The sequence below is a fragment of the Podarcis filfolensis genome (genome assembly GCF_964270895.1).
Source record: "Podarcis filfolensis genome assembly, chromosome: 3".
Lineage (NCBI taxonomy): Eukaryota > Metazoa > Chordata > Lepidosauria > Squamata > Lacertidae > Podarcis > Podarcis filfolensis.
This window is the reverse complement of record NC_139606.1, coordinates 26,038,688-27,002,756: the sequence shown is the minus strand read 5'-3', so window position 1 is coordinate 27,002,756 and position 964,069 is coordinate 26,038,688. Positions and strand designations below refer to the sequence as shown.

General features: G+C 42.6%; 8 protein-coding genes and 5 long non-coding RNA genes across 26 annotated transcripts; 6 read left to right on the top strand and 7 right to left on the bottom strand.

The window, feature by feature from the left end:
* The first annotated feature begins 4,439 nt into the window (after positions 1–4,439).
* PXDN (peroxidasin) lies at positions 4,440–77,575 on the top strand. 3 transcript variants are annotated; one of them, XM_083607052.1, is made up of 23 exons: positions 4,440–5,491; positions 28,823–28,894; positions 29,893–29,964; positions 36,061–36,132; positions 40,288–40,359; positions 41,866–41,937; positions 43,313–43,482; positions 45,494–45,611; positions 46,100–46,269; positions 47,441–47,713; positions 47,824–47,940; positions 49,559–49,717; positions 51,099–51,211; positions 52,060–52,216; positions 54,135–54,243; positions 56,650–56,807; positions 59,475–60,978; positions 62,477–62,611; positions 63,520–63,728; positions 66,732–66,849; positions 70,909–71,041; positions 72,483–72,596; positions 73,536–77,575. In XM_083607052.1, the coding sequence occupies exons 1-23, from the start codon at positions 5,268–5,270 to the stop codon at positions 73,659–73,661; spliced, it is 4,467 nt and encodes a 1,488-aa protein (XP_083463178.1). In that variant the 5' UTR covers positions 4,440–5,267; the 3' UTR covers positions 73,662–77,575. The 3 variants fall into 3 exon arrangements, 2 of the variants coding, with proteins under 2 accessions (XP_083463178.1, XP_083463179.1); XR_014546464.1 differs by lacking the exon at positions 36,061–36,132 and having other exon boundaries at positions 4,441–5,491; positions 73,536–75,660; positions 75,919–77,575; XM_083607053.1 differs by lacking the exon at positions 36,061–36,132 and having other exon boundaries at positions 4,441–5,491.
* On the bottom strand, positions 56,817–62,566 carry LOC310759880. Of its 2 annotated transcripts, XR_014546603.1 has the most exons (4): positions 62,468–62,566; positions 62,089–62,205; positions 61,457–61,595; positions 56,817–57,815 (listed from the first exon to the last, which is right to left on the bottom strand). It is a non-coding gene; the product is annotated as an uncharacterized lncRNA (long non-coding RNA). The 2 variants fall into 2 exon arrangements; XR_014546604.1 differs by lacking the exon at positions 56,817–57,815 and having other exon boundaries at positions 61,358–61,595.
* On the bottom strand, positions 63,657–103,072 carry LOC310759829. 2 transcript variants are annotated; one of them, XR_014546541.1, is made up of 4 exons: positions 101,294–103,072; positions 66,770–68,543; positions 66,118–66,239; positions 63,657–63,755 (listed from the first exon to the last, which is right to left on the bottom strand). It is a non-coding gene; the product is annotated as an uncharacterized lncRNA (long non-coding RNA). The 2 variants fall into 2 exon arrangements; XR_014546542.1 differs by lacking the exon at positions 63,657–63,755 and having other exon boundaries at positions 65,210–66,239.
* Positions 103,073–134,984: 31,912 nt separating this feature from the next.
* On the bottom strand, positions 134,985–231,081 carry TPO (thyroid peroxidase). 5 transcript variants are annotated; one of them, XM_083607203.1, is made up of 18 exons: positions 210,092–210,704; positions 207,118–207,211; positions 205,577–205,661; positions 201,248–201,417; positions 200,353–200,485; positions 197,715–197,844; positions 196,730–196,936; positions 184,465–184,980; positions 168,633–168,891; positions 166,350–166,520; positions 164,191–164,428; positions 163,144–163,352; positions 162,404–162,574; positions 158,830–158,961; positions 153,518–153,617; positions 138,107–138,248; positions 136,716–136,793; positions 134,985–135,161 (listed from the first exon to the last, which is right to left on the bottom strand). In XM_083607203.1, the coding sequence occupies exons 1-17, from the start codon at positions 210,236–210,238 to the stop codon at positions 136,758–136,760; spliced, it is 2,940 nt and encodes a 979-aa protein (XP_083463329.1). In that variant the 5' UTR covers positions 210,239–210,704; the 3' UTR covers positions 134,985–135,161; positions 136,716–136,757. The 5 variants fall into 5 exon arrangements, with proteins under 5 accessions (XP_083463329.1, XP_083463331.1, XP_083463332.1 ...); XM_083607204.1 differs by lacking the exons at positions 134,985–135,161; positions 136,716–136,793; positions 210,092–210,704 and adding an exon at positions 231,064–231,081 and having other exon boundaries at positions 137,805–138,248; XM_083607202.1 differs by lacking the exons at positions 134,985–135,161; positions 136,716–136,793 and having other exon boundaries at positions 137,805–138,248.
* Positions 218,744–235,681, top strand: LOC310759866. Its single transcript, XR_014546589.1, has 4 exons — positions 218,744–218,960; positions 222,159–222,319; positions 231,624–231,739; positions 235,574–235,681. It is a non-coding gene; the product is annotated as an uncharacterized lncRNA (long non-coding RNA).
* A 624-nt stretch (positions 235,682–236,305) lies between these two features.
* On the bottom strand, positions 236,306–440,068 carry SNTG2 (syntrophin gamma 2). Of its 4 annotated transcripts, none has more exons than XM_083607296.1 (17): positions 439,386–440,067; positions 359,486–359,623; positions 346,691–346,747; positions 346,530–346,587; positions 333,663–333,706; positions 333,512–333,553; positions 309,029–309,116; positions 304,656–304,747; positions 296,251–296,378; positions 287,356–287,485; positions 274,761–274,799; positions 267,793–267,909; positions 255,754–255,825; positions 252,588–252,797; positions 245,388–245,480; positions 242,669–242,779; positions 236,306–236,439 (listed from the first exon to the last, which is right to left on the bottom strand). In XM_083607296.1, the coding sequence occupies exons 1-17, from the start codon at positions 439,455–439,457 to the stop codon at positions 236,308–236,310; spliced, it is 1,623 nt and encodes a 540-aa protein (XP_083463422.1). In that variant the 5' UTR covers positions 439,458–440,067; the 3' UTR covers positions 236,306–236,307. The 4 variants fall into 4 exon arrangements, with proteins under 4 accessions (XP_083463422.1, XP_083463423.1, XP_083463425.1 ...); XM_083607297.1 differs by having other exon boundaries at positions 359,546–359,623; XM_083607299.1 differs by having other exon boundaries at positions 346,691–346,742; positions 439,386–439,456.
* On the top strand, positions 384,737–861,377 carry SH3YL1 (SH3 and SYLF domain containing 1). Of its 2 annotated transcripts, none has more exons than XM_083607408.1 (10): positions 384,737–384,743; positions 838,526–838,636; positions 839,534–839,647; positions 842,126–842,190; positions 846,178–846,290; positions 848,321–848,449; positions 850,009–850,168; positions 850,844–850,904; positions 851,844–851,900; positions 860,603–861,377. In XM_083607408.1, coding segments are annotated over exons 1-10 (1,008 nt in total). In that variant the 5' UTR covers positions 384,737–384,742; the 3' UTR covers positions 860,800–861,377. The 2 variants fall into 2 exon arrangements, with proteins under 2 accessions (XP_083463534.1, XP_083463533.1); XM_083607407.1 differs by lacking the exon at positions 384,737–384,743 and adding an exon at positions 833,043–833,236.
* Positions 668,305–674,526, top strand: TMEM18 (transmembrane protein 18). The gene is made up of 5 exons (XM_083607494.1): positions 668,305–668,709; positions 669,789–669,909; positions 670,659–670,713; positions 673,000–673,093; positions 674,411–674,526. Exons 1-5 carry the CDS (start codon positions 668,668–668,670, stop codon positions 674,504–674,506), a joined length of 408 nt encoding a protein of 135 aa, XP_083463620.1. The 5' UTR covers positions 668,305–668,667; the 3' UTR covers positions 674,507–674,526.
* ALKAL2 (ALK and LTK ligand 2) lies at positions 804,631–819,146 on the top strand. Its single transcript, XM_083607491.1, has 6 exons — positions 804,631–805,158; positions 807,566–807,900; positions 814,220–814,273; positions 814,370–814,450; positions 817,241–817,306; positions 818,517–819,146. The coding sequence occupies exons 2-5, from the start codon at positions 807,630–807,632 to the stop codon at positions 817,303–817,305; spliced, it is 471 nt and encodes a 156-aa protein (XP_083463617.1). The 5' UTR covers positions 804,631–805,158; positions 807,566–807,629; the 3' UTR covers position 817,306; positions 818,517–819,146.
* Positions 822,819–832,852, bottom strand: ACP1 (acid phosphatase 1). 2 transcript variants are annotated; one of them, XM_083607489.1, is made up of 6 exons: positions 832,704–832,852; positions 826,527–826,600; positions 825,865–825,978; positions 823,983–824,044; positions 823,114–823,219; positions 822,819–822,986 (listed from the first exon to the last, which is right to left on the bottom strand). In XM_083607489.1, exons 1-6 carry the CDS (start codon positions 832,744–832,746, stop codon positions 822,909–822,911), a joined length of 477 nt encoding a protein of 158 aa, XP_083463615.1. In that variant the 5' UTR covers positions 832,747–832,852; the 3' UTR covers positions 822,819–822,908. The 2 variants fall into 2 exon arrangements, with proteins under 2 accessions (XP_083463615.1, XP_083463616.1); XM_083607490.1 differs by lacking the exon at positions 825,865–825,978 and adding an exon at positions 825,695–825,808.
* LOC310759891 lies at positions 855,830–859,463 on the bottom strand. Its single transcript, XR_014546616.1, has 3 exons — positions 857,831–859,463; positions 856,819–857,786; positions 855,830–856,484 (listed from the first exon to the last, which is right to left on the bottom strand). It is a non-coding gene; the product is annotated as an uncharacterized lncRNA (long non-coding RNA).
* Positions 861,378–917,074: 55,697 nt separating the features above from the next.
* Positions 917,075–922,529, bottom strand: LOC310759845. Its single transcript, XR_014546562.1, has 3 exons — positions 921,808–922,529; positions 921,055–921,155; positions 917,075–920,933 (listed from the first exon to the last, which is right to left on the bottom strand). It is a non-coding gene; the product is annotated as an uncharacterized lncRNA (long non-coding RNA).
* A 10,486-nt stretch (positions 922,530–933,015) lies between these two features.
* Positions 933,016–944,988, top strand: FAM110C (family with sequence similarity 110 member C). Its single transcript, XM_083607386.1, has 2 exons — positions 933,016–934,473; positions 943,757–944,988. Exon 1 carries the CDS (start codon positions 933,364–933,366, stop codon positions 934,447–934,449), a length of 1,086 nt encoding a protein of 361 aa, XP_083463512.1. The 5' UTR covers positions 933,016–933,363; the 3' UTR covers positions 934,450–934,473; positions 943,757–944,988.
* Positions 944,989–964,069: the final 19,081 nt, after the last annotated feature.

Sequence of the window (964,069 nt, the reverse complement as noted above, 5' to 3'; positions counted from 1 at the left end):
TTTGGGGGTGAGGATGTGGGTGAGGGAGGTCACTTCCGCCAATCGCTCACCCTCCTGCCCACCACTGCCAGTCACTTGCCACAGCCACCAATTGTCTGCCCACTCGCCATAGCCGCCAACCGCTTGCCCAGTTGCCACAGCCAATTGCCAGCAGGCCTTGCTGCAGCCACCAATCACCCGCCCAGTCACCGCTGCCCATCTCCTGCTTGCTGCTGCCATTAATCACACGTTCCCGCTCTGCATTCACTATCCGTGTATAAGATAACACCAATTTTGGCCTTTTTTTTTTTAAGCAAAAAGCACCGTCTTATACACACACAAAAAAATACAATATATATAGTTTTGCATTATCTAGCCAGATTCTTCATTTCTCAACAGACTCATTCTTAGAAACACCTACCAACCTGGAGTAGTAGAGCCGAAGTTATCAGAACCTACATTTTTAATAGCTCCTCTTTACTCAGAATTGTTGACAACTATATCCGTTAGGTGCAAGGTTTTATCATTTCAATACCTGGACCTTATCTACTTACACTTAACTTTCCATGCTGGGCTCAGGTTCTCATCACTGATGTTTATTCCACTCAATGTCCCATGTTCCCCCCTCCCATATTTTGATTTTACTACCCCCCTGCACATGTATGCACACATACATACAGTTACATATCTCTATCTATCCATCTATCCATCCATGTATCTTTTTTTCTGCATGCTTTCCAACTGAGGCTTCAAAAGCTGGGACTTGACCATCTATGATAGCAAATGATGAAAATGCAAAATACACTTCTATAAGAATACCACGGTTCTCAGTAGATTTTTGTTTTGAAGTGTCAAGAGATCCCTCAGGAATGAATAATTCAGTAATCACCTTTGACACATGATGTACGATAAAAACAGCCAAGAACAGTTAAACACAAAACAAAGCAAAAAACAAAACAAACAAAAACCAGCCAATGCATTTAAAGCAAACATTAAACAATACAAATTAAGACACCCATGGCAAAGACCTGTTTATCCAGCTGAGAAATCCTATGAGCACAAAAATGGTCTTCCATTGTTTCTGGGAAGTGCAGGGACTGAGTGCCTGGTATATCTTGCCAGGAACGCCATGCCACAGAACAGGGGCAGCCAAACTAAAAGCCCTGCCCTGAGTTCTGAGATCTTTGGACTTTGCAAGAGAAACCTTCCCACAGACCATAGTGATCTGCTGAGTGTATAAAGCATAAGGCAATCTCTTAACATAGACTGGACCTGAGCTGTATATCACTTCATATGTCTTGAACCCAGCCTGGCCGCAGATGAGGACCAACAAATTGTGCGCTCTCTCTCTCTCTGCTTCTTTTTTTTTTGAAGACTGGAGTTAAAAATATCCATTCATTCATTGATATATTTTTTTTTTTTTAAAAAAGAGGTCCCTTCTCTTTTAAAATATTCTCTGTCAAGGGGTGGGGGTGGAACCCAGAATTTTCTATAAATAACTATACAGAGAAAGCAAAAGAATATCCATAGATGACTGTTGTGTTAATTTATAAGAAAATCGGGAAATGAGAATTTTAAGATGCTGGTTACATTAATCCTGGGGCTTTATGCATTCTTTAAATATATGCAGCTTGCTGCCAGGACCAACCTGAAGCAAATTCGCCCCATGTGTTTTCTTCTGGAATGTTATGCTGTGTGATGATAACCATGTGAAATTAAAACTTCCATAAACGGCATTCTTACTCATGGGGCAACCAATTGAAGATGGTAGCAGTGTGGCGAGAAAACCAGCAAGTGGCAGTATTGGACAAAAAACAAGATAACGCAGGAATGTGTGCAAGGAAGCACATCAGAAATTGTAGCCAGAATCTGAATAGTTCTTTAGTTGCCAGAAATAAGCACAACTTCACTGGTTTCAAGTCATCTTGAGGTAACATTCCCCACCCCATCATTTTTATCCAGAATTCGCCTAAAATGGACCACCACATTGATTTGATTCCAGATTTTTGTGAGGCAAGGCATGAAAGATGTTTTACTTGTGATGCAAGCCTTTTTCACGTTGTGAACCTGCTTTTGATTGCAAAGTTCTGAAATTGACCATAATGTGAAATACCTAAATATTTTCCCCGGCTGCTCACATTGCAAAATATATTATTGTTGTTCAATTCAGGCTCGTATTTGTCGTGCATTTGTGTTTCACTTTTCCTCCTGGTAATCTTTGTTCTTCCTACTGAGCTACCGCTCAAATAGTTACATCAAAACATTGGTTTTTCTTTAGATAATGTTCTAGCATATTTATCACACCATTTCCTGTACAGAAGAATCAAACGTTGCCAGGACTTGCCTCTGATTGTACTGCTGGGAAGGAACAAAGTTGTGCTGTCTGGATTATCCAGAAAGTAGGGAATCATCTTTCATTCTTGGAAGTCTCCAGAAGGAGGTCTGCCAAGATAATAACTGGTAAGAATTCTGTTGGCCATGATTTGGCTACCTTCTCCACCTCTGGATTTAGCTTCAGCCAACTTAGACTTTATCTTCCAATTGCTCTACATACATCTTGAATAGTGCCTGGAAAATAGTTGGCTTTCAGAAGAAGCAATCAGTTGAAGGTTTTCTACTCCTCCAAAAGCCAAAACTCCCCCCCCTCCCCAAGCTAATTGGATATTAGAATCATTGGCTGTTATCAAAATCCTGCTCTAGAACATTTTGCCATAACCCCATAATCTTTATTGACACAGAACATCCTGTTTCAGGCAAAGAATAAATAAACAAAAATCTGCTCCAGATGTAAATTATGTCTTTCTTTCTTTTTCTATTTTACTTTTTAAGATTTCCTAGCACACAATATGCATCGTTCTGACTTTGGCAGAAGTTAGCTTCCCTTTGACCGTTGCCAGCAAATTATGTGTTTAAAACTAAAAGTATAAATATGTCACAAATTGGACATTCCTATTACATCCGTTTGGAGTATTATCAGTACATTTAAATAAACATTAACACTGGCCGCCTCAAGGTATTACACAACACTCGGGAGAAAAAGTTCATGTTGACCTAGAAATAGTATTGAACTTTTGTGTGTGTGTGTGTGTGTGTGTGTGTGTGTCATTGTGCACTTAATTTGGCTTTTGATACAAATACTTTTGGTTCTGATAAGAAGCTGCTTCAAATTATATTTTGTAAGTTTCAGTGAGAGAATAAAACATGCCACTGTTTTGTGGAAGTTTTTCTCTGTTTAAAAATACAATTCCAGCATCAGGTCCTAACCAAGACTATTCCTTGCCATAATTAACTTCATGATAACTGTTCAATATCAATCACAATCACACACATCATACTCTCAGGGAGTAACTTTGAAGGTGATAGATGGATGCAGCTCCCTCTTAAGTCAAGGAAAATACTCTGTATTCCTGTGAGATAATGTGCTGGTGACCCCTGGCAGTGGTCTACCGCTACTATCCATTAGGTGGTGGCTGCTTGATTTCAGCATACACACCCAATGCCTGCACCAAAACCAGCTTACATCTGTAATCAATAAAAGTTGTGGCCTTATTTGATCCCAAACACTGGTGCTTTGTGTCTTTACTGGGTCTTATGTGTGAGCATGCACTTCCCTCCCCGCCTGCAGGTAAAAAAAAAGGTAAATGACCCCTGACCGGTCAAGTCTAGTCAAAGGCGGCTATGGGGTTGCGGTGCTCATCTCGCTTTCAGGCCGAGGGTGCTGGCGTTTGTCCACAGACAGCTTTCTGTGGACAGCTTTCTTTCTCAACCTTGAGTCCTCTGATGTTGCTAGACTACAATTCCCATCATCGCTAGCTAGCAGGGATGATGGGAGTTGTAGCCCAACAACACCTGGGGACCCAAGGTTGAGAAAGGCAGCGATAGCCCATCCGCACACAGAGATGACCCCACACCTACTGGGACCACAGAGATATGCAAGGTTTTCCTTCCGTGACCATTTGAAATGTAACTAGGGAGATATGTTCAGACATGACCAATGAAGCAGGAGAAATGGCTTTCACACACACCCCTTCTTCCATCGCCATCTCCCTCTGCCTCCCAAATGCTGCCACTTCATAAAGAAACGATTAAATGTGAGGGAGGAGCACTTTTATATTCCATGCCACTTTTTCTGCCATTTATCAAAAGATCTCAGGGCAGTGTACAACATTGGAAACCACATTGCAAAACAACCATAAAAACATAGTAAAAGCATACCGACAGGCAGCCCAATAATAAGTTAATCATCATAATATGTAAAGAGTTCACTCCCCCACATCTTTTCAGGCCATGTACAGTGGTAGCTCAGGTTACATACGCTTCAGGTTACAGACTCCGCTAACCCAGAAATAGTACTTCAGGTTAAGAACTTTGCTTCAGGGTGAGAACAGAAATTGTGCTCCGGCGGCGCGGCGGCAGCAGGAGGCCCCCATTAGTGGTGCTTCAGGTTAAGAACAGTTGCAGGTTAAGAATGGACGTCCGGAACGAATTAAGTACTTAACCCGAGGAACCACTGTATTATTTAATAGCTATAGGTAAAGAGGAATGTTTTTGCCACCCTCTGAACCTCTCTGGGAGCGGGGGACATAGCGAAGGGCGACAGGTAACAATTGCAGGGCCTGGGCTGGTTTGTATGGAGAGAATATTGAGACCCTGAGCCCTGTAAAGCTTTACAGGTCAATACCAACACTGGGAACCATTTGCAGAGCGGTTAGTGCTGTAAAATAAGTGGCCACAAGAAGACTCTTTGTCGCCATCCCGACCACAGCTGAACTACGCCTGCCGGAAGTGGGGGTCTTTTGTGTTTCCCTCCGCCAGGTGTGGTGGCCATAAGGGGAGGTTTTCTTCTCCCTCCTCGCAGCTGGCGGGAAAAAACCAGCAGCCATTGCCACCGCTGGCGCCGGGGTGGGGTGGAAGAAGAGGCCCCCAGAAGCCCCCTCCTCCTCCCTCCATCGCGCTGCTCCAGGCGGACGAGCGCAGGGGAAAGCCCCGGCCTTGGCGCGGCGAAGCTGCAGCCTGCTTTCTAGCAAGCTGGCTGGCTGGCTGAGGCGGCCCCTCCTGCCGCCGTCCCCTCTTTCTCCTCCCCCTCCGGGCTGCGCGCTGGCGACTGGCTCGCCTCCTGAAGCCCCCGCCGCCGCCGGCTCGACCACCGGAGCGAGAGCAGCGGCAGCAGAGCCGAGAGCTGCCTCGGCTACCTCTCCTCGCCCTGCTTTCCTTCTTATTTTTCCCTTCTCTCTCTCTCTCTTTCCCCGCACCCCCCCTCTTCCTCCGCTCGGTTTTTGCTCGACGGCATGGCCCGGCGCAGAGCGGGCGCTGCCTTCCCCGGGCTCTGCCTCGGCGTCCTGCTCGGCAGCCTCCTGCCCTTCGCTTCCTCGCAGCCGCCGCCGCCGCCTCCTTCTCCGCCGAGGGGGAGCGTTTGGTGCCCCAGCCGCTGCCTCTGCTTCCGCACCACCGTGCGCTGCATGCACCTCATGCTCGAGAGCGTCCCCGCCGTGTCGCCGCAGACCACCATCCTGTAAGTTGGGGGGGGGGGTTGAGAGAAAGAGGGGGGGGCAACTTGAATAAAATATTGCGGGGACGCGCGAGGAAAGCTCCGCCCCGCATCATCGATCCCAAGACATGGCGCGCGCACCAATTATTTGAATGGCAACTTTTTTGGGGGGGGGGGCTCAACTATTTTACCGGGGGAGAGTTGGCTCCTGTGGACAGCCACGTCTATCGCGCGGGGCTTGAGCAAGACTCCCAGGGAGGGGAGGATACCTGAGGCTTTTTTGGGGGGGGGGAGGGGAACCACGACGGTTGCTGCGGCCCCCAGCGCACTCCTTTGTCTGCAGCCCGTGGCGGGTCTGGGTCTCTTGCTACCGGTGCCGTGCAGACTTCTCTTTTGTCCGCGCCGCCGCCGCCACCTTTCGTGTTTTGTCTACACAGGCATGTTGGCTGAGGTCCACAAGCTTAGTTTAAGTTTGGACGCCTTGGGTAGAGACCCCGCAGCCCAGTAATGCAGAAGGAGTGGTAGGAAGGAGCGGAGCAGATCTTGAAGCTCCAGGGAATACGGGAAGGATCCAAGCCACCCGATCCCAGCCTTTCTTGATTTCCTTAAAAAAAAGGTGACCTCGATGGAGGTTTTTGATTTCATTGACGGCTGCACTGTTGGAGAAGTTTCACTGGAGGAAAACACACGCACACACACAACAGCCCTCTGCTCTGTGGTTTCGTTTATTCCTTCCTTTTGCTCTGGTTTTTCTGGCTGAGAGTTTTGATCTCTGCAGCTCCGAGACCTTTTGTGTGGCTTTGTCCTCTTTAGGAATGTAGCCACTGGCATGAACTGTGTGGCTTTTCCAAGTCGCTTGGCCTCCCAAGCCTCTTTGTTGTAGACTTCCATTCATCCCTCAGTTCTGCCTTCGATTTCAGGAATGTCTGTTTAAAAGGTGTCCTGGGATATGTCTGTTAAGAATGCAATAATTGGAGACCCTTATCAATTTTTGTTGCTTTTTTTTTTTTTTTGGTACTTGCCATAGGTGGGAATGTTGACTGGAAACAGTGCTGTGTGTATTTTGGACAGAGGGTTTGTGGATTTATACGTTTTCTTTAAAAAGGAAACACGGCGAGGGTTTTGAAGAGTTCCTCTCCCTGCAGTTTCCCAACAGCAAACCACTTCTGAGCAGTTTTCAAACATGATTCTTGTTAGTGCTTTAGGTGTGGCGTACTTCGTCGGGCAAGAAAGGGGTCTTTCGGGGATACTTTCATCTTTGTTTTAATGTGGGTAGCTGTAAAATATACAGAACAGAGCCTGTGCTCAATTATACCCGAAGAACATAAGCCTCCTGATCTTGCAGAGATTTATGGACATGCCAAACTTAACATAACTGTGTGAACCACAGTGATGTCACTGTAAGTATTCTCTGAATACTATAGGGATCTTCCAGGGTACAAAATGAAGCATGTGCAAGACTCAGACCAAGATGCAGCCTTTGAAAAGGCAGTTCCATGAATGCCTGACTTCCCTGTTATGAGTATTCATATTCATATATACAGGGTTACTTGGGCTGTGAGCACATCGACAATTAACTTGTGCTGCACTTGACCCCCCCAGCCAGCAGTTGACTGCCCCAACACCACTTCTGCTGTTCCATGGACAGCCTTCCCTCTTGCAAAAACACAGCGAGAGATAGGGCATTCCATAAGGATTTAATGTTTGTCCAGCAGCAGTGCCATGCACTAGAATGCCCACCTCTTCCCAATACTCAGAAAAAGGAAGCATTCTGGTGGGGCAGGTGGAGCCGCCTTTTGGACTTTCGCCACCTGAGGTGGGCTGCCTCATACAAAACAATCCAGCATCAATGTATTTCCATCATGATGAAGAAAATTAACAAGACTGCATATCAGTCAGGAGGGAAAATACATGTCACGTTAAAAAACACCAACCATAGTTGGTTTATTGCCCAGTACAGTGGTACCTCGGGTTACAGATGCTTCAGATTACAGACTCCACTAACCCAGAAATAGTACCTCGGGTTAAGAACTTTGTTTCAGGATGAGAACAGAAATCGCTCGGCGGCAGCGGGAGGCCCCATTAGCTAAAGTGGTGCTTCAGGTTAAGAACAGTTTCAGGTTAAGAATGTACCTCCAGAACGAATTAAGTTCTTAACCCGAGGTACCACTGTAGTCATTTAGTCTCTTAGGGAGACAATGATCAAAAACCCAGAAGTATATTTTACCTGGGATTCTTCAGATTTTTACAATTTTTTTTGCATCGGGATACTAATACCCTAAGCAAAATTTACAATTAATAGTTTGCAATTTATCTAGGCAGGTGAAGTTGTAGCTGTGTTCTGTTTCTGTGAGTTATTTAAGTTTTTGTCATTCTTGTGTCTGAGTTACAGACCAAGTCATCATGGCGGTTTTGAAAACTACATAAACAGGGCCTAAAATTTAACATTTAATGATATATGGAAAATTGATTCAGATTCCTACAGGTCTACAAGCCTGCATCAAGTTTGTAGCAGCCAGGCCTGCAGGCGTTTACTTGGAACAGAGCCTTTTTGGTGGTGGCACTGCAGTTGTGGGATTCAGTTCCATGTGATATCATCAGGCACACTGCATCCCTTCAGATGCAGTCCACCTCTCTCTTCAGTGCCTAATGCAAAATGGTGTTCTGGACTGATATCTGCATATTGGGGATTTGTTAGTTTTATTTGTTGCTTTTGTGCTGGTCTAGGATTGTTGTCTGGTGGGACGTGGGTGGTGCTGTGGTCTAAACCACAGAGCCTAGGGCTTGCAGATCAGAAAGTTGGCAGTTCCAATCTTCGTGATGGGGTGAGCTCCCGTTGCCTGGTACCTGCTCCTGCCAACCTAGCAGTTCGAAAGCACATCAAAGTGCAAGTAGGTACCGCTCCAGCGGGAAGGTAAATGGCGTTTCTGTGCGCTGCTCTGGTTTGCCAGAAGCGGTTTAGTCATGCTGGCCACATGACCCAGTAGCTGTACACCGGCTCCCTCGGCCAATAAAGCGAGATGAGCGCCACAACCCCAGAGTCGTCCGTGACTGGACCTAACAGTCAGGGTTCCCTTTGCCTTTACCTTTAGGATTGTTGTGAAGTGGGTATTTTAAATAGTTTATATTATATTTTATAGGTCGTATTTTATAAGCGATTGCAAGCTTCTGTGTGAAGAGTATTGAAAAGTAGACTACATATCTGTTAAAGAATAAATATTTTAAATTTCTAGGCAACCAGATGCCTGGAATTTCCAAAGACCTGTGTTTTGGCACTGATATGTTTCAGTAAGTGCTCTTCAACTTCTGCCGTTTACTTCGCCTTAAAAAAAGACTTCACAAGCCCATGGTCTTGCAAGATATTATATCATCAGTTTTGCTTGCATTTTTATTGAATTACAGAAATCATTAACACACTGATCAATACAGCTTTACCCAGAAGTATTATTCGAGCTTATTTCTAGATAAATATGTTAGGGGCACAACTTTATAAATGCAGGTTTTAGCTGTGAATCCTATTGTAAAAAAAAAAAGATTTTAGACTATTTTAAGGCCTTTAAGAATGTCCCACCATGCTTCAGATTCCAAATATTTCTGAAAATAAAAAGTGGAATTTATTTTGCCACTAACTGAACCTTTGGCTTGATGCACAACCTTTTGGCAGCATCTGAGTAATCCAGCAGAAGCTGTAAAAAAGGAAAGAAAAATTAACTGACTAGTATAGGAAGTGGGTGGTTAATGTTTCCTGCATTTAAAACAAAGTACATTTACAGAGGGCTTTTATATTGATCGGTTTTCTTTATACTGTTTCCTGTAATGCCAAGTTGTGCATGGCCCTGAATGAGACTTCATATTGTTGTCCTCTGTCATGGAAACATATGTCTGAAGGCAGATGGAAATCAGAAATATGAGATCAAAATACTTGATTAAAACTGCAGGGGCTTGGTGGACATCACAGTACAGTGGTACCTCGGATTACATACGCTTCAGGTTACATACACTTCAGGTTACAGACTCCACTAACCCAGAAATAGTGCTTCAGGTTAAGAACTTTGCTTCAGGATGAGAACAGAAATCGTGCTCCGGCGGCGCGGCAGCAGCAGGAGGCCCCATTAGCTAAAGTGGTGCTTCAGGTTAAGAACAGTTTCAGGTTAAGTACGGACCTCCGGAATGTATTAAGTACTTAACCCGAGGTACCATGGGAGATAGTTGCAGTACTTGTACTTATCAGCAAGGGTCCCCCTTCTGCATTGCTTACTTGTGTGGGGTGCTCTGCTCTGCCCCTCCCAGTTGTTGGAGTGAAGATGTGTGCTGCTGTTAGCAATGTATTCAAAACCCTAGAGTGTTTTGAAGACAAAGTGCCCTTTCTCCATAGCTTTCCCATGGGAGCTCTAAGCATGATTAACATTGTGTACCATAAGCTATGGTCTCTGGATGTAGGATTTATATATTGGTAGTAGTGTGCTGTGATTGGGTGCCAAATTCCACCATATTCTATGCTCTGCTGCAGTTGTATGAATGGGTTGGTCATCCACATGGGCACAACTGTTTGAAATTCACCTTCTCCCATTTAAGTCCCAGATCTGGAGCCGGTGTGAAGCTGAGCTGTTTGTCAGGCACATGACAGTGGACTCAAGAGGTATAGGATTTGGTGCTGAGTGTGCTCTTCCCTTTTGCTGCTTCCATCCCAAACATGAGTTGTTTAATCTGTTCTGCTGATGCATTTGCGTTGTTCCGCTGGCTTAATTTTGTGGCAGTGATGTATCTGATGTATCCATCAAATCCTGTGTCCTCTCAGCTGGCAGATATCACGCAAAGGATTTCTCCCTAAGCTGTGCTGTTTCTTCACTGCTCTTCTTTTTTCCTTCTGTGAAAAAGAAGACCTATTATTTCCTTTGTCCAGGCTTCTCTTAGCATGCCTTTAATGATTAATCCTAATGATGTGTATACTTTCCTCCCCCAAATAATTCCTTTATTAACAAGTCACTAAATGCTGCTTGTTCTAATTCATCTGAACTGTCTGAATATTCTGCAACTCATCTCCTTTTTTATTTTGCTTTTCATCCTTCCATTTATGTGTTAGTTTTATTTTTTGTTAATCATCAGTTCATTGTTTGGTTTTTGTTTTACTGAGTGGAGCTAAGTAGTAATTGGAAAACTATGCTTCCTTTCTGCTCAGTAGCAATGGCTTTGCTTTTTCGTGCAACAACTGAGTCTGTATTTCCCCCCCTTTTTAGTGTTCCTTGTATTCCTTCCTTAAATGAGCATGCTTTAGTCATCATTGTCTGATTTTTGTGTGTGAGTATGCCATGCATGCTGTGCTTTTATGCTTACCTCATTACAGTTGTGAGGTCTTCTTCACACAATCCATTGTGCATATGCTTAGTTTTGTTCTTCACAATAATCTTTTATAGTCCTGTGCAGACCTCCTACATACTTTATATCTGAAGGAGCATCTTTCCCCCCATCATTCAGCCCAGACTGAGGTCTAGCTCCGAGGTCCTTCTGGGGATTCCCTCATTGTGAGAAGTGAGGTTACAGGGAACCAGGCAGAGGGTCATCTCAGTAGTGGCACCTGTCCTGTGGAACACCTGAAGGCAGCCCTGTATAGGGAAGTATTTAATGTGTGGTGTACTGTTGTGGTTTTGTATACTCTGTTGGAAGCTGCCCAGAGTGGCTGGGCAACTCAGTCATATGGGCAGGGTACAAATAATAATTATTATTCTTGCATGGATTGGAACTTACATATGTGCAACCCGACGCCTGTAGTTTTATAATGCGTAACTTGTACTCTACATCGCTGCAGATGTGCAGAATACAGATGTGTTCCTATCTACCTATGTAACATTGTATGTGCATAGTAGCTTAGCGCTTGTGACCAACATGTGGAGGTTGTGTTCATGATCCCATTCCCCCCCCCCAACTTCCCCAACAAAGATTCCAGTTTCTGATTAACAATTCTGATACAGGATGCTTCCTTTTCAGTTCTCAATTGGAGCACTCTGCTTGGATCAATAAGGTCTGCTATGTATTCTGACCCCTTTTATGCAGGGCTGGTCCTATTTGAGGCAGAATGTATTCCTTGCTGCCTTGCTTACTTTCCCTTCAAAAATGTGTTGTCTTCTGTGGTAAATAGAAACCTGTGTTGCCACTGCAAAAAAAAGCAGACACACAACTCTAGAATCTTCCCCTTGGACAGTCGTTCCTAGAGAAATGCGCAATATACAAAGTTAACTTGTGCTGTCAAATAGTACGTTAGCATTCACAGAGGGAAGTAAATCCCCCCCCCCCAGTTTTGATCCCACTTCTCTTTCTAAAAGAGAATGGCTAGAGTGGCTAGCAGTCCATAAAATATCAAGAGCATAATAAAAAGGTAGAACAAAATGGTATTTTAAAAGACATTTTTGTGTGTGTGCTTTATGCAGGTTTTTAAAATTATGTGAATTATGTGTGGTGTTATACCAGGTTTCTGGTGCTGGTGTTGCACACGTGCGTGTGTGTGTGCGCGCGCGCACGCACACACACACACACACACACAGCCATCCTGAGTCTCATTTTCCAAAAGAAAGGTGGGATCAAATTATGAAAACAACAAATTTCTGCGGTAGAAGGGCTAAATTAACTCTCTCAGTGTGTCTCACCATTTTCAAACCCAATATAAAAAGTTGCAATCAGACTTTATGATTGGGATGATGAACCCAAAAGGAGTGCTTTCAAGATTCCCAGTTATTTCTGTTTTGTGTCTGCCATGCATCACCCATGCAAAACAGCAATGCTTCTTATCTGAAATAAACTGTTCAGAAATGTTGAATTGCATTTTACTCCTCCCAGAAGCAAGAGGAATGTGAAACCCCACACAGAGTAGCCCTGTAGAGATACTTTTCATTTCATGTGGTGAGTGGACGGCATGAACACCCTGTCTTCCATCTGCAGCACATCTCAAGTCACCCTTCATGTGCTACATGAACAAAGGTCTGTAGCAAAGAGCCTGCTATGCTCAATGGGACCTCTTCCTATCCTGCGATTTAGAATCTTGCACAGCCAGGATTCTGCCTTGCACAGGTAGCCTTGAGGAGCACAGCAAGCTCCCTGCTGCAGACATTTTGTCCTCCCGATGCATGGAGACAGTGTTGGAAACTGTATAAGCTAGGGGCCAAGTTGCTCCTTAAACCAGGGTTACAGGTGCCAAGTTGCCGTTTTTGGACCAGGTAGCTTAAAAAAAAAGAATTATTTTTGCTTCCTGAAATGCATTCTGATTGTGCAGATAAAATATAACAGATAGAATTCTACAGGATGTGTTGCTAGTGTGTGAAAACAGTCAAGACCCAAGAATCCCCAGGCATGCAGCTCCACCCTGGCGTTCGGGCATCTTCACTTGGTCGCAAGTGGCCAATAGCTGGGCGCAAAATGTGCCTGGCAAATTTTGAGCGCTGCATGGTGGAGGGTTGTCTTGGTGCTCAGGATGCAGTGGAATGGGGTAGGACAAGCCAGCACATCCGTGTTCTACCTTATGTAGTTCTGATTGCATGGGGAAACCGGGCTAAAATGTGTTCTGAAGCTCCAGTTTTTCCAGTCTATTCCATTGGTATGCATATGGCTGGACTGTGAGCTGCTATTATTATTATTATTATTCAAAGTCTGCACCATTGCATTCCTCACTTGCATCTCATGAAAGTATTTATGCCTTCTTTCCCAGGCAGTTCAGTGTCAGAGGTAAAGTGAAAAGTATGTGAGCCTTTCCAGGTCAGTCTGCAACGTCTGTAGGCAGAAAGGGAAAAGATGCACCACTGTGCTTGGCAAAAATGCATTGCCTTGGTTAAATCTCTGGTTGTGCCTGGTGGCTTTAAAACAACAACAACAACAACAACACTGCAGTAGAATGTTATGTCAAGTAAACAAGGTCCCTTTGCCATTGTTTCAAGAGAAGGTGGGGATAATCAACTTGCTCTGCTACATTTAGCTATGGGAATAAATTTCAAAGCAGTACAGAGCAACTGTGGAGTGAATGCTGGCTCAGCTGAAATGGAATTTCTCAAATGTTGGGGGGGGGGAGGGAGGTCTTCTTCTCATTGGTTGCCAGGTTTGGATGCTTGTTGCTCTGGGGCTATTACTGTTGCTAAGAGCCAGCTGATTCCTTTGAAAAGAAAATTGAATGAACATTTAAGACCCAACAGCTAATGACTTGGAAACCGGAGAAATGTTAGGGTCTGCAAGCTTTCCTTTCATTGCGCCCTGGCAGCTGCGGTGACACATCTGCTGCCATCTTCCTCTCTTCTTTCTTATTTACAATCTCTGAAAACATTTCTAATATACACTACTGAATGGCTTTCTAATCCCTTGGCATGGTGTGAAGAGGATACAGATGGGTTTACTTCTGAACTGAGACTTAAAAATTGCCGTAGATTTCTGGTGTTTGTTGGGGATCCCTGTTTACAAATATTATGCTGAAATATACGTAATATTGCTGTGTTAAAAAGTTTAGGATTTCAATCCTATACCCCAGTACCCCTGATAGTAAGACTCATTGATCTCAGTTGGACCTGTTTTTGAGTTGACATTCTTTTGAGGATTGTCTTGTTAAAGATTCAGAAAAGCTAATCTAGGACACATTAAGCGATTAAGGGAAGGAACAGCCACAGTATGTCTTAATTCTAAACAAGGAGGTTGAGAGCTTTCCTCTTCAATTCGACTCGCCATGTTGATTTTGGAAACTGATCCTACCTTTCGCTCTTTTGAATACGGTAAATTTGCCATTACACTTTTGATTCTCCTTTACTGCAAACCTACTGTTTCCAGTACCATATGTAGAAATGCAAATGACAAAGCCTACTCACATGGTGAGAGCTTTTGTTGGATTTGTTAGTTATTGAATTCCTACTGGAGGCCTGCTAAAGTTCCAAGAACATCTGTGTAAAAGAGCTTTTCCTTTGGATGGCTTTTGGTGTTCACAAATCTTTCTGCTTATTCACTCGCTATGTTTTAGTGTTGCTTTAGAGTTTATTGTTACTCAGTCTCTGGGACAATGGTGCAAATAAATGCACATGTAAATGGAAATTCTGAAGAAACCAAAGGGCTTCTTTACCAATATTGTTTCATTTTTGTTAGGTGTATGAAAAGAAATTTATATAAAAAGTGTATATGTTCAGGTATCTGTTTTACATAGCTCTTTATGTTTCATCTTTTTCTGAGTGAGACTGCACTGTTTCCAATAGAATACAATCAAAAACTTTCATTCTACATATCCACAGGCTTTAAGGGAGTTTAATCATTCTACTTGTTACTTTACTGCTCAAAATTTGATTTCACTGAGAATTGTAAGAACTCTTATGCATGGAAGTGAAAATGTCTAGAATTCCAACTTTTATAAAAACATCAAGCAAAAACAGATATACTTAAAATATAATGACCTTTTTTTGGTTTTCATCACCAAATGGCTTTGCAGGAAGAGAATTTAAAGATCAGGCTACTCACAGGGGTTTCCTGTTCAGCAGCATCTGCCAAAGCAGTAATAAAAAAGAAGTCAGAACACTTTTTGACTACTGTTTTATGGTTATATATATCATTCCTAAATAACATTTCAGTGTCATAACAGCAGGTCAAACTACAATGGCACATCCTTGATCGAAAGGCCCTATCTCAGATCAACTTAAACATACCAAAGAGTCTTTTGAGTCCTCACCAGAACTTTCCCTTGTTATCTCTTTCCTCAGAAATATGTAGGCATGCTAGTTTCAAATGCTGCTCAGACAAGAGATAGATACTTTTGCTTTGAGCTGGGAATGGTCCATAGGGATGTCCTCATATTTTAGTTGCAGGTTTGACAGCTAGATTGTTCTGCGTGTCTAGATTCTTGATTCAAGACATCAAGTATTATAAAATTACCTTTTTGGTTGGAAAGTGAGTTGGTCAGCTGAGTTAAAAGCATGAGAAGAAGGTGGCTGTCCCAAGTGGTAGTGAATTGCACCTCCCAATTCATTTTGGGAACGGGATATGCTGTTGTCACACTTGCATTGCACTGTTGCTTTCCAATATATTTATCTACACACAGCAAGTCATTTCAGCTTTTTTTTTATTAAAGGGAAAATAAAATAGCACTTGTTCTGTGAATAATTTGGTTTCTAATAACAATCCTTTAGTTTGAGAGGATGTCAGGCTTTGTCACTTAGGACGTGTGACGTCCACCTGTTGTACAAATTCCAACAATGTAAGCGATCTTCATTGTGCTGAATGATACAAATTGCTCATAATCACAGGTGAGAAGCCATCTGAATCAGGATTATATCCAAGAATTACTGATTGGCTTCAATCCAGAGTAGCTATTTTGGTCGGTAGGCAGCAATCCCACATATTACAGTAACCTTCTGTGACATTTTTGCTTTGATAACTCATTCTGTCAGAAACAAGCCACTGCTTAGTTTTTAAAGTTTGCTTCTTCAGCTCTTAGATGAACTGCAGCACAAACATAGGAAAAATGCCCTTCCCCCCCCTTTTTTTCCAAACTGGATTTTGTAGCATAAAATAAACTCTGTCTAGATGGACAAAGTCGTACGGTGATTCACACTAAGTCCACATGAAGATAACGTGTCTTAACAGTGCTGAGTGCTCAAAAAACATATGGTAGACTTTTGAGACTTGCTGTACTTATTGCAACCCACAATCCCAATGCCTGCTGGGTCTTCTTTTTGTAATGACTGCTGAGTCATGTAACTTGGTGGTCGTAAAAACTGGCATGTGGATCCGCAGGCTTTTCACGGAGATAGTGGACGATCGTTAAAACACTTCATTGATGGCTAATTCCGAATTTCAGGCTTCTGGTGCACAGATGAAGAAAATCTTTTAATCCATTTAAAATGCAATTCCTTTGCCCTTTTGGGTGCTGAGGCGCTGCCACCACCTCTAACCCATCTTGTTCAGGCAGCAAGCCTCATTCACTCAGCCTCCCTGTGAACAATATCACTTTTATTGTATCCTTCACATTGTTGAAATCAATCAGTTGCAAAAAGCCGACCCTCCTGGTCTATGAGTCACACTGCTTCTATTCAGCTACTATACTTCACCCACTGGGCTGCACTCCAGAAGTTCTTGCAAGCTCCTTTCTTTCCACTGACATCCAGAAACTGTAGTTTATCTTTTTTAAAAAAACAAATATGAAAACAAGAGAAAAGATTGTGTCTGGTTACACAGCTGCATCATCCTGATATATCAAGTGTGTTCTTGTTATACAAGAATGGCAGGAGTTTTTTTTTTGTTTCCATTTTTAAGTGTAGGTTCCTTCCCCCCCCCCTCTTCCTTGGATTCAGAAGGCTGGATGTTTATGTGATTCTGTTTTTGTCATTCTTAATTGTTGCCAGGACACTGGTGATATTATCTGAGTTGCAAATGCTAATCATAAGAATGCACTCAGGCCCGATGAATTTAATAGCCTCAAGCTGTTAACAAACATATATGAGACTTAACAAAGTAGCCCTGGAAATGACAGACACAGCTGTGGAATTTGCAGCAGTCAAGTTTTCCATCTGGCTCTTTCTATAGCTAAACACTGTGGACAGATTGAGAAAGTAATGATCCACAAGAGGTGCACCCATTTTGTGTGGGTTTGGACTGCTTGCTACAGTACAAAACACACACATCCAATGTATGTTGTGTGATTGAAATTTAGATCGCTTTATGCCAGTAAATTGTCACAATCATAGTCTTAGATTTTTTATATATATATGGAGGAAAGTTACCGTTTAAAACACTGTCTAAATGCACATTTTAAAAAATCTAGTTAATACGTTTATTGCTCTAGCTAAAGGCTATGACAAACTTGTAGCAATAGTATTACTAAAATAATACAGAACACACATCCATTATATAAGCCAACATTGGCTTATAAGTAAGAGAGAGACGATACCAGAGACACCAACAAGCTTAAATCTAGCTTGGTTTTAGATTGAACCTTTGAATCTCCACAACAACTAAGAGTGATTTTTATTAAACTCCTTTTTCTTGATTATTTTATTTTATTTTGCAGCCAGTGTGTAGAGTGGCATTCCCTGTGTTACGAAGCTGCTGTTGTCTCTCAAAAGAAGCCAAACCATTTATGTTGGGTTGTACCTGCTTGGTTGTGTGAACCAAGGTTTCAGAAAGCGATCTCTTGGGTCTCTAAGGGGCAGACTAAGGGGTAATGAGTGATGTCTTTCACCTGAGGCTGGCCGCAAATAAAAAGTCTGTCTGCATATGGGACCTTGTTTTGGCAGCCATCCAAGGCTTCAGTGGGCATCACTTAGAAACACATCTGGATAAAGACATTTCTTAAGGAAGCTGGTGAGAGTTTGGTTGGATAACTAGTGCTAAAATGCTCTGTTCTCAGGAGAGGATACCAAGGGGAAAATTTGTTGTTTCTAATTAATTGCAGATCCTTTCTGTATTCTGCCCAGAAGAGCCAATCCCTTAGTTGGCACTTATTCAAGGTCAATGCAGAGCTCAGTTCTGGAAAAATAATAGTCTAAAAATCTTGACAAGCTGCTTTTCAGAGTTGGTTATCACCCACTTAAGTATAGCACAGCACAGGAAAATGCCCAATTGACATAGTAGCCATTATTTTAATATATTTTAACTGAGTGCAGTCTGCTCTTGCCTTAATTGTTGGCCACCCAGATTCTGTATGAAGATGAGTTGCTGATATTCCTGATGGTAAGAGTATAGCTTCCAAAAAAGTTATTCACAGTTTCCAAAGCTTTAATCAGACCCCAGATCTCAATGCCATATAAAGCATTAGAGTAAGCATTTTGCTACCAAATATATTTAGGGCAGATTCAAAAGGTTGACCTCCCTTATTTTAATAGAACTTCATCAATGTCCCTATGGTTTTCTGTGCTTTGATTTTCACTGGCTCCATATGATTACAGTGGTACCTCGGGTTAAGTACTTAATTCGTTCCGGAGGTCCGTTCCTAACCTGAAACTGTTCTTAACTTGAAGCACCGCTTTAGCTAATGGGGCCTTCTGCTGCCACCGCGCCGCTGGAGCACGATTTCTGTTCTCATCCTGAAGCAAAGTTCTTAACCCAAGGTACTATTTCTGGGTTAGCGGAGTATGTAACCTGAAGCGTATGTAACCTGAAGCATATGTAACCCAAGGTACCACTGTACTTCCAAGAGAGAGTTTCACCCAGAGTGTGCCCAGGTATCTAAATGAGCGAGTTTGGGGGGTTTTTTGTTTTTTGTGGGGGTTTTTTTGTAGCTTGCTGTACCATTTATATCTAGGACTGTGTTTGCCAAAAACCATTGTCTTGGTCTTAGAGTAATTTATAGATAGGCTTTCCTGTTTACAGTATGTACTGAACACCTCCAGGAGATTTTTGAGGCCCAATCAGGAAAGAGAGGAGCACTAAATCATCTGCATACATCTAGATTGAGATCTTTCTGTTCCTAATTATTGGAGAGGGGAAGTACGCGTTGGCTAAATATGACAGCAGATCATTAATATAAAAGTTTAAAAGAGGGGGAGTCAGAATGCAGCCTTGCTTCACTCCTCATGACGTTTTAAAGGCACCAGTCATATCACCATCTAAACTTCCTCTGACCCTCATTTCTGTACTGCCATATAGTTAGTTCTTGGATTAATCGCAGGTGTATAGTTGATGTTAGCAATATGAAAATTCCCAATTAAAATTCTATTCCAACCCATGTGCCAAATTCATGTCAAACAGATAAAAGAAATGTATTAATTAGCACATCCTGACCATATCATTTTAGTCATATGTACTTCCTAGAACAGAGTATATAGCTTTGCCTGAGATCAGACTGACAAGGAGAACAAAGAATAGGAGGATGGTGTCAGGGTGACATAAGAGACTAGGCAATGATAATTGCTTCACTAACATGGGGGGAAATGCTATTAAGATCCCCTGTAATATTCAGTCTGCATTTGTAAAGTAAATACATCCCCTCATTGTGTGTGTTCTGCTGCCGAGTGGAGGAATTGTTTTAATTTGTTTAGGGCTCATCAAGAGCATCTGTTCAAACAGGAACTAGATCAATGACTTTATTGTCTAATTAAATGAATTAAATAATTGTCCTACAAAAAGGCTAATTGGTTCCCGTCCATTCTTTCAAGTGATTTGCATTGGGACCCCTGCCTACCCCCTACCCCCAAATAATCAACTACACATATACAGTGGTACCTCGGGTTAAGAACTTAATTCGTTCTGGAGGTCTGTTCTTAATCTGAAACTGTTCTTAACCTGAAGCACCGCTTTAGCTAATGGGGCCTCCTGCTGCCGCCACGCCACCGGAGCACGATTTCTGTTCTCATCCTGAAGCAAAGTTCTTAACCTGAGGTAATATTTCTGGGTTAGTGGAGTCTGTAACCTGAAGCGTATGTAACCTGAAGCATATGTAACCCAAGGTACCACTGTACACTGATCCAGTGAAATGATTTTGGAGTCCTTGTGGAGTGTTCAGTTAAAAAAATAACACCTCATGTAGCAGCAGCAGCAAAGTCCATGCTTGGGAATAAACAACAACAACAATCATTTTTCAACCCTTACAAGAAGTCTGTAAGACAAGCCAGTATTATTTCCTAAATTCCAGATGGGAGGACTGAGGCTTAGGAGGGATTGCCTAAGACCAATTGGGTTTATGGCAGAGGTGGGATTCAAATCAGGGACTTACCGATTTATCGCTCAGTCTCTTAGCCCTGCATATGGGATATTGCATATGGGATATTGTGTATAGTGAGGGGTTGTCAATGTGACCCTCTTCAGATGCTCTTGGACCACAACTCATATCATCGTCCAACAACATCTGGAGGTTCCTGTTGGCTGTTCCTGATTACGTCTATCAGGATTTCCCAAACTTGGGTCTCCAGCTGTTTTTGGACTATAGCTCCCATCATCCCCAGTTAGCAGGACCTGTGGTCAGGGATGATGGGAATTGTAGTCCCAAAACAACTGGACCCTGAAGTTTGGGGAACCCTGATGTATAATATACACTATATAGGGTCACCCTGCATTAATAGGTGTTCAGCCATAAAAGGTGTAGGGAAAAGACAGCTAAAATAGTCAAAGAGGTGTTGCACCTTCCATATGAGCCAAGTATCAAACCTTTAGAGCTTAAAAAAAAACCCATTATTTTTTAAATGATATGGAGAAAGAAGACAATGCAGGTCTATAAAATATTGGAGAGAAAGTAGCTAGATTCCCCGACAACTTCTTGTTCTCATTACAGTAGGATTAGAGGACAGCCAGTGAAAATTAGTTGGCAAAAAGTACTTCTTCATGCAAGGCATACTTAGCATGGAATTCAAGGCCTCAAGATGCAGAGGTGGCTGCTGACTTAGATGAGGTGGTCATTTCTAAAAAACCTCTTTGAATGTCAATTTCTGGGGGATAAGCAATAGGTTTATTGCCATCATTCTCACTGCCTGAGGCATCCCAGAATCAGCTGGCTGGCCATTGTGGGAAACAATATGCTGCTCTAGAATAAGCCCTCGGTTTGTTGCTGCAGAGCTCTACTTCTGCTGCCTAACAGGAAAACACAGCTGTGGCTGGACGTCTGTGTCAGATGTTGGTGATTAGAGCTGACCACATACTACAGAATGTGGGTGGGTAGCATATGGTTATCCTGGTTGCTTAAAAATCCTCCTTCCTTCATTTTCTTACTTCGACTATAGGTTAGATGTTTGTTCGTTTTGTTGTCTTTTGTGGTTCATCACTTGTATTTGGAAGACGCTCGGTTTCATTTTGCATATTCGTTATGATAAACTAAAGGAAATCTTCCCGGGTGGTGGCTGCTCTGTGCTTCTTTTTACTGTTTGTGTACATGCACAAAGAGCAGTCATAACTGAGGCTTCCTGCAAAAAACTGTTACATGGATAAAATTATTTGCAAGCCCACTGGTGCACATGCACTAACAGATACTTTCCCAGGGACCCAGCAGCCAGGTGGAAAGGATGCTGATGGAGGCAGTTCTGGGAAAGCGAAGCTTGATCCTGGCTTTCAGCAGGAGGACTGGAGGAGCAACAATATGGCCACAGTCTCCTCTTTGAGAACCCACATGTTTGCACTAAGCCATAGTTTGGTTTAGCTTTACATGCAAGCCAGCTCAATGGTTCACCTCTTTTCATATAGCCAAATCATATGGATGAAGCTACAACCAGTGAAACAACACAGCGCTCTCAGCTTTTACGAGCCCTTCTACATTCTGAGTGAGATAGAATCATAGAGTTGGATGGGACCACAAGGGTCATCTAGTCCATACCCCTGCAATGCAGGAATCTTTTGTCCAATGTGAGGCTCTAACCCACAACCCTGTTCTAAAGTGACCAGAGACCCAGTGTAGGGCCTTTTCAGTTATAGCACCCCACTTTGACACATGCTGGAAAGCTTCTCTGGTGCTGTCTGTGTAATATTTTCAGTCTTTTGCTATCTCTTAGCTTTAGTCTGGCGTTGTTTTTCTGGTGTTCATAGGAGTTGCTTTTGTTTTGTTTTATTGTGTTTTATTGATATTTTATTTACTTCAATATACAAGCTGTGATGGTGGTTGTTTTTAATATAAAACAAAGCCTATGAACTTTTGAAAGCAAACATGGCTGCCCTCTTGTTTATACAGTCATACCTCGGGTTGCAAACGTGATCCATGCGGGAGGCACGTTCGCAACCTGCGGCGCCACATCTGCCGCAATTCAGCGCTTATGTGTGTGACATCATTTTGTGTTTTTTCGCATGCACGAGCGTCGAAACCCAAAAGTAACCTGTTCCGGTACTTCTGGGTTCGGCGCAGTCCTCGACCCGAAAATGCGCAACCCGCAGCGTTCGTAACCCGAGGTATGACAGTATAGCGTATGCTCCTCTTAATGCTAAACAGCATTTTCTGTCCTTGGCATAAGGTAGGGTCCCTGTTGTTTATAAGAAAAGTAGGGAAGCAGTTGAGAATGAAGATAAACTGAAAAAGTCTTCATTGGGGCCTGTTCAGACTGCTGCCAAAAATACAAGGCACAAAATCTCCCAATGTGAGTTTGAAGAGCTGGGGAAAGGGCCAAAGATGCATAGTTGTAGGCAGAGGAGGATCTAGAATAGGTCCAAAATCCATTCTCTTGGCACATATAAACATAGAGTTTTACGGGTGCTTAGAATATTGGCAGGAGTTATTCTCCTATACACCAAACTCATGTTGTTTCAATTTTATAAAGCTTATATTTATTTGTTCGCACCTGTGTCCTGTTTTCATAACAGGGAGGGGGTGAAAAACTGTACTGACACAGACTGCAAATTCTTCCCACTCTCCTGGGTTTCTTGTTGGAGTTGTATCTGAGCAGGGCTACTAAGTTAATACAGAATCACCTAGCTAACAAATCTGTTCACTAGTTTTTCTTTTGACAAGCGAAAGGAGGAAACAAAACAGATTTTTCTCCACAAGAAAGAAAACCCAGCAAGATAAAAGCCATAACAAATCAATACCATGAACAGTTCAGACTGAAACTCCCCATTGCAGAACTGTTGTGCCAGCAACATACAGTGGTACCTCCGCTTCAGGTTACAGACCCAGAAATAATACCTCGGGTTAAGAACTTTGTTTCAGGATGAGAACAGAGATCGCGCAGCAGCGGCGCAGCAGCAGCGGGAGGCCCCATTAGCTAAAGTGGTAAGGTAAAGGGACCCCTGACCATTAGGTCCAGTCGTGGCCGACTCTGGGGTTGCGGCGCTCATCTCACTTTACTGGCCGAGGGAGCCGGCGTACAGCTTCCGGGTCATGTGGCCAGCATGACTAAGCCGCTTCTGGTGAACCAGAGCAGCACACGGAAACGCCGTTTACCTTCCTGCCGGAGCGGTACCTATTTATCTACTTGCACTTTGATGTGCTTTCAAACTGCTAAGTTGACAGGAGCAGGGACTGAGGAACAGGAGCTCACCCCGTCACGGGGATTCGGACCGCCGACCTTCTGATCAGCAAGTCCTAGGCTCTGTGGTTTAACCCACAGCGCCACCCACGTCCCTCAGCTAAAGTGGTACTTCAGGTTAAGAACAGTTTCAGGTTAAGAACGGACCTCCGGAATGAATTAAGTTCTTAACCCAAGGTACCACTGTACTATACAATAGTGAACAGAGTGAAAATAACACACTTTCACAGAAACAAGACTTTGGGGGATTATGACAAATGATGTGGCTGTGTAACCACTGTACAGTAAATGCATTTCTTCGCTGTTCCAACCAAATGCAGTCATACCTTGGAGGTCGAACGGAATCGGTTCTGGAAGCCCGTTCGACTTCCAAAAAGTTTGGAAGCCGAAGGTCCTGTAGCCAATCGGAAGCCCTGTCGGACGTTCGGGTTCCAAAGAACGTCCGCAAACCAGAACACTCACTTCCAGGTTTGCGGTGATCGGGAGCCAAAACATCCGAGTACCAAGGCGTTTGGGATTCAAGGTACGACTGTATGAGGAACTACAAGCTGAAAAGCAGTCACTTGAAGGGGCCCCTTACTGCTGTTCCCGCCCTTAGCATCACGTATGCCACTAGCCCTGCCCACTGGGCACCTATAACATCAACAACAACAACAAAAATAAATAAATAAATATTTTTTTATTTGTATCCTGCCTGCCCTCTTCGGCCGAGGCCGGGCTCAGAGCGGCTAACATCATAAAAACAACATGAAACATAACTTTAAAATAAAATAAAATAATAATAATAATAATAATAATAATATTTATATCCTGCCCTCCCCAGCCGAAGCCGGGCTCAGAGCGGCTAACATCAAATGTATAACACATTAACATAAAATCAGACAATCAATTAAAATACATCCTCAAATCAGATCAGGATCAGAATAAAATCCAATCAGATGGCAACCCGCAGATTAGGGTTGGGGACCTTAAATGCTCACCAGGTCCAACTGTTTGCAACCTACATCACAAAAGTAACATTCAACAATCATTAAAGGTAAAGGGACCCCTGACCATTAGGTCCAGTCGTGGCCGATTCTGGGGTTGCGGCGCTCATCTTGCTTTATTGGCCAAGGGAGCTGGCGTACAGCTTCCGGGTCATGTGGCCAGCAGGACTAAGCCGCTTCTGGCGAACCAGAGCAGCGCATGGAATGCCATTTACCTTCCCGCTGGAGCGGTACCTATTTATCTACTTGCACTTTGACGTGCTTTCGAACTGCTAGGTTGGCAGGAGCAGGGACCGATCAACGGGAGCTCACCCCATCGCGGGGATTCGAACCCCCAACGTTCTAATCGGCAAGTCCTAGGCTCTGTGGTTTAACCCACAGTGCCACCCGCGTCCCTTCAACAATCATTAGGATAGTATAAAATATTAATAATATTAACATATAAAAGTTAAACAGAAATCCACTCAACAGTTACAATAAATAATTTCTAAACTATAATCAATAAAACAATGGCAAGCCACAGTACATAAAATAATACAATACACATTGAGAAGCAGAGACTAGAGGGTGGGACAAGGCAAGCGGAAGGAGGCCTTGCCTGATGGAGTCTCTCCCCTCACAGTTCTTCCTCCAGGAACAGCTCTCTTATGAGGACTCCTAGGACTCCTCTGCATTTCCTTTCTCCCTGCATCTGCTCAGATATAGGCTTCCTCTGCACAGGCAGAAATCCATGCCAACAGATGGACATATGGGGGCTAAGCCCTGCTCCTCAGTCACTGGGTAAAGCTCCTTCATGCAATTGATGTATGAATAAAGATAATTATTTGAGATAAAATAATTCAATAAGACATCGTTCTGCTAACAGGAAAGCTATTTAGTAAAAGGGGTGCCAAAAAAACCTGTTGCAAAAATACAGTACTGGAAATAACCCAGAGCAGAGAAGACCCGTTTTAAGCATTAATAGAATAGAGAAATAGGGCATGATATGTCTGTCCAAAAATGGAAACTAATATTCAAGCAGAAGATGAATTTCCATCGCGTTTAAATTTAAAAGTGCTTCCATATAACATTCTTTATACAATGCTATAGAAACAAAGTAGAATCCACAAAGTTAATGCATTTATTTATTGGGAATGGGCCGTGCATATAATTTGTGTTGCACTTATCTGGTGGAATTGTCTAAAGATGGGCAAAGTCCTTATAGAAGAATCAGCTGGACAAAGGCTTCAAAAAGAAACAAAAATAATCTTGGTAAGTATTAGGTAAGCTATAAATGCCAAAGAGTGTTTTTGATGAGCTTAATGGTAGCAAACCACAATCACCTGTGCCAGAAATTGGAAAAGTGAGTTCAGTTGCAGAATTAAAGGAGAAGGTGGCCCAGGGTTTGGTAGGTTACCGAAAACTAACTTTCATAGCATTGGTTGAAAAATTGTAATGTATTAGAAATACGGTGAAATGTAGTCAACACTTCTCAGCATTTGGAATGAAATATATTTTATGACAGTTTCATGAATATCTTAATTCAAAAACAACTAAAGCTATTGAACAAAGGAGGTTGCCTTGTACCCGGTCTCATTATTATTGTTAATATTGTTCACAATGATTGGCTGATGCACTTCTATGGGGAGGGAATTCCTGAGCAGCTGCCACAGAGCATGCTGTCTCCTGGGCTGCCAGCCTTCAACTTCGGAAAGCTGTGGAACTCCCAAGAGTAGCCCCTCTGCTGATTTCGCACCCTGCAGTGTGCAGGACCTGTCTCTAAGAGACAAGCCTAGCCAGTAATAGAAGCTCCCCTCACTCCTCTGGGTGTGTGGTTCCTTCCATAGCACAGAGGGGACCAGATGGAGTCTTAGTCTTGCCTGTGGAAGGAGTCCTAGCAGCTATGCTGGGTTTGCTGTTCACAGATAGATGCCGCTGTAGAAGTTCCCATGACTCCTCTTTGTACCTGGTTTTAGGGCAGACTCAGAGCTAGGCTTCTTCCTGCAATGAGTCGCCTTCCCAAACTCACAGGATACTACAACCCAAGAGGGCCTGTAGGGAGAGAGGTTGTCTTCATAACTACAGTCATACCTCAGGTTGAAGTAGCTTCAGGTTGAACGTTTTTGGGTTGCGCTCCGCGGCCACCCGGAAGTAACGGAGTGTGTTACTTTCGGGTTTCGCCGCTCGCACATGCGCAGACGCTCAAAATGATGTGACGCGCATGCGCGGAAGTGGTGAATTGTGACCCGTGCAGAGGCGGATTGCGTTTGCTTCAGGATGCGAATGGGGCTCCGGAACAGATCCCGTTCGCATCCAGAGGTACCACTGTACAGGCATAACATTATTTCTAACTGGTTGCAGTTGAACAAGCGACACTTAGCCGCCCTTGGTTTATATAACATATTTTATATGATTCCTCCCCCCCTCCCCGTTTGCTCATTTTTGCTGTGTGGATAACTTTTTTATTATTTCCTGTTTCAGTGACCTTGAATAAGAATTTAAAAAGAATAAAGTAAACACAAGCAATGTAGTCTTGCTGGTGCTTGCAGATCTTTTGTTATTTGCGTGGAAAATTAACCATTGTCTTGGGTTAGGTGCTTCTCATTAAATTGGTGGCGATAACAGCTATATCTCCTATCTACCCTATTTTTAGGTGTTTGAAATCTTATTTCCCTTTAAAGCAACGTTTCTTCCTGTTTATTGTGGTTCTTGAATGGAAACCCCTCTGTTCATTCCTTTCTCCCAAATATGACATAAAACTGTGGAACAATTGTTTTAGAATTTGCTCCGTCTGTGAGTAAAGAATTTGTAAAGGATAATTTTCATGTTGACCCCCCAGAAACAGGGCAAAAGCAGAAACAAAAGAGAAGAGATTGTATATCATGTCTGAAAACTTGGCATATGCTGAAAGATAAGTTTGCCCTCTGGGCAGTTTTTTTTTAATGGAAGAACAAAGAGTGTCCAAAGAAAACATAAGCTCCCTGATTTACTCAGTTCCAAGATTTTGAAGATATCATTATATGGAAAGTATGCTGGTTCATTCCAGCTGTTAGTGCCGAGAGATATACATATTCCCCTGCATTTTGTGGTGTTAAGCTCAGGGTTTTAACTGAAAGATGGACTAATTAGATCAAACAGGTATCACTTTGTGTCTTGTTTTTTACAATATGAACGTGTTCTTCTTTGTTTATTTGAAACTCACTTTCGTAGGACCTCTTTACCCCATCCAAGACATGAGTTACTTTCAGCCAACTATGTGCGAAATCCTTATTTTGTAAAGCAGCCGATGCTCATCCATGCCCAACACATGTTTTATCTCTCTAAATCAGGCATAGGAAAACTCAGCCCTCCAGGTGTTTTTGAGACTACAATTCCCATCATCTCTGGCCACTGGTCCTGTTAGCTAGGGATGATGGGAGTTGTAGTCCCAAAACACCTGGAGGGCTCAGTTTGCCTATGCCTGCTCTAAATGCTTCAGTATTCAAGTTTGTGAAATGATGGGTTGTTGCGGTTGCTGAACTCTTCACAACATGCATCACTGTGCACCAACATGTGTGGGGTGTTGTTGCAATTTTAGACGAGTGGTCATATAGATAGACGTGGACAGAATTTCCATAGGTTTCATTCAGCTCACTCAAGATTATTTAAACCAGAATTATGTAAACTTTTTCAGATACGAGAAGTATTAAGATTGTCTAATTTAGTCACAGAACTATGTGCAATGTTTTTATCTCCTTGCATTTATTATGCAAGTGTGAGTATATTTACATCCATTTTAAAGCAAGAGACCTTGAAGACTCTTTCTCAACACACTGAACTTTCCAAAGCTCAGTAGGTATTTGGAGAGGGAAATGCTGTTTTAGTAGCAGTAAACAAAGGCATTCTTCAGTTGACAGCTGCTGTGATTAACTAATTATCATCAAGTGTTTAACTAATTATCAGTAGTGTTGGCTAGGCTTTATTGTGATTCAACACTGGAGCAATTAATTATTTTATACCACCTGAGCAAAGTGACATTTGTTCATGTTACCATAAAAGGTAACAGGCTTTCAGTTTTATTCAGGCTGAGTGTTAAATTCTTACTGAAATTTGATTGCAGTCAAACCTCGGGTTACAGCCGCTTCAGGTTGCGTTTTTTTGGGTTGCGGACTGCCGAAACCCGGAAGTACCAGAATGGGCAGTCGCGCATGCGCAGAAGCGCTAAATTGCACTTTGCGCATGCACAGAAGCACCGAATCGCAACCAGTGCGTGCACAGAAGTGGCGCTGCGGGTTGCAAATGTGCATCCTGCACTGATCACATTCGCAACCCGAGTGTCCACTGTATTTGTTTACAAAACAGGCTTCATTTTCTTTGAAGAATACTCTTTTGATTAGAGCAAGGCGGATTGAGAAATATATACATATAGCAAAGTTGGTAGCAAAGTTTTTTGTTTTAAGATCATTGAAATGCTGACCTGAAATGGTAATCTCTATACTAACAAGTCTAATTTGTTTCATCAACAGGGACCTGCGGTTTAATAGGATTAAAGAAATCCAGCCTGGTGCATTTAGACGGCTTAAGAATCTGAACACCTTGTAAGTTTCATCCCTCATAAAACCTACTTTCCTTTTGTAAACAGTTTAACAATTTATTATAATATTTACAGCTGGGATGGGGAACCTGTGGCCCCCCCAGATAGTACTAGACTCCCATCAAAAAGTTTAGGTGATACACCCAGTTAGAAATTTCAATAGAAGCCAAATTGGTTGGTGTTACCTTGTGACTGGACACAAAAAGCCATTCCAGCCTTCAGGTGGTAGAAAGTCAGCCATCTTCTAGTTTTAAGATTGTGTTCTGGAACAGTAAATTCAGTATTCTCAAGCTGAACACACACACACACACACACACACACACACACAAACACACACTGGGGGGTGGGGAGAGAGAGAGAGCACACAAAGGACATCATGCTGGTCCTTAAGAAAAAAATCCACAATCTATAAGCGGGCAATACCTTGATTCGGTTCAACAACACCAACAAAAATAAACTAAACATTTGGACAAACTCCCTGACAGTATGAGCTGTTTGACATTCAACAAACTACCTCACGAGGTGCTTGGCTATCCTTTAATAGAGGCTGTTAAGTAAATGCTGGATTGCAACCCAAGAGAGATGCTGTTTTAGTTTAGTGAATTCTTGCATTGGCAGCAGATTGGAATAGAATATCTTCGAAGTTTCTTCCAATCGTGTGATTCCATGAAAATGTCACACAGTAGTGAGTAAGCTGTCAGTTGCCTGCTTTGGTCTGGTTTGTAGGAGAACTTCTTAAATTTATTCCAAATTGCTGAATGTTATTGCAGTGCATGATGATGAACGATCTTTTCCTTTCTCAGTAATTTAAACAGCTGTCTCAGTTGAACCCAGACAGTTTAGAAAGATTTTGAAAAGGATAATGAAATTCAACTAACAGTTGTAAGAAATCACTTTAAGCTCGTTTTGATTTTGTTTCTGTGTGGTGCAGTTGCAATTTCTCAGAAAAATGTTCTCTGAGGGAGTAAAAAATGTAAACAACTATTTTCATCTATTTTCTAGACTTCTGAACAACAATCACATTAAAAGAATACCTACTGGAGCATTTGAAGACCTTGAAAATCTAAAATATCTGTAAGTTGAAATGCTTTTATAAAGAAAGTAGGTACGATGTATGTGTTGCACAGTATGGAAAAAATGCTATTTTTTCATCTCTAATGTGTTTAGAAAGTTGATAGGATTATGAAAATGATAGCAGTGTCTGTGCTACTTATTTCACTTCATCCAGGACTAACTATTAAACACCTCAGTTTATTAGTATTAAGAAACAATTGCTATGAACTTCAAAAATATATTTTACACGTAGAATTTTCAGTGCACCATAACAGCGCAAGACACACCACACCAACCAACAGGTGTTAAGAAAGTACTTAATTTTAATGTTAGTGTGGCTATCGCAGCATCACATACCATGTCATTGTGCTGGCATCTGCATGTGCATTTTAAAGCTTTATGGTATTTCAGTCAATTGTGTGTAAGAGATGCAAAGTCTCCATTTGTGGCATGATTATAAGTAAGAAATCTAGATTATTGTAGTGTTCCTGGAATACCAAAGAAGCGTGGGGATCTTCAATTTTTTTCACTGTGAATGCTAAATTTTATGTCCTGTAAAGTGTTGCCTGATTCAAGCTGATAACTTTATGGTTCAGTATGTATTTTTCTTAGCCAACATGTTTCAGCCTTGGGTGAGATTTGTCTTCCCATTGTGAGTAGTTGTGAGAAAATACCAGGTTACACAGAATTCCATTTGAGGATTGTTGACAAGTTGTGGAGTCTTACTTTCCATATGTTGTGTGTGTGCTTTAGCCTCCATTTGGGTTGTTGTTGTTTTGTTTTGGGTTTTGGTTTTTGTGTGAGTTTGGGGTTAGAAATCTGCATCAACCATGGTGTATCTTCATGCAGACAATACTGTCAGAGCATATATTAAAATTGGAGTTTCACAACAATTTGCATGCTAAATAGAGACCCAGATATATGTTAATAGAATCTTTGTTAAAATATTACAAAATATAAGCAAAATGAAAATGTCACAAGCACATATGAAATCCTTAATAACAATTAATACTGTGGACCACCAACTACTTAGCGCCTGTAAAAATTCTCTTTCGGTGATGAATCTTTCAAATTCAGACAAGTGTTGAGGGGTCCTAATTCCTTAAGAAAAGAATTGGGTTGAATTGTGTATTTTTAGAATCGTGTATTATTTAGAAGACATCTGAAGGCAGCCCTGTTTAGGGAAGCTTTTAATGTTTGATAGACTATTGTACTTTAATATTTTGTTGGAAGCTGCCCAGAGTGGCTGGGGAAACCCAGCCAGATGGGCAGGGTATAAATTATTATTTTTGTTGTCGTCGTTGTTGTTTTATTGTTTTATTTTATTGTTTTATTTTATTTTTTTATTTTTTATTTTTCATTTTATTTTAATTATACATGTGTTAAAGCACTTTGGTTTATTTAATACAGTTGTACAGCAGAGAGATACCTTGAAGCATTTTCTTAAATATAATACACACGATAGTATTGTGAACATTCATAATTCACAAATACATTACTAACATCTGCACTGAAGAGAACAGTAGGTGTAAATGGGATGACCAAAAAAATCCAACAAATTATGATATCAGAAAGAATTTGACAGATTCTAATTCTTTCAATAGTGTGTGCAGTACTGATAAACCAGCATTGTGAATAGAAGTCAAAGCGGGAAAGGGCTCATAATGAGGCTATAAGGTAGGACTAGGGAACTTGCACCTGGGAAACTGTATGCGGCCCTTAGAGGCTTCACATCTGGGGCTTCTCCTCCTTGTCATAATTTCCTCCTAGTCTTCTGGAGGAATTGCAACTGCTGACACCCAGCCCAGATCCAGGACCCCGATGTGAGTGTAGAAGCGTAAACTTTTTCCCTGCACTGCAGTCCCAGTCCAGACTGGGCCTGCCGCATCTGCAATTTGCATTGCCCAAATACAAATAATAACAATAACAATAATAATAATAATAATTTATTTATACCCCGCCCATCTGGCTGAGTTTCCCCAGCCACTCTGGGCAGCTCCCAATCGAGTGTTAAAAACAATACAGCATTAAATATTAAAAACTTCCCTAAACAGGGCTGCCTTCAGATGTCTTTTAAAAAGAAGATAGCTGCTTATTTCCTTCACCTCTGAAGGGAGGGTGTTCCACAGGGCGGGCGCCACTACCGAGGCCCTCGGCACTGGATCTGTGTCCGGGCTGAACGATGGGGGTGGAGACGCTCCTTCAGGTATACAGGACCGAGGCCGTTTACGGCTTTAAAAGTCAGCACCAACACTTTGAATTGTGCTCAGAAATGTACTGGGAGCCAATGCAGATATCTCAGGACCGGTGTTATGTGGTCATGGCGGCCACTCCCAGTCACCAGTCTAGCTGCCGCATTCTGAATTAATTGCAGTTTCCGGGTCACCTTCAAAGGTAGCCCCACGTAGAGTGCATTGCAGTAGTCCAAGCGGGAGATAACTAGAGCATGCACCACTCTGGCAAGACAGTCCGCAGGCAGGTAGGGTCTCAGCCTACCCAGATGGAACTGGTAGACAGCCGCCCTGGACACACAGAATTAACCTGCACCTCCATGGACAGCTGTGAGTCCAAAATGACCCCCAGGCTGCACAGCTGGTCCTTCAGGGGCACAGTTACCCCATTCAGGACCAGGGAGTCCCCCACACCCACCCGCCCCCTGTCCCCCCCAAAACAGTACTTCAGTCTTGTCAGGATTCAACCTCAATCTATTATTTTGATGGGAAACTTTTTTTGGCAACACGGATTTCAGTTTCTGGGGGGCCACGGGATCACAAGGGGGGGAGCAAAGACAGAGTCCCTTAATGTCTCCTAGGGATGCCCTGGTCCAGTTTGGGCCCCTGGCACTTGCAGTTTGCAACACACACACACACACACACACACACACACACGTGCACACACAAGCTGCAGATATGGGAGGCCTGATCCAGATCCAGAACACAGTGAGGGGCAAAGGCTTAAAGTCCCTTCTACCTCTATGTCGGGGGCTTGATCCAGAGAGTGTTTTCCTGATGGTTGGCATTTGTATTGTGGTGGGGGAGGAACTCCCATTGAAATCAATGGGAGGTTTTGCTCTAATGCAGGTTGTAGTGAAGGCTGTGTTTGTGTATGGATGACTGAATGGATAGATGTACATATCTGTGTTTGTGAAGAAGAATAAATGGTGGCAGATGGGTGGAGAGATGAGCAGTGTGTGTTTATGTGAGTGTGACTGGATAGATGGGAGTCAGGTGTGTATGAGAGTTTGGGTGACCATACCCACCTCCCACCTCCCCCTTATACAACAATAAGTCACATTTAATGAAATAGCTGAAATCTGCAAGCTGAAATTATTGCATTCCTGGTTATTTATGGCAAGAATGGGGAACCTCCCATTGAGGACCACATTCCTTTACAAATAGTGGGTTGCAAGCTGCTTGTGGGAAATTGTTAAATAACGTAATTTGTCTACTGGAGGTATAAATCAAAAGAAACAGACCATGTACGTTCCTCGTAGTGTTGTAAGAACATTCCAATGTTTTAGTACAGGGGAGGCCAACTCCCAAGAGACTGCGATCTACTCACAGAATTAAGAACTGCTAGTGATCTACCGATCTACCACCTTTCTGGCGATGCAGGGCAAAGTTGTTGAGCTTTTCTTAGGGGTGGGACCAGAAAGGGACCTGGCAATCGACCGCAATCTACCAAAACCTCCCGGGGGTTTACCAGTATATTGCGATCTAACTGTTGGACATCCCTGTTTTAGTAGATGGGGAAAGAAATTATGTATTGTGTTCTTAGGCACAAGGTACCTTTGACACCCTGATTACTCTTCTTGAATCGTAGCAGTTCTGTGAAACAAGAAATATTTGTGTATTAATATACTCGTAGCACCCATAATGTTGCTAGTTAAATATTAGAAGAACGGTGAACTGGCAGAGGTTTGGCTTCCTCTGTGAAATAACAAAGAAACTAGTACAAATAGGATTATCGTACCGGTCAGTTGACTGCCTGTTATTTGACCCTGGTCAATTATCCAATGAAGCTAAGGTTGCAACTGTGAAGATGGCAGTTTATATTTCCCCCCTTAGCCCTGTGGCAGTCAGTGTCAGATCTAGAAACAGAGGATAGTTTCTCCTGCGGGTTACTGTCCATAAGATATCCATAAGCAGTTGTTAGTGACAAAGATCATTGCATAGGACTAGCCATCGCTTTGTTTTCCTTGCTATGACCTAACTGACCTGTAAAATTTGTTTGATTGATAGAACTTGAAAACACTAGGAAACATGTAGCTGTTGAAAGGCCTAAGGACACAGCTGAACGACTCAAGGTTCTGTTGCAAATGAGACTTTTTAAGTTCTGTGATCAGGAAATTTAAAATCTTTTTGATTGTTGAACTGATAGTAACCCAACTCATAGGGCTGTTCTTATCACAAGTAAGATAAAGTATGTTGCTAATTTAGTATGTTATAGAAATGATAAAGTGCAATTTTTCTAGAAAAAGAAGTGCCAGAAATCATCACGAATGCCTCCCTTTTTCTCTTATAATGGTAATGGCGCCCACCTGAGATGTGCTGGAACTGAGTTCCAGTGAGTTCCAGCTGGGGGAAAAAGCCCTGGCTAGGGCTTTATGCATGGTAACTGTTCTCTCTTGAGCAATATCCTAAAGAGTACAGAGACAAGACAAGGCTTTGGTGGTACCCTGGACAGCTCTGTGAAGGGCTCAGGCTGGAGACTCCATAAGAACAGAACTCAGGTGTTGGTTCAGCAGCTGTCATTCTTAGATGAAGGCTTAAATAGGAGCTGCTGCTGTGTCCCAGTTGCCTAAAGAGAAAAGCCCCTTCAGTTAAATGCTTAATTAACTATCTTAAGACAGAAGCATTTTAATAACCTGCCTAAGAGAAGAGGGAGATTGAAAAATACATGCTGTGCCCCACCCCAAAAGCACACTGTGAGTGTATTGAAAGTGTTCAAGAAGCAAGACACAAGCTTAACAAAAACTTTCATTTCTGGAAAGTACAGTTTAGTGTACTGGTATCTAAGATGGCATGCAGCTTTTATGTAGTTTTATGCATTCTCTGTGTGGGTGTGAGAATCATTCTCTGGTGTCTGAACAATGGCTCAAGTTAACATATGAAGGGAAAGTCTCAGTCGTGCTGTCCTCTTTTCTGTGTCTGGAGTGACATTTTTTAACCTGTCAGTTTCCATCTTATGTCTGTGGCTATTTAGCAAGAGGTTTGCACACATCCCTGTGATGTAGTCTATTACAAATTAGGGTGCTTGGATGCAAAAGAGGATCGGGTTGCTACACCTTTATTTGTTGTGTAGAACAATAAGTTTTAGCAGGTGTACCTGCTGAAATCTCTTCTTCACAACTCTCAAAGGTGCAGGAGCTTTGCTTTTTAAAATCTTTTCGAAATTAATCATTAAATAAGAGGTCTCTGTACCAGCAAATTTGTTAGTGATCTTATAAAACTCCTCCCCAGTAACATTTACCTTGTTTTGTGGCTTTTGAGAGTTTTAAGGGCTACATTAACTAAAGTCTGATGGACCAGCGTTTCATACATTTGGGTTGTATATTCATTTGGCTATAATTTTTGATCTGCTAATGTTTTTGTGAGAATGGAGCAATGATCCTTTGGCTGGGATGAAGCACTTTCTGATAATCGAATATCAGTAGAAACATTACTGAACTAGAATTGCGATAATAGTTGATCTCAGTCCAGTAAAAAAAATAAAATACTTCTCCAATAATTCCATGCATTCTAGCTTCACTCAAGACTTCTGTGGTCCTATAGAGAAGAACACAATTGCTGTATTTCATGCCTTTAAAGATGCTCCACAGATCTGCCAATTGAATTCTGTGGAGATACATTTCCAGAAGAGCAAAAAGAACCAAAATCTATTTGGTGTGTCATCGTAAATCCTGCGCAAAATCTTATTTGGCTTCCAGAGACCATGGCAGGCAGATGCTCAAGTTAAAAAGAAAAGAAAAGTGTTTTTGGTGTGTATACATGTCTTGTTTTGTTGCTTTCTAATATGTATTTGGAAAACTGTCCTCACGTGTTGCCTTAATTCCATCCCGCATTAATGTAGCTCTCGTTTGTGTATACTAATATTACTGATTGTTTCTTGTTTCAGCTATTTGTACAAGAATGAAATCCAGTCAATTGACAGGCAAGCATTTAAAGGACTTGCCTCTCTAGAACAACTGTAAGTGCCTTTTCTCTTCTGTGCTGTCATCTGCTTGGTTGCCTCAGAGAAAAAGTGCACGTTTTGGGTCGACATTTCTTGCCTGCATGCCTTGCATGTCTGCACGGAATGGGTTTCTATTCCAACATGGTTGCAATTAGTAATACGCAGAAAACGTGTCTGTCAAATTCATTCTGTCTGTGTTCATATTGTATTTGTGATTTACATCTCAAGGCTATCCGTTCACTTTATAATGACTTAACGTGAGCAGACTCAAGTATAGCAACAAGAATTAAAACATGTATTTGGATCCAGTTCTTCTGTTTCTTACAAATACTTTACAGTTTTGAATTTTGTGGAATTAACTTCTGATTGCCTCAATGTAACCAGGTAGAATTTATGTTCTGATTTTTTCCCCAGCCTATACTTTTTGCAATTAAAGTATTTTTAATTTTGGTATGCTTTTGCCTCATCAAACCAGGGTGGATTTGAGTTAAATCAAATCGATTTAAATCACTAATTTGTAAGACTTGATTTAAATCACTAGTCATTAAGGCTTGATTTAAATCTTCTTCTTTTTTTAACAGAAAGACTCATTCTTGCTGGTATAATCTTAATATTTACAACCAGATGTAGGTTTCATTTTTGGAGTAATAAATTATCAGAGTAGTTTTTACAGTTATATCAAAAATTACTGATTTGGTTATACTATTAGAAATACATAGACAGATAATTATGAGATTATTGTGAGGTTTAATAAGTTAACAGTTTATATTTGGACAACTTTTCTGCTGTACTTTATTGGAAGGAGAAAAATAATCATTTCCTTAATAACAATTTAAGCAATTTATTTAAAACAATAACATTATAGCATATGTATCCATGTTTGTTAACTGATGTGGTTAAACGTGTTGTTGTTTAAAAAAAAAACAGACTGAGTTTTAGCGCACATGAAAAACTTAAAACAAATTCTTATTTGCTGATATATAGCCTTTGGACTATAATGTAACTTAAATAGAAAACTATCTTTAGAAAGATTTTTCCTCCCGAAGCATTTTATTTTAAAAATCCAATTTAATTTTTTTTAAAAAAACTGATTTAAATTTTTAAAAAATCTTTTAAAAAATCATTGATTTTTATCCACCCTGCATCAAACAGAGGAAAACTCAAAATATAGAAAAATATGGCTGGGGAGCACACCCTGTAACCTACAGAAAACTAAACTCCTTTTGGATTTCAAGGGGACAAGAGTACATTTTGGCTGTGGGTGTATGAAACAGCAATAGTCCTTAGTGCTGTGATAGATTCAGTTATAGATTTAACTATGTACAGTATGTTTGATGAGCTTCCATCAGTCCCAGGCAGCATGGCCAATGGTCAAGGATGTTGGGAGCCGCAATCCGATGATTTGTGGAAAGCTACAAGTTGCCCATCCCTGCCACAGCATTTTAAACTTCAGTTGTGCAGTAGACAACAGCATGATTCTGCTATATTAGTATGCCATCAGATATAGCTGAATTTCTGCAGAATAACTCATGAAGAATTGTTGGGTGTAGTAGTTAAATATTTTGTCAGTGTGTATTTGTTTGTATGAATGCCTAATGCCATATTTTTGTTCTTATTTTTATGGATTTTGAAGGGGTGGTATAGAAATCTATTAAATAAATGAATAAAATATTTATGCTTTTAAATGACATTTTAGTGGTGGTTAAAGTAAAAAAGTCAAGCTGTACAGACACAATTTAGAGCATTTTGAGTAGGTTGCAGGAAAATATCTTCATTTTAAAATGGGCTTTATCACATTGATTGAATCTTCCAACTCAGACCCCATTGACATAAGTCAATATAAGTCAGTGCATAAGTCTATGCGAAGGAAGGAAGGAAGGAAGGAAGGAAGGAAGGAAGGAAGGAAATTGACTTGCTGGATCAGACCAAGGGTCAATGTAGCCTGCCAAAACCTCTGGGAATCTTGTCAGAAAGATGTGTTGGAAGTAGCCTCCCCATTTGCCTATTCATCTTTAAATCAGAAGGATACTTCTTTTGATTATAAGGGTTCCAGTTTAGCTATAATAGATGGTCATCATCCATAGATATATTCTCCATGAATTTCAAATGAAGCCAATTTGACAAAATTGTTGTCTGAGGTGGATTTTAATATGTTAGCTTTTCTTTAACACACACACACACACACATCAGTTTTCATATTAGCCATACTCCTGTGGTGTTGATACAGCACTAAGGTTTTCAGAAGCTGCTTAATAAGAAGCTTTGCTGTAGCTTGGTGATGAAATTTGATGCAGCAGTTTGATGTATGGTTGCAAGCATGACATAGAGTAACACACAGACATTCATTTAGGAAGTGACATCAGACCATCACCCTCATTTCCTAAGCACTTATGTTGTGACATCAGTGGGATCCCAGATGCTAAATACGTATATCAATAGTGTTGTACCTAATTGTGAAGTACAGAACAGCGTACGATTTTGTTACTCCAAGTAGAACCAAGCACCATTCTTTCTTTTTTATTTTGAACTTTTTCGGTTTTAAGGTGCATGATGATGCTTTCAAAAATTGCATGCTTTCACTGTCATACATATCAGGTGGAGGTACATTTTAATGGGTGTGGCAGAAGCATTGCTCTGTAGATTCTGCCTGTTCTTCTGCGAAATGATTCTTCACTGTACAAAGAATGATGTAACTTTTATTGTTCTCTGTTATTGCAACATATCCTTGGTTCATTACTGGTAGAATATTAATCACAGAATAACACATTTGCTCACAATAGCTGTGTCCAGTGGCGTAGTGTGGGCGGGGGTCAAGAGAGCAATTGCCATGGGTGCAAAATTCTTAGGGGTGCAATATTTCAAAAGAAAGTGGTAGTAATATATATATAAAATAGCTTAAAAGGCTTACAGATATTTTCAAACAGCTGTCATTACTTCTGGGTGTGTTTTTGTGTAACTTTGAAGGTTGAGAATATGACTAGTAGAATGTTCTGCCTTTTCCATACTTGTAAGGACAACATTCCTACTCTAGTCATTAGTATAAACAGAGAAAACAACAAAAAAAATTCTTCCAGTAGCACCTTAAAGACCAACTAAGTTAGTTCTTGGTATGAGCTTTCGTGTGCATGCACACTTCTTCCATAAACAGAGAAGTTACTCTTAATCCCAGTCTTGTGACCAAAGATCATTTAAGTGACGGTGCTGGAAATGGATGTCAGGTACTACCCTGTTCTAGTGCTCACCAAAACAGGAATGAAGAAGCATGTAATGTGAAATTGAACTGCATGCCGTAGCTCATATTGGACGTAAACATTTATTTCCTGTATCAGTGTTTTGTAGAAGGTTAAAATGGCCCTACTTCTGTATCCCAGGCGTTGCTGTGCCACATGATCATAAGTGGGTCTGCTGCATGTGTGCATAATGACCGCATTTATTTTTTTAGGTTTAAATTTGAGCTGAAAGTTTCTCATTGGAGAACAAATGTAGAATTGTATTTCTTAACTATTTCATGTAAGCAATGTATGCTGAGGTAAGTGGTAGTTTGTTTACAGGAGAAAGATGTCTGCTGTAGATAAAGCATGTGTTATATTTTGTGGATGGAAACATTAATCACAAAGCAATCATCTTTTTTTTCTTTTTCTTTCATTCTGATTTGAGGGCCAGTAAGTTCATGAATCAGTTAAGAGCTCATTCATATATATATATATATATATATATATATATATATATATATATATGGGAATGCCGTCAAAAGCAAACAGATTTGGAGAGGGTGCATGGAGGGGAAAGGGTGTTAAGTTCTGCTGTGTTAGCGGGACTTGTTGCCCAACAACTTGGTTGAATCCAGTCCCCTATGCTTAATAAACGAAAATATGACATCACATCCAAACATTATCCTTTAATATAATGTTATTCATAGGTTTGTTCTGAAATGTTCTGAATCTCCTGGTGATTGATATATAATGATCCTACCTGATAATTTGTACTGCATTAGTAGATCATGGGCACCACCTGTTGTATAAAGGCTTGGGCTTTCTGTTTAATGCAGGATGGCTGTAGGATCCAAGTTACTTGTACACATTTTTTTTTTTTTAAGCAGCTGCTTTGGGACCCTTTATTAAGCACACTGTGTTTCTGTGTCGTCTTATTTCCCTTCCCCTTCCCCAACAGGTACCTGCACTTTAATCAAATTGAAACATTGGAACCAGAATCATTTACCCATCTTCCCAAACTTGAAAGATTGTAAGTTTTGTTTTTGTTTACTCCCTCTTCCAGATGGCAGCTTCCCCTCACATGGAGGATGACAGTCCCCATGGCGATTCCTTATAATCCTAGACTGTGTACACAGCCCCATTTACTCAACCTCCAGGTGCTCTCACTTCTGCTTTGGGAAGCGGTGGACGCGTGATGTTAGCCGCAATCTATATTTGTCTTGTTGTCTCTTAAGAAAGGCTTCATTTCGATGCGTTTTTACCTAAAGCAGCACTGATCTGGCTTGAGAAAAAGAACCACCTGGCTGTGTTTCAAGCCATTAATGTGTACACAGCCCAAGTTCAAAGCACAAAGCCGCCATGCTGTTTGGAACCTCTCTTTTACTCCATGCTAAATTAGCTAGTAAGGAAGCTGCCAACTGGATAAGCCCTAAATAAAATGTAGCCTCAGTATATATAGTTTTCCCTGGGAAGAAATTCTGTGCAGTAGCACTGCTGTGCTTGGACATTGGAACTGAAGTCCAAGTCCCTGTAGCCACTGTTCTTGAGAGAGGATGTGAACAAATTGGTCTCTTTCTCTCTCACACACCCACCCACCAACCTGGATTGACCCTAGGCTGGCCACCCAGCCTGCTGCTAATCTTGCGGCAAAAGTGCAATTTGGATTTTTCAGTGCAAAGGAAATAAATTGCAGTTTAAAATCCACTCAAGTATCTCCAAGCACAGTTTCTGTTGAGATCTTGGCAACCGCTGCCTAGGCAATCGGCTACCATTTTGAAAATGGAGCTGAGAGGAAGTGAGAAAGGAACTACACTTTATGATTACGCAGCCTAGTTCCCTTTCCTCTCGGCTTGGTCTTCCAACTGGCAGGGCGCAGCATGCCTGGTTGGCAGGGTGGGAGAAACTGGCGGGGGTGAGGGGCACAGCTGGAAGTGGGAGCAGAGAGACAGGGAACAAACTGCAAGAACAAGGCTAAGAGAAACGGAGGCTGCAAGAGACTGAGAAGCAGTGCCGTTGTGCGCAGACAAGGTACTGTAAGGGCTTCTGGCTGCACAGAAGTAAGGATTTCTGTGTGCCCCCTAAACCTGTTCTGGGAGTTCTTCACCCCACCAAACCAGTTTTGAGGAGGGTGCCTGAGGAGAAGAGAGGAAGTTCCATTGCACAAGTGGAAGTCCTTTTGCTAGCAGAACTACTTTGCTAGATACCACACTTGGTGGATACTTTGCCCAAAGCCCCCTAAAATCTGGCAACAGCCCTGCACTTACTTGAGGGTAAATCTCAATTTACTAGTTAAAACTTCCATAAGATTGAGCTGCATCATCACTTACATTTTTTCCAGATGCCCTCAGCTTTCGAACGTATTTTATAGTCATTAACAGGAATATTGGGTCATTACTTATAAAAATACAATGATATGCAGCAACAAATACATCAACATGTTTTTTTAAAAAAGGAGTACATAGGAAGCATGCTAGACTGGGGAAAGACTGGTATAAGGCATTCAAACCGCTAATTAGTAAATGCAATATTTCAACAGATTTTTACATAACAACAGAATATCCCATTTAATTCCCGGGACATTTAGTCACTTGGAATCTATGAAACGACTGTAAGTAAATTTCCTTTCCCCCTTTAAAATTGTACTTAATCTTCTGTCAACTAACTCTATACTCTTTAATGCTCTTGTATTTATATGCCATTTTCAGGTGGTAACTATTGATAGAGGCAGTATCTACCTCATCGTTGACCTGCCAGTATCTTAAGCTAGATTTGTGCTAGGTACAGAATCTCAGTGTTCAGCAGATAATACACATTTGGCTCCTGAGCAAGCCCCTTCCTGTTTTTCTGACCTTTGGTGCTACAAATGGAGAAAGGTATCTATTATCTTAAACAGAGAGAGAGAGAGAATACCTGTTGTAATTGACAATTCGTTCACGACCACTAGCACAGATTCCTGGTAAATATAAAGATTGCAGATCTGTCACAGTGACTTGCGCACTCTCTCTCTCATCACATCTGTTTCTTTACCAAAACCAATTTCCTGTATTCCAGTGCAGTGAGTAATGGTGCTGTTGCCATTAGTTGAGTAAACTGTGGACCAGGGTCGTAAATTTTTTTACAGGAGTCACTGCTAAACATTAGCCTGAACTCTATCATATCTTCATTTCACCTTGCTTCATCTGGAGAAGGAAATAAATTAACCTCTAGTTTTACATGTTTTATCTTGACAATTATGAGCTTCTAGTGTGTAGACTGAATAATGACAGCTTTTAAAAATCTTGGCGGCTCCTCTTTTTTTATTATTATTATTTTAGTCACTCACCACATTGTGTTTTATTAATATAACAACAGAAGGAGGTGGTTTCTTCGTGTATCACAAAACTGCACCGTTTAAGTTTATTAATCTTAAGATAGACAGATACAACTTTATTCGCATCAGCTGATGGCCTTAGCAACCATAAAACGTTACAATATACACAGAAAAAAAGAGATTTAGTATAAAAGCACAGTTTATTAATCTTAAGAAAAATAACAAGTAATACTATCTGTGTGTCATTTGATGGGAAAATGGAGTTAGGTGGGGAGGAGATTTGGAATCAGTGGCAGCATTTTAACTTATTTTATCCCAGGTGGACCTCAGCAACACCAGAGTTTTAAATACTATTCTTTCAAATTGTCTCTTAGCCCCCGCTTCCAATCCTTCACTAAACACACCCCTTGATTAATTGCACTCGGGTTGTAGCAACTGACTGAAGTCTGATGCAGAGTAACCTTAGTCTGTCTCTCAAATTTTCTTCCAAGTAAAGACTGCTTCATTCAGTACAAGGTTCGTAGCTAAATTCACTTTTAACTGGCGCCAATGAAATTAGGATCTCCTGGCTTTCAGGTTTCCCACTAGCATTCTGCATAGTCTTACAGCATCTCACAGTACGTACGTGTCATGCTTGATTTCATTAATATGTACAGTTTGTTGTTTTGTCCAGGCGTCTGGATTCAAATGCACTTCACTGTGACTGTGAAATACTGTGGCTAGCAGATTTGCTGAAGACATATGCAGAGTCCGGTAATGCGCAAGCTGCAGCTACTTGTGAATATCCAAGGAGAATCCAGGGAAGATCAGTGGCCACAATAACACCAGAAGAACTTAACTGTGGTAAGATGGATTGATTGTGTGTGTGTGTGTAAATTTGCCTCCATCTGTCTGTTTCTGGGGTGGATGGGAATGATATCTAAATTTTGTTGAGAAGGACATCTTGCCCATGGGACGCGGGTGGCGCTGTGGGTTAAACCACAGAGCCTAGGACTTGCCGATCAGAAGGTTGGCGGTTCGAATCCCTGCGATGGGGTGAGCTCCCGTTGCTCGGTCCCTGCTCCTGCCCACCTAGCAGTTCGAAAACACGTCAAAGTGCAAGTAGATAAATAGGTATCGCTCCGGCGGGAAGGTAAATGCCGTTTCCGTGCACTGCTCTGTTTCACCAGAAGTGGCTTAGTCATGCTGGCCACATGACCCAGAAGCTGTACGCCGGCTCCCTCGGCCAATAAAGCAAGATGAGCGCCACAACCCCAGAGTCGATCACGACTGGACCTAATGGTCAGGGGTCCCTTTACCTTTACCTTACATCATGCCCATGTGCACTTCATATTAACAATAAACAATTTAATTGTTTCCTGGGATCTCTCTACTCCATTTATTCCTGACTCATCCTCATTTATTTGTTGCATTATGAAAGCACGCCATTCTGTATGGCAGCCCCTTCTTGGCATTTGTTAGCAATAATCCACAAAGGTATGGGCAGTCTCCAACAAAGTGGTTCTGCTATTTCTGTTTGGACAATGGAACTTCCCCTCCATCTCCTCTCCCTTTGTGCCCCCACACCCTCCCCAAATCACAGAATCATACTGTCGTAGAGTTAGAAGGGACCTTGAGGGTCATTTCGTCCAACCCTGCTCTTCCAATGTCTTCTTTGTTTTCATGAGGCATGGAATGCCCTCAAGTCACTGGCCCCTGAAAGCATGCTTTTCCTCCCCTCCTGGCTGTCGCCTAGCCAGAGACAGTGTCTGCCTGGGCTTGACTTACCTCCCTTCCAAAGGGTTGGGAGAGACCTCAGAGCAGAATGAGGGGGCATGCACAGAGGGTAGAGAGTCAGGTGGAAACACCAGTGCTCAGCCAGAGGTCCTTGTGTCAACAGAACTATGTACATCATTGGATACTGCCCAATGTAATAAACTTTTTTTGAAAAAAAACCCCCACACATCTTGAAACAGAAAGGATTGTTGGAAGCGTATTTAAATGTCCGTGAATTACTACTTCATCCTATAATAATGAAAATATGATTCGGGCATCTTGCTTGGAAATTTGCACGTGTCGTGTGATGGCTGAGTAAATGTGAGGATAGAAATTCTAGGCAAGCAGCCAAACATTCATGTGGCGTTGATACACATAAAATGACAGAGCTGAAATTAAAACCCTCAAAAGAGATACAGGATACTTTAAGCGAGGCCTGCATGACTTGTGAACCACCAAATCTAGCCAGCCATGTGGCCCATTGGACTTAATAAACAACCTGTTCTGGCTGCCTGCTTGGGACTGCAAAAACAAGAGTATTGTCAGGATACTGACATAACATAGTTGATGTCTGGGTTTGCGGCTACCCATAAGCATTTGTGAGAACAGAATGCTGGGCGAGTTAGGCCTTTGTTCTGCTCCAGCAGGGATCTTAAGTATTGTGTTCAGCAAGCTGTGAAGGTCTACTGTTATGTGTTTTAAATGATGCCTCATGTGGTTCTTTTTACCTCTACGGTTTTTCTGTCATTGCATTGAAAGTCTGAAAACTCTTGGTGGTACAGTTATTTAAGACAGCTGTAATACGTATGACACTGCATTTTAAAAACTGTTCTTAGAAGGAGACATTAAAGAAATTGTGCAATGCACGGCATATTGATCTTCGTACTGTAAACTTTTTTGTTAATATATATTAAAACTTTATTATTAGCCTAAAATAATAACTGATGATATGCTTAATAGTGTTTAGGTTTGCACAGCCTAGCTTCATCTGTGAGAGCTAATCGTTTATACCTTACGTTAAAATGGAAGAGCTAACCTATTCATAGTTTATTTTTCAGTCACATTAAAAAAAAATAAAAATGCTTTGTTGATTATACAGAGAGACCAAGAATTACGTCAGAGCCTCAGGATGTGGATGTTACCTCAGGGAATACCGTTTACTTCACTTGCAGAGCTGAAGGCAATCCCAAACCAGAAATTATTTGGCTTCGAAACAAGTAAGGCTGCTTGGTGAAGACTTGACATTTTCATCCCCCCCCCAAAGTTTTTTATTTGAGTTTCCATTGAAATGAGGCTGTATTTTAATGTTTTAATGTTGTATTTTAATCTTGTTTTTAAGTTGTATTTCAATCTATTTGTTTTTATATCGGGTGTTAGCTGCCCTGAGCCCGGTCTTGGCTGAGGAGGGCGGGGTATAAATAAAATTTATTATTATTATTATTAGAAAATAATTTTCTCTGTGTAGACTCATCTTAATAAGAGTTCATTGACCAACATCAGATCACTTGCAAAAACTGTTTGAATTTGAGATTAGCTGCGATTCCTGCGGAACTAGATGACCCTTGGAATCTTTTGCTTTTATACAGTTCTGTGAGGGCCTGCACACACAACACACTGAACAAATTCGTGCTCAGTTTTTTGGGGTAATTTTTTAGAATACTTATAAATTAAAGGTTCTTAGTCCCACAGTTTTCTCTCTCCATAGTAATGAGCTCAGTATGAAAACGGATTCCCGTTTGAACTTGCTGGATGATGGCACGCTCATGATTCAGAACACTCAAGAGACTGACCAAGGCATTTACCAGTGCATGGCCAAAAATGTGGCAGGAGAAGTGAAAACTCAAGAAGTTACTCTACGCTACTTTGGTTCACCAGGTGTGTATGTTTCTAATGCCATTTTTTTAAAAAAATAGTATGTTGCATACCTCTTATTCAAAGAGATAAGCTTAATAGTACAATATAATTTTGCATGACCCGTTGCAGATCTAGAACACACAAAACAGCCTGACTAGGGTCTTCCTTTTATTTTTATTTTGTAAATTTAGAAGTAGTGTGAAATCAGAAATATTTAGGTCCGCACCAGATTCCATATAACATAATAATATCCTTATGATACAGGGCCTATATAACAGGAGGTGGGTGAGATTTAAAGTGCATTAGTTGCGAGTGGGAGCAGAGCACTTTTCCTGGTGGAACTCAGTTGCCAGGAACAAATGCTGCACAAGAAAAAACAGTCAGGGATAAACAGCTTTAGTCAGCCGCAGAAGGTATGGCAGGGAAGCGGTTCTCATCTGACCTCCTGATGACTGTGTTGCTACTGCTTCCAGGGAAGGAGGAGGAGAGACCAAGGAGGCAGGGATGTTGGGGCAGTAGAAATGCACTGGTGGAATCAATCTGGTGCTTCTGCGGCTATATTTGCACTTTGTCAGTCTCTGTCACGTCTCAGTTCCCCCTCTCCTCAGCATCTCACTTGTCACTTATTACGGGGGCCGAACCCCCCCCCATGGCCCCTAGGAGTTGGCTCCTATGGCCCCACCACATTGCCTACTGCTAGTTTTACAGTGGTACCTCCAGTTACGAACTTAGTTGGTTCCAGAGGTCTGTTCGTAACCAGAAACCGCTCGTAACATGAGGTACGCTTTTGCTAATGGTGTTTCCCGCTGCGCACGTGCCGCCAAAGCGCAACTTCCGCTTGCATCCTGGGGCAAAGTTCGCAACAAGGAGCACCTACAACAAGGAGCGCGTAACCCGAAGTGTTCGCAAAGGGTACCGTATGTAACATGAGGTACCACTGTACTGTGATCAAGGGAAAATCCAGTTTGCTTTTTCCTGTCCGCTCATGCTGTGCTTCCTTTCTCAGCTTTTATATATGGAATGAACATGACCCAAGTTTACTAGCCGTGTCCTTATTTTAATAAGGCGCTGAAAAACAATACGATACAGCAACTTCTTTTAAAGAGTGTACATTTCTTTTGTTTCATTTCTCTAAATGCCAGAATACTGGTGTTAACAGAGGGTATCTTAAACATTCTTCCATTTGTTACAGCTAGGCCAAGCTTTGTGATTCACCCCCAAAATACAGAGGTACTGGTTGGAGAAAGTGTCACCCTGGAATGCAGCGCAACCGGTCACCCCCAGCCACGGATCACATGGACTAAAGGGGACAGAACTCCTCTCCCAAGTGACCCTCGCATCACCATAACTCCGTCAGGAGGGCTTTACATCCAAAACGTGGAGCAGGAAGATGGTGGAGAATATGCCTGTTTTGCAACCAACAGCATCGATAGCATCCATGCGACTGCATTCATCATTGTTCAAGGTACGTGGTGTTTAGATCTACAATCTAAAGTACTGATGTTCTGTGGTTCCATGAGCTATAGTCTGAAGTATATGTTCTGACTCTTTTTCCATTTTCTCTTTATCACATAGCCGTACCTCAGTTTACTGTGACTCCTCAAGACAGAATAGTAATTGAGGGACAAACTGTTGACTTCCCTTGTGAGGCCCAGGGATATCCACAGCCAGTCATTGCCTGGACTAAAGGAGGTAAGAATTTAGATTTGGGGAGAAATCTGTACACCTTGAAAAAAATTAATACGTTTTTGCAAAATTCAAGCCATTATGTGATCTAGAAGAAATTATGTCTATTTCAGTTTCCCTGATTTTGCTAGTAACAGTTGTTATTGGTGACTGAAAGTTTCAAAAACTCACCTCTCATTTGAGTTGGGCTTTAAAAGCCCCTGAAGTTTAGCTCAGGAGAATTTGGTCATTATTGGGTACGGCCAGATGGTCTCCATTCTTTGGCTGTTCCATCAGTTACCTCTGTCCCACATGTTGCTCTTGCCTTTTGATTAACTTGGAAGATTTCTAGGCTTAGGACTTTATCCAAGGAAGGTTTCTCTCACACAACAGAACTTCCCACCTCTCTCCTACCTCTGAATCTCTCTCCCTGCCCCCCCCCCAAGGTTCAGTTCCATAAATGGATGCTCTTGTGTGAATAGGACAACTTGACTTGATACAACCATCAACTTTAACCTTGTTTATCTCCTTCCTTTTTTTCCTTAAAGGTTAATAACACATTTTACATGACACATGTTATGTGACCATTACATATGCTTTGAATTGTAGGCACTAATCACATATAATTTATGTATCTGAAATAGAGACAAGATTTGAGCTTTTTTCTTAGTTGATAATGACTTGAAACTTCCTTCAGATACATGTTATTAGTTAATCTGAAGTCCTAGCAACTTATGTTTACGTGATTGTGAAGATATTCCTCTTCTAAATATATTATATGAAGGTGCAGAAGTTTCAGCCATTCACAGATTTTTCCTCTTGTTTTCCTCTGCAGCTGCTGCAGAGGAAACAGGTGGAAGAACTCAAATACACACGTTACTGTTTACACTTGCATTAAAGAACCTGCAGAATTGTGTTGATCACTTTGAACTGTTGATTTCACTAGGATATGCTTCCAAGTAATTTGTTCATGATCAAGGTGAAAAGCTAGAATTTATTGTTTTATTTCAAAATTTGTATATATTTATTAAAATAGAGCAGGCACAGAAGAAGATGTAAAAAGTATAGTAGACAGCATTTGCTGTATTAGTACATGATGATATTTGATATTAATCTTCACTTTTTAAAAATCTTCCATTATCTCAAAAGTGTTTTACTGTTTCTGCAATGGAATTAAGACAATACAATTGTAAGAGGGAAACAGTTTTGACTTATTCTTTCGCAATAATCATTTCTGGTATCATTCTTAGTGCTTTAAAATCTCTTTGGCTAAGCTTAGTGAAGAAGGCAAATCCACAATTGGGAGAATGCAAAATATGAGCTTCCACCAAATCAAAGAGGCCTGAACCCAGACCTGTACAAATATGAGATGGTCAAAACAGGGTTGTTTTAGGCTTGAGAATATATATAAATATTTTCTTAAAGTACATTCCCTCACCATGCTGCATTTTCTGGGAAAGCTGGGGAGGGGAATGATATTAACAGGAACCAGGTAAAATTTGTCCATTTTAATTGTCCTATTTCCATCTTCTTTTTGTAAGAAAGAGGTTGCCAGAACGAAGAATGCTTTGGAAATATTGTTGACCCAGCGTCAAATCAATGGTGCAATACTTTCATTTTTTTTTTGAAAAAATGTGTGTTTCAGGAAGCCAACTTTCTGTAGACAGAAGGCACTTAGTCCTATCATCTGGAACACTGAGGATTTCCAGAGTTGCTTTACATGATCAAGGCCAGTATGAATGTCAAGCTGTTAACATTGTAGGATCTCAAAGAGTTGCTGTTCATCTGACCGTACAGCCTAGAGGTAGGTTCACAAAAACTCATGTTCATCCAGATTGTTAATGTGTTTTAAACCATCTTTCGGTTTGAAATCCGACTAGATTTTCCATTTTTTGAACATACACATGTTAAGAACCATTAAGTATACAGTTGATATACGGTTCAATTTATCACACACACACACAGAGAGAGAGAGAGAGAGAGAGAGATGTAATCTATCTATTGGAGACAAGCTAGGAAGATAAAGCTTGGCACATTTATAGGGAGGAGAGCGATGAAATACAGAATTTTTTCATCACCAGAATTTTTAGTTGAATAGAGAGTTTCTCAAATTTGAGAAGCAGGGCAAGTGGAAAAATGAGGGCTGTAGGGGTATGCCAGTGGGAGCAGCAAATTGGCACTGCCAGTGCGCCCACAGCGTCCTGCCATGGCCAGCCTCCTGCCTGCTCCCCTTAAGCAGCAGTGATACCCCTCTCAGGAGGAGGGTGGGGCAACATTGCCTGTTTTTCTGTCTATTGCTGCTGAAGCCTCCATAAATAATTGTTGAATGATATTGAATTATTATTTTGTACATAAAACAGGCCCAATTTTTTAAGAGTATTAACGTGAAGTAACCTCTTACTGGCAGGAATGTTCTTAGGTGAGAGGGATGTTTTCAAGGTAAAAACCTTTACAGTGGTACCTCGGTTTATGAACTTAATCTGTTCCAGAAGTTCGTTCTTAAAAACCGAAACCATTCTTAAACCGAGGCACACTTTCTCTAATGAGGCTGCCGGTGCCCTTCCACCATTCGGATTCCGTTCTTAGACCGAGGTAAAGTTCTCAAACTGGGACACTACTTCCAGTTTTGCGGAGATGATAAACCAAATCATTCTTAAACCGAACTGTTCTTAAACTGAGGTATCACTGTACTTTATAATGCAATCCTGCACACCTGGAGCTAAGTCTCATTGAACTCTAAGGGACTTATTTATAGTCGACATTCATAGGATTGCCCTGTTATACAGTTGCACCTTGGAAGTCTTGCGGGTCAAACATTTTGGCTTCCGAACGCCACAAATCTGGAAGTGAGTGTTTGTGAACATTCTTTTGGAACCCAAAGTGCGGGTTCTGCGAGTTCCAATTGGCTGCAGGAGCTTCCTGCAACAAATTGGAAGCCACACTTTGGCTTCCGAACGTTTTGGAAGTTGAATGTACTTCCGGAGTGGATAACGTTTGACTTCCGAGGTACTATTGTAATATAATCTTATACATATCTATTCAGACTTAAGCAATTTTGAGTTAAGTGAGGCTTAGCCTCAGGTTTGTGGTTGTACAACTGTAGCCTCGATGAATGTGAATGTTTCTGTTTAAAGACTATTACCCACTTGTCATTGCTTCTGTGCAACTTTTATTTTATTTTTTAGTAACCCCTGTGTTTGGTAATGTTCCAAGTGATATGACAGTAGTAGTTGGCACAAATGTGCAGATTCCATGCAGTTCTCAAGGAGAGCCTGAGCCAGTAATAACATGGAATAAGGTAATAAACTCGTGTTTATAATTAGAATAGGTTTTCAGATTCCTGTGTAGTTCATTCTTTACAAAGCATATGGTAGCTGACAGCTGCGTCGCCTTGGTATAAATTATTAGTTTCACTTCTTTCTGAGACCATGTGTTTGGAAAAGTTATTCAAACTGCAGGTACTTAGCAATGCAATTAAACTGTAAAATATGCTTCCTAAAAGTAAAGAGCTTATATACATGATATTAGCAGCAAGGGCTTTGTATGCAAAATACTGGGGGGGAAAGAGAAATTCCTCATTTGAGAGCCTGGAATATTAAACTGTAGGAAGTGACAATGTGGAGCAAAGCCTTTGACAAAGGGAAGGAAGACAAATAAATTTGAACAAGAATGGTTGAAGAGAGCTTTGGAACAGTAAGCAGGAGGGGAATAATACTTCTTAACGCTTTCTCAATTCTGTGAAAAGATTTGGCTATGACCCATCCTCTAATCTCCATGCTTATAAATTTTAAAATTATACAAAGTACTGTAATTTATAAATGAAATGCTGAATATATGAGACTCAGAAGTTGCCCTCCTACTTGGTAATAGTATGGGAGGAATTCATCTTCAGCCGAAGTCAAACATTTCAACTTGCAAAAGGAACAATCCCTTCTCCCTGCATGCTGTTCTGGGGGGTTCTGGAGCCAAGTTTGAGGGGCACACAGGACTTCTGCTTACAGTTGAATCCCGTCCTATATTCTTCATGCATAGCTCTCGTTATTAATACAATGTATTTTTTAGTTTATTTAAGTTTGTTAGTGTTTGATTATCACCAGCAGGTGGACTTATAACAGTAAATTAAATTGGCTTTCCGATTTGCTGCAGGATGGTGTTCAAGTTACTGAAAGTGGAAAATTTCACGTTAGCCCTGAGGGATTTCTTACCATTCGTGATGTTGGACCAGCAGATGAAGGCCGTTACGAATGTGTTGCAAGGAATACAATTGGATATTCTTCAGTTAGTATGGTACTAAGTGTAAATGGTAAGATTTATAAACTGCAGTTGGTGTGGAAGTATCTCTCTAAAATATTACCAGGATCTTCAGAAGAGAAGAGGCTTCACTGGCAATGCAGTAACTGGTGGAAGAATGTAGAAATTATAAGAACTTCTGGTTCGCCAGAAGCGGCTTAGTCATGCTGGCCACATGACCCACAAGCTGTACGCTGGCTCCCTCGGCCAATAAAGCGAGATGAGCGCTGCAACCTCAGAGTCGTCCGCGACTGAACCTAATGGTCAGGGGTCCCTTTACCTTTACTTTAAAAGGGAAGGGTTGCAGGGAGAGAATTTCCCTCTTCGTCTTCGGATAGAGTAAGTTTGTGTGGTAATGGATAAAAAGCTCAGCTAAATTTTAGAACATCAAATTGAATGAGGGAAATGGAAAGGTATTTTGAAACACAGGTGTCAGGCACACCAAGGGAAGATAATTTCTATTGCATATTTAATTATTATTTGGATGGCTCGATGATAAGGTGTCTGACAGCAAATTTGCTAATAAGAAGAATACACCGTATTTTTCTCCCTATAAGACGCACTTTCCCCCCTCCAAAAATGGAGGGGAAATGTGTGTGCGTCCTATGGGGCGAATGCAGGCTTTTTTGCTGAAGCTTGGAGAGCGAGAGGGGTCAGTGCGCACTGACCCCTCTAGCTCTCCAGGCTTCAGGAAGCTATCCATAAGCCTGGGGAGCCCGCGGGAGTTCCCGCAGGGCTCCCTAGGCTGCGGATAGCAGCCTGCTTGCCCGGAGAGCAGGGCGCCCTGAAGCAGAGCACCCCGCCCTTCAGGAAGCTATCCGCAGCCTGGGGAGCCCTGCGGGAGTTCCCGTGGCTGGGGGGGAATAATTTTTTTTCTTTATTCCCCCCCCAAAAAAAAACTAGGTGCGTCCTATGGGCCGGTGCGTCCTATAGGGCGAAAAATACGGTACATCATTGTCTCCTGTTTCAGAGGATGCTGTTAGAAAGGTAATCTAGAGTTTGGACTGGGCTATTTTTGGCGAGGTTTCTTCTACCTGGCTTATTTTAAAGGGTTGGGCTGTGGGTTTTTTTGTGCTTCTGCAAACCTCAGAGTTTCCACAAGCTTGATGATACCTCCTCCTTATTTCTCAGTGGCTGTCATGGCTACAATTCTGTTGACACTCATCACTTGCATTCACTATTAGAAGGAAGGAGTGCAGGGAAGTTGTGGCAGAATTTCAAGAGACTGAGAATACTGAAGAGATAAAATATTTTCCAGGGCTTGCAGAAGAAACAGGAGTCTTTCATCTTTCCTAGAGACCACCCAGCCTTTCCCCACCTCTAGATCAGAAATGTTGCTAAGATACAGATAAGATTACATGCTGCAGCTGAGAACCCTGGATTTGCTTTAGGGAAACCTAAAGAGTCAGAGATTTCTTTCTTTCTTTCTTTCTTTCTTTCTTTCTTTCTTTCTTTCTTTCTTTCTTTCTTTGCACAGCAGACTCACATGTCCAATGCACTGCCTTTGAAACTCCTATCTGTTTTAGAAGGTAATGGGATCAAGTAATCAAGAAAAAGCCCAGAGCCTTTTAGACAGTGTGAATCTACCATGGCTCACATATTTTCAGTATGTCTTTGGATTATATGTCATTGTGGTTTGGGGTTCTTTAACACCTTTGTATTGCAAAACAGAGAACAAATACTAATGGTAATTTATACCTTTTCATTGAACTTGTAGAAGAATGGAGGCATCCCCAACGCAATCTTTTTTTTTTTTAATGATGTTCTCAAGATATTGAAAATTTTCAGCTGTAAAAGTAAATCTTTTTAGGGGAAAAAAAGAGATTTATTTGTAATAGAAAAATGATGTCGTGTCTAGACTTTGCTCATAGTGAGTCATTTTTGCATGCGGATAAATTTGCAGCTCTTTTTTTTCTCCCCCCTCTCTCTAGTTCCTGATGTCAGTCGAAATGGAGATCAGTTTGTAGCAAGCTCAATTGTTGAAGCAATTGCTACTGTTGACAGAGCAATAAACTCAACCCGTACACATTTGTTTGACAGGTATTGTCTGGAGGGTTTTTGTTTTATTTTATTTCATCATGACAGTGTGCTGGTTTATTACTTGTTCGTTTTGTAACAGTGGCTTGAGGGGACATGGCAGTTTTGCTCAAAGATCAACTGGATACTCTACATCTTGTAATTCTTTTACCTATGATAAATCCCCCTCTCTTCACAAGTAATCCTATATAGGCATATCCACGCATCAGTTGCCTGCAATCTCAGTGGGTGGTGTAGCACAAAATGCTTACCCACTGAGGCATAACTAAGCTTCTGGGATTTTTCTACTGGTTGTATGGACTGGCGGGTGGGGAACGCTTAGTCTAAGGCACGCTGACTCTTTGGAGACTGGAAGTGCAGAAGCTGTGTATCCGATTCCCTAAATCAGAGCCATGTGGCTTTTCCAGTTTCCAAGTAATTGTAGAAGCCCAACCAGTTCAAAATCTTCCCCATAGAAGCTGTACAACTATTTGAGGGAGGAAAAAGAGGAAGTACTACTATTCTCCACTGCAATGCGCTCTACGTGGGGCTGCCTTTGAAGGTGACTTGGAAACTACAACTAATCTGGTATGCAACAGCTAGACTGGTGGCTGGAAGTGGCTGCCGGGACCATATAACACCGGTCCGAAAGGATCTTCACTGGCTCCCAGTATGTTTCCAGGCACAATTCAAAGTGTTGGTGCTGTCCTTTAAAGCCCTAAACAGCCTCAGCCCAGCATACCTGAAGGAGCGTCTCTACCCCCATCGCTCAGCTCAGACACTGAGGTCCTCCTTGGAGGGTCTTCTGCTGGTTCCGTCACTGTGAGAAGTGAAGTTACAGGGAACCAGGAAGAGGGCCCCTCTCAGTAGTGGTGTCCTCCCTGTGGAATGCTCTCCCTTCAGATGTCAAGGAGATAAAGAATTACACAACTTTTAGAAGGCAGCTCTGTATGGGTAGGTTTTTAATGCTTGAGCCTAGGACTTGCCAGTCAGAAGGTTGGCGGTTCGAATCTCCATGATGGGGTGAGCTCCCGTTGTTCGGTCCCTGCTCCTGCCAACCTAGCAGTTCGAAAGCATGTCAAAGTGCAAGTAGATAAATAGGTACCACTCCGGCGGGAAGGTAAACGGCGTTTCCGTGCGCTGCTCTGGTTCGCCAGAAGTGGCTTAGTCATGCTGCCCACATGACTCGGAAGCTGTCTGCAGACACACGCCGGCTCCCTCGGCCAATAAAGCAAGATGAGCGCTGCAACCCCAGAGTCGGTCACGACTGGACCTAATGGTCAGGGGTCCCCTTTACACCTTTAAGCCACCCGGAGTGGTTGGGGATACCCAGCCAGATGGGTGGGTATAAATAATAAAACTATTACTATTATTATTAAATAACAAAAGTACTTCTTCATGCAGAACACATAGAGAACTCACTCCTACGGCTGCAGTTACATCCACCAACTTGGATGCCTTTAATGTAGGGTGAGATAAATTCATGAAGCACAAAGCCATCAGTGGCTGCTAGCCACAATGTCTGTACGCTACCTACATAGTCTGAGGCAGTATACCTCTGACTACCTGTTGCTGGAAATGCAAGATGGGAGAGTGCTACTGTCCTCAAGTCTTGCTTGTGGGCTTCCCATAGGCATCTGGTTGGCCACCGTGGCAACAGGATGCAGGAATAGATGGACCACTGTTCCATCCCATCAGGGCTCTCCTTGTGTTCCTATGTTCTCATGCCAAAGTACACTTGTCCCCTTTTGAAACAACACTAGCTTATTTTGGAAACAACTCTCCCAAGTTTTGAAGCATACTTTCAGGATCCCAGTTGTGCACATGTATAGCTTTCCACTCAAGTTTTTTGGAACTATTTCTCCCACCCCAGTGAGATGTTCTGGGGATTCTCCTGACCTCTCCCTCCCAAACACCCAATTTTGTGGGCCACATTGGGGGAGGGAAGAGAAGGGAAAGCCCCATTGCACAAATGAAAGTCTTTATCAAGGCTCTTGCTGATGAGGCTCATTAGCTGAGTCCTGCCCAATGCATGTGATGGAAACATTTTCTTAGATTTTGTATACTCCAGTCCACAGTGAATCTAGTGAAATGTGTCAACAAGGGGTTCTTTTCTCCTTGTTTCGTTTTGTGGTCGTGCAGCATGCTTGGCAGTCCTTACTCAACAAACGATGTGAAGTTGTCAGCTGCTGATACTTTATTTATTTATTTCTTGCTTGCCATTTGGGGGATAAGCAATCAAGGTATGTATTTATGAACGACTTGTTGCCGACGATTTAAAATAACAATTAGAGCTTTTATAGATCATAGTCTTAATATTAGTAACCAGTCAGCACATAGTGTTAAGGGCACAGCCGCTTTATCGCACACATCTGGATGGCTCTGTTTACCCTTTTACTTTTATGTCTTCTTCCTGTTTTCATCTATTAGCCGCCCTCGTTCTCCAAATGATCTGCTGGCCTTATTTCGATACCCAAGAGATCCTTACACTATTGAGCAAGCAAGAGCTGGAGAAATATTCGAAAGAACATTGCAGCTAATTCAAGAACATGTGCAAGATGGTCTGATGGTTGACCTAAATGGAACAAGTCAGTGCTTTTGCCTTGTGTGCTCTAATTATGCATGACATTAGCCTGGAGTGGCATAGTCCAGCGCTGTGTGCCTTATTGCCCAGGTTTTGGCCTCTTTGGCAGAAGCTTATATACAGATGTTGTGTGCTGTCACTGGGTGTAGAGTTATGTCATGTGTGTTATGCCATGTCCTGTGTTCTGTTGTGGGACTAGGAGTTGGTGGCCAGTTGTGGGTTGTGCGGTTTTTGTTTTCAAATCAGTTTAGTGGCAAACGTATCCCTCCTGTGAGTTCCATCGTTGGTATCAGGGCCAGATTCTAAAGGTGGATTTGGCAGGTGTGGACATGCCAGTCCCAGCTATGCCAGCTCCATTGCTAGATTTGAGCATCTCTGCCAGTGTACCACCTGTGACAGTGGCATGCCTTGTGTTCCTTGTTTGGCATAGTGGGCCTTCTCCACCTCCTCTGTCCTCTCGGCTGGTGTATCTTGAGCGTAGGGTTTTAGCTGTATATAATAAATAAAATGCACATCTGAAACCTTTTTTAAAAAAGTCTTGTGCCAGGAAGATGTCTCTGATCTAAACTGCTTCCGGCAAAGTGAAAAGCAATGGTGGTGAGCAACCTGGTTTCATTTTCCCTCCAGAAAAGGTGCTTTGGGGGTAAAATTAAATGTTCCATCACAAACATAAAGTGCTTGGGTGGGAAGAAAGTTGCGGTGGGTGAAGGAACAGGCTGGGAATTTGAAGCTAGGGTTCTTGAGCTGCAGGCTGGGGCTGAAATAGTTTGTGCCCCAAATGAAGGAATAGCCATTGACACATGGCATTGACACCGAACAGCTGAAAGGAGTGGTGTAGACTCCATGAGCTGGAATGAAGTATGTGAAACCTTTGTAAGTGCCTCAAATAGCACCTACACAACAGGTTAAATTCAAAAATAATATGTAGCAGGATTTTAAAAAATGTTTTCTCTCCCTCCCCCTGTTCTTCTCTTTCAATGTGTCTCTCTCCTCTCAAACTGCATACTTTATTCTGAAAGCAAAATGCAAATAGGATGTTTTAGCACCATAAAGGTTCATCCGAGGGTTTCACAAATGAAACACATATGACTTTTTACTTCTTTCCCTCCAATGTGGAATGCTGCTTGAGGATATGAGCAACTCTATCTCCACACTGCTTAAAGCGTGTTTTGTAATCACCTTTTCTGACAACGCCTAATAATTGCCCCGGTGGAATACCCATATCCTTAGTCTGAATGTATCAACATAAGCTAAAATCGCATTTGTAAAGCAATTATTTCATAATCCCTCCAAGGCCTTGTTTTTGGCAGTTATCTGTGCTTGAGGCATGTTGCAAAGTAGTTGGAAGCTACACTAAAATCTTAGTAAGGCAGAACAGCTAGGACTTGGCAGGTAATGAACTGCTGCAGCCAGGTTGATCATGTGAAAGGAAATACTTTTCCTTAGGATAGTTCTTCTGTTTTGAGTAATTGTGAGTTTTATTAAAGTATACTAAAAACTTAAACTCAAAACCCTGAACTCAGCACAAGGTTCTGTGCTTCATGGTTTTGAAACGTTACCAAATTTCTGCACATAATTCGGACTAAACAGATAATTTATACTGAGTCGTTTATTGTCTTGTTGCTTTCTCCAAATCCAGATCATGACTTTGACAATGTACATTTTGTGTGTGGAACTGTTGTGATATATTTGATTGCAGTCTTGTCGAAAAAACCATTTTCAAGTATAGTTGTGAATAAAATCCTAACATTTCTAGATTAAATATTATACAAAATAATTTTAATCATTCTTAAAATATAATTCACAAACAATTCTGGCAATAATACAATCATACTGGATACGGCTGAAATGAGCTTAGTTTTTTTCTTATTGTCGCTTTTTACGAATAAGCCTTGGCTTCTAACAGATGTTTGTTTGAGAGAAACAGGTTGCAAATTCTCATTCAAACATAACCCCTGAGCTGTTGCTCCCTGGTATGTTACCCTGCCCTACAAAGGAAGCAAAACAGGAATTGCTGAAGCTGCAGCTCATGCACAAATTAATTTCCATAACATTGTATTATGCCAGCATTATGTGCAACCAAGGGCACTGGTGGATCAGTTTTTTAAAATAAAAAAAAGTTTGTGATTAAGTTATTTGTAGCTTGTCTCCCATTACTTTAAGTAAGTTTTTTAAAAAAATACTACTAGGAAAAGAATAATTTTTGTGCTACCTCCTAAAGGTGATCTGCAACCCTACACCCACTTCCTCGTGTACTCAAGGGGGGGGCCTGTATTCTCAGTAATGACTGTGTGTGAAGTCAACTGGTTGATTAATAGATCAAGTAATGTCACACCTTTTGAGATATCGCAAGAGGGAGCATTCTAGCTTATGATATAATAAACAGAAGCTATCATTCATCATAGCTCCTGTGCCTTCTTTCCGAAAGAAAATGGCTATCTTTAATATTTTCTTTCCCGTTCCCTATTGCAGTAACACACCAGAACCAAAAGAGCCTCAAAAGGTAAAGAACTGTGCCCCTTAACTCACAGTACCCTGATTTAAAATGCCCCCCAACTAATTAGTTTATCAGTGTTGTAGATTTTACATGGTTAAAACTGATTAAAGCATTTTTATTTCCAGGACTTAAAAAGTATTTGATTCGTCCCTCTCTCTCTCTTATCTGTTTCAGGCTATCACTATAATGACCTTGTGTCCCCACAGTATTTGAATCTGATAGCTAATCTCTCAGGCTGCACGGCCCATAGGCGCGTGAATAACTGCTCAGATATGTGCTATCACCAGAAATACAGAACACATGACGGGACCTGCAATAACTTGCAGCATCCGATGTGGGGGGCCTCCCTGACAGCCTTTGAACGCTTGCTGAAGTCGGTCTACGAAAACGGATTTAATTTGCCAAGGGGCATTGGAGCTAACCGGCGTTATAATGGACACACACTCCCAATGCCACGCTTGGTTTCAACCACGCTGATCGGGACGGAAACAATAACCCCTGACGACCAGTTTAGCCATATGCTGATGCAATGGGGCCAATTCCTAGACCATGACCTGGACTCCACCGTTGCTGCTCTGAGTGAAGCCAGGTTTTCTGATGGCCAGCACTGCAGCTCCGTTTGTACAAACGACCCCCCGTGTTTCTCCATCATGGTGCCGCCCAACGACCCTCGAGTCAGGAACGGAGCGCGGTGCATGTTTTTTGTGCGTTCCAGCCCGGTGTGCGGAAGCGGCATGACTTCCCTTCTCATGAATTCGGTTTACCCACGAGAACAAATCAACCAGCTGACTTCCTATATCGATGCATCCAATGTGTATGGCAGTTCGGATCACGAGGCACAAGAAATCAGAGATTTGGCAAGCCACAGGGGGCTTCTGAGACAGGGCATTGTGCAGAGATCTGGGAAGCCTCTTCTCCCGTTTGCTACCGGCCCACCAACTGAATGTATGCGGGATGAGAATGAGAGCCCGATTCCTTGCTTCTTAGCTGGCGACCATCGCGCCAATGAACAGCTGGGACTCACCAGTATGCATACCTTGTGGTTCAGAGAACACAACAGGATTGCCACAGAGTTGCTGAAACTCAACCCACACTGGGACGGCGATACAATTTATCACGAAACACGCAAGATTGTGGGTGCAGAAATGCAACACATAACGTACAGCCACTGGCTGCCTAAGATTTTGGGAGAGGTAGGATTGAAGATGCTTGGCGAATATAAAGGTTACGACCCCAATATTAATTCTGGAATAACTAATGAATTTGCAACTGCCGCTTTTAGGTTTGGTCACACGCTGATCAATCCCATACTGTATCGGTTGGATGAAAACTTTGAGACTATTCCACAAGGCCACATACCTCTTCATAAAGCGTTCTTCTCCCCGTTTCGGATTGTAAACGAAGGAGGCATTGACCCGCTTCTAAGGGGTTTATTTGGTGTCGCTGGTAAGATGCGTGTAACGTCGCAGTTGCTCAATACGGAATTGACAGAGAGGCTTTTCTCCATGGCTCGGGCAGTAGCGTTAGATCTGGCCGCAATGAATATTCAAAGAGGTAGAGATCACGGAGTACCACCTTACCACGATTTTAGAGTTTACTGTAACCTTTCTTCGGCTCACACGTTTGAAGATTTGAAAAATGAAATCAAGAATCCTGACATCAGAGAAAAACTCAGGAGGTAAGTGTTAGATAGGTAAAGTAAAGGGACCCCTGACCATTAGGTCCAGTCGTGGCCGACTCTGGGGTTACAGTGCTCATCTCACTTTATTGGCCAAGGGAGCCGGCGTATAGCTTCCAGGTCATGTGGCCAGCATGACTAAGCCACTTCTGGCAAACCAGAGCAGCGCATGGAAACGCTGTTTACCTTCCCGCCGGAGCGATACCTATTTATCTACTTGCACTTTGACGTGCTTTCAAACTGCTAGGTTGGCAGGAGCAGGGACAGAGCAACGGGAGCTCACCCCGTCTCAGGGATTCAAACCACCGACCTTCTGATCGGCAAGCCCTAGGCTCTGTGGTTTAACCCACAGTGCCACCCGCGTCCCAAAGTGTTAGATAAATGTGACTTAAAATAAAAATGTACTTATTTGGTGGGAACTAAACATTCTTATTTCTTTAAACAAAAGCAATAAAGCTCTCAATTGTAAGTTATGCACTTTCAAAGGGTTGTATCCAACACTTCTGCTCACACAACAGGACTTTTCCTTCTCCTCCTCCTCTCCCTGCATGCTCCCCAGATCTGCTCCAGAGGATCTCCTGATTCTTTAGAAGAGCTTTTGAAGGTGTGTGATTGGGCTATAGGAGAGAGAAGAGGAGGAACCAGCAGCATTGGATACAACCCAGAATGTTTAATTTCATGGCAGTCTGTCAATATATTATATACACATATTTAAACTTGCATATGACACTACTGCCCTTAGACAAAACTAAGAATGCCTTTGTGCTATCTAGATAGATGGATTTATTTGATAGATTTGCTGAACCAACTAATGTTTAAAATGTTGGAGGTTACCTTCTGAGTTACAGCAAAGGTTTACATTACCTTGCTTTAGAAATCAGCTTTCAGAAGTCAAATGGAAATAAGGGCTCAAACCTGCCTGGAAGCTGTGCTGACTAATCCTACAGATGTGATCTCATCCTCGGTCTGGGGAAGGAACGACACTGTACACATCCAAGCAGTCAGCGAGTGCAGAAAAAAGGGGAATGGGAGCATTGGCTCAAATTAAGTCCTACATAAACACACAAGGGGAAGGCAACCAAAGTAAAAACCAGACTGCCATCTTTCTACCTCCAACTGTGTGACATTTCAGCTGTCATTCTTCAGAGTGGTATAAGGCTGAAATTGTGTGTACTGTATGATCTTCAATCATTTATCCTTTTTTTACTTTTTATTTCATATTCTTTACTGAAAAATATACAAAATTTTAGGTGCACAGAGTAAGACAAGACACAAAACAGAAGAAACAAGAAATAGTACACATGTAGAAAACAAAACACAACAACAACAAAAAAGATATTGTATACATTACAAAAAATGGGGGGGGGACTTCGTATTGTAGTTAACCAGTCCTTAATATAATATGGTATTTAGAAAATATGGTATATTTATGGAGAAATTTAACAATATTTGGAATTCATTTTTATAAATCCTCAATCATTCATCTTACTTTTAATAGGTTATATGGTTCACCACTGAACATAGATTTGTTTCCTGCTCTTATGGTGGAAGATTTAATTCCTGGTAGCAGATTGGGACCAACACTGATGTGTCTCCTGAGCACACAGTTTAAGCGTCTCCGAGATGGGGACAGGTAAGTTTTGGTAGAAAATAAAAAATAATTCAAAATGAATAATTTCACCATCTTAACAATAATCAGCTATAGTGACTGTGTATCCTCTTTGTCTCTTATAGTTAATTAGTCTTTCAGTTACCATACCAGGCTAGTATAGGAGGAAGAGTACCCTGTGGTAAAAATGTAGGAATTGGTTGGGGGTGGGTCAGATTTAGAAGTTGATTGTGCCAGATCCAGCCCCTGGGCCTTAGTTTGCCTACCTATGGTCTTAAAAGTGCTATTTTTCTAGAAAAAGAGGTCCTGGAGCTCACTATGAACACCTCCCTTATCATGGCAATGGCACTCACCTGAGAGATGCCGGAACTGAGTTCCGGCTGGGGAAAAAAGCCCTTGTCTTAAGCAATATAACACAGCTTCTCAGGTCTCTGATTAACTTGTTTAACAATACGAACACCAAAAAAGGGGCTAACCTCCCCTCTTCCACCATATAAGTGAAGTAAAACATGGAGCGGGTTTTTATTGAAATACTGTCAGCTCATTTCAGTGCATGTCTCACAAAGAACAGTAAGTAACTGACCACCATTTTGCAGTTATTTTAATGCTCAAGGCGATTTGCCTATCTTCTCGAAGGACAGACTAGTCCTGGTTTACTGGAATATTTTAATATATTGACATTGGGTTTTCATTTAAGGGTCGAAATGGCAGGTGAGCTAAGAAATACTCGTCATCAGGCGGTGGTGATTCGTGGAGGTGGAGTCCCATTGTGCAAGCATACCATGTTCCATGCATGCAACAACTTAGTTGACTCCCACCCACAGTCCTGATAATTGCAGAGTTTAATCCCATATTCCGATGGAATGTTCTATCCATATTTTTTTAACTGAAATTTGTCTAATGATTTATTCTTACTTTATGTGAGACTATAGGTTATGGCATGAGAATCCAGGTGTGTTTACTCCATCTCAGTTGACTCAGATCAAGCAGGCATCCCTTGCCAGAATTCTGTGTGACAATGGCGACAACATAACCAGAGTGCAACGTGATGTTTTCAGAGTGGCTGAGTTCCCACATGGATATGGAAGCTGTGATGAAATTCCTAAAGTAGATCTCAGGATGTGGCAAGATTGCTGTGAAGGTAGGTAGATACCCACACACAATTATTCTGAACAACAACAACAACAACAATTTTATTATTTATTGAATTTGTTTGCTTCAACATCCCTCCACTTCCAAAAGGCTACAGATAGTTAATGGTCAAAGGCTTGGTTATAGAGGTAAGTTTTTGCCTGGTGCTGAAAGATATATAATCATGGCACCAGGCGAGCATTCTACAGAAGAGGAGCCACCACAGTAAAGGACCATTCTTGTGTTGCCACCCTATGGTCCTCTGAAATAACTTCATTGATATTAGGCAGGGAAACAAGTTCAGGAATATAAGTTATCAAGTTCCTTTCTCAAAGCAACTGTGTAGATGTTCTAAGGCTTTTAATTGACCTAGGGACATAGGTTCAAATCCCTGCCCTGTCGGGAGATCTTTGAGAAGTGAGCATTCTCCCCTAGAATGACCATTCTAACCCAATCTTAAAAGGCTGGTGAGAAAGGATGAAAAATAAAACACCCATGCATGCCCTCCTTCCCCAATAAGGACATTTGAAGAAAGATGGAGTATCCATGTGATATACAAGTATTTAATAAGCACTGTGCTTTAGTGGCTCATATCTGGCAAAACCTAGACATCGTATTCATTATGCTTAATACATGTTCAGTTTGGACTGTAGCATGTGAGTATGCATTGGCTCACTTTGCCTGAACCTCATCTGCTCTCCTCAAGAGAAGTCTATGGCTAGCACTGTTTACAGTAAAGTTTATCCTTATCTCTTAGACAGTCATCCTGGTCAATTCCCCCTGGTCCCTTCCCAGACAAAACAATAACAGCAGTTGGGAAGGAGAGGAAGTGGCAGTTGTGAAAGCTCACTAGGAACAAGACAGGACTCATTGTCTCTTCTGCACTGGAATTTAGTTGGCGTGCGTGAAGTTTGTAGTCTCCTCCTGCCCCAACCTCTTCTCTTTTAGAGGCAGAAAGAAATGTAAATTCTATGAGCCCCAGTGGGAATAACAGCCCTCAGCATGATCAGGACCTCCATTTTCCATCAAGAAGAGGTCACCAGTGCCTACATTATCTCTAATGAACCTACACCACAGGTTGTTAAGTTGTGGGTGAACATATCAGACGACACAGCGATTCTTCAAACAGCTCTTGTTTATTCAGAGAACAGAACTGAGCTGAAGGGTTCCAGTCAGCCTGCTTATCTAGAGCTCCAGTACACATAATTGTAACAATTTTCTAAAACTATCCAATCACTGAACGTCACTTCCAATCCCTTATTTGCATAACTATCTCCAGTATCCCCCTGCTGGCCCAGGGTGAGAACTTCAGCACATAACACAGGTGGTTACCCCTCTCCCAAAGATTAAGGTTTTTGTTGGTTTAGGAAGAAGTAGGAAGAACTGGCAAGGGTGACACACTAGCAGAGGCCCACTTTGAGCTGCAGCTGAATTTGGAGGGGCCTAGCCCCTACTCTAAAGGGAGTGAGGATCTTCAAACCGTGGGTGAGGATCTTCAAACCGTGGGTATTTATATTTCAGGCTCTCCCAATTCCAAATTTGTTCCCATTGCACCCCTTTCTTCCTCAGCAGCTAATGGAAGTTTGAACTATTTTGAGACAAAGCAAGAAGAGGCTATTACACTTACAGACATTTTGTTCCTCTATATATTGAAATGAGAAACATTGCTCCTATTCTGCAAACAAGCACTTGTCAATCAAAATTTGACAGTTTGGCCAAGGTGTATACTATAAAAAGCTGCCCTTTTTATTGAGTCTTTATTATTGCAACACTACATAATAGAAAGTATCTCTTTTTATTATCCTTCCTGTTTTCCTTGCGCCTAAATACTTTTCCAGGATAGAGTTTAAATTATATTTGTTACTGAAATGTATCTCTTCCTGGAACGTTTAGCAAGTAGTAAAGCAGTGTAATAAAAAGAAAAACAAAGTGGCTCTTCCTCTGCATAATAACAAAACCCAAATACTTGTTTGACAAACCATTGCCGCCACAGAATTACTGTTTTAATCTGGTAAGCAAAGTAGTTTCTCTCCTTGTGTGTCTCTCTCAAAAGTGATTAATATTTCATCTTCCTTTTCTTCCAATACCCTTGACAGCTTTCTTGCCCTTTTGAGCTTTCCTGAAACGCACATCTTAAAGCATCAACATAAGCCAACCCTCTTAGACCACAGATTTGCATAGTGATGCCCCCTGAAAAAGGAATCTGTTCAAATCTTTCAGGCAGAGAACTTTGATGAACAAACCTCCTCTCTCAGCAGTAAATAGCACATCACTAACATTCTCTTCCACTCTCAGCCAGCAAATCTACTGTAGGAAAGCTTTCCACAACCCTAGTGTGAGTTCCCATACTATTCACCACCCCTGTCTTCCCATCTCTTAAGGGGTAAAGCATATACCACCTGCAAACAGCTGCCTACCTCGGCCTCCAATGTATAATCAAACTTCCTGTAGATGTTTAATTTCACTGTAAGTGAAGTTTCTCTCTCTCTGTATGTCTCTCAGAGAGGTACTTGATATTTCACTAAAAGATTTTAGGGAAGAGGTTATTTTGAGCTTTTCCATACAGTTTTCCAAGCCAGAAAATTAAAAAGCCAATTACAGTTTACTGGGCACAATAGGTAAAGGGTAAAGGGACCCCTGACCATTAGGTCCAGTCGTGGCCGACTCTGGGGTTGTGGCGCTCATCTCGCTTTATTGGCCGAGGGAGCCGGCGTACAGCTTCCGGGTCATGTGGCCAGCATGACTAAGCCGCTTCTGGCGAACCAGAGCAGCGCACGGAAACGCCGTTTACCTTCCCACCGGAGCGGTACCTATTTATCTACTTGCACTTAGACGTGCTTTTGAACTGCTAGGTTGGCAGGAGCAGGGACCGAGCAACGGGAGCTCACCCCATCGCGGGGATTCAAACCGCCGACCTTCTGATAGGCAAGTCCTAGGCTCTGTGGTTTAACTCACATGTCTTTAAAATCCGAAAACTTGTTCATAAACCCCATAACATTCTGTTCAATTTCAGACTGTAGAACTAGAGGACAATTCAATGCATTCTCTTACCACTTTCGAGGAAGACGTTCCCTTGATTTCAGTTTCCGTGAAGACAAGCCATCAAAGCACATGAAAATGTCAAAAACAAGGTAAAGGTTTTATTCATTCATTCATTCATTCATTCATTCATTCATTCATTTATTTTTAAAAATGACAATATGTAAACATGCATGTTATTACTGAGGCACAGAAGTCTTTGGACACCTCCCAAACATTCTGCTGCAAGTCTTTATTTTGTCCTTCAGCACATGAATTTTAGGAATGTGGCCGTATCTTATCAGCTAGGAGGTCGTATGTCTTACTCGTTTCCAAAAGTTGCATTCCTTTTATTTCAAGAGCTTCATAATTAAATAGCTTTAGAAAGAAATCTTTCTTGGCTACTGCATCACAAGCAATCATTCAGAATCCCAGACTTGTTTTATCTTACATAGGAAAAAGAATTCGGGGCAAATGCATGGTTATTCAGATTGCAAGGTTGGATACCTTGTGTGATCCAAAATGCGGTCATTTTTTGCGCTGTTGTATTTTTTATGGGTTGCTATCCTTCCAGAGATTCATGCACTGAGTGCCAGACTACTATTCAAAATCATTTTGATAAGACCAAGTGGATTGTGAATCATACAACAAAGGTGTGTTATCTCCAGTGCTGTTTAATATCTACAAGAAGCCATTAGGAGTGGTCATTAGGCGTTTTGGAGCGAGGTGTCATCAGTATGCTGATGACACTTGGCTCTTGGCTCTAGTTATCCATAGCATCTTACGAGGGAGATAACTGGGGAAGCCTCAGTAATGAGGAGCAACAAACATGTCAGAATATCATGTTAGGAACAGGATTATTGGATTCTTTAATTAATACAATTCCAGTTCTAAAGAAAATAACATTTATTTTTAAAGAATCTTGTATGTCCTACTAATGTACAGGGCTTTTAATCATAAAAATCCTGAACAGCTTTGCTAATCCAAGTGTACTTTTTCCACCTAGGATGATAGATGGGCCTTCCTAGGACTATGACGTCATGCCTTCAGTGCATAGGCAAAGTAATTTATGAGTTGCATCAACAACACACCTAAATTACATTTTGGCTTTTCCTTCTCTCCTCCTGGTTTTTTTCTCTGAGCAGGAGGATGCGAGCATGATGTAAATATCTTAGGAAGTTGAAGTGTATGGTTCTTGTCATTTTGGTAGGTGGGAGAGATGCTTAAAAATGTGTGTGGTACACACTGTAACGGTCTCAGATTTGTAAAATAGTCTGTAGTTTGCAAAACCTGTAATGGGATACCATGCTTGGAAATTAGCCAGTATGAATGTCTGCTGGAGTTTCATATTTTATCGTTTAAAAACCCTGATCTAAGACAATCATCACCAAGTCTTTAATCTTCCATTTGTTTACGAGTCAGTCTTTTAACATATGCTTATTTCTAGTGAGAGGCATTTAAAAACATGCAAAGGTAATAAAAATGGGGAGGGGGGACTGTGCATGTTTCAGCACTATGAAACAACAATAAACAAGGGTTAAAATTAATATGATGCACTTCTTAACGTATAATAAAAATACTATTAAATAATTGAAAATTTTATTTAAAAAAGCAGGGAAGACCAAAAAAACAACAGCAACCCTGGTTTTTGCCTTTTAAATGCTACCGTTTTATATACTTCCATCAGCTGCAAAGAGATGGAAAGAGGTCAGGTTCTTCGTTGTATTTATTATTACCTTTAGAAGCAGTATGCATCTGCAGAGTAGAAATTCCTGCTCTGCTGTTTCCAGGATACACTATTCTGTGACTGGGAATATAAAATTTTTGTTTGTTTAGTCGTGTCCGACTCTTCGTGACCCCATGGACCAGAGCACGCCAGGCACTTCTGTCTTCCACTGTCTCCCGCAGTTTGGTCAGACTCATGTTTGTAGCTTTGAGAACACTGTCCAACCATCTCGTCCTCTGTCGTCCCCTTCTCCTTGTGCCCTCCATCTTTCCCAACATCAGGGTCTTTTCCAGGGAGTCTTCTCTTCTGATGAGGTGGCCAAAGTATTGGAGCCTCAGCTTCACGATCTGTCCTTCCAGTGAGCACTCAGGGCTAATTTCCTTAAGAATGGATGTGTTTGATCTTCTTGCAGTCCATGGGACTCTCAAGAGTCTCCTCCAGCACCATAATTCAAAAGCATCAATTCTTCGGCGATCAGCCTTCTTTATGGTCCAGCTCTCACTTCCATACATCACTACTGGGAAAACCATGGCTTTAACTATACGGACCTTTGTCGGCAAGGTGATGTCTCTGCTTTTTAAGATGCTGTCTAGGTTTGTCACTGCTTTTCTCCCAAGAAGCAGGTGTCTTTTAATTTCGTGACTGCTGTCACCATCTGCAGTGATCATGGAGCCCAAGAAAGTAACATCTCTCACTGCCTCCATTTCCTCCCCTTCTATTTGCCAGGAGGTGATGGGCCCAGTGGCCATGATCTTGGTTTTTTTGATGTTGAGCTTCAGACCATATTTTGCGCTCTCCTCTTTCACCCTCATTAAAAGGTTCTTTAATTCCTCCTCACTTTCTGCCATCAAGGTTGTGTCATCTGCATATCTGAGGTTGTTGATATTTCTTCCGGCAATCTTAATTCCGGCTTGGGATTCATGCAGCCCAGCCTTTCGCATGATGAATTCTGCATATAAGTTAAATAAGCAGGGAGACAATATACAGCCTTGCCGTACTCCTTTCCCAATTTTGAACCAATCAGTTGTTCCATATCCAGTTCTAACTGTAGCTTCTTGTCCCACATAGAGATTTCTCAGGAGACAGATGAGGTGATCAGGCACTCCCATTTCTTTAAGAACTTGCCATAGTTTGCTGTGGTTGACACAGTCAAAGGCTTTTGCATAATCAATGAAGCAAAAGTAGATGTCTTTCTGGAACTCTCTAGCTTTCTCCATAATCCAGCACATGTTTGCAATTTGGTCTCTGGTTCCTCTGCCTCTTCTAAATCCAGCTTGCACTTCTGGGAGTTCTCGGTCCATATACTGCTTGAGCCTTCCTTGTAGAATTTTAAGCATAACCTTGCTAGCATGTGAAATGAGTGCAATTGTGCGGTAGTTGGAGCATTCTTTTAAATATATATTCTTTTCAAATATATGGATATTTAATATAAAATTAAATATCCATATATCTTCTAAAGAATAACAGGGTCATTCTACACCTTAATGATGTAACATCTTTCCATGGTGAAGTGTAAAGACTTAGTGAGTAATGGCTGAAACGATGTTGCTTTGGTCAACCTTTTCAGATTGTTTCAAGCCTATGCTCTTCTCCAACCCTCCTGCAATACAAAGGGGTCAGTTTTTAGCATTCAAGTACAATGGGGATGTTAGGACTGAATCCTACACTGTGCTGTTTTTCCCTTCAGCGCCAATCTCCTTCTTTCATTAAGTGTTGCTTTAGTTTTCTTTGTAAGTAAAACTGAGATTCTGTTGGAAGAGGAAATAGTAATTCTGCTACATAGGTCACATTTTATACACTGGAGAATAATAATGCATGTGTTCACTTGTTGCTGTAGACTTTTAAATCTGCATTCTCTTTCCTGATCTTGGCTGGCTTTCTCATCCTTATCTCAAGTAACATGGGGAGGAGAGAGGATTAAAGCACTTTATTAGACTGCTAGCCTTCTGATTTTTTTGGAATGTATTACTGGCATTTATTTTACCGGTAAGTCTGCAGAATGTAAAGCTCAATAAAGGGAACACCTGCCAATCAGCATATTCTTTTTTTCTGCATGCGGTAAAGTTTATGCCAAGTTTCACATCGTGAAAGAATTCTGTTACAGCAGCAACACCTATTTCAAAAACATATTGAGGAGAAAGCAGTTGCCATCTGGTCTTCACTATGTGGAGTCTAAGAACTTTTAATGACTATATCAACTCTGCATCTCATTCAGCACCAAAGGGTCACCATTGCAAATCATAACCGTTGTGGAAAGTTCCTAATTCTTTTCTGCCATTGCTAGATCCTCCATTGTGTGTCTGCAAGGGATTGAAACACCTAAGCCTAATTTGTACAGCATAAGCATACTAGTAAACTAACCTTCTTTATAGAAACGTCTACGTATCAAAAAAGAAATGGGTTGCCCCTCCTGCTTAATATACTGGTTAACTTTTTGTCGTTGCAGTTCTGCAAGGGAGAATAAATTCTCTAACCTCACCATCTCATCCTTTGACGAGCGCAAGAAAGCACCCGTCATGAATGACTTCAAAGAATTTGTTGGTGACATGCAAAAAACTATCACAGACCTCAGAAAACAGGTGAACATAAAAAAGGTTCTTCAGATAATATTAGAAAGTGTTTCAGCAGTATAATCCCATACATGTCTGATCAGAAGTAAGTCTCATGAGTCCAATGGGGCTTACACCCAGGTAAGTGGGGGGAGAGTTACTGTCTTAAGCACTCTGCTCATTGTATGAAAGAGTGCATGGTTAGGGTTGAAAATATGCTATCGGCACCCACTGCGGAGTGGGTTGGGAGTTGCACACAGGAAAAACAATTTACTGGTGGTCTGGTTGACCCTCTGGAATGGCATAGAAGGTGGCACGAGAGTGGTGAAAGGAATTGGTAAAAGAACAGTTTCCCCCCACTGAATTAAAGGCCCTTCCACTCATTGAAGGAATCCTTGTGGCAGTGGAAGCATTTTTAAGATCCAGGTAGGGGTGTGTGTGTGTGTGTGTGTGTGTGAGAGAGAGAGAGAGAGAGAGAGAGAGAGAAGGAACACTTGTGCATTAAGACTAGCACTTGTAGTTGAGATACAAGGAAGTGCAGAGAGAGAGAGAGAGAGAGAGAGAGAGAGAGAGAGAAAAGGATTCCCACAGGGCTTTGTGAGGGTGGCGGAGAACTATGAATGTTGCTTTGAGCTCCTCATAATGAAGGCTGGATATACATACAGTAAATATGTAACTTCATTGTGCTCAACACTGGACATCTCAAATCCATCTCTTGGCTTCCATCTCTTGAAGTGAGTAGGATATCTTCAATTACACACATATGCCCTTTCATGTGTGAATACATGCCATCAACAAGCAGCAAATCTTGGACCTAGAACAGTGGTTCCCTAACCTTTTCAGGCCATCACCTGCTTGGTTCCATAACCTCATCCCTCAGTGCCCCCTACCCTATAAAAAGCATTGTTCAGAATGGTCTTTTGCATATGATAACACATCAAAATTCAAAACAGTAGCAATTAATTGCACATTTATCCAAAATCCAATATAGTTCAAAAAATTCAACAAAATTGATTAACTTGATCTAGTATTACCAGGTTTTCAAAGTATCATAGTCATTTATACCTCTTACTGCCCCCTTGCCTCTTAGAGCGCCCCCCCTTAGGTAATCCCACTGCCCTCCAGGGGGCAGTACCACCCACTTTGAATGAATGAATTGATTTATTACTGTCACAGACCAGAAATATCCACTTTGGAAACTACCAGACTATAACTTCCACTTGACCCCATTCACTCCAGTAGCAGAGCTTTTTGACAGTCAAGTGAAATGTGACATCAAATGCAGACCTTCAGCCTCCACAACCAGCCAGGAACCCTATTGGACTGCATCTCTCAGTGAAACAAACTAGATACAATTTGAGTACTTAAGAGAAGGCTGTGTTTCTGTGGTTTTACTGGCTTGCATACAGAAGGTAATGGGAACGCTTTTAGTATACAGATAGCTAAACAAGGATTTCCTGCCTTTCTTCAGATAAAGAAACTTGAATCACGGCTCAGTAGATCTGAATGCACTGACGAAAAGGGTAAATCTTATTCCAGTAACGAAACCTGGAAAAAAGACCCGTGCACCACGTGCGAATGCAAAGTGAGTAATCAGAATATTCGTTTTCATGGTTTTAACATGGCGTCTCCACACTTACCTAGACATGGCTCACTGTGTTCAGTGGGGCGTATTTCCAAGCAAGCATGAATAGGGTTCCAACATCATACTGATTTTGCAGTGTGCTTAATTGTAAATAAAGGTAATTGCCATTGCAGTTTTTGCACTTGCAAACTGAAGAAGTGATTTGTGCATGCAGGAGTGAATAACGAATACAGCTGGAACTCTGATTGCTGTTTTGGCCTCAACAGTTTTCACTGCCAGCAAGACAAGCTTCTGTTCAGTCAGTCTACTGGCTTGTCTTCTCACCAAAGGAGCTACTGCCAGAACAGTATGGAAATGGGCACAGAAATTGGCTTCCTAAGAATCCCAGCTTTATTTTATTTTATTTTGAAGAGCCAGCCCTTAGTTCTTACAGCTGCAAAATGTTTTGAGCAATGCCTGCTAATGTTTCAGAAACCAAAGGCATGGTTGAAATTTGCTAGTGTGGTTTGGGTAGGGCCTGGCTAGAGGAGTTTCCTACCCCTTCCCCAAACTAGTGAAATCTGGTAATGCAGATTACTGAATAAACAGTGCAGAAGATTCCTGAAATTTCTTCCAATTTAACTCAAATTACACAATTCATACAATTCAAACTCTTGAAGATTTTTCAGGATAAGCTAGCTATTATCTCTATGTCCATTGGACTGAAGAGAGTCTAATACATTGAAGTGTGGGTTAGGGACAATAACTTTAAACAGTGCTGACATTAATAACCATTAGATTAAATGTGGGTTCTGTGGTAGAAAACTTATTAAATTAGCGAACTTAGTAGCTCATGGCATAATGCCAGTTGTGGGAGGATATTTGCTTAATAATGTCACTGGCTATTGAACACTTTATTAGGATGTGTGCTAAGCTGTTGCTATAATTTTCCTAACACAGGTTGGCCAGATAACCTGCTATGTGGAATCGTGTCCACCGAATGATTGTGCAACACCTGTGAAGCTTAAAGGAGTTTGCTGTCCTGTCTGCTTAAAACAAACTGTTAGCAAGGAAAATAAGCTCTAAGCCTGCTTTGCAATGGTCACAATACCACAAGTCATATGGATATCTGCTGATGGCAAAATACAGGTAACATTAGGCATAAAACCACAACAGGACGTTTTCAGGACAGCATTCAAATGATGGTGTAACAATGTAAGGAAATGTATTATTTTACATGCTTGCCCACTGAAAAACCACCGTGTAAAAGTATTGAAAGGGAATACACAGGACAGGACAGGACAGGACAGGACAGGACAGGACAATCTTCTCAGGTTCAACAAACTGAAAACTTGGTGCTACTTTTTAAAGACTCCTTTGCCAAGTGGTTTTGAGTCTTATTAGGCTGGCTTTTATTTCTCCATACACTGGCCAAAGGAAGTCAGGAGCCATTTATTAGGACGAAGAGGGCCACAGCTTTTGTTTTTAAAATACTGTGCGGCCCAGTGTTGATAGTCTAGCTTGCCTTCTGTCAAATACCTTGATGGAGCTAGTTTGTCTTTCTGAGACCCATAGTCTACTTATTTAGCTACTCACATCATGTCTTTACAGCATTCACTCAGTATTTGCTCAATATTCTGTGGCAGTGCCAATTCTAAAGGAGGATGAGGGTGGAGAACACAAATTTTGCTGTGGTTTTCTCCCGCATCTCTTTGCAGTATTAATATTCTGTCCTATCCACTGTCCACAGTTGCCCTTCTTTATTTCTCTGTTCAATACCTAGGAGATGATCAGAAATCATAGGCATAAAATATGTGTTCAGCCTTGCACTGTGTAACGTAATTCGAAAGTCTGTGTACTCATGAAAGAGAAGGCACTGCTGCAAGACAACAGCAATAACAAAAAAAGAGGCTGCTCTGACTACTGCACATTGAGCTAAACCTGAGATAGGACTTACCTGACTTTCTGGACACTTCTGGCCTCATTTGCAGTGTTTGCCCTTGAGAAAATATTGTTTGGATTGGACCATAGAGGGTTCCTACTGCTTATCTGATGTAATAAATGGGATAAAATGCCCAACCCCTCCAGCACTGCAAACCATAGGACACTGAAGCAGTACAGTAATAGCAAATCCTCTTATCAGAGCTTAATTTCTAGGGGTGGGGAAATACATTCTAGAACGCAGATTTCCAAAAGCACCATCGTCCCATCTGGAACATTTAATGCCTGGGATATTTTTTCTAGAAAAAGAGGTGCCGGAACTCACCATGAACGCCTCCCTTGTTCACTTAAAATGCCAATGGCACCCACCTGAGAGGTGCTGGAACTTGAGTTCCAGCTGGAAAAAAAACCCCTGCATATAGAGATTCTCTGTAGTTACTCAGTGGTAACATTTCCACCTGTTCCAAGATTGCTTTCCCCTGGAATACTTTGGAGACGTATACCAATATTAAGGGGAAATCCCTGAAATTGGGATGTGAGGCAAAGACTGCCCAATGGGGTCTGTGCATCCTGACTTGCCATAGAATACTAAATTCCTGTTGCAGTGGTAGAAAAATCATGTGCAAGAGGAAATAAAATGGGAGACATGGGGGGGCATATCTAACTGACTGGCAACAGTGAACAGAAGCCCTCCATGCTGCAACCTTTTGTTTTTAATACGATGCCCTCTAATTTTGGAGTCATTTTGCTCTTAAAAAGCATAGCTGAATGGGCATCCCCTCCCCCCACCCCCAAGAATCAGACCTATGTCAGATTCACTCTCGATTTAGGTCCTGCATTGTGCCTGAAGCTGCCACATGTCTTCCCAGGGAGACACCTTTCCCCTTTACTAGCTGCCTGTCAGTGAATTTGGATTATCTTGGAATCAAGGTACAAGGATTGTGAAAGCTTCATTAGTCCTATTTCTGCTGCCTTGTGTGGTTGTTAAAAAGTGTATCGTTCCCCAGCATCTTATTTCTCAAGGGTACGGTGTACGCATCCTCTTCTATCTTCTAGTATAGTATTCCATGGTATTGTCATGGAATGTGAAAGTAAAAACAAAGGTGTGCAGATAGAAAAGGGCAGGCCCATTTAAACTAAGGGGGTGGAGAAATTATAGTGAAGCACAGCTTAGTGAAGGGCACTAAATGACACCTACCTACTGAATTGTTCTAAAAAACTTGCTCCTGTAGATCTGTTCCTAAGCTGTACCATGGCGTGATTTGTGAAAAACCCATCCGACAGAAGGCCTACCAAATAGAGATTAGCTGTTCCTTTACAAACTTTATTTTAAAAATATGGTTTCATTTAAGGGTTTTTTTTCCATAATGCATAGTGCCTGTTTCCCGCCCCGCCCCCATAGTCCTTGTGTCAAAATCATGTTGTTGATTACTTTTTTGTGAATCTGTGTGCCCAGTTAAGAGGTAAAAAAAAGCACTGTCGAATGTACGTCTACAATAACTTGCCATTGTTTACCTTTGTATTTTCAACTTTGCCTCTTTATAACCAACATGTATTATTACATACAGTGAAGGAAAACTCTCATACCTCATTTGACAGACATGTTTGGTTTCTTAAATGGTGCTTTTCCAGAAAACAAGTCTTAATTCCCTGGAATATAGCAGTGTTCTTCAAGTCCTGACACACTCACTCTCTTTTCTAACCAATGCTAAAGACAAAGTCACTGATTGCTAAGTTAAATCATTAGGATTTAAGGATCAGGGACTTAAAAAAGCAATGCCATATCGAAAAAGAGGGGAGGGGGCAAATACAGGAACCTTTTCAACTTGCTTAATAATTTTGTTTGATAACACAGAAGTGCATTAAATAAAGCCAGTCTAATAATATTTTGGTACATCAGCTCCCTCGCATAAATCATTTCCTATCTATCATATTGTGCATTGCCAAATTAGCCAAGAAACCTGTTTGATGGAGACAGCAACTGTGTCTCTATATGGTGGTGGTAAGCAAAATGGAGTGCATACAGCATCATGATTGCAATCCTAACACACACTTACAGAGCAATCATAACCAGACCAGGGACAATAGGAGCCTGAGAGCCAAAGCCCTACCAGCCAGGATGGAAAGCTGAAGATGGGGTTGGGTTTTTTTTTTTACATTTTTTTGCTGTTCCACTGCCAAGGCTGGAATAGCTGAGGAGCTTAAAACTAGGCTGCCGAGGGTTCTGCGGGCTTTGGATCCCAAAGATTCAAAGTTTCTGGCACCTTGGTTTGAAATTCCCTGTTTCAGGACTTATTGGCAGCATACCAACCTCTGCTACAAATGGACATACACACAACGTAAGTGGACAGAGCCCTGCACTCTATCTTAAATCGCTAACTAACGGGGATGGGATTGGATTGCAGTCTATGAAGACTCCATGAAACACAGCGGGACTTACTTCTGAGTAAACATGCACAGGTTTGTACTGTGAGGCAATTTCATACACAAATATTTGGCTTTGTGCCATTACAGCAAAATACCTATTTTTATGTGTTATATTTAAATTTGGAGTTTAATTCTTAAGGTCTTTCAGTGCACGAAAATATTTTGCTTTATTGAAAATCCAGATCCCAGCTGTGCTTTCCAAGCTGCTATCTAAAATTCTTACAAACTTGGACAGATTTCGAAACAAGGGCTAGAACGATAACAAGCATATTGGTGGCTAGAGGAAGTTTTTTAATGTTACCAGTCACCCTTAATTTTCTATTCTGTATTGTTTTAAAAGAGGGGAGGGGAAAAACCTGCTCAGGTATTTTAGGTTGTAATGCTATAACCACATACCTGAGAGTAAGCCCCATTAAATTCAATGGGTCCTACTTCTGTATACAATTGTAGTGTCGGCCACTTTAGTATTTTCCATGTATTCATTAACCAAATATACCTCTGTTTTCCCTTGTTAAATAAAGCAGATATCTAATCAGTATTTGCCAAATTAGTATGTAAAATTATACAGATTCCAGCATTTATTACCACTAAACCTCTGGTGGTAAACTGGATTAGGAAATAGGTCTCTTTTTTTTTTTAATTCAAACATTGTACAAATGAATATGTTTTTCTTTTTCTTTTTACATTTTCTGCTGATTAAAGCCTATGTAACATTTTAAGACAGTGGCCAATGGCCAAATGATCATTTTTCTCAGTATTTCTTCAGTTGCAATTGTTCCATATTTATTTACTTTTTTTATAAAAAAAAAAACTCCTACCAAAAGTGAAGTCTTAGTTATTTTTATTGTACTAAATAAATCTACCAAAGAATTGTTTGCACTGTTATGAATGCTTCTCAGTTACAATAAACAGGTCACATTTTTTAAAAGAGTCATGGGTAATTATTTAAATGAATCTGCTTGCATGTCAGTTTCTCAGTGCATGGTGTGCCCTGTGGATGTAGGACAGTATCACTAATTACAGGTAACCAGGCACACATTTACCAATTGGGCTGTTGAGTTAATGGCATTCCTGCCTGGCTTCAACAGTTGCACACACATGAACATGTTGGCTATTTGCAGTTTAGTAGCGCTGCAGAGAGCTTGCTGGGGAGACCATGCATTAAAAAGGGACTCAAAAATAACTTAAACAAGGTTTTAATAACAAAAACAAAAACTCCTTATACACTAAATACATCAACAACAAACCAGACCCAACCACCAACTCATCCCCCAGGGTAATGGGAGAGCTAGGTGCTGCTCCTTATATATTATACCCAATTGCTGACACAGCTTCATTAACACAACCTAGCAGCACCTGCTATGTTTCACAGCTGTAAGACTGGGTCTCGTTATTTGCCCTGGCCCTGGCCCTTAAAGACATACACAACTTGTGAAACAATAATGAACCTTCACATTTTAAAGTGACCGTTCAACAGAACAAGGCCTCAGGGGCATCTAGATCATGTGGAAAGTGAACTCTTCACTTTGTTAGAGTTGCCATTTTTCAAAAAGTTAAGCCCAGGACACCCAAAAAGTTGAGCTAATGCAAAAACCAACATTTTTTCAACTGACTTGCCGAAGATCCAAGACACAGCACCACCTCTCGGAAATTCACCCCAGACATCAATTCCACCTTTGAAATCCTGGTAATATACGGACGTATGGCAGCCCTAACTTTGAAGGCTTCTTCACCAGCTCTCTACTTCTAAGCCCCTTTCAGTATTACTTAGATTGTATTATGAGAGGCTAACTTTATATTGAGGGATGAATCAGATGTTCTCTGGGCACCATCCCAGAGTTTTGATCCTGTGCTTCACACCAAGAACTATCAAGGTACAGCTTGTACTCCGGAAACATATCAGCATTGTTCTTTGTAATTCTGTACACTTTCAACTTTCACAGATGTGAAGATCTTTTGGTATGGTAATAGACCAGAACCCCCATTGTCTACATTTCAGCTATGTTTTCCAGACTTAGTTTCCTCTTGCTAATATCATGTTCATATAAATATTACATAGGATAATTCCTAATTATTCATAAACTATAGTTACCCATTCTTCTTACCTAGACAGGTGTAAGAGTCTTTTAAACAGCCGAAGACACCATAGATTTCACCCAAGAAACAAATTCAGAACATGTAAAAGGATGAGTAGCATACTGAAAAGACATTCTGTCATCTCATATTTTCCATTTCATGGTTTGGGCCTGCACACTAGATGCTGCTTATCTGCAATGTATTACTCCCATGGAAACATTCTCCAAACCTCTTAATCAGTTTAGATATGAGTATTGTTCCTGCCTACCAATGCAACCACATTGCCTAAACATACACTGCAGACAGAGCTGGGATGTCCTTCAAGGATTTTGCTCTTTAGAACATATTTCTGGGTGTCTCATTCTGAGATTACTACTATACGAGTGATGGGGAACCTGTGACCCTCCAGATGTGCTTCAGTTCTGGGTCCCTTCAGCCCCAACCAGTATGGCCATGGGTCAGGAATGATGGGAGTTGTGGCCCTCCCAATGTTGTTGGACTACAAGTTCCCCTTACCCGAAATATATGTAAATCAGAGGAGGGCAACCTTACGCGTGGAGGGCAAATGCAGGAATCTCCTGAGACTAACAACTCCTCTGGTCACACCACTCTCCACCGTCTATACCCCTCACTGACCCTGCTCCATGTCATCCTCAAGCACTTTTTCCTGGCTGGCGTGTGCCATTGGACTGTGATAGTTCATCTTGTTTGTTTGAATGGGCAATGGAGAGATTTGGCCTATTGGACAAAGGTAAGTGCCACATCCAGTGCTCCACCCACTTCTGCCATTGGATCCCATCTACCATTGGCATGTAGTCCTTAGAAGGTTGTCCAGGATAGAATGCTGCCCCTAGGCTGATTCCCCATCCCTAACATACAGCAATGTCATTAATCGCCACTTTTGGCACTTCCTATATGCCCTTTGTGCATGTAACAGTTGGCCAGGAAAATATTGGCCTATTTGGGGGGTGAGGTGCTTTTAGGTCAGCTGCTAGAAAAGCAATTGCTGGATGAAAAACAACACTGAGGAGCATAAACTGAAAGGTACATATCTTAGATTAGTAGACAGTTTCAATAACCTAAACAGAGAAAACAGATGCACTCTGTTAAGAGCCAAGAGAGGAGGAGGAACAGGAAATAGAAGAGACTTTAAAAGGCTGCTCTGGAATGGGTGAGAAAACCTGGAGGAAACAGCAGGAGAGAGAAACTCTTGAAAAAATCCTGGCTTTTGTGGAAAGAGAAAACAATCATCCTTGGGAAATTACCACTGCTCTTTAGCCATTGGACTTCTAGAAGTAAAGGTCATCAGTTATTATCACCATTGTGGCTGACCTTGAAGACAAAATGAAAAACTCTGGCTCAGAGCATGCTGGATTTACGCACTTCAGTCGAACACATAGATCTGACCTAAAGCATCCCCACTGCCCTCAGGCCATGGAGGAGAAAGCCTAACTAAGCATGTTCTCTGCGACTGTGGAGCTGCCTAAAAGGCATATAATACAAAATGGCCGACAGCGTGCAAGGAGCAACACTAGCAAAACAAACCCAAAGCACTATAGATGTAAATAGAAATAAAGAGGCAGGAACTATCTGGAGAAAACCTATGATGTACTGATCTATACTGACACAGTGAGATGTGTTGAGCATATGTGATGTGCCAGTCATTTTTGAAATAACTATTTGTAATCCTGTGGTCCCTGGGAGGGTGTCCCCAGGGCCATAGTAAGCATTGACTCTAACTCTCCAAGGGCTGGGGGGGAAAGAAGGAAAATCCAGTTAGCTGCCTTATTCAGAGTCAGATCACTGCTCCATCTAGCTCAGCATTATCTGCCCTGACTGGCAGGGACTCTCCAAGATTTCAGATTTCCATCTGGTTCTTTCTATCTGGCAATGCCAGGGATGTAACTAGAGGCCTTCTGCATGCAAAGGAGATGCTCTTTCAAGCAGTTCTCCAGCTGAACTGCTGCTATCAGAAGAACCTCAATCAAATCTTTGACCCGGAAGTGTCCTCGGACGGCGCCGGCTCACGGCCTCTAGAGCGAGATGAGCATGCAACCCTAGAGTCGGACACGACTGGCCCGTACGGGCAGGGGTACCTTTACCTTTACCTTTATACGCAGAAACACCCTAAAGAATCCTCATCTAGATTAGACTGTAATTACTTTGGAGTGTGTGGTTAGAAATGCGAGATACGGCTAGCTTGGCCATGAGATATGGCTAGCCTGCTCAGTTGTCCCCTTTTTACCTTTACTCTCCACAGAATTCGCAAGGACCAGAGCCAGCTAGTTTACCTTTCCACTCCTTTGTTATCGTTCCCTTTGTGCTACTTGGCTCTCTTTCCACATGTTTTGAACGGTAACTTCAGCATACTTTTCCTGGTAAATTGCAGAGATCCTTTTCCTCTGCCTCCCCTTTGGAATGTCTGGTTTTCTCATAACATATTTTCCACTTGTCCCAAGATCAGCTTTTTGCTTCAGCTGTAGCCATAGGGATAACGAAAGACTTTCAACAGACTCTTGCTGTAGCAGGTTTTCGTTTTGCATGAGGGCAGCTATGATATTCCTCACCATATGGACGCAGAGTTGTTTTTATTATTAAAGGTGTTGCCTCCGTGAACATTCGGACACGTTGCCAAAATTGGCAAGTGGCGGACATCACTTCACTGGCTTGTTCTTTCCAGCCTTTGTCAAGGCGCTTTGAGGAAATACAACTTTGGTATTGTTCTTCCTTATGCAGATCTGAAAGCTGAGATTTCCCATAGGGCAGCTACTCTTGTCAGCTTTTGTGTCTCCTGCTGTGCCTCTAAGATCTACCAGATGTTTACCAGGCTTATTCAACTTTAATTCAAGTCAACACAAAAGGCTCTTTATTTGTGTGTCAGGAGCCCTGAAGCAGGGAAAAACCCTTGCTGCAAGTAATCCATTAAAATAGATCAAAGGGACGGACACACACACACAGCTATAGCTTAAGCTACGAGTTTCCAATTTAAGCAGAATGCAATAGAAGGGAAGCACCCACAAAGAGACACTAAGGGCTCATCCTCACTGTTGTTTAATGTGGGTAGTAAGCTTCCCGTTAATTCTCTGTGGTCCATATGGCTACAGTGATTCTCCAAATCACTGCCTTCCCACACTTTTGACCTTCCTTGATCTGGACTTTCTCATACCAGGGATGCTCCAAAAGGGGAGAGGATATGAGAAAATCCAGATTGAGACAGAGGAAAGTGTAGGAAAGCAGTGATTTGGAGGACAAAGTCATATGGACAACAGAGAATTCTAAGAATTTAAGGTCTCAAATATATAAATTTAAATGTTCATAAATTTAAAAGGCAAACACCATGTATATAAACAGGAGAGCAATCCTGAAACCATTTTGACTCTCCCAAATTGACCTCAAATGTTTCTCTGCAAGGAGGAAGGAAATGGGAAAGCCTCTCCATTGTATTTCGCTTACCTGTCTTTAGGGCGTCTTTGTGTATGAATAGGGTGAGCCTGTGACCAGGATCCAGGAATTAAAGTATTTACCATCACAAAAGAATGGCCGGGCTGCCCAAGTAAAGCAATCAATGACCATTGCCAGGTATCCTAGCCTGGCAGACAGGATTTCTGTTGTCGGATTCCTGTGTGGAAGTGGCTGTTTGACCTGTGTCAATAAGTGCTGCTGCACTTATTGGGAGATACCGAGATACTGGAAAATAAAAATAATTGTTTGAAAATGGTATTTAAAAGCTCTATTGAAATAACACAAGAATGAGCTGAATTATTCTCCAGTTTTGACCTTTTGAACTGGCTCCTAGTTTTCAAAAAGCACTTTCACTCCCCCGTAATGAAAATACAGAATCGATAGTACCAGCATGGTACTCCAACTCCCATCCTTCCTCAGCGCTGGCCATGCTGCCTGGGGGGTTAATGGGAGCGGAAGATCTGAAGAGCACTGTGTTGACTATCCCTGCTATATGACGTGACTCGTCTACTGCCTACACACAGCTATTGGAGTCTAATCATGATCCCGAGTCTTTTCTCCCCTTTTTCTGTACTTCTTCATAGTATTTGCTCTTTTGTTTCCGAACTTCAGTTCCAGACAGTTTCCAGTCTCCTTAAATCAAAGTTCTCTAAAATTTGTACATCCCAGTCTCTTAGGATGGAATATGTATCTCCTAAATCAGGCAATCTTCCAGGTACTTGACACCTCTGGGGTTGTTTTTTAGTAGTCCCAGGTAAAGGTAAAGAGACCCCTGACCATTAGGTCCAGTTGTGGCCGATTCTGGGGTTGCGGCGCTCATCTCGCTTTATTGGCCGAGGGAGCCGGCGTACAGCTTCCGGGTCATGTGGCCAGCATGACTAAGCCACTTCCAGCGAACCAGAGCAGTGCACAGAGTGGTACCTATTTATCTACTTGCACTTTGAGGTGCTTTCGAACTGCTAGGTTGGCAGGAGCACGGACCGAGCAACGGGAGCTCAGTAGTCCCAGAGAGACAGCAAAAACAGAAGTTTTATGGATCTTCCACCGAGCCCTCATACTTAGTTGGCAGCTTGTGTTGAACTTGGTGCACTGCAAGTTGTACGGACTTGTCTTAACTATTCAAGCAGTTTTCCTGGGTGTAGCAAAACTATCTGCAGCCAGGACGCAGCAAATATTTTTATTATTTCCTGTGCTGTGGCCCTCCAGATGTTGTCAGACGACAAATCCCATCATCCCTGACCACTTGCCATGCAACTGGGGGCTTATGGGAGTTGGAGTCTGAGAACTTCTGGAAGGCCACAGGTTTCAGCTCACTGCCCTGAAGTGTGGGCATTGAACTATGCTTCTATACAGCCTAAAATACTTAGCTCCCACTATCCTATCCATTATAAGAGGAAGTCATATAAGCAATGACTGCCTTTGCCAAGCATCTATAAGTTTGGTCTCTTATTAGCCTCTGGAAATGTTGAACTGTTGATGGGATCCTGTGAATTACATATACCTGTAAGATGTGGGACTTTGTGCAGAATTAGGTGGACTAGAGAAAGAAATACGATGTGTAAAATAAGGTTCTAGTCCTCGAAGTCACAAAGAAAAAGCTTGAAAAAATACTAAAGGAAGTAAAAAAAATAAGTAGCCATGTGAATCTACTGTGTCACACTAGGCTTGCCTATTAAAACCAATAATATTTTCCCCCACTTCACTGGGACTAGGCTCCTAGAACTACCAGTTATTGTTTTTAAAAACAGTGACAGAGGGGAGGGAGGGATGTCAAAGCCATAGCTGTTAAAAACATAACTGGATCTTCTTCCCTGCCATCCATATGGACAAAAGGGCATTTGTTTTCTTCTTAGTATTCTTGGGGGCACAGCTTTTATCAGCATTACGGGCCAAGGTTACAGCTGTATGGGGCTGGCAGTCAGCATTAGCTGCCAAAAGGCCTGAAATCATCCATGAGCGCACAGCTGTCACCCAGTACAATGAAGTGAGGGATACATGATGAATGGCTTTGTGTGAGGTCTGCAGGGAGGAAGAGAGAATCAAGGGTATCATTGCGTGCCTGTACAGAGGGGCTGACTCGTTTAAATTACCCTGGCATTTAAAAATGATTTCTCAGATTGCAAAGATCAAATCTGTTGCCTCTGACACATTCTTGCCTGACCCTTGGCAAAAGGGAAGAGAAGAATCTCCTGTCTCATCTTGTTCCCATGCACTGTATAATTCCTAGATTTGATTCCCTCCCCCTCTTTCTTTTTCCTTTTTCCTTTTTCCTTTCTCCTCCTGTGATGAGGCTGCATTTTAATATTTTAATGTTTCAATATTTTAATGTTGTATTTTAATCTTGTTTTTAAGTTGTATTCATTCAACTTGTTTTTATTATTGCTTGTTAGCCGCCCTGAGCCCGGCCTTGGCTGGGGAGGGCGGGGTATAAATAAATATTATTATTAGTAGTATTATTATTAGATTAGAGGTGCTATAGTGCCTCTTGGCTGGCATGGGATGGCACATTTTCAGGCTTGCATGACAAGCCTCTTGGTTTCTGCCTCTCCACTCTTAATGCCTGGCTGGGGTTGGTGGGTTGGGGAGAAGAGATGGCTCAGAAATCAAGAAACAAATAATTCTTGACAACCCAGTATCCAGAAATTCGCTTCTGAATTGAACCAAGGCTGCTGGGTCTTTAGAACATAATTCATCACTAGGTTAATATGTGAGTTTTTCTCAAGTTCTGCTAAGATCTCAGATAGAGAAAGGAGGCTAGCACTGTTAGGCAGCAGATGTGTAAGTCACATTTTAACCAGAGCTTCTATCCTTATGAGATTTCTAGTGTGTGTGTTTTCCCTCCAAGCAGGCCCCAAGAGTGTGATATTATCACACCTGCAGTCATTCAAGGCCCAGTGATAACATAAAGAGGCATAGCTTCTAATATGTCTGTACATTGTGCTCAGGAGAGCAATTTACAATTATGATTGAGACGTGCCAAGCTGAAAAATATTAATAAATCTCATTGCAGGACTATTTCCACTTGTAATGGCATTGTAGCATTTGAGGTAGAACCATGGCTGGCTGGCTTGTCGGGATTAAATAACTGAATAATGTAATGTGTTAAAACAAACAATAGGAACCTCTTTAGTAAAGATTTTTAGCCAAACATTTGGTTGCTAAATTCAAAGCAGTAGGACAAATTCAGACAGGCACACACTACCTCTTTGCCTTGGTTATCTCACTAGCTTCTTCATCCAAAGTTCCAGTGACAATTCATTCCTCTTTAGCAAACAGCCCTCTGGGTCATTAGGCTATATGTGACTATATGTAGGCTATCTATTTTGAGCCTCACCCTGGCCTGCTGTCTTTTGTCTTTGCACTTTCTGCCCCTTGGTTCTGGGCCCTGGCTTGACTTCGTTTCTCTCCTAGCTTCTTGCTGCCCAGAAGGCAGCTTCATGGATAGAAGTTCTGGAGTGGCTTTGTTCAGGAACAGAGAATCATAGAACCATAGCGTTCGAAGGGACCCTGAGGAACATCTAGTCCAACTGGCTGCAAGGCAGGAATATGCAGCTGTTCCAAATGTGAATCGAACCTGCAGCCTTGGCGTGATCAACACCAAGCTCTAACCACCTGAGCTATCCAGGAAACCCAAAAGGTCATGAGCATTGGGTGTAGATATCCCTACCCTCGCTCTGATGTGAACAGCACTGTTGTGTAAACACGGCTTGAAACTCGGGGGGGGGGCAACCACTCCGCATTTTAAACTACTAATGTGAACACACCCCAAGTGGAAAAACTGTCTTTGTACAAAGAAGACACCAACAGATGAACCTCTCTGCCAGGTTTGGGGATCCTTTGGCCCTCCAGATGTTGCTGAAATGCAACTCCCTTCAGTTCCTGCAGACATGGCCAATGGCCAAGGAGGATGGAAGCTGTAGTTCAGCAGCATCTGGCAGACCAAAGGTTCCTCCCACCTGCAGTAAATGATCAATCTCCAAGCAGAAAGGACTCAAGCAACAAGCAAGCTTTCCTCTTCCTCTATATGCTTGCTCATTCAACCCCCTTCGGTTGTCACCGAGTGCTGGGCACTTCTGCAAAAAACGAGTGCAAGACAATTTGCAGGGTCATCAACTTCCCTTTCCTTGATTTCTCCTTTCCTTCTTCATAATTCTTATGGAACTCATTAGTTTCACTATCTCTTCTTAACCCCAGCAGCTGGACCAGATCAGCTGGTGGTTAATGAAACTTACCAGTTCTGAAAGAATTATAAATGAAAAGAGAACATAATATAAGAGAATGCAAGAGCCATCTGTGGCTCTGGCACTTGTGAAACTGGTGGACCCAGTCCTTAATTCCCTCCCCACCATACACCATTTGTCATGAAAAATGCAGAGCCCCTAACAGGCAAAACTCAGCTTCTAGCAGACCCTCCAAGTGTCCCTATTTTCCAGGGACAGTCCTGGATTTAAAGAAGCTGTCCCAGTTTCTTATTTGTCCTGCTTTTGCTTAGGACATCCCTATTTTCATCGGAGAAACATTGGACGGTATGGAGTTATGTGACCCCCGAGCCAAGGAAATAAGTAACTATACAAACTTTAGAAGACATCTGAAGGCAGCCCTGTATAGGGAAGGGTTTTTTAAAAAAAATGTTTAATGTTTTATTATGTTTTTATATATGTTGGAAGCTGCCCAGAGTGGCTAGGGCAACCCAGTCAGATGGGCGGGGTATAAATAATAAAATTGTTATTATCATTCTGAAATAGGACATCCCTATTTTCATTGGGCAAATGTTGGAAGCTATGCTAGCCTAGTATTTTTGTATTAACTTGCTAGATTTCTATTTTAGAAAGGAGCAGCAGCAGCAACAACAAAAGTCACTGCTTTTCCCCTGAAGCAGACGGTTTCATACTTCACGTGCGAAAGGAGTGTGCAAACCTAAGGTGGCGTTAGCCTTTAAAAATAAATAAATCTCAGCTCCTTTGTCTAGAGCTTGTGCTTTTTTAGAATGCCAGAACATTACATAAACACTCACTGGAAACAGCTGCCCAATATGGGGGGGGGGGAGAACGCAACTCTCTTGGAGCAGCCTGCGCATTTGGCAACTGTCTCGCGTTTCCAAAGAAACTTGCGCTGCCAAAAAGGATGTGATGTGTTAGGGACTAGCAATGGGAGAAACCCCTGCAGATCACACAACAGTACAACCCACAACTTTCTCTCCGGACCATATTGCATAAAATATGCTGTCTTATACCTGACTACGAGAAGGCTAATGGTAACAATTCACGAAAATAAAAAAAAGTAAGCAGTGTTCCGAATTTCCCCCAAAAACAATGTTGTTTTTAGATGCTAATAAAATGAACTCTAGCTTTGGATCATGCACAAGCTACACAAAAGCAATGTTTGGAAGAAATATATAGATATTTAAACTTACAAGTTTGTGACTTTTAGCATGGTGCTTGTTTTGGGGTAAGGGGATGTACTAGGGGATTTAAATGGCTGTGGAAATTTAAAACATACATCCCACCCAATAACCATGGGAACCTTCGTTTGCTAAGGATGCTAGGAATTGTAGTTCTGTAAGTAGAAAACTACAGTTCCCATGATTCATGAAGGGGTGCTTTAAATGTGTGGTGTGTAGCAGTCAAGGACAGCCTTTTTTCAGGAACACTTTCCTTGTGGCCTGAATATTGGAGACTCATAGTGCCACCGGTAATGAGCTGTTCATAAAAAGGTGCTTCACCTTTTTATGATTTGTCAGAGGTGCTGCAGAAGGTGGAGGCAGTGAATGTGTCCTCCCATTCTAAAAAGAACAATGCTGACCCAGTTAGAAGGCCCTTGCTCTGAACTGGCACTGTGGCATCATCCTGCACACTATGGGATCACTGATTGGCTGTGACCATTTCCTATTAAAAGAGAAAGCTTGGCTCGAGAGCGGGAAATTGTGCCTAAACAATTTCCAGTCATGCAGCAGAGAGCCAGCCCTGAAAATAAAATAAAAAACTGAATTACAATAAGCAGAGGCAATGTTGGGGGGTGGGACACTTTTCAGCCTCCTGCCTCGAAAGCACCATTTTTGTGCCAAAAATATGTGCAGGAAAATATTTCATTCAGCTCTAGTTCATCGTGGTTCAGCGCATGGCAAACAATGGTTTATAAAGGCAGTGTCAAAGGCCTCCCAATATCTTGGCTAGATGTTTGTGCCAGGTCAGAAAGTTTTTTTACCAGTCTTTTCCAGCCAACTTTTCTCTATCTTCTATCCACTTTCAAAGTGCAAACTGGGGCTCAGGCAAGGGGAGTGTTCCAATGTGTTGCAAATAGCTACAAACTAAACCTGACGCTTTCCAGACATAGATGGGGTCACAGCGCACAGCTAGAGCATATGCTTTAGATTCAGGTGTGTCGCAGGTTCAATCCCTGTCGTCTCGAAGTAGGACTGAGAAAGACTTCTCTATGAAGCCCTGGAGAGTTGGGAGGTTCCCATGTTCCTAGAACCAAATATATTGTTATTGGCCACCCCAACCCCTGCTGAGCAGTGAGAGGTTCCAGAAGCCTTGGCACTTAAGCAGGGTTTAGGTTTCCTTCGGAAAAACGAGGCACAGCTGAGACTGTAGCATCTTTAAGATAGATGGCTTTATGTAGACACACCTGAGCCTTGATGGCGGGGAAGCGCAGAACATTACATCCCAAGTGTCTCTCTTGTTGCTTCTCTCAAGGCTTCAACAATCTTGGGTTCAGAGCAGAAGGCAGCTCCCTTTCCCATTTCTGGGGACAGCCTCTCCACATGGATTTCTGCCCCTGCCTTACTTTCAAAAACCTCCTGCAAATGGACACTTTTTTCCTGTGGTGACATCACTCCCCCTGTAACCCTGGCAACCTTCCGCTCCCAATTGTTCTGTCTCTGTCCACTACTCAGAGCTAGGGGAAGGAAAGTATTTGCATTGTCAATCGCTCTTAATGGCCTGGTACTCTGCTCTCTTTGTTACTTAATGGAATAATAATAATAATAATAATAATAATAATAATAATAATAATAATAATAATTTATATCCTGCCCTCCCCAGCCGAAGCCGGGCTCAGAGCGGCTAACAACAGTAAAATAATACAACATTCTAAAATCATTTCATTATAAAATCAGTTCAAATCAAATTAATGGCAACCATTGGGCTAGAGTTCTGTGAGGATTGACAAAGGAAGGGGTCAGGCTGTGCCCTGGCCAAAGCCCTGGTGGAACAGCTCTGTCTTGGAGGCCCTGCAGAAAGATGTCAAGTCCCACAGGGCCCTAGTCTCTTGTGACAGCCTCTGTCTCCTAACAGGATAAATGGTATCACCTGTGCCTGGCATCGCTCCTTAATACTCCAAATATTAGCTAATTTTTCACTAGATTTAAGAATTTGTGGGGATCTGTCCCACCCCACAAACTCATAATAATGTAATAGTAATCCACCAGGAAAGGGAATGGGGTGATATAGGGAACAGCTGCAGGCAATATACTGGAGGGTATATTGAGAGCATGAGAGAATAGCATTTGCCTGATTTATGGGATAATTCAACAGTTGCAAAGCAAAGACGTGGACAATCGCTAAGCCTGCTATAGGTGTGTTTCCAGCTTGTCTATCAAGCCAGTAGATCAACCATGCACTTCAGCAAGGCCTCTTTCCCTTCTTAAAACAAACACTAAACACTAGCCATTGCACACAGCCCTGATAGCAACCCCCTTTGGAATATAACAATGTGACCCTGGTGTTCTCTTTTGGCCTTGCTTGGAAAATATAATAAAACACTTCCCAGTCTCAGAAGCCACAATGCACTCTTGTTTCATCACCCCTGGGATTTTCTATTTTTAGAATTTCTCATATAGCGACTTCTCCTGTTCTCTACCTAGCATTTACATCAGTGGGTACTTCTTAGTTCAAACCCACAGGCAACCAGATCCACAGCAGTTTCCCTCTCTATCTTATTCTTTCCCCACTGAGCAGCTGGACCAGAGCAATGAAGAGTTTTCACGGCTTCCATCTGGCATCTCGTCCATTTATCATACAGGGAAGGAAGTCGATCTGAGCACTCATGCTGTCAGGTTAAGAACACAGGCCACCGTCTTACACTGAAGGCCCATCTAGCTCAGTGTTGTCTCTACAGGGACTGGCAGTGCCCTTCAGACAAGTGTCTTCCCCAACTCTAACTCATCTCTAACTCAACATGGGACCTTCTTCATGCAAAGCATCTGCCCACCCGCTGGTTCCTAATTTTTAATTTGGAATTCCCACACATTCCTAAAATGTGGTGCATCTATCAAAACTAAGCAACTGGAAGAACTTTCTGACTGTAAGAGCTGTTTGACAGTGGAACTGACTCCCTTGGTAGGTGGTGGACTCTCCTTCATTGGATGTTTTTAAGCAGAGGTTGGATGGTCGTCTGTCACAGATGCTTTAGTTGAGATTCCTGCATTGCAGAGGGTTGGACAAGACGACCCTTGGCGTCCCTTCCAACTCTACAATTCTATGATTCTATCCTACCTCTCCCATAAAGAAGGCTGATCGCCGAAGAATTGATGCTTTTGAATTATGGTGCTGGAGGAGACTCTTGAGAGTCCCATGGACTGCAAGAAGATCAAACGTATCCATTCTTAAGGAAATCAGCCCTGAGTGCTCACTGGAAGGACAGATCGTGAAGCTGAGGCTCCAATACTTTGGCCACCTCATGAGAAGAGAAGACTCCCTGGAAAAGACCCTGGTGTTGGGAAAGATTGAGGGGCCAAGGAGAAGGGGACGACAGAGAACGAGATGGTTGGACAGTGTTCTCGAAGCTACAAACATGAGTCTGACCAAACTATGGGAGGCAGTAGAAGACAGGAGTGCCTGGCGTGCTCTAGTCCATGGGGTCACGAAGACTCGGACATGACTAAACGACTAAACAACAACATCCTACCTCTCACTCCACTCCCTGCCCCATGCCAAAGACCTGGCACTGCACAAAATTGACTTCATTGTGCTATTACCAGCTTGAGCCTATAACTATACACACGTGGTAGGAACAACAATGAGCAATGGGGACATAGTAAGTGAGGGTGGCGGCAGTGGCTGCTCATTAGGCAAGAAGGCCGGGAGCCCAACAGCAGGTGGCATTAGAGCCCCAAACTGTCAGAGCCAACTACTTTTGGTTTTGTCCCCATCTTCCTACCTGCTGAGTTTTACGAGGAGGAAGCTGACAGGCAGGGCCACCCTCTAGAGCGGTTCTCAACCTGTGGGTCCCCAGATGTTGTTGGACTACAACTCCCATCATCCCCAGTTAGCAAGGCCAGAGCTCAGGGATGATGGGAGTTGTAGTCCAACAACATCTGGGGACCCACAGGTTGAGAAAGGCTGCGTCTAGACTGATCATAAGTAAGGGCGGAGGCAGATGTGAGACTGGGCTTGGTGGGGCAATGCTCCAACCAGTGGACCAACCTCCACTGGGTGTCTGTGCATAGTAGAAGGATATAAGAGCCTTACTGGGTCAGGCCAAAGGTTCATCTAGTCAGCATCCTGCTCTCACAGTGGCCAACCAGATATCTCTTGAGCAGAGCCATAGCTATTGGGGTGGTGGTGGTAGCCAGGTATTTTGTCCTGGGTGAAGCCTCCAGAGTGTGTTTGTGTACACAAATGTGCATGGAGGGTGCCAAACTGAGTCTCCGACCCAGGTGAGAAGCCTGCAAATAAGATAGGAGTGCAGCAGCAACTCGCGCAGAGAGGCAAACTGCCTCTAGCAGTGAAGGTTCAGACATCTATTACCTTCTACTACCAACAACCCCCCAGCATCCTAACCACTTTAGAATTCAGGGTGTGCCCCCTGAGAATGTAAAGAGCACATTGCAACAAAAAAATCCAGCAGGATCAAGAAAGAGGCAATGCTTGAAGCGACAGTGATGACTGTTCCGCTTCCCAATGAGAAGCTCCCCGCCCCCAACATTTTATTTTCCCCAACTTGCAGAGCAGCTTATTGGCTCTCTCATTTGCATGGCATTTTCCCTCTTGCAGCCTGCTCATTAAACATTTCTTAAATCTCCACCGTTCTCATTTTTGGCTCAGGGCTCTGCTATTATTCATTTGTACTGAGAGCCGTCAGAGCATATAATATTTCTGGTGATGTTTTAGGGTTTTAAACAGGAAGTGTTGGCTGGTTTGGGTGGCAGTGGGTCCACTTTGCAAATCTGGATGCAACAATAAATTTTAAAAATGATGTCATTATTTTTTTTTACTGCATGTCAAGAGTAGAGGCTGAAAGCTGGCACTATTTTCATTTTGGTGAATCAGTGCTAATATAAAGAGCTTCCCTAAAAAGGAGAAGACAATGAGCAGAAAACAGGACAAGCTGACCAGATTGATTGCGGGAAAGCTTGTTCTTCTGTAATGAGGGCAATCTTTAGCAGCAACATATAAGTAAACTGCAAATGCATTAGAGGATATACAGTGGTACCTCGGGTTACAGACGCTTCAGGTTACAGACTCCGCTAACCCAGAAATAGTACCTCGGGTTAAGAACTTTGCTTCAGGATGAGAACAGAAATTGTGCTCCAGCGGCACGGCAGCAGCAGGAGGCCCCATTAGCTAAAGTGGTGCTTCAGGTTAAGAACAGTTTCAGGTTAAGTACAGACCTCTGAAAGGAATTAAGTACTTAACCCGAGGTACCACTGTATTTGACATGATTCAGCATAAATTCTCTTAATCACTACAATGGCTTGGAAGGGGAAATGCTGTTGCTCTGTTACTTAATAAAAGCAAAACAGAATCTTCGTGGACTGTTTTTCCCTGAAGCACAGCTGAACAGAGGTAACTTCTGCTCTCAGGTTTCCTGGCTGGTGGTTTATGGAAGGGAATTCCAGGAAGGGTCCCCTTGAGTATTTTCCATAAACATCAAGGCGAGAGCACAACTGCATTCATATTTATGGAAGTCAAAGACAGCCAAGACAAATATCTTTGAAGATATTAAAATGATTTTGAGGGAATTTTTTTGTTACATGTATGCAGCTTTCTGGAGGTTTGGTGGATTTGCTGAAACCTGAACAGTTCCAAAGCTGGGAAGGTGCTGTAACAAAATATTTTGCAAGAAGTCCCCTCCCCCCCAAAGAAATATAGTCGTACCTTGGAAGTCGAACGGAATCCATTCTGGAAGTCCGTTCGACTTCCAAAATGGTCGAAAACCAAATCGCTGCTTCTGATTGGCTGCAGGAAGCCCCGTCGGACATTCGGTTTCCAAAAGAATGTTCACAAACAGGAACAATCACCTCTGGGTTTGCGGTGTTCGGATGCCAAAACATCCGAGTTCCAGGGTATTTGGGATCCAAGGTACTACTGTATTAGGAACAGAACAGAGAAAGCTGCTGAGTCACTGATCACTGGTCATTGAGGCTGGATCTACACTGACCTGTTTAACATTATTAGAATATTACATATGCCATTCTAAAACGTCACAGGGCATATTTGTTAATTACAGCATTTTTTTACCTTGGTTTTTTTCTCTGTCAAAACGCTGTCTCCCTGCTGCTGGTTGCTCTGCAGCACCCTCCAGTGTCACATTTTAATAAAGCATTATGGACGTTAAAAGTAGGACGTCATGTGTCATGTCCATACACATTTATCAAAACCATTCCTTAACGTTAAAAACCATGAGTGTAGATCTGCTCTGAGTGGTAATTGCTCTCCAGGGTTTCAGGCAGGCAGCCTTTCCCAGTCCTACCCGGAGACGCTGGGATTGAACCTGGGAATCCAAAGCAGCTGCTCCACCATTTGAGCTACAGGCAATGACCTGATTTATGCATGTCCAATTTACACACAACCGCACGCACTTGCATCGTGGAGACCCAGAAGTGGTGGGGAAAGGGGTGGGGCAGGGGTGTAATGGGGCATAACGGGGGGTGCAATAAGCTTATGCATGCTCTGTCAACTTATGCAGAGGTCAGGAATGTAACCCTACAAATCAATTTTTGACTGTACATCCCTTTCCTGGAGTTTTACCAGCGGCGGGTACCACAAAATAAAGAAGGCGTCTACTAAATAAGGACAGCTGGTCCATATGCAATGAAATAAAATGTTTTGACCCATAGGGTGATACTGCAAGTTCTGTAACAGCTTTACCGTGCCTTTTGGATAACCTGTCCCTAACAATGCACAGTCTCCTCAAATTCTACCTTTTGCTATTCTGCTGAGGCCTTATAGCAAGCGTCAGACTTCCAGCAGCAATTCTGGAAGAGCAGTCTTAGGGTGAAGACAGGCATAATATCCTGCTGGTGGGGGGGGAGCAGTTTAGAAAGTGTGCTCAGACCCCTTTCACTGTGCACAGAACGTATGTAAGCTCTCCCATCATGGCTACTCACTAACCACCATAGTAGCTTCTGGGAGCAGGCTGTTACTGCGTTCCAGAATATTAGTGTATTCCAGACTATATGGGGATTCCTTGCAATGTTCTGTAACAGCCTCATTTTTTAAAAAACAAAACAGAAACAAAACAAAAATAACAGGTTAACGCCAGGGTAGGGGTAGTCACAGAATGCCAAGTAAATTTCCCCAGCTGCTTTCACAGGCTGCGGCCTCAGCAAGTTAGCTATACTGAAAATGAAACATAAGGGAGGGGTTATTCTGTGCACAAATTAAATCCAGCTTAACAAATAAAACAACAAGAACAACCAAGCTCTGGCGAAGGTACAATTCTTGCATTCGCAGGAGAAAAGGGGGGGAGGGGGGGAGAAACCCTGATTCACATTATGGATTACAAAGAAAGCATTGAGATGACCTATTCTGTTTAGACAGGAAAGACTGAGAAGGATCTGAAGGAATTGTAGGATTGAGTGCCACTATTAGACAAATATATCCCACAGGAAATGCGTTGTTTCTCACACACGTGAGGCTTGTGCAGACAGCAGCAAAGCAACAGCTACATGCTGGATCAGTTCACATGATGGAAAATAACCTCTGTGTGAAATGTCCACCCAGAAAAACTACTTGCAGACCACATCTCTCCAGACAAACTTGTTATTGTACTTCCATGATGATTTCTCCTGACAGTATCATGAACACAATAACATGGGATCCTGCTTTCAACACCATTTGTGAATGCAAAAGTTTTGGGGCGGTCACACCACCTCATTTCCAATCAGTGCATGCCCCCAAACTCCCTGCTGAAATCCCATTAACTCTTCATACCACAAAAGTTCTGGTCCCCCACCCCCACTTTTGTTGCGCTATAGCCCCTCTGGACAGCAATAATGGCAGCACCGGGGAAGCATCGCAGAACAGCTAACAAAGCAGAATGAATCCACCACCAAGGCACTCTTATTGCATCAAGAACATGTTGAATTCACCGGCAATCAAACAACCATCTGGAGGGCCCCACAGATAGCAACGACTAAGCCAGCCATTTCATAGCCTTGCCTCTATGGTTTTCAAACCTTTATTTGCTTTGTTTACGTTTTCACTTCTCGTAATTCTCTGCATTGGGAAAATTAAACAATAGTGTTATGTACTGAGTTGAATAGGATCCAAACTGCAGCAGTCTGATTGGTCCTAGAACAATAGGATCCAAAAGGCAGCAGTCTGATTGGTCCTAGAACAATAGGATTCAGAATGCAGCAGTCTGATTGGTCCTAGAACAATGCAGCAGTATGATTGGTTGGCAGGAACCACCCAATCATGCTCCGGATAGAAGTGAATCCACAACCTGATTGGCTTACAGTAGAATTCCGGAATTAGCCAATCATGTGCAGCCCATTGTGTAAATAATGTATATAAAGCAGATACTTTGAGGGGACATTCATTCATTCCTCCTCACCACTATGAGCTGAATAAAGAGCATGAAATCACTTTGCGACTCTGAGTATATTTCAGATAGCAAAAGGTTTCTACAAAGAATCTTAACAATATTTAATTTCTATTTCACAATATGTCCTCTTTGTTGGCAAAAGGAAAGAGACAAATTAGTGCTTGGTGGAATTTTTAATATTATTTTGGTGAAGTGAAGTGCTTTTTGGTTCTGAATATTCTCCAGGGCCACCTGGAGTTTTAAATACAGAATACAAGATTAGAGAATCTCAGCCCCAGCAGATCTCAAGACCTCTCTGTCTTGCCCATATAACTATCTCCAGGCCACACACTTCAATGCTTCTGTTTTGCAACCCAAGGGATTTTGCTTGGCTAGAATGTGTCCTTGAATTCTGATCATGCTTCTTGCTTGCTTGGATGAAAGATAGAGAGAGGTGTATGAATGTTTAGTAGCTAGCCAACTGTACAAAGGTAGAATTAACCTTGATGACGAAACCTGCCTGGCAAAAGAGGGCATCCTTTAGAAAAAAAGTATACCAATTCTGATTGATACAAAACTGGCTGAATTCACTTTTAAGTGCTCACTTCCCCTCTTTGAACTTTGTAGGACAGAGAGGAACTCTACTAATCAGAGAATTTCTTTTAAAAGCCTGTTTTATGTGCACATTTATTTTATTTATTTTAAACATTTCCATTCCGCCTCTCCAAAGCTCCAGGCAACAAAGATGAAAGCAATAAACCCGCAGAGCAAACTCCCAATAAAATATAAATATAGCAAAGCCTGTAACGTTCATAACAGCACCAGCAAGCTCTCATTAAAACTTTGGGGCTGAAAACTGCTTAGAACAGGTGCCTTTGATCAACTCTGAATGTCATGCATGAGTTCATTGGGCCCATTGCAGTAATGCCCTTGCTTCTTGCTGACATGCCCTAACTTCACACACTATAGCACCTGATGCAGGGCCTGACCAGCAGGGGTTACCTTGCTGACACCTTGAATGGTTTCCAGAAGCTAACAGAGCAGTACAGTTTCTGAAAGAGATCTCAAACATGCTCCCAACAACTGACTGAACAACAACACCTGCCTTTAAAAAGGACAAAAGGGTACTTTCAGACGACCTTTTACTGAGCATCTATCCTGATTTGTTTGCTGCTGCATAAAAGCAAGTGTTACCCCATACTTTACCCATCCCTTTATCCCACAAAAGTATGATCTTCTGGGAAAGTGGCTTTATTGCGCAAGACATCCATATCAGCTCTAATGGCACAACCTGATTTTACTGGCATGTGATTGGGGGGTGAGATTCAAATAGTGGCAGCCTGGAAGCACACAAAGACTAACAAATATAACCTAAGCTTTTGGTGACTAGAGGCAACTTCATGAGATTACAAGCAGTGCTATTCTGAACTTCATGAGATACAAGAAGCATCCTGAATTGCATGTTTATATATACACATAGTTTGGGCAGGGGCAGCTGAGGCAGGCGAGAGTTGCAAACACTGAGAAACAAAATGTGGGAAGTATAGAGGTAATGACAACTGTGTAATTCACAAAACATTGGTTGCACCTGGCATCTTTAATGTTAGAAAATCCCTGGAATCCAATATCAAAGTTTGGGGCAAGTACTCCTTGGTGCGAGAACCCCAGCACAGATTTAACATGGCAAAACATATAGCAAAGAAAGCATGGAAAATATAGATTGTAAAACCTTTAAAATATGCCCTTTCCACTGAATTCCAAAGCAATCTTTTTTTAAATCCCCTTCCAAAGTTTTCCACTTCCCTAGCAATCGGATAGGCCACACATTTGGTAAGTTATAAAAATGGTTTACTTACAAACTCTCCAAAGAGTCGTGTCCTTTTCCATACAGCAGTCACAAAAAGTTGCACAGGCAGGGAAACACTGCTTCGTCACAAAATGGTTAAAGTTCCTAAACTATTGGTTTAGGGAAATGCTAGTTTCAGGCTCCATTCCTGTCTGGAACAAAAGAGGTTGGTTGGGCTGGAGAGAGCAGCTCAGAGAAGTTCACATGTAGACAGAGGGAACCAAGGTTTAGTTACCTATTTCCTCCCAAGGTGAGGGGAAGTGACATAGGCTAAGCCTGACAGAACAGTTTACTCTATGGTATTAACCCCTTCATGCATTACTTAGACTCAAGCATGTTGGTTATATGAAGCTGGCTTAGCCTATGCTTAATACATGTTTATAAATCCCTTTGTCCCATGTAGGTGCCAAGACTCTTTTCTCTGTGTGTTTGCTGCAACAGTTCAACACAGCTCCCCCTCTTGACACTGAGCACTTAGTTTCCTGGTCCTCCCTATGAGCAGCTCAGTGCAAAGCAGTTACCAAGTGCACCATTTAGAGTTTCCCAATTAAGCAACCTATAAATACTTCTAATTCAGTAAAATAATTATCTTGATAATATGGATGAAAAGCAGTCATACATAAAACAACCAGCGCCCCCCCCCAAAAAAAAACACACACACTCAAAAATTATAGGGGCTTAGTGGAGGTCAAGTGGAATGCTTCTTGTCTTGTTATTATATATTTATTTCATCATGGCAAAAAGCAGGCTAGCTGAACAGTATTGCTTTATACAGAAGCTGGTGACTTCAGTGTTCTGATTTATGTGCACATGTGTGCTTCAAAACTGATGTTCCACATACTTCCAAATCAGTTCCCTGGGACATCTGGAACTGATTGTGCCCACTTCTGAGCACCATGTTTTAAGGACACTGACCAACCAGGCTGTGTCCAGAAGAGGGCAACCCATGAGGAGATATGAGCCTTCAGAGATATGAAGGGCTGTCATGCTGGTGATGATCAGATTTGTGCTCTTGCTCCAAAGGGTGGGAATTGCTTGGAAGCAGATTTCAGGTAAACCTCAGCTTCCTAAGAGTAAGAGTAAGAGTTGTTCAACAATGGCGGGCTCTCTTTCACTGGAGGTATTTAAGCAGGGCCTGCACAGCCAACTCTCAGGGAAGTTGTAGCTGCATCCTGCAGTGTAGCTCTTGCCTAGAGCACAGGGTTAAGTTAGGTGACCTCCAAGATCCCATCCAGCATTCTGCGATCCTGCAAAATATGCTCTTTGAAATGCCCTGAAGATGTATTTGAGGGTGTTGAGGACTGCAGCCCAAAAGCACAGCTTCTGCAGGACAGCTTATACAGAGCAAGGCAGTCTCTATCCTAAACAGAGAACTGCAAACAGCTGGCTAAAGAAAAAAACAAAGCAAAGGTTGAATCTGGACAAATGTGGGTGAGAAGAAACTTGATGACAGCCAGTGGACCTAGAAGAGCAATGTGAAAGTTAGAATGCAGGATGTGTGCTAACACAGTCCCAAGAGTGTGCCTATGTGGATTTATATTATTCCCCCTGACTGAGGACTTGGCTCTCCTGAACTGGCCTTGCATTAATTAGTCAACTCCCACACAAGGCTGTGCTTCAAAACCGAAAGCTGTTTCTGACCAATCTTGCATCTTTCTGTCTTTCTTTTATTTCCTAAAAAAAGATATGACTAGTTTGCAAAGGAATAATGAAGCTCAAATCCAGGGCCTGCTAGACAAAGATCACATCTGAAGCAAAACTCATTAACTGTTAAGCATAAAAAGGCACACCAAATAATTAGAGCCTCATATAACCAACATGCTTAAGTCTATTTAATGCATAAAGCTGCCAGGCCAGGCTTCCAGGAGGAAGTAGATAATCAAACCTTTCTTCCCCTATCTGAAGAGCTCAACTTATGAGGGGGGTCTGAGCTGGTTGCTTCAAGCTCAGTCTGCATGGCTCTCACACATCACTCTTCAGTCCCTATACCAATAATTTAGGAACTTTCACCACTTGGGAACTAAGCCAAGTTCGACTGCCTGTGCAGCCTTTTACACTGAGGTATGGAAAAGCACATGAACCTGACCTTTGAAGAGTTTGTAAGTTAACCAATTTTTAACCTAAGTGTGTGGTATTTTTCCTATGCAGGGGGAAGAGGGGAGTTTTGGAAATCGGAAAGGTATTTTTTAAAGGTCTAACAGCCTATACTTCCTTTACTTTGCTGCATGTTTTATGATTTAAAATATCTGCTGGGGGGTTCTCTCACCAAAGAGTAGTTGCCCCAGACTTGGATCTTGGCATTCAGGAATTCTTCTTTTATACCAACATAAAAGAACATGGTATCCTGGGAATGGTAGTTTTTAAGGGTCCTGGGAACTATAGCTCTGTGAGGGGTAAACACCAGCTCCCATGATTCTTTGAGCAAAGCAATGAACTTTGAATATATGGTGTCTGTAACTTGGAAGTGTTTCTTCAATCAAGGCAAGGTGAAGTGGGCTGTGTAAATTACTCTTAAAGAGACAACTCCCTCTGTCTTAAAATGTTCAAGCAGCTGTGGAACTCCCTATTTAACATGTCCCCACAGCTGGTATTGATTGAAGAAGCTGTCTTCTTCCCAGTGTTGTTCAGTTAGTAGTTGTCTTAAGTTTCTGAAGATCACAATGTGGAACAAGCTTCCTAGAAACCTGATATTGTATTATTATTATTATTATTATTATTATTATTATTATTATTATTACTTTGAGGTCCACCAGGTACCAAATAGGGGTGAGAAGGAAGAGGAAGAGGATATGTTATTAGAATATGGAACAAGCATATGTTCAGTCCAGGCATTCGTGAGCTTGCAGTCCTTTCCACTCACAAATCAACTCTTGGTTTCCTCATAATAATTTCTCCATTCTAGGCGTCTAATTTAAGGGGTGGGCATGTGTGTAGCTTTCAGCTGTTGCTAATGCTGAACTCCTGGGAGATAGGAACTCTTACCGCTACACTGTGAGATCCTAATTTATCTTTAAAAAATAAATAAGAACATTATCGATACTTACAGCCTGCCCTTCACAGAATGGACCCATGGCAGGTTGCACAAAATATCACCATTGAGAACAAAATATACCGGACAATAAAACCATTAAATTTAAACCACAAGACTAAGCAAAATCACAAGAGCAGCAAAGCAGGAGTGAGGTAGCACAGTAAGAGGAAAGCATTCACTTACCCCAACGCCTGGGTAATGAGGTGAGTCTTGATCTGATGGCAAAACCTGGACAATTTTGGTGCAAGATACACCTCGGAGGGGAGGGCATTCCATAGCCTGGGGACAAGAGAAGACCCTCTCACATGGTGTTGTGTCTTAAAAGGGCCTTCCCACTCCTCTTTTCCACAACCATCCCCTGATTTAAAGGCACAACCCCACAGAATTAACTGAGCTAACACTAGTTTGTGTTGTTTGCTTGTTGTTGTTGTATATTTATTTCTCTCCCGCCTTTGTCCCTAGCAGGGATTCAAGGCGGCTTACAAATAAAATAAGAACAACTAAAATGATGGGCGGGGGGAGGGACAATAATTAAAAAGCAATTCAGCATTAATAGAATTAAAATGTTCTTAGAATTAAAAATGGATTTAACAGTACTGCATTTCCAACACTCAAAGCACTTCATATTTTTATGAACAATGGTCCTTTAGTTAGGGGAATTACTGGCTAATGGCTCAATGGACAGAGAAATTCTTCTTAATAAGATACAATAGCCAGGAAGTAGCTAGAACATCCTTGAGGGCTCTGAACAGAGGAATAGCTTTCCTTCCCCCAGCTAAAGATGATGTCATCTAGATTGTTCATTCTCTCCCTCTTTCCCTCTGTAAAGGAAAAGCAGCAACACCTTGTATGCAAGTGGAGGCAGTGTTGTCTTGGTGATGGAACTGCCTCTGTTGGGACTGGGATGGGACGGCAAGGAGGTTGGGGAAGCAGGTGAGATTTGGGCTGGAGGCTTCCTTGGTCACAGTTAATGCAGTGACTGTGGAACCTGATCAGCGTCAGTGCAGTTCTGTTTTAGAAAAGCAATCCTGGAATGGCTTGGTTAGTGCAGTTCATTCCCTAAAGCTTTTGAATGACTTATTCTCTGTTCATTGCTGAACCTCAAAGTATGCATCTCCAAAAGCAGGGCAGTCTGCATGTGAATTCATATTTTTCCTCCGTGCACTCGCTTTCCAATTGGCTGCACGTATTTTGGATTAAACAATGGGAAATAGCTTTCCTACTGTGCAATTTATTGCTCCTAAAATGTCTGAGAATGATCTTTGGCAGTCTTTCTCCCAGGATGAAGCCAATAATTAAGCAAGAAAATCCAGAAGGGTAGGCTTGTTAGATTGTTGTAGGGGGGAAAGAAAAGACCCCAATATTTATGGCACCTTTTAACAGACTAACATATTTAGCTTTCATAGATCCACACCCCAGCACACATTTAAAGCGCATGTCTTCTCCCAAAGAATCTCAGGAACTGTTGTTGGTTAAGAATGCTGTGAATTATATCGGTGTGAGGGAGAACTCTGGCAGAAAGGGCACTGCCCCATGTTGCCCTAATGAAGAGCAGTCTCTGGGACAAAGAACACTTTTGTTTACTACTGACTGCGGTAATTGGACCATACACACCTTTGCAACTACTGTAATTTAAAGATAAATGCAGCACTCCGAAGGCCATGATAAATAAAGTATGTAGCATTTCTTATGGGAAAAACACGGCCTCTGTGGGGTTCTTATATTTCCCCCCAAGACCATACTTAGAAAAACATCTATTTTAATATAAACTCAAGGACTGCAATGAATGGGACGCGGGTGGTGCTGTGGGTTAAACCACAGAGCCTAGGACTTGTCAATCAGAAGGTCGGCGGTTCGAATCCCCGCGACGGGGTGAGCTCCCATTGCTTGGTCCCTGCTCCTGCCAACCTAGCAGTTCGAAAGCACGTCAAAGTGCAAGTAGATAAATAGGTACCGCTCTAGCGGGAAGGTAAATGGCGTTTCCGTGCGCTGCTCTGTTTTGCCAGAAGCGGCTTAGTCATGCTGGCCACATGACCCGGAAGCTGTACGCCGGCTCCCTCAGCCAATAAAGCAAGATGAGCGCTGCAACCCCAGAGGCAGCCACAACTGGACCTAATGGTCAGGGATCCCTTACCTTTACCATACTGCACTGAATACATGCTTGTACACACAACTGCTTGCACACATATACTAGGGGCCACTTCTAAATTACAAACAGGAACGCCTGTTTTAAGAGGTACCAAAGAGACATACTATGCAACAGAGGGTGTGTTTTTTTAAAAGAATGCAATAAAAATTGAAATACTGGCATAAGGTATTTGCTGATAGTGCAACATTTTAATGTTATCTGGGGAACAATGAGATTTGCTCATTTCCAGATGTTAGGCCAGCTGGTGTGCATCAATGCACCTGCCTGAGCAAGAGTTTGCAACCTTTATACATGTCAAAATTATGTGGAGGATTGAGGCTGAAATCATAGACCCTATTACCTGATGGCAAGCCACAATGAAATGAATGGACTTTACTTCTGAGTAGATAAGTATAGAGCTGCACTGGAAGTCACTTGGCATCTAAAAGCAGATCCATCCCACTGCATTTTAATCCTTTATGGATTATTAGTTTGCCAAATTCTGGCTGTGTTGTATACGGTGGCAAAATGTTTACTAGGGATATTTTTAGACTGACACTATTTTGCAAGTGGGATTCAATCCCATACTGGCAAATTTCAGTTTGTACAATTAAAGTAGATTTTGCACTTTTGCACAACAACCCCTCTTCCTGCTTCAAAAATTTTCATACTAGTAAATTCAGGTGCTGCAAATTCAAACTCTGCAGGTAAAAACAGGTTACCTGAAGTCATTGTGATGTCAGGAGATTCACAAACTTGGCCCTTTGGTGCACGTGGAGATAAGGATTTAGCCTGCCGCTTATATCACTATGATGTGTCCACACTAATACAAACTAACATGAAGTGGAGCTGTAGTTGTTGGCACCTGTCTCAAGACATAATGGAATGTGCCTCTGGGGGTGAAGTCAAAGCGCCGCATTAGCAGCACCAAAATGGCCTCCCTGGCTCATAAGCCTAGGCAGTGTGTATGGAGGTCCTGGGTTGCCCAGATGTCAAGTCTCGATGTGGTCCAAAGGAAAGCAGAGCAATAAGTTTGGCATCAGCTTGGCTGCTCAAGTTGCCAGAAGGCAGTGTACAAGGCACCACCCAACCACCGTACAGACTCCACTCCAGATTTGTACAGGGTTCACTCCTTAGTTTAGCCAGTGTGGTGTAGTGGTGAAGAGCGGTAGACTCGTAATCTGGTGAACCGGGTTCACTTCCCTGCTCCTCCACATGTAGCTGCTGGGTGACCTTGGGCTAGTCACACTTCTCTGAAGTCTCTCAGCCTCACTCACCTCACAGAGTGTTTGTTGTGGGGGAGGAAGGGAAAGGAGATTGTTAGCCACTTTGAGACACCTTAGGGTAGCGATAAAGCAGGATATCAAATCCAAACTACTACTACTACTACTACTACTACTACTACTACTACTACTACTACTATTCTTCTTCTTCTTCTTCTTCTTCTTCTTCTTCTTCTTCTTCTTCTTCTGATATCCCACAAGACAGCAGAGGTTTAGGATTAGAATTTTCCTTGGTGGACTACCTTCCCAGGTTGACAAGCCCCATTTGCCCTTCACTTCCCAGAAACCCCCATCTTGACTGTTGGACCCACTGTTGGTCTTGTCTGCTCAATCCACCAGAGTCTGTCTTTGCATGCAGGGGAAGCCCCAAACTCACCAAGGGTTTGAGACCCAGTGGCTACCCTCACCTGGTTTAACTGGACCAGGCATGGCCAAACTTGGCCCTCCAGCTGTTTTGGGACTACAATTCCCATCATCCCTAACTAACAGGACCAGTGGTCAGGTATGATGGGAATTGTAGTCCCAAAACATGTGGAGGGCCGAGTTTGCCCATGCCTGAACTGAAAGCCATTTCCCGGGGTGTGGCTGCTGTCACATGCTGACAGCTTCTAGCAGCCACAGGTGCAAGCTGAGACCAGGGTGGGAACCAAAGGTGAACAAAAATACCCACGAAGGCGCACAGGATGACATGTCTCCCAACAGGGGTGCTACCCCTCCTCTAACACTCCTGGTTCTTCTTAGTGCTTGGCTTATTAATATACTCTTTTCCTTCTAGAAAGAGGGAAATATGACTTTCCAAAATTGGTGCATGTACCTTCCAGCACTGTGGAGTAGCATTCGTTTGACACACCATCACATAACCTCCTCACTAAAGAAAAATCAAAACGAATGCTTATTAAATAGCCAAAGTGGTCTAAAATTCCTGAAAATGTGTACGAGCAAATCAGAATGAACACTCAATAAACAAATTGTATGGAAGCAACCTTTGTTTAATAGCAGAAGCAGACATCTGACAGGGATTATAGCTGCCTCTGAAACATTGTTTTTACTTCAGTTTGACTTTCATAGTAAGGACTTCAATGTGTCACTTTTGAAAGTGCATGTTTGTCAAACTGTATCTTTTACGGAGAAGGCTGGGGAAAAAAGCCTGACCCGAAACATTCCTCATTAAGGGTTTGTAGCCTTCCTTTGCAGTAGCATCCATTTGCAAAAAATGGGCCTCTTCTGTTTGTCATTTCCTTCTTGCTTTGAACTAGGAATTTATTACCCTGAGACAGAGTGTGATCAAAGTAATTTCATGTTGGGATGATGTCTGCAAAGTTTACAGGGAATGGCTCCATCATTACTATGGCATAGTCGTCAGATAGCACTAGGTCCTGGATATCTGTGAAGCAAGACTCATTGTTGCTATTGCATCTTCTATAGGTCTTACTCTTTTTGTCCTAAGCTCCATTTTAGTGGGCTGAATCCAAAAGGCAGAAGCCCTCTTGTGCAAGCAGGGTCTTCTTATCCAGTGATTCCAGTTGCAGCTCTGTGGCCCAAACCATTCCAGTGGGTTGCCTGATCCATCAGGAGTCACTTTTTGGGGTGGCTACAGCAGGGCAGGGGACGCGGGTGACACTGTGGGTTAAACCACAGAGCCTAGGACTTGCCGTTCAGAAGGTTGGCAGTTCGAATCCCTGCGACGGAGTGAGCTCCTGTTGCTCGGTCCCTGCACCTGCCAACCTAGCAGTTCGAAAGCACGTCAAAGTGCAAGTAGATAAATAGGTACTGCTCTGGCGGGAAGGTAAATGGCATTTCCGTGCACTGCTATGTTTTGCCAGAAGTGGCTTAGTCATGCTGGCCACATGACCCGGAAGCTGTACGCCGGCTCCCTCGGCCAATAATGTGAGCTGAGCGCCGCAACCCCAGAGTCAGCCACGACTGGACCTAATGGTCAGGGGTCCCTTTACCTTTACCTTACAGCAGGGCAGAAGTGAAAAAGTCACATTTCACAAGGCAAGCTCCATTCATAGTTCATAGACTCTAATCCAGTAGCCTTCCTATAGGATTACTCTTTCCCATGCCACATTTCAAAAATGAACTTTCTAAAACTCTTCCAAAGTTGACACTATTGCTTGCACAGACAAAAGGCACAATACTATCCAAGTGGAACCTTGTGAACCCCAGTGAAATAAATGAAAGTGAGGCAGCAATCTTATTTAGCTGGGAGCAAGTCTCACTGAACACAAGGGATGGAGCAATCTATCAATTTCAGTTTCTCTCAGTATCTCATTTTCCCCCATCTTAAGTAGAATGTAGAATATAATGCTGTGTGTACACAACTGTAGTTCTGAAATCTCTGAGAGTTGTAGCCCTTTACTAGACTGTAGTTCATAGGATTCATACAAACCCAACCTTGATAATAAAAGGGGAAAGAGTTATACAAGGTGCCTGCAATTCTACAGTATCTTGTTTTTAATAGTTTTTAAGGGAGATGCTGATTTTTGGGTCCATCTGTATTTCCTGCCTCCTTTTATGCTTCCTCCAGCAGGTTTATTGTTTCAGAAATATTTTCCTGCAGCATGTTGATTTAGATGATTTGACAGCATTGTATCTGGTAGTTAAAGAAGATATGTGGATTTTATGACAAGAGTGCGTAGTGTCGCTGAGCTCCTTTTACAGATGTGGTCATGTCTTGCTACTAATGCTTGTTCCATTATCAGATGCCTTGGAAGTCTGGGAATTTTCAGCTCATTTGGTTTGGGAACTAGCGGAGCATTGTAAATCATTGCTGCTGAAATCCTCTTGTCTCTCCATTCTAATCACTACCAGCAGGAGAGCCTTCTAGATGTTCAGCCAGTTGGCTGCAGTGATATTTAACCATATCATCAGCCACCTGGCAATGTGTGTCACAACCGTAGACTGACAAAGTAGATACATCAATAAAGTATCTACCAAACACCCCAAATGAGCCAGGCTTTCAAACACCTGGTCTGAGTGGCAAACCCTATTTTCCTACTTAAATAGCCTATAATGTATCTATGTTTCTCACATGCAGCAATATAGGGAAGTTTGGGAGCATAGTACAGTGGTACCTCGAGTTACATACGCTTCAGGTTACATATGCTTCAGGTTACAGACTCTGCTAACCCAGAAATAGTAAGAACTTTGCTTCAGGATGAGAACAGAAATTGTGCTCCGGTGGCGTGGCAGCAGCAGGAGGCCCCATTAGCTAAAGTGGTGCTTCAGGTAAAGAACAGTTTCAGGTTAAGAACAGACCTCCGCAACGAATTAAGTACTTAACCCGAGGTACCACTGTAAAGGTAAAGGGACCCCTGACCATTAGGTCCAGTTGTGGTCGACTCTGGTGTTGCGGCGCTCATCTCACTTTACTGGCCGAGGGGGCCGGCGTACAGCTTCCAGGTCATTGGCCAGCATAACTAAGCCGCTTTTGGTGAACCAGAGCAGCGCATGGAAACACAGTTTACCTTCCCACCGGAGGGAAGGTATTTATCTACTTGCACTTTTTGGTGTGCTTTCAAACTGCTAGGTTGGCAGGAGCAGGGACCGAGCAATGGGAGTTCAGCCCATTGCAGGGATTCGAACCACCAACCTTCTGATCAGCAAGTCCTAGGCTCTGTGGTTTAACCCACAGCTCCACCCGCGTCCTGTTTGGGAGCATAACCAGCATCAATTGTGGGGATGGGGGATGGGTGTGGGTTGAAGACTTCCAGAAAGTATTAATGGTATCTTTATAACTGATAACCAGTGTATCCAGATTTGTCTCTATAAACTTCAAAATACAGTGAAGGATGCCCTGCTATTTAAATTGCTGTAAACTGGACCATATGTCTATGTCCTGGGGACTGTTCCATTTGTTACCGACTAAGAACGTGGTGATTCATTCAGAAGATCTTGCCAAAACATTGAGTCAGCATACATGGAGTTATTCCACTTTAAATTAGGTAATAGAGGGCAGATCCACACCATACATTTGGAGCATAGCCAACATTCCTTTTGAAACACATGCCTTCCCTGTACCCCACAAATCCTGGGGTTTCCCCCTAACAAAGATGCAGTACCCAGCATCCTTAACAAACCGCATTTCCTAAGATATGGCTCATTCAAGACTGGGCCTGGGGGTAATCATGGCTCTGAACCCAGGTCTGCTGTGTCTAGTCCAACACCCCATTGCCTCTACCACATTGCCTCTGTTACGAAAGCAACAATGTCACTAGAGCATTTTTGTTGTTGTTGTTCAAATAAATTGAACAAATTTATTTGCTCAAATATAGTCACAAACTGAACGGCCCTTGCCATGCAAGTTACAAAATCTTGTCTCTTTTGACGACATGAAAATAGTGCTTTTGATAAATTTAGCAGAGTGGGGGGGTTTTGACTTTTGAGCAAATAGAGAGGGCTGCTGTCCAGACTTTTTCTGCAAAACAATGTCACCAAGGGCTTTTCATGGGACGGAGGTCAAAGTAGAAAGAATCCTAAAATTTCAGTGTGCAATTCCCAATATTTTAATGAGTGGGCTTATAATCATGGCAAACCATTGGCTCTGACTTTCTTTGACCTTTCCTGTTTTGCTCTGGAATGTTGCTCCTGCACTGCTTGGATAATGGGATAAACTTGCCAGATGGTCTGCATAAGAAGAGACTTCCTGTTTGGGGAGTTCTTGCCTTTGCGTGCAAGCGAATGAGAGAATGTACCTTTGTTTTACAATTAAAGACTGTATTTTAACAAGACAGGATTTCTGTCAAGTGCAGCTGCAGCAGTATTAAGGTCTGCAGAAGCACAGTTAACTTTGAAGGACTGGCATCCTTCAAGTATGACGCTTTCTGTATCCTAGCCATCTCTCCCTTTAGGGCAGGATTGGGGAATCCAGTGGTCACTGGACTACAACTCTCATAATCCCTGACCTTTGACCATCTTGGGAGTTGTGGTCCCACAATGTCTGGAGGAACAGGTTCCCCAACTGTACTGTAGAGGGGAAGGAGTCAATTCTGCTTTTCTGAGATTTGTGGAGTAAGTACGACGTCAGGATCACATATAAACAACTAACCTTCACTGTAGTGTATAGAGCTAGTCAATATTTATTTAGGCACAGTCCCCCCCCCCCCCAGATTATCATCTTGAAGGTACCTACCAAATGTTCGCATGTTGCTTTTTAAATGAACATTCTGATTCACGCTAGTAATTGTTCCATTGCTCTTGGTTCATAGGATGAGGGTCATAAAATTATTGCCTTTCTTTAAAAGACTTGACAATGACAATGAACAGAATTGCAACTGTAATTCTTGTATGAGGCACAGCACCAAAAAAGGGGGTTGAAGGGTGTTTAAAGAAACAGGTGTTTTAACATCAGAATTTGGCCTCTTGCTGTTGTCAGTCTGCCAAATGGTTGGACTAGAATATCTTGTGTTTTTCAAACATGACGTCTTGTATCTCAGTGCTGCCTCTTCGCAGGCTGCCACCTTTGCAAAACAATTAATGGTGGACATAAAGTCTCCCCAACTTAACACGACGCACATCAAGATACCAAGATGACAGTACAAGCACTGAAAATTGGGGTGAGGGGAGCTCAGATGGTGCAGCCAATATGTTATGCTACTTGGAAAAAAATGTGTTTTTCCCCTCTCTGTGTGATTCATAGGGACTAAATATTAATAGCTCAGCAAATGTGCCTCAAAAGAAGATAAAACTTAATTTATTTTGTAAAGGTAATGACAATCCACTACAGTATAAAAAAGTGTAAATAGTATCAGTGTTCGCATCCTAACAAATTAAGCTCTGAGTTGGATTTTGCAATTTTTCCACATTTCTCTCGTGAAAGCCAGTAGTATGTCCAGAGATTTGTGGTTAAGAGGGAATTGAAATCACTTCCCAGATGTTGTAATATTTAAAAATGCCTAGACAGAGACCCATGCAGAAAGCTAATTTTGTCTGGAAAACATTCTCTACACATTAGGAGCATATTTCTAACTTCTTGTGAACGGCACGTCGGAGGCACATTAAACCAATACTTAATAATGTTCCTTGACTTAGAACGAAAAGTTCAGATCTTGTCTTGTATAATAATAGTTTGGATGGAATTGAGGGGCTTGCGTAAGGATTGTCTAAATGGATATAGGTTGAGGTTACTTGATAGATAAGAGATTTTAAGAGTTCCATGGGAATTTTAAAGAAAAAACTGAATGTTTTGTTTTTTAAAGCTGTTGTAGCTCAGCAGCTTTGAGCTTAAGGCAATGTGAAAGATATGGATGTATTCCCCCCCTATTTTATTTTTAGAAATATTTGTGTACCACTTAATCACAAAACTCTCTAACACTATTGAGAAAACACAACTAAATGTCATGAAACTGATTTTTAAAAAAACCAAGTTAATTATCAATAAAACACAGTTGATAGAGAGCTTTTAAAACAAACCTAGGGAACCTAAATAGGTCTGGGTAGGCTTGCTGAAATTAAGTTTCCAGCAAGTTTCTAAAACCATGTAGTTAGAACACATGGCTTCTACCATGCCAGTCCAAAAGAGTCCCAGCAGCACGGATGCAGTAGATTTACTGATGTCACGGTGAGCTGTTTCCCACATACACCTGGCCAGTTGTGTTAAACTTCAAGGGTTTGCATCATAATTTGTACAATCCGTTGGCATTTTACAGTTTTATTCTCAAAAATCTGTTTTATATGAAGCACATTATTATGTGAAACACTTTGAGAGGTTTTTCACAGAAGTGAAAAGTGCTGTGTGAACTTTGTAATAGATAAATAAATTTGAAGGCCTGTGATGAAAGAACGGGGGAGGGAGGGGGAGGGATTTGCTTTCGACCACCACAGAGTCTGTGCAACGCTGGAGAATTGAAGTGTTCCAGGTCATGAAGAATGAGCAAAATCAGTGAAGTTGAGAATTCCTGGACAGGGTTTGAGGACACACAACCTTGATAAAGCTAAGCAGGTCTGGGTCTAGACCTAATTTGAGAGCCTTTGTCTCATATGTGTAACCTTCTGGAGACCATATGTTGGTGGCAGTGCTGGATTTACGTATAAGCTAAACAAGCTATAGCTTAAGGCCCCACTCTCTTAGGGCCCCCCCAAAAAATTAAAGGAAAAAAACCTGGATGTACATTTCCAAAATATAGGATAAAAAACAAATAAAATAAAACCTCCATACAGCAACAGTGTTTTGTATTGTGTAGGCTCCTATGATGTAAGTAATAGGTCCCGCCTGCTAGCCTGCTCCCTAAAATATCACTGGTTTGCTCATTTCTATATATAGGGCGCCTACATTCTGCATGGATTGCTTGCATGGCAGCATGCAGCATGCAGCTGCAGACTGCAGTGCAGCACAGTTGAATGTAGGTCAAGCTGTTGTACCTGTTATCTAATATTAAAATACATATTTTGTTATGTGCAAATGGCTTTAGATAGCTATTAGGTCCATAAATTACCATATAGCATATATTCAACACAGAAACAGTGACAATTTGTCGTTGACAAAGGACAGCTGGACATATAAAGGACCCCATTACCTTCAGTAGCTTAGGGCCTCATCAAACCTAAATCCGGCCCTGGTTGGTGGTTGAAGAGGCCAGAGGCAAAAGTGGCAGTAGACACTAGCACAGTGCCATGAACTGGCAGGACAATGGGGAAAAGGAAGAGGATCCCAGCAAGGAATGTAGTGGGACTGGGACACACTGGGGCAAGCTGGGGATGGGGAGGGAGAGGTTGGTGAAGGAAGTACTCACAGGGTGATGGAGGATGATGAGGGGGGTCAGGGCATAGGAACCAAGGCAGCAGGACCCATCACAGAGAGGCCCCAGTCTCCCTGAACATGGCAAGCTCTGAGGCGTAGGGAGCAGTGGAAAGGATACTCTCTAGAAGGACCCACAGCCTGGCTTACTAGCTGGCCAGGTGGGGCTCGCTAGCTCTGGGAGGAGGTGTGGAGGAGGATTGGAACAGGTGAGGGTCACTTGGCTCATCAAGCCCAGATGCTGCAATCAGCAGGCAAAGTACAAAAGGGCAGCAGAGCTGAGGTGCTATGTCGGCTCAACTGCCCATGTTGGTGGGCCTCAGCTTGGATGCTCCAGGATATCTGCGGGACTTTGGACTTGTGGATTGACCCTGGACTGGGGACTTGACATACCCACTTGCTGCCAGGTAGGCACACAGTTCAAGAACACTTTCCAGCCAGGCAAGAGCACTCAAGGAGTGCATAAAGCAGGGCAGGTGAGAGTCGGTTGGCCTATGTCTTGGTAAAGAACTTTCAGCCAGTGTGTGGCTCCTTCAGCTGTATTTAGAAAGAATGTAAGAGTATGGTCTGTGACTACTTCAAATCTGTGGACAATTAAGGAAAATGGGCTCCTGGGAATTATTGAATTGATGGTCAGCCTTTTATTCTATTTGCTTATCGAGTCATAGACCAGAGATCCTAAGAGACGTCAGCTCTTGAGGCATAAACAGTTGTCATCTCTATATTCTCTGTGGTACCAGGTCCATTGTAAGCATTGCATCAGGGTTAATCCGTAGCAATGCTGTGAGCCCTTCAGCTAAAGAATATATGCTGTGGTGCACTGTATTACATGGAGACTTTTGAGGTTCTGTTTTTGCAGAAGTAAACACTTCTGTAATTCTTCTGCTGATGCTGGTTTCCAAACTCCCTTTATTGCTACTGTCAAATTTTGTTCCGTTTTCCCAGAAAGCTTCTGTGCAAACAGAATAACAGCATCTCTTTGTTTGCCTTATCGGACAAAACGGCTGTGCTGTTAGTCAGTCCCAAGAGAAACCATTCTGTTAGATATGGAAAACCTCACAGGATAAACAGACAAAATGAATATCAATTTTTTTTGCAGACGAGGCGGAGAAGTCCTAGGAAAATGATTTGGGAGAGCCAAGAATTTGCTGTTTTGGATCTCTGTGTTCCTTAGCCTCAATGCCATTCTCTTTGCATTTGCTGCAAATCTGCTTCCCTTTTGTGATGCGTTAGGCGGAATCTTTCCCATTCCTGGAGTTCCATTCCTGAAGTTGCCTTCTGCTACTGATTAGCCCGTTATCTCTAATTAGAAGGACAGATACCAAGAGTCCCAGCTGTAACTCACAGTTCCATACTGTCATATTTGGTCATGTTTTCCTTTCAAGATCATGTGTTAACATGTATTTGGGTAGCAGTGAAGTGGAATGGAGCAGGTGAAGAATGCAGCTGCATTCTCCCAGGTTTACTAAACTGATGACCTGAGGACTTGGAGACCATAGCTGTCAACCGTCCCTTATTTGGCGGGAAAGTGCCTTATCCCAGCGCTGTGTCCCGCTGCTGTCCCTTATTGATGATGTCCCTTAAATTTCCCAGGTTTCAAAGGAAGCAGCTTCTCTGCTGCATCCCCTTTGCTGGGTTGCTATGCTGTGGGAACCGCTGCTTGAGGCTTTGTTTGGCTGCTGGCTGGGCTTTCTGCCTTTGGCTTGGAGGGGCTCAGAAGCTGAGCATACCTGTGCTAGGAAAATCCCTTATTTTGGCTGCTGATCCCTTATTTTCGAGGCTGCTGGTCCCTTATTTTTGAATCTGTAAGTTGACAGCTATGCTTGGAGACTATTCCTCCTTGTGAAATTACCTGTGTTCTGTTAGTTTACACCATGAGCCTCTCTCCCTCTCACTATTAGAGATGCCATACAATTATTATCAACTTAGGGTTTTGGTGATAAAGATCACAGCTGTAGATTGGCATATGTGATTTCATGTTAAGAGCATGTCTATTGTTTGAGTATAAGGGATGGAATTCACTGAAATGCCTTCGCCCCTTGAATTGCTATCCTTTGTTCACTTCATAGGAACAGAGGAAACTGCTTATACTGACTGGAGTATAACTAGAATTATCATTGAAAGATGAGCAGACATGAACAAGACTTTTTGCCTCAAACTCTGGAGAGCTGCTGCTACTCTTAGCAGATTCTATTGGAACATAGGAACCTGCTTTATCAAACAATTGGTCTATCCATCTCAGTATTGTCTACACTGATTGGCAGCAGTTCTCCAAGGTTTCAAGCACAGAGTGTTTCCAAAGCCTACCAGGGATAAACTTGTGACTTACTGCATGCAAAGCAGATGGAAAATTCAGGTGATGTCATTGCCAAGTTGTTGAATTCCAGTGTTTTTTGCTGTCCATTCGTGTTTTTTCAGATCTGTTCTGACATGGTTGTGGCAGAGGGGATCCCAACGCAATCACAGCACCAGTCTGTTCAGAATAGACAGGCAAAGTGTTGCTGAGGCTTTTAAGAGCTCGTGTCCATTTAAATTAATATCTTCCTGTTTGCCCATTCAGCCTGCTTTGTGGCTTCCTGTTCAGCGTGACTGAGGGATTAGTGATAAATTGCTTCTGAGCTGCTCCTTCATCAATCAACTTCTGTTGCTTATGTGGCTAAAACCCAAGTGTGGGAGGACCAGTTACCTAAATCAGCACATGGCTGATTAAACCCTAATACTTTGGATTCTGAATTTATTTTACTTTATGGGAAGAAGCATGTTGTCTCAAAGGTGGACGGTTCTGACAATTATAGTGACTGAAGAATAGATGGAAGTAAATACCTGATTGTCTGAAGATAGATTTGGGGGTGTAATTTCTTAAACCTGTGGGAATCAACTTGGGATTTCTCATGCACTGACTGCAAAAGACTTCTGAACTGAGCAGTGTGGGCTGATATTTTTAGGCTGAAATACAAGAGCAGGAGTTCGGTAGTTCTGCTGAAAACAGACGTGTGACTGAAGCATAATTTGGAGTCTGAGACCTAAAAGAACTGACTATAGCCTGGTTTCTCGAATTAGTAGTAGTGCTTTCAGGTTATTGACTTTAACAGTAATTGGATTTAGACTGCATAATCTAGAAGCTGATATTATATGCACTGATTGCCAAGGGCATTATTTGCCTACCATTTGTTGCTGGGGTTCATCTTGCCTTTGCATTATGCCTCATACTTTCATCCATGATTTCTTGATTTGTTTGTGCCTTTTCTGTGCACTTTATTATTATTATTATAAAATTTCTATATTAGACCCTCCAGATGTCCCTATTTTTCAGGGACATCCCTGATTTTAGAGAAGCCATCCTGGTTTCTGATTTGATCCCAGAATGTCCCACTTTTCCTTAGGATGTCCCTATTTTCATTGGAGAAATGTTGGAGGGTATGGAGTTATCTGACCCCCCCCCCCCGAGCCATCTGAAGGTGATCCTGTATAGGAAAGTTTTCTTTAATGTTTTATTATGTTTTTATATACATTGGAAGCTGCCCAGAGTGGTTGGAGCAACCCAGTAATATGTGTGGGGTATAAATAGTAAAATTATCAATATGGAATGGGGCGCTCCTATTTTCATCAGAGAAGTGTTGGAGGGTATGCTATAAGCCTTTCATTTGAGGATCACAGGGCAGTTTACAATATAAAAACACAGAAATACATACCATAATAACAAACAAACATTAGCTAAAGGTCTGGGAGAAGAGGAATGTTTTTGCTTAGTGCCTAAATATATGTAATGTAGGTGCCAGGCAAGCCTCCCTTGGGAGAGCACTCCACAAGTAGGGAGCCACTGCAGTTAAAGGCCTGTTCTCGTGTTACCACCCTCTGGACCTCTTATGGAGGAGGCATACAAAGATGGTCCTCAGATGATGATCGCAGAGTCCGGGGCAGTTCATATGGGGAAAGGTGGTCCACGACGTATTGCGGTCCTGAGCTGTTTATGGTTCAAAACCAGCACTTTGAATTGTGCCCAGAATCTAGTTGGTAGCCAGGATCAGTGTAATATGCTCAAACCATCCTGCTCAGTGAGCAAAATGGACACTGAAGTTTCACCAGCTGAAGTTTCCATACGATCTTCAGAGGCAGCCCCATGTCCAATTCATTGCAGTAATCTAGTGATAGAGAGATGTAAGGGACCAGTTCCATGTTGCCTAAGTAATACATCAGTTGCTGCTGTTTCCTAGCATTTTGGAGCTTGACGGATTGTGGAAAACCCTTTATACAACATCTTAAACACAAAGGGTTTTTTGTTTTTTGTTAATTGAATGTGCATGTGTTTCCTGCTTACATATTGAGAAATCCTGTTTGCAGACATAAGTAGGTATTTTGGCAACATCGTAGGAGCTGATTAGAAAACATGACTAATGCTGCAAATGTGTTAATGCTCCCACTTTGGTGAGATTTTTCAAAGAGCAAATGTTTTGCATTTGTGTGAGAGACAGCATCTTTTGTGATGAGCAATGCTTTTCTTTGCTAATGTTTTAATCAGTCTCCCTCTCTGCCCCTCACTCAATCCAGCTTGGTGTTTTGACAGCCTCCTGAAACATGCCCTTATCATTGAGCAATGCTTCCATACGCCAACAAATGGTATGGGAAACATTCTAATATACACTGTGTCGAGTCGTGCATCTGCAAGAGTCAGCAAAATCTTCTCATTCATAGTTTCCCACACAACCCCTCCACCCCAAGCCCTCCTAGTTCCCCTCTTCAGCTCTCTCAAAAATTGGCACAGTGTTACTATGTATAATGAACTAGTTCATTGTCAGTGATTAAATACAATGTCTGGCAGGACTTGTGGGAATCCTTCAATCCCAGAGCAAGCCATCCACCACATGACTTTGAAAGCCTATTAGGATGGCCTTTCTATAGTGTCCTGGGATGGTGATTCACTCTGTCATTTGAAAGGTGGAAACTCCTGATGTGAAGAATCAAATGGTATGTTTATATACAGAATATTTGAAAAAAGCAGGGTATAGGGGAACTTCAGTGAACTGTCATAAAGCTGGTAAGGTTAAACCTGTTGCCCAAATTATCCTGGCTACTAGAGGGAAGGTTAAGCCAAGGAAAATACAGAGGTTCGGAAAAGGAGTCGTTCAAACAAAATTCCTTTTGTAAGAAGAGAGTCTGTGTCAGGGGAGGACCAGGGCATTTTGTTGCCTGAGGTGGAGGACAAGATGGGGCAACCTTCCAGTTACAGAAGCCAGCCAGACTGAGGCCACACAAACATTAAGCATACTACTTTAAAAGCCATGGCTTCCCCCAAAGCATGCTGGGAACCGTAGTTTGTTAAGGGTGCCGAGTGTTGTTTGGACACTCCTATTCCCCTCACAAAGCTACAACTGCCAGAGTTCCCTGGGAAAAGGGAATGATTGTTAAATCATTCTGGGAACTGTGTATATGCAAGTGGTGGTGGGGATAGATGTCTCCTAACAGCACTTTCTAGCTGATGCTAGTGTGGCGAAAACAATTTAGGGAGAGATTCAGCAAAGGACTTCTGCTTGCACAATAGGGCTCCCCCCTCCCACCCATGTGTCCCTGCACCCCCAAAATTAGCTGAGGAGGTAGAGAAAACCCCTGGAACAACACACAGAGGGCGAGGGGAAAGAGGAAATTGCTCCATCTGGCAGACTAAAATGCTTGCCCTGCCGAAATGATTGCCATAGCACAATACTAAATGTAGCCTTTCCCCTTAAAATCTGCACAGATTTGGCATGAAATGTTCTTTTCTGTCTCTTTCCCACTCCTTTAGACATCTTTAACTTTCTTGTTGTCCAGTCATCCATTTCCTGAAGGAGGCTTCTTTCTAGTATCTCGGTAGACATCCCACGTAAAATCCAAAAAACTGGCTTCACAATCTTGGCCTAAACACACTGGATTGTCAAAGCATAACACCCTGATCAAACATTGCACCCACGTATGGATGTCTGGTGACCTCCAAAGAGGGACTGGTGTGCAAGGAACACAATGTTGCTGCTGACCCCACCATGGGAGAACAGATTGGGAAACCACCCACCCAAACAGATGACAACAAACTACTGGAATGTACTTATGCCCCCAGACCTCCACATACATGTATGCTTTTTGACACCAGAGAACACAACAATTTTGAAAACCAGGGGAACTCCACCTCTAAAACTCAGCATTATTTTTGAGTACAATCCTTTGGAAATTATCGCTCTCAAGCACCATAGAAATGAATGAAACAACTCTTGTGCTTTTGTAAATTTCCTATCCATTGCAGTAGAATTAAGTAGGAGAACTTTCTAGTGGGATATTCCTTTGAGTAGACTGTGGGAGGGAGGGAACTGAACATGAATTGAGATGCCTGAAGTTCTTTTGACACATTCATAGTTTTAACAGTTTCCTCAATACAGTATATATATTTCTTCTTTTTCTTGGGTTACAATCCCACTACCACCCCCACTAATAATATTAATAAAAATGAAAGTACAGTTGTAACTTGGTTCTCCAATGGCTTAGTTGCCGAACAAATCGGCTCCCAAATGCCACAAACCTAGAAGTGTTCCGGTTTGCAACGTTTTTCAGAAGTGTGGCTTCCGCTCAAGTGCAGGAAGCTCCTGCAGCCAATCGGAAGCAGCTCCTTGCTTTTCGAACGGTTTCAGGAGTTGAATTGACTCCTGGAATGGATTAAGTCTGAGAACCAAGGTACCACTATATAGCAAAAAAAATAGAGTAACACTACCGCCTTGTGGTCAGGAAAAAAATGTACATCAAGGTGGTGCTGTTGCTCCTGCAAAAAAAATTCTCACCAAAGCAGTGTTTGGGATTTCTGAGTCTTGTAATAGCCATCGCATGGAGTGGGGCTACATCTATTGCACCCACCCATGGTATGACAACTACTGTTGGTGTACACACAAAAACTGTCCCTGCATTAGGGGAAGGCCTGTGAACCTGCTATGTGTGTCTAGGCTCACCCCTACCCCCATGCATTGGTACCCGGTATGATGAAAGGGACGCGGATGGCACTGTGGGTTAAACCACAGAGCCTAGGGCTTGCCGATAAGAAGGTCGGTGGTTTGAATCCCCGCGATGGGGTGAGCTCCCATTGCTCAGTCCCTGGTCCTGCCAACCTAGCAGTTCGAAAACACGTCAAAGTGCAAGCAGATAAATAGGTACCGCTCCGGCGAGAAGGTAAACGGCGTTTCCGTGCGCTGCTCTGGTTCACCAGAAGTGGCTTAGTCATGCTGGCCACATGACCCGGAAGCTGTACCCCGGCTCCCTCGGCCAATAAAGCGAGATGAGTGCCACAACCCCAGAGTCGTCCACGACTAGACCTAATGGTCAGGGATCCCTTTACCTTTACCTTTATGATGAAAGGAGTCTAGACCTATAAAGCAGACCTTCCTCCAATCACTGGATGGCAAGGCTGACAAAGACATGATGGTGGAGACCAGGTCTGCAGCAGCAAACTCTAGTTGTGTGATTCAGAACAGCCATATGAGGCTCATAACAAGCAAATTAAATAATGGGGTTAGATAGGGCAGTGGGTAAGAATAGATTGGGTGGGGATGGAAAAGCACACAAGACCTTACCAATATCATAACCTCCAACATGTCTCTGATGAAAATAGGGACATCCTACTTAATAATAATAATAATTATAATAATAATAATAATAATAATAATAATAATAATAATAATAATAATAGATAATCTGACTGGGTTGCTATAGCCACTCTGAGTGGCTTCCAACATACATACAAACATTAAACATTTTTTTAAAAAATAAAAAACTTTCCCTATACAGGGCTGCTTTCATATGTCTTCTAAAGGTTGTATAGTTACTTATCTCCCTGGCTCAGGAGTCACATAACTCCATACCTTCCAACATTTCTCCAAGGAAAATAAGGCTGTAGAACTCTGTGATGTCATACGCCTGAGGCAGTTATTTCAGTTGGTTCAATTATGGCAGTTATTAACAGTCTTAACAGTTAGAGCAGCAGGTATTTTCCATTACGCTGCTGTCTGCCTCAGAGTTAGTCAGTCTGTAACAGTCTGTAACAGTTTTTATCTTAAATACAAATCTATGCAAAGTGTATTAGCAACATAAACACCTACCTGCATTGTATATATTTTAATCTGCAGGTGCAAGTACACTAAGTGAAAGTGATTTGTTATTTAAACTTTAATAGAGTGTCTTGCATAGTTCTATAGAAACTAGTTCTACAGGGAACTAATTCAAATGACCAGGGCTCTCTTCTGCATAACTCTATGAATGGGAACTAGAATTTAATTCCCACACAGAGTACATACCCTCCAACATTTCTCTGGGGCAGTTCACAACATAAAATTACAATATAAAAAAACCAATATGCATAATGAAAATAAGAACAAAAACAAACCAACAAAACCCACAAATAAAAATGTTACTATAACATTTTGTTACAGTATACTCTTATTGTGTGTGAATGCATATGTGGAGACAGGTGAAAGAGGATTGTGGCCACACTCAACCAACATGCATTTCTCTGAGGTCTAAAGGTAAAGGGGACCCCTGACTGTTAGGTCCAGTTGTGACCAACTCTGGGGTGGTGGCGCTCATCTCACTTTATTGGCCGAGGGAGCCAGCATACAGCTTCCGGGTCATGTGGCCAGCATGACTAAGCCACTTCTGGCGAACCAGAGCAGCGCACAGAAACATTGTTTACCTTCCTGCTGGAGCGGTACCTATTTATCTACTTGTACTTTGACATGCTTTCAAACTGCTAGGTTGGCAGGAGCAGGGACCAAGCAACGGGAGCTCACCCCTTGCAGGGATTCAAACCGCCGACCTTCTTATCGGCAAGCCCTAGGCTCTCTGGTTTAACCCACAGGGCCACCCGGATCCCCCTCTCAGGTCTACATGCATGCAAATACTTACCGTTCCTTTGTGTGATTGGGGGCCCTCCTTTTCCAAGATTCCCAATTATGTGGAAAGAGCCTTACTTATGTACAATTATAACCTGTGTTTGGTTCTATAGGGCATGGATCCCCAAGCTTCTCAGGCCCATTTTAAAAAATGTGTTGGGTACCACAAAATACCCAATTTCACAGCAATGAGAACTGGTGATGCCCAATGAAACACACACACCAATCAACAAGACAAGGAAATAAAACAGTAGGCGAAACACATGCACTCAAACCAAGCAAAGCACCCCTCCAGCAACATAAAAACTGGGTAAAACTAAACATGCACAAACACCCAAGCCATGTAAATGACCCTCCAGGAAAGGAAAGGGCAAAACAAAACAGAAGTCTCAGCGATGCAGAGAAAATAAAAAAGGACAAAACAAAAGAACAGGGAAATTAGGAAGCCAAATCTCTTTCTAAACACAGGAATACAACGCTGTAAATGAGCCAGAAATTAGATCCTTTTTACCAAAAGAAAGAATTCCAATGAGAAAGCCTGTTTTAAACAATTCTCGCTCTCTGGCGCCATCTGGTGTTGCATGTTTAAAATGCATCCAAATCGTATTATTGTGACAACTGTAGCTGAGTCTCTCTCTCTCTCTCTCCCCCCCCCCCTCTCTCTGTTCTCCTATCCTGTAAATCAGGGGTCAGCAAACTTTTTCACCTTGTGGGAGGGCGGACTATATTTTGGAAAAAAATAATGACCAAATTCCTATGCCCTACAAATAACCCAGAGATGCATTTTAAATAAAAGGACACATTCTACTCGTGTAAAATCATGCTGATTCCCGGACTGTCCGTGGGTTGGATTTAGAAGGCAATTGGGCCGGATCTGGCCCCTGGGCCTTAGTTTGCCTACCCATGCTGTAAATGTAACGAGGCAGCATCTGAATTTTCAGCAGGAGGCTTCATGGAAAAGTGCAGACCTCCAGCAGACTTGCTCTCTTCCTTTCCAATTCTGAGCCAAGCAAAAGAAGAGAGTGAGGCAGCTGGAGGCCTTCCCTTTGCTTTCTAGCCAGTACTCAGGATAAAAAGAGAGAGACAAGAAAATGCCCTAATTAGCTATAGGGAGGAATATCCCTTGGGAAGTTTGGGAGAGTTTGAGCAGGAAAGCACATATATTTTTATTAAATCCAGCCCCAAGAGGATGTTGTTTTAAAATTATGACACACAGAAAATAAATAACATTAAAAGTAAACCCCGAAAAAAAATAATGAGAACTATCCAAATATTTGCTGGAGATGCTAAAAATACAGAAAGTGTTGCTATCGTGTGTGGTGGGAGCATTGTGCTGTTAAAAAGAAAGAAAGAACATAAGGAGAGAACTTCCTGCATGCTATGAAGAAAGAGCCAGTGTGGTCATGTGAGTTGGACTGGGATTTCAAAGATCGGGGTTCAAATCCTCACTTGGTCACGAAGCTCCTTGGGTGACCTTGGGCCAGCCTAACCTACGTTGTCATGATCAGGTGCTGACTTTGGTAATACGACATCCTGAGCGATAACAAAATTTGGTTCTCTTCCTCCCCCCCCTCATTGTTCTTTTCGCAATAATTCATTTTGGTACAGTTGCTTTTTAAATTGCTCTTCTCAGTAGGGACCTATAGAAATACAGGTATTATTTATTTATTTATTTATTTAATGTAATAAGCTTTATTAATAGTCTTACAATACATTACATATATATAGTACACCTCGTAGAGTAAATTGAGATTTCAATCATATACATGCACACACACACATATACAACATATACTTGTCTTTTCTTACATAGTTATAAACCTTAAGCTTCAGCTGTGTTTATGCTACTTTTTATGCGGTTATTAACAAAGATTATTAACAAAAAATATCATGAAAACTTTGGACTTATTTATTTAATTTCAGTTGTACCTTGGTTGTCGAACAGCTTAGTTGCCGAACATTTCGGCTCCTGAACGTCGAAAACCTGGAAGTGGGTGTTCCGGTTTGCAAACGTTTTTTGGAAGCTGAACGTCTGATGTGGCTTCCACGGCTTCAGATTGAGCACACCTCACCTTGGTTTTCGAATGGTTCTGGGAGTTGCACAGACTTCCGGAACTGATTAAGTTTGACAACCAAGGTACAACTGTGTTGTTATTAGGCGAACTGCCTGCAACTCCCTAAATCCAGCACTCTTGTGAGGATAACATGAGGAGGTGGATAAACATATATTCCACCTTGAGCTCCTTAGGAAAGATGGGATATCAAGGTAATAATAATAATAAATAGGCAAGGATACTCTACACCAGTGTTTCACAAAGCATGGCACATATATCCATGTGTGTGTGTGTGTATGTACGGGCATTGGCTTAGCTCACAGTGTGACTGTACAGAGTAGCTGGAAACAGTGTCTAAGGTGTCTGATTTCTCGCTTTAGTTGTCAAGCACCTTGGCAAACTGTGGTAGGTTCCAGGGAATTGAGAGTGGCAGTGTGGCAGGTCCCAGCTGCTCTTGGGGACACCCAACGATGTCATCGGAGGGGCATCAAAGTCTGAATTTCGGACTAGTCACAGGCATGCAGGAATGAGGCGTTATATTCGCAAGCAACTTGTGCTTCTCCTGCATTCCAGACTGAAACCGGGAGGATTCACTCATCACCATTGCCTGAAGATTTCAGTGATAGTGTCACAAGAGAGAGAGAGAGAGAGGTCATGCCTGGAAATGCTTTTGTATGTTCACGGTAAATCAGTGACAATAGTTCTTTGGGAGCGGGCAATAAATTATACAGAAATGGGATTGTTTTTCCATTAACCAGATTCATTGCCACACCTACCCTGTAGCCAGTGCTTTACCCAGGGGTGTAGTGTGGGGCTGGGCTGCAAGGGCGATTACCCCAGCCACATTTTCCTGGGGGGCACACAGCTCATGCCGCCCTCCCCAAGCCAACTCTGCGTCACTTTGCTGATCAGATGCCAGCTTCACAAAGCAGCTTGAAGCTGGTGTTGTCTTGGTGGCGAGTGCACATGGTGGGCTCTTTTCACCCTCTGTGCCACCCCCCAGTGCACATGGTGGGCTCTTTTCACCCTCTGTGCCACCCCCCAGTGTGTGTGCATGTACCACCCCCCCCCCCCGACACAATTAAAGCATGCTCTGTCCCTGGTTCCACCCACTTCCCCATCCAGGAATCTTGTTTTGGGAGAATTGTCTTTTAAATTTGTGACGTGACAGACCATGACAGCTTGTTTTAAGAACAGGAGCAATTTAAGAATAGGAGTCTGAGAAATTGGGCGAATAAGGCAGGAAAAATGCTTGACAAAAGCCTTATTTGGAATAGCCCCTGAAAGTCTGCTAACTCAAGACTTTCCCTGCCTGAGGGTGGATTTTTTGTGATCACAATCACCCTATAATTACTTAAGAGATTGGGTTGGGGGGGGGGGGAGAGCAGCCTGTATAATAACATTTGAAGAGTTAAATCTCAGAACTTTGTATTATGAGCTAAATTTTGGCTCCATCTCTTGACCTTTCCTTTGCCCTGCTTTTCAGTTTTGATCTCGGTAGCATTCTCTAAACAAAGAAGCTTGTTTGTTTGCCTGCAGTAAGTTTTTAATGGGAGTAGAGCAGGATTGGGTGTATTTTGCTGAAGATATGTATTTTGAAGCTCCCGTTCAGAAAGCTTTCGTGCATGTTTACCAAGCATTTTTAGTAGTTTACGAAAGGGATTCTGTTATGCAGTAAACTTTTGCAAAATTAAGAAGTCAGTCTGATTGACTTCGACAAGAAAGTTATGCATGTGAGTGTCAGTCCCTCTCTCCCTAAATGATTGACTGTGGTTGCCTTGTAATGTGCTCCTACTCTGTTTCTAAACCTGTTGTTTTTAGTATTTTAGTATTGGCGTTGTCATGATACACAATTAAAACCAAACTTTGAAGTGAACAAGTCCGCTCACCGTCTCATTGTGGTGGCATTTTGGGATTGTAGGTCAGTGGCTACTCTCTTCGGACCCAGCAAGGGAGTTCTGGGTGCTAGAATCCTATCTGAGCAGGCGAGGGGAGTGTAATGTCCCCTCTGTCTGTCAGGCGCTGGATCCAAGCCTGCTGGCCTGATTAGCCAGTGGCAGGCAGGCGTGGACACAGGGCTGACATTTGGGACAGGACTGATGTCCCCTCAAGTTTGCTACCAGTGCTCCATCCTGGTTTTTAACTTCTTAGTTACAGCATAAACTGTTTTCTTTGCTTGACAGGATGTGAGGGGAGGGGTAGTACCTTGGGTGGGGGACATGTTGTGCTCATTCTGGGGTTAGTTTGTCCACCTTGGTTCCCACCCTGCACTCAGCTCTCACCTGTGGCTCCTAGATGCTGTGAGCATGCGACAGTGGCCATATCCCAGAGAATGGCTTTGAATGGCTGGATAAAACAGAGGATAGTAGCTGATGGGTCTCAAACTCTCAGTGAGTTAGGGACTTCCCCTGTGTGTGAAGACTCTGGTTGATGGAACAGACAAGACAACAATGGGCCCAGCAGTCAAGAAGGCGTTGGCTCTGCCTGTCATTGCTTCCAGCTCCACCTAGTGTTGGTGCCTATGCCTTCCGTCCTGGAGGGCTCTTGCCACCAGTGATAAATACTAAAACAAAAATAGCATGTGTATGTGTGTGAAGTCATCCTAGTACATGAATCGGATGGAAAGATGAGTGGAATTGTGTTAAACGAATGCTGAAATAAAACAGACTTGCAAAACACCCCCCCCCCCCGTTTTTGCCTCACCTGAAAGAAATAGAAAATTGTATACGGCAGAGACGTTTCTCCTGCTGAACCCAGCTGCAGAAAGTTAAATACGTGCTAAGCTTGACACTGCAGTTTTAAAAAGTTATTAAGTTTGTTTGAGTTGCATCATTAGTGTGATCCTTCAAAAGAAATTTATTAAGAAAATAAAGCAGCTGAAATAATAATAATAATAATAATAATAATAATAATAATAATAATAACAATAATAATAATTTATTATTTGTACCCCGCCCATCTGGCTGGGTTTCCCAGCCACTCTGGGCGGCTTCCATAGAAACAAAAAATACACTAAAATATCACAGATTAAAAACTTCCCTGAACAGGGCTGCCTTAAGATGTCTTCTGAATGTCAGGTAGTTATTTATCGCTTTGACATCTGATGGGAGGGCGTTCCACAGGGCGGGAGCCACTATCGAGAAGGCCCTCTGCCTGGTTCCCTGTAGTTTTGCTTCTCGCAATGAGGGAACTGCTAGAAGGCCCTCGGCGCTGGACCTCAGCATCCGGGCAGAACGATGGGGGTGGAGACTTCATAGCCAAGCACTTTCACGCTTTGACTGAGTTTTAATGACATGCTTGCACTTCTCAGTTTTCACAGAAGGTGGTACTGTTGGACAAATAATGACTGTTCCCTAGTTTATGACGAATAACATCACAGTGAAAAGAAAATAGAGGCAAACTGATGCACATTCATATGCACACATACAAGTACACACACAAATGACGTCAGAATTCAGTTTTGACACATCACACCCTTGGTTTTGTATTGATACAACACTTCAGGACATGTAAATTCAGTAAATGAGGCCAAACATTGAGCAAGAGGCTGATTTTCACTCTGCAGAAACTGGAGTGAGTTTTGCCATCTGCTGAACTTGCTACAGGACAAGTTGTGAATTCATTTCTGGAAGTTGTTTTAAGGAAATATATACGGGCTGGATGTTGTTTTCACTACTACAACTACTATCTATGTATGCTATGTATACAGTGTTTCATACATTACTGGCTGCGTGGTTTGCTTTCTTGCAATGTCTCCAGCAGGTTACAGTGCAGTTACACCATTGCTTCATGAGCTTAAAGCTCTCATTTTAGTGTGGTCAGCTTTGCATCTCTCCCTTTTTTGATTCCCAGAGATCAGTTTTGTTTCTTATAGACTACAGTCCTTTATGATGGCTTTTCTGTTTTCTTCATCATTGCTATGGAAATAATCAACAGAACACTCAAAGCTGCCACCCAAGTGAAGTCCCATTGCAATCAAAGGTACTTAAGTGTGCTTAATCTTATCTGGATGACACTCGAAATTTGCATTTATTCATGCACCTGCCTTATTGCCATGACTAGTAATTACCACATTTTGCTCTGATTTCTATAGTCGTATGAATCTTAGTGTTTGGCTATCCCCATCTCTAAAACAGCTGAAATCAGGTCTGAGTTCACAGGTTTGCAAGCCCAGGATGGAGTTTATTTCCACAGGCAGTGTACCAGGCACAACATGGGTGACACAAAAGAATGAATTAAAACATTCCAACAGATCTCTTGCTAGTTTAACACCCAGATGTAATAGCATTCTGGTTTACACAAGCCTTACCAACCTTATCTGAAACTATGTTGCTCCAGTGAACTAATCCATGCCTTCCCATGTAGGATGATACATGAACATATTCCATAAAGAACAATGGGCTTTTTTAAACTACTTCATTAATTAAGACAAGAATCAATGGCATAACAGGGCTATTTCAGTAGAGTAGTTTCTAGCTCAGATTAGATCTCTTCTCTGCTTAAAAGTACAATATTAGTAAGATGTGTGTGTGTGTGTGTGTGTGTGTGTGTGTGTGCTGGCACATCGAGGGAGAGAATAATGTCTAAAGATCCCAATTCAGTTGTTTAGAAACTTAGTTTTTTAAATCATTTGTTATTGTTAGTTACAATAGCATCCATGTATATGGTGCTTTACGGACTTGCTTGTAGTTTCCTGGGAAGCTTTTAAGTGTTCTTCATACTAAGTTCATACGGCCCTCAAGAGAGTGTTCCCTAACTATATGTCCCACAGAACTCATATAACTTAATTCCATTCTGAGTAGGCATGATAATTGTAAGAGAATTGTTTCCTGGTTTCTTTCTCTTGATAAGTTTTAAAAGCAAGAAAAAGTGAGTTGTGATGTAGGTGGCATTTCATCTGTGGTTGCTTGAGTAGTTTCCAGCAAATCCAAGGCAGGATCCAGTGACAGTAGGAGCTGAGCTGGCTTCTGAAAGTCCTTTGCCTTCACTCCTTTGACTGAGTGATGGTGGAGGTATTGCCAGGGCTGGTCCAATGCATTTTGCTGCCTGAGGCAAAGGACAAGATGGCGCCTTCCCCATTCTATATGCAGAAGCCAGTAAGACTGTCATTGCCAGCATGGTGTGTACTGCCTGATTGGGTTCCTTTGTTTTCCCTTGTAAAGCTTCTGCGAGCCCCAGATAAATGATTGATATTTGTGCATGAACAGAATTTCAGGCGCCCAACAGAATCAATGTTTACAGTTCAGCTCCATATGGACCCAATGCTGTTCTAGGATTAAGAGGAAAATAAGAATCAGTGTGCATTATCTCTTTGGTGATAAGGCTTACTTGTGGCATGTTAGAACCCAAACAGCCATAAATTAATTTCCAACCAACCGTGACCTGCTACAACCCTTTCTAGGTGATGGTACCTTAAGATGGGTCAGGCAGTTGCTTCTGTTGCTACTTCCTAAAGCTTGCTCATCTCGAGAGTATCCTGGTCTGAGTTTTAATTCCAGTAATGGCAGCCCATTCCCCCCCCCCCCAAGTATTTGGATGACACAGGAAGCTTTCTGCAGGATATTAGCATAAGATTGCAGTTGTACTCTTAATAGGACTCATTTCTGAGTAAAAATGATTGGACTTGCACAGCAGAACAGAGGAATGAGGGTTTCCAGAGAGCTGGTGATATACCGTATTTTTCGCCCCATAGGACGCACCGGCCCATAAGACGCATCAAGTTTTTTGGGGGGGAAATAAAGGGAAAAAAATTTATTTCCCCCCCAGGCGCTTGTGGTGCCGGCAGCGGGGAGAAGCGCTCTTCTCCCCGCAGCCCGCCTTCAGACCAGGTCCGGGGACAGCGGGAAGACGCGCTGCGCCTCCCAGCTGTCCCCGGAGCTTGCGGGGCAGGCAGCGGGGAGAAGCGCTCTTCTCCCCGCCGCCCGCCTTGAGATCAGGTCCGGGGACAGCGGGGAGACGCGCTGCGCCTCCCAGCTGTCCCCAGAGCTTGCGGGGCAGGCAGCGGGGAGAAGCGCTCTTCTCCCCCGCCCGCCTTGAGATCAGGTCCGGGGACAGCGGGGAGACGCGCTGCGCCTCCCCGCTGTCCCCGGAGCTTGTGGGGCAGGCAGCGGGGAGAAGCGCTCTTCTCCCTGCCGCCCGCCCTCAGACCAGGTCCAGGGACAGCGGGGAGACGCGCTGCGTCTCCCTGCTGTCCCCGGAGCTTGCGGGGCAGGCAGCGGGGAGAAGCGCTCTTCTCCCCGCCACCCGCCTTGAGATCAGGTCCGGGGACAGCGGGGAGACGCGCTGCGCCTCCCCACTGTCCCTGGAGCTTGCGGGGCTGGCGGCAGGGTCTCCCCGCCGTCAGCCTCCAAACCACTTCGGGAGACAGAGGGATGGCGGCGTTCTGCCTCCCTCTGTCCCCCGACCTTGTGGGGCTGGGGCTGGGGCTCTCCCCTCTCACTCTGCAGGCTTCAGCGAAAGCCTGCATTCGCCCTATAGGACGCACACACATTTCCCCTTCATTTTTGGAGGGGGAAAAGTGCATCCTATAGAGCGAAAAATACAGTATTTGGGGTTAGGTTTTGCTGGGCTCTGAGCAGATGGCCCCAGGTAGTGGAAACCTTGGCTGGGTTGATGGCTTCCTGAGTAATTTAGAGTAATTCACCTCTCACCCAGCCTATCTGTGTTGGCTGCAGGAGAATTTCAGTACCTGAGGCACCCACACTAGTGACGTAGTTTTGAAAGGGGCTGGGAGAGGCATATTACCGGATTACATTAGGCTATAAATTTGAGTCCAGAATGGAGCCCCTCCTCATCCCATCACCTCTATTTGTGTGAGAGGAAAAGTGGGTAGGAAAAGTCAGCCAGCTTTAGATAAGCACTGGTACTAAACCACTAATAATATACCTTCATATATAAAGAAGAAAAGTGTTCTTTGGTGAAATAGATAATGCATCAAGATAAGTTGGAGTGCTCCAGCACCACGTATAAAAATGCATTTGGTTCTGGCACTCTTGCTTATTTATAGCAGAAACATTGCCTTCATAAAACGGGACAGTTTGGATTTATCTGAGATTAGCTCTAAGCTCTGCAAATTCATAAACCACCAAAATCTCTAAGGGAAAATGAAGTTAATTCTTGTCTTGTTGTGGACGGTGATGGCTTACTTTGTTGTACATCCTTGTGTATATATTTTTGGGAGGGTGGGTAGTGTTGGGCCTGTTACATTTTTCTTCCTCAGCCAGGAAGGGACATTTGTTATTTTAAAGGGTTTAACCGTTGTGAGCACCAGGGAGCATTCATAAATTAGTATTGCCACACAGTATGTTATGTGGCCTTTTTTTTATTGGAGTGGAGCTGGAGATAATCATTGCTCAAATCCCCCCCGCCAAAACACACACACACACACACACACACAAAAACAGGCTTGTGAAATAGTAAGAAAAAGTGGGAAGATTGAAAGTGGTGGTGGGGACTTGTTTCTCCTCCAGTTTTACACGTACCATGGCAAAGCTGGTAATACTGACTCCCACTCCTGTCCCCAGTCATTCCTCCGGTGAAACACAAAATCTGTTTTCCTTCTGGTAGCTTGTGATCCCCCCCCCCCCGTTTTCAACATTGCCATTATTAGAAAGACGTATGTGGAGCTAATTTTTCCCAACCCACATGTAGAGGCTGGGAGTACTTCTGCCTAGTATTACAATTTAATCTGGTTAAAGGAAGCCGCTTGAGAACAGAGTTTAGCACTCCTTTAAAAGCAAATGTTCCCTCTCAGACACTTCCATATGGAACAGTTAATTCTAGTGCTTACAGCTATTTGTGCATAGGTGTTGGAATAGTTTTTCAGTCTTCACTTCACGTGCTTTAAGGCTTTTGGGTATAGGGTGGCCAGTTGTCCCGCTTCAGTCCTCTGTTGTCAGATCCTGACACACGGCTGGTCACCCCACTCAGAAGTAAGCCCTCAGCTGCTACTCCTACAGCTTCTTAGCCTGAGGACATAGTTCTCCCATCTTCTTCTGATTCTGAGATGACTTTTTTTCTTGCAGGTTTGATCCCCATAAGGGACAGCTGCATTTCAGGGGGATGGACTAGATGATCCTCGGTGTCCCTTTCCAACTCTGATTCTATGACTCAGTCCAAACCTTTGCAGAGACATTTTTCTGCAACTGAAGTAGTTGGCCACAGTTGGAGCTATCCATGGTCCTGATCAATGCTCATCAGAATCTGCTGCGACTTGTCTTGCCTTGACCTGACTTAACAAACCTTGGCTTATCTCAACCAGGCTGACTTTGACTTGAGCTACTTAACCAGATGTTGCTTACCTTAACTTGACCCACCATGACGTGTCTATTTTTCCTGACTTTACCATTGCTTGCCCTACTTGAGTGAACCAGATATATTTCCACCTGATTCTGCCCTATTCAGCATAGACCTTCCTTTGGCAGCCCTAAGGCCCCACCAAAACATGATATAAAGGGAAATGCAACGCATTCTATCCAGAATGAACTACTATCAAGCTCATTCTTTCAATTGATAACCAGGTTATTTAATTATAAGACACAAAGAAACAACTCATGGCTTGCAACCCTCCACTAACCTCTGTGTAGCCAGCAAGTGCTGTCCCTAGTGAATTCCCTGCCCTCACTGCCCACCTGATCAGCACTGGGAATGGCTGAAAGCTTTGATAAGAACTCTCCAAAGCTGCTCCCAGTGCTAATGAGATGGGCAATAGGGAGGAGGAAGTCAGTTGGGGAGCAGGGAGATCAACGGAAAAGGATAGACCTCAGCTGGCAGTAGGCATTCCTTCTAGAGTAAGCAGGTGTCAATACCATTTTCTTCAGGAAGCAGTAAATGTTCAACTCCATTGTCCCCTTATGTTGAGCAAAGACTTCTTCCTTCCCAACTCCATCTTCAGTTAAAATTTGACATGGTGGGAAGGGTGTGAACCTTCTTAACAGCTCCATTTGTGGTGGCCAAAGTCTGTGTCTCTGAGCAGGCTGTGTGTGGATGCGAATGAAAGGGGGAGGGAGAACCAACCAACCGCTGGCTTGGACTCCACCCAATTGCCAGATGTGGTCTCTGGTCTACTATCTTTTACTGCTCTTGGCAGTAGGTGGTGTGGGGGAAAGAATGAGGAGCTCATTTTTTAAAACATTAAAATAAAGATCTGCTCCGGATAAAAAGGAGACATAAGGTAGAGAATTGCACCATCAGAGATCCCTCAAGTCATCTGACATTGATAGATCTTACCACTAAAACATGCAACGCTTCTGATCAAGTACTCACAACCAATTGCTTACACTTTTGTTGGTTTCTTGCTGTATGCATGAAGATGTCCAAGCTGGCTGAGTTTTTCTTAGACCCATTTTTTCCCTCCTGCCTTCATGATGGAATATTCTCAAAAGAACTACTCAGGATAGTTTAAAAAAAACCAAACAGAAGCTTCTGAAAATTAGTCCTGTCAAGCCAATTTTTGTTTTGAATTTTTAAACATGCATGCACACAATGCTAAATTTTGCTCCTGTAAAAGCAGATGTAACTGAGAAAATGCAGTTTTGTATTATCTCACCCTGTATGTGTTGGGTGTGTTCTTTTATTGCCACTAGCTCTTTGAGTTATCATTAATCACATTTTCCAGTTTTTTGGTTTGAAATAAATGAGACTTAAAATTCTTTTGTTTGGTGGATGCTGCTCCTGTTTATTGTGAACACTTTAAAATGTAATGTAATGTAAACATGTGCCTGGAAATGTGTACATGAAGTACATCAGAGATCCAAGGCTGGCTTTATCTTCATCCTCTTATGGACATACTAACTGGGTAGAATTAACAGGAGCCTGGCATCATGGAGGCAGGTTCTGCCCCTGAAAGCATGTGTTTATTTTAATATCTGAAGTGAACCTCTGAGTATATGTGGATAGACTCATTTCAGATGCTCCATGAATGCACAAAGAACAGAGAGCAACTCTACTGATGCAATGTCATCCCTTCAGATAAATAGTGTGCAAAGATGCTCCCTTCTTAAATATGCACACATTTGGAAACCAGTCTGCTGCTGCTGCAATGTTTAAAATAAGCCTTACTGGAGATGCCATCCTTTTGGAACGGCACTGAGCTGTCAACCATGTTAAAATATCCTACACAAAGTAACTGCTGATCTGATTACAAGAAAGATTCAAAGACCTTCTGGAAATGTAGGGTTAGGGCCCGAGTTTCAAAATGGAGACAAGTAATTAGAAATGCCTGTGTGTTGTGATATGTGTGGACTTTTTTTGTTCTGTTTTTTATTTTTGCTTTGCAATACTATATGCACTTCTAGGTTTCATTTGAATTGTTTCCAAGGTCCTAGATCATGGGTAGGTCAACTAAGGCCTGGGGGCTGGATCCGGCCCTATCGCCTTCTAAATCCAGCCCATGGACGGTCCAGGAATCAGCATGTTTTACATGGGTAGAATGTGTCCTTTTATTTAAAATGCATCTCTGGGTTATTTGTGGGGCATAGGAATTCGTTCACCCCCCCATACAGTCCGGCCCCCCACAAGGTCTGAGGGACAGTGGACCGGCCCCTGCTGAAAGTTTGCTGACCCCTGGTCCTAGAAAGACTCTTGTTCACTCAGTGCTCATTCTAGATAGCAGCACTTTTTGGACACAAAATTGTTTTATTAGGCCACATATAATATTCATTCTGATGAGTAGTTTGGGGACAGAATACTGTTTGAAGTGGGTGGGTCAATGGCTAGATATGAAGCATTTAAAAGAAGGAATAAGATGAATAAATAAAAGGCACTACTAATAGCCTTGCTTGCACACAAAGCATTCCACCTTTGCAGATGATAAACTTAGCCATGGATTTTAAACAGTGTGCTTCTACTGATTTTTGCTGGTTTTCAGTTGCCAGGTTTGAAATGCAAATCAGTTCAGTCTGCAGTGCTCCAGTGTATTATGAACTGAGACTCATTTCCTCAAGACCACCATTTTCGGTTCAGAATGTAACATGCTATTCTGCACACGAGTGCTTAGTATTCAGTCTGACCAAGCTGCTTTGTAGCTGCATCTGTAAAAGTTCTGTAAGGTTAACCACTTACTTGAACAATCATAACTATAGAAAGCTGGCGTAACATATGCCGGCTTAGTTGCTCCTATTCCAAAATCCATTCAGGAGGAATTTGACTTACATCACCCTTACTGCCAGCTAAATTCCACTGGATTCCTCACATGGCTGAGCTAAAAGAACTGTAAATCTCTCCTTGCCACCACCATATCCCCATTTGGAGACTTAAGTTCTCCTGGCTGAGCCTTGGCCAGTCAGGGTGAGGGACGCAGGTTTGCATAGGCCTCACTGAGCTCTGGCTCAACCAGCAAAGCCCAGGATTTACCAAATCCAATCTCAGTGAAACTATCCTTGAAACTCTGACTGATTGTCCCAAGACAATATGGAACGCACAGCAAGCTCTAGGTACAAGCACCAAGTACAAGTACATACTTTATGCTAGCTTAATTTAACCTGGCGTATTTTATGCTGTTTTCCCTTCCTTGGGATTGTTCGCTTAATGATGAGGACCTTCCTGGAATTATGAGGGTTTTGCAATCCCCCTCTCTTCTCTATATCCGTTGAAATGTCCTGCTGCAAGAAAGTAGAGATAAAAGGAAGTTCTATTGGCATTTTGAAAGGCAACTTTCTGAACAGAGAATGGACATGTAAATTTGTTTTGAGACACTGATAGATTGAAACAGAACATTATCGGAAACTGTGCGATAATGGCAACTTCAAAACGAATGAAGAAAGATTACGGTTGTTATGGGATCTTTACTAAGGGTAGAGACGCCTGGCAACAATATATCTTTAGATCATTTATTCAGTTCTGATTGAAGTTCCCTTTGCTTTCTGTTACAAAGCACAGCCTGATGGGATCTTCTACAAATGTTTCGTAATCATTCACATGCAAAGTAGAATGCTGGGACTACTGGGATGATCCTAAAGGGAAAAAGAAAACAAAGGCACTCATTAATTTCCCATTTAAATCTGGCCCAAATAAGCAAAAACACCAAAATGCATTTGGCTACTGGGCTGAAGCCCTAATGATAATGTTTGTAGCACCTTGGCTGAGCCATCACTCATCCAGCATAATCATACTCCTCTTACCTCCCCAAATCCAAAGACGCTTTTACACTTTAACTGCTGCTTTGTGATGCCAGGGTGTGTTGATCCAACCCAATTTCATTGTTTGGGCTCATTCATTTTGACAGCATGAGCACAAATAATCCAGATTGTGGATTTGTCTTTGTCCTCATCAGAAACAGTCTGCGATAGCGATCTTTTCTTAATTTATTTATTTAAAAGATTCCCACACCACCCTTCATCTGAGCGTGTTCTAGGATGGCGTGCGATGTGCGTGAATAAAACTATTAATACCAGATAGAAATACAACAGATGAAACATTCCTAATGCATTAGCAAAATGAGAAGGAGCAACAGCACTTCCAAACTATTGTGTAGGCTAAACAAATCCATTTAATGCTGCATGGGCAAATGAAAAATGTTCTAACTTGCCAAAAATATTGTAATGTCAGTGTTGGTCATACCTCTTGGGAGAAGGTGTTCCAGAGCTGGGGCATTGCCACAGAAAGGGCCCTCTCCTTTGGAGCTACATAGCACAGCCTCCTTTAGGGAAAGGAGTTGTAAAAGTGCCCCAGTGAACAATCTTGGTATGGGCAGGCAGGGTTGGGAAGGAGTGTGCCTTCAGATACTTGGGTCTCAAGCCATTTAGATCTTTAAAGGTGTATATCAGCGCTAGGAACTGGGCTCAGAAGTAAACAGGCAACCAGTGTAGCTCTTTCAGTATGAAGCATGGTGACCAGGTAAGCCTTGTCTGGGAAATGACCACAGCTGGTAAATCAGATGAAGCCAGCAGAAGGCAGTCAATGCCACCTGGGCCTCACATGACAATGTTGTTTCAAGAAGCATCCCGAAGCTGTGTCCTTGATCTTTTAGGGCAGCGGTTCTCAACCTGTGGGTCCCCAGATGTTGTTGAACAACAACTCCCATCATCCCTGAGCCTTGCTAGCTAGGGGTGATGGGAGTTGTTGTTCAACAACATCTGGGGACCCACAGGTTGAGAAAGGCTGTTTTAGGGGGAGTGTAGCCCCATCCAGAACAGGCTGAGCATAATCCCTCCCCAATCTTGTCAGAATTCAACTTTATTGATCCTTATCCAGCCTGTTACTGAACTCAACATTGGCTTAGCCTCATTTGACCCCGATGACAGAGAGAAAGAGCTGGATGCCTGGAGTAAGATATGGTATCCATACTCCTGTATCACCTCACCTTCTGGGGTCATGTGGATGGTGTTCATATAATGTTCAAGAAATTTGGGGATACAATGGAACTTTGTGGCCCTATAACGTAAGAGACATGGGGTCAAACAGAACCCACCCATGCTACTTTCTGAAACTGCCCTTGCAGGTAAAAATGGAGCTACTGCATGACTGTGCCCCCTACACCCAACCTGCAGAGGCATCCCATAAGATACCATGAGTGATGCTATCAAAAGCCACCGAAAGGTCAAGCAGAATCAACATGGTCTCACTTCGCCTGTCTCACCACATCCCTGTAAAAAAATTAAAAAGTACATCTATCAGGACAACAAAGGACTGCATTCATAAGTGTGGGTTTGTCTGATCATCAATTAACAGCGCCAACAAAAACAAAATGGGCATAACTCACATGGCCTATGCATATTCATATATTCATATATCCTATGAATATAATTTCCCTTTCTTCATAGCAGTTGTTCTGTAGTGTTAAAATGAGCACAAAACTGGTTGCAACTAACACAAGGAAGCTTTGTAGCAGAGCACTAGAGCTTCCAGAGAGCTTAGCCATAGAGAAAAATGGGCAATGCCATGGGTGTTGTGTTCAAAGGTTTTGGCAAGAAGGCCATCATCGTGTGTTGGAAATGGCAAGATATCCTTGTATTCTGCCAGGAATGGAAATCTTACTAATAAAACAAGTGGCTTCTGTTAAGAGAAAAAGCTGGACCATATTAAAAATTAAGCATCAACCCTGGTTTCTCTCCCCCCACCCCATGAATCTGAATTGGATACGTCCTGAAATATCTAGGTGCTTTTCAAAAAATTCAGTATATTGCTGCTTTATTTCTAGGATGCTGGGCACGACATGAAGCCATGTGCTGTAGCAACCTTCTTCATGCTAAGATGTCTGGCTTTTGGGGATGAGAGTCAGAATCTCCAAGTATGCCATCTTGGCTCTCATGGAAGAAAAGTGGGGGATAAATGTAATAAATAATGAAATCAGATAAATATTTTAAAACCTAATAACTATGACCATCCAGTAGTGTTATTCAGCAGCATTCTGGGTCTGTTATCCACGATATAGTGGTACCTCGAGTTAGACGCTTCAGGTTACAGACTCCGCTAACCCAGAAATAGTACCTCGGGTTAAGAACTTTGCTTCAGGATGAGAACAGAAATTGTGCTCCGGCGGTGCAGCAGCAGCAGGAGGCCCCATGCGCTAAAGTGGTGCTTCAGATTAAGAACAGTTTCAGGTTAAGAACGGACCTCTGGAACGAATTAAGTACTTAACCCGAGGTACCACTGCATTTTGATGAGACAGTTCGCATCACCTTCTTCTTTTAAAACCCTTTCTATTGTTTACTTTCCGATATCCCTGCTAATCTTGTGTTTTCATTATTTCATACTGAACAATTTCCCATTACAATAACCCTGCTGAAGTTGTGCCTAGTAAAGACTTTCTGTATTATTATATGCATGATCAGTCCCATTAGGAACAAATATTTTGGAGTTGTCTAGCTGAACTTGAAAGCTAAATATGCTGCCGAATGAAAAATACTTGTACTAATTTAAAGGACAATATTCCAGAAGCTTTTAAGGCACGCCATACCTTATCAACTGGTTTAACTAGTATATTTGACTGTGTTTGTGATATATTCATTTCATAGCTGTTTTGGCAGTTTTCTTCGGGAGACAGATTCTTTCCATCATTTAACACCTGTGAATTAACTGAGCCTCTAGCCGAGCAGGACCTATTAAATACAAACAGTCATCACCCACCTGTCAAATGAACATGCACATTTGCTGTATGTGGAGTCATGCTATTGATCTTACACTTTGACTGACATTGGCTCTCTGAGGACTCACGACTTTCCTGGCACTGCCCCCAATATCCTCTTAACTGGAGAGGCCAGGGGTTGAACCTGAGATGTGTCCGTGTTAAACATGTGCGATACCATTGAGTTGTGAGCCCATGAAGTGACCTAAAATTTTAAGCATGACTGGGATGGTCAGATGCAAAAGTGAGGTCCTTAAAGAGTTGTGCTGAATAGGGAATTTATCAGGTGTAGCCTAAAAGGTGTAGCTTTTAGCAGGTGACAAGCTTTCATCTTTTGCACTACTTTAGCAATGCCTTAAAACTGAGAATAGTGTTTGGGGTGATGTCCTGCTTTGTTGCTAGGGATGCAAGAAGGCAGCAATTTCGTTTCCAACCTGTATACACCACAGTCAAGGTAGTTTCCATTCTGCTGCAGTTTGGTTTCTGCCTAGTTCTATGCTATTTGCCTCCCTGCCTGCTATTTAACTTTTAAGATATGTAACTTACATAACTGACATTCATTTCAATGTAAAAGAAGCATTAAAATAATGTTTAAGAAGCTATTATGTTAACAATTGTGGCGTAAAACACAATAATGATGTGAAGAAATACCAATCATAGTCAGTTAACTGATTTCTGTTGCTGCCTAGAAACATGTAAACTGCAGCAATTTCTGCTTCATTTTCCAGTTTTTGTCAGAATTCTCTGACATCCCTAATTGTTCTTCATACTACATAGATAAATTTTATTGTATGTTTATTTAATGTTGCAGCTGAAACAGTAAGAAAGTGTAAATTATTCCTTAAGAAAGTCATGAAGGTGGTTGAGTTCACATGTAACACCATGCCATGGTTTATAAACCATAGTTTAGTAAACCATAGGTTGACTGTCTATATCTGACCTGCAGCTTAACTATACTGTATTAAAGGTAAAGGGACCCCTGACCGTTAGGTCCAGTCGTGGCCGATTCTGGGGTTGCGGAGCTCATCTCGCTTTATTGGCCGAGGGAGCCGGCGTACAGCTTCCGGGTCATGTGGCCAGCATGACTAAGCCGCTTCTGGCGAACCAGAGCAGCACACGGAAACGCCGTTTACCTTCCCGCCGGAGCAGTACCTATTTATCTACTAGCACTGTGTGCTTTCAAACTGCTAGGTAGGCAGGAGCAGGGACCAAGCAACGGGAGCTCACCCCGTCACGGGGATTCGAACCGCCGAACTTCTGATTGGCAAGTCCTAGGCTCTGTGGTTTAACCCACAGCACCACCTGCGTCCCTAATAATACTGTATTAGCCATAAGCAAACCACACTCATAAGCCATGGTTGGTTGTTTGGTTGGTTATCAACCTTAGATTTTGCTAACCATTGTTAGCATTATGTGCAAACCTGGACCTCGTCCTTAACTATGTTTTGGAACTCAGACTCGCCTAAAAGCCATAGAGCCATGAGTAAAGGAACAGATCTGAAATGAAACCATTAAGAAGGCTTAGTGGAATTTAATATATTGCCTGTGCACTGCAAGCCAATACATGTTTACTCAGAAGTAAGCCTCATTTATTTTAGCAAGGCTTACTTCTAAGTAAGTGGATATAGGACTGCAATCTAATTAGTGTGAGTACTGACAAAGCCTTGCTAATTCATTGCTTGCCCAGCTTTGAGACTGCAATGATGTTATTAATCATTGCGCTCAGGTACAGAGGCCAAACATATAAATTAGTTCAAGATAGGTGTTTCATTGTTTTTTCCCTCAGAACCCTCCCAATGGAGATAAGTTTTAGACTATCCACAGGGCAACAGATAGATTTTAGTCTCAGGAAAGTTTCACTGATTACATATTATTTGACAGGTGCAATAATATAATGAACCTCAATCAGGCAGCGCACACTTAGTAGAGGACGTTAAAGAGATTCATTTAGTAGTCGTGCCATGTGAAGTATTCACATTAGATGGGATAGGAGCAGATGCAAGGTTAAAATCACTCCCCCCTCCAACGGCACGTTCACACACACAAAGTACATCACTATGTCCCCGAGACGGACGCTGAGCATGACAGCTGTTTTCACCTTTATGTGTGAGCCATCTCAAGTGACTCAAGACATCAAAATCAATTTAGCGCAACTGTATTCTGCAAATGCCCTTTTTCTCCTCCAAAGAACGTGCTGCTTCACAGAAGCATAATAGGAGCCTATTTCTTGCTTATGGACTTTGTTCAGTTTCTGTGGGTAACAGATCAGATGGAGGACTGCACATGATCCTTATTCATGCAAGTTAGAAGAAGGAAGGTAGGTAACGGGGGGGGGGGGTAAACACCTCAAACATTTCTTCACTTACACAAACTAGAGCCCAACTCCATGGACATTTACTCTGAGTTCAATCGGGCTTACGTCCAAGTAAATGTCACAGAATTGCAGCCCTCAACCTCATACCAGGAAGGTCCTGGTTTCAGAATGATTCTCTATGCTATATTGCAGATCTTCAAAGGAAAAGGAATACACACAGTTGCCTGCATATGGCAAAAGGTGGGCATGATTTCTGAAGGACATCAAGACCAAGGTTACTGTGGTTTTTAAGAGTTGACATTCTGCCACTTTACACAACAAAGGTTTGTGCACCCAATGACTGGGTGAAGCCTTTCTAATCACTTGGTGACAGGATTTTCTAAAGGCAGAACCTCTTTTAAAGAGAACAAAAATGCCAGTTCCCCATGCACTCTAGGTTTATATTATCAAAACGGGTGTTAGAAACTGAGATATGAAAGCTAGGAGCTAAATGGCATGTCTAGGTGCGCTTTTTTTATTTAACAATAATACAAAGCGGAAAATGAATGAACTGCAGCTAAAATGTTATGTTCATTTGTCACATGGTCTAACCCTTCCCTTGCCCTACCCCCCTAATATTCTTCTCCAGTCTTCAGAAAGTAGCTGGAAGTGGGGAGGCAGAAAAAAAGCCCTCCTTTCCTTCCACTCTGCAGTTTTAATCTGAAATCATGGGTGCAGTACTGCGCCCAGAGCTCAGAAGCTGCTTGTGCTAATGAAATTCCTTGTCGCAAAATGTGCCTATAACAGTGGGAGTTTCGAACACTGATCAAAACACCCTGGCCTCTGTTTCACATCCAAATTACCCGTCAAAACTCATTTTCTGTTTTATTTCTAACTTTTGTTATCGTATTACCCCATGGAGAATGCAATCTTCTTGCATATCATTTAACCAAACCTGAGCATATGCATCTTTCTTTTTCGTTCCCTGGTAACTTACGTACTTAACCCCTTTCCTATGAAGTCTGCCAAAACAACATTAAAAATAGATTGCTCCCCCCCCCACCAAAAAACCCTGCATGTAGTGCTTCAGTTACAGTGATTTATTATACATGAAAAATACAACAACCACCCCTTCAAAGGTGAATATTTTTTTCCCTTCCTTTGGTAGTGTTCAGATGACTATATATTTGAAATGCAGCTGTAGGCACAAAGACTTGTATTGGTACGAAAGTTAACAGGGAAATCAAACTTCATTCAGCCCCAGCTGCCCAGCCTTGCTCAACATTCATTTTCAGAGCTACTTTCTGGCGTTCAAAAGGCTTTCATGGCTGCTATGTAAGAAAAAAGATGGTTTGTACAATAGCTGGAGGAGAATGAGGTCGGGAAGGTGATTACAGGCAGAAATGGCACAAGTTGATTCAGTGAAAAAAGAATAAGAAAAGTAATCTTGTAGCCTTGGCAGCTTTTGCTTATTGCACCGGTAGTCTGATGGCTGTAGGGTGTTAGCCATGTGATACTGGCCTTGGCCTCTCCTCATTGCAAAGGAAATCGCCATCACTGAGTCCTTTGACAATTCTCAATCCTTTCATTTAATGTATACTCAACAGGCATCTGTTTTGATTGCCAAATAGATGAATTGAGTGGTGTGTCATGAACACAGAACAGACAATATGTCTGCATGCCTACTCTATGTGACTTCTTGTTATGTAAGTGAGACGGTGCAAGAAAAATAGTATCAGGTGACTTTTCAATGTATTGCAATAAGTTCCTAGGTCTGTCTGTCCTTTGGATTATGGGCAGTATTCTACCAATGAGTCCTGTCACTTGCACAGTGAGATTTCTCCCTCTCTCTTTGCTCTGCATTTGCCCCACACCCTCTCCAAATCTGCTGCTGAGGGTTAGAGGAACGCTTAGATTGAGAGCGAAATGTGGGGCAGGGGAAGGGAGGGGGACAGCATTCCATTGTACAAGCAGAGATCCTTGCCCTGATGGAACATTTGCTACGTTGGGATTCCACTCTGCTCCTAAAATGGAGATCAAGTGTAGATAGCCTCATGGACTGCTTATCATGAAACTGGTCTACAGTGGTACCTTGGTTCTCAAACTTAATCGGTTCCAGAAGTCCGTTCCAAAACCAAGGCAGGCTTTCCCATAGAAAGTAATGCAAAATGGATTAATCCATTCCAGACTTTTGAAAACAACCCCTAAAACAGCAATTTAACATGAATTTTACTATCTAACAAGACCATTGATCCATAAAATGAAAGCAATGAACAGTATACTGCAGTCACACAATCAATCAATCAATCAATCAATCAATCAGTAGCTGAACTGGGTTCCACACAGTCACAAAAACAAAACAAAAAAAATGCCACAAAAATGCAAAATAAATAACAAAAACAGACCTCAGCGTAAAACTCAAACCAGGAAGCGTAACAATCAAAACCGAGCACGTTCAGCTTCCGAAAAAAGTTCACAAACTGGAACACTTACTTCGCGGTTTGCGGTGTTTGGGTTCCAAGTTGTTTGAGTACCTAACCAATGCACAGAGGGGAGATGGTCCCCTTCTCGATTTTTCGGAAAATAACAATTTACTTTTATGTCTAATTGAGGAAGAAAAGCTGCAACTTTCCTTCAGGCTGCACATGTGAGTATAGACAACTCCTCATTTACACACAGGGCCAGATACCTGAAAGTGGTACCCAGAAAGGGAGAATCCACCTGGCTCAGAAGGAGACCCTCTCTGGAGCCCAAAGAGGACATCCTCTTCAGGCTCCATGTGAAACATGAATAAAATTTGAGGGGAATGAGCAAAGAGAAGCCTTAGAATGCATATAACCTTGCATGAGAGAAATCTGCCCCTCTCAGTCAGATTTCATTTGTCGAATTCCCTCCTGACTATTGACTTTGGCTTTAAGAAAGAAATCAAGCTCCCTTCTCTTGTAAAAGCAGATGGAATTGCGAGATCTGGAACTCAAAAGACCTTTAGGCCATTAGAGTGGTAGTTAAGGGCATTGTGCAACCGTTTTCTGGGGAAGACATTTCCATACCTCAGCACTATAGAGGGAAAGCTCTTATGTGAATTTCAGGAGTCATGGTAAGTGAAGGGGTATAATGAAACCAGGCAAGCAGTCCTTCTGCCTGATTTTAAAATTTAATGGAATGTCTTCTCATTCTCTCATTAACATTATTATGTCAATTGTTCTGTTCTGCTGAAAAGCAAGATTTCAGTTTGACTTAGACCAGCCAACATAGCGGTGTGCTTCAGGGTATTAATCAAAGTAAATTTTTGTAGCCTTTGTGTGTTAATCTAACTGGGTGTTTTGATCTCTATTATCTGAATTTCAGTAGTCTTAAGAGGTCAGCAGCATGGAGCTCTGGTGGTCTACGCTATTTAAAGTCTATTTAGAGAGTTCAGAAAGGCAATTTTAATAACCCAAGGCAATGAGCTAGGCATCTGAGTGGAGGTGGGTGTGGGTGGGAACTTGAAGGACAAAACCAGAGCTATTCTATCGCTTAATCTTAACAATGCAATCCCATCCACAGCCATACATGTTCATAGGGATGTCTTTCTAGGTCAGCATGTATAGGATTGCAGCTTAACCCATTTGTACAGAAATAAATTAACATTGATTCCAATGAACTTTATACTAAGTAATATATCTTATTAAAGACACCCTCTTCAAAATATCCTAAAGCTATCTAAGCATTTTCATTTTTTTTCTATAGCAAAGGTGGGAGATTAATACATTTTGATATGTATATGTGGCAAGGAAATTATAGGAAATAACGTTTGCCAAGGGTTGGTTTAAAGTACATATTCCTTGTCAACGTATATTCTTGGTGTGCTGTTTACTGGATTATTTATAAAGGTTACAATTTAAGCATTACATGTTAATTCAATTTTAATAGGATCATTAACACATTTTCATTATAATTAATGGATCATACATTTTAAACATGCTTGACTTGGGCTGAATTCTGCCCTTAGATTCCACCCCTCCCTGCCCCACCAAACTTCTCCTGAAGATTCAGTATAAATAATACTGATTTTAAATCTTAAAAACCTACACAAACTCTTAAAGCTAAAACCATAAAACAACAATCTTTATGGTTAAATCTTAAATATCTGCTAACACCCATTAGCTTAATCACAGCCACAAAGTGGTGGTCTAGTATGAAGACCTTTACGGAACCACCAGAAAATGCTTCTCCATTAGGGTTTTTGGTTGCAAGATATTGCAAGGACCAAAGACTAATGATTGCATCATTATTCTTCGATCTATAATTCAAGAGCAGTTATGGATAAAACAGGCAGCACCAAGCAGAATAAAATATGAATCCAAAATAATAATAATAATAATAATAATAATAATAATAATAATAATAATTTATACCCTGCCCATTTGACTGGGTTTCCCCAGCCACTCTGGGCGGCTCCCAACAGAAAATTAAAAGCACAATAAAATGTCCAACATTAAAAACTTCCCTAAACAGGGCTGCCTTCAGATGTCTTCTAAAAGTTAGATATAGTGGTACCTCGGGTTAAGTACTTAATTCGTTCTGGAGGTCCGTTCTTAACCTGAAACTGAAGCACCACTTTAGCTAATGGGGCCTCCTGCTGCTGCCGCGCCGCCGGAGCACAATTTCTGTTCTCATCCTGAAGCAAAGTTCTTAACCCGAGGTAATTTTTCTGGGTTAGCGGAGTCTGTAACCTGAAGCGTATGTAACCCGAGGTACCACTGTAGTTGTTTATTTCCTTGACATCTGACAGGAGGGTGTTCCACAGGGTGGGCGCCACTACCGAGAAGGCCCTCTGCCTGGTTCCCTGTAACCTCACTTCTCACAGGGAAGGAACCGCCAGAAGGCCCTCAGAGCTGGACCTCAGTGTCTGGGTTGAATGATGGGGGTGGAGACGCTCCTTCAGGCATGCATTTCATCCCTCCACAAAGGCCTGAGGAAAGAGGTATGTCTTTGCCTGCCATAAGACTGAAAACAGGGTAGGGGCATGACACATCTTGCGGGGAGATATTGTGTGGCCATCACAATGGAAGTCCTACCTCACCTCCCTGCACTTGCAAGCCTTGCTCAGCAAGTGTATCACCAATATGATTTCCTCTGCAGATCTTAATGTGTTCTTTCAGATGCTTAGCCTCCAAGTCTTTTAGGGCTTTGTCACCATAACCATCATAACTTCCTGTAATGGCTCAGTTGTACCAGATGGCTTGAGTTGTACCAGACCCAGAAGACCACTGACAACCATACAACTCTTAGAATTTGTGTTATATCCGAATAAACAGGAGCACCCATTTGCACCCTGGCTATGGCATTTTGCAAAAGTTGTAACCTTCGGACAGTTCTCAAGGGCCACCCTACACACCCCACATTACAATAGCCTTATCTGCAGGTTAACAGCCTGGGAAATCTGTGTAACAGACACACAATTATATTCTCGCAACTTGGCAAAGTTTCCAGTCTTTTCCTACATATCAGAAGCAGCCCTAAAATCAAGCATTGATATAAGCAAATAGCAGAAACACCAAGAAAAATAGTATTAGAAAATAGTTCAGACAGATTTTCGGAGGGAGCGTTGTATCAATACCATTTAATATATCCTCTTTTTCAATCTCCAGCTCTTATTTTATGTACTTCATGACCACACTGGTATACGTAAGCTAGCAAAGCTAGCTAATACTTTTTCTTTCTCTCTGTGTGTAATAAATCAGGATAACCAAGTAAGTAAAATGTCAGTGTTTCCATTTCAGCTATTTTTGTTTCCCTTTCCTTTTTTCGCTTAAGCAGCTGGAGTGCTACATCTTTGGCCCAATGCAGATCCTTGTGTAGTGCAGGCTTTCCTGGTGATTTGATGAGTGTCTCAAGATCCAGCATACAACCTGTGGCACGTTCATCATTTAAACTCTGAATTATTTTTCAAAGCCTCTTAGCAGCAACAGCTGCTATGACAGTAGTGTACCCAGCACACCTGACATCTACATTTGTCTATGCTTTGCTTCACTGCATGCTAACAGATTTCCCTCAAGCCTCCAACACACTGCTCTTTTTGGCCAGTGCTTGGCACCCTCTCTGTTGCTGCTTTCATTGCTACTATTTATGGAGTTTGCTTAAATAACTTTCATAAAGGAAACTAGAAGAGACAAGTTGCTTTCCATATGGTGCTAGAAGGACCAGGGCAGTTTGCTGCTTGAGTTGGAGTCCAAATGGTGCCTCTCCTCCTTCTAAGGCCCAATGCCTAAAAAATCTTGCTGCTGCATGCAGACACAAATGCCTGCCTTCATCTATACTCCTGCACCAGAGCTGGTCCGGTTTCCATTGCTTCCTGTAATGGCTCAGTTGGTTAGAGCATGGTGCTGATAACACCAAGGTTGTAGGTTCGATCCCTATATGGGACAGCTGCATATTCCTGCATTGGATAGATGGGTCCCTTCCAACTCTAGAATTCTATGATTTTATGGAATCATAACATAAGCTTCAATGGTTCAGTTGTCCTCAATATCCTAGAACACTGATGGGGAACTGTGGCCCTTTAAGTGGCCTTGGACTACAACTTCCATAATCCCTGACCCTTGGCCATGATGGGGGTGGCAAAGGGGTGGCATTATGGGAAGTGTCTCTGGGATCTGATGGATCCTAAGTCTTTCCCAGTGCCCCATCACAACCCCAAACATGCCCCAGGTGAGCGGATATTACATGAGTGACTACTTTTGGATACAGTGGTACCTCAGGTTACAGACACTTCAGGTTACAGACTCTGCTAACCCAGAAATAGTACCTCAGGTTAAGAACTTTGCTTCAGGATGAGAACAGAAATCGTGCGGCAGTGGTGGCAGGAGGCCCCATTAGCTAAAGTGGTACCTCAGGTTAAGAACAGTTTCAGGTTAAGAATGGACCTCCAGAACAAATTAAGTTCTTAACTCGAGTTACCACTGTATAAGGTTTCTCTGTCAAGCATTGTATGCAAGTTTTGTTTGTTGAACTCAAACCATAAAGACCTGCCTCCTTATAGGGGAGAGTAGCAGATGTTACTGAGACTGCACTGATTTGATCTTTTGTGGCAGGGCAGTATTGGTGCCAAGACCCTCCCCTGTTATAAAGTTTCAAGAGGCCCCTGTCCCTCTCCCCTAGTGGAGCTTCACAGTGCAGGTAATTCCAACAATGATTTTCTGTCACCATCGCACAAACAGATAGGGGTCTGCGGAATCCTTAACATGTCCAAATCCTCATTTCTCCTAGAGAACTGGAAAGCTATGCCTGCTGCTCCCACGAAGCATTTAGCAGGACTGCTAACTTTAAAGCTGGATATTTGTAGTTTCCTTGATAGTTGTGTCAAAAGCCAGGCTGTGTGTCCTCTCCAGTTAACTGGCTTTCCAACACTGTCAGGGCACAGAGTCAAGACATCATAATAGTGGCTAAGCTAGCCACCTGCTGTGATAAGTCAGTACTGTAGGTAATGCACTCTGTGCCGTGTTCCACTCACTGTGCTCACAGAGAAAATCTCCCCCCCCCCCTTTTACAGCAGCTTTTAAAGAACTGTATGATCAGCCTTTAAGGTCCTTTGACACAACATTAAAAGCAACAGGGAGCCACCAGAATAGCATTTCCCCGACTGAGATATTGACGTGAACCAGAAAAGTCCTGCTGAGCTAAAGGAAAGCATTTTGGGGGCTTTGAATGGCATTCAACAAGGTGCATCTAAATGCTAGGGTCTCAAGTAAGCAAGCCACATGTTCTTTGGCCAGTCCTGAATTACTTTCATAGACTTCAGTGAGACTCCTTTGTGAGAATTACTCCAAAATAAATGGTTTGGGGTTGCAGTTTAATAGCCTGTTCTACAGCTCAGTTATGCTGAAGCACTTGGTTTTAGGACTTGGCCCTACTGAAGTCAGTAAGACTAAATTGGTTTTAATACAAGCATTTTACATGGCCCACATTGTCCACCAGATGAAAAAATGTGCCATTGATCCATTGTATGGCTCCATTTGTGCAATAGCCTGCTGTCCTATATCTTTAATTTTCAAGTGCAGACAGTCTTGCCAATGCTACTAGCTTTGTCTGAAGTGGCTCCAAAAATTAATAATTTCTCTTATACCCTGAATTAGAAACTACAGTGTCAGTATGTTTTCCTTAGGCACCTTTTGCAATCTGTCCAGATGTGCAGAAGGCCAGTTACTTGCTGAATTATGTCTAAAATTTGGGTTGTAATCATTTTGGGTTGGATTTTCAGTCTTGTGTTGCTATCATTCAAAAAGCTAGCCAGTGTGGTTGAAGACTCCTAAAACAGCTGTGAATTCTTTTTTGTAGTTGGACCTAACCACCTAGTAGGGAGCTTAATAGATTAGCTTATTCCATTTCCCCCATTTATTTATTTGGATTTTGATTCCTTTGGGAATGTAAATTCGTCTCCCCTTACAACAAGAGATACTAAGAGAGAGAGAAACTGAGATTGGCTGGCCCAAAGTCAATGAAGTTCATGGCTGAGTAGGGATTTGAACCAGGGTGTGTTCAGCACAATCCTAGTTCTGATTTACAGTTTTCTAATTTGCAGGGCCAAAGCTCGGTAGTAGAGCACATGCTTTGCAAACAAAGGGTTCAGTCCCCAGCATCTCCAGGCAAACCTAGGAGACAATCTTGTCCAACTCTGGGAAATTGCTGCCAAACAGTATAGACCTGTTTTCCCCAATCTGTTGTCCTCCATAGCTAGATGGGCTAATGATTTGACTTGGAATAAGTCAGCTTCCTATACTCATACTCACAAACTCTCCCTAGAACAGCACCAAAGGGAAGAGGCCTCTATGTTAATGAGTTGGGGTAGCCAATGTGGTCCCCTTCATGGATCACTGCCTTGCCATGGCGAAGGGGCTTGAATAACTCAGAGAAGCTATGAACTATGCCGTGCAGAGCCACCAAAGATGGACAGGTCATAGTGGAGAGTTTTGACCAAGCATGATCCACCTGGAGCAGGAACCGGCAAGCCACTCCAGTATCCCTGCCAAGAAAACTCCATGGACAAAGACAACAGGCATATAAAAGTTATGACGCTGGAAGATGAGCCCCTCAGGTCGGAAGGCGTCCAACATGCTACTGAGGAAGAGCGGAGGACAAGTACAAGTAGATTCAGAGCTGATGAAGCGGCTGGGCCAAAGCCGAAAGGACGCTCAGTTGCGGATATGCCTGAAAGTGAAAGGAAAGTCCAATGCTGTAAAGAAAAATATCGCATAGGAACCTGGAATGTATGAACCATGAACCTTGGTAAATTGGATGTGGTCAAAAATGAGATGGCAAGAATAAATATTGACATCCTGGGCATCAGTGAACTAAAGTGGACAGGAATGGGCGAATTCAGTTCAGATGACCATCATATCTACTACTGTGGGCAAGAATCCCGTAAAAGAAATGGAGTGGCCCTCATAGTCAACAAAAGAGTGGCAAAAGCTGTACTGGGATGCAATCTCAAAAATGATAGAATGATCTCGATACGAATCCAAGGCAGACCTTTTAATATCACAGTAATCCAAGTTTATGCACCAACCACTGGTGCTGAAGAAACTGAAACTGACCAATTCTATGAAGACTTACAACACCTTATAGAAATAACACCAAAGAAGGATGTTCTTCTCATTATAGGGGATTGGAATGCTAAAGTAGGGAATCAAGAGATAAAAGGAACAACTGGCAAGTTTGGCCTTGGAGTTCAAAATGAAGCAGGGCAAAGGCTAATAGAGTTCTGCCAAGAGAACAAGCTGGTCATCACAAACACACTTTTCCAACAACACAAGAGACGACTCTACACATGGACATCACCAGATGGGCAGCATCGAAATCAGATTGATTATATTCTCTGCAGCCAAAGATGGAGAAGCTCTATACAGTCAGCAAAAACAAGACCTGGAGCTGACTGTGGCTCAGATCATCAGCTTCTTATAGCAAAATTCAAGCTTAAACTGAAGAAAGTAGGAAAAACCACTGGGCCGGTAAGATACAATCTAAGTCAAATCCCTTATGAATACACAGTGGAAGTGAGGAACAGGTTTAAGGATTTAGATTTGGTGGACAGAGTGCCTGAAGAACTATGGATGGAGGCTCGTAACATTATACAGGAGGCAGCAACTAAAACCATCCCAATGAAAAGGAAATGCAAGAATGCAAAGTGGCTGTCCGACGAGGCCTTACAAATAGCGGGAGAGAGAAGGAAAGCAAAATGCGAGGGAGATAGTGAAAGATACAGGAAATTGAATGCAGATTTCCAAAAAGCAAGGAGAGACAAGAAGGCCTTCTTAAACGAGCAATGCAAAGAAATAGAGGAAAACAATAGAACGGGAAAAACCAGAGATCTGCTCAAGAAAATTGGAGATATGAAAGGAACATTTCGTACAAAGATTACCATAATAAAAGACAAAAGTGGAAAGGACCTAACAGAAGCAGAAGACATCAAGAAGAGGTGGCAAGAATACACAGAGGAACTATACCAGAAAGAAATGGATGCCTCGTATACCCCAGGTAGTGTGGTTGCTGACCTTGAGCCAGACATCCTGGAGAGTGAAGTCAAATGGGCCTTAGAAAGCACTGCTAATAACAAGGCCAGTGGAAGTGATGATATTCCAGCTGAACTATTTAAAATTTTAAAAGATGATGCTGTTAAGGTGCTACACTCAATATGCCAGCAAATTTGGAAAACTCAGCAGTGGCCAGAGGATTGGAGAAGATCAGTCTACATCCCAATCCCAAAGAAGGGCAGTGCCAAAGAATGCTCCAACTACTGCACAATTGCACTCATTTCACACGCTAGCAAGGTTATGCTTAAAATTCTACAAGGCAGGCTTAAGTAGTATGTGGACCGAGAACTCCCAGAAGTGCAAGCTGGATTTCGAAGGGGCAGAGGAACCAGAGACCAAATTGCAAACATGCGCTGGATTATGGAGAAAGCTAGAGAGTTCCAGAAAGATGTCTACTTCTGCTTCATTGACTATGCAAAAGCCTTTGACTGTGTCGACCACAGCAAACTATGGCAAGTTCTTAAAGAAATAGGAGTGCCTGATCACCTCATCTGTCTGCTGAGAAATCTCTATGTGGGACAAGAAGCTACAGTTAGAACTGGATATGGAACAACTGATTGGTTCAAAATTGGGAAAGGAGTACGGCAAGGCTGTATATTGTCTCCCTGCTTATTTAACTTATATGCAGAATTCATCATGCGAAAGGCTGGGCTGGATGAATTCCAAGCCGGAATTAAGATCGCCGGAAGAAATATCAACAACCTCAGATATGCAGATGATACAACCTTGATGGCAGAAAGTGAGGAGGAATTAAAGAACCTTTTAATGAGGGTGAAAGAGGAGAGTGCAAAATATGGTCTGAAGTTCAACATCAAAAAAACGAAGATCATGGCCACTGGGCCCATCACCTCTTGGCAAATAGAAGGGGAAGAAATAGAGGCAGTGAGAGATTTTACTTTCTTGGGCTCCATGATCACTGCAGATGGTGACAGCCGCCACGAAATTAAAAGACGCCTGCTCCTTGGGAGAAAGGCGATGGCAAACCTAGACAGCGTCTTAAAAAGCAGAGACATCACCTTGCCGACAAAGGTCTGTATAGTTAAAGCCATGGTTTTCCCAGTAGTGATGTATGGAAGTGAGAGCTGGACCATAAAGAAGGCTGATCGCCGAAGAATTGATGCTTTTGAATTATGGTGCTGGAGGAAACTCTTGAGAGTCCCATGGACTGCAAGAAGATCAAACGTATCCATTCTTAAGGAAATCAGTCCTGAGTGCTCACTGGAAGGACAGATCGTGAAGCTGAGGCTCCAATACTTTGGCCACCTCATGAGAAGAGAAGACTCCCTGGAAAAGACCCTGATGTTGGGAAAGATGGAGGGCACAAGGAGAAGTCCCCTTGTCCCCCAGAGGACGAGATGGTTGGACAGTGTTCTCGAAGCTACAAACATGAGTTTGACCAAACTGCGGGAGGCAGTGGAAGACAGGAGTGCCTGGTGTGCTCTGGTCCATGGGGTCACGAAGAGTCGGACACGACTAAACGACTAAACAACAACAACAATGTGGTACCTTCCATATGTTTTGGATCACAACTCTCATCATTTCTGATCCTTGTATTATTTGGAGCTATTGAGAATTGTAGTCCACAGCATATGGAGGGTACTGTATCGGCTACCCTTGTTGATGGGCAGGTTTAAGTGAAGGCAGGATACATGCTCTTACTTTTCAACATTTGTCTAACTTTGGATAAGGCAGGGGGGTTGAAAGTAGTCCAGAGCCTTAATTCCGTAAATGGGTGTACTTGCAGTACGAGTACAGAAAACAGCAGCAAGCATGCAAAATCTTCTCTCGAAAGCTATTGGTATTAGGGTACACATTTTATGTCTCCTCTTTTTCTTATCTTGGCCAAACATTTCTACTGTCCATGAAATAGCAAGTGCATTGATTTAAATTTAAAATAACAAAGCACAAGATATCAGCCAACCTTGTTCAAACTGCTTTAGTCTAAGTTTTAAAACATTTCTGGCTGGTACCTCTTTTTCTAGAAAAATAGCACTGTTATGTATAAAATCTTGAGCTATATACATACATCACCTAAACATCACCTAAAATAGAAGCCCTTTTCAGACTACATTTGTGGAGATTATGAACAGCAGGTGGAGAAGAGAACATTGTAGTGGCAAGCTCTGCCTTCAGCCTATACTTGTTCATTTGATGATACAACTAGGTCAAAGGTTCACACATCTGTTCAAACATTGGGACATCTTTACTTGAATGGGATCCTGGGTCCATCTCCTATGCATGTTCATTCTTCTGCCCTCCATGTTGTACAAAAAGGACTTTGGTCGTTAGGCAGAAAGAACGTTTTATGAAAAATTCTATGAAGGAAGGAGTTGGGGAAAGCCTAACTAGGTAGAAAGGCCATAAGCAGTTGATACTTACCACCGGCAAATCACAAACCAGCTTGATACTGCCAAACAACTGAACACAATTACACCTAAAATGATGGAGACTAGAGAACCCTTGGAAAGCCTTCCAGAATCTGAAACAATGAAATGTTAAATTATACTTCTTAACTAGGCGGATAGGTAGTTTTATGCTGCCAATGAGACTTCAGAGGTCTGCTGTCATCACACAACTCATCTTATAATTCTCCTCTGCCACTGTTACCAATGGAAACTCAATACTGTTTTGGCAGTGAGAGGGCTGTGAGCACTATTTTGGATTTAGGTAGTAATGGCTGGTGGCAAGCTACAGAACTGTCCTATCTGCAGTGTATATGATTTCCAACTTATGCATGCTGAAGGTCTCTCCTTCCTTCACTCTGCACCATGCAACAATGCTAGTCTTTCTTTCTTTCTATAAAATGTATATAATCTTTTCAAAGGCTATCTATATTTGACACCAGAATATTTTATGTCTTGAAAATTGAAAGACAAACCCCCACAAGCAATGGAATTCACTTGCAAAGTGTATCACTCCTCCTGCAAATGAGATTTTCTTTTCATATTTCAATAACTAATATAAAGATCAAATACAGAGTTATATAACTGAGAGTGTTTCTTGTAGCTATTGTCTGTAAAAAATGTTCTATCGCTCCTCTCTCTATCCAGGGTCTCAGCTAAGCTATTGGTCTGCCTTGCTAGGGTGTGGGAGGAGAGGAGGAGAGTAGTGAATGGGTGAAAATACTTACTTTATTACATTTATATTTTACCTTTCCTCCCAAAGAAGCCTAATATGTGGATTTAATTTGCAGGTCAAACCACAGGACAATAACAGATCAATCTCATATCTTGCTTGCTAACTTTTTGACAACTAAAGACCAGTTGATGTTGTCAATTTGACAATGATGTGGAAGCAACTTCCATCATCAAGTACATTGTACAAGTTCCATCATCAAGTACATTGGCTTGTACTTGTAATACTCCTATTCACATGGCAAGGATCATTGCCTGAGGACTACACACACTCACTCACTCACTCACACTCACACTCACACTCTTAATTGTAGGCTTCACCTCTGCCATGTCCATTAAATTGAGCACTTCAGCTACTTTTCTGCATAGACAGTTGCGGTTGGAAGTAAAGCATTGGCTCCGTGTGTCCATTTTGTCTGCACATGCACACTAGAGTCAAATTGCATTCAGGCCCATCCTTCTATTCCAATATCATTTCCAGAAACCCACAAGAGTGTCTGAAACCAGAATAATTACACTGCTTATATTCCCAAGATTTCTACAAAAGATAAAAAGGAGACAATGACATACCAGGGACAGGTACTAGAAACCAAGGACTCTTGGAACACACGTTTCCAGGGGTCAGATCTTCTACTACACCAGTATGGGGACCAGCCCTACCATTAGGCAAAGTGACAGGGTCACTCCAGGTGGGGAAGCTGGGCAGTGAAATGTTGGGAGCACACAGTTACATGTGGTCTGCCCTGCACCTCCTAAGTTCAACTGCTCTTTCAGGTGCAATGGATTGTGCTGTCCCATTGCCAATGTTGAAGTATAATCTAATTGCCAATCCAGTTGGCTTCTGTGCACGGAATGGGAAAGGGCACCATCCCTAGTCTTCATCTCATGTAGCAAAATATATTGGGCTGGCCCTGACCAGTGCATAGGAGCCACAGGAGGTGGGCAGGTCACATGACTAGTCCAATAATGGTACTGCATATTATAGGTACAGAGTGGGACCAAACATCACAGAAGCAGGGTGTTTTTTTATGTTGGTGCACCTTGAGGAAATCAGTCCTCCTAATAGTGACCCAAGTCTGACCATCCATGTGCTTATGTAGCCAGAACAGCAAAGGAATCAGCATACTTAGGGTGACCCAGAGGTATATGCATGCGTGCAGAAAAATTGCAAGGAAAAGAACTAAGGGTGGAGGGGGAACTCTAAAACATAAGAACTCAATGACAACGAATGTTGAAAGATTGCAGCTCCCTTCATAGGAACTTAAGATCAGCCTCCTGAATCAGGTCAATGGCCCATCTAGTCCAACATCCTGTTTTCACAGTGGCTGACAAGATGCCTGCAAGCAGGGCATGAGGAGGAGGAGGAGGAGGAGGAGGGGAAGGGGAAGGGGAAGGGGAGGAGGAGGAGGAGGAGGAGGAGGAGGAGGAGGAGGAGTTTGGATTTGATATCCTGCTTTATCACTACCTGAAGGAGTCTCAAAGGGGCTAACATTCTCCTTTCCCTTCCTCCCCCACAACAAACACTCTGTGAGGTGAGTGGGGCTGAGAGACTTCAAAGAAGTGTGACTAGCCCAAGGTCACCCAGCAGCTGCATGTGGAGGAGCGTGGACGCGAACCCGGTTCACCAGATTACAAGACTACCACTCTTAACCACTACACCACACTGGCAACAGCACCCTGCCCACTTGTGATCACAGCAACTGGTATTAAAAGGCAAGATGTCGTTGATAGCCTTGTCATCCATGAATGTGTCCAATCCTCTTTTAAAGCCACCCAAGCTGATGGCCATACATTATTCACATGTACAGGGCAAGTGTGGGCTGCCCTCAAAGTCACACTTCTGTTCCTGTCCTCACCATTGCCAAAGTTGAGAATAATTTCTGCCTTGTTTAGGTGTGGAGATCCTTGGATAAACAACCCCTCGGCCTTAGGTTTGCCAGGAATACACTGGAACATTCTGATGCAGGGCCCTGCTTGTTGGCCTATCAAGATTCTTTCAAAGATCAGTGAAATGAACAGTCTATATTGTAAATTAAAATACCCATGCAAAAGTGCTGGTATTATGTAAGCATATAACAATAATTAAAAGCAAAGCAAAATTCAATCAAGAGGTTTTTCCCTCCCTAGAAGAAGACGATTAAGAAGATTAATCCCCAAACAAGTGTTAGGAACAGAGTCATCTGAGGAACAAAACTGCAAGCTATCTGTTACAGGTTGAATGGTTATTAGGCACATTAGACAAATGAAGTAAGGAATAATTAAAACAGTGCCATCAAAAGGTTTTTAACAACTTAATGGAAAAAGCAACTATCATGCTTCAAACCAAGGACAAAAGAAACAAGACACCAAAAAGACCCAAGGATTTCTACTTCACATTTTATGTACAGCAATAGGCTTATTTTTGACAGATGAGTAGTGTTGTTGCCTTAAGACAACAAACTTCATAGGTTTGCAATAGCCTCCCTTCTACTCCAGCTTCCACACTTTCCATTTAATTTGGAACAGGACTCCAGGAAGAGGTCTGTGAGGTAAAGCATTCCTCCTAGGGCAAACTGGGTTGCAACAAAACTAAGATACACTATTGCCTTAGTCAGAACTGTCAGTTTCAGAATGATTAACAAAAAATCCTAGCATGAGGGACAGTCTGCAGTAGTGGTCTTAATGTTAGATGTGGACCAAATAGTACTGGCTTCTAAACTCATTTGGACATAAAGCTTTGTTAGATAGCTTTGGGCAATCTCAGACCTACTTCACAAGGGTAGTTGTGATGGGAAGATACCAATGTCAGCTGCCCTGAGTTGGAGAAAGCGGCATTCAAGTGTAATAAATAAGAATACTTTAAGACATCCTGGCATGTTCCAAGTATGAATGGAGGTTGAATGAGTGCGCAGCATAAAATATTATTAGACCTCTTACAGATGTTAAGAGCACTTTAGTTAGAAGTCTGAAGTTGCTGGAATAATGTAATTCACACTAATCATTTTTCAATTGCTCTACAACACTACCGTACCAATCATTTGCAACTTGGGATGCTCTTCTGGGCTAACAAGCAAATCACAGGCAGCTCAAGGTTTGCTTTAGTTTTCTCATCCAGACTGCCTTCACAGTTCTGTATTTTTATTATGGCAACTGCCAACGAATCCCCAAGCTTACTTGGAAAGAAAGGCTGGTGAACTTGACTTATCTGCTTATGATGCAGACCTGCATAGCTTGTGGCCCACCAGGATGAATGCAGCTCAGACAGACATGTTGAATACAGCTTGATCCCCGTGACCTTCCTGCTTAGAATTCCAACCTAAGGCCTGCCATAACCCTGGAGCCAGAGTCCTTCACTTCAAGAAATGAGAATAAGGACTCTGAAGCGGAAGAGGGAGAGCATGTAGGGTCAGCCCCCGGAGCAGTTCCAGAAGACATGCCTGGGGTGTGGTGTCAGTGCTCCTCTGGCCTGAGGATTCTGCATTGCCACCCTAAGTCTCCCTCCCTGACAATTATGTTTATTGATTTTCCAAATTATTACAAATCCTTCTCTCAAGGAAATAACTTTTGACACTCTTCCTTTGAAGAGAACCTCAGGAGTGCTGCTCCACACACCAGCTCTCTGTGGGCCAGATTGCAGTCATCTTGTAGGCAGACAGTTCTTTTCAGAGACCTCTAATGGGCATGGCAGTTATGTTTATCAGACACCCAAACTTCTTTAACTTCAGTTTAGAACCATAATAATTGCCTGGGCCTAAACCCTTTCCCTTTTAGTGTAAAAATAAATAAATAACTAGCTGTTTACTGATTGGAAAAGCTAAGACTGAGGCATTTAATCAAGCACAAAAGGATTTATGGCATGTAAAGGAACATAAATGCAGCCTAGCTGTGCGGGCCACCCGCTGGTTCAAAAATTGTTATTAACTATCCAAGGATTATACTGAATTTCATATGGTAGCACAAGTCCTGGAATTACCATACGTACAAGGGAATGAGGAAGTTTCTCTAATCCCACCAGTGAGAGTTATTGCTGCTGCTGTTGTTCAGAAGAAGAAAACGTCAGACATGTTTTCCCACACCTTTGTTCATAGGAGCCAACTCCTAGTGGCCGAGGTCCCTTCACCCCTCACAAAAAATATTTGAGGGCCCCCCAAGTTAATGGACATGGGTGTGGTGCCGTGTCATGTAATCAATTATGTGGGGTAGGGCTCACTTGGGCCCCTCCAATATTTTATTGGCACCCCTGCCTTTGTTACACTATCCAAAACTATAAAGACTGCCTCCTTGGACTCTCAACACCTGAGTTCTTACTTCTACTTAGCCAGGAAGCAGACTTAAGCCAGTCTCTCTCTCTCTCTCTAACCTACCACAGTGGTTGGTTTGTGTTCTTTACAGTGACCCTTACATTTAGAAGTCTGCTGTGATCATTCAGTGTTGATAAGTATGAAACAGCGGAAGATAATTAGAATGGTTCTCACATAAATGACTACAGCATGTGTGAATGACAGAGAATGACTTTGAGATTGCCTCATTGTTTTATGTTACTAAGTTTTAACCAGCAAAGCAGTGCAGTCACCTCACCTTTGCATGTTTTCCCATCTTCTGCCAGTTCATAGGGATCTGTGCAAAGACACTGGAATGAGCCTTGGGTATTGACACATTGAGCAGAGGAGTGGCATGGGGGATTGGTTTTATTTTCACATTCGTTGATGTCTAAAGAGAAACACAAAAGTTAAAACAAAGTTATAAACTCAAAGTGTATTTCTAGAAGGCGGATCCTAAAATATGCTGCATTTGCACAAAAAGATAAGCTATTAATTCTGGCTTAATAAACCCAGATATGCATGGGCAGTCTGCACTAGCATCAAGAGAGTTCTGATGGAAATAGAAACAGTATTAGAAACTGTTGTTGTTTGCTTATTTTTCCAGAACAGAAATCAAACCTCCTTTTTTGGGTGTTTTGCCTCTTTCTTAGGTAGGGGAAACTGAGTTCTTGAGTTTCTTACATTTCAAAGGGGCCCTCAAGCCTAAAAGGGTTTGGGAGCTGCTGTTGTAAAGCATTTGAAAAAAACCCAAGATTTGTTCAACCAGATACTTTTTTATTAATTTATTCATAATTTGCTTCACTGTGGCTGGATCTAGACACATGAAAGAAGTGTTTCAGTTTAAAGTGTTGTAAACTTAAACAGGGAAAACAGGTAGAGAAAAACAGGGCTCCATGTTACTACCTGATGGCACAATGTTATATTGCACATAGAACGCATATAAATCACATTTTCTTCACCATTCTGGCTGAGTCCTAGCTGAGCCCTGTGTGTGCAATACATTGTATAAACACACATGGAGCAAAGGAAGAGCTAACTGAACTAACAGCCATGCAAGCAGCCTAGGATTGTGTTTTTCTTTTGACTTAGTGCACTTCCCATTCTACTGCTTGTTTCCATAGCCTGCCGTACATAGTTTAACATATTAACCACCTATTGGAGAATAAACGACTGGTTCACGCAAGTTTTTCCATTCAGCTTGTTGCCAGAATATTAATCTGCTAGGGGGCAAAATATTATTATAATTCATCTCTTTCTTTGCTTCGCAACTAGGTGGAAAAAATTCAGGGGACTCACAGGATGTGACTAAAAGAGAGAGTTACAATTCCCTATCCCTATTTCATTTCAAGTATGCCATTATCTGAATCACTGTCTCTTCCAAGCAATGTTGATAAGCAGGCCTGAGTACCAACTGTAGCTCCTGCATGCAAATGAATTCACCTGTTGTAATGTCTTCCTCAGTATGAGCTTGTTAAATTTCTCTCTCTCTCCTGATGCTTTCCTTCCCCTTAATGAAGGTTGAATATGCATGTGCACAGACATGCTGGGAAATGCTACGTACGGTGACTTGTAGAAATGTAATGTAAGTGAGAGTAAAGTCCTAAATTGATGCAATGCATTGAAATGAACTCATGCAGTTCTTCACTTTCAAGGCATTGGAAGGGGGATTGAGTGCCTGTGGTGCTTGATTTACTGGATTCAGTAGGAAACCATCTGTACTAATAGTTTTTATAATGCGAAGGAGGGGATCATGATAGTAACTCAAAGAAGAAGGCAATCTTTCTTTCTGGGCCTTCCTAGTGTTAAAGGCGGGGGACAATTTGTCCAGCTCACATTTTAAGGCATTCTATCTCCTTCACAGTTCCCAAACCAGACTTGATCATGTCCTTTCCTTGTCCATGTACAGAAGTCAATTGGATTGGCCCTTGGATTGCACTGGCAATAGGAAATAATTTCCTATCACATCTGAAAGAGCAGGTGTGGTGCAAGCCACAGGGCACAGGCAGCGGTTGTTAGTATTTATATTTTATTTGCGTTATAAATGTATTTCACAAAGAATAAATGGTACTGGGGAAATTAGGGCGCTGGCAGTTGGTTGGTTATTTTCTTGGTTGATTCTTTGATTATGAACATTGAGTGGTGACTTCAAGCAGATGCTGTCTGGAGGAGTTTGTGAGAAAAGGCAAGCTATGGATTAATAACTTATGCGCTGCTATGAAGAAGTTTTGAAAACAAAAGGGACTAAACCCTCTCTTGGGCTCAAGGGAGAGAAATGAATTTCAAGTCTTGCGTAAGGCTTCTTTTTTAAAAATCACAAATAGCTAATAGCCGTGTCCTCCAACATTTCACTGCAACAGCTTCCCCACCCAAGGATCAGTCACCTGGGATGGCCTCCTCACTCTGCCTAATTGTGGGACAAGTGCCCCTGCCCCCAAAATACCGGTGTAGTAAAATATCTGACCACCTGGAAGCATATACTCTTCAATTTGAGCACTACTTTTTTTTTGTTGTTTCCCCAACTGTGGCAATGAAGAGACAAATAATATTATAGTTGGTGGGGGGTGTTTCTTTGCGGAAAGAACCCCCACATCCCTGGGCATGCCTCAATGCATTTTGTTCTATTTTTTTGGTGCAACCAAATAAAAATGCAGCAATATATGTTTGAAAAAGGTGCTAGCAGCAGAAAGCTTTTTCTTCCCGTAGGAGAGAACGAGCTGATCAGATGCAGTCTTATTTTGCGTGGACAGGCGGAGTCCCCAGATCCCGCGCGGTCCCCCCGTCATGTGGAATAACGACTCAAGACAACGTGCTATGGGATTAAATTGGCCACAACTTTATTAAATTTCAAATGTGGGTAGACCTTGGCTCAGGCATTGGGCGTTCTCCCTCCCCAGTCCCCCGCCGGGGACCTAGGGAGCATCAGGGTTATCCAGTGTGTGTGGGGGGGATGGGCCGGCTCTGGAGAACATATGTTCAAGCAGAGATAGCCGCCCCCGTAACGCCGCCGCCGCAGGGGAGAGCAATGACGACCTTTCAGCGTACGGTCAAAGCCTCCCTTCAGAAAACCCCTTTAACGGGGAACCCTGGTATCGCCGCCGCAAAGAAGAAGATGGACAAAAGGATTCCGCCCAAGGCCTGATACCGCCACCCGAGACTGCAAAGATTGCAGTCTCGCTGCCAAGATATGGATATCCTGGCTAAACCCTGTTAATGCCTGCTGCTAATTAAATCCTACAAGCTTTTTAGTTTTTCAAAATGCACACAGGCCCTCTATGGGCATTAAAGCATCCTATGATTCTGTGAATCCTATTGCTTCCTTTTGATCTGTATTCCTTTACACTGAGAGCAAGAAAGAGCATGGTCAGGCAAGCTGCCCAGTTTGGGTTATGTTTTAGTTGCATTCTGGGAGACTTGGCTCAGTCTGTTGCTTAACTCACAAATATATGGAGCAGAGTAATGGTTTGTGGGGACGATCACGTCTTCTTAAAATAAGGGACCAAAGATGATTTGTGAGATCAGAGTAAAGCGAAGAAAGAAGAGTACGCTTATATCTTTTCAAATCTCTTTGCAATTTGTTTCACGTTTTTGCCTCAGTAAGCCCTGGAACGTGTGAATTCTCAGGCTCTACAGCTAGAAACTGTAAGTAAGCTGAAAAAGAAATTTATTGATGGCAGCATCAAGAGTGACCTCAGAAGATAAATGAATTTTCACAATAGACTACAGGATCCAAGTTTATTCAGCCCTCTAAAATTATTCATGTTTAAACATTCCAATGTGGCAATGCCATTCTTGCTAGAAGATAGCAGACAAAACTTAAAAACCATAGGCACCTTGGCAGACCGGTGCTTTCAAAGTCCATTTCCCCTGTATACAGGACAATTGTTCTTCTCCTAATAGCTCATATCCTTGGTGGCATGAGTAGGTAACAGTGAGTTTCCCTGCCTCTGAACAATGGACAAAGTCACCATGTTCCACTCTTGTTGGGAAACCACAATTCAACTCTAGAAGCAAAAACACAACATTTTTTAAAAATATACATAATACATTAGTGTACATCAGTCGAAACTGCATATACTGTTTTTGTTAAGATAAATTTGTACTAAAATGCTGATAAATTTTCATGTGAATTAAAACACAAATTGCTGCAAAATGTAGAGTACTAAATTTAAGTGTGGAAAAATGAGCAACCCAGAGAACTGAAATTCCTAATCTTGAGTGAAGATATTCTATGACCACTCTTGGCCAGCAATTATGGGAGCTGGACCCCGCTGTAGGATGGGGTAGAAATAATAAGATTACTATCATTATAAGTCCAGCCACATTTGGAGAGCTGCAGCTTTTCTATCTGTGTTCAAAGGCCTCAGATGATGAATGCAGAGTCTGGGCTATTGTACCCTCTCATACCCTTTCATTCCTTTTGCCAAATGCAAAGGAATGAAACACAGCTTTGCCTGGTAGCAAGAAGATACTCAGACCATTTCATCCCAGCTGTCAAAACCTCCAGCATTCTCCTCATTTCTAAACATTCCAAATATTTGACAAAAGAGAGGATATTAATTTTTAGAATTACCTGGGTGAAACGTTTCCTGCCAAGCTCCTAAATGAACACTGGGTATATTTTCACAAGACTCAAAATCTTTAGGAAATTTCCCAAGTATGAAGGCATCAAGGGGCACTTCAGTGAGACCAGTGTTATCACAGATTAATCTGGATAAGGAATATTTTCTGAGTTCTTGCCTCTGATCTTCAGTGAAAACATTGTCGTTTTCCCACCAAAATCTATGTAGAAACAAGACCAAAAAATATTGCAGGACAGGAGTGTAGGCCACAGTGTATTATGTTCCACCACTTGGCCCCACCTAGATATCAAACTTCTGAAACAATTGGCAATCCTGTTTCAAAGTTTGTTTTTTACCAAATCCAGTTTAATAAATATCCTTTTCAGGTATTCTAATCCCCTGTGTGATTAGAATTGCATGAGGGACAGCAAAGACAAGCGTGTTAGCTGCCATCCTCAAATTTGCTCATCAAATTTACAGATGACACTGAACTGGGAGAGGCAGATAATGCTACAGAAGAAAGAATCAGGATTCAAGATGACCTTAACAGATTGGAGAACTGGGCCAAAGGAATTTCAATACGGACAAATGTAAGGTTCTACACTTAGGCAGAAAAAACCAGCGGCATAAATATAAGATGGGGGGACACCTGGCTTTCTAGTAGTACACGTGACAAGGATCTAGGGGTCTTAGTCGAACACAAGCTTATCATGAGTCAGCAGTGTGATGCAGCAGCATAAAAAGCTAATGCTATTCTAGGATGCATCAACAGAAATATAGTGTCCCAATCAAGGAAAGTAATAGTCCCATTCTATTCTACCTTGGTCAGACCACACCTGGAGTACTGTGTCCAGTTCTGGCACTACAATTTAAGGAGGATATTGACAAGCTGGAATGTGTGCAGAGGAGGGAGACCAAAATGATAAAGGGTCTGGAAACCAAGCCTTGTGAGGAACAGTTGAGGGAATTGGGTATGTTTGGCCTGGAAAAGCAGAGACAGAGAACAGCTAATAATGCCTAAGCAGGGCTAATGGAAGGAACAATACAAGTAAACTTACCGATCACCATCTCTCAATGCTTTCATTTGTTTTCCAATTATGCATGCAAACAGTGGACCTGTTCTGGCATCTGGAAGCATGCTTTCTACTATGCCCGCTAGCCACAAATCCATGTTGTCAGGGTTTTTGTACAGTCCCATGATTTTTTGCACCGTCTTCCTGTTCTGTATCGCTTTTGTCAGGTCGCTTTCCGTCCTTAGCCTCGGCAGGTCACAGAATTCTCGCCAGTCATTGTAGCCTACAAATATGGCATTCGTAGAACGAATCGAACAAGGTTTCCCAACGGGAGCCCTGACAGCTTCCTGTGAGAGCTCTGCCCAGTTCCTAAAGTGCTTGATGCAAGCCTACCTGCAGTGATACTCTTGGACCTGGAATCCCTTCACTCTGATCCGAGGCATGATCCTTAGAGGTGAATGGGGACAGTGTGGAGGAATGGTTAGAGTTCGTACCTGGGAAGGTGTACCTGGGAACCATGAACCCTGTGGGGTGACTTTGGGCCATAGGTCATGCCTCTCAGCCTGACCTACCTCAAAGGGTTGTTGTGAAGATAAACTGGAGGGGGGGGAGAAGTGTTTATGACACCTTGAGCTCTTTGGGGGAAACATGAAATGTAATAGCAAATAATAAAATAAATTATTACTAGTGGTCTGCTGGCCTCCTGAAAAATGTATTTGTCAAATTAATATCCCACCCATCTTTTCAGGGTGCTTATCAAATGCAATCTTCATAACAACTTTGTAAGTAGACCAGGTTGAGAGACAATGATTTGTTGCAGGCGGAGGTGAGGGAAATAATGAAATGTGCTTATTATTTATTATTATTAATACCCCACCCATCTGACTGGGTTTCTGCACTCTGGACAGCTTGCAGCACATATTAAAAATTGTAAAACATCAGACATTTAAAATTTCCCATTACAGGGGCTGCCTTCAGATGTATTCTAAAAGTCAGATAGTTGTTTATTTCCTTGACATCTGATGGGAGAGCGTTCTACTACCGAGATGGCCATTAATGGTTGAGTGGGGATTTGAGACAGGTCTCCCAAATCCAAGTCCAGTGCCCTATCCACACAGCCACACCAGACTGGTGTCTTGCTTCAAATTAAGCTCTGTGAGGCAGTAAGTGGATGCTTTATATAGGGTGTGTTTTATGCTTGAACCAGTACAGCATTATGATATACCAGCATTGCGTACAAGTGATTCTGGTACCATAGGAAAATATAATAAGACAAATGTAGATACAGGTTGTAATTCTTGAGTACTGGGATTTGTACTAAATCTGCTTTGGTGTTATTCAATCCAATGCACAAACTAGTCAATAGATCTGTTCTAGCTCTTTTCTGGAATGGGTGGCTGATGATGAGAAGCTCTCTGTGGACCATTTGTGCCTGTTTTAAGGACTAAATGTAGCCTGGCTTGAAGTGGGAGAACAGGCTGTGTTCTCCTAATTAAGATAACAACGTATACCATGTTAATAACATAACATACATAATTTGTAAGGAGGTGTGGAAACTGCTGATAAAGACAAACTGAAGTTGTAGATCAAAATGTTCTTAAAGGCTTTAACTAAGCAGGAAAGAGTGTGCGAAAGTAAAACTATTCTCAGCTGCTATTAAAATGAAATAAACAACCACAGTGCACTGATTGCTAATACAATAATATTACATTCCAGTAAATTCATTGGGTTGTACCCAATGGTGCCTTAGAGGACAGCACTTCCATTTCTAGAAGTCAGGCCACCTAATTTTGGCTGACAACCCCAACCATTTACTGTAGCCCTCTGCATCACATCCCATTCTGTTCCAGAGGGTCCCAGACCCCTCAAGAACAGCTGGTGGGGTGGTTAAGAAGGTAAGAGGGATCAACAAAATCAGGGCTTTGCTTTGCACACACAGAAGTCTCTTCTATTAATCTGGCTAGGCCTCCCACTTTGGCTAGTGAGGCTGTTTCAAACAATCCACACCCACCTGCTCTACACCTGATATCATATATGACGGGTGGGGCTTGGCCAAAAGGGGCTTTGCAGGGACTTCAAATCAGCATTGCCTGCAAAGCCCTATTGCCCAGTGCTGTAAGTCGCCTAGAGGCTTTGGCATAGGTAACACACTAATCATGCTGCTACTATTACCACAAGATGTATTGTTAAATAACGCAGTATACCTGGGAGTCCATGATCACGTCCCCGCTGTAAATCTAATGATGCTAAATCCAAAGAGCCATTATGAGACAACACCAATAGCTTCTTCGTTAGCTCCTCATTCAGCAGCTGATCCTGTACCTGAAGTTTTGCAGCAGTTGCCAAAGTTCCTCTTAGCAGGGGATCCAAGCCACCTAAGAGTACAAAGAGAAGGTTACAAAGAGAAGGTAGGAGAGGGGAAGAGGCGGGTCTCTCCATCACCTCTGCTGAAAGACCAACAGCTTTTGGGTTCCTGCTGCCCTTGAAATACTTCCATCTCAGCTGGTTGTTACAAAACCTCTGTCAAAAATCTACTTCCCTCCCAGTCCATTTTTGTGTGCGTGTCACGTATTTTAGATTGCAGGCCTCAGAGCGAGGACTGTCTTATCACTGACATTTGAAAGCGTCTGTCTTATTATGGGCATTTTGGAGTGAGAAACAGGATAAAAACGCTTTAAATAAATGTATGCAGCCGCAAATCCAGCACTGTCTTAAGATAAGTGCAAAAGTCCTTGATTTTCATCCAGCCGGCTAAGGACCCTTCACTAACTATGAATTGTGCTTTAACAGCTTTGCATGCATTTTTCTTCTTGTTTTCAAAAAAACAACCAAGTAACAAAGATGTAAAGATATTAACATCTTCCGCTGAGTAGTTAGGCAAATAATAACAATATTATTTTCATTATTTTTCTTTATCAAATGTATAAATAAGCTAACTATAATTCTCTAGAAAAAGACAAGTACTATTTATAACATGTTTTTTAAACTTGAATTTTTTAAAAATATTTTTATTAAAGTTTTCAGGTTTTCATTTCCACATTAACATCTTTAATTATATCCATACATTCAATGACTTCCCTTCTTCCCCTTCCAAGGTTCTTTTAATTTACCCATAATTCCTGCATATTCTTGTATATCCATCTAAATCAGTTTTCTCCATCCTCATTTTACACCCTTTTAGATATGTAATACTGCTGAAGTTACCTTAATACTGCCAGCTTTTTCAACTGTGTACAATTTTTAATGGGTTGCAGCCAATTAAGAGTAGACGCTCTGGACTGAATGGACAAGTTAGATGTGATTAATTTAAGTCCAGCAGCAGGTTTACTTTGATCTTGGTTTGATTGGATGCAATCATATGGAAACTCTTTATTAAGATAAGGCTGCAACCTTATCATATTTATCTGGGAATAAGACTCATTTAATAGGGCTTATTTCTGACCAGATATACATAGTATTGTGCTGTGAAGCTAATAACAACAACAGGGCTTTGAGGGGCCTTCTGGCAGTTCCCTCATTGCAAGAAGTGAAGTTACAGGGAACCAGGCAGAGGGCCTTCTTGGTAGTTGTGCCCGCCCTGTGGAACACCCTCCCATCAGATGTCAGAGTCAAACAATTTTATGACCTTTTGTAGACATCTGAAGGCAACCCTGTTTTGAGAAGCTTTTAATGTTTGATGTTTTGCTCCTTTATATTTTGTTGAAAGCTGCCCAAAGAGGCTGGGGAAACCGAGTCAGATGTGTGGGGTACAATAATTATAATTATTAAAACAGTAAGGCTACACAAACCTTTCACTCTTCTCCCTTGTCCCTCCAAGCTGTACCGTATTTTTCGCCCTATAGGACGCACTTTTTCCCCTCCAAAAATGAAGGGGAAATCTGTGTGCGTCCTATGGGGCGAATACAGGCTTTCGCTGAAGCTTGGAGAGCGAGAGGGGTCGGTGCGCACCGACCCCTCTCGCTCTCCAGGCTTCAGGAAGCTATCAGCAAGCCTGGGGAGCCCGCGGGAGTTCCCGCAGGGCTCCCTAGGCTGCGAATAGCAGCCTGCCACCCGGCACGCAGGACGCTCTGAAGCAGAGCACCCCGCACGCCGGGCAGACATCGGCCAGCCCCACAAGCTCGGGGGACAGCGGGGAGGCGCAGCGCCGCCATCCCGCTGTTCCTCGACCTGGTTTTGGGGGGGAAATAAAGAATTTTTTTCCCTTTATTTCCCCCCCCCCAAAAAAACTAGGTGTGTCCTATGGGACGGAGCGTCCTATGGGACGAAAAATATGGTAATTCATTCCACACAGATAAAATAACTGAGTATTTCAATTTATTTTGGTTTTTTTATATGACTTTGGAAATGCTAGTCAAGAAGAGAAAAACACCTCAGCACTTGCTCTTCATGGTCTGTTTAACAGTCTGAACAATGATGAAATCAAGACAAAATCTTTGCTAATAACTTTGCAGTAATGAAAGAAGATGTGATAGTATTAAACAAAGTACCTTCTTTAATAAGTCTCCACGGGGTAAAAAAAGCTTCGTGCAATTGAAGATTAGGAAGATTTGGATCATTCTGATACTGTACGTCGAGTCTCTTTATGACTGGATGAATTGCAGCATGGCCGAAGCGAAAAGCTGCCGTAGTAAATACATTGGATACTGAAGGATTAATTGTGGGAACATAGCCTTTATAAGCACCAACGTATTGGTTAAAAGCATCTGGTCCAATGATTTTTGGTATGTAGTCTCTTAGGGTAATAATCTGGGGTGGAAATAAGGGAAACCAGAATATTTCAGTTAATAACAATGTCGTAGGAAGCCTATCGTGTGTTTGAACAAGACAAAGCCTTGCCAGATGTTGGTCTGGACTCCTTAGATATAGGAACATTTACTAGCAACAAGAGCCAAAGTCATATTTATATAAGCTAGGTGCCAAATGGCTCCTTAAACCAGGGTTATAATCGCCAAAATGGAATGCCTAGAGGCCATTTTTGGACCAGACAGCTCAAAAGATGTATTTTTCAATACGACTTTTTGGTTCCTGAAATTCATTTTGATTGTGCAGATAAAACATAACGGGTAGAATTCTACAGGATGTGTGGCTGGTGTGTGAAAACAGTCAAGATCTAAGGATTTCCAGGCATGCACCTCCAGATGGTGGAGACGTCAGACGTCATCCTGGCACCTGGGCATCTTCATTTGGTCACAATCCGTGCAAAATCCGCCTGGCGAGTTTCGAACGTTGATTGGGGATTGAGGGGGGGCATTAATATCAGTGCCCCCTCCCTACCATGGAGAATTGTGGGAGTGGTTTCCCCAGATCAAGATTAGTTCAGCTGGAACTTTTCTAATAGGACGGGGAAATTAAGCCACAGCCAACCTGGACCGGAGGTGTTCAGTAGTCTCAAAATGTTAAGGGTGTTTCACAGCATTCTTTACTGGCAATGAAATAATATTGTCTCCATGCTGATGGATCATCCAACAAAGATATAACTGTCTTTCTATTTTGTTATAGCCTGCTAGCTGACATTAAACAGAAAGTGTTCTATTATTGACCTAATGGTCCATCAGACTAACCTTTTGCAATGACCTTTATTTAACGATATCCGAATCCACCTCTCTGTGTAGGCTAAGAGCTTAAGGCTGCAATCCCACATACACTGACCTGAGAGTAAGCTCCCTTGAACTTAATGGGACTTGCTTTTGGATGCTTTTAGGATTCTGCTGCAAGGGAACTGTTTGTGCCATTTGAAGATGACAAGGGAAAGATGCAAACTTTTGAAGCTGCCTAACAAAGCCCTTAGGGACGCGGGTGGCGCTGTGGGTTAAACCACAGAGCCTAGGACTTGCCGATCAGAAGGTCGGCGGTTCAGATCCCCGCGACGGGGTGAGCTCCCATTGCTCGGTCCCTGCTCCTGCCATCCTAGCAGTTCGAAAGCATGTCAAAGTGCAAGTAGATAAATAGGTACCGCTCCGGAGGGAAGGTAAACAGTGTTTCCGTGTGCTGCTCTGTTTTGCCAGAAGCGGCTTAGTCATGCTGGCCACATGACCTGGAAGCTGTATGCCGGCTCCCTCGGCCAATAAAGCAAGATGAGCGCTGCAACCCCAGAGTTGGCCATGACTGGACCTAATGGTCAGGGGTCCCTTTACCTTTAACAAAGCTCTTGGGGAAACATGTCTGTTCCTCTGGGTGGCGATGGTACTGTGGGAGGAGAAGTGACTACTTATGAGGCCTCCAGAATGAATTAAGTTCTTAACCCGAGGTACCAATGTATTATGAAAATATGAAAACTCTGTACAGTACAGTGGTACCTCGGGTTAAGAAATTAATTTGTTCTGGAGGTCCGTTCTTAACCTGAAACTGTTCTTAACCTGAGACACCACTTTAGCTAATGGGGCCTCCCGCTGTCGCCGTGCCGCTGGAGCACGATTTCTGTTCTCATCCTGAAGCAAAGCTCTTAACCTGAGGTACTATTTCTGGGTTAGTGGAGTCTGTAACCTGAAGCGTCTGTAACCCGAGGTACCACTGTACTCTAACCTCACAAAAAAATTGAAAAGGAACAGGGCCTTTTAAAATCAGAGAAAAGGGCAACCAAATCAATCAATAGGTTGGGCTCCAATAAGGGAAGCTTACATTTGGGACTGGGGGGGGGGAGTATGGAAAGTGGGAGCATGAGAGAGGTGTAGAAAAAGTGGATTGGATGCTGCTTCTCTTTCAACGTTTCCACCTCCTCGGATCCAAACTGCAGCAGTCTGATTGGTCCTAGAACAATAGGATCCAAAAGGCAGCAGTCTGATTGGTCCTAGAACAATAGGATTCAGAATGCAGCAGTCTGGTTGGTCCTAGAACAATGCAGCAGTATGATTGGTTGGCAGGAACCACCCAATCATGCTCTAGATAGAAGTGAATCCACAACCGGATTGGCTTACAGTAGAATTCCGGAATTAGCCAATCATGTGCAGCCCATTGTGTAAATAATGTATATAAAGCAGATACTTTGAGGGGACTTTCATTCATTCCTCCTCACCACTATGAGCTGAATAAAGAGCATGAAATCACTTTGCGACTCTGAGTATATTTCACTGGCGACGAAGGTGGGATCCCGCTGAGCTGACTGCCACACACAGCACCGCAGCACCGCCACCTGCCGCACCGCTGCCTCGCACCGTGTATCCAGGCTTCAGCTCCGGGACACAAGGAACTCAGAATGGCAACCGACGGCAGCTTCTCGCCATTCAACCCAGCATCTGGAGACTGGGAAGCGTACGCCTCCCGTTTCACCTTCCTCCTAGAAGCCAAAGGGGTCACCGATGAAGAAGACGCCAAGAAGAGGGCAATATTCTTCAGCGTCTGCGGAGAGGAGACGTTTGAAATCGCCCGGGCTCTCCTTGCGCCTGAAGACGTTGCTACGGTTCCATACAAAACAATAATGGAACAGCTGAAGGGGCACTTTTCGCCACAGCCCTCAGTGGTGGCTCGTCGAAATGCCTTCTACGCAAAGCGGCAAGCCCCTGGGGAAACCATAACTGGGTTTGTGACCTCTCTCCGCCAAGCTGCCCGGTTCTGCAACTTCTCAGAGCTGGAGAACATGCTTCGTGATCGCCTCGTCGGTGGCCTGAAGGATGAGAAGCTGCAACGACGCCTCTACGCTAAGAAGGACCTAACGTTCCAGGTCGCTCTGGAGGAGGCCCTGGCAACGGAAGCTGCCGAGAGGTCGACGCAAGAGGCACGGCCGACCCAGCCGTCCCAACCGAGGGTCCACCACAAAGACCTCACCGACGACTCAGGATCTGACAAGGAGGAGGTGCACCAAGTACAGCAGCGCACTCAAGCAGCCCACATACCACAGCTGCCTCGACGAGGAGGAGGGAACTGCGCAAGCTGCGGGGAAAGTCACGAGAGGAGGACCTGCCGTTTCCGCAACGCAGAGTGCAGGCAGTGCAGAAAATTGGGACACATCGCCCGGGTGTGTCGAGCTCGGCCCACCCGACGCCAGGCATCAGATGACCAATCCAAGAGCCCCAGGTCCCGGGGCCCAACACACCAAGGCAACTCGACGGAGCTCACGGACTTCCAGGTATACCAGTTGCCCCACCCCAACGTAGAGAAAATTTATGTAGAGGTACAGATAGAGGGGGCCCCATGCCGCATGGAGCTTGACACGGGTTCAACTCTATCCATAATCTCGGCAAGGACCTTAAGGAAACTGTGTCCTACTGGGGGTCCCAAACTCAGGCCGGCCCCATTCACCCTCCGGGACTTCCAGAAACGTAAGGTCCCCACAATGGGGGTGGGGACCTTCAGGGTGCAATACCGAGGGCGGACGCGGCAACTGGACTTGCTTGTGGTTAAGGGCCCCTACATTAGCTTACTGGGATTGGCATGGTTTGGACCACTGGGGCTAGCCGTCACCGGGGTGAACCACACAAGCTTACAAGTGGACGTGGATGCCATATGCAAGGAATTTCCGGGGGTTTTCGATGGGAAATTGGGACAGTATACGGGCCCCCCCATTGCTCTACAGCTTGACCCCACAGTACGACCAGTCAGGCTCAAGGCCCGCCGGGTCCCGTTCGCTCTGAAACCCCGTATAGACGAGGAATTGGACCGACTCGTGGAGCAAGGAGTGCTGGAGCCGGTGCCTAATGCCCCCTGGGAAACCCCAATCGTCACACCCGTCAAGCCTAATGGTTCAGTCCGCATCTGCGCAGACTACAAATGTACCATAAACAAGGCCCTCACGGCCCATGCATACCCAGTGCCAGTGGTCAGCCATGTCCTTGCCACCCTGGCTGGGTCGAAAATTTTTGGCAAGCTGGACTTGGCCCAAGCATATCAACAGCTGCCAGTAGATGAGGCCACAGCAGAGGCACAGACGATTGTGACGCACAGAGGAGCGTTCAGGGTAAAGCGGCTGCAATTCGGTGTCAGCGTGGCACCAGGCATATTCCAGAATCTAATGGACTCTCTCCTTAAAGGGATTCCTGGTGTCACCCCCTTCTTCGATGATGTGTTGATTGCCGGGCCCACACCAGAGGAGTTTGAGGACCGCCTCCGCACCGTTCTGCACCGTTTCCAGACGGCGGGTCTCAAGGTGAAGCGGGAAAAATGTCTACTAGGAGTGCCTCAGGTGGACTTTCTGGGATTTATGGTGGACGCAGAAGGGGTCCACCCGACTGGGGACAAGGTACGGGCCATTTGTGATGCCCCAGCGCCCAAGAACAAGACTGAACTTCAGGCCTTCTTGGGACTATTGAACTTTTACCATTCCTTCCTTCCCCACAAGGCGGCGGTAGCGGAGCCCCTACACAGACTCCTGGACAAGCGGGCCCCTTGGGTGTGGGGCCAGCACCAGGAGGCCGCATTCCAGGCAGTCAAGGACTTGCTGGTCTCAAACTCGGTCTTGGCACACTTCGACGAGAGGCTGCCAGTGGTGCTAGCATGCGACGCCTCGCCCTATGGCATTGGCGCTGTCCTGGGACACCAACTCCCGGATGGAAGAGAGGTACCGGTGGCATACTTTTCCCAGACACTCAACGCAACCGAGCGGAACTACTCGCAAATCGACAAGGAGGGTCTGGCAATAGTGAAGGGAGTAAAAAAATTCCATGATTTCTTGTACGGGCGGCCCTTCACCGTGGTGACTGACCACAAGCCGTTGCTTGGCTTGTTTGCCCCCGAAAAGCAGACCCCCCAAGTGCTGTCTCCTCGCGTCCTCAGGTGGTCAATTTTCCTTGCCAGCTACCAGTATGCACTGATTCACCGCCCTGGGAAGGCGATGGGCCATGCAGATGCCCTCAGCAGGCTACCACTACCGGAAACAGGCCCTGACCCAGCACCTGCACAAGAGGTTATGAGCCTGGAGCTGCTTCCTGACCGCCCCATTCAGGCACAAGAAGTTGCACACCATTCCAAGAAAGATAGGGTCATCTCCCGGGTCCTGGACTGGGTGTGGAGGGGATGGCCCAGCAGCAGCCCCGGGCCAGAATTCGCCGGCTACACAACCCGCAAACATGAACTGTCGGCCCACAAGGGGTGCCTGTTATGGGGAAGCAGGGTCATTGTTCCCCAGCCCCTCCGCAAAAGGGTCCTCACAGCCCTACACGAGACACACCCAGGGGTAGTAAGAATGAAGGCCCTTGCCAGGAGTTATGTGTGGTGGCCGGGGATCGACGGAGAGATAGAGGCCTGGGTCAAACACTGCCAGGCCTGCCAAGAATCCCGCCCAGATTCCCCAAGGGCCCCAGTCCAGTCCTGGGAGTCCGCCCGAGCACCATGGTCACGCCTGCATGTGGACTTCGCTGGCCCCTTTCAGGGGAAAACATTCTTCATAGTGGTGGACTCCTACACCAAATGGCTGGAAGTCGCACTGGTACCATCCACTTCTACGTCCGCAGCCATCCGGGTACTACGCAGGCTGTTTGCAACCCACGGGCTCCCTGACACTCTCGTCTCAGACAACGGGACTGCATTTACGTCAGGAGAATTCCAAACCTTCACAGCGCAGAACGCCATCCGCCACATCCGTTCGGCGCCATTCCACCCTGCCACCAATGGCCAAGCAGAACGCATGGTGCGGACCACCAAGGACACCCTTCGCCGCATGACGCAAGGGGATTGGGAGTACCGCCTTGCCACATTCCTTCTAGCACAGCACAGCACCCCCAGCTCAACGACTGGCCGGAGCCCCGCTGAACTACTAATGGGTCGGCGCCTTGCAATCAGATTGGACCGCCTTCACCCCGATAGAGCTCAGGATGAGGTAGTGGTGGGGGAAGGCAGGAACCCCCGGACCTTCGAGGCCCAGGACCCAGTGTACGCAAAGAATTTTGGGGCAGGTCCTGCATGGATACCCGCCACAGTCACCAGGGTCACTGGCCCCGTGTCGTACGAGGTGCTAACAGATGGGGGGCAATGCTGGCGCCGCCACTGCGACCAGATACGGCGACGATTCCCGGGAGAAAACCAGGAGGAGGAGGACAGGTCAGGGAACAGTGGGGCAGTGAGGCCCATAGAGCAGCAGGGGCAAGCAGGAGAGGCAGAATCAGTAAATACAGAGGGGACCCGTGAGGCCGAAAGGACACCGGAACCAGAACCACGACTGAGCGAGCTGGTTGCGCCAGACCATACAGCCCCATCACAGCCAGCATCCTTGGAACACGAGCCAGAACCTGAACCCCGGACCAGGGAACACCCCAGGCCGCAACGCACACGTAGGCCGCCGGCGTACCTCGAGGACTATGAATGCGACCTCCCGGGCAGGACTGGAACTTAGAGGGGAGGGGTGTTATGTACTGAGTTGAATAGGATCCAAACTGCAGCAGTCTGATTGGTCCTAGAACAATAGGATCCAAAAGGCAGCAGTCTGATTGGTCCTAGAACAATAGGATTCAGAATGCAGCAGTCTGGTTGGTCCTAGAACAATGCAGCAGTATGATTGGTTGGCAGGAACCACCCAATCATGCTCTAGATAGAAGTGAATCCACAACCGGATTGGCTTACAGTAGAATTCCGGAATTAGCCAATCATGTGCAGCCCATTGTGTAAATAATGTATATAAAGCAGATACTTTGAGGGGACTTCCATTCATTCCTCCTCACCACTATGAGCTGAATAAAGAGCATGAAATCACTTTGCGACTCTGAGTATATTTCATCCTCTCTCTCAATTTTGCTTTCTCTCCCCTGCGTGGCAATGAGGCTGAGAAAAAGATTCTATTTCCTAATTGTTCTGAGGGGATTTTGGGATGGAGGGGTGGCAGCGCATGTGACGTGAGGGCTTAACTCTTTCTGGCTGCCACTCCCTTGAAAATCACCCTTACTGGCACACAAATTAAGCCTAATTGTGAGGTGGGGGGGTGTTTCCTCACATGAGCTTTTCCCCCCCTTTTCCTAACCCTAATTGCCACTGAAGGGTGATTTTCAGAATGACAGCATGCAGGAAGGAAGGGGTCACTCCCCCAAAATATGTAGCTTCCCGGGAAATTGCCTTCTGTGCAGCAGCTTAGGAAAACAGGCCCCCAAAATGTGACTGGATGTTTCTCTCCCCCAACGCACCCCATCTCCCACTCTGTAGCTTAATTGCTGTACAGGGCCAAGGAATACTCATGCTTTAAACAGATCTATGGGGAAAGACCTATTTGTTCATAGGAATCTTCTTTCCTGTATGTAACACTGTCCATGTCTTAAAGACTATTTGGTCACAAAATCCATTTGATAGGTCTAAATGGGTCTATCAGCAGACAATTCATAGTTATCTTCAAAAAAACAACAACCCAAAAACCATACAGTTTGTTACAGAAATGCTGATAAGTGTTCCCCTGGCAAATTCTTTTGATAATGTAATAGGCTTATTGAAGCATATAGAAAAAAGCTTATAAGAAATACTGATCAAAAGAGAGGAAATGATACATTGCGATGGAAAATATGAAAACTGCATTGCAGATTTAAGATTACATTGGACTTAATAAAGCATAATGGGATGAATATGAAGTATAGAGAACTAATAAAATACATGATAGGTTTGATATAATATGCAATAAACTGAATGGACAAATGCACCCAGTGCTTTGATACAGTGCATATTGAAAAATTCAGGCTGGGATAACGTAGTTTCATCAGATAATGTGTTTCACTCTTTTTTTTGGGGGGGAAAGGGGGGTTATTTTATTTTTTAACACCGAAAAGGCAAGTTCAGACAAACTACAAAAAGATGTGGCTCTTTCCAAGCCCTCTGTGTTCGCTCCAGCGCAGTTAAGCTTGGCTTCCTTGCCTCATTACTTTAGCTTTCAGTTATGCTCTTGGCAAATTAACAGTGCTTAGACGGCAAAGCCTGAAATATGATAGATTATTAAGAGGCTGCCCACTGGATTTTAAGGTTTGGCTTTCCTACACAATGCCTGCCAGATCATTAGTCCTGCTGGAAGGTAGGAGCATAGATGTCACAAAGGCTCATTTGTGGAGGGCAATCTAACACATTGTTGCTGGTCCTGTTGCTATGATGCATCCTGTTTCCCAGCAATATTTCGAATGCATTGAAATTTCCCCAGCAGTCCTATGGTTTTTGACAGCCAATGTGCACCCTCAGTTGTGTACCTTCATTTCTTATCTATCAGATGCCACCTGAAGCATCTCACTTCACCCTGATCCACGGCAGGTTCAGCCCTGCATGATCTCATGTTGTCCTAGTGCTTATGGAAATGATAATAGCCTACTACATTCGGTATAAATCCATTCCGAATGTTATCGTATTTATCCATACAGAGCCTGCGCCTGTAAGCAGCCTGTTCATAAATTGCCAATGATGTCAGTCCATTGATTGAAGGGTATCATATCTTTATTTTTCCAATTCCTCTTGGCCACCATTAGGGCACGGAAAAACCCATTTCCGTTGTCCCGTTGATAATTTCCATACTGCAGGTATATAGTTCAATAAAATACGCTCCGCCTAAAGATTTAACTTTTTCTGCACCGTCATAGTTAACAGGTTTGGGGAGAAAGTGCTGGACTGTGTTTAAAGAACTAGGTACAAAAAAGATGTGTTTCAGAGAGGCATTGTCCTTGCCACATCCCCAACACAGAGCTGTCTTAGCTAACCCGCTTTTTATACAACCATAAAGGGGTCCAATAAACTCTAAACATTATTTACTGTTGTATTGGTCTTAAATAGAATGACACCTTAGGTATTGAAACCAATACAGTTTCCCACTGTCTGGGTAATAATGATCTTGTCAGAAAGTTAACAGGGGGCAAAATGTGCGCCATTATTTTAAGTTGCTGGTGCAGGCTACAATCCACCCCCACCCTTTTGCTGGGCTGTAGGTGGTTTGGGTTGAGTCAAGGAGCCCCTCCACTTGCTTTCAGCAGCTCAGCCAGCATACCCCTGCCCACCACCAATGGATTGATGCCTGCATCACTCTTCTGCCCGCAGCATCTACAAGTGGAAGGAAGGCTTACACTGGTATCCGCATTGGTAAAACCAAGCAGACAGTCCTGTAATGAGGCATTCCAAGGTGGGGCAGGGCTGAGCCAGCCTGGGATCCACTAGATCCTGAGCAGCTCTCACAGTTGGCATCGGGCCTGATCCGAGCCCGGCTGCAGTGTAATCTGAGGCTGGTACAGGGATCAGGACCCATCTTCCTGCCCCTTACACCACTGCCACGAGTGCCCTTGGCAGCAGCGGGTTTAGATTGCAGTCCTACTTGCAAATAGTACGTGGGCACATTCTCCTTCCAAGAGCTCATCAATGATATTTAACTAAATGGTAATATTTAACACTTATGAATTGTATCTAACTGGAGTAGCAATTGGTTCGATCCCCAGGCTGTTGTCCCATCAGAAACCCTGGTAATCTGCTGCTATTTTAAAAGCAGGATTCAAACTAATTAGAGCGGAATGACCTGCCTTCAATTCTGGGCACCTTCCATATCCCACATATAATAACTTTCTGCGGCTTGAAATAAGACTTCAAATACTGATGGGGTAATCACTATCATATATGGCACCAGTTGCTCCTGGCGTGGCAGGAAATTGAACAACTGGATGCATCACTAGCAAGATCTGGCTGTCCCTTTAAATTAGATGTCTGCTTTTCAACACGAGATCTCCCAGAGTCCCTACAGTGCAGAGCTTCCTGCACTGGGCACAATTTAAGACTGTGCCTTACTACCAAAGGGAAAGAAAAGGACACATCCGTATTCGGCCAGCCTTTGTTGCGAGAAATGGTCTGTATTGTGCAGTGGAGACATTCAGTCCAGCTAAGAAAAATAAAATAAAACACCCAACTTTCACCTTAACAATATAGCTTTGTGACCTGAATTGAGCAGATCCACTGAAAAGAAGGCAAAAGGTATAGAAATTGAAAGTCTGCAAGCAGCCAGCCCTCCTCTTCAGGGGCTTCATCTGTGGAAGCGCCTTGGGAGTTAAATATGTCTGAGCAGGAAGAGCAAACAGAGGACTGGTTTGGAGTTTTTTTTAAAAAAAGAATTAAATGAGATACGAGAATGAAGCTAAGATTGCATCTGCAGTAGATGTCTTTCCTGATGGAAATGTGTAAACTAAGTTTGAGCTCCATGCAGAGAAAACGGAGTGCCAGAACATCGGCATCAGTGAAGTTCTCAAGAGCTCAATGCAGATACAGTCCTCCAAGGAAACACCAAGCCCAAGAGGATGCCAGTGTGGTTAGTGAGCAGAGGCAAGGAAGCTTTTAGAGGCAAGGCATCTTCCTTCAGGAACTGGAGGCCTTGCACAAATGAGGATAAAAAGGAACACAAAAGAAATGCAAGCAAACAATAAGGTTACTGCCTAAAGTCTGGGACACAGAGTGGGGAGACCTGGATTCACATCCTTTCTGTGATTCTTTAGAGGTGCTTTAGCAGTGAATGCCCTGCACTGGTAGTGGGCTGGACTCGATGACCTTTGAGGTCCCTTCTAGCTCTGTGATTCACTTTTCTGATTTAGAACTAGGTTGCCTGTATTAAGAGCACGGGGAGTGTCTAACTGGGTGTGACACAGAGATCTGGGCCCTTGCTATCTTTCCATTTTTATGTCCCCATATAGAAAAATACAGTGTTGTCTTCATAAAGTATTTTTTTTAATGTGTGGGTGTATGGATGTAAAAAAAACCAATAGTGCTGTATAAATCCTTGCTAACGATATTTTCCCAGAGGAAAAAATTATTTTCAATTGCCTTTGTTCTCAGAGCATCTAAATCTTTCTTTAAAAAGTCTACAAAGTTCACTGTTAAAGCTTTGACTTTCCAGTTTTGCATATTTTTGTTGTTTAGTCATGTCCGACTCTTCGTGATCCCATGGACCAGAGCATGCCGGGCACTCCTGTCTTCCACTGCCTCCCACAGTTTGGTCAAACTCATGCTGGTAGCTTTGAGAACACTGTCCAACCATCTCGTCCTCTGTCGTCCCCTTCTCCTTGTGCCCTCCATCTTTCCCAACATCAGGGTCTTTTCCAGGGAGTCTTCTCTTCTCATGAGGTGGCCAAAGTATTGGAGTCTCAGCTTCACAATCTGTCCTTCCAGTGAGCACTCAGGGCTGATTTCCTTAAGAATGGATAGGTTGGATCTTCTTGCAGCCCATGGGACTCTCAAGAGTCTCCTCCAGCACCATAATTCAAAAGCATAAATTCTTCAGCGACCAGCCTTCTTTATGGTTTAGCTCTCACTTCCATACATCACTACTGGGAAAACCATAGCTTTAACTATACGGATCTTTGTCGGCAAGGTGATGTCTCTGCTTTTAAAGATGCTGTCTAGGTTTGTCATTGCTATTCTCCCAAGAAGCAGGCGTATTAGTGTACCAAACAAAACAAGGGCTTTCCTTTTCCTCGCCCTTTTGCTATATCTGCTCTCTCTTTCTCAGCCTCCTGCAATATTTTTCCCCCAAGGTTATAGCTGCTCGGAAAGAACTCTTGGAGTGTAAACGCATGGGCAACCTCAACTGTGGAGGCTGCTGACGCTCTAAGTAGCCGAGTTGCATATAGAGTTGGCATGTGTGTCCCTGAACTGACTAAATCCACTCCAAATCATTTCTAATGTGCCACAGGCTGATCTCATTAATCTCTGATACTCAGACAGATGATGAGTAGCCCAGAGTCATACACAGAAAATGCCTTTTGGAAATTATTTCGTCTGAGGGCAGAACGTGTCTGATTCCAAGACACTAACATTTGAGTGCCCAGAAACCTAGTGTGCATTGGGTTTTTTCTTTTTCTTTCCAGATTTGTTCACTGCTAACTAGTGCCAAAAAGCCATTCTGAGCCTTTCAAGGCAATTATTTTAAAGCAAACAGCACATTTAAGACAGAGGGACTTGCACAGTGCGTGCAAGGAAGCTATAAGGAAGACTAATGTTCAGGGTCGTTAAGAGATTTTTATTTAAGATTAAATGAAGTGTGCAATCTTTTTGTATCCTAATTAGAATTCTCACATAGAAATGTGAACAGCTTCATAAAGAGCATAACTTAGTCTGATGCCCAGCTCCAAATGAGAGATGCAGGAATAACTTTTGCTATATATTTTATTGCCATTAGGTGGCATATTTCTCTTCACAAAGGCAACTATAGTCCAGTTGCCCAAAGTCAAAATCTGCTTTTGGGAACATGAATCGGTCTGCCAGAAGCCCTAACCACGTATTCTGATCTTGGACTCAGCTATACAGCAGCAAATAAAACGTTTTAAGTGTGTTGTGAAGTGCATTATACAAATTTGACACTAGACGGCGATGGTGAGCTATGGCAAATTCAATATATTTTTCAAAATGTTTTTTTTTAAAAAAAGAATTTCACAATGTTTTTCATATGTGTCTAGATTCCACCCTTCTCTTCCTGTATATCATTGTAAGATGGAAGAACATTCCTCCTCCTGTTGCAACACTATTTCTTCTCCCACTGTCCTCTATTTGTTGAGGTGCAGAACCTCTGCACTGCAGACCCTTTTCTGCTTGTGGAGGATACCTGTGCCATTTACAGCCCTGATCGTCTAGTTTAGCCTGCATAGTGTGGAGGAGTCCATGAGTGGTGGTGACAGTGGAATGATGTAGGGGGCAGGTTTTGTGGGCACACCCTCCTCTTCTGAACACTTGAACAGGACTACTGTGTGATGAACTCACCTTTGGTGAGTATGAGCAGTTTCTCAGAATGGCAGGTATATGCACCTGACCAGCCCATCTAAATGTTGCATGCTGTTATTGGATCAGGAGGCAGACCACTGAACTTCTCGTCTTAGACATAGGAAGCTAATAGAACGTTTATCCTTTCTCTCTCTCTCTCTTTATATATATATGTATGCTAGACTTTGTTTTTTCTTCTTCTCAAGAAATAACTGATCACTTGAAAGCTCTACCAGGATGCTATGTGTGGGTTTGCTTTTATTGATCAATCTGTCCATGTGCCCAGGATGAACAAGTCCTTGTCTATCGATGCCCCAGAATAAGCTGATAGATTTCTGAGGTGGAAGCACGACTATTGCTTGGAATTACAGGTGCACAGTCACATGCTCAAATGATCCTCTGTGTAGAAAAACCATCTCTACAAATAGAAAACCTTGCTTTCTGATCTGCAAATGAACTTTTCCCACTTGAGGTCACCTGAAAAACCTCTTCCCTGAAGTGGCACAGTCCTCGCTATCACTTTAAGATTCAACTGCCTCATTTTAGTGCATGTGTAAGCCAGGCCTGAGCATTACCCACTACAGTTGTACATTGGAAGTCAAACAGAATTCCAGAAGTCCATTCGACTTCCAAAACGTTCGGAAACCAAAGTGTGGCTTCTGATCGGCTGCAGGAAGATCCTGCAGCCAATCAGAAGCCGCGGAAGCCCCATTGGATGTTCGGCTTCCAAAAGAACGTCCGAAAACTGGAACACTCACTTCTGGGTTTCCATCGAATGGGAGCCAAGGCATTTGAGATCCAAGGTATGACTGTATAGGTTTTGTATAAGAGGTAGGGCAGCTACTGGCACATTGCCCCCAAATAGAAAGTAGATTATCAGAAGAGGACAAAATATTAATCAGATTTGCATAAGATTTGCACAGGCTAATTTAGATGTATAGGTGCAAATTTAGAAACAATTATTACGATTTAAATAGAAACACATTCCATCCAAAAATAGTGAAAAAAATTGTGGCCAGGTGACCTGTATCTAGTCCACTGTCTAGATGCAAAATGTAGATCAACTTCAAGGCCCTGTAAATGCAAGAAACCAACTGGATTCTACCCATGTTCTGTAAGTTACTCATGCTCCAACTAGCGTTGCCATACTCCAAGAAGTAAAATTCCAGACACAAAAGTTGTTCAGCTTTATTGGGAGAAATGAAACTTCCCCCTTGTTGAGCAACCCTACTCTAGGCCCATGTAAGCAGCTGGAAAGACAAATAGGATTCCTTCACAAAGCGGCATATGTATATGCGTGTAATCTACCCTTATAATTTTTCATCTTCATGTGGTTAAAGGGTGTTAGAGGCAAAGCGTTTGTGCACCGTAAATCTCAAATCTCTTTTAAGGAGTGCAGTTACATGCCTAAAAAATGCAATTTTGCAAACTATGCCCCCAAAGAACTGTAAGGTAGAACTATAAAGTGGAACTATAAAGAGAAGTTATCCAGGATAAAACACACAGGACAGCAGAACTTGCCAGAAAAGAATGAGAGAAAAATGAAAGCATAAACTTAAGAGATGAAACAAGCTAAGTACTCCCCACCCCTCTTCAAATAGTTGGAAACTCTGTAGACAAAGAGGATAAAGCTCATGAACGATATGCCTGCTAGACATAATAAAGGTAAAGGGACCCCTGACCATTAGGTCCAGTCGTGGCCAACTCTGGGGCTGCGGCGCTCATTTCGCTTTATTGGCTAAGGGAGCTGGCGTACAGCTTCCGGGTCATGTGGCCAGCATGACTAAGCCGCTTCTGGCGAACCAGAGCAGCGCACGGAAACACCGTTTACCTTCCTGCCAGAGTGGTACCTATTTATCTACTTGCACTTTGATGTGCTTTCGAACTGCTAGATTGGCAGGAGCAGGGACCGAGCAATGGGAGCTCACCCCGTCGCCGGGATTCGAACTGCCGACCTTCTGATCGGCAAGTCCTAGGCTCTGTGGTTTAACCCACAGCGCCACCCACGTCCATAATAACTAGGTTCTATTTCCAGTGTTGAAGTTAGTGCAGGCCTCTGAATGCCAGTTGTTGTGCTCAGGTCCTGCTTTTGGGTTTCTAAGTGGCCACTGTGAGAACAGGATGCTATATTAGAATAGACTTTGACCTGAATCATCATGTGTCTTCTTACATAAAAGGGGAAAGGGTCACAAGCTGCAGTTGGAAGAGTCATTATGCATACAAGTTGTCTGTGTGGAGGGCAGAGGTGCCAACTTGAATAAAATATTGGAGGGGCCTTGTATCGATCACAAGATGCGGCACACACTGAATGATAATGCTCATTAACTTTGGGGGTCTGGCTCCCTCAAATATTTTATTGTGGGGCCCGAAGGGACCTTGGGCCCTAGGAGTTGGCTAATAGGGTTCAGGGTGTGTGAGCAGAGTGACTTGGGATAACAGGCAGCTTGCAGATAGAGAGGGCGCAGTGATGGGTTTGATGCCTACTGGTCCAAACCCATGTCAACACTTTTGTGCATAGGCTCAGTGTTCTGGGGCCCTGAAAAGAGCAGTTGATATGCATGGCCCACTTGCATCTTCAACTGAACAAGGGCAGGAATAGTGGGCACAGTCCTCACCCCCTCCCATGTTTATTTACCCAAACACACTTTGTTATTTGTATAGCATCAGAATCAAAAAGTATAACGCGCAATGACATGCAGGTAAGTGTCAGCTTACCTGATGCAGCGCGCCAACGATTTTGCGGGCCTCTTGATAGACAGTTTCAGGACTCCAGTGAGGGTTGACTTCCTTCAGCGCTTTTGCCAGGCGGTTGTGCTCTCGCAACCAAAGTGTATGCATAGCTGCCAGTGAAGGGACTTCGCTAGCTCGACTGTCTCCCGCCATGAAGCATTCAATCCTTTCTTCCTTGTCCGCCTTGGGGTCTTGAGCGCAAAGGGAAGGCACCTGGGCCACAAAAGGAAGGTATTCGCGGCCATTGTCAAAATATTGTGTGTTTATTCTCAGGAGGCCCTCTTCGCTTGTCAGGTTCCTCAGTTTGTTCTCTGTTGCGGGCGTGCTGCCATAAACAGTCGATGCGTCAAGGAAGGAGGTGAGGCTATTAATCTGTTGCCTTGGATTTAAGACAGAGAGGTTTCCTATGAGAAATCCTTGGTGGCCAGTGGCACATGCAGGGGATGAGCGGTAAAATGGCAGGCAGTTCAGGCTCGTAGAGAATGTATCGTTGGCAAAAACCTGTGGATTAAGTAAATACCTTTCGTTAGGGAACATACTGCACAACTATGACACAACTCTTGCTGATGCACATGTGGCTGAACTCTTAGGGCTGCTTCTTATGGTGTATTGTGCACACAGTGGATTAGATCTCTGAGTGGAAGGCCTCTTTCATTTTCATGACACATCAGTTGAAATATACTCAGAGTCGAGAGTGGATTTCATGCTCTTTATTCAGCTCATAGTGGTGAGGAGGAATGAATGTTCCCCCAAAATATCTGCTTTATATACATTATTTACACAATGGGCTGCACGTGATCGGCTAATTCTGGGATTCTCCTGTAGGCCAATCAGGTTGTGGATTCACTTCCACCTGGAGCTGGATTGGGTGGCTCCTGCGGACTAATCAGACTGCTGCATTCTGAATCCTATTGTTCTAGGACCAATCAGACAGCTGCATTTTGGATCCTATTGTTCTAGGACCAATCAGACTGCTGCCTTTTGGATCCTATTCAACTCAGTACATAACATCAGTTGTCAAGGGAACAGGGGCATGTGCACAAATCACACCCTTCCCCTTGCACTTGGCATAAAGCAGTTTAATGCTCTTGTTTAGAAAGGACAAATCCTTTTGTTGTTACTGTTAAACAGTTGGGCTCCACAGGCAAATTAAAGGAATATATTGATATATATTTTTGCTGTTTTGCTGGTCTGATTGTGTTCCATTTTACAGTTCCAGGTCTTTATTTGAAATCTATTCAATGGAAAATCTGCAGTTTCAGTTTAGGCATCAATTAATACCCCATCAATACATAATCACTCAAAGGGCCCCCAAGTTTTAATGGACACAGATATCATTTGCAGTTTCACAACATATGGGCTCTGATTTTAAAATGTGTTTTTTGGTGGGGTGAGGGGGAAGAGTTAAAATATGAGAATACATAGCGTGTTGGTCTTGTAAATACATGTATTACTCATGTGAATGACAAAGTGGTTAAACAGGCATAATTGGGGTAAGGCGGCCCTTTAAGTAAACTGTTCCTAAGCTGCTAAGGGCTTTATAGCAACACTTTGAATTTGGCCCAATAACAAATTGACAGCCAGTGTCGATCTCTGAGCAGAGGTGCACTATGCTGACACCCGTCTCAGCTACCACCAAGGCTACCTAGGTCCTCCAGGGGCGAAGCTGGAACCAGAAGCCAGATTGCATTCCTGCTCCTTCAAAGGAAGTGCAATCCTGTCCAGGGCAGGCAATTGGCCAATTTCTCAGATATTTGTAAGAATGATGGGAGGTTTTCAGTAGCCCACCAGAATAAAGGTATATGTGTGCGTGTGTACGTGCAGTATTTGAAAATGAAGGATGCACAAAATCCACATACACATTTTTTTTTACCTGACATACCTACAAGAAAATACGACTTAGAAATGTGTTTCTCCGCCAGGCCAGGGCCTATGATTAGACAAAATGAGGGTCAGCTGGCTTAGCAGATGCTGGAAAGGAGAGAATGAAAGCAAGGTCTTGGGAGGGTAGACCTGTGTGTACACATGGCCGGCCTACAACCCCTAAGCTAACCTGGTGCCCTCAGCTGCAGGGAAGGTTCTTGTTCTGTATTGAAGTAGGCTTCTGTGCACAGAATGGGAGATGATGGAACTCCATCTTGTCCTTGGCCCTGTTGCCCCTACCCATTTTGTCTGAAGTTTAACCATGACAAGGCAGGATAAGAAAAATGGGCCGTTCCCTCATGGGGAACTCTCTCAGTTGTGAATTTCAAAAGATAACCAAACTTTGGAAAGAGGACAAATTTTCTCTGCCATTATGTACGATTGTTAAGGAAGGGCTGGTACTTTTCAATACAGTTTGCTAAAATAACCCCTCAAGGGAAACCTCTGCAGTGCTTTGATAAAGAAAAAAAGCACCAGCTTTGTAGAGATTGCTGACCTAATCCACCTTTTCTTCTGTTTGCTGTTGAGAGTAGTTCTTTTCTTTTTTTTTTAAGCATATACTCTAGAAGTCAAGATAAGCTCTATAAACCCCTATATTAATCTTGCAGGTATCATATATTACATTATAAATGCATCAAATCTGTTCCATGTTCAAGGTGCTATTAACAAACAAAAAGGGGATTTTTAAATTTGTGTTAATGCAGGTGGAGAAAAACCAGACTGAATGGGGGAAATGCCAGGCACACAGAGAGGAAATCTGAGATTTAAATGAGATGATGAGGGCTGAAGGATACTTGTAATGGAGCTTTAAAATCTGTGGCTTAATGACATTTCCCCCCCCACATTATTCAATAGGCCGTGTTGGTTTTTTTTTTTCTAAAATAGCACTGAAAACTCATTACTGTGGGGAATGCTATCAAGGAGGCTATTATGTTAAATACTTGCTTATCTTCTAAGCTGATTAAAACTTGTTTGATTAATAAATGCTCCCACTTCTTTGCTCATTAGTTTAGTGGAAACAGTTCCAAGGAGTGATCCTTTATTTTGACAATGAATATTTCTCTGGTTAATCGTGGCCTTTATTGCCTCTGTTGTGTAATCAAGTGTTTTCTTTGCTTGATGTTCCCCTGATGCAGTGTTTGCCTCCTTTATTAATTTGGTCGTTTAGATGCATCTTATTTTCCCTTTCAATTGAAGAGAAGGAATTTTTAGGATCCAATGGACCTCCATTCCCCCAGCTGAAAATGAGCCTAAGCCCAGGTTAACTCCCATTGCTCATATCCACCCCTCTTTCATTCTTCTCTTCCTTTCCTCTCTTGCCTTTCCCATTTAAACTGTAAATTCCTCAGAGCCAGAGCACCAAGTGAATCTATAGCAACACTGTTCCTACTATTGCTTGGTATGACTATATTGGATCCTATATTCTTTTGAAACGCTGTTTGTGAAGTAGAATCTGAATAAATTCACTAGGCATTTAATTACTTAGTGAACTAAGGTGAAAAGGTTCTTGCAACACACCAAGCGGTGGCAGGGGGAGGTGTAGGAATCTGTCAGTTTTTGTTTCTCCCCATTTCTCATTTTCCCATTCTTAAGTTCTCTACATTTTAAAAAGTCCTCCTGAAAGCTCACCAGCATTTTAGTGCGGATTTATCCTAATGTACATACTTCTGTATGCAATTTTGCCTCAAATACACATTTCTGCAAAGCAATTTCCCCTCATGCAATGCATTTTGTATGTTATTAAGGTAAAGGGACCCCTGACCATTAGGTCCAGTCATGACCGACTCTGCGGTTGCGGCGCTCATCTCGCTTTATTGGCCGAGGGAGCCGGCGTACAGCTTTCAGGTCATGTGGCTAGCATGACTAAGCCACTTCTGGCGAACCAGAGCAGTGCACGGAAACACTGTTTACCTTCCCACTGGAGCGGTACCTATTTATCTATTTGCACTTTGACGTGCTTTCGAACTGCTAGGTTGGCAGGAGCAGGGACCGAGCAACGGGAGCTCACCCCATCGTGGGGATTCGAACCGCCGACCTTCTGATCAGCAAGTCCTAGGCTCTGTGGTTTAACTCACAGTGCCACCCGCGTCCCTATGTTATTGTATGTTATTACCCATTCATTTATTTTAATTTATTTGTTTATTTCCTTACTATGTTGCTTTTTAAGTGACATCAAACATGCCTCATGTCTTCTTGTTCTTGCAACCTAGAACATCTTACTGTACTGTATTTACATGAAGTTATTTCCTTTGCACAGTACCATGCCAGAAGGAAAGCTCAGCTTGTCTATTACAAGGGGGAAATATAGAGGCATAATTTTGTACCTGAAAGTTTTACCTTCTGTAGCTCATTGCAGTTCTTTGGGCAAATTGGGTTAGAGATGGTGCATTGGAGCCGAAACACAGATGCCTTCTGCTCCCCACCCTCAATGATCCTGACCCAAATAAGCCCCTCCCCTGGATACTTCTTTTTTTCTAGGAAAGAAAAATAGATGTAGCGTTCCAATCACAGAACCACTGTGAAACATCATCCTACATAGACCCCAAATCCTATGTGATCTGCAAGAGCAACACCAATGCTTGCAACAATCGTATGTGCTCTTTTATAATACAGTGATACCTCGGGTTACATACGCTTCAGGTTACATACGCTTCAGGTTACAGACTCCGCTAACCCAGAAATAGTGCTTCAGGTTAAGAACTTTGCTTCAGGATGAGAACAGAAATCGTGCTCCGGTGGCGCGGCAGCAGCAGTAGGAGGCCCCATTAGCTAAAGTGGTGCTTCAGGTTAAGAACAGTTTCAGGTTAAGTACGGACCTCTGGAACGAATTAAGTACTTAACCCGAGGTACCACTGTACCTAGGAGTCATCATCCATGCTCCAAAAAAATGTGCTCTGAGAAATTACAGGACCAAAATGAACTAGGCTCCTTCTTTGTAGTTCACCTCATTTCCAAGCGCTGACTCAGAAGCAAAGCTCTGCCGGATAAGATTAAATGAATTTAAAGACTTTGATGCACATGGAAAGGAGTATCAGGCTATATTTTCAACCTGCATACCTTGATCTGAATACTTGAACAGAGCCCCTATACACATGCGGAGCTCTGTCCACACAATTATCATCGTGAACACAAAGTTACCAATTGTGTAGACTGGAGGTGGGCAATCTGTGGCCCTCCAGATGTTGTTGGACTTCTAACTCATCCCTGTCAGGGGCTGATGGGAGTTGGAGCCTGACAATATGTGGAAAGCTATAGGTTCCTCATCCTGGGCAAGTACAGCTGTATGCAAGAGAACCTCTGCAGACACTCACATGATCTATGGATCCTAGGGCAGTACCTTGCCTAAACTAGTGACCTTCTAGGTGCCTCCTGCCTCCTCCTTTGGCAGGAAGATAACAACCCACCTCGGTTATTTGATGAAGTCTATCAATAAAGAAATACTTCTAGAACAGGATTCTAGCTTTGCTAAAAAGGACCCACCTGACCTTAGCTTTTCACATTGAAGAGTTAGAGAGCTGATCCTCTGCTTAAAATTAGAGGCAGTATATTCACAGGATGTTTCATCCTGAATCATTAGAAGAAAATATTTCCAGCTATTTAATTGTATTTATCACCAAGGCTATTTTAAATAAAATATAATTACGACGCTGAATTTTTTTTTATTAATTACTGCAGAGGCCATCAAATAGCTACCAGCTATTAAAATCTCTCTCTGAATTGTAATGATCATACTCAAGAGGGTCCTTCTATTTTGAAAAAAGAAATCCGTTGCTCAGAGGGATGTTTCTTATTCTCAATCCTTAAGAAAGGAACGTAAATAAATCGAGGTTGAAAAACAAACCCTAAAACACAAATTGTTCAAAGGGGCAGGTAATCCATTTAATTGCATTGGGCACATTTAATAGAACTGGCTGGTTTCTTGTGATTTGAATCATATGTTTTAATGCTTTTAAATAAATAAATAGCATATTTGTTAATAAGGTAAGTTGCCTTGGGACAGTTTTGAAAAGTGGCTTAGGTCACATCCAGACCAAACATTTAAAGCAGTCTTGTACCAATTTAACAGTCATAAATTTCTCCAAATCAGGCATCCCCAAACTCAGCCCTCCAGATGTTTTGGGACTACAACCCCCATCATCCCTAGCTAACAGGACCTGTGGTCAGGAATGATGGGAACTGTAGTCCCAAAACATGTGGAGAGCCGAGTTTGGGGATGCCTGCTCCAAGTAATCCCAAAAACTATAGTTTGTTAAGGGTGCTGGGAATTGTAGCTCTATGAGGGTTAAACAACAGTTCCGAGGATTCTCTGTTATGAACAAATAAATAAATTGTCACCACATCTGATGGATGAATGTTCATAGAACAATAGAATCATAGAACTGGAGAGTTGTAAAGGACCCTGAGGATCTATTATTATTATTATTATTATTATTATTATTATTATTATTTTATTTATATCCTGCCCTCCCCAGCCAAAGCCGGGCTTTGAGCGGCTAACAATAGTAAAATCATACAACATTCTAAAATCAGTTCAAATCAGATTAATGGCAACCATTGGGCTAGAGTTCTGTGAGGATTGCCAAAGGAGGGGGTCAGACTGTGCCTTGGCCAAAGGCCTGGCGGAACAGCTCTGTCTTGCAGGCCCTGCGGAAAGATGTCAAGTCCCGCAGGGCCCTAGTCTCTTGTGACAGAGTGTTCCAGGCACCCCCAAACTTGGCCCTCCAGATGTTTTGGGACTACAACTCCCATCATCCTAGACCACTGGTCCTGTTAGCTAGGGATGATGGGAGTTGTAGTCCCAAAACATCTGGAGGGCTGAGTTTGGGGATGCCTGATATAGTCCAATCACCTGTATTGCAGGAATCTCAACTAGATCACACATGACAGATGACCATTTGTATGTTTGCCGTCTGCTGTCCTTAATTCTGTGGCTCTTCATCCTCAGAGCTCATCTCCTCTGTCCTGAAAATGTAGTTCAAATCCACTAGCTCCTCCCTCAAGCAATGTCCCATCATGCTTTGCTCAGATGCGTGCCTGATGTAGCATTGGCTCAGCTTTCAGGTTCAGAGGAGAGAGAAAAAACTGCTTCTGCCTGCTTGTTCACTCTCATTATCATATCAAAAACCTTCCCCCTTGAGGATTTTTGCAAGACCCAAAGGGGCCAGCGTGGGGCTCATTTCCCTCCCAAGAACTGGAGAGTTGGAATGGAGGTCAAAGGTCACCCAACTCCCTGCACAGCACAGAAAAGTCACTACAACATCATCCCTGATAGGTGGCTATCTAACTTCTGCTTAAAAACTTCCCACAAAGAAGAGTCCACCGCCTTCTAGGACAGTCCCTTCCACTTTGAAACACCTTGTAACCGTCAATAAGTTATTTCCATCTTAACTGGGACTGCATTAAAAAATCCATCTTTTAATTAGTGTACCAAGTATCTTTCAGGACACTAGCCAAAACTAGCTTGACTTAAGATACAAAGGATTCTTGTGAACTTCCTGTGGCACAATTGCTCCATAAAGTTTCATAAATAAACATTCCTATACACTTTTCCCATTGCAATAGGTTCATCTGACTTTCTCTGCCTTTGTTTTAGAAGCTGTGTTTCGTATTAAAAGCAGCCAGAATTTGCAGTCAATATTATTATGCCGACGACAATCACAATACACAACTGAGAATGGTCACGTGCATTTCTACCCCCCCACCCACAGGATAGCACACTGCCTATGAAGGAGACAAAAACACCTCCCAAAATGTTTTAGAAAAATCTTTCTGGATGCTCTTATTGGACAGGTGGCGGCACAATGAGAAGCCTCTTTTGTTAGCTATGCTAGCCTTGGTGTCAAGTCTTCCTTGTGCAAAGTAGGGGGCATATAAGCTATAGATATATGACCACCAGCAACAGCTTTTGTAATTTTCTTGCACAGTACAGTTGCTACATTTTACACAGCGGACGCTCACACCCATCAGACTTCGTATGAGCCTATTTAAATGGACAGTAATTTTGTAATACTCAATCTCGCAACATACTGAAGGTAGGAGAATAATCCATGCAGCGATTCCTTAAATGAGTGATATTCATGTATGTCCTACCTGCTTTGAAAGGAATGGGACAACCTATATGCGCAGGAGAGCCTTATATGCATGGGGGAAATAATTTATAGTTTATGGTGCAATTAGACGTGATATTTCTTTTAAAAATCAACAGCACCTTAATGTACAGTGGTACCTCGAGTTAAGTACTTAATTTGTTCCGGAGGTCCGTTCTTAACCTGAAACTGTTCTTAACCTGAAGCACCACTTTAGCTAATGGGGCCTCCTGCTGCCGCTGCGCTGCCGGAGCACGATTTCTGTTCTCATCCTGAAGCAAAGTTCTTAACCTGAGGTACTATTTCTGGGTTAGCGGAGTCTGTAACCTGAAGCGTATGTAACCTGAGGTACCACTGTAGTATAATAATAATATTATTAATAATAATAATAATCTGGCATAGACTCCTCCCTAAACCATCTGGCATAGTAAAGTTTTTTACCAGCAATAAACATTCTCACTATACTTACAAAAAAGCATTAAAACAACTGTTTAAAAATTGGAAAGGGGAAACAACAGTAGATTCTCAAAACGCATAGGCAATCAAAGTTTCCAGGCAATTTTAAAGCCTAAGATGAAAGGAAGAAAGACAAATATCAGGAGGGCGAGGGTGCCACACCTGACACCAGCAGAGGCACCATCAATTGCTGACTGACATCCCTGTGGAAGGAACCTCAAACAGTGAGTTTTGCCTGACTGCAAAGAGCCCTCAGGGTGAGCTTCCAGGAGCGAGTCTTGTGTATTACTGTAGCCAACTATAACCTAGGAAATTTTTTCCCCATCTGTTTTAAATACATGTTTGTTTGCTACTTTTTGAAGGGTGAAAAGGGCAACACGTTGGTTTGGAAGAATGCCCATTTTCCAGCTCTATAATTTCACAGCGTCCACTGATGGGGGAAACAAGTACAAAATAAAACAATCTTTAGATATTCTGAAACTGTACCGTTAACAGGATGCAGTTCTGTAGCTCATTTCCCAAGTGGAGCGCTTCACGTGGTACTTTCATCTGCCAGATTGTGTGCTATGGAAGAGCATGATGATATTCCACAGGAAGAAGTAAGTCCAGGATAATAAAAAATATCTCTCTATGGAGCCCTCTTATTTGAAGAAGCAGCAAAACAAAACCTAGCCAGGATAACTCTTTCCTTGACAATTCTTATTCTGCAAAATACCCTCGGTAGCATTTCAAAAACATGGCCAGAGAAGCACATTGCAAATAAAGTACTTATTTACCAATTTGCAAGAAGCTTGCCAGATAATATCACCTTAATTCCACACACGCCTTTAGCTCAATCAAATTAATGAAACAAAGATCTAGATCAGAAATGTCAGAGTAACTCCAAGTGTGAGAGTTTGCATTTTTGTCTGGTCTATCCCTGCTGGCACAGTGAAACCTAGGTCTGATCAAAATGCTCTTAAAAAGAATTCAGTTTCAACTAAAAGTAAACTAAACAAAGTAAATGGCTCAGTCCATAAGGCTACAGCTCAAGTCATCCCTGACCACTTGCCATAGGAAGGAGGACCTCATATTGACCACCACTACATCATGTTCTTTGCTTCTTCAACAGTTAATTCCAGTTCATATGAACATAAGAAGACACCTGCTGGATCAGGCCAAAGGCCCATTAGTTCTCACCGTGGCCAACCAGATGCTTACGAGAGAGGAACCCCCAAGCAGGACCCCACTTGTGATTCCCAGGTGGTACATAGTTGCTATTGAAAGCCTCCTTGAAACTGTCTAATCCTCTTTCAAAGCCTCCTTGAATTTGTCTAGTGGCCATCACCTCCTCTTGTGGAAGCAAATTCCACACAGATTGCTGTTGGCTCGCTGCACAGCTTTTACGATTTCACGGAGTGATTTTGGATTGGGAGGGAAAACTAGCCCATGCTCCTAACTGTTAGGTGCAATGGCATAAGAGATGGGGAAGCAACTGTCACCTTCCTACCCCTGTTCCCAATAGAAATCCAGAACTGTAGAAGCAACTTTGCTTGTAGGTTGTAAAGGCTGGGTCCCTAACTGCTATGCCAGATCTGCTGGGTATGTTCACATTCTTCACAAGGGCCCGTAGTATGTCCAGGGTAGGTTTCTTGTCCTTGTCCATCCTAAGCAGTATCAGGTTTCTGTTGCATCTGAAATAGCTATATAAACGGGAGTCTCTGTGGCTCGGTAGGTGCACCTCCTCGTTCAAAGGGATTATAATTTGGCCTTTAAATTTAGGCATTATTCTGTGTTGTTCTTGACTTGCATTGTACAGAAAGGGAAATTTAAAATGGAGTAAGAATTTTAATTAACGGGAAAGACTTCATGTCAAAACAAACAGTGACTAGCAGGAATGAATAATCTGGCAATGGGGGGAGGCTTGCTATAGTGAAGGCACTGTAAGGGGACTGTTAAGCCAGCGAAGGAGTAACTGAACACTGAATTCTTTGCTTAAGAGCTTTTGTATTCTTCAGGGGAAGGTGCTAATCAGTAGAAAGTATCTTCCAAAGGTGCCTTCTGCTTTTCAAGCAGTGTTTGCCAGGAGAAGGAGGAGAAGGAGGAAAAAATCTCCTGCAGAACAGCAAATTATTGCATTCATTAATTCTAGGGATCATACTGCTTTTGACAAACACACATTTTCAAGGATAGAAAACCCATACTAAAAACATGCAGCAGAATTACAGACTCATATATATTCTCACATATATCCTCAGAGAAGCGCCATATAGCTCAGGGGTAGAGTACTGTACTTTTCCGTGCATAACACCCCCCCTGTGTATAAGACGCCCCCTATTTTGGGGGACAAAAAAATTAAGAAACTGGGGGGGAGATTCCCTAGAGTTGTTGAGCTTTTTTTGGGGGGGTGCCGAAAAACACTCACTTGCCAGACCTACGCTAACACTCGTGAGTGTTGCAACAGCCTGCTAACGTCTGTCCCCTCGCTGGTAGAAGCAGCCAATTGCCTGCCCAATTACCGCAGCAACAGCCAATCAACACCACCCCTTGATGCAGCCACCAATAACACACTGCTGACAATCTCCGGCTCATGGCATCAACCAATCCCACGTCTCCCCTATGCACTATCCATGTTTAAGGTAAAGGGACCCCTGACCATTAGGTCCAGTCGTGGCCGACTCTGGGATTGCGGTGCTCATCTCACTTTATTGGCCGAGGGAGCCGGCGTACAGCTTCCAGGTCATGTGGCCAGCATGACTAAGCCGATTCTAGTGAACCAGAGCAGCACACGGAAACGCTGTTTACCTTTTCGCCGGAGCGGTACCTATTTATCTACTTGCACTTTGATGTGCTTTTGAACTGCTAGGTTGGCAGAAGCTGGGACTAAACAATGGGAGCTCACGCCGTTGCGGGGATTCGAACCACCAAACTTCTGATCAGCAAGTCCTAGGCTCTGTGGTTTAATCCACAGCGTCACCCGTGTCCCTATCCATGTATAAGACGCCCCCTATTTTGAGCATAATTTTAGAGTATAAAAACCTAGTCTTATACAAGGAAAAGTATGGTATGTGCTTTCCATGCAGAATGTCTCATGTTCAATCCCTGGCATCTCCAGGCAGTGCTGCGAAAGACTCACGCGCAAAACACTGGAAAGTCACTGGCCCACAGTCACTCTAAAAAAAAATAATGAAAAAAAATTGCCCTTCATAGCAATACATACATAAGGATGTTTTTTCTAGAGCACAACAAGTATCAAGAACAGCTGTGGCTCAGTGGTAGAAGCATCTGCTTTGCATGCAGGAAGTCCCACATTCAATTCCCAGCATCTCCAGGGAGGGATGGTCAAGAACCACTGTCTGAAATCTTGGAGGCCTATTGCCAGTCGGTGTATACAATAGTGACTTCATTATTGGGTATGTTCCTATGGAATAGCGTACCTGTAATGCTAACTTATTGTGGCCAATAAAAACTAATTGAAAAAGGAACTCAAAATTAGTGAATTTTGATAACACTCTGAAAATCAGTTCATCCCCAGTGAAATAATAGCTTTCTAGATTTTGTGTTTCACTGTCTTTGCCCTCATAGGAAAATTTACACTGAATGACACCTTTAAAACAGAGAATAATTTGTTTCTACTTTCCTTACTGGAATGAAAAACTTGATGCAGAAGACCATAGTAATCCCCCCCCATCCTGATAAAACTCTTGGTTTAGCAACAAAATATAAACATGGCCTTATTTATTCTCTCACATTTTAACTACTTTTATCAACCATTATATTTTAAAGAAAACAAACCAAAAGGATACCTGTATTGGAAAACATGGACTCCTGTTTTCACAGGTTCGTTGGCAGTCTGCTTCTCCCAGAAAGGAAGGTCGATTTACACTCTGTGGCGTAAATGCAAGGTCATGACTGATGTATTGCCCCCACACAGTGATCATATCAGAATGTCGCTCATCTTCAGTAACAGCCTCATTAGATACCTCAATAATGTTTCTTGTCACTTCACGCACCTGGAGAAAAAGAGTTAATTGTGTTGGCACGTGAGACACTATTTACTTTTCATTCAATAGCCAAAGGGGATGAAAGCAGCCAAGAACGTACCACTTTAGCCAAAATAATGTAAGTTACAAAGTTGTTCTATTTTAAAAACATATTTCAGTTTTATTAAATTGTTAAACATGTACAACTTAAACAGCTTAACACACACACACACCCTCTCTCTTGGCAAAGTTGTTTTGAGGCAGGGATAGGGAAACTGTGGCTCTCTGGATTGTTGGAAACCAATCAGCCTCAGTCAGCCTAGTCAACGGAGTGGAATGATGGGAGTTATAGTTCAGTAACATCTGAAGAGCCATAGGTTTCTCAGTCCTGCTCTAAGCGGTAAACAAGAACCCATAGGTGCTAACTCCCTGGGGCTCTGCGTGCCCGAGCACCCACAAATTCCCCATGAAGGGGCCAGGCATCCACAAATTTCACTGCCAGGGCCACACACGCTGCATGGCACCCACAGCCCCAGGCAGCCACTCCTGCAAGAAGCTTGTCTCTAATCATCTTTAGGCAGAAACAAAGGACCTTATTGCGTGGTAGCTACATTAGCGCTGCGATCCTGTGCCAGTCTGCTTGGAAGCAAGTCTCATTTGTTACTGTTTAGTGGGTGGGTTTTATTTTTTTCCTTAATCACATTCTCTCTTGTGCTGTGGCTCTATGCCTGGAAACTTTGTTGATGCAGGGTATAGAAATCTCTTATAAAAAAAACAACACATTTTAATGATTTCACAGAGTACCAACCGACGGCAATGGAAATCCATTATGTAGGAAACCGTAATTCCATCCTTTGGGCTGACTTAGTCCATCTTCATAAACTGGAGGAAGCCATCTAGCCAGGGCTGTGTTGGAGGCTCCCCATCTAGGATGCTCCCTATGCAATTAAAATGTTTTAGAATACATTTTGATATAGCCAGCAACATTAACTGCAGCAGGCATGTGGGCAAATATTCAAAATCTACGAGTTCAATTCAGTGACAGATTTATGAAAAGCAATCATATGCAACTCCTCAAACTTGAGATAAGTATGGAACAAGTTTAAGGTCAGCTATCCCCTGCAAAACTTTTTATAGCTGGAGGCTGTGGCCAGGATCCAAAGTGCCATGGAACAAATTCCACTTTCTCAATGGAGCTTTGAACTTGTGGGTATCAAACAGGCAACACTCCATACCACGCGATATACCTCTCTTGAATCTGGAGCGGATTTCGAAGGAATTTGCAGTATGGCATAAGGAAAGGGGAAGGGGAGATGTCAAACATTTTGCTTGGCGTGCCCAAGTCCTTCCACACTCCTGAAGTAGTAACTCTTTGGATCCTGGCCTGTAAACACAACTCATGTTATTATGACCTCTTGGAATATGGCTCAAGAGCAAGAAAGAAAACTAAGATCTCAAGGAAATCACCCAAAGCCATGTGATTATTGGGAATAAGGAAGAAAAGAGGTTGAAAAAGATGAGAGGTTTTCACGTTGAATGGAGGGCAATTTCATGTCCGTGCACACTCAACTGCATGGGTTTAGTGGGCTATGGCAAGCCCTTTGCTATTTTCAGAGCTCCCCAAACCTGGGGGCAATTAATTCTTTCTTTGTGCAAAAGACATAGGTGAAAGCACAAAGTCCCAAGTAAGCTTCTCGGAGTGCCTGAAACAGCTTTCTCAATCTCCTTCCCTCCACAGTAGAGCTGCCACAATCCCTTGCCACGGCCCATGCTAGCTGGGGCTGATGGGAGTGGCAGTCCAACAACTTCTGGAGCTTGGGAAGGCTGCACTAAAGAATGAGTAAGGAATGATGATGATGATAGGAAGAAGAACAGATATTTACTGGAGCACCAAACAAAAAAGACTGTTCCTTCTACAGTGGTACCTCGGGTTAAGTACTTAATTCGTTCCAGAGGTCCGTTCTTAACCTGAAACTGTTCTTAACCTGAAGCACCACTTTAGCTAATGGGGCCTCCTGCTGCTGCTGGGCCGCCGGAGCACAATTTCTGTTCTTATCCTGAAGCAAAGTTCTTAACCGGAAGCACTATTTCTGGGTTAGCAGAGTCTGTAACCTGAAGCGTATGTTACCTGAAGCGTATGTAACCTGAGTTACCGCTGTATATAGGAGTCGCTGCAAGGTGCAACTGTACAGAAAGACACAGATGATCTACACGAAGTTAGTCATAGACTTATGTTTCTTTAGGGACACTTAACAGGGAACAATTATTTTAGTAATACTTCATTGATCTTCAGTATACAAAGGGGCTCAATTTGCACAGCAATGTGGGACAGTAATACATTTAATTAACTGCGATAATTCACATTTGAAGGTTGACGTACGCCTTAATAAAGCATTCAGATTAGTTACAGCTGATTTGTCTTTATTGAAATGGCATAAAATACTGCACATAGTGCTATTTCACTCAATTAAAAGTAATGATATGTTAATTTAACAGCTTAACCAGTGATTTTCTTCCTGATTGCTTTAATATTTTAGAAGATCACTGGAATGTTACTGGGGTAAGAAACCTTTCTTTTCAAAAGTGGTGGGGAGGCAAACAGAACTGCAAGCACATTCTGTGTGCTTGTGGATTTGTTCCCTCAGCTGAAACAAATGGGGAAACCCGAATCTTCAGCAACATGAGCAAGAGTGCTGTGTTCAAGGAAGAATGCACAGAAATATCCGTAGTGAAGTGTAGGGTACAATTTTTTGACACAGTCCATCATCTGCCAAGGGCAACCTGTGTTCATATAAAGCTCCACTTCACAGCCTGAATGCAAATCTACACTTTATATATTTCTTTATATGCAAGGTTGCTTAATCTAACTATAGTGGCACCTTGGTTTACGAACTTAATCCATTCTGGAAGTCCGTTCTTACACCAAGGCGTGCTTTCCCATTGCAGTGGGGGACTCAATTTACACTCAACAGGAAGTGGAACATGTTCTGCTTCCAAGGCAAAGTTCACAAACCAAAACACCTACTTCTGGGTTTGCAGCATTCTTAATCCAAGTTGTTCATAAACTAAGCTGTTCTTAAACCAATGTACCACTGTATATCTTAATACTGAACTGCCAGATTCAATATACATGTAACATTAAAGCACTTACTGGGGCTCCTCAAAGATGGTTCAGGGTTTAAATGATACTGCACATTCCCACAAACATCTACAGCCAACAGATGCGTCCATAATGGGCTAAACAGCAAACATTTATCCTTAATCACAACTATATTTTTCAAACAAGCTTGTAAAAATTCTAAGGATTCTCAAATGAAGCAAACCCAGAGAGTTTCAATGTGAAACTAAGTGAGTATGGAAGCCCAAGGAAAAACAAGGGAGGCCAGCCTGTTTTGCATTACAAGGGGGAGAGTCAACATAATTATACCTCTTGCTGTAAGATTTACCTGTTCTGGCAAGCTCCGGTGATATGTCTGTATTTCCTGGTCATACAATTGTCTGGGCATTTTGGTGGCAGCATGTAAGGCAGACATCCAGATACATTGGTAATCATCATGAGAACATCAGCAGGTAACATGTCTGGAAATTAAAAACATGGCTTCATTCTTTGTGCACAGCATTTGACTACCATTCATTATCTGTGGAATGCTCTCCCCAGCAATGCCTGCCTGGCACCTTCTTTGACATATTTTCGTTGCCACAGAAAATCTAATCTTTTCCCCAATGTTTTTGATAGGCTACATTGTTTTGTTGCTAGTATGCTGCCTAAACTTCCTGTGTCTGTTTTGGAAGTTGTTTTATTCTCTTTTTAATGGTAGAATATTAATGTTTTTAAATGTTGTCTCTCGAAAGGCTTCGGGTAACAACGCAAATTAATAATACAGCAATTACTGGTGCAACACCATTCAAAATACTGATGCAAGAATCACACTACACACATACACACAGAGTTTGAATGCCAGTTGCATATTTGCAATAAAATGCAAATATTTTTCTTAAATGCTTATTGTTGTTTTTTTACATGTCCAGAAACATTAGTAAACTGTATACTCAAGCCAAACAAAAATAAACATTTTAAAGCATTCCTGAGATGAACTTCGCATCAGGATCTCAGACACTGATACAAGTGTTTTTTGTTATTTGGAGTATCTGAATTTCTTCCCTGAAGCACAAAAAGCGGCCTCTTTTCAATTGTGTTCAATTGTGTGCACAGCCCAGATATGAATTTAAGTCCTACCTGCAGCAAAATGAGACTAGAATGAAGTCAATACTGCTTTAATCTAAGAAGCACAACCCTTAAGCAGCCACAAGGGATCCTTGTGAGCATCTGCTTGTGCTTACCACTTGGAAGCAAGGAACGTTTATGCTTCTGGTGAAGTTTTCCTTTCAAAACGTGCATCGAAGCTTCCATGCTTTCGGCCGCTTGAGAGATAGCTTGAGTCTCTTGATATGAATATTTGGAAAATGCCAAAAACTGTGAAGGAGCCATTGTATCATGTCTTTCGAGAAGCCTACAGAAGAAAGAAATAATGGTGATTAAAAAAACACCTTTAATTACGCTGTCATCTCTTAGTATTTTCATGGGTGCGCTAACTGCTCCATCATTGTTTATCAGCTTCTCTTTGTGGGTATTTTAAATACATTTTTTCCTCTCTGTTCAAGCACATTCCTGGCCTTTTAGATTCAAGAGTTCTATTTCTACTTCAGTCTGTGCTTCCTATCATAGACTGCAAAAGCTGTTCATGGTATATTTATTGTATGCATTTATTATACTCTGTTTAACATACATAAACCTAGAACTCACAAACGGTGGACAATGTTTTAATTTGCTGGAAGCCACCAAGAGTAGCAACCCAGTGAGATGGACGACAAAACAAATCTATTATTATTATTAAATCCATAATTTGGTTCGTTTTATTAGATCTGAGAGCAGTTAGATATGTGAGACACTGGACAGTACATAGAAACAGTCTTTCTAGAGGGATTTTTGTGCCAGTAATGACTGGCAGTGTTAATGTTAATTGTAAACAAATAAGTGTGTGTTCAACACCTGGTACATGGAGGGGGGGACCCAGTAAAAATAATGCAGTCTGAAAGGAAGAAAAACTACAAAAGAAATCTATTTCCCTATTAGGATTCAAGTTCAAGCTGAGGTCACAAATGAAACTTGTTCACTCAGCGCAAGTTCTTCCAAACCTTAGTTCATTAAATCAGCAAACATAACCCTGAAATCCTTTCTATGGAATGATTAAGAGCTTCCCAATCTGAAACTGGATGAGAAACTGCCTCTTCAACCCAGGAGTGCTTTTTCATCCTCAAGGGCAGTGCTGAAACTCATTTGTATTGTACTGCCTCTTGCTTCAGTTATTTGCGAGCTAAACATTTGGGTTTTCACAGTGCTGTGCACCCTGTTACTTTCTGAAGATCAAATCTGAAATATGCACTTTCTCCCTCCTTGTTTCCCACTCTGCCGCCCCCCGCCCTTTCATAGTTTGAAAGTTCTTGGTCTCAATGCACCACTGATGCTTCAAAATCAAGGATTATTAAACTTTGGTAAAGAACACCCCTTCAGGGCACGAATTAACATTGTTCAGCATGCTCTCCCCAAACATTGCTGAGAATTTGAACACACTCTCAAAATTAATGATTTGTAGATTACTTAAAACAGTGCAAATTACTATTTTCATTCATGCAATTTAATGAATGTTCAGTGCAATGCTTTTTGCTGCTCCCACACAGCTGCAATATTAAGTTTACACCTGTACATACATCTGTTAGAAAAATTTTAAGGTGCATACACATAGCAGACACACTCTCCACAGAAAACCAACCCTTCACCCTTCAAATTTTAGGAAATATTCCTTGAGAAAATTACACATTATTTTAGAGCACACAACAATCCCAAAAGCAATCTTGGCCCTTCTTATTACTCAAGTATTTCCTCTGCAGAAGGAAATATCTTGGAGAAACCTTTCCCAGTAGGTCTTTTCACTTACAAATCCTGTCTTAAGGGCATATTTTGTGTATGAATAAGGTATGCCTGCAAGAACTATAGTATTTACCATCTCAAAAGAATGGCCAGGCTGCCCAGGTAATGCAATCAGCAAAACATTATTAGGTACCTTGACAGACAGGAGAGAGCCACTCTCAAATTTTTGTTGTAGACCACCTACTTATGTGATCTATCTCACTCAATGGATCATCACCTTGTTGTGGTGAGTGGGTTTGCACGTTCCTATAACCCTTGTGAGGAACGCGGGTGGCACTGTGGTCTAAACCACTGAGCCTAGGGCTTGCTGATCGGAAGTTCGGTGGTTTGAATCCCCGCGATGGGGTGAGCTCCCGTTGCTTGGTCCCTGCTCCTGCCAGCCTAGCAGTTCGAAGGCATGTCAAAGTGCAAGTAGATAAATAGGTACCGCTCCAGCGGGAAGGTAAACGGCGTTTTCATGCGCTGCTCTGGTTTTGCCAGAAGCGGCTTAGTCATGCTGGCCACATGACCCGGAAAAACTGTCTGCAGACACATGTCGGCTCCCTCGGCTAGTAAAGCGAGATGAGCGCTGCAACCCCAGAGTCTTTTGCGGCTGGACTTAACTGTCAGGGGTCCTTTACCTTTACCTTTTATGACCCTTGTGAGTGAAGTCATTGGGAGTCTCGTACTCCCAGCAGGGTCACCCAAGGCAGTAAGGTCAAAGGGGAGGAAGCTAGAATGGTCCAAAAAGTCCTCAACAGCAGAACAGGTGGAAGATAACAAGCGGTATGTTACGACGGCTGTGAAGGCAGATGAAGTATGCAGCAGATAAGAATCCACCGGTCGTCATGATACTCATGCCATTGGAATAGAGCCTTTCTGCTTATGAAAAGCTTGGCCTATCGCTCAACCTTCAAAAAACCAAAGTGCTGCGCCAAAAAGCACAAAACAACCCTTTTGCAATGCCATAAATCCAGCTCAATGGTGTAACGTTGGAAAGTGTCAATCACTTCTCCTACCTGGGCAGTTATATTTCCACAAGAGCCGACGCTGATGCTGAAATCCAGCATCGCCTGAGATCTGCAAGTGCAGCTTTCTCCTGACTGAAGTGCAGAGTGTTTGAGGACTGGGACATTTGCAGGGAAGCCAAAATGCTTGTTTACAAGGCTATTGTCCTACCAACCTTACAGTATGTCTGTGAAACATGGACCACTTATAAATACCATCTCCAACTCCTTGAAAGATTCCATCAACGGTGTCCCCCCAAAATGTTACACATCACTTGGGAAGACAGGTGAACTAATGCCAGTGTACTGGAAGAAGCAAAGATCACCAGTGTCGAAGAAATGATTCTTCAACACTGACTTAGTTGGACTGGTCATGTTGTGCGGATGCCTGATTATTGTCTTCCAAAGCAACTACTCTATTCTGAACTTAAAAATGGAAAGCTGGTGGTCAGCAAAAGAGGTTTAAAGACTCTCTCAAGGCAAATCTTAAAAAATGTAGTATGAACACTGACAATTGGGAAACAATGGCCTGCGAGTGCTCCAATTGGAGAACAGCCTTTACCAAAGGTGTCATGGACTTTGAAGACACTCGAACTCAGGACAAAAGGGAGAAACGTGCCAAGAGGAAGACACATTTGGCAAACCCTCACCTAGAACAACTCCCACCCAGAAACCTATGTCCCCACTGTGGAAGGATGTGTGGATCCAGAATTGGCCTCTACAGTCACTTAAGGACTCACTGTTAAGACCATGTTCATGGAAGACAATCTCACTCAGCTACGAGTGATTGCCCTAGAAGTTGTGATGTATGTATGACGCTTTTAGGGTGGTCTTTGACCAAGGGGTGGGGCAACATATACAGTCTTTAAAGGGGCTTGTACAATTTTGTTCTGCGTCTGTCTTACCTCCTTGCAAGGAGGGGGGGGGGGCTGTGTTGCAACAGAAAAATAAAGATCTGCCTTGCTTTTCACTGGATCTTGCCTCTATCCATTCTTCTCTGACTGATCATGGACTGAGGAGACCCAGAGTCCCTTGGGGAGCTGGGCAGCAAAAGCCAACCCCCAATTTATCTATACCACCTCTGAGTGTACAAATAATACGTTGATCCCGTTTATTTATATATTGCCTTTAAACCCTGCTTTTCTTCCAGGCATATCAGTTGCCATGTGTGGTTCTCAACTCTTTTATCCTCACAACAATCCTATGGGGTAGGTTAGGCTAAGAAACAGGGACTGGCCCATGATCATCCAATGAGCTTTAAGGATTTGTACCTGGGTTTCCTCCAGCTCTCCTCTGGAACCACAACACAGTTTAGTAGTTTGTTGTAAGTTATGTGGGCCTTGTTTTGCTGCAAGTTGCAGTTACAAAGTTGGAAGAATTAGAATACTTAACAGAATTTCTTGCCACGAACATAGATTCTAATCATCCATAAGTTGCTCATTTTCTACCACCCTCGTGGTTTCTGTGCCTGCATGATCTGGAATCAGTGCTTTAATCAGTATAAATCTTTGTCTCCACTTTAAGCCTATTATTGTAATCCAGAGTCCCATATGTAAATTATGAAGTGCAGAAGGCTTTTTTTATTATTCTGTCCTGCCTTGATGCAATTGTAAGGTGAATGTAGACAGGAAATTCTGTAAGCAGGCACCTGCAAGAGATCACTGAGCAAGGCCAGGTATGAGGTTGCTATCTCACCTTTCTCTTCTTCTGGTTGTTTCTTCACCTTGGATGGAAGTGGTTTCCTGCAGAGTTCTCCTAATTCCATGCTCTTTTGCTTTTCCTATGCATGTTTAAAAGAGAGTCACCACAGGACCAAAGCATAATTTGACATAATTTGTAATAGCAATACACAAAAGCATGCAACATGCCATGAATGGGACATAGGTCAGCATAGGTCAGCCTAGGGTGAACACCTGGATAAGTGGAAAGCCGGGAACAGGCTATCTCCGCCACCCAAATACCCCCCTGGACTCAGGAACAGGCACAATCCCCTCTCAGGGGTTGACCACACCATCGTGTCTCTGAAGTCCTTTAACGGAATACACTTCACATAGGGATGGCGAGAGCGTTCTCCCATCCCTATCACCTGAACCAGAACCTTACAAGTTGTGACGATTTGCTACATGGCAGGCAAAACCCAAATGGCAGCGACCAATCAGCCAAGTGGGGAAAATTCCTGCCGTGCCCCTGTCCCAATGACAGACGACACACGACAGCATAGCAAGGTCAAGCGCACAAGCCCTAAAAGTAGGAAGAGGTGGGCGGGTGTTCCAAATGCACAAGCCAAAAGAGGAAGCTCTGGGTCACGTGCATGGGCATAAATAGGTCCCTCGATCCATTTAGCTTGTGTACCATTGGCCTGATCAAACCCAGCATCAAGGAACCTACCAATTGGGTGTTGTGGCTATCCAATCATACCCACCCACAACACAGGGTTAGGTTGCCAGGTCTCACCGCAACACGTGCCCTCTTTAAGGGAGGACCCAATTTGTGGAATGCTCTCTCCAGGGAAGTTCACCTGGCACCTTCATTATATATTTTTAGGCACCAGGCAAAAATGTTCTTCTTCAACTAGGCCTTTGACTGATTAGTACCTTACAGATTGGGGTGGTGTGTAAGTTTGTTTTTGTTTTTTGCTGGATACAGCAGGGACTTTTGCAGCAATGGAAACTCCCTAACAGCAGAGCCAGCAATGAGGATCTAGGGCAGGCATCCCCAACCTTCAGTCCTCCAGATGTTTAGGACTACAATTCCCATCATCCCTGACCACTGGTCCTGTTAGCTAGGGATCATGGGAGTTGTAGTCCTAAACATCTGGAGGGCTGCAGGTTGGGGGTGCCTGATCTAGGGTTTGGAACGTTTTGTAAGACTCCTAACTGCTGCAGCTAGTGGACCAACATCAATACACAATTAGGAATGGGACCCTGATGTTAAGGCTTTCTAAAGTAATAAATGAAGTGTGAATTCCCAAAAAATAGCATGCCATGAAATACAATATAATTTAAAACTACACATTTGGAACTTTATCGGGACAGAAAAGGTGAATGATTTTTCTTTACTCCAAACAAGGGAATAAAATCCTATTAAAAAAATCTCAATAAAGTAAACCAAGAGGTTTTTTTTTAAAAAAAACGATATTAGAGTCCCTCCCCTCCAAATACATCAAATGATACTTAGGGCATTATGTGTGCCCCTCTTCCCCCTGTATTGTAAAGAATGTTTTTGTTTTTACTTACTGAATAAGTCATTCCTGCTCCATTGGACAAAAACAAGGAAAAGAGCCACACTGACCATTGTTATTAAAATTATGAAGAAAATGAATACTCTCATCTGAAAAATAATGAAAGCAGTACAGTGAATGAAACTAGGACTACAGTTTATAAAAGCAGCATATGCATAAGTAGTTTTCTAGCTGTGCAAAATTTGATCCTATTTCAGTCTCTTTAAAGATTCAAATAATCAGAAGTTTAACCTTCACCATCTAATCTATGTAAAAATAAATAAAATGAGATACAAAAGTTGAAACAAACTGATTAAAGGTTTTCTTACAATCAAGTGACATTATTTGTTAAATTAATAAACAACTTATTTTGCATAGAGTTTAATTAACAAAGGAAAACGGGCACAGAGTGAAATGAGATAGCAGAGGTTTGCTTAAAATATTTCAGATAAAATGCCTCCCATATTCCAATTAAACTTCAAAACAGTACACAGAATTACATTATTATGTTTTATTTGCTTTTAAAAAAACCCTTGAAAACTTTCTAGATTGAAATCGCTGTAATTCAGAAGAATCACATTAAAGCCAATGCATGTTGTTTGTAGGAAGTTGGTTGTTGGTTGCAGCTGGAGGGGGGAAATGCATATTTTATAGATGAACATAATTTACACTACATAATTAAACCTAAAGGTACATGCTTTTGGAACAGAACCGTGGTTCATATACACCCTTTCATCAGTTGATAACTGCAACATCAACCTCCACATATTAACCTCAATATCAACCTCAACATCAACTTCTACATATGTCTCTGCTATCAGTGATCTAGTACCAAAGACAAAATTTCAAGATCACCTCAGTGCTTTTCAGTGGAGCACTCCTATGCCATTATAAATCAAGTCTATGGTAACCAGTTCAGGAGTAGAGAAACTACTCAACCCATCATAAAAGTTTGGTTTCACCTTTGCAATACGCTGATGAAAAATCCTGCATGCATATTTAATTGTCACACTGCTTGTGTGTGTATGATTCGAAAATCCCTGCATGAAATAGTGCCCACAAAAAACACACAACAAAGGCAAGTGTTTTTACGTATTTCAAGCTAAAAATATGGGCTCCAAGAAACAAAAGTTTTAGAATCTGACCTTTTTTCCTGCTGAAGTTCTGCAGCTGTGTTGTTTATCACTGGCACTCATTCTCCTGAAACACTACAGTGATATGCTTTCCAAGGCTCCAGCCTTCAGTATAAACTTGTTCTATGCACGAATAAGCCTGCCAGTCTTCAGTATGAACTAGCTGTATACTTCTGCTCGAGTCCTGCTTTGTAGGCTTCTCATGGGCATCTGGTTTGGCCACTGTGAGAACTGGATGCTGGACTACATCACTCTTGGCCTGATGCAGAAGGGCTATTCTTACGTTCTTACTGAAAGTGATTTGATGCACTGCCATTGGCCCATTTTATTTATATTTTTGCACATATAACGCAGCATTTCATCTTCATGGTTTGCGTTCCAATAATGGGTTTATTCTACTCCAGTAATATTGCATGGCCCACTTACTTTTAGTTTGGAATTCTGGAGTTTCAGATTTTTGGACTACATTTTAACCTGAGATGTATTTGCAGAGGAGCAGGCAAGGTGGTTGGCTCAGGGCCACAAGCACTGAGAGTGGCATTTGCATCACCGTTGGTTGGGTGCCCCATGTGCCACCTGTTATGTACTGAAGTTCTCACCCTGGGCCAGCAAGGGGATACTGTAGATAGTTTTCACTCAGGTCTACATATGCAAATAAGGAATTGAAAGTGACGTTCAGTGATTGGATAGTTACCGAAAGTTGTTACTGTTGCGCTGTAGTGGAGCTCTATATAAACAGGCTGGCTGAACCCTTCAGTTCAGTTCTGTTCTGGCCTGTGAATAAACAAGAGCTGTTTGAAGAATCGCTGTGTTGTCTAATATATTCACCCACAACTTAACACCCACAGCGTGAGCTGTGTGAAGGGGGCCTCTGCATGGCAGCAGTGAAGGAATGCCCTCCATCCCACAGGACAATTAAACCCTCCTGCTCCTGGTTGGGCATTAGAGAGGGAGGAGATGCAGCATTTGACATCCTGACCAGATGTTTAATTAGAGTTTAGCCCTGCCCTGCAAGTTGATGAAGGACTGGATCTGGGGCAGGGCAGTGGTTCCCAAGTCAGCCTGGATTCCGTTGGGGCATGGTGGGAGAGGATGTGCATATGAGTGTGTGAATAACAAATTGCTGCAGGAACGTGGAGAACTGAATTACAAATTGGAAACAATGAAAGAAATGGAATTGCCAGGTCCTTCTATCCCTATCTAGAAGCCCATGGCAAATAATACTATGCAGCATGAAGCGATTGGATGCACAAAACCTTACTCCTTTTGGAATAAAAAAAATTGTCCAGACCCATAATTCTGATTCAAAGCTTTAACAAGAAGAACTTCTTCAAAACAGGTACAAAAACAGTCACTGATACATCCTGAATAATTCCACAAAGCATATGCTTTATCCAAGCATAGATGATTCTTCTTAAATATATAACAAAATTAGAATCAGAGCAAAAAGCAAAGTGTGTTGTGAACCACAGGGTACCTGGTGGCAAGTCCAGCTGGTATACACAATCCCAAGGCAGATACTAGTGTGTAATCCAGCAGGTCAACAGGTCCAAAGTCCAGTCAGGTCAGATTCCTGCCTTTACAGCCAATCCAGGGGTTAGGGTACCTGGAGGTCAGTCCCACACAAGCACAGTCCCCAAGAGCTCCCCGGAGCAGCCAAGCCATGGTTCAGCCAATATAGGAAGTTTAGCAGACCCAGCACCTCACTTCTGCTCCCCTTTTACACCTTGCATGCTGATTGCAGCATCTGGGCTTGACAAGGCAGGTGACCCTCACCTGTCCTGAGCCTACTCCAGGTGACGAATCACACACCTCCTTCCCGAGCCAATGAGCTCCACCTGGGCTGAGGGCCCTTACCTGCCTCAGCCTCCTACAGCGTATCTCCTGCTGCTCCTTACGTCTAAGAGCCAGCCGTGTTTGTGGAGACAGGGGCTCCTCTGGTTCTGGTGAATGGGTCCTGCTGCTCTGGCTCCTGTGCACTGACCTCCATCCCCTCACCATCATCTGTCATCATCATCTTTCTCCTCCTCGGTGTCCTGCCAGTTGATGACACTGGGGAGGAGAAAGCAGGAACCTTCAGTGGCAGAGGTAGTGCTGGTTGGCTACCATAGCAGCAGTCACTTAACAGCAGGTCATGAGGCCTGGCAGGGATGTATTTTGGGAGGCAGAGTTCGGGAGCTGAGGTAGGGAAAAGGTTCCCAAATCAACCTAGGTTAGGTTGGGGCAGAGTGGGGGAGATTATGCATAGGCTTAAAAATAATGCAGTGCACTGTATTAGGGCAGATTGCTTGAATAAATGTGTACATTAATCAAAACTGCTGATGGGTATGTATGCCTGTATCACAAATTGCTGCAGAAATGTGAAGAACTGAATTTCAAATTGGGGGGAAATGAACAATTGAAATAACTGAAATTGACAGGCCCTTCCCAGAAGCCCATGGCAGATATTATTGTGCAGCATGAAGCAATTGGATGCATAAAAGCTGACTCCTTTTGGAACAATAATTGCCCAGACCCATAATTATGATTTAAAGCTGTACTAACCAGAACTTCTTCAAAATTGGTACAAAAACAATCAATGACACAGCCAGAAAAAATCCATAAAACATATGCTTATTCAAGCATAGGGTCGTCTTCTTAAATATATAACCTAACTACAATCAGAGCAAAAAACAAAGCTTGGCTCTCCCTTAGCCTGCATCCAGCCTAAGGCTACACAGCTCCTGAAGAGGCACCATTATCACATCCTTCTCCCAGTGTGCCTGGGAACAAAGAATGAATGAAGATTTGCAAGTGAACACCTTAATCTAGGGCTGCCATATGTCTGGAATTTCTTGGACATATCCAGGATATGTACATTGGAAATAGCGTCCGGGAGGTTAAAATGTCTGGGGAAACCCGGGTGTATGGCAACCCATTTTGGAAGTGTTGATTTATTTATTTATTTGCTGGATTTCCTTTAAAAAAATAGCTCAAAATCTCTATTTTTCTGAGATTTTGCAACAAACAAACCCTACCTTTATCGCATGATCTAACTCAAACGAGAGCTAGCAGAGAACACCAACAGTTAATCATTAAGCCAGCTAAAAGCTCAGAAAGCTCTTTCTAGTTTAGTATACGCCAGTGGAATTTTCCAGTGATAAACCCTTAGCAACATACAGGCATTCTCTATTTCAGTGTGCACTTAAACAATTATACATAGCAAAGCCACAGAGCAATGATTCTTTTTAGCTTATAGGTGCATAGCTGCTCCATTTTTTGCAGATACCCTTCCCACTGGGAAATGGACAATCACCCCCAAGACGCCTGTGATGTTGCCGACCAATATCTAATTTCCTGTTGAGAAGGGTGCCTAGAAGAGATAGCGGAGGGCGAGTCCTTTGTGCTGCTTTGCTGCTAGCTCCCTCTTGCATTGAAAAACGGGAGTCTAGCCCAGCATGCTGGCTCAGTGATGGATCTTCTGCCAGACTGGGCCTTAAAATGCTGACCCCTTACAATGGTTCTGGAAGGAAAAGTAGTTCAGGCATTGCAACCTAATACTTTGTCAGAGCTGAAGTGAGAGGCCTGGGGCAAGTAAACCTATTTCCCTCCCATGAAAAAGGAGATGGCATAAGGCAAGAATACATCAGGTAAATGTTTCAGAAAGCCATGCTTGTCAGCTGTTTCTGCTTCTTGGACCCATCCCTGGATATTATAGTTCAACAGGCTAGCTTTATCAGAAGTAAACATTAAAAAGATGAATGTGCTTCTCCTCTAGATGAACAAAATAGTGAAAGCAGTTTCATTTCGGCTAACTCATTAAATAAAAGGCTTTAACGATGCATTCTCAAATAGGTTGTAAGCACTGTTAAATACTTATAAGGCTTTAGCTCTTCTTGCCTGTCTGTGCATTTTCAGCGAGGGCTGAAACATGTCAGATATACTTTTGTTGGGCTCTTAAAAAGGCAACCTCCCATCTATAGTTGCCCCCAAAAGAAAGAAAACCTCTCCTCAAAGCTGCATCAAAGCATTCTCATTAAGCTAAAGGAGAATTTCCCCTGTGTCAACATTTTTGTTTACAAAGCACCTCAACCTCTTCAGTGTTTGAGGCTGAAGTGTTTATCAGTTCAAACAGCATCCAAGAGGGGAGTTTTGGCTTGACAGCCATCTGTACCTGTTTTTAATTAATTTTGAGAAACAGAAAGCCTTTCCCCCACCCCCACATTTAGTTTCTACTGAAAGCCAAACCTAGGCTGAGCACAGGTTTAGACCTGCTTCAAAATGGAAAGGCTGTCTGGGAGAACCTGACCCTAGCCGCTCATTTTCAAATATTAGGACCTTTCAGAGAGAAGACATGAAACAATTTATCATTTAACAAATTTCAGTAGACGCAGACCCTGCCATGTCTCTGAATGCCTTCAAACTGTCAGTATTATGTGGGAGGGATCATTCAGGTGCATACTGTTAAGTTGTGGGTGAACATATCGACGACACAGCGATTCTTCAAACAGCTCTTGTTTATTCACAGGCCAGAACAGAACTGAACTGAAGGGTTCAGCCAGCCTGCTTATATAGAGCTCCACTACAACACAACTGTAACTATTTTCTGTAACTATCCAATCACTGAACATCACTTTCAATCCCTTATTTGCATATGTGGACCTGAGTGAAAACTAACTACAGTATCCCCCTGCTGGCCCAGGGTGAGAACTTCAGTACATAACACATACCAATAAATTTAGGCTGTGCGATTAAAAGGAATTAAAGCATTCATGTCACCCTGGCACAACAAATCCACTTAGAAAGAAACTGACTTTTTGCAGTTAAGAAAGTGATGGGGAAATGCATCACAAAGTGTGAGATGAAGAGATGACCAAATTCAATCTGGGATGGATGCACCTGTCCATGTATGTTTCTCTTAGTTTCTCATTTTTCCAGTCTTAAATGTGAACACATGAGCACTCACAGCAGAAATTTCAGCCCCTTCACTCCTCCCCCAGTCCTCCTCCTGCTGCACTACCATGGTTTGGCTTGGCATCATGTCTAAATCCAGACACATCACAAGCTGTAGTCAAGGTTTGCTTTTGGCTTACCAGTTGTAGTTTGTCTGAGGGAGACAAACCATGAGCCCAGGGTTGGACACAATGCCAATCTAAACAATAGCTTGGCTCCAGGTAGAGTGGTAGCAGGATGACCAGGGGAGGAGTGAAATGGCAGTGATTTCTGCTGTGAGACCCCCCACGTTTGTGCTTAGCCATGGTTTGGCTTAGTGGTATGTAGAAACTGGGCTTCTATAAACTGTGGAAGGCTAGTTTTGTTCTCACTGCAGTGCTGCTCTCAAGCATAGAGCTCTGCTTTCCCCTGTAGCAATGAGTGTCAAGCCACTCATTTTTTGGGGAGAAAGTCAACATGTGGATTCACGAACACCACTGGGCAGCAGCTACAACTACTCCTCTATCCCTGGTGACTCCAGCCATAACCTGCAGAGTGTGACAGAATACTCTCAGCTGTCTTTCATATGTAGATACTATAATTATAAGTTAAATGCCAGGGTTAGCGTTAGGAAATTCAAGGTAAGAAGATGCTTGAATATATGGGAGGAAAGGGATGAGGGCTTGTAAAAAAAATAAAAGCCACCACCACCTGATCATTGCCATTTTAGCCAAATCATGCCCCCCCCCCAGTAGCTAAGGGGAGGTGGTCATATTGGAGCTCTACTAGCTTTTGTCTCTATCTCCGGCATTTAGAAGCTGTTAAGCATTGGTGAAAAGCTGTCTTTACTACTTAGATTTTACTTTTACTCCCCACTCTCTCTGTTATTTTGTGTGGCTGTGGTGTTATTTTTCTTGCAGACCTTCTATGGCTGGATGAGAAATCGTATTTTGCAAATTATCTGATTTATAGCTGCATTTCCCCCGCTTGGTTTGCATTAGAAGCGTGGCAGACTGAAAGAACCTGAAACTTCTCAACATATAATTGCTTTTAAAAAAACAAAAACCCAAAGCCATGGAGTTTCTTAAGAATTGAGATTTCCCTTATGTAGGTTAAGTAATTTCTTTTGCTCTGCTAATGACTCAATTTAGTTTGGAGCCCTTTGTTTTTCTTTTCAACAACACCACTTTTCTTCTGCCCTTTTTGCTTTAATTGAAAGGCATTGATTCACAAAGCACAAACTTTACTCTTGCAGCTTTTCTTCAGTGGAAAGTTTGTGAGGAGGAGAAGCCTTGTATGTAAATCAATAACACATTGCCTAAAGACTAAAAAAAAACCAAAAAAAGGGGCCCATCTGTCCCATTCATGTAGAGCATTCTTGTGCCACTTTCTATACATTTTAAAAATAGCCATAAATAAAGACTTATACAACCCAAATGGCTTCTGAGTGGATTTAGCAACCATGGCTTCCTCCCATGTAAGACTTGGTTTCCAGACCCTTGATCATCTTGGTTGCCTTCCTCTGCACATGCTCCTGCTTGCTAACATCTTTCTTAAATTGTGGTGCCCAGAATTGGACACAGTATTCCAGGTGTGGTCTGACCAAGGCAGAATAGAGTGGTACTGTTGCATGCACACGAAAGCTCATACCAATGACAAACTTAGTTGGTCTCTAAGGTGCTACTTAGGGACGCGGGTGGCGCTGTGGGTTAAACCACAGAGCCTAGGACTTGCCGATCAGAAGGTCGGTGGTTCGAATCCCAGCAATGGGGTGAGCTCCTGTTGCTCGGTCCCTGCTCATGCCAACCTAGCAGTTCGAAAGCGCGTGAAAGTGCAAGTAGATAAATAGGTACTGCTCCAGTGGGAAGGTAAATGGCTTTCCATGCGCTGCTCTGGATCGCCAGAAGCGGCTTAGTCATGCTGGCCACATGACCCGGAAGCTGTACGCTGGCTCCCTTGGCCAATAAAGCGAGATGAGCGCCACAACCCCAGAGCCGGTCACAACTGGACCTAATGGTCAGGGGTCCCTTTACCTTAAGGTGCTACTGGAAGGAATTTTTTTATTTTGTTTCGGCTATGGCAGACCAACACAGCTACCTACCTGTAACTGTTGCTTCCCTTGTTCAGCAGCTTCTTCCTACATCATGAACAGGGCCACGTGGACTTAGCTGCTGCAGTGGTCTCTGTGACAATGCTGGTATGTGCACATCCCATCTAGCCTTTGGTGGATGGCATTTGCTCTGTGGTGCAGGAAGCTTTGCTGCTGCTGCTGCAAAGAGGCCCTCCGTATGCAAAAGAGAAACAAACAAAACCATGAAACCTATTCATCCTTCAACACGAGTATATTTTAAAACAGGAGCTGTATTTTGGTATTTAATGAGAGACTGGCATCTTAAAGAGGTCAGTCAATATAAAGTGTAGAAGTTAAAGTCTGAATTCATATCCAGGTTTTCCTAAGTCTCTTGCTTTGAGGCAGACCCGCAGTTTGAGAATTAAGCTTTAAATCCAATCACACCCCATTACAATATTAGGCAGGGATTCAGCAGTTGCCGTAGATGTTAGACATAATATGTAGGCTGATCCCTGATAATCTCCTTTCCTCGGGGTTTTTTGTACTGTCTGTTCAAGGTTCCAGGGGATAGGGAGTCATACAAAAGCCAGGTGAAAGTGAACATTTGTGCATAATCCTCTTTCAGTCGAAAGGCTTTGTAGTACTATAACTGAATAAAGATGCTGGATTGCTTCTTCAGAGGAAAGCCAAGTAACCCTGTCGTTAACCTTTCTGCAATCTTGTTCTGTCAGATTTACTATATAAGGCTGCAAGGGATCTATAAAAGATGAGGCCACAGTCCGAAGTGCAATGACTTGGAGGAAAACTCTGTTTAAATCAATGGAATGCACACCTGCGTTATTGGTCTCGTCTAGCACACAGTAAAGTATGCTTTGGACAATACGACTTGAGCACACTTACTGAGGTGTTTGGAAGCAAAGTGGAAACGTAACAGTATTCTCATGCTTAGGACAGTACATCACTGGCAGTCTTTGGAACACTAACTGCTAGAGTGGCCTTTCGGATAGAGTAAACAAAATAGTTTGGATAATTGACGTCATGAACATCTCCAAAATCCAGGATTATTGCTTTAATGCTCTGCTGGGTTTGAAATCCTTGCTGCTTCTAGTCTCCCACTGTGAATAAGTGGTAGTAGTTTGTCTGACATGTTGTTTTTATTTTAAAAAAAATATGAAAATGATTTACCACATAGAACAAAACTAGTAACAAAAAAGTACAAAGAACATGATAAGAACCTATTCTAGAGGGCAGTAAACAAGTGGTAGATGTTTTGACTAGAATAATAAAATAATTAAACAAGGAAGGTGGTTTGTAAATGTTTCCTATCACAGCCCAAGCTAACTTCAGAAACCTGAGGACATTTTTTTCAAGCAGATGATTTATATTTGTGGTTCTTCATTGTTTTGAATCCCCTCACACTTACCATTTTGGGGTTTGTTGTGGTGTTATTTGGTAGACAATGTGAGGTGAGCTCTGGTCTAGCCAGGCCACAGGGAGGCAAGTGAGGTATTTTGTAAACAAGGCCCTTGTAAATTCTATGAGGGCAGTTTATATATTTAAAAACTGAGGAGTCGTATCAAACCTGAATGTTTCATGTTATTCTAACTTGAAAAGAAACAAAGCCATTACTTAGAAGTCTGAGTTAAACCTCGGTTGGTGTAAAAATCTCTCCCCCATCGCCCCCAAAACTTTTTTCAGGTTACTGATTTTGAATGAGTCAGCTGAAAGAAAAGAAAAGAAAGATTTAGATAGAAATAGGTAGATTTCGATAGAAAAGCACAGCAAGAGAGAGGTTGGGGATGCCTGGGGTAGTGGCTTTATTTTACCGTCAACACAATATTTTTTAACACCTCGTTGCACCTTTTAGTGTCAAAAGATGGTAATAATAGTGATGCGCATACTGCATTCTCTGTCCGTTTCCCTTCCCACAACAACTTTGTGTGCAGGTTGTAGACTTCTTTGGTCATCTATCCATCATCTTCCAAAAAACGGATAAAATAGGACACGGAAAAATGCTAATTTAGATATAGTAAATTATAATTATAGTAATTATAACCTAACGGCATGCCTGTCAACTAAGCTTTCATTTGGCAGGTACGTATTTAAATTAAATCCTGTGAAATGGATTTGAGTCCATGAAGACTGCTACTGTTAATTACCCATCCTTCACCTTAAGGTCCCAGAGCAGGTGACAACATTGAAACACAATATTATAAACAGCTTAAAAACAATAATAGAAATAAGGTGGGTCCGAAAACTGTACACCTCAAGTGCCAAAAGCCAGGGTAAAGAGGTGCATTGTCAACATTTGCTGTATAATGAAGGTGCCAGATGCATTTTGGGAGGGAGTTCTACAATTTAGGGTGCTACCATAGAGAATGCCCTCTTCCCCACCCAGCTTCTGAGGGCAGAGAACTACCAAGAGGACCCAGGAATTTAGGGACCCATGGCACCCACATACCCACAAAAAACAATATATTTGTAAGGATTGTATAGCCAGCTAACATTTACTCAGAGGAAACCCATTGAAATGAATAGCCACGACTAATTTAAGTCCCTTAATTTCTGTGAGATCTGTTTTGAGGCAAAATTCCTTTAAAAGCCACTTAGAGATCTTTGAAATATTAATTAAATATGACTGTGGCTTTGATTTGTTTTCAGATAACCCGGGTGCTGCCAACTGTTGATGGGCAGCTTCAAGGTGCCCTCTGCTCTCCTGCATGATGCTTCTTTATCTTGAAACTGGGCTTGGATCAGACGGCCTTTCAAATAATAGAGGACAGTCCTTCAAACAGAAATCTACCTCTGGGCAGGACACACGATCACCGTAGTTGTATTGCAACCCAATGATATGAATGACCTTATCACTTAAGACACGCAGACCAAGAACATATAAATGATATTTCATTTCCCCCCTCAAGCTACAAGTATATTTAACCTTTTTTTAAAGACTGAACTAGAATAATTTCCGCCATCCCTGATCCTCCTAAACAAGCAAAAAAGTTAAATAGTTTGACACGCTGCCCATTTGCGCAGCTTTAAGCCCCTGGCTTTTGTGCCGTATTCTAGGGTGCTTTAACAATTTTGAAAAAGTACCCCCTGGCATTTTTAAAAAGTGCTCTGATTATGGGTTAAATTTGATTTAATTCTAGGAATATGCTTTTCTGCCCCTCTCCATAATTTATGCCCAGTGTGACTTGGCATTCAGCTGCATATTAAAGAAAACAGTGTTTAGAAAGAAGAATCTACAGCAGAACAATTACTACATTGGTGGTTGCTTTGGAGCAACACTGGTTTAGGCCACAAGGCATGTATAATAGAAATCCACATCCTATTTAAAACAAAGGCTTCTACCACCTGCTTTTTTCCACCGCCTATTTCAGCTTGAATTAAAATGTGCCGGTAGCTATGGATATGCTTCCTAGCTTTCAAAGCCTTTCATCTGTTCGGTGTGCTTTTTATGCCATTCATCAGGCCTCAAACATTCTTCCCCTCCCCCCCTTTTTTACTTGAGACAAACACTCTATTCCCTCTTTCTCATTTCCCCCACAAAGTTGCTTTTCCAGCTTGCGTTTTGTTGAAAGCCGCCCACCCGTACTCTTTCTGAATCGTTTAGTCCTTTAATTAAGTTTATATTTACAGGCTGAAGGAGGCACCTGCTTGAATTAACTCCAGACAACCATGTTTACCGCCCAGCCGCTTCTTCTCATGAGGCACTTGAATAAAATAGCTTAGAAGCTTGTGGTGCGTTTTATTATGATGTTTTATTGAACGTTTCTTCTTTTCCTTATGTTAGGTCAATAATGTATAAATCAAACTTTGGATTTATTATTATTATTATTTTTTTAATGATAGGTTGTGAGAGCAAGAAAGGGTGGCCTTAACTAGGACTTTTTTCAGCCGGAACTTGCCCGAACTCAGTTCTGGCACCTTTCAGGTGGTGCCATTGCCATTCTAAGAGAACAAGGGAGGTGTTCACGGTGAATTCCGGCACTTCTTTTTCTAGAAAAATAGCACTGGCCTTAACAGTTTGGCCCTGTGCTGCTGTTATGTACTGAGTTGAATAGGATCCAAATTGCAGCAGTCTGATTGGTCCTAGAACAATAGGATTCAGAATGCAGCAGTCTGATTGGTCCTAGAACAATAGGATCCAGAATGCAGTAGTCTGATTGGTCTGCAGGGGCCACCCAATCCCACTCCAGGTGGAAGTGAATCCGCAACCTGATTGGCCTACAGGAGAATCCCGGAATTAGCCAATCATGTGGGGCCCATTGTGTAAATAATGTATATAAAGCAGGCATTTTGGGGGAACTTCCATTCCTCACTACTATGAGCTGAATAAAGAGCATGAAATCCATACTCGACTCTGAGTATATTTCAGCTACCAAGACACTCTGATTGTTTTATTTAAGCAGGTGCCAATTTCCCCCCGGGCAGCCTTCTTTCCAATATTGGGACTGGGGATAGCCACATGACTCCCAGGACCAATTCCCACCCACTTCTGTAGCTCCAAGGCTGGAAGGAAATCTGGTTGCTTGCCAGAAGGCAAATGAGTACTTGCCCCAGCTAGCATGATGAACAGAAATGTAGAAGCCTGGTTATTTTATTTGTTTATTGCATTGATATCCCACCTTTTGCTCCAAGGAGCTTGAGGTAGTGTGCATGGTTCTTCCCTTCCTCATTTAATCTCCACAACAACCCTGTGAGGTAGGTTAGACTGAGAGGCAGTGACTGGCCCAAGGTCATCCAGTGAGCTTCATGGCCAAGTGGGGACTTGAACCCTGGTCTCCCAGGTCTTAGTTCAATACTCTACACAACACTGACTCTCCTAATTATGACAATTACTGTAGAAAGGATAGGCGTTACTAAGGGGAAACGAGGGTTGTTCGCACACTACACTGAGCATAGGTATAAGCTGTCCCTACACATGCAGAATTGTTTGTGTGAAAGATTGTACATTTGTTCACTTGTACAACTGAACTATAGTGTACATGGGTAGAGACTGTACTTAACATATGGACTATAGTGTACATGGGTACTATTTGTATACACATTTTGTATGCTCATTGGATGTAATGTGTGAACATCCCAAAGGATAGATTCCTTTCTAATTTGCTAGTATTCAGCATGGTTAATTCCATGATCTTCCATAGCTGCCACCATCACTGTCAAAACAAGTGTCATATTTTCAAAATCACAAGCTGCTGAGAAGCGCCCCTTTAGCCGATACATCTTAATTGGGGCAAAATTAATATTGTGAAAGCCAGGGCATTGTTGGTCTGTTTGATCAACCAGGACCAACCTGGTCAAAAAAGCCTTGATAGCTGTTGTAAAAAAAAAAGGGGGGGAATGCATGGCCAAATACAGATCCTCTCTCTTCAGTAGACACTCCTGCCCTCTTTAGCCTTTGAGTAATCAAAGCATCAGTTTGAGAGAATAACTATTGGTTATGGCTCAGGAAGATTGAGCCGGGCCTTCAGTGAATCAGTAGTTTGGATGAGTGAGTCAGAGAGAACGAGAAAGAGAGGGAAGGAGAGACTGAAACGGTGGCTCACAGGAAGAGAATGAGGGGTCTAGACTAGCTTTCTCAGACTCCTTCCAGATGTTTTGGACTACAATTCCTATCAGATTGGGCGAGGCTGTTGTAGACTAGAGGTCTGCTCCCTGCCCTGATTCAAGCAGGATAAGTTGAGAGACCCACAACATTGTCAACTAGTGTCAAACCCAAGGAGTCCATATGTAGTCTCATGCTGCTTTTGCTTTTATTTTTTTGTGCTGTTCTTTTCTGCTTGTGCGGAACCATGAATTCTAATATGATAGTTAGAACATAGATATTAAAAGACAAATATAAGGGCTTGCCCACCTGTTGTGTTTTATAAGGCAGAAGATTGCTGGAATAACTTATAGTTAACACAGGTTGGGGAACCTGTGGGCTGTATTTTTTGAGGATTTTTTTTTTTTTGGGGGGGGTGATCTGTTGAGAGCCACATGCTGATGCTGGGCAGGATGCAGCCAAAGTAGGTGAAGGTACCCCCTTTCTCATTTTTTATCCCTCCTTGCCAACCACATGAAATTAGACTGATGGTCACATGAAATCAGTCTACGCTGCCCACACCTGCCCTGATACGTAATGCTGGTGTCCACATATCCAACTGCCTCTTCTTCACATGGATATCAATAGTTTTGGCACTGCTATGTCAGCAGTGTGTTAAAGAACTGTGAAGCCATGGGTGTTTGTGTGTTTTTGTAATAAGTATACAGATACCATTCTCCATGGCCTCCATGTATTAAACATAGTGGTCACACATGCTGAAGTCTGCCAACCTCAATCATTTTAATCTTGTATAATTCCTGGCCCCATCTCACGTTGTCTTGGTCGCCTGGAAACTGCTCAGTAGATCTCTTCTCATGCTTCTCAACTAATGCCAAATGGCCCAGGCAGTGTGAGGGACATGGGCTGCAGATCAGCCAAGGATAGCATGAAACCTCCAGAAGTGTTTGTAATGCTGACATTCCGAAGGTTGTGCAGTGTGTTATCCTCCCATGCGGCCAGGGTCTTCTAACAACATCACTTTTGGGTCAAGTGTAGAAGCTGCTGTTTCACAGCCTCCCACACCATTAAGGGACCCTGTGTTGGATTCTGAAAAGGTTGTAGATTGCTCTGAGCAAACAAGCTTGAGATCTACTGTTGCTTAGCTTTCACCTCAGAACTCGCCTTTCAATCTCTGTCCCCATTTCAGAGATTTGGAGCCCAATGGCCAGCTTATCTGTTCCTTTCTCCATTTATGATTCTCTCTGCAGGTGGTCTGTTATACCTTATTCATGAATTCAGAGTTTAACTGAAGAAGTTGAAAAATCAATTTCCTTAGAAAATGCATGAGCGATGCACTTTCTTTCAAAAAGTTATATTCTGTTCAGTTTGCGGCGTCTTCTTTTTCCCAGGGTTTCTGCACTTCAACGAGGCAGCACCTTGTTTTCTTTAATTATGGCAGTAGATGAGGCCATGCAGTGAATCACCTTACCTTTTCCACTCCAGGAGATTTGCTAATCACATCTACCTCCTGTTCAGCTCATCTTCCTAGTGTGCTCATCCATGCAGCCAAGTAAGTGAATTTGCCCTTTAAGAAATTTACCTGTTTTTTTACCTGCTCTGAATTTATGTGGGAGGATTATTTACTCAAGCATATGTGCCTTAAATAAAGAAACCAAGGACACGGCCAGGCATATATAATACATATCAAGTACCCTATATGGTCAGGGGTCCCTTTATCTTTACCTTACCCTATATGTATTTGTCTGAATTGTACATCTAATATCTACATGTAGTACAGCGACATATGGCTATCCCGTAGGCAGTATTACAGTACAGTTGCCGGCCATTTCATGTGGGGGGTTCCATTTCCAGCCCCGCTCCCATTTCACCCCAGTTCCGCCCTTTGAATGATGCATTGTGTGATGTTTTCAGGTTGGCACCGGGCGTGTGTGTGACTTTCAAACACTCAGTAATTGGTCTTAAACAAAAACCCAGAGAGCTCCTAGAAAGTGGAATCCTAGACTTACCTACCTGGAAGTAATGCCCATTGATTTCAATGAGACTTACTCCCAGGTAAATGAGCATAGGATTGCAGGCTTTAGTTCTGCCATGCTGCATAGCAAACTGCCTTTTTAATACACTGAGTTTCAAAAAGTGTTTGTTACACAGCATGATCAGGCTGCTGCCTGCCCCCCAGTCCAAAGTACTGTTGGCTAGGCAAAGTTAAATCACTTTTCTAAAGAATTTAGGTGTGTATGAAAATAAAGAAACCAAACACAAATATATAGAGGCTTGAATTCAGTTCAACAATTGTGCTAGCAGGAGCCAGCACAACAAATCCCGCTAGCAATGGAACTTTCCCCTTGTCCTCCCCCCCTATGCCTCCACCAAATGGGCTCTGGGAGCTGGGAGAACCCTCAGAACCGCACACAGAGGGAGGAGAGGGACAATCATTCCGTCTGAGAAGCCAAAATGCTTGCACTGATGGAACGATCATAATAGCACAATGGTGAATAGCACACTGACTTAGCATGGGGTAGGAAATTATGTTGCCAATTGCTGTAATGGGACATCATGGGTTTTCAAATCAAACATCAATATGAACACAGTGAAGAACTGGTGCCTGACTGGGGAACCTTGTGGCCCTCTAGAGGTTATTGGACTCCAACTCCAATCAGTCCCAACCAGCATGGCAAATGGCCAGGAGTGATGGGAATTGTTCAATAGCATCTGCAGCAATTCCCCTCTGATTTAGTGGCTGATTTGGTACCAAGATGAACTGGTTTCATTGACTTTTCTTTGATGATATCTGAAACCATTCTCAATGTCAAACACTTATCCTTCACAGCCATTACGAACTTCTCGCGAATGTGCTTCCCAAACTGTATCTGGGTCTTTTATATTCCATTCCTACCAGTTTATTAGCACCTTGTTACATAGTATACTGGGTGTCTTTCAATTGCACGAGATATTTGAATCACTCGTGTCCAACCAAGTCATTGACTAGCATGGCTCAATCATGTTAGAGGAGAAATGTGTCTTGAAAATCTGAAACCAGCTTGGGGGCTACATGTGATTTTGACTCCTGATCTAGCGATGAGAGTCATACATGAAGTGTTGGATGGGGTAACTGAACACAGGAACCATGTCTGTGGGTGCACTTTTGGACCCAAGCAGGGGATTCTTGTACAGGTGCCTGCTTTCATCTGCACCTGACTCTTGATGAACTGAGATGCTGATAAAATGGGACTGGGAGTGTAGTGTGCATGAATGCAGATCGTGGAAGTATATGAATTTTGTCTTTGGATTTGTTATAGTGTTAATTAAGGAGGTGTGAGAAAGTTTGGAATCTCCTTTGAACAAAGGGCACCGAAATGCTTTATTATGTCATTTATTTCGGGATATAAGTAGCAAAAGTTAAGTTATCCCCTGAGTTATAAAGGAAAAGGCAGTCCACGTGAATTCTTCTTAAAAAAACTCTAATAAATAATTTTCAGCACTTCATAGTAGATTATTTGAAAGTAGGCCAGGGGCACTCTTTCCCCCTCCCTCTCTGTCTTCTTCACTAGGCTAAATGACAAAATAAAAAGGGCACCCAATGACACACTAATCAATATTCTGTTGGTCCATTTTATTTTTAGAGTTCCTTTGGAATGGGCAATCTTTCTTTCTTATAGCAACATTACTGTCATACCCTTTTATGCTAACTAGGTATATGAGAATGTTCTGCTTTCTTTCATTCAATAGTATTGACTGAGTCATGGAAAATAAGTAGCCTTTTAAAAAAAGCAACAGAGAGATGATATAAACACCCAATCTAATGCAATTGCCCTTCCATTTAGACTGTAAATTTTAGAGAGTCATCACCCAACCTCCCCAATCAACTCATACTTCCCTGGAGTGTTGTACTCTCTCTTCCTCTCTTTACTTATCCACTTTCTTCACACTAAAGGAAATCTATGGGATAATAAAATATGTTTTACAGCAGACCAATCACTGACACACTGTGTGGCCATTGCCACCCTCCATCTGTCATAAATTGCAAGAGTCAACACACCATAGATTATAATTGTCACAGGTTCAGGCTGTCTCTCAGTTTTGTAATCCGATAGACAAAATCCAGGGAGCCACACAGAACTTTGTATATCTAACGGTGCTTCTCACTTTTAAAAAGCACTTTCTTATCTCTATTTCCCTGTGGGTCCGAGTAAGCAGCTGGTGCATTCATCTGCAATGTTTTGGGCTTTTAAAAGAACAAAAGGGTTAATGTTCTCACTGGCCTGGCCTAAAAGAACTGTCTTGTTCATGGCTTTACTTACCAGTGATGACTCAAGCGAGAGAGGGATTTAAATTTTGTAAATTTCACGCTGAAATTACCTTGCTTCACCTTTTCTGAACTTTCGGTCAGATACAGTTGTCTGCTGGCTTCTGCACTTCTCTGAAAAGCATACCTACCTAACTCAGTGGTTCTCAAACTGTTTCCTCCAAGGAACACTTGAAAATTGCTGAGGGCTTGGGGAACCACTTAATGATTTTTCTGCCTGTTGTCACAATGGCAATACACAGTGCTAGATGCTGTGTGGCTTATTTTTATTGTATTTTTATTGCTTCTTCTATCTCTTCTATTGTATGTACTGTATTGTATTACAATAAAATAAAGTACAATATAAGAAATAAAAGAAGCAATAAAAATACAATTTAAAATCAAAACAGCATATCTTCTGAATGAAGCTTGTCGCAGCAGGAGGGGGGAGACCCCCTGGCTTCTTCAGCAGCCTGCCTCATCTCTGCCTCTTGGTCCCCCTTCTCTCCAGCCTCCTCTTATGCCTCTGGTTCTGGACTGCTCTCTGCCACAACCTCTTCATGCTCACTAAGCCCTGTTACCTCTTCAGTTTCTGACACCTCCTCTTCCCAATCTTCTCCCTCTGACCACTCATCATCATCCCACCACCAATCCCCTGGCTCCCTCCATCCCTCTGCATCCAGCCATTCCAAGACAATATATCAGAAGTGACCTGAGCATCCTTGCCACAGTGGATGTTGCTGTCTCACGTTGGCAAGCCATTCTGGATGCCACTGCACTTTTGCATATCTAGCTGTAGGACAGTAGCATAATTTAGTATCCGGAACAAAATCCCTTCCTGCTTTTTCTTTCTGTTTAGAAGGATTTGGACTGGTATTTAATCATGAAAAGATTCATCTGTATACCACCCCCGCCCCTCAACAGTACAACAAGAGTACAATTGATCTTCCAGTCTAATCTTGCACAAAAGTCTCCATCCATTGCTGAAAGCAACTGCACTTTTGTGAGCTGAGCTGCAAACCTGTGTTATTTTACAAACAGTTCCAAATCAAATGAAAATGTAATCCCCAGGGCCATTTGTATATGTTACAAATCTTGTTCTGCACCCTAAACACCAAGTCCATTTACAGCACCATTACACAGCTGTAGCTCAGTGGCAGAGCCGATGCTTTGCTCACAGAAGCTCCCAGGTTTAATCCCTGCTGTTGCCAGGCAGGGCTAGGAAAGATTCCTGCCTTGAAACCCTGGAGAGTCATTGCCAACCAACTTAGACTAGACTAAGCTAGATAGATCAATGGTCTGAGTTGGCAGCTTCTTGTGTTCCCATATAGCCAGCTGACTGTTGTGACTGAAAAGCAGCTGTCCTGATAGGATGGAAATTGCCGCCAAACCACTTGAGCATCTAGCTGATAAATCAAGCACTCATCAGTTCCTTGGCACCAGATAACAGATGTCCAGCTCCAACATTAACCTTTCTATCTTGGTCCAGATCCTTCACCTCTTCCCCCTTTTTTCAGAAATATAATGAAGGCGATCACCAATGAAGCGGGTGGAGTTGGTGGGTCCAGGCACCAGCAGCTCAGGATTTAGGCCAGGGGTAGGCAAACCAAGGCCCAGGGGCCAGATGCGGCCCAATCGCCTTCTAAATCCAGCCCGCGGACAGTCCGGGAATCAGCGTGTTTTTACATGAGTAGAATGTGTCCTTTTATTTAAAATGCATCTCTGGGTTATTTGTGGGGCATAGGAATTTGTTCATTTCCCCCACCCAAAAAGAATATATATAGTCTGAGGGATGGTGGACTGGCCCATGGCTGAAAAAGGTTGCTGACCCCTGATTTAGACCCTAGATGCTGCTACAACCAGGCCTGTGGATCAGGGCAAATATCTTGTTTCAGGAAGGCTGTGTAAGAATTCATGCAAGCAATTGCTCATGTGGACTGGATTCCCACCCCTCCTTCTGGCAGTTCTAGTGCTGAATTCTAAGCTACATTTGACACATTGGCAAGTTTTAATATTAGTTTTGGGATGGAGGGAGTTGCCAGAAGGGAAACTAAGAAAAATAATAATGCAATGTGTAAAAATGATCCATGTGCCTCTGGATGGTCATACATAACTGCACAATTATTTTTGGCAGGATCCTGCACTAACTTAGGACTGTGTGTGCAGAATATGACATATGCCCTTCAATAATACCGATACCAGGGCAAAGTAAAACATAAAATAATGCTTCTTTTATGTATTGGGCTAGGATCAGGGCGACCAGGGCTCAAATTTCCACTTTTGTGAACTTGTGCCAGTCACTGCCTCTCGGTTTAACCTACATCACAGGGTTGGTGTGAGGATTAAATGAGGAGGGGAAGAACCATGTGAGCCACCTTGAGCTCCTTCGGAGAAGAAGGTGGAATATCAATGTAATTGATTGATTAATTGATTGATTACTGGCCTTAAAACATCAGCAACCAAAATTAAAAATGGCTAAAGAGGGGACACATAGAAGAAAACGTCTTCACCCCAGTATGGCTCCCCTTTATCACATACACAGTACAACAAGACAACAACAAGAATCCACCAACAGCTTACAAATCAATCTGTCTTACTTGACCCAACAAGCCTTTCCCCCACCCTCCACAAATGCAAACAAACCCCATTGCAGCCAACCACAGACAACCAGCCATACCCTGGGCCCTCAATTCTCTCACTCCCAAGGAAATGTGACAAGCGAACAGAAAGAGAACCTATCTAGTTGACGCTGACACAAAATCCCACACATACACTGTAACCCCCCCCCACAAATTTCACCACCACACCTCCTCTCCCTGCCCTCTTCTTCCTGACTTCATACTGTACTCCACACTAATGTCTCATAACAAATATAACTGATCTGTATAAAAGACTGTAAAACTTGAAAAAGCAGATAAGACACGTACTTTTGTAAACCAAGAAAATAATTTTTTTTTAAAAAAACCAGCTAAAGAGAAAAGGCTAAAACAGTCTCTCATTAGAATCCTATAAAGCCTGATTAAACAAACGTCTTTTCCTGCTGCCAAAAAACAACAAAGCAACTGTGGTACCTTATGCTCACCTGTTGTCTATGTCCATGGAGTTTTTGAGAATTGATGCTTTTGAATTATGGTGCTGGAGGAGACTCTTGAGAGTCCCAGGGACTGCAAGAAGATCAAACCGATCCATTCTTAAGGAAATAAGCCCTGAGTGCTCACTGGAAGGACAGATCATGAAGCTGAGGCTCCAATACTTTGGCCACCTCATGAGAAGAGAAGACTCCCTGGAAAAGACCCTGATGTTGGGAAAGATGGAGGGCACAAGGAGAAGGGGACGACAGAGGATGAGATGGTTTGACAGTGTTCTCGAAGCTATGAACATGAGTTTGACCAAACTGCAGGAGGCAGTGGAAGACAGGAGTGCCTGGCATGCTCTGGTCCATGGGGTCACGAAGAGTCAGACATGACTAAACGACTAAACAACAACAATGCTCACCTGTAAGAGGAGAGCATTCCACAAATGTGACATTGCCACAGAGAAGTCTCTTTCCTGTATCACCACTGAATAAGCCTCCCCTAGCAGTGGAACATGAAGAAGCCCCCTCCTTCTGATCTTAAAAACAGGGTAGACTGATATGAGAGACATGTTCCCAAACCATTTACGGATTCAAAGGTGAGCAACCAGCATGATGAATGGGGCTCAGAAGTGAATAGGCAACCAATGCACTGCTTGAAGACTGGTGGAATTTAGGGCTCCTTCAGACAACTTGCTTATTCACTTGCACAAAGTTGCAGAGGTTATATGAGGGGCATTCATTATGATTTGTCTGCTGTGAGGTTATAGGAGACTCAAGTATTTATCTTGATTTGCTTGCGTGGAGGTTATAAGACTTCCTGCCCATCTATTGTTATTTCCTCATCACCTTCCTAACACAAAGCCCTCCCTTTTTTTAAAAAAGTTGGTTTTTGTTGCACAAGAGTGCTTTAGCACACTTCCTTTGTGCAAAACTAAATTTCTGGCATGTTGTTGAATACTTCCCACAAAATAGTGGCCGTCTGGGGTGACCATGATCTCTCCTTGCTTTACCAGTCAGAATTCTGGCATCTGCATTCTGCACCAATTAAAGCTTCTGAATTGTCTTCAAGGGCAACTCCATGTACGATGCATTACAATAATCTGAACGAGAGGTTACCAGAGCATGGACCACTGCCCTTATAAATAAACAGTTGTAGCTAGGCAGACCAGCTGAAAGTAGAAAGAAGGTACTCATTACCACCACTTAGTTTCAAGTGAAAACTGTGAATCTCCCAATACCCCATACTATGTTACCTGCTCCTTCAAGGGGAATGTATTCTCATCCAGAACAGCCTCTTCACAGTATCTCCATCTTGCTAGAATTCAGTCGCAGTCTTTTGGCCAATATATAGCCCATTACTTATAGTAATTGTTGAAATCCTAAGTATTTCACATTAGATATTGTCCAATAAAATAATGTTGATAGAACTGAAACGAATACATTTACTGGAGGCAGGGGGCAGCATCGTTAACGCAATCCATTAACAATAGAAGACCAGACTTGCATAGATGGAACATATCCTGGTGTTTTGTGCAAAAACATATTGGCGTTTTTATTTGCTTTCAATATACAAAAGTTCTTTATTAGTAAACAATGTTACAGGATTTTCTGCAGATACCGAAGAAACAATAAAAGATAGCCAATTACAACAAATGGGGGGGGGGGAATCAATATTTTAAATGAGCCAGAAATAGGAAAGATATTCTGTGTGATTTTTTTTTTTTTTAAATGCATTGCATTTTGAACCTTACTGGTAGGACAGTGTAGAAAAGGGCTTTTAAGATGAAAAGCAGGTTAAATATTGAATCTGTGTTTGGAGGGCCTCATTGCACAGATGCTTACACATAGCGGTTGACTGCTAGAATGAGCCTTTCCTCACCAAAAAGCAATCAGCACTGTTGGACCAGGCAATGCGGATCATCTCTTTGGTGGTGCTGGTGAGGTGCAAGAGCATCTTCCACTCCACACCCCTGGGTCGGATGAAGGGCTTTCCATTCCCTGACACATGCATCTGTGCACAGGGAAGTCTCCAGATGGGTGATATATATGGGTATTTCTTGATGGATGAGGACAAATACATGATTTTCCAGATGATGGCTTGGTTGCACAATGATCACTGTGGCCAAAATTACAGAAAATAAGTATTGTATAAACACTGATGGCAGGATCCCTGAAGGGAAGAGAACTTGCTGTGCAGTTCCCTTGCAGATGTGTGAGCATTTTTGTTTTGTTTCGCCAATTCTTATACCGCCTAATTGCAGTCATCTCTAAGCCATGTACAAGTAATTCATTGCAATAAGAATGAAAACCAGTTGAAGCGAAGACATCAGAATTCAGTCTAAATGCTTGCTGAATTTAACAAGCTTTCAGTGGATTCTGGGAGATCAACAGGGTAGTGGCCTGCCTGACCTCAACAGGAGGGAAGTTCCATATAATTCAGCCTACAATACTCAATGCATGGCTGCTGGCGGATGCAAGCTATTTATCCAAACCATGGTGCACCAACAGAGACTCCCTCAACACAGAGGAGGGCTGTAATGAGTCAGGTGATCCTTTAAGGTATCCTGAACCCAATTTGTTAAGGGCCTTGTAAATTAATACAAGAACCCTGAAGGCCATTAGGATATGGACATCCAGAGCAAGTTGTATGTGACTGAGCAGAAAACATATACCGGTAACTTCTACTTTTTGAATTAGGAAGAGCTTGCACACGTGAACCAGATTATCCAACTAAGGATATATTTGCCTTGCACAAGTTTATTTCATAAACTGCTAAGCAAATGCCACATGTGGAAGAAGATCCTGGGATCTTGTAGCCCAGTTCTTCAGGCAAGATCTAAAAGAAAATCCAGTTTAAAACCATTTGTCCCCTTACTTGCACTTAATTATTCCACTAGGGTTTTATAAAGCTCTATGAGGCCTAGGACCCATGTACCTACGGGACCGCCTCTCCTGGTATGCCCCACGGAGGACCTTAAGGTCCACAAATGACAATATTTTGGAGGTCCCAAGTCTTGTGATTAGGTGGTGGTTAGGTTGGTCTCAACTAGGACCAGGGCCTTTTCAGTACTGGCCCCAGTACTGGTGGAACGCTCTGTCACAAGAGAGTAGGGCCCTGTGGGACTTGACATCTTTCCGCAGGGCCTTCAATACAGAGCTGTTCCGCCTGGCCTTGGAATTCAGTCTGACCCTTATGTTTCCCTCCCCTTATGGTTTTGACTTTTAAAATGAGGCTGCATTTTAAATTGCATTTTAACTTGTATTTTAAATTGGTTTTTTTCTTTTTTCTTATTATGTTTTTACTGAAATTTTATTGGTGTTAGCCGCCCTGAGCCCGGCTCTGGCTGGGGAGGGCGGGGTATAAATAAAATTTATTATATTATTATAGGCATAAATATTAATAGGGGATGGGCGATTTAATTCTAGAGGCTAAATGCTTGACATATTTTGCTTTATTCTTCTTGCCAAGTGGCACAGAACTTTTCTCTGTTTTAGTTTTTGAAGGTTAAAAACAAGCACTTCCATGCTAGATCATGAACTGGATGGGGCTTCCTTGCTAAATGAGGAAACACATGTACAAGCTGTGAATTCATTGAGTTTGCCTGTCCCAGGTGAGCATATAGAGAAAGAAGCTTAAAAATGAAGGTAAGCAATGATCAGCCAGTCTGCCAGTGGGGAGCTAGAAGTCTCCCTGCCCGACACTGCTTCTTTCTTCCCAAGCAATAAATCAGCACAATCAGGGGTGCCAACTTGATTAAAATATTGGGGGGCCCAGATAAGCCCTGTCCTGCATAATCGACCACATGATGCGGTGCACACACACCATTTGAATGGCAGTGTCCATCAATTGGGGTGGGGTGCCTCAAATATTTTAGGACTTGGCTCCTATGAGCAGTTACTGCTTTGTTAGGAAGGCTTTAGCTCCAGGTGGGTGTTATAGCATGGCCAAACAATACATAATGCTAATTACGCCAAAATGCAAAAGATAAAAACATATTCAGACCATTGCTCATATTCAGATGATTTGTGGTTGTGGATCAAATTATCCATGATGCTAAACACACAAATCCTGCTGGCAGCAATGGGAGCTTCCTTTCTTGGATAGCAGTAGCTGGGCAGGACGTCAACTGAGTCTGTAGTGGGGAAGAAAAGAGTTAACCCCCATGTACCATGGTTCATATTCTCATTGGAGCTCCCAGCAGATTCTATTTAACATTTAAAATACCTTTTGCATCTTATGTAGTTTGATCCACAGTCACAAATCTACTGACTCTACGTACGCACCTGTTACATGTAGAAACCCTAGAATTTGTGCTAGTGCTTAACTCGTTGTATGAAAGGAAGTGCAGTGTAAAGAAGTTTAGATCTGCCTTTCAAATAATAGGAATTATGCTTACCTGGTAAAAGCCCCATTCAATAGTAATGCTTTAGCGTTAAGCAATGAGAGCATTCCAGGTATGAAAGCAGGTTTCCCCAGTGCAATTCTGTTGTTTTGGAATAAGTTGCAATCTGCATGGGTCATTGGTACCCTTGTTGTAGGAGCACTGCTTCAACTCCCTTGTAGCAGATTGGGACTGTGAATGAAGCCTCTCATAGCAATTGTAAGTGTTAAGCAGTATAGGCGAGGAACAGGGGTGTTTTGATTAATATTACAGGCGAATTAGGTGTGGTGGTCCCTCAATATCCCATCCTTGCAGCCATCACTAATGAGCAGGGCCATCTTGGAGCCCCTCTGCTGCAAAATAGCATCGGCCGTATCATGAATGCTCTTTGAAGATAGTATGATTGGCATATACCTGAAGTGTAGATCTTAGGTTGCGGTTGGGACCTGCCCTAATTGGTGAGCTCTGATATGTCCCAATCTAGAGACCCCATGATGCCAGTAGTACACTACGATTGGTACTCACCAGTACTGTTGGTTTCTGAGGGCATTATGGGGTCACTAGAGCTGTTCCTTAATATGGACTGCAACTTGCCTCTAATATTGACACATGTTTTTATGCCCTGTTGGCAATTGGTTCCCATTAGATATATTGGGGGAAAGTGGACGTCTTTCTTTTCCTTTACTGTTTGTGACTCAGATGACTGTTTGAACTTGCCAAGTCGGCAAAACTGATTGGGAGCCGCCCACTTTCCCAAAGAGATTTTCTTCCCGCCTCCTTGTGACCTAGTTGGAGCCAGAGCCCAATCCAATGACCCCATTATGCCAATAGGAGATCTGTGACAGAGTTTCTCATGACAAGAATTAAGGTGCTTGCATCAGCTGAGGCATGTGTGTGCATGGTCGTTCTGGGGAATCTAGAAGCTTGCCCTCTCATTTTGTGTTATTTTAGTTGGCCTAATAAAGAAATTGCCCCATTATAGATGTGGAATTATCACATCTGTAGCTTAACTAGGCCATGGCTTGAGAGGTGGTATACTCACTTCCTATAGTCAGTTTTATCTTCAGACTTCCCTTTGCTTAAATTGCCTGCCCCATTATATTTCAGAATATTTCCATATAACCACTGAAGCATCATACCCGCCAGCTTAAACCTGCCACTATTTTGCCTTTTTAATGTTATACTCATTAAATATAAAGATAAAAATTACTTTGGGCATTTCCATATATTTTAAAAATAGACTCGTATGTTTGTGAAAAATATAAATATAAAAGTAAAATATTTGTTTAAAATATCATATCACCAATATTTATTTGTAATAAACAAAGCTATGATGTTTCTATGCTGCATTCTAGCACAACATATTTCTTGCTTCCAAATGAACATTCAATACTGGATCACTGCTATTATCAACAAAACATAGGTCACTTTCCATGAACTACATCAAGAGATCTGCACATAGGTTTCTGTGTGCCTATCACTTGCTGGATCAGAAACCGTGGGCTTAAAACCCCATTACTTCAAAGTGGATATAGAGCGGCCCTTTTAATTTCTCTTGGGAGTGCATCTGAATGTCTGTCCCCATCCACATTGACACAGCCAGTCATGTTCATCTAGAGGTGGAATTATGTCCTTATTCTTTTCAATGCACTATTTCAAAGGTGCTCCCTTTTTAATTTGGGGTTTAGGACATGTATGCATTGAACTTCAATAATGTATATGGGCATGAAAAGTGCTATATCAATGTTAAGTATGTAATATGTATGCAGGAGGAAAATTCACACATGAAGTATTTCTTGTAGATGTAATAATTACAGCAGTTGCCCACCGACAGAAACAAATAATTTTTAAGCTGCATAACCTCTTGCCTTTTTTAGTAATGGGAGCTGCTGCGATGAAAATGTTGAAGAATGTTCTGACTGCATACACGGTTTTCCTTTAGGATCAGTTTTAGAAAGTTTTGAGCCTTATATCCTGAAACAGTACTTAGCAGTGATGTATTTTAAAAGTTTTCTAGAGTTGAATTGGTTTTGTGAAGCATGCTTAAAATCTTGGTAAAATGTCAAATCTGATTCAGTTATTATTGAACTATGGCTGCGTCACTGGATAGTCATATGACTTTAAATCTGCAATACTATACAGATGTACTTGGGACCAGTGCTATTTTTCTAGAAAAAGAGGTGCTGGAACTCACCCTTACTCTCTTATAATGGCAATGGCGCCTACCTGAGAGGTGCTGGAACTAAGTTCCAGTGAGTTCCTGCTGAAAAAGTCCCACTGAACTTATTTCTAAATAGGTTGCACTGTGAGAGCACCGGAGTTCACAATGTTGTTGCTGGCATCCATATGACTCAAGCAACAATGGAGTGCGACTTCAGGGTGAAGTCCAACTGCTACATTAACAGCAGTGAAGTGACCTCCCCAGGGCACAAGCCTGGAGTGTGTATGGAAGTCCTGGGCTACCCAGACATCAAGACTCCCCTCTCTTGGTCTCACTGATGGGGTCCAAAGGAAAGCAGAGCAATATATTTGGCACCATCTTGGCTGCAGTTGTTGCTGGAAGGAGGTGTACAAGGCACCATGCAACTGTCTTAGGGACTCCACTCTGGATTTGTGTAGGGTTAACATAATGTCAGTAATAATAGCAGCATAATTAGGGTGCAGGACTCACCCAAGAGATTTTGTGGCGTGAGGTGAAAGAGATTATGACACCTCCACTCCCAGCCCATTCCATGTACTCTTAAATTTTACTGCAACACTGACAACTTGACAGTGTCTCCCACCATCTCTGGGGAACAGGTGAGGAGGAGGAGGAAGGCAGGCTGCATGGGACACAGACTCTCACCTCCCAGTACCTGCTGCCCGAGGCGGCTGTCTCACTCTACCTAATGGTAGAGCCGGTGTTGTCTTGGTGTCAGCTGGCTTCAAAGTGCAACTAGTTTGGAAACTTTGCACTAGACTATCAGTTAAGGTCGTTGAATTGCTTGAAGAAACCAATGTAAATAGTATTAATTTTAAAATGGCACTTACCTTGAATGCAATCTTATGTCTTTGCTTTCATAGGTAACATGATAATCCAAGATGACAAATATGGGATATGACCTAGAGTGTCGTCCCCCCCCGCAAACAGACCTATTTATTCAAATTGTATGGAAAACCAAATAAGTGAAAACTAAATTAAATGAAAAACAGATACCTGTACACTCTGCCAGCATTTTAAATAGACAAGGTCCAACATATACCTGTGGAGTGATAGAGTACTGTAGAATCTTGCTTTTCAGAATAATAAACAGTACTGATGTTGAAAAATGAATAGGCTTTTTTTTTAGTGGAGAAATAAGACAGGTCTGTTTTTTTCAAGTGAATCTTGAATTTCAAATCGGTTAGCATAATCATTTGAGTTAATTATAAACCAGGCTGTAGATGAAAATGTTAGGTTCAACTACAACCTTAGTCTATAAGTGCAGTTTCAGCCTTTTGGAATATTCTGGTCCCCTGATATTACTATTTAATTTTGTAATATGTAATGCTTGAGAATAAGATTTAAAATAAGACTTACAATTCATCTTAGTGTGAAAATATTCATTTAAGTGCAAGGCAACAAACTGATTCAGTTTGAATAAATGTTTAACTCATCAGATTTAACAATGATGAATCAAATGTGAAAACTAGTAACTTTTATTGATAACACAACTATATATCTCTTATAAAATCACATGGGATCGCAATTTTGTGCATGAAATATTTTTTTCTTTAAGAAAATAATTTATCTGTCATAATCACAACATAGAATCTCTTCAATTACTGTAGGTATATTTTCTTGCAATGCTCTGGCTGTCAATAAATAATGGATCCACAGAGGCAACCTTAGCAGCTATAAATGAGTGAATACAGTTTAAAACTGCTGTCAAATCTTGAAATTCTAGTTCCTGAAATGAGAGCAAAAGAAAAAAAAGTGAAAAAAGGTGAAATATAAAGTTTCACACATTTTATAGGTCAAAATGCATCAAGAGCGTAAAAAGTAACTTCTTCTAAATTATACGCCAAATGCAACCTTCTTTAACATAATCTTTTCTCATGAATGAAGAATAATGTTTCCCCTCAAGGTAGGCACCCCTCCCCCACCGTTGTTGTTGTTAGAATTTACCGTATTTTTCGCCCTATAGGACACACTTTTTCCCCTCCAAAAATGAAGGGGAAATGTGTGTGCGTCCTATGGGGCGAATGCAGGCTTTCGCTGAAGCCTGGAGAGCGAGAGGGGTCGGTGCACACTGACCCCTCTCGCTCTCCAGGCTTCAGGAAGCTATCTGCAAGCCTTGGGAGCCCGGCGCAACTTCCTGCTGGGCTCCCTAGGCTTGCGGACAGCAGCCTGCATCCCGAAGCCTGGGGCACGCTGAGCAGCGTGCCCCGGGCTTCGAGCAGATATCTGCTAGCCTGGGGAGCCTGGCGGGAGTTCCTGCTGGGCTCCCAAGGCTTGCGGATAGCAGCCTGTTCTGGGGGCTGGGGTCGGGGGACGTTCGGGCTTCCCCTGCCCCAGCCCCGCGCCTGGGGGGGAAAATTTCTTTATTCCCCCCCCCAAAACTAGGTGCGCTCTATGGGCCGGTGCACCCTATAGGGCGAAAAATACGGTATATACTGCCCTATATCCAGAGGTCTCAGGGCAGTTCACCGTCTTTTGAACTGAAGTCTTTTGAAATCTTCTCAAGTTAAAATCTTAAAGTCCTTGCAGTTGGTTTGTTCTGCTGTTTGTGATCTCATCTCTTCTAGCATGCACATGTACTTTAGTCCAATTAAGCTCTAATTAAGAGGAGAACCTCTGTTTCTTAATGGCGGTGGTGTTGGAGGGTTTTTACCAGGTGAAGTGCTTTTACACTCAGCACCTCCTTGCCCCCCACATTCCATGCTGGAGTGAGAGCCCAGGTACCGAGGTGGACTGTGAGTGAAGCCCTTTCCCCTCTGTCCCGGGGGGGGGGGGTATGCAAGGATGATTACCCCTAAATTACCCCTAAATCATCCTTGTTTTTCCTTCGCCAGTGATTTCCGACTGTCGCAGGGGCTGCCTCCATTAAAGCAGAGCGGAACCAGAAGCCTCAATAATGCTTTAATTATTTATCCCTTAAACATCCAGTGAGTGCATGAGCAAAAATATACATAATGGTACTTATAGATCTATTGGTAATACGTAATCTATTGCAAAAGAATTTGTGCATCACACACTGCATATGCCCTTACCAGATGCTCAGTGCTGTTTTCCAGCACTAGACCAAGCTCAAACACTTATTTCCTTCTGCTGTTTGTCCAACAGTTGTTCAAGTATTATTCATGCAATCAATGGGTCTTAAGTCAGTCATTACTAAGTAAGAATGTGTTTTGGTTCACTTATTGCTTTCAGCCTTCCTGGCCCTTTTATGAAGTCCCATTGATTTCAGTGGGTCTACTCTAAGCGAGGAAGCTGCATTGAATTCAATAGGACTTAGAGCACAATCCTAACCATGTCTACTCAGAAGTAAGTCTGGATCCAAATGAGAGATTCTGTGTGAGTTGCTGGAGATAGGATTGTGGGAGCCACTTTATGTATTCGTAGATTAAAGAAGAATGTCACCTTGTATATTTCTAGTGCTGCTGCTGAAATGTCAGCTAAGGGAAAGTTTGAAATGAATGCTCAAGTTCCTCCTCAGGTGAAACACTATATGAATTTCAAAGGAAGTCAGAACCATTTTAGTAGGACTAGTGAAGTTTCTTAGGGTGCTTGGAACATCTCTAAGCTGTCACCAGATCTGGCCAAAAGCAAAATTCAAAGCTTTAGGCCAGGGTTTGTCATTCCCTCATTTGGTATTACAGCTGAAGAATTTCAAAAGAAGCTACAAGAAAAGAAAAGAAAAAGAGTGTTCACAAGGCTAGCAAAAGTTCTCAGGGAGGTTTCTTACATCCTCATTTTTTCAGCTTCGTGGTTCAAATTACTACTTTGTCTCACTACAGTACAGAAGGATAACTAAAAGCTAATCCTTCTGGGATTGCAAAATTGCTTAAACTGGAGGCCTGTACACAGTTGTGGAGCACTGAAAGCAATACGGATTACTTGCATTTAGGGGCTTGTAAGGATATGGATGCAGGAAAAACTGCTTTCTGCTCCCTCTGTCCCTGAACTGTAGCAAAGTGAACAGCTCTCTACTGAGTTAAGTTTCCCTGTAAAATGAGAGAGTACTGGAGATTTATGTCTAGAGGTTGGTCAGAAGGGAAGAAAACTCCATGGAGGCATTACTAGTCCCCAGGCACCATAAGTATGCAGTTCTCTATAATTTAGAATCTGCTTTCACCTTCCAGAAACCTCTTAGCAACTTTATGCAGCAGGTTTTACTTTCTCTTCTGCCCATATTCCTTCTCCCTGTTTCAGGTCCAACCTACACTGGGGCTTGATACAATTCCAGCAGTAGCCACCAGCCAGAATGTCACACATCTGTGCTATCAAGTGGCAAGTTAAAAACTAGAGGCCCATTTCACATAATCAAGGAAAATGTCTTGAGCGATGAGCAATGCTTAAATTGCTTTTGTGTGCACTTTAACCTGTTCTTGTACAACAGTTTGTGTCCTTCTTCAAATGAAGATTCCTAGAACTGATATCTTGTACAGTGGTACCTCAGGTCACAGACCCTTCAGGTTACAGACTCCGCTAACCCAGAAATAGAACCTCGGGTTAAGACCTTTGCTTCAGGATGAGAACAGAAATCGTGCAGCAGCGGTGCAACGGTAGCAGGAGGCCCCATTAGCTAAAGTGGTACCTCAGGTTAAGAACAGTTTCATGTTAAGAACGGACCTCCAGAACGAATTAAGTTCTTAACCTGAGATACCATTGTACAGTCAGGGATAGGGGTGGTGATGGGAGACATCTGTACCCCCAAAATATGTGAAACAATGAAATACATGGGGAGTTTAAGAGAGGGATGTCTCTTTCTACCTGCAGATACTTTTCACTGAATATTTATTTCAACAATCAGTATACCACTCAATCACTGCTGGTTGTACAGGAGTCCCAATGCAACTCAATAAGACTGAAATGAGTTAAAACTATGAAATCAGAATTCAATTTAAAAGCCTGCTGGATTTTTTTTTTTTAAGTCTTCAGTAAGCACTGGAAGTTCAACACTGGGGGCCTGAGTGATCTCCGTTTCAAAAGTGTTTCACAAAATTGAGCCCTCCTTACTGAACATGCAGCTCCTTGTGAATTCAAGCCATGGGCGACCACAAACAGTGGCTACTTTGGAGACCTCAGGGATCAGGGAGTCCCTGAGGTATCCTGGTCTCTAGTTGCTAAGGCTTGTGAATTAATACAAGAACCTTGAACTTGGCTGGTGGTATATGGGCAGCCAGTGTAAGCTTTTGAGCCCCAGGGATATGTATATAGATTTTTTTATTTTTAAAAAGAAATTTAAAATGTACTGTATGCTTACATTTGGAAGGAAATATTGGTGGAATGTTTGCTTTTAAAAGCCAGTGTACACATCCCTCAGACGTTTCTCAATGTTCATAAGTCCCCTCCCCCCCCGCTAAACCTACACCAGTTCCCCTGCATATCTGCCAGCTATGATACACTGAAGAAAAAAAAATCTCACTGTTTGAAAAGGCAGTTCCATTTATGTTATTGTTATCTATACGGTATGTTTTTAAGCAACTTGGCTTCCCAACAGGTATGTCGAGGTACTGAACATAGCCCTTCACACTTCTGCACAAATCAAAGTGCTAGCTAGTTGCTTTTGGACCCACTACATTTTACATATTCCTTCTGCACAAAATTTCTTCACATAAATATGTTTTTGTCTCAAGGATACTTGTTGAGCAGTAAACTAATCAGCAAACTGTTTTCCTACCAGACGGCACATTATTGACCTTGAAAACAGTCCCTGTATAACAGCAGAGCAATCAGAACAATGAAATTACTTTGAATTTCAACTGTTTTGAATGCAGCTTGCTACTGATGCAAGACGTCAGTCAATATCAGTAATATCTATAGGTTATCCTGTTGATATCGATAGAAATAAGCACACAGGAAGCGCAACACCATCAAGCTCAAGCTCCTGAAAATAAATATGTGGTAGCATTCTGATCACGTTATGCCTTTGCTTTGTCACCTGCAGTGGCTCCCAGTCCATTTCCAGGCCCAATTTACTGTTTTTATTCTTTAAAGTCCTAAGTGGCTTGGGACCAAGTTACCTGAAATAGCACCTTCTTGTATATGTAAATACAGTGGTACTTCGGGTTAAGAACTTAATTTGTTCCGGAGGGCCGTTCTTAACCTGAAACTGTTCTTAACCTGAGGTACCACTTTAGCTAATGGTGCCTCCCGCCACTGCCGCACGATTTCTGCTCTCATCCTGAAGCAAAGTTCTTAACCTGAGGTAATATTTCTGGGTTAGCAGAGTCCTGTAACCTGAAGCGTCTGTAACCCGAGGTACCATTGTACTGAAATCTTCAGATGCTCTGCTCTAAAGTGGCTGAACCAAATGAAGAGAGTCAGAAACTGCTATGTCAGGGGTAACCAATGGGCTGCACTTTGGAAGTGGTTGGACTACAACCACTGCCTAACAATTGGCTGGGGTTGATGGGAGTTGTAGTTCAACAGTCCATCTGAAGGACTACCCCAGCGCTAGACAGAGGGGCTTTAGGTTGTGGCACCAGAGTTTTTAAAAGCCTTCCCACAGAGTTTGGCCTGGTGCCATCTTTATGCTTTCTTCAGCTCATCCATGTCTTTTATGTAACTAAAGTTCATGGTCTGGTTCTCTCAGTTTTAAACTAAGTTTTCAATTTTGCTTCAGTTGTTTCAATATTTTTATTTTTATTGTTTGTTGCTTAGGGAGGAGACACATGTGTACAACAAGGTTCTAGCATATTTGTGGGGAGTCTTGTTTTGTGTCTATAAAATAGCAACATAAAAACCCCATAATATTTAATACAGGAAATCTGTGGCTAGCTCCTTTGCCCAAAAGTCCAGAGTGTGAAATTGAATCCCACTGAATATATAAATTTTTAATATAAAGATTCGAACAAAAACGTTTAGGGAAAACGTTATCATAAACTTAACCATAGTGTTTGCTGCCCCACAAATGCTGAAATAATTCTTTACTGGGCTGCTGTTGACATTTACTAGCTTATCTACTCAAGGGGAATGAAACTTGCATTATTTGATGACATTTTGTGTTTCTCATTATTGGCTACACTTTCCTGTCCAGCACCATCTGCCTCTCCCGAAAATCCATCGTTCCCATCAGTAACTCGGTCACTACTGTACTACAAACTGCATCAATAATAAATGTTGAGGTTATCAGCCTTTCTTTCTCCTGTGTCCTAGCAATGATTCTGAATCCAAAACAGGTCTTGAATGCTAGTATTGGCCTGTCCCTTGAGCCCATCAATCATCTTCCATTTCGTTCTTCTGGTAACACCTTAAAGCTACACGTACGCGAGGATTTGTACAAGCACAAAAATGTTATGACAATTTGGGGAATTCTCAAATTACTTTACAAAAGCTGATAAATATCTGTGTGGAGAAGGAAAGAGATGGGGTGAAGTGGGTTATGAAAACTGGATAAGTTACCAATTTAATATTTTAGTTAGACTGATGTGAAAATCAGGGACTGTGACCTGTAAGGGGTAGGGTTAGGGTTAGGGAGCAGCAGGATCAGGCCTGCCAGCCAGATTCTTTCCCTCACCACTGTTTTAACCCAATGTCGATTTGAGAGGCTGCAATTTAGATTGAAAGTTCATGTACGTGCGTTGGGGAGGGTGTTATTTATTCCCTAAGCAGGCAATTTTTCTCATGAAAGTAGATGCTTCTGAAAGATGCAGGCAAAAGTAGCTTGGAATCAATGAGTACTGATCAATAAAGCTAAGCAATAGTCAGTGGTTTGACTGTTGTGTTGAAGGCTTAAGGTAGGTTGCTAGAGTTGTCTTTTTTATTATTTCTTTCAGTTGTGGCATGTTAAAATCAGGCATCCATGCCAGATCAATTGCACATAGGGTGACAAAAAAGTGGCCATAATATCTGGTGTTTTTGTGTAATAATCTATGAGCAATACTAGATGGTTATTTGTTTGCATGGCACAGAAAAGAGAAAACTCAAAATTATAATGTGTTTCATATAACACAGCAATATTCATTGCCAACCTTTGTCTCAATTTGTTTGGTTTCAGTATTCTGGAAAAGCAGCTTCACACGAGTTTTCCCATCATCTGATGACCCTTTGAGCTGAGAAAATTTAAATCTCCAGAGGACATTCTGCAAAGAAATGAAAGATAGTTAACATTTTGAGTTAATATTTTGAATATTCACCTTCCCGAAACAACTGAACATTTTGGGTTAGAAGTAAAAAAGAAATAAATGGTATATTGCTATTTTGGGGGGAAAGTGATGCATTACTTCCAATCAGCACACAAAACTGCTAAAGGTTTGTTGGTTTACTATGCTTATGAGGGCACTCAACATATTGTTACTGCACAGTATTTATCTCAGTGTGGATTTTATTTCCTTGTTTCATATCAGTGTGGTGAAATTCCATGCTCAAAAGAAATTTTAAGTAATTTCAGAACTGAAATGGAAGGCATTTTCTCACTAAAAACGCTGAACAGAACGTTACAGTTATAGTTATATTTATTTATTTAATATCATGATTTGGACTTTGATGTGGTTTTCTTTATTTGTGCAATATCCTATTTCTAATAATCCTCTTAGCTGCATTAGCACTTACAGAAGCTGTTCACTTCCATCTGAATTCCATAGGTGATATTTGTTTGTATTAATCTGCCGACAGACTGGATTTGTATTTGCAAAGCGGGGTTTCTCCTTCCACTCTCTCCACTGTAGTCCCCCTCATGCCCCAAAATCTGCTCCAGCAGGTTGGGGACCCTCTAGAAAAGATTTGGAGGTGGGGAGCAGGGGGTGGTAGCGAGAGGAAAGAAAGTAGCTCCATTGCGCAAGTGTCTGTTCTGCTGGCACTGGCAAATAAGCACGATGAATGTCACCCCATGAATTTGGATGGAAATGGTCAGCTTCTGCAAGCGCTAAGGTAGCTAAGAAAAAGATGCACAGGAAATGGAACATCACACAATTAACCAACTCGCATGAGATTCTATGGTGTGATATTAAGATTGTCCTGTATGTTGCAGGGAGTCATTTCCCGTTCCTATGAGCCTGAGAGAATGGTCACTTAGATCAACCTAGAGAACGCAATATCAGAAGAAGCAGAAAAATAAATAGTGGCGGGAGGAAAAAAAACCTTCCATAGATGGCAAACATGACTACTTGGGAGAATTTTTGTTTAGTAAGGCCTTTGTTCAGTCTCATAGCAAACCTTCAAGGTATAAATAATGTTTTTAAAGTAGTCAGTCTGACACAGTTCTTTTATGTACACAGTATCTCTGCCTCGGCTTCTCTTTTCTTACTGTCATAATGAAATTTCTACTTCCCCCCCTTACTGTTGGTTAAAGTTTTGTCCTTTTGTTAGGGAATCAATGTGAAGTCACTGCTGTGGTGGAGCACTTTACAGCTTTTTCTGATAAATGGATTTAGTCGGAGCAGTATTTCATTGATCAAGCATTCTGTTCCATCACTAAACATTGACACAGGTAATGCAGATGTAATAATCTTCTCTTTCTGACTGAAAGTGTATTGGCTAATTTGATATGAGGCAAGCCATATCCCCTTAAATCAAACGTGAAGTTTTAAATTCAAATCCAAGCTGTTTGCAAAGGGCTTACTTGATATTCCATTAGCTTTCAAAAATAACTTAATTTTATATAGTTGGTGTCTTTCTCATATATAAAATTCTAGTTCTGCGCTCTTCACATCCTTCTTCATGCTGATAAAATTTCACCTGATTACTGTTCAAGGGTTTTGGAACTTACCTTGCTGTGTAGACAGAACTAGCCCAAAACATTTAATGCTTGAGGTGCTGCCACGCCCCACCCTCAGCCCCATAAACAGAAGCATTCCTCTTTACTACAAATATCTGCTGCCTAAGGCAGCTGCCTCACTCCGGCTAATGGTAGGGCCGACCCTGTGTGCATATTCAGGGCCTTGAGCTCACATGTCAGTGAAGTGGCTCATAAGGTCAGTTTGATGGGAAAGGCACATAAATAATTTTTACGTGCAACAAGAACAAAATGTGCCAAGTGACTTACAAGCCATTTGTTAAAAACTAATTAAAAATATTTCCAGTTATTTATAGATCTAAAAGAACCCTCTGCTGTCAGCAATGTTAGTCACACTGAGTGTACACCTGTTAAAGCACTGAAGTGAAAGTTGGAAGGTCTGAGAAAGCTTTTTGAACACGGGGCATACCACAGCCTGCTTCAAGGATAGTGGTCATTCTGCCTCAAGGTGTTAATTTTGGTGATTAACAGCGGAGTGGGGAGGAGGGAGGTAGTTACGACTCCTACTGCTAGCACTTCCTGAGGCAACAATAATTCAAGCCAGGGAAGCAAAGTTATAGGACACCTCCATAAAAGATGCTGTCCTTCGATTATAGCATCTAAGTGTCGAATGTGTCTGGAGCCATTTACTGGGCAAAATGAAATGCCTTGCAAATGAGTCACAGCTGGCTGTCAAGAGTTCATCACCAGGAATGGGCAGACATGGTTATAAAAGGACTTTCACACCAGAACAGCTGCACTGGTCAGCGGTCTGCTGATGGAATGGCAGCAGGAAAGAATACACTTCAGTGTCATGGAACAGGCATCCTAATAGGCTCAAAGGTGTTTTTGATTGGATTCACCCTGAATTTTCCACCACCAGAAAAGGATTAGCAACAGTTCTGTTTTCTCAAGGAACAGCATGGGTGCTTCATAACAGAACAAATTCTTATATTTCGCCTCCTGCTTCCTCGTACCTTTGTTTTGTTGTCAAAGCAGGTGAATCCCGAAGCAAAGTCTAAGGTGAAACACAAGCTTTCTCCTTGCCAGCTACATGTATAGGTTTTAGACTGGGGAAAGAGCAAAGAAAGCATATATGATGAACAGCAAATTATGTTTTCGCATTGTTGAAACTCCAACATACTTCATTTTTATTTTCTCCCCAAATAATTATATATTGCCAACTCTTATAAAAATATAAAGGTGGTGTGCAACAATGCACACGATGCAAAATAACCACAATATTTTCCCCCACTAAACCACAAGCATATTGATTATTTATCACATTTCTATTCCACCTTTCCTATAAGGAGCTCAAGGTGGCGTACATGGTTCCTTTTTCTTCCCATTTTATCCTCACGAGATAGGCTAGTCACAGTCTTCCAGGACAGCCTGAGGCCATCCAGTGAGCTTCATGGCTGAGCAGGGATTTGAGACCTGGTCTCTGAGGTCCTAGTCCAGTGCATAGCTGTCAACTTTCAGATTCGAAAAGAAGGGATCAGCAGCCTCAAAAAGAAGGGATCAGCAGCCTCACCTGTCCCGGGGTCAGTCTACGGGATATCTAACAATCCGGGTTAGCAGTGGGAAGCAATGGGAAACAGCGCTGGAATAAGGGAATTTCCCACAAAAAAGGGAAGGTTGACAACTATGGTCCAGTGCTCTAACTACTGCACCACAGTGGCTCACTGCTGGTTCAGGAAAGTTAGAAACATGGGAAACTGCCTTGTACTAAGTCAGACTGATGATCCATCTAGCTCAGTAATGTAGAGACTTTCCAGGGTTTCGGGCAGATTTCTCCCAGCCCTATTTGCCAGTGGTGGATGGGGTCAATGCAAAAAGCCAACAGAGATATCCCATGCACAACCATTTATACACATCCATGCACAACAGCTACACAATTTATTCTCACACATAGCACACACTTTGTTGTTGTTTAGTCGTTTAGTCGTGTCCGACTCTTCGTGACCCCATGGACCAGAGCACGCCAGGCACTCCTGTCTTCCACTGCCTCCCGCAGTTTGGTCAGACTCATGTTTGTAGCTTGGAGAACACTGTCCAACCATATCGTCCTCTGTCGTCCCCTTCTCCTTGTGCCCTCAACCTTTCCCAACATCAGGGTCTTTTCCAGGGAGTCTTCTCTTCTCATGAGGTAGCCAAAGTATTGGAGCCTCAGCTTCACGATATTTCCAGTTAAGCACACACTTATCCATGCATAAATACATACACACATCAGTTTTCACACTTCATGTACACATAGCATACAATCAACCCTTAAGTGGTAATCAAGGTTTGTTCTTAGCTTACTGCTTATGGTTTGTCTAGAGGAAGCAGACCATGAGCCCAGGTTTGGATGTAATGCTAGGCCAGACTATAGGTTGTTTCCCAGCACTGTGGCTGCAGCAGGAGTGGGGGAGAAGTGAAGCACACATGATTTCAGCTGTGTGCAGCAGCATTTAAACCAGTTTATTTGAACTACTGTTAAAAGTGACATGTAAAATAGGCCACTGAATAATTTTGGTCGAAGATGAAATTTTGAAAGCATATCCTATATTCATTCTAATGGTCCGCTTTGGACATTTTTTTTTAATGCACACAGAAATGTGCACCTTATTGATATATGTACGGTACTCTGTGGGGTTTTCTCCTTTATGCACCACAGGCTGCTTAATGCCCTTCCATACTGCTTAAGACCATAGACTCTAAGTAGTGTACAATAAGGTAACCCCCCCAAAAAAACCATAGAGATAAATTCAGTTTAAAATTAACCATAAAATAATAAATAAAAGCTTACACCATGTTGTTTCAGTAAGCACAATCTCTTGTGCATGTGGATTACTTAAAGAAGGAAGAAGAACAAAGGCAAAACTGCGCATGCACCAATTCTGAAATCAGACATTCTTCATAAAAAAACTGGAACTAGAGTGGAGCAGAGTGCAAGGCAGAACCAATCTTGCATCGAGGAATTCTGCTCAACAGGACCTTACATCTCCTTTAGGAGCTGATGTTCTACTTTGGGAAAACTGCTATAGATTATTCTGTGCTCCTAGAGTCGAATCTGCACCAGCATTTTTTCAGTACCATCCCCCCCCCCCCAGGGAGTATTGCTTCTACCTTGTGATAATAAAGCCTTATTTCAGTTTTCTGTACACTCGTTAAAAGCACCTTTAGAAGTATGCTGGCTTGATCACAGAGTAAATCAACTTCAAACTCAGCTTCTGTGATCTTTATTCATGTTGATTCCATACACCTTGCTAAAATTAGTACAGCACAAAAAGACTATGCTGCATGCTTATTTCAGTTTTCCTCTGAAATGGTAATGAGTATGATCAGAACTATACAACCCTATACTAACCACTGCCAGCCTAAAAACAAAACACGAATATGGAACACACAGAAATGTAGGAAGTTATTTTTATATATCATTTCTTAGACCACTAGTATGGCTCAATATTTATGCAGTAGCATTGGCACAATTGTGTGTGGGCATCTAGCACTCTGCATGTTCCATTCCTTATTGTGCTTAAGTGTACAGAATACTTGCAGAGATCTTATTTTTTATGTTGGTCCTTCCTCTGCCTTAGTTTGGGTAAGGTTCTGCCCCCTATACCAATATAATGCCTTGATTTATGAGTGGATCAGGGTAGCATACCAAACTTAGCAGGTTGTGTAAAGGATCACCATCACCTTGTGCAAACAATGGCAAGAACTTAATGTAGTTCCATGTCGTCATCGGTGCTTGAATTATAATGTGATGGCCCCTTGAGCTACTGTTCAGTGCAGGGGTGCGGAATCATTGGCTTTCCAGCCAGCATGGCCAATGAGAGTTGCAGTCAAAACAACTTCTGGAGGGCTGTAGGTTTCCCCATGTCTGGTTCAATGGGTTGTAGTTGACTTAGAAAGAGTAGGCAAACTAAAACCAGTGCACTTTAGTTAGTTGTGGCTAATGTAATGGTAATGTAATGCAGATGATGACAGCAGTCATGAAATTAAAAGACGCCTGCTTCTTGGGAGAAAAGCAATGACAAATCTAGACAGCATCTTAAAAAGCAGAGACATCACCTTGCCGACAAAGGTCCATATAGTTAAAGCTATGGTTTTCCCAGGAGTGATGTATGGAAGTGACAGCTGGACCATAAAGAAGGCTGATTGCCGAAGAATTGATGCTTTTGAATTATGGTGCTGGAGGAGACTCTTGAGAGTCCCATGGACTGCAAGAAGATCAAACCTCTCCATTCTTAAGGATATCAGCCCTGAGTGCTCACTGGAAGGACAGATCGTGAAGCTGAGGCTCCAGTACTTTGGCCACCTCATGAGAAGAGAAGACTTCCTGGAAAAGACCCTGATGTTGGGAAAGATTGAGGGCACAAGGAGAAGGGGACAACAGAGGACGAGATGGTTGGACAGTGTTCTCGAAGCTACCAGCATGAGTTTGACCAAACTGCGGGAGGCAGTGGAAGACAGGAGTGCCTGGCGTGCTCTGGTCCATGGGGTTACGAAGAGTCGGACATGACTAAATGACTAAACAACAACAACAACAATGTAATGCAAAACAAAGCAACAGAGGAAGGGGAAGGTTTTAGCTAAAAGTGGGGTGGAATTAAAGGGGTTTGGACTGTGGATTTCATCATAGACCCTCTTGGTTGTCCCCCACCCCCAATAATTCAAGCACTGGTTATTATTCCTTGGAATCACTATTTCAAGCCTCTTATATCTCATTGCCTTCCTGCATGCACCTCTGGACAGCTTCCGTACCATTTCCCAATATAATCCCCCATATGTTTCAGAATCAGAGGCATGCACTGATTAAAACACAATAGTATAGAGTCACTGTTATAGTTTAGGAAACAGTATGGTTGCAAAGTTATGTAAGACTAATACTGTGGGACACACCTGCACAGATGAACATAGCATTGTAGAAACGTTAGAGCAAGGGTGGGGAATGGGACCAGTGGATCAGATCCCCACCCCTCACCCACTGTTGGCAGGCCATTTTGACAGGTGAGTGGGGCCCATCCACCTGACATACTACGCCACAAAGGAAAAGCCAAGCCAAGCCAAACACATGGGGATTTGAACTTACCCCCAATCCATGCAGATTTCAGGATCCACTTTCTACAGGGGGAGCTGATCACAGGTAGCCTGCACTCAGGGCCTATTAGACTTCAAGCTCTGCATTCTACTAGGTTTGGTTGCACTCATGAATTCAGCAGGCTCCCTACAGATCCCTACTGGCTTGCTGTCATTCGCAGCCAACTGATTGGTGGAGACAGCAAGCCTCTCTTGCCAGTGCCCAAGGGGGAGTGTGCTTTAAGGCACCTTGTTGTATATTGGCAGGCAATCCTCTACTTGCTCCTCACCTGATATTACATATCATGTCAGGTGTGCAGAAGGCAGATGTGGTTGGGGGAGGGACAACCTCATGGGCCAAACTAGGACCCATGAAAGGGCTAATTAGGTGGGCTCCAGTTTCCCCATGACCGTATTAGGGTGCTACAGTTAGGGGCTTAAACTTGTAGGTGCTCTGTGTGAGATTCATGGAATTTGCTTTATTGTTTTTGTAACTGATGGAAAAGCCAAACAGACTTAAATTTACCCCCACACTGCCAAAGTTTAGTGCTGAGGGCAGATGTGCAATTGATTCTTAAGACTGTGGGTTTCTAAAATTAGATTTGAAGTGAAATGGACTTAACGACATAAAAATGACCAAGAAAAGTGAAAGTGTAATACATTACTATACATAATGAAAACAATCTAAACCTTAATTGTGTAATTAAAGCCGTTCTTCTGGCAACAAACAGATAATTATCTTTTAATGACCTCATAAATCTAGCCTAATTAAACAGCTTTTAATATCTCATTTGAATTTATAGAGCCCATTATAGAAAGTTTTATTTTGCATTGTTGTCCCAGGGAGATGATTGAATTTTTCCCCCAAAGAAAGTATAACACTATTTTAGCTACTGCCTGAATTTAGCATTAGCTGCACGGCAGCAATTATATGCTTCAGATGAGAGGTAGCTGCTACTGAATCAAGTTAGCAGGGATGTAACACCACATCGGTAGATGTGGAACTCATTGCTACATGGTGTAGTGGCAGCCGTTAACTGACATGGCTTTGATATAAAACACTTAGCATACTTATCTATGGACTTCGCTGCTTGTTTGATAGGTTCAAATAATTTAGTTCACAGAAATTTCTCTTTCCTCCCTCCCCACAAGGATGATGGAAAAGTCATTGTATAATGTAGAAAATATGATGAAGCCAGTTCTCATATGATCCAACTTGCATTATTTCAAAATGTGAAAAATATTAATAGAGAAGTATGTGATTTATTAATTTACTTCCTAAAATTTAGACACGGCTTGATTGAAACAACAGCAACTCTCAAAGCGGAGGAGAGTGGAAGGAAGAACATGAGAACCCAAGGTTCATTTGTGCTCATTACATAATAACACTAAATCGCTAAGTCCAAAATGTGCCATTAAAGCAAACCATGGCTTATCTAAACAAACCCTGGTTTCACATTATGCCTGAACCCAGCCACTGTCTGGAAGTTATGTGGCACCCTATAAGAATCTTCAAGAAACTCTGGGTGCCCACACATATCTGCCTGTCTTTATAATATAGAATGAAGTTAGTCATTACTATTTCTCTGTTAGAATGTAACTACATTAAGGCTTCTAAAATGTTTACCTGCGTGTAGAAAAATATAGCTATTTTATTTTATAGAGACTACTTTAGAATTTGTAGCACCACTAGGTGATAGTGTAATAATATGCAACAGTGGAAAACATCGGCAGGGGCATATAATGTAGCATCTGATGTGCTTCGAATCAGGTAGGTGGTTAGAATAACATGATTAATGCAAGCTAAGAAAATGAAACTGGCAGCAGTATTCTGAAGCAGACCTGCCGGGAAGTGTTATTTGTGCCAATGAAGTTACAGGAAAAGTACATTACTCAGTATTAATATGCATAGATTTTTGCCACCTCTGTGTTTGCTCTATAGGGGAGTTCAGATTAAGATGTGGGGCATAAATTTCAACTTTCATTTTCTAAAAAATAAATAAATGTCAGAGGAGAAGGAACTGTGTCCAGTTGAAGAACTCTATTGACATTGACCCACTGACTTTTGTGCAATCAGATTTATTTGGCTTAAAATTTGTCTTCTTTTGCTGTAGTAAACTGGGTGCAGTGAGTAAATAGTGCAAGCATACGACTACGAACCACGCTGTGAACAAGTAAATCAATCAAAGCAGAAGCTTCTCACATAGGTCATCAACAGAGTCAAATCATTGCCTTCTGTTTATTTTGACCATTAATATCCTACATTACAGGGACACGGGTGGCGCTGTGGGTTAAACCACAGAGCCTAGGGCTTGCCGATCAGAAGGTCGGTGGTTCGAATCCCTGCGACGGGGTGAGCTCCCATTGCTCGGTCCCTGCTCCTGCCAACCTAGCAGTTCGAAAGCATGACGTGCAAGTAGATAAATAGGTACCGCTTCGGCAGGAAGGTAAACGGCATTTCCGTGCACTGCTCTGGTTCGCCATAAGCGGCTTAGTCATGCTGGCCACATGACGCGGAAGCTGTACGCCGGCTCCCTCGGCCAATAGAGCGAGATGAACGCCGCAACCCCAGAGTCGTCCGCAACCGGACCTAATGGTCAGGGGTCCCTTTACCTTTACCCTACACTACAGCCCAGATCTCTAGCCCGCTAACAATAAAAATAACTTTAAATCACACAACTCATTCAGCAACACTAAAATAAAAAAATACAATTTAAGCAACTATTAAAACGATTGTAAATGACAGCAGCATTGTTATCCAAAAGTCTGACTGAACAGTCAGGTTTTAACCTGGCATCTAAGATGCAGCAGTGAGAATCGCTCTGATTTCAAAGGGAAGGAAGTTCCAAAATTGGACTGCCAGCAGGGAGAAGGTCTGCCCTTACATCCCAGCCAAATGGAGGGATTCTCAAGAGACTTCCCTTGATCAAGTGTAACTTCCAGACAGGAACATGCCCAGGTAACCTAAGGTGAGACTGGAGTCAGAAGGAAGCAGTTGCCCTATTAGCTGCTACTCAGCATGTTCGTCTATATGGGACATGTGTTTTAAAATTAGTTATTCTTACAGAGATGTTGAAATATCAATGCTATGTACATTTTAAATTACTTACCCCTGTTCTCTGAACTTCCAAAAAAATTGCTTTTTGAAATGATTTCTCCCATACTGCCAGGTCACTCCCCAGTTCCACATTGAAATAGTGGCTCTTGCCATGTCCAACCACAACACTGAAACAATATGGCCTCTGGTCTTCAAGCTCATAGTCTTGGTGAATACCTAGATATAAGTTTGCTTGTAGCCAGCAATCATCATTAAGCCAGAGCTGAAAGACATATTTTAGCAAGCGATATTTCATCAGAAAGGAGTGCTGGAAAATGTACATACTTGCTCTTTGTTCCTGTTAATATAATTCCCTCTATCAAGGAACATAACCTGCTGAATGTGAGCATTTCATTTTGAGAATTAAAGTTATGCAGAAAAGTAGGAGGAACTGTAGTTTCATTGTGATGTTGAGCATCAATGACCAGGAGCAAAGCAATATATTATATATGTTTTATATTTATTTTTCTGGGTCTCCTGGCTTTACCACTGGTGAACCAGGGAAAACCAATTTAAAGTATGAGATGATGATTATTTATTGAATGTTGCCCATCAACAACTATTTTTACTTAGCGCAACATTCCCCGAGGAACTTCAGTAAGCTTACAACCAGTACGTAAAAGCAAAATCAAACTGTTTGCTTCAACATAAGGTACAGTCACACAGCCTCACTCCTGTGTTGAACTGGGAAACCCCATAAATTGGAAGTTTAGTGTATGAATTGCAGCATTTAGGCCAGAGTTATGCTGGGGGGGGGGCAATGTATTTCAGACTGACTTGCTCATTGGTGATCTACCCTCAGATATCTGATATGTGGACAAATGTAGGGGTGAACCCCAAAAATATGATATTCAAATGACAAGTAACAGCAATATTAATATGCTAAAATGCTAAATCCACACCCATGTGTGTTTTAATTAACACTGGAGCTTGCGACAAACAATACTGTCATGCTGATATATTTTAATAAAAGGTATCCCCTTTAGAGATCCTGCACATCAGGGTATGCAAATCAAACAAGCAGCATTTTTAATTATGAGCATATAATATTAGTTTTATGCTTCACAGATTGCTTTGTTTAAATATCTTCATAATGGTATCCCTGTGAAGCAGTAGAGCCAGGAAACATTATGATGGTAAAGTTTTTTGTTGTTTTTGAGAATCACTGGACAGAAAACCTACCAAGGGGAGGGGAGAAATCAAACGGGATATGCCTTCTGCAAAAAAAAAACAAAAAAAAACTAAAAAGTATTTCATCAGTATGCAATAACCAAATGACTTCATATTCATATCTGATTTTGGGCTATGTATGTATGATATATAAATATATATTAGTTTTATGCTATTGATTCTTCATTTATTCACACTGAACAATTTTAATGCTACTTCTACATGGTGGTACAACTGTGAAAAAAACAGATATGGAAACATGGGACAAATGCCTGTAGTTGGACAATGGCTTCTTTAACTCCTCTTTTTGTGCATAATCCCATTCCTGCCTTGGAGTTTGAAAGCAGATGATGGTTCTGTCCATGCATGGCCCTAAGCAGAGCAGGGAGAATCAGGTGGACAGCAGGTCTGAAACCACCCAATATATGAAGGGCATTAAAGATTATTCATTTTTTAAAAGTTCGTATCATGAAAAGTCAGCAAGGAAAAACTTGCTTGCATAAACAACTCAAAGGAACATTTTCTGCAGAGCAAACTGTGCCTTAGAATTTGTAATAGAGGAGCTTTAATCTCTTCTGAAAATTAAGTTTACTCCAACCTAATTGATTTGCTCTAAGTTTCCTTCATTATCATTTATACTGAAGTGTCAACAGAAGAATGGCTAGACTTGTACACTGAAGCTTTTTGTGTTTCAGTTAATGTATTCATCAAGACTGACAATTAAGTGTTCATTTATTAAAATGTCAGGAATGTAAAGGGCTGAATCGTGGGCAGCTTATTTCCGACTCTTTCCCTCCCCACCTCAAAATGAAAACGTAGCATCAGAATTTGCCGTTAAGTTGGCTTCTTCTTGAAATTAACCCTACCAGAATATTAGGGAAATAAAGAAAATAAAGGGCATGCATCAGTCCTTGGGTAAGAACTGAATGTGTCTACCTATCAAGAGCACACCTTTCCAGCCATTCAGAGTGCGTTCCTCTTCTCTAGGGCTATCAGACATTCAGGCGTCGCTGTAATGTTTAATGAGGGAATGCATGCAAAATTCAAAACATGTACATTCCACCAGGATCATAAAATAGTTGATTCTTGGAGCTTATCTGGGTGACCAGTTAACTGTTCAGGCATATGTGATTTGATTGGGCTTGATGTTTTAGACCTGCATATTAATATATATATATATATATATATATATATATATATATATAGTCTCAAAGTCAGCACCAAACCTGCTTGTGCTGTAAAGGAGAAACAGAACTGCATATAATCAGCATACTGAGGGCAACACATTCCAAAACTCCATATAATTTCGCTCAAGTATTAAAACAGCATGGGTGGTAACATTCCCCAAGCCACGCCTTCTGGAGGAAGTCATGAAGACGGGACAGGAACCAGCACAAAGCCATGCCTTAGAAGTTGCCTTCCACTGGAAGACCTTTGTTTCATCCAGCCTTGTGGTGGAAGCATCCCTCCTGGATGTCAGTCAGCCCTATTACCTGAAATTATTTTCACATGAGATGTTAGGCAGAAAATCTTGAACCTTATGCATGCAAAATAGTCGTTATACCACTAAGCTATGCACAGGAACATCATCTGAAAGCGGCAATCTTACTTCCCCCACCATACATTATATATGAAATAGATTGTGCTGAATAGGGATAGCCAACATAGTACTTCCAGATGTTGTTGAACATGCACTCGCATTATTCCTGGCTGGGACTGTTGTGAGTTATACTGCAGCCATATCTGAAGAGCACCATGTTGGCTACCCTTGATATAAAAATTAGATTGGGTTTAAGAATTGCCCGCATTTGTTCAGAATGAACCAAGGCCTGATCATCAAACACAAATAATGGCAATAGTTCATTGCTGGGAACTAGCTTTCCAATGTAGACTAAGTTTTGGCTAACTATTTCTTATTCAAGAAAATTAATCTGAACACATTCTATTTTAATTTTTAAAATCACAGTCTCCCGTTCCAAATGTAGTCCATAACTTAACAGGAGACCTACCTTGTGGACTTTAAATAGAACCTCACAGAGGTTATAGGTTTTTTCAGCTCGTACCCAGTCTAGAGTGCTAACCTGCAATATCAAAAGAAAATATATATTATTAGATACATTGGGTCTAATACTTTTTGCCAAAAAAAGATATTCTCCTACTATTCTATAAACTTTTAATTTCTTGTATTTATTTTTTTTAATCTGGTTGTTTAGTTAATTGAAGGCTATGTGTTCATTCTCTGGAGCAACAGACAAACATAGAATAGATACTGTTTTTATTTTTTTAAAAGCAGGAAATTTGAGAACAGTTATTCATTGTACAATGGCTATTCCTTCTGTAGCAACTCTGTTTCATGCATCACACGGAGGCAGCATATCTGGGCTTTAAATATGTATCATTACACGCACCCTGCTTTCTTTTGGGAACTCAGACTTGCTTAACATAGGGCTCCCAGTTTGTTTCCCCACTGAATAGGCTGTGACTTGCTGAGATCTAACAATATGACAGTGCTATGTGCCCATAGAGTACTCTCTGGAAAAGCCATAAGGGAAAAGTGAACTCCGTTCAGCAGGTGGTGCAAGTATATACCTAGCAGCAAATGTGGAGGTAAATTTGAAGAGACTCATCATTGTCTTAAAACATTTTGATAAATCGAGGCATTGCAGCAATCCGTAAAACCCATATAGGCTTACAGGATCAAGCTTTTGTTTGAAAAGCAGCTTATTTCATCTGTTGGAGACGCTGTGAAACAAACCTCAGGAAAACCGCTTAAGGAATTTTTTTATACTAACACCATTTAAGTCACTGCTGAGGCCATGGAGTTAAAACATATTGTAATAGCTATTTAGAAGTCCCACATTTGCCCTTGTAATTATATTTATACCATTATTATGTGTTTTTTAAAAAGTATTTTGCTTAGCCCTCTCTGGGATTATAGTTACAATGAAGTAGGTAATCAATATATTAAATTAATAATAATAAAAACTAATGAAGAGGGAATTAACCCCCCCAAACCCCTTCACTGAATATCTGATCTTTATTACAGATACAGGCATCACTGTTGGCTCTGACAGACAGTTGACTTCTTTAGCCAATGATGCTGTTGCACATTGCCCTGATCGCTGAGCAGTGAGAGATTCTAGGGGTTCCAGGCATGTTTCCTTTTGGAATGAGGCACAGTAGATACTGTGGTGTCTTTATGATGTATGGTTTATTTACACATATGTACAACTTGAGCCTATGATGGAGAGATTCACAGCATTAACATCCCAAAAGTGTCTTGCATAGCAGCAGCCTCAGATTCAACACAGCTCTCAAATATTGCTTTGACTTTCTCTCCTGCTTGCCGCTTTACTTTTAGGTCACATCGCTGCAAAACTCCAACCCCAAGCTCTGGCTTTGTCTGTTGAGGGAGGGGTCCCCACCCATTGTACTATCTTGCACAGAGCCCCTTAAGCCCCCATCAGCTCACCAGGAAGCTAGCTTGGCTATTTCCCAGATTTAAAAGGCTTGATTAGCTTTTAACACGCGCTGGATTCATGCAGTAGAGGGGCCTGGCAACCCCCTTCCAAAATTCCTAACAATACAAAAGAAAAAGAAAGAAAAAGAAACAGGCCCAGTTATTTGCCTTTGCACTGCTTTTATTGAGAATAATCTGCTATCCAATGAATCTGAAGGGCTATGTTTAACCCGAGTTGGGTGAAGGGAAAAGAACTTCCGTAAATCCAATTGCTTTCAATCAGCTGGATTGTGGGCTGAATTGCCAGCCTTCCTATTAAGAAGTGGTTCTGTCATTCCTTTTTGCTTCGCTGTTCTTTCCTTTCCTGTCATTTCTTTGCTTTGTGTAAAATGGCTTTGGCTTTTAGCTCTTGGTGCCAGAGCTGAATTGGTCACGAATGACCCCCTGCTCCTTGTCCCTATCAACAAAAGCTTAGGGTTCCTCACCATCCTCTATTATGTTTAGGATTCCTTTTATCTCTCTGATGTTCTTGCAGCCTGCCATGCTTTTTGCAGCAAAGATTGTTGGGGGTGGTACAAAGGGCACAGAGTATATTCTGAGTGTTAAAAAAGCAACCCCAAAAGTATAACACTTAAAGCTATATTGAAACTGTCTGCGTATCCCAGTGTGCAAGGTTATCATTAGAACATGAGTGACATTTTATGGGCTTTCAAGCAGCAAAATGCTCACAATACAATGAGATGTTATCTAAGAGGAAATTGACAGTATTTGCAGACTTCTTCCTAAAATATGTCATACCATTTGTAACTATAAAATAGTACCCAGGCCACTGGTACATCGTAAGATCCCTAACTCCAACAGAGAGCAAGATTTTTTGGCTGCACGACTCAGAATTTGGAATTCCTTCTCTACAAATCTGCTCTTTATTGCTTGAAATACTTATAACAGTGGAAGCATAAGTCGCAAATCAAATGATAGGCCAATGGTTTAAATTTTATTCTTGGTACAAGCTAACCATTTGGAACGGTGGGATTCCAACAGCATATGAAAAATTGGAGAAGAGGGGTCAGGCTTGAAAGGAAGGTGTAGCCATAATTTTATGGTGATAAACCATGCTCTAGTTTCCATAGGCCCTTGTCCGGTTTCCAGGCATATGGCTGCATAATGGGACACAGTTTGGCATACCCAGGATTTTACGAACAGATTTTGATTGGCTGCGTTCCAGTGAGTGGTCAACAGCACCAATCCATAATGGTATGTCATACAGTATTCTTGGATTTACTTTGGCATTGAAAACCTTTAGTGTAGCAGGAACATATTGGTTTCAATATGTTCTATTGGAAACAAACAAACAAACAAACAAACAAACAAACAAACAAACAGGTGACAGCCAAAGCATAGGTATCTGCCACGTTTAGTGCAAACTTGCAATGGTTTTTCCAAGCATTCTGTTGGAAGTGAGTGTAAGTATTTAAATTTTTTGACCACTAACAAGTAGGTTGCTGTTGCTGAATCAGGGCTAATATTGCAACATGATAATAATTACCCCAGAATTAACTGAACAATGTTGTCACAACATATTATTGATATTGTAGACACCTAAAAAGACAGTCATTTTCAACATTGCTGAATTCCTATTAAGCTCAGTTGTATTGTGAACATTCATCAACTTTCAACTATTCCATCATAATATTAGATTTTTCAGTACAATAAATCATCAACAAGTTATTTACTGGATTACAGTACCTTAAGTAAAAGAAAATTTTGTAAATCTTTGATAAGAAAGAGTAGATAGGAATGAACTGGCAAAACTCACACCAAATGTGGAATGAAGAATGCTGACCTGTAAAAATTGTAATTGCTGACCTTAAAACTACATTTCAGTGTTACCAAAATGTCTATAAGCGCTTAGAAGAAATGGGTGGCCCTAATCTAAATGCTTCTATTTACATTTGTAAATCAGAAATGAAGAAACCTAAGTAATTTAAAATGGCTCTTTTCAAATAGTAATATATCTTTCTCTCCCTTTACAAAATAAAAATAAAAATAAAAATGCTTCTTTATTTTTCCTGGTTGTTTTTTTTTTAAACTAACATTCTGTTAATGCTGCCCTGATTTCACTAAGGTCATATGTTATTATTTCTCTAAATTAATAAGGCAGTGTGTGTGGTAATGGACAGTGAATGGAGAAAGTGGTCCTGGCTTAATTCAGTAGTGCAGGCTGGGCACACTTGTTTCGGAATCTTAGCAACAATAATAATTTATTATTATTTATTGAATTCATATAACGCTCTATACCTGTAGGTCTCAGGGCGGTTCACAGGATAAAATCAGAATATAAAACCACAAAGTACATAATCAAAAGAAAACCAACAACAACCCACAACACATTTTTAAAAGGGCATAGGATGTCTATCAAATCAACCAAAGGCCTGGTTAAATAGGAACGCTTTTGCCTGGTGCCTAAAGGTGTATAATGAAGGCGGCAGGCGAACCTCCATGAGGAGAGCATTCCACAGAAGGGGAGCCACTGCAGAAAAGGTCTGTTCGTCTGTTTGCACAAGAGTAGGATAGAATTTAGCTTATTTAATAAGAGTCTACTTGCATGGTCAATGTATTAGAAAATGACTAAGAAAGGTTCGTTGTTTTGAACCTGGAACACAAGTGCTTAGGGTTCGTCAGAGAAACTACCCCTATTCATATTGTCCAAATGAGACACTGTTTAATAACCTTGGGTACTTTGGAGAACCAAGTTTCTTCACTGTGTTATAGGTGTCTGCTCACTGAACTCCTTGAGTCTAGGTGCTTTGTTTGCCTGGTAAAGGAAAGCCTAGTACAGAACACAGTGCATAGGGCAAATGAAACCATTTCCTGCCAAATGTCTCCGTTGTCATGGAGGAGGATGCGGATTCACTTGTTATTCCTCAGTGTGGGAACTCCTGAGAGTGTAAGCAACCTATCTTAAACTGCTTCCAGTCTAATCAAGCCTCACTGTACACCTATTGATTGGCTTCTCAGAGCTCCAAGAGGAAAGGACATTGTACGTGAAGTCCTGTACCCACTCTAAAAATGCAAGGAGCAGACAGTCACCGAACCTGACTCCTTTGACCTTAGCTTAATAGTGCATGGGAAGTACCCTTCCAGGACCAGCCCTTCCAGATCATCCAAACCTATATTGCCCTAGCATACCAGAGTTCCCCAGTGTTTCTGAATGTCTCCATTTCCTTCTGGAGCCTGTCCTCTGGAATAATAGAGTAAGGGTTGCATCAGGAAATGTGTTTTCCTCCAAGACACACCCAGCATTAATATTCTGGAACACGGAAAGTTGATATACAGACTTGCCCCTCTCCCAGAATTCTTTAATTACCACCTGATTTATTTAAACATAATTAAAATGAATTAGAAGTGGGAAATGCCTAGTAATAGCTTATTGAGAATCTTTTGTGATCACATTTGTTTGCTGTTTTATTTAACACGATAGTCTTGAGGACAATAGTTCAAAAGACTTTGCCAGCAACAAGGCAAAAACGTAATTTCCAGTCCCTAATTAGCCTCTTGAGCAACTGCAGTTACAAAATAATTGCCAAGGCCTGCACCTGTCCAATCCTTGAAAAGTTGTTTAACTCCTACAGGGGCCTGTTGGGTGCCATTTATGAAGTCTGTCATATATTAAACTACTTTCCCCAAAGGTAGCAAAAATTGTGGTATCTCTAAACTTGACAGATTTTGTACTCCTAACACCACATATATCAGAACACCACATATATCAAAATCCCACAACATAGGCATTCCAAAAGTTTGACTGAAGGGGTACAACTATGCAGCTGAGTGAGGCTGAGTGAAATTAATAACATTTTACTTAAAATGATATAACTATTTTTAAATAAAAGTAATAGTTAGATCTAAATGCTAAATAATCCTTGCAAAAAGAGGAATTAACTTAATTTCCACACTGAAAATGAGACACCTTGTGCTAGTTTTCTTGAGAAAGCTTCATTGCTTGTACTCTTCTTTTAGCAAAATAATATGGGAAATTAAAAATGTACAATCTTATGTACTTGAATGGTGTCTAATGGGTTGCAGATATCTCTCTGTGTGGATTTGATGCTTTTAGGAGTACTCAGCTGTCTAAAGTCTCTGAATTTTAAAGTAATCATTGTTCCCATTAGAAAAATGGAAAGAAAAAAACAAAACACCCAACCAGTTGATCATATTCCAAACAAATATTTCCAACAATAAAAGAGCAAATTCAGCAATCTTGCTCATAGTATAGATTTCGTAGATAAAAACAAACAAAACAAACCCAACAAAGCCTATACAACCCAAGCAAATAGATTAAAGCTTTCTGATATGTCAGTTTTGCTAAAAAGGTACCATTGTGATCAAGGGATTAAGTCTTTCCTTTCTAGTGAATGTATTTGCTGAAGTCTTCCTACAGTTCTTGAATAACAGATTAGCTTTTTAAAAAAACCTGGTTTAACCCATCTAGATTGACAGTGCTGATACACTGCTTTGTCCCTATAATTCAGCATTGATGAATGTGCTGATCTTCGCAAGAAGGGCTTCTTTGACATGTAGTTGCCAGATTGTCTATGCTGATGTTAAGTGAATTTTTCAAGAATATATATAAATACACAACAGAACACAATTCTATGCATGGAAAGGCATAGGAGTGAAGAGCTTTCCTCTGCACTGAAATGAGGAAGCAGAAGATGGATTTGAGGGAACAGTGTGCTGGTAACCCTGATGGGTGCAAGGTGGCCAAAGGTCAAGGGGATAGAAGCACAGGAAGAGGAAGAAACTCAAATAACTTCAGCAGAGTGCAGAGGTGGGGGGGGGAGAGTATCAGCTTCAAGAGTCTAAATGAGGAGAAATGCTCCTGGAACAAGACTGAAAGGTGAGGCCCTCTTCCAGCAATAGAGATTCTGTTGGAGAAACTGGACATAGAAGGAGGAGTGAATTTTCTGCATGGGCACAAATCACAGTGGTACCTCGGGTTAAGAACTTAATTCGTTCTGGAGGTCCGTTCGTAACCTGAAATTGTTCTTAACCTGAAGCACCACTTTAGCTAATGGGGCCTCCCGCTGCTGCCGTGCCGCCAGAGCATGATTTCTGTTCTCATCCTGAAGCAAAGTTCTTAACCCGAGGTACTATTTCTGGGTTAGCGGAGTCTGTAACCTGAAGCATCTGTAACCCGAGGTACCACTGTATAAGATAATCCAATAGATGCAAGGTCAGTGCCATCTATATAAGTGATTATGGCATGTCAGCTTATTAATCGGCCTATGAATAGGAATCTGTGTTATGTCTTGAACTGCTGAAGCAGATATATTTTCACATATAAGCTGTCTGTATATACCAACATGTGGAACTGTATTACTGAAGCCTTATCTTCTGCAGCAATAAACTATTTTGGACCTTAAGCTGCCTCTGTGTAGTGACTGGAACTGGGGGCAACTTCTGCTGTATCTCACATCAGATTCCCAACAGATTCCACAATATAGCATTAGGTGCAGGCACACCTATCTATGAGGATTCTGCAAGATCCCTCCTATTTTGGGTGGTTGGGAGCTTGATATGAGGATGCTGGTTGCTAATTTTTCTCTACTGAAATAGTAAGGATGGTGTTTTAACTCCTAGAACCAGATTGGTGTCCTGGTTGTTCAGTACAAGAAAAAAACCCAGACAAGGTACAGGCCTAAGACTCCCAATAATCTTGGGTCCATGGGGTTAAAATCGCATGTATTTGGGGGCCTAATGTCTACTGCATCCTCAAGTAATCATCCAGCAGAGCTTTTCTGATCATCCTGCTGGTAAGGATGGGACTCTTTAGGCAACAGAGGCCTTCTGACTGTTTGGCCCATCATTTTGTGAAAATTCGTGTAATTTTGAAAACTACATTGTTTAGACAGGCAATATGAATTTTCTCTATTTTAACCAATCAGCATTTAATGATGTTTTATTGATGTTTTTTACGGATGCTTTATGCTGATTTCATTCTTATATGCTGTACTGACACATTTTTATGAAAGTGTGGATTATAAATATGTAAACAAGTAAATTAAACCCCACATTTTCCATCTGGCAAAAGACGGGGGTCGGTACAGTACTTTCTGAAGTGTTTTTGTCTCTCCTTTTTCAAGGGGGTGGATCTGATTATCACAGGGAAAAGCCATATAGCTATTTTCCATTTTCCCAGCCCACAAAATGGGGGCTGAACAAAATGTGGCTCACAGTTTAGACCTGACATTCATGGTAGTTTTTCAGTCATACAGTTGTCTGTTTCATTTTTAGGGGGTGTTTTTAGTGTGTCCATGTGTCCAAAGTGGAGTTTGGGCCTATGCCCCAAAAATGTCACCCCCCACACTTTCCATTGCCTAGCACATCAGTGGTGTCTGGGGGGGGGGAATGGACCCTTAGATAGTCATCGTAAGCATACGTAAATCTCTGGATCAGCGGCTTAATATTACTGACCTGAACTAAGCAATGCACAAGGTTTTGCATGACTAAAGGCAACCCCATCATCTTATGGAATGCCAAGTAACTAGTTTTTGAATCAAAATGAGCAGTGCAACAAAACCTTATTTAAAAGCACACCTCCTGCTGAGGTGCTCGTGGTTTTTATAGCAAAAAAGAAATATGAGTAAAATAAAACCTTTAAAATGTATCTTAATGCAAGTATTCTAATCAAAATGACAAATTTGTTTATGACTCAGCAATTCATTATTATGGCAAATAGGGTAGCAGTGCATAAACAACTTTGTCTCCTTCTAATAAAATTAGAAATATTATTTTGTAAGGTTGAAGCTATGAGTGTAGCTGTATTAGAGGCTGTATTAGAAGAACTGAGGTTGAACACATGAATCTTACAAAAACGATGGTTCAAAAAAGGGATGTGCATTGTGGAAACTCACAATAAACTTTCTATTTAGTCACAAACCAAGCTGTCTTAATAGTTTTCACAACCAGTGTTGTATGCATGCTTGGAATGCCAGTGTTTGGAAACTTCATGAAATCGATGGTTTAAGTAAGCCTTTCATCTTGATTGAAAACAGTTGTTAACTGTCTGGTTTTAAATCAAGCTGCTCCGATACAATTCTGAACATGTTCATCGGAATATGTGCATGTAATATAACAATGCAAAAGCAAAGTTGGCGTTCCAAAGTTTTTTGGAAAATTCCTACAGCACCTGTTTTTTCAGTTCTGCGAGCTGTTAGGATTGGGTCACAATCCTGTTTTTGTCCTCTACATTGATCTGTGTGTCGGTATGCACTGATGAAGAGAAATGACTATGAAGCTGCAAACCCACATAGTGTGTAATTGTGTTCAAGAGGTCAAATTTCTTCCATCGCTATTTGAACTCTGTCAGTTATATGCTATGAAAGGGAGGCACATGGCTTGCTATATTTTACCTTTTGTTGTCAGTGAGTATAACTGTTCACTGGTAGCTCTTGTCTCACTCACCCATAGATGCTTGGCAATCAAAGGGTATGACTTGAATTACCCAGTTTCTCCTAAGAATTCTCTGTTCAATGTTCTCCTTTAAACATCTCGACTTACTAGCTGTGGAACATGGCATTCTGTTTGCCCTCCGATAACACATGCTGAGAAGTGAAGCCAGGCTTCTGTTTGCTCCACCTCTCACTAGGGAAGGGTAAGACAGGACTTGAAAGTTTCAAAACGCTTAGGGTGCTTCCTTCTCTCTTTACCAAACTGTTACATGAAAACGTTAAAAGTAGGGACATAAGAACGGTCTCCTGGATGAGACAAATGGCCCGTCTTGTCCAGCATCCTGATCTCACAGTAACCGACCAGAGGCCTACGAGAAGAACCCAACAAGGACAGGAGCACAAGAGAAATCTCTGTACTTTCCAGCACCTGGTATTTAGAAGTGTTACTGCCTCTGACCTACTGGATCCAGGCCAGAGGCCCATCTAGTCTAATATCCTGTTGTCACAATGGCCAGCCAGATGCCTCTGGGAAGCCCATAATAAGCAGGGCCCTGAGTCCAGCTCTCTAAGACGCACTTTTCCCCTCCTAAAAAGTAAGGGGAAATGTGTATGCGTCTTATGGAGCAAATGCAGGCTCCATGGCTTCAGCGAAAGCAACGCAAAGCCTCCGAAGCACAGCGGGAGCACTCCCGCTGCTTCGCGTTGCTTTCGCTGAAGCCAGGAGAGCAAGAGGGGTCGGTGCACACCGATCCCTCTTGCTCTCCTGGCTTCGCTTCACTGGAGAGGCGCTGCGCAGCTTTCCCTCTCTGCGCAGCGCCCCTTCAGCAAAGCGGGAGGAGAAATGGAAGGGGCTCTGCTTCTCCTGCCGCTTCGCTGAAGGGGCGCTGCGCAAAGAGGAAGAGAATATTTTTTTTCTTGTTCTCCTCCTCTAAAACTAGGTGCGTCTTATGGTTGGGTGTGTCTTATAGAGCGAAAAATGCGGTACTTAACACTTGGATGTACTGCTGTCCATGCGCTGAAGCCATGGAGCCTGCATTTGCTCCATAAGACGCATACACATTTCCCCTTACTTTTTAGGAGGGAAAAAGTGCGTCTTAGAGAGCGAAAAATACGGTAACTACTACCCACTTGCTAATATTCTGTTCCTGGAACAGCATGGTGAAGGATCAACTCTCAATGCCTATGAATAAACAAATGCATTTTGTCTCTATAATAATAGTCGGTCAAATGTCCTTGGAAGCTCTTAAGTGGAGATGGGTGCCCACTGTCCTTTGCTGCCCTACCACAAAGTTTAGACAGACACATATTTGGAGGCTCTTCACAGAAAAAAATATGAAGATGGTAGTGTTGCCCAATAACATGAAATGCAACTCCTCACCCACAATAATACAGCAAGCAGACTTAACATGGATACTGGTACCAGAGCCTGCAATAAACCCAGATGCCAACTTTGCTGCCCCATACACCCAGACAACACCATCACTGGACCCAACAACACCAAACATACCATCTCAGGCCTATTTAATTGCTCATCTTCTAACATTGTGTATGCCATCAAATGCCAGCAGTGCCCTTCAGCTCTCTATACTGGACAAACAGGCCAAACCCTACGCCAAAGGATAAATGGACATAAATCTGACATCAGGAATCACAAGACAGAGAAGCCAGTAGAAGAACACTTCAATCTCCCAGGACATTCAATACAAGATCTCAAAGCAGCTGTCTTATTGCAAAAGTATTTCAGAAACAGACTTGAAAGAGAAGTTGCTGAATTACAACTTATCACTAAGCTGAAAACCTGGTCTTAATAGACATATTGGATATGCTAATCATCTGCATACAGCCCAAAGGTTGTAATTGCAATATGGTAGTTTGTACCAGTCAAATAAACTTATTCTACCATACTCATTTTTAGTGTTCACAGTCTATTCACATTTAGGAAGTGATTAACAACAACTTCAAATTAGCAATGCTAATTAGTGATAATGACAATGTTGCTTTTTGTGATGGGCACACCTTTTTATAAGGAGCCAAAGGAACTGCCAACACGTTTTGACAGTCAACATCTTGCACTTAAAAACACAAGATTGGCAAATTGTGTGAAAATTCGACCTCCTGACACCACAACACACTGACTTTCAAATTCCAAGTTTCAAAATATCAACTATCAGATTAAGAATAAACTATGGAGGTTACATAAATATGTGCAAAATAGGCATGTTGTTATAAATTATTGCTTTGTATAATTCCCTTATCTTCCTTAACTAACAAAACTGGGTTTTTCAAGCAAAGGATTTGGTACTGTTCGTAAGACAATCTTGTTACCAGGATTTTTTTAAAAAGAAGCGGGTGGAAGTTCCACGTGTCATTTTTTCCCTTCAGCGTCATATTATATTGTTGTAACTAAATACTTCCCTATCCTTTATGTTAAGTAAAGAAATCAGTATCTTGCGCCAGATCCCACACCACTAAATTGTTTGCCATTCCATCTCCATGCATCATCTTGGTGTGTGTGTGTGTGTGTGTGCGCGCGCGTGCGCCTAAAGCATGAAGTAGGGAACCTGTAGCCTTCTGGTTGTCAAAAGTGGCTGTAACTAAAAATGCAAGACTGCATTCTAAATATGGTGGCGAAAGAAAATTTTGTCCAAGAGACTCTGGTTTCAGGATGGGTTCTAGATAGATTTTGAATGAGCACCAAGGCTTGTGACCTTTTTCTCCAGAGACGTGGATTGTAGAGGAAAAGGGTCAAAAGGCCCTACTGCTCATTCAGAAGTCACCATGCAATTGTACTCCTGCTCCTAATATCTCATGCTATCACATCTACCACAAACCTGCTACAATTATAATTTATTAGTTAGCTAGTGATGCTTTAGGTACCTGCATCAGGCCACCTGGGCCTCAACTTTGGCCCAAAAAGCAAAGAAAGCCCTGATGACATTATTAAAGCCCTGAATAAGTCCTGCTCCCAGTGATCTCCATGTTTTATGCATGGGAGAGAAAGATTAACAGTGTCTGAAAGAGTTGTTGTGAACATCCTTTTGTAAATTCCACTGTGCTTCATTATTCAATAGGAAGGGTCATTTTCTGTTCCAACAAAAAGAATTTCAATAACAATCGCATGCGAAAAGGTTGCTTACCGGTGGCGTGCTGAATATGTAGAATGACGAACCCTTCAATGCCAGGAACTTGAATTTATAGAGCTGAGGGGAATCTGCGCCCTGGAGCCTCTCATTCACCCACCCCATATGAATGACCTGCAGAATAAAATCTTTGAAAATGAATTTCAACTCAGTCTACCAGAAGTTATATATTACATAATCCTGCTGACCATCACTTCTACAATGGAAGAAGAAAGCACAATGGGCACACCAATGCTCTAAGGTCTCTAATGTGCAAACCCTCAACTTATGCAATCTATAGAGCACCCTGGTTCTTTCTGGTGTCGCTAAAACTAGCTGCTGAAAGTCATTGCACATAGAAGCTGAACAATGTTTAATAAAGTACATAATTTGATGTATGCGCATAGCAGCACATCTGTCAAAAACTGAGCAATGTGCAAAAATATCCACAAGGATTTGAGAATATGTACATATGTCATAGCCATCGTTCAGTGACAGAGGACATGCTCTGCATGCAGAAGATCCTAGGTTTAATCTCCAAGATCTATCATTAGGCATCTCAAACAGTAGGACTGGGAAAGACTTGACCAAAACTTGGTAGATCTGCTTCCAGTTAAAGAAGCAAGATGGATTGATGAATGGCTCTTGATTCAAGGGCAGGACAATGCCATATATTCATGGGATAGCTATATGGGCAAGTCCTATATCGCTAACGTAACCTTGTTTGTAAAGAATTATCTATTTTAAAGCAACTGCTATGTCATGCTCTCCTGCGGTCTGAAGAGCATCAACATTTATCAGATCATAAGGAATATACAGCAAGTAAACTAAGTGTAAATTACAAAGTTAATATTATATAAAACCATGGAGTAAATATATATTTCTCACCGAAAGATTATGAGTCAGGTCCAGAGAACTCCATTTAACATTTTACTCACAGAGTAGGGCATTCCCTACACACTTAAAAGCCACTCCTGAGAAGCAGGGGTCCTCTAGAATGGCATGGGGCATGGCATGGGATGGGGGAATCAGTGGAAACTGTAAGGATCACGTGGTTGCACAAGCACAAATTCATTTTCATTGGTGCAAGGCAAATTTTGATCCAAGCTTCACTCCTTATCCAGCTATTAATAACAACTCATATTAATAATTGAAAAACAACAATCCCCTTATTCTTCAAAGTAGTAGCTATGCTTGAAATGCATACACTTCAAGGGGAAAACTCTGCAGGTATGAAGAACCATGAACTATTGCTTTATGGGGAGTTTTTAAGGCTCCTTTATAATGTGTTCAAGAAGAAAGGTGTATAAATCCATTATATAAATAATAAATAAATATGAAAGTGGCGTTCCATGAAGAGATTTTAGGATATCTGCAATCTTAAACTTGCTAACCCAGAAGTAAGTCCCATTAAGCTCAACGAGGCCTACTTCGGAGTACACATGTAGAAGATTGCACTGCTATCTCCATGATTAAACAAAACAATACATTATGTTAATACCCCTTCAGTGACATCCTCTGCATATGAATTGCTATTTATCCTTTTTTTAAAAAAAGCACCGAAAAGGGCATAGAGATACTGTAAAGACCGAACAAAAACATGAGCCTCGATTTTATGTAAAATTTATTTTGGAGATTATAAGTATTATAATAAATATAGGGAAGGCAAACTGCTGAGCATAAAAATGAAGAAGAAATAGGCATTTCACAAACATAATATGTAGGCTGGCAGGGTTGCAGCTGAAAACGGGAACAATGACTTCACTAGGAGTAAGATATGCCATTGTGTGTCGTGTTGCAATAAAAAATTAAGAAGGCAAAGAAAGTTGTAGCTTCAGGCATCTTAGGGTGGCTTGTTTGGTCTATTTATTCAAATACAAATGAGCAGTTGGTGACAGCAATTATATACAAGGGAGGAGGAAACCGAGAAAAGTGAAGCTGGAGCAGATTTTGCCCTTCTGAAATCTTGCGTGTCTCACATGAATAAGTAAATGGCAATTAAAACTCGCGATTACTCTAATAAACTTGCCAGGTTGCCTGAAGTTCTAAAGAAAGTTAGCAGTCATGATTCCCGTTGGAGATATCATGGAGGGGGATGGTTGGATCCTGATGAGGAATGGGAAGAGTTCAGGGAGTTGGAGCTGAACAACCCTGGGAAGGATCATAGTGGGATGCCAGCGGTGAAACTGGGACCCCAAGAAGTGTCTGAGTTTGGGGAGGAAGAGGCCAGTAGTCCAAGAAATTGAGAGTTGGATCCAGGGGAGGGACTAAGCAGATTGGCAAAAGAGTGTTCTGCCTCTGTGACACCAGACACACCCTGACACCACCTCCTCTGGCAAACTGAATGCCAAATTGGCACCAATTCCCACCTCCATGGAAACAGAGGTGTTAGTGCCAGCAAACAAACTTTGCAAGCCTAAGCTACTTGAAGGAATGTCTGCTTGCTTGCCTTGGTCCTGTTCTTCGAAAGGAAGGTGCAGGGGATATGTTGCTTGCTGGAACAATGCTTTAGATTGTGATTAGCCATGTATCTATATCGCCTCTCCACCTGCTGCACTTTGTAACCTGTGCCTTGCCTGTGTATGCATACATACATCTGATGTATGCATTTGATACTTTGGCAGAAACTGTGCTGGGAGTTCAAGATCTTCATCTGGCAGTGAGGACTGCCATTGCATTAGCATGCAAATTATATGATGGGCTATTTTAAATACTTCAAAATCATAGATTCGGTGAGCAAATTACTAATACTGCAACTGCTAAGTTTCTAGAGCTACATAACTTATTGCACACAAAGCATATCAACTGCTCTTCCATAAGTTATCACCAGCCTTCTCCATCAAAATGTGTTGCATAATATCTATCATCATCTATCTATATCTATCTATCATCTATCTATCTATCTATCTATCTATCTATCTATCTATCATTTATCTATCATCTCCCACCCTTCACTTAGCACTGTTTTAACCTTGCAATACATTCCTTGAGAAAACAAGCTCTTCCTTGCCCCAGCAAGCTTACAATCTAGAATCTGACTGCTGGTAGGGTGACCATGTGTCTTACTTTATAGAGAAGAGTCCTCTCTTTGAAGGGCTATCCGGTTCAAGCCTGGCTTGAAGTTAAAGAACAGTAAGAAGGGGCAACAGGGGCAGCGGACTGAAAAGGCACTTGGGTCATCTAGTTATGGGAGCTGTTTTGCATTTCTATTTAAATGCTATTGATAATTTCTAAGTATGTATATGCAGATTTTATGCAAACCTGTATCATCTATTCATCTTTTTTGATGGAGAAACATTCTTTTTATTATGCATAAGTGGCCACTATAATTGCTGCGGACAGGCAAAGGCAGGACAGGCAAGAACAGAAAGCAATTAATGTGAGCAAATGCAGTTAATTATATTTAGAATTTGATTTCGGTTGGTAATGTAGGGTGGGTCTAAGCAAGAGCTTTTTAAAAAAAAAAATAAAAAAATCTGCTTCTCTACAGTGAGATATCTTATTTCCAATATATAGAATACAAGTGCCCAGCCAACCATTACAAATCTGTTTTTTCAATCTCTGAACATACTTCAAAATACTATAGTAATAAAACTGGATTGACACCAGGCTAGTAGTTCATATTAAGTCGATTAAAAACCTCACTTTAGACTTCCCATAAAGCAATGAGAGGAAAATTCATTTTAAGCTAAAAGAATAGATGGGTGTGCGTGTGTGTCCTCTGCATAAATAGCACCATCACATTTATGGTTATATCACTTATCCAGCGAAGCTGTCCCATTTGTGCAACAGAAATGCCCCCTCTCTCATTCCCCTGCTTGCTCCCCAAATTTATTTTGGGGTTCCCTCAACCCTCTGGAGAAGATTGGGAGTCACATGGGACCCATGGGGAGATGAGAGGGAGGGGAAATTTTATTGCCCAAGCAGAAGCCCTGGTGTGAAGGTGACAACTTTGTTGGAGACAATCCTTAATGCTTCATAAAGAAAACCATTGATCCATTGATGTGTGTGTGTGTTTAGAAATTGAGTCACAAATCTAGCTGCCTCAAAAAATAACACAGCGTTAAGTGCTTTCAGTGTTCTGAACATTTTGATAAATTATACAAGGCAGACTCGAAAAGTGCTAATATTTGGAGAGCAGGAATGGTTAACTTTCTACAAGTTCCAACTAGATGATGTACAAGCTTATGCTATGGGGCTGACATTTCATTTTCACACTGAGGCAAATATATGAGCCTTCAAACAAACAAACAAACAAACAAACAAACAAACAAACAAACAAACAAACGTCTCAAAGAATCATTACAACAAAAAATGGCTTAGCTGAATCAGTCCTTTCCAAATGTCTGGAATGAATTTTGCAGCAAAGGCAAAGCACATGTTACATTAAAAAGAGGGGTAATTTCAGATATGAATGGAAAGAACATAGAAAGCTGTTTTAAGAACATAAGAAGAGCACTGCTGGATCAGTCCAAGCAAGACCTGATTGCAATAGTATCCCCCAATTTGTGATTCCTAGCAACTAGTAGACATGGACATATTGTCTATGTTAGTGGAGCAGAACAGTCATTGATACCTAATCCTTTGTGATGTTGCCTGTAAGAAATAAACTGTGTCAGACCATCGCTTGATTTGCTCAATAATATCTACACAGTCAGGCAGTGGCTCTTCAGATGTCTAGGCAGAGTCTTTCCCAGGCTTACCAGGAATGGTTGAACCCAGGACATTGTCCCATGGATACACAGCAAGTAGTTAAACTATGGGATCTGTTGCTACTAGAGATAGTGAAGGCTGCCAACTTGGATGGTTTCAAAAGGGGATTAGATAACTCTACGGATAATAAGACTATCAACAGCTAGTAGTAATCATATAATGGTGCTATTATTATCTCTGAATGTCAGTTGTTGGGGAGCATGAGTGGGAGAGTTCCACTGCACTCTTTGCTCTCTTGTGGGTTTCCCACTATGGCTGACCACTATGTAAACAGACTGGTGCATTAGATGGGCATATCTTATAGGCTCACCACACTAAGCTACAGCCTTGATGTGAATGAAAGCAAGTTCCAAGTCTTGCTTCCAGTGCTTTCATATGTAATTAATTGAAGCAGAGAATTGTGCATCTCCCATCTAGGGGAAGATGGGTGTATTATCAGTGTGAATGAGCCCCGCTTTTGGTATTAATGGTATGCACAGATGCAAGAACTGTGTCTCATTTTTGCTTCCTATATTTCAACAGCTCATTAATGTCTCTGACTGCTCACAGTGCCTGCCATTTGTTATCTAATTGTAGAGGTACGTCAGTGACACATGCTGCACATGTCTATGTGCCTTCTTACTTTCTTTGGATATTCCATGCTACTATAATTGATATCAACGATTCACAAACTGCACTAATAGCACACTCATAAAGATTCACTAGTTAATTTCTAAAAAGAAAATAGCTGGGACTCTAAATTTAATTGGAAACCTTCCTCCTTATGTATGGAGGTTGGCTATAGTAGACAAATTCACTGAATCTATTTCTCTATTTCATTTCATCTACTGTATTTACTCAAGTCTAATGAGCCATCGACTCTAATGTGCACCTCAATTTTCAGAACCTTGAAACCCCAAAAAGTATTTGCTGGCAAATGTAAATGTGCCATCGAATCTAATGCATACCTTAATTTTTGCAACGTAATTTGGCCAAAAAAGGTGAGCGTTAGATTTGAGTAAATACAGTATATCCTACCTTTCTCCTGCTGCAAGACACAAGCTGGCATGCACATGCACACAAAAATCCTCACAATCAATAGTTTGCTTTAGTTAAAATATGATATTATAAGACAAATCAATACCATATTAATCTTATGGTTGAGAACACCCATGAGAGATCAGCCTTGCATTTTCTTGATCTAGAAATTATTGTTTTTCTTGATCAACCAAGTGTGCTACGGAAGTCAACTGCATGTGTTGAACACATTATATTAAATAAATATCTGGAAAGACGTTCACACACTTTGCATCATGTGCATCATCTTTCCCACCTCCCTGGATTTTCCTTTCCAAAAAGTCTAGGTGTCAATCTCCTGAGGGATGACAAGCCATTTGGAAACTAGTAAAAATTCTATTAAATTAGGAAGCAGTAATATGGGATGGGATTTTGATGAAGTTATAATGGGGACGCTACACAAATCTTGCAACCCATGAGCAACACTCAATTCACAATAAAGTGCTGGGTGGAAGCTCTGAAATATTCTTAGTTGTTGGAGGAAAAGCAGGGGACCTTGTCATCACAAAGCTGCAAGAAAGAGCAGTGTTAGGAAACAGAGAGAAGTAGGCTGGATTCTTCTTCTCGGCTGCCACTTTCTATTAGTCACCCTCTTTCTGTTAGCCCTTGCTTAACACCTTTTGGTCTCCTGAGTGCAAAATCTCTGCAGCCTGCCTTCCACATGCCAATGGCAAGGTTGTGGTTTATGCTTGGTTGACTGGGATGGAAGACTACCAGGCAACTAGGAAGAGAAATGTTTTGAAAACACCTTAATGGACACGATCATTTGCAGAGCAAGCTAATTAACTGCATATTACATCATACAGTTGCTTCCCTATCACCACTGTCAGCTGTGATTCTGAAAACTTCCAAAATTCTAACCTGGGTCCTCTACTAATTGTTGAAATCTGTTTTGACAGATGGAATATCAGATAATAAAACATGCTTTCCCTTAAGGAATGCTTATATAGAGCTTTCAGTTACATGTGTCCGCTGCTATGCAACTTGCAAAAAGATAACTTTTGGCATGGTCCAAGCAAAGTTAAATTCTTCTGTCATTAATTTATTTCAGTGAAAACAATGTGCAAATGTGCTCAGTTTTCCTACTGGCATCAGGGTCTTTTGGAAGTGCTGAACTTTGGCTTACATGTGCTCCTTTTTTTTTTTTTTTGGTGACTAATTGGAAGGCGGAAGTGAAATGGCAGACTTTTAGCAATAGCCAAAGTAAATTATCATACCTGATCTGAGGGAGAACAGCATTTATTTGCCATCTTCATCTGCAAAAAAAGAAGAGATATAGCTGCCATTTCATAATAAATCAGACTGTATCTTACATGTTTTGTATATAGCTAGAGTTTGACTGTAGAGTGTCATCTACATTGCAAACTAGGATGCAAACATACTATATTCACATTAGAGACATAAAATTAAAAAACAACAACAACCTATAGCTTTGTACATTATATCCTCATGGGAGGGGTGGGGGAGACTAAAGGCGCTGTTCACTCTTTAATTTACTCATATCACACATTCCTCAGCTCAGCAAATCATTTGAACAAGGTATTCATAGGTGTGTTTTTTTAATCATTTTCATCTGGTTGTTCATTTACTTTTACTTTATCACTGATGCTCAACTGTGGAAAGATACAATATAACTGTATATAAACCATAAGTGTCTCTTGTTTTTAAGCAGTACTGTAACTCAAATTCCTAGAGAAATTTGCAGCAAGCATAACCCTCTGGAAACTTCTGTGAGCAAGGAAAAAAAATGTCCTATTGATTTCAGTGATGTGGAACATTAAACACACTTTGAATCAGATCCTTAAAATTTTTCTGCCTTCAGGGGTCCCTCTCGAAATAACTAAAAACCTGTACTGTACTATGGGGACCACTGGAGAATTATACTGCCAAGTATGAATAATCACTTTCATAAAAATGCTTGCACAGCTTTTTATATATTTATTGTGTTTTAAATATTTATACATCACTTTTCTATTAAAATAGCCAAAGCAGTCTACAATTAAGCAATCACATAAAATATAATATAAACAACAGTACTCTAACAAGAGAAGCAGTCTAAAACGCAGTACCATTGGACAAGAGTGATAAAAGCAGCCATCACTGATCACCCAGTTAGTTAAAAGCCTTGCATGTTGAGGCTATTGTGGAAAAGAGTCTTGGAGCACCTGAACTGGCAGGTAAAATCCAAAACTGCCCTTCTGCATCTAAAAGGGCATCTTCCATTCACAGAAGGTCTGTTTTATACCTCACACTAGATAGTTGCATGTAAAAAAAGATTTGCTGCTGCACAACCATGAGAACTGCTACAGAATCTACCTATTACTAGGGTAGCTTAAGGAATTCATTTTTATTTGCAAATTCCAATATGAACTAACCTGTACTAATGTGCGGATCTGAATGTAGTTGACCTTTGTATTTAGCACTTTTTTCAAATTTAGCAATGCAGTACTTGGTTAGTTTGATCATTATTATTTTGATAAAACGCATATTAAAACAAGTATTTTAGGATAAAATAAATTTACAAATGCAGATTTTCTGAGAAAACACCTGTTTAAATAAAAAAAATCCTGTTGTTTTTTTAAAAATATTGCATATAATGCAAAAACTGATAGAACGGACTTATGAATGAAAACTTGTGAGACTGATATGGACTGGAGATAGACTGATTCATCTTACAGTCAGAGTTCCAAGCCTACCTCTTATTTCAAATGGGGTAACTGATGCACATTAACCTCGTTTTGACAAAGTACAGACACTCAGTTCATCACAGGGACACTGCAGAGCAGCCATTACAATGAATATCCCCATGAACACATGATACCTGTCCTATGAGCTTTGCGGGTTGTTAATTCTGAGTCTGGATAGCATCTGGATGGTCTACTGCAGATTGTGATGTATTTTACTGTATTTAATGTGATGTTGTTATATTGCCCTGGTACTGTTGAAGAGAGGCAGTATAGAAACCTTGATAAATAATGTTTACTCAGTAGTAAGTCCCAGTGAAACTGATTTCCAGGGAAATCTACATAGGATAGCAATGTATGAATCCCACAGCAACTTTCTGGATGGTATGCCACTAATTCATTCTCAAACGTCTTACGAGTAAGGGACGTTATTGGCAGCAACATGAAGTTGTATGCAATGACGAATACACATATATATATACACATGAAGAAAGTGATCTCCTAATCTCTTTCAACAAGCCACTCCTGACTTTTTCACATCAGTTGTGTGAATTGCCCTCTGCTGGGCAGCAAAAACTGGATGATGATGATTTCACTATATGACTAAGGCCTAAAATACAACTTATTTTAAGAGACTTGAAATTAGCCATGGGGAAGGGGAACAATTGGATCAGGGCAGCAGCACTGGGGAAGGGGGGGTCTAAACCTTTTCCAACTGCACCTTTCCCCAGATCAAAATCCACCCTGCCAGAAGCTGTTGTTGACACTGTTTGAATTAATATTGTATCTGCCCCTTTTCACCAGTATGGGATAATGGCTTGGGTAGTTGTAGCAAGGGGAAAGTGTTTAGCACTCTCTCAGCACTGCTGATCCCAAACCACAAGGGCTGCAATGACTTATTTTTTACTACTACTACTACTACTACTACTACTACTACTATTACACAGCCTTGAGAGTTCCGATCATTGATCTCCTGTGTCATGTATAGTTTGGCATTAACTTTACCAGAATTCAAGAAATTTTCAACCAATTTATAACCAACATCACATACGTTAGGAGATATTGTTCTACAAATTATCCTCATTCGCATAGACCAGTAATTGCAGATGTATATCGCTGTATTTTAATGGTTATTTAAGGTCAATGTGTCAGTTTCTTGTGAGGAACTTAGAAAGTCATGGTGACTTTTTTTTAAAAAAAAAAACCCCACAAAATGCAATATATATATATATTTTATAAAAATATATATAAAAACTCAGTCTTTGGTTTGGAACTGCTTACTTGGCAATAAAAATCCTATCAGCAGTGGAGAATACTACCATAATATGCACAAATTAGAGAAAAACATTGCCAAATACAAATACAGTTGCTCCCTACAGCGTAGACTCTGTAAAAATCTACACCGGAGGGGAAAGCTGGATATAGTCAATAGTATATTTTTCTGGTGCTTAGCACTCTTCTCCTGCCTCTCATCTTTCTCTCATAGCAGCATATTGTGTTCAGGAGAAATCTTAATGTATTGTATTTTATTTCAGAAACACGTGAAAGCAAATTATATACAATATGGTGATTGTGCATGGAAAAGCTTAGATAAAAGGCATGCGTAAAGAGCTTTCTAAAGCTCTTTATTATTAAAGTGCTAGAAGCACGCCATCTAGAACTCTTCTTGATTTTTTTTAAAAATAGATATTGCTCTTCCTAGTCCTTATGTTTACTCAGTTGTTCTGTGGCCACAAATTTATCATTCTCAAGATGGCTGGCATGCAAAGTTACAGTCAATACAATGACCTAAGACAAGCTTGGAGACAGTAGTTCCTTTATGAATAGCAAACTAAACTAGAAGATGTGGTTTTCATATCTGTCTAACTGTAGAGCGATTCCCCTGGAGGAAGAACTTTTTAGTTCAAAAACAGGTTTGGATTCAACTTTTTAAAACAGCTTTCCCACCTATTGATTTTATCTTTTGCATTTTTGCTACATTAGTGGCATGCCCCGCCTCGCCCATATCTGCTGCAGACTTTATCCTTAAAAAGCAAAAACAAAACAAAAACAAAACAAAAAAAACAAAGATGGCTGGATGTTTTTCAGATACAAAGAGGCAACCCAGGTGGCGTTTCAAGTTCACAAAGGCCCGGTGGAAATAAAATGAGCTAATGTTCAGTATGTTGGAAAGATAAAACTTTTTGAATGGGGACAACCCCTGCCTTAAACATATGCTAAATGTATATTTTTAGAAATCTCTCCCCCCACCCTCTTCTCACTCCAGTTACTGAATTATTTATGGAGATATATAAATAATTGATGAGCACAGAAACCAAAGCACCTTCTTAAAAAGATTACGGCTGCAGCCCTGAACGTGCTCACCTGGCACAAAGGCTCATTGAAAATTTAAGGGACTTGTTTTTGTGCAAACATGTTTAGGATCAGACTGCAATTCATCTAATCATGAAAAATAAGTGCAGTTTGATGACACTCTTCCTAAAACAGAAAGCCAAGCTGCTGGGTGTGTGTAACAACGAATTAAGATAAATTTACAATTGTTGCTAGTTATAAAGAAATATTTGGGTTGCTTCTGGCCCTTTAAGCTCACTGGCACATAGCAATGATAAATACTCTTCATCTCACTATTGCTATTCATAAAAAGCGTGTTCTCCTTCATATAGAGCACGTGTTGCGGTGGGGTCTGACAGGCCACCCCTCTGTTGCTGGGCGGGTTAGTATGGATGACCATCCGCAGTGATTGGGCAGTTGGGTTACTGGGCAAATTTTGGTGTTGCCATTTAGGGGGACGGACCAAAGGTTATAAAAGCAAGTCACGCAGCACTGACTGGGCTCTTTTGCTGCGTGCATCGGATCACCTGCCCACCCTCCCTGATCTAGGGCTATTGCGTTGATCTTGTTATGTCTGTCATGGGGGTCATCTGCTTTTGGGGCAGGGGCCTTGTAGGAATTGTGTCCATTTGGCTGATTGGCTGGTGCCATTTGGTTTTTGCCTACTGCGTAGCAAATTGTCACAACTTGTAAGGTTGCGGTTAGGCATTGGTTAAAAAATTGGTTGGTGGAGGGGTAAGGACTGGCGGTGCCTGCCCCTCCAATGCTGCTGCTGCAAGAGAATTCAGTTAAGGGAATCCAGGGGCTTGCCATTCTTTCATCCGTACCCCTGAATGGGGCCTGGGCCGCGTAAGCTCCTGGGAGCATGCGGGGAGAGGTGAGGGTCTGGTGCCCAGCTCCATTCTCTCCTCAATATTGTTTTCCCTTATTGGCTTTTGCTGGAATCCGGAAGTCAGTTCTGTCCTGGGGCTGGGGACAGGCAGTCATAACCAATGCCTAAGCAACCACTCACATTTATGTATTTTAATAAAGTTGTGGCCAAAATTATGCCAAAAACCTTAAACAAAAATTATGTGTGAATTGTGATTTATTTAGGGGTGGCTTGGGGGACCTCGACATGCAAGTGGTATTAAGAGGTGCAAGCTCCAGGATAGGCTTGTAAAAAACCCCACAGTTTCAAGGGAGAGGCTGTGCAGTCTCCAGAAAGTGCTATTGCAGCTTCAGCCTTCGGAGGACGGGTTGTGTGTCTGGCTCTGGGAAGCTTCCCAGCCTTCTGAAGCTTAGCTAGCCTCTCTTTATATACCCTGGGTAAGCCTTCTCCCTGGCTCATATGACTTTAGAGTGGAGATGAGAAAAGGGGGCAGAGTTGCTTTTTCATGTTTGTTTTCAAGTCAACCTGTCCCTTTAGAGCAAGAGAGGGGGAACCTCCAATAACATGGTCCATATTTCACCCTCCAGGCCTCCCCATTTGGCCTGTGGGGCTGTTTTGGGGAAGCCACTGCTACCTGCCCTATGCCTGATGGCATACATGACACCAGGGATGGGGCAGGTAAGTGTGGGGCATCAAAGGAGCAGTTGGGAGCATAGCGTTGTTCCTTTGCTTCAGCAAGGTGCACTCTCTGTCAGGAGCTCGTCCTACACTCGAGTAGGACCCTGGCAGAGACACATGCCCAACTGGCATGTTCTCTCCCTCCTGGTCTTTTGTTTGGGAGCTTCAAAAGCTTTCTTCTGCCCGAACATCATAGTGACCGATGCTAACAGACATCGGCAAACTTAGGGATCAGCAGAATCTTCGCAGCTTGCATGACAGACCTCAGCAACTCAGCATTTTGGCTAATCTACTTTACATACAAACACACACGGAGCACTGCAAAATGGCTCCCTCTCTCTCTAGCATCAGACAACAAAGAGAAAGAACAAAGGACAATAGTCCCACTTCACGGAACACAGTAACACAAACATCCTGTCTCCGTCACTTCCTACTCTGTGGAGTCAAAGCATACACTGTCATGTGATAGACAAAAATCCCATGACTGCAATCACGGAGCAGGAATTCTAACACTCCCATCCGCCAGTTAACTTATGGGCAGAGGGAGCAAGCCTTGCTCAAAGGAAGGGAAGTGTTTTCCATTTAATGGAAACTGCTTCTTCTTCCCAGCGCTACTCTTATGCTGCTGAGTAATGTTGTTGGGAAAGAGGTTCTGAACAGCCCCACACTGTGCTTTTAAGTCCCAACAATTGGGGCTTCAAAGTGCAGCATCGCCTGATGTCACTGTGATGTCAGGTGAATTTTGGCCCACCCCTGCTTTAGAGCTTACTGCAGGATTCACGGGTATTCTAGTGGAATCTGCTCCTTTCAGAATGGTCTCAGAAACACGTTGATATGCAGGGCATTGAAATATTCCACTCTGTCCCACGAGCAACTTCCAGCGCAAAAACAACAACAAACAATGAACAGCAACAAAACCCACACCAAACTGACCTTTGACACCATTGACCATAACATCCTTCTGGACCCTCTAGAGGGGCTGGGAGCTGGGGGCACTGTTATACGGTGGTTCCGCTCCTTTCTCCTGGGCCATTTCCAGAAAGTGGTGTTGGGGGATGAGTGTTCAGACCTCTGGGCTCTCACTTGTGGGGTGCCTCAGGGTTCTGTCCTCTCCCCCATGCTTTTTAATATCTATATGAAGCCGCTGGGAGAGATCATCAGGGGTTTGGGCTGGGTGTTCATCAGTACGCAGATGACACCTCGCTCTACCTCTTAAATCAGAACCAGTGAATGTCCTGTGTGAATGGATGGAGGCAGTTGGAGGATGGATGGCGGCTAACAGATTGAGGTTGAATCCTGACAAGACAGAAGTACTGTTTTTGGGGGACAGGGGGCGGGCGGGTGTGGGGGATTCCCTAGTCCTGAATGGGGTAACTGTGCCCCTGAAGGACCAGGTGTGCAGCCTGGGAGTCATTTTGGACTCACAGCTGTCCATGGAGGCGCAGGTTAATTCTGTGTCCAGGGCGACTGTCTACCAGTTCCATCTGGTACGCAGGCTAAGACCCTACCTGCCCGCGGACTGTCTCGCCAGAGTGGTGCATGCTCTAGTTATCTCCCGCTTGGACTACTGCAATGCGCTCTACATGGGGCTACCTTTGAAGGTGACCCAGAAACTGCAATTAATCACGAATGCGACAGCTAGACTGGTGACTGGGAGTGGCTGCCGGGACCACATAACACCGGTCCTGAGAGATCTGCATTGGCTCCCAGTACGTTTCCAAGCACAATTCAAAGTGTTGGTGCTGACCTTTAAAGCCCTAAACGGTCTCGGGTCCTGTATAACTGAAGGAGCGTCTCCACCCCCAATCATTCAGCCTGGACACTGAGATCCAGCGCCGAGGGCCTTCTGGCAGTTCCCTCATTGCGAGAAGTGAGGTTACAGGGAACCAGACAGAGGGCCTTCTTGGTAGTGGTGCCCACCCTGTGGAACACTCTCCCTTCAGATGTGAAGGAAATAAGCAGCTATCCTATCTTTAAAAGACATCTGAAGGCAGCCCTATTTAGGGAAGTTTTTAATATTTAATGCTGTATTGTTTTTAACACTCGATTGGGAGCCACCCAGAGTGGCTGGGGAAACTCAGCCAGATAGGCGGGGTATAAATAATAGATGATGATGATGATGATGATGATGATATATTCAGCTCTGGAATGTATGGATTTCCCCCATTCATTTCAATAAGCGCAGCAAAACCACTCATTGGTTCTGGAATTTAAACAATGAGTTGTTGCCTCTACTGAAATGAAGAAGGTTGTTTGGAACTCCCGTATCTGTAAAAGAGCGAAAAGCCTCAGCTTTATTATGACCTGATATTTGTAGTGGAACTGACACCGAAGGCTGTTTCATACTTGCCTATTTTAGCACGGATCTGACCATATTGCATACGTGCAATGTTTCCTCCCCTGTTCAAGCTTACCCACGCACGCATTTTTAACTATACCATATGTATACACAGTGGAGTGAATCTTACTTGGAAAGAGGAAGAAGGGAGGAACATTTCACTATCAGCGGCAGCAGAATTTGGCAGGCAGCAGGAAGGCACCATATGCCTCTGTCCCACTTACCACACATGCTTAAATTCAACTTTACAAGACAGTCACAGAAATATTCCCTCTGGAACAACGTTCTGTTAGCCATTCTGCAAGATGCAGCTGTAGAGTCTCAGAGCTAAACCAACTGCTCCTACTCTAAAAAAGATGCCAGATTCTTCGGGCATCAATCCCACACTTTCTCTCTGTATGTACATATGAAATAAACAGCATGCATGAATACGTCACCCCACCCCACCCCAAAAAACCCACAGCATCAAACATTTAAGGTGTTTGGTGCCAAACTGCTGAATCAATAAAGTTAGCAAAAAAATAGCCTACCAAGCAAGGGGCGGGGGGGGGGGGGAGAGATAGACTATGTGTGTGTTTCTGGAAACCGTAATATGGGATTGTGATATAGCCACATTCTTGACTGGCTTAGCATCTACTAAAAGGAATTCAGTAAAGGGGCAAACAAATGAAATCTGCTACACATTTAGCATATTTTTAAAATAAAATAATAATAATAATAATAATAATAATAATAATAATAATAATAATAAAGGGTCCTATAAAGGGAGAGAAAGAGGACAGTAGATGGACATTGCACGGGTATTTATTCACAGAAAGCTTGCACTTCTTGAAAAATGTACAAATCTTTTCACGAGAAAATAAAGAAATAGGGATGAATGGAATAGAACTGATCTGGTTTGTGTTTTAAATGTGTCTTCTGTCTTGTTTCCATGCAGGGTTTTTTGGGGGTGGGATCCTAATTTATTTATTTTTAACACGCTTCTCATGGCATTCAATTTTTTAAAACGTAATTTAATTTCTTTTAAAGTATTTACAAGGTGGTCTGAGGGCCGTTTTTTCTCATTTCTTTTATAAACATAGGAAGCTGTCTCTTGCTTAGTCAGACTACTGATCTATATAGTTTAGTATTGTCTAAATCGATTAGCAATGGCTACCCAGGGTTTCAGACAGGGTTTTTATTTATTCCCTAGCCCTAGCTAGGAGTATTCAACCTTTGACCTTCTGCATGCAAAGAAGATGTTCTACCACTGAGCTACAAACTTTCTTTCAACAGTTTTCAGCCATGGAGCAGGTAGACAGCCCAGCACTTGCTGAGCTTATTGAAAATGAGTCTAAAAAATGCCCTGGATGTGCCGTTATGACATACTATCCCTTCCTGGGTAACCGTAAGAGGAAAAAAGATGCCTGCTCCCATGACACTCTGAAGGCAGTAATCTTTTATTCCGTTTTACGTCCTTGATGGCCTTGCGGGGACATTGTAAGGAAGAAAATATGGCTGCCCCCTAGGTACATGGGAGCAGCCACCTTTTTTCTATGAAATTACGCAGGAAGGAACAGCACATCATATTGCACCACCACTTTTATACACGTTTTCAACTAGCTCAGCAAACACTGTGATTTCTACATGGAGCTCTTCTGACACCTTCATAAAAATGCAAGGGGTTTGCATCTAATTTTAGTCACATTCAGAGCAGATACACTTATATTAATGGGCATGACTTCTCTGGGTATAACTCAGATACTAGCTAAATTGTATGCAAGCAGTGCTGTGGAAAAGTTCATAGATATGTGGTCTCCTTTGTGTACCTTCCATGTTCAGTGTGGAGCCAGAAGAGCTGAAAAAGGAGCAGGGAGTGGCTTGCCAAATTATTGGAGTACTACAATATATCCAAAACAATGGGAGAAAATTGCGAACTTTACCTCGATCTACGAATGGAAGCCGAACGGTGGAAGGGCACCAGTGGCAGAAGGCCTCATTAGGGAAAGAGTGCCTCGGTTTAAGAACTGCTTTGGTTTAAGAACAGACTTCCGGAACGGATTAAGTTTGTAAACTGAGGTACCACTGTATTTTATTGAAGTTAAAAGAGTGAAAGATGACGAGTCATGGGAGCGTGGAGACTGTGTGCATGACCTTAACAGCGCTTAGCTTTTTTTCCTATTTAGTTGCTATTTGGTTAATGTTCTAAATATTGTTTTTTATATTATGAATGCCGTATAGATTTGTTAATTATATAATATGACTTTTGCTCGTATTAATTATATAATACAAACACTGTGATGTTTAGCTTATTTTTTAGTTGCTGTTTGTGTTTTAAAGATTGCAATTGTCTTATTCATGATTTGTTATTTTATATGATTTATGCTGTATTTGTGATGTTCCGTTATGTTCTGTCCTGTTATTGTTATTGTTTGCAAGCTGCTTTGAGAGTCATTTGAATGAAAAGTAGCAGGGAAACCCAATCAATCAATCAATCAATCAATCAATCAATCAATTGTATCCAAACCCAGGAGGAAAGTCCAGAAGGTGAGAAACAGGCAACTTTGTTTTGTATTGTAGAGTGAATTAAATCCTCCCCTATCTGTAGTCATTACAATGACAAATCACAAGATGCACTGTGGAGCATGCCACGTCCTTGCACAAATGTTAGTAGCAGACTGCACACACACACAAAACCCTGCCATGTGTGTGGATGCACCATGAAACTCAGCAGATGTTAGCAACATCTGGAATACTCTTTTCTTTATAAAGTCTCTCTGCTTACTGTTTGGGAGAGAAAATCAAATAAACTAAGTTGATATTTGTAGCAGATTCTGTGAAACCAGAAGGTGAAAGTCAAAATCTATACAGAGCTGTGTGAAGTCAATGCAATCATCTTTTAGGGCACTTTCTAAACATGAGAATGGAAGAGGTATCAAGTTAAAGCTCATAAAACACTTGGTTAGATCCAGACTTTACTCCTGCCAGATCGGAAAGGGAAGTCCCTTATGCTCCTTCTCCACTACTCCTGCCACATTAGTGCAACATTATTTCAGGGCACTGGGGGGAACCTTCTGGAACAGTGTGAATGGGAGTTTCAGGGAAAAGGGAATCTTCAAAAGTCATGGAATGGCAGAGTTGGAAGGTAGTCATGTAGTCCAAACTCCTGCAATACAATAATCTCAACTAGATCATGCTTGACAGATGGCCATCCAACCTCTGCTTATAAATATAAACCTCCAAGGAAAGAGAGTCCACCATTTCTCACAGGAGTCTGTTTCATTGTCAAGCAGCTCTTACCATCAGAAAGTTCGTCCTGATCTTTAGTTAGAGAATCTCCTTCCTTCTAATTTGAAGCCACTGGGTTCAGGTTCTAACCTCTTGAGCAGGAGAAAACAAGCTTGCTCCATCTTCCATGTCACAGGATTTTAGATATTTGAATATGGCTTTCATATTTCCTCTCAGCCTCCTCTTATCCAGGCTAAACTATACCCAACTCCCTCATCCATTCCTCATAAGGCTTGGTTTCCAGACCCTTGATCATCTTGGTTGTCCTGCTCTGAATATGTTCTAGCTTGTCAATATCCTTCTTACAGAACAGGACACAGTATGTTAGGTGTGGTCTGACCCTATATCTATCAACAGGAGTAACCTCTGGCTCTAAAGGGATCACTCTGCCAGATAAAAAGCCTTCTGAGGATGGAAGGAGCCGTTCTATCCACAGAAGACAAAGTCTGGATTCAATCCATAGATTCTCAGAAAAATAGTGGTTTTGCAAATTTACCTGCAAAATCAGTATTTTCAACTGAAGGAGGAGACCTGAAGTCAGCAGAAGCTGCAGTTTTGAAACCTCTATAGCAATTAGGTGTGACTTTTGTTTATTGGTATGAATGCATCTATAGCTATGTAGACATTCCAGTTAATCAGATATTTTTAAAGCTGTTGACACAGCGGTCCTTAGGGACAGGTGGACTGTGGGTTGTTTGTGGGAAAGGGTTAAGCAGAGGAAGGCCACACTCTCACAGTGCTAGATGATGCCTATGAACAGCATGCATTTATGTGGACTAAAGTACATGTTAAATTATCCACACTTCTAATTTGTGGGGGTGGGGAAGAAACCATGAGGCCTTATCTGAAACATGCTCCCAATTTGGATAAGGGAACCATGCCCCCCCCCGACTACTATTTCTGTTTTTTCTTTTCTTTTTTGCTTCTAGAGGTGTGGTCATAGAGGGGAATTAGCAGGCAAAGATGGGGTGGCTTACCAGTAGGACATTGGCATGATATCTTGATCTGGATTGGGAGCACATACCAGAAAAACAGTCCATGGTCGTTGTTTTTTCTTCAAAATAAAAGTGGCCGATTTAAGCATTTTTATTTTTTTTTAAAAGGTTTTGAATAATGAAATACTGTATGTTGTTTAGGGACCTGAATATGAATGCTCATAAAAGTATCAGTGAGTAAGCTAAGTACATGAGAGAGTATAGGGACAGCGGTTACAAAAGTATACATCCATAAATCTACAAGCGTTTCACCTTGTTATTTAAAAAATATTCATGTGAGAAGTGAAAGCAGCAGCTCCCAGGACTAATGGCACTGCAAAGCTTAAGGCAGGTCCTTACTGATATACTCTGTGACTACCACCCCTCCTGGAATGTAAAAGGCTGTTATTTTCTAATTCTCCCTTTTATAAAATGTGACTGATCACAATGAATGTTTGGAGAGTTTGAAAGGCATCATCAAATTTGACAAGGTGTGCCTTTTCTCTCCCCCTCTCCTTCCTGAAATCAATGTCTTTTTAAACACATAACAATATATTACGCTGATCTCTGGCAGGTGGGAAAAAATCATTCTGAATCGCTAAGGAAAAAAACAAAAACAAAACCCAAACAACAAAAAATAGGGGGAAAAATATCTAGGAAGCAACATACATTTTGTAGTGTCAAATCATTGATGTTAGTTGATAATGCTCTCAGCCAGTCAACACTCTCCTGGGTTGAACAATACTGAAGTATCCCAGTGCTAACTCCATCGAGTGCCAGTACTTCAAATGCATTAGATCTGCAGCAAGAAGAAATATATATACACCATCAAGGATGCTATACCAGCCATTAGTCCTTACTTCTTATGGTGTCTCTGCAAATTAGTCCTCATGTACTATAAATGGTGAGTGGGGTGGGATTGGGGGTAGGGATGAAGATATCAAAACAGCAGTACTACAGTGCAAGGAAGAGAGATAGGTACAGGATTTGAGCATTATTATTATTATTATTATTATTATTATTATTATTATTATTATTATGTATTTCAGTTTTCAAACTAATTTTACACAGACAGATAACTCAGAGCTGCATCACATCAGTTTTAGTGCTACGTGCAGATGAGCCAGAGGATCATGTGATATAATTTCGCATGGTAGTTGAGAGCATAACGTTTGTGCTCAGCCTTTGCAGCTTCAGATCTCAGCTCCACTACACACTCCCCTTGGTGGCTTGGGCTTTGCCATCCTGCTGGCTTACAGCCTCAGTTGTTTCACCTGTAATATGGGGGTGAAAGTAACAGTTTATCCTTACATGGCAAATAAAAGGGCCGTTGAGATAATAACAGGTAGATTACTTAAGGAAACCCTTAGGCAGATTATGACTAGTATATGAAAGAATCAATCTGTTTGGATTACCGGACACACATCTGTGTAACCAGATCGTGTGTGTGGAAAGGTTTGCAAAAGTGGGCTGAGTGGCAAATGAAGATTGAGCGGCAAGTTGTTCAGAGCAGTGTTGGCAAGAAAATGTACTTCCAGAAATAGCTAAAAAAGAAGATGAAGCAGAGAAACTGCATGGCCTCCAGCTCAAGAACTAGTCAGCTCCTGTACCCATAGCTCACATTCTATCTGATATGGTCATGTCAAACTACTTGATACATGAACAGAGGTGAAGGCCAAGCAGACGCATGAATCACATACTTGGGGCATCTTGAGCTATTGTGCATGGTGGACCAAGGCTACAATCTTCTGCTTTTAAAATAAGAGGAAATAATATAATTATAATTAGTCTCTTCCAATCTTGAGAAGCTTTTGCATGTATGCACATGCCCATGCAAAATTTTTCTATGCTTCATGAGTAAGTGTGGCACTATTCATATGTAAACTGACTAGCCATTATGTATGGGATTCAGACATGCAGATAGCTTGGATAAATGAAAGCCTTCAGCAGGTAATTGTTCTTTCATAATTTAACTATAAAGAGCAGGCGGCCTACTGTGTTTAAGTGAAGCATATTAGTACAGTTCACACCACAGGGTACCCTGGGGCACGGAATCAGAATTTATCTGAACTGACAGTAAAATGGCTGGGCAGCCTGGTAATTCTGAACTGGATCTGGGCCTGGCTAGTCATTTTATGGGTCAGGAAATACCAAGAGAAAGGTGTTATATCTTCATACTGAAATCAGTGACCTATCAAGCTGGTTGTAAAGCTATCATTAAGATAAATGCAGCATGCCAACAAGGAATTAAATAAATTGCATTAGGGTGAGTTACTATGCGAGACTTCTCCTCCTCCTTCCACATATTCCTACTGTGCTAAGGAAAATGCCATGAAAAAGTTAGACTGCATCAGTACTCACAGTGATAATTCCAAAAGGGACACTGGGCATCTTCACAATTCACTCACCGATACCATTAATTAAAATGAAATAAGGATTTCTGTATTTTTGTTATAACTCTATGTGGGCTTTTAAATAATTAACATTCGGGTCAATCATCTGATCCGAGGCCTGACTTTCAAGGGTTTGTCCTTAGCGCCATTTCTACAATAGAACTGTAAGCTTATAGAACCCAAGTCCATTTGAATGTGACCTATATTTATACACAGTCGTTACAATTCAGTTCAGAGCTAGGCTTTAGCATTCTTCACTCTCTGTAGGGTAGTGTTACTGCCCACCACCAGTAAAAACACCCCCTCTGTTTTATTTTTCATTAGTGGCCAGTGTGGCATGTGGTCACTGGGCTACAGGGACTAGACTAGTCCCCTAAATGGTTCCCTGGCACCACCTTCCCAAAGCTCAGGAAGCTTCTGCCCGGCTTAGGGAGGGAGGTGTGATGCTCTGATGGGTCTAAGAGCCCTCCCACCATCTTCCCAAAGCCTGCCCAGCTTTTGGAAGGAAGCAAGAGGGCTCCAGCTTCCTGTCAGAGCCCAGGCATCTCCTCAAAGCCCAGGAAGTTTCTGCCCGGTTTAGGGAGGGAGGTTTGATGCTCACGTCCCCCTCCCCCATCGCTTTTGCAAGCTGATGCTTCTAGCCCTAACTGTTCCCCTACAAAAATGTCACCGCACACCACTGTTGGTGGCAGTATATTGCATTGGCCCTTCATTGGCACCTACGTTGTTTTTAGCCATATGTTTTTAAAACCCATGACCAAGGAAAACATCTGTATCAGTTCAATTTCTGTCATATCGTGAAAATATTGGAATGGGTTGCAAAATATTTTAATGTAACTTAACCTGGATAAGAATCCTGTAGCAGCAGGACTTTTTCCCTCCAGCCACAACTCAGCTGGTGGCACCTTTCAGACTGGCGCCATTGTCATTATAAGAGAACAAGGGAGGTGTTCATGGTGAGTTCCAGCACCTCTTTTTCTAGAAGGATAGCACTGGGTAAGAGTAACTAAGTTGAAGAAACAGGTATGCAGCTGTGTTGGTCTGACGCAGTTGAAATAAATTTAAAAAATGTCCAGTAGCACCTTAGAGACCAACTAAGTTTGTTCTGGGTATAAGCTTTTGTGTGCATGCACACTTCTTCAGGTACTTCTTAGTTTAAGAAAGATTGCAGGAGCTGAGCAAGAACTTGAAACAGCTGCATCATGTTGATTGTCAAAGGGAGAATCATTTCCCCTGTTAGTAAAGTGAATGTCCAAAGGATCAAAGTGGACTATAGGAGAAAATATGAGTGATAATTACCATATTTTTTGCTCTACAAGACTCACTTTTCCCCTCCTAAAAAGTAAGGGGAAATGTGTGTGCATCTTATGGAGCAAATGCAGGCTGCGCAGCTATCCCAGAAGCCAGAACAGCAAGAGGGATTGCTGCTTTCACTGCGCAGTGATCCCTCTTGCTGTTCTGGCTTCTAAGATTCAGAATATTTTTTTTCTTGTTTTCCTCCTCCAAAAACTAGGTGCGTCTTGTGGTCTGGTGCGTCTTATAGAGCAAAAAATACGGTATATTACTTTGCCTTAAAAAAATCAAATCAAAAAATCAATGAAAGCTAATATCTAAAGAGAGCAAAATAATAACAAGGAAAGGAAAGGAAAAGAAGAAAAGCAAAAAGAAAGCAAAAACAAAACTCACACCCAAACAAACACTAAATTTTATATTCTATCAGCCTTCTATCTTAATCTTCAATTCACAAAGAGATCTATGTCTTCCCAGCTCCCACCTGAGACAGCTCCCACCCTTCTCAGCCTCACATTCAGGAAAAACAACAACTCTATTCTATCTGCCACAAAGATATCCTCTATCAATGTTTTGTCTGTTTGAATCTTTTTATCATCCATATAATAATATAATTTAATATTAATAAAAAACTATCAAAAACTAAATAAGAAAAACAAAAAGAGAAAAGGAGCTACTTCCGCTCTGACATCTGCCAATTATAATCATATTATTTCCTGTTCTCATTACCATACTCTAAACTTGTGAAAGATCCAGCCAGAGAACTTGAAAACAGTTCAAAGATGTTATTTCTAGGAAAAGCTATTACCACCAGCAGCTAAAATGCAGCCCATTTTTCGGAGGCAGTGCACAATTTAATGCCAGGTGTTGGAGGGAAGTTATAGCAAATAGCTATTGCTCTCATGCCATAGCTTGTAAAGCTTAAAGAAGCATTCCAAACAGGATTCTTGATTTGATCCAGCTTGGTTCTTATGGTGTGTTTGGGTTTTTTAAGAAATATGATCACAACAGTCGTAATGTTCCTTGAAGATACAACCGTATCTTGGACCAAAGGACACAAAATAAAATTAAACAAATACAAATTATGTCTTTTGCAAAGGGTATTACCATCCCATGTAAAGCAGGAACTGGGCAATTCGAATAAACAACAAAATTTTGACACTAATGTACTTAAAAGCCCTCAGATATGACAGTATCAGCATTATCTTGTTGCCCAAAGAGGTTCAATACATATTTTCTCATCAGAACATTCCTTGGTATCTTAAACTTCATTGATGAGAATACAGTGGTACCTCAGGTTAAGAACTTAATTTATTCTGGAGGTCTGTTCTTAACCTGAAACTGCTCTTAACCTGAAGCACCACTTTAGCTAATGGGGCCTCCTGCTGCCACTGTGCCGTCGCTGCACGATTTCTGTTCTCATCCTGAAGCAAAGTTCTTAACCCAAGGTAATATTTCTGGGTTAGGGGAGTCTGTAACCTGAAGTGTATATAACCTGAAGTGTATGTAACCCGAGGTACCACTGTACATATCTGACTTCTTTCTCAACAAATTCTGCTGGGAACGGCTGAATTCTCAAATAGTTTATCATCAGGCCTTGAGTTCTTGACCATGGCTGTAGTCAATATTTAACATTAACTCTAACTCTGGCTTGTTTTATTCATGTAATGAAAGCGCTCATTCATTTACTTTGAGCAAACATGTAAGCCAGTTTGGGTGCTTGATTAAATGGTCCATATGCAACTTAAAACAGTAAAATGCCGCAAGGAAATTCAGGATCAAAGCGGGGAAGCAAGGGACCCAATGCTGTGCTATGGCAAGATTTCTTACAAAATCAGGCCAGGCAATATTGATTTGCCTCAGAGCTAATGTTACATTAGCTCAGGTACCAGAATTTCCACAGTTTAGCCAAACAGAAAATATAAATTACAAATTTTGTAATAAGAGCTGTTGCATGATCTTGCAAGAGGACTGTTTACTGCCCAGATACATATCTTAAAATATCAGGTTTCAGCTTCACGATAACTGGAGAAGTGAACCAGGCATCTAAGGTCTTTGAGATGCAGGTCGGTATGAAAAAAATCAGTTTATTCCACAGAAAGAACATGAAAAACAGCACATTAATTGGCAGATTAGACCTTGGTACTATGAAATTGTTAAGATCAAAACATGCCTTGTATAATTTGTTTCAAAGCCTGCTTTTCAAAATGGTAATTGTTTGTAGGTGATCTACCCTAATATCCTTTGCAACAATTATTCTCGCTTTGAAGTTAGCTTTCGTTAAGCTAGCACTTTATTGTATCAATTGATAGAACATGAAAGGAAAGGGAAAAGGCGTGTAGAAACATACCTGCATTGTTAGAAAAGGACAAAGAGAGGCAAGTTGCTAACGTTAAGTTCAGAGTTTTTAGGCTGAGCACTTTCTGCTTGCGTGATAGAAATAAGCCACCAATGGAAGAAGTGTTATAAAATATATTGTCAGACCTGGGAGCCAAATGCAGCAATCCAGTCCAGCCCTTGGCAATATCGCTAAGCCAAGGTTTGACGTAGTGTGTCATCCAAAACTAGGACTGTGGTTAAGCTCTCTTCTCCTTAACCAGGATAGCTCAGCTGGTTAGAGCATGGTGCTGATAATGTCAAGGTTGCAGGTTCGATCCCTGTGTGGGACAGCTTCATATTCCTGCATTGCAGGCAGTTAGGATAGATCCTTAGGGTCCCTTCCAACTCTATGATTCTATGATCTGTAGCCAATGTTTGTTCTCTGGCTATAGACCATGGTTAAGTAGGAGAAAGGTTAACTGTGATCTCACCTTTGGACAACAAGCTAAGCCAGGCTTAAGAGTCATGGCAATTAGGAATACAGCTAACTAAAAGTGTAACGCTGCACTTGCACATGGGTAAGTGTACAAATTCCTGTGCTTAGTAACAGTACATAACGGATATACCAATGATGGATATTGTTTTATTTCATGCTGATTTCTGGGTAGATCATCGCGAAAATTGCACTTAACGCAAATGCCTTTTTGTCCTGCAGTAAAATAACATGAATAACGACAAAGGAAATTATACCTTTGCTTGGTCACACATTCATTACTTCAGCATAATTGCTGCTATTTATAGTTTCACTTTACTATGCTTCACTTCCTCTCTGGTTTATCGTGTGATAAAGTCGCAGGAAGAGAGCGCTGAGGGCTGCAGAATTCGTAAATCACACATGCAAGGTCAGTTATCATGGAAGCAGCCCTTCAGTGATGTGCAAAGGCTGTGTACAGACAGTCTAGTTAGGGCAAGCTCTCCTGCTGCATAATTCATTTCAGTTGGTACTTTTACGGAGGAACAGGTTGTTAGGAGAGGAGGCAGAGCTGCAGGAGACTTTCTTGAACAGGATCTTCCCTGCAGGGCATTGGCTTATAGAAAGCCTCCTTCTGTGTTTTTCCCCCAGAAGGCATCACTGGGGCAGAAAGTCTCTGACTAGGTGGATTGAGGGTGCATCGAGTTGGCATATCACTCATTAGCAATGCCCCTCCTGTTGCAGTGGGGGCTGCTATCCTGGCTTCTTTCTTGCAGAGATCTTCCCTGGGCAGATACCATAAGGGTATGGACTTCTCTTTATGCTTTTACTAGACCCAAAAGCTGTGCCTTTTCCTTGCCATACATGGGATTTGGCCATAGGATTCTCCAGAGGGTCCTAAGCTCTTTAATGTTTTTTTGTCTTTTTCTGGTATCTCACCATAATGGATACAGCTCAGTTACATTGCAAAAGAAAAGCAGAAACTGCAGAGTATTTCCTTCCTATACCAGATCAGCTCATTTAAATCAAGGGACAAGCACCCAATGGATATCACCCAAAGTTTATATAGATGGTGTAAATATATGTGAGTGGGTGGGTGTGCATGTGTAAAGAACAGCATGGAATTAATAATGTGTTTCGTTCACTTTAAAAATGTACTGGTCTCTTCCCATTAGCTGAACAGATGTCCGAGAAACAATACGTGCCTCTCAGCAGCATAATGCCTATCAGTGAGAAACAAGTCTTGAAAGTTCAATAGGATGTTATAATCAATGGTGTCAAAGATACTGACAAGATGTAAGTTTATAGAAAAGATTAAGGTGAACAACAGAGATGGAGGAGCACCCGGGATCAGATAAGGCTATAACCTTACGACAAGCAATCTGTATTGTGTGCAGAAATCTGGAACCTGTCAGGAATATTTGAAGAAAATAAAAGATTATTTAGAATGAGATAGCGAGAATGCCAAAAAATAGATCACTATCTCAGGCATCAGAATGAGAAAAATGACTAAGACTAGTAGGGTCATTTTATGTTGCTTGCTCACTGCCTAATGTAGAGAGACAGCGAGAAAAGCTTTATTTGTGGCTGTTTTGCGTGTGCTTTCAGTGTTAAAAGATGGCAAACACAACCTCTCAGTGCAGGGGCATTTTCTCCCCTGCCCACAAGTGTCTGGAGAATGCAAATGCCAGGACTGTGAATTCCATGCTGGCTTCTCTGTTCCAATAAGCAACGCTGCTGCCGGCCAGGGGTTAGGATTGCATTTTCATTAACCTCCATAAATATTCCTTGCACTTTATAAACAATGCTTCCCCTCCCCTTCTTTTCCCTCAAAATAATTCACAATACATGGGAGCTATCACCTATTATGCCGTGCATAATTTTATACACTTCTGCTGCTCTTATCTACCTTTTCTCTCCACTAAAAAGCCCCCAATGCTGCAACTTTTCCTCATAGGAATGTTGAAAGGGTTTGTTATTTTGTGTGTGTGTGTGTGTGTGTGTGTGTGTGTGTGTGTAGGGAAATACAGGGAAAATGAATGTGTTTGTGTGTGTTGGAGGGGGGCTATGAAAGAGTTTAAGCCAGAGGGACTTACTTACATTGTGAGCCAACAAATGTAAACAAGCAAAGAGAATCACTGAAGGGAGATTTTAAAAGATTTTGTAGATAGCGGCAGAAACTCCAGATAGTACGGAGGGGTATTATGTCACCCCACTTTATGAGGAATTCTTCATCTGATGCAAAGGTAATGCAGTATGGGTGTTCCCATATCACAAATAAAGGGACGTGATGAACGTCCCTGTGGAACGCCCTCCCATCAGATGTCAAAGAGATAAACAACTACCTGACGTTTAGTAGACATCTGAAGGTAGCCCTGTTTAGGGAAGTTTTTAATGATTGATGTTTTAATGTATTTTTAATCTCTGTTGGAAGTCACCCAGAGTGGCTGGGGAAACCCAGCCAGATGGGCGTGGTACAAATAATAAATTATTATAATATTATTATCATTATGAAAGCTTGACCACTTTCTGGTTCAACGCAGATTCCAAAGGGATTCCGGGATATGATGCCGTTGCAGAGAAACAAATGGACATTTAAGGTTTGGGTTGTGGAAGAGGGGTGGTTAAATTGGGTAGAGGTGGGACTTCAGCTCTCATTTACAGTTTGCCGGTTTTAGTCTGGTCATAATTGTTACCTGCCCCGAGCTTTGAGAGTAAGTGGCAGGATCATAAATGTAAAAAAAGAAACAAATGAACTCCAGCTGGATTTTCCCAGTGCTTACAAGCCATCAGCCCGGCTTCTTTTTCTTGGTGAGCTTGGAATCAATTGTTGGAATATTTTTTTCATTACATATTATGACTGTTGAGAGAAAAACGTCCCGTACGGTTGTAGTCAACCGACTTTTACTCAAGAGTAGACCCACTGAAATTAATGGCCGTGACAAACTTAGGTCCATTGATTCCAATAGGAGGAAATGTTAGTTGAATACAGCCCACAGACTTCTTCCATACATTTTCAAGCAGCCAGTCCCTTGGCTGCGAGGAGCAAGATGCAAATCATGTAACCTAACTCTTTTTCAGATTACAAACCTTAATTTATTTGTTCCAGCTTTGTACCTCGAGATTCGGGCCATCGACAAAGGAACTGATAAGGTGTCCAGCCAGCGCTTCTCATATTTTGGTTCATTAGCTATGGGTGAAGAAGGTGATGATGGCGCCTGTATAGAATAAATGAGAATCAGTAAGCACAGTCTACTAGATCACACCCTGTAGGAAACATGAATATTTATCTGTGGATTTGCCCTTTCTCAAAACTAATAAGGCAGAGTAATATCATTGTTTGGGAAATTCAGAGTGCATGAAAAAAACACAAAAAACAATAATTTATGTAAAAATGGAACATTTGTGAGCTGTCTGAGCTCATTTTCTCCCCTATTATTTGTGCAGTGGTAACATTGCTTTTATTTCTGTTAAAAGCATAAGCCTTACACATGACAACATAATGTTTAAGTGATAAATAATGCTAATTTACATGTAGCAGACCTCTCAGAAGTCTTATTTACTTCAAAAGTACAATAAAGAAAGAGGATAATGTGATTGCAAAACACTGTACCTTGTCAGTTTTTTTTTTCAATTTCAGAGATAAATAAGAGAAAATGTGCATGTCTATCTTGATATAAGGAACTATGAATGCAAAGTTCTTCATGGGCACACCATGAGCTTTGCAACAAATTATTGTTTCCTTATTTACTGCATTTAAGAACATGAAACTACATGTAACCTCTGCAAAGACAAATCATATTAACTGCCTTGTAAATAAACAAAACTTGCACAGATCAAATCTGAAATAACTTGTTCTGACGAGGCATGGTACTAGACACTATTTAGTACAAAAGTATATAATCAGATACACAGAAACAAACACCAATATTGGCATTTCATTGGTAGAGTTTGTTTCAATTCCTGCAAGATGTTATGTGTCCATTTTTGAAAGCAAGGGTCAAATATCTCCATGCTCCTTCAGTCAAAACTTTCTTTCAATTAGTGGTTCCAGCTCCAAAAACAGCACCCCTCAGAGATAATGAGTGTGCTAATCATGTGTTTGCTTCATAGCTGATAGCAATTTAAGAAGCTGCACTATTCCCACTGGTGCCTGAAGTTTTGCAAATAATTGCAAAAGTATTGCTAAGCTTGCCAGCTAAGAAAGAATCAAGCGAATAAGGTGTTTTCATGAGAAATACTCTGGCATTAGCCACTGAAGAAACAGACAATATGTCCTGTAAATTGGCACAAGTCAGAATGTACAGTAACAACAGATCATCAATTTATTTCATTTTAGTTTGCTCAATCCTAAAAGTTCCAGTATTCAAAGAGGGACCTTGTTGATTCACCAGCTTTATAATGATGAAAAGTCTTGCAATTAATGGCTGGGAAGACGATTGATGAAATGTGGCATATTCAAAGATCTCGGAGTGCAGCAAAGCAGGCATTTTCACATTTTACATAAAAGTCATTGCCATTGCATTGTTCTTCACTTTGCCACATGAGAGAGCCTGACACTCAGCAAGAAAAAAGTGACACATCATGAAATGTATTATTCATTCAGTGAATTGCACTAAGTAGTACTAAGTAGAAAGGTGATAGCAATTGCACACTATGAAATACTTATTGTGCTTCAGATTAATAAACATGCTTATTAATCCATCCGTAATACAACACACACACATCTCAGGATACAAGCCTCTACTTAATTTATACCAGCTATATAATTTTAATATTTGTTCCTCTGTCCTGGTAGATCTTGCATATCTACTTGCTCCAGGCACCCTGCACTGGCCCACTGTCACAAATACATCAGTGTAGTGTTGCATTGTGTCTACATCATCTCACAGATTGCCCTGCTTCAGAATTTCACCCACGATGATTTAAGAGGAACTTCTGCTCTTCCATCACAGTTGGGAAACAAGCACAATGCATCTCACATGACATCAGCAGTGACAGAAGTGCAACTGTTCTAACAGTTTCCATCCTGAACTTTTTTTTTTACTTTACTTTACTTTTTTTTTTACTTTTTACTCTTGGAAGAAGAGAGGCTTTGTATTACAGATCTTGGTTTGTTTAACAGCAGGGCATAGTCTCTGACTTAATATATGAATCAATATTTATATCCAACCTCTTCGACTTTCATCCGAGTTGAAGATAATTAACACTGAAATAATGAAAGTAGCACGAAAGAAATGTATCCATACACATGTCAGGCAATTAAATCCATTTCAAAGGGGACAGAACGTTACATCCCAAATAACAGTTGAGATCCCTTTGCTACAAGAATTTAAACGATTAGCAACACAGGACTCATGAAAATGCTCAATTGTCATTCCTTGAAACTAACGCCTCCTGTCAAGGGAAATGTTTTTGCTCAGTAAAGCTAAAATAAATATCCAGACTTAAAATTAAATGAATTCACCTAGTCAAACATGAAGCTTTCGGTGTCTTTATTTCTCCAGAGAGTCAGTCCATGCAGAAATGACTGGCTGTCAAAATTGGAGACAGGGGCTCAACAGGGTACCACCATTTACACAAGAATAACAAGGGCTCTGATAGGTTTGGCTAAGAGAGAGTGATATTTTTTCCACAGTTACATGGTGAGCAGTTCCCATGTATTTTCATGCAGACAGAAAAGCAGGACAGAGTTATAGGCAACTGTATGTAACATGCAGCTTGGCCCCATTTTATGCTACCAGGAGATACAAATTCAACAAAGCTGTGTGACCAGAGAGGTGATACACACAAGGGCTAGAGATTTCTCTGGCTCTCCTCAATCCACCCTGGAACAGTGAGTGATAAGTCACCCTTCAGTGAAAGATGGAGTTTCTGGCAACAATTTTTCACATGAAATTCCTGGCTGCCTGGGTCATCCACAAGCAGCTGCCGGGTGACCTTGGGCTAGTCACACTTCTCTCAGCCCCACTCACCTCACAGAGTGTTTGTTGTGGGGGAGGAAGGGAAAGGAGAACGTTAGCCACTTTGATACTCCTTCGGGTAGTGATAAAGCAGGTATCAAATCCAAACTCTTCTTCATCTTCAGCTATTTTGAATTTAGCTTTACATTAAAACTAACACAACTGCTCAGTTTTTCAACCAACAACAAGCACAACATGAAGGCAACAGTAAATTCCCATTGGGTGCCCACCCCATCAACTAGTATTCAGCCATGCTGCTGGGGCCAACATCAACGGTTTGTATGGATGGGCATCTCCCAAGGCTCCCTACTATAGGAGGAGCCACCTGGTCTTGCAACAGTGAGAAGGTAGACTGACTGAGGGAGAGGGATCCATGAAAGGTGAGTCATCCAAGGACCCCCCAAAACCTGGAACTGACACTGTACACAGCTTCTGAATCTGGAGGTTCTATGGCTAGCCGCCATCAATAGACCTCCTCCACGAATTCCCATGTATAGCCAAATTCCCTTATATGGCCAATGGACACCATGGCACCATGTGGCACTGAAGTCCAAAGATCAACAGTGCACTGCATGAAGAAACACCTTATTTTATTTGCCCTGAATCTGGCACCTTCATTCAGCCTCTGCTTGTGGCAGTGGCAGAACACTTTCTCTTGGTTGAAGCAGCTACCATTTCTACCTCAGAATGCCTCTGGAGCAATGTTGTGTCATGGGTCATAACACAGGTAAATTCCAAGGGTCTTCTATGGACAATTGGTGGCCACCTTGCTGTAAATTTCAGCAAGATTCTGATACAAACTTTAACTAGGAGTGGCCTATTGGGAAAAGTTGGAATCTGTGTTTATATATGAAGCGATTGTGGTCAAGGCATTGTGGAAAAGAGAGAGAAGAGGGACCCTGCAAGTAAACAAAACAAAGCAAAAGCAAAAGGCACACTGCTCAAAACAGAAAGAGAAACACAACAAGTTTTTCAGCAAGGGTGAAGCAACCAGTTCTTGCAAAAACAATAAAACTTTTTTTAAAAAGTAGCAGAACTAATCAGACATCCTTTCTGCAGCAATGTGCCTAATGCTTACACGAAGATGAAGAAAAGAAACTCATGGGATCACAGTCGGTTAGAGCTGTCAGCTTTTCATATTCTTATGACAAATGATTTGCAGTACTTGGGCAAGTTTCTGTTTTAGTTCTGTGAATGACTGTGAAGCTCTATAGAGAAAAAAAGCGAACAAATTCCTTATCTTGTTTTTAGTAATTTATAAAGCTCCAATTAAGGCTGCCTCTGGATGGAAGAATCAACACATAGCCATACATTAGAAATTCAGATTCCTAGGAGTGGAAATCTTTTGCTGAGTATATTGAAAATACCGTAGATTCCGGCGTATAAGACGACTTTTTAACCCTGGAAAAGAGGTTCAAAAGTCGGGGGTCGTCTTATATGCCGGGTATGGGTGGTGGGCTCCACTGCGGGAGAAAGCCGGGCGGTGAGCTCCGCGCTAGGAGAAAGCCGCCCTGCCTGGCCTTCACTGTCCACCAGTGTAGACAACACTGAACCAGATGGACTAAGAGCAGAAACACAGGCAGTTTCCTGTATTTCTAGACACAGCCTTCTTCTGGGTGTTCACTGCTTCTTCTGGATCAGGGGAATAAATTATTGTTAACACATTGGCCTTTAATATCCTTGATTAAAAAGTAAGCTTTTTTTTTAAAAAAAGGGGGGAATCCGATTGAATCTCTGTTTGTATTAAAATGGTTTATATTAAAAAATTAAATAGTGAAGGAAGTTTTTAAAACACAAAAGAAATGACAGGGATATGTATAATATTCACATAACTCTATAGCTAATATAGACTAATTTTTATGTTGTATTCATATTTTCCCTTTGTTTCGTTGATAGCCTTCACTGCCAATTTAGCCATTCATTCAATTTGCTTTGCTTGAAAAGTGGAAGCCTTTGCAGAAGTGTGGAATTTTTTTATAATTGTGCCGTTTCTGTAAAACCAGTATTTCTATCGAGCTCAAAACATCTGTAGCAGACACAAACCCATCCTGAATATCAGCGCCTATTCTTGATAATAACCTTAAATACAGTTAATCATAGCATTTCTTCGGTATGCACAATAATTGTTTGTCGGTGCCTGAACAGTATTCTCTCCCCCCCCCCGGACTTTTGAAAAGAAATCCTGGTCATTTCCTGTGAATAAACATTTTACTTTTAAATTCCATTGAACATTGTGTCCACAGGTGTCTTTCCTGCCCTGTTTCAGAGAGGCAACCGGTCTCCAAGTCCTTAAATCTTTGTATGATCCCCTTTGATTCATTCTCTCTTCTCTCACCTTGAATACTATTAATCATCTGTCTGTCTTTGGCCTTTTTCCTTTTCACATCTTGATCCCAGCACTCCTTTCAACCATTCCACATCTGGGCTTATAGCACTGGCTATAGCGCTGAATGTCAAGGTTTCAAAGCTTTGATTGTCATCCTTTCCAATTTATGCTCAGTACAAACTTCTCCCCTGTAGTTCCATGTCTTTAACAGCCTTTCCTCACACAGCCTTGTGACTCTTGCTCCTTTCCAGAATATTACAGTGGTACCTCGGGTTAAGTACTTAATTCATTCCGGAGGTCTGTTCTTAACCTGAAACTGTTCTTAACCTGAAGCACCACTTTAGCTAATGGGGCCTCCTGCTGCTGCGCCGCCAGAGCACGATTTCTGTTCTCATCCAGAAGCAAACTTCTTAACCTGAAGCACTATTTCTGGGTTAGCGGAGTCTGTAACCTGAAGCGTATGTAATCCTGAAGCGTATGTAACCCGAGGTACCACTGTATCTGACATCTTCTCCCTTGCAGTTCTATATCCCTCACTTGTTCTGTGGTCACCTGCTACACAGGAAGCTGCCTGCTACTGAGGCAGACCATTGGTCCATACTCTCTAATCTCCATGGACTGGCAGCGGCGCTCCAAGATTTAATATGTCTCTTCTAGTACTACCTGGAGATTCCACGGATTGTACCTGAGACATTTTACATGCAAAACAGTTGACCTTCCACAGAATTGCAGATCTCAGTGAAATCCATCCTTCATGGTTTCAGCTCATTCCAACAACTCCTTTGACAAAGCTCTCCTTTAACCATAAAAGTTTATGGTGCCAATAATGTAGAAATTCCAAATAAGATACCCAAGATTTTCATAAACTGCTAAAGTAGTATGTGCTGATAATAGAACTCCCACTGCTAAATTCTACCCAACAAGTTTCAGGTATCAAGAATTTCAGGGGTTTTCTGTGCCCCCACAAACCTCCTCTATGGCTCCTGCAGGTGATACACAACAAATACAACCATGTTTTCTGTATAGTGATTACAATTCATATGGGGTAGCCAGGCCGCCTGAAGAAGCATCACACCCTAGCTTTAGACTCAGTAGTCCTCTCATCATGTACAGGCAGTTGTCTGCCTGTGCTAAGCTCATGACTGTGTACACTACCTAAACGATGTTTTCTCAAACTATGTTGTGAGTGTGTGTGTTTGTATATGTACATATACATACAGCACAGGGGAAGGCAACAATTGGGTTAGTACTTCTTCAGTTAAAGGCGTCACATTGCCTGCCCCTGACTCAAAGGACTCTGCCCTAGTGAACCACAATTAATCCACTCTGTAACTGCTAAGGCAGGCAGACCCCTTTATAGGAACTGACTTATCGAAATATTGAAAATAAATGTGGACAGAGTTAGCAACTGAGGTAGAGCTGCAACTCCTAATTAAGACTCCGTCTGAGAATGTCAGCTGCTGAAGCAACATCTGAGCTCTGTGCTTATAGCAGGGGTCAGCAAACATTTTCAGCAGGGGGCCGGTCGACTGTCCCTCAGACCTTGCTGGACTATATTTTGAAAAGAAAAGAAAAGAAGAACGAATTCCTCTGTGCCACAATTAACCCAGAGATGCATTTTAAATAAAAGCACACATTCCACTCATGTAAAAACACCAGGCAGGCCCCACAAATAACCCAGAGATGCATTTTAAATAAAAGGACACATTCCACTCATGTAAAAACATGCTGATTCCTGGACCGTCTGTGGGCCAGATTAAGAAAGTGATTGGCCCCTGGGCCTTAGTTTACCTACCCATGGCTTACAGAATCTCCAGCTTGAGGTTTCCACGGAGCTGTCCATGGTACCACTGAAGTTTCCCCTTTACTTCTGGGATTGTTCAAAACAAAAGGAATATGACTATCTGATGCATCCTCACTAGACTTACTGATATCTGCAAAGTGGTTTAATATCAGATGCCTGTCTTTACAACAACTGTTTTTGAATTTCTGTGCATCTGGTGGAAAACTGGAAGTGAGATTTCAGTACACCAGCTATTCTTCAGGCACCAGCTAGCTGACAGGACCAGATAAGTAGTTTGGGAGGATTTCCATTTCAGATTTGTCATTATTAGACAAAAAATATGCCTAGTCTACATAGATATCAGTATCATATTTACAGCTGTTGAAATGAAAATACAGCTTAAGCAATATTCACATTCTTAAAGAATCAGGTCAATACAGGACCTGGTGTGATAAACTCTGAAAATGCAACAAGGTGCTCTGTTTCTTTTTCCTTTTTTTAAAAAAACCTGGGTCAATTCTGGGGGGAAAGAATGTACATGAAACAAAAGATACTGCACCATTTCACTGAACAGATGACATTTCCTAGGGGGGGAAAATATTGCTGGTAACTGACATTTCTAAACCTCCTTATCTGACCATTTGATCACAGATCAATCTGATAAATGCTGCCTCATGCTTGTGCTTTCAACAAACCACCTTAGAAGCTGAAGCCACTTTCATTTCCAGGCATTTGAAATCTTGGCTTTTGATCTTGGGGAAATAGACATCTTCCACTTGTTCAAATCTTTTTGTTTCTGATGAAGGAAGGTTGTGACTTTTCTACAGGGCCAGATAAAATATGAAGTATTTTTGCTCCAGTTCTATTCCGTCCCTCTCTCTCTCTCTCTCTCTCTCTCTCTCTCTCTCTCTCTCTCTCTCTGGGTGTGTGTGTGTTCACCTATATCTGGCTTCTCAAATGCAATGGAGCTGAACACAGAAGAGTCCTTTACATTGATATATGAAAGGCAATGTCTTTTAAATTTAGTGTGCTTTCTTCTCCACTTGCTAATTGGGTCTCAGCCTGGGCTGCCCCTACCCCTGAATCACCAGGCCTTGGTAAAGTATACCCATTCTCTCCACTGCATGCTTGGCCCCTGTGATATTCTTTCTCCTTCTCCTTCTTCTGCTCCTCTTTTAATGACACCTCACTCCAAATCTTTGAACAATTTCCCCCTGAACGTTTTCTCAACTATTCAAAGAGTTCTGATACAGTAAACTCCAATCGAGTCCTCTTGCACCAACATGATCTACTCAGACCGTTATATGGTACTAGAAGAAACATTCTTGAAATTTGTTAAATGGCATAAGCCACATTTGTTCTCCTGAAAGTCAAGTCACATAAACTACACGTGCAACTAGGCAAAGTTGTATAAGCCACTTACTGTATTTGTTGAGTTTCCATTTAAGTGTAAACCACTGTCAAAGAGAGGGGAGGACGTGCCACTGCTGTGATCACTTGATGGTCCAGGGGAGCCTAAAATGCAGCATATTTTTTTAAAAAGTGTTATAATTTGTTTTCATCAGTGGAAAGTTAATGCACATGACTGAAGAAGGATTGCAGTGTATAAAATGGTGAGTTCATCCAAATATCTACATCATACTGTAAATACAGTGCTTTTTTCTGGGGGGATGCAGGGGTACACATACCCCTAACATTTTGTGAGTCTAAGTTTGGCCTCATTGAGGGGCAGTATTTCAATATGAGTAGGAAAATGAGAGTACCTCTAATTTTTATTTAGAAAAAAGCACTGCATATATATATCTAGATCTATATCATCTGTATCTATATGATTTAACTCTAATAGTTTCCACCATGTTCTATACATTTCTTAGCATGAAAGACAGAGAAAGCAAGAAATAAAATTAAAAATGAATTGGGTGGTAGTCTAAATTTCTTAACTGAGCTTATGAAATCACAGAGTTTTGCAGCAGAAACACATGTCAATCAAATGCATGGGATGGCATTCAGTGCTGCTCAAGTGGACATGTGATTCTCCCAATGCTGTGCCTAGACTGTGCTGAAGCCAGGAAAGCAATACAGCGCCACCCACGTGGCCCCACCAGCCGCTACCGAGATCAACTATTCTCAAGGAAGAACTGCCCAAGGAGTTTTTGAAACCCAGCTGGTGATGTAAGGAACATCAAACTGATTTAAGAATTGGCTTAGAAGTCTCCTCCTATGTGAAAGCTAATTAGTCTACTTCTTTTCCAAAACCTTAAAAGTCACCCCAGGTTGAGGTGTAAGAAGCCTGTAATCTCAATGAGCTGAGCCTCTGGGTGTATTTAAACATTTTAAAAGTTAATTCCTTTTCTTCTCCACATTAATTTCTAATCATATTTACACACACACACACACACACACACACAGAGAGAGAGAGAGAGAGAGAGAGAGAGAGAGAGAGAGAGAGAGTGTATTTGATTTCTTGCAAGCATGACTTCGTTATGGATCATATGCCCTTCCCTGGCCATTTATGTGTGTGCAGTGCCCTCTCCATAACAACCCCTTCATTTCCTCCAATTCTAACTCTTCCCTCAAGAGTTTAGCTTTCCTGTCATGCTCTAGCTCCCCACCTATAAGCACAGTGAAGGGGAGCCACACTACCAATAGAAAGCGGTCAAGGGAGGAAACAGCTCAGTTATGAATCTTTTCATGGAAAAGGTCTCAGGTTTGAGCCCAACCCAACTCCTACTACCCTTCTGAGAAATACCTCACCTCACCCTCCCACTATATATAAGGGTCTGGTGACTTCTGCTTCAGTGTATCTGAAGAAGAAAGCTTATACCAGAACAAACTTAGTTGCTCTATAAGGTGCTACTGGACATTTATTATTATTATTATTATTATTATTATTATTATTATTATTATTATTATTATTTCCAGCTATGGCAGGGAAAAGATTTTTGTCTGAAACCCTGGAGAGCCACTACCAGTCAGTGTGATTGACAGTACTAAGCTAGATGGATCAAAAGTCAGTCAGTCTCTCTCTCTCTCTCTCTCTCTCTCTGTGTGTGTGTGTGTGTGTGTGAGAGAGAGAGAGAGAGAGAGAGAGAGAGAGAGAGAGGGATCTGATCGGAAGGTCCCCAGGGGGTACTCAAGGGTACGTAGTACCAGCATCTCATTCCACCTCCCTTTATGGTTAAAAAGTGTGACACTTACTGGAACAACTTCATGGTGAGTACTGACACCTATTTTTCTAGAAAAAAAGCACTGTCTCCGATTCTCACATGGACACTCTATTATTTGTTTGTATAAAAATTAGTTGTATGCCAGTTTTTTGGGGGGCATAGCCCACTCCATGTGGTTCGCACAGCATAAAGACACAGTATAAATATATATATATATTGCAATAGCAGTAGCATTAACAATAATTAAAAAACATAGTCAACTTAAAAAATAAAATAATCCTGCAGACATAGAAAGCTATTTTAAGATTTATAAGCTTGTCTAGCAATGAAGTGAAGGGAGACTAAAATAAATAGATTTTAATAACCTGCTCAAACGTTTGTAGTATAGCATCTCTCTCACTCTCATACATACACAGACTTGTGGGAGAGAGAAGAAGGGCATCAAAATAGACTTCCTTAAAACTTTTTAAAATCCCTTCTTTAAAACCATCTCAATTGCATTCATATTATAAACTCCAAATTATATTGTTTTGAAAGTTGGTTTTCCCTTGCTAAACCCCTGACACCAAAAATTATTTTTTTTCTTATTCATTGTTAGATAGAGTGGCTTAAGTAATAAAAAAATCTAGTGATGTATTTCATTTACAGAGAGTGAACTTAGAATCTTTTTTTCTAAATAAGCTGCTTGCAATAAAAAATACTTCAATTTTCCAAGCAATAATAGCAGTGGTGATAAGACATGACATCACCCTTCAAGTAGTTCTCAGATCACCTCACAATCCTGACATTTACAAAAAATAATAATAATATTCACACCTCTAATCAACATGAAGCAGAGAATGATCTGGAAAAAAATCTAGAATCTCGACAGTCTTAGATGCTAAACTGTTTCCATCTTAACATGCACACATCTGCCTCCATCCTTCTTTCTGGCTGGGTGATACTCTCAGTTTTAACTTTAAGTATCTTCTCTCTCCTAATGACTTTGATACAGCTACAGTTTATTGCTAAACACAAATAAACTTAGCAATCAATCAGTTTCTTCATCTGTTGATATTTTTTTTTTAAAAAAAAGCCACATAAACCAAAAATATATGACTTATGACCCAAAAACCCAATCCAGCCTACAGGGCTGATACTGTGTTTGGCAACTGTCCTGTTTTTGTACTCTACTTCCGGGTAGAGAGCACACATGGCTAGTGGGATGTGTTCCTCTTGATGGATTGTGCATGCATTGAAGTAAATACTGAATTTATCTTAGACGTACCCAATTTTGGGTGAGATCAGTGGTGCTAGATTGGCTCCACACTTGCACCATGCCCACCTCGTCACTGCCTCCCTCCTCCCCATCTAGATACTGGTAAACAGCAGTGACTCAACCAACCAGAGCTTAGGTGCTCCACCAAACTGCCCATGTTTGGCTGAGATCCAAAGATCATTTACTTGGTCAAAGGACCTTACTTCCAATGAAAGACACTTCAAGACCACAACGATAGAAATAAAACAACAACTTAAAAACACTGTTTCTTAAAATGTATTAACAGATCCCAGAATCAAAAATCCTAGAGTCCAACAGATAACTGTAAAACAAAATATTTATTGCCACCACTCCTTAAACTTGGGGATCATCTTACCACATATTTATATGCCAATAACTAAGATCAGCATTTCCACTTGCACATTACACCATTAGCCTCATTAAAATCTATATTGGATCCCTAATTTCTATACTTTCCTGGATTGCTGACTATAAATTTATATATACATCACCCACAATGAGTAGTAGGGCTTTTCTGGTCTAAGGACCTGTACACGTTTCACACATATGCCTGAGAAGGTTATCTCTCTCCCTCGCTCTCTATGACAGTGGGTATGACGGAACTTTTCCCAATAGTCTGCTTTTGACTACTTTCAGTTGAATCAGGAATTTATGGGTACACGCTGCCTACACACTGCAGTATTTTTACCTTCTTTGTTTTCATAAGCTTCCCAGTCTTTGGCAGTGAAAGCTAATTAGTGAGCTCTAGTCTAAGAAACTTCCTGCACAAATCAAATTCTGAACCATTTTTAAATAGCTGACATGGCAACCTGGCTGCAATTTAACAGAATGATTATGATTCTTAGAACATACTTGTTAAAAAAACAACCACAAGTTTGATGCAATAATTACATTGAGCTCAGCTATATGCAGATAACTCCTGTTAGTTTCAAAAGCACACAGAAAATCGCAGTAACCTGATTCTTTGCATGTGTGCAGGAGTGGGCAACGGCCCACGTGGCTGTGCTATGTTTATAACTACTGTTATTACATAGGTGGGGCTTATCTTCCGAGTCTTTCCTATCCAATCATACTGCTCTTCCTCTTAGGGACCAGTGATTGGGTGAGAAAGATCCATAACACCAGCCCTGCCCATGTGGGTTACAATATTCATACATGTATCACAGGAAAGTGGCTTGCATGCATGCCTAAATATATATAAACATTAAATAATATAGCATTTCCATATAGAATCTTTCCTGAACTGAAGCATTCATGAATGAAATATTGTTTGTGCGCAACTATCTGCTTGTTATGAGAAATATCGCAGGGAGGAAAGTGTTTTGCTCAGATCCATTAATTTTCCCTTACCCAATGGGAGCTTTAGAAATGATGGAGCTTCCCTGAGGTACTGAACAGTGATGGTAACTTCATCGCCAGCATTTCGCAGTAGATGCACCTGTCAGTGTGACAAATAACAGCTACTTTATACCAAAGAAGAACCAGCCACAGAGAGCAAAATAGTGTACATCAAAAAAGCCACATCTTCGTAGTTTTGTCAGGAATCCAATATTCATGCTTGCTGCTGGAATGAAGAATATATTGCGAGTTAGACCACAAAAATATAAATGACAAAGAAAAGAATATCTACAATAGCTGGAGAGTCTGAAAAAATTAAATTTAAAGAGGGAGCTGTGTTTGCATAATGCAAGGTGGCTGAGTAGGAATGACATCCTTCAAATACAATTCTGATAATACAATTAAAGCACAACCCAATCAAAGTTAAATACTTAATAATCTCCTATATTTCAAACTGGTAGTGGAGGGGAGGAAATTAAACAAATGCTTATCTCTTCCATGCAAATCAACAATCTTAACTTGCTGCGTTGTGGAAATTATGTTCTTTATGGCCTAATTAGTATTATTTAAGTGCCAGCAAATGTCATTTGGAACAGGAGTGTCTTCATGTAACCCCTGAGAGTGTATAAGAGTAATCTGAATGGGAGTTTATCAAGGCATGCATTATCTAAGAACCACAGACAATTTGCAACCTATGTCTAGTGAAACATGTTCACCACTACTATTGCCATCTACACATCAATAAATATCTGGAATTATCTACCCAATGAAAATTTGGGGGGGGGGGTGAAGAAACATGAGCATGCCTAGGTGCCAATCTTAAATGGAAAAAGTGGTATATTTACTTTGATCAGCTACAATGGGAAGAAGATCTGGAATCCTAGCACACAGAATTATTTATAAAGTAATTGAGTTTAAGTACAGACATGCTAGATTCCACAATGGTTTCATTGCATCATCTTCCAGTCTATCACACCATATCATTAACTGATATTATTACCACTAAAAGGTAATGACTAGAGAAATGCAATATCTGGTTCTTGCAGTGTGATATCTATAATGTAAGGGCCATTGAAACTCTGTGCTGAACTCCGTGATCAATGTTACGTTCTCCATCAGCTTAGTAGTATCATAACTTGTTTTTGCACATGCCAGGAGATATAAAGTGAGGGATATACCTCATGGTTGAACTAGCCACAAATTCTCTATTTTGATTGACTGTTCTCTAAAGCAGAGAGCTTTTCTAGTCCTGCTACTTGAAATCCATTTGATGGGAGTCTCAGGTGAGATACCCACACAATGAAAGTTGCTTCCAATACCAGTCACCACACAGAAGAGTTTAATGTTGCAGAAGACAAGTCTCAGTGAAACAGTTCTGGATGTAGATATATATATATATATATTGTAGACTTTTGCAGACACAGATATATACAGATACATACAAGTACAAAGTATCGCCATTGCTCCAAATAAACTCCAGCAATTCAATATGTCAACATCAACTAACATACAAACTAACTATAGGTTAACAGACACACTACTGAGCTGACATGCATCAATCACAGATATATTTGGAGACTGGGCCATTACCATAGCAACTGGCTTGACTGACGTTGCACCTGCGATCAGCTTATCTTTGGAGTGATTTACATCCATGAAGAAAATTAACCCCTCCTCATGTCCAGTTACTCCAACACCTTTAACTGAAAATGGCCAGGGTCTGAATCCTGGCCCTTCTATGTACAAAACATGAGATTTACCAATAGGTCAAGAGCCCTCTCTGAAACCACAACTGCCAAGTAATCTAACCCAGAGGTTCACAAACTCATTTGGCCTATCCTTCCCTTTTCAGAAAAATAAATACTCAGCACACCCTGGAAATCTACCTTCTTTAAGCGAACAGAAAGATGCAGTGACAAATTTGCATTCTTTTATGTTATCTGTATTTCTACCTACAACTTCTTGAAAAACAAGTTAACAAGAAGCTCAATCCTATATATGTTTACTCAGAGTAATAGCCTGATCTGCCCCAGGGCAAGCTGTGATCCACTTCCTGGGCCTGAGTGAAGCTGAAAAGGGTTCATCCAAGCCCGGAAAACCCCCTTGCCTGCAGCACAATCATTGGATCCAGGGGAGCCGTTGTCACCAACCCACAACAGTGCCTGACTTGGTGGTAAACGTCATTACACAACAGATGAAACATGTAGAAACAGTTTTTCAAAATTTTCTTCTCTTCTTTATGTTTCCACTGCCCCCTTATTTTTATTCAAAGCCCCCAATTGCACCTGAGGCTACTACAGCCCTCTGGATCATTCCAGCACCCCCTCAGGGGGGCGGTATTGCCCACTTTGGGAAACACTGATCAAAGCAGAGGGGAGGAAAGGATCCATTCTTCATACCAGATGTGGTGTCTGATTCAGACTTGAGCCACCAAAACCTCCCATAACTTCAAAAGAGGTTATTACCTTATCTCTTAAGTGCTGTTTGTCCGGGATATCATTTTCAATTATATTAAGAAATAAAATTATTTGTTTCCAAAATGCTCTCTTCTGGACAATGCCAATGATAATTTTATATATATAGTGTATATATAAACATGTATATACTACACACACACACACACACACACACACACACACACACACATTCAATTTGGTGTAAAATATTCTATGTAGAGGTTAACAAAATTGTAAGTTGAGTTTTTGCCCATGTTTAAATGAGAAGGTATTTATTTCCTAATCCTTTTCAGGGTGGCAAACATGCCTTCCTGAACTCTATTAATATCCACTTTAGGGTCTGGAATGAATTGATGTCTTCTTTCCAGACTAGCCACATCAGCTAATCACTTTGCCCCCTATCTACTAATCTGCATGATAGTGAAGCTTTCAAAGCTGCATCTGATGCTTTTAAGTTTTTGACAAAACTGTTTCTAATTCTGAAAGAGTAAATGGACTCACAATTGCTCTCCAGATCATTTGTTGAATAATCAAGACTATTGTAATAATGGAGGAGGGAAATCCTGTTAGTATGCTATAGCAACGAGTTATGATTTTATGGCAAATCATGTCACTCATTCCAATTTTATCAGTTAATAGAGAAGAGTTCTTTTTTATCATTTGCAACCTCTGTTCTGTATAAGCAGCATTAATAAACATAACTCTATATTCGTTTAAAAAGAGGTCAATATGCAGTATTTTCAAATTATAAGCATAATGCTCTGACCCTAATTATTTGGTAGCTATTGACCCTGATGCATCCAATGACCATAGCATATTTGGATGGTCAGCAAACCTGGTCATCTTAGGAATATTTACTGTGTTCTTAGCCCTGGTGTTCCCTCTGGAGAGACTAGAATATTGGTTTATCATGAATCTGGATGATGTTTCATTCAACTTTCTGTCACAAACATGGAACTTGAACTCTGAGTGGGGAAAGTGTCAGAGAAGCGGTGGAAACAAAGTGCGTAGGAGAAGGGTTAAGCATCCCTTAGCCTGGCCAGCACCTATCTCTTCCAAAATGACTCTGTTGACACCCCTCTTCATAGTAGCAAAGTGGAAGTTGGGGCTGACAAATAGAGGTTGCCAGAGAAAAACGAACATGACGAACCCCTAAAACCTATTTGTGTCAAAGATTGGGATAGATACAGGGATAAAAGGATCGATCACCACTCTCAAAGGAGCAAAAGCATGTAATGCCATGTGATCTGAAGAAATGCGAGCCATGTGGAAAGAACCCAGTCCACCATGGATAAAGAATCTGTGGCTCTTTGACTGTTGTTGGGCTTCAGCTCCCATCAGCCAACATAATCAATGGTCAGGAATGATCAATTCATCCAGGAACATCTGGAGTGACCGAAGTTTTCTAACCTTGATGTGTCCACTGTAAGCTCCTTGGAATAATGGCAAGTTGATAAATGTGAATGCAAAGAATGATCTCACAGCACCCTAAACATATTATAATAATAAATTGTGACATATGGGGTTTTTTTTCAGAGTGAAGCCACAAAGTTTGTAGATATGACACCAACAGGACTGGACTGAACAGAGACTGAGAAAGGCTAGCTCATTACCAAAAGTAATCATCAGTGTGCATTTGCTTTGCCAATGGATTCGACTGGATCCATTGCAATTTTATTTCTTATCTTTTCCCACTGGACCTTCTCTGCACTTGACTCTGTGTGAAAATGGCAAGCACCTTCCTTGTGCATTGTTATAGGCCAATAAAGATTTCATTCATCTGACAAAATGGGTTCAGGCCCATGAAAGTTTATGCCACCGTAATGTTTTTACTCTTCAATGTGTAACAAATTTTAATTAAACTAAAAACATATCCAATAACTGTGCAATCCTTTGAGTTCAACAGGACTTACTCCCAGTTAAGTGTATATAGGAGTGCACCTTTAAATAAAAAGGAAATAATGTAGGTTCCAACAAAAGCTACCAACATGTTATTTATTAAAAGCTGCTGGTTTTTCACCATCTTATAGGGTGTTAGTTTAGAGTCACACGTGATGGCTAAAAGGCAGGCCAAACAGATCTTCACATTCTGAAAGTGGAAGGAAATCAATTTCTGTTGCTACAGGAAAGAATTAATGATACAGAAGGTCGTTAAATAATAGATGCTTTATGGCAACAGAAGCTTTTAACACAAATTCAATATATAAACAAAGATGCAGTTAAGTTTGTGCATTCTGTTGGTGCTTTGGTATGCTCTGAGTAGGGGAGAAATAAAAGACAAGGTTCTTCCACCCCTAAAAATACTGCAGCAAGAAATTACAGTGAAAACGAAAAAGGAAACACCAAATATGGAACGGATGTTGCTACATTCCGGACTGATTTCTCTTTTGAAGTGTTGTTCTGATGATTCTTCTGAAAAGCAACCTTTATGCCAATAGAAAAAACACATTACCCTAATATATTCCCATTCCTTTTTACAAATCAGTTGTAGGACTTAGTTGCAGGCAATCACAAAGTGCTCAGTGTATGCAGAGGCCCATTCATTTTTCACTAAGCTGAGGAAAGATGTGAAGGCATGGCTAGAGCTGGAGTATTCCATATTGCCATGTCCTGTACCACTTTCTGTACTATTCCTTTGTGGTGATTCCTAGATGAATGTGCAGTTCTCTAACACGGAGATTAGGGGTGAATCAATCAGTTTACTTCTGCACCAAGTTACCTGACATTTGTTCATTGCTAAGTCCACAGCTCATACAACACTGGCTACAAACCCATGGTATTTTAAGGAAAGATAGACTTAACTCAGATCCCAGCTCACTGAACTGCTCTGGACTTTAAACTAGGTTGATGAGGCTGTATATCAGAAAGGGAAATAGCTGGCTGCTGGACAATATGCTCCAATAAGTTGTAGCCTTCCTTGGATAACACCATAGTTCCGTCCGCCTTTGTCAGCTTCTGAAAGATAACATGTCCTAAAGCACTGACTAATGATGAGCCTAATTAACCTCTGGATCATAAAGAGTCAGTTTATTTCTTATTATAAATCAAGAGAGAATTGTGATCTCTTGCTAAGGATACTATTAACCAAGGTAGTCCATAAAGAAATGAATTGCTCCTCTCACCACGGCACATCCCTTTCCATTGAAAGTGCCAGCAGCAATTAGGTAGCTTCAAAGTTGAATGATTGGTAGGGCCTGAGAGAACAAATGCCTACATCAGCTTTGCAGGCTGGCAAGCAGTGAACAGCAATCTCTTGTTCAGCTGTGACTAGCACAGGTTGCTCCAAACACTTACAGCCTTAAATATTAAACACACACACACACAAACTTCTTCCAATAAAATCAATGATGCTGTCTGCTGCAGAATATAGGAAAAACCAACAAAGTTACGTCCCATTTCACACTCTGCTGTCTAGACATAACAGTTAAACTGCATTATGCTATTTTCAAATCCGAACCCAATCATGTTGCGTCGACCCATTTGTATGTGCTGAATAGGAAAAGAACACTACGAAACAATGACATACAAAGAAAGAGGATGAGTGAGTGTGGGGTGAAGGAAAGGCTGAACATAGATAAGCAGTAAAGAGGAGTATGCTTATTTAGTCAGTATGAAAGGTTTTTATTTTGGAGTGTTGCAACCATATCTCTGATGGCTATGATGCCCACTGTGATGGACAGGTCCTGGGTCTGCCTCCTGATGAGGTCTGCCAACCAGGGAGAGATAGCAAGTTGGTCAGTCAACCAGGAGGGAGGGAGGGGGAGGAAGAGGGAGAGAGAGAGAAAGAGTTGAATTCAAGTTAGATGCTGAGATTAGACATACGTGGGCAGGGGACTCTGACTAACTGAATAGATTCCTATAGGAATTATCTGTCAGTGGGGACAGATAGTGAATTGGCTCTCAGTTTGAGATAGGTTCTATTTACCTGAGGGGACCATTAGGATTCTAGAAGGGTCTGGGACTGTTTTATGGGTAGTGTAAGGCAACATCCATGCTAGAAAGAATTTATGTGTCCAGTGACAGCTTTAAAGCCTGAAGTTAAGAAAGATCTTAAATATCTCTACAAAGACCGTTTGCTTGAAACAAGGTGTTGTGCCTTTCAAAAGCAACCATTAAGCTGTAACTTCATTGAATGTAAACAAATAAAGTTCTAGTTTTCTTCCAAGGAGGTCTCATCTCTACTTAGATCCACTGGACGAGGGTTAAGTGGCCACTTGTTTTGCTTCACTTAATTATAATACTTGGCTGCTGTTAAACATAAGCACTAACACAAACAGTTAATTTAAGACCGCTGCTGTGAGAATACAAGAAGACGTCTAATAACACACCTATAAATTACAGGCTATAATAATGGTCAGGTCACGCAGATTCCCTGAATAATCATTTGCCTTGCCAGCTTGGCCATCCTCTTCCAAGATGGCTACCTTGCATGTGCTGCCAGTATCACCATGTTTTCCATGGAACTGAGAGATATGGAAGGAGTTAGACACAGATTACTGGGAAGGAAGAAGTCTCACTTTCTCTAGCAGTAAGCAGTGCAATAAAGGCAAGGTATAAAAGACCACAAGATGAACTTGGAAGCTGTGGGTTGTGTTATAAATAAAATAACCTGCTTCTCACAATACAGAAATAGGTAGAATTAACTCCAGATGGTGGGCAAAGACTGCTGGGGAAAATGGAAAAGGCATTCTATTTGGCATTAGTAGTAGTATTTAGAAGAGGAAAAATAGGCAGCACAAGCTAGGGGTTGGGAGGTATCTCTTCTCTTCTTCTGTCTTATTATCTGTATAATTATCAATTTGTTAAATCTCCCAGATGAGTGACAGCAACGTTTGTTGTTATTATTCATTTATGAATCACATTTTATATATAAAAAAATCAGGGTGAATTTTGTGTAGGACCCTATTTATATGTTCTGAATGGGAAATGCAAAACAGTAAAAGTAATAATAGAACAATGGCAGTCATTTAAAAGTTCAGTGGCGAAATGCATAACCATGGCAACAAATAGCAAATGGATAGCTCTAAAGAATCAATTCTCATGAAGCCCAAAGGCCCGTCCAAACAGCCAAATCATTACAGTGTGTTGACAGGCGGGCAGTGCCAGGTAGGCCTCTATTGGAAAGACGTTCCCTATCTGGTTCATCTGTTCTTTTGGAAGAGAAGAAAGTGAGGAATATTTGAGGCCAAACTCAGGTGATACCTGTGTATAAAGCTTGCCTTTCCTTAATCATTGGCAATGCAAAAAGTGGAATAATTCCACTATTATTGATTAAACAGATGAGCTCCCCTTTGCTGCTTATCTCTCTGCAGCCTCCCCTTTATTAAACACAATCTTTTTTTTTTCCAGTAGCATTGTTTCATTGCCTTATTTTTTTGTTGCCTTGGCGGTCTCCGAGAGATGGGAAAAGTGGGATAAATATTATTTCAGGTAAATAAAGAAATTCCTTTGCTGACTGTCTTGGACCACTCATGGATCATTGTCCTTCTCTCATCATCAGTTGCCCTTTTGGCGGGTTGCTATCAGCATGAAAGCACAGAGGTAAAATTGTACTATTTACATTACACGCAACTCCTGATTTTGTGTTGTTGTTTAGTCGTGTCGCCATGGACAAGAGCACGCCAGGCACTCCTGTCTTCCACTGCCTCCCGCAGTTTGGTCAAACTCATACTGGTAGCTTTGAGAACGCTGTCCAACCATCTCGTCCTCTATCGTCCCCTTCTCCTTGTGCCCTCAATCTTTCCCAACATCAGGGTCTTTTCCAGGGAGCCTTCTCTTCTCATGAGGTGGCCAAAGTATTGGAGCCTCAGCTTCACGATCTGTCCTTCCAGTGAGCACTCAGGGCTGATTTCCTTAAGAATGGATAGGTTTGATCTTATTGCAGTCCATAGGACTCTCAAGAGTCTCCTCCAGCACCATAATTCAAAAGCATCAATTCTTTGGCGATCAGCCTTCTTTATGGTCCAGCTCTCACTTCCATACATCACTACTGGGGAAACCATAGCTTTAACTATACAGGCCTTTGTTGGCAAGGTGATGTCTCTGCTTTTTAAGATGCTGTCTAGGTTTGTCATTGCTTTTCTCCCAAGAAGCAGGTGTCTTTTAATTTCGTGACTGCTGTCACCAACTACAGTGATCATAGAGCCCAAGAAAGTAAAATCTCTCACTGCCTCCATTTCTTCTGCTTCTATTTGCCAGAAGGTGATGGGACCAGTGGCCATGGCCTTAGTTTTTTTGATGTTGAGCTTCAGACCATATTTCGTGCTCTCCTCTTTCACCCTCATTAAAAGGTTCTTTAATTCCTCCTCACTTCCTGCAGTCTCAACATATTTATTCTTATTCTTCTTTCTGTAAACTGCTTTGAGGTTTTTTTTACAATCAAGCGGCATATAAATTTTATGAAATAAATATTTTGTTTGCAGAAAACCAGACAGTAACACATTATGGACCCACTCACTATAGAGATGGGGAGATATTCAGTTCAGGTCTCATTTGAAATTGAATCTATCAAATTTACACTTCCCACAACAATATGGGAACTGAAAAACAACTGTCCTCCAAAATTTTAAACTTAATTTTGCTACACTGGTCACCAACCAAAACAAGTAACGTTTACAAAAAATGCATATTTTAGGGGGATGCATACATAAAATGACTATAGTGGTGAAAATAGCACACACAAAAAGCCAATTGGGGGGGGGAACACTTGTCAAAATGTGTACTATAGTGGAAACTGCATGTAAACATTTGCTTGTTGGGTAAAATTGGCTCTAAAATGCTGATGGTTTTTCACATATAGCAACAAAATGGGGAGAAATGGATTTAAGGTTGAAAAAAAAGAGAAGCCTAAGCAAACCAAAATTGACATATCATCCCTACTCATTGTGCTACACTGTAAAATACTGCAGCAGCCAAAACACACAAGAGGAAGATTGCACATGAAATTTTGTATATACATATGATACCCAATAAAGCTCAACATCCTGCTGGATAACATGTTTTATAGGAATTTATGAAAGATCTAGAAGCTGGAGTAATTTAAGATTCCTCCAAAATGTCTTTCCAATTATTTCTCCTCAACATTAACATCATCTTCAGTTTTGGAATATGCATTTGTGGGTCTAAAAACTTTATTACTGATACTAGCTATTACACATTTCTCAGCCATCCTTTTGAATAATTCAAAACTCTGAGTGTGGGCAGCAGGAGATGTGGGTCTCAAGAGCATGATACTGTTTATTGGACTGTTGACTTGATTAACACAATAAGGAAATGGTTACAATTCAAAGAGCCTTCAAGTACTTTAAGCGATATTGATTTCACTGAATTTCAGCATGCTTAACCATCTCTGGTTTCTATCTACTGTATTAAGTAGGCTAACTATACATTTTATTGAAAAACACATTTATGTTCCTTGCTTCATCTCATTCTTTTATGAATATACCCTTCTTCATGTCTTAGAGAAAAGTACAACTCTCACTGCTGACTTTAATGCAATATGACATAGGAGCCTTTGACTCAGGAAAAAGAGATAGTTGCCTTAAGGAAGCCAGTTGGGGAACATGACTAGGTCATGATTTCTGTGAATTTGAAAGCATTTTACTTTATTTTTAAGTTAACGTTTTAACTTAGAGTTAACTTAATGCTTGTTATACTTCTTTATTATTTAAGATTTTTCTACCTTTAATGTGACCTTGACAATTTTTAAATAATATCTCTGAAACAGATTGTTTACTTATCTATATTCAGCTAATGAACAGCCACTGCATCTGTGATCCAAGCCAAGATAACGCAAAGGATTTAGGACTAAACTAGATCTAATATATGGAGACCCGTTGTGAGATTCCCTTTTTAAAACAAAAACATAATAAGAAGTTCATCTGGTGCTTATGTTGTTGTTGTTTTCCAAGACCAAAGACCTTATTTTGCCAAACTTTTCAGCTTTGATTTTGATTGATTTTTTTTAATGCTCCTTTGCGATTTGCTACCTTATTAGTTTATTGCGATGTTACTTAATGCTAATAATTTGGCTGTATGTTTTCTTTTTATGTATTGGGCCCAGGAAATTTGATTGAAGGGTCTTTTAAAATGCCACAAATAAATAAATAAGCCTTGTTGGGGGGCTTTTTGGCGCAACAAAGATAATTGGCATTTCACCCAACCCAATCAAAACCAGCTGTTTTTGATGCCTGTAATTTTAATGAATACTTTTCTAATCAATATAAAGAGTTTGTGAAACTTCTAAACATCAAATGGCAAATATGAATGAAATAGCGGAAAACAAAACAGTTCTGCTGAAGCCTAAGGGCAAATTTTCACAGTCTGGTTCATAAGGAAGGAAACTGTTAGAAGCCTTATGGACACATACTTGATATTTTTAAATATTTTTAAATAAGGAAGGGGAAAGACATATTCCTGAGAATACTTGGCATGGAGCACTGAACAGCATTTAGTTTTTGCATATTTTTTGTTTAAAGATTTGTAACTGAAGTATTAGAAAACTCCATTATGAGCTCCACAGTAGGGTTGCCATATGTCCGATTTCCCCCAGACACACCCTCTTTTTCAGGGTCACAATTTCTGTCGAGGCAGATTTTTAAAATTGGGCAAAAGATCTGGGTATTTTGGTTTGGTTTGTGCACACATGTCAGATATACTGTACATATGTATGGGGGTATATACACACACATATGTAACACACACATACAACATAGTTCATGTTCAGTTCAAATTCATCCATATGATCCTCAAAATCCTCCCTCCCCCCCGCAGTCATAGAATCAGAATGGTAGAGTTGGAAAAAGGTTACACATTGACAAAAATGCTCACTTGCACTACAGATTCCTGATCTCTCATTCCCTTCCCATGTTGACACCATCACATAAATTCAATTGTCTATATTCTTATTATGATTTTGTCATGGAAATTCAAGAACGTGGCTAAGAGTCTCTTAGGAAGTCTTGCCTGAGAGTAGAATCCACATACAAAGGCAGGGAATCCAGAGGATCACAGAGCTAAGGGTCCAGTCAAGAAATGGCTACGAGCAATATATCGCTGCTTCTGTGGCCTGCATATAGGAGTAGTATTTAAAATGAGAGTTGTCACCGTGACTGGTAGTTAGAAGTCAGCAAATGTGTCTTTTTGGCTTGCTGAAATATGGCAACCCTACTGTACAGAAGAAAAAAGCTCACAGCAAAGTAATGTATTGGTCACATAGTGAATAGGAAGACACAATAGAGATTTTACCTTATTGGGCTAAATCAGATGAAATAAGAAACAACGATTCAGCTTACACAAGATTCAGGCTTGCATGCTCGATTTCTTCCTCTTCACCTCTTTCACATACCACAGGAGAGGAAGAAATTGAGCAGGCAAGCCTGAGGAGAGGCTTGAAGGCAACATGAGTGAGAACACATCTCCAATTATAAATTCAGACCCTGGCATGTCTCAAATCATAGTTTAAACAAATCACAGTTCTCCAAGTTCAGATGACAAGGGAATTATGGTTAGTTTAAAAGCAAAAGTACAGACCACTCCCCATTTACACGGGGGTTACATTCCAAGGAATTGCATGTTTAAGTGAAATTGTATATATTGGGAACACCATTGAAAAAGCCTGCAAACACCCTCTAAACCAGGAGTCAGCAACCTTTTTCAGCCGTGGGCCAGTCTACCATCCCTCAGACCATGTGGTGGGCCAGACTATATTTTCAAAAAAATAATGAAGGAATTCCTATGCCCCATAAATAACCCAGAGATGCATTTTAAATAAAAGGACACATTCTACTCATGTAAAAACACCAGGCAGGCCCCACAAATAACCCAGAGATGCATTTTAAATAAAAGAACACATTCTACTCATGTAAAAACACACTGATTCCTGGACCGTCCGTGGGCCAGATTGAGAAGGCGATTGGGCTGCATCCAGCCCATGGGCCTTAGGTTGCCTCCCCCTGCTCTAAACCTATGAAACTCCTTTGAAAATGCAAAAAAACCCAACCCCAAACTCCACCACAATCGCTCTCTCCATACCTCCTTTCTCAAACGCGAGCCGTCCATAGGACTCAAAAGTCGGTGCAAGGGCTTGTGGGATTGCTAGACACCATTTCTGTCATTTTCACACTCTTTTAGGGTCATTTTTGCTCCACTTTCTGGTTTCACGGTGATGCACACATGCACAGTTGTGTGTGCCTTGATCGTGCATAAATGTGAAGTTTTCAATCACCTCTTTTGCCATTTGAAGAAGGAAGAGAAGGAAAGGGGAAATATCTGATCCCAAGATGCAGACAGAATCATTCACTGTCATACCTGGTCCAAGTCCTGTTGCTGATCAAACAGGGGCTAAGAGTCTCTTAGGAAGTCTTGCCTGAGAGTAGAATCCACATACAAAGGCAGGGAATCCAGAGGATCACAGAGCCAAGGGTCCAGTCCAGAGGTCAAGAAATCCAAATGGAGAGCAGGAAGAGGTGGGGAATTACAGGCGCTGTTTCCAATCTTTGACTGCAGCTGAGAGCTCTGTTTAAAGGCCAGAGCCAGCTGGTTCTCATCAGTGCCTTCTCCTCTGTGAAGGCTGATCAGCTTCAGGTGGAGTCACTTCTCCTCCTTCAGGCTGCTGATCAGCAGGGAAAGCCACCTCCTGGCCCATGGCATTCAATTAGTGTTCACATGGTTTCCTAATGTGTCTGATCCATGCTTTTAAGACAAAGAACCATACATGTGGATATACTGACTCACTTATGAGTTTGAGCTAGTGCAGCAAAGTCTTCCTACTATTGATCAGGTATTTTAACACACAATGAGAAAAAGTGATTCATTAGCTACTGAGCGGGACTTGGGCGTAAGAGAAACGCTGAATTAGGCACTACCTCCGTGACAGTGACCCACTTCACAGAAATATGTGTCCATTCTGATTTATACTTACTCTTTCTGTTGTCACTTGAGCATGCTGATACTTCTCTGTTGTTTCTCAGTGGCCCCATTTTGTCACCAATCATATTAATCAGTTGCCCACCTAGGTTTACTTTTAAAGGGAACAATGCCTCCTGGTAATTTGTTGCTCTAGAAGAATCTCATCCAAATTCAAAGAATATAGAGACATTCTCAATTTCCCCACACCACAGGGTGGAGATAATAGCACATGTAAGACTTTCTCCCAGCCATTGTGGGAGGCATTTAGCTGTGCGCAATTCTTTTGTAGCTATGAGAATGTTTGAATGACCCAATCACATGCTCAGGGCCTGGTGGAATTATTTACCCTTCCAGCACAATGCTAACTCCATGGGAAATATCCTTTTGATTAGGCCCAGACCCTTGGCTGGCTGCCCCATGTAAAAATAGTTCATGGACACGAAGCTTGAACACAGCTGGGAAAACTTCTACAGGATGCCAATATCCACTTAATTGTAGTATTGTTATTGAGTCAGCTATAGAAATACTATTATATAGAAATTTGTATGAATAGGACTATATATGGGGAGTATATATATATGTATGATGTTTTTTTCCCTTCTATTTTATCCCAATTGAAAAGAAAGTCGAATAGTGTTGACAGATTTAATCCCTGCCCCATGCCCCTAAAAAGATTTTGCATGCATTTATTAAATGGGTTATTTGAACACTGAAAATATTTCTACACACACCCCTGAAGCAATCTTCTGGAATGAAAAAAAAATACGTTAGTTCACACCTGCTTCATATAACCATATGGTCTGAAAAAGTCTATTATGCTACATTTGCTTATTTCACGTATCTGTATCCTGCCATTTAGTCTGAAAACTTTCAAAGCAGAAATTAAAAGCACAATAATACAAAAATTAGGAAAATATTTGGAATCAAAGGCATTACAAGCAGCCACAACATAGCACACAATATACAGACTCAAAATTTAAGAGGTCTTAAATATCTTAGAAGTTTTAGGAAGTCTCATCTGTTAGTCACTATAGCTCCAGACTTCAACAAATGAAAATTGCAGAGCATATTGCAAAAATGCAGGAATAAAGAAGACTTAAAACACCGGGAATGTTCTGCTGAACATTCTGCGCATCAAGAAGTTCCAATGCCTATGGGTATTTGTATCTGTGGATGAGTTAGTGTCCTTGTGGATGGTTCATGCCTCAAAGTGACCTCCACTGTATCCCAATCTCACAACTGATTTTCTAATTTCTTTTTCTCTCACACTTTCAGCCTTAGATTATGATGAAGCAGTTGCTGCTTCTACTGTTCTTCAAGGTCACAGCACAGATCACCAGTTTGGTGCTGAATCTGCTTTGGTTGCCCTGATGGATATTCTTTATTGGGGATTGTGATCCTGTTGCTCTCGCTAGATCTCTCATTGGCTTTTGATACCATGGGATCCTCCCGGACCATCTACAGGCAACTGGCATTGGTGGAACTGTTCTGCAGTGGTTCCAATCTTATCTCCAGGAGGTAGCACTGGAGGAGTGCTTTTTTGGCCCCCAAGCTCTTTACAATCTACATGAAGCTATTGGGCATAATCACCAGGAAATTTAGAGTGAGGTGTCATCAATATGCTGGTGATACCCAGTTCTATTTCTCTGCAGCATCTGAATCAGGAGTAGCTGAAAAGGCTCCTGCGTCTGAATGCAGTGGCTAATACAACTGAGCCTGAATCTGTACAGTATTTTACAGAATGCAATAGTCTACAGCAAGCAAAGCTGAAACTCCTGCCTACTTTCCCTTCCTGTAGCAATACAGATCTGTATTCAGCTTCCACTGTGTTTGTCTTGCACATAGGGCTTGCTTATTCTGCAGAAGTTCATATTTTCCTCTTTGTGTATAAGACCTGTTCTGTATCCATCCTTTTGGTGTAAAGTTGACGACAAGTTCACGTTCATATAGCAATTTACCCTTGAGGGGTGAAACAACTGCTTGTTAACTACCAGTCGGTTAAGATGTGAAACTCAGCAGAGGTAGCCCCATGGTAAAGTGTCATTTTAAATCTAAGGACAGCTACAAACATCCCAATTCACTCTTGAGTGTTTTTCATTTTCTGGAGTGCACTCAAAACTGAAACAGCATAGGTGAAGCAATAGGAGAATCAAATCAGAATGCAAATGAAAAGCGGTTTCAACCAACAGAATAAATTCATACCTTAGTAGACTCCCATCAGCCCAGCCAGCATGACTCACGGTCAGGGATAATGGGAATTTTGGTCCGGCAACATCTGAAGAGCCACCAATTCCCCATCCCTCATATAGATATAGCAACTAAAAGGTTCAGGGTAAAAGATCCCAATGCCTTGCCATCATGAGGTCATAATATGGCATAATTTGATGGGTGGCCTCTGGTGAAAATAGAACTCTAGCTCTAGCCTCTCATATGCAGGACCTAATGTTTCCTAATTCCAACATGACACAAGTGTATTAAAGTGCACTTGCATAGTACTGCTGAGAAACAAGAAAGAATGAAGGTGTAGATCAGCAGCTCTCAACCTGTGGGTCCCCCCCAGATGTTGTTGGACTACAACTCCCATCATCCCTGAGCTCTGGCCTTGCTAGCTAGGGATGATGGGAGTTGTAGTCCAACAACATCTGGGGACCCACAGGTTGAGAAAGGCTGGTGTAGACAGTCCTTTCAATGTTGCTTTCCTTCACTCATACAATGGTCTTTCAGGACCAAAGGAAAGCTGGTGCAATGTTGCCATTTCCTATTGGCAAGGGCTTGGATAGGGCATGGATTTTGACTAGCTTCCTAAAGATCAAATGCTCCTTGAGCTGCTATGAAGCAAACCAACAGTTCTCTGGGTGCAGACAAAGCTAACCTGTTAGATGTAGCTGTAAAATAAAGCCTTGGTCGATTTCAGGAAGAATACTATAAAATGAACGGTTGTTAATGGATATTTGTTAATATTGCCTTATGATACAAATTAATATTTGCCGGGGTTTGGGAAGTGGGGGGGCCTCCTCCTGAGAGCGATAACAGATGTTGTTAGTTTCAGCTAGATAAACTGTGATCAGTTGGTTCTGTATGAGCACTGAAGCAAATAATTTTTTTGCAAGAGAGAACTGTGCTAATTTGAGCTCACAAGAGACTGACAAGATTTAAAGTGAAAACGACAACGGAACACTGTTAAGACAGCAGGAACATAATTTGTTCCCTAATTTTCACTCCCCCAAAATAATAATAATTCCGATTCTGATTTTGAGAGCCAGTGTGATGTAGTGGTTAGAGAGCTTGGGAGACCAGAGTTCAAATCCCTACTCAGCCTTGAAGCTCGCTAGGTGACCTTGGGCCAGTCACTGCCCCTCAGCCTCTTAGGGTTGCTGTGAGGATAAAATGGTAGGAGAAGTCTTCCCATTTCCTTGAAGGAAAGATGGGATATAAATGTAATAAATAAATGCAATAAATAATATTTTGCATATGACTCTCTGTGCCAGCTAAATAATCAAAGGCATGATGGGTTCAATGTTCAGACACATTTAGAAGGTATTTTTTTTTGGGGGGGGAGGGATAATTATTTGAATCCAAAGTATGAGTGGCCCAATTAAAGTCAGATTATTGAGGAATGGTCTTTAACAGGAGCAAATGTCAGACTTTGTGCACTGAAAGCATCTACCAGGTCAAACCATCGGCCTGTTTAGTCTGGGGTTGGCTACACTGGCTGGCAGTGACTCTCCGTGACTTTTCAGACAATGGTATTTTGTAGCCCTACTTGATGATTTCCAGGATCGAACCCTTCAGTATGGAAAACATGTGTTCTGCCACTGAGCTATGGCAGTTCTCTACAAAAAAAGCCGCCCACTAGGTTTTTAACCTTTTCGCTGTAGCTCCTTGCACCTTCTGAAAAGCAGTTAGGGGATCTTTCAGGACAGTGTTCAGTGAAATTCAACAGTGCTGACAACGTAGCCAGTGGAAATACGGAAAACGATGAACCCTGTATATGAGAGCAGAGTCTTCTACTTTTTCACAGCGCATGTGGATTTGAAGCCCCAGTGGGTTGCTGCCATTAAGTTAAGTGGAACTTAGCAGGCATAGGATAGAGAAGAAAGAAGAAGAAGTGCTGAGCTCCCCCCCTCAAAATACATAGTTAAGAAAAACTCGATTTAGAACAGGTTTTAGACAGACACGGTTTTGTACCCTTCTTAAATGTATGCATAAAAACAAGAGTGTTCTTCTGTCTGTTGTATTCTACTGTCTACATTAACTGCTTTTTCCCTTCATTGCACAGCCTCAGTTTATCACTTCAATACTATGACACCACACACATTCTTACTGGTTTAACGATGATAAAATAAGAATGGGCCTTACATTAATTGCTAACTTAGGTCCCCTTTCACAAAAATCATCCAAGTCACTTGGGTAATAGAGGGACATTGCCTATAAAATTTCAAATTAAATTCTTGCTAATAGTCGCTATAATCATTTTAGCTTCTTATAATGTGACAAAATTATCATGAATTCGGCATGACTTTTGTTCAGTTATTAAGTTCTTACCATGTCAAGTGAAGTGATTTGAAGCAAAAAATGCTTTTATTGGATTTTCTTTAATCCTTTTTGCAATGTAATGTCATGCAGTGTAATTTTCCCTTCTCAGAATAATATTAATGGTTGTCATTGTAGAGATACTATACTAGTGGCAGATAATCCACCAGAAAGAAATTGCAATAGACAAATGCAAATTTCATTTAAAACTTGGAATAGGTTTTGTTTCCTGGTTTCCAGGTACTAGAAGGCACAACTCAAGACCCTCCAAGTGTCCCTATTTTCCAGGAACATCCCTGATTTAGAGAAGCTGTCCCAGTTTCAGATTTGATCCCAGTATATTCCATAGGATGTCCCTATTTTCATTGGATAAATGTTGGAGGGTATGGAGTTATCTGACCCCTGAGCCATCTCAAGGCAGTCCTGTACAGTACAGGGAAGGTTTTTTTTTTAATGTTTAATGTTCAATTATGTTTTATATATGTTGGAAGCTGCCCAGAGTGCTGGGGCAACCCAATAAGATGTGCGGGGTATAAATAGTAAAATTATCATTATGGAATGGGGCAACCCTATTTTCATCGGAGAAATGTTGGAAGGTATGCAACTCTGGCATTTTAAAGAATGACAGCCTCCACAATTCTGTGAAAATTAGTACAGGAGAGTGAGTGCACTAAAAGAGCGCAATTGTATTAGGTAAGATCAGGAGCGCTGATAACTGAAGTTCAGAACCCAAAACACGAAAATAAATATTTATGAAACAATGCTGTTATAATAGACAACAGGATGGTATTTGAGATGTTCAAAGTAACAAGAATAGATTCAACAGTGACATTTGTTTCAGACATACAAGCTCAGCGGTGATCCAAATGTGAACAGAGAGAAGGATTATACTTCTCTAGAGTACGTAATTAGGTCACAGCTCCTTGCATTAGCAAAATAGGTAGAGGGGCAAAGCAGGGCGCAGAAGGAGAGGTCATGGTAGAAGTGAATCCCTCAATAAACATAGGCTAGGCCTCTTAGGCATTCATGAAAGGAATCAAAGGACAGGAAGAAGGGCACATACGCCAAACTTTTTAAATCACTGGATACTGCAGATTCCATGCTAGGTTGGCAGGAGCAGGGACCTGTAAAAACTTGTAAAAAATGCATTTAAAAAAAAATTGTAGCTGTACCTACACTTTAGGGACGCAGGTGGCACTGTGGGTTTAACCACGGAGCCTAGGGCTTGCCGATCAGAAGGTTGGCAGTTCGAATCCCCGCGACGGGGTGAGCTCCCATTGCTTGGTCCCTGCTCTTACCAACCTAGCAGTTTAAAAGCATGTCAAAGTGCAAGTAGATAAATAGGTACCGCTCCGGTGGGAAGGTAAACGGCGTTTCTGTGCGCTGCTCTGGTTCGCCAGAAGTGGCTTAGTCATGCTGGCCACATGACCCGGAAGCTGTACACCGGCTCCCTTGGCCAATAAAGCGAGATGAGCGATGCAACCCCAGAGTCGGTCATGACTGGACCTAATGGTCAGGGGTCCCTTTACCTTTAAATAAAATGTTAACTAACACTAGGGCTGACCATTTCTTGATGAGATTTAGGCTTGAGCAGACATACCCAGAACTGTGCTGTTAAAGGGGCATTTTTTAAAATGAGTGTTTGGCTTTTCCAAGCAGGATGTGTTGCTCTTGAAGTCTGTAAATTGCATTTAACAAGACTATAACTACTTAGAGAGAGAAATGTTGTTTCCACTTTAAGCTTAAAAGGTAAAATAAATGTAGGTATAGAATGCATAAAAAAGGGTTAGGAAAAGCTTCAGAGCTGATTTGGATAATCATATCTCAGCTTAATCTCGGCACCGATAGGATTGAGGTTCTTGCCTGCACAAACAAACCTGTTACACTCCATTTTGAAGCATGAACAATTAAACCAGAAAACCTTTAGTTAACCATAGTTGTTGCTGCTGCTGCTGCTTGCCATTACTAGGAAACTATGGTTACCAGTTTCAAACCATATTTAATAGCATGGCTTGTGCTAAAGTTGATAATCATGGTTTCACAGTTTGGATAAAACAGGAAACTATGGCTAACTGAACATTTCCTGATATTTTACAGATTTTTAGTTTCAAGGTACAAGAGCTTCCTGGGCTTTCCCTCTCCGCAGCTCCTTCGACCCTTAGAAGTCTGTGTGAGATTGATGTCCAGAATGGACAACAATTAAATTAAATTAAAAGCACATTTCATGCATCTGGATAATCTTTGTAGAAGACAAATGAAGGAAATAACATTGATAATAATAATAATAATAATAATAATAATAATAATAATAATAATATTTGTACCCCGCCCATCTGGCTGGGCTTCCCCAGCCACTCTGGGCGGCTTCCAAAAAAATATTAAAATCCTCTAATACATCAAACATTAAAAGCTTCCCTAAATAGGGCTGCCTTCAGATGTCTTCTAAAAGTCTGATAGTTGTTGTTCTCTTTGACATCTGGTGGGAGGGTGTTCCACAGGGAGGGCGCCACTACCGAGAAGGCCCTCTGCCTGGTTCCCTGTAACTTGGCTTCTCGCAGTGAGGGAACCGCCAGAAGGGCCTCGGCGCTGGATCTCAGTGTCCGGGCAGAATGATGGGGGTGGAGACGCTCCTTTAGGTATACTGGGCCGAGGCCATTTAGGGCTTTAAAGGTCAGCACCAACACTTTGAATTGTGCTCGGAAACGTACTGGGAGCCAATGTAGGTCTTTTAAGACCGGTGTTATGTGGTCTCAGCGGCCGCTCCCAGTCACCAGTCTAGCTGCCGCGTTCTGGATTAGTTGTAGTTTCTGGGTCACCTTCAAAGGTAGCCCCACGTAGAGCGCATTGCAGTAGTCCAAGCGGGAGATAACCAGAGCATGCACCACTCTGGCAAGACAGTCCGCAGGCAGATAGGGTCTCAGCCTGCGTACCAGATGGAGCTGGTAAACAGCTGCCCTGGACACAGATTTAACCTGTGCCTCCATGGACAGCTGCGAGTCCAAAATGACTCTCAGGCTGTGCACCTGGTCCTTCAGGGGCACAGTTACCCCATTCAGGACCAGGGAATCCTCCACACCTGCCCGCCTCCTGTCCCCCAAGAACAGTACTTCTGTCTTGTCAGGATTCAACCTCAATCTGTTAGCCGCCATCCAACCTCCAACCGCCTCCAGGCACTCACACAGGTCCTTCACCGCCTTCACTGGTTCTGATTTGAAAGAGAGGTAGAGCTGGGTATCATCCGCATACTGATGAACACCCAGCCCAAACCCCCTGATGATCTCTCCCAGCGGCTGCATATAGATGTTGAAAAGCATGGGGGAGAGGACAGAACCCTGAGGCACCCCACAAGTGAGAGCCCAGGGGTCTGAACACTCATCCCCCACCACCACTTTCTGAACACGGCCCAGGAGAAAGGAGCGGAACCACTGTATGACAGTGCCCCCAGCTCCCAGCCCCTCAAGACGGTCCAGAAGGATGTTATGGTCGATGGTATCAAATGCCACTGAGAGATCCAGCAGAACTAGGAAACAGCTCTCACCTTTGTCCCTAGCCCGCCGGAGATAATCAACCAGTGCGACCAAGGCAGTTTCAGTCCCATGATGAGGCCTGAATCCCGACTGGAAGGGATCCAAATGGTCCGCTTCTTCCAGGCGTGCCTGGAGTTGTTCAGCAACCACTCGCTCAGTCACTTTGCCCAATAATGGAAGATTTGAGACTGGGCGATATTTGGCCATCGTGGCCGCATCTAAAGTTGGTTTTTTAAGAAGCGGTTTAATAACCGCCTCTTTCAGCGGGTCTGGGAAGGCTCCCTCACGGAGGGAAGCATTCACCACTCCACGAAGCCCATCGCCCAGCCCTTCCCAGCTAGCTTTTATGAGCCAGGATGGGCAAGGATCAAGGAGACAGGTGGTTGGTTTCACTCGTCCAAGCAGCCTGTCCACATCCTTGGAGGTAACAGATTGGAACTGATCCCACGCAATTTGACTAGACAGGACTCTGGCACTCTCTCGCCTCGGCCCTGCTCCCACAGTGGCGTCTACCTCTTCCCGAATCTGAACGACTTTATCTGCAAAAAACTTTGCAAAATCATTGCAGGAGATCATGTGGCCCGTACTGGGCCCTGATGTAGCAGGTGGTTCTGCTAGATTGCGAACCACCTGAAAAAGTCTCCTGCTGCTGTTTTCTGCAGATGCAATAGAGGCGGTGAAGAAAGTCTTCTTCACCATCGCTACCACCACTTGGTAGGCTTGACATTGAGCTCTAGCCCGTGTCCGGTCAGCTTCAGAATGGGTCATCCGCCACCGGCGCTCTAGCCGTCTCAACGATTGTTTCATTGCCCTCGGATCCGTGGAAAACCATTGAATTTCTTATTGTGTGGCATCTAAGCTAGGCAAATTCACAATACAAACCAGATAGTTTTTGTATTTCTGATTTGGGGTGCCCTTGAGTGGTGTCCAATTTTCTCTCGGTATAGAATGACTACACCGTAGTACAAGGGGGTGAAATTCAAAGCAAGCAAGCAACCAGTTGTGAGACCACTATTTGCGACCTAGGTCGCTTCCAGCCTATCAGTATCTGGGGAGCAAAATTCATGTTACACAACTGTAGAGCAAAATATCTGTTCCCTACCCCCCAAAAAATCTGGATTGATGGAATATTGTACGCTACCCTAAAAAGGAGGGTGGAATAACCTACCCACAAAAAATAAAAATAAATGCTCAATAAACAGGTGGTTGTGCAAGCAGCCTTAGTTGCTAGTAACCACAGCTGTTCTCTGCCATTCTGCTTCTGCTGAGGCAAAGCCTTTGCTTTGTAAATTGCTGGATTTGCTTTATGTGTTACCTTCCTATTTCAGCTTACATGGTCTTTTCTTTGCATTGCAATTTGCTACATCATGCTGCCTGACCTGACTTGCACTTTGATTTCTTCAGCCGAACGAGAAACCCATTGGTCTCCTCACTTCTGAGGAATGTTTTGTTGTCCACCCAAACAGGTGCATCTCTTGATCTTTGCATTGGTATGAAGAGTTTAGCAGAAATTGAAGTGCAACAGATTGAAGGATTTAGTTATGTGTGCTGCAGTGTTCAAAAGGCTTTCAATTCAATCCTCTTTTCTTGGAGGGGATTTTGCCTTCCAGGCTGTGTAAAATTAGTTGCTGAGCCACCAATTAAGTTCTAAAGTGTGATGATGCTTTGCAGTTTGGGATGTAGCCAAGTACCAGATAGACAATGGTAAATCTACACCAGTATTAAGTGCAAATAATGCAGGTAAAATAACAAGAGAAGCACCTTAAGATCAAAGATGAATTAATATACTGGAGGGACTGATAGATGACACAGAAGTGTGTTCCCAGTTTAAAATTCAATTTTTTTCAACATATCCTTCTCCAACCTCAGTTAATCTACCATTTCTCAAGTGGCCACAACTAACTCTGTGCAAATTCAGACTTTCCTTTTCTGTGTTCTGCCTTTCTTGGTAGCTGCAGAGGCATATCAAAACTGGCTAATAATGAATTAGACAGGATGAGCTAATGTGGATCCATTGTCTTAAAAAAGAAAAGGAAAAGAAACATGGGGTGATTTAAGCAATTATTTGTATGATTAGTTCTGATTATGTTTTTTCATTACACGTTTCTTAGGTGTTACAGCTTCCCTGCTCCTTCTTTTCTTTGTATGTGTGGCATCTGAATGGTGTTAATGGGAGTGTCTTCCTCACTTATTTACCTAATTTCCATGATGGAGGGGAGGGGAGGTCTCACATCTGAACAGAATAGCCAGCACAAATATATATATATGGGCTACATCCAGGTGAAGAAATATGCCAACAGCTCAGGACCACAATACCTCAAGTACCGCCTCTTTCCATGTGAATCTACCCAAACCCTGAGATCACCTTCTGAGGCCCTTCTTCATGTGCCTCCTCCAAGAGAGGTCCAGAGGGTGGCAACACAAGAACGGGCCTTTTCTGCAGTGGCTCCTTGTCTGTAGAATGCTCTCCCCAGGGAGGTTCACCTGGCTTCTTCATTATACACCTTTAGGCGCCAGGCAAAAACGTTCCTCTTTAGCGAGGTCTTTGGTTGATTTGATTGACATCCTATGCCCTTTTAAAATGTGTTGGTGTGTGTGTATGTGTTATTGGGTTGTTGTTGTTTTTCTTTTGATTGTGTGCTTTGTGGTTTTATACAGTGGTACCTCTGGTTACAAACTTAATTCGTTCCAGAGGTCCGTTCTTAACCTGAGGTACCGCTTTAGCTAATGGGGCCTCCTGCTGCCGATGCGCCACCACCACGCGATTTCTATTCTCATCCTGAGGTAAAGTTCTTAACCTGAGGTACTACTTCCGGGTTAGCGGAGTCTGTAACCCGAAGTGTTTGTAACCTGAGGTGTTTGTAACCCGAGGTATTCTGATTTTATCCTGTGTACCACACTGAAACCTACGGGTATAGGGTGGTATATAAATTCAATTACTTAAATAAATGGCTACGTAACTTTCAAAAGTGCGCTGAGAACTGTACACTGGCAGCACAGCAACATTAACATCCTAAGTAACAACATACAGGAAACAGTGGTAAAGAAGCAATCTAAGGAGCAGAACTTACCACTTCTTCATGGGTGGCACCTTCTACGTTTATGCCATTAACCTAAAAATGTCACAAAATGGTTATTTGAAATATCGGATTAATATCAGAATGTTATACAAGCATCAAAATAGTAGCATACTTTTGAAGCAGTTGTGTAGAGTAAACTGACCTGTATTACTGCATCTCCTATAAATAACATTCCTGACTGGTCCGCTGTAGAGTTATTTGAAGAAAAGAAAAACCACACATTAATTGAGAGACTTACAATAAGGACATATTTCTTGCAGCAGTTTGTCTTAAGCAGGGTTATTGTACAAGTCACTTCTACAACTGCCTCTCTTGTAAAAATGCCAGCAGCATAGCAATCACCCAGCAAAGCTAAATAGATTGGTAGCAATTCTAAGGAAATTAAGAGGGCTGATTTCCAGTCACAAAAGATTATTTAATATGGAACACAAATGTCACTTCCCACTAATGATGGATTTCATTAAATTATGGAGGAAATATAATTCACATTTTTCATTAGCTTTGGTAGGACAGTAAAATAGGAATTCTGCCTCCCTTGTTCTTTCCTCCTGAAAAGATGTGCAGAGGCTGTTTTAATCAAGGAGGTTGCACAAAGAATTTAATAAAGCAATTTAGTGTGAACTTTGAATCCACTTCACTGAATAGAGTAACCCGATATATTATTTCAACCAGTAATTTGCGAAGTTTCTGCAACACGAAATTAATGTGAATGTCACCTTGCCAGCTGCATGCATAACTAAAGCAGCATACAATCTCTCCTATTCTAAGATACACGTTTTTTTAAAGCCTTGTCTCACATCATAGCACTGTTGTTTTTCACTCATATTTTCAATGGCTTCCTAGAACGTTGCTCTAATTAGAAAAAAGGAAATAGTTAAAAGCGGCATAAATCAAGGTCTATGGTCTAGTTCAGAGATGTGCTGCTGCCCTCAGTTTTCCTACAAGTCAACAGTGATGGTTCACTCTGGACTGACTCCCTCCTCCTTTCAAAAATCTGGATGTTCATGTAATTACCAACACCCTGTAAGTCTCCAAACCTTCTTCCCTGGCACTTCCTGCTGTAATGGCTGTCATCACAGCAGCAGACATGGTAGGCGGGATCTCTCTCTCTCTTCTTTCTCCATGCCTCTGCCTGTCACTGGGATCAAATGCTGCCATGGCAACGTTCAAGTCACCAGAAACCCCAAGGAAATCTGATTTCCATACTAACATCAGGTGCCCTTGGGAAACTGCAGGCCCACAACTCCCGAGACCCAATGCGTTTCCCCCTAGGAAATTTGGTGCTCTGGGGAACTTAGCAGATCTGGGGCTCTGAGCTTGTGAGACCCTTTCAAGTGTCGAGCAGGAGTGGGAAGAAAATAAGTCCCCATTCAGACTTACCACCAACAGAGTGGAAGTTGTTTCCTGGTGGTATCTTACCATTCTGCTTTGTTAAATATGCGAATATAGAAATCATACTTCATGATTCATTTCCAGTGAACCAGCATTTGCTTTCCTTCCCAGCAGGTGATAGGCAGATGAAAGGAGTGACACAGATAGCTCCAGAAGTGTATTTATGCAAATTAATGAGGAAGAGTCTATGAATGGCTGCTAAACATGATGACTATACTGTCTCCAGGAACAGAGGCACAATGCATCTGAATACCAGTTGCCAGGCATCCACGGTCAGAGAGGGCTATTGTCCCCATTTGCTGTTTGTGGACTTCCCAGAAAGGTATCTCTTTGGCCACTGTGTGAAACAAGATGCTGGACTAGGTAGTCCTGTGCTCTTTCTTATGTTTTGATGATGGCAATATCCCATCCCCACAACTGGAACAAAGCACTGAAGTCATTTGAGAATTACTACAACCAGCAGTGGTGTAGCGTGGGTTGCCAGCACCTGCAGCAAAGTGAGTATCCTTAGCACCGCTGATACACTGGATCAACGGAGCAAGAGTTCAGCAACCTACCCAAGAGACAGGCACGGCACCCCATGAGCATCGAACATGGCAGAGAGTGGGACAGGAGATTGGTCAGGAATGGGTATCTTTCTAAAACCCGTGCAGAGGGTGCCCTAGTAAAAGGCCATCAGCCAAATCTGCTGCTTAATCTACCCATGTGAACATTAGGAAATTTTCTGTTTGAGGGGGAGGGTGATTTATTTATTTATTTATTTATTTATTACTATGCTATTTGTTTTCCTTTTGAAATTTTGGCATCCCTAAGGATTTTGCGTTCAGGGCAAACTGTCCCTCTGGCCATGCCCACGCTATGCCACTGGCAACCAGGCTGATGCATCCAAAAAGCATGAGCTAGGTATACCACTCAAATCTCATGGCTGAGAGCATGTCCCACTTTCTCTATTTTTAACAAAATTCTCTACTTTACAGAATATGCCACTGTTGAAGGCTCTGATGTTGCTTTATAATGGCAAGAGAATTATTCTCTTACAGGATGTATTCCATGGTGTATGAGAAGAACGTGGGGAAAAAAATCCCTTATTTAAAATGTACGTGACCGTGCATTGATGAGTTGTTCCTTTTCTTTTGAGGAAAACAAGTACATTCTGTACAGTTTGATTGGCAGGAGTTTGTGATTAGCTCCCACTACAAAAAAAAAAAAAAGATTGCTACATAATGGTGCTTTTATTCTGGTTTTCTATATCAAGAAAAGTGAGACATGGAATAAAGTGGCCTAGAAATATGGTTTTCTGAAAGTTTGGAAAATGGCTCAGATACATACTAGAGGGCTGAAATTATGGTTATTTCTGTTATTGGGTAAACTAAAGCACAACACAAAAAACTGTAACCCAAACAACATGAGTAAGGCTTTTTTTATCTTTTTAAAAATTGTCTTTCACAGCAAAATGAATACAACTGAGTGTCCTGCAGTAAAGTCCAAGCTGCCTTTTCATAAATTGTACCCTAGGAAAGCACAGTTACCACTCTTTTGTGCTAAAAGTGTGCTATTAGGAATACAGAGGCTTTTCAATCTGAATCAAAACGTCTTTCAAAAACTGTATGTCTATCATACTGAAAGAATACAGAGTGTTCCTAAAGTCTAATGTAGTCCACTTGGTAAGGTTATATTTTTCTCTCATTTTGTTTCACACTGCTATATTTTAAAGCATGGCAATATGCTTAGTTCTTCAGTTCTACTGCATTCCAAGAAATTACTATATGTAGGCATGACAGATGGTAAAGAAAACAAAATCTGATCAACAGCGCAAAAAGAAAGCAGTATGAGAATTTCAGAAATGTTATGAGTAAACTCTAATGCACGCTTACCAGAATTTGCTCTTTTCTTTTGCTTTTGGAATACTGTTTGCATAGACACTGTACATTACGCTGGTCTATCTAATGCAGTACTCTCAACTTGACAGGCAGTGGTCATGCACTGGACTTTCCCTTCAGCATTGCTCTCCTGGCAAACCATGGCTTAGCTCCCAGCAGTTCAGTGGCCAAAGTCTCCTCTTCTGGAGTCTGGATGCTTGCGCTAAGTCATGGTTTGGCTTAGGGTTATGTGCAAAGTAGTTCAACAAGGAAACAACTCCCCTGTATTTATACAAAGTTCTTGCAATACTTAAGCAACCAATTCTCAATGACTGGAGCCAAGCTGTATTTCAGCCAGAAGATATAACCAAACCACTTTTAGTTCCAATTTTCCAACAGGAAAAATCAGACGCTGCTAATAGCTGGATCCTATGCAGGTGTGCACAAACTCATTGATTTCAATAAATGCACTTACCTCTGCATAGGATCAGGCCTTAAGTCTTTTCCCTAAAGAAGAAGAAGAGGAGGAGGAGGAGGAGGAGGAGGAGTTTGGACTTGATACCCCGCCTTTCACTCCCCTTAAGGAGTCTCAAAGTGGCTAACATTCTCCTTTCCCTTCCTCCCCCACAACAAACACTCTGTGAGGTGAGTGAGGCTGAGAGACTTCAGAGATGTGTGCCTAGCCCAAGGTCACCCAGCAGCTGCATGTATAGGAGCAGTGAAGCGAACCCGGTTCACCAGATACTGCTACACCATGCTGGCTCTCAGAACTTAAGTCTTTCCCCTTCAAAGCACTTCACTTTGGCTGGTAGAGTTGGGATTGCATTGTCCAAAATGGCCCACGGAATAGCTTGCACCAGAGAGATCAGCATGCATGCCAACAATGGTTCATCTCAATGCTGCCATCCTTGCAGCTTGTGACTGTTATAAACATACAAGTTGATTTACTTCTGTATGACTGAATGTGCAGAACCATGTAAGGCTTGTCTTAGTCTTAAAAGCCATCTTGCAATCACCAGAGCTAATAATAATAATAATAATAATAATAATAATAATAATAATAATTTATTATTTGTACCCCGCCCATCTGGCTGGCCTTCCCCAGCCAAGCTGGGCACCTTCCAACGAAGATTAAAAATACATTAAAATATCACACATTAAAAACTTCCCTGAACAGGGCTGCCTTCAGATGTCTTCTGAATGTCAGGTAGTTGTTTATCTCTTTGACATCTGATGGGAGGGCGTTCCACAGGGTGGGCGCCACTACTGAGAAGGTCCTCTGCCTGCTTCCCTGTAGCTTTGCTTCTCGCAATGAGGGAACCGCCAGAAGGCCCTCGGCACTGGACCTCAGCACCCGGGCAGAATGATGGGGGTGGAGACGCTCCTTCAGGTATACTGGGCCAAGGCCGTTTAGGGCTTTAAAGGTCAACACCAACACTTTGAATTGTGCTCAGAAACGTACTGGGAGCTTAGAAGTCTGAACATTAAGATCCATAACTGGAACACAGATCCAACTCTCTAATGGTTACCTAGGGCTTGTTCACTGTACCTGCTGCAGCTCAGAAGCAACCACAGAAGAGTACTTCTGCAACACAGGTACATGGTCATCCCCCAAATCCACCACATGAGCAATACACAGCCATTGCCAAATACCTTACATGGCATCTCATCCAAATTTTGGCTTTTCAAGTTAGACTAAAAACTAAAGTTTGCCTGCCAGGAAGACAGAGCTGTTTCTGCTGCCGAAGCTATCATGGATTAATAGGATGATGCTTCTCCTGTGATTTCTTGCTACCTCTGGATAATGGAAAAACTCATGCTGCCAATCTGATCATTTTATCTTAAACGTATTTTATCTTGTAGCTGCATTCTGTTTTCCCCCCAGATGGCACATCAATCAAAACACAGCTCCATAGACTTTATTTACCGCATCATGGTTATTATATTGGTATGGTGCTCAAACATAAGCTTGCTTTAGTGGCGATAAAGAAACAATAGTATGAATTTGCAATGCCCGCAATATTAACTTAAAACAGCACTGAAGGGGAAAGTGGGGAAAGGATTACAGTTTTAAGTCTTCCAACTTAATAAACTTTGACAACACCAAAGTGTGAAATGAAGCTCATAAATGATTTAGAGGCTCCTGGAACAATACACTGTTTATTACACATAGATTTCCCTCTTCCTTTGGGAAAGCTCAGAGCTGTTTATATGCTGTTCTTCTATCCTGCCACTGGCCAGGCTAAGACCTGCTAAGTTATTCTGTAACAGCATAATGTACCCTAAGGCGCTAACATATAAATTACAAAGTTCTACTTTCTTCATAAGTAGATCTGTAGAAGAAGCAGCAGAAGGGTTTGGATTTGATATCCCGCTTTATCAGTACTCGAAGGAGTCTCAAAGCAGCTAACATTCTCCTTTCCCTTCCTCCCCCACAACAAACACTCTGCGAGGTGAGTGAGGCTGAGAGACTTCAAAGAAGTGTGACTAGCCCAAGGTCACCCAGCAGCTGCATGTGGAGGAGCGGAGACGCGAACCCGGTTCACCAGATTACGAGTCCACCGCTCTTAACCACTACACCACGCTGGCTCTCTGTATTTAACAAACAGTAGCCTTGCACACATATTCTTTCATTGCTTACAAAACACATGATGCAATAGATAAACACCAAGAACTAAAATGGAGACTGTCTATTAATACCATTTTTGTAAAGCTAAGAACACTCGTGTGTTATACTGCTTCTCTTTTAAAGTGGCACAGAGATTTATCTCAAGAGGAGCTGCTGGCAGCAACAGTCAGCTGACATGACGCCATAAATTCTACGCAAAATGTAAAGCTTTTTAGAATTCTCTTAAGTCAAACTATGGTTTTATGCTACATTTGCTTTACAAGAAAAAAAAGTCAACTCTGTTGTTGTTTTTTACCATAACAATTCAAGGAAGTGGACCTTTTATTTTTTATTTTTTAAAGGTTTCTTACTTCCATTACTTCAACGAAGTACTAAATCCACTACTTTGGGCAAAGAAAGAAAACCTCATCTCAAGCAACTAAAATGCATTCTAATATCTGAGAACAGGGAGGTTAGTACCAACATGGACATGATTAATACCACAGGTAAAAGGCTTACTGAACTGAATAATGTGGCACTGAATCCATGGAAGTAATGAATATTTAAAGTTTTAAAGGAAATAAAAGAGAGGCAGACTGGCGTCTTCAACCTTTCTATTCCAAGGATGGCACTGGAGGCCGACCAGAGATCTTATTATTTCTTGTTTCTAGACAGTGGGAAGGAGATACGCAAAAACAAAAGGGCAGAACTGAATGTGATCAGGTAATGGAAGGGATGTTTCCTACTGAGCTACACAGCTTAAGACGAAATGAAGAAAAACATGATTTATTATTAACAGGTACTATCAACTCATTAATTTTCCTGCAGTTATTTTTGTGGCTCCACATTTTGCCCTTGATATCTTAGATGCAAAATCGTTTCTAATCACAGGCATCTGTCGTGCAGCGCACAAAGGAAAACAACAACAACACTTTTTCCTTGTACGATAAAATGTAATATTAACATCTAATTTGTAAAGTAGAGCTGCCACAAGTTTATTGGGGGGGAGGGAATTTTGTTTGCCCCAGTGCGTTTTATCAGGGCTTTCCGATTTGTGGTTGTGACATGCCAAAAATGGCTTGGGCCACAATGTGGGGATCTACAATCTTGAAGACTTGGCAGAGTGTTTCCAGCTGAGAAGCCCACCTGTTGAGAATTTCCCATGTGAACCATTAAAAGGGCTATCTTCTTTCATTAAGTAGGATTTCATCAGACAGTGGTGGCCAAACTTGACCCTCCAGCTGTTTTTGGACTACAACTCCCATCATCCCTAGCTAGCAAGACCAGTGGTCAGGGATTATGGAAACTGTAGTCCTAAAACAGCTGGAGGGCCAAATTTGGCCACCACTGTCATAAGAGAAATGCACTGGGCCAAATCGACATTAGCAGTTGCCAGGTTTATAAACTCCACCCTCAAATATCAGATGATGCCTGCTTGTCTTTTATGTTATGGATACATATGTAAGTTTGACCCCAAATATCCTTGTTGGAAACAGTATGAATAACCCATTAACTGCTCCTTGAAGTTGTACCCTTTAAGATTACAAATAACCCATTATTCCAGCTGGGGCCTGTATTCCGTTTCTCTTCCAATTATTGATCAGGTAACTACCCCCTTGAATCTCACCCTCTCCTTGACAATAACCCCACAGGATAGCAATATGCCATGATGTCCAGACACAGGCAAGCAGGGTACGCTCATTCTTGTAGTGCTACACCATGCATAAATGAATTTTAAAATGTTTTTAAAGACCAGGACCACAGTGAATAAATAAGAATTCAGCACTAGTGTTTCATGAGTGTGACATTTCCCCCCAGATTAAACTGAATATATCAGTTCTAATATCTATCTATCTATCTATCTATCTATCTATCTATCTATCTATTGATCTATCTATCTATCATCTATCTATCTGTTTTGGCAATCAGTAGAAATAGCTCTCCTAAAAGCCAGCATGTTTAATTGATTCCCAGGATGTGGGTGTGTGTGGGGGGGTGCCCATAGCAACAAATAGCCTCTGGCATAGTTGAGTAAACTATCTTCACCACTCAGTTTCAACAGAATTCATTTTGTATTGTTTTTGCAGCTTGTCTGACTCCACATGCTGTATCAGATAAGGGCACAGTGGAACTGCAAAGGTTTAGAACGTTGCAAGCCTGCAACTTCTACGGAAACTGGATAGCGGGCAAAAGAGCATCATCACAATGGTGTCAACATTCTGTGACTATGCGGGTTGGGGAAAAATTTCTGCAGCCCGTCCAATAGTTGTGTGTATGTGTGTACACATACGTAACTAGGAAAATGAAACAACCAGGCTTTAGCCACATTAAAAGTTGCCTTCAACATGTTGCTATGACTTTCCCCCTCCATTTTCAGGCTTGGTTTGGGTAGGCTATCCAGACACCTCCAGTTGCTTTTTTAAAACAACTTTTCTCTAGAACACACAGTTTCATTTTACTGCTCCATTATTACATTGTGCTGTCAGCTTACAGTATAAGCATCCTTCTTCCTTCTTTTCCACCTAGCTCATTTACCGAGTGGGTGAAACACATTCATTTTTTCCTCCCTCACATGCTATTTTTATGCCATGTACAAGACAGTATGTCTGTGGAGGTTGTATTAAAAGTATGCTTTTGTTCACTTAGGTTTCACATTCATTTTATTTTAATATTTGCGTAAAGGGGGCATGTTGCAAGCAAATCAGCATTTAAATTTCATGTTGAAGCTTTATTTGTGTTTGGGTTAATTTATATTTATGTTATCTTGCACTACTTTTATTCTGTTAAACTTTTGTTTTGTGATGATTTAATGTCCAAAGGAATCTAAACCAGAACTCTGTATTAAAAGAAAAATGAAATATTTAGTGAATCTATATACGTTTCAACATTTTGGGACCGAAAACTGGGATTGCGCATCATCCTGGCTGTGCTCTCGTGTGAGTCACATCAATTGCACGAGAGCACAGAACTCATTGATCTCACACGTTTGGGGGCTCTGTGTTTTTGCACATTTTTGGGTCCCGTGTAGAGATCATGGCACCCAAAAATGGGAAGTCCTGATATCATGAAGGCAGTTCAGGGGTATGGAACTGGAGAAACTGCGATGATTGCTTTCCCCCACCCCACTCCCCTATCCTGTGCATTTTTGAAATGTGGATTGCTGAACTGGGCAACTTCTTCAAACCTAGACAAAATGAAGTGGGAACAGAGTAAAACCTACAGAGTACTTCTTTGGAAAAGCTGAAGAGCACAATGGGAAACCTGTGAGCCTCCATATGTTGTTGGACTACTATTCCCATCATCCCAGCCACTAGCCAGGCATCTGGGCCTGGTGGGAGCTGGAGGAGTGATGGATTTCCTATCCCTGCTGTAGCAGATAGGAGTTCTGCTAATCAAGGGGCTGCTCTCCTGAACCCTTCAACACTCTTGTATAGGACCCAACAATTGCTCTGTGAACAGTACTATGAAGCTTCCCAGCTTCCCAAAGGACTCATCTCTCCAAGCTGCTTAAGTTCTATGTGGTTTTAAAAGTGTGGTGCCAGATTTTCCCCCCGTGCTGGATTTTGCTACCTCTGGTTTCTGAGAATGCACAATAAGAACTGCTGATTGAAGCAATTGTGCTAAGTATACCCTTAGTCACAGACAGAATTTGCAAATAGAAACAAGATGTTTTAAAAGGGAGCAGAACACAGAAATAGAGCCAGTTTAAGTGCTGGCCAGCTTTGATAAGCATCTCTCAACCTCCTTATGGAAAATGGGGTAGAACAAAATAAAATAATATTGGACACACCAAAAAAGGGAGTGTAATGGTTATATGGGGTTGCTCGTGCGTAAGTTGCCACCACTCCTGGCTAGGTTGCCTGGTTAAACCTTTTCCTGGCTGGACAGCCCTTCACTTCGTGGCTGTTTCAGTCGCTAGCAGAATCCGTCAGTGGGCGTTTCTTGAACTTCTTCCAGCAAAGAAGTTCTTTGATGCCAAGTCTACGCCTACTTTCCCTGTGCGGAAGTCTTCTGCGCAGGGTGGGTGTGGGTAGCGGAGGACCTGTGCTCTCCCCGCTGGTCTCCGGCGAAGAGTCCTGGAGCCCCCTCTCCAATTCCCCCATCCGCCCCCCCTTTATCCCTGGTGTTACGCTGATTTCCTTCCCCAGCCGATGAGTCCCCTCTCTCCCTGCTGGGCCCTTCTCCGGCATCGCTTGGGAGCCTTGCCTCCACTTCTGGCTCCGATGTCAGTTCCCTGACAGGGAGGTAGCAAGAGTAGGAAACTAGTTCCAGAAGTTGCAAAACATGGTGGTGTGGGGAGAAATTTCCAGATGAGAGCACATGTTCAAATTAGCATTTATTTGTCTATTAACCAATCTATATACTGCTTTATGAGGTGGAACTGGCCTTTCAAGGCAATGTACAAAATTTCATGCAACACAATTGTAACCAGAATTCAACTAAAACCACATCGCAGCACAATAAAACTTAAGAAGATCACAAGAACCTACTAGATCAGAGCAATTCCCATCTAGTCCAGCATCCTGCTTCTAGTGGCCAAGCGGATGTGCATGGGAAGCCTACAAGAAGGATATACCTGTAGTCAATTGGGCTCGATGCCTCTCTTTGATGTACAGAGCAACATCACCTCCAGCAAATCCTTCCCTGTCCATCTTGTAGCATCGGGATGTTGGGATACTGTTAGGGAGACAGAGGCCATCATGCAGGCCTACACATCGTCCCCGGACGTCCTCCGGTCTCCCGTTGGAACAGCATCAGTCAATTAGCGACACGAGCCTCAGACACATTCCAAGACTCGTGCACATCCTTTTCAGCATTCTCCACAATGGAAGATTCACCCAGGAGAGCATATATACAGCTTTATTCAACGTTGGTCAGAACAAAGGAAAAACATGACTGCTTGCATCCATGTCGAGGAAAACAGCCAGAACAAAAGCTATATACAAAACGGAAACTCCCAGTGAGCAGGAAGTACACAGGCATGTGACACACAACAGCCTGTTCCCTTTTTAAGGAGGAATGGAAATATCCTAACACGGGATGTCTCACTGTTTTTCTCCATTCCACTAGGTTTCCATTGCACCCAAGCATATCTATGATCTCCTTTAATACACTAAGCCAAGAGTTTGTCTAAGGTGTCTGAGGCAAAATGGGAAGCTGCCGCCGTATGCATGTGCTGTGCATTCCCCACCCCTGCCAAAGCCTCACTTGCCAAGGTTGCAAGGATGTGGGTTCTGATGAGATATTGTGAGAGCCCCACATTTTTGTGGGGTTCTCGTGAGATCTCACCAGAACCCAGAAGACGTTGCAGTGGGGGTTGGGGCACGCCTACAGGAAGGTGCCCCTTGGATTCTGCCACCAAAGGCTGCCTCGGCCTGCCTCAGGAACAGGCTTGCTAGTAACTTCGTATGGTCTGGAACCCTGTTCAGTTCTTATTGCATGTATTCCCCTGCAAGTAGCTCATGAGAAAGGTTTGTCTTGCAGAGAACTAGAAGTCACCAGAGCAGAGAACTAGCAAACTGATGTAGCACCAGAGATCAGGCAGATCTAGTACAACAATGCAACACCTGGGCGTGGAGGTCCAGGTATAGCCCTTCTTTAACCTGAAAACATGAGTGCCCTAGACACAAATGAGCATGAACACAGCTTTATGGTCACGTGCAAAATATGGTCCTTTATCACAATATACATGAGGCACATACTCTAGTCCCATATTCATTCATTAATTCTGTTTTCAAATTCTCCAAGAATAAGACAGTTGCATTACAATTTCTAGAAAATTTAAGCTGCTTAGAAGATGGGGGGCGGGGAGAAGCAAAGATTGTCCTAGACCAGTGATGGCCAAACTTGGCCCTCCAGCTGTTTTGGGACTACAACTCCCATCATCCCTAGCTAACAAGACCAGTGGTCAGGGATGATGGGGATTGTAGTCCCAAAACAGCTGGAGGGCCAAGTTTGGCCATCACTGTCCTAGACAGTATAGCTTTACTGAGAAGTGTTCCCTACCCCCATAGTATGGACGTCAACGCATCACATTATTCTGTCAGTGTAATGTATTTGCTTTGAGTAACAGTTATTTCTTTTATAGGATTATTCTCACAAGACTATGTTCCTCTCTAGACAGACAACTTCACAATAATAGGCTCCTTGGGATTTATTTATTTAAATAACTTATATGTAAGTTTACTCATGTACCCATGTCCAATGTTGATACCCTGAAGCATTGCTTGATTTTCATTTTCCACGTATCTCTTTCAAGGTCTGTGCCTCATTGCTGTGTTATCCCACTTTCCAAACTATTGGAAGTTTACCACAATATTTTCCCTAATTCTTTTCTATATAAGTATGGAATAATAGTAAATAATACCTCCTTTCCAAGATTGCTAACAACTGTTTCTTAACATGATTCCACACACCCCTAAATGGAGTCGAGGCTCATGTAGGAATATACAAACACAACAAGAGCGAAAATTCTCTCTGAGGATTGCTCAGATTCCTACTTTGTCATGACTGCACATTTTTGGAAGTTGAAATAGTACGCAGAGATGTAAAGCATGGCCACCGAATCTTCAGAGAATCCCCTGAGATGTACTACTGTGACTCACAATGAATTTCATTTGCGCTAGAGGTGTGAATTCTCTTTAAAAAATAAATGGCAAATGTGTTTGGAGAGGGAGTAGAATGCCTGAAACAGTGATGCTAATAGTCACAAACACCGCAAGCAGGTGAACTGGAGCTGGGATCACCCAATGAAAGCAATGGGGCAATTATAGGATGCTGCTCTTTCATAATTGCTTATACAATTGGGACCCTCTGTCCAGTCTGTCCAAACTTGGAAAGGTGCTTTCTAATAGTGTAGAATGCCTGATAATGCCAGTGTTGACAGAAAACAGCAAAGTTACAGGCAGAAGACCAAGTATCCCATTGAAATAAATAGAAAAACAAAAAATGGTAAAGTAATAAAAGATCAAAAACAAAACGAATGCAATTCAAATGAATGAAAATGAAGCAAACCAAACTTTTAAATTTAGGTTGAATATAAAAACAGGACATTTTCCCTCGTCCACATTGAATTTGCACCTGTGAATCCATATTTAATTACTGCATTTAATATCAAACTTTCCCATATGCAAGTACGCATTTGCTTTACCTGCTTGATCTTTAAATATTTTTGATATGACGACAGGCACTTTGTGCTCAGCACCACCCTGAAAGAGATAAGTGACAAGAAGAAGAGTTTTAGCTGCTCATCGCCTTCACTTTTTTGCACTACATATCAAAAAAGAGAAGAGGAGAAAGAATTATGCATACCTTTATACTTAAGCCCAAGCCACCAACTGGTTGTCTACGAAGTTTAACAGTTCTGTGCTTTAAAAAATGGTAGAAAAAATAAATTTAGGTGAAAATACAATATTAGATGCATGCATATCGAATTTGTGCTATCTGACCTATTCTCTCTTCTCATATTCTAGAAAGCTGAAAGACTACATTCCATAAAATAATATGATATTTAATTCATAACACTATCACTAGCACAAAAGATGGGCTTTTTTTCTTCATTTACTGAAGGGGGAAATTAAATCTTTTGCACCAGTTTGTACCTTGAGTTGCACAATTTTCTATGACAAATGCAATCCAGATATATGCACAGGACTTTCATGATTTTCAACTGGTTGCTCAGACTATTCCACTGTTCACAGATATGAACAGGAGCTTGTGCCGTTGGAGCCACTGACCGCAGAAAACTATACTTGTCAACTATGAAGCACGTCCCATTGAATTTTATGTGGTTTACTCACTTGAACAGCAATCCTACACATGCACTGAACTCAACAAGGCTTACTTCTGAGTAAACTTGCAGAAGGCCAAATCTCATTAAAGGAATGGGTGCAACAATATAAATGTTTGATTGGATTGATAAGCTTTTATTTAAAATTTTCTGGTTTGCCCTTGTCAAATCTCTGAAAGTATAAAAATACAGAGCATTGCTTCCGGTGTATGTTTGCACAAAAGTTTGTATTCTTTGCTGATATCAGTTATACCCTTGATTTCCATTTTTAGTTTTCAAATCAATCTTTTTCCATATCCAGCTGACTTTCCTGCAGTGAGCTACCCTACTCATATTAATCTATTTCTCATGGTTATTTCTTCAATGCTTTTTTTTTTAAAAGCAGGTACGTGAGATAAAATCTTTATGGACATCTTCTGTAGCAATCTATCTCACATTTAATAGCACCTTGCATTTTTGACATTTTATTCATGCTCACTTTTCTTGGTACTGGACATAATAATGGAACACGAAGAGCTTCATTTTATCTATTGACAGTAAATGTATAGTAATACTGTTTAGCAACATGCTGAGTGCAGCTGTAGCCGCAATGCCTTTTCTCATCACCGGGAGCAGATATGGTTGGATATTTCAAGGTTGTTGTTGCTATCATCATCATCATCATCATCATTATTATTATTATTCACTCTGTATAGAGGAAAATTATTGTTCGGATATTTATATTGTATTTATTATATTACGTTTCATTTTACCAAAACTGTTGCTTGATTTGTTTTCTAAGGAAACACCTGTAAGTCTGATTAATTTCCACAAAGGCTTCTGCAGAGTTTTATTTTGACGCATATATGAAAAAGAAACTGACATCATCAGCTTGAGGAAAGAACTTGTTGCATTATTGCTTTGGTGCTGTACTAGCAAAGCAAGTTCAACATTCCCAACAGTGGTGTGCAGTGAAATTTTTCGTAAGGGAACAGTTAGGACCAGAGGTGCCAGTTTACGAGGGCAATTTGTGGGAGGAAAGGCATTGCACCTCCCTCGCTAATCCGGGCAAAAGCTTCCCAGTCCTTGGAAAGGAGGCGCCAGAATTTTTGACAGGATGGTGGAGCCCTGTTGCCTCCTTCCCAAAGCTGGGCAGGCATTGAGAAGGTGGAGGGTGTGTGTGTGGTGTAGTGGTTAAGAGTGGCAGATTCGTAATCTGGTGAACCGGGTTCGCGTCTCTGCTCCTCCACATGCAGCTGCTGGGTGACCTTGGGCTAGTCACACTTCTCTGAAGTCTCTCAGCCCCACTCACCTCACAGAGTGTTTGTTGTGGGGGAGGAAGGGAAAGGAGAATGTTAGCCGCTTTGAGACTCCTTCGGGTAGTGATAAGCGGGATATCAAATCCAAACTCCTCCTCCTCCTCCTCCTCCTCCTCCTCCTCCTCCTCCTCCTCCTCTTCTTCTTCTTCTCTTGGACTCTGTTGGAGCATTGCATCTCCCTCCCTAAGCCGAGCAGAAGCTTCCCGGGCTTAGGAAAGGAGATGCCCGGCTTTAATACTCTAACTTACCAGGGACATTTAGGGAACTAGAATATTCCCCCCTAGTCTACTGACGGCACACCACTGATTCCAAACCAACTGCATGGCTTTTATTCAGTTACAAGTACAGTGAGCTTGAATTCTGGAAAGACACGGTAACATTCCCACCCATCCCCTTCCTCTGGTTGAATATTTTTAAATATATTTAAAGAAGCAACTGAAGTCGCCTGGGAACTGAGTTGAAAATGCTGCTTTGCCTCCATAGCTTGCAAAGGGGCTCAGAAAAGCGAGGTCACATCATCATCTCAGCACTAGTTTTAAGGGACTACTGAATCTGAGAAATTGGTCGTGTTTGCATGTAATGCTAAGCCAAACCCTGGCTTAGTTTGAGCATGCTGGCTCCCAGAGCAGGGCTTACAGCTGCTCTGCTCCTTTATGCTCAGCTAAGTGTGGCAGCCAAACTCTCTTCTCCTTAACCGTCATCCTGGGTTCAGATGACACGCGAAGGGAAACTTTGGCTTAGCTGCTGCACTGAGCTAAAAGTACTTGAGAGGAGGAAAGCAGCTACAAGCTCAGCTCTGAGAAGCAGCACATTTGCACAGGGCCAGTGAGACAGAGTTTGGCTTACTGTGATGCACAAACCAGGACATTTTGCAAGTCTCAGATTACAGTTATTTAGCCTGACAAATTGCAATCAGTCATTCAAGAAAAGAAATAATAAAGAGTAGTGCACTGAAAGTGCTCTGCAATTAAATTTTAATGAATATGTGCATACCAGCTACACTTAACTAATATAGCTGATATTTAATCCAGATGTACAGAATCTATCATCTCGTAAGGCATCAAATCAAATGTTAAGAAGGACTGCAGCATTTTAATATTTTGAGGTTGAATTTTGTTAATTAGCAGTATGGTTGATTAACTAGTATCTAAATATATCCAGATAATGGGGAAATGAGCAATTAAATCTTAACTTATTTTAAATGCCAGTTATTTTAATTAAAATACTCAACAGGGCAAAGAAACCGCAATATGAGCGTTGACTTGCAAACCTTTTAAACCAAGAGTATTTACTTCTACCTTATAATTTTTCTAAGTCTGCAAAAGATGGAGTTTATTGTACATGTTTTAAAAGGATGTTATTTATTTTGGATTGCATTTAAGCTATAGTATAAGCATTCATGGGACGCAGGTGGCGCTGTGGGTAAAAGCCTCAGCGCCTAGGGCTTGCTGATCAAAAGGTCGGCGGTTCGAATCCCCGCGGCGGGGTGCGCTCCCGTTGCTCGGTCCCAGCGCCTGCCAACCTAGCAGTTCGAAAGCACCCCCGGGTGCAAGTAGATAAATAGGGACCGCTTACTGGCGGGAAGGTAAACGGCGTTTCCATGTGCTGCGCTGGCTCGCCAGATGCAGCTTGTCACGCTGGCCACGTGACCCGGAAGTGTCTCCGGACAGCGCTGGCCCCCGGCCTCTTAAGTGAGATGGGCGCACAACCCTAGAGTCTGTCAAGACTGGCCCGTACGGGCAGGGGTACCTTTACCTTTACTATAAGCATTCATATGCATATGCATTCAGTCATTCCGGCAAGCATGAAAGGTCCACAGAGAACTCTGTGATTGCAACCATTCAATCTCACAAATTACCGTATTTTTCCGCCTATAAGACGCCCTTATGTATAAGATGCCCCCTATTTTGGGGGACTCAGATTTAAGAAAATGGGGGGAGATGGCCCCATGTATAAGATACCCCCTAATTTTTGACATTATTTTAAAGGAAAAAAACTTAGTCTTATACATGGAAAAATACGGTATTTACTAACTGGGTGGGGCAGAGCTTCCATCAGGTGAGTCACTGTTGCTTACTGGGTGTGGGGGTGGTTCAGGCAGCAGGGAGGTCAGCACAGTGCAAACACCTCAGCTGAGCCAATCCAGCACTCCTGCTGGTGTGTTTGCACCTTACCGACTGACACATTGCTTTGCCCTTCTCCTTTTGAGTACAGCACAGCAGCTCTGCCCCACCTGGTGAGCTGCTTCTGTACACCTGGTGAATTCAGCTCACCTCCCTTGCTTAGAAGCATGCATAAAATTGCAGCTAAGGACCCTCAAAAAATCTCCAGACTCACAGAATCCCACATTGCCATCCATGTGGGATGGTGAGTGGCAGTTCGATGAGCTGTGAGTAGGCTCCAGGAATATAAGTGAATGCGTTAGGGGAGAGGATTGTGCCTGCTGACCGTTATGTTGGGTCTCCTGCATATGTTGATTTGCAGGTGTGCACAGGAGCCTATCTCCATACAGCATCCAGTGTGTAATCCATTCCTTGTGAAATGAGATTTCAGAGCAAATACATATATGCCTTCCATGCACATATTCTGAATCTATGAAGTGAAAGCTAGGGCTATAAGGCATAGACCCATTCTTCCACCATAGATTCATTCCTACATTGTTTTATTCTGAACACAGAGTTTATACATCTGTCTAAATAGCTGCCCTGTACAGTGAATACTGTTCCTTTAACTGAAATATTAAGTAATTCCACTGAGGGCCAAACTACACATAATACCAAACTTGAAGCACATCAGTTTGTTTGGTTTAAAAAAGAAAGAAAGAAAGAAATCCTGTTTTTTATTGGGGCTACAGTATGTTGCAAGGGGAGCTTTAAAGTCTCCTATGATCTGGATGGAAATTCACCCTTTGCTACTATTAACCACTGGGGAAGGAGCGGAGAGATTCTCATTGGCCTTTGTTGACTTTGAAAAGTGTTACCATCTGCTGTTCCTTGCCAGCACATTCTGCTCCACCAAGAATGCATGGGTTTCATTTCATTATATATATTTTTAAACATCTAAATACCTCCACAACCGTATAGCAGGGAAAAAAAGTATTCCACTATGAAGTAAATTATACCCAAGATGCACAGTTTAAAGGCAATTTTGTGGGAGGACGGGACCTGATTGTTGTGCTTTAAAGGTTTTATTGGATGAAGATTTCCTGAAAACTAATCCCAGCCACAGACCTATCTCCTGCAACAGAAGTTGTTAGTCATGTGCATGAGTGACGATTGGTAATGGAAGTTCTGGATTATGGGCTGGTATTACTGTAATCCCTTTTTTACTGTCTCTGCTTCATCTTTCCGTGCTGTCAAATGCTGGAAACCTCTGGTAACAAAAACACTCCACCGGCACATTGTTCTACTGTGCTCTCTATATGCAGATACGTTAAAAAAAACCTGCAAAAGCAAACAAACCACTCAATGCCATCTATATAAAAGTAGCAACAGGAGATGAATGATTTTTAAAGAATGATGCAATTCGTTTTAGCATTTTGTTTCTTAGCCACCGCAAGCGCTGTTGCTGGCTAGTTGGCAGTACATCCATTTTAAAAGAAGGGGGGGAAATCATACTGCATGATTATTCTAGTGCTGTTCTGCTTCCAGAATGGCTTTTGATTCAGTAGAAACATCCACTCATGTAAGAGAAGGGGAGCTGATTTTCTCCCCCTCCTGCTTCCTGCCACAGCACTAAGTAAATCTGTGTGGAGTTCGCCCTCCTAGGTGTGTGACATAATACTGGGTTCATAAGGAAAGGGTTAACTAATTGTAAAATGACTAACCAATGGGAACCCAAGGGGCAGAGTTAACTGTGTATAAGGTTTAAGCACATAGGTTTTTTCGGGGGTGTTAGGGTGGCTGAGAAGACAGTCTGGAGTTAGAAGAGACAGAGAAGATAAGTCTGTGGGCTGGGCTAGTCTGGTGTGAGAGAGGGAGAGAATTTGTTAAGAGGAGTCAGTCAAAGAGTTGAGATAATCAGTCAGATGGTATTAGGAAGGTATAGGCTGGTAAAGAAACTAAAGTTAAGATACTGACAGGAATATTATCTGAGAAACCATAAACTTGTTAATGTTTGTAAAATAAACTTGGGGTTATTTTGGTTCAATTTTAACAACTGTCTGGACTCAGTGTTTTACCAGAGAGTAACGGATTGGTGGCAGCAGGGAGGCGAGCACAGTGGTGGCACAGGGATCAATAGTCCGTTAAATGTCCGGGGACCCTGTGTGATCACCACAAAAGTGGTGGCAGAGGTGGGATAACATCAATACTCTGTGGTCGCCACAATCTGTTCCAGAACACTATGGGAAGTGGTGTTAGGGGCTATGGAGGGAGAATCAGAGAAAATTAGCTCCACTTCTCCTACCTTAATTGAGGCTTCCATGAGATCAGCACTGTATTGTCACTTATCGGAATTTGAACTTGTACCTACCTACTGACAGAAAGAAATAGGGGCTTCTATCTTATACACACTTACTGGGTAATAAATCCCATTGAACTCAACAGGATTCACATCTGAGTAGACATACATAGTAGTGCAGCCTACTGGGATGATCCAGACCTTCCTTTGTGCCCAGGATGAGGGTCAGCATCAGTACAGAAAACCAAGCAAAATCTTCAAACCTTCCTAGATGTAATTACCCTTTGTTGTGTACATCTAGAGCAGCGGTTCTCAACCTGTGGGTCCCCAGATGTTGTTGGACTACAACTTCCATCATCCCTGAGCTCTGGCCTTGCTAGCTAGGGGTGATGGGAGTTGTAGTTCAACAACATCTGGGGACCCACAGGTTGAGAACCGCTGATCTAGAGAATTCGATGGAAATGGGCCTTCCCAGTTGTATCCACCAAGTTTAGTGGGAACAGAACACGTATCGTCATTTGATTGCATCCACATTCGGTTGTATGAAACAAGTGCATTTCCCCTGCAACATAATCTATAAAAAATTTGCCTGAATTTTCTTTTCCTCAAAGGCTTTCCCAGTCACTCTAATGGGAGAAGGAACTCTGCATGCACCCCGCCCCCATTAAAGTAAACAGAGAAAGCCTTGTAGACAAGAGAGCTCAGAGCATACACTGCAGAGGAAGTATAGCTCTGGGTGGGTATTTTGAGAACTGTGGATCCAGTGTACCTCCTCAGGTTAAGTTTTCTATTTTCCATGCAATTAGTTTTATTACCGCAGAAAGATTCACACTCCATATTTAAAAAGATTGCTAGCTATGTTCTATCCAATTATGCTAAATGTAACTGACGAACTACTTCAAGTTCCTTTAAAAAATAATAATAATATATATCATTTAGTTTGCTGCTGTGACTTATTTCAGGTATCATTTGGCCTCTTGATTTATTCAGTAATTATCCTAGAATATATACTGTGATGTGAGTCCTTTTAAAAAATATATAGTAAACATACCCACACCCACTACTTTTGAACTAGAGTTCACTGTGTAATGCAGGTTTAAACTTCACTCAGGCTTGAAAAGAGATTCTAATTGCTGTTCAGAACAGAAAAAGCTGCCACAACATGAAATCAATATTCCCTCCCCCACCCCCGGTTTTCAACTTGTGATTTTGATTTTCCTATCAGATTCACTAATAGCCACATTCTTATTAAAGCCTTTCCCCCTGACATACTCATGACGGATGCTGAATTGATAAAGAAATTATTTTCCTGACCTGGAATGCAGCAGCTACAAAGTACAAGTCGAAAGGCATCAGGGATGTTTTGCTTCCTTTCATCTATTTTGGGAAGGGAAGTTGCTCTGTATGTGTCAGTGCACAATGCAATAAACTGAATGGGACATATGCTGGTGAAATGTTCTGAGCAACATAGCATGTGTCAGTGTACCAAGCCAGGGGAATATCTTATTTTTATTTTGAAGGGCAGGGGAAGTTGTTATCAACGCGGTTCACAGCGGATCTGTAATAGGGACATCACATGACGTGTTCTCATAGTGCCGTAATGTAATAAATGGAATGTCTGTCAAGCATGCAAAAGTAAATAACACTCCAATCCTACATAAAAACATTACTTTGGAATGCTTTTCCATTGACAACAGCGAGGCTTATTTCTAAAGAATGAAAGACAGTTTGTGCATTAAGTCCATTGTCTCTACTTGTACATGCCAAAAAGTATGATATGGAGGATGTGTCAAGCGACCAGGTTAGCCTGCGCCAAGGTCATTTTTTCCCTCCATGTGGAAGTCTTCCATACACCATTCAGCCAGATACTGTAACAGGAAGCCTTTTCACCATGTGCAGAACTAATTTCTACACGAAGGTAGAAAGTGTGGCGTATCTTATGAAATGGTCACGTCAGTCTGTGAGCAATGACTGAGCTACTTGAAGGCTGCCAGGCTTCTCTTCACTATTGTGAAGCGGAAGTGCAAACCAATCATGAAAAAAGGACGAACAAAGGAGAAAGGTTACATTTATCTCCTAAACAGCATGACTTTAATCCTGACCTACTCCTATCACCTCTGCAAAGGACAGGATAATACACTACAAATGGAAAGGTGGAATTCTTTGCAAGCCTTCACATCCATTCAGTTTGACATATGTTCAAACTAAGGATGGGAGAATCTGTCAATTCTGGTTTCTCTCTCTCCCCTTCCCAAGCTTAAGTTCTGTTTTCCACATCAGTTTCCTATACACACACATGTATGTGTGTATATAGATAGATGATAGACAGACAGACAGACAGACAGAAAGACAGAGTCCTCATGGAAATGCATCAGCATATTAGTACAAATTTCTACTAATACACACATTTTTTATATATGCAAACTTTGCTTAATGTTCACATTTATGCAAAATAATCTCCCCAAATACAATCCATTTGGGTATGTTAATTTCACTAATATATGCGTTTTATGCACATTATGCCCTAGCATGTGCATTTTTAAAAACATATCAGACATCTGAAGGCAGCCCTGTTTAGGGAAGCTTTTAATGTTTAACAGACCACTGTATTTTAATATTTTGTTGGAAGCTGCCCAGAGTGGCTGGGGAAACCCAGCCAGATGGGCGGGGTATAAATATATTTGTTTGTTTGTTTGTTTGTTTGTTTGTTTGTTTTACCTGACTGGAGACCCACATTGTGAAATTCAGAGAAGCACAAATCTGGAAGGATGATGGCTCTGTTTCAGTTTGCATATTGTTTCAGAAAGTGTGAATTAGGTACAATCACATTTAAACGCAAATCCTAAATTGAAACAGTAACAATTCATTACTGGTCTTGGTGTCGGAAAAAAAGAAGGGTACTTGTATTGTTTTACACATGATCACCACTGACTTGTTTTAACAGAAACAGCAAAATCATGTGCTTATACGAAATAGTGTGCTTGTACAGAAAGAAGACGTGAGAATTTCTTGAGACAAAACATTGTATTTAGAGAATTGTGACACTAGCAGCACAAATCCTATATGTGTCTCAGGCTACTCAGAAGTAAGTCCCATTGAGTTTATTTGCCGCTAAGCTGGTATAGGATTGCAGTCTATGTGCCTAAATAGAGTAACATTATAAATACAGTAACATGTGAAGTGGCAGAAATGTTGTATGTTTGCAGTTTCTAGAGGAAAGTTTTGAGACTGAAAACCTGATGGAAGAACAGGGCTTGGATAACTGAGGATGAAGTGCCCCTGCCCCTGACAAATAATAATAATAATAATAATAATAATAATAATAATAATAATAATAATAATTTATTTATACCCCGCCCATCTGGCTGGGCCTCCCCAGCCACTCTGGGCGGCTTCCATAGAAACCAAAAATACAGTAAAATATCACACGTTAAAAACTTCCCTGAACAGGGCTGCCTTAAGATGTCTTCTGAATGTCAGGTAGTTGTTTATCGCTTTGACATCTGCTGGAAGGGCGTTCCTCCTGTATCCTTCCAAATGACAGTAGCTTCAAGGGCCATTACAAAAGGTAAGTGGACTGCTCTCTCCACCCCACCCCACCCAATAATTTGGACACTGTGAAATACAGAGAGTTTTACTATTTCATATCTGATACGAGAATGCGAAGCTCCTGTTCGAAGGCAGTTTTGATGACACCTATTGTTTAGAAAGGCCTAACTTTCTGCAGAATCCAGTATCAATGTTTGTAACAGAATCTGAACTATATGCCTGTAATTTACTGATCCAGAAAGATTCTGCAGACAACTACAGATCAATTCCACTGTTATTAATGATTTATGCTTCCCTCCATGGTTTACAAGCTAGCAACATTAATGATATGCTTTCTTTTATCTTTGGGTGATAATTGCCCTCTCTCTCAGCTAGGCGATTAATTACAACTCAGGCAGTTTATGACCCCCCACCCCAGCCCGGAGTCAGCGGTGTCCATTTTGTCATCATCCTCTGTGAAAGTCATTATCCTTTCATAAAAGTCTTAGCTACTCTGAATAATAAACCCAACTTTTTTAATCATGACCTTCTTGCTTATAACATCACATCTGACTTCTGCTCCCAGCATGGGGGTTGGTTCAGGCCATTTCTGGGACATTCCAAAAGGCTAAGACACAGAAGCAGCCCCTGAGCTTGGGCTCAAACCTACCTCTCAACAACTCCCACTTGTCTCTGGCCTTGTCTTTATAGCTGTCTCACCTCTCAATCCCATATTTTTCATGAAAGGGGTCCACCTGGAATCATCGTGTACCAGCCAAGCTGCCTTTTCAACTGAGCAGTAATCACTGAAGCACACATACTGAAGCACCTCAGTTCAGAATATAGCTTAACCAGCTTTCTGGATGGTAAGGCACACAGCACATGGGAGCACACACCCAGCAGACTTTTCAGAGAATGGAGAATACTCTTTCAAAGTATTTTCCAGGGAGAGGGTGTCTAAAGATTTTGAAGATTTGCAGGGTAAGTACTGAGAAACGAGACTTGGGTCCTCTAAAGACAAGGACACCTCATATAATTTTTCCTCAGGACCTCCATCTACTGAAATTAATTGGACATCCTGAACTCCTAACATTTGGCACTTGGAGTCTCTACCTGTCCCCAATAATCCAGTTGAAAGAGGCACCACTTTACAAGTTAGCAAGAAGCCATGTGGAAAAGGAGGGTTGTTGTGTGCCCCTTATACAGCTGAGCAGGTGGTCTTTGGCTTGTCTGGGTGTGTGTGTCATAAGTTATACAAGTCTGCAATAATGAGCAAAAATAAACTGAAGCAGTAAAGAGTGGGAGGCTAGCAGGTAGAAATAGATGGGATTACAAAGGAGAATACTGTATAAGACTGAGAAGATATTAATTTCCTGGGAAGAATGCTCAACACTGAGTACTTATGAATTCCTTGGATGAAGTATTAGTGGAAAAACCCTAAGGTGGAAGAAGAGGATGAGCAGCAGGAAGGAAATAAACCAGATTGAACAGATGAGAAATGAAAAAAACAAAAACAAAATAGAAGTGTACCGTTTTTATTTTAAGGTGTACGATAAAGAAGATATCTGTTATACAATGACAGTTTAGGAAGTGCAGTAGGGGGCTGGAGATTTTAGCATTTCCAAAATGTAACAAACGTTTGAGAATGTTACAAAGGTTTGGGTTTTTATTTTTGCTTACATTTTGTGTTCCAGTTTGAAATTGTTTAACAACAACAACAAAGATTCTACAATGAATTCATACAGGAAAGATGCATATGTTGGGTGACCTTGGGCCTGTCACTCTTCCTCTGCTTAACCTAACTCACAGTATTGTTAGGATAAAATGAAGGAGAGAAACACGTTCTCATCTTGAGCTCCTGGGGCAGGGGAATGGTGGGGTATATATGCAATAAATTAGAGTTTATGAGAATTTCATTTTTTGTCGGGTTAAACATTTATCCATGTGTGCATATTATGTCACCCTTTTAACATTTAGAAACCCATGTTGGCAATTATCATCAACCACAAAGTGCCAAATGACTTAATTATGGATGTCACCTTTGTACCATTTAGAAGTCCATGTTGGCAATTATCTTCCATCACAAAATGTGCCATTTATTAATAACCTGGTACTGTATATAGCGACAGGCGACATACTGCAATTAGAGTGCAGCATCTAATCCTCAGTAAAGGGTTGGGTGCCTGTTAACTGATGTAGCTGAAGGAACCTTTAGCAGCAAGTCATGCTGTCTGCCAAAGTACCTTGCGGTTCACTGAATGTCTCTTACCCAGGTCACATCTCGCTGTCCCCTTTCACATTAAGATAAACTATTCCTATTATCCCGAGTTTGTTCTACAGATGACTTTCAGAAACAAGTAAATAAGAAAGAAAATAGGTGAGCTGGAAAACATGCAGTGTTGTGGTCCCAGATGACATTTTTTTTAAAAAAGAATAAAAAATAAACATTAGTTCTGTCAATAGTTCAAAGTGTAATTCAGTCCTAGCCTCCCAGCTTCAAGGCAGGTTCAAAAAAGTTTCATTATCTCCCCAAAGCGCTACCTTTCGCATTTAGTTTAAAGATGTTTAAACTTTACAGAAGGGCTGTGCCTTTGAGCAGTGTCACAAATATCTGTGTAGAAGTGCATGTGAATCTGAGCTGTTCAAATGCTAAATCACAGGATATCGACACAGCCCTGTTTAGGATATTTAGTGGCACATGGAAAAGAAAAAGCAGTTGCGCCATTTTAAATCCCATGAGAACCTGAGGAGCTTAGGAGTCATGGGAGCATCAATATTTGATACCGAGAAGAACATAATGTGTCTTTATTCTCTTCGTCAAAGTATTTCATTGGGACCAAGGTGGTACTTTACAGAAAGGTAAACACTGCTGAAGGTAAATGGGGTTCCCAATTCTTACATACTTTCATTTATTTCCCTTTGCTGCTGTTATTGCTTTGCAAACCTTTAAGAATTTATTTCTACCTGGCAAGCTATTCATATCCTTTGGCACACTTTTGATATTACCTGTTTAGAACAGTGTACTTTCAGGTAATTTTGAAAGATAGAAAAAACATATGGTTGGGAGCACAAAGTTAGAGAAGCACTTACATTTGCACTGTGATCACTTCCACTAACACAGATGACATCTTGTTTTTGAATTGTTAGTACCTCTTTTGTAAGCTTCAGTCGGATTTCATAGGCGTTTTCAGATATTTCGTCATATAGCAATGCAATACCAGTTTTTGTCTGCAGAGGCAAGGTAATGGGGGGGAGGGAGGGGAAAAACAGATCAAAGATGTCAAATGCATAGCCTTTAAAAATAACAATGATATATAATTTGTATCTTCTGTGTCCTAATAACAGTTTATCTCACCTATGCTTGCAAAGCTGTGTGGTAAAAGGTAGTAAGGAGACACTTTAGCAGAAAATATTCAAGTTACATTCTATATCAATATTCATGAACTGCTTAATCCTATCATCTTCTTTAGCTCTTGCATACCAGCAAAGTCTCGCAGTGTGAGCTAATGAAGGCTTTTCCTGCACCACAAGTATTTGGCAGACATGTCTCGTTCTCCCAAACTCGCCTCTAAGAAAAGTCATCAAATTCCTCTGCAACACAACACTGCTGGTGTAGCATTGTGCCAATGCTACAGGAACAAAGTCACTTTCTACAGACTCTGGGGTTGCGGTGCTCATCTCACTTTATTGGCCGAGGGAACCGGCGTACAGCTTCCGGGTCATGTGGCCAGCATGACTAAGCCGCTTCTGGCGGACCAGAGCAGCGCACGGAAACGCTGTTTACCTTCCCGCTGGATTTATCTACTTGTACTTTGACGTGCTTTCGAATTGCTAGGTTGGCAGGAGCAGGGACCGAGCAATGGGAGCTCAGTCTTTAGAGATGAACAAAAAGTTTATGCAAGTCTCCCCCTTCTTCTGCTCTCTTAAAATATCCACTGTGAAAAGTGATAAAATGCTAGTTGGTGCTTCTGATGGAAATAGGCATAAAACACACACAACTACTTATCTAGTCACAAACTGTAGCGAAATGCAAACCAGGAGTAGATTGGTATCTAAGCATTAAAAAGAAATATCACAAGACTGCTAAAAGGAAAGTCATTCATTGATACTATGCATAGATTCACTCAGTGATGGGTGAAGGGCCATAGTTTAGTGGTCTAAGCTTAGTGGCTTAAGCCTTGCAAGCAGAAGCCCCAGATTCAAATCCTGATGGCACCTCCCAGTAGGGATGGGAGAGATACTTGCTTGAAATCCTGGAACATAATGTAGATCTTTTCAAATCTTAGACATTTGAATGAAATGATTATTTTACTGTATCATCTGCCAGCATTCTCAAAAACTAAAACCAAAAACCCCAAAACAGAGCCGGCCACATCTTAGAAGCAACTAAACAGTCATCCAATATGGGAGAGAAACTGACTGAATGCATCTTCCAAGAAATACAGTGGTACCTCGGGTTACATACGCTTCAGGTTACATACGCTTCAGGTTACACACTCCGCTAACCCAGATATAGTGCTTCAGGTTAAGAACTTTGCTTCAGGATAAGAACAGAAATCGGGCTCTGGCGGCGCAGCAGCAGCAGGAGACCCCATTAGCTAAAGTGGTGCTTCAGGTTAAGAACAGTTTCAGGTTAAGAATGGACCTCCGGAACGAATTAAGTACTTAACCTGAGGTACCACTGTATTTGTAAGCAATAAGCCTAAACAATAAATGTCATTCGCATATGAGTTACATTATGCAATAGGGTTTTTTTAAAAAAAAATATGAGGGGATAAATTTTTCATAGATATCTATGTGTGGAATCCACTTCTCACTGAAGTCAATGGAAAAATTAATGGAGCTACGACTACAGTGGTACCTCGGAAGACGAAAAACTCGCAAGACGAAAGAGTTTTCCGTGTTTTGAGTCATTCCGCAAGACGAATTTCCCTATGGGCTTGCTTCGCAAGACGAAATGTCTTGCGAGTTCTTGCGAGTTTGTTTCCTTTTTCTTAAAGCCGCTAAGCCGCTAAGCCATTAATAGCCGCTAAGCCGCTAATAGCCGCTAAGCCGCTAAGCCGCTAATAGCCGTGCTTCAAAAGACGAAAAAACCGCAAGACGAAGAGACTCGCGGAACGGATTAATTTCGTCTTGCGAGGCATCACTGTATTTAGCAGAGGACATTTTTTAACCAAACACAGACCAATATCAAGTGCTACTACTGCTTAAGAAACCCATGATCCATATAGCTATGTATTAGTACATCTATCTGTAACTTTCATTCAATTCTCAGGAACAGACATAAGCATGATAAGGACAAATCAGCTGAGGGTCCCATGAATGAACCACTGGACACTGTGGATCAGATGTCATGCAAAAACCTTTTTTAGAAATAATCCAAAATATCAGGGCCAATGTTTCATGATGAAATGAAACTATGTTTGTTCTGTCCACTTTCAAGCTGAAGTGGAGGTTATGTATAGGTTATTTTCTGAAACACAAAACAAGGGATGAATGGGAATTTGTGATTAATGATGACACAACACTCCAAAATCTTCCACTGTATGGATCCTAATGCACCTCATTTATTACTTATATCAAGTCTCTCAACTAAAAGCCTTGTTAAAAATAGCCCTGGGTTATAACGTAGGCATCTTCTGTTAATGACATTAGCCTTGGAACAGGAGTGATTAACAGCTGGTTCTCAATCTGTGTGATCTTAATCACGAGAAAGTAAGCAGTAATGGCTTGTTTAATTACTGTAAACACAGTGTGTCACCAGCTAATTAGATATGATTGATTGTTGTCAACCTCATTCTCTGCTCAAGACATCAGACACAAACATTTGAATTCAGTAATACATGTTCAGAATGAACTTTCAGAATATCCTTTTGGGTAAAAGGACAGGTATTGTGGTGAAGGAAGGGAGGACCAACACGCAACAGGATGTAGATAAATTGCTAGAACAGAGACCATGACATTCCAAATAGACTCTGAATAGGCAATGAAGTTTTAAAACAAACCAAAAAAGTCATAAAACATCTATTTTAAATTGGAAGATAATTTTGAATAGTTTAGAATTTAATGTTTACATTTTGTGCTGCAATGTTCACAAGCTTGGCTTTGCAGACAAACAGGCAAGAAGGATATAGTAACTAATAGTATTCAGATTTTAAAACTTTATTTTACTTTTTAATGGACAGCTAGCTACATTGGAAGCACCATTGCCCATACTCAATTATTCTATTCCTATTGACCTCACTACAAACATCGTTGAGCGACATGCTTTGTTGCTAGGATGGACAATTGGCATGTTGTAGCTCCTTGTTATATTTAAGAATATCAGTACAATCCAACATTTTCAGCAAATCCAGCTTCCAAGGAGTGTGCTGCAATTGTTGCTAGCACTGCAGCGGCATCGGTGGCAGCAGCCAATGAATTGCTCGGAAGCCGGATCTGCTGCCCTTGTGGACCCCGCCGCCTAAGGCAGCTGCCTCACCTTGCCTTATGGGTGAGCCGGCCTTATACAGGCCTGATCCCGCAGGCTCTTCTTATGCATCATTTGTTATTGTTTCCTGCAAAGGTTTCCAGCTTTCAGCACGTTTCCAAAAAGAACAGCTGCCTTCTAATTAAAATAAACCATAAAAAAGAATAGTTTTGACAACAATCACCATGTTTTATGAAACATGGTTGGGATACAACCTTCACCAACACCCTTCATGTGAGCTGAAAACACTTCCATGGAAGGGGGGGAAAGATACCAGATGTCCTTCTGGTGGCAATCTCTTCTCATGGGACATGCCTCAAGTTTAACTTGGTGGGGATGACCAAGTTACACAACGTGGAACTGTTGTGATAATGGGGAATTGAGAAGCTGCATATGCAAACAGAAAACTGCATGCAATTATTTGGATTCCAGCTATCTCCCAACCTTTGTATTTAACTTGGCTGGTTGCCACAGGCAACAAGGGATTCTATGCAAGTGAGTGAGTGGGTTGGTAGAGGAAGGGCAGAGCAATGAGTCGCTCTGCCATGAGTGCCCTCTGTTTCCATTGTCCACAGCCAGCATGGGAGGGACGGATCATTCCATACCTCTCCCATCAGTCCGCTTGGTTTCCATGCTGGTCACAAAGAAATGTGTGTTCCCTGCTCTGCAGCCAAAATGAAAACGCAACAGGATGATGGTAAATGATGAACACCATTTGGTCGAAGGCAAAATATTTTTACAAACCTGCTGAGAGGCTAGTAGGCTGCAATTTCATGCTAATAACATTGTGTGTGTATGTGTGCCCAGGCTATTTTGCGGGCTTATTTACAAGGCTGGATTAATACAGGTAGTAAAGGTATTGCTAAAATACGATTGTTGTAGAGAAATAGCCTCTTAATAATTTGTGACAAGTATGGTGTGATTAGATATCCTGAATATGAATAAATCACAGTGACGTGAAGGTTCTATTGAATTCTTCATTGAGATGAAGATTTAAAGTTTTTTTCCATGCCAGCAGCAGAGTCACCATAGAATAAATCTGATTGGTTAACAGCCCTGGAATACCCAAGCCAAGATCTGCATAGGGGAAGGGCTCTGTGGCAGAGGGTATCCTTTGCACGTAGAAGGTTCCAGGTTCAATCCCTGGCCTCCCCAGTTAGGGCTGGAAGAGAACCCTATCTGAAACGCTAGATATTTTCTGCCAGTCAGTGTAGACCATACTGAGATAGCTGGACAATGGCATGTTCCTAAAACTGTTCTCACTTCTGCAGCGCATAAACACACACCGTTTATGATCTTTGGCATGGCAATCTCTCTGCCTTCATTCCTTATCTGCACAAATGCCACAGGGATGCCCCCTTTCTTAGCACTGAGATTGGGTGAGAAAATAAATAAATACAGCACCGCAGCCTGGTTCTGTACACCAGGTGCCATTAAGGAAATTGTTTTAAATCTTCCAGAAATCACAAAGGTAAACAAGAGTCGAAAGCATTTAGAAGTCCAAGGCTGCAAAACTAGGTGCCCTTGAAAACTTATTATGTAAACAAGAAACCTATTGGGAGAGGATTATAGGAAAGTCAGGCCAGTAATTCCTAAGGGGGGCGGGGAGCAACGTGAAGACATGCTAGATAAGAGATTACAGTATGTCAATACAAAAATACTCAGAACTATACGGCATAAAGACAGCTCATCCATATATATGGCGCGATTCATTGATTGCAAGAAGAGTATATTTGCTATACATGCGCTTCTGAGAATTAATTTCCAGAATGAGCTTTCCTTCTAGCAGTATACAACCAATGTTATTTACACAGTAAATATTTTAAAAAAGCAAACTTACGTTGTCAAAATATCATGCTGTTTCCTTATATGGCTGTGACATGACAAAAATATGACTTAAAAAGCCATTGGCCTCAGTGTTATTGTTCTCTTTTCAATGAAAAGTGAACAGAAAGGGTTTCTTCTAGAAGATTTCTCCCAAAACAGTATACTGAAAGTTTAGTCCAGTTATTATTCTTTCTGGGAATGTGCTTTAGGATGTGAACACCTGCAAACAGGGCTTCAAAGAGCTTCATCAGCCGTGATGACTTGTAAATATAATTTTATGCCAGGGGGCACACACCAGTGGTGGGTGGGGTCAGGTGCAAAAACGAAAAGACTAATGGAAAGACAAATGTATTTGACACTATAGAGGTCAGAGATTTCTACATACCTCTTCCAGGCAAGCAAGAGGCATTATCAGATTCAAGGACACATTTCAGCCAAGCAAAGGCACACAAGGGGAGGGATGCGGGTCAGGGAGAAGCATGAGGACCAAAATAGGTAAGTCTTTGTTTCTTGGGCCCTCAATTCCCTCCCCCTGTGCTCTGGAAATTGGTGGCGTCTACTTTCCTAGTTTTTGTTCAGTATAAATCTTTATACCTCAAAATAATATTTCTAAGGTATTAAAACTGAAGGTAGCAATGTTGACCCATTAGAAAAAGGAATAATTGAAAAAAGTTAAAGTAAACTTCATTAGAACCAACTTAAATGTTACATAGCCGTGAGCACGTGTTTAAATTTTCCAGAACGCTTCTCAGGGTGGATGCTAAGAAGAAAGTAAGGAGACCTAGCCTCAAACATGGAAATTCTGCTTGCACATGAAAAGATGAAAAGTCATGTGCTCATGGAAAAAACAGACAAAGCAACTTATTGCATTGCTCCCCTAACAAGCTGGAGGTCTGAGAAGAAACTGTAAGCAAATTTGGAAAGTAAAAAGATGCTTCCTCTCAGGCTTCTCCAACTTTTTTTGAGGTTCTTGCCAGGAGCAAGTACAAAGCAGCTAACAGATAATTCCACAATTAATTTGCTTGTTTTGCATAATTAGCAAACAATATGCATGCTACACAAACTAGGCTTCCATGGTTTAGGGAAATGTGGCAACCATAGGACAGGTATTTTGTTTCCTTTCCAGGTGCCTCCCAGTTGACACGCCACCTGGGAAAAAGGCAAGAAGGAACCGTCAAATGTAAAACTAGAATTACCCACCAATTCTGTTTTATTTTTTAAATGAAAACACACTCCTTTCTCTCTCAGTGGGTTGGCTGGCTCAGTAGTTTGGCAGCAAAAAGAACCAATGAGGAGTAAAGCAGCTCTTCAGGAACCCACAATCTCGCATAGTCTTACTAGGTTTGGCTTAACATGTCATGTGAACTTGTTAGTCTTTTAAAAATGTATATTATTATTTACATTTACATTTCTTGATGTCCTCTGTCCAACAAAATAATTCCATCTCTCAGCAAAATCAATATTCCATAACCTTCCTTCTCTTTTGTAAACTAAGTCAGTTAACTTGCCCCTTTCCATCAATTTCATGTATTTTATTAATCACTCCCACTCTTTGGAGCTCGTTCACGGTCCACTCTATCTTAGCAGCTAGATAGTGGCTTCAGATTCCTAACCACTTCGCCCTCAATTATATTAAACAGAATCAACACTGGGGAAGGTCTCAATGTGGTCCGTATATCAGCAACAGCCTATGTACATTTTGCCCCTAATCACTAATTGGGCATTCCAACCACACATGCAACAATATGCGTTTCCTGCTGTGCATTACCAACATTTAAATCAATTTACCAAAAAAATTACATTTATTCTTGCAGGTGTTAAGTACCATCTCAATAGTAATTTATTTTATGCTTCCCTAATTAATAAACTTTGTGAATACCTTTCCACCTGGCTCCTAGTATTTTCCCACTGTTGATCTGAAATAGGTAAAGGGCCCCCTGATAGTTAAGTCCAGTCAGGGGGACGGCTCTGGAGTTACGGTGTTCATTTCGCTTTACTGGCTGAGGGAGCCAGCGTTTGTCCGCGGACAGCTTCTGGGTCATGTGGCCAGCATGACTAAGACGCTTCTGGTGAACCAGAGCAGCGCACAGAAACGCTGTTTACCTTCCTGTCGGAGTGGTACCTATTTATCTACTTGCACTTGACGTGCTTTCAAACTGCTAGGTGGGCAGGAGCAGGGACCGAGAAATGGGAGCTCACCCCGTCATGGGGATTCAAAGTGCTGACCTTCTGATCGGCAAGCCCTAGGCTCTGTGATTTAGACCACAGCACCATAGCCCACCCCAAATCTTTCCCCCATTAATTCAGTTTTACTTCCTCATATGCATCAGTTTATTACAATTTAGCTCAGTTGGTAAAGCAAGAGACTCTTTTAATCCCAGGGTTGTGGGTTTGAGCCCCACACTGGGCAAAAGGATTCCTGCATTGCAGTGGGTTGGACTAGATGATCCTTGTGGACCCTAACAACTCTGCATTTCTATGATTCTATGAATTTTCTGATAGAATCTCCTTTGTTTAGCTTATTATTATTTTCCCCGAAGTTGCCTCTTGTCTAAATATAAATTTTGGAACCAATATTTCCTACAAGAAATGTATTGTTTGAAACCCTAGTTTAGCTGTGCACAGTATGTCAACTTTCTTGCACTCTCACTAGGCTTGGCTTAGCAGGTTGTGAAAACCAGGGCAATCGATATCAAGCAAATGAAAAAAGAAAATCAGTCATAGAGATACTGTTGAGGCAAAATAAACCTGGAAGCCAATTCCCAGTCCGTCTGGGAAAATAGTACAGTTCTTGAGACACTGTCGGGGTTATGACATAATACACAGTTGCTTACTTATCCCTGAACTGTGCTCTCTTGGCAACAGTGGAAGAATTGACAAAACCTTCTGCCAAATCTTTTTAATAACATGCAGAGAGAAAATGTAGGTGTTGCTTAAATGTCCCCTACAGATAAAAATCAACTTTCATTTCACAAGTCAGTGATGTAGTGGTAAATGTTGATGTGCAGGGGCTTATCAAGGCAGCATCCACAGCCATGCCTCAAAGGAGAGTCCAAAACTGCAGGCAGGTGTATGGATACATTATCATGCACACCAAAATAACAGAAGTGCATAGCATAATACCCAATGTATTAGAATCAGCATGACTGTAATATTATGCATGCTTCTCTGGGAGTAAGCTCCACTGAATTCTGACTGCACATTCAGTTTGTAAAACACATTGGGTTTTTAACAAGCGAACTTCAGCCAGCCAAAAGAAGAAGAAGAGAAGAAGAGTTTGGATTTGATATCCTGCTTTATCACTACCCTAAGGAGTCTCAAAGCGGCTAACAATCTCCTTACCCTTCCTCCCCCACAACAAACACTCTGTGAGGTGAGGGGGGTGAGAGACTTCAGAGAAGTGTGACTAGCCCAAGGTCACCTAGCAGCGGCATGTGGAGGAGCGGGGAATTGAACCCAGTTCACCAGATTACGAGTCCACCTCTCTTAACCACTACACCACACTGGATGAAAGTTTAACAGAAAAAGGGTTTAGAAATAATAATAATAATAATAATAATAATAATAATAATAATTAATAATTTTATTATTTATACCCTGCCCATCTGGCTGGGTTTCCCCAGCCACTCTGGGTGGCTACATACAATATGATGTGTGAAGATGAAAGGGTTAAAGAGAGACCACTGAGCGAAACGCTTTCAGCTTCGTTTGCATTTAGAATTAAATTTCGCAACAGAAGTGTTGTCATTTAAACTGCTAGCTTGAAGTAGGAATAACATAAAATGGGGGTGGCTAACCCAGAAGGTGGATCCATCGGGGCAAGACAAAGAAACTTCTCCCCTGCCCCCAACTTTGAGCTTTATCTCCTGATTTCACTGCTGTGGTGCTCAGCACTGAAATCCCTCCTCAATAAAAACTCTTTAGAGAGCGAGCAGGCAGAGGGCTTCTTTTGTCTCCCAAACTCATGTTGTGGTTCTAAGTGCCACAGCACTGAGTTCAGGAGATAAAGCCCAACGAAAAGTAAAAGGCAGCATTTCCCCCCACCTCAGAGCTGTAGGGGACACTGTGTTTTCTTCCTCACAAAAAGAGCTGTGAAGAGTAAATGGCAGTGTTTTCAGTCCTCTTTGGCTCCACCCCTAGCACTGGGTTGGGGATGACTTTATAAGAAATCTCATCCTGCCTTGGAAGGGAGAAAGAATGATCTCTCGATCTCTCTCTATTTTTATACTGCTCTTCATAAACCATCTTGAGGTAGTTCACAACAACAACACATTAAAACGATAGATCCTGCAGCATCCACAAAGTCAAGGCCAAAATTAACTGAAAAGAGACGTAACAACAAGCTGGTATCAAGTCCCAGCAGAGGCTTTGGAAAGCAAATACGTGTTTAGTAAGTGCTAGAACATTATCAATGTCAGGGTCCACATAATAATAATAATAATAATAATAATAATAATAATAATAATAATTTATTGTTTATACCCCACCCATCTGGCTGGGTTTCCCTAGCCACTCTGGGCGGCTTCCAACAGAATACTAAAATACAATAACCTATTAAACATTAAAAGCTTCCCTAAACAGGGCTGACTTCAGATGTCTGCTAAAAGTTTGGTAGTTGTTGTTCTCTTTGACATCTGGTGGGAGGGCATTCCACAGGGCAGGCGCCACTACTGAGAAGGCCCTCTGCCTGGTTCCCTGTAACTTTGCTTCTTGCAGTGAGGGAACCGCCAGAAGGCCCTCGGCACTGGACCTCAGTGTCTGGGCAGAACGATGGGGTGGAGACGATCCTTCAGGTATACTTATAGCAAAAGGGAGACTTTTCCACAGAGTTGGCACCACAACGAAAAACATCCTCCTTCTGATCATGAGCACAGCCAGGACGGCGTCTGTAGAAGATCTTCATGGCAGGGATGTGTGTGCAAGTAAGCAAGTAAGTAGGTGTGTGAACATAAATGGATGGACTGGCTATGTGGCCCTCAGAAGGGTGACTGAATGTCACTCCAGCCCTTGGTCCCCAAAATAATGTCATAAAAGAATGGGGAAGAAATACCCAGCCTTCTTCCTCCTTCTCTGACTTGTTGTATGCTAATCTGTCACAAACAGGCATTAAGCCTTCCTAATCATATCTGAGCAAGGAGGGTCAGGCAATTACCTTCGTGTCGCTCCTCCTTTGAAAAAAAAAAGTCCTGGATCTGCTGTGTTTCCCCTTGGAGCATCAATTCCATTGCAGCATATGCTCTGCATGCAAAAAGTTCCAGGTTTCAATCCCTTCTGTCTTCAGGTAAGGTTGAGAAAGAAAAACTAATGTTCAGGACCCTGGACAGCAGCTGCTAGTCAATGCTGAGCTAGACGGACATTGTCTAAGTTGATATATGGTGGCTTCCTATGTTTTTAGCGTATGGACCATTTAGGTTACCGTCGTGCAGGCCGTGTTCGTAAGAGTAAGTGCAATGCAGTTCACTGGGACTTAAGACTTCTGCACAGAATTACACTGACAGTTCCCCTAATTTTAGAACTGCATGGAAAGTGGTCTACTATGATGTCATGACTGAAAGCCAAACTAAAAGGTTTGTTTTGTTTAATTTATTTACCACCTTCTAGCTTCAGAGAAAGCTAACAAAAGCTAAGAATTATGAGAAGCAAACATCTGCATGTTGCATAGTAAGGAATTATGTAAAAGAGAATGTATCCAATCAATCAGCAACTATATTTGTTCACTCTAAACCCAATTTTATAAGTACAGTGATTGCAGAATTATGCCTTTAATGCATGATTTAATCATACCCGTCTATTTGTAAAGTGGAATTCATTTAAGCCTCTCTTAGAATTCTTGAAGAGACCGTGAAAATGAATAAGAATATTATTATATACATTTTGTTGACAAGTGGGCTCATTAAAAAAAGTATACAGCCACCTAAACATAGAGCAAGGGAATAAGAAGATAACCACAAATTTCTAAACCCACCATTGTTTGCATTTTTAGACTATTTCTTCAATATAGTGTGGCAACTTTACTAAAAATCAGATTCTGAGTAACTTGACAAGTGTCTCTTTCAATAAAAAGCCTTTTACAATGTGTATTACTTGTCAAAAGTGCCAACAGTACAGATGAGAATGCAGAAGGTGAATGTGATGCAGATGGAATGTTTAATTTTCCAGTTTAAAACTTTAAAAATAGAAAAAGATTTAGACAAAGAACACAGGTGAAAACTGATTGCCAGAAAACCATCGTGTTTGCTAGGTATGACAAGAACAGAAATAGCCATACCATTTTGTTCAGAATCTGTTATTTTATATTTGACTCCCTTTAATAGATTATTAGCATGGTGGGCCACTGTAATATTGCTAATAAGCTTGCTTGAAGCTTTCCTTCCAGATCAGCCTTTGAGGTCTTTTTAGAGCAAGTGTGTGGGAAAACATCTGACCCTCCAGATGTTGCTGAACTCCAAATCCCATGAGCACCAGTAAGCATGGCCGATGACCAGGGATGATGGGAGTTGTAGTTCAGTTGGCAGAGCATGTGACTCTTAATCTCAGGGTCATGGGTTTGATCCTCACGTTGGGTGAAAGATTATTGCATTGCAGAGGGCTGGACTAGAAGACCCTTATGGTCTCTTCCAATTCTACAATTCTATGACTGCATGTGCAAAGCACCAAGTCATCACTGATCAACTTATGAAGAAACCTAGCATGTCCAGTATAAACCTATGGTAAATTATTTTCCCCAAGATGCTAGTTTTTCAGGTCCAGGGAATGTTTGTTATAGAGGAGTAATGCTCACTTGGTATCAGCCAGAATTATTTGATCAGTCACCATGAAAGGCAGTAGGACCACTTATGGTGCAGCTACTTTGTCAGTCTAGATGTGAGCTGGCTACATGGGGCAGTTCCTTGGAAGACCTATTTTCTCAGAAGGGTTGCAGAATCTACCCAGAAAGGTGTCACCATTTTTGTTCTAGGAACATGGAAGTGAGCACCCAGGCTTATAGGGAAGGAAGGAAACCAAGCTGAGTTGAACCCTTCTTGTGGAAGACGGACCTGTTTAGATGTGGAAAGTGACACTGGTATGAGACTGGGAAGGCAAGTGGTTAGTTCATCTGGTGGATAGAAGAGCATTCATAAGCGTAGGGTGGCCCTTGGAGTGGGGTTGCTGCCTAGGGTCGTGAAAGTAGGTTATACCCAGCAGAGCTGTTGATTGCTAATAAGGATAGCTATTTCACACATCCTGTCAGTCAGTGACATTAGGCAGAGTGAAGAAGCTGCCTCAGGAAGCAGGTCTGGGGGCAGGGGCGTTGGAAGTGTTGGAAAGATGGTGCTGTTAATTGCTGGTTCAGTTGAGGGGTTGGGTAGACTGCACTCTGCTCTTCATTCACCTCTAACATTGCAAATGGTCTCTATGATTTTTTGCACATAAAATGCATTATCTGTATATTTTAAGGCTTAACTATTTAAGTTAAGGCAGAGAGGGGTGATCTTGGAGTAAAATCTGCACAAGCAAACCCCTTTCAAATTGTCTCCCATTTGCAAAAGTGGCCGACTAATCTTGTAGGGAAAGACTTCAGGAAAGGAGCTGATAGGGTTTCCCCATCAATCTTCTAAAGTTACAGTCCTTGGCATATAATATAACAGAATTCCTATCTGTTTTTAACTCTTGGCAGATGGTAAAGCCAAAATAAGTGACTTCAAAAAGATCATATTAACTGTCTGGGCCAAGAGGACAAAGACACAGAAAGCAGAAGCACACCTGAATCCTAACTAAGCTTCTCAACGACCTTTTCTTCCTCCATCATCCAGAGCCAAACTGATTATTTTTATTTGCTAAAATTAAGCCTTTCCAGGCCTTTCTCAAACACCAGATGATTTCCCATTGTGCCAAACAGTAATTAAATTAAGCACACACACACAAACTCATGTCTTACTACTTTTTAAAATCATTGTACCAATATGGAATCGTGCTGTACCTCAGGGAAAGAAGGCATGTCAAAAGAAGCCAACTCCATATCATCCAATGGCCATATCAGATTAAGGGGTTAAGTTAAAGAAGGCACCAACTCACTTCTGCTACAAATAAAGCTTTATTTCTGGTATGAACTCCCCAGGTGTCCCAGATTGCTTTCCCTGTTAAGTAAAGTCTTTCAGCAGGAGTTGTCCCATGGGACAGCTGTCTTGCCACAATTCGTTCTCTAGAGCTTCTAATTCTCCCTTTTCCAGTCCAGTCTCATCAGGAGTAAATCCCATATACCACAGGGAAAGTCAGCGACTCACAGAGTGTTTTGGGGAAGCTTCCACTGAAGAGAATAAGGATTTTCTGCTTCGATGTCACTGGCCTGTCAGGCTTAAGTCTGGAATGCCTATGCCGCCCAGTGGACGAGGGGGGCTGGGGTAGACCTAGCATGCTGGAATTCCCTCTCTGGCCCTACCCTATAGGGCTTAGGGAGATAACTTGCATATGGCCTGCGGCAGATGAGTCTCTCTCAAAAAAAGCCTTGCTTAGTGCCTGGCTTCTTCAGCTTGCTCACTGGACTTGGCCCTCCTCTTCCCTCTCTCTGAGACTTTTATACCTTCCCTATCTTCCCCATGTATGGAACTGAGAGATGGACCATAAAGAAGGCTGATCGCCGAAGAATTGATGCTTTTGAATTATGGTGCTGGAGGAGACTCTTGAGAGTCCCATGGACTGCAAAAAGATCAAACCTATCCATTCTGAAGGAAATCAGCCCTGAGTGCTCACTGGAAGGACAGATCATGAAGCTGAGGCTCCGGTACTTTGGCCACCTCATGAGAAGAGAAGACTCCCTGGAAAAGACCCTGATGTTGGGAAAGATGGAGGGCACAAGGAGAAGGGGACGACAGAGGATGAGATGGTTGGACAGTGTTCTCAAAGCTACCAGCATGAGTTTGACCAAACTGCGGGAGGCAGTGGAAGACAGGAGTGCCTGGCGTGCTCTGGTCCATGGGGTCACGAAGAGTCGGACACGACTAAACAACTAAACAACAACAACAGCATCTTCCCCATCATTCATTCTGCCCAAGGCATTGCAGCTGAGATCCTTCATCTCTCACAGGTAGAACCTCCAGGTGGTGTCCAGAGGAACCATTGCTTGGCTGGTGCCTGATGGTATAGATCAGGACCTACTTAAAGGGTCAGTTTCCAGCAAAGAAAAACACTGCGTTCCATTACCCCATTCAGTCTTTTTAATGGCATGTGGCATGTGCCCTGTGGACAGAATCGAGTGTTGGTCACTGTGGATACCTATATAATAAGAGCTTCCTGCATATCACACCTTGCCTATCAAATTAACTCCTTGTGCCTACTCAGATATCTAGTATCTGTTCCAGTTTTACTCTGGTCACATCCACACCATACATTTAAAACACTATTACAACACTTTCACAGTCATGGAGACCCCCCGGGAACTGTAGTTTGTTGTGGGTGCTGGGAATTGTAGCTCTGTAAGGTCATGCCCCTTAACAAACTACAGTTTCCAGTATTCTCCATGACTATTACCATGATATACAATACTACTTTAAATGTATGATGTGAGTGAGATCTTAGTGGAGGGTTCTGTTAGCGCAACTGATTTAATTATCTGATTAAGTACTTGCATTTGCCTCTATAATAACCTCCATTACAAAAACATTTATAAAACTTTTTTCCTTCTTTAAAAAAAAGAAGAAGCATCACAGTAAATTCAAGGTCAACACCTAATTTATTTTGCTTACTGAAACATAACTACTGCTTTACAAGGGGAGCACAGAGAATATCTGATCTGTCCTACTAAGTGCCAAGGGATTACAGTTTTTAAACTTTATACTGAGTGTTAAAGTATAGAATTTTCCAATATTTTTCAGTATGTTACAATCATACAAGGGGGAGAGAAACAGGCATGGTAGAGCATGAGACTCTTAATCTCACGTCGGTGGGTTTGAGCCACATGTTGGGCAAAAAAATCCCTGCACTGCAGGGGGTTGGACTAGATGACCCTCGAGGTCCCTTCCAACTCTATGATTCTATGAACGTTCAGACTAGAAGAAGAAGAAGAAGAAGAAGAAGAGTTTGGATCTGATATCCCGCCTTTCACTCCCCTTAAGGAGTCTCAAAGTGGCTAACATTCTCCTTTCCCTTCCTCCCCCACAACAAACACTCTGTGTCGTGAGTGGGGCTGAGAGACTTCAAAGAAGTGTGACTAGCCCAAGGTCACCCAGCAGCTGCATGTGGAGGAGCAGAGACGCCAACCCGGTTCCCCAGATTACGAGACTACCACTCTTAACCACTACACCACACTGGCTCTACAATATATTTCTGTTCAGTTTGCTTTGCTTCATTCAAGATCTCACAACAATAGAAATCTTTTTGCATTGTTTGACCTATCAGAAAGAAACACATGAAATTCTGAGCATGGGGGTGGGAATTACTTGAGCTGCATTTCTAAACTTAGAATTTCAGTTCCACAGAAATGCTAGTCCTGGTGGTGACATTTGGAAACCCCAGAACACCCCAGAATATTGTATTACACAGATTACAAGACACTGCTTACAAATAATTGAGCACTCGGAACACTGTCTAAAACCAAAGGCTGACTCATCCAGTTCTGCTTATTGGAATGAACAGACACTCTCCCACACACCTTACCATGCATTTTCAGTAGGCAAACAATTAACATGGAATTTGACCTGTAATAGACACTGTACATGCAACTGAGGCCATGCTTTATGCAGATATTAAACTGAAAACATGCAGTGGCGGAGCCAACAGGCATGGTTCCTCCTCTGTTCACTCTACACAGAAGTACCGTATTTTTTGCTCTATAAGATTCACTTTTTCCCTTCTAAAAAGTAAGGGGAAATGTGTGTGCATCTTATGGAGCGAATGCAGGCTGCACAGCTATCACAGAAGCCAGAACAGCAAGAGGGATTGCTGCTTTCACTGCGCAGCAATCCCTCTTGCTGTTCTGGCTTCTGAGATTCAGAATACTTTTTTTCTTGCTTTCCTCCTCCAAAAACTAGGTGCGTCTTGTGGTCTGGTGTGTCTTATAGAGCGAAAAATACGGTAACTTCTGCCCATTCCTTATAAAATTCAAGAAAGTGGCATTCATGAAAGTTACCCTCAGCAGTATGAAATGTTACAATATTTAAATATGTTGAGTTGCTGGTAAGTTTCTTTTTCAATTTATTTGTAGAGCTAAAAACAAGGGAAACATATAAAAACTAAGGAAAAAATATGGCACCAGGAGTCATTAAGCTATTTGTGATGTTATTGGTTTGGAGTCCATAGATTTGACCTCTTTGTTCGGATGGAACATAAAATGAATTGCTACATGAGCAAAACCGGAGCTGTTTGACACAACTGCATCTGACTGTAAGCATTAAATTACTGTATAGCGGATTGACATAAAATCCATCTGCTGGAAACATACATAAAATAGAACAGAAAGCTTATTTCGTGCCACTTTGTTGACACATCACTGGAAAACATAATGGGAGAAAATTAGACAAACTTCAACATAAGACATCAAAAAGCTGAGGGTTTTTAAAAAATGCATCTGAATAACTTCTGCCGGTTTAAATTCCATTTCCTTGAAATGTGGCTGCTTGTCACTTTTGATGTATGTTTAAAATATAAACCAATTGCAGAAAGCATTTGTTTCAAGTGTTGTTTTTTAGGAAAGGTCCTCAAAGAAGGCTTGAGATGTGTGCTGGAGTGATACAATGGGAAAGAGGGATTGGGGAAAACGGCATAGTGGGGAGACAGCTTGCAAAGCCCTTGCAATGTCAGAACTACTGACCTGGGAGTTTTAACAAAGCCCCCACCCTGACATACACACCAGTTGGGTTAGAAGCAGAAGGGTCGGCAGATCAGAGAATGTCAAGGTAAGTGACCTCAGAGCAAAATTAACATCCTATGCGCTGTTTATAGCATTAAGCAAGATAGGCAAGGTGCCTTGATTACATTCCACACACTTATTTTCAAACAGATAACTGTTTGAGACAACTGTTGAGACAACAGGACCTTGAGTCTCCCTGCCTGTTCCCCCTTTAACTTTTGAGCCACTTTACTGAAAGGGCACAGTTGGAAAGCCAAGGAAAAGGAAAGGAAACTGTGTCTGTGCAAAATTGCAACCACCACCACCAGCAGCAGTTTATGTGGTATTTGGTGGTGGGTTACCAGATTGCTCCCACTGCATGCTGCCAGATGACTCAAGAGTTTCAATCAGAGGACATTTCATATTGCATGTCAGCCATACAGGTCATTGGGTGCTGAGTGGCTAGCAATGCCTTGGTATGGTTGGTGCTAATAACCGCAACCCAAACCAGCCACTGCTACCCATTCAGCAGCCACATACAGTGGTACCTTGGGTTAAGAACTTAATTCGTTCTGGAGGTCTGTTCTTAACCTGAAACTGTTCTTAACCTGAAGCACCACTTTAGCTAATGGGGCCCCCTGCTGCTGCCGCGCCACCGCTACACAATTTCTATTCTCATCCTGAAGCAAAGTTCTTAACCTGAGGTACTATTTCTGGGTTAGCGGAGTCTGTAACCTGAAGTGTATGTAACCTGAGGTACCACTGTATTTCCTTAGTGCTACAGGGGAAGCCCCCATGCCTTTGCTCTCAACATCATTGGTAAATGATGTTGGATCACTCTTTGCAACTCAGCTAGAGAAGCTGGTAGTCTTGTTGTTAAACCACTGGAAAACTTTGTGCTCCCTGTGACTGTTGACCAGAGTGAGCTATCTTTAAAATGATCAAGGGGTCGGAGGAACTCCTGTATGAGGAAAGGTTGCAACAGTTTTAAGTTTAGTTCATACTAGAACCCAGGGTCTTCCAATGCAGCTGAATGTTAGAAGATTCAGGATGATAAAAGAAAGTATGCACGGCTAAACTTGCTACCACAAGATGTTGACATAGCCCTTAATTTAGATGCTTTAAGACAGTATGAGACAAATTCATGGGCAGTAAGGCTATCACAGTGTCTCCTAGCTATGATAGATGTTTATTACCTTCATAACCAAAGGCAGTGCCCCCGAAACCCCTTGCTGGGATTCATGAGTGGGGAGAGTGTTGCTGTTCTCATATTCTGCTTGCAGCTTCCTGTAGGCACCTGTTTGAGCCTTCTGAGAATAGGATGTTCGGCTACTGGACCTTTCGTCTAATCCAGCAGAGCTCTTCTTAACTTTAACACTATTTTCCCTTCCTTTGTGAAATACTACTGGAAATATACCAGTACCATATGTGACATTATTTTCTCATGATATAGAAAATAATATATTTAAATATTATGGTGGAAAAAGATTTGGAAAACCTAGAAAAGTAAAGAGAAGTGCTAAATCAAGTAAGAAGAAATAAGCAACTCAAGAGAGAGAAAAATGCCATGATTTTTTAAATGGAAGATTTATGAAGAAAAACAATTTTGCCTAGATCTTCTATCTGAAGAAAAAATGCAGATTTGTGGATAGGGATAGCAGAGACAATGAATGTTTCTATCATGTAAGTGAAAGTAAATAAAGAGAGGGGAAAGGAAGGAAAAGTGAAGCATAAAAAGAAAAAGGGAATACCAAGTGAGATTAATTTGGCACATGACTTATAAATATTTCTTTCGCAAGTACTATCATCTTCAACATTCGCTTATAACTCCTGCTAGAATTCACATTCAATTATACAATTATATCTGTATTCATTTACCGGTATTTATAAACCAGAAAATGTTGAACCTCAAAAAGTTCAGAGGGTTATTTCAGAGAATGTTTGTTTCAGAGAATGTTTATTCCTGTCTAAGGTTTATCTGCGCTCAGTGTCATCCACTTAAGGAAAGATAAATTTGTGAAGACGAAGGCAGCAGATGAAAAAAACCTGATAAATCTACCTAACTCTTCATAGTGGTATCAAGGAATCAAGGACAGTTTTCAGATCACCTTTACGAATACCTACAGTCAAATAGCTTGTTTTTCTTACCCTATGAACCCACCAACAAAGCTCTCACCACTCTGAGGTGGGTCCCACTTAACCATTTTTATCACTGTTGATGCCATAGTAGGAGCCACATTTCACTCAGAAGAGTGAGGGCAAAACTGGATGTGACACCATTCACGTAATTAGTACTTGTATGGTTTTTTAAAATAACAAATAGGTGCAGAAGTCCTTGTGCAGATCAGGACCACTGTGTGGATGAAGGGTTATATATATATATATATATATATATATATATATATATATATATATATATAAAAGCTGGTGGAAAGATTTAACTGTCTGGGAATATCCTGACATTTATCTTCATTGTCATCTTCTTATACATGACTTACTATGACATGGTGTGACAAGATGATCTATTTTCTATCATACATTCTTGATGCTTTATATAATCAAGAATTCAGACAAGCACGGTGGATTGTATTCCTTTGAGTGATATCTCCAGCCACTGAACATAAATTGAGTCCTTCAGAAGTATGGTTATTAAACTACATGAGAATCCATATTCGGTAAAGAGAGCTGTTGCTAATACACCCAATGTAAATAATATCATCTGGTTAACGTTGGTTTAATCAACGCTACTTTTGGATGTTGATTCGTTTTTTTCAGTACAGACTTAGGCCCATTCCCAAAGCGCCATTTATGATGCCACGTTTTTAGGGGTCTCTACTGGACAAGCCATATCAATGACTCATTTAGAAACCCTGCAATGATCTCATCTCAGACCACACACCCCTCTTTCTGAAGATGGTATGAAACTGGTTTCACTTGCCACTTTTCATACCCTGGTGTGACAGCCCAAATGTCTCCTGAGACCCCCACTTCCAGTCTGGGTATCTAAAATAATTCATGGCAATGTGCTGTCAAAAACCACACATGTAGAAAATACTTCACACCAATTATGGGTATAAGCAAAATTATAGCTGAGCCTTGCAAGTTTCATGCCCTGCAGTAGCTGTTACTTCTTTATTCTCATTTCAAAATAGTGCTACGATGACCACAGAGAAGTGGCAAGTGACCCCCTCAAGCCTTTTCACTTCTTCATTTTGACCTATCTCAGGCTTTGATGACACTTGGTCTCAAAATGTCTTGTATCATTCTCCTTTATTCCTCTCCTTACTCTTTCAATTCAGCTGAGCCAATTAGCATTTCAGCGGGTTTGCAACTTCTAAACCTCATGTTGTGAAATTCAGCCAGTTCCTTTTGCCAGCAGCAATATAAGCAACTTACCATAAGACACCCTGTAGAGCTCAAGACTTGGTCACAGCCCACCTGCCTAATTTCACTCAAGAACCTCTTGAATAGGATGAGATGTCTGTCCAAAACTTGTGCAGTATCCTTGCACATGACATGTGCCTGCAACCACTGCCAGTCTTTCACCTGCCAATACTAGTTCAGACAGTGTGGCTGCCAAACTAGTACAAGAATCTTGGGGAACATGATATGAACCCAGAGACAGGCAGACAGATCGTAGCTCAGTAGAACATCTGCTTTGCATGCAGAAGGTCTCAATTTTAATCCTCAGCTTCTTGAGAGAGAGAGACTCCTGAGCCACTGTCAGTCAGCACAGATGATACTGAACTGAGCTAGACGGACTCGGTATAAGACAATTTCCTGTGTTCCAATAGATTTTGCACATATATTGTATGTGCCGCAATCCCATAACCACTTTCCTAAGAATATAAGCCCTAGTGAACTCAAAGGAGTTTACTTTTAAGTAGATAGGCATAGAATCGTGCTATTTGTTTTTTCACACTGGAAACGACTTTGTTTACGTTCCACGTTTATAGGTTAGCTCACTCAAAAGAGTAAAGACTGAAAGCTACAAGACAGGATTGCCATCAGTTACGAAGTAAATAATGTTAAACTGCATGCTATGAAAGCAAATATGAGGCACCTCTGCATGAAGGAAAATCCACTGATAAATGTCTTACTTGAACTTTTTTTTATCAGAAAATGTTGTTTATGTGAATCTAGCATGCATGTAAATGTAACAATATTCAAACACCATTTCCCCATACATCTGCTAGGTTATAAAGAAGTGCTACTCTCAGTACCAATTATTCTGTGGTTGTAACAAAATCCATTAGAAATCCATTATTTTGTTCCTGTTAAAATTATGAATATATCTCTGGTGAGGATTTCTTCAGGGGGCAGGGGGGACCTTTTCATTTTTCTTCATTAAAATAAAGGCTTGAGGGTATTAAGTAATGTTCATCTATATTGTGAAAAAAATCTCTCTTTCCTTTTCCATTAGTATTTTATAAAAACATTTAACATCTCCACTATGAGCTCATATAAACAACAGCTGCCCTAAAGTAAATAGCCTTAAAACGCAATGAGTCTCGAAAAGCACAGAGTTCAAATTTCAGTTTACTACTTCCATACGCTCTTTAATTTTGACTTAGTTTTGTCTTAAGATATAAATGTCTCTTTTCTATGCAAAAAGACTCATTCATATTGGTAGCATACCCCGCAACCATCCCAATTTCCCTGGGACATCCCGGAATTCAAACAACTGTGGTAACAAAAGGATTGATGTCCAGATGAAGCAGTCTTATATTGTCCTCATTTGAACATAGCACCAAGCCAAACATGGCTTAATGCAAACAAGCAAGAGTATAGGCTCCCAGAGAGGTGATTGCGACCACTTTGTTCCTCCCTTGTTTTGTTGTCGTTGTGGTGCTTTATATTATGGTTTGGCACAGCATGTGACTTGAACTGAGGTTCATGGTTTAGCTTTCCCAGACAAATCAAGAGCTGTACACCATAGGCCAAAGCTTGGCTACAGCTCATGATCTGTCCGGAGAGAGTTAAAACCTGAGCCTAGATTCAGATGACACTCTGCTAAACCAGCTTCTTTATCCACGAGGACCAGTTTTTGCGATGCATGCAGCCTACAATAATACAGAAAGAACCCTTTATGCAACAGACATTCACGAAAAGCACAAAACATTTCCTTAACACGTTCATATTTCTCAGAGGAATTCAGAACTGCCCAAAGCACATGCACGTGCTTTCATTAACAAAACTTCCACATTGTCCATTAAATAATTAAGTTGCTTTGAGACAAATAATCACAACTAACTCAATAGAAGATGCTTTCAGAGATCTGTCCCTAGCTGCTGTGTAGGATAGGATACCTCTTTGCTCATAAGCCAAAGTTGTTCTTTTTTTTTAATCTCTTTCTTTCTTTTAAAGCAGCACATTAAGCTGGCAAGTAGTTTTTGCTGCTGCTGTGATGGGGGCGGAGGGGGGACTGTTCCATGCCACAGCAAAGGGCGTCTATCAGGAGAGCAGAACAAATGACTGACGGATCATTTTTCTCTCAAAGGTCTCCATGTTTCACAGAACTTTTGGAACACCACTTCCCTTTCCTACACAAAAGAACATTTAAGACAGATAGATCAATTGCCATGGACAACTCTGTCAGGCAAGTAAATTAAAGGGTATTTCCAGAAGATCATTTTTTTGTGGATGATTATTACCCATTTGTCACTGTTTGCTACTGCTTGTTTTTCTCAGTGTGGAACTGTGCCAATCCCTGTAGTGATTACTGGTAGTGCAAATGGGCTGGTGAGATCCACGCAGGTGACACAACAACTGCATGGCATGATTTGGGACGACAGCTGATGGCATGATTTGGGATGCCATCTGGATACAGTCCCAAACTACAGCTTGAACCCACTGTGTAGCCTTAACTGCTGTCATTACAAAAGATGTATCCTCAGCCAAGAATAGAGTTGGATCTGGGCACTGAACCAAATTGGAGGTTTCCAGAACTTAACCCAAGGCCACAGTTCTAAACATGCATACTGGGTCATGATCCCTATTGAATTCTGTAGAGCTTTACTTTCAAATGCACATATTTGAAACAGGCTGTAAATGTGCAGCCCTCACTACTGAAAGTGGCCTAGATTTTCAAAATACAGATAAGAAATGGATGTATGGGTTTAAAGACAATATATTCTGTATTGCAGCATTGAAAAATACAGAATCGTTTATGTGACGTAATTATTCAACAACAGAAAAGATGCATTTAACATCTCTAAAAGCACATGTGCTGAGCTCCTGACACCTCACACCCCTCCTTCTTAGGAAGTGGCAACAGTGCTTGCTTTTGGGAAGGCAACTGAGCAACCCTAATGGCTTTGCACGCATAAAGTTCCAGGTTCTGATCCTGGCATCTCAACTGACCAGAATCTCAGTTTATAGGGCTGGGAAAGACCTCTGCCTAAATAGACCAAGGGGGAAACTTTATTTATTTTTCAAAATATAGCACAAATTAACACTTCAGGTTAGATCATATAATATTGACAAGAACTGCCTTCATTGTTTCCTTTTGAAAATAATGGAGTGGTGGGAGTTTTTAAATTATTGTAAGCTGACCTAAGCACTGTAATCGCAATCAAATGATGTTTTCTAAATAACAGTAATAAAGCACACACAGTGGTGTAGCGTGGGTTGTCAGCACCTGGGGCAAGGCAAGTAATTTGCGACCCCTAACCCGTGGATCTAGGTAGGGGCAGAGAGCTGCGAGTGCGAGCGCCCCCCCAGATGTTGCGCCCGGTGCGGCCGGCCCCCCTGCACCCCCACGCTACGCCACTGAGCACACAAAAAGATTTTGCAGAACTGAAGTCAGAAAAATCTATAGGCATAGCTAGGGTTTATTTTAGGGAGGGCAGGCTTTATGTTGGGGTGAACAGAACCAAGTTATCTGTGATATAATTGGTTAGTTAGTTAATTACTTTTATTTATTTATTTGACTTGGGAGGGGGCAGCTGCCACACCCTGCCTATGCCCATGTTTCCTGGATCAATGATCCAAATTTCTTGAGGTAATCCCCATTAAATATGATTTTATTCAACACTCCTTTATCAGGTCATTCTGTTTCTCTCTCTCGGTTATACAAACCTTACAACATAATATTAAATACTATTCACAAGACCCACTGAACCTACGAACATGTATACAAGATTCCAGATTAGCAAATTTAATACTGTGTAGAATATGAACTGTAGCTGCTCACTATAGTTCTCACAATGGAAATTCATTGATCCCCTTTAGGCGTTTACATCATATTTTTGCTCTGCTAATTAGTTGGAAGTGAGTCATTTCTACTGTAGATATAGTAAGGTATTCATTTGTTCTTGTCATAGAAATGGGGCACATTTCTGGCCTCATTATATACCTCTTTTTTTTTACTTTGTACGTATTTATATATCCAACTTTTGTGACTCATTTCATTCACATGGCAAAGTGGCTGTAGCACACAAAAGCTCATTTCACATTGTTGGCATTTTCTTTTTTTCTTTTTATTATTATTATTATTTTCAATGCAAAATTACAACAAAAATTTCAAACATTGAATCCAAAATAAAACAGTACAAACAAGCAAAAACAAAAAAAAAACAAAGACAAAACACAAGAGAAAAAGAACACAAAAAACCACGCATCTACAAATAAAACGATATCATCATTCTAATCTAGTCATTACATACATATACACATATTGACTTCCTTCCTTTGTTCTAAGACCTCAAAATTTTTACTCTTTCTAAGTTGTTGTGTCTAATGTAGATTACCTCTATCTTTATACATTTTACACCATTTTTCTCTTTCTTTAACCGTGCAAAGCATCATTCATTACATACCGATATGCTTACTCCAGAACAATGTTTTTTCATATACTCTTTAGCACATCCCCATTCTTTTAATAATTTTTGGTCCGCTTGTCCCCTTAACAATAAGGGGACAATTGTTGGCATTTTCAATGCCACAGCACACTTCCTTGGTTTTGGTACAACCTATGAGGATGGCTAAACTTTCAGAAAGCATTCCAGTGAGCTGCATATCAGAACAGTTTAGACATGCATGACCTCTTTGGGGATAGATCTTATCCTTTAAAATGAAGATCAGCACAAAATTCCGTATCAATGCAAAGCACAGGGATGGTATGTATTTGCAAGCTGTTCTCTTGCCCTCCATCCTGTCCTGGGATTGTTTTCCAGATCTTGCCTGAAGCATAAAACCAAAATAGATTGTTGCAAGATGCAGACCTCTACAATTTCTTCCTGGAAGCAGCATGCATCATCTTAATGATTTATTTGAGTGCCTACTTTCTGTGCCTAGCTTTTTAAATATATCCAAGCTTGTTGGCTACATCAGGAGAACCATAGTGTCAGAGAACTTTATACCGCTAAATTTAATAGCTCTATGCTATTCATTAAAAATTAGGCAGAATGGAAGAAGAGGCATGCTTAGCTGCTAGCAGTATCTCCTATCCTCAAGGGATAATGTAAACATAACAAGTTGTTCTATTCAACAAATAAAAATGTTACAGTCATATTATCTTTGAAATTTATACTGACAAGTTGTATATTATGTTTCCATCTTACAAATAATATTTATGGTGTCATTAACCCACAGCACTACACAAAACACATTATTTTTCTCTCTGATCATCTTACAGTACATAATGTACACCACTTATGTACAGCAGCCATAAAATACTTGCAGTACAAAGATGAAATAGTTTTAATGAGCAAGTTCCTATATTAGAAATAGACATCATTGAATGCTCTTGCAAAAATGATATACGGTAAAGCTAGGGTTGCCATATTTCAGAAACTGAAGATCCGGACAAAATAGTTTAGCACATCACAATAGACCACTTACCTGTGGGGCAGACCCGTTTCCCCTGTATAAGCAATACCTCTGAAAAGTTTCATGCACAACATGAGTTTGAGATTTTCCATCAAAAATAAGGAGCTAAGATCGCTTAACAGTAGAAGGGTGGTAAAGGTGAACTCTGGGACTCAAGGTGGCTTCGCATGCAGTTATTTCTACCTAGGTACACAGGTACACAAATTGCATGCATGTTATGGCAACTGCATGCACCATGCCAGCACATGCATGCACTTTTACTCCTTGTTCCTTTAAAACTCGTATAAGGGAGGATCCCATCCTTTCCCATTTGCCACTTCTAGATACAGTGGTGCCTCGGGTTAAGAACTTAATTTGTTCCAGGCACCCGCAGGAACACCAGGTCCTCAGAATGCTCAATCTGAGGTTTATTTCGGGGTACCGCAGCGCTCTAGCTCCCGTCCGCCATAATGGGCAACCAACCAGAAGTCAACCAACCTGAAACTGTTCTTAACCTGAGGTACCACTTTAGCTAATGGGGCTTCCCGCTGCCGCCGTGCGATTTCTGTCCTCATCCTGAAGCAAAGTTCTTAACCCGAGGTACTATTTCTGGGTTAGTGGAGTCTGTAACATGAAGCGTCTGTAACCTGAAGCGTCTGTAACCTGAGGTACCACTGTATTTGAAGAGAAACAAGGGGCCTGTGACAAAACAAAACAACTTAAATAGCCCTTTCACAATCGACACCGCATGCATCTGATTTGTATTCATGTACTGAGTCCCCATTTGGCCAGAGAAGCAGCCCTGATATACTAATGAGTATAAGGGATACAGGCACAAACATTCAAGCTTCGGGAGCAATTATATTATTAACGCTGAATTTGCTAAGAAGGACATGAATTTAATTGTGAATAATGAATGGTAAAAATGGTTCAAAGAGGAATGGCTGAGGGATAAGGCTCTTGGAAGGTTGCCTTGAGAACTACAGTTCTTGCCACACCCATCTTTGCATCTCAGTCATGCCCATTTGGATATATGGGCCCTGGAGGGTTTAGCATGGGTACATGCGGCTCTCAAGCATTGCTAGACCTCTCCCGACATCCAAATTCTGTACAGGTTGACAGTCTGGAAGCAAACCTGGATTGCGCCTACAAATTCTGTCTCTAATGCCCATGTGCTAATTAGCTCTGTATATCCAGAGCCTCCATGTGCACATATATAGATAGATAGATAGATATAAGCAGTTTCTAAAAGATCGAAAACACTGTATTTTCAGAATTCCCGATTCTAGGAAATTCCTGATTCTAGGGAAGGAGTGTGTTTGTGTGCAACTTGTACATGGGTATGTTCAGTACACACAAAGCTGATCCACATGTGGAGACCTTGAAGAGCTGGGTTTAGGGAATGGACATGATCCCATCCCCATGCAATTCAATCTACGTGGAATGTGAAGGTCTGTAAAGGACAACCCTTTCACCTTCCACATAGACCAGGGGTGGTGGACATTTGACCCACAGACCAATCTCAGCGCATCAGGGGTTCCAATTTGGTCCATGAGGTCATTTCCAACAAACCATGCCCACCCATCAGCTGACACCTTCAAACCTTCCTCTCTGCTAGCTAGCAGGAAAAGCAGCACTTTTGAGAAGCACTTTTAGGCAGTCCCCAGTCCTGTTTCAGGTTAAACAGAACCACAGGGGCTGTCTTAAAGCACTTCTCAAAAGCACTGTTTGAAGATCTGCTTCTCCATCATTTAAACAGCACTTTTGAGAAGCGCTACCAGTCAGTGTAGAGTAGACAATACTGAACTAGATGGACCAATGGTCTGACTCTGACTCTATATAAGGCAGCTTCCTAAGGTCCTATAAGCTGCCTATGTGATATATTCAGTATCTGTCTTGATACTACCAATTGATCTGATGGGATATTCATATGAAAAGATTCCTGGAGAAGCAAATGCTCACATCTTAATTTCACTCTCTGCTTGAACCCTTACAACTCAATTGACTTGGCAGGCACCCTTGTTCTACACCCAGGGAGTGAGAAATAACTAGATCCCAGAAGGTATTATGGTAAACTGAGTTTCACCCAGTATCTAAACAAACCTGCGTTACTTTTCCTTGAATAGCTTTAAACACAGATTGGAGATGGTGTCACCTGCCTTTGAAAAGGAAGTCTACATGAGCTGCCATCCTTGAGCTAATCACAGTTGAAAGTTACAATGTACTTCCCTTGAACTTGCCTGAGGGTTCGCCTCTCTAGCAACTCTTTCTAGCACATCTCAATTTCCCTTTGCTCTGCAGCTTCTCCCTGTTTCTGAAAGTACAGTGTCTTAATTATTTATAGATGGCTAACAGACATAAAGCTAGAAGTCGAAAAAGAACAACAATGTGATACCAATATCCCTAACGGATTGATCATTTTTCATATATATCAAAAAGTGAAGGCCATTCCATCTCAGGATATATTCCCAGGTCTTAATTTTGTATTTTGATTTTAAAGAAGAGGGGTGATCAAATTCTTCACCTATGTGAAGTATGATAAATGATAAACACAAGCCACACATTAAAGTATTGGACAGAATATGAGTTTGATTTATTGAACAAAGAGGAAACTCTCGTGTGCAGCTGGCTTGAAAATGGCTGAACCAATCTCACTGCCTTTTTGCCAATACCTCTTGTGATGATGTCACTTCCACAGCCAGACTGACATCAAGCAGGCAACCAAGCATCCACTCTCTTCATTTTAACCATTGATTGATGCTGTTTCCCCAACTAAAGGTCTATTAGCTATTTATAAGATACGGTAATTGGCCTTGTATCTGGAATTCTTATGCAACCTCATCAATCAACACAAATATAAAGAAAGCTCGTACAAAGTAAAAAGGTAAAGGGACCCCTGACCATTAGGTCCAGTCGTGACCGACTCTGGGGTTGCAGCGCTCATCTCGCTTTATTGGCCGAGGGAGCCGGCGTACAGCTGCAGGGTCATGTGGCCAGCATGACTAAGCCACTTCTGGCGAACCAGAGCAGCGCACAGAAACGCTGTTTACCTTCCCGGTGGAGCAGTACCTATTTATCTACTTGCACTTTGATGTGCTTTTGAACTGCTAGGTTGGCAGGAGCTGGGACCAAGCAACGGGAGCTCACCCTGTCGTAGGGATTCGAACCGCCGACCTTCTGATCGGCAAGTCCTAGGCTCTGTGGTTTAACCCACAGCGCCACCTGCGTCCCAAAGTAGATGTACATTATTCCCAACAAACTTCAACAAACACATTCATACTACTATTGGAAGGGGTATGGGGGCAGATTGCTTCATAATTTCCTCCTTGGGTGGAATTATCAAAAAATGCAAGCATTCCAGTACATGGTTGCCTATTACTGACAGAAATTTCTTCACATTATATTTATTTTTGACATTTATATCCCACCCTTCACCCCAAGGTTGCAGAGTGGGTCACAACATCATACAATATATGATAAATGATCCCATGTATGTAAATTATGAATAGCTTGTAAAACAGTACTTCATGCAATACAAAATGACCCCCTTGCATCTGAAGATAAAACAGAAATAGTACCTGAAGAAGCCTGATGGAACAATTAAAAACAAAACAAACCTGCTGCTAAATATCAATGAGAATGGAAGCTTGACTTATCTGTCTCTGCTTTGACCAACTTTTAATATAAAAAATGGAATAATCGGCAACAGTTTATTTTTTTCCAGTTATTGGGTTTTTATTGCAAAGAATAAATCCAGATTAAATGGTGAAAATTTAATCCTAGAAAGCAGTTGCATGGTTATGGAAACCTGGGCTATACAAGGCTGTTTGCAGTCATTTACAAAGAAGATGGGGGGGGGGAATGCAAAAAGGCTTGGGCCATGCTAAGGTATTGTGGGGTGCCACTTCTTTAAAAACCAGTTAACTTCCCAAGGCCACGAAGCACCCTGATTATGTCGCATTTCAAATTTCGGCAAAACTTTTACCTATCTTACCAGCCTGTACTGTAGCTCTGGAGATGGCAGTAAGCATTATTCTTTCATAAGAGCTGAACTGAAGTGTACAGTATAGTGAAAATTGTTTACTTGAATGGCAACTTAAAAACCAGTAATCTGTAATCATTGATGTTTATTCTGTTCTCAGATTTTGGGAACATTAAAAGTAGGTGAATCACGTATAGGAGATGCAGCCATACAGTATATATCTGACTGCTCATTTACCATATAAACACAGTCTACTGCTGTATTACTCTGCAGATAAACCCAGAAGAACATGATGTATGGTCTTCTTATAAACTGAACCATGCAATGAATCTAAGCAAAACAGAAGCGGGGCTGTGTGAAAGGTATACTTTTCCAATGAACTTTTTTTTTCCTTTCAAGATTAAAGAGTTTTTAAAAAAAGGAATCTTGACTGGTTAATTGTAAACCTCGGTGCCCAGGAGCACTGATTTGGAATCTCAGTTGCATATCTTCCGTGCTGGAAGGGTACGTAAGTGCCAAGACTCAGTACAACATGTCAAAAGTTTCTTGTATAAAAAGGGTAATCCAAACTCTTAACCATTGTGCTCACTGGAGCCATAACAACATGCAGGCTTTGTGGCTCTGTCAGACTGACTTCTGTATCTAGCCTGCATCTCAACTCTCCTTTGATTCAGTGTAAATGTGTGTTTGCAAATAACAAAAAAGATCATGGCCCTGAAAGCAAAATTCTGCCAAAACCAAGTTAAAGGGCTGCAATCCATACTAAAGTAAAGACAAAGCAGGTACAGTGGTACCTCAGGTTAAGAACTTCATTTGTTCTGGAGGTCCGTTCTTAACCTGAAAATGTTCTTAACCTGAAGCACCACTTTAGCTAATGGGGCCTCCTGCTGCCGTTGCGCCGTCGCTGCATGATTTATGTTCTCATCATGAAGCAAAGTTCTTAACCAGAGGTACTATTCCTAGGTTAGCGGAGTCTGTAACCTAAAGCGTATGTAACCTGAAGTGTATGTAACCCAAGGTACCACTGTACTGATACCAGGGAGAACAAATATAACTGCTGGCAATCACTGAGCCTCATTGGGATCTTCCTTGGCAACAATAAAAAGGCAGTTGTTTTTTTTTTTAATCACAATATTAAATGAGAATTCAGTTGTATAGATTCACCTTAATTAGTATGTGACTCTGGGAGGAACAGAGCAATAATATTAAACATTCAGGCTTTCTGTCTTCCGCCAGCAAGCAAAATTGATTACACCAGATAAATATACTTGGAGGAGATCAGATATTTTAAAGTTCTTGTTAAAAGTATTATATTGTTTTTAGATTGTTATACTATTAAACGAGTTAAGTATTCACCACCAACATCTTAATCAATTAGCTCTGTTTCGCTTCCCAGCAATCAGGGATGAACACATTAGCAACCCCCCCCCCAAAAAAAGAACACTAAGGTTGAGAAGAAAATCTAATACTTTTCCTTAATATGGAAATGTATTATGATTAAATATGTTCAAAATGAGTAATGGTGCACCCCCAGACAAATTTACAGTGGTACCTCGCAAGACAGAATTAATTCGTTCTGCGAGTTTTTTCGTCTTGCGAATTTTTCGTCTTGTGAAGCACGGATTCCCTGGGTATTAACGGTTTTAAGAAAAAGGAAACAAACTCGCAAGACGTTTTCGTCTTGCGAAGCAAGCCCATAGGGAAATTTGTCTTGCGAAGCAACTCAAAAAATGAAAAACTCTTTCGTCTTGCGAGTTTTTCGTCTTACGAGGCATTCGTCTTGCGAGGTACCACTGTACTTGGTAGTAAGTCCCAGTGAACTCAATGAGGCTTATCTGAATAAACAGACTTGAATCAGACCAGGCATGGGCAACCTCAGCCCTCCAGATGTTTTGGGACTACAACTCCCATGATCCCTAGTTAACAGGACCAGTGGTCAGGGATGATGGGAATTGTAGTCCCAAAACACCAGGAGGGCTAAGGTTGCCTATGCCTGAATCAGACCATACTGTAAATTTATAAATCATTGCTGGAGAACCTGGTGATGGTATTATGGGAGGGGCAGGACAAGTCCCAGCATCTCTGACTGTTGGCTATGCTGGCAGAGGCTGATGGGAGTTGAACTTCAATAGCATTTGGAGGCCCACTTCTATTCATATATTTTATGTACGTAAAAGATTCATAGGCTGCCTTTAAGCACAAACTCTTTCAAAGTGGCTTCCATCTTCATGGGCTGAATTAATGGCAAATTAAACTTTCCTCTTGATGAGGCGTGGGCGCCTGCACAGAGCAGTAACTATTTTCTCTGGTCATCTTTGAGTCAGCATTGTAGGAGCTTGCCTCCTGTGCCACTTGCCAGGTTTTTAATAGATGGGGCATGCATTACATGTAACGTGCAACCCTCCAATTTGCTATGGAAATTCCAAAGCCGATCTGAGGAGCTTGCAGGGCAGCTGCATGGAGAAGTCAACCCCCCCCCAATGGTTTCCATTCTGCTGGCGGATGGCCCCACTGCGAAACCAGTGCCTAAGACCATGGAAGAAAATTAAACCTTTAAAGCCCTATACGGCCTAGGACCCTCATACCTACGGGACCGCCTCTCCTGGTATGCCCCACAGAGGAACTTACGGTCTTCAAACAAAAACATCTTGGCAGTCCCAGGCCACAGAGAGGTTAGGCTGGCCTCAACCAGAGCCAGGGCTTTTTCGGCCGTGGCCCTGATCTGGTGGAACGCTCTGTCACAAGAGACTAGGGCCCTGCAGGACTTGACATCTTTCCGCAGGGCAAGACAGAGCTGTTCCACCAGGCCTTTGGCCAGGGCACAGCCTGACTCCCTCCTTTGGAAATCTTTACAGAACTTAAGCTTAATGGTTGCCATCAATTTGACTTTAATTAATTTTTATAATGAAATGTTTTTAGAATGTTGCACTATTTTATTGTTGTTAGCCGCCCTGAGCCCGGCTTCGGCTGGGGAGGGCGGGATATAAATAAATGATGATGATGATGATGATGATGATGATGATGATGATGATTACTACAAGAATACTATCAGGATTTCCCCTCCTCAGTCCTGTGTTTAGTTTGAAGGCCAATTTTTCTTGCGGGCGAAATGGGTAAAATAACTGCTGCATGTTATCAGCTTAAACTGGAACAATGTGCAGGAACAAACTTTTCCTTGCTGTTTCCTGCCCACCCCCCATTCCTGGACAACTTTATCTCCTTTGAGTCAAAAATTCTTCACTCCATCACTACATGGAGAAAGCTGGGAGTACATTGCCTTTAAGGCAGAACTGCGCCTTTAGGCAAAATTCTCACTTTGGGAGTGGCGGTGGGATACATTGTTCTGCAGTAGTTATGCGAGGAATCTTGCTTTAGGGATGAAGAGCTTCCCTTCAGGACTATTCATTACGCTGAAGGAGACAGTTTGGGTACTGAAGTCGACATCTCTGTTATTGACCACCTAAAACATTTACCTGGCATGGTACACAGGAAATACTCAGGTTCGTTTTAAAAACAAAACAAAAATGAAACCTAATTTGAATGCTGCTGCTCCATTTTCTTTCACATTCTCAGTCACTTATTTCAGAATAGATTTCTTTTTATCCAGGCTTTCAGACCTTAATCTGGAAGGTTTTAGATATTTGTGGCCTCTTTGAGTGGGATGGGATGTGTCAGACCTATACACACAAATACACAAACACACACACACATCTTAAGTTCTAATTCTATTGTGGATTTCAGTTTTGGTACTATTTTTGTAAGTCCTCTTGGGTCTGCTTGTTTTGTACGCACTTCAGTGTATTTGTCATTTCGGTGTTTCCTGCTTGGCAGGGGGTTGGACTCGATGGCCCTTGTGGTCTCTTCCAACTCTATGATTCTATGATTCTATGCTGTTTCTTCCTGGATCCAAAAACTTTGTCAGTTCATCTGTTTGTCTCCAAGAAGGGGTACTTTGGGGTTATTGTCATTTCCCTGCAATAATGTGGCTACCACTGTTTGGAACAATAGCTTATGGACTATGTGAAACTGCTACTGCCGTTGGTTAATTTAGCATTTTTAAAGTTTTTCCACAATAATTTTTAAAAGGCAAAAATCTTCTTCTTCACACAACACATGAATCATTTTATAGAATCCATTGCTAGAAGATGAAGAAGGTGGTGCCCATTAGATCAGATGGCTTCAAAAAGGCTTAGACAGATTCAGAGGACACAGGGCCATTGACAGCTACTAGCTATGTAGTTCTGTTACAAATCCCTGTATTTTGATGCAGATCAACAGTGACACCTAGAGAATTTGGGCCTAACCTAGACTAGGTAGGTTCCACTGAGAATCCACTGTATTCTTTCTGAATAAGCATCTCCTAGTTAAGCCATTCTATGCAATGGGTTGGCAGGTATGAACTGGCTGAGCCTTTTGCAATGTAAGTTCAAAGTTTTTAGGAAAGTGAAAAGCACTTCACAGTAATTTTAGGTTTGCTGAGGGGTGTTAAGGGATGGGTAGTTCCTCTGGTGGGGAACATGCTCCTTCTAGAGCAGTTTCTCCACCTTTGGTCCCCAGCCTGCTCTCACCTGCGGCTCCTAGAAGCTGCCAGAGAGCTTCCATTTTTATTCTATGGGCTATATTTTCTGCACCTTGGGAGCATCTGTACTGGATCACCCTGAGGCTGTGGGCAAGCCAGCTGAAGAAATGCAGCCAGCCTCTTGCCTACACACGGATCAGTTTCAGTCAACGGCCTTGTGACTGCATTGCACTAAAATGGTTCTGTTTGAACATCACAGGGCCACAGGGGAGAGACTTCCACCTGCCTTGCCCCACCCACCTTTTAGCTCAGTCAGTAGAACAGGAACTTAGTCTCACGGTCAAGGGTTCGAGCCCCATTTTGGGCAAAAGATTCCGGCATTACTAGATGGCCCTCGTGGTCCTTTCCAACTCTACAATTCTATGATTCTATGACCATTATATGGAGTGGTTGTTGTGTACTTCTGTTTCAGTGTATGTGAAGAAGTGTGCATGCACACGAAAGCTTATACCCAGAACAAACTTAGTTGGTCACTAAGGTGCTACTGGACAAATTCTTTTTTATTTATTTTTATATTTCAGTTGTGTACTACTGTTCTCTTTACCTTTTTTTCTGGGGGGGACTGCCCTTCACCTTTTCCTCCTCAAGAACATTAATGTATTTATTTTTAATATTTCTCAAGCATTACGATTTTGTTTTGAATTTTTACAATTTTCATTATATTTAAATTTGTTTGTTTATTCTGTGTGAGCTACCTTGGGGGGCTTTGGGGCCCGAAAGATGGCATACAAATAGACAAGAACATATCTGTTACTTGTGCCATTCATTATTTTAAACCGTTTCCTGCTTTACAATCCTTATTTAATACTTTGAGAGTGATAGAATGCTTACTCTAAAATACCACTGAATTTTTTTTTAAATCCCTGTTGCATCCAGTAAGAATGTTTTGTACCCACCCATGTCTTTTTAATGCATATATTCCATTTTTAATGTGTCACTTGAAATCATGTCTGCCATTTATAAGTTTTATTACAGAAATCGAAAAAAGTAATTATAGCTGGAAGTATCACTTGAAAGGGATCAAATTAATAAATTGTGGGTAATGTTATACAGCTTGCTTCACGTTTCTACAACAAGAACAACAAAAATATCATTGCATGATAAATGCCGCCACTTTATGTTAGCTATCACACTTCCCATGAGACCACACACTTTGTTTTAAGATATAACATTTGCCGCAATTCAAAGCAATTTCTACCTAGACGCAACAAAGATCAATAATACCAATTATCAAGTCAGACTAATAAAAATTTGTTATTGTGGTTATTCATCCAAAGCCTACGCAGCCAGACACCATTTCTAACAAAAAGGATGAAATAAACTAAGCGTCAGCCAACTTCAGGATGACATATTCTAAATGTCCCAGAGTCCCATAAGACTAATAAATGATAAATGAATTTGATGGCTTTAATTTGTGAGACTCTGAACATGATTTCAGCACACTCAGTGCTAGGAGCCCCCAAGCTCTGTCATGCGTTCTGCACAATCACAAGGGAACCCATGCCTTTGGCTTTGATGTTGCATGGTTCCTGTTATGTACTGAAGTTCTCACCCTGGGCCAGCAGGGGGATACTGTAGATAGTTTTCACTCAGGTCCACATATGCAAGTAAGGGATTGAAAGTGACGTTCAGTGATTGGATAGTTACAGAAAGTTGTTACAGTTGCGTTGTACTGGAGCTTTATGTAAGCAGGCTGGCTGAACCCTTCAGTTCAGTTCTGTTCTGGCCTGTGAATAAACAAGAGCTGTTGGAAGAATCGCTGTGTTGTCTGATATGTTCACCCACAACTTAACAGTTCCAGCTTCGTTTTCAAAGCATACATGGGCAGAGCTGTTTCAGTAGATAGTGAGAGTTCTTATTTAGTGAAGGAACAACATGACGAGATGGATTTGTAGTGGGGGGTTCTTTACTGCCTGGCCACTATTTTGTAGAAGAGTTCCCCAAAGAATAATTAAAACAGGCAGCCACAAGACCCTCTACCACATCCTAAGCAGTCCAGCTGCCTGGGGAGTTTCTAAGTCCCACTTCTCAGGTCCAGGTCCAGTTAAAAACAAAAACAAAAAACAGCAACCCAAGAAAGGAGCTCTGGATTTAACAAACAAATGAAAAACCTTGCAAAAGATAGGGGTAGCACTGACAACCACGCAGGCAGCACATGGGGAAGGTTTTAGTGGTCAGATTATTTCAAAGAAGACAAAGGCTGGGCAAAGACATTAATGTGGATGTCAAAAGAGCTAGCCGATTCTAGCTGGATTCAGCAATGGGGGGAAATGTACATTTGTGGATGTTTATTCAGAGATAAAGCCCCAGATAGCTATCTATTCAGGGTTCACTACAGTGATACAAAATCCTAGACCTTGTTGATCTATGTCAGAATATGATGGTTGATCACACATGCAACAGAAGAACCTATTAAGTGCTGGGGGCTGCTGTGAGATTCTAAGAGCAGTCCCAGTTCTTAATTCCAGCAAAATATTTAATTGGCCTAGAATTGTAGAAATAGGAGCCTCCCCATCCCCATTTTTTCTTTTTAGTGTAGCCCCCTCTTCACAACTAAACATACTGTCTTAAAGGTAAAGGTAAAGGGACCCCTAACTCTGGGGCTGTGGCCCTCATCTCGCTTTACTGGCCAAGGGAACCGGCGTACAGCTTCCGGGTCATGTGGCCAGCATGATTAAGCCGCTTCTGGCAAACCAGAGCTGCGCACGGAAACGTCGTTTACCTTCCTGCCGGAGCAGTACCTATTTATCTACTTGCACTTTGACGTGCTTTTGAACTGCTAGGTTGGCAGGAGCAGGGACTGAGCAATGGGAGCTCACCTTGTCGCAGGGATTCGAACCGCCGACCTTCTGATCAGCAAGTCCTAGGCTCTGTGGTTTAACCCACAGTGCCACCTGCATCCCTTACATACTGTCTTAGGCAGTATTAATAGCATTTGAGTGGGCCAGTCTGCTAAGTACCATTTCTATGCAATTTCTCATTCAATTTGGGATGGCTTGTGTGTGTGGGAACAGCATTTGGTTGGCTATACATAGTATTTTCAAAGAATATGCTTAATTCATCAATGAAATTTAAGGAAGGAAAGTTATACACAATGAAAGTTATCTAGGTATATTCCCATAAACACTAATGTATCTCTGTACATCTTTTTTTTGTCAACACAGAAGCACTGTGCATAGAGAAGCATAGTTTTTTTCTGAAGCATAAATGTTACATGCTTTTGCAAGCGTTCAGTGTATTGCAGCGTTTTGTTTTCATGCAAGCCAAATGGTTAATGATGCTTGTGAATACTCCTGTAATTTAAAAATGAAAATGAAAAAGAGAAATTAATATAATTAACAAGCCTACAGACTGAGACAAATTAGGCCAACTAAATGAAACAAACAAACAAACAAAAAATATAAAGCAAACAACAAAATTGCTACAAGGCACGGTACTTTCTGCTTAGGAGAATTAAACGAGTACAGCAAAATTAACTTGTATTTGCATGGCTGGACAATTTAATAACAGCAAGGACAACTGCAATTACTGGTAAGTCACAGACTGTGGCTGGAATATGTGTTTTCCCGGCAACAGATGTTCCTGTCATTTAATGAAAGCAGCCTGCTGTCCATCTCAAACTGGCGGGTCTTACAATTGACAGTCTTTTTTTGCAAGGATACAGACGTGAAGCACACAATGGGCTCTCCTCTCTCTTTCCCTCCTTCCTCCTCTTCATTGTCACAGCAATTTTTTGAAGGACATTTATTCATACATACAATTTTGTGCTGCCAAAATGAGGTAGGTGGCTACATATTTTTGACATTTAGCAACTCAAACAGTCTTTCCTGTCAAAAGCAATCCTGAATTCCCAAGCACACGTCAAGAAAGAATGACTCTATCTATCTATCTATCTATCTATCTATCTATCTAAGCATGCAGAATGCAAGTCTTTACATGACTGTGTGTAGCATATGTGCATGTCTCTCACAAACACACACATATGCACACACAAACTTTAACAGGATTTCTTCAAAGGCATTTCCAATTAAGTCAGGATCTGCATAGATGTTTGGTATTTGCCTCCTTGATGTCTGCACATAAATTTCACACATCTTTGCTTTGATGTTTTCTTTTTTTTGAAAAAAACCCTTGCTCTCAGCATTGCATGAGTGTTTAATACTACCTGCCAACACTTCATTTTGAGAACAGTACCTATCTTGGTATGGTTTTCCCAGTAGTGATGTATGGAAGTAAGAGCTGGACCATAAAGAAGGCTGAATTATGCTTCTGAATTATGGTGCTGGAGGAGACTCTTGAGAGTCCCATGGACTGCAAGAAGATCAAACCTATCCATGCTGAAGGAAATCAGCCCTGAGTGCTCACTGGAAGGGCAGATCCTGAACCTGGGGCTCCAATTCTTTGGCCACCTCATGAGAAGAGAAGACTCCCTGGAAAAAACCCTGATGTTGGGAAAGATTGAGGGCACAAGGAGAAGGGGACGACAGAGGACAAGATGACTGAAGCTACCAGAACAAGTTTGACCAAACTGTGGGAGGCAGTGGAAGACAGGAGTGCCTGGCGTGCTCTGGTCCATGGGGTCACTGTTAAGTTGTGGGCGAGCATAGCAGACGACACAGTGATTCTTCAAACAACTCTTCTTTATTCAGATGTCAGAACAGAACTAAACTGAGGAGCTCAGTCAGCCTGCTTATATAGAGCTCCAGAACAATGTAACTGTTGCCATTTTCTAAAACTATCTAATCACTGAACGTCACTTTTCGATCCTTCATTTGCATACAAAACTATCCAATCACTGAACGTCACTTTTCGATCCTTCATTTGCATAACTATCTACAGTATCCCCCTGTTGGCCCAGGGTGAGAACTTCAGTACATAACAGTCACGAAGTCAGACACAACTAAACAACACAGCAACAACAACACCTATCTTGGAGCTGGCATGCTCCAAGTCTTAGGTTACTCTTTGAATAACTTTGAACAAAAGTTCCAATAGCAAGGGTTCCAATAGCAAGGTTTCTTAAGAACATTTAAGAAAAAGTATTCATGCTTTTAAAACGTTCTAATTGAACGGATTATTCATAATTTTCAGATGAAACTCATAAATGTGCCTGTAGACTTTAAACTGGGTTGATGCCTGACTATAGATTGACGCCATAGTTAAATAATGTGGCAAATGTAGTGGTCACAAACGACCTGGGCCTCATTTGTACCAAAGACATGTGGATGCACCTTGGATTCAACACTGACCTGGTAGCAGCTGAATGACAAAGTCATGTGCTATCACAAGGATTTATTGTTCCCCTCCCCGTGCATACAGTTTAAAGCAGCATTAAGGGCAGCAGATATGAATAAAGATCAAATTATGAAAAATGTTACACAGGTTGCGATGAAATAGTAGGTGCTTCCTTGAAATTCTTCTGTTTGGATTAACAGATTATATCAATATGCAGAGTGTGGTGTTAATATGGCTTTTTGTTTAATTATCTTATGTGAAGTTTAAAATGAGGGTTTAGAGTAGAGAGCAGTAAGCTTTCAGACAATCAGAGAAGCTTTTCAAACTGCTACTTTGGTCCTTCAGAAGACTAGGAATAGCTCTTATTAGAAACTAGTCTTTAGTTGCCCTTTACTTCAACTGAGAACCTGAAGTAGTTTAAGCACTGCCTTTCAGAAATGGTTAGAATATATTTCTTATTGAATCCATTCAGCTGATCTCGCACATGCTGGCAACCAGTTCAAACATTTAACAGTGACAACGGTCTTCATGAGAACTTTGCAGTTTAGATGTAAAACCCTGGAAGACTGCTTGTTTAAAAACGGCTTTCATGTCAAAATCTCCATGCAGGTGAGGAAGTAGGCTTTTAAGCCCGTTGTCTTCCTGATGTGCTACTTTTGTGCATGCATAGATTCTGTGATATGGGATTGCCTTGAACTAGTGACCCCCACCTGCCTATCTGAGGTGGAATATGCTGTTTCACATGCCTTGTTCGATATTTGAACTGACTCTAAGACATCTTCTCCTGTGGGAATGCAGAAAGAGGCCATTAAAATCCTGAGGTTGCAGAGGTGGAATGACCTTTATTAATTAAAAATCTAAAAGCACTGAATTGGCGTTCCTTTCTCTTCTGGGCTCTGTTTCAAAAAAAGACTATATAAAATAAAAATTAAAGCTTTTTTATTTTATTTTCAGTGTTTACCAATAACAGTTCATTGTGTTAGATTAGGTCTTAATCAATTGGTACATCTTTTTACATTAGCCTGTTCCCCTGCTCATATGATAGTGTCTAGGGTTAGAAGACTATATACATTATTTTAAAAGTTTTAAGCAGTAGCTAGGAGGAACTGCTAGGAGGAAAGCACGTCAAAGTGCAAGTAGATAAATAGGTACCGCTCTGGCGGGAAGGTAAACGGCGTTTCCCTGCGCTGCTCTGGTTCACCAGAAGCGGTTTAGTCATGCTGGCCGCATGACCCGGAAGCTGTCTGTGGACAAACGGCAGCTCCCTCGGCTTATAGAGTGAGATGAGCGCGCAACCCCAGAGTCGTCCGCGACTGGACTTAACGGTCAGGGTTCCTTTACCTTTTAGGAGGAAATGAAAGTCAGTGACTTACTTACATTGGAGTTATGATGGAACAAACAGAAAAGAGCACATGCAACCAAGCCAGGAGAAAAAGAGAGTGAGAGGTTTGATCAGCGGTCAGCAAACTTTTCCAGCAGGGGCTGGTCCACTGTCCCTCAGACCTTGTGGGGGGCCGGACTATATACTCTTTTTGGTGGGGGGGAATGAACAAATTCCTATGCCCCACAAATAACCCAGAGATGCATGCTAAATAAAAGGACATATTCTACTCATGTAAAAACATGCTGATTCCCGGACTGTCCACAGACCGGATTTAGAAGGGGTTTGGGCCGGATCTGGCCCCCGGGCCTTAGTTTGCCTACCCATGGGTTTGAAGAAGAAGAGAAGAAAAAGAGGAAATGGAAATGCTCTTGTTGGCACCTGATATAGATATAGAGCTTGGTTTCACTATTTACTAGCATGCAGTCATGAAACAGGATAAGGGAAGGGGGACTTTGTATCTGAAGATATTGAGGTTGGCAGCAGTTGGTCAGTTCTTATGCCATTGTTATTGGACCAACACATGACTTCCTTGAGCAGAAATTCACCATCCCCCCCTTCCGCAAATTACCCATGTTTGAAGCTGGATCCAAGGAAACTGGTCTGGATAGGAACCTAGGAAGCTGCCTTATACCAAGTAAATCCACTGGTCCTGATTTGGTATCTACCACAGCATTGTCTACACCCAAGATTATCAGATGTTCTACCCTCGAGGCCCACTTGAGATGACTGAAAAATACTGAGGCCCACCAGTCACAAAATGGTGTTAGGTGCAGGCACATTTTGGCAGGACCAGCTGGCAATTACTGACACCACTTTATATTCTTATCTTATCCATCTTTGGAACTGCTAAATAATTTACCACAATGTTTTTCATGCTGCAAGGAGTTCCGTACTTCAGCTTTCCTTAAGCTAAGCATTTGCTCTGGAGGCATTGTGACTCCACCTTCTCATTTTAGGCAGAATTTGCTGATCTAGAAACTCTGATGTGGAAAAAAATATTTTCTTTTGTATTTCCCCCACATGCCTCTCAAAAGTATTTTTTTCTCCATCTCCTTTAATTTCTTCTCTCGTTCTCGTTTCACACTCAATTTATACCTTATTGGTACCACCATGGTTCAGAGCGGTAGTCTCGTAATCTGGTGAACTGGGTTCGCTTCCCCGCTCCTCCACATGCAGCTGCTGGGTGACCTTGGGCTAGTCACACTTCTCTGAAGTCTCTCAGCCTCACTCACCTCACTGAGTGTTTGTTGTGGGGGAGGAAGGGAAAGGAGATTGTTAGCCGCTTTGAGACTCCTTAGGGTAGTGATAAAGCGGGATATCAAATCCAAACTCTCTCTCTTCTCTCTTATCCCAAATCCCCTGGTCCTTTTACATTCACTTCTTCCTCCCATAACAGATTTCCTCCTTTATCATCTTTCTTTTTATTCCAATACATCATTATTTTTATTTATTCTTGTCTTATCTATTATACATTTTATCTCACTTTCTAATTGCCTTCAACACCTGCTCTGGCCCTTTGCTCTCAGTGGAGAGACACATGTCTTCCCTCCTCCCATTCCTGAACATCTCCATCTGCCAGTCTCCTTTACTAAGCCTGCAGGGAGTTGCTGGTGCTGAGAGCACAACAAAGGGCACATCTCAGGTGGCTCATTGGGTCAGTGTGTCTGGCTCTTAACCAGAAGGTTGGTGATTCAAGCCCACCCAGGGATGGGTGTGAGCAGGATTCCTGCATTGTTTTGTGCTGTGTTTCTAGATACAGGTCCACACTTTAAAGCTCCCTATCCAAGTGCTATATATTTTTTGCCCCAGTGGTTTCCCAGCTGGAGAAAACTTGCTCTTTACTGCTGAATCAGAGCAAATGACTATCTGTGGAAAACCCAAATTGCTATTTGTTCTGATTCAGCGTTAAAGAGCAGGTTTTCCTGGGGATAGCAGTGGGGTAAAATAAAATAAAATAAACCACTTGGGCACAGACCAGCAAGACAAAAGGCAAGTGTCAATGAGCCTAAAGAGGGTATGGCATGGTAGGGAGAGGTAAAGGTAGGTAAAGGACCCCTGGATGGTTAAGCCCAGTCAAAGGCGACTATGGGGTTGAGGTGCTCATCTCGCTTTCAGGCCAAGGGAGGCGGAGTTTGTCCACAGACAGCTTTCTGGGTCATGTGGCATGACTAAACCACTTCTGTTTACCTTCCCACCGCAGCAGTACCCATTTATCTGCTTGCACTGGTGTGCTTTCGAACTGCTAGGTTGGCAGGAGCTGGGACAGAGCAACAGGAGCTCACCCCGTCACAGGGATTCAAACCGCTGACCTTCCAATCGGCAAGCCCAAGAGGCTCAGTGGTTTAGACCACAGCGCCACATGTGTGGGGGGGATTAGGCAAGTGAGGAGACAGTGGGAAGGAGTGAAGAAAAGAGGCTTAAGATTAGATAATAAAAACAGTGTGTGTGTGTGTGTGTGTGTGTGCACACGCGCGCAAAAAAATCAACAAGGTTTGTGAAATCTTCCTCAGAAAGGGAAAGCCAGACAAGTCTTTGCCCAAATCGGGGGCCTGTTTAGATTGCTGAACAGGAAATTAGCAGACATCATCTTGTGCATATATTTCCATCATTTAACAAATTATGCAAAGACTGCCTGCTCCCAGTCTCCTCCTCGCCCCCACGAAAAGGCACTGTTTTGTTCCTGATTACATTTGACTTCTTGCTGAGCTGGTGACTTAAATAAATTGGCATAAACTTTGAAGAACAATTTCAGCTCATCATCAGCAAGCAAGCTCAGCTGAATGTGGCTGTTCCCTTAAAATAACCTAAATATAACTATACACACCAGTAATGAAAAACATGGGTTACATCCACCCACACAAGCATTCTAAACAGAATGCAGGGCTGAGATAGTAATCTATTCATAATATTGTTCTTGCCAAGCACCTTACACGGCTCTTATAGCTGCCATAAGCTTTAACAAAGTTGGTGGTGTCTCATAAAGTAAGAAATATAGATCTTTCCGTATTGCAGTGACACACAAATGCATTCATCAATCCTTTAGCTAAGTGGGTAGTGCAGTGTTTGTCAAATGTTCTGTAAATTTAGTCTGCCTTTCAAACCCTACTTTTTTGCTCTACAACAGACAGCAAAAGAATTTTCTATCAGTACTACAAATGTATATTTTTAAAGACACAAGCAGTATCATTGGAACAGAATCTGAGTATGATATGGATCAGGAAGAAATTCAATTTAGTTTGCATTTAAAGACAAACTTACCAAATCTGCACTTTCTGAAAAAAAATATGCAAACTGAAACAAAGCTAGCCTTTGAAATTTGCATTTATCTCACTTCTGCATGGTAGTTCTCCAGTCAAGTAATGTGTTAAAAAATGCTTATACTAGGGTAAAGTGAAGATAAAATGCATATATTGCATACAATAACATGTATAATGTACATATTACACGCAACAGCATATAAAAATGCATTATATTTTAGCAAGCTATTTTGCAAAAATGTATATCTACTAGGGAAAATTGCATACAAAAATGTGTATATTTGGATAAATGTACAGTACACTAAAATGCTGGTGAATATCCATGAGGGTTTAAAAAAAGAATCCCAAACTGGTATGGAAATGTGGAGAACTGGATATAATATTGGGAAAATGATAAATGAGAGTAACAGATTCACCCATAAGGAGGGAGGGAGCAAGGGAGCCTGTTTCTATATCCTTGCAGTCACCTAAATTTCCTGCTGTGTCTGGCCACACCCTTAAAAACAATTGTTCTATAGACAATGGCTATGCTTATGGATTTGGGGGCAGCAGGTATAGGGAACACAAGAAGCTGTCTTGTATAGAGTAAAGCCCCGTATTATAAACATCAGTATTACACAGAACATCTTGAAACTCCAGCAACCCCTGACTTCAAGATTTTGTTATTCTCATTAAGTTTAAAGCCTATTCTGCTGCTTTAGTTCTGTTGAATCCTCTTTTGTGTCTAGCATTTATCTTGTTAAATAATATAAAGTATTGGGGGAAAGGTGGGCATGATATTCCCCTGAACCTCCATCCTTTTCTGAAATTATACTGATGAGTGTTTTTTTTTAAGGACAGAGTTCATTCACCATTGTCACACAGTCAAGGACAAGAAGACTCAAGAACTTATTAAAATGTTGCAATACACATGTTCTTTATTGTTTTTCTCAAGAAGAAGTTAATTAAACAGAAGCGGTGAAGATTAATGAAAAAACCTTCAGTCTTCTTGTCATCAGTCAAGTTCAACATATGGCTCTCCATCAGCATCACACCAAAAAAAGAGCCTTGGTAAAATAGTGATTAATATAGTAGATCGTGATGAGGATGAAATTAAAAGGCTGTGTTTGTTTTGGCTTGACTGGCAAGCAGAAGGTCCAAGGTTCAATCCCAAGCATCCCCAGGTGGGGTTTAGAGTGATGCCTGCCTGAAACCCTGAAGAGCTGCTGCCAGTCAGTTTATCATCATCATCATCATCATCATCATCATCATCATCATCATCGTTACCATCATTATCATTATTGGCAAGGATGGCATGAAGAAGTCATGATCACTCTGTTGCTCAGCTCTGCAGCTGGTAGAAGCACAATATGAGCTTCCACTGGAAGTATGGGCATTGGTAGTCCCACAGGCTGCTCAGTACCACCCTATTTGTATCCTTGCTCCAACTGTGGGAGTAGACAGGAAGGCCTATTTTCTCCAACTGGTACCATACAGACATGGTCTTCAGCATCCTCCTTCCTTCAGCTCATGAGTAGCCCCTCTGTGGCTTTAGGAAGGCAGGCTCCACTCCCCACAAAACAGGGCAGGGAAGCCCTGAGGTCCACAAGCCAGAGAAGAATCAGAAGAAGAATCAGAAGAAGAAGCAGCAGCAGCAGCAGCAGCAGCAGCTTCTATGGCCAGTGCCAGCCACATGGCAGTTGCAAGAGCCACCAGCCTCATAGCAGTGGATGACAAATTGTACAGCAGATACTGCTTCCACCATAGGCCAGTGTAAGGGTCTCCTTCTCTATACTGCCCATTACTCTTCTATACAGGTTGTTTGGCCATTATCTTAGTGTATCCTTCATGCTAGCAGTGTATCTTGAGCACTGGACTGCACCCTTTATTGCTGGCTTCTATACAATGCACATATTTTTTGTAGAATATTGCTGCTCGAGGTTTCCACATGGAGATGCTGAAGACTGATGCAGAGAAAACTCCCACAAAATACTATCGACCATATGGAGAATAAGTGCATTGTACTTTTTCTCTGGGAGCACATCCTTGCTTCTGCTTCATGATCAAATGCATCAACATTTTCTGTGACAACCTTCTTATAGATTTCTCACCTAGCTTGAGAGTGAGATCAAATAGTCAAAGAGGGAGAGAAGCGTTTCTCCAAAAATGTTCAAGTGCCACATTTTCTGCACTATTTGTCAGACAGTAGGAGGCAAGAGACAATATGTTGTCCTTATGTTGTGTCTTTTCCCCTCCTGTTCACTTCAGGTAACTTACAAGCTGCCACTTTAAAATCTTGAACAACAGAATCATCTTCTGTTGTAAGCTAAAGGCATGTATCTAGCAAATGTCTTCTAATAATGAATGGTTTGGTGGAAGAAGAAACATACTAAACCAGCAACAGAAGAGAGTTTCTGATTTGCCCAATAGTGCAGTCACTGGAAATTCCCCCTTCCCTGATCACAGTTCAAATAACAGAGCATCTTATTAGATTTATAAACATCAAAAGTAATTCTTTCCTTGATGATGATGATGATAATCTTTTTGCTAATCAGTGCTTAAGAAATAAATGTGAAAAACATAATCTGGATCCTTTTGAATGAATAGCTATATAATTTTCCTTTACAAATCCTCAATAAGAGGATTTTTAAATGATAATAAAAATGTTGAGAAGAACATTATTGAATTTCTGCCTTCCATTTTCTTCATAAGTGTCTCACCTTATCCCTCAATAATCATTATTTGCAAAAGACATCTGCCAAAATTTGGTTAAAATACTTCTAAACTTAGATTTGTAGCAGTAGCTGCAAATATTTATTTGTGCTTGTAACTACAAATATCTTAGTGCTTGAATTTTGAACTGAAACTAAAGCATATGTATCCAATGTACATAAAACAAACAAACAGATATATTCAACATTTGGTTTAGAACCGGGGAAAATGTGAAGTGCAGTCGTACCTCGGAAGTCAAATGGAATCTGTTCTAGAAGTCTGTTCGACCTCTAAAGCATCTGGAAACCAAGGGATGGCTTCCGATTGGCTGCAGGAAGCTCCTGCAGCCAATCGGAAGCTGTGGAACCCATGTCAGATGTTTCGGTTCCAAAGAACGTTTGCAAACTGGAACACGCACTTCCGGGTTTGTGGCATTCAGGAGCCAAAACGTTCGACTCACAAGGTGTTTGATTTCCGAGGTACGACTGTGTATAATTTTTGCAGCCATTGTAAGGCTGAACAACACCAGGCTCCTGCATGCAGTGGAAGCATTCTGAACCGGTTCCTAAAATTGCAGAATAACTTACGCAATAAAGCGTGCATAGAGCCAGGAATCAGCAGGCTCTACTGTGAAGAGTGGAGGAGGGAGCCTGGTTCCTTCTTTGCTTCCTTCTTCCTTCCACCGTGAATGAAGCACATGCACACAAATACATGCAAATCTGTATGTGCATAGGTGGGCATTGACTTGTGTGTGTGAATGTGTTTGTACAAATTCATGTGTGTGCTTTTAGAGAGCAGATGGGACAAAAGTGCAGGGATCATCTATTCTTATCCATCACCCAGCCATCCTATAGTCCCACACCAATGGGACTTTTGGGGAGATCTGCTGTTTGAGTGAGGACCCTGCTTATGACTCTGCAAGTGCCCTAAAGCACTTAAATAATAATAATAATAATAATAATAATAATAATAATAATAATATTTTATTTATACCCCCCCCAGTCAGAGTCGGGCTCAGGGCGGCTAACACCAGTAAAATTACAATAAAAACATAATGGGGGGGGGGACCAATTTAAAATACGGGTTAAAATACAATTTAAAATGCAGCCTCATTTTAATAGAAGCCCACAGATCAAAACCATAAGGGGAAGCAATCATAAGGGTTGGACTGAGTCCAAACCAAAGACCAGGCAGAACAGCTCTGTCTTGCAGGCCCTGCAGAAAGATGTCAAGTCCCACAGGGCCCTAGTCTCTTGTGACAGAGCGTCCCACCAAGTCAGGGCCAGTACTGAAAAGGCCCTGACCCTAGTTCAGACCAATCTAACCACCTTGCGAATTGGGACCTCCAAAGTGTTGTCATTTTGTGGACCTTAAGGTCCTCCGTGGGGCATACCAGGAGAGTAGTATATGGGGAGGGAAGGGAAGAATAAATGGAAGGATGGGATCTGTCACAAAGTGAATTTTTGCATTTCACTATTCAGCTATCATTTCTTGCCAATAAGAGGAGGATTCTGTTTTCACAACAGCACCACATCGCACCACAGCAATAAAACACGCCTGCTTAAATGATATGTTTACTACAAGAATTACTGTCATACTTGATTAACTAGCTCAGATAGTCTTTCTGTCTCCTGTATGCTTTGACACAGGCTGACAAGATCAACCGTTTCCTTTAGCCTTCTCACATGGCTGAGCTGTTCAACCCAAACACACTCCCTACAATATTAGCTTTGCCAACGGCAGTCATTTTATTATGAGCACAACACTTTTAGTGACTGCCAGCGTTTAAACATAAAATGCAACAATCTTCTCTGAAAGTTATCATCCAATTCTGCAAGCCCCTGTCCAATATTGGTGGACAGATGTTTGATCTTCTCTCTCTCCCACTTGTGTATTTTCAATGCTAGGTGATGGCTTCCTTTTGTATAACTTTTTGTTGGGTTTTCACAAAAAATACAAATAAGCATGCCATGACGTTCTTGTATCATATATACTTAACAAGATGAAGCATGTTATGTTTACTGTAACATTACAGACGTTTGGTTCATTATCTGTAGCAAGTGTATGCATCTTAGTTTGCAGACACACAAAAAAGAACAAAGGTGAAGCCCTTTTTAATCTGAATGAGACTGTTCTACTACTGCTAACTTGTAGCACACTGTTTTACTGGTTGATATATACAGTATGCAGTGGTCTGTGAGTTTGAACTAGGATTCTGAGCAGATACATGATATCCAATCACGTAGCACTTTCAGGGTTTGGGCTACTGGTACAGGCTCTTAAATTCTGGGTTATGATTCGCAGCTTGGGAGTTTAGACAGCCAATCACATTGAGTGTGGGAGTGGCCCAGGTCTTCAGAAATACATATAAGCAGTTGCCATCAGCTCAATAAAGTCTCTTGTTGTAATTACTATGTCTTGCCTCATAGAAACCCATTTCACCGGTTGCTAATGTTTGTGTTTTATGTTTTTGTTATGTTTTATGAGCAATAGATAGCCTGTGCTTCCCATGAACCAGCATACTTGGACCACCTCTGCAGGCATCAAACATCTCTGTGGGGCTAGCATGTCTGAAGTTGGCCTGTGCATGTAATATCCAACACACCTAGGCCTCAACTGCACATCAATGGCCTAGATGTTTTCTGGGGAATTAACTGCTGCTGTGCATTAGCTAATATGTACAAAGACTAACTGCCTGGATAGAGGTGGGTAGAGGTAGAGGATAGAGAGAACAGATAATCTCTCCTTCATCTTCACACAATAAGGCAGATCAGCTTGGAGAAGCCTGAACCAAGCCCAGTGTGAAATGTGTTATCAAAATAGTACAATTATAAATAGAGGATTCCTCATGGGTTGAGAAGGGAGCAACAATGGCAAGGAAGAAAATAAGTGGTCATGGAAAGGGCGAGAGAGAACTGAGAAAAGGGCACATCTCCTGTGAGAGCAGGATAATAATTTTCATTCAGAAATATGCAATTCCAAAAAACATTTGAAGGGTGGGTAAGAGAGGTAATCCAGTTCTTCTATTTTCTCATACTGCAATACACATTGCAGTCATCCAGGATAGGAATTTCCAAAAATTGTATTTTAATACCTTTCGAGTGCTTTAGTTGTCTTAACTTCAGATGCAATCAAAGAAAATGATAGCCTGGTCCGCGTGTCACTTTAAACCACAAATTAAAACAAACTGTGATTTAAGATGAGGGATCACTTTGCTCCTTCCTTCAGCACTCTTGGGAAGGAATCGGAGAACAGACTTACTTTCTGTTGCATGCAGACCAACTCCTCCAGTTTTTTTTCCCCAAACCACAAGCAGTAAGTGAAAGTTTGCTCTATTGTTTCCTCCCCAGTGCTCTGAAGGAAGGAACTGTGGAGGAATGAAATGTGGGTTCATCTTGAATCATCCTTTATTTTAAACTAGGATTTAAAGTGACATGCAAACCAGGGCCTATATGAATACAGAGAGAGAGGGAGGAGATAACTGCAGCAGATCACACTGTGAAAGGAAGATAAGCACTGTTCAATTCCAAATATGTCCTGTTGCTTCAACAGTAAGAGCAGCCAATAGAGAACCTTCAAGGAAATCTGCAAACAGCTTCATTGACACACAGAAAATACCTGAGCTTGAGGACAGCAGCCTTAATTTTGCACAATAAAAGCATCAATAAAAACTTGGCATACATTTTGAGAAGATCTAGAAGTTTTAAAACTGCACTACTTTGTTCAAAAGGGGCACGGGTGGCGCTGTGGGTTAAACCACAGAGCCTAGGACTTGCCGATCAGAAGGTCGGCAGTTCGAATCCCCACGATGGGGTGAGCTCCCATTGCTCGGTCCCTGCTCCTGCCACCCTAGCAGTTCAAAAGCATGTCAAAGCGCAAGTAGATAAAGAGGTACCGCTCAGGCGGGAAGATAAACGGCATTTCCGTGCGCTCCTCTGGTTTGCCAGAAGCAGCTTAGTCATGCTGGCCACATGACCCGGAAGCTGTATGCCGGCTCCCTCGGCCAATAAAGCGAGATGAGCGCCACAACCCCAGAGTCGGTCACGACTGGACCTAGTGATCAGGGGTCCTTTTACCTTTACTTTGTTCAAAGAACCTAAAGTGCATGCAATTATCAAACCAATCGGTGAGAACAGAAATTATTGGAATTTTTTAAAAAACTATTATCTAACTGTGTTAATATCACTCATATAACAGTAATTATGAAATGGCTACATAATTGCAAAGATCTCCCTTTATGAGACTAAATTCAGCTAAATTACAGGCGCAGAAAACACTGAAGATGTTATGAAGAAAGCCAAACCACATCTGAAAAAGGTTGCCATTAAGATTCCAAAATCCTTCCATCATTAGTACTGGACAATCCAGAACAGGAACTAGCGTCAAGGTATAAAGGCCAGAAGCAATATTTTGGAGAACATGTAGATTGGTAGAAAGATAATTGGAGATCTGGACTAGAAGTGCTGCAAGTGAATTGTACTGTAAATCATTTGGAATCACAAAGTTCTTGCTATGCCTATGAGAAGCTGAATTATCCTGTTTTGTATAGAAGACTAATCATCATTTATCAGCCACATTGGGAAAGCTTTGCCCTGGAAGGTGGCACATAAGTACTTTAAATAAACAATGGAGTATATTTCCCGGGAGTGTGCAAATATTCCTAAGAAATCACATCTAATTGCAGAATAAACTTTTGAGAAAAACGCTTTGAAGTCAAACAGTGTTTCTTTCATCTATGAACGCTTGAATGAGATATATGTGGATTTCTGCACATTATCTGAATTCCACACTTAAAAACTGAAGAAGCCTCACATACATTTCTAATTATTTGGGCTTCAATAATAACGGTAGTAAATGTTTTTAACAAGGCAAACACCACGTACAGTGGTACCTCGGGTTAAGTACTTAATTCGTTCCGGAGGTCTGTTCTTAACCTGAAACTGTTCCTAACCTGAAGCACCACTTTAGCTAATGGGGCCTCCCGCTGCCGCTGCACTGCCAGAGCACGATTTCTGTTCTCATCCTGAAGCAAAGTTCTTAACCTGAGGTAATATTTCTGGGTTAGCGGAGTCTGTAACCTGAAGCGTATGTAACCTGAAGCGTATGTAACCTGAAGTGTATGTAACCCTAGGTACCTTTAGATACATGTGGTTTTTTCCCCCCATTAAAGTGCTGGTGGTCTGAAGGAAAATCAGACAGCATCCTTGTTAAAAGTAAAACAAGTCTGAGTCAATGGTCAGTGCTTGGGATGAGAAACCACCTGAGAACCCTATGTATTTTGCCCCAAGCTCCTTGGAAGGAAAGAAGACTAGAAATATACTTTACCAAAACAATAAAATGGCATTAAATCTGTGAGGCAGGCTGCGGCTCATTCGTGCAGCAGGAATGGGAAGAACAAATACACATGTGTGGATTGAAACAGGCCCAAACTTCACTTTGGTTTCTACAGCATGTAAGCAGAGTAGGCATGGCAGTAAGGTAAGGATTGGATCTTCGTTCCATTTGGGCACCTCTGTCCGGCAACACAGTGGTTTTGGGAGATGGAAGGAGGGGCTATGACTTCCCCAGCCAACTCTCATGACCCACCAGTTTTCCCACCCATCCTCGATGCTAGTGGAAGGGCCAGTGGCAGTCAGTCCCTGCTCCCTCAGTCACCCAGTGCAATCCCAGAAGCCCAGCTTACACCATGTTGGGACTTAACACTAGCCAGCTCCAATTAAGTACTTAACCCGAGGTATTACTGTACTTTCCAACCAACTATGGACAATGAGCATTCCAGCATCAAGGACTTCCTATGCCCTGTTTCAGTGATTCTGAGATCACAACTAATTTTTCCTTGCCATTATTACATTTATATCCCACCTTTTGGAACCAGGAGCTCAAGGTGGCATACATGGCTCCCACCCACCTTCCCTATTTTATTCTTACAGGGAACCAGGCAGAGGACCTTCTTGGTGGTGGCACCTGCCCTGTGGAACGCCCTCCCACCAGATGTCAAAGAGAACAACAACTACCAGATGTTTAGAAGACATCTGAAGGCAGTCCTGTTTAGGGGAGCTTTTAATGTTTGATGCATAACTGTATTTTAATATTTTGTTGGAAGCTGCCCAGAGTGGCTAGGGAAGCCCAGCCAGATGGGCAGGATAATAATAATAATAATAATAATAATAATAATAATAATAATAATAATAATATTACAACAACCCTGTGATGTAGGTTAGGCTGAGAGGCAGTGACTGGCCTGAGGCCACCCACTGAGATCTCCCTCTTCATCGTAAAATCTGTATGTCATTAGTACATGAGAAAGGTCAGGAACAGAAACATTTTCATTATAGCCAACGAAGGCTGTGCAAGAAAGAGACTTTTATTCAGAATCCATCTGGTTTCAAAGAATGTGACAAGAGAATCAGTACCAATGAATCTCATTAATCTAATCATCACACTACAGGAAACAAGAATGCTAAACGGCAGCAGGGTGTAATTAACTTCAACCAGTATTTATTTTATTTTATTTTTTTGAGGGGGGAGTTTAATTAGGAAGCAAGCTGCCATGTCGTTGATGACAACATTTAAGGATGTGACATCCTATCCAAAAAAGGGGTAATGTCCCAAGCACCCCTCAACCAAGGAAGGCACACAACTGATAGTAATTCTTTATTGTCAAAAGAGCACACTCACAACAGCTCCTAAGGTGCCCTGGATACACTTGCATGCAAACACGTTTCTAGCATCTAGGCAGCTGTTCCCAGGTCTGTGCCCTATGGAGTGGTAGCAGCAACAGTGGGTCCACGCCCCTCTCCACGCCCCGCCTCTCATCTAGTGGGGTGCGCACATGCAATCTGAGGCTTCTCCTACATGGAAGCCATCACTGCTCTTTCCTCTTCAAGCCCTTTCAGGATCTAGGAGACAGTGGGGCAGAGATTCAACAGACCTATACCTGGCCTGAACAGCCTCTTCCTCCACTTCCAACATGTCCTGTGTGTGCCCCTTCTTTCTCAGACTGTTCTGACTCTTCCTCTTTCGCCCGCCCTGGCTCCTTCCTCACAGGCGGAGCCAAACCACATAAATTGCTGTCCTTCTCTCCCGGATCAATTTCTTGCCCCCTTGCATCCACCACACATTCATCAGGGCCCTAACAGGGAACAAGTGACAGTAATGTCAGGCAGCAATCACTCCAGCAGCTTCAGAACATCCTCTCCAAAAGGTAAAAACCAGTATTATTATTTAAGAAATCTTTATACTTTCCTCCTCAAAGTTACCTGAACTTACACTTAGTTTAGCACTTCCAGAGTGCTACAAAGTTTGATTTTTTATAAAATAATTTGCAACTACCCTTTGTGAGCTAGCTCTTCGGAGCAAGACGCAGTCTAAAATGGCATTCACAACACCCGCCCCCCTTACATCGGCTTCAGACACATGTAAATAAAATCAAGATTGCTTTTCTGCCATTTTATACCTCATATCTAAAGAAAGAAACACCAGCTGGTACAAAAATGAATGCAACCTCAGGCGACAACTTAAGAAAGAATGAAAGAATTGGCTACTTGCCATAACTAGTTACTGCCACAGCAGGAACTTGATTCAAACTGTCAACAAGTACATTCGCTCTCCTCTACTCCCAAGGGATGCGTACTTTATAAAGATCTGATAGCATAATCAAACTGTTTTAGAATTCAAAACCAACTCCGTATGAACTGCTTCCCATCTACGATAGCATTTTCACTGCTTTTGCTTATGCTGGTGTAAAATAGCTTGTTCTGCTAATCTACCTAATAAAAAAGTTAGAGGCAAAGCAAATTCGTAAAGAGAATTCCAAAGAACATTCCAAAGTACAGCACATTAATATGAGTGTCCATGAATTCCATCTTTACTAGCAATAACTCTGTAACATTATTGGGCAAAAAAGGGGGATATAAACCACTCACACACTTGGCTGACAAGGTCAAGCTGTAGAGCACAAAACAATAGAAAGCATTTTGTTTTAGCTTATGTAACAGCTCCTAGACCTATCACAACGATCTTCATAAATAAATGTGCAAATGAAAACTGAAGGCCTCCCTGTCACCTGTTCCTTTTTGTGCTTAAAGTAATATTAGCCATAATATTACATCATGAGTGATCCATTTTTAATTCTGCTCAATTCCTACTCCTGTGGTTGAATCATTGGATAAAAAGTATAAGCAAGCATTCTGGGGTCCCAGGAGAGGGACCTCCATTCAAAATTTCAGACCTGGGGGAATGCCCCCTCAGTGATATAGAGTGCAAGCTTTCCCAGGTTCGGTAATAATAATAATAATAATAATAATAATAATAATAATAATAATAAATTTTATTTATATCCCGCCCTCCCCAGCCGAAGCCGGGCTCAGGGCGGCTAACAACAATCAAATAATCAAACAATCAAATAAACCAACATTCTAAAAATATTTCATTATAAAGATTAATTAAAATCAAGTTGATGGCAACCATTAAGCAAGACTCTGTGCAGGTTGCCAGAGGAGGGAGTCAGGCTGCGCCCTGACCAAAGGCCTGGTGGAACAGCTCTGTCTTGCAGGCCCTGCAGAAAGATGTCAGGTCCCGCTGGGCCCTAGTCTCTTGTGACAGAGCGTTCCACCAGATTGGAGCCGCAGCCGGGAAGGCCCTGGCTCTAGTTGAGGCCAGCCTAACCTCTCTGAGGCCTGGGACCTTCAGGATGTTTTTATTTGCAGACCGTAGGTTTCTTTGTGGGGCATACCAGGAGAGGCGGTCCCGTAGGTACGAGGGTCCTAGGCCGTATAGGGCTTTAAAGGTAACCTTGGAAAACCTCCTTCAGCCTCCTCTGAAAAGCCCAGAGAGCCAGCGTGGTATAGTGGTTAAGAGCGGCGGACTTGTAATCTGGTGAACCGGGTTCACTTCCCCGCTCCTCCACATGCGGCTGCTGGGTGACCTTGGGCTAGTCACAATTCTTTGAAGTCTCTCAGCCCCACTCACCTCACAGAGTGTTTGTTGGGAGGGAGGGAGGGAAAGGAGCTTGTTAGCGGCTTTGAGACTCCTTAGGGTAGTGATAAAGCGGGATATCAAATCCGAACTCCTCCTCCTCCTCCTCCTCAGTCAGCATAGGCAATACTGGGATAGATGGCTCAATAGTCTGAATCAATGTAAGCCAGCTTTCTATATTCCTATGTTATGGGGATTAAAATGGCAATTTTAGTAAGATCTGTTATTTTGCAAGCATATAATACAGCATACAAAGTATTTCCTACATTGCCCATAAGAATGAATATTTCCCGACTAACATACTATTCATATCCTCCACATTTTCAAATGAGTGTGCAGAATGGCCAGTGCTGATGCACTTGCATCAACACTGTGGTTAGGCACAGTGTTGATGCGCATTTGTCTCAGCATTCAGCAGCAGAACATGAGTGGGTGGAGAAACAACAGAGCCCTCCCAGCTGAATTTGCCAGGGCACAGAAGGGACAAAGAGGTGAAGCTCTGGGTTGGTGATGTCCCAAAGGAGCACAAACATCTGCAGGGTACAGAAATCGCTCCCCTGACCTCACCAAATACCTCACCTGTGGCAGTGGGTGGCAGCATCACCGTATCTCAGTTGGGACCACTGCCACTCCTCCACCAGCTCCATGTGTCCCTGTGTCAACTTGAACACATCTAGCATTCTTTGCTGAGGGCAGGAGGAAGCTTAAGGTCTAGGGGTCGGGGAAACCACAACTCCTCCTCAAAGGGATCTCCCTGTATGGGGTTTTTCCTTCTTCCCAAAGTCATGCATAATGCAACAAGAACCAGTGAGCCGGGCCACTAAAGTGAGCAAGCAAAATCACTTTAAAAGTATTTTTTAAAAATACTATCCCGTAAAGGGTTGTGACTGGTACTGTCCTTCTGGGGAAAATCCCTAAATTTTGCTTGAGCTGCCATGATGTCACAGAAAAACTCTCTTCAGGTACTACCAAGCAGGGTTATCTAGGGTTGCCATATTTCAAAAAATAAAAACCAGGACACCCCAAAGTTGCTGAGCTTTTTTCTTTTCTTTTACAAAACCACAGTTTTCCGATTAACTTGCCTAAGATCCAGGATAAAGCGCCACCTGGACACATGGCAGCCCTAAGGTTATCAGGTGAGGCAGGCAGCAGGAATGAATGTGCTAGCTCTGCTTTCCAACTCATGGAGGCTAATTGCATAAAGCTCCCTCTATGTGTGGAAGCTCCCTGCATTTTATAATGCTGGAACATCAGGGTTCTAAAACATACCATCATCATCATACCCCGTCCATCTGGGTGGGTTGTCCCAGCCACTCTGGGTGGCTTCCAGCACATATAAAAACATAATAGAATGTCAAACATAAAAAACTTCCCATACAGGGAATACAAAGAATGCTTCAGGTGTCTTCTAAAAGTTGCGTAGTTCTTTATCTCCTTGATATCTAATGGGTGGGTGTTCCACAGGGAGGGCACCACCACCGAGAAGGCCCTGTGCTTGGTTCCCTGTAACTGCCAGAAGACCCTCGGAGAAGGACCTCAGTGTTCGGGCTGAACAATGGGGATATACGGGGCTTCAGGTATATAGGGCTGAGGCCGTGTTAAAGTTAAAAAGCAATGAAGACAAGAGAGTTGGGTGGAGCCAACATGCTCATCCTCCTCTCCACCCCTACATAACAACACACCTTGATAATGCCTTAAGAGGGTTGAAGTTAACAAGTGTTTTGACTCCTTAGCAAAAAGGGTCACATGGCAACATATTTTTAAAAATATTTTAAAAATAAAATATAGTGGGGAAAACATCTGTGTTGGCAATTCTAAAGGAAGAAAAAACAGATCTCAGCAACTGCAATGTACGCCTGACTATAAAGAGTGCGAGGTGCTGCATAATGTAAAATTCAAAATAAAATAAAAATGACTGACAGGGCATTTTTTAAGCTAAGGAAATTAAATCACTTTCCACAAGTGCAAGGTCATTTAAACCCACTACAGGTGCTGTTAATGAATCTCTTAGAAAGAAAACCTGTCAGGCCATATCTGATAAAGTAAATACCTTCTGTTAGATGACTGGCAAAATAAAACACCCCATGATATTATTAAGAAATGACAATTTAGGCAAGCAATTTTATTCCATTTTAGACATTGGACTTAATTAAACTGGTGAAGTCATGAAGTCAGTCATGACCCAGCCTAAGTATAATATAATCTTATCTGAAAAGCATGAAATGGTTCTGACTATATCCATTACTTCACTTCTTGACATCTATTATAGCCGTTCAATAACCTAATTACTAAAAATTAGATTGCAGAAGACAAAGTACAGTGAAAACTAGCGCTACGTGAATGAACAGAATTTCAAGAAATTATTATTTGGCTGTCCCGTTTACTTGCATCAAGAGGATGGAGATGCTATACAGATAACTAATAATTATTAAAATTCTTGAACCACTTCTTTCAATTAAACTTTTCCTCAAAGTTAGTAGTGGAGCGCTACAGTGTTTTAAAACAGACCCAACATACTCCTAATGAGATGCAAATCAGTGGGAGCAAGACTACCCAAAGACAGGAATGTAGGACATATTTTTGCCTTCAATGTTTTGTTTAAAAAACAAAACAAAACTATTTTTCTGGAATATTTACTTCCTGCCCACTAAGGGTCCCTGACACACAGATGGTGGGGAGAAAGGAGATGAACAGTCGCACCCCCACCACAATCCAGTCTGGCCACAGCAACTGGGAGAACTTCCCAAGTGCCCTCAAGATGAAGTGAAACTGGAAAACAAGTGAGAACCAGTATTTCCAGGTCTCACAAGATTTCAGAGCAAAATCCGGGTGGGTGGGCTGGGATATAAGGACCCAACCCCAAGTGGATTGGCCTAATTCCAGGCAGTATGACCCATCCACCCTCTTATAAGTGTTACACCAGTGCAGCATTGAGGATGATCTCTAGAAGAATGAGGACCTTCACACGATGCTCTAGGAGGATGAATATCGGAAGTCCTTTGGGTTTTTGTGGGCAATGTATAGCGCTGCATGAGATCTAGCGTGCCAGGAAAAATGTGGACATCAAAACTGATTTATCATGGAGGTACCACAAGTCATCACAAGAGGAACTTTCTATGAGTAGAATACTAATATTATCAGTTATAGGAACCTAAAATGGCAATGCGTTGAATAAGGTCAGTGCACTCAGAATAGCCACTATAAGAAGTAAACAACCTCCATAGATCACAGCAGCTGGCATGCAGGCCCAGGACCTAGCACTGTGCATGCCCAAACAACTATATGAAGGATAGGGATTACATCATATAATGAGAGTGTGGTGCAGTGTGGAATATTAGCTTTGGACAATGCTCTGCTTTGAAGATGTGTGGTCCCCCTGCCCCCAAGAAACTATGGTGGTTATCATCTTGCACCTTAGCAAACTGTCTGAGAGCTTCTATGAGTGACACCTTCTATGGATGACAGTCCAAACTGGAGGGAAATATTGCCCAGTGGTTGACAATGTGGAGAAGGTTCATGCCCAGATACAACCTTGACAATCCTTTAAAAGCCCCAATGAACAGTCCACGAAACAGGTCATTTGGGTTTAGCACCTCCTTAGGGCCACATCACTTAGAATAACATCTAACACATTGGATTGGTAAATTATGCCATTAGTCGCCAAACTAGTGAGATTTAGGCTTGGTCTGATTGAGAGTTATTCGTCTATACTAGAATTATAGTGTTAGAACTTAGCCTTTCTAACTAATCTATATAATGAATGATCCCCAAATAGGTAATTAAAATAGGCATTTTAAATGAATTCTGATTTTATACGGTAATTTTAACTGGGTTTTTAAAAATTGTGTTACTTGTATAGTGCTTAGAGATTATTGTGTGGATTATAGAGTGGCATATAAATTGTCAAAATAATAGTTTTACAGTTACCATACTCTCATTTTGTTTATCACAGATCACATGTCTTTAGCTACTGAGTAATCTTCCTAGACCTAGTATTTCAGTCTGAAATTCTGAATTCTTTTTTCAAACATATGGCTCAAACTCTGAGCAGTCATGATAGTCTCATCGTCACAAACGCTGCTGCATGGGCACACGGAAGCATAGCCTGAATTAATGAGAGCTTAAAATGTGAAAGCACCGACATCAAAGAGGGTTGCAGCACCTGAAAGACTAGCAAAAGTATTTGTATCAAGAGCTTTCATGGGCCAGTGCTCGGTTCATCAAATGCATGAAGTGGTTGTTGTCATGGAACTAATCAACTGAGAAAGATTTGGATGCATCCTTTTCAACAAGCCTTGCATATTCTGACTTGGAACTACTTGTTTGGGCTTAACGACAGAGCTTTATCTGCTGCCGCCAGACTCCTAAGAACTACAACTTTTCCAAAGCTAGAGCTCTTCTTTAGAAACCTATCTTAGGAAGGAATATTCCTATGGTCTAGCGATGGTGCTAAAGGACTGAGCTATGAAGTTCCCAAACCAAGTTCACTTCTGCAATGAATTTCATAGGTGGTCTTAAGCAAGTCACTTTCTACCTAAGCCTCAATCCCCACCCACCCCCAAATGGAAATGTGGGAGGTAATTATATTTGACTCAGGATTGCAACTAGATTTTGCATGTGAGGTACTTTGAACACTTTGAGCAAATGTTAAATATTACATTTCAGTATAGATCTTGGACATAACCCAGACACACCCTGTATGTGCCACCCTGGCGAGACAATGTGCAGGCAGGTAGGGTCTCAGCCGGCGTACCAGATGAAGCTGGTAGACTGACAGCCCAGACACAGCATTGACCTGCACCTCCATGGACAGCTGTGAGTCCAAAATGACCCCCAGGCTGCACACCTGGTCCTTTAGGGGCATAGTTACCCCATTCAGGACAAGGGATTCCCCCACACCTGTCTGCCCCCTACTTCTGTCTTGTCAGGATTCAACCTCATTCCACTGACCCCCCCAACTGACACCCACACAGGACATTTAGAACACTCTAAAGGAATGTCGTCAAGACTGGTGGAAGGTGACGACTGAACATTTGACAAGCACACACCTCTTGAAGGCCCCAAACAAGTGATATCCTGTCAAAAGAAAAGTTGGTTATTAATTGCAGTCACACTCTCTACTCTGCTACACTGCAGTTCCAATAAAATAAAATAAAATGGTGCTCTTTGGCTCAAACAGGGATTTTCCATCATAGTAACCTACGTGTGCAGACTTATAGACGGCACAGAGAAATGAAGGGAGGGATCAAGATTACTTTCTTCATGAGCTTGATAGATTTCTGCTTCATCCAGCTACATCTGGTGCTTGCGATAGAACCACCACTATGGAAAATGTCACTGTTAGTCTGTCGCAACAACAACAAAACACCCAAACGGCAGCAAATGAAATGAAACAAAAGCCAAGTGTCTTATGGCACCTTAAAGAGAAACCAACATACTGTTCCTTATGCTTTCTTAGGTCAGAGGCCACACATTGAACATCAGATGAAATGGGATCTGGCCCACGTACCTTTATGACACAGTAAGTCTGTTAGCCTTTAAGGTGCCCCAGACATCTATTTGTGTGTGTATTTTACTGCAACAAACTAAAAGACTACACCTGTAAAATAAAATTATTAGCATGTGATCCACAACAATTTCATCTTCACTATCTCTTTTCCTAGCCACTCTGAGCCTCTGCAGCATGTTTCTGAAAATTCATTTTAACTGTTTCGTGAGCGGCCTTCAGTTCCAAGAAATCAAGAGGGGCCAAATCTAAGCCCACAAGGAATTAAAAGACAGTGTTCCATTCATAATGCACAATATATAGTCAGAAATCTTATTTGAGTTTTAAAATTGAGTTTGAAATTAAGTTTTAATTTCTCCATGTTTAAATTAATTTGTTATTGCTTTTAATTTTTATACACTTTTTTTTTAATGCTCTGTATGTTTTTGGCTTTGCGAGCAGCCCAGAGAACTTCTGTTGGTGGCTAGGCACATGCAGAAAACAAACAAATTAAGCCCCTTAAAAATCCTCCTGCTTATATTTTTATATTTATATTTTCTCATTTATGGTAACAAAAAGATTTAGAATGTTGATCCTTAAAAAAAAAAAAAATAGTGTAAGTGTTGTCTGCGAGGAAAGTATTGCTGTTGCTCAAATTACCAGTGGTGATCTCAGAATTTTTGGTCAGGCATGGTAGTATAATATTGGCATGGTTTGGTGAAAATCACCTATTTGTTGTGGTCTCCAAGTACCAGGAAAGCTGAGTTTTACAATAAGATGCCTAGGTAGAGCCATCTCAATGAAAATGGGGATTCAACCATTGCAAACAGTTAGAATTGTCACTAGGGTTGGAATAACACTTGTGGTTTAATGGTGAATTTTGGACACAATGGAGAGGTAAAAGATTTGGACTACTATAAAAAACGCAGGAGGAAATCATTAACAATAGGACCCACAAAGGGGAGATTCTTTGGAATCTTGTTTCTGTGTTGTATGTTGGATATGTGACTGTAAAGTTTTAATCTGAAAAACCAAATAAATAAAATTGTTTTGAAAATGGGGATTCAAATTACTTCCCCTTTTTCCTGCCTGAAATGTAATAGGCAAGCTGGGCTGTAAGTGTACTTCAGGTGCCCATTTCAAAGGCTAGGTGCATTAAAAGAAAAAAAATTATGTGAAATGCAACATATAGCTGTTGCTTGCTTTTCTATTCAATTCAACATGACCTTCAAGAGGCATAGGCAGTGGTGAACAATTATTCTTATGGGAGAGCAATTCTAAGAAGGTCACAGAGGGTTGTGAGTCTAGCCCACTGCACCAGAAGTGGTCTGCAAGCTTTGCCCATTTACTGTTTCCTCCACACAGCTCTCTTGCCTCCAGACAGGCCCCTTGGAGAGCAAATGTTATCCCTTGAGAGGGCTGATCTTGAAGACAGTTTACTGAAGCAATGCTGCTTGTTTCAGGTCTTCCAATGACTGAAAGTACACTTACATTATTAATGTCTCTAGGATTTATAAATTGCTTGTCTGCAATTCAGTCACTTGATTTTAGGAAGCATTTTGGAGGCTTCACCGCACCTCTGCAACACTGCAAAATTAACATGGCGTTCAGTGATGTGAAAGCAAAGAATATAAGAAAACTAAGGTAGTTATAGTTGGAGACGCCATAAGTGCCATAAGTAAAGAGAACTGTTTTTGTTTGGTTGGTTTTCTTGTGGGGAGGGGATCATGCTAGCCTCTGTAATCCCTAACTTCGCAGTACTACTGCATGCTCAGTAGTCGTGTAAAAGTGACTCCAGTTTCATTCCTAGTCAAGAAGTCTATTTCCTCAACCAGAATTTTGTTAATGCTGTGTAATTTTAAAGGAAAAATAATTTCAGCTGAAATGAGAATACTTGCTTCCTTGAAAAGGCTATAAGATGCTTTCTGCAACATTTGTTTCCCCCCACAAAGCTTCATTAAACCTTGGATAATGAGTTTTGTGTCTTGCTTCCATATAATATAGTGTGATACAGATTGCTCATATGCAATTTTTGCTCTCTTGTGCTCCCAGAAGGTACCCTGCTATTCAGGACCACTGTCTAACCATATTGATGTATCAGATGCTGCAATAATTAATCATTTTTACAGTGATCAGCCAGGCAAACGGTGGTATAAAATTAGCAGAACAGTAATAATGGCACAAGCCATTCGTAGTCACATATTGCAAAATATCAACAAGTTACAAATGAATACCAAGGTTTGCCAGCCAGAACTAATCCTGAATGTCTACTGACCTACAGCTACCACCCACTGAATAAAACACTAAAAGCACAAATAGCAGCTCTATGTAATTTTCATTACGTGGCTGATTTATTTTAATATAATGTAACTTTTGTAAGACATCAGATCTTGCAATGGATTGTAAACTCAACAATGGCAACGTGCTTTTTTCATATGGGGGCTACCAGACATGGGGTAATTTCCAGTGTTCCACATACATATTTCTGTCACAGCTAAAAATTGGCCGCTGTTTCTTTAATGCTAAAAGAACTAAGTCAGCATGAGTCAGCGGCCTACAATGACTCATGCAACCTTTTGCCAAATTGTACCTATATATATAGAGTGGTCAATGTTAGTGTTGAGTGTAGGTTGGCTGGATGGTAGAAAGCTGGTTGTGTTTGTTGTATGTAAAAGCTGTTGATCATGGTTGGAGAAGAAGGCTTTTTAAGAATAAAAGCAGCAATACTCTGCAAGAATACTCTTTCTCAAGGACTCTTTTGTGCCAACTAAGGTCTGAGGACTAAGCAAAGAAATAAAAAAGGAGGTCAGAACCTTTTCTTTTACAAACACTGACAATTTCCGCTGGTACAACGGGACCCTGTTTCCTCTCCTATCCCTGCCCACCCCCAAAATCTGTTATGCAAAGTTCCCCAAGCCCCTGGAGCTGATTTTGAGGGTGTGTGGGCAGCTGGAGGAGACAGGAGAGGGAGAGGAAGCTCTGTTGTGCGCATGGAAGTCGCATTGCGCTGGTGGAGATGGGCCATTGGCTTGATTCAGCAGGTTCATCTAGTACAGTATTGTGCTCTCACAGTGGCCAACTTTGGATGCAGGCCTAGGTGTTCATTCTGGAAGAGCTATGCTTACCTTACCCACTTTTAAAGGAGCGCCTACAAGGTCTCATCCACAAATTAACACTCTCCTGGGTTTTTCCTTGTGGTTCTCACATGTTCTGCCTCTGTGTGTTTTTGCAGAAGCAGATCGAAAACAGCTCACCGCTTAAGCAATTCTGCAGAACTGGCTCCAAGGTTTTTGTTTTTTTCAGATGCCCACAACAAGCTGCCTTCAGTGGGCTCTTCTCCCTTGTCTGTGGCTTCCCTATCCACTGGCAATGCCTATTCATTGACAGGAGCAGCAGCCACCCGCCACATTCATAAACCAAAGCACCAGTGATTCTATGTGAACAAGGTCATCATTCTGTCTTGTGCCCCTATGATGGGCAGCTGAAGCTGGTCTGCAAGTGTTGCTTCTAATGGAAATGCTACTTGGCCACCTGCCTCCCTGCCCATAATGGCAAGGAGGCCCAGCAGTGGTGCTAAGCAGAGTTCAAGGCCTGCATGTTTGAACTTGCCGGCGCCACCATTTTAATTCTGGCACCAAAGCGTGTTCTCCTTCATGGGGAGCACGGGTTGCGGTGGAGTTAACCAGACACCCCCTGTTGCTGGGCAAGTTGGTTTGGTTGGCCCAAAGTATGATTGTACTCTCCTCAGGTTGCTGAGGAGAGTTTGGTGTTGCCAATTTTGAGTGACAGCCTGGGTCCCTGCGTGCAGCGCTGAGCTTCCTCACCTGCCCACCCTCCCTAATTTTAGGGTGTTTGTTGCGTTTGACCTTGCTATGCCTGTCATGGGGTCATCTGCTTTTGGGCAGGGGCCTGGTAGGAATTTTGTCCATTTGGCTGATTGGCTGGTGCCATTTGGTTTTTGCCTTGTTGTTGTTGTTTAGTTGTTTAGTCGTGTCCGACTCTTCGTGACCCCATGGACAAGAGCACACCAGGCACTCCTGTCTTCCACTGCCTCCCGCAGTTTGGTCAAACTCATGCTGGTAGCTTCGAGAACACTGTCCAACCATCTCGTCCTCTGTCGTCCCCTTCTCCTTTGCCCTCCATCTTTCCCAACATCAGGGTCTTTTCCAGGGAGTCTTCTCATGAGGTGGCCAAAGTATTGGAGCCTCACCTTCAGGATCTGTCCTTCCAGTGAGCACTCAGGGCTGATTTCCTTACTCCATGGACAGAGACAACAGGCCTGCAATCCTACACACCTAAAATAAAGTCCATTTGAGTTCAATGCAATTTACTTTTACTTCTCAACAAAGGCTGCAATCCTTTAAAAACACTTATTTAGAAGTAAATCCTTGTGATTCTAATGGGCTTACTATTGAATAAACATGGTTAGGCTCATGCTATAAATTGCCAATTCATATGTGAAACTAAAAGAATACTTTGTTGGTTCATCTCTCTTGATTGTTTCACCAGATGAGCAAAGACACAAGTGTTCAAAATGTCCTCTTGCAAACCAGCTTTTAGCTATCTAAGCCCTGAATACATACATAAAATCTTAAGATGCAATCGCCTGAACTCAAAGCCTGACAACTATTCCATTGTGATATAATGCTTTAAATTGGATCCATATGTTTGCAAATACATTTCACATGCGGTGCTACAATCAATCGAATATGCCATATGTTAACAAATGCATATAACTTGATGCATGCTCTGCCTCCCTGAGTTACAAGCACGCAACTCTAAATGTCAGTTGATGGTAATATAAATTCAAAATTTCCATTAACACATTTCACCATACCAGTACTGGCCAAAAGCAACACCAAACAGGAACACAAGAATAACCACAGTAAATTTATTGTTTTTCTTTTCATACTTTAAATACAACAGGGCCTTAAATTTACACCAGCTAAAAATTGTATGTTCTCCATCTGTGTTTCAATATCATTGTATTTAAAGTTTATGTAAAGGGTGTGTCTATATTGTCAGAGATAACAAGGCAATAGACAGTAGAAAGGGATAGCGGAATGGTATGCAAAAATGTGTTACCTACACATTAAAAAATAATTGTGGCAACAGTAAAATATTTTCTACAAAAATAATATTTTATGGAATTTGAGGGTTGCTTTTAAAATTCACCTCTTTTAGCTTGGTATGTTGTCAGAGATGCAAATTATGCATCCTAGCAGACTATATACAACACACCAAGCCCCTTCTCAAAACACCTAGCGGACTGCAGTGCCTATTTAGAATGTTTTATATGTCCTCAGGGATGGGAAAAATCTTTTTTTCCAGCTAGTTATTCTTTCATATGCTTTTATCCAAAAATCCATACCACGTTAATCTGCAAAAAAATATATATTTTAAATGTCTTTATTTCAAAATATGTATCTACTATGTTTAATATGTTTGATATGTATTTAAGATGTACGCTTTCTCTCAAAATACAAACTTCAATGCCTATTTTGAAACATTTAACTTGCTGGGAACTGTATCACAACCTTTGGAAAAGCGCAGGATCTGGTGGAAAGCTATGTTTGTTCTGCACATTAGCCTCGAATCAGAGTAGACCCACTGAAGCTAATAACTAAGGGCTCATCACCACTTCCACTTGTTCCACGCCTAGAAAGCTATTATGTATGAGAAAGTTTGTTGAGCTAATTGCAAAGCTCTAAACAGGTGATCTTCTTTTATTCCACCCATTTGGTCACAAAAACATACCATACTCTATATAGAAAATAAAAATAAAGCATGTATACATTAATATGAAATTGCCATAAAGCATATTACCTGTCTAAATAAAAGGCTGGGGGGATTCTAGTCAGCACTACTCCGATATAACACAAAACAACTGGGTTTTTCTATTGATTTTCCTGCCCAGAAACTTTTCTCCCTAAATGTTACAAATGCATTTTTTGTCCCCACTACAATCCAAGCTTCACGAGAGATGATAAATGAGATAATATTGATTAGATTGTGCTAAAGAGCCCCTGCATTTCAAGGTTATATCCTTTGGAGAGTTAGTAAATCTCATTATAGAAATCTGCCTGCTGACATATATGAATAAAGAGAGGGGCAAAAGAATTCCACCATGAAAGCCATGCTATTCTTGAGATGGAAAGCTCAGCACAATACAGAAGCAAATACTGAAACCATGGAGGCAGCAATGTCAGTCTATTTATTTTGGGTTTTTTATTTGGGGTTTGTTTTTTAGTCAATGTTATGACTCCCATTACAATGTTATCCTCCCATTACATAAGTTGCAGTTCTCACTCAGGGCCACCAGTATGTAAATGAAGGATTGAAAACTGTCGCTCCTGATTGGTTAGCTAGTTGTGAGTTGTTACTGTTTCAAGTTACTTAGTATGTATTATATAAAGCAGCCAGCTAGGCTGCAGTCAGTCTGATTCCAGGAGCAGTTCTAAATGCTGTGTTCTCCGCAGTTCTAAAGAGCTGTGAATCCAACAGAGCTGTGTCCTTCTTCCATCTCTTCCTATATTCAACAGTCAATACCTTTATTTACTTTTTGTGGAAAGATACTGCAGCAAAACATTTTTATTTATATGTTGGATTACTTGCAGTTTTGTTTTGTTTTGGACAACTAAATAGTCCTCAGTTCTCTTTTTAATTATTATTTTGTACTGTTTTTAAATCGGTTTTTTATGTTTTATTGTATACTTATTGCTGTACCCTCCCATTACATCTAATGTGATAGTGGTGCACATGTCTTGCCAAAATACACTGGCAAAATATTGCCCCTTATCGGACTCCTTTCCTTTTCTCACTTAAGTATCAATTCTCTCTTGCTGTGTTGTTGTTGTTGTTGTTTAGTTGTTTGGACATTTGGTCGTGTCCGACCCTTCGTGACCCCATGGACCAGAGCACACCAGGCACTCCTCTCTTCCGTTGCCTCCCGCAGTTTGGTCAAACTCATGTTAGTAGCTTCGAGAACACTGTCCAACCATCTCATCCTCTGTCGTCCCCTTCTCCTTGTGCCCTCAATCTTTCCCAGCATCGAGGTCTTTTCCGGGGAGTTCCTGGAACTCTTCCTCTCTTGCTGTGGCTGACTGCAAACTTTATAAGCTGTCACATTCAAAGAGGATGTGGCAGTAATATAAGCTTCCCACTGCAGGGTGATCTCCTGAAACAAACCTCCGCATTAATCAAATAAATAAAACTAAAACTAATCACCTGGAATTTTAACCCAGATGATTTTATTGTGCAGAATGGTCTCCTGGCTATTAGAAATGAAATAATTTAATGTTCCTTTGGAGGTTTTATTTATTTATTTAGAAATTAATTGTTTTACAAGACTAATGAAAACAAGATTGTAGAAAAAGAGATTACTTTCGTAAGGCATTACTTTGAGCGAAAGAAGGAGAAACTCTATGTCACAAGCTCAGTCACCCCCAAATTAAAAAAAAAAAACAACAACAAAAACAGCGCATTGTGGAGGAGACTTCTTATAGAGTGGTATAGCAATGGAAGCAAAGAACTGCATTTTCCTCTGTCAAAGCTTTCGCACAAAAAAACCCCAAACCAAATCTGTGTTACCCTAGCTGTTTTACTCACAATGCGACTTCAACCCTGAGTTTCACCAGGACTGTTGTCTTTTTAGATGACAGCCTAAGTCTGTCTTGTTTTACAGTGCAATCCAGTGAACTGAATTCAGTGGAACTCACTCCCAGAAAAGTGTGTTCAGTCTCGCAGCCTTAAGGTAATCTTTTTATCTGCTTTTTATATGTGTGGCTGCTTTATTTATGCAACCCCCGAGCTTAACAAAGTGTTGGTGCTGACCTTTAAAGCCCTAAACGGCCTCAGTCCAGTATACCTGAAGGAGCGTCTCCACCCCCATCGTTCAGCCCGGACACTTAGGTCCAGCTCAGAGGGCTTTCTCAGTAGTGCCCTCCCCCCCCCCGTGGAGCGCCCTCCCATCAGATGTCAAAGAAATAAACAACTATCTGACTTTTAGAAGACATCTGAAGGCAGCCCTGTTTAGGGAAGCTTTTAACATTTGATGAATCATTGTATTTTAATATTCTGCTGGAAGCCGCCCAGAGTAGCTGGGGAAACCCAGCCAGATGAACGGGGTATAAATAATAAATTATCATCATCATCCTCAATATTTTAATACTTTATCATTGTACTATTTTATTTGCCCCCCCAGGTGATTGTACAATATGGTGATGCACTGTTTAATGTCATTAAGACTTGCATGCAACTATGAAACAACACCAAAATATGAAAATAATAATTGGCAAAATTAGCATCATTTGTTTTTGTTTTTTTAAAGTTCACATTGTCCTTTTGGCTAGCTGAACTACTTCCTCACAGAAATCATTTAGGAATCAGTTAGCTGCAATTGACTTAAAATAGTTATTTCCTACTATGAAATAAAATATTAGTCCCAGTTGTGGCATTTGACACTTGCTGACACTCATTACTAGCCCACTGTTTGCTCTAAGCCAAATTGAGCGATACTGGTAAAATACAGACCTGGAGCAAAGAAGCAGAAGACTGGGGTCAGATTCCACAAACCCCCATAAATTAGGAATAGCTTTCTGATGTGCTGAGAGTTTAGGGGTGTAAAGGTAATTCAGTGAGGTCAACAATGGGCCCAGTACTCTGCCATTTGCCAAGTTTCAAAAACTTACCTATCATAAATGCTTACAAGGGATGAGATTTCCTGGCAGTTTGTACTAGAAGTACAAAACAGCAGGATTCTGTAATGCTTGTTGTGGGATTATCAGGGTTAAAAAGAAAAAAAAATGAAGCTAATTTCACTAGCTTCCTAAAGACCCCAGAAAGAAGTCTTTAATTGGAAGCTAACTGAATTTAGTATCGTAGAGTTGAAAGGGACCCCAAGGGCCACCTAGAAACCAGGCAACTCTACCGAAAGTTTTTTTGCTAGCATATCGGACCCTCTGAAGGTTAAATCATTTCTTCTTAACAAACAAGCAAAACCAGGGGCTCTGTTCAGAATTGTCTTTCAAACCATAAAAAACCAAAAAATAATACTACCACCTGACAATCAGTCAGATAATAAAGCCAAGGGAGACAGATGCATAGCACAAGTTACTTCAAGCAGAAACAGAAAGCTTATTGAAAAGTATTTTTGATTATGGTATAATTTCCAGAATTTAATGGGGCAAAGAGATGCACCATTCTGCAGAAATAATGAACAGCTATAATGAATTAGTAACAAACGTGTTTTTTCGTGCAGCGGCAGCGGCGGCTAGTTTCTTCAGTCTGGAACACTACAGTCTTCCTGGACGAGTCACACATGGGCCAGATTCTGCCACCCACCCTCCACCTTCAAAACATCTTAGCTGGAGAGACGGTGCAGCCGTCTCAAGTTGAATAACCACACATTCTACTTCTCATATTGCTGAAAACATCCCTCCCCTATGGGGGAATGGGACGTCAACCTAGAGTCCTCTCTATTACCGAAGACTAAAACAACCAAAAACATGTGGTGATGGGTCGGACAGATGTGTGCTCAAGAGCCTGGACAGGATGGATGGATGAGATTTATTTCTATATTTTGAGGACTCATCTACATGACATTCACTCATGTCAGACTGAGGGAGGAGAGAATGTGCCCTCTGGGCCAGCCTGTGAGATCCCTGCCTCCTCAGAAGACCCAGCCCTAGAAGAGCATGTGATTCAAACTCCCCTCCTGTGTGAAGAGGTTGTATTCCTTTCTTCAGGTGCTGAGGGCTCCAGCTCCTAAAATAGGTTGCACCTCTTTAAGAGTAGAGTGTCCACACCACCCAGCTATTCAGGTCTGCTGGTTCTTGGAACATCCCAGTCTACCTTGCAGCCTAGGTGCCACTTGGAACAAGCCAGAGTGTTATCCTCCTTGCATGTTTGCGACATGGGACTTTGACCTCCTTCACCTTGCATACCTGGACTAACCCTCTGGTTTGTCTGAACTTAAATATGTAGGCATCTCCAGTATGAAGTATCACTGTCCCTCAGCTTTTCAGGTTGTTGTATAATACGGGAGTGGTTAAGTTGTTATCCATTTCCATCACATATATGATTTAGCTCAGATATGGCTTAATCTGAAGGTGGATTACTGTGTGATCTGCACGTAAATTAGTGAATGAGTTAACAAGAAAAAGAACCTGCCTCACACTGGTATGATAAGACACATATACTGCAAAATGTTTTATAAATAGAACAGATTATTATCAATCAATACATGGGAAGGTGTGAAGGCCACTACTTTAAAATCCAAATACTTAAAGTTAACTTGCTACTTCTGCAACATAACAAAATGTGTTTTCCCCCACAATAATGTATTTAATAAATGGATCCTAAATGAATATATGTTGATGATGTAAACTGTATCTTCCCATATCATTTATCCGAAACACCTTAACTCTGCACCACTTCTCAGCAACAAAAACATTTTTTTCAGACTCTGCAAGAGATGCAAGCTCTTTCTTATTCTTGTGAAAGGCGTAGGGGGTTTGAACTTGCTCAGCTGGCATGCAGAAAGCTATTATGAAACTAATTTGAAGTTGAATTCAATAAAATAGTTGCTTAGATCCTCCAGCAGCTTAACCTGCACAAATTGTACTCATTTCTGTTGTACAGATGCAAAAACCTGAGGATTTGACTAATGTAAACTCTCATTGTTGGGGAAAAGGCTTCCTGCAGTCTTCATTTTTGTGTATGAGGCAGCAGGATTGGCTGTCAGTGATTATAGAGACACTGGCAGTCCTGTATCTACATTTCTGCAAGAGAACACTAGCTACAGCAACCTTCACCTTGCACAAAGAAATATCCTAAATTGCCATCCATTTTCAACCTACATTAGCTAGCATTTAAAACTAATTGTTATTCACACTTTAAGAAGAGGGCTTTCAAATTTAAAGCTCTGCAATAATGTGCCTTAAGCCAAAGCATATCTATTGCATTTATCTAAGGTTCTAATTTATCTGTATATGTTTCCATTTATATTGGGAGGAGAGGGGCTGTTACATAATTTGGAATACTTGATCAGAGGAAAGGTCCACATGGATCTTTCTTTCCTAAAGCAGTGTACCAATGCTGTAAATGGTTACTACACCACATTTATAAAGTAGGAGTGGGGTTTACAGCTTCCTGGATCTCCTGCTTAACTGGATCCCCCACAAGCCATGTATGAGAATTAGCTACAGTGTTTCATTGCTGAAGAAAGGGATTAGGCTCCAAAGCACTCTTTCCATCCTAAAATAGAGGGAGAAGGGAATCACAGATAATGCATGATTTGGGGAGGCTCAAGCTGCAATCATATTGTGTAGACTTTCCTGGAAATAAGCCGCATCTAATACAGTGATGCTTGGAGCATCTAGTCCAGCATCCTCTGTAGGAAGCCTGCAGGCTGGACATGAGTGCACCACTCCTCTGACCAGTGGCGGAGCCATTATGAAACGAAGGAAGCTTAAACTTTGGGGCCCCTATTCACGAAGGCACCCCAGAAGTGACTTTAGTCAACATTGCTTTAAAAATTGGGTCTAGTAGACCCAATTTGAGTCGCACAACTTGAAAACTATAGGGCATAGACAATTTTTATTCTTGGAGGAAACTGGTTATCTTGACCCATCTGAGTCTGGGACAGTTTTGGAAGAGACTCAGCCTTGGTCACCCTAATGGATTACCCTCTTCGAGAGAGGGGCAGGGGGAGTACAACCTTTTTTGCTCTTGCTTGATCTATCAGCAGTTTTCAATACCGTTAACCACAGTGTCCTCCTGGACAGTCTCCATCAGTTGGGAGTTAGTAGCACTGTTTTAAAGGTAAAGGTAAAGGGATCCTTGACCATTAGGTCCAGTCGTGACCGACTCTGGGGTTGCAGCACTCATCTCACTTTATTGGCCGAGGGAGCCAGCGTACAGCTTCTGGGTCATGTGGCTAGCATGACTAAGCCGCTTCTGGCGAACCAAAGCAGCGCACGGAAATGCCGTTTACCTTCCCGCCGGAGCAGTACCTCTTTATCTACTTGCGCTTTGACGTGCTTTTGAACTGCTAGGTTGGCAGGAGCAGGGACCGAGCAATGGGAGCTCACCCCATTGCGGGGATTCAAACCGCCAACCTTCTGATCGGCAAGTCCTAGGCTCTGTGGTTTAACCCACATCACCACCCGCATCCCAGTACTGTTTTACAATAGTTCAAATCTTAGTTATGGAGCCCATTTGAGAGAATGGCATTGAGAGATTATGTATCTAACCTCCGTCACTTGTGCTATGGGGTGCCATATAGAAATGTTTAAATTTTATTTAATATTTGCATTCAGGTGCCTACTTAAACAACTATATGAAGCCACTAGAGGTGGATGTTGGGGTGTTAGGGGCATGACACTGTGATGACACCCAGCTCTTTTGCATCAGAGGTTGCATTCACAAGGCAATTTTCTTCATTTCCACAACGTTTTCCTAACTGCTTTCCCTCCACATTATATTTGAGCTTTCATGTGATGTAAAAGCCACTTCAGGAACAATAGTGAAATATTGCCCAAGTTTAGCACACATTTTCACATTATTTGCAAATGGGATTTTTTCCCCCCTAGAAGCAAATGACAAGGAAATGAGCACTAAACTAGCTTTCATCTTGCACTATATTCCATGATAGTTTCAGAAGTGGCTTTTACTCTATGTGAAAGTTCAAATACAAAGCAGAAATTAACAGACTGGGGAAAGTCAGAAAAATGCCATGAAAACAGCCTGAAAAGGTAAGACTGTTTTGAACCGATGCCTGGATGCAGTGTTAGGCTACATGAAGGCCCCCCAAAATAGAATTAATCTTGCTAAAATGGAAACTCTGTGAGAGGTGGGGACTCTACCTAGGAGTTGGGGACTCTTCAAACTCCTGACATGATTGCATTGCCCCTGAAGCAACAGGTAAATAGTTTGTACTTATTATCAAACAAGATAAGTTCACCAACTATGCCCTTTCCTGGACAGGGCTTGTTTTGCCAATATGATTCATATATTAGTAACCTCACCACTGGACTGGAGTAGAGTAATGCGGTCTTAGAATCATAAAAACTGTAGAGTTACGGTACCTGGTCACCTAGTCAAAACCTCTGAAATGCAAGAATCTTTTGCCCAATGTGGGTTTTGAACCCAGAACCCTGAGATTAAGAGTCTCATGCTATCCCAGGTCTATGTGGGGGTTCACCTGAAAGCGCTCTGGAAGACACAGCTGTTGCAGAACACTAAGGCCAGATTTTTGAGTGGAGGACCTCGCCTCATATTGCTGAGAGATCAGCACTAGCTGCTGATTAGCTACTGGGCTATGTTGAGGGTTTGTTACTCACATTCAAAGCCCTGAACAACTCAAGACCAGACTACCTGAAACAGCGCCTGTCCCTATATAGCCCTGCAAGGTCAATTGGATCATCTGGGGAAATTTTATTCATGGCAATACACCCTACAGAATATCCAGGGTGATCGCATGGAAATGGGCATTTTCTGTCATTGCCTCTGTACTCTGGAATTCCCTTCCTTCCGCCAGACTTGAAGTCTCATCTATCAATTACTTCAGATGCATTGTTAAGACATCTTTTTCCTCCAAGTATTCCCTGACATATAAGATTGGGCTCTGTTATCACTAAATTTCTGACTTTGGTCATACTCTTCTAGTGTTTGTATTTCTGTACGACACTAACCAATTTTAATATTAAGCAGTTTAGAAACGCTTTGGAATGAATAAATAAAATAAACATTTTGCCCAAACTTTAGGTTGAGCTGATGCTATTCTGTACTTTTTCTGTAGATAACAGCTGCAACGTATGGGAAAAGGTGTTAGCAAAACTGCAAAAGTCTCATTCATGTAAACACATTAGCATTCTACTGTATATAAATGCCCAAGCCCTGAATCAAACTGAGCCCTGGAAATGGTACAAGAAGAGATTTTATGTAAGTCACTCTCTAGAACCAGCAGTCTGTTTAGGCACACCCACAACAAGAACATGTTTTTCAAAAACTATTTTTAATAGTTAAGAAGGCATGTACTTTACTCTTCCACAGTTGTTGCCTAATGGACTCTTCCATGACTATTTTACATATTTTTACATTCTGTGCAGGGTCTATTCACCAGTCTTCTACACATATGAAAATCAAGAAGGATTCATAAATCTACACCCACTTTAAACACAACAGAAACACTTTTCAGGACATGCCTTCACCAAACTGATGCCTTCCTAATTTTTTGGTGTTAGCTGGCTGATGTGGTTTGTACTCCAAAACAGCTGAAGGGCACCGGGTTTTAAAAAACTCTGGGCTCCTCCAGGAGGAAGGGCGATATATAAATTGAATATATATAATATATACACATATGCATGCACATACACACACATTTTCCATTCATGCTTTTCTTGACTTTATAAAGTTAATGAAGCTTATAAAAGACGGCAGGATATTTACTGATTCCATTAACAATAATTCAAAAATTCCCATCTTGCTGAATGTCAAGTAGGTAAGAATAGCTCTGTTTGCAGAAAATATTAGCATGGCGTTTAAAGAGCAACTCACTTTTTCAAAAATTGACATATTTGAAAAGCTGACAAGGCAAGCAGGCAATTAACTTCAAACAACAATAATTAAGAGTGATAAAGGGAGTAATTACTATTTTCATCTATATCTAGCGAACATCATGCACTGCATTTGTTATAAGTCTTGCTACTAGCAGTGCAATAATTATTTAGTCACTTTAAAAAGAATAGTGATATGAATCTATGATATGTTCCTGTGACATCTGATGGGTACATGCAAAGTTCCTTTTAACATAGCTGAAACAAAAATAGACACTGAAGAACACATAACGACTTTCATGGATTTGGACACATAGTAACATTAAATCAAGTCAAAGTATTGTTTATTAATAAATAAACAGAGCATTTTGCTTGTAAAGAATTTTAATGCAGTCATCACAACATGGTGGTTTTGTCTTATGATTAACCAAGGTCAGAATCCTTGAACCAGGGCATACTCATTTTATTTAAAGTAGCCCATACAGCTTGCTCTATTAAAAAATTTACAATGCCAAGGCTTAATGGACTAATTTTACCTTAGTAACTGATCTGATAAATAATAAAATAACAAATGTGAGCAACAGCATGTGGAATCCTCCCAACACTTTGCAGCTAACGGTGCCTATCTCATATTTCCTGCACAGGGCACAATCAAAACCACTGATCACTGAACTGAGCCATCATGCCATAACACATAAAACAAATGTCATATAGAACTTAGAGATATTGGGTGATATCCAACATTCGCTTGTGATCAGAGCAGGTCCATTGATTTCAGTTGTTTCACTGATTCTATGACTTACTAAGATGATCATCCAATTCTTCTAGAGATAATTCTGATGTAGTACACTTTGGATCCTATGTCTCTCTAGTTTTAAGCCAAGCAATTCAACAAACTAATGGTCTAAGTGTGTTGGGGAATGGGATATTTGGACAGAGACATGCTGTCTCAGAAGAGATGAGGGGTCTTTAGGAATTTGTTCCTGCAGCATTGGCTCAGTAGCATGTGTTGCATGTTCACTAAAAGGATCAGGGAAGAGGTGATGGAAAAGATCTTTACCTGAGAACTTGGGAAAGCGATTGCCAGTTAGAGTAGACAATATGGAAGTAATAAACAAATAGTCTGATTTGGTATAAGGCAGCTTCCTACATTCCTAAGTGATACTCCTCTGCAATTTCAGAATTATGGTCCAAAAAGTTGCCACAACCGGCCAACAGTACATGGAACACTGACAATTCCCAAAACTAATTATTACAGTTCGAGCCAGAGACACAGATGATGGTAGGGTTATGACTACTTAAAGGTAAAGGTACCCCCTGCCCGTACGGGCCAGTCGTGTCCGACTCTGGGGTTGCGCACCCATCTCGCTTAAGAGGCCGGGGGCCAGCGCTGTCCGAAGACACTTCCGGGTCACATGGCCAGCGTGACAAGCTGCATCTGGCAAGCCAGCGCAGCACACGGAACACCGTTTACCTTCCCGCTAGTAAGCGGTCCCTATTTATCTACTTGCACCCGGGGGTGCTTTCGAACTGCTAGGTTGGCAGGCGCTGGGACCGAGCAACGGGAGCACACCCCGCCGCGGGGATTCGAACCGCTGACCTGACGATCGGCAAGTCCTAGGCGCTGAGGTTTTACCCACAGCGCCACCTGCGTCCGTGTATGACTACTTAGCCCCTAATTAAATCAATTGACTAAGTGCATCCTAATCCTCGGTTTAAGAACAGTCTGATTTAAGAACGATTCGGTTTACAAACTCCGCAAAACCAGGAAGAGGGTCCTGGTTTAACAACATTACCTCGGAGGGCACCGGCGGCGGGAGGCCTCATTAAGGAAAGTGTGCCTCGGTTTATGAATGGTTTTGATTTAAGAACAGACTTCTGGAACAGATTAGGTTCGTAAACCAAAGTACTTGTTAAGGGGGCTCTGTCTTCCCCATCTATTTACTCATCATTCAATTTTACTGTCTAGAATTTTAAAACTTTTATTTGAGTAAAAGAGATATATTGATTATTTTGAAGAATTGTATGTATGGGGCAAGAGAGATCATTTCACCAACAGTTTGACCTGAATATAGATTCTCTTTCACTTTGCTCCAAATGCACAGGAGTAAACCATAAAGGAACATCATATGACCAAAAAAAAAAGCATCCTTTTCTTCATCCCACTTATCCTCCCTACCACTATTCAAAAATCCTGAGAAGCTGCACATCCTGTGAAAGAACTGGAGGGTGTAAGGAAACAGAGAGCTAAAAATGAACTGCATTTGAAAGGCTGATATACAGGTTGTTGTTGTTGTTGTTTTAAAGAGAGGAACTCATTCAACTAAGACTGCAATCATCACCCCACTTCTGAGCAGCCATGGTTACGCTTGTGCTGTTATTAGGGAACAAGCATCACTGGAGCCAATGAGAGTGACCTCCGAAGGAGCAGGACTATCCTCTTCAGGTCTACTCAGAAGTAAAACCCATTAAGTTCATCAGGGCTTGCTTCCAGGTATTCTTGTGGACAGGACTACAGCCATGGGCATAGCCAGGACTTATGTGTGTGTGTGGGGGGGTACCATAGCTGTCAACTTTTCCCCTTTCTTGCGAGGAATCCTATTCAGAATAAGGGAATTTTCCTTTTTAAAAAAGGGAAAAGTTGACAGCTATGGGGGGGGAGGCAGGTAGCCAGGATTTATGTTGCGGGTGCAAAACACCCAACTGTCACCATCCTCTGTCTGGCTCTGTCTAGCAGACTCGGAATGAAATGTCTCAACAACAGTTATTTCAAATTATTTCTTTAGGACTCCCCCCCCCACCAAAAGAAAAGCACTCAGAAAAATCTGTCAAAATCTTTCTACAATTTCTACTTTTAGTTATTTTTATTTATTTATTTACTGGGGGGAGTGACAGCTGACCCCTGTGCCCCACCCCCACCCCATGATTGCAACCTAAATATGCTGAGCTTCAAACATGCAGTGGTTCAAAACTACATAATGCAAAATGATTTTTAGCCTGAATATCCTGGGAGTAGCCAAGGGGTGGGGGTGGGCAGGGAGGCACTTGCCCGCTCCTAAATTAAGTAAATCAATAAAAATACTTAACTAGCTGAGGTTCCCCCCACCCCCACTCCAACATGAAGCTTGCCCCCCCCCCAACATAAATCCTGGCTACACCCATGCTGATTGCTCTCTCATCAGCCACGCAGAGGCGGCTCGGGGAGAAGAGTTTAAGAGCGGAGAGGATAGATCAGAGAGGAAAGGGTTAAGTCATCTCTCCCTCCCCCCCCCCCACCCCGCGCTCTACTTCTTGCACGCTCACAGGATCCTCCCTCGAGTTCTACGTCCGAGGAAAGATACGCGCAACCGCGCGCCGGGTCCAGTTGGAACCGGGAGCGACCCAAGGAAGAAGACCTCTTCCAAGCCTCCAACTTTTCTTCACAATTCGTCTCTCTTGTGAAAGGAACCCAACATGCACATTGCTGATGCTCCCTATAATGTACCACAACGGGAAGCTTTGTTTCCTTCGCGGGGGGGGGGCGGGGGTCCCACCTTAACCCTGAGCCACAAATGAGAAATAAAAAACGCCACAAGAAATAAACGCTGGCCAACTCTCTGCGCTCTTGGACGCGTCGCTTATCCGTCCCCCTGGCGCAACTTTCTTCAAGTTCCGGGAATAATAATAATAATACATAACCCGAGGTACCACTGTAATAATAATAAAAATAATACGGCCAGGCACTATTTCGGCCAAGACGCGGGAGGATGGAGAGGCGAAGTTGCCCAAGCGAACCCCAGCTGAGGCGCGCCGGCTCTGGAGCGGGTTGTTTGCGCGGCAAAAGAAAGAGGGAAAGAAGGCGGCTGGTTTGAAAGGATTGTGTGTGGGGTGGAGGGAAGGGGTGGGGGGTGGGAGGCGCGCCGCCGGAGGGGTGAGAAGCAAAACGGTACTTGCCCAAGTGGGGACGAGGAGGCTGTCCGGGCGCTCGAGCTGTGGCTGAGGAGACGGCTTCCCCGCCACATTCATCTCCTCCCATGCAGCTAGATTAGTCCGTTCTGAATGGCGAACTCCGCGACGCGCATTTAATAAATCCCCGGGAGCCGCGAGCAAGAGAGCGAGCCAGTGAGTGCGCGCTCACTCCCGGAGCAGCAGCCCCGCAGGCGGCGGTTCTTTTGAGGCAGAGCAGCAGCTGCAACAACAACAACAACAATAACAGAGCCAAGGCGGGAAAGCACCCAGTGGAGGAGCCGAACGGGGAAAGACGTGTGCTGCTTTCCGCGCTGGCGCTGAGTCGAGGGGCCAAAGCTCTCGCTCCTTTTGGCTCTGCTCCTCTTCCTCGCTGGCTGAAGGCGCGGAGGAGAGGGCGGGAAGAGGGAGCGGGAGGGTGGCGTTGGCGCGCGGGGCTGAGGGCTGCGTTGGCCCCGAGGCTGCCTGGCTCTCAGTCCGTCCACACGCGCGGGAGGGGAGCGAGAGACTGCGGACGCGTCCCTGTTTTAACTTCGCCGCTGCCTCTCCCTCTCCTCCCTTCAGGAGGGCGCAGCAGCTTCGCGCTCCTTGGCAGCCAAGAGATGCTGGCAGCTCGCTCGCTCTCTTTTTCTGGCTGTCTCGCTCTCTTGTCGAGGGTGGGAGGGTGATGTAGGCAGAAATGTGGCCACGCTGGGCGATTTCATAAGTTAGAATCTGTCGGGGATTTTTAAGCCTCCCCACCCTCTCTCATATCCTCTCACACGCGCCACCCATGAGACGTTGTGGGCATTTAAGAAACAGCCAAAAGCTCACGGTACTGTCTTTTCTTAAGAGCGAAGTTTCAAGCCCTAAGTGTTTGCAAATGGAGTAAAAAAGATCTATTCGCTGTTTAAAAGGCGTGCTATTTTCATCACGTGTGGGTCCAGTATTGAGGAAAGAGGTTAGGGGTGGTCTGTGAGAGAGAAGAATGGGATGGACACTTGTTGGATACAGCATTGGGACTTCTCTGTTAAAATAATGAAAAGGAGGGGAGGAGGCGGGGTTAATTCCATGAAGGAAAGGCGGGATATAAATATAAACAAATAATCCATAAAGGCTAAGGAAGAGTTAATCCCTGCCATTTTTTGAAAGTGCATCATGGGTTAAAACAGGTATCTCAACAAAAATGGGTCACTTTTCAAGAGTTCATATGCTCAGCTGAGGGGGTAAACATATGCACATTTGAGAAGATGCAGCTTTTACCTGCTCAAAATCCACCCCAGCTGCTTTTCTGAAAGAAAGTTTATTTCCAGGATCCTCCAGATGACCTCCCTATTCAGCATTTGTCCTGATCGACTTGCACAAAATTTACGCAGAGGTTAGACTATATTCCGTGTCTATTAAGCATTTGTTCTTGAGGTTACTCAACAGTGGACATTTATCTTGATTTGCTTTTGTTGTGCTTACATGTCTCCCCCCCCCCTAATGATTTGTTCACCCCACACTTTTCAGTGCATTTCCTCATCACTTTCCTAATCGCTAAAAGTCAGTTAAAAACACTGTCATTAAAAAGTGGACAAGTTTTTCCAGGGCAGCAGAATGCTGCAACCCAGTTGAATTGTGAAAACCTAAAAGTCCTAGTATGCACTTGAATCCCTTCTGCAAAATACTGACAGCCTGAAGGCAGCTATGGGTTTGTCTGTACCAGAGCAAAATACAGATTTGCACCTGCCTCTCTGCTCAATGCAGTAGCAGCTTCTCTATCCCATTGTTGTCCTGGATTCCCCCCACCCAGTGGCGTAGCGTGGGGGGTGCAGGGGGGGCCGGCCGCACCGGGCGCAACATCTGGGGGGGGGGCGCACTCGCACTCGCAGCTCTCTGCCCCTACCTGGCTCACTCACACTCTCTCACTGCAGTGCTGGCTGTGTGAATCCGATCCGAGCCGCCGGGTCGCCGCCCACTGTGGAGGGGGTGGGTGCCAGGCGTGCGGTGCGGAGAGAGAGCGAGGGACTATCTGGGGGAGGGACAGTGCAGCGGCAGCGCAGCGCTGAGCGCGGGAGAGAACCACACCAGACCAGACCAGGCAGCAGCAAGAAGAAGCTGGCAGCGGCAGCAGGTTAGGGGTTAGGGGGCGCAAATTACTTGCCTTGCCCCGGGTGCTGACAACCCACGCTACGCCACTGCCCCCACCCCTTATATGCAGGGCTTGGAAAATCTGAGACACCCAGGAATTTCAATTCCTGGATAATTGAGGATACAGGCAGGTAGGTACAAGTCCACATTTTGCTCCAGTGTAGACAAAACCCTTCCATGCAAGTCTTCTACTTTCCACAGACTGAAGCTTATTATAGCTGCTCTTCGTTTCAAGGAAAATGGAGAGAAGTTGCATACAGCTGTGTGTAATGTGTAATTTGCACCTTAATGGGGCACATTTCCAGTGACAGGGAGAAGTTGCAGTTAGGCATCAATACTATGTAATGTTTAAGTTATGGCAACACTGTTTTTTTTTATATCTGTTTTAGTTATGTAAGAGTTACTAATATACAAATGTAATATAAATAAATAAATAAATATTCTTGTTGCATTGTAACTTTTGCTGGGCTTCTGTGATACTTCTCATAAGCAAGTGCAGTGGTACCTCAGGTTAAGTACTTAATTCGTTCCGGAGGTCCGTTCTTAACCTGAAACTGTTCTTAACCTGAAGCACCACTTTAGCTAATGGGGCCTCCTGCTGCCGCCACGCCGCCAGAGCTCAATTTCTGTTCTCATCCTGAAGCAAAGTTCTTAACCAAAGGTGCTATTTCTGGGTTAGCGGTGTCTGTTACTGAAGCGTATATAACCCGAGGTACCACTGTATGCATTTCACCATTCCCAAGCCGCTGCTCCCTTGGCAAAAAAGACGACTAGTGCTAATTACTAATAGCACCTTCTGGTTCAAGTTATGGAGAACGTCTCTGGGAACATGTCCCCAATCCCAACCCCCAATTTAACATTAGAGCAGCTTCGTAAGCAATGCAAAACTTAACAGAGCAGCAGCAGCCCTTTCTGCAGACTGGCTGTTCTAAGCTGTAGGATCAGGAGTGACAGGAAATAAGAGGGGGAAAGAAGAGGCAATGAAAAGCCTCGAGGCAGCAGATTGTTCACGCTGTAGCTGTTGCAGACGGAAGAAATTCCATAGGCTCTTCTACTCTGTCACTTCCTGACCACTGCAGGGGAAGCAGGCACACATTCCAAGAATCTGTGTGTGCAGTAAGGCAAGCCTATGTAGGAGGGAGTCTCTGAATGTGCATTTGTACTTATTTCAGAGGAGCAATGATATCAGTGTTTCTGCCAAGCAGATTTTTTTTAAAAAAATACTTCCGTGCTTGCAAAATGACTGAAATAATAATTAGCATTTCAGTTCTGATCTGTAAGTAGTATGAGGATCATGTGTCTAGTCATGGGACAAAGAGAAAAAGCACAACATGAGTGCTTTTCTTTCTGTACAACAGCTATCTATCAAAAACTCAGGTGCCCAGATCTCATGTGCATATATATATCTTATTGGCAAGTGGGGTGGGAAGCAGCTGGCATCTCAATCCTCCCATGGCGGGAAGTGCTTCAAGGACACACAGGAGGACGAGATTTGAAATGAGATCTTGGGAGCCATTCAGTGTTCATGCTGGGACTTAGGGATGGACCAGACTCCACTCTTCAGGTCAGCCTCTGGAGTATCAAAGGTGGACATGCCTGGCTCCAGCACGGCACTCTTCACCCAAATTTCACACCCACCCACCTTCTAATGCCAAGGTTTTGTTTTGGAGGAGGACTCCAGCATTGCTACGGGCAACAGTTAGTCACTGTTGTCAGGGCTCAGGATGAATGCAACCTTCAGGCAAGTTAGCTGGGTACTGTGTCTTTTTTTGCTTACCTCATAGCAATCATCATAACTCTCTTTTGGTGGAAGAGTCATTGGGCTGGATCCTTAGTAGAAGAAGAAGAGTTTGGGTTTGATATCCCACTTTATCACTACCCTAAGGAGTCTCAAAGCGGCTAACATTCTCCTTTCCCTTCCTCCCACACAACAAACACTCTGTGAAGTAAGTGGGGCTGAGAGACTTCAGAGAAGTGTGACTAGCCCAAGGTCACCCAGCAGCTGCATGTGGAGGAGCAGGGAAGTGAACCCGGTTCACCAGATTACGAGACTACTGTTCTTAACCACTACACCACACTGGTAGTAGTAGGGAGGGACAGAGGAGGGACACCCTACCCCATCCTCATGATCCTCTTGCTGCCCAGAAGCCCAGCTTGGGAGCTGAGAGGTTAAAATGCCCCTTACCGATGGCCAGGTGAGGTCTGCCCGAAGTGGTCCATGTCGTGTGGGGACCACAACAACAAGTCAATCCTGGCTGTCAGCCGACAGCATATCAGCCAGCAGATGGGTTGGTACACACCCAATGCTGTTCTGATGTACTCAATAAAGCTGTGGCCTAATCTGATCCAACATGAGACTCCTGATCTTGAATCACTGCCTGCTCCCACACCACATGGTTTCACTATGACAGCGGTAGATAATCAGCGGTAGATAATCGATCTTAGTGCAAATGTAAAGGTCTCAGCATGCATGCTCTTCTCAACAAAAAGAAAATGTGCTATGATATAGATCATGGTATAGCGTGAGATGCAATACCCAAGAGACCTGCTCTACAATTTTGAGATGATGAGTGTGAGATAATGCCACAAATCCTTCTCATAACTTTTACGCCAGAAGAAATAAATCCAACACACATGGAAGGCTTTCACAAGTCCAACAACCTAAACAGCAATGATCTATCCATATGTCCTGGAGCTTATGTTTAGGAGCAAAGACATACCCATGTAGGTTTTACGGGAAAATCTAATTAATATGCAGAATCACTGAAGTGTTTATCTGAGCATGCAAAATAGGCACTAGAGAGCCTGCATCTCGTTACGGTTTCTCTTAAAGGGCATAAACATATCTTCAGACCTTTTGCTAAACACGCAAATAGCCTTTTAAACTTTATTGTGTTTAAATAGCAGGTTAGAGATTACGGTGCTAAAACCTTCCAACAGAAGCCATAACCAAAACCAAAGCCAAACCTCAGTGCCTCTGGAGTTGCAAATTTGCTTATATTTCCATAACTTGAAGTTGAACGGTTATGGTGCTCTTTCCCCAAACTTTTAGGCCTCTGCTGCCTTGTAACATTTCCCTTTTTGCCATTTTATCAGTATGCCATAATTCTTATGAGTAAAAGAAAGAAAAAAACACAGAAATGTCAATAAAATTTAAATAGGAAAAATAAAGGTCATATTAAATTCTGCTATAATAACAAAGGGCTGCAATGGAAAATGTCTTGGAGATAAGTAGAACAGTAATTAATTTTCTATACTATTTACTTTTTAATTTAAAAACTTCTCAACAGTTGGTCACAAGAAAGGAAAAATAAGAGCAACGTGTGCATGTGTGTGTCCATACACATGCACACACAGAGAGAATCTTATCTATATCATTTTTAATTAAAATGTTAATACAATTCAGTGAAAATTGGTTTGCATTTCTTATATAGCCTGGAAGCTTCTGACATTTACAGTGTTCAGATTTTATGTGGAAGTTTCATTCGCTTTACATTCATCCATGCTGGATATAGGTAGCTATATGTAAAAGGAAACCGGAGCAGATAATTTTGCAAAGAGAAACTCTTAAACAACAGATGAGTAGCAGCTAACAACAAATAAGTTCCAAAAAAAAAAAAAATCTTTACGATATTTAGGGAACTTTCTAAATACTTCTGAATTATTCAAAGGGTAAGTTATTTTCAGACAGAAAACCTGTATCATTTATTTTGATAAATGTAAACTCTATGAAATGTCAACAGTAATACTTCAAGGTCTGCACTATAAATATACCTCACTAATGTGGGGCCCAAAACTCCACAGCCTGAAAAGGTTGAATTTCCACTACAATGGTGATTAGGTAGCTTTTAATTTTTGTTACAGATTAATGGATCCTGGGGGTACAGGGAATCATATATGTGTATACTTATAGCAGACTCACAATGCTGTTTATGTGAGTCTGTCCTCGAAACAGTAATAACTAGAGTGATTTGTATAGTCCTCAGTTTGTCCCACCCATCACCCTTCTTCTTCCAAGCACTTTTGTCTGTGAGCCTGATTGCACAAACTATTATCTCTCCTTTGCTTTATTTCAAGCAACATTCTCTTCTTGTAGTGTATCCTGCCCTGCTTGGGTCATGGAACCATAGAATTGTAGAATCTTAGAGTTGGAAGGGACCAGAGTATCATGTAGTCTGATCCCCTGCAATGAAGGAACATGCAGCTGTCCCACAGGAGAATTGAACCTGCAACCTTGGGGTTATCAGCACCACGCTCTGTGCAACAGAGCTATTTGAGGGGAGGGATTCACTATGCTCTATGCAACGGAGCTATTTGAGGGGAGGGATTCAACTGCATACATACTGACAAATCTGTGGTTCATTCAATGAAAGTTGATTAAAGGTAAGGTTGGCAACTGAAAAGGGATGCGGGTGGCGCTGTGGGTTAAATAAACCACAGAGCCTAGGACTTGCTGATCAGAAGGTTGACGGTTCGAATCCCCGTGATGGGGTGAGCTCCCGTTGCTCGGTCCCTGCTCCTGTCAACCTAGCAGTTCGAAAGTACGTCAAAGTGCAAGTAGATAAATAGGTACCACTCTGGCGGGAAGGTAAACGGTGTTTCCGTGCACTGCTCTGGTTCACCAGAAGTGGCTTAGTCATGCTGGCCACATGACCGGAGGCTGTACGCCGGCTCCCTCGGCCAATAAAGTGAGATGAGCGCCGCAACCCCAGAGTCGGTCATGACTAGACCTAATGGTCAGGGGTCCCTTTACCTTTACTGGCAACTGAAAAAGCACTAGAACAGGGGTTGGCAAAGATTTTGTGGCTTGGGCCAGTTCATGGTCCCACAGATGCCACTGTAGGCCAGAGTGCACACGCACACATGCTCAAACACTATTTCCAGCGCTCCTTCTGGCGTGGAGGAGGCATGCGCAGCTTCCCATTGGTTGCAGGAGCTTCCTGCAGCCAATGGGAAGCCGGCCAGCATCACGGAAGGTAGTCCCCGCTCTGCTCCGCACCAGTTTAGCAAGGCACATGGGAGCTGACTGAGCGGGCGGCAGGAGTCCATGGGCTGGTTAAACGACCCCCATGGGCTGCTTCTGGCCCTTGGGCTTTAGGTTGCCGACCCCTGCACTAGAAAGTGTGCCTAGGAATTGGATGATGGGAAGTCATTCATATAACCTCTGGACATGTAAATCAAGATGAATGAGCATTAAATAATGGCTGTTGAAAAACCTCCATGCAAACAATTCAGAACCGCTGTGGACCTCTTTGCAAGCTTTGCACAAACAAATAGGGATCAATCCTCAATAGACAAGTCGCCTGGATGAATCTGTCAGTTTCAGTTTCTCAGTCTTCAGCTTGGCTCTGCACGTTTCTGCATCAGTTTGCTTTTCTTAATAAAAGTTCTCATCAAAACTCTTCAGCATTTCAGTTCCCATTTCTCCCGATATAGTATATACATTTGTGTATGCAATTTTGCCTAATTAACATATACATTTTTGCGGTAATATCCCCTAATTTAACTTTTGTTTTATATGTTCACTAATAGATGCAATTTTCTGCATGCTTTCTCCTAATATATGCATTTTTTAAAAGTTGGGAACTGCATTGCAAAACTTGGAGAAGAGGAACTTATGAAGGAGGCCTGTGCTTCAGTTTGCTTCTTGTTTTGTGAAAGATCAATTAGGTAGGTTCATATTAAAATGTGAACATCTTGGACCACTCTCCACGTCCGTTCTCTTTGCAAGAACAATCATGATACTTACATTTGAAACAGCTCCTGCTTGATTAATACAACTGTAAATGTGAACAATTTACAGAAAAGCACCATTTTATTGCTGACTTTTATAGTCTGCAAAATACTGGGTATTTTCTACTTAATGTTAAGCCATGTAGAAAGAGAATAGCAAATAAAAGGAAATGTTCAGTGCCTCTTTAATAATCCCATTCCATTTATCAAAGCCTAGTAGCACACATTATTCTTTCTGATCTTATTGTTCAGTTCTCATACAGTTTTAAAATTCTGGGGGGGGGGATAAGGAATTGGATCAGCATACATTCATTGTATTATAGAACCGTGGAAGCTTTATAAACATGGAATGCATTTTCAGTGGTCTTATGCTCCTTATTAAACCAATATGATTTTTCATATGAATATGAAAGTTCGCACAAAGTATCACCTTTGTTAAGGTCCATATCTGATGCCCATATTTGTGAGAAATTCAGTAAAACTGGTCTAGTTACAGAAGTTTAACTTTTTTGCCTAGAGCACTGATGGAATTCGTTCCAAACTGTTGCTGTTGGAAAAAACAGTTAAACCTATCATTTTGGAGGTTGAAATTATTCCAAAAAGCCAAGAACACTGATGAGGTGTGCCCTTTGTTGGACTGGAAAAAGTCATTGTATCATTGACTTTAAAATGTACCCTACTGAAAGAACAATACTGCAAAATCTATTTTTTATTTATTTATCAAAGTTACAGCACAAATGAAGGAAGAACTTGAAAGGGAAAAGAGCAGGCAGCTCTTCTTAAACTCAAGATGAACTTTTTTTTTTAATCAGTATACAGTTGGGTATGGAGGATTTCTTGATAGAAGCCATCCAAATTTCAGAGAGATGAAACAAAAACAGTGTTTGAAAATTATATTTCCCCCTGACATACAACTTAAATATAAAAGCAGAAGAAGCTAAAAGTCTGAGGTAAAGGTAAAAGTAAAGGGACCCCTGACCATTAGGTCCAGTCATGGCCGACTCTGGGGTTGCGGCACTCATCTTGCTTTATTGGCTGAGGGAGCCGGTGTACAGCTTCCGGGTCATGTGGCTAGCATGACTAAGCTGCTTCTGGTGAACCACAGCAGCACACGGAAACACCGTTTACCTTCCCGCCAGAGTGGTACCTGTTTATCTACTTGCCCTTTGACGTGCTTTCAAACTGCTAGGTTGGCAGGAGCAGGGACCGAGCAACAGGAGCTCACCCTGTCGTGGGGATTCGAACCACTGACCTTCTGATTGGTAAGTCCTAGGCTCTGTGGTTTAACCCACAGAGATACCACCATATTTGGCTAGCAGTATGGAAATCCTATGGATGGTGATCTTCAGTGGAAATGAAAACTCAAATTTTAACTCCCTTCCCCCATCATTAACTGTGGTGTGCTTTTTTAAAAAAAGTTCTGCTTCAAATGTTAGGAGCTGCAATAAATCAGCAATTTCCCCCCACTAGAATCAAAATTCTACAGAGCATCAGGTATAGTAAATGTCCTGGCAGACATTCAATAGATTCAGATTTCCAAATTAGTTGCAACATGTTGTTGTTGCTGCTGCTGCTAGTAGTAGCTGTAGTAGTATTATTTTTTTACCTGCCTTTTGCCAGAAAGCACAAGGATGAATTACAACATATAAAGCACAATATGGTTAAGCGGTGGCATAGTGTGGGATGTCAGTGCCCGGGGCAGGCAAGCTGCCAACACTGCTGGAGCAACACCGGGGTGGGGATCCCCATGGAAGTCGGCGCCTGTTGCATCTGCTACCAAAGTTGTTTTTTGTTGGCACCTGTGTGTCTCGGGACCCCCAAAGGAGTGCACCTTTGGGGGTGAATTCAAACTATTTGAGAATTACAGTGCCTGTTGTGGCTGCAGAGACAAATATGGAAGAGACATGTTTTTTGGTGTCAGTCATGCTGCGGTCATTCTTCCTCTGACCACTGCTTTTGGAGAGGTGAGCCATTGCCATAGATGCCTTGCAAATACAGTGGTACCTCCGGTTAAGTACTTAATTCGTTCCGGAGGCCCGTACTTAACCTGAAACTGTTCTTAATCTGAAGCACCACTTTAGCTAATGGAGACTCCTGCTGCTGACGCGCTGCCTGAGCACAATTTCAGTTCTCATCCTGAAGCAAAGTTCTTAACCTGAAGCACTATTTCTGGGTTAGCGGAGTCTGTAACCTGAAGCGTATGTCACCTGAAGCGTATGTAACCCGAGGTACCACTGTACACTCGTCAGCTCAACGTCAAGAAGTTGCTGATTATGGTGGAGGCCAGGTAGACAAAATCGTCTACAACCTCAAGCGTGTGGTCACCAATGCTGATGAGTGGAACGCTGGTGATGTCCTGACCCAGGATATTGGTCTTTGTCCGGCTGACGGTAAGGCCAAACTCCCCACAGGCTTCAGCATAACTGTTGAGGGGCCTCTGTAGAGCATCCTTGGAATGCACTGTCAAGGCTGCGTCCTCTGCAAACTACTTCTCTCAGATAAATACCTCCAACACTTTTGTCTTGGCACAGAGATGTGCCAGGTTGAGCAGACCCCCGTCGCTCCTTGAATGGAAGTACATGTTAGGATATAGTTCCGTTCCACCTTAAAAAAACAGGTTGTTGTGTATCACATGCCTGTTGACTTCCAGCTTCTTGCTGAGAACTTCCGTTTTGTATATAGCTTTTGTACTAGCTGTTTTCCTGGACCCAGAGGCAAGCAGTCATGTTTTTCCTTTGTTCTGATCTACGTAGTATAAAGCTGTAAATATGCTCTCCTGTTCATCCTTTCGTTGTCGAGACTCTGCTGAAAGGGTGTGTACGAGTCTTGGGATGTCTCTGAGGCTCGTGTCGCTAATTGACTGATGCTGTTCCACAGGAGACTGGTGATCGTCTGGAGACGACTTTGAGGCCTGCCTGATGCTTCCGTCTCCCTGGCAGTATCCCAACAGTACACACTGTCTCCAGTTGAGCTGAAGGCATAAGAGAGCTGAATAGGCCAAAGAGAGTTGGGGCGAAAACGCTGCTCTGTTTCACACTGCTCTTTGTAGGGAAGGCATCTGAGGATGAGTCGTCATACTGGATGGTGCCACACCTGTTCTGGTGGAAGGACATTAACATCTTGTGATGTTTAGGTGAGCCTCCTATCTTGTTGAGCAGTGTGAAGAGTCATTTTTGGCTGATGAGCTCAGAGACCTTGTTTTTATTTGCATTAGTTTCTTCTATCTTATTGTATTATGAAAAAGCCTTAATTAATTATTATTATTATTTAAAAAGATAGAATTCCACCTGAATAGCTAAAGGGTGAATTTTCTGCGCAGGAATCCCTGTCTTCTGCATATACAGCTCTATATTTGCACACCCCAATCCAACTGGGGATATGCATGCGGAAACTTACATCCCTGAGCACTATGCCCCGAGATAAATCAGGACATTTATGTTGTTTTGTATTTGCCACACTTTCTTTCAAAAATCAACAACCAGCCACATCTCTTTAAAATTCATTGAGTGTTTTCCTTTGTTCCTCCTGGCAGGGTTGCAATTCATTACATGATATAATTTGGATTTTTCATCATCATTCATTGTTACTCGTTCTATATTATTCCGTTCAGTGCAAGGAGCTGAATTAATTTGAAACAAATATATGTTTTGTGTTTCAGAGAATTGTTAACTCGCCTATTATAATCCGCTGGATTAAATCTTGGTTTAAAGGTTGGTATTTGCAATGTAAATTACCAAAAAATTTACTGTAAGCATCCGAGCATTAGTTTATATATAGATTTACCATAACTGACCCTTACATTTTTAATGTTATTTTAAGTACTCCATTTACATACCTTCTTGTGATTGATTTGCCTTTCAAGACAGTTGTCTCTGCCATTTAGCTTGGTGCACTATATAAAGCATCCTTTCTTGTTTGCAGAGAGATGAATTGCCTTTCCCCAGTGCTCGCTCTTCCCACTGCCCTCCCACTGCTGCCATACCATTTTGCCAAGCCAATTGCTGGAAAGAGGTCAGATTCAACAGTGAAGGAAACCAACAAGAAAACACAATGGCTGTGTTCAGTCATAACTCTAAACTATGGTTTAATGCTACACAGGGGAGATTAGTCACTAGGGCAAGACGGGGCCAAGTCCTACCATTGTTTTTTCCTGCATCCATATAGCTAGAGCTCAGCAGCTCTGTGACCCACAGAGTCATATTCATAAATTTCCTGTCATTCAGAGACACCCTGGAGTCTTTTTGTGTGTGGTCCATCTCACTTGGTATAAGCAGAACTGAAATATCACAGGTATATCTAGGTATTTGATGCCAGCTCCAGGAACTGTAAAATTTCTAGGTGTCCACTCTTCTGCTCAGTGGCTGGGTCTTTAACAGACACAAGCACCAGATATTTAAATGTTAACACTATATGTTTTCAAGGGAGAAGTATGGGGGGGGGGGCAGAATCTAGGCTCTCCACAGGCTGCTAAACTATCATCCCCATCATTCCTGACCACTAGTCCTGTTGGCTGAAGCTAAAGTGAGTTGTAATGTAGACAACCACAAGTTCCCCAAATCCTGCACATAGGATTGCGGACTCAATAGCTTACAGTTATTTTACTTATCCACCAGTTAGATGTCTTCTAAAAACACATATATGAAATCTACAAATATGATGACAGGTGGCAATCTTATGTATACAATTTGAGTAACTGCCATTGAACTACCTCATAGGGGTTTACTTCTGAGTAAATATATACAGGGTGATGCTGAAACTGAAATCAACTTTGTTTCTGAAATATTTCTTTAGGATTATGTACCAAAAACCCTTAAAAAAATTAATATGGGACTTCCATTTGATTAAAAAAAATCAGAATCTTTCAGTCACCTGAATTCATTACAGAAATGGCCCTTATTTATTATTTGAAGCCAAATGTTTCTAGGATAAATAATTCCAAAAGATGTGACTTTGAGTGCATATTTATATACGGATGTGTAAACAGAAGAATCTTACCATCAATTTTCATTGCATTGGGCGCCTATTCCAAGACACTGATTCTGACATCCATTTACTATAGTGACTAAGGCTGAATCTAGGCACATCAAAGAAGCGTTTCAGTTAGCAGAGACATCACCTTGCCAACAAAGGTCCGTATAGTTAAAGCTATGGTTTTCCCAGTAGCGATGTATGGAATTGAGAGCTGGACCATAAAGAACGCTGCTTGCCGAAGAATTGATGCTTTTGAATTATGGTGCTGGAGGAGACTCTTGAGAGTCCTATGGATTGCAAGAAGATCACACCTATCCATTCTGAAGGAAATCAGCCCTGAGTGCTCATTGGAAGTACAGATCCTAAAGCTGAGGCTCCAATACTTTGGCCACCTCATGAGAAGAGAAGACTCCTGGAAAAGACCTTGATGTTGGAAAAGATTGAGGGCACAAGGAGAAGGGGACAGCAGAGGAAGAGATGGTTGGACAGTGTTCTCGAAGCTACCAGCATGAGTTTGACCAAACTGCAGGAGGCAGTGGAAGACAGGAGTGCCTGGCGTGCTCTGGTCCATGGGGTCACAAAGAGTCAGACATGACTAAACAACAACAACAACCAGTGGCGTAGCGTGGGGGGTGCAGGGGGGGCGGGCCGCACCGGGCGCAACATCTGGGGTTAGGGCAAATCCATGGGTTAGGGGGCGCAAATCCACGGGTTAGGGGGCGCAAATTACTTGCCTTGCCCCGGGTGCTGACAACCGACGCTACGCCACTGACAACAACAACAAATTTAAACAGGGAAAACAGGTAGAGAAAAATGGGGCTCCATTTTGCCATCTGGTTGCACAATGTTACAGTGGTACCTCGGGTTACAGACATTTCAGATTACAGACGCTTCAGGTTACAGACTCTGCTAACCCAGAAATAGTACCTCGGGTTAAGAACTTTGCTTCAGGATGAGAACAGAAATCGCGCGGCAGCGGCAGCAGGAGGCCCCATTAGCTAAAGTGGTACCTCAGGTTAAGAACAGTTTCAGGTTAAGAACGGGACCTCCAGAATGAATTAAGTTCTTAACCTGAGGTACCACTGAATATTGCACATGCAACGCATATAAACCGCTTTTTCTTTATCAGTCTAGCTGAGTCCTAAGATAAATAAGCAGCAGCATCTGAACTTCCACTAAACATCTGTATTAATGAAAAGAGAGTGGAAAACATAGTTTCTAGTAATGTTGCTTCCTTTTTTCTCTTCACTGAGAATATTTTTTGTAACATTTCTTTTACCCTTTGGAAGAATTTGGAGGTTATAACCACACTCATGTATCCTCCATAGGTCTAGAGCAGGTGATGCTGGACTATTAAAACCTCCACCATCTCTGATCACCAGCCATGCTGGCTGAAGCTGATAGAAGTTGCCGACCAATAACATCAGTTGGACCACAGGTTCACCACACCTAGTCTAGAGAACCTCAGGACGCCATTTTAGGGTGTCAAGGCTCTGTCAAGACTTCAGGGAACCAGATCTCTCCCAAGGTGGAGGCCCAGAATCAGAGAAACGATAAAAGTTCTCACCAAGCAATTTATTCAATAATTCACAGAGCATGATGAAGGAATGCAGCCTCCCTAATAATGGCACTGCTCCAAGTAAAGTTCCACATACACCCCTTCATTTCTCTTATCCTACATCATCCCTGCACCAGTTGGGCTTTCAGTCTCTGAGCTTTCTGTTCAGCTACTCTCTCTGCACGTCTAGTCCTGGGGCAGGAGGCTTCAGGAATGCTCTCCAAAGACACAGAGTCTGTCAGCTGTGTCTCTCCCGGTGTTTCTGCTTCCTCTTCCAATATTTCCCAGCTTTCCCCCTCCACATTCTCTGAACCATAGCTGTCAACTTTCAGATTTGAAAATAAGGGATCAGCAGCCTCACCTGTCCCAGGCACTCCTGTCTTCCACTGCCTCCCGCAGTTTGGTCAAACTCATGCTGGTAGCTTCGAGAACACTGTCCAACCATCTCGTCCTCATGGTTCAATGTTACTAGTGAGCAAAGTTACCCAGTCAGGATTTGAATCTTGGTCCTAACTTTTGGGGTTAAGTTTCTATTTAGCTGACCATTAATACTGACAAAACGTATCTCCCATCCATCTCTCAGGTCCCCTTGTAAATCTAAAGTACTGACCTCACCACATCCTGCGGTAAAAAAATTCCCCAAGTTAATTACACATTGTGTGAAGGTAAGTGTGTGAAGCTACAACATTCCTACTATCAGCTTAAGTGACACATTCTCTCTCTCTCTCTCTCTCTCTCTCTCTCTCTCTCTCAAACACACACACACACACACACACACACACACACAGAGTAGAGCCCCTCCGAGCCAAAGGCCCAAAGGCAGAAAGCCCAGCCAGCAGCCAAACGAAGCCTCACGCGGTGGTTCCCACAGCACAGCAACCCGGCAAAGGGGATGCAGCAAGGAAAACCACACTGTCACCTCTCCGCTGGGAAGCGCTGAAGCAAAGGCAAGTCCCCAGGCAATGCGGCTGATTTGATCGGCACAAGGCATGCAAGCTCCACCCCCCCAGTCATTCTCAGACTCCTTATTGGTGAGCAACGCAGCTGAGCAACGCAGTTGAGGAGCCTTCCTGGCCGGCAGGGAGGGAGAGGAGCTGCTTCCTTTGAAATCTGGGAAATTTACGGGATATCAACAATCCGGGATAGCAGCAGGAAACGGCACTGGAATAAGGGAGTTTCCCACCAAATAAGGGAAGGTTGACAGCTATGCTCTGAACTATGTCCTTCTGCAAACCACTGTTCTAAATCTATACTGTCCTCCTGTTCTTGGGAAGGTTCATGAGAAGGAGGGGGCACCATTCCTCCTCAGTCCAGCCCCTGACACAGGGTGGCAAACACAGCAAAGGCTTTTCCATTCACGCGCCACCTTCTGGATAAGTCTGGCTTGTCAGAAAAACCACCGAGGGAACTTTTTTCTTATCCAAACTGCCAGGGTTGGCTGCAAGAAACTGTTCTCACAAAAAGCACTGGAGAGGAAGGGGGGAGGCATATGTAGACATGTATTTTAGCATCTTTGTTTATCTACCTTAAAAAAAAACATATATACATGACAATCTCTAATGACTAATTTTATTGAGTGATATAAGGGGAGAAAACACACACACACACACACACACACACATATACTGTGTGTGTGTGTGTGTATATATGTGTGTGTGTGTGTGTATATATATATATATATATATATATATATATATATATATGGAAGAAAGATTGTGTAGGCAATATTTTGGTCTTGTAATGAAAATACCACAACTGAAGAAAAAGTTGATTGATTCTTGGCTAAAACCTTTGGGAAATTCCCCATAATGTACAGTACAGATCACTGAGCTGGCTAATTTTAATTGCTGAAATGAGAAATTGACAAAAGGGATATTGCCTCATTGATGCTCTGCCTATCAAAAAGCAAGAAGTACTAAAAGGGAGAATGAACAGATGATTCCTAAAGATATTGGACACTTGCATCACTGTATGAGCAGACCACTGAAAGTGAGCATGTCTGCAGTCCTGCTGCAGTCCAGCTCCTTATGCCTCATTCGGTTTTCCTCCACCGGCATTTAAGCATCTTCTGTGTAGGAGGATGGGCTATAGCCCTTCCTGTAGTTTTTTTGTTTGTGGCGTTCTTTACAACCTCTAAACGCAGGGAAGTAACAAGGAACAATGTCACTTGTCAGCAAATGATATGCAAGATGGAACAAGTTGTTGAATTAAATTAAATTGCTAACCTTTCCCTTCGTTTCCACCAAATGTTATAATTAAAACTAACAGTAGGGGCCTGTATTCACACAACCATTTAATTAGGGAACATATACACGCTCCAAGTACTACAAACCCTCTTGTTGTGCAAATTTATTCTCCATTCCCCACACATTACAATTACATCTCAGGCCTTCGTTTCAGACCTGCGACTTTCACAGGAACAAACAATCACGGCCTCTCTCCTGCACATTTTGTTTTGGGTTGCCATCCAATTCACAATCTGCTTACCATGCATTCAGAGTTATTCATATTCCGCCTCACATCTTTGTGGGCTTAGGTACTATCGAAAAGACTTACAGCCAAAGTATTCATGATGACAGTAGCTAACCCATCTCTTTAAAAGCAGTATTTTCCCAGCTGTGTCTTAAACTTGTGTGTGTGTGTGTGTGTGTGTGAGAGAGAGAGAGAGAGAGAGAGAGAGAGAGAGAGAGAAATATATTCTCCCCCCAAGCAAATGTGATATGTGCAATGGAGATTTTGAACCCTCCTTCCACCTGTAGCTTATCTCCCTAAAGTCTGTTCTCTGAAGTGATATTCTCTCAGAGAGGCACATTTCTGGTAGTGGAAGCTGGATGGGGGAATCCGTTTGGTGACAGACTTTTAAATTCAGACACTCCACGATGTGTGACTGGGATATTTAAAGAGATGACTTTCCTTTCATATTGGCGATGCCTACAGCTGTCCTATGTAGCCTTTCCCAGAAAGTCCCAATATTAGTAAAAGAAAGCTCTGCTTCCTTACTGACACGTATAAGAAGCAAATATTCAGGACACTTGAGACATTCACACATATGCATGTATCTACTGATGCCATACCATAGTGACTTATAACATATGAACTACTTCCATTGGAAAACATTCCATCTGAGATAATTCTGGTAAGCTATGCCTTACCAAAAGCTATGCCTGTTGCATTTAGTGTAGCAAAAAGCTATGCCTCTTGCTTCTAACACATGGTGGCTACATGTCATGAACTGGAGAGGAGGAAGAGGATGGGGAGGACCAAGAGGATCCCAGTGGGGCTGTAGCCAGGACTGGGGCACACAAGGGCAAGAAAGCAATAGGGGAGGAAGTACTCACAAGGTGATGGAGGATGTCGAAGGGGTGGGCAGGATACAAATATAATAAAGAACTAAGCTTTATTATAACCTACTGAAATATACTCGGAGTGTAGAGTGGATTTCATGCTCTTTATTCAGCTTATAGTGGTGAGGAGGAATGAATTGTTTCCCCACAGCATCTGCTTTATATACATTATTTACACAATGGGCTGCATGTGATTGGCTAATTCTGGAATTCTCCTGTAAGCCAATCAGGTTGTGGATTCACTTCCATCTGGAGCTGGATTGGGTGGCTCCTGCAGACCAATCAGACTGCTGCATTGTTCTAGGACCAATCAGACTGCTGCATTCTGAACAGTGGCGTAGCGTGGGTTGTCAGCACCCGGGGCAAGGCAAGTAATTTGCGCCCCCTAACCCTAACCCCCAGATGTTGCGCCCGGTGCGGCTGGCCCCCCTGCACCCCCCACGCTACGCCACTGATTCTGAATCCTATTGTTCTAGGACCAATCAGACTGCTGCATTTTGGATCCTATTCAACTCAGTACATAACACCCACCTCTCCAGAGGCCACATGACAACGCTGAATGTGGCCACACCACCCTTGGTCATGCAAACTGGAGACACTGCTGCTATGTGCAGCTGAGGAGGCGAGATACAATAGTCTTCCTTTCTGTGCTCATCAAACAGTTGATACGATGACTGAGGTAGGGGTGACCTGCATATGCCAGGGTTCTCGACTCCACCCACCCAAATGACATGCCTTGTTTAATTTCCAGCTTACATTTTTGGTTGCCTCTGCCAAATTCTGATGTGCCAGAAAGAAATTGCTTGGGCTGGATGAAGCTCATAGACCCCACCTTTAAGGTCTAGTTGGGAGACTAACAACTGATAGCAGTAATAGAAAATCCATTTTTTGGGGGGGAGGGGGGAATCGAAATGCTGAAAAACCACACTGAGAAGTAAACTGCAATACATTATCTAAGCACTGAAGCGTAAGTATGGTGTCTATTGTTATAATCAAAATGTGAGAAAATGATATATCAGCATGCCACGAGCTTTATTTTTTCTTTTGTAAAGTTATTAAAAAGGAGAGAGATTAAGAACTTTTCTAAGCCCAGCACATTTCAGTTTACCAGAATTCACAACCCGAAAACTTTCTAGAAAGAAATGTCAGGTACAATTTGAGAGCCAGAGGCAGATCCATAAGGCCTACGCCAAAGTACATCAACGGGCAATCCCAACTGAGGCTTTATGAAATTTTCCTATTGATTTTAGTACCGGTAAACAAGGCTGTAACCTTAAAAAACAATACTGAAAGTGTATGTGAAAAAACTTGTAAGCGTTTCTTGCCGTTGTTCTTTCAGAAAGCAGGGAACATTGGCACTGGTGGGACATTTAAACCACGTAAGAAATAAAGGTGGGAGAAAGGTTACGTCTAAAATAGTCATAGCAAAGTAAAACAAAGACTCAGTAGGCAGAGAGTTCAATGAATTAAGCAGGTGTTATATATATAACACAGGTGAGCAACATTAAACACCTGACCTCATTTTCGTGGACCTCTGATACCACTTGAAGCTGTCTCATTCTTCCATCGCAATCCAAGTTTTAGATGGAAAGATAGGTATTTAGCTTCAATAATTGTCAGCCTCATGGAGATACCCAAATTGTTGGGCTACTTGCTGAGCAGTTCAGTATAATATAGTGTAAGACACTCTGCTTACTGAGCAGGTACGTTTACAGGTACGTTATAAAAACAAACCCCGCCATCCTGCCCTGTCCCATTCAGGTAAGCTGCAGCAATACCAGTCACAGAAAGGTAGTTCTGCAGCTCTGCCCTGCCACATGAGGTGCTATTGATCATGGCAGATTAATATCAGAATGATCATTTTCCTTATTCAGCTCTGAATAACTGTTCATGGTGAGACCTGCTATTTAGTTTTTTGATGTTGTTGTTTTTCCAGTGCTAAATCGTGTCCTCCCTAAAAGAGGGCATGTGTTGCGGTGAGACCTGGAGACTGACCTCCTGGTTGTGGGTGGGTCTATTGGATAGCCACAACACCCAACTGGTAGGTCCCTTGTTGCTGGGTGTAATCTGGCCAATGGGGTGCAGACTAAATGGTTTGAGGTTTAGACAGATAAGGCAGACTGGTATACAGACTGGCAGAAAGGTGTGTAAATGAGCATGGATGCACCCAGAAAAACTTGTTATAAGCCCAGGTATGGAACATGGTGTTATGTACTAAGCTTGGATCCTAGAACAATCGGCAATAGGATCCTAGAATGCAACAACTGATTGGCTTGCAGGAAAAGACCAACCAGGCTCCAGGAGGAAGTTAATCAGCCTATTAGGCTGGTAGGATCATAGAATGCAACAACTGATTGGCCTGCAGGAAAAGACCAATGAGGCTCCAGGAGAGAAGCAGAATCAGCCAATCAGACGGGACTCGCTGTGTAAATAATGTCTATAAAAGCCTGAGGTTTGGGGGGGCAATTCAGTCACTGTTTTACAAGCTGCAATAAAGAGCATGAAATCACTACAGGACTCTGAGTATATTTCACTGGATTATGAGTTTGGTTCCATTTTGGGTTCTAGGCCAGGCTTCCTCAACCTAGGCCCTCCAGATGTTTTGAGACTACAATTCTGGTCCTGCTAGCTAGGGATCATGGGAGTTGTAGGCCAAAAACATCTGGAGGGCCGAGGTTGAGGAAGCCTGTTCTAGGCTGTATATAAACAGAGAGGCTGAAAGATGAATTAGTAAATAAATAAATAAAATAAAAATGAAGCACAGCACAATCCTCACCATATCTACTCTGAAGTATGTCCTATTGAATTCAATGGGGCTTACTTACAGGTAAATGGAGTTAAGATTACAGGCTCAGTGGACTGCTATGCTATGTTTTATTATAGTTTAAGATTTTGAATGCATGGTATCCTTCAGCAGAAGATAGCAATATTTGAGCTACTCCTTGTGTAAAAGATTTTATGCAGAAGTAAAATGAAATAACATGCTGAATACAAATTGACATATAAATCTCTTAGGCTTGTGTTGTTTCATCCTACCTTCTTCTAGATAATTTTTTCAGATTTTTCCATCAAAGCCTTTTGTAAGTTGTTTTCCCCCTCCAAATATTTTTTAAAAAAAGAAATAAAAGATTCTACCTTTCATAGGTTTGTCAAGTACTTTCAAGAAAATATAATCTCATGCTCCAGCTTTGTGGAGCCCCTTTGGCTTCTGGTACATTCCAGAATTTAGGATGAGGAAACAAGCTGGGAGACAGCTTGAGCGTAAGCGAAGGATGCAGTTGAATGCGATCAAATACTGATGAGAGCTCATAATTGAGCCTACATAGTGACTGTGAAGGCAGCAAAGAAGACCTTCATTGCATTCTCATTGTGCCATCCAGGAGAGCTTTTTCCAGGTAGTGTGGGGCCCTTTACAGTCTGTCCCAAAGGAAGTGATTTAACCGATGGTAGCTTGCTGTGACTTGTATGCAAAGTTGAGGATAAAATTGCTTGTGTCCTCCAGGACCTTAACTCCATTGTTAGAGCTGATGAATCTGGAGAGGTGTCCAACCCATTGCCTACTCCTGTTATGTTGGATGAGTTTGTTTTTTTAATTGGCTGCCCTAGCTTCAAAGAGTACCACGCAAAGACTTCCAGTCAGAAACAACAGCGAGACCTTGTTTCCAAGGTGGCAGCAATGCCACCACTTCACAACAGAGCTGTGGATGTCAAACAAGGAGATGGAATTCCTCAGAGTGTCTACGCAGTGGCGATCTGCTGTATTTGAAAGGCTTGGACAACTGGCTGAGGAGGGGAAATCCTGCTGTCCAGTAAGGTAAAGGTAAAGGGACCTCTGACCATTAGGTCCAGTCGTGGCCGACTCTGGGGTTGCGGTGCTCATCTCGCTTTATTGGCCGAGGAAGCCAGCGTACAGCTTCTGCGTCATGTGGCCAGCATGACTAAGCCGCTTCTGGCGAACCAGAGCAGCGCACGGAAATGCTGTTTACCTTTCCGCTGGAGCAGTACCTATTTATCTACTTGCACTTTGACATGCTTTCAAACTGCTAGGTGGGCAGGAGCAGGGACCGGGCAACTGGAGCTCACCCTGTCGCGGGGATTTGAACCGCCGACCTTCTGATCAGTAAGCCCTAGGCTCTGTGGTTTAACCCACAGTGCCACCCGTGTGTCCAGTAAGATTCTGAAAAGTCAAACACAGGGAGGATGAGGAGACCACATAGGAGTGATGCCCAGAAAATAAGCAGTAGAGATAACATTGATTAATGGATTTTGCCCAGTGTACACACATAGATGGTTGACATTTGCACCTATTTCTCAGTGAAAATATAAACGCTTCAGTCCCACATCGCTTGAGAACGGCAGAGAATATCTGTTCAGTTTTCCCATGTTATCTGCACATTCTACATCTTCTAAAGTTGATTTGAAAAATAGGAGGTGCTATTTTGGGGAAAATTTGGCATGACACACACCCTCCTGTGTTTCAGACATGCACCTATATCTCTTAAGATTTGTGTGTGTTTAAAAACCCATAATATGTTAATAATGGTGTTAATAAACATTCAGGGGTTGTTGTTTTTTGCAATACCGAACAGCACAACTTTGTACCTTCCTATGCATATTGTTTCCCCACACCCTGCCCCCGCCACAGAAGAAAATCCTTTGAAATAGCACAGTTGGTGGAAAAGAGCCCCCCTGCTCATTGTATTTTAAAAGTTGGAAATAACTCTGGAAAACCTATCTGCCTTCCAGTAAAGAGATGCATTATGCTGGTTGCCATATTTCCATGGGGAGTACGTATTACGTCTACTTCAACAGCCTCTCTTGCCATCACTATGACACTTTTAAGTATTTGGTTTTTTAACTCTTTTTATAAAAAATATTTTTAGAATCCCCCCTAAGTAAAACGCTAAGAACACCCCCATCTTCCTGATTTATAAATGCTTCTTAATCAGGCACAGCAGCTGGGCTCTCAAGAAGAGAAGCCCTGTAATTAGCAGTATTTGTAATGAAAAGTTTAAAAAGAGAGATGTCTAATAGCCTTAGATAATATTTTTTCCTCCAATGTCTTGTTTTTCATTAGCGGGCTTTTTCTTTAGCGGCACTATGTAAAAGCAACACACATTAAAAAGAAGAAGTGTTTTACAGCTGAACACTTGAGTTTGACATCATAGAGGCAGCGAAGCCAAGGGTGCTCCCTACCAACTTATACCATAAAAATAACAAGTATAAGCTTGCTACGGTTAAATCCCATTGATCTCAACAGAGGAGTTAAGCATAGTCGGTTAAATCTCACAGTTGAAATCAGTGGGAGTTAACCATGTTTTATCTTTGGGCTGGATTGGGCCCTGTTTCACTTAATTTGGAATAGATACTCAAAATTCTGAACTGGAGTCAAACCACGTTATATTAAATGTGTTAAGGCACTTAATAAAGAAATCAAGAAATCGTTGCTTTGGGGGCAACTGTGCAGTGTTGAGACTGTGGCAGGTAGAGAGTTTTGAAGGGGGGGGGGAATCCCCACTGCTGTCCCACTGAAAATCCCCGCTCCTGCTGCTATTAGCCTTCTGTTAGAACTTCTATTGGCACAATTGGGTTCTCGGCTTGAGTGCGCAATTTTCATGGGGACTGTGAAAGAGTGAACTTCTCTGCATGCTGCCCTCCCATTCCTGCTGTGCTCTAAACCACTGAGCCTCTTGAGCTTGCCAATCAGAAGGTCAGTAGTTCAAATCTCTGCGACGGGGTTAGTTCCCGTTGCCCTGTCTCAGCTCCTGCCAACCTAGCAGTTCGAAAGCACACCAGTGCAAGTAGATAAATAGGTACTACTGGGGCACGAAGGTAAACAGCATTTCCATGCGCTCTGGTTTCCGTCACAGTGTTCCTTTGCTCCAGAAGCGGTTTAGTCCTGCTGGCCACATGACCCGGAAAGCTGCCTGTGGACAAACGCCAGCTCCCTTGGTCTGAAAGCGAGATGAGTGCTGCAACCCCATGGTCACCTTTACCTTTTTACCTAGTGACTAATTAAATTAACAGAAATAAGCACCTTTCTTTCTTTCTTTCTTCCAACCAATCAACCAACCAACCAACCAGTTGGTAAGGTAACCTTCTTTGCCATCTAGTGATCTCTTGTAGCCACAGGAAATTAAATGGGCACATTGTGCCCTTCTTTCTGCTGAGACATCCTTGCGCGAACAGGACTACTAACCAATGTGTGGAGCTTGCAGATAGGCCCCCCTGTCCAGAGCACTGTGTGCACAAACCAACTGATGCTTCTAGAACTGCTGAGAGAGAAGGATGGACCACTGTTTAATTCAGTGCGTGAACTTAAAGGACTATATTTGTAGAGCAACTTTATTCAGTGAAGTGAACTGGAAAATTTGGTTTAGTAGGGGATCTGTGTACCCTCGTGGAGCAAACATGAGACTCTGGATTGGGGCAGCTAGTTGAAATGATACAGAGGGAGGTTGAAATAATTGATCTGTTTAAAGAGGTTTGTATGAGAAAGCTTGTGGAGCTAAACTGGAGCATCTTTTTATCCCTTCCCAGAAATAAAAGGCAAGGAACTTTCAATGACACTGAACAGCAATAAAATTAGAACAGAATCACAAGGACACCATATAATTAATATATAGAGGGTGGGTGGGAAACTGCTCCATTGGGGTCAAGAAGTCAAAGTCATTGAAGAAATATTGAGGTAGATAATGAGAATATATTCAGCTGCAAGAGGCTGGGCAAATGATGTCTACACTTATCTTAAATATATTACGTGGGAGATAAACTCGCCAACCTCAGATCATAAGTGTTTTCAAATTTCTTTGATATTAGCAGATCCTAGCTGCTTTCTTTTCAGGTTTTAGATTTATTATTCAGCCTGTCCACACAGGCAAAAGTAAGTATCCCACATCAACTCAATGAAAAACCCCCAAAACCATTTATAGCTTAAAATATCGCAAAACGATGAATTTAAAATACATAGATAAATAATTAAAATAAAATAAAACTCTAATGCACCCATAAACATTAATTGCATGTTTCACACATAATCAAGCATGTCATGTTAAAAAAATGACATTTTCAATTTTCCACAAGTAACACAAATCCTACCTGTATCAAAGCATATTCAAGTGAAAACCTAGGGTTGTATCAGAACAGACCAAGTGAAATTAATAACCCTAAGTTAGGCATATCTATAAACTTGTTGTTGTTGTTGTTGTTTAGTCTTTTATCGTGTCCGACTCTTCGTGACTCCATGGACCAGAGCACGCCAGGCACTCCTGTCTTCCACTGCCTCCCACAGTTTGGTCAAACTCATGCTGGTAGCTTCGAGAACACTGTGCAACCATTTCGTTCTCTGTCGTCCCCTTCTCCTTGTGCCCTCCATCTTTCCCAACATGAGGGTCTTTTCCAGGGAGTCTTCTCTTCCCATGAGGTGGCCAAAGTATTGGAGCCTCAGCTTCAGGATCTGTCCTTCCAGTGAGCACTCAGGGCTGATTTCCTTAAGAATGGATAGGTTTGATCTTCTTGCAGTCCATGGGACTCTCAAGAGTCTCCTCCAGCACCATAATTCAAAAGCATCAATTCTTCGACGATCAGCCTTCTTTATGGTCCAGCTCTCACTTCCATACATCACTACTGGGAAAACCATAGCTTTAACTATACGGACCTTTGTTTGTCTAAACTACAGTTGGTCTACTCCAAGAAGGAATAGCATTGGACACAGCTCCCCTCCCCTCACCCATAGACCACAACTGTTTTTGCAAGAGGCTTTTGATGTTGCATATGATCGATCTAAGTTAACCAACAAATGCTAATCTTGGTGATCTTCAAACATTTCTTTAAGGTGAAAATACATGTAATGTCCAAACCTTTGGCATTTTAATGAAAGACACCCAGCAGCATTACGTATTCCAGAAAAGACATGGGTGAAGCAGAGGTAAGGTTTGGGGAGGTCCATGTTGCCACTGGCATCCTGCAGGTGTGGGTCACTGATCCAGAGATCCACCCCCCAACCCAGCCACATTATCCCTTAATACAGTGCTGCTGAATACACTTCCTATTGCTCACATAGTCTCGTAACAAAAATGAGAAATGTGGGGCAGAGTTTCAGTTATGCTGGTATGCCCTGCCCCATATATCTCTCAGTAATCTATTCATTTTTAACAACCTGCAGATTTAACACCCATCATACTTAACGGTCCTCTAGTTTTCTTTTTCATCCCCCTGTTGCAGGAATATGCATCTGAGTCAAAAGTACTGCAGAAAATAAACAAGTTCACCCTCAAGCTCTGCCACCAATTAAAATTCGCCCTTGCCAATTAAAACCGGCTTCCCACTGATTTATCAACTACAACCTTAGTAAATAATAAATAGCTATATGTCTTTCCCTCAAGCTGAGATACATCACTGCCTACATGGAACTGCAGTGTAGTAGATATGTGTTCTCTTTAAATATTGATTCTACTATTTTAAAATGCCAATACGGTGCGACTGATTAGCCACGTGTACCTTCCAGGGGAAAGACATCCCGAATGTTTGTAGTAAGAAATACTACAAACAAATTCCAAAAGTCCCAGCCAATTTTTATCTACACTTCCTGCAACATGCATATGCATTACATTGCTTTTATTGCTCATTATGAATTTCACCCTCCTGCTGTATATGAATCATTGATTTGCAAATTGTTGTAATCATCGTCTTTGTCTGTTACCTACCCCTTTACATATTATTAGGCTTCATGTTCTTTTCTTCAAAAAACACTTATGCCACAACTATCACCTACGAGGCAGGGGAACCAATATAGTTTGAAGTCTCCCCACTTCCCCGCCTTGCCATTTATATCAGAAGAAGGCAGCACCCAGCCCAAACTCAAGTAACAAGCTGCAATTCTAAAAATAATAATAATGTAACAATATTGCTTTGCCATTTCAGAATATGCCTTTATTCTTTTAGCAGGGGAGTGATCATATAAACATTCTTTTCTCTCTCTATTAACTTCTCAAAGTCAAATGCAGTTTTCGTGATCTGTACAGATAATGCAAGCTCTGTTTTTTTTTTATGGGCGAGCATAAAACTTGGCAAGTCCTGGTAACAAATGGATCTCCAAAGCAGCACTGACCAAGTGTGAGCAATGTCTAAGCGAATTTGGCAGAACTATTTGATTAGCAGAATTCATATGCTTAACTTCTCTAAGCGTATAAAATTGCTACCCTGTCTATCCACATCTTAATGGCTCAGGATGCGTTTTTTGAAGCCAGCCCACACATTTCATTACACTTTTGCCTTGCAGCTGAACTCAAGGCTTTACAACCTATGTTCTCGGATGTAAAGGACTGCACTCAAGCCATTATAAAATAAGTGATAGCTTGGGAAATATTTGGATGGCTGTTCTCAGAGGTTGTTAGACATTAGCACCAAAGACAGCAGCTCAGCCTACCTTCATCTCATTTCCTTGGATGTGGTGTCTGTCCATTGAGTTCAATGTAACTTAATATTGGGGGCATTTATTTAGGATCAGAGGGTTAAACATTTTGTACAGCTAAAGAGCTCTGCTGCCGAAATACCAAGCACAAGAGTTTGTCTTCATGGCCACCTCGTGGCTGTAGAACTATGCGAAGTCTAGCAATGGCATTCCTGTCCTTATTTCTAGGATTTCCAGAAATAATAATAATAATAATAATAATAATAATAATAATAATAATTTTTATACCCTCCCTCCCCAGCCAAGACCAGGCTCAGGGCGGCTAACAACCGATATAAAAACAAATTGATTGAAATACAACTTAAAAACAAGATTAAAATACAACAATAAACATAAAAACATTAAAATGCAGCCTCATTTCAATGGAAACTCAAATAAAAAACTTTTGGGGGGATGAAAACATCGGGTCTTCACCAAGGCTAACTATCCAGACTGGTCCTACATGGGCCAGAAAGAAGCCAGGGAAGTCCCCAAATAGGAGTTCCATCACAGGAGGAGAAAGGAAAAAGAAAGAGGGGGAGGGAATCAAATTGATTCCAAGCCAAAGGCCAGGCAGAACAACTCTGTCTTACTTAATTCAGCCCAGATTGCCTTTTGACATATCCATACAATATCTCACCCTGGCAAAAGCACTCGACCAGTGAGGCTTGTAGCTGGGGGGAGAGGCTGTAGCCTGGGAAAAGTTCCAAGGGTCAAATAAAGAGGGTTGGAGAGCTGCATTTGCCCCCAGGACCTGAGGCTCCTCAGCATTGCATTAAAAGAGCCAGAGAGGTGTAAAAAGATGGCTGTACCATGAAGATGGGACACGGGTGGCGCTGTGGGTTAAACCACAGAGCTTAGGACTTGCCGATCAGAAGGTCGGTGGTTTGAATCCCCGCGACGGGGTGAGCTCCCGTTGCTCGGTCCCTGCTCCTGCCAACCTAGCAGTTCGAAAGCATGTCAAAGTGCAAGTAGATAAATAGGTACCGCTCCGGCGGGAAGGTAAACGGCATTTCCGTGCGCTGCTCTGGATTGCCAGAAGCGGCTTAGTCATGCTGGCCACATGACCCGGAAGCTGTACACCGGCTCCCTCGGCCAATAAAGCGAGATGAGCGTCACAACCCCAGAGTCGGCCACGACTGGACCTAATGGTCAGGGGTCCCCTCCTACCATGAAGATGCTGTCAAAGAGGTATTCCAGTAGCAAATTCTCCCCTTCTCCTCCACGTATGACTTATCAGTTCTTACTCAGTGAAGGGCAACAGCCACATCTGAAGTCATAGAATTGAAAGGGACCCTGAGGTCCATCAACTTGCAATGCAGGAATATGCAGTTGCCCCATATAGTGACTAGCAATAGTGACTAGCAGTGCACTCTAGGGTTTCAGACCTCCCAGCCCTACCTGGAGAGGACAGAGATCGAACCTGAGATCTTATTTTATTTGAAGAATTATATCTTGATTTTCACCATGTACTTCTCAAAGCAGCTTATAACAACAAAACATACAACGTAGAACATTTAAATATAAATCAATCCTCGAAGGTTTAAATCCTCAAGAATTAAAAATCTCAACATAAAAAATAGTTTTGTTTTTTGTTTTAAAAAGGAAAACTTCTGAGAAACTTTCAGGGTGCAAAGGCCTCCTGAAATAAATCAGTTTTGACTATGTGTGTGAAACTCAGTGGATGGTACACATCTAATATCTTATGGGAGGGAGTTCTGTTGGGCCTTATAACACTGAATGCATGACTCCTTGTTGACATGAGCTAAGTTTCTGGCCCATAGACAACCACTAATAGTGCCCCCCTCCCCACAATGTAAACATTTGGGGTGTGCAATACATGCACAGCAGATGTTCCAGCATGACCCTTCCCATTATATCCTAATACCTGTTAGAGAATGACAACCAGGAAGATGGGGATAATCAAAATATGATGTATTGCTTCCCAAAGGCAAGAGCTGTTGAACATTACACAGGGGTGTGGGGAGGATTTGCCAAAGGAATTTGGCATTTTGGCAGCATCCCCCATGGTGGACACCCCACCTCTTCCCACTTTGACTCTTCAGCAGGGACGCCAATAGAATTTTCTGGGCTCAGTACATTGTATGTGCGTTGGGCCCTCCACCCCACTCACAAAAGAGGACAGAAACTTGCATAATATTTGCATATGCTTTGAGCCATATGCAGATTTGTAGCAGGACCCCCCCAGAAAAAAATCAGGGGCAACGCACATAAGGTGTCTGACTTATGGAATGTAATCAGGTGAAGATTTCCGCGATAATTGTATTTCCACACTAAAAAGGCTTAAGCTGTTGAATTCCTGTTGTACAGCAGGCAAAGGCACTAGAACTCCACTCCCTCCCAGTGTCAATGCAATACCATGCAAATAATTCAAGTTTTGTGAACTGCAAACAATGCTACGTTACTGTAGGTCTTTCATCAATTGATTTTAGGCTGGCAGTACTATATTTGGTGCAGGACCAGAGACGGCATTCCATTGTCTGCATGTGCAAACGTGAAAAGAGATTTAGGACACGTCAACGAAAGGCACAGGCTTGGATAAATTCAAGCTTATATTGTTACAAAGCAAGCAGTGTATCTGAAGAGCATTTGTTGCAGTTATTTATTTATACCTCAGGAATATCCATATCCGTGCTGCCAGCACAGGTCAAACATCTACCGTTTTCAAGAGTTTTTGGAACAAAAAGTTTTGAGAATTTGATGTGTTCAGAAAACAAAAAGACTTTCCTGCATTCTTCTTTCCCAGTGTATGAGACATTTCATAGCCCAGCCAGAAAGCTACTTATATGGAAGCACAACCAAATCATTTCAATTGCATTAACCGCCAGGAAAGTTTGCTGAACTTTTCATTCTTAGAAGTGCAGGGGGAGGCAGCGCCATGCCTCTAATGGAAAAGAAATTAGAAACTTAGAGCATATTCCAAGATCAAAACCCATAATTAGTTAGCAACACAGCTGACATCAAAGAACTGCTGAATCGCTGGGGAGATGTGTCAAGGTAGAGAATCCAGCGAGGTAAATGAAGAGGATAATTTGACATCAAAGTTCAGCGAAAGGGTGCGTTGTCGAGTTTGTCAACACTGAAAATTGTCTTTTATAGAAAATTGCTGTAACCCACCCTGAGTCTTTGGGGTAAGGCATGCAATAAACAGAAAGCAAAAATATCTCTTAGCTAATGAATTTGCTTAGCTTCAGCGAAGGAAGCTCCAGGGTTATAAGAATTAGCACAGGCCAGGCTTCCTTTGGGAAAGAAACTTTCATCAGCTCTAGGCATTTATTTGATAATGATCAGGACTGAAGGCTCTACTACAAGAATGAGAAAGCTGCCACCCTCCAGAGATTGCTGGACTGCAACTCCCATTATCCCATTGGCCATTTTGGCTGGGTCCATTTGGGCTTGGGCACAACAGTATCTGAACTACCACAGCACTTGTTGAAAAACTGATGCACAAACTTCATGGGACTAGATAGCAAAACAAAAAAGACATGAGACTTTCATGGTGGACTGGTGGCTATTTATCCAGCACAAGAACAAAAACTCTACAGGACAAAGTGTACCTGCCTCACTCCATAATAGAACATTGCACGCCAGCCCAATCTCTGTGCGGTCCAAAAGGAGTTCCAGGCGCTTACCCAGCTTCTGGTTTCCTTGGAATAAGAGACAGTAGAGACTGTGCTGTCTTTATGATATATGGCTTATTTCCACATATATGCATCCTGAGCCTACAATGGAGGGGCACACAGCCTTAACACCTCAGAAGTCTTCCTTCCCCATAGCCACAGCCTTGGATTCAAGCAGAAGTCAAGCATGGCTCTCACTTTCTGGCTTCTGCCAGAAGTTCCAGCCCAGTTCTCTCACACAATACAACTCTAGCTCTTGTCCTTTTCACTACCAGCCAGGTGAAAGAGAGAGCCCATCTGCTTGTCCTCTGGCACGAAGCAGCTTACTTTCTTATACTAATGAGCCAAACGTAAGGGCCATTATAGCCCTTGCCTGGCTAATTCTATAATGGGATCCTCCATTAGATTTTATTGGGACTTAGACATCATACAGCCAGCCCCCCCCAACACAACCTCACAACACTATGGTTGTGTTAATGTCTTCCTTTACACTGGCACCAGCAACTTTCAGCACCTCTCTACTTCAGGAATTGTTCTGCCCGGTCACTGAGGTCCAGCGCCAAGGGCCTTCTGGCAGTTCCCTCACTGCAAGAAGCCAAGTTACAGGGATCCAGGCAGAGGGCCTTCTTGGTAGTGGCACCCGCCCTGTGGAACTCCCTCCCACCAGATGTCAAATAGAACAACAACTACCAGACTTTTAGAAGACATCTGAAGGCAGCCCTGTTTAAGGAAGCTTTTAATGTTTAATAGACTATTGTATTTTAATATTCTGTTGGAAGCCGCCCAGAGTGGCTGGGGAAACCCAGCCAGATGGGCGGGGTATAAATAAATAAATAAATAAATAAATAAATAAATATAATAATTATTTAGATCTGAACTATATCTTTGGGTTGGGTAAGGGTGGCGGTTGAATGCTTAGTTTGACATCCCGTCCCCCCTTTCTGATATGTGATTCAAAGTTCAACTTTTTAAAATACTTTGCAAGTGTAAAAATATAAACAGAAACAAAGAAACTTCATTTTTTCAATCATGTCTTTTCTGTGTTTCCTGTGATTTCTGACAACCATTTCCCTGGTGCTCCAAAGCAGAAATGTCGCTTTTGCAACCTAGACTCTGAGCTTATGCCTCTCTGCTTTCTGCCTTACAGTTTCCCTGGTGTTAGCTTCATATTGACATCTTCTTCGATTCTTCTCAAGTTTATTCTATTCTTCTTCACAACTTTTCCTTTTTCTTGTGTATCTCTCGGGACCAAGATATTGGCTGAGTTTCTTTCTCAAAACTTGCTCCCACATCTTAAAAAGAAAATCAGGGAGAAACTTTGCCTTTTTCAGTGAAATGCATCCCATTGTCACAGTGAAAGTCTGGATGGTTTACTGCTGTGTGGTGCCTTGCCCACAGATACATACTGTCGATCACATAAGGGTGAAAGTGCAGGTTTTCACATGCTATCTTGTTTAGTGAGTTCTCCTTCACGGAGAGCATGTGTTGCGGTGAGGTCTAACGAGACATCCCATTGTTGCTGGGTTGGTAAAGGTAGTTGGCCACCATTGTGATTGGGTTCCTCTTGTCATTGGGGAGAATTTGATGTTGCCATTTTGTGATTGACAGCCAAGAAGTCTTATATTCCCTGCGCACAGCATTGAGCTTCCTCTTTTCGCTGCGCGCATCGGATCACCTGCCCACCCTTCCCTATATTTAGGGTTGTTCCCATTGACCTTGCTATGCCTGTCATGGGGTCGTCTGCTTTTGGGGCAGGGGCCTGGTAGGAATTTTGTCCATTTGGCGGATTGGCTGGTGCCATTTGGTTTTTGCCTACTGCATAGCAAATCGTCACAACTTGTAAGGTTGCGGTTAGGCATTGGTTTTATGAATTGGTTGGTGAAGGATCATGAATTGGCTGTGTCTGCCCCTCCAATGCTGCTGCTGCTGCAAGGGTATTCCATTAAAGGAATCCAGGGGCTCAACATGCACTTGTCCGAACCCCTGTCAAGGGGCTAGGGCCACACAAGAGCCCCTGGGAGCATTTGAGGAGAGGTGAGAGCATGGTACCCAGCTCCATCTCTCTCCCCAAAATGCTTTCCCTTTCTGACTTTCGCTGGTGTATGAATGTCAGTCTGTCCAATGCAACCAATGCCTAAGCAACCACTCACATTTTTTGTATTTTAATAAAGTTGTGGCCAAAATTATGCCAAAAACCTTAAACAAACATTCCGTGTGAATTGTGTTTTATTGGGGTGGCTTGGGGACTTCAACACGCAACTGTGCTTCATGTTACACATGTGGTGGAAACAGAGGTGTATGAAAGCCCCACTTCCAACATCTTCATCCTTCCATCAGTCCCAGATTTTCCGTGTTGTACAGGAAAGGCCTGCATGCAACTTATACTTGCATGCACCTGAATGTGGGTATAATCCACATGGTCAAGGATCCCGCTTTATCAGACCTTGGATTCAATGGGAGCTCTGAATAGACACGGTTCAGTTTGTGCTGTAAGTTATATCCCTGTCAAACTGTTATACTGATGTTCCAAACCCTGCATTTTCTTGCGACTTCACCGCACCAGTTTGAAGAGTAACTATTTATAAATCTCTGAGTTTCAGAAAAAGTTCTCTGTCTGAGGACAGAGCATTTTGTTTTAATTAGCAAAGTGTCACTTTTGCACTCGTGGTAATACTCTTGAGGAATAAATGTTAGGAAGAATGCAAGTCTGTGCAGAGCAGTGTTCCAAATCCAAGAGAAACTATCTCTGTTGAGTTGGTCCCCACCCCCCACCCAATTTAAAATGTTCATGTTCAGATCAGTGGCTTGTAAATATAGTTGCTGTCACAATATCTGTCATACTGTTTGCTTGCAACTCGCAAGGCTTCACCCCTTGTTTCATCAAGGCTGCTGATTGGTAGTTCTCCAACCTCTAGTTCTCTATCTCATTTAGTACACAAACACACACCAACAGGAGAGCAGCATTATTTCGATTTTCTTCAACTGCAAAAAGAATTTCATGATGACATTTTAACATTGAGCTGCAACCAACCCACAAATCCTGATTTTTCTACATTCTGCATGGATATTTCAGTTACTCAGCAAGACAAATAAGATACTCAGCTACCTGTTTCTGCAAAAGTAGAGCCCCTCCCCACCCAATTGTCATTTGAGGAGCAAATTTTTAATATTAAACATATTCAAAGAAAGAATATGCATCTGTGGGAGAGATGTTGCTATTAGTGGTGGTACTACATAAACAAACCTTTTTAGTGCAAAGATTTGGCTGGCTTGCGGTGTGTGTGTGTGTGTTGGTCCCATTTCACATCCCAAGGCAAGACTACAGATACCAGGGCGTTGCTTGTTTAAAACTGGAAACTTATTATCTGAAGAATGTGAAAGGCTATATCAAGCAGGCCTGCCCCAACCATCAGACAGGTTGGGGCAGCTGCCTCAGTCAGCTGATTTGGGGTCTCATGGAAGAGCAGCAAATTGTTAGTCATTACATTTGTTTTGTTTTTACTGGCAGGGAAAGGGAATGGAACTTGACCAGACCAGGCACCTTGATTTAGGGTGTCTGCTGCACCACAGTCACAAAACACAGTGCTATTTTTCCAGAAAAAGAGGTGCCGGAACTGACTACAAATGCCGCCTTGTTATCTTTAATACTGTTCTGACTCCTGCTGGTGAACGTTAGTGACAGGCCACCGCCTACAGTTTGGATAATGCGGCAAAGTTTTGAAGTTGGACTGGAGGAAGATTATGGCTGATTTTGATTAATAATAATAATTGGAGAACCTCTTTTTGACTTCTTGGATGGAAAGGAAAGGGAATGAGCCTGAGATGCCCGGATTGGATGCTGGGAAAACATAAGCAGAGGGAGGAATAACTGGATCCTGTTCTGGATTAAACATTGAGCTATTAGGCGGAATTCCTGCAGGCACAACTGATGGATAGTTGGAAGTCACTTTTGCTTACTTCTTTCTCTCTCCTTACTCTGTTATTATTCTTTTCCCTTTCCTTATTTTCTTTCTCCATCATTTTCTTTATTTCTTAATTTACTGTTTTGTTTCTGTTTTTTATTGTACATTGAAAAGCTTTAATAAAACAACAACAACAATAATCAATCACCATCATTTTAAATTTGTATACCGTCTTTCTATCTTACAATACTCAAGGCGGTTTAGAAGCTGAAGAAACAAAAAATGTACATCTTATAACATTCTAATGCAATACAAAAATGTGATAATAAAACATAATAGGCAACCTACATAAAAAAGTCACATTCAACAATCATTAGAATAGTATAAAATAATATCAACATATAAAGTTAAACAGAAATCCACTCAACAGTTACAATAAATAATATCTAAACTATAATCAATAAAACAATGGCAAGCCAAAGTACATAAAACAATACAATACACATTGAGAAGCAGAGACTACAGGGTAGAGCAAGGCAGGTGGAAGGAGGCCTTGCCTGATGGAGTCTCTCTCCTCACAGTTCTTCCTTCAGGAACACCTCCCTTATGAGGACTCCTAGGGTTGGAGGGTGGGGCAAGACAGGTGGAAGAGAACGAACAATCTGGTGCAGTGGTAGTCAAATGGTGCCCTCCAGATGTTTTCATACTACAACTCCTATCATCTCTGATCATTGGCCATGATGGCTGGGAAGTAGAGTCCAACTACATCTAATGAGCACCACATTGATTACCCCTGATAAAGTAGTTTTTGAGGTCCAGTATTCCTCAAGGACCCATGACATATTTCCTGTAGGTGCTTATCCAAGCAAAGCTGTTGGAGGCTCATACAGAAAGTTGGGCTGTAATTATCATCCTCACTATGACTTTTTAGATGTATTAGCATCTCATGATTCGATTCTCATGACAGATCCCCAGAGAAGCCATTTCTTGGACAATCTGTTTTTATCAAGCCTCCTACATCTGGTGCAAGCCAAAAATATATTAGACTGCACATAATCTCAACAGTTATTAGTTAAGGCAGAATTAACTCCGTTTTTTTCTCTCTCTCCAGCACAGAACATTTCCCACTCAGGAGCATTAAATAATTGTGTAGTGCCTCTAATTTACATAATAAAAGTTGGCAGCACATCCTCTGCTATTAATTGCATTTTTGCTTGCCGTAAAACTTTCATTCTTATCCATCATAAAAATTATGAGTAGAAATTAAATTATTGATATTTTGTTGATAGGTTCTTATTAGTTACTGATGATAACTGAAACAGAGAGCGGGGAAAGATAAGCACAAATTGTACTAAAGAATGAAAGAATTCAGAATTTGGCTCCTATCCCTTTCCATTTCACCAAATTAGTTTCCTGGACATTTCAATTACAGCCAATGTAGGCACTACATTAAATCTTTTCTAAGAACTGCTATATATTAGCTGAAATAAATGGCATTATAGATGCTGATTAGGTATAACGTCAAAGTAGCACTACAAGGTGCAACATATCCTATAAACTCATTGTTTTCGGGGTGGGGAATAGCTGAAGGTGACACAGGATATTTAATCAAAATGCTAAGGCAGTACAGAAATTGAAAAATTATATGACAAAGTCTGCATGTGGTCTTTGAACTTAGTGAAACTTTTGCTTTTTAACACTAAGAGGATAAGGCGCTTAACTCTGAAAGTCAAGCAAATCCCATTTTCATGCATATCAGATAGAAAATAAGTATCAATGTACGTTGTACCAAACAGTCTTTGGAAGCAACATTATATGACCTAACTATTTTCTTGCCAAAAGTTACTGTTGCCAAAAGTGGTGAGATATATGCCATTATATAAAATGGTTCAACAGATGCCAGCTACTGCCAGTCCAGGTGTCTACCAATTTCGCAAGCAGTCAGCTCCATGCAGACCACTCACATTGTTCTGTACTTTTAGTAATACCGTAATTTTTGGGATGGCTTTTCCACCAGTGTTTCACCAGGCAGATATTGGCAATTGTGCATATTGTGCCGCCAGAACCAAACCAGAAGAACTGTGAAGGGTGAATGGAGACACAACTAGCTTTCATTATCACAAGTACCCTCTCAGATTAAGAGCTTCTGGAGCTTCTTCTTGCTTTAGGTGGCCACCTGAGATTCAGCTAATGACTACCATGTCCACAGCCTGCTTGGTAGTGGCCCCTTTCTTATGACACACCTTCCCTCATCATCTCACTCATATAATTCAGAAAGTTGTTCAAGTCATCCTTCAGGAAACCATTTTCTAAAATGTGGTTGGAATTCCTTAATTTTGGGTAGCTATTTTTAGGAGTCTGATTGCAGTGTTTTGACATGTGCATTTTAATTGTAAGTTATAATCTTCATTAATTACATGGGATAATTTAAATGAAAGATGCGAGTCACCTTTTTGGTTTCCAAGTTTAAAAAGCTACAGTGCAATTCTGTACATGTCTGTGTACATGTCTATCGAGTGTTTCTACTGGGGACAAGTTAAGTGAGATGCATCATCTCCTCTGCATAACCAGTCAGAAGGCATGTTCAAAATTATTATTTTTTCCTTCTTCTTCTAGGAGAAAAGAAAGTGGGAGTCTTCTAGCTCCATGGAAGATGAAAACCAGGATTCAACTTTGTGTTTCTCCATCTTTCCAATCAAAGTAAGTCACATTCATTCAGAATACTGATATGGCATTTATTACTTTGCTCACAGTAAAGTTATTGCCACATTAGACATTTTTAAAAATCTATTTCATGGCTACACTCCACCTGAGCCATAAATAACCTAGGAGTGTATAGGCTTATTAGTCAGTTTGATCTAATGTAGAAGGGGTTAAAAATACATTTGGGGAAGCCAGCAGCCCAATCCTATCTATGTTTACTTGTATAATGATTTTACTCAACTATACACAGGGCAAGGAGTAAATAATACATTACTAAAGCAGCATGAAAACTACTTCCCTGTGGTCTAGTCCAATATCATTTGAGCCACATCACACCATTCCTTCTTATGTTAGCATTAATCTCTCTTGGTCCAGGTGATGTTCAGATTGGAAAGGAACCATATGGTATCATTTTTCCTATTGACATGGTGTGCAGAATGAATAAGCTTAGCTTAGGGCATAGAGATGAATTACCCAATTTGCTGGGAAAGTACACGTGTGCATGCACACACATAGACAGTTTTATAAGATTGCAACCATTGGGTTCACATCTAGGTGCAGAATTATTTTGTCAGGTTGAAATACCCATAACTGACACCTAACATAAACCAGTGTGGGGGACCTTATTCAGCCCAAGGTTGAAAGGTTGCTTTGTAGGGGACCAGAGGCAAAAGTAGGCAGAGGAATGGATGCAACTCCTACCTTGTGCAAAAGTTAAAGGTTTCTAAACACAAGTCTCTCAATTCTCAGCTTCAGTGTCTCTTCCCCCAAAGCATTGTGACTGGAGATACCTAGTAAATTCTGTTATGTTCTGAAGTTCTCACCCTGGGCCAGCAGGGGGATACTGTAGATAGTTTTCACTCAGGTCCACATATGCAAATAAGGGATTGAAAATGACGTTCAGTGATTGAATAGTTACGGAAAGTGGTTACTGTTGCGTTGTAGTGGAGCTCTATATAAGCAGGTTGGCTGAACCCTTCAGTTCAGTTCTGTTCTGGCCTGTGAATAAACAAGAGCTGTTTGAAGAATCACTGTGTCGTCTGATATGCTCACCCACAACTTAACAAATTCATTCTCTGGTTGGAAACTAGAGCTGTTGGTCCCAAATTGTCTCACCACTTCCCCTTGCCTGGCATTCTGTGTTTATGGAGAGTTTTCCTGTAAGGGGTTCAAAACACGTATCTCAATCTGGGTGCTTACACACTGAGACTAAAAACCACCTCTGAAGCAGGTGCAAAGCTTCAGGATGAGGCCACTTTGGACCACTTTGAAGAATTTGCACTTCACTTTGGAGGAGCTCCAAATACCTGCTTCTATTCGGTATTTGATTTGGTATCCAGTGCTGATACCCCACCCAAAACATTGCATATTTTGAGATTTGTAAGATGCCGACAGATGACAACTTGTGCTTACTGAATCAATATCTCTTCACTAAGTGAAAGTTGTGATGCATCTGCTATTTAATTATAATTTTTCTTGCAAAGGGTATGATGACTTAACTGTGCGGTTGTTCAGGATGTTACACACACGCAAAAAACTGGTTTCTAACATAAGACAGTTTTTATCATTGCTATGATTATGACTCTAGACAGCTGTCTGCTTCCTTATCAAATGCAGAGCACAGTTCAAGGCCACAGCCCTAATATTGAGATTCCTGCATGGAAAAGAGCTTTAGGAGATGAATGATTCCATCTCCTTCTCAAAATTTAAATCTTCAGCCACCATTATGCTCCGTCAGAAGTAAGCTAGTCTTCTGAGAAGGTGGTGATCATTCAGGAACTTTTTTGGGGAACTCTGACTCCCCATTACAAGATTCATTTTGACTTAAAAACTAGGGATGCATGAGCATCCTTGGGTTCACCCTGAAAGGGCTTTCATGCACATGATTACAAAAGGTTGAAGTTTTGAGCATTCTCAGTGTGAATACTTGCAAAATGCTCCAGGGAATTTGAAGCTTCTGTCACTGCCTCTACTGCCACTACTTCCCCTTCCCCTCAAAGATCTGGAAAACTTAATTGGGGCTGCTAATATTTCAATATCCCCTACAACAGAGAACCTGCCTCTTCCACATGCTGCTAAAGTTCAACTCCCATCTTCCCTGATCATTGGCCATACTGGCTGCAGTTGATTGGAACTGGAGTCTAACAACACATAGAGGGTCCCAGATGGCCCATCCACTCCTGATGGTTACCCAGAGAGCAACGATTTAGAAAGAGAACTGGACAGAAAATTCGTAGTCACCAAGAATTGCTAGTGAGCAAATGGAGGAAGCAGTGTTCTGCGAATTATGTCAGGGGCACTTATCGTAATTGTCGTACATTGTTGTCAGATGAAGATCTAGGACCTGATTCATTCTTAGCCACATTTCTCAAGGCCAATTCAGATTGTGACAAAACATTTTCAGGCGTGCTCTTGCTGTGGACAAAACCGAGCTACATTGAGAGAGCAGTTGTGAGCTGCACTTTAGATAAAGACAACCACAATGAGATGTAATTGCTGTAATGATAGTTATTATATTGTTACCATCCTGTAGATAGCCTCTGGTTTATTGCCCTGACATCTTCCTTTATACTTCTTTTATACTGTCTGCTTTTATTTCTATTTCTGCCATGGTGCATGTCGCAAACACACTGTTTGTTAGGTAATCGCTGTCAATAAAACACAGGGTGTGTTTGCAAAAGATAAAAGTGTTGCAAGGGCATATGTGGGATGTTCTGAGTAGGCACCAATATATTCTCTTGGAATTGATTACACATATGAAGGACTATCTTTTCCTATGTCTTTTCCTTCATTTGCCACACAGAAGCACAAACAGCACAACCATGCTTGTACATTTATTCCCCCCTTCCCCCCCAAATACATTCCCTAAAAATACATTAGATTGTAACGTGAGGGGGGGGGGAGAAATAGGAAGTCTTAATCACAGAAAATATTTTGTTCTGTGACTGAAATGACTTTCGCATTATAGCATTTCAAAGCAAATGTTTGCCTGAAATGTAGGGCTGATAAAGTAATTTAACTCAGCAAGATTATGCACTCACTCAACCAACTTCCAGTATACAAGAGGTCTTCATATTAATCAATTGGACAACTCATGCAGCCTCTTATAACTGTTGAATATTTTCTCTATAAATAATATAGCTCTAATGAAAGGTTTTGTGTTCTAAATCCATAATGAAAGACAACACTGAAATTGCATTTTGCTTTCATTCTCAAAAGATATCTGTTTTGCCAAGGAAATTGCCCTGCAACGTTTGACTTAGTAATACTTCTGAAAAGTAATCCAAACTGTATAGAAAGAATTAAACACATCTAGAGTTTGGGTAATTTATACAAAAATCTTTAATAGTACCCTCTGCAAAGTGGTTATTTCTGAAGAATTATCTGTAACTACTTAAGAAATGCAAGGAAGCATCTGGCAGGCAGATCTTCATAGAAGATTTCTCTAACACTGTCACTTTTTTGGCAAATCACTGAAATAAGCGAGTGATTAAAATTACCTAGTAAATTAGAACAACTTTTTAGAAATTACTTGTCCTTCTCTTCTCATATCCAATTAGTCACCCAGTTTTGTTAGTGGCATATTTCTCGAAGCACACAAACTTTCCCCTCTATGTTGTTGTTGTTCAGTCGTTTAGTCGTGTCCGACTCTTCGTGACCCCATGGACCAGAGCACGTCAGGCACTCCTGTCTTTCACTGCCTCCCGCAGCTTGGTCAAACTCATGCTTGGTAGCTTCGAGAACACTGTCCAACCATTTCGTCCTCTGTCGTCCCCTTCTCCTTGTGCCCTCAATCTTTCCCAACATCAGGATCTTTTCCAGGGAGTCTTCTCTTCTCATGAGGTGGCCAAAGTACTGGAGCCTCAGCTTCACGATCTGTCCTTCCAGTGAGCACTCAGGGCTGATTTCCTTAAGAATGGATAGGTTTGATCTTCTTGCAGTCCATGGGACTCTCAAGAGTCTCCTCCAGCACCATAATTCAAAAGCATCAATTCTTCAGCGATCAGCCTTTTTTATGGTCCAGCTCTCACTTCCATACATCACTACTGGGAAAACCTCTATATCCAGTGCCAAAGATTATCCAGCTACTTCTCATCTAAACTACTGTAATTCTGCTGGCCCCAAGCTGCATAGCGACATAGATGTTAGCACCAACACCTTGAACTTGGCCTGGAAGAAAATTGGCAGCCAGAGCAAATCCCGCAATCAAGGTGCTATATGTTGGCAGTAATGAGCCTTCAAAAGCAGCATCGCTGTCATGTTCTGCACCAGCTGCAGCTTCCGGATCACCTCCAGGGGTAGCCCCACATGCAACACATTGCAGTAATCCAGCCATGAAATTGTTAATGCACGGACAACTACGGTCAAGCTAGTATATGCATGCTTGTACACATTGCTCAGTTGGAGAATTGCATTGCAAAATTTAAAAAAAATATTGTGAATTTCAAAGGCTGGCTGAGTTTCAGCTCATGTATTGTTTTAGAAATCATGAACAGGGGGGGAGCAAGCAAGGTGGGTGCGGACCGCCCCAGGTGTCATCTCCCAGGGGGGTGACATTTGGTGCCCTGCCTGCTCACGACTCCTGCCTACCCCAAGTTGTTGGGGGATGGGGGGAGCTGCTCCGCTTTGCTGGAGGCCTTCCCCCCTTCGTTTTGACAGCCCCTTGCCCCGGGCTGCTGGAGGAGGCATGCAGGGAGAGGACGGGAAGGTGGCAGTTGAGCAAACAAGCAGAGGGTGGAGAGAAGGAGAGAAGCTCCCTCAACTCAGGACCCAAACCCTGCAACCCCCCAAAAAGCTCAACAGCTTTAGTCGATCCTTCCCTTAAAAAAACTCAACAACGCCTTGCAATGACAATGTGTAGATCACAGCCAGTCTTTTTATACTGTGAGTAGGTTGCAGTCTCTTGGGAGTCCAACTAGATTTCAATGGGGGGGGAGGCAAGAAATGTTTCGCACCGGGTACCACCTGACCTTGCTACGCCACTGATCATGAATGAGGCAGGTTTGCCTATAAATGCAAACTGAATCAAATTTCTGCCCCTTCTTTACTTGCTGTGTAGCACCACAAAACATAGGATGGCACCCATTTACCTCAACCAAATGGGGTATCCACAACCTATCTTACCACACTATGAGAGAGGGCAGGGGATCTTCAGCAGCAGAACCTGGTGAGTGAGGGAACCTGCCACCCTGTTGCCTAACCAGACAGCTGCTCCATTGTGCACTGAACTGCACCAGTTCTGTTTTCCATGCTTCCAGCATAGTGGTAAGTTGGGGACATGCCCCCGTCCTCCTTACCTGTGACAAAAGGGCATTTGCCCTTGCACAGAGTGCTACTTTGAAATAGAGAGAACACATCCCTTTTTGCCATCCATACTCAGGGCTGCCCAAGTCAGGTGCAGTTTTGGTTCAGGCCTGTTGAAAACGCTATCAATGGTTTATGTGTACAGTGGAACCTCGGGTTAAGAACTTAATTCGTTCTGGAGGTCCATTCTTAACCTGAAACTGTTCGTAACCTGAGGCACCACTTTAGCTAATGAGGTCTCCTGCTGCCGCCGCACGATTTCTGTTCTCATCCTGAGGCAAAGTTCTTAAACCAAGGTATTACTTCTGGGTTAGCAGAGTCTGTAACCTGAAGCATCTGTAACCTGAAGCGTCTGTAACCCGAGGTACCACTGTATTGAGAATTAAACTTTTTTTTTTTAACTTTTTTTTTAAAAGCAGACCAACTAAGTTTTTGAAAATCAGTTTCCTTTTCTGGCTTTTGGAAAAGAGCTAGAAATGTTCCGGCAAAAAATACACCCTTATATTCAAGAAGAGATGTGTAACGCAGATTGCTTTTTTGAGGGTGGGCGGATGGGTTGTGCATTGTAAAGGTATATACAGACATAAAAATAAAAATACCTTGGTATTGTGAGGGTTTAAAAATATCTCTAATTATGGAACCTTGTTGCTGTTGTTTAGTCGTTTAGTCGTGTCCGACTCTTCATGACCCCATGGACCAGAACCTTAGCATTTTTTTATTGGTTCCAGGGCAGTGTGGTAATACGAACCTATTCTTCTCTTTCAATACTGCTAATGAGTAGAAATTTTCAACATTATTCCTAGCAAAAGCAACAACTGGATTATTATTGCTTTTTTTGAAGGTGATATAGCTGCCTTCTCCTTCCCTAGTGATTTCAGTTAATATCCCTGGCTTATGCAAAGAAGATGAGGTAATACAGTGGTACCTCTGGTTACGTACTTAATTCGTTCCGGAGGTCCGTTCTTAACCTGAAACTGTTCTTAACCTGAAGCACCACTTTAGCTAATGGGGCCTCCTGCTGCTACCACGCCACCGGAGCACGATTTCTGTTCTCATCCTGAAGCAAAGTTCTTAACCTTAGGTACTATTTCTGGGTTAGTGGAGTCTGTAACCTGAAGCATATGTAACCCAAGGTACCACTGTAAATTGAAGAATATTTATAGGGAACTTTTGAGGGACTCTCCCTGCAGTACCTGATAACTAATGTTCCTTTTTCTGAGCAAGGGACACAGGATTTCGGAATTCTTGGAGAGTCCCTTGCTTAGAATGCCTTCAGTTGTTTGAAAGTTACCATTCACCTTGCTTGAGCTCCTTACATGGACATCAATTCAGTCATGTTCAGTGTTCTTGGCCAGGTGATTCTCTTGGCTTGAGCCATTCTGGGCAGTAGCAGGGGTTCAATATGCAGTCAACCTCTCAACCGCTAGGCCAGGAGCAGGGAACATTTGGGCTTCCAGAAGTTAGTAGACCTCAACTCACATCACCCTGACCCACTTGGTGCGCAGATTGGGGGTGAATTGTAGTGCAGCAACATCTGGAAGCCAACAGGTTCCCCACATCTGCAACAGGTAATGGAGTTGCTGGCTATAATGATTGAAATTGCCGGTAAGCTCCTTGCCATGTAACTCTGCCTTCTTTGCCTAGCAAAGGAGTTTGCTGTTTGTTGCTAGTCACTGGCAAATGAGAGGCCACGGCTCAGTGGTAGAACATGTGTTTTGCATGCAGGAAGTCCCAGGTTCCATCCCAGGGCATCTTCAGATACAGATGGGGAAGACCACCTGAAACTGCTGCCAACCAGGGCCAGATGCTGATCCAGAAGAACAAATGGGGTGAGCTTGAATAAAACAATTTCCTACGTTCCCATGTGGTAAAAGCCAAATTCCTCCATGTGGTAAAGGATACATACGAACAACTCACCACTGATTTGTGAACAAACATAGGCACCTGAGTACAGTGGTACCTCAGGTTAAGTACTTAATTCGTTCCAAAGGTCCGTACTTAACCTGAAACTGTTCTTAACCTGAAGCACCACTTTAGCTAATGGGGCCTCCTGCTGCCGCCACGCTGCCGGAGCACAATTTCTGTTCTCATCCTGAAGCAAAGTTCTTAACCTGAAGCACTATTTCTGGGTTAGTGGAGTCTGTAACCTGAAGCGTATGTAACCTGAAGCATATGTAACCCGAGGTACCACTGTATCTACTATTGTATTGTGAATCGGTCACATTTTCTGGGTGACCATTGTGTGGGTTTTCTTTTAGATACACTGTGAAATTGAGGGCATTTCCTCTCCTCCCTCCTCACAATTTTGTGTTATTCTAAATGATTGTTCTCTGTTTTTAAGTGCCTGTTGATACAAGGATGTTAATATTTCATCTCTTTTATCATAATAAGCAGCACAGTCATCTTAGCAGGGCTCTCTGCCCTGAAATTGCATGGTTTGTATTCTTGGCAATGCAAGTGGAATTGTACTGCATTAATTTCACTAGGTCTAGTACACTAATTACCCATTCAGCTTCCCCTGTTCAGTTAATGTGGCTCATTACAGCCTGCAAAAAAGAAAGAAAAAAAAGAAAGAGCAGTGTGGCAAAAAGGAAGCTGTCTCTTAAACATGTGCTCCTTAAATTTGCGGTGCCTCATTACATTTCAACTATCTGAGAATTAAAGATGGGATGAGACATAACTGACATTTTGAGATACAACGGGTCCCCTTTGCTGCAAAGTGTTAAATATTTAATCGCTCTGTAAAAAATTTATCTGGGAGATCATTTTCATACTATACTAAGACACAAGAAAGACACATGTTTGGGAGGTAGAGAAAAACAAGGAGCAATTTATTTATTCATGTATCTATTCAGCAAAAACAAAAACCCTGAGTTTTTAGTGCGCTGGAATCATGCAATTCAGCATGCTGAACAATTCAGTTTTCATCGACAGTGTGAGAGGTGAACTGAACCCGAATATACCATAGCCCACGGCTGCTCAACTTGTAATGCACCAAGTTGAATGGGGCCCACCAGCCTAAATGGAGCTTGAAAAACCTCCAATTTTTGCTGCCTGCCTTGTACTACAAAGGAAGAGAGGCTGTCAAATCATTTCAGGTGGAAGTGCATTGAGTGGTTGGCTGTATCTGGCTTGGTGCTTTGGTTGTTTAGACCTATTATGCTGCCAACCCCTAATGGCCCTTTACACCAGTCTTTATTGAGGCAGTATGCTGGTACCAATCAATAGAAAGAGGCTGTAAAAATGATAAAACATGCCCTAAACAACCAATGTGGTGCGCTCTAGATGTTGTTGGACTACAGCTCTCATTAGCTCCAGCCAGTATGGTCAATGGTCAATAGTTATGGATGACAGGGAAGCTGTAGTTCAACAGCAACTGGAAGGCACCACATTAGCTACTCCTGCTCTAAGCTTTCTGTTGATCTGAGGAGGATCTCTAATGAGAGGAGAGCTCCTTGTATAAGCCCAGCTGCTTCATTGGCAGACTTTGCCCAGGTAACCTTGATCTGGAGAACCTGACTGGCAGAGATGGTGATATAAAAACTGAGGATAACAGCAGTTATGTCAATTCAAGCATTGGGTCGCGGAAAACAATTCAATCATTTTAATTGATAGGTTGGCCTATTCCCACACCCCCTGCTACACTCCTCATGCATTGATGCCTGTACTTCCTCCGCAGGTTTATTCTGTGCCAGATGCTTTTCATTCACTTCCACCCATCATAATTCTCAAACACTTCTCCATGAGTTATGTTAGTTGCAAGGCCTTATCCGTGGAGTTTGCCATTGTGGAGTTTGCCACTTGAAACAGGTAGCTCTGCGCTAGAGCTCTTTGAAATTGTGCGATCCTGAGCTAGACTTGAAATGCAGGGGTCATGATGGTGTCCAAATTGGTTCTGAGTAGGACTCTACAATGGAGTGAAGCAATATGCCAATGCGCATAAGCAGGTCTCTTTAGAGCACAGTATCATTGAGATAACTGTGCATAATCATATACGTCTTCTGAATGGTTTTAGGTACATTACACAGCATATTTTTATTGCTATTAATTTAAATTTTGGTGCATACTTCTGGTTGCAGTCGACTTCCCATCACCCGATCGATCATCATAATATCTCATATTTTACTGAACAGACCCTTAGCATACAAATAATGAACCTGGACTAGAGCCCAGCACTGCGCAGCTGAATAATAGACTTTCAGCGTGAGTCTTCAGAAGGCAATGGTATTAAAAACCCAGGTGTATTCATGCTTCTTGAGCAGGTTATTATGAAGCTTACACATAGATTTTGGACACCTTGTGTGGAAGTAGGGCCCATTGATCACACACAGGATAGTCAGAAATGTGAATTCACTTTTAAGTTCTCTGAATTACTGTCTCCCATTAAAGCAGCTCTCTCTTCTGACCTCTGTGTCCTCTGGAAAGTAAGAAGTACTTTAAGAATGCCATAAATAAGAAACTATGTCGGTACTTTTGTCAGTAAAACTGCAATATCGATAAATAAAGGCATACTCACCTTATACGTTCTGAAACTTTGTGGAAGTACAAATTATGGAGGGAAAGGACTCAACATTTTCCTTCATAACACCAACACGGAACTCTAGGAGGGTGTGTAGGGGCAAACCAGTGTCAAACCTGCCTGCTGATTTTGAAACCAAAAGTATAAAGCTGCTCTCTGTCACTGGAAGTCTCTCAAGCTAATGGTGAGAAATTTCTGAGGGACACTGTCCTCCCCTTGGCACATTTGCCTATGCCCTCCTGCAAATACACTGATGTTTGCCATCTTGGCAAAAATCTGTTTTAGAACATTCCACTCCAGATTGTTTATGAATAAGAAATATTCCTCAACTATGTTGATACATATTTTACCTCTCTCTCTCTCTCTCTCTCTCTCTCTCTCTCTCTCCTGTATTTAGAGAACTTATTGTTGGTCTTAATGTTTTTAGGAATGCCTTCCTCAGATTCTTTTTTCTTTTTTAAAAGCAACTTTTACTGTTTGCTTGCCACCTCCCACTTTTTCTTGGCCAAAGTTTGTTTCCCTCTTTGTTTTCCCCTTTTGGATATGACTTAATTGCTTAATTCTGGCTGCATCACTCCCCCCCCAAATAAGTTATAAATAAGATAATAAGAGGACCTTAAATGTGGCATTTCAAGTCTTTTCTGAATCTTGCTTTCACCTCTGGCTCTACCCGAAAGCCAACTTGACAGGTCTTTCATCAATCCCTGTCATCATCTGCCACCCAAATCCTGTCTATCTAGTATAGAAAATAAGCAATCTGGGCTGTATTTATGTAACTTCTGTGTTCTATATAATACCTTTACCTATTACCATCCTAGCACTGGTGGAGCTAAACAAATGTTTAATTGTAGTTGTTTTTGTTGCTGCAGCAGCAATATATTATTTCATTTTGAGCACATGAATCTTGAAAGCAAAACTAGTAAAGAATTTTTGATATGGAAGCTTCATGTTTTGATTAGCAACTAAGCAAGGCAAAGCTAAACCAGTAGAAGAGGAAGTCATGAAATTGGATATTAGCACCAGGCTGGAACCTCTTTTGGTTGGGTTTGGCAAGACCTTGAGGTTCAGGACCATGGAAAGCTCCCTGTGGGGCAATCTCCAGAACTAGGTCAGAAGGTTTACAAGATCTAGTGAGAAGCAAGAAGCTAGGAGTGTTGCTGATACGCTCATCTGGAGCTAAGTGATGACTGAGTTGAAATGTAGCCCTTGGGGCTTGGTGGGGTGATACTGGAGGGTCCACTTGGGCTGTTGGAAATTCAGGAGCGACAGAACCTGAGAGGGGGCCATATCTCCTTCCTGTGAAACCAGAGAGGGAACTCTCACTTTCTGCTACTTTGGACACTGAGGAAGTTCATTGACCTAATTATCACAGAGTTCCCCTGTCATTTGGGGGGTTGGAATCCCATTTGTTATTAACTAACTAACAACTAACTAACTAACTAACTAACTAACTAACTACTATATAATTAGAAGAGAAGAGAAGAGTTTGGATTTGATATTCCACTTTATGACTACCCTAAGGAGTCTCAAGCGGCTAACATTCTCCTTTCCCTTCCTCCCCCACAACAAACACTCTGTGAGGTGAGTGGGGCTGAGAGACTTCAAAGAAGTGTGACTAGCCCAAGGTCACCCAGCAGCTGCATGTGGAGGAGCGGAGACGCGAACCCAGTTCCCCAGATTACGAGACTACTGCTCTTAACCACTACACCACACTGGCTCCATTTATATCCCATCTTTTTTCTCCAAGGAGCAAAAGGTGGTGTACAGTCATACCTTGGAAGTCAAACTGCTTGCCAGACGAACATTTTGGTTCCCAAATGCTTCAGTTTGCAAACTATTTTTGGAAGCCAAACATCCAGCGGGGCTTCCATGGCTTCTGAATGGCTGCAAGAGCTTCCTGCAGCCAATCAGAAGCCATGCTTTGGTTTCTGAATGTTTTGGAAGTCGAACAGACTTCCGGAGCGGATTCCGTTCAACTTCCAAGGTACGACTGTACATCATTCTCCCTCTCCTCATTTAAATCCCCACAGCAACCCTGTGAGGTGGATTAGGCTGAGAGGCAGTGACTGGTCCAAGGTCACCTTGTGATCCTTATGGACAAGTGGGGCTTTAAACCCTGGTCTTCCTTTGTATGCCACAACTGCAGCTCGAATTTTATTAGCCAGGAATTGGAAAACACAAGAAGTACCAACAGTGGAGGAACAGCAGATGAAGATGATGGAATTTTCGGAACTAGCCGACCTGACCAGAAGAATCTGTGACCAGGAGGAGGAGCACCAGGAAGAATGGAAGAATTTCAAAGACTACTCAAATATGCTAAGATAAATTAAATAGAAATACTTGCAAAAATATAGATAGGCTAAGGATTTAAATATGAGAAGTTATAGAACAATATGTTTAAAGTTAAGATGAAAAGAGATAAAGATATTAAGAGGAATAAGTAAATTTTATGAGATTTTATTTTGGAAAACCGTTACAATGATATATAATGAAATTTGGTCAAGGGAATTTGAGGAAGGCAGTTAACAATATTATTAAGATGGGACTAAGTTCAGCTATGATTTATGTTTGTTTGTTTAAAATTTTGGAAAATTAATAATTTTTTTGAAAAAAACAAAACAAACCCTGGTGTCCCAGGCACTAGTCCAACACACTAACCACTACACCACTTTGGCTTTCATAACTAAGAAAAGAGTGGCCTGTCTTTTCAGCACCAAATACTTAAAAAAAATTCTCTCAGGCCTTTAAATATATTTTAACATTATTTTAGCACCATTCAATCTGCCATTTGATGTTGATTGATTGGTTTAACTGGTGTGACGTTGTTTCAGCTTTTTATGTGACCAAATTGTTTCCTACTTATTTTTTTATACTGGTTTTGAATTTTTATATGAATTTGTTGTATTTCTGGTGTGTTTGAATATTATTTTAAATGGATGCTGAAGATTGTTTAGAGATGTATATACTATGATGTGACAAATGAAGCTAACTAATAAATAAATAAATACACATTTTAACTTGAAATTATAAGGTAATAGAGTAATCAATATCCTCTTGCCGATGGATCACTGCTTGCACCCCAAATATGAGATGGGAGGTTCAAGTGGTTTAATGCCATATTTTAATTGCAATCATTAGATGGGTATTATGATGGTATGAAACGTTCATTTCCATTTTGAAGTTGGGAAATGGAGTAGATTCCATGCCAGTTGTTTGTTTGTTTTTGTAATCAGACATTCTAGGATAATCTAGGAACAGTAATGGAATAAAATCCCTAATTTTTTATGAAACATTTTTAAGGATATCCTCTTTCTTTTTAAAACTACTTTTCAGTTGTGGCTTATAGAACAATCAAACATTTCGTCCACTGTGCTACAACAGCAGCAAGAGTTCTTTTAGCAAAGTATTGGAAGACACAAGAACTACCCACGCTGGAAGAGTGGCAGACGAAGGTGATAGACTATATGGGACTGGCCAAGATGACTGGCAGAATCTGCGACCAAGGAAAAGAGACGGTGGAAGAAGATTGGAAGAAATTTAAAGTTTATCTTAAGAACTGTTGTAAAATTAATGAGTGCTAAAATGTCATGGGTAATGTAAAACAGAATTGCAGCGATAAATGATTGGGTAAGAGAAAAAGGATCAAAGAAATTGAATCATAAGTAATTGAAATTAGGGGTTGCTGAAAAGGTTTAAAATAGGGATGCAGGAAAGGGAGGTATGGGGAAGTCGTTGAAATAAGGTTTAAGAAAAAAAAGGTTATGAAATTATACGTGTTTATATGTTTGTCTATGTATTGTTAGTTGTGAAGTGTCTCAATTCATGTTGGAAAATCAATAAAAATTTATTTAAAAAAACACAAACATTTCGTCCACTGAAACAAGAGAAAATTAAATAATTCAGAAAGAAAATGTACATCTTGAGGTCTAGTCCCTCAAGATGTCTTGCAGGACCTGAGCTCAAGAGCTTCCTCCCCACCTGTAGTTCCCAGAAGAATCATCGCTGTTTCCAACAGTAGAGGTGTAACATAGCCATTAGGTTTAGTAGCAATTCTCCTCCATGAATTTGTCTGATCCTCTTAACATTAAGGTGACCAAAGCATGTAACTATTGCTATGAGTCATATATAGGAAACTTCAATTATTTATCTCCAGAGAAGAAGTAAACTGGATGGATTATAGACTTCAAAGATCTATTACAGTTGAGAGGGGGATCATTAATCACTAACCCAGCATCTAAATACAATACAATGCAAGTATTATTGAAGTTAATCTTGTTAGCATAAATCTTTTAAAATTCAAAACAGTGTACACATATGGCTTCGCCCTTTAATTAGGTTCTGTGTGTGTTTTTCTTGAAGCAAAGGGATTTTTCTTTTTCTTTTTTCTTTTTGGTAATAGAGTATACATAATGTCAGATGGTAATGTCACACAATCTTAGCAAATTACTTAGCGTTGAATTTATGGTCCGTTAGGTTTTTCAACAAGCAACTGTTTGGTGTAGGTCAACGAAAAGCATGATTATATTTCAACAAACAAATCCAAGCTCATTAAATGTAGGCCTGCCCCATTCATGAACCAAGAACCCTGCCCTGTTCATGCCAAGTGGGGTGTATTCTAAAGGTCCAAGGAGATTTAGAGCCCAACCACACCTATGTGCACGCACGCACGCACACACACACACACACACAAATACACACACACACACACACACCTGTGGGCAGGAGCAGTGGGGCACACCGGAGCAATAGCCTTTTTGCAGCAGCATCACTACCGCTTCCTAGAAGGGGGAGGGTCAAGGTGCCAGCAAGGTGGGGGCTGTCTGGATGCATCCATAAAACCAATCTAGCATCTAGCTGGTGCAGTCACAAAACCCCGGCATCATTTTCATCTTGGTCATCCCAGTAAGCATAGGAGGCAACACCTAGGGGCCATGGGGGCTTCAGCCCCCACAATAAAATATTTTGGGGGGCCCACAAAGTTGATGGGCATTCCCATTTGAATGGTGTGTGTTCCTGTGTCCTGTGATTATGTGGGGCGGGGCTTACCTAGGCCCCCACAATATTTTATTTGAGTTGGCACCCCTGCCAGTAACTGGCATGATAGTAAAGGTAAAGGGACCCCTGACCATTAGGTCCAATTGTGGCCGACTCTGGGGTTGCGGCGCTCATCTCGCTTTATTGGCCGAGGGAGCTGGGGTACAGCTTCTGAGTCATGTGGCCAGCATGACTAAGCCACTTCTGGCGAACCAGAGCAGCGCACGGAAACGCTGTTTACCTTCCCACCGGAGCGGTACCTATTTATCTACTAGCACTTCGTGCTTTCGAACTGCTAGGTTGGCAGAAGCAGGGACCGAGCAATGGGAGCTCACCCCATCACGGGGATTTGAACTGCCGACCTTCTGACTGGCAAGCCCTAGGCTCTGTGGTTTAACCCACAGCACCACCCGCATCCCAAGTGGCATGAAACTAGGATGCTATTGCTGCCCCACTGAGTGAGCTGCTGCTGCTCTGGTGTTTCTTTCAGGGTGCTTTTCTTTCCCAGACTAGTATCAAAACCTAGTTTGATTCAGGGGATAGGACTGCAGGGACTAGTGCAGGGGTCACAGTAAGGTAATGATTAAGTTCTGAGCTGTTATTTCTCTGTTTCTCTGAAAACTTTGTGTTCTTTTTTTTTTACTTGTTCTTTTAATTTTCCTCTCTGGTTTTTTCCATTTTCTTCTCAGATGTCCTGGCATTTTCAGTTGTCAAATATTGCTTAAAATAGTTTTCCTCCTGTTTATACCATTACATCAGTCTGTTCTTTCCCATTGTCTGGGTTTGACTACTATAACACTATTTTAATTGATTTCCTTCCCCTACTACTGCCTATAGCAGGCTGTAACCCAAATTATTTTCCCCATATGCAAAGATAACCATGCTTCTGTGATTCTGAGCTCTGCGATGTTTTCAGAAGCAACTAAAGCCTTTATTTTATTTTATTTAAAAGTGTTGCAGAGTTTTGATAAAGTTCCAAGCGTTCCCATTTCTTTTCATAGGGAAGCTCTTTTTTCTTCTTGGCACAAACATCGAAAGTTGTGTGTTTGTGTGTGTTTAAATTAAGCAGCTTGGCTCATCTCTAGTTAAAAGCGTATTTTCAGAAACACCTACAATGAAAAAGAAAGTTACAAAATAATTGATTGCATGTTAACCACAGCAGGATATCTGCAATTTGTTTCGTTTGTGAGATGCATTGTGTATAGACAAATGGCTGCATATGGTTTTAAATGGCTGAAAAGCCACCTGGGACCACACAACAGTCAGCTGGCAAATTGATCTCCCACATTTGGAATGTATACAGCAAGATGAATAATTTCATGTCATGAGTTTTAGTGCACACTATCAGTTTTATCACCTGTTGCTTCTGTTGTCCTTGTTTTCCTGTTAGCTAAGACACCAGGTATTTCCAAATGAGTGAATCTCACAGCGTGGAACCACAACTGGTAAAAAAAGGAAAACAACAATTAGAATTAAAGCCGAAGATACGGTTCAAATCACCATCTGTATGATTTGATGCTATAAATAGTTGGGCTGGCACATGGAATATTTATGATTAATTGTATTAGGCCCTCACTAAATTAAAATAAGCAAACTTCTATGTAACTTGATTCATTTAACAAAATCAATCACTCCTATCTTCAGTTAGGCACTTAAACTCAATCCAGTACACTGGTGACAAATGTGATACTCAGTGCATTTGGCACAACTGGCTAAGAATTGAGTTGGATAAAACAAAAAATATTTGTTACAGCTTTATTGGTTTGCAGTGACTATGGTTCAGTATTCTGTACTGGTTCACCTTGTGATCAGCCCATTGTGGTTCACATTTTGTCAGATTTATATGATGTTTGTGGGTCACAAATAGTTAGGATTTGTCAGAGCTCTCTAATGTGATATGAATCAGGGACTGGAAACCTTGGTGCTAGATCATGAAAATAAATGAGAAAGATAAGAAGCTGCTGTATTATATTATTATTATTATTATTATTAGTTATTGTTATTATTATAATTTGTATACTGCCCTGTACCTTCAGGTCTCAGAGTGGTTCACAACAAAAAATCACAGTATTAAAACACAGAATACATAATAAAAACAAGAACAACCTAATAATTCCCACTATTGAGTCAAACTATTGGTCCATCTAATTGTCTATTCTGACTCTTGGGTTTGGGGTAGGAATCATTCCCAGCCCTACCTGGAAATACCAGGGATTGAACCCAGGACCATCGGCATACAAGGCAATTGCTATAACATTGCGCTATAGTCCTCATATTTCAGAGGATTATAAGAAACACTGGGCTTCTAGCCAAAACTTAAGCCCCATGTTAAGTCTCCCTCTCCTCCTTCATCATGCCTATTTAAGCTGTATCATGGCATCAGTACACACTGCATTGATACAATGTGCAACGCAGCAGAAATTGTGCTAGAGACATAGGAAGCTGACTCACACCAAGTCAGACCTAATGGTTCATCTACGTTGCTCGGTATTGTCTAAACTGACTCACCAGGATTTCAGACAGGAGTCTCTTCCAGCCCTACCTGGAGATACCTATGACCTTCTGCATACAAAGTGGATGTTCTACCACTGAGCTATGGACCTTCCCCAAAGGGACTATGGAAGGAAGAGTGGCAGGGTTAAGACTGTCATCCCCCGGCTACATCAATGGAATTAACGGATGGTGAGCAACATAATGACATCAGACATGGGTTGAGGGTGGACGAACTTGACCAGGTTTCTTAAAATGTTTTGTTTCATTCTTAGTGATGGTAGGCATGTTAGCATCCTAATATTTTCAATATTTGCCAAAGAGGAAAAAAAGGAATGTGCAGGTGACATTGGGGGGAATTAGGACACTAATGACAATTTTTCTGTAATGTACTTTTGTTATTCCCTGCTTCAAAAACAAACAATACCTATATTCTTTCCAAATTGTATTACCTTTCAATTTTCATGATTAATTTAGTTTTGGGATTAATGTCATAAAAATGCACAACATCAACCAACCATCAACCATAAATGGAATATAAAAATAGGGAGGATATGCATTAGCAAAAAAAGCTGAAAGATATGTCAGAGAAATGAGAACATCTATTGCCTTTTTGATTTATACGAATTATGTTTTTAATTCTTTGTCTCACAGAGAAAACACTCACCATACAATATACTAATGCATAAAAGCTCTGTAATATAAATACTGTGGAAAACCCTTGCCAGGGACTGTCTAGTTCAATTTTTGCCTGCCTTCTGGTACATGGTCCAAATTGGCTTTTTAAGAAGGGTTTGGGGAAATGCCAAAATTGTCAAGGGTTTTACTGATCTGCTTTTCTGCTAATGCGTTCATTTTTTAGCTGTTTTTTAATCTTTGATTTTACATCTTTGGTTCATACCTTTATCATTTTACTTGTTAACTAGTATGAATATAACATACAACAACAACAATTTATTATTTCTACCCCCTCCTATCTGGCTGGGTTTCCCCAGCCACTCTGGGTAGCTTCCAACAGAAGGTTAAAATACATTAATACATTAGTCATTAAAAACTCCCCAAAAAGGGCTGCCTTCAGAGGTCTTCTAAATGTCACATAGTTGCTTATTTCTCTGACATCTGATGTGGACAGAAAGATGTTGTCATAGACAAGAGACCTGCCACAAACATTACTGATGGGCAGGGCCAGCCATAACAGACAGAGTGATACAATGGCCTCAGCCACCTAATCTTGGGTGATATGAAAAAACATCAGATTATTCATTGATCTATTATTGTGTTTTTTTCTGCCAGGGAGAAAGAGAGAGATGTGCCTATGGTTTTGTGCCTCAGTTTCTAAAATAACTTGACTGGCTTTGGGTATTGTGCCCTTTGGTGAGAAGGGAAACCATTTGCTGCCCTGCCTCGGGCAGCAAAATATATTGGGCCTTCTCTACAAGTGGGATGTTAGTAGACTAAATAAAAACAAAATAATATACTGAATTCTTGTGAAGATAATGGAAGGGTGCAGGATCTAAACAGAAGTCAAGAATAAAATCGTTGATGTGGGTATGCTCAAGAGCTTGAACCTCAGATCTCCATGCAATATCACAAACTGCTTTAGAAAGTCCCCTCTTTGGTTTGCTAAGATGTTGGCTATGTTGCACGAGAGGATCGTGTTCCAAGAGACAGTAGGCCAAACTCTCCATGAGTGCATGTCACTAGGTGCATTGCTCTGTGGATTCTGGCCATATGCCTTTTAGCTAGAGATGGAGGGGAAATGGTTTGGTCTGCATTTTTCAACAAACTGACATAATCAGCCCCTTCCAGACCAGAAGATAATTACCCTTCAGATGCTGCACTTCTTCAAATCTTGCAATACTTCTGGCCGCTAACCAGGGGCTTTGTTTGCTCTGTTATGCATCTAGAGCTTCAGTGTGATCCACTTTCCCCATTGGAGGAATCTCTGGAACTTTGAGGGGCCAAATATACCATATCTCTCAGGGAAACAGGGAGCCCTCATCTCCCCGTTGCTGATTAAAACAGTGGTGGCTGACTAAATCTTTCATTCAACAAAAGTTAGCTCCAAAATGGAGCTGACTAGTGTTCTTAGTCTGGTTTTTCTGTAGACGCACTCCCAAATATGTGAAATTAATTTAGCTGACTAAGGAAAACATGTCAAAATGATCAATAAAGAACTACTTGTTGAAGGGCGGGGACCAGACAACGTTCTGAGGGGAGGAGAGTGGGAGAGAAATAGTGATTCAGTGGCACAGCGACAATTACCTTTAAGCAAATGGATATGCTTTCCATGAGTCACTTAGCTTGAGCCTATTCTGTCTCATTTCCACGGCCCCTTCATTGTTGCCAGTTTTATAATGTGACATGACAATTATTGAGTCTTTGAAGTGATGTGTTCTGCGATGAACCTTCAGGTCATTAAGAAGCTGCCACCATTCCTGCCAATCCGTGTCAACAGACTATTAAATATAACGGCCCTGTTATTTTATGTGTTGACGTTTATTATTTCCCAAATGATAAAACAGGTTTCTTACCTTTAGAGATGTATCGCTCTCTAGCAGTTGTATATCAGCAACATGCCAAGGGGAATACGTTAAACTCGTCTCCCCCAAGTGAACAGAAACCTCCTTTAATGGATTATTTAGATTGTCATTACACACAAAGTTCAGCTAAAATAAAATAAAAATTGCATGAAGCTAGCATTTTGTGCACAGTGGAGGTTCTAAATGTAAAGGGCTTTTGATAGAGATCAGCATGTGTTATGCAATGAAACCATTTTTAACATAAAATTTGCACTCCTTTGTGTATTATAGATACATGTGTAACAAACACAGATGATATCTACAGTTGTTTCCAGTCAGTAGCTTGTGGGAGGCATCAAGAGCATACTGGAAATTTAGGTTTGCACAGTTAAAATGTTCTGTTGCCCTCGCACAGCAAATCCACTTAAAAGAACCCTGGACTTCTTGAAGATAGGAAAGTGATGGGGAAATGCACTGAAAAGTTTGGGATGAATGAAGCTGCACAACCACTGTCCAAGCAAATTGGGATGAATTCAGGATGAATGTCCATTGGTGTACAAACTCACATATAACAGGACAGAATGAATGGACAATGAAAATCAGACTATTCTAACATACAATTCTATTCTAACTATTCTACACAAGCTTTGTGTGAGCAAATCAGGATGAATGTTCAGTGAAAAGATCATCTGGAGGAGTCCTAACTTGAGCCTCAGTGCTTAAGCCAGTGTGGTGTAGCGGTTAAGAGAAGTAGTCTCGTAATCTGGGGAACCGGGTTCGATTCCCTCCTCCTCCACATGCAGCTGCTGGGTGACCTTGGGCTAGTCACACTTCTCTGAAGTCTCTCAGCCCCACTCACCTCACAGAGTGTTTGTTGTGGGTGAGGAAGGGAAAGGAGAATGTCAGCCACTTTGAGACTCCTTAGGGTAGTGATAAAGTGGGACATCAAATCCAAACTCTCCTCCTCTTCCTCCTCCTCCTCTTTTTTAAGAAAACTGGATGTGACTGATAAGCCCCTGATCTCCACTGCTGTAGGATAACATGTGTGTGTGTGTAAGAGAGAGAGAGAGAAAGAGAGAGAGAGAGAGAGAGAGAGAGAGAGAGAGAGAGAGAGAGAAAGAAAGAAAGAAAGAAAGAAAGAAAGAAAGAAAGAAAGAAAGAAAGTGCGAAGAGGAGGGCTGGGTATGTGAGAGTAAAATAAAGGTCTGTTCAAGGCCTCATCATTGAATATCATTGCAATACACCCCTAATTGGGGCATTTTTTTAAAAAAAAGTGTCTTCAGAACTATGGGCCCATGTAAAACTATTTCCTGTTAATAGCTCCTTCCTAAACAAAAAACAGTAGTACAGTTTTGATTATCAGTGATAGCTTTCCTTTCTTCAGGCATCTCTGGTCAGAAAATGTCAGCGCTAATTCTGCCTTGTTTTGGACGCTGATTTTCACTATGTTCAGTGCTATGAAGAACCATGAGACCATTTCCCAACACAACGTAGTGAAACTTGTAAACAAGGTGGGGGGGGGGAATGCTATACTGGATTGCTGGGGGTGGGCTTGTTGTTCTCATTCGTTCTACTAACCTGTTCAGCATTAGCACATTAAGAAGTTGCTATGTACTGAGTTGAGACGACAGCAGCAAACTCTCCAGGAAATTAACTTCCAAGAGAGAGTGAAGAATCACCAGCAATAGCCATTTGTACATTGTTTATGCCCCTTAAAGATATATTTGCTTTTGTACATTTACTTGACAAACTTATCTGTCAGAGATCACTGAGGTGACAAAATATAATCTAGTTTTCTTCCCATGCATGCTTCTCCCCTTCAGCTATGAAGAATGATGTGGCAAGGCGGGGGAAGAAGGAATGCCTAATGATGGTTGGGTACCTTCTCCTCCTCTGGCTTGTTGCTGCTTCTTTTACCGCCGCTTGCCATGAAATCTTGCTTTTTAGTTTCTCCCTTCCCACTTGCCCACTTTTGTTCACATTTTGAGCAACTGAGCTATTCTTTGAACTGAGACAATTAGCATATAAAGAGAAACTTTTTCACCAAAGGGATTCTTTCCCCCCTCAAATATACATTGCAGATGTGGTTTCCCCAGGAAACGAACTTGCTTTTATACTTCCTTTGTAGAAGGCTTCCAACAAAAGCGGGCGGTGAGCTGCTCTAATTTCACATATCCAAGGGAAAGTTTGCTCCGCGTATTTCTAGAATCATAGATTTTATTTTGACATCTACATATTGTGTGGTTTCACAAGGCCTCTGCTCTATTAACTTTGATTACGCCCAATTATGGACAAAGTTAAGTAACCACATTTGTCCACATCCATCTCTTCTGACACTTGTCCTTCCCTCTCTTTGTTCTGCTCCTCACAGTAAATTTTAGATTGGGAAAACAAATATAAATTAGCTATTTACAGAAGCTTTTCAACCATATTGTTTATGTCACCTGTTTCATTCATGCCACCTGTAACCTATTGCACAGATAATGATCAGGATCGTCAGAATGTCAACAGGGAAACTAGAAGACATCAGTTCTGGAATCAGAATGTCCTTCAGCTCTCTTTTGAAAATCCAGGCTAAGTACAGATCCAGCCTAACCCAGCAGATGGTACATGCCTGAAGTACCAAAATTTAAGAGGTGCCAGGCTGCTCTGGAAAATCCTCCCCTTATCCTGGAACCATGGGGCAAGAATCTGTAATCCATCCATGTAAGCCACAGGTGTGTAGATACTTGGGTGGGCAAGTAGACTGCAGAGTGAATTGCCTGTCTGGTACAAAGGTTGCAGATGTCACCTGTCCCCTAAATAGCCTGCTTGATAGTGCTGGGGAGGAGTCAGTAGTCATGGTGCATGTTGACCCAAATAATATGGGAAAATGTAGTTATGGGGTCCTGGAAGATAGGGCAGATCCCAGTGCCTAAACTAAACTTTACAGGAGGTGAATCTGTGGAAATAAGGAAGGTAGTGGTGACAAGAGTTGACGTTCCAGGCCTGGTAGACAAAACAAAAAATGTAAAATCACCGGGACTGGATGGCACCCACACGAAAATTCTCAATGAACTCAAATGTGAAATGGCTGATCTTCTATTGAAAATACATAACTTGTCCCTCAGATCACTTTTCATACCTGAGAACTGGAAAGTAGCCAATCTAGCACCATTTTTTTTCTTTTTTAAGGGGTTCAAGGAAGGATGCAGGAAATTTCAGACCCTCAGAGTATTCTGATTTTCCAAGGACAGTCCCAGAGTTACAGAAACCATCCTAGTTTCTGATTTGATCCCAGGCTGTCCCACTCCCCCTTTGGATGTTGCCATTTTCATCAGAGAAAAGTTGGAGGGGATGGAATAGGATGTTCCTATCTTCACCTGAGACATATTGGAGGGAATGGAATTACAGGCCAGTGAGTTTATGGAACTTGCTCCCTCAGGAAGTAGTGATGGCCACCAACTTGAATGGCTTTAAAAGTGGATTAAACAAACTCTGGAGCTAAAGGCTATCAGTGGCCACTAGCCATGATGGCTATGATCTCCCTCCATGGCTGGATGAATATGCTTCTGAATACCAGTTGCTGGAAACTGCAGGTGGTGAGAGTGCTTTTGCGGTTGGGTCATGCTTGTGGATTACCCACAGGCATTTGGTTGATCACTGTGAGCACATTTGGTTGGCCTGATCCAGCAGGTTCCTATGTACTTAATGTTTTTGTGTTTTTAATGGGTGAGTTCATTTGGAAAAAGCTAGATTTTTTTGCAGTACCATAGCACATACAAATGAATGCGGGAAGCGAATCAATTGTCACCCTAAAGCAACAAAGTTTGACCTTACCCTGGTTTTGTTAATAGCAAGTCGAGAGGATTTTGGCATGGAGGTGGTATGGTCAGGATACTTGGCTATCATCTCAGTTTGAAACGGATGCTCAAATGAAGTGCGTCCATTTTCTAGGTCAGTTGGAAACAAGTCATTATGCTGTAGTTCAACAATCAAATAATGTCACAACAGTTACTGTCATGCTGGCCATTTTCCTATTTTCTTAGAGAGAAATTATGCCCCAAACAGGTTATCTACCTCTGGCAGTGATAATTTATTGCATGAGTTGGCAACTGAAATCATTCCAGACCAATAGGTGTAGCAAAAACCATTGCTTAATAGGCGGACCATATGTTTCACTCCTATAAGCAAACAGTAAATTAGTCACAGCAGAATCCAGAATTCAATATAAAGGAGGGCATCAAATGTTTAACACAGTAGACGAAGTTGAGACCAATTAAATATTAGCATAAGGCAAACACTTCCACTGTGCTACTACTAATATCCTTAAGACAGTTAATTCACAGGATCTTCTGCAAATGTTAACCCCTTCTTGAAAGCAGTTATGTGATCTGCATATCTACCCTTCCTGTTCAAGATAATAGCATTAATATGTTCCCAAGCATCAGCATGTTTTAATGATATATCCCTATACCCTTATCATAGGAAATGACCAGGAATATGTCCGAGGAACAAAAGACATGCCCTGTTGATTAGGAGCCCTGACCCTTTCTCATTTAGTTTCTTGGCTGCTGTATTTCATTTATATGTGTTGCATTTTCATATCACCCACTGTGCTGGTCCCGAGGGTTAACCATGCGGCGAGGTCCGAGTCCAATCCGAGGTCGAGGGTGCGGTATGGAGGCTGTCCATCAAAGTTGAAGCTGGGTCCAAGGCAGGGAGTCAGGTGAGGTCAGGATCTCTGGCAGAAGCACAGGACAGGGTTCAAGCAGGAACAGGCTACCAACAATGTTGCTCCCGCAACCTGGGACTGAGCTGGCTGGCTTTTATCTGCCCCAAGGCATAGGGCGGCCCCGGTCCACAGGTGACTCGGCTCTCCTGGCCTGGAGGCGAGCACTCCTCCTGCGGGAACTTAGTTCCCTCCGCCTTTCTGCCCTGAGCCTCTGCAGCTCAGGAGAGGCTGGAGGGTTACCGGACCCAGAGGCAATCTCAGCTTCCCCTGACGGGGCTGAGAATGGAGCACCTGCGGGCAATGGGTCCTCCATCACCTCAGGAGCCAGAGCAGGCTCAGCTGGTGTCTGCTCCTGAGGATCCAGCACAGGTGAGGACCCTTCAGGCTCACACCCCAGCCCCGGCTCAGCTGGTTCTGGAGGCGGGGACTCCTGTGCAGGCTGGGATTCCTCAGGTTCAGCCTCCAAGTCCGAATCCCAGGCCATCACACCCAAGAAGCTAAAAGCTGTGTACAGTGTTCTTCTCCCCTACCACTTTAGCCTTAGAACAACCCTGTGAGGTAGGTAATGCTGAGCAGGTGTAAATGGCTCAAGGTGTTCTCCAAGAAACTTCATAGCTGTCAGGGGCTGGGCAGAGGAGGAGTGGTGGAGACCATCCCCCCAGCCTGACCCTTCCAGAGAAGAGGAAGACAGGTCAGAATTACATCAGGGGTTTGAGGGAGGTCACAACTCAGAGGAAGATGATGGGTGAAAAGTTGGGAAATAATGGGAGAGGAGGAGCAGGCAGAGCCACAGCAGCTGGCTGACATGTTATCACTAGAAAGCATGCCAGACCCACCATCTCCCAGAACCCGGCAAACCTTAAAAGTAGGAGAACAAAGAGCTCAAAGACAGAGGGCACTTAGTGGCATGCATATAGGAGATGATGATGATAATGACAAATGAGGAAGTGGGAGAGAGGGGGGTGGAGATTCACTCGGAACAACACCATTATCCAAGTGACTGTGTTCCAAGCCTATGGTAAGAACTTTTCCTTGTCTTTGTACGTTCCTGGCAACCAGCCGTGGGAGTTGCTTACAGCCCCCTGACAACGGCTGAGCCAAAATTTGAACCTCATTCTTCCTCTTCCTCGTCCAACACTTTAACCATTGCACTGCCCCAAAATAACTAAAACAGGTGCCCAGTGTGGGGAAAGTTGCTATGGACTTCTTCACATATATCTATGGAATTTGCTTCCACTAGATGTAGTGATGCAATTTTGGCCACCCAGTTGGATGGCTTTAGATGACCTGACAAATTCTTGGACGATAAGGCTGTCAGGAACTACTAGCCATGATGGCTATGTTCTGCCACAGGCAATCCAACATGCAGAAAACCTGTTGCTAGGTATCACATTGAGTGCTGTTGTACCTAGATCCTGCCTGTGGATTTCCCATAGCCATTTTGTTGGCCACTGTGAGAAGTGGATGTAGGGCAGGATTAGGACCTCTAGAGACCCTAATGTCAGGGGCTGGCTGGACAAAGAGGAGTGGTGGGAGGCACTAGCTAGGGAAACCCAGATGAAGAAGGCTCAGATGCAGGGGATTGGTAGTGGGACACTGAGGAGAGATCAGGGGGAGAAGATTGGAAGGAGGGCCTGGATGCCAAAGGGGTGACAGGGTTTAGGAAGCAGGAAGAGCCAGTGGCAGAGAGCAATTCAGACTCTGAGGCTGAAGCAGAGGAGGAGGAGTTAAGAGGATGCTGAAGAATCCAGGAAGTCTCCCTTTCCCACTGTGACAAGCTCTCCTGCCCCCTGGTCTCTAAGAACGCACAGAATAATGAGGAGCGCAGAACAGAGATGAGAGATGTGCAGATGCAGTTTGAGACTGCTCGGGAAACATCCAGGAGAGGAGCCAACTCTGAGTCCAGATCAGGAATGGCTTTTCTGTGACAATGCTTTAACAAACACCAATCCTATGATAAGTTAATACGACCATGGAAGGAAGCAACAGCCTCTTGTGTTCCTCCTACATCGTCCAAGAAGCTAACACAACCCTTTTGAAGGTGAGGGGGACAGTATTGGTGGCTGCAGAGCTAAAGAGGGCACAGAAAACATCATTTCGGCAAAATTCCTTAAGTTAACATACCTCGGGATCCAAGCCACAGATCTTTAATTCTTTTTACTTTTGAAGCCAACAACAAATGGAATTTACATTTTCTAGCACTTTGGCAAGGCTTGCCCTTATCGGGAGTTCTAGAGCTACAATTTATGACCTTGTAGTCATGTAATTTATTGCTCACAGCTGACTCTGGAGCTCTTAATGATTCTACACTCAAGGATATTATTCACAAGGGAGATAACAGGGTAAACGCTTCCCTCCCCCTTCAATTAGTGGATGATGTAGGGGAACAGGCTGTAATCCTGCCAAGCCCAGTATATTGTTACAACGAAAGTGAGCAAATCCAAAATCAACTAATCAATTGATCCCTGTCAGGCAGTATAGCAAGGTGTTACTGGGCTTTTTATTCTCTACTAATATCTCTATCTGAAATGTACCTATCTAGCCATTAATTACACACACATATATAGGGTTCTGTCTCCTTGTGGTTTTGTACTAGTGGAAGCCAATTCTGTTCATGAAAAGGTAAATAATCCAGTTTTTGCTAATGCCCCATAGCCCTGCAGACACCACCATTTCCAAAAACAGACTGTGAGGGTCTTTTGAACAGTTTGGGATATGGCATAGGTGGCTGTACAGTGGTACCTCGGGTTACAGACGCTTCAGGTTACAGACTCCGCTAACCCAGAAATAGTACCTCGGGTTAAGAACTTTGCTTCAGGATGAGAACAGAAATCGCATGGTGGCAGCGCAGCAGCAGCGGGAAGCCCCATTAGCTAAAGTTAAGGTTAAGAACAGTTTCAGGTTAAGAATGGACCTCCAGAACAAATTAAGTTCTTAACCCGAGGTACCACTGTAGTGTTAGGATATAGTTCCATTCCACCTTAAATACTCAACCATTATTGTTGTGTGTCACATGCCTGTTTACTTCCTGCTCACTGGGAGTTTCCGTTTTGTATATAGTTTTTGTTCCGGCTGTTTCCTCGACACGGATGTAAGCAGTCATGTTTTTCCTTTGTTCTTATCTACGTTGAATAAAGCTGTAAATATGCTCTTCTGTCTGAATCTTCCGTTGCAGAGACTGCTGAAAAGGGTGCGCTTGAGTCTTGGAATGTCTCTAAGGCTCGTGTCGCTAATTGACTGATGCTGTTTCCACAAGAGACCGGTGATCGTCCAGAGATGACGTGGAGGCTGTCTGATGGCCTCTGTATCCCTGGCAGTATCCCAACAACAGGTTTCGGGCCCAGATTCACGGCACTTACAGGAGAGTAAGACTGCCAAAGACTGCGAGATCCAGAGGTATGTGGAGAAAAGCAAGGTAAGGGAGAGAGGTGAAAAGTGGGGTCGCCACCTCAGACAAGTAGAAGCACCTTCTACTAGCACAAAACTACCACTGAATGCCACCCATATTAGAAGAGTTTGGATTTGATATCCCGCTTTATCACTACCCGAAGGAGTCTCAAAGCGGCTAACAATCTCCTTTCCCTTCCTCCCTCACAACAAACACTCTGTGAGGTGAGTGGGGCTGAGAGACTTCAGAGAAGTGTGACTAGCCCAAGGTCACCCCGCAGCTTCATGTGGAGGAGCGGAGACGCGAACCCGGTTCACCAGATTACAAGTCCACCGCTCTTAACCACTACACCACACTGGCTATGCACAAACAAAATGGAAACTTACCAGGAAAATTCATACATTTTGGTTATTTGCAAGATTTGGGTTTTTTAGTTTTCCTCTTACAGCCAGGTTGCTGGAGACATTGAGTGTGCAGTATTCCTATGTTTTAATATCTTGGTTAGGAGCCAAAGGACCACCTGTGCACACATCAGATCTACCCAAAATCATGTTTTCCTACATCAGCCCACATGGCTAAACATAGTTATTCACAATCATAAATTATTTTAATTAACTTATATACTGCTTGCATGCCAAAATGGTTTCTAAGTGGTTTACAACTATAAAGTCAATCTATAAATAAAAGTACAGAGTAAAACAGCATTAAAACATACGATAAAGCAAGCCATTTAAAAAGCATAACAATGGAAACAGTTAAAACAAGGTCAGAAGCTCAAGTTCTGAGGAATGTTCGCCTAAATAAACACATTGTCAACCCCTGCTCTAGACTCCCCTACTGAGATACCTGTAGCCTGATGTGTTTGGTGCATTTCTAATTCTAGGAAATGTCACAAATTTCTGTAGAACTTACTCTCAGTCTTAGCAGATGGAAGCCGCATAGTAAAATCCTGCTTTGAAACCTTCGTATGCATTTGGGCAAGTTGATGTCTCTTGGACATTGGTCTCTGGTAAAGCTGTCGGGCTTCATAAATATCTTCAACTTCTTTATAGTGCATAAATATAGTGTAAAATGTAGTATGATCTCATTCTGAATGTTCAATAGCACAAATTAGTTTGATCTGAAATACCTAGAGGTACCATGGTGCATATTCTTTTTTAAAAAAACAAACAATTTATGAGCCTAATATACTCCAAAAGATTTCTCAAGAATATATTTCTCATGAAAGCTGCGCAAATATACTTATTAGCGTATTTGTTAAATTAATATCAATTATGTATGTACCGTGGCTTAATGATATATATTTGCTAATTTAAGGAACACACATGATCCGCTAAAAGCAAAAAGAAAATGGGATTAAATATTTATAGCAATAAGATAATTAAATTGAAAACAATTCTTCATGCTCTATAAAAAAAAGAAATTCTTTAGAAATCTCAAATCAAGTCAAGCAATTAAGAGGTAATGGTGTAGAAGATCAAGTTTTAATGGTGCTAAAGGAATTAAAATGGTACTTTGATGAGAGGTGTTGTCTAAGGTTGCTGCGTTACACTTATAGTCCTGACTTATCATTGTAATGCAGAGTACATTTGGCGCAGAAACCAAGATGTCCAACAGCCAGGACACTCTTGAAAATCCCAGCATTTAGAAATGTATAGATGGGGGGGGGGAATGAGAGGGGATGTGACAATCTGCGCAGGTCGTGAAAGACTGAAAATGACCTAAGTCTAGGCTGCAGATTCACCAGCTAAGAGCAAATGACGACTCCATATACTTCCCTTTAGAAATTGCCACCCTGAAAACTCAAATCAGCAGAGAGTGAGGCTCTTAATCTCAGTGTCATCAGTTCAAACCCCAGACTGGGCAAAAGATTGAACTAGAAGGCCCTTCCAACTCTACAAGTCTATTATTGTCAAGGCTCTCTCAAGGCTTCAGGAAAGCTATTCCTCCCCAGTTGCAGCAAGAGCAAAGAAACAAGGGAGAGTCCTTTTTTAATGAGGTTTATTCAATCCTAATACAGTGGTAGCTTGGGTTACATACGCTTCAGGTTACAGACGCTTTAGGTTACAGACTCCGCTAACCCAGAAATAGTACCTCGGGTTAAGAACTTTGCTTCAGGATGAGAACAGAAATCATGCGGCGGTGGTGTGGCGGCAGTGGGAGGCCCCATTAGCTAAAGTGGTGCTTCAGGTTAAGAACAGTTTCAGGTTAAGAACGGACCTCCAGAACGAATTAAGTTCTTAACCCGAGGTACCACTGTAGTGAAACAAAAGAACGCAACCAGCCTCAACAACAGCGTTGTTCCAAACTGGGCTCCTCCTCCTTCCTCCCTAGCAACAGCATCTTCCCTTACGGTGGCCACTCGTGGTCAAATGTCTTTGAGTCCTTTGTCCCTGTACTCTCAACCAGTGCTGTGTTCTGGGAGAAGGGGGGTCAGAAATACTTTCCAGTGAACAACGTGTCATCTGGCTGCCCTGCCGCAGTTTCCCCTACCCTTCTTCTAACACGCCCCAACTTTTCTGTTCTTCTCTCTCTGAGCTGTGACTTTCTTCAAACCCCTCAAAGCCCTGCTGTAAAGTTGCTCCCCCTCCCCAGGGGGCAGTGTTGCGGGCAGGCCCTGTGCTATCCCCATGCACAGCGGGGGTGGGGCAGTGCCCCCACATCATAGGGAAGTCTCAGCCGCACCACAGCCCCGGCAGACCAATCCGGCCAGCTGGGGGGGGGGGTGTGGCTTGCCTTCTTGTTTCCTGTTTCAGTGGATCTCCCGCCCTTTTTTCATGCGTTTGTCATATTGGCCTTGCTATGGACCTCGGTTGGTCGCCATTGAGGGGCCTGGTAGGAATTTTTCCACTTGGCAAATTGGCACCAGCCATGTGGTTTTCGCCTACCTCGTAGCAATCGTGACAACTTTTGTAAGGTTTGGCAGTTAGGCATTGGTAAAACCTGGTTTATGGGAGGGGAGGCTGTGGCCTTCACATGCCCCTCCTCTTTAAAGGTATTCCGTTAAAGGGATCCGGGGGTGTGGATCTTGTCCGAAGCCCGGGAATGGGCTAGGGCCATGCCATTGGGGACCCTGAGGGAGCTCTCAGTTGACTTACATCAGGCATGTCCAACAGGTAGATCGTGATGTACTGGTAGATGACTGGACGTCTGTGTTAGATCACTGGTAGATCACTGCCTCCCCCCCCCCGAAAGAAGCTCAACAGCTTTGGTTTTCATAAAAAAAAGGTCAACATTGTAGCCCTGCACCCCCCAAAAACGGGCCTTCCTCCTCCCCCAAAAAAGCTCAACAACTCTGACCTGAACCCCCTAAAATAGACATAGATCACTGCCAGTTTTTTACTCTGTGAGTAGATTGCAGTCTCCTGGGAGTTGGCCACCCCGATGTACATCAACAGGGCTCCCCCTATTGGTGGTTGACCCTTACTGGACTACCTGCATGGAGGGCAGGAGTCAAAGATAGTCGATTCAATTCCAATGCCTAAGCCAATTCCACATATTGTAACCAATAAAGTTGTGGCCTTAATTAGCCGATTAACCTAAAATACTGGTGTCCATGTGTTTTCTTATTCAACAAATGGGGGAGGGCTCGGGGCCTTGACACACAAATCAAGGCCGTCTCCCTCTTCTCCTGCAGCTTCATAAGAAGGGGTGGGAATGATCTCCATCATTCCTCCTCCTCCATCTTGCCCTCTTAAGTCCGATCTCTGACTCTATGACCTATTCCCGACGCACTCCATGCAAAAGATAATGATAAAGGTTTTTGGGGTTTTTGTTTGTTTAGAAGGCAGGGAGATAATTTCAGTTTGTGTATTGTTTTGGAAAGTGTGAATTTAAATAGGTTTGCTTTTAACCGGGAACTTAAATCTAATTTTTCCCTATCTCTAGTTGTGGTGCCTGGCTGCAGTTTATGTGTGCTGACCACATTATCTCCAGTTTGCTAATGCGCTCATGGGCTCCGAAAGGTTGGTGATTCCTGCCCAGTTTGTGCCTTGTAAAACCTTTGTTTCCTCAAGCCCTCTGAAGCTTACCTCTAACTGGTCTCAACAGGTACATTTGATAATACCAGAATTTATTCTTGTGCTGACAGCTGGTTTCTCATTTCCCTGCAGGCTCCTTATTTTTTAATTCTAAAGAATCAAGAGAGTGCGCTCAGAAACAATAATTAAAACATGTCCTATGCTTTTCTTGTGCTTGCTTTTTCCAAGCAATTACTTTGAACTCCTAGGTAGCAGAGATCTGAATCGGAAAGCCTGTAAATGAGATCTGACACAAGTACTGTAGATATCCTCACGGTAATGAGGAATAATTGCTCGTATTATATACTTAATGTTAGCACAAATTGCAGGAAACAAAATGTTTTACGTTCGGAAAAAGTTTTGTGAAGTTGTATGAATAGCTTTCGGTCTTGACATGATCGATTTAACACCAGGTTCACCCGAAAGAAAAACTATAAATAAAGTTTACAAAAGGTGTGATTTGAAAACATATATACTTCAAAGAACTGTTTGAAATGGAACAAAAGGGAAGAAAAAGGTTTTTTTTAAAACAAACAAACCATAGTCTCAACAGCTAAAATAACAGCCCATTTCAGGTATGAATTGGATAATGCAGGAGAGGACTCTGTCCTTGACCTCTGCACACTTATTAGAAAGTCTCTAGAGTAGGGTTAACAGATGTCCCCATTTCCTGGGGGCAGTCCCCGGATTTGCGAATAAGTCCCCAGACAAATTCCATCCCTGGAATGTCCCCGGATTTCATCTAATGTCCCCGGGAAACGAAGCAGTGGCAGTCTCAGCAGCCCGGAGCAGTTGGCTCTGGCTGGCTTCAGGAGCTGTTTGGAAGTCCCCATATGATGGTTGTGCAGGGGCTCTAAGATGCAGCTTCTGGGCTGCCTCCACCTTCCCTGACCCCAACAACTAAGCCGTGAAGGGAGGCTTCATGCTGCCTATTGGAGCAGCCTCCCAACTCCTACTTGTGTGCAAGCAGGAGCGGGGCAGGGATGTCTCAGCTGTGAAGGGAGGCTTCACACTGCCTATCAGAGCTTGCGTGCAAGCGGGAGCGGGCAGGGATCTCTCAGTTAGGCAACGGGAAGCTTCCCTTCCCAGCTGAGGGATCCCGGCCCCCTCCTGCTTGCACGCAAGTAGGAATGGGATTGGGGCTGCTCCGATGGGAAGGGAGGTATCACACTGCCCGAGCCTCGCTGCTGCTGCTGCTGCTCTTGGCCCTCCTTCTCCACCTTCCATGCCCGACCCACCGCACACCACTTCCCCACCACCGAAGAACCAACAACTCACGGGCTGCCAAGGCTCAAGGAGAAAGGAGAGAGAAGCCTCAGAGAAACGTGGTGGTTGAGGTCAAGGCGGCGCCCGCCCCTCTGCCACCGCCATCGCTGCAGCATCAACGTCCCGAATATGTAGTGTATATATATTTCTTTATTTTATTTAAAGTGTCCCCGGATTCATTGAAAAAAATCTGGTAACCTTACTCTAGAGTCCACCCCATCAGGTCAAACTTGATGAAAATAGAACCACTAAATATATTTTTCACGAATATACTGTCAGGGAACTGCCATTGGCTCGGGGCGAGAGGGGAAAAGCCGGATGGATTACAGAGAGCCCCCAAAGATCGTGGGAAGCAGCACCTCCTCAGTGGAGGAGAATAGCCATACCTCTAGTGGAGAGGAGATGCAGGGCTCGGAGGAAGCGAGGCGGTGCGAGGACACCTTGCCTGAGCAAAGCAGGGAGGAGGAGGTCCTCTGTTACCCACGCCTTCCTTGTGCAGTAGGCTTCTGCGCAGAGAGGGGAGGCACAAACTACTCTGCTGAGGAAGGTTTAAGGACTGCCCACTCTCAGATTCTGCCTGTGAATGAGCAAGACATAGAATAGAGGCGCTCTGCATTCCAAAGGTTTTTATCACCGATAAGAAAGCTTTAAAACAGACTATTGAAGCATATTGCCTGATTGCTCTCGAGCAACCAACCTATACCTCTTACATATACATAGGCTGTGTGTGCAAGCCTGCAACATGCACCCCTTGGAACCATTTGCTCTGTTTTCAAGAAGTGGTTTGAAACCTGAATTACGTCTGTGGGCCAGACGTTGCCCACCACTTCTTTGGAACAGCCAATAACCTGTTGCAGTCTTCCCAAGCTGGTTTCGGACTACCAGGTTTTGGGACCACAATTCTTATTGATTGTATGTCCAATAGCCAGGGATTATGGATGTTGTAGCTTGGATGTCATTAGGTTGGAGGAGGCTGCCACATTTAAAAAAAAAAAAAAGTTGATGGTTATGCAATTGAAACATTCATATATGATCCCCCTGTTTACTCTCCCTCCATTCCCTCCTCTGCTCTCCCTCCCCCTGTGTATATTTTTAGATAAGCCTCTTGGAATAGGAACCCATGAAACATGTTCTTTGTAGAGCTTGGCTCTGTGGTACAATAACTGTTTTTCATGCAGACGGTCCCAGTTTCAATCTCTGGTATCGTCAGGTAGGGCTGAGAGAGACTGCCAGCGAGTGACTGTCAGGAGTTCAGCCTACACTCGAGTAGGACCCTGGCAGAAACACATGCCCAACTGGCATGTTCTCTCCCTCCTGGTCACTCGTTTGGGAGCTTCATAAGCTTTCTTCAGCCCGAACATCACAGTGACCGATGCCAACCGACATCGGCACACTTCAGGATCCGCAGAGTTTGCGCAGCATGCGCGTGACAGACCTCAGCAACTCAGCATGTTGGCTAATCTACTTTATTTACATATAAACACACACGGAGCACTTCAACATGGCTCCCCCTCTCTCTAGCATCAGACAGCAAAGAAAGAAAAAGGACAATAGTCCCACTTTACGGAACACAGTAACACAAGCATCCTGTCTCCGTCACTTCCCACTCTGTGGAGTCAAAACATACACCGTCATGTGAAAGACAACAATCCCATAACTGCAAACATGGAGCAGGAATTCTAACAGCGACGACAATGCTGAACTACATGTGCCATTGGTCTGAGTCATATAAGGCAGCTTACAGCCCATGTTGTAAAATGCCATGCATATATAGATGATACCGTGTAATTTTTCCCCACAGTAAAAACTTCAAAAGAAAATCGGTAATGAATCCAGCACGCTATTTCCAAATTTTCCTTTTGCTCACCTAAAGCAGACTATGGGGGCTCACTTGATCATCAGATGACAAAAATAGGGGTAGGGGAAGGGGGGGGGCAATGAAAAGTAAGACGGTGACATGAAAACCCACCGTTCCAGGAAATTTGTTTAGCTAATTTAAAGATGTTTCCCCTGGCCACCTACATCACAGATATTTGTCAGCCACATTTCAGGCTTAGCTTTGATAGATGGTATGAAAATTGACATTTTCTGCCTCCCACAGAGAGCCTAACATGAGTTACAACATCAAATTAATCTGTTCTCTTTCCCCCTTATTGTGATAAGTGATTCCTTTACCCCCACCAAAAAATAAAATAAAGAATAAATAGGGTGACAATTTTAAACATTCAGAGGATACACACAGATGTTTGGGCATGAGCTTTCCATACAGTATCCCAGGGCTGGGGAATGTATGGCCCTTCAGGGGCCATTGGAATACATTCCCATCACCTTTGACCCCTGATCATACCTGCTGAGGCTGATGGGAATTGGAGTCCATCAAGATCTGGAAGGTCACTGGTTTCCCATCACTGCAGAACCCTGGATTCTGGTGTCAATATTTCATCCCTTTTCTTTGTTGCTCACACTTTATTTCGTACTTGTAAAATGCCTATCAATTTTATTTATGTATTTATTCATATGCCAAAATTAGCTTCTAAACAGTCTTCAACTATAAAATGTAATTAAAATACACACTAACAATTCCATTGGGTAGTGGGGTGAGGGGGAAATGGTGGCAGTGGAGGAGGCAAGAGGCAGATTGTGGAGGAAGACAAAGTGCCAGCAGAGGTAGTAGTGGGAGGTACAGTTTTCTGCTTTGCCACAAGCAGCAAAATGTCTTCGGTAGGTTGCTAGGCATGCAAATATGCCTGAGATGAGGGCAAGAACCGTAGTTATGGCTACAGATGTCATGAAGGACACTGGTGCTTCCCCAAAGCAGGACAAAGCAGTGTTATTCTCTTATGGACGCGGGTGGCGCTGTGGTCTAAACCACTGAGCCTCTTGGGCTTGCTGATCAGAAGGTCGGCGGTTCGAATCCACACGGCGGGGTGAGCTCCCGTTGCTCTGTTCCAGTTTCTGCCAACTTAGCAGTCCAAAAGCATACCAGTGCAAGTAGATAAATAGGCACCACTGCAATGGGAAGGTAAATGACATTTCCGTGAGCTCTGTTTTCCTCCACGGTTTTCCGTTGCGCCAGAAGCGGTTAAGTCATGCTGGCCACATGACCTGGAAAGCTGTCCACAATGTAACTGGCTGTGTTTAACTATATAGTTAAACACAGCCAGTTACATTGTGGGTGTTATTGTTAGTTGGATTTACGTAACTATACGTTTGATAGTGTTGTGTGGATAAATGCCGGCTCCCTCGGCCTGAAAGTGGAGATGAGTGTCATACCCCATAGTCGCCTTTGACTGGACTTAACTGTCCAGGGGTCCTTTGCCTTTTACCTCTCTTATGGTGTTTCCAGAACACAGGGGGAATTACAACAGACTCTGCTATTTCATACCCTTTAACATCTGAGCGATCCAAATTTGGATGCTTCTTTTTTTGGTCCCAAGCTCTCGCAGAGCCAGCTGACTTGCATCAGAGTGCTGGACCAAAAAACTGGATATTCTGGGATCCAATCAGAAGATGAGATGGCTTCTGTAATTCCGGGATGTCCCGCTTAAATCAGGACAGTGGAGCAGTTTGTTATCCCATTTCCTCAGAATTTTTGGCAGGGTTACATTGCCCATCTGCACTGGCAAAGAAATTAAGGAAATGGACAAAGAGGGTCTTCCTTAGAGACCTAAATGTGGATTTACTATCTAGTTATAATGGCAAGCAAGAACTAAGCTCTGATTTATTATTGCAGAAATATTTGGACACTGAGGACTCAGCTATACAGCTGCAAATAAAATGTTTTAAATGTGTTGTAAAATGCAATATTCAAATGTGACACTAGATGGCTACACTGAGCTATGCAAAATTCAATGTATTTTTCAAAACTTAAAAAAAGCATTTTCACAGCTTTTTTTTTATATGTGTGTAGATTCCACCTTAATTAGTATCTGAGGCTGTGATTGGTTCCTGCACCGTTTTCCCTCTACATGCAAGCAATCCGAACTCTCTTTGGGGATGTTGTTGAGCAGGGAAATGTATCAAGAGCATCCTGGGATAGCTCAGTTGGTAGAGCCTGAGACTTTTAATATGAGTCATGAGTTTGAGCTCCATGTTGGGCAAAATATTCCTGCACTACAGGGGGTTGGACTAGATTGCCTGCCTGGTCCCTTCCAACTCTATGATTCCAAAACAATCCTATACATCTTTATTATTATATATTATTACTTATTTATATGTCACCTTTTGTGGCAGTCCTAAAGCCGTTTACAACAGGTTAAAAATTCAAAAATTCTATAAATAGCAGAAAAATAATTAAAAGCATAATGAATTCTAAAAGTGTTCATCCGCTGTGAACAGCTAATGAGAAAAATACCCATTCCCACCTAACTGAAAGATGAACATCAAGAACATAATGGCCCAAAATCAAACCAGATCAAGGCTCCAAATGTCTCAATTGACCACACAGGGACTAGGTGAACCTTTCTGGAGAGAGCATTCCACAAATGGGTGCAGGATCATTGTGCTCAATGGGACTTACTCCTGGGTAAGTGAGTGCAATCTCAGAGGAGTGGTACATTATTCTTGATGATGATGATGATGATGATGATAATTTTTTATTTATACCCCGCCCATCTGGCTGGGTTTCCCCAGCCACTTGATGATTTCTAGTTTCCATCTTTAGCAATCCATGAAATACTAAAGGCACAATTCAACCATCATCCCATCCATTTCAATGGAGGAGATTTGAGCATGAGAAATCAAAGGGAAATCAAAGTGTGCTTAACTTTATCTGGACTATATGCCCCGAGTGTTTCATTTTATGCTCACTCAATTGGTTTTCAAATTATGCTAGGTTCCCCCAGCATCCTGTCTGACAAACTCATCAAATCATCCTATGGGACGTATAAAAGTAAACAGGATGGTAAAAATAGGCACAACATTATAATTGTGGCTATTTGGCGAGGCAGGCTCTGCAGGGAAAGAACGGCTGGATATTTGTAAGCAAGCACATCTGAAGTGTGTTTTTACTTGCAATTTCCCACCATTAATCTGCTGCTCCCCAAGCAGTGTCAAGAAATTCTGTAATGCGGATGTAATGCTGTCTTCCTTTGATAATGCTAAAGAACCAATTCATAAAGGAGCCTTTGTTTCCATCGGATATGTGCAAAATTAATTAAATTAGGTGTACTCTAAACGCGTTAAATACTTTCTGCCTCTGAACATCACACGTGGCACTCTTATCCAGGAGAATGAAAGCTGTGCAATTTAAATGAAATTTAATTACGGCTATATTTAGCACTTATGCAGAGATGTTTTGTCTGAAATTTTAAGGACGTGGAAGTTTCTTTCCCGCTTACGTCTCACAGCACTAAAACATTAAAAATATGCACTTTCTAGGTTTCATTAGACCATTCTACATTCATTCAACAGCTACATCTGTTGAAAAGGCGGTGCCAAATTTCTCCTACCATTCCTCACCAATTTGTGTGTCAAGACCCTGAGGCCTCCCTCATGTTGAATAATAACACATGGACACCATTCTTCACCAATTAACGGGACAAAAAACTGCTTTTGGAAATTATCAAAGGGGAGAGAAAATTTTGATGACACTCTGAAGGGTGTTTTGTCACACTTACCATGGTTTTGAGGTGGCTTCGGGGTGTTTGTGAATGTCTTTGCTTCCATTGTACACATCATCTTATGAGCAGGATGCTCTCAACAGGCTTCCTAATTGCCCAGGGAAATATATCATGAAGGAATTCTTCCCATGTGTTGTTGTTGTTGTTGTTAAGTATGGGGAGCCAGGGAGGCTGCAGAGTGCTGGAGAAATCTTTGCTGGAAAGAAAAAGAAAAACATATACATCATCTATGGCTACCTTGTCAACTCTAAAGTAAACTTAAAAGGCCACAAAGAAATTCTCAAGTACCTTATGAATGAGGCAGAAAAATGGAGGCCCCTTTCACATAGGATGGCAACTTTTGAAAAAGACTGGATTACAGACTTGGCACACCCAAGCCTTGCCATCGTGCCTCATATGAATTGATTGTGTGCCCTGCAGCATCACCCAGAGTACTTTGCGAAGCACTTTGCTGTTGTGCGACAGACACTCGGTGGTTCTTTAGCAGAAAGGCTAGGCGTTGTGCCCTCATCAAGGTGAAAAAAATTGAAAACCCCTGCCCTGCTCCATGCATTAATAATCTCTTTCCAATTAAAGTGCCAGCGTTTCTAACAATTCTCAAGATCAGTGGCTATTTCTAGCCATCCATTAGTAACAGCAAGGTCTATTTCAGGTTGATTTTACAAAAGCGCATTGGAATCTCTGTACCCAAGACACTAGGATGAAGAGGTGAGACTCAGACCTTTCATTTTAATGAGCAGAAACACTAGGAATCACCAAAAAAGAGGGCACAGATTTGCATAAAATGTGCACATACTAATTGATATGTACAGTTGCAAATCCAAAAAGAAATACTGGGATGTATCCAACAAAGTTGTCCCATTAGTGCAAGGACCTCTGCCTGTGCAAGGGGATGTGGTCTTGTGATTGATAACATAACTAATTCCCTCCAGTGTGGGAGACTTAAGATAGGGCATGCTTCCTCCTTCCTGAGCCTTTTCTGTTCAAGTTTCGGTGGCTCGTAGCTGGTCTTTCTCCTTCCCATGTGCCCTTTGTTGAAACAGATTGCCCAAGCTATCACTCAGCCTTATGGCTTTCAGTGGGGAAGTCTCAGCTTGAGTGATCTGAAGCTCAGTTCTGATTTTCAGAGCCACCTTATCTTTGAAAACCCTTTGCAACTTACATGCCAGGTTAATCTTGCCCCATTATCTATCTGTTACTGTTATTTGCTTGAATATCCATGTTATAATAACTTCCTAAGATCAGCTCCGGATCTTTGTCATGAATAATGAATGGATTATTTGACTGACTGGATTTTTAATTTGTATACCACTAGACAACTTCCCTGCTTCACACATGCCTTTCCATAGGTCTGGCTGTCTCATTTATTCAGATGCCAAAAAAAACCCCACAAAAAAAAACACACCCAAGAAAGGAACTCATGGAGTTTTTTTGTTCAGTGGAGGATAAGAACCTGCTTGAGAATTTACATTATGCCAATTTGCATATGTACAGATTCCTATTGCTTCCTAGCTTGACTAATACTATAAGATCCTTCTCTTTTTATTTCCTTCCACACACAAACATACGCAGGTTTTCTTTTTCATTTTAAACAGCTAGCAGATTTACATTTTAAAAAGACTTTCCCTTTGAAATTCTCAGGAGCAGCAGAGAATTCTTCTCCAGACATATTTTACAGGCACTCCAAAAAAAGAAAAATAAAGAAAAAATCACTGCAGAGGAAGGGAAAGAAGAGACAAGAAAACTCCCTTCCATTTATTTTGTTGTATTTACACCTAAAGCCAAGATTCTGAATGCTCTCTTTTAACAAAAGAGTCATATTTTTCCAGCAAACATATACTTCACAGAGAAGCACTTTGCTGTGCTCCATTCAGATGAGATGAAGAATGATACTTTCTTCCAGCACCTGACAATAGTTGGGAGAAGTCCCAGTTTTATTTCCTTTCTGTTAAGGTGTTTATGTACATCTTATACACTCTCACAACTTCCAGCCCTTGAGTGAGAACAGCCTGGTGTTATTTGACTGAGCACAATCACCCTTCCCAGTCCCCAATTTTTCTGTTGCCGTCTGGCTTTGAGGCCTCAGCACTACAATACTCTAATACTATGTGAAGGAAGGATATCTTTTAGCAAACTCCCTGCTCTGACCCGGGCAAGGACTTACTCCATGCCTCCTTAAAAGCTTAGTGAGGATGATAGGTTAAGTGTGTGAGCTCTGAGGCTCTGCAGCACCGACCAGCCTCTTCTGAAATACCAGGTCAGAGTTCTTTTAAAGAGCCAAACAATTATAGGGAGGATGGTAGCTGCATTTAAACACACACACACACACACACACACACACACACATGAGCAGCATTGCCTAACTAGTATTTTACTCATAAAGAATCTAAACTTGGTTCTAGTAACTTACACATGAGGTGAGACCTCCTACATGTCCCCAGGAACATGGGTTCCATTATAGGAGACAGGTAGCATTACCTTGGGCCAAATGAAGATGGGCACAATGAGCTTATCCAGTGCTATTTTTCTAGAAAAAGAGGTGCCCTAACTCATTGCTCGGTCCCTGCTCCTGCCAACCTAGCAGTTCAAAAGCATGTCAAAGTGCAAGTAGATAAATAGGTACTGCTCCGGCGGGAAGGTAAACGGTGCTTCCGTGCGCTGCTCTGGTTTGCCAGAAGCAGCTTAGTCATGCTGGCCACATGGCCCGGAAGCTGTACGCCGGCTCCCTTGGCCAATAAAGCGAGATGAGTGCCGCAACCCCAGAGTCGGCCACGACTGGACCTAATGGTCAGGGGTCCCTTTACCTTTACTTTTAACTCACTGTGAACACCTCCCTTGTTCTCTTATAATGGCAATGGCGCCTGAGAAGTGCTGGAACTGAGTTCCAGTGAGTTCTAGCTGAAAAAAAGGTCCCTAGCCTATCTCAAAGTGGGATAGACTATCTCAGAACATGGTGAGCTCTTCTCCATTGGAGTTGATATTAACAGAAGTTGGGTGCCCATCCATTATGGATACTTTCACTGTGGTTCCTGTATTGCAGAGTGTCAGATTACATGACTCTTGGGCTCCCTTCCTACTCCACAATTCCATGATTCTATGAAATTGAGCTCTAGAGGCAGGGCAAATAGGCAGAGGGACTGGCATCTAATAAAAAATGGAGTGTGAATTCCTTACCTACTTCACTCTTTTTCTGTGATAGAGAGGGGAGGCTCGTTAGCAAGGAAGGGATTTCTTTTTGTTTATTGTCACACAAATAAGAAACAGCACACAACATCGTCGAAAATATAACCAGAAAAAACGTAACAGCCTTGCAGATATTATTAAAGCATAAATAAGCCAATCTATTATATAGAAGATTAAGAATGGATTTCTTAAAATAGGGTGTTTATTTTTAGGAGAGAAACAATGGAGGCAAACTGGCCCTTCCATTACACTGCACTTATTTATAACAAGAGCTCTGCTAGTTAATACATTTAATTTTTGAAGAGTATTGCAAAATCTCACTCATAGGCAGCTCCCTTATAATGAGCCAAAAGACTGGTCCATCTGTCTCTGTATTGTCCACACTGTCTGGTAGCAGCTCTTCAGGATTTCAGACAGTGTTCTCTCCCAGCCTTACTTGGGGATTCCAGGTATTGAACCTGGGGCATTCCGAATGCAAAGCAGAGGCTCTACAGCACTTCCCATATTATGGGCTATTATGGGGGATAACCATTACAGCTGCTGGGAATTTAAAAGGAAGTTGCAGTGAGCCTGGTGCCGCAACAGGAAATGCATGCACAAATAAGTACTGCACATACATTTCTACATTTGATCTTAGCCAAAAGGCCGAGAAGTGATGCACATACGTTTCTGTAAACTTGAAATCCTGACCCAGGCGTGTTGCTGTGTGCTCAAATTCAAACCTTCATGGGCATCAATTGTCTGTTAGGTGTTAGAGGTGGATGTGCTTATGTGAGGATCCACAAGACATGGGACACTGTTACAGTAACACCACATGTGTAGGCAATGGCAACCCAGTTTAGAAATGTTGATGTGTGTATGGAAGCTTCCAGTACTGCCTTGAGTCCCGCCAGGGAAAAAGGCAAGCTATAGATAAATATAAAATAATATTCTTCATCGGTGCTATTTTCTTCTAGAAAAAGAAGTGCCAGAACTCAACTATGAACACCTCTTTCTCTTAGAATGGCAATGGTACCCACCTGAGAGGTGCCAGAACTGAGTTCCCCCTGAAAAAAGCCCTGATAATAATATTTAATCAAAACCTAAACGGAACATAGAAAGCTAAAGTGTACTGAATCAGACCATTGATCCATCTAAAGCAGTACTGTTGACATTAACTGGCAGTGGCTTGACAGGATTTCAGGCAGGGATTTCTCCCAGCCTTACTAGAAGACATGGGGAATTGAATGTGGGATATTGCTCATGCAAAATGTGTGGTCTTCCACTGAGTTATGGCCTTTCTTTGTAGCAATCTTTCCATAAATTGTCTCCATTATTTTAAATGGAAGTCAACTTGAACTTCCTGTGGTCTAAAACACAGTGGAATGGGGGAGAGAATGCCTTTTTCATGTATTTGCCAGATTTCAAATTAGATTTGAGTAGCATTTAGAGTTAGCAATTCATTTGTGTGTGTGTGCTTTGGGGGAAAAAATCTAACAATCAAACTCTCCAGAGAGCTGTATGTACATCTATAAAGACTGGATTCTTTATTGTTTTTACCTGTGCAACTGAAAACAGATTCTGGTCTAATGGCTAGAAATCAAGCACTTTAGTAGCTATCCAATTTAATATAATTCGACAATCAAAGGACACAGTGCAATTGATGCTCCTAACATTTCCTTTGAGTGTCAACTCATTCGCATGGCTCAGTATCCTCCAGGGGTCAACATCACATCAAGTAACAAGATATTGCCTAAGGAATATTGACAACCAAAACATCACAGCGTTCTCCTCCCCCAAGAGATGTTTATTTCAGGAATGGCACTACAGATTGACTCCTACAGTTTAATTCCTCTGATAGGTCTTTTGTCATGCTGCAAGTGATGTGATATATGACTCAGAGGATAGACCTACACAACATAACTAGGGATTAGAATATCTGCTTAATATAGGTCTAAGCAAAATACAATTTGGTGTCTTGGGTAGTGCCATCACAAACTGAGCACGGAATACACAGGAATACCCAGTCCCAGAAAGTCAGCGGTACCATTGGTGAATGGTTCATCTGCCCAGGTGGGTAAAGCTCAATTTGCTCTGGTTAAGGTTGCACTCCCACAAAACAGCAAAGGGGGACATGTGGACCTCCAGATGCTGCTGGAGTACAACTCCCATCATCCTTGATAGTTTCCCATGATGGCTAGGGCTGATGGGAATTAGAGTCCAACAACTTGGTGGGTCACAAATTCCGCATTCCTGCCCTAAAGAGGAAGGCTTAAAGTTTGGGAGAATGTGAGGCTCAAGTGACCATCGTGGCTCAGAACCTCTTTTATCGGCTTCAGTTATGAGCCATCAATGGAGCAAGAAACTACCAACAGCAGAAAGATTAATGGAAAGAATGTTTGCCCGGCCCATATTCAAGAAGGATGCTGTTTTAGTAAAGAAATCAAAAAGGTTTCCAGATGGAAGGAATGGATGAAAGATTCACATCAAGCTTCAAAGGCCATTTTCTTGGATATTTAAAGGCAATGTGCAGAAAGCTCTTTAAGAACACGTGTTACTTTTCCATATTTATGGCATGGATGGAGAGCCTGTGTCTCTTCAGACATTGTTAGACTCCCATCTTCCCTGAGCATTGGCCATGCTGGCTGGGGCTGATGGAAGTTGTGAATCAAACAACATCTGGAGGGCAGCAGGTTCCCCAATCAGATGTATAGGTGCACCAGAAGAAATAATCACTTGTGTAGCAGACACAGTGGTGGGTGGGTGGGGTGCTCACCTGTCATCCAGTCAGTTGCATCACTGTTACTTACCAGAAGATGAGAGGAGTAGGAGGCAAGACATCAGGTTGGCATGGTACAAAAACATCAGTGGGAGGCCCAGATTGGCTCTGCCAGTGCTTTTGCACCATGCCAACCTCACAGATGTCTCTTCCCTCCCTCTCAACCTCATCGTAAGCATCTGTAACCAGAATCCCTCCACATCATCTGCCACAGAATACATGCGAGTCTCCCTTCCCCACACAGTTCAGCTCTCCATAAATTGAAACCCAATATTCAAGTTGGTTTTACTCCACATTCCAGACACCCAGGAAGGCTTCAGAAAAAGTAGATCTTTCATTTGTTGACATCAGTCCCATTCTAATCCACTGGCACAGCGAGAGGAGCACTCTAGACAAATTGCCATTCCTATTTTCCTGCCCTTTTGAGTAAACTGATGCGGTGTTGTATTTCAGGCAGGGAGGCCAGGGAGGCCACAGCTGGCTCCTGATTCCAGGCAGCCAGATCCATGAAGGGTCCAGGCAGCGTCAAAAACCAGAAAGGCAGCTCAGTGGACAGGAATTGTATTCTGATAAGCATGGCCAGACCAAGTGGAAAGTTAGGTAAGATAAGCAGAGCAGGAAAGTTGTTAGTGCCACAGAAATATCTGAGTGGAGGGCTGGAAACTAAACAAATAAACGCCAAATGTTGCTCTAACAGCTACACTAACAAACCCATACATTGCACCCCCACAATGTATGAGGCTTCTACTCTTAAAGAGAGCTTGTTTGCTTTAGGAATTATTTTTCCCCCCATGTGGTTTCATGTAGGCAACTGTAACGTGGTCGCAGCCTTGGAGCTGGAGTCTAAGGATGGTAGCTGTAACTTCTCAGGTTGGATGGAGGCTGGTCTGACAGTCCTTTCTGGTGATGGGACGTCTGAGGAGGCTGTGTCATCAAAGATCATTTCTGAAGTCAAATCTTCTTCCTGGTCAGAGAGATTATCTCTGTGTGGTGCCTCTTCCCCTGAGGAGCAGGCGGGATCAGAGCCCTAGTTCATGGCCTGCTGGGGACAGAGCCACTTTTCTTGGAAAACAACGAGCAGGCCTCTGTACACACAATCCGTTTAGGTTCCCTGGTCCCTTTAGGCTTCCAGGCTTAGGAGGCTCAGTCTTTCATTTTAAGAAGCTTTACTCATGTCAGTAAAGGTTGTCATTTCAACCTAATGGGGAAAGGGTATAATCAGTGGTTTCAAGATGTGAAAAATTTGCCTCATTTCCCTAATATCTTACTAGCTTTCTAACACAGGATTTGGGGAATGGGTGCCTTTTTATCATCATAGGCTTGGAATGAACATCCAGTAATTAAACCCTGCACATATCCAAGTACAGAAGGGATAATGAAAGATAGCAGCGACTGAGAGGTTAGAGTAATAAAGGGCACGCAAACAGAGCAAAGCTCATGATAAGCCAGAGAAAAAAGGAGAAAATATAATGTCAAAATGAAAGACTGTTTGGCATCTGAATAACCCCTATGGAACAGGATAGTTCACCCCTGTCAATCTCCTTAAAACTGGGGAGAAGAGGATCCAGCTAGAGTAAGCAGCAAATGCTTTGATAAAAACAACCAGCAGGCCAATAATTATACTTGATTATGAAGGTGAATATTTGGCAGTGACATTTCAAAGTATGAAAAAGTAATGGAAAGCTTATTTTCAGGAGAGAATCATGTTGCTTGTATCCCAGACTCTGCTCCTCATATGGATGTCGGGGGCATCTAGCCTTCAAGACTTGGAAGGCAAATAGGCATGAGTCAATTATGGCACAGTTATCAATCATTTCTACACCTCCCCCCTTCTGCTGATGGCTTTTATAGCACTAATTATGGTCCAGTTAAGTAGCACTTTTTTACTTAGAATTTTTCACATGGGGACCAGTGAGTTGTTTTGTTTACACATCACAATGCAGTTCTTGAAGGTTTTGCTTTAAGTGCTTACTATATTGCATTTTAAGGTGGGTATCAGTGGAAGATACCCTGCATTAAGTCATCTATGTTGATTTTTAAGGGGTTCTACAAAAAAAACAACCTAATGTTTACTGTTTGGTGGCAGTGACATGCTGCCAGAAGGTCATTACTGCACACCACTAGGTGTGCACAGATCAAAAAAATGTTAGATATCAGGCAACTGGAAGCATATATTTTAGACACTTTGCACTTCTTAGCACAGGCCCAGGAAATGACATATTTGTAGAGATCTGATAATGAGAAAAGAACAGGATAGAGTTTTGGATTTTGAGATGAGAAATAAGCAGTGAAATGAGGGGAAGGTACTTGAACTGGTTCGAAACACAGAAAATTGGGGGCAGACTCAGAAAAAAAATGACCCAACTCTTTTCTTCCAATGCCTTACTAGTTTTGGTATGAAATGCATATCCTCTAAGAGCGCAGCAGACCCTCCAAGTGTCCCTGTTTTCCAGGGACATCCCTGATTTAGAGAAGCCATCCCAGTTTCTGATTTGATCCCGGAATGTCCCACTTTTCCTTAGGACGTCCTTATTTTCATTGGAGAAATGTTGGAAGGTATGGCGTTATCAAACCTTCAAGCCATCTGAAGGCAATCCTGTATAGGGAAGTTTTTTAAAATGTTTAATGTTTAATTATGTTTTCATATATGTTGGAAACTGCCCAGAGTGTCTGGAGCAACCCAGTAAGATGTATGAGGTATAAATAGTAAAAATTATCATTATGGAATGGGACGTCCTTATTTTCATTGGAGAAATGTTGGAGAGTGTGGTATAGTCATAGTGATAAGGTTGAAAGTGACAGAGAAAGACCATTTCTACTGAAAAAAAATTACATCTGATATTGCTAATATTCAAGTAGTTTTAGACAACATGAGGAAACATTGAATTAAAAAAATGTGTGAGTTACTCAGTGGTGTATCTGTTTTTATGTGCTTCTGGAGTACTAGTCAGAAGGGGGAAGTTGTATAGCCTTCTCATATGATTCATGTGAGCTTTTCCCCCCCACAAATTATTTTTATTCAATTTTTCCAATACAAAATTTATACAAATCATACATCTTTTTAATATCCATTCTCTTTTTGACTTCCCTCAACTTGCCTGATACTCCTTCCCTTCTTAATTTCTTACACATTTCTAAAGCCTTTCTTCAATTATTTTTATAAATTAATTCTTAGTTTTACTCCTATTCTAACATTTCTTCTTACAGAGCTTCATTAAAGCTTACAAACGTTATTTGATTATCACTTAATTTATGCATTTATTCTGTAAACTTTCCCCAATCTTCTATAAATCTCTGATCTCGTCGATTTCGGATCCTTCCAGTCAGTCTGTCGAGTTCTGCATAGTCCGTCATCTTCATTCTCCATTCAGATTCATGTGAGCTTTGCCCGCCATTTGTGTACCCTTGTCTTACTACAGTGGTACCTCGGGTTAAGAACTTAATTCGTTCCGGAGGTCCGTTCTTAACCTGAAACTGTTCTTAACCTGAGGTACCACTTTAGCAAATGAGGCCTCCTGCTGCCATCGCGCCACCGCCACTCAACCTGAGGTACTATTTCTGGGTTAGCGGAGTCTGTAACCTGAAGCGTCTGTAACCTGAAGCGTCTGTAACCCGAGGTTCCACTGTATAGGGAAATTAAGAAAGAAGATGCACAATTCGCTTGTACACCTTTCTCTGTTTAGCAACCTAGTAGTCTCATTGCTGTAAGTGAGATGACTGCTGGTGCCAGGACTGGCAACGGTGGTGGGTAAAGATGCAAAGTTATTTTCATTATACACCAGACATGACATGATATGCATTCCTGTTAATTTATTTTATGCTCAAGGTGTCGTTATCAGACTGAATACCAAGTGACTTTTCTAATCCAGAGAGTATGGAGAAACTGAGCAGAAATGCACTGTCATGTTGATTTCTTAATTAACACAATTGCTTAAAAAGGTCCCTATTGTCTTCTCAATTATTTTTATCCAGAGAGAATGTTTTACTCTGAATTGCATTATTAAATACATTAGGAGATAGAGTAATAACATTACAAGTGGAAATGGAGGAAGCTGCAGAAAATGTTTCTCATGGGAAAATACGGAACGATTTCAATACCACTATGAATGATACAAATGTGAAAGAAGTACTGTGGACTGCTATCAACAATGTAGCTAAGTAAACACTACAATATAAAGAGCATTTGCCCGGCCCATTAGCTAGGAAGACTTCAACCTAAATATGAAATAATGCAATCTGATGACCATCATCATCTCATAATGATTCGGCTGCCTGAAAAGTACAAGTAGCTTGAGCAATTGCACATTGGGAAAACATAAGAAAGATATTCAATTAGATACTTCTAACCTTCATACTTGCTGTGCCCCATTATATGCCAGAAAGCCATAATTGATCTCCCAACTGTTGTACCATCTTTCAGTCTCTGGGCTAGCAAGATCCTTGTGGCTGTGGTCGTGTACATAAATAATTTAATCTGGTCCTTCAGAATCTTGGCACCTAAAATCCCCAAAAGAAAAGCTTCTGGTCTTTTAAGATAAGTTATTTTCAGCATTTATTTCAGTTCATTATATATCATTTCCCAGCAATCTTTTACCACCTTACATGACCACCTCATATGATAAAAAGTGCCCTCTTTCTCTTTGCATTTCCAGCATGTTTGTACATTTTAGCTGATTTACTAGGAGTTAAATACCAGCGGTACATCATTTCCATATTGTTTTCCTTCAGAGTGTAACATCTTGTAAATTTCAAACCTGTTGTCCATAATCTGTTCCGCACTGCTAACTCAATATTGTAACCAAAATCCTTTGCCCAGTGAGTCATCATCGATCTGTTGCTTGTTTCCATAGAAAATGCCACCTGAAATCGGTCAGGTGGCATTTTCTATGGAAACAAGCAACAGATTATATTCCTCTGCATGTGCAGAGCATCACTAAAAAGGTAAAGGGACCCCTGACCGTTAGGTCCAGTCGTGGCCGATTCTGGGGTTGCGGCGCTCATCTTGCTTTATTGGCTGAGGGAGCCAGCGTACAGCTTCCGGGTCATGTGGCCAGCATGACTAAGCCGCTTCTGGCGAACCAGAGCAGCGCACGGAAACGCCATTTACCTTCCCGCTGGAGTGGTACCTATTATCTACTTGCACTTTGACGTGCTTTCGAATTGCTAGGTTGGCAGGAGCAGGGACCAAGCAGGGAGCTCACCCCATCGTGGGGATTCGAACCGCCGATCGGCCTTCTGATCGGCAAGTCCTAGGCTCTCTGGTTTAACCCACAGCGCCACCCGTGTTCCCTAGTCATTGGTTATCTGGTCAATGACTAGAGCATCACTAGTCATTGGTTAAAGCAGGCCACATTGTATCAGCTCTTGGTCAGATGGATTCAGATAAATTCTTTCTGAAAATCTTAGCAAAATCTTCAGCAAAGCTTTATAGCCTGTTGATAACACAAGGCAGCCTATCAAGCAACCCCATTCAACATGCATTTTGTTTCCTATGCAAGATAATGTAATGAAAATGGAAAGTGGCGTCTGGATTACATGGGCTGCAGAACCCTCGCTAAAATCCCGAACTGGCGCTTTGCCAAAGTCTCTTACTGACATATTATCATGTACCAAACCAGATAAAGTTGGATGGCACATGCTGCCAACAATGCTATCCTCTTGTTCAACAAAAGATGAGAAATAGACCTGACTATAGATCTGTTAGGCAGCTTTTGTGAGATCTTTGGAAGCAAAACTAAACCCTGAGAAAAGCACAACAGGCCAACTTTAAGGCATGATGGGCACAATCAATAGGCAGCAAACCAGCTTCTAGGGCTTCTCGTTCTTTGGATGTATTGTTCCATTGAGTGCTATCAGAGCTGGAAGTGTTACTGGAATCAGTGAGTGAAAATAATCCACCAGGTGCTATTGAGAGCGCAGAAACTAGGGTTATATTAGGAAGCACCAGGCTGCAGGAAGCCTAGTATCAACAGGAGCTATGTCTCTGGGAGCCAGGCCTGATACAACACTCACACAGCTGTTGTATAAGAGTGCTTTAAATGTATTGTGTGGATGTGACTTCTGTTGTGTTAATAAAAGTGATAGGTTTGTTCTAGTTTATCATAGTGCGGGTGGCGCTGTGATCTAAACCACTGAGCCTCTTGGGCTTGCTGATCAGAAGGTTGGTGGTTCAAATCCTCATGGCAGGGTGAGCTCCCGTTGCTCTGTCCCAGCTCCTGCCAACCTAGCAGTTCGAAAGCCAGTGCCGGATTTATGTATAGGCTAAGTAGGCTGAAGCCCAGGGCCTCTAAATCTAGGGGGGGTTCGCCAGCCCGCCTGCTCCCCAGCTCATACGTCAGCGACTGATAAGACTTGTCAACCAGTTCTCCCAAAGTCTTTCTAGATTATAAAGCTCCAAAATACAGGCCAAAAGAGAGCAGGTCTGGGAAGAGCGAGCCATACAATGGCCACCATCAGTGAAAAGGCCCTGCTCCGTGTAGCTCCTGCCCTGTCATTTGATAGAGTGCCCACTTGCCCTCCTTCTTGACATGGAATGCTCTCTGTTGGAGTCTCCAGGTCCAGTACAAAGACCATAAGAAGGGAGAGCAACAGCTGTAAAGCTAGCAAGCAAGCAAGCAAGCACGCACACAGGTCACCTTTGTCACAGTCAGGATGCCTTTGTCCTGGCCAGGCCTGCACCCAATCTTGTTTTTGTACAATCTTGTTTGTCCTCAGTAACCAAAATTATATTACCAACATATACAAGCAGAAAAGTTGTTTTCCTTCATTTGCAAGAAATCGTAAAAAACAATGTGGCACTAATAAAGAAAAGTTCCAAGGTGGCGACAGAAAGCAAACTAAAAATGCTATTGCAGTTCATCAAAACTATCTCGCAGTATCAAGTTACAGTGTTACCTCAGGTTAAGTACTTAATTCGTTCCAGAGGTCCGTACTTAACCTGAAACTGTTCTTAACCTGAAGCACCACTTTAGCTAATGGGGCCTCCTGCTGCTGCCGCGCCGCTGGAGCACGATTTCTGTTCTCATCCTGAAGCAAAGTTCTTAACCTGAAGCACTATTTCTGGGTTAGCGGAGTCTGTGACCTGAAGCGTATGTAATCTGAAGCGTATGCAACCTGAGGTACCACTATATAGGAAAACTAGTGCTATTAATACTAATCCTTCTAGTTGGTTAATTGGTTCGGCAACTTCCATGCACATGACATGTGATACTAATTATTTTCCCCAAGAGTTAAATGATAACTAATCAGAGGCAGCTACAGTTGCAAATGGCAACAAAATACCTGTGAAAGGAAGAGGAGCAGGTTTGCTCAAGTGTGTTGCAGGTAGAAATACTGTTTGTAATAAAGTTATTTGCTCAAATTAGCAAATTAGACAAAGCTCTTGTCAGGAGAGCTATGAGATTCAGGTGAGGGTCAGATGCCTTGTCAATCCCAGCAGGTATATAACAGGAAGACCTGTGGCCTGCCCTTTGACTGGACTTAACCGTCCAGGGGTCCTTTACCTTTTACATAGGCATATCCTTTACTTCTCAGGTTCTTCTTCCAGGCATCACCAGGGCAATGGGTTGGCCACTGTGTGAACAGGGTGCTGGACTAGACAGGACTTTGGCTTGATCCAGCATTATGTTCGTTCTCAATGGGACCATTCCAACCACACACAACAAGGATTTGCTTGTGGTAGTCCACAGCTTTAGGCATGTCAGTAAAGAAATGTGTGTTCTGAGACACGTACATACCCCACAGTTCCTTGCAATGACACAAAGCTTGAGAATGCTGGAGCAAAGCGCTTCCACATAGCTGATCACCGACATGAAATTGCATCCCAGCATCCCTGTGATGTTTTGAAAAGATTGGTGCAGAGCAGCTACTTGGGAGGCGAGATGTCCTGAAATGGCCTTCAGCTGTAATCTAATAAGCATTTTATGACCTGTGAATGTTAAGGCTACTGCACCGCACGCCGCTGTTGATAAGAGACAGAATTGGGGGACAAAACAGAACAAATGGGTTTTAGAAAAGCATAAGATAGCTGTGGAATCCAAATTGCACATCTACGTCCTTCTGAGAAAGAGTTCAATTTATTTGACACAAAACTGCAAAAGTCATAAATGCCCCATTGCTGAAAGGCAATACAAGTTGAAAATGAGTGGCAGGGGTATTTCTCAACAAACCTCCTACATTGATTAGTATTGTCCTACTAATAAAGTAACACTGAGTTTCCTATGCAAACCAACATTTGGCATGACAAACCATCTTTCTTTTCTGTGTAGGACTGAGCCAAAGCACTAGGCTTTTGTGTGTAGAAAGAAAGTAACTACCGGTACATGTGTCTATCTAAAATCCCTGTAGCTACATCCAGCCATGAATGTCCTTGTGATTGTTATAGTTAGATAAACCCTTTATACAAAAGGATCTCCACCAGTTGAAATTTTTGCGACACCAATAATAACAACAATATGGTCTATAGATAAAAAAATGGCTCAAATGATTAATCATTTGTTTGTTGCTGTTGTTTTAAACAATCCAGACAGTTGGAATCATTGCTGTCCATCAGGAATTTCTTGTTTGTTTGTTTGTTTGGCTAGTCTTTAACCTAGCAGCATTCTCCTCCCCCCATTATGTGAGCCAATCAACCTTTGAAATAACAAGTGTGACAAATGATACAATAACCACGCACATTTCTTTCCAAAGGTGGAAAATGCTAGCAACATAAAGTTTGTTTTGACATGAATAGAGAGCTTTTTCTCGGTAATATTTACAGAATAAAAGAAACAAATAGAGCAAGCAGAGATGGGACATTGCTTCACAGAAAAGGGAATCCTGCTCTTTCCACTTGCTCCTGAAGTGTGATTCAAACTGGGGTGGCACTGTGTTCAGCCCTGGGGGAAAGTGGATCGTGCAGGCATCAGTATGTCGATAGACCCTGCGGTTGTAGATGCAAGATTAGGCATAAGGCAGAGATAAGCCTGTCAGTTCTGGTTTCCCTAAGATTCTCATTTCTCCAATCGTAAGTTTAGTTCACTGCATTGCTATATTAGTTTGTGATTTTTCAAAAAAGTCCTTATGAAAACTCAACATCATTTTAGCATGCAATCTTGCCAAATATACACATAATGCATTTTTGTGAGTTATTTTCACCAATATGTACATTTTAATGCACACTTCCCTGCCCCGCAGCATACACATGTTTGTACACACTTTGGGGCTGGAGAACTGGGTTGAAAAAATTTGGAAGAATGGAAATTCCAAAGGACAGCTGCATTTTGATTCACATATTGTTTCAGGAAGTGTGAACTAGGTAGATTCACATTAAAAGGTGAACTGAACCAATTTTCTTACCTGTCCCTATTAGGGATTGAGCTGGCACAACAGCTGGCTATAGGAGGCAGCTGAGACAAGGGGCCACCAGCAACTGTTTCAGGACTGCAGTTTGATCTCACTCTTTGGCCAGTTTGCAGTGGCAGGATAGAGAGAAGTCCATAGCCAAACCAAATTCACCACCATCACCAGTGAATGGTAAATGAGGAAAGGAATAGGTGAAGGCCCTCTGGTACCTAATGTGGGGTACAGCAGCTGTACAGACAATGGGGAGATAAAGTGAATCCTGGGTTATGGACCTTCTTCAGGGAGGAGGTTGAGGAGGATGATACCTCAAAGACTATTTCCCAAAATCCAGATATTGGGTTGTCAAGAGATCCATCTGGGTGAAACCCACATCCAGAGATGGAGGGAAGCGGTTTTCCATCAACTCTTTCCAAGAACCTGGCATAATCTCTCCCCCCCCCCCACCTTACTGCTGATGTTCAGAAGTGTTAAAGGACTCAATAAGAGTGACGCACTAACAGCAGCAACTGTGTTGGAACCTGTGGAAGGGGGACTGCTCCAAAATAAAGTGTGGCAAACGAGAGAGGAAAAGGTTACAGAAATGGACAGGAGCTACTTTAAATCTCTCCTTACAGATGGAACGATGAGGCAAATCTGAGCAGTATCACCTTCCATCAAATCCATTTTTAAAAAATGCCCGTTTAGCCCTATCGAACAGTGTCCTGTGGAGATTCTCATCTTGGTTGGATTAATAAGCGCACACTGTTTCTATTTACATTCAGATTGCTCTTTAAAATATGGAAGGATTTGCAGCTATGAAGATTGCTTTCGCTCTTCCAGTGTTGTTACTTTGGTGGTGAGGAAAACCTGGCCTAAAAGACACATTAGAAATGGAGAAACCTTATCCTACAACCCACCTCATGTAGGTCTTGGGGTGGGATATACACAATGCCTGCTAAGTTGTTTTAAACTGTTTTTAACATTGTGTTTTAATTGTTGTAACCCACTTGGGGACCCTGGGCAAATGAATTGTTGTTGTTGTTGTTGTTGTTGTTGTTAGAAGAAGAAGAAGCCAAAGTCACCGATCAAATGTTGAACTCATTCAGAATAATTCATTTATCATCATTTCTATTCCAAATTTGGCGTGGACTGTCCTCAAACATTTCTTTCCTACATTTCCAAGTTTCAAATCAATCTGTTGAATTGACAGTTTTAGAACCTATTGCCCCCAATTTTTCATTACAATGGCAGAAGGCACTTCAGCCAACTCACCCTTAACTCAAGGTCACAGCTATGGTCCTATAACTAATAAATAGCTTTATGTTCTAGAACTGAATAGCATAGACATTTGACGTTTTCTAAAGTTTCGGAGAACAATACTGACTGGAGGAAGTTTCAAAATGGGCTTGTTTTCAGCTTCTATTAGTTGTGAGAAATTCAGGCAAACACTTAAAGGATACCTGCTGACCACTGCTATGTTGTAGGTTGATGTCCACATGCAGCCTATAAATTCTACATGCAACTTTCTACAGTGAACATTTCTGAAGTACTTAAAAAAATCCATTATTTTCAGTAGGTCATCTATTTTATAACAATACAGTGTGCTATAGAAATATCTAACACTATTTCGTTACATTACCCCAGAGCAAGTGATAAATTTCAGATAATTTTAGCAGGCATCCATCTGCCGGCATCAAAGCATCTTCTCTGACACCTTTTCCCCAGCTTTTGACTTGAAATTTAAGCTTAACTTCTAATTGCATAGATGATGACATTTAGATGATACCTGGCTCTATAATTACCATGTTTCATAATTTACTTGTCATTCAAAAGCATCTAGCTATGAGTTGGCATATGAAATTCCAACATTATCACTGGGTTTGTTATGTGGGCAGAGAGGTGCCTATCTTCTCACTCAGAGCACATTTTCAGAGAGAGGATTATGTGTGTCAGGCCTGCTGATTCAGCACATCCAACACCCTCAAGCTTTATGGTTGACTGTGGCAATCTCTATTTTGATTTCTGCTAAGTTCAAACAGTAGCATCGTTAACTAAATTTAGACCATTTACTTGATGCTCTTACTGAAGATCCCTTTAAAGATGGTAATATGCATCACACTCCATTTTTTAAAATATATTTTATTAAATTTCCAGAAATTTCACATATACATTCCAATAGATAATAGATTTTTCTTTTGTTTTGTCGACTTCCCATCCCATTTTCCATTGTGTTTTTTACTTCTCTCCCTTGCTGCACCCTATCTTCTCTCTCTTATATCATAACAATAATACAATAATCTCTAATTCCTTCTGTTGCTCAAATCCTGTTCGCGAATTCATCATACTATATTTCTTCAAATAGTCAAAAAATGGCTTCCATTATTTCATAAAGCAATCATCATTAGGTTGCATGACTTATTTCAAAATGTGGTAAGCCAACCTTGCTGCGTTCGGGGGTCCTTCTGTTCATGCTATGGAGTGGGGATCTGGACAGCTGTCCCACTGTCCTGCTCTGATGGCACCACTGAACATTATGACTTAGCATTGTCTTTCAAAGTTTGTTTAGGACGCCCAACCCTAAACCCAAATATTTCCAGGAGGTCAATAGTTCCCTCTTGGTTGCTGACCAGTGATGACAGCCATGGTAGACTCTGTCATTTATTACACACTGACATTGATTTCAAATGTCAGGGCTTCCAAAAGCTTGATTTTCGTGGACATGAGAGAAGAGGGTTGGATAGGATGGGAAGTTATGTGAAAGAAGGGTTAGATCTTTCCTTATGTGCCATATCTCCAGGGCAGAGATGTCACCTTCAAAGCTGTTAGAAGACCGATTTCTGTAGTGCACCTGTTTTGTTTTGCTTTTTGCCTTAGGTAAAGAGGTTTTGATTGGGAAACTGGCACAGGAAAGAAAGGGACAGCAACCCTTTCTCTCCCTCACCCAACCCGTGAATCAATAACGGCTTCTTTTAAAAATGTATAAATAAAATAACAAATATCCTACAGGAAGGGGCAGGCAGATCTGTCAATTTTTGTTTCTCTCCATTTCTCATTTTTTTCTCAGTGTTAAGTTTGGTTCTCCACATTCATCTACATTTTTTAAAAAAACTTCTCACATGAATTGCTCATCTTTTTAGTACACATTTCTCTTAATTAACACATTTTTGCAAGCAATTTCTTCTATTAGAAATGCATTTTTTGTATGCTGTTTTCACCTACATATGTATTTTTGGCAAACTTTCCTCTAACATTATTTTATATACATTATCTGGGTGAACGGCATGACAAATTGAAGAGAAGAGTGAGCTTTGATGAATAGCTGTGCTTCAGTTTCCATGTTCTGGGAAGTGCAAACTGGGTAGCTTCACATTAAAATACGAACCAAGCCTAATTGCTTCCTCATCCATTGTCACAGGTACTTTGGCTCTGAGGAACGTAGAAGTCACAATGATTGCAAAGAGAGAGAGAGAGAGCCCTGAAGCTATGTGCTGTTGAAGTAATGCTCCATCATTTCAAGACTGCTTATGGACTCTTCATTCCTCTTTGGTCTTTACAGATGTTAAATGGATCTTACGTTAGGTTTTCACAAGCCATGACAAGCTTGGATGGTTTCCGCGACTGTCCTGATTGAAAAATAATATGAAGCATGGGATTATAGCATCAGTGATAGCAACTGAGCTTCAGGAATGATAACTATAGATGCCCCTTCCCCCCCTCTTTCATTGAATTTATCACAGCCTGCAGGTAGGAAATGGAATACTGATCATGAGAAACAAGATCCTACTGAAATTTGCTTTTGCCCTGCAGTTATAAAATTGTTACACCCTTGGGATTTGTCTGTCTTAATTTATTTATTTCTCTTTTTCTAAAAAAAACAACAACCACACACACACACACATTGTTGAGTCTGCCTGTACACCTCTTCGAAGCAATTATATTGTTATGCAAAGTATTTTAGAATTCTTATCTCACTCACCCATCTCTGAAATCAGCCTGTGCTGTACGTCATTATCATCTTCATTTTTTACAATGCTGGAGCAAATAGATTTGGAGCTATCTCAACATGCCAGGGAAGAACAGCAGGGTGGAATTCAATTTACACTTGAGCCAATGCTCCTGTACAGAGTTTTCACTTCATTAGCCCAGCAATCGGCAGGCTAGAGATTCTGATAGAGATTTGGGGCCAGAATCCTGCATAGACTTTAACGAGGATGGATTTAAAGGGCAACGAGGTCTGTACCGAAGCATTGCAAAGAAACTTCAGGTGAAGTCATTCTTCATTTCCCTATAGCCATCTCCAGTGAAACATTATTTTTCATTCAGTATTTATATTGAAATCTGTTGATTGTTAATAACCACCACCAACAGCTCTAAGGGACAGAGATGGTGGCTGTTATGAACTGGATACAAAGACTTCATCCCATGAACCAAAGTACCTATTGCTTTTAGAGAGTTCTGCTGGCAGAAGGGTAGCGGTTGATTTTTTCATTGATTTCCTCCTTGCCTCCCCCTATGTAGTTCCAGCTTGTGAAAGAGGAGGAGAAAATAGTTTGTTGTCACCAATGGTTCCCTTGATACCTCAAGACAAGGCCTAACCAGGCCTGGACTTCACATTGCTTAATAACTATATCCCATACTTGTAGGAGTTAATGTGAATCTATATGCAATTTCCCCGATATGCATATTTCTGCAAAGCAATCCCCGTAATATAATGCATTTGGATCTTTTATTTACCCCACTGTATATTTTTTGGGGGGGGGACGTGGGTGGCACTGTGGGTAAAACCTCAGTGCCTAGGACTTGCCGATCGTATGGTCGGCGGTTCGAATCCCCGCGGCGGGGTGAGCTCCCAGCTCCTGCCCACCTAGCAGTTCGAAAGCACCCCTAAGTGCAAGTAGATAAATAGGTACCGCTTTATAGCGGGAAGGTAACGGCGTTTCCGTGCGCTGCGCTGGTGCTGGCTTGCCAGAGCAGCTTCGTCACGCTGGCCATGTGACCCGGAAGTGTCTTTGGACAGCGCTGGCTCCTGGCCTCTTAAGCGAGATGAGCACGCAACCCCAGAGTCGGTCACGACTGGCCCGTACGGGCAGGGGTACCTTTACCTTTTTATATATATATTTTTATGCACACATTACCCTAGTATATGCATGTTTGTACTTGGCAGGAGAACTGCACTGAAAAATTCAGAAAAGTGTGAATTTCAAAGTATTGCTGTTATTTACTTCTCTGGTTGTTCTGGAAAGTGCAAATTAGGCAAATTCGCTTCAAACACTAACAGAATTGAACCCCATCCCCATCTCTCACAGAAATCTGATCTTCAGCAATTTGCAGGTGAAAAAGGTTTATCAGACCATGAAAACCTGCAAGTTCCTGTATATCCACCTGCTATTAAATGCAAAGATACACAAACTGGCTGAAGGGTTGGCAACCCTGCTGCAAATCTTCCATACCAATCTTCTTGCTTACAGTACATTTACTGTTTTAAGATCATTTGTTTTTGGTAATATTGAAAGACCTGTCCTTCATATTATGATAGCTGACAAAACTACAGTTCATTGTTTCTGAGCCAGTGGGCTGAGGCATAGGACAGAGTCGGCCTGTTATGTATGAGCTGTTGAGTCAAATAGTATATTACATATATTTTTGAAGCTTTGATCTGGCAACCATAGCTCCTTCACATTTTGACTTTACTTTCTCTAAATTAAGAAGAGTGCTTTAAAAATTTTGACAGATAAAAAGTGCCCGAGGCTGCTGCTGTGCTTGTTGTGTCAATGAGAGTCCCCTCCCCACCAAAATCCGGTGTGATGTGATGCATTTTTTAGAACTGAATGCTAGTGAAGGCGCACAGGCATCTTTCCCCCAGATACAGATCTTTCCCCCAGCCATATGGCCAAGGTGAAGTGTAGGCTAAGAATTCCCAAATGCAGTTTGTTTACCTCACACAGTTCCATGGCGTGGCTCCATAGCTCAGGCAGCATCATTACAGAGCAATCCTAACTATACAAAACTGGCAGAATTTACACTAGCTTGAATTAAGCCAAAATCCATCCAGGAGTTGGGCTATTTCTGGCCTAAGCCTGGCAAAGGGGAAACAAGTCTTTTTTAAAGACTTACACCACCCTTTTTGCTGGCACTGAGTTCTGTTGGCTTGTCAAGTCACATGACTGAGGGGGACAGAGTTAGGATCCAGCATAAGTTCCCCTTGTTTGTTCTCAATCTGACCACTCCCCTGGAATGCCCATTTTTCAGGGTTTACACCAGGTAAGATCTGACGGTCTCACTTCATCTGCCTAAGTCCTGACTGAGCCAGGATGAGGGGCTTACACCAGCCGAGCTGGGATGTGAAGGCTATGCTGGCATAGCCCAGCTGAATCACAAACTGGCCAGCTGGGCTGAGGACCTGCAAGATACTAACTTGCTCATCCCAGCACATCTTGGATTTGGATTGTTCCTTTCATGATGGAAAACCAGAGACAGATTCCTTAGCTAATGCATGGGCTGGACTCAGACGGTAAGGGGCAAACACATTCAGAGAAAGCTTGTGTTTCTACCAACATGCTCCAATAAGTTTATGATGTCAGGGTAAACACAGGCCATATCTTTAAAGTCTCCTGCAGGGCAAACCTGCAAGAGAAATAAATCCCATTACGTTCAATTAGAATTACTCCCAGGAGAGTGTTTATAGGAGTGCAATTCTGATGGATCAATTTACAGTGGTCCCCATGTGGCAGCCATAATGGTTGAACTAGTCTTAAGAAATAACTAATACTTCAACTGGTGGGTTGGGGCCCACTTGCGAGTCGCGACCTGATCCAAGGTGGGTTGCAACAGGAGCACTATCACAATGCAAATGCTGTTGTTCTTGGCATCCAGCTGTCTTGAGAGACAATGGAGTGCACTTCCAGGGGTGAAATCAAACTGCTCTGTTAGCAGCACCAAAGTGACCTCCCTGGGGCACAAACCTGGGCAGTGTGCATGAAGGTGAAATGGGTCCCCTCCCCAAACTTATGCTTGGGTTAAAAGTGGGTCTGGGTCCGAAAAGGTTGAATATACTTGGTGCAGTAGATTAAATCAGGATCTATTACATGCAGATTTCATTCCAGTTCTGATAGTTGATTTGTACACCCCCGTGCAATTTTCAGATAGGTGTCTTTTGCTGCTGCTGGTTTTTTATTGCTAATATTTTTATCACATGCCTTTTTGGGGGCTGTGACAGTTTCTCTAAGTTGAGGAAGTTAGAGAGAGCTCCTCACAGCCCTCTAGAATAAGTTCTTAACTGGAAATGTATATTCCTTCCCCTGAAAATCCCCAAAGAATTTCTCCTGTGCTGTGGATATTCCACATGTATTCCCTCATCTCTGTCACGCAGAGGAATCCTGTTGACAGGGCATAAAGAGAATTTATGTAATGTATAATTAAAGGAGCCATTTAGGCTGACATTTTTTTTTCTTTTGGTGAAACATAGTTTGCTCATTAAGCAATGTGTGCATTTTCCAGTCAGTTTTGTTAGTGCTGTGTGAGCGTAGGAGATGCTTAAATCTCCAGTGACTGAGCAGAAATGACCTTGCATGTGAACGATCTAAACCAATACCTTGTTGTTTTTTAACACTTGCAACAGCTTCTTCTTAAATAATTGATTTACCAAACTTGTGCCAACAGTTATTCCTCTATCAATTTGTTTCTCCACTTTAGAATTTCCTTTTGTGCATTTAAAGAGTTATAACCTGGAGATAGATAGACAGACAGATAGACAGATGATGATAGATACAGATAGATGATAGATGATAGATAGATAGATAGATAGATAGATAGATAGATAGATAGATAGATATCATTTTGGAAGCATGACTGACACCCTGACCTGAGGAGCCCAACCATGATCCCACCACTTATCTGCAACTTAGCAGCAAGAGGAAATAAATATCAGATCCAGAAGCCCTAAAGATGTGCATAGAAACTGTAAAGAAACATTAGCTGTCAAAGGTGACTTATGCAGTACTGGTGGCGGCACATTAGAGCAGCACTCCACAACCGGCTCCCTATTGCTTTGTTGGCTCAATTCAAGGTGATGATGACCTCTAAAACCCTAAAGGGTGAACAAGACCACCTCGTGAGGCAATCCCCTACCTACTTGTCTGGCAGTAAGTCTTACTTCTGGGTTGATGTGTTTAAGATTCCAAAGTCAGCCCTAATGTTCCAGCAGCTATATCTCATGTTAAGGAGAACATTCTAAACTCAGGGAGGTGTTCTTGGTGGCTGCTCCTCGGCGCTAGCATTTAGATCTCCTAGAGAAACGGTGCCCTGTAGCTCAATAGCCACACGCAACTCTTAGCCTAATTTCATAATGGTCTGGGGAGCAGAGAGGGTGAGAGTGGGGGAAAGGGGTGGCAAAATGAATGGTGCAGCAGAAGGAGGCGAAAACAATTGTTTGCAATAATAGGCTACTGTAATAATAGCAGTGGTCCAAGAGGCTGAAACCTGCTCAGATATTTCCTTCACATGTTGGAGCAACGCATTGCAGAGGAGAGGAGCTGCCATCTCTTGTGTCTCCTCTCACTTGGCCATCCATGTTTATAGCGTAATGGTCTGTGGGAAAGGAGCCTTGACACACACATACTGCACAGAAACTGTTGCTAGCTGCATTCACAATGTTGGAGGTGGGGCAAGTTGATACATTCCCACTTTCCCCCTCATGCATTCACTCCTCACTCATTAAACTTTTTTAAAAAAACTTCTCATTTTTTTATTATTTTTCAAACATTTTAACTAATTCAGTTCAATTTCAGTACAATATTCCCTTAAGATTTAGACTTCCTAGTTATCTCCCGCTTGGACTACTGCAATGTGCTCTATGTGGGGCTACCTTTGAAGGTGACCTGGAAACTACAACTAATCCAGAATGCGGCAGCTAGACTGGTGACTGGGAGTGGCCGCCGGGACCACATAACACCTGTCCTGAGATATCTGCATTGGCTCCCAGTACGTTTCCAAGCACAATTCAAAGAGTTGGTGCTGACCTTTAAAGCCCTAAACGGCCTCGGTCCTGTATACCTGAAGGAGCGTCTCCACCCCCATCGTTCAGCCCGAACACTGAGATCCAGCGCCGAGGGCCTTCTGGCAGTTCCCTCACTGTGAGAAGTGAGGTTACAGGGAACCAGGCAGAGGGCCTTCTTGGTAGTGGCGCCCGCCCTGTGGAACGCCCTCCCATCAGATGTCAAGGAAATAAGCAGCTATCTAATTTTTAAAAGACATCTGAAGGCAGCCCTGTTTAGGGAAGTTTTTAATATTGAATGCTGTATTGCTTTTAACACTCGATTGGGAGCCACCCAGAGTGGCTGGGGAAACTCAGCCAGATGGTGGGCGGGGTATAAATAATAAATTATTATTATTATTATTATTATTATTATTATTATTATTATTATTATTATTCCCATCCTTACTCCCATGATGTTTCTATTCAAGTCATCCATTTACTGCCATATATGCAATAGTTCTCTAAAGCATGTATCCTATATTACATTCCTTTATCATTCTCATTCCTTTGCTGCTATTTCAAGTCCTGCCTGTGATTTCATTTGACTATAATATTTTCTCGAATAACCCGAAAAGGGCCTCCATTCTTCTGCAAGTGTTTCTTCTTTCGGGTCTCTTATTTTTGCTGTCAGTTTTGCCATCTCCACATAGTCCAATATTTTCAAAGTCCGCTCCTCTGTCGTTGGAACTTCTTCCTCTTTCCATTTCTCTGCATACAGAATCCTGGCTGCAGTGGTAGCAAACATAAACACACACCCCAAACATCTGAATGGAAGGAAACATCTGAAGAGGGCTTGAGGTATGAACCAGGAAGCCCATGTTTCAAATCTTGCCTCTACCATTAAGCTCAATAATTGACCTGCGGTCCCATGCTCTCCATCTGAAATGTCGAGATTATATTGATCTCCCTTGGAGTGTTGTAGGGATTACAGAAATGATATATGTGAAGCATTTTGAACCTGGGGATGGGAGGGAAATGCCACATGTGTTCTTCCTCCCTCCCTCCCTCCCTCTCAATTCCCCTGTTGCGTAATCAACAGGCAACAACACAGTAGAATAAACAGGCCATATAAAATGAACTAAATTGGGGAAAAGAGATGCTTTCTCTCTTAGTTTCTGCACAAAATCAAGAGAGTATACAGGTTAATCAGCATTATTATTCCATTAGTATAAAAATAAATGAAACTAGACAAGGAATGACAAGCTCTTCATAAAAGCTATCAAATGAGAGAATGAATATAATTCATACATAATGGCTACCTTTCCTTTATGTTCTACCACAATTCATCTATGAAATAATTTGATTCCCTTGTGTGTGTGTCTCCCCCCCATGCCTTCTTTTATTCTCGAGCAGTTGAAAAGGAGTAAACCACACTTGCATGGCTCTTGAGCTTCAGTCTTCCTGCTATATCTCTTTTCCCTTTTCACAGTAGCCCCATTACACAGAATAGGAGTAGAGCAAAGCTGATGCTTAACAGATAAAAAAGGCACAATGGGAAAAATGAGCAGAGAGATATTCCTGGTGCAACACTATTCACACACATTGCTCCTTTAGTGGATTAACATATTCAGCCTAATTAATCCATCAGCAAATTGCAGTGTGCAATTGAAATTACCTAGAATGAGACAATCACATATGTGTGAACTAATAATATACAGTCGCACACCTGTGTTTTTTTAAAAAAATTGCACCCAATCAACACTTTATTCATTAGACAATTAAGCATCAACTTTTTTGGTCTGAATTGTGACAGTATTAGGGACAGGGCATTTCTAATTACAGTGGTACCTCGGGTTAAGTGCTTAATTCATTCTGGAGGTCCGTTCTTAACCTGAAACTGTTCTTAACCTGAAGCACCACTTTAGCTAATGGGGCCTCCTGCTGCCGCCGCGCCGCCGGAGCACAATTTCTGTTCTCATCCTGAAGCAAAGTTCTTAACCTGAAGCACTATTTCTGGGTTAGCGGAGTCTGTAACCTGAGGTGTATGTAACCTGAAGCGTATGCAACCTGAGGTACCACTGTAAATGCAACAACACTCACTTATTCACTCACAATCCAGAGTCTATGTTCAGGCTCAAGAAGCTGAGAAAATGTAACCCTCCAAAAGAAATAATTTGAAAAGGTTAACATCAGGGTTGCCATGTTACAAAAAGTGAAAATCCAGACGAAAAAGTTGAGCTTTTTTTTTTTTTTTTGGAAAACTTGTTGAGCTATGTTTCATGTAGGCAGAAGTCTCAGAAGGCAAGAGGTATTTGCCAAAACAACCCCTATAACACACCAGTAACAAAACGTGTGGCCTCTTGGTGAATTCACACTGCACACCACTGCCAAGGTCGAACAAGATAGCCTGTTACATTCACCAAAATGTTCTGTCACAGTATCAGTGACATGCTAGGAAGGAAAACAAAACAGTCTTTGCTGCAAACCCAGAAGAACCAAAGGAAGAGGTAAAGGGTGGGAACAAAATGCTTGCCCTGACGGAATGATGAATGCAGTGCTACATTAAATTCCTCCCCAAGCTACAAAATGGTATGGAAAAATTAATCTTGTAACAGTAAGGCGCACAGTGCATTTCAGCTGGTGCCCACCGTGTTTCAGGGCACTGAAAGAACAAACCTAAACAAATACGTCAACCATAATGCAGATCATTAAAAGCATAGGGATGATCTATAATAGAACAACCCATGATATTAAAAACTCATTATGCATGGGACATACCCTAAAGCCCTCAATGAATCACGGTACAGTTACACCCAAATACTACACTGCAAAATATAAATTTTAATAAATATTAATGGATATTAAACATACGATAATAATTTAGATCCTGCCATGTGCTTAGATCGGGGTGGTGAACCACAGGCTCTTGTGCCTGATCCTGATTTGATGCACCAAGCTTTTGTAGTCCACCACCAGCCTCTAATCCGATTTATCAGTGCTGGTAGCATCAGCAGTGTTATGTCAACTCTGCTTTAGCTGCTGGCATTGGGAACAGATTGGAGCACTTCAGAAACAAGGAGGAAGATACTTGTATACTTGAGATTTAATATATGGACCTTCCTCTCTCTCTCTCTCTCTCTCTCTCTCTCTCTCTCTCTATATATATATATATATAAATGATAAGCAAACTAAATATATGACTTCAGTGTTTCTAATCAGATTATCTTTTGTTCTGTGACAGGTAGAAAATTATACTGTACGAAAGGGTCTTAGATAAGGAATCAGCCTGCAAATACATGCATCTTTTTTCTACCAGCATATCCCATGAACCATGTAGCTTAGTGGCTAAGGTGTCATGTGTTCACAGGGAAAATAAATGACTTAAATATTAAACTCCAAGTCATGCCCCCCTCATTCTAATCTTTGATGGCTGAGAGATACACTTCTATGCAACCTTGAGATTTTCAGCTGTGAAGGTATGTGGCTGTTTCAAAAATCTTTTCGCATTCATTCATGTATTCATTCACTGTTTGCTGTTTTGATTATGCTGTAATTTTCATTTTGGCGTTTTAAATACGCTTTTATTTTATTTTTAATTGTATTGATTGACTACTTTGCTGCTTGCTGACCTGTGTAGGAGTGACATAATCAATGATAATCACCATCACCATTGTCTCACAAAGTTGTGAGTCTACCACACTCCTCTGAGATTTCCTGTGTTGCTTCCTCCCCACTGCCCTGCAAACAATCAGTTTTCCTATTCTGTCAAGAACGACTTAGAAGCTAGGTGTTCACGTTCCCATTTCCCCTGGCCTTCTTTGAAGTGAGGAACTGGTTTTCCTCATTCCTCCAGGGGCAAGTCAAGTGTTGCAGGTCAACACACCCCAACCAACACAGAGGTGGGAAAATAATACCAAGCACTGACGTGCATTGCGGTTTATTAAATCTGAATGACGAAGTGGAAAATAAAGGCATTTTAGAAGCTTCCTTAGACTTCTAAGCAGAAACACAAAAGCATATGTTCTGTTTGGGCTGGCTGGCACCCTCCTCACAGTGCTAATATCAACGTTGCAAGTAAGTAAGTGCTAATGACCTACATTCCTGACTTCTATTAGAAAAGTGGCAGTCTGAGCGCATTTGTCATACAGAGAAGACTTAAATGGGGTGGTGTAATTGCTGCCGGCACTGGGGAGTGTTTTATCTCATTGTTGACTGATGCTGAGTGTCGGGTCACGTTTTTGTGAAAAACGCAAGTGGAAAGTGCTCATGACATGGACTTTTGTTGTGCATACAAATCGAAAGAATTACATTTGTGCAAAAGATGAAACTAGCTGGTTTTCATTTGGACGGCCACAAAAAAACAACAACAACCATGCAAAAATGAGCCTGCTCCAGAAGCTTTTAGTAACAGAGTTCCGTAGGAATGTCCATGGATTTCCATTGTGCATGGAAAGGATTAAAAGCCATACCAGTGTAGAGCCAGTTTCAGCCTTCCTAAGCCTGGTGCTATCCAGGTAGTTTGACTGGCTGGGGGTGGTGGAGTCAGGCTGGCCTACTCCTCTGCAGCAAATTTTCTCTCCTATCTGAACACTGTGGGTTGGATGTATATAGGAAGGATCTGAAATACCTGTGTGCTAGCCCTTCACTTGCGTTTAACGAGGGTAATGTAGAATTGCCCACAGAGATTCAATTATCTTTAGACATAAAAGAACAGCATATACAGAGCCTGGAACTAATGTGCATAGCGATCACAGTCTTTTCTACTTTAAACCGAGGCATCAACAATGAGAAACTTTTTCAAAACTTCCAAATGAAACATAACTTTTTTTGACAGATTTGGGAAACATATATCTTAGGTAGCAAATGCAACATTAGTTAGGATTATGAATAGTTTGCAGCATCAGCAGAAATCCCTAAATAAACAAAAAGTGAAATCCTCTATTATATGGATGGACGGACACACACACACAGAGATTGCACCCTTAAATACCTTCCCTGGCCATGCTTTCCTCTTTGTAGTAGGAGAGAAAGAATAAAGTTTTTCCAAAGCCACTGCAGGACCAGAAGTTGGTGTTTAGGTAACACATGGATTCACTCTTTTTAAAACCTGGTGGGTTTGTGCACAGGGAATGGCAAAGCCTTCTGCAGGACCACCTTCACTGCTGAATTGGGGCATATGAAGAAAATTGAAATTAAAACCGACTTTTCAATCCCATTCCCACAGCTTCGCTGTCACCACTTTGTGGGAAGGAATTAGGATGCCAGTTATAAAGGTGATGCTGTGATGTACAAGGTTGAAAGGATTTTTCCCTCCTAATGCTCATGGCTGAAAGCACTATTTTCTAGGAAATAACTTTCTGTGATCCTGGTGTGTAGAAGTCAATCAAGCACTTTCTGACAAGTTGCAAAAGAGATGCTGTTTTGATGTTGTCGGGGCTAGAATGCATTTTTAAAAAAGATCTTGCCCAATCCTGCTTTCTACTTTTCGCTTTGAGGGTTCTTAAGTTTCACATAGCATACTTTGCATGAAGTTCCTGACACCTTTTTAATTAACTAGTTATCCCAATAAGGTCTCGTATCATGCCTTCATGTTCTCTTAATTAACGTTCCTTTAGTGCAAATAAGATTTGGGAAATATACTGTTATCGGTTTGCAGGAGGCAAGGTTCCCCTAAAATTCCTAGGTGCCAGGGTTCTCCCCACAGTTTCTGAAAATAGTATATGTGGGGTTTGGTCAGTGGATTTAGCATGGCCTAAAAGTAAGTCAAGCAAACATTCACACTGAATGGCATACTGACTATTTTGCTGGAAGATGCCCAGAGTGTCTGGGGCAGCCCTGTCAGATGGGTGGCATGTTGTTGTTGTTGTTGTTTAGTTGTTTAGTCGTGTTCGACTCTTTGTGACCCCATGGACCAGAGCACGCCAGGCACTCCTGTCCTCCACTGCCTCCCGCAGTTTGGTCAAACTCATGCGGGTAGCTTCGAGAACACTATCCAACCATCTCATCCTCTGTCGTCCCCTTCTCCTTGTGCCCTCCATCCCAACATCAGGGTCTTTTCCAGGGAGTCTTCTCTTCTCATGAGGTGGCCAAAGTATTGGAGCCTCAGCTTCAGGATCTGTCCTTCCAGTGAGCACTCAGGGTGTGCATACACACAATAAAATTATGATGATTAATAATATTATTATTAGCAGTGGCTCTCTAGGGTTGTAGGCAGTGACCTCTCTCAGCCCTAAAGGGAATTGTCAGGGATTGGACCAGGGACCTTTTGCGCACAAAACAGATGCTGTACCACTGAGGTATAGCACTTCTCCATAGTCTGATGATCTCCATGGGATTTACTGAGCTGTGGTCATAGAATCATGGTAGTGCATGGTGGAGACGGATGCCAATGTTGCCTGCCTGCTGTGCTTACTTTTGCTATCCAGAAAATGTCTGAACATTTCTGAAATGTCTGAAAAGCATAGGTGCCAGTCTCCTGCTGCAGGATAGGAACTGGGCAAAATGATTCATGGGATAGATCAGAACTCTATTTTTAAAAAATAAAAAAATTTATTGTTTTTTCCATGTATACATCCTCTAACGATATTCCTCTAACAGTTTTCCGTATTTTCTTACCTTCTCCCCTGGACTTCCCTCATACTCCCATTTTGTTTTATTTCCATATTGTTCACCCTGCGTATTGTTTCCCCAAAATTTTCCCAATACATATAATCTTTTTATTATTATTATTATTATTATTATTATTATTATTATTATTATTAACTGTGATTGTTTACTCAAATCCTGCCAATGAGTCCAGTTCTTTATGTTGTCTCTTCACATATATATATATATATATGTATATATATATATATACATACTATATATATATAGTAAATGGTTCCCATTTTCTTTTAAAGTCTTTGCTGTCCTTTTCATGTAGTTTATCTGTTAGTTTTGCCAGTTCTGCATATTCCATAAGTTCCCCTTGCCATTGTTCTTTCGTTGGTATTTCTTCTGTCTTCCAAGCTTGTGCTAATATAATTCTTGCCGCTGTTGTTATGTACATAAATAATTTCCAATTTTCCGTTTTTATATCTTGATCTAAAATTCCTAGGAGGAATGCTTCTGGTTGGATAGATCAGAACTCTAAGGCTCCTGGATGTTATTATTTACCTTCCAGCTGGAAACCTAAGGTGAAAAAAATGCTCAAATTAATGCTGGTTGCATTCACCTAAAGATTTTGACATAGAGGTAAAGAACCTGACAAGAAGCAGTACTACCTAATAATCATAATACAGAAAGCTGACAGATCATTTCCAAATACCTTACACCTAATCATAATATTTGGACATCATGTAGGTTTTTATTTTTAAAAAACCTAACCGGAGCAAGCAAATTACCCTAGTCAGCCTCCTCTCCCCCCGCAAAAAATATTCAAGATGTGATTGAGCTTTTAAAAACACTAATAAAGAAACAAGATGGAAAGGCAAGATATGGAATCTTTGTGGGATGATTCAGCCTCTCATAACCACCATGCTTGACTCTAATTAATGCATGAAGGGGTTAAGACAATAGAATAAGCAGTCCTCCCAGACTGACCTAGGTCACACCCCTTCATCTTGGGATGAAGGGTTAGCATAGCCTTTGTTCATCCTCTTTCCACCATGTAACTGAGGAAGGATGTCTGGGCTGATCTCTCCAAGCTCAGACTGTGTGGCTTAAGCACACTATCTTTGTATTTTTATACAAATAATTTAGAAACATTTACCAGTTTCGATACTGTTAAACTGCCTGTGTTTTCTTGCTGCTTTATGGAAAAGGACAATAATTTGACCTTTGAAGAGTTTGTAAGTAAAATGGTTTTCACTGTGTGGTTTATTTCATTGCTAAAGCGGAAGAAAGGAAAAGCTTTGGAAGCAACTTAAAAGAGGATATTTTAAAGGTCTAACCATCTATATTTCCATGCTTTACTTTGCTGCATGTTTTGTGATTTTAAATCTCTGCTGGAGTTCTCTCACAAAGAGAGTTTTTGCCCCAAACCTGGATCTAGGCATCCAGGGAATTCTCCTTTTATTATTTCCAAATAAAAACCAACTGACAACCTTTTTATGGTTGGTATGGAATATTAGAACATGTATTCCAAATCAGTTTGAAAAAGAAGACTACCACATGGAATGCATTGAATGAGAACAACAGAATATAGATCCTTAATATGGGGACAGAGATGTTTGAGGATTATGATGTTTGTGGATCCATGTATGGAAGCGAGAGCTGGACCATAAAGAAGGCTGATCGCCGAAGAATTGCTGCTTTTGAATTATGGTGCTGGAGGAGACTCTTGAGAGTCCCATGGACTGCAAGAAGATCAAATCTATCCATTCTGAAGGAAATCAGACCCTGATGTTGGGAAAGATTGAGGGCACAAGGAGAAGGGGACGACAGAGGAGGAGATGGTTGGACAGTGTTCTCGAAGCTATGAACATGAGTTTGACCAAACTGTGGGAGGCAGTGGAAGACAGGAGTGCCTGGTGTGCTCTGGTCCATCGGTGTCATGAAGAGTCGGACACGACTAAACGACTAAACAACAACAACACCAACACAAAATTACCTGATCTGCTCCGCTCAAACTAATATACAGATGACAAGTTAGCTATCCACTGGATTTCACACTTCTCTGAATGTTGCAACACAATTCTCAGCTGTTTAAATGTGTATTTAAAAGAGTTTAGAAAAAGAAATGAAATGCATGTTTAAGTATATATTTCAAGAGAAAATGTGCATGTAAATATGCATTAGAAAACATATTTAGGGAGATTTAAAAAATAAAAATCCAGAATGGAAGAAAATTATGGGTAAAAGTTGCAAAAGTGACAGATCTGCTCATCATTATCTGCCTACTGCCAGACTGAGCATCCTGCGAGCAGAACCTTCATCATGTTTCTGGAACTCACTCCTGAAATGAGCCATCTATGGAAAGTATTTATGACTTCTGGGGGAGGAGGGTCTCTGTGAAAGAGTGTTTGTTCTGCTTAGCATTCAGTTGGTTGTTACTGTTTATTATTTCCTGCTGATGATTATGTGATTTGACTAGATATGTGTGGCTTCAGGCAATTTTAAATGTCATAACTCTATTTCAGGTCTTCTATTGGGACGTTTTAAAGTAAACATTTGGTTGTGACCCACCTTGAGTGCGTCAGAAAAGACAGATGGCACATGCATTTAAAAATGAATGAATATCTATATAAATACATTTTAAATGCAGAGCTAGGATAGCTGCAATTTATCAAAGCCATATCTATAAGTGGAAAAAAAATCGCATTTTTTTGCACTATTAGTTAACCAACTTTATTCTTCAAAAACCTATCTGGCCAAAAATGTTTATCATTGTTATAGTGATAAATGGGCCCAATTCAACAAATGTTAACCATGCCTTGAAGTAATTTAGCCATCTTTTAGTCACCCCTACATCCTAATCCAGGGCATTCAATGAGACTTGTTCACAACCAACTCTTGCCTATATTTATCAGTTTCAGCACTTGTTCAATATTATCCTCAGAGTTCTTTTTGTATGTTATTCTATTTATATTTGTTATGGCGACAACGGCATTTGTTGGTCGATAATTGTCAGGGAACTGACATCGGAGCCAGAAGTGGAGGCAGGTCTCCCAAGCGATGCCGGAGAAGGGCCAAGAAGGGAGAGAGGGGACTCATCAGCTGGGGAAGGAAATCAGCGTAACACCAGGGATAAAGGGGGGCAGAGGGGGGAATCGGAGAGAGGGCTCCAGGACTCTTTGCCGGAGACCAGCGGGGAGAGCACAGGTCCTCCGCTACCCACACCCACCCTGCGCAGAAGACTTCCGCGCAGGGAAAGTAGGCGTAGACTTGGCGTCAAAGAACTTCTTTGCTGGAAGAAGTTCAAGAAATGCCCACTGACGGATTCTGCTAGTGACTGAACAGCCACGAAGTGAAGGGCTGTCCAGCCAGGAAAGGTTTAACCAGGCTACCTAGCCAGGAGTGGCGGCAACTTACGCACGAGCAACCCCATATAACCATTGCAATAATGATTAGTCTTTTCCTATCGTGGAATTTTATTTTGAAATGATGCTACAAATAGAGGCCACACATAGTAGACAATACAGCAAAATCACTAAAAGAATAAAGATAATTCAGTCATTACAACATTCAAGCTGCTATTCTATTGAGCATAGTGGGACTTACTTCTGAGTATTGCACAGCTTGCAAAGGATTGTATTGTTAGTATATCACACTTGTGAGATGACTAGAATAAAACAGTCAAAGGAGATGTTCACTATGGCCACACTGATGCCACACATTTGAAGCACAAAGATACCACTTTAAACAGTCATGGCTTCCCCCAAAGAATTCTGGGAGCATAGTTTGTTAGGGTGATTTAAGTTGTTAGGACTCCCCTTTATGCCTCACAGAGTTACAGTTCTGAGAGTTCCCTGTGAAGAGGAATTGACTGTCAAACCACCCTGGGAACTTTAGTACCATAAGGGCCTTCTAAAAACTGCAGAATTATTTGAGGGAAGCCATGACTGTTAAAGTGATATCACTGTGCTTTAAATATACAGTGTGAATGTAGCCTAACTGTACCATTTCATAGACACACACACACACGGGGAGAAAGACAGTGTGTGTCAGTAAAAAAAATATATATATGGCAATTGATTAGAATTTGATCAAGGACTGCTAAGTAGGAAATAAATGAAAAACATGGTGTCAGAATGTCATATTTAAAATGAAGGTTATTTCCTTGCTGTAATTACTGGGTGAGTTTGTGCATAAACATAGTCTCCCAAATTTAGGGTTGCCATATTTAAGTTGTTGAGCATTTTTGCAAAAAATGCCGCCTTTGAGCTACTTTTATGGCAAATCGGTAACAAAGGCACTGCCAACATGGGCTGCCATACTGTGGTATTCCGGATATGTCCAGGAAATTCTGGACATATGCCAACCCAACAAATTGTATTATTTCACTGCTGTTTCGATGGTTGCTTAAGAGACTTCCAATTACATGCTATACACAGCTTTGCCACTATAAACAATTAATACATATTATGTTGCAGAATAATGATTGAAGTGAAATCATATCCGTCTACTTTGCTAAAATTATTTTCGCTTAATTTGGTTGTTTTAAAGTGCATGTCACTTGCCAGAAAATAAACTACAGGGTTGACAGGAAGTTATCTGTAAGAGTCCTCTCGCTGAACTATTTTTAGTTTAATTAATGGTGAAATGGTGGCACTGCTTTCTTCCACAATCTGTTGGCTGCGGTAGTCCAAAATATGTTTTTATTTATAGAAATGACCTTTCAAATCTAATTATAGTGATCAGCAACTGATTTTTCACCTCTGATTAGTATTAAGTTCAGCCATCAGGTAAGCCGAGAGGTAACTAAATGGCTATTTTTATTCCCTCCTCAGTTCTGATAACCTGAGTCATGATTGTTCTTGACAATAGAATTTTCCAAGCAAAATCATTATGCACAGATATACATTGGCCATTAGCAAGACAAATAGCACAAGGAGCGAACTGGACATAGCTCAGTAGTAGAGTCATGGCTCTGCATTAAGAAGGCTCTGGCATCTCCTAGTAGGGCTGGTTTAGATCCCGGTCAGAAAGAATTGTTGATAGTCAGTGTAAACAATTTTGAGATGGATGGACCAATGGTCAGAATTGGTACATCAACAGCAAATTCCTATGTTCTTCGGTGGATATACAGGAATGGTTTCACCCCCTAACTTTTCTGTTTGTTTATAAAGCAATGCATTTATTCAGTGATTACAGTATATTAACATCATTCATGGAGGCAGAATTGCACACAGATTGACTCTGGAATACAAATGCTGTTCCATCTTCAGAATGAGGACAGCTTCTGTTGATGGCAACCACCAAACTGTGGAACATCTTCCCCCCAAAACCCAGATATCATATACTCAGTTGCTAGATTTTGTGCTGCCATTATGGATGTTCCTCGAAGGATGGTTTGTGCCACAAACTAGGCCTAAGCTGAAGGCCCAAAATGGTCCTTTACGTTCCCTCCTTTATAGTCTCTTTTAACCGTTGGTCCTTGTTTTTATCTTTAAAAGTTATGTATGGTATAATCATCTTTTCATTATTAGCTTTTATCCCTTATGTTATGTACTGAATTTCTCACCCTGGGCCAGCAGGGTGGCCTATACTGTATACTATATCTATACTGTATATATATATATATATATAGATAGATAGATAGATAGATAGATAGATATATATATCTGTATACTATATCTATACTGTAGATAGTTTTTACTCAGGTCCACATATGCAAATAAGGGATCAAAAGTGACGTTCAGTGATTGGATAGTTACAGAAAGTTGTTACAGTTACGTTGCACTGGAGCTCTATATAAGCAGGCTGGCTGAGCGCTTCAGTTCAGTTCTATTCTGGCCTGTGAATAAACAAGAGCTGTTTGAAGAATCGCTGTGTCGTCTGCTATGTTCACCCACAACTTAACACCTTACCTGTTTTATGCCTTATGTATTCAGTTTTCTGTATGTTTTATCTTATGCTGGTCTGTGACCGAAATAGAGTTTGATGATGATACGGATACTCTTCCCCCCAAAAGTTTGGTTTCCTTTGTGCCTCCATTCTTGAGTTTCCTGAGGGAGGTACAATTTTTTTAATTCTCTCACTTTAAATTTATCTTGAGATTTTAACCTCCTGCTCTGGCACTGCATTTTTAAATTAAATTAACCTGGTTTTATGATCCTTTCTTGCTGCTGTTTTAACAGAAACATCACCATCATCACCATACTGCTTTTATTGTATTGTTGTGCCTAACCTGGAAGCTTCCTTGGAAACTGAGGGAGTCAAAATCTTCTAAATGAATGAAATAAAACAAGCCCCTTGTTTAGCTGGTAGAAGGATAAAGCCAGGGAAAAACAGTGGGACTCACAAAATGTTAATTTAAATTGGGGGGGGGGATATTCAGGTTTGAATGTAATATTGATGCACCCTAGCCCAGAAATACAAGTCAGACCTGAAACTTACCTTTTGAATTCCTTTCTAGAGTTTGCTATGCTGTTAGGTTCAGGTACTGAAGAAAGGCTGAAGACAGCATGTCTGTGTTGGTACCATCAGGACATCCAGCAGGGCTTTTTCCAGGGCTGAGGTACTATTGAAGATCTCACCACTTATCCTTTCAGTCAGCTTCCTTCCTAGCATGCACCATGATCTCGCATGCACTAAAGCAGGCATCTTGTGTGTATGACAACAGTGTCTCACACCGAGTGTAACTAGCCTGTAGAAAGGACTCTACGAATTGGAAAAAGAGATGAGGGTTGCCATACACCCGGAATTTCCTGGACATATCTGGAATACCAAAATTATCAGCGGTGTCTGGGTGGTTAAATGTCCAGGAAAATCCGGATGTATGGCAGTCGGTGTCGGCAGTGCCAATTTTGCATATCTTCCCTTAAAATAGCTAAAAAACAACAATGGCAAATTCTTTTGCGATCTTGCAAAGAAAAGCTGAGCAAATTCTGTCTGGATTTACACTGTTTGAATTATGGCAACCTTAACAGAGATGTTACATGTACCTTTGTTTTCTGTGAAAATCTTTCAGTGAAAGCAAATCAACAACCACAACAAAGTGTTGCAGTGTGGAGTGCTTTGCTGGTACAGTCTTACCTCGGGTTACAGACACTTCAGGTAGCATTTTTTCAGGTTACGGACGCGCCGAAACCCGGAAGTACCAGAATGGGTTACTTCTGGGTTTCGGCCGTCGCACATGCGCAGAAGCGCCAAATTGCAACCCGCACGTGTGCAGACGCGGCGCTGCGGGTTGTGAATGCTGCGGGTTGCGAACGTGCCTTCCACATGGATCATGTTCGCAACCCAAACGTCCACTTACACCTTTTTTATTGGTTGTTTCCACGGTAGTGGCAAAGTTGCTAACAGGGAGGAGACAACACATCATTCTGAGTATAGGATGCTCAGGATCACTTTTCCCCTGCCCCACTTTTTATCTGAATACATCCAGTTGCTTTATTATTCATCGTAGAGTTGGGTTGCTTAGGTACCTTGTGCCAGCAGCTTGCGATATGGAGCATTCAGGGCGGTTTGTCATTACATAAGAAGCATAAACCGGAGCAGTGTGCTGCATGGACCAATTAACTAATCCAGCATAGTGAGTCCTCGAGTTCTTAACTTTCTTATTTCTTTCATAAAAAAAGGCAAGGCAGTACTTTAAAGAAGAACCGGGAAGAAAATGTCACTCTCTTTCTGAGTGCAGTACCGAAAACGTCTTGATGGAGCCTCAAGGAAGGATCTTCAATACAATTCTGATATAAGCTGCTTCAAAGGGGATTTAAAATAAAAGCAGTAGATCAGTTTTATTTATTTTCAGTTCTCACCTGCTCATATTGACAGGAGATTTGTCTTTCTGTGTTTTTGAAAGGGGGCAGGGGAGGAGCTGCTGATTACATGAAAAAAGAAACCAAAGCACGGTTTCTCTGTTATTTCTTTAAAACCTCACATCACAGCCTGGGGTAGCAATATAATGAGGTGTTTAGCATATCGGAGAGGAATTTTTTTATCTCCTACCTGTAAATCACCGAGGAATAGAGATTCTCTTCATGCCCGTTTTACATTGAAGGTATGTTTCTTGAAGAATAATCAATGCGCCTGATGAAAATCAGGAATTTGGAAAATTAATTTGAACGACACTTTGATTTTTTGATTTTTTTAAAAAAACAAGAACCTGTGCGTTCAACTACTGAATATTATATGGTCCCAATCTTCCATTGATTTGACTGAAACTTTCTGGAAGTCAGTGACCAAGAGAAAGATATCTAGGTGTGGGCAGATACAAGAGGTGAAGAAATAAAAAGATTCAGGGTTTTCCAAACTTGGGTCTCTAGCTGTTTTTGGACTACAATTCCCATCATCCCTGACAATTAGTCCTCCTTGCTAGGGATGATAGGAGTTGTAGTCCAACAACAGCTGGAGACCCAAGTTTGGGCAACACTGAAGAGATGAAGGCTCGTGGGATCTATTTTTATGTGGAGCGATGTTTCTTAAATATTTCACACATGCTTTTAGGAAAGGTGTACACCCCCCTCATCTAAATTTTCTCCAGAAGAAAGACATTTAATTTCCTGCGCGTTCTTTGGATACCAGGAAAATAAAAGTCCTTGTCAGCATCTCCCACTGGTTTCGGTCTATGGTCATTTTTCTGTGGTCTATGGTCATTTAGAACTTGCCTGCAAAACGTTTTGCTTACCAAGCCATTTCTGGTCAAGATCACCCACAAAACACCTCCACCCCAGAGGCAACATAAAAATGATGTTCACTGTACTTTGGTAAATTTAACCTTCACCAATCTGATGTAGTCAAAATGACAAGAGCCCATCTACAACAGGTAGAAAATACCAGCAAGCTTCTACAATCCTGAACTGACCTCTTGCTTCACTGTCAATGTTTTGAGTATTCTGGAGTAGGAATGCTTACTGGTATACCATGCAGTTCCCTGAGGCAAATATTATGACTCCTGGTGATCCTATTAAACATATAGCATCCATGTTTTAAAAGGCCTAACTGATAGCTGCTCTGAACTTTTCTCTACAGCAGGGCTAAAGACCCTTTGGCCTCCCCAGATGCTGTTAGCCTGCACTCCCATCAGCCTTGGCCAACCCAATTTATTTCCTTGCATAGCATGTTGTAAGTAATTTGGAAGGGTTTATAATATAATTTGTCAGGATCAATGGATAGCCAACCACCTTTTCTTTCTAGATCTGAACCTATAAAATCTTGTCACAACTTTTCCTCTTTTCACTAATCTTTTTGGGTGGAATTGATGCTTTTGAATTATGGTGCTGGAGGAGACTCTTGAGAGTCCCATGGACTCAAAGAAGATCAAACCTATCCATTCTTAAGGAAATCAGCCCTCACTGGAAGGACAGATCCTGAAGCTGAGGCTCCAATACTTTGGCCACCTCATGAGAAGAGAAGACTCCCTGGAAAAGACCCTGATGTTGGGAAAGATGGAAGGCACAAGGAGAAGGGGATGACAGAGGACAAGATGACTGGACAGTGTTCTCGAAGCTACCAGCATGAGTTTGACCAAACTGCAGGAGGCAGTAGAAGACAGGAGTGCCTGGCATGCTCTGGTCCATGGGGTCACGAAGAGTCGGACACAACTAAACGACTAAACAACAACAACAATCCATCACATTCTTAAGAAAAGGAAAGCAAAGGTGGGAGCTGAGAAGAAAAGAGAAAACCTGGTGTATTTTCAACTCTGTTGGGGGTGGTGGAAGAATACAGGGTACAGTCCTAAGATCCTGTGTGCTGAATTCTGTCCATGAAAAGAATACTCCTGGTCTCTACTAATGGGAGGTGGGGCATTTTTGGCAACAGCTTATGACCTACAGGGGGGAGGGGAAATTGGCAAAAATTGTCTCCTGTCTTATATTTACAGATAGTTCCCTCCACTGGATCAAATACCTTTCTATTCATAGAGGGAGTCCAGCTGTGTACACACCATATATCTGAAGCACATTGCTTCCCCAAAGACCCCTGGAAACTGTACTTTACTACCACACATGAACAGCTACAATTCCTAGCACAGTTAATCTACAGTTCCCAGGATTCCTTGGAGGAAGACATGTGCTTTAAATGTATGATGTGTCTGTAGCCTCCTTCTGCCTCCTTTAAATCCAAATGACTAAATAGCCTGTGGAGGCCAAATGAATGGAGATTTGGGATTTGTATGTAAATAAATACAATTTATTGTGTCCTCCATCATGGAAGGCCTGTGTTGCGGTGAGATCACTTAAACTGCCTCCCTGTTGTGGGGAGGGGCCATTTGGATAGCCACAACACCCCATCGGTTGCCCCTTGGTTGCTGGGGTAGAAATTTGGCCTGTTGGGTCGTCTATTGGCTACCAAGGGGCTATTTAAGCTGCTCCATCAAACCTAAATCTGGCCCTGCAGTTGGGTTTAGCCTGGAAAAGATGAGACTGAGAGGAGATATGATAGTCATCTTCAGCTATCTAAAGCATTGTCATCACATGGAAGATGGAGCAAGCTTGTTTTCTCCTGCTCTAGAGGTTGGACCCAAACCAGTGGCTTCAAGTTACAAGAAAGGAGATTCTTACTAAACGTCAAGAAGAACTTTCTGATAGTAAGAGATGTTTGACTATGGAATGGGCTCCCTGAGAAGGTGGTGGACTCTTCTTCATTGGAGGTTTTTAAGCAGAGGTTGGATGGCCATTTGTCATGGATGCTCTAGTTGAAATCCCTGCATTGCAGGGGGTTGGACTAGGTGACCCCTAGGATCCCTTCCAACTCTACAATTTCATGATCGCACAGTTTTGCATAATGGTAGCATTACACAGGCTAGCTCCATCACCATGCCATAATCCCAAATAAGTCTGCTTCCCACTATGCACATGTCCAGTAGCAGTGGGATATCCTAGACTGTGGGAATGTCCCTGCCTCATGCTCACCATGTGAAACATCTAGTGCTCATTAAATGAACAAGACAGTATGCCAAGACATAGAATAAGGATGTTTGATGTATATACCATCAGTTGTTTTTGACAGTATTTTGAGCTGCACAGATTGCTTATGGAGCAAGGTAATGACATTTGGAACCTTGTGCTCTCAGTGCAATGTTTATTTCTAGCACTGGAGCTGAAAGCTCCATGTCCGGTGGCTCAAAAGTATAGCACTGCTGCTGTGATTGCAAATTGTTCTCCAAGTCCTGGGCGCAGTACGGAAAACACAGTTTCAACTTGCTGAGCTGTACATGTTAGTGATTCGTAAACTCAGAGCCCCCAAAGTGAAAGTTGCACAATAACTTAGCCCAACACGTGGTTGAATATGCCCATTGGTTGCAGTCCTAATCCCAGTAATGCACTCCTCAGTCTCGCTGAAGTCAGGGTGAAGTGCATGGTTTTTTGTACATACTAGCCAGACCTGCATGAAAAAACATCCCTGATTAAAACCAGCATATAATTATGCAATGCAGTACCCTATAATTTTATTGCAACAATTGTGAAACCCAGTTGTGCAGTTCATAGTCCACAGATTGTAGGTGAAGTCCCCCCCGCCCGACATCATAATTCCCATTTCTATGGCATTTTTGGAGTTACGAGTTTCAGGCTTTCTCCTAATAAAAGACACTACTTAATCACTATGGAAACGTACTCAAGCAATTTTGAAATACCCCTGTACAAGAACTTGCCACTTAAGTACAAATTTGTTCTTTGATAGCAGGTAATGAAGCTAAGAAGTCACAGCCAGTTACTAGGGACTGAAATGATATGCTAACTCAAGCAGGGTTACCACAGGGATGTAACCAAGGGAGAATTGCGGCAAAAGGTAAACTTTCACTTATGACAAATGTCCGTCTACAAAGTTCACTGTAATAACATTCATCATCCAGCCTACTTGTACAAGTTGGACAATAAATGTACAACTGAACAGTTGTTGAATTATCATGGCATTTCTCTTGTTTCTGTTCTTATTGTCACTTAGTGCATTGCATAGTACTTATGCAGCTGACTTGTAAAAGAGGAACACACATCTAGTTAAGATTAAAATCATGTATCTGAAATATTTCAAGTAGAAGTGTCCAGTTTAAGAGCTGAGCTGCACTGGTTTGAGAAACAAACTCTTAGGGTTCTCCCACTTTTATCTCAAAATCAGTTCAAGTCATTTACTTGACTTGACAGTCATTTACAGGGCTAGTTAAATGGCAAACCAAAGTCCATCCCCATGCTATTCATAATATCCAGTAATGATGACTTTGTAAGAAAAATGCAAACAAGCAGATTCAGAGCTGAAGCGTCATTTGTACAATTGGCACTAGCTTACTAACAAATGTTCAAGTTATACTTGGAATACATTAATACTAACACTTTACTACTGGTTTCCAGCCAGAACTATCACTATAAGCATGCAGACTTATACTGTGCCATAGTTAGTTTGGGTTATATTTGATTTTATTACTTCTAGAAAATGCAACAGCTATTCTCAGGAATTCTGGGAACCATCACTCCAAAGTTTTAACGCCAAAGAGGGAGTGGCCAGTCAGCACTCAATATACCTTTTTGGCAGACACAGAATCTCTCTTTAGCTTTCTTTGAAAGAAAAGAAAAAAGAAAATGCTTGGCTCCCACTGGCTGCCAGTTGCAGAGTGACAGCACAACCCTGTCAATGTCTTCTCAGAAGAAAGCTCTGTTGAGTTTCATGCAAGTCATTCCCAGGTAAGCGTGTATAGGATTGCATCTGAAGAGATGTTATTAGCTACCAATGACTCATTGATGGTCAGTGAGACATACAGAGAGTGTGGATTTATGGCTACCAGAACAAAAACAAAGAGAACTAATGGGTATGTTTGGGAAAAGATCTGTGGCAATAAGGCCTACACTCCAACTGCTGCTTGCTGCCTAACTCATCTATAGGCAAAGTCACAGCTATGGTGGGAGGTGTTTGCCGGTCCTGTAGTGCATGCACGAGCAGGATTTCATATTTGCCATTTTTTCTTGCTGAAAAGGTAGACCTCCTACAATGTTTAAGGATTCACCATAACAAGAGTCAATTAATTTCAATTCAATAGTCAATTTGATAGCGAGCCTTCAGACTAGAGCTGGGAACAAATGGTCTCTCAAAATTCTCCACCTTCCTTGTCAATAGAGAAATTGAGGTGGGGAGGTGAAATCAATTAGCAGCCGAAGTAAGACAAACACCTAGCATAATGAAGTTGAAGTGCCCACGGAAGACATTTTTGTTTAGAAAATCTTGCCCTGAGTTGTAACCAAATCATTTATGGAAGATTAATTTCATGTTTAATGACATGCTCTTGTTGTTTTTAGAATTTGTGTGGGTGGTTTCATTTTTGTAGAGTTTGTTGAATTTTATTGTTCTTAGAACTTCTGCTTCAGTGTTTTATTTTGTTCTTACCATATGTACTGCTTCAAAGGCCTTTGACTATTCCTCCTCATCTTTCCATTGAATATCTCCAGGAGGAAGAGAAATTCTCTCACAGGTTCTGGTGGGGGGCAGTCACTACAGCTTCTTTCTTCCTGTTTTGTTGTTCTTGGTTGCCATTTTGCATCCTGCACAATGTCCTGGACTTAGTGCAGGACACCACCCAAAAAACACAGTGGAGAATATTTGGAGAAAAGCTGCACTGGTCTTTTTCTGAGGTGGTGGGGGATGGAGATAAATAGAAGATGTCTTCTGAGAACCTTTGGCTCAACCTTACTTCAGACTGAACTTCTTTTTTCCTTATGAAACATTATGCACAGGTCCGTAGAATAGCATCTTTAATGTTCAAGCACCAACTGTGCAGATTTCTTTAGGAAGACTTTCTGTGGAAACTACCCTTCATGAACTATTGTCCGTCAATGAAATCGACATTGCGAGTCATAAAGGTTGCACTAGAGAGGAATTAGACTTATTGTGGATGTGTGGTTACATCTCTTTTGTATTTGTATTTACATAAGGTGGTTTCAAACATTATTGCATTTATGGCCGTAGGGCAAAATGAAGGTTGAATAGTTTAATGCATCCAGAATAATCTGGTGCAATAGGGGGCCGATCTATATGAATAATGGCCATACACTTTGTTAATAGCCTGAGTGTGCTCCTTTTTTATGATGCCCAACCTAAAAAAAATTAACAGTCTAAACTGAAATGACAGGTACTCAATACAGACCTTCCGTAAGACCATTATCATACCTGGTGTTACAGGAAATTCAGTAAGATGCATGATATTCCTGAAGACTGAAAGACTGATAGCTCTAGCCTATGCCCCAGTATTATTCTGACAGAAAATATAAGGAATTTGACTTTGGAATCAAGGACAAAACTGGGAGACTTTGAGGTGGACCCATAACCAAGTCCTATTGAACTAGGTAGGCAAAAGGTAAAGGACCCCTGGATGGTCAAGTGCAGTCAAAGGTGACTATGGGGTGCGGCGCTCATCTTGTTTTTCAGTCTGAGGGAGCTGGCGTTTGTCCACAGTCAGCTTTCCATGTCATGTGGCCAGCATGACTAAACTGCTTCGGGTGCTACGGGACACCATGAAGAGTGCCAGAGCACACAGAAACATCATTTACCTTGCCGCCGCAGCAGTACCTATTTATCTACTTGCACTGGTGTGCTTTTGAACTGCTAGGTTGGCAGAAGCTGGGACAGAGCAACAGGAGTTCACCCTGTCGTGCCAATCTTCTGATCAGCAAGCCCAAGAGGCTCAGTGGTTTAGACCTACTGAACTAGCATGCAATTTCACAGTATTGGCAGACACCTATATGCAAGATTTCAACCTTTTTTTAAAGGCATACATAACCCTGTTGTGGCCATATCTAATACTACAAACAAGACAGTAGGAGGATATTGCCTTGTTTCATCATATCTAAGGTAAACTCCAGTGCCCAGCTACTGGTATCGCAGAACAGATCCAGATCTATAGGATCAGGTTTCCTGACTTTTATGTTAAGTTGTTTTCAACTTTATGGATGCCTCTGACACACTTGGCGAGTGTGGTGATATTTTGTACCACCCAACACAATTCTCAAAGATCAGTCCCAAGTTTCCTTCATCAAAAGCCACAGTGAACAGGTAGGATGAGGAAATCACTGATTTTAGCTTTTAAATTGAAAGTGTTATCACACCTGCTCTCCCCCCCTCCCCGCACCTAGAAAATTCCAAGTGGCTTAAATTAATCGATGTGGCTAACAGGAGTTAAATCAATCAATGTGGCTGGATTGCAGTAGCCATTCTTTCAGCAGCTGGAATTGCTGCCAGACACATAGGTAATCACTTAGTTCACCTGATAAATTTATCCAAGTAAATTCCATCCTGTGGAGAGTCTGGATGGTTTGAGTGGAAAAACTACAGTGTGTTTCAGTGCCCGGGCAGAAACTAAGACTGTGCCTTTAACATTCGCAACAAAGAAAGAGGAGTTGATAAAAAAGCTGTTGCTGTGTGACTTGTTTCTTCAAACTTTAGCCTATGAAAGACAATGGGGAATATGGCTGTTCTCTGGCCCTCAGTTGACATGTAGCCTCAGACTGTGACCTACCTCATAAGTCCCAGGGCCTTGTGCCAATTTTTTTCCATCATCTAACCTTAAAAGCTTACATTTCCTAAAATTATCGTTTGTAATTGAGAAAACTGATCTTGAACATTACAGGAAAAAGACTTTACTTGACCCAAACTGAGATGAAACTGTAGTTGCATTAGCTGAGGCCATGGCTCAGAGCCATTAATCCCATGAAATGTACTCATTAATTAAGGCAGCTATGACCAACAGCTGTAATTTATTAGCTTTCTCTAGAACTGCAAACATCTATTCTGCAACCCTGCATAGCTACAGGGTCCATAAAGCCAAATTATTGGTACAATACATTACATTTCTCCACTATATATTATTGTTTATACGTTCTTTCTCTAATATTAGGAGATTTTATATACAACACAGTATAGACTATCACCATGCTATTCATCAAAGTCTTTATTTTTTTAAAAAACAAATTATATAAAAAACTGGGTTCTGTGAAAACCTATATCAATTTGACTGTGACTGACTTGCTTGTGTAAACAAATACTTCATGGTACTTAAGCTGACATTCAGTAGAAGCTTTTAGCTTCTAGTGATTCTGAAGGATAATAAAAACAAAGTCCTTCAGACGTTTTCTTCAGATATGCACTCTGCAAATGTCATTGGGATATTTTCTTTCCGAAGAACTAAGCTGGGGAAAGTCGCCAGAAAGCCTCCAATCAGCAAATTTGTGGTCTGCTTTGAGCTTCTCCTCAAATTACTTATCTCTCCATTTACTTCCATAAACTCTGAGGAGACCTAAAATGATGGCAAGTCTGCCTAGACCATGAATAGGGAAACTTTGGACTTCCAGATGCTGTTGAACTACAACTCCCACCAACCCTAGCTAGCATGGTCAATGGCCAGGGATGATGGGAGTTGTGGTTTCCCACTTCTGGCCTAGTCCAATGGGCTATTCACATGACATGGCTTGTCCCATTGACTTCTGCTCAACAGACAAGTAGTGGTAGAAATGTTTTTAAAGTAACTGTTCCTGTGAAGCATGACTAAAAAGTCAAACACAGAAGTTTTGCTGGAAGCATATTGTATTCAGGAATTATTTCAAACTTTCAGGAGACATCAAATTTCTTGTACATCAAAGGAAATGTGATTTATACTTTGGGGGGGGTCAAACTGTATTGGGTAGTGTGATTCAAAAAATAAAAAAATGAAACAAAAATCCTATTTAGAAATGGAAATCAATGGAAAGAGATATTCAGGGTTACTGCTAGCATGCACACTCAAATAAACCAGATACTGGAATGGTTTTATGGCAGTGATAAATATGCTGCAGCAAGGAATGGCACATTAGCTATCCTATATGAGGCAATATTATTTCCTGGGCTACAGCTTATTGGAAGCAACATTTAGATGGATTAGAAACTCTTCAGGATTCATTTAAGCAGCTGACAGTCAAGGTTATCCTTAATTAAATATGCCAAGGCTGAATTCCCATAACCAAGTTTGTTTGTTTATTTTGCAGAGATTTCCTCTGACCTTTTGTATTTGCTGACTAATAGTGTTAGGATCTGGGACAGCCTGCTTTTATGGTTATTGAACAGGAAGAATAACAACCCTGTGTATACAAACTGGATGTGTGGGGATTTTTAAACCATAAAGCCAGCACAGGTAATCAGTTCTCAAATCAATAGCCATTTCCCCTTGATAAAGGTAGTATGCAGCCTTTTGATTTCCCCCCTTTGTTTCTGCCACCTGAACGCAAACTTGTTGTTCAATCAAACCACATTTCATTCCCTTTTTTCTGCTTCATGGCTAGATGGTTCCTAAGAAGCGAACTAGTTCAGGATGATGTTGAGGATGGAAAGGTATGTAATGATAAACATAAATCTGTTGCTCAAAATGGCAGCCCCACGTAGAATTCTCCTATTCCATTTTCTGATGTCTGTGGGCCTTTCCATATGTATATTTTGTAGCACTTAGCTGCTGCTATATAGTAATACTGGAAGCTGCCTAATGGATTGTTTAATATTGTCTCTGCAGTGAAGCCCTCTTTTTGGGCTTGGACGCCTGGGACTAACTGCTATTTGTCTCCTTCGCTTCTAGAACTTTCTCCATCATTTGCCATTCTTACTGGCTGCAGCTGAGGTAAAAACAGCCTGGTCCATTTCCTTGGCTTGGCTGACCTGTCATTTGGCTCCCCACACTGTCTCCTGTATTGACTATTCCACCTGACCGTAAATATTTTCATTGTGTTGTGACAATATGGAAGAATTTGAACTAGAATTTGATCATTTTACTTTCCCCACTTCTCCATTCCTTTTCTTCTCTTTTTGTACCTCAATAATGAAACACATTATTGGACTGTGTAAACAATTGTGAGAATTTTGGCAAAAAAGGTGGGTATATTTAGCAAATAGATAACAAATAAAAGTGCTGCCAGCTCAAAATAGTCTGCATATGTAAAGTCGTTTTCCTTTGGGGAGCAAGTTTCTGAGCGGTGATGGAATTCGAGATGGTGTCTCGCTTTGTTCAGTTTTTGCAAATTATTGCTCCCATCCCGCTTCGTAGCTCTTTTTCTTTCACATTTTTGATGTTCTTTTGTCCCAGTGCGGTTCACTTGTGGTTGATTTCATAATTCTTTTTGGAAACTTTGGTGTATGTTTCATAAAATGATTTCCACCTACACAACCAATTCCATGCTGTTGCTTTGGTTTACGTAATTGTACTTTTCTGACTACAGACATACTAAAATGTGTATTTGTTACAGTGAGACTGTGCAGAATGTGTGTGTTTGTGTGTGCATCTTGCTCCCTGCCTTTTACCACATCACCTACGCCGTGATCTGAGCTAATCCAAATTTTGTATTGCTTGCTCCTTATTAATGCTTCATAATACTTTATGATGCTTAAACTGTTTTGGTACTAACTTTGCTTTCCTTCCTGCACAGCATTCAGGTAATATTCTATCTGTAGCTAAGGGGCAGAAGTTCATTCATGCCTGGAAAAGTATGCAAATCACCAGAGGGAGCAGGCATTCGTTGCTTACTTAACATTGTTTGTTTGTTTGTTTAGCAAATGACTGAGCCATTGCTTGGATTAAAGTACTTGATTCCAGACCAGTAACAGTCCCCTTACACACCAGAAGGGAATGGAGATTATGTGCACGGTGAAGCAAACACAGCAGGTTTTTAAAACAATTTTATTTTTATCAAATAAATAAATATGAAAGAAATCAAACTTTGTTCTAATCCCAATTTTTGTATCAAGCTGCTGGCGATACGATTTCCATATGTTCATTTCTAAAAGTATTTTAGACACCTGAAAGATAACAGAGTTCCCATTTCAGTAATATTTCATTGCCATATTATTCCAGGGGAAAGAATCCAAGACCCCCTAAATTGTGACCCACCATGCAGAATGCAGGCCTGCTTGAGGTTGAAAAACCGAGAGACTGGCAAGCCTGCCACAGGCCACAATAACATGCCAAAGGGCTACATTTAGCATAAGATTTTCCTCAAAAATGTCAAGGATTTGGATGAGCAGCATTGAAAGAATGCTTCTGATCATGGAAACTTGTTTCCACTTCTCAGATTTCCCCTTCACTGGACTCATGTACATGGGAACATTCAGCTGTATATGATTTTTGTGTCCAGGGAAATCGAACAAATAAAAGCAACAGCAACTTTTGTGAATTGCGATTCTCATCATAATCTTCTTGGCATTATTGGAAACAATCCTGTGCCCAGTTTTTGAGGAAAATCTTATTTAGACAAAATTTAGTCTGCGCTCTGCAAAGTTTATTTAAAGATCTTTGCTAATGGTGCATGCCACCAGCCAGTCAGTTTCTTAGCAACCAAGAATTATCTTCTAACAAATCCCTGTACAAGATTTATTATTTTCTATACAGGAGAGTCATAAAACTTCAGTGATCTTTAAATATTTTTTTGCTGTTTTGGTATTGAAAGAGGAATTACATTGATTAAATTGGGTCCTCCCTTAAAGAGGGTACATATTGTGGTGAGACCTGGAAAACCGACACCCTGTGTTGTGGGTGGGTACGATTGGTCAGCCACAATACCCGATTGGTAGGTCCCTCAAAGCTGGGTACAATTTGGCCAATAGGACGCAGTCGAAATGGTTTGAGGGACCTATTTATGCCCATGCATGTGACCCAGAGCTTCCTCTTTCAGCATGTGCATTTGGAATACCCGCCCACCTCTCCCTACTTTTAGGGCTTTGTGCTTGACCTTGCTATGCTGTCATGTGTTCTCTGTCATTGGGACAGGGGCACGGCAGGAATTTCCCCCACTTGGCTGATTGGCTGTTGCCATTTGGGTTTCGCCTGCCGCGTAGCAAATCGTCACAACTTGTAAGGTTGCAGATAGGCTCTGGTTCAGGTGATAGGGATGGGAGAACGATCTCGCCATCCCTATGTGAAGGGTATTCCCTTAAAGGAATCCAGGGACTCGATGGTTTGGTCAACCCCTGAGAGGGAGTTGTGCCCATGCCTGAGTCCAGGGGAACATTTGGGTGGTGGAGTTAACCAGTTCCCGGCTTTCCGCTTATCCAGGTGCCCACCCTTGGCTGACCTATGCTGGAACCCTGGGTCAGCGCTACCTTCTACCAGAAAATTTTGTGTATACCTAAAGGGACGTGGGTGGCACTGTGGGTTAAACCACAGAGTCTAGGGCTTGCCGATCAGAAGGTCGGCGGTTTGAATCCCCGTGACGGGGTGAGCTCCTGTTGTTCAGTCCCAGCTCCTGCCAGCCTAGCAGTTTGAAACCACGTCAAAGTGCAAGTAGATAAATAGGTACCGCTCCGGCGGGAAGGTAAACAGCGTTTCCGTGCGCTGCTCTGGTTCACCAGAAGTGGCTTAATCATGCTGGCCACATGACCCAGAAGCTGTATGCCAGCTCCCTCGGCCAATAAAGCGAAATGAGCGCCGCAACCCCAGAGTCAGCCACGACTGGACCTAATGGTCAGGGGTCCCTTTACCTTTAATGCTCCTTAGGATGCAATGTTATGGTCCCTGGGAAATCTGCCCCATCCATCCCAGTTAGAGGGAAGAGCTGGCGTAAAGGAGCAGTGAGATTGGGGCCATGCAGCTGAACAGGCAGGAATGCCAGATTGGTTCTGCTGGTGCATCTGCACAGCACTGACATTGCTCCATCCCAGCTCTATGTTAGTCAGTGATGCTGCTGTCAGAAGAACAGTGTGGCAGAAATGACTACCACCATTGCCCCTCTGCTGCCACCATTCCAATTTCAGAGAGGTCAAAACAGGAGTGCTTTTGTGGCTTATAAGCGATCCCTCCCCTGCCCCCACAATTATGACAATCCTAGGGGTGACAAGGGAGGGGAAATCATCTTTTTAAAAAAGTCAATGTAAGGAGCAGGAAAAATGGAGTACCACATTTTGCCCTGGTGGTGCAAGTTCATCCACATTCAGTTCTCCCTCCCTTAACTCAATAGGATTCCTCCGCCTGTTTTATGATATGCCTAAATTCTAATCACCTGGCATATTTATAGTTAATCTACAAATACCTGGATTTTGAGAATAATTTGCAATTCTTAAGAAGGGAACAAAAAGGAATCCCATCTTCCTTGATCCATTGTTATTCATATGAGAGGCAGATAAGTTAAATATTTGCATATTTTAATAAGTAAATAATAGTTGGTGATCTGTACTTCAAGCTGTTTTTATTGGGTATATATGATTGTTTTGATTTACTTGTAGTGAAATTGCAGTATGCAAGTAGTTTTGATAATAAATAAATATTCTGTATTTTTTGTGTATTTGAATGAATTGCTGGGACCGCTTTATTTTAATGTGGTTCCCCCCAAAAAACAAATCATTCATATATAGAAGATTCAACATCATTAAATAAAAATATTTGACACGATTTAATTTAATGTTAAAAATGAATGACAAATGCCAATTTTTTTCCTGACAGAATTCTTCAGCAGCTTCTAGACCAATTTTGGGTGGCATAACTAATTTTATGCATACTTACGTGGGAGAAAGCTCCATTGAACTTAGTGATGTATACATTTATGGGTTTGACCAGTTAAACATAGTAAAACATATGTTTTACAAAGGAATCTTCTTCAGACAGCTGAAATGTAAACTTTAACTAGAAATGCAAACAATCTTACAAGTGTTTCCATTTAACCTGCTATTCAGAAGCAGGAAATCAATCAAAGAAAAGCAGAGAAGTGTATAGCCTCTGCTTGATTATTTTCTGCACTCCCTCTTTTATTTCTGTTTATTCTTCTTGTTCCCGTCCTTCATAGATAGGGAAATCTTTTGGCATTTCTCAATGGTGGCAAGAGTTGCATCCCAAGAGAGAGAATCAAGCTCCACTCTCCATTTCAAGATATACTATACAGTGGTACCTGGGGTTACAGATGCTTCAGGTTACAGACGCTTCAGGTTACAGACTCCACTAACCCAGAAATAGTACCTCAGGTTAAGAACTTTGCATCAGGATGAGAACAGAAATTGCACAGCGGCGGCGCAGTGGCAGCAGGAGGCCCCATTAGCTAAAGTGGTACCTCAGGTTAAGAACAATTTCAGGTTAAGAACGGACCTCCAGAACGAATTAAGTTCTTAACCCGAGGTACCATGGTATCATGTGGTCGTCCTGTTTCTGTAGTCCTTAATGCAAGAGTAACACAATCTACTGTGTCCATTTGACAGGAAAACAGTATTTCTTTCATTGGAAAGAAGCATATCCTTCCAGGGCTGTTCATGGAAGGGAGCAGGAGAAAGAGAGAGAGAGAAAGAGCGCAAGAGAGAGAGAGAGAGAGAGAGAGAGAGAGAGAGAGAGAGAAGTGGTTGATAAGGATGGTGTGCAGGGTTAGGGAAGCTGTAGGTATCAGAAGACCTGCTCTTGCACAGAGATCTGAAGGTATGTTCGTTTAGTTGTTCTCTGGTAGATATCATCCTAGGAAGCAAACCAACTCACTGTCTGTCCTGGACTCACAATGTACATATTTGAACACTATGCTGGTTTCCTGAGTGCTTACCTATGTTGTACCCTATTACTGAGGGCAGCTCAAAAGTAGTAACTAGGTATTTCCTACTCCCCGAACACGCTTTCTGCCCTTGAGTTATCCAGCCAAAAATGTCAGGGCTATACTGCCATCAGGAAACGGAGCGACTTCTAACAACCAGGACTGCTTTCTGCATTACAAGGCTGCCTAAGCACGCTCAAAATTCATTCTCTCAAAGTAAATAAAAGTCACACTGAGGAAACACAGCCGTTTCCTACGACGTATTAAAACCACATTTTTCTCAATTCACGGCCGCCACGCTTGACTAGTCGCAGGGATCAGGAAACCTCATTTGAGTAATAAGCCCCAATCATGTTATTGTTAGAAAGCACGGCTCTCTGGCTTCCTGGGGAACGTTAGGCCAAGAGATAACTCCCCTTGCTGAGAACAGGATGATCGAAGAGTATCTGAAAGAGATGAAGTCTATTTTGTTTCCATTAGTGTTATAAATAATTGATACTAGCGATAGGAAGTCTGTCATCATTAGATGATGGTAAACAGGCTCCTTTTGCCCAAACGACGGCAGCAGCTAGCAGAAGATAATTACCCACAATTTCAAAAAATGTCAACATACTTTAAAATATTCATTATTGAAATCAGTTCTCCTCTCTTCAAAAGCTCTGCCACTGTAATCGAAAAGCTATGTGTAGGACAACAGGGGCACAATCCAGTGATAGAAGGACGTTCTATCTGCACATTCTTCATTCAACTCACGTTCACTCTGTTGAAAATACAGGCTCTTGCACCGTTCTTGGAACTGAAAATTCCTGAACTTTTCCCTAAGATCACAAGATATTTCTTTCCCCCCCCCCCCAATTTTTTTTATTGGTTTTCACCACATAAAAAAAGAAAAAACAGGAAAAAAGAAAAACATTACAATACACAAAATACAAAGAAAAACACATAAAAATGAATTTTAACTTCCAAATCCTAATTTCATAACATTGATAACTAACTTCCTCGAATTCCCTCTAACTGAATTTCATTATATCCCCTATTTAGCAGTTCTCCAAATTCATATTTCTAATAATATTAACTTCTTTCATTTACTAACTTCTTCTCCTTTATTAATATTCTAATCATTAATATTTATTAATAACATATTCATATTCTACCCCTAAGCCTAATTCTTACTTCCAAGAAATTTCTCTTTATCTTATATTACAATATTTGGCCAAATATTCTTTAAAATTCTTCCAATCCTCTTGTGTCTCCTCTTCTTTCTGGTCGCAGATTCTTCCAGTCAGGTTGGCCAGCTCCAAAAAGTCCACCATCTTCATCTGCCATTCTTCTATTGTTGGTATCTCTTGCGATTTTCAGTTTTTGGCTAATAAAAGTCTTGCTGCTGTAGTGGCATACAAAAAAAGATCACAGGATATTTCAAATTCAGCGTTATGAATTTTAAGAAGGAACTGAACTGAACTGAAATATATTCCAGGGTCTCTAGGGATGAATCAAGTACCACTGCATATTTAACCATGCAGATCCTCATAGAATCATAGGGTTGGAATTGTAGGGTTGGGAGGGACCCAAAAGGTCATCTCATGCAAACCTCCTGCAATGCAGGAATCACAACTGAAGGATCCCTGACAGCTGACCACAGTGGCTGGGCTGCTGATGGAAGCTGGAGTTCCAACAAATCCTAGAGGGACACTGGAGAGCCAGTGTGGTGTAGTGGTTAAGAGCGGTGGACTCGTAATCTGGTGAACCGGGTTCGATTCCCCACGCCTCCACATGCAGCTGCTGGGTGACACTTATTTGAAGTCTCTCAGCCCCACTCACCTCACAGAGTGTTTGTTGTGGGGGAGGAAGGGAAAGGAGAATGTTAGCCGCTTTGAGACTCCTTCGGGTAGTGATAAAGCGGGATATCAAATCCAAACTCTTCTTCTTCTTCTTCTGGATATAAAATTGAGCAGACAACATATAACCTGCATTAAACTCTCAATTATTTACTCAGGAGACTGACTTCACACCCTATATTGAAATCTCAGTTTCTCTCCTTCGGAGACTTATACTACAGGCTGTCCCCCCCCCAAACTAAGATGTTACATGTCCCCATAAAGGGAATGGGAAGAGGAAATTACTCACAGCAAACTGAACAGAGATGTCTGCAAGGATGTTAATAATCCACATAAGATAGCAAAATGTTGATGAATCACTGACATGGAAAATGTAAAAACAATGAAGATGAACGACCCCATGGCCTAAGGAAGGCAAATAATAATGATCTAACATCTTAAAGCAGGTACATTGTTTATCTGTGTTCAGTGCCTTATGGGGAAGCAGCACACAGTCCATGGCTCTGCAATGGATAATTGGATACTATTTTTTAAAACGTATAAGGAACTATCTCTTGAAATAAACTTTAACTGTTCGCCAAGGTGCAGGCGAGTGTTTCCTCCCCCTACTGAGCAGCCAAGTTCTCAGGGATCTGTACAAGGCTCCTCATTGCAGAGTTCGCATTGAGCTTACAACTCATCGAGAAAATAAAGGTGGATAGGGATAGATTGGTATGATATGTGTATAATGATGTGTGCCTGGGGAATTGAAGTTCTGTGATCTTTCTTTGTGGTTGAGGAGTATTAAGGTAGCGGGAACATAAAACTGTAGAAATGCACAACCCTGATTTACAACTTACAGTGAGTACATCCGCTTACATTCTCTGAAGTGGTTTCCTTACTACACCCTGCAAAAAGTTGACTTACATGCTTCGCTGCTTTGCTTCTTTGTAAAAGGGTTTTATTTGGCCTCAGTGCTTTCATCTGTGGTGAGGCTCAGTCGCAGAGATGTGCAAAGGCTGTTGATAAAAAGCTTTGGCTACTTACCATATATTTAGTAAGTGCAAAATCATGGAACACATATTATTATGAACAATTCTCTGCTTGATTGAGCACATCTGTTTTTGCATTTCAGATGCTGAATTAAATTTTCTCCCCATGTCACGATGCAAAGATGCTTGGAGCCACAGTGTACTCTCTAAAATTGTTTACTGTGCTGTGCATATCAAAAGATCGCACAAATTCAGGGCAATTTATCCTTAGCTTGCTCAGGCATGGGTCATATAGATCCATACTGTTGTGGTTTGGACGGCCTTTATTACTGTGAATCGCACCTTTCACTGCAGTTTTGCTTGATAACCTGATGGAACAATCAGGACCTTAATAAAAGAGCTGAATTTTATGGCTGCAGCCTTCAGAATATGACAACCATCGGAGTTTGGGGGAGAAACAGAGAGATAACTATAAGCAGAGCTGAAGTTATAGATGTTAGAAGAAACAGAGAGAAAATGAGAGAGGGGGAGAGGGAGAGGGAGAGAGAGAGAGAGAGAGAACTTTTCAAATGAAATTAGCTAAAGTTCGGCAGACACAACAGCATTTACTCTTTGCAAATGGGATGCAGAATCAGTGCTTGTGTTGCCTGAGAAACAGTTTCTATCCAAATGTGATTTTGGTTTTAAACACAGTGTAAGGTAGTCTCTATGGGAGTATATTGTATTTAATTATGGGGTATCAGAGTTTTTAGGGGGTTAACCAGGCTGGGATAGCTGGGAATGCAGGCGTGTTGGTTTTTGAATGTCTGATGTAGATTTTTTCCATTTCGTTGTTCTGCATGGGACAATGACAATAAAGACTATCGTATCATATCGTATCGTATTGACTGTTTTCTTTCACTATTATCTTCTTGTATATTAGTAAATAAAGCAAATATTATAATGACATCATACTACTCAAAGTATGCATCACCCCAAGTTCCACATTTTGTCTTATGGTTGCATTAGGTCTTGAGGTCTTGGGTTTCTTTCCATATTGCGTGTCTTGAGTATACTGAAAGAGTCTAGTCTTAAGGCATACTTCTGTTGTGCATTTATTCACTTATTACTCCAACTTGCAAAGCAGTTTCTGTGAACAGCATTCACCCCCCCCCCCAGCATGAGCTCTGTCTCTGTTCTTTCAACTTTTACACATCTCACTGTGTTTGATTCACTTCAAGCAGAGGGCGGTGGGGGGGGGGGGAAGACTTTAACCAAAACCATGATATCAGCATGACTTCTGTTTTACAGAATCTCCCATGAAATCCAGTATTCTCTAATGACACATTTCCTTTGTGAATGTACACATCTTCAGCTGGAAGGGTATCAAAAAGTTTCAGTCTCTTTTTTTAAAAAAATCACAGCTGTGTGAGCTCTGTTATGTGTATGTGTCAGCCAGAATGAAGGTTCACTGAAATTAATCAAGATCCATTTTACTTAGTGAAGTTGGCCTCTTTGATATAACTTAATAGAAACTCATATCTGATAGAACGGCTCCTCCCAAACATTTTCCCCTTCCCCATGCTCTGATTGAACTCTTCTGTGCTTCATGTGCCTTAAGATGTGTGCTAAATGGATGTTGGATGGCTATAAGACCGGCAACCTGGGTGGAAAGGAGACAAGACATGTTTTGGCTTCCCCTTCCTCGGGAACTCACTTCTGATCCTATCCAGATGTCCCAAACAGATGCTGATAACTTAAGCTTTCTCCCAATGGGCAGGAGAAGCATAGGAACAAGGTTAGCGGTAGTCCAGTGTAGACACAAACACTAGGTTCCTGTGTCAGGCATAATCCACAAGCAACCTCTCATTTGCAGATCATACAGAAGCGTTTGAAGCAAATGGAAGCATTATTCTTCCATGTCATTATATGGTGTTTGCCAGGCAGGGATGGCATGGGTGTGTTTGCACCGCACTGATCTCACCACCACTCCCCCCCCACCTCCTGGTAAGCAGCAATGATGTCACCAACTGGAGGTCAGGTGAGCACCACACCATTTACGACTGAGCTTTGCAACATCTCTCAAGAATGTTTTAGTGCCCATTGCTGAGACTGATTACGCCAAAGTGCATCCCACTAACTAGTTCCATACAACAATTCCAGCTAAGTGCTGTTAGGACTGCAGTCTTAAATTGTGTTGGCTTCTTGTAGGAGGGCTTGTTTTTCTATTAGCCGTTGATTCCAGAATAAAATTGATTTAGAATCATAGAGTTGGAAGGGACTCTGAGGATCCCCCCTGCAATAATAATAATAATAATAATAATAATAATAATAATAATAATAATTTTTATTTATACCCCGCCCTCCCCAGCCAAGGCCGGGCTCAGAGCGGCTTACAAGCAATAATAAAAACAAGTTGAATGATTACAACTTAAAAACAAAATTAAGATACAACATTAAAATATTGAAACATTAAAATATTAAAATGTAGCCTCATCGCAGGAGGAGAAGCAAAAGAAAAAAGAAAGAGAGGGAGGGAATCAAATTGAATCAAATCAAATCAATGCAGGAATATGCAGATGTCCCATACGGGGATCAAACCTGCAACCTTGGTGTTATCAGCACCATGTTCTAACCGACTGAGCTATCCAGGCTTTGTTTTCAGAATTCACTGGATAAGGTGGAAATTGGTTCCAGAGACCTGAGCATTTCCCAGCAAATCCTGTCTATGGCCTTGTCCACGTGTTTTAAGGGAAGGAGAAGGAAGGGAAGGAGAAGGTAATAGCAGTCAATGATGCATTCCACCGGCCTACGTCTAAATAGCAATGCCTTTTCCCCTCTCCCCCTTATTTATTACAAAATGGAACTTAACAATGCAGTATTTTGTGTTTCTTGAAATCAATTTATTATTCATGAATTGGGATGCATATATTGGAAATGCTGCTGTCAAGGTTCCTTCTTGCTCAGATTATTTCATCACGGCATCTTTGGCAGCAGCTGAGTCTTTTTCTCCATGAATAATTAAGGTAGGTGTTCTTCTGTGTAAAAGAAGCTCAGCACATTTTCAGTACATCCTGGGAGGCCTGCAGTAATGGCATTAGCATTTATAAAAAGAAGGCAGGCAAGCAGGCATGAAGGCACTGTGTCTGTCTGATATTTTCATGACACCAAGAAAGGATTTTGCCAAGGAAAGGGCACACACAGCTACCTTTTCAGCTCCTCATAGTCTTCTTGCAGATAACTTTTTTTTTTAAAATGAACTTACGGGTAGGGCCACACTCTGAGAAGGCAAACAAAATGAGTGGCAGAAACATCATTTTCATGCCGTAGGCACCTACCTGTTAACTAAGCAAAATCTAACAGGTGTGCCAGCATCGTGTGTCACACTTCATAGAACAGTCAACAGCTGAATTGATTTCCTTAGGTTCCTCATTACCTTGAATTTTTGACAGGCTGACAGAAGTGAAGGGGGCGGAATCAAATAAATAAGACGTCTGGGGCACCTTATTCTTTTTAGTAAAGGGGTCTTTATTTCACTGAATGCAAATTATCCACATGATGGGGCAACTTCATTTTTTTTTAAATAAATTTTTTATTAATTTTCCAACATATATCAAAACACAACACAACTGACAATACACAAACAAACAAACATACAAACACGTATAATTTCATAACCTCTTTTTCTTAAACCTTATTTCAACGACTTCCCCATACCTCCCTTTTCTGCATCCCTGTTTTAAACTTTTCCAGCAACCCCTAATTTCAATTACTTATAATTCACTTTCTTTAATCCTTTTTCTCTTACCCAATTATTTGTCACTGCAATTCTGTTTTACATTACCCATAACATTTTAGCACTCATTAATTTTACAACAGTTCTTAAGATAAGTTTTGAATTTCTTCCAATCTTCTTCCACCGTCTCTTTTCCTTGGTCACGGATTCTGCCAGTCATCTCAGCCAGTCCCATATAGTCTATCACCTTCGTCTGCCACTCTTCCAGCGTGGGTAGTTCTTGTGTCTTCCAATACTTTGCTAAAAGAACTCTTGCTGCTGTTGTAGCATACATAAAGAACGTCCTATCTTTCCTTGACACCAATTGGCCTACCATGCCCAGGAGAAAGGCCTCTGGTTTCTTATGAAAGGTACACTTAAGTACCTTCTTGATTTCATTATAGATCATTTCCCAAAAGACCTTGATCCTTGGGCACGTCCACCAAAGGTGGTAGAAAGTACCTTCAGTTTCCTTACATTTCCAGCATTTATTATTGGGCGTATGATAGATTTTTGCAAGCTTGACTGGGGTCATGTACCACCTATCTGGGGTCATGTACCACCTATGCAAATTATCCACATGATGGGGCAACTTCAGAGACTGACCGTGCTTCTCAAGGCCTGACTATCTGGCCTCAAGACTCTCCCAAGGCTCTGAAAAATGATAATAGATCATAGAGTTTTAGAGTTGGAAGGGACTCCAAGGATCATATAGTAGGGTTGCCATATGTTCTCTTTTTCATGGGTAGAATTGTCATAGCGATCCATAGTTAAAAGTAGAAATTGGCAAATGTGTACTCTTCATTACTCTTCAAAATATGGCAAGCCTACATCTAGTCCAACCCCTGCAATGCAGGGATCTCAACTAACACAACCATAGCAAATGGCCATCCAACCTCTACTTGAACACCTCCAAGTAAGGCCCACCACCTTCTGAGGGAGTTAAATCCACTGTCAAACAGCTCTTATTGCCAGAATGTTCTTCCTGATGTTTAGTTGAAATCTCCTTTCTTGTAACTTGAAGACATTTGTTCGAGTCCTACCCTCCAGAGCAGGAGAAAACAAGCTTGCTCCATCCTCCACGTGACAGCCCTTGCGATATTTGAAGAGGGCCATCATATCTCCTCTCATATAGTTATTGAAAACCTCTGTAAAAGGAAATATCTGCACAGCCTGCTTAAAAGGTCAAGCTCCTGGATTTATCACACAGCTGTTTGGAAGCAGATTGAAAAGCAAGGATGAAGGAATCCTGTGACCAATCCAGTTATTGCTGGACTACAACTCCAATGGCTAGCGGACATGCTAGCTGGGGTTGATGGGAGGTGCAGGTCAAAAACACATGGTGGTCTGCAGGTTCCCTACACCTGTTTGAACACTTCACTTAGGTCCACCATTTAAAAGTCTTGCTCAGTAGTGGCCACTAGCCTCCAGATGGGCAAATTTATTTCAGTTGAATTGTAGATAACATTATAATGCAAAGCTATGAAAACTGCACTTCCTGAAACAATGCATGAACCAAAATGCAGCTATCCCTCTTGATTTCCATTTCTCTGAATGCAGTTCTCCATTAAAAAAGAAAAGAAAACCACATGTATATGAAAATTCATATGCTAGGGGGAAAGTGTGTATAAAAAATGTTCTTTTACCAGTGAAGAAAGCATATTACATGCATTATATTGGGCAGAATGGCAGATGAAGAAATGAGCACTAAACTGGCAATTTTTTCCTAGGGTTTTAAAGAAAAAGCAAGCTGATGCAGAAATGTGGGAAACTTCCATTTAAAATGAGAAAACGAGAGAAAACAAAATTGATGGATTTGCCTACCCCAGGCTCACCAGAAGATTCCTTTCCAAAAACTTTACTGGCTGGAAAGGTTCAAATAGCGGAAAGAGGTTCCTCAAATGTTCTAAACACATGCCATTAAGGATATTAAAGGTGTGCACCAGCACAACAAATTAGGCCTGGAAACAAACTGCATACCAGCAGAGTTTGGGAAGAAGTTATATAGTCCCTAAGGTGAAGGCGAGACAATAATATGGCAGCTATGTTTCGGAGTAGTCATACTTTTCAAACAGCCGCAGTGGCGTAGCGTGGGTTGTCAGCACCCGGGGCAAGGCAAGTAATTTGTGCCCCCTAACCCGTGGATTTGCGCCCCCTAACCCGTGGATTTGCCCTAACCCCAAATGTTGCGCCCGGTGCAGCCGGCCCCCCTGCACCCCCCACGCTACGCCACTGAACAGCCGTCAAGTGTGGTAGCAAGCCATATGAGATTTATTACCATTCAACACAGTGTTTTCAGATCCTTTTCTGCTAAATCAGCTGAAGTTGGTAGAATGTCGTCTTGGTCCTAGCCCTAAACTGGGCACATTCATAGTTGAACTAGACGACTCTTGAGATTTGTCCAGCTGTACTATATAAGAATGGGACGCGGGTGGCGCTGTGGGTAAAACCTCAGTGCCTAGGACTTGCCGATCGCATGGTCGGCGGTTCGAATCCCCGCGGCGGGGTGAGCTCCCGTCGTTCGGTCCCAGCTCCTGCCCACCTAGCAGTTCAAAAGCACCCTTAAGTGCAAGTAGATAAATAGGTACCACTTTATAGCGGGAAGGTAAACGCCGTTTCCGTGTGCTGCGCTGGTGCAGGCTCGCCAGAGCAGCTTCGTCACGCTGGCCACGTGACCTGGAAGTGTCTCCGGACAGCGCTGGCCCCCGGCCTCTTAAGAGAGATGGGCACGCAACCCCAGAGTCGGACACGACTGGCCCGTACAGGCAGGGGTACCTTTACCTTTTTACTATGTATGAATATATATCCATGGCTTTTTTCCAGCCAGAACTCGCCAGAACTCAGTTCTGGCCTCTCTCAGGTGGGCTCCATTGCCATTCTAAGAGAACAAGGTGAGTTCTCTTGGTGAGTTCATGGTGAGTTCCGGCACCTCTTTCTCTAGAAAAATAGCACTGTGATTATGTATGCAGTAGTTTTGTATACTATAGTCTATCCAGCTGTATAAAAGGAGTCTTTCTGTTCACAACCCTCTGTATAAAATGAATCTTTCTGTTCATGAATGGGCTCCTGATTTATTGGACATATCCACTAATGGAAGAGAGAGAGATTACTTTTGCCGATTCCTCCTGTCGGGTTAAGGGGCCTGGGACTGCATGTTGAGTCCTTGAAGTTTGCTACTCCTTATCTCAGGACCATAGGCACCAACTCCTAGAGGCCAAGGCAGTTCCCTCCCCACTCCCCGGTTGTATTTTTTGAGGCGGCCAGGCAATGTCACTCGGGCCCCCTCAATGAGTGAGAAAAGCTGATATCTGAAATCAAGACCAACTCCTTCCCAGATCTCTTTCTTTTAACTTCTAGAAGGCAGTAACTTACACCTGTGAGTCATTAGACCAGCACCTGATCAAGGGGATGTCATCAGAAATTTATTATAAAACCTTCCTTTACTCCCTATCCTTTACCCCCTTTACCTCCTTCTTTCTGCTTTCCCTTTTGGAATATTTTATCCTGACAGCATGCATCCAGGTCATGTCTTGAGGGGGTCAAGGCTGGTGTAAAGCCTGAAAGCCTTTTTGATTCACTAAGAAGTTTCTCTCTCTCTCTCTCTCTCTCTCTCTCTCTCTCTCTCTCTCTGTGTGTGTGTGTGTGTGTTTGCTCTAATAGCTCTTATCAATTTATTTTATTTTAATTAGCATTTTACATTTGTCTAGGTCTTAGGATGCTCTTATACATTTTTTCCATTGTTCTAAACAAACTTTTATAGTTTTGCATTAATTTGGTGTGGGTTTCCTGACAATGTAGTTCAACTTCTGAATTTGTACCCAGACCAGTAGTGGAGATAAGTCTGTTTTGGGCCAAGCTAATCATTAAGTGGGTTTTTAAAAATAAACTTAAACTCCCTCCTTATCTTGACACACACTCCTTTTCCTGTCACCCTACCACCATTTAAGTGGTTCTTAGGAGTCCCCTAAACCTTTGGAGTAGATTTTGAATGGGTGGGGAAGAGAGAGCTACAGAGGGACTTAAATTTCAAGATGGATTTCAATTGTACCTAAGTTACTTCTTGCAAATGACGGAACCGCCAGAAGGGCCTCGGCGCTGTATCTCAATGTCCAAGCTGAATGATGGGAGTGCTCCTTCAGGTATACAGGACTGAGGCCATTTAGGGCTTTAAAGGTCAGCACCAACACTTAGAATTGTGCTCGGAAATGTACTGGGAGCCAATGCAGATCTCTCAGGACCAGTCGGCCACTCCCAGTCACCAGTCTAGCTGCCGCATTCTGGATTAGTTGTAGTTTCCGGGTCACCTTCAAAGGTAGCCCCATGTAGAGCGCATTACAGTAGTCCAAGCGGGAGATAACTAGAGCATGCACCACTCTGGCGAGACAGTCTGCGGGCAGGTAGGGTCTCAACCTGCATACCAGATGGAGCTGGTAGACAGCCGCCCTGGACACAGAATTAACCGGCGCCTTCATGGACAGCTGTGAGTCCAAAATGACTCCCAGGCTGCACACCTGGTCCTTCAGGGGCACAGTTACCCCATTCAGGACCAGGGAGTCCCCCACACCCGCCCACCCCCTGTCCCCCCAAAACAGTACTTCTGTCTTGTCAGGATTCAACCTCAATCTGTTAGTCGTCATCCATCCTCCAACCGCCTCCAGGCACTCACACAGGACATGCACCGCCTTCACTGCTTCTGATTTAATAGAGCTGGGTGTCATCTGCATACTGGTGAACACTCAGCCCAAACCCCCTGATGATCTCTCCCAGCGGCTTCATGTAGATGTTAAAAAGCATGGGGGAGAGAACGGAACCCTGAGGCACCCCACTAGTGAGAGCCCAGGAGTCTGAACACTCATCCCCCGGCACCACTTTATGGAGAAAGTATAACAGTGCTTCCAGCTCCCAGCCCCTCTAGACGTTCCAGAAGGATGTTATGGTCAATGGTGTCAAAGGCCGCTGAGAGATTCAGCAGGACTAGGAAACAGCTCTCACCTTTGTTCCTAGCCTGCCAGAGATCATTGACCAGCACGACCAAGGCAGTTTCAGTCCCATGGTGAGGTCTGAATCATGATTGGAAGGGATCCAAATGGTCCGCATCCTCCAGGCGTGCTTGGAGTTGTTCAGCAACCACCTGCTCAATCACCTTGCCCAAGAATGGAATTTGAGACTGGGCGATAGTTGGCCTTATTGGCCGGGTCTAAAGATGTTTTTCTAAGAAGTGGTTTAATGACCGCCTCTTTCAGCAGGTCTGGGAAGGCTCCCTCACACAGGGAAGCATTCACCACCCCACAGAGCCCATCGCCCAGCCATTCCCGGCTTGCTTTTATTAGCCAGGATGGGCAAGGATCAAGGAGACAGGTGGTCGATTTCACTCGTCCAAGCAGCCTGTCCACATCCTCGGAGGTAACCGATTGGAATTGATCCCATGTAACATGACTAGACAGGACTCTAGCACTCTCCCGCCTTGGCCCTGCTCCCATGGTGGAGTCTACCTCCTTCTGAATCTGAGCGACTTTATCTGCAAAAAACTAAAAGTGCAATTCCACTACTGTATTTACTCGAGTCTATTGTGCCATCGAACCTAATGCACGTCTCAATTTTCAGAACCTTGAAACCAAAAAAAAGTATTTGCTGGCGAATGTAAATGTGCCATCGAATCTAATGCACACCTTAATTTTCACAACGTAATTTGGCCAGAAAAGGTGAGCATTAGATTCAATGGCGAATCGTAAATACGGTAAGTCCAATGGTATGATTCTCAAGTGAGTGGGTATAGGATTGCAGCCTCAAAGCATAATAAATTAGAAATCAATTTTTTAAAAAAATATTTTCAAATATTGCTTAAGCAATACACCAATCCCTTCTACCAAGGAAATACATTTGTTTTGCTGGCACTACTTTCTTGCTGAAAATAAACTAGCTAGTGTACAATCCTCTCAAAACTAACCCATGTTCTAACTCCGACTAAGTTCAATGAGATAATCAAACACATGTGGTCGATTGTGTCCAAGACAAGCAAACAAAGTAGGTTGATATCCAGTTAAATCTTTCTCAGATTAGACCCACTGAAATCAATGGATTTAAGTCCATTAGGTATTGCCCACTGTGGATACTTTATCCAGTGAAACGAATGGCTGTGAGGCAAGAGCTTATCTCTATTATTTTTCAAAGGGGAATGCATCCCACTAGAACACATGTGCACAACCAAAATAGTTTTTAAAAACATTTTTTTTTGTAGGATCTGGCAGGTTTTACATTTGTTCTTCGTTTTAACTTAGTTTAGGGAAGTTCTGTCAACTGGAACAACCGGAGGGCAAATAATTGAAAAGGTTGTATATATGGATACAATATGGTTTCATTTATGACAAAAGGAAGAGCTCTGAACATTCATTTCAGATGTCAAAGTGAATTTGTGTGTGCCTATTAACCTACTGCTCGAAGGAACACTATTTTTAGCCTCTTTGCTCAGCTAATGCATTCCCAGGATTCCGTCTTATTTGCTCAACAAAGCATTACTATTATATAAAAGCCCGGCCGGTACAAGTGTCAACAATAACTCTCAAAATTCTTAGCGTTTAGCACAGGGAACAAAAATGCAATACTTGACTCAGCCAGGTATTCAACAGCATATTTAATTTTCATTACGTTGCAAGCGAGTTTTTTCTTAGTAAATGTATATTTAAACAATATTAGCAGTATTAAAATTCTTGGTCAAGAGCACAGAAGAAAAAATATTAAAGTGTAATAATGCAAAGTTGGATATTCAAACAGCACAAAGTAGGGGGGTTTTTTCTTTAAAAAAGTCACCTCACTGGTTCCCCCAAATGCCTGTGAAATAATACTGCTCAAGAATTTTCCATTTTACTTTGTTTGACTTTATAAAAAACCTGTACAGCTGCACAGGAATATCACTGATGTCATTGATGGGGCTGGATTAGGGTGAACAAAATGATGCTTAATTTAGACAAGACAGAGATGCTCCTGGTCTGTTGGAAGGCAGCTCAGGAAATGGGAATTCGCCCTGTGCTGGATAGGTTTACATTCCTGTTCAAGACTCAGGCCCATAGTTTGTGTGTATTCCTGGAGTCTATGTTGAACCTGTATGCCTGGGTTTTGGTGGTGGCCAGGAGCATGCCATTATGGCTCATGCGCCAACTGTGCCTTTTCCTTGAGATGTGTGGTATCTGATCATAGTGATGTATGCCTTAGCTACATCCCAGTTTGACTATTGCAACACACTCTGCCTTTGAAATGTGTTTGGAAGCTTCAGCTGGCCCAGAATGCTGCAGCCAGACTATGGCCAGTTATAGGGAGCATGTTAGTCCCCTGGTGAAAAAACTTTGCCGGCTACCCATCCATTTTGTGCACAATTCCAGGTGCTGATTATGGCCTATAAGGCCCAATATGACTGGGCGCAGGCCTCCTGGAAGTTCATATCTCCCTATACCTATATCTGGTATAAGATCCTCAGGTGAGCACCTTCTCTCAGTCCCATCAACATCAGCAACATGGTTGGTGGTGAAACAAGACAGCCATTTGTGTAGCTGTATTGAGGAATTTCCTCCCATGAGAGGTTAAATTGGCTCCTGTTATGTTCTCCTTCCCAAGGCAGGCTAAGACCTTCCTATTCAGACTGACCATTGAAAACTATGGCACAGATGATGCTGGCCTCTTGGTGGTTGTCACATACCATCCAACATTTCTCCGATGAAAATAGGGGCATCCCACTCCATAATAATAATTTTACTAGTTATACCCCACACATCTTACTGGGTTGCCCCAGCCACTCTGGGCAGCTTCCAACATATATAAAAACATAATAAAACATTAAACATTAAAAAAAACCCCACTCCCTATATAGAATTGCCTTCAGGTGGCTCAGGGATTGGATAACTCCATACCCTCCAACATTTATCCAATGAAAATAGGGACATCCTAAGGAAAAATGGGACATTTTACATCCCATTGATGTAAAATAAGACAGTAAGAGCTGTTCGACAGTGGAATTTGCTGCCAAGGAGTGTGGTGGAGTCTCCTTCTTTGGAGGTCTTTAAGCAGAGGCTTGACAACCATATGTCAGGAGTGCTCTGATGGTGTTTCCTGCTTGGCAGGGGGTTGGACTCGATGGCCCTTGTGGTCTCTTCCAACTCTATGATTCTATGATTCTATGATTCAAATCAGAAACTGGGACAGCTTCTCTAAATCAGGGATGTCACTACAAAATAAGGACACTTGGAGGGTCTGCTGTCAGGGCAAAGAATGCGTTAATGCTAGTTTTAAATGTGTTTTAATGTTGCTTTTAGCTAGAATATGTTTCTTACTTTGTATTTTATAACGATGCTTTTAAAGGTAAGCTGCCTTGAATCCCAACTTGGAAGAAAGGAAGGATACAGAGACAGTAAAAATAAATTTTAAAAATGGTGACTTCATTGGTGGCATGCAACAGTGCCCCCTCATGCCTAATTTTTTTTTAGTGGGCCTCAGGCTCTTAAAGGGATTAATTCTGTTTATCCCATAAAAATATTAGTTTCTGACAGCTGAGAAACATGCTGAGATGGTACTGTGTGGGAATATTAATCCTTAAAATAGGCTTCCACGGGATCCCATGGTGAGACCTGCTGTAGGGAGTATCCGCTAATCTTAGAGCTATCTGTGTTGCTTGCTTGCCTTATATTAATTAGTCCTTTGGTCTGGCAGGAAAGCATTATCAGGGCCACTGATATATAAACCTAAATAACCAGGTGTGGTCTGCGTAACTCTGAAAACATGTAAGTCCTGGAAATACTTACCCTGGTTGAACTTCTGTGCATCCCTAAAGACACATGTTCTGGACCCTGGCTGTTAGGAGTTACATCTGTTGCCAGGGTTGGCAGGGTTCTTGGCAACCAAAGGAAGGGACATAAGCTGTTTGTCTTTGCTTTGGTCTGTTCTTTACTGCCCCGTCTTCTCAATAAAACCTGGTTTATTAAAGAGCAAACCCATGTGCTTTGCTGCTCTTTCCACATTCAGAAAGAATCTCTGCCCCTTGATAGAACAATAAAAGAACATTTTTGGAGAGTTTAAATTCATACATCAGTGAAAGTATAAGAGTGCTTTTATGCAATAAAAAAAGGTAGCAGGAGCAGCTTGTATTGCTGCATTTGGAGCTAAGTGGTTTGATCTGATGGTGGCTTGAGCTCTCCTGGGGCATTCTGAAAGTGAGTTTTCCAGCATACGAGATAACAAAGCTCAGTATTGTTTACAATGACTGGCAACAGCTCTCCAGCAAGGGGTGTCTCCTAGTCCTACATGGAGATGCTGAAGACTGAACCAGATATCTTCTACTACTGAGCTACAGCTCTGTGAGCATGCTCGTTCTGCTGCCTCATCACCTTCATGCTCATCAGAAAGGGACATGCTTCTTCCAATAGCCTGCTGTTGGCTTCAGATCAGATCAGTTACTGGTTTGTCTCAAGCAGGCCGTCTTGAAGGCTTCTTCACCTGCTTATCTCCATCAACTTCACACTTGTAACAAGTGCACCCTCAAGCCAAGCAACTACTTGGAGGAGTGCAGCAGGAGAGCAATCTCAAGTCACATGACATCTTATAACAATACTGCTGCGTCTTCATCTCTCTGCATTGGGTCAGGTCATGGTTGACCTGTGATGGCTTGGGATTTGGACTCAGATGCTGAACCTGAGGGATCCCAGCCTGCACAGGATTCCCCACCTCCAGAACCATCTGAGCCAGGGCTGGGGCATGAGACTGATGGGTCCTCACCTGTGCTGGATCCTCAGGTGCAGGCATCAGCTGAGTCTGCTCTGGCTCCTGAGGTGATGGAGGACCCAGTGCCTGCAGGTGCTCCACTCTCAGCCCTGTCGGAGGAAGCTGAGGTTGCCTCTGGGTCCGGTAACCCTCCAGCCTCTCCTGAGCTGCAGAGGCTCAGGGCAGAGAGGCAGAGGAAACTAAGTTCGCGCAGGAGGAGTGCTCGCCTCCAGGCCAGGAGAGGTGAGTCACCAGAAGATCGGGGCCGCCCTATGCCTCGGGGCAGATAAAAGCTGGCCAGCCCCAGTCCCAAGTTGTGGGAGCAACGTTGTTGGTTCCTGTCTGAACCCTGTCCTGCTTTCCTTCCTGAGCTCCTGTCCCGTCCTCCCTGCTTGCATGCCTGTTCCTGACTTCACCCGACTCCCTGCCCTGCACCCAGCTTCAGCTAGTGCGGACTGCCTCCACGTTGCACCTTTGACCACAGACCGGACTTGGACCTCGCCTCTCGGGTAACCCATGGGACTAGCAAACCCCCTATGTGTTGGGGTGGAGTGTGTGTTGTTGCATATTGGGGCTGTGCCTGCTGTATTGTGTATCTGTAACATATTGGGACATATTTATTGTATTTTTGTTGTTGTTGTTGTTGTTACACAAATGCTTTGTAAATGTTATTAGCCTGAAGTGCAAATATGGGCACCCTTCTTTTTTGTAATTTAAGCCACCCACATACAAATGGAGTAACAAGGGAAGCTGATTCCCGACATGTCCTTCAAAAGGAGATCAGTTTTCAGAACTTTGTGGTGTTCAGTGTGAACATTCAGCAATATTTATATGCATAGGAATACATTCGCAACGCAGTAAAACTATACACTTCAAGGTTATCTAGTATCAATTATAGATGCCAGTTAGAAAACAGACTTCAAAGAATAACTCAAAAGGATGACTGGTTTTGGCTCTCTTATTGATCTTTCTTCCCATTAGCATTCACCATTCCATTATAAAGATTATAGGTTTTTATCCACAGCAGTAAGTAATGTCTTGGTATTATATGTCTGGCTATTTCAATCTTAGCACACTGACTTTGATCCTTGATCTTTCTACCTAAAAACTTTCTTATGAACAAACAACCATCTTCACATATTATTTGGAAATAATTTTAACTCCCACCAATTCACAAGGCCTTTCGTCCTAATCATATGGACATTATCAGGCTAGATTTAAAGTTTAATCCTATGCATGCCTACTTGGAAGTAAGTACTCTTGATATCAATGTAGCTTAATCCCAAGTAAGTGAGTATAGGATTACAGCTTTAGGCATTTTTAACTACAGTGGTACCTCGGGTTACATACGCTTCAGGTTACATACGCTTCAGGTTACAGACTCCGCTAACCCAGAAATAGTACCTCGGGTTAAGAACTTTGCTTCAGGATGAGAACAGAAATCGTGCTCTGACGGCGCAGCGGCAGCAGGAGGCCCCATTAGCTAAAGTGGTGCTTCAGGTTAAGAACAGTTTCAGGTTAAGAACAGACCTCTGGAACGAATTAAGTACTTAACCTGAGGTACCAATGTACCGTTAATTTACTTGGGAAGCAGCTGGTATATTTAACATTGTTTTGCATAGGGTTGCCATATTTCAAAATACTGAAATATTGTTGGGTTGCCATATTTCATATTTTTGAACTTTTTTGAGTTTTTGAGCTATTTTTAAAGACATTCGCCAAAATCTACAGTTATGACATGTGTTGCCATAGGTCCAGATTTCCCCGGACATTCCAGTGATTTCCACCCGAACACTGTTTCTGACGGCCAAATCCCAGTTGTGTCCCAGAAATTCTGGCTACCCTAGTTTTGCAGCAAAAGGAATAGAACTTGAAAAATGCTTGGTGTTATTGTACCTAGGTACCAGAGTGGATGGGATGCGGGTGGCGCTGTGAGTTAAACCACAGAGCCTAGGACTTGCTGATCAGAAGGTCGGTGGTTCAAATCCCTGCGAGGGGTTGAGTTCCCGTTGCTCGGTCCCTGCTCCTGCCAATCTAGCAGTTCTAAAGCACGCCAGTGCAAGTAGATAAATAGGTACCGCTCAGGCGGGAAGGTAAAAGGCATTTCCGTGTGCTGCTTTGGTTCGCCAGAAGCGGCTTAGTCATGCTGGCCACATGACCCGGAAGCTGTATGCCGGCTCCCTCAGCCAATAAAGCGAGATGAGCGCCGCAACCCCAGAGTCGGTCACGACTGGACCTAATGGTCAGGGGTCCCTTTACCTTTACCTTACCAGAGTGGATACATGACCAAATGCTGCAGAATTCCTCACAATAGGGCCCCAAGGGGTATGAGGAATAGGAAAAGCCTGTTGGCGAGGAGGGACTGAGCATTTTATTAGAAGACATTCCCAGTGCCCCACCCCACTGGTGTCAGACATCCCAGCAGAGGAAAGAGAGGTGACTAAACCAGCCCACATCCCACTCCCTGAAAGGGAGATTCCCCCACCAATTGGAGAAGTTTGTTAACATGAGTCAGACAGTTAGCTGGCTAAGCAGACTCAGGCTCCTTCTCCCAAGGCCACGCTATCGGAAGTTGCATTGTGAGCAGACCCAGCCAAGTCACAGAGGTGCCTACTTGCTTGCCCAGCCCCATCGCATGGGATGAGAAACCCACAAATTACTGCACCCCTTCTTCCAAAGATACCTAGCCTTTCAGTAGGGATGATTTGAATTTCATTCTTCCATGACTTTATTGTTCTGTGGGTTTGCTCTGCCATGCATTTGCCTCATCCTTAACACTACTTCAATAGGATAATTAAAAAACAACCACAACATTCTGGAATTGATTTGTGCAGAGTTTTCTATACCTTTCACACATTTGTGTCTTTTTTAAACCTCTGTTTTACCAATCTGCACATCTGCATTAATGAAACACACACTCATTTTAATGTTTTCCGCTCGGTTCTCCTAACTGGCCCATTTAGTGAGATCTTCCTTATGAATGACTGTTCTGTGAAAGTGGATAATCTGTTGGCCATGTTCTTTATACTACAATTTTCAGCAAGTCCAGAGAGATGGCGATTCTTCCTTTATTGGACCCGGAAGAGCCGCTGATACTCTGATATGTTTTGATGACTATTCATGCTACCAAAAAGGATATCTCATTTCCTTTATCTTCGATACAAATTAGGAGGGAGATGGTAAAGTAAGAACTCCTTTTGCATACTTGTGGCTATTTCTCTAATATTTATATGTATTGTACTCTGTTGGTGGTGTTTGTGTACATAGTAAATTCAGTCCTTTGTTCCAATGCACCGCATTGGCCCAAATATAAGCCACACTTTTCCCCCAAATTCTGACCGTGAAAAGTTAAAGTATGGCTTAAATTCACAACCTTACAAAAATTGGCTTTTACGATATCGCTGCTGAAACAGACATATGGTAAAATGGAACAGGTGTGAATGTCTGCGGAATTTTAAGGCAGCGGCTTATATTCATTATCTTTTTTTCTCCCCTCCCCCCCAGAATTTTAAAGGTGCGGCTTATATTAGGGTGCGTCTTATATTTGGGTCAATACGGTATTTTGCACAGTGTTTGCTGATGGACGAGAGGACATGTGCGAATCAGCAAAAGCACTACCCCAAAACAATAATTGTGCAGTTAATTGTATGATCACATCATGATGGCTTTTTTGTTTTATTTTATTAATAAGCTCATGTACACACATTGGTAAAAGTAGATTGAAGGGGAGGGCATCAAAGAAGTGAAAGAAGCAGCAAACTGGATATTTAAAATATTTAAAATAAAAATAAAAAGAAGACAATGAAGGATTCATAATAAATCGGCTACATTTATTATCGGCTACAAGACCAGGTTTAGATTTTGAGATCTAAATGAATGGAGAAATTCTAATGAAGAGAAATTCAGAAGCATCCTGATCTTTAAGGTGTGTGCATGTCACAGCAATATTTTCCCAGAGATGGAAGGGCAAAGAGTTACCTAGGAAGTGGATGGACTCATAGACTTCAAACAGAGTTGGAAGTAACCCTGAGAATCATGTAGTCCAACATGGTGCAATGCAGGAATATGCAGCTGTCCCACATGGAGATCAAAGCTGCAACCTTGGCATTATCAGCATCAGGCTCTAACCAACTGAGCTATCTATATCAAGTAAGACCTTTTAGTCCATCAGGTTCAACATCGTCTGCACTGAGTGGCAGTCAGTTTCCAGAGTTTCAGGCAAAGAACATTCCCAGGACTCATCTACTGTACATATGAGGTGGGAATGAAAGGATGGAGTCCTGAGATGGTTGACTGAACTCTTTTTCTCTCACTCTATACTGCAAATAGGGACGCAGGTGGTGCTGTGGGTTAAACCACAGAGCCTAGGACTTGCTGATCAGAAGGTCGGCGGTTCGAATCAGTAACCACTTCAATTAACTGAAGTTACTTTAAACCAGAGGCGGATTTAGGGCAGTGTGAGTGGTTGGTGCTGTGGTCTAAACCACAGAGCCTAGGGCTTGCCAATCAGAAAGTCGGTGGTTCAAATCCCCACGACGGGGTGAGCTCCCATTGTTCGGTCCCTGCTCCTGCCAACGTAGTAGTTCCAAAGCACGTCAAAGTGCAAGTAGATAAATAGGTACCGCTCCGGTGAGAAGGTAAACGGTGTTTCCGTGCGCTGCTCTGGTTTGCCAGAAGCGGCTTAGTCTGTCATGCTGGCCACATGACCCGGAAGCTGTATGCCGGCTCCCTCGGCCAGTAAAGCGAGATGAGCGCCGCAACCCCAGAGTCAGTCACGACTGGACCTAATGGTCAGGGGTCCCTTTACCTTTTTTATACTGCAAATGGGGACCTCTTTCGTCAACCCTACTCCCTTTGTTAAAACACAGAGCTAGCATGGAGGAAAATGGACTAGACTTGACTAAAAATTTTCTTCCTGAGGTGCTAGTTTTTGTTTTATTTATTTGAGGGAGTCTGCCCCCACCTGACAGCATTCAAAAATTATATCCATGCCACTTGAGACTATAGATAGTGGAGAGTTTACTGTACTAGTTTGTGATTCTACTACTTCATTTTGCTGGGTGTGCAGAGTAGACCGAGAAACGGCATTCATAATCTTGCACAAAATGTGTGTATGCCTAAATTTCTTTGAAATTAATCAGGCTGGATTCCAGTCTTGAAGAATTGGACAGTGGATTTCTTCTCGCACACAGGAGGGAGGCTTTCCAAATTTCACAAGAGCGATTGCCAATTTCTCAGAAGGAAACAATATTTTATTTATCCCATTCATCAAATTCCACAGCTTCTGCACAATGCAACTGACTTAAACAATAATAAGCAGATTCTATATTTAACATAACTTTTATTAGCTTTGTCCAGTATAGGCAGATAGCTTTAGTAAGTATATTATTTGCTATTAATCGAGTGCCTCATACTTGTAATTCATTTTATATCGTTTGTGGTTTCCGAAGGAACATTCTTTACTGCCCAGTGCAGAAGGCTCTTGCGAAGGAAGTACAATGATCTGTCAGAATTTAGATGACATTTTTATTATAGACATGTCAGGATTGTAATATCTGCTTTTGCAGACTATCATTGTATTGCCAAACACACCTGCTGCTCATAGATACTTGTTTACACTGAAGGAGATAAGGCAAAAGGAAATATTTCAGAACCTGCAACAAAGCAGAACAACAGTAATAGAAAGATTGCCTGTGTTATTGAAAAAAGCAGCGCAGGTCACCCAGATGAATCCGTATTATATCTTCACTTGACAAAAAGAAAAGAAATTGCACAAAACCCCGCCATTTGTATCTGATAGATATAATATCCATTTTAACAAAATAAACATTCATGAAATAGGATAACAGTATTCTGTGATAGGTTGGAGTCCAATGAAATCAAAATGTAACTTGAGTACAGATGTATTTGCTACATATGACCAGGCAGGAGATCTTTATTTATGGCTTCAATGATATCATATATATCACAACCCAACTTAAAATAGAAAATCATTTTAACGAAAAGCAAGTGATTGTTAGCGTTTTCAAAAGTGACTGGTCTAAGAGAAGGATATTAAAATGAAAACTCATTACTAGATATCCTGGACAATGATGTTTTAAGACATAGCTTTCAGGAGTGAAAGTTTATTAGGACTAAGAAATGCACTAATGAATGGCTTTGTAAGAAAGTGTATGAAAAACAAATAACAGTAGTATTTTCCCAGTGCTAAATAAGCCACAAGTCTTTATTAGACTCTCAGTTTTGAATAACTGCTGCAAAATAAATTGGCTACACTGTAGTTGGGGGAATGATGCCAGAATCAGGTGACCTAAGCCAGCCGGCCCCTGCCTGCCACCTTATTTAAACAACCAGTCCAAACAACTGTCTGTCAGCTTCGTCCTCCTTATTCTCAATGCTGCCCTTGCAAAACTGTCATTGGCTCTGGCTCCACCTACTGTTGACTTCCTTGCTGTGGGATATTAGCATCAAAAATGCATATGTAAAGGGTAAATGCTTCAAAGGGCTGTAGGACCCTGTGATGTCATGCATTCTGTGGCAGTTATTTCAGTTGGTTCAGTTATTAACCGTCTTGTGAGTCTTAACATTTAGAGGAGCATTGTGCTGGTGTCTGCCTCAGAGTCAGAGACTGGATCTACACTGATCTGTAAAAACGCTTTAAAAAGTCAATTTTCCACTGAAGACCGATCGCTGCTATACAGTGCCCTCTGGTGTTACATGTTTATAAAGCATTGTGAACATCTTAACTGACCAGTGTAGATGAGTCCACAGCATATCAGTCAGTCTGTAAATGTTAGTTAGTCTATAACAGGATAGCTGGATAGCTCAGTTGATTAGAGCATGGCACTGACAACGCAAGGGTTGCAGGTTCTATCCTCATAAGGGACTGCTGTATATTCCTGCTTTGTAGGGGGTTGGACTAGATGATCCTCAGGGTCCCTTCCAGTTCTGAAGTGTGGTGAACACTCCAAAGCACTGTCTATGTGAAGCTTAATCTATGTAAGATGCTTTAGCAACTAAAAGAAACATCCACCTGCATTGTATATGTATTTAATTTGCAACTGCAAGTACACTAAGTAAAAGTTATATGCTATTTAAACGAGAGTGTCTTGTGTAATTTTTACGGGAGGAAAAAGAGAACTAAAGGGTCAAACGACCCAGGACTGTCTTCCACATACTTTGCAAATGTCTAATTCCCCACACTTTCTTTCGCCCCACCAGTCCCAATAAACATCAGCCTTCAATGCCTGTAACTGACATAAAAAGCCCTTCTTTTGGTACTTACTTTGTGTTGCAGCAGCTAACTAAACTGAGCATATAAACAGGCAAAGAGATTTTTATATACAGACTGTCTCATTAATATCAGACAAGACCTAATGAAAGTATCACCGAAGCTGTATTCCCTAATGTCAGACAAAATTATAGCCATGATACAGACGTCATGCCTTGCCGCTACGCCTACTGCACTGTGTCTTCCCACATTTTAAAACTAGATTAGAGGAATAAACACGAATTAAAATATTGATGAGAAACACATTTGCATAATGTGCTGCTTAAAGGTATCAGTCTGGAAATATAATGGACTGTTAGAACTTTATGTGGAATTAAAGCATGGGCTTAAACACCATATCCTGGCCATTTGAACATTAGGGAGGGAGGGATTAAAAGTAATTCGGAGTGCCAAGCACATTAGCTTTCAAATATGTGTATGAGACTCTTAATCTAAGGGGGGGGGGGTTCAAGCCTCACATTGGGCAAAAGATTCCTGCATTGCAAGGGCTTTGACTAGTTGACCCTCATGGTGCCCGTTATGATTATTGTAATATTATGCTATCTATTATTATGCTATGTATTATGCTCCTATTATCATGCTCCATAATGTTCTTAATGTTGTATGTTGACCTGAGATATTTGGATAAAGGAGTGTATTGAATAAACAAACAAAATAAATAAATAAGCAAAAAGAACTGCCAGGGAGTAGACTTGTTCTTTGCTGAAGTCACAGGGAAGTCCTAAACATTAGGAGAAAGTTCCTAACAGTGAAAGCTGATCAACAGTGGAGCAGATTGCCTTGGTAAGTGGCAGGCTCTTCTTTTGAGAGGTATTTAAGCAAGGTCTAGGTAGCCATCCGTAGGGGAAGCTGCGGCTGGGTTTTCCATTGCAGATCATACACTGAGCAAGGTGTTAGACTAGATTCCCCATAAGGGTCTTTCTAACTCATTGACTGTGCCTGGACAAGCCAGCATTGAGCGTGGGGCTTTACGCATAGGAGGTGGGTATTCTATCACTAAACTCCTCTATCTTAACTTAATGATGACAACATATTTGCATCATCAAAATGACTCAAGGGAACTGTCCAAATGCTGAATTGCAGCTGCTGTAGTCATTTAGACAAAACAGAGTGTGAGGATGCATTACCTGCCTACTAATTTCTGAGGGAAAGGAAAGTACTATGCTCCCTTGCTAATCCAAAAACCATCAAGAGTTCTGAAACTGGGTTTGGGTGGGGGTAGAAGCACTACAGCGTAGACCAGAAATACAACTGGGCTGTCACATTAATTACATGCATGAAAGCAGATGCAAAAGTTAGGCAGCTGTTGCCGAGTACTTTTTGTTGGTCCTTTTACAAGCATATTCAGTAATTTATACTTGTAATACTTAGGGTTCAATTTCTTTTAAAAGAGAGGCATTTTTAAAAGGGTATGAACACCCAAAATTTTCATTGAAATCAAACAGAAATGCATGTATACGTAATTCTTAGAGTCAGTGGTTAATGAAGCTGGACTGAGCCCCTTAATACTAATGAAATAAATGAATGAATTTTCATGTACTTGGGGAAGTGGTATTTTTAACATTGTTTTTAATTTGCTTAATGGTGTTCTTTTTATAGGCAGCCAAATTGCCTCCATTTCTAATGACTTTCTAATACACAAAGACTAATTGTATTCAGTTATGCAATTAAGCTAAAATATGGTTGTAATATTCGTATTATAGTAATTGTTATTAGTATATATGGAATTTGAACTTGTTTATTGCCATGGAGAAGAGCTTTTAAAAAATGAAAATGTTTCATTAAAAAAGAAAAAGGAAAGAACTTTTTACTGTTTCATTGAAAGAGCTAATTATAATAAAAACAGAATCACTACAACAGTAAAAGTTTGCTTTAGATAGCTTATTTTAAATTAAATATTAATACATCGATTTGCATATTTACGGAGAGAGAGAAAAGCAATCAGTGGTATGTTACATATTATAAAGGGAACATACTTTTAAAAACAAACATTAGCTCTTCTGCCAGACAGCAATAAAAGCCATGTTTAAAGTACACATGTTGAGATCCAAATATCTTGGTGTTATATAGAATACAGGGCATGTATAAATGAGATCTTTGGAAATAGATATTATTTGAACAACACATTCTTTCAATCTATCTATACCATATCTAAATCACTGTATTTGAAGTTCCAGCTACAAAAGGGTTTTGCTACGTGTTGGAGATCTTACCTTGCAAGTCAAATGTTTTACCACTCAGAATTGTTTGCGGGAGAATTTCTGCCCTAGCTCCCACTCTCAGACACTGAATTCTTGACTCAAGTACGTATTCATTTGCTGCACAGACAACGATCCCTCTTTCAGTTGTATTTCACAGCAGCCTGCCTGCTGGTTGGTCAACCCTGGGTTGAGGAATGCCCCCTGACATGCACCAAGTGGGACAGTCCTGCCAAGGCTGCCAGTCAGAAGGGGTGTGATGGCCCATAGCACTTTTGAGATGCTTCCAAGGGAACGGGGGCAATTGGCAGGCCCCTAGCTGCCTCCAGCCCACCGGCCGGTCAAACTCCAGTCAAACTGCGACTCAGAGCTTCAGAAGCCTTTCAGAAGCTGAGCACGCAAGCCAGCAGAGAAAACAAACTCTTTGTGACGGAAGGGCAGACAGAGGCATGTGTAAAGCATATTTACAAGCAGTTTATTCAGCATAGATCAGGACAAAGTAAACATGTCTGCTCTCTTTCATGTTCAAGAGCAAGAAATATAAGCAAAAGCTATACACAAATGGAAGTTCCCAGCAAGCTGTGCTGGAGAGCAAACAGACATGTGACACACAACAACCCACACATCTGCTTTAAGGTGGAACGGAACATCAGTGTTCTAACAAGCACCCCCCCATATGGGCTCCCTGACTGCAATACAGTGGTACCTCGGGTTAAGTACTTAATTCGTTCCGGAGGTCCGTTCTTAACCTGAAACTGTTCTTAACCTGAAGCACCACTTTAGTTAATGGGGTCTCCTGCTGCCGCTGCGCCGCCGGAGCCTGATTTCTGTTCTCATCCTGAAGCAAAGTTCTTAACCTGAAGCACTATTTCTGGGTTAGTGGAGTCTGTAACCTGAAGCGTATGTAACCTGAAGCGTATGTAACCCGAGGTACCACTGTACTCATCCCCATACCTCTTTAATAGGGGCCCTAAATGGCTAAGGATCCAACCCAACCCCTTTTCTATCAAAATTGTGACCATAGCTGTCAACGTATCCCTTTTTTTAAAGGGAAATTCCCTTATTCCGAATAGGATTCCTCGCAAGAAAAGGGAAAAGTTGACAGTATGATTGTGACATTTGCTACGAAGGAGGCAAAAACCTGCAGACGGGGCAATTTGTCTGTAGGAAAAAATCCTCCCTGGGCCCAAATATGGTAACCAACTATTCGATAGCAAGGGCCTCACATTGGCCTGCCTGCAAGACCACATATAAACAGGATGGGAAAGATGGGGAATCCCACATCGTCTGAGCAGGTGGAGCCCAGGTATGGCTTCAGTTTATAGGAATTGGGCAAACCCAGTCTCAGCATCACCCGCCCACCCTGCCATCTTCCAATTGGCTGGTTTAAATGGGCTTTTCATGCCATTCCAAGAAGAGGAGCTCCAGTTTCCAGTTGTCTGGAAAGTACAGTGGTACCTCAGGTTACAGATGCTTCAGTTTGCAGACGCTTCAGATTACAGACTCCACTAACCCAAAAGTAGTACCTTGGGTTAAGAACTTTGCTTCAGGATGAGAACAGAAATCGTGCTCCAGCGGCGCGGCGGCAGCTGGAGGCCCCATTAGCTAAAGTGGTACCTCAGGTTAAGTACGGACCTCCAGAATGAATTAAGTTCTTAACTCAAGGTACCACTGTACAAATTAAATAAGTTTGCCTGGAAAGGAATTTGTCCCCTATCCCTGGTTCATCTTTATTCCTCTCTTTGAGCGGTAGAGCGACGCGGTTTTTATTCCACAGCAGACTCTATTTAATAAAAATGGATCTTTAAAATAAAAATTCAAAATTACTCTGGAATGTGATAAGCTCCATCCCTCTTGAGCTGTTTTAACATTAACAGAATGTTAAAACCTTTAGTGAGCCACATTAAGTTACACGGTGACAATGAAAGATATGAATGAATGAAAAATGAAAAGATAGAAAAACATACTGCAAAGGTCAAACACTATGCTTTCTGTTCTTTATTATGATGGACGTGCCAATTATACATCTTAGTATCATATCGTTTACACACCCACACACCTAGTCCTTCCATGACCCCTGGGCTGGCTCTTTCCAAATCAAATCCCAAATTCACAGTGACTCTCCCCTACCGTATCTGGATAAGGATATGAGAATAGATAAGGTCAATGAATGAAGAATGACATTATTCACACACACCCATACCATTTCTTCATCATTCTGCGTTTACTTTTCTAGAAATAAGGAGAATTTCTAAAATTAGCTCAAGCTTTGGGAAATGCAATTCCCCCACACAACTTCCCATTTCTCCAGCATCTCTCCCCAAACCCCACCATGGTTTGCTCCTGTTGCACACGTGTGAATTGATAAAAACTTTTTAAAAAGCAATGATCCTGTTAACATTCTTTCTCTCTTTGGCAGCATTTTAGTAACACGCTGTTGAACACCCCTCACAAAACTAATCCTGATTGGCCATACTGACTGAGTGCTGAGGGAGATCTTTTTAACGTAAAAGAAAAACATCATCCTTGGCAATGCGTAATTGTATTAAGGAAACCAAGACTACTACCCCTTTCCTAGAATGGCAGAATGGGATTTGGGACAGCACTATGGGAGACTTGTGATTCAGCTACATTAGTCAAAAAACAACGTTTTGAATGCGTTATAAATATGCAACACCAGATGGCACCAGAGAGCAAAATAAATTCTATGCAATTTTTACATAGTGCTTTTTTCTTTTGTTATATTGATTTAATTTCTGACTTATTTAGAGCTGATTCTGTGTAATGGATTGTATGGCTTGATAATGGGGGAGTTCATAGAATGGTAGAGTTGAAAGGGGACCCAAGGGTCATCTAGTCCAACCCTGTGAAATGCAGGAATCTCAACGAAAGCATCCATGACAGATGGCCATCCAACCTATGCTTAAAAACCTCAAAGAAAGAAGAGTCCACAACCTCCTGAGAGAGAATCTGCTCCACTGTCATTTGGTTTGGGCTATCAGCAAAATCTAGAATTAGATTGCTTCTTGGATTCTTCAAGCTTTAGATAGCATCAATATACTGTATTTTTTAAAAAAAAAAAATCTGCTCGCAAGAGAACCACCTCACAGCTCAAATTTTTTAAAGTTGTCTTAATTAAGCAGAAAACGAACTATTCACTTTGTAAAATGATTGTTCTTCGCTTCACTTTAATCTAGGTCCAGACCTTGTGCACTTAATCAATATTACTCTTTTAGAAAAGTACAGTGAAGTTGAAATGGAATGGAATATGAACGTAAGTCAGAGAACAGTTTTGAAAGGGTGATAGGTTCAAAACTGATCGCTCCTAGCTAAAGGAGGAGACTTGGCAGGTTTTCCTGGGGCCCTAACGTTGGAGAATCCTGCATTAAGATTGTTGCCTTGTGGCTTATCCTCTCGCATTCCCAACTAATGGAGAATGCATTAAATTTATTATTATTATTATTATTATTATTATTATTATTATTATTATTATTAATAATACCCCGCCCATCTGGCTGGGCTTCCCCAGCCACTCTGGGATGCTTCCAACATTAAAAATACGTTAAAACATCGGTCATTAAAAACTTCCCTAAACAGGGCTGCCTTTAGATGTCTTCTAAAAGTCAGATAGTTGTTTATTTCCTTGACATCTGATGGGAGGGCGCTCCATAGGATACTAAGGATATGAGGAGAAGTGATCCTGATTCACAGCGCTTTAGAGTAAAAGGGAAAGAATTTTAACAGCACTTTGGATACAGGTTTTGGCCAGACTGGTACAAATTTACTCTAAATTTCTTAATTTAACCTGTCTACCATGATACGTAAACCTTTTAGTAAAATAAAGGATGGAGGCTCACACTATAAATACATTTCAATTACTGTTAAAGTTATTGGCAGGTACGATTAGGACAAATATTTATTATTGAAGCAACTCTTACACAGTGGTGCCTCAGGTTAAGTACTTAATTCGTTCCGGAGGTCCGTTCTTAACCTGAAACTGTTCTTAAACTGAAGCACCACTTTAGCTAATGGGGCCTCCCACTGCCACTGCTCCGCTGCCACACAATTTCTGTTCTCATCCTGAAGCAAAGTTCTTAACCCGAGGTAATATTTCTGGGTTAGCGGAGTCTGTAACCTGAAGCGTATGTAACCAGAGTTACCACTGTATACACATCTCAAGGAGTATTTAGCTGCTTTTGGTGAAAAGTGATTGTAAGATGTACAAAAGTCATGTTATCAGTGCTTTTTTCAGCTGGAATTCACTGGAACTCAGTTCTGGCACCTCTCAGGCGGGTAAACGTTCATGCAACTGTGTTTCTAGAAAAATGGCACTGCAAGTAATGCAGGCCTCAGTAAAATGAAAGGTTGTTTCTGAACAAAATTGTTCTTTTGGGGGGAGGGGGGTCATTCAACTTTAATTTTGAAGGTATGTAATGATTTACATTGCCACTATTTTCCAGATAGGGAAAAGCATTCTGAACAGGTACTTGGAAATCAGAGAAGATCCCTACATCTATCCTATAGTAAATGCACTTTTAGCTTAAAGAAGCATTGGCAGCAACAACTTCTTAAGTGGGATGATTTTAAGATTCTGCAACACCCTCACCACTCACTCATCCGTTGTTCCACATGCTGTTTCACAATACCCCTAAGGAAATAAATTTCGAGAGCCTCCCACTCAGTTCTAAATATGTAGTATCAAAATGTGGCATAAAGCTTAGAAGAATATTTTTTTATAATAATAAAAAACACGAAGAAGAGAAGGTGACGGAGGTGCCCTTAGATGTCCTCTCAGCCATAAGGGAGGTGCTTAGCTAGATGTAACTCCCACTTGGGGGGGGGCACACAATATTTACATGACATAACTAGAAGAAGAAGAAGAAGAAGAAGAAGAAGAGTTTGGATTTGATATCCCGCCTTTCACTCCCCTTCAGGAGTCTCAAAGTGGCTAACATTCTCCTTTCCCTTCCTCCCCCACAACAAACACTCTGTGAGGTGAGTGGGGCTGAGAGACTTCAAAGAAGTGTGACTGGCCCAAGGTCACCCAGCAGCTGCAGGTGGAGGAGCAGAGACTCGAACCCGGTTCCCCAGATTACAAGACTACTGCTCTTAACCACTACACCACACTGGCTCCCTAACTATCTAGGCAGGACTTCATCTTGTGCGTCTTTCCCACAGAATTGTCACCACACTGGAAGTTGCAGTTGTCTAAGATACATGATAATGTGAGCTGCCATCTGACGTAGCACAGCCCAGAACACCACTTTGCCATTTCAGTGGGAACTGGACATCAGCCTCCATTGTTAGATGATAGATAGATAGATAGATAGATAGATAGATAGATAGATAGATAGATATAGATAGATTTTCATTGTACTGTCTGAAAGCCTCAATGAATGAATTCCTCCAGGTCCACCTCAAAGGAAATAAAAATTAATCATTTCTAGAAAATGCTAGAAGAAGCACTGGAAGTTTTTCAAGGTTGACAAAAACAAACAAACAAAAGCTAAGGGAACAACAACTGGGTTCCCCTAATAGTTAGCTGCTTCCCAATTAGGAATTTCATGTTCTTGATAGGAAATAATGCTCTCAGTAGCATCATTTGCAGTTAAGGAGAGACTATCTCTAGTAAGATCTCCCTGCCACCATTTATTCCTCACACTTAAAGCATGAGGTACTGAGCTGCTGCCTCAACAGAGGTTAAGGTCATATCTACCTCACACATTTAAATCACTGTTACCACTTTCAAACTCATGAAGAATCCTGGGAACTGTAGTTTGTTAAAGGTGCTGGGAATTGTAGCTCTGTGAGGTCAGCACCCTTAACAAACCACAGTTCACAGCATTCTTGGGGGAAATGACAACCCATGACTGTTAAAAGTGGTAGAAGAGTGCTTTAAATGTGTGCTGTGGATGTGTGTTCAGATTCTAAAACAGTCAGAGCTATTAAACTTTAAGGAAACAAATTTCAGCTATTTTACTAATTCATGTATCATCTTATTTCACTTTTCTAAGCATGGAAGAAAGGAAAGCACTGAAAGCTTTTTGATGACAGAGATTTGGTGAAAATATCCTGTCATACAGTAATCATCATAGTAATCCATTACAAGTTGGACATTTCTGTAAGTTTTGTTGTTTTTTAAAAAACAACAACAACACTTTACTTCTTCTTTCCTTTATTTTCTGTGAAGGACAAAAGTGATGCAGTTTTATTGCTGCCTTGTTTGACTACCTTGGGTATATATTCTTTGCTTTGATAGCCCCTCCTTTGCAAATCTCTCACATGTCAAGGGGGGAAAAAGAAGGTCTGTATTTATGTAAAGTGTCTAATGAAGGAAATTCATTTCTACATATAGTTTGATGGATCCCCTGTCATGTTGCTCATTACTCTGCCTGAACTTAATAGTATTCTCAGGTACGTATGTTTCTCATTACTATCACATTAGCTTTCAATCAAGAAACTGTTTAAGAATTCCCTATTAACTCCATTGAGGCATTAGGGGAACTAATTAATTCTTCAACTCGGTCATTTATTAGGTTAATTAATGGTTCCTTTCAGAATACCCTCCAAATGATACTTGCATGGATACTATGAGGTGATGACTATATAATTTGGCCAGGTTCAGGCGTCACATTAAACCGTAGTTTAAAACAAACTATAGTTTCATGCTGGTGTGTGGTGTGGTGTTCATAAGGCCCTACCATAAGGTGGTAACCAAGCATAGGTGCCCTGGTCCCTTTGTCCTCCCCCCCAATAAAATATTTAGGGAGTGCCCCCCCCCAATATTATCTGTAACCATACACATTCCTCCTTTCTTCCCTCTCTTGGGCAGCCACTCCCCCCCCCCAGCTGGACACCACCCTCTTTTCCTGGCTTGCCTCCTGGTTTTGGGTGCCATTTTTGAGTGGGTCTGAGCCGTGGCAGCTGGGGGGCAGGCCAGTGGACGAGCGGGCAGTGCCAGATCACCAAATAAGCAGAGTATATGGGCCCCATGCCTTCTCGGGGCCCCGCGACAACGGATCAAAATAATATTGATTTGATATTGAAAGAAATTTACAATCAAGCTTTCTTAGTTCAATGTTATCCCCACTAGAGCATACGCACAAGGGGCCCAATATATTGTCCTGGCCTGGTCCTGGCCTACCACTTGTTTGGGGGAACAGATCTGACTGACACAAGACAGATTGGCTCCCCCCCCCACTCCCGGTAGTGTAGCAGGAACTTAGGGGAAAGCGACATGTAAATTTTTGAGCCAGCACGCTGCTTCTTCACATAGTATCACAGACGGTTTTAATGGGATTTGCAAACCAGTCCGCACTATTTCCCTTTTCAATTACAGGGAAAAAATCCCAGCTGCAAGATAGGGGCTTGAAAACATGTTAAAAGAGGCAACTTAATTTCCTTTTTTCTCTTTCCAAAGAGTGAAGAGACCCTTTAGAATGGGGGGGGCAGTAACACTTCCCCTCCCCTATATCGGACTATACTTCACAAGAATTTTTATGTGTGTTTATTGTGAGGTATAAAAAGGTAAGCACAGTAAAATGTCTTCAAATATATTCTGCCCCCCACTGCTCAACAATGTATTTTTAGGTATTAAATCTCCCCACAGTCCAAACCTGAAATGCTTATAATTGCTTAAGATTCCCCCTCCCCCCCTTTGGAGATAGTTTGATTTTTACATTGGTGTTGACAGTGCTTTCCTTCTAGAAAAAAAGTGCCGGTACTGTGTATCCTTGAGTACCCCTGGGGTGTTGCAACTACTATTTTATTTTAATTTTTATGCTTTGGGAGACCTCTGAATCCTGCTCATTAAATAAAGTAGCTGTATTCCCAATAGATTTTTCCTTTGTGCTGTGGAACCAGACCGTATGGACGTGGTTCCCATGCCATAACGTACTGTTTGTGCATGAATTGAGTTTGAGCCCAAAGGATGAGTTTGATTGCTGTAGCCACAAGTCCTAATGGTTTACTTCTGAAAAGTGCAGCACAGGTTGACATTCCCAGTCACCTGAGTGGTCAACTTTGGATACAGGGCTGGGCTGAAAATGCTGCTGTTTCATCGTGGTAGTAAATGCAGGTAAAGTTTGACATATTGAAATACGTGGCCATTGCACCAGCATTTCTACTGAGTTTTTCATGGAGAAGTTATGTCAATTACAAACGAGCCAGCTGGCGATCTGATGCTTTCTTAGCATTGGTATCTCCAGAATGCCATCAATAGACTTGGTTTTCCCAGACAGCTGTTTCTTCATCTTTTATCAGCCTTCAAACTGTTTCTCGTTATTTAGGAAATGTAAGCACTTACCTGGATGCATTTCAATTAAGCCGTGATAACGAACTGCCAATCTGGCTCAGTTTGAACACATATGGAATGATTTCTTGGGTTGCCATATTATATTACACCAAACACACACACATACAAAGTTATGCACAGTTAGATCAGGCACCCCCAAACTCGGCCTTCCAGATGTTTTGGGACTACAACTCCCATCATCCCTAGCTAACAGGACCAGTGATCAGGGATGATGGGAATTGTAGTCCCAAAACATCTGGAGGGTCAAGTATAGGGATGCCTGAGTTAGATGCTTAGATCCAAAGAACCATGAGTGCAACCCTGCAGAACCACGGTGTGTTAAAATTGAACCAAATAAACAAGTTTATTTTATAAGCATTAACAAGTTTATGGTTTCTCAGATAATATTCCTGTCAGTTTCTTAACTTTAGTTTCTGTACCGGCCTATACCTTCCTAATACCTTCTGACTAATTATATCAACTGTTTGACTGACTCCTCTTAACAGAGTCTCTCCCTCTCTCACATCAGACTAGCCCAAGCCACAGACTTATCCTCTCTGTCTCTTCTCTAACTCTAGACTGACTTCTCAGCCACCCTAACTCTAACTCTAACTCTAACTCTAACTCTAACTCTAACTCTAACTCTAACTCTAACTCTAACTCTAACTCCTCTCCTTGGGTTCCCATTGGTTAGTCATTTTACAATTAGTTAACCCTTTCCTAGTATGATGTCACACACCTAGGAGGGCAAACGCCACACACGACCAGTGTCAACAATACATAAATAGATGAACCAAGGGTCAGTGTATGTTCTTATGTAACTCCAGTTAGCAGCAGCGAAGTGCCCTTCCTGGGGCACACTTTGGAGGTCCTGGGCTGCCCAGATGGCAAGACCCTCCTCTTGTCCGTACTGATGTGGTCCATAGGAAAGCAGAGCAATATGTATGGCACTAGGTGGGCTGCAGGAGGTGTACTCTTTGCTGGAAGGAGGCGTACAAGATAACATCCAACCGTTTTAGGGACTCCACTCTGAATTTGTGTAGGGTTTATTCCTTAGCCTTTTCTTCCCCCAAAGATGTTCTGCAAGGAAGCGGAGGTTTAGGACCAGACTTCTCCTTCTCCTATATGGGCTACTTTCCAGGGTGACAAGTCCCACCTGCCCCTTCTTATGTAATTCCAGTGGGCTATTAAAATAAGTTTTTCATAAAGTTTGTGTTCTCACTTAATGCTTTTCTGCTTTGTTGGAAACATACCTTCTGTGAGCAGGATTCCCTGCTATCCTAAGGTAAGCACTGTAAGATACTGTAATTAAGACTGAGGTTTTTAAAAACATATTAAATAATTGGAAAGTGTAATGCCAACCCAGCTGGTGACCTTGAGATTTTATTGTATGACACTAGCATTGGCTCTACTCATCAGTGCTATGTTATTAACCCAACTTTATGAAATCTGCTTAGTGACCTACCTATAGTACCATTTCAAATTGAGCTGCAGTCCCATACCTCTAACCTGAGAGTGTGTCCCATTGAACTTGATGGGACCTCTAAATAGACCTGAGTAGGATTTCAGTTTGACTGACAAAGGTTGGTGAATTCTGACAAATATGGAACTGGGAGCAGAAATTGCTAGCATTCAATTATTTGTCCCGTGTCCAGAACAGAAATTAATCCAGTGAATACAATTGATATTCACTGTTGTTGCTGCATTAAGTCCGCAAACAATACATAACTGGTTACACACCTCTGTTAGCATTGTGCTTCCTTTGCATTGAAATTAGTGGGGTGGAATAAAACTCAATTTTTTGCCTCACACTAAAACCATGGGGAGTGGGGATGAAGGTGTCAAATACTTGACTGGCCACAAACTGTATTTGACTTGCTGAGTGACAACTTCTGTTGACCTACTTTCAGTAACACTGATGGGCAACATATAATATTATTGGCTCAACAGAACGAAGTTTTTTCCAAACAAAATATTCACAAAGTGAAGAACAACAAAACACCATAATCGAACTTGGCTATAGGAACATTAACATATTTCCAGGGAAACTGTATTATTCTGGTCCGCAATTAAACTGAATAGGGAAAGGATGTAATTAGCAGCTCTGCTAGGAACACTTCGGAGATTAAAATCTGTCTGAAGCTGGGCTCCATCAACAACTCTCTATTTAATTTATTGCTTTTACATTGTCAGCAAGCTTAGCCCAATAAAATTTACTAGCATGCCTTTTGTCAAATTCCTTTTCACACCATTGAAGGAGGATCTCGAAAAGGCAGGATTCAATCTGTTACAAGGTATAATAGGCTTTCACTGCCCATTTGTAATGAGGCATGCCAATGATTGACACAGATGTCAAATCGAGATCCAATGTGCAAACTCACACTGCTGAGTAGGCGGGCCGGAAGGGGTGGAGTCTACCCAATGCCTATGCCAAACCTCTTACATCTGTAGTCAATAAAGCTGTGGCCTGATTTTACCCAAAATGCTTTATATTCTTGGTATTGGGGAGGTTCCAAGGGAAGGGGGGACACCTTGCCACATAAATGCATCGTCACACGACTTGGAGGACATGAGTTTATCACAGGACTATGGCACCTGAATCATGATTATGAAGTTTCTCCCCTTGTGGGGTTTTGTGTGTGTGTGTGTGCATTATAGAAACAGCCTTGTCACAGAGATATTTTAAAAATGGAGAGATATTTTTTAAATGGAGAACAGATATACAGAAGACCGCCTTGGTCCCTGCCTGGTCTGTTCTCCTAGCCAGCAAGTTTGTGTGTGTGTTTTCCTTGCATAAATTTGAAGTGTTGCCTGTATTCTGGTGTGAGTGCTGCTTGCTTGCCTGCCTGTAGGAGGTTTTTCTGGCGGATTGCAGGTGTTTTTTTATTGTTAGGATGCTGGCTGAGTGGATGCAGATTTGTAGTTCAGGGTTTGCTCTACCTCTCTTTCAAATCAGAAACAGTGAAGGTGGTGAAGGTCCTGTGTGAGTGTCTGGAGGTGGTTGGAGGACGGATGGCGGCTAACAGATTGAGGTTGAATCCTGACAAGACAGAAGTACTGTTTTTGGGGGACAGGAGGCAAGTGGGTATGGAGGACTCCCTGGTCCTGAATGGGGTAACTGTGCCCCTGAAGGACCAGGTGCACAGCCTGGGAGTCATTTTGAACTTGCAGCTGTCCATGGAGGTGCAGGTTAATTCTGTGTCCAGGACAGCTGTTTACCAGCTCCATCTGGTACGCAGGCTGAGACCCTATCTGCCTGCGGAGTGCCTCACCAGAGTGGTGCATGCTCTGGTTATCTCCCGCTTGGACTACTGCAATGCACTCTATGTGGGGCTACCTTTGAAGGTGACCCAGAAACTATAACTAATCCAGAATGCGGCAGCTAGACTGGTGACTGGGAGCGGCCGCCGAGATCACATAACACCGGTCTTGAAATACCTAAACTGGCTCTCAGTACGTTTCCAAGCACAATTCAAAGTGTTGGTGTTGACCTTTAAAGCCCTAAAAGGCCTCGGTCCAGTATATCTGAAGGAGCGTCTCCACCCCCATCATTCTACCCGGACACTGAGGTCCAGTGCTGAGGGCCTTCTGGCGGTTCCCTCACTGCGAGAAGCCAAGTTACAGGGAACCAGGCAGAGGGCCTTCTTGGTAGTGGCGCCCTTCCTGTGGAACGCCCTCCCACCAGATGTCAAAGAGAACAACAACTACCAGACTTTTAGAAGACATCGGAAGGCAGCCCTGTTTAGGGAAGCTTTTAATGTTTGATGCATTACTGTATTTTAATATTTTGTTGGAAGCCGCCCAGAGTGGCTGGGGAAGTCCAGCCAGATGGGCGGGGTATAAATAAATTATTACTACTACTACTACTACTACTACTACTACTACTACTATAAGAACAGGCCTGGCTGCAGGCAGCAAAGTCATAGGATTGTAGAGTTGGAAGGGATCCAAGGGTCATCTAGTCCAACCCCCAGCAATGCAGAAATCTCAGCTAAATAACAGGCATCTGATGAGTATGTTTTTCATCAGCATACTTTGCATTGTTGGTAAATGGCTAACAAAATCCATGCAGTGGATCATAGTTATGGCAGAACTGCTCTGACAGTATGGATTTCTTTTCTGTTAAACTCAGGAAAAAGTGCTGTTCCTAAAAAGACCTGTCCTTTTCCCAGTGTGATTCCAATCTTATGAACAAAAGAGCTCATCCGTTGAATTTCCACGCTGTTTTCCCCATGGCTGCCTTGCGCACTCCTGATGTTGCACAGATAACAAATAGTAATAGCGGCGGCAGCAATTTCCGTCATCCCCTCATAACATAAATTTATGGACCTGCTATCGCTGACCAGTTATCGTGAATGATTGTTTCTTAAATGTCAAGCAATTAGCCAACTAATAGGAGACCATCTGGAAGGCAGTTGTCATCTGGTCAAAGGAACATGTGAATTCAGCTCAATCCCCATTGTCATCACTTGGCGTGTAATTGTTCTGACTGATTTGCTGCCAGAAATTAAAATAAGGCATGCATTACTTTTGTAGCACCCTGCTTGTGGTTAACGCTTAGCTGGAATGAAATATTCAACGCAGCAATAGAGAAATTAAAATAATAATTTATTTGTCAGACAAATAAATGAGAGACACAGTGGTATATGGTTACCAAAGCTCTGCCCACTCCAGCCCTGATGGTCAGCACTTATATTTCCTCAGCCCAGCCCCCTTGCTCCTCCTTTGGCTGCCTCTGTCCAATCAGCCTGGTTGAAATTCCTATTGGCTGTTTGCTAGAACCAATCATAAAAGATACACCCATTTCCTATTACCTTTCATGGGAGACAAAGAGCTATATTTCCTTCTATCTATAAATGGCAAACAAGTAGCCATATATCTTACATTTGCCTCAACAAGGCACCTTAATTACCAGATCACCTCTTGCCCTTCTTGCCCTTTTGCCCTCCAAAACAGATGGCTAATGGTTTTAAATTTTTATCTTAAACAGAGGTCAGAGATCTTGGGTTCACATTCTCACACACCATCAATGAAAGATCTCCTTCTTTGGAGGTCTTTAAGCAGAGGCTTGACAACCATATGTCAGGAGTGCTCTGATGGTGTTTCCTGCTTGGCAGGGGGTTGGACTCGATGGCCCTTGTGGTCTCTTCCAACTCTATGATTCTATGATTCTATGAAATAAGAATCTAACATAAGAATCTAACATTTCTTACTTTCTAAATCCTTTGCATAATTACATTTAAGCCAATATATTTCATACATAACATATATAGATTTTTAGAAGCAAAGGCCTTTTCAAAGTAAAACTTCTTCAGTTTACACCCCCCTTTCCTGGCCAGCTGCTTTCCCCATTAGCTCTTGCCCTTTAACCTGTGGCTCAAGTCTCTAATGGGAGACACATGGTATTATATTTTGTTAAACAATGAATCCTACTATTTACCAACTCTTAATTAGTGCTTTTGCGGCTTGATTGTATTCTGTAGGGTCAGTAACCTAGTAACCTTTGCTCTCAGCCTGTAATTCCCTTTTTACAACTTTGAGAATTTTGGCTCCTGCTATAAATCAGGGGGCCCTTGTCCAGGAGGATAAACATCTGCCAAAAGTCTTTTAGACAGCTGGTCTTCTGCCTGGCATTAAAAACACACAAGCATCTGCAAATATATATCTCCCCATATAAATCAACCTGGACCCTGTGATAATAATCTGAGGCCTTTCTTTGTGTGCCCCCTTCATGAGAGGGCCGGAGGGTGGCAACATGGGAACGGGCCTTTTCTGCAGTGGCCCCCTGTTTGTGGAATGCTCTCCACAGGGAGGTTCAGCTGGCGCCTTCATTATACATCTTTAGGCACCAGGCGAAAACGTTCCTCTTCAACCAGGCCTTTTAAATATGTTTTGGGGAATGGGTTTTTTTGTTTTGTTTTAACTATTTATTTTGTGCTTCTGTCTTATATTTTTATCTTGTGAACTGCCCTGAGTTCTTTGGATGAAGGGCAGTATATGAATATATTAAAAATTAATAAATATGTCCCAAAAGTTATTGTTTTACTGAGTCATTCTAACTGTAAACTTCTTGTTAACAAAATAGAGGAGGAATAATTCTAATTTTGATTTGTGGTCCTGCCAGCACTAGAAAAAGAAAGGAATAAGCGACTTGATCATGGATAGACTTTTTCTACTGTTTATTTTACCAAGCAAGGCCCATGCAAAAACACAAATCAAACATGATCAGACTCCAAGGAACAAGTGTGCAACAGCCTGAAATTCATGTTTGCAGCTTCATCAAAATGATTAGTTTGCTACAGCCTTCCCCCAACACAAGGTATTGGGCTGGCATAAGTAAAGATTCCAAAAGATCCTATTATAATTTTTCTAGGTTTTAGGGTAGGAAATTAATCAGTCAGACAGCATAACATATCCATTAGTTGTTGATGGCAGCTAAAGTCCTAATTGTTTAGAATTGGGGGTGTGGGGTGGGAATAAGAGGACCCAACAACACAGAATTTAAATATTAGTAGCTGGAAAGTAATTACATTGGCAAAGTCGACATATTGGATAAAAAAGAAACAGAGAAAATCAGGAAGACCATGTAACATGAATTCTTTCAAAAACATTGCATCTGCTATGGAAATAACCTAGTTTTAGGTGATATTAATTGGTTTAAATTAATGGAGAGATAGGCGAGGGTTGTATTATGTTGGTTTAAGGGATGGTTCTGCCAATTAATTATTAATTAAAATTAATAATAAAAATGCTTCTCATATTAAAATGGAAGTGGGACAACACAATTCTTAGGAGTGAACACAGACAAAAGTGAACACAGACCAGAAGCAGAGTGATTTGTCCTTCTCTGGAAAGAAATTAACCAAGTTGTTCTCCCTTGTGCCTTGAGCTGATGTCATGTTAGAAACTGCATTCTGGACAGATGCACCATTCTCCTTCTGCTCCTCATTATATAAATACCTCATAATGCCAGAAATAGGTTCTAAGCAGTTAAAAAGGTAAAGGTAAAGGGACCCCTGAACATTAGGTCCAGTCGTGACCGACTCTGGGGTTGGGGCGCTCATCTCGCTTCATTGGCTGAGGGAGCCAGCGTACAGCTTGTGGCCAGCATGACTAAGCCTCTTCTGGCAAACCAGAGCAGCACACGGAAATGCCGTTTACCTTCCCACTGGAGCGGTACCTAATTATCTACTTGCACTTTGACATGCTTTCGAACTGCTGGGTTGGCAGGAGTAGGGACCGAGCAACGCCCCGTCGCGGGGATTCAAACTGCCAACCTTCTGATCGGCAAGTCCTAGGTTCTGTGGCTTAACCCACAGCGCCACCCGCATCCCTCTAAGCAGTTTACAAAATAAAAACCCTTTTTTCAGCCAGAACTCGCCAGAACTCAGTTCTGGCACCTCTCAGGTGGGCACCATTGCCATTCTAAGAGAACAAGGAAGGCGTTCACAGTGAGTTCCGGCACCTCTTTTTCTAGAAAAATAGCACTGTATAAAACACAAGTTCCAAAAACATTAAAATATAAACATATATAAATAAAATACACAATAAAGCAATAGCACTTTAAAATACTATAAGGTGCGGAAAGAAAGAAAGAAAGAAAGAAAGAAAATAAAACTGAATGAAAACATGAGAAACATAATGTGTAGTTGCTTTAAATTCAAACCCCCCCCCCCTCCCCAGCCAAACTATTTCATTCTGTATTTTTAGAAACTACGTAACCAGGAGCTATTCAGGCATTCATTTACCATTGTCTGCTTTAAAACGAGGTCTAGTGATTGGCACCAAGGTTTGCTGAAAGTCCAGGGCTTTGGAAGTAGGTAACATTTTGAACTTGTCTGAAATCAAAACTTGATGGCAGCCAGTGCAATTAAGTGAAAATCGGTACATTATGATCTTTGCATCCTGCAAGGAGAGAATCCAAAGAATTTTGGCTCCTGCTGTGATTTCTAGGCCATCTTCAAAGACAGCACCAATAGATTGCATTATTAAAGTAGTCTTAATGGTAGGTTACCACCAGTGCAGGAATAATAATGGGCTGGTCTGTCGCAGAAATCATTTGATGACCTAGGATGTCTGTAATTTATAAGTACCACACCTGGCTTTACTTTGCAGGAGATTTAGCCACCCATGCCAATGTCTACTTCCTCTCTGCATTGCATAGAATAATATTGCATGGAGTTACTTTTTAGACAGGTTTCTAAGGCAGATATAATAATAACCCTTTTGGCAGGCAGGTATTTTATTCCCCAGGTTTATGACAGCTCATCTGGCAGGATTAGAGGAGTATTAAAATTGCCCTATAATTTATGTTATTTCTCTTGCTGTTCGAAAGCTACCACCTCTGTTGCTTTATTCTATTGAACTCCTTCACTCCTTTTCATTCCTGAATGAATAGAATCTAATGCATCATCTACATGGAACGAACTATTTCTTTTCACCCAGAATAGGACCATTTTTATGTTCATTCAGAGCCCATCTTCCATTAGCAAAGCTGGTACTTTATCATTTGCCATAAAGATGGGAAATGAGCTGGAATATCAGTAACGGGAGTCGCAAATTAGCGCTTTGGCATGCTAGCTGATAAGACAGGAAGTAGATTCCACAAAATAAAACGGACTTTGGTGGTTACAAAGATAGGGTGGGCATGGGTGCGAATCAACTGGAAACCTAGAAAGGGGAAAAGAATCAGCTGGGAGTTTTGAAAAATCGTAAGTTGCAAAACCATACATCATTCTGAAATGATGTCTGTTCCTGACAACAGATTTAATTACAGCTGGCGTTTCTGAGTCATTTTCTGACATCATTCAAGCTAGAGATTTGACAATTCCTGAAGATAATACAAATGGATATTTGAAACAATACTAAAAAGGCTAATTTCCTGACCTTTCAATTTTATGTCCCTATCTCAGAATGCCAGTGTTTAATTTTTAAACAACATTTTTCGGGGTTTTTTAATCACTAGAGCCTGTTCTACAAAAATCATTAAAATTGTATTGAATCAGAACACGGGAGCCTTTAATTGATATGCAAGCCAGATTTTTTGTATAACTAAAAAGGAAGTAAGAAATGAGCTGTTGTGATATAGACTTTTATATTTTCAGTAAAAGAGAGATGAGGCGGTCATGGAGTTATTTATTTCCCTTGTGAAAGATCAAGACCTCCCTTTCGAAAGCCGACAATCAGGACATGGAATTTAGGTAAGCTCTAGGATGTGACTGAAATAATTTTATTTTCAAAATGACAGAAAAGATGGCAGCAACATGGGAAAAAGTACAGCAAAAACGATAATGGCCTCTTACCATCTTCTGAGTAGGCGGCATTTGAGGCCCTCATAGCCAGTCACCATTCCCGGTGGCCAGGAGTCACATGTATGACCAGCCAATGAAGATCACCTGGCTGGTCTCATTGCAGGGCAGGATTGCCTATCAAAGTCCCTAATTTAAATCAAGAGCACTTGAAGGGGTGGAGCCTCGCTGCTACTGTAATTTGCCTCGTTTATCCAGATTTCGCATTCTAGGTTGCTTGTTTTGACCATGTTTTGCCTCCTTGGACACCGCCTGTCCGTGCTGTGGTTGCCTGAAGTCTTGTGGATTACGTTCTGCTACGGGAACTCTCAATGCCAATCAATATCTTTTATTTTAGAAAAAACTGAAAAGTCATGAAGCAGTGACAAACGTTTCTGTTCAGCAGAACTCTTCTTCAGGAGGGATGTTAAGTTTTGATTTCGGCTTACTTTCTTTTTTTATAAATTTATTTATTTGGTTTTTCAAATGAACGTTTTACACTCACATATCCAACACACATCATAAAATCAAGATTCCAAATAATCTCCTGGACTCCCCTCCTCCACTTTGTGGGTCTGATTGTTAGTCATTACCTCCTGCATCTTTTCTATTAATCCAAATCTTTTATATCTCCATAATATCCAAAATTCACCATTAAACTACAAGTGTTATTCCATTCCTACCAACGATTTTAACTGTTTACAATGATTTTTAGGATAAATTATAATTTTTTCCCGTTCCTTATTAAAATTCTGTTCTTCCTGATTTCTGATTCTTCTGGTCACTTTTGCCATTTCGGCATAATCCATCAACTTAATATGCCATTCTTCTCTGATTGGGACTTTATGTTCTTTCCATCTCTGGGCCAATAACATCCGCACAGCGACCACAGCTGCTTTTGGCTTTCTTTAAGTGGGGAGGGAAGTCGGGAAGAGAAGGCATGTGGGTGCAAAAGGCCCTGGTCAAACTTAGTTAAGTGGCCTAAGCACTTTGTCATTGGGTTCTATAATAATAATAATAATAATAATAATAATAATAATAATAATAATAATAATAATTTATTTCTACCCCACACATCTGGCTTGGTTTCCCCGGCCGCTCTGGGCAGTTTCCAAGAGAAGGTTAAAAATATTAAAATATTAAAAATATTAAAATGTCAGTCATTAAAAACTTCCCTAAACAGGACTGCCTTCAGATGTCTTCTAAAAGTCAGATAGTTGTTTATTTCTTTGACATCTGATGGGAGGGCGTTCCACAGGGCGGGTGCCACTACTGAGAAGGCCCTCTGCCTGGTTCCCTGTAACTTCGCTTCTCACAGTGAGGGAACCGCCAGAAGGCCCTCAGCGCTGGACCTTAGTGTCATATCATAAGTCATATCATCGCTCTGAAACAGGTCAATTTTCATATTACTGGTTGCACAGTAGCAGCCCAGTATGACAACCCTGGGTGCAGAGAGAGCAACGTTGCTCCCCCCTCAAAAAAAAAAAAAAAAAAGGCTTAGACTCCAGGACCACTGTTTATATTAAAGCAGCATTTACGCCAAAGTATGCCAGATTTCTGGCATTTATATATACCACAAGAAGCAGTGGTATATAGACTCTCCTATCTAACTGGAGAATGGGATGCATCCTGGGCATAATTCTTGAAAAACTGCATTTGGGTTGGATCCTGCAGTAATGGTGGCACTGAGTTTGTAAGTCTGGGTGAGGAACCCATGGCTTTCCAGAAGTTGATAAACCTACAAATCCCATCTTTCCTGAGCATTGGCCATGCTAGCTGAGGCCGGTTCACATCTAAAGGTCCTCTATCCGTGTTTTAGCACAACAGTGTGTCGTATCCCCTGTTATTTGGTCTTCATTGTGGCATAATTATCTGTAATGTCTAGTTTATATGAGAGAAAATTGGCTTATGTAAGAATTGCTTAATTCATTTGTAGATTGGGCTGCCAAGATGAAACAAAAGACCCGAAAGCAAAGTGAAGCCGAATAATTATGGGGGGGAAATGCAGCATAAAGTGAGACAAAGCAAACCACCCTATTAAGCCTCCCGTTTCACCACCCACCCACTTCCCTCAAACAAATCCACAGGTCATTAAGTTGGCCCAGAATGACAGTACATGAATGGAGCTCTCAACCAATATCATGAAAATTCGTCAAAGGAATATAATGTGAAACACCTCCCACTCACCCATTCCCAAAATATAATGGGTCATGTTTGAAAAATAGCTGTTTAACAGCAAGCTGTACATGCCTACTCAGAAGTAAAACCCAGTATCTTCCGCTGGGCTTTCTCCCACGTAAGTGTGTATAGTCTTTAAAAATCTCAATAAATCATATGAGGAAAGATAGGATGCCAATGGAAGACCACCACTGCAGCTGAGATGATAGGCTTTATTTAACAAAACAATACTTTTTGCCTGACTTCTAGTTACAGAAAAATGAATGCTTTAGAAATCAGTCTGGATGAGTGCAGATCATTCTTTGTTTTCTGGGGTGGAGTCAGTGTGTATTCAATGCAGCGATCAGAGAAGAATGTTGCATACTGTATTAACCTCGCTTGGCCAGGACAGGATCCTTGCTTAGCCAAAATGCTTATTGGGTAACCTTGGGCCAGGATAAAACGAAGAGGGAGCCATACACACTGCCTTGAGCTCCTTGAAGAAAGAGCAGGATAGAACTGTAAGGTAAAGGTAAAGGGACCCCTGACCATTTGGTCCAGTCGTGACAGACTCTGGGGTTACAGTGCTCATCTCGCTTTATTGGCTGAGGGAGCCAGCGTTTGTCCGCAGACAGCTTCCGGGTCATGTGGCCAGCATGACTAAGCCGCTTCTGGCGAACCAGAGCAGTGCACGGAAATGCCATTTACCTTCCCGCTGGAGCGGTACCTATTTATCTACTCGCACTTTGACGTGCTTTCGAACTGCTAGGTTGGCAGGAGCTGGGACCGTTGCAGGGATTCGAACTGCCGACCTTCTGATTGGCAAGTCCTAGGCTCTGTGGTTTAACCCACAGCACCACCTGCGTCCCTATTGAACTGTATTGGGTGGCATTTAACGAAGTTTTACCCACTAATGGTCCTAATTTAGTCATGTTCCATTAATTGCAATACGTCTGCTTGTGAGTAAAACCTAGGAGATGATGATGGGTGGCATTCAACTGAGTGTCCCACTGACCAAAAGAAGGGGGAAAGCATAAAATAACACAAATAAATAGATAAAGTAAAAGCAGAAGATAAGAAAAACATAACTGACCTTTTATTTTAAGGGGAAAGGACCTTGCAAAGTTCCTGGTAACAGCATTTATGAGTTTCCTGGAGATGTTTAAAGGGTGTTCTCATGCCTGCAGCTCAAAGGAGCGCAGTACGGAACACATTGCAGGAATCTGTCTTTTGCATACAAAGACAAGGATGGCTATTACTTTGATCAAATCTAATAAATGCCCACCAACTGGAGTCCTCCCGGGCACCATTATAACCCCAAATTCCTGGTGCAATGACAAATCCAGGGTTACAGTCTTGAGCGATCAGGGGAAGCTGAGTTCCATCCATTATTGGCACCCATCTCTTCCTCCTCTAGCCTCATCGTCTCCCAAAACATCATTACTTTAGTCCTGTCCAAGTTGCGCTTCAGCCAGTTTGCTTACATTATTCATTACTCCATTGCGGCTGGACACTAAGCAAGCAATTAAGTAGTTTGTAATGAGGAATAGAAACCACGAGAATCTGGCCTATTACTTTGTTTTATTCCACTAATTGTTCAGTGTGGCACAGTACAACATATTAGTCAGTGTGTCGCTCATGAATATTTCCTCTCATAATCTCTGCAAGTGTAACAGCACTCGGGAAGTAATGAAACATTTAACTGTGAACGAAAACAACTAGTTAGAATTGCTTCATTTAAACTGGAGAAAGCAACAGTGCCTTATATATACAGTATATTTATTGATTTTTGGGGGGTATCAAAAGCAATTGTCATTTCTAGATAGATTATGCATCAATTTAGAGGACAAAGTTAGCATTGATGGGTTATTACCATGTAGTTTATTAGGTGCAACCAACTGTACAAGCCGAAGAAGCATCCTGATGAGAAGTCAGAAGTCTTGAGAAATTACTGTCATTGTGCCTGTAACTGAGGTCATGCCTTGAGAGAGGCTTGGATTAATGATCTGTCACTTTCTGTAAACACACATTCCAAACGCCATGAACCTCTGCCGCTGCATGAAAATTACATTAAATAGGAAATGCATCAAATGTATGTTAGTAATATGGAAAAGAAACCAACAGGCCTCAAGTGGGGAAACTGGGACAGGGAGGGAAAGAGGAAAATGCCATCAATCAATCATACAATAATGTTAGAATATTGACCCTTGTGGAAAACACAGCCCACTTGCTAATCATGTAACACCAATGTTTCTTGCTAAATGCATTAACGGAAACAATTCTATATTACATGAAAAGTCATGGGTCATTCTATTAACCACTGCCTTCATCAGTCCCAACAAGGTGGAACTAGTGGTGGCAATGGCTGGGGGTTTGCCTGCCCAGCTGCACCCCCAGTAAAGAATCGGGTTCAAAGTTTGGCGGTTCTCCCTGAGGAACATTGCAGTTTGTTTCAACATGGTGGCATATAGTGTTTCAAGGACAAGGACAATGGACCCCCATCGTCCAACCCGGACACTGAGGTCCAGCGCCGAGGGCCTTCTGGTGGTTCCCTCACTGCGAGAAGTGAGGTTACAGGAAACCAGGCAGAGGGCCTTCTTGGTAGTGGCACCCACCCTGTGGAACGCCCTCCCATCGGTTGTCAAGGAAATAAACAACTATATGACATTTAGAAGACATCTGAAGGCAGCCCTGTTTAGGGAAGTTTTTAATGACTGATGTTTTAATGTATTTTTAACCTTGTGTTGGAAGCTGCCCAGAGTGGCTGGAGAAACCCAGCCAGATGGGCGGGGTAGAAATTATCATCATTATTACTACTGCTACTACAACTACTGTGGGATTTGGCCAGTGCTGGTTTTTTAATTTATAGAAATCTACATCTTTAAATTCTAAACATTTTGTGGGGAAATAAATTAAATACAGCAGCACATCTAAAACGTTACCACGCCTTCAAGGGCTCTTTCTAGAGTCAAACTCCAGCTCTTTGTTCACACTCGTTGATTTGCCACTGATGAAAATGGTTTGGTTCCCACATATCTGCCTATGGGAGACATTGATTCTCATGCAAACTGTACATGTTGTTCCACATTAGGTTGTATAAACCATTGTCTAAAACTAATTCAGCATGTACTGAATACAGAATGAGCAATATGTTTACATGCATGGGTGGGTTAATGTGTTTTATGAATGGAGGTGTAACCATTAGCCATTCCTGGCTATGTTATTTATTGCATGAAGCAATTGTTGTTTTTACAATAAATATGCAGACTGGTGATCAATGAAGCAGTTTTAATACGAATCTGTTCCCATGCACTGAGCATGAAACTGTGAACAAATTGTTCTAAAGTTGCATGTTCAGTGCACGAAAATAGATATGTAATAACATTTAGGCTACTTTGACTTTCGCATTTGCAAGTTATTGGTCAGGAAATATATATTTTTATTTCGGGTAGTCGCTGATGCAACATTGTCACTAAAAGCACAGAACATCCTTGTGGCTTAGTGTCAAGGCTGGGTCAAGACATTATAGCACCTGAGGCAGATCCTGTAATGGCACCAGGAAAGAAGGGGTGAGGGAAGATATACATCATGAACGAGGAAGAAAGAATGACATTGGGATCTGCTGGCCTGGTGGATCCTGCCACCTGAGGCAGTCTCTGCACCTTGCATCATGGGTGGGCCAGCCCTGAATAAATATATACATTGAGACCTGCTGCTCCTGTGATTCTTGTTGTCTGAGGCAGTTACCTCAGGTTGTCTCATGGATGGGCTGGCCCTGCTTAGAGCCATTAGTTTTGACTGATAAACCAACTGTGATCCTACCTGAATAGCCTAACTACAGATAGCTACACTCTGGCAACTTCCAACTTAGAATCTTCCAATGTGTTGTACATGAGGGATGCCTTTGAAAATGGCCTGGTTACTTCAAAACAGGGCTACAAGGTTCTCAAATGGAACTAGATGATGTGAACATATACAATACTCAGGGCTTTTTTTCCTTCCAGCCAGAACTCACTGGACTTCAGTTCTGGCACCTCTCAGGCGGGCACCATTGAACAAGGGTGAGTTCATGGTGAGTTCTGGCACCTCTTTTTCTAGAAACTTAGCACCACATACTTCATCATCTATGCTGGCTTCTGGTTCATTTCAGACCCACTTCAAGGTGGTGGTTGTAGGAATAACGGAGATGACAGGCGGTTGAATGCAGGTGAGCTGTGCAGAAGCACGCTGGCAAACATGCTCCAAGCAAGCTGCCGGCTAGCTCTGCCAAAGCTCCTTTTATTAGCAGAAGTCAACAGTTGGAAACAGTAGTGAAACCACCCTGAACTTAACGTATTTCCATCTAAGCACATTTCCAGCATTAGCAAATACACGTGTCAGTAGGTGCTTCCCTCAAATGTTCCCCCGATACTTAATTACCTCTGTGTTTCCTGCCATGCTCCAGCCAAGCAGTATGTCTAGCCAACAAATTGTGAAAGGACAAAAGGTCAGGGGGGAAACCCTGTATTCTAAGCAAGAAGGCAAAAGGTCAGGGAAAGCAGGCATAACACTCCTGGACATACTGTTGCACGTCTGGCGCGAGGTTTGCCTTCGCAAAGCGGAGTGTTACCTCCACAGGTGGTTTTACCCATTAAAACCCAACACAACTTGGGGTCAGCTTATCTGAAGGGTCACCTCCTCTTACATAGCCTTAGTCAGACTTTTAGGTCCTTACTGAAACCCCTCGTCTGCATGCCCATAGCCTACTGAGATATGGCAGCAGGGAGAGAAGAAGAGTTTGGATTTGATATCCCGCTTTATCAGTACTCGAAGAAGTCTCAAAGCGGCTAACATTCTCCTTTCCCTTCCTCCCCCACAACAAACACTCTGTGAGGTGAGTGGGGCTGAGAGACTTCAAAGAAGTGTGACTAGCCCAAGGTCACCCAGCAGCTGCATGTGGAGGAGCGGAGACGCGAACCCAGTTCACCAGATTATGAGTCTACCGCTCTTAACCACTACACCACACTGGCTCTCAGGGCCTTCTCAGTGATACTAACAGCTTTTGAATGTCCTCCCTAAAGAGGGTCATCCATTTTGCCACCCTCACCCCCTTTTCATAACCAGGCAAAGGGTTTTTTAAAAAATCAAATCTCCTGGGCTTTTTACAGACCCTGTTGTTATTTTAACATTTGCCCTAGCTTAATTTTATTGGTTTACTTCAGCTGTGGCTTATTTTAAGTTTGTCTTGGGAGCATTTAAAAGAAAGGTGGCACACACAGTGGTCACAAAATAGGAATTCAGGATGCCACAGTCTGGAACTGTTAGAGCAGAAGGCAGGGAGGCTAACAGGAGATGGAGCCAGAGTCAATGACAGGCAGAATAAGCTCGTTCTACTTTTGTACCCCATGCTCACCAGAGCTGTGTTTTACAAGGACAGTATTGAGATTAAATGAGGAGAAAGCTGACAGGCTACCTCCAGACTGGTTCGTTCTCTCTCTCTCTTATAAAAAGTCCTTTCATAACACAATCATAAGACATATATAATGCAGTATCTTGACAGACATACACTCAAACACAAGAATATTCTCTTAACTGTTTATATGATTAGGGCTGTTCTATACCCTTTATAAAAATAACCCAGACCAGTATTTGATACTTTTAATTCTCCTTTCACATAGATTGTTAACACACTCCAATTATCAAATTCCCATTGATAGATATCTCTGTTCTTTAACATTGCTGTTAGTTTAATCAGGCTTGACTCTTCCTATATCTTTCTATCAAATCTTGTTTAGTTGGCTAGTGGGTGTTTTCCTGACTGTATATAACAGTCTTGCAGTGGTTACGATATGTAGAATCTGAGACTTGCATGATTGTGGGGAGTCTACTCTTAACATAGTTTAGAAAGGTGTCTAGTGGAATTTCAATTCACCTTTTTTTTCATATTATCTAGACTGGTTGCAAGTGAGAAGGTAGACAGACTGGCTGGCTGAGGTCAGAATGTGGTTAATGGGGCAGTAGTTCCGAATCCACACGACGGAGTGAGCTCCCATTGCTCAATCCCAGTTCCTGCCAACCTAGCAGTTCAAGAGCACACCAGTGCAAGTAGATAAATAGGTATCACTGCAGCAGGAAGGTAAACGGTGTTTCTGTGCACTTTGGCTTCCATCACGGTGTTCGTTGTGCCAGAAGCGGTTTAGTCATTCTGGCGACATGACCCGGAAAGCTGTGTGCAGAAAAATGCCAGCTCCCTTGGCCTGAAGTGAAATGAGCACTGCAACCCTTAAGTCTAGTCACCTTCAACTAGACTTAACCGTCCAGGGGTCCATTACCTTTACCTTACTTTCATGTGAATTTGCTCCCATTCATGTATATACAGCCTCAAGTACTTAGGAGATACTTGCTGTTTGCTACTGCATTATGAGACTGCCAGGCTGATGCCAGCGACTCCCACGGCCAAGAACACACAAAGACAAGGAATGTTTTTATTCAGTATTTACAGAGAGACGCTTTAGAACCCAGCCTCTTGGATAACGGCCACGCACCTCCATCTCTCCCACTTCCTCATGTGTCATCCCTATGGGTGCTAAGAAGTGCCCTCTGTCTTTGAGCTCTTTGTTCTCCTGCTTTCAAGGCTCACCAGGTTCTGGGAGAGGAGGGGACTGGAATGCTTTCTAAAGACACTGTGTCCGTCAGCTGTCACCCTCCTCGCGCTTCTTCTTCTTCTTCCTCCTCCTCCTCTCCCATTATTTCCCAACTTTTCCCTCATCTGCCTCTGAGCTCAAACCCCTCTTGTAAATCTAAACTGTCTTCCTCTTCTCTGAAAAGGTCAGGCTGGGGAGGCGGTCTCCACCATTCCTCCTCTGCCCAGTCCCTGACACAATCTTATTCCCATTTCACAGGTGAAGAATGGAATTATGGGTCACTTGTCCATGATTACCCAGAAAATCCAAAGCTCAGGGAGATACTCAACCACGAGTGTTCCACATTCAATGCCATCTCTCAGTGAACTAGACTGAACAGCTCACCATATGACTGGGATACAATGTTGTTTGGGCTTATGTTTGAAAATGGAATAGGAAAGTCTTATGTCCCATTAGTAATAATTTATTATTACGGTCAAAGACCAGTTCAAGAAGCACAACTGAAACTGCTTTCACAAGAATGAAATAGACATTTAAAATAATATACAATAACAGCTTGTAGATTAAAATCAAAATAGTTGCATGAACACAAAAGAACCTAAGGTTAAACTAACATGCAGATTGCCTCTGGGACGCTCAGGAGGCTGGCTACGGCAGTTTTCCTAGTGATCTATTTGTTCCAGGGAGTGTTCTACGCCTACAGATCTGCGTGCAGAATCTGGCAACCATCCGGGTCATCTTGTGATTTTGGCCTAAGAGGAGAAAATTTAGTTTAGGCCTGTCCAGAAGGTCAGCAAGCTTCACCAGATGGGGGTCAATGGTATCTCTACGTACCTCATCATAAAAAGGACATCTAAAAAATTCATGGCTTCCCATTTCCCCAAATGGACAGGCGCAAAGTCTCTGAGTGTATGGGACTTTTCCAAAAGATCCTTCCAGAACCGGCGAGGGCAGAGCCAAACTTCTGGCAAGAGTAAAGGCCCTTCTTGCATTTCTGGATACAAGGAAATGGAGTTATGCTGCCAGGACAGCAACATATCTCTCATGTTCTGTAATTATGTAATCAGGGGACCTCAAGCAGTCCTGTTGTCTCTCTATGTCCATAATTTTTTGCCTGACCACGGATCTTGCTTGATCCAATCCCATATTTAGAATGGCTTGAGGAGCAAGGCCCAGTTTCTGAAGAGAGTTCAGGACCGCTATCTGAGTCTTATGTCAATTTTGCAGTTGCATCAATATCAACTGGGCCATACTAGTGTTAAGTGGTCTTGCTGCACACTGTACAATGTTTCCAGTGCTGGAGTTTGAAGGCTGTGAGCATAATGTATAATTAAGAGGAATAATCTGCGAACAATAAATTGGAAACAAAGAACAGGAGAAATCAATGAAAATCCTTCCCTTCTCGACTTCCGGTTGGCGCCAGCGCTAATGGCCGCCTCTCGCTGAGCTTCGCTCAGGGAGGCTCTTCACGGGTTCGGGTCCGACCGCTACGGCGAAGCGGGGACCCCTAAAATCTCAGGCGCAGAAGCCTGAGAGCAAGGAGGCTCGGTGGGCACCTAAAGCGCCCCTCTTTATCGCAAGGGAGCCTTTTTAAAGGCTCCGGAGTGGCAGCGGGGGAGCGCTGGGCTGAGAGCCGCTACCCAGCCCGTGAAGTGAAGCCGCGTCGCCATTGACGGAGAGCGCCGACTTCTTCCTGACATTTGGATTACAAATTGGACTACCGTGAGTAAGATTGAGCAACAAATTTACAAGGAAATAATCGTAAATTGGCTGAAAGCGGAGAAGGTTTAAAATAAGGAAGTCTGCCTTCTCCGGACTGCATGTAAATAAAGCATCGAAATAGGAAGCTGCAATTGTCAGAAAGGCTTTAAAAGTGAAGGACCCAGGCATCGGACCTAGCTCCCCCCTTAGCAAGCAGGGGCAGGGGGGGAAGATTTATGAACTGTTTTGCCTGCACGAGAGAGGCTTGGAAGGGAAAGTTCTGCCGCTTTAAACCCTTGGGGAGGACTGCCTGGGAGTGAGCTACCGGGACTGAGAGCTGTCATTTGAGACTTGCTACAAAGTAGGTGTTCTGCTGGATTACAACTAAAGACTTGATTTGACAGAAGTTTGGAATTTTGGAAAGATACTTTGGAAAGATACAACTTGGCTACTTAGAAGAATATAGGACATTTGGTTGCTACCTTTGTTTGCTTGGGAAGGGAACTTTGTTACTTTGCACTGGAAATTTTGAACTGCTCCATCTAGAGGCTAAAGGGAAATAACTACTACTATTTACTGTAAGAAACAGACTTGTGGAATTTTCCACCTGAAAGTGATTCCCGTGGGAAAGACCTTGGGATATGAGTGGCCCAATAGAGGAGAGAACAACAAGGGCCAAAAGCAAAGCTGAACAAAAAAGAAGAGGCTCAATTGTACCACCTGCAGCTCCTTCCATGGATACAGTAACAATAACCAAAGCATTAGTCAAAATAAATGAAACCCTAGAAGTGCTAACAAAGCAGAGCACTGAAAACTCCAAACAGCTGAATCAATTGTCAACAAAATTGGATTTGAATACAGAGACTATAAATAAATTAGTTCAAGAGAATGAGATAACTAGAAAGATTGCAGAGGAGGCAAAAGTTTCGGCAGAGGAAGCAAAACTTTCTGCAGGAAATACACAGGAACAGATAGTACCAGTCTGTAAAAAGCTGGAAGAACATGAGGCTGCTCTGTCTCTACTGGAACTACAGAGAAAAAATAAAAATTTAAGACTGAGATCGATTCCAGAAAATGAAAAGGACAACTTGATAGAATATTTGACAAAAGAATTTCTGGAATTTTGGCAGGACAGCTTGAAAGAGGAGGAATTTAAGATAACAACTGCTTTCAGACTGGGAAGGAGACAGAACAGAAAGAGCCCAAGAGATTGCCTTATAACTCTGAGATCTCAGGAGGAGAGAGATAAGATATTGAATCTGCATTTCCATACAGCCCTTGAAATTGGAGACTCACGTGTGCAGATTTTTAAAGACATTCCTAAAAATATTTTGGAAGCGAGGACCCACTATAAGGATTTGGTCACCCTATTGAGAAAGAACAACATACTATTTAGATGGGAGTTCCCACAAGGTCTGTCGTTTAACTACAAAGGAAAGAAAATTAAGATAAAGACAGTGCAAGACAAAGAACAGTTCCTGACAAGAAACGAGGAGGACCTTCTTAAGGAAACGGCGGAACCTACGGACCTAGAAAACCTACCAGACATTTCGAATTTATCTTTTGGAGCTAGAAAATCAACAGAAGATCTCCTTGGAGCCGTTGGAGGGGCAACTGAATAAATAACAAGATGTCTTTGAAATTCTTAAGTTGGAATTGTAATGGCTTAAACCTTCCTAGAAAGAGACGAGAAGTCTTCCACATTTTGAAAAAAGAACAATTGGACTTGATTTGTTTACAGGAAACCCATGTGACTAGGTTACATCGAAAATTACTTATTAACAAAAGATTAGGACAAGAATTTATCTCATCGGATAAAGTGAAGAAAAGAGGAGTGGTGATTTATGCAAAGGAGAAGTTGGCCCCTAAATTAATATTCAAAGATGAACAAGGAAGGTATATAGCAATTGAAATTCGAATACAAGGAGAAAAATTATTGATAATAGGAGTCTATGCACCAAACGAAGGGAAGTCGGAATTTTTTAAGAAATTGCATGAGACATTAACAGACTTTCTGGATTACAATGTAATTTTAATGGGAGATATGAATGGAGTGGTCTCTACAAATATGGACAAAGCACAAAAACAGGTGATCTCCAAGGACGGGAGATTACCTAAGACATTTTTTGAAATGACTGACAATATAAATCTGATTGACATTTGGAGAACAAGGAACCCTCTAGAGAGAGAGGGAACCTTCTTCTCTGAAGCAAAAATGACATGGACAAGAATTGACCAAATATGGATAACTAGTGGGATGGCATCAAAGGTCAAGAAAGTGGAAATCTGCCCAAAGACTTGCTCCGACCATAACGCTGTAAAGATGGAAATGAACTCAACAACAGCTGGTTCCTTTAGATGGAGGATGAATGACTCCCTATTTAGAGATGAAGAGGTATATAAAAAGGCCCAGAAGGCAGTTAAAGACTACTTTGAGATAAATCTGAGAACAGAAGTGGAAAAAAGAGTGGTTTGGGACGCAAGTAAAGCTGTCATGAGAGGATTTTTAATACAACAGAATGCCGTAAAAAGGAAGAGACAGAATGAGAGAAAGGACAAGATCATGGATAAGATAAAAGAAGGAGAAAAAAGACTGAGATCTAAACCAAAGTCTCATGAAATCCTGAGGGAAATCAAGTTTTATCAGAGACAATATATGGAATTGATGAATCAAGAGATTGAATGGAAAATAAAACAAATGAGACAAAAGACATTCGAATCGGCAGACAAATGTGGGAAACTTTTGGCATGGCAGCTGAAGAAGAGACAAAAGCAGAATACGGTTACCAACTTAGAAGTTGAAGGAAAAAACATTTATAAACCTAATGAGATTAGAAACTGTTTTCAGAGCTATTTCAGGAGACTTTATGCACAAGGGCCAGTGAACGACAAAGAAATTGAAGAATTTCTTAAAAAATATGGATTACAAAAAATTTCGGAACAAGACAAAGTGATTTTGAATCAGAAGATAACTGATCAAGAAATTGAGGGAGCCATTCAAAATATGCAATTGGGAAAATCTCCAGGACCGGATGGACTGACCTCCAGATACTACAAAGCTTTGAAAGAATGGCTTATGCAACCGTTGAAGGAGGTCTGTAACGAAATTTTGGAGGGGAAAAAGGCACCTGATTCGTGGAAAGAAGCATATATTACGCTTATACCAAAGACAGAGACGGAGAAGAACCAGGTCAAGAACTACCGCCCTATATCATTACTCAATGTGGATTACAAAATCTTTGCAGATATTTTGGCAAAAAGACTGAAAAGAGTTTTGGTGGGGGAGATTCATAAAGACCAAGCGGGCTTTCTTCCAGGAAGACATTTGTCAGATAATGTGAGAAATATAATAGACATTATGGAGTTATTGGAAGTTAATATTAATACCAAGGCAGTATTAATATTTGTGGATGCGGAGAAAGCCTTTGACAACATTTCTTGGAGTTTTATGAAAAAGAATCTCCAAGGGATGGGGGTAGGCCAAGGTTTTGAAAATGGTATAAGTGCAATTTATTCTGAGCAAAAAGCAAAACTGATTGTAAATAATGTGGTCACTGAAGAATTTGCTATTGAAAAAGGGACACGACAGGGATGCCCAATATCCCCACTACTTTTCATATCTGTCCTGGAGGTTCTATTAAATATGATTAGAGAGGACCAGCTGGTTAAAGGGATTCAGGTCGGAGCTAAACAGTACAAACTGAGAGCATTTGCAGATGACTTAGTTTTAACCTTACAAGAGCCAGACACTAGTACGAAAAGAGTTTTAGAACTAATACAAGTATTTGGTCAAGTAGCAGGTTTTAAGTTGAACAAACAGAAAACGAAAGTACTGGACAAAAATCTAACAGCTGTTGAAAGGGAAAAGTTCCAGAGTGAAACTGGTTTAATAATAGCAAAGAAGGTGAAATACCTGGGGACTAATTTGACATCTAAGAATGTGAATCTTTTTAAAGATAACTATGAGAAATGCTGGACAGAAATTAAGAAAGACCTAGAAGTATGGTCAAATTTGAGACTTTCCTTGTTAGGCCGTATTGCTGTTATTAAGATGAATGTCTTGCCTAGAATGTTGTTTTTGTTTCAAACATTGCAGATTTTAGACAAAATGGATTGTTTCAAGAAGTGGCAAAAAGACATATCTAGATTTGTCTGGCAGGGCAAAAAGCCCAGAATAAAGTTTAAGATATTAACTGATGCAAAAGAAAGAGGGGGGTTTGCCCTGCCGGACTTAAAGCTGTACTATGAATCAGCGGCGTTTTGCTGGCTGAAAAGTTGGCTGCTTCTTGAAGACACAGACACTTTGGATTTGGAAGGGTTTAACAACAGATTTGGTTGGCATGCATACATATGGTATGACAAGGTAAAAATCCATCAAGGTTTTAAGAACCATATTGTTAGGAAAGCATTGTATAAGGTTTGGACTCGATACAAAGATTTGCTGGAAAACAAAACCCCCAGGTGGTTGTCACCAATGGAAGCTAAGGAAGTGAAAAAACTTAATATGGAATCTAAATGGCCAAAGTATTGGGAAATTATAGAACATGAGGAGGGGAAAGTGAGATTACAGAGTTATGAGAAGTTGAAGTCTAAAGTAAGAGACTGGCTACATTACCACCAGATAAATGAAGTTTTTAAACAGGACAGGAAAATTGGCTTCCAGGTGGAGAGGTCAAAATTAGAAACAGAGCTTTTGGAACCCAATACTAAGAATTTGTCAAGAATGTATAACTTGCTGTTGAAATGGAATACACAGGATGAGATGGTTAAATCAGCTATGATTAAATGGGCACAAGACATTGGCCATGACATTATGCTTGCTGACTGGGAACGGTTATGGACTACCGGTATAAAGTTTACGGCATGTAATGCCTTAAGAGAGAACATCATGAAAATGATCTATAGGTGGTACATGACCCCAGTCAAGCTAGCAAAAATTTATCACATGCCCGATAACAAATGTTGGAAATGTAAGGAAACTGAAGGTACTTTCTACCACCTTTGGTGGACGTGCCCAAGGATCAAGGTTTTCTGGGAAATGATTTATAATGAAATGAAAAAGGTGCTTAAATGCACGTTCGTGAAGAAACCAGAAGCCTTCCTCCTGGGTATGGTAGGCCAATTGGTGTCAAGGAAAGACAGGACGTTTTTTATGTACGCTACAACAGCAGCAAGAGTATTATTAGCAAAGTATTGGAAGACACAAGAACTACCCACACTGGAAGAATGGCAGACTAAGGTAATAGACTATATGGGACTGGCTGAGATGACCGGCAGAATCCGCGACCAAGGGAAAGAGACGGTGGAAGAAGATTGGAAGAAGTTTAAAATCTATCTTAAGAACTGTTGTAAAATTAATGAATGCTAAAATGTTTTGGGTAATGCAAAACAGAATTGCAGCGACTAGCAATTGGATATGAGAAATAAGATCTAAAGAAAGTCTTATATGGAAATTAGGGGATGCTGAAAAGATTGATAACAGGGATGCAGAAAGGGGAGGTATGGGGAAGTCGCCGAAAGAAGGTTAAGGAAAAAATGTTAAGAAAGTATACGTGTTTATATGTTTGTTTGTTTATGTATTGTCTTGTATTGTCTTTTATTATGTGTTTAAAACCTAATAAAAATTTTATAAAAAAAAAAAGAAAATCCTTCCCTTCTCCTTCTCCTAATAGAGCAATTAAAGACTGTGTAAACTTTATCTACAAGTTCTTCATACCAATGGCAGAAACGTCAAACATTTTGTACTGTGAACATAACGATTCCTGCCGTATATATTCCCAACTGTGGCTCAGCTAAAATCAATAACTGCCTTCAAAGCAACCTTAATCTGTTAAGGACAATAAAAGAAATGGCTTGGTGAACAGTGCCCATATTTAGCTTTCTGAATGCCAGTCACTCTTCATTGAGAGTATTCAGACTCGTGCGTCAGTTGCAGCAATATACTCTGCTGCACTGGAATGTGCTCAGAATGTACTCAGAGAGTACAGCTTAAGTGTGTTTCCCCCCTCCCTCCTTTAGGAAAAAGCACACAAACACATATTCCAACGATAGAGCCATTGTTTGGGCTTTGGCTGAATGACTCTGTTCTTCTTTCTTCTCTTTCCTATTCCATTTTATGCAATGTAAACGTTACAATCAAACTGGAAATAGGATCCTACCTTTATGTGGCAGACACTACAATGCCACATCCTTTAGTAGGGGAAATAATAACCAGGAAAGGCTAAGCATTTCAATTTATAAGGAAGTATAGAGACAGGAAAAACAATGTATGCTAAGATCAAGCAATAAAGACACAGATTTTAGCTGGTGAACTGTTTGGGAAAATGTGTGAAACTCTGGAGCAGACCTTTCCAAACTGTGTCGCGACACCTTAGTGTGTCGGCTGCAGTGTGTCACGCGAACATTCCCTGTGATTCTCCTGGGTTTGGAAAGGGGTTAGTTTATGTTGATATCAAGCCATATATCAGAGGAATTTGGCCACCCTCCAGGTGCCCGGCTTGAATCCTTGTGACCTCCTGTCTGCGACTCCCGGCAGGATCAAGGGAGGTCTCCAATCGGCGATTCTTCCCAACGTGAAAGAAGAACACACCATTCCTCCCCCTCCTCTCCCAGGGAGGGGAAAGAGACAGACAGAAATATATCTACATGTCTTTATTTCTGTCTTTCCAGTAGTGCAGAGAAACGTGTCTGCACCCTCTCACATCAGCAGCCAGAGAGAGAAAAACTCCACCCATGTACTTCCAGTACAGGGTCATGTGACACTCTGAGCTAACATCCGGTGCTCAGAGCACATAATAGACTGTCCCTTGTTCCCACGGTACAGTCCCATAATATCAACATCCTGTTTGGCTTTCCAGCCATCTGGAGCACTCAGCAGCATTGCTCCTTTTTCGTAACAAGTTTAACCTCCAGTTTGCTAGTAAGACTGACTGAACTGTGTCGCAAAATGATGCATGTCTAAAAAGTGTGTCATCAACATGAAAAGTTTGGAAAGCTCTGCTCTAGAGGTATTTGCCAGGTAAGCCAAACATGAAGCAGTATGTAATAACAACTCTCAGGTAATAACTCAGGGCACACTGAGTACTGACAGACAGGATACACCCCTTGAAAAAACAACTTCTTGCGTTATATGAAAGCACACACCTCTAGTCTACATTTGCATGACCAAGCAATGAAACTACACACATATTTATAGATGTCTGTATATAGAGATGTGGAGACCAACATTGTAACAGACCTCATCCAAACCTGTAGTGTGTAGCTATAGAATAGCAATGGTCCAATCAAGCCTAAGTTAAACCCTGTTTTGAGGCAGCTACTTCCCCTCCAGGCATAAGAAAATATTCAGCTTCCTGAAGAGGTTTTGCAGTGACACAACTTGAAAGACAGAACCTTGGGGGGAGGTGCTCTGTTTTATTAATTGCATTTAAATTATATCACTTCATGTATTACTGTTTGGTGTTTGAGAATTTGATGTTATTTACCCCTGTGTAAGTCCTTTGTTGTGAACCCCTTCAGAGACCCTTAATACCTTTGATAAACAAAAGAATGTTAAGAATTGAACACAATAAAAAACAGTTACAGAAGCAACCTTGGCTTTTTTATATAAATATATAAAGAAACAAATAACCAAGTACATTCTGCTTTCTCACAATGAAATATATATGCATTAGTTTCTAAATTGCCTTTGTTTCCTTACCAGTTGTCACATTTGTTTTAACAACAAATCAAACATGCCGGACATGGATTTCACTAAGGAATTAGATTGGTTGTAACTAAAAAGCCCAAGAATCAAATACACCCAAAAGACACATGCATTTGTTTACTGATTCATATTGTCATGGGAGGTGTGTTTTTTTCCTATTTGACTCTGGAAATGTAACATCATAAGCAGTTTGCAAGACATTCACAGAACATTCAAAACAAATTGAATATATTGTTCAAATTAGGTATATTCCATGCAGGAGGTGGGAGGTTTTGCTCCTTTGGTTGGTGACATTAAATATTGTTATCTTTATGTTCATGATATCTGTAAAAGTGCAGATCAACATTACTGGAATCTGCCGAGCTGTGCCTCCTGACTGCCCCATTGCAACATCATTCAAGTGAAATAGAGGTCTCTACATATGGTGCCATTTTTTATTTCCATATCAGGATAAACAAACATCAGCAGTGCAGACAGTGGAAGCTACAAATGGCCTGTTATAAACAGCAATGTTAATTTAATCAACAAGCATCATGGGATAAAAATATACCTTACTTTTCCGTCTATAAGACGTCCCCAGGGATAAGACGCTCCCTAGTTTTGGGGACTCAGTATTAAGAAAATGGGGAAAGATTGTCCAGAATGGGAGGAATGCCCCAAAAAAGCTCACCCAAATTCCAAACGCTCACAATAGAACGCAACGCAGAAGCCTCCTATCGTATTTCCGATCGACACCAGCAGCTGCCAATCACACGCCCAATTGCTGCAGCAGAGCCCAATCACCAGCAGGCATTGTCACAGCAGCGACCAATCACCAGCGGACATTCTCACAGCAGCGACCAATCACAAGCGGACATTGTCACAGCAACCTATCACCCACAATAATGCCAGTGACAATTTACTACTCAAGACAGAAATCATTTCCACCGTCCCCCCTCTGCACTACCCATGTGTAAGACGACCCCAATTTGTAAGCGTTTTAAGGTAAAAAAGAAAATCGTCTTATAGATGGAAAAGTTCAAACAAAGGATTGCCCCAATGCCCAGAAACCCGGCAAAGGAATGAACAGGCAGTGCCCCAGGTGAAGATTGCTTAAATGGGCAAGGGGCGAATCCGAGGGAAGCCTACCCTGCTCCGCCCCCTGGCACAGCCCAAGTCCCAGCCTGTATCGCCAAGGCAGGGTTCAGGCTAGGATCTGGTACCTGATAGGCGAAGGGGCTAATGCCCCAGTGAAGCCTCTGCCATCCTGCAACGCCGCCACACCAAGAGGGTGAGCGGACTTATGCAAAAGAAGACATGTCAGCAGGTGCCATTTGCAGGCAGAGTCTCCTGCTTTGCCCTCCAGTCCCAACTACTGACTTGCCCAATGGCCTCCAATTCCTGGCTCAACTTTTTATGGCTGCCCACAGTACAGCCCTGACATGATGATACAAAGTGTGTTCTCCTTCATGGAGAGCACGTGTTGCGGTGGGGTCTTACAAGACATCCCACTGTTGCTGGGTAGGTAAAGGTAGTTGGCCACCATTGCGACTGGACTCCTCTTGTCGCTGGGGAGAATTTGATGTTGCCATTTTTTGATTGACAGCCAAGAAGTCTTATATTCCCTGCACGCAGCATTGAGCTTCCTCTTTTCGCTGCGTGCATCGGATTAGCTGCCCACCCTCCCTATATTTAGGGTTGTTCGCTTTGACCTTGTTTGCCTGTCGTGGGGTCGTCTGCTTTTGGGGCAGGGGCCTGGTAGGAATTTTGTCCATTTGGCTGATTGGCTGGTGCCATTTGGTTTTTGCCTACTGCATAGCAAATCGTCACAACTTGTAAGGTTGCGGTTAGGCATTGGTTTATGGTTTGGTTGGTGGAGCGGCATGGATTGGCTGTGCCTGCCCCTCCAATGCTGCTGCTGCTGCAAGGGTATTCCGTTAAAGGAATCCAGGGGCTTGCCATGCTTTTGTCCGAACCCCTGTCAAGAGGCTAGGGCCACGCAAGAGCCCCTGGGAGCATTTGGGGAGAGGTGAGGGTCTGGTACCCAGCTCAATCTACTCCCCATAAAATGTTTTCCCTTACTGACTTCCGCAGGCATGCAAATGTCAGTCTGTCCCCGTGCGGGGACAGATAGTCGCAACCAATGCCTAAGCAACCACTCACATTTTTTTGTATTTTAATAAAGTTGTGGCCAAAATTATGCCAAAAACCTTAAAGAAAAATTCTGTGTGAATTGTGTTTTATTGGGGTGGCTTGGGGACCTCGATACGCAATTCAGTCCTTCTCCCTTAACAGTCCAAACATCCACACATTGGACATCATGGCTGCATAGAGGCCTGCATGCTTGTACTCCAACATGTGAAGATGGGAATCGCACTGTGATCTTGCTGTTCACAGATCTTCAGATGTAGGCCCCTCTGTGGAGATGTCATTCTTTGTGTGGTTGTTGAGCAGGCCAAGGTGGAAGCATCAACCAGAGCAATTTCCTTCCTGCAAAGGGATGGGGGGGGGAGCCTACACAGTTCTTGTTTTTAAGCCTTTCTATATTTGAGAAACCGTTTTGAATAGACAGCAGAAGAAAGCAGATTTATGAAAGGATATCAGTAAGCCAACACGCATTCAATAGTTAATCCTCAGTGAAACGATAACATGAATAAGGCATGCCTTAGGCAAAAATAATGAGCTCAGTTCAAATGTCCTATTCTTATTTAAGCCAATACACATAAGGGTTATTATCACAGAAGTGCCTTGGTTGTAAATAGGATGCAGCACCAGCAGAATGTAAAGTAAGCGGAGGTTTGCATTTTAAATTGGGTAATGTTGTCCTGAGCATCTTCGATCCCCACTCGAACAAAATTAATCACTTTTCATTTTGAAGCTGGAAACACAGGAGAAAGAAAACTGTAGCAAAAACAAAAAACAAATGTAAATACAAACCCTGTCTCAGAAAATCAACGGGACTACAGTATTATTTAAGGGAAGCCAGGTTGTCGAGCCCCATCTGCCCCTCCCTCCCTTCTTCAGCATGGACAGAAACCGCCTTCTTGACTGTTGGACCCACCATTGGTCTTGTCCGCTTTCAATCCACTGGAGTCTGTCTTTGCAAGCAGGGGAAGTCCTGAACTCACTGAGGGTTCGAGACCCATTGGCTACCTTTACCTGGTTTAGTTGGCCATCAAAGCCATTCCCTGGGGTGTGATGGCTGTTGCATGCTGACTGCTTCTAGGAGCCACAGGTAAGAGCAGGATAAGGACCAAAGGTGGACAAACTACACCAGAAGGATCATGACATGTCCTCCACCAGAGGTATTACCCTTCCCCCAACATGAGGTAGATAGATAGATAGATGATAGAAAGATAGATAGATAGATGATTGATAGATAAAGAAAGATAAATAGATATAGATAGATAGATGATAGATAGATGGTAGTTCGAGAGATGATAGATAACTTTCATATCTATCTATTTCTAAACAGTTATAATGATTTAAAGGAAAGGAAATATTTAGTATTTGGCCATAGCCTTTCTTTTGCACATCCCCTTGTTTTAGAATTAATTTCTAAAAACGATTCACCCTTGATCTGCTGTTATATTGTACTGAATCCGAAACAAGCCGAGAGCATACCAGAACTGACCTGTGGCAAAGAATGACTTTTCAAAGCTATTAATAAGATTTCTGAGTGGCTTTGTTTATAATATATACACTTAATTTAAAGCTTTTGTGAGTTCTCAATAGGATAATGTAATTCCAAAAATGGGATTTTAATTTTATTTAACCCTGATTTATATCATTTACTTTATTCTTTTTTTTGAAAAACAGCTCTGGAGTATCCTCTTGCTATTTCTGCCACTGCTTCATCTTGCAAAATGTGAGAAGCCAGAGGATGTATGTGCTAAAATGGAATTATTGTGTTTATTGGATTACAAATTACATGGGGTAATTTGTTTTATTCAGCTAGGTAGAAGACCGCAGAAACTATTCTGGAAATTAAAGGTCTGTCAGTGTGCTGCAGAATTCTCTTGTGTATTAAGAGATTAATTAAATGCATTTTTTAAAAAAAATATCACTGTTTTGTAAAATACTGCTGAAAATGCCATGGATAAGAGATCCAAAAGAACAAAATATAGAATCAGTGTAGATAAATAACTAGACAAAATGTAATTGTACACAATGTGTATAATGGTTCTTATATAAATGTCATTTGTCTTTTAGAATACAGCGGGAAGCATAAAAGAAATATTGATAAAAATGTATGTACTGCAGTAACCAAGAATTAACATGGGAAATTTTCACATTGCTCTTGTTTTAATGTTCACTTTACTATTTAAAGATTAGAAATAAAATCAAAAGTCATTTTTTTAAATTAAAGAATATTATGCTTCACTGCACTGTTGAAGTCTTACTTTGCTTTTCAGGTTTTATGTTACCTAGGGATGGCAACAGATGACTCTGTGACCCGCAAAGTGTCTTACATAGCATCATAGAACTATGATGTTGGAAGGGACTCCAAGAATCAACCCCCTTATGTTGCAGGAATCTCAATGAAAGCATCCAGGGCAGATGGCTATCCAACCTCTACTTAAAAACCTTCAAGGAAGGAGAGTCTACCACCTTCTCAGGGAGCTCGTGCCATAGTCAAACAGCTCTTACCATCAGAAAGTTCTTCCTGGTGTTTAGGCAGAATCTCCTTTCTGGTAACTTGAAGCCATTGGTTTGGGTACTACCATCCAGAGCAGGAGAAAACAAGCATGCCCCATCTTCCATGTGACAGCCCTTGAGATGTTTGATGATGGCTATCATATCTCCTCTCAGCCTCCTCTCTTCCAGGCTAAACATATCCAACTCCAACTTGTCAATATCCTTCTTAAATTGTGGTACCCAGAACTGGACACAATACTCCAGGTGTGTTCTGACCTAGGCAGAATACAGTGGTGCTATCACTTTCTTTGTTTGGGACCTTATATTTCTGTTGCAGTATTCTGCCTAGAATATCACTAGCCTTTTTCTGTTGTTGCTGCATCACACTGTTAACTCATGTTAAACTTGTGGCCTACTAAGACCCCAAGATCCTTTTCACATGTACATGCAAACCAGGTGTTCCCCATCTTATATTTGTGCAGCTGGTGATTCCTGTCCAAATGCAGAACCTTACATTTGTCTCTTGTGAAATTCATTTTGTTAGTTTTGTCCCAGTTCCCTAATCTGTTAAGGTCATCTTGAATCCAGATTCTGTCTTTTGTTTTAGGAGAGAGAGTGCTTCTGGCAAAACTTGCTTCTGGTAAAACTCTCTTGAATTCTATCCCTAGAATTTTACACAACATGCTGGAAACCTTTGGGAAACAATTGAAAGCTTCCTCTGCTAGCTCATAGTTTTAAAAAAATTGCTCAGGAATTGGCTTGTGCTGGTTAATAAAGAATAGAAAGAAATGAAATAGTTAACACGTTGCTATCAGTACAAATAGTTTTCCGGGATGCAAGTGTGACAGATGCGAGTTATTTTTTACACGAGAATAAATCATTCTGCCCTTTAGCTGTCAGGCTGTCAGCTTCACCTCTGTAATTTGGAGAGAGCACTTCCTACTCTTTCATAAAATGGCAGATTTCAGGTCTCCAGCCTTCTTTGTAAGTAATTGCTGGTTTCATAAGAGCCGACATTCTCTTTTCATAATAGCTAATATTCTAAGGCATAGATTCTTTTATTTAGAAAGAAACCTCAACACTGGCTTCCTTCAAAGTCTAAGTAATTAACCCTATACAGTGAAAGGAGGAGTGGAGAGAGAAATAAGATCACCCCTGCACGTCTTATTTGTGCCATTAATTGCCAAAAAAAAAGCTAAGCCGGATGTTTTCCTTTCCTACAGAATGGGATCCCATTCAATAACCTAATCATAAATTTGAAACTCTGCCGATTTGGGTGATGACATACCAGGGACCCACGTGGCTAATATTTTATCTTCCACAATCACAATTTTGTCCCAATTAAGTCAACAGTGTACAACTCTTTGTGATGTACCATCAAGAACAGGAACAGCTGGGGGGAACTAGAACCCTCCAGGTATTGTTGCATGAGAAATAATTCTCATCATTACTAACTATTGGTCATTTTGGCTGGGGCCTATGGAAGCTGGAGTTCCAATGGCATCTGGCTGCTGCAGGGGCTACACCCACATTTTGGAACAAGGAATGTGGAACCTGGGTATCTGGGAATGTGGATATCTGTGAAATAATCAGAAGTGAATATTTTAGCTTGTATGTGGATTTGCATTTCGTGTAGGTGGGAGATGTCAGAGAGCAACGCGCTCTGGTGTTTTGACATGCCTGAAGAACAGATGCCTGGTTTGGCATTGATTATAGAAGTGTTGTTGTTTTTTACTGAGGTAAATGTGTTATTAATTCAGATGGGCAAGCAAGCCACATGTTATGTACTGAGTTGAATAGGATCCAAAATGCAGCAGTCTGGTTGGTCCTAGAACAATAGGATTCAGAATGCAGCAGTCTGATTGGTCCTAGAACAATGCAGCAGTATGATTGGTCGGCAGGAGCCACCCAATCCAGCTCCAGATAGAAGTGAATCCACAACCTGATTGGCCTACAGGAGAATTCCGGAATTAGCCAATCACGTGCAGCCCATTGTGTAAATAATGTATATAATAATGTATATAAAGCAGATACTTTGAGGGGACTTTCATTCCCTCCTCACCACTATGAGCTGAATAAAGAGCATGAAATCCACTCTCGACTCTTGAGTATATTTCACCACGCTTCATATAATGTCTTGCCCAACTACATTGCACCCAGCAGGATTCTACTCCCCATCTTTTTTCCTCTTCCACTACCCAGAGACGATCTATACCTTTGTTATTTTAACAGAAGAAGGAAGTGCATGTTGAATCCACAGGGTCGGTCTTATCATGAACCACATGCACATGCACCGAATCAGGAGGAACAGTGGGGATTATGCTCCCACCATCCCCCAGGGCTGGCCCACCTGCCAGGAGCAGATGGCTGGTCAGCTGAGTAGCTGCCAATTGGCTAACAAGAGCACCTGGTCCTCTCTCCTACCCAACAGCCAATAAGGCGAGAGCAGCTGTTCTATGCCTTGCTGTAAAGAAGGGTCCTTCCTCAGTCTGAGGCATTGTGGGCATTAAGACAGAGATGTGCACTTTGCCACCATGGCAGCAAACAATGTTTAAACAGGACCTTGGTCATATGCTGCCCTGTGCAAGGCCAACATTTGGTGCCCTCCCCCCACAGCCCTTGTGGCGCCGGCTTACGTCAGGCTTTGGGAAAGAGGTGCAAGGCTCTGGCTGGGTTCTAGCGCCCTCCCACCTCCATCCCAACACCTGGTAAGCGCTTGGGAAAGGCAGAAGGGCTCTAGGACCCTATCAGAGCCCTCCTTCCCAAAGTCGAACAAGTGCTTAACGGCTTTGAGAAGGTGCCCTCCTCAGCTGCATCCCCAGTGTAGTCACACCACTCACACTGCCCTAAATCCACCTCTGGTTTCAAGTAACTTTAGTTAATTGAAGTGGTTACTGTAGAAAAACACAGTGGTGACACAGGCTTTCTCTGGGGCAACCTTTTTTTTCCTTTTTTATTAAATACACACATATTGCAAATATACAAGCATACAAACATACCTTTCATACAATCCCTAAAAATATTCAAACTTACCTACATTCAGTCCCACAGAGAATTCCTTTTCCCATCACCATCCACCACCCCTCACCCCACCTTTGTGTTCGACTAACAATCTCTGGGGCAACCTTGACCTCAGAGTGGTGCACTGAGATTGCCACCAGAGGTAGAGGGGGGACAGAATAGTCTACCTGCTTTTTTCATGGGGCACCATGTCTTGCGCCAAGCCTCGAGAAAACACACAGCAAATGAAGACTTTTATGACCTGAAGGCATCTCTGAAAGAGCTGAGGCAGACAAAGCTATAGTCAGTGGAGGCCCATAAAAATACAACTCGAAAAGTATAATTGCCATGACAGTCATGATGGCTGAAAGGTGAAACAATGTTGTTCTCGGATTACATTAAATTGGCAAGCGTGCTGAAGCAATCAGAAAGAGAGTAGTCTTAAGCTTGCACACTTTTGGCACACATTAGTGACCAAACCAGCTGTACTGGAGGCCTCACCATGTTGCTAAGCTAGTGCTGCATGAGGCTGGATACTTCATGATAAGTGATCTGATGGAATTGATATTTTCCTGTCAGGTCTGTTTTCTGGAGACAGCACAGAGTTCAGAGTTTCTGCAGTGTTGGCAAAAGGCCACAGGCACGCTGGGAAATTGGTGTCTCCGGTCTTGCTGCTGTTCTTGTTTGGGCCAGTAATAGCCGCTATTGTAGGCCTGGGATGCTGACAGGCCAACAAAATCAAACTCAAATACTAAGATTTGAAAAATGGCCAAAAGGTATAGTTTATTGGACACAATTTTCAGAACAATACTAGTACTTCTTGCAGATAGTAATCTTAGTCATGAGCTATATGACTGGCCAGCTCACCATATTATTTAGAAAGGGAATGGACTGATTATCTGTGGTAAAGATGTATATAATAATTTTCTTCTGACCACTGAAGAAGACCAATTGGGTTGAAACATTTTTGGACTCTGACAAATTTTGTTGTCATATATTGGTCATATAAGGATTTTGATTAGGATTTAGCATGAATAGACAAGTTAATTTGTTGTTATATCATCTTTAATTTTATCTTTGTTGAATACTGGTCTCTGTCAAATTTTATTGTTATATATAGGCCATTTAAGGATTAGGCTTTGTAGATTTGGGAGACTGGGTAGAATCAAATTGTGCAAAACATTTATTACAGAAGTCTCTTAGACTGGTTTGCCCATGTAAGCAGCCATGTGGGTGAAATAAAAACACGTGGAAACAGCTCCTGTTTGTGTAAAGTCTCTCATGTGGTGGGTTCTCCTCCCTTGCCAATGCAAATCTGCATTTTTATTTTTATTTTACAAGTTGCGCTCACACAAAAATTGCCGGAACCAGATGGGGTGTCATTCACACAAGCAGCTTATCGCCTGGAGAAGCTTCCACACAGTTGTGTTTTTCGTGGCCGCCCACACAGCTTATTTGTGAATCAGGCCTCCAAGCACTTTGAGAAAGCTTGGTACCCACAAATGTCTAACGGCGCAATTATATGCATGTGTACTTGGAAGTAAGTCCCATGGTAAGGCTTGTTTTCTAAGTAATTGTGTTTTGAATGGCAGCCTAAGTGCGGTTTGAAGACGCCAACTCCACCTTTGCGACAGAGGATGACCCAAATGTTTCTGAATGCAGTATAGGCATGCTCAAACCATTTCCACCAAACTTAAACATCGCGTCTGCTTACACCCTAATTTACATGTGGAGAAATGGAACCATCCCCCAGGCTAAATGGCCCGGGTCAAGGAGTACGTCTCTCGAGAATGTCAAAAAAGAAAATCCCAGCTCTAGAAATGACAGGTACCTTTCTCTGTCTACTGGCTCTGCTGCCTGAAGTCATTACTGAATGTCAGCAGTGAAGTCAGCAACCCATCACCATTAAAAACCAATGAGGATCCCCCCCCCCCCACACAAACACACTAATGTCAACAGGCTGCGGTTAACAAATATTGCTTCTATTCCAGGGGATAAACAGTGCTTTATAGACATTTGCCAGCAAAACAAAACAAAGCACTTTTACACAACACCGCGAAGTTACACAACACCGCAAAACATGGAAAGAGCCCCATGTTCCCAGAACAAAAGTGCAAGCCTTGACGAGGCAAAGTTACAGTTAACTTCATTTTAAATTTTTTTTTATTGCCCCATATATTTGCTTTGATAAAAACACCCTGAAGTTAACATCTGTTCGGTACTTAAAGGCTACTGAAACAGGAACAGAAGTATTTCAGCCCGTGCCCAACAAATACAGATCATTCCCTTCCTCTCCCAGTGGGTGAACAGAATGCTGTTGCGGAGGATAAAGGGTATACGAGAACATTTGCTGTTACGCAGGGCATCCCATCTGTCCATCCTTTTACTTTAATTACATAGGATGCCTTTCCATTTCCTCAGGAAATTCACCCCCTCTCCCCTCCAAGAAAAAAAAAAACCCGCTTCACGTATAAACTGCTGGCACTCATTTTTTATTTACTAGGCAGTGGGGTGTCCTACTGTGATTATGTACGTGAGCAGTGTACTATGAAAGGGCCCTTTACCTGCTATCCTATTGAAGAATATCCTTTATCAGATGTATCGTCACACAGAGGGCTGCTTTGATTCCAGCCTCCTCATGCCACAGGTTTGGAAGGCAAATGAGCTCTCCCATACCTGCACCATCTGGCTGAGCCCTGCGGAACATTTCAATAACGCTGTCCTCCCCTTAATAAGAAAAATCTAACTGTTATTTGCAGCCCAACAGAGAGGAAGTAATGGGTTCGAGACAAACACTGGAGCAAGGGGCGCCACAACTGCGCCCTGCAGAATAGCACCGTTTGTACTGTAAGCAATTAAGCGCCTCCGTGCAGAAGACTCTGGCACAATCAAGAGGATTTCTTTGTCAGGTGCTTCAAAATTAGCGCTTTAATATTTATCTTTTTATGTTATTCTCTAAAGATTACTATAAGAACTAGCCCTCTTCAAGCAGTGTTCTCTAAACACATGAGGGAGGGTAGGAGGCTGCTCGGATCAGCTTGGGACAAGCTGGGGGCAATCTCCTGAAATGGGGAGCCTCCTTGATTTGTGGTTGCTCCCCAAACATTTTAGAAACTTTATTTTCCAGGGTTCAAAAGCAAGCAGGGGGCTTCTGCAAGTACAGGACTCTCGCTACTTCAACGGATCCACCCTACATCTTGTAGAGGGCAATTAGAATGAGGACCGGGAGGGAGGGTGTCCATTAAAGTATAATTCTTCAATTCACACTGAAATGGAGAGTGCTTGTGTGTATCGCTGAAAGGATTTAACCGGAAAATGCCATTGAAGCTAAAGAAGAGCTCTGTATGCACCTAGATGGGTTGATAATTAACCATTTTTGTTCTCTGCTTTAACATGTGAGTGTTTAACCTTAGATCACATGGGAGGTTATTCAGTTGTAAAGCAGCATCTTGGGGAGACCGTCTTTGGTCTTTTGTTCCCAGGATGTGTTAATGACTCACAACCTTGGGGCTGGAAAACAGGCTAATGGTTTTTTGCTCAGTTTTCAAAAAAGTTATGCCAGTAAAGTTTTGAATAAAAATTATGGGTATGGACTCCAAAAGGAGTCAGTTTTTATGCATCCAGTTGCTTCAGATGACACCATATTAATATCTGCAATAGGGTGGAGCTAGCACACTCATTTTCATGCCTTCCCACATACGTGTTTACTGAATTTGTTCATCCTGTAGTATGGGGGTAACTTCTAATCACAAAGTTACCCCCGATAAGAAGGCAAGTTAGGCTGAGAGACAGTGATTGGATGCAGGCTCACCCATAACTCTACTCAGTGACTTTTGAATAAGATTTTATATAGGATTTATCATGTGCTGCATTTCACCACAACATGTAGACAATTTCTCACAGCATTGCCTTCCTGGAATGCTGTATAGACATCTTCAGCTTTTATACATTTCAAGTTTGCATAGTGCAAACCAGCATACAGTGGTACCTCTGGATGTAAACGGGATCCGTTCCGGAGCAGCCATCCACGAGCAGCCATCCACTCACACAAAGGGGCATCATCATCTCCTCCCCATTGCAGACTTGAGAGACATTGGAGCAGAACTAGGCACATCTGAGGGACAGGAGAAGGGTGCGTAGGAGAAGCTTGACGTCCCAGTGCACATGCAATGGCAAATTCTTTTTCCTGGTTGTGTATCCTTAAATGTAAACATAGAAGATGGAGGTACTACTGGAAGACTTCGAGAGGAAAGCAAGGTTTGCAGGCATACAGAAAATATTTAGGGAAAAGCACTAAGTAGGGCAATAATAAACCTACTAACAATAGTGAATAGCTTGATGTTGATCTTGCTGCACAGCAATTGCCAAGAAATCACTGTGTTGTGCTGATGGGAGAGGGAGGAGGGCCCATATATAAAATCATTGGGTGAAGAGGCATAAAGTAGACTAAGATATACTACAACAAACTGCTAAAACCTTGGAAACCAAAGTCTCTTAAATTCAGCATGGAAGATGAAGGGGGAGCCAAGGATGCTCTCTTTCTAACACAGATATAAAGGAGCAATCCAATGTGTTCCTCTCACACTAATCAAGACTATTGTGTCGTTTTGTCATTTTAAATTCACAGATTTGTACACATCTTGTGAGTATCTGACATACTAATTGCCCTCTAAAACAGAGTGGATTAATTTTTATGTGCCTTAGCAGCAGGCTACAATAACTGCTCTGTATTTTCTTTTTCTTTTTTAAATATTTAATTCCCCTGCCACATAAACTAAGGCTGTTTCGTCTTGATTCTTATGAAATAAGCCATAAATAGATCTGGTGCTGAATAATTAACAACAACTTCATTTTTGATCCATCCGACGTGTGGTGCTTTTATTAAGTTCAGGTAAGCGAGGGATCTCAAACCTAACATTGCCCTTTACTTATACCCCCAATATAAAAAGGCAGTGGTCAAACAACCACTAAAAAGCCTAATGTCTAACTCTGAGAGCATTTTGTGCTGCTTTTTCTTGATCTGCAGAGGTTGTTCTTCGCAAATATTTTCACCCACGCATAGCTACACTTCTAGCAAATGTAGGGTCAATGTGCTGCTCCTCATACAGAGTCAGATCAGTACTCCATTTAGTTTGGTGGTAATCATAATCATAATTTATTTGTACCCTGCCCATCTGGCTGGGTTTCCCCAGCCACTCTGGGTGGCTTCTAAGAAAGATTAAAAAATACATTAAAATGTCACACATTAAAAACTTCCCTGAACAGGGCTGCCTTCAGATGTCTTCTAAATGTCAGGTAGTTTTTTATGTCTTTGACATCTGATGGGAGGGCCGAGGGCGGGCGCCACTACCAAGAAGGCCCTTTGCCTGGTTCCCTGTAGCTTTGCTTCTTGCAGTGAGGGAACGGTCAGAAGGCCCTCGGAGCTGGACCTCAGAGTCCAGGCAGAACGATGGGGGTGGAGACGGTCCTTCAGGTATACTGGGCCGAGGCTGTATTATTGACTACAATGTTTGCCAATGGCTTTCCAGAGCTTCAAACAGGGGTCTTTCCCAGTCCACTTTGGTTAGGCTTGGGACTAAACCTAAGACCTCTTGGGTACAAAGCAAGAACCCTACCAGGGAGATGTGACCTTTCCATCTGTGGTGTCTGGCCATGTGTCGGGGACAGGGCAGGGGAAGGATGGTGGAGACCGCCTCCCCATCCTGACCCTTCCAGGTAGGAGGAAGAGGAAGACAGTATAGATTTACAACAGGGGTTTGAGGGAGGTTGCAGCTCAGAGGCAGACGAAGGGGAAAGTTGGGAAATGATGGGAGAGCCAGAGCAACACCCGGCTGACACTTTGTCATTAGAAACCATTCCTGACCCTCCATGTCCCAGAACCTGGTGAGCCTTAAAAGTAGGAAAGCAAAGAGCTTGAAGACAGACGGCACTCAGCAGCACCCGTAGAGATGATGAGGATGACGAATGAGGAAGTGGGAGAGACGGGGGTGGAGATTCACTCGGGACAATGCCATTATCCAAGAGGCTGGGTTCTATAGCCTCTCTGTGTAAAGTTTGAAATAAAAAAGGACTATAAGAAACTTTTTCTTATCTTTATACTTTCCTGGTCAACTAGCTGGGAGCTGCTGACAGCATCCTAACACCATGAGACCGCTCTGTCTAGCTCTCAGAACTCCCCCCAGCCACATCCTTTGCTGGTTTTAAATCGACCTTGAACACCGATAAAACCACTTGCTTGTCTGGATTGAGGATTGTGTGTGTGTGTAGCAACTTGTAGTGGAAAAGCAAAAGACACTGGTATTTTGAGGAGTTAGGTGGCATGTCCCTTTTCCTTTAACATCCCCAGTTTGAGGTCTGCTGGATTCTTGTGTTTCACACACCTGTCGGGAGTTTCTTTGGGTTCTTCTGTGTTGCAAGTGCTGGCTGGATGCTGGCTGCAGGTAGTGGGAGACTCTCAGCCGCTCTGTATTAATTCCATCTCAGGGTCCTGGGCTAATCATGAGAAATGCCAAGTGCACTTGATTACATCAAGGCAAGCTATAAAAGCCATAGGTGGAAGGGACCCGGAGAGCTTCTACCCAGATCAAAGGACCTGATGCTGGGAGACTGACGGTCGGGGTCTTTCTCTTGCTGCTGTACCTGGGGATCTGGGCAGCTGATGGGGAGATTGGGTAGCCCCTGTCGGGTATGTTTTATTTTATGCTTTGCATGCCTGCTGTTTTGGTTCCCCTTCCACCTCCTCATTCCTTTTGTCCTGACATCCTTAGAAAGAACTGCTGTATTTGGCAGCACACAACTAACCTACCATACATTCATTGCTGTGCCCACTTCTACCTCTGGTCCTGCTCACCACCTGCATGTGGCCCTTGGAAGCTTGCCTGGATTGGAATGTGGCCCTCAGCTAGAAAGAGGTTTCCCATCCCTGGTGTACACAATGGATTTTTACTTCATCCATTTCTGGCACCCTTAACAAAACTACATTTCCCAGGATTTGGGGGGAGGATGCCATATACTTTAAAACCATGCTGGGCCCCAGACCACTCCTACCACAGCAATCCAACGGAGAAGCAGTACTGAGATGGATTCTCATGAGAAACAGGTCCAGCCACTCTCCGTCTTTGCTCTTTATCCTGAGACGATTCCTCCCTAAATAAAATGCACGTTCAGCAAGGGGCACACACTAAGAGAACTACCTGGATTGAATTTTTGGCATAAATATTTATTGCAGTTTAATCTTTTCCCTCTGAGGATATCACTCACAAAACCAGAGATGAAGAAAAGCCAAAGTGACAGGAGACAGATGAATGCTAACATATTTGAACTTTCAAATAGGAGTAGGCAGTTTTGATATTAACACAGTCCCTGCCTTTGTCATGTTCGGTATATTGAACAGTTATTTTAACTGACTCGACGTGTTACAGTATCATCAGCCACCATCCTTCAGAAAACGTGTAGGGGTGAAATGAAAGAGGGTGTTTTGTTTAAGGTTTTTCTTTTTTTAAAAAAAAAAGTTTTCAGCACAAGCTGATCTTCAGAAGAACGAATTCGTTTTGATTCACATGTTTGGCTAATATTGATCTAGAAATGAAGCAGCCACCCCCTGAGTTTTCAGCTCTATTTTAGCTGTGCCAAGAGGGATGGGGCAAGAGGAATGGAAGCCAAGTACTTTTCTTTTCCTCTATCCTCAGTCGCAGAAGATAAAGTCAGACAGCAGTTGCTGAAGAAGAAGAAGAAGAAGAAGAAGAAGAAGAAGAAGAAGAGTAGTTGGATTTGATATCCTGCTTTATCACTACCTGAAGGAGTCTCAAAGCGGCTAACATTCTCCTTTCCCTTCCTCCCCCACAACAAACACTCTGTGAGGTGAGTGGGGCTGAGAGACTTCAGAGAAGTGTGACTAGCCCAAGGTCACCCAGCAGCTGCATGTGGAGGAGCGGAGACGCGAACCCGGTTCACCAGATTATGAGTCCACTGCTCTTAACCACTACACCACACTGGTTCCCAACCCAAGGTCACCCAGCAGCTGCATGTGGAGGAGCAGGGAAGTGAACCCGGAAGAGCAATGGATGACTCAAATGGTTCCATTTTAAACTGGAGTAATCTAATAAAAAGCCACAATGAAATGGACAAAGGGTTGCTCCCTGTACCCAACCCAACATGCTGGTTTTGGGTCTCCTACAATCAGCTTCCTTCCTTCCTTAAATAATCAAAGCAGCACTGCATCACCCGAGAATTGGCTATGGGGAGACAGGAGTGTCCTCTACAAGCTCTGAGATTTCAAACTCCACAAGTCCTGATGCTGGTAGACCCTTTGCCTAATTATTTATAGATAGTTAAGATGGTTCTCCACATCTCCAGTTTGCAATTGGAAAAAAATTTCCTCCTGAAATTACATCAGCATTTTAATGTCTCCTAATGTAATGCAATTTTGCCAAAAGCAGACATTTCTGCAAAGCAAATCCTCTTTTCTGCAAAGCAAATTTAGAAAACTGCAAATTTTAAGGCAGCATTTTCTGTTCGCATATTTCAGGAGATGTGAAGTTCACTTTTAGATGTGAACTAAACTGATTTTATCCCACATCTAAACTCCCAGATAAGTGGGGTTAGGACTGCAGGCTTAGTTTAAAATCACAGTTTTGAGTGCATCCCTTCTCCCAAGCTGTCCCACTTCCACAGGATTCCACCCAGAAAAGCCTTGCTGTCACCAAGGACAGCATTTGGACAGACCCTGCTCTCCCAACACCAGGGCATAGTACCTTCTCTACCATTAGCTTACTGGCTGTGGCTTCGTCATACAGGGCTTATCTCACAACATTGCCCTCATTCACTTTCAGTTACTTTCTGTTTGCTGCCTCTTCAGCCACCCACACATAAGATAAATGTATGGATAGGGAAGGAGAGGACAATCCCCATTGCAGTTATTCATATCAAAGGCTAAACATCCAGAAGGAGGAGCCCATGAGACAAGATGGGGACAGGAGAAGAAAAATGAATGCCTATTTGGAGCAGCAAATTATCAGTCCCTGATATTACTGCTAGGTACTTGATTTGTCCTGTCCAGTTGCCTCTGGTCTCTCCAGCACAGCCCTTCAAGAAATGCAGGATAGCTGAAATGTGTGTTCCAGAGAGTTGAAAAAATCCCATTTGAATTGTTCCCTGACCTCTGCTGTACTCCTTCATGAGTTACCATTAAACCATTGTTTTCCTCACAAAGTTTGCAGCGCATGTGTTGCTTCCTAACAATCAGGGGATCTTGCTTACTGCTTGAAATAAGTCCAAGCATCTATGATTTCTTGGTTTTCCTCCCAGTGAGCATATCGATTTCACCCTAGAAGCAGATCTTGCGCTCCCCATTTCAACTGCTTTTCTTCCACCCTACGAAATTGCACCTCACGACAAGTTTTCCTTTTGGCATTTCTCCATTTGGAAGCCAGCGGAAAGGAGAATTCCAGCTGAAACTGAGCAAAGGCAGTGAATTGCCATTTGACAGCATCACCTGAAGGCATCAAAGAAAAGCACAGACCACAGGCCTCCACAAGTTAGGGGTGGGGAGTCAACTTTATGAACTCATACTGCTGCTAAAGAATAAATCAGGTAAGTGAAATAAACTCTTGGAGGGATCACCCCTCCTCCCTGAATACTTCTTACATTTGCTTAATCATTAATATGCAAAGCATATTTTTCTCCTAAATGGCAAAGTGAATGGAATATAATTGTAAGGCAGGAATACATTTGCTACATACTAATTTACTTCAATTACTTTCCTCCAAAGAGCAACAGTTTTTTATTTGCATGAGGGAAATGAAGGAGCTGGTTCTATCAAAAGTGTTCCCCCCAAAAAGGTAGATAATGATTAAGTACTTTTACCTCAAATATAAACAGGAATATTGTATTTTGTAGATTACATTTGCTCTCTATTTATTTCCCATTTTCCTAATTATTAAGAGAATGCTTGATGGCAACATCAATACTACAAATAATGGGGCGACTGCATTCGTTTCAGTGAATGATTGCCACTCTTAACTTTCGCGTGATTATGGAAACCATTATCATTAGCTTTCATAGTTTCTTTCTCAGAGTATATGTGACTCAGCAGGAAAGATTGAGTTACTAATGCTTTCCCATATAAAAACCCTGTACATTGTGCCAATCAAGAATACTAAAAATGAATTCATAATGGTTGCTAATAATCAGAGCTATAATATTGGGTTGCCATTATTGAGCCTTAAATAAGCTTTCTGGAGGCTTTAAAAACCATCGCCTTTCAGTCATGCAGCTGCTGATGCAGAAGAGCTTCCCACAATACAAACATTCATGAAAGGCTCAGCTTATAAACACGCTGCAACGTTTTGAAAAGTGCTCCCATAGTCTATGGTCTCTGTTGAAATTAATGACACCCCCCTGCTCTCACCCACACACTTCTTAATAATTATCCATAGCCATCTCGGAGGTCTTTAAACTCCAATCTGGGGTTTAAACCTGAACCGGAAAATTCATACTGGAAAGTTGGTACAGTGGTACCTTGGTTGTCGAACTTAATCCGTTCCAGGAGTCTGTTCGACTCGAACCATTCAGAAACCAAGGCACGGCTTCTGATTGACTGAAGGAGCTTCCGTCGGACGTTCAGCTTCCGAAAAACTTTCAAAAACCAAAGCATTTACTATGGGGTTTGCGGCGTTTGGGAGCCAATTTGTTCAGGAACCCAGCCATTCGACACCCAAGGTACCACAGTACTTGGTTTCCCACACCCGCTCCCTGATTAATAACAACAGTCATAACCGCCTGAATCTAAATTTTCTGAGCAGCTTTGAACCGAGAATGATCTGCCCATCACCACAAATAAGACATGAAGGTGTACTTCAACTGGGGCAACGACAAGCACAGCGTCAAGATCACTCCAAAGACTTTATCCTCTATTTGCGGCATCAGATTATAATAGTGACGCTACTGCAATATCATTCTACCAGTGGTTATTAAGCCATGACAGAGGGAGTATTCCTGTAATAACCACAAACACAACAGGGAATGGCTGTCCCCTCTTTGCAAGTGAGTTTTACAGTGGCATATGCCTCAACCCTGCTGGAGACAAAGCACACTTCCAGAAAGGTCTTTCAAATGTTCTTGCGTTTAACAGATGAATCAGCATAAGAGCATTTGAAAAGGCTTTTCTTTCCATGATTATCAGGTTTGGAAACAGAAGATCCTGATTTTCTTAAGAGGGTTGGATTAGACTACTACCCTACTGTGATGGGATGGTGAGCTGCTTGTGCGTAAAATCCTGATCCCTCAGAGTTTGGCTAAGTTCCCAAACCTCTGTCTGTGATGGAGCTCCTTAAGCATGGCTCCATCAATCGCTCGTTGAATCGGACAGTGGGCGTTTACGGAACTTCTTCCAGCATAAAAGCTCCTTAACGGAAACGCGTCTTCTGGACTCTCGGCGTGACAGTTTCCGCCGAGGAGTGGGTGTCCCTACGGGAGGTCCTGAAACCTCTCCACTGTTCTCGCTTGAAGTGTCTCTGAGCCCTCCCTCCGACTCACTTTCCCTTGTAACTCCACTTCTCCCCCTGCTGGTCCCCTCCTCCGCTGAGTGGTCTCTCTCACCCTCCATGAGCCCTTTCACCTCCTTCGTCTCAGATGACAGTTCCCTGACATCCACCTCCCCTCTAGGGCCCCCTTCACCCCCTTCCCTCCCCTCCTCTGCGGGAGGCGAGGGAGCAAAACCCCTGAAGGAACCTCCCTCATCTTCCGAAGTTTCGAACACTTCCCTCCACCTTTTGCTGTTCCCGGTTTCCAAGTACTCCTCCTCCTCGGAGTCTGTACCCCCTTCCAACTCCGATTCCCTGAATCCCTCCAGTTCCTCCTCATCGTCGGTGGTGCCAAAGTACTCCCTCCGGAACCTCGCTACTGTCTGAGGTTTCCTGGGGAACCTTTGGTGGAACGTTTCGATCAAGACCTCGTCATGGACCTCCTCTGCCTTCACCCAGGTGTTTTCCGACTCCGGTTCCCCTTCCCACGCGACCAAATACTCCACCTGATTACCCTTCCACCTGGAGTCGATGATTTCCGCCACATAGTTGCGGCTTTCCCTTTCTTCTATGGCTGGCCCCCGTGTGGACACCCCTTCACCTTCCCCCCTGTATGGTGACAGTAATGACCTGTGGAATACTGGGTGCAGTTTCATGTGGTTCGGTAACCGGAGTCTGAAAGCCACTGGGTTGACCTGTTGGATGACCTCAAATGGTCCCAATCTTTTGGGTCTCAATTTCTTGCAACTCCCCTTGAACGGCAACCCTTGGGTTGATAGCCAGACCCGACTCCCCACCCTAATTGTTTCACCTTCCCTTCTGCTCTTGTCTGCCTGCCTCTTATATTCTTCTTTGGCCCTTTCTAAGTTGTGTTGGAGTTGACGATGGATCGCTTCCATTTCTTCTACAAAAAGTTCAGCGGCCGGAACACTCCATCTCTCTCCTCCTTCCCCTGGAAACGCCCTGGGGTGGCACCCATAATTAGCCAAAAAGGGGCTCATCCCTGTGGACACATTCTCTGCATTATTGTAAGCAAATTCCGCTAGTGCCAACTTTTCGACCCAATCGTTTTCTCTGTCATTGACATAACACCTCAGGTATTGTTGAAGGATACTGTTTGCCCTCTCCGCCTGCCCATTAGTCTCAGGGTGCCTGGCAGTCGAAAAGTTGACCTCTACGTGCAACAAGCTCATAAGCTTCCTCCAGAATCTGGACGTGAACTGTTTCCCTCTGTCGGAAACCAGCCTCAAGGGGGCGCCATGCAGCCTAAAAATATGTTCTACAAACAATTTTGCTGTCTCTTCCGCCGTGACTGCATGTGAGCAAGCTACAAAGTGACCCATCTTAGTTAACTGGTCTACTACGACTAGTATGGCGGTTTTCCCCTGGGATTTGGGCAGATCAGTCATAAAATCTATCGACACCGCCTCCCACGGTCGTTCTGGTGTGGGTAACGGTTCTAATAACCCCGCTGGTGCCCGCCTTTCTCCTTTGGCTCTCTGGCATTGGTCACACCTTCTCACATACTCCCGTACATCCTCCCTCACCTTGGGCCACCAAAACTCCCTGGTCACCAACCACATGGTCTTGTGTTGCCCAAAATGCCCCGCTGTGGGATTGTCGTGCAGCTGTTTGAGTACTCTCCCCCTCAATTCCCCTTCGGGTATATATAGCGCCCCTTTGTAATACAATGCCCCGTTTCTTTCTTCAAAACCTCCGGGGTCTTCTCCCTCTCTCCTTAAACCTCTGAGCTTCTCCTGGGCGTACTCATCATTTACCGTTCCCTCTACCAGTTCTCTTTGCCCCACCCAGGCCGCACCACACACCCAGTGGTCCTCTGGGATAATATGTCTCTCTTCTGGCGCTCCCTCCCCCTCCAAATATTCAGGTTTGCGAGAGAGAGCGTCCGCTCTGATGTTTTCTGGACCTGGCACATAGCAGATTTCAAAATGGAATTTGGAGAACTCCTGGGCCCATCTCACTTGTCGTTGGTTGAGCACTCGTGCCGTTCTCCAATACTCCAAATTCTTGTGGTCCGTACACACTTGCACCTTATGCTGTGCGCCAATTAGTAAGTGTCTCCATCTCCGGAACGCTTCGTGAATGGCGAGTAGTTCTCGGTCATATACCGTGTAATTCCTCTCGGATTTGTTCAGCTTACGCGAAAAGAAGGCACACGGTCTCCATTCCGACTTATTGCTCCCTGGCTGAAGCAGCACCGCCCCCACCGCCCGGTCTGAGGCATCAGTTTCCACTCTCATGGGTTTTTGTAAATCCACATGCAGGAGCTGTTCTTCCGAAGCGAATGCCTTTTTCAATTCCTCAAAAGCGTGCTCCGCCTCCGCCGTCCAAACGAATTTCTTCTTGCTGCTTAGACAGTCCGTGATGGGAGCCGTTAAGTGGGCAAAGTTCTTGATGAATTTACGGTAAAAGTTCCCAAACCCTAAGAACCTTTGCACATCTTTTTTCGTTTTCGGTGTCTTCCATTCCAGCACCGCCTGTACCTTGCCTGGATCCATGGCTAATCCCTTGTCTGATAAGCGGTACCCCAGGAATTCCACCTCCTTGGCGTGGAACTGACACTTCTCCAATTTCACCCACAACTGGTTTGCTTGCAGCTGGCTCAGCACTTCCCTGACATCCTTTACATGCTGCTCCTCATTCTCTGAATATATCAGCACGTCATCGAGGAAGGCCACGCAATTCTTGTAGAGCAAAGGTCCCAGTACATGGTTCATGAGCGATTGAAAACAGGCGGAGCCTGCTTGTAATCCAAAGGGCATAACGAGATATTCGAAAGCCCCTAGGGGGGTGAACATCGTTGTCTTCCATTCATCCCCCTTCTTTATTCGTATCAGGTTGTACGCTCCTCTCAGGTCCAGTTTCGTGAATATCTTTCCCTTCCTCACCCTGGTCAAAATGTCATCAATCCTGGGCATGGGGAAAGTCACTGGTTCTGACACGGCATTTAGCCGCCGGTAGTCCACGATCAATCTCGGTTTATCCGTGTTTTTTTTGTCCACAAAAAACACTGGGCTGCCCCCCACCGCTCTGGACTCTCTGATGAAACCTCTCTTCAGGTTTTTGTCAATAAACTCCCTCAACTCCTGCATTTCCCTGTCTGACATGGCGTACAGCTTGCCCACGGGGAGCTGGGCCCCAGGGACCAGGTTAATTTGGCAGTCAAAGTCTCTATGCGGTGGTAGTTTATCTGCTTCCCTTTCGCTGAAGACCTTGCTCAGGTCAGCGTATTGTTTGGGCACCTTCCCTTTGTCCGCCACTTCCATCCCTGCTAGGGAGGCTTTTGCCCCTTCTGGCACCTTTCCCTCTTTGCAGTGTTCCAGGCAATGTGCTGACCCAAAGGAGACCACTCTCTGATGCCAGCCCACTAGCGGATCATGCAACGCTAGCCAGCTCATTCCCAAAATGACTGGCGCCCCTCCCAGGGTGGCTACATTGAACGCTATCCTTTCAGTGTGCCTTGCCACCCTCATAACCATTGGGACGGTCTGTAGGCTAACTTCTCCCCCCAACAGCTCCCTCCCATCGATCGTGGTGACCTGCAGGGGGTTGATTAAAGGGAGTGTCTGTATCTGGTGTTCAGCTGCAAACTCCTTGCTCATAAAATTACAGGAGCTGCCTGAGTCCAACAGCGCCTTGGTCTTTAGTGGGTATCCGTTTGCCAGCTCTAGCAGCACCTCTATTACCAGAGCTGGTCTTGGAGGTTCCGGAGTCGGCACTTTTACTGCTCCTTGGCCTGTCTGCAGTGCCCTGACAGTGGCAGACAGGCGTTGGCTTTTACTGGCTCGTGGACTTCCTCCTCCTTCCCCCCAACAGCTCCCGCCATCCCTTGCCATTCCTTTCTTTGCGGGCAGACTCTGGCAAAGTGACCTGGCTGCTGGCAGAGGTAACATTTCTTGGCGCTCTTTCCCTCCTTCTTCCTCCCTTCACTGGGATTTGAAACTGCGCGCGCGCGCGCTGTTCCAACTTCCATCGGCTCTCCGGGCGGGAAACTGGGTTCTGGAATCTCTGGAATGCGGAAATCCCTCCAACGCTCTCCTTTCCCCTCCCGCTTCTCCAAGGCTCTTGCCTCCTGGCGCGCTCCAATGGTCAGCGCTGATTTGGTCAGCTGGTCCATAGACTCCGCCCTGGGCGCCCGGGAAAGTTCGTCTTTCACCGCCGAAGAAAGCCCCTCTTCAAAGAGCATTTGAATGGGTTCCGCCGATAGGTCCCACCCCAATTTATGTATCAACATTGTAAACTCAGTCCAGTACTCACGAACCGCTCGGCTCCCCTGTTTGCAAGCCATCAATTGTCTGCGCACCAGTCCCTGTTCAATCTCACTGGAAAACATCAAATCCATGGCGCGAAAAAACTTCCTCGCGTCCTTCAGCATGTCACTATTCCCTGCCATCAGGGGCCGGACCCAGTCTCTCGCCCCCCCCCTTCGAGATGGCCAATCACAAACGCCACTCGCGATGCCTCATCGGGAAAGTCGTTAAACTGCAGTTCGAGAGCATACTGCATCTCTGTCCTAAAGGCTTGGTAGTTCCTGGGGTCCCCCCCAAACTTCTGCACCATTCCTGGCATCTTTCTTGCTAGTGTAGTGCCTTTTGCCTTTTCTGCATCCTGCGCCCTCCTTTCTTCTAGCCTCGCCGTTTGCATTGCTAGCTGGAGTTCCAAAACTCTGTACCTTTCTTCCAGAGTTGGACCTTCTCCAGCTCCTGCTGCTCCTCCGGCTCCGGCTGGGTTGCTCATGATGCCTCTCTGCACAAGCTGCTTTCAGGGACTGTCCGATTGCTGTGATGGGATGGTGAGCTGCTTGTGCGTAAAATCCTGATCCCTCAGAGTTTGGCTAAGTTCCCAAACCTCTGTCTGTGATGGAGCTCCTTAAGCATGGCTCCATCAATCGCTCGTTGAATCGGACAGTGGGCGTTTACGGAACTTCTTCCAGCATAAAAGCTCCTTAACGGAAACGCGTCTTCTGGACTCTCGGCGTGACAGTTTCCGCCGAGGAGTGGGTGTCCCTACGGGAGGTCCTGAAACCTCTCCACTGTTCTCGCTTGAAGTGTCTCTGAGCCCTCCCTCCGACTCACTTTCCCTTGTAACTCCACTTCTCCCCCTGCTGGTCCCCTCCTCCGCTGAGTGGTCTCTCTCACCCTCCATGAGCCCTTTCACCTCCTTCGTCTCAGATGACAGTTCCCTGACACCTACTTTGACTCAAGCTTCACAACTATGATTACTTTTTTAACCCCCCCCCCAAAAGGAGCCTTTGAGTTTCAATCAAGGATACAGAAGAACAGAGGCATTAAATTACCAGACCTGAAAACTGCAGCCATAGATTTTTCTATTTGCTGTTTAAGAATGAGGGCGATGATGAGTGATGATTAAAACAAAAACTGAAAACTTCAGTAAGACCGGACTTTAAACCTCGCATTTAAACCAGTGGGGGTTTTGGGGTTTTTTTTTTTAAAAAAGGACTCTAAATGAAACCTAATACAGTGATTGACCTTAGTAAGCAAAGCAACGTACAGTTGGTAAACTGAGTATTCCCGCACTCCTCTCTTGGGATGATGAATGCTAGATTTCAGACACAAAGCTGGCATTTTTTGCAAGTCAATGAGACACGTTACATGCAGTAGAATCGAGACAGCACAATTGGAATATTAATGCTTTATGCTAAACGTATCAACTCTGCTTCCTGATCCATGGCTAACAGAAAGGGAGCTGCACAGATCGACAGGGCTTGAACTGAACATCGTCGTTTATTGTGGGACGCTTGCAGCCCTATGAAGTTTTACTAGTGCCCTGTCGGTGTAGCTGCTATTAATTGTGTGTGTGGCAATCACACAGCAACACTAGTTCGAATCAGAGCTGGACAGTGGTGATGGTGAAGGTGTGCCAAAGGTCTGACCATTTAAAAAAAATCATAAAAATAATTAAATAGGATGGTTGTGCAAGGATTTGAAAAATGGGGGGGGGGTTTACATATACAGACCATCAAAATATTGACTGGCAGTGGCTTTCCAGGTTTCCCAGGCTCGCCCAGAAGGGAATGCATCATTCCAGCTGAGAAGGCTCCCCAACCCTGCTCTAGACCCACACTTCTGCTTGTCTCATGCCTAGAAGGCATGGGTCTGAGCTGCTTTCCATTTCCCTTCTGCTTTCCCCAAGAGTGCTGAATCAGAGCAAACACTGAACCCAATTCTCTTGTGTTATTTTCTTAACCAAAATTAGCAGCCAGGAAGCTGCTGTAGACCCCCACTCTGGGGTGGGAATGTGCAGGTACCTGTCTGTTGCTGCTATTTTCCCGCTAATGGAATAACAACATGCAATCCAGATCAATGGGACATGGGTGGCGCTGTGGGTTGAACCACAGACCCTAGGACTTGCCGATCAGAAGGTCAGTGGTTCAAATCCCCACGACGGGGTGAGCTCCCGTTGCTTGGTCCCTGCTCCTGCCAACCTAGCAGTTCAAAAGCACGTCAAAGTGCAAGTAGATAAATAGGTACCACTCTTGCGGGAAGGTAAACGGTGTTTCCGTGCTCTGCTCTGGTTCACCAGAAGCGGCTTAGTCATGCTGGCCACATGACCCGGAAGCTGTACGGCGGCTCCCTCGGCCAGTAAAGCGAGATGAGCACCGCAACCCCAGAGTCGTCTGCGACTGGACCTAATGGTCTGGGATCCCTTTACCTTTACCTTTAATCCAGATCAAGGGAACCATCTGGAAGAAAGGGTTAAATGTCCACCCCACCCCTTGTGCCTGTTTTGATCACAGGGCTCTGTGGCTACTTTGAAGTAAAACACCTCCAAAACACTGGGTCACCAGTAACAGATCCCACACATCTGTTTTGGTGTTGAGTCGTGACTGGTTTGGTTGTTTGTAGGTGCTGTGAGCAAAGGACTACGATCCATCTCTGTGCAACTACGTAGATAAAATCTAGAGTTTACCTGTCCTATAGCTCCCTCTGCTGCCATTTCATGAGAAAGCTGCTGTAGAATAAGCAATGGAATGACAAGCTCAGGTAATGCTTCTTGTATAGAACAGACCTCTCTTCTGTTACCTTTCTTTTGACGTTTGACCCAAACAAACGAATGATTATCTACTACATAATTTGAAAGGAGGCTTCACTGCAGCTTGCAAGTTTAAGTATTTTTATCCCCATCCCGAGAAAGACCATAAGGATGCTTTTTGCATAGCTGAAAGGTGTTGCATGGGCCTGAACAAAAGTCTGCTAAAATCCACAGGAGAGTTTCCATTAACTTGAATTGGATTCTGAAATTAAAATTTCTGTCCTGTGCTCAGACCTAGTATGTGGAACAATGAGTGATATGCATAAACTGAAAGAAACCCCCTGGCAAATGTTACTGCTTCTTTTACAGGATATAGTCCATGGGTAGGCAACCGAAGGCCCGGGGGCTGGATCCGGCCCAATCGCCTTCTAAATCTGGCCTGCAGACGGTCCAGGAATCAGCATGTTTTTACATGAGTAGAATGTGTCCTTTTATTTAAAATGCATCTCTGGGTTATTTGTGGGGCCTGCCGGTGTTTTTACATGAGTAGAATGTATCCTTTTATTTAAAAAGCATCTCTGGGTTATTTGTGGGGCATAGGAATTCGTTCATATATTTTTTTCAAAATATAGTCCGCCCCCCCCCAAGGTCTGAGGGCCCCCTGCTGAAAACGTTTGCTGACCCCTGAATAGTCCTACAAGCATTAGAATGCTCTTATAAAAGGGTTAATACAAAATGGGTGTTACTAGGAGATCAGGAATTCTTCATGTGGGCTTGACCTTATGGTAAAGGTCAGGAAAGAATTCAAATGAACAACTCTGATTTTTCAAAAGACCCTCTTCATAATCCAAACAGGCAGTATGACTCCCAAAATAAATCATGGGATAGAATCATAGAAGGGTAAAGTTGTAAGGGATCCCAGCGTCATCCATCCAACCCCTTGCAATGCAGGAACCCTGATCAGAGCTGTCCGTGGGTGAACTTGAACCACCAAGCTTCTGATTAATAGCCAGATGTCTCACTGCGCCACCTTCAGTCAGGACCCAGGAATGCCACATTGCAACCTGCTTAATAGGTATAGCGGTACCTCAGGTTACAGACGCTTTAGGTTACAGACTCCGCTAACCCAGAAATAGAACCTCAGGTTAAGAACTTTACCTCAGGATGAGAATAGAAATCACGTGGCGGCAGCGGGAGGCTCCATTAGCTAAAGTGGTGCTTCAGGTTAAGAACGGACCTCCAGAACGAATTAAGTTCTTAACCCGAGGTACCACTGTATGTCTCAGTCTGTTGTATTAGCAGTATAGTGTTGAATTGCTCCCCACCTCAAAAAACACTCCCAAATCTTTGTTTAGGTTCCTTTCCTTGTTGCTCAAATCCTTATGCAAGAAAGAAAATGCAATTTGTTCACCTGTAAGCCTCTTATAACAGCTTTGTGCTCTGTAAATCTTTACCTAATGCTCCATTTCTGTTTCTGTCACAAAATAATAAGTAAGCACTCAGCTGGAAAGGATTTTCATAAAAAAAAACCTTCCTTTGAAAAGGAAACTTTAATATTTTGCCTTGCGTTCTACATTCAGCTTATTCATAAAATAATTATCCAGAAATTGGAGTCCAGATTGCAAAGCACATTTGGGGAGGTTGGGTGGACTGAAAGTCAGGGCTGTCATCCAAACCACCCATTCGAAGGAAGCAGCCGCATTAGTCAGTGGGCTTCATTTCTGAGTAGGGTTGGAGGCAGAACTTAGTGAGAAACTTCCTAATCCACACTTCAGGCCAATATGCAAAGCTATTCTACAAAAATTGCATTTTGCTGGATTTTGCAATGCATTCCTCCAACCGAGCATGCACAAAAGTGCATGTTAGTAGAGGAAATAACATACAAATCTGCATTATATTAGCGACAATGCCTTGCCCAAAAAAGGAAGTGTATATTAGCCGAAACTGTGTGCTAAAATGTATTAGGAGAAATTTTCACTAAAATGGTGGATCAGAGGATTTTTGGTGTGGTTTTTTTTAATGCAAATTGCTGTGGAATTGTGTAGAACTGGATTTAAGATTGGGAAAATGAGAAGAAACTGAGACATCAAAAATTAGCAGATTTTTCAGCCCCTATTGGTCAGTAGGCATACATAGGCCTGTACTGTAAAATACCCATTTCGTTCCCTAATACTTAAAGGGAATCCTCCTTCATGCCCTACTTTTTCACTGCTTATTACTTCCTCTCTTAATAGAGGTCTCTTCAAGAGTGGTAAGTTATTCCTTGATGTTTGGGGTCATTAGCTCTGAATTTGATATTTACAAAATGGAACAAGGATCAAGGGGAAAGATCAATAGTAAGGGGAATCGTTTTCTTGTAAACAGTTTGCTATCTAGCATTCTTTCCCTTATTCAGAAATAAAGGGAAATTAATTCTGCTAAGGAGAAAGAGACCACTTATTTTGCTCAGGACTCCTGCTTTGCATATATATATATATATATATATATATATATATATATTCGTGCAATAGTTGTATGATTCATTTGCATTATAAAGGATGTAATGAAATAATTGCTTTCCCTGTTTCCCTGCAAAGCATGCTTGGTAGCACTTATGATTCATAAGCTGGCAACATAGGAAACCTTTATTAAATTCATTATTCGTGCAGTTTTGCTAATCTACACCTCTTTTTATTCTCCCTCTGGTCTGCTTCAGTCGTTTAGTTCTGGAAATTCCCCAAACTGTTAAGGCTCAACAGGTATTTCAATCTGACTTGCTAATGCTGTAATGATCGGGGTGACACACCTGCAATTTGCAGAGCCTCTGCAGCGGCACAGAGCAACACTTGTGTGCAGTCTTCGCACTTTTGCTTCTCCACGGAGCGTCTCTTGCTTCTCTGCTAAAATGCAGAGCAGGTTTCCAGGGATAAGCTTGCAGTGCCAAGGAACAGATAGGTGTATTCGCATAGGATTTTGCTTTTCATATTTCGATGCTCCCGGGACTACGATGCGTGTGAAGGACCCACCTGGTCTCACAGTGAGAACAATGTTATCAACCGCTGAGACCAAATGCTGCTGGAATAACAGCAAACTAAATCAAACACGCATTGCTGCGCATGGACCTGATTTCTGCCTGCTCCTTCGATCCATTAAACTGCAATCCAGGGCAGCAAGTAACCACCATTAGCCATTGAGAGATCAAGATGAAATGGACTGGTTCCTTTTAAGATGCCGAATAAATTTACATCTCATATGGGGTAATTGGAACCCAGAAGGATCCTCTGCATAAAGAATTAGATTCCCACGTCTATAAAATCAGCTGGTTCGTCTCCACTCTCAGACAGAAGTAGGCGGCTGTTGAGTTTCAAACAGTGGAATATTTCTTAACCTTCCTAAGCCCAAAGGCCTTGTTTCCTTCGGGACAAACGTCTGGGAGCCTCATGTGCTCAGGGCCAGAGTAGGAAAAGCAACTAATGTGAATTTTCCTAGCTTGTCCACACACTCCTCTCTCTCGACGATCTGAGCACCTAAGAGGCATTATCAGAGTTCAAGGAACAGAGTCATAGCCACGCAACAGCAACAACAACAACTCAGAAAGGTACAGAGTAGAGCTGGTGACCTGAAGGCCAGATAGAGAAGTCTGAAGGGCTGGATTCAATCTGAGGTTCCCCATCCCACCCCTCCAATGTTAATGATTCCCTCCCCACCCCCCATATTGCAAACTGCTACAACTGCACTAAGAGTTGGATCCAGAGCTCCCATGAGTTCTGCCCACAGGATGGTCCCAATGTAATACTAAGTCTTTATTAATTAGCCAAGGGCCATCAATTGTACAAAAATCACTGAAAGCATGATGATAAGAACAGAACAACGGCTTTAAGTCTTCCATATTTCAACAGTATTAATGGACAAAAGCACATATATTTTAACAGTATTAATGGACAAAAGCTACATATATTTTAATTTGACTTGGTATTTTTAACTCAAACTTGGTCACCAGCCCTTTCCCCACTTTGTTCCAGATCGCATTGGCAGTCAGCCAAACAGGATCCAGCCCATTCCTTTTTAATAGACAGGACTGCAGCTAGCAGGCAGGCAAACATTCCAACAGGTACAGGTGTCTCACCTGCTGCCACTGGAAGAAGCGGGGAGGGTGATTTTGTCTATTCCTCTTCCCACTTGCAAAGCTGTTCCAAATAGTTCAGGGAACTTACAAAATGGGGGGGGGGTAATATGGAACGTTTGCAGGAGGAATTACCGTATTTTTTGCACCATAACACTCACTTTTTTCCTCCTAGAAAGTAAGGGGAAATGTCTGTGCGTGTTATGGAGGGAATGCCTACGGGTGGCATGCCTACGGATTTTCCTCCTCTAAAAACTACGTGCGTGTTATGGTCGGGTGCGTGTTATAGAGCGAAAAATACGGTACTTGAAATTTCCTTCCACCATTCCTCCAGAGAAAGCTTTTCTGCTTGATCTCAGTTCCTTCCACATTTTCCACTACTGTGGCAGACAAAGAATTTAGCTGTACAATCAGGGAAAGGACACGAAATTTAAAGACACTTTTAAGAACAGGGGATTATTAGCATTTAAGGCAATTACAGTTTTTGATGGTTCCCAGCCATTTAAAATGCAGCAAAGTTTGTGCTAATGCATTCATAATTTCAACATCTCGTACGGCTTTAAAAGAGGCATTCTCTTTAGACATAATTAAGTTGCATGTCCCTAATATTATCTCTAAGTTGGACAGTTTCCCATCTGCCTCCATTAGCCTTCAAACCATTTGCTCACATTTATTTTTCCCCCTGGCAGTAATTGTTTCGTACAGGGAGTCCAGTTGTTAGCTTGTAATATCTCTCATAACTTCTGGAAATGTAAATCATTTCAGAGTCTGCAAATGAGATGTCGCCTGAAGATAAAAGAACACTCTCAAGAAGATGTGCAGCTAACAGAAATGCTTCCTAGATTCATCCTCCCACCCTTGTAAGCTATGTCAGAATCTTTGAGAATATTCACACAAAAATGTACGTTACAATTTGGAAAAGAACCCACTTGATATATGTGCCTGCCACCTCCCTGTCCCAGTTGCAAGCGGAAATGTTGTCTGCCACACCCCATTAAGTAGTTTGCCTTCTTTCGGCTTGCTTTCTTACTATTTAAAAAACGCATTCAATGTGATCTTATTTGGCAATGCATATGAAATGATACTATTGACTTTGAAATAGAGCACCCTTTAGTAACAAGGAAAGGGGTGCAGGTGGCACTGTGGTCTAAACCACTGAGCCTCTTGTGCTTGCCTATCAGAAGGACAGCAGTTCGAATCCCTGTGGCGGGGTGAGCTCTCCCGTTGCTCGGTCCCTGCTCCTGCCAACCTAGCAGTTCAAAAGCACACCAGTGCAAGTAGATAAATAGGTACTGCTCTGGCGGGAAGGTAAATGGTGCTTCCGTGTGCTGCTCTGGTTTTGGTGTTCCATTGCGCCAGAAGCGGCTTCGTCATGCTGGCCACATGACCCGGAAAAAATGTCTGCGGACAAACGCCAGCACCCTCGGCCTGTAAAGCGAGATGAGCGCTGCAACCCCAGAGTCGTCTGCGACTGGACTTAACTGTCGGGGGTACTTTACCTTTACCTTTTAAGTAACAAGGAGGAGTTATCAAAATAGGTGGGGGTTCCCATTCCACTTGATTGTGATGTGAGGTCATAATTAATAGTGACAGCTAAACAAGAAACTGCAGTTCTTCTAAATAAACTGGGGCTAGATGTTTCACCAGTTACAACCATTAGACCCTGTACAAGAGGGTTTAGATGATGAGGGTCAGGGAGGGGGTTTGCTGTGGTCTATAGAAATTCCATCTCTGTCTCCAGTCTCCCTGTCCAGTTGAGTGGGGATCTTTAAAAAAAAAATATTAACAAACCAATCAAATCACATTAATTCCAAATTACAGAGCCAAATTTTAAAATTTTGTTGGGGGTACCCATATTTCAAGCTCCGAAAGGGATCCGATCATCTTATTGCTGCTGCTTTGATGTTCACAATTCTGTCCAAATAATGTTCACAATTCTATCCAATCCTCTCTTTGTTGTTTTCCTCATCTCTTCTTGTTGTTTTCGTATATTTTCCTTTCTCTTTGTGACCTCTGATAGTCTCCGCAAGCGAGTTGAAAACAAACATTTTTATAATTCTGTGTGGGTTTTTCCATTCATCCAAGAGTCATATTCAGACGGCAGACGCATTTCTTCACTTCCATAGAAAAAACAATCTTACCGTCTGCCCATTAATCTTCGCAGGCCTGTCACTCCCTTCTCGATCTTCTCAGGGGATTCTGCCAGGAGTCCAATATAATAACAAGTCATGGCTCCCCCCCCCCCTTGATCACAATCTTGCAACAAAGCCTGCCAACATGGCGACTCTCTTTTTATAACTGCGTCATTCCAAAAGCCTTTCATTCTTTTCAAGATCTCCATAAGCCAAGCCTTTGGTTAGTAATTCATTTCCACACTGTTTCTTAATCATCCCGCTTATAGTCAATTGTGCAACGGTTCTTCTTGGGGAGGGATTATTAGGTAATCACATAGAGAGAGAAAAGAAAAGTTTTTCCGCCCCTTTCAGTCCCGTTCCGACATACCGACCCTTTGATGTATCTTCTTCTTGATATATTTTCCTGTTGAATCCAGCCCGTCGTTGCACTTCACAGAGGTCACTTCAATTAGCAGTCTTAACTCCCGTTCTTCACTCAAAATATGTGCATTTGCTTTTCTCTAATTATTTATTTTGAGCTGCTGCAACCAGGCGCGCGATCAGAGACAGCGTCCGGGAGAGCCATCTCACACAAGTGCTGTGTGCCTAGTGCCCTCACCCCCTTCTTCTTTCGAACTCGGGGGTGATTTATGGCAACCGCAGGCGAGGCAGTGTTTCCCCATTCCCTGGGGTAACAAGGGAGGCTGCATACTGCCATATCAGCCTCTAAATTACCTCGTATGAGCCGGAGAGATGGTATTGTCGGCCATCTTCCAATGCGGCCCCCACAGTTGAGTGGGGATCTTGAGTGTTTGTTCATGGCATTAGGTAATCAAGACAGATTAGGGTATTTGCTGGTTTAGCGCCCGCCTCACTGCCCAGCAGTCTCCCTGCCTGATCTGACAGTGCTGGTCTCAGAGGTGGTCTTGAGGACTCCAAGGCTGCTAATTTTGGGCAGGGCTTTTTTTCAGCCAGAACTTGCCAGCACTTAGTTCCGGCACCTCTCAAGTACGTGCCATTGCTATAGAGAACAAGAGAGGTGTTCATGGTGAGTTCCAGCACCTCTTTTTCTAGAAAAATAGCACTGGGGGGGATGTCAACATCTATGCTGAGGCGATTAGCTCAGGACTTCATGGCTGCCATGACAGCCATGGGGCTCTCCCAACATGTCACCAGCCCAACACATGTGTCAAGCCACACTTTGAACCATGTTTTCTCAACCAGGCAGGAAGAGGGTGATCTGAAAGTGGGGAATATTGACATCTATCCTTTGTCATGGTCAGATCACTTCCGGTTGAGATTTAGGCTTTCAGCGCCTTTTCTTCTCTGTAGAGGCTTTTTCTGTCTGTTGACATCTTTAGAGTTTTATATTTTATTAGCTTATTCTCTGCCGTCTTCCACCCTCCATTCCTATTTGCTTAAAAATCAGTTCTGGAGTGTATTTATTTTTGATTAAGGGTGAAAACTGCCTTGAGTGTTTCTTTTGAGATTGAAAATGTAGGGTCTAATTTCGTCCAAACAAAATATTGTGCATTTTCCTCTTGTGCTTTACGAAGGGCCGTGGGAGCCAAGAAGACAACCATTGCTTTTCATCTCTTTAAACTTAATGAGCAGTAGGATTTTAAACGCCACTGAGAAAACTAGTGTGAAATACTGGTTAGACTAAGACTGAGGTGACCCAGCTTCACATTTATAGACACTTGGAAAACATAGCTGAGTGGGTCACCAACTCTCAGCCTAATCTTCCTCAGAAGGTTATTCTGAAAATAAAAATGGGCGAAAAAACCATGTACACCAACTAGAGCTCCTGGGTAGAAGGGTGGAATATAGATGTAATATAAAAATTAAGTGGTCATGCAAAAAGCACCAAACTTGAGCTCTTTCACTATTGTTAAAGTCCAATGTGGGAGGAAACTACTTGTAAAGCCAAATGCCAAATCCAGAAATGCAAGATATAAATTATACAGCAAAAGTCCACAACATGCCCATTAATTCTTCTTTTTTTAGTTAACAAGAGCACATTGGTTTCATCTTTAAACCATTAAAAAGTCGACATGATGCTCACTTGCTGTTTTTCACTTCTGCACTGTGGGCTGGAGGTAGCTTGTCATCTGAGGTGTATTAACCGGCGTGAAAGCGACGAGGGGAATATTTTGACACATGTCAAATCAGAATAATAGCTGTGTCTTCCTCAGGCAGCAGGAGATGCTTATAACATTCCAGGGTGCTCTTCATTTCCTGTCACCACCTGGGACAGGTGCAATTTTATTACAGGAGATGTCAGTTTTTCCTTATTAACATTTTATTGAATTATTTCCCCTCCCCTTTATACAATATAAATGGACACAACAGCTAATTTGAATCCCCATTCCTTCCATTTTCTGTCATTATTCTTTAACGTGGATGCATAATTCAATTTAAATCCAGTTGTCCTCCCTCTACTTTTAATTTCCCCCACTGCAGGGGGGGAAAAAGTTGGTGCGAGCTGCTGCAGAGGTTTGGTCTTCCAACTGTATTCAAAACCTAGTTCACCCAGACTCTTTTATTTATTCCTTCTGTGCCTACCCATGTCTATGATCCTTCAATATTCCCTGGCACTATCATCTGACCACTTCACAAATTTAGTGGCTGGCTGGAATGCCAGCTGGCGATGTAATCCCGCAGATACGATGCTGACGGAAAATAAAAAGGCTGAATTTCGATGTAAAACAGTGAAACACAAAGTTTCAGAAGTTGAGGAGAATGCATCCTAGACCTGTACCAAGTCGCTAAGGAACTATTTCAAGGTGAGAACGATTATCGGATGCCTACGAGAAAGAGCAGGCTTGTCGTTCTAAAATGGCTCTGTTTCCTTTGAAATCATCCAGAACATTTGATAAGGGAAGTGAGCCTCTCTGACTGCTAAGCAGTTTGTGAAACATTTTCGGCAACCTATAACAGAGCTTACAGAGTGTTTGATAAGAAAAGTTTTGAAGGAAAGATTGCAGCATCAACCTCCACAGTAGATGAGGCAGCTAAAGCTGCTAACTCAGCTATGAACGTGGAAGTTAAACACAAAGAACAAATTTAAAAACTTGGATATGCTCAGGAAACTATGTACCTTATATAGTTAACTATGTATCTATATTTCTGTCTGTTTGTGTAAGTTGTTTTGGGTTGCCATGGGCAAGATAAAGCAACTAACAAATTCACTAAATAAAACCACCATAATCATCTCTTCATCTTAAACTAGAATACCAAGACAACATATCACAAAGAGTTAACCTGAGAGTGAGGGGCATGGAAGAGGGAGTAGAAGATAAGGATTTGAAAGTGTTCATTATTAATTGAATCCCTTCCCTTCTTCCTGATTTTGCTCTCTCTAAAACTGACCTAAAGCAAGCCCACTGGGAAATAGGTCTCAGGCCAGAGATATTGTAATTTTTTTTCACTGTTATGCCCAAAAAGATGAATTGATACGACAACTATAGGGAGTTAAAGGCAAACAAATACGTACAGTGGTACCTTGGTAGTCAAACAGCTTGGCTCCTGAACAAATCGGCTCCTGAATGCCACAAACCCGGAAGTGAGTGTTCCGGTTTGCAAACGTTTTTTGGAAGCTGAATGTCCAACACAGCTTCCATGGCTTCCGATTGGCTGCAAGGAGTTCCTGCAGCCAATCAGAAGCTGCACATTGGTTTTTGAACGGTTTTAGGAGTCGAACAGACTCCTGGAATGGATTAAGTTCGAGAAACAAGGTACCACTGTACAAATTTTGCAAGATGTCTCCCTGGGCACACTTCAGCGCTGTAGGGAATTAAAACCAGTGGAGGTGTATAATATAATTTCTAAAAGATGGGGTATAGTAATTATGTATTCACAACTAACAAATTGCATTATTTTCCTTAACCTTTAATTTCAACTTTTCTTTATTTAAGCGCCTCCTCTGCACCTCAAAAAAGCAATGATAAGACAGCACTGAGATGTCTAAACCCAAGACAATACAAAAGCACTTACCTGAACTTTAAAAGAAAAGGCAATCATTTGAAATCTTAATTTCTTAATCTTCCATCTCAAAGGTTAATGAAATTGTAACCAAAATATTTAATGGTACATACCTATATCCTTCCTTTTCTCCACTATTTGGGGTTCTAAACTTCCTAGAAAGAGGGACCTAGTTAACTACCAAAAATCATGTTAATCAGACCAAAAACATCTACAATTGTCCTTTCCCCCCTAGAATGGCCTCCTGTACATGAAGCTTTTTTGATCCCATTAGTACCATCTAGCAAAATAACAATAGTCTGTCCACTTTTAAGCCCTCCAGAGTAATCACAACATGATAAAAGTTGCTATAAAAGGCTTACATTTTAATTTTTCCAAGAAGGTGTTCAATTTTCAGTTAACGTTTAGAGGGACTTAAAAGAGATTTTAAGGGGCACGGGTGGCGCTGTGGGTTAAACCACAGAGCCTAGGACTTGCCGATCAGAAGGTCAGCGGTTTGAACCCCCATGACGGGGTGAGTTCCCGTTGCTCGGTCCCTGCTTCTGCCAACCTAGCAGTTCGAAAGCACGTCAAAGTGCAAGTAGATAAATAGGTACTGCTCCAGCGGGAAGGTAAACGGCGTTTCCGTGCGCTGCTCTGGTTCGCCAGAAGCGGTTTAGTCATGCTGGCCACATGACCCCGAAGCTGTACGCCGACTCCCTCGGTCAGTAAAGCGAGATGAGCGCCGCAACCCCAAAGTCGGTCACAACTGGACGTGATGGTCAGGGGTCCCTTTACCTTAAAGAGATTTTAAGTAGCCCAATTACTATACCAAACACCATAAGTAATAACAAAACAATAAACTTGTTTTGGGAAGTTTTTAATGTTTGAAGTTTTATTCTGTTTTTAGTGTTCTGTTGGGAGCTGCCCAGCCAGATGGGCGGGGTATAAATATTATTATTATTATTAAAGCTGCAGTGCTAAGTGTCCTTCATTGAAAACCCAACTGTTGTGAATTTGCTTGACTTTATTATTTCAACTCTAAATTAAAAAAAAACCTACATAAAACACCCCACGAAATACACCGCTAAAAGCGGGGAGGGGGGATCTGACCAAGAAAGAAAAAACTTTCAAACAGTGCAGCGACCGGACCAGCGCGGCTCCTTCCAGCTCACTAAGTCCCCAACCCACACGCGTGTGCGTCACGTATGATCTAGCTGAAATTCCTGCATTGCAGGAGGTTTGGACTACATGACCCGCAAACCCACCTTCCGATCTATCAATGCTATGGTGCTAATATTCCAACTCCTCGCAGCCTTATATACGGCTTCCAAATTCCCCGCCCCCCCCCAAAAAAAGAGCATCGCGAGAGAGCTGCGAAGATCCCGCCCACTGAAGGGGAGGGGGGAAACAAGGAAACAAATCTTTCCTCCTGTCCACGCCTCCAGGCGGATTCTCGTGAGGACAAGAGGGAGTTTCTCTCCTCCCCCGCAAACTTGTTCCAAATGGAACTTTAATGCACATCCTTCCGGATTCTAATTGGACGCAGTTCTAATTGATGCGCAGCGCGCGCCACGGAAGCGTTTGCTGCACGCCAGAGGGAGAAGGGAAGAGAAGGCGTCTCCATTCTCCCAACATTTACGCACCGTTACGCACCGCGCATGGCGGAATTGGCGCTGAATCCGGAAGGGTGCCGCGTCGACTGACTTCGAGCGGAGGGGCGGGCGGGTGTTTTCCGCCCTTCCTTCCTTCCTGCTCCTCCCTCGGACCATGGGGCTTCCGAGGCACGTTGGAGTCTCCAGGATCCTGACGGTAAGTCCTCTAGCCGTGCCAGAGACGCCCGCGCTCTCTGTGTGCGTCTTCCCCCCCCCCCTCCTCCCCATTTTGGTCGGGATGGTGGCATGGCGTTATTGCATCCTGGAAAAGAAGGGAGAGGCATCACGCGCAGTTTTAACTATTGCTCAGAGCAGGAAAAGCAGGCCGGGGTCTCGTCTCCCTTTGCTTTCTCTTTCTCTTGCCGCGTTTGTTTTCTGGCGGAACAAACTGCTTGCAATGGAAAAGGCGCGTCCGTCTTTGCAGCAAGATATTTCTCCGCCTTCCAACCTGCTGGCGTGCTTGGGGATATATTGTGCGCCTCCCGCAGCTCCAACATAGCCTCCGTTGAAGAATGATCCATGAAATTTTTTCCAAAAGCATGCTTATGTTTAGAATAGGGGTTGCAGCTACCAAGCCAGTACTGGTTGTTTTTCTGGGTTATTTACTAAACGAAATAATGTTCACTGTTTCTCAAACTTGAGTCCCCCAGCTGTTGTTCGACTGCAGCTTCCATCATGCCTGGCCACAGGCCCTGCTAGCTAAGGATGATGGGAATTGTAGTCCAACAATAGCTGTCATTTGAGCTGCTGCTCCAAACCAAATACAGTCATACCTCATGTTACCTTTGCTTCATGTTACGTTTTTTCAGGTTGCGTCCCGCGGCGACCCGGAAGTACCGTAAAGGGTTACTTCCGGGTTTCGCTGCTCACACATGCACATAAGCGCTAAATCGCGCTTTGCACATGCGCACAAGCACCAGATTGCGCTGTGCAGATATGGCGCTTCAGGTTGCGGGCTTTTCAGGTTGCGAATGGGCCTCTGGAACGGATCCCCTTCGCAACCAGAGGTACCACTGTAACATTTCTTGCAGATCAGTTTGAGTCCCCTTCTCATTTACAGGCATACACGGTTTCTTGTTAAATATATTCTCAAAAGAGATTGTTGCACCTTTGCTGATGTTCATCAGTTTATGAGGGGCAATGTAGGTTTTCCATCCCCCTGAAAGGGTGATTGATCTGTTGTCTGCATTTGATGACAGAATTCTAATAGATTTTTTTTTTCTGATTTGCTCATAGGACACAGATTGGACTGAACCATGGCTCCTAGGTCTTGTATTTTTCCACATAGCTTACGTCTTCCTCACTTACCTCTCATTTCAGCACTACCGCCTGCAAATAGGGCACTTCCTTTCAATCAGTGAGTATTGAATGAAGTATTTTTTATGATATTGTTGCTCTGAAGTTAGCATCTGGGTATGTTTTAAAGGAATTGATGCAGTCATTTTCATTCTCTGCCTATCTCTGTAATCTTACTAAACTGTATAGTATGCGTTTCTGCACAATGTTGTTAGTGTTGATCACTTTCAAATTGGGATATGACATATTGGGGTATCTATTCCAATGTGCACAAAGTATTAGAGAAACTTTCTAAAAGCATATTTTTCATTAGCATTAGGTCCTTTCTTCTCGTACCCTTTACTGTTAGCATGTTGAGAAAATGACCTGCTTTAGTGAAAGATTCTACAATTTTAAAGTTTACATTCATAGCTTGGCATCCCTGTATTTTTGTTTAATCTTCATTTTATTATAATTGAAAGTTTATGGTTGTAAGCGCTCACTTTTTGCTGTGGCAATAGATATAAATGCCTATATAAACAGAAAATTTAGATATTGAAGTTTACCCTAGCTGGCCCATGGGCAGGTGTGATGGGACTTGAAGTCTAGCAATACCTGAAGTGCCACAGGTTCCTCATCCATCCCTTACCTGGGCACACCTGTTAAATTTGGAATTGACTATGGAAACTTGTGCATGGAAGCCTATAGGCTCTTCAGTCTTGCAGATTACATTTAGGAAAGATGTTCTCTTCGTGGTTTCATATATCACATGCATTCCCACACTTAGATTCTTTAAAGCTTCAGAATTCTAATTTGTCTTCTTGGTTGTAGTGACCCTGGTATTCTGTGCAGAATATATCAATGAAATTGCAGCTGCAAACTGGAGGTAATTACATGAACTTTTTGCCCCTACGTTTATTTTAAATACCTTTTATCATGCCGAAATTGTTGTCTTCTTCTGTTCCCCACAGGTTAATTGGGAAGTTTTTAATGTCTGATGTTTTTCTATGCTTTATGTATGCTGTAAGCCTCCCAGAGTGGCTGGGGAAACCTAGCCAGATGGGCAGGGTATAAATGATAAAATTATTATTATTATTATTAGTACTACTATTACAGTGGTGCCCCGCAAGACGAATGCCTCGCTAAACGGAAAAACCCGCAAGACGAAAGGGTTTTCCGATTTTTTAGCGGCTTCGCAAGACGAATTTCCCTATGGGCTTGCTTCGCAAGACGAAAGCCCATAGGGAAATCTCCGGGGACAGCGGGGAAGCGCAGCGCGCCTTCTCCTCTGTTCCCGGACCTGTCCTGAAGGCTTGCGGTGGGAGGAAGGTTTTCCTCCCCACCGCCAACATTCAGAAGGCTGTTCTGAAGGCTGGCGGTGGGAAGAAAAGCCCTTCTCCCGCCGCCGGCCTTCAGAAGAGTTCCCCCAGGGCTGCCTAGGCTGCGGATAGCAGCCTGCTGCCCCGCGCGAGGGGCGCTCTGAAGCAGAGCGCCCCTCGCGCGGGGCAGACATTCGCAGCTTGGGGAGCCCTGCGGGGAAGTCCTGCAGGGCTCCCCAAGCTGCGAATGTCTGCCCCGCGAGGGGCGCTCTGAAGCAGAGTGCCCCTCGCGCGGGGCAGCAGGCTGCTATCTGCAGCCTAGGCAGCCCTGGGGGAACTCTTCTGAAGGCTGGCGGCGGGAGAAGGGCTTTTCTTCCCACCGCAAGCCTTCAGAAGGCTGTTCTGAAGGCTGGCGGTGGGGAGAAAAGTCCTTCTCCCCCCGCCAGCCTTCAGAAGAGGTCCGGGGACAGACTGTCCCCGGACCTGGTCTGAAGGCGGTCTCCATAGGAACGCATTAATTGATTTTCAATGCATTCCTATGGGAAACCGTGCTTCGCAAGACGAAAAACTCGCAAGAAGAAAAAACTTGCGGAATGAATTAATTTCATCTTGCGAGGCACCACTGTACTGTTGAGATATTTTGAATTTTGCAATTAGCAGAAGCATTACTGTATAAATGACATAAATGAATGGTATGTCAGCCTTTGCCAACATTGTGTCCTCCAAATGTTTTGGACTATTTCTCTGACCAGGCCCAGCCAACTGAGGCAGGTGGGAGCTGTAGTTGGAGGGCACTAGATTGACAAAGGCGCCCCCCCCCCCAGTTAAATTCTTAGCAGCCCTCTTCCAAGAATATATGCATAGGATTGCTGGCTAAGAATCCCATTAATGACAGTGGGAGAGTCTGAGACATGCCTAGCTCACTGCCATTCAAATCAGTGGGACGTCTGAGTGCTTATGCCCTTTACATTTAGCACCCTATACATTTTCTTACGCCAAACAGAAGTCATCCAGACGATGTTACAAAATGTTAAGAGCTTACACATACAGGCCCCCCCCCCTTTAAAGAAAGTTTTGTGGCATAGGGAGAAGCAGTAGAAAAAAAGGTAAACTAGACACCTCCAATTATTATGTTCATTGCAGTGGTTTACATAACTGTACCTCCTGATAGAAAATGCCAACACTGAACAGCAGGAGTGTCGCAAATATGCTTCCAGATATACATTAACTATCATGGCTGAGTCAAGTCAAACTCTGGGGCAGCAACATGCGAGTGGCAAGAATCTGGTGTCCTTTATTTACTTGGGAAATAAAGATTTCACACCTTGGGTATCTAAAATGAAGCAGTTGGGTCTCCAGCTGTTTTTGGACTACAATTCCCATCATCCTTGACCACTGGTCTTGCTAGCTAGGGATGATGGGAGTTGTAGACCAAAAAATAGCTGGATACCCAAGTTTGAGAAACACTGAGTGTTCAAGGTGAATGTCTTAAAAGGGGAGGGGAGGAGGTTTGTTGACAAAATGGCTCCTGAAGGTTCTCTTCAACACTGCATTTCACCTTTGCTTACTGAGAAGTTGTGGGCAGTGAAGCAGGCTGGGAGACGACTTAAGTGTAGATGGAGGCTAGTTGAACGTTTGCTGCCTACCAAGTGCTGGTGAAAGGCAAAGGAGCAGAATTTCTTGCACCGTTGTGTCCTCAGCAAGCCATTGGGAGAGCAAAAGTGCCATGCTTTTGTTTCTCGGCAACCGTTAATTTGTATTTGCAGCGACTATACTAGATAATCCGTATGAAATAACCACGCGTGTAGAATTGTGTCGGTTTTTACTAACATCTGTTTTATTTTCCTTTGCAGATTGTTCTCGAAGCACCAGTACTTTGATTCAAGAGGAATGTTCATTTCCATAGTGTTCTCAGCACCGTTGCTGCTGAATGCTATCGTTATTGTGGTAAGAGCTGCTGCTTTTTATTTCTTTCTTTTGCCTTACAAATGTGTGCGCTCAGATGTACAAGTGGGGCCTGCAACAGAATGCTGCTGTGTGGAATACTTGGGTCCAGGGAGCCAGCTATGCCCTTTTCCAGGACAGATTATTATCTCTCTCCCTCCCCAGCCCCACCTCAGTCGAAGCATTCCATGCCCATGGAGCATGTTCAGTCCTCACAGGGCTGTTTTGTGTGTCCTCACTTCCACTTAAGGGGTTTTTTTCTTAATTTTTTTTTTAAACAACAACAACTGGAACCTTCTGGGGTTCCCCAAACATCTCAGTTGCTTATGGATGGTGCTGTAAGAATCCACAGTCAGCCCTGAACTTTGCAGTATGTCCCTGATGTGACTGGTAAGTTGCTCTGGCTCCCACAAGTTCGAACATTTTCGGAAGCCCACTGCACAAGACCTCGGAGCAGGGCCTTCAGTGTGGTTGCCCCTGTTCTGTGGAATAGCATTTATGTCAATATATGACAGGCATCCACTACCTGCACCTTTTGGAAACAACTGAAGGCATTTTTGTTCCAAAAAAGCCTTTCCAGTTGGATGAATGGGCCTCTGCCATGGTTGTCTGTTTTGTATTGTTATTGATATTGATATTGATATTGATATATATATATATATATATATATATATATATATATATATAGGGGAGGGGTGTTAACTGTTGTTTGCTATTTTTATTGTACATCACCTTTTGACTCTTAGACATAGAAGGCTATTAACACATCAGTAATAACAACAACAAAAATAAGTGATAAATAATAAGTGAAATTATTATTATTATTTTAGGGTGCTTTTAATGTGGGATGTTCTGTTTTGTTGTTGTTGTATACCCTGTTGGAAGGCCGCCAGGGTGTCTGGGGCAACAGTCAGATGGGCAGGTTACAAAAATTAAATGATGATGGTGATGATGATATGAAGTAAAACATTGTTCCTGCTCAAGACTGCCAGCTGGGCATGTTTATTTCGTCGCTCTTCCTGATTTTTCCAGATTCCCTTTCTAGCAGACAGTCAGCATTCATTGCCCATTGAACATGTTCAGTCCCCATTGGGGTGCTTGGATTTTCGCCACCCCTTAGACCTTTTCTTCTGAAGGCTTTGGGGGGGGGTTTACAGATTTCAGGGGTCCCCCCCCCCAAGTGACATCATACCTCCCTCTTGTACCTGAGTGGTGGCATTTTGTCTACAGAAGGACCAGCCCTTGAAGAATAGTTGCCTGTTCGTATACAAAAGGACTGCTACTTCACTCGCCTACATAATTATTTGTTTTGCTTTTCAGATTGCTTGGGTTTATAAAACAGTGAATGTAATGACAGAACTGAAGACGGCGCAGCTAAAAAGGAAAGCAAGAAGAGAAAATAAGAAAAGTCAATAAATAATGGTTTCTCCTGTAAATGTATGTGGGAGGTGTCATGCCATCATTCTTAACAATGTGATGTTGAAAGATTTGAGCTTTGATGCCCTTTTCTTTCACAAGTTTTACAGGGTTGGGGTTTTTTTTTTTGGTCTTTCTCTTAAATGATTCTTTTAACTTAAATTGTTGTCCGCTGTGAATTATATCCCAATACTGTGTGAGTGGACTTCTGCTCATGCAGTAGGACTTCACCTTCCTTCCTTTTCTCTTGCAGCCCTCTGTGTTACCCCCAAATCTGCTCTGAAGGTTCCCCAACCTTCAGGTGTGTGTGTGTGTGAGAGAGAGAGAGAGACACAGCTGTGGCGGGGAAGGAAGTCAGTCCTGTGGATGAATGGGCACAATTGGATGTTGCCCTAGGCCAGGCATGTCCAGCTCTCTAGAGACTGTGATCTACCCATTGCCATTGCCAAGAGTTGTTGACCTTTTTTGGGGGGAGGAGTGCCCAGAGTTGTTTGGCTATTTTGGGGGAGAATTGAGAATTGCATAAAAACGCTCACAAAGTAGTACGCCATCAGCCCTCCATAAAACACTCAAGCAACGACGCAGTGAATACAGGCTTTCACGACGGCAGCCGCAATGAAACATAGTGCAGGGGGCAGAGCGATCTATCAGGAGCACACAGGCGATCACTGATTTTAATCCCGCAATTGACCTGGAGCACCCCAAAGATCTACCTGCCGATCACAGTCAACTGGTTGAACATGTCTGTCTTAGGCAAACGACCTTGTTATGAGCCTGTAGTAAATCATTTCATACAATGAATTTAATTGTATACAGTTGTACCTCGGTTTACAAACTTAATCCATTCCGGAAGTCCGTTCTTAAACTGAACCGTTGTTAAACTGAGGCGCGCTTTCCCTAATGAGGCCTCCCGCCGCCGGTGCTCTTCCACCATTCAGATTCCGTTCTTAGACCAAGGTAAAGTTCGCAAACCGGGACACTACTTCCGGTTTTGCGGAGTTGGTAAACCAAATTGTTTGTAAACAGGACTGTTCTTAAGCCGAGGTACCACTGTACTGTGTATAAATTAAAAAGTACTTTTATACAGTAGTTACTGAGCTACTAATCCTTCATCAAAGTGAACATTGTATAGCAGGTGTGCCAAAATGCTAATCAGATATAAAATACCTTTAATTTTTTAAAAAGAAAAGCCATCAATTTTAACTTTTCCAATTACTACCAGTTGAAAATCAGCCTATTGCATATGCAGTGCCCGTTCTCAAAATTGACTTAACTCCATGATTTGTCATCCGTATCAACTGGGCTCCCCACCCTCCTCTGGCAACTATTCTGCCACTTGAAGCTCGCAAATGATACCCCAGTGCAATGTTTTGTTTTGTAAAGCAACCGTGATTGTGAATCCCAACATACTTTCTTGGCTATCAGTTTTTTGGACTTAAACTGAGCATTATTTTAAAATATTTGTACATCTGAGTTGTAAATTAATACTGTATATTGCTGTATATGCCGTGGAATTTGTGTAAGTTTACTGTTTTTACATTAAACTTTTTATTTTATTTTAGGTGTTCATTGAGTTGTTTATTTGTTATAAAAAGGAGCTATTAAGACACTTGTAAATACATCTAGGCTGCAATTCTGTATGCTCTTACATGAGAGTACACCCTGCTGGTTTCTGTTATCTGTGAGTATACATGTACCGTGGTACCTCGGGTTACATACGCTTCAGGTTACGCACTCTGCTAACCCAGAAATAGTGCTTCAGGTTAAGAACTTTGCTTCAGGATAAGAACAGAAATCAGGCTCTGGCGGCGTGGCGGCAACAGGAGGCCGCATTAGCTAAAGTCGTGCTTCAGGTTAAGAACAGTTTCAGGTTAAGAACGGACCTCCGGAACGAATTAAGTACTTAACCTGAGGTACCACTGTACAGGAATGCAGTGTAAAGTTGAAATCCTATGCATTGAACTCAAGTTGCTGAAATCCAACAGTGTCCGACCAGTAGCAGACAGATTTCACCCTCCCCCTGCAGCTCCCCGCATACCCCCAACACCAGTTTGGGGAAATTGTTAGACTTTCCAGAGCAGAAAGGGGTGGCTGCAGAAGCAGAAGAAGGAAAAGTCTCATTGTGTGGTGGTGATGGTGATATATTGATTTATATCCCACCATCTTCCCTGAGGGGACTCAAGACAAATCGCTAAAAACATAGGGGGGGAATTGTTTAAAACATTAAAAGAATTAAAATTATATACATATATAAGAACTGTTAAATACATATAAATCATTACATTAAAAGCAGCACCGGGCTGGCCCTTTCATTAAAAGTGGTCAATAGAAAGTCTGTGCAACACTGGATGTTGCCCAATGAGACTTAACTTCAGTTATTTAGAATATTTTAATACCGCTTTTCGTTTAAAAAGCACAACGTGAAAATCACAATAAGCTTAACACCTTGAGTATAATCAGAGAAAAAATCTGAAGCAAATAGATGAAGAACATTGGTATTTATTTGGCAGCAAAGGTTTGGGGGAAATAAAGCAGTGTTCAGGTGCGCAAAACGCCATCTATGCACCATCAGTGTGGGCGCATCTGCCACAATTTTGGCAGCAAATGGAAGGGGAAAGGCCATTGGATACAGTCAACGGCAGTCATCCAATCATTTGGTCACCTGTGCATGGATGGTACTGGCAAGGCTGTTCAGGAATGGTCGTCGTTTGCGAATCGGGTAAAGCTGTCAAAAATACTGCTTCCAAGAGAAACATGCATAGGATTGTTCTGTTTGTCAACCTATCCACCCAATTCCATGCAAATGAAGTGGTACAGGCAGAGATGGGCAGGGACCCTTTTGACCAAACCCAACAACCACCCCTTGGAATCTGGTGCAAAAGGGAATTTTTTCAATTAGCAGCTCCAGCTCTTAAAAAGGTAAATGACACTCACTGTTAATACTTTGCATGTGTAATACCAAAAGCATCTTGAAGGCAGTTTTACCTGGTAGGATCATTTCCTCGTGACATTAAAACTGAGGGAACCTGAGAAATATTTAGAAACCTAAATAGTGCCAGCTCGTGGAGCGGATTAAAAAAAAAAACCTTTGTTCAGAGCATGTAATGTTTAATGTATCAAGCTGTGCTTTAAGCCATGTAAGAAATTAAACTGCTGTCATATCAATATAGCTTATGATATAGTTAATATCATAGCAATTGAAATGTTCCTTTGTGATAGTAGAGGTTTCTTTAGCAGTTTGCTATAAGTGAGCCAAATATTACAGAAAATGTTTAAAAACTGATAGTAAAATAGCTTTGACCTGCTCTTTCCTCCCTCCCTCTCTCCCATATACATACATAAACACAATTCATGTACTGCTTTAAAAACAAGGACAATTTATTTTCATGGTGTGTTTTTTTCTAAAGGTGTGATTCCTTTCAGGGATTACTGTCAAGGTACGCTATTATGCTCATAACAGGACTAGATTTATGAAATGGTAGAATGATTTATGAAGTGATAAGACCAACAAAACTATGCTGACAAACCTAGATTGATTGCACCATAAACCTGGAAAAAAATACCTGGTTTGTTGTTAAAATAACTTTCCCCGCAGGAAGGGGGGGGCGGGGAAAGTAAGCTTTGTGCATACTTAAGCGTCCTTTCTCCTAACAGTTTTTACTGCTGTTTGGGACGAAAGTGTTCCCTCCTTAATTCTTCGATGTACCTGAGAAAAAAGGTAAAATTTAGGCAATTTCTGTATCTAATAATTTTGAACAAAATGGCCTGAAACCAGAACTACCATTCTGCAAGCAGAACAGCCCTGTCCTGTTCCTATTTGTAGAACCTAAGATAAAAGGCAAAATGTACAGGCACTTTTGCGAATGAGACAAACTAGCCTGCGTCCCTCCTTTGGTGTTTTATCTTTGGCCCACTACCAGCCGTGGGAAAGTTCCTAGGGACACCTATGAACACTACACAGTATTTGTGCGTAGATGGAACGCCTTCATGCAAAGGGGCCTCCTAACAGCTGAGATGCCACTGCATGTAGAGGATGCAGATGGCACTGTGGTCTAAACCACTGAGCCTCTTGGGCTTGCCGATCAGAAGGTCGGTGGTTCGAATCCCGGCAACGGGGTGAGCTCCCGTTGCTCGGTCCCAGCTCCTGCCAACCTAGCAGTTCGAAAGCACATCAAAGTGCAAGTAGATAAATAGGTACTGGCGTGGCAGGAAGGTAAATGGCATTTCCGTGTGCTATGGTTTCCATCAGTGTTCCGTTGTGCCAGAAACGGTTTAGTCATGCTGGCCACATGACCCGGAAAGCTGTCTGTGGACAAACGCCGGCTCCCTCAGCCTGAAGCGAGATAAGCGCCGCACCACATAATCGCCTTTGACTGGAATTAACCTTCCAGCGGTCCTTTACCTTACCTGTATGTAGAGGACCTCTATGCATGTACATTGGTGAGCACAAGGGATTTGCATTGGTTAGTTTAGGGATTTAAGTCTCTAATCTATGTCACAGGGTTGAGAGGGAAAAGGAAGACCCAAAGGGCTATACGCTCTGTGCACTGCTGAATACTACAGAAAACATCCCACTTTACTTTTCTTTTACATCTGTCACCATGTGTTCTGAGACCAAGCGCAGCAGAACGTCTTGAAAGCCCAAGTGAAGAGTAAACACAAATTACCGTATACAAATGTTTCCATTTCTTGCTGGTTACCACTCATTTAGGCCTGAGTCATAAAGAGAAATGAGCATTTGTGAGCAAGATTAGAATCATCGTTATAGTATAATTTGCCAAACGAACCACTAGGTGCTGCTGTGTCACAAACTTTCTCAAAAAACGGGCTTTCCTGTTTTCCCCTCTTACCGCCTTTACCAGAAGATTTCCATGTTTAAACACTTAAATGCAATCACATGGAAATATAAATTAATGTATCTTTTGAGTATTTAGATTATTAACCTCCTTTCTAAGATAGGAGGAGGTGTCTGAGGGAACAAAAGTAGAAGTTTCATCAGGTTATCATTAATTCTTGGGTCTGATTATTGGCCTTCCACATAATCGGTAATGAGATAAACAATAATTAATTAATTGTTTTCTCAGTCCTACTCCACCATCTAGTGACTGAACCTCTAATACCATCTGCGCACGTCAGGAGCAGGGCCCAAAGCACTGGAGACAATCTAGGCGTCATCTGCACTATATATTTAGAACAGTATCATAGCACTTTAAGCAGCCATAGCTCCTCCCAGAGAATCCTGGGAATTGTAGTTTGTTAAGGGGCTGAGAGTTGTGAGGAGATCCCTGTTCTCTTCAGAGAGCTACACTTCCCAGAGTTCCCTCTGAGAGTACTGCTCAGAGTTGTAGTAGTATTTGGGGGGGGGGGGGAGAAAGTATGCAGTATTGGGAAGGGGAATACTACTGACTTACTTTGTTGTAATGCACATCTGGGCAACCCATGGGCAACAAGTAGCCCCCTGGGTCTCTCCTGGGTCCCCCTTTTCCCCCTGACACCAAATATTTAGAGAATAACTATCAGTCGACTTTCCTGCTCTTGCCTCCATAAGTCCACTCCACCTTTATCACACTAAACCTAAACAGGTTGCATATACTTCCCATTATAATCAATGGGTATTAAGTCATGGCAAACTTTTCACATTTATTTCAATGGGATGCAAGTTCAACCAACTTAGTCTAAATCAGGCATAGGCAAACTCGGCCCTCCAGATGTTTTGAGACTACAACTCCCATCATCCCTGACCACTGGGTCCTGTTAGCTAGGGATGATGGGAGTTGTAGTCCCAAAACATCTGGAGGGCCGAGTTTGCCTATGCCTGGTCTAAATCAAACCCAGTGCCCTTTTTTGATAGAATGAGGAGTTAGCCATTCCCAGTAGTCCATTTCATACCAGATGCAGACCTCTATGACTCTCTATTTTATTTGTCACTTACCCTGATGAAATGTTCCGGGCAACTTGCAGCATTACTCACTGTCTTTGTTGTGACATTTTGGTTGGCCTAATAAAGTTATTGCCCTAATACAGATTTTTGGAATTCATGAGAGAGCTAGAGTGACAATCAGAAGCAGGAAGGTCACAAGCTGTGGTATCTGCTTCCTCAAGCTGTTATGGGAAATGAACACTTTAAAAAAACAAAAACAAAAAAACTACACTACACTACACTGTGAGAATAAAACCCAATGAGGAAATAGCCTATGAAGGCAACAGAAAGGCAAGCATGCCACCTCGTGGCCAAAGCTGCAGTTGTAATATAGCATAAATAAAGTATACTATTCTTAGTATCAAATTGTAAATTTCAACAGAAGTAACTCATAAAATTCAACAAACGAACAAAGCAGAAGACCCAGTGGATCTGATCATTCTGTAGTCAGTTCATGCATACGGTCCATCCATGTAATGCTGTCTATTCTACCTGTCTGTTCATAAATTCCAAACCATCGTTGTTCGTTTGTTGAATTTTATGAGTTACTTCAGTTGAAATTTACAATTTGATACTATGAATAGTATACCTTATTTATCTAAGAACACAGCCAGTTACGTCTCATGTGTTTATTGAGTATGCATTCCGTGACCATAGGTTTGTTTGTTGTTATTTTGTTGTAATATAGCAGGCAGAAATTTGAATATGAGGAAAATGAGAAAAAATTTTAATGAGTTGGAGCTCCGCCCTTCAACAAGACACTTAAATAAAAAAGCAAAAAGCAAGCTACAGATGAATTAAGATGTAGTATAGTAACTGGTAACTGATGAACAAGTTTAATGCACTATTTAATGCTGTAAAGAAGATGCAGACATGGGAGGAGAACTAACCTCCTTCCCCTTCACAAGGCACAGTTTTAGAAGGGAAACACAATCGTTTATTTTCACATGGGCAGCAATGACAGCTGTAAGAAGTCATACATATATATGTCTCTCTGTGTGGCATTTATATCTGAACAACATTGTGGTGAGCTCCACAAAATCACAAATCTTTCGTGTGTTCTAACTCCTCTTGTGCCAGAGGACAAGGCTTAGAGCTACTTTTGACCTCTGCTCTTATCGTAGGGTAGAATTGAGGACAGCCTATCCATCTCCCCTTCCTCCTACAAACACACTAGCCATGTTTATAATCCTCCTGCACGATCTTCCTCTCTTTGGTCCTTCCTCCTTCAGTGATCCACCCTTGTAGGAAGGCATCCCTTTCTATTCTGACCTGCCTTTGTCACCGGCAGCTCTGTTTCCATTCCGCTGCAGTTCAGCTTCTGACAAAACCACACACAACCCTACGTTATTTGTCTTGCTCTCTGCGATGATGAAATTTTACCTAATTAAGTACACAGTTGCTAACAATACTAGGGAACAACTTAGGATGTGCTCTTATTTTACAATATGGCACTGGCTAGTCCTGTGTGAGGTTTTCCCAGTAGTGATGTATGGAAGTGTGAGCTGGACCATAAAGAAGGCTGATTGCTGAAGTGAAATATACTCGAGAGTCGCAAAGTGATTTCATGCTCTTTATTCAGCTCATAGTGGTGAGAAGGAATGAATGAAAGTCCCCTCACAGTATCTGCTTTATATACATTATTTACACAATGGGCTGCACATGATTGGCTAATTCCGGAATTCTACTGTAAGCCAATCAGGTTGTGGATTCACTTCTATCTGGAGCATGATTGGGTGGTTCCTGCCAACCAATCATACTGCTGCATTGTTCTAGGACCAATCAGACTGCTGCATTCTGAATCCTATTGTTCTAGGACCAATCAGACTGCTGCATTTTGGATCCTATTCAACTCAGTACATAACATGAAGAATTGATGCTTTTGAATTATGGTGCTGGAAGAGACTCTTGAGAGTCCCATGGACTGCAAGAAGATCAAACCTATCCATTCTTAAGGAAATCAGCCCTGAGTGCTCACTGGAAGGACAGATCGTGAAGCTGAGGCTCCAATACTTTGGCCACCTCATGAGAAGAGAAGACTCCCTGGAAAAGACCCTGATGTTGGGAAAGATGGAGGGCACAAGGAGAAGGGGACGACAGAGGACGAGATGGTTGGATAATGTTCTCGAAGCTACCAGCATGAGTTTGACCAAACTACGGGAGGCAGTGGAAGACAGAAGTGCCTGGCGTGCTCTTGTCCATGGGGTCATGAAGAGTCAGACACGACTAAACAACAACAACAAGTCCTGTGTGAATTATGCCTTTTACCACACCTAACTCTCCCTGCGACTGGTTAACAATGGGCAAGCTGCCTTTGCAGGAAGCAATTACTAAACTCCTCCTTGAGCCACAGGCCAGAGGACCTTTCAGAGTTCTCTGGGATACCATTTTATAACAAAGTAGATGATCTAAGCACACACATCATTTGGCATAGCACAGGCTTCCTCAACCTCGGCCCTCCAGATGTTTTGAGACTACAATTCCCATCATCCCTGACCACTGGTCCTGCTATCTAGGGATCATGGGAGTTGTAGGCCAAAAACATCTGGAGGGCCAAGGTTGAGGAAGCCTGGCATAGCACCATCACATTGTAAGTTGACTTTCCTCTCTTGCTACAGAGCTCGGAGCAGAGTATGGGCAAGGGAGGAGAGAGATGAAGAGGAAGATGTGACTTTGAGTACCACCTACACATTACAAATCTTTGTGAGGAACAAATCGTAGATCCCAGCTCTGAGACTGCGGGTGCACTGTGGGGACTCCATTATGCTCTAGGCTCACTTCTTCCAAGGCTGTATTCAATAAATACGTAAGGAAGTTATTATCTGAATTGCAAAAAACAACAACAGTGGAATGTCAAAGTGGACATGGATGCTCGCATAAGAGTAATCTCAAAATCGCCATGCTTAACGTCAATTGCATTTGTACTTTTAGAAAGAAGAGCTCAGATCTGTATAAAACTGAGCCTTTTAATCACTTACACATGTTAAAGTGGAGCTGTTAATAATCCATTTGTCATGCTTTTATTGTTCTTTCACTTATTGACAGCTTTATTTTCCTGGGGAACCACAGTGAAACCGTTGGTGGCTTAGAGTTTTTGTGTGCCCTCCTCCCCCGCCACAAATATTGTTCCCACACTCTAATAGGACACACTTATAATAAAGTCTGTGAAAGGTATTTGATATTTATTTTGCAGCTGGGGTTGATTAGCTGAGCCCACCTTTCAAGGAATATGCTAGCTACATGTACAAACACACTGAATGTCAACATACCTCCATCTCTTTTGCGAAGAATTTTATCTAATATCCATTTCCTCTGCTATGTCGCCTGCAAATGCTATTCAATACAGTTCTCATTTTCTGTTGGCGCAATCCCATCTTCTTCATCGTTTATCACTGCAGTTTATCACTACAGAAAGGAAGAGGGGAGTTGTGTCAGATGTCAGTCATGATAAACAAGAAGGATAGTGACTGAAAATCATGGGTAAAATGTATGTCTTCAGTAATGTCTTTTAAAAAGGTAGCAGAGAAACAAGTTGGACCATGGATTTGAGCCCCACATTGGGTAAGAGATTCCTGCATTGCAGGCAGATAGACAAGATGACCCTCATGGTCTCTTCCAACTCTGCAATTCCATGATACTATGAATGATCAGAAAGAGTGCACAAGATATGAGGTTTAAAAAGACCTGAAGATTGAAAAGGAGGAATGTGAGTTTCGGGAAGCGTCATAGCTGAGTGGTAGGGAACGTGTTCTGCATGCAGAAGGTCCCGGGTCCAATTCTTGGGAATCTTCAGGTATGTCTGGAAAAGGTTCCTACCTGAAACCGTGGAAGACTGCTACCAGTCTCCATGCAAACAATACTGAGCAACATGGTCTGAATTGGCAGCTTCCTATTAGGAGAAAGTGGAGATGACATACAGAAAGACGAGGAAGATGTCTTAAAACGAATAAAAGAGCTAAGATGTGATTCAGCAGGGGAACCACTGAAAATAAGTATTTAAAGGAGAAATAGTACTGTTTATTGAACTCCCACTAATCAGCAAAACTGGGGGTGGGGGAGTCTTGGGAGAATAATTCCATAGGACAATTTGAGTTGGATTTGGAAGAATGTCTCCCAAGCCACACTAGGTATGCATTTCAAGGGAACAGTGCATAATACTATTTTGATGGCATTGGACATGATAGACACCAAGCAAAATTTATGCAGAGATAATCTATAATTTATGGAGACATCGGAACCCTACGGCATATTTTAGGGGGAATAGTAATCTTTTTGGAAATTAATAATGGAACATAAAACGGAAGTAACCACCTACATTATGTCATATGATCCACTTTTCCTATTTAAGATCCACAGCGCTGCTTGAACATTCAGAAATGATTATCCTCTAACAGCAACAAAGATAGCAGTAATATTGAATAGTTACTAAAAACTGGGAGAACAGTAATATCAGAGTTCAGGAAAACTAGTGTTTTTTTAAATCAAATACTGAAATGACAATGTCCAAGAAAACAAATAGTTCCACATATGTCACTAGGAGCTATATAACATGGGGTGGATCTACACATGTGGGGGATAAACCGCTATAAATAAGTCAGAATTTTCCTGCTCTCTGGCACCATCTGGTGTTGCATGTTTATGGCGCATTCAAATCATTGTTTCTTTACTAATGTAGCTGAGTCCATTGTGTTGCTTTTGCCTTTGGGTGCAATCCTAACCCCAGCTGCTATTCAGCTGGTTGAAGTAGCAGGGAGACTGCTGCACATATAGCTCTGCCAGGGATGTCAGCTGAGCAAAAAGTGGGAAGGGGGTAGACAAATCACTGTTCCAACCTGGCACACTGATTGGGCCTGAATTGGGCCCAATGCTGTCATGTGATGGCAGTGGAGCGGGCTTCAGACCTAATGGATCCTGGGCCGACTTGAGGCCTTCCATTGGCTGCTGGTGCCAGCATAACTCTGCAATTGAAGGCTGACAAAGTTGGCCAGATGGTCATCTCCACCTAATCCAACCTCAGCCTAGTGCAAAGAGGGTTTGGGTTGCTCTGCCAGATAGTCACAGCTCTTTGATAGTTATTTTATGATGTTTATATTCATTTGACTCGCTGTTCTTTTCCCTTTGTTTGCTGATTTGTAAAAAGAGAGAGAAATAAACAAAACTGCAATTAACAGCAACTCAGTAGGTAGTCAGCATACCGCTCACCAATAATCCTGCTGTTGCGCTCAACAGGAAGCAATAAAACAGGCAGAATCTGGAAGCAGGCAGTCTTTATTTAAAGGCAGAGGAACCCTGCAAATTCTTAGTACGACTTTGCCATTCCATGATGGAGAGGACAGAACAGCAGTTGCATTTTAACTTAAAAAAAAAATGAATAAAAAACCACAAAGCATATCTGAAAAATTGTGGGAGGTCAGCAGAGACAGCACTAGAATACAAATGGCAATGACATCATTTGGAGTCAATGAATGAAATGATCATAAATGAAAGTGATCAAATGATGAAAATACTGGACTAAATACAGTGGTAACTTGGTTCTCAAACAGAATCCGTTCTGGAAGTCCATTTGACTTCTGAAAAAGTTCAAAACCCAAGGCGTAGCTTCCGATTGGCTGCAGGAGCTTCCTGCACTCAGTTGGAAGCCATGGAAGTCCCACTGGACATTCGGGTTCCAAAGAACGTTTGCAAACTGGAACACTCACTTCTGGGATTGCGGCGTTCAGGAGCCAAAACAAGATGTTGGACAACCAAGGTACAACTGTAGTTAGTATGGAAGCAGTCTATGCACCTCATGGTGAAGGATAAGGTAAAGGTAAAGGGACCCCTGACCATTAGGTCCAGTCGTGGCCGACTCTGGGGTTGCGGCACTCATCTCACTTCACTGGCCGAGGGAGCTGATGTACAGCATGTGGCCAGCATGACTAAGCAGCTTCTGGCGAACCAGAGCAGCGCACGGAAATGCTGTTTACCTTCCCGCCAGAGCGGTACCTATTTATCTACTTGCACTTTGACGTGCTTTCGAACTGCTAGGTTGGCAGGAGCAGGGACCGAGCAACGGGAGCTCACCCCGTCATAGGGATTTGAACCGCCAATCTTCTGATCAGCAAGTCCTAGGCTCTGTGGTTTAACCCACAGTGCCACCTGCGTCCCCATGGTGAAGGATAGGTAATAATTAAACATTTCACAAACTACTTTTATAGGCAAAGGAAAGTAGAGGGATTTAATCAAAGACTCCATTATGCTTTTCACCAAAAGAAAATCAGATACCTTGTCCACGACTCATACTGTGTTATCAGCTGTTTGAAGAATTAACACGTTTGGTATTCCACCTAACACCCTGAGGGCAATTTGGCCAGTGGTTTGTGTTTCCGGCTGTAAGCATTTATCATTATGGGATCAAGTCTCAGCTTTTTTGGGAGCACAAAATAATTAGCATCACAGAGTTCATAAAAGTTATGCAGTGCTTTCCTGTGAGATCTCCCGCTGCTGTCCAAATCCTAGGTAGTAATTAAAATGCACACACGGGTTTTTCTTCTGATCTTTTCAAAATTCTCTTTGCTTCTCTAAAAACACATTTACTCTCTTGCTTGCTTCAGAGTTTGGCCTCCAAATTTTGTTTTAGGGAAAACTTGGTGACAAGCTGGGTGCCAGCACCACACCCTTATAGCCTGGTCTTGCCAAAATTACTTTGATGCATCACTTGCAGGAACCCCTAAATTGTACTTAAAATTTTATTTTTAAGTGACAATTCAGTCGCATCCCTGACAGAGGATGTTAAGCATCTGAGAAATCATTATTATCTCTTCCAGTCATTCCTTCACATAAGATAGGTTAGAGCTTCACATGATATATTTAGCATTGTAGACTATGTGGAAATAGCCATTCCTCATGCAAACTCCAAGATGGCAGAAGTCCTTCAAAACAGATGCAAATTAAACATGATTTGTATCATCTGGTATTAATTACCATACAACAACTCTACGCTTACTCTTTTTATTGCCAGGGGTCATTTAAATAACCCTAAGCCTCAAGTACAGAGTGCTTGATTTATAAAAACCTGTTTTTAAAATCATTTTAATAGTCCTGTCCTGGATTCCACATAATATTATTCCAGTATATGGTCTTTGTTTCTTTTCCCAGTTCTGACATACCAAACATGGACTAGATTTATGTTATATATTATACTACTTAGCCTGGATCAGCGTACAAAAAACTGGGGGTGGGAGGAGCTGGAGGCAAATTTTAGAGGACAAAGTCAAAAATAGGGCTGTTTCCAGAATAAATACTAAAACCACCTGTTCCTGCATAAATAATCAAATGCAGGGTTCTAATCCAGTATAGCCTCGTACAAATTCATATCATTTCTATTTTAACAAAACTCTGCCTCTGACATTTATGGGGGAGCATTACAGTGTATATGACATTTCTGTATGGGTTGGATGATCATCTGTATAGGGTGCATGATCACATCTGTGTTCTCACGCATACATACTTAAAAATATTTATATATGTGCCCACTGTGGGAGTGGATTTCGACACTAGGATATATTATTTAGTTGTTGTCCTTCCTTGTTCACATTAGTGAGATCAGCAGAGTATCACCCTTTGCAACTTAAACTTAGAAGCTCAGAAAAGATTGGTCTGAAATTCTAGAAACAATAACCCATAATGCTTTGAGGCAGACTGGATTTTCCTGGTATTACTCCTTTGTCCCCTTTTAAAACAACAATCACACACACATTGTTTTGTGAATAAAAACCAGCATTTACTGGCACAATCAAGGTCTTGAAGCAGGAGTTACAGCATATATTCCAAGTGTCCCGAAAAAAGGGACATCCCATTTTTTTGTGCAAGATCGCAGTGGCTATTTTGGGTGCCATGATCTCTCCCTCTTGCTCCACTCTCTCGGGGCCACAATCTCGCATGGTACCCCCAAACCACCCCAGAACGCACCATATCTCACCCCGAAAAGAAGCACTTTTGGGGGGGGGTTAGAGCAAGGTGTGGGTCACGTGACTCCCCCTGTTTGGAGCTTGACGGTATGTTACAGAAGCAAAATGAAGGTAGGTTTATAACTACTATCTAAGTTACAAAAGTACAAAATGTAGGTTTAAAAAGTGTTGTCTGAGCTGCAGAGCTCAGACATGCATGCCTGGTCGGTTTAGAAGCATAATGGAGAAAGTGGAGGCTGCCCAGGCAGGAAGGAAGTATGTAGTGGTACAGCTTCCTGCTAAGGCAGGTAAAGGAAGTGACCTCACAGAGTTCTCTCTAGCAATTTTTTCAGTAAATCTCTGTGAGCCTCAGCCCCTTCATGTGCCTATCTGGCAAAACATGAATTGTTGGTTTGACTGCAATAATGTCCCATGCCCACAGCAAAGTGATGACCCTCCAAATGTTACTGGACATCTATCATTCCTGACTACTGACCATGTTTGCTGGGGCTGATAGGAGTTAAAGTCTAACCACATCTGCACAGCAACATCAAGTTTCTCAGAGCTGCATTAAGGAGTCCATATTTGTACACTATTTGGGTGATTTGTTCTACTGAGTAGGAATTGAGCTGGTGATAACTGTGTCCCATTAAAGATGTTTATTCCGTTAGCATCTCTGTGGAATTTGAGCCGTCTGATGTTGACGATGTGGGCGCAAAGGTACTCTTTCTGTTTGCCTGTTATGCACAGCTTAATTCTTTCAGACCCAATCATTTTGTATTTCCAACTTTTTAATGAAGCTATTGCAGTAACTGTAACTGGCGTGTTATTAATTGTCATGTATCCAGTAGCTTAATGGCATATGTCACAAAAGTTGCTTGGAGTTGCAGCTGTTTACAATCTTGTAAGGAGGCAAAAATTTCTCCCCAAGCTCATGCAGAAGAGCTGGAACAACTTTCGTTATTACAAAAAAAGAGTACTATAAAAGATTTAGAATGCTTATTGGAGCTATCCATTGCATCATTCTCTCTGCTTATGAAGTTTGTGCTGTGAGTGTGATTGCTTATGTCATGGAAACAGCACCACCCACACAAAAGAGGGAATAGTGGTAATACTACAGTGGTACCTCAGTTCTTGGATGAAATCCGTTCCGGAAGCCCGAACAGCTTCCGAAACTTTTGAAAACCGAGGTGCGGCTTCCCATTGGTTGCAAGAGCTTCTTGCACTCAGCAGAAGCCATGTCGCACATTCGAGTTCTGAAAAACGTTCGAAAACAGAAGTATTTACTCCTGGGTTTCTAGCTTTTGGAAACCGAAAAGTATGACAACAGAGTTGTTCAGGAACTGAGGTTCCACCGTAGTAGTAGTATACCACCCTTCATCCATAGATCTCAGACCCTCCAAGTCTCCCTATTTTCCAGGGACATTCCTGATTTAGAGAAGCCATCCCGGTTTCTGATTTGATCCCAGAATGTCCCGCGTTTCCTTAGGATGTCCCTATTTTCATTGGGAAAATGTTGGACCCCCCAAACTGCCCGAAGGCAATCCTTTATAGGGAAGGGCCTTTAAAATGTTTTATTATGTTTTTATATATGTTGGAAGCTTCCCAGAGTGGCTGGGGCAACCCAGTAAGATGTGTGGGCCATAAATAGTCAAATTATCATTATGGAGTGGGGCGCCCCTATTTTCATCAGAGAAATGTTGGAGGGTTAAGAGATCTCAGGGCAGTTCACAACACATTCAGGCTTGGCAGAACCTCAAGGTTTGTGAAAATACCTTCAGGGGGGATAGATTCAAAATAGCTCAATGAGGATGGAGCCACAGAATGCTGACAGATTGTTGGAAGGACAAAGGAAAGCCAGGCTAGCAATACTTCTGCTGGGAACTCCTCACTCAGGCCTAGTTGTTTAGTAGCCGCTGTCAAAATTGTAGTTGCAAACTGATAGCACATTGGAGTTTGATAATAGCAGCATCCCAATCCCACTTCCGCACTGAGTGGATGTGAATACCCAGGAAAGCAATCTTAAAGTCATAGTTAGAAGCTTGTTGAAAGTTGGGAACTGTGCCACAGTGTGTGTGTGTGTGTGTGCGCGCGCACACACACACACACACACACACAAAGAAGAGCAGATTCAGTGTTATTGGGAAGGGAATTGAAAACCAGGCAGCAAGTATTATAACAACATGATATTAATTTTGGTGTAGCTACTGTTAGACTGTGTACAGTTCTGCTTGCCTTATTTCAAAAAGAGGATGTTCTAGAGCATGGGAAAGCAGAGAAAATGGCAACAGGAATATTCAAAGGGTTGGTGAATATTCCATTTGAGGAAAGACTAAAGATGAGCATGATTTTGCATGTGGTGTATATAAAATCATGAATGGCATGGAAAGAAAGAGGCCAGAACTTTCTGGAGGTTGCCTAAACGACTGAAATATGAAATGACACCTTTAATTTGCAGTACAGTTGGAGATCACGGTAGTCATTGCTGCTTTTCACCCAATAGGAATCAGATAGCTATGAGTCTATGCCACGAGAAGGGGCGGGAGAGAGGGCAAAATCTGAGATTTCTTAACAAGCTGAGATCAGGATAGATTTGCAAACTCTTTTTGATGGCTGCCTTGTACTGTTAGCTTGTCCTGTAACATTCTAATTGTGGGCCTGTTGCCCTTGACGTGTTGTTTTCTGGGGAAGACTTTTTGAAAAGAAAGAAAGATTAAAACCATCCTGCCCCTTAGTCATGTAGCATGACTCATTGCTATCCATTGCGGTGACTTGTACATTTCCTATTGTTCGTTCCTCAAACTAATATTCCCTCTTGTCTTTTGCAGCAAAGTGTATGCAAAGGAGACCAAACCAAAGATGACACACTGAACGGCTAAAATGAAACAGAAAACCTAAGAGGATAAAATACATTGTCAATCAGAGCACGAAAGATCTTGGCTTAAAGGACCAGAATTGATACTTTTGTGAAATCAATAATCCACCAAGTGTAAACTGTGCACTTTTGCCTTCCTCTGCCGTGGAGTTAATATCCAAATCGATGGTATCCAAAGGCAATTCAAAACCCAATAATAAAAAAAATGGGCATCTCGTCGGGAGGAGATTATCTCACATGTACGAGAAAGTTAATTTCCTTGCCATGCAAAAAGCAGGAGAGCTGGTGGGAATCAAATTGAGAAGAGCTTGCTCATTGTTGCCTTTTCAAAAGCTTTCCCCTCTCTAATAGAAAAGTTTGTAACAGAGCTATAAAACAATGGCGCCTGTGGAAGTTTTCAGGGCAAATCACAAACCCATAAGAAGGAAGACTACAACCTGTGTCCACATTATGTCAGTTGTAGCTGAGAATTAGTGCCTGCCTGGTAAATTCACATTTGGATCTAGTGAGGTTTTTCAATGTAATCTTAAGGAAAGGCCTAAAGAGAAGGAAAAAAAAACAAGTACCGTATAGAAATCAAAAGATCTAATACAGTCGTACCTTTTTTCTCAAACGCCTTGATACTCAGACGTTTTGGCTTCCGAATGCCAAAAACTCTGAAGTAAGTGTTCCGGATTTCTAACGAATGTCTGATGCGGCTTCTGGTTGAGTGCAGGAAGCTCTAGCAGCCAATCAGAAGCCTTGGTTTTCGATTGGTTTCATGAGTTGAACAGGATCCTGGAACGGGTTAAGTTTGAGAACCAAGGTTGCACTGTATAATGTACAATACTGAAAAGTGCTGACTGCACAAGTGTTGCAGCTTGAAAAAGAGCTTTTCTGAGTGGGGAGAAAGAATTGAGCAACTTTTGAATTATTATTTTTTAATCTTTCTGTCAAAAAAATACATCATCCAATTTGCAAAATGAATATATTTTCCAAACAGATGCAGATGAGGCTGTTTGCATGTTATTCAAACTGATAAACTGGTTTCTTTTCTGCTTTGTGGGATATCATATACCTGTATATTTGAAGGAAGGGTCTAGATGAAAGCCATGCCATTGTGCAATGCTAACTATTTTATCTGAGCAACCTGTTTCAGGTATGAATCCAGATGTGAATCACCTGAGATATGCAGATGAACCTGAATGCAACCATGGTAAGAGTTTGGTAGTTCCCGCCTCCCCTCGTTTCCCAAGCTCTTCTATGCTTTTTCCATCCAATGCTATTTGTGTGTGTGTGAAAGAGCGTGTTTTTACAAAAACAATACATTACTAGCATTACCACTATTAAGGCTAAAGAAGCTCTCAAGCTCTTACATTCTGCAAACGATCACACCATGAGTGCAAAACACAGCTGGAGTATATATAATGAGAAACTTTATTGTGTACCCAAATAACCATGTTGCCAACATGGGGAAGAAAAAGATAACAACCCCAGAAGACAGGGGATATTTATATCAACTTAATGAGGCCCCACTCAAACCCAGCTGTGAACATGTGATGAATCCACACACCCTCTGGGCACAAAAGGAAAGAGAATATCCTGCATTGACTTTAATTTGCACATACACTGACGTGAACTGCATTGCGTTTTCTTATTGTTTTCTATCTAGCGTTGTATTTTCTGAGCTGATTAACACCAAACATAGAGGTCATTACAGGCAACTAAACTCAGTCACGGTAGCTTTGGTCATCTGTATCGTTCTACCAACCATCCAAGGTCAGGTAAAGGTAAAGGATCCCTGAACTGTTAAGTCCAGTCAAAGGCGACTATGGGGTTGTGGTGCTCATCTCACTTTCATGCTGAGAGAGCTGCCATTTGTCCACAGTCAGCTTTCCGGGTCATGTAGCCAGCATGACTAAACCGCTTCTGGCATAATGGAACACCGTGACGGAAACCAGAGCGCATGGAAACACCGTTTACCTTCCTGCCGGAGCGATACCTATTTATCTACTTGCACTGGCATGCTTTTGAACTGCGAGGTTGGCAGGAGCTGGGACAGAGCAACGGGAGCTCACTCCATCATGGGGATTTCAACCGCCGACCTTCTGATCGGCAAGCCCAAGAGGCTCAGTGGTTTAGACCACAGCACCACCCTCACCCAACCATCCAAACCTGTTAGTGGTAACACAGTCAGAAGCAGGAAGGGGAGAGAAATTTGTTTAACGGCTGAACCTATGTAATTCACTCTTTCTAAAACAATATGTGAAATTAAACATAACCATCCTTCGTAATTCACACTTCTCAGATTTTTGCAATGCAGCTCTCCAGCCAAGTATCATGTGCAAAAGTGCATTTACTAGGGTAGAATGTGCATGAAATATGCATATACTATAGTGAATGGATGGGAAACAGAAATGTGATGTGTTAGGGAAAATAAGCTTTGCAAAAAAATATGTTTGTTAGGCAAAATGGCATACAAAAATGTGTATTTCAGGAGTCATTCAGTTGAATGTCTCAGGTCTTCAAGTGAGTTCCCTGTCCCTGAGACCTGCTAAGACTGTAAACTGGATAGTTGGTACTGGATAATTGATATTATAGAGCCAGCTAAATAATCTCCGCGGACCATCATAGGAAGATAAGAAGCTGTCTTATGTTGAGTCAGACCATTGTTCTATCTAGCCCAGTGTTGTCTTCACTGATTGGCAAAAGGGCTTGCAGAGTTTCAAGCCAATCTCCCCCAGATCTACCCAGAGATGCCAGGGGTTGAATGCAGGAGCTCCAGCATGCAAAGCAGATTCTCTGCCACTGAGTTAAAACCCTTCCCCAATGGGAGACCATCCCGCTCCATTGGCATTTGAGAAGGGCCACTCTAAGGCCCTCCCACAGCTGTGGAGATCAGAGCAAGTGAGGACAGTTAACATCGCTCTGGGTGTTGGGATTCACAGAATGCTGTGTGAGATAGTAAGTCTGCAGGCTTGAGGTTGCTAGCTGATGCAACTGGCTGATGCAATCAGCCTGCAATACTTTCTATGGAAGTGCTGGGTCAGAAAGACTCAGCAGTAATGTGCGGTCAGTTGATTGGCTGTCATCAGTTTAAAAGGGAAATCTGTCCAGCAGTAACGGTGTGGTGTAGAGGAGTGTGGTCAGAGAGAGAGAGATAGAAAGGTCTTCCTATTTGCCTTAAGGTGCAGCCTGGTACTCTGTTTGACTGTATGAACTGCTCGTGTATTATAGCCTGAAGATATTTGTATATATAAGGTAAAGGGACCCCTGACCATTAGGTCCAGTCGTGACCAACTCTGGGCGCTCATCTCACTTTATTGGCCGAGGGAGCCGGCGTACAGCTTCCGGGTCATGTGGCCAGCATGACTAAGCTGCTTCTGGCGAACTAGAGCAGCGCACAGAAACGCTGTTTACCTTCCCGCTGGAGCAGTACCTATTTATCTACTTGCACTTTGATATGCTTTTGAACTGCTAGGTTGGCAGGAGCAGGGACTGAGCAACGGGAGCTCACCCCATCAGGGGATTTGAACTCCCAACCTTCTGATCGGCAAGTCCTAGGCTCTGTGGTTTAACCCACAGCGCCACCTGTGTCCCTATATTTGTATATATAGCTCACAATAAATATACTTCACTGAAGAACCTGGAACTCTGAGCATTTCTGCTAAAGTGCCATGGAGAATTCACGACACTAGGTAATGTTATTTTAAGCATCTGCCAAATTTCTAGGTGTTTTGGTTGCCATTTCCGTAGAGAAGGCTCCGTAGAAGGCTCACTTTGCTTTCTTGTCTCTTGGTAGCTTGGTGGGAGAGCAGTGTATAAGCCCATCCTTGCTAAGCATAAGCCTAGTGAGATGAGTGTTCCACGCTCAAAGTTTGTCATTTGTGCCCCAAAAGTACACTTATTAGTGCTAGAAAATCGCAAAATGCAAAAATTAGATATGAAGCTAAGTGTACCGGAAATGAAGGAAGAGTCATTCTTCATGGAAGCGCTGTATACAATTGACATCAGACTATCCAAACGCAATTGCCTTAAAATGACTGCTTCAGTCTTCAGGGCATTGAAAGAAACAGGACTATATTACTTCTTTGCTATTTCTGTCTATGAAAAGGGAGCAGATGTATCTACGTAGCTGCGAATGTGTTTCATTAAAAAAAAGGAAGAAGCTAAAAACTGTTGGATCAGCGTTTGATATGCCAAGGTAGCTGTGGAATAAGTCCAACAATATCAGTTTTATCCCCCCCCCCCAACACACACTGTTTTACCAGTAAAGTGGAAGAGAGGGAGAATAAACTGATTCTCACCACTAAGCAGAAGCAAACGGCCTAGGAGGCTGATGGCACTCATCTAACCTTCTGACAATGGAGTCACTGCTGCTTACTGGGCAGAAGAAGGATGAAGAGGTTTGTGAAGTCCATTCAGCAGTCCTGCTGGTGTGTTTGCACCATGCCAACCTCCCTGCTGCCTAGCTCCTCTCCTTCCTAATAAGCAGCAGTGACTCAGCTGTTGGGAGGTCAGATGAGTGCCACCACCCCACCAATCCACCTGCTACTAAGACCTGGTGGTTTGCCATCTAATTTATGTGTAACTCTTAACTTAAAGAACACAGAACTTTATTGGGTTAGCATCCTCAAGCTCTCTCTCTCTCTCTCTCTGTGTGTGTGTGTGTGTGCAATTCTTGCTCTGAGCAACTGTGCCTGTGAAAAAGTTCCTTGTAACTTGAAAGTCTGCTTCCTGTATTTTGAACATTGGCTGGACAAATCTTATTTTATTTGTGCTTTGAGCAGGGGTCAGTGGGGCTGCATTGTGGGATAAAGTAAGAGAGAAATGAGCTTATCAATGCTCTGTGGACTCCTTGTGTGGCCTTTGACCACCCAGCAGACTGGCCCAAGAGAGTGGCAGGAAGGAAAGCTGATCTTGCACTGCAGATGGACTTGTGAGGGGCTGGGGGCTGGGGAAAGGACATACATGTTATGGCCCTATGCAAGCAGTGTTGTGACTTCACAGACAGCCACACAGGGATGGTCACCTTCCCGCTTCCCTCCACCAGCTGCAGATGTCTTCGGCAAATCATTATTTCACAGTCTGAGTTGTGTGTAAAGGGGATAAAAACAACTTGCCTTACATAGTTATTGTGAGTGTCAAGCTGGCCCCACATCATGGTGGCTAAGAACCAAACTCCACATGACATTAGATATTGTATTGGCCTTAATATAAGCCTCACTTTTTGCCCAAATTCTGACCGTGAAAAGTTAAAGTGCGACCTTACAAAAAGCTTTTACGATATTGCTGCTGAAACAGACATACAGTAAAACAGAACGGGTGTGAGTGCCTGAGGAATTTTAAGGTAGCAGCTTATATTCTGGTATTGTCTCTCTTTTTTTCTTCCCTTGAATTTCAAAGGTGTGGCTTATATTCGGGTGCAGCTTATATTCAGGCCAATATGGTACATCATCTGGAGCCACATGAAACTTTGGAAAGTGGTAAATTAAACAAATAACAGGAAGGTGGGATCTACCATCTAGTGGAAAATATCCTGGTTTGGGGCAAGGTGCTTGTGAATGTGCCCGTTGTCCAGCTTAAGCTTGGAGAAAGCTGATTACTTAAATCCATCGCAGTTTGGCCAAGGGACTCCAGAGCCATTTTCAGAAAGTAGTTATGGGATGTCACTGTGAAAGCTGTCCAGTGGTGTTCCACAGGGTTCCATCTTCTCCCTCATGATATTTAACATCTGTAGGAAACCACTGGGAGCTGTCGTCAGGGGATTCGGAGTAAGGTGTCACCAATATGCAGATGGCACCCAGTTCTGTCTCTGTGTTCCATCTGAACCAGACTTCAGCTCCCAAGGTCACTGCTGCCATCTCATTGAGTTTCTACCATTTGTTAAACATCCACCAGATAAGAAGGGGTGTCTCCAAAATAGGAGCAGGCTAACCCTACTCCTATTTATTGCATAGGAGGAGGAGAAAGACCAGTAATCAGAGGATAAGTATCTTTGAAAGCAAGTTGGGCCCATGGTTATTTTAATGGACTTCCAGAGCTCCTTCCTTCCTTCCTTCCTTCCTTCCTTCCTTCCTTCCTTCCTTCCTTCCTTCCTTCCTTCCGTATATATGTGTATTAATTGAGGCACATATAATTTTACAAGGCAGTATAATTGCAGAACCACTCTTTCTGCAAAGGAGAAATGCCCAAATAATTGATTCGCAATTAAATCTCAGCTAGACATTTTCATATGGGCAAGTTTAAATCAAACAAGCACATTTCAGGCTGAAAACGGGTAAATGAAATGCTGTATAAGGAGCATAGCTGTCAACTTTCCCCCTTTTTAAAGGGAAATTCCCTTATTCTGAATAGGATTCCTCGCAAGAAAAGGGAAAAGTTGACAGCTATGATAAGGAGATGTTACATGTTCCACAACAAAACCCCAATGCACTGCAGCCAATCGTTTAAAGAGCAAAGTAAGGGGTCATCTGAAACCCTAGTCTCCAAAGCAAAAAGTGATTCTCAAAGGAATGGCTAGGTCCCTCGGTCAGATAACCACACAAAGTTGAGTACGGTGCCCTGTCCTCATAGGGAATGGGGTAGAACCAGCAAATAAGTTCCAAATAAAAGCATAATTCCTGCAGGAGCCTTCCCCAACCTGATGCCCTTCAGATTTCTGGACTTCAACTCCCATTATCCCTCACTATGGCTCGTGTCGGCTGGAGCTGATGGGAGTTGTAGCCCAAAATGCCAGGAGAGGTTGGGAAAGGCTGTTGTGTATAATCAACTACCCCAGCAAAGGGTCTGTGATTATCTCTTGGCTTTGAAACCTGTGCAATGTCAATTAAAAAAACTTTCCGCTCTGTAATGTCGAGCCAACAAAAATCCCTGTAGGTGCACAGGACCGAAGAAAGAGATCTTTGTACTGCAAAGATACTGAATAACACACACTTCATATCGCCTGGGTGTCAGCAGGAATCACCATTGAAGCATTATTGTTTGCAGGCTTCCCGGAGTAATTCCAGTGTTGTGACTAGCTGACAGAGGCGGCTGGCTCACTACTTGTGCAGAATAAACAGCAAGCAGCCTCCAGGGCATCTTCCTCTCCCTTCAGCATCTTTTTCCCCTTCAGAAACTGTTCATTCTCCTGTGGAACAACGGTAATCACTGCTCCGACCCCCTGGTAAATGTTTGAGTGAAACGACGTTACTTACATCTGCTGTGCCAAACAGAGCCAAATTAATGTTGTTCGGAAGCGAGACAGGTCACTTGTCCAGCAGGCAGAGCAGAAACACAGAACTATGATAGAGCATTTGCACTCTGCCTAGGGCTTGCCGATCAGAAGGTCAGTGGTTCGAATCCCCACTATGGGGTGAGCTCCCGTTGCTCAGTCCCTGCTCCTGCCAACCCAGCAGTTTGAAAGCACACCAAAAAACACAAGTAGATTAAAAGGTATTGCTCCAATGGGAAGGTAAACAGCATTTCCGTGTGCTGCTCTGGTTCACCAGAAGCGGCTTAGTCATGCTGGCCACATGACCCGAAGCTGTACGCTGGCTCCCTCAGCCAGTAAAGTGAGATGAACACCGAAACCCCATAGTCATCCGTGACTGGACCTAACGGTCAGGCGTCCTTTACCTTTACCTTAAGCACTGTTTAGAGAATTCAATGAGGTGTCATCTTTGCTCAGAGACTACCCTGTACGGGCAAGATGAGCATGGGGAGAAGGCAAGAGCTGACACGTGAATATTGTGAATGGGGTAGTGTGGGATTTAACACAAGCAGACAAATACAACATTTCCTGTTTGCCTAGAGTGGACATGCAGGGGAATGTTGATCCAGCCAGTTGAACTTCCCGATACACCTGGTCTGGAGCATCCTTCCTTTCCATGTGACCAGGTAATTAGCCGTGACCCTTCCAGACCACACAAAAGGTCCAGTCATGCAGCCCCCTTCTTCTTTTGATGCCTTTTCTTCTCTTGGACTGCACTGCTGGCTCTCAGCCAGCAACATGTGGGATGAGTTCCCATATGGGATGAACTCAAACCCTCTTCTGTAACTCTAAGCTAAAGCCTGCCTTCAGGGATTCAACTGTGAAGTGAATGTGAGTAAACTTCTTGTTACTTTTAAAAGAAGACTGCTGTGTCTTTATTCTTTTAGGACGGAATCAAAGAGGTCTTACCAGGAATAACAGAACTTAAGAGATTCTAAAGAATCTGCAACTAGCTTCCTGCTGTGTAAAGAGGGGGATGTACTCTGCTGTATGAATAAACTCACTAGTGTGCGTTAGGAAGGATAATATTTTATCAATATATCCTCTCCTGCTACCCACAACAGTCCCACAGAGAAAGTCAAAGCCTCTAGTGGCATAGGAGGTGCTGCAAGGCAGCTGCTTCTACACAGTGTTTCCCGAAGTCTGTGGTCACAATGGGAAGCGTCCATGTTGCAGCTTCCTCTCATGCCAGCAGCACTCCATTTTTGGGAAAAGACATGGGAGGGAAGCAGCCTTACTGCATTTGGAGGAACTTTTATTATTGGGGGGGGGTATGAGAGGTGAGAAGCATCCACAAAATGGTTTGGTATTTTGTACATTTTTTCCATGCCCACTCTTATCCATTGTTTCTTCATTCCACTACAACTTTGGTGCCTTTTTTTTTTTAAAAAAAAAACTTGGCTAAAACGTTGGACAATCCCAAGCAATCAGGGATCATATAAAGGTCATGATGATGTGCTGGCGACAAGTGCCAGTCAGATATAGCTATTTGATGTCATCGCAGAGAGAAAACCACGCTCTCACATTCCCCTCCCTCTGAATTGCCCTGCCCATTGGCTGATTGGGCTAACGCTTCCTGCCTTGTTGTGTTGTGTACGACCAATGTCATTGCTCTCCAGCAGAGAAATACTTTTGCCCAAATATACTTTCTAAATTTGTGCGTAGTTACAAATTCCTGTTTGGCACAGAATGTAGATGACTAAGTGTATTTGAATGTGGGTCGCGTCTATCTACTCTTACTGGATTGCTTCAAATAAAATGCACCTTTGGTCGCATATTCCTTTTCATATTCCACCCCAGCTAGTCTGGGAGGAGCGTCTGAATCAGTGTGAGAGAGCATCAAGGCAATGGGGATGTTGTTCCCTTTTCTACCCAACATCTGACCTCTTATGAATAGTTTCACACCTGTTTCCAAAGAGGTTGCTGAATATCACCGACAGGGAATGGCTGTTTCTCAGGGGATGGAAGTGCAGTGTCCCAATTCAGACCAGCATAGGAGCAGTCAGGGTGTCAGGGTGGGAATTCTTACCTGACCTCCTGGCAGGTAAGTCACTGCTGCTTATTGGGAGGAGCAAAATTGGTGCAGGGCAAATGCGCCAGCAGAGCAAATCCAGCCCTTCCGCTGATGTGGTTTAATTATGCCACCCTCTCCGCTGGTAAGCAGTGATGATTCACTTGCCAGGTAAGCATCTCCACCCCACCCACCATCTGCTACTGGCTCAGCGCTAATGGGAAAAGGCCACATTGTGGATTTCTTTCACATGACTTCCAACCTAGAGGTCTTGCTAGAAGGGGCATTGGGTGGACATAGGCATTTGGGTTATATAAGTTTACAAACTTCAGAACTTCCAAAAAGAAGCAGATAAGCTGCAGTAGTAGGACTCTGAATGGCATCTTAATAAATTAGCCAAGGTTGGCCCTGAGGAGAACAAATCGTTCCTCAATGAACACCACAGGAACATGCAAATGCCTTTTTCTTTGCTCACTTGTCATTTTTGGTTTGAAACCCAGGGATTATTAAAAATAACACATATCCACATTTTAATTGGAAAAGAGAGAGAAAAATATCACTTTAAGGGGGCTGTATTATTCAAGGTCTTATTTGCTTGCAATTGCAGATTGTTACTCTGGGACCTAGCATCTAATCTGCGTAGCTGTAGGTGGACCGGTGGGTGAATCACAGGAATGGGTGTTAATAAATCAAATTCCGTCGTCGCTTGGTTGCTGTCTACATGTTTTCATTCCTTCCCCCCCTCCTCTCGCGCTTCACTACATCAGCTTTATGCTTTGGGAAACTAATGTGAAACAATCATGATAAAACTCAGCTCTCACAACAGGGTTTGCATAACACCGATGGAAATTAATGGAAGGTGGAGGTGGAATCTGGAATAAGTTAGAACTTTTGTCATTTCCCTCCGTGTAAAAACCTATTAACCTGGCTTAATAGTGAATGTCATTCTGTAGCATTCTTTTGCATGTGAAAAGGAAGTCCAAAGGAAGACCGGTGCTCTTCACGGACAGTTTCTTTCCCTATTTGTTCAAAAAAAAGTGGGGACACCAGTGGAAGCTGGTCCATTAGGATGAGTTGGGCACTGCCTGACCAACCTCATCCTGCCACCAATCCATTCCCACCTGCCAGCCTTCTTTCTTACAGCCAGTTCAAGGAGCGGCGCTGGCTGTCAGCTTTCTCCTCCCTGGTGCCCTTATTGCCATTGGAGGAAGGAGGAGAATGGAGAAAAAGACAGAATGAGTTAGCTCTGCCTGCCATTGGTTCTGGCTCCACCTACAGTGGGTCTCCCTTCCACCTTACCAAGCACCACTGAAGGGTTCTTTAATAACTGCGCACACACTAATTTCTGTTGGGGCGCGGGTGGCGCTGTGGGTTAAACCACAGAGCCTAGGACTTGCCGATCAAAAGGTCGGTGGTTCAAATCCCCACGACAGGGTGAGCTCCCAATGCTCGGTCCCTGCTCCTGGCAACCCAGCAGTTTGAAAGCACACCAAAAAGTACAAGTAGATAAATAGGTACTGCTCCAGCGGGAAGGTAAATGGCATTTCCATGCGCTGCTCTGGTTTGCCAGAAGCGGCTTAGTCATGCTGGCCACATGACCCGGAAGCTGTACGCCAGCTCCCTCGGCCAATAAAGAGAGATGAGCGGCGCAACCGCAGAGTCGGCCATGACTGGACCTAATGGTCAGGGTTCCCTTTACCTTTACCCTAATTTCTACTTCACCAGTTTTTTGATAGTCATTGTTGTTTTAATTCCATGGAGAAAGGTCTGGTATAATGCTGGGAGGTGGCAGTCATCCTTCCCTCATTCCTCTTGGGTCCCCTAAGCTACTCTGCTCTGCCCTAAGGCATAGTATTATCTCATCACCATGGCTGAAATATGACTAGCTGCTGGATTTTTGTAAGTGGAATGAAGAGGGCAATATTTTGGCTTTAGTAGCAAAATGTTTTGGGCCAATCCTGTGGGTGGAACGGAAACAGGATACAGGAGCGGTGATAACTGCAGGTAGAAAATTGCAAGCTGTGACAGAGCTTTTCAACCGCACCATTTTCTTTTTTAACCTTCGCTTACATGGATTCCTGCGCTACTCAGCCTGAACAAATTAAAACTGCTGAGGTCCACAGGAGACCAAACTTAACGAGACATTATGCTCCTCGCATCATGAGGCACCAACACATTCATCACTCAGAGGACATATGCTGGTCCTGAAGAGTACAATATGGCTAGGAATTAAGATGTTTTCATGAACATGGTGAGCTCCCAAAGGTTAAACCAAATTCCTGTTTGCATTCTTAAAATAAAGTATCAACATGGAATTTTTGCATTGATTGTGTAAATTAAGAAGTTGCCACCCCCGCCACCACATTTACTAGAGAAGATCATTTTTAAAAATATGGTCTGACGGAGATAGAAGCCATAGAAAACATTAGGTTGACTGGGAAATGGATTAGGCTGCAAAGCTATAGTGGACATGCCAAAAGGATTAAGACATTCTGGGAGATGATTTATAATGAAATGAAAAAGGTATTTAAATATACCTTCCTGAAGAAACCAGAGGCCTTTCTCCTGGGCATGGTCGGCCAATTGGTGCCAAAGAAGGATAGAACTTTTTTTATGTATGCAACAACAGCAGCAAGAATACTTATCGCGAAGTATTGGAAGACACAAGATCTACCCACCCGGGAAGAATGGCAGATGAAGTTGATGGACTATATGGAACTGGCGGAAATGACTGGCAGAATCCGAGACCAGGGAGAAGAGTCGGTGGAAGAAGACTGGAAAAAGTTTAAAGACTATTTACAGAAATACTGTAAAATTAATGAATGTTAGAAAAATGTGGAAATGAAGTTATATGGCTTTAGTAGAAATGCTATAAGGAACTAAGTATAAATAGATTATTAGAGTATTAAAGGAAAAAATAAGGTTAGAATATGTTAAGATAGGATAGAAAACAGAGGAAGATGGAAAGGAATTGCTGAAACAATTAACAGAAGTGGAATACAAAAAGGGAGGTGTGAGGAGGTCGTTGAAATAAGTGAATGAAAGATAAGATATTGAAATTGTTTGATGTGTTTTAAATTGTTTTTATTTTGTTTTATTAGTTTAATGTGTTAGTGTTATGTAGTGTTTTTATGTTATGCTATGTAGTGTTTTTGTATTGTATTGTATTGTTTATATTTTTTTGTAGTGTTTAAATTGTTGGAAAGGTAATAAATATTATTTTTTTAAAAAAAAATAGGCTGCAAAGCTATAACCACTTAGATGGAAATAATGTCCATGGAGTTCAAGGGATTTCCTTTTCAGTAGATATGCTTAGGGTTGCTGAGCTTTGTTACAGCTTAATCCTATGATACAGTGTACTTGGAAACACCTAGAACTCTGTGTGTAAAGTTTCATGCCGTAGCAGACAGTGAGGGGTGGTGGTGGGAGGGCTCACGTGACCTCCCAACAGCTGACCCACTCCTGCTTATCTGGAGGGGTAGGGTCAAGGTGGTGGAGAGGCTGGTATGGTGCAAACACACCAATGGATCCTAACTGGCGCTCCTACCAATGTGTCTGTACTGCACCTACCTCCCTGCTGTCCTACTCTCTTTTCCAATAAGCAGCAGTGATTGAGGTGTTGGGAGGTCAACTGACCACAGCCACCCAGTCTGCTACAGGGTTCATTCACCACCACCATCCCCGCCTTGTGTGGTGGTGGTGGTGGGGCGGATTGCCAGAGCCAAAGCTCATCCCTAGGTCAAGAAGAAACCAGTAATTTCAAGTGATGACTGGGGCTATAATGGAGCCGTGATCCAAAGAACTGTGGTTTGTGGCTAAGCAACTCATATTTGGAGTAGACCCATTGAACTCAATGGGCACGACTAATGCTAAACCAATTTATTTCAACAGGTCTCCTTCTTTGGTGATCACTCGTAGCCGAGTAAGATTGTCTTCCATAAACACAGTTTTAACAGTGAGTCTGTGATTGTGGAGGCCAGTTCTGAATCCACACGTCCTTCCACAGTGGGAACATAGGTTTCTGGGTAGGAGTTGATGACGGTGAGGGTTTGCCAAACTTGCCTTCCTCTTAGCATGTTTCTCCCTTTCGTCCTGAGTTTGAGTGTCTTCGAAGTCCATGACACCTTTGGTAAAGGTTGTTCTCCAATTGGAGCTCTTGCAGGCTAGTGTTTCCCAGCTGTCGGTGTTTATACTACATTTTTTTAAAGATTGCCTCGAGAGTGTCTTTAAACCTCTGTTGTTGACCACCAGCATTACGCTTTCCATTTTTAAGTTCGGAATAGAGTAGTTACTTTGGAAGAAGATAATCAGGCATCTGAACGACATGACCAGACTACTCGGAGTTTGTCTGAGCTGGATACAAACTTGTGCATCCATCTTCCAAGGGGGCTTTGGCAAACCACGGTTTTTCTCCCATGCTGCATGGCAAAAGAATGATGGAACAAAGAGGAGTTCCCAAAGTTATTTGTGACATTGCCATTGCAAGGGAAGAATATACTCTTCAAAATGAAAAATGTTAAAACTTGCTGGCATGTGCAAGTGCATCAGAGTAATGCTTTGAATCCCACCTGACATCTTTCAATTATGCATCTTGGATGATCTGTTTCCTCCTGGTACAACACAGCCACCATTTTGTTCCAAACTGCACGATTCTCTTCTACTTGTAATTCTTCTCTGCTCCGTTTGAAGATTGATTTTGAACTCCTTGGTGGGTGAAAGTACTTGTTAAATGCAAATCTGTTCACTCCCACTACTACTGATTGTTACTAATGCTATTACACAAACTCATGGGGTGTCAGTCGGTCTTTCCCAGGCAACCCATATCATATCTGGCATATATTTTAATATAACTTTGTATAAGTTTGACTTTGTTGCAATAGCTGATTTTGCATTGGCTATTCCCCCAGCAGTTTTCCATGCGAATACAGCTTTTAATTTTCAACTGCTGCTAACTTAGATCCATAAATTTAAATGGGTCTACTCTGAGCAGGGCTTACTTGAATACAGTGGTACCTCAGGTTACAGACGCTTCAGGTTACAGACTCCGCTAACCCAGAAATAGTACCTCAGGTTAAGAACTTTGCTTCAGGATGAGAACAGAAATCGTGTGGCGGCGGAGCAGCGGCAGTGGGAGGCCCCATTAGCTAAAGTGGTACCTCAGGTTAAGAACAGTTTCAGGTTAAGAACAGACCTCCGGAACGAATTAAGTTCTTAACCCGAGGTACCACTGTACAACCCATAGCGCTTAAGAAAAAAGTAGAAGCTGACAAAACACAATTTGTAAATCTTAGCATAAATTTATGCATGCCTTAAAATAACCTTGTTAATTCACTCAAGCTGAATTTGAAAAGGTACTTACATTATGTGGGGTGTATAAATGTTATATACAGTACTTTACTGCAGGCATAAAATATTCAGAATGACTGTATGAGACAATTTCATTTATCCCTAAACAAAACATTTTTTAAAAAATGAATGAGGCACTTATTTTTAAATTGAAATGCCTTTCCTTTCCTGACCACACTGAATCTTACGGAACTGGGAGTGTGTATTTTTCATTTGGGGCACTGATGTCAGACCACATGAATAAATTATTTTATTTCATGGTGAATAATTCATAGTGTTTGCCACTAATACTTGCGTTGGAAACTCTTACCAGAACTTTTGGGGTGCCTTCCAGTAAAAAGACCTGGATCCAAAGAAACAAGTGATGACTTGTGGTACCTTCCCAAAAGAGCTTTCTCGGTGAGCTTCTCAAATAGCATCCCTGCCCACTTTCTACATGAAAGAGAAAGACTGTAGCTCAGTAGAAGAGCATCTGCTTTGCATGCAGAAGACCTCAAGTTCATCCCCTAGCATCTCCAGGTAAGGCTGGAAGAGATTCCTGTCTGAAACCCTAGAGAGCTGTTGCCCATCATTGTAGACACACCTGAGATACATGAGCCAAGGGGAGCACTGAGACAGATATTGTTATGTACTGAGTTGAATAGGATCCAAAATGCAGGAGTCTGATTGATCCTAGAACAATAGAACAATAGGATTCAGAATGCAGCAGTCTGATTGGTCCTAGAACAATAGGATTCAGAATGCAGCAGTCTGATTGGTCCTAGAACAATGCAGCAGTATGATTGGTCTGCAGGAGCCACCCAATCCAGCTCCAGATGGAAGTGAATCCACAACCTACAGACTACAGGAGAATTCCGGAATTAGCCAATCACATGCAGCCCATTGTGTAAATAATGTATATAAAGCAGATACTTTGCTGTGACTTTTTTCCTCCTCACCACTATGAGCTAAATAAAGAGCATGAAATCCACTCTCGACTGAGTATATTTCAGATATACTCAGTTTTAGCCTGCTTTCTGATTTCTTATGGCTGCTCTTCTTCTTCTTCTTCTTCTTCTTCTTCTTCTTCTTCTTCTTCTTCTTCTTCTTCTTCCTCCTCCTCCTCTATTGCTTGGCTATGAGTGATCGCCGAAGAAGAAGAATTTTACTCACAGCGTTTCCAGAAGTTACAGCGAACAAGTCTCCATCTGTTGGCAGCAAAATGAAGATGGAAAATGTTCCAAATGACTTAAAAGGAAAAGAAATTGGTTTCCTTACAAAAAGAACCATGCCATCTTTGTGTTAGCAAAGATGCAGGCCTTGAAAACTCCTTTTGGAGAGATTCAGATCATCTGCAGGGAGCCATGGCTGCATGGCTTCTTCTTCACTTGTTCCAGGAAGCATGGAGAAACTGAGACTGGGGGGGGGGGGGGAGCAGTGGCTGCTGAGAACCTGCTAAGCCACATCCACTTGCAACCTGAGCTCAGGTTAACCCCTTCATGCAAATCTGTGTCAGTAACTGTATATTACAATATTATAATACATGAGGATTGCTATCTGATTGCCTATCATTATCCAGGAAATAAAACAACAACAACAACAACAACAACAACAACAACAACAACAACAACAACAACAACAATTTATTTATACCCGCCCATCTGGCTGTGTTTCCCCAGCCACTCTGGGCGGCTTCCAACAGAATATTAAAATACAGTAATCTATTAAACATTAAAAGCTTTCCTAATGCCTTTAGCCTTTCTTCAATTTGGTCTGCAAACAACGTTTCATTTTAAAAATAGCCTTGCACAGAATCTACACCAATATTCTTCAATCTTGGGTCCCCAGATGTTTCCATACTACAACCCCCATTACCCAGGACTAAGCCAGCAGGGGGTGATGGGAGCTGTAGTCCAGAAACATCTGGGAACCCGAGGTTGAAGAATACTGATCTAGACACCTGTAAGACATATATAATTACAATGATAAATAATTATGCTGAGGTCACTGCAGCTCAAGCTGTGCACCCCTTTTTGAGGGCTCATTCCCACAGTATTTCTTGGATTTGGCTGGAAGATGAACTTTTCTTATAAGTTTGAAGCCGGGTTCTTATGTTGCACGACAAGAGTTAGATTAAAGAGAGAGAGAGTGATTCCTTTAGAAGCTACTATCTTTCCCCTCCAAGACAGCCACCTGCTTTAAATGTAGCCCTGTGACAGATGTGGCCTGTAATTTTCATTGAATTAAAAAAAAAAGCTTGTGGGAAAGAATGCTAAACACCAGGGCAAAATCTGGCCTTTGCACACAGCCTGAACACTTTTGTGAGCATAACATTGGAGTTGCCTACCAAAGGACTGGTGGGAAAAGGTTTATGTGTTACTTATTCTCCAGGGCCTAATTCAATTGCGACCCTGCGAAATGTCACTGCCCCACCTCATTAATTACTGAAGACAGGTGTGTGGGTATTACGGTGGAGCTGTTACTTTTCCTGAAAATCTACATTAAAAATATGTATTCTTTATTGATGTGATAATCAGGCAGGCATTAAGAGTTTTAAGTAAGCCTCAAGCCTTTCTAACTAATCAGAAACATACTCTTACTGCACACCCACACCTGTGTTTTACCAATAATTAAGAAAATAGACACCAAAGAGCTCACATCAGGCATATTGAGAATGTGTAGTTAGGATGCCATAATTGTCTACACACAAAGTTTTCATTCCAGAGGTTGATGCTGATAAATGATTATCTCAAGTTAGAACACTATTTTTGAAGTTACTATTCCCTAAACCAAGTGATGCCTAAATAGCATTCCTCCAGAAGTTGTTGGAATACAACTTCCATCATCCCTGAATGTAGACCATGCTAGTCAGGGATGATGGGAGCTGGAGCCCATCAATGTCTTCAACCTTGGATGTGTTGAAATCTGTACAGATATAATTGTTTTGCATTACAACTGTGCTTTTGAAAATATATAGAATGCACATTTTAAAAGATCATATAGAAGTTGTCTTTCTGATCACTTTATTCTTTTTTCATCTGTGATGCCATAGTTATATTTAAGTCATACCCCTAAACATTTTGTGAATCTAAGTTTGGCCTCATTGAGGGGTAGTATTTCAATATGAATAGGAAAATGAGAGTACCCTCAAAAAAATTTTTTTAGGAAAAAGCACTGGTTTATTGTATTTCCTTCTTTCCCTATTCCAAAGACTCGGGATGGATTACAATCCAATCTCCTTTTGTCTTTGCTAAATGTAAGGTAGATAAGGCTTAGAGCAATTTTCTCAACCCTACCCAATTAATTTTCTTACATTTGCATCTAGTTTTTTCTTTCATCATGGAGCCCAAAGTGGCAATGAACCTAATGAGATCTATAACTCATCAAGGTTTTGACACTGGGTCTCTCTCACATGCAACTGAACACGCTAGCTGCAGCACCACACACAAGCCAAACAATAAAGGGTTAGATGAGCCTCCATAATTTTCATATTCTAACCTTCCAAAAACCATAAAGGTAAAGGTAAAGGGACCCCTGACCATTAGGTCCAGTCGTGGCCGACTCTGGGGTTGCGGCACTCATCTTACTTTATTGGCCGAGGGAACCGGCATACAGCTTCCGGGTCATGTGGCCAGCATGACTAAGCCCCTTCTGGCGAACCAGAGCAGCGCACAGAAACACCGTTTACCTTCCTGCCAGAGCGGTACCTATTTATCTACTTGCACTCTGATGTGCTTTCGAACTGCTAGGTTGGCAGGAGCAGGGACCGAGCAACGGGAGCTCACCCCGTCATGGGGATTTGAACTGCCGACCTTCTGATCGGCAAGTCCTAGGCTCTGTGGTTTAACCCACAGCGCCACACGCGTCCCTCCAAAAACCATAGTAGTTGGCTTTCTTGCTCCAGGAATGTGGCCTGACACTATCATCCCATTATTAATAGTAATAGTAGCAGCAACCACAGTAGCAGCAACACTTCATATTTATACAGTACTATTTTAAGTGCTCCTTACAGCACATCCCCAGCATGTTCACACTCCTGTCTCAGCCACGTCTCTGCTGGCTTGGTCATGCCCACAGAATGGAAGATGGCAGGGTCCTCAAGGATGGGCTCTATGGGGAGCTGGCTTCAGGCACCAGGCTCATTAGCAGACCAGCAAAGATGTCTGCAAATGCGACATGAAGGCTGGCAACATCAGCCCTGCCAATGTGAGAATCCCTTGCAGACTACCTCAGTGCCTGAAGACAGACAGTCAAGTCATGTATCCATTAGCAGTGACCAGAGGAGAAATGAAGAAGAAGAAGAGGAGGAAGAAGAGGAGGAGGAGGTGTTTGGATTTGATATCCCGCTTTATCACTACCCGAAGGAGTCTCAAAGCGGCTAACATTCTCCTTTCCCTCCCCCCCCCCACAACAAACACTCAGTGAGGTGAGTGGGCCTGAGAGACTTCAAAGAAGTGTGACTAGCCCAAGGTCACCCAGCAGCCGCATGTGGAGGAGCAGGGAAGCAAAACCAGTTCCCCAGATTACGAATCTACAGCTCTTAACCACTACACCACACTGGCTCAATGACCACTGGGAGGAAAGCAGAGAGAAGAAACGCCATGGTACATCTGCAGCAGCACAACTGGATGCCTCCATCTGCCCCAGCTTCAACAAAACATGTCTCTTCCGCATCTGTCTCTACAGCCACAGTAGGCGCTGCAACCTTCCAATAGCTTAACCTCAAATGGATGCCGGCCAGCTTTACAGCAGCTCTGAATGGTAGGCCAGGATGATGATAAATAATTTGTTATATATACCCCACCCATCTGACTGGGTTACCCCAGCCACTCTGGGCAGCTTTCAACAAATATAAAAAGCATAATAAGATATCAAACATTAAAAACTTCCCTAAATAAGGCTGCCTTCATAGAATCATAGAGTTGGAAGAGACCACAAGGGTTATCAAGTCCAACCCCCTGCCAAGCAGGAAACACCATCAGAGCACTCCTGACATATGGTTGTCAAGCCTCTGCTTAAAGACCTCCAAAGAAGGAGACTCCACCACACTCCTTGGCAGCAAATTCAGATGTCTTCTAAATGTCAGGTAGTAGTTTATTTCTCTGACATCTGATGGGAGGACATTCCACAGGGCAGGTGCCACCACTGAGAAGGCCCTCTCCCTGTTTCCCTGCAACTTCACTTCTTTCAGTGAGGGAACCACCAGAAGGCCCTCAGCGGATCTCAGTGTCCAGGTGGAGACACGCCTTCAATATTGCAAATGGAAGATACCCAAGGCTCCCTAAGGTCATCATCCTGCCTATAAGGAAAAGGACAGAGACAACAGTCCTTGATTAACAGCTGCAGCTTATGCGTTGAAACATTCATTATAATCTTTCAGTTGCACAGTTGTGAGTGGGCTGCTGATGCTTGAACAGTGTCTGCCAATAAACATTAATCTACCTGTTATCCTGCAGAAATTCACACATTTAAATTAGTGTCTTCATTAGAAAAGGTCAAAGATCTAGTAGTTTTTTTGTTTAATATTAAACAAGGTATTGGGTAAAACAGTCTCCATGCTTCCATATTACACAAAGAAAGTTTGCGACTTAACTAAAAGTGCTGTGGTATCAGGTGCCTATTCTATTGCAGCAGAAGCTTTTTTTTTTTTTTTGTGGCTTCATATCAGATTATTTCTTGACTATAAGCCATGTCATCCAACTGATGTTTGTCACTGAATTACAGCCTCCCCACCTTTTCCTGTCCCCCAGTGCTGGGGACTAGATGAGTCATTCGGATGAATCACAGCTCATTATTTGGACACCATCCCATGGTATAAACCAAACTAAATTAATATAAGCAGGGAAAGTTCTCATCAATATGTCCCTAAAGGAACTGTTTTGCACACAGTGCTTTGCAACCACTAATGCTACCTTTGCAGACACATTCCTGGCACCACTTACAGGCTTGTCTCTTTATGTAAACTCTTGAAACAAACATGTCTGAACCACAAACACTCATAGCACAACAAGTGTCCCACATGCCATACATTTGTGAAAAGCACCAGTAACTGGCAAGATGACTAACTCAGATCTGAGCCTACTGTGACTAATCCTCATGACTGAAGTGACGAACAAGAATAAAAATGGTAAAGGACCCCTGACAGTCAAGTCCAGTCGCGGACAACTCTGGGGTTGCGCCACTCATCTCGCTTTACAGGCCGAGGGAGCCGGCGTTTGTCCGCAGACAGTTTTTCCGGGTCATGTGGCCAGCATGATTAAGCCACTTCTGGTTCCACGGAACACCGAAACCAGAGCAGTGCATGGAAATGCCATTTACCTTCCCGCCGGAGCAGTGCCTATTTATCTACTTGCACTTTTTTGGCATGCTTTCGAACTGCTACATCCAAATAAACTGTCGGTTTGCATGTCTTAGGGCAGAAAGTATTGATCTGATGTGTAGAGATCTTTCTTATTCTAATTAATTCAAGAGCGTTCTGGAAGCGTCTCTGTATGAAAGAAACAAGCAGAAGGTTCATGATGTTTGGGTTACACCTCCAGAGAAGCTGAGTACAGCTGGTTTAAACTGGTTCTGTTACCTCTTCTGTCAAAGTCATGCTGACTATAAAAGTAGGGCCAGAAGGAGCCTGGACTTCACTTTCTCTTTCTATCTGTCTTCCTTCTGGTGTGGTGTTCTGTATATACTGTTAAGGTTTAGTCTTATTATAAGTTATTGCATGTCGAGGTCCCCAAGCCACCCCCCAAATAACTCACAACACACACTTAATTTTTGTTTAAGGTTTTTGGCATAATTTTGGCCACAACTTTATTTAAATACAAAACCGTGAGTGGTTGTTTAGGCATTGGTTAAGACTATCTGTCCCCCCGCCTGGGGACAGAACTGACTTCCGGGCACCACCGAAAGACAGTGCGGGGGAAAGCAAGTCGGGGAGAAATGGAGCTGAGTCACAGACCCTCAGTTCTCATCCGCCTGCTCCCCGAAGGCTTGCCGGCCCTAGTCCCATTCCAGGGATTGGACGAAAAGATGGCAAGCCCCAGGATTCCTTTAACGGAATTCCCTTTCCGCAGCAACCATGGAGGGGCAGGCCCAGCCTATCCTAACCCCTCCTCCACCAATTTATAACCAATGCCTAACCGCCAATCGAGCCCTTTACGCTCGCCGCCAACCACTCACAATCCCAACCCAACCTTCAACCTTGCAGTTACCGCATCCAACCAAACATCATTCCACCATACGGAGAGATGTACTCCATCATTGCGGTAAAGGGCCAGAGCCTTGAAGGTAATATCCGGGCGGGAAATAACCAATCCACCCAAATCCGCCACCTTCTTACACACTGCGGAATTAATGTGCTTCCTGGCCCTTTCAGCAGCCTCAGGTCGAGAAATGCCGTGCCAATTGCGCCTTTGCAGCAATTGTGACCAAAATATTTTAACTGTGGGTATTAAGGTCACTGCACACACCCAAAATAAGGCCAACCTATGGGGATACTATAAATGAAAGTGATTCCAGGTAAGCTGGGAACAGCCCTGACTAGCCCCACAATTAAACAGGCGAAAATGGGGAAAACCTTTTTGCAAAAGAAAGCCCCTAATGGGGGCTCTCTCCCTATTGGGAAAAGCAAGCAAAGGAGGATTATGCACAGGCAGCGCTCACAGGTACAAGGAGAATCTTCCCAAAGGGCAGGGTAAGGGGTGGGGTGGGAAATCAAACAGAAAAAAGGGGGGATTAAATTAATTAAGGGACTAGAGAAGATTAAAAAGAAGGGGAAAATAAAGAAATGTAACCAGACAATGAGACAATGAGAAGACCGCTCCACTGTCCTCCAGACAGTCCAAGTGTTCCAGGTGATCCGTTGCACGCAGCAAAGAGAAAGCTCCAGGCTGCGTGCAGAGTATTTAAACATTTTACCCCTCCCACCAAAATTGCAACATAACTTTTACCCCAGCAACCCAGTGAACCAATCACTGCCCCAGGCCATCTTTAGAGACCCTGCCTGGTAACAGAGGGGTGGCTCAGCAGACCCCACCGCAACACGTGCTCTCCATGAAGGAGAACACGCCTTGTAGGTTAAATCTGCTGCAACTGGATTTCTTATGGACAGTGCCAGTCCTGAATGTATTGGATTTGTGACCATTACGCTCTCTTGCCTTCAGCAGCAGTAAAGCTCTGCTGGATGAAATATTAATTGCCTCTGGTCTATTTTTGGGGAATCCTGCAATGCGTTTAAGTTTTTAATCTGCTAACTATACATTGGAATCTGCTCTGGATAAATATTGAGTAGAATTCCATGACATAAACATGCATTGATCTGGTTCTAAATAGGTTTACAACCATGGCCTGAAGGAAATTTGGCATGTTACAAGGGTGGGAAAGTTTCTCAAATGCTGAAAATGTTTGTCCTAATATATTCATATTTACTGCTTTCAAATATGAGAACTAGAAACACATATATGGTAAGATGACAACTGAAATGTCCACCTGCTGAGCCTACTCTGGAAATACAGTACTTCTGTCGCAACTGGAAGCTGTGCTTCTACCTTAAATTTCAGTTGGACGAAACTCTGTCCCATTGCTGCTTATACACTGGCACTGCAGCCTGATCTGCTGTCACCACCTCGTTCATTCAAAGAAGAGACTCCCTGCGGAAGAAGAGCTGGATCATGGGACTCTTAATAAGGAACTTATTAAGGCAGCCAAAGTGAAGATATTTTTAAAACCAAGTCTTCTAAATTATAGACATGCAGCTGTGGTGCCTATTTTTGCATAATAGAGACCTTGAGATAGCAATCAAAGAAGAATTTGCAAAGGCTATTTATAAAAAGTTGCTTTCCCCTCGTGCCAAACACAGTGTTTTGCTTTCAAAAGATTATTTGAAAATGTTGTGATCTGCTTTTTGGTAATATGCTCCCAAATATCAAATAATAGCCAATTTTGATGTTAAAACATTCCATGGAATTTCTTACATGGGAGAACAAGTTACTTACCATAAAATGTGTTACTTACCATACATTTAGTGCTGCAGAGATAATCAAGTGCTGCAAGGATATGTATTATTCTCAGATTCTGCTGGAACCCCCAATACTTTGCAGAACAGTGAAAATATTTTGGTCATAATGCACAATGTTTGTACCAGTCTACTGATCCAATGTGATGCTCTATGAAGTCATTGTTATGAGCATCATAGATCCAAAAAAATCTATAATAAAGGTTGCAAGCTTATTGATTCAGATACATCTGAGGTTCCAGTTAGGTCATTTTGTGCAGGAACATGGTTTAGATCATTGGGAGTCTTACCCAGACTGTCTCCTGTTGCAGAAAAAACTCATAGAGATCAAAGCTATCAGTGCGGAACTTTTCAGCCACAATGAAATGTAAAGTGGTATAGTCAACCTGCTATTATCACAACTGTTACCTAAAGGGAGGAGGCACAACAGCATGGCTTTCGCTGTCCTACTCTGGAGTTTCTAGATTAGATGTTGTCTTCACATTTGCCTAGGAAATCATATCTAGGGAAGATACTTCATTTTCGCAAAATGCGAGAACTGGCCATACGCTTCACAAGCCATAGACCAAAATGAACAGAGCTTACACAAGGACCTCATGGGGGGGACGGGGACAGATAAGGTAAAGGTAAAGGGACCCCTGATCATTAGGTCCAGTTGCGGATGACTCTGGGGTTGCGGCGCTCATCTCACTTTATTGGCCGAGGGAGCTGGCGTACAGCTTCCGGGTTGTGTGGCCAGCATGACTAAGCCGCTTCTGGCGAACCAGAGCCGCGCACAGAAACACCGTTTACCTTTCTGCCAGAGTGGTACGTATTTATCTACTTGCACTTCGACATGCTTTCGAACTGCTAGGTTGGCAGGAGCAAGGACCGAGCAACGGGAGCTCACCCCGTCGCAGGGATTCAAACCGCCAACCTTCTGATCGGCAAGTCCTAGGCTCTGTGGTTTAACCCACAGCGCCACAGATACATGACTGCAAACCCTTGGATGAACATAGGCTCCCCACTCTTGGACATGTGGAACATATTAAGCTTATTTATTTGGGACTCAGTCATGACCAGTGCTTTGGGTTTCAGGGAAGAGTTCGTCACTGGAAATATCATGTGGAAATTCCTTTTAAAAAGAGAAGAGAAAAGTAATTTCTTTCACTTGACAACAGGTTTAGTGAATAAGTGGAACATGCGCTATATGCAATATATCTTAATTTCAGTGTGGTACCATATGTTGTTTCGATCAGAAATATGAATCCTGTGAAATGAGTTTGATTTAATAGCTATTGGCAAGCTTCATCTCAAAAGAGTAATTAGTTAATGCATGTGTCAATGGAGAATTAATTTGTGGTTGTCAGAAGTGTGTGTAGGAGCCAAGTCCTGTGACTGGTAGGGCTTCGCAGGACTGGGGCTTTCCTAAGTTTGTTCTGAAGAGGCAAGGCGCGGCTGCACAGGTGAGGCCGATTGGTAACTCACAGCACCTGGTGGCAAGAGCCGGGAAGAGATATAAGGTCAGCATTTCCCTTTGGGTCTTTGCCACAGCAACACACTTCCTGCCTTGCTATGTTTGGCTTCTTGACTCATTGCTTCTTGATCCTCGGACCCTTGATGCCTGGTTTCCTGACTCTCGAACCCTTAGCTTCTTGACTCCCGGCTCTCTGACCCTCAGACCTTTAGCTTGCTGGCTCCTGGCTTCCAGACTCCTGTTTCTGCTCCCACCCCGCCGTCTTGCCCCTGGTCCCGCTGTCCTCCGCCAGGACTTCGACTGCCCGTAAACCGGACCATGACAGTATGCTGTGGCCAACCTACGTCCCACCCAGGGTACAAGATGGACAGAGCCCGGCCTATAGATCTCACCACGGTGCTGCAGAACCTCCATACGCAGTTAACCATGCTCCAGGGGGAGGTTCAAGCACTTTGAGTGGCCCCTGCTGTGGCCCCAGCCCGACGTGCTCCCCCCGTCCCATCGCTGGAGAGGTTCGGGGGAAGCATGGGGCTCTTCAAGACTTTGTAAGCCAGTGTCAGCTGATGTTCGCCACTTGTGCAGCAGACTTTCCCACCCCACGGAGCTGGGCATACTTTATGGTCAGCCTACTCACGGGCCTGGCACTTTCTTGGGTCACTCCATACCTTGAGGCTGATGACCCTCTGCTGGGGAGTTTGGACGACTTCATTGCTGCCCTGGAGGGCATGTTCGGGGAACCGAATTGCGCCCAGATGGCTCAGATGGCCCTGCAGAACCTCCGGCAGGGGGCTCGCCCAGTTACTGAGTACGCCGCAGAGTTCCGTCGGTGGGCTGCGGACATCCTGTTGAATGAAGCTGCCTGTCTGTTCCACTTCCATCAGGGACTTCATCCCTGCCTTAAGGATGAACTGGCATGGGTGACTCCTCCCCCAGCAGCCCTGACATCTTGACTCCTTGCTTGGCTTCTTGACTCCTTGCTTCCTGATCCTTGGACCTTTGACTCCTTGACTCCTGGTTTCCTGACCCTCGGACCCTTGGCTTCTTGACTCCCGGCTCTTGGACCCTCGGCTTCCTGACTCCTGGCTTCCGGACTCACATTCCTGCTCCCACCGCGCCGTCTTGCTCCCAGTACCAACGTCCTCTGCCAGGACTTTGACCACCCATAAACCGGACCATGACAGTGGTGTCCAAGAGAGGCTTGACCCAATACCACGTAACATATTTATTAATCTGGAGAAGTGAACATAAGAAAAGTCCCACTGAGTGAGACCGTAAACTTCTCCAGTCCAGCATTGTGCGATCAGTCAGCTATCTTTTCACAAGCAGGGCACGAGTGCAGTAGTTCTTTTCTCATTGTTGCTTTCTAGTGACTAGTATTCAGAGGCATGATGGAACATATGTTTATCTGATCTACCCAGAAGCTCAGTAGGGAGGATTAAAATCCTAGATGAATGGATGATTTATATAGTCTCAATATCTAGGTGAAGCAATAAAGTGAGCTTCAGCAAAGTAAATATGGGAAGCATTATACACTGGAGAAATATATCAAATTCTTGTTGCAAGGTAAAGGACCCCTGGACGGTTAAGTCCAGTCAAAGGCGACTATGTGGTTGCGGCGCTCATCTCACTTTCAGAACGAGGGAGCCAGTGTTTGTCCACAGACAGCTTTCCAGGTCATGTGGCCAGCATGACTAAATTGCTTCTGGCGCAATGGAACACCGTGATGGAAACCAGAGCACATGGAAACACCGTTTACCTTCCTGCCACAGCGGTACCTATTTACCTATTTGCACTGGGGTGCTTTTGAACTGCTAGGTTGGCAGGAGCTGAGACAGAGTAATGGGAGCTCACCCCGTTGGGAGAATTTGAACCGCCAACCTTCTGATTGGCAAACCCAAGAGGCTCAGTAGTTTAGACCACAGCATGCTAAGTAACCTGGTCTCAGCTGGCCCAGCCTTGCCATTGGAAAGGATTAATTAGACATACACACACAGGGTATCAAAGGCACTTTTGGATCCAATCCATAGAGTTTGTTCCAGAGCTAGGATGCTTGATAGTATGTCCAGCTCATCCTTAGTCACTGAGTGTCCTTGGGCACAACACTTTGACCTCCAAAGGACGCCTACCTGAGAGACCAACTACACAAAATGTAATAAACGATCTACTAACCTGTTTTATTCTAAAACAGCCTTTCTCAACCTTTGGGTCCCCAGATGTTGTTGAACTACAACTCCCATCACCCCTAGCTAGCAAGGCCAGAGCTCAGGGTTGATGGTAGTTGTAGTCCAACAACATCTGGGGACCCACAGGTTGAGAACTGCTGTTCCAAAAGGAAGTTGGGGATGTTGTCTGGAACAATGACATAGTTAAGAGTGAGCTTAATCCTTTCCTACACAGGCCACTTATTTTATTAATCAAAATTGCCTCAACGCTTTTCTTCCCAGGAGGGAAACTGTGTACATATCTTTCCCCCTGCAGTTGATGGAGAAAAACATCACACGCAGAATGTCTAGGTTGGAGAATAATATTAAATTCAACAAAGTCAAATGCGGAAAACATTATACAGCGGAAATAGAGGTAAGATGTATTATTTTAGGAAGTGGTCACACCTGAAGCATCCTGGCCCAAGCGACGCAGCCTGGCAAACCTCCCCTCTCTGGGAACACACAGAGTGTTGGAGAGTCGGTTTTCTGAGTTCTGGCCCTTGTTCCAGTTCTGTAATTTTGGGTCAAATGGGGAGGGAGGGGGAATTAATGGAACAGAATTTGAATGTTGAGCAGATTCAGCTCCTCTTCTCAGACTCAGACACTGCCACTGTCAATCACAGCTCAGATTATATATCTATATATCTATATCTATATCTATATAAAAATTATGTGTGTGTGTATATATATATATATATATATATATATATATATATATATATGAATTATGTATTGATTTGTAATGATTTGTTGGGTCTCTGGACTGTAATAAAGATTGATTGATTGATATAAAAACAGCAACTGTATGCAAAGCAAATCTATTGATAAGGATAGCCTATTATTTTCCTGAAATGCACCATTACTTTAAGTTTTAAAATCCAGAATCTCTCTCTCTTGTTGACAGTTTTTCTAGTTATCTGTCTGTATGCCAACCTATCTTACCTGTTAATCAATCTATTGCTATCTATCTCTGTTTGGTTATCTATCTATCTCTTGCTTCATTTGCTAGCTATGAGACAGGGTGTTTTTTTAAAAAAAGAAAATCAAAGTCGTATTTGTATTCCTGTATCCCTTCCTGTCTGTAATTTATCCAGTTATGTATGCAACTACTGCCAGAAAGGAGTGTGGGAAAGCTACAAGTCTTTTCAGTTGTTTGTGAAGGAAGCCAAGGGTTCAGGTATCATTTGTGTGCTGATGAGACTGTATCCATAAATATAAGATAATCGTTATAGCATGTGTAATAACCTTCTTGGTCTCTGAGTCCTGTGTTTTTCATAGTGGCAAAGTGCTGTGTGATTTCAGCTGCTAAACGCTGTAGCTCCCAAAATCAAATAGCAATTGGCAATGCCAATTATTTATTTGTGTCCTGTTCTCCCCAAGGACACAGGTTAAAGAGTTTTGTGTGTGCTCCCTCTAAATGTGAGTCATTGTCTCCATGCTGGCAGACAAAATGAGAGGCTCTTCCCACTGCCATATATCAATGCCACTAAGTAAATTTTATTATTGTATTGACTTCAGCGCTGCAAGGTTTGCCGGCAAAGGTTTTGCTGCCTCACGATCTAACAAGTTTCACAAGATCTGCATGTGAACTCAGGAGATTAATCCTGGCTCTGACACAAGCTTGCTTTGGTTATCCACTGAGGGCAAAAAGCAATAATGTTTTCATGGTTGCTAAGATAGACCAAGAGCAGTGAGGAAATGTTGAAAGACAGAGCAATGTGTGCCACATGATTTGACCTGTACCTCATCACTTAGCATCAACAAAAAATAGGGCGAAATAGATTTGCATAACATTTTCATATAAATGCATAGGTGTGAATACTGAAAGAATTCCTATGATTTCAATAGGACTACAACCCATCAAAACATTGAGGTATAGTCTATGACCAGCTGCCCTGTTTGCCTCTTCAATCTGCTAATGGCCAACGTCAAGGCCACTGCCCTCCCGCCAAACACCCAGTGTTCTTCTGCCTCTTTGTCTTTTTACTTGAACCTGACAGCCCTTCTAATAGAGGACTGTCCTCTAAAACACAGGATACATGGCCTCCCCAGGCCACCTGCTGCCCTCTGGTGTGCTGGTGAACACTGTCACATCACCAGTATTGAAGGAAGAGTCTGCTTCTGCTCGAGTCACCTTCTGTATGAGGAATGGAGAGAGGCGCCATCTTGGTTTTTTCCCTCAGGCAGCAGAATGGCTCAGGGGCCAGTGCTGGATGAATGATGACTTCTAGCTTGGATTATTTATTTACTTCTATTTACAGCCCACTGTTTACCCACAGGGTGGGTTACGATGTAACACAACGTACACAAGAACTTGGGATCATAGAAACAACACCCTCTACAACTTTAAAAAATACCAGACCAGCATTTCTTACATGGGTCCAATGGGACAGCAGGCAGAAGCCTGTTAGCAACCCCTCTCGTGACCTGGGCAGACTGCCTAGGTTGGGGGATGAAATTAAATTCAGCAAAGCCAAACATGGAAAGTCAGACATACATCAGAATGGGCTTGGTGGCAGAGCATCTGTGGAAGGTCCCTCATTCAATCCTCAGGATCTTTAGGCAGGGTTGGGAAGATCTCCTCTCTGAAACCCTGGAGAGTGCCAGTCAGTGTAGATAAGACTGAGCTACACGGACCAATGATCTGACTCACTATCAGGCAGTTTTCTATATTTAGAGGGACAAATGTAGGAGCAGAGATGTGCTACGTGTGGGGCCTGATGTGACTGCATCTCCTGCAGTGATCCAAGCTTGTGTGTTCCTTACCTGATACAGTGGTACCTCGAGTTACAGATGCTTCAGGTTACAGACTCCGCTAACCCAGAAATAGTACCTCGGGTTAAGAACTTTGCTACAGGATGAGAACAGAAATCGCGCTGCAGCGGCAGGCCCCATTAGCTAACGTACCTCAGGTTAAGAACAGTTTCAGGTTAAGAACGGACCTCCAGAATGAATTAAGTTCTTAACCCGAGGTACCACTGTAATTGGAAATACAGAGAGCTGCTAATTGCAGGTGTTTTAGTCCTTGGGATAAGTGTTGTTGCCAAAAACTGATAATATTTCATCACAATAACGTATTTTTTCTGCCCTGCGCTTCCTTTTAGTTGTAAAGACTACGACTGCACTTTCTAAGTTCCCTGTGGATTCACTGATTAACAACCAAGCAGGAATCAGGGGAGAGCAGGGGGAGGAGAGAGGCTTGGAATCTTTAATTTATTATATTGGCAAAAGGTCAACAAAAGGATGAAAAGATATTCTAAAATGGCGCCAGAATTTTGCCTGTGTCTGTAGTGCCATGTTTGGGATTTTTAGGATTGCTAGTAGATACGGAATGGTTATAATCATGTAAGGTTTTTTTTGGGGGGGTTGATACACAGGTACGAATGTGAATCTGAACTGAGTGCTTTTTCACTTGGTAGGTGAAATATACTCAGAGTTGAGTGTGAATTTCATGCTCTTTATTCAACTCGTAGTAGCAATGATGAAACTTTCCCCAAAACGTTTAGCTATATATACATTATTTACACAATTGGCTCTGTATGATTGGCCTACAGGAGCAGCCCAGAATTAGTCAATCAGGTTGTGGATTCAATTCCTCCAGAAGCCTGATTGGCTGCTCCTGCAGGCCAATCAGGTTGCTGATTAACTTCATCCAGGATCCTGCTCCTGCAGGCCAATCAGGTCGCTGATACACTTCCACCTGGAGCTGGATTGGGTGGCTCCTGCGCGCCAATCATACTGCTGCATTCTGGATCCTATTGTTCTAGAATTCAGCTCAGTACATAACAGTAGGCTATGTCAAATATCCAGAAATGAACTGAGATGTTGAAAAGAATACCCTTTCCTAACACAGAAGGGGATTTTAGGGCAAGGCGACTGGTTCTGCTACACTGGGCACTGAGCCTAGGGGGCGCTGCAGGGCATTTCAACTATGACATGATGAATAGAGAGAACAGAAAGTGAGAGGCAGGGGGTGTCAAATTTTGGCCTCACACAAGGAACCACTTAAAACTGAAAAACCAAAGTCCACCCCTGCCTAAGAGTTGTCTATATACAAATAATGTTGGAATTGTTTGCCCTCTTGTCTCCAATGCACCGCCTTTATTCCAGCCCTATTTCAGAGAAAACAAGTTGCACTCCACTGCAATTGTAATTAACAGGGCAAATGACAAATCAGTCACAGTTAACTTGATTTAAGTGGGACAAGCATGGTTTACTTTCTTTGGATTCGGGCTAGAATATGTCTGTGCGTCTAAGGGTCTTTCCAAACAATCATTTTTCAAAAGTCCTTGCTGTGTGGTTTCCTAAGGCTGCACTTACCTGGGAGTAAGTCCCAGGGACCTCAGTGGGGCTTCCTTCAGAATCAGACATGTATAGGAGTGCGTCGTAAAACTGATACGGACCTTTGTAATCCTCCCGGAACCACCTTAGCCGGTGCTATGCTTGTTTTGAAATCATACACACAGAGGAGGACACACACACACAAAATGGCTTATGTTAGGAAAAGTGGTTTGAGGGAGAAAAAATAAAATAAAAACATGAATGTTTATTTCCTCCATTTATTGCTTTTCACATATCCTGGATGGGTAGGTGGGGTTATTTAAGAGTGCTTGTAAGTGGTACATTTATAAAATGAAAAATTGCTTCGAGTCCTTCCATCCTAAAGTGTATCATTGCTGTTGTGACTTTATTGGAAGCTGCATGAAGCCTTGAGGAGATTCTGGTCAAGGGCAATGTCTTTCTCACACTAGGGGCCCTTTGGAGACTTCAGGGCCTATGCTGGGAATTTCGGGAACTCCACAAGCACAGGGTGGGGTGGAATTAAAAGCAATAAAGCACTCCAGAAAAAGGTGGATGAGATACGTGCCCCCCCTTTTTTGTGTGTGCTGGAGCTGCATTACAAACAATTATCCCATTATTCACCTTTCCATTACTCAGAAGAGATTTAATGAAGCCCTAGAGACCTGTGTGTTTGAAAAGCAAACTAGGAAGAAAATATTAGTTCTTTCGATTCCTGTAATCTTTCTCCTACTGAGAGCAGAGTTCTCTGCTGTGGCCAGACGTGGATGAACACCTCAACAGCAGGTTGGGAAGTCACACCATCAGCTTCTGGAGAGACTTCCCAACGGCATGAGGGAATCCCATGGGGCAGACCTTCTTCACCCTTCCAGGGCTAAAAACCTTTGCACTCTGGAGAAACCAAGAGACAAGCACTGAGCAGGGACCATTGGTTTCTGAAAGAGACTATCAGTGGTGTAAGACCCCAGCTGAGGAAGCCCCTCACCTATCTTCCTAAGAGGAAGCCATAGAAAAAAGAAGCTCAGAGCCAAAGTATTCATCTGATTTGATATGACCTGATATGAGTATTCTGCTTTTCTAACAACAAATACAGTGGTACCGCGGGTTAAGTACTTAATTCGTTCCGGAGGTCTGTTCTTAACCTGAAACTGTTCTTAACCTGAAGCACGACGTTAGCTAATGAGGCCTCCTACTACTGCCGTGCCGCCGGAGCACGATTTCTGTTCTCATCCTGAAGCAAAGTTCTTAACCCGAGGTACTATTTCTGGGTTAGCGGAGTCTGTAACCCGAAGCGTATGTAACCCGAGGTACCACTGTACTGAGCAAAGAGTGGCTCACAACCATCACAAAAGCATTAAAAACAACAAACATTGCAATCACTATACTATCAAACATAATAGCAAATAACAACAAATGCATCAAGATGTTCAATACAATTCAACAAAGCCATCGCATCTCATTGCACACTGCTTTTCTTGAATTGTTTTATTACAGCTGCTGGTTGTTATTTGGACCATGCTGTGAGGAAGGGGGGGATGTGGGGGGCACTGTGGGTTAAACCAAACCACAGAGCCTAGGACTTGCCGATCAGAAGGTCGGCAGTTCGAATCCCCGCGACGGGGTGAGCTCCCGTTGCTTGGTCCCTGCTCCTGCCAACCTAGCAGTTCGAAAGCATGTCAAAGTGCAAGTAGATAAATAGGTACCGCTCTGGCGGGAAGGTAAACTGTGTTTCCGTGCACTGCTCTGGTTCGCCAGAAGCGGCTTAGTCATGCTGGGCACATGACCCGGAAGCTGTACACTGGCTCCCACGGCCAATAAAGCAAGATGAGCGCCGCAACCCCAGAGTTGTTCGCGACTGGACCTAATGGTCAGGGGTCCCTTTACCTTTATGAGGAAGGGGTAGGCTTATCTCTTGACTCCTCATCCATGAATGGGGTGAAAACCAATCTCTCTGTGTCGTGAGGAGGCTTAGAGGAGGCTTGGCACCAAGGAGAACTTTTGTCTTAGGGTGTTAGCAGAGCACCACACTTTTGCTGGTGGGATTCAGTGCATACCATCTAATTTAGGTTGTGCAGTTCAGATGGATTTGATGCTCTTATTCAACAAACCCCACACCAACCCCAAAACTGACTTTTTTGTTGCAAAGAAGGTGATAGGGAAATGGATTAGAAAAGGTGGCAAAACAACTGCTTGACACAATGTCATAAAACTTGGTGGAAACATATCAGAAAGAATGCTCAGTAAATAGCCTACGCTTAGCTGCAAACTTTGTGCAAACAAACCGGGATGAATCCTCAATAAAGCAAACCATCTGGAAATGACCTAAGCTTCCTAGTCACAATGGGGAGGCCAATTTTCATCGTGATCATAGCTTGGAAGGGTGAAGGGACAAGCTTCTCCTCCCCACATACTATGGTTCCAAAAATATTTGGGCCCTTCTGCATCTGTATTTTAAGCAAACAAACAAACAAACAAACAAACAAATCCTGTGCATTCGCCATAATGCAGTTTGACTCTAAGTGCATACCACCAACTTCAGAAAAAACCACCAATTCTGCTGTTTTGTTGTATTATTCTTTCATAGCTTTTTTTTTTTAAAAAAAATAAGTTTTTGTATTTTAAATTGCAATCCTCCTTGAAATTGTAATCGGCCAAGAATGCCCCAACAGAATAAATAAATGTGACAAGCAAGCAAACAAATAAAAATGAATAAGCCAGTTCAAAAGGAGTTGGGCATTATAACTCACATTTAAATGTCCTTTAATGGAAAAGGTTTTCCGTGTGACATGGTTCTTCAGAGGGGTTCATCCGTTATCTGATGAGTGGTACGCTCCTTCGCAGACTTTTTATTCATCAACAATGAGCAGTGCTTGTATGGGGGAGCAAGGTGGACATCAGCACTGTGGCAAAAAGGCTTTACTCCCAACCCAGGCTCTTTATGTGGCAGCAGGAGTGGGAGAAAGACTAATGGCCCCTCAAAAAAAATCTTTTTTTATTGTGCACATTTGGTATCTAGTAGTCATGATGATTTCGCAGCGGTCCTAGGCGATTCCGCTTTCAATACTATTTGGCCCTGCGAATGGTTCTACTGCTTCACTTCCATTCAGTGCATATCCTATCTCTTCCTGATGAAATCACATCACTTCTCATACCACAATTGCTCCGGGGAGAGGGATGGGGTGTTGTCCCACTTTTGTTGTACTATTACCACTCTGGATAACAATAATGTAACAGCATTGGGAAAGCATCACAGGATGAATAACAAAACAGAATAAATCCACCACTGTATCAAGAATAAAAAAGGTAAAGGGACCCCCGACCATTAGGTCCAGTCGTGGCCGACTCTGGGGTTGCGGCGCTCATCTCGCTTTACTGGCCGAGGGAGTCGGCGTGCAGCTTCCAGGTCATGTGGCCAGCATGACTAAGCCGCTTCTGGCGAACCAGAGCAGCGCACGGAAACACCGTTTACCTTCCCGCTGGAGCAGTACCTATTTATCTACTTGCACTTTGATGTGCTTTCGAACTGCTAGGTTGGCAGGAGCAGGGACCAAGCAACGGGAGCTCACCCCGTCGCGGGGATTCGAACCGCCGACCTTCTGATCGGCAAGTCCTAGGCTCTGTGGTTTAACCTGTATCCCGTATCAAGAATACACTGGCAATAAAACACCAGGCTGGAGGAGTTCTAAACCTCAATGATCTTCCTTCCTTCCTTCCTTCCTTCCTTCCTTCCTTCCTTCCTTCCTTGCTTCTTCCTTCTTCCTTCTTCCTTCTTCCTTCTTCCTTCTTCCTTATTTTTGTTCAAATTGTGGCAGCTACATGCACAACCTCTTGCTTCCAGGCATTTGCTCAAGCTTGTAGTGTCTCAATGGGAACACAGCTGGATCGTGATTCCAGCAGCAACCCCTCACATTCCCAGAGGCCATTGCATGGCAGGTCAATGGCTGCTATAAACCAGCCCCAAAGAAAATTACCCAGGGAGAGATGAATCCCAAAAGCTGATCTAAGAATAAGTAAATGTGGCTATCTTAAAATAAGTTTTATTAACTGTGTGAGAGTGAAGTTGACCTTCACGGTTTCAAAAACATTCATTGTTTTGAGGGAAAGAGAAATGTGTCATTTAAAAAACGTTTAGACAAAGCTGAGGAGAGAAGGAAGGGGGTGATGTTCTCAAGCCGAGCTCCCCAATCCCAAGTGCCATGACCAAACAACGGCTTTAGCCTTTCCAACAGAGCGCAGTAAGGAGGTGATAGCCGGAAGGGAGCCACATTTCCCCATTGAATTCCACTGCGAATTCTTTTATGGGAAGGTGAGCAGGATTTGGTCATAAAAGAAAACACCCTGTGGGGCATTCGTTTTATTGCCAATTTTTATTAAAAGAAATACATTGCATGTAATATTCTTTCCGTTCCCAAACATTGAATAAAGGGTGTTATCCAAACCCATAGCTTTTGTTTTGTTTTGTTCTGTAACGTATTTTTATTTTATTTTTGGAGTTGGTTTATCAACCTTGCCGCACAGGAACTGCAACTGGGTATCTGGATGTCTGCTTAACTCTAAAAATGCTGGATGCCGTGCTTCAGATGTTCAGAGGCACTAGTGGAAGGGAGTGGCTTTCCCTCCCCTTCCTCTCCTTGGCTGCATGAACATCCTCAAAAGCATCTATTGACGGTCAGAGGAAACTCCTTTAAAAGGTGGCATGGGCAAAGGGGGAAGGAGGGAATTGCTGGGAATTGGGAGGAGCGGCTCCTTCTATGCATGGGTGTCTCCGTCCAAATTTTGGTGACCCCATCTTACTCCTCAGCCCTCTTTGTCACAGCCCACTCCATTCAGAAGGATCTCTTAACCCTCAGGGCATAGGTTTTGGGTGCAGAACAGTCACATTCTGCCAACCCCCTTCCACTGACACGTCTCAGGATCCAAAGCACTGTCCAAAGGTTCTTCAGCCTGTGTTCTTGGGGTTCAAATGTTTGACCAGGAATGTGCCAGCTGGGTTCAGAGCTGGTTAAGAAAATACATATACCACTAGGACAACATTGGGTTTCCCAAACTCTTGTTTCCCAGTGTGGAGGGGAGCAATGGGTTGGGCAATGGCAGATAAGTTCTCCTGTGCAGTCCACCAGTTCTCCCTTCAAACCCTATATCCAAGCTGTTCTTCACTCGTAGCCGAGTAAGATTGTCTTCCATTAACACGGTTTTAAAAGTGAGTCCGTAAGTGACCGTGAAGGCCAATTCTGGATCCACACATCCTTTCACAGTGGGGACATAGGGTTTCCAGGCAGGATGTGATCATGGTGAGGGTTTGCCAAGGGTGCCTTCCTCTAGCACATTTCTCCCTTACGTCCTGAGTTCGAACATCTTCCAAACCCATGACACCTTTGGTAAAGGCTGTTCTCCAATTGGAGCGTTCACAGGCCAGTGTTTCTCAGTTGTCGGTGTTTATATTACTTTTTTATATATATAGATTTGCCTTGAGAGAGTCTTTGAACCTCTTTCATTGACCACCAGCATTAGGCTTTCGGAATAGAGTAGTTGCTTTGGCAGACGATAATCAGGCATTTGAACAACATGACCAATCCAACAAACATCAAAAACAACAATATCAACTCCAATCAACCCAAGCTATATACTGACCCTAACCATGCACTTGGTTGGCCACTGCAAGAACAGGATGCTGGCCAATAGCCTGATTCAACAGGCTCTACTATTCATGTTCATGCTTTCTCTCTCCCTGCCCCACTCTAGGTAGGCTTCATGACATAGGCACTTAGCAGGCTGCCTCATACACAAGTCAGAGCCCTTCCAGGTCCACCTGGGGAGTGAAACTGGCATCTTTTTGCATGCAAAGCAGAGGCCCCAGCAGGAACAATGGTGGCTGGTGGGGTTGATTGCAGAGACGAATCAGTGGGCAGAAGAAGGAAGCAACCATTCTTGTCTACTAATTCTCCACTGCAAATGACTCCTTGCACCCCAAATTCATGCTAGTTTGTTGATTTCAGCTCTGGGAACCCATGTTTGTTGAGAGTGTTATATAAATCCACCCTAAGGCTCCACTGTGGTCAGGAACCCTTGGTCCTTTGGATAGTGTTCAGGGCCGTCTTTACCCAGGAGTGCAAGGAGTGGGGGGCACTTGGGCGCCGAATTCTGGGGGGCACCAGGCGCCCACCACCAGTGGCGTAGCATGGGTTGTCAGCACCTGGGGCAAGGCAAGTAATTTGCGCCCCCTAACCCGTGGATTTGCGCCCCCTAACCTGTGGATTTGCGCCCCCTAACCCATGGATTTGCGCCCTCTAACCCTAACCCCCAGATGTTGCGCCCGGTGCGGCCGGCCCCCCCTGCACCCCCCACATTACGCCACTGCCCACCGCTGAAGCCGCCTAAGCTCTTAACTATCTACCTGTTATGAAATAGTAAATTATTTTGATCAAGCTAGAAAAACGAAATACATATATACCTAGGTATTACTAAAATGTATACTTACTGTTTCACTAAAGGACTTTGTACCCTCATTTATCAAAGACGTGCCGCATCAGCAGCGGCGCTTGTCATTCACAACAGCAGCACTTGTCAGACTTGGGGGCACTGGGTGGATCTTTGCACCCCAGCGGCACATATGCTAAAGACTCCCCTGATGGTGTTGGACAACACCTTCCATCATCCCCGACCATCGGCCACGCTTGCTGGGGCTGATGGGAGTTGGGAGCCCAACAACAGCTGGAAAGCCACAGGTCCCCCATCCCTGCAGTTTTAGAAGAACAGGGATCTCCACATGAACCACCCGTGTGTTCGCTAAACACACAGTAGGGGAGGGAAGGGGTTGTGCATGTAGGACCCACTGCAGTGCAATGTCTGAAAGGCAAGCCAACTGGCACACAGCTGCACACATGTCAACTCTCTCTACACAACATAACCAAGTGTTGCAAATTGCATGGAGAGCTATGTGCATACAGCTGCACATAGTTAGGAGTCTCTTTCCAGATTTTCCATTGAACAGACAAGGATGAAGGGGTGAAGCTGGCAAGCATGCTGAGCTTGAGTGCTAGAACAGTGGATGCAGTGCCATTTACCTTGATTCAGAAGAATCAGGAACATAGTCAAGTAAATTGACCTTGGGCATTCTGACTAACTCACGAGCTCATCATAGCACAGGAGACATAGGAAAACAACTTAACCAGTTTAATAACATGAGGCTGCTCTGTGAAATGTTAAAGGCTAACGAGCGAGGCAGGTTTCAGTTTTATTGCATAAATAGAACTTCATTTTTTTTAAAAAAAGTGTTTTCAATCTCTGAGTGTACCATGTTGAACTGTTCTGATTCTGCTGCCCATGCCAAAATGATTAAAGTAGGCTGTTTTCTTTCTTTCCGGAGAAACATACTCTGAGATTTCTGATCTGAAATCACAGAAGGGATTCTGTGAATCTCCATAAGAATTTGGTGGATCTGTAGGCAGATCTGGTATTGTGAAACATTGCATCATCATGGGTTTTCGTCGTGTTCACAATCTGCATATATGTGAATTGCAGTATTTTTTTCCTTTAGCCCCAAAGGGTTATGATACATCATGAGGATGTAGGTGGTTTGATAAAACTTCCAGGCCCCTGCAAAGAAGCAGGTCCTCTTTTGAATATTGCAAGAGGATTTGCCAGCCAAACATGGAAATGACTATGTGGCCTGTGTGCTTTGGAACTTTTTACTCCCCTGTCTAATCTATAATAGAGGATCGTTCTTTTTGCAATAAATGTAAAGACTGCTTGCTGCAATAGGCTTTTAAAGCGCAGCCCCAATGCGTTTGTTTGTAGTGTCTGCAGCTTTTTCACTTCACAATATGAGGAACTAATGATATGATGTATTCTAGTTCATTGCTGGTTACAGCTGGAACGTTCAGGCATTTGGATTCTCGCCCCCCCCCCTCAACACACACAACCAGGAATGTTGTGAAACTGACACAGCTGCATGTGATAATTTGCAAAGCACACAGAGGATTAAAAGCACTCTGAACATTGGCTGTCGTTATTCTGCTATAGATCTCATCGTTTTCATTTCCTATGGTGCAAATTCTGAAGTGTAAACTAGGAGAATCATACACCTTCGTTTTCTAAAGTTTGGAATTAAGCCTTTATGTTTTAACTCAGTGTTTCCCAAAGTGGGCGATACCACCCTCTGGGGAACACTGGACCAATCTGGGGGGGGGGGGACTGAATGAAAATAAGGGGGATGGAAGCAAAAAGAAAGAAGAGATGGAAATTTTGAAAAACCATTCATGCATGTTTCATCTGTTGTGTAATGACGCTTCCTGCCAGGTCAGGCGCTGTTGAGGGACGGCAACAATACCGCCCCCCAGATCCATGGGTGAGCTGGAGATGGGTCTTCCCGGGCTTGGGTGAACCTTTTCGGCTTCACTCAGGCCTCGGAAGTGGATTGCAGCTTGCCTACCTATTTGGCCATCGGCAGGCAGGCTGCAGTGCCAGCCCCAGATTGGACTGATTCCACAAGGGCGCTGAGTATTTTTTTTTTTCTGAAAAGGGGATGGTAGGGCAAATAAGTTTGGGAGCCCCTGTTTTAACTAAATCTTGCTTTCATAAATTGGTATATAAAATGAGCTGGGGTGTAGACCAAGGGCAGGCAGTTTGGGGGCCCTCCAGAAGTGTCTGGGCTACAAGACCCACCATCCCTGATTCTTGACCAAGGGGCTGATGGAATTGAAGTCCAGAATATTTAGAGGGCACCGGGTTGCTTACACATTTGCTATAGACAAACAGCAGGGCCACATGGATATCATTGTTTGCAAGTCTGCCATAGTCCAGAGGTGCCGATGGATCACCTTTTCATCTGAAACCAGCTAGTGTCCTCTTCAAGGCTGGTCAATGGCATAGGAGCAGAAGAACAATTTGCCATTGATTTATTCAGACGCTCAGAACTGAAGGCTTTTGGTGAGATCTTGCCAATGTTATCACTTTCTATGTCTTGGCATGTACACGTCTACGAAAACAAGCCAAAATGAGTGTGGTCATTGACACCACAGCTTTACATTGCTGTTTCGTAGCCTTCAGCTGCCTATTTCTTTTCTTTACCTGGCCCAGGCATAAACTGAGCACAAAGAAAAGGATGAAGAGACCCAGATTTACAATATCTGCAGAGTTTAAAGACTGTTTGGTGCAAAGAGCAATAAAGTCTGTGGTTCAGAATGGGATTGTAATAAAAGTATGGAAGAGCAGCTGCCCGGCCGTGATAGAAAGGAGTATTTGTGTATCAGATAAAGGGAGGCAAACAATATTTAAACCGTCTGGTCTTTGGAAGATGAAACAAAAAGGGCTGAAAGGCATAAATGCAGAAATACAGAAGAAAGAAGGAAAAGGAGAAGCTGAAATTAAAATTCTCTCTTTGGCTATAGATATCTTAAGCTTTGGGGAGAATGAGAGCCTTTCTTTGGCAGTGTGTTGGGGGGTAGCAAGGTCATCTTCCTCTATCCGTCTTCATGACTCCTGCGAGCCCTTATGGATCTTGCAAGCTCTTGTGGTTGCAAAGAGACTTGACACTCATGCACACTTCCCTTTGCAAAGTCACTTTCCCCTGGGAAAACCTGCTGTTTACCACTGAACTGGAGCAAAAGTCAACCTGGTTTTCTCCAAATTGACATTGGCTTCAGCTTAGTACTAAAGAGCGGGTTTTCTGAAGAAAAGTGGCAGGACAAAGGCAAAACCACTCAGGCCCATGCCTAGATAGCATACGGCGAGTGGAAGTGTGAATAAGCACCTGTCATCCATTACTCAGTGGTCTGGAGAACTTACTGCCTTTCTACATTTGAAGGTATATCTTATAATCATCAGTCTCATTCGGATATCTCTTTGGCCATATGGACTGCTCATATTAATATATATGATCAAATTAGAATTAATGGATTATTTTTAGTGTCAGTGTGAGCTTACATCCCCCTCCCCCATTATATTTGCTATCTCTGCACACCTCTAAAGACATGGACAACAGAAGTTCTGAATCTACTATATATTTTGTAGAGTGTTTTGTCTGTCTGACTCTTGTCTATGGGTTTGGACAGGCTGTAACAGCCTGTCACAGATAAGGAAGGGACACGTCTGATAGTTCCCCTCTCCTGGGTCATTCCCCCTGGTCCCCTGCTTCTGCCACCAACTCTTCGGAGCCCTACCAGCCCCTGACACCTCTTGAGATATCACCACCCAATTTGTTATGAGGGTTCCTGAGATGAAGGAGATGTTTCCTCTGTTTGTAAGCTATCAAATGCCATTCTGAATCAAGATGGTGGATCGAAACATTGCAAACATGAGCCAATTTGAATGCCTCCAGAAATATCAGCAACCAATTTGTCATGGAGGTCCCTGAGATTGAGGAATGGATTTGGGCCTACTTTTGAGTACCATTGGATCCTGCTTCAAGCCCAGATGGTGAACTAAACCATTCCAAACTGCTCCAGTTTGTACACCTCTACAGGTATTGTTGCCCAATTAGCATTGTTGGTTCACAAGAGCAAGGAGCAGATTTTGGTCTGTGTTTGGATACAGTTGGGTGCCATTTTGAATCCAGATGGTGGATCAAATCATTCCACACTGTGCTGATTAGGATGCCTCTGAATATGTTATTACCCAACTTGGTGTGGTGGTTTTCAAGAGTGAGGAGTGAGTTTTAGTTTCTGTTTTGATATTGTTGGGTGCTCTTTGGAATCCTGTATGCAGCCTGAAATGGAACAGAAGAGTTCCCGCCCCCCCTACCCTGAACACACAAGGAAGATACTGAACGTTGCATGCCAAGTATTAGAAGACAGGAAGGAAATATTGTCTCATCAAAATATTAACAACACTCAAACTTGGAATCATTCCCAGTGACTCGTCTGGAGCCATTTAACACAAAATTCACTGGAAACATTAAATAGTATATTTGGCTGGTGTGGGAATAGTAGATTCCCCCCACCTTACCTTCTGGCTTACAGAAAACACATAACATGCTACAGAAGGATGTGGTATTTAAGTACCTTTAATTCCTCCATTCCCAGATTGGATAAGATTTCCATTTATTATGGTTGTTGTTGTTACTACTATTATTTTTTCATCATCATTTCTAGACCTGACATCCACGGAAGATTGCAGGGTGAAGTACAATGATGTATAAAACTGTATACTACGCAAAAATATGAAAAATAAAAATACATACACTCTTAAAGCTTTGTTTCTAAGCAGTCAAAGACTGAAGGCGGGAAGTTAGCTTGAAGGCAGGTAGGGCACAAATTCAGTCCTGATACTGGGAACCAGTATAAACAGGAAGCTTCTGAGACCTGCACCTATTTAGTGAGGCTGCTGTAGACCCCTGTCGTCTCCGTTCCTCCTATTCGTCTCTGCCTTCCTTCTCTGAACAAGAAGCCACTGGCATGGTGGGGCATTGTCAATTGTCCATGGAGGCGCAGGTCAAATCCGTGTCCAGGGCAGCTGTCTACTAGCTCCATCTGGTATGCAGTCTAAGACCCTACTTTCCTGCAGACGGTCTCACCAGAGTGGTGCATGCTCTAGTTATCTCCTGCTTGGACTACTGCAATGAGTTCTACGTGGGGCTACCTTTGAAGGTGACCTGGAAATTACAACTAATCCAGATTGCGGCAGCTAGACTGGTGACAGAGTGGTTGCCAAGACCATGTAACACCGGTCCTGAAAGACCTATATTGACTCCCAGTACATATCCAAGCACAATTCCAAGTTTTGGTGCTGACCTTTAAAGCCCTAAACGGCCTCGGCCCAGTATACCTGAAGGAGCGTCTCCACCCCCATCGTTCAGCCCAGACACTGAGGTCCAGCTCTGATGGCCTTCTGGCGGTTCCCTCACTGTGAGGTTACAGGGAACCAGGCAGAGGGCCTTCTCAGTGGTGGCACCTGCCCTGTGGAACTCCCTCCCATCAGATGTCAAGGAAATAAACAACTGACTTTTAGAAGACATCTGAAGGCAAGTCCTGTTTAGGGAAGTTTTAAATGTTTGATGTTTTATTGTGTTTTTAATATTCTGTTGGGAGCTGTTGGGAACCCCAGAGGGGTTGGGGAAACCCAGCCAGATGGGCAGGGTATAAATAATAAATTATTCTTATTCTTATTCTTCTGCTGCCCTCCCAACAGTGATGTCCCTGTCACTTACCAGGATGGCTCAGGAGTGGATGGAGGTAGCAGCCCTGTCGAGGTTGTGCATGCACGCCAGTAGTAGGAATGTTGGATTGGCTCTGCCTGTGTGCCTACAGGGACCCAAGATCACTGCGCATTGTCCTAGCAAGCAGCAATGATGCCACTGTTGGGAGGGAACTGCACTGCTGCACTCCACACCCTGAGTGTTTCTGCTCTGAGCATGCAAACAAGGAGGTGATGAAGCAGCTTCCGTCTCGTCCATTGGCAGTGGTGCAGATTGGGCACAGGGAGAGGCAAGGGAATGGAGGGCAGCAAACCTGCTGAAGAAGAAGTAGGCTCAGATGGGTAAAACTCACACTTTTCTGAAGTCTGATACTCTCATCTCCTTCGGCAGGTGTGTCAGACAGACAGTCAGACAGGTGTGTGGGTGTTTCATTACTTGCACTTCACTTCTGGAGCAGCTAGAATCAGCTCTGACTTTGCTTTTGTTTGGTAGCTGCTATGTTGTGACACCCGCCAGCCCTCAGCGATACAGAGAAGTAACAGAAGCTGAACTCGATATAAACACAGCAATTTAAAAGCCTTAGGCGCTTGCCAGCATTTATCTGAGCTGGTTGCAATCGAGAAATCTTGGTGCCACTGTGGCATCACATTTATTGGGTTTAATTTTGAGAGTACAATCATATAAGACACAATTCATAAAGATGCCAGTGCACAAAGATGCCGAAGGAAAGACTGAGTATATAGAATGGCGTCGGTTCTAATGACATCAGCTATAATGACATCAGTCTGGTTGTGACAACCGTGCTGCAAGAAAAACAAACAAGTAACTGGTCCTAATGCAACTACAGTGGTACCTCTGGTTGCGAACTGGATCCATTCTGGAGCCCCATTCACAACCTGAAAGGAACGCAACCCGCGTCTGCACATGCGTGTGACGTCATTTTGTGCATCTGCGCATGTGTGAGTGGTGAAACCCGGAAGTAACCCTTTCCCGTACTTCCGGGTTGCCGCTGGACGCAACCTGAAATGACATAAACTGAACCAAACGTAACAAGAGATATGACTGTATTACCAGTGCTTTTTTCGGGGGGGGGCAGGGGTACACATACCTCTAAACATTTTGTGAATCTAACGGGAGAAGAAACTAAAAAAAATTAACATTTTATTTTCTTCTCTAGCACGGTGAATCGTCAGTTCCGGTGAATAGCGTGGTGAATCATCTGTTCCGTTGCTACCCCCGATGGCGGCCTCATTTCCTGCCACAGTGTTTCCAGGGTCTTAGACAGAATGAGAGTACCCCTAAACATTTTTTTAAAGAAAAAAAGCACTGACTATTACTAAACTTCTAAAGTTACCTACAATAAAACGGGGGGCAGGGTGGGAAAATGTTAAATCTTAAGAGGAGTAGGCACATAACTAACAACTAAAGTAATAAACAGTCAATTTTGGAGATGGACCTGAATTTTTTAAACAAAACAAAACTGTTAAAAGCTGTAAAAACAGAAGGTGGTAAGGAATTCCCCACTCCCCACAGGTTTCAAAATAACTTCAAAATATTTAGGCCAGAGTATATTCTTTTTCAGAATTCTGCCTCAGTTATGCTTGTTTTCATCTCTCCACCATACCCAGTTCCATACCAGTACCAGTGGAAGCAGGATACTGGGGGCACATTTTTACAATGGGTTTTCCTTTTGGGGAGATATGTAGCTATTTTTCTAGAAACAGAAGTGCCAGAACTCACGATGTTCTCTTGGTCTCCTCATGGTGCCCACCTGAGAGGTGCTGGGACTGAGTTCCTGTGAGTTCCCCCTGACAAAAAAAGCCTCTGTGCGATTATATCCTGGCTTATTATCCTGGTTTGTTAATTGATATTAAGTGTTATGTACTGAGTTGAATAGGATCCAAACTGCAGCAGTCTGATTGGTCCTAGAACAATAGGATTCAGAATGCAGCAGTCTGATTGGTCCTAGAACAATGCAGCAGTATGATTGGTTGGCAGGAACCACCCAATCATGCTCCAGATAGAAGTGAATCCACAACCTGATTGGCTTACAGTAGAATTCCGGAATTAGCCAATCATGTGCAGCCCATTGTGTAAATAATGTATATAAAGCAGATACTTTGAGGGGACTTTCATTCATTCCTCCTCACCACTATGAGCTGAATAAAGAGCATGAAATCACTTTGCGACTCTGAGTATATTTCATTAAGCCAGAGTTCTCTGGTTAAGATTTAATGGAGAATGCTGGCTTAACTGAAGCTGGTGCATGCTGGGAAGAAGGAACAAGAGTGTGAGGGATGTGCAGCCATGGCTTAGGAAGCCACAGGCAACAGTCAAAATGCAGCCACAATCACTTTGTCACTGTAGCAACTGGTGGGGCAGAATGTGGGCAGTGTTATTTACCTGCTTTCCCAATGCAGAGGTCACTGCTGATAACCGGGTGGAGGAGTGGGAAGGTGGCAGGGAAGTTAGTGTAGTGACCTCCCCACTGGATCCTAACTCGGTTCAGCTTGGTCACATGACCTGGCAACTCAACACCCGCAACAGTTCAGCTGACAGTAGCCCCTCTCCTGAACAGAGTTTGGAATAGGCGTAATTTACACTGGTTTAATTTAAACCAGCGTAAGTTCGATTGACTTTCTGTAGCTAGGATTGCTGTGCCTGCCCTGAAACACAGTGGGTGACCTTGTGCCAGTCACATATCTTCCTTCCAAGACAAGGGGAAAGGGAAACCCATGAATGCATGGTTTTTTTTTAAATCTTTGGAGTTCGAGGAGTTCCCACAGGCAAAGGAGAACCGAGCCTTATGAGGAGTGGTTGAAGGAGCTGGGTATGTTTAGCATGGAGAAGAGGAGTCTGAGAGCAGAGATGATATCCATCTTCAAATATCTCAAAGGCTGCCCCATGGATGAAGGAACAAGCTTGTTTTCTCCTGCTCTGGAGGGTAGGACTCAAACCACTGCCTTCAAGTTACAAGAAGAGAGATTCTGACTAAACAGTCGAAAAAAATTTCTGGCTGTTTGACAGTGGAACAGACTCCCTTTGTGATGGCCTGGGATTCGGACTCAGATGCTGAACCTGAGGGATCCCAGCCTGCACAGGATTCCCTGCCTCCAGAAGCAGCTGAGCCGGGGCTGGGGCATGAGCCTGAAGGGTCCTCACCTGTCCTGGATCCTCAGGTGCAGGCATCAGCTGAGTCTGCTCTGGCTCCTGAGGTGATGGAGGACCCATTGCCTGCAGGTGCTCCAGTCTCAGCTCTGCCAGAGGAAGCTGAGGTTGCCTCTGGGTCCCGTAACCCTCCAGCCTCTCCTGAACTGCAGAGGCTCAGGGCAGAGAAGCGGAGGGAGCTAAGTTCCCGCAGGAGGAGTGCTCGCCTCCATGCCAGGAGAGGCGAGTCACCTGTGGACCGGGGCTGCCCTATGCCTCGGGGCAGATAAAAGCCAGCCAGCCCCAGTCCCAAGTTGCGGGAGCAACTTTGTTGGTTGCTAGTTCCTGTCTGAACCCTGTCCTGCTTTCCTTCCTGAGCTCCTGACCCGCCCTGGCTCCGTGCTGCAAGCCTGTTCCTGACTTCACCTGGCTCCCTGCCCTGCACCCAGCTTCAGCTACTACGGACTGCCTCCATGTTGCACCTTTGACCACTGACCAGACTTGGACCTCGCCTCTCGGGTAACCCACGGGATTAGCACACCCTTGGGAGATTGTGGACTCTCCTTCCTTGGGTGTTTTTAAGCAGAGGCTGAATGCCCAACTGCCATGGATACTTCCTGCATCGCTGGGAGTTGGACTAGATGACCCTTGGCATCCCTTCCAACTCTACAATTCTATGATTCTATGAATCACTCAGAGAAATGTGTGTAGCTAATGATTTGCTTGAAAGGTTTCTCTTTTATCTGAACACATTAGCTATTTTTCAATAATTTGATTACTTTATTTTTATTTTTTTGCAGTTGGCATGGCCAGTGGTCAGGGATGATGGACGCTATAGTCTAACACCATTTGGAGGATTTCAGGTTCCCCATCCTGTCTATATAGAAATCATAGATCTTGTTTTGTGTTTCCTCCAAGGAAGCTCACTGACTGAAATGGACATCTCTGCTACTGATGTGAAGTCAGCCACTCTTGGACTGGCAGGGGCGATTGGAGACTAATAGTTTCTCAGATTGAATTACATGGATGGTTTGGGAAGAAAATACAGATGCTATTTTTGAGCAAGGGCCTATTTTGCTTTGCGGAACTGTTCCAAATCGCATTTATTTGCAGTGCGTTTTCTCCCTTTCCCCCTTCTCATGTACTGTTACAGCTTTGGTGCTTACCTGCTGATCCATCTGTCTACTGTGACTTTACAGCTGTTTGCTTTTCCAATCAACTTCCCTGAGTGAAAGCCAATCCACACAAGCCGTGTTTTCATCATTATTGACCCAACCTTACAGCTGAAGTGATTGTGAAATCCTGGCATCAGTTCCAAATGGATGTGAAAAGGCATCAGTCATGGCCTGGTGAGTGGGAACTGATCTGAGGGTTCCACTCTGATGATTTGGGCAAGATTGCCACAATATTTGCTATTGCAGAGCACAGTGTGGCCTAAATGGCAGTGACTATTGGATGCTATTGTAGTAAGCGCAGCACGTGGGTGGTGGCAATAAGCAAAGCAAATTGCACTGGACCTGAGCGCACAGCTTCAATAGCACAATTAAATGTGTAATTAGATTTCCTATTGTGTGGACAGGCAGAGTCCCCCCCAACCCCAGGCGACCCCCGAGCGGAATAATGACTCAAGACAACGTGCTATGGGATTAAAATTGGCCACAACTTTATTAAGTTTCAGATATAGGGAGACCTTGGCTCAGGCATTGGGTGTCTATCCTTCCCAGTCCCCAGCCAGGGATCTGGGAGACATCCGGGTTATCCAGAATGTGTGGGGATTGGGCTGGCTCTGGAGAACATATGTTCAAGCAGAGAGCCTGCCCCCCATTTCACTGCCATTGGAGGGGAGAGCAATGACAACCTCTCGGCGTATGGCCAATGCCTCTCCTCAAGACCCCTTTAATGGGGAACCCTGGGATCACCGCCGCAAGGGAGGAGTGGGTCACCACTTCATGCCCCCCCCCATTTAGGAAGATAGACTATAGGGTTCTGCCCAAGGCCTGAAACCGCCAAAGTTGTGACATTTTGCTATGGGAAAGGCAAAGCCTGCCAATCCAGGGAAATTCCTTTCCTGCCCTTCAACAGCGACCATGAAGTAGCAGTGCCCGCGTACCTGTGGAGTAGAGGTTAACCTGCAAAAGAAGATTTAACTGAGGGAGGGAGAAGCTCTGGAGCCAACTGATGCTTCGCAGGTAAGATTCACCTTCTGTTGTGTGGGCAGGGCAGTCCCTCCCCTTACCTGGCCAATCCCCTGGCAACGCCTCCCCAGGCGGGATTGGGTGATTGGCTGAGGTAGGTGGAGAACTCCAGGTATCCAGCCTGGGGAGGGTGAAGCCAGCTCAAACTACCAGGAGCCGCACTGGGATCCAGGGGTCTGCGCACAACCATGCAAAAGGCACCCCCCATTTGATGTGGGGAGAGGTCATTAATAGTGCATCCTAGTAGAGAGTCTGTTCTGGGTAACAGCCACACTGTTGTCACTCTTCTGACATCATCCCCCCCATACAATGTTTAGAAGTCAAGACCAGGTAACCAGATTCTACACAGGGAGATTAACTTCACTTGTTGCCACCAATAATTCCCCCCTGTTCTTTACAACCATGTGAGGGGACCCAGAAATAGTCCTGTGGATCCGGAAATTATTAGGCATTTGGTCGATGGTGATCATTGTGGCTGGCAACTCCTTTCCTCAGAGCAAGGGTTAATCAGAAGACTATTAAGCAAAAGTAAGACTTGTTTAGTATAATATAACAAAACCACGCATTGAAAATGGAGCATAGAATGTAGTTATTATAACTAATATAATGTTCTGATTTACTGTTGAACAAAGCAGTTTTTACAGCTAGAAAGAATATACAAATGTTTCAACAATTCTTAAAAGAGCAATCAATGGCCCCACCAGACTGGTTTTTTTGCACTGATGCAACAAAAATGTGTAAGTGGTGGTCAATCCTCACATTATTCGACTTTATTGGTCGCTCTGTGATGCTTCCCCAATGTTACTACATTGCTGCCATCTGGAGGGCCCCTTTGGGGCTCAGCTAGATTGGTAAAGAAAAAGCATTGTATATGTGTTGTATATGCAATATAACACTGTGACACCAGATGGCGCTGTCGAGTCCCGTCTTTCCCTACTGGATTTCCCTGTATGAGTTTACAACACGTTTAACCGAATCACTTATTTGACGTGTCTAGATTCAGCCTTGCACTATATAGCACAACAAAAGTGGGATGACCTCCTCTGCGAAACATTTGTGGTGCAAAAAAAATAAAATCACAAGATTTCAGCAGGAAGTTAAGTTGCGTTTCAGTGGTCAAAGACTGTTTGACAGAGTATGCCAGGTGAATGAGAAGAGGATAAAAGACCTGGTGACCTGATTCAGATAGGTCACTTTCTTTAACACCCTGTGGTCTTCAAATGAAGGGTGGTTTATAAATGTAATAAATAATAACAGAATCTCTCTAAAAAATAAAGTGATGGAGTGCAAATGCATTTGCAGAGCCAATCTGGTGCTCCTGCTGCCATGTTTGCACCACACTGGCCTAGAAGAAGAAGAAGAAGAAGAAGAAGAAGAAGAAGAAGAGGAGTTTGGGTTTGATATCCCGCTTTATCACTACCCAAAGGAGTCTCAAAGCGGCTAACATTCTCCTTTCCCTTCCTCCTCCACAACAAACACTCTGAGGTGAGTGGAGCTGAGAGACTTCAGAGAAGTGTGACTAGCCCAAGGTCACCCAGCAGCTGCATGTGGAGGAGCCGAGACGCGAACCCGGTTCCCCAGATTACGAGACTACCGCTCTTAACCACTACACCACACTGGCTCTCCTCTCTGTCCCAATGCACAGCAGTGACACATCTGGAGGGAGGACAGGTAAGCAGTACAGCTGCACTATACCTATACTACTGCCCCAATGGCTACTGGATATGGGGGTGAAAGGGAGAGTGTACGTGGGACTGAATGTGTAAGTAGAGATTGTACCACAGCAGTACGCAAATAGGTCTGGATTTGATACAAATTTTCTCAGATTGATTTTCCCATTTCAAGCAGAAATAACTTGGCTTAAACTGATCTGATCCATTACACACCCAGGGAGGTGCAGGGAGCTGTCTATCACCAACTAGAACAGCCAATACAGTGGTACCTCGGGTTACATACGCTTCAGGTTACAGACGCTTCAGGTTACAGACTCTGCTAACCCAGAAATAGTGCTTCAGGTTAAGAACTTTGCTTCAGGATGAGAACAGAAATTGTGCTCTGGCGGCGCGGCGGCAGCAGGAGGCCCCATTAGCTAAAGTGGTGCTTCAGGTTAAGAACAGTTTCAGGTTAAGAAAGGACCTCCGGAACGAAAGTACTTAACCCGAGGTACCACTGTAACTAGTAGAGCCAATTTCCCTTTCATTTCACTTTCCTTCCTTCTTTGTGCATTTTTGTAATTCACTGGGCTGACCTGAAGAGTTGAATTAACTCCTGGTTAATCTTCTCCTTTGCATAAGGGTTAAGATCTATTCATACAAACCTAGTGAAACATGGAGCTAAAATAAATAAACACCGGGAGGCTTTCTTAAGAAGGAACATTCCACTGGCAGGAATATAGGAAGGAATAAATATTTCCCATGATGGCAGTTAAATGCAGAGGTATTAAGAACAAGCCATTTTGCCAGCAGCATGGGAATAATTCATTCTAGGAGGCATAGTAGCTTCACAACGAATTTCTCAGCTCTGTAGAACAGCAGATGTGAAAGCAGGGAAAGAGCCATCATTCTGTTGCTAATTCTCTGGTACATCTGTCTCAATGCATGTCGTTAAAAGGGTTTAGGTTCTTTAAACTTCAGAATCTGTCGAAAGAGAATGTATAACAAATGGAAATCTGCCTAGTGGACACAAATGAATGGTGACTATTGCCAGTGAGGACACATATGTTATCATTGACTTCAATCAGGGGATAGAGCAACAGCAAACCTGGCTTACTCATCTTAACTGCATGTTTTTGCTACATTCCTGAGTGTATCCCACCCCACCCCCCTCTACCCTGGATATATGTACCATACACATTCTACAAGTTTTCTGAAAGCACTGATAGCTCTTTGCAGCAGGAAGTTGAAAGGAGATGTCCTTTTGGACCTTAACAACACTGATTCTACAGAACTGGGCACAATATGAAATGCGGTGGCTATGTGGCCCAGCACACTTCTATATCGCTAAGCAGATTGGTTCAGAGGTGTCTATTCATGGTCTGAGAGTCTATAATATTTTATTTATTTACACCTTTTTATTATAGGGATGTGGGTGGTGCTGTGGGTTAAACCACAGAGCCTAGGGTTTGCCGATCAGAAGGTGAGCTCTCATTGCTCGGTCCCTGCTCCTGCCAACCTAGCAGTTCAAAAGCACGTCAAAGTGCAAGTAGATAAATAGGTACCGCTCTGGTGGGAAAGTAAACGGCGTTTCCGTGCGCTGCTCTGGTTCGCCAGAAGCGGCTTCGTCATGCTGGCCACATGACCTGGAAGCTGTACGCCGGCTATCTTGGCCAATAAAGCGAGATGAGCGCCGCAACCCCAGAGTCGTCCGCGACTGGACCTAATGGTCAGGGGTCGCGTTACCTTTACCTTTATTATATTTATAGCCTGCATTTCTTACATCATAGGACCCAAGGTGCCATACATGTGGCTCCTAGACACATACTTTAAGAACAAATAAATAAATAAGAACATGGGAACATAGGAACCTGTTGGATCAGGCCTATGGTCTATCTAGTCCAGCAACTATTCTCACAATGGCCACCCGGGCAGACCCTCCAAGTGTCCCTATTTTCTGAGGACGTCCCTGATTTAGAGAAGCTGTCCTGGTTTCTTATTTGATCCAGGAATGTCCCACTTTTCTTTAGGATGTCCCTGTTTTCATTGAAGAAATGTTGGAGGGTATGGAGTTATCCGACCCCCAAGCCGAAGGCAATCCTATATAGGGAATTTTTTTTTAATGTTTAATGTTTTATTGTGTTTTTACGTATGTTGGAAGCTTCCCAGAGTGGCCGGGGCAACCCAGTAAGATGTGTGGGGTATAAATAGTAAAATTATCATTATGGAATGGGACGTCCCTATTTTCCTTGGATAAACATTGGAGGATATGCCCAACATGACTGTCGGAAACCTGCAAGCAGTATCGAAGCACTAAAGCACTCTTCCTTCCTGTGGTTTCCAGCAACTGGAATTCAGAAGAATTACTGTCTCTGACTGATACGCAGAGTATAGCCATAATAGCTAGAAGCCACCAATAGCTTTATTCTCCATGAATCTGTCAAATCTTCTATTAAAGTCATCCAAGATGGCGGTCCTCTGTACTGGAAGATGTGTTATTTACACATCACACTTCAGATTAAGGATTGAGAGTTTTCAAATTACTTAGAAAGACTCTGTTGCTCTGCTGTATGGGCTTCAAAGAAAAATGCGCACATGTTTATGAAAAAAAGAAAATAAGGCTAAAAAAGAAACGGTGCCTCGTTACACTAAATAACTTGATAGCTGCGTAGTACCAGGAAAACGATGAATTTGCAGTTTGTAACTCTGTGCATGACAGTTCATTCCTGAAAGCTTGAATGCATTGCTTCCAGTCATTTGGAGAATAGTATAAGTTACAAGATCAAGCAGAAATATTGTGGCCTCATCCTCACCATGAGAGTTCTGCACTGAAATTCTATACAGCAGTAGATTAAATCATTGGCCCAAGGTGGTTGAGGTGCTGCACTTTCTGCTCCTTACGGTAGACATCAGTTCCTAGAAATCTCTGAAACTATAGATCCATAGTCCCTAGACTCTTATCAGGTAAAGCTAAGCCAGTAGAATATGGGGGCCAGATGTTAATTGATGGTATTACATTTAAGGGGATTTGGTTTTGCTCCAGAAATTCGGTTCACTTAGAAATTGGTTTCCCAAATAAGCAGGAAATGAAAGAACTGGCTGCCAGCAGAGCCGAAAGCTCATATTGTGAACCAGATCATGCTGAGGTATGCAGGGGAATTCCAACAAACCACCTGTCTAATTGCTCTGTCGGAAGCCATTTTTGTCCCAGTCACTGTCCTAAGTTTGTGACTGCAACAACAGCTGTATCTTCAGGCACTGTGTTGGCCATGCAATGTATTTAATGCGACTTCCTGCTTTTCATTTGCTCTTTACTGCTGCCACTTCCTTTTTGTACTATACAAAAAGCCCCATGGCAGGAAACATGGCAGGAGAACATTGGTCAATATAGTTCCCATGTACAGAGATGGAATATTGTTCTTCCTACAACATCCAACAATGGTGTCTCTGTCCTATTCTTAGATCTGTCAGCATTACTCTGGACCAGAGGAAGCTTTTTCTATGAAGTTGAAGCCAAGGGCTTCCATAACATTCAACTTAGTGAGAGAAGGTATGTTGGCCATAAGACAACAACACAATACTTACTTTGAATACCTGCCTTATTGAGGCTGAGCTTGGCCTTTTGTGTACCATGACTCCTAACCAAATAAGAAGACTCTGCTTTACTAAATCATTTCTAGGGAAAGAGTTTATCACTATGATAGCTGATATTTCCTTTTATATTTACATGTTCACATTCTGCCTCATATTTTCAAACATACTTGCTAAATACCCCTGATATCTTCTGTGACAGCAACTATGAGTAAAAATTGAATCTCACCTCATTCTTGCTAGATAATCTCATCAAACAATGACAAAAGTGTGTTATAGTGGGGTTTTTTTTGCAGAGTTAGAGAAGAGGGAGCCAAGAGAGAACCTTCCAGATGTTTGCCAGAATACAACTCCCATCAGCCCTGACAATTGGCTATGCTAGTAGGAACTGATGGGAGTTCTGCAAAATCTGGAGGGCTGAAAGGTTGTTCAGAGGTAGAGCTCAATATCCTGATTTCTACAGTATTTTACCCTAATCATTAACCCCCAAGTTCTACTGTCTTCCGGTATTATTATTATTATTATTATTATTATTATTATTATTATTATTATTTTATGCCACGCCCATCTGGCTGAGTTTCCCCAGCCACTCTGGGAGGCTTCAATCACATATCAAAACATAACAAGATGTCAAATTTTCCTATACAGGGCTGCTTTCAGATGCCTTCTAAAAGTTCTGTAGTTCTTTATCTCTTTGACATCTGATGGGAGGGCTCCACAGCTGTGAAGGCCCTCTGCCTGGTTCCCTGTAAGTTCACTTCTTGCAGTGACAGAACTGCAAGAAGGCCCTCAGAGCTGGACCTTGGTGTCTGGGCTGAACAATGGGGATGCATGTTTAGGGTGGACATAATAATAGGGTTAATGCCAGCATAAATGAACTCCATTCTAATCTACTCAACCAGCAACACTGTCAAGGTCAGGACAAAGAAGGATGTAAACTCTCTGAGGAGCACTTACATCCATTTCATACATACCGCCTCAAAATTACAATTAGATCAAATGAAAGATATAAATATAAATGCTATAAATAAATTCAAGTACAGATTACTATTCCTTTTTTAAACTTGAGATAATATTACAGAGATAGTTTATGTGCACGCTTGGCAGCAATACACAGCCAGTACAAGGACCACATTACAAATGCCAAATTACTTAAGTATAATTACTCTTAACGTCAACACTGTTTCAACTAATAAAATAATGGATGTTTGCTGGATGGCAAAAGCTAGCAATGGTTCATGCTTCTGTTCCAAACTTTATCCCTAAAAGCCAAGCCTTTTATATACAAACTCATATAAACAATGACACCGATTTATCCATACAGTGTGCGCCTTTGTTTGTTTTTTCACAAAACTGCCTTCAACCCATGTGTGTTCACAAAAAATGTACATCTTCATTGCCAAACCCTGACAAATTTGTACGAGTGGAAAGCTGATGAATCATTTAGAAAGCCGTTCCAACTTTGTGTAATGTACACAGCGGATGAGTCACACGCATTCCCCTGAATACACAAAACTGTCATATCCTGAGTCAAAGCACCTCGTCCCTGTGCTGCCTGCTTTGACTGGCAGAAGCTCTGAAAAGTCTCATGCCCTACCACCTGAGGTTGTTTAACAGCACAAGAAGAGCCTTCTGAATCAGGCTAATGGCCTATCTAGTCCAGCATCCTGTTCTCACAGCAGCCACCCAGACGCCTTGGAAAACCCACAAGCAGGAGCCAAGCGCAACACCACTCTCCTTTCCTTTGGTTTCCAGCAACTGGCATCTAGAAGCACAACTGGCCTCCAGCTGTGGAAGCAGAGCAGAGCCATCAGGGCAAGTAGCCATGGGTAGCCTTCTCCTCCACGGCATGAGAGGAGATTCCAGGCACCAGCACTCACGCTGGGCAAGGAGAGCTTGCAGGATAATGGGAGGAACAGACCCTCCAAGTGTCCCTGTTTTCCAGGGACAGTCCTGGATTTACAGAAGCCGTCCTGGTTTCTGATTGGATCCTGGAACGTCCCACTTTGCCTCAGGACGTCCCTATTTCCATTGGAAAAATGTTGGAGGGTATGGTAGGATGTTCCTATTTTCACCGGAGAAATGTTGGTGGGCATGGAGTTATGAGACCCCTGAGCCAAGGAGATAACCTTTAGAAGACATCTTCTAAAGGCTGCCCTGTAGAGGGAAGTTTTTAATGTTTAATGTTTTATTATGTTTCTATATATGTTGGAAGCCACCTAGAATGACTGGGGCAAACCAGTCAGAAGATGTGCAGGGAGGAGGAGGAGGAAGAGGAAGAAGAAGACTAGGATGTCCCTATTTTCATCTGAGAAATGTTGGAGGGTATGAATTAATGCACAGGTCCCACTTCTTCTAATGGCCAGTTATGCTTATATGTGTATGTTGGCAGAGGAGCAAGTAAAAGCATCCTATGGAAATCCTTGATAGGATCAAATAGCTGTTTCAAATATATAAGAGCAAGATAGATAGCTGATAGATAGATGATCGATGATAGATAGATAAGCATTCATTTTTTAAAAGAATACATACAATGATTCCAACCCTGCAACTGAAGACTGATGAAATAAAGACATGAGCAGATCTAGCAAATCACAGTGGTATATGAGGTTGCTTTGCTATCAGACCACTAGTCAATCTAGCTTAGTACTGTTGACACTGACTAGTGCTCTGCTGGGTTTCAGACAGGAGTTATTTTCCCAGCTCTATTTGGAGATGCTGGGAACTGAGCCTGAGACCTTTTGCATGCAAAACATGTTCTAAGTCCAAGCCACCTCCTTACAATATCTGCCAGAAGAAAGATAACAGCTGGAGGACACCATTAAGAGTTCACATAGTGACTAGTTCAGCCATACAGTGTGGTGGCATTCTAAGAAGGGACCTGCACAAGCTTACGCAGACATCTAGCCCTCTATGCGCCAGCTGTTCTCTTATGCCTATGTGTAGCTATTTTACTGCTTCAAATAATAATCCCTCACATATCCAGATGTGATTGTGACAGGATCTGTTTCCTTTCACTCATTCTCCTTTTGGTTTCTGACCGTAATGTATAACCAGTACTTTACTAATGGGGTAGACATTGACAGGAATCTATAACAACAAGTTATGTTGCTGTTGTTTAAACAAAGATTAGGCCTTCTGCTTAAGGAATCCAAATAAAATTTTAGGCTTCAGGAAGGCGGCTTATTTCTTCATTCCCTTGTCTTAATCTTGGGGAGAGGTCAATGACAGAGGGAATTGTTAATTGACAGTAATGTGTTTGGTAGCAGGGCACACAAAACTTCTCCTGAGGGCTTCCTACCCATCTTCACTGTCCTTGCCTCTGAATACCCATTGCTTGGATTCATAAGAATACTACTGTTGTACTCGCATGCTACTTGGGGCCTTGGTTATGAGTCAATAGCGCTCAGGACCCTATCTGCCTGCAGACTGCCTCTCCAGAGTGGTGCATGCTCTGGTTATCTCTCACTTGGACTACTGCAATGCACTCTATGTGGGGCTACCTTTGACCTGGAAGCTACAACTAATCCAGAATGCAGCAGCTAGACTGGTGACTGGGAGCAGCCCCCGAGACCACATAACACCGGTCTTGAAAGACCTACACTGGCTCCCAGTACGTTTCTGACCACAATTCAAAGTGTTGGTTCTGACCTTTAAAGCCCTAAATGGCCTCGGTCCAGTATACCTGAAGGAGCGTCTCCACCCCCATCGTTCTACCCGGACACGGAGGTCGAGCGCCGAGGGCCTTCTGGTGGTTCCCTCACTGCATGAAGCCAAGTTACAGGGAACCAGGCAGAGGGCCTTCTCAGTAGTGGCACCCGCCCTGTGGAACGCCCTCCCACCAGATGTCAAAGAGAAAAATAACTACCAAACTTTTAGAAGACATCTGAATGCAGCCCTGTTTAGGGAAGCTTTTAATGTTTGATGCATTACTGTATTTTAATATTTTGTTGGAAGCCGCCCAGAGTGGCTGGGGAAGCCCAGCCAGATGGGCGGGGTATAAATAATATGTTGTTGTTGTTGTTGTTGTTGTTGTTGTTGTTGTTGTTGTTGTTGTTATCAGGAGGAAATGAACAGCACAATCGTAGAATCTTAGAGTTGGAATGGACCCAAGGGTCATGTAGTCCAACCCCCTATGCAGCACTCTGTGATGCACCCATCAGCACCCATTATATTTGACAATGGAACTTTAAAATTCCCTTTTTAAAAAGGGACAACAACAGGAGATACTTGAATTGGGAATTTAGGACTTCTGGACAGAATCTTTGACAGAGTGTGCTGCACAGATAAGAAGAAAAGGGAAACATCTAGTAAAAGTGAACTATTTGGCTTCATACATGCAAAAGGAAAGAAAGGAATTTATTTTAAATTCAAATTCAAATTGTGTATTTGGGCATTTGTGGAGTAACATCACTTGTCGATATGGCAAATGTTAAAATATTGTACATGGCAAGGATAAATAAGTTTAATGGACTGTGTCCCACAAACAACTAGGGGGAAAAAAGCAGCAACAAAAGTAAACTTTGGATGCATCAAGAAAGGATTGCAGGAAGCCAATTTTTGGAAAAAATTGTAATAAATTTGTTTTAATTTGTGGCCAATTTGGTAAAATTTGGGAAATCAATAAAATCGATTTCACGATTGAGCTCTCTACAGACTTGACAGGGTGCACTTTTCACCAGTGGGTCATGAAGACTGGCTGTTCAGCTTGTGTAATGGCATCAAGGATTGGGTGCCGATGCGACTGGTTCGGCAGTGAATTGGTGGGGAAGGGCCAACTCGAGCAGTGGATAAGGCATTGGGAGTGGATCCTTAGTCTAGTTGGATGGCGGGGTCAGAACCCCCTTGGGTCCAAGGATTCAGGGTATCCCATTTAAGGGATCTGGTGGAGCTGCCTTTGTCCAGATGCCCAGATGGGCCATAGCTCCATCAAAGTGATCTTGGGCAGGCTCACACTGACTTGGTGTATGTCACAGGGCAACCACCCGCTGCCTTGGCTAACCCTGTGGAAAGAACCAACCAGAAAATGGGTTGGTTGGTTAAGGATACACACCCAGAGTCTGCGCCAAAACCCACTGATGTATGATGATGATGATGATGAAGAAGAATTAGAATTTGGATTTGATATTCCGCTTTATCACTACCTGAAGGAGTCTCAAAGCGGCTAACATTCTCCTTTCCCTTCCTCCCCCACAACAAACACTCTGTGAGGTGAGTGGGGCTGAGAGACTTCAAAGAAGTGTGACTAGCCTAAGGTCACCCAACAGCTGCATGTGGAGGAGTGGAGACACGAACCCGGTTCACCATATTACGAGTCTACCACTCTTAACCATTACACCACACTGGCTCTCCACACTGTAATCAATTGTGTCCTGTTTATATCCCCACTGGTTGTCCCATGTTTATCCCAACTTGCCATACCTAGACCACCACCACCACCACCCCGTCTATGGCTTCACTGTGTCTGGGTCCTGCAACAGGATACTGAACTAGATAGACTTTTGTCCTGACCCATAAAAGGCTTTTCTTATGTACTCAACGTCACTTAATATGTGACTCCACCTGCCACCACCACCACCCATTAGACACCCTTCATGAAGTTTTTCTTTTAAAAAAACCCACACCCATATGTACCTTCATATGTAAAATAAAAAACCATGCATCTATTTGGCTATGGTTTGCACCCGTTTGCAAGGTGTTATGCAATGAGGTTTCCAAAGAAGTGGAATGATGAATACTCATGATTCCCACTCATCACTGTGAATTGTGAAGTGGCCGTACAAGTGCCAGTTCATGCTGTTTAGGATGATAAACATTGACAATGGAAGAAATTCTGTGAGTGTCCCTGAGATGATGATGATTTTAAGGTAACAAAGAGCTACCTAAATTATGTCCGGAGAAAACAAAATATTGGGATAGTATCTCTGTACTGTGTATCCAGACTTGAAAACAAGCAGTGAGATTTCTTCCCTTGAACTAGGGGGCTTTGGTGAACATCTGAACAATTATTTCTGTTTTACGAGTAATTTCCTGTGTTCCTGTTTGCCACATGGTAAAAAGCTCGCAAATAAGGACACTGAATTACTATCAGATAAGCCAATCTGAATCAGGTGGGGAAAAATCCAGCTGTTTCTCTTCAATGCCTCCAAACTGTAGTTAAAGATCGCAGCAAAGAGATTTTTAATAGAGAACTAAAAATCCTTTCAAAACCAGGTACTGCCCAGGGCCGGATTTAGATGAAGAGAGGCCCTAGACTACTCCACTTGTGAGGCCCCTCCCCTTCTCCCACCCTCACAACTAGAAGAAAATGGAAGAGTATTATAAACAAAATTGAGTGAACCCAAGGATGATCTTGGGTATTTAAAATTCTACAATTCACAATTTCTCCTCTAAAGGACATAAGATATTATTGTTAAATACCATGGTGATTTTAAAAAATGCATAAAATTAACACTGAAAAACTTTTGCAATAACTGAACTTTGTAAACCTTTTGTGGCCGGGGCAGACCTGGAACTAGTTCCCATGTCAGGTCCAGGGATGTCCAACATTGTTGTTGCTGTCGTTTAGTTGTTTAGTTGTTTAGTCGTGTCCGACTCTTCGTGACCCCATGGACCAGAGTACGACAGGCACTCCTGTCTTCCACTGCCCCCCACAGTTTGGTCAAACTCCTGCTGGTAGCTTCGAGAACACTGTCTAACCATCTTGTCCTCTGTTGTCCCCTTCTCCTTGTGCCCTCCATCTTTCCCAACATCAGGGTCTTTTCCAGGGAGTCTTCTCTTCTCATGAGGTGGCCAAAGTATTGGAGCCTCAGCTTCAGGATCTGTCCTTCCAGTGAGCACTCAGGGCTGATTTCCTTCAGAATGGATAGGTTTGATCTTCTTGCAGTCCATGGGACTCTCAAGAGTCTCCTCCAGCACCATAATTCAAAAGCATCAATTCTTCGGCGATCAGCCTTCTTTATGGTCCAGCTCTCACTTCCATACATCACTACTGGGAAAACCATAGCTTTAACTATACGGATCTTTGTTGGCAAGGTGATGTCTCTGCTTTTTAAGATGCTATCTAGGTTTGTCCAACATAGGCTGTCAAGTAAAAGCCCTCTGGATTGGTCAAACCAGGACTAAACATCCACCCTAGCACTTTGCCCTTGTCAACAAGCAACACTGCCTACCATTTCTTAACCAGCTGCCATTGTTCATTTTCACTTGTTTTCTTTGCTCCTAGTATCCATGGCAGTGGCCCTGAGACTGAACCACTGTTGGACATAGATTATTCTGGAATGGATTAAATATAAGGCTTCCCATATCACTATCCTGGCTTTGACAGAAGCTCTCTTCACGTCTTCATTAGTCTGTTTATTTGTATGCTGCTTTCCCACAAAATCCTTCCCAAGTGACTCCCAACATGTCAAATGAACAATACAACAATTCAGAAACACATATTAAGAACAATTACAAGCAATCATAATGTCGAGAAACACACACACACACACAACACGTAGAACATTGTATAAAACAATGCAAGTAAACTAAACTTATTTAACAGCTTAAAACTAAACAGGAGAGGGAATCATGCCAACAGAAATAAAACTGGCAATATGCACTGCACAGACTCTCAAGGAAAAGTGACTTTAGAATGTAGGGAATTTAGACCACATATCCCTTAAAATAGGGATGTGGGTGGTGCTCCCTGTTAAACCACAGAGCCTAGGGCTTGCCGGTCAGAAGGTTGGCGGTTCGAATCCCCATGATGGGGTGAGCTCCAGTTGTTCGGTCCCTGCACCTGCCAACCTAGCAGTTTGAAAGCATGTCAAAGTACAAGTAGATAAATAGGTACCACTCTGGCAGGAAGGTAAACGGCATTTCCGTGCGCTGCTCTGGTTCACATGGCTCCCTCGGCCAATAAAGTGAGATGAGCACCGCAACCCCAGAGTCGTCCGTGACTGGACCTAATGGTCAGGGGTCTCTTTATCTTTACCTTTTTATCCCTTAAAATGCCCAGTATCTTCCATTATTACAGGCTGCTTGAAATAAAAGAAACTAACTATTTTTAATACGTATTTTATATAGCAGTATATGAGCAGATGAATATTATTTTAACAGCTATCACAGGCATTTGTATTTTATGAAAATATTAATTTCTGTAACAAAGTGAATCTTCCGTAACAGATAGATATAAGTAGATATATAGAACGCAAGGAGTGTTGCAACAAAAAGCTGTATTAACTGCCATCAGTACTCTGTAATATCTGTAAACATTTTATTGGATAAATAGCTGTGATCGGAGACAGAAGAAGCAGAGAGACAGTGCCTGCTTTCTTTACCCAAGATTTACACAATCTATAAAATATATACAGTAGGTCTAGTCAGAGAATCATACAGCAGTTGGTGGGGGGACGGAATGTTGTTGTTCAATCCTAGTAATCTGTTCCAGTTGGCCTTTCATTCCCAATATCAGTTTTATTGGACTTTGAAGAGATTCAGAGTGATTTTTGCAGCAGCTGTGCAAATATTTTAGAATATTATCATCTGGACTAGGGGCAGAAGCTGGGATGATGTGACACATGCCGCCTTGCAAAATAAAAAAACAACAAGAGTTTTTGTTCAAATTTCGCTTCACCTCTAAATTTACTTTGTGGTCTTTGGTCAAAAATGTTGACTGTATGACTAAACCTAGAGTCCCAACATGCCAGTGCCTAAGGTCCTAGAGCAGGCAGACTCACTTTGATATGAACATTTCTGGGGTTCTCCCAATTTTTTCAGGTTGTGGAGGGACTGAGACCTTTAGGATATTTGCAGCTACTAGCGAGGGGAGAACAGGCCTGAGATGCTGGCTTCTGGTAACAACTGAGAGCAATAGCCAAACTTTAGGATATTTTCCATCTCTGTTCTGAATCACTGTCAACTGGACTAGTTTTCTATTGCACAGAATCATCAATCTCCCTCTAATATTACAATATTGTCTTCTTTACGTTTCTTCATCAGTGGGCACCTTTATGCATTGGTCATGAAGGGGCATGGTGATTTTGTTCTATGCTCAGTTCATGTATATGCTTAACAATGGACCTCTCTCTCAATGGCATACATGCAAACCTCCCCATTCACTTTAGTGAGAGGTAAAACATAGCCTTTAGTTTACTGATCTGCCAGTGGGATTCCATCACTAAGAAGACCACCATAGAAGGGAAGAGAAGGTCTGGCCATCCTTAGGATAACTCCCAGGTCCTTCATAAACAGTCATTTTAAAAATCCTCACAACATGTCAAGGTCAGTGTGAAGAGATATTTAAAGCTGGAGTTTCAAAACAAAAGGGAAAAGAATGATAAGTTACATCAGTTTTCAATAGGCCTTAACATTTCTGAATTCCTTGGGAGTGTTGCCAAGTTTCAGTAGCTCCAATGCAAGCATATTTCTATCTTACAAATATTGGGGTTTGGGGGCAATTGTCTTTTTTAATGTATAATTGGCTCCACAGCTGGAGCCACCTTCAACCTTTAGGTGTGTGAAAAGGCTGACATCTGTAGGTGTTCTTCTCATATGATGGATAAAGAACAGAAGGTAGAACCCAATAGTACTTTCAGGGTCTCATGGGACAAGGCAGTATTCATCCTTAATGAGATATCCACATGATTTTAAAATATGAGAGAACCAGAAGATCCAACACTGTCATGAGAGGTAAAAGATTGGAAGGGATAAAGTCGGTAATGGACGTGTTTAAAACACTCTTCTGAAGGCGTTTTCATACAACAGGGGTAACCAAAATAGTGCCCTCAAGATGTTGTTGGGTTACAATTCCGATCAGCCCCAGTCAGCATGGCCAATGATCAAGGATTTATGATAGCTGCAGTCTAGCAATATATGAAAGATGTAAGTTATTCCTGTCCTACAAACATCTTGTAGCCAATGTGTAATTCCTGTGATTAGACTGTATACACATTATACCTTTGAATATCACTCAAAGCACATTTCCCCCATCAGAGAATACTGGGCACTGAAGTTTGTTAAGGGTTGCTGGGAATTCCTACTCTATGAGGAATAAATTACAGTGCTGAGAAATTTTTAGGAGAGAGAATGTGCATTAAAGTTATGATATATATGCAGTCTATGCTCCCCAAACTACTATCCCCACTGAGCACTGGAATTTTTGAGAAGACCAAATCAAAGCCCAGCTGCACTACATTTGTTCAAACATTTGGATGCAAGACTGGTGGTTAAAATGAAATTTTAAATATGGTAATAATGTGAGAAATCAAATGCAAAACCCAGCTTCCATGTTTTTTTAAATAATTTTTTATAATAATAATTTTTAATATTTTTATTAAAATTTCCATTTTAATCAAATCACATTAAATATTCCAAATTATACAAATACATATCATATAGTCCAAATATTCTGCCAAATTATAAATTTTATTGGGACTTCCCTTGCTTCATGTTCGGGGGGGCTCTGATCATCTCATATCTCTGCTGCCTTGAGTTTCCAATAGTTCCTTTAAATCTTCCTATTGTTAACCTCATGTATGGGCCTATTTTTCAGGTTCTGTAACAGGAAGTGAGGGCCTTCCACTCCCACAGCCCTCCTCTTTCATTCATGCAGCAGTGACCCATAAATTATGCCCTCCTGAAGATTAATTGGGCACTGCGTCAAGTGATGAAGTGCCTTGCAGGCCGTGTCATCTGACAGGATGGACTCATTCAGGCCTGATGGTGTACACTTTTCACCTGCAGGAAATGAATGTTGGTTGAAGGACCTAAAGGGGGGCATTGTAGATAGGCTGCAGTTGTAGGTCAGTTGTCAGCAAGTTGGCAATTTCGGCATCTCGGGTGGTGGATAAGGCATTGGGTAGAATCCTTGGGTGGAAAACATGAGGAGGGGGGAAGTGGTGCATCACTCCCAGCCCAGAACTGTGTGATAACAGGGTATTAGAGGGTTATAGCAGGAAATCTCTGTCCAAAAGCCAAGGTGGGTGGCAGATGGGCCATAGAGCTTCCTTCAGCCAGTGTGGTGTAGTGGTTAAGAGTGGTAGACTCATAATCTGGTGAACCTGGTTTGTGTCTCCGCTCCTCCACATGCAGCTGCTGGGTGACCTTGGGCTAGTCACACTTCTTTGAAGTCTCTCAGCCCCACTCACCTCACAGAGTGTTTGTTGTGGGGGAGGAAGCCGTTTTGAAACTCCTTTGGGTAGTGATCAAGTGGGATATCAAATCCAAACTCTTCTTTTTCTTCAGAGGCTTGGGAGGGTCATAAATATAGACCTGCAGCTTACAGATAACCCATCAATCCTGGGCTTGACCCTGTCATGTGACAGCCCGCTGCCAGGGGGGCTGTGAAGGATACACACCCAGTGCCTCAGCCAAATCCAACCTATATCTGGAATCAATAAAGTTGTGGCCAATTTTTAAATCCCAGAATGCTGTCCTGTTTCCCTACTTGGCTCACACATTGCTCCCTGCTGGGTGGGTCACTGCAAGTAGGTCCACAATGAGCTAGCTGCACCAATGGTCTGACTCAGCATAAGTCAACTTCCTGTGTTCCTATTCTTGCCAATAACAAGGGTGATATTAAAACCATGGAACTTGTGCTGGTCCCGGGGGGTTACCGTGCAGCATGGTCCAAGTCCAGTCCAAGGTTGAGGGTGTGGTATGGAGGCTGTCCGTCAAGGCTGAAGCAGGGTCCAAGGCAAGGAGTCGGGTGAGGTCAGGAACTCTGGCAGAAGAGCAAGACAGGTTGCAGGCAAGAACAGGCTACCAACAATGTTGCTCCCACAACCTGGGACTGGGCTGGCTGGCTTTTATCTGCCCCGAGGCATAGGGCGGCCCCGGTCCCCAGGTGACTCGCCTCTCCTGGCCTGGAGGCGAGCACTCCTCCTGCAAGAACTTAGTTCCCTCCGCCTCTCTGCCCTGAGCCTCTGCAGCTCAGGAGAGGCTGGAGGGTTACCGGACCCAGAGGCAACCTCCTCTTCCCCTGATAGGTCTGAAACTGGAGCACCTGCAGGCAATGGGTCCTCAATCACCTCCAGAGCCAGAGCAGACTCAGCTGGTGTCTGCTCCTGAGGATCTGGCACAGGTGAGGACCCTTCAGGTTCAAGCCCCAGCCCTGGCTCAGCTGGTCCTGGAGGCGGGGACTCCTGTGCAGGCTGCGATTCCTCAGGTTCAGCCTCTGAATCCGATTCCCAGGCCATCACAGAACTGTAATGGGAAACGGACAGGTAACCTCTGAGTGGCAGGTTGCTACTGGCAAATGATGCTCTGGATGGAGGCAACTCCTTATGAAGCAATGCAGGTTTCATGCATTCCTGTCTTCTTGGTTATCAGGTTGGTTATCAGGTTAGTGTAAAAATGGCCCACTATGTTCCATCATTTTACACTCTGGTACCGTGAAACACATTTTCCTGGACAGAGAATTCTTAATGTGAAATAATTTAATGCAGACAAATTTCTTCCTTCCTTTTTCCATTTCTTATCCACGGCACCAAACTCCTAACATTAAGTTATTCCCTTCAGAGTCGTAGGGCAGAATCTGGCTTACTAACTTCCTGGCTAATGGATTTTTCAACACAAATTGGACTTATATGGCTCTATTTTCCTCTTGGGGGGATTACTGCTGGGTTGTGATCATTCCGCTGGTGTCCTTTATCTATTATTTACATTTCAAAAATGTGCTCTTTCCTTCCCCACCCCTCCCGAAATTGTACAGTTATTCCTGGCATCAATAAGAAGGTTTAAGTCGGTATAATAAACGGCCAATTACTGTATGTTTTCTAAGCCAGTATGTTGCAGAAACACATGTTGGGTGTGTGGTGTGTTGTCATTGAGAGTTAGCCTCTCCTGGCAGAAGCAAAACAGAGTGATTAATGGTGTTCATAGGGGTGTAAGAAGTGCACTAATATGAGCCACAGTACAGAGTGTCCAGGAAATCAGGATAAAATAAATGCATTGTTGGAGCATCTAAATACTCATCAAGGAAAATACTATATGACATAGCCTAGTTCAGACAAGCTCCAAACTAGAAGTCTTATACAGTGGTACCTCTGGTTAAGAACTTAATTCATTCCGGAGGTCTGTTCTTAACCTGAAACTATTCTTAACCTGAAGCACCACTTTAGCTAATGGGGCCTCCCACTGTCGCTGTGCCGCCGCCGCCTGATTTCTGTTCTCATCCTGAAGCAAAGTTCTTAACCTGAGGTACTATTTCTGGGTTAGTGGAGTCTGTAACCTGAAGCATCTGTAACCTGAAGCATCTGTAACCCGAGGTACCACTGTACAGATATCTGGCATCCTCCTAACAGTATATGTGATTTAATACATCATGCAGTGAACAAATGCTTGTATCTCCTTTGGGGAATGTTCATAACTCAGCAGTACAGTACAATCCTTTTGTGCAGAGGTTCAGTCCCTGTCATCTCCATATACAGGTGACCACTGTCTGAAACCCTGGAGAGCCACTGCCTGTCCGTGCAGATAGCTTCTTATGTCCTTACTTTGCCAAACCTTTATTAGGCATTACAAGCATAAAGGTAAAGGTAAAGGGACCCCTGACCATTAGGTCCAGTCGTGGCCGACTCTGGGGTTGCGGCGCTCATCTCGTTTTATTGGCTGAGGGAGCCGGCGTACAGCTTCTGGGTCATGTGGCCAGCATGACTAAGCCACTTCCAGCGAACCACAGCAGTGCTCGGAAACGCCGGTTACCTTCCCGCCGGAGCAGTACCTATTTATCTACTTACACTTTGACGTGCTTTCGAACTGCTAGGTTGGCAGGAGCAGGGACCGAGCAATGGGGGCTCACCCCGTCATGGGAATTTGAACCGCCGACCTTCTGATCGGCAAGTCCTAGGCTCTGTGGTTTAACCCACAGTGCCACCCGCGTCCCTATTACAAGCATAGGCCACCATAAAACATCCATATTTAAAATTTTAAAATATATACAAATAAACACCCATGTAAAATATGTAATAACAATAATTTTCATTGAAATTTCTTCCCACTAAATAGTGCCACCCACCACTCTAAGGGGATGAATGGGTGGATGTTCCACAGGGCGGGCGCCACCACCGAGAAGGCCCTCTACCTGGTTCCCTGCAATCTCACATCTCGCAGTGAGGGAACCATCAGAAGGCCCTCGGAGCTGGACCTCAGTGTCCAGGCTGAACAATGGGGGTGGAGACACTCCTTCAGGTATACTGGACTGAGGCCGTTTAGGGCTTTAAAGGTCAGCACCAACACTTTGAATTGTGCTCAGAAACATACTTAAAATCGCTCTCCTTCTTGATTTGAAAAGAACTAAATAATAGCTACCACCGGGCTTATCTGGCTTTTCTCTAATATGTTCATTCAGTTCCATATTTTTGTGCTTGTTATTTTATACTGTTTGGTGAAACAGGACATTTGTTAGTTAACAGAAAACACGTATTTGTGGTTGACTTACTAGAAGCCGCAAATTATCTTGCTTTGACAAAACACTGCTAAATATGCAGCCTCCCTTGATCTGTTCCTAATCCTGACATACTTTCACATGCAATGGGATAAGAGAGAGATGCTATACTGATATTGAATCTATCATTTCCCATAAGGAAATATAAATTCCTGTAATAAGCTGAGCCGGTCATTAAACATTTATATAGTCAATGGTATTTGACACAGTTGATACCATCATTATGTGTTTAGAATTCACCCCCAAAAAAGAGGAAATAGCCCAGCTGTTTTCTTTCTAGCAACGCTCATGCTGTTTATGCACATATTAATAGATCACACTTTTACTGGGTTCTGCTGCCCAAATATTAAAAATATATTGATCAGCTGTTCTTCACGTTCAAGCCTGTAAAATTAGAGATCATAAAAACCTGTTATTGGACCACTTCTTACATCAACAATGAACTTACAGAACAACCATACGCATGGTCTATTCATAAATAAGTCCCATGATGTTCAGTTGGTCTTACTCCTAGGTAAGTGTGTTGGGATTGCAGTGTTTGCTGACTGTCAGCTGACATCCAGCAGGCACCTTTGCTGTACTCTTTTCAGCAAGGGGACACGGCTGGTGCTGTGGTCTAAACCACTGAGCCTCTTGGGCTTGCTGATCAGAAGGTCGGTGGTTCAAATCCCCGTGATGGGGTGAGCTCCCGTTGCTCGGTCCCAGCTCCTGCCAACCTAGCAGTTCGAAAGCACGTCAAAGTGCAAGTAGATAAATAGGTACCATTGCAGTAGGAAGGTAAATGGCATTTCCATGTGCTCTGGTTTCTGTCATGATGTCTTGTTGCGCCAGAAGCGGTTTAGTCATGCTGGCCACATGACCCGGATAGCTGTCTGTGGACAAACACCAGTTCCCTCGGTCTGAAAGCGAGATGAACACCACAACCCCATAGTCGCCTTTGACTGGACTTAACCGTCCAGGGATCCTTTACCTTTTTTTTACCTTACTCTTTTCAGCACCTGCTTAAAACGCTTTTCTTTAGGCAGGCTTATCTGGACACAAAGATTTTGGTGCATCTTGATCTCCTTACTTTTAAATATTTTTAATTCTTTTTAACTGTATTTCCTGATTAATATTTCTTGTAAATCACTTACAACCACTTGCTGAAAATCAAGAAGTGCATAACTTTGGTTAAATAAAAATAAATTAAATTAAATTTGAGAGCGGCATATCACCTAGTACTACACCTAGACCAAAGCAATGTAGATCTAAAAAAATAACTGGCTAACTGAAACATTGCTGGGTGCACTCCAGACATGTGCAGAGTGCCATTGTCTCCACCTCTTGAAGAAGAAAAATATATATTAAAAAATCAATTATTCTCTGGACAGCTATGGACAGGCGAAGAGCTTCCATGTAAAGGGGCCCAAATATGTTTTTCGGACAAGATTGACCTCTTATTTAGAAATTAAGCGGTACCACATGACACAAGTTGAATTCATGGATTGTTTACATCTACACATCTGTTGCTAAAGAAACTAAACACACATAAACTTTTAAAATGAGAAGAGAACTTGATTCCAGTTGACTGCTTCTCTGCACCCAATCCATTTAACCATTCATTATCCAAAACCCTTTTGGGGCACATGTAGGTAAAGGTAAAGGAACCCCTGACCATTAGGTCCAGTCGTGGCCGACTCTGGGGTTGCGGCGCTCATCTTGCTTTATTGGCCGAGGGAGCCGGCATACAGCTTCCAGGTCATGTGGCCAGCATGACTAAGCCACTTCTGGTGAACCAGAGCAGCCCACGGAAACACCGTTTATCTTTCCGCCGGAGTGGTACCTATTTATCTACTTGCACTTTGACGTGCTTTCAAACTGCTAGGTTGGCAGGAGCAGGGACCGAGCAACAGGAGCTCACCCCGTCGTGGGGAGCACATCAAATCATATTTGCAATGCATGGCTCAGTCCTGAAAAGTGTAGTAATGATCTCTGCTCGTGTTCAGAGTTCATCACACCAGACTTATCCTAATCAACCTGTGTCATGTATGAGATTTGGGACAATATCTTCTAGGTTTGGGAAAGGATGTGGAATCATGTGCAGAGAGTAGTTTCCCTATTTTCCAGGGACAGTTCCAGATTTACAGAAGTCGTTCTGGTTTCTGATTTGATTCCAGAATGTTCCACTTTTCCTTAGGATGTCTCTATTTTCATTGGAGAAAGGGTATGGAATTATGCAACCCTCAAGCCAAGGAAATAAATATCTATACAACCTTTAGAAGACATCTGAAGGCAGCCAAGTATAGGGAAGTTGTTTTTTTGATGTTTAATGTTTTTTGTGCTTTTATATATGTTGGAAGTCGCCCAGAGTGGCTGGGGCAACCCAGTCAGATGAGTGGGGTAATAGTAGTAGTAGTAGTAGTAGTAGTAGTAGTAGTAGTAGTAAATAGGACATCCCTATTTTCACTGGAGAAATGTTGGAGGGTATGAGGTAGGCATAAAGCCCAAACTTTTCATTTTAGAAATTCCTCACTCAGATGCAGATCTTTATCCCCCTAGCAAAACTGGACCCCTTAATCTAATGACTGCATCTATTGGAACTTATTTACTTGGGAGTAATTCCCCACTGAATTCAATGAGACATACTTCTGTGTAGACATGTACAAGATTGCACTCTCAGTCTGCGGTTCTCAACTACTGAATCTGGACAAATGTAACAAATTTTGGCAGAGCTGCTTCGGAGTGGAGGGCTCTGCCATGAGTTTGATTCAGTGTTTATTTCTGATGTCAGAAACAGAACATGAAAAATGACCAAACATATTTAATTTCTGGCTATCTTTAGGTCCCAACTGTAATATAATATCCTTGTCCTGGAGCCCTAATATCTCAGTCTTAGAATCTGCGTAGAAGGACATAACCTGGACATTTGAAATTAATTAGGCCTTGTCATATCATGCTATATTCTGGATGTGTACCAAGTTAAGTTTTAAAGACAATTTAAATGAATTAATAAATGTGAATCCATTAGTGCTTTGGTAATACAGTACACTCACTGAAAAGAAACAGTAACTGAGATATTACCCACTTCCCACAATACCTGAAAAACAAGCAAGCCCTGTGCTATTTTTCTAGAAAAAGAGGTGCCAGAACTCACCATGAACGCCTCCCTTGTTCTCTTATAATGGCAATGGTATCCACTTGAGAGGTGCCGGAACTGAGTTCTGGTGAGTTCTGGCTGAAAAGAAGCCCATTTGTAGCCACGACTGACAAAACGCTGAGGTAAAAGCCCTCTTCTCTAAATATTTTGGATAGCAAATGAGCCTTTCCTGAATTGTCTTAAAGAAATCTCAAATAATACTTAAAATGATATTATCACTAAATCAAATCAGGAAATGGCCTGTGGAACAGAAAGTGGTGTTGGTGTCGTGATTCTGAGAAGAAAAGCTATCTGCTTCCTAAACCCTGAGGGCTTGCTCCACCCATGGTAGAAAGTGAGGGGGATTGGTGACTGACCAGGAATGTGACCTTGCAGATCATAATGGACAGTTCAGTGAAAACGTTTAACCCAGTGTGTGGGAGCTTTGAAAAAGGCATGTTCCATGCTATGGATTATTGGGGGGGGGACTAAAAATAAAACAGCTGCTATCATAATACCGTTATACAAATATATGGCGTGACTGCATTTGGAATAATGTGAACAGTTCTGGTTGCCTCACCTAAAAATGATATTTTTGAGTCAGAAAAGGTTCCAAAAAGGGCAAGCAAAGTGGTCAAGGGGACACCCCTATGAGGGAATTATGTGTGGCATCAAGAAAGTGAGAGGAGAAAATCTTTCCTCTATCCACTTTCTCCACATAGGGTTGCCATGTGTCCTCTTTTTCCAGGACACATCCTCTTTTTTTTAGGGGTAGAATTTCCTGTTCAGGTGATTTTTAAAAAAATTGCCAAAATGTCTCTGGCTACACTTTCTGGATGAGACATAGACATAACTGGTGGTTGAAGACTTGCTTTTCTCTTCTCTTCTCTTCTCTTCTCTTCTCTTCTCCGCCATCCTTCTGATCAGCAAGCCCAAGAGGCTCAGTGGTTTAGACCACAGCACTAGGTTAGGCTGTGATAGGTCCAAGATCATCTAATGAGCTTCAACTCTAAACCTGGATTTCCCTGGTCTGACTCTCTAACCACTACACTAGTGCTTCCTGAAAATGTATAGCTTTGACACTGAGGGAGTCTCCAGCTTTAATTCACACTATCTGTCAAAGCAACCATGCGCTACAGGGCTTGGTCTGGCTTACATCTCTTGAAATTTGATCAGATATCTAGTTAGACATGTCACAACAGTAAGAAATTTCAGCCAAAAATCTGATTCCTTTACAAGCCAGCACATCCAAATGAATGCATGAATGGAAGAAATAGCAAGGTCCAGTTTTTGAATTTGAAATATTGGATTATGGTGAATCTATCTTGCATTTAAAGTATTTGACCATACAATTGGGACTCCACTCAGGTAATGCATCAGAAGGTGCAAACAGCCAGAGTCATTTCCCTATCCATCTGAATTATTATGTACACAATGGTTGCAATTAGAGGTAAAACAGCCTAGAAAAGCATATAGCCTGAATGCCCTAATCTTTGAATGGATTTAAATAATTTAGTAAAGCTGGAGTTAAACTAACATGGTTGTTTAAAAGCCCAGGCAGCTAGAAGTTTCTACAATTATTTAATCTGGCAACCCAGGATGTACAGTAGACATAAGTGAAAAAGACCTTGTCCAAACACTCATCAAGATTATATTTGTTTTCATTTAAAGCATTTTGCCAGCATACAATATGAAACATGGTTTATTAAAGAGAAGTACTTGTATCTTGGCAATCTTATTCCGTTGCTTGAATATTTATCAGGAAACTGTTTCCCAACAGATTGGGTTGTGGGGTGTGTATGTAGCACAACATTTCCTAAAAATGGAAGAAAGCCACTTCTACTCTTTCTTTACATCTTTATGCAGAATAACCCAACATTAGATTCTGCCAAACCTTGAGATCTTGTTCTAGGAGGAAGATCATTCAATAACCTAAAAAGCTATCACAGGTAGACAAGCTGGGTGTTGAAATGGATCAAACCAAAAATGAAGTACAATAAAATAAAGTAGAACCCATTGCTGATCTGTAAAACTCATGGATTTGGATACTGATGAAATTTATAGTGATATATACTTCTCATATTTTTGTTTCAACCCCCTATTTTTACTGCAGCCTCAGTAACACCTCCCATGCAGTTCTGAAGGATACCCAAACTTAAGGAGCAGGTTTTAGCAGGTGCAGAGAACTTCAGAGGGAACAGCGACCTGGTTGTGCCCTACTGAAGATTGGCAAGGGCCAATCCATCTATTAGCCAAGGCTCTGTAGTGAAATTTTAAGCAGCATTCGCCACCACAGGGTTGTAAGCACTCTCCAAGGTCGGCTCTCCCACAATGCCTCATTCTGAGGAAGGCCCCTCCATTCTCCAGAGAAAGACCTGGGCAAAATGGTCCCAGGGGTCTTTCAGGAGAAAAAAGGTGCTGTCAGCAGTGGAAGCAGAGGAGTTTGGTTCACAGGGAGATGGTGTTCTGTCCCAGCTGGATGACAGGGTTCTAGCTCAGATGGGAGCTTGTCCTAAGTACAGGGTCTAGGGACGCCAGGTCACATACCACTAGCACCACTTCCAGATTTAAGAAACAAAGTTCTGGTGATGCAAGGTCAAGTAATGTAGAGCACAAGACCAGATGAGGAAGGTCAGGTGAAGCAGAGATCAAAGTACGAAAGGCAAACATGGAAAGTGGGTAGACTCTGGACAGCTCCAAGTGGAACCCATGCTGGAGCTTCAGATAAGACTCCAGCCTCCTTTGACCAGCCCTGATGAATGATGTCTCTACACTTAAAAAGACACAGCCTTCTTTAGGAGCCATGGACTCCTGTGGTGTAGAGGAGGCTGTGGCTTGGCCATGACCTCTGAGCTGAAGTCCTTAGACTCTAAAAATGCAAAATCTTCAGGCCGGAGAGTGCTGGCACCGCAAGTTCTTCCAGTGCTGGAACTTCAGCCGAAGCATGGACGTTGCAGGTTGGCTCATACAGAGTATCATCCTCCCAATTAGATGTACCTTCTGAATCCTTGACCTCTTCCTCTAATAGTGGGGAGCCAGGGCCTTCTGACTCTGCCTTGCCTCAGGTGGCACAATGATTTGTTCTGGCCCTGGACTGGCACACACTGAGAACAGGTAATTGAATTAGGATGGTTATGTGTACTAGTTCTTAATCTGTTATATATAAGGAAGTATTAGGTTTAGGTTTTTCTAAATTTTCACATCACTTTCCACTTTTGAAAAAGCCCTGAAGCAATTTACAAAGTTAAAAAAAACACACATAAACATTATGATTAATCAAATTTAATAACATATTTGGCAATGCCCAAATGCCCAGGAAAAAGATGTCTTTAATTTAGTGCTGAAAGAATGACAAGTTTGGGGCCAGGCGAGTCTCCCTGGGGAAAACATGTCATACAAATCTAGGCAACAAAGTTCAGTGTTCAATGCAAAAGCGAATTTCACTAGGGAAAATGACCATTGACAAATGTCATGTGTTTGCTGTCTGGTTGGGACGGTAAAAATAGAGCATTGGCCAAGCACCTGCAAGGCCACAATATAAGGCTACTGTTTCCACTTGCTGCTTTGCAAGCTCTATATCTTCCTTCATATACTTCATGGGACCATATTTCCTTCCCCACCAACCCACAACTTCTGTACCAATGGTTGTTTAGTCGTTTAGTCATGTCCGACTCTTCGTGACCCCATGGACCAGAGCACGCCAGGCACTCCTGTCTTCCACTCTGTACCAGTACTTTAATATTAATGTTGTTTCAAATACTGAGAGGTTTCAATAAGCTGTGTTCTTGCCCTCGTCTTCCTATTTGAACCATTATCAGAATACCACTTTCCTTACTGATCTTAGAAGAAAGCATAAATCATAAGATGTTGCTAATATAAGAAAGCTGGAATGAAGCTTCCATTCAAATTCAGCAACTGTAGTAGGAAAGTAAAAGCTGCCCTTTGCATCATAATTAAAAGAGCATCAGCCTTTGAGTGGAAAGAAAGGAAATTCAAAGTTAATAGTAATTTTTATTTTTAGAGAAGTCAGAATAATAAGCTGATAATGAGCCCATGTGGTTTTGAGGAACTGTCCCAGTACTCTGGTTTATTAGAAGTCAGTTGATTCCTTTCTGGTAATTTACATGGAAAGTTGTGGACAGCAGCTATTATTACAGCCTTCTCTACAATAGAGGATGTTTTTAATTTTTCTCTGCCACTTCCTAGCAGGACAGCTTTTCTATAGTTTAATTAGCAAGAGGAGAAAAAGGAGGGGAAACAGGTTAAGCGATGCTTGTGTCTGAAAGCTTACTGGAATTCTCAACAGCAAATGAACTGCGGAGGATGCTTTACAGTTAATGATGCCACAGGATGAGGGAGTGACATGATATCTTTGTGAAAAATTTCAAGGGGGAAATGATTAGTATCTGTGAAAGAATTTCAGAATCAAACAGACAAACAAGGGTAACAACTATCTACCTGCCTGTGAATTTATCTATCTGCCTATCCCATCTCTCTACCACAATTTGCCTTCCAGATAGGTTATGAATCATTTTAATTATACAACAATACACCTTAGGAAGCAATCCTGTGGTCTCTGAAAGGGCAACCCGGGGCAAATCTTCCTTGACCTCACTTGTAGAGAGGGATATCTGTGGGTGGTCTGTGTCCAACTGGTTTAGGCCTGGTTTTAGACCAGAAAGTACTTTGGCTGCCCTGTATAATGAACTTTGCCATGAGAGAAACAGGAGGAGTGTTTCCCTGTTAATTATTCTTGATCTCTTGATTTTTATATATACCTATGACCACTGCTATTTTTCTAAAAAAAAGAGGAGCCAAAACTTAGCACTAACACCTCTCTTGTTGTCTTAGAATGGCAATGGCGCCCACTTGAGAGGTGCCAAAACTAAGTTCTGGTGAGTTCTAGCTTTTTTTAAAAAGGGCCTGCCTTTGACCATGGAATCCTTCTGGAGCAGCTATCAGAGCTGGGGCTGCGTGGCATCACTTTGAAGTGGCTGCGGTCCTAATTGAAGCTTTCCATGTGGGGTTCCTCAGCATTGAATTCTATGGCGGTTTTAAAATACTTGTTGTTGTTGTAAGTCTCTTTGGGTTGCAATGGCAAAGAAAAGCGACAAACCAATTTAATAAATCATTATCACCAGTGCTTTTTCTTTCTTTCTTTCTAGAAAAATAGGTGCCGGTACTCACCATGAAGTTGTTACCATAAATGCCACACTTGTTAACAACAAGAACAAAAGGGGGTACTGCGTACCCTTGAGTACCTGAAGAAGAAGACGAAGAAGAAGAAGAAGAAGAAGAAGAAGAAGAAGAAGAAGAAGAAGAAGAAGAAGAAGATGAAAGCACCGATTATCCCCATTATCACTCTCAGAGGGATCCTTGTGGCAGCTTCATAAACCTTTGCCCTTGGTCTTCCAGTGGGCTCAGAATGGGGGAAAGAGGCTTTGTGGGTGCATCCGGGGAAGCTTGGGATCTGCTGGATTCAAAGTCCTACGATTCCCTTGAGGCACCCCGGAACAGGAAATGGGAGTGGGGAAGGGCTGTATGCCAACCCTGGGTCATCGAACCATAGAGTTGGAAGGGTCCCAACAATATAGAAATACTGGCATATAATTTTTATAAGATTACACTGTCTTGGCATTTATCATTCCCAAAATATAAGGGACATAGCCCATTTCCCCCATAAATCTCTTTGGCTGATTTATTTGTGTTCTCTTAAGACAAGTTAATTTTATCATTGTTACAATGAACCAGATTTCCTCAATGTAATCTGATATAAGGATGGTGCGTTATTCTTTTTCCAATGGGGTAAGAAGAAAGGATTTGATGCTTTTATTTAGGGAGTGCCCTATCATTCAATTTATTTATTTTTAATAAGGCCCTAATACCAGCATGTAAGTGGCAGGTTATCTTACAACTCTTGAATTCAAGAGAGTATGTTTAGGGATTTGGGTATAGATAGATAGATAGATAGATAGATAGATAGATAGATAGATAGATGATAGATAGATGATAGATAGATAGATAGATAGATAGATAGATAGATAGATAGATATAGACAGATATAGAAAATGATTTGGAGGCAGCAGTCAATTTATTAACAGCTGATTGTAGGGAGAGGAAAGGTTTTCTAAAGGCCATCCCACATCTACCCTGCCAACATGAACCCAGCAAAATTTGGCTGGTCCTCTGCTTGGGTTCTTCTTCTGCTTCATTTTTGGATTTCTCTGCCCCAAAACAATAGCTTAAAACAATATAATCTCAACACCAAAACATAACAAACTGCAGTTTAGAACAGGAGTTGCGCCTGCACTTGACTATGTCTGTTTCCAGCAAATGTTTTGGTTATGTATTTTATTCATGGCTTTTTAACTAGAATGATATATTTATATCTATATATTTATATGATTGATATGCAATATAATCCAGCTGAAATGTGCTAGTTCTTTCTTTGCAACCATATGTTGCTCTCTGAGATACAACATGGCTGTGCTTCATTTAGGGTTTTTGCTATATGACTCCTATATTGCTGCAAGGGACTTGGAAAAAAGTATACATTCCCGAACATTGGAAATTAATTTCCTAGGCATAAGAATAACATAGCATTTATTCCTGTGCGTTATAATAAAGGATGTTGCTGCTCCATTGAAAATGTAGCAATTTCCTCTCTAGCTAACAATAATTGGCTAATTGTGGCATAAACAGGGTTTTCTTTCCCCTTCTCATAAAAAAAAACCAATAGGAAGGAAATTGCAGGGTAGAAATTCTGTGAATGAGAGTTACTGCATCCCCAAATACGAAATGAACCACTTATGAAATGCGATGGAGAATTATTAGTTTATCTTCCCACGCAAAAAGGGTCAGAAGATTAGCCAGGAGCAGAGTCGCCTTTGAATTGTCCCCTTTTTGAAAGCAATTGAATTGCACAATCTGGAGGTAGCATCTCTTTTCCCGGCACCCCAGCAGAGAACAGAGGATTTCAGTGTGGCAGGGTGCTGTTTGAGTGGAGAGGGCAGGGCGTCAGGAAGGGAGAAGAGCCAGGCAGCCTTGGGCTCCTACCTTCTCCTGGTCAGCCTTTTTATTATTGGTATCACTATCCATTTACATTTTTGTTGCGTCTTGTAATTAAGTAAATTCCCTTGACATGTTGCTATATTTAAGTCATGTTGTTGTTGTTTAGTCATTTAGTCGTGTCCAACTCTTCGTGACCCCATGGACCAGAGCATGCCAGGCACTCCTGTCTTGCACTGCCTCCCGCAGTCTGGTCAAACTCATGCTGGCAGCTTCGAGAACACTGTCCAAGCATCTCGTCCTCTGTCGTCCCCTTCTCCTTGTGCCCTCCATCTTTCCCAACATCAGGGTCTTTTCCAGGGAGTCTTCTCTTCTCATGAGGTGGCCAAAGTACTGGAGCCTCAGCTTCAGGATCTTTCCTTCCAGTGAGCGCTCAGGGCTGATTTCCTTAAGAATGGATAGGCTTGATCTTCTTGCAGTCCATGGGACTCTCAAGAGTCTCCTCCAGCACCATAATTCAAAAGCATCAATTCTTCAGCGATCAGCCTTCTTTATGGTCCAGCTCTCACTTCCATACATCACTACTGGGAAAACCATGGCTTTAACTATACGGACCTTTGTTGGCAAGGTGATGTCTCTGCTTTTTAAGATGCTGTCAAGGTTTGTCATTGCTTTTCTCCCAAGAAGCAGGCGTCTTTTAATTTCGTGGCTGCTGTCACCATCTGCAGTGATCATGGAGCCCAAGAAAGTAAAATCTCACTGCCTCCATTTCTTCCCCTTCTAATTGCCAGCAGGTGATGGGACCAGTGGCCATGATCTTGGTTTTTTTAATGTTTAGCTTCAGACCATATTTTGTGCTCTCCTCTTTCACCCTCATTAAAAGGTTCTTTAATTCCTCCTCACTTTCTGCCATCAAGGTTGTGTCATCTGCATATCTGAGGTTGTTGATAATTCTTCCGGCAATCTTAATTCCAGCTTGGGATTCATCCAGCCCAGCCTTTTGCATGATGAAGTCATTTAAGTCATATACTTTATTAATAATATTTATTGTGTGCTGTTGTTGGGAACCGCTTTGCTTGCTTTCTTTTTATGAATAAGCATAAAATTCATTCCTGCACAAGGATTCCACTGAACAACTCTAACACCAGCCTTGCAGACCTCAGAGACTACAAAATAAAGCCAGAGCCTTTCGAACAGCCAGCCAACTCCTCCAGGGAGTTTTTCAGCCCACAAATGGCTCTCAGTGGCTCTAGCTTCCTGCAGAGTCAACCTCTTCTACTACTGCCACCTTCTTGAGAGAGAATAGTTCAGCCAGCAGGAGCCCCTTGGAGCTGTCCAAGGTTTTGTTTTTATCTGCTCTCCTCTTGGACTTGGCACTGCTGGATTCCCCTGTGAGCCCAGAGCTCCCATGAAACTGGACAGTGACAGTGCTCTAGGGGAAAGCCCTTTGTTCTTGTCCGGGCTACTGAATGGCAAAATAGGAAAGCATATTTGCTGAGGTCATGTGCAAAAGGAATCAGGTGCAGGGTACGATATTTTCACACATCCAGATTCCTCGTATCTCTAGGTAGGAACTGAGGGCAAGCCCATCTTATGTTGACGAGGTCAGCTAGTGCACACCATTTTTCACTCCTCTTGTTATCAGAAAAGTTGCCAGAAAAGCTTGTGGTGTGTGTGTGTCTTTCCCTAGCTAGAATATGTCCATGTATGGTGGTAGAGAGAAAGAAGGGAGGAAGGAACACATTTCTTGCTGGAATGTGTTCTTCACCAATCACAACCTTCCTAATCACAGAGATGAAGCTGAACCTCTGAGCTGGGGAGAGGGGTGCTGGGTGTTGAAGTGCAAGAAAAGTCTATTGTCTATCTCTGGCTGAAATGTGTCCCTGAACTGTGGTAACTGTGTGTGTGTGTGTGTGTGTGTGTGTGTGTGTGTGTCCTTTGAGAGAGAGGAGGACGGAAAAACTACAGAAAGAAAACCTATTGTCTGTCCATAGATAAAGAAATGTGTGTGTCTGTGTGTGCAAAAGAAAGAAAGAGGGAGAGGAGGGGTGGAGAGAATGTGGTGTGCATTTGTGCACATGTGGTGTAATATGAATATATGTTTTGGTCCAACCTTCTGCTTGTATGTGGTCCCTGTAACATTTTCCCTAAGGGACTGAAGCCCTCATGGAAGGGGAGGGGAGGACAAGGGAGCTGGCATTTTTCCACAGACAGTTTTTCTGGGTCGTGTGGCCAGCATGACTAAGCCGCTTCTGGTGAAACCAGAGCAGTGCATGGAAACGCCGTTTACCTTCCTGCCGGAGTGGTACCTATTTATTTACTTGTACTTTTTTGGTGTGCTTTCAAACTGCTAGGTTGGCAGGAGCTGGGACCAAGCAATGGGAGCTCACCCTGTTGCGGGGATTCGAACCGCAAACCTTCTGATCAGCACCATCTGTAGATCATTTTCATGTGGCTTTCCTTCAATAAGTAACACACAGTATATTTGAGGTCCGTTGGGGAGGGTAGGCTTTTCACCTCTGTGCTAGGAGGTAAAAAAAATTGCATCATGGTAGAGCACCTCAATAAGAGCATGGTGTTGTGATATGGGCCATGATGTGACTATGTCAGTTTTCCTGGACCATCTGCCTGAGACCTGGTAACTTCATGGCCCTAACTTATTCCTGGTTAGATTGAGTAGATGCTCACCAGAGTCCCTGAAGGCAGCAGGGCCTTAAGAAAGTTGAGTCATTGTTAAAGAAGGCAAATTGGATCACCACAGTTGGCGCAGCATGAGACACTTAATCTCAGGATCATGAGTTTCAGCCCCATGTTGGGCAAACGTTTCCTACATTGTAGGGGATTGGACTAGTTGACCATCATGGTCCCTTCAAACTCTGTGATTCTAGGTCTGTATGCTGTGGTGAAAGACAATCCCATACACACACACACCCAAAAAAAAGAAAGGTTGTGGAGTGATTTTTTAAAAGCAAGGTCTTGCATTCCTTCCATGTTTCATTTTTAAAAGCATTATACAACAATTACAGCTATGCCCATTAACTACCATGTAGCTGGATTGGATTGGACAGGGCCTCTTTGTGTAGCTAAAGAAGGAATGTGACAGGACTCTAGTCATCTGCTAAAACAATGTAAACACAATAAACATTTTATTGTTTATTGTGGGGGGGGGATGAAAGCATCCCAACAGGATTGACAAAATAGAATCCTGAGGAAAATTAACTTCAGAAAAGGCTGGCAACAACGAGCAAGGCCAAAGCCAAATTTATAGTCTTTTCTTTCTGGGTAAAATCTCAACTACTGGAAATGAGATTAGGCCCTTGTTTCGACTCCAGTCACAAAGAAAGTCTTGTGAAACCATGGCAAAAACCAGCAGCAAATCTGCTGGTGGTAGGTTGAAAGAACAGTAATGGGTATATATTTTACCTGAGGCCTAGTCATATTCTTTGCAGGAGCACAAGTGGAAAGGTGCAAAGAAGGTATCTATAACATTTATGAAGCAAGCTGGGCAGAAACAGATTCCAAACTAAGTGGGAATGGACAAAAGGTTGAAGATAGATCCCAAACCAGAAATCCCAAATCAAGAAAGAGCAGAGGAGTATCACTTGATAGTACTACACGTTACACATAACAGAGGAGTCCCTTACATGCTAACAATGGACAGTTCAGTCTATGTCCAGTTGCTGTCAGGTTTTCCACAAGTCCATCTCTTCATTAATCTCTAATAATAATAATAATAATAATAATAATAATAATAATAATAATAATAAACCTGTCTGACAATTGGCACTGTTTTGAATGCATTTTTCCCCCACGATGCACATTTTCCAACATAATATATCCTAAAAGTGCTCACTTTTGTATGCATTTTGAGCGCATACACACAAAATGCACTTCTGGTATATTCTTTTGAGCAGAGAATTATCGTGCAAAATTTGGTTGATCACATGAGTTTCTCTTCAGCACTGTAGCCCACCCATTATCAGCATGAACATTGGAAGTGGGAAATCCTGCATGCATGGGCTTCTTCCCTGGGTCCTTGGAGCTGTGCATAGGCTCTCCCACCTCAGACAGTCATCCTAATGCATAGATGGCAAGGCTGAAGAAACCTGTGGAGCATCAGAGGCACTGCCAAAGGTGCAGTCACCCAATGGGCCATCCATTGAGTGTTGTGTGAAGAGAAAAGGACTTTCGTTCTCCTCCTCTATGCCACAATGTAAGGAATCATTCTTGTGACATCATATTATGCACACACATCTATGCACACACACACCAGCAGCTGCATCCAATAATGTGAAGCAGGAAACAGATAAGGAGGTTCACCTGAGTCCCCTCATGTGTTGAACAAATGCATGAGACAGTTGTGAGGGCCACACCACAAAGCACATGTGCCAACCCCATGCAAGAGGGGATTCTGATTAATCCAGGTTCCCCCCCCCTCGCACTGAAGAGCTCTACAGGCACACATGCAAAAAGCTCCTTCGTATGGATGCTAAATGCAATGCCAGCAGTAAGGCTTTGGGATAGGGAGGGCAAGCATGTTGACGACGCTACGGCATTACACAGGAATTCCATTTTCAGTGACAGCACCGTGGTGTGCATAATGCATACTTCCACTCTCTATATACGAGCAAACTGTGCATGATACAGTCCGATTTTACACTCCATATGGGTAGCTTTGGCTTCCTTGCCTCATGCATCCAAACTGATGTTCTTTATGGATCTTGCATACATTGCTGGTAGTAGACAGACAACAAGCCTGACTTTGTACTCTGTTATTCATTATTTTATGAAATTTCATTCCATTATTTCATTTCATTTTTATGAAACAAAATGAAAGCCTAAGGCCAAAGCTGTTGTGTGATGTGTGTGTGTGTTGTTGTTTTTAGTGGAATTTTTTTTTTTTCATTTCTAAACGGGGTGGGTCCTTTTTTTTTTTACAATAAAAAATATGCATGCACCTTCATTATGGCAACTGCGATTATTTTAGCTTAGTTTAAAAGGTTAAAAACAGAAGTTTTTCGGTTTCTTATTTCAAAAATGGTTTGGGACATCACAAGACAAGACAAAATGAGTAAGCACATCACAAATACTCCAAGTCATTTCTCAGTTATGTACTGGATACGTACAATTTATAGGAGCATCACATTTACAAACTTTCTAGCGTTTTGTAGCACCGTCAAGGTTCCAGTAATATTGCCTGTCAAAAATTCAAAATGCTGTATCTCTATCCTTCTCTTTCTTTCCTCTTTCTGACAGCTGTAAAGTTGCTATACCATGTTGCAGGCATGGTGTAGGAAGGGGGTGTGGTGGGTGTGGGTTGCCCCAGGTGTCACCACTGAGGGGGGTGACAAAATGGCAAAAATATGAGGCTTGTGGTTTTTTTTAAGAGGAAGAAGAATAGTTTGGATTTGATATCCTGCTTTATCACTACCCTAAGGAGTCTCAAAGCAGCTAACATCCTCCTTTCCCTTCCTCCCCCACAACAAACACTCTGTGAGGTGAGTGGGGCTGAGAGACTTCAAAGAAGTGTGACTAGCCCAAGGTCACCCAGCAGCTGCAGGTGGAGGAGCGGAGACACGAACCCGGTTCACCAGATTACAAGTCCACCGCTCCTAACCACTACACCACATTGGCTCTCACGAAACTTTTTAGTTCAGTCAACAAAAGCAACGAAACGCGGCTGGCACTGGGTGCTACACCGCAGGGGCTGGCACTCTCCGTGGGGCCTGCAGCGTGCCAGAGCCACACATCTCTCCTGGGAGTGACGTGGTGGCTTGGGCACCTGCAGGCTCCGCGCTGCCTGAAACGGCAACGTGGGGCTTGCGTCTGCCCACCACCTCTCCCTCAGCCTCCCTACAGCTGAGGGGAAGGTGGCGAAGAGGCTTTGCAGCTAGCTACGCCGTTGGTTGCAGGTACCAGGAGCCCTGAGAAAACTACAAGCTGCAGGAGCCCCCAGATCTGTAACATGAAGTAGCAGCATTACAGGTACTCCTTTCTCCCAGGAAAGAAGCATGGAGAAGGACAGACAAAACTGGCCCCATCCATTGGTCAGAGAAGGATCAGCTGGCAGGAGTTTGCTTTTAAAAACTCAGAACTAATAATGTTCAAGTTTTCCTTTTATCTCCAACCTCCAAATCCCTTTTGTTTTGTGTCTTTTAGATTGTTAGCTTGAGGAAAGAGGCCGTCTTATTACTGATCTTTACAAGTCACTCTGGAAGGCTTTTTTGGCTGAAGAGCAGACATGGGGGGGGAGAACCCCACTTCAAATAAATAACCTGGCTCCAATTAAAATGAAAGGTGACCCTAATGTATTGCAATGGTTTGTACTCTGAGCCAAGGAATTATGAACTTTGGTCACATTGTTAGTAACTGCATGTGGAAGTGAGATTTTTCTTTTGTTGGCTTTTGTTGGCTTTGGAGTCCTACGGAGCTCCAATATGTTGTAGTGTGGGGTTCTGAATCACAGCTCCTCATCTTTATTTGCTGGACTATATAGAGAGCAATGACAAGATGCAGAAAAGTGCAGAATAGGAAGCTTCTACTGGCGATGGATCTCTACTATGTCTAATTTCGTGAACTAAAATAGGCACAAAGAATTGCAATCAGTGCTTTTTTTCTTAAAGAAATGTTTAGGAGTACTCTCATTTTGACTCAAGAAAATCATCATTTTATAATTCAAATCGGGGAAAATAAATACAGTAAATGGACAAAAGTACAAAGAATATGCATTACTTCATATTACACAGCTGACAGCTCACAGTAACTTCCACACTGGCATAAGGTTGTGTGCACTAACATCTTCCTGATTCCTCTGCTTGCTGTTGGTGAAATCCAAGCTGCTTCACACATTAAACGCTTGCTTCCGTCTGAGACTCAGGAAACACCGGGAAAGGAAATGAAGCCAGCATTGGAGGCGGTAACAATAAAACTGACCAATCACCGTGCTAACTCACACAGTATATGCTTGCTTCCATCTGAGACTCAAGAAACACTGGGAAAGGAAATGAGGCCACCATTGGGGATAGCAATGGAACTGACGATTCACTGTGTTAGAGAAGAAACTAAAAAAAAATATATAGTTTCTTCTCCTGTTAGATTCAGAAAATGTTTTGGGGTACATGTAATCCTGTGTCCCCCCAGAAAAAAGCACTGCTTGCAATACTTTATTATCATTATAATCAGTGAGTGGTATCCAACTAAGTAATTCTCATAGTACACTCAATGAAAGAAATGGACATTGATTTCAGTTGATCTACTCCAAGGAGCTGGCTTCAGGCACCAGGCCTGTTAGCACACCAACTCTGTGCTATAAAGGCGTCATGTGACATGAAGGTTGGCAACATTAACATCACTATGTGGAAATTCCTTGCAGGTGACCACAGTCCTGGAGACAGAGTGCCAAGTTATGTATCCACAGCACTGACCAGAGGAGAAATGACCGCTGGGAGGAGCACAGAGAAGAAACACCATGGTGCATCTGCAGCAGCACAACTGGATGTCTTCATCTGCCCCCACTGCACCAAAACATCTCTCTCTCCTGTATTGGTCTCTACAGCCACAGCAGGAGCTGTAACTCTCCAACGGTGCTTCGGTGGTGCACTCTTCCATTCTCTCTTGAGACAGACAGATGCTCCAGGACAGACAGACTCCAAGGATGATCAGCACTGGATATCTCCCCGTCTATAGTCAGCTAAATGTACTCAATAAAAGTACTTAATAAGTTTAATGAGTCAAACTTTAGTTATTAAAATTGTGTTTTGGGATTTTTGCTTGATTACTAGCCTAAGGCTACTGAATGTTATTCTAATCCACATCAAGCATCTGTCTTCCATGCTATATGATGAGTATCTAAAGTATTTTCTGAATATTAGTCATAGAGCCAACTTACGTAAACCTTCAAGGCAGTCTCTGAATCCAGAGGCATCATAAAACTCCCATTATGTCCCAGCCACAGGCAGCAACCCTGATCGATGCCATAGTGGTGGGATACCAGACTATTCTAGGAGACAAGTGTTTTGGGTTAATTATACCCATACAGTAGATAAGTAGCATCTCAACAACTTCTGGTGTTTTACTATGAGAGCCTGTGTTCCCTTGAACACCTGAGGCATTTAGAAATAACTGTTTGACCTTCAAAATGAATCTAGGATTTACTGTATTTAAATTTTATTTATTTATTATTTCATTTGTGAATTGCTTCCTTTGAAGCATCCCAAAGCAATTCTGCAATGCAATAAAAATATATACAACTCAATTATGTATGTAGACACACAGAGAAAAATTTGGGGACCTGTGTGTTTTATTTTACTTTATTTTTTGCTACAGACATGGGTTCCCCTTAGATCCTCTGTGATTCCTCCTACAAAGTGAAAAGGCAGCTTGGGCTAAAAAACAAATAAGCCCAACAATCAGAGGGCAAAGGGTTAAGTAGTTTTCCCCTGATGACACAACACAGCCACCCACAAGCAGAAAGAAAGAAAGAATAATAGAGACACTTAATATGTCACTGAATGTTGGCAAAGTGGACCCAATACTAACGGCCCCAGTGGGCCTTGGATGGCTTACCTGGTGGTGACAGCACTTTAAATGAGCACCAGGTGACTGGGAGCACCATTAACATTTCCAACAATGCCCCAGACATAGGGGCATTGTGGGAAATTTTAATGGCAGCTTCCAGCTTCCCATAATTCTAGCATAAAAGGTAAAAGGTAAAGGACCCCTGGACAGCTAAGTCTCCAACAACCTAAGATTCCACAGGTTCCACAGGTCCCAAGGCTTACTCTGGGGTTGATTCCCTTTGAAATAAGGTCACTGGAGACTCTTCAGCATCTTGTTATATATTTACACCAAGGAGTAGCAGCCATTTAAAGTTCATGGATGCATTTGGATTTTGGAGTGGGTGCCACCCTCTCTCTAAAAAAGGGGGGAGGGAAAGGACCCCTGGATGGTTAAGTCCAGTCAAAGGTGATTATGAGGTGTGGCGCACATCTAGCTTCCAGTCCAAAGGAGCCGTTTGTCCACAGACAGCTTTCTGGGTCACGTGGCCAGCATGACTAAACTGCGTCTGGCACAACAGAACACCGTGACGGCAGCCAGAGTACACGCAAATTCCATTTACCTTCCCGCCAGAGTGGTAGCTATTTAGCTACTTGCAATGGCGTGCTTTTGAACTGCTAGGTTTGCAGGAGCTGGGACAGAGCAATAGGAGCTAACTCTGTCACAGGGATTCAAACCGTTGACCTTCCGATTGGAAAACCCAAGAGGCTAAGTGGTTTAGACCACAGGGGGATGAATGGTGGTCCAGGTCAGGCATCACTGGTGTGCCCCATGGGAACATTGTGACCAGATCAGATGCCTGATGGTGTCATGTGCTGTGTCTACCTTTGGGTATTTCTCACAGCAGCTGTAGGCTACACCCATGTCCAGATATAGAAAGCCACTAAGTCTGGATACGGGACGCAGGTGGCGCTGTGGGTTAAACCACAGAGCCTAGGACTTGCCAATCAGAAGGTTGGCGGTTCGAATCCCCACGACGGGGTGAGCTCCCATTGCTCGGTCCCTGCTCCTGCCAACCTAGCAGTTCGAAAGCATGAAGTGCAAGTAGATAAATAGGTCCAGCGGGAAGGTAAACGGTGTTTCTGTGTGCTGCTCTGGTTCGCCAGGAGCGGCTTAGTCATGCTGGCCACATGACCCAGAAGCTGTACGCCGGCTCCCTCAGCCAATAAAGCAAGGTGAGCGCCGCAACCCCAGAGTCGTCTGTGACTAGACCTAATGGTCAAGGGTCCCTTTACCCTTTACCTTTAAGTCCGGATACAGAATGCCACTGAGTTCATGTTGTTGGGAGAGACATGTCGAAGAGGGTTACTGTCTTCGAGATCTGCTTTCCAGAGCCAATTGCTTTGCTGTTGTGGACTAGATGCTGAACTAGACAGACCCTTGATCTGATCCAGCAGAGATGTTAATGTAGGGCTGCTGGAATGACACAGCATCCAGAGATCCTAAGATGCAGCCTTAACTGTTCTGAAAAATGCCTTCTCCAAACTCCTCTACTAGGTACCTTCCCCATTTGGAGGCACTGGGCAGCATCTATTCAAGAAGGTGTAAGGTACTCTGGATCTCGAGAAGTTAGTTTCCAGAAATGCATGGGAGACTGGGCAAAAGTCAGAGCTATGCCCCCTCCCACCCCAGTGAATCATTTCTCCAGTTCCTGTGACGCATACTTTCTTATGAGTGCAGGATGCGAAGCAAGGCTTCTTGCTTTGCCAGTGTAATTAAAATGTTGTTTCTTTCCTGTGCTGTTTACTTCTTTTGAAACCTATCACATGCCCTCAGGATCTCAGAAAGAGAATGTAATTGTGTGGAATGAATGACAAAATCTAGAGAGCATGTAATCAGTGGTTCTTTGGGTATCTTTAATCTTTTTTTCTCCTTTCCCCAAGATGAGAAGAGAAGGTGGTGTTTGGATGCCACCTGAAGAAAATGTGTTCATAAGCTCAATGGTGATACATTACCATAGAAAGAAAGGCAAGTTCTGGAGATACGTTACATAGCTTGCAACCTACAATGCTCTCCTACATGTACAACACTTCCCTGTAATCTCCTGGTGCTTGAAAAATTCTCTATGGCTACTAGCTTTATGATGTTCCCCCTTAGTTGTAAATGAAGGGAGAAGGAATGAAAAGCAGTAGCTGAAAACTACAGTGGTACCTTGGTTTACAACCATAATTCGTTGTGGAGGTCCGGTTGTAAACCAAAACAGGTTGTAACCCAAGGCGCACTTTCGCCAGTGGGGCCTCCCCCCCAAAAAATTGGTTGTAATCCAAAGAAAGGGACACGCACTTCTGGGTTGGACGTGGTTGTAATCCAAAACGGTTGTAATCCAAAGCGGTTGCAAACCAAGGTGCCACTGTACTACCTATCTTGACACTTGAACAACCATAACGTTAGGTGCCCCTAAGATTCAAGTAGCAAAGGGTTCCACAGGGCTTACCCTGGGGCTCGTTGCCTTTGAAATAAGGTCACTGGAGACTTTTCAGCATCTTTGTTACATGTTTACACCAAGGAGCAGCAGCCATTTCACGTTCATGGGCACATTTGATTTTGGAGTGGGTGCCTCCCTCTCTTCTCAGGCATCCATGGGCAACATACATACATACATACATACATACATACATGGAGACCTAAAGAGAGAAGCACATACAGTACATGCCACTTTCCTGTGGGATCTGGGTAAAAGCAGCTGAAACTTTGTTGCAACAATAAAGATCAGGCTTACTAGCTGCTTTTTGCTTCTACAGACTCGGCTGTGGTCTCCGACTGATCCAGAATCCAAAGGACTAGTTCCTAGCAAAGTTGGGGCATTCCTGTATGTGTATGTCCCCAAGTTTTCTTTATCCATTGGATGTAATGTACTAGCTTGGTCTAAAGGAAGTACAGAGAAGGAATTGTCGCACTGCAAACAAGGCATAACACTAAATGCATCACTTCGAATTAACAGCAGACCCATTTGTCCATAGGTAGGAAAGGGCTAACATGTTCCTCCCTTATAATAGTGACAGAGAAATCCCCTGTGGCTCTATTGGTGTCAGAACAGGTATAGGCAAACAGTTGCTGCTACGTGGGTTGCTTTAAATCACACATCTTGTAGGCTGCCTCAGTGTAGTAACCAACCTCCTAGATTCAGGAGAGAAGCATGATAACATCCATGGTCTAAAAGAGACCACCAATTGTGGGCTGGTATTTGTAGGAAGAAGCAAGCACAGTCTCAGACCCTCCAAGTGTCCCTATTTTCCAGGCATAGTCTTGGATTTACAGAACCCATCTGATTTGATCCTAGAATGTCCCACTTTTCCTTAGGATGTCCCTATTTTCATTGGAGAAATGGAGGGTATGGAAAAGGACATCCCTATTTTCACCGGAGAAATGTTGGAGGGGGGGTGTCCGTATTTTCATTGGGGAAATGTTGGAGAGTATTTTATTTCATCAGAGAAATGTTGGAAGGCATGCAAGCTTGGACATACCTCAAAATCTTCCTGAAGAAAACTGCGTCTTGACATTGGAAACAGAAATGAAAACTTTGCACTCCTATTAGAAAAGAAGATTCATGTAATCTTCTTAGTCCCTGGAGGACTGCAATGCGCTCGGTTTCTTCACATTACATCAGAGGCCAAGCTCTCAGCATACTGCAATCAATAAAAGCAGGAGGATGATTGAACACACCTCCTTCCAGTTTCAGCTTTCTAAATGTTACTGCCTGATTTCTGGGGCAAGTAAAATTCAGGTATAAGATCTGGGCCTGAAACATGCTAAGGACCAAACTGGATGAGAAACAATGCATGTAACTCAAGTAAGTGATTGTCTATTGCACACATGATTTTTAACTAGCTGGTTAAGAATATGGAACACATAGAAAAGGTCACTGAGCCCAGCCACCTCTCTTCTGACAGCAGTGCTTGATGACCTGGGAACTAGAACTCAGTTTGGCTTCAAGATTTGGAGCAACACCAACTTCAGATTTAAAGACTTGGTTAATCAAGATAGGGTGGCTCATTACTCATTAATTGTGAGTGGCTTGGATCATGAAAATCCTCCTCCGTGGTTCAAAAGCTTCTAGATAAGATATTTGATAAATGAATATCTCAGGATTATCATTATCAGACAAAGTTTGGGAATGTGTTCAAGTGTTGAAATAAACTTTTTTTAAAAAATGATGAAAATAAGAAGACAACAACAGTATGACTTTATGGCACCCTGGAGCATTTATGGGTCCAGGCACATTGTGTGCCTTTGTAGGTGACACTCACACACACACTCACACACAGAGGGAGAGAGAGGGGGCACACCAGGGGAGGACTGTTGAACTCTGGAAGACTGGATTTTGCAAGTCCGGTTTCTGTTGATTCACTTTGAATCAGGCTCCCAGCCATCTGCAAAATCCATGAGCTCATCATACCTTATCAGAGGCTCCCCATGAAAATGCAAGATTGAACCATAGCATCTGGAGTCTACGCTTAGTCTGAAATGGATCTGAATGAGCCTGTACTGTCGATAATGGACCATGGGCTAGTTCATAATCACTGTGGCTTCAGTCCAAGCACATTGGCAGTGCCTGGGGCCACAGTGGACTTGCAAGAGGGCACGGCTCACACCAAATTGCCGTTTGTGATCAATGGCACAGCAAGGTAATTTTAGACTAGGTGTGGGAGAACCTTGGCTCAGGAGCCAAACACAGTCTGATGTCCCTATTTTCATCAGAGAAATGTTGGACGGTATGACCTCCATGCCAAGGAGATAAGTAACTATACAACCTTTAGAAGACATCTGAAGGCAGCCCTGTAGAGGGAATTTTTTCAGTGATTTATTATGTTATTATATATGTTGGAAGCTGCCCAGAGTGGCTGGGGCAACCCAATCAAATGGGCAGGGTATAATCACCATCACCATCAAAAAGGACACCCCTATTTTCATCAGAGAAAGGTTGGAGGGTATGAGTCTTGCATACCTCTCTGTCTGGATCTTGGAATTTTACAAAAAACACACTCCCTCAGCCTCTCTCCAGGCCCCACCCCTCGCTGGTCTAGCTCCCTGCCCTGCCTGGCTAAAATTTGCCTCTCTTGCTTGCCTGGAGGGAGGGAGGATCAGTGTCTGTTAGGGGGGTATGAAAAACCTTTGATTTTTGTGCTTGGCTGGCTAAAACTGAAATCCTGCTCAGGTGTTCTGAGGGGAATGGTGTACACCAGCACCAATGCCCAACCTTCACCTCTGCCCTTTACAAGTTGAGTGGGAAGGTCTAAAGGAATAAGGGGGATTCTTTTCCATGATTCCACTTCCCTTCTGCAGCTCTTTGTGCATCACCTGAAAATCTGCCCAGGAATGGTCGTGAGAAGTGTCAAAGGAAGCTCATGAGGAAATCAGTTAAGATCACCACCTCCTTCCATGCGTGGGAGCCTCTGCTGGAATAGTAGAATCCCTTCTGGTTGTGGAAGGTACGCTCTGGAACTAAGCCACAGTGTGAAGCTTTACAAACCTTTGCATATAATCCATGGCATGTAATGAGATAAAAGGATGTTTCCTCAGAAAATGGCAATTCCCACGCGTCCCTGGAGCAAAAATTTTAACTTGGAGAAGTGTCCTCCTGTTAAACTAAAACATTCCTGGTGAAAATAGAAACCAGTCTCGGCATTGTTATTAAACATTTGTGAACCCTGAAATGATTTCTTTGTACCATGAAAGAACAATTCTTGAGAAAGTACAAAAATATTCTGAAGGATTCAACAACATGAAGAATTCGTTGTTTGAAAAACCCAAGCCGTGTTTGTTTGCTTATGCTTAAAACTAAAACTGGGGCTGGGGCAGCTATTTAAAACTTTGAAAAGTTAAACATCATTATTTTCAATGTTTCGGGCACATGTACGTGTGGGAAATTTGGACCTTTCTGGAAAGCATTAGCCTTTTATCTCTGGACATGCTCATTTCTTGAAGAGTAAAGAACACAGTTCTGCTAGACTCATTGCATTCCATCCAACACTGTTGTTCCACTTGTGCAATAAACTTCTACTTGTGCAGCATAACTTCCCCTCTTTGATCTACTCCCTTGCAGGCCACTGTGCACCCTCAAAATCTGTTCCAGAGGGTTATGGGACCCTCCAGGGCAGATTTTGGGATGCATACAGCAAAAGAAATTTAAGGTCGTAAGAAAAGCCTATTGTGCCACCGACCTGATGCCTGTGAGGAGGCTAAAAGCAGCAGTGGAATGGAAGAGGAATGGACTGGAATGAAAAAGGAATGGAAGAGGAAGCCCTGTTGCAAGGCACTCTGCGCACAGCACTGAAAACACTCTGTGAAATTGTTGGCCATAGTCAAAGTAGACCTGTTGAAATTAATGGACGTAGGTCAGCCAATTTCAGTCCATCTATTCTGAGCAGAGCTTAGTTGGCTACACAACCCAATACTTCTTCAAACTCATCACTTCTTCAAAACTCGTTGTGCCTTATGGGAGGACCCTCAACCTCTTCATCCCTACACAGAAGGGATGTAGGGAGTGGGCTGAAATCAGTCCACTGCTGCATGTGTATGAACTTTTGGAATCCAGCATTCATCCACCACTGCCATTAGAAGTGAACAGGGACTATAGGAAGCTGCCATACACCAATTCAGACCATTGGTCCATCTAGTTCAGTATTATCTGCACTGACCAGCAGTGGTTTTCCAAGGTTTCACTTAGTCCTATCTGGGGACTGAATATGGGACCTTCTGCATGCAAAGTGGATGCTCTGAGCTATGCTGTTACCCTCTCCTGCGTCTTAGGTGAGAGATAAACCGCTGTGGCCAAAAGGCCTCACATATCCCTTACCTCTCTGTGACATCCAATCTCTCTGAGTCTCTGCCTGTGTCTGCTGCAGGATCCCTCCTCCCCATGCCCCAAAATACATCAAAACTTTTGTTTCATTTTAAACAACTTTTTGGCGTGAAAAGTATTTCCTCCCCAAATTAAACCATTCGGTGGAATCTCATTAGGTCGACATTGTACAGTCTCACTTTGATATTAAAATTAACCTTGTACATTTACAATAAAATGAAATGACCTGTATATTATTTTTTAATCATGCAACCCGTCTTCTTTGCGTAACCTCGAAGAGAAGAAGAAATGCAGGGAAATGTATATGATTTCCTACCTTTGGGAACACATTGCACATATATTCCACCTTCAAAGCAACTCATGGACTCAGCCTTTGAGGGACATATATAATACTCACCAATAATGATCCAACATATCCTGCTTTTCCAAACAGAATACTGAGGGCTGCAATATCTATTTCCCATCCTCCTGAGATCAGCTGTTGACAACCTAGCAAGTTGGCGATGAAGGAGGTTTAGCCTTGAATACAGATTACAAGCTGGAAATATTTGTGTTTTCTAGCCAAATGGATTAACCAGACGGTTTCCTGTCATAACAGGTTGAGCTTGTTCACATATATTCTGTTGCATTGTTACTCATCTGATTTATCACACGTGCATGTTGTTATTTCACAAAGGGATAAGATAAGCAACATTATAAGGCTGTTGTGGCAAGAGAAGCAGATACCCTTAATACGTTGCCAATGCATGTTGATGACACTTCACGATGTGTACACATGCTCTGATCTCCCATAAATCCTGTATGTCGGGAAAAACATCCTAAATTGTTTTTTTATTAAAAAAAACCATATACATATACATGCCAGAATAGATCTTCCATCAGTATCTGACAACACAATCCTATGCGGATCAGAAGTAAATCCCATTGTATAGGACTGAAACCTACATATGGCATTTCAGATTCAGTGGCTGGTTTGTGCTTACGTTCAGAACTGAACTAGTCCATGCCATCTGTTTTATGATGGGCTGAACAGTTCTTAGCACATTCTAGTGCTAAATAAATGTTACATAGCAGTTAAAGCCATTGGCTTAGATTAGAATGTCTATGGCAGTGGTAGTTATGCCCATCAGGTCATTTGGCCGTTTCATCCAATCAACATCAGACTTTAAATATGACGTCAGTGTGTGGCAGGTAAAGAGGTGACTGAGCCAAAATGAAGTTTGCAGCCACTGCTGACCAGCTGGTCAGCAGCACCTGAAAAACCCTGTGCAAACCACAATGAACCTGGCTTTGCCCAAAGAGCAGCTGACTCTACAAGGATGTATTAAATGTATTAAACATTTGTCATGCATAGGTTCTCAAAGCTCTAATATCCTTTATTCTACATACACATAAATAAACACACACACATTTTCATAAATCACCTATTGAGAACAGCCATTCAGATTTCAATATGGAACCAATGTGTTTCTTTGTTTAGGGTTATTGCTGTTGTCCAATTCTCAATTCTCAGTTGAACTAGACATTTTATGTAATTTAGTCTGAAATCAACTGGTCTTACGCCATCTCTAGAACATTGTCCTAACAGGTCTGTGAACTAATGCTCAGTTTCAGAATTAGAATGCTATGTTCTAAGAGCTTTTCAAGAATAACAAAGTCCATCATATTTCAAATGTGAGGGGGGTGGGGGGAATCAGCCAAGCAAATTCCATTTTGGCACTCCTGGTTTCTAGATGGTTTGGGGCGTTTGGGAAAGTTATTTTGCAAAATGCAGTTAAGATCATCTGACTATATTCTTTTCCTAGTGCTTGGTGCCAAACAAGATAGTAAAATTATTCCACCTGTCATTAATTATCTCTTATTCCTAGGATTGGCTCAGTTGTCTCACTAATCTTGTGAGCTTAATTTAAGCTTATTTGCCCCGAAATGATTCATCTGAACAGTCATATATGTGCCAATAATTCTGCTACATCAACATAAAATAAAGCAAGGTTGGATTCCCATGCTGCCTGGATTCTAGAAACTCTGCATTAAAAAAATGAGCCGTGTCAGTAAAGGCTCTGTGGACATTTTCATGTAGCATCTACATCCATTTTACTTCATCAGTACTATTCACAGTTGTTTGCTACTACAGATGGACTTTTTAGAATGCATCCATAAGTTCCTTCTCCAGTCCTGCAATTTATACCTTATGGGCAAGCACTAAACCCTTGTGCTTAGTATTAATAAACCTGGAATAGACACCATATCTATTTCCGTTGACATAATTGCTGATGGAGATTAGACTCCCCATTTCTCTCCAAGGCTGGCACTGAAAGGGTGGAAAACTTGTTTGACTGAATGACAGGCTGGTTAGAGTGTATAAAACTAAAAAATGTTTTTTAATGGACTGGGTATGTGGTCCTTTGGCAGCCAGAAATCTGTTTATGTTAGTAGACTCTACACGGTTGTGACAGTCCAGTTCATCTGTCATACCCTCAGTTGCAAAAAAACAGTGCCTTAGGCGTAATGAAAATTGCTTTTTAAAGAACACCAGGCCAAAAGAAATAGTCCCTTCAACTTGAAAATTCATTTTTCCCTAAAATAAATAAACTTTCCCACACAAGATTTGTTACCCAAACATGATGCCAGTGCATGAGATCATGAGAATAATACCATGGCTGATGTGAAGCCACTAAACTCACACATAGATTCATTAAGCATCATTATCTGCTTGCATTCTATTTGTAATAATCTTTGCTACCATTCTGAAAAATATATATTAAACTAGCAGCCTCATACTTGGCAATCCAAAAAATAATAATAAGTGAAGTTTTGAAATCAAAACCCAAAAGTACAATTGAGTTTCAGTACAATTTTGAGTTTCAGTGTTCCATCTTCATTTTTAAAATGACAAATAGACAAAATGCTGCTCCTTGATCTCATGAAAAATCTGGTTAAAGCCGGTGCAGTTTGGAAAGGTTGAGTCTGTCATCCTGATTCACGGATGCTTCAAATGTCCCTATTATCCAGGGACAGTCCCTGATTTACAGAAGCCATCCCAGTTTCTGAGTTGATCCTGTCCCTCTTTTCCACAGACGTCCTTATTTTAATAAGAGAACTGTTGAAAGGTATGGATTCAGAATGGCATCCAATAATTTCCAGACGTAGATGGAAACCTGCTGCTTCATCTCAGGAACCAAAATTTTTGGTCAAGAGGTATAATAATAATAATAATAATAATTTATTATTTATACCCCACCCATCTGGCTGGGTTTCCCTAGCTACTCTGGGCAGCTCACAGCACATATCAGAACATACTAAAACATCAAACATTTAAAACTTCCTGATATAGGGCTGCCTTCAGACATCTTCTAAAAGTCAGATAGTTGTTATATTTCCTTGACATCTGAAGGGAGGGTGTTCCATAGGGAGGGCGCCACTACGGAGAAGGCCCTCTGCCTTCTGTGTATAAATGCATAGCAAACAAACAATGTTTCATTATATATAGTAGATGAAAACCTGACACCAGTTAGAGCTTTGACTTTGCCATAAACAGAATTTCCCCCGTAGAGTTTGGTCAAATTTGCCTCAGTGAATCCGTCCCCATTTGATAATGCTGTGTGTGAGGGAAAGTGTTGGAATGACCTTTCCAAAGTGGATTGATATACTAGCTCTGTCAGTTTAGCAAGTATAGCACATATTGTAGGAACAGCTCATCATGAAAAGGGTCCATTGCGAAAATACAGGCCCCTGAGTAAGCTTGATACTCCTGACTTAGTGGGTGTACAAGTGTGGAAAGCCTGCCAAGGCCTCAGAAGCCCCATCTGCTTCCTACTGTTGAACAACTGGGCAGCGGGGCAAATAGGGTGACTGAGGTTAAAGCCCCAAGCAGAACAAAGACACTTGGCTGCACCGGGATGGCTACTCCCTGTCAGGATTGCTGCCATGAGAAGGTTAAAGTCTCCCACCTGCAGCGATCCTGATGCAGCCCAAGTCTCTGTCTCCACACTGCAAATGTTCTGCAGATAGACAGCGATCTTGGCAGCAAGGAGATCATTGGGGAAAGGGAGAGGGGTAGAGTTAAAGCCTACCTAGTGATCCAGTGCAGCCTAAATGTTTGTGTGTGTGTTGAGTGAGTGAGTGTGTTTTAAAAGAGTGTATACAGTGGTACCTTGGGTTAAGTACTTAATTTGTTCCGGAGGTCCATTCTTAACCAGAAACTGTTCTTAACCTGAAGCACCACTTTAGCTAATGGGGCCTCCCGCTGCCGCTGCACAATTTCTGTTCTCATCCTGAAGCAAAGTTCTTAACCTGAGGTAATATTTCTGGGTTAGCGAAGTCTGTAACCTGAAGCGTATGTAACCTGAAGCGTATGTAACCCGAGGTACCACTGTATGGGTATGTTGAGTATATGTGCATCACTGAGTGTGTATCTGTGCACTGAATGTTTATAGCTATTCATACTTCCAGGTTCCGCCACTCCACCAATGACATACAGGCCCTAAGCAATCACCCAATGTTTCATGTAGCCTTTGGTGACAAAAAAATGTTGCCCACCCCTGCTGTAGGGGAACTACAATACACACTTGATTGCTTAAACATACAAGCAATGGATTTTGAGGGGGGAAGGTGGGCATCTATGCTGCTGTGTGGCTGTTTTCCTTTCTGAACAGACCAGGATAGCTGAGTTACTCCTCTCCAGGACTGTTAAGCACAGCAATATTGACCAGATTGGGCAGGAACAGGACTTTTTCAGCAAGAACACACAGGAACTCAGTTCCAGCACCTTTCAGGTAGGCACGTTTGCCATTCTAAGAGAACGAGGGAGGTGTTCATGGTCAGTTCCGGCACCTCTTTTCCAAGAAAAAACAGCACTGGGCAGGAAGAACCCTAAACCTAGAGGATACGAGAAGACCCTAACGAAGGATGGATGTCGTGTATAGCAATACGCTTCTCACAGTTTCTCAAGGTCCCTGGTCATGAGTGACAAGTCAAATGATAGGTTTCAACAGTGTACCAACCTCTCGTGAAAGAAAGCCAAGACTAGTCAGGCCTCAGAGAACGGGCTGAAGGGTCTGATACTGCTCAGACTTCCAAGCTAAGTGAATCTGACCATGGACGGAACTTTGAAAGAACTTGGATGAAGGTTGGCTGCACTGGTGTCCTGAGCTCCCAGTCAGACTGGAGTCCAGTTTCACAGCCTGTGATGCATAGCGAATGACAAGAAGCAAGTTTTGACAGATAGAGTGGGAGGATGTATCCAAGCATGATCATCATAATAATGGAAGAGAAAGAGTGGTTGTAGCAGGCAGAAAAGAGAGACACAAGAGGAGGGAAATGTCTTTAGTTTTCGCTGTTGGGTTGTTCCGGCAGCTGATCAGCAGAGGGGCCATTCAGATGATTCCAGAAATCCCACAAGTAGATAATGAAGACAATCAATTCTCCTTCATTATTTGCCTCCCAGCAATTGGCATTCAGAAGCATAAACTGACTCTCAATTTGGAGATCCCATTGAGCGCACACAGCCATTTCCCTTGTGAATAATCGCCTTTTAAGGCCATCAGAATCACAACCCATCACCACGGTGGTGAATTTGTGAGTACTTTTGTTTGTTTTAATCTTGAAACTACAGTGGTACCTCGGGTTACATACGCTTCAGGTTACATACGCTTCAGGTTACAGACTCCGCTAACCCAGAAATAGTACCTCAGGTTAAGAACTTTGCTTCAGGATGAGAAGAGAAATCATGCTCCGGTGGTGCAGCGGCAGCAGGAGGCCCCATTAGCAGGAAACACCCATTACCTGAAGTGGTGCTTCAGGTTAAGAACAGTTTCAGGTTAAGAACGGACCTCCAGAACGAATTAAGTACTTAACCCGAGGTACCACTGTACTGCTAATCCATTTTATTGGTTCCAGTGGTGCAGGAGGAGAAAAATACATATACAGTATGTCCATTTTCTCCACACCATACTATAAAACTCAGCCATATTCCTCCCGTAAATCAGATTTTCTCCCCTCTGAACTAAAACCTCCAAAGGCATTGACTTTTCCTTGTACAGAAGACTCTCCACCCGACCTGATTGTTCTGCTGTCCTTCTCCCCTCTTTGCTTTTGGCATCATTTCCAGCCCTACAATATACTTTTTGAGATGAGGTCAGTGGATCTGTACACAGAATTGCAAACATTACCACCCCACCGTAGATTAGTATAAAGGCATTACGATGCTGGCGGTTTTATTTTCAAATGCTTTCCTAATAGTTCCTAAAATGGAAGGAATTTGCCTCTTTCGCCATTGCTGCACACTAAAGGGCATCAAATAAAGTAAACTGGAGCAAGCCAAGAGAAGTATTAGAAATAAAAAGCAAACGCCATATTCGGGACTAGCAAACTCGCCAAAAAGAACTACAAAAGATGGTGTTTTATAATCATTATAAACATAAGCCTTAGGATAAACTGGCTCCAAAACACAGTCCAACATGCAAACTGTGCAATGTGTGAGTGTGGCTGTGCTTCATGACGGTAAGAGTTCTGAGCTGAAGGATCATGTTATTGCATCATGGCAGAGTTATGTACGGAGAGACGGCTGTGATCCAGATGTACAATAAACATGTTGTGTCTTTTTATAAATAATGCAAAGTGACATTGCTATTCAGCCTTTACAACTCAACGAAGAGAAAGGAAAGGATTATTTAAGGGCATTGTGAGTAATGGATCAGTCTTTTCAACCACCACATTATGAAACTTGGGTAGCCCGACTTGCACGCATGTTCTGCACAAAACCTAGTACATAGTAGAGTATATGCACATGTATATTCATCTACATATATGCATTCATATTCATATACTGGTTCAGGAGGGGAGAATCTTAGGGGGAAATCCGGTTGTGGAAGGCTCCTTGTGCAATGGAAATCCACTTGTGCAACAGGACTTCTGGTCTCTTTGTTCCCCTCCCCTCCTGCCTCCTACGTGCCCCCAAAATCTGCTATAGGACTATAATGGAGAGGAGAGGAAGGAGAACTCCTGTTGCATGAGTGGGTGCCTGGGATTCGGACTTGGAGGCTGAACCTGAGGAATCCCAGCCTGCACAGGGGTCCCCGCCTCCAGAACCAGCTGAGCCAGGGCTGGGGCTTGAGCCTGAAGGGTCCTCACCTGTGCTGGATCCTTAGGTGCAAGCACCAGCTGAGTCTGCTCTGGCTCCTGAGGTGATGGAGGACCCGTTGCCTGTAGGTGCTCCACTCTCAGCCCCGCCAGGGGAAGCTGAGGTTGCCTCTGGGTCCGGTAACCCTCCAGCCTCTCCTGAGCTGCAGAGGCTCAGGGCAGAGAGGCGGAGGAAGCTAAGTTCCCCCAGGAGGAGTGCTCGCCTCCAGGCCAGGAGAGGCGAGTCACCTGTGGACCGGCGCCGCCCTATGCCTCGGGGCAGATAAAAGCCAGTCAGCCCCAGCCCCAGGTTGCGGGAGCAACATTGTTGGTAGCCTGTTCCTGCCTGCACCCTGTCCTGCTCTTCTGCCATAGTTCCTGACCTCACCCGACTCCCTGCCTTGGACCCAGCTTCAGCTTTGATGGACAGCCTTCATACTGCACCCTCGACCTCGGACTGGACTTGGACCTCGCCCACTTGCACTGCACTGGATCTCACCCAACCAGAAATGTTCCCATTCTTTTGGTTAAAACTTTGGGATGGACGACCTATTGTGGTTGAAGAGATTAAGAACCCTCCCCTCCCCCTGCTTTGAACCATGAATATCTCCATGTCTTTCAAAAGTTGTATTGGTGTATTGGTAAAGAATGCAAGCAGTAAGTACAGAAATTCTCCAAGTGGCTTTTAGACAGCTATCTCAGACTCATATGCCCACATCAAGCACCCCATATGCCATATCTAGAGGATGATGGTGTTCTACCTTATTGGGTTGTGGTAAGGATTGCAGAGATAATGTACAAGAAGTGATTCATAACTGCTGTGTAATATTATTACAATGCACCAGTGCTAGATTACCAAATAGGCAGAGTAGGCATCAGCCTATGAGCCCCACACCTTTTAGGGGGCCTGGGACAACAGATCAAAATAATATTGATTTGATCTTGAAAGAAAATCACATTCAAGCTTTCTTAGTTCAACGTTATCCCACTAAAGCTCACACAAGAGGACCCCCTGCCCCCAAGATTTTGACTGCCTAGGGGCCTCCCTAGGGGTATAATCTACACAGTCTTGAATCGAGTCTCAGCATTGACTCCAACCTCCATCACAGGCTTCCTCATTTACAACTTTTAAGAGCCAATTGACACAAGCACTTCCGGCGAATATTCTCCACCCTCGGCAACCTCATCAATATGGTTTGCTAAAGCAATCAATTCGTCAATCCTCTGTGTAACTATCCTTGATTTAGCATGCCTCTAACCCACTATTTGTGTGAAGTAAAATGGGGTCTGTGTGCTCAGCATGGGCTCACAGCTGCTTCACAAATGTCTTTACGTAGTCAGCCAGTCAACAGATCCTCTACATCAGTCGTTCTCAACCTGTGGGTCCCCAGATGTTGTTGGACTACAACTCCCATCATCCCTGAGCTCTGACCTTGCTAGCTAGGGCTGATGGGAGTTGTAGTTGAACGACATCTGGGGACCCACAGGCTGAGAAAGGCTGCTCTACAAGGTTGTGTGTATGTGCTCTAAGTGAACATAGTATCATTCAACTTTTTAAGTCAGAGTCTTAATTGGATGCAGAGAGATGGCATACCAAGAGGTTCCTATGCTGACCCTACATCAGTCGGGATCCTTTGACATTCACTAGAGTTAGGAGTACAGTCGTACCTTGGATGTCAAATGGAATCCGTTCCGGAAGCTCCTGCAGCCAATCGGAAGCTGTGGAAGCCATGTCGGACATTCAGGTTCCAAAAAATGTTCGCAAACCGGAACACTCACTTCCGGGTTTGCTGCATTCAGAAGCCAAAACGTTTGACTCACAAGGCGTTCATCAACCAAGGTACGACTGTACTTAAAAAAGAAAAAGAAAATCCATTTAATTAGCTATCCTGCCACACTGTGAATATAAGGAATGCTTTACAGTTCTAAGATACAAGTCCCTACACAGAACCATACTAATCTAGGGGATGGTGAAATGGAATAAATGTCAGAGGAAGAAGCACAACCTAAAACACCAGTCCTTGTTAGTATTTACATTTCAAGGTTTTGTTCAAATCAAGCTAGTCCCCCCCGCCATTCCATATCCTATTAGGTGGTCACATATTGTTTTTGCTTTTTCAGCAAATGAGTTGGGACCAGTTTTATATTATCCATATGGTTTTAACCGTGGGATTTTCTTCAACACAGGAAATCTCTGTAGCCTGGCAAATTGCCCTGGGAACGGTTGATATGGACTCAGAATTTACAGTACTCATCAGGTGTCCACTTAGGGCATTTCTGTACAATTATTTAAAAAAGTGTTTCCTAACTGCATTTTATCCTTAGGGTGATCTTGCAAGCTCCAATCGCCTGCCAATAGCACAATATCCTGTCCCCACATAATGGAAAGGAATGTAACTTTCACTCTGTGTGTCTTTAAAACAGCAGGCTTTTTCTCCCAGGAGAAGGGAGTTCTACAACTGTAGAACAGCCACATTCGTTTGTTTGTTTGTTTGTTTGTTCATTCATTCGTTCGTTTGTTGGTTCATTCATTCATTCTTGCCTTACATTGCTAAACTACACAGGACACAAAAATGCATGAATTTGTTTTTGTTCACTAGGACAGTACTGGGATAGGGGAGTGCTGAGCGTATATGTTTTCCACATGCAAGACAAGTGGAAGACACACATGAAAGACAGGAGATTTGTGAGTTAGTCAAATATTCCAAATTTGCAGTTACCTGGCCAGTGATGTAGTGGGCAGGTGAAAATGAAGCAGAAAATATCAATAATGTTCTTTGTTGCTTTGGTCCTATATGTTCCTGTGTTCTGCCTGAGATGCACAGAAATCTGATTTACAAAGTTTCACTGCAACATTTAACTAACAGAGGTGGTGACACTCTGTGAGGATTCCTCGGGTTTTGGTTCCAATGGTGATTAATGGGATTTTAATCTTCTTGGCATGTGCACCATGTAGGAAAATGGGGGAAAGTGCTCAATATGTTTGGTTACCTTAAGAATTTCTACATCTGTTGGAGTCGTAAATGTTCCCCAGCTGACTTCAGCTCTGGAGGAATTCTCAGTTCTTTGCCCTCGCCAGCAGCTGTTGTTGCAGCAAACGTTAGCTTGGGAGTCAAGTGCTCCGTGAGATGAGCTCGGCATACAAATATTATTTTACACTTATGCAAAATGAATCCTGCTGGGAACATACCATGCAACTTTGCAGTTGTATAAGGTGGAGTGGATACACTCATGTCGAAAGTGATCTACGAAACTTTATTACTGCCCAAAAATGGAAAACGAGCAAGGTCCCAACTAAAGAAGAATGGCAACTTAAGTTGACAGAATATGCACAACTCACATACTTAACATGTAGAATAAGAGAGCAAGAAGAACATATGTTTAAATTAGATTGGAAAAGGTTTATTGAATATATGGGAAATAATTGTGTACAGCTGAAAACTCTGGCAGCATTAAGATAAATTCAACAGTGTAAACAAGTTTTGATGGATACAATAATGGAATACTGAATGGTACAGTTTTTGTAAAATATGCAGGGATTTATGATATGTAAAATGAACCATGGAAAGGGAAGTCATTGTTATCTTAAGGATATGAGTATTTTAAATTGTAAAACAGAAAACTTAATAAAATTATAGACAAAAAAATTACAAAACTGCATTATTTGTGTCTAACAATGCAATACATATGAGGGAGGGAAGTCATACTGAGATGCACAGAAGAATTTTTTACAAAACGAAATTTCAAGGTTGAATTCTACCTCCACAGACGTGGCAGTTCTACAACAGGATGCAGTCTACAACTCTGAAAATAAATTATTGGTAGCAGTAAAGGTAAAGGTAAAGGGACCCCTGACCATTAGGTCCAGTCGTGGCCAACTCTGGGGTTGCGGTGCTCATCTCGCTTTATTGGCTTCCGGGTCATGTGGCCAGCATAACTAAGCCGCTTCTGGAGAACCAGAGCAGCCATTTACCTTCCTGCCGGAGCGGTACCTATTTATCTACTTGCACTTTGACGTGCTTTCCAACTGCTAGGTTGGCAGGAGCAGGGACCAAGCAATGGGAACTCACCCCGTTGCGAGGATTCGAACCACTGACCTTCTGATCGGCAAGTCCTAGGCTCTGTGGTTTAACCCATAGCGCCACCCGCGTCCCTATTGGTAGCAGTGGTAGACCTCAAAAGCAAATACCAGGTGCTCCCATGTTAAAGATACGAGTGGTGGTATTTAATGCTCTGTGAATGGAAGAAGCTTCCCTCCGCAGACCATTCATGGAGTTTAAAAAACAACAACAACTTAGCACCACCCTTTGTGTTAATTTCTTTTATTTTTATTTTTGCATTTCAAAATCTACTGGGTTGAACCTTATGAACTCTGAAACGTCTGCTCATGAAATGGGTTTTCTCTGTCTCTTCCCTTCCCATTCCTGCCCATATCCCATTTGAAATCCAAGTGTTCAAGGTTGGATCCTCTAGAATAGTATTGCATGTAGCACAGCTTGGCAAGGGGAGGGAGAGAGAGGTCAGAAATTGGGGGCTCATCCCTTGTGCAATGGTAGGTGTTTTTCTACTTGTGCAGAGCACTACCGTTCTCAAGCCACAGTTGCCCACTTTCTGAAGCCAATGGTGAGAAAGTAGTGTTAAGAATGAGTGAATGAACTGCATTGCACAGACAACAAAAAACAACAGATGTCATCAGTGGAGATATTCTTTAATGGTTAAGTTTTATATTTGACTTGAAATCTGAATTTTATAATGTACCTCTGTCAGTCCTTTTGAATGATAGATGGGGGCATTGATTGGCAAGTCCAGTTGTCCTGTCAGCCAGCTGATATCCATTCAATGAACCAGACAGAATTACCAGCACCTCTTGTCTCAGTCAGTCTGAGAGTTTCACACCGCACTTCTCATTTGCTTGGAGGAAGTGTCCTTTTTTGTTTTGGTCCTCAAAATAAAACCTCCTGTTCCATTCTGATGTTTTAGGAAAAGAAGATTCAAAGAAAATATTGTTTGAAGATCTGTGGGTTTTAAAATAAAAAATATTTGATCCGATAATACTTTTTTAATCATCCACATTCAGGATTGTTGTCAGCAATCTTTTTTCCCAAGCCTAGATGCTGTCTGGGTGTTGTTTGCATTGCAGTTACACTTAAACAGTCAACTCTGTTCCACAACTGAAGAAAGTTATAGTACTTTCTTTTATTAAATATAGATGGGAATCCTATGTCTGTTTTAATCAGCCAAAACAAGAGTGCAATTGAAGCACTGAGCCTCTTAGCATGAAAATTTCACCAATCTTCCGTGGGCAGACTCAAATGGAGCATGTTTTGTCATTGTTTTTATATAGGCCAACTAAATCTTCAAGTCAAAACATCTTTACCTTTGAAGCGGTATCCACAGAGTGAATCTATGGCTATCAGGACTATGTTTAGGCAGAGAAAGTTTTATAATTTCAAATGATTACTGTCTTTTTGCTATTGATCTTAGGCACGACCTATCAATGTTAAGCACTTTTATATCCTATTGATTCTTCCAATGTGAAAGCATTTATTCTTGTCTTTAATCAGTGAAACTGAGAAGTCTCCAGTTTTGATGAGATAGATCGGGCCCATTGTTGTGTACCTATATTCCAGTAAAGAACAGAAACTAGAAATAGTTTGGAGTAGTGATATCAAGAGTTTTTCCCCATAGTTTGGTATCAACTTTGTCTCCTTGTGATGTTCAGCTGTACAGTGGTACCTCGGGTTAGGTACTTAATTCGTTCCGGAGGTCTGTACTTAACCTGAAACTGTTCTTAACCTGAAGCACCACTTTAGCTAATGGGGCCTCCCGCTGCTGTCACACCACTGGAGCACAATTTCTGTTCTCATCCTGAAGCAAAGTTCTTAACCTGATGTACTATTTCTAGGTTAGCGGAGTCTGTAACCTGAAGCGTATGTAACTTGAAGCGTATGTAACCCGAGGTACCACTGTATTACAAATCAAGTACTATTTCCCTGCATGGGTGTAACCAAGGGTCCTGTCCGTCCGTCCCCCATCAAGTAAAACAAATGGAAATACTTAACTGACCAATCACATCAGTTCTGCCCCCCCAACAAAAGTCCTGCCCCCCAACAAAGTCACTGCCCCCCAAAAAAATTCCTGGCTACCCCCATGCTCCCCTGAGTTTCCTTAGCCCAGTTTTCTCTAGCTTCGGAGCAAATTCTGTCATCATTGAGCAGACCAGCTGCTCCAAACCAGCTAATTTGTAGGTAGTGCAAAAGTACTTTAATGTCAGTCAACCCCCTTCATCAAAACTATTGGTTGCTCTGCAAACTACAAAGGCAGCTGCTTTGGAGGCGCATGAGCAGTAGCTCTTGACAAAACTCTCATTGCTGGCTGTGAATTAACTTAGGTAGCCTTTTGTTTGAGGAGTGACTTCTCTATTGTTTATTTATTTTTATTTATTTATTGGCAGGTACGAATGGAATGGCGCTTCTACTTTGGGTCCATGCCAGCTTTGCATGTGTTCCTTCGGAAGTCTGTTCAATCCCATTCCTGCAGTAAGCTGTGGGTTGTTTGTTTGTTTGTTTTGCTTCTAAACTGTACAAAACTAGTATTTGAATATGTAAATTTTCAGCCTGTTTCAGTACGTCTTCTGAGTGAAGAATTCTACCGCATCATTTGCTGATGTGGGAAATCTGAAGCTTAACATCTTGTCTGTGAGGTATGAATTAGGTGGGCTTGCTTAAAAATGGAGGGCACTTTCGTACATGTTACTTAATGGGAGAACTGCATTACAAAATCCAGAGCCGTGCAAATTTTGAAGGGTAGCTGCATTTCAGTTTGCGTATTATTTCAGAAAGTGCAAATTGGCCCATTTCCCTCCTCGGCATAGTAACAACTTCCCTTGCACTAAACCATCTCTGACAGGCATTTAACCAGCCTTTCCTCAAAAATTTCCAGAAAAGAAAACATCACAACTTAGCATTTATTTATTTCCTAGCCTAATGGTGTGTCCACTATATTGAAATGCTGTTGGTACTGTGCATTAGCACAGTAGGGTCAGAAGCAGCATCTACAACAACGAGGTGCCCTACTAGTAGTATCTGGAGTTCCTCATAAGCACATTTTTCATATTATTCTAGATGTAAAATATCTAGCCCCTACCAGAGGGACAGATGAAGACTGTGTTTTTCTGTCTCCAATTTCTGTAAGTCCTTTTTTGAAACAAATGAGTTTTGTTCATAAATCGTAGAGTGATCTCTTTCCCACCTACCTATCCCTTTTCCTTTTCTTCTTCAGGTGCATAGATATCTAAAGGACTACATGTTATACTGCAATCCCTCCTGGCTTGCAAGTCACTCAAGATGACTGAAATGCTTTGCTGGGCCTCAATCTAGCTTCCATATGCATGTTGGAATCTTCAAAAAGGTCCTCAGTAAATCTTCAACGCTTACTGGGAGGAAATGTCCTCTGAGATAATTGGGACCCAGATGGTTTAAGGGTTTAAAGGTCAAAAGTAGCATCTTAGATTAGGTCCTGAAATTACTTGGCAGCCAATACAGTTGTCTTACGATAGCTGATGTATAAGAAAATCAGGTTGACTTGATCAAAACCAGTGTGTCCCAAACCTCCACAAGAACATAGAATACACTTATAGAAATCTTGAATGCTTAGCCATTGTCTTTAGACAGACCTAGGACTTACTTCAGCTTCAGTCCTAGATTATGAAGCAACTTCCAATAGTACATGAAACAACATTTTAGCCATCTGTCTGTCTTTCCGTCTGCCTGAAGATCCACCATTACCACCACCTCCATCATCAACAGACTTGCCAGTAGACGTTTGCCCAGGACTTGAAAAATGTTAAGTCTTCTATAACCATGGTTCAAACTGCCCTTTTACGTGCAGAGAGGCATGCTGGTAAAATCTTTGTGCTTCACTGCAATGATATGTCGCAGACACATCACTTGAACATCACTGAGAGGAGTGTAAGATTTGTTGAGGAACTTCCCCAACAGCTGCAAAGCTGAAATTTGGCTCACACATAGTCCAAGAAACCCTGATTAAGCAGTTCTGAAAACATGGCATTTTTACGTCTACAAGCTGAAATGCACAACAGTTTTTAGCTCATAATAAGAGCCAGCCCTCCAACACGGAGCAAGTCAAGCCATACATGGGGCTGAATGCTGGGCTGCAGGAGTTCCAAAACAGCCTCGGATTGGGAGGAAAGAAATTTGCAGTGGCAGGCAGGAATGCAAGTCTGAAAACGGGACAACCCATACATGTCATATAATGCAACAGTGTGACACTTCCCCCTTCACTTGCTTTAACAATCTTGGCACTGGGAGAGAAATAATTCCCAGGGAGAGCCAGGAATATATCTCAACTTGCAGAACACAAGCTGTGTGCCTCCATCGTACAGACAGATGACACAAAACAGGGAAATACCCACATGTGTTTGTTTGAAATAGACATCTAGTCCTGATTTCATTGTATAGCTCAGAATGAGTTTTTATGTATACTTGGATCTAACAATGTGTATGATCTGTCAATTTGCTAGCTTGGAAAGACCATCGCTAACAGGCTGCAAAGTTCCCCCCAAAGTGAGCTGGCTCTCAAAAACAATGGCTAAGAGCAGGGGCCAGCAAGGTTTACCTCGCCTGGACCAGTTCACTCCAGTGGAGATCACTCTGTGGGCTGGATTGCGATTTCTAGCATCTGCGTCTGTGCAGGCGCAATTTCCTGCACAGTGGAAGCAAGTTCCCGTGCCATGCTGTGCCTGTTTAACGCAGCGTGCAGGGGCTCACCAAGCGGGTGGCTCAGTTTGGGGGCGGCTTGTGGGCCAGTTAAATGACCCCCATGGGCCGCTTGTGGGCCATGGGCCTTAGGTTGCCGACCCCTGGCTAAGAGCAACAAATCTCTACTGCTTCTTTAAACTTTTGCACAAGATTAAGCACATGAGTTAGGAATTTAAGCCTAGCAGTGGGTTCAGCGGCTTGCTGTTTCCTAAAGGGAGGCACTGCATACTTCCTTTTCTTTCCTGACAGTTTCCTTTTTTCTTGCTCATCTCAGCCAATGCTGGACTTCAGCAGCAGCAGCAGCACCGTGGGTTGCTGCTCTCCTCACCTGGACAGAGTGCTTCTAAATATCTTGTCCTTTGCACCTGAAACATTATTTGCATTGGTAAGTACTTGATTATTTACCTAAGTCAACCAGAGTGCATCTTGATTATCTCTACTGCTTCTTCCCCCTCCCTATCCATTTCACGCAGGTTGGGAAAGGGTCACATCGTCTGATCCAACTTTCTATTTACTTTATTAGCAGAAAAGGGAGAGGTTTATATACACACAATTAGAGCAAATAGAGTTGTTCCGCTGGATCCTGTTTCAGTAGCATTTAGTCACATATTATATTGCCTAGGAGGCACCTTAAAGGAAATCTTTTTTTTTTCCCTGTAGGAAAATTAATGGATTTCATGGAGACAGGGGTTGTTGTTTTTTTACAACAAACATACAAACACAACCATTGTTCTTTATTATTAATCATAATAATATGTTTTTGAGCACAAAACACTTTAACATTCCTTTATGTCCATGGGAGGGTGTGTGGAATACCTGCTAGTCCCATTTTACAGGTGGCAAAATGAGCATGGAAGCAAATGAAATAATTAGGAGAATCTGGTGAGTCCACATTGAGGTGGCGTTGCTTTTTTCATTTCATTGAAGAACTGTAATCCTGTGTGAATGTTTGACTGTACAGGTGAATAGACCATTCATCTAAGCAGTTTTTTAAAACAAGCTTGCCACTCTCTAATAGTTCCAAGTGACTGTAAGCTACTTCTGAGCAAGTCACCTGTTCAGATTCAAAACTAGTACTTGATTTGACATCCACTTCACACCTTGAGTGTACACCATATGTAGCCATGATTTACATGATCACATTTAAAGGACCCATGCATGTCTGTACACACACACATAGCAATGACTGTAGTTGCCCAATACAAACTACAGCTGATATGAAATAGGACTAGGCTTGGGAAGAGCCAGGTTCAAACTCTACTCAGCCATAATTTTGTAGGGTTCTTGTGAAGGTAAAAATGGGGGGAGAGAGTTACATATTCTATACCCTTTAGCCAGCTTAATTCTCTTGTAATCAAGTCAATAAACAAGCCTTTTCATGCTGTTTCATTCTGTTTATGTTTGTGTTTTATGGTGCGCTGTGCAAACGGTTGCTTTTTAAAACTGTCTTAAAATTTTGTGGTGTTTTAAATTTCGACTTTTAAAACTGGGTTTTCTATTGGTATCCTATGCCATGACTGCTGCTTTGCGAGATTCTCCTATAAAGAGTATAAATAAATGCTCGTGAGAGAAGTGAAGATTTTCATATACCGTAGTTTAGTCAGTATGTGTCCCAAGCTATGAGGTGCTAGTTTTCTCAGGTCTTGCGTCTGTGGTGCCATTGTGCCGAAGCATTGGGCCTGACCCATTATATATTGTTACTACTACTACTATTACAAAGGTCCGTATAGTAAAAGTTATGGTTTTCCCATTAGTGATGTACGGAAGTGAAAGCTGGACCATAAAAAAGGCTGACCGCTGAAGAATTGATGCTTTTGAATTATGGTGCTGGAGGAGACTCTTGAGAGTCCCATGGACTGCAAGAAGATCAAACCTCTCCATTCTTAAGGAAATCAGCCCTGAGTGCTCACTGGAAGGACAGATCGTGACGCTAAGGCTCCAATACTTTGGCCACCTCATGAGAAGAGAAGACTCCCTGGAAAAGACCCTGATGTTGGGAAAGATGGAGGGTACAAGGAGAAGGGGATGACAGAGGACGAGATGGTTGGATAGTGTTCTCGAAGCTACCAGCATGAGTTTGACCAAACTGCGGGAGGCAGTGGAAGACAGAAGTGCCTGGCGTGCTCTGGTCCATGGGGTCACGAAGAGTCAGACATGACTAAATGACTAAACAACTACTACTACTACTACTATTACTATTCATGAAATTTCTACGCCACCCTTCATCCAAAGATAGTGCTTAATTTTTTAGAAAAGAAAATGCGTGTCAGGTTGCAAAGTCCTTTAACCTCTTCTTTTTATCATTAGGTTGTGTGGACAGGTGTGTGGGTCAAGGACAACATGAAATAATTGGGAGCCTGAGGCAAAATAATAATAATAGCCATCCAAATGGTACCCTGAGGAGGCAGGAGGGCAATACCAATGAAGGAATTGCTGTCTTCTAATAGTACCCTGTTGTCTGAGGCTGGCCTGCTGTGATTTGAAGAGAGAAAGGCGCCCTGCAAATGCTCTGAAGCACTTTGGTTGATCATTACTTCACTTGTTTCTGGATTATTGTCTTATGTTTCCAACTGATCGCAGCCACTGAACACAACTGCCGGGGTTTGTACGCTGCCGACTTCCTGCCCTGCGTGTGGGCTTTCCAGAACCAAGCCCAGTCTGGCCTGTCACTTCTGAAGACAGGCCAGCAGGGTCCCTTGGTGGCAGGGGGTGCCAACTTGAATAAAATTTTGGGGTGGGGAGGGCAGGTAAGCCCCACCCCACATAATCGATCCATGACACTTTGCACAAACGCCATTGAAATGACAACGCCCATCAACTGGGGAGTAGGCGGTGGCCCCCTCAAATATTTTTTTTGGGGGGGGCTGAAGGGACCTCTGCCCCTAGGAGTTGGCTCCTCTGCTTGGGAGAATCCAGTCAGAACTGTCTCCTGCGACATTGTAAGTGGCAAAGGCTCTCCCCGCGTGGGGTCCTCGTCCCATCCCTCGGCTGTGAGGGACCCCCAACCCCACATCCGCCCGCCTTGCAGCTCCTGCAACAAGTAGGGGAAGGAAGGAAGGATGGGAAAGTCTCTCTTCTTCTCTCCGACGAGTGGGAACGGCATCGATCTTCTCGCTCCGGAAGATTAGATAATGTAAACCAAACCCCGGCTCCTCGTCTTCGCACCCCGCCCTTTCCCGCCCCACCGAACGCAAAGCGCGCCAGGCCGGGGCGAGCGGCCAAGCCCACGAGCCGCTGCTGGTAATCCCCCCCTCAGCTGGCGGGCAGTGAGGCCAGAGAGATGCAGCCCGCCGGGCGGGCCGAGACGAGAAGTGCGCGAGGGAGGCTGCGCGCCCCGAGGAAACGGCGGGAAGCGAGCGAGCGGGCCGGGGTGGGGGTGGGTGGTTGGGAAGGGGGGGGCGAAATGAATATTTCAGGCGGAGTTTCTAATTAAAGAAACTCGGGCTGCTGGACCCCCCCCCTTTCCCTCCTTCCCTCCCTCCCCCTCCCCCCCCCCTTGAGCCGGGACTGCTCGTTTTACGTCTGCGGGGAGGCAGCATAAGAAGGGACCGGGGCGGGGGAGCCGTGAGGGGAGAACTTCAGTGGCTGCGAGGCGACTCGAGGGGCTGCAGAGCGGGACTTGGGGGAGAGCCGGCCGTCCACCCACTTGCAAGTCGATACCGTCTGAGGCGGCGGCGGCGGCGGCCACCTCGCGGATACCCTATATAAGCCTCTATAAAAGCGCGGACATGGAGTAGGTGGCGGGAGAGCGGACGGCGTGCGCGCCGGGGAAAGGAGACAGAGCGCGGCGAGAGAAGCGAGGCTCCGGCCGGCGAGGGAGGGAGCCCCGTCACACACACCGCCTCCAAGGGCGAACGGAGGCAGGTAATGCTCCCGGGAGCTCAAGGAGCAGGAGACGACAGGGCGGACACGCCCGGACGGCGGGATCCACCGCGCGCCTCTCGCCAAATTCAGCCGCTCTCTGGCCAGAGGCGGCGGCGGCGTACTTGCGCTCGGGCACCTCCGGAAGGTGTCGCTCGACTGGCTCGACTCGCCGGCGCGGCCAGCCGATTCACTTGCTGAGCGGCGAGTGAAGCGAGGGGAGGGAGCCCGAGGCACCAAGCCGCCGCCCGGCAAGGAGGAGGGTCGAGCTGAGAGGGCTGTGGCGCCCCGCTCGCCCCGTTTGCCTCCCGAGTCTTTGCGCGCCGCCTTTCTCGCGGGTGGGGAAGGGAGGAGGAAGAGGAGAAGCCGAGCGCAGCAGCCGCGCTTGGAAAGGAGAGAAAGTCCTAGCCAAAGTTAAAGCGCTTCGTTGAAATCGCCTTGATTTCGACGGGTGGGATCTCGGCTCTTCTCTTCGCGAAATCGACGGGGCTGAGAAGTGCAGAGACAGCCCTGGCTGGACCGAGCCGCCTTTTTCGAATGAATGGGTCGCTCTCAGCCAGCCAGATGTTCATACCTCTCTCTCGCTCTCTCCACGCCGGACTTGCTCAGCCTGGTACCTCCCAGATGAGCTGGCTGCGGAGAGTCGCGGACCTCAGGCATCTGGGAGGCTCCAGGCTAGCGAAGGCTGCTCTTCCTCAAGCATCCGCAAGCCACGTGGAGGAGGAGGAGGAAGGCGCGCCGGACATGGAAGGACCGAAGGGGCAGGCGCTTCCCAGACCCGCCGATGTGCCTGCGTAGGGTTTGGCGTCCGTGGAGAGAGGGGGGTTTAGACTGGGTCGAGGCTGGGGGACCTGCGGCCCTCCGGATGTTGCACTCCAGCTCCTATTAGCCCCAGCTAAGGGATGATGGGTCGAGGGTTCAGCAACTTCTGGAGGACCACAAGTTCCCACTCTGCTGGTCCAAAGCATCTGAGCCTGCGCGCGTCACTTTGGATTCTCTGTGTATGCCCTCGGATGTAAGCATGTAACCACTTGATAAATTACTTGCCGAGCGAAGGGGGGAAACCCCGCCACATTTCCTCATCAGATTACAAATTAGGGGGAGCAAAAAAAGTGGCCAAGTTCTTCTCGGATCAAGGCAGCCTGCTGGCTAGCCAAGCGCTTAGGGAGCGAGTAGACTTGAAAGACAGCGTCACTTGCGCACCCTCCACCCCCTTGCAGAATGCCGTGAAAGCTTGCCAAACTTTTCCAGGCAAGACTCTATTTACCTGCCTGGCATTTTGCACTAGCTTCTTGCGTCCCCCCTCCCTCAGCCTGCCTCTCCTTGCGCAAAAATAGGTTTCCAAAAGAAAAAGAGGAGGGGGAAAGGGGGGGCGGAATCCCTCAGGTCCTTTGCTTCCCCTAGAGTTTGCTTTTCATATAAAGCCATGCCGATCTCCAATAGGAAGCGGGGGGCGGGGGGGATAAGCAAGGCTGTGGGGCAGGCTGCTGAGTTGGGAGAGGCGGGGTGCCTTTGGTGCGAGGCGGGCGGCCCCATTTGCTGGACTTCATCTTTCATCACGCCCTCACCATTGGACATGCTGTCTGTGACTGATGGGAGTTGCAATCCGACAGCATCTCGAAGGTCCTCATCCCTGGTGTAAAGGCTCCGGAGTAAAGTGCCACCACTCGGTGGCACTGCCTCTGGCTAAGAAGCATTGATTCCCACTCTTGGGGCTTCCCAGTTAAGCGAGAGGGGTGAGTAAGCCCTTCCCTTCGTGCAAGGCTCCCTCGCGTGCCAAACAAGCAAGGAGGAGTTTCATCGCTGGCGCTCAGGTCCTGCTTTGGAAGCCGTGCGCTCAGAAGGGTGTCTTCTGCCAAACTGATCTGAATACTCCAGAAAGCAGCTCCTCTGCAAATAAATCTCTCCTAGCCCTCTGCTGCTTGTGGACTCAGTGAGGGATAGGGTTATGCTTCTTCCTTGTTTTCGAAGTGAAAAGTTTATTGATTGATTGATTGATCTCCAGGTCCCACCCACTGCTTTTAAAACCAAAACAAAACCCAAACACCATGTGTTAAAAGTATTCGATATCCATCTTCCTGTCCTAAGCAAGCGCTCTTTAACTCCGTGGCACCAAGAGCAAGGGCAGTGAGTTCAGTACCAAGCGAGTGAGACGCGAATGCCGCTGGGGAATTCAATTGCCTTCTTCTTGCTACTAGATCCTACTTGGCTAAAGAGCAGAGAGAGCTGCCAGCGGAGGATCTGGGTCCTCCCCCTCTTTTAAGTAAAAAAGAGAGAGGGAGAGGGAGAGAAGGCAGAGGTTAGAAAATCTGGGCACTCTCAACTTGAAGGGAGAATAATTGCTTTAACTTGCCACTCACTGTTCGCGTTGATGTGACACCTGGCAGTGACACATATCTCCCCTCCACAGCTGGTTTCAGGGAGTGGACTCGGAAGGTGGCTCCATCTATCCCTCGTTTGACCTCGGAAGCGCCATGGGCAGATTCCTGAGATCCCCCGCGTTGGTGGGGCTGGTGCTGGCGATGCTTTCAGCGGGACATTGCGAAGAGAGACCCGAATCTAGCGCAGGGCTGAAGGAAAGGCAGAACCTCTTAAATCTGATCATGGAGATCATTCAGGAACTGAAAAAATACCACTTGGAGGAGGACGAGGAGAACGGGGTTCAGTACAAACAAGACTATCTTTTGGACCGGAGAAGGGAAGTAGTACCCGATTATGGATCTTACTCAGAAGAACAGAGAGTTGGTAAGTCAAATAATACTACATTGTGTTAGAGGAGACACTGCAACCTGTTACGTTCATTTTTCTTTTTGCGTTAAACTTTACAAAACGGGGAGCTCGGTCATCAAGCTGCTAGTTTGCATCTAAGAAATCTCGGGGATGGGGGGAGGCTTGCAAATTGCTCCAGTCTTTGATTGTACAGCGGATTTCTCAATAACCGCTCTGAAGGCAAACGCCAGACTAGCAAAGCTCCCCTCGCGTTGAACGAGGAATAACCATGCTATGCTCTCCTTCAGCGATCGATGGCGCTGAAGAGCAAATTAATAGGTTGAAATCCGAGAAGCATCATCTAAAGGAGATCACTTTGCGATGTGTGTGCTCCGAGGCTCGCTAACAGTTCCTTGTCTGTTACTCTAGTCTAGTCAATTGCACATCTGAAACTCTCAGAAGTTTCTTTTTAAAAGTTTTCCATACTTCGAGGGTTCCCGCCCCAATAGACTGGTTTGCATCAGTATAAGGCAACTTCGTGTGCAAATCTACATTTGATTACTGCTAGTCACTCGGATATCTCCCACAGGTTTTCTGCTTCATTAAAGTTTCTTTTTTAAAAAATTTTTATCTTGAAGGTTAAGCAAATTTAAATTGCATTGATTTTAATAGATGAGTGAAGTAATTATACAGTTCTGTATAAGGGGCCTGAAAAGCACAGGACTGTAACACTATACTGATGAGGAGAAATTTAGAACAAAGCAGGAAAAATATAATTACAAGTGCAAAGTATTGTATTGAAGAATGTTCTAAACAGTTGGCTGCAGGCGAGTTTTTGGTTGACACCTGAAAACCTCCCTTAGCAACTAAATTGCATTGGTTGAATGAATATTTTTCAGTTTCTCATATGGAATGTGTGTTTTTTTAAGTTATCTGAAGAAGATCTTTGAAGCAGGTCTGCTATCAGCTGTTTAGAGCAGTCTTCAGTACAACAATGTTTGAGCTATGCTATTGTTTGCAAGCTTCGCGGAAATGAACACTTTGCAACTGGAATGATATTTTGTCATTTTCTGTAAACTTATTAAGGCTACTTGTAGTCATACCTTGAAAGAGTAGCATGGCAGGTTTTTCAGCTGCAGTGCAAGCTTTACTCCACTGCTCACGCTTTATCAACCAGAAAACAACCTCCAGCTTGCAAGAGGTTGAGACAGCCTACATTTTTTTTTAGTCCCCTCTAGGTATCCAACTTGTTTATTTGCTGTGGTTGTACATTGTTTAACTTTGAAATCTGCTCAGATAGGGGAGATAGCTTTGTGACTGGCACAAGGGCAAACCAATCAGCATTGCACATAGTCCAGCCCTTAAGAGGGAGGTGCTTCATGACTGATACAAGGGCCAGCCCATCAGTGCTGTCCAAAACTGATTTCAGCTCCAAACCAGAGCAGCAGCTATCCCGCCCCAATTCTCCAAACAAGGCTGTGTATATACATAAGGTATGCAGAAAATGTGGCAGCATACTCATTGCTGAAATGTAAGCAGTTCTCTCTCTTTCCTGCTACTCTTCAGAAATCATTGGGGTTTGATAGTGCTTGTACTGGCTGGGTTTGTCTCTGTTATGTATTGAGAAATGCTATAATTATATTTCTATGCCTGTGTTTTTGACACCATAAACATGTTTATGGAAAGAAGTCTTACCAATGGCAAATTTTCAGTTTAAGAACTGTCTGTTTCCTGGACCAGAAATCAGGACTAGGTGCAGACTAAAAAACTAGCCAATTTTAGTCGTGCTTATATCACTGGAACTTTAATTGTTTAAAATCATACTATTTGGCTTAACTGGCCGTTAGTTGCTCTGAAACAGCATTTCTTTGTAGGGGTTTAATTCTGTAGTAAATTATTTCAGAAATTTGGCTTTAGACAATTACAGTGGTACCTCAGGTTAAGTACTTAATTTGTTCCGGAGGTCCATTCTTAACCTGAAATTGTTCTTAACCTGAAGCACCACTTTAGCTAATGTGGCCTCCTGCTGCTGCCGCGCTGCCAGAGCACGATTTCTGTTCTCATCCTGAAGCAAAGTTCTTAACTTGAGGTACTATTTCTGGGTTAGCGGAGTCTGTAACCTGAAGCGTATGTAACCTGAAGCGTATGTAACCCAAGGTACCACTGTAGGCTACAATTCTGTGATTACTTTCCTGGGGGTAAGTGCCATTGAATTCACAGGATTGCACTGTCAAATCTTATCCGTAATAATAAAAGATTTGCAGACTACACTTGCAAGTCCCTTGAAAATGGGAATTTAGGCTTATCATAAATACTTGCCAATTAGAGCAAATAAAGTTGATCTGCTGGATCCTGTTTGAGTAGTATTTAATCACATATTATATGGCTTAGGAGGCACCTTAAAGGAATGGGGAAGATTTAGACCACACCCCATGGGTGGCACTGAATTGCTCCCCCTCTGCAAGTAAATGGCTATAAAGCACAACAGGAAAAGAAAAGGGGAGACTCCAAAAGGCTGAAAAATGTTATGTACTGAAAAACACCCAAAGTTCTGATGCATCTAGAACTTGGGAGGTTTTCCTTGAAAGAGTAATTGTTGTTGACAAAGTGAGAGTTCCTACAGAGAGTTCTCAATAAACACAGTACTCAAGTACACCATTGCTATTGAGCAACAATAACCAGGCAGTGGAAGCTAAAATTTTCAGAAAGTGAAATTTCACTTGCAAGGGTTCCACATGCCTGTGTAGATTCAATCTATCTGTAGTTATTCTAATAAGATGCAGACCCTCCCTCCCGCTCCTGTAAGCCACTATAATATGCTAATGTCAGCTAATGTTTAATAAGATTTGCATCCAGATCTAAACAAGCTCATTTCAAAGTAAATTCTCAAAGTAATAAGGTTGCTTGGGATTGCAGCTTTGGGTTGTATACAATACTGTGCATTCTCTGACTTAAAATGCTAGTTACTTTATAAATTTCCACAATTTTGCACAATATATGCATAATATACACATTTCAGCTAGTCACAGGAAAAGCAAGGAACTTTGCAAGACCCTGAAATCTAGGTCAGGTACCAGGCTTGAGTGACCCATCAGTGCTGTTGATGGACAGCCATGGTGCTGATCCAGATTCCCTGCCTTGTGCTCCGATTGGGTCCTTCTGGCACCAATTGGCCCGCCCCCGTGGGCTTACCCAATAGCACCAACACTCTTACTTGGGGAGCAAAAGTGGCTACTAGTTTGAATTTGTGCCTGGTGGTCACCATTTAAAATTCCCTACACTGCAACGCTCCAGAGCACCTGGCAAATTCTGCACCGTTGCATTATAAGAAATATGAAATGGCAGCTGTCCAGTACTGATCAGAATCAAACAAATGCCCACCTCTCCTAGGAAACCCACCATCACCAATACAATTGCTTAAGTGGCATTGGCACTAATCGGTGACACATACTGCAAGAGGTCCCGGCAAGGTAAACATCAGCACCACTGGTCTCTCCCAGAGTGTATAAGCCCCAGTATCTGCCCAAATGTGCTGGATGTTGACTCGTTAATTGAATCTGTTAGTTGAATCCGGCCTATTATGTAGAAGAAGCCTGTAAAATTATAGGATTTATTGTTTATTGTGCTGGATATAGGTCAGAGCGTTGGTCTCTCTGTTACATGGAAAACACCCCTTCACACAGTAAACTGGCACATCAAGAACAGTCATCTAATTTTCTCCCTGTACAAGATTTTCTTTTTCTTTTGGCATGCAGGCGGATGAATGGTTTTAAATATATATATAAAGAGAGGAGCACTCAAAAATATGACTCCAGCTGCAGTTTGAAACCATAGAATCCATCACAGTTTGCATCAGCCTTCCCTAACATGGTGCTATTCATGTTTTGGGCAACTTTCGTGAGGAATGTGTTAGAAACAGATTTCACACTGAAAACCTGCTTAACTAACGGCTTGAGCTTGATGTAGAACCACTGTGCAGCACTAAATAGGAGCACAACAGCTGAAGTAGAACCTGTTCTAATCAAAATAAAACTGAGCTGAAGCAACTTGCCAACTTCTAAAAGGCTTTTCCCCAGCAGTCTCGCTATCATTGCAAGGAACTACTAGCCAGAACTCTACCTATCAATCATCTAATGCCTGACTGTCCCCTGAGGGACTTTTGAAAGAAACATCTAAGCATTTAATGTGGCACATGACACAATTAGGTCAAATATTATAAGGTCAATTCAACTGAGCTTGACTATGCTTAGAAGTACTGTAAATAAATGGTGAATTTCGAGAATGTCTAAAACTTACCAGTGAATCAGATCTGGTTGGAAGTAGTTCTGACTTTAGATGCAATAAAGAGGTCGCAGGGGAATTCAAAGGCCACTTAGGCATTCATTTATGGTAAAAAAAGAAAAAAGTGCAGCATTTCATGTGCTATCAACACGGATGTCTTAATGTAAGTAACAAAAAGCAATAAAATGTGACAGTAAACCAAGGAGACAGCCACAAGGAGCTAAAGAGGATTTCAACGAACTAGTTGCATTCCCCTCCATTTAATACAGGATGTGGGAAAGCAAACCACATGAGTAAGAAGCAAGTAGATTATGTTGTCCTCCCTTACAATGCTGTGGTTACATTTCCTGAAAATATGCTCCTATTCAGTCAGTTTCTCAGACCGTGCTTGATGAACATGTCTGTCCTGGATAACAAAATGCAATTATTTGAGAAGAATTGAGCTTAGGAACTAAATAGGACACTACAGATTCTGTTATGCCAAACTCCAGGTTCTTCATTATGGGTGTCTATACTTCTGTATAAGTAAGTGTACAGTCGTACGTTGGGTCACAGATGCTTCAGGTTGTGTGTTTTTGGGTTGCGCACTGCGCCGAACCCGGAAGTACTGGAATGGGTTACTTCCAGGTTTCAGCGCTCGCACATGCGCAGAACCCGCAAATCGCGACTTGCACATGAGCAGACGCGGCACTGTGGGTTGCGAACACGCCTCCTGCACAGATCATGTTCGCAACCTGAACGTCTACTGTATGTGTAAAACCATATAATGCAAAATTCTTTGTTAACATGAACATGGAGCAACAGCTGGTCTCTGACATGTCAGCAGATTTGCATGTTTTACTGACACTCCCATTAATCATCACATACCCAAGCAATGGCACCTGTGTTTCAACAGCTCAACTCAGATGCACAAACATGGTGCAGTCTGAATGTCCAGGAAGGTGACTCGGAAACTACAACTAGTCCAGAATGCGGCAGCTAGACTGATGACTGGGAGTGGCCACCAGGACCATATCACACTGGTCCTAAAGGATCTTCTTTGGCTCTAAGTATGTTTCCGAGCACAATTCCAAGCGTTGGTGCAGACCTTTAAAGCCCTACATGGTCTCAGCTCTGTACACCTGAGGGAGCGTCTCCACTCCCACTGTCTAGCTCTGAGGACCTTCTGGCGGTTCCCTCACTGCGAGAATGAAGTTACAGGGAACCAGGCGGAAGGCCTTCTCAGTAGTGGCACCCGTCCTGTGGAACTCCCTCCGGTCAGATGTCAAACAGATAAACAACTATATGATTTTTTAGAACACATCTGAAGGCAGCCCGATATAGGGAAGTTTTAAATATTTGGTGTTTTATTGTGTTTTTATATTCTGCTGCCCAGAGTGGCTGGGGCAACCCAGTCAGATGGGTGGAAGAATAATAATGATGATAATGATAATATTAGGTGTTATGCAAACTAACAAAAGATGTTCATGGACTTGGAATTCCAAAATGTAGGACACATTCATATTATTCGGATAAGCTGTCCTGTTCCCTCCCCCAATTACATCAGAAGAGCTAAGCCAGGAGCAGCTAGAGGAGCCACGGCATTCTTACTTGTGAAGAAAGAGATGGGCAGCCAGAGTGGAATCCAATGTACCACTAAATCTCTTAAAACTTGTACATACAAGAGCTGCCAAGAAGCGAGAAACATTTACATTTGGAGTAGGACAGAAGCTGACTGCTTTTGCTCAAAAGCCATCCCACTTGATTTCAATGGCACTTGCTCCCCAGAACAAAATTCAATTCAATCCCAGCTGTCTTTACTCAAAATGTTACTGATTTCAGTGGGTGTTCAATGCTATAAACACTTGCTTAGGTGTATCTAGGTGGGTGGGGTTTTTTTTAGAACATGAGCATTTTAGAACATGAGAATTTTACAAAGGGCAAATAATGAGCCTACAATTGGTTTTTAAGATTCATGAAAATGCCATTGCCTTTTTCAACCAGTTTAACATCTTAAAATGAAAAACCTCTGGAAGCTAAATATACAGAACATGAATGATGATTCTGTTACAATGTCCCTCATTCCTTTTAACAGAAATAGTTCCTAGAGATCTGAGAATGAAAGACAAGTTTTTAAACCATTTAACAGGTAAGCAGAATTTAACATTCTAACATGGTACTTTTGTCTGTAATTATCCTCATGTGGTACTAATTCAACTGATCCGCTGCTTCTTTTCTCCCCCAGGTCATCTTTATTTTGGTCCAAAATGCACTAAACACTTTCATAGACTTTACCATCATACAAGAGACTGCACCATTCCTGCATGTAAGTGCTATCACCCAAGAATCCATTGCCAGACATTTAATTTAGTTGCATTTAATAAAGAGCTGTCTTCCAATGCAATTATTATTCAGTTTATTTAAGGAGTTTGTGGAATTAGAGTAATTAAAGAGACTGCTGTATAGTGAGACTCAAATGTAAATATTCAGGGATGTACTCAACTTGCTTTTACTCAGGAGTATATGCACTGAAGTAATGGACAAAAGCTAGTCATGGTTATTAATTTCAATGGGTTAGTTGAAGACAACTAAGTGTGAACTATGAGTTTCATCTTAATTTCCTAAGCATAGGGCAACATCCAGCATCATGTGAGCAGACTTCTCCCTACAGATCTGCTTCATAGGATCTTCCAACCACCCAGAGCAGATGTTGGGAGTTTGCAGGTGGGAGAACCCATTCTGTCAAGAGCAGTCATTCTGCTGGCAGACAGACACTGTTGGATTTCACCCACAGAGTTGCAACCCATGGGACAATATTTTAAGTGCTCTTACTGTGACTCCTGCAAGAGGTCTCATGGCTTTAACTATCAACTTACAACATACTTGCCGCAGGCAGCTCAAATTTGTATGCCAATTATCTGTCAACTCCTTTGCCTTTGGTTTGCAATATAGTGACTTGGAACTTAATAGTGCATCAGATAACAGACATTAAAGAATAAAATCTGGGTTTGCAACACTGGGATGGATATATATATACACACAAGCAGTTAAGAAGTTGTTTAACTGGCAAAAATACCAGCTGACACCAATGTCACACTTATTAAAATGATGCATTTCCTTACATTCCGGGGATCGCCCAAAGCCAAAATTGCATATAGTCAAAACACACTGGGTTCAATGGTGGGTGGGATTGCCAAAGTAATTTCTCCAAGAACCTTGGCCCCTTTTTATTTTTCGTCATGCATGTGAAGCTGAATGTGCACAAGTTAAATGCCTGTAAATTGCGGGCTTACTGTACACCCATAACTATGACTCTTAACTATTGTGTTTGGGTCCACCCCCCCCCCCAACCTATGCACACCATTCTGAAAAACTATTATATAGTTATGAGGCAACACAATAACAACAACAACAACAATAATGATAAATAATTTATTATTTATACCCCGCCCATCTGGCTGGGCTTCCCCAGCCACTCTGGGCAGCTTCCACTAATTGAACAGTTCCCATCCAGCTGGTTTTACCGTTGCACATCACTGCTTGGGCTGCTGATTAGTTTCTCAACAGATAGTCCTCTCAACAGATAGCTGATAGATTATATTAGTGTGATATAGGGAGGAGTACTTAATGGTGCATCTTTAATGTCTGTTCCCCAAGTAGCCTTAGTCTGACTTGGCAGCCATTTAAATACCTTGACTCACATTTTGATTGTTTATTCTTGGCAACTGTGCATAAAAAAAACCACTTGCATGTGCAAGTCAGACACATGTCATTTGCCGTGTTAGAGAAAATTACTAATTCTACTGCCAATCACAGAAGAATTAATTCCCTTACTAGATTAACTGTGTTTTTGTAGTATCCAAAAACCATAACAGCAGGGCTTTTACACACACATTAATGGTTTGGCCTTCAAAGTAGGTTGCAGAACGATTTAAGTCAAATGTGAAGGCTCCCAAAATAGTTTCTTTTCAGGCTGTAGTTCACATAAAATTGATTACCTGAATAAATTTTGCAGGTATATATCTTTCATAAGCTTAGTAGTTTTATAAGCAGCCAAAAGCTTGATCCTTGCCATTAGATTTTACGAAGTCTAGAGGTTTCACAAATTGCTTACCTTCAGACAGTAATATATATGAACAAGCCTTTTCTCTGCACATGCAGTCTCTGTATGCAAGGCTCTAATTAACCAGTTTTCCATTTCATACTATGCTCACCAACTTTGGAACAAGTCATGATATTAAGCCATGGTTTGAAGCTGAGATAATATCCTAGCTCAGATGAAATGAGAAACTACAGTTAACTGAAGACTTTCTGATTTGCTTGCTTACCTCAGAAATGGAGGAGCAAAGGGCCCGTTTGCATAGATGAAATCCTTGCTCATATCTTGATTTACTAACCTAGAGATATGGTTATCTTACTGTGGCCATTTCATTGTCCCATAATCAAGCTTTCCACCAAGTGTACATGTCATATGAGCTGGGACCAATCCTGACTGATGTATATACAGTAGCAGATACAAGTTGGCAATATTCACATTATTACATTTTTGTACACACAACTAAAATGTAATCTGTGGCTCAAATAAAGGGCAAGAAATTCAAACTGAAGATGAACAGTGCTCTAGTTTTTATCCCCTTCAAGTTTTCAGCTTCAGATTATTATCAGTCTTTGCTAGTTCATTGTTAGTAGAAAATGAGAATTTTCATTTTATGGAATGAACACCACAATTTTATTTGCTATCCTGCATACCTAAGCTGTCCAGGCATGCATTGCAGCTATTTCTCCTGCGCATGTTCATAGCCATGGGAGCTAGCTGTTTACATGTGCACGTCCGTTTCTTCTTGAGAGGTGCTTTCTTCCAGGCCAGTCTGCATAGCATTATACGTGCAAAAGCATATAAAATCCCTTTAAAAACTAAAAAAATCTCATTTATACAGCCAGATTTCTAAGCAAAGAATTCAAACTTATAACTTAAAAATAAATGGTTTCAAAATGAATTGCAACAGGCTTGCAGTTCCTTGTATAACCTTACGATAATAAACTTTTTTTTTTTTAAAAAAAACCCTCAAGTTATGCCAGGTTGTTTGTTAACTTCTATTTATGATCTTTTCACTAGACTATAAAAGATGTGCCAGGCTTCTTACTCGGTTGGCAGTAAGTCCAATGTGCACGGAAGGATAAGGTAAGCTTTTTGAAAGGACCAATTGCACACTGCCTGTATATGCATAGCAACATCACCATTGTGGACTTGATACAATTAATGAGCATCGCGCAATAGCTCTTTGGAGAAGGTATTCCCCTTTCAGAGAGAATGACACAACGCCCTTCACACGGCAAAATACTAGCCATAAATAAAAGGATACCCCCTACCGGAAAGCAGCATAAAGACTCTCAGACATCAAGGGTGAATTCATAGCTGTATGCAGTTAGCAGATAGTGAAACAAAGCACATCCAGGCACAGCTTATTTTCAGGGGCTGAGTCAGCATCTATGTATTGACACTGGGTCTCTATTTAAAGTTACAGGTTGATTATGCCATATTTGAATGCAGCTTAAAAATATACATGTAGGAGTGATTAATGTATCTATGATACAGTTATAATGTAGTTGATGCATGAACAAACACGTTATGTGCATTCAGCTGAATCTGTATCCAAAACTGCACATTTCTATTTCACTGAAATACCAACTTAACAACAGTAAGCAATATCAGGAATCAAAACCAATTCATTTCTCTTGGAATCAACACTGAGATTGAGATCCTTTTCAGCCCTTGTGAATAAAACATTGTAGAACAAAACAAACTGTACTTCGGGGTGAAGCTCAATATTCTTCATACTTTACTTGACTTTTCTTACTTTTTATGATAAAGCCATTTAAATATATATATATATATATATATGTGTGTGTGTGTGTGTGTGTGTGTGTGTGTTGTAGTCAGTCCTCAAACATTAGAACCACCAACTTATCTCATATAGCAGGCATCCCCAAACTCGGCCCTCCAGATGTTTTGGGACTACAACTCCCATCATCTCTTGCTAACAGGACCAGTGGTCAGGGATGATGAGAACTGTAGTCCCAAAACATCTGGAGGGCCGAGTTTGGGGGTGCCTGTCATATAGGAATGATTGCCACAAGTAGGGAAATCAGTGTATTTAAGAAGAAGTAAAAATATATTGTTGCCCTTGGAGTACCCAAGAACTGCTGCTCATGAACTGTGAAGGCTTTAGCTCACTTACCTAAATCCCCATCCCTTAACAGCAAATGGTAACCGACCCAAAGTTTTAGTATGGCAGATTGTGCAGCAAAAACAAAAGTGAAATATTTTGCTCTCTTGAAAACCGAGAAACTAATATTTTGTGGTGGGCGGTGTTGTCTTATCTTTGCTTCAGATGTTACTACTATCAAGGGAAAAAGCTATTATCAAGAACCAAGAGAAGTGCCTTGGAAACCAACAGGGAAATTGAACTTACCATCTTTGTAACATATTCCATTGTGAACAAGAGATTTATTTTTGCAAGTTGATAGACTACTTCCCATAAAATCTTTAAAACATGTGTTTTCTATTCTGTCACCACTGTTTACAGATACACATTTTTTTCTGGTAGTTTTTCTACCATAACAATTTAAAATGTTTCATACTTTAAGGCCACCCTATATCAGAAGTGTTGCATTGCCAAAAAATTCAGTGAATTATCAACCTCCCAAGTAAGAACATGTTTCATTTAGAGACGACATGGGACACTTTCAAGGAAGCCTTCCTGTGGAGAAGGTTACCTTTCTTGCTTATGGAATTCAAAGTGTTTGGTTACAAATGTTTCATAAATCTGTTATGGTGTACTCTTACTGAGTACAAACTGCATGCCACGTGGAAGAGACAAACATGTTTTAAGTAAAACTTGGATTCTGCATCCACTAAAATGCCATCTGTTTCCTGTACAATAGAGGTATGAACATTCCAGCTAAATGTGCAATATGTAAATACTGTAAATAACATACATAATAAAGTGTTGGGTTTATAACTTGGCTCTTCATCATTATTCTTCTTCCTACTTGTAGTAGGGAAAGAACTGCACTAGACCAAAGACATCAAATTCCTTTTCAAAGGCGGGATGTTTTGTGTGATGAGAGATGGAACATGCCCCAAGGTGGGCTTCATGTGGGCTAACAGCATCCTTGCAAACAGTTCATTCAGAAGGGTAACCCACCCATGACTCTACTTGCCTGTGCAACCACCTTTTCCATCCTGCCAAGTCACCATCATCAGGGCTTATTAAAATAGCCATCTCTATCCAATTCAATACTGTAGCTATAATTAATGGAAGTAAGGCAAATGTTGCTCTTGTCCCTCCTCTCTAAGTGTTGCCTTGGGGTCCTGTCAATATGAAACATTCATTTCCATATACCTGCAACACCTGAAGGTTTTTCCTTTACATGGAAGTTTGAAAGCAACCATGGAATAGTGTTCCATGTGTATCAGGATTGGAGATTCAGATGGCCACTTGTATTTCACGCAGGTTTTTTAAAAAAACAAGAAAGTGTACTCAAAGTAATTTGCTACATTATGAAACTAAGGCAATGAAAACATTACAAGGATCAATACAGCTAAGCTGATCTTTTTCCTATTTTATTTGCTCTTGTATTTTCAAGTCAATTGGTATGACAGTTAATTTTAGTACGGCTTTAAGCAGGAATAAAAGTTAGCATTTTTATTAAAAAATATATTCCTAGCAGCATAGCCTATAAAAATAAATTATAGCTATTTGCCTCTGAATTTCCTATGACATTTTAAATCAATAGCTATGGAGTTTTGCATGCAATGAAATTCAGCTCTGGGTGCATTTTAAATCCAGCAGGGTTGTTATTTGGGGGGAATGGGAAAGGTACCCGAAATATGGATGTAATCTCGAAGACCACTATTTCTGCTTTAAAGAAAAAAATTAAAAAATTGTCCAGTAGCTACTGGACAATTTTTTTATTTATTTCGACTGCATCAGACCAACACGGCTACCTACCTGAATCTAGATGCTTTAAAGAAAGTTTGCCCTCAACATTCAGTAAATGTGTAATATTTTCTAGTAGCACCTCCCTGCCCATGCTAGTCCTTAACCAGGGACATGCCAGTCCAGCAGCATCAACAGGATGTGCCTTCTCCACATGAGGTCCAGAGGGTGGCAACATGAGAACTGGTCTTTTCTGCAGTGGTTCCCTGTTTGTGGAATGTTCAGCCCAGGGAGGTTTGTCTGGTACTTTCTTTATATATCTTTAAGTGCCAGGCGAAAAACGTTCCTCTTCAATCAGGCCTTTGGCTGTTTAATATTCCACAGCCTTTTAAATGTGTCTGTGGGAGGGGGGGTATTGTTTTGTTGTTTCTATTTATTTGTGTTTTAATCTCATGAACAGCCCTGAAATCTTATGATGGCGGGTGGTATATAAATCTAATAAATAATATAAACTAATAATTGTTGCAAATGTGCTTGGGACATGAGAAGCAGTAGGCGAGAGGGGAAATGTTAGTGTCTTAATGTGTACACACAGTGCAAAATACTCCAATAACCACTGTTTATAGCAACACTCAGCCAAAGGAATTATTATGACAACTTCCTATTTTCTTGTCTGCAGCTTGTATTTATTAATTCTGCTAAGTGGGAAGATAAAGATCTTGGCAAACATTTTTTATAATTGGCTGTTTAAAAGATAAGACAGCCTACCGTGCATTATTACACTGCAGGGCTTGACACCAAGCAGTAGACCAGGAATAGCTCACACATCCAACTATCTACAAATAGACATTTATTCATGTCAACGCCCTTCAGCATGTGCTTTATGTTATACTGTATGTTGAGTTATTTATTACCCGAAGGAGTTTTGCACTCAGTAGTGTCCTTTACTAGAAGCAGTAAAGCACATTTGTGACACGCTATGGATTTTGCTGCTTGCTTCTGGGTAGCAGAAGCTTTTCTTTGGCTCAGTTTTGAAGCAGCAATAATGAAATGCTTCTCCAAGAAAGGGAGGTGGGGCAAGAGAGAAGCTAAGCAATGCCAACTCGGGAGTCACGTATCAGACATTTTAAGGAATAGGCTGGGATCAAGGATTTAGTTATCTTTTCATGGTCTATCTAGCTCTTCTAAGCCAAGTTGCAATCAACTCAGGGAAAAGTATGGCACCCCATAAAAGGATTCTACCCATGTGCTCTCTTGTACTGCTCTGCATCGTGAGGAACTGAACCTCAAAGAGGTGATAAGAAGGTAAAGGTAAAGGTCCCATGGATGGTTAAGTCCAGTCAAAGGCGACTATGGGGTTGTGGCACTCATCTCGCTTTCAGGCCGAGGGAGCTGGCGTTTGTCCACAGGCAGTTTTCCGGGTCATATGGCCAGCATGACTAAACCGCTACTGGTGCACGGAGGACTGTGACGAGTGCCAGAGCGCACGGAAACACTATTTACCTTCCTGCCGAAGTGGTACCTATTTATCTACTTGCACTGGCATGCTTTCAAACTGGCACAGTCATGAAAGACAGCTTATTTACAAGAAAGAAGATGGGAGAAGAGTATTAAAAGCATCCTTTAAACAATTTAGGAAGAGAAGCTCCGAGGAGTATCAGTAACTGGTGAAGCGACTTGAAAGCAAACCACCAAGGAGGATGTGTTTGATATGATGGGAAAGAAAAACATGATGGAGGCACATAGAAGTTCCAGCATGAGGATATTCAGGAAAGGCATCACAGCTATAAGAGACAGGAGGGTGTAGGCACTAAACATATATCACTTTTTAAAAAGTGGCTAATGTGGTTGTGATCTACAGAATGTTTAACAGTGGCTGGGGATCTGTCCTTCCAGTGAGCACTCAGGGCTGATTTCCTTAAGAATGGATAGGTTTGATCTTCTTGCAGTCCATGGGACTCTCAAGAGTCTCCTCCAGCACCATAATTCAAAAGCAGGGCTGTGTATACTTATGATTAAAAAGAAGGTAATGCCGAAATTATGTTGTGTGGAAATTAACATGGTTGTAGTTTGCATATGTTAGGGCAAGTGAAGCAAATTAATTAATTTGCTCGGCTTCCGTTAGTACACATGATCTGCAAAGAACACTTTATGCCATGCACACTGCTCCAAGACTTCACAAGGCTGTATTTATCCTCTTTCAAGCATCATCTGAGCAGCTACTAAAGGCTAGATTTTGTTTTAATAAATAGGGGGGGGAAAGAGAGACCAAGACTCTAGGAGACTGTACTATGCATCAAGAGACCACACATAGAACTTATTCTGTGGTTATTCAGACTTGTGAAATTCATACAGCTCAACAACTCTATATGGCTGTAAGTCTCTCTCTCTTTCAAATCACAAATAATGGAAAAAGTAAAAAGAGACTGTTTTGTTAAGTCTTCAGTTCTTAATCATGTGACAAAACATCCAAAAAATACTTCTAAGAAAGATGTTTAAGATTTAAAAGTACCATACATACAATTAGCAATGGAAAACAGACATAGGTGTATCATATTTAGAGTATGCATACAGGAATTCTTTTACATATTATGTGGAATATGTATACCAAGAATCACACACATTTATTTTGTCAGTACTGGATGCTTTCCCCCTTATATAGATGCTTGATCAAGGTCAATATTAATTTTATAAGCCTACCATTTCTCAAGTACAAGGTGCTGTGCACATCATGAAATGCTAAAAAAGGACTTATTTTTAGAATCTTTACAATTTAATATCAATTGAGAATAATTTTACAGAACAGCTAAATATTATTTGCTTTCAGAAACACTTGCCCCATTAATGAGGTTTCTCCAAAAATGCTTTACAGCATCTAAGGCACTGTTGATAAACAGTTTCAAAATCTTCATCAGTCCCCTATAGAAAGAAGCAGAGACAAAAAATAAAATGAACCAATTTAAGTTAAACAGATTTCTTTATTACAACACTGATTGCTACAACACTGATTTTGAGTTAAAAAGGACTAATAGAATTGAATACTTACATAGTACGGATCTTCAATAATAAGCTGCTTTTGTGGATCATAGCTCCCAAGCAGCTCAATCTGAGATTTGCAGTTTTGAACACTATTGCTTTTTCTTTTCAGATCTCTACAAGACAAAAGTTTAGGCAACTTTTTGTCATTAAGTGTGGCATGTCTTTCTTTCTTTTTTCCTTTGACACCAAGATATCCTTAGAGTTTGCAGTGCATAAAGGAAACCAAAATCACAGTGTATAAAGAAAAAAACCACACACTTTTAACAGTGTGATGTGATTTAGTACGCAGCATCTAACACACATGTTTTTATGTAATGTTGTACCAAAGTATAAATGTAAGTTATGGAATACCAACACTATGGAGCCAAAAATACTAATGAGAGGCTCAGGAAATAAATGCAACAGTTTCAGAACATTGACTTGAAATAACACCTGGATCCACCAGAAATATAGATTTCATACAGCAGCCTGTTCTCCTCTTGCAGAGTAATCCTGGCAATCATTTGCTCAAATGAGGAATAGATTACTATAATGCAAAAGGTACAATGCTATTCCATCTGTTCCCTGACTATTCCTAGGGATCATCATCCTTTAGACCCAGAATGGGGAACCTGTGTTCATCCAGCTGTGTTTGAATTAAACCCCCATCATCTCTATGCATTGACCATGCTGGCCAGAGCTGAGGGTAGTTCAATAACACCTGGAATTTAATCTGTTTCCCTCCCCATGTTTTAGACGAAGGGTGTAGTTGGAATACTCTTTAAGGGCTTTAGCATCTATTAGGAGGCACTAAATGTAGCAAACAACCCATTTAGGCTAGAATAATCAGAACTATCATCATCTATAAGCAAAAAGCACATAGTTTTCACAACTTACCGTAAGTTACTTTCATCCATACAAAGCATATAATCAAACGTCAGGAAATCATCTTTTGTAACCTAGAATTTAACAAATATGTTTAAACACTGTTAACAGAGATCCATGTCACAACTATTCTTAATTAAAAAAAAATGCAAAATAAGGTTAAGCCAGTGTTGCAGTGATGGCAGTTAGCAATACATATTTAAAATTCTAAAGCCAAACAACATTTATGTATGCTAACTGACAGCTGCAAAGTAAGCAGCTCAGAAATCAATTGTAGAAAAATAAAACTGGAGACAGAACAATTAGTGTTTTAGCATTTGGCCAGGAAACATTTACACAAGTTATTGTTCATATTATCTCTCAAAAACCAAACACTGTTCAGAAATTATGGGATAAGGCTGTAATGATTACGACGTAAAAGTATTGTTCAACAATGCGCTCTTCCAAAGATGCCATCAGTTCTTCTTTTGAACTGTGATAACATTCAGAACACATTTTGATGTGTTGAAAACAACAGATGTGAACTATACCATTTAAGCTTTCCTTGTTAAGCTTTTAAATATTTGGGCGGGGGGGGGGGAGAATCAAGATATCAAAAGAAATAGAAGAAAAAGCAGAAGGCAGGCAGAACTGTTTGAGTGCTGAGAGGCTCTAATCTATGCTGAGTTCTATGGGTTTTACATGAAGTGGACTAAAGGGAGTTAAAGGTCAAAAAGGACACCAGTGAAGCTAAAGGAACAATATTAAAAAGATCTGTAAATGGGGAAAACAACTAAAGCAAGACCTCACGAAAGGAAAGAAAAAGTCAGAAGGGAATATGTGACACATCCTTTGTCTAACAGAAATGCTGCAGTTATGAATCCATCTAAAGAAGGTCAGGCCTTAAAGGAATTTTGATAAATTATGTGCATTTATTTTAACAACTGAGACATTGAAATCAATATCATTTAGCCATCTCTTATATCCTACAATTGTCTACTGGAGCAGAGTTGCTTAAGGTCTGAACCAGGAACAGTTTTCACAACGGAGGGAAGCTAATAGTGAGTCTCTATTGGGACTGGTGTGATTTAACTTGTTTATTAATGAACTGTAGCCAGGGGTGAGAAGTCCAAGCCTGCAATCAATACCAAATTCTTTAGTACAGTGGTACCTCGGGTTAAGAATTTAATTCGTTCTGGAGGTCCGTTCTTAACCTGAAACTGTTCTTAACCTGAGGTACCACTTTAGCTAATGGGGCCTCCCACTGCCACCATGGCACGATTTCTGTTCTCATCCTGAAGCAAAGTTCTTAACCCGAGTTACTATTTCAGGGTTAGCGGAGTCTGTAACCTGAAGCGTCTGTAACCAGAGATACCACTGTACTATGAAAAGCCAAATGCAATATGACTCAAAAGGATCTCTTTAAACTGGAGGAATGGGCAACAAAATGGCAAACTAGGTTCATGGCAAGTGATTCACCTTGGCTAGCAAAGAAATAAAATAGTAACATTCCTAACCACTGAAATCATTTCAGTCAGGGAACAGTGTTAACAGGCTCTGGAACACGGCTTCATCCAATCACTTTACGCAGATGCTGTTAGAATTTCCACTGCTCTAACCACGATGACACTGAGTAGTTAAACATTTAATACTTTGCCAATCCATGCGCAATCCAACCTACAGCAGTTACCAAGACTTTTGCACCACCCATAGTTTCCAGAAAACAACAAACAGACTCTTTCTACCTGTCGTGCTTTATGGCCCGTCTGAATGTCATGATTTCTCAGACAACTTAAAGCCCTCGCATCTGGGGAGCGCCCCACATTCCAGTCAGAAACAGCACCGCTGTCTATCACCCACTGTGAACAACAAGAACATATGTATACATACAGTGAAAGCAATATGGGTACAGTACCTGCCTGGCAATATGATTCATGGTAACACCATGTTTCCTCATGCAATTCTGGCCTCGATAATCTGGAGGATTTCCTACTTCATACGTAGATGTTGCTGCACTGTCTATCCTCCACTACAGAAAAACAAGTCAAAATATAATGATAATCTTTATTGCGGTCCAAAAATCCATAACACAGATTCAGAATAAAATGCAAATTCATACAGACAACCCCCCGGGAGAGGGAGACTGAGACGATATTTGTTTAGTCTTAAGTATGATGATCTTTGATACGTATGACTACCGAAAGAAACCTTGCCACGGCCACTGTGATACCATTATACTTGTCCAGAAGATATTTAGTATACTAGGTTTCAGATTTACCTGGCCGATTTGCCAGTAGGGGTTTAATCAATAGATCCCTAGCTTGCTCATATTGTCGGCAATGCAGTAGCATATGCCTCATACAATTGATGTCCTGAGAGCATACACAGAGCCTATTCTGATAAGGGATGCCTCTCAGTCTGCCATTTAGCACTTCTGATGGAAATAGATTTAATCTGGCTTTGGTAAAGAGATGCTGATAAATTGGTACAGAAAGATTTCTAAGATATGCAGGTAAGGTCAAAATATTTATATCATGCTAACAGAATGGCGGCTTTGGTGGCTAAAATAAAACTTACCTTGTTTTCAATGTTTCCCTCAGTCACAAGTTTCCTAAAAACAGCTTCGGCTATGGGAGAGCGGCAAATGTTCCCTGTGGAAATAAAGATTTGATCCAGTGACTCTAAAATGCAATCTCTCACACCTGTGTTCTTAAAGTGAAACATTCCAGAACCTGTGGAGGTAGATGTGAAGAATTGAAGAAAGCCACAGAGTTTATCAGCTCCCCCTTCTGTGCAGTTTCACAGCAGTGTTCACTTCCTGACTTCCACATCTGGCTTGCGAGAAGCCCATTATTGGTCACCAATAGCAACCAACTTTTAGCAGAGGTGGATTGTTGCAAGTCAGTACACATCAGTATTCTATGGGCTGTATTGGTTTCCAGTAGCATTGCTGACAATGTATTATGACAGATTGAATTATATATCCCCAAAAGACAATTTCACCAACACATTCCACTGAAATCACCAGCATTTCCAGATTTTAAGCCTAGTTCCTAAGCCACCTAGTTTAGGAAATCACAGCAGACTTTTCCACTGAGTAACAACTACCGTATTTTTCGTCCCATAGGACGCTCCGTCCCATAGGACGCACCTACTTTTTTGGGGGGGAAATAAAGGGAAAAATTTTTCCCTTTATTTCCCCCCCAAAACCAGGTTGGGGAACAGTGGGATGGCGGCGCTGCGCCTCCCTGCTGTCCCCCGAGCTTGTGGGGCTGGCCGATGTCCGCAAGCCTTGCGCGCCCGGGGGAACTCCCCCCGGGCGCGCAAGGCTTGCGGACACCTGCGTGAAGCACGGGGCATCCTCCGGAGGGTGCCCCGTGCTCCGCACTGCCGGCTGCCGCCCGCAAGCCGTGCGCACCCGGGGGGAGTTCCCCCGGGCGCGCAAGGCTTGCGGACACCTGCACGAAGCACGGGGCGTCCTCCGGAGGGCATCCCGTGCTCCGCGCTGCAGGCTGCCACCTGCAAGCCTTGCGCGCCCGGGGGGAGTCCCCCCCGGTGTGCAAGGCTTGCCAACACCTGCGTGAAGCACGGGGCGTCCTCCGAAGGGCACCCCGTGCTCCGCGCTGCAGGCTGCCACCCGCAAGCCGTGCGCGCCCGGGGGGAGTTCCCCCAGGCGCGCAAGGCTTGCGGACACCTGCGTGAAGCACGGGGCGTCCTCCGAAGGGCGCCCAGTGATCCGCGCTGCAGGCTGCCGCCTGCAAGCCTTGCGCACCCGGGGGAACTCCCCCCGGGCGCGCAAGGCTTGCGGATAGCTTCCTGGAGCCTGGAGAGCGAGAGGCGTCGGTGCACACCGACGCCTCTCGCTCTCCAGGCTTCAGCGAAAGCCTGCATTCGCCCCATAGGACGCACACACATTTCCCCTTCATTTTTGGAGGGGAAAAAGTGCGTCCTATAGGGCGAAAAATACGGTACCTGCTTTGACTCAAGCTACAAGTACACTGTAATGCAGTCCTTAACTCCATACTAGTAAAAGACAAGGGGGAGGTATTAACTCATTTCTGTCCCATCTCCTTTCCCTACAAAATAAATCTTATATCTGAAACCTTGAGGTGTTTACTTGGGAGTAAGTCATATTGTATTTAATATGATTTGTTCCCCTGAGTAGACACAGATAGAATTGTGCTCCAAGACAAACTACAGGCCAACCTTCTCCTTGCACCTCAACATAATGGGTATAAAAGTGGCGTACCTAACTCATTGTTTGCATTGGGAAGGGGGTCATTAATGGATAATCCCTCTTCTGATACTAAAACAGTAAAGGTAGGATTACTATTTGGTTTCAGTCTGTTCATCACTCTGCAGCAACACAATTTCCAATGACAACATGCACACATTCTCGTTTTGGCTGCCAATGGTCTACAGTGCAACTTTAACGTAGCTACTAAGCATATAATAACTATCTCCTGGGACCTCAATTAGACCAAGAGTGAGTGTCTCTCTAATCCAGCATCCTTTTCACACAGCAGCCAACCAAATGTTCCCAGGAAGCACATAAGCAGGACTTGACAGCACCTTCCCTCTCCAGTATTCTGTCCCCTCCAGCTGCTAGTATTTAGAGCTACACTAACAGCTTCGCCCTCCTGTGCTGGAAGAGGACTAGATTAGGCAGAGAACCCCATCAGCAAAGTGTGTTGGTGGGGTGTTCACAGCCAAATTTCAATACTGACCTCAAATGGCAGATAGAGGCTACTGCCAGCAGGAACTCACAAAATGTGTGCCAGTGCAGGATTCACCGGCTCTTCAGCTGGCTCTGATGCCATCAGTTGATGGCCATGGGCTCAGCCTAGGATCTGGTGTAGTGAAGAGGAACTTTTTCATGTTGCCCCAATGTGAGTGGTGGGGCTGTGGATGCAGTGGTGTACACACTGCTGCATCAACTCCTGCTGTTGCCAGTCAGGAGTTTTAGTTCAGCTCTGGATGCCTCTTCCATGTCCAGTCATGGCTGAAGCTGTTGATGAATCAATCCTTCATGACTATGTCTGATCTCCTTTTAAAGTTATCCCTGTCCAATGGCCAAAACCACACATCGTGGAAGCAAATGAAGTTAACTATGTGTCGCACAGAGAAGACTCCCTGGAAAAGACCCTGATGTTGGGAAAGATGGAGGGCACGAGGAGAAGGGGACGACAGAGGACGAGATGGTTGGATAGTGTCTTCGAAGCTACAAACATGAGTCTGACCAAACTGCGGGAGGCAGTGGAAGACAGAAGTGCTCTGGTCCATGGGATCACAAAGAGTCGGACACGACTAAACAACAACAACAACAAATGTGTCACACAAATAGGTATTGTCTTCTAACTACGTCCAATCTACTGCCAATCAATTTAATTGAGTAGCACCCAACTTCCAAGCAGTGTTCGAAACTCTCAATGCTCTAGGTGCATTTTGCGACAGGGAATTTCATTAGCGTGAGCAGCTTCTGAGCTCTGGGCGCAGTACTACACCCATGATTTCAGATTAAAACTGCAGAGTGTAAGGACAGGGGGACCTTTTTCTGCCTCCTCACTTCCAGCTACTCTCTGAAGACTGGACAAGAGACCCTCTTAGTAATATTAGGGGGTTGGGCAGGGGAAGGATGAGACCATATGGGAAATGAACATAATATTTTAGCTGCAGTTCATTCATTTTCAGCTTTGTCTCCTTGTTATTAAAAAAGTGTGCCTAGACATTCTGTTGTTGCACCCATAACCTGGGTTTAAGGTGCCATTTAGCTCCTAGTTTTCATATCTCAGTTTCTAACACTGCTTCTAAGTGTTGAAGGAGAGAGCTCTATCTACAGTCTCCACACCATGCTGCCGGACCCTAGTCTAATCCTAGTTGAACACTGTTTCCAAAAGCAACCAGCCAGGATTAAAAGCAGGATTTCTAAATGTAGACAGAGAAAAACTGTATCACTATCATTTGTTTAGAGATTTTAAGAGACGTCATCCACTCTCTCAGCTGCAGCACCTCCATCATCACAATTTAATCAAGCAAAAAGGTTTCATAAAGTGATATCTCATCTTCTACTTCACATGTGGGCAAAGGAATGAGATATATCAGGCATAATCCACTGAATGATTGTTGTGCATGCCTCACTGAAACATAGTCCAGACTGTACAACTATGGGCAGGGCCCATGTTTAGATGCATCTATTTGATTTTTACCAATTGATGCATGTTTCAAAATAGTCATTTCATGTTTCTTTTGCCCCAGAAGCAATGAGGCTGGGCAGAATAACAGCAATCTAATAAGGAGGCTGTAGCTTCCATAAAATTCCTCTCCTGCTTTCACACTGCAGGGTAGTTTCAGTGCCAGCTATCAGGAAAAGGTTTATCCATTTCTTCCAGAGGATTTTTTGACTGAATACCAGGAGCTGTAATCGGCTCCTATCAACATCTGGTGGCCCTTAAAACCCCAAATGATTTGGCTTCCCTTTTTTAAATAGAAGTATTATTCTTTAAATATTTTTCTCAGCAGGCGACACTTTTGAACCCCAGGACTACACTGGTTAAATTGAGAGGTTTCAACTTGTCCACCAATCTAAGAAAAAGGGTGAAGGGCCAATGTCACCTCTTTTTACCTTTATAAAAGAACCTTTCTTTTTTCTTTCTCTGTCTGGCATGACACCATTTCTAGAAAGTCAGCACCAGAGACTTAGGAAACAGGGCATTCTCAAAAGAATGCCACGAGAGAGAGAGAGAGAGAGAGAGAGAGAGAGAGAGAGAGAGAGAGATCTTCTCTCTCTAAGACCTTCTAATAATGACAGCATGCCTGTGGGAGAATTTTTTGCCAAGATAAAGAGATGCTTTATTTTCGCTCTCCAGGGCAGGACTGGGGCAGATGGAGTCCTTCCTACACCAGTGATGCCCTAGGGACCAACAGGAATATTAAAGCAAAGCTATGCACTTTGGAGTAAGCCCCATAATTCAGTGGTACTTCTGAGCAAATGTAGCAGCATACAGCCTTCATTTCTGTTGTTACTCTTCCCATTTCTTTCTCACATGTACTGTACACCACAAGAGATCCACAGACATGTTACTCTTCAAGTATTAAGTAACTTATAGTCTGCTATGTAAAGAATATCCACTACTCCTATTACAAACCAAAAGCAGAGGCTAAGTGATATTTGACCAGCTTTATATTTTGCAAATCAATGTAAACATAGGACATGTACCGGTGAAATAAAAGCTGAAGACTTAATAACTTCCCATTCTTCAGTGGAACGATACTTTGCAGATAAATTGCAGGCACATACTATGCAGGCACTGGTGTCTCCAGCTTTGTTTGCTCTCTCCCTCCTCTGTCCTAACCAATAAGAAATGAAGATAAGCCCTCACACACTTGGGCCCACTGCTACCACAGGGATGTAGGGTGGCACCCTCTGCTGCCATGAGGAGACCTGGCAAGGCTCTCTGCAGCTGCGAGGAAGTGTGATGCACCCTCCACCACTGCAGGGAGGTATGGTGGGACCCTCTGCCCTCGTGGGGGGCAGCAAGGCCCTCCGCCACCGCAGATATATATCGTGATATATCAAGATATCATATTTAGCTGGTGATATATTGTGATGTTGAAAACAAGGTATCACCCAGCCCTAGTATCCAAGTTGTATCTTACCTTCCCAACTCAGCCATTCCTCAGGGGAGGTGATGGTGGTGGGAAACCACTAAACTCACCAATGTCCCTTCCCATTACTAGGATAAACATAGTTCTGCCAGTGCCACAAAGGAAGGTGGAAGATCTGAACCAGGAGATCATCAGAAAGTAGGGTTGCCACCTGTCCTGTATAATACAGGATTGTTCCGCATTTCAGTGTAAAATGCTGAGTCCTGTATTGACAGATTTGTCCTGTATTTCAGGCCTTCTCTCTCTGTCTGCCAAGTTACAGACCCCCTCCAAACGCATGAGTAATAGATTACCACTGTATTATAAAGCCAGGGGGAGGTGGTGTTATGTAAAACAGTCTCCTTCCATCACCACAGAGAGCACGGCAGCTTCTGTCCTACTCCAAATGTAAATGTTTCTCGCTTCTAGGCAGCTCTTGTATGTACAAGTTTTAAGAGATTTAGTGGATTCCACTCTGGCCGCCCATCTCTTTCTTCACAAGTAAGAATGCCGTGGCTCTTCTAGCTGCTCCTGGCTTAGCTCTTCTGATATACAGTGGTACCTCGGGTTAAGTACTTAATTCGTTCCGGAGGTCCGTTCTTAACCTGAAACTGTTCTTAACCTGAAGCACCACTTTAGCTAATGGGGCCTCCCGCTGCCGCCGCACTGCCAGAGCATGATTTCTGTTCTCATCCTGAAGCAAAGTTCTTAACCCGAGGTACTATTTCTGGGTTAGCGGAGTCTGTAACCTGAAGCGTATGTAACCCGAGGTACCACTGTAATTGGGGGAGGAAACAGAACAGCTTAAAGATAGTGAACTGAATAATATGAATGTGCAGCACATTTTTGTATTCCAAGTCCATGAACATATTTTGTTAGCTTGCATAACACTTCTTCTTCTTCTTCTTATTATTATTATTATTTTCTTGTTGTTGTTTCTTCTTCTTCTTGTTGTTCTTATTACTATTACCGCTACTACAACTACCCACTCTAGGCGGTTTCCAACACATAGAAAAGCATAATGATGAAACCCCATGCATTTTTATTTTTATTTTTAAAAAGCTGCGTCTTTACCTCCCCCATTCTCCACCCCCCCCCCTTTCCACTCACCCAGGCAAACGAATAAAACGGACTTAGCTTCCCCGGCCGCCATGCTCTCTCTTTCTCTCAGGAACCGCCAACAGGACCAAGCAGCGAAAGCGGCAGTTCGGAGGCCCTCGCAACTGTCGCGAAAAGCCGCCCTTCCCGCTTTACGGCAGCCGGCGGCCGTCTTCGTATAATGCCTGAGTGGCGGGGTGGGGGGGGGCGAAATGAGAAGGATACGAAATAAAGTTGAAATAATAATGTTTTTTTAATTCCCCTTCAGGAGTTGACGCCCCCGAGCTCTCTTTCGCGGATTCGATCCCAACGTTAGAGAAAAGAAAATCAGGCGCGTGGTTTAGACGACTATCGCGCCTCACGCCCGCCCATGCACCTGCTCCAGGTGAGCAGCAGCAGCAGCTGCTGCTGCCTCTTACAAGGCGGGGTCTTTAGAGTGGAACGCAGGGATAGTTTCTGTCGCGAGTGGTTGGCTGCATTGCTGTAGATACTCCCGAGGCTTTCCCAAGCCAGGGGTGGGTGTGGATGGTACCTTTCTGGAAGCAGTAAGTAGGCTTGGTTGGTGTGGATATGGGGGAGGGGGGAATTTGGAAGGTGGTGGTGGTGGGGAAGAGAGGAATTGGAGTTTGGGGGAAAAGTATACGTGGGATGTGTCTTTACCATATTTATTCCCCAGGTTTCCCTAGTTCATCCCTGTCTAGTTTTCTAAGTCCAGTCCCCCCCCCCCACATGAGGGGCTTGCAAATCTTTAAAAGAGTGGCTGGGGAAACCCAGCCAGATTGGGGGGCGGGTATAAATAATAAATCGTTATTTAAAAAGAGTGAAACAAGTCCACTGATAAATTAATAGGACTGCCCTAGTGTAAGTCACTATTAGAATCACAGACTTGGAGTCCAGTTCTTGTTTTATGTTTGTTTTATGTTCCTTGTTCAGTCAAAAGATGCTGTGTAATGGTATATTTATATGGAATATATATATATATATATATATATATATATATATGTGCACACAGGAAGTGGTCCAGAAAACCCAGTCAGGTGGGCATGGTACAAATACTGCATTATTATTATCATAATACTGAATAGGTGCAAACTAGCCAGAATTCCCATTTATGTCGTATTAACATGTGTGTTATTATATTCCTATTTTTATTCCCAGTTAGATGGGTGGGGTACAAATAATGTTGTTGTTGTTGTTGGACTGAATAGGTGCAAACTAGCCAAAATCCCCATTTATGTTGTATTAACATGTGTGTCATTATATTCCTATTTCTATTCCAAGTCAGATGGGTGGGGTACAATTATTATTATTATTATTATTATTATTATTATTATTATTATTACTGGACACCTCTGCAACGGCCTCTTGGTGAATAGGAGGGACTGCTGGTCTCCTCCCACCTTTGTTCCTGATGTAGATCTTTATTCCTCTCCTCGTTCCTGATAGGTAGATCTTCACTCACCCCTTCTTCCCTGGTGGAGGGTGCTGTTTTGTGGCCCGCTCAGGTGCCAAAATATCTTGGGACAGGCCTGAGTCCAGCATCCCATTCTCTCAGTGGCCAGCCCCTAAGACATAAACACAGGACCTCGGTCACAAAAACCAGTGTGGACACATTTTACGAAGAATAATAGGACATTAGATAATGAGACAAGTAGCGTCTCTCCACTTGCCACACTTCCTTCTATTGACATGGCAGATAGTCTGACAATTAGTGGCTAGCAGAAGCTAATGGAGGGTTAAATCACTGCTACAATAAAGTCATGAATTTCTCCATCATCTGCTGTGACCAGCTATAGGGTTTTTTTTTTGCCAGTGACAAAAGAGTTTGCCATGGTGTCAAAAGTAACCAGGAAATCCAATCCAAAGGAACTATTCTAAATCACTGTGCCTGCACTCACTTATTTTCCTCTGCATGTACCTCGGGACCTAGAAGGGTGATGGTGAAGAACTGTTGCTTGGTGAATTTTGGTAATTGTTGTTCTTGGCTGTTAGGATGTTTATCCTAAGTATCCATCATAAACCTACAAAAGCCAACACGTCTGGCTGTGGTCAATGTTCTAATGTTCTCTCCTTTTCTCTGAAATCTGTGGCAATTCAGAATGTTTCAATGTAAGCCTCTCTTGGAGGCTATTTGGCTGAAGAGCAGGGCACAAATGGAATAAGTGAGTAAGTATTGCAGAGTGGTTTACAAACTTTGTTGAGAAGACAGGATATGCCCTCAAATTCTCAGTCTAAGAGAGCAGAGGGAATGTAATAATGTTGACTCCATTGAATAAACTGAAATGTGTGTATTCCGAATACAAATAAGTGGATTTGCATGTGAAATCCTATTGGCAACACTTGCATCAGTTGCCCCCCCAAAGTATGATATGCAGCCTGCAAGGTTAAGAGAACTAAAAGCAGTCAGATATGACATTTCTCATGTCCTTGTTTTCTGCAGAGTAGGTCACTTATATCTTCACTACTTGCTAAAATGCCTGTGATCTGTTTTCAGATAAAGCTAACCTTGAGTTGGAGTATCATGCAAAGATTTGTTCTGAGGTGCTTGTCTCGTTTTTCCTGATCACCTTTAGTTGACTGCCTATGTTGGAACAAAAGTGACTTCAGTCTTTAGCTGGTATATATTTTTCTCACTTGCCAAGCTCTGTATTCCGCCTTGATAACTGTTTAGCAAATCAATAAAAGCAATTTAAAAAGAGAAAGCGTTTTTTACCGGCCTTTGGCTTTGTCTAGCTCAGTATTGTCTACACTGACTAGCAGCAGTTGTCAAGGGTTTCAGGAAAGCCCCCCCCCCCCAGTTTACCTGGAGATACCAGAAGCTAGGACCACAGCTGTCCTCTGTTGCGTATGTGGACACCTGACTGCTACAAAAACATTGTCTGAAAGCCTGAATTACATGAAAGTTTCATGCTTCTTAGCATTGCTTTCCTTTTTGGTTTTGCTTCTCCAAAATATTGCAGTCATCTAATATCTCTGTATCTGTATGCAGCCACTTTAAAAGAGGTAAATTCAAGCAAATATTTTCATTCTCCTCTTCTGCTCAGCTGCTGTCATATTATTTTACCCTTCAGCTTTCATTCAGCAAGATTATCCTGCTTAGGGGGAGGATGGGGAGTTCAGTCTGTGCGTACTTAGAGGCTCCTTTCAAGCTGTTTCAAATATGAAGGTAATTTGCCGTGAGATTCATAAAATCCTTCTGATAATGTTTTGTCATTTGGGCTGAAATCCTATACCCACTTACCTAGGAGCAAGCCCCACTGAACTTAACGTGACTTTTTCTGAGTAGTTGTAGTAGGATTGTTAGATTCCCTAAGGACTTGCCTGAAAAGAGATTCAGAACTGCATTTCATTACTATTTTGCCTCTATATATCACTTTGTGTATCCAATGATAAGGTTGCACCGTTCCCATAGCAAACATAAAACTGAATTTATAACAACTGATTAAAACATGTGCCTTTTGTGTACCTTGTATGTGATGTTTTAAAAAGGCGGATTATTTACTCAGTACAGTGGTACCTCGGGTCAAGAACTTAATTCATTCTGGAGGTCTGTTCTTAACCTGAAACTGTTCTTAACCTGAAGCACCACTTTAGCTAATGGGGCCTCCTGCTGCCGCTGCGCCGCTGCTTCATGACTTCTGTTCTCATCCTGAAGCAAAGTTCTTGACCCGAGGTAATATTTCTGGGTTAGTGGAGTCTGTAACCTGAAGCGTATGTAACCTGAAGCGTATGTAACCCGAGGTACCACTGTACTATGATTGTGGCGTTGTACAGTTTGAAAGTATAATTGGAAATGTAATTAAACTCTGATAACCATGTGCAGCCAGATTTCCAACAAACCATCTTGATGGCGCTCTCTCTCTCTCTCTCTATTGCTGATAAGAAAGTTTTGCAAGTCAGGTTTGTTGCGCTGGGGTATAAATTCTTTCCACCTGTTGTGTTCATGTTTTTGTGCTAGACTTTTTTATGACAACCCCCCTTCTTCATGAACAAAAGAAGAGAGACCTCAGAGGTACTCAAAGGATAACGTGATTGGTACAGTGCGTTTACAAGACTATCTTCCACCCAATCCTTGCTCCAGATTTAGTTGTACTGAGCAATTTCATTGGAGGGAGCTTTCTCCATTCTTGATATCTCATGCTCTCCTATCTTTCTGGCTCCTTATTTTGGACACAGCTGACCTTTTGTATATTAATTTTGAGAAATATTTCACCTGAGAAATTATGAGCAGATTAGTTTTGCCTTCTGTTATCTTACTGGGTGGATCTTTGTTAACTCATAATATCTTACGCAGTGTTTGTTTATGGATTGATTACTCCATTGTATAGGGTTGGCAGCGTTTTGAGTTTCTCATTTGGATCTAAGTCAGAGGAGTTTAAAAATCCCCAACTATTTCACATTCTGTGACTGCAATCCTATGCTCAACAGGGCTTCTGTTAATACTTGAAAAATCTTTACCAGCTCTCATGTGCACTGCCTGTATTATCCTGGTACCATCAGTCATTCCTTTTAACTTCTCTTGAGGACTAAAACTAAGACAGATGTTTGCATTGTATTGATGACAAACTATTCTCTGTGAGGTCACCTCTTTCTCTCAAATCCCTCCTGCAAAACCTGCCACCTTGGTGAAGTCTTCGTTGCAATCCTCTCATGCATTAGTGAGACTAAAACTAAGCCTTAAATGCATGCAACTTTATGATAGCACATTCTTCCCCTGTGGCCTCTGCTGTGTATCTTTTTAGATTGTAAGCTCCTCAAGAAATACTCCTGTCCTTTCCTATGCTGCAAGCGCAATGCACAATGATGGCACTGTGTTACATGAATAAAGTGTCTGCAACTGTTCCTTAGGCGAAAAGTATTTCAGGGCTACGCCAAAAAATCTAATGGTTCTGCCACCTAAGCTATTCACATATTTACTTTTGCTCCTCAGTAACTTTTGACACCTCAGTAAAACAGATAAAATGTTTTAACCTTTATAGCTCAGCCTAAGTGCCCATGCTTTTAAGTGGCTTAATGTTTAATAATACTTAGGTCCAGTGTGGATGGATGAATGGAATGTAAACAATTTGGCTACTAACAATAGGTTTTGTGCTCCATAGGCATCGTGGTTTACATTTTTATTCTTGTGACAGCAATGAAGGACAGGTATTTATAAAGCATTTCAAGAGGACCCAAAAGAATATGACCCCCCCCTTGGGCTAATGGAGATTGCAGTGGAACCTTATTTATTTAAACCATCTTGATATGCAGTGAGAGCCTCTACTTTGCAGAGATATTCAACCAACACAGCACTCTTAGTCAGAATTCTAATTGCAGACTTCAAGCTCCTTTTAGAAACCAGCCTGTTTTCCTGTTCTGTCATATGCTTGACTCACGCAGGGTTCGATGTCATCATTCTTGAATCAGCTGTGGCATAATCACTCCAAAGCCATCAGCTAGTAAGTCCCTTTGCTGGAACTTATCTGCATTTTAACGTTGCCTGCTGCAGCTCTTGGTTGCTCACTGGTGGAATGAAATTGGATCAATTTTTTATTTAGCTTGACACACGCTTCAGAGCTACTGGTGAAAGAATGTGTCATTTCTCCATAGGCTCAGTACTCAAAAATAGCAAATTGTACTGTGGAATGATTCTCCACAGACATGTCTTTATGCTGATAATGGAGGAGATAGTGGTATCATTGTATGGTGTTACTAAGCAAGTACCAGATTGTTAGGGATGCAACATAAGCGGACTGAAACAAATGTTACCAGCTCTTGGAACTAACAGATGCTTCTTACCCCCTTTTGAAATATTCGTGTTTTGCTTAAAATACTCCTTTTCCCCTCCTTTTCAGTGAATAACCCTATACCTTCCAATTTGAAGTCGGAAGCAAAGAAGGCAGCTAAGATTTTAAGAGAATTTACAGAAATCACTTCTAGAAATGGCCCTGACAAGATCATACCTGGTTAGTAAAAGAGAGTTTTTCATCTTGTTGTTCACAACTTCAGTTTGTTTCTTTGTTCTTTCTAGAGCTAAGTTTCCCTCTAGTCTTGTCTTTGTGAGTTCACCTGATTAAAGGCATGGGATCTGCATTTGGTAACATGAAATGGATTGTGTGCAGATTTTTTTCTTTTTTAAAGCCCCTGTTACATTTTGCAATCCCAGCTTTCTATAAACTGTTTCCTGGAAAGAAGCTGGTATCGCAGTCTAGGAAAAAGCAGTGGTCCAAGGCATGTCCTGCAAATTCATTTGCAATGTACAGTCGTACCTTGCACACCCTGAACACCCTGAAACTCAGATGTTTTGGCTCCCGAATGCCGCAAACCCGGAAGTGATTGTTCGGTTTGCGAACGTTCATTTGGAACCTGAACGTCTGACGGGGCTTCCTGCAGCCAATCAGAAGCCTCAATTTGGTTTTTGAACGTTTTGGTCCCCGTAAAATGCCAGTTAAATGGCAATCTGGTTATTCCTTTCCTGCCTCTCTGCTTTTAGTAATCAGCGTCACACACAGAAGGGCAAGCTTCAAAACTAACTTGCCCATTGGGCCCAGATTTGAAAGTGAAACTGAGGTCTGTCCCCCAGACTTCATTGACTTCCTTGATCAAGAGTATCAAAGCAAAATTTTGCCTCAAAGTGTTAAGTCTATGCATAACAGCTTAATTAAAATTTTAAAAAGCTCTCCCCCCTAATTCGGAGTGGTTAGGGTTGTCATATGTCCAGGAAATCCTGGTCATATCCTCTTTTTGGTGGCTCAACAACTTTTTCTTTTTTTGCCCAGATTTTTACCTCTGGAAATACAGCAACCCTAGTAGTGGTTCTTTTGCCTCCATAATATCTAACTATTTAATTTCATTATTTGCAGCCCATGTAATTGCCAGAGCAAAAGGTCTTGCAGTCTTGTCTGTAATCAAAGCTGGGTTTTTGGTAACAGCTCGAGGAGGCAGTGGGATCGTTTTGGCTCGCCTCCCTAACGGAAGTAAGTTTGCCCTTTCCTCCTTTTAAAGCAGTCCAAATGCTTCTGCGTGCAAAAAGAGATGCCGAGAGTTTTTCAAGCTTCAACAGGGCCTGCATGTCCATTGGGATGAAATTGTGAGCTATTATGAATCGGGCATATCTGGCAACTACCCTCCCAGCTGAACGCAGAGGATGTTGAGTCTTAGGCCCCCATCACAAATTTCACTACTTTGAAGTATGTGTCTGTTCATCTGATTATCTGGCTGAGTATATTTATGCATTATAAAAATGGGAAGATAGCGGGTAGGCAGAGAAGGTTAGACCATTCTATTAGAGTTTATTCAGTTGTACAAAAAGAAATCAATCTCATGATGTCCAGGAGCATAATAGTGAAGTTAAAGTACAGAACTGGGTGCTATTCCCTAGACCAGATTTTCCAACCTGGTGCCCTCCAGATATTACTGGAGTCTTAACACACATCTCACTTGCCTCTTTCGAATCAGCTCAGTTCATAGAGCATGTGTCTCTTAATTCCAGGGTCAAGTTCGATGCCCACATTGGGCAAAATATCCCTGCATTGCAAGGGGTTGGACTAGATGACCCTTGTGGTCCCTTCCAGCTCTATGATTCTATCTGTTTAGCCCTCTTGGTCAATTGTCAGGAATAGTGGGAGTTGTAGCCTTAGCAACATAGTATGGGCACCAGGTTGGAAAAGGCTTCTCTGGTCAACAAGCACCTTGAAGCCCATTCACACAAACCTCTTATTAACAAGATAAGAAGCCTGAAGCTTTCCCCTCCCTCCAGCAAATCAGTTTGTGTGAAGGCTCTCGTTGAAAACAAAAATCCTAAAACTGAGACAGAATTGTCTTGCTGGTGGAGGCATGTTTCAAAGGCACATATCTGTGTCCTTTTGCTGGCAGGCACTGAACACTTCTGTAATCTCCGAAGATTAGCTCGCAAACAAATGTTCCCTTTGTCTTGAGTTTATACTTGGTCATAAAAAGCAGCTTGCAGTTTGCTGTTTTGAAAACACTGCGAATTACATCATGGGAGCATTCCTGTACATGAGAGTCCTGTTTGGTTAGTTCCAGTGACTAAAAATGAGCAGCTCCATGTTTCTTTTAGAAGAAGTATATTTACCTCTGTGGCTCTCCAGGTGATAGGCTTCGGTTCCCATCAGCCCCAGGTCACATAAGCTGTGGTGAGAGAGGATAGGAGTTGTAATCTAACAACATCTAGAGGGGCTACAAGTTCCAACCTTGTAGATGCCTAGTGACATCCTTGGAATAGATGCCTAGTGACATCCTTGGAATAGATGCCTAGTGACATTCTTGGAACTGTCTTAAGAACATAAGAAGTTCCTACTGGATCAAACCAATGGCTCATCTAGTCCAGCTAGGGCCGGCCTGCCCATAAGGCAAGGCGAGGCAATCACCTCAGGAGGCAGTATGCCCAAGGGGAGGAAGAATGCATCACTCGCTGCTGTAGTTGCAGCAACATCTGTGGTGCTCTCTTTTGAGGCCAGATCTGCTCCATCATTGGCAGCCCAAATGCCACCTCTGCAACGGCCTCTTGGTGAATAGGAGGGGCTGCTGGTCTCCTCCCACCCTTGTTCCCGATGTAGATCTTTATTCCTCTCCTCGTTCCTGATAGGTAGATCTTCACTCACCCCTTCTTCCCTGGGTTGTTTGCTGTTTTGTGGCCCTCTCAGGTGCCAAAATGTCTTGGGGCAAGCCTGAGTCAAGCATCCCATGTTCTCAGTGGCCAGCCCCTAAGACACAAACACAGGACCTTGGTTGCAAAAACCAGCGTGGACACATTTTACGAGGAATAATAGGACATTAGATAATGAGACAGTAGCATCTCTCCACTTGCAACACTTCCTTCTATTGACATGGCAGATAGTCTGACAATTAGTGGCTGGCAGAAGCTAATGGAGGGTTTGAAAGGAATTTAGTTCCTGTTAAGATTCCCGAACAATAGTTTGTGGCTTGTTTATGTTTCAGTGGTGTATGTAGCACATGATGTGACTTGCCTTATTCAAGCCTTCTAAATTTTACCAAAACTGTCTGGATTTTGTAGTTTCTCCAGCTGTGCATGAGATTCAAAACTGGGAGCAAAATAAAACATTTTGAAGAACAGCTTCCAGCTTTCCTCGGCACACTTTGACGTACATTTGTATCATGCTTTTCAAAATGACCTACGTATTGCATTAGGTACATATTTTGTTTGAACGTGCAGTCTTTCATTTGCAAGTCAGTATTGGAACAAAAAATTCAGCATTGTAGAAATGCCTGAACTGTATGAAGCGATTTCCTTCAAAGTTCTTTTTCTTTGTGAATAAAGCGTTGCAGAATGGCATTGGATTATTTGCAAATGAACTTCAAATACGCGAGTCTAATACAGCGGCATCTTCTTTTCCTGTTGCACCTGCCTATCTCATTCAGTTCTAAAGTAAAATGCTCTGCATGTTCACAGTGTGTTTCTGTTTCTCTTCTAGTCTGGTCAGCTCCATCTGCCATCGGGATAGCTGGCCTTGGTGGTGGATTTGAAATTGGAATCGAGGTAAGTTAATGCTGCAAAATTTAGTTGGTTAGAAAACACGCACACACATTTTGATTGACACCTAAAATCATGTCTCTAATTAATTGGGCAGAGTTTTTAAATTATGATGATATACGTAGTAAAAATTACAGATGAGGATCCTGTGTGTGGAAAGGGGCAGAATGCTTCTTTTTTACGACAGTGCCTGCTGCAGCAGTTCTATTTATCACACAGTAACACAGAGAGCATATCTTCCTCCTGTAGGACTATTTTTTTCCTTTTGCATGCAAATTTAGGCAGATTTGGTACGTGATTGACTAAAACTCATATACAGTGGTACCTCTGGTTGAGGACACGATCAGTTCCGGGGTACCCTTAGCACCCCGAAAAGTCCGTAACCAGAGTGGCACTTCTGCACATGTGCGAAGTGCTATAAAGCGCTTCTGTGCATGCACAAACTGCACAGAACGCTTCTGCGCATGTGCAAACCACGCAGAACGTTTGTGTGTGTGCGCAGCGAAACCCGGAAGTAAACACTGGGTTTGCCGCATTCTTAGCCCGAAAAAACACAACATGAAGCGTTCGCAAGAAGAGGTATGTCTGTATGGTTCAATAAGATTTTAAATTGGGCAAGAGTTCTTTTTAAAACATTCATATTTGCATTCACATTTATGATAGTCGTACCTTGGTTTTCAAACAGTCTAGTTCTTGAACGTTTTGGCTCCCGAATGCCGCAACCCTGGAAGCGACTGTTCTGGTTTGCAAACTATTTTTGGAAACCAAACGTCCTGCAGCCAATCAGAAGCCGCGCTTTGGTTTCTGAACGTTTTGGAAGTCAATCGGACTTTTGGAACGGATTCCGTTCGACTTCCAAGGTATGACTGTACTTCTTTATGGTATCTAGACTGCAAGAGGCTCTGTTATAGTCAGGACTGGAGAACCCATGCACTTCCAGATGGCGTTGGATTTGCAACTCCCATCAGTTTCAGCTAGCATAACCAATGCTTAGGAATGATTGGAGTTGTAGCCTGGATAGCTCCATTGGTTAGAGCATGTTGCTGATAATCCCCTGGTTACAAGTTTGATGTCCATATGGGGACAGCTACATGTTCCTGCATTGCCGGGGTTGGACTGGATGATTCTCAGGGTCCCTTCCAACTCTGCAATCTACGATTCTGTGAACATCTACAGCATTGTTTCCCAAACTTGGGTCTCCAGCTGGGGCTATGGTTTCCACCCACCCCTCACCACTGGTCTTGCTAGCTAGGGGTGATGGGAGTTGTAGTCTAAAAACAGCTCGAGGCCCAAGTTGGGAAGCGATGCAGCCTTTCTCAACCTGTGGGTCCCCAGATGTTGTTGAACTACAACTCCCATCACTCCTAGCTAGCAAGGCCAGAGCTCAGGGATGATGGGAGTTGTAGTCCAACAACATCTGGGGATCCACAGGTTGAGAACCACTGAGCTAGAGGGTCAGAGTCCTGTGATATGGTAACTTAGCAGGGACTTTTGTATCCCATCCTGTGTCTTTCAAGTGTTAGTGATGGAAGAGGGGGAAAAGAGGTTGCTTGCCTATCTTGTACATTCATTTGCCAAACCAAAGCACAGCTATAATGCTTTTCCTTGAGAGTTACGTCCAGAGAGGAAACTTGAACAGGAAGCATGCCATTTTTTTGCTTTTCTGTAAAGTAAGTAAAGCACTGCCCACTCCTGATGATGGATAACTGGCATGGCTATGGAGCTCTGAGATGCTGCCAGCGAGTGTTGTATAACCTTGATCTCTTCTGTGCATGCTTTGTCGACTGCCAACCAGTTCTTGCCCAAGCAGGTAAAAAACAAAACAAAAACTAGAGCAGAGGGTTGTATGCAGCTAAATCCCACTTGGAGTAGACCTGTTGAAAATAATGAACCGAAGTCCACTAACTTCAGTGAACCTAAGTTAGTCATGTCCACTAACTTCAGTCGGTCCACTCTGAATAGTACTAGCGGTGAATACCACCCGTTGTCGCTAGCCAAAAGAAATCTAAACAAAACCCTCTTCGTGCGGTTGGTGTAGTAGCTGATCCATTCTTGCAGCTGCCCATTCTGTTGAAAGCTACTTCAACTTGGAAGGAAGTTGGAAGCAGCTGCCATGTGCGGGTGCAGCCGCAGAAGTCAAACTGGAAAGCCAGCTTCCTTCCTCCCACCTACTTGTCTGAGTTGGGAGCAATGCAGCTACCTGTGTTGCTGTGTTGTGAGCAGGCATAACTAGGGCAAAACAACTGTCACTTGGACCTCCAATTACACTTCACCCAGGACTGGCCAAATGATCGTGGTCTGTATTGTCACCCTCCCCAGTAACATGAAATGATGAAATGTCAAGAAGCTTGTGTGGAGAGTTTTCTCAGCCTAATGTTCTCCCTGCCCCCAGTGGCAGAGCAAGCCAATTTGGCGCCTGGGGCAGCACGAGTGCCCTGTGCCCAGGGGCGGGACCAGCTGCCTGCAGGGCAGGGCCAGTCGGGGTATGACGCTTTGCGGGGCCTCCAAGGAGTCTGCCTGCTTCCTCCCACTCAGCTGCCCTACAGCTGAGGGGGATGCGGTGGGCAGATTGTTTGGAGCAAAGCGGAGCCTGCGGGTGCCCAAGCCACCTCATCACTCCCAGGAGAGATGTATGGCTCATGCGCGCTGCAGGCCCCACAGTGAGTGCCGCCCGGCATTTTGTCAGCCCCCTCAGTAGTGACACCCAGGGCAGCCCGCTATTACTGCACCCTCCTTCCTCCGCCCCTGCTCCCCATCCCACCCCACCCCAAAATGATTACATCCTGATTTTCTTTCATTCTACAGCAAGTCACGCTGGTTGCTTCCCTTCGCTCAAACAAATGCTACATTTCTTAGGCATTGTTTGAAAACAGTGCACTCAATTCAGTTCTGGTTGTGCCAGCGCGAGTCAAGGTGACAAAGGGATGCTTTCAGAACGAACATCTGTATTGCAGTTCTTTCCTAAGGGCTTGTTTACATTTTTGCTCCTTCTGAGATGACAGCTACTTAACTCCCTTCAGTCTCCCATATGATCAAGGGGTTTATCAAGCTAAATGAGGGGAAGAGCACTTTTAAAAAACCCAAAAAAACTTATGCATAGTAGCTAAAGTGTGGTTCACCCACACCCAAGTTTGGGGGCTTAAGCGTGACTTGAAAGCAACTTTTCCAGATCCCACTGGTTTTTGCAGCAGCAAAAAGAAGAAGAGGTGTAGTATACCCAGTTTGATCATTTGATGAGCAGAGGTTGAGCAATAACTCCCTGCTCATGAGCTGATCTGTTTGGATAGCTTGGAAGAGGGTGACTGTGGTGCCCTGTGTACACATGCAAGAGTGTATTAAACAGTTGCCTATTTAAAATAAAGAGGGACGCGTGTGGCCTAGGGCTTGCCAATCTGAAGGTTGGTGGTTCGAATCCCTGCGACTGGGTGAGCTCCCGTTGCTCGGTCCCTGCTTCCAACCTAGCAGTTCAAAAGCACATCAAAGTGCAAGTAGATAAATAGGTACCGTTCCGGTGGGAAGGTAAATGGCGTTTCCGTGCGCTGCTCTGGTTCGCCAGAAGCGGCTTAGTCATGCTGGCCACATGACCCGGAAGCTGTACGCCAGTTCCCTTGGCCAATAAAACGAGATGAGCGCCGCAACCCCAGAGTTGTCCGTGACTGGACCTAATGGTCAGGGGTCCCTTTACCTTTTACCTTTATTTAAAATAAAAATCCACCAATGGGGTGATGGGCAACCTGCAGGATGTGTGTGTCCTTCCACCTCTTTCAGTGTGCCCTGGTCAGACAAATAAATAGCTACCTTCAGTTCTTGTTCCCCAGGCTAAGCATTCACCGGGATTACTAGATTTGTTGGTTCAGCTTGTTTTCACGAAAGTCGTCTTTCGATAGGGCCTCTTTTTCTATGCTGTCCTGCTTGTAGGCAAACGAAAAAAATCTGAGTTCTTTCCTTCTGAAAATAGATTCAACATTCTGCTTTTTAATTTTCTCTCTCCAGGTGTCAGACCTTGTGGTAATACTGAACCATGAGAGAGCTGTTGAAGCTTTTGCAAAAGGTGGCAATCTTACTCTGGGAGGAAATTTTACAGTCGCAATTGGGCCTTTGGGGAGGTGAGTGTCACTGAAATGCTAAAGGATACTGAGCTCTCAAAAGCTGTTACCGTACAGCTTTATTTATCTTCAGTAAGCTGAAAACGGTGTTATTGATCATCCAATGAGAGTGGAGTGGAGGGAAAGCTCCAGGGACTTGTTCTAGTTCACGGTGCCTTGAGGAGTCGGCTGTCTGAATGTTTGTTTCCTCATATCAAAACCAGTCTCTGGAGACCGCCTACTGGCAGAGTGGGCAGGAAGATTTTAGCAGGGCTTTTCTCCAAGACAGTTAACACAAAACATCAGCACGTCAGGAACAGCACTAAGCGCTCCTGACAATAATGGGTGCTGTGCAAGGAAGCCTTTGGGCCAGATCCTGTAGATTGTTGCTTTCCGCCCACTTATGTGACTCATGTCTCTGATTTCCACTTCCTTTCTCTCCGTTTAGGTCCAAGAAAAGAGAATTCAAAGGGATACATGGGCATGCTTTCTCTAGGGTGGAGTTTCCCAAACCTAGGTCTCCGGCTGTTTTGGGGACTACAGTTCCCATTATCCCTGACCACTGGGCCTGCTAGTTTAGGGATGATGGGAGTTGTAGTTCCAAAACAGCTGGAGATCCTTCAGGTCTTTCTTCCCTGGCTCCTAAGCAAGGAGAGGGGACGCGCACTCTGTTTAGCAAGAGTTGTTTCATGGGGATTGCACTGTTTTGCAGAATCCCTAAAAATTCTTAATAGCACTACGTGGGTGCAAGCAGCTTGCAGCATAAGGTTTCCTCGTTGCAACAGTGTACACTGTGGGCTGGACAGGACTTTAGGCTAGGGTGAAGATCTCTGTTGAAAATATCCATATTTGTCTATATACAAATAATCAGGTTTATTATGTTTATACCCAAATGGGTTTGTAGTGGTTTATTCTTATATAGAGTAGTTGACTATTACCACCAAGGATGGGGGCACCACTGGCAGTTCACTACACTGTTCTGCCAGCCTTATTCAAAAGGGGGGAAATGTGCAAATGCAAACACACACACACACACACACACACACACACACACAGTATTGGTGAAATGTGGAAACGTATCCCAAGCTGAGAACAGATCATGAGATGAGATAGCTCAGATAGAGGATGAGACTCTCAGTTTCAGGGTTGTGGGTTTGAGCCCCATGTTGGGCAAAAAGATTTCTGTGTTGCAGGGAGTTGGACTAGATTACCCACCTGGTCCCTTCCAACTCTCCCAAGTCCTCTCATTCTGTGGTTATAGGAGGAATTCTGTGTTGCACTAAGGCAGTTGTTCCATCAGAGCAATCATTTCAGCTTGGCAGACAGAGCAGTCACTCCTCTCTCCCTTCCAGCTCTGCCATAATAATAATAATAATAATAATAATAATAATAATAATAATAATAATAATAATAATTTATATGCCGCCCTCCCCAGCCAGAGCCGGGCTCAGAGCGGCTAACAGCAATAAAAGTAACACAGCATTCTAAAATCAAATGGCAACCACTGGGCCAGAGTTCTACGAGGATCACCAAAGGAGGGGGTCAGACTGTGCCCTGACCAAAGGCCTCTGTCTTGCAGGCCCTGCGGAAAGATGTCAAGTCCCGCAGGGCCCTAGTCTCTTGTGACAGAGCGACCACCAGATCGGGGCCACAGCCGAAAAAGCCCTGGCTCTGATTGAGGCCAGCCTAACCTCTCTGTGGCCCGGGACCTCCAAGATGTTTTTATTTGGAGACCATAAGGCCCTCCGTGGGACATACCAGGAGAGGCGGTCCCGTAGGTACGAGGGTCCTAGGCCGTATAGGGCTTTAATGGTTAAAACCAGACCTTCAACCTGATCCTGTACTCCACCGGGAGCCAGTGCAGCTGGTATAGCACCGGGTGAATGTGATCCCATGGCGAGGACCCCATAAGGTCCCCGGGGATTCTCCTGCCCCCCCCCACTCCGAGGAGGAGGGGAAGCCCCACTGCACAAGCGCAAGTCCTCGCACAGGGCTTCCACTGCTGAGACTCCTGAGCTGGATCCCACCCTCTGTTTTTTCCTCCCACTTAGAAATCTCGAAGGTGACGTTGCCTTGAGAAGCTCTGCCGCTGTCTATACATACTGCAAATCTCGAGGGCTGTTCGCCGGGGTGTCTTTAGAAGGAAGCTGCTTAATTGAAAGGAAGGAGACGAATGGCAAGTAAGTAGCTGGGCAGTTGAGATCGTTCTTCTCAAAATTGAGCTCCTGTTGTCAGAACACCATGACAGCCCCACAGAGGGCAGGGTATACATTTATGAAATAATATAACTGGAGTAGTAGTGGCTAGAGTGTCTGATTGAGACAGGACAGACCGATGTTCATTCCCTGAGATAGGACAGACCCATTCCAACCCGCCCAAGGAGCTCACCCTAACCTTGGGTGGGTCATGATATCTCTCTAACCTACCACACAAGGTCTTTGTGAGGATAAAATAGAGGGAGGAGGAACTGTGGACTCTACCGTAAGCTGCTTGGAGTAACAGGCATGCTGTAAATGAAGAAAGAACATCGAACACATTGTAGAACATAGGAAGGCCCCATCTTCCTCCAGGATTTCAGGCAAGGATGTTTCACACTCAGTCTGGCTAGCAAGAGAATCAAGCACACATTGTCTTCAGACCATAGAGATAAAAACTGAGCGTAGAGATAGCAGCCTATGGCTTTCTAGTTCAGGGCATCTCCTGCTCCTTACTGCTCTTCCTACAGCTGAAGAGGCAGACACGCACTTCTGCGTGCATATGTGGGCCAGGATGAGAGACCTAGAGAATGGGCCTTTTCTGTGGTGGCTCCCCAATTGTGGAATGCTCTCCCCAGAGAGGCTCGCCTGGCGCCATCACTACATGTCTTTAGGCGCCAGGCAAAAACATATGTCTTTACCCAGGCCTATGGCTATTATAAACCCAGGCCTGTGAAAGTGTGGGGGAGTGGACTGTTATTATGATGACTGTTTTATTATTAGGCTGTCTGTCAGTATGTTTTTGACTGTGTTTCTATTAGGTTTTTATCACTGATTTTCTGTAATGTGTTTTAAATGTTGTGCAGTGCCCTCGGTTCTTCTGATAAAAGAGTGTTATATAAATTGAATTAATAATAATAATAATAATAATAGATGGGTAGATGGGTGTAGTAGGTGTGCTTTTGTGCAGAAGGATGGGTGGGGTGGTTCTGTGTCTGTGAAAAAGAGAATTAATGGGTGGGGGCGTGGGAAATGAATGCCCCACCCACTTTTGGCTTTGGCCTCACCTACTGCTAGTAGGGGATGCGGGTGGCGCTGTGGGTTAAACCACAGAGCCTAGGACTTGCTGATCAGAAGGTCTGCGCTTCGAATCCCGGCAATGGGGTGAGCTCCCGTTGCTCGGTCCCCGCTCCTGCCCACCTAGCAGTTCGAAAGCACGTCAAAGTGCAAGTAGATAAATAGGTAACGCTCCGGCAGGAAGGTAAACGGCGTTTCCATGCGCTGCTCTGGTTCGCCAGAAGCAGTTTAGTCATGCTGGCCACATGACCCGGAAGCTGTACGCCGGCTCCCTCGGCCAATAAAGCGAGATGAGCGCTGCAACCCCAGAGTCGGTCACGACTGGACCTAATGGTCAGGGGTCCCTTCCCTTTACTGCTAGTAGGCAGTCCTCAACTTCAAGACGGTTGCCTACCCCTGGTGAGGGTTCTGCATGCAATCCCTCTTCTCCGCCTAGTGGGCTAAACATGACACACATCTTTCCCCAGGTTCTACGGTCGGGACATCCGTGCTAGTGCCATTTTGTACGGTGACATCCCTCCTCCTCCTCTGGCGCAGGACCTCTACGATATCCTCGAGTCTTTCACTCTGCAATATGAAACTCAGGAGGGGAGAAGCTGGACGGCAGTAACAAGGGAACCCAAGAAGGTGTGGGGCAGGCTCATGCGAAATCTGCTTGGCTCTACAGTGGTACCTCGGGATAAGAACTTAATTCGTTCTGGAGGTCTGTTCTTAACCTGAAGCACCACTTTAGCTAATGGGGCCTCCCGCTGCCGCCGCGCGATTTCTGTTCTCATCCTGAAGCAAAGTTCTTAACCCAAGGTACTATTTCTGGGTTAGTGGAGTCCTGAAGTGTCTGTAACCTGAAGCGTGTGTAACCCAAGGTACCCACTGTATTTCTGTAGAGCCAAGAACGAGGCGCCCTTGCCCTTGCAATATAGTGGGGAAGAACCCTTGCCCTTGCAATAGTGGGGGGCGCGGGGGGAGGGCTAAAGCAAAAAGTGTGGCGGTGGGGGCAATGGAGACGATTCTTGCTATGGCATCCCAGCCACATGCAAGCTGGTGGTTTCTTCGCATGCAAGAGGCAATAGCACAGTTCAGGACCACTTTTCCAGCCAGGTGCGGGCATTTGAAGAACAACGCACAACAGTTACGGCACTGCATTGAGCCGAATGGCTCGGCATATGAGTGCTTCAGTCAACATGGAAGGTTTGGTTTTTTAAAAAAAAAAAATAATAATAATATTCTCCCAACCTTTCAGTTTCTTGCACTTGTAACAGAAGGTAAAAAATATTGACATCTCTCTTCCCCCTCCCCTGCCAGGTTAACGAGCAACCGTCGAAGCGACAATCACGCAGGACTCCGGTGCAAACCACACCGGAAGGTATTGTATAACTATCAGCTTTATCTTTTTGCAGTAAAAAACCCCCCAAAACATTCTGATTTTATGTGCCCTGGGTTCTGTTTTTCTCCATAAATTGGTAAGTTTCTTGACTGCCGACATGAGATGTGTGTGTGATTCTGTGTATGTGCATAAGTCTTGTATAGGTAGGATTTTGCCTTGTTCTTGGGTTGTCTCATTGTTGCATCACCTGCCACCTGTACCTAAAGAGCTCTTCTGTCCATGGTGCATTCCTTGTTTACTTCAAGGAGTGGAGGGTTGGGGAGGCATAGCTGTATACAAAGGGCCATATATAGGGGAAAGGGCCACGCTGCTGAACACTGGCTCTTCAACCCTGATCTTATGCAGGTCTTCTCAGAGGTACCATATTTTTCCATGTATGAGACAAGCTTTTTTATATTATAGAAAAATGTTAAAAATTGGGGGTCATCTTATACATGGATAGTGCAGAGGTGAGACATGTGATTGTTGACAGCCACGAGGAGGAGATTGTCAGTGGTGATTGGTCAGGTGATTGTTGGCATTGGCAAGGCGTGGTGGTAATTTGCTGCTGCAGCGGCAATTGTGCGGATGATTTGTGACTGCATCAAGGTGTGGTAGTGATTGGCTGCTGCAATTTTGCAGGCAATTGGCGAGTTGGCAGACAACTCTGGGCAATCTCCCCCCCATTTCCTTAATTTGGGGTCCCCAAAAATTGGGGTCGTCTTATACACGGGTGTGTGTTATACACGGAAAAATACGGTGTTGTTTTCACTATTATTATGATTTTTGGTCATTATTTGTTCTCTCTTGGTCTGCTTAATTATGACTCCCATTTCTGGAAAAAGCATCTATAGCTTCATGATAATCAAACTGAGACTATTAAAGAAGATATTAAGTGGGAATATTAACTAATAAAATACATTCTGAATTCCTCTGCAGCTGTAAGAACACCGAGTAGACTTTACCCTGAACTTCCCAGCTATTCTGCTGCAGTGGGTGAGTGTTGATATTATAATATTATCATTCATCATCAGTGTCAAAGTAGCATTTGAGAATTCACAAAATCTCTTGACAAGACTGAATCTTGATACTTAACAATCCAAATTGGGCCACTACTCTGTTCTTATTCCAGACACCTCCTTGAAAGTATACACGAGTTTCCATCTCTCTTTATTTTGGTTCAAATGTTTAGAGAGAGATTTATTTACAATGTACCTAACATGGCTGAATAAAGCTTACAAGATTTGTAGGTCAGATCCAAGGAGCAGGCTAATGTAATGTTGTGTTCATTTCTTGTTGTTGAAGGGTCCTGCATCCAAAAAAAGATAAATTCTTTGCACTGGGTTTTGTTAGATCACCTATCAAGCTACACCAAATTAAGCAATCGCGGTTCTTGCTAGTACTTGTTAGGAAGACACTTGAACATTATCCCATCAGTGTTAATGCTCCAAGGGAGATTATCTCCACTTTTGCAGATCTGAGTGAGGAATGGCTGTGTGTGCATGTGCATGGCTGGTTCCTGAATGTCTATGCATTCCTGATGCAAAACAGGAGTTCACCACATGGAACAGGCTCCTACACTGCAATGGTAATGTGGTAAAGGGACCCCTGACCATTAGGTCCAGTCGTGGCCGACTCTGGGGTTGTGGCGCTCATCTCGCTTTATTGGCCGAGGGAGCCGGCATACAGCGGTCATGTGGCCAGCATGACTAAGCCACTTCTGGCGAACCAGAGCAGTGCACAGAAATGCTGTTTACCTTCCCGCCGGAGTGGTACCTATTTATCTACTTGCACTTTGATGTGCTTTCGAACTGCTAGGTTGGCAGGAGCAGGGACCGAGCAACGGGAGCTCACTCCGTCACAGGGATTCGAACCGCCGACCTTCTGATTGGCAAGCCCTAGGCTCTGTGGTTTAACCCACAGTGCCACCTGCATCCGGTAATGTAGTAGTTTGTCCTAAAACATAAGAAGTCTGTTGAAGCAAGCCAATGGCTCATCTTGTTCTCACACCAGATGCCCATGGTGTGACCACAAGCAGGGCACTAGCACAGCAGCACTCTGTCCACCTGCAGTTCCCAGTGACTGGTATTCAGAGACATACTGCCTCTTAGCAGCGAAGGCACAACTTAACTATTGTGGCTAGTAACCATTGGTAACCTTTAACCTCTTTTTAAGCCATCCAAAATGGCGGCCATCCCATGGGACCGAGTTCCATAGTTTGACTGCACACTGCAAAAAAAGTACTTTTTAAACTGTCCTTTAATCTTTCAACTTTCAGCTTTGTTGGTGTTCATGAGTTCCAGTGCTATGAAAGAGCGAGAGAAAAATTTCTCCATTTGCTTTCTTCATGCCTTGCATAATTTTTTATAGATTTCTATCATGTCGCCTCTTACTTGACTTATTTTTTTAAAAAGCCAAATGCTGCAATCTTTCCTCATACAGGAGTTGCTCCACCCCCTTTCCTTTTTTAAAAAAAAAAAATTATTTATATCCCGCCCTCCCCAGCCGAAGCCGGGCTCAGGGCGGCTGACAACAATAAAACAGTACAAAAGTACAGCACAAACAACACTGTAAAATCATTCATTATAAAATTCATTCAAATCAAGCCACTGGCAACCATTGGGCCAGAGCTCCGCGAAGATTGCCGAGGGAGGGAGTCAGGCTGTGCCCTGGCCAAAGGCCTGGTGGAACAGCTCTGTCTTGCAGGCCCTGCGGAAAGATGTCAAGTCCCGCAGGGCCCTAGTCTCTTGTGACAGAGAGTTCCACCAGATCGGAGCCACAGCCGAAAAAGCCCTGGCTCTAGTTGAGGCCAGCCTAACTTCTCTGTGGCCTGGGACCTTCAAGATGTTTTTATTTGAGGACAGTAAGTTTATCTGTGGGGCATACCAGGAGAGGCGGTCCCATAGGTACGAGGGTCCTAGGCCGTATAGGGCTTTGAAGGTTAAAACCAGCACCTTAAACCTGATCCTGTACTTCACCGGGAGCCAGTGCAGCTGGTATAGCACCGGATGAATGTGATCTCGCAACGAAGACCCCGTAAGGAGTCTCGCTGCAGCATTCTGCACCCACTGGAGTTTCTGGGTCAGTCTCAAGGGCAGCCCCACGTAGAGCAAGTTACAATAATCCAGTCTGGAGGTGACCGTCGCGTGGATCACAGTGGCTAGGTCAGGGCGAGAGAGGTAAGGAGCCAACTGCTTAGCTTGGCGGAGATGGAAAAATGCCGCCTTTGTTATAGCTGCAATCTGCGCCTCCATGGAAAGGGAGGTGTCGAAGATTACACCCAAACTCTTAACGGATGGTGCTGGCACTAATTGCGCCCCCGCAAGAGATGGGAGTTGCCCCCCCAATCCCATATCGTCCCGTCCCAGCCACAGGACCTCTGTCTTCGAAGGATTTAGCTTCAACCGGCTCCCACGTAACCATCCAGCCACAGCTTCCAAACATCTGGTCAGTGTGTCTGGGGCCGAGTCAGGATGGCCATCTATCAACAGATAGAGTTGGGTGTCATCGGCATACTGATGGCAACCCAGCCCAAAACTCTGGACAAGCTGGGCGAGGGGGTGCATAAAGATGTTGAAAAGCATCGGGGAGAGTATCGCACCCTGAGGTACTCCACACACCAAGGATTGGTGCGATGACAATTCCTCCCCCAAGCGCCACCCTCTGTCCCCGACCAGAGAGAAACGAGCTCAGCCATTGAAGGACTGTGCCCTGGATCCCCACGTCGGCAAGGCGGTGGTCCAGAAGTTCGTGATCGACCATGTCGAAAGCTGCTGACAGATCTAGAAGAATCAGCAGCCCTGACCCGCCTCGATCCAGCTGTCTACGAAGATCATCTGTTAGGGCAACCAGAGCCGTCTCGGTCCCATGATTTTTTGTTGCCTTTTCCTGAAACTTTCTTAACATTCCATAACCTTTTTGAGTTGAGGAAGCAGAACTGTATTCTGAAGGCGATTGCACCATGGATTTGTATACGACATCAGCTTTTCAGTTACTTTCCTAATAGTCCCTAGCATGGAATTTGCTATTTGGGCTGCAGTCATACATGCACGTATACTAGGAATTAAGAACCACTGAACACCATGGGGCCTACTTATGAGTAAACATGGATAAGACTGCATTGCAATGCCTTGCTGCACATAGCAAGAAAATTGTAACCATTGATTGTTTTCTCAAGGGACTTCAGAAGAGATTATTGTAGATGGCAAGATAGCACTGCTTAGTAGTGAAATGAATATTCGACTATTTCTTTGGTACCAGGAATAATATTGAGCGTGCATGTAAACCGTTTGCATGTGTAATGGCTGGTTGTTGTTAACTCAAGACTAAAGCAAGACTTGAAGTATTTCTTCTTTTTAAGCAGGGACGGGAGATGCTGCAATGGCAGCAAGAGCCTATGCTGAGTTGCAGCGTGTAATGGTCTCTACAGAGAAACCTTTAGCAGATTATAAACTGTAAAAAGCAGCAAATGAGATCAGGGTTAACTAATGGATATTTGTATGAACAGATCTTTAAGCAAGAGAATAATGTGTTTCTGTAAATTCGTAAGCCACGGTGACGTACGAGACTTTGGAAACATTAGAGTGAATTCTCTCTCCCTTTTAAAAGGTTTAAGGCAGCATAGTCTTGTTTTTGTGGTTCTCTTTCTCTAGTCAGGCTTGTAGCTTATTTCCATCTAAAATAAACATCCATCTAGCAGCTTACCTCCCTCTGTTGTTATAAACTGTCTTAATGCTCATCATTAAACAGGAAATCCCAGGAAACAATTCCTATTTTTGAAATTGCTCTGCTATTATAATATTATTTCTGGCACTTTTGTGTATCATCATTTTAAACTGAACTTCTTTTTTTGGCTTATACTGTCATGAAACGAGCAAAAATAGAGAGAGAGAGAGAGAGAGAGAGAGAGAGAGAGGGGGAGAGAGAGAATACTATGTGGAATTCTGATTGTATGGGGGGGGGGCTCCATCTCCTGCTGCTGAGCCAGCTGATTACAAAGGCACATAAAGATTGAGGTCAGTGCATGCTAGGACTAGAAAATTGAGGTCTTTGTTTTATGTGTGTTTTGGGTCAATGCCATTTTGTTAAAAACTAACTTGAGTAATAGGCAGCCACTAAGAGCGTCTACCTTTTTAGTATCCTTAACATGGCAACTATGCCATTTTCACAGAGGAAACAAATAATATTTAGTGTACAATGGAGGTTTTTTGGCAGTAATTAAAGGCTGAATTTTTTAAAAAAGAAGAAGTTAAGCCTTCTCCATCCAATAGCACCCCAGGCTTGAGGCAAGGAACAAAGGCATATAATTCATTTTGCTTTTTGGAAAGAACTTGTAAGAAGAATCAATCTATACAAAATCCAGTTGTATTTAGTTTCTCCAGGCTATAATAGGCACATGGATTTTAAACAGGGCATGTCGTAGGAAGAGAGAGAGCCTGGTTTTATAGGGCTAGCTTCTTAACCAAATGAATCATGCTACCAAAGTAGAAAGCCACCGGGTCTCCTGACATGGATCTGAAATGTGCCGCTGAAAAGCAGACTCAAAGTAAGAGACTCAGATCAGATGCGTGGCAGAGCACACTGCCTTGACTAATAATAATAATAATAATAATAATAATAATAATAATAATAATTTATTATTTATACCCCGCCCATCTGGCTGGGTTTCCCCAGCCACTCTGGGTGGCTTCCAAAAAAATATTAAAATACTGTAATACATCAAACATTAAAAGCTTCCCTAAACAGGGCTGCCTTCAGATGTCTTCTAAAAGTCTGGTAGTTGTTGTTCTCTTTGACATCTGGTGGGAGGGCGTTGCACAGGGAGGGTGCCACTACCGAGAAGGCCCTCTGCCTGGTTCCCTGTAACTTGGCTTCTCGCAGTGAGGGAACCGCCAGAAGGCCTTCGGTGCTGGACCTGGTGCAAAAAAATGGTGCAAAAAAATCCGTCTCCCCTAATGTCTTTGTTTTCTTCCTCTGCCTTTTTGAGAAACAACCCTAATTTTAGTTTCAGAACTTGATTCCATACCTTGGTATCTAACAGAGTGGTGGATAATTAACTGCCTGTAAGCAAACTTCTGCAATCTGGGAGAGTTGATCTAATAGCCCCTTGTTGCAGGCTATTATTGTGGAGCGAATATCCTGTGGGAGACGATCTGAGCATTATATTACCACCCCTACAACCTTCCTCCCGGCCCTCTGATGGAGGGGGAAGCGTGATTAGAGATTATGACAGAGATCGGTTATGGCAGACGCTGTAAGACTTTCCCAGTACATACAGGAATAAAAAAATGATACTTTTGTATATGAATTGGATTAATAGCCATGGAGTTGCCAGGTCACCGTTGCTGGCCGTTTAAACCTCTCTCCCAACATCTGTTTCGTAAGAGGGTAAAGGGAGAGAAATGTGGTCTTTGACAAAGCTTATGTTTTGGGTTTACTATAGGTCACTTCTCAACGTAAGCAGGCTTTATCAGCATTTGTTGTAGTGTGGCGTGCAGTGCAGGAAAATGTCTGTGGCATGCATAGGAGCCTCAGAACACTGTTTTCCCTAAATAATGTTGCATTGCTTGAAACAGAGGCAAAGTGTTCTTACCAAAGCTGGATGAGTAATAATGGATAGAGAAAGGGCACTTCTCACTTCTAGTTCTTGACTCTCACAATCATTTCTTAGTAAATAAATGCATGAAGATATGTTAAACTGAGCCAACCCATTGTGCAGAGCAAGCCACAAAAATTTAGGCATGTCTCCTTAATAGAAACGATGGAATGGGTAAATGGCAGTGTTGGTGCTTTGAGCCTCTCCCTTAATAATAGATGCCTTTCCCCCCGAACTAGTTAGTGCGAATTTTGCTTCTTTCGCAACTGTACCCCTTCTCTGCAACGCTTCTCTGTATTGTTGCCCTACTGCATGTGCAATGTTGCCCTACTGCATGTGCAATGTTGCCCTACTGCAGTGCTGCATTAAAAGAATAATCTTCCAAGAGTGACGGGCAAGCAAATGATGTGGTGCATGCGTCTTTCTCAGGGAACAGTGGGCTGCATTTTAAAGTTTTAACGTTGTACTTGAATCTTGTTTTTTAAGTTGTATTCATTCAACTTGTTTTTATTATTGGTTGTTAGCCGCCCTGAGCCCGGCCTTGGCTGGGGAGGGCGGGGTATAAATAAATAAAATATTATTATTATTTTATTTTAAAGCTCTGGATAGCTCTCTGTTTTGTAAGTGCAGGGCTCTCTTAGAATTCAGCAGTAGTTGCAAAAATCTGGTAACTATCTCCACCCTTGATGGAAGTGAAGTAAAATATGAAAACTCTCCCCTATGTTGTTTCATGAAGGGGTGTCCATGAATACCTGTGGGATAGTACAGCTGGCTCCCCCCCCTTTTCTCACACACTTGCACATACATGGATGCAAGGAAGCCTGTGTGCCTGCACACAAACGCACCACACAGTTTCTCCAGCTCCGCCCCTGCGTGTCTAATGGGCACGGTTGAGAACGTGCACAGTCATGGTTCCTGGTTGCATGGGAAATTCTCTCTCTGCCTTGGCTCCCACTGCATGAGGAACATGGACTCAGATGATGGTTTTTTCCCCCTTCTCAACAGCTTTAATGCTCACATTGGTGTGGTTGCCTCTGGTTGGCCACTGTGGAAAGAGAGCGCTGGACCTTGGCATCATTCAGCAGGGCTTTTTTGTATGGATCCAAGCCCAGAAATTGGCTTTTTCCACAAAGTGCCCAAGGCAGCAAACAGAGCAACCGTCATTTAGGATTGCCACATAACACAACAAGCTGATCTGCTGAGCTTCCTGCTCCTATAAAACTAAGCTACAAGTGCCTTAATGTTGAACGGATTAGCCATTCTTGAGCAAGCACCTTGGCCAGTTTTCCAAGATAAAAATTTGCTAGATGTGTTGAAGGCCTTCCCACCCCCCTCCCAGCTCACAGGAGCTTTCTCAGTAGCAAACATCTTCCTCCATTCTACATGGATATAGCATAACAAAAACACAAGACAAGATTATCATCAGATGTTTGGTCTACGAGTTTGCTATTAACAGATGAACAGGGCTCAATAGCGTTTTCGTCATTTGAATGTAGCACTGTAGCACCATCTTGTGTAGATTGAGCATTTTTTAAATCTTTTTGAAATACAGTTGCAATGTAACAACTTACGTAACAACTACATGGCCTTGTTTCCCACAAACCTTCCTTAAAATACTCTAAAGGCAAACAGATCATTGTTGTGTATTTTCAAAAGGCTGGAATGCTGCCAACAAGAGTTGTCCAGAGATGCTGCTTTTGTAAACCAAGCCACTTAATTTAAAAAAATAAAAATAAAAATTCTTAAATATAAACAGATGCCACACACAACCAGCTATAGGTTTACCAAGTCTAGTTTGGAATTAAAGGTGCACAATTCTTTGGCTAATTTGCCCTGTAAGTTTGCAGTATTTTATTTAGTTTTTGCCTTCACTCTGGCTTCCTCAACTGTAAGGTAAAGTGCATGTAAGCTCTCGTATGAGCAAAATGGGTTAAATATCTTCTCTCTTGCAAGCTGTGAAGAAAACCTCGAGCATAACCAAAATATTTTTTAATTGGTGTGCTTGAGCTGATAGATAGCTCAGATCTAAGTTCCTGCAGGACTTTAGAGTTCAACTTTTTAGTGCTTCAATGTGGGGTTTTTTTGTTTTTGTTTACAGTGATACCTCAGGTTAAGTACTTAATTCGTTCCGGAGGTCCGTTCTTAACCTGAAACTGTTCTTAACCTGAAGCACCACTTTAGCTAATGGGGCCTCCTGCTGCTGCCGCACTGCCAGAGCACAATTTCTGTTCTCATCCTGAAGCAAAGTTCTCAACCTGAAGCACTATTTCTGGGTTAGCGGAGTCTGTAACCTGAAGCGTATGTAACCTGAGGTACCACTGTACTGTTTAGCCCCTTTTGCCTGCAACACAAGTAGGAACTGCCCAAACCATTCAACGCCAACATTTTAAGATGTTGAGTCTGCCAATAGGAAGTATCTTGAATATTTTGTGCACAGGAAGTATTTTGATAGTCAAATGTTGCTAGATCTTGAGAATGCAAGAAGAGTCTTATAATGTTGGTTCAGACCAAAGGTCCACCTTGCCCAGAAGTAGCCAGCCAAATACAAGAAGGGAATGAAGAAAATGGGCTGCCCTCCTTTTGTAGTTGTTGTTTAGATAGCAAGTTATGGACTGGTTGCCTATCGCATTCCATGGCCTCTAAACACTTTATCTCTCTCCATCTCTGTAAACTGTATCTGTGTCTTATGCAATATGTATTGGAATTTTACGAAACTCAACAGATCTTGGATATGTACCTCTAACCAACATAGTAAGATCTGTGTAGACCTTCCCCCATATCTTACTCTGTGCCACATTCCCCTTTTCTCCCCCCCCCCCTCAATTGTTCCAATCTCCAATGTATTATACATGCTGAGTAGACCATCCTTTGTACAATGAAGTTGGACCAGAAGGCTTGGAGGAGAATCCTGCATGAAAACGCTTGACTTCCTGTTTAACTTGTAACAGGATTTGGTCTTCAGTCTTGGAGTGCTTTGGGTTGATTTATGTTGTACTTTGTGGCGGCTCACTTGTTGTCAAGGCAAGCTGGACTTGAAATTTATCATTCAAGATGCAACCCAGGTCCTGAACTGTCGTCTTCTTCTACTTCTTCTGTTTCTTAGGAAACTCAAAGGCCACCAGTCCTACATTTGTTACAGCGCTGTATCCGTTTGAAGGACAGCAGCCAGGCGACTTGACTTTCAACACGGGCGATAGGATCAAGATCACGACGAAAACAGATTCACAGTTTGATTGGTGGGAAGGAAGTTTGCAAGGCAGGACTGGCATTTTCCCTGCTAATTATGTGACCATGAATTAAAGCACATCCAGGCGGCCTTGCCCTTTTTGTCTTAACTACTTGCTCTTAAATATGCAACAAAAAATTATTAATTACAAATATTTGGCTTGATCCAGTTGCGTGTTGGCCAAATGCCATAGGGAGCCCTGTTTACCTGTCCTTGCCCTTCCCCTCCCAGGTGTACATGCAGATATTGCAGAGAATGAGAGAATTGTGTGTGCCATCTCTGTTGCCCATTGATGCACCTTGGAAGGGCTAGGCTGTGGATAAGGGAGGTGCACATGGGCTTCTCATTCCTTTCAGTGCTTCCCTGTCCTGCCTTACACTGGTTCTGTTGAGCCTTATTCAGCTCCTCCTTGTGAGGGGGCGCGTGCCTTCTTTCCGCTGGATCAAGCCCTATATTTTTTACAGATTTTGTTTTTAATTTAATATTTTCAGAAAATTTGTGTTTTAATATTTTTTTTGTAACTTATTTGTAAATGGGTGAAATCATGGAGCCTAATCGCAACGAGCTGCATCAGGGATGCTAGATTGAATGTTGTGTGCTTTGTATTTAACACTTGTCATTAATAATGTCGAATAAAATCTTTAAATAAAAATCTTGCCAATTGGAATTCGTCGGCATTCTCTTAAAACCAACAAGCATTTACAGGATGTACGTTTACAAAGCCATTCCATGTTTTGATTTTGTCTTCTGGCTGTTTCACCACCACCACCCTTGTCTGTGACTTGCTCCAGGAGAGTCATGGTGAATAAAAAAGGGGGGAGGGGCAGGGATTTTTTTGTCATGTTAGCCCTGAAGTTAGCAGTTCCTTGGCAAACTAAGTATTTAGGCTACTCACTTTCATGAGCATAGGTGTCTCCTTGGATTCCAGAGGTTTGACGTTCCACTGGAAGCCCCAGTACCCAATTGAAGATCCATGTGTCAAAGTGGTGAAGTCCTGTTGTGCCTCCTGGTTTTTTCCTGTTTCATACCATCCAAAGAGGACCTTAACCAGTAACTAGAAAAATCGAGGAGAAGTGTAGCTTTCATTACATACCAAAGACATGCATCATTAAACTTGTGGTCTTTTTTCCTATCCATAGAACTGGTTACCCCTGGTTATTTGACACATTCTAACTCCTATAAATGCCTTGTTTACTCCCCATCTTCTATACAGTGTGGTCCCCCTTTTTTTGTCTCCTCTGGTGGTACTCAGGCATATTTTGAGTATAAAGCAACCTTTTTCAGCCGTGGGCCAGTCCACCGTCCCTCAGATCATGTTGTGGGCCGGACTTTATTTTTGGGGGAAAATGAACAAATTCCTATGCCCCACAAATAACCTAGAGATGCATTTTAAATAAAAGCACACATTCTACTCATGTAAAAACACTAGGCAGGCCCCACAAATAACTCAGAGATGCGTTTTAAATAAAAGGACACATTCTACTCATGTAAAAACACGCTGATTCCCGGACCATCCGTGGGCCGGATTTAGAAGGCAATTGGGCCACATCCGGCCCCTGGGCCTTAGTTTGCCCACTCCTGATATAAACCAAGTGTTTATCGTATTTTATTTTTCCTAAGAAATTCTCAGGGGGAGGACATTAAGGAATTGTATATTCCTTTTAATAACGCATGTTCAGAATCAGCCTGTCGATTGTAGTCGATTTTCTGACTGCCAGAAAAATGAGTCCCTTGTATATACCTCTCACTTATAACAGGACACCCAAAGTGTTATCCCCAAATGTTTATGGTATGCAAGTCTCCCAGGAAGTCAAAATTCAGCACACAAAGAACCCGAGATGTGTTGATTGCTATAAAATTCGGAATTTGGGTATTTCCAGAAGCCCATAGATATTATACATTCCTGTATAACAAAAACTTGATTAACTAGTAAGTTTGTACATTATTATTACTTATTGTAAAGCATTTTTAAATCTCATTCTTCAACTAAAAGAGGCTGCAGGAAAATCTTCCGAATGTCCCAGCTTTCAAGCTTAGCAGTGTAAAAGACACGACACAAAAGAAAAGGGAGTTGGGAGGGAAGAGGAGGAGAAGCAAATTTAGCCACTGTTTCATGTATAAGAATTCTTGTAATGATCAGCAGGGTTATTTCAAGGAGAAGAACAGCAGACAAAAGTTGATGGTCTTTCAACTGAGCTGTTAAAAAAAGTCATGGAGCCCCATCTATCTCTTAATGTCAAGAATCCTTCGGGGATTGTGAACTTTTTTTTGTTTTTGCATACTTGCAGGGTATATGTATATATTTAATCACTAGTGATAGCTACTCCAGAAGGACCATGTGTTCAGTAGGCAATGAAAGGCTCATCAAAGTCCTAAATATGTGTTCTGCTTGTAAAACTGGGTAAAAACTGGGTAGCTTTTGTTTCATCTTCTCCAAACGCAATGAAATGAAAGAGTAAATCATGAAAAGTTTGTGTTGTGAAGTCTCTGATTTGGAAATGGCCTCAACTGCAGCCTAGCCTTGGGGCAAATATTTTGGCAAATATTAGGGTTTCTAGAGAAGGTAAGTTATTGACTTATTAGAAATACAATAATAGAAATCAGTGTTTTAAAGTGGGGCGGTGCGAGAACATACATCATTTTTCTTTGGCCAGTTATGCTTGTGTCATCTATCATTGCTATGGTAAGTGGTGCAGTTTTGAAAGTTTGGTCAACAACTCCATCCAGAATTAGAACTTTTTTCTTGTAATGCTTGGTTCAGAATGGTCTCTCTTTAAAACACTAGATGCATGTGCTTCATTGGTGGTTGGTTGTTTTTTTAAAAAAATACTGAATGAAATATAGTCCCATTACACACACACACATACACACATATATAATTCTCGTGTTACATGTAGACTGATTTCTTTAGCACATCCTTTGTGCATTGGTTCACCTAATCTATTTCCCTCATACTTGATTTCTAAAACAAACTCCCACGTTGCGTTACAAAATGCAAGCCATCATTTTTTAACTCTTAATTGGTTGCTTGTCATCCATCAGGCTCTGACAAACAGACATAGAAAAGCTTGACAACAGTTCTGCGGGTCACTTACTTAAGTGTTGCGGGTCATTTACTTTGTATATGTGTGTTTAATTAACTTCAAATCTGGGCCATCAAATATCCATGTATTACATACAACAAGAAGAGTTTGCCTTGGGCTATAAACAGGATGCCATGGATCCACTAACCTTAAGGGACCTTTCTGAAGGTTTTTTTATTGGCTTCATTAGGCCTTGGACTAACGTCCAAAAAAGTGTCTCCGTGCGTCCAAAGCAATGGATGGTGTTTCCATTTGCTTTAGTAGTAACAGTATCTTTCTCATCAGATATCCCCATGTAACTGACCCCCTTGTCAAGTTTAGCTTGGTTTTTAAATTTCTCATGTTCGGAACACCTAATCCTTGCCAGCATATGTTAGCTCCATAACCCAAGTTTCATTTCCTAGCATTTTGTATCTCTGAAGTAACCGCTTGCATTCTGTTCAGCTGATGACTTTTAGCTTTCAAGTTAGAAGTCACCATTTTGTCTGTGCCAGTAGCCTGTCTAAGCTACAAATATTGCCCTTCTGTACGTTGTTAAGATAAGGCCTAAGGTTTTTTAGTTTTGAATGACAGATATGTCATATTCTTTCCCAGTGCTTTTTTTTTCTGGAAAAAGGAGGGGGAACTCACCACAAAATTGGTTAGTTAATTTATTGCTGGCCAGTCACAGCGCCACCCCACTTCCCCGGACAGTGGCTAAATGTAAGATGTGATTAATAAACTCAAGCAGACAATGATATAAATTAGAAATGGCCACAACTTTATTCATATTATATATATATATATATATATATATATATATATATATATATATATATATATATGGTGGCTCAGGCACTGGGTGTATATAATAATAATAATAATTTATTATTTATACCCCGCCCATCTGGCTTGGTTTCCCCAGCCACTCTGGGTGGCTTCCAACAAAACACTAAAACACAATAATCTATTAAACATTTAAAGCTTCCCTAAACAGGGCTGCCTTTAGATGTCTTCTAAACGTTTGGTAGTTATTTTTCTCTTTGACATCTGGTGGGAGAACGTTCCACAGGGCGGGTGCCACTACCGGGAAGGCCCTCTGCCTGGTTCCCTGTAACTATATCTGTTCCAGCACACACACACACACACACACACACACACACACACACAGACAAAAACCCAAATTATTTGATTTTTAAAAAATGCAAGAGAACTCAGTTCCCCTGAGTTCCTGCTAAAAACAACAACACTGCTCTTTGCCCCCTCCCCCCAAAAAAACATGTATTCCCCTTTCCTCTGTCCCATACTCTAGCCAAAGTGAAGCACTGTTAAATCCCACTGAATTCCATTTTTATTTTATTTATTACATTTGCATTTATATCCTACTTCTCCAAGGAGCACAAGGTCGCATACATGCTTCTCTCCACAAACGTATCCTCACCTCTCCCGTTTTATCCTTGCATAAAATCCTGAGAGGGTAGGCTAGGTTCAGAGATAATGACTGGCCCAAGGTTACCAAAGGAGCTTCATGACAACATAATTGTCCCCAGTCCTAGCCTTACCACACTGGCTCTCTTAAAGAGGTCTGGGTTACCTGCTAACATGTGCTTTGTTTAGCTAGATTGTACCTCTCAGGGTTTTAGTTCTTATACATTTTATCACATCGGAGTTTTGCTATAAGACGTGGGCATCTGGGAAGTTTATTCTCAAGTGTGTGCCTTCTTTTGTCGACCAAGGATTCTTTTCAGCAAGTGTTGTATATAAATGACTGGTTGCTGCTTTCCAAAAGGCATTGTCCTTGATCTGCAGAAGCAGCGGCAACAGTGAAGATAATATTTAAGTGAGTGGTGTGGTGTTTGAAGGGATAAACCATCCTTTGTTTTATCTGCAGGATTTTAAAATAGCACCAATCCTCTGTAACAGAGTAAGAGAGGCATTCATAGCATCATGGAATTGTAGAGTTGGAAGGAGGGACCCTGAGGATCATATGCAATGCAGGAATATACGGGAATCAAACCTGCAACCTTGTTGTTATCAGCATCACGCTCTAACCAACCGAGCTATCCAGTCTAGAGAATCACAGGCTGTTTGCTCACTTTTGGCCCTCTGTGGCACTGCTGCACAATTCTGTTGCCTTGGAACACTTTTGCTTTTAAAAAAATAAATGCTAAGGGGTTAATAATCAGTTTTGAGCTTCAGCCGGTCTCATTCAAACCGCATGGTAAACCAAATTATGGAGTGCCAGGACTGCACTGACTCCCAAAGAGTTGCACACAAATTTGTTCTTCCACTTGCCTTTTAGGCCAGCACGGCAGCTGAGCCAAGGTATGGATTACTGTGGCGTGTGAACCAGGCTGCTATCTATGAAACCCCATGGGTATGCTTTGTTGTAACATGGATGGGTAAATAGGAAGTAGCCATTTTCATGCATGTGCTGGAATGACAGCACGCCTTGAGAGGAATATCTCTTTCACACCGATCCTTCCCTCCACCCAACTGATGGCACGTTCTGCTTGAGTACACCTTCTCCTTAACTGTGAAGTCCTTAATTTTTTGGTGAATCTGTGTTTATTTATGATAGAGCCTCACCAGCCATGGAGATAGTGCAGCAAAGTGTCGTTCTAGTACCTCAGTTTCTACCTGGAGGTTTCTGAGGATAAGCACATTGGGTTGGATCCAGACTAACAGTCCACTCATATTTACTTAGAACCTAATCCCACCTTGTTCCATGGGTGCATTCCACAAAATGGCACCCAAGTGGATACTTCCATAGCAGCAGATATGATTGCTCAGATTAAAGTGTGACTGACGCAGTCTGGGTTCCAAGCCAGTCTGAGCCATTTTGCTGCTTGAAGCAAAGAACAATTGCCCCTCCATTCCATGTACAAAAACCACTCATGTTGGCAACTGAGTCTTATTTAAATGCTGGCAATGGGACAGTGTCCTCCACAGCACCTGAGGTCAGCAGTCTAGCTTGGGGAACTCAGGGTGAGCTGTGTAGCTTTGCCCTCCTACATCTTGCCACTCTTCCCTGTCACCCAGCATCTGCTGCCTGAGGTAGTTGCCTCATTTTGCCTAACGGTAGGGCTCCACAAATCCAGATCCAACCGATTGGCTGTAACCTGCCCTAGTGTGTATAAACCAAAGGGGCCAAGTGTCCTGGGAACTTCCAGCATTCCTGGTTTTGTGCTGTAGAGCACAACCAGCCATGTAGACAACGTGCTGGGGAAAACCTGCAAGTTTTATGTATTTGAAACAATTCTGATTTCTAGGATAAAATGGTTTACAAAGCAAAAATTGAGAGCACAGTAATTCAATATAAAGCAGCTTCAAAAGGAACATATAAGCTACCGTAAAATGAATCTGGAGTTCATCTTTGTACATTGCAGTCCATGCTGGTCCTAGGCTTAGTACGGTAGAGACTCATGTAAGCACAAAATCTCCCTTTCCCTCTCTGTAAGATAAAGGTAAAGGGAGCCCTGACCATTAGGTCCAGTCATGGCCGACTCTGGGGTTGCGGCGCTCATCTCGCTTTATTGGCCGAGGGAGCCGGTGTACAGCTTCTGGGTCATGTAACCAGCATGACTAAGCCGCTTCTGGCAAACCAGAGCAGCGCATGGAAACGCCGTTTACCTTCCTGCTGGAGCGGTAGCTATTTATATACTTGCACTTCATGCTTTCGAACTGCTAGGTTGGCAGGAGCAGGGACAGAGCAACGGGAGCTCACCCCGCTGTGGGGATTCAAACCACCGACCTTCTGATCGGCAAGTCCTAGGCTCTGGTTTAACCCACAGTGCCACCTGCGTCCCATCCCTCTCTGTAGCACAGTCCAAAAGGGGCCAAACAGCACACCTGATGCCTGAAATAAGGACCAGCTAGTGCCCCTTGAATTAATACAAGCACAAACTACTTTCTTCCATCTTAAAAGCGACCCGCAATCATCCACATACTGTTCCACCAGCATTTCCATCCCTATTATGTAAAGAAAACCCAATTCCATTAATGGGCTCCCGGCCTTTTAAGTGAGCAAAATGTTTAATGTGAGCCTCAAGAGTGTGATATTAATAGCCTTTGCTTGACAACGTGACATATACACATTATTGATTACACTCCCGGCGCATTGCGCTAACTGAAACACAGCATTCAAGTAGCATGTGCAGGCAGGCCAGATGCGAAACTGTAACACTATCTAAACAGAGTTGACTCTGAAAGTAAATAATCCAGCGGGTGGTCCTCAAAATTGTCAGCAGTCATTATTTCCTACAACATAAACAGGGTTGTCAAACAGGATTCTTGTCACAATGCTGGAAATCTCATTCTTCACCCGAGACCTCTAGGCTGTTTCTTCTCAGGAAGAAGAGATCCGATCATTAAGAGAGGATGAAAGTCGCTTTCCACTCTTCTGCAGCATTCTTTCAACAGAAACCTGATTGCTGGGGGAGAAGAATGCTGGCGAGGGCAAGCAGGAATTGAGGGGGGGGGAGTGGAGTGCATGGGCAGCAAAAGCCTAGCAAGTTACAGGCTGGTGATTTATTTTAAAAAACAATGTTAGTGGTTTATTTTCATCACCATTATTGAGAGGCAATGTCTTGGATCTAAGGGCTGTGCACAACACTCTGGACATGTGAGGAAAGCTCAGATTTGTGGGTGGGTGGAGTCTTTCTGCATCATTTCATGTCCCCCACTGCACCTCAAATGCCACTTCTGGAAGCTGGACAGCAGCCACCTGCCTTTGACCCAGAAAAGGGGTAGATTTGTTGCTAGCTCTTGTAGCCCTCAAGGTCTAAAGAAAGGGCTCTTTCTAGAGTAGTCTCACAACTGATTCCCTCGGGATATGTGGGATCACCTCCCTCTTATCATGGAGGCATTGATAGCCTCCAAGATGCCCCCTGTCCCCTGCTAGGAATTTATAAGCTCAGAGGGCTAAGTGTTTTGTCCTCATTCACAGGCAGGAGGAACTGAAAACTCAAGTCAATGAAACAGGACCAGACATTGCCCTGGATGCATCCATAGATTATAGAGGCAAGTCAAGGTGGATGTGAAATGCTAAGCAAGTCCTTCAATGCTGGCAATGATACACTGCACCTGAGGGCAGCAGGCTAGCTTAGGGGATGCAGGGCACAGAGGAAGATGCCTCATTTTGTCTAATGGTGGGACTGTCCCTGGCCAAGGTGGTGGTATAAGGCAAGCTGGTATAATTAAGAGAAATGTCATTGTTGGGTTTTGCCGTCTAATCCTAAGAACGTTCACTTCCAAATATATGGGGAAAGAGGAAGAAGTCTAGGGCCAGATCAGACCATTGGTCCATCTAGCACAGTACAGTGGTACCTCAGGTTACATACGCTTCAGGTTACAGACTCTGCTAACCCAGAAATAGTGCTTCAGGTTAAGAACTTTGCTTCAGGATGAGAACAGAAATCGTGCTCCGGCGGCGCAGCAGCAGCAGGAGGCCCCATTAGCTAAAGTGGTGCTTCAGGTTAAGAACAGTTTCAAGTTAAGAATGGACCTCCAGAATGAATTAAGTACTTAACCTGAGGTACCACTGTATTGTCTACATGGACCAGCAGCCGTTCTCCATGGCTTCGGACCAGTCTTGAACTTGGGATCTTCTGCAGCTAAAGCATGCACTTCACCTCTCAGCTCTGGTAAGCATGCACAGGATTAAAGTTGTTATCTCCGTTTGCATAGTTGAGAAGAAACTAAGGCAATGACCCTGGCAGAGGCCTGATCACAGGATGAGAGAAGTGGTAGTTCCCAAGGCATGAACTTAGTACAGTTAGCCTCAGGGCTTTTGTCAGCTGGAATTTGCTGGAACTCAGTTCTGGCCCTTTTCAGGTGGGCGCCATTACCATTCTAGAGGAACAAGGGAGGTGTTCATGGTGACTTACGGCGCCTATTTTTCTAGAAAAATAGCACTGCTCATATTGATGCATCTTTCATCACCCTCATTGTTTATTTGTGTGCTGCCTTTCTGAAATATACTCTGAGTCGAGTGTGAATTTCATGCTCTTTATTCAGTTTGTAGTAGCAATGAATGAAACTTCCCCCAAAACATCTAGCTATATATACATTATTTACACAATGGGCCCCATGTGATTGGCTAATTCCAGGCTGCTCCTGTAGGCCAATCAGGTTGCTGATTCACTTCCACCTGGAGCTGGATTAGGTGGCTCCTGCAGACCAATCAAGACTGCTACATTCTGGATCCTATTGTTCTAGGATTCAGCTCAGTACATAGCACTTTCCATAGTTGAAACAGGCTCAATGCAGCATACAACATGGAAAGATTTGCATGATTACAAAAGTAGCTATAAACAAGGAATAAAAATGTCTCAGTAAGTATACAGTGGTGCCTTGGTTCTCAAACGCCTTGGTACTCAAATGCCTTGGTTCCCAAACACCGAAAACCTGGAAGTAAGTGTTACGGTTTTTGAAGATTTTTCAGAAGCTGAACGTCCAGTGCAGCTGTCGGCTATTGTTTCCAGGGTGCCTGCAGCAATCAGAAGCTACGCCTTTGTTTTTGAACATGTCGGAAGTCAAAGGGACTTAAGTTTGGCGCTTTTGTTTTTGCTATTTATTTTGTGTTTTTGCTTTTGAGGCTTTTTTGGTTAATTTGTTTTTGTGACTTTGTAGAACCCAGTCAGCTACTGATTGATTGATTGATTGTGTGACTACGGAAATGGATAAAAGTCCCCCATCCAAACAATAACTATCATCAGTGCAGGTAAGAAAAAAAATAATTTTCATTTTTATTATCTACAATACTGTCTTATTTATTTTATAGTACAGTACGTTGATTATTGAAACACTTTGGTTTTGGAATGGACTTCCGGAACAGATTAAATTTGAAAACCAAGGTACCACTGTACAATGAAATTGAACAGGCCCCACAAAAGGTCTAACAATAAAGATGCAAACAGTTAATACCAATAACAATGGAAATTAAGCATCTCCAAAACTAAATCTTGACCCAACAAAAACACCTCACCAATACTCCACCCCAAGAGTCCATAGGTATCCTAAGTAGCAGGTCTTGCAGGACTCACAGCAAAGATGGCCTCTGACCTCTTCAGCAGCCTCAGCTTTTGTAGCTGGAGTCATTCAGGGCCCCAAATCCCTCTCAGACCAGGTAGAAAGTGGCCTGCAAAGCAAGAAGCAAGTCTTCCAGGACTCACAGCAAAGGTGATCTCTTTTGAGTATCATAGCTCCTGTGGCATCTCTTCCATGCTGAAATATTTCTTGTTGTATATACTAAACATCTGATTCATTCAGTGGCCGCCTCCTTTTTACAAATGTTTGGAGTTGCATGGCATTGTCAGTGATTTGTTGACTTGTACAACTCTCTGGACAACTGTCTATGAAAGTTGAAAGCCCTTTTTTTGACCTCTTGTGACTCCCCCCCCATACACAGTTTCTGTGTACCTTTACATCCAAACATGATGCCCAATTTAGGAGATGCAAAAGGGCAAGGAGTGTGCTGTGCAAAATGGGAGTCCCTGAAATGTCTTTACCTCATGACCGCAGGCCTCAATTTCACAGAAGATCACAGTCCCAGGACTACATTCCCACAAAAAACAGAATTGCCGTTTCTTGAAAGCCCCAGCTGTCCAAAACACCCATCAGTCTCAAAGCAACCCCGTGGCCCTGCCTTATTTTCATAATTAAATGCATGTTATTAAAAAGAAACAAGAACGTGGGAACGGAAAATGTTTCTTCAAGCAAAAGTGGTGGGAATCTTAGGTTGGGAAAAGAGCAAGGGGAAACTTTGGTGGAACAATGCTAAATCCTACAAAGGCCCAATTGTTTACATCTTGCGTTTTATTTATAGGGACACCAGTTGCGTGGGCACTTAGGTACCCTGTGCAAAAAAATAAAATAAAAATAAACAGATTTCCAAAATAAGAGACCCGCACGTCTACGGAGGTCAAGGCCCTAGGCCGGAAAATTCCCTAGGCTTTCTTGCTTAAGCCGAGCCAATAATGAATAGTTAACGAATGAATTTGATTTGTCATTAAGTCTATTTTGCAGATGGTCTAATGGATCAGCCATACTACCCCTCACATGTTCTCCTATTCTAAAAAGTACCTTGCACTTCCCTAGTTTGAAGGATTATGAATTCTATCCTCGCAAGAACAGCCCTGGATTGGTTGTAACAGCAAAGCAATGTATGTATAGCGTGAACCTACCCTGTTAATATTTGAATTAACCTATATTTTGTCTCTTCTCTTTCTTAAAAACTGCTTTATCGTCATTTCAATTGGTGTATTGTTTATGTGTTACATATCAGTAAGATTTCTTGCTTGGAGCTGGACCTGCTCTGTATTTTTATTTTTATTATTAATTTCATTTATAAGCCACTTACTATCCAAAGGGTGTCAGTGGTTTGCAATGAACCAATATGTAAGTGTGTAATCATACACACAGGGATGCGGGTAGCGCTGTGGGTTAAACCACAGAGCCTAGGGCTTGCCGATCAGAAGGTCGGTGGTTTGAATCCCCACAACAGGGTGAGCTCCCGTTGCTCGGTCCCTGCTCCTGCCAACCTAGCAGTTCAAAAGCACCTCAAAGTGCAAGTAGATAAATAGATAAATGGTCAGTGGTCCCTTTACCTTTTTAATCATACACACACAGCACAATAAACCATGTCAAATAAATTCACATAACAAAATACATAACAATACCCACATACATGAACATAATATAAAAAATAAATTAAATCAGAGCACTACATGGTAGTCAAATATAAAATTTCTCTATACACTGATTAAACCCCAACACCCAGGAATCTAGGGAGAAGGAGGGCACCCAGAAATCTGGGGGAGTCAGGGCACCCACAAATCCACAACAAATCGGGTCCTCCCTTAAAGATGGCACATATTGCAGTGAGACCTGGACAACCGACACCCTGTGTTGTGAGTGGGTACATTTGGTCAGCCACAACACCCGATTGGTAGGTCCCTCAAAGCTGGGTACAATCTGGCCAATGGGACACAGTCCAAACAGTTTGAAGGACCTATTTATGCCTATGCACGTGACCCAGAGCTTCCTCTTTTGGCTCGTGCATCGGAACACCTGCCCACCTCTCCCTATGTTTAGGGCTGGTGCGCTTGACCTTGCTATGCTATCGTGTGTCGTCTGTCGTTGGGACAGGGGCACAGCAGGAATTTTCCCCACTTGGCTGATTGGTTGGTGCCCTTTGGGTTTCGCCTGCCGCGTAGCAAATCGTCACAACTTGTAAGGTTGTAGATAGGCTCTGGTTCAGGTGATAGTGATGGGAGAACGCTCTTGCCATCCCTTAGTGAAGGGTATTCCATTAAAGGAATCCAGGGACTCCATGGTTTGGTCAACCCCTGAGAGGGGGTTGTGCCCGTGCTTGAGTCCAGGGGGGCATTTGGGTGGCGGAGATAGCCTGTTCCCGGCTTTCCACTTATCCAGGTGTTCACCCTAGGCTGACCTATGCTGGTGCCCTGGGTCAGTGCTACCTGCAACGGTGCAGGGAGCTAGTCGAATCAGAACCTATGCAACCAGTCACTTTCTGTAATCAATAAAGTTGTGGCCTAAATTCTGCCAAAAACCAAACCAAAAATTTGAGTCAAGTGTGAATTTATTTAGGGGGGAGGTTTCTGGGTCTGAACATGCAATATATTAATTTCTTCAGAGTGCTTTCTTTTTTTTTGTTCTGCAGCAATCTCAAACTTTTGGATACCGCTTGCACCCCACCACCTTCTGTAGATGTTGAAATGTTCAGAAACGGCTTTTGCAAGAATGGTTTTCTTTGGAAAAGCAGCGCTGGTATCCTCGGTCTCTGTGGCAATTCATTAATTTAGCCTATTGCATATTTGGGAAGCTGCAGTCAGCCAGCACCAACCCAAAGTCTGACAACTGCAGCCCAGGAGTGCCAAGAACTCTTTGTACAGCCAGCTGCTCCAGTTTAACTTCTGTAGCCATCTCTTCTGCTAGCTAAAGGAAAGGGAAAGATGCCTTTTTAAAGTGTGACAGAACAAGAAGAACCAGTACCAGAACTGTTCTGGACTCCATGCAGAATCTTGTATGATTTGTAGAGCTGTGCACATTTCCTCAGGCTCTTGTTGCAGGTAAAGATGGCTTTGCTAGCCTGACATCTGTAAGTGATCAATAGAAGTTGCAAGTAGTCATTGCAACTATAAGGTAGTAAATGGTAAAAGGTAGACCACAGTCCACTGGAAACAAACATATTTTAGTGAGGAGCTGCACCAGATTTCCATGCTCTTCTAAAGTGTAGCATGCACATCACTGGATTTAGTTAGAAAATGGATTTCTTCGACTAATTCCATGGAAAACATAAGCCCAAGAAAAATATTCACAAACACAGGATCAGCCAGGGTAAAAGACTGCTTGTTTTTAGATTCCTGGGAAGCACTTGGTACTATATTACTTACAACCTTATGAGCATTTGGATAGTCCAATTTGCGACGTTGCCATTTCACATAATCCTAAAATAGCTCCAAGCACAGGAATTTCTTTTCAAACTGTCTTTTTGTTTCCTATTTATTTTTACTATTCTTCTCCGTCCCACCCTCCTCATATCCCAGGCTTCCAGGAAACTTGATTCTGTTGAATATTATGCTGAATTCGGAAGGAAGTTCCATATTCCTCACATAGATTAGGTAACCTATTGCCCCCTTAAAAAAAAAAAAGGAAAGTCTTATCTATTTTTTTCATGTTACAATATTGCAGGATGTGCTCAAAAAAAAGGGCAAGACCTTCAGAATGAAATGAATTCCAGTCTGGCTGGAGTTACAACAATATGTAACGTTCTAGCAGTGCTGTGAGAACCTGTAGCAGGACCCTTCTGTACAGCAATCTGTCAGTGGTGGGATTGCATGAGGGCATGGAACATTTTCTCGTGATAAAAGTGTACCACTTTGGCTCCATATCCTTTCTCGCTAATAAAACAATTGTGCCTGGTTTTGTTTATATCTACCACAGCTCTATGGGAGAGCTCTGAGCTGCCCTAATAAAACTCCAAAAAAGTGTATTTGAAGGGAAGTTCTTGCAACTGCAGCACATCTTGTTATGTACTGAGCTGAATCCTAGAGCAATAGGATCCAGAATTCAGCAGTCTGATTGGTCCGCAGGAGCTACCCAATCCAGCTCGAGGTGGAAGTGAATCAGCGACTTGATTGGCCTGCAGGAGCAGCCAATCCGGCTCCTGGATGAAGTGAATCAGTGACCTGATTGGCCTACAGGAGCAGCCCGGAATTAGCCAATCACGTGAGCCCATTGTGTAAATAATGTATCTATAGCTAGAAGTTTTGGGGAAAGTTTCATTCATTGCTACTACGAGCTGAATAAAGAGCATGAAATTCACACTCGACTCTGAGTATATTTCACATCTGAAGGGAACAAGCGACGAAAGTTGCCTTATGCTTTTTGTGACTTAGCAGCCATTCATACCATTGCACCTGACAAGCAGGTCTTAGGTGTTTCGCCACCGCCACCCCTTGTGTATCAAATACGGTGTTGAGTCCCACAGCTGAACTCGAAACGTCTATCATTATGTTAAATAATGTGCAACCTTTTCCTCTCTAGGCTGAAACTCTCCCCTCTTTGCTTCAGTAACCAACTGTGTGATGGATGTGGCATGATAGATGAAAAGGCTTTTTCTTCCATTTTCAGCAGCTTCCATTGCAGTTGATGTAGATCTTAACTATAGAAGTGCAGGATGGTGCCTTATGCCGAGTCAAATCATTGGTCAAACTTCCTTTTGTTAACACCGACCCCTAGCTATGTAGGGTTTCAGGCAGGTATCTTTCCCAGTTCTTGTACAGCTCTAGCTATTTTGGTACATCATCATCATCATCATTTATTACTTATACCCCATCCATCTGGCTGGGTTTCCCCAGCCACTCTGGGCGGCTTCTAACAGAAAATTAAAAATGCATTAAAACATCAGTCATTAAAAACTTCCCCAAACAGGGCTGCCTTCAGATGTCTTCTAAACGTCAGATAGTTGTTTATTTCTTTGACATCTGATGGGAGGGCGTTCCACAGGGCGGGCGCCACTACCGAGAAGGCCCTCTGCCTGGTTCCCTGTAACTTTGCTTCTCGCAGTGAGGGAACCGCCAGATGGACATTGTGGCAATTACAGCTTCAGGGTGACAGCAGTGCTCATCGGCTTGCAAAGTGGAATAGAGACCTTTCCTTGGTGTGTGTGTGTGTGTGTGTGTGTGTGTGTGTAAAAGTACATAGTGCTATTTTTCCAGAAAAAGAGGTGTTGGAACTCACCATGAACGCCTCCCTTGTTCGCTTATAATGGCAATGGCACCCACCTGAGAGGTGGCAGAACTGAGTTCCGGTAAGTTCCAGCTGAAAAAGGCCGTGTGTGTGTGTGTGCGCGCGCGTGTGTGTGTGCATGTGCTCAGCCTTAAAACTATATACTTCTCTTCCTCAAGTCAACTTTATAATTTACAACAGAGAAATAGAAGCTAGTGCTGTTGAAGTTAAAACATCTTTCCCTGCTTACATAGCCAACCTGTGTTTTCTGAATCTTGTAGATCAGCCTTGTGGCTATGATCCAGGCAGAAACTTGGCCTCCGGATTCTTAACCCAGGAGAAGCTTTTTATTAAACTCGATAAAAATAGGCTCGAACGTTTGTAAGTTAACGCTGGAGGAATGCTATAAGCAAATAAATAACAGGAGGCTGATGGAGTTTGTTTACACTACCCTAACTCAAATGGCCCAGTTTGTAGACACTTTTAGTCCATATTGGGTCCGATTCCGTACCCATCTGGAAAAATATATCTGTGTTTTCCAGGAGGTGTTCTGAAAAGAGCTATGACTGTAGATCAAAGACTCTTGTGGTGTTTAGAGACCCTGTAAGAGGACCAAGTTTTATTAAAACAGTATACTGGCAGAAATATGACCAGGCAAAACAGCAAGGCCAAGTCTCTCACAACAGAAGACCTCACATGCCACTGCCATGCAAATGGGAAAGATTTCTGCAAGAGTGCACTGTGAAGATCATTAGAGTAAGACTGAATGTAATGGTATAATGTTACACATCTGCTCTACCTGGTTCGAGGATGGGAAAACTGTAGACTGTTGTTGGACTATAATACCCATCTTCCACTGGTGGGGTTGGCTGGGGCTGATGGGAGCTGGAGTCTGATGGCAAGTGGAGGTTCACAGGTTGCCTATCCTGGATCCAGATGTTATTGGGAGATACATGGGTCAGATAATGTCTAGCTTGGTCCATAGAGTCAGCTGTCTCTTCCCCACCCCTAATTACAGACAACCTGGAAGGAAAACACAGAGCAAGGTAATTACGAAATCAATAGCTACATCAGGCAAACAGCTTCACCGATAGCTGAGTGATGAAGACCATTGCTCTGTGACAGAATACAAGCATTTTCTCTTTCAGAAGATGTCAAATCTGTGACTTATGAGTGGGAAGGTCGGAATGGAAAACCATTGGAAAAGAGTTGTAAACAGAACAGCAGGAAGCTAAACAAAAGATGGAGATGTTTTATGTTTCAAGTTTTGCTTTAGAAGCAGGGCAAATTGTGCATCTTTCTCTCTTTTACTGGTAATGGGTTCAATATGAACTACAGTGGAACCTCGGTTTTCGAACATAATCTGTTCTGGAAGACCGTTCGACTTCCGAAATGTTCGAAAACCGAGGATCAATGGGCTGTTGGCAAAATTGATTGAAAAAATGGAGAAACGCGCCAAGGTGCGTTTGAAAACAGAAGCAATTACTTCCAGGTTTCCGGCGTTCGGTTTCCGAATCGTTTGGGTTCTGAGATGCTCTGTATATCTGATTATTAGACATATTCTTCTAACAAAAATATGGTATTGGGGAAAAGGGGGGAGGCTGCATGTTTTCTGTGTCTCTTCTAATTCCTGGATCCATTAAGGGTTAATATCTAATGGAGGATCCCATTGTGGAATTAGCAAAGCACGAACGATAATGTCCCCCAGGTATGGATCCTCTGTATAAGAAAGGAAGTTGCTCTGTGCAACTGAGGTCCAATGGTTGGACTCCCTACCTCACCTCACTGGTAGTGAGGACAAAAGCCAGAGAGATGTGTGAGGGAGAGCTGGGCTAGAAACAGGCAGAAGTCCAAGACCAGTACCTTCAGGGGTGTTAATACTGGGCTGGAGCTTGAAGCAATGGTGGCAGTGGGAGCATGTCTGGCTGTTCAGTCGCGAAGGTAGGTTTGCAGCACGGTTGAAAAACAAGACTGTGAGGCCTCTTTTTTAAATGAAGGGAGTCCAGCTTAAATCTAGACGCCTGGCTCCACTTGCACAAGTTTGCACGCACATCCTTTTATAAAGCATTGCACGCCCACACGCAGAACAGCATTTGTGGCACATGAGCAGCACATGTTGTATTTGTGGTCTTATGAAGAACAACTGGACTAGAATCATTTTCAGATGTTTTTAATAGTTACCCTGTGTGTGTTTGCCACCCTGGACTCCTTTGCGAGGAACGGCAGGATATAAATTTAACCCATTGATTAATTAATCAATCAGAGTTCTGCCACTGTGGATCCTTTCCCCCTTCCGCAGGAAATGAGGAGTTCTCTTCCCAATTTATTATTCCTAACTTTATGCCTCGCTTGCTTTTCAACCACCTAGAAAGGCTAACTTGCCATTTGTAGAGACAAAACACACCTGACATTCCATAGATAAGAGTTTTGACCTCAACTTCAAACCTTTGGCTGCAGTGAGGAAAATACGCAATATGGTCCCTAGATGTCACTAAACACCATGTCTGGCTTCAACATGGACTTACTGCAGTTTGCCTTCAAACAGCACTCATTTCTTCCCTACTGGTCTGAAAAATCTGCGCTCATTTCCTCCTAATAGATACTGCTTACTAGATATAAGAGCACATTCTAAAACTACCAATACTGATTTATCAGTAGATCATACAACAACATGGTACCAACCAGGTAGTTCAGGCAGAGTGTGGTACCTGAAGCCATGTGAAAGCAAAGATGTAACATGCTCTTTAGAAACAGGCTAGCGACCAATGAAATCCTCAGTAATAATAGGGTCTAGGGGAGCATTGTCCAGGGTGGGGAAGATGCTCATTTCATTTGCACAGAAGGCTGGCATGAATCCCAAAACCATTCCAGAAACCTAATCTTCAAAGTGAACACTTTTAAGCCATCTGGATAACACTTTAAAACAAAACACACAGGCACTACAAAGCGATATATTTTCCAGTGCCTTATGCAAGTATAGTTCCCTACCACAGTCATGTTTGAAATTACAGTATGAGACTTATGTATGCCTGAACATAAGGAAGCTCCATTGCTTCAATAGGGCTTATTTTCTGGTAAGTCTGGACAGTATATGATAAAAAGGCAAAGGACCCCTGGATGGTTAAGTCCAGTCAAAGGCGACTCATCTCCGCTTTCAGGCTAAGGGAGCCGGCGTTCGTCCACAGACAGCTTTCTGGGTCCTGTGGGCAGCATGACCAAACTGCTTCTGGCACAGTGGGACACTGTGACGAGTGCCAGAGTGCACGGAAATGCCATTTACCTTCCCGCCGCAGTGGTACCTATTTATCAACTTGCACTGGCATGCTTTCAAACTGCTAGATTGGTAGGAGCTGGGACAGAGCAACGGGAGCTCACCCCGTTGTGTGGATTCGAACTGCCGACCTTCTGATCGGCAAGCCCAAGAAGCTCAGTGGTTTAGACCACAATGCCACCTGCTCCCTTACAGTATATGAACTCAACAATGTTGCTGTTGTTGTTCATTTGCTTGATTCCACACCTGCCTTAATCACAAGTCTTCCATGTCCACGACTGGGAGTTACAGCCACCAGTTGGAGACCAAGGGTGTAAAAGATTATGTGAGTACCATAATCTTGTCTGTTAAGCAGATTTTTCCAGAGCTACTTTTGAATATATTTTAGTCCTCTGATGCAGGGCCTAATATTTTATCATTTTATTTTTAAAGGCCTCTCAGAATCGTCCTCGTATTTTATTATGTCTTTTATCACAAACTAAGCTTTCCCCCTGAAAGTGAAGTTTAATTCTATGGCAACGGACGCTCCAAGTACTTTGAAACGCTGTTGTATAAATCCACATGGCCAGCTGCTCCATGAAAGCAATCTTCTTGGCAGGAAAAATGTTCTGGAGATGCCACATACTGCTTTGGCCTGATGGCTGTTTGCCTTGTTTTTCAAAACATAATCAAAAATCTCCAGAATGTTAGCGGCGCTTCCCTCCGGAGAGATGACCGTGGTAGGATTTCAAATAAGCAACAAATCTCAAATGTTTTGTTTCCCTAGAAAGCACAGTATGTTACCTCTGCTCCCCCTCGCAAAACAACAACAACTCTTAACAAGGATTTGTAAGTAGTTTGCTGTAGATTTTGAAACGAAGAGTGATTAGATGCAGGGCAAGGTCACCTTGAAACCTGTGCTGTGGTATGCAACAACAGCAGCAAGAATACTTATTGCAAAGTATTGGAAGACACAAGAGCTACCCACCCTGGAAGAGTGGCAGATGAAGGTGATGGACTATATGGAATTGGCGGAAATGACTGGCAGAATCCGAGACCTGGGAGAAGAGTTGGTAGAAGAAGACTGGAAGAAATTTAAAGACTATCTTCAGAAATACTGTAAAATTTATGAATGTTAAAATGATGTTGGATTGAAAATAAGTGGCATTAGCAACAAAGTTAATAAGAATATGCAAAAATGAATTGATAATGGATGAAAATATAGAGTTATAATATGTTAAGATACAGAGTTAAGATAATCGAAAGAGGGTAAGGATTTGCTGATTTGATTATTTAAATGGGAATACAAAAAGGGGAGGTGTGAGGAGGCCAAGGAAATAAGTTAATGAGTTCAAAGTTACAAAAAACGGATTTGTTTTTAATTCTTTTTTAGCTATTTGTCTTTTGTATTTTGTATTTTTATTCCTTTTTTTCTTTTTCATGTATTTTTCTATGTTCTTTTTTTGTATCTTTTTCTTTTTATATGACCTTTTTTCATTTTGTAAACTTATGTTTTTGTAAAACTTCAATAAATATCTTTTTTTTTTTAAAAAAAGAAACCTGTGCTGTGGGAAATTGTGTCATACTTGAAAGTACACACATTTCACTCCAGATTTGGGCCAGAACTACACATAGAACAGGAGAGATAAAGGGCTGTTGACAGCAGCCTACATATGTTAAATGCAGTCCGCCACTATTATAGAGGAGGGGGGCAAAGACTGAAAGTGCAGCGGTAGCAAGGCTGAGTTGGAAGATAGAGCTATGAGGTCACTCCCTTCCTGCAATTGCTGTCCCCTTCCACAAGTGGCGCACCAAAACTGCATTTCCACAGTAGCAACAGCAAGAGTATATCTTAGAAAAGGGTGGGATGATGATGATGATACTTATACAGGTGTGCTTAAAAAACAGTTTTGTCACTAACAGTGCAATCTTACTAATTTATATTATTTATATGCCTATAACATAAAAGTTTTCTCCAACCAAGCAGCATGCACAAAAAATGCATACATTATGGGTAAATGCACAAAAAGCATGTGTAAGTGAAAATAACATACAAAAATATATTATATATGGGGAACCTGCTTGCCAAAAATGTGCATGTTCCTCAAAACTGCATACAGAAATATGATTATTAGGAAATATTCATCCTTTAAAAAACAACATTTATTCAAAAGTTAAAATACAGTTACAAGACAATACATTTTCAATCAACATATCCCCTCCACAGAAACCTCTGTGATGATGATGGCATTAAAATATCTTGTTGTTCTTCCATAAAACAAACAAACAAAAAAAGGAATATTTATCCTAAAATGCTGGTGATTTTTCAAGAGGATTTTCTGCAGGGGGGCGGGGAGTCACAAATTGCTGTGGAAATAGAGTATTGAAATGAAGGTTGGAAGAATGAGAAACTTAGAGAAACGAAATTGTGAGATCCATCCATCTCTAGGAACTACTTGAGGGACCCGGGTGGCTCTGTGGTCTAAACCACTGAGCCTCTTGGGCTTGCCGATCAGAAGGTCGGCGGTTCGAATCCCCGCGACGGGGTGAGCTCCTGTTGCTCGGTCCCAGCTCCTGCCAGCCTAGCAGTTTGAAAGCACATCAAAGTGCAAGTAGATAAATAGGTACCGCTCCGGTGGGAAGGTAAATGGCGTTTCCGTGCACTGCTCTGGTTTCGGTGTTCTGTTGCGCCTGAAGCGGCTTGGTCATGCTGGTCACATGACTCAGAAAAAACTGTCTGCGGAGCGGACAAATGCCAGCTCCCTCGGCCTGTAAAGCGAGATGAGCACCACAACTCCAGAGTCATCTGTGACTGGACTTAACTGTCAGGGGTCCTTTACCTTTTTTAAAGGAGCTACTGAGAGACTTATCCTGTAAAAAGCAGAGCATGCAAATAGCAGGGCTTTCTCTGACAGGAATTCAAGGCACCTTACAGCTAAAATAGAAACAGCTAAAAGCATGGGGGCGGTGGAAAAGCCATCATTAAAAAAAATAGTAAAGCTAAACCCTTTAAATAATTCAAACAAATACCTGTTTGCGACCCAGCCTCTTAAACCCATTTGTGTTTGCTCTTTCTTCAATAGGAGAATTTAAAAAACCACAGCTGTATTATATTGTTTTCAGCATGATGTGAAATTATTGCCGCCTTACTGTGGGCCTCCAGCTACAAGGCTGTTAATCTGAAGATGTACCAATTGTAGTGGAATGTTGCCCAAAACATAAAGAAGCAGAGGATTCAGCAGCACTGGGAGATCATGAAATATAAACAAGCTGTTTGGATATACATTTAAGAGGGTGAGGAACATAAAACATTCCATGTACTCAGTTAAGCCTCCTTATGAACGTAGTGGATACATCATAGTAGTAAATAGGCAGCAGGTTGAAATTAAGTTATTGAACATTTAGTATGCATGCACACGAAAGCTCATACCAATAACAAACTTAGTTGGTCTCTAAGGTGCTACTGGTAGGAATTTTTTTCTTTTGTTTGAACATTTAGAGTTCATAAGGGACAGAGTAAAGAGCATTTCCATTATTATTTTTCCAAATAGCATTGATAATAATGCGTATTCTCTGAAATGCAGCCTGTGCTAAGGAAGCTTAGGGAAATTCAAAGATTTCTGGCCACCTCAAGATAGGCAGATCAAATAACTCTTTTGAGTTCAATGTGGAGAAAGAAATTTATTGGATATTTGTCAGTGTTCACGCACTCTTGAATTATTTCCCTGTAGTGGGGGAACTACAGTGGTACCTCGGGTTAAGAACTTAATTCATTCTGGAGGCCCGTTCTTAACCTGAAACTGTTCTTAACCTGAGGTACCACTTTAGCTAATGAGGCCTCCTGCTGCCACCGCGCTGCCAGAGCATGATTTCTGTTCTCATCCTGAAGCAAAGTTCTTAACCCGAGGTACTATTTCTGGGTTAGCGAAGTCTGTAACCTGAAGCATCTGTAACCCGAGGTACCACTGTAATGGGAGGGTAACAAATATGGATTGCATGAACCCTTATAGTCACTAAGTGACTTATACTTTGATTCTATAAGAATAAATACTAACCATCTACAGTCGTACCTTGGAAGTTGAATGGAATCCGTTCCGGAAGTCCGTTCGACTTCCAAAACATCTGAAAACTGCAGGAAGCTCCTGCAACCAATCAGAAGCCATGGAAGTCCCATTGGACATTTGGGTTCCAAAGAATGTTTGCAAACCAGAACACTCACTTCAGGGTTAGCAGTGTTCAGGAGCCAAAACGTCTGAGTACCAAGGTTTTCCGGATCCAAGGTTGTTATTGTTTAGTCGTTTAGTCGTCTCCGACTCTTCGTGAACCCATGGACCAGAGCACGCCAGGCACTCCTGTCTTCCACTGCTTCCCGTAGTTTGGTCAAACTCATGTTGGTAGCTTCAAGAACACTGTCCAACCATCTCGTCCTCTGTCGTCCCCTTCTCCTTGTGCCCTCAATCTTTCCCAACATCAGGGTCTTTTCCAGGGAGTCTTCTCTTCTCATGAGGTGGCCAAAGTATTGGAGCCTCAACTTCACGATCTGTCCTTCCAGTGAGCACTCAGGACTGATTTCCTTAAGAATGGATCGGTTTGATCTTCTTGCAGTCCATGGGACTCTCAAGAGTCTCCTCCAGCACCATAATTCAAAAGCATCAATTCTTCGGCGGTCAGCCTTCTTGATGGTCCAGCTCTCACTTCCATACATCACTACTGGGAAAACCATGGCTTTAACTATACGGACCTTTCTTGGCAAGGTGATGTCTCTGCTTTTTAAGATGCTGTCTATGTTTGCCATCGCCTTTCTCCCAAGGAGCAGGCGTCTTTTAATTTCGTGACTGCTGTCACCATCTGCAGTGATCATGGAGCCCAAGTAAGTAAAATCTCTCACTGCCTCCATTTCTTCCCCTTCTAATTGCCAGCAGGTGATGGGACCAGTGGCCATGATCTTCGCTTTTGATGTTGAGCTTCAGACCATATTTTGCACTCTCTCCTCTTTCACCCTCAATAAAAGGTTCTTTAATTCCTCCTCGCTTTCTGCCATCAAGGTTGTAAGATCTGCATATCTGAGGTTGTTGATATTTCTTCTGGCGATCTTAATTCTGACTTAGGATTCATCCAGTCCAGCCTTTCGCATGATGAATTCTGCATATAAGTTAAATAAGCAGGGAGACAGCCTTGCCATACTCCTTTCCCAATTATGAACCAATCAGTTGTTCCATATCCAGTTCTAACTGTAGCTTCTTGTTCCACATAGAGATTTCTCAGGAGACAGATGAGATGATCCAAGGTATGACTCTATTATTCAATGGGCTGAAGGCCTTAATGCTCTTGCTATGCACTTTTCATAAACAACTTTGTTGGGATACATATTTGGACATTTGGGTGGCATATATTGATCTGTATACATAAATTATGGTGCATTTATTGCTGTTTATTTTATTGTAAATGTTAACTGATTTTATACCATTTTATACCATTTAATACCATTCTCCCCTTTTCTGTGTGTGTGTTTTCCCTTTTGCTTTTCTTTCTTTAATAATTCTGCAATGAAATTTCAGTTTAAAAGGACCTGCTGCACCCAGTAAGACCAGCAGCGCTGTCAGGGCAGGATTTGGGGGGAGGGGGACAGAATCCAGGCCCCAACTCAGGAAAATGGGCAACAGGGCCTCCAAATGCAACAAGGCTTACCACATTTTGAAGAAAGTGAAGAAATGCACTTTGCTGTTTCCAGAAGAGGGGATTCTATAAGCTTATTAAATTCAGAGTCTGCAATTACCTAACTGCATCGCTGACTAATCCCTGTGTAAAACCGCCAGTTCTAATGTTATTCATTTGCAGACTTGGTTGCTCTTTGGCCCTTCTCCTCACAGCAAATGCTGCACTGGGTCCCCTATGACCCAGCTTCTCTCTCTCTCTCTCAACATCTTCTGATGACTCAGCAGTTCTTGCCAGTATCCTGCCATCCTCTATGAGTCCTAATGCTCCTCCTCTGCTCAAAGCAAGGCTTCCAGAGAATCAGTCTGATTTGCTTTACAGTTTCTTCAAAACTCATCCAGCCTGCGTACACACTGTTATTTACTCCACATCCAGTGCATTCCCACCACTGCTTTGAAAAGTGGTGTACACACAACATTTGACACAATCCATGTCTATCCTGTATCTAGCCTGTCGCTGTTTCTGATGAAATACGTAATGCATATTGGCGTGTTTTTCTTCCAAATTAACTTCAAATTGGGAAAAAGAGCAACCCTCACTGCGTCTTAAAGCAGTGGTGTGTACACAGCCCCTTGACACACAAATCAGAGACAGCACAAATTCAGCAGAGTGGGGAAATGGGGCTAAGACAAAACACAGTGGCTTCAAAGTGCCTTTCTGTTTAGGCGTGAGGGATAATCCTGATCAGCAACCTTCCTGTTTTCTCTCTGAAAGAACAGCAGGCATTTTAGGATGCTCTCTACCACACTTCCCTTTTGTCAACACACAACTTTGTTTCTTTAAAAATGAGACTTAATATGTGAAACATTCACTATACAAGCAACTATGGCATGCTGTTTCTGTATGAACTGATTTAAGTCTCTCCATTTGGATAAAAGCAGGGCTTATGGGGCAGGAACCTTTCTACATATGTGGTGGGAGTGCAAAGAGATAGTGGGATTCTGGGAAAATATCTATAACGAACTGAAAAAGATGTTTAGGTTCTCATTTGGGGGGGAAAACCAGAATCCTTTCTCCTAGGCATCATGTCAGAGGAAATAAAAAGAATGGTCAGACCAATATTTATGTGGCAAGGTTATTGATTGCCAAAAATTGGAAAAGCAGCAGCGTCCCAACAAAAACAGACTGGTTATCTAAAATGATGGAATACTTCCATATTGCCGAACTAAGAGGGAGGATAAGAGGAGATATGGTACAAAAAGTGAATAAGGAGTGGGCTATCTTTAAGGAATACATCAAAATTTATGTGGAAAAAGTATAATTTCTGACAGATATTGAGTGAATCCAGAAAATGATTAGAGTGAAAGGAGAGTAAAGTTAAGATAGAAGAAGGGATTAAGGAAATAATGAAATGCGTTTAAGCTAGTTGGAAAAATAAAGTAGCGTAACAAGAAGGGCTGGAAGTCAAGTCACTTGGTGGGTGTCGGTGTGGGGTAGGTGTGTAGGTATGTTGATATGTACAGTATAGGTAGGTATTATATAGAGTAATGTAGGTATGTTTATGTTATGAAAATAAGGTAGTGTTTCATGCACGTGTATTGTGTAATTGTGTAAATGTATATGTATGTATTTGTTTTGTTTTTTTGTTTTTGTTTTTAAGGGTAAGAGTGGGGCTTTTTTTCCAGCCAGAACTCACCAGAACTCAGTTCTGGCACCTCTCAGGTGGGCGCCTTTGTCATTATAAGAGAACAAGGTTCACAATAAGTTCTATCATCTCCTTTTCCAGAAAAATAGAGTTCTGGTGGAGATACAGAGAACTTGGTGAAGCTGCAAGACACCAGAGAAGCGATAGTTCTAGGCAGCTCCTTTTGTGCTCATGGTTTTAAATACCTTCACCATGCTGAAAAGATGTAGACGGGCCCAGAATGAAGGCTTCTTCTTCTTTTGAAGTGGCATCATTTTTACTGTGTTAAATTGTCAGCCCATACTTCGTATGTGGGAACCTGCATTGGCAATGAATCCCCTTTAAAGCCAGCTTCAGCCACTTTCTGCAATGTGATATTTATGGGCGGATAACAAGCAAATGTTTTAAATCTGAGGTGGAGACCATTAAGCTGTGTTCTCTGTCATTTGTTAATTAGCTTTAATTTGTGTTAGAGGCAGCAGTTCCTCAAGTGCTGCTATTACTTGGAGCTCAGCAGATTTAATTCATGGCGGTAGTGATGAAGAGGAACTAAGTGCATTTAATTTCCTTCTGGGATCTATGTTCGCTTCAAACACTAATGTAATAACCACCTAAATCGAGGTGAAAACACATTTGAGTGAACATCAAAGAGTTTCCCAGAACAAAAGCTAAATCACCATAGCCCTGCTATGTCCCTGGTCAATATCATTGCAGAAGCCATAGCAATGACTCAGCAGCACTATCGCCTGTGAACAAAAGCTTTGTCTAGGCTTTCCGTTTCCTCTTCAGTGGTAGGATATAAATGGGAGAAAAAATAATGAATTGGATCCAGAGTAAAATGTGCAGTAGGAAGCTGGTGGTAGCTGACTTTCCTGCCTCTTGATTTCCCTGTCAAACTCCGCAGCCCTGATAACTGAGTTGACCTGATCTACAAATCGCCCATATGGGTGGCTCTGTGGTCTAAACCACTGAGCATCTTGGGCTTGCTGATCAGAAGGTCAGCGGCTCAAATCTGCATGACGGGGTGAGCTCCTGCTGCTCTGTCCCAGCTTCTCCCAACCTAGCAGTTTGAAAGCATACCAGTGCAAGTAGATAAATAGGTACCACTGTGGCGGGACGGTAAATGGGATTTCCGTGCACTCTGACACTCGTCCCAGTGTTCCATTGTGCCAGAAGCAGTTTAGTAATGCTGTCCACATAACCCAGAAAGCTGTCTGTGGACAAATGCCAGCTCCCTTGGCCTGAAAGCGGAGATGAACGCCACACCCCATAGTCACCTTTGACTGGACTTAACCGTCCAGGGGTCCTTTACCTTTTTACCTTACATGTAACTGATAGATTTGATGGCTGTGATTTGTACAGAGACTATTCCTGCACATGGTTTTAAATCTAAAATGAGAGCAATGTCATGACTGAGTCCTGCTTGCAGTTGGCTCCATGCAATCTGATCCTACACCAATTGATTCAGAAGTAAATTTGACTGAGATCAGTGAAATTTGCTGCAAAATATGTATGCATGCAATTGCAGCAATAATTTCCCTCTCTTTCTTTCCTATGCTCATGCAATAAGACTATAGAAATAGGGCTAAAAATGTTCTTACCGCAAAATAAAAGTTGTTGTTGTTGTTGTTGTTGTTGTTGTTGTTGTTGTTGTTGTTGTGTGTGTAGGGCAAACTATAAATGCAGAAGAATTACAGAATGGTTAAGATGCTACCTGGGAACATTCTGGAAGACTGTGCAGCCCTCATTTCTCTGGACAAGAGCTAATACCAGATTCACGTCCATTAGTTAGCCATCATCTTCTCAGGCCCACAAGATGAATGAGTGGATGCAACAAGTCCTAGAAAGGGCTAGGTGGATTGTGTGTCCACTCTGCTCTTTCTGCCATCTATTGCAGATAAGTGAGTCATTTTATTGATGGATGGAGGTGTGATCATTATCTTAAACATAAACCTTACCTTGGACCTAAGGGATGAAATACATTAGTGTTTAAAACTTAAAGAACAAACAGGAAATGTGCTTGAAGAAGAAACATCTTGCAGCTGCACACTGCTGATTTAGAAATGGCAATAACTCATCTTAGCTTCTGGAAAGAAAATATAAATAAATGGACTCCTTTGTCAGGTTAAAATAGACAGACATAGCACAGAATGATAGCAGCGACCACTGTAATAGTGGCAGAGAATTCAAATTGTTATAGTTGGAAGGCAAGCATTGAACATGTTTGAAGCACAACAATGAGCTAGGTTTAATGGTGCTGGCAAGAATTACCTCCCACATGCTGGTAGCCTGGACAGTGTAAGCGGGGGTCTTACAGAGAACCTGTTTCTGATACCAGACATCTACTTCTGTTGTTTTGTATGCATAAGAAGAAGGGAACTAGGTGGGTGCAGCCTTTCTGAGAGAAAGCTCTCAGGCCAAACATGTAAAACTAGCAAACACTGAAACTATGCAAGACATCATCTAACATATTTATAAGAGAATCAAGTTTCTTCCCAATTTGTTTTCTAAGTCATGCCGATTTTCATGACTCAATGCGCATTAGCAAAACAAACGTTCTCTTTCAAAGCTATTGTTGCCATTGATCAATATGTGATTGAGCACAAAGTGAAATGTAGCTGTGGAACAAAGCCCTGCGGTGGAATTGCGGAGGATTAATGTGTTTTGTGTTCCTAGCCTAAACATCTGGACTGCTGTACCTGCCTGTCACACTGCCAGGGGCAACACTACAGTGTTGCTGAAATGCCATGATTTTTCATGTTGAATTGCCATGGGTTAAAACCACTCTTATGCTTATGCAGCAAGGCCTTAGGAAATAGCAGCTATTTATTAACTTAAAATCAGCACAATCCCATGCATGTCTACTGAAAAGTATGTCTCGTTGAGTTTAATGGGGCTTGCTTTTCAGAAAAAGATGCATAGAATTGCACAATTGTATTTTTTAATTCACAATCAGATGCTCAAAGGGGCATTTATTTTAAGCAGCCTCATAGCATGCTCCCATATGGCCATATGGTTAAGAGTGGTAGACTCGTAATCTGGTGAACCGGGTTCGCTTCCCTGCTCCTCCACATGCAGCTGCTGGGTGACCTTGGGCTAGTCACACTTCTCTGAAGTCTCTCAGCCTCACTCACCTCAGAGTGTTTGTTGTGGGGGAGGAAGGGAAAGGAGAATGTTAGCCGCTTTGAGACTCCTGAAGGGGAGTGATAAAGCGGGATATCAAATCCAAACTCCTCCTCCTCCTCCTCCTCCTCTTCTTCTTCTGGGTTCCTCGTTGGCAACAAGAACAAGTCCTACAGATCACTTACAGAGCAGATTGAGCTGTCTCTTACTGAGCAAGCAAAATCAAAGAGCAAAGAGTGTTTTGCCCTGCTCCAGACAAAGCTAACTATAATTAGGATGCAGAAGTCAATGGGACTTAAATCAGTCACAACCTAAATGGTTCCATTGACTTAAGCTTAGCTACCTTTCTCTGATTCTGGCCTGCATACCCATTCTTATGGCTTATAACCATTTACCATAATTGATATGCATGTATGGTGTTGCTGTTGGAATCTGACTTTCTCAGGAGACAATGGAGGAGTGCACCTTTTGGGAGATGGGGAGTCAAACTGTTGGAAGGTTACAGCGCCTGCTGTGGCTCTAGAGACCAATATGAGAGAAACATGTCTGGTTGCCGCTGGGGCAGATGAAGGCGTCCAGTTGAGCTGCTGCAGATGCACCATGGCGTTTCTTCTCTCTGCGCTCCTCCCGTCAGTCAGCCCTCTTCTGGTCACTGCCCAGCATCTTCACACTCCTGTCTCAGTGATGCCTACACTGGCTCAGTCACATCCACAAATGGAAGATGGCAGGAGCTGGCTTCAGGCATCAGGCAACGCTTACAAAGATTTTGCAAACATGACATGAAGGCTGGCAACATCAACCCCACCATGTGGGAATTCCTTGCAGATGACCACGTGCAAAATTAATTTGCTTAATTTTGTTTGCAGTTATTCCATTAACTCATTTGTTTTTCTTTACTCCTGTGCTGCTTTTTGCATGTTTGTAGTAGCCCTCAATTTAAAAAACAAAACAAAACAAAAACCCATCCAAAAATAGATCCAGAGAACTGCAGGGAATCTTGGAGGTCATCTAGCCTAAGCCCTGGTTCATTGTGGGATTTGCAGTACAGGATGCAAATACAGCATCCATAACAGGGCTGTCAAACATCTGCTTAAACACTTCCAGTGAAGAAGAGCTCACTGTCTACTGATGCAGTCTGGTGGGGACCATTTTTGTCTGGTGGGAACCATAAACAGTCTGGGGCCTTGCATATGATGCTTCACTGAGTCTATACTCACACTGAGTGTCATAAACAGTAGCCACAGGGAGCCAGTCTGAACATGCAAACAGGAATTCAATTTACATTCAGGTAGTACAATTCTATACACCACATGACTATATTATTTGAGTTAATTTGTGATGCTGAAGCTGCAGGCTTCATCCTTTCATCTTAGAAAAGTAAGATGGTTCTATTACAGATTTTATTTAATGGAAAGGCACTAATGATTAATGGTTTATGTTATTCTGCCCATTTCCTCCCCACTCATCCAGAACAAATTTCTGCATCTGGCAAAGATGCTGATACTCTGCTTATTATTTTTTACATAAGAAACAGAAAACAATATATATTATTTATCTTTCTAGAAGGAGAGCAGTTCTTTGAAGATGTGCAACTTCTCTCGACTCGGGAACTAACTCAACCTGTCTTTTACTCGAACGTTTTAACTTCCAGCTTGCAAATTGGTTTTTCATTACTATTCTCATCATGTATAAGCTGAATGACTTCCACTCCAATGCCACAAGATCAAAAAAGCTACAAATCACAGGCTCTTGGATTTGCAACAAGCTAAACTATCTCCAAATCTGCCTTGGCTCATCTCTGAGAATACCTAAAAACGTTTGTTCCACCCAATATAACATGCAGGGTGATTGCCCAGGGCTGATATGAACTGTTCCAATTTTTTAAAAGTAGAATTTGGCTGATAGGTGTTCTTTAGCCTTTAAATGAAAGCACTTACAATTAAAGCTTTGGGAGAGTGTCCCGTTTCCTTTAAAGCCAATCCTAGGAGCCATGGCACTGAGGTTGTAGACCAGGGATGGAGAACTTGAGGTCCAGGGGTCAAATGTGACCCTCCAGGCCAGCCTTTCTCAATCTTGGATCCCCAGATGTTGTTGGACTACAACTCCCATTGTCCCTGACCACTGGTTCTGGTAGCTAGGGATGATGGGAGTTGTAGTCCAATAGCATTTGGGGACCCAAGCTTGCTCCAGGCATTTGTATCTGGCCCCCAGGTTTCTCTTCAGGCCACAATTCTGCTCTGCAGCCTCCTCAAGTGCTGTTGCCTGCCTGGAATGGCCCCTTGAAATGAGATAATGCCTCTGAATGGACGTCTGAGATGTGACTTTTACCTGGCTGGAATGTAGGCTCCTGTACAAAGGTCAGAGCCACATCCATTGTTCCACTCACATTTTTGCCTTTTTGGCCCATGCGTGGCTCCCAGAAGGTTGCTCATGAAAGGAATGCATTCCTCAGGCTGAAAACGATTCCCCACACCACTGAGGATCACGGGACCTGATTTTAAGATCCCAGGACCAGATGAAGGCACAACAAGTGCTCTTGCATTTTCAGTCAGGGATCTGAATCCAGCCCCAGTGACGCAAACTGGAGCCTAGTTTCCAGCCACACAGATGGCCCTGCTCCACTTGACAGGTGGTGAGTCCCAAAGCGAGCCAAAATGGCACCTGTCTGCTCCTTGTGGCCCTGCAGCTAAAACCAATTCCTAGCATCCCTCTGCTCTGCATCGCAATTGCGTCTCTCAATCAGACGGCCGGTTGCAACGTTGGGATACTTTTCACAGCGGCAATGATAACCCACCTTTCCAGAGCTCAGTAGAGTACTCAGACCTATATTCTGCCATTAAATGAAATTTATTCCATAAACCATTTTAAATGCTGGAAATGCACAGCCAGGGATGCCCTCAAAGAAACTGAGGATGAGGTAGCTTTGAATCTAGTACCATTAGTATGTATCTGGCTGGTAGTTGCTGAGTATGTGTGTGCATGTGTGTATACTTGCGGCAGGCAGGAATGGAAGTAACAGGCAGCAACGTAATGGTGAATGAAGGTTGACAACTGGACACTAAATAAGAAATGATGCAGCTATGGGAGGAAATGATTGACATATGTTTTTTACAGGAGCGGGAAACCTGATTTTAAGAAATTGTATTAAAGTCATTTGGTTTGATTTGTCATAATTTGGAAAAATAATAAAAATAATTTTGGGGGAAAGGAAGTAGCAGGCACTAACAGAGTGGGCGTGTTTAATAAAATGTTTGGAATGGGCAGAAATAGACGAGGAAAATGTGTTCAAAGGAGGGAAGACTTTGGCATGTTGAATTTGCTGGAAGATGGAGTTCATTTATGAATATTAGAATGGAAGGTATGGCAGTGCATATCATGTTGGAGAGAAACTTGTTTATGTAAATAATAGCATATCAATAAAAATTATTCACTATTAAGCAAGACATTTTCTTTAGTTCTAGAATTCATCATTAGTGCAAACTAATTGCTCTGTATTCATTTAATCCTGATGTGTGTATACACACACACACACACACACACACTCATACATATAACAATCTGATTAGATGCCAGAGAGGTGCCAACTGCCTCCACCACCTTTCTACACTGCTTAAAATTCATAGTGCATGTTGATGTCTTGGCTTGCGGGCGAAGTTCTGGAGCCTTAAGCAAAATTCCTTGATGTAAACAATGAACACCTTGCTTGATCGGAGACAAAAGTTTGTCCTCTCACCAGTCTCAAAGTCTCAAAGATTCCCTGCTTATGGTCCAAAATGGATGCAAGGATTCCTGATAACACACTTCAAGCCCTAATCCCAACTCGCTCTTGGAAATTTTTGAGTAATACGCTGAACTCATGGTCATATAGCCTAAGAAAAATGATGGTTTTCCCTAACATTTGGGGGAAGGAGTTATAGCTCGGTGGCTGTACACATGCGTTGCATGGAGAATTCCCAGCTGACATATCCAAGTAGGGGAGGGAAATAGCTTTCTCTGAAATCCTGGAGGACCATTATCAACAACACTGAGAAAGATTAAGCAATGGTCTAACACAGCATTTGCAGCTTCCTGTGCAGATGACAAAATGGCAAAGAGCTCAGTACTCTAAGAACATGACAGAAATCAGGGCTTTTTTCAACAGGAACTCAGTTCTGGCACCTCTCAGGTGGGCTCCATTGCCATTCTAAGAGAACGAGGGAGGTGTTCGTAGTCAGTTCCAGCTCCTCTTTTTCTAGAAAAAGCACTGGCAGAAATAGTTATGTTCATCTGAAAAAACAAACATGCAGCCTCACCAAGTGTCAGCCTCTTTGTACTGATTAAAAAACCAACTAAAACACCTCCAGTTTACTATTGCTTTTCAAAAGTATGCATGTTATGAGGAAAAGAAGCATGGCGATTAAAAACCTGGTGAAATCTAGTTCTAAGTGTGTTATGTGCAAATAAGAAACTTTATAATCAGACATGATTGTTCTTAGTCATATGAATTATGCAGGTACTACGATGCCATAGTGTGTGTGTGTGTGTGTGTGTGTGTGTGTGTGTGTAATAATCAATCCAAGGTGGGGATGTCTTAAAAATCTTTTTTGAAGTTGTTGTTGATATTCTCCCAAGCGATCCAGCTTCTTTGGAATGAGGCAGTATTCTAAGAAAACCACTAGATGTTGTTACAGAGCCAGGCTGCAAGCTGAAGTGATCCCTTTAAGAGAAATCTCCCCGCAAATGTGCAGAGAAGGGAAGGCGATCTCTTATTCAGCTGGCTTCGCTGAGCTGTATTCCCTGCCCATTTCAAGGTTGTTCTGACCAGAGGATTTATAATGCTGCTGACAAGAATCTAGCTCATTAAACCATGCACATTCTCTTTCATTCATTCCTTCAGCCTGTTTATCATACACTTAGAAATTCCAACTGCTCCACCAATCGTTTCCCTGCCCTGTGCCAAAGATCTGCATCAGCTAAGTGATATTGCTCCAGCCATCGCTTCCTACTGTATTCTTATCCTTCAATGCACAGTGGTACCTCGAGTTACAGACGCTTCAGGTTACAGACGCTTCAGTTTACAGACTCCGCTAACCCAGAAATAGTACCTCGGGTTAAGAACTTTGCTTCAGGATGAGAACAGAAATCGTGCAACGGCAGCGGGAGGCCTCATTAGCTAAAGTGGTACCTCAGGTTAAGAACGGTTTCAGGTTAAGAACGGATCTCCAGAACGAATTAAGTTCTTAACCCGAGGTACCACTGTATTTATGTAACAGTTTCCCGGTCCCCCAACCTTGCTGCTCAAGACAATTCTATTGCGGTTATTACTGTAGTTGCACCTGTTTGTTGACACCCTTGATCCAGCAATCTGGTGTGGTCAGGGCTTCCCTACCCTGAAGGTCTTCCCTAGGACTTGGGGTTGCCATAGGTCAACCCAATTTGTGAGTACCAATCAGTCAATCAAGGACTGAGCTCCAGGAACTTCTTTCCTACTAGGTTGTCAAGCTCCCCATTCACTCTTCCATGCACACTAAAATATTCCCCTCCACGAAACTAAAGCACTTGTGCAGGAACTGCACGTTCTTGTCAGAGCTCACACATCAACGCTACCTGCAGGAGAAAACAAGAGAGTCCAAGGTCACCTTCATCCATTTGTTTCTGAAATGCTGAATTATTTGAAGGTTTGAGACTGAAATAAGCATTGATTTATATGTGTGCATCTGTTGACATCAGAAGGAGAACAGGCATGCTCAGCCAAACTGAGTGGGACTCTCTCCCTCCACTCAACAGCTGGATCAAATCCCACCTTCCTGCCTGTCAGGTAATGTCACCTTGATAGCCACATGGGCAAGGTTTGAAGAAAATGGCCTTACAGGGCAACTTGGACTCCCTTGCAGGTCAAGACTGGCCTGGAAGCCAGAGGTTCCCTGCCCCTGGATTAAGGGATCAATCAATGACAATTTTTCTTCAAGCTTGGAAAGCATCTTATCGTGTGTGTGTGTGTGTGTGTGTGAGAGAGAGAGAGAGAGAGAGAGAGAGAGAGAGAGAGAGAGATGGATAAGAAGGAAAGAGAAGGAGGGAGAAAGCGAAATAGAATGTTATTATTTTGTTTATTTAGGTATTTCAATCCCATCCAATCAACTGTTGTCTGGCCAGCTCACATATTTAAATCAGTGCAAAACAGATATAACCAGCCATAATACGAAAGCAATCAATAGCAGCACCAGCACAAAATTAACAAGAAGCAGCATGAAACCGCAGAGCAGCATAAAATCAGTAAAACAACATTAGAAACCTATAAAAGGAAAGAATGAATGAAGGATGTTTGGATACAGGGAAGAATGGAATTTTTGTGTGTGTGTGCGTGTGTGTGTGTGTGTGTGAGTGAGAGAGAGAGAGAGAGAATCAATGAGTATAAATATATTATGGGTGAGTGAAGCATAGAAAGAGAGAAGGGAAGGTTATGTGATATCTGCACCTACCATGGGTATTTGGTTCTGAACACTTTCCACTGCTGACTTATGATAAGGGGGGCTAGTGAGGTTTGCAATTCCCCCCATGAACCCCCAGCAAGAAAATGCACCATTTAAAGTGGGTCCCAGCTCAAAAGGGATTGGACTGAATTCAAAATGAGGCCAGATGCTTCCAAGTCTGGGGTTCAGCATTCTTCAGGTTTCCACACTGAATTATTTTTAATCCGCAGATGGGGAGGAAGACACAGCTTAGATCTTTCTTATGGCCCAGTTGTCAGCAGTTCACCTGAAGTTATAAGCACATTTAAGTCCGATTGATTTCCATTGTAACATTAAGCCCATTGACTGGAACACAGCAACGTTAATCTGGTACTGTAGACCAGTGTAAATATGTTCACTCTAGTAATGTTTATAAAGATAGGAAAGTAAAGTTCATAGCTCTCCAGGACGCATAAACATTTATAAGGAACTGTGAAGTTTGCTGTGAAGTAGAAAATGTGAACAAATGCCCCATTTAGGGGGTGCCTGTGATGTGCGGAGAGCTTTCAATCGAAAGCTTGATCTTCAAATTCTGGGAACTAGAAATACTTTGTTCTCTGGGAAACACATTTATCCAGTCTGTTTACTCTACCCCACCACTTTTTACTCTGACAGCATCACACACAAACCCATCACCTACTCCAGGTCTCCTTTTTCTGCTTCGGACAGAAAGCAAATTCATTTGCTTAAGTGCAAAGTCTTCAAGAGAACTGGCTGAGCAGACATGGGCAGTGCCTGTAGGCAGCATGGTACTTAAAAGCAACGCAGCTTCCCAGGGGTGAATCTTAATACACCCAACTGTTAATTTCCAAGGGCAACCAGCAGATCAGATCAGACTACACAAACCTGAAGGTTGGGAGGGTGGAATGAAAGCCATTCTGCTAAAGGGAAATAATTTCCAACAGACATATAATTGTCACACCTTCCATCAAAACTGAATTGCACCTCTCTTGTCTGCTGAACTCAACTATTGATTTGGGTTTCGAGCAGGTGTTTGCAACCAGCAGGATGTTATTAAACTGGGGTGTAGACAACTCTTTGACAGGGCTCCTCAGGGCCTGAAGCTGAGTCTCTCCTAGTCCAGGGGAAGAGAGGGTGGGGAGACTCTGGCCTGTACCTAAGGAAACAAGGCACACATAATTCACTGTGTGCAAATGCTAACACACAAACTAACTGCCTGAAGTAGTCCTTTTCCAGCTGTTTGCTATGCAGGAGTCATGAAAGCAATGCACTCTACCAATGATTCCATCTGCTCAATCACTGCAGTCTAGAAAACCCTCTCTCCTCCCCCTGTGCACTGTTCTGGGAACTTGTTCTAACTCCCTTGAGTAAAAAAAATAATTTTTTTTTTACGGGGGGGGGGTTGTCAAACTCATGCTGGTAGCTTCGAGAACATTATCCAACTATCTCATCCTCTGTTGTCCTCTTCTCCTTGTGCCCTCCATCTTTCCCAACATCAGGGTCTTTTCCAGGGAATATTCTCTTCTCATGAGGTGGCCAAAGTATTGGAGCCTCAGCTTCAGGATCTGTCCTTCCAGAGAGCACTCAGGGCTGATTTCCTTAAGAATGGATTGGTTTGATCTTCTTGCAGTCCATGGGACTCTCAAGAGTCTCATCCAGCACCATAATTCAAAAGCATCAATTCTTTGGCGATCAGCCTTCTTTATGGTCCCACTCTCACTTCCATACATCACTACTGGGAAAACCATAGCTTTAACTATACGGACCTTTGTCGGCAAGGTGATGTCTCTGCTTTTTAAGATGCTGTCTAGGTTTGTCATTGCTTTCCTCCCAAGAAGCAGGTGTCTTTTAATTTCGTGACTGCTGTCACCATCTGCAGTGATGGAAGACAGGAGTGCCTGGTGTGCTCTGGTCCATGGGGCATGAAGAGTCGGACACGACTAAACAACAACAACAGGAGGAGGAGGAGGGGAAGGCCCCATTGTGCAAATGGAAGTATGTACTTGTGTTTTGGCTTCTGCTGATGGGGTTGGCTAGGTGAATCATACCCCCTCCCCCCCCATGAGATGGAGATAAGCATTATTACCTATCTGCACACCAAGTGACTATTGAAGACAAAAGGATCCAATGTAGGAAGTGAGGAAAGCTTGCTGCACCTAGCAGAGGATGCAGTGGGACTGCCTTGCCATAAGCTAAGTGTTTGAGAACCACTTGTTTCAAGGGCCACTTTCTCCTATCACAACGGAAAAAGCAAATGGCGTCTCCTGGTTGGGTTCTTTCTCTCTGCAACATGTCGTGCTCCACAGTGCTCCACCAGCAGCAACCAATAGGATAGCCACTTAAACCTAACCGAAGAAGAACGTGCATATTTGCACACAATTTGGGGAGCAGGGGATAAAATGTGATAGGTAAAGGTAAAGGTACCCCTATCCATTAGGTTCAGTTGTGGACGACTCTGGGGTTGCGCACTCATCTTACTCTATAGGCCGAGGGAGCCAGCGTTTGTCCGCAGACAGCTTCCAGGTCATGTGGCTAGCATGACTAATCCGCTTCTGGCGCACCAGAGCAGCGCATGGAAACGCTGTTTACCTTCCCACTGGAGCGGTACCTATTTATCTACTTGCACTTGATGTGCTTCGAACTGTTAGGTGGGCAGGAGCTGGGACCAAACAACGGGAGCTCACCCCGTCACAGGGATTTGAACCGCTGACCTTCTGACTGGCAAGCCCTAGGCTCTGTGGTTTAGACCACAGCACCACCTGCGTCCCTAAAAATGTGATACTGTGATGCAAATGTTTTATATTTATTTTTTTGAAAGAGACCCATTTCTCCCCATCTCTGAAATATCCAAAGAATATGAAATCTATATGAATTCATATAGATTATTTTATGATAATCTTCTCATCCTTTCAGCATGTCCCAAGACATGTTAGGGGAGATTTAAACAAGTCAGTAAACAGCACACAAAGGCAGTAATTAGTGTATTTATTTGTAAATTGATGTATGTGTTTAAATTACTGGAAAAATAGGAAAGGAAGCAAACAAACAGATTAATGTTGGCAATGGAAATTGTTTTTTAATGTATTTTGATAGTATAAAAAGGAATTATATTACAATTACAATGATTAAACATACCTGGAATATTATATACTAATGGGAATTGATCTGCGTTTATCATAAAATAAAGATGGCTGGGGGAAATGTGGTCCAAGACACTCTCTTTACCAGAACTCTTTCCCAATCCATATAGTTACGACATTTCTAAAGCTTGCTTTATTTCACTTGTGGGATTCCAGGCTCACTGGCTCAGAAAATGCCAGGAAACTCTCTCCAGTTCAGTGATAGTTTATCTGTCACGTTCATGGCTGACAGAGAAAAGCTTCCAAGTCTTTCTCAACCCCCCCCCCCCCCGGCCTCAAAATAGTAATATATGATCCTTATTGCCCTGGAGTTGCCATAAATTTAGCAGTCTGTTGTTGTGGGAACTGCTGCAGGAGGTGATGTAACTAAGCATCTAAAAAACTAATTATGGATTACGATACTCTTCTGAAGGGCAAGGAGGCTGGTTTCACCATGGTCAGCAGGAAATTTGCAGAGGAGCAAAACCAACTAGTTTAAACCACAGATCAGAATGGAGGCTGAAGATCCTGCTATCTAGGGATACAGCCAGGGACTCCTACAAAAGTAGATGTCAGATCTTCCACCATGTCTTGCATTATGACACAGGGATGGTGTTTCTTCACAACCAAAGTGGGTGTCCACAGCTTCCCAGCATTTAAGAAGTGCCCTAACATCTTGTGGTGATTGTTCCACCCCCCCCCTTTTTAACAACTTGGGGAGATTCATATGAATGGCTCACTTCCACACACATACCTCAGATCACCTATGGTCCTATTGTTTGTAATTGACAATTTGTATAGTTCACATTCAAATATGTCCTTTAGAGTACCTTTAGAGTAGAAAATTGCCAAATTCTGCACAAAAACATTGCAGCAATTTGCAAACCAAATCATATGATAGATAATCAACCACACGTTAATTAAAACTCCAGCTTGCCAAATGTCCTGACTTTGACAGGAGAGCCTGGGAAATAATCATTGTGTCCTGAAATAAAAACATCCCTAACAGAATAGGGCAATGAATATATTTTTGTTGCTGTTATTGTTTTGCCCATATTGCTATAGTCTTCTTGGATAAGCAGAAGAGAGAGCAAGATAAAGAGAGAGAAATTATGGCTGCAATCCCGTGCAAGCTTATTTTGCAGCAAATTACACTGATCTCAGTCAAACGTACTTCTGAATCAATAGGCAAAGCCTCAGATTGTATGGAGCCACCTGCAAGCAGGACTGAATCATGACATTGCTCTCATTTTAGATTTAAAACCATGTGCAGGAATAATCTCCGTACAAATCACAGCCATCAAATCTATCAGTTAAATGTAAGGTAAAAAGGTAAAGGACCCCTGGACAATTAAGTCCAGTCAAAGGTGACTATGGGGTGCAGCGCTCATCTCCGCTTTCAGGCCAAGGGAGCTGGCATTTGTCCACAGACTGGGTCATGTGGGCAGCATTACTAAACTGCTTCTGACGCAATGGAACACTGTGATGGAAGCCAGAGCTCATGGAAACACCGTTTACCTTCCTGCCACAGCAGTATCTATTTATCTACTTGCACTGGTAAGCTTTCGAACTGCTAGGTTGGCAGAAGCTGGGACAGAGCAGCAGGAGCCCACCCCGTCACGCAGATTCAAGCCACCGACCTTCTGATCAGTAAGCCCAATATGCTCAGTGGTTTAGACCACAGAGCCACCCATGTGAGCTGTTTGTAGATCAGGTCAACTCAGTTATCAGGGCTGCGGAGTTTGACAGGGAAATCAGGAGGCAGGAAAGTCAGCTACCACCAGCTCCCTACTGCACATTTTACTCTGGATCCAATTCATTCATTCAGATATACTAAACAGTCTAGGCTGCCAGCATAAACATACCGTACACTTACTCAGCAGAAAACCCCCATCGCATTCAGTGTGGGGCTTAATTCTGCATATATATACATACACACACACACACATATGTGTAGGATTGTGCTGCACGACCAGATTCTGTAAAAATACAGAATTGGGTAATAGCCACCCAGCATGTCACAATCAAGGTTGGACTGGGAAAGGCTTGTTTGCAAAAGCTAGCTGTCAAATATATATATAGATATGCTTTAGCAATAGCAAGAACTTGCCTAACCTTCAAAAAAGCAAAAAAAAAAAGCACGTAGACACAATGCTCATCCCTTCAGGGGTGCAAGAAGCCACAAAGGCTGCCAGAACACGCAGCTCTTGTCAGAGAACACATGGAGCCGCTCAACGCTTTCTCCCCCCTCCCCCCACCCCCTGGTGGCTTTGAAGTTTGTTTGTGCAAGACGACAGTTAACCTCATAGAGATGAGCCATCCATTTTCCAATGATGTCCATCTCTTAGCTGATTTTCCAGTTGCAAGGGGGATTCCCTCCAGACAAGAAAAGGAAAGCTCTGAGCCTTCAAAGTGCAAAAAGAGATGCCATGTTTGTTAAGGGTTCTTCTTGATGTCCGTTTCCCACGATCACAGTTGGGTTCTTGCATGTGGAAATGGAAGGATCCACACATCTTTCAACTGTTATTCTCCATCAATTTGTGAGGAAAGAGATTGCATTTGAAAATTACCAAAGCGGAGGGGATTTTTTGGGTGACTTTCTCGTGCGGAGCGCAGGGTTTTTGAGCCAATTGCTTCTGAGTGGGTTGTGGGGTGCTTGTGACTAGTCTCTCATTCATTCTGGAAATTATTTCACCAGTACAGTAGTTGGTATTCTCAAGCCTTCCTGGCTGCATGTGCTTCAGTTAAGGTCCAGGGTATGACATTACGAGGTACCGTATTTTTTGCTCTATAAGACTCACTTTTTCCCTCCTAAAAAGTAAGGGGAAATGTGTGTGCATCTTATGGAGTGAATGCAGGCTGCACAGCTATCCCAGAAGCCAGAACAGCAAGAGGGATTGCTGCATTCACTGCGCAGCGATCCCTCTTGCTGTTCTGGCTTCTGAGATTCAGAATTTTTTTTTTCTTGTTTTCCTCCTCCAAAAACTAGGTGCGTCTTGTGGTCTGGTGCGTCTTATAGAGCGAAAAATACGGTAACTCTGCCTATAGAAGTTGTTCTTTTTCATTTCCCCCTGATCAGGAATCCTGGGAAGCTGGGGAGGCAGTAGAGTGCTGGAGAAACGTTTAGTAAGAAGGAAAACACATTTTTTTTGCTACCCATGGCCGCCTCGCAAGGTGAGCTCAAAAGCCAGCACACACCCAAATGCTATGGAAATTCCCAAGTGCCCTGAGAATGAGGCAGGACGGGGCTTTCCAAACTTGGGTCTCCAGCTGTTTTTGGACTACAATTCCCATCATCCCTGGCCACTGGTTCTGCTAGCTGGGGATGATGGGAGTTGTAGTCCAAAAACAGCTGGAGACCCAAGTTTTGGAAACCCTGAAGTAGACAAATGAACGCCTCCGTCATAGAGGAAGGAACAAACTGTCAAGAAACTGAAGGAGTGTCATATATTGTTCCTGTTTTATCATATATACCTTCTGTTTTAATAATTAGCACATTCCCACAATTTCAAATTGCTGTCAAATGACTTATAGGTATGGAACTTCAGTGTAGCTATGTGACTGTTTCATGGACTTCCTTTTCAACCAATTCAGAGAAATGCAATTTTCAAATGCATTTTAAAAACGTAGACTTGCAGTGTTGTACGCCAGCAAGCTTTTGGTGAATAGCTCTTGGTGGACCAGGAGCCACGTTACCTCAGCAGTAATCTCTTCCCGTAGTGGTCTAACATGTCCAAATAAGCCAGACATCTCCTATACCTAAGTACAGGGCTTTTTTTCAGCCGGACTCACTAGAACTCAGTTCTGGCACCTCTCAGGTGGGTGCTATTGCCATTATAAGAGAACAAGGGAGGTGTTCATGGTGAGTTCTGGCAACTCTTTTTCTATAAAAATAGCACTGCCTAAGTATAAAATCTCAGCCCTATGCTCAGTGTGGCTTTGGTAACGTAATGACTTGGGGAGTACTGTACACAAAAACACAAAGATTACAGAAGCAATAATTGACGCTGAGCAATGCAAACACTACCAAACTGCTGGCATAATGATGTTGTCCAGCCAAACAAACGTTGTACCTATTAGATGAAAAGTAATGCTTGTGCGGATAAAATTGATTTTTCTGGTTGCATTTTAGAAGGGCTTTTGGCCAGGTTTGGAGGCAGAAATGGGTTTTGGTGGCCTTGACACATGTAGAGTGAGACCCTATTAATTATCTAAGATTTATCAATAGTTTGCTAGAATTTGGTTGGGGGTGGGAGAGACATTATTTCACAGCTTTTCTTCTTCCTGTGTGACTGGCTCTGGAGAAGAGTAGTGTCAGAAGAGAGTGCTACAGCAGGAGCAAGAAACCTTATTAAGCCTGAGGGCCTCATTTCCTCATGATCAGCCTTCAAGGGCCACACAACAGTGCTCACAGCAGTTCAAATTTCCAAGGATAACTGTGCTTCTGTTCTCATATTGTTTCAGAAAGTGTGAATTAGGTAGGGTCAATGGTATTTTTTAGTAATGCACACCTGACTAATGTTCTGATTTTTGCAAGTCATTTTCATGAATATATGTACACTCCCCCCCGCCATATATGCATTTTTTGTAAACATCGGTTTACAAAACATCGGTTGGAGACATGCATCACAAACATTAGGTAAGTGCAAATTTCAAAGGTTGGCTGTGTTTCAGTTTTCACACTGCTTCAGAAAGTGCAGATTGGGTCTCCTTCAAAAGCAATCTGAATCAAATGTCTCCTCCATTCTGAAATAGGAGTCCATCCATTATAGAAATACATTCTCTGTTATAGGAGGATATGTCATCAGTGTATAATTAATACCTGTTCAGTACATGCCTCATAGCATCTCCTCACAGGTTGTTAACACAGCGTATTAATGATGTATTTATGTTTCTTTGCCAAGATTTAAAGGTGAATATTGACTAATTATTTTTACAAAGACTTGCTATCTGAGTAAGTTAAGTGCTCTAGACTTAACAAACTTTCACAGGAGGGCCAGGAGGAACCAAGCTATTTCTGTCCTCTCACCCAAGTGTCTCTAGAACTAATGAAGTGAGAATCCGTAAGGTTATGACAACTGAGGTGAATAATTTTCAGTCAAATGTTGGGTATACAAGCAAGTCACATACCACTATCCATCAAGAGGACTTAAACAAGCCTCATTGAAGAAAGGAAGGGAGAAGGAAATAAATACCTTGCAAAGTAACTTGACATAAATTAATAGTGCAACAGCTGATCAGAGAGAAAAGAGTAAGTATCTTATATGTTGCTGACAAAGCATTGTATCTAACCAAATCGTACTCAAAGTAGACCCACTTAAATCAAGGGCTGTGGCTACCCCCCACTCACCTCACAGAGTGTTTGTTGTGGGGGAGGAAGGGAAAGGAGAATGTTAGCCGCTTTGAGACTCCTTAAAGGGAGTGAAAGGCGGGATATCAAATCCAAACTCTTCTTCTTCTTCTTTAGTTTTTCTCCTCCTAGTTCTCTGGTACCAAATGTCCTCACTTTTACCTGCAGTCTGAGATTGATCCCCTTTAGCATGAACCCCAGATTATGAACTCCCTAAGGGGAGGTCATCCAAAAAGAAGAACTATGACCAAGCATAGGCAAACTCGGCCCTCCAGATGTTTTGGGACTACAACTCCCATGACCCCTAGCTAACAGGACCAGTGGTCAGGGATGATGGGAATGGTAGTCCCAAAACATCTGGAGGGCCGATTTGCCTATGCCCGACTAAGACCATTTAGTGGTCTCCTGAAGACCACATTCTCTTGTGGACAACCACCCGGCGGAGGACACATTTCAGTGGTGAGCAGAGCATTGGATGCAACTCTTACACCCAAGCCATACAAAACCCAGAGATTTCTATGCACACTCTCTCCCCCCTCCCCTCCCCCATTTCCGCCTCTCTCTGTCTTTCATCCAGGCAGGCAAGAAGCATTCTTGTCATTCAGGGATGCACTCCAGCCAGGCAAAAAAGGACTTGAGTAGAGTGCAGAGTGGGATCAGGGAGGTGTGTGGCTTGGGATCAGAGAGTCCCAGGTCCTGGGGTCCCTCGACTCCCTGGTCTAACCTATATTTTGCTTCTGAGCTCCTGCTCCCTCCTTGGCCTCCGGCCACATCTAGGACAGGAGGCGAGGCAGTGGCTCACACCCATCTTATACAATCCCATCAGGTTTCTTAAGTACAGACATGCGTTTGTGGGCTTCGCTTCTACCCACCGGCATTAATAATTGCTGTTTCGCAATGGGAGCTTGTCAAAGCTTTCTACATACCCACTGGCAAGCAGAAATCTCTTCCCTTTCCCGCTGGTCTTTCCCTTTGATTTCTACATCTGCCTTTCCATCTCCCTTTTTCTCTGCTGGGTGCTAGATGTTATCTCAGAAAATGCATGTTTCCAAACCCGCACCGCCCACGATAGTGGGAATATTATTACGGGAAGCTTCTTATTGCTACATAGGAGGGGAAGGGGGTGCATCAAGCCCCTTGCATTCACCAACTCTCCTCTGCAAACACATTGCAAGCTCTTTTGGATCCTGCTGGTGCGGAGGCGGGGAATGTTTGTTTCTGCCCATGACTGAGGCAAGAACTGTCTTTCTTTCTTTTTTCCCAAAAATGCCTTTTGCTCTGATGGCTCTGATCTGATAGTCCAGTGGAAAAAACAGATATAGAACCCTGAAATAGATGCAGGAAAAGAGGACTGCCCCTGGTTTCAAAGAGCAAATAACTTTTCTCCCCACGTCAGGCAGTTCATGTGTTTGGAGGGGAAGGCCTCAGGGCTCTTGCCATGCTGATTGTGGAGTCAAGCGGCAAGCAGAACGAACGTGTTCATTCTTGAGAAGTTTAAAAAAAAAGAAAAAAGAAACATGCATGAAGGGGTGGGCGTGCTCTGCGAAGCTGCCGCTAGGACAGGGTGGGGTCAAAGCACCTGAAAGTGCATGCTGACATCTGTCTCAGGGTTACCTGGCCTAGAAGACTGAGAAAGTTCTCTGGAAGAAACAGCTTACAGCTGGGAAATCCTGAGCATTTAAATCAGGCATAGGCAAACTCGGCCCTCCAGATGTTTTGGGACTACAACTCCCATCATCCCTAGCTAACAAGACCAGTGGTAAGGGATAATGGGAGTTGTAGTCCTAAAACATCTGGAGGGCCAAGTTTGCCTATGCCTGATTTAAAACAATGAAAATAATATGATTCCCCCCTGAGTTGTTATTGTTGTTGTTGTTATGTACTACAGGTCAATATATTATAGCCTGTGCCAGTGTAAGGGTATTTTGCACCCTAGGCAACCCTCCCCTTCACTCATGATACGACACTCTGCACATGCCCAAAGAGGTGCACAAATCAAGCAAAGGTGAAGAGGACATCCAGGTGGGAGAAGCAGCTCCATGACACATCCTCACCTCAAATTCTGTTGTGGATTTGTGTTGTGTGGAAGTGCTAGCTCATATATTCAAAGTAAATTCCTGTGCTCACTGTTCTTTGAGTCTCACAGTACGGTGGTACCTCGGGTTAAGAACTTAATTTGTGGTACCTCGGGTTAAGAACTTAGCTAATGGGGCCTCCTGCTGCTGCCGCTGCACCGCCAGAGCATGATTTCTGTTCTCATCCTGAAGCAAAGTTCTTAACCCGAGGTACTATTTCTGGGTTAGCGGAATCTGTAGCCTGAAGCGTCTGTAACCCGAGGTACCACTGTATGTCTTTTGCAACTGGCTCCAGTGGCTTGCAAACCTTGAGATTCTAGTAAAAAGATGAGACGGATCCCGTGAGTCTGAAGTCTGCCCACCCCACCTCAATCATATGTTGCCCTGTATGTAAACTGCACTGTGATTGCTTGGCAGGGGATTGTGATGGGCTGCCATACCATAATGCAAGGGTGAGGAACTGGTGGCCCTGAAGATGTTGCTGGACTTCAACTCCCATCATCACTGAGGCTGGTAGCAGATGGAGCCCAATAGCACTGGAAGGGCAACAGCTTCCGCACTCCTGCTGCGTTGCTTGTTCTTGAGGGTGGTGAACAAGTGTGTGTGAAAGTAAAAATAGTCTTAGTGAAAGCCAGTTCATGGAGTCAGTGATTATGTTTGCATTATTCCATCCCAATCTCCGGGTGGTGCAGTATTCCTGGGGTTCCAGGCACACTTGCCCAGTCTCCATGTTTCCTTTTGGGAATAAGGCACAGCGGAGACTGTGGTGTCTTTATGATACAGTCAAACCTCTTCTTACGTCCGGCTGCGTCCATTTCGCCCAATGTCCGCGGCAAACCCGGAGGTAACTGGAGGGTTAGCTGCCGTTCACGCATTCGCAGGAGCGGCAATCACCGCCCATGCCTGCGCAAAACAACGCCTCTCCCAGCGACCCTTTTTGACCTCCAGACGGACCTCCAGAATGGATTATGGTTGCAGGTAGAGGTTCCACTGTATATGGTTTATTCACACATATATACCACCTGAGCCTATGATGGAGGGGCTCACAGCATTAATACCCCAAGAAGGTCTTGTTTCTCCCATAGTCACAGCTTTGGATTCAAGCTGAAATTGGTCGTAGTGTGCACTCTCTCTCTCTCCTGTAGCTTTTTTTTTAAAAAAAATAATCTAGGTCACATCACAGCAAACTCCACCCTTCAACTCTAACTTCGTCCTACTAACGCTCTCAGAGCTGGAGGAGGGATCCCACCCGTTCGTCATCTGGCACTGAGCCCCCTCTCCTTTGCTCTCTTAATGGCCCATCACCCAGTCAGTTTCCAGAACACAGGAAGCTAGTTTGGCTTATATTTTAACACTTGCTGGGTCCAGGGTTTAGAATGGGTCTGGCACCCACAAACTCATAACGGTATGTACTAGATGCTTTAAAATTAACATTCATTGGTTTCAGCAACACGTTCACATGCTATCTCATTAGAGAAGGAAATTTATTGGTTAAAAGTAATTTTATGAGAATACAAAGGACAAAAGATTGAAATGAATGTGGCGCAGTTGCTTGGTTACACGCTCGCACCATTTTTAAGGCGGTATGATTAATTTCCTTTCATTATGCATCTGTCTTAAAATATAAACTCTGCACCTATGCCCTGTTTCCCACTGCTCTATTCTTCCTGGTTGCTCGACAGTCTGCTTCTGATCTCATCCACGTTAATTAATCTTTTCTTCTTGCTTCATTTATAAGGCTGTCAGCCAAAGAAGACATGAAGGAGATGAGATCTTTGGTGACTTTTCTGTTTCAAATTTAATTTAGTGATAGACTTAGCTCGGATGGAGATATACCAAAGCTGTCCAGCAGGGGATTGACAGGTTCCCTGTTTGTTTGGTTTAGTTTTTGTCTTAGAAAGGCAGGAAAACGTGGGGAAATACTGGGGCTACCCAAGGCCTTCGGCGCTGTGGTGCACAGATCCCTCCAGCGCCCCCCCCCCTTCCCAGAGTTGCCTACCTTTTTTAACAGGGAGACCCCAACGTTGTTGACCTTTTTTAGGAAAGGTTCCCCAGAGTTGTTGACCTTTTTTGGGGGAGCTGACACCACACTTACACATTATTTCTAACAAGCCCTTAGAACAAAATAAGATAAAAAGTCAGAAGAAAATCTAATGAAGTCCTCAATTCCAAAGCAAGACTCATTCAAGACTCAGCTGTTCTTCTAATTCATCCTCATGATTCAAATCACCACATATCAAAAAGTTAAAGCAATCACCAGTTTGTTGTTCTTTAAATAAATTGATGAAGACACAGACAATGAAGTTCCCGGCCAATTTGCGTTTAAGTACAAAGCTGGTGTTTTCAAATATTGTGAGGGGTAGGTGTAAAGCAGTGACATCCTGAACCTAAAAAGGACCCAAAACTTGGGTCACAAAGGCTGCAGCCCTAACTGCGCTTACCTGAGAGTAAGCCCTGCTGAATCTAATAGGACCTTACTTCTGAGTAGACAGCAGGACTGCAGCAAGAAACACAGTTGGGAATTAGGGCTTTCTGTTTTAAGTCTCAGCCAGAGGAAAATGTAATATTGGAGTTTAGGGAGAAAGGAATATGAATAGATTTGGGGGAGGGGGCTGATGAGAGACCAAAAACCACAGGTAGCAAGACAAGGCACACTTTCTGGGGAGCAAGTCTCACACACAGTTGCTTGGGGCGAGGACTGCAGAAGGACCATAGTTGGGTTGTGCGTGTGTGTTTTTTCAGAAAGACGTAGAATTAGAAGGGACCCTGCAAGTCATCTAGCCCAACCCCCCTACAATGCTTTTTGGTTGCATTGATCTCAAAAACCTTCAGTGCCTTTTTTTGTTGTTGTTGTTGGATAGGCAATTAACAGGCTTGTTTCACAAATAAGGGAGAAGGAGGGTTGCTGGCTTGGTTTGGTTTGCCTTTGTTCTAGTTTCTAGCATGTGCTTAGTACCGTAGTTTCAGGCTGTGAGCCGCCCTGATATCTATGGGTGGAGGGCAGTAGTAGTAGTAGTAAAAATAATAATAATAATAATAATAATAATAATAATAATAATAATAATGGTGATGATATTTTTCGCAGGGCTTGGAGTGGGTGATAGCCAGCTGCTGGAATGAATGGGGTCGGTGCTAAATGGTCTGGCTTGCTTTACAACCCCTTGGGACCTTGTTGGTGGGGGGGTGTGGAGGAGGAGACCACCCCCGGAGGAGGAGCAGGAGCAGGAGCAGGAGCAGGAGCAGGAGAAGGAGAAGGAGAAGGAGAAGGAGAAGGAGAAGAAGAAAAGTGAAGGGAGGAGGCGCCCCTTCCTTGGGGTAGAGTTGCCCGTAACATTAAACACAGGGCATGATTCCAGGGAGAGAGAGAAACCAGGGCAGCAGCTGTTGCTACTCACGGCTCAGGCTAGATGTAGCTGAACAGGATGGGCAAGGGGACCCTGCAAGCAGGGCTGCAAACCCAGCGCAGAGGCTCCACAGCTGGAGGAAGAAAGGGGGCAAGTTGGGGGGGCGCCTCTCTTCTTCTTCCTTCCTCCTCCCCCTCGCACTCCGGTTCCCCCTCGCCATCGCCCTCTTCCCACAGGGCGTGCAAGAGAGAGAGAGAGAGCGCACCTTGCAAACCAGCCATATAGTTGGCGGAGCGCAGCTTCCATCCTAAGCCTCTGTGGGGATCGCTCTCCTCCTACGGAGGCTTGGGAGGAAGCTGCACGCCCACCAGCCATATGGTTGGCGAGGCGCAGCTGGCGGGTGCAGGGAAAGGGGAAGCCACCGGCAAAGCCACGCAGCTCCACTGGCTGGGGCACCCCTGAGAGGCCAGCGCCCTGGCGCAAGGCACCAGTAAGCTCAATAGGAAAGATGCCTCTGGGGCTGCCATACACAGCTGGGTTGGGATGGTTGTGGCTTGGGCAGCATCTCTGCCCTACTCTGCTAGTTAAACCAACCTTCTACCAGCCACTGCCAATGGAGTGGCACAAGGATCACTCCATCAGCACCAACCTCTCCCTTCTACCCACTAAATGGACAAAAGTATCAAAAGTGAAATCCCTATCAGCAACAGCCACCAGAAGGGCCTGAAATGGCAGGGTGTTAGAATTCCTGCTCCATGGGACTTCCGGGTTGGTGCCACTGTTTAATGGCGGATTCCCTCCGAGCTCCGGAGGGAATCGGCTCCGTAGCGTCTGGGTCTGGCCGCTGCGGCGAAGCGGGGACCCTTAAAATCACAGGCGCGGATGCCTGTGAACACAGAGACTCGGCGGGCACCATTTGCGTCCCCCCAATCCGCGACGGAGCCTCTTTAAAGGCTTCGGAACGGAGGCAGGGTAAGGCGTGGTGCTGAGAGTACTCCCTCGCCTACGGAGTGAAGCCGCAAGCCATTGACAGAGAGCACCAACTTCTTCTAAGAGTGATTGGATCCTAAAACATCAACCCGTGAGTAATACGGAGATTGGAACTTTAAAAAATTTCTTATTCTGGATTTGGAACGAGCGGGAAGGGGCTAAAAAGGAAGTCCACCCCCCCCTCTTTGTAAACAACTTAAAGCAAAGGACTGGGCAGCTAAGGTCGAGAGAATCTGTTTTTTGCTTTTCTTAACAAAGATCCTGACCTCACGGTTTGGACATTATAAGAAGATATTCTGGAGGATAAAAAGAATTTTGGGAGCTGAAACTACACCCCCCCCCCCTAGACCCGGGAACGTCCGATGAGAAAGCCTGTTGCATGGAAGATTTTGACAGCTGTCAAGTGAGCTGCTAGTCAGCTAGTTGTCAGCTGGAAAAAGAGAACATTGTTTCTGCTGTTTTTGCTGGTTTATTCGGGATAACTTGTTGAAAATAAGGTTGATACAAAATAACTGGACTTTTGGTTTTTGAGCTGAAAGGAAGATTAAGGAATTAAATCCCCCTAGAGGGGTAACAAGGATACTACATTACAAAAATGGCTGGAGTGTCTAAATTCCAAGCAGAATTGGACAGAGCACTGGTTCTCTTGGGAAACTTACAAGATGAGTACGATGCTTTGTCTACAGAGGTATCGCTATTACACTGGACAGTAAACAACAGCTTGGAGTCTGATAAGGATTTGAAACAGGAAGCCTATTCAACTGAACAAATAAATGAAACCGAAAGCGTAGACACGATGGAGCAATATGTTCTTTTTGAAGAAAACGAAGGAGGAGATGGAGGTTTGCAGGAGTCAAAGGAGAGCTACAATATGAGGCCTGACATGATGATAAAAAAGGACAATAAAAACTGGATGCGGAAAGCCTGGTTTGATTGGGAATTTGGAAAATGGAGAGATCCTCTTTTGAGGAGATCTGAAGACCTGAGGATTATAAATTTGTTGAAGGTGGAAGCTGGAGCTGTGGGGACATTTGGATTTGAAAGAAATTTGAAACAAGAGTTGGAATACCCCATAGGCTTTGCTTTTGCTTTTAAGTATGGAGGACTGGCTAGAAGTAACACCGATTCTGTTGGGCCGGAGCCCCTCCGAGACCTGGGGCTTAACATCAAGGTCTATCAAAGAGACCGGCAGAAAGGAACTGAGAGAGACATAAGGGCCTCGGACCTGAGATCTCCAGGCTAAATAAATAATATAAAGACTGATGGATATTGGTTGGGGACTGGAACCGGGAGAAGGGTGGGTGGAGGTTGGGAATCCAAAGGGTACATAAGGATAATTTGCATTGCTTTATTTGTTTTATATTTTGTTAGTGGTAAGGAAATTGGGTAAACCGTGGAAGGGAAATTTTGGTCGACCTTAGGAAAAAGGTTTAAGAATAAATTAATGAAGTATAAGTATTGATGAGTAATTTCAATAAGGTGAAACTGGTTTTTTTTTTCTTTTTTTAAAATTAAGTGAAAATAAGGCTGTTAAAAATAAATGGAGGAAATGGAAAAAAGAAATAAAGTAAAATAACAGTATGTTAGAATAAATGTTTAAGTTAAGGTGAAGAAATAAGTTAAGGACTTGCTGAATTGACAATTTAAATTGGAATACAAGAAGGGGAGGTGTGAGGAGGTCTGAGAAACAAGGTTGAGGAAAATAAGTATCAGAAACTGTATGTGTTTTTTCTATTTTTCTGTTTAGTTTTGAATATGCTTTTTTGTGTTGTTTTTATTTTGTTTATTTTTTTTGTTTTTGTTTGTTGTGTGTTTATTGAAAATACCAATAAATATTTAATAAATAAAAAAAAAGAATTCCTGCTCCATGATTGCAGTCATGGGATTTTTGTCTATCACATGATATGTTTTGACTCCACAGAGTGGGAAGTGACGGAGACAGGATGTTTGTGTTACTGTGTTCCGTGAAGTGGGACTATTGTCCTTTGTTCCTTTTCTCTTTGCTGTCTGATGCTAGAGAGAGAGGGAGCCATGTTGAAGTGTTCCGTGTGTGTTTATATGTAAATAAAGTAGATTAGCCAAAATGCTGAGTTGCTGAGATCTGTTACGCAACTGCGAAGACTCTGCAGATCCCTAATTGTGCCAGTGTTGGTTGGCATCAGTCACTGTGATGTTCGGGCTGAAGAAAGCTTTTGAAGCTCCCGAATGATCGACCAGGAGGGAGGGAACATGCCAGTGGGGAATGTGTCTCTACCAGGGTCTTACTCGTTTGTAGGCTGAGCTCCTGACACAGGGGAGGGGTGGGCTGTGCTAGCCCTGGATCTGTGGAATGCCAAGGCATCTTTACTGCTGTCAAGTGACAGCATTGCACCTGATCTGGGACCAGTTGCTGCACCAGTAGATATGGATGCAGCAGCGACATCGTTGCTCTGCTCAGCTCCTCTGGGTTGTGATCGCCCCCCAAATAAGTAAGTAACTTGGACAGAACTTTTGTGTATTACATTGTTTCCACAAAACTTTTCCATACAGGGCATTTGGCGATGTTGCCATCTGAGCTTACATGCCTGCATCAATCAACCCTTTGGGTGCTCAAATTATTCCAGAGCAGGGTATGGGACCAAGCTGGTGGTAACTCAATGGATCATTCTGTTTCTGGCCCATGTCAGTTTTGCATGAACCCATTCTGCCTTGTTTATATCCTCAGTTTGCACATCCAGTTCTAAAAATGCAAGAACACTTGCTGTGGCTTTTGTAGGCATTTTGTCCCCAAAATATTGTGTGCATTTGAATACAAATTTTGGTACTTTTTTGAGCCAAAGCCTTTATTAAAAAATACGGAGAGGTGTGCAACCCAACAGATAAGGACATTCCATTTTGTATAGTAGTCAAGAGGGTGAATCAGAGGGGGTTGCTTAACAATGCAGACCAAATGAAATCCTTAGGAAACCATGGTCTTGCAGGGGGTTCTCTATAATGATGGCTAGTTGCTTTTAAATTAATGATATTCCCAAGTAAAGTTGACACCACTTGACAAAATCCATCACGTGTGCCTGTCCTCAGTAACTCTGGCTCTATGCAGTGTAATCTCTTGTTGCATTTAATTAAGAGTGACTCATTAACTGTGCCCGCTGGCTAGATTCTAAGTGGGTGGGAGTAGATGAATGAATGAAGGGATGCTAGTCTGAACTAGCTGGTATGTTTGTCTGACCCTGCCTATCCTCCTATATCCCCTTGTTGCGGCAGGTTAGGAGTAGTCAATTGAACCGCACAAGTGTCTGGCTTCAGAAAGCAAAAGCATCATCTGAAAGTCTTCTTCAGACAATGGTATGTTGTCTGGGTACTACTGCCATGCCTTTTGCCCCAATTAAGTCTCGCCTTTCGAAAGGAAAACAAACATAACAGGGTGTCTCAGTGTGAAAAGAGGAGGTTGTGGATGGAGCGGTGCGGCTTTCAAAAGGTGCAATGCTTACAGTCAAATTGAATTCTTTGCATGGTTAAATTGTCTCGACCAAGTTTTCCTGTGATGTTGTTAGCTGGCAGAACTTGGCCACCGATGTCCTTGGCATCTCAGAGGATTGGGCCCCCTTTTAAGTCAACCGTAGGGCAGATTGAAAAAGCTGTTACTGATTGAAGCAAATGTAAAAGAAAGCAGAGGTTTTCTGGCTCCTTGCCTGCCCTCGCACTTGGTTACTAGATTATATGAGAGGTGAAAGCAGATGATGGGAAATTGCAGCTCCCTGGCTTTCTTTAAGAAGAAGGAGCTTGGCGTCTCCTTAGCCTTGGGGACTTTCTGTGTGCTGAACCACCAGCCAGGTGAGAGCACACATGAGCCTTTCTCAACTTAGATTATTTGTCTTGAAAAATCTGGCAAATTGCTCTTCTACGAAAGTTTTCTCACGAGCTGAAAGTAGCAAGAGGCTTTTCCAATATGGCATGCTTTTATTTTATTTTATTTACAAATGAAGAAGCCTGTGGCTATATGGTCCCTCCTACTTATTCCAAAGTGTGGATTTTATGAAAATATGTTTAAGCAGACATGTGCTCATTATATTTCTGTTGGACTACCAGTGATTGGGAAGCAAGGGAAATAATGGCCCCAACTCTTCATTCCTTTATTGTTTCCATTGTATGTGAATTCCTCAGTTTAAATAAATGCCCATTTGTGTGAAAAATATTGTAAATGTTTGTTGACTCCTGCTGGATCTTAGGTTGCATGTGATTTTAGTGCTTTGAGGGTTATTTTCTTTTCTTTTTATGTAATTTTCCCCCTTTTTGTTATAATTTACAAATGAAAAAAGTTTTTTCAAACCCTTAAAGAGATTTTGCTAATTCGATGGTATCTTGGTTGATTTCTGTTCTGAGTATTTTTTTTTTATATTTTATATTACACACACCATGCATGAAAAAAATTGCATGATTTCGAGGTTTCGTACTTTGAGGTCTGCAACTATATAATAAATTTGTTTTTATTATTTAAATTTGTAGCACTATTGTCTGCTAGTGCTAGGATCCTTCAAAATATTTAATTTTCTTCTAAATTGTGCAATTGAGTCTTACCAAACTGTTAAAAAAATAGAATGCATACAGCATGAGGGGAATCGTATACATTACAGAAAACATTTATTAGTATCTAATGGATACCTTCTTTGGCTTCAAGATATTATAAAAATTCAAGAGAACAAAGCATAGCATGTGTCTTCTTTCCACACAATCTTTTTAAAATAGTAATTGCACCTTAATTCCCCATTTATAGTACAATGTTGGCATGCATTATGCTTGGGAAGCATTTTCTTAGCTATTAAAGTTCTATATACTTGTAGCTAGGAAAATGCCACATATCTCCTGAAAACACAGTAAAAGGTTCAAATGCGACTGTAATGTGGAGTGTAGTCATGCAAGTGCTATTGGTGTTAAACCACAAAGCCCAGGGCTTGCTGATCAGAAAGTCGGTGATTTGAATCCCCGCGACAGGGTGAGCTCCCGTTGCTCTGTCCCAGCTCCTGCCAACCTAGCAGTTCGAAAGCACATCAAAGTGCAAGTAGATAAATAGGTACCACTCCGGCAGGAAAGTAAACAGCATTTCCGTGCACTGCTCTGGTTCGTCAGAAGCGGCTTAGTCATGCTGGCCACATGACCCAGAAGCTGTCTGTGGACAACGCCCGCTCCCTCAGCCTATAGAGCGAGATGAACACACAATCCCAGTTGTCCATGACTGGACCTAATGGTCAGGGGTCCCTTTACCTTTACCTTTAAGCCTAGCTGTGATAGGAAACGGGACAACGCCTACCCACACAGAGGGAGTATGCATGTGCATTCAACTCCTGATGGTGTCCACATCACCCAGGAAATTGCAGCCATTGAGATAAGAAAAGAAGAGTCGTTCTGTTGTCTGGAGAAGTCACTTCCTGGTTTTCATGGGGAAGTCATTTTCAGTGGAACCCAGCAATGGAAGTGCGCAGCTGAATTGAGGTGTTGAAATTTTGTGCCCAAGGCAACCTCCCCTGTGTCCTTTCCCCTCCATGCTATGCCACTGCTATCTAGTTAGCATGGCCGAATCGTGTCCTCACATGTTGCAGTGAGACCTGAAGGCCGACCACCTATGTTGTGGGTGGGTAAGATTGGTCAGCCACAATTGGTAGGTCCCTCAATATTGGGTTCACTCTGGCCAATGGGACACAGTCTAAACGGTTCGAGGGACCTATACATACCCTATATATACTGCCTCGTTCGCAGTCAGCACCCCCAGGGTCTGGGAGCTCAGGGCTTCAACTTGCACAGCATGTGGAAGGGGAAAATTTCTTCCATCCAAGCTCCTCACATGTTTTTAGTTCTGTGCAGGTTCGGTTGGCCCCTTCAAGGGAGGCGCTCAGTGTCCAGTCTTCAGAGGAGGTTCTCCTGGTGCCTAGAGTCGCTTCATCTGGTGGCAAGCGGCAGAGGAGTCTTTATTTCCCCCCCTAAAAACTAGGTGCGCCCTATGGTCCGGTGCGCCCTATGGAGCGAAAAATACGGTACACTGCATCTTCACTGGCTCACCTTTTTTCCTGCCATCCCCTGTTTGGGGATGTCAGGGTTCCTCCTGAGAACTGGCAGCAGTCCCTCTGACCCAACCTCACAAGTCTCTTCACAACGATGTGATGTCATCACATAGCAGTGTTCAGAGGAGAATTGTGAGGGGGGAAAGATGGTGCTGCCCAATCTTAAACTTTCACATAATCCCCCCCATAAACCGCCATAATGCATCTTCACACTCCTCCCAAATTTCATACACACACTGTGAATAAGGTTAGTAAATCTGAGGTGACGTTTCAGCTCTGCCCTAGTACTTCAGGCATTCAGTGAGCATGCATAGCCTTTCTCTTCTCTTCCATGCAGTCTCACAGAATGTGAACAACTGAAAGGAGAATCTTGTTTTCTATGTGCAGGGTTTTTATTTATTTTGAAGGAATATTCCACCTGCAGCCTGACGTGGTTTACTGCCATATCTCACTGCTATTAGAACAAAGCCCTGGCCTTGCAATATTTTATGTGTTGTTTTTCAACATCTGAATGCATTTTCAACATTTGAATGCATTGCTTTTGTACATTGCCTAAGGCGAATAAGTCTGACAGTATGGAAATAAAAGAAACCAATATATTGTGAATTTCTAACTGCACTCTTAAAAGCACCAAATATATTTATTCTGGCATGCAAGAGAAAATAGAGCTGAAGGCAAATGCATATATTTCAAGGAAAGATGGTTACTCTTGTATAACATTTGATTCTTCTGCTGATATTCGAAACTTTCCATGCCTGTTCACATTTTATTTCAGAGCGGGAGCTGACGTCAACTGCTTGTTTTGCTTTCCGGTTATGTGTTTTGTTTCCATTCTTGTGCATGGACTACTTGAGATGGAGATGACAAAGATAAATTGAATGCTCCTGAATGTGTCATGGTGAAAAGAATTTGCCCTTTGACCTCTGGCTCCCTGCCTGCTGTCAGAAATTAATACTTCTAAATGTCTCCCATCAGGTCCTCTTTGAGGAAGCAGGAGAGTGAAAAGTAATTGCCCGACTCTTATTTCTTCCATTACATCTCTACCTGGGGGGTATTCAGAGTGGTGCCCTGGGAATTCTACATTGCTTGTCTTTGTTCAAATGAAAGATGCATATTAGTTCTGCACATTACTGAACGTGCCCTATTTATATCAGGCTATTTCTTTTTTTCCCCAGCTTAAGAGTTATAGCTCTGCATGGAAACAGCTTCCACTGAAGTCAGGAGAGCCCTGCCATGCAAGGGACAGAAAAATATACTGCTGTTTTTAGAGCAGAAATAAAACCCTAGGAAGCCCTTCTATTATTTATCTCTCCCTGCTTGCCAGGGATCTTTGCTCATCCCACAAACATACCACTCGTTTGCTCGCACCATCATTAGCTGGAGGTGTGTTGAGACAGTCAAGTGAAAGAACACAGAAAGAGATTCCACGTAAGTGTCTTTCAAATGTCACCCTAGCAGTGGGCGGATTCCACATGGCTAGGATGACCAAACCACACCAGGGGTGTGTGGGGCCTTCCTGACCATGGCATCAGCTCCTGGTGGCATCATATTCCAGTTTAACAGCGAGCTCTGGATTTTGCGAAGCCCTCAGAAAGATGACACCTGGTGACATCCTGCAGCCTACTAGCAGACCCTCCAAGTGTCTCTATTTTTCAGGAACAATATTACAGAAGTCACCCCAGTTTCGTTTCTTTTCCTTATAGTTTTTGTTTCTGCATTTCAAAGCTTTACAAATTAATACATGCTTTCCCACTTCACATTCATTTCACATTTGACTTCCAGCCCACCCTTCCATAGTCTCCCTCATAATTTCCATAATTTCTTATTATAGTTATTCCATAGGCCATCTTCTCCACAGTATTCAACTGCTGATCTTCATTCAAATCCTACCCGTGTTGTTGCACGTTTACAACACGTGTTCTCCTTCATGGGGAGCACATGTTGCAGTGGGGTCTAACAGGACACCTGCTCTTGGTTACTGGGCGGGACCATTTGGATGGCCATGACTGTGACTGGGCCAATTTGGGTTGTTGGGGAGATTTTGATGTTACCATTTAGAGGGTTGGCCCAAAGGTTATATATTCTTGGCACGTAGCTTTTTTCAATCTCTTTTGCTGTGGGCATTGGATCGCCCACCCACCCTCCCTAATTTAGGGCTGTTGCATTTGACATTGCTATGCCTGTCATGCGGTTGTCTGCTTTTGGGGCAGGGGCCCAGTAGGAATTTTGTCCATTTGGCAGATTGGCTGGTGCCATTTGGTTTTTTGCCTACTGCGCAGCAAATTGTCACAACTTGTAAGGCTGCGGTTAGAGATTGGTTAAAATTTGGTTGGTGGAGGGGTAAGGGCTGGCTGTGCCTGTCCCTCCAATGCTGCTGCTGCAAGGGAATTCCATTAAAGGAATCCAGGGGCTTGCCATACATTTTCCCGTATCCCTGGCAAGGGGCTAGGGCCGTGCAAGCCCCTGGGAGCATGCAGGGAGGGGTGACAGTGTGGTGCCCAGTCCTATTCTCTCCCCAATATTGTTTTCCCTTACCGGCTTTCGCTGAAATCCAGAAGTCAGTTCTGTCCCGGGGCGGGGACAGATAGTCATAACCAGTGCCTAAGCAACCACTCATATTATGTATTTTAATAAAGTTGTGGCCAAAATTATGCCAAAAACCTTAAACAAAAATTCTGTGTAAATTGTGGTTTATTTAGGGGGTGGCTTGGGGACCTTGACATGCAACAATTCTTTAAATATTCAACATAAGATTTCCACTCCTCCTTAAAATCTGCCCTTGCTTGGTCTCCGATTTTCATCGTTAAATTTGCCCATTTGGCATATTCTGTCAGTTCTAACTACCATTCTATGTTTTATGTTTTTATATGGTGGGCGCTTCCCAGAGTGGCTGGGGCAACCCAGTTAGATGGGCAGGGTATTATTATTATAGAGTATGTCCCTATTTCCATCGGAGAAAGGTTTGAGGTTATGTACTAGGTGCATAGTGGTTGCTCATCATGAGAACGTAGGATCCTGCCTTTATAGAGTCAAACCATTGATCCCTATTTAGCGCAGTGCGGCTTACACTAACTGGCGGCAGTTCTTTAGGGTTTCAGGCAGGGGTCCATACCTGGTGATGTCAGGGATCGAACCTGGCACCTTATGCACCCAAAAGACAGGCTCTGCCACCGAGCCGTAGCCCTTCCCACATCTCAGCCCTGCCTCTGTTGTTAATAGCTTTCTCTATGACTGCCAAGAGCAGGGGTCAGCAAACTTTTTCAGCAGGGGGCTGGTCCACTGTCCCTCAGACCTTGTGGAGGGCCAGACTATTTTTTTTGGGGGGGGGATGAACCAATTCCTATGCCCCACAAATAACCCAGAGATGCATTTTAAATAAAAGCACACATTCTACTCATGTAAAAACACCAGGCAGGCCCCACAAATAACCCAGAGATGCATTTTAAATAAAAGCACACATTCTACTCATGTAAAAACACCAGGCAGGCCCCACAAATAATGCAGAAATGCATTTAAATAAAAGCACACATTCTACTCATGTAAAAACATGCTGATTCCCAGACCGTCCGCAGGCCAGATTTAGAAGACAATTGGGCCGGAACCAGCCCCCGGGACTTAGTTTGCCAACCCGTGGCCATGAGTCAAGCAATTTCACTTTGGATCTCTTCTGTGTTCTGCTTAAGTTGGGCAAAGGTTATCACTGGAGAGATGTATCTGTACACTGAAAACTCCATTGAGCCTGTTGTTCCCTTTATCTGCGAGTCAAAGTTTCTGTCTGTTCTTCTCCCCCATATAGCACAACAAAGCACACAATCATCTACAGAGATAAGAAAGCAACAACTGAGCATTTCAGAAGCCGTATTTGGGCTGCAATGAGGTGGCAAAGACCACAGGGTGCTTATCCTGCACCAGGCACAATTTAAAGCATTGGTAATTACCTTTAAAGTCCTAAGCAGCTTGGTTCGATGATACCTAAAGGACTGCCTCCTTCCTTGTCAGCCTGCTTCCTGCCCCTGGTAAAAAGGCCATTGCATTCCACCTAGAAGAAACAGAGGGCAACACATTGAAGGAGGGCCTTCTCTGTGCAGCACCCAAAATGCAGAACGACTTGCTCTATGAAGTTTGGCTGCTCGCCCCGCAACCGCCCTTTACTGTTTTCCACCAGCTAGTGAAGACTTTTCTATTCTGTCTGGCTTTTGCCTTTGCCGGTCAGATAATAAGTGCTTTTTTTCCTGGAGGTACTCTTTTGAATTTGAAGCTTACTTATTTTCTAAAGTCTGTCATGGCTCCTCTCTGGTAGCCATGTCTCCCTGCTTCGAGCCTCTGACAGAAAGACTGTGTTCTTAAAATAGACGTGAGGCATGGGATTTTCTTCTAAATAAACGAACAATTCAGTTTGATTCTGCGTGCTTCTCAAATAAATAATATTAATTAATGGCTTGTTCTCCCTCATTTCCATCACTCAACATATAGAGAGAACTGTGGTGGAAACTACACACATACAAAAAAACGCTGTAAAAATGCTTTTTTTAAAAAAAATGTTTTGAAAAACACATTGAATTTTGCATAGCTCTGTGTCACCATCTAGTGTCACATTTGTATATTACACTTTACATTTACTGTATAGCTGAGTCCTGTGATGAAAGGAGATCGTGAATGTAGGCCTTTCCAAAAATGCCTCAGTAACTTACATCAAGCGTGGAAATGGCATTCAAAATGGCAGCCTTGATAAAATCAACCATTCGTCATCAGGGCAACCGAGAGTATTGGCAGAGCTGTGTCAGTGCCCCAATTCCATGGAAACACACATGGGCCAAATTGGATGAGAAGCAGGAGATAGGAAGCAGCTTTCTGATACTGGCGCCTGTCTGTTGGTCTTAAAATGCAGCTGTGAATGCTACAAAGTTGATTGGAGGGGGTGTAGAAAGGGTGCTCGATCCAGTTTCCATAAAAATAAATAAACCAGAATTCTAGCCATTAAGAGTAGGAAGACATGCTTGGAAGTATGGGGATAAAAATCTAATTAGTCAGAAGGCTAAATAAGGATTCCTCTGAGTGAGTTGAGGCTGCCGTGTCTTGTCAAGCTCCAGGCCTGTTTCCGTGATTAGGAAAAGCAGAATGAAATATACAAAAGGGTATAAATTATGCAAAATAAATAAAATATGTAAACAAGACCAATCTTCGTAAGCATACTGATTCGGTTTGCGCTGAATTTGGATTCCCTGGATGCATAATTTTAACATTGTGCATTCTTTTTTGAAAGTGGGGAATACCAAGTAGAAATAGTCAACAGGTCCCGCCCCCCCCCCGCCTTCCTTCTGCTACTGTGTGTGTTTGTGTGTGTAATACCTTTGCTATAGAAATGCATAGAAAAGTCACTGTCTTTCAGCCTAACCTACCTCACAAGGTTGTTGTTGTGAGGAAGGGGAGAATTATATAGGTCCCCTTGAGCTCTTTGAGGGAAATGTGCAATATACATGTAATAACAATAATGAAGTAATATAATGCTTGGCCAGCCAACCCTCGAGTTTGTTTGAAACCACAACAACACAAGCTGTATTTTAAGAATTTTACTTCTCTCACAAACCAGCATCCTGCAACTGGAGCAGCTAATTGTAACATGTTCATTGCTTAGAAACAAATTATAAGTGGGAACTTGCTTTGCTGAGTTCCCTCATATGGCGTAAAATGCATTTTGCAAGAGTTTTATAAACATAAAAAGGCAACCTACAGCTAGGCCTCAAAGGGCCTAGTAGCACATTCTACAGATGCACAAAGCACAAAGCTGTTTTTCCTTATTTTGCTTTTTTTTTTACATGTTGCGTTTCAAAGTTCGAAGATTAAACACATAGCCGTGGTTTAGAAAGCGTAAACATATAGTTTTCCGCTTGACAACATAATATTTCTAAGTGGTTTCTCCTCCCTCCCTTTTTCTGTTTTCATGGACTCAAGAGCTGTGCAGTGCCTGTTGGTTGTTTTCCAGCAAGCATTGCATGAATTATTCAGGGCAACCCTAGTTAAAAATGTGTGTTCAACATCTTCGGTGTTCCTTTAATTCGGTTAAGTGATAGAGTGAATTAACCTGACTGACGTCTTTTTAAATGAAAACATATCCTTAACCTACAGCAAAGTTTTCTCCTTTTTTCGCTCTGATCTCGTTCCAAACCACATCCCCTGAAGGATTAATGCTACAGAAACTTGTCACTTCAGTTGGATCTGAGAGATATGTTGAGTACATTATTATCTCAGTAGGTCATCCAAGAAAATCTGCTCTTCTTCTTCTTCTTCTTTTGCATATTGATGGAAGATCCTTTGAATAAATTGACTTGCATAAGCTGGAGGAAAAAAATGGATTAGGGAAATGATCCACAATGTCTTATTTTCTTACGGTATGGCCAGCTATATTTACTCAGGATACATCAGGAAATGTGGGGGAACAAAAATAAAATAGAGCTAATTTGTTTTACGATGAGTGGCCACCACAACATGAAGCATGAAGCATTTGTTTTGAATATCTTTGTACTGTATTTCCAGGGGAGGAGATGAAGCAAAGGTGGCAATGGGACCGAGGGCTATTTTAGGCTCGTCACCTCTTGGAGTGACTTCACAGCTAAAAGCCTGATTCTGTGCATGTCTGCTCAGAAGTAAGTATAGGCAACAGTCCATTGACATGCAGTTGTGTATAGCTGCATCACGCTGAACCCAGAGGTGACTATAACAATGGCAAAAACAGCTCTAAAGGAGCCCAAAAGGGCAAAAAAGTTGCAAAAACAGCATCTAGCAATCCCAGGAGTCCTTGCACTGACTCTTGAGACCTGTGGAGATCTGGGAGTTTGAGCAAGAAGATTTGGAGGGAGCAATTGTGGCGGAGTTTGGCCTCTGGTAAGTGCTGCTGGTTGTTGTTTTTTTTATAGGGGTTTTCAAGGGTTCGCAGAGGTTCAGAAGGCGTTCACAGGCTTTTTCAATGGTGTTTCAAATATACACAATTCAAATATACACGCAATTCAGACATACATGTGGTGCCTTGGAAGTAACCCTCGCATCAATGGGGAGTTGCACATGTAAGAGAAGTTGATGTCCATCAGATCAGTATGGGCTGCGAAATATGGGACCCTGGGTTTTGAGAGGGGAGAGCTAGCTTTTAATCTCTACCCAGCCATGAAGCTCACTTGCTTGACCTTGGACAAGTCAACATCCCTCCTCTTTACACTGTTGCTATTTGAATAAATGGGAGACAGTTGCAAAAGTGCTTTGTGCATTGCGATGGTCCTCTGTGGGCACATTCTTAGCCTCCTAGTCTCCAGAATGCACATTTGTTATATGTTGTTTTGTTGCACTCTTTTAAAAATGTAAACAGGACACATCAATGGTTCTTGTCTGTTAAATGTATTCCCAGCTCCATACATTAAAAAAAAACACCCTTCTAGTGTTAGGGGACATTCAGCACAGAAACTTGTGTGTATACCTTTAAGAAGTTTCTGGGATTAATTGGCTGCAGCTGGCCGTGACTATAGAAGGAAAAAGCTGAGTTTTGTGGCCCGCCTGCAGGAATAACACCCACCAGAGTTTGTGTTTATTGTTTAGTAATAAAGTCTTCGTTTTAGTTTGGGTTTTTACACCAATGTCTCCTAGAGTCACTCTGTCCTCTGCCACCGGCTGGAAATCCCCCTCCAACATCTAGATTTACCTTGCTTTTTCACCAATGACTAACATTGAAATAAGCTTAAATCATTTTTCTTTTGGGAGAAAATATCTCTCCCCTTCATGATGGCAAGATTCTCACTTAAAATGCTCCTTGTTTATACAGCCAGAGTGCAGTGCAAGGTCTCCCAACAGGAGGTGAATTATTTTGGAAGTTCATTATCAAATGGGACCGTATTTTGCTGCTGTGACAGCTGCCAGCTGTTCTCAGTGGGTGTGCGCACCTCGGCCATCTGCTCCCCCTATAAATGTATGAACAGCCCTGAGTGTGCCAGAATCCCACCTGGAAGGAATTAAGCGGATGACTGTAGGATATCGGGTCTACTAGTTCTCATCGGACCATGAACTGTGCAGCCACTGTTACAAAAGGGAAATTTCAGTGCAATCCTACGCAAGCATATCTGTGGCATAGAAAGATGGGGATAGAAATAAGATCTAAGAATAAAAGGAAACCATGTTTACTCTGAAGGAAGTCCTGCTGCATTGGGGTTGCTCCCAAATAAGTGTGCGTAGGATTGTGCCCCTAGTCTATCACAGATGCTAATGAAGGATGGGTGGGAAGAGTGCAGAAGCACAAGTAATAATAATAATAATAACAATAACAACAATAATAATATTTATACCCCACCTATCTGGCGGCTTACGGCATATCTAAAAACATAATAAAAACATTAAGCATTAAAAACCTCTCAATACTGGGCTGCCTTCAGGTGTCTTCTAAAAGTTGTGTCATTCTTTATCTCCTTGACATTTAAAAGGAGGGTGTTTCACAGGGGGGGTGCCACTACCGAGAAGGCCCTCTACCTGGTTCCCTGTAACATCGCTTCTCACAGTGAGGGAAACAGCAGAAGACCCTCGGAGGAGGACCTCAGTGTCCGAGCTAAGCGATGTGGGTGGAGATGCTCCTTCAGGTATACTGAAGGGGTGGAAGAAAAATGCAATGGAAAAATCTCACCTTCCTCAGGTGAAGTGTTCGCAATATATTTGCATTTCACTCGGTTTGCAACATTCTAGTGAAAAGCACCCATTAAAATTTAGCAGCTATATGTGGCACCATTTTCATCACGTTTCCAAGCACAATTTAAAGTGTTGGTGTTGACCTTTAAAGCCCTAAACGGTCTCGGCCCAGTATACCTGAAGGAGCGTCTCCACCCCCATCGTTCTGCCTGGACACTGAGGTCCAGCGCCGAGAGCCTTCTGGCGGTTTCCTCACTGCGAGAAGCAAAGCTACAGGGAACCAGGCAGAGGGCCTTCTCGGTAGTGGCGCCCGCCCTGTGGAACGCCCTCCCACCAGATGTCAAAGAGATAAACAACTACCTGACATTTAGAAGACATCTGAAGTCAGCCCTGTTCAGGGAAGTTTTTAATGTGTGACATCTTAGTGTATTTTTGGTCTTTGTGGAAGCCGCCCAGAGTGGCTGGGGAAACCCAGCCAGATGGGCAGGGTACAAATAAATTATGATGATGATGATGATGATGATGTAGCTGTGTTCTAGCAGTGTTTTACCACAGCAAATGTTTTGGCAGATGTGTATATTGCTAGTGGTTGATATATTAGAATGTGCTTCTCACACCACCCTGTTTACAGCCTTGTGGTAGATCTATCTGCCTTCACAAGACTTTCTAAGTGATGACAACAAAGAAACATGACAAAGACTGACCCCGAGCCACAAAGTCTTGGTAATAATGTTCTGAAGTTCTCACGTTTCACTTGTGGTTTACCACAAGATATGTGTGGACATCTGGCGTGAAGGATCTGCTTGTTTCAATGCAAGACCAACACACCACAAATGTGTGAAAGTGAAGCAAGGCAGGCGGGACTTGCGGCCTTGGTATGCTGTTGTGTCTCCTTTCAAAGCCGAAAACAATATGCCAAGCTGATAACTCCCATGCTGCATTCACAAAGGAGAGGAGAGGTCACTTAAGCTCCTGGAAGATGATAAGCAAATGCGTGCTAACATTCCTCCCATGCTCTAAGATCTAGTTAATTCCGCACCACTGTGGAGTAAATGTTGTTTTGGACTGCAGCCTATATATCATTTTATACATGTAATATTTACATCGGGGTAATGAGGAAAAAACACTTGTGTGGATGAAAGGCCTAAGACAGCTCCTTGTAATGTAACCCGTTCGGAAAGTCATTCATTCACTCTAGATTTGGAATGCTTTGGTCTTTGAGGTGACTTTGCTCCTGCTTGGCAAGTCTGGGCAAATGTCAAGTGAGTCACAGAAGGCTCAGCAAATGCCAGCATAACTGAAAATCAGAGGAGAAAAGAGGTTTTGGTGTCAGCACCTTAGGGGGAAACAGGCTTAATGATCTACTGTGAAATCACTGAACCTTGCAAGAACGTAGCGAACAGAATCGGCACTTCTGGAGCTCATACGGCTTAGCAGCAACTGTCCATAAAGCCCAGAGCTGGCCTTACAGGACTCAAGAATCCATGCTTCACAAGATTGTTGTCAAAAGTGTACTCTTCCTTGATCCCTCATATTGGATAACTTAAGAGCAACTACGCTTGCTGCAAGGATGTTGCTGAATAGAACATTCTCATGTTGTTTATTATTATTATTATTATTATTATTGTTGTTGTTGTTGTTATTAATTGAGTTCATATACTTTCCTATACCCGGAGGTCTCAGGGCGATTCACAGAAAAGATCACAACAATAACAACCCCCCAGAAAAGAGCTACATTTTAAAAGGGTATATAGGATGTCAAACGGATCAGCCAAAGGCCTGGTTAAAATGGAACGCTTTTGCCTGGCACCTAAAGGTGTGTAATGAAGGCGCCAGGTGAACTTCCCTGCGAAGAGCATTCCACAGACGGGGAGCCACTGCAGAGAAGGCCCTGTTCTCGTGTTGCCACCCTCCGCACCGCTCGAGGAGGAGGCACACAAAGGAGGGCCTCAGAAGATGACCTCAGGGTCCAGGTAGGTTCATATGGAAAGAGGTGGTCCTTGAGGTATTTTGTCTCACACAAAGTTGTGCTGGGGCAACACCATTCATTGTGGTGAAGGGCTCCCCCCTCCAAATAATGGGGATTATTGATTATTTATTCTCCTCCACCTCTTCTCTACCTATTTTATCCTCACTACAATCTTGTGAGGTAGATTAGGTTCAAAGAGTGTGTCAAGGTGGCACATGAGCTGCTGGGGTTCATCTCTAGGTAAACCACCTCCAAGAGGAAGATGGTGAGAAGGGAAGAAAAGGAAAGGCCTTGTCTCCTGCCTTGCCATTTCTACCACACAGACTGGTTAGCTAAGGCAGACGGGAGAGTGTAAGGCTAGACGGTGAGAGGGAACAGAATCTGATTTAACATAAAGACTTTTTGAACTGGTCTGCAGAACTCAGCCCCACATCTGATACACAAGGAGGATGAAATGTCTTAAAAGACCTGCCTGTCAAATGCAGCACGGCAGTTCAATCACGATGCTGTGCTGGGCTATTTTTGTTCCTAGCTGCCTGTGGGCAATCGCTTTCAGTAATCAGGCATCCTTATAGATCCGTTGTCTGTGAAAGAGAGAGAGCGGGGTTAGATAATATCGCAGTAGGCTGGACAGGATATAACAAGCAAAGGGGGAAGAATCCATTGCCTGCAAAGAGCAGCGAGAGAGGGACTGCAAAGATAAGAATCAAAGGGAAGCTAACAGCGCATGAAATCTCCAAGGGTTGGGCTTTTTAAAAATAAATAAATGAACAAGTATGATTTTATTGAATACAAAATGTACAGGACAAACAAAAATATCTTTTTTGAAGTTGCCTTATACAGTTCACACTCCTTGTCTATTCCAGGATTGTCACCACACTGCACATTTAAAGCACATGGCTTTTCTAAAGGAATCCTGGGAGCTATTGGTTTGTTAAGGGTCCTGAGAATTATAGTTGCGTGTCGAGGTCCCCAAGCCACCCCCTAAATAAATCACAATTCACACAGAATTTTTGTTTAAGGTTTTTGGCATAATTTTGGCCACAACTTTATTAAAATACATAATATGAGTGGTTGCTTAGGCATTGGTTATGACTATCTGTCCCCGCCCTGGGACAGAACTGACTTCCGGATTTCAGCGAAAGCCAGTAAGGGAAAACAATATTGGGGAGAGAATGGGGCTGGGCACCACACCGTCACCCCTCCCCGCGTGCTCCCAGGGGCTTGCACAGCCCAAGTCCCTTACCAGGGATACGGACAAATGTATGGCAAACCCCTGGATTCCTTTAACGGAATTCCCTTGCAACAGCAGCATTGGAGGGGCAGGCACAGCCAACCCTTAACCAATGCCTAACCGCAACCTTACAAGTTGTGACGATTTGCTACGCAGCAGGCAAAAACCAAATGGCACCAGCCAATCTGCCAAATGGACAAAATTCCTACCAGGTCCCTGCCCCAAAAGCGGATGACCCCATGACAGGCATGGCAATGTCAAACGCAACAGCCCTAAATTAGGGAGAGTGGGCAGGCAATCCGATGCACGCAGCAAAAGAGACTGAAAAAAGCTGTGTGCCAAGAATATACAACCTTTGGGCCAACCCTCTAAATGGTAACATCAAAATCTCCCCAACAACCCAAATTGGCCCAGTCACAGTCATGGCCACCCAAATGGTCCCGCCCAGTAACCAAGAGCAGGTGTCCTGTTAGACCTCACTGCAACACGTGCTCTCTATGAAGGAGAACACACTTTCTGTGAGGGGTAAACTGCAATCCCCACTGCCCACCTGTCAAAATTGCCTGAGAGGCAGATCCTGATAAGGATCTGGCTCATGGAACCATAAAGGTCCCCCACCCACATCCTTGTCCTTCAAAAGGAGGGAAAGTCCGTTTACAAAGATGCCAGGAAAGTCACCAGGAGGCCTGTACACCTCTTCCCTCTGCTCTTCCTGCTCTACCACCCTGAGCCAGGTGAACAACTCCTGCCATTTTAAATGACTATACCAGTTCCCCCTTGTTATTCTTAGTGCAAAATAAATTGCACCAGTTCTCCCCTTGTTACAATTAGTATAAAATAGATAGCTCAGTCGGTAGAGCAGGAGACTCTTAATCTCAAGGTTCAAGCCCCACGTTGGGCAAAAGATTCCTGCATTGCAGGGGGTTGGACTAGATGACCCTTAGGGTCCCTTCCAGTTCTTTAAGTTCTATAATTCTATTATTCCCTGTCCATGGAATTAACCCGCTGAACATGGACATGGTGCTACTCTCTTCCAAACCTGGTTTTCAGTGTGTCCTTTGCCTTAATCATCCCTTGTATTCAACCATATACAGTGGTACCTCAGGTTAAGTACTTAATTCGTTCCAGAGGTCCGTACTTAACCTGAAACTGTTCTTAACCTGAAGCACCACTTTAGCTAATGGGGCCTCCTGCTGCCGCCGCGCCACCGGAGCACGATTTCTGTTCTCATCCTGAAGCAAAGTTCTTAACCTGAAAGACTATTTCTGGGTTAGCGGAGTCTGTAACCTGAAGCGTATGTAACCTGAAGCGTATGTAACCCGAGGTACCACTGTAATACGGTCGCCATATTTGGATGCAAAAGTTGTTGATTTCAAGTGCATCCAAAGTACATTTTGTGCAAATGACTCCATCTCACAGACCCAGCACCCTTAACAAACTATAGTTCCCAGTATTATTTAGGGGAAGTCGCAGGCTTTGAATGTATGGTGCGGTGGCGATGCTAGGAGAGACGGACGTGTGTTGCATGTATTATATGGATCTGCCCTTCCTTTCAACTCACTGTCAGGCTTTCTTCAGCAGATTCTCAGTCCTACCACCTGCGAGCTTTTCACAGATAGCATCTCCAGGCCTCCCTCTCAGTCCCAACATCATTTCTCTCTCAGCCTTCCTTTTTCTGAAATGAGGTCATAAGCACTCACCTATCCCAAACCCTTTGAAGTCAATGGTAGGCCTTTCCTTGATCAAGACTGGCGTTAAGAAAGAGCAGAGGCCACCTTGGCTGGTTCACAAGCGTGTGATTAGGCAGAAGTTCACTGACAGAGGAATTCTGGAGACAAGCAAAGAGTGAACTGTTAACGTTGCTCAGATTGGCAGATTGGCTCTCCCCACGCAGTTAGCAACTGGTGCCTCTTTCTCAATCAAGGAAATGAAAATTGTATGCCAAGCCTTACAGTTTAACTGTTTGACCAGGGATTATATGCAGACAGCTCCAAGCCTGTCTGGGTTGCACTTTGGGTGAACTTTGATAATCCTTTGCCGATTCTTTCCCCTCCCTCTCTAGTCAATGCTTCACAATGGGGGAGGGAGGAAAAAGCAGCTCAGTTGGATTGCTTTGCGTATCAATTGACACAACTTAGAGCGGCCTCTTCTTATCCTTTTGTCCGTGGTCTGAACATTTCTCCAGTGACATCAGCTGTTTGCAAAAGCAGAAATATCCTAACAGATTCCTGATGCAGAAATGACCTCATAAGGACGGTGTGTGTGTGTGTATTTAAATGGAACTCAGACCATAAGTTTTATGAACATCACACACTATCCAGCAAGAAACACTGGGCTCTTGTCCGGAACATTTGCGTGCACTATAGGAACTGATCGCATGTGTGATTCTGCTCCGTGCAAAGTAAACCTAATGAACCTTGAATGCTGGGATTTAAGCTCATTTGTTTCTTACAGCTTTGGAATTGATATAATTATAGTGAAGAGCTGAGCCATTTTACCCTTGTTATCCACAACATTACTTAATCTCGAGAGTTAATTCAATTAGGAGAAGCTTGTTATCACGTGCAGGTTGAAGCCTCTCAGTGCAGAAGAAGGTCCAAGAAGTGGGCTAGCAGAAACAGGGCATCCTGTCTACATTCAGAGCTTGTCTTGTGTAAACGTGGAGAATGTCTGTCCTGAAGCATCTGATCTACTGAAAACACCTGGGACTGGGGTTGATGTGGCAGAAAATTGAGCAGGATGTCACAGCCAAGATGGAGGTAATGAGCAGAAGTAAGAACTTAAGTTGCAATCAGTCATGCTGGGAAGACTGGAACAAAGCAATAAATAGAAAAATACATATTTCCTTTGAAAACTGAGCAGAGGTGGGAAGCCTGTTTTCTCAAGGGCCACAATCCCTCATGGTATGGGGAGGACTTTCCAGGGAATGCATGGCAGTGGTGGGTGTGGTATCTGCTTCTAAATAAGTGCTTCCCATACTTGGGTCTCTAACTGCTTTTGGACTACAATTCCCATCATCCCTGACCACTGGTCCTGCTAGGTAGGGATGATGGGAGTTGTAGTCCAAAAGCAGCTAGAGACCCAAGTTTGGCTAACACTGATCTAAGGCCTGCCACAACCAAACAACAACATGGAGGCTGCAATATGTTTCTTCTTGACTTCTTGCAGTTCTTGGCCATATTAGACTAAAGTCAAATGATAGGTGGCCCATTGACAGTATGTGACCAGTCAGTTTCCAAATGTCACAACAGTTTCTTCCAGTCAAATGCCTTAATAATAACTTGCGTAAGGATGAGTCCCTAAGCACCTGACATATATTAATGAACCAAGCTTGACAGCACCTCTGACTTCAAGGTAGGAAATCTCCAGATAGCAATCGCTTTACATATCCCCAGGGCAAGCCACAGCAGCTGTTGAGCTGCCTGATGGCTTTTTAAAGCAAAGAATGAAGGGTATTCATTGGGTGAAGGAAGGACTGCGATTCAATGATAGAGCAAATGATGTGCATGCAAAAGGTCGCTGCGTTTTAAACTCTGGTTTAAAAAGAAAATGCATCTTTGGCTGCTTCTATCTCACTTTCCCTAATGGTTCTCTGATATTTCTAGCAGCTTTGAGTCAATGACTTATGGGCTCCTTGTTATGTGTGTGTCTGTTGTTGCCCCAGAAGATATTTAATAGGGCTAGTTCTGGAGCTGCTGCAGGAAATTTCCAAAATAACAAAACAGGTAATAGAAGCAATCCCGTGCCCCTTTTAAACCCGGTTCCTCTCTAGGAGGAGGCAGCAGTGCATTTGCAAAGTTTCTCTCCCAGGAACCTCTGTCCCTCAGCCTTTTGCTGCAGGAGGACTCCTCCGGTATTTTCATTCACAGAGAGAGACTTCCCTGGCTGCTGTAGGAGGAGGCAGCTGAAAGCATATGCTAAACAAACACTTTCATTAGGGCTTGTCCTTGCTAGAGGCAAATGGAGTGTTGATGGTCTGAGCCACTCCTCTAACGTCAATGAGCCATCTCCTTCTCTGGGTGATGTCAGAGAGGCCTCGGCGCTCAGACAGGATTGGCTGTGTCTGGCTCGCAGGGGTTGGCTCAGCCGAAAGGTGAATGTGCAAGGAAGCAGCTGTGTGGAGGTGCGTGCAGTCAGAGTGTCTGCAGCAAGCGCAGACAGTTGGGCTGTTTCTAAGGCAGAGAGGAGTTTTCTTCTTTCAAAGATAGATAATAGTAATAAAAACAGAGCAAGCTAGCGGCAGGGGCTAGCTGTTTTGGGGAAGGATCCCTGAATTTGTTAGCCATGAAGGCTTGGGACTTAAGGGAGGAGACAGGGATTGTGAAATCGGCTGTTCTTTTTCCTGAACTGTGAGTGAGCTCGTGGGACACCTGAGAGCTGCCTGCTATGCCAACAGAAATCTCTCACGCGGTGAGAATGCATGCCATCTCTGGCTTCCATTCCTCGCTGACAGTGCGGCTGCTCAACAAGGGCCCCGAATACCTTCGCAAGCAGATGGAGGCGGGCAACCCAGGCCGGAAAAGCGCCGTGGAAAGACTGGCAGCAGACAAGGCCAAGTATGTCAAAAGCCAGCAGGTAATCAACACTAAGCAGGAGCCGGTCACTGCACTCAGCTCAGCTTCTGAGAGCAGCAGCAGTGAGAGCACCTCTGTGGAGAGCAAGAAAGTCAACAATCACCTGCCTGAGGAGAAGCGTGCCACATCCAACGTGAACAACGCCATGGATCCCAGCCCTCTTCCGCTTGAGCGTGGTGACCTTCCGATCGTGAGGCGCAGCAGTGCCAAGAGGCAGATCAGGCCGGACTCTTTGGTGATCTATCGCCAGAAATGTGAGTTTGTGAGAGGTCAAAGCCACGAGAGCGCTCGTGGGAGTCTGGTCCGAAGGTTGTTCCCGAGTCCTTTCAAGGAAAAACCGTCGCCTTCTGAGGCAGCCAAGGCCATTCTGAAGGAAGATATCACGGACCCTGAAACCGAAGGCTCCATTTTGGTCAAAGGCGCAAGCCAAAACTCTGATCTGGCAGGACACAATGCGCCCCCAAACACAGGCCCAGCAGCCATCCTCACCAGCAGATGTGAAAACGCCTCAAATTTGACGGTAGCCCCTCATGAGATCAAGGAGGCGAGGCGGAAAGGTCTGCACCGGTCCCAGTCGGACATTAGTTCTCGGTATTCAAAATCTTTCTCCGAGTTTGACACGTTCTTCAAGTACTGTGGCCTGGACACTGAGGTAATAGAGGACCTTGGCCAAGAGAACTTTTCAGTGGCTTCTGACAACTTCTCCTTCCGTATCCGCAGCATCAGTGTGGCAACGTCGGAAAGCGACTTCACGAGGCACAGCGGCGACGATGGGCTCCTGGAAGAAGAGCTCACAGAACAGGTCCCTACTGGCACGTCAGTAATTGAACGCAATGCTCGGATAATCAAATGGCTGTACACATGTAAGAAAGCCAAGGAGGCTAAGACCATGCTATAGTACCTCCGAAAGCATCATAGCCAGGTAAGGATAATGGGTATGCAATGCCCATCTTATATTATCTTATGTATCTTTGGCTGTACTGGAGTGTTTCTTTACACAGTGACCTCCTCCCTTCACCTCTTGCATGGGGGGAACCATACTAAGGGGCATAAAGAACGGAGGACCTAATCTACAAAGACAGGGAGGAAAGATATGGATGATGTGCCGACTGGGCACAATGGCTGCATTTGGAGTTTCAAATTCTATGCAGATCAATGTCGTCAGTATGTACACCTGATCTGCTTTCCAGAAATGTTGTTGTTGTTTTTCTCTTCTTCGCATGACATAGAATCATAGGGCTTTTAAGCTGACTTTTTAACAGTCGTGTTACTTTGCTAGAGTGGAATCAAACCCTCAGGAGGAAGTCAAAAGTCACGCCTGAAGTCTGCTGCCTGGCAAATAGTTTGTTTACCAAAGTTCCTGCTATGTTAACAGGAAATCTAGAAATTCACCCAGGACTTAATTATATCTAATCAAGATAAGCAAACTGGACCCCTTGCTGTTTAGGAGCTGTCCGTTTTGGTCCCCTGCCTCATTTCCCTGTCTGGGCTCCCTCTCCACATGCAAGCAAACCATGCTAAATTCAATTTTTGCCAGTCTCCCTTCCTCTTCTTCATTTCACCTGGTTTGTTGAGTGACACGGCTCCTCTCATATCCCCGTAATAGCTTGTACCACCTGTCTCCTGGCACCCCCATTCTCTGATGTGCTGAAAAGTGGAATTTCTCTTGCTGTTTGATTTCATTTAAATCATTTTGCTCAAAGTGATAGCAGCTGGGCAATATGGCTGCAGCTGCATAGAAAGGAAATTTTGAGCATTAGGCTTGCAATCCTCCGTACTACGATTTTACCCCACTAAACCTGGTGGGACTCACTTCCCACTAAACATGGATGGGATGGTGACATTCGCTTGTGAACCTAGCCATGCTTTCTTGCAAGTAGGTTCCTTTGCAAACAATGTGCTTATGGTGAGGGTATACTCACGGGAGAGATTAAAAGAAAAACCCCTTTAACATGCAAAAGCCCTGTAGTTGTGGAAAGTTCCACACAGACTTGGGCCTTGCTTGTGTTGATTTTACAGAAGGCTGGATCGCACTAGACCTTTTCTTCTCTGTCTGTGCAACTGTGATCTATCCTTGTGAGAAAACATTTGTATGCACAGCTAATGACAGTGATTCCAATAATCCCAGTGGCAAGTAAAATGCAGAATACTGTACAGAGAATACAGAAATTGTTGCCATCTCTATCTGTGTTGCACCACTGTTTCCATATGTGATTTTGGATGTGCTAATGGGACACTGAGCGTGAATACTGACCCTGTGTCTATCAAGTGCTATATCAAGACAGGATGTCCCTGACTTATGACAGGCTCCATGTCCTTCCATAACAAGGGGCAAAGTCCAGTATTCAGGTAAGTATACTACAAGTCCTGCTGGAATGAACAGAGATTAAGCACTCAGTGGTCATCAGATTACACCCCTTTCATCCATTCTAGGCTGTTCGCAGGGGCACCAATGCACAGGAGGCGCTTTGCAAGAACTAGCAACTGCTTTGCTCTCTTCTAAGCAGGAATGTGCTGGGAGCAAACAGCTCTTCCTGTTTCCAGAAACAGCTGGCTGTGCAGAGGGCTCTTTGGTGTCCCACGTGACAACCACAAAATGACGCCCTTCCCTATCCCAAGCAAGGTTTCAAGTTAAACAAACAAACGCTGGAAACCCGTTTGATAAATAAACCAGCCAGGTGTGCTTGTAGATAGGTATGTCTGCAAGCATCCTAAGGCTGGAACACTGCAGCCTTGAGTATGCTAGAATAGTCAATTGCTAAACAAAGCCACCACGGTCTGTCCAGAAGCTGACCATAATTTACAAACACCTCATTGGTGCCTGTTGTGCACAGCTGGCAGAATGCTTGCATGTTGTTGTTTTTAGGCCGATAGGGACCGGGTGCCCTTCTTCTTGCACTTTTCCAGATTTAATGAGGCCCATGTGTCTGTGTTATGTTGTGGACAGTGTATGGAGGAATTCCCAGCTGAAGAATTTGCAGTGTTTTTGTTTTTGTTTACTTATTTTTCAGTTGCTGAAAATACATATAACAAACAATCCCCATTTACTTCGCTTTCAAGACATAGGTTGCATGCACCCCACACATTTGTAGCACATTTAAAGGATAGTTATTTTTCTCTTTGACATCTGGTGGGAGGGCGTTCCACAGGGCGGGTGCCACTACTGAGAAGGCCCTCTGCCTGGTTCCCTGTAACTTGGCTTCTTGTAGCGAGGGAACCGCCAGAAGGCCCTCAGCGCTGGACCTCAGTGTCCAGGCAGAATAATGGAGGTGGAGACGCTTCTTCAAGTATACTCAACAAAGCACCCTCAACAAATTACAGTTCCCAAATTATTTTTCTGGAGACAGTCACATGCATCAAATACGTTTTTAAAACTATAGTGTGTGCACAGCCACAGAGAGAGACATAGGGGCAGCTCATATGGACCTGGCAGGGAAGGTATACAGTTGAAGTCTCCTTTTTCTATCATACCCACTGCACCTACACCTTGCGAATTACAGGGTTTCTCTACTTGTAGCATCTGGATTAAAAAGGTGCATTTAAAAGAACCACAGTCAAGCACAGAACCACGATTAAGTGTAGCGTCAATTGTTTAATTACAGCCTGATTCTCACAAAACAGAGTTCAGCACCTTTAGAAAAGCGCTGACCAGCCAGCACCTAGCAGCTCCCATTCAAATTAAGAACGTCCCAAGGGCCCAGTCCTTATCTGTCGGCATTCCCTCCCTCCCTCCCTTCCTTCCTTCCTGTCTTCTACTATCGCAGACAGCTTTTGCAACTATCTATGTCTGCTGACGTTAATTTTCAAAATGTGCAATCTGCAATTGAAATGCGTGGATTTAATCCCCCTGAGGTAATTTGAATGGAAAGCAGTTGAGATCCATTCGGTCTTGAGGATCCAAACGCTAAGGAATTCCCCTGATCAGCAGAGGGGAAACTGAGTCTCTCTCCGTATTCTTTCTCAATGCAGTCAGTTAAGGTTATGGCCATGACTGCACACTAGGATGTGACTCTTGATCAGGGCTGGATTTAGGTTTGATGAGGCCCTAAGCTACTGAAGGTAATGGGGCCCTATATATGCTCAGCTGTTCTTTGTCAACAACAAATTGTCACTGTTTTTTGTGTTGAATATATGCTATATGATAATTTATGGACCTAATAGGTATCTAAAGCACATAACAAAATATGTATTTTATCAAAGTAATTGTTGAACTGAAATACAATCAAGAAGAAGTATATTAATAGTGAAATACAATAAAGAAGAAGAATATGGGGGGGGGCAAGAGAGTGGGGCCCTAAGCTATAGCTTGTTTAGCTTATACATAAATCCAGCACTGCTACTGATGTTCCAACGCAGAGGATTCCCACGGTGTTAACTTTGGGTAGGGTGGGGTTCAAAGCAGAAAACACTTGATAGCTTCTGTACAGAATGCTAAACAGTTAAACATTTTCTTTAAGGTAGCAGAACCGAAATGCCCAAGGTCAGATTCCCATTATGGTTTTATTTTAAGCATAGCAAAAACAACAAATCTCTTTATCTCCATTCCTGGGGAAAATGAATAACTGTAATAATAGCTTTTTTCCTCATAAATCTAATACAAGTTTTTACGAGAGGCGGGGAAGCCTCACCACAAATACCTCACATGTTTATCCTAATCATTTCTGCACGCAGCTGAAGATTTTTCCATGATTAACCAAGGTCGAGCATTTATTTAAAAACACACCACCTGGCTAGGTCCACCCCCCTCCTGCATCTATGCTGATGCAATGCCGGACCACTACCAGGTGCAAAATAGGTGTGATTTACTATGGATTAATTTTTCTCCTACAAAATTATGTTAAGTAATTTGTCCCTCCACTGTCAGAGGCAATATACCAGTGACCCAGAATCACAAGTGGGGAGAACGTGCTTGCTCTCAAATCCTGCCTGTGAGTTTTCCATAGGCTGCTACATGTGCCTTTGACCTGACCCAGAAGGGGGTTCTCCCTATGCTCTTATGAAAGCCCTTCTTCATGTCAATAAACAGAAGGTTCTATAATTAAATACTGGTCTTGTCTGTGTTGCAGAAAATATCATGGTCCAGTCCTGATCCTTAGCATTGCTGCCCAAAAGTAAGTCCCACTGAATTTAGTTGGACTTAACTTGCAAGTGAGACAGATAAAGATGCCTAAGGAAGGTAGATAGAACAGATACCTTGAGAATTTGGGTTGGCCCAGCCATGCATCAGGGAGAAGCAGCCTAATTCAAGTATCAATGAAGGCAGGAATCAGTGTGTGAATGATGGAGTAAGAGTTGTTTAAAATAAACAGAGGATGTGGGTTCTACTTCAGATGGCAAAATGTCTTCCACTGGTACTGTAGATCCCTGTGGGGCAAGCAAGCAGGATGGGACTGGCTATTCACCTGAGAATGCTACAGTACATAACAGAGTCTATGCTTCTTAAATTCCCCTTAGTCTAGAACATATGACCATCCTGCTTCTGTCCTGGTATTCTCTACAGTTCCTTGTTATTTGGTACATGGCGGCTGTTCTGGTATCATCCATTTAAACTGCTGGTACTTGCTACTTCAGAAATTTGGGACACCAGTTTGCATAAAATACGTGCATACTAATATATAACTATAGATGCAAATTTAGGCAGGATTTCAGAGGGTGGGGGTGGAGGGAAAACCAAACTCTGGCTCTTGTTGTCATGGCTTACTCAGAGCCATGAGCCACCAACAGGATTTTCAGGATCCAGTACAATGTATGTGGATTGGGGCCTCCATCCCACCCGCAATCTGTTGGCAAGAATTGCTGCTTATGTGCATATTAAGACATATAACATGACCTCGTTCACTCGCCCTCCCTCCCTCTCTCTCTCTCTCTCTCTCTCTCACACACACACACACACACACACACACCCTATTTCATACCCTTACAAGTCACCTGTCGCTCATCAATACCATCCACTTGCGGCACCCAGCGATCGCAGATAAAAAACAATTTGTGCCACAACTGGGAAGCAGCCAACTGTGCAGAGCAGACACTTCAAAATAGTTAATCAAGCATCATATGTGCCACCTTATCAAGGCATTGAGCCTGTAGAAGACTTTCGAGAAAACATGTTCCCATCTCTAAAATGGGTGGACAATCCAAAAACTTGAATTTTTTTGTTCAAAAAAAGCCTAAGAGATTATAACACAAACAGCCTTCTCCCTTCCTGCATCTGAAATGGTGGGGACAAACTCCAGGGCAATGCTGTTATCCCAATGTCCCACTTGTAAACTTCCAAGAGACATTCATTTTATTAGCATTTTTATATCCCCCACTCCTCAAAGTGTTCAGGGCAGTGTTTGTGCTTTTTCCCCCTTTACCCATTTTATTTGCCTTACAAGGATCCTCTGAGGCGGACTGACCAGCTTTGTGGTCACCCAATGAGCTTCAACACCCACTGTAATGGGCACCACTACCGTATTTTTCACTCTGTAAGACGCACCAGACCACAAGACGCACCTAGTTTTTGGAGGAGGAAAACAAGAAAAAAAATATTCTGAATCTCAGAAGCCAGAACAGCAAGAGGGATCGCTGCGCAGTGAAAGCAGCAATCCCTCTTGCTGTTCTGGCTTCTGGGATAGCTGCGCAGCCTGCATTCGCTCCATAAGACGCACACACATTTCTCCTTACTTTTTAGAAGGGAAAAAGTAAGTCTTATAGAGCAAAAAATACGGTAATTACTAATTTGCAAGCACGTATAAAGGCTCTGAAGGGGGATCATAGTAAAGACCATCTGAGAGCCAGGACGTACAATGTTCAAATAAGGCTCTCTGTTGGACATTCGTGGCAACTAATTGCACATTTTGTGCTCGCATAAATGTGGTAAAATGTACAGTCATGTGCTGCAAGAGGCTTGTTTTTCTGTGGTACTCGCTAACACAGACAAGCTTTCATTAAACTAAAAGCATTCGAGTGTTGCATTTTAAGAGCACGCAGGCAACACACATGCTGCCTTTTAGACCAGGTAATCTCTGTTAATCTAAACTACAAAATGCCCAGATATAATTCATCATCTCGTTATTTACACAATTGATTAGTCAGAGGATGAGCCGTTTGAGAGTCGTACACCTGCGGCTCTGTAATCCAGGCCTAGTTTTGCAAGGCTGGGAGCTTCCTGCCATGAAACAACACATCCTTGACTTCCTGCAAATATTGGCCCTTGTCCAGAGAGCAAACAGAGATGCCTGTACCTGTTAGCAGTTTTATCAGGCCCCGCACTTCTAAAGAAAGGCAGCTAGCAGACAGGATCGTAACTGTGGAACAGAGTTCATATTTTTTTAAAACACCCTGGGGCAGAAGGATACCCTCCTTACAATCTAGATGGCAAAGCCTGCATGTTGAGTTTGTCCTTGTGCCTTCATGTCCAGTAATGTCTGTGGAACTGCTTAAGGCTTGTAGAGTTAAGCACCCGTGGCTCTTTGCAAACTTTGTTCTGGATGTGCACTGTAATTAGTTTGCTAAGATTTCCAGCAGCCCAACTGGTAGGAGCCATATAATTTATTTTTTTTAATTAACAGATCAAAGCTCCAAAATGAGGTGATTGCTTTTAAGTGCTCTGATAAACCAGGCTCACCTTTATATAGAGAATGAGGAGAGCACCACCCTCTGATGCACAGGCAAAATGCACAGTGGGTGGCAGAGAAGAAAAAGCCATAGGTCAGTGGCAGAGCCGGTAGTCTACCTGCAGGAGCTTCTAGGTTTGATACCAGATATCCTCAGGTAGGGCTGGGAATGGCCCCTGACTGAAATCCTGGAGAACTTTAGCTTTCAACCAGAGTTGGAACTGGCCTGCAATACAGCTAATGCCAGTCCCTAGTTACTGTTATCCACAGTTAGCGCTGTTGCACGAACGCTAAGGTAAAAAGGCAAAGGACCCCTGGAAGGTTAAGTCCACTCAAAGATGACTATGGAGTTGCAGTGCTCATCTCACTTTCAGGCCGAGGGAGCCGGTGTTTGTCCACAGACAGCTTTCTGGGTCATATGGCCAGCATGACTAAACCACTTCTGGCACAACGGAACACCATGACAGAAACCAGAGCATACGGAAACGTTGTTTACCTTTCCGCTGGACAGTACCTATTTATCTACTTGCACTGGTGTGCTTTTGAACTGCTAGGTTGGCAGGAGCTGGGACAGAGCAACAGGAGCTCACCCCGTTGCGGGGATTTGAACCGCCAACCTTCTGATCGACAAGCCTAAGAGGCTCAGTGGTTTAGACCGCAAAGCCACCCGCTCCCCAAGCTACTCTACTCCATGGCGACCACACTATCAGTAATGCTGCCAAAGGAAGAGAGGGAGTGAGTTGCTGCCTGCTACCAATCTTTTAACCACGTTTAAGATCTCTCTAACATGATGTCTGCACAAACAGTCTTTGAAGCTGCCCTGTACAAAAATACAACCAGTGTTTTTTTCTTTCCCTGGGGGTACTCAAGAGTACGCAGTTCCGGCACCCTTTTTTTTTTTTCTAGAAGAAAGGCAGTGGTTAAAAGTTTGGCACTTGCACATAATTTCACCAGGTGGTGAGGAGAATTTTACCTCTCTCCTGCTTCCCATGATTTCTGATTGTTCCTGATATATGAAAAATAGTTTCCACTTGAAAAATACATCTCACAGACGATTAGCTTACCATGTAAATATATGCACGTCGCAGTAAAATACCACTGGGTCAAGTAGTTATCCAGTAAATCTCGCTGGATTTGCCACCTTTTCCCCTCTACACTGCCTGTTAAATTCCTGCCTCTTCTCTTAACTGCCCAGGAGTCTTGCCAGGCAGGAATAGGAAGAATGCTTTTCACAACAAAATCAGAATCATTCCAGTAACCTGAGAAACACAGCACATATTGGCATGAGTTTAACGTTAACGATAAAACATTCAGGTCTTCGAGCGAAGCGCTGGTGATTTAAACCGAGGGAGGTTGCCTTGCTGCACCTGCTGAGAATGCAACCCATAATTGCTGAAAATCCAGGCACATCCCACCCACGCGGATGCTAAGCCTCTATTTGCAAGAGAACAAATAACTAGCAGTTAGGGGAGCTTTTCTATCAGGGCCTATAAGGCTGAGTTCTGGTTGACAGCAATTATCCCCAGACGATTGCTAGGAAGTGCCTACGGAGTTTTACTTGGTTCCCGCTGCTTTGTCAGAGCTGTGCTTAACCGGGCTTTGCCGCGTTTGTCGTCTAAACGTTTGCTTTAAAAAAATAAAGATAAAACTGAGGGCTAACGCAGGGGCAAAAGGAGGCAAAGCAAATGGGCCCCTCTTCAGCTTTGGGGGCAGGAGAGTTTTGTAGGCCGTGAAGCTCAGTGGCCAAGAGTCAGGAAGTGTTGACTGGTGAGCTGCTTACATGGCCACCAACAAATGTCACCGCCCCTCAGCGGACAAAGAAAAGAGGGGAGCAATTGAACAGGGCGTGCATGTAGTTACTCGACTGTATACTAAGGTGCCCCGAGAGGACTGCTTTTGCACAAAGCTCTGAGCTTTTAATGGGTCAGGAGCTGAAGCCATGAATCTTTTATATCCCCAGCTTAATTTTTCATGGGGTTCTAGTATGACTTGTAAAACACGGCATGAATAAATAAAGCAGACCTGTGTGCAGTGCAGGAAATCTAATTTAGCTCAAGGAGTTGCTAGTTAAGGAGCCATTTTTATCATTTAAGCCTTTAGGTATGTGCCGTCGTTTTTAAAGGAGGCATGTTTTGTTACAACAGGCAGTGCCATCCAGTGAAATAATGCCAGGAGTGGGGAGTCTAGAGCCCGAGGAGCCAAATGCGGCCATCCAGGCCTCTATCTGGCCCTTGGCACACCACTCGCCAGGCTCGCTTCATGCCCTCAAGCAGTTTTTTGCCTTCAGTATCAGTGGCAGTATGTGCCTGAATAACAACTGCTTGGAATTACCGGTACAAGTGAGGAGACTGTTGTTGCACTCAGAGCCTATGTGTGGGTTTTTCCATAGGCATCTGGTTGGCTGTTGTGAGGTAAGAATGCTAGACAAGAGAAGCTCTTGGTCTGATCCAGCAGAGATCTTCTTATATAGTAAACCACCAATGCAGTCAAGCTTTAAAATACTACTCCAGTACTCATTATACAGCTGGATTAAAAAAAGGTATTAGCTCAATGGCAGCATGAAGTGTTTCATAGTATTTCAATAACACTTTACCCTTCTTTTCTTAGAACGGAGGAATTCCCCTGAGATGGAGGCTGGGAACATGGACATGTAGCAAAATGGTGGAATACGGACTTGTGGCAACCATTTCTATCATGGTTCCTCACCTGCACAAATGAGTCCCATGAGACGACTGAACCACAAACTGAAATGGGAATCAATACCAGCACCTGGAAAAGAAGGAACAGCCATAGCTAAAGGGTGAAGAATCAGAATTCGTTGCCCCATAATACCACCATACTGAAGGGGAACAGAGATGCTGGTCTGCACAAGGAATTTATCTGACGCTCAATCTTCTAGTGAAACAGAAACCGAGAGTTGGTAACCTCTGCGCGTCTTTTCACAGAAGGCAATGTCCTAGATTAGTATCACTTCTGTTACAGCAAATTGCATGTGCGCTGTTAGGTGTGAGGAACGTAATGCCATGTGTGCCCTGTGTTCATGCTGTGGGAAACAGCACTGAGCGGTGGTTTCCCAACGAATAAACACATCGTGCACATCTGGCAGAATAGGCATATGTGCAGCTGCCCAATGTTCACATTGATTTTCTGCATGGGAATGACCTTTGGCGTGAAGTTTCCCTGAAGTTGGGATTCTGGTGACAAAACCTCCACCTTCATTTGTAACAGGAAACTGCTTTCCTAAACAATGTCTCTCAAGTGCATATGCTTTATCCATTCTTTCTTCACATGAGGGATCTCCCACATACTGCTTGTTTTTCATGCAACACCTGGAATCCAGTGTTCATAGGTGTGTATGTGTGTGTTTTTAAGAGTTTTTTCCAGGAAAACTTAATCTGGGTACCAGAAAAATGCACTGGACAGGGTTGCATTAGAAGTTGCCTTACACTGAATCAAACCACTGGTCCCCTTAGCTCAACAGCTTCTCAAAGTTTCAGGCAGGAACCATTCCCAACTCTGCCTAGAGATAATGTGGATTGAAGGAGATCTTCTGCATAGAAAGCTTGTGCTTTCCCTACTGTCCCTACAAGCCATGTTCTCTTTTCCCAGCCTCTCTTTTAACTGTGCTTTCCTCATGTCCCCTGTCCCAAAGGCTGAGAGAAAACTCCCCAAAGGGATGTAGCCAGACAAGCAAATCAACAGCTCCACCACCACTACCCTTCCTTGTGTGTATGGTAGCACTTTCCACTTGTGTACAGTATCGAGCCATATTAAGGTATGTTACCAAACAGTACATGGAACTGTGCTCCTTGGTAGGGAATGACATTGCTTTTTTTATTTTATTTTTTAAAAAACTTGGCTAGACTGCAAGGTAAAATGGATGGTCTAGACAGGCCTGGAGGCACATCACTGTCTAAGGTGCTTGCCACGTCTGTGAGAAGATCACTTTTGAGTGGTTTTCCAAACAGGGTTTGCTCCTTTGCCACTTGGGAATGGCTGTCGTTTCTGCAATAACAAGCAGGTACAAACATGCCTTCCCCTTTTACCGTATTTTCCCGTCTATAATACACCCCCGTGTATAAGATGTCCCATATTTTGGGGGACTCAGATTTAAGAAAATGGGAGGGAGATGTATCCGTGTATAAGACACCCCCAAATTTTTGACATTATTTTTTAGGGGGGGAAACCTAGTCTTATACACAGAAAAATATGGTATTTCACTCATTCTCTCTCTCTCTCTCTCTCTCTCTCTTTCTCATACACACACACACACACACACACACACACACAGGCACATTCATAACAAGAATCTGCAAGTGGAATCTGGGAGTGGAAGGAAGACTGATATTATGTATAACAGATATTCTTAAAGAAAGAAAAAAGAGGGATGCTTAGTAACCAATCGCTGCAGTCACAATTGCTGGATTAATTGACCTGCTGATGTGCCATAAAGTTTCAGGTTAGCTTTATTAACAAAGAAAGGGGGAAATGTTTGAACATTCCTCAGATTGTGCCCATCAGTCATTCCACGGCTGGCATGGTCAAACTGGAAGTACAGAGAGCAGTTCCTGTTATGCAATCAATATACATTGTTATGCCTGGATAACACTGACCCATAATTCTACCATTTTAGTAAAAGGGTGCGGCTGCAATCCTCTACTCGAGTACTTGAGAGCAAGTACTGTTCTTTCTCAGTGTACTTAGCCTGAGAAAGTAGGAGTGGGCTTGCCGTGGGCCTTGGGTTTCTAATTCTTGTCAGCGAGGTACACTATTGAGGCCACTTAGGAATAGGGTTCTGAGATCCAACCATCATTTTATTTAGGAACTGGGGTGGCAAACCTATAGTCCTCCATATGTTGCTGGACTCCAAACTCCCAGCAGCCCCAACCTGCACGGCCAATGGTCACAGGTGGTCACGATGGGAGCTGTAGTTCTACAGCCCTGATTTAGATGCCAAAATATCACTGACGCCCAAATATCTCAGCTGCATAAAATATGATGGTGTCCCTTGTTCCCAAAAGGCCCTAAATGGTGATGGCTATATGCCACCTCCAGGTTTGGGGTAACAAGGAACTAGTTGCTAGGGGGAACAACAGAAGGAGAGGGCTATTGCTTTCAGGTCATTCTCTGGGGCTTCCCAGAGAGGTATTTGGTTGTCCACTCTGGGGAACAGATGTGCAAGGTAGGCCTTTGGTCTGACCCTATAGGGCTCGTCCTCTGTTTAAAAATGAATTATTATTGGGGTTGTTTTAAAATATATATATAATATTCCAGCACCTGTGCTTCTGCATGCTTCAGTCACTTTTCTTTAGTCAGAGATTCTCTTATGAATTCTTCACCTAATGAAGAAACATTAGATTGACGAGATTCAATGAAGTTGTTGTGCGTGCACGGAACGCAGTTCCCTAGCTCAGCTGAACTGTTCTGCCCCCTCCTCCATGGCGTAGCCCCTAAATCTGTTCTGGAGGGTTGAGGGGAAACCCAGAAACAAGTTTAGTGGGTGCGTAGGGAGAGGAAAACGGGGGGAGTCCAGTTGCAGAATCAAGCTTCATCTGCATACACATTCCCAAATTAGCTCAATGCTGAATTCCACCCAATATTGCTCCCAACAATGAGGGAGCCCAGCATCACATGTCCCTGTGACATCACACGCACGGTGTGCAATTCATTGGGAGGAGGCTGAGCCCAGAGCACAGGACCATGCGGCTTCAATAGCCGGTGGCTCCTCCTCTCTTGCGCTCAGGAGAAGCCGGCCACTGATGCTTTGCTGTGCTTGTCTCCATGCTCGGCCTCCTCCGCCCCCTCAACATTGGGGGGGGGGACTCAGCCCGCTGCCAACAAATATTGAGGGGGGCGAGGACAACCTGCCCCTAGGAGTTGGTGCCCATGATTCCACCCTGCATTCTCTTGTTGTTGTTGTTGTTTAGTCATTTAGTCATATCCGACTCTTGGTGACCCCATGGACCAGAGCGCGCCAGGCACTCCTGTCTTCCACTGCTTCCCGTAGTTTGGTCAAACTCATGTTGGTAGCTTCGAGAACACTGTCCAACCATCTCGTCCTCTGTCGTCCCCTTCTCCTTGTGCCCTCAATCTTTCTCAACATCAGGGTCTTTTCCAGGGAGTCTTCTCTTCTCATGAGGTGGCCAAAATATTGGAGACTCAGCTTCACGATCTGTCCTTCCAGTGAGCACCCAGGGCTGATTTCCTTAAGAATGGATAGGTATGATCTTCTTGCAGTCCATGGGACTCTCAAGAGTCTCCTCCAGCACCATAATTCAAAAGCATCAATTCTCTTACATCCATGTTAATATGTGGTGTTTGGTATAATGGAGGGTAGGGCCCTTGTTGAAAGCTGAAAAACTTAGTCACATGTTGTTGTTGTTGTTGTTGTCATCTTTGTTTTGTTCTGGTTTTTATAGCACTAGTTCTCGGGCAAGTACTGCAAGAAATGGAGTAAAGTGAAATTTCTTTTGCTTCTCTACTTGAGTCCATCAAGCAAATAAGCTCTTCCAAATGCTTGCCATATTGCACCAAAGAAAAGCTAACCTTGTTACAGAAAGTGAAATAAGCACCTAGTGAGCAATTTTGTGTGTCTTTTGTCGTTAGTCCTTGAAAATGCAGGCACTTCAGAGAGAAGGGTCATCAGAGGCACTGGGCAAGGGGGTTTCTTTTAATGATTCACCCCATTGCCTCAAGTATTTGATCTGATCTTAATGCAGAAGTTCCTATCTGGTCCACATACATTTCAATGGAGGGAACTGCTCTGCACATAAATTACTTTATGTACACAGATCCTCTCCTGCCATTGAAATGATTGGGAATCTTGTTAAATAGGAAGTCTGTATGTGTAAATATATCTGCATGGGGGCAAGGATGAAATGTATCTTGCTGTAATTTATTCCAGTGCTGGGAAACTAAGCTAGCACTTTAATTTCTAATTTAAAAATGTGTGTAAGTAATAGTATGTATCTAAGGAAAATGTACTTGTGAGTCACTAGGTAGAGATATTCTGACTTCAATATCTGAAGTCTCCTCCCCACCCCCCCTTAGATGTTCTGATAATATCATATGTCTCATTGGGCTGTTTTGTTTGTTGTGGTTGTATATAATGAATTTGGAAAATATGCATTTCTTTCAAATCTCCTCAGTGCTTAGGGGAAACCTAAAAGGTGTGTGTTGTTGTTTTACTTTTTGCTTAGTGCCTAAATGGCTTTGTGAAACAAATATATTTTTCCATTATAAAAAGTTGCATCATCACTTCATTGACATCAGGGTTGGTTCCTGACCCACACAAAAGGCTGCTAACATAGCAAGAGGTCATTAAACAAGGATAAAAGCTATACTGTTAAGGCTGCTAATCCACAAATGTAATCCACTTCACAGTGTGCTGTGCAATTCTTTATTTATGTGACAAGCTAATGATGGAGCGGGCTTCCTTCCTCTTTAAACTCTATGAGAATATGGGCAGCTTTATACAGTATGTTTTTTTCTGCATACATGCATGGGAGACGTTCTTTGTGTACATGTAAAAATGTAAGACAATTTGACAAAATCCATGTATAGAGAACACAGAGATCATCCAGGCATATTCACCAGGCAGATGTAATTGATCACAGCTTCCTACGAAGCTCATACTCCATGATAAACTCCATTTAATTCCTTAAACCACATTGCACAGCCATTCGCCAAAATGGTTTGTAGAATGAATGTATGGGGCAGAACCATAGGTCTGTGGGGCACGTGCCTGGCATGCACAAGGTCTCAATTCAACACCTGTTATCTCCAGGTAGGTATGGAATGACTCCTATCTGAAGCTTAGAGAACTGCAGCCAATCAACATAGACAATACAGTGGTACCTCGGGTTACATACGCTTCAGGTTACAGACTCCGCTAACCCAGAAATAGTACCTCGGGTTAAGAACTTTGCTTCAGGATGAGAACAGAAATCGCGCAGTGGCTGCGCGGGAGGCCCCATTAGCTAAAGTGGTGCTTCAGGTTAAGAATAGTTTCAGGTTAAGAACGGACCTCTGGAACGAATTAAGTACTTAACCCGAGGTACCCCTGTACAGACAGACCAATGACCTAATGCTATATAATGCCGCTTCCTATGTCCCTAGCCTTCTCCCAACTAGGTGCATTGAACAGACTTGGTATTTTTAACAGATCATAAGTGCATGCAGTGCTTTTTTTCAGCCAGGGCGTATCAGAGCACAGTTCCGGCACCTCTCAGGTGGGTGCTATTGCGGGCTGGCGCTCCCCCTGCTTGATTCTTGCCTTTACATACTTCTGAGAAGCCCAAAACGAACATTTCAAGTCAAAATGGAAGCTGGTCAGCATGTGCGCGTCTACACTTGTCTTCAGATCGATGACTCCACCTAGCTCCTGGCTGCGATTGGTCACACTACATGGCAAGGCCAATTCGTATATTCTTTTTTTCAGTCCCTCTCCCTTGTAGTGAGAGCCAGTGTGGTGTAGTGGTTAAGAGTGGTAGTCTCGTAATCTGGGGAACCGGGTTTGCGTCTCCGCTCCTCCACATGCAGCTGCTGGGCGACCTTGGGCCAGTCACACTTCTCTGAAGTCTCTCAGCCCCACTCACCTCACAGAGTGTTTGTTGTGGGGGAGGAAGGGAAAGGAGAATGTTAGCCGCTTTGAGACTCCTTAAAGGGAGTGAAAGGCGGGATATCAAATCCAAACTCTTCTTCTTTTTCTAGTGGCCACGGACTTTAAGCTTTCCAGCCTGGCTCCGACTGTTGCACACACAAACACACACACACACGTTGTGCAAGGGCCCTTCCGAGCTGTTCTAGCCATCCACCTGAATCTTAAGAGAATGAGGGAGCCAAGGGTGCATTTATTTGGCCTGCACCAGAACCCCAAACCAGCTAGGGAGCTTGCCATAGTTTTTAGCACCTCCACAGGCAGTGAACACAGCTGTCGTCAAACCGGCCTCTGTTCAGGGCTGCCCTGAGTCGCCCAGCAACTTACCGTAACAACTTCATGTTGAGTTCCAGCATGTATGCTCCTGACAGCGCATGCCTTCAAGATTCACTGCATGAAGCAAAGAGAAAACATTTCTATCTGCACTTGTAATCTCCTAAGCAGCTTTGATAGCAAACAAGGATGAGTAAGGGATAAAAAGGTGTCAGGAGAAACTACAAGTTGGTAGAGAATAGTAAATTTCATGGAGGATTACAAAGGAGCTGGGAGAGTGTGCAGACAAGGTTTGCAGAGGGAAGTCAATGGGAAGGTTTTAGATAAGAGCAAACAGACTAATTGGCAAAGCTCCTTCGCTAACGTTTATCATGTAAACTGCAGCTCTGAACTGTTGACTCACCTGCCTTCTCATGGCATCCTCATTTGTTGTGAAGCTTATTCCTCATTTTGGTTAGTTAGTGCAGAGGTGAGAAATTCACAGTGCATGCATTGTGCAAGTAATTCCCTCCTATTTATGCTCTAGGGGGATAAGAAGATGAGAAGAGGTCAGAGTAGGAAGTGCCTGTTTTGTTATGGGGATTTTGCTTGGTATAGTTTGACTGGTGTAGTGGTTAGAACATTGAACTAGGACCTGGGTGAATCTCAACTCAGCCATGACGTTCGCTGGGCAACCTTGGGCTGAGCCTGCTCTACTGTATGGGAAGGACGCGGGTGGCGCTGTGGTCAAAACCACTGAGCCTCTTGGGCTTGCCGATCAGAAGGTTGGTGGTTCAAATCCCCGCGACGGGGTGAGTTCCTGTTGGTCTGTCCCTGCTCCTGCCAACCCAGCAGTTCAAAAGCACCTCAAAGTGCAAGTAGATAAATAGGTACCACTAAGACAGGAAGGTAAACGGCATTTCTGTGCACTCTGGTTTTCATCACGGTGTTCTGTTGCACCAGAAGCGGTTTAGTCATGTTGGCCACATGACCCGGAAAGCTATCTATGGACAAACACCAGCTCCCTCGACCTGAAGCGAGATGAGGGTTGTGGTAAGGATAAAATGGGGAAAGGGACAACCATGTACATCACCTTGATGAAAGATGGGATAAAAATGTAATACTAAAAATGTATTACTAACATTTATCTGTAGGACACAAGTCTTCTCAAAGGCTTGAAAACTAAAAAATGAAAGATGAGGCTGCAAGGTCACAAACTGTCCCCTTACTTTTTATTGTATGGAATAACGGAAGACAATCAGCTTAGATTCATGACAGTTGCACACATTTTTATTATAACTGCCATATATTTATCCACAACTAGTTCCTTCGCTGTGAAAAAGGTTGAGTGCACATGGATGTAATTTTATCAGGGATTAAGTACAAAGTCCAGCTTTATGACTAGATGATGGCATTTGCCATGAAAGTGCTTGGTGAAAATTAATGACCCGTACAGTATAATGCAAACAGGCATTACAGGAACCCAGGTATGAAGACGTGAATATTGGCTACTAAAGGCTTGTACAAATTTCTCTGGGAAGAAAAAGGAATGTGGTTCTGACTGGTATTTATGTTCATATGTTGTTGTGTTGTTATTATTTTTAAATTCTGCATGTAAATTTTATGCACACGCGCGCGCACACACACACACAAAGAACCAAATTTGGGTTTTCTGGGGGGAAATTGTGTTTATACTGTTGCTATGTGTGGGTGCGTGCTCATGTGCACATTTGTGTGTGCATTGCCATTAGAGTTGCGAGATTAACATGAACGACCTGAAATCTCCTGGTTAGCCTGCGCCCAACCCAGGCAGCAGGGAGAGGGATTAAATCTCCAGGTGGTGTTACGGTAAAAATCTGGGTGCGAGGCTGCTCAGCCACCCAGCTCGTCGGACTAAGTCCGCGGGTCCCTGCGGAGGAAAATGAGCTCAGCCGGAGACAGGAGCAAGCTGCAGAAGATCCACGTTTATTGCGCAACAGGTTCAAGGCGAGATTGAACAGCGAGAAAGGGGTGACATAAACTTTTGAAACTTCCCTCCATGTCCCAGAATACAGTGCAAAATACATCCCAGTTACATCATGAATACATTAAAGAGAGGTTGGGTTACACAGATTGCATCATGAATACATTAAGAAGAGGTTGGGTTGCACAGGATTAACATATGGAGGAGGGAGGGGGGAATATGCAGAGCTGGAGATATGCACAGATAAGCACATCCTGATGAGAAGACAATGGTCCATGTACTGGCATTTCCTGGAGGAAAGGCTTGGCAGAGTGATTTGACAGGATTAGGGTCTTGACACCTTGCTTGAGGGATTATGGAGGACAGGGGAGGTGTGATGGAGTCCCAGAGAAATTGAGCAAATTGGCACGTTGATTTTCTATGAATTTTATAGATTTTAGTCCCTTTTGACATTGACAATTGGAAATAAATTGATATATTGTAGCGAAGAAGAAGGTGAAGAAGACATGCCCCCCCTTCCGTATCAGTGGGCAAGAGTGCATTAAAAAAAAAATTAAGAAAACTGTGCACACAACTTGCAAGCTTCTGCCCAGCAGGAGCTGGCTGCAGATTATTGCATAGACTCTCACGGGGTGTTTGCTCCAGGTGAAGCCATGTCTTCCTTCATTATGCAGATCCTATGAAGGGCTTAGGGTTTGAAACAAAGGAGGAGTCCTATTGGATTAGACCAAAATTACATGTGGTCTAGTATCCTGCTTCAAAGAGTGGTCATCCAGATGTTTCTCAGAAACCCACAAGCAGAGTAGGAAGGCAACAGCTGTTGCATCCAACATTTTCTGTTTGACAGAACAGAAGCAGCTCTTTTTGCTTCCATTTGTAATAACAAGCCACAAAATGCATTTCAGTCTTTATTCTGTCGGCAATGTGAAACGGGTCATCGTTATCTGTCCGGGGTTGATCTGGAACCAAGATCAAAAGCACCGGCATTTATCAATTGCATATTTCCTGAAGGTCAGTCCCTGGTGTTACATGGACTGGTACTGTAGGGTTGAAAGGTCAACTAAAATGACTTCAAGCTAATGTGTCTCAAGTTAAAAATGAAGGTAGGTCAGTGTAAATGATAGGGAATAAAATACTCTGTTAGTACTGTATTCTGTTATGAACTTATGGCTGCTGCTGGAGACCGAATGCAGGACTTGGTGAATGATTAATCTATTCCATTGAAGTTGTTTTAATGTTCTGACATGGAGTTATTTATCTGGAAGTAAACGTCAGGGAGTGGCCAGTAGTTTAAACAGTGAGTTAACTATATACCCATGCGGTGAGAGACTGAGGGAAATGGTGCCACCTAATTTTGTCCATTCAGCCTCATTTTATTCTGTGATTAGTTGTTGCCAACCTATTGGGTTACAGACATAAATCACCTTCTCCTTGCCATCACCCACCATATCAGAGTTACTCATAAGTTTTCATTACGCAACAGTGCTTACAAGCTAATTCAAGCAAAGCAGTTACTCATTTCAAGTCACATGTACATGGCTGAAATGTTTGTGAATGTCATTCTTCAAAATAATAATCATAATAATAATAATTTATTATTTATACCCCGCCCATCTAGCTGGGTTTCCCCAGCCACTCTGGGCGGCTCCCAACAGAATATTAAAAACACGATAAAACATCAAACATTAAAAACTTCCCTAAACAGGGATGCCTTCAGATGTCTTCTAAAAGTCAGATAGTTGTTTATTTCCTTGACATTTGATGGGAGGGTGTTCCACAGCGCAGGTGCCACTACCAAGAAGGGCCTCTGCCTGATTCCCTGTAACCTCACTTCTCGCAGTGAGGGAACCGCCAGAAGTCCCTCGGAGCTGGACCTCAGTGTCTGGGCTGAACAGTGGGGATGGAGACGCCCCTTCAGCTATACTGGGCCTTCAGGTATACTAGGGCTTTAAAGGTCAGCATCAACACTTTGAATTGTGCTCGGAAACTTACTGGGTCATAAACATCTATTCCTTAATCTCAACGATCCAGTCGGGTTGTGATTGTAATGTTTTAAGCTGGTTTTAATGCTGTGTTTTATATTACTGTAAACCCACACTGGGACTTTCCAGTAAAGGGCAGGTAATAAATATAACCACCACTAACACCTGGACTTATCACTGAGTGTACGCTTTGCCAGAGAGCTGCAGCAGCCAATCTGATGAATGAACACAAATATATCATCTTTACATTACATTTTAAGGTGTACTCTAAAAACTATAAAGTGTGATGTAGCCTTTCAGAGTGTTCCAACCTATGAAATTAAAACTAAAATTGAACTGCGGCTAACCAAGTATATCAACAAGGAGGGTGATCTAACATAGCATGTCAGGCCATTGATCTACCCGCCCATCAACATTCTCCACCCATCAATGTCATCACCGCTGACTGGCAGTGACTCCACCTGGTGATACCCCTCAGCAATCTTTAGTATGCCAAGAGGAATAACGGTTGAGGGAGCACGTTGGTGGTTGAGTCATCGCATGCGCCTTGTCTGTTTCATCAGGCCAAATCAACTGAAACTGATCCCACAATTTTGCAACAGACAATGTGCTGGAAAACCTGCTGGAATGTGGAAGTGGCATTAAGGGTGCTATGGAGGCAATGAAGAAAATGTTAACGGACCTCAGACAATCGTGGAATGAGTATATGTGCTATAAGCAACAATGGCTTGCGACCATCAGCTCTTAAAAGAACTACCATCTGTTTCTCTTCTCTGCCCGACCTTCTTCTGGAAGGCTTTAAGATTTAAATTGCCCTTGTTCAGTGTAGCCAACCCATCTAATAGCCATTGGTATTCTTGGTCCCTGTGTAATTGTCTGAGGCATTTGACTGAATCCAGCTTTTATTTTTTAAAGTTTAAATGCTGCAGCAGAGAACATTAGTCATTCCTCCACCAATGTCTCAGCTCAAGCCTGAGACTTCCTTTATAATGAATTTATGAACAGAATGGAGGGGAAATCGTTCTTTTGAACTCATTTCATCCTCTTTCCATCAGAGAAGAAGAAAAGAGGTTAATCATCTCCCACTGAGCAGGATACACACAGGGGCTGCATGCACTGTCCAAATTACTCAGAAGTAATTACAAAAGGACTTGAAACATAATCCAGATCTGTCATCCAGAGGAAAAGAAATGTAGTTCCCACTGGGAATTGCAGCCACTTATTGCAGGACTAAATATGGCTGTTTCTTAAAATAACACATTGTTTCTTTTACTGGGCCAGCTTATCCCATCTGGCGTGCAATCATGGCTTGTGAATAAAAGGAACGCATTTCAGGACCCAAAATTATTGTATTTTGCATACTAATTGCATACCCCAGGATATTGCAGAAGAAAATAGCTACATTCGTGACATTTTTACAGGTTATGCGAACTCAATCCATTTTTGTATTACAGTACATCTGTAAACTGAATTTTTAAAAACTATTAAAAAATACATGTGTGTGTGTGTGTGTGTGTGTGTGTGTGTGTGTGTGTCCTTATCTACACTGGATTTCTCATTAGTAACTTTCACAAAAGATGCACGTCCTGGTATGGTTTTGCCTTTCCCAAACATACCTTGGTCAGTGATGGGGTGGCCAAGATAGTTCCATAGTGGTACTAAAGTATTGCATTTTAGATTCCAGTTGATGCTGCAAGCCTTCAAACAGCCAAGGCTGTCAGGAACCATGGGAACCATTTTCCCCATGGTTCCCAGTATTCTAGAGAATGCTCATGGCAGCATCAGTGCCAAATAAGCTGAAAAGCATGTGGAATATAGTTCCCATAGCTTTTACTGTGCCTGGATGCTGTGCACGTGCTTGAGGCTGCATATCAGAAGCTCTGCTGTGGGTTCTACCACAAACTCTCGCCACTCCTTCTGTGCCCCAGTAAGTAAGGGGGAAGGGGGCAGAGATAAGGGCCCTCATTGGGGGCACCATTATAAGAGCTCAATCCATTCCTTCCTAAATGGAAAACCTTCCTCTGTACCTTTCTGTGTTGTGCATTTCTGATTTAAAATGCGTTTGATGTGCATTTCGCGCCAGGCATAGACAAACTCGGCCTTCCAGATGTTTTGAGACTACAGTTCCCATCATCCCTGACCACTGGCCCTGTTAGCTAGGGATGATGGGAGTTGTAGTCCCAAAACATCTGGAGAGTCGAGTTTGCCTATGCCAGGACCAGCCCATCAGTTGGCAACTTCCTCTGTTAATTTAGCACGCATTTTTCTATAAAGCTACTTCTCTAAAAGCTATGAAAGGAAGGCACAGCTCTTCAGAATGTTGCTTGCTGATAGGATGTTCCACTGCAACCATGGCCAGTGGGGTGACTTCTTTCCCCATTCTATTCTTGTTGTTATTCTTATTACTATGTACTTTGTTCTACTCCTTACCCCCCCCAACCTTTTAACAATTAACTGTTTACTACACACTGCAACACGTCCCCCCCCCCCACCCTCAGTTCAGTCATGATACCTGTTGGCGCCTACATATTTACAAAACAGCACTTGAGGAATTGTAATACATTATGTCAGATCTCTCTCTTTGGGAGGTCTGGAGTCTTCACATCAACACCCATCTTCTGACTAAAAAAATGTTTCATTCTCTTATCCAAATCTCTGTGCTATTTTCCTAACACTTAAAATTATCGACACTGAACATGGCTCACCCTTTGGAAATGTAAGCATACACAGAAAGAAAATATATGATTGTACACAATTATTTATTAGGAGAATTTATATTTGAAATTGCCACAAACTCCCAGTTTGAGCCACTAACAGCCAAACCCACACACTGAGGATATTGGGATTTGAATCATCCAAATTTCTGGAGTACCACAGTTTCCCAGAAAGTATGGTCCCACCCCTGAACCTTGACTGAGGGAGGCAGTATTAACTGGGATTTCCTACCTTTGTAGGAAGGATAACTGTCCAAAGTTTGGGGAAAAGATTGAAAGCATACATAGTATTGAGCCTGGAGTGTTAAACTGTATGACAGGCACCTCTAATCCCTGGATCCAGCAAGTGTGAAAATCTAATCAAGCCTTCTAATTCCCGGAAATAGCCAAATTGGCTTCCTGGTGAGGTGATGGGGGATTAAAGGGTATAGCAAATGGGTGGGGGGCCCTCCCTCAACAGACAAAGTCAGAGTTTTGGAGTAGAGTTTTGCAGTGATGTGACCTAGAAGTTAAAGAAGCGAGCTGGAGAGTCAGAACAATGTTTGACAGCTATGTTTGAATTGTGTTTGAATCCAAGGCTTTGGCTATGGGAGAAGCAAGACCATTTTAGGGTGCTAAGACTGTGAACCCCACCATGATAGGCTCAGGTTGCATCTATGTGTTAATAAGCCATAACCTCCACTGTCCCTCATTCCAAGGAAACCAAACCCTGGGTGAGAAAATCCTGGAATCTCTCACAGGCCAAATATTGGGGTGGTGTGCCAATATCTAAGCATAGGTGTAAAAGATGCATTCAACTGAAGCTATACTCTCAGTGGAGCAGTAGGTCATTTTAGACTTAACATTCTCTTGAGGGGTTTCTTTAAATGGAAGTCAGTATTATTTCGCTGACATCAAATGATCTTACATGCCCCCATCTCTTGAGATAGTAATATGCATTACTTCAATTCCTTCAAAATGTGGCAATCCAACTCGGTTGTAAATAATACAGTGGTACCTCGGGTTAAATACTTAAGTTGTTCCAGAGGTCCGTACTTAACCTGAAACTGTTCTTAACCTGAAGCACCACTTTAGCTAATGGGGCCTCCCACTGCTGCCGTGCCGCCAGAGCACGATTTCTGTTCTCAACCTGAATCAAAGTTCTTAACCTGAAGCACTATTTCTGGGTTAGCGGAGTCTGTAACCTGAAGCGTATGTAACCTGAAGCATATGTAACCTAAGGTACCACTATAATAATAATAATAATAATAATAATAATAATAATAATAATAATAATAATTCATACCCCGCCCTTTCCGGTTCAGGAAACCGGGCTCAGGGCAGCTAACAACAAATTTAAAACACTTAATTGATGTAACCAAAACAGCATAAAATACAGTATAAAATGTGAATAACAATAAATTCAGAATTAAAAAATCAATTTAGGGGGGAAATCCATCTAATAAACATTAGATGATCACCAGGGCTAGCTGGCTAAATTAGTCCTATTTGGGCCAACGAGGAGACCAGGGGATAATTAGCTGTGGTATCCCAGAGCGGGTAATCTTCATAAAAAGGGGACGGGAAAAGAAGGGGAATAAAAGATCAGGCTAAGTTCAATTTGAAAGCCAGGTGGAATAGCTCTGTCTTACAGGCCCTGTGGAAGGAAGTTAAACCCTGCAGGGCCCTGGTCTCATGGGACACAGCATTCCACCAGGTCAGAGCCATCACTGAGAAGGCCCTGGCCCTGGTGGAGGATAATCTAATATGATGGGCTTCTGCTCATTCTGATGGGTGGTCCTGGACTTTGGCTCCAACATCCCACTTGCATAACACTGCTGCACTGTGTACTTTAGTTATTGTAAGTTCGGTAAAGATGAATTTAGAGGTTTCGCTGAAAACGGATGAGTTGCCATATTGCATTTTAAAATGCTTCTGTTTGCTGTGAGTAGCACAGAGGACATAGAAAAGGGGACGGGAACTTATGAGCACCAATGAATCACGTTTTATTGAGTCAGATTTACTAATAGTGAGATCATAAAAAGAGACAAATAACAGTCCCTGAGTTTCATCAGGGAAGGAAGTCAAAAGACAGAGTGGAATGTAATCTCCCGAGACAACGCTGCAGAGAGTCTGATAAATAGAAACAGGACATCTTCAAAGGCATATGAATGGATCCCAAGGGTGAGGTCTGTGCAACACAGCAACAAATCTTTCAGGAGGGGGGAAAAAGGTCTATGGCAGCATATAATGGAGGAAGTGGGAAATCTAATTACATCGAGATATTAAAAAAAAAAAAATACACACCAAAAGAATGAGAACAAGATTAATCTGCAATTTAAAAAAAATAATTAATGTCTAATGATTTATAGCATTTTTGTCCTATTCTTCAGCAAAAATATAAATAAAAAGGCCTCCTGGAGCAGGTTACAAAGATCTGTAGCAAGACATCGCCTTTGCTTAGTTTTAGGAATATGAAATGGCACACCCTCCAATGTTTCTCTGATGAAAACAGGGACATCCTAAAGAAAAGCAGGACATTCTGGGATTTCCACTAAAGCACAGCCTGGTAGAAATAAACTGAGCTATGGAATATTAATCACCCTTCCAGTTTCCTGGAAGAATATTTCTTTCTTCTCTTATGAGCAGTGACTTTTTGAGGCCAAGCATTGTAAGCAGTATATTCAGTTTTTGAATACCGCTTACTTGAGGCATGCTGGCGGCTCCATCCTTACAAGGAAACATCAGATAAGACACGTTCTGCATAAAGTTTTAAAAAGCTGTAGATGAGCTGACTTAATGAAACAAATGCTTTGATGATTTAATGACTCAAAAACCTCCTTCATTTGAGTTTTTAAGCAGGGGGGATGGCCACCAGTCAAGGATGTTTTAGTTAAGATTCCTGTATGCAGGGGGTTGGACTAGATGACCCCCGGGGTTTTCTTCCAACTCTGCAAATCTATGATTGTACGAAAGCATCAAAAGAACGAGGGAGGCTTTCCCCCAACAAACTCAGTGGGGAAATCCAAAGAGTTTCTTCATGGCTGCGAGTTAACTCATCATGACTTCCTTGCAACCCCTGATGAAGGCCTTGGCAAAGACAGCATCCTGGTGTCACTAGCAGAAATGTTTATAGATGCTTCAGGCTCTGGTCAAGAGATTCAACAAGCCATTTAGCAAGAGCTCTTTCCAACATTTTGCAGGAGCAAATCTGGTTTTGCTAAAAGAGAGCTGCAGCTCTTTATATTTCTGTGATACAGGCGTATTCTCATACACATCTGTTTTTCACAAATGTGCTTCAGAAAGTTTGCTGTAGATGCCCAGGCACCACAATATTGATAAGCTGGGACGTGTGCAGAGGAGGGAAGCCAAGATGACCAAGGGTCTGGAAACCAAGTGTGGCGTTTGCCCTCCTAGGTGTGTGACATCATACTGGGTCATAAGGAAAGGGTTAACTAAGTGTAAAATGATTAACCAATAGGAACCCAAGGGGAGGAGTTAGAGTTAGGGTGGTTGAGAAGTCAGTCTGGAGTTAGAGAAGAGACAGAGAGGATAAGTCTGTGGGTTGGGCTAGTCTGATGTGAGAGAGTGAGAGAATCTGTTAAGAGGAGTCAGTCAAAGAGTTGAGATAATCAGTCAGAAGGTATTAGGAAGGTATAGGCTGGTAAAGAAACTAAAGTTAAGAAACTAACAGGAATATTATCTGAGAAACCATAAACTTGTTAATGCTTATAAAATAAACATGTTTATTTGGTTCAGTTTTAACAACTGTCTGTACTCAGTGTTTTACCCGAGAGAAACGGGTTGGTGGCAGCAGGGAAGCGAGCACAGTGGTGGCACAGGGATCAATAGACCGTTAAACGTCCAGGGACCCTGTGTGATTGCCACACCAAGCCTTATGAGGAATGGTTGAGGGAACTGGCTATGTTTAGCCTGATAAAGAGGAGAGTGAGAGGAAATATGATAGCCATCTTCAAATATCTCAAGGGCTGCCACATGGAGGATGGAGCAAGGTTGTTTTCTCCTGCTCCAGAGGGTAGGACCCATACCAATGGCCTCAAGTTATAAGAAAGGAAATTCTGATGAAACATCAGAAAGAACTTTCTGACAGTAAGAACAGTTTGACAGTGGAACAGTGTCCCTCAGGAGATTGTGGACTCTCCTTCCTTGGAGGTTTTTAAGCAGAAGTTGGATGGTCATCTATCATGTATGATCTAGTTGAGGTTCCTGTCCTGCAGCAGATTGGATGAGATAATCTTCCCATGCTGCAATGCTGTCACTCTATGATTCTATGTAAAATACTTTAAGCTTATCCATAGAATAATAACAATAATAAAAACTATTTATACCCCACCCTCCCCAGCCAATACCAGGCTCAGGGCAGCTAACACTGAATAGAAATACAGTAAAAACATTTTTAAAAAAACCAAAACCAAACAAACAGTTGATTAAAATATGTTAGAATACAGCTTAAAATGCAGCCTCATTTTAGTGGTAGCCCATAGATCAAAGCCACAAGGGGAGAAAACGTCAAATATTCACTGGGCTAACTATCCATGCTGGGCCAGCAAAAGGAGCTGAGGAAAAATTTATATACAAAATCCCATATAAGGGGATGCAATGTGTGAAGTGGCCATAAAAGAGTCCTGTTAGTTCATCAGATGAGGCAAACCCTATGCTAGGTTGAGCACTGTCTTCTGCTTAGAAGACTTCTTCTTTGTCTTCTGCAAAGGCCTGTCTGGTCCAAGTGGAGTTTAAAAATAAAGAACCATCAGAAGGAAGATCAAGAGTCTTGAAGTTGCCTGCCAACAGTTAGCTGCACCTGAATAACAGACCAAACAGGCACAATCTGCTCTTCTCTGGACAAATACACTGTCTTTCTGTTTAAAGTATAGCAGTTATTTCTAGATTTGCATCAACACATATAAATCAGTGCATGCAAATCTTATGCCAATATGCCCCCTCTTTTTGGGTGGTGCACAAATCGTAACCTTACAAATGAGGCAGTTATGCTAGAGATATGGGCAATCCAGTCTCCAGCAAAGCACACACACAAGATCTAGCCAAAAAAGACTCAAATTTGTGTGAATTGCAAATAGAGGAATCAGCAATCATCCACCAAGACTCCTGGGAAAGAATTTTCTTGGCCATCTAATCCAAAAGTCTCCTGCCACCTCAAACGTCTTTAATTGTTTCAAACACTGAGGCCCAGAGGAAGTGAACAGATTGAGAAAGTGACCTATAAATAGTTTAAAATGATGACTGGGTTATCGCAAGACCAAAGCACAACTGCTTATTTAATTTCTGGAGCCAAGGTGATGACATGTAAAATATAAGCAAGAAATATAAATTAGCCCAAGGCTATAATTTTAATGAAACCAGTGCTCTTTTGCTGACATTTCCAAAACCCACATGCACATTACAATTGGGGAAAGGATGAAAATTTTGCCCCTGAAGTGCTAGGCTGTATTTTTGACATAAGATAGCTATCTGCTGTGACTATCAAATAGTCCAATTCCTGATGCATGAAACAAACACAGTCATGTGACATAGGTTGGCACTAAAGTAAGTATACCAGTGATCTTGCCAAGTTCTATGATTCTACTATCAGTTAAATCTGTAGTGTCAGTGCCTTCACTTAAATTTCAGATTATTCATTTCAGATTATTCAGTGCATGTGTTGTTTCAGCCCTTTTTCCAATAGTGATTGATTCTTTGTGATAAAATAAAAATGTACAAAATACGCCACAAGTTAAAATAAGATGCATGTGAATTGGTAATCACGACTCCTCTTATTCATCTCGACTCACCAAAAGTCTAGAAATGCTGATAATCTCTGCTAGACAGTGCAAAGCATTATTTAGGAAGCACATGTATGTCTAACCTACCTGCTTGTGTATGCATACAATAAAGAACAGCAAGTGGTATAACTTCCCAGGCATTAAAAAAATAATAATCACATATTCTACCAGTGGTTTAGCTTGTACAGACTAGACTCTTCCAGTCAATAGGAGGCATTTTGTATTAAGCAATTCAAAATAATTGGCAGAACATTTCAAAAGAATTACTGTGTGCCTCGGGTCGCGTTGCTGTGGGTTGCTTATTCTTTCTTTCTCAACCCACCTGAAAAGTGCAATCACATTTCAGAAACGTCTTCCTAGATTGCCAGCAGCTGTGGAGACATTAAACTGGTAGCCTTGCTTATGCCTTGAGCAACTGATAAAAAGATATAAACTCACAAAGTCAAGTGCCCTGCTTCAAAATCATAACAAGACGCCTTCTTTGAGATATCTAAGTTTCCTTAGGTGCACCTGCCTGGGACGTTGGCAGGTCTGGAAGCCTCCCTTGCACTATATCAAATGCCCATGGGTCATATGTTGTCTTCTGCTGTTTCTGGGAAGCCCTGCCCAAGCCCTGAACCTGGGAGGTGGTGTGGTAGCTCCAGTCTACACACAGAGTTCACCTGTGTTGATGAGAAAGCTTGATGTTCCTATTTGGGGAAGGGCCGTAGCTCAGGGGTGAAGAATCTGCTGTGCCTGCAGATTGTCCCAAATCCAATCTCAAGTATCTCTAGATCATTCTGGGAAAGATCTCTTTCTGAAACCTAACTGCAAGTTAGTGTGGACAATTTAGGGGGGGGGGACTGCAGCAGATTGTTTACCTTTAAACAGAAATACTCTCTCCGTAGATTTGCACGGAAGGAGGGATATTCTGCAACTCCTAGACTGGCTGATGGGGGAAGCAAATGCCCAAAGGGTACCTGTTGAGGGTTGGCATTCTCTTCCCCACAACTGCCTCCTTCAACTTGAATAGAGGGTAAACGAAAATGTCTGAGCACAACAGGGAAGACTTTAAGTCAGTAGTTTTCAACCAGTGTGCCATGGCACCCTGGGGTGCCTTGAAGAAGAGTTTGGATTTGATATCCCGCTTTATCACTACCTGGAGGAGTCTCAAAGTGGTTAACATTCTCCTTTCCCTTCCTCCCCCACAGCAAACACTCTGTGAGGTGAGTGAGGCTGAGAGACTTCAGAGAAGTGTGACTAGCCCAAGGTCACCCAGCAGCTGCACTGGCTCTGAATGATGGTCAGGGATGCCACAGGCAACACTGGTCTCTGCCCCTCTTTCCTTCCCTCCCTCTTCTGATGCCCTCTCGTGTCTCTGGCTCCCAAAGACTTGTACAGCTGTTTGTTGCAGCAGCCCTGGCTACAAGCTCCCCAGGCAAATTGTACGTTTGGGGCTGGTCAGGGGATACTGGTTGCCAGGAGCTGAGGCAGCCTTGGAGTAAGCAAGCAAGTGGGTGAGGGAGCCAGGCCAACTAGTCTACCAGGACGCCCAAGGAGAGGAGAGAGGAGAGGAAGCTGAGAGTGTACT

Coding starts and splice junctions, on each gene's coding strand:
- PXDN (XM_083607052.1), top strand. CDS start 5,268: ATGGCCCGGCGCAGAGCGGGCGCTGCCTTCCCCGGGCTCTGCCTCGGC. Junction 43,483..45,493: donor ACCAGAAGAACTTAACTGTG/GTAAGATGGATT, acceptor TTGATTATACAG/AGAGACCAAGAATTACGTCA. Junction 47,714..47,823: donor TGCATTCATCATTGTTCAAG/GTACGTGGTGTT, acceptor TTTATCACATAG/CCGTACCTCAGTTTACTGTG.
- TPO (XM_083607202.1), bottom strand. CDS start 210,238: ATGATGGTGAGGGGATGGAGGTCAGTGCACAGGAGCCAGAGCAGCAGG. Junction 162,575..163,143: donor GCAGGAAACGTTTCACCCAG/GTAATTCTAAAA, acceptor TTTTGCTTCTAG/AGTTGAATTGTGGTTTCCCA. Junction 153,618..158,829: donor AGATGGGAAAACATGCAAAG/GTGAGGTGACTG, acceptor TCATTGTTTCAG/ATTCTGGAAGGCTTTCCAAG.
- SH3YL1 (XM_083607408.1), top strand. Junction 846,291..848,320: donor GCAATTGGGCCTTTGGGGAG/GTGAGTGTCACT, acceptor CCTCCCACTTAG/AAATCTCGAAGGTGACGTTG. Junction 850,905..851,843: donor GGTGCAAACCACACCGGAAG/GTATTGTATAAC, acceptor ATTCCTCTGCAG/CTGTAAGAACACCGAGTAGA.
- SNTG2 (XM_083607296.1), bottom strand. CDS start 439,457: ATGAATGTGGCGGGGAAGCCGTCTCCTCAGCCACAGCTCGAGCGCCCG. Junction 255,826..267,792: donor ACATATTCAGCACGCCACCG/GTAAGCAACCTT, acceptor TTGATATTGCAG/GTTAGCACTCTAGACTGGGT. Junction 245,481..252,587: donor TGGAAGTTCAGAGAACAGGG/GTAAGTAATTTA, acceptor CTCTTTCCCCAG/TCTAAAACCTATACATGTAG.
- TMEM18 (XM_083607494.1), top strand. CDS start 668,668: ATGGGGCTTCCGAGGCACGTTGGAGTCTCCAGGATCCTGACG. Junction 669,910..670,658: donor AGGGCACTTCCTTTCAATCA/GTGAGTATTGAA, acceptor TCTTGGTTGTAG/TGACCCTGGTATTCTGTGCA. Junction 673,094..674,410: donor TGAATGCTATCGTTATTGTG/GTAAGAGCTGCT, acceptor TTTGCTTTTCAG/ATTGCTTGGGTTTATAAAAC.
- ALKAL2 (XM_083607491.1), top strand. CDS start 807,630: ATGGGCAGATTCCTGAGATCCCCCGCGTTGGTGGGGCTGGTGCTGGCG. Junction 814,274..814,369: donor GTTTTTAAACCATTTAACAG/GTAAGCAGAATT, acceptor TTTCTCCCCCAG/GTCATCTTTATTTTGGTCCA. Junction 814,451..817,240: donor AGACTGCACCATTCCTGCAT/GTAAGTGCTATC, acceptor TCTTTTCACTAG/ACTATAAAAGATGTGCCAGG.
- ACP1 (XM_083607489.1), bottom strand. CDS start 832,746: ATGGCGGCCGGGGAAGCTAAGTCCGTTTTATTCGTTTGCCTGG. Junction 825,979..826,526: donor AGGGAAACATTGAAAACAAG/GTAAGTTTTATT, acceptor GTTTTTCTGTAG/TGGAGGATAGACAGTGCAGC. Junction 822,987..823,113: donor TTATTGAAGATCCGTACTAT/GTAAGTATTCAA, acceptor TTCTTTCTATAG/GGGACTGATGAAGATTTTGA.
- FAM110C (XM_083607386.1), top strand. CDS start 933,364: ATGCCAACAGAAATCTCTCACGCGGTGAGAATGCATGCCATCTCTGGC.